This window comes from Pelodiscus sinensis, chromosome 25 (genome assembly GCF_049634645.1).
Source record: "Pelodiscus sinensis isolate JC-2024 chromosome 25, ASM4963464v1, whole genome shotgun sequence".
In the NCBI taxonomy this organism is placed as follows: domain Eukaryota; kingdom Metazoa; phylum Chordata; order Testudines; family Trionychidae; genus Pelodiscus; species Pelodiscus sinensis.
The window spans coordinates 4,996,596-6,110,636 of record NC_134735.1 but is presented as its reverse complement, the minus strand read 5'-3'; the positions used below and the strand labels follow the sequence as shown (position 1 = coordinate 6,110,636).

The 1,114,041-nt window shown below is 47.5% G+C and overlaps 3 protein-coding genes, 2 long non-coding RNA genes and 1 other non-coding gene across 9 annotated transcripts; 4 read left to right on the top strand and 2 right to left on the bottom strand.

Annotated features, from left to right (window-relative positions):
- Positions 1 to 169,422: 169,422 nt before the first annotated feature.
- On the bottom strand, positions 169,423 to 194,479 carry C25H1orf94 (chromosome 25 C1orf94 homolog). 4 transcript variants are annotated; one of them, XM_006133793.3, is made up of 6 exons: positions 194,168 to 194,479; positions 180,090 to 180,757; positions 177,792 to 177,961; positions 173,852 to 173,926; positions 171,496 to 171,680; positions 169,424 to 169,748 (listed from the first exon to the last, which is right to left on the bottom strand). In XM_006133793.3, the coding sequence occupies exons 1-6, from the start codon at positions 194,425 to 194,427 to the stop codon at positions 169,673 to 169,675; spliced, it is 1,434 nt and encodes a 477-aa protein (XP_006133855.1). In that variant the 5' UTR covers positions 194,428 to 194,479; the 3' UTR covers positions 169,424 to 169,672. The 4 variants fall into 4 exon arrangements, with proteins under 4 accessions (XP_075764898.1, XP_006133855.1, XP_025045775.1 ...); XM_025189990.2 differs by having other exon boundaries at positions 171,558 to 171,680; XM_075908783.1 differs by lacking the exon at positions 173,852 to 173,926 and having other exon boundaries at positions 169,423 to 169,748; positions 171,558 to 171,680.
- A 6,482-nt stretch (positions 194,480 to 200,961) lies between these two features.
- On the top strand, positions 200,962 to 944,443 carry CSMD2 (CUB and Sushi multiple domains 2). Its single transcript, XM_014578911.3, has 71 exons — positions 200,962 to 201,341; positions 255,626 to 255,842; positions 313,373 to 313,485; positions 413,794 to 413,988; positions 445,729 to 445,936; positions 577,517 to 577,629; positions 596,316 to 596,393; positions 607,850 to 607,937; positions 609,124 to 609,248; positions 617,480 to 617,601; positions 631,588 to 631,691; positions 640,013 to 640,125; positions 668,228 to 668,410; positions 683,022 to 683,348; positions 686,908 to 687,102; positions 692,709 to 692,847; positions 696,272 to 696,459; positions 697,845 to 698,033; positions 699,767 to 699,883; positions 712,654 to 712,869; positions 718,507 to 718,695; positions 722,211 to 722,380; positions 727,912 to 728,068; positions 728,896 to 729,087; positions 735,755 to 735,881; positions 748,762 to 748,964; positions 754,917 to 755,108; positions 757,295 to 757,433; positions 758,393 to 758,580; positions 779,701 to 779,895; positions 781,792 to 781,908; positions 785,207 to 785,320; positions 786,540 to 786,635; positions 793,900 to 794,103; positions 794,950 to 795,074; positions 803,167 to 803,263; positions 804,996 to 805,100; positions 813,814 to 813,932; positions 814,048 to 814,117; positions 818,500 to 818,616; positions 819,949 to 820,158; positions 823,361 to 823,549; positions 830,380 to 830,557; positions 832,745 to 832,890; positions 842,869 to 842,949; positions 845,190 to 845,303; positions 847,615 to 847,803; positions 850,447 to 850,593; positions 854,776 to 854,964; positions 865,663 to 865,848; positions 866,695 to 866,889; positions 868,857 to 869,030; positions 869,781 to 869,954; positions 875,906 to 876,079; positions 878,211 to 878,399; positions 882,797 to 882,970; positions 888,358 to 888,540; positions 899,686 to 899,862; positions 902,003 to 902,182; positions 905,317 to 905,490; positions 909,133 to 909,306; positions 915,425 to 915,498; positions 919,484 to 919,595; positions 921,856 to 922,035; positions 923,153 to 923,218; positions 924,809 to 924,970; positions 926,333 to 926,445; positions 929,471 to 929,558; positions 933,971 to 934,109; positions 936,990 to 937,167; positions 940,244 to 944,443. Exons 1-70 carry the CDS (start codon positions 201,185 to 201,187, stop codon positions 937,147 to 937,149), a joined length of 10,794 nt encoding a protein of 3,597 aa, XP_014434397.3. The 5' UTR covers positions 200,962 to 201,184; the 3' UTR covers positions 937,150 to 937,167; positions 940,244 to 944,443.
- Positions 270,412 to 270,554, top strand: LOC112547546 (U4 spliceosomal RNA). Its single transcript, XR_003091309.1, has one exon. It is a non-coding gene; the product is annotated as a U4 spliceosomal RNA (small nuclear RNA).
- On the top strand, positions 505,799 to 508,237 carry LOC142819946 (uncharacterized). The gene is made up of 2 exons (XR_012897630.1): positions 505,799 to 506,551; positions 507,984 to 508,237. It is a non-coding gene; the product is annotated as an uncharacterized LOC142819946 (long non-coding RNA).
- Positions 646,494 to 656,958, bottom strand: LOC142819891 (uncharacterized). Its single transcript, XR_012897570.1, has 3 exons — positions 656,911 to 656,958; positions 647,479 to 647,570; positions 646,494 to 646,720 (listed from the first exon to the last, which is right to left on the bottom strand). It is a non-coding gene; the product is annotated as an uncharacterized LOC142819891 (long non-coding RNA).
- LOC142819915 (uncharacterized) lies at positions 706,035 to 708,006 on the top strand. Its single transcript, XM_075908793.1, has 2 exons — positions 706,035 to 706,935; positions 707,131 to 708,006. The coding sequence occupies exons 1-2, from the start codon at positions 706,386 to 706,388 to the stop codon at positions 707,634 to 707,636; spliced, it is 1,056 nt and encodes a 351-aa protein (XP_075764908.1). The 5' UTR covers positions 706,035 to 706,385; the 3' UTR covers positions 707,637 to 708,006.
- Positions 944,444 to 1,114,041: the final 169,598 nt, after the last annotated feature.

Below are 1,114,041 nucleotides of genomic sequence, written 5' to 3'. Positions count from 1 at the left end.
GTATCATTAACCCCATTGTGCAGTTTGGAGACCTGATGTACTAAGGCTCGCAGGGAGGGTGGCAGAGCAGTTAGATTGCTAGTCTAAGACTTATAGCTGAGGGTTCCAAATCCTTCCACTGCTACTTTAAGCTAGCTAGTGCCCCTCATCCCATAAATAAATCTCCCCCATCTTTGCAACACCACTTGGGAGGTAATATGTAAAAACAGTGAGGGGAATTAAATAAAGTAGCAATTAGGAGACTGTGGCGGGGTGTCCAGCCCCGCATTCTTCCCCCAACAGTTCACACCCCATCAGACCCTCAGTCCTAGCCAGCCGCGAGGCCTAGTCTCTCGCAAACAGGCCCTGAGGCCTAGTCTCTCAGGATCAGCTCTTAGTCCGGGAGCTGGGAAAAGGGGGTAGAAGGGCCTAGGCCCTCCCTCTCCACTGGGCCCCAGCCCAGGGCTCTATCAGTGCTGAGTGGTTCCCACTACTGCTTGGCGGGGAGTTCTCTCTCAAACGCAGCGAACCTGCCGGGGCTCCTCCTGCTCCCTTCCCTGGGCTGCTTCCTACCCCATCCCCCTGGCCAGCATAAGTGCCCCCTGTACATGAAGATCCTGCTGCGGTGGCTGGTCTGGTGTCTGGTGCAACCGTGGTGGCGGCAGTTGACATGGCGGCTAGGGTGGCGCCAAGCTGTGGACGGTGGGGCAGCAGAGACCGGTACGGGGACTGTAGCTGTTGCGTTGGCTGGGCCTGTGGTTTTGGCTCAGGCGGCAGCTGCTCCGGCGTTTGGGCAGGAGCTCCTTCCTCTCTGGAGGTCAGCCCCGACTGAGCTGTCTCTCTGTCCCGCAGCTGTAGCCAAAGGCCAACTGGCGCCTTGCTGAAGCGCAGGCTTCACTCTCTCGTCAGTGGTCTCTGGGGGTACATCTACACTGCCACACAATATCGTGGGATACCGGAGTATTCCGAAATAGCTGCCTTGCGTCTTCACAGCAAGCCTGATATTTCGGGCTCGCTATTTCGACGTCTCTGTAAACCCCATTGTGACGGGGCGAGGCGGCCCCGCACTGAACCTACAGGGCCCAGCCAGGGTTACCTGGCTGCAGAGGCCCCTCCCCCACAGCCCTACTGAGCATGCCCGGGCTGCAGCGGGGCTATAAAAGCCTGGGGAAGGACTAAGTCTGGGGAGACAGCTGGAGGAGAAGGACTGGGGCAGGGAGCTCCCACTCAACTGTTGCTGGGGAAGCCAGGAGAGGCCAAAAGGGATGCGGAGGTGAGTTGGGGTAACCCCGGGACTACCTACCGAGGGGACGCCGGCACGGAGTTCGCAGCCAGCTGGGCAGGTACAGGGGAAGGCACCCCCGGGGACTGGGTAGGAAGTGGCCCAGGGCAGGAGCGGGAGCCGCCTCTCCCGCCCAGAGAACCTCGGTGCATTTCGGCCAGACTGCCCTGCCGAGGGAGTGACCTGTTACCCAGTCGCTCACAGGGCCCTGGGCTGGGACCCGGTGGGGTACGGTGGGCCCGGGTCCCCCTACCCGGGGGTGTGCCCTGCTACAACCCTGAACTACATTGTGGACTCAGGCCGGAGGGCCTTGGCCTTGTTTAAAGGGCCAGCTACAAACTGTATTGTGGACTCGGGCCAGGGGCCTTGGATTTATGAGGGCAGGCGGGCGGGGTCCCGCCACACCCATTCTATGAGGAGTAAGAGATGTTTTGGAATAGCGCTTTATTTTAAAATTTGGCACAGTGTTCACAGCGAAATAAGATATTCAATTTGCGTAGCTCAAATTGCGTATCTTATTTTGAGTTACAGTGCTGTGTAGACGCACCCTGGCTTACACACACATATATAGATTTGACAAGAGAGACAGGGAGTTTTCAACAGAGCCAGGATTGGACCTTGGTTTATTTATATGATATCTTAAGCACTCTACCAGTCTTCCTCCTGATTGTTGTGTTTACACTGAGCCCTGAGTCCCAGTTGAGTGCTTTAAGCAGATCATATTTCTTCTGTCTTAAACCAGAGAAGCAACACATCCACTAGAGGGAAAGAGCACTGGCAGAGCAAATCCAGAAGAGACAGACAAAGAAATAAAAGACTTTAACAATGATCCTTTCAACGCAAATCATTCCTTGGTGGATAAAAATTATAACAGGGAGTTTGGGGGAGAGGGTAACAGATGCAAAGCCAAGAACATGAGGCCTTCAATAGTGAGGCATTTTTGCTGCTCAGAGAAGTAAAATGCCTTTTGAAAAGATTAGGCTGAACTCATTTTGCCGATAATGTACATTGCAGCTTTCCAAATGAATTTGGCATAAATATTTTACATGTCACTACAATAAGCTTTGTTTAGGGAGCCTGGAAAATGCAGGTTTTATTTACCATCATTCTGGAAGAATCAATTTCAGTTGATCAATTTCTACAGTCCGTGTCATTGTGCTTTCTTTCTTTCTTTTTTTTTTTTTTTTTTTTTTTTTTTTTGAAGTTGTTGCTGCTGCTGCGTTTAGCTTAGCTGTTCAACGGTGGAAATGGAAGTGGTTCTTTCTTCAATAAATAGCCCACTGCAGTCACTCCCTTCATGTCAACCATGGGAATGCGCATAATGTTCCGCAATAGAAGTGCAAGTATTGAAAAGGTTTAGAACTGACGAGGGGCTTGATTCTGCAATTATCAGCACTGCCAGCCTCGCTTAAACCTCTAAGGGCAGGTTTATACTGCAGTGTAGGCCCAGGGTTTGTGGGATGGGTGTCAGCTAGCCCCTGTTGAGCACTGAATTTTAAGCCGGTGTTAAGTTTTTTCTAACCTAGGCTGTGGAGGGCACACGGTAGTACGCATACCTGCATCAGACTGAAGGTGGGGTGTATTACATTTCCTCTAAGAACAGCCATCCAAGGTCAAACCAATGGTCCTCTTGGCCCAATAGCCTGAATCCTGCCAATGCTGGATGCTGCAGAGGGAATGAACCGAGCAAGCAAACATCAAGTGATCCCTCCCCTGCCATCTAATCCCCGCCTCTGGCAGTGGGAGGCAAGAAACACCCAGCGCATGGGGTTGTAGCCCTGTCTATCTTGGCTAATAGCCATTGATGGATCTATCCTCCACGAACATATCGAATTCTTTTTTGAACCACATTATAGTTTTGACCTTCACAGTATCCTGTAGCAAGGAGTTCCACAGGCTGACTGTGAGTTGCGTGAAGAAAGGCTTCCCTTTGGCTTTTGTTAATCCTTCAGCCTATTAACTGCCTATTCATCAATTCCTATGACTGCCATTAACTGGCTCTTCATGGTCTTGTGGACAGACCACATAAACAAGAAGCAAGAGATCCAGATGCTAGTTCCAATATTGACTCTGAGGGGCCCTGGGACAAGTCATTTCCTCCACCCCTCCTGCTTCAGTGTCCCATTGCTAACACTGGACTAACAATGCTTATCAGACTTTTTAGAGCCCAATTTTTATGGATTATCATTACACCCATTTTACTGAAGTGTCTGTAAATCCACTTACAATTGTATAACACCCAAGGCCAGATAATAAATCCATAGAATCATAGAATACTAGGACTGGAAGGGACCTTGAGAGGTCATCAAGTCCAGTCCCCTGCCCTCATGGTAGGACCCAGTACTGTCTAGACCATCCCTGAATCATGTAGCCGCGCGGCACGGGGTTCGAACTGTCGGCATTTAAAAATGGCGCCGGCCGGCTTTATGCAAATGAAGCCTGGGAAATTCAAATCCCGGGCTTCATTTGCAACTGCAGATGACTACATTACCCCTGCTAGTTCGAACTAGCGGGGTAGTGTAGACATACCCTGTGACACCCATTTAGATACCTGAAAACTGCGATCATGTCCCCTCTCAATCTTCTCTTTTCCAAACTAAACAAGCCCAGTTCTTTCACTCTTCTTTTATAGGTCATGTTCTCTAGACATTTAATCATTCTTGTTGCTCTTCTCTAGACCTTCTCCAATTTCTCCACATCTTTCTTGAAATGCGGTGCCCAGAACTGGACACAATACTCCGACTGAGGCCTAACCAGCGCAGAGTAGAGTGGAAGAATGACTTCTCATGTCTTGCACACAACACGCCTCTTCATTCATCCTAGAATCATGTTCGCTTTTTTTTTGCCGCAGTGTCACACTGTTGACTTATATTTAGCTTGTGGTCCACTATAACCCCTAGATCCCTTTCTGCCGTACTCCTTCCTAGACAGTCGCTTCCCATTCTGCATGTGTGAAAACGATTGTTCCATGTCACAACTGGAAAAGGAACCCAGGGCTGTGTCTAGACTACGTGCCTCTGCCGATAGAGGCATGTAGTTTAGACGTACCCCAGGAGTCCTGGTTCTCACTCCCTTCTGTTAAGTGATTGCACATCCCTCCCATCCTATATAAATGGCATTGCTTAGACAAGGATGGTTATATTTGTTTCAGCCTGCCCTGGCAAATGTCTATGCAGAGAACCATGAACAAAAAGTGCTTGTCATCAGCTTTTTGTGGCATCTAATTTAAAGTTTATGTTGTTTAAACATGGTAATGTTGCCTCAATGACTGAGGTGACAGGGAGATTGGGGCTGGAGAAGGAAAAGCAGCTAGTATGTCACAAAGAGTGGAAGTGGAAGCCCGTTGCATCGAACAGAGTCAAAGTAACAAAAACTAATAAGCACAAAATAGACATTGGCTTGGCTGGTAATTTGTCAATTTCGAAAGGAATCATATCATACTGCCACTGGGGCAAGCAGTGCTGACCACATGGGTTCCATCTGTGGAATCCCTGAGAGATTTGTTCTCCATTCTCCCGGATTGCCAGTGTAACGCACAAGTGACTACACACTTCCTTGATGGATATAGCGGAGACCAAACAAATCCAGTCCAGAATGCGCTATCAATTCTAGGGATGTAAAAATGGTGACAACTTGTTAGCCGTCTCACTGATTGCAATTCAGTGACACGGTTAAACACTGCTGCTGGCCCCATATCAGAGTAAAAGATCATCTCTGACTTGAAGACTTGCCTGAAATAAGAGCAGCTCTTTAGGATAAGAATCTGCTTGTAATACATTTTTAGTGAATTAGAACTAGCGATGCGTTTTCTTCTCATTTCTTTAGTAACTCACTTTGATCTGTTTGTGCCACCACTTAAATCCTGCCGTTTGTACTTAATAAAAACACTTTTGTTTACTATCAAGGCCAGTGTAAATAACGGTAAAACTTTTACACAAAGATGGATTTATTTAGGGTTTTAACACCTGTTAGCAGTTGGTTTCCTGGACCCTGGGGCCTAGAACTGCATCTTCCTACAGCTGAGGTGGTTCAGTGTTTGCAGGGGGGCTGGGCCTTGTCTGGGGGAGACCAGAGGATGTGGCCCAATAAGACTGGACGGTGGGGAGCCCCTAGAGAGCAAGGCGGCAGATATCGGGGACATAATCGGTCCACCGGGGAACAATCCCAAGAGGGTGACTGCACCCCATGACTCCTGTATCTCCCTCCCTTTGGACAGCTGCTGAGATGGAAGCTGCTGTGACCTTAGAATCAATAGGGCAGGGGGACGGCCCAACAGGGCTGTGGATTCGCTTCAAGACACAGTTGATTAGGGCTAGTTGCTTTTATTAATCTCACTACATCACTACTATTACAGGCTTAATACTGCCAGATGGTCACACAAAGTAATACACCACTAAGCATAGGCAAAGCAATGCATAAAAGAGTAACAGGCACTTGGAAATGCTTATACATTTCCATTTCAGTCACCTCACACCTGGCCGCAGTGGACATGGCTCCAGCTAAGGGGATCCAGGGCACCCTTCAAGGTCTAGGTCCCTGGTGAGACTCAGTGGGCACGGGACTCCCTACACTAGTTATACTACAGGGCTACGTCTACACTGGCCCCTTTTCCGGAAGGGGCATGTTAATTTCAGAGATCGCAATAGGGAAATCCGCGGGGGATTTAAATATCCCCCGTGGCATTTAAATAAAAATGTCTGCCGCTTTTTTCCGGCTTTTAGAAAAGCCGGAAAAGAGCGTCTACACTGGCCCCGATCCTCCGGAAAAAGCGTGGAACGAGGTGTACAGATAGTTCGAACTACGTAGCCATTCCGAACTATCTAGCCCGTGCCGCGTGTAGCTGCGCGGCACAGGGTTCGCACTAGCCGGCTTTTAAAAATGGCGGCGCCGGCTTTATGCTAATGAAGCTCGGGAAATTCAAATCCCGGGCTTCATTAGCAAGTTCGGTATGCATACATTACCCTGCTAGTTCGAACTAGCGGGGTAGTGTAGACATACCCTAAGAGCATAAGACTGGCCAGACTGGGTAAGACCAAAGTATCCTGTCTTCTGGTAGTGGACAATGCCAGGTGCCCCACAGAGTGAATGGAATAGACAATCATGAAGTGATCCCTCTCTTGTCATCCATTTCCAGCCTCTGAAAAACAGACGCTAGGCACACCTTTCCTGCCTATCCTGGCTTATAGCCTTTGATGGATTTATCCTCCATGAATTTATCTGGCTCTTTTTGGAACTCTGTTAAAGTCTTGGTCTTCACAACATCCTCTGGCAGGGAGTTCCACAGGTTGACAGTGGTGCTGATTGAAAAATCACATTTTGGAAAAGATGCTTTTCTAATACTGGCCCGCTTTCTGAAAGTGTGAGCAGGCCCTTTATCAATAATGTAAAGTGAGGTGTTTAAACCTGAACTGGTTTCGAGTAGGGATGTGAATGTTGAACTGGTTAATCAGTAAGCCTTACCCTTAACTTTATTAATCTGGTGAGGTTTGCTGGTTAAAGTTAACTAATGGGGGCTGGAGCAGCTCCCCACCAGCCATGGGCAGGGGGCTGCTCCAGCACCACAGGGGGCCCGCCCTGGAGAGGGGCTGCTCTGGCCGAGCTGCAGCCGCCTCGATCCACGCAGACCCAGGTACCCCATAGGCAGTTTAACCAGTTAACCAATTTTTTACATTCCTAGTTTCGGGTAGTGTTCCAGAAAGGGAAAGTTTCATCTGTATCTTCCCCACCCATTCCCCAATTGTTCCCTGTTTGTATGGAAGGAAAAATACACACAGAATTCAGAACTTTTGAAATCAGCGTATTTGGGGGGTTCTTTACCACAGACACCCCTTGATGAAAGAAGGGCCTCCAATTTTCTCTACAAACTCGGTACGGGCTGTATCAATTCTCAGGCCCATATGTATATTTTAAAGAGAAAATAAGGCCCAACTTTAACAGTGGAGCAGTGACCAGCAGTTCTGTATTGCCCATCATTACTGTGAACCACTCCGGTAATTGAATGTATTGGTGATTCGGTTAGCACGCCTCAGCATGAGTCTGTCTGCGCTCATTTTACTGCAAATGGCTTAATCAAATATTAAATTTTAAATGAAAAGAAAGGCTAACTGCAGTCCATCCTTGTGCAGCAGCTGCACTTCTAGTCGAGTTCTCTGGTAGCCATGCTGCTGGCTGAACAAAACTTTTCAGAAGCTGCAGAGAGAGAGCCGAGTTCGTTTGTAACGAGAAAAACTTTAAAAATCAACAAATAGTCTTGCAGCACCTTAGTGACAAACAAAACATGCAGATGGAATCGTGAGCTTTTGAGAGCACAACCCACTTCTTCAGATGACTGGAGTTATTAAAGGTTCAGTTTCTAAATAAATAGGGGTGGGGAGAAAGGGAAAAAAAAGAAAGAAATAGTGAATTAGAGCATTGGTTCCCAAACTGGAGGGCATGAAGAAATTCCGGGGGGGCGCGAGGCGACCCAACCTCCCCCATCAAGTTCTTTTTTTTTTTTTTGCTCAACAATTTTTGCTGCTATTTGGGGGGGGGGGGGGGGGAAGGGCGTGAGGGTTTTTCAAAAATCAAAAAGTGGGGGCGTGATGCCAAAAAGTTTGGGAACCACTGAATTCGAGTGTCCATGCTACAGGAAGCTGATAGAGAAGGTGCTAATTGTTCTTATGTACCCATTGTTGAGGGTTTTTATGTCATTAGGATGTGGAATGTAGCTGGCCATGCAGCCAATGTCTTTATTCATACCTCTGTGATAGGGATCAAATTTGTAAATGAAGTTAAGTTCTAAGGCTTCCCTGTGGAGCTTGTGAAATTGGCCTGTAATAGTAGGGTGACTTTAAGATCCATTAAATGAGTGCCCCGGGCAAGTTAAAATGCTCCCCAATAGGTTTCTGTATGTTGCCTTTTCGGATATCAGATTTGTGTCGAATAATTCTCTCTCAGAGGGCTCATCTAGACTATGCTAACGTTTTGAAAGTGGAGCTTTCGTAAGTGAAAGTAGTCAGGACGCGGTTTTTTCGGCAACCCCACCCCCTCTTTGAAAAGCCACGTAAACCTCATTTTTTGAGGAAAAGTGGCTTTTCGAAAAAGGGGGGGGGAAGTGCTGAATAAAATGCATCTTGACTACTTTCACTTTCAAAAGCTTCACTTTCAAAAGCCCATGGAATTTGCATATCCTCTTTCGACACTTTTTTAACGAAGTCTAAATGAGCCCATAAAGACTGTCCAGTTTGGCCAATATTCATGATAGAGGGGCATTGCTGGCATCGATCATTTTGGTGGATGTGTAGTTCAATGAGCCTCTGACGTGGTGGTGTATGTGGCTAAACAACTGAGATTCAGAGCTGGTTCTTCAAAGGGGTTATCACGAAACCGTCTGGAGCGCGGGGAACTCGCTCCGAGACTGAGGTGAGAGGCACAGATTAAGAACCAAAAAAAGATGCAGTTTGGATGCTTTGTTAGGCAAACTGCAATTTTGACAGAGTTTCCCATTGAATTCTAATACCAGTGTCAGAAGTAAATATCAAGAAGCGGGAACCTCACACCAATCAGAAATGAAGACACAACCCCTGCTAAGCGGAACAGGCAAGGTTTGCTCAGCGCCAGTATATGGCAGAAGCAGCACAGCTTGGTTCTTGGATGCTGGTTTGAAGCCAGCTGGGCTGGTGGTTAAACCAATTTTGGGTTTAGCTTGTGAAGTGAGTCTGTTGTGGAAGAAGTAGAAGAAGAATTGATAAGAATCATCCAGAGGAAATTTCTATCCATAACCTTGCTCCCTCCTGAGGTATCTTTCTCTGTGTCTGCCTCATTAAAGAGGCTTCAAACGAACCCCTTGTAAAACTATGATCAATGGAACAGAATTTGCAAGAAGCTGGGATATAATTAAAATATGCTCATCACAACTTAAGAGCAATTTCTATTAGCTACATGTTGCCTCAATCTTTTTAGGTTCCTACTGGTTTTTGCAGTTCGTTCCAATTCCTGTGCCTCTCAAAGAAAATCAGTCAAACAAGTTCCCAGTAACCCTCCAGAATGACATGGGAGCTGTCTCAGATTTACAGTTGCATTGCCTTGTGAGTGGGACTGTTGAGTTGTCATTGTAGTGTTTTTGATGCATGAGTCTTGTTCAGGGCCAGATTCTGAACCATCATCTTTTTTCGGCAAGAAGACTGTTTGCAAACGGGAGTGTTGCCATTTGCTATCATTCATGGTTATGCTGATGTGACAACAGCACATGTTTAGTATTCACGGCTGCAGAGCCAAAGCTGGGGAGACTAATATTAGTCTGGTGATGGCATGCTTTTACTTATGTCTATTTGCCAGTTGTTATTAGGTGCAGTGGTGTGTTGTTTGCAGACTCATGGAATTGACTCCCCCAGAAAGCAGCTCAAAACAAGATGAAGCATGGATTTTTAATTGAGAACCCTACCTTAAAAAAAAAAAGCATTATTTATTATTTCTATTATCACAGCATGCAGCAGGGCCAATCAGCCAGGAGAGTACCTTTACAAAGTCCCCCACCCTAAAGCACTTAGAGCATAGCCAAGCTACTAATTTGAATTAGCCATTTTGTTTCCAAAGCCTTTTGAATACATCAGCAAGTTAACCCTGTGAAGTAAACAGCATCATTGTCATTTCGAGGATAAGGGAAACCAAAGCACACAGGTTAAGTGACATGCCTGAGGCCTTGACTGCTAGCATGGGCACAGCCAGGATGTGAACTCCTGATACCCTCTTCCATGCTGGGTCTCTAGAGGTGCATCTACACTGCAGGGCAAAAGATGAATTGAGCTACGCAACTTCAGCTACATCAATTGCATAGCTGAAGTTGAAATAGCTTAATTTGGTTTTTGGCGCTGTCTACAAAGCAGGAAGTCGAAGGAAGAACACTCTTCCTTTGACTTCTCTTACTTCTTGTGAAACGAGGGTTACAGAAGTCAGGCTATGTCTACACTGCACTTCATTTTCGGAAAAAGTACACAAATTGCGAACCTTTTTCCGATTCTTTTTTCAGAAGAGGCTTTGCTTACATTTGGCCTGTCCACACAGGGCCAAATGTGGGAAAAATCTCCTCTTTCAGAAGAGCCCTTATTCCTCGTAAAATGAGGACCACAGAGCTTTGGAAAGAACGCGCCCAATTTTTCAGAAACTGATCCGAAAAAGCGGACGCATTCCCTAGACACGGCAGAGTTTTTGCAGGATACTGGAGGTATCCTGGAAAAAACTCTGTAGTGTAGACATAGCCTCAGAGTAAGAAGTCTGCCATCTTGAAATTATTTCGAAATCGCGGCTTTCTGTGTAGCATTTTGTTATTTCCAAATAATGGTGCTATGTACACGTATCCTAGATGACTCCTCTTTCTGCAGCACACCAACCAATCCAGAGTGAAATCCATTGGCATGTCCTATTGTCACGCAGGCAGATTTTGCCCCCTTTTCTGTACGCAAAGTCGCATCTTACTCCCTGCACGATCCCATTGGGACCAGTGCGCTGCCCCTTTCACTCTGCAAGCAGCATGGGGCCAAATGCAGGCAGCCAGCGAGATTAAGCCCTGAAGTTCTCCCGGGTCTCATCTACTTTTCTAATGACATGCTCGGCCTTGGCTCAGGGCACAGCTTTGCTTTGCAGAGCCCCAAGTCTCTGGGGGGAACACCAGAAAAAATTCTGTGTGTGTGGAGTAGTGGGAGCAGCTTGTGAAGCCACACAGCAAGCCAGCTCTCTGGGCTGGCTGGTTCATGGCATCTGTGGAGGGAGAAACATGACTCAGCCTCCTGGATCATTATATAGAGTTGCCCTGGAGTTCCTTCAGCACATGGACTGCATCCCGGCCTTGGCTCTTTCCCAGGCTATGCAAGGAGGAAGCTTCCGTGTGTCTCCTCACACACTGTGCACCCCTGCGTGGGCTCTGGAGAATGTCATGAACCATGGTCAATAAAGCAACATAGTTGGAATGGAGTTAATTCAGTACAGAGTATTTAGTGACCACTCTGAATGGGTGTGACATTGCAAGCAGAGTCATTATGGGTCTGAGGGCATTGCAATGGGACACAATGGGTATAGGATCTTAGCGCCAGATGTAAACATTCACTCATTGCCTTCTGTACTTCTGCTCGTCCACTTGGTGTGTTCATCCGCCTACCACCTGTACCTCTTCTCTAGACCAGAGGGATAGTCCCTCACACCCCAAAAGTAGTACAATAAAAGGTTTTATTCAATATTTCTATTTCTTTTTTTTCAGTTTGTCACATTTTGCAGGAACATTCTAGAAAAGGAAATTTGTTTTGTTTGTTTTACAACATTTTGCTTCCATTTGCTTTTCAAAGCCAAACATTTAAAAATTTTGCAAGAGTGACATTTCAGATTGGCTTTTCCTCTCCACCTTTCTCCCGCCTTCCCCCGCATCCCTTGAAAGGCAAAAGGAAGAGGTGTACCCTGTAAACCTGCCATTCTAACTTTTCAGAACTTCAGTGTTGCAGATAACGCAAAACACCCACATATTCATTCTTTTGCATTTGGCGGAGGAAAAAAGAGGGTGAGGGGGACGAGGGAAAATCAGTTCAAAATTTCAGAATTTGTTTTAAAAAAACTAAATAAAAGTTACATTTACAAATGCAATTAAAGGAAAGTTTTCCATTCATTTTTACATTTCCCATCAAAAAGTAATTTAAAATGTCACTTTCCCATGAAAACATTTTCAACAAAACACCGTTTTGTAGGGAGAACATTTTGCAGTTGAAAAACTTCAACCAGCTCTGTTCCACCTGCAGTATCTCTACGTATCTCCAATATTTATAAGGCATCATAATCTCTCCTTGGTCACTGTTCCACTAAGAACATGCGCTGCAGCTTCAGAGATACAACATTCCTGGCACTGTCCATGCTACCGAACCCCAATTCAGTCAGTCAATGGCGATATGAGTATGTTCAAAATTAATCTACAACCTATCCTGGCAAACAATCCTTCATTCTCAGAGGCCTTGGGAGACAGGTCAGTCCTCACCTAGGGTGTATCAACACTGCAGAGTTTTTTCAGAAAAACAACCGTTTTTCTGAAAAAAAATCACTTATGCCCACACTGCAATCACGTTCTTTAGAAAAAAAAAATCGAAAGAACAGAGGGGTTTTTCTGACAGTAGTAAACCTCTTTCTACGAGGAAGAATGCCATTTCTGAAAGAGCTCTTTCAGAAAAAGGCGTGTGTGGACGGGGAAGCGGAGGAGGAAGGGGGGAGGTTTGAAGAAGAGGCCCCCAGGAAAAAGCACAGGTGCCCTGGTGATCACTCTGTCCAAAATAATCAGAACTTAAATGCAAGATAGCATCCAATCAATGTGGACAATAACTTTCGAAAAAGCAGATCGCTTTTTCAATGCGCTTTGGCAGTGTGGTCGCTCTCTTCCAGAAAAGCTTCTTCCAAAAGAAGCCTACAGTGTAGATGTAGCCCTACAGACAGCCCCCTAACCTGAAGTACATTCTTTCCAGCAGCCACACATCACACCTTAGACACACACGCCCAGGAAGCTACCCCTGCAATAAACCCCACTGTCAACTCTGTCCACACATCTGTACAAGCAACACCATCACAGGACCTAACCATATCAGCCATCACATCAGGGCTTCATAAAACTGCACATCCTTTGATGAGATCTATGCCACCAAGTGCCAGCAAGGCCCTTCTGCCATGTATATTGGCCAAACTGGACAGTCTCTATGACAAAGGATAAATGGTCACAAGTCAGACATCAGCAATGGTAACACACAGAAACTTGTCAGGGACCATTTTAACCTGCATGGGCACACATTAATGGATTTAAAAGTTGCCATTCTTCTACAAAGGAATTTCACCAGCCAATAACCACGAGAGAAAGTGTGGAACTAACCTTCATATACTAATCTGACATTGTTTCCCTGGGCCTGAACAAAGACATTAACTGGATATCACATTATAAAGCCAGACTTCCCTGCATTTAACACCTCATTGACATCAAAAGCTAAATATGAAATACTTCCAGCCCACTTAAGTAGACTCATTAGTACTGGTCCTACAATTGACAGGTCTTTTTCTTTCTCCCCCTTCTTTTTCTGTTATAAATTCTGGGTTCCTGTTATTTCCACCCTGACTGATCTGATGAAGTGGGATTTCCCACGAAAGCTCATGATACTATCTCTCTCTCTCTACATATAGATATGGTACGACAAGACTAGTCACTGTTTTTAAAGTTACAGACTTACACGGCTACCCCTTTGAGACTTTTCAAAATTAAGAACATACTTAAGCTCTGTGCTGGATTGGGGCCTTATTTCCCCATGTAGAAGGATGGACCAAATTTTTGTTCAGTTGATTCAATGGCAAGTTTCCCGTTACTTGATTTCAACCAGCAGAAAAGAGAGTGCTTTGTGCAATGGTACATGCAGATATGACATTTCAACGTGGCTTGTGGTGTACACATAGATACCAGACCCATGCTGTATCTGGGATCACAGCACAATTTCATGATGAAATTGCTAATTAACGAAACAACGATATTTTGCTCTTTTACTGCACCTTCCACCCAAGGATCACAACGCCCCTCGCCAGCTTTAATGAATGAAACCTTGTGTTGTCCCTGTGCTTGAGGTAGCTTCTCTGTTTTACAGATGGGTAAACTGAGGCACAGAATGGCAATGATGCCTCTAAAGTCACATGGCAAGACATGCGAAACTGGGAAAACAACCCCAAAGTCTTGACATTCCATCCCCTGCACTGCGCTGCCGCACACTAACTCCCTCCTGCATTTTGGGAGGGACCCAGATTTTCCTCTTTTGCATACCATCTTCGCCTGTTTTATTTCCATCATAGCCCCAATCTAGGCTTAGCCACATCCTCTCGTTCTATCTCATCTTAGAGATAATAATCCCTTTATTTATGGAAAAAACAGCAAGCAAATGATCTGGTAGCACTTTATACACTATCAAAAAATGTAGATGGTATCATGAGCTTTCGTGGGCACAACCCACTTCTCAGATGACCGGAGTTATGACTAGGGGATAAGAAAACTCAAAATAAATAGGAGAAGGGAAGGGGGTGGGGAGAGAAACATGCTCTGTCGCCCACCCCCCCCCATCTCTATACCTAAAGTATCAGGAGAAAGGGTGCTAAACCTGAGCAGATAAAGATCAAAGTCAGTAGATAGATTGCTAAGGCAGGAAGGATACCATTCAGAAAACATTCCAAGCCATAGCCTGGAACCCATACTGGAAGCTGCCTGCATCCAACCCAGTCCCCTGAACCCAGCCAATGGACAGCAGGGACAGTTAGCATTCTCACAGCTGAGTCTCACCGAATTAAAGGATTGGTTGTGCACTTTAGGCTATTAGCATAGCAAGCACCATTCGAATCCAAACTCAGTTTAGGAAGCAGGGGGTGGAGGTAATGCACTAGCAAACTACACACTTCAGCCACTGTGATAGCCAATTTGAATTGCATTATCACCATTTACTTGCATGACAATAGAGGAGCCCCAGTAAATGAATGTGCATTTTGCTCTCTGCTTTGCTAAAGATCATAAAGAATCCCCCCCCCCCCCCCCCCGAGAGTCACAATTTGGTCACAGTCTCATCTTTGCAGCAGCTGGCCCCTGCATGCTCCATGCTGCAAAATGGCAAATAGGGCTCCGCATTAATAAACGGTGTTACAAAAATAAAAGCAAAGAAGGGAGAAAGATATTTTAGGGCTTGTCTCAATATTTCATCCATACAAGTTTGCACCTACAGGTTTAACCTTTCTAAGCCGACACCCTTGGCGCATGATGGGTGCCGAACCAGAACATTTGCCAAAACTCCGGAGGTCAATATTGTAGAGAGTGGGTCTCTTTTTATTTTTATTTTGCCAAACTGAATAAATGGAACAATGCTTGCAACGCTGCTTAATAATGCATGACCTTACTGATACACCCTATATAAGCCTAGCCAAGGCTTATCCGATCTCTTCATAATGAAGTGTTAGTGCTATTACACAATTGTACTGTATTGGCATAAGGATATAAGTAGATAAAGCACAAAAACCATTAGGGATGTTAGATAGCAGTGAATTGAATAATCATGTAACTGCATCAAATTTTGAAAAATTGGCTCCTTGTGCAGACCGATTCCTCCGTGTTGTCCCGCACTGCTGCCTCTGACACAGAGGAAGCAGCATGGGGTGGCAGCAGCCCCCATCCGGGAGGGTGAGATCCCTGCGGACGGAGGCTGCTCCACATCCCACAGACACATAGACACAGGCTGCTCCACGGTAGCCCTTCCCCCTGTTTCGCACTGGTACTCTACCTAAGGTTACACTTGGTAACATCATATTAAATACAGCTCAGTTGCTGTCAATGTACCGGTATATTCTGCAACACAGACAGCCTCCCCGACCTGATACAAATACTCACAATCAACTTCACATCCTGCCACAGACATACACAGAACCTGTCCCTGCAACAAACCCCATTGCCAACTCTGTCCACACATCTACCCTAGTGACACAATCACAGGCACTAATCACATCAGCTATGCCATCAAAGGCTCATTCACCTGTACATCTACTAATGCAATATCTTCTATAATGTGCCAATATCTCTTCAATATCTTCATCAATGATATAGATATTGGCATAAAGAGTACACTTATTAAGGTTGCAGATGATACTGAACTGGGATGGGTTGCAAGTGCTTTGGAGGATTGGGTCATAATTCAAAATGATCTGGACAAACTGGAGAAATGGTCTGAGGTAAATAGGATGAAGTTTAATAAGGACAAATGCAAAGTGCTCCACTTAGGAAGGAACAATCTGTTTCACACATAGGGTATGTCTAGACTGCATCCCTCTGTTGGCAGAGGAATGCAGATTAGGCAGGTCAACATTGCAAATGAGACAGGGATTTAAATATCTCGTGCCTAATTTCCACAAAAATGGGCGCTGCATTTTGCCGACTTAACATTTTGTTGGCAAAAAGCAGCAGTCAAGAGGGGGATCTCTTGAGAAATAAAGCCTTTTTCGACAGATCCTGTAAACCTCCTTGAAGGAGACATAAGGGATCTGTCGAAAAAGGCTTCCTTTCTTGACAGATCCCCCTCTAGACTGCTGTTTTTGGCTGACAAAGTGCTGAGTCAGCAAAACACGGCAGCCATTTTTATGCAAATTAGGCATGAGATATTTAAATCCCTGCCTCATTTGCAATGTCGACCTGCCTAATCTGCATCCTTCTGCCGACAGAAGGATGCAGTTTAGACATACCAATACATAATGGGAAGTGTCTGTCTAGGAAGGAGTCCTGCAGAAAGAGATCTAGGGGTTATAGCAGACCACAAGCTAAATATGCGTAAACAGTGTCAAACTGTTCCAAAAAAAGCAAACGTAATTCTGGGATGCATGAACAGGAGCATTGTGAGCAAGACATGAGAAGTCATTCTTCTGCTCTACTCTGTGCTGATTAGGCCTCGATTGGAGTATTATGCCCAGTTCTGGGCACCACATTTCAAGAAAGATGTGGAGAAATTGGAGAGGGTCCAGAGAAGAGCAACAAAGAATGAGTAAAGGTCTAGAGAACATGAGTTATGAGGGAAGATTGAAAGAATTGGGCTTGTTTAGTTTAGAAAAGAGAAGATTGAGAGGGGACATGATGGCGATTTTCAAGTACAGGCAGTCCCCGACTTACGCGGATCCAACTTACGTTGGATCCGCACTTACAAACGGGGCTTTTCTCGCCCCGGAGCTCACGGGCGGCGGGTCACCACCCGTGTCCTCTGGGGCGAGAAAAGCTTCTCCCGGTCTCCCTAGTCTGCTGGGGGGGTCCAGCAAAGTTGCTAGACCCCCCCAGCAGACCAGGGACACCCAAGCAAAGCCGCCGCCTGGGTGGCTTTGCTCGTTTGCCCGGGAGCAAAGCCGCCCAGGCAGCGGGACCCCCGCCGCCTGGGCAGCTTTGCTCCTATCCCCCTGGTCTGCTGGGGGGTCCAGAAAAGCCGCTGGACCCCCCCCCCCAGCAGACCAGGGGGACAGGAGCAAAGCCGCCCAGGCGGCGGGGGTCCCGCCGCCTGGGCGGCTTTGCTCGGGTCTCCCTGGTCTGCTGGGGAGGGAGGGGGCGCAGCTAGTGCGCCCCCCCCAGCAGACCAGGCTTTTGTTGCGGGACGCCTTGGGTAGAGCAGCTGGGGTGCTGCTGGGTTGGTCCTGTGGGAACCTACCGGGCAGCGCCTCAGCTGTTCTGTCCCAGGCTTCAGATTCAGCAGCTGTTGAAACTGATCAGGCTGATTCCAGGAAGCTGGGGGCAGAGCAACTCTGCCTCCAGCTTCCTGTAGTCAGCCCCTGGTCAGTTTCAGTGGCAGCAGCTGAATCTGGAGCCAGTTCCGACTTACATACCAATTCAACTTAAGAACAAACCTATAGTCCCTATCTTGTACGTAACCCGGGGACTGCCTGTATCTAAAAGGATGTCACAGAGAGGAGGGGGGAAATTGTTCTCCTTGACCACTGATGATAGGGCAAGATTCAATGGGCTTAAATTGCAGCAAGTGAGGTTTAGGCTGCACATTAGGAAAAATTTCCTAATGGCTGTTTTTCCGACACAACCTGAATTACGTCCACACTGCAATTGCTTTTGTCCGAAAGCAAATCGAAAGAATGGAGGGAATTTTCCAGCACTGGTAATCCTCTTTTTATGAGGGAGAAGCCTTTTTCTGAAAGAGCTCTTTTGGAAAAAGGCATGTGTGGGCGGGGAAGAGGGATTTCTTTCACAAGAAGAGGAAAGAGGAAAAAGCACAGGTGCTATGGTGGCCTCTCCACCCATAGTAATCACAGCTTACATGCGAGAGAGCATCCGTTCAGTGTGGACTCTAACTTTTGAAAAAGCAGATCGCTTTTTCGATGCGCTTTTGTGTGTGGACGCTCTCTTTTGGAAGAAGTTTTTTCAGAAGATCTCTTCCGAAAAAAGGTTTTTCTGAAAGAAGCCGGCAGCCTAGACATAGCCTGGGATATGAAATAACTATTCACACTGAAACCTATTAACAATGCCACTACAGGATTGTTACTTCTCTGGCCATTATACCAGGTTGTGTTTATGATACAATTTGATTAATAAGAGGTATTCTCATGGGATAGGGCTTTGAATATAGGTAACCAGAATTAGCAGTTAGCTTTTAGCACAGATGACTTAGGGTACGTCTACACTGCAACACTATTTTGAAATAGCTAGCGCTATTCCGAAATAAATTAGTCCATGTTTACACAGCAGGCAGTTATTTCGAAACAGTGTCAAAATGCTGTCAAGCTAGAGGACTTCTTAATCAGACTCCTGTAACCCTCATTGTACGAGTGTGACAGGGCGCCTGCCCTGCACTGGGCCTTTAAGCCCCAGGCTCAGGCCCCGAGCCTGAGGGAAGCTGGAAGACCAGCTGAGATGGTTAGGCTAATGAGCCCAGCTGCCAGCTATAAAAGGAGAGGCCCAGTTGCTGGAAGGGGGAGTGCAGGGCTGACTGCAGAGGCAGCAAGAGCTCCTGGGAGGGATACAGCTGCAGGAGACGGACTGGAGAGGAAAGCTCTCCCTCAGCAGTTGCCGGGGACTCCAGGAGAGGCCTGGAGGAAGGCAGAGGCGAGTTGGTGTCACCTGGAGACTACCTGCCGAGGGGATGCCGGCCTGGAGATCGCAGTCAGCTGGGCAAGGCCAGGTAGGAAGTGGCCCAGGGCAGGAGCGGGAGGCGCCCCTCTTGGCCCGAGAGCCTCGGTGGGTTTCGGCTAGCTAGCCCCACCGAGGGAGTGACCCTGTACCCGGTCGCTCACAGGGCCCTGGGCCGGGACCCAGTGGAGTAGGGTGGGCCCGGGTCCCCCTACCGGGGGGGTGCCCAGCTACGACGAGAATCCGTTTGTGGACTCGGCCTGTTTAAAGGGCCAGTATAAACTGCTGTGAAGCCGATGATGAGCAACCCATACAGACTGTAATTGCCCTGAGATGGGCCATGTGAAGACAGTCCGGGGGCACTGAGGCTACTGGGGGCGTGCGCCCCGTGACAACGAGGAATAAGGGAAGTCGGAGGAAGAGTGCTCTATTTCAAAATAAGTGCTGTGTAAACGCTTCCTATTTCAATATAAGCTATTTTGAAATAAGCTACACAATTGACATAGCACAATTTGTGTAGCTTATTTCAAGTTAAGACCTGCAGCGTAGACGCACCATTAAGGAATGACACAGAGCCCTATTTTGCAGTCTATGCTTCCCCTTCATAGTCAAACTGATGCTTGCATTGAGCAAGAGTTGCTTTCTCAGGCCAGGAAATTTAAATGAATAATTATACTGTGGCTGTATGGTATTTATCAGGCCTTTAAATAATCAATAGTTACTTTGTAATAGGCATTCCTATTACCTCGACACAGCTATATTCTGCAAGAGTCCTGCTATCCAAATATCACAGAGAGCTGCATCTTCTTATGTGCTGTTTAGAACACTCTCAACTTGTCCTGTGAGGATTTCCTGATTGTTTTAATTCACGGCAATACCACAAAATGATGCATACCCATTTTATGCTGAGAAACCAAGAAGTACATTTCTCCAGTCCTTTGGATTCTCTTTCCTGTTTGCTCTATAACTTCTTACAAACTTTCTCCTTGGAATCTGGGTTGTTCTCCTGGTTAACCTCCTGCCTCAGCGAACACAAGTAGTCCTGTGGCACCTTACCCCGGTCTACACTACGACTTGATTTCAAAATAACCACACACACCCCAGATTGAATTTATAAGCAGAGTGGCTACACAAGCAAGCCCGTTATTTTAAAATAATTGTCTGTGGAAGTTTAAATCTGTATCCCTGCTTTTCATCAGGATTAATGCTAATTCTGAAATAGTTATTTTGATATAACAGTAGTGTGGATGCTCCAGTGTCACTATTTCAAAATAATTACTCCCCAGAGAAATTCAAACTAATTGCTCCCCAGTGCTTCCTGGGGCTCTAAGTCTGAGGTAGTGAATACACATTAATGGAGCCTGCCTCAGACTAATTTCAAGGCTTCTCCATAGTGTGGACACACTTTTGAATTTGTTAAATCTGGAGTTTTATTAAGTTGAATTTACTAATTTCAGAATAGTTTCCTAAGGTATGTCTAGACCACATAAAAATGGCCGCCACGTTGTGCCAGCTCAGTTGAGTTTCGGCACAGTGCAGCAGTCAAGACGTGGATCGGTCGACAGGGAATGCCTTTGTCGATCGCTCCCTTATGCCTCGTGAAACGAGGTTTACAGGAGCGGTTGACAAAGGTGTTCCCTGTCGACCGATCCGCGTCTTGACTCACATGCTGTGCCGACGATCAGCTGAGCCGGCACAGCATGGCGGCCATTTTTATTTTAATGAAGCGGGGGATATTTAAATCCCCGCTTCATTGACTATGTCGGATAGTCTAATTTACATGCCTCTGTCGGCAGAGGCATATAGTCTAGACATACCCCTTGTGTAGACATGGCTTTAGAGATTAACAGATTTATTAGGGTATTAGCTTTTGTGGGTAATGCCCACTTCATCAAATGAATTGGAGTGGAGTTTATAAAGCATGGGTCTGTGTGTCTGTGTGTGTGTGTGTGTATACACACACACACACACACACACACACACACACACACACCCTCTTTCTTTTGTTGTCCATATGTGTGTATTTGTCACATAGAATCATAGAACACTAGAACTGGAAGGGACCTCAAGAGGTCATCAGGTCCAGGCCCCTGCACCTCACAGTCTGGGTCAACTGAAAGCCCTTCTGCACCCCTGAATCACAAACTAGAGTCAGTAGCTCTCTTGCACCCCTGAATGGACCACTTGCATTGCTGGAGGAAAGCAGACCAATGGGAGGTGGGAAAAGAGTGGACGAAGCTGTAGCCAAGGGACTCTCTTGAAATCGCTGTGTGCTCCTGGGAATGAGTACAGCTGTTAACCCCACATAGCAGAAATAGGTTTGACTGCACAGATGGACATGGGTGACGGTAGGGCTGCGTGAGGCAAGCCCCCCCCCAGCCCTTACTGCCCAGGGCCTGCCTCCAGGAGCCAAGCCGTGCCCCTCTCCCACCACCACAGGGAGGGAGGAGGGCACATGGTCCCAGCCTCTCAACCTCCAGAGCATGTGGACGACCCACAGCCCCAGCTTCCCCTGCCCCGGAGGACAGGCACTTGGCAACAGCAACGCTCTACCTCCAATATGCCTACAGTAAGCATTCTGGGAGCGTAGTGTGGGCGGGGCCCGGTCTGCTGGTTGGGAAGGCATTGCCTTCCTCCATTTATTATACCCACCACTCCTGCAGATAGAGGGTCAGGCTCCATCTTGGCAGGCAGAGCATAGCCATCCACACTGGCCTCCGGCTGCTTGTGCGCTAGAACTGGGCAACGTTACAGATGGGTTCTCGGTGATTTGCAAGAAAGAGCACCCCACACATTCCCCTCCCCCCCCCTAGGCTGGAAGGGGAGCCTCTGAACCAAGGTGAGCTGGTTTGGGGTTGAGAGGTTCTCACTCATTCAATGGGGAGCCTGTAACCGGATGCTGTTTGCCACCGTGCCTGTAAAACAAGGAGATTCGCTCTTTGCTGAAGGCAGCGGCGGATTTAGGGCACGGCGAGCGGGGCGGCTGCCCTGAGACCCGCACTTCCCGGGGCCCTGCGCATGCGCCTTGGCACCACGGCGCATGCGCTGTGTCAAAAGGGGGGCCCCCGCGAAATTTTGCTGCCCTGGGCCCCGCGGCACTCTCATCCGCCCCTGGCTGAAGGGTTTGGAAAACGGTTCCTGCTTGGGGCCCTCAGAATGTGTTGTCTCCATCCTGCAATGTCATTTCGAGCAAGCTAAAGGTGGGCATGTTTATCAGAGCTGAGGCAGTCTTATGGCCGTGTGGTCTGCAAGCCCAGGTAATGAGACATGAATCTCTGCTGTCCATACCCCTGATTTGAAGAACAAAGATGGCTCCTTATGTCTCCTGCAGAGATAATCCGTAATCAAGAATGAAATCTCACCATCTACGCATTGCCATCCATTGACATCAATCATGATCTAGGGTGAATCTTCACAGCACCCTAAACTTGAAATAAGAGCTGCAATTTGCAGTAAGCAAATTGCGTCTTATTTTGAAACGATTTTGAAATAGCTTATTTTGAAATTTGGCGCGTCTACACAGCACCAAATTTCAAAATAACACACTATTTCAAGCCATCCCTTATCCCTTATCCCTTGCGAAACAAGGTTTACCAGGATGGCAAAGTAGCGTGCCTGTGATTTCGAAAAATATTTCCAAAGAACGGGTGGCTTGTGTAGACGTGGGGTAGCTATTTCGGGAAACTTCTTGTCTCCCAAAATAGCTATGCAATGTAGATGTACCGTAGAACAGTGGTCCCCAACGCAGTACCCGCAGATGCCATGGTGCCCACCGGGGCATTTATATGTGCCCACCTAATGACCAGGGCCAGCCTGAGACATTCTTGTGCACCGGGCACCCGGCACACGCGCGGCCCCCGCCCCAGGGGCCCGGCGGCCCCAAAATGTTGGGAACCACTTCTCTAGAAGACAAGACAGTGTAGTTCTTTACAAATGGAGTGCACATTCATTACCCACTAACAAGATGGAGCAGTATTCTGGGCCTGTAGGGAAAGCCCAAAGCCTGCCAGGAGATGGGGGGGAGGTTGAGTTCGTAAGCGTCGCTCTTTCATCTGCATCAGGGCTGAATCAATGCCTCAGCGGAGTTATAGGAAAATGAAGCGTGCAGTGTTTCATTTACTTGAACTTGTCATCTGCAGAATAAAAGTAGAGTTTGTAATATGGAAAATCATATTCACTCCACAAAGCACAATGGTGATTATACAGACAGGGGGGAAAAAAAGAAAAAAAAGGAAGAAATTGTAGTTATTCAGTGCACCGGGAGAAAAAAAATCCATGCCCAGATAAAATGACCCTTTTCATGGTATTGTGTTACTTGATGGCATCACTGTCTGTACTATTGCTCAGACAGTTACTCAAGTCATGGTTCATTCTGCGCCGAAAATCATCTTCTCGCTATTTGTGCATTGGCAAGTTAGCCTGACTAGGGAGAAAAAAACCAACCCTGTCCTTTTGCTACATCCTCTGCTCTCTGGGGAGGGTGTTTTCTGTGCAGTTGTCAGCAAGGGCCTTCAATAATGGGAGGAAAGGTAAACCAAACGCATCTACTGCTTGTTTGAGTCTTAGGCTGGGTGGGAAACTGGAGCGGATGTTAGTAGATTCATTTATTGCCCATCCTGGGTCCGTTGAAATGGAGGACTTTTGAATTACAGCCAATTAATTGTACTCTTTGTGTTCCTAGTCGATCTAAATGGAGACTTAGAGCTTTTAAAATTAACAGACCAAGCATTGCAGCCCTTTATCTCCCCCTGCCCCGTTCCTTTTCCCCATCTAACTTGTGCATGACATTTCAGTTCGTTATTTTAACTCATTTGAAGTGCGTGTTGAGCACTATTCTTCTCTGTGAATGACACGGGTGCTTAGAAACAGCTTAAGGTGATGGAGAGTCCTAGCACCCTTTCCCCTCCTCCACCCAATGCCTCTGCCTTGTCTGCATTCCAAGAAGTCTTGTTAGTTCAGAACAATTGAATAGGTATCATTTTAAAGTGTCCCTGTGGGAGCAGCCGGTGAACTCTCTGAGACTAGGGGAGGACAGAAGCATCCACCACCAGAGACCACTGGCTGCAGCCATGCTTGCAAGAATTCTCAGTTCCCCCAACCAAATTTTGGTCTATAAATCGCAGATGACACTATGACACTTGCAAGGTACTTTTGGAGCTAAGTGCCATGCCGTGATGCCTGTAACAATCTCTATCAATGTCCCAGTCTTTAATTGTGCCATGTCTGCTTTCAACTCAAAGCCATGCAGCCGGGCTAGAAATATAAGAATGAGCAGACTGGGTCAGACCAAAGGTCCATCTAGCCCAGTGTCTTGTCTTCCAACGGTGGCTAATGCCAGGTGCCCCCGAGGGAGTGAACAGAACAGGGAATCATCAAGTGATCCCTTCCCTGACACCCCTTCCCAGCCTCTGACAAACAGAGGCTAGGGACTCCATTCCTAGCCATCCTGGCTAATAACCATTGATGGACCTCTCTTCCAGGAATTTATCTTCCCCATTTTTGAATCCTGTTAAAGTCCTGGCCTTCACAACATCCTCTGGCAAGGAGTTCCACAGGTTGACTGTGCATTGTGTGAAGAAGCCAACTAAGGTTCCAATTCTGCAGTTGGAGGCACGTGAGCAAAGCCTGGAAGACTTTGGTGAAATTTCACATGGCTGCAAAGGTGCATCCATAAGAATGCAGTTGCAGGATCGGTACCAAAAGAATTAGCTTCCTGGAAGTAGACTATCCATCTGTCAAGTCTAAGCTCTTCCGATCAGCCATTGCCAAGAACTGCTGCTTAGAAGGTCAAATCTGTATTTAATTCACCTCACCTGTTCCACAATGCTAGTTTGGAATTCCTGCCTAGCCATTGCAAAGAACAGTCTCTTCCTGGAAGGATGACCTTTGTGCACCCTGTTTTTGGAAGCCAAGAGAGCTTCCAGACAAAACCAGGAGAGACAAAGTCATGCCACCCCCTAAAGGACAGGGATGGATACAGTCAACCGATCCAGCTCAGCATTCCATACTTGTACAAGTCTTCCCATTGAGGGAAATCAGCCATACCCTGGGCCCTGGCAAATCCTATGGACTTCAATGAGTCCTACAGGTACTCAGCACCATTCAGGATTTGGCCAAATAGAAGGATTTGTATAGGGAAGGGCTAGAAGGCCTGGGCAGGAGTTGTGAGGAGGCACAAAAGGCTGCTTCGATTGTGATTAATGGCATGTAGATGGAGTAAATTTCAAATTCAGGGTCTGATTCAAAACTCAGTGAAAACGCAAGAACATGGATGACGACCCAACGGTTCCTGTTGTATTGGGGCAGGCCCATATTGCATCTCCCCACCTGCTGAAATTGCCATAAAATATCCCATTCTTTTACAAATCCAGTGGATGCTTGAGCGGTAGTCAATTCCAAAAGGTACCTTTGCAGTTGGGCTCAGCAAAGAAAACAGTGAAGAGAAAATATTTCACTTGCTGTTGATGCCTTATGAAGGCAAGCAGAACCCTGGGCATCCTGGTGGCCATGTCGCTGGGTTGTCAGGGTTTTATGCTCACGCCTGGGCAAAAAGCCAGCACCGTTTCCATCCAGAGCAGAGACTATGGCGTTACCGTAAATTATACTGAAATATTAGATTCATTCACTGCAGCGTTAATGGATCTCCCAATCTGCTTTAGAGTTGGCAGCTGGTGAGAAAATCAAACGGAATGTGCGTTTATCTATCTATTTATTTGTTTTGTTTGTTTATTTATTAAGAAGAAATTGAACTCAAGTCTGCCAAGAAAAGGGGAGAAGGGCTATTAAGTACATTTACTGTTGGCTCATCAGTAAATGCCAACTGAATACCCTGAAACTAAAGATGGAGGATACCACAAGATGAACAAGAGAACAATGGAGCAATGGTCAATTGCGTATCTTATTTAGAAATTGGAGCATCTACACAGCATTTATTTCGAAATAGAGCACTCTTCCTCCAACTTCCCTTACACCTCATACAATGAAGGGTTACAGGAGTCCTCCAGCTTGACAGTATTTTGACACTATTTGAAATATCTGCCTGCTGTGTAGACACGGACTAAGTTATTTCAGAATAGCGCTAGTTATTCTGAAATGGTGTTGCAGTGTAGACGTACCCTTACTTGGCCCAGTTCCACCTTTGATCAGATTGAAAGTCTTGTCTTGCCCCAACATACCATTGATATTCCAAAGAAAATGCCCATAAAAATATTGATTGTTGACACCCCCCAGTGAGAGAAAAAACTAACAAAACTCCTCTCCCCCCGGTACAGCTACAGCAAACTATTTTGTTGTTCTTATTACCTGAGTTTAGTAAAACAGATTTTGAAAACAGGATTGACCCAGTCTTCACCACGTACCTACAAACAGCATAAATATAATCCCCTTTCCTTCAGAACATTAGCCAACTTCCAACTCATAGGGGTGAAAAAGAAACATTCTTTAGAAGACACATTATTCCACATTATCTACAACAGGATTTCTTGCACTTCATTTGGAAGAATCTGGTACAAACCACTGCTGGACAGGAAACCGGTTTAAAGGAACCATAGATCCAGCCTGATGTGGCTATACCCCTATAGCAAGATAGCAAAAGGCAGAGAAGATGGAAGGCTGACGCCGGGACTGCCGTTAGCTTAATATGTTGGACTTAATTTATCTCAGCAATAATTGATGAATATTGATAAGATGATAATTCTGTCCCTGCTGTGCTAGAGATTGATACATTGCTGAACAAATTACAGTTGGGGTTGTCTTGGGCTCTGATTACACCAATAAATAATGCTTTAGAATGTAAGGAAACAATCAAAACCAGAAAACCTAAACTTCCCCAGAGTCATTACAATTAAGCCAGTTTGACAGCACAATTAGGGTTAATCAGTCTTAAGATTCAAATTTATCCTCTTAGGCATCTGCTCCAGTAGGAAAGAAAAAAAACTCACAGAACAATGCCACATGCACCGTATCAGTGGTGGAGTAAGTTTGCAGAGACACCCAGTTTTCACCAAGGCGGGAACCTAAACACGGCAGTCATAGAACACATTCGTTATTATTTATGCTGCTATAGTGGCAGGGTTCTACTGTGTTAGGCACTGAACATACACATATGGCGAGAGAAAACGAGGAAAACCCAACCCACTTCATCAGATGAATTGGAGTAGAAATTATAGAGGTGGAAGTATCACTCCTTGGAAGTGCTTACAATCCAAGTACACCAGATAGAGAAAATTAATCCCCACTTTAGAGAGAGGATCTGAGACCTTGTGTACAAGGTCACACAGGGAGTCCGCAGCAGACCTAGCAAATAAACACTGATCTTCAGAGACTAACACTGTGCCTTCACCAAAGACCATCCTTTCTCTCCTTGGATAGTGCTGCTGATCGCTAGACAGGTAAATGCCTATTTGATGAGCCCAAGTAATTACTACGGTTATTTATCTGGATTAAAGTCACACTAAGACCCCAGATGTTACCGCACTAGTTGCCGTACAATTGATTTGAGCTGTCAAGTGTTGGTTTTAGAGGCCCTTTTAAAACCTGGACCTACAAGTGTGTCACTCTTCACATTGTGATTGTATTTGTGATGCATTAATTTACCTCACCAATGTAAATTATCCAATTGGTTTGCTGCTCTTGTCTCATTGTTGCACATGATTGAAATATACAATCCATAACAAGCGCCTAGGGCTTGATGGAAAGGCACTTTTTATATGCAAACCGAAAGAAATTAAATAAGTAAATCTTGATCTGGCAACGTCCCTCCAAGAGGCTGTTCTTCACCACTGATTTGAATAGAATGAGCCCAGCAAAACTGCTATGCAAGCACTACATTGATCCCCAGCCTTACACAAGACAGGCAATGAACAGGCTAAATGACGGTTTTAACAATGGTCTACAATGACACAAGGTCTTTTCTAAGGTTCTTAACCTTGCAGTTCCTAGCTCTGCCACTCATCTGCCGCATGACCTTGGGCAATTCACTTCACCCCACTCTGCTTCTGTTTATCCCTCCCAGCCATTGCCTATAGTGACTATTTCGATTAAGCTCTTCGGGGCAAGGAATGTCTGTTTTGTAGATACAGCATGAAGCACAAAAGAGCCCCAATCTGACCAGAGCTCCAGGTGCTAAAAATAATGTTCAATGGGGAGTTTTGCCTGAGTGAGGACAGAAGAAATTTGCTTCTTAGTTTATTTATGGGCTTTTTAAACAATGGGACTTACAAGCTGTCTTGTGAGTTTTCAGTGCCTGAGTGTTGTCACAAAGCATGATGACATCAGTCATTTAAAGGATGTGAGGGGTATTTCCCTTTTCTTCTTTATATGTATCTTCTTTATATGTAGAGCCCAACCAAATTCAGGATCCATTTTGGTCAATTTCACCATCCTAGGATTTTTAAAATGGTAAATTTCATGATTGCAGCTATATAAATCTGAAATTTCAGGTTTTTAAAGTTGTAGAGGACCTAACCCCCTTAAGTCGTTGAGACAATGTCCTTTCTTGACAACAGCAGTTTTGATCTACTTCTGTAGTGTAGACGTACCCTAGTCAACAGCCGCCACTCTCCAGCCACCCAGCTCTGAAAGCAGCCGTACAGAAATAAGGGTGACATGGACATGGTATCACCATCCTTTCTTCTGCACGGCTGCTGGCGAGATGCTGCCTTCAAGCTGGGCGCCTGGCCAATATTGCAACCACCGCTCTCCCATTGCCCAGCTCTGAAGGCAGCGCAGTAGTAAGAGTGGCAATACTGTGACCCTCCTAAAATAACCTTGTGATCCCCCTGCAGCTCCCTTTTGGGTCAGCACCCCAATTTGAGAAACGCTGGTCTCCCCCGTGAAATCTGTATCATTTAGGGTAAAAGCCCACAAAAAGCTAGATTTCACAGGAGGACACAAGGTTTCATAGTCCGTGATGCAATTTGCATGGCTTTGAATTTGGTAGGGCCCTACTTATATGCTAGAGCTGGCTATTACAAGATAATGATCCAGCTAGGGCCCTGCATCCTCACAACAGGGAAAATCAGTCCTTTCTCACTCTGCTGTGTGTATGATACCATGCACTTAAATAGCTGTGGGACTTTCCCTTCTCATCTCACCTACAGATTCTCACCCACTTGCAAATTCTCTCTTCACTTGGCCTTTTCCCAAAGCTGATTCTCTGGCTAACCTTCACTATCTCCCTGAGAAGTAACAATTTGGAAGCACCAATCAATGGAATTCTGTCTACACTGGCCGCTTGAATTTCCGCAAGAACACTGACAATCTAATGTAAGATTGTCAGTGTTCTTGCGGAAATACTATGCTGCTCCCATTCGGGCAAAAGCCCTTTTGCGCAAATACTTTTGTGCAAGAGGGCCAGTGTAAACAACGCGGTATTGTTTTGCGCAAAAAAGCCCTGATTGCGAAAATGGTGATCGGGGCTTTTTTGCGGAAAAGAACGTCTAGATTGGCAAAGACGCTTTTCCACAAAAAGTGCTTTTGTGGAAAAGTGTCTGTGCCAATCTAAACGATCTTTTCCGCAAATGCTTTTAACGGAAAAACTTTTCCGTTAAAAGCATTTGCGGAAAATCATGCCAGTCTAGACATAGTGGCTGTGTCTACATTGGCATCCCTTTCCGGTAAAGGGATGCTAATGAGACACATCGCAATTGCAAATCCGCGGGGGATTTAAATATCCCCCGTGGCATTTGTATTTACATGGCTGCCGCTTTTTTCCGGCTTGGGGATAAGCCGGAGAAAAGCGTCAGTCTAGACGTGATTCTCTGGAAAATAAGCCCTTTTCAAGTAGGAATAAGAGATCCTCCGGAAAAGGGCTTATTTTCCGGAGAATCACGTTTAGACTGGCGCTTTTCTCCGGCTTATCCCCAAGCCGGAAAAAAGTGGCAGCCATGTAAATGCCGCGGGGATATTTAAATCCCCCGCAGATTTGCAATTGAGATGCGTCTTATTAGCATCCCTTTTCCGGAAAGGGATGCCAATGTAGACACAGCCAGTCAGTATAACCAGGCAGATTCAAACCTGGGAACTCGGGTGCTTACTGTAAGAGCCTCTACACCTTGAGCTATAAAGGCAACTGTTTAGGTTATAGAACTCCCTTGTTCTTATCTCTTACTGTAAGTGATCTAAGTGTCACTATGGGACAGTGAGCCACGTGGGGGCATGTCTCCACTGCAGCCTTCTTCCACAAAAGCTTATGCAAATGAAGTGTGGAGTAGAATATCACTGCACGTCATTTGCATGATTAATTAGCAGTCAGTTTTGCGCAAAAAGGAGCTGTGTAGATGGCTCCTTTTTGTGCAAAACCCCCCTCTTGCACAAGAGCTGTTCTTCCTGAAAAAATGAGAACACCTCTTGTGCAAGAGGGGGTTTTTGCGCAAAAAGGAGCTTCCTACACAGCTCCTTTTTGTGCAAAAGCCTCTTGCGCAAAAACGGTCCCTAATTATGAAAATTAAGTGTGGCAATATGCTAATCTATGCTTCATTTGAATAGGATTTTGTGCAAGAGAGGTGCAGTGTAAACGTAGCCTAGGTGTGTGGTTTACACTAGCAAGAAACAGCAGGATTGTTTCAAGATAACCTCTCTTCTAACAACATTTCAGGGCTGATTTTGCAGGTGGTGGAAGTCTGGCTGGTTAAGAGACGCTGGCAAACCTGCCTGAACCCCACACTTATACGGCTACTTCTTTCATTACACGTGGCATGGGGTGACTCTTTTCTTTAGGTGCTATCATGGGGAGAGATCCCCAATGAGAGTGAGGCCCACTCTGCCAGGCGAGAAAAAGCTCAGGCCCCCAATGAATTTACAGATGGAGCCCACAAATCAGACAAAGCGCGGGAAGGGAAACTGAGGAACAGCGCAGGGAGCTGACTTTCCCTCCTTTAGACCAAATCAGGAAGAGAACCGCATTGCCTGAATCCCAGCCGAGTGCCTGAGCCCCTGGTCCACCCCTTTCTCCCTCATTGCCATCTCTCAGGACAATTTTGACTGTTTACATTCGGGGATGTCCATGGCTTAGTTAAATAATCAGTGGAATTTCACTAGAGGCGTGGGCGTGAGAGACAGATGACTGAGAAGCCTGGGTCTATAATCAACAATTTACTGGCCTGTCATGAGGTATCAGCTGAGAAGCGTAGGCTGGAAACCATTCCCGTTTAACACCACGTTTGATAGGAGGCTTTTCTTTATATTACAGCCTCTGAAAGTATCAATCATGGACTCGGATGCGGGTATGAGAGGTGCTGTATAGACACAGAACAAGGACCACTCCCGTCCTGATTAACCCACGTAGCAAGTAAATTACTGTCTGACCTTGGGCAAGTCACGTTCCTGCTCTGTGCCTCAGTTTCCCCTTCCTTAAAATGCTACTGACCTCAGGAGACTTGAGTCAAGGGCTTGGAGATCCATAGCGAAACAGGCGCCAGGAAGATACAAAGCGCGATGATTTAGAAAGCCATGCCTCTCACTGGGGAGCACACGTGCATTGAAATGGAAATCAATCTGTCACTGTGATTTCAAGACCTTGTTCTACATGACAGCCTGAAAGCAGCACTTGTTGCATTGCGTGGGGGAGGGGAGAGTGGGGAAGGAAATAAAAACCCTTTTATCTCACTCCCAGAGAGCGATGAGATAATGACTGAGGGAGTAAATTAGAAAGTATAGGAATGTGCTTCGCTTATCACCGGGCCTTGAAACATCTTGTCTGTATTAGTAGGAAATGAGGAGTGTGTGTGTGTCATGGCTAATTCATACGGATTGTAATTTGGGGACATTAATTACCCCCACCATGTGTGCGCCATAACAAGGAACAACAGCAAAGCTACTCAGGCCCCAAACATAGATGTTAACGAGCTTTTCCCCTCAGCCTTCTGTCCCTGGTGGTTCACCCCTCCCCCAAGATTGAGGGAACTGGTTGGAGGAGGAAAGGGAGACCTCGAATTGCTGCCCCATTTGCCCACCTCAGTGGAGATGTCCAGATTCGGAAGGGGAGCTGGGGGCGAGGGGGCCAATCGGAGGCTGGAGTAGGGAACGTTCTGCAGTCCCAGGAGGGGGTGTAATCCCTCTTGTGGTTGTTTTTGTTGCGGAGCAGAAAAGGGAAGGGAAGGAACGTCCTGCCCCTTTAAGCCCAGCGGCAAGATGGCGTCCTCAGCCAAAGGCGAAGGCAACAGGCTGTGGCTTAGTCCAGGGGGTTTCAAACCCTTTTTCTCGTGACCCAGTTGAAGACAATTGCGGATGCTGCGCCCCAACATAATTGGACTGGAGCGCAGGCTCCGGGGTGGGGCTGAGGAGGAGCTTTGGAGTGTAGGAGGGGGCTCCGGCGTGGGGGGAGGCAGAAGGAGCTGACCTCAAGTGACTCCCAGTCAGTGGTGCAGCAGGGGGGCTAAGGCAGCTTCCTGCCTCTCCTGGCACCGCAGACCAGGCTGCGCCCCAGAAGCAGCCGGCAGCAGGTTCTCAGCCAATGGGAGCGAGGAGCTAGTGCTCGGGGCGGGGGCAGTGCACGGAGCCCTGTGTGCTGTTTCCCCTCCCCATCTAGGAGTAGGGCCTATTGCTGGCCGCTTCCAGTGCTCAGCGCAGTCTGCGGTGCCAGGACAGGCAGGTCGCTGCCTTAGACCCCCCCCCCCCCCTCCCCACTGCTTACCTGGTTCCCCTGCAGCAAGAAGCCCCACTGCCCAATATTCCACCACCCAGGACTAGGTTGTGACCCATCCTTTGAAAACCCCTAGCCTAAGGCATGACGCCCTTCCTCTAAGCTGCAAGGGAAGAGGAGAGAACTAGTTTTGTTCCCCCCCTTAATTCCAGCCCTGTTTCCACAGACCTTTCCTCCCTGAATCTGAGTCTTTCACAGGGAGAGGGGAGGTGCAAATTAACCTGTTCCCCCCATACTCACACATGCCCAGCTACTTCTGTCCCGCAAACAGCTGTATCATGAGAGGCAAAAGTTACATCACTGGGATATGCTCCCCTGTTGACATAGCACCCGCATGGACCGCCATGAGGTCATTGACACTGTTTTTCACATCCCCAGTGATGTACGTTACAACTTAAGCCAGTGTTTCCCAACCAGGGTTCCGCGGACCATCGTCAGGGGCTCCGCGAGAAATCGTGGAATAAATAAATAATTTTTTTCCTTACAATGTAAGCTGACATATATAACACAGCTCTTTACAAATACATTTTCATGACGATAATTTAGCAGTCATTGAATTGCGCACCCCGCTGTCAACTTTTTCTGGCCAAGCAAACGTTTTCATAGGTAGGGGTTCCTCGGGATATGAAAAATTGTTTTAGGGATTCCTCCATGGGAAAAAGGTTGGGAATTACTGACTTAAGCAGTGGTATAAACCTGCCCTGACAAACTACAGTCTGGCCTTGGTCTGTAGCAATGGGCTGCCCCTTGCTCAGGGGTTGTGGAAAACTCACCATATGGTAGGAAGCCAGTTTCTTCAGGAGCGTAGAGTGCCTGCAAGTTATTAACTAGTCAGTAGGGCTGGTAGAAATACAGCATGTGTTTCCCACCCACCCCCAAAAAACAGAGAGAGAGAGAGAGAGGAAGAAAACATTGTCCCATGGAATTTCTCCGTTTTGCATCAAAACACGTCAAAAGGAAGATTTGTCTTCATTTCTCTGATTTGCGGTTTTTCATCTTTTCTCCCCTCCATGGGGTGGGAGTCAGCTGGAGAAAGATGTTAGAAAAATCCCCCAGTGTTTCATTTCCACTTGTTTTTAAGAAAAAAAAAAATCCGCAGCAATATGAATCTTTTTGATTCTCAACCGAAACTGCTGCTAAGAATGAGGATGAATCCTCCCCAAAATAACGGAGGGATTGCAATGATTCAAAGGCCAAAAGGATTTCAGCAGTGCTTGGCCAGAGGCCACCCTGAGGGAGGGAGGAAAGTAGGGGTTAGGTGTGGGGTTGCCCCCCTTCTTTGTTACCATAAGGAATGTATGTTCTTATATGTATTTACTAGAAGACTTACCCAGCATTGGTCAGGTCCTTCAGGACAGGAGGTTAGTGGGAGTGGGGGTGGTTGCAGGAAATGTAGGGAGCAGGAATCAGGGCAGAGGACTGGGTGTAGGGGAAGCTCAGGGAAGGCTGTAGGGGTGCAGGAGCCAGGGCAGGGAGGCACAGGGTGGGGGTACAGAATTCACGGCAATGGGGGCGGGAGCTCAGGCCAGGGGGCTGGGCGGTCTGGGGGGGCTCACTGGGGCTGCAGCTACTGGGACCCCCCCAGATCCTCCAGGGGTGGGCAAGATGGCAGGGCAGCGCCTCGAGGGGGGTCGAGGGGAGGGCTGCATGGACTGAGCCCAGCCCCCGGCAGCTGCTTGGGAGGGAAGGGGCTTGCCCCCCATACAGCGCTGGGGTCAACGGCTAGGAGGGAGGGCTTTGAGGTTCACTTATTTGTGGCTGGCAATATGGACAGAGCTAGCCTCTCTCTCCCTGGTGTTGGCCACCCCCCTGCGGTCACTCTGCCTATAACTGTCCCCCACGCTTGCCGGCCCCAGGGTTGCTGTGGAGCGTAGCTGTCCCTGCTCTCCGCCCCCTCCCTTTCTGTCTTACGGCCTTTCCGATTCCATCCCATTCTCCTGGCACAACCACCCCGACCTGGCTTTAAGTCACGAGACGAGGAAGCTGCATTCCAAATTTGGTGGTCCCAGCTCTTTCCGTTGGCGAGTTCTTGAACGAATGGACTCACAGACGGACAGCCTCGTGGACAGACAGACGCACAGACTCTCTATAACAGGGCTCTCCAACCTGTTCACCACAAGAGCACTTTTTCAGTGTAAGTGGAGTGTAAGGTCTACCTCAGCCTAACTACCCTGGCCCCACTTCCTTCCTGCTCCGTTTTTGAGGTCCCGCCCCGGCTCCACCCCTTCTCCGAGGCCTCACTCTGCTCATTCCACCCCCCCATCCTCACTCACTTTCACCAGGCTGGGGTAGAGGGTTGGGGTGCAGGCTCCGGTCTGGGGCCAAGGGGTTTGGAGTGTGGGAGGGGCTCTGGGCTTAGCCCAGGATTGGGGTTTGGGGTCCAGGAGGGGTTTCAAGGTGCAAGCTCTGGGAAGGAGTTTAGGTGCAGGGGGTGGGGTTCAGGTCTGGGACAGGGGTTCACTCACTGCTCACAGTGCCTCCTACTGCCCGTCCCAGGGATTAGATCACCCAGCTTGGGCTTTCCCTTTGGTGTTGTCTTCTCCCAGTGTGGCTCATTGTGCTACCCCGGTGATGCCTGGGTTTGCTGCTTCCTCTCTGTGGCTTAGCCTTCCACCCAGGTCAATGAAGTTCTCCCCCTCTGAGGAATTCCATCTTTCCAGACCCACTAACTGTCTGGCAGCTCCAACACCTCTTGCTGCTGTTTCCCTGGGCTCCTTCCTACAGATCTAGCTCCCCCCACTGCCCCTCTGGGTTTGCCAGCCACCAGCTCTCTCCACTCAGGGAACGACCACCCCCTCCTTCCCTGCAGCCCTTCCCAGCAGCAGCCCCCTCTCTGTAGCCAGCTGCCTGGGTTGCTCCTGCCCAGGTGAAGCCAGGCCTGCTGATGGAGGGTAAAGGGGGCAGTTTAAATTGCCACTGGGGTGCCATACCATGTGCTCCAGGTGGCTTTGAGAGCTGCAAGGGGGAAGGAGTGGCATGCTCCGGGCGGCTCTGGGGACTCGGGGGTTGGGCAACATGGTGCACTCCAAGGGCGTTGAAGGCTGGCTGTCCCCAGTCCCGCCCCTTGAGCCTGAGGCCCCGCCCCTTGTGCCTGAGGCCACGCCCCTTGTGCCTGAGGCCCCGCCCTTTCCAGGAGCACAGAGCTGCTTCCTCCCTGCTTTACCCAGGGGGCTCAGCAAGTCCTGGGAGCACCTGTCCTTAATTAGCTACCTCCAGCTTACCTCCCCCCCCTTTTGCAGGCTAATTAGCTGATTGGTTCCACCTGGCTTCATTCAGCTCTTGCAGGGCTAGGGTGAGGGGGGAGTCCTCCGCATCCCACTCCGTCAAGTCTTTCTTTGCAAAGCACTTTGAGATGGAAGTTATCCTGACGCATTGCTGCATTATATACGACTTATAGTTTGGGGAGTCTCTAAGGTGCCACAGGACTACGCATTGTCTTTAAAGTTTCCGACTAACTCCTCTGAGACTTTCCTACATTAGCAGCGTTACTTAAGCAGCCCTGAGGACCTTGGCTTGTCAATCAAAGCACAGCTGTGGGGGCTAGGAGCGCAAGGTAGCATTCTCCATTCGGGCAGTGACTGTGTAACACTGAGCAACCCCCAGCCTTGCTGTGTGCCTCGGTTTCCCCATCTGGGAATATTATCTCCCTTTACACAGTGCACTGAGATCTTTGACTGAAAGGCACTAACACACATCAGCATTACATTCACCACTGTGACACTCATTACCAAAAAAAATTAATAATAATACTAATACAGAAGCACCAGCAAACTTGATTATCTCTGCAGCTTCCTTTTAAGAACCTTCTTGGTCTTTGGTGGGGGCCTTTAAAAGGGAAGATAATTCTGTTCCAGCAAAGATATTGGAGAAAACAAGCACCATTTATAACAAAGCCCCAGCTGGAGACCATAGGGAGCTAGGCAGGTTTTACACCCATCCCCTCCCTGCTCTGAAGCTGAAGCTGCAGGCAGGGAGTTGAGAAAGGAAAGGGTGAACTTTAGCTTTGCATAACAGAAAAGGCCATTTAGCTGAGTGGCAGAAGAAAAAGCAGAAGAAAACTCTCTAGGAAACCAGATAATCCAGAAACCAGCGCTAATAAGTTATTGACTTTCCTGCAGTTCTACTAGTGGCTGCTGATGGCTTCTGGTAATCACTCTGCCACCATATTCACGAAGTCCAGCTGTGTCTCTTCGTAAAGCTCATTTATGGCAGCTTGTGATAATGTGATATTTTAGCAATGTCAGCTTTTATTCGTGTTATAAAAATCCTCTAATATATTGCCCCTTGCTCCTCTTGCACACATGGAACGGGAAAGGAGCCCATAAAAGTGTCTCTCTTACTCACATTTAGGTGGAAATTACTCTTTTTCCCTATCTTCTTGCAAACTGCCTGCCAAGGAGGAAGGAAAGCAAGCACATGCCCTCCTTGCTCTGCTGTCATCATTCAGATTTTAGTGTCAGCTGAACTGAAAGGCATCTGGCTTACAACGTGACACCCTGGCAAGCAACAAGGTGGCATGATCCTGCAGACAGGGCACTATGAAGGGGTTAGGAGACCGAGGTCCAATTCCCAGCTGTGAGGCTGATGTGCTCTGTGACCCTAGGCATGTTGTTTTGCACCACTTCTGCCTCTGTATCCATGCTAAGTTCAGGGGTTCTCACATATTTTGCCCCATCCTGCTCAACACAAACCATTCCGGGGACCACCAGCCAACCGCCCATGAAGACAAAATGGGTGCAGAAGGGGGAGGCGGTGCCGGGTCTGGGTGGAGGTAGGGTTCAGGCAATGGATGTAATAGTATAATCGATTAACCGATTCACTGATAAGCAAAAGCTTATAGGTTAATGCTATAGACTACATGCATTCCCCCTGCCCCCACTTTGCCAGTTCATGTTTTAACAGGCTGGCCAGCAGCTCGGCTCAGTCTTGGCTTGTGCTGGGTCGAGGACATACCCCTGCTGTGGCTCTGCATTTAAAGTGTATTAGCAGCTGGTTGGGTAGGCAGCTCAGACCCCCATTCCGGGACAGGGGCTGCTGCCACCTTGTGCTGCTGCTTCTATATCCGAGGCAACAATGCAGGGCGACAGGCAGCTGGTCCATGAGGGGAGCTGTTTTTTAAACTGGCTCCCCTCATGGACCAGCTCCCACTTGGCAGCCCGCGCTGCTGCCTCAGATACAGAGGCAGCAGCATGGAGTGCCAGGGGGCTCCTCGGGAGTGGCTGCTAGCCCCACCCCTGGGGACTATAGAATAGTCGAATAACCGATAAGAATTCATGAGGTTGCTCAACTATTCAATTAACCGATATTTAACAGCCCTAGTGCAGGCAGGTTCACCGACAGGGGGGACAAAGAGGGCAATTGCCCCAGGGCCTGGCCATTCAAAGGGACACAAAGCTCTCATCGGCTGCTGCTGCTGGCTGGAGTCACAGGTGCTTTTGAAGAGCTGTGGGAGTCATGGAGCGCTGCTCTGCACAGCATTGAGAACTGAGAGGGGACAAGACCATGGTCTGGGTGGTGCTAAGGGCTGTCTGCTCTTGGCCACACCCCTTCTGGGGGTGAAGAGCTACGCCCCTAACGTGCCCCGGGTCCCTTGGTGGCTGTTGGCCTCTCTAGGTGCAGGACCAGGCTGAGGGTGGGGATTCTGGATGGGGGGTTGGGTGCAGGAGCAGGATGGAGGTACAGGGGTCTCAGACAGAGGGAAGGAGTGGTGTATGGGAGAGAAGAAGGAAGAGGGGAGAGTGAGGACTGGAAGGAAGGGAGAGTGTGCAGGAGATGGATGGTGGTGCGGGTTCTGGGAAGGAGGGAGGGAGAGGGATAGAAGTGTGGGATCTGGGTGTGAGAGGGATGGGGGATGCTTACCTGGCTCCTCACCCCCTGCCACTCCCAGGCACCACCCCCATTGCTCCCATTGGCCATGATTCCAGCCAATAGGAGCCGCCAGGAAAGCCTCCAGATGTGCAGTTTCCTTCGGGAGGGAGGGGGACCAGCAGTGTACGGAACTGGAACCTCCCCTCACCAGCCGGATCTGGCCCACAAAACTCGGGGCTCCACCCCCTGCAGCAGGAAGCCGGCGCTCATGGGAGTCATGGCGCAGGACTGGAGCGCCAAGGCGGGCTCCCCGCTGTGGCGTGGGGCAAGCCCTGAGCCAGCATCCCACCTGCAAGATAGTCATGGACCACGAGAGATCCGTGGACCACACTTTGAGAACCACTGCACTACAGGAATTGTTTTAAGTGGGATTTAGTGTATTAAGAAAACCCCCCTCCAAAAAACGCCTTCTCTCCTTAAATTGAAGAACTGACATGACAGCCCATGAATGACACCCCGGTTCCACAGAATACACAGAGAAGTGAAAGCATTAAAACCTTCCTATGTCCTGAATCAAAACTGACCAACCACCTGTGTCTGATATAATAAATCTTAGCCAACTAGAAGACATTATGCTCTGCATATCACTCAAGACAGGCAGAGTCGCTCAGGGCTTGGGAAGTGGCCATAATTCTCACCAAGATAAAAATGAAAAGTAACGATGATGCATGGGATTGTTGTCACCGAGACTCATCATAGTTCAGGTCGATCAGTTTGTAGGTGAGACTGGTCCTTCGCCCCCGTGCTCTGGAGTCTACAGCAGGGGAGGGTAATTAGCCAGAGGTGGTTCTCCAGGGTTAGGCCCTGGTGGGCCACCGGTGCTGTATTTACCGTATGCATCCACAGCTCCCATTGGCCATGGAGGACCACTCCCAGCCAATGGGAGCTGTGGGAAGCAGCACAAACTTCCTGCAGCTCCCATTGGCCGGGAACGGCAATCCGCAGCCAATGGGAGCTGCAAGCAACCCGATATGTGGACTTGCAAGTAAATAAAGTGCCGGAGGCCCACCAGGGATTAACCCTGGAGAACCACGCCTGGCCCACAGGCCATTTCTTGCCCATCCTAGTTTAGGCGAGACATCTCTTTAGCTGCCAGCCTCCAGAGACTGGGAAAAGGAAGTAACTTTTGGAGCATCCCTCAGGAATGGCTCCTCAAACAGTAATTCGCTTTTATCAACAGTTGCCAGCTGGGGGAATTGTCAGGTTTCTTACCACGGACAAATTGCTCGAGCCTTTAACAATGCTACAGTAAGTGCAGGGGAGAGAGAGAAAAGGAGCCAAGTTAATGTTCAAGGTAAAACGACAAGTGCTAAAGAGAAGGGAGTTGAGACTGTCAAACAGTCGCCTCGCAGGTCTTCTAATAAAAGCACTTCATTGGCTTGCTGTCTGGCATTCGGTGCATGGGAAACATGCCTTTGTCTCTGTGCTGCTTTTGCACGGAATCCTTCCCAGACAAATATATGGAGGTACAAGTGCAGGAAAAGAGCAGGAGCAAATGACGAGCAATTAACACTAAGGGAGTCGTAGTAGTTATTACATTCGCACTGTGGAGGCTCAGCACCCTCTCAGCTGCCCCAGATGTAACTCATCCTGATCTGAAACGACAACAGCTGGTGTAAATGGATGTCGCGCCTTTGAAGTCTGTTCTTAAAGTCAATGGAGATATGCCCTTTTATCCCAGCTGGCAGGGTTGGGGAGGGGAAGGCATCTCATACAGCAGTCAGCCCTGCTCGATGGATAAACACAGGCCTTCAGATTAGCTCCTTTCACAGGGATAAAAATGCAGACCTTACTTAAAAAAAAAAAAGCAATATAAACTAAAAAGGCATCTGACCTTTTCCTGGCTTAAAAAAAAAAATCAATGCAAGTTTGGCTGAAGGTTCAGCTCTGATCTTATTCAACAAGTCACTGACTTGATGAAAGAGTTTCTGGGTGGAATTCCATGTTCGGGGTTTTGCCAGAGGTCAGGTCGGGAGGTGGGAGGGGCTTTGAAAAGTGCTCCTAAGTCACTTCGGAACACAAGGAGAGGGGTTTCCAAACTAAATCGCTTGCTCACAAAAGGGAATTAGGCATGTCCGTGCCCCTGGAGGTCAGTGGCACATCAGCTCCTAAAGACTCTCATGCCCTTTAAACATCTTTCCCACCAGTCCCATTGGCTTTCAAACGCATGTACATTCCCGAGTCCCTTGGGTGCTTTTGAAAATTCCCCCCGAGATGATCACGAACCTGAAAAATCTCTGAATGATGCAAACTAGCTGACACAGCCCCTGGGTGCAACGGAAGGGAAAGAGGAATTATTAGTGTTACTAGCAGACTGACCTGGCATTGCTGGAACCTGCAGGGCAGGGGGCTAGCAGGACTCAGGACTGGGCCTTAGGTGTGCAGGGGGTGCAAGAGGTGGGGGGGTGCAAGAGGTGTGTGGGGGCGGGGGTGCAAGAGTCAGGGTTGGGGGGCAAAGAGGGGCTCTATAAGGTTGGGTGGGTCCCATCCGGCATAGGCCTTTTCTCTCCCCCCAGCCTCCCCAGGCTGCCAGAGGAGTTTTCTCTCTCCACAGCCCCCCTCCTCCCAGGTGCTAGGGACCTTTTCTCTCCCCCCACCCCATCCCGACATCCAGGGCCATTTTCTCTCCTCCCAGCCACCCCTCCCTCAGCCACCGGCATTTTTTCTCCCCTCCCCCCAGCAATCCCCAGCCAGCCACCAGGGGTGTTTTCTCTCTCCCCACCAGGTGTCTTTTTCTACCCTCCTCCAGTGCTGCAGCTAAGGGCCAGGACACAGAAAGCATTTTGGGCAGGGGGGCTACTTACCGGTGTGCTGGCAAGGCAAGAAGGCAGAGACCTAGCCCTGCTGCCACTCCCTTGGCGGTGCGGCTGCCCCCAGTAGACACTCTCATATCGCATCCCACAGAACAGCCTAGCTGTTCCTTTACATGTTATGGAAAACAGTCCTTTTCCCAGCACTCTTAGTTGTCCGGGCACAACCAACACCTTCACCTTGCTTTGAGTTAGGAGAAGAGGAAGCTGCCTACCAAATTCGGTGATTCTTTCTCTTTAGGAGGAGTTATTGAACAAACGGACTCAAAGACACAGACTGACACACACTAAAATATAGAGAGATTATTATTATTATTATTTTATTATTATTTTATTATTATTATTACTAGGGGGCTGCATCCCCTGCTTGCTACGCTCCTTAACCCCCCTCTCTGTGGCCGCTTTCGTGGCCAGAAAGCCTGTCAATCTTGCACCAATTATATAGAAAAGTGAACCAATGAAGCTGTGTAGAAAAAAAACATCATTGGTCTATCGGTCACGTACCGCATGTTACAGTTCTTCCTTAAGCAGTATGTTTAAGCCAGCCAGCAGCTGAGAGCAAAACCCAGTTGTGCTCTCCATGGCTCCAAGTCACTCGCACCCTTCTCTGCTCTCACCCCACCACACCCTGGACGGGCTCCTGTATCCGAATGCTCTCAGCCCATCCCACACACTCGCGCCCTTCAATCGCCAGCCCGCTGCACCATTCCTGCTCCTGCCCCACCTGCTGGTGCTGCCTCTCCGAGCAACAAGAAGACACTTCATAACATCAGTGTGGCATAATTGTAATGATCTTTTAAATGAACTTTGCATTTCAGAGTCATGTAAATGATTGAACCACTTTCTTTGACCAGGCCAATTCTTCTCTGGGATACATGTCAGAGTGGCTGTCTTTGGAGAGGAGCACAGATCGACAGAGGCCCGGCAGGTGGGGGGCACTGGCTCTCTCGCTCACTCACTGGCTCCGCGATGGATTCTCTGCAGCCCATCTGTGATGCCGGACCAGCCACCATCTTAGAGGGAGAGTAACGGGCCACGCAGTGAGATAGTCCCCAGCTCAGGGCTGGAGACTGTTGCACACAGATACTGATGGAACCTGAGTGAGGGATTTTGGTGTAGAACCCAAGAGGGAATTCATGTCCTGGGTCAGGAGGCAAGGTCAGGGAGGTGCCCTCCCCGCCCGGCCTGGAGTGTCAGTGGGGAAGGGACCAGTCACCCACCCCCTCTCCATATGGGGGCACCTAGCCTGTCCTGGGGTAGTGTGGAGATCTTGTTTCCCCTGCCTGGTCTCCCTCTCTGGGTGTGTGTGGGAGAGTCGCTGTCTTCACACATATCAGAGGGGTAGCCGTGTTAGTCTGAATCTGCAAAAGTGATGAGGAATCCTGTGGCACCTTAAATCTCTTAGGGCATGTCTACACATCAAAGTTATTTTGCAATAACAGCCGTTATTTTGAAATAACTTTCCTAATGTCTACACAAGCCAACTGCTATTTCGAAATTAATTTGAAATAGCGGCAGGCTTATTTCGAAATTGGTAAACCTCATTCCATAAGGAATAGCGCCAATTTCGAAATTGCTATTTCAAAATAAGCGCTGTGTAGAAGCTTATTTCGAAATAGGGGGCCTCCAGCCCTTCCCAGGATGCCCTGCTGGCTGCCCTGGCCACAAGGTAACTTCTGACCTGAACCAGTTCCAGACGGCCTTAAATGCGATTCAGTGTCCAATCAGTGTGGATGCGCTATTTCAAAACAGCAAAAAGCTATTTCGAAATGCATTTTGTGTGTAGACGCGTTATTTCGAAATAAGATATTTTGAAATAACTATTTCGAAATTAGATATTTCGAACTAATGCTGTAGTGTAGACATACCCTTAGTCTATAAGGTGCCACAGGACTCCTTGTCGCTCTTGTCTTCACATGCTTATCCCGGCATGAGAAAGAGGAGCCCCTCCCTCTTCCCCTGCCCGTCCACTCTTCTCAGCCTGGGGATATACGCTGATGATGTAATCATGTCATATATCCTAATGGTGTGATGATGTCATTCTGTCATGTGGCATGAAATTTTTTTTTATAGAGAGAGAGATTTATTATTATTATTATGATGATGATGATGATGATGAAAAGCCCTTTTTTCAAAGCAGCTTTTCATGTTCAGCTACAACACCAGGCGGCCTCCCAAGAGATCGAATCCTGCCAAAGGTTCCTATTTCACGGCTGCTCTTTGAAAGGTTAGGGCAGTATATTTGCCATGAGACAAAACGATAACTTTGTTCTTCAGGCTAAAACTACCAAGCTGAACATATTTTTATTCAAACAAGAGCAGATTTTGTCGGATAAAGGGTAAATGGGGCTGTGTGTGTGCATTAGCAGGGTAGAAGACTAGAAAATCCACAGTATATTGCCACATGGGATCATGAAGGATATTCTGTGCCCAGACTGCACGGATAGTATTCAAGTGGGATATGTGCACTGTTTAACCTACGCGGCTGAGGAGTTATGAGAAGCCAAAGCAGGGAAGTTATATCTGGTTACAAGACATGTAAGTACATTCTGGTGTTTTCAAAACTGTAATGCACTGCAAGAAAGAAAGACACATAGGCTATAGGAGCAAAAGGGTATCACATGCAAACCAGTCTACTGGGAACATCAAATCACTCCATCCATGCGAGCACAGCGTGGGAGAAATCAATAACCCGAGCAAGAAACCGTAATAACAGCTGACATTTATTTAGCATCTTACGTCCAGGTGTCCCCACACACTTGATAAATATTGCAAACCAAACTGATTTAGAGATGGTGAGCCAGGGGTTGTTCTTGCATAGAGGCAATTGGCATTTTTTAACAGAGCTGAGCAAATAGCTGATTTTTCACTTTGGTGGCTGAACCAAATTAATAATAATAATAATAATAATAATAATTAATTAATAATAAATCACAAATATATTTATCATTGTCCCTCAAAACAGGTCAAATTAATGGAGATTGCCTATCTCCTAGAATGGACCTTGAAAGGTCATTGAGTCCAGTCCCCTGCCTTCAAAGCAGTACCAAGAACCATCCCTGACAATTTTTGCTCCACATGGCCTCCTCAAAGATTAAACTCACAACCCTGGATTTAGCAGGCCAATGCTCAAACCACTGAGCTCTCCCTCCCCCCAAACAAAGCATTTACTGACTGCACTGTTCCATGTGCTCATGTCTGTTTCCACATGCCGGGTGTTTATGCCCTTTGCCCCCTTTTCAACCATCCATTGCCAATGCCCATTGTGTTGCAATATGGCTATGGACGGTCAAATACAGATGTTGTGTGCACAGGGCTTAGGGAATTGAACTAGCTCTCACTTCCATGGCCACTCTGACACTGACCTGATGGGAAGAAGTGAGCTGTGCCCATGAATGCTCATGATACCATCTACATGTTTTGTTAGTCTCTAAAGTGCTCCTAGACTATTTGTTGTTTTTTAAGTTTTTCCACTGACTTGATGTATGACTTGTCCCCGCCCCCCCCCACCCCAGCCAAGTCACTGAATCTATCTATACCTCTTTCCCCTCCTCTCCTTTGTATCATCTACTTAGGACATGTCTTCACTCTGGGGAAGATCGATGCTGCCACGATCGATCTTCTGGAGCTCGATTTAGTGGGTCTAGTAAAGACTTACTAAATTGCACTCAGACGGTGCCCTCATCAGCAGCCAGGATTGCTGCTCCTGCAAGGAGTAAGGGAAACCAACAGGAGTGTTTGCTCCCATTGGCCTTCCGCTGTGGGGACTATGGGGAAATTCAAATCAAAGTACGTTGATTCCAGCTTTGTAACTAACGTAGCTGGAGTTGCATACCTTGATTCGACCTTTCCCTTTAGTGTAGACCTGGTCTTAGATTGTAAACTCTTCACAAGAGCAGTATCTCTCACTATATGTTTGGAACTGAGACAACAGAGCTCTTTGAGGTGCTCCTCACAGTATAAATAATCCTTATTCTTCAAAGAAGGTAGTATAGATTCACAGCTATGGGAAAAAGACCAAACTTTCAGCCATGAACAGACTAATGGGATTTGTATAGGGTCCAAAGGAAGTCACAGGTCCTCTGCTAATGGCTATCAAGGGCAAAGGATGGGCAGGTTTTTCAGAGTTTTAAGAGCATAAAATAAAATGGTTGCAAGTGGCAAACTGAGCTAGGAGCCCATGTTTTACTGATTTTCAATGGGACTTTGGTTCTCTTTAAAACTGCATGCATAAGTGGGGTTACCTCTTTCTGGGTTACCTTGCTGACTTTTAATAAATAATCCCGGTCATAGTTATTACAGTTCAAATGTTCAAAATTGCTTAGAGTGACTCAGAAGCCTAAGTCCTGTTGAAAATGGCCTGAAATGCTCATTCTGGCCTGAAATCTATTAATCTAACTGAATTACTGCATGAGGCTTTTGAAAACAGACCATGCTCTCTTGTCAATCACCATTCCCCCCCCCCCCTTCACAATGAGGAACTGATGTCAGATGAGCACATGAAAATTTCTTAGGTCTTCTGTTTCCTCCCATCTTTCTTCCACATGCTGTTGTTCTTTTGCAAACGCTGCAGCAGTAAAAGAGGACTCCAATATGACTGTGCAGAATTTCAGAGGCAGAACCATACAAGAAGATTGTCCCTTTAATTTAAATGAGGCTATCAGAAATAGAAGTAGCAGCAAGTTGGAAATACACGGGAGTTCAGGGAACAAAGATGTGGAAGGGAAGAGTCAAACAATCAACGATTGGAGAGGGGTTTTTTTTTTTGTTAACATAAACTTTAAACAGTTAGACCAGGGCTTCTCTTCTTGATGTCCAAATTTCAAGGTAGATTTGTGGATTGATCTGCTGCGGCCACAACTTCAAAGGGGTAAAACATTTAAACCAATCCTGATTTGCACTAAAAAAGTGTTTTGTCCTTTCACAGCAGAGTTCAATTGTTCTGTTACTGCTCTGATGGGCCAACCAGTTTTCACCAGATTGGAGGGGTTTTAAAAAGAGTTTCTAGCACTTCTGGCTGTGACCAAACACTGCATTATCTGTGTCTGCAGATAGACAACTTGTCTCAAAAGCTCTGACCTCCTCTTACCCCACATACATACATACTCATCAAAATGGCTAATTAACTTGGAATCCTAAGGCACTTGGGAATTTCTTCCTGTGGGGCATCCCCAAACTCTTTAACCCTTCCTCAGAAGAGTGCTTGAAAACAAACAGCAGTTTCTTATTAGTTAACCTCTCAAGCTATGTCTAGACTTCAGGCTTCTTTCAGAAGAAGCTTTTCTGGAAGAGATCTTCCGAAAAAACTTCTTCCAAAAGAAAGTGTCCACATTGTGAAAGTGCATCAAAAAAGCAATCTGCTTTTTTGACAGACAGCGTCCACACTGAATGGACACTATCTTGCATGTAAGCTGTGATTACTATGGACGGAGTGGCCACCAAGGCACCTGTGCTTTGTCCTCTTTCCTCTTCTTCTGAAAGAACTCCCTCTTCCCCTGTATTTCAAGCTGAAGGTCTCATGACTTACCCTCCCTACCTTTGGCTGATGCTTTCTCCAGCCTTGGGGAAGGCTGCCGGGCTGCATGGGGGCAGGGTAGTTGTGGTGGGGTACTTGGACCTACAGCACCAGGCTCCGGAGGTGGAGGCACTCTACCCATTAGGACTCTGGTTTCCACACCACCACCCTACCTTTGTCTCAGATTTAGGTTAATTGTTTGGCATTTGATAAGCTTCACAACTAGCTTTTAGGTACATCCCTATGGGACCAAAATGTGATCTACTCTCTCAGCTTAGAGCTGCAAATGTTAGCAGATAAGAGATGTGAAAAAGGCTAGAAAAGTGTTTGTTAAATTTTAAAAAAATGTTCAAATTCTGTCTCATTCTTTTTTTGGTGCCTTAGTTTGTTTTCACGTGTCATTTTTTATTTTTATTTTTATTATGGCTAGCAGCCTCAAAAGCCAAACGTGGCCTGGGCCTCCCAGGACCTCTGAGAGAACCTGGTGAAGTATTCAGATGTTGCTCTAAAACCAGACATCTGAACCTTTTCATGATGTTCTGATCACATTGAGATCTCCTTGCATCTTTGGATCAGTTGTGGTGGGGTCCTTCACTCTGCTTAGCTATGGGGAGGTGATTACAGGAGACCTTATAGCTGTTCATTTTACCTTGGTGAAGATGTTCGGCATTAACCACAATGAAATTAGGAAGGAAAGACATCTGGATGCATCATCGCTGCACCTTTTCAAAGACCAATGAGGCTGGGAACACATGAGGATGCAATGCACGGGCCCTGACTGGCCCAGGGATGGTCTCTTGTCACTTGCTAGCTCCCCTTCAGGTCATAGAACCATAGAATCACAGAACACTAGAACTGGAAGGGATCTTGAGAGGTTGAGTCCAGTCCCCTGACCTCATGGAAGGACCAAGGACCGTCTAGACCCTCCCTGATAGATGTCTATCTAACCTGCTCTTAAATATCTCCAGAGATGGGGATTCCACAACCTCCCTCGGCAACTTATTCCAGTGTTTAACCACCCTGACAGTTAGGAAGATTTTCTTAATATCCAGCCTAAACCTCTCTAGCTTCAGTTTAAGCCCATTGCTTCTTGTCCAATCCTCAGAGGCCAATGGGAACAATTTTTCTTCCTCCTCCTTGTGACACCCTTTTAGATACTTGAAAAACACTATCATGTCCTCTCTCGGTCTTCTCCTTTCTAAATTAAACAAGTCCAATTCTTTCAGTCTTCCCACATAGCTCATGTTTTCTAGACCTTGTGCAAGAGCCATTCTTCCTCATTTTTTCAGGAAGAACGGCTCTTGTGCAAGAGGGGGTTTTTGCACAAAAAGGAGCCATCTACACTGCTCCTTTTTGCGCAAAAGCTTCTTGCGCAAAAACGGCCCCTAATTAATTATGCAAATGGAGTGGGGCAATATGCTAATCCGTGCTTCATTTGCATAGGCTTTTGTGCAAGAAAGGAGCAGTGTAGATGTAGCCCTACTGTGGTTCACTGTCCCATGTAGCGGCACTTAAAGCACAGCAAGAGCTAAGAACAAAGGCGCTCAACAGCATAAGCTGAGACCCTAAATAGAAGAACTAGAGGACACCAAATGAAATTAATGCGTAGCAGGTTTAAAACTAATAAAAGAAAGTTCTTCTTCACACAGCGTGTAGTCAACCTGTGGCACTCCTTGCCAGAGGAGGCTGTGAAGGCTAGGACTATAATAGAGTTTAAAGAGAAGTTAGATAATTTCATGGAGGTTAGGTCCATAAAAGGCTATTAGCCAGGAGATAAAATGGTGTCCTTGGCCTCTGTTTGTCAGAGGCTGGAGAGGGATGGCAGGAGACAAATCGCTTGATCATTGTCTTCGGTCCACCCTCTCTGGGGCACCTGGTGCTGGCCACCGCCGGTAGACAGGATACTGGGCTAGATGGACCTTTGGTCTGACCCAGTATGGCCGTTCTTATGTTCTTATGTATGTTCTTATGACCCAGCTGGCTTTATAGCTCAAGCTATATAGGCTCCTATACTGAGATCCTAGGTTCAAATCTGCTTTGTGGGGGTTACGTAAACACGGCAGCAACAATATTTGAGTTGTGACCCCGACACAGCAGACCCCTTCGGGTTCCTCCTGGGGTGCTGGCATGGCTACTGCCACTCACCTTCCCATTCTCTAGGGCTTCTCATCCCACAGTCCTGCTGGGCCAGCACTGCTGGTCTCCCCAAGCCAAGGCCCTGAGCTGAGATCCCTGCCTACCTGAGAAGCAGTGCAGACTCTGAACCTCTTTAGGCCCAAAGAGAGTGCAGTTTCGGGCCCAGCTTCCTGGGATACCACTCCCTAAATGGGATCGAAACCCCAAAGAAATAGGTAAGCCACCTTTAACAACGGAAGGGGGAATGTGCACTCTGACTGCCTCCCCCCGGTAATAATTTGCACCTGGGTTTGATAGAAAATAAAAGTGATTTTATTCAGTACAAGCAGTAGGATTTAAGTGGTAATAAGAGAGAACAGGCAGAGCAAAGTAGGTTACAAACTCAAAAGAAACAAAACTCTTGGCTAATTCTACACTGAAACCTCAGTACAAATTTTTCAAACTCACCCTAAAACCTCTTTTTCCAGCCGCCCCTCCAGACCAGGGCTGTCTCCCCACTCTGGGGTCTTCAGCTCCTTTCTTCAGGTACAGCCCAGCCAAAAGACAAAAAGCTCCTCCCTTCCTGTTCTTTTTAAAAAATTCCTTTATTGCATGGGGAGTCACTCGGCCAATCCCTACCAACCACCGCTAAGTGTTAAGGACAGAAGGCTATTTGCATATGACTGCCTATATTCAGTGACTGAGGCCTCTCTTCATGACTTTCATTCCCACATTTAAAAATCATAAAGTATTCCCTCCTCCATATGTCTAATTTTATACACAAGAATGATACACACATCAGAATCAGATAAACAGAGCCAGCGGATCATGACATGAAGATTGATAGGTTACATGAAATAATTTGCTCAAAGCACTTTTTATTCATGTCCATGGGGGGGGGGGGGGGGGAGGGTCCGTCACATGTGCATAACTAACCCAGAAAGTAAGAACCCCAGATGATTGGCTTGCACTGAGCTCTCACAAGTACCAGGCCAGGGCCAGACCCTCCTCCCTATCTTAACACCATTGAGTGGCAGACTTGTCAGGTCCCACTTGTTTTCCTTTGCAGTTTTCCCTTCACATCCAAAGCAGTATGTGAACCCCCAGCATATTTAAGCAGCTGCAACTGTTTGGTTCTAATAATAATACAAACATATGGGGGATTTTTTTTATTACTAATGAAAAAAAATTCCCCCTGCGTTTTTCACGTTGTTTTCATCTTGTGTTTTCCTCCTGAGGGCATCCCGCCCACACAGCGCAACATGCGGAGGAGGGAGACTGGAACCAGTGTCGCTAGCAAGCCTGGATCGCAGTCAGCGACAGAACCTCCCCTCTGCAGTCACACGTGACAGAAAAACGTCCTGTTGCAATCAGGCCGGCCAATGAGAAGAGGAGACCATAGGGGCAGTTGCCTCAGGGCCTGGCGATTCAAAGGGGCTCTGGACTCTGTGTGGTTGCCATTTTGCTATTGTGACAGCAGTGGCAGCTGGAGCCCAGGCCCCTTTAAATCACCGCTGGAGCACCACATGGTGTACTCTGGGCAGTATTGAAGGCTGGGGGGAGGGCAATGAAGTCTGGGCGGCACCGAGGGCTGGCTGCCCCACCTCCGCCTCGCCCCGCCCTTCCATCCAAGGCCTCGTCCCTCCCAGGAACGCAGAGCTGGGTCCCTCACACACCTTGCCCAGGGGCCCACAGAGACTTTCTGCTCCCCTGGCTGCAAGCAAATGTCTCAGGAAAAACAAGAGGCATTTTCCAAACTTTCTTGCATTCATAGCAAGGCTTCTTTCTAGCTTTCCTTTCCTCCAAATAAGATATTCTTTCCGAGTCCCATGCATCAGGTTAACCTTCTTCACAGCATAAGGCTATGTCTAGATTTCAGGCTTCTTTTGGAAGAAGCTTTTCTGGAAGAGATCTTCTGAAAAAAACTTCTTCCGAAAGAGAGCAACTACACAACAAAAGTGCATTGAAAAAGCGATCTTTTTTTTTTTTTTGGAAGATAGTGTCCACACTGAATGGATGCTGTCTCGCATGTAAGCTGTGATTACTATAGAAGTGGCCTGCAGGGCACCTGTGCTTTTTCCTCTTTCCTCTTCTTTCAAAAGAATTCCCTCTTCCCCCTCCACACACGCCTTTTGCCAAACGAGCTCTTTCGGAAAAAGGCTTCTTCTTCGTAGAAAGAGGTTTATCAATGTTGGAAAACCGCCTCTGTTCTTTCGATTTTTTTTTCAAAAGCACGCGATTGCAGTGTGGATGTAAGTAAAGGTTTTTTTGGAAAAATGGCTGGTTTTCTGAAAAATCTCTGCAGTTTAGACATACCCTAAGAGCCAGATCCTTAGGTGGTGTAAATCAGCATAGTTTTGCTGACATCGATTTTACCTCTCGGGGCATATTTTTTGTTTTGAGCAGCGACAGCTGCTTTCTCTGTAGCTTACTATTTGTCTAAATAAGTCTGTAAGCTACCCGGAGAGAATTTGGGGAGTGTGAGGTGGAGTGAAGCTATGAAAAGTTTTCAAACAGATCTTGAATTCTGGTCTCTTCTGTCCTTATCCCTCATCCTGTGACGTCATTGCTGCCCTTCTGGGACGCGTGAGAAATTCCTTTGCAGTTTCACTAAGCCCTGAGAGATCAACAGTCAGGGAAGAATGAATTTGCAAGTTACTGATGCAAAAGTGTCCAGAATCTAAATTATGAATGGAGCTTCATAGGAAGGCATGAAGGCGGATTGCTACCTTAGACAATAGACCCAGATTTCATTTGCTAGATCTGTTCACAGGTCTTGTACAAGTTTAGATACAGATCTCTACGTGAGTTGTGAATGTGTGTTTTCTTTCCGAATCAATCCTTTCCAAGCCTTGACAGAAGACAGAGGCCTTATTTTTCCAAACTGACTACTGATTTGGGGCAGTGGATCTGAGATAACAGAAAGGGCCCTGATTTTTAAGGGCTGGGGTGAGAGCCATGCAGTAACGTACATAAGAACATAAGAACGGCCGTACTGGGTCAGACCAAAGGTCCTTCTAGCCCAGTATCCTGTCTGCCGACAGTGGCCAGCACCAGGTGCCCCAGAGAGGGTGGACCGAAGACAATGATCAAGCGATTTATCTTCTGCCATCTCTCTCCAGCCTCTGACAAACAGAAGCCAAGGACACCATTTTATCCCCTGGCTAATAGCCTTTTATGGACCTAACCTCCATGAAATTATCTAGCTTCTCTTTAAACTCTATTATAGTCCTAGCCTTCACAGCCTCCTCTGGCAAGGAGTTCCACAGGTTGACTAGGTGCCTAAACTCCAGGGACAGGCCCCTAAATCCCTGAGCACAGCACCAGTATGATCCATGAAACTCCTGCTCAGCTGCTGTACAACCTCATACAGGCTCCTAAACTCACTGGGTGACTAACAGTCAGAGTTCCCTTCATGCCAGGGGGGAGCCAGCTTCCATGGCCCCCTCCATGGGCAAGGTGTGGCAGGGTGGGCTGGCACTTGTTCCCTAGAAGGGGCAAGGCCTCATGTGGAAGCAGCGGGGCTGGGGCAGTCAGTCCTCAGCACCTCCCAGACGGCACTAGACTCCCTCCCTCAGCCCTCAGAGTCTCACAAAGCAAACAGCCCAGCACTCCAGTGGCAATTTAAAGAGGCCTGGGCAGCAGCAGTAACTGGGAGCTCTGGGCCTCTTTGAATCAGCAGGCTATGTGGGCAGGCCCCTCCATCTCCTTGCCTGTTGGTGGGCCTGTTTCATGCCTCTGTTTCAGCTCCTGGGGCATGTTCACGGTCGCCTCCCTCTGAGTGTGTAACACCTGGCTCCAGGGAAGCTGCAAAGCCAGTCGCAAACTGGGGGAAGAGAGGCATTTGGTTCCCTACGTTGCAGGTGGGCCCACGCCCCGAGGAAGCCTCTGAGTTTTCCTACTGAATCAGGTCCCATTCAAAATCCAGCTGGAGGAGGTGAAGGTGGCGCCCACCTGACAGCTTTGAGACCAGGGCTTAGAGCACTCACCAGCTTCAATTCTCCCCCCAGGACAGGGCTGGAAAATTTGAACAAGGCTCTCCCACCACTGTGCTATGGGCCATTGGGATGCAGAACTCTGTCCATCTCTCCTGCTGACGCTGTTCCACTGTGGATACCTAATGACAGAGTGACTGGGGCAGGGGGACTGGACCTGTGGGGTGCACAAACACCGGAATAGAGTCTGTTCTCCCTCTTTCTGGTCATCTTTAATGAATGGAACCGTCACTGGGCTAGAGAGGGAGAACGCTTCCGGCACCCTGACCCTGCTAAAATCTCTGCCCATTCTGGTAGAGATGGGTGCGTTGAACCTGGGTCTGCTAAATCCCAGGCAACCGCTCGAACCACAAGGCTAGGAGTCACAAAGGGAAACAGCTTTCTCCACTGGTTGGTGACCACTGCTCTAAACCCACTCGACTTAATTACCTGCATCCTGCTTCAGAAGCCTTTTAAATCTGCACTTGAAAAGGAATCCTCTGAACTGTCATTCATGCTAAAATTTGACACTCTATGCGTGGGTCTCAACAAAGACCCTAGCTATCTTACCCATTACAAAGATAGCTTCCCCAATTATCACCTCTAATACCATTAGCTCACAGACATTTACCTTCTCCCCCTCCCCCCGCATCCCCCTTCTGTTCTGAAATTTGATTTGTCCTTTTCATATGTGCTCATTTTTTTCATTGTATCCTTTGGTATATATGGTTGTGACTATTTTCTTCCACTATTTGATCTGAGGAAGTGGGTCTGGCCCACGAAAGCTCATCATCTAATAAACCATCTTGTTAGTCTTTAAAGTGCTACATAGTCCTACATTTTGAGAGTTTGCTTTTCGACCATCTCTGTTCTTTAGCTTTGTCCCCGAATGGTCTCTTGAGTCTTGCCAGTGGTTACCAAGTGCCAGGAGAGAGCATCCATCCCTCATCAGAGCCTACAACCGTAGCAGCAAACACCTGCCTGGTTGTGAGGGTTACCTCTGTAAAATACCAGCTCCTAAATCCCCCTTGTTAACCTTTACTGCATGAGGGATTTGTCTCAGAGTAATAAAGAAGACTCATTGTAGGAACAGTTTGTCAGCTTTAACTTTACCACTTTTATATTCTCCTACTCCCAAACCTGCCGTTGCCAATAATGGAGCTTTTTAATGAGACGCCAGAGGCTCACAGTCTATTTCTCTGCCAACGTTATCGTCGGGGTACCAGCAGTCCACTCTCCTGCCCTTCCTAATTCACTCTCGGTGTTTATTTTGTTTTGTCTTCAAACATTAGTTTTCCTCTTGCAAGTATGGTTTAGGGCCTCACATTTTAAAAGAGCAAGGATGCCGTAAAGAACATAAACCTGTTTAAGAAACCCAACAGCACAGGAAATTTACCAGGAATAGCTTCTTGATCCAAAGCCATAAGTGGAGCTGAATTCATCCATAGTTTTATAATCAAAGATTCCGGCTCTTTTCCGATGTTGGAATGCGTTTTTAAGTAAAGACGAGCAAAGAGTGTAGGAAAACTGTGGGCGCTTGCTTAAGATGCACTTTTTAGTGCAAGATGTTTGTGAACCTTATTGTTCCATTTAAAGTGGTACGTAGAGGCCCCAGTGTACACGGTGCTGTACATACACATAAACGATAATCCTTGCCCAGAAACGTTTAGCAGACAAGACACAAAGGCTATGTCTAAACTGCATCACTATGTTGCAATACCGGAAGTATCCCAAAATAGCAACGCCACATCCAAGGAATGCATCTGCTATTTCGGAAAAAAATTTTAAATAGCAGATGCCCTCTTTCGCCATCCTTGTAAACCTCATTCTACGAGAAATAAGGGATGGCGCAAAAGAACACTTTATTTTGAAATTTGGTGCCGTGTAGACGTGTCAAATTTCGAAATAGGCTCTTTAGAAATTAAATTTTAAATAGAAATTGCATATCTTTTTTTGATTTTACAGTGCAGTCTAGATGTAGCCAAAGAGTGGGAAGAAAAATACTTAGAAGAGCAGTGAAGTGAGTTAACCAATGTCACCAAAGTCAATGGTGGAGACGAGAATGGAATCCCAGTTTCCTGCATCTGGGTCTGGTTTCTGGTCTACTGCATTATGCTGCCTCTCCCTGGGTTGGTTAGCTGAGAACGTTTAAGCCTTTCAGCTTTATTAGCATGAATGCCCACTAAATGCAAATGTGAAGCTTCAGTCATTCACCAAATGTGATTCGGGACTACTCCATTTAATTGAAATGGGAATTTAAGTCATCCAAGCAGGGAATGGAAACACCAAATGAGTTAAGAGTTCTGAGGCCAGGACTACGCTGAAGGAGAAATTCGATTTAAGATACTCAGCTCCTGCTACAAGAACTACGTAGCTGGAGTCGACATACCTTAAATCAAATTTCGATAGCAGCTTCACTGTAGGAGGTCAATGGGAGAAAGTCTCTTATTAAATTCCCTTACTGCTCTCAGCCCCATGGAATATTGGAGTTGACAGGAGGGCACCCTCAGCATTCGATTTAGCGGGTCCTTACTAGACCCAAGTAGGCCTTCCCACCATTCATATTATCCTACAGCCTTTCCGAAACATTGACAGTGGTATGCTTTTTATAAGCAGGAAGACCTAAAAATCAAGCTCTTTGTACAGAACAAAACTAACACATCTTAAAACGATTTCATAAAACCCCGTTTATGTAGGTACTTAGCTGGCATTCATGTCAGTAGCACATGAGGACATTGCTCTTTTGAGATGGGGAAACTGAGGCACAGAGGTGGACCAATCTGAACCAACCCCTCGAAGAAAAGCTGTGATAGGGGCAGAAATTTACGCTCCTATCTGCTAAACCCCAGCCAAATGCCTTAACTCCAGGACCATCCTACCTACCAAGGCTGCCCTCCTGAGTTCTTTGTTTTGTATTTCAACGCAATCATGCGTAAAATCGAGCCTTAGCAAGAGAGAGCTTTTTTCTTTCTTTTGCATGTTATAATAATAACATTATAGGCATACTATAGAGAACACACTAGCTGTACAGTAATTGGGTCTATTGTAACTGTGAGTCAAACAAGTGAACATACCAATTACTGTCAAGTTTTATTCCACACTGGAGTTCATGTTAAACTCGCCAACACAAAAGCAGACAAAGCTGTGTTTAACACTGGCCAAGAAGAGAAAACAGAAACAGTTCCATGCATAAACCCTTGCACCAAACTGGAGCCGGCAGAAGATGCAATAGAAGCAACTTACTCTGCCAAGCAGTAGGAAATTAAAAACAAATAGAAGCCATCTGGTTACAGAACCCTAATTAAATCCCTATCGGTCTCAATACCAAGCCCCTAAGAACAGGTCGTTTCATTTGCTCAGCGTTAGGGCAGGGGGGGGTTGATGACGCAGGTGTTTGCGGCTGACAACAGGCGCCCCACATGTTCTGGGTAGCGGGGGTGGTATGGTTTACTCAGAGCAGGTTCCATAAGGAGGCAGAGGTCCCAATACTGTACAATGCGGCCAGCAGTTGTCTTCATTAGTATGCAACGTACAAGGCGTGGAAATGACATCGCTCTGTTTCCCATGGCGGTGAGGGGGGGCACTGCCTATAGGAAGTTGAGTCTGGTGGATGTCTGTGCTGAAGATCGGGTCCCCAGTGGCTAAGCCAGACTGAACATCCCATGTATGTTCCTGGAGAGCTGCTGTCCTGAACCTCAGCTGGACAAAGTCTGGACACTTGTCTAGAGCACCCACCATCCTCGACTGCAGCTCTTACAGTTAAGAGCAGTTAAGTCAATGCAGTTAAGTCAATGGCAAGGGACTTAGGAGTTTGGGAGTTTAAATTCTAGCCCTTCCATAGACATGCTGGCCAAGTCTTTTATTCTCTCCAAATCGCCATTCCATAATGCTTCCTTTTCTCCACTTCATGGCCACTTCTATCATAAGCTCTCTGGAGCAGGTATGGTGTCTTCCTGCATATCTGGATAGCCCATAACACAATGAGTCCTTTGCAGCTACAGAATTTGTATCCACATTTGCAAAAATGAGCCACAGATATCCGCGGCTATACCTGCGGATGCTGATCTCCATGGATATAAAGCAGACCACCACCAATCTACAGGGTTCTAGATGCAAAATTTATACCTGCATCCATAGCTGCCAAAATGAACTGTGGGTGTCCGCCGCCACCGCAGCGGATGTGGATATCCATAGAAATGAAGCAGATAGCTGAGGATTTGCAAGACTCTAACAATGAGGCCCTGAACTCAGGGTTGCTAGACTCTGTCCTAATGCAAATAATAATAACCCCTAATAACATAAGATACAGGAAATCTGCTCAGCTTCCCACTGGCTGTAAATATTGTTTTGAGTGGGAGACGAGAGAAGACAGAGAGAGAATTTTCTCTCCTGCCTCATTGCCAATAAAAGTTTTTGAGAAAAAGCTATTTACAAAGCACGTGAATTCTAAGTGGGTCTATTGTGGACAGGTGCAGCTGGTTAATGGTTTTTTTTTTAACAATCTAGAGAGGAAAGCATTTCCTGTATACAATGATAATAGTAATAATTTGCACTTTCAGCTCTGGCACTCAAAGCACTTTGGAAACAGTGAATTACGCCGCACAACCTTCCCGGTGATACAGGTATGGATTGTTATCCACATTGAACACGATACACCAAAATTTCTGCCGGGGCTGAGTGCTAAGGGGAAATGACAAGGTGAGGGGTTTTTTTATTCTCTTTTTAAGCCTCAATATGAAGTGATCGGAGCTTCCTTTAAAACCAATCTCCGAACAGGAGACCAAAAAAAAAAAAAAAAGCCCTAATTCTAGCTCGTATTTTGGCCCTTTTCTGAAACTCCAGTAGCGTAAAACAGACTGGAAAGCTGCTGCAGTACTGTCTATCCTAAGTGGTCACAGACCCTGAATTATACCTGCTGGCTCCCACTCAAGGAATCATGAGATTGGCTTAAAAACAATCACAAGAATTAAATGAAGAAATAAATATTAGGTTCTAACTGAGTCAGACCAAAGGTCCATCTAGCTCAGTGTTCTGTCTGCCAACAGTGTCCAATGCCAGGTGCCCCCCAGAGGAAGTGAACAGAACAGGGAATCATCAAGTGATCCCTTTCCTGTCACCCATTTCCAGCATCTGACAAACAGAGGCTAGGGACACCATTCCTACCCATCCTGGCTAATAAGTATCAATGCACCTATACTCCATGGATTTATCTAGCTTTTTTTTCAACCCTGTTATAGTCTTAAACCTTACAATATCCTATGGCAAGGAGTTCCACCAGTTGACTGTATGTTGTGTGAAGAAATACTCACTGGCTGTGTCTAGACTGCATCCCTTTTCCGTAAAAGGGATGCAGATTAGACACATCACAATTGCAAATGAAGCGGGGATTTAAATCCCCCCGCTTCATTTGCATAAACATGGCTGTCGCTTTTTTCCGGCTCGGAGCTTTAAAATAAGGAATAAGGGATCTTTCGGAAAAGGCTTTATTTTCCGAAAGATCCCCATCTAGACTGGCGCTTTTTGCCGGCAAAGCTCCGAGCCGAAAAAAAGCGGCAGCCATGTTTATGCAAATGAAGCGGGGGGATTTAAATCCCCGCTTCATTTGCAATTGCGATGTGTCTAATTTGCATCCCTTTTACGGAAAAAGGATGCAGTCTAGACACAGCCCTTTGGTTTGCAGTAAACATGATACCTATTAATTTCATTGGGTGACCCTAGTTCTTGTGTTATGGGAAGGAGTGAATAATTCTTCTTTATTCACATTTTCTACACCAAATATGATTTTATAGACCTCTATCATATCCTCTCTTGGTCATCTCTTTTCCAAGCTAAAAAGCCCCGTCTTATTAATCTCTCCTCATTTGGCAGCCGTTCCACACCCCTAATAATTTTTGTTGCCCTTTTCTGAGGTTTTTCAATGCCACAATATCTTTTTGTGATGAGGCGACCACAACATCTCATAGGCTACGTCTAGACTGCAAGCCTCTTTCGAAAAAGAGCTTCTAGACTACAACCAGCACTTTCGAAAAAGCACAGTTTGCATTACACAGCTCCTTTTTCCGAAAGAGCACTTTCAAAAAAAGGCATTATTCCTTGCAAATGAGGCTTTCCGCGGTCGAAACAACTGCCGCGTTCTTTCGATTTACTTTCGAAAGAACGAGGCAGCAGTCTAGATGCAGGGGAAGTTTTTTCGAAAAAAGGCCACTTTTTTCGAAAAACCCCTGTAGTCTAGACACACCCTTACAGTACTCTATATATTTTAGAAACTAGAAGACTTACCCATGAGCTCCTCCCCATCCCCTGCTTGGGCCTTGCAGCTTGACTTCACCAGGAAAACACCAGCTGGATGTGATTTCAGCTGCCCCTTTCACTTAATCAGCAGCAAAAGTCCAAGGTACCTACACTCCGGCAGCATGGAGAGGGCAGGAGAGAACTCATGAAACCCAGTCTAAAGCAGCATCAGCCTCCAGCTAGCACATGCATCCCTTATTCACCCTGGCTGAGTCTCCATTCAGTCCCAAAATGCAGAGCTGTCTATAATTCGTAAGTAGGCCATAATCTCCAAAGCTCCATGACGGAAGGTTTTTGTAAACCTAATAGCTAGAGTGCTTTGGGCTTCCTAAACTATGCTGAAAGCAGCCACTTGCTCTCCCATCCACTCCCTGCGTTGCTCTCTCCCAGTCTGATTCAGAGCAGTACACATGTATTTTAAAGGGATGGTTAGCATTAACCCATGTTTCCCTGAATCAGGGCCTACGGGTATGAGCACACTTGAGCTGGAGCCATGATTTCCAGCATGGGCAGATGTACACACAAGCTTGGAACTGGCTGGTGGGTAGGGCAGTGCAGTGACAGTGGTGTGGGTGGAAGGAGGGTTTAGCCAGCCCAAATACAATCATGCCCAGGGCTCGACAATTTAGGTAATCTACTCGCCACGGGCAAGTAGATTATAGCCCAGCACGGCACCACAGCGCAATAAGTGCATGTGCATGCGCAGCGTGCTGAACCGCGCGGCTGGCGAGCGGGGATCGCCACGGCTTGGTGAGCCCTGATCATACCCTGGCTGGGATGATTTAGTTGGGGTAGGTTCCTGCTTTTGTTGGACTCAATGACCTCCTGAGGTCTCTGTGAGCCGTAGGAGTCAGTGATTCTATGATTCTATACATATTCGGTTGGCTAGCCCATCCCATCGCCTACGCAGCTGTGGCCACACTGATGTGGTTAGCCCACTAACATGATCAAAGCTAGAGTGCCTACATCTACCCGAGCTGGGAATTACATCTCTGATTCATTGTAGATGTACTCCAAGGCCTGGTCTACACTAGACCTGTCAGTTTAGCTTAAGGTACGCAACTCCAGCTATGTAGACCACATGGCTGGAGTCGGCTTACCTTAAACCAAGATTAGTGGTGTCCCCACAGCAGGAGACTAATAGGAGCAAATGCTCCCATCGACTTCCCTGACCCCTCCCAAGAGCAGGAGTACCAGACACCTGCAGGGGCACCTTCTGAGTTTGGTTGAGTGAGTCTTAATTAGACTCACTAAATCAACCACCAGAAGATTGATCGCAGCGGCCTCAATCTTCCACGGAGGGAAGACATGGCTTAAGTCTCCCTCCATTAGCCTCACTACTTGCTGCCCTGGTCCCTGGGTAGTCACTGGCACGCATGCAAAGCGACTGTCCAACATGCCCATATCCAATGGGTAATATAGCACAACCGCTTTGCACAAGGGTGCAATAGCTGGATTGAGTCTCCACGTCACTAAGTTTGCTTTGCACTGCTTCTGCTTAGGCAGTGCAAAGTGACCTTAGACCAGCCCAAGAATCCCTTACAACAGGGAAGGAGGGATGGGCGAGAATCACCAGTGGTATTAAGTCAGAAGAGGCAGTTTAGCCGGGAGGGAGGGGTAGCAGTGAAAGGTGCTTGGATACTTCCTGATAACCAGGCACCTTTAAGGGGGTCTCAAATCAGGCATTCCACAATTAAAACATCCCTAAATATGCTAGTCGCACTGGGATCTCTCAGCCAATGCTTCTCTGAGGTCATCTTTGCTCAGGCCTTGCCAAGAAGGCTCTCAAAAGAGCACTGGAAGAATTGTATGTTTTTCAGGGCTCTGTTTTTCCTTTTCTTGCAAGAAAATTAAATAAAAAAGAGACAAATAAAGTGGGGGGGGGAGGGTACAGTACACACAGCAGCTGTGTGGTGTCAGGTTTGCTCGGTATCCCGGAGCCCTAATGGAAGCTGACAAGACAAGTCGCAATGAGTTTGACAGGCAGGGTTTGAAAAAGATCGGTTATGTCAAACAGACTCACGGTTCCAGGAAAGCGCGGAAGAAAAGGAATGGGGAGGACAGGAAAATGAGAAGGATCAAAAAAAAAAGTGCAACGTGTCATGTGGGTAGCACTGGCTATAAGGCACTTTCAACTGCAATCAAGAGTGATGCAAAGAACCGTTCCGACTAGGTGTTTGGCCGACCCCGCAGGGCTCAGAACAAGCCACAAGTGCTCCCATTTAGTTCAGGAGTGGGCAGTCTTATGGCAGTGGCGGGGGGAGGGCAGCATGTGGGGTTAGGTGCCTCTGTCCCCCACTCCCCAGATTTCTGCCTTCCATTTAGCACAGAGGCTTTCAAACAGTTTGAAAACTGTCACCTCCTGCCAGGAACCGGTGGATCAGAAGCTGCTGGGAGCTGCCCGGTCCACTCTGGCTCTCCACCCTGGAGGTAAAGGCTGCTCTCCAAGCCAGGACTTTGCTGCACCACCAGCCACTTCCCAGGCAGGGTGGGTACATAGCTTTGAGAGGCACCTTCTACTCCTTCTTGCCTCTCCTGGAACCAGGCCTAGTCCACAGCTCTGGAGGCCTCCTGCTGGCTTGGTGCTCCTGGTCCTGCTGCTGTTCCTCAGCGAGATAAGGAGGGAATAAGTGGCTGGGGGGGGGGGGGGGAGATGGAAGCAGAGCGGGAGTAATTGGCTGAGGGGAAGTCAGAAGGGAGGGTAGCTTAGAGAATTCCATCTGCCCAAGGAGAGAGAGAGGCAGAAATCCAGCACTCCTCTTAAGCCTCCTGAGCTGGGAAGGTGGAGGTAAAGGGCTGACTGCATGGGATAAGTAGGGGAAAAATGTGGTGGTGGTTGCTGGCACTAGGATGAGGTGGAGGCAGGGGGGAATTTGTTTGTGCTGTGTGTCCGGGGGTGAGGTGGGGGAGGGCTGGATAATTTGTCTGTTCTGTGTCCTGTCCTGACTCCTAGCTAGGCTGCTGGTGCCTGCAAGTTTGAGAAGCAGGATTTTATCCCAGCCCCCAGCTGGGCTGTGGGGAGCAGATTGCACATGGGTAGGTGGAGGAAAGGGGATGGGAGGATGCTGGCATCTGTGCAGTGAGGTGGAGGGGGCAGTTTGTTTGGGGTGTCCTGACTCACTTGCTGCAGAACTCTGTGGCTGGGTGAGTTTGAGGGTGGGAGGGGGCGGGGGGGAAGCAGGCTGCATGCAGGGAGGACATTTGCATGATTACATTTCAAACAAAGTTTACATAGGTGCTAATGGCTTACGGTAATAAAGAAAAAGATTCTTTTAACAGAATTTTTTGGACTGTTCAGATATCTAAAACTCTGATCTTTTTGATTTTTTAAAATCCTGTATTATTAATTAATACATGGGATATTGTATTGTATTAAGGCCAGATCTTTGCTGTGTGGTAGACTTCTGGCTCTGATGAGTCAGAAGTAGCAAGTAGTAGGTGTGATGCTAACTTTGTAGGATGAAACCTTATTTGCAAGCTCTTTGAAACACGCATCTGTCTATAGACCCTGAAGCCATGTGTTAATTTGTTCTGTGGCTTCTGCTCTTTGAGTTGGTGACACACACAAAGTGAAAGTTTTAAACCAGAAGGACTACTATCTGTTTTCACAGCATGGATCCTAAACATTCCCCAGAGACACTGTATAAGTCTTAGGGTACATCTAGACTGTGAGGATCTATTGGAAAAAGAACACATTTTGCGTATCTTTTTCCAATACTTTTGTCGGAAAAGGCTTTTCCGAAATTTGGCCTGTCTAGACTGGGCAACATTTTGGAAAAAAAACCTCTTTCGAAAACCCCTTTCTTTTTTGTGGAATGAGGAATACAGGGGCTTCCAAAAGAGTGTGTTTGCGCTTCTGCAACAAACAAAGTGGAAGAGCAAATGCATTCCCTTCATGTGTTGGAGTTTTTCGGGAAACCTCTGGTATCGTGAAAAACACCCTGCAGTCTAGCCATACCCTTAGTGAATGCCTTTTACTCTCCTTTCCAGTGTCAATAAATATTAGTCATGCTTTCCTTGCAAATACTATTTCTAGTTGACTCAGAGATTTGTTTAGCTTTTTAAAGCTGAGATATGTGTTAATAATATGCATTGTGGTATATTTACTAGCTTGAGTTGTTAGAAAGGATGATGATACATGTATTCCAAGAGTAGTGTTAATTTTATTTTGTATTTGATTTCTTATTAAATATCATAAGCATTGCTCCTTGTTAACTCTCTCTTATTTTAATCTATTTTCTTCCACACATATGAATGGTTTGATAGATAGATAGATAGATAGATAGATAGATAGATAGATAGATAGATAGATAGATAGATAGATAGATAGATAGATAGATGGGTTTTGTTTGTTTTGGTGGTGCACATCCACACACTACTTCAATATTGGTGTTGCACATAAGACATTTCAACCATCCCTAAAGAAAATTCAACCTGCCCAAGGACAGAAAATGTTAAAGGAAACTGTGGTAAAGACCCACTAAACTGAACTCAGAGGACATTCCCGTCAGAACCAGTGCTCCTGCTCTTCACGAGGAGTAAGGGAAACCAACAGGAGCATTTACTACCATCAGCTTCACACTGTGGAGACTACATTAAAAACTCAAATTAAGGTACATCAACACCAGCTATGTGATTGATGTAGCTGGAGTTGTCTCTCTTAATTCGACCTTTCCCATTACTGTAGACCTGGCCTATGAGTCAGAACTAGAGACTTCAGTCTGTGACTTCACAAAAGTCCCACCGTTTGAAACACCAAGCAAAAAAAATTTCCACTTTGTTGACAGAAACAAGCTAAGTGTGGAAACCTCTCTTCGTAGACCCATTGGACACTGAAAAAGGAATAGTCTTTGCTCTTCTTTGACCAATGGGGGCTCTCTTTGAAGCCACCTGATATAAAACCATGCTAAAGACAAGGTAAAGAGAATCATCTACTGAACAGCATGGTGAGGACAGCTTTTCATTGTCCACATACTAGTCAGGAAAACATTGCTAGGACTCTGCCTGCAACAACTGCATTTAAATACTGCCATAGGAAGCATAGGTCTATTCTGGAGAACAGAGGAAGTAAAAATGCTAAGTTCCTATTCAATGGAGCATTTCTTTGTTCTTTGCGGATTGTGGAACTCATAGTGATTTCCAAATTGTCGAAAACATTTTATTTTTGCGTCCATTTATATAAAAGTTCCCAAAGATGAGGTTAGCGAATACCAGGTGATTTTTTTTTGTCCCTGTGGTGATTAACTGACGGAATTGACACAACTTTGCCTGGAGCAATTTAGTCCTACAGTAACGCAACAGTAGACCAAACAAACCTAACAACTCCCTGCTTAAACAAAGCTACGCAAATTGAACACAAGCAATTTATAGCCCCAGTGGTACTCAAGCGAGATTTGATTATATCTCAGATAGCTGAATTGGCAAGAAAATCACAAACCAATTTTGTAGTGTAGCTGCTGTGCAGCTTGTTTACAGTGTTGAGATTGCAGGTCATACTAGGAGATGAATGGAAGGTCTTCATTTGCAAGAAAAAAATATTGTGAGGCACTCTTTAGGGTGCTAATTTTGAAAGATGGTAAATAAGAAGCTTTTCTCTTCACAAAGAGGCTGAATGTTGCTTCTGAAAGAAGAGCAGCTTATTTGATAGTCCAAGAAACCCATCTCTCAGAAATATACAGCCTTGTTGAAAAACCCGGGAGTAATTGCTTTTCTTCAGCTCCACACTATGTAACTCTGCACTAGAACGGACAAATAAATAAAACACCTTTCAAATTCAGCTCCTGCATTGTCGATAAAACCATGTGACACTTTGACTCAGGATCAAGCCATTCTGGGAGGAAGGCAGCATTCACAAAAGCTCGACTGGGTTTGATTTAGGGGAGGCACAGGTTGGAAGCAGTAAAACTCGACACTAAAACATCTCCTTTTTTTCTCATCCAAAGAGGAATTTTAGCCAGATTGAAATGGACGAGAGGAATCAAAGCCAATTTCACACCAGCCCAGGGAATATTTCAAAGACGAGTGTTTCCATAAGCTAATTGGTAACCATTATCGTGAAATTAAAAGGCAGAAGGAGCAATTCAGCCTCGTCTTTCTTTTTTTTTTATGATGATTCTTTTCCAAGAGATGATGTCTCCATCTCTGAATAATTCCACCCGCCCAAGCACAGCCGATTCCCATCTGCTCTTCGGAAGCCCCACTGTTACTGCAGCACATCCCTTGACAAGTGGGGCTTCACATGGTTCAAAGGGGCCAATAATGACAGGGGTGACAACTGATAAGTGTGGGTCTCCAATGAAAGACTCCACAGGTAAACAAGCAACGTACCATTAAAATATGGTGTCTTGTGGGATGCCTGGAACAATGGAAACCTCACCGGGGAAAGTATCTGGTTGTTTCCACTGGAAATTCACAGTGCTGTTCACTTAGGGTATGTCTAGTCTGCATGCCTCTGCCGGCATTAGACTACCTGACATAGTCAATGATCGTCGGCACAACGCTGCAGTCAAGACGCGGATCGGTCAATGAGGAAAGCTTTTGCCGATCGATCCCTTATGCCTCATGAAACAAGGTTTACAGGATCGGTCGGCAAAGGCTTCCCTGCCGACTGATCCGCGTCTTGACTGCTGCGTTGTGCCGACGATCAGCTGAGCCGGCACAGCACAGCAGCCATTTTTATTTTAATGAAGCGGGGGATATTTAAATCCCTGCTTCATTGACTATTTCGGGTAGTCTAATTTACATGCCTCTACCGGCAGAGGCATGTAGTCTAGACATACCCTTAGGACTTGTCAGCACATCTAGGGTGTGTCTAGACTACAGGGATTTTTTGAAAAAGGTGGTCTTTTTTCAAAAAATCTTTACCTGTGTCTAGACTGCTGCTGCGTTCTTTCAAAAGTAAATCGAAAGAACACGATAGTTTTTTCGACCGTGGAAAACCTCGTGGAATGCCTGGTCACCCTCCCAGGCTCAAGTCCTGTGGCTCTTCACTGAGGATTGCTCTACCTCGAAGTTTTCTACATAGCACTACAGATAACCCTCTCTAGCAGCTGTCCTTTCCCATAGCCCAGCTCTCCTGCATTCAGAAATCGTATGGGGTGTGTATATATTGTGGCAGCCTGAAAGCAGGGAACTTCAGGAGCCTGGTGGAGGGCATGTACATGGGGAGTTGGGTTTGCAGGTTTATGTTCCCTGAATAGGCTGCCAGAGACTGTTGCTCCGCTATTAGGTCAGGCAGACACCTGAAGCCCATCTGGAGTCAGCCTGGAGTGAAGCCTAATTGGAACACCTGCTGCCAGTTAAGGCCTGTGGGCACACAATAAAAACCTTCCCTCAAGCAAGGCAAGGGGGAAGGAGTAAAGGGATGGACCAGAGGCGAGGCAAGGCGAGATGAGGGAAAGTAAGGCGAAGCAAGGCAAGGTGAGGTGAGGGGAAGCAAGGCGAGGCAAGGCGAGGGAAAGCAGGCGAGGTGAAGGGAAGTGAGGGGAAGCAAGGTGAGGGGAAGGAAGGTGGGGTGAGGGGAGGTGAGGTGAGGCAAGGCGAGGGAAAGCAAGGCAAGGTGAAGGGAAGTGAGGGGAAGCAAGGTGAGGGGAAGCAAGGTGGGGTGAGGGGAGGGGAGGCGAGGCAAGGCGAGGGAAAGCAAGGCGAGGTGAAGGGAAGTGAGGGGAAGCAAGGTGAGGGGAAGCAAGGTGGGGTGAGGGGAGGGGAGGGGAGGCGAGGCGAGGCAAGGCGAGGGAAAGCAAGGCGAGGTGAAGGGAAGTGAGGGGAAGCAAGGTGAGGGGAGGCGAGGTGGGGTGAGGTGGGGTGAGGGGAGGTGAGGCGAGGCAAGGCGAGGGAAAGCAAGGTGAGGTGAGTGAGGGGAAGCGAGGCAAGATGAGGGGAAGCAAGGCGAGATGAGGCGAGTGGAAGCGAGGCGAGATGAGGGGAAGCAAAGCAAGGTGAGGCGAGGCAAGGCTGAGCAGAAGGCAAGCCCTGCAGGCAGCAAGCTAAGGGTCCTGTTCCAAGACGCCGGGGAAGAGGTACCCAGGGAGTGGTTGGGGATGTGGATCCAGGAGGGGTTGCTATTCAGTGGGGGCAAGGGCCAGTTCTCACAGCCCCACTTGGAGCTATCACACAAGGCCTTGGGCTGGAACTCAGAGCAAGTGGGTGGGACCGGGTTCCCTCCAACCCTCCCCCTGGCTGGGGGGCTGCCAGCAAGGAAAGAAGGACCCTTGGACAATCGGAGGAGCTGACCTCCAAACCCCTGACTGGCCGATGATGAAAAGGGCTCTTGGCGCAGAGTACTCTTGCTTCCTCAGCAGTGGTAGGGACACTGCGAGCCTCTGAGCACACAAAAGAACCCTGCCAGGAAGCGCAGGACCCAGGGACATAGCCCAGACCCATCACAATATATATACACACTCCAGCCATATACACCTCATCTGAACTTCCACATGATATCCAGGTACTGTCACGTGCCTCTCAGAACATTCAGACTTTAATTCTGGGTGTTTATTCAAAACGTCTTGAATGCCGAACCTAGATGGAAATGTCATGAGTGTTAGGATATAGACATTCAGGCCTGCCTGTAAGGTCCCATCCTTTAAGACTTTAGGTGTATGCTTACCATTTAGCTAATTACAGGATATAAAAAACAAAGAGCCAGGGTCACTTAGGATAGTTTGAGGCCCTGTTAAGCTAGGGCTTTTGGCTAAGTGGAGTGGGAAACGTACAGGCCCGGACACATTCCGAACCAGTCGCATTGAAATGAAGCAATTTGGGGCTGTTGGAAAGGCGATCCAATCTGTTGCCTCCAGATAGAGGGAAGAGCCTAGGAGATTTAGGGTCTGTCTATGAAGACATTCGAAATTGCAAACTGAGGTCCGGAGTATAGCAAGAATCTAAAAAAGGGTAGAAAGGGACCATAAGCTTTTCTTTAGCAGGGGTGGGAGAAGATGCATAGATAGTAAGGCAAGAAAGACAACTGTGATAATCTAGATCGTATAAGCTATCCAATTTCACCTTTGTCGTTCCTGAGTTTGAGCCTCTCTTGTGACCCCCATGCCTATACATGTATGTAGTCACTACTTGTTACCCATGTGCAATTGAGTCGGACACCTAACACTCTCAAACTCCTTTGCAACTCCAAGCCATGGCCTCCACAAAGTACGCGACGGAGAGTCAGTGCTTTCTAAACTTGGAACGTCACCAGTCTCTCGCACTCACAGCACGTCAGCAGCAAACTTGACTGTGTGTGGGTTACAGATCACACGAATTCCAGGGGTCCAGCACGTTTCCAAGGCTGAATCTTGAAGCAGATGATTCGTTGTGTGCAACACCAGAACCACTCGGGATCCCAGCTGTTTGTTTACAGTGCAGCTCTGAAGTGGATTGGCACCTCTTACAAACACTGTCAAAGAGAACAATTTGTTACTCGTCTGTAAGACTCCCGAGGAAGCCCTGTTTAGTGAATCAGAACGTCTTCCCTATACACTCTGCAACTGAGAAAGTGAAATGAATTAACTCCGGTATGTAATGTCGTCTGATTGTTGCCAATGCTAATGGGGTGTGTAGGGAACTGTATAATTAGGTGTATTATGGGAGAGTTTTACACCTCTCCTATGCATTGGATGTGATGGACTAAATGGATCATTGGTCTATTCTGGTAGGGCAGCTCCTAGGGGAAGATTGTCCATTACTGAATTCGTATTAGCCGTGACAGGCAGATCCCTTGAATGTGCTTGATTGGGGCTCATGAAGGCTGCCCGTCATTTTCAGCTCTGATTCAGGTCCCGCCCACACAGATCTAGTGTTTGCATGCTGTTTACGGCTGCCAATTATTATTACATCAGACATGTAAAATCATGAGGCTGAGGTTCAAAGAAAGGATTCCGGCCTCGTTTTTAGCTCCCTCCACGCCTGTTCGGTCCTCACCCTCTTCCTTTGTGCACCTCCCATTGGGGATGTGTCATGCAGGGGCAGCTCAGAGGGATGAAAGCTATGTCAACAGGCATCATGCATCTAATTCTTGCTGCAGACCACTAAAAATGTTCCTCTCCACATCACATCTGCTACTCAGAGTGGTCAGGAGGATACAAGCAGAGCTGTTCATTTTTATTTTCATTGGAGCTAAACTTGAGCTATGTCTAGACTGCAGGCTTCTTTCGGAAGAAACTTTTCTGGATGAGATCTTCTGGAAACACTTCTTCCAAAAGAGAGCGTCCACACTGCCCAAACGCATTGAAAAAGCGATCTGTCCACACTGAATGGATGCTATCTCGCATTTCTGCTGTGATTACTATGGACAGAGTGGCCATTAGGGCATCTGTGCTTTTTCCTCTTCTACTGAAAGAACTCCCTCTTCACTGTCCACACCTGCCTTTTTCCTAAAGAGCTCTTTCGGAAAAAGGCTTCTTCCTCATAGAATGAGGGTTACCAATATCGGAAAAACCCCTCTGTTCTTTTGATTTTCCTTTCGGAAGAACGCGATTGCAGTGTGGACGTAATTGAAGTTTTTTCAGAAAAACGGCCGTTTTCCGAAGAAACCCCCAAACCTCTGTCGTGTAGACATACGGGCCAATATGAGGCAGGAGAAGTAAATGACTTAGGGACAGAGCAACAGAGCGTTTCACATCGAGGTCACTGCTTCAACCCCCAGGCAGACTGGTAAGTCGTTAGCTGTGTAAATAATGCAAACTCTATTCGCTCTGATCTTTAAATGGATTAAATGGTTCTGTTCATCTGACAACGAACCCCTTCAGTGACAGAAAGAAATGCCCCTTCAAAGTGAAAGCTGTGATAGACTCTGTGGATTAGGCCCAGCGGGAAGTCTGTGACACCCACCCATAACGGGGTGACATATCCTTTTGCGTTCAGAATTAGATTGTAAACAATGGAGCAGATGGACCATGTCACCCTATGGAGTTTTATAACAGTCGGCACAACGGGACCCTGATCTTGATTCAGGTCTTGAACCATTGCCAGGATAGAATCATAGAATCATAGAACCGGAAGGGACCTCAAGAGGTCATTGAGTCCAGTCCCTTGCCCTCACGACAGGACCAAGCACCGTCTAGAAATAATACGTTTCCTCAACTATTAATCTGCCAGACTGGCAGGAATATTGTGGGAATGGCAAACTTTCGTCTGATAGTATTAATACTGTTTATCAACATAGAATATTAGAACAGGAAGGAACCTCGAAAAGTCATCAAGTCCAGTCCCCTGCTCTCACGGCAGGGTCTGTTTGACCTGGGAGCCGGGCGTCTTCTGTGAAGCAGGCAAGGTGGAGCATGCAAACTGGCAGAAGTGCTGTGAGAACGGGGAAGAAGCCTTGTCTGACAAGAAGCCTTGTGTTTCCTGATCACAGTCTCCTGGGGAAGCGGAACACGTAGCAGCAGCGTCAAATGAATAGACAGTGGGAAAGAGATTGGCTAAACTTTCCCCAAAGACTGGGGCGGTGCGGGGTTTAGCTGTAGCTTGGCATGACAGTGCAGGGGGGTGTATTTTAACCGAATCAGTTTGCCCATCCCTTAGAGCTGACTCTGCATGCATCTGTAGCCCCCAGGGACCCCACAAACTGCTGCATTTGAAATCTGGATTGGGCTTTCTGAGTCAGATGCTCGGTTGATGTAATTTGGCATCGCGCAATTCCATCCTCCTGGGCGTAATCAGGGGGAGTGAGCCTGGAAGCTCTGGTTCCAAGAGACTTTCTCTGCTAGGCAATTTTCATGGGCGGTGGGTATAAGAGGCTGCCAGCCTGGCCCCGCCCACACTTAGGCCATAGTCGCACTTCCCTGCAAAGTGTTTCTCCCAGGGCGGGCTGGGATTCAGCCCTGATGAGGCAAAGGCTGGGCTCTTCTGGGGCTGGGCGTTGCCCTTCCTCCCTCACTCCAGTGCTCTGGCCGGGGCCGGAGAAGGCAGGAGCTGTAAGCTACCCACTCTCCCCTTCCCCCTGCTCTGAGGCTTGGGGGGAAGGATTCGGCTGTGCACGGCCCACGGGGGAAGGGTGGCCTGCCCCTACAGTGGAGGGAGGGGCAAGCTGCTAGCCCTAGAAGCACCATCTGCCCATGCCTGCTCCGTACTTCACATGTAGTGCTGCATTGCTCAGGAACATGAATTTCCACAGGAATAGCGAGGCTGACCAGACCCTTCAGGGGGATGCGGCCAGGTCTATAGAAGAATGCTTCCATTGACCTAGCCACCCTGCTCAGGAAGGTGAGTTATCTTCAGCGATGAAAGAGCTCCTTCCGGTGCTGCACGAAGTATCTACAGAGCAGCGCTGAGGCGGCATGGCTTTATACAAGGCTACGGCCATATTTAGACAGGGCCTTAGCCAACGCTGCAGCAGCTCATTAATTTCTAGCTCTGACCTTGCTGCTACTAACGCAGAACTGAGTGCCACCCCAAGTAGGCCTGGGTTATAATAGCTCCAGTGAAGCATAGGAGGGTGGGTGCCAATTTCCCACAGCTGAAGGGTCATTCCCCTCTCTTGAGCCCATCATTAATTTACACGCTGCTCATAATGAGCCACACAAATGGCACCTTTTCTTGCGGCTAATGGCCAGAAGGTGGTGGCTCGCTTATCAAAGAGGTTTCACCACTCCACAACGTATTTATGATCCTAGAACGGACACAGAATAAGTGACGCGACCTCCAGCTAGCAGAGGATAAAGTCGCACCATTCAGTGTACTCCAGGCATTTGTGCTTATCCGTATAGGTTCCATGGCCTGAGTCCTCCTGCTAATCCACAAGAGATCACCCGCTCTGATTGGGAAGTATTCTTGTTTCTTTTCTCCATGGTTGTTGAACTGCATCCAGGGATAGCTCACAGTTATAGATTCATTAGTATACACACACACACACACCCCACGGTGCCCTCTCCAAACAAGGATCTTCAGTGTTAATAAGGAAAGTAAACAGCAAAACTTTCCACTCAGAGCTGATGGCTCTCCTAATAACTAAAAGCTTCCAGAGTCAACATTTGCCATCAAAGCCATCTGCTAACTCAGGCACATTTTTTCCCCTCAATCTCCTGGACTAACAGGTGACCTCTCTTGTTTACTTCACGCCAAATCTTATCTAGGGTCACCAGATTTGAACTTCGAAAAAGAGGACACTCTTGAGAGAGAGTGTATCTATATCAGTATCTACCAACTCATGTTGTATTAATGCAGGGGTAGGCAATAATTTTTTGCCGGGGGCCACTTTGGAAATTTTTGAAGTGGCCCTGGGCCACACAGGAAGGGGTGAGGCATCGGGTGGAAGGGGCGGGGCATCAGGTGGAAGGGGCCGGGCATTGGGTGGAAGGGGTGGGGCATCGAGCAGAAGGGGCGTGGCCGATATATTTCCAGGTTCCCCACCCCTAGACAATGATTGGTCTGGAGGTGAGGGAGTGCCTTTGCCCCCCCCACCCACATTCTCCCCAGGCATGGAAGGAGACTTCCCTCACTCCCCTGCCCCTAGGCCAATTTGGGTCTGGGGGTGGGGAGCAGGCAAAGCCTCCTCCCGCCCTGTCAGGAATACGTGGCACTTTGAAGGGGGGGAAGGCTGCTGGCCCAAACGCTGGCTGAGGAAAGAGAGGCTGTAGTGGGTCTGAGTGGGTGACCACGAGGGGGAGCCGCCCCTCCCTGAGCCTTGGTGGGCAACAGCTGTTCCTAACGAAGCACCTGACTATCAATCAGGAGGAGGGGCTAGGGAGATAAAAGGCCTGCCAAGGGGACCAGAAGCCTCCACCCTGCGCTTGCCGGAGGAGCAAGACACAGCAGAGGCCGAGAACTGGCCCCCAGCTGCCCGACCCCGCTGTTCCCAGATGACCCGGACGGATTCCCTGCCTGGCCCGAGCTGCTGACATGTTGGCGCTCCGAAGACTTGCCTGGAAACCAGGTACAGCCTCTGGGGAGTTTGGAAGTAGCTCACGGAAAGCTGACTATTGGTTAGCTGAGACAGAGCTCGGGCAGGGTTGCCAGGTGTCTGGTTTTTGGTAATTGAGTCTTCTGTCTGGTTTAAAAAAAAAAAAACAGAAAATAATGGAATTCGGTTCCCCTCCCCCGCTTTTTTTGTTTTTTGCTCCACCAATTTTTCTCCCGCCATGTTCGGGATTTTTAGGTGAAAGTATCTGGCAACCCTAAACTCGGGCACCATTGTGGAACGGATCCCCGCTGACCCAGCAGCAGACTGCTCTGCTGCTCCCTAGGCTCGGACGCAGTGGTGTGGACGGGCCCACGTCCCGCCCCGCCACCTCACTCTCGGGTGGCAGACTCCCCCCTTGGCTGTGCCTGAATTGCAGCCGACACCAACGGCTGCCACATCCTGAACAAGGGCCTGGCTTTAGACTGCTGTAGGTTTGCCTGCTGCCACGCCCTGAACCAGGGTTCAGCTCTGAACTCTTTATTTTGCGGCCTGCCTGACCTTAGCCTGTGAATTGCTCATTTGTTGCCTACCCTGGACAGAGGCCAGGCCCTTCAACTCTTTATTTTTGCTGCCCACCCTGAACTGAGGCTGGGCGCTGAACTGTTTATTTACTCGCCCCGAATGGAGGCCAGGGCTGGGAACTGCTTAGCTGTTGCCCGCCCTGAATTGAGGCCAGGCCTGTAAACAGTGGCCCGCCCAGAGCCGAGGCCAGGCTGTTGAACTGTCTGTTGGCTGCCCCCTCTAGGCCAACTCTCTTGTGATCTAGGGCAGGGAACTAGCGTGCAGGGTTTACTCTGTTAGTCAACAGGATCTTAGTTTAAAATTTGCTTTAAAACAAATTTGTTTCATTAGTATGTTGCTGAAGATTGTAAAATCACATCATCTAAAAATAGTCATTTACACACACACACCTGCGAGTGCTATGGTGCATAGGAGCACCTGTTTAATAGTACTGCATAGGTCCCCATGAATCCTAAGGACATCCCTGGACGTGGGCGTGATTAAATCAATGGTGAATGGATGGATACCATTCACCTACACAGGGTGCAACCCGCTCCTATCTTTGGAGGTGTAAATTGAAGCTTCTGAACGTTGCTTAATAGCAAAGTTTCAGTCATTCCAAACATGGGCTGGATTTGAAGCCCGAGCTTTGGCGTGAATTTCTCTGACCCATTGTACCTCAACAACCTTGAAGTAAACGCTTGTCTGTGTTAGTCTGGGGCCAGAGGGAGACTGCTGGTGCTTTTCATTTTAAATAGGATATTTTTTTAAATGAAATTTACTGCATGGTTTATTCTGCTTAGAGGACTTTGTAGGAAAAACGTAAGCCTCAGAAGGAATACCTGATGGGTGTTTTATTTTGCATGTTGATATGAAAATAAGATGATGGTTCTTAAGGTAGAATCTCACTTTTTTTAAGGTTTCAGCCAAACACTATCATGCATAACTCTGGCAATTTGTAATTCCAGCAATCAGATGTATCCAGCAGACGCTTTGTTTCTGCACAATATAGTTTGTTGTTCTTACTGTTCTGCGTACAGATTACAGCTTTGGTTAGTTATTTGTATTCCAGTAGTGTCTACAATTTCCAAGACACTGCATGCACACACACATTGGAAGACTCAAGGTGAGTTTTTCAAAAAGTGCCTACTGGGCCTGAGAACACAAATGCCATTGAAAGTCAAAACTTGATGTTTAAGGGTTTTAGGTGCCCAAATGACATCACCTTTCAATATCTTTGTGTTCCTAAATCTCTTAGATGCTTGAGAAAACCCACGTTCCTCAGCTTAAACAATTCTCTGTCTATGGGAGGGATTTTCAAAGCAAACTAAGTGTAAGGGGACTGTTACCCCTTACTAAAACTCTGTGGGAGTTTTTTGGTTTACCAGCTTCAGAAGGGGAAGGGTTCATGAGACTGACAGACCCCAGAGACAATGGAAAGCAGTCAACACTCCAGCTCAGCCTGACTGACAGGTTGTAAGTGGGGATTGTTCTGGCTCTCTCTCTGAGCAAACAGGGAGCTGAAAGAGCAGAGCGAGCTGTGTGCAGGAGAGGTCCTGCAAAGACAGAGAGCTGAAAGAGGAGTACAAGAAGAAGTCCAGCAGCGACAGAACCAGACACAGACAGGCCAAGCAGTGCAGACCCTGTGCTGAGCAGCAGACTGGCAGTGCTCAGAAAGCCAAAAGGAACAGAGAAACAACACAAGGAACTGGAACTGGCCAAGCAGCACAGCCTGCAGCTGGATGTGGTGAGCTACTGGGACATGCAAAGTGTGGGGAAAGGCTCTGGACTGGGAGAGGGGTCTGGCCACTTAGAGACTGAGGCTGTGTGGTCACTGCCAGTGCAAGCGTGTCCAGCCTGCAGCCCCTTGCAGCACATCCAGGGCTTCTAAGGAAGAGACTGTGAACTGTCCTTACACTCTGCAGACTGCTGTGTTGATGTCCCTGTGTTACAGAGCAGGGCTGTGTGTTCTCATTTAACCATTCTCATTGTTTCTTATTCTATTCTCTTTAATTAGTTGATGTTTAATAAATTGTATTTGCTTTGAACCTTATGAAGTGATCACTGGGCCAAGAAGGCCTGCAGTGTAAAGAGAGCACCTCGGAGTGGGGACACCCTAACTCCTGCCCCTAGTGACTACAAGGTCAGGGATTAAGCCCCAGGAAACCTGGGCCCAGCCTTGTTGGGGTTTCAAGGGCTCTGCTACTCAGGAGAGTGGAGGGGGAGCCCTCAGGATCAGGGAGCCGTGGGGTAAAGGAAGTGGGAGCGGGGACTCAGATCCTTTCGCTGGTCCATTTCACCGGGGTGAATAGAAGCCAGGAAAGTTCCCCACAAGAGCGGGACCATTCCCCCGCTTACATAATTGGCGTCACGAACAGGATCCCATTCAAAGGGTCCACCCCATTGGTTTATTTGTTGAGTTCTGGTAGCACCAGCCAGGCCTGGTCGAGAGCACTACGATGGCTGGAATTGAAGAACTACAGACCCAGGTTGCTGAACTTCAGCGCAGATTATCAGACCAAAGTGAGGCATTACAGCAAGCTAGAGCGGAGCATAGAGAAGCCTTATCACTGGCCAAGGCAGTTATAGACCAACAGGCAGCAGAAGCTAAGAAACCCCCTACTATTTATGTCCCACGGGAGCGGAAGGTTGCAGAGTTTGGTGGCTTCCCAACTAGGCCAGGAGACATTACGGTAGAGGAGTGGGTGAAGTCTGTGAAGGCAGCTCTGCATGTGCTAAGAATACCTGAAGAAGATCATGTGGATTTCATAGAAGAGCACCTCAAGGGCCAGGCCAAGGCCACAGTAAAGTTTATGGCAATGGCAGACAAGAAAGATGTGAAAAAGGTATTTGAACTCCTCCTAGAAGTGTATGGAGACAAGGTACCTATTGGAACCCGGCTAAAGGAGTTCTTTGAGCGAAAGCAGGAGCCTGGTGAAACTATCCGGGCATATGCCTATGAACTCCAGGAGAGAATGAGCAAAGTGGAGCGGCGAGACCCTCAACGAGTTTCAGATGCAGATATGGCGCTGAAAGAACAGATGGTGTTTGGGCTCCGGGATGACTCCCTCCGCCGTGAAATGAAGAGAAGGTTGAAGGAAGAGCCTGGGAAGAAGTTCCCTGAACTCATGCAGGCTGCTATTATGTGGTCAGAAGAAGAGGAAGCTCCTTTGGAAGAGACCGCCAAGCCTAACTCCAGAACACGGAGTGGGGGCCTAGTCAGTGCAACTACTGGGGAAAAGGCCCTGCCCCAAACACAGTTAACATTGGAAAGTTTAAGTGAAGCTATCCAAAAACTGGCAGTCCAGCAGGGGGAGATGCTGAAAGTAATGACTGAGGTGGTGAAAGAAAAATCCACCTCCTCCACTACTTGGCCAAAATACCCCAGGACCCCAGGGTCCCGAAGGCCCCCACTAAAGGATGAGCTGGGAAGGTACATTTGTTATACTTGTGAAAGGCCAGGGCATACTAGCCGAGATTGTCCACTGAAGAGGGGACTGGAATCCCGAGCGTCTGGAATCCAAGAGACACCAAGATCGAGTAGCACATCAGGGGAAGGCCAAGCGGGGACAGAAGGGTTCCTACGGCTGTCCCTCGGAAAAGGGCAGCATGCCAGCAGTAAGGAAAAGGACCCCGATGATGCTAGTGCATTTGATGACTTCTGTGGTCGAGCTTTTGGGGACTGCTTGACAGTGATGGTAAAAGAGGTATCACAAAACCTGGTAGAAGGTGAGGATGCAATAATCTCAGGGTATTCGTGGGAAGAGATTCGCACCCTGCAAAAAGAAGGGGACCTTGGGCCAGTCTTAGAGGCAGTCATGAAGCGGATGAGGCCAGACCGGAGCTTTGGGGACAAATACCCTCAGGCTAAGAAGCTGACCAGACAGTGGGAGCGACTTAGGTTGCACCGTGGAGTGCTGTTCCGTGTAATCTGTCATCCTCGTGATGGCGAAGAAGTGTGGCAGTTAGTGGTGCCAGTGTCACTTCGCCGACAAGTTTATGAAGCCAGGCATGACCATGGAGGGCATTTTGGAGACAGAAGCACTCTTGAGGCGATGAGGAAGAACTATTACTGGCCTACAATGGCTAGTGATGTAACAGCATGGATCCGTCAGTGCAAGCGGTGTGCCCTAGCCAAGGATGTGTTTCCACCCACTTGGGCCCCTTTGACCTGCACTAACGTGACTGCCCCAATGGAGGTCTTAGCAATGGACTACACTCGGCTAGAGAAATCTTCAGAGGGGTTTGAGAACGTACTGGTTCTCACAGATATGTTTACCCGATTCACTGTTGCAGTTCCAACTAGAAACCAGACAGCGCAGACAACAGCTGAAGCAATCCTAAAACACTGGTTTATGTATTATGGTTGTCCAGCACGGTTACACTCAGACCAGGGGAGGAATTTCGAGTCAGGGGTGATATCAGCATTGTGTAAACTGTATGGCATAGCCAAAAGCCGAACAACACCCTATCACCCACAAGGAAATGCTCAGTGTGAGAGGTTTAACCGGACAATGCATGACATGCTCAGAACACTCCCACCGGAAAAGAAAAGAGCCTGGCAGGAGCATCTCCCTGAGCTGGTGATGGCCTATAATAGTCACATCCATTCGTCGACAGGGTATTCTCCTTTTTATCTCATGTTTGCTAGAGATCCCAGGTTGCCATTGGATATTCTGGACAGAGAGGGCCCTGAGGAAGATGATGTGACCAATCTGGATGACTGGGTCAAAAGTCACCATGACAGGCTGAAGAGAGCCTGTGAAGTTGCTCTCAGTACGTCTAAACAGGCAGCCCAAAGCAGGAAGAGGACTTATGATCGCAAGTCCAGGGGGGCTCTCATCAGGCCTGGTGATCGTGTACTAGTTCGTAATCATAGACACCGGGGGCGTAATAAAATACAGGACAAATGGGAGTCGAGTCCTCACATTGTAGTTGCTCATAACAATCCTGACCTACCAGTTTACACCATTCGACCTGAACGCGGAGGTCAGGAGAGAACAGTTCATAGAGACCAGCTAAAACATTGCACCTTTAGTTCAGTCAGGAATCCTAGGAGGCGTAGATCAGGACGGCCTGAAGAGACTGAAAGGAGTTGGGGAATGGTTCTAGTCCCACAAACTGAATACCAAAGGGAACAGAGGGTAGCAACCCCAGTCCATAACGAGGATGACCAGATCCCTCAGGCTGAACCAGTATTACCCGAAGACAGGGAAATAGAAAATATGGGTAATGAACCACCTGTTGTAAGAAGGTCCCAGAGAACTAATAAGGGTGTATTGCCTGTTAAACTTAGAGATGATTATGTTATTGGTCCTATGTAATGGCTTAATGAGTGTCCGCATGTCCAGTAGAAATAAGATGTTAAGTATGTGAAATGTTTTTGTTAATTGTTAATGTTTTTTATATGGTGTGAATTTTGTGGCTGTGGTAGAATTCTAGCAAGGGGGAATGTAAGGGGACTGTTACCCCTTACTAAAACTCTGTGGGAGTTTTTTGGTTTACCAGCTTCAGAAGGGGAAGGGTTCATGAGACTGACAGACCCCAGAGACAATGGAAAGCAGTCAACACTCCAGCTCAGCCTGACTGACAGGTTGTAAGTGGGGATTGTTCTGGCTCTCTCTCTGAGCAAACAGGGAGCTGAAAGAGCAGAGCGAGCTGTGTGCAGGAGAGGTCCTGCAAAGACAGAGAGCTGAAAGAGGAGTACAAGAAGAAGTCCAGCAGCGACAGAACCAGACACAGACAGGCCAAGCAGTGCAGACCCTGTGCTGAGCAGCAGACTGGCAGTGCTCAGAAAGCCAAAAGGAACAGAGAAACAACACAAGGAACTGGAACTGGCCAAGCAGCACAGCCTGCAGCTGGATGTGGTGAGCTACTGGGACATGCAAAGTGTGGGGAAAGGCTCTGGACTGGGAGAGGGGTCTGGCCACTTAGAGACTGAGGCTGTGTGGTCACTGCCAGTGCAAGCGTGTCCAGCCTGCAGCCCCTTGCAGCACATCCAGGGCTTCTAAGGAAGAGACTGTGAACTGTCCTTACACTCTGCAGACTGCTGTGTTGATGTCCCTGTGTTACAGAGCAGGGCTGTGTGTTCTCATTTAACCATTCTCATTGTTTCTTATTCTATTCTCTTTAATTAGTTGATGTTTAATAAATTGTATTTGCTTTGAACCTTATGAAGTGATCACTGGGCCAAGAAGGCCTGCAGTGTAAAGAGAGCACCTCGGAGTGGGGACACCCTAACTCCTGCCCCTAGTGACTACAAGGTCAGGGATTAAGCCCCAGGAAACCTGGGCCCAGCCTTGTTGGGGTTTCAAGGGCTCTGCTACTCAGGAGAGTGGAGGGGGAGCCCTCAGGATCAGGGAGCCGTGGGGTAAAGGAAGTGGGAGCGGGGACTCAGATCCTTTCGCTGGTCCATTTCACCGGGGTGAATAGAAGCCAGGAAAGTTCCCCACAAGAGCGGGACCATTCCCCCGCTTACATAATGTATTTAGACACAGGGTCTATTCATTGAATGAAAAATGTATCAAACCCCCCCCCCCCGCCCCCCCGGCCATGTTGGAAAACCTCAGCCTAATGGCCAGAGCCAAGGCCCATTGAAGAAAGAGGAACCGTTCCCATTGACTTCAGTGGATCAAGCTTTAAGAAGCCACACAAAATAAGGTTGAAGAAGAGGGATTTAATCAACACATATATAATTTGTATATATAAACATTTTTACATATGCTGGGCCAAACTCTGCAGTTAGTTTCACAGCTGCAAATCCAGAATAACTCTTTGGACTCAGAGGGAGTTGCTGGATGCTTATGGTTTTCAAAATCAGGTTTAAGAGTCTAAATAAGTATCTAGGGGCCAATGTGAAGACACCTGTCTTTAAAAAATTGCCTCTCCTAGTTACCTTCCCCTAAAGGATACCTACTCTTCCTAGTTTCACTGTATCCCTCAGTGTGCAGCCATAGCCAAAAAAAGCAAACAGAATGTCAGGAATCTTTTAAACAGGGCTAGAGAATAAGACAGAGAATATCTTATTGCCTCTCTCTAAATCCATGGTACGCCCACACCTTCAATACTGCGTGCAGATGTGGTCACCTCATCTCAAAAAAGATATCTTCGCAGCGGAGAAAGTTCAGAGAAGGTCAACAAAAATTATTAGAGGTTTGGAATGGCTGCCATATGAAGAGAAATGATAACGTCTGGGACTTTTCAGCTTAGAAAAGAGGAGACTAAGTGAGGATATGATAGAGGTCTATAATATCATGGCTGGTGTGGAGAAAGCGAATAAGGAAAAGTTGTTTACTTGTTTGCATAATGCCAAAATTAGGAGTCACCATATTAAATTAATAGGCAGCAGGTTTAAAACAACAAAAATAATGCATCTTCACACAACGCACGGTCAGCCTGTGGAACTCCTCACCAGAGGATGTTGTGAAGACCAGGACTTTAACAGGCTTCAAAAAAGAACTACATAAATTCATGGAGGTTAGGTCCATCAATCAGCCAGGATGGGTAGCAATGGTGTCCCTAGCCTCTGTTTGGCAGAGGTTGGGAATGGCTGATGGGAAGACATCACTGCATGATTCCCTGTTCTGTTCACTCCCTCCGGGACTACTGGCATTGGTCGCAGTTGGAAGGCAGGATACAGGGCAAGATGGACCTTTGGTCTGATCCAGTATGGTCGTTCTTATGTTCTTCTCCCCAAAAGAGGTCCATCTTTTCTAAGGTGCTGTTGGCTCAGCAGAGGGGTCTCTGCCCCATGGAGTAGCTCAGTGGTTTGAGCATTGGTCTGCTAAACCCAGGGTTGTGAGTTCAATCCTTGCAGAGGCCATTTGGGGCAAAAATTTGTCAGACATGGTACTTGGTCCTGCTGTAAAGGCAGGGGAGTGGACTCAATGACCGTTCAAGGTCCCTTCCAGTTCTCAGAGATAGACAATCTCCATTAACTTTAAAAATAATTGGTAAAGGACCAGCCTTGTATTCCTAGGTTTGTGTGTGTTGCATGACTGCCAGGTGGCTTCTGAATGGTTTTGGTAGCCTGTAAAACTCGGGACCATTTAGCTCCTATCTACTCTTTGGTCCCTGTTTCAGATGGCAGCAGTTTTCAACATCCGAGGAGTACTGTAGTATTTGCTCACCTGACCCTCTAATGTTTTCAGGCTGACAAGATACTTTTCTGGGCCCTGGAGGGAGCTGGCTCCGGGCCTCCTGGGAGAGGCGGGGCCTCGGATGGAAGGGGAGGGGCATGGGGCTATCCCCCGACCAGCCAGCCCTTCATTGCAACCAGGGTCACAGGGCACATGCTGCTAGGGCTCCGATGGTACTGCCCTTTTTGCCTTACCCCTCCCCTGTTGGCAACCCTGCATGTATTCATCCTCAACACCTCTGTGAGGGAGAGCAGTCATCCTCCTTATGCAGATGAGAGAGATTGAGTGACTCACCCAGGGTGAACCCAACACAGCTCTCAGAAATCTTAGACTCTTGCCCTTCCCACTAGGCAGTCCTTCCGCACTGTGAACTGGAGGGAACTGAGAGGGGATTCTCACTTTGCGGGCTGTAGAACACGCTTCTTTCCCTTCCTGCCTTTGGTTGTCACGTCCAGGGACCTTGACAGCCCACTGCAAAAGGTGTTTGTTTTTCCCGGGGTATAACTAGAGGAGAGGAAGAAGACTGATTCGGAGCTATGGGGGAGGGTCTGTCTTGCTGAGACTGGGGAGTCAATGTTCTTTAGCAGGCCCATCTTTCAAGGTCCACTTCTGATGCGTTTCACTTAAAAATTGTGTTGAATTGATGTTAGTGCCCGGAGTCTACAACAGGCCAGTGACACATTGACATGCTGTCAATAAAAGCTGCTTCGCTAAAAGCACCCAGATTTGCCAGTCCCTTTCTTGTCTCCCTAGTGAGGAGAGGGGGCCACGTTTTGATGAAAACCTGACCTTTCCCAGGCTCCTGGATTTCCGCTTTGGGTTCAGGAGACTCTAACAGAAATTTAATTAAAAAAAAAAAACCAACCTTCACAGGAGCCTTTCGATTTTTTTTTTAAAAAATGGAAATTTGTGGTCAGATCGTAGAATACACTGAGCGCTTGAATGGACCTACAATGGTACGCCTGTTCTTAGCACTCTATTACACTTACAATGTCAGGAACCTAAGACTGTGTCCATCCAAGTGGCTGTCTTCATGTGAACTTTCTCATCTGTACTTATAATGGTGCCAACTTACAGGTGAGTATTTTACACACACATTTTCATACAGGTTTTGGTAATAAAGCCTTTTCTGTAGCAATTAAACATCTTGTCATCACAGCTGGGGGAATATTGCTTCACAAAATAAGAATTCTATGAATATTCATTTACATTGTAATATACATTTGCTCTAGGAATTATTGTGCATCTTCTGTGTTAGCTGTCTATCAATAATTCCACAGTCGGCTGATATCTGCACAAATATTTCCAGAAACCAGAATTTCTTGTATGGGCCAAGTACTCATTAGATTTTCATCTGGTAATGTTCATGCCAACAGTGTTTGCACACTCGTCCAGTCAGAAGAAGAAATCATGCCATTTGGCTTTTATACCTAATCATGACTAATCAGCCCAGATAAACTGTAAATTTTAGCAGATACCTGTTGGTTTAAAAAAATCCCAAGAAAATTAATCAAATACTTTGGAAAGACGGGGGGAAAGCCCTGGGTGACTGATCTGTTCTGAACTGTCCTTGAGCCCTAAAACAAGATAAATTATTTGTTGCACAGTATCGGCTTTGCACCTATGATTGCGAACCAATTTTCTATCTCCTTAAAAATTGCCTCAAGAACTTCTTAAATCTGTTCTGTGTAAAGTTACGTATGTGCCATCCATCCCCTGTGTTAGTCAGTCTACCTTCAGTCTGGAAAGCTTAGTTTTTTAGCACCAATTGTGGAGGATCATGCTTTTAGCTCTGGAAGACCCTGGCTCAGTTCCCTGTATCAGCCAAGTTAGCAGTTATCACATTTACACCAGGGATTTTTTTTCCCTACCAGCGTTCAAGCCGTCCTTACTATAAGTTTAAGATTTGTTCAAAAAAACTTGGGATTAAATAGTAAAACAACTTAAAGCGGGATTTTTTTTCCTGTGGCTGACTTGCATTTGTGCAAATTGGGATGGGGTTTTTTTTGCACGACTTAATAGTGGGGAATGAGAGGACTTATATTGCATTAGTTCCTACAAACATCAACGACTTTAGTGCGAATGGATGTATACCAGGATGACAGCCTGTAGTTACATTGCTTTTGCACTGGTACAAACTTCTAATGTGGCTGCACTGCATCCATATACAAAGTCGATGGCACTACAGGTAGATCATTTACAAGTTACTCTTTGCACAAGAGCAGTTACATCAGTCTAGCTGCACCAAGGCAAAACCCTCAGTGTGTACGCAGACTTTTAGATGCAGAAGCCTGAGGCTTGGTGTCACATATTTTGGGACTTAGCAATTGTGGTCAATTTCCTCTGGGCTTTGCAGAATAAGCTATTCCTCGATGGCCATCCTAGAATAGCTTCCAGCATGGACACTTTAGAATACTGTGACTTTTAACATATTTGGCAATAGCTGTCCCAGTGAATTCTATATGTGCACAGTGTCATGCCCCTCTCTCATGCTTTATGAAAATTGGCTTACGGATCTGAATATTCATAAGTCAACGATGCCTTATGCAAAACTGTTCATGTACCATATCAGTTTAAAAGTTACAATCTGTTGGATCTGTAAGTCCTGGCTTTGTGCATGTATGGGAAGTGAGAAGTGTGCAGTGTGAATCTATGTATAGTTCTACATGTGCTAATGAGGGCCATTACAGTTGTTTTGGACCTTAATGACTCAGCACTCAAGCCAACGGCCTGTGAAGGGTCGTGTTTGTCCTGTGAGCCCAAAGTGTGGTTGGTCCTAGAAAGACATGTGACCATGCCACCTGGGATTGGAATCCATCCTGAACCTGGTATTTTTCCATGGGGATGGGAGGTGCTGAACAATGAGTTCCCATCCTGGTGGAAAGTCTAGTTAAGCAATGGAAAGCAAATGGTCTTTGTCTTCAGCTGGTCGTTGAAATTGCCTGGTCCACCCTATGAGGATACAAAGACCTTTAAAGAAGCTGTAAATCAGGAGTGGGCAAATACTGGCCCATGGGCTATATCTGGTCTGCCAGGGTTAGCCCTCAGTGGGCCTCTGCAGGTATGGGGGATCACAGCTCCCATTGGTCATGCATCTCCATCTCTAACCAATGGGAGCTGCTATCACCTGTACCTGCGCAGGTGCAGGTAAATATCGCAGCAGCAGCCCAGCAGGGGCTAACCCTGGTGAACCGCTGTGGTTTTATTGCCCACCCCCACTGGAGACCCATGCCAGAGTAAATATCAACTTGGGCTTGAAGCTCTTGACCATAAGAACAGCTGTTCAGGGTAAAAATGTGCATGTAACAAATTTTTTTAGTGGATTTGAATTAGCTACGTGTTTTTTGTTCATTTTCATTTAGTAACTTGCTTTGATCTGTCTGTTTTCACTAGAAAGCACTTAAGCCTCACTTTTTATAATTGATAAAAAACATTTTTGTTTATTGCCGAGTGCAGTGTAAATAATTGTTACCGGGGGGGAGGCGAGGATCTCTCTTTTTCATTGATGAAGTAGGCGGCTCTCCTTAGGAGCCTTCTCTGTAAGACAGATTTATTTGGGGTTTTGGTCCCTTTTGTGGGTTGGTTTCCTGGGTGCTGAGACTTTTTAGCTGAGCCCTCCCGGAGCTGAATTGGTTCAGCATCTGTGTTGCTTTGCAGGGAGGGCAGTACCCCAATTCTGGGGTTCAGCTGGAGGAGAGCAAAGGATTTGGCCCAGCTGGACAGCATGGTGGGGAGCCCCACAGAGCAGGAAGGCGGGCGTCAGTGACATGATCAACACCCTGGGGGTCAGCCCCAAGGGGACTTCTTTTATTCAACCCTTCACACACAGACCCTAAAATACCTTTCATGAGATAGAGTTCTCATTGACAACTGGGCTGTTTCTCAGCTTACATGTGGTGTGAAATGCTTCTCCCTTTCTGTGTCTTTCCAGGTGACCAGGCTGAGCTGAGCAAAATGAGCTGGCTTTTTTTTTCCAGGGATGCTCCCTTTGTTAGAGGGTGTCCATACAACTATGTTTTGTATCTCATTGGCTCTGGCCGTGCATCAATAGAAAATAGAGCTAAATATGAGACAGTCTCTTTTTTTCCTGTAGTGAATATATATCTATATATCTCCAGACCTGGAAATTCAACACTGGGACTATAAGAGGTATACGAAGTTTTACCTCATTTTGCTCTTGGGAATGTGCATTGTGGAAACTCATTATGTTTCTCTACACACACAAAACAGCCATGTACTTGAAGTCGAGTGAGATAGTAAAGGAATAAAATCTTCCTGGCAAAAAGTGGGAAATAAGACTAAGGAATCACTATTAAATTGTAAATGTTTTGGGGGCAGAGAGTGTCTTTTAAAATGGGTTAGCACAATGCCTTAGTACAATAGATATTGGGTCTGGACTCTGGCTCCTTGATATTAATAATGATGTCAGTGAGGTTATAATATGGTAATCATATGCTGAGAATGAGCTGCCCTGAAACATAGGGGAGTGGGAAAGTGTACTTGGGGTTAAAGACGGAGAGAAGAATGCGACCTAATGTGGAAAGCAATTGTTTGATTTTTTTCTCCAGGTTTCTGAACGAAGATGTCATGAGTAGGGGAAAGTTCAGTGGCAATATATTTTTAAAATTGCCCTTCCCTCCTCCCAGGCACAATTGTAATTTAAATGTAATAAAAACTTAAAAGGGAAAATTAAGATGCTGGAAGCAGTTAAACAGCCTGTCTGGAGACATCTGCACACGGATTTTACTCCCAAGCAAATATAAGGAAACCGGGGTTGGTGGGTTCTTGTATTGTCAAAAGTAATAATGCCTCCCATTTGTGCGACGCCTTTTCCAGCCAAATCCTGTTCACAGATTACTTCCAAAGCAGCACAGAGGTTGATTTATTTTTAAACTCGGTTCTCGTAACCCTTTTTTCTCCCAGCAGCGCAGCATCCTTTCATCATGGCAGCAGGCTATTGAGAGCAGAGCATGAGGTTGTATTTTAAGCAGAGGGACTGTCTACTGCATCAGGGCAAAGCAAGAACATGATTTTGTGTGTGTGTGTGTGTGTGTGTGTGTGTGTGTGTGTGTGTGCACTCCAGCTTTGATCCTGCTGCATGTCAAACTGGTTCCCCTCTCTGCTTCAACATGCTGGGAGTCCTCTGGGAGACTTCTCATCTGCAGCCTTGTTCCCATCTGGCCAAATTCAGGCCCTGGTGTATTGGCAAGATGGAATTAAACTTGGGCTGAACTGGGCCTGTTGTGTTCTGGGCATGATCTGTAGCTTCCCCCACCCCTGGTGATCTTTTGAACTGTCTGATCTTTCCTTTTGGATAGTTTTATGCAACCTCCCCCTACCCACAGCACTTCCAGGTGTTAATAGATGTTCTCTGTGTATTCACCCTTTATAGTCAGTCTCTTGTGGTCACTTCTGCAGAGGAGAAATCTTCCTGTGAGGCCGTAACAGGGCCCCAAGGCCAAAAGGGCCATAGAGAAGTCCTCCAGGTGGCTAGAGGGGCTAGGAGGAACCCTGCCAATCAGGGGCCAAGAAGGATTATATAAGAAGCTGTAAGAGCAGTGGCAATTCAGGTGCAGCCTAGACCTGGGAGGGAGAAGGGGTGGAGCAGGCAGGACCAAGGACAGCTCAGAGTGGGGAGCTGTTGAGAACGTTGTCTCCAGAAGGAGAAGCCCTGGAGGCACCACTCTCTCACTGAATGGGGAAACAGAGTGAGACCCTGGACCGGACTCAGGCATTCTCCAGATGGGCCCCTGTACAGTCCATATCCCGGATGGGTTGTGATTTCACGAGAGGCAGGGTGACTCGGCTGGAGGGCTGAGTAGCCCAAAAGGCTTTTAAAGAGAAAGTGCAGGCACACGCATGTGACCGGATGGGGGTGCCATCCTGTTACAGAGGCCCATGGATTCAGCTCCCCCTGGCCTTCCCTCATGGGCACACAACCAAAATGATCTGTTTGTTTACTCCGATGAAAGTTGAAGAGAAAGGGGCATCCGTGCTCTCTCTCTTCTCTGTAAGAGGCAGCAAGGAGGGCTGGAGTAAGAATGGGATTGTAAGGGCTGCGTCCTGGGGACCCCTCACAAAGATCGCCAGGCTGTCAAAAGTGCAAATGTTTTTGCAGGGCTCCTTTGCTCAGGGCCCTGGGCTGCGCTCTCTGTTCCAGCCTGGTCCCTAGCTGGGGGAGGAGGGAGACATGGTGCTGCACACTGCTCTTTGTCCCGCCACCCCAGCTGGAACTGCACACACCAGGAAGCTCTGTCCAAATAATTTCCCTCGCCTGCAGCTCTGAAACCACTGCTCCCATTAGCTGGAAATCGGGGTACCAGAGGAGGGCTGCCTCAAATAAGCTCCCCAACCCTTAGCTCCCCCTCCACCCCCAACACCCTCCCAGATGCCACCTCCTCCCCCATCTCCTGCCCCAAGCCCCCTCGCATACCCCAAATGCCTCTTTATGCTAGGTGCTCTGTCAAAACCCGGGAAGCGACCATCCCAGTCCCATAGAGCTTGCATTCTCAGCAGACTAGATACAGCAAGGCAACCAGAGCTCTTACAGGTCAGCAGCAGAATCCAAGCCTTCTAGCACCCAGCCCAGTTCCTAATCTACGGGACCACACTGTAGGCTGAGCCTCTCTAATCCGGCACCCTCGGGACCTGACCGCGGCCAAACCAGAGAATTTGTCGCACCAGGGGAGGTCACTATTGTCTTGCAGCTTTACCAACATTTCCGCTTACTGGGCTCTTAGAAGACATTTGGGGCAAATTAAAACTAACTAACAGCACAGAGCACTGAGAGCCAGGCCTGGTGGCTGTAAATAAACTTTACGGGACCATGGGAAACTTGGCCACACCATGAGAAGTGGCCATCCGGCTAATTCAAATCATGCCGGACCATGAATGTTGCCGGACCAAAGTGCCGGACTAGAGAGGTTCTATCTGTCATGCCATAAATTTCGACAGAACTATAGAGGCAAACCCTGAAAAGAATATACAATGTGATGTTGCATGAGGGGCTGAAGGGGAAGGCCCCATATTGCGGGGAAATAGCCCAGTCTAACATTGTTTTTTGGCAGTGGGTACTTGATCCAAATTAAAAAAAAACAACACCAAAGCAAGCAGGGAGCAGAAGCAGCCTGCTTCAGATTTCTGAATAGTGATAGAAATGTAGCCGTGTTAGTCTGGTGTAGCTAAAACAAAAAACAGGACTATGTAGCACTTTAAAGACTAACAAGATGGTTTATTAGATGATGAGCTTTCGTGGGCCAGACCCACTTCCTCAGATCAAATAGTGGAAGAAAATTTGTCACAACCATATATACCAAAGGATACAATTAAAAAAATGAACACATATGAAAAGGACAAATCAAATTTCAGAACAGAAGGGGGATGTGGGAGGGGGGAAGGTAAATGTCTGTGAGCTAATGACATTAGAGGTGATAATTGGGGAAGCTATCTTTGTAATGGGTAAGATAACTAGAGTCTTTGTTAAGACCCTGGCGTAAAGTGTCGAATTTTAGCATGAATAACAGTTCAGAGGATTCCCTTTCAAGTGCAGTTTTAAAAGGCTTTTGAAGCAGGATGCAGGTAATTAAGTCGTTGAGACAATGTCCTTTCTGGTTGAAATGGCAAGAAATTGTCTTTTCTTTGTGATCCTGTCTAATATCTGTTTTGTGGGCATTGATCCTTTGGCGAAGTGTCTGAGACGTTTGTCCAATGTACATAGCAGACGGACATTTTCGGCACATGATAGCATAAATTATATTTCTGGATGCGCAGGAATATGTGTTCTTGCTACATAGTCTTGTACTTTGTTTCAGATTTCTGAGGATTTATAGCCGGCTGACATGTGCCGATTGTACTGCCAATTTGTTTTCTCTTAGGTACCCCTGTGGTAGGCTCCAGTCTCCTGCTGGATCTGTTGGCAGGCTGAACACTAACTAGCCATGCTCCATATAGACAGCCTAGGGAGAACTACGAAAAATGACCCTTAAGGGCCAGATTCTCTTCCTAGTCACATCTGTTTTACACCAGCATGGGGGAAATGACACTTTATTCCAGATTCACATGATGGGGAGTGAAAACAGACTCAGGCCTGACTGCTACTCTCAGAAGCTGAGAAATCTGCCATCCAGGCTTTTGTGGTTTCCATTAACACTCCCCACCCCTTTGTATGATGTCTCTTGGTAAGGTCTCCTACAGGGTGCAGAGTTGTGTCCAGGGATACCTTAAACACCATGGCTACGTCTACATTGGCACCCCTTTCCGGAAAAGGGATGCTAATGTAGACTTCGGAATTGCAAATTCCGCGGGGGATTTAAATATCCCCTGCGGCATTTGCATTTACATGGCTGCCGCTTTTTTCCAGCTTGGGGATAAGCCGGAGAAAAGCGCCCGTCTAGACGTGATTCTCTGGAAAATAAGCCCTTTTCCGGAGGATCTCTTATTCCTACTTTCAATTTGCAATTCCAAAGTCTACATTAGCATCCCTTTTCCAGAAAGGGGTGCCAATGTAGACACAGCCCATCTGGCTCATGGCCTATGTCTACACTTGCGGCTTCTTGTGCAAGAAATTAGCAAATGAGGCTAAGCGTGGAATATCGCCGAGCCTCGCTTGCATACCTAATGAGCTGCCATTTTTGGAGAAGAGGCTCTTGCACTAGAAGGAGCTGGCTACACTGCCCCTTCTTGCACAAGAAAAACCGTCTTGTGCAATGCCATTATGCCAATTATTTTCAGGAGTGCAAATTGTGTAGCTTTTTTCGAGCTCTGTGTGCAGTGTAGACACCCAGGGTATGTGTAGACTACATGGCTCCATCAACGGAGCCGTGTAGATTAGGCAGGACGACAAAGGGAAATGAAGCTGCGATTTAAATAATCGCCGCTTCATTTAAATCAAAATGGCTGCCATGCTGTGCCTATCAGCAGTTTGTTCGCTCAGCACGGCAGTCTAGATGGGGATCTGCCGACCCAAGAACCCTTTGTCGTCAGATCCTGTAAGCCTCATTTCACGAGGCATAAAGGATCTGACAACAAAGGGTTCTGGGGTCGGCAGATCCCCGACTAGACTGCCGCGCTGTGCCGACAAACAGCTGATCGGCACAGTGCGGTGGCCATTTTGATTTAAATGAAGCGGCGATTATTTAAATCACCGCTTCATTTCCCTTTGTCGTCCTGCCTAATCTACATGGCTCCGTCGATGGAGCTATGTAGTCTAGACCTCCCCCCGCCCCAGAGTGAGGCACAAACACAGAGCAATCTGGCCAAGTGTAGGGTAGGGGCTGCAAAGAGCCAGGGACTTCCATGAGGCTGCCCCTCTGTGCTACTTTTCTCTCCCTTCAGGAACAGGGTTGCCGTTAAGCTACAGGCTGTGACTGATGCAAATTGGAGCAGACCGTGGCCCTCACTTTATTTTTTCTCTTCTGAGGGAAAGAGGAGGGGGAGGGAAGCGATGGGATTTCTCTGCGTGTCGTCCAAAAATAACCCGCCAGCTGAGGCTGCTTGATCGTTTGTACTCCTGTCGTGCCATCCGTTGGGGGGGGGGGAGGGGTCTGGAAGGTGTGTCTAGGAGCGAGCGGCCCATCAGTGGAGGGAAAAGGGACCAACTGCCCCAGGGCCCAGTGATTCAAAAGGGCCTAGCGCCCCACGTTCCAGGCAGCACTGAGGGCTGAGGTGGCGGCCTGCTATGGTCTGGGCGGCATTGAGGGCTGGCTGGCCCTAGCCCCACCCCTTCTGTCTGAGGCCCCACCCCCGCCAAGAGTGCAGAGCTCTCCTCATACCTTGCTCTGGGGCCTGGCCCCCCCGATCTACACTGCTATTTTTAGCACACTGGCTTGAGCCTAAGTAATGCAGGGGGGTCAAACCTGGCTATGTAGCTTGCAGTGTAGACATAGCCCAAGAGAGGCTTACTCAGTCTGCCTTGGAAATGCAAAACCTGCCTCAATCTCCCCTTTCCCTCGCCTGCTGCTTGGATAGCTCATAAACAGCTGGCTCCTTGCCAGCCTTTAATTCTCTCTCTTCTATAAGGGATCCTGGAACGGGGCAGAGCTGGATCCCTGTTAAAGGGCTAGGTCATTGGGGAGCAGGATCTCAAAGCATTTTATAACCCTGGATGCATTTAGCCTCATCATATCCCAGTGCTTTCTTACACCCCTCCATTTTGCTGATGAGGAAACGAGGCACGGCACATTTAAGTGACATGCCTAAAGTCACAAAAGTGAATCGGTGGCAGAGCCTGCCGTTAGCATCTCTTACTCCCAGTCTGGGGCTTGCAAGAACGAAATTTCTCTCTAAAGAGAAATGTGCAGACCCACAATTTATTAATAACCACTGTAAAAATGTACTGAGCTCTCAAAATGCTGACAGCACACTTCTACGACTTCTGGAGGGCAGGGGGGTTGCAGTTTAATTAATTTAGGCTTGGAAAGTGTGAGATCCTTGGATGGAAAGCTCTGGATAAAAGCAACATGTGACTATTACTAGTAACATTATCTATTCTAGCTCTGTATAGACAGCAAACCTAGACCAGTCCCAGTGCAAGCCACTGCAGCGACACCTGCCAAAAGGAAAGGATTGGGACCTGATTCGCAGTCACACTTGTAGCCATTTTGCCCCACTCTTGCAACATAAAAAGGAGTCAGTGGATGGCTCTCATCTTACTGCATCCTCTTTTTGATGGAAGGCTTGGGCTGGATATAGCTGGAATGCAGAGTGGTTACTCTCTGCTTCCCGGGGCTCATGGGAAGCAGCATGTAAGTTAGAGCAGCCTCAAGCCTGCTTTGACTCCAGATGCTGGACATGCATGGTCCCAGAATAGAGAAAGTGTTTTGGAGGCCTTGAGTCATGTAACCCACTGGTCAGAGCATGATATAAGACCCCCTCGTGTTGATCCACGGAGGAAACAGGTTACTATAGCCTCTACCCCATGTTTTTCCACCTCACCCAGTCAGCTCTGGAGGTTCCCGGTTCGTTCCCCACTTCATCAGAGGAATTGGAGTGGAGTTTACAGAGGCACAGGTGTGTAAATATCAGGTCAATAAAAGAAAGAGGGTACTTGTGTATTTGAGGCTAATCAAGTTAGGGTATGAGCTACAGTTCATCTTCAAGTTTGACACAATCAACTCAGGATTAAATAAAGACTGTGAATGGCTTGCTAACTACAAAAGCAGCTTCTCTTCTCTTGGAATTCACACCTTCAGATCAGCTACTAGAAGTGGGCCTCATCCTCCCTGATTGGATCCACCTCGTCATCTCCAGCCTGATTCTGGCCTGCATAGTTATATCCGCCTCTGGAAATTTCTACTACATGCATCTGACGAAGTGGGTCTTTGCACCTGAAAGCTTATGCGCCAACACTTTGGTTAGTCTATAAGGTGCCACAGGACTCCTCGCCGCAAATCAGGGTAGAAGTGGCTCATTTACAGCAGTTGATGTGGATATCCAGAGAGGGGAAATTGTCCTTGTAGTGCGTTAACCAGTTAAGTCCTTTATTCAGTCCTAAGTTAACAGTGTTGAATTTGCAAAGGAACCCCAGTTCTGCTGTCTCCCTTTTTGATCAGGGTTTTGTCAGGGACTCGAACCCGGACGGCCTCTGTTCGTTGTCTGACCGCAAAGAGACAGGCAACACCAGCAAGATCCAATCACAAGCTCTTTATTGAATAGTGCACACTACAATAGAGAGCGGCCCATCTCCAAAAAGAACCAGCCCCGATTTCATTAACAGGTAGGCTTATATAGACAGTTCTGTTGTGTCATAGACTATTTGCCCAAGCAGCCAACCCCCCTTTATCAGTTAGAAACTTTTAGTATCCATGCACACCTGGCCAACTATACATCATGGCCTTAAACAATTCATAATGCATCAGCAATTTCTTATCAGCCCAAAAGAAAGGTACTGGGCAACAAGGAGAGAGTTTGTTATGGCCAAAGGAGAATATAAACAGGGAGTTTGGAACAAATAGGGGGAGAGCAGAAACAGGGAGTCTCCTTATCAGTTCTCAAAACAAACTGTTCCTCATCACAGCAGGTACAAAAATGCAGCTTCTTACTTATCTCATTTTGCAACTTGAGCAAGCGTGTAGGGTGCGTCCCTGACTGAACCTATCTCCAGTTCTGCCCAGGGACTACCCAGAAACCTTTGTTACATTTGCTTTAGCATAACTGCACTAAGCCTATTTTTCTAGGACCTAACAGTTTGAAATTCTTTTGTAGAAGGATGGCTACTTTCAAAACCAGAGAGATTAAAGTGTCCCAGGCTTATGTGTGTGTGACAGGGCGTTTGCCCTGCACTGGCCCTTTAAGGGCAAACCCCAGCCTGGAGCAGGGCCGGAGAGTGTAGCCCCAGCTGAAGCTGCATTAGTGGATTAGGGCCCAGCTGGGAGCTATATAAGAGCAGGGGCGGCTGCTCCCTAGGAGGGCAGTGAGAGCCTGGCTGCTGAGGGAGTAGGAGGCTCCCTGGAGCTAGGGCAGGGCTGGGGAGTCAAGGCTGGGCTAGGGGAGCTCTGGCCAAGCAAACCCCCAGACTGCAAGGCCAGAATAACGGCCCGCTGGAGAAACAACTACCCCCGGAAGGGGGGCTCAGAGACTGACTTGGGCACTGCCAGAGGGCAGTGTGTTGAAGAGGATGACATGGCCTGGAGGAAAGAGGGGAAACACCACCTGAAGGAAGGTACCCTGCCAGCCGAAGGAGCTGATTCTGAAGCCAGATGGCAGACCCCTGCTACGGTGGTGAGTGAACCCCTCACAGTGTGTTACCTTTCCTGATGTCTCATTTGGGTTCATTTATCCTTTGTCGTAGAGACTGTCTGGTTTGGCCAATATCATGGCATAGGGAATTGCTGGCACTTGATGGCACACATCACATTAGTGGATATGTGAATGTGTGAGCCCCTGATGGCGTGGATTATGTGGTTAGTTCCTGTGATGGTGTCACTTGAATTGACATGTGGACAGAGTCGGCAACAAGATTTCTTGCAGGGGTAGGTTCCTGGGGAGGTGTATCCTGCTGGTGTTTGCTTCAGGTTGGGTGGTGTTTGTAGGCAAGGACTGGGCTGTCTCCAAAGGTCTGTGAGTGCAGGACTGCTTTCCAGGATAGATTGTAGATTGTCAGTGATGCATTGGAGGGGTGTAAGCTGGAGACTGTAGGTGATGACCAGTGGTGTTCTGCTTCTTTCCTTGTTGGGCCTGTCCTGAAATAGGTGACTTCTGGGAACTTGTCTGGCTCTATCAGTCTGTTTCCTCACTTCCTCAGGTGGGTATTTAAGTTTTTTAAGGATGTTTGATAAGGATCTTGTAGATGTTTGTCTCAGTCTGAGGGATTGGTGCACATCTGGTTGTATCTTAGGGCTTGGCTGTAGACGAGGGATGTTAAATTTAGATTAATTAACTAATCGAATAGTCAATGGGATTTTCATCGTCTGATTAGTCTATAAATGCGCTTCTGCCTTTGAACTGTAGCAAGAGCCCTGCCGGGCTCTTGCTACAGTTCAAATGCGGACGCCCCGCAGGGAGCACGGGGCCAGCGGGGGACTGGCCCTTTGACATGTACAAGAGCCCTGCTGGCCTCGTGGAGTGGGGCTTCTGTTTTTGACGCTGGGGCTCTTGTACATTTCAAAAGCAGATCTGCAGCAGACGTGATGTGAGCAGAGACGGCTTCAGTCCCTGCTTGTGCCGTTTCCCACTGTACCGCTACCTTCTCTGCCCCCTGCGGAGACAGTGCTGGGGGGAACCAGCTTTTAAGCTTTGATAGAGGCAGCAAGGGTGGGGAATTGACTAGTTGCCTCATTAGTTGACTATCCAATAAGCTTTCTGTTTATTGCATAGTCTAGTCGACTAGTCTCTTACATCCCTCCTCTTAATAATGAAGGGTGATGTGACCTCGATGGAAGCTAGGGGCATGTGGGTAAGAAGAGTGGTCAGTAGGTTTCCAGGATAGGGTGGTGTTTATATGACCATCATATCTTTGTATTGTGTGCAGGAAGTGGATCTCTATGTGGCTTGTTCTAGGCTGAGGTTGAAGTGGGAGGGGAGATTGAAGAATTCCACTGGGATTTCCACAAGGGTCTCCTTCCCAGGGTTCCCTAGGATGAAGCTGCCATCAGTGTGACGTGAGTAGAGGAGGGTGCTAAGGGCCAGGAGCTGAGGAAACGCTGTCCTAGATCAACCATAAAATGTTAGTGTCTTGTTTCTGAGGTGCCACAGGACCGTCCTTTGTGATGCACTCTGTGCCGTGTCATTAAAACTCTCTTGCTTTTGACTGAGTTTGAGGGGAGCTGCTTTTTTTTTCTGCCACGCCTCAGCGTAAAAGAAGCCTTGTCCCATCTCTAGGTGGCCTATTTGTCACAGCTCTGTTTCCACCAGGCCGCCTGCCGCCTGGCTTTGAAGGCATCCTGCCTACGGAGTCAGGCACTCCTCTGAGGCACTCCTCTGAGAGCGCTTCCTTCCCGCTATGCCCAGGCATTTGGCAATCACTTTTGAGCTCCGCCTCTCTTCTCTGAGAATCAGCCATGTTCCGGGGCTCGGTCTCTGTCTCTTTTCTTTAAGTTCCTGCATCTCAATAGGGTTTGCATGAAAATGTCACGAGCAGACAATGCTTCTCTTCAAAGCCCTTGGAGAAAAAGGTTGGGAAGTGACCGAACTTCCCAGAACGCCTGGTGAGAACAAGGCTGCAGCATACGGCCCTTGCACACAAGGGCTGCTAGAATAGTGATAGAAATGTAGCCGTGTTAGTCTGGTGTAGCTGAAACAAAATCCAGGACTATGTAGCACTTTAAAGACTAACAAGATGGTTTAATAGGTGATGAGCTTTCGTGGGCCAGACCCACTTTTGATCTGAGGATCATCATCTAATAAACCATCTTGTTAGTCTTTAAAGTGCTACAAGGGCTGCTACTGTCTCTGCTGTACTGTGCCATTGCTCATCTGGCCAGCAGCTCTTCCGATTCAGACACTGAAAAGGAGCTTCCTGGGTCCTTCTCCCTCCTCCCCCCCCTTTCTGTCCCAATTCAGTTAATTATCACTGGAAAACATTAAAGACACTGTAATAGACTTCATGAGGCATCTATAAACCCCTTAGTAATCTGTGAGGGCACTTCTAAGGCAAAGAAATATAAACAAGTCTAGGAGGGTGAGTTGTCAGAGGTGTGACTGGTAAACTTCCCTGTATCTTTCTCGGCAGCTGAGCGTAAGTAACTCAGTGTGGACTTACAGTAGGGCTGGGCAAGATGCAGCCCAGGGCCGGATCCAGCCCGCCTAACACTTTGATCCAGCCCACAGACTGCATCTGGCCACTTTCTAGTTATATCTTGCTGTCTATGCCACCGAATTTCCAGGTGGCGCCTCGAGCAGCAGGCTCCTATTTAAATGGCTCCTGGTCGCAGCACTCCCCCAGAAAGAGTTGGAGCTGTGAGCCCTTTCAATAGCCACAACAACCCTGGAGAGATGCCACGCAACATGGTAGCAGCAGGGCCGGGAGCATCAAGCACTTTGCTGTGTTCTTAATTCAAAGCTTCTGGCCCCAGACAATTCTGGGGGGAGGCTAGTCCCCAACCCCACCCCTTCCACTCCAGACCCCTCCTCTTCTGGGAGTGGAGCCCACCCATAATGATGGACCAAAATTCATTAAGTGGCTCCCCTGTGAAAATTATTTCCCACCTCTGACTTAGTGTATTGAACTGCCCAAAGAGAGGCTGAAATGTCTTGGAGTTCTAGGTACGGTGGCATGTGGTTTATGCATCTTTAAACCCAAGGATTAGTGAGTCAGGACCTCCCCCCAATTAAGAGTGATTTAAAAATCATGGTGGGAGGGGGAAGTGTTTGTTTCTCTTAATTTGCTTTCTGGGTTTTGAGTCTTTGGGGGAGTTCTCAGGTCCAGTGTTCCCTGTAAGCTGAGCGTTTGTGCAGCCACTCAGGGGAGTAATTAGCAGAGTGCCCACCGCTAGGTTTTTGGTTTTTGGTGGTTTTGCACATTTGCACAGGCCTCGCTGCACATCAAAAGATGGAAAAAATCCACATGTGGGTGAAAAAGATTAGAAGGAACATTGCTCAGGTCATGTTTCAAGCTTGTTGCTATAGCCAGGAGGGTAAAAATGCTCCCTTCTTCAATTCCAATGAGAGATGAGATTTTCAGGTAATCACTTGATTCCAGGAGCTGGAGCTTTACGTAAAATATCGAGAGCAGCCTAGCTGCAGAGACCCCAGCCATTTTGTTCTCCTGCAATCCCTCCTGGGGCCACCATCTTATGAACTGCAGATAGGGACTGTCTGTCTCTGTTTGTACAGCACCTAGCACGACCAGGCCACAGTCTCGGGTTCTGCTATCTTATGCGTCACAAGAATAATTAGGCTCCTCAGTTACTTGGTGGTGCTGGCACTGTAGAAGGTGAGCTAACGGCACAGTGCCTCCGCTAATGAACTGATTTGCTTTCCGTACTTTTTTAGGACTAACCTGGCATGAATCCGTATTTTAAAATGCACAGAGAGCAATGCCAGGTGCACTCCACACCCCCATTCACTCTGGCTGGCATTGCCCACCTTGGAACCAGCACTAGACCATCTTACAATGCCCCTAGACAGGTGGATTTTGGAAAGACTTGTACGTGGGTACTACTGCCAGCTGGTAACGTAGTATAAATCTAGGAGACCAGCACAGGGTAACGTAGTATAAATCTAGGAGACCAGCACAGGGTAACGTAGTATAAATCTAGGAGACCAGCACAGTTATAAGAGAAGAGAGAACAAGGCTCATAATGCAAACCGTGCTGGCCGAGGAAAATCTGCTTTGACCAGCAAAATCACTCAGTAAGCTGCAAGATTGCCTGTGTCCTTTTAACACTCAAAGGTGCCTTTTAAATACAACTCTTTTCTTGGCACTTAGGGTATGTCTACGCTACAGCGCTAATTTGAACTAACTTAGTTCAAATTAACTAATTCGAACTAAGCTAATTCAAACTAATGCATCCGGACTCAAACTAGTTCGAATTAGCATTTTGCTAATTCGAACTAGCATGTCCACACAAAGTGGACCCTGAACCGGGGTTAAGGATGGCCGGAAGCAGTGCTGGCAGGGCATCTGATGAGGACTTAGAGTGTGGAGCTGCTGTCTCAGGCTAGCCGAGGGCTGCGCTTAAAGGGACCTGACCCCCACCCCAGACAGTTCTCAGGGGTGCCCTGCTTGCAAAGCAGTCTTGGCTTGGATTGCCTGGAGTACCCACACCGGGCACATCCCAGCACTCGGCCATCAGAACGGCTGCACTTGCTGCAGGCTGCCATCTGGGGAGAGGGGTGAATCGGGGGGCTGCAGGAGAGGTTCCACCCCCAGAAGCCTGCAGAGCCAGCCCAGTCCTCCCCATCAGGAGCTCATACCCCATTCCTCCCTCACCTCCTTCCACTTACCCTTCCCTAGCCCCCCCCCCCCTTCCTGATGTACAAAATAAAGGACAATTGTGTTCAAAAATAGAATCTCTTTATTGAACAAAACTGGGGGAGACTGGGAAAAGGAGGTGGGAGAGGGGAAGAGGGTGGGAGAGGGGAGGGCAACTACAATGATGAGGGGTTTGGAACAGGTCCCATATGAAGAAAGGCTAAAGAGACTGGGACTCTTCAGCTTAGAAAAAGAGGAGATGGAGGGGGGTTATGATAGAGGTCTATAAAAGCATGAGTGGGGTGGAGAGGGTGCATACAGAAAAGTTCTTCATTAGTTCCCATAATAGAAGGACTAGAGGACACCAAAGGAAAGGAATGGGTAGCAGGCTTCAAACTAGTAACAGAAAGTTCTTCTTCACAAAGCAAATAGTCAACCTGTGGAACTCCTTACTGCAGGAGGCTGTGAAGGCTAGAACTAGAACAGAGTTTAAAGAAGTGAGATCAATTCATGGAGGTTGGGTCCATGGAGTGGTATTAGCCAGGGGGTAGGAGTGGTGTCCCTGCCCAAAGTTTGTGGAAGGCTGGAGAGGGATGGCACGAGACAAATGGCTTGGTCACTGTCTTTGGTCCATCCCCTCCAGGGTCCCTAGGGTTGGCCGCTGTCGGCAGACAGGCTACTGGGCTAGATAGACCTTTGGTCTGACCCAGTACGGCCATTCTAAGCTCAGGGTCGGGGGTCTCAGTGGACCACCTTGATTTTCGTGCAAACCTGCTCCTGGGTGGCCAGGCTGGCAGCTCTCCAGCCCTAGACGGCCACTTTCCTGTGCCTAGTGCAGAGGTCATGGACAAGGTCTACGATGTCTGCACTGGACCAGGTGGGCGCCTGCCTCTTGCGGTCCTGGGCAAGCTCCCAGGAGCCGCCAGCCTGGTCCTGGGAAGAGGGGATGGGCTGGGGGCATCAGGTGGCTGGCTCAAGCCGTGCCAGGTGCAGGGTCTGCTGGCTGGGTGCTGGCAGGCTTGCACCTGGCACAGGCACCGTAGCCAGCCCGTGCCCCTTTAAGGGGGCCGGGAGGGGGGCAATAGAGTTTCCCTGGTGTTGGCCAGAGTGGCCACCAGGGAAAGCTGGGGAGGGCTAGCCTCCCACTAGTTGGAATTAAGGGGCTACACACCCCTTAATTTGAACTAGTAAGTTCGAACTAGGCTTAGTCCTCGTAAAATGAGGTTTACCTAGTTCGAACTAAGCGCTTTGTTAGTTCCAATTAACTTTGTAGTGTAGACCAACCCTTATTTATATGGCATGTTGTACCTGCTGGGCCTGATTCCTCATTGCCTTGGGGCCCTCTGTGTGTCAGCTACATGGATGCAAAGGGGATGTAGGATAAGTCTGCCTGGGTGGAGGAGGGATTCTGGGACGAGCCAGGGATGGAGTGCCAAAGGAGGAATGAGCATGGCTTCCAAAGACTGGTCCCTTAGCTAGTCTATGCCCCAGCAAATCTTGATAGGAGACGCTGTTGCTGTGTCATTTGAAGCTCTCCTGGTCTTATACTAGCTGCACAGTCCCTCAGCAGGTGATGCATGGAGTAGATGCATTCCTACAACAAGAAGGATCTTCTGGTAGTAGTTCTAGTGTGTGTGTGTGTGTGTGTGTGTGTGTGTTGCTCCTCTCTTTTGAATATCAGCATTCAGGTGAATGCCTTCAATATATTACAAAGGGGCCTCGGGCTGGAACGGGCATTGTGATTCTGCAAAGAGAATTGGTTTAATTGCAGCAACAGCACCCAGTTGCTGCAGAACAGGGTTGGTGGGGGGGTGGAGTTTTATGGCAACCAAGCATGAAGGGGAGGGGCTTTTTGTCTTTATCTTTTCTCCCCTCCCCATTTCCTGGTCCAGTTCCTTTCCTTGTTTTGTCTCGAACAATAAGCTGATCGATGAGCATCCGCTCTCGGCTCGTGGAGCTAATTGCAGCTAGGGAAGTTATGGCAAGTCTGGCCGGTTAGGGAAATTACATTTGAGAAAAGGGCTGGAAAGGGGTGGCAGGGAGGCAAAAGATGGTTGCGTTCCCTGCAAGCTGCTGGAATAATTAGGTAACCTTTGAGCAAAGTAGCCTCATGGGAGAGGAGAAAACAGAGTAGGCAATAGACTAGGGAGGGATTTTACACAGACTAAATTAAAAACTAGAGTTGCTGAGCACCATTTGAAATTGATTAGGCCAGGCGGGGTCTCCCACATTTTCCCACATTTTCTCATGGCATAACTCCCCCAGACATAGCCAAACACGTCTCCTTCTCCCTTCACCCCCCCCATTTTAATCTTGTGAGGAAATATGGGGTAGTTTGGGGGGGGGGGGAGGATTGGTTATTGGGAGCTCAGATGTGCCTGTGTTTCATAAGACATGCAAGGACAAGCTCCCCAAATGCAAGTTCTGCTGGCTTCTGCATCAGACAATGGGGAGATGCTGTAGGCAGCAAGCTCTTTAAAGAGATACCACTCCATTTCTATGCACCACTGGACATCAATGAGGTCTCTCCTCTCAGAACCATTTCTAGAGAAGAGGGGTGAGGTGACTAGCTGTTCCACTATTGGGGGGCTTTATTTACTTATTGCCCCATCCCAATATTTCATACACACCATCCCAATATTTCACACTCATATTTCGCACTCAGAACTGCGGTTGATTTTGTTTGGAGACTAACAATGAATCAAGAGCTGCTGGGACTTTGGGGGAGTTTGGAGTCAGAGCTTTTTGGACTGTAAATGTCTCTTTCAGGTTGGTTGTATCAGGTTACTATCCAACCTAGATCTCTCCCACTGCAACTTGAGACCCTTGCTCCTCATTCTGCAATCTGCCACCACCGCGAACAGCCTCTCTCCATCCCCTTTAGAGCCCCCCTTCAGGTAGCTGAAGGCTGCTATCAAATCCCCCCCCTTGCTCTTGTCTTCTGCAGACTAAATAAGCCTGAATCCCTCAACCTCTCCGCAGGTCATGTGCTCCAGCCCCCTCATCATTTTGGTTGACCTCCGCTGGACCCTCTCCTCTCCTGTCCACATCCTTTCTGTAGTGGGGGGGGCCCACCACTGGACGCAGTGCTCCAGATGTGGCCTCACCAGTGCTGAATAAAGGGGAATAATCACTTCTCTAGATCTGCTGGCAATGCTCTTCCTAATGCAACTTAATATTCCATTCACCTTCTTGGCTACATGGATGCACTGTTGACTCATATCCAGCTTCTCATCCACTGTAATCCCCAGGTCCTTTTCTGCCAAACTGCTACTTAGCCAGTCGGTCCCCAGCCTGTAGCAATGCTTGGGATTCTTCTGTCCCAAGTGCAAGACCCTGCACTTGTCCTTGTTGAACCCCATCTGATTTCTTTAGGCCCAATCCTCTAATCTGTCCAGGTCACTCTGGACCCTATACCTGCCCTCCAATGTATCCTCCCTGCTTTTCCCACCCTCCCCCCCCCACACTCTCACTGCAGTGGTGGGAGCCGGAGCACCCATCAACCTGCTCCACTCTGCCCTGCCAGCGTCTCCCAGCCTGCTGCACTCCGATTCTCTAGGGTGGCAGGAAGCAAAGCACCCTGGGACCTAGGAGCTCTGTGTCCTCCTGCCACGGTGAAGGGGAGCATGGCTGTCCAGATAGGGGCAGAGTGCAGCAGGCTGCCGGATCGCTCCAGCGGTGAGTGTCGGTGTGACCCCTGTTGCTGCCACACACCAGGTCTCCAAGCAATCCTTCAGGCCCCACCCACAGGATGGTGAGACAGCTGCTGCAGGGCCCCCCAAAGTGCATGGCTGGGGCAGCTGCCCGGAACCATCCTATGGCTCTGGTTTGTACAATGCCTGGCCCAACAGAGCCCTGAGATGCTACCATGATATAAATAATAGGTCTAGATCTATGCTTTGGGTCTTCCATTGTGCAATGGGCTGACTCAGAGCCCTGCATTTCAGTGGAACAGCCATCGCTGCAGCTCATCAGCTGGGATTGAATCTCGGACCTCGAGCACCCAAGCACAGCCTTGGTTAAATGAAGGAAACAGCAGCTCCATCCACTGGCAGCAGCCATAGATGGTTCACCTCTGTGCACAAGAACTGGCAATGAGGGATGCAACCAACTTCTCAAGTTGTCACTCCTGAAAATCCGGGGAAGCTCCCATTCAGATCAGTGAGACACAATCAAGGATAACACGTGGGCCGCAGGAGTGGCCCTCCTTCACCCCGGTGGGCTGCAAGATTGTCGTAACCAAGACAGTCTGCTGGGATAGGATAGTTTTGCTCACTGCACTTGCGTATCTAGAATTTCCCGCAGGTGCCGACTGAACTGTAGCTGCACTTCAGTGGGACGTGGAGGGAGTGCACATCTCACTGTCAGTGCTGTGTGTGACCAGCACCCACCTCACTTCATGGGCCCTGGCTATGGTAACACTGGTAGGGGGGAAAAAAAACCCCCGATGCAGATGAAAACCAGCAGAACCTGGCAACTCTGCTGGTGGGCAACTGTAAACCAAATATCTTGCAGGTCCCACGTACAACCCCAATGGGGCACAAGCAGCTCTCAGGCTTCCAGTTGCCCATAACTGCTTTAGATCCAAGTTTTGTTTGGGTCAGTTTCAGTCACTGAAAGAATATTATTAAAGCTAATGTTTGAAATAAAAATTCACAAGGTAGCCAGGCTGAGAGGAAAGGATCTAGGTATCATGCTTGGATTATCTAAGCTTACAAGTTTTGCTTTAAGAAGTCACATGATGCATAATCAACACACTCCGTCTAATCTTTCCCATACATGTGCAGATTTTTTCTGTCCATGCGCAGAATACATTTTTACATGCGGTGAGTCATGGGTGAATGGGCACCACCGGTAGAAGCAAAAATGCTCAGCTCATCAGCTGGGCAGCATTTGAATCTCGTGGGTTGCAGGGAATATTGGACATCACCCATGGGAAGTTTTACAGAGTTAGTCCTGGAAAGCAGATATGCTAATACAGCCTCTTCCCGACTTACGAACAGGTTATGGACCAAGCAATTGGTCATAACGCGGCTCGTTCATAAGTCGGACCCCATTGAGTTACATGCGACCGCACTGTTCATAAGCGCGGATCACGTTCGTAACTTGGGGTCCGCTATTTATGACAACTTTGGTTGTAACTGCGAATGGTTGTAAGTCGGCCGTTCACAACTTGGGGACTGGCTGTAGGGGGAGATTGTCCCTCCAGTCTGTCAGCGTCTGGGGTAGGATCTGTCAGATAATTCTAAATGTGTAGATGAGGTGCTGTCCATATATGTTCCATGAGTCGTCATCTCCTGCTACATAAGGCAGTGTGGGTCAGTTTAGGGATGAGAGCATGGAGCTTGGACATCTGACTGCAGTCCCCAGCTCTGGCACAGCTTCTATGCAACCTTGAGCAAAGTGCTCATTCGCTCTGTGCCTCAGTTTCCCAGCTGTGGAATGGGAACAATAACCCTTCCTTATTGCATCAGAGGGTTCTAAGGCTATATCCATGGAAGACTGCTTGGAGCTACTATGCTTGGGGGGGGGGGGGGGGTGTCATATGTACCTAGACAGAGGCACATCTGATTGCTATTCTCTGATTGTGTATTCTCTGTGAAATCAGCCCTTCATTTCAAATCTATTAAATCTGTTGCGCTTAAAGACAGCCGTCGCATCAAACAACCCAGTTCAGTTAGAGTGGGCAAATGTATTCACAACTTCCAACTTTTACATGAGGATTAAATGCCACGAAAGAACAGCACCGCTATTCTGCACCTTCAAGGCATCCGTGATGTTCTCACGTTCAGAACAGATGTAGGCAGCCAGGGACTGCTGGAAAATCATTCATGGTTTAATTTTGAAATGAGGAAAGGCCCTTCTGTACAAGCTGTACTGGCCTGAGGACTGGTTTTGACAGACTCCGTCAAGCTCACATGGAAGGTTCAGCTGCAGGTATATCTAGGTTCGCCAGATCTTTAAATAAGCAAAGGATTATAAAGTCTGATTTATTCTAGTGCGGGAGAGGCCAAAAGATCTGAGAGGTTGAGTTTCTGATAGCTTGGCCTATACATTCAAGCTAAGTGAGGGCATAAGGGAAAAAATAGAGGAAACCAGGTACTCTTTGGTACCCAGAATGGATTAAATGGTGGGGTTTTGAACTGAATAAATGTATTTACATAACCTAATGTTCATACACTGTTAAGTGCATAAATCTGCTCTGGATTTCTAATGCTGCGGCTCCTCTAACACTGATTTACATAGTCCCAGAGTAATCACTCTGCTTATAATTATAATGTTTTGACAATGGCTCTGAAATGCATTCAGGTCAATCAGTGCACCTTACTTTTCCTCTGAATTCCTCAATCTGTGTATGAAAATCACAGGCACCAATCAAAGACGCTCTGGGCCCCAGTTACTATATATGGTTCAAATGTGTTTCTGTCCTGGCGTGCTGATGGGCTCTAAGCATGTTTTAAACATGTCCTTGACTCATTCTAAAAAATGGGGGATAATTCATGTTTTTTGCCTTCGGAGACATGGTTAAAATAAAGTTCAATTTTATTTACAAGTAGAGTCTGTTTTAATGGTGCCAAGTGCATCCCTTTTCCGACTGGTCTCTGCAAACACAGTAGATTTCCGCAGACCTTGATGGATAGTGACCTGGTGTTGGAAGGAAGAAATGAATAATTGGTTAGTCTTTCTCTCGGAGAATGCCAAATTCATTCCTAATATGCATGCTAGAAGTGGTTAGAAAACTTGGGGGAGGCATTTCTAGAGGGAAAAATGGGTCTTTTCAAATATTTGAGTACTACAACGTGCATAAGAACAGGCCAGCCTGGATGAGACCAACTGTCTATCTAGCCCACTATCCTGTCTTCCAACAGTGGCTAATGCCAGGTGCTTCTAAGGGAATGAACAGAATAGGACACTTTATCAAGTGATCCACCCCATTCAGCCAAAAACTGAAATGTGTCCAGTGTCTCATGGGAGTTGTAGTCTGGGTAGTCTCAATCCCATTCTCTTCTGTAAACTGGACTCGCTGGTTAGACTACATCTCCCATTATGCAACACAGCCTCCACTCTTGGCAAGGGGAGGCAGTGCTTCATGGAAGTCTTAGCTCGTGGTTACCCGTGGGCGATGTAGTCTGATTAGGGAATGTGATGCAACTGTTGAAGCAAACTTCTCTCTGGTTTGGTGGCTAATAAACAGTTTTATTGATCTATAAGACAAAGTGAGCCAAATGTGACCCCAGCAGAGCCGGGCCCAGTAAGGCTGGCTAATACAATCAATCCTAGTATTTTATACCCTTAACCAAACAAGTCTGTCAGGGCAAGAAATCAAAGTGAACTTCAAAGAGGAATTATCAGCAAAGAATGAAACAGGGTTTTAGGGAGTAAAATAGTTAAAATAGCTTAATAGTTTTAAATAATTCATTAACGCATTCCAACAGCGCATCCTTCTGGCATCTCCCCACCTCAGCAAAGGCCAGTTCACTCCCTCTACTATACATGCAGACACAAGAAACGGAAATGGCTTGTTATACAGAATGGCTTCTAGCTAAATATGAAATGGCTTCCACACAACTGAACTACTAGGCTGCTGAGGTACTGCAGCAGCCTAGCCAAACTGTACTTTTGGAGTTTGTTTTTCTGTGGAAAATGTATGTTCTTTGGAAAATTTATTCTAGAACCAACTTTCTGTCAAACAATTTAAACAGAAAATTTTCATCCAACTCTACTCCAGAGTAACTAAATCTACCTCTTGACTAAAGCCAGTGTTCCATTCTGCCTTTGAAATAATTTCGGGGAGTAAAAGGGCTTCTTTCAAAGGTGTGCTGAAGTACTGAGGTAGCAGAAACTTGCATGGTCGTTGCCTCTTTGTCCTGTGAATCCTGCTTTCTGCCCATCATATCCTGGGATGGATGAGCCTTTTAGGTGTGTTTGAAGGATATGACAGACACCTGTATACAGGTAAATATTGATCAAAATTGTGTCTTGGAACTAGCTAGCTGCCTCTCTTAAAATCCAATTACAGCTGATGGAGACTAGGCCCAGCACTACCAACAAAATGAATTAAATGGAACAGAGAATGGGTTGCCCTTAGAAGCAACGTGATAACGGCCTTTCTTTCCTTTTTTGTACCAGTGTAACTCAGTTGGTGTTCATGGAGTTGCTCTTGATTTACACCAGATGGTGAGAGAAGAGAATCAGGCCCTATGTGAGCACAGAGATTTGCTGTGGGCTTCATGGACCCAGAGTATCAGTGGAACAGCGCTGAGGCTAGTAGTTGAAAGTGTGAGTCTTGCCAGCTGCTCCACTTGCCTTCCAAGAAGTTTGCTCCAAAAGAGACAGTTCATCATGAAAGCATCCCATTTTTTGCTGCACTATAAATCATTTTGAAAAATGCACTGGGCGAAGCAAAATAGAAATTAACTCAGTTTGTGAAGATCTTATTTTTAAAGCAGGGCTCACAAGCAAGGCATGGGGGGAAAACACAACCCAGGATTTTCAAAGGGCTAGATTCCTACTCAGGACACTGTCAGACCTGATATTCTCATCACTTTCGGGAAATCAAGCTTGGTAAGCTTGGGCATCTACCACTGAAAGCCTCTCAGAGCTATTGTTTCTCTCGAAAATCTTGGTCAATATATCAAACTTTCCACTGGGCAAATGTTCCCAACTAGATTCAGTTTGCATAGATTTGGACCATGAAAATGGAAACCATTTGGATTTTACCTCGTTTTATTTCACCCAGTCGAGGCTATGAATTAACACAGCAATATCTCCATAGACACCTCATGCAGAAGTTGGTTCCATCTGAGAAGACATTTTCCTTAACTTGCTCCTCCGTAAGCTGAAGAGGATTCTTGTTACATTGGCTATGTCTACGCTATGATCTAGAATCATAGAACAGGGAGAGACACTGAGGTCATCAAATCCAGTCCCCTGCACTCTTGGCAGGACCAAGCACCATCTAGATCATCCCTGATGGGTGTTTCTCTAACCTGCTCTTTAAATATCTCCAGAGATGGGGATTCTACAACCTCCTTAGGCCATTTATTCCACTGCTTAACCACCTTGACAGTTAGGAAGTTTTTCCTAATGTCCCACCTAAGCTCTCCCTTGATTCTTGTCCTATTATCAGAGGCCAAGGAGAACAAGTTTTCTCCCTCCTCCTTGTTAACAACCTTTTAGATACTTGAAAGCTGCTATCGCGTCTCCTCTCAGGCTTCTCTTTTCCAGACTAAAAACCTCACTTTTTTTTTGACCTTTCCTCATAGGTAGGCAGGCCGACAGGGGTGGAGCAAGGAGGCCCTGATACCACTACTACGGCAGAAGTCCCAGGTCCCTCTGAATTGCTGCAGGACCTCCACCGTGCCACCCCGCACCTCGATGTGGCTCTTAGGTCTGTGGGGGGAGGTTTGCGCTGTGGGCTGGGCAGCACTAAGGGCTGACTGACTTCAGCTCTGCCCCTTTCACCCAAGGCCCCTGCCCCTTCCAGGGGCACAGAGCCAGGGCCTTCCATGCCTTGTCCCAGGTCCCACAGTGGCTGTCTGCCCTGCTGCTTCTAGGTAATTTTTTTTCTAGAACTTTAATCATTTTTGTTCTTCTTCTCTGGACCGTCTCCCATGGGTCTATATCTTTCCTGAACTGTGGAGCTGTGATTTCCCAGCTCACACAATAAGAGGGACTGTGAGTATAATATGGTGGTGAAAGTACAGAGGGCAGCAGCAGCCGTACCCATACGGTTTGTACTCAGCACTTTGGAACCATGCCGGAAATGCCACTGCCCTTGCTGAGGCTGCTGCACTACTTATACTGACGTGAGCTCTCCCTGAAATACAGCAGGCACAGGTACTTATGCTAGGAATTACACCCCAACTCTGTGAGCAGATATAGTCTGAGCACATAGTAGACATGTTTAGAAGTGGTCCCTCTCCTCCGGGGTGGCCAACTCACTTAACAAAGAGCCAAAACAGCAGCAGAAAAAATGCAAAGAGCCACTCCAGAACTGTCAAGCAAAAAAAAAGGGGGGGGGGGACAGGACTGCTCCTTTAAGAAACAAGCTTAGGCATTTTGGCCATAGCAGGCTCCCATCAATGGCTGCCATCTTGGGTGCCATTTTGAATCACTATGCCAGTAAGCACAGGGGAGCCAGGAGCCTGGGGAGGAAGGGGGGGGGGAGGGGCCGGGGACCATTTGGGTGGGTGCAGGAGTGGCTTCGTGAGCCGCACTTTTGGGGGAGAAGAGCCACATGCAGCTCGCTAACTGTGGGTTGGCCATCCCTGCTCTACACTTTTCTGTCTATATGTTGATTTTCCATCCATGTGCAGAATAATTTTCTGTGCACTGAGGCCTGTGTGAAAGTGCACCACCACTATAAACACAATCTAGCTGTGGGCATTCTGCCAATCAGCTGGGTAGCATTGGAATCTCTCCTGAGCCACTGCACAAGTGCACAGCTTACAGGGACAACTGCTCTGCAGCCATCCTCGTAATCAGGAAGAATTGGTGCCAAGAGATGCTTTTTATGTGGCAAGACCCAAGCGTGTCCTGCTCTGTGTTAATGCAAGCGTGAAATATAATAAGAACAGAGACCACGGAATTCAGTAAAGTTCGGAGTAACCAAATAAGGAGAAAGTAAGAGGCCTTGGAAAAACAGAGGGATGCTCCATTTTCCAGTAGCTGAAATAGGACTGTAAGGATAGTCTCACTGTACATTTAGGTGAACTGGCTTCACTTCCCAAATCTGCTGCAAGCAACAGAGGCACATTATTTTGTCTAAGGCCACGTCTCTACTCACCTGGCCAAAGATCAGTCTTGGCATTTGATTTAGCGGGTCTAGTTAAGACCCTAAGACCCGCTAAATCAAATGCTGAGGGCATCTCTGGTTGGTGCCGGTACTCCTCACAATTGCAAGGAGTAAGAAGCCAACAGGAGCTTTGCTCCCATCAGCCTCCCATTGTGAAGACCGCACCAAGCTCGGCTTTAGGTATGTTGACTCCAGGTCTGTTTACAAAGCTGGAGTTATGTACCTTAAGCCAGCCTTCTGGATCTAGTATAGATCCAGCTTAATTCAATGCTTCTGGCCCCTACCTCCAAATGGAGCTAAGCTTTCTCTGTCTGTCTTGCCTGTTATATTGTAAACTCCCTTATACAGGGACTGCAGTGAGACATTTCTAACCCGATTGTTCCTAAAGGCCCCATTGTAATACAGACAATAATAACAAAGCTGACCTACCAAGGCCTGAGATTTGTACAGAGTTAAGCTAGCATTATTGGCTGGGTGCACACTCCCATGGGACACTAATGCAACTAACATTGCTTCCTTTGCTGATGTGCAGAATGACTTTGCCATGTCCTGTCAGCCGGGGAGACAACGTGTTCATTTGGAATAGCTCATTCGTGCCCAGTCCTCATGGAAGAGGCTGCTCTCCTGGCCCAATTCCTCACTGAAAACAACTTGGTGATGCTACATACCGAAGAAACGCTTACGTTTTGCTGTGCCTTATTGTACGCACCTAAAAATAAGTCCTAAGAACTTGAGAACAAAGCACTTCAGGGAAGATGTAGCCATTAACAACTGAATTCTCTTTTCTGCTAACCCCCTCTATGTGAATGTAATATCTGTGTTTGGTGCTAGGGAAAATAATAGTAAACAGTTCTGTTCACTGGTAATACTTGGAAACCCCTACCATAGCTCACTTAATTTTAGTAGCCAGCAGGTTTAAAACAAACAAAAGGAAGCCTTTCTTCACTCAGCGCACAGTCAACCTCTGGAACTCCTTGATAGAGGATGTGGGGAAGGCTAGGGCTACAGCTACACTGCCGTTTTTTGCGGAAGATGATATGCAAATCATGCTTTCATTTGCATATCTTCTGATTCTTTATGCAGAAGAGTTTTTGCCGAATAAAAGCCCCATGTAGATGGAGCCATTTGTTGGGAACCTTTTTTTGCAAGATCCCTTATTCCTCAAAAGTAGAGGTTTACAGAATAGAGAAGAAGCTAGCCTACAGAGAGGCCATTCTCAGTCATGCCTCACCTGAATCTCTCTTTAACTTCCGGTCTATTGAGCTTCCATTCCATGCAGGGGCTTGGTTCCTAGCTTCGTGCTGTCAAAAAAAAAAAAAAAAAAAACCCAATTCACTTGTGGCAAGCAGGAGATTAATGCAGATTTAAGGACCATATTTAGGATTAATTTAGCTATCGTCACTCAAACGGGAGGGGGGGGGGAGAGAATGAGATGCTAATTCATACCAACTGCATGTTCTGTGGCTAGAGGGAGGCTGAGCCTCACCAGGTCTCATCTCATCAAGCTTCCAGACCTCAAACAGAACATTGTCTCCTGAGCTGCAAAGATAAAAGGAAGTTGAATTTTGGGGCAGGGAAGAGCAGGGAGGTGGGGAGCTGGCTGGCTAATGAGATAGACCCCTCCTGCTGGATTGATCATGGGAGGAAGTGATACATCCCAAGATAAGCTGAGGGAGAGGAGACAGCTGGGTGATAGAAACAGTATTTTTTTTCCTCCTGTTTTTTGATACTGCAGGTGTTCAGCATAGGGTTGATGTGTGTCTTTTTTTTTTTTTTTAGCTTTCTTCCAAAACAAGCGATGAAGCTGCAAGCTAGCAGTTCAATGTACCTTAAAAGAACAAAAGGGGTTGCTTGGTTTAAGTGGTGAGGGTGTAGTGTTGAAGGTTACCCCTTTTGGCCCAAATGGCTCCCCAAAATCTGGGGTCTTGCAGATTGTTCCCACGGGGAGGAGAAAATGACAGTAGCATCTGCTATGTTTCCTGCCAGCGTGTTTCTTGACAAAGACCCTCTTACGTCCTAATGCCCTGAATGCAGGAGGAAACAAACGGTCAGACAGTTTGCTTGCTCACAGCACCACACCTCTTTTAGCCAGTACTGGCTAGAGCTCACGTGCTTTATATTTGGATTGCTTTGCTTTGTCTGTCTGTATCTTGCTTTTTAGCTGCCCTGTGTGTCTCTCCTTGTGCACACGCATGATCACCTTTCACCCAGATGGTTTGAATTCCTAAACAGATTTCTATTTCCTCTGGTTCTGGACAGTGACATGTCCTTGACTGTCTTACAGGTATTTTAGCAGAAGGGCAGTGGTGAAAACTCTAGCAATCTGTATGTATAGCATGAACAGCCCCATCATGCTAGGCACAGTACATACATATAGGAGGAGATGATCCGTCGCATGATGAGCTTACAGTCTAATCTGAGAACAGGTGGGAGAACGGAGCTATTATTCCCCCTGCTTTCCAGAAGAGTTGAGACAAAGCATTTTGTCCACGGTGACAAAGGACACATGCAGCACAGCCAGAAATCCAACCCAGAGCCTCTCTCCCAAGCCTGGATCTTTAGTACGGAGGTGAGGCTGGCATGCTGGACTACCCTATCTGAGAATCAATTCTGAACCTTCATATCCAAACTTCTCAGGCCCACTTGCCCTGCCGTGGTGTGTCAGTCCCACCACTCTTGTGCCTACTGGCAAAGTGCTTGGCAAAGCTGTTGTGAAGGACCCTGAAATGGCAATCTATGGCTAAGAGCCTGTTGTGGGTGGATTCTGCTGCATTTTCTAATGTCTCCTGTCCAGTCAGATGTCTCTCGCTTGCACTAGACGAGGAGACAACTACGTTTGTATCAAATGAGGACTAGACATGAAGGATGAGTGTGTGGTTAAGACCTATCAATGGGACTCAAGTTTTTCTTGGCCACAGACTCCCTGTGGGATTTTGGACAAGTCTCCAAATCTCTCCTTTTCTCAGTTGGGGATAGGGGAAGCAGTGTATAGAATTTTCTTTCTCTCCCTTTCTTTAGACTGGAAGCTCTTTGGGGGCAGGGACTGTCTCCTGCTGTTTCCCTGAAATGAAATACAATTCAATGGGGAACTGAGGGCCCGAGTCGAAATGCTGCATGCAGATGTGGGCCTCTCATCTCCAAAAAGATATCTTGGCACTGGAAAAAAATCACCAAAGGGCAACAAAAATGACTAGGGGTATGGAACAGCTGCCATATGAGGAGAGGTTAGTAAAGACTGGGCCTTTTCAGCTTGGAAAAGGGAAGACTAAGTTGGTGTATGATAGAGGTTTATAAATCAGGACTGGTATGGAGAAAGTAACCAAGGAAAATTTATTTACTACTTTGCATAACCCAAGAACTAGGAGTCACCACGTGACATTAATAGGTAGCAGGTTTAAAACAAACCAAAGGAAGTATTTCTTCACACAATGCACAGTCGATCTGTGGAACTCCTTGCTGGAGGATGTTGTGAAGGCCAGGATTTTAACAAGGTTCAAAAAAGAACTAGATATATTCATGGAGCATTGGTCCATCAATGGCTATTAGCCAGGATGGGCAGGGATGGTGTCCCTAGCCTCTATTTGTCGGAAGCTGGGAATGGATGACGGGGTGGCTCATCTGATTATTCCCTGTCTTGTTCATTCCCTCTGGGGCACTTGGCATTTAGCCTCTGTCGGCAGAGAGGATACTGGGCTAGACAGACCTTTGGTCTGACCCAGTCTGGCCCATGCTTATGAGTGAAATTCCCTGGGATAATATCTCCAAGGGATTTGGGACACGCTGGTGGGGATCACGGCTCTTTTGTTTGAGTGCACAAATGTGGTAAGTGTTGGTGTGCAAAGGTGCATGGATTTTTGGTGCACCCAAGCGGGCCCGAACTCTTTGGCTATATCTCCCTACCATCTCGACCTCCACCAAAAGGTCTTTGCTAATTGCTCCTTTCTCTCCCTGTCTTCTCACATTTCCCGAGGAGAGATTTCATTACAGATTGCCCTGCTGGAGCTTTACACTTGTATCAAATGGAATAACCAGAAACAATCACTGTACCGGACTAACAGAGATCGCTCGGGGAAGGAGATCAATTGCAAAGCTGTAATTCAGCTGAGGGAGGGGAGAAACCATGAGAGAAGATTGAACAGGTCAGCAGGAAGAGTGTGTGTGTTGTCGTACTTTGCATCCAAGGATCTCACTGCACTTGTTGAATGGGGATTCCCTGGAGTTCACAGTCCCCCCTGCAAGGTGGCTTTAAATGGGCTTTACTCACTGATTGCGGGGGGGGGGGAGAACCTGAGCCACAAAGCAAGGCTGTGCCTTGTCCAAGATCATAGAGCACCTTTGTCAGAGCTGGGACTAGAACCCTGATGCTTGTCCTTGCTCTTAGTGGATAATAGTCCTTTCAATTCCATTGCCTCTCTTCCAGAGTCATGCCATAAAATGAAGTGACTTGACTAAGGCTACACTGGAAGTCTGTGGCATGGTGAGGAATGGAAGCCATCTTGCCTGGTAGCTGGGCTATTGCTTTCACTGTCCTCCTTCCTGACATCCGTTGGCCTACACCCATTTGCGCCTGCTGAGAAAATGGCCCATTCGCTGAAACACAATCTGAACACCTCTAGGTCATTTAGAATGGAACCGGAGTGGGGAGGGGATCGGAGGACAAACTGGGTGGTGATGCCAGACCAAAGAACATTATTCCTTCCAAGACCCAGGTTCTTGTTTATTCCAGTGATTACCAGGGAGGGCTGATTCCTACGCCTAATTGCAAAATTTTCCTGTAGATGTAAGCAGTTGATTAATGACAGTTAGTAATTAACACCATGGAAACAAGGTCAAACCCAAGAACGAGACCCAATAAAAGTCACTTTCCCAAAAGTCATGTCAAAATTATTGCTGGGGAGCAGCTTTCATAAATAAATAAAAGTGTGGCATCTGATGAGCTGTCTGACTTATGTAAATGCACAGGTATCTATGGGCTCTGACCTTTTTGCAGAGGCAATTTTGTATTCAAGGCACTGTTGCCTGGCTGCCAAAGTCAAATTACAGGCTTGCGACGGCAAGTGATAACTGAGCTCCGGACAGGCAGTACAGCGGGGAGGCAGAACTGTTCACTGCCAGACAGGGAAGCCTCATCTGAAAGACACAGATCTTGGAGGGTGTTACAGTGGATACACCCCCATCCCTTGAGGGCAAGGTCCCAGGGGTGACTAGACGCTGCTTGCCCTCTTGTTGGGCTGTCAGTGACCTGAGTCAGTCTGTCACCCCAGGGCAGCACTGCTTAATGGCCAGAGTCCATATAGTAGCCCTTTGGTCGCAGGGCAATACAGCCTAGTGGCTGAAGTCCATTAAGTCGCCCCTAGGTGGCAGGGCAGCACGGCCCAATGGCCAGAATTTCTGATATTTTGGAGCTCCTGTAACAGGTCTTTCCTCTCCAGCATCCAGCTTAGACTGAGCTGAACTGCTCCCTTGTATACCGCCCCAGCACTTGAAGCATGCTCAGTTCGGCTGGGGAGCAGGACTTCCTCTGCCCACAGGGCATTAACTCCTCCTGGCCCAGTATGGGAGATGCTCACCCAGTTGTAGAGGGGGTTGAATCCTTTTCTGATTAACAATGCACTTCAAGCAGGGATCTAGAGGCTTGACCCTCAGCGACACTGTCTGTCCTTTTTATGCTACGGGGTCCGTGCAAGATGGTTAAGGTGGAGATGCCTCTTTAGGGCAGTGTCCCTCTCCCACCCTGGCTGGTTGAGTACCTGCATAAGGGCTGTCTTCCAGCCCTGCTCCTAGTCATCAGGAAAGGGGGCAGACTCAGGGGGTGGCCACACTGCACAGCCTCACAGCCGTTCTCTGCTTCCCGGAGCACTCAAAACACAAGACAGAGCAGCCCAGAGGTCTCTCTAACTTATGCCCTAGGCTGAGAAGGCCCCAGAACAGGTACAAAGGTGACTTCCCTGCCCCAGTACAAGGCAGCAATAGCAGAGAACGAACCTCTGTGTTGTGAAATGATTGGATGCAAGCTCTGCACACAGGCTAATCCAACCCCCTGGGGACCAATGGGAATCTGTCCATTAACTTCACTGGTCTGTTGATCAGACCCCCTCAAAGGACCCATCTTCCTTCCCTTTCCAAACGCCACCAGATCTGTGTCAGGCATGAAACGAAATTGCCTTCTCCACAGGAAGGGCTAAATCGCGGTTGTGTGCTGGAGGCTGCACTAGTTCCCAGACACCATGGTGATGGGCTGGGTGCCACATCTGATCATGCTCCAGAAGGTGCCCATCCAAGCAGCTGTCTCCGCCTCCCTTTGTGGTGAATCGGTGCCAGGAACAGTGAATGGAAAGGGCTTGTTGGAGGAAGATCTGCTCTTGCAGGTCTGCAACGTCTGAAGAAGTCTCCACCATGAAACGTCGTCGGCCGAGTTGGAGGTTGCGTAGCTGGTTGGTGTTCTTTAATAGGTCTGATGCGCTGCTGCACAAAAGCTCTTTCACCTGCTGTGACGTAGTGGGGGTACCTGGCTGGTTTCTATGCTGCTGGCTCTGGGGGTAACCCCCACTGGCTGCCGTGGGTACCACGACCCAGCAAAATAGGATGAGTCACTATGCAAACCAGTATGGCCAGACACCCCCCATGGAGAGGAACAAAGGAAGGTGGAATGCTGCCCTGGCTGGGGGGCAGGGCTGGAAGAGAGTTAGTGAGTGGCTGGCTGGAAGCATGGAGGAGACAGCCTAGGGAAAGGGACTGGAGTTTAGGGGCCCAGTCTCCCCCATCTCAAGGGGGCCTGAGGCATCCTAGCCCAGCTCTGTGACCAGATTACATCTATGCTGTGCTGTATCCTGGAGAGGCAATAAACTTCCTCTATTACACGGGCTGGTGCAGTCTGTTTGTGCCATTTCGGGGTGCAGGAGACAGGGGAACCCCATCGCGCCGTCACACCTGCTCCTCCAGGGGCTTTAGTATTATTGGAATCTCCTTGTACAATGGAGCTCCCTGGCTGGAGCAAATCTGGCTGATTCTGCACCATCTCTGTTCCCAGCCTCCCCGCAGAAAGGCTGGCACAAGGTCCAATGCACCACTCCATCCCCATTCTGCCTGCTTCCACAGTGCAGAGCCTGTCTGTGTTAGCTCTTCTGTGCACAGGTGACATTTCTCCTAGATGCATGGGTAATGTTCACTGGAAATGGAATGTCAGGTTTTCCACAGCCCGGCATACCTTGCTTAACTACTGCTCCTCCCCCCCTCTTCCCGCCCCCCGCGGGGGGCACCTGGCATCAGCCACTGTTGACAGACAGGACACTGGGCTAGATGGACCTTTGGTCTGACCCAGTCTAGCTGTTCTTATGGACACCCCTGCACAGAGGCTGGTATCAGTGAGTGGAGGTAGCCTATTTGGTCGGTTCTGCGATCACTTTCTCTTAGGTAGCAACTTACACACCCACGTTTTTCTGTGTCAGGTAAGATCATCACATGGGTCCTGATTCTCCAACGCTCTGCAAGCGACTGGCACCCCTGTGCCAAGAGGTGTCGACGTGAAGGTGCGTCTACCCAGCACCCTAAAGTCGAAATAAGATATGCAATTTGCACTATGCAAATTGCATATCCTATTTGCATTCTATTTCGAAATAGCTTATTTTGAAATTTGGCGCATCTACACAGCCCGTGTAGAATGAGGGTTACGGGGATGCCAGAATAGTGCTCCTGTTGTTTTGCAAAATATTGAGAAATAATGGGTGGCTTGTTAAGACGCAGGATAGTTATTTCAGGACACCGGAGGTATCCCAAAATATCTGTGCTGTGTAGACATACCCAGAGGCTACCTCTAGACTGGCATGATTTTCCGGAAATGCTTTTAACGGAAAAGTTTTCTGTTAAAAGCATTTTTGGAAAAGAGCATCTAGATTGGCACGGACGCTTTTCCGCAAAAGCACTTTTTGCGGAAAAGCGTCCATGGCTAATCTAGACGCGCTTTTGCCCAAAAAAGCCCCAATCGCCATGTTCACGATCGGGACTTTTTTGCTGTCTACACTGGCCCTTTTGCGCAAAACTTTTGTGCAAAAGGGACTTTTGCCCGAACGGGAGCAGCATAGTATTTCCGCAAAAAGCACTGACTTCTTACAGTAGGAAGTCAGTGCTTTTGCGGAAATTCAAATGGCCAGTCTAGACAGCTGGCAAGTTTTTTCCGGAAAAGCAGCTGATTTTCCAGGAAAAACTGGCCAGTCTAGACACAGCCTAGACACAGCCTAAGTGACTAAGGGTACGTCTGCACTGCAGTGCTATTTTGGGATACCAGAAGTATCCCTAAATAACTACCCTACGTCTTTTGAACACATCCGCTATTGCGAAATATAGCAGGCGTGCTATTTCAGCATCCCTGTAAACCTCGTTCCACGAGGGATAAGGGATGTCTCGAAATAGCGCTTTATTTTAAAATTTGGCACCGTCTACACGGTGCCAAATTTCAAAATAGCCTATTTTGAAAGAATCGAAATAAGATACGCAATTTGCACTATGCAAATTGAGTATCTTATCTTATTTCAGGCTAAGGGTGCAGTGTAGACACACCCTGAGTAACAAATATAGAGCAACATTATGCTCTCTATCTTCCTTCTCCCTTGCACTGCAAAAGGCTATATTACAGTCTCATCAGCATGAACCCATTGACTTCATCGGAGTCACTCCGGGGTTACACCCGGAACTGGGACAGATTCTGCTCTCAATTTCTCCCTCCCCTACCTGAAACAGCTATGTTTATTGCCAGGAGTCAAATTCTCATGTGGCCTCAAGTGATGTCATTCCGGTGCGCTGTACCTTGTGAAATCGTTTACTGTCAATGGAGCTGCACCCATTTACACCAGCAGAGAATTTTGCCCCAGGTATTTTGTTATGTTCCATTCTTCACGTCTCTGAACTTTTTTTTTTTTTGCTCCTGTTCCTGCTTCCAAAAAAGGTGCTTTTTATGCTCTTTGAATCTGGCTAAGAGCACTCGAAATGGATCCAGCTGTGCCTCTTTTTCTCTTTAATGGCTCAGTTCAAACACGGGTTTTGTGTTTAATGCTTCATTATTTCTCTCTTTCCCCCCCCCCCCCCCCCCCCCCCCCCCCGTTGTGTGGCCGTTAGTAAACTGAAGACGAACTGCACAATCTCGTCTTCCTGAGCTGAGGGAAAGGACAAACCTGGGAGGATGACGTGGAAACTTCATCCCTTCGGTCTGACAATCACGTTGATCTTATTTGAATTGGTTTTTACCAATTGGTGTCTATCCTCTTATTGCCGCTGGCTTCATGGAACAGAGCCTGGTGGTGAATTTCATTCACTGGGTTCCCAGGCTCTGTGGCACCCAAGCCCCTACTGAAGAAGGCTGTCAGGCATGGTACTGTGGCTAGACACCAGCTGCCCAGGGCATGGGGAGTCAGGGGGTTGGGAGGGAGGGAATCTGTCCACAGAACACTGCATTGCATCTGTTCTCAGCCACCAGGGGCCCTATTGGGGGGGGGGGACGGGGGACAGAGTCAATCAGAGCATAGAATGTCCTTAGAATTTATACCAGACTCCTGAACTGATTCCTGAGTAACCCCAAAATACAAGGTGGCAAAGATGAGGAAAAGCCCCCTCTACTTCTGTGCAGGCAGGCAGCAACAGAGCCCAGTAGCTCTTTTAGCCTCATGAACTTCCATGTCTTTTAATCCCCGTTTGGGTGATTTGCTTCTGTGATGGACACGTTTTGGATTTTAAAAAAAGCCCCTGTTGCATGCATTCAGGCTGTCTTCTGTCAGTCTTATGGCAAGGGGCTGGGGATGTGTGGGTGCAGGAGTCTGGGTTGGCATGTATGATGGGCTCAGGGCAGGGGGTTCAGGTGTATGATGGGCTCAGGTCACACAGTTGGAGTGTGGGGGTTCAGGAGTATTATGGCTGGGAATGTGGGGGTACAGGAGTGGGCATATGAGGGGCTCAGGTGAGGGGTTCAGATGTATGATGGGCTCAAGGCACAGGGTTTAGGGTGTGTGGGGGTGCAGGAGTGTTATGTCAAGGTGCTAGGGACATGGGGGTGCCGGGCCGTGATGCTGGTGTGTGTGTGTGTGTGTGTATGGGAGGTGCAGAGCACTGGGGATGGGAAGTAGAGTATGGTAAGGGAAGGGACCAGATTATCTTACCTGGCAGGGGCCGGGGTGCTGCACCCAGGCAGGACGAGGGGCTGGGCAAGGATCGCCATAGCCGGATCATGGCCCCTCCTCCTACCTGTGCCACAGCCAGAGGGTGGTGGTGCAGCAGGAAGGGGGGCTGCCGTGAGCCCTTCCTGCGGCCAGATGGGGGCCGGACTGGGGTGTACCCCAGGATCAGAACCAGGGACAGGATGCTGCCCAATTATGGCCTTGTGGACCCCAGCTCCGGCATACAGAGCAATCTGCCTGCCAGGCAGCCACCACCAGCTTCCCCAGGGCTGGAGCAGGCATCAGTTGAAAATAGGGGGAAGAAGGCATCAGGTGAAAGTAGGGAAGGTCTTAGAGGCCTAATAGATGAGGTACCAGCCTCCAGAGCTGGGTTTAAAGAGCTCATGCCCCCGGGGTTGGAGCTGGCATTAGCTGAAGGTAGGGAGGGTCCTAATGGATAAAATATCAGACTCTGGATTGTGGGTTTGAGTACCACCCCCTCACCTGGGAGCCACCAGCAGCAGCTGGGCTGGGGTTGGAGCTAGATGGCATGGGGCAGCTGGTTTGCTCTGGGGCTTTCTGTGGCCCAGCTCTAGCTCCGGCACATAGCTATGCTAAGGACTTGATTGCCCTTGGTCCTGCTTCCTCTGAGAGCCATGTCCCTCTCCTCACTCCCACACCTTGCCCTGGGGCCTGTGATGGCTGGTAGCCCCACTGGGTGTGGATGTGGGCTAGAGTCAGGCCAGGAGGGAGGGTGCAGGAGCTACCTGGGGTCTGGGTGTGAAAGGTGGGTGTTCTCCAGCCTTTCAGGGGTGGGGAGGAGAAATGTGGGTAGGACTCAAACCCCCAGTCTAAGACTCTGGAGGCTGATGCCTAATACTTTAGGACCAGCTTGCTCAGATTTACCAACTCCACACCCAATGTTCATTGCTCTGTTGCGGAGCTGGGCAAGATGCAGCCTGGGGCCCGGCTCCAGCCCGCCTAACACTTTGATCTGGCCTGCGGACGGCATCTATTTCTATTTATATCCTGCTGCCCATGCTACCGAATTTCCAGGCAGTGGCTCAGGCAGCAGGATCCTATTTAAATGGCTCCTGGCTCATGGACGTGGTACAGGCCAGAGCCATGAGCTCTTTAAATAGCTGCAGCAACCCCGAGCATCTACTAGACACTGTGGCAGAGGCAGGAGCTATGAGCCCTTTGCTGTGTGTTTAATTCAAAGTCTCCGGTCCCAGAGAACTCTAGGGGGAGGCTAATCCGCAGCCCTGCCCCCTCCACTCCAGGCCCATAAATCCCAAATATTGACCTGCACAGTGTTACACGGACGCCTTTGAATTCTGCTTCCTTGATAAATGACATTCTCCCAACGGTGTTTCCCTTCTTCCTCGTTTTCTGTGAGATTGCCTCATCACTGTAGCCAGTTGCTGTTATCTGCTTCCACAGAGGTCGAGGCATTCTCTGCAGAATGGCCATGATCAGGCCTTTATGTGACTTCTAGTGAGTGTGACCTTGTTTTTGGTTTCTGTATGAATTAAGGCACCACACACCCCTAAATAGATGTGAGAAACAAGTTGTTACCTTCTCTGGCTAATCTCCATCAGCAGTTATACCTGTTATAAGATTCTCCTCATTTGTCCTCTCCTCAAACGTGATTTCTGTGTGGACATCACAATGTTGATTTTTCTCTCAGTACTTTTTACCGTGACGGGAAAACACCAACCTTAGCCTGCCCATGCATTTTTTCCTGAGTTATAATGATTTTCCTTTTTTATTCAAGTTCTCTTTCTACTCTATTTTCTTTGCTTCAACTTTTATTTTTAAAAAAGCGACAAGGAGTCCTGTGGCACCTTATAAACTAACAGATGTACTGGAGCATAAGCTTTCATGGGCAAAGACCCACTTTGTCAGATGCAATTTATTTTTAAGTAGCAATTAAATTAAAAGATTTGATACATTACTTGTGTTCATTAAATCAAAAACATTTGTAATGTCTAAGGCAACATGCCTGTCTCTCCAGCTGGCTTTAATTATTTAAATGGTTTCGTCATCATCAATATTTAACTGTTTAAACGAAAAAGGGACTTTTACATTAGGAGAGTGTTTCTAATCAGCCAGGCTTGAAAGCAGAAATCATTTTCACCTTCACACATTTTTCATCGTTTCCTACTTGCAATCTATTGAAAAAGCGTTTTTGTTCAAACTTTTATTTTGTTCCCTGGCCATTTATCGAAGGCAAATAGGAAATAAACACTGCATTGAATTACAGTAAAGATTTTTTTTTTTTAAAGAAAGGTAACCAGAAATGGTTGTTAGAGCTCAACATTTAAAAACAAAATGTTCCTTCAGGTAAAGACTTGTTTATGCATCTCTATGTCTGTATTGTTGCATTTATATTGTTTGTGCATTCATGTTTAATATGCTATTAATATGTTTGATGCATCACTGATGTGATCGCAGCCATACAAGAGAGCACATGATTTCTGCTCCAGTGAACTTACAATTAAGGGATAATTGGTGATTCTGGGGTTGGTAAGAGGGCAGCGTATTCTGCGCTTCTACAAAGTAAACCAGATCTCGGGGGGGCGGGGAGAGGGGCAAATTTCAGTCTGGAGAACTAGGGATTGTATGCGGAAGTCTATTTACTTAGCTTCTTATAGGGGTCCCATAATCTCAGTATCTGAACAGTCTTGCTGGACCCTCACACCTGTGAAATAGGACAGTCCTTTATCCCTGTTTTTCAAGTGGGAAACTGAGGCACGGGCAAATGAAATGATTTGTGCCAGGTCACACATGAAGTCTGCGGCAGAGCTAGGAATGGAAGGTCTCCTAACTCTCAAGCTATTACCCTAATCATGGGACTGTCCATCTTCTGCTGGTTTGCTGTGGTAGCCCTTGCCTCAGTTTCTCTTTCTACAAGAGGTGCCATGATTTGCCCGGTGTCCAACGGCGAAGTGTTTCCAGTTCTCACTATTCTTTTCATCAGGAGTCTTGTGGTGACTGAGGCTTCTGGAGTCATATACTTATGTGAAATGCTGCACTTTGTTTTTTGAACATTTTAGTGAAGTTTGTAGCCCTGGTGATTGCAAAGGAATACTTGAGGAAGTGATCCCCATAAATGGGACAAATAAGACCCCCAGATTTATTTTTTTTAAATCACATGATTTATAAGCTAGTCTCATGGATTTTGAGTGCCTGATCCACAGCCTGCTGGCCTATTTTTTTAAAACACTGTAGTGAGAGAAGGAGATTTGGGTGTCTGGGTTCCTGCGGCGCTCTGGTCCAGCCAGGCTCTTTCCCTAGTACATGGGGAAGGAGCCTTCAACATCCCCTTCTCCTTTGTGCATTCAGTGGTCGTAAAGGACGCGCTTGCTGTGTAAATGCAGTATCTGCGATGACACAGTGTGTTCTTAGAAGAATGTTCTAATTTGTCTCTCCTGACAAAAAAGCTATTAAACTATACAGGCAAGATTCTCTTTTGTCTTACCCTGGAGGCTTTGTCCACACAGCTGAGGAGCCGGCAAAATATTTTCACTGCTTTCAGGCACTTGTTTTTAATAAGTATCACCTCACCTTCTCTCCAGGGGGACATCTGTATGACGCGGAGGAAAATAAACCACTAGCCCAATGGAAAAAAATAAATAAATACTTTGTGTATGGTTGTTTATTCTGTCTGCCAGCAGTTCCCTCTCGAAGAGTGTACTTAATTGGCGATGCATACTCCCGCATAGCAACAAAACACATCTTTCTGGATGGCTGAGCCCTTATTTAATGATAAAATTGCTACTGTATAGGGAGTTGCTTTCTATTGACGGAGCAGTCTCTTTAGAACAAGGCCTGTAGATCTGAACAGGCAACCACAGGGTGGGGGATGATCAGTCTGAAGTGTGTTGAGAAGAAAAAATGTTATGCCACTGGCTCAGCAAGTCAGGCAGACATGTGTTTGGATCCTAGCTTTGCCACATACTCCCCAGGTGACCTTGAGTAAGTCACTTAATATCTATGAGTTTTGATTTCCCACCCTGTGGCACATTAAAGACTAACATTTATTGGGGCATAAGCTTTCGTAGGCTGGAGCCTACACATACGTTTGTTAGTCTTTAAGGTGCCCCAGGACTCCCTGTTGTTTTTGCTGAAACAGACATACAGGGTAACCCCTCTGTAACTTGTCACCTGCAAAGTGGAGATGACATTGCATGGTCTGTCCTGGCAATTTCAATTACAAGACTAACTGCCCAAGACCCCACCCCTTCCACCAGAGGCCCCATCCCTTCCAGGGGAATGACCCATCCCCACACCTTACTCTGAGGTCTGCAGTAGCTGTTGGCCCTGCTGCCTGAAGCCCTTTGAATTGCCAGCCCCAGCTTAACTGCCCACTTAGCCCCCCCATCATTGGGACAGAAACATCATGGATTTATATACAGACTATATGACATGAGCCATTTTTCACTGATCTTGAACCAGTGCACGTTAATTGGGATTTCCCATTCTGTATCTGCACCTCTCCCCCCCCCCCCCCCCCCAATGGTGCTCTGCTCTATCCCAGACCATGACTGGTTTCTGCCAATCCCCTTCTGGCTTCTCTTGTCTCCCCACTTGATTGGTCCTGATTTCTGTTTGATCTTTGCCCTTGCTAAGGTCAGTTTCACTAGGTGGCAGCATTCCCTGTAAGCTGGGTGCTAATGCGACCGCTCTGGAGAGATTCCAATGCCTCCCAGCTGAAGAGCAGAGTGCCCACCACTAGGTTTTGTGTTTCTATGGGTGGTGCCCATCCACACATGCCTTGGTGCACTTAAAATTATTCTGCACATGAATGGAAAAAATCTGCGTACCGATGGAAAAGATTAGAAGGAATATCGCGAGGTGGAGCTATTGTAGTCTTGTGATTTTTTTTTTCTTTTTTAGTATGTGAACAAGTTTTTAGTCTTGGGCAAAACTAGTTTTGGGTTCCGGGTAGAGGAAGACGTGGGAAGGACGCACAGATTGGTGTTTGCCTTGGTCTTTGATTAGCGTCAACTGGTGGGGCAGAGTTGCTCCCTGGGAACCTGGCACTGGTATTGAGTTGAGGTCTCTGAAAGAGGGGTAGATGCCAGGGCTGGTACATATCTGTAAATAAAGCAAGTTATGCTTAGAATATATCCAGATTCCAGAGCACTAATATCTTCTCCACCGGCAAGATCTTGGAATGTTACCACTGCTCATCAGTGGCATAAAACCTTCACATTTCCCTCTATGAGGCCAGGTCTACACTAATGGGGAAAGTTGACTGCAGATTCACAATTCCAGCTATGTTAATTAAGTAATTAATTATTTTTTGCACCGTCTACACAGCAGGAGGTCGACGGGAGCAAATGCTGCTATCGGCTCCCCTTACTACTGGCGCCGATGGGACGGGTCTTCGTTAGACCCACTAAGTCAAACACTAGAAGATCAACCTCCCATGGGTTGATTTTCTCCCTAGTGTAGATAAACCCTGAGAGTCTTGAGTCTTAAACACAACAAAAGGGTTAAACAAGCTCTAGATTTACAATTTAAACAAATATAAAACAAGTTTAAAAACCACTCAAAGTTTCTTTGACCAGGGCCTTTCAGGAATGCGAGTCAGCCCCAATACTAACACAAACCACCGAAAGATTAGAATGCTCCAGAGATGGTTTTCTGTTTCTTTCTAATAAATGAAAATTCCTACCGGAGCATTGCCCTGAGCTCTTACCAATAAGCTCGGAGTGGTATTCTCTGTCCCTGAGGCCTCAGTGGAATTGGAGGCAAGAGAAGCAGGGATACAACAAAAATCAGAGCCGGGTTGTGCTGAAAGAAATGAAAGCCCTGGTGATTGGAACTGGTTAAAGGGAAAGCAGAATCATTAAAGGGAGCTTTATTTAAAGTCAGAGGCTAGACTATAGAACCAGATGGAATGTTTGTTATAGGGTCTGTTTTCCTTTGCTCCCTGTTTGTCAGCCATGGCTAACATAGGCTGACCCTCGAGGCCTGAATGGTGCTGAACCAGAGAAATTGCCAAACCTTGAGCGGTCAATATTGTCTAACAGCTTTACCCACACTTCCACTGTTTACTGGGCCCTTGGGAGACATTGAGGGGTAAATTAGCACTAAATAACAGCACAGAACACTGAGAGCCAGTACTGGGGGCTGTGAATAAACTTTATGGGACTGCGGGAAAGTTGGCGGCACCCACAGTAAGTGGACATCCAGTGAACACAAATCATGCCGGACCACGGAGGTTGGCAGAAAGTGCTGGACTAGAGAGATTCAACCTATAATATTAAAGGTCTGCATCTGAAAGAATGCATTTTGGCAGATTCTTGGAAAGATACGTAACAGACCCATGAACAGGACCATGCGTAAATAGCAAAAGCAGAATTAGACTCTGATTCTGCAATGTTTACAGGCCCCTGAATCTGCAAAGCAGCTTATCAAAGTCAGTAGCTCTCCACGAAGGTGCACGGGTCTGCCCACATGGAGTTAAACACAAGATGGGAGCTGTAATTGTACAATGCAGAGCTGGAAAGGAGTTCATCTAGTCCACCCCCCACGCTGAGGCAGGACCAATTAAATCTAGACCAGGGCTATGCCCACAGTGCGGTTTGGGTTTACAGTGCAGTTTAGGTCGATAGGTGTTTTAGTAGTTAAACTCTTGGACTGTTGTAAAGCCAAAACAAAAAAGTAGTCAATATAATGGTCTTCTGTTGATATGCGTTTTAGTAGTTAAATTCCTGGACTGTCATTGCTCATTAAAAGAGCTGTCATATGGGTGAAAATCGGGTAAATATTGCATTTTATTAATATCAGCAGAACTGACTTAAACGGGGCCTATGTGTTGTGTAGTCTTGCCTTAATTTTTGTATTAATGCCCGTTAGTGTGAAATAAGCTATTTGCATATATATTTACATGTATATGCAAACACACTTAAGTTGTGGCCCTCAGCATGTGCTGTGAGTATTACTGTGGCCCCCAGGGCTTCCAAAGTTGAGTAGCCTTCATCTAAACCATCCCTGGCAGATGTTTGTCTCACTTGTTCTTAAACATCTCCAGTGATGGGGGTTACTGCAACTTTCCTTGGAAGCCTCTTCGGCTATGTCTACACTCATGGCTTCTTGCACAAGTAATATGCAAATGAGGCTAAGCGTGGAATATCGCCGAGCCTCATTTGCATACCTAATGAGCCACCATTTTTTTCAGAAGAGGCTCTTGCGCAAGAAGGAGTGTCTTCACTGCCCCTTCTTGCGCAAGAAAAACCCTCTTGCGCAACGCCGTTACACCTATTACTTTTCAGGAAGAACGGCATTGCACAAGAGGGTTTTTGTTGCATAAGAAGTGGCAGCGTAGACGTTCCTTCTTGCACAAGAGCCTCTTTTGAAAAAAAATGGTGGCTCATTAGGTACGCAAATGAGGCTCAGCAATATTCCACGCTTAGCCTCATTTGCATATTACTTGTGCAAGAAGCCACAAGTGTAGACAGAGCCTTCCAGTGCTTAACTATTCTCAGAGTTAGAAAAGTGTTTTTTCCCTTAATATTTAAATCTCCTTTGCTGCAGATTAACCATTTTCCTACCTCCTGTGGATCCAGAGAACAATGGATCACCATTGTCTTTGTTTAAAAAGTCTCAAAGGAGTCGCTGTGTTAGTCTGCAACGTTAAAAATAACGAATAATCCTGTAGCACCTTAGAGAATAACATATATTTGTTAGTATCTAAGGGCTTGTCTACACTACACGGAAGATTGATGCTGTTGCAGTTGATCTTCCAGGGTTCAAATTAGCGGGTCTAAGTGAAGGCTAATTTGAACTGAGAGGGTGCTCCTGTCGGTGCTGGTAAGTCCTGCTCCTCATGAGGAGAAAGGGAAGTAAAAGCTCCCGTTGACCTCCCACTATGTGGATGGCACGAAAACACGATTTAAGATAAGGTACTCAACTCCAGCTAAGTCAATTACGTAGCTGGAGCTGACTTAAGTCAAGTTTCCACTTTAGTGTAGGCAAGGCCTAAGGTGACACAGGACTATTTGTTGTTTTCATTTTCTTTATAACAGCCTTTAACATAGTTGAAGATGGTTATCTGGTTCCTTCTCAGTCTTCTTTTCTTAACACTAAGCAGGCTGAATATTTTTTAAATCTTTCCTCGGGTCATTTATTATTTTTGTTGTTTTTCTTTGGACTCTCTCCAGTTTGTTCATGTCTTCCTTAAAGTCTGGCACCCAGACCTGGACAAAGTGCTCTAGCTGATGCGTCATCAGTGCTGAAAAAAACGGGCCATCGCCTCCCCTGTCTTACAGGCAACACTTGTATTCAAATTCCCTAGAATAATGTTAGCCTTTTTGGGCAGTCACATCACATTGTTGACTCACATTCAATTTGTGATCCAGAGCTTTTTTTCAGCAGTTCTCACCTTGCCAGTTATCCCCATGTTGGGGCTGTGCATTTGATTTTTTTGTTTCCTAGGTGTAGTACTTTGCATTAGTCTTTGCTGAATTTCATCTTGTTGATTTAAGACCAATTCTCCAACTTGTCAAGGTCATTATGAATTCTAATCCTTACCTCCAAAGGGCAGAGAGGGTGCGTGTAGCCAGACAGGAACCCCCTTGTAACATCCATTTTTGCTTGCCTGGAGCATACAGGGCACACAGAGCAGAAGGCCCAGGCTGTGTGACCGTGAATGGCTATAAACAGAGATATGCCAATTGCTGACCAAGAGGCTGCCAAGGAGTGCCCTTGACTTAACCCATATTGATACGAACACACATCCATCCGCGGGGGGAGGAATCTCTCGCCCAGTAAAAAAATGTCTAGTGCTCACAATTTAGTTATCTCTCTTGCAAGTGTAAATTAACTTGAAACTTGCTTGTAAGAACTGGCGCCACAAAACGGACCAGTAGAATTCGGCATCTTAGATAAGAAAGAGAATACGGGCCCCCAGGGGTATAAAGATAGGTCCAGCAGCGCATTCTCTTTGAGTGTCAATCTACCATCTATCTGCTGGTCGGGTTAGGTGTTTGATCTCCCGAGGTTCCAAGGGGACGCCCACCTCGTATTCGTCTTTCCTAGGAATTGAGAGACCGGCCCTGGCCTGACACGCTGGAGTCGAGAGGCACAGAAAGGGGTAAAAATTGTACCTGGATGTGGTCCTTTGTTTAAGTATATATATACATAGACTTAGAGCTCTTTAAAGATTAAGCTGTCACTTGGTACCATTATTTCTATTTTCTATCTTTATTTTCTTTGTAACCATTTTTAAAATCTGTATTTGTTAGCATTTAAGAAATAGAGCAATAGCCATTGTAACCATATGCTTTTATAAGTCTTTTAATAAACCTGTAACTGTTTAAGCTTTAACCTGACTCCTTCAGTTGCTGTAACAGAACCAAGCACAATTTAAAAGAACTTCAGCCGGTCATAAAGGGACAGACATAAGGAGAGCTTGGGCGTTTGGATCTGTGTCACTCCCAGGTGACAAGATCCGTTGGGGCACCTTTCCAGCCTTTCCCAGGCTGCCCGCTGCGAAGGAACCCCTGTGTTCTAGCAGTTAAAATCTAAGGTGTAATAAGCTCTTTCTATATAACGGGGCGTCTGTTGGCCTGCTGGCCACCCTCTGCGACGGGACCCCGGTCCTAGCAGTAAAGACACGGACGTTAAACCTTTTCTCGGAAGCATACACACACACACTGCCCTGACCGTCGGCTGACAGTGCCGGAGCCACATAGGTGGCGCTGAAATAACGGTCTTCAGTTGGCCACTGAATGGAGTGGATGGACAGTAGACTGCAGGTACCCCAGGAGCCAGGGGGAGCACAGTGTGTGGCACAGCCAGAGGGCTGTGTTGCTGAAAAGGATGCCACAATCCTTGAAGAGATCTCCTTCCAAGAGCAGGAATGATGATGGTGAGGCACCTGTGTTACCATGCCAAGCTAATTCCCAAGACAACCAGCAGGGAGCACCAGTTGCCTAATGAGCAATGCCCATTACACTACTCTTTGTCTATTGTCTTCCAACCACTTTTGCATTCATCTTATAGTAATTTCATCCAGATCACATATCCCTAGTTTGCTTATGAGAGTGTCATGTGAGACTGCCTCAAAAGCCTTCCTAAAAATCAAAGTATATCATGTCTACAGCTTTCTTCCTATCCTCTAGTAAGTTGCTTTGACAAGATTCTTTCTTATTGACTATTCCTGTAACCTATCCTCCTCTTAGTGTTACAAACTGGTTGGTTAATAATTTGTGCCAGTATCTTTTCATGTATTCAAGTGAGGCTGACTGGTCTATAACTACCTACAGAATAAGTATCAGAGGGGTAGCCATGTTAATCTGAATCTGCAAAAGTGACGAGGAGTCCTGTGACACCTATAGACTAACAGATTTATTGGAGCATACGCTTTCAAGAGGAAAGACCCACGAAAGCTTATGCTACCTACAGAATAGGTACACTGATTGGCCAGTACTCTGAGGCCTCATGAGTGCTCAAAGATAATCACGAATTGTTTGGAGATTGCTTCGGCTAGTTTCTTAAATACCATAGGGTATGTCTAGACTGCAAGCTTCTTTCGAAAGAAGCTTTTTTGAAAGAGCTTTTTCGAAAAAGCTTTTTTCAAAAGAAAGCATCCACATCTCAAAACCAGATTGAAAAAACGATCAGCTTTTTTGAAAGAGAGCGTCCAGACTCCATGGATGCTCTCTCGAAAGAAAGCCCTGATTGCTATTCACAGAATGGCCACCAGGGCACTTGTGCTTTTTCTGCTTGCCTCTTCTTTCCAAAAATGTCCGTGTTCTGCATCCACACATTCCTTTTTTCAAAAGAGCTCTTTCGAAAAAGGCGTTCTTCCTCGTAATTTGAGGTTACCCCTGTGTTCTTTTCATTTAATTTCAAAACAATACAATTGGGCTACGTCTACACTGGCACCCTTTTCCGGAAAAGGGATGCAGATTAGCCAAGTTGGAATTGTAAATGCAGCGGGGATTTAAATTTTCCCCGCTGCATTTGCATGAACATGGCTGCCGCTTTTTTCCAGCTTGGGGCTTTGCCGGAAAGAAACGCCAGTCTAGACAGGGATCTTTCAGAAAATAAAGCCTTTTCCGGAAGATCCCTTATTCCTGATTTTAAGAGGAATAAGGGATCTTCCGGAAAAGGCTTTATTTTCCAGAAGATCCCTGTCTAGACTGGCGATTTTTTCCAGTAAAGCCCCGAGCCGGAAAAAAGCGGCAGCCATGTTCATGCAAATGCAGCGGGGAAAATTTAAATCCCCGCTGCATTTGCAATTCTGACTTGGCTAATCTGCATCCCTTTTCCAGAAAAGGATGCCAGTGTAGACACAGCCTTGCAGTGTGGACGCAGGTGAAGTTTTTTCGAAAAAACAATGTAGTGTAGACATACTCTTAGGGTACGTCTAAACTACATGCCTCCGTCGATGGAGGCATGTAGATTTGTGTATTCGAAAAAGGGAAATGAAGCCGCGATTAAAATAATCGCGGCTTCATTTAAATGTACATGGCTGCCACGCTGAGCCGACAAACAGCTGATCAGCTGTTTGTTGGCTCAGCACGCTAGTCTGGACGCTTCCCTGCTGACATCAAAGTCCTTTGTTGGCAGCCCTGGTAAACCTCATCCCACGAGGAATAATGGGGCTGCCGACAAAGGGCTTTGATGTCGGCAGGGGAGCGTCCACACTAGCGCGTTGAGCCGACAAACAGCTGATCAGGTGTTTGTCGGCTCAGCACAGCAGCCATGTAAATTTAAATGAAGCGGCAATTATTTAAATCGCCGCTTCATTTCCCTTTGCCTACCTGTCTAATCTACATGCCTCCATCGATGGAGGCATGTAGTCTAGACACAGGCTTACAGTGAATTTTGTCAGGACCTTCTGACTTGAACACCTCTAACTTATCCAACTAGTCTTTAACCCGTTCATTCCCTATTTTTAGTTGGTGCTCATTGCCCATGGTAGTTTCTATTAATCCTGTTGAATGACTGGTTATGATTTTTAGAGACGACTGAACTCAAATAAATATTCAACACCTCAGCCTTGTGTAGGCCATGGGTTATTAGCTTTCCTTCGTGTTTCTCTTGGTCATAATGGTTTTTGAGTGAATTTTAATTGCCTTCTAGGTCCATTACAAAGTGCAACTTATTTTGTTTTTTAGCCTTTCTGATTTTCTCCCTACATGCCTGTGCTGATCTTTGGAACTCTTCCTTAGCAATCCGTTCATATGTCACTTTTTTTGGTCAGATTCCTTTTTGATTTTCAGATCACTAAAGAGTTCCTGATGGAGCCATATTGGCCTCTTACTATCTTTCCTATCTTTTCTTTGCATCGAGATAGTTTGTAGTTCTGCCTTTAATGTGCTCTCCTTGAAAAACTGCCAGCTCTCCTGAACTCCTTTATCCTTTAGATTTTCCTCCCATGGGATCTTACCTACCAGTTCTCTGTGTTTGTTAAAGTCTGGGTTTCTTTTTTAAGTCCATTGTCCTTATTCTCCTGCGCTCACTTCTTCCCTTCCATAGAATCACAAAAACTGTAATTTCAAATCCTTCCCTCCAAATGGCCATCAACCTTCAAATTCACAACCAATTCCTCCCTGTCAGCCAAGAAGCAAGTTGAAATGGACTGTCCTCGTGGTTACATCCTGTACCACCTGAAAGGAAAAGTTGCTCCCAACTCATTCCAAGAACATTTTGGAAATTTTGTATTTTGCCATCTTACTTTGCCAACAGCTGTCTGGATAGTTAAGTTCCCCATTACCACCAGATTTTAACTTTCAGATATTGCTGTTGTTTGTTTTACAAATGCCTCATCCACCTGTTCTTCCTGATCTGGTGGTCTGTGAGGAACTTTGCCACAATGCCACCTCTCTATTCCCTTTTATCATCACAAGAGACTGTCAAGCTACCTCTCACCTTCTATCATCCTTGATATCAATATTCCAGTCATGAGATTTCTCCCACCAAATCTCTGTGACACTAATTAAGTCATAATTTAGCTTATATACCAATTTGATTATGAAAATCACAGTTGGTACTGGGCTGATTAAAAACGAGTAGTCCTGTGGCACCTTAGGGTACATCTACACAGTACCCTAAACTTGAAATAATATATGCAATTTGCATATCTTATTTTGATTGAATTTCAAGATAATGTATTTTGAAATTTGGCACGTCTATACAGCACCAAATTTCGAAATAACACACTATTTCAAGACATCCTTAACCCTCATTGAATGAGGATTACAGGGATGCCAAAATAGCATGCCCATTATTTCGAAAAATATTTTGAAATAATGGGTGGCTTGTAAAGACATGGGGTAGCTATTTTGGGATACTTCTGGTATTCCTAAATAGCTGTGCTATGCAATCATACTCTTAGGGTATCTACACAGCAACATTATTTCACAATAACGTAGTTCGCGCCTACACAGCAGGACTTCTTACTCCAACTCCTGTAACCCTCATTGTATGAGGAGTAAGGGAAGTCGGAGGAAAAGTGCTCTATTTCAAAATAAGTGCTGTGTAGACACTTCCATTTTCAAAATAAGCTATTTCAAAATAAGCTACGCAATTGACATAACTGAATTAGCATAGCTTATTTCAAGTTAAGCCCTGATGTATAGACGTACCCTTAGAGACTAACAAATACATATATATAGCATCATGAGCTGTGGTGGGTAGTTAAAAACACTATCCAGCTAAGGGAGAGAACTATTACCATGTAACCTGGGCAGGTTCCCTGGGCAGCATGAATATCTGGAAATGGAAGTTGATCTGGACATGATGAACTTCTGGCAGAAGAGGGTCCTAATGCTGAATAGTAATTAAGTGAAGAGTTTTTGACTCATGTTGCCAATGATCTGCAAGCAGAACATGAGAGGAAACGTGTCAAAGGATTCCCTGTAAATTATTCACCTATCTCTAATAAATAGATGGTAAATTCACCCCTACAGAGGAAGGCCAGCATAAACTATTATGCATCACTTAAGTCCCACTTAACCCTTATATTTAGGACTTAAATACTGCACAGCCCTTGCAGTGTCTGTCTTAATGGGGTGAATTTCACCCTGATGAGTAGGAATTATCTGCTCTGTGAGCTGTGCATAACAGCCATTGCTGAGTCACAAAATATACATATTCAAAGAATCTCGTACTCTGTAATGCCTCTTTCTATTTCCTCTCACAGCTCGTCCTTTTTTTTTTTTTTTTTTTTTGCTCACTGCAAGCTTCCACTGTAAACCTATGCTCAGTACCATCCAGAATAGCTGGGACATAATCTGATGAATGTTTGGCATTTTTCTCCCCATGGCAATTATGAGTGTATAAAGAATGACAGTGGGCTTCAAATTGGCTTTCTCACCATCACACAATCTTCTCTTTGAGGCGAGCTGTCACTCACTGTGTGGTAATAATGTATTTTGTGTATTTCCTACGGATTTTTCAGCTGAATTATTTACAAAACAGAATGACACTCAGAACAGTGTCACTTTCTAACCTCAGTGCTGTTCTTTTCTCACCTCATTTTCTTAGAGAAACCGTACTTGGGGTATGTCTAGACTGCATCCCTCTGTCGACAGAGGGATGCAGATTAGGCAGGTCGACATTGCAATGAGGCAGGGATTTAAATATCCCGTGCCTAATTTGCATAAAAATGGCCACCACGTTTTGCCGACTCAGCACTTGGTGGGCAAAAAGCGTCAGTCTAGAGGAGGATCTGTCGAGAAAGAAAGCCTTTTTCGACAGATCCGGTAAACCTCCTTGCAAGAGGCATAAGGGATCTGTCGAAAAAGGCTTTCTTTCTTGCAATGTGGACCTACCTAATCTGCATCCCTCTGTCGACAGAGGGATGCAGTCTAGACCTTGGTCTTGGAAACCCAGAAAAACATACTTGGAAACAGCCTGTCAGAAGCCCCTGTTATGAGTAAGATTATTTAAATCCCTTATTGGCGTTACTGATATTAATTGCATTGAAAGAGGGACCAATGAAGATCAGGGCTCTGTTGTGTTAGGAGCTGTGCACACAAATAAGAGGACATAGCCCCTGCCACATATGCACTAAGAGGAATGTTGTTGTTGTTGTTGTTTCCCAATCATTCACAAAGTGGTCCTGACTTCTGCAAACGTTATTGGGAATTATTAGTTTAAATGAATTATTTCCAAATGATGGGGACTCGATTTCTCCAAGTGCCTGAAAAATTTAGGAGGGCAAGCCCTAGTGAAAGATAATGGGACTAAAGTTTTTAAAGTCACATAGATGCTTCTGAAAATCTCGCCATGTGTGTTGTTGTTGTTTACCATGGTCCATATTCCTCAAAGTAATTGAGTAACTCTTTAGATTAAGCACATGCTTAAGTGCTTTGCCAAACCAGAGGCAGCTGTTGAGAAGATATAAATATGGTACCTAGTATTGCCTCTGATCTCTGATGGGATAATGAAACTCTCAACAGAATAAGAAATGTCAATTAACAAACTGGCTGGTAGGAATGTGTACCTCTCGTTTGCCAGCTGGTGAAACATTCAGGATTTGGAAACATTTTTTATTCATTGCCCTGCGACGTCTCATCCCTCACAGAAAATGTAAATGGATGAGTGATCAGGACCCAGAGTTTTTAATTCATGAAAATATTTGTCTTTTGGGCTGGTTATACCATCTAGCCTGCTCTGTTGGACAGTGGAGCCATAAAGATCATTCTCATTTTCCGGATCTCCAGCTGGTTTTGGATGCCCCTCGCTGCCAGGACTCTGTATCAGATTTTAACAAAACTTTTTTAAATTGACAATCGAAGACAATTGACATGTTTTGGGATGGAGCCTCAGTTGGTGTAAATTCATACCATCATAGAACACTAGAATTGGAAGGGATCTCGAGACGTCATCAAGTCCAGTCGCCTGCCTTTACGGTAGGACAAAGCACCATCTGGATCATCCCTGATAGATGACTATTCAGCCTGCTCTTAAATATCTTCAGCGATGGAGATTCCACAACCCCCCCAGGCAATTTATTCCAGTGCTTAACCACCCCTGACAATTTTTTCCTAATGTCCAATCTAAACCAATTTAAGCCCATTGCTTCTTGTACTATCCTCAGAATTCAAGGAGAACAATTTTTCTCCCTCCTCCTTGTAACACCCTTTTAGATACTTGAAAGCTGCTATCATGTCCCCTCTCTGCCTTCTCTTTTCCAAACTAAACACACCCCATTCTTTCAGCCTTCCCCCACAGATCGTGTTTTCTAGACCTTTCATTATTTTTGTTGCTCTTCTCTGGACCCTCTCCAGTTCCTCCACATCCTTCTTGAAATGTGGTGCCTAGAACTGGACACAGTACTCCACTTGAGGCCTATTTGTTGCATCTACATTTTTGCATCTATCTCTGCCTCAGGAGAGTTGCACCAATTTACACCAGCTGAGGAGTTGGCCTTATATTGATGAAATGTAGTTGGTCCTTGAGGAAACTAACTGTTGGGCCAAAGCTGTGTTAACAACTGAAGGCTTCATTTTTTTCCTGAAGAGGCTGAGCATCCACAATGCTGGGTGACCTGTGTCAGTGCTGCAGCTTCCCAGCACTTCTATATGTTTTAGGAAGCACAGGTAATCAGAAATGCGATCCAGAGGACAGGACGCTTTACCAGGACTCTAGTAACCTGAGGTAAGATCCTGGCTGCTTTGAAATCAATGGCAAAGCTCCCATTGACTTCAACAGAGCCAGAATTTCACTGTGGGCTACATTCCTACATCTCTCCAAGCTTATTATAATACCCTGAACAAAGGATTTCTCCTCTGTCTGTGGTTTGCTCTCTTTCTCGTCTGTTTAGATTGGAAACCCTTCAGGACAGCAACTACCCCATTCTCTGTGTTTGAATGTACCACGTTGAATGGCGCTTCTGCTATGGGTTGCAGGCAGTGTTCCCTGTAAACAGAGCACCCACAGCTAGTTTTTTTTGTTACTGGTGGTGCACATTTGCACATGCCTCAGTGCACATAAAAATATTCCACACATGGATGGAAAAGATCAGAGGGAACATTGTTGGCAGGGAGTTGTAGATGCTAAAAACCATCCTAATATTATGGGTCTGCCAGACATCTGTCAGTAATCAGCATGCTGTTTTAAAGTCAGATTTTAATTGGTTTCAGTGGATGTGATAAATGGCAGGCTTGATCTTTGTTCCAGTTAAACGAACAGTTTTCTCACCCTATTACTTGATGGGGAAACGATAAGAAAATCTTGGCATGGATGCCATGGCTATGTGCTGCAGCTGGTCCTGCCACGAGAACAGGGGACTGGACTTGATGACCTCTCGAGGTCCCTCCAGTGCTAATATTCTGTGGTTCTATGTTTACCATAATTTCACAGAAATGTAAGGGTGTTCTCTTCCCGGAAGCCAGACATTTGTATCTATTTATCCTTCATGGATACAACTGATCGCTTTGCTTCTAAAACTGATGTAGCCGAAAACTGGCTTTTTTCAGTTCAACCCCAAATGTATGGAATAGGGTAATGATTTCCTTTCCCACACTAGGCAGTGGATCATCTTGTCTCTAGTGCATCATCCAAGACAATCTGGGAAAGAACTAGAGATTTCACGTTAATAATTTAGGCTTTTGTTTAAACATTTATCGGTAAAAATGAACGGCTCAATATGAACAAAAGTGATTGCTTAAGTTAATATTGGAGTCTGTCTGAGGGATGGAAGAAAGAAGAGTGATAGAAAAGTAATAGGAAAATATACAGCTGGTTATTAAACTTGAGGCTGTAGAGGAGAGAGACTGCATAACAAGACAAAAGAAATCATGGATCCTCGCCGCAGCCTTCAAAACCTGTAATAGATAAGCTGAACTGCTGCAGTGCTTTGTTCCAATACGCTCTTGTCCTTCACCTTCGCACTGGTGCACAGTGAGTGTAAAATGGAAAGTGGATGTCAAATTGTTGCACAATCAGAGTGTTTTAAACCTAATTTGCGCTCACTCGGTGCTGGTTTCAAGGTACGCACCAGGGACTTGTTTTTCTATCCCACTTCCACCGAGGGTCAGAACGACACCCTTGCAAAGGGAGTTTGTATTTGTTTTCACTCACATGTTGCATGAAAATGAGGGCACAAGGAGCAGAGCCCTGGGAAATCAGGCCCATGAGGGAAGCAGGCTCTTGGATGTTTTGCAGGAGATAAGAACTGGAAATCTTGACTCTTCCTGTCCAGGAGCTGGGTGGGGAGGGGCGATGTTTTGGAGCCACTGGTGCGGGAACATTTTTAAAGGTGAGCGTGTGGAAATCCAGCTCCCTGACCTCTCTCTTCCCCTTTCCCGCAGCTGAGGCCAGGAACAAAGCCCCCATGTGCTAGATGGCAGCCAGGACCTCTGTGCACAGGGCTAGCAGCCGAGCCCCCAAGCCAGGAGCCCAGGGGAGCTGCATCACCACACACACCCCGAGTCTGACCTGGGAGCAGTCGGCATCCTCTGCCACACCATGCACTCCCTGCAGTGACTCTGCTTGGGCAGGGCTCCTGGGGAGCCGAAGGGCCCCCTGGCATCTCACCTCTACACTCACCAATGACTCTCAGCCAGCATTATGCAATGGAGGGCGTATTAGTCAACAGGAACACAGCATAGAACAGATCTTGCTAGCCCAGAAATCGCGAGCATTCAGCCAAGTCCATTTGTGGGGCAACGATTTATCTCCTGCCATCCCTCTCCAGCCTCTGACAGACAGAGGCCAAGGACACCATTTTATCCCCTGGCTAATAGCCTTTTATGGAACTAACCTCCATGAAATTATCTAGCTTCTCTTTAAACTCTATTATAGTCCTAGCCTTCACAGCCTCCTCTGGCAAGGAGTTCCACAGGTTGACTACACGCTGTGTGAAGAAGAACTTTCTTTTATTAGTTTTAAATCTGCTACCCATTAATTTCATTTAGTGTCCTCTAGTTTTTCTATTTAGGGAACTAATAAATAACTTTTCTTTATCTGCCCTCTCCACAACACTCATGATTTTATAGACCTCTATCATATCCCCCCTCAGTCTCCTCTTTTCTAAACTGAAAAGTCCCAGTCGCTTTAACCTCTCCTCATATGGGACCCGTTTCAAACCCCTAATCATTTTAGTTGCCCTTTTCTGAACCCTTTCCAAGGCCAAAATGTCTTTTTTGAGGTGAGGAGACCACATCTGTACACAGTATTCATGATGTGGGCGTACCATTGTTTTATACAGCAGCAGTAAGATATTCTGTGTCTTATTTTCTATCCCTTTCTTAATAAAAATGTAGTCTATAGCATGAATGTATAAGCTTTTGATTATCAGTTAATCTACTACACTATTACAGCCCTAGAGAGTACGCTTATTAAGTTTGCTGATGATACCAAGCTTGGAGGGGTTGGAACTGCTTTGGAGGATAGGGTCATAATTCAAAATGATCTGGACAAATTGGAGAAATGGTCTGAGGAAAACAGGATGAAGTTTAATAAGGACAAATGCAAAGTGCTCCACTTAGGAAGGAACAATCAGTTTCACACACACAGAATGGGAAGTGACTGTCTAGGAATGACTACGGCAGAAAGGGATCTAGGGGTTATAGTGGACCACAAGCTATATATGAGTCAACAGTGTAACGCTGTTGCAAAAAAAGCCAACATGATTCTAGGATGTATTAACAGGTGTGTTGTGAGCAAGACAGGAGAAATCATTCTTCCTCTCTACTCTGTGCTGATTAGGCCTCGGTTGAAGTATTGTGTCCAGTTCTGGGCACCACATTTCAAGAAAGATGTGGAGAAATTGGAGAAGGTTCAGAGAAGAGCAACGAGAATGATTAAATGTCTAGAGAACATGACCAATGAAGGAAGACTGAAAGAATTGGGCTTGTTTAGTTTGGAAAAGAGAAGATTGAGAGGGAACATGATAGCAGTTTTCACGTTCAGTATCTAAAAAGGTGTCATAAGGAGGAGGGAGAAAACTTGTTCTTCCTGGCCTCTGATGAACAAACAAGACACAAGGGGCTTAAACTGCAGCAAGGGAGGTTTAGGTTGGACATCTGGAAAAAGTTCCTAACTGTCAGGGTGGTTAAACACTGGAATAAATTGCCCAGGGAGGTTGTGGAATCTCCATCACTGGAGATATTTAAGAGTAGGTTAGATAAATGTTTATCAGGGATGGTCTAGACAGTACTGGGTCCTACCATGAGGGCAGGGGACTGGACTCGATGACCTCTCGAGGTCCCTTCCAGTCCTAGTATTCTATGATTCTATGATCCCTACTCACAATATCAGGGGAGCAAAAAATGCTCAAGTCAAACAATTCCTCAATTACCCAGAATTTCTTCCCTAAAGTGAAGCAAAGAGGTAGGAGAAACAGAGAAGTCATAAAGAAGAGCTTGCGTGAAGTGACATGCTATTTACAGGACTTGGTTCCTGTGGTTAATAGAGTCATTTGTGAAATCATTCAATAAATCCAGCTGCGTCTTCTGGTGTGTCAGAGTGACACTGAAGCACAGAAAATAGGTACAGCAGAGTACGCCCAGGAATGAGGATAATATTATATGTGGCTGCATGTTATTTTATTTTATTTTTTTTTAAAAAGAGGCCAAGTCCCTGCTGGGAAGAAGCAGGGGAAAGATTGGTTGGCAATACGACGACAGTAAGATCTTCCATCTATTAAATCTGCATTCCAGCTAAGCCACATGAATTGGGGCTAAGTGTTTATTTAGCTTCTTCCTGTTTGACATCTCCAAAGTATTACACTTTACAGTCGCATTTACATGATACGCTTCAAGAAGCAAAAGCCACTTTAGTCATTCTGGATCAGCAATGTTGCCAACTGTCCTGCTTTCATTGTGAGATTCGTGCTAGCAGGTTTGTTGTTGGAGGCGGGGGCGGTTATTTTTATTCTTCGCATTTGTTTTTTCGCTTGAAGTCCCGGCTGCTGGATTCACGAGGAACTCCGCTGTCATTTTTAAACTAGGGAGCTTCTATCCCCATGATTGTGGAGAAGAGCTGGAAAATGGGAGGGAGTACAAAATGTGAAAACAAATAAAAGAACACCAAACCCCCCGCACAAAAGCAAATAGTCTTGTAGCACTGTGACGGGCCGCCGCTGGCCCGCACTCCCGGGGGTCCGGCCGCCCGGGGGGCTTGCACGGTGGCAGGCAGAACACGCCGAAGCCGCGGCCGCCGCGGTGGCGGTGGCAGCTGGAATCTGCGGCGACGCGAGGCAGGCAGCCCCCACCCTGGGGCGTTAGGGAGCAGCCCGACCGGGCGAGAAGACGTGACAGACGGCTGGCCCCCGGGTTTGGTACGGACCACCCCCCGACTTCTCCAACTGAGGCATGGTAAGCCAGGTGAATGGACGGATCGTTCGAGGGCGTGGGGGGAAGGGAGGAAGCAGCCCGGGGCGGAAGCCTTCTGGCGCCCGTGGGTAGACGGGTTACGGGCAGAGTGACCCCCGTCTACCGTGTCGGGGCGCGAGCAAGCCTCAACGCTTAGGGCCCCGGGCTGGGACCCGGAGAGAGGGCAGGACCGGGTCCCCCTCCCTCCACCGGGGGAGTGTCCAGCTCCGAGCAACGCCTGCGTAGTCGTGTAGCAGAACCAAGTCACGCACCTCCAGGAGGTCGGACTAAGGGGCTCAGGCCCCACCCCGCAGGGACGGGTAATGACTACTAGGTCCGCTGACCCTCCCCCTTCCTTCCAGGGAGGGGGCTGATCGCACCCGATTCCCCAGGCTTCCGACTAGGAGCCCGGCCACAAGACAAACCAAAAAGAGGCAAAGGGGTCTGCCGAACCCCCCTCTCGACCTGGGAGGGGGTGATCGCACTCTGAACCCCTCACAAGCACCTTGGAAGTTAACATGAGCTTTTGTGGGGACAGCCCACTTCTTCAGATGACTGGAGTTATTAAAGGTCCACTTTCGAAATCCATAGGAGACTGATTTTTCTTTAAACAAAAACACCTCGTGATTCTTAGCACAGCCTCCAGGGGATTGGAGGGTCTCTCAGTCCTGAGGGAGAATACTGTTTCCCTGTTTCTGTAAGAAGTGCACTGGAAAGCATTGCTACGCCTATCAAATCGTTAGTGAATGCTGTTAAAATTCTGCTACTGGCATTCATGGCTGACTTCCAGGGCCTGGTCTGCCAAAGTCCTGGGTTACCAGCCAGTCTTTTCGGGGCAGGCAAAACCGATTCATGACTGTGAGTGGCACAGGGCTACTTTCCTACGAATTGCTCAGAACCACTTTTTGAAAAGTGCGCTGTACTGGGGCTGCTAAGCTGCTCCAGGAAGACTTCTTGCGGCTGGCACTTCTGTGCTCTCCACCTGGAAAGCATGTGCTCCATAGTTCTGAAGGAGGCCCCGCATGGGTGCTTCACGTTCAGGGCTTAGCCTGCCTAATTAAGGACTGCAAAAGGCACGCCCAACTGGAGAATGGGGGGAATTGATTTCACTCTGATGTTTCCCGATGTTTGGATGAGGTGGAGTGTCCCGAGGGTGCCCTTTATGTACATGAGCTGCCTATCAGAGAGCTCATGAGCAAACAACATAGGGTGAGTTTCAAAAGGGACTGAGGGCTCTTAGCATTAGCTTTCAGTGGGCCTGGGGCTCCTAAATCCCAGAAGCGCTTCTGAAAATCCCTTGCTCAGGCAGCAAGTGGTCGCTCCCCTCCTATCGCCGTCTCTCCCTCATGTCTCAGACACGTATCCAATCTTCTCTGCACCGTGCCAGACTCGGTGGTGACTGCATTCCGGGAGATGAACATGCCTCAGGGAATGGGGACATAATTAGTCTCTGCTTATGGAGAGGGACCAACATCCCTTGTACCGAGGTGAAAGTCACTACCTAGAGGCCTACATAGCTCTTATATCCCACTAAAGACCACAGATTAGGATTTACCTTTACACCCATGAGCAACCAGCAATGTTCCCTCTAATCTTTTCCACCTGTGTGTGGAATAAATTTTATCATGTGCACTGAGGCATATGCAAATGTGCACCACCAGGAGAAACACAAATGCCACTCTCACTGTGCCCACTTTGCTAATCAGTGGGGCAGCACTGGAAACTCTCCTGAGCAGCTGCACAAGCGCATGGCTTATAGGTGACAAGTCCCTGTGATGGAGGTAGGAACGACGCAGATTTATCAGGGTAAAAAAGGGCATATCTGCAGAATCAGTGCCTCCGAAGGTAGAAACTATTTCTATATCAAGTTTCCTATAGTCACATCTATTTGCCTTTGGCCAAATACCCGTTCCAGTAACCTGATATTTTGCCAAATGCTAAAACGAGACACTGCAAATTGCCTGGTTTAGGCGCCAGTTTTGCAGGCTGCTTGTAACATGCTAATCACTCACTTTCGCTGCTCTTTGACAAACAGAATGGAAGCCTTTTTTACCTTTGATTTCCCAGTTTGTTCAGCCCACTGGCTCATCCTTCTCTATTGGCACTTTTTCTAACGGGACTTAAAGCTTGTTCTAGCTACTAGGTCTCTATTTCCTTTTCCTTGTGGCAGGTGTTAAGCCATTTCAGAACACGGCCGAAGGACGTATTTACACCAATGAAAGGAAGTAAAAAAAAATCAACGTTCTGAACGTTACGTTTCATACTAGGATGAATTCAGCGGCATGAGAATAGTGAGGCATCACAGCCATGCCAAGCCATGCCAGGGGAGGTTTAGATTGGACATTAGGAAAAAATTCCTAACTGTCAGGGTGGTCAAATATTGGAATAAATTGCCAAGGGAGGTGGTGGAATCTCCCTCTCTGGAGATATTTAAGAACAGGTTAGATAGACATCTGTCAGGGATGGTGTAGACGGAGCTTGGTCCTGCCTTGAGGGCGGGGGGCTGGACTCGATGACCTCTCGAGGTCCCTTCCAGTCCTATTATTCTATGAATCTATGATTTATGAGTCCCTTGTTCCAAAAAAGCAAGATATCTTATTGAAGGAGGGAAACAACAGTGCACACGCCCGAGCTCTCAGCTCTGTTCATTTCCCCCAGTATAAATGAGAACAGAGGGTACCCATGTGGAAGAGAGCTGCTGAACTGAATAGGGAGGGAAGCGTGATGGTGTGAACATAAGAATGGCCATACTGGGTTAGACCAATGGTCCATCTAGCCCAGTATCCTGTCTACCAATAGTGGCCAATACCAGATGCCCCAGAGGGAGGGGAACACAACAGGGAAACCTCATGTGATCCCTCTCCTGTCACCCATTTCCAGACAAACAGAGGCTAGGGACACCATTCCTACCCATCCTGGCTAATAGCCATTGATGGACCTAACCTCCATGAATCTATCTAGCTCTTCTGCGAACCCTGTTAAAGTCCTAGTCTTCACCATATCCTTTGGCAAGGAGTTCCAGAGGTTGACTGTGCGCTGAGTGTTGGCTAGGGTCAAAGCCCCCTGCTGGAGGTTTGCAGCCTTGCCCCATCCTGCCCAGGGAAAAGAGCAGAGAAGTCCTCCAGTCATGCTAGAGTGGCTGCTTCCACTGCAGCCAATCAGGGACCAGCAAGCCAGTATAAAGAAGCTGCTGGAGCAGAGCCCTGGCAGTTCCTTTTTGGGGCTCAAGGCAGGCAGACCGAGGGACAGACAGACGGATGGACGGACGGACGGACTGACTGACTAGGAAGGCAGCAGTACCTTGGACAGCTCAGAGTGTAGGGTGGTTGCAGACCTAGTTGAAGTCCAGGTCCAGCAGCTGAAGACCAGGCTTAATGGGCTAGGGCAAAGAGCAGAACTCTGTACAGGGAGCTGTGAGGACTCTGAGATTAAAGCCCCGAGAGGGAGAGAGTAAGGACGGAGCAGATTCTTGGGGAGGTGCCTCAGGGAGCGAGCAGCAGTGGACAGTAAGGACTGACACTTAGCAGTCAACTGCTATTTAGAGAGTCCCTGGGCTGGGACCCAGAAGAGTGGGTGGGCCTGGGTCCCCTCCCCCTCCCCTGCCCACAAATGCACCAGTAGCTTCTCAAAGGGGCAGGAAAGAAGCCTGGTCCTAAGAGTCCCAGATGAAAGACCTTCTGGGACATCCTCCGCTCCCAGAGCCAGTCACCAGAATGGCAGTTTGTGGACACACCTCAGCCAGAAGGGGGCGCTCTAGAGAGGACGAGACCTCTACAGGGAGACAGCAGTGTTCTACAGAAATCAGAGAAAGTGGGGGGGGAGGGTCATTAAAATGTGTCCGACACCGGCATGCGCCTTTCCCAGCCTGTTGTGTTCCAGCAGGGCACGCTAGGCTTGCATATTTTGGCAGGCACAGGGAGACCCAAAACTTCTCTCATCCCTGTGCACAGACCCAGCTGGAAATGGGCACCTTTTGCTGGAGATGGGGAGCCCATCCAGATCTACAGCGCAACTGCCTTTTCACCAAGACCAGCACGTTTGGATGGCAAAATATGCCCAACTTTAGGCCTCGCCTCCTCTTTGTGTCCCACCCACATGCACTGAGGGTTGCTCTTGGCTGGTCTCTTTAGAACACTCCATAGACACTGGGGCTACGTCTAGACTGGCATGATTTTCTGGAAATGCTTTTAACGGAAAAGTTTTCCGTTAAAAGCATTTTCGGAACAGAGCGTCTAGATTGGCATGGACGCTTTTCCACAAAAGCACTTTTTGCGGAAAAGCGTCCATGGCCAATCTAGACGTGCTTTTGCACAAAAAAGCCCCGATCACCATTTTCGCAATCGGGGCTTTTTTGCGGAAAACAAATCTCTGCTGTCTACACTGGCCCTTTTGCGCAAAAGTTTTTCAGAAAAAGACTTTTGCCTGAATTGGAGCAGCATGAGATCGTCAGTGCTTTTGCAGAAATTCAAGTGGCCAGTGTAGACAGCTGGCAAGTTTTTCCGGAAAAGCGGCTGATTTTCTGGAAAAACTGGCCAGTCTAGACACAGCCTGGGTGTTCTTCCCACCACCTTGTGAAGTCAGCGTCATCCCTATTCTACTGCTCAGAGAATGAAGACAGAGGAATTAAGTGGCTGAGCCAAGCCCCACAACAAGACTATCTCAGAATTGGGCTCGGGGCCTAGAATATTTCAGATCCTAGTCCTAAATTAAGGCCCCTGGATTGCCCTAATCCTCAGACTGAAAAAGGGAGACATATTCTCAGTCAGTCAGGCTGCTCTGAAACGCAGGTAGCCATCTTGCTTTATTCTCTCTTACCTCCCCTCCCTCCCTCACTGCCCCGCATGGATTTGCTGGAACCCTGCTGGGTATTGGCATTGTGTGATGCCTATGGAGAGAAGGATTTTGCCTTATTTCATTGTCGATGTTCCCATCCAGGGTAGATGTGATGGGACCAAAGTCTCTGCTCATGTATCTGAACTGGCTGCGGTGGGGAAGTCAGCCGAAAGCATGGCGTTTCGATTCCACACAGCTTAAAAATAAAATGCTCTGATTCTCTGTCAGGCCCACACACTGGGTCTAAAACAAAAAGTCATTCATCAGAACAGGTCAAAGGTTTTGTCACCCCCCCCCAGCTTTGCTGTTCCCCAACGTCCTGCCCCTCTCACATTTTCCCTCACCCACGCTCGCTGTCTCGTCCCTGACAAGATTTGCTTAGGTCACAGAGGGCACACAATACAGAGATGCAATAAGTCACCAGGTGCCCAGTTTCCATTATGGGTCTTGCTCCCTTATCAGCTGTTATCCTCGTCTTCGGTTTCACGGATGGAGAAGACCCTGACAGCAAATCATTGGAGTTCATCTCCCCCATTCTGAGAGAGAGCAGATGGGTCAAAGCGATACCATTCAGGGGCCTATCGCTGTGTGACAGTGAAGGATTGCTGGCAGGCGCTGATGACAAGACCATAACTAAGTTCCTACAATTTCTAATCCATTCAAGGTGTTGGCACACATTTTTTTATCGCCCCAGGCAATTTTATTTAAATTATGGGGAGGATTATTTCATGGTCTACAGTTATTCCTAAACCATCGTCACGTTGTGCGAGGTGATACACAGAGCAAAGGACATTCCCTGTAGAAAAGAGCTACCATGTGTGTTTAAGACAGGACTGTACACGTCTGTGATGTAAATAAAAAGACAGTGTGGACTGTGCATCAGCCACTAAGGGTACATCTACACTACATGGCTATTTCAAGAAAAAATGATTCCAGAATAGTTATTCTGAAATAACTTATTTCAAAATAGCATGTCTACACTGCAGGGAAGCCTCAAAATTAGTCCGAGGCAGGCTACCCTAATGTAGATGTGCTATCTCGATTTAGAGCCCCAGGAGGCACTGGGAAGGAATAACCAAGAATGGGCCTGGTGAGGGGTTGTTTCAAAATAGCAGCAGTGGAACGTCTATACATGCCTTTTTTCGAAATAGCTATTTCAGAATGGGCGTTATTCCTCATAGAATGAGGCTTATAGATTTCAAAATCAGGCGTCCATTATTTCGAAACGATTTCGAAATCACAGAATGGCTGTGTAGATGCTCACCTTGTTGTTTTGAAATAACGGTAGTTATTTCGAAATAATAGTGCAGTGTAGACACACCCTAATTGAGGTGAGACAGGAGTCCTGGTTTCTGTTCCCAGCTCGGCCTCTGTTCAGTCTTGGTTAGACATTGAGAGGATGTTTCCCGAGCTCTTTGAGGTACTTTTGTACAGCGCCTAGCACCAAGGAGGTCCTTGGTTCTGACAAGCGCTCCCCCTGTCCTACGGATAGAAACTAGGGGATTACCTGGGCCCAGGGACCTCACTGTGGCAGCAGGAGCCAGAGTGGCCTGGCAGCCTGCTCCATTCCACCCCGTCGCCCTCTCCTGGCTTCTCAGCGGCTGCAGGAAGAAGTGCCGCTCTGGCCCCAGGGCACTCCACTTCCCGCTGCTGTGGAGAAATGGTGCACAGCTGGCTGGGAGGGTGGCATAGCACAGCAGAGTGGAGTGGAGCAAGCTGCCAAGCCACTCTGACTCCCACCGCCCCAGTTAGTGCGGGGGGGGGGGGGGGGTGCCTGCCGTTGTTGCATCAGGCCCCCCATAATTCCCTGGGCTACATTGCTCAAGGGCAGGGTGGGGTCAGAGCAGGGGAGGGGCTTGGGAAAGGGGCGGGGTCAACGTGACAGTTGCCACAGGCCTTGCACCTGAGCCTCTGGAGGAGGGTTGCCCCAGGCCCTGTGCGCCCCTCAGGATGGCCCAGTTCATAAGAAGAAGTCTGAACAAGTTAACACCTATTTCCCTGTTCCCTAAACATTTGCTCGGACTTAAGGAAAATGGGACTTAGAATCCAAATGAACCCCCGGTTGGTGAAATGAAATACCCAACCTATAACTTATGGCCTAGCCAACACTAACACTTGTGTTGCACGTCTCTGGATAATAATAATAATGAAATAAAAAGTTATTTAGCACTGCTGCAGTCTCCAGAAGGGAGAGTAACAAACCGCCCATGGTTCCGAAGCAATGCAAGACATTTGCATCTAATTTTTTCTTTGTGCCTAAGAAAACAGACTGTATCAACTTCCCAAGTAGTGCGCTAAGCTGCACTGCCTTACGCTGTGGTCTTGTTAGTTTTTCTGCAAGCTAAGCAGCGTTGGGCCAGCTCAGGGCTTGGAAGGGCGACTGCCTCAAAAAAAAATCCTGCAGGACGGGGGGTTTGCAAAGGGAACGTCTTGTCCTCTCAAAGCCGAAGGATTGTCACGCAGCTGCAGGCGGGATGAGACCATAAACCAAGGTGTCGCCTGCTCCTGGGAGACGACTGCCCCGTGGTGCTTCTGACGTTCCGGAGGACTCCAGGACTTGTTGACACCCCACACTCGGTTTGCAGCAAGCTGGAGTGTGAAGTTGCTGCACAAGACATGTCCAAGTCGACCTTGCTGAGGTGCATTCACTGATGGCTAATGTGCTTCCATCTCATCCCGTTTCAAAGTCCAGAGCTTAGTAACACACAGCACCTGTGTGACACCAGGATCCGCATAGAGGCTTGGGCCTGGTTTACACCACACACTGACTTCAGCATAATGATGTTGCTCAAGTGATCTTGAGTGTCGTAGTTATACGCCTAGGCACCGACTTCCCCTCCAGCTGTGAGCTAATCAACCTCTCCTAGGCCTTGTCCCTAACCTACCCCTGCCTGCCTCCCCTGAGTGCACCCCATCCCTGCTCCTCCCCCTGCATTCTGGAGTTTCCTGAACATTGTGAATCAGCTGTGCTCTGGAAACGCTAAGAGGGAGGGGAAGGAGTAGGTCAGCCCAGCCAGCAGCAAATAAAAGGTTGTGGGGCGGGGGGGGGAGGTTCTGAAAAGGGGAGCTGCCGGTGGTCGTGCTACACTCACTAATTTTCCCCCATGGGTTCTCCAGTCCCAGAGCTCCCACGGAGACAGCGCCGGTGGTTACTCAGTACCAAACTTAACCCTCCCATGTACACAGCACGTCGTTGGGATGGTTTCTCCCACCAGCATAGGTACCACCTCTCACAGAGGTGCCGTAAGTAAGAACTAGCTCTCGCCTGCTGGCTTAGAGTGTCTTCATCACAGTGCTACAAGTCCAATCTCCATTTTAACATTTCCAGTAATTGAGAAGCCAACCCAGCTCTTGGAAAGTTGTATAAATGGGAGTATGTTGCTGTTCTGCCCCTGTTCCTGTGATGGACGAATATCAGAGTCCTAGGGGGACCTTTACAAACATATATCAGGTGAGTGGGATGGAAGTAAATTACTGTATTATACCATCAGCAGGAGAAAAGGGGGTGAAAAGCCAGAGAAATAAGATTCAGTATGCTTTCAAAACAAGCTTAAAGTCCCCTTAAATAACCTATGTGTCTCTGCAGAGCTCTTACCACAGATAGAAACTAACATTTCTCCAATGTACATGGCCAAAAATTGGATGGTAGACATTAAGCAGGATTAACTCTGCATATTTTCCATCAGAACAGTCTTGTTCGTCTCAGTTTTCTGAGCCTAACCCAGAGAAAGCCAAAGCAATCCACAGCTTGCTTTCTGGTACATAGCAAATACATTTCCCCCAGGAAGTGAACCCCCCCTACAGGCCCAGCATGGTAATATTGGGCAGCCAAGGATTTAAAAAGAAGATTTTTTTTCCCAATTACCTCACTAAAAGGCATTCCTGCCCCAAATAAAAGTGCAGTTTCATGATGGAAAATCACCCGTCTGCAGAGGCTGGTATATTTGATTAAAAGAAAGTCACAATGGTAATATCTTAGGCCACTATAAGAGTATTTATTTTCTCCTGTTTGGCATTCAAAGAAAATTAAACTGATCTATGACTTGTGAATCAACGTTTTCATCGAGGTACCTAATATTTGTAACTGGCATTAAGTGAACAATTTCTAATGATTCTTTTTTTTCTGTTTGCAAATTATCTGCACGCCAATTGCAAAATTCCCTGGTTTCTTCATTTAAAAAAAATTATGAGTGAGTTTTCTTCTGCTGACGATTCCTTGTCTCTGGAAATCATGCAGACTGTGAATATTATAACTGAATATACTATTCACACTGTGAAGCAGACTCTTATACATAGTGCAACAGAGGCAACCATAAGTAAGGCCCTGTTGGGTGGTACCCGGTACCAGTAAAAAACCAAAGTCAGTCTTTGTTTGTTCTAAAATGGAGCTACTGAACTGTGGAAGCCCTGGAGGCCACAATGATACTCAGAGTACATGCCAAGGGCTGCAACTTAAGTGTGGTTGTATATATATGCAAATATATGCAAATCGCTCCATTCACACTGACGGGCATGAATACAAAGATTAAGCCTTAAGCCATGATGCCAGACCCAAACTTGGCCACAGTGAGTCAGTCAGCACCTCTCAGGCTAAGCAGTCATAAGGCTAAGCACCCAACACTTCCCACAATGCCCCAGTGCTCCTGGCACCTCCTCCCTGAGGACTAGAAATGCCGACACCCTGTACCTGTTTGTTCCAGCCAGCCCGTCCGCTTGCATCTTTCAATGCTCACCCTGCCTGGGAGACACCTGGCTGTTGTGGAGCGTGGTCCCAGTGGAGGCCATGTTCAAAGGATCCCACCCCTGGGCCACATGCTGAGCCCCGTGTAAACCCAAACTGCACCGTGGGATGCAACCAAACGGGCCTGTTCTAAAACAATGTCGAGTCTACTCAGAAACTAGATGTGTCAGGTACATATACACACATGCAACAGAAGTTTAGGATGAGATAATTCAAGTTTCATTTATTTATTAGCTATTTTCTTGTTCCTTTTTTCTGGTTTATTAAGATGTTTGTAGCAATTTTTGATGGAATGTCTGACTGGAATTTTCACAGCACCCTATCGAGGGTAGTGAAGCACTGGAATGGGTTACCTAGGGAAGTAGTGGAGTCTCCATCCCTAAAGGTGTTTAAGTCTCTGCTTGACAAAGCCCTGGCCGGGTTGATTTAGTTGGGATTGGTCCTGCCTAGAGCAGGGGGCTGGACTTGATGACCTTCTGAGGTCTCTTCCAGCTCTATGGTTCTATGATTCTATGACTATACCCAGAGGTGATCAATCACGGAATAGAAACTGCACCACATGACTTATTCCACTCATGAACACAGAACAAACTGAAGTTTACTGTCACGTCCATTGGGGAATATTGAAGGCATTGGAATAAGAAATCCTTTCTTCGCCCTTATTCATGTGGGCAAGATTAATTGCTTTGGTGCTTGTGGAAAGAGAACCTGGAAGAATCGCGAATATGATCCGTCATGAATTTATGTAGATCGTCTCCTGTAAGTCTGCTCCACTTCGGTGGCTGTCTCTGTTCTCCCACGAGAGGTGATCCGAACTCTAAGAGAAGAGTGGAGCACAAATTCAACAAGACACTTAATTTCTGGTGAAGTTCTCTTTTTGCATATGCGTCCAGAAAAGATTAACTGAGATGCACGTCGGTAAGAGATGAACGTGCAGATGGAATTAGATCTTAATTTCAACATTTCTGATACAATCTTAGGCCTCTGTCTCTCTCCTCTAACCCGGGGTTATAACTGGTGACAATGCCCCCTAGGTCTTAATCAGAGAGATGGATTTACCTGCAGAACCCTGTAGACAGCCTTCTTCCCTCCTCAGTGCAATTATACTTACAGGTTGATAAATACCTACTTTGTGTGTGATCTCATCCCAAGGGGCCGGTAACAGTAGAATACACTTATTACATGTGTCTATCATGGTAAGATGGAGTGTTAAGAGGTTAATGGATAAAGCACAACTAAGAGAATTAAAGGCGCGGAAACACGCTTCCGATTTATCAACATATATAAATGAGCTGCTCCCAACGTATAAGATTTATTGCTCCCGACACTTTAAAAGGTGATAAAATTCTTGTTTTTAAAATAGCAGGGGAAAGATGTGATGGAAATGACGGCACAATGGACTTTACTCTCTCTTAGGCGCAAATCAGGAGTGTCACCTTTGAAATCAGTGGGGTTAACCTGTTGTAAAACCAGTATGGAAAGAGAATAAGTAAGGTTCAATAGTGTCTAACAGGAATCTAAAGGGGAAGCTTATTAATTGTGTGTTCTCAGTCCTCCTTAAATCATTCAGTTTCCCTTTTCTTGATATAGGGCTTTGGAGGTACGTGCATAGGGATGCAAACCTCCTCTTTTCTCCTTAGGCTGTGTCCAGACTCCATGCCTCCGTCGACGGAGGCATGTAGATTAGCCAGATCGGAAGAGGGAAATGAAGCCGCGATTAAAATAATCGCGGCTTCATTTAAATTTAAATGGCTGCCCCGATCTGCCGATCAGCTGTTTGTCGGCAGATCGGGAGAGTCTGGACGCGATGCCCCGACAAAGAAGCCTTTCTTCATCGACACAGGTAAGCCTCGTGAATGAGAGTTTAGGACAGGACCTGGTGGAGGAATCCAACTGAAACTAACTCGAGGGAACTAACTCAGGGACTCATAGGGTACATCTGCCTAGCAACAGTATTTTGAAATAACTAGCGTTATTTCGAAATAACTTAGTCTGCGTCTACACAGCAGGCAGTTATTTCGAAAGTGTCAAAATACAGTTAAGCTGGGGGACTTCTTACTCCAACTCCTGTAACCCTCATTGTATGAGGAGTAAGGTAAGTCAGAGGAAAAGTGCTCTATTTTGAAATAAGTGTTGTGCAGATGCTCCCAATCTCAAAATAAGCTATTTTGAAATGAGCTACGCAATTGATGTAGCTCAATTTCTGGGGCGCAAGAATGGCTTGGGCCGGTCCTGGTCACTAGGTGGGCGCACATAAATGCCCCAGCGGGAGCCAAGGCGCTCGCAGGCACCGCGTTGGGGACCACTGCTCTAATGTGATCTATGCCAGCAAGGCCCCTCTGCTATGGATATTGGCCAAACTGGACAGTCCCTGCAACAAAGGATAAACGGACGCAAGTCACAAATCAGAAATGGTAACACACATAAACCGGTAGGGGAGCATTTTAACCTGCCTGGTCTCTGTCATGTATTTAAAAGTAGCCATTCTTTTACAAAGGATTACAGCCAATTACAGAGAGAGACTGCAGAACTGGAATTCATCTACAAGTTTGACGCTGTTACCCTAGGCTTCAATAAAAACATTAACTGCTTAATGCATTACAAAGCCAATTTTCCCTGCCCTTGACAGCTGCATTATTGTTATGCTTAAACGAAGCACACGAGATCTTTTATAGGGGAAAAGGCAGTATGCCGCATTTATTGAGAATACAACAGTTACAAATGATTTTCAATCACACACACAAACAGCATACACACAAAGTCTCACCAGAAGATGTCACAGTTACCAGTCCAGAGTCTGCATCAATCTAGTGGCCAGCTAGATTGAACACAGGGGAGAGCAGGGCCTTTGTCAGTCGATTAATCCGATGCTCCTCTGGATTTGTTGGAAAGATGAACCCAAAGTTCCATAGCAAAGCACCCTGCTTTTATAACCCTTTTTTCTGTTGAAACCAATGTATTCCGCTGCGTCATTCTGTGACTGGAACATTAACTTTTTTATGTCAGTGTTCCCAAAACATTTTCCAAGGCTCATCCTGTAATCAAGTGTCCTTTGGGGGTGCCCGCTTGCTTCAAGATTAATCAATCTGCCAATATCCAATCATCTAATGAGTTGGGGTACGCATTGATGGTTATAGATGGCTTCTCTGCAGCCAGGTTGTCTCGTCTTCACCCACACTTGTGACCCCGCCTCCTATGGCCATCTGGTTCTGAGAAATAACTTTGCACCTTATCTCGACACATTCATACCCCTTTCACACACATAATTAATGTTACAAAGACTTTCAAGGCTATGCAGCACATCAACTTCTGTATTGGTAAGACAAAGAGGCGTCGTAAATCAAACAATTAAGGCCTCAGCCTTTAACATTCTTATAGCCTTCATTAACACAGACACAATATAGGTATGTGTTCACTTGTCTCCTAGTTCGGACTAGGGAAGCAAATGAAGCATACCGAAGTTGCTAATGAAGCGCGAGATTTAAATATCCCATGCTTGATTAGCATATTCGTGGCCGGTCGCCATTTTAAAATACCGGTCACCTGAATTAAGTCACCGTGTGTAGACGGTGCATGAGGAGTAATAGTTAATTTGAGGGAAGGGTTTTGGCTCGGACTACCGTGTCTACACGTGGCGAGTTAAATCGGGCAACTGGCATTTTAAAATGGCGACCGGCCCCGAATATGCTAATCAAGCGCGGGATATTTAAATCCCGCCCTGCATTAGCAACTTTGGTATGCTTCATTTGCCTCCCTAGTCCGAACTAGGGGGCAAGTCTAGACATACCCTATGAGATCCTGTCTCTTTACTTACTAAAATTTTAGAACAAAGAAATATAGGAGATATATACTTAAAGGATTTAACCTTACATTACTACATTACTAAACCTAAAATACAAATATAAAAAAGAATAAAACTTTCAATCCTAACATTATCACATCAAAAGTTATGAATGGGACACATCTAGCCCATTAAATTAGGTTCATTAACACAGGTCCTACAGTTGACAGGTACCTCTTTCGCTGTTATATATATCTTGGATTCTGTTACTTCCGCTCTGACTCATCTGATGAAGTGGGTCTTACCTATGAAAGCTCATGATACTATATATTTGTGTTAGTCTTAAAGGTGCTACAGGACTACTTGTTGTTTGTCTAGAGGGAATTGACGGTCCTCTCTTGATAAAACTTCTAATATCTTATCTTGCGGTTTTCTGTTTTGTAAAATGAATTTTGCAGACTATTCATGTCTTCTAAATCGGACATGCCCTTCCTTCAGGAAGAAAGGATTTTCTGTGTTCAGTTAGCACCCCTCATTTTGGCAGAAAGTGCCTTGTTTGCCTTGGTTCTCCCTTCAATTTTCCATCTCATTCAGGAGGCCCCTTCTCTTTACAAGAGTGTTGCAATGAATCTAGCTCTAACTACAGCAGTGTCTTGTGCTGCTTTCGGACCAGAGGGCTTTGCTAGGTGATTGCCTCTGCCTGGCAGGGCAGGAGCCCAGCGTGCTGGGAGATGGACTGGAGTGGAGCTTCTCATCTTAGCAGGGAAGTGGAACTGGTGGTGGTGGGGAGAACCGGCCAGAAGGCCAGTGACTGGTCCAGGGCCCCCAGAGGGTACTGATAGCAGAGGGCCAGATATGACCTCCCCTGGTCTGGCAAACTCCCTCATTTGGGAATGGTCAGGTCCCAAGGGTGCCGAACCAGGAGGTCCAACCTCTACACAGGTTCTTGCCCACTGCTGGAATCCCCAGCTGGAACATCTTCCTGGGACCACGTACCAACAGCGCAGCACATAGGAAATATAGTGGGTCAAGAATCCGGACCAATGATTGTGTCTGATATTAATGTAACACATCAGGTCTGTGTCTAGACTGGCCACTTTTTCCAGAAAAGCAGCCGCTTTTCCAGAAAAACTTGCCAGCTGTCTACACTGGCCGCCTGAATTTCTGCAAAAGCACTGACGATCTCATATAAGATTGTCAGTGCTTTTGCAGAAATACTATGCTGCTCCCGTTTGGGCAAAAGTTTTTTTCTGAAAAACTTTTGCACAAAAGGGCCAGTGTAGACAGCAGAGATTTGTTTTCCACAAAAAAGCCCCGATCGCGAAAATGGCGATCGGGGCTTTTTTGTGGAAAAGCGCGTCTAGATTGGCCACGGATGCTTTTCCGCAAAAAGTGCTTTTGCGGAAAAGTGTCCTGCCAATCTAGATGCGTTTTTCCAAAAATGCTTTTAATGGAAAACATTTCCATTAAAAGCATTTCCGGAAAATCATGCCAGTCTAGACGTAGCCCAGGTGTCTTTTTGTCTCCCCTTAGTGGGTTGACTGTTTGATTCATTTGTGAGTTTGCTTCTATCTCTGAATTAATGGACTTGATCCTATAGATTAAAGTGCATAGATTCATGTTTTTAGAGACACAGAGAAAAGCTTTTATCCTTGGTTTTGCAGTAGCGTCTAACGTCTGCAACAGTGTAAACTTTCTGGCCTGGCATAACTTTATTCTGCATCAATGACAATGAGTCTGTTTTATTTTTTTTAAATTGAATTTTTATACAGTAGGGAACCTTTTAATTCTCCCCTCTCAGCTACATATACAAATATAACAGATAGGCAGAAATATGTTATTAAAGCTATCTGTTTTTCTTGGCATTCCAGTAATTTAATAAACTACTTGAGCTGTGCTACTGCACTTTATGACATCACAAGACTAAAACCCATCCTTTGATTAATTGTCATTCAATCAATCTCTCCCTCCCTACATATTTTCTTAAGTGTAATGAGTTTGGGAGCTGTGCAAGCTAATTTTTTTTAAAAGTTTGCATTGGACAGAGGGGTTAACCATTGACTTTGCAATATCAGAGTGGTGTCTATGTGATTCATTCAGGACAACCGCAGATCTTTAAGTGGTGGGGAAACAAAAGTAAAAAATTGCTTCAGGCCAGTTGGTGTAGATCAGGGCTATTCAAACGCAGCCCACGGTGCAGTTTGGGTTTACACAGGGCTCAGTACATGGCCCATGGGTGGGATCCTATGAACATGGCCTCCACTGGGAACACGTTTCACATTGGCAAGACAATATAATGGTCTTCTGTTGATATGCATTGTAGTAGTTAAATTCCTGGACTGTCATTGCTCATTAAAAGTGCTGTCATATAGGTGGAAATCGGGTAGACATTGCATTTTATTAATATCAGCAGAACTGACTTAAATGGGTCCTGCATGTTGTGTAGTCTTGCCTTAATCTTTGTATTCATGCCCATAAGTGTTAATGAAGCTCTTTGCATATGTATGCAACCACACTTAAATTGTGGCCCTTGGCATGTGCTATGAGTATTATTGTGGCCCCTGGGGCTTCCCAAGTTGAGTAGCCCTGGCGTAGATGGTTATCTCACCAAAGTAACATTGCAACAAATCTATGGAAACTTCAGACTTCTCAGTTGTCATTGTGCATGGCCACTGTGACCCACACTGAGGCAACAAAGATAGCATTCAGACCCCCTGGATGCTCTCAAAAGCATGGGGACACCCACCAGAAGAGCTAATAGAAACTCAACATCAGGTAAAAGCAGTATAGGGCATATGAAACATAATGGAGCAATTCTGATGCCATATAATACCAAGAAGAACAGAGATACAGAACAGTGAGAGAGGGAGTAAAATTCTGCAGACCTCAACAATGGAAAATTTGAGAGGGGAGAAAGCAGCTGGGGGCAAAGCTATTAACACTGCATGTGGTCTGTGTCTGCTAAGAGCTTGACTCAAGAAGCCATTTGCAGTGCATAGAAATTTTATTGAACCACAGACTGGTGACCAGTGATGCACACTCATATGTGTCAGAAGCTGGTGCTTATTGTGTGCATGGATTGATCTGCTCCTTTGTATAGAACTCCTGCAACACAATGCAGGTACCAGCCATACTGTTGACAACTCAATAGAGGTGGTGGTAGAGAAGGTTGGGACAAAGGTGAATTGTACTTTGGGGTGACTCTATGTTGTAGTGATTCGGACAGGACGATATTGGCAGAGTCTCCCTTCGGCTCCAGCTCCAGTGTTTCCATTTCAATTGTCTTCCGTCTGCGATGAATTAGAAGTGATAAAAACCTCAGAGAAACATTAATCTTGAGAGGTTCTTGGATGAAGTCATGTAGCCTCAGAAAATTACCTGAGAGCGTTTTTAAGGAGACAGAGAAGGAGGAGAGAAACAGCAGAGTTAGCATTCCCATCCAGACTTGACATTTCTGTCTGGTATGAGGTTTACCAGCCTGGAGATAATCAAAGAAGGGTTTGTTACCATAACCCATGGATTTGCATTGCAGCAGTTAGTGGTGTAAATGGGGGGAAACTGGAGAGGATCTATAGTGTCTTGGTTTTGTTTTGGTGGGACTCTGTTGGGTTGGGCCAGAGGTTTTCTGCGCCTGAGGCAAACTACTGAACTGCCTCCCACTCCCCCAAAAATGATAAAATTCTTAATTTTTTTGTATTAATTCTATTCATTGCACATGTTGTTAATTGCACATAGATTGAGATTGCAAATGGATGATAGTAAAGATATAAATGAAATAATATTCTAACTTTCTAATTTTTAATTTTGCACCCCTAAATATACTGCACCTGGGGCCTGAGCCCTTGATACGGCTCTGGGTTGGGCTAAGATCATCCAAAAATTGGCTGTGGAAAGTAGTAAGCATGTTCATTATCTGTTTGAAGCCACTTAGGTGATTTCCATTGTGAGCAAGCCGCCTGACTGGACTCAGAGTCACTGACCAATAGGCATTCAAGAGGAACGGGAGGAGTTTATAAATAGGAAGAGTGGGCATAGGAGCCACTAGCGAATTCAGCTTTGGAGCAGCATGGGGGCCAGAAAGTTCTGTGGTAAGAACTGTGGCAGTTTTGATGGATTATGCTGTAGGTTCCCTCACCCACTGGAGGAGAAGAGAACTAGAATTCCCTTCAGGCTCTGCAGATGGTAGTCTGAGGTGATAAAGACTCACAGGAGATTTGAAGGCACCTGTGGGGCTAGCAGTCATTCCCCAACTTTAAAGACCTGGCGCACCCTGCAGAGGGCTTGGACATCTGTGACAGGGCGGACAAGGCCCTGAGACCAGAAAGGACCATAGAGAAGTCTTCTAGGAGGCTAGAGTGGCCAGAAGAACTTGCCAATCAGGGTCCGGGAAGGTCTATAAAGGGAGCTACACAGCTCAGCAGCAGTCAGTGTAGGGTAGAGCTGAATGAGAGAAGCCTGTGAGGCTGGCTGAGGAAATTGTCTCCAGGAGAGAAAGTCCTGGAAACACCATGCTCTCCGAGTAGTGGAAGAGAATGAGGGGGAAACAAACAGACAGAAGGGGCATTGGCAACGGGAAAGAGTTTGTTATATGCAGGAGTGAGACTCGGCTAGAGGGATGAGTTGCCAAAGAGGCTTGGGGCGAACAAATTGAGTGCATAAAGTGAGGGCTGACCCTCTTACAACACCATTCACTGAGACTGAGAAGGATAAATCCACCCAATGAAGAGCCCAAGGGGAGTTATGTATGTACATGCTGTGGTGGGCAGATAGCCTCCTCTCACGAAGACGCACCAGTCAAGAAAGAGTTAAAGATCACTGTCAATCTGCCGCACCTGCAGGTTTTTCAGGCCTGGAGGAAGGCCCTTAAAGGAAAGGAAGTCAGTCCAGGTGTGGTAAATGGCTCTCAGCTACAGCCCGCTGGAGCTCCCACACCAGGGTCCTTGCAGAGGAATGGCTGGAGTGCACTGCCAGATCCAGCCAGAGCTATTCCTTAGCTGTAAACCCTGCAGGATGGCAGGAACTGAGACTTGCTAAAAGACTGCTTCCCCTCCTTTGGGTGAGGGAGGGCTCTGTCCCCTCAGGTGCTGTGGAGACGTTTCCATTTAGCTGGGAGTCTTTTATACCTACCCAGAAGGGAGGATGGACTTGTGAAGGGGAACAGATGGAGGGCTTTGCCCCAGGACCAGACCGCAGTTGCCCAGGGAATGAAGTCTGAGGTAAGTGAGGTGCCTTCCTTCACTCCATTGGGTCAACATTGAGTGTACATTTTATGTTGCATTTGGACTTGCGGTAATAAGTACAACAACCTGGGGAAGTTTCCTGCAAGTTTCACCTTTGAAAATGTTGTTTTTGACACGAGCCACAGTTGTTCCACGAGTGCTGAGTAAACTGTGACACATTTATAAAGAGAATTTGTGTTACTTTTGTTCTCTCAGGGTATGTCTAGACTTGCCCCCTGGGTCGGACTAGGGAGGCAAATGAAGCATACTGAAGTTGCTAATGAAGCACGGGATTTAAATATCCCATGCTTGATTAATATATATGCGGCCAGTCACCATTTTAAAATGCCGGTAGCCGAATTAACTAGCCGCGTGTAGACGCAGTAGTCCGATCCAAAACCCTTCCCTTGAATTAACTGTTACTCCTCATTGCATTGCAATTAGGAGAGAAGCAATTAGCCCTGCCTTGGAGACTAACCTATCTTTAGGAAAATGTCTCTCTTTGGTTGAAAAAACGCAGCCACGGTTTGGAGAATAGACACTGGGGGTGGCGTATCGGAGTTTAGATGCCTGTTTAGGCCTTGTCTACGCAACAGTGACGAGGGTGAGCAGGGATCCAGTTATGATGTGGCTGGGCATGGACCAGCGTTCTAACATGACTGATTATTTTCTTTTTGTGTGATTATAACGTTGTTCAGTCTGTTTGGGAAAAACTGAATGGTGCCTTCACATAGTTAGGATGAGTTAATGTTGCAGCTAGGTTTCCTCGCATTTCCAGTGCAGGGGCCGTGAAAGATGTGAAGGAACTGGAAAGGGGAGGGCCCTATTCTTTCTGGGGGTGGGGGTTTGTCTGGCACGTTTGGTGGGAGCCAGGCTGGAAGCTCATCACAGCAGGGCTGATGAGGTGAAACAAGGATGGATTGAAGGGGGAAAGCATGACTAGGGAATTCCTCTTTAAGAAGAAATCCCTAAGCCACAAACAGGTTTTTTTAAGTAAATTAAACAGATGGTTATTTAACAAGGGGGTTCATCTCTGACTATACTAAGAGAAAAACAAAGCAATACTATGGGCAGGGCTTGACAAATCACTGAATCTACTTGACCATGGTGAGTAGATTTCTGCCGGTCACCCCATTCACCAGCGGCGTGCACATGCGCAGTGCGGGTGAATAGGTTTCGCCGCTGTTTGTCAAGCCCTGACTATGGAAATGGGACCTTTTGCCCCAGCAAGGAATATCAATATGATTGTGTAATGCCAACAGGCAGAACCAAACCTGGGACTTCTGGAGGTTCATGCAGGACCATCAGCCACCTGGCTGTCTGCTAAGGCTGTAGAGCACATGCTTGCTTTCGCTTTGTGCCACTAGCTGGGACAGAGCACCCCACCCAGAAGGTGTGTGGGTTACATAAGCACCTAAATATCTTTGTGGATCTGGACATAATTGACTCACCAAAGGTCACGCAGGACGTCCATGGCAGAGTAGAGACAAAAAAACCGATTTCCTCTAACAGCTGGACCAGCCCTCGTGTGGGTTGCTCTTTTGCCCACATGCCTCAGCTGAACTTTTACATGCCACAAAGTGCTGTAGCAAACAACCAGCAGCATTGCTAAGTAGATGGTCTCTCTGTAGCCTATCCTTCAAGTTGACAGATGGGGATTTTTATTACACACTATTACTTAATGAACTCTTCTGTGGCAAATGTAATTCAATATCGCTTCCGATTCCTAGTTTGTCATCAGTCCTTTACTAAGGAAGAAAAATGTAATAGGACTTGATGATGCTTTCATCTTGTTACATTAATTGCTTTAGGAATATTAGAGAGAAACCTTGCAGTGGGTTGAAAGACTGGAGAACCCTACAGTGTATTGCCAGTGGAATGGGTGAATTCGGACTCAGCTGGAACAAATTCAGAACCCATTTTCAGGTTTCACTAGTGTTTATTTTGTTCCATTTAAACTTTTTTGCTCGCCTTTTCAGTTCTTGGTTTGGCTTGACTAATGGAAATACTTCCAAAGCTAGTGCAGGAGAGGGATATTCTGACTTTAGTGGGCCTATGTGGAAGTGAGTATCTTGTGATATTTCTTCTCTGCTTGCTGTTGAATATAAACACCTGAAAATTAGGGGACTCAGTTCTCCTGAACTGTCCTTGTTATTCCCATCATGTCATCAAAACTTAATTGCTATAATTGTGAGAGATGCAAAAATCCTTTGGAATTGTAACACTGAGGGGGAGAAAATAGAGCAATGCCTTGGTCCTTGAAAGGTTTAGAGTTTATATATGGCTTTGCCAACAGCTGATGTATGTTTTTTTTTTTTATCCTCCCATTGGGAAAGTGAAGAATAGTACAACTAAGTGACTTTCTGAGCCTCAGTTTTCCCATCTGCAAATGGGGGTAATAACATTTTTGGGGTCAGTTCTGTTCAGTATCTTCATCAACGATTTAGATATTGGCATAGAGAGTATGCCTATTAAGTTTGCAGATGATACCAAGCTGGTAGGGTTTGCAAATGCTTTGGAGGATAGGTCATAATTCAAAATGATCTGGACAAACTGCAGAAATGATCTGAGGTAAATAGGATGAAGTTTGGACAGGACAAGGAGTAATGGGCTTAAAGTGCAGCAGGGGAGGTTTAGATTGGACATTAGGAAAAAATTCCTAACTGTCAGGGTGGTCAAATATTGGAATAAATTGCCAAGGGAGGTGGTGGAATCTCCCTCTCTGGAGATATTTAAGAACAGGTTAGATAGACATCTGTCAGGGATGGTGTAGACGGAGCTTGGTCCTGCCTTGAGGGCGGGGGGCTGGATTCGATGACCTCTCGAGGTCCCTTCCAGTCCTATTATTCTATGATTCTATGAAATGCAAAGTACTCCACTTAGGAGGGAACAGTTTCACACACACAGAATGGGAAGCGATTGTCTAAGAATGATTATTGCAGAAAGGGATGTCGGGGTCATAGTGGGCCACAAGCTAAATATGAGTCAACCGTGTGACACTGTTGCAAAAAAAGCCAACATGATTTTGGGAGGCATTATCGGGAGTGTTGTGAGCAAGGCACGAAAAGTCATTCTTCCGCTCTACTCTGCACTGATTAGGCTTCAGTTGGAGTATTGTGTCCTGAGCAGCACATTGCAAGAAAGATTTGGAGAAGGTCCAGAGAAAAGCAACAAAAACTATTCAAGTTCTAGAAAACGTCACCTATGAGGGAAGACTGAAAGAACTGGGTTTAGTTTGGAAAAGAGGGGTGTTATCAGGAGGAGGGAGAAAAATTGTTCTCCTTGGTCTCTGAAGATAGGGCAAGAAGCAATGGACTTAAGGGGGCTTTAGGTTTGATAATAGGAAAAACTTCCTATTAGGATGGTTAAGCACTGGAATAAATTGCCTAGAGAGTTCTGGAGCTTCCATCACTGGAGATATTTAAGAGCAGGTTAGATAAACACCTGTCAGGGATGATCTAGATGGTGCTTGGTCCTGCCATGAGGACAGGGGACTGGATTCGATGATCTCTCAAGGTCCCTTCCAGTTCTAGTGTTCTGTGGTCTATGATTTATCAACTTCTCAGGTGTTGTGATTTCATTATAGAGCTAGCTGGTTTGTGGGGCTGTGTCCAGACTCCATGCCTCCGTCGACGGAGGCATGTAGATTAGCCAGATCGGAAGAGGGAAATGAAGCCGCGATTAAAATAATCGCGGCTTCATTTAAATTTAAATGGCTGCCCCGATCTGCCGATCAGCTGTTTTCACGAGGCTTACCTGTGTCGATGAAGAAAGGCTTCTTTGTCGGGGCATCGCGTCCAGACTCTCCCGATCTGCCGACAAACAGCTGATCGGCAGATCGGGGCAGCCATTTAAATTTAAATGAAGCCGCGATTATTTTAATCGCGGCTTCATTTCCCTCTTCCGATCTGGCTAATCTACATGCCTCCGTCGACGGAGGCATGGAGTCTGGACACAGCCTGGGTGTTTTTGCTTTTGCCTGAGCAACCTTAATTCAGCTGATAATGATATGGACTTAAAATACATGTTCACTTACCGTTTTCTTCCATGAGAACCCACCTCATTCACTCTGCAGAGTGGACGGGCACTGGGGATGACTCAGGGTGTGTTGTGAAGGAGGTTATATTGTCTGTAGATGCCTTACCTCATTTGCTGCCAGGAGTTGGAAGGTGTGCAGTGAACGTGGCGGGGGGCGGTTGCAGGAAAAGGATGGGTGAGCTCATGGTTTACACAGCTGCCTGCTGCCCTGGAGAATCGGCTTCTATCCATGCTTCTGCCACATAACTCTTTGGTGGTCCTACTGGAGACCACGAGTTGGGTGCCCACATCTAAAGGACCCTTTCCTGACCTACAGGGAGGATCCACTGAACTCTGGAGTCCAACTGATTATGGGGAACAAATAAAAAGGAAAACCAGGGGCAGGTGTGAAGGTCAAAGGGTCAAAACAATGAAACAGGATGGGGATTCCGAGCAGAGAACCCCAGAGAGCACCCACTGAGAACTCCTGGATGGTGCCGGGTAGGCAAACTTTCCAGAGTTGGTCACTACTTGTGTGCTCATAATTTCCTGAGTACCTGACTCAAGAGCCATGGGCTTGCCTTGCAGCTGAGCATTCTCAGCTGCAGGCTGAAGTCAAGCCGAGATGTGCTTGGAACATATAAAGTGCCCTGTATTGCTAAGTGTTCTGCACAATCTGACCCTGGGAGCTCAGATTGGGCACCCAAAATAAGAGGATCCCTACCTGGAAAACCGAGATCATTCTACTCCCTCCGCATCAGTTGGCTTTATGAAGATCAATTCATGCAGGTTCCTGAAGCAGGCAGGTCCGACCGAGATAAATGCAGTCGAAAGGCCCACGAGGGAATGATTCATTCTGGCTTCAGAGCAGGGTTTGAATACCGTGCGGTAAATACATCGAACAAGGAGGGTGAAATAAAATGATTGCATCATGAATTGAGTACTGTCCGTCTGGTACTCTGACTGAGGCTGGGATGCTGTGGGAAAGAGTATGTGGTCATGGACTTGAAGACGTTCCAATTTATCCCTCGGTAACTTCATCAATACGAAGTTTGGACCACTTGTCTCAACTTATAATACGAGAGGAGTAACCTTGGCGAGATGGCTACATTCCAACTGGACCGACTGCAGTCTTCTCACCTAAATTGCCCTTGCAGTATCATATGACTTCTTCCTTCTTCTCCAGGGGTGGGAAAACTTTTTCGGATCAGGGGGGGTGCTGACCCACAGAAAAATCAATCAGGGGCTGCACACAAGTGAGAAGCAATTAAAAAAAAAACCCTCACTGATGTGGCCCCCGACTGAGAAGGAGAAAGACCCTCCCCACGTTCCCCTCACGCACCAAAGCTGAGGGGGGCCCAGGCTTGTAGATTTTGTGTGCTCCAGCCCTGTGGAGGGGCAGCAGGGGGAGGGGAGGATCAAGCACCAGTGCTGGTTCCCTAATGCTAGGGGGCAGCTCTGAGCCTTGGGGGCCAAATCCAGGCAAGTTGGGGGCTGGAGCCAGGCTCCTGGGCCTTAGGTTCCCTACCCCTGTAACCTAAACTGTTGTATAATGTTAATGTGCCCAGTTAAAGAGCTGCCACATCCCTTCCAAAAAAGGGTGAAATGATCCCTATTCATAGCCTGTAAGGCAGGGGTGAGGAACCGCAGGCCCCCAGCTTGCCTGAATCTGGCTCCCGAGGCTCAGGGGCCTCCCCAGCATTGGGGAGCCTGCGCTGGCACCCCATCTGCCCCTCCCCCGTGCTGCCCCACTGCAGCGCTGGAGCATACAAAAATCTAGGCTGCCCCCCGGCTCTGGTGTGAGGCGTGTCTTTCTCCTTCTCAGAGGCAGGCCCCAACACAGTGAAGGGTTGGGTTTGGTTGAGCTGAATTTCTCCCTTGTGTGTGGCCCCTGACTGATTTTTCTGTGGGTCAGTGCCCCCCCCAACTCAAACAAGTTCCCCGCCCCTGCTGTAAAGTGCTCCAAGCCTTACTGATGAAAGGTGCTATAGAAATTGTCACGGACACCAGTGAAAGTTTTTAGAGCAACATACGGCCCTCAGCTTTGATTTCCCCCTCCTCCGCCCCTCCAGCTGCCTTGGCATGCCTTTAACAATATTTCCACTTGTGCTGCATTATCAAGCTGTCATGTTATCCGCTAGCCACACACAGTGAAGGACACTGATACTGCACAAAACCACTGGAGGTTCTTAATTGTTGGCCTGCTTGCGTCTGGTAGTGTCTTTGCCTGTGGTTTGCCTGGTGGAAAAAAGAAGGGCTAACGGCCCGCTCCTGCCAGGCCTGGATTTTTATCCTAAACTGTCCCCGGTAGAATCAATCATCTGTACAACCCGAAATAAAATGCTGACACAGTGTGGAGAAAGAGAGAGGGTAGCTTACTAGTCTGTTTGAAATGTCACCGGAAGGATTGCTGTGAGATTAGATGTCAAGTGTAGCCAATTCGGACGATACAGCTTTGAAATGGCTTCAACCTCACTCCTCTGAAGTCTGTAAAATGTGGCAGTGTTGGGCGGAGGAGGAGGGGGAGGAATCACACAGCGCCCATGATATGGGGTGAAGGGAGAGGAGGTTTGAATGTCTTTCCCAAATGTGGCTTTGAGGAGTGGGCTACCCAGGGCCGGCTCAAGCCATTCCTATGCCCTGGGCAGCGGGGACACGGCACGTGCACGGCTCCACCCCCGGGCACACGGCACATGCACGGCCCTGCCCCCCGGCGTGCTGCGCACCTTACGGCTGCAATCAGGCACGTGGTGCCTGATGGCAGCTCTAAGGGGCACCGTGTGGCCCCCGGGCGTGTGGCACCCCATACAGCTGTCATCAGGCACCCCCTATAGGTTGGCCCCCCGGGCGGCTGCCTGGCTAGCCCCTCCTTTAATCCAGCCCTGGGGCTACCCAGAAGTTATGGCTGTCTGAATTTGGGACTTGACTCTGCAAATGACTCGGCATTCTACGGCTGGTCCAAGGCTTGTGAAACCCCCAAGGCTACGTCTACACTGGCATGAATTTCCAAAAATGCTTTTAACGGAAAAGTTTTCTGTTAAAAGCATTTTCGGAAAAGCGCATCTAGATTGGCAGGATGCTTTTCCGCAAAAGCACCTTTTGCGGAAAAGTGTCCATGGCCAATCTAGACGCGGTTTTCCGCAAAAAAGCCCCAATCGCCATTTTCGCGATCGGGGCTTTTTTGCAGAAAACAGTACTATGCTGTTTGCACTGGCCCTTTTGGGCAAAAGTCTTTCAGAAAAAGACTTTTGCCCGAACGGGAGCAGCATAGTTTTTCCGGAAAAGCACTGATGATTTTACATGAGATCGTCAGTGCTTTTCCGGAAATTCAAGTGGCCAGTGTATACAGCTGGCAAGTTTTTCCGGAAAAGCTGCTGATTTTCCGGAAAAACTTGCCAGTCTAGACACAGCCCCCAGGGTATTCAGGGCTGATCCAAGTCACTGTGGAAGACAAGGGAGAGATGTCTAATATCTTCCAAAGAGCTTTGGGTTAGTGCCCTGAGAGGGGCCAAAACCACTTAACTCTTGTTGAATTTAATATGGGCTCAGGGTGCTTGCCACCTTGCAGAGAGCAAGTCTTGAAAACACACAGGCAGGGAGGGAATGGGCTACAGGGGAGGGATAGCTTCATCTCAGGTAATAATAAATCTCCACTATGAGTCTAGACTCAGATACATAATTCCCAGGCCATCCTAGTGTGGGCTTAATCTGACATTCCATTGCACTGGGGTTATGATCTGGATCAGCCTTTCCCTCCATGTATCATTCTTCCCCTCGTCGTGCAGCAGCGCCGTTATTTTATCATTTGTACTGTAGCACCAGGGTGGGCAGGACGGCTTCCATGGGCCGGATGTGGCCCACCAAGCCGATGGATCCGGCCCGCAGCCACCCTGCTGCTCCCCACCCCTAGGCCCATTGAGACCCGGGGGCAGAGGAGCACGTGAAGTCTCCTCCCCTACCAGGGGCATACAGCATCAGAGGGAAATGCCGGCTGTTTTAAAACAGCTGGTGGTTCTCTCTAGCTGCCTTGTGCCCCTTCTAGAGTGGAGGCAGGAAGTGAGGCACTTCTTGAGCTCCCTCTTCCCCCAGCCTTGATTGGTCTGGGGGCAGGGAGAGCACGCAAAGTCTTCTCCTGCTGCGGTGCCTAGAGGGAACCACCAGCTGTTTTAAAAGTAGGAATAAGAAATCCTCCAGAAAAGGCTTTATTTTCCGGAGAATAACGTCTAGACTGGCGCTTTTCTCTGGCTTTTCCCCAAGCCGGAAAAAAGCGGCAGCCATGTTAATGCAAATGCCGCGGGGGATATTTAAATCCCCCGCGGATTTGCCTATTCCAAAGTCTACATTAGCATCCCTTTTCCGGAAAGGGGTGCCAATGTAGACACAGCCGGGGAGTTCTCCCAGCCTAACTGTAGTTGATTATAGTCACATTTAGGGACTGTCTACACCGATAAGTTACTGCACTGCAAAGCGCCAGTGTAAATGGGCTCCCAGAGCTGTTAGTTACTCCCCCTCAAGGAGGCGGCTTAGCTAGAGCACTGGAACAGCTCTCTCCCGGCCCTGGGGCCGAGACCTCACTGCCCCAAAGGTGCTGTCACGGTTGCACTTTCCTCTTAGAAGTGTTGATATGGCCAGAACCATATACTGGTCTAACTCCCTATGGGTATGTCTACACTACCCCGCTAGTTCGAACTAGCGGGGTAATGTATGCATACCGCACTTGCTAATGAAGCCCGGGATTTGAATTTCCCGGGCTTCATTAGCATAAGCGGGGAGCCGCCATTTTTAAATCCCCGCTGCTTTGAACCCCGTGCAGCGCGGCTACACGGGGCTCGAACTAGGTAGTTCGGGCTAGGTTCCTATTCCGAACTACCATTACTCCTCGTGAAATTCAAATCCCGGGCTTCATTAGCAAGTGCGGTATGCATACATTACCCCGCTAGTTCTAACTAGCGGGGTAGTGTAGACATACCCTATGTAAACTAGCCTTAGATAAAGACCCACGTAATTTTATAGTCGTGTCCTTGTGCATTTTATCTGTTGCGGGACCTTACAATTGCAGATTGTAAACTCTTTTTTTTTTTTCTTAAAGGCCAGAAGGGACCATTATAATCACCTGGTCTGACCTCTAGTGTAACAAGCCACATAATTCCATCCAGTCCTTCCTGCTTTTAACCTAGCCGCTTATTGTTGAACTAGAGGAGAAAGACATCCATCATAGTTGTCTGTAGATTGCCTACCACCCTCAGGCTGTTTTCATGATATAGTACCAAAGGGGAGCTATGTCGCAAGGGCAAAAGCTCACTTTCAAATCTTGCAGCCTGAAACTCTGAATTAAATAAAGGGAACCTAGTAAAATAAGTTTCTTTGTACAGGCATTCTAGTTTCTTCTTCCTTAATGCTAAAGGTAGATAAGTATCACAGTTTTAGATATGAGACACAAGCATTTCACACACACCTTCCTCCCAGAATTGAGTCACATAACTATTGAATGCCTCTGAATTAATCTCACTTTGAATTACACGACTAAAGTTATCACTTCTGAAATTTGTGGGCATGATCCTTTTTATATCAGCTATCTTTATTACAGCAAAATTCAATTTTAAGCAGCTCAGGCACCTGTCATAAATAAAATATTTTTTTATTATTTCTCTCCATCTTACAAAAAAAAATCTCATTTGGTTCCGCTAAACAAAACTCTCCTCTTTTGGATGAATTGTTGTGTAGCTTTTTCTTAACACATAAGTCATGTAGGCTCATTGTAGACAGAAATCTGCGCTGTGGGAAATACGAAATCAGTCCTTATTTGACCTCAGAATTCCTAACAGCGACTGAAGCTTCGTGGTCTCTGAACAATGCATCAAAAAATTCAGATGATCTAAAAGTTTATACCGCTCCCATTGGCAGAGAAATATGGGTTTGTCCTCACAGATCCACCAGGCGTAGAACTAAACCTGAAAAACATTCACATTAAATCCAGTTTCATTTCCTGCACCATGTTTCCTCCCCCCCCCTTGAGCTTTTTGTTTGTAAAAGGAGGAAATCTTCAATTAAGGGCCAGATTTTTAAAGGTATTTAGATGCCTAAAGGTGCAGCTAGATGCTTTTGAAAATCCCATCTGCATTATTAAACATCTAAATCCCTTTAAAACTCTCATGAGTCTGTATATCAGTTACATTTCATTTTATTTATGGTATATGTACCTCAGACACAATGGTTAAAATGCGAGAGGACCACTTGTTTGTAACAACAGTGGGGCAGTGTGCAGGGCGGGGAGAGAAAACTATCTATGGAAGCCCTATGTCTCTTAGGGCTGGATTTGTAAAACTAAGGATAACAATAGCAGTGAAAATGCAGTGGTGTGACTCTCTGCACGGGCTCGGTACAAGTCCACCAGGGAGTTTAGGTTTCATAGAATCACAGAACATTAGAACTAGAAGGGACCTCAAAAGCTCATCAAATCCAGTCCCCTGTCCTCACAACAGGACCAAGCACCATCTAGACCATCCCTGACAGGTGTTTGTTTAACTTGCCCTTACATATCTCCAAAGATGGAGATTTCACAACCTCCCTAGGCAATTTATTCCAGGCTAACCACCCTGACTGAAGTTTTTCCTAATGTCCAAGCTAAACCTCCCTCCCTGTAATTTAATCTCATTGCTGCTTGTCCTATTCTCAGACATTAAGGAGAATAATTATTCTCACTCCTCGTTGTAACACCCTTTTAGGTACTTGTGGATCTGGGTTACTAGCCCTTGCTAGGCTTCATAAATTCTACAAACAAAGGAAATTCAAAACATTTAGATTGCCCCTCTCTTGAAAAATGGGGAGAATATTTTTTCACAAAAGTCTCCCCTAATTTTGTCCTATCCTCCACCCTGACTTTAAAAACTTGTACCGAGCCCGTGCAGAGAGTCACACCACTGTATCATACATTGAAAAAGTCCTAGAAATTCAGAAAACGTCCACCTCCACTTTAACATTGGTCATTATTTTTATGGACATTGCTATGTGACCATTAATCTTTTGTTCTCCTAGTAGTGACCCTCTGCATTTCTAAATCTGCCTCTCTATAAGGACAGCTATCATTTTTGCAAGGCAGGGTTGATGTTGCAAACACGCATACACCGTGCTCTCTTTTATGATGTTCTTACGACTTTCCCTTTATTTAAGCTAAGCCATTCAGACTCAAGATGAATGGTTTTGCATCTGGAAGACAACTCATCTTAGAACATGCAGTGACGGCCGGGGTGGAACAGATCAAGCAGTTTTCTGTTGGATGCTATAGGTATGATGAAATCGAAACACTTTTCAGGAACATGGCCATACTCAATGTTCCTGATGGCCCAGTATTTAAATGAATCATTTTGACTTTTTTTAGATCAAGTAAAACATTTGGGTTTGATTTTCATTTCATTTGTTTGGTCTCATATTGAATTTTCTACAGTATATAATGTTCCAACTTTACAGAAATAAAACAATTGAACATGATCTCAATACATGTTTCCAGATCAATCTTCTTTGGAAATTCTGTTCTCTTGAAAATGTTCACTTTTTTTGTTCTGATTCAGTGTTAAAAGCTGTTTGAAATGTCAGAAATCCCATTTTCCAGCTAGTTCCAGTAGCTTCATGGAGCTTTACTGTAACTCACCGAACCCTCCCATGGTATGAGAACTAGACCACACATCAGTGTGGACGTACCCATATGAATGAGAAAAATGGTACTGCGGCCCATCACCCGCCATTGCTGGTGGATCACGTACGCTGCTAGATGGTTTGGATGGGTTCCTCTGCTGGTATGAATAACCGGGCTGGACCAGAGGGACATAGTTCAATAAAGGGGTGTAAGGTGACCGGAAAATCTGCTGTGGGTTGTATGGAGTTACCTACAGAGGGTAAAGAAACAAAGAGCAAGAAGTTGGTGAAATAAAAACCTTTACAACCTGATATGCAGGTTGCAGTTGGAACTTGAGATGGATGAAATATTTCAAATTTTGAAATACAAAAATTATACACTGTAACCTCCGTACTCTGGGTGTCTCAAATTCAGGAACACCCGTGACAGATGCTAGCCGGCGGGAGAGGAGTAGTGGCTCTCCCTTCACTCCTTCCTTGGCCTGGCAAAATCCTTAACCCAGCAAACCCCATTTCACAGGGTTGCCGGATGAAAGAGGTTCAAGTATATTTAAAAAGGGAAAGTATTCCATGACATCCCCTCTTTTAAAATGACTGGGTTTGTTGGAATTTTGTTTTGTTGGTTTTCTCTTAGTGAATTTTCCAACTTTGATAAAACGAGGATTTTGGGGGGAAAAAATTATATTTCCCCCACCCCATCACCATTTTTTGACCAGATGAATGAAACCTTCAGCTCCAACAGATCTCACAAGGGTTGAAAGGGTGCCTAGCACCTCCCAAAAATCTAGCCCCCAAGATGCTTACGACATTATGACAATCAACTGCAGAAACAATCGGTTAGTGTGTGTGTGTGTGTGTGTGTGTGTGTGTGTGTGTGTGTGAATTCCTAGAGAAGCCTTATCAATGGCTCAAAACATGCCAAGGATATCAAACCCAACAAGAGCATCTTGTCCTAATTGCTAATGTTTATTGCACAAAGAAAGGGTGAGGTCATTCAGATCTGATGCTGGGTATTCAGCCTAGGTGGCCATATCTCTTTTGGGGTAGAGGGCTGCAGGAAGGTCTGCTATGTCGTATGCCCAGATCTTAAATGTTGATCAAAGGGGGAGGTAGCGTTCCCCTTCCTGCCACCCCATTGTAGATCAGAAATGTGAGAGGAAAAAGCTGCTGTGTATTGTGCCTCAAAAGCCTCCTTGAAGAGCATGCTCATAGGGGATTGGCTAGTGTACTGGCTAATTTACTGGCTGGCTTGGTTCCTTTTCAAACAAAAGTACCTCCCTCATTTTTTAAAGTCTTGCAAACTCTTTGGAAGGAAAAGAGGGGAGGTGTCAGAGCATCGCTCAGACTGTCTAGGACAGGCGTGTGTTCACTGAAAAGTAAATGATCTCCTAGACCGGTGGTTCCCAACCTTTCGTGTATACAGACCCCTTGTCAATCTGTTAAAATGTTATGCTCCTCCCCCCAGAGGCAATCATAGAACACTACAACTGGGAGGGACCTCGAGAGGTCATCAAGTCCAGTTCCCTGCCCTCATGGCAGGACCAAGCACTGTCTAGATCATCCCTGACAGGTGTCTGTCTAACCTGCTCTTAAATATCTCTAGTGATGGAGATTCCACAACCCCCCTAGACAATTTATTCCAGTGTTTAACCACTCTGACACCTCCTACACACACACACACACAGTCCCCATCCCAGAGCTCCTCCTCACCCCCACCCCTGAATTCTGCATCCCTACATTCTCAGCCCCATGCTCAAAGACCCTCATTAAGGACCTGAGCAACACTGGGTAAATACACGACTTTCTTTTTTCCCCCTCTGGGATGATATTGCAGGACACCCGAATTCTCCAGGACTGCTGCCCTTTCAAAGTGAGAGCACTTTAGCTCTTTCCCTAATGAATATTTTAGCTTTTCTCCCCTCTCCTCACTCCCTCCCCAACTTGAGAAATCAGTTTGGGTCTGCCCGGAAGAGCTGCAGTGATACACATGAACTCAGCTCTCCTGGGGACATCCCAAGCCATCCCAGCTCTCTGTGGTGCCTCTTTCTGTCATAGCTTATCTCGCTGCAGCTCATCCAGGGTTCTGAGTCCTAAATTAACTCACAATAGAAACGCACCATTGCATGACGCCGATTGTACCGTCCTTTACAAAGAAAAAAAAGGACTGCCCTAACTTAACACTAAACATATATAACTGGCTACATTTTGATTAGAGGTTGGGGGGCAGGCCATTAGCTAACGTCAGCTGATGATCCTCCTTCGAGCAATGCTGATTTACACATCTGAAGACCTGGTCCCCAAATCTTTCTTTACAAAGAGACCAAAGTCAGTTATGCCACATGACAAACAGCTCTGTCTAATTCGCTGTGCTTAGCATCTGTGTTCTGCAAATGAAAGAGTATTTATAACCATTTCGACACACCTGTCTGGAATAGCATCCTAAGGGAGGGTGTAACGTCTGTTGATAGGGGATCCGTGCTCTTGGCTGATACAAGCCCTGTTGAAATACATAAGACATGACTTTAAAACAGTCAGACTGGGTCTTCTGTTGTGCAATATTTTCCGTTTCCTTTGTCTTTTCAAAAGCGTGTTATTTGCCCCAGGGAGTGGAGTTCAGCTGAATTTAGTTAATTCCTTTCTGCTCTTTTTGACTCCACAAATCTAGATCTCTTCTCTACATTACAGATCTCTAGTGTAGGTTCTGCATTTTCCATCCTATTTTGTAACGAGCTCAACTTCACATTGACCTCAAAGAGTGAAGGGTTAATTAAGAGCATGCAGAAATGAAATGAGGAGTAACGGTAGTTCGAACTAGGAAGTCTAGTTCGAACTACCTAGTTCGTGCCCCGTGTAGCCGCGCGGCACGGGGTTCGAACCAGCGGGGTTTTAAAAATGGCGGCTCCCCGCTTATGCAAATGAAGCCCGGGAAATTCAAATCCCGGGCTTCATTTGCAAGTGCGGTATGCCTACATTACCCTCCTAGTTCGAACTAGGAGGGTAGTGTAGACATACCCTATAACTGTAGTGGATTAGAGAGTGCCAAAGTGCACCCACAAAATAATAGGGTTAGTTAAGGCCAGTCAATAGGACTTAATCATACAGGTGAGATTTTCAGAGTCAACTAAGGCCAGGTCACATTACAGGAGAAAGTAGAATTAAGATACACAATTCCAGCTATGTGAATAGCATAGCTGGAGTCGATGTACCTTAGCTTGACTTTCCACGGAATTCCCACCTTGGGAGATCAAGGGAGTTCACTGCAATACACTGCAAAAGCACATTGAAAAAGCCATTTGCTTTTTCAAATGATAGCGTCCACACTGAATGGAAGCAATCTCACATTTAAGATGTGATTACTATGGACAGAGTGGCCACCTCTTCTTTCAAAAGAACTCCCTCTTCCCCATCCACACATGCCTTTTTCCAAAAGAGCTCTTTTCCTTGTAGAATGAGGATTAGCAATGTCAGAAAACCCCCTCTGTTTTGATTTTCTTTCAAAAGAACACAATTATAGTGTGGACATAACTCAAGTTTTTTCAGAAAAAAAGGCCATTTTTCTGAAAAAACTCTGTAGTGTAGACATACCCTGACTTTCCATGGGAGACAGGCACCTAACTTCTGTAGGCAGCTTTGAAAATCTCACCTTAAATGTGTAGCTGCATGTCCAAGTGGGTGGGATTGCTAGAGCAGGCTCAGCTCATGGGGTAACAGATGCATCTTTCTGCCCTGAGTGACTTAGTCTCTGTAGAATGGCCGACTGCTCTCCATGCCAAAAGGGCACAGTTCAGTGCAGAGAAAAAGAGCCGGGTGCAATCCAAGCTCTTTCCTTTTTGCCCTGAAAGAAATAGCTAGACATGGCAAGATCTCTAGAGAAAAATGAGGGAGTGCGAACAAAGCAGAGGGATGATAAGACTTTGGCATGGGGCTAGGTTGGGATCTAGAGTTTGATTGAACAGGGAACGTGCTGAGAATATGAAAAATTCAGAGATGAGATTGGTGGAAGGTGGGACGTGACTGAAGAAACTATTCCACGTGTGAAGAGACAGGAAAAGAGTACAATGCAATGCATTTGCTTCCAGCGGAACATTTTCTCCCCGCTAGAAAATGCTGATACATTCAAAATATTGTTCATACGTATTGAATGAGGCAAGGGATTTCAGGAAGAGGAACCTCGTGGTTAAAGTAGTCAAATGTCAGCTTGGAAAATTAGGTTATAGCCTTGCCTCTGCCATAGAATTCCTACGGGATGCCAGTCAAGTCACTTAAATTTTTCAGCAATGGTTGCCAATTGTGTGTCCCTCATTTTCTGGATGCTGGACCTCAGACCCTGGTATTGAATCATAGAGGTGCTGGTTAAAGTCAGTGGGAGTTGTGCTTTGATGAGCTATTTAGTTCCAAGTGCTCAGAAGTATCAAGTTTTAGGGGGTCTCAAACTGGGCAGTCAAAATGAATGGATCATTTTTATCTTTAGCTCCGTGCCACAGTTCCCCCATCATAATCCCTCCCAGATCTTATGGGGATATTGTGAAAAGAAATTAATTCATGTTTGTGTGGCGCCTAGATATTATGGTGGCGAGTGCAATAAGAAAGCCCCTGAGGAAGGTAATAATTCTGGCTTCAGATTTGGACTGTTGAAGTGGGCAGTAAATAAAGTCTCGGGTGGCACACAGCACGAGGAGAAAACCAACATATTGCTTAGCTGCTCATTGAGAGAGCATCGTGAACTGAATGAGGAAGGGGTCCTGTGGGAAAATAATCAGTGATCACGGAATTAAAGACTGTGCCACCTACTCTACGTTTGTGAGTTTGTCTGGGTGTCTGGCTGTTCAAGAATTCCTTCTAAATGGCAGCAGCTAGCACCACCAAATTCAGCTTCCTCTTATCATAACTGAAGAGCAAGGTCAGGGTTTGGTTGTGCCAGGAAAATGGCATGTGCCTGGATGGGACTGTGTCTCATGAAATCCTACAGAAAAGAGACAGAATCACCAGGCAGGCAAAAGGGGCTGACTGGCTGGTGGTGTGCCCTAACTCTGAGACTGCCCAATTCTGAGCCTCCCACCCCCAAAGCAGCTTTTAGGAATTGCGGGGGTGGAGAAGGGGCTGAAGCTCTCCCGATTCATACGGGAGCATTGCTGGCTTTTCCCCTTTGTCAGGGAGCCGGGGGAAAGTGCACAGTTTGCTGCATTCCTCACTCTAGCGCGGGAGCACAGGGGGCAGACAAACCTGGATCTGGATCTGCCCCAGCCAGGGACCATGTACCCCTCACCCAGCTGTGCCTACTGGAGCTGCAGCGGCCATGGAGAGGTGCTTCGCACCTGGCCCCACGCTGCTGCAGTGAGAGAGGGCTGGGGTTGTCCTCTCTCCCCAGGGCAGCCTGCTACTGAACCCCTCTCCCCAGCCCCACCCCAGAGCTATGATTTAAATGAAGAAAAACAAAAATGGTTTGAGGTAAGGACCCAGCAGCACTGGCTAAATCTAGTCATGTATACACGCAAGGAAGCTAAACGAAGGCTGTCCAGGGAACCCCAGTTTCGGCATCATTGTCTTTAAACATGGCAGTTGCCTCAAAAATCCATTTGGGGATCCTAGCAAATGTAAACTGGGGTTAACCTAAGAATGGGTTCAGAGAACAGTCAGCCATGACTCTGTGTCTCATAAAGTCAGCTCTCTCCCCATGACGCACAAGCACCCCGATGCATTTGGCAGCTTGTTCTTTGTATGTTTTGCTTGCCACCCAAATTTCTTCCCCTTTATTTTGGAAGCACTCCGAGTTGGAGAGCACTCCAGTTGCTTTCCGATCTTTCCAACGGTACAAAGCAAAAAAGTAGGTGTTGGAGCAGTGGTGCTTGCCAACTCTTGCTTGCCAGATTTAGATCTGACAAGGCTCAGCTAGACGACATTCCTCTGTCGAAAGAGGAATGTAAATGAGCCCGATTGAACGTGCAAATGAAGCGCGGATTTAAATATCCCATGCTTCATTTGCATATTCCCGTCTGATCACTGTTTCGAAAAAGAGTTTTTCAAAAGTGAAAGCTCAGTCTAGATGTGGTTCTTTCAAAAAAAAACCCCACCCTTTTTCAAAAGACCCCGTACTCCTGAAAAAATTAGGAGTACGGGATCTTTCGAAAAAGGGTTTTTTTTCCTCGAAAGAACCGTATCTAGACTGCACTTTCACTTTCGAAAAACCCTTTTTCAAAAAAGCGCTCAGACGTGAATATGTAAATGAAGCATGGGATATTTAAATCCTTGCTTCATTTGCACGTTCGATTGGGCTCATTTACATTCCTCTTTCGACAGAGGAATGTCGTCTAGATGAGCCTGCAATGTCAAATAAGAAAGGGATAGGCTTATTTTTATCTTACCTGGAACTGTGGAAAGTTGGAATGATTTGGAAAGACGGGGGGCGGAGGATAGTTTAGACTGAGCCACACTGGCTGGTTTAAGGGTGTAGTCGCTGAAGTGGTAGAAAAACGCGGGGTGAAAACATTTCCATTGTATTTGAGATTGTTCTTATCTGACGCTGCCGTAGTTACTGTAAAATAGAAGAGGGTTAAACACATTATTGAACAGACACACTGTGCTTTTCTTTGCCTGTGTAGATTGGCCAAACTTAAAAGAGTGTGCTTTGCCCACAAAACTAAATTTACTTAAGATCTTGGCTATTTCCAGTGTATTGAGACCCAAATTCAACCCTTTAAATTCTCTAATTAGTAGGCCTGTCCACCAGTGTTCCCTTTAATTTTTTCCATCCCTGTGTGGAATAAATTTTGTTACACGCACCAAGGAATGCGCAGAAGTGAATCACTAATTGAAACACATGTTGCCAGCTATGGGCACTGTGGGTGTTAATCAGCTTGGTGGCATTTGAATCTGTCTTTCATTGCCGCCTAAGCGCCTGGCTTACAGGGAACGCTGCTATCCACCCACTCACTACTAGACTTGGAATTAAATTTGTCTGAGTCATAAGGATGAATGAAAAGGTTCAGACAGAGTAAAAATGGAACAAGACCCTTAGCACTACATTCAAACCTCTTTAAGGTTAGGAAAAAAACTGACTAGCTTTTAGTTTGCACTGAACTTTTTAGCATCTCTCGGTTGCAATACACCTGGGCCAAAATTTTCAAAATAGACAATTGATGATCAGTGCCCATTCTGAGAGATCTTATAGGGCATTCCAGAGGATGGAAGCTCAGTATTTTCTGGCCTCTTTTAAGATGTCTTAGGTTGGGTCTTGAACAAACTATGGCTACCCCAAAATATTTGAATTAATTTGGGAAACCTTGGGCCAATGGGAGCCAGCTCTCCCTTCACAGCGTGGGAGATAATACATTATGGGCCTAATCAATGCTTGTTGAAGTCAATAGAAAGATTCCTGTTGTTTTCCCTTGGCAGTAAACTAAGCTCCTTGATTGTCTCAGGTTAGCCTGCCTTGAAAATTGTACCCTGGCTGATACATAAGGAAAAAGACACCTGCAAGATTTATTCCTGGCCTGGCTGGCCTGGTGTGCTGCAGAGCTGAAGACAATTCCACACAGGTGTTCAAGTTGGCTTCTTTAAAAAGCTACCACCCATATCCACCAATCAATGGTTTCTCAGTATTAGGGCCACCCTACCATATTGTTGAGTGGGAGAAGGGTATTGCATAGATCCCTGCCAGATGACAGGGAGTATCCTGGGAGTTGATCCTGATATGGAAATGAGGATCAGGTTAAGAACCACTGAATCATAGAACACTAGAACTGGAAAGGATCTCACAAGGTCATCAAGTCCAGTCCCCTGCCCTCATGGCAGGACCAAGCACCATCTAGATCATCCCTGAGAGAGTCTATCTAACCTGCTCTTAAATATCTCCAGTGATGGAGACTCCACAATCTCCCTAGGCAATTTATTCCACCCTGACAGTTAGGAACTTTTTCCTAATGTCCAACCTAAACATCCCTTGCTGCAATTTAAGCCCATTGCTCCTTGTTTGGTCATCAGAGGTCAAGGAGAACAATTTCCCACCCCCCTTCTTGCAACACTTTTTAGGTACTTGAAAACTGCTGTCATGTCCCCTCTCAGTCTTCTCTTTTCTAAACTAATCACCCAGTTATTTCAGTCTTTCCTCACAGGTAATGTTTTCTAGACCTTTAATCATTTTTGTCGCTCTTCTTTGGACCGTCTCCAAGTCTTTCTTGAAGTGTGGTGCCCAGAACTGGACAATACTCCAATTGAGGCCTAATCAGCGCTGAGTAGAGTGGAAGAACGACTTCTTGTGTTTTGCTTACAACACTCCTATTTATACATCCCAGAATGAAGTTTGCTTTTTTTTGCAACAGTGTCACACTGTTGACTCCTATTTAGCTTGTGGTCCCCTGTGCCCCCTAGATCCGTTTCTGCAGGACTCCTTCCTAGACAGTCGCTTCCCATTCTGTGTGTGAAACAGATTGTTCCTTCCTAAGTGGAGCACTTTGCATTTGTCCTCGTTGAACTTCATCCTGTTTACCTCAGACCATTTCTCCAGCTTGCCCAGATCATTTTGAATTATGACCTTAACTGAACAGCTGTGGTCTGTAATCACAGAAGAATGAATGTGACCCAGGAGGTCCCTTCCCATACAAAGCCGGCTGCATTTAATTCCGTCCCTCCACCTCAATTGCTCTTCCCCCACCCACACATACCTGTGTTCTGAAGTCCCTCGGTAACTGAGTCAGGATCAGGTTTTGAACAGATCTTGGCAAATACTGGGAGCTGCTTCTTCTGCCCCATCGCTTGGCTTTCTGCTGTTGTGGAAGGTGGTAGCATCCCTGCGCTCTCCTTATGGATGGGTGAACTCATCATGTGATTTTGCAGTCCTTTGTAGTCCTTGGTCAGCCTGGTTTCCTCTACTGCCATTGGGTTATCTGGCGCTTTGGCAGCCTCTGTGTGTTTCATTGGACACTGCGCCAGTGACTTACTGCTGTCTTTGTTGGAAGCCCCTGGGTTACCACTGTCCACCCCTTTAGCAGTCTTGCATGTGCTTTTTGCGGGGCGCAAAATCCCCGTGATGGTGGATTTTGTAGAAAGCTGAGAGTCGCAGAGAGATCTTAGTTTCATCTCCCTTTCTTTGCTCCCCATCATTGCTCTGTACATGCTTTCTACTGCTTCTGTTTCCTCTAGCAACTGGTCCCTATCGGAAAGCAGGAGAAGGCTGTTGTTTGAAGAACTCTGATTTAAAGTCAAGGCGGTTTTTTCCCCTCCTTCTAAGCCTGGCATTTCTGTCTTGCTAATGTTCTCCTGGGTAAGGCTCAAGTACTCCTGTTCCACCAGAAGGGAAATCTCGTCCTTGACACAGTTCTGTTCCAACGATCTACATGAAAGAGAGAAATCTAACACCGTTAATGCACATTCCACAAGGATAGTGGCAGACAACTTGGATGAAGCGCGTTGTGGGAGGGCGAAGAATTACTCTGAGAGAGGTGTTGAAAAAAAGTAAGTTCTGGATCTATACATCTATTTCTGCTGCACAGTGAAATCCAAGCCTTGTCTTTTCTAGGAAGATGACATACGGTCGACCAGAGGGGCGTATGAATTAGTGCCGAACTCACTATGTCTGCAGCCTAGTTCAGTTCAGCATTGGTCCACCTGGCCTGAGCAGTGGGTGTTTTAGGATAGCCAGATGAAAAATGGGGAAAGAGAATTACCCCTCCCCCTTTTAACTGAAATTTGAAATTGTCACAATTGGGGAAGACAGAAAGCACTACTCCAGATAAAGTTCCACAGAAGTTTATCTTGTGTGCAAGGGCAGCCTGTGACTTAAGGCGCCGCCTTCAATGGTGCCTGATGATGACATCATGGGGTGCCTGATGATGTCACCCCATTTATGGCCCATTGACGGCCGTGCAGGCGGGGGCGCCAGCTGCCGCAGCCCGCCTCAGTCCGCTCCTGGTTGTGTGACTGTACTTATATGGCCCGCATCACTATAATTTCAGAACACTTCATAATTGCTAATGAATTTTTACCCTTTCGGCACCTATGTGACGTAGAGACATACTTGCCCCACTGCATAGATGGGAAACTGAGGCACAAGTGTATTAAATGATGTGCCTCAAATCAAAGAGAGAGGCAAGGGCTATGTTTTTATTCTGTGTTTGTACAGCACCTGGCACAATGGGATCCTGGTGCATGCCTGGGACTTGTAGGTACTACAGTAGTGCACGTGGTAATCGTTATAATAAAATTCTAGGATTGGCACTCTAAGTGCCACTCTGAAGCCAAGAATTTCTGTGGGCTCAGTGTGAAGTGGTGGAAACATCCAGAAGCATGACTGAAAGTTTTGTTTTTATTTAGAATATCAGGCTTCATCACTACTAGGCCTGGCAGCCTGTTACCTGTGGAACTCCTTGTGAGATGATGTTATAAGGACAGGACTTTAACAGGGTTGAAAAAAGAACAAGATAAGTTCATGGATGATAAGTTCATCAATAGTTATTAACCAGGATGGGTAGGAATGGTGTCCCTATCCTCTATTTGTCAGAAGCAGAGAATAGGTGACAGGAGAGCAATCACTTGATGCTTCCCTTTTCTGTTCATTCCCTCTGGTGCACTTGGCGTTGGCTACTGTCAGAAGGCAGGACACTGGACTAGATGGACCTTTGGTTTGACCAAGTAGGACCATTCTTATGTACCATCCAACTCAGTTCTCATTCATTTTTGCTTTGACTTTATGGAGTAGGCCTGTGTTACATCACAGACTGTCAGCTAGTAGTGATAACGTCTCTAGAATTTCAGAGACAAGATGGACGAGGAAATATCGCCCAGTTGGTCCTGTAGCCTTTTATCCACTAGATTGTCTTTCCCACCTTCCCCATTGAGGGGACCAATGCATCCTGACTTGCTCCTTTGCAGAGAGAGTCAAACTCGGGGTAGAACAAATGTTTACTGGAAGCATTGGGGATAGATTAGAGGTCAGTGATGGCAGAGCTGGAAGTGGCCTTGGAATTGGGACTTCACCACATTGCTTCAGTTTGTCCATCCATAAATTGAAGAGGGTGATGCTTTGCTCCATGATCTGTGGAAGTGCTATGTATTGTCAAGGTGCGGCGGGGGGAGTTCTGTGTCTAATCCACAGCTTGCAATGAGATTGGCTTCGCTGTAAGAGTCAAGCTGACATTCTGAGACCAGAGCCCTTGAATCTGAAGTATAATGGGAACACACAATCACTTGCCCTAGGCAATACAAATCTCTTTCTCTCTCTCTAAACACTCACGTTCTTTATTCAAACTGCATATGGTGGGTGTGCAAAGTAGGCTCCTAAATCAGACACATTTTCCCTACTGCACAGATGGAAAACTGAGGCACAGGTGAAATCACTGCTGTGACTCTTGACCTAAAAGTGATCTGATCTCCAGAGGTGCTTGGACACACAGCTCCAAGCTGCAGTTAAAGATCCCGGTCCTAAAATGAGTTCCACGTGATGCAATGAGTTCATGGGGAATAGGTCCATCAGTCGCTATTGGCCGAGATGATCAGGGATGCAAGCTCATGCTCTAGGGTGGGCCTGGATGACAGGGTATGAATCATTCAATTTCAAGATGCTTTAAAAATCTGTTGGGCCCTATTTGCCATTGCCCTGCATCTTGTGCAGCCATTCACACCAGTGCAAAGTGAGCGTGAAATGTACCTAAGTCACAGTATTAATGTTTTGCACCCATTCTGCCCTAGCATGTTGTGTTAATATTTCTTTGTGTTACGGTAGACCTAGAAGTCCCATTTGTGGGCCAGAACTCTGAAGTGCTAGGAGCTGTACAAATTAATGATGTACGCAACTAATTGACCAGTCCACACACTAATCGACTAGTCACTTCCCCCCCACCCTCCTTGCTGCCTCTATCAGAAAGAGGCAGCAAGGTGGGGGGGAAGAGGAGAGGTGCTGGGGGGAGCCGGCTTAAAAGCTGGTTCCCCCAAGCTCCAGCTCCGTGGGAGGGGGCAGGGATGCAATGGTGGCATTCCACCTTTGAAATGTACAAGAGTTCCCACTGGTGGCCCCAGACTCCATGCGGCTTTTCAATTTTTGAAATGCACAAGAGCCCCTGCTAGGATTCTCGTACATTTCAAAGACCAAACGCTCCGTTGCATTTCTGACTTTTGAAATGTAGCAACAGCCGGGCATGCTCTTGCTACATTTCAAAGTAGAAGCGCCCTTATCAACTAATCAAAGAGTTAATTAATCTAATTTTAACATCCCTGGTACAAATACAGAACTAAAAGGCAGTCCCTGCCCCACAAAGCCTGCAATATAGTGATGGCATAAGTGGTGAAATCAACCCATTCATTGTCAGAAATTTGTTTCTTTTCAAGACCTTGTGGCTCTTTCCAGTGTGGTTGCCCTAAATACTCCTGCCTTCTGTTCATTACTTGTATGATGAATGAACCAGTTTGCTCCCATATTACCAAATGTGACTAGTAACCTGCTACTTTAACTGGTCATCCTTATTGGCTGGGGTGTGTGTGTGATATGAACAGGGTTATAAACGTGCACATAAATAGCTTGCCAAAATTCTTAATCTTTAATTACAATTTGACCTAATTATGTTTGATTATGGAATCACTAGGCTATTATCAGAGTGTTTAAAGTGCCTGCCTCTTTCCTTCCATAACCAAGAAACTTCAGTGGAATACTGTGGGAATGAGAAAACCAGTTGGTTGGTTAGTTAGAGGGTTTTTGGGGAGGTGGTGATGGGCAGCCTATTTAATCTTTTAAAAACATATAGCTTTCCTCCCCACAGCTGACTTCCCATGCAATTCAAAGCTACCTTTGCAGGATAGTCTAGGGCTTTGATCCTGCAGCCACAACACATGTGGTTTTCCTGATGTGAGTAGAGCCATTGAACTCAGTGGGGCTACTTATGTGAGTAAAAGTAAACGTCTGCATAAGGGTTTGGGGTGTTCAGTACCCCACTCAAATCCCATCTCGTAATCAACCCCGTCATTCCAGAATGCATCGTGAAGTGGTGAACAACAGGCTCACTCACACATGGGCTTTACACTGTTAAATCGAAGGTTCTACATTTTACATTCAAGGAGCCAAGAACGCAAATCACACTTATGGGGGTGCGGAGGGCTGTGTTTTGGACAGCAGTGACTCAGAAAAGCACTTAAGAGCCACAGTGGCAAACCGGCAGAACCAGAGCTCCAGTGCATCGCACTGGGAGACAAAAGCAGATGTGTTCCTTGGATGTATTAGGGAGGGAGTACCAAGGAGAAGTTGGCAGGTGTTAAAACTGTTCTGCACGGTACTTGAGTAAGACTATTATCGCAAGACTGGGGCCAGTGCTGGTATCGAAAGGATGTGAGCAAATTAGAAAGGATTAAGAGCGACAACTAGGATTCAAGGTCTGGGAATCCTGCCTTACAGTAAGCAACTAAAGAAATTCTCTAGTTTATCCAAGAGAAGGTTAGGAGGTGACTCCATCATAGTCTTGTAAGTACCTATGGGGAGGGAGGGATTTCTAAGAACAGGGGCTTCTTTATTGTAGCACACAAAGGCGCAAGAAATTCCTGTGGGTGGCAGATGCTGAGAGACACATTCAGCTTAGAAATAAGCTTCATATTTTTAACAGGGAGTGCAATTGACCATGTGGACAGTTTACATGAGAGTGTGGTGGATTCTGCATGACTTGAAGCCTTTAAACAAGGCCGTGATGTTCTAAAAAAGGTGCTCCAGTTCTCCCAGAACTTAGGGTGAAGAGATGGCGAAATTTTTTTGGTGAAATTCTCTAGTCTGTGTTCTACAGGAGGCCAGAGTAGAACATAAGAACAGCCATACTGGTCAGACCAAAGGTCCATCTAGCTCAGTATCCTGTCTGCCGACAGTGGCCAATACCAGATGCCCCAGGGGGAGTGAACAGAACAGGGGAACAGAGCAGGGAATCATCATGCGATTGCTCTCCTGTCATCCATTTCCAGCCTCTGACAAAGAGAGGCTAGAGACGCCCTTACAACCCATCTTGGCTAATTGTCTTTGACAGAGCTATCCTCTGTGAATTGGTCTAGTTCTTTAGAACTAGATAATCAAACTAGACTAGATAATCAAACCAGTATCCTCTGGCATTAAAATCTACAAAGCCATGTTGATCTGTATGACCGTTTATCAGTATTGCTGCTTCCCCATAAAACTTTCCCTTCTTTAGAATTACTTCCAGCGTCCTTCAAATGTCCCATCAGTTCTCAGAGCCAAACTACGGAAAGTTTGGCAGCCAGGTTTAAAAGTGGGAGAGCACCCAAAAGGTGTTGCCAGCCAGTGGATAGAGGTCTGGGCTAGGAGTCAACAGACGTCATTTGTGCCCATTCCTCCACTGACCTGCTCTGTGGCCTTGGAATTGGGACTTCATCACATTGCTTCAGTTTGTCCATCCATAAATTGAAGAGGGTGATGCTTTGCTCCATGATCTGTGGAAGTGCTATGTATTGTCAAGTTTTGTGTCTGTAACCCACAGGCACTGAGAGAGGCAGAATAAAGTCTACTCTACAGCCTTAGCTAGGTGCTAGTTGGGTTTTAGCTCATGCTATAGAGGCACATGGTTTAGTCCCTAAGGGTATGTCTACACTACCACCCTAGTTCGAACTAGGGTGGTTAATGTAGTCATACGAACTTGCAAATGAAGCCCGGGATTTGAATTTCCCGGGCTTCATTTGCATGTTGCCGGGCGCCGCCATTTTTAAATGTCCGCTAGTGCAGACTCCGTGCCCGCAGCTACACGCGGCACAAACTAGGTAGGCTTCCTATTCCAAACTACCTAGTTCGTGCTGCGTGTAGCCGCGGGCACAGAGTCCGCACTAGCGGACATTTAAAAATGGCGGCGCCCGGCAACATGCAAATGAAGCCCGGGAAATTCAAATCCCGTTCTGATTGTAGCGCGAGGTGTTGTTAGCAGCACTCTGCATTTCCGTACTGCCTTTCACCCAGCAAGTTCAAATCGAACCACAGGCATGGAACCACGTGTCCGGGGGTCTGTTTCAATCCTGTCTGAAATGCTTCCACTCCTAGAGCAGGAAATGCAGACCCTGTTCAGCCGCACTCAGGAACATTATGTAAAAGTTTAGGGCTGGTGTAGGCTGCCATATCTACCTGCAACTGGGGAAGAAATCAAGGGAGGCAAATTATGAGTTGATGGGCTTGAATTTGCACACTAGACTTGAGAACCCTAGTTGTTCAGAAAGTCCAGAGTTGTTAATGCTCGTTAATGGCCAGGATCTCCAGCATTACTGTAACCCATGACACCATGCTGGGATATTGGGTTAGGTGTGGTGGGAAGCCCTAAATCTGCAAATGCCCGTGTGTAACTTTGCACAAATGGGCAGAGTCATTTACTCCAGTTGTATTCTCCCAGGGCAAATCAAGCATGTGTAACCCACACACTTCTTGGGTGTGGGGCACTGTCCCATCTGGTGACACTAAGACCACTTACAGAGAGACGTCTGAATCTGCCCTACAGCCTTAGTGGAGAGCCAGCTGACTTTTAGCTCCTGCACTAAGTTCCAGAGGTGGCGGATTCTGTGTTACATCTGCACTATCATGATCATAGAATCCTAGGGCTGGAAGAGACCCCAGGAGTCATCGAGTCCAGCCCCCTGCCCAAAGCAGGACCAACCCAACTCAATCATCCCTGCCAGGGCTTTGTCAAGATGGAATTCTAAGAACCTCTAGAGATGGAGTTTCCAGCACCTCTCTCCATTCCAGCGCTTCACCATCCTTCTAGTGAAATAGTTTTTCCTACTATCCAACCTAGAGCGCCCCACACTTCAACATTAGACCCTTACTCCTCACTCCGCCATCTGTTACCACTGAGAACAGCCTCTCTCCATCCTCTTTGGAAACCTCCCATCAAGTAGTTGAAGGCTGCTCTCAAATCCCCCCTCACTCTTCTCTTCTGCAGACTAAATAAGCCCAAATCCCTCAGCCTCTCCTCCTAAACCGGGTGCTCCAACCCCCTCATCATTTTGTTGCCCTCTGCTGGACCCTCTCCAATGCGTCCACATCCTTTCTGTTGCGGGGGGCCCAGAACTGGATGCAATACTCTAGTTGTGGTCTCACCAGAGCCGAATAAAGGAGAATAATCGCTTCTCTAGATCTTCTAGCAAGGCTCCTCCTCCTGCACCCTAATATGCCATTAGCCTTCTTGGCTAGAAGGGCGCCCTGTTGACTCATATCCAGCTTCTCATCCACTGTAATCCCCAGGTCCCTTTCTGCCGAACTGCCATGTAGCCAGTCAGTCCCCAGCCTGTAGCAATGCTTGGGATTCTTCCGTCCCAAGGGCAGAACTCTGCACTTGTCCTTGTTGAACCTCATCAGATTTCTTTTGGCCCAATCCTCCAGTTTGTTTAGGTCAAACTGGACTCTCTCGCTGTCCCTAGGATCTTTAAGAGAAAATTGCCACCAATCCGTCCACTTTCTGAGCAGCAAACAAGCTAGGATGTCTGCTTTCTGTGTGGGACTATAGGGCTCTGTGCATGCAAGAATATGTATTCACGCACAGTGGGCATGGGCTGCTTGCCTTCGGCCTTCAGCTTAACAGCTGTTGCACAGTACACCATTCTCTCAGTCATGCAGTATAAATAACACTGGAAAAAAGGCAGACTCAGTATGATTCGCCGGAATCAAACTATCGGTGAAAAATTGTTAGTGCTGGATGATGATGCAAACACAAATCTCTACCACCGTGTTTCAGGCCTCCTGTAAAACTGGCGGGAAGGCGCATCCAAAAAAAGTGCGTTGCCACCCAAGCGTTTGTAAGAAGAAGAGAATGCCCCATCTTGTTTCAGTGCCTAATATTGATTCAAATTTTGACACTGGTGCAATAAAGGTTAGGCGAGCACCTGTGTGCTCCGCTGCCCTCTGCTGGATAGAATTGGAACTGCCCAACTGTTTATCCTAGAGCCAGGATGAGCATACCAGGCTAGAGAGCAGGTTGCATGAGCGGCCCTCCTTCATATCAGTGGGCGGCAAGATTGTCAGAACCGACACGGTCCCCCGGGATGGGGTAGTTTTGCGAAGTGCGCTTGTGCACTTAGAATGTGCCGGCTGTGCTGACGGAATCGTGGCAGCGCTGTGATGGGCTGTAGCGGGTGTGCGTGGCTCTCACCATCACTGTTGTGTGCAGTCAGCGCGCCCCCTGCCTTCGCGGGCTGTGGATTTATGTGTGTGTCACTTTACTAAGACCAGTAGGAAAATTCTCCGTGGATGGAAAACAGTGTAATCTGGCAGCCCTGCGTGTGGGCAACAGTGAACAAAATGTCTCTTGGGCCACACATAGAACCCAACGGGCCCTCACGCCGCAGTTTGCCTGCTGTGGTCCTACAGTCTCTACGGCTAATGACGCTGTGCTTCTGCAGGAGGAATCGTGGGTTCTGCCCGTGCTGTTGCTGTCCTGTGCCAGGTGACCTTGGTGCCACTGTGAAGTTTGAAGACCACTGGCTACTTTCCATGGGAAAATATAAAAGATAGAAAATGGCCACTTGTCGCTGTCCCAATGCAGAGATATAAAATAGCTTCCGTAGGCAAACAGCTCCTTGAGCCAAAGCAGAAACTGGCAGGTGTTAAAGGACAGCAATGTCCCTTCGAGCCCAAGAGGGTAGGAGTGTTAAACCCAGAAGGATCTCCGAAGGGTTGGGAAGGGAGGTTGGATTGGACAGGAACCATAGTGACCCGAAAAAGCAGATCATGGAAAGAATCAAGGAACTGTTAGTAGGGGAAGCTCCCATGACACAGGGAAGGTGTGTATCAGGGAGGTGAAAGAGGAATTCTTTTGCAGAGAGAAAGATCCGCTGTTAGGCTTGTGTGCTACCAGGGATGTGTCGCTATCACTGTCGGGAGCAGTGTTGTTAGTGGTTACAGCAAGGGACAAGAAGTCGGGAGGCCCGTGTTCTGTTCCATGCTCTGCCACTGGGAGAACTTGTCTGAATTTTTAAGGGATTGTCCATCACCGTATGTCGGTGCAGCACCTAGTTTCAGGCTTGCTTGTGTGTGTGTGTGTGTGTGTGTGTGTGTGTGTGTGTGTTGCGGGGAGAATTGGCACAGTTTCATGGCTTGGGGGAGACGGCACCATGATCTGGGCAGTGCTAAAGGCAGACTTCCCAAGGCTCCACCCCTTCCATGGGCACAAAGCTGGGTTTCCCTACACCTTGCCCTGGCTCTCAGCCCAGCTACCCAAGAGGGTAAGGCCCTTATTTCAATGGGGCCCTCAAGCTGCTAGAGAAATACAAAGAATGGTAGAGGGAGCTGGGTAGCAAGCTAATTTTCCTTGCTGCAAAATCATCATGGGCCATCCTGTAGCAGCTGTAAAATGGGATCAGCTTTTGTTTCTCCTGTCCTAGTACTTGAATGGCACCTCTCGCCACAGTGCCGGAGTGCCTCGCAATCTTGTAACGGACGTCTCCTTACGACACCCCTGTGAGGCGCATGGTGGGCATCCCCGTTTTACAGACTGGGAACTGAAGCACAAAGAGAGCAAGGCCCAGATCCTCAAAGACATTCAGGACCCTTTGACTACAGGCAGTCCCCGGGTTACGTACAAGATAGGGACTGTAGGTTTGTTCTTAAGTTGAATCTGTATGTAAGTTGGAACTGGCATCCAGATTCAGCCGCTGCTGAAACTGACCAGCGGCTGACTACAGGAAGCCCGAGGCAGAGTTGCTCTGCCCCGGGCTTCCTGGAATCAGCCACTGATCAGTTTCAACCGCGGCTGAATCTGGACGCCAGTTCCGACTTACATACAGATTCAACTTAAGAACCTCAGGCGTCCCCAAGTCAGCTGCTGCTGAAACTGATCAGCGGCTGATTCCAGGAAGCCCAGGGAAGAGCAACTCTGCCTCGGGCTTCCTGTAGTCAGCCGCTGGTCTGTTTCACCAGCGGCTGACTTGGGGACGCCTGGGGCAGAGCAGCTGGGATGCTGCCAGGTTGGTCCAGTAGCGCCGAGAGCGGCGCTGCAGGACCAACCCAGCAGCGCCCCAGCTGCTCTACCACAGGCGTCCCGAGAAAAGCCTGGTCTGCTGGGGTGGGGGGGCGCACTAGTGTGCCCCCCCCCCCCAGCAGACCAGGGAGACCGTGGCGCGTCTGGGCGGTCCTGCCGCCCGCGTCCTCCAAGGCGAGAAAAGCCCCGTTCGTAAGTGCGGATCCGACATAACTCGGATCCGCGTAACCCGGGGACTGCCTGTATCTGGATCTAAGTGATTCCCCAAGGTCAGGCATGAAATCTGTGGCAGAGAAGGGACCTGAAACCAGGTTTCCCAAATCCTAGACTAGAGCCCGAACTAGGGATGTAAAGGATACCCAGTAACCCTCACCCTTAGCGATACCCGGTTAATTGGAGGCCTGGCTAGGCTTGAGCAGCCCCCTGCCTGCATCAGTAGGGAAGCCGCAGGCGGGGGCTTCTCCAGCTCGGCTGGGCTCACCATGTTGCACTGGGGTTGCTCCATAGTTAACCAGTTAAACCAGTTAACTAGTTAAAATCGGTTAGCTTTTTAAACGACAGTTTACACCCCTAGCCCAAACCACTGAACCATTCTTCCTCTCTGCTTCAGCTGTTTAGATGTAAGCTCTGCAAGGAAATGGACTGTCTGTCATTAGATGTGTGTGTAAACACTTAGGGCATGTCTACACTAGGAAATTATTTCAAAATAACGTATTATATAATAACTCCTGAAATAACTATTTCAAAATAAGCGTTATTCCTCAAGGAAGGCGGTACAGATTTTGAAATTACCAGCCCGTTATTTCGAAATCACGGGCTTGGTTGTGTGGATACTCCACTTATTATTTCAAAATAAGAGGTTTTTTTTAACTCCCTATCATAGACCAGAGCTTAGAAAAATGAGGCTGGGCCTGATCTCAGATGGGTCCACTAGGCGTGATCACAATATGAATAAAATGTAATGGAGTTCTGGTTGCTTCCAGTGACTTGTCATCTGCCTGTGTCTAAATAGTCGAGTCACAAAGCCAGGAAGGTGAAACTGTGGCTTCAAAAGATTCCAGAGGCATTGAAAATGAACCTCGCAGTGATTTGCATAAGTCAATATTTTAAAATAATTAAAAGCTTGCGAAATCAAGCAAGGTCACTGCGAGTCGTCTTGGCCCCGTGTGTTGTTGCAGATGACGAATCAGGTGATTCGTGTGCCTTTGCGGGCTGTCAGCATAGATGGTCAGGGGTTTACAAAATCTCTTCCCAGCGACTGGATTGCCTGAGAGTTGTATAAGGACACTGATACCTCCAGGATCTGTGTCCAAACTGTGGTCTGGGTTTGCACCTGCTCAGCCTCCCAGTTGAGAAGCAGTGGTGACTCCAAAGAGGTTTATTCATGTGAGGAGAGCAAAGCAGGTCTTGGCATTTGGTCAACAGGAGCCAAAACCTACCTGAAGGCAGTTCAGTTATTACTTGTACATGCACCAAGATCAAGACCCCGTATGATACAGGGCAAGAGACAGCTCCTACCCTCAGCAGACAAAACCAACACCTGGAGGGTATGGGAGAAGACTTTTGCCCACAGCCCACCCCTCAGCTCAGTGGTAGAAGTGTCAGTAGAACCCAGCTCTCCTGAGTCCTAAGCTTAGTGTGCCCTGTCCACTGGACCCCACGGCCTCTCTCATTGCATGGGAAATGAGTTTGATGGGTCTCAGTCCAGTTTCTGTGGGTTCAGGCGTCCCCATCACAGCTCTGGTGCTCTTGTGGACAGTTTCACCGAACAAGACAAAGGGGCGAGAGAAGAGGATGATCTCCCCAATTATGATAGTTTCAGGGCAGTTACATGGCCCAGTGGCAAGGAATTATGCTAGGTTGGCTGCCCTTGAAGAACCCACTAAATTCAATGCTAACAAAACCAAAAAAACCCCACCCCACTCCATGGAGCTTTACGGGTCTGCGTCACTAAGGGTGTGTCTAGACTACAGGGTTTTTTCGACAAAGGTGGACTTTTGTCGACAAAACTATACCTGCGTCTACACTACCGCCGAGTTCTGTTGACAGTAAGTCGACAGACGCAGCAGTTTTGCTGACGGCAGTAAACCTCATTCTACAAGGAGTAACGCCTTTTGTTGACAGGGTTCTGTGGACAAAAGGCGCTATTGCATCCACGCTGTGCTTTTTCAAAAGAGAGCGTCGGGACTCTCTGTTGAAAAAGCGGCTTGCTTTGTCGACAGAGCTGGCTGTAGTCCAGACACTCTTTGTCGAAAGAGGCTTTGTCGATAGTATCTGTCGACAAAGCCTGTAGTCTAGACGTACCCTAACATAGGGGAGGAATTAAAGTTCAGATTGTTAGTAGTAGTTTGATGCTGTTCCACGCTGGCTGTGGTGCTTCCCTTCTCCCCATAACATTTGAGCCCCTCTCATGAGTGCATGAACAGATGTGATGAACATCTGGTTCATAAAGACACTTGGGCCTGCATTCTCCTTTCAGTTACTCCAGCTATGCACCAGGAGTTACTTTGGTGGAGTTACTCCCGGTTTACGCAGTCACAAGAGGATAAACGAGCCTCAAGAGTCTTCCTTCAAGATTTAAGTACATTTAGCCCTGGTCTACACTAGGACTTTATTTCAAAATAACCCCTCCAAAGTCAAATTTATAAGCAGAGCATCCACACTACCAAGCTCGTTATTTCGGAATAACGGGCTGCAGAATTCAAAATCTGGACTCCTGCTTTTCATCAGGAGTAATGCTAATTCCAAAATAGTTTTTTCAAAATAATGGTAGTGTGGACGCATCAGTGTTGGTATTTCGAAATAACTACTCCGCAGAGTAATTCAAACTAATTACTCCCCATTGCTTCTTGGGGCTCTAAGTCCAAGGTAGCACGTCCACATTAATGAAACCTGCCTTGCGCTAATTTTGAGGCTTTTCCATAGTGTGGCCATGCTAGTTCAATTTTGTTAAATTGAGAGTTAAATCAAATTAATTAATTTCAAAATAGTTGCCTACTGTAGACATGGCCTTAGTGAGGATGGGACACTGGGTTTGAGTCCTGGATGCCTGGGTTCTATTCCTGGGCTGTGTGGCCTTTGTTAATTTCCTTTCCTTCAGTCTCGCTTTCAAGGGGAAATTATACTAATTCACCTTTTATAAAGCACTTTGAGCTTCTAACGTTACTTATTTACTGTATCTCAGCAGGCTGGGCCCTGTCTGTGAAACTGTGAATGGTGTTATTGCATTTTTACTTTCAGACTAGGACAGTTGCCAACCTTTGTTAATTAATTGCTGGGTTTACAAATTTGACTCCCTCACCCCCAGTCCCGCTTCAGGAGACTACTATAAATACGTCCCTCTTAAATTTGAAAACTGTGCTTCCTCCCCTCCCTTCCTTCTCTGCCAAATTGAGCTCTCCTTTGTAAAGATCAGCTGTTTATAGTATAACATTTTAATTTTCTGCTTTGCTTTTTGAAAGCATCTTTTGCTTCTTACTGTAAATATTTTGATTTAAAAAAAACTGCTGTGGGGAAACTGAATGCGGCAGCTGCTTACTGTGCTTGGGAATTACAGATGTGGCGAGGCATCACGGGGCGTTTTGCATAGGAAAATGAATGTGTGGAGGGAAAGGAAATAATTTTGCCCTCTGGCTTGATGCTGTGAAAATAAACACAGTGTTTCATCTCAACTAGTTTGAGAGATTTCCTACTCTGGTTGTACATAGAGTCCCAAAGCTACTGTAGGGCAGAAAGGGTGTTGGAAAGTGAATGTTTCCACATGGAGTTGATCAGTGATCTTCTTTCTGACATAGTTGGAGAACACTCACTCTTTCAGGTAGCGGCTGCCCTCTCCTCTGAGGAGGTCTGATGGCAAGACTGGGTGACAGGGAGGCTGCAGGACTGGTGACGTTGACTGGAGCTCTTCAGGCAGACCTTGTACCCGTTTCCAGATCTCGTGGCAGGCTTTGTCCAGGCTGTCCTGAGGGGTGTTGTGGTGGATCCAGATGTGCCTGGGGAAAGGTCCTAAAGGAAAGGGGCTTTTGGAGCTGATTGTCGGACCCGGGAGCTCACTCCCGCCTGTGAGCATCTTTCAGTCTTTTCCCACCCAGGCACCAAAAGACAACTTTTTGAAAGGGGCGTTGTGGGTACAGAATGGAATGAAAAGCAACAAGCCATGGTAACTTGGTAACCATAGAATCCCTGGGTCCTGGCAACTGGTACGAAGGACAACAACCGGAAACAGTGGTAGGGATTCCAGCAGCACTGAAAGGAAGATGGGGAAGAGGGAGCCATGTGTGAGATCCTCCAAGTAAGGCAGAGGGCAGCCTCTAGGACCGGTGTCCATGGGGTCGCCACCCTGCCCCAACTCCATATATTCTCAGGTCCACGTATTAACTCCACCCTCCTCTTTCCTTCCTCTGTTCTTTGTATTTAATGTATCCTGTGACAATGAGAGGGTTACACCCACGTTGTCTCCACTGAAAAAGGAGGTGAGTTCTCCTCTGCTCCGAGTCCTTTCTCTTATCTCATATCAGGTCCCCTCCTGATCCTTCTCACAGAAATAAACTGAAGCAGAGACCGCAGGATTTACTCTGGTGTGGGTCTGAGAGCCAGGGGCTCTGGCTGTCTTGTCTGGTTTACTTCTGTGTCTCTAAACTAAGAAGCATGAGCATAGCTAGCTAAGTCTCCATTTGTTCTGCAGATGGGCTCAAGGAACCAACTTTCAGAACTTGCCAAAGTTTGGAGGGGGGTCTAGATTGAGGATTTTGTTCAGGACACTATTTTGTTCTTAATGGTCCCTCTGAAGCATTGGACATCGGCTGCTGATGCAGGATACTGGACTAGGTAGCATGCTCTGGTACAACACGTACACCTCCGTCTTTTGCCAGCCCCGCCTTGGGAATGCCACCCAGTACAGTTATTTCTGTACTGCAGTTTGGAGCACCTGGATCCTGACAGAAGAACGGATTCTTAATAGTGACACAGCTCATGAAGAATCGTATTGCTTCTGCAGAAGAGGGCCATGAGCTTTTTCAGCGGAAGCTCCCAAGTCCTGTTCTGGCTGATATTTAAGGCCAGGAGGTGAGAGAATTATGAAACTATGTTGAACCTGAGGACAGGCTTATCAGCGACAGTTAAACCACATTTCTGTTGGGGAGGGCTGTGGAATGTGAATGAGAAGAAGGCAGCCAGCCCAGACTTCAGATGCACTGGTTATACCTGCAGAAATTCATTTGGCTGCTATGGTTCCATGTGCACCATGTGTCTGTGCAAAACAAAAGAACACGGGCAGGTAAAAGTGAAATTTTTACATGTACAAGAGCCTTTGCCCATCTGCAGGGGCAACACTTGTGCATAGATTTTTTTGTTTTGTTACTGCAGCTGTTGCACCTTTCTCTGAAATCTTAGCTCTGTGCATCTCCCGTTAGCTTAGAGTAAAAAGTGGACTTGTCTATCATGCATCTAAAAAGTCACGGTGACAGTAGTCTGTATAATCAGAGAGATTATTCTATGTACAAGCCTCTTGGCTAATACTGCATGGACATCTAATTGCTGCTCTTTTCACCCACAGCAGCTGTGGTTGGTCAACAAAGTAGATGTTGGGATTTATTTTATTCATCCTAAGTCTGTTCATATCCCTAGGGAGACTTGTTGATTGTGCTGCTTTTTGTTTGGGAAAAACACTCTTAAGATTCACCAGCCCAGATGAATTAAGACTCCTAACCACCTCTGACTATGTATGGAATGTCATTTAGTAGTTAAAGGGAGACTTAATGTCAGAATTCCTATGTGATGTTCTCAGATTTGGCACTAATCCCCTTTGTGCCCCGGGCAAGTTCTTTCTCCTTCCTGTCTCTCTGTTTCCCAATCTGTAAAATGGAGTTCATGCTTCTTACTACCAGGAAATCACTGTGAGAACTAACTAAGCCAGCAGCAGGCAAATACCAGCACGTGAGCCGGATCCAGTTTGCCAGGGTTAGCCCCTGGTGGGCTGCCGCTACTGTATTTACCTGCATCTCTGCAGGTATGGGTGCTTGCAGTTCCTATTGGCCGCGGATCGCCATTCCTGGCCAATGGGAGCTGCAGGAAGTGGTGTCCCAGATGGTGCTACTTCCTGCAGCATCCCATAGATGAGCTGCAAGCACCCATATCTATGGTGGCACAGGTAAATATAGCAGCAGCAGCCTGCCAGTGGCTAACCCTGATGAACTGCTGCCATCTTATTGCCCACACCTGGACTAAGGCCAGTTCTATGCTATGGACTTATATTGGTATAACTACATTGCTCAGGGGTATGAAAAAGCCATACCACTAAGCGATGTAGTTATACCCTCTAACACCCAGTGTAGATAGGGTCATGTCTCCCATCGACATAGCTACCACCTCTCAGGCCATGTCCACACTAGGAAATTCTTTCGAAATTACTAAATTTGACTTAAGAACTGCCGATTAAACAACGTTGACCTTGCGTATCCTCACTACAGGAAAGCATCAAAATTAGTCCGAGGCAGGCTCCATGAATATGGACGTACTACCTCGGACTCAGAGCCCAGGAAGTACTCTGGGGAGCTGTGGGAGGCCTCCCAGAGGCAAGTAAGTTCAAATTAGCGGCACTGAAGTGTCTACACTAATGTTATTTCGGACGTACAAGTTTGGGAATAGCATTATTCCTCATGAAAAGCAGGAGTACAGAGTTCAAATTCCATGGCCCCGTATTCCAGAATAACAGCCTTGGTAGTGTGGAAGCATTGCTTACTTATTTGAATGGGGGACGGGTCTGGGGATTTTGGACTAAGGTCCTAGTGTAGACCAGAGCTCGGGGAGGTGGATTAACTACCATGCTGGCAGAAGCTCTTCTGCTGGTATAGTAGCATCTTCATTAATGGGCTACAGCGTTTCAGCTTCATCACTGCATGTGAAGACAAGACCTAATAGGTGTAAATCATGCCAAGTGACAGATGGCAGAACAAGGAGCAATGGTCTCAAGTTGTGGTGGAAGAGATCCAGGTTGGATATTAGGAAAAACTATTTCCCTAGGAGGGTGGTGAAGCACTGGAATGGGTTACCTAGGGAAGTAGTGGAGTCTCCATCCCTAGAGGTGTTTAAGTCTTGGCTTGACAAAGCCCTGGCCTGGTTGATTTACTTGGAGTTGGTCCTGCCTAGAGTAGGGGGCTGGACTTGATGACCTTCTGAGGTCTCTTCCAGTTCTATGGTTCTATGTTTCTATGACCCTTGGCTCCCAGACATTCAGAAATATTATGTTTGATTGTGTTCTTTGGGGGTGGAAGGCTTGCAGTGATTTATATTGCTTTGGCTCTGGTCGGGGAAATGATAGATAGGATATAATACAGGCTGAACCTCTCTAGTCCGGCACTCTCTGGTCTGGCAACATCCATGGTCCGGCATGACTTTAGTTAGCCGGCACTTGTCATTAGGGATGTGAAAGTTTAACCAGTGAACCGGTCAGCATCACCTTAAATTGGTGGCACTAACTGGTTCCGATTAACTGGTAACGAATGCGGGCTGGAGCAGCCCACCATGAACAGAGGCTGCTCTCGTCCAGAGCAGCCTCTGTCTACAGGGAGCCCGGGTGCCCCAAAGGTAGGGGCTGTTCTGATGGGAGCTGAGAACTGGGGGCCAGTGGCGGGGAAGGGGCTGAGGACTGGCAGCAGTCAGCCCCAGGGTGGGATTGGGGGTTGGGAATCCTGTGGGCTGGGCACTGCTCCAGCTCAGATCCCGCTTCAGTCAGTTAACGGGTTAAACGTTAGGTTAACCCAACATTTAAGCAGTTAACTGATTAATCAGGATTTTATATCCCTGCTTATCATGGGTATGGTCAAGTTTCCTGCCATAAAGTTTGTTTACAGCCACCAGTCCTGGCTCTTGGTGTTCTGTGCTGTGATTTAGCTCCAATTTATCCCTAACAGTCTTCTAAGAGCCCAGGCAGCAGGGGAAGTGTTGGTAAAGCTGCTAGATACTATTGACCCCCCTCCCCCCTCCCCCCTCCAGTTGGGCAAATTCTCTGGTTCAGCAGTTGTCAGGTCCCCAGGGTGCCGGACGAGAGAGGTTTAATCCGTAGGTGTCAGAATCTGGCCAGTTCTGAGCCTGAGCTTTGACTGTGGGTGGCAGTGTAGATCAAACATTCCTGGCTGCTGTTGGCTGCTTAGAAAGGCAAAAATCCCCTGTCCAGCTTAGTGTGGAGGTAATCAGGCAAGTTGATCAGTGGCTAGTGGAGGTTAACAGCAGCCTGCACTAGAACAGACACACATGCACTTTCAAAGAACCCTGCAAGTTTCTGCCAACTTGGCTGTCCTAGGCAGGCCTGTCCCCAGAGCTGGGCACACCTGGTAAAAGAGAGGGAGACCTTTCAACTCAGCGTGCTGCCAGGTGCTTTTTTTGGAAAGCAATTGATGGGGATGTGTGTGGGGGGGAGCAGGATTGGACCACGCTGGAATCAAATGGGCTCCCACTGGATGCCTGCGTGTTGTCTTTGCTCCCTGGCTAGTTCTGTGTGTCACCCTCTGTGTCTGCAGCAGCCGGGTCCCCTCTTCACCGGCGAGCGCGTCACGGGGGGGTTCTTTGGCAGAACTAGCCCAGGGAAAGGGGCCGGCCGGGGTTGCGCGCTGGATTCCCCGCTCTCTGGTTGGAGCTGCGCCTTGGAACGGGAAGGGCTGTCTGAACAGGACGCTGCAGTGTAAACGGGCATAAAGCGACTCTTTCATCGGCCAGCCCTGGTGGCGGTGGCTCTTGGCAGCGGCTCCCGGGCTGGGCAGGGAGAGGAGGGGGGAGATGGGCCAGCCCTGGCTATAAATTGTTTCCTGGCTGTCGGATGAGCTCATTCAAGGCACATTCAAGGCTGAAGGAGGCGGCGGCGGCGGCGGCGGGGGGGGGGGGGGTTTGCAGCAAGGAACTGCAGCAAATGCAAAGCGATAGCGGTAGGGGGAGGGGTGGCTGGTGCAAAAAAAGCCCACCCCTCCCCCCTGCAGCCCGATCACTCATTTGCATGTGGCCTTGCAGACCCCCCCCCCCCCCCCCTCCCGCTAAGGGTTGCAGCTCGGGAGGAGGTTGCAATGAGAAAACCAGCCGCCCTTCCTCTTTCGCAGTGGTGCATGTTCTGGATGCCTAAGGCGGGGGGGGGGGAGCCTCCGAGCTGCGGCGTCTGGCTCGCCTCCCTCTCTGCTTTGCCCCCCCCCCTCCGGGGGGCGAAACCTGCAGCTAAGCTCCCACCTCTGCTCCTGAATGGGCTCCCCAGATAACGGGAGGGAGGGGGGAGGCTCTTGCGTTTGTCCAAAGGGGCTTACTTTAAAATCGTGCCTGCAAAGCGTGGGGAGGGCTGGGGGGCCACGTAGGAGCCCCTATGGGCCGGTCAGCATTGGGGAGCCAAGGACATGCCCGATTGGGGCTGTACCAGACTGGCATGGTTTGCATTGCACTGCAAGCAGCCCACAGTGAAAAGAAACGGGCGATGATTTGGGAGGGGGTGACGCAAAGCCCCCCCTCCCCCATCTCCAAACCATCCCTATAACCAGTCCGCCTTGGCAGGCCCAAATCCGTCCCCAGCACCGCCTGCTCCTGGGAGAAGTAACAGTTGCAAAGCTGGGGGCTTTTTCTGGGGGTTATGGCCGCCCCCCCCCCCCCCGCGGTGGGATGCCTGCTGTGTTTGTAACGCAGTTTCCTCGCTCATCAAAAGTGACCATAGAGCCTCAAGTTGTTGACACAGCCCCCCCCCCCCAAAAAAAAAGACGCGGGGGGGGGGGGGGGAGAGAATTGTGGATGAAGCATGCCCGGTTAATTCTAGCAGCTGTGGGAACGCCGAGCAGAGCTGTAGGTCGCATCTTTGATCTGGGCATTTAGGGGAACTGCTTCTATGAAGAAGAAACCTGTGGCGGGTATTAAAAAGCACAAATAAATGCGATCCTAAACCAGACTTGGTGGTGTGTTGTTTCTGGGAGGGTAGAGGGAATTGAGGGAGTAGTGGAAGGAAAATCTATCTATCTCTCTGAAAGCACACACATACATACACACACTTCTTGAATCTATCTATCCAGCTATCCATCTACCTATCTGAACACACACACACACACACACACATCTTGAATCTATCTATCCAGTTATCCATCTACCTATCTGAAAACACACACACACACACACACACACACACACACACACACCTTGAATCTATCTATCCAGCTATCCATCTACCTATCTGAAAGCACACACGCATCTTGAATCTATCTATCTGTCCATCCATCTAAAGCACAACACTCACATACACCTTGGATCTATCTACCTATCTACAAGCACCCACACAAATCTTGAATCTGTCTATTCATCTATCTAAAGCACACACACACAGATCTCTTGAATCTATGCATATCTCACACACACACACACTCTCTTTCCGCCAAAATCACACCGCTGAAGTATGCCCCCTTTCCCAGGGTTTCAGAAACAAGGCTGTGAAGGGGATGAATCACCTGGAGGATGGTGATGATCAGAAAGTGAAATCCCCCAGGAACCTTCTGCTGCTAATCCTGAAAAGCTCGATCCAAGAGAGTCATTTTTAAGTGGGGAGGGGGGAAAGAGGGAGAATGGAGGAAGGGGGAGGAAAAAAAAAGAGCCAGCCCTCCTCTCCCTAAACCAGTGTGCGACTTGGTTCATTCCAGCTGCAGAAGCTCGGAGCCTTCCATGCATTGGGATTTTTTTCCGAGCTAAAATAATCATAATCACAATCCCGACCTCCCCCCCCCACTTCCTCCCTTCCTCCTCTTCCTCCAGCCGAGCCGAGGGGCCATCCCAATTGTGCAGGGGAGAGGAAAACAAGCCCCCCCAGCCCCCTTGACATGCAACCTGCTTTGGGATGGGACAGGACGGGATGCAGCTGCGGCTTTAGACGGAATTGGGGGGAATTGGGGATCTTTGCTCTCATGACGGTGGAAGCCAGCTACTGGAGCCGGATTCTGCTGCTCTCCCTGGGGCTGTTGGCTGCATCAGCAACCGGTGAGTGGAATGGAGGGAGCTGGCAACTTTGGGAGCATTTCTCTCCTCTCCCCCTTTGCTGTTTGAATCAGGAACCTTATTTAATTCGCGTGTGTGTCACGTTTGTTGCGGTGTGTCTCTGGAGGAAGATAAAGTTTGCAGGTGTCGCCTATGGGAGCAGCAGTTTTACAATCTGGGTTAAAAAAAGCTGGTTTTTGTTCCTTCCTTTACTCCCCATTTTCAAAGGGTCTGGTCACTCTGCTCCCAATGCCAGACGACCAACAATAAGGCCATCATTTTGCTTTTTTGCATCTTCCTTCATTATTTCTCTATCCTCCTAGTTGCCTCTCCCTCCCCCCAGCCTATAAAATAGATTTAGGGACTTCTTACATGCAGCATGGGAGCACTTTTAGGGTTCCTTCCTTCCTCAAACATTTCAGGCTGCTGTGCTTCTGTGCATTAGCTGTTTGGTGTGAGCATGATAGAGCTGTCTATGTTTGGCCAAATCTGTAGCTTTAAAACTTAGGAAAGATCAAAATAGATCGACAACGAGGTTTTACCCTCATCCCTTGCCCCCAGGTTTTTGCAGCACCTCCAAATGAAATGATTCAGTCTGAAACTGAAGTTCACTGCTGCTGTGGTCTTGTGTAGAGTCTGGCTTTGTGTAAGGGGAGGGGAGAAGGAGGGTGAAAAACACATTTTGTTCTTTTCTTCCTTTATCACTGAGGGGTTCCCAGTTTTCCAAATGTTTCTAAATGAGGTTTGTCTAAATGTGCCTAATGCAACTCCCCGTTGTGTATGTGTGCAGAGCTGAGGGTAGAAAGCTGTTTTGCATTTGTTTGGAGGGGGGGTAAACTTTATGTTGTATCTGAAATGCAACCCTGCTTTTATGATGTCAGTCAGACTTCCTCCAAGGATATTCAGAAAGACCATCCTTGGTATCTTATCCTCCTGAGCTATCTTGCAATGGACACCAAAGAGTTTTACCAACTGGGGACACCAATTAAGGCAGGAGAAAATCAGTTCACTGGCAGTAAACAGAGACAGCTCCTGTCTCCCTGATTTGATCTGCCCTCAGCAAAAGCATTGAGTCTCTCTGAAGACAGAGAAAACACCCTTCTCACTCTGTGTGACTGCTGGACAGATACCTAAAATGAGTGATTTACTATTTCAGGGGTTTACAGTTCTTCTCTCACCACCCACCCCCAACCTGCTATCCTTGACTCCTTCATGCAAGATCTTGCTGGCTTTCTTTCAGTGCTCAGTTGTTCTGCATTTAGTCCTGCTTGGCAGCACAGCTTCTCTGCCCCCCCCCCCCTCAATCTTTGCTTCATTTAAAATTAGACCTTCACTGTGGGGCTGTTAATTGATTCCCCCCCCCCCCTTCTTCTTTGACATGAGAGTCAGGTCTGCAAATGCCTCCAGACATCCTTCCGTGTGTTGGCTGCAATAGGACTATGAGGCAATTCTGTGTGTGTGTGTGTGTGTGTTTTATTTTTTCCCCCTGCACAGCACCACTACTTCAAGAGATTCTGAACAACCTTTCTGTCAAAACAAGGGACAACTCTGAGATTAGTAAAATACAGCTAGTTAACAGCAGTGCTGTGACTGTGCCCGTCGGGCAAAGGTGCCTACTGTTTCCTGTTTCTGATCGGATATTTTCAGGTTAGCCTAGGGTTGGAATTACCGGTCCCAATAATGAACCCCTACGGGACCACGTTCTTAACATGGTATCTCTTCAGCCTAGCCTTTTCCTGGGGATGGTGAGGGTAGCAATATCCAGAAGTTCCCATAGTGTGGCACTAGAGCTGTGTATATAAAACTATCAGTTAGTAGTTCTAGCCTGTCTGGAAAAAGAGGAAAAAAAGAGAAATCCTACTATTATTATATTAACCTTATTGTATCCACTTATTCTGAGCTGTCAATATTCCTATAGTCTAATACAGTGGGGGGGGGGGGCAATGGCAGGTTGCTACAGATGATCTCTACAGATGCAAGTGATTCTCAGGAAATTACAAACATGATCACTTGTCTTAATCTTCTGCAAGGAACCAACTGTAGCTAAAGCTATTTGCTTTAAAAGGTAGAGGACACATATGTTTCTTCAAAGGATAATACATGGCTTACACACTAGTGGAATTTAAAAACATAAAATGCAGGAATAACCTGTAAAGCTTGTTGTCTGTTTCGAGAAGATGCTGATTTTTTTTTCTTGTGGCTGCGAGCTGACGATGCAGCGAGTCCAAGATAAGGCTTACCCATAATAGTTTTGTAGGGTTTTTTTTTTATCCCTCGAACTATGTACTTGTCAAGATTATTTTTCACCCTCGGTTATTTGTTCATTGTTATGTTATAGTTAAGACTGTGTTTTGGGGATTGACTTCCTGTTGATGACTGTATTATTTAAAGATGTACCAGACTGGAACTTGGCCTAGACAATTTTCTTTCTTTTGACCTGACTGTAAATAGTTTTTGACTGACTTCTTTGTAAAAAAAGTGGCATAGGAGAAGGGAGGTGGTGTATTTATTTGTGTGCTCAGAGAGCAGTCCAAAATTATTCATTTTATTAATCATCCCCTAGTGAACACAAAGTTAGACCATGGACTAGCCCCCGGTATCTGTGCTCCAGCAGAATGGCCCATTTCTAGCAGGCAAAGCCGCCTCCCCAGTTGCCAGGGGAAGTGGGTAGTACTCAGTGTAAAGCCGGCTGGATGTTTTGACAGGGTAGGGCTGGAAATGAAGAGCCACCGAGATGAGATGATCTGACAGAGCCTTTTAAAGGGAGTTTCTTTCATCCGATATGCCAGCACCTTGTACAGCAATGGCCTGTAAGGCTGCTGCTTGTTGCAGGAGTCCTGCTAACAGCCGGTGTGCAGAGGAGGTAGTTTGGGGCTAGACAGTGGCTCTAAAGGGGTGGGGAACCTTTCTCCAGTGGGGGGCTGCGGACCCACAGAGTCCGCAGTGATGGAGCCTCAGGGGATGGATCCAGGCAAACCAGGGGCTGCATCATCCAGCCCCCAAGCCTCAGGTTCTGCACCCCTGTGAAACAATGTCCTCTGCAATTGTCATGAATTCCCTGTAATTAATTCCCCTGGGGGTGGTGGAGTCATTTATAGCAGCCTTTTACTGCAGCAGGTCTGGCTAGTGTGCAGAGGCAGGCAGAGTAAGGGTACCAATCAATCCCTGTGTCGCCATACATCCTTCCTGCCCACCTTCTTGCGGGAAGTGGGAAAACCAGATATGCTACCCTTTCTCTCCCTCCCCCCCCCCAACAGTAATGGGGACCCAAGCTGCAGCCCCATGGGAGCACTGTCGAAGGTGTGACTCCTCCTTCCCACACTCGACACTGCTGCTGCCTGACCCTGAATATTTGCTGGGGCTGTAATACATGGGCTTCATGCAAAGGAGCTTTCCAATGTCCGCGTGCCTCAGTTTCCCATCAGACAATCAGGTTCAGACCCAAAATCTCAAAGCGGAATTTTTGGCAGAAAAGCCGCTTGGTTTGGCCCAGTTCAGGAGTGCATTAGGCTGGGAGAAGTAGTGATCCCAGTGGGGTTACCTCTGTTTCATTGGCATCACTAGAGCACCTCTCCCTTACCAGGTAAGGAACCCTTCTGAGCCAGCTGGGCACATGGGCCTTGGGAGAAAACTGGTATCTTGGAATCAGGGGGGATGTCTCAACCCAGCCTAGAGCAAGCTCCATAATCTGCATTTCCTGAGCCAGCTGGGCCAGGATGTTGGTGCAGAACTGTGTGCAGTTTTCCATGGGGCAGTTAGTGCAGTTAGTGGGTACATCTGTGGAAATGTTTCTGAAAGGGTCTCTGTACATCTCTAAGCTTTCGCTTTCTTGGCATGGGGGGGGAGAGAAGGGGTGGATCAGGGTGGGTGTGGGAGACAGTCATTCACCAGAGAGGCCACAATGATTCGGGAGATCCGGAAGCTATTGTATGCTCTGCCACTGATTTTCTGTGTGACCTTGGGTAAGTCTCTTTCCTTTGCCTTTGCCTATTTCTGAACTCTCGGGGCAGGGGGAAGATCTGCATGATCTGCCTCTTACTTTGTGTTCCTGCCCACGCCTTGTACAGTAGGTGTTGTGCCATTCCACATGACTCAAATACAAATAATTATGTAGCTAATGAAATCACAGACCTTCATTCCCTTCGGGTATGTCTACACTACCCTCCTAGTTCGAACTAGGAGGGTAATGTAGGCATACCGCACTTGCAAATAAAGCCCGGGATTTGAATTTCCCGGGCTTCATTTGCATAAACTGGGCGCCACCATTTTTAAATCCCTGCTCGTTTGAACCCCGTGCCGCGCGGCTACACGCGGCACAAACTAGGTAGTTTGGACTAGGCTTCCTAGTCTGAACTACCGTTACTCCTCGTGGAATGAGGAGTAACGGTAATTTGGACTAGGAAGCCTAGTCCGAACTACCTAGTTCGTGCCGCGTGTAGCCGCGCGGCACGGGGTTCGAACGAGCAGGGATTTAAAAATGGTGGCGCCCAGTTTATGCAAATGAAGCCCGGGAAATTCAAATCCCGGGCTTCATTTGCAAGTGTGGTATGCCTACATTACCCCGCTAGTTCGAACTAGCGGGGTAGTGTAGACATACCCTTCCTTGCCACCGATCGCTTCCCCAGACATCTCCCGACGAACTTGTTTATTTTCCCGGTTGATCCATCTCCAAGGTGCAGTGCTACAGAGACAGGTGTCTGATCAAACTCATCTTGAGTGGCCAGCTTCCAGGTGTCACGTGCTGCTGTCAAAGGAGACACATGTTGAAATGAAAGCAGGGAACGGGATCCGGGCAATCTACCTGGGGTCCCAGGAGTTTCACTCTGTGCCAAGTTGGTTCAGTTGTGAGACCCATCGTGGAACTATTTGCGGGCTCTTTTGTACCTTGCCTGCTTTATGAAACACCTTTTCCTTTGCTCTGCAAAAAATGACTCTTCTGGTTGCTGGGAGAGGGCACAGGAGTTCTCTCTCTGTTCACCACCTTCACCTGGCAGCTTCACCTGGATTCCTGGCAGCTGCAGACCGTGAGGCGCACTGTCTTGATTGCTGCCGGCTTCGGTCTCCTGACAAGCCTGTTGTTTATGAAATGGAGAAGTGTGTGGCCTCAGTTTGTCCCACTGCCACTGGTTAAGTCGAGGAGTGTCTATTGAAAACGAGGGCTCCAAACCTTTCCTTCATAGCTGTTCTCCTCCTGTCTATAAAGGAACTAAACTGCCAGGCCGTAGCGTCCATCCTTTGCCCTCCTTTGGGCAAGAAACTGGCCGTGAGTTGTTATAACTTAGGCCAGTGATTTTGAAACGATGGGTCACAACTCAGGACTGGGTGGTAGAATGCCAGGCACTGAAGCCCTTTGCTGGAGGGGGAATCAGGTGACCAGTGGGGGGGGGGGGCGCTAAGGCAGCAACCTGCCTGTCCTGGCACTGTAGGCTGCACTGTGCCCCAGAAGTGGCCGTCAGCAGGCCTGGCTCCTGTTGCAAAGAGTTTACAGCGTCACTCATGCATCTTGCTGGGCACCAAAAGGACAAAGGGACATGTCTTTGGGTCCCCTAGATCAGTGTTTCTCAACCAGTGGTACAAGTACCCTTAGGGGTACTCAAGAGAAATCTGGGGGAGGGAGGGTACGTCAACACAATTGAAATTTGGAGAAAACTGATTTTTTTTTAAGTTTTATAGTGCTTTATTATTTTTGTACTTTTTACACCCAGAAATGTCATTGCTCGCCCTGCTATGATTAAGTTGTTTAAACAAATGTGTTGCAATGGCAGAAAAAAAATTGTGTCTGAAAACTGTATTTGGTATTGGGGGTACTTATACTTTTTTTTAAAGGAGTACAGTAGACTTCTGATAATCTGGAACCTATGGGACCTAGGTGGTACCAGATTATCAAATATGCCGGACTATCAGGCGGTACTATAAGATGGTTAGATATATATACTGTATACATTATATACTGTATATAAACTGTTCTAAACCCTTTTTATTGTACATACTGTATAAAGTATACTGTAATGTTTTAGGGTTTTTTAAAGCCTTTTTTACCCTTTTTGCTCAGTTCAGCTGCTGCCGCTGTTACCTTGTGACTCATTTTTTGCCGAAGCTCACTCACTAGGCTCTTGCCATTTTGATGCCGGACTATCAGGAGTGCCGGACTATTGGATGCCGGACTATTGGAGTTTTACTGTACTTTATTAAAAAAAGGTTGAGAAACACTGCCCTAGATGACCACCGCCCTGGCAGCAATAGGTTAAATGATGGGTAGTAGGTGGAGGGTTACCAGGTGGAGCTGCAAATCTTGTTTGCTTTTCATTTTGGTAGTGCCGAGAGGTCCTTCTCTTCATTGGCATCATACATGCAGGTCACAAAAAGGCAGTCTTGTTTTTCAATCCTCAGAAGATGGTGAGTATGTGGAAATGGGAGCAAGGAAGGAGAGCCTCCATAGTATGAGACCCTACTGGGGTTTCTTCCAGAACCCAAAGATCTGATGCTATATCTGTTGTCATTAAGTTCAGTGGGAGCAGGGTCACGTCCCATAAGACGTGGCAGAACTGTAATGGCTATTGTAATAAGGATGACGCTACCGGTGGCGTGTGTCAGATTACAGCTTATTTTTTCAGTTTGGTCGTTACCAAGAGCATAGGCAAAATCTTTCTATTTTCTATTTTTTTTCCCAGGCTGCTCATTACCATAGTATTTGAGCAGCTTCCATGTTTAAAAAAAATCAATCCCATTCTTGATTGCTTTAATTACCCACAAAGACCTTCTGTCATTAGAACTAGAGTGCGCAAGCTTACAGGGAAGTTTGCTGAGGACTGGCAGGCCTGGGTAGTCTTATTGTAGTGATTATTGTAAAAGAAACAGGAGGTTTTAGGAGGGATATAAAAACCTCCTGCTTTCAAGGCCCAAACCAGCCTCTAATTCAGGGCGGTCAGGAGGAAAGGATCTCAGAAGCCAGGTTATCCCGTAAGTGACTGGGTTCTTGCACTTCTCTCTGCAGCAGCCGGTTGGAGACTGGTTTAGAGCATCTGTTGCAGGGGGATCGGTTTTATGTTGCTATGGAGAGAGTGGATAAACACGGCAATTGAGGTAGCAATTGGTGGGTCTTATTTAAAAAAAAAGAATTTTGACTAGGGATGTGAATGGTTAACTAATTAACCTTTATTGACGCTTACCAATTCCGGTTAACTGGTGGGGGGGGCTGGAGCAGCTATCCTCCTCCCAGGGGTAGAGGTCTGCTCCAGCCTCACAGGGGTTTCACCTTGTCCAGAGCAGCTTCTGTCTGCAGCAGGCCTGGGAACCCTGCAGGCAGGGGCTACACCAGTAGCGGCTGAGAGCTTGTGGCAACCTCAGCCCTAGTGTGGGGGCTGGGAGCCAGCAGTCCCTGCCTTAGCCTCAGCCCCAGCATGGGGGGCCGGGAGCTGTCAGCCAGCCCCTGTATGGTGCTAGGAGAGGGAGCCCAGCGGGTTGAGGGCTGCTCTAGTTGGGCTGGAGTGATCCCCTGCCCATATCCCACTTAATCGGTTAACTGGTTAAACGTTCGGTCAACCTAGCATTTATCAGGTTAACTGATTAACCAGGATTTTACCTCCCTACTTCACGGCCAGATGTCTGCTGGGAAAAGTCATAGAATCAGAGAATCCCAGGGGTGGAAGAGACATCAGGAGCCATCGAATCCAGCCCCCTGCCCAAGGCAGGACCAATCCCAACTCAATCATCCCAGCTAGGGCTTTGAAAAGCTGAGACTTAAAAACCTCTAGGGATGGAGATTCTACCCCCTCTCTAGAGAACCCATCCCAGTGCTTCCCCATCCTCCTAAGGAAATAGTTTTTCCTAATATCCAGCCTAGACCTCCCCTACTGTAACTTGAGCCCATTGCTCCTTGTTCTGCCATCCGTCACTACTGAGAACAGCCTCTCTCCATCCTCTTTGGAACCTTCCTTCAGGAAGTTGAAGGCTGCTCTCAATTCCCTCTCACTCTTCCCTTCTGCAGACTAACCAAGCCCAAATCCCTCAGCCTCTCCTTATAGGTCATGTGCTCCAGCCCCCTAATCATTTTGGTTACCCTCCACTGGACCCTCTCCACTGCATCCACATCCTTTCTTTGGGGGGGCAGAACTGGACACAGTACTCCAGATGTGGCCTCACCAGAGCCGAATAAAGGGGAATAATCACTTCTCTAGATCTACTGGCAATGCTCCTCCTTATGCACCCTAATATGCCATTCACCTTCTTGGCTACAAGGGCACACTGTTGACTCATATCAGGTGGTCTGACCTCACTTAGCATTGGTCATATAACATATGCCCCATGGCTGAAACGATAAAGGACTTTGTGGGAGCTGACCCAAGCATGGTTTTTGAGTGTTTCCTCTCTGAGCTTCCTTCACTCAAAGGCGAGTCCTTAATACCGTGTTCCTTAGTGGAGCCCTGGTGTGAAATGAGGAGATGCGGTCTGCTGGTTAGACTGGGGCCTTCTGATTCCACGATTCAGTTCCTTTTCGGTAGCTGACCGCGGGAGAGAGAATTCTCCTCTCTGACTTGCCATTTACTCCTCTGCAGGGGCGGCCAGTGAGCATAGGCAAACTCGGCGGTCGCCTGGGGCACCGCTGGCCCGGGGTGCCCAATGATGACGTCACAGCCATTGATGGCCGTGCAGGCGAGGGCGCCGATCGTGCCTTCCGCCTGTGGCGCCAGCTGCCACAGCCTGTCTCGGGCTGCTCCTGCTCCTCTGTACAGCGGGTAATGCTGACCCTCCAATGCCGTTGTGTATAAAATGCTTGAAGCACCTGGAAGGACAGCTGCTATCAAAGTGCAGTGTTTTATAGCAACGGCCTGTAGGACTTCAACACGCTCATGCTAATCAGCTTTTGAATCAAGACTATCCCACGCCAGGGTGCCAAAGTCACCTTCCATTGGCATCGGTGGCATTCTAGCAAGGCTGCAGTGTATACAGTTAGGTTGAACAAGGAGGCTTGTCTGCCCTTCACATTGGTAGCGGGTGCGTGCTGCAATACGCTTCGTGATCCATGGTTCGCAGTGGCTCCGCTTGTGCAAATACAAAGCATGGAGCCCCCAACATGCAGGATCCACGCTCAAGTCCTTAAGAATAAGAGACCCACTGGTAAGTGAACTCACGATTATCCTGTATTCATTCCATCTGTCAGTTCAGCACTCAGTTTGCTTGTTCCGTCTGTGGTGATTGCAAATGTCAGTGGTAATGTTATCACTCTTCAGGCAGAAGGGGAGTCCACCTTTTCCAAGGGCAGTCTCTGACGGATGCAGAAATATGACAGGAGGTTAGCAAGAGCAACAGAGAGTTAAGCAGTAAAAACCGGAGAAATGTTGGGCCTGCCCATTGGAACCCTGGCTATAAAAAGAACAGATGACTATATCGAGCCCGTGTATGAATTAGGGGTTTTATGTTCTATCTCTATAGCTCAGTGAAGTCTCTGTGTTGGAATTTATGGGTACAGCATACTGTCCATACTAAATGCATCTATCGGGCTTCCCTCCCTTCCAAGGGAGTGGGGAATCCAGCAAAGGGTATGTAACCAGCACCAGGCAGATTTGAACCTGAGATCTCTGGAGCTGAGTATAGGAGCCTCTATCCTCTAATCAAGACGGCAAGACATGCCAGCTGGCTTTTAGCCCATGCTGTAGCAATGTCTTGATCTTAACTGTTGCTGTGGTCTAGGTACCACTTGCATTGCTCAATAACCACGCTAGGGCTCTGTCCACACTCGCAGCTTCTTGCGCAAGTAATATGCAAACGTGGAATATCGCCGAGCCTCATTTGCATACCTAATGAGCCACCATTTTTTTCAGAAGAGGCTCTTGCACAAGAAGGAGAGTCTACACTCCTCTTGCGCAATGCTGTTCTTCCTCTTAAGTAATAGGCGTAACGACAGTGCACAAGAGGGTTTTTCTTGCGCAAGGAGGGGCAGTGTAGACGCTCCTTCTTGCACAAGAGCCTCTTCTGAAAAAAACGGTGGCTCATTAGGTATGCAAATGAGGCTCGGCGATATTCCACGCTTAGCCTCATTTGCATATTACTTGCGCAAGAAGTTGCGAGTGTAGACATAGCCCATGTGTGTGGGTTACACATGCTTGAAACTTTTGACTTCTTGCAATGACAGAGCCACACCGAGGTCGTAAATCCCATCAAAACTCTTGGGAGTCTTTATGGGAGAAACCACGAGGGATCTGTAGCACCTTAAAGACTAACGGGGTTGTTTGAGCATCAGTTTTCGGGGGCAGGATCCTGCTTCGTCAGGTTGGGTTTTGCCCACGAAAGCTTATGCCCAAATACATCAGTCTTTAAAGTGCCACAGGACTATGCACTGGTTTTGTGGCTATAGACTAACATGGCTGCCCCTCTGATTTTTGGGAGAAGAAACATCTGCAACTAAGGGACTCTGTTCCTTCTGTCCTCTGCTTCACCTTAAATCTTAATTAGTGAGTGAAATTAGGGTTTGTGGAAACGATGGAGGAACAGCAGTGGTGCCACCTCCTGACACTGATCCAGAAGGCCTCTGCCAGAGAGCACATGCTGAAGTCTCCCTTAAAGATGCAGTTCTGCCATTCTGCTTCCTGTGAAATGAGCTGACTCATGTAAATGGCCTTTTGTTGCTCCCTGTTCCCTGAACCTTTGACATTGCACCGAGAGACACTCAGGCCAGGCACCGTTCCTTCTTGAGTGTTTGGGAAGCACCGCTTGAGTGATGAGATAATGAAGACGGCAATAGCTCCTTGAGTGAATGGCATGCACGCTTTCCGTGTTCTACTAAAGAACTCCATCCCAAGTGTTCCCTTCCTGGGTTCCTCTGCAGCCCTGTTCAGGCAGCTTGTTCCTGACTTGCACAACCTCCCAGGAGATTGAGTGAAACAAGGGCTGCATCCTTTTGGGGAGTAAGGGAGGTCTCCCTGTGCTTTCTAATGAGCACCCACCTACAGCAACCATAATTCATCCCTTCAGTGTTTTGATCTGGGGGACCCACCTGAAAGCAAGGCCCTGTTATGCTCAGCACTGTATGTACACCTAGTAAAAAAACAATCCCCACCCCAGAGACCTTACAATCTCAATAGACGAGACAGAAAGGCTCGGAGAAAGGAAGGATTATGACCAGCATCTTACAGCTGAGGGAATGTAGACTTGGAGAGACAGACTTGCCCCATCTCTTGGCTTAACCACAAGATCGTTCTTCTCTGATTTGTCAATTGCACTAGTGCTCTGCATGGAGTACGTGTAACTTGTGACAGCTGCACACCAGGGTGGTGGATTTGTGCACACTTAGTAGAGGTCTTTTGAGGCTCCCATCCATGTGCGAGCGGATGGCCTGTTCTCTGGAGGCCTATTCTGGCACTTGATATGCCTATATTGTTTCTTTATGGAAACAGAATCCAGTGATTAAAAAATAGTTAATGGTGGTCCCCATAGTGACTGTATTTACACGGTGCTGCTTGGAGTGAAGTATGGTGCAATTATGGAAATCGGTGTACTTTACTTACAATAAACACAATGCAATGCAGTAATGTGGAAATATATATACTCCAGACATGCAATGCAGTGGCAGACTAATTTGATAGTGGTTAATGTGTAACTGGGAAAATCCCATTGATTAAGGAAATCAAATTAACTCTGTTTCAATCTCTGCTTGCCGCCGTGGGGACAGCCAGCCAGAATGGGGATATTATATGTCAATGAGCCCAAACTTGTAACTTTTTATTTTTACACTTCCCTTGTGTCAGAGTGGAATGGAAGGTTTTTAATACGTCACTTCAGAGTAGACTAAGTACAATGTTCTTCATCTGTGATTAGATTCAGCATCCCGTCCCCATTTTCCTGATGGCGGGCATCATGGACTGTCTTTGTGGAATGAAGGGTTTATTGGGGTGATAATGACCTAGCTGGTGTGTGTGCACATCCTACCGAGGGCAGTGGTGTGGACTCAGACGTGCACCGCTCTATCAGAAGCCTAATCATGATAACAACTAGTGCAGATGCTCCATCAGGCCATGTGTTCCCGGAGCAGGCAGATATAATGTTTGTCTCTGTGGTTAGGAGGTTCCGAAGGGCCACTTTTAGAGCCCGGCACATCCGTGGAAATCCACGAATATCCACAGCTCATTTTTGCAGCTATGGATGTGGATGCAGATACTTATTTTGTATCTAGATATGTGCCCATATCTGCTTCATATCTGCAGGTATCCGCATCCGTGGATGTGGATGCAGATATCTGTGGCTCATTTTTGCAGGTGTGGATACCAATTTTGTATCTGTGCAGGGTTCTAGCCATGGCTTCACGGTGTGCGAGGTAGGCAAAATGCAGTATAAAAATGGGTGGGTGTAGCACACACTTCTGGGAAGCTGGTGCCAGAGTAAAAGGTGCAAAATTGCCTCTTTCCTGCTCTTATAAAAATGCATATTTAGCTGTTTTATTATTTATATTGGGATATTATCCAGAAGCCCAAGTTGGGATCAGATCTTCTACTGTACTGAGTGCTGGATAATATAGTAAGAGACAGGACCTGTCCCAAATACTGTTCCCTCTAAGATTTTCCAACCATGAGCGGAGTGAGTTTTGGCTTGTGCACCAATATTGAGGTCATACGTGCTTCTTTGGATGTGTTATTAACACACACACACATTCCCGGCTGCTGGAGCTGAACCTTCCTCCCTCTCCCCCCACCATGCAGCATGTCCCGTTCCCAGCTGCTGGAGCAGACCCCACCCACCTTTGTCATGCGGAAGGTCCCGTTCCCGGCCCCAGCCCCCAAAACAGGCCCCCGCCACGTGGCAGCTCCAGCCGCCGGAGCAGGCCTCTCCCGACGCCACGTGGCTGCGGCAGGTCCTGGCTGCCCACCCCAGGGGTTCCCTCACCATGCCATGTCAGCCAGCCCTGTCCAGCAGAGGTGGGTAGGGGAAGAATTTCTTGTGCGCAGCTGCACAGGCGTGCACCTTAGTGGAACTATGGTCCCAAAGCTACTTATGGTCTTCACATAGACTGTGTGCAACAGACAGATGGAATGTGGACAGCTCCATTTCTATGGATGGGTTAAACGTAGCCATAATCCTAGCTGGCCATTTGCACAGGGTGGGCATGTTGGACAGGGAAGTGGGGCTGGAGAGAAGTCACAAACCGGGCAGTCTGTTGAAACCCTAGAATGGGGGATGGGTATGGCCACTGAGGGGGCGAAAGGGACGGCTGCCTCAAAGCCTGGCAATGTAAAAGGGCCTATTGCTTCTGGCCACCACTGTCGCTGCAGGGGCTGGAGCCCGGGTCCCTTTAAATCACAGCTGGAGCCGTGGGTGGGGAGCACCGCAGGGCTGGGCGGAGGCTAGCTCCAGCCCCACCCCTTCTGCTTGAAGACCCGCCCCTTCCACGGGTCTGGAGCCAACTCCCACCTTGTCCAGGGGCCTGGCAATTTTGACAGCAGCCCTGGTTATGTGGACTGGTCCAGCAATGTGTGGGGCCCACTGTGCTGGTGGTCCATGGAGATCTAGCTGGTCACATGGGTCCTGGCCGCTCCTCCTTGTTTCCAGCTGGCAGATTGCATTAAATGAAGTGACCAATACCTTAAATACTTTGCTAGGGAGTGTTGTTGCCACTTATTACTGTAGGGCCCTACTTGCTGGCAGCCCCACCCAGGAGTGGAGCCCTCCAGTGCTAGCCCGCATACGTATCTCGAGAGGCGGAACAAAAGCTGGAGGGGCTCTCCCACGTTAACAGAGTAAAGAACAGAACCTCCGTCTCTTGACTCCTGGTGCAGTGTCTTAGCCACCGGACTACATTGTCAGGACATAAAGTCCTTGCGGATGGGAGAGGAGACGTTCACGAGACGCTGTCTCGATACGAAAATGTTGTGTCCGCGCTAGTGGCTGCAGAGGCATTTACAGGAGCTGCTGTGAAACTGAAGAGTTTCTCAATCCATTTATCAAAGTGCCTGCAGTCCCATTTCAAGGCAGATAAAACAACAATGAATATCAAGTAAAGAGGCCTGGATCTGGAACATTTTCTTAAATAAAAGAAAGGGAGACGATCAGGGCAGCTGGCGGCTGCTTGTACCCACTCTGCGAAAGAGGAAGTCTGCTCTAGCCTAATGAAATCACTTTATTTGGGTTTCCTTCCTCGAGCTCGGGAGCTATAAATTTCTTCTGGTATAAACTGTGCAGCTGCCTTTCATGCTGACAAGACAGGAATTGCGAGAGACAAAGTAGGAGAGGGAATGCCTTTTACTGGACCAACTTCGGTGTGTGGAGGGTACAAGATTTCAAGCTACCATGATCTCTTCTTGCCAGACCCTGTTGGACCAGCGGACAATTTAGTCTGCTCATCTGTTGCTGAGCCTGGCGCTGCCAGGAGTTGCTAACTATTGACTGAATTGCACAGGAGAAGAAAGATGATCCTGTTAGATGGCTAGCATGGGACGTGCTGCAGAGGTTCTGTATGTCCTTGGACCAGCCACATCGTCTTACTTACCCATCTGTAAAATGGGGTTTCCCCTATTAGTGACATTTTTAAACGTGTTCTGCTCTCAAACTCTCCCTGCTCGCTGTTCTAAGGTGGGTTTGCAAAGCTTGTCACAGATACTCTCAGTTCGACTGTTGATCAGTCCCAAAAGTTGGGCCCTTGTTTTCTGTTCGGACAGAGTGAATTATGACTCTTGCCATTTTTAATAGACAAACTGAGCCTCACTTGCGCTGACTACTGAGAGTAAAAGTTTTCAGTTTACTCCTAAAGCTCAAATGCTGGAATAGTCGTGGAAAGCAAATGCGAAAGGGCCTTTGATAGACTCAAGTCCAAATGTGATTACTGGTTGGAGCACCCTGATCTGGCATCCTTGGGACCTGACTGGTCCTGGATGAGGGGTTTTGCTGGAGCAGGGGTCATATCTGGCCCCCCTGCTATAGGCCCCCTCCCCAGCTCTGGACTGGCTGCTGGCCTCCCACCCGGTTCCCCACCGACACTGGCTCCGTTGCCCTGCTAGCCCCCGCCCCCCCAACCCTGCCATGCCGGGCAGTCCGGCTCCCAGCACCCCAGGCTCCCACCCCGCCTGGCAGCCCCACTGCTGTGCATTGGGCATCCAGTCCCAGATGGCTGCTGCATTCTGGGCTCCCAGCCCCGCCAGGCATCCCAGCTGGCTCTCATCTGGAATCCCAGATGCAGGGAGCCGGACAGCCCAGCTGCAGGGAGCCATGCTTCCAGTCCCGAGCCTGCTGCCTGCCAGCTCGCAGGGCTCCCAGCTGCCAGCTCTCCACCGAGACTCTCTAGTCCTGGAACAGATATGGTCCTGCCAGACCATGGAAGTTGCCAGACCAGAAAGTCCCAATTCACAGAGGTTCAACCTGTCCTGACAGATCTTTGCAGGTGAGACTTTCCACTGTTTGCCTGGCTCTTCGTTCGTGTGTCCTGACTGCAACACCTTTTGCTGGACTATCTCAAAGCACTTCATGACGATCCCACGCACTCGAGGGCAGGTGAGGAAATGAGAGAATTGCAGCAGATGAGCTTAGTGCTGTTAAGAGATTGAACTGGAGCTTGTCAGGGACGGGCATTTTAAAATATCAGGGATCTGGGGTCTGGTTCCTACAATGGCAGGATACTAATAGAGAAGTTGGTCTGGTAGGTCGGGGGCTATCCTAATCAGCAGGAGACTGGGATTCAATTCCCTGTGCTGCCACAGACTTTGTGTGGCCCCAGGCAAGTCCCTTCCATATCTGTACCTCACCTGTTCCCCACCTGTGACATGGGGATAAGACCACTTCCCTACACGTAGTGAAGTAGCACGTTAAAGATTGTGAAGCGCCATTAGCATACAAGAACGGCCAGTGGTCCAATTAGCCAGGCGTGCTGAGGCAAGGAAAGGAGGAACAACGGGGGCAATCGCCCCAGAGATTCAGGAGGGCCCAGGGTTCCCAGCTGTTGCTGCTGCTTCTGCAGGAACGGTGGTGGCTGGAACCCCGGGCCCTTTAAATCACTGCCGGGGCGCCATGCTGCATGCTCTGGGCAGCTCTGAGCACTGTCTGGGGGGGGGGGGGGGGGAGCGGCATGGTACGCTCCAGCTGGAACGGAATGTTGGCTGGCACCAGCCCCGCCCCTTCCGCCTAAGACCCTGCCTTTTCCGGGATCACAGATGCGGGTCTGTCGGCTCCCCTGGATCTACCCAGTGTCCTGTTTTCTGACAGTGGCCAATACCAGATGCATCAGAGAGAATGAACCGAACAGAACAAGTATCGAGTGATCCATCCTGTCAGCCAGTCTCTCTCTGGCAGTCACAGGTTTGGGGACACTCAGAGCATGGGTTTGCCTCCCTGACCATCCTCGATAAGAGCCATTCATGCACCTGTCCTCCAGGAACTGACGTAAATCTTGTTTTAACCCATTATATTATGATGATGGCAGCTGGATCAGTACCATAGACAGTCGCGGGACATTTTCCCTCCTTTAGTAATAAAGACAAGACGGTTTAGACACTGTATTTTTATTAAGATGGTGGTGGGAAAATACAAGACTGTTTCAAAAGAAGATAGAATTAGGATTGATTGTGGCCGAACCACTGCTTTTGTGGAGATCCAAGCTGGTGGGACGTGTCTCGGGGATTACTGCCTAAATCCATCGTTGTGTGGAAAGGCTGCTCTTTTAAGGAGGATTTCTATTTTATTTTATTGTGCAGGATGACTGAACATTTGTATCTTTCTGGAGTGGAAAAACACTCCATCTAAAACCATGCGCAGTGTCTTAGACTTGGTTACGCTTCCCCCACCACCTCTTTTGTGAGCAGTGTGCAAATCAGTGTTCTCAAACTCCAGAGATCTAATCACTTCTAATGAGAACCCTTTGTTAGCACTCTCCTAGTTGAAATGAATCACTCCAGCTTGGTTTTAAGAGTCTGAGGGAAACTAGACCTGCATTTTCCAACTGCAAGAGACTCCCTTCGCCTTGCTCTGTTCTCTCCCTGGCCTGTTTTACATCTCTGAACTTCAGCTGGCGTTAGTGGAATTACGCCTGCTTTACGTTACTCCAGGCAAGAGGAAAATCAGACTCACTGTTCGCATGAAGCCTGATCTGTCGTTTGATGAGAAGTTGATGCCAAGTTGGAGCCACAGAAAAGTGGAAGCTCATTTCTCCTTTAACAAAGGCACAATGCAGTGATCCTTTCCCTTTTGATTTATACTGAATAACACTATTAAAAAAAATGGGACACATTTCCTGGAAAGGGAATGAAACCCCATGCTTTTTGAAAACTGACAGCATTTTAAAAGATGTTGCTCACATCACAGGGCGTATTGATTGTCTCTATTGTTTTTCTTGTTTCCATTATGTAGAGGTTAGGCAGAGAGGGTGGACCCTGGACATCTGTCGGCAGCCATCCGGGAATATTTTCATTAAAGTGAAGCATCTTTCAGAGAAAGATTCAAGCTGTTAATAATAAAATGGTGTCACCTCCTGAAATGCTCAGCTCTGAAGACGGGGGAGCGGGAGGAAGCTGTACCTGATGGCAATCTTTTAGTTTTAATCAGATGTTTAAAATGTTGCAGCCAAGGGACAGACTTTAGGGAATGATCAATCCCGTTACTTACCTGCTTAAGCCACTGCAGTATGAGGCCCCAAATTTGCAGCCAAGGTGAAACATCGTATTTTCTGTTAATGGAGTATGCCAAAGCTATAGCACTGCACAAGTAGATCTGTAGTAAATAGAACTTTTAACAGCAGAGGATAAAATGACAGTCATCTGGAAAGTGCACCTTGATCAGCAATGGGCAACTTCAGCTGGTGAATGGGCTGCATGAGCGTCCCTCTTTCATCTCAGGGGGCCACAAGATTGTCGTCACCAAGACAGTCTCCCAGGATACAGTAGTTTAGTTAACTATGCGGGCAGATCCAGAATGTGCAGGTTGTGCTGGCTGAACTGTAGCAGCATTTTGATTGGATGCCGAGGGAGCACATGGCTCTCACCGTCGCTGCAGTGTGCAATCCGTACACCCCTCACTTCACATGCCTGTACTTTATGGGTGCGTCACTTCAGTAATACCAGTAGGAATGAACCAGTGCGGACAGAAACCAGCGGAATCTGCCAGCTCTGTGCATGGACAATGGCGAACAAAATCTCTCATGGGCCACTCATGCAGCCTGTGGGCCGTAGTTTGCCCACCACGGTTCCAGGTGGTCTTTTAAAGAAAACAACTGACACACATTAAAAATGAATGGAGATGAGGGTTGCGGCCTCGTGAGAGGAGGCTAGTTGACAAAGTAGAGTAGCTGGAGAGAAGAAGCAGTTGGTGGAAGACCGAGGGGAGTTCTTCACTTCTAGATCATTCGGTTCGATTTTACGTGAAAAGCATCAGAAAACCGTTCTTGTCCTGGCAGCGACATGAAATCAGCTCGTAGGGGACTGGAGTCCCTCACACTTGATACTTAAGGCTTTGTCTGCCCTTTGTCACCTGAGCATCTCACACCAGGGATGTATAATTTAGATGAATTGGCTAATCGAATCGTCGAGGCAATTTGCATCGATGAGTCGATAAGGGCTGTTACTACACTTCAAAGGCGAAAGCGTTGCAGGGCACATGGGGGACTCCCAGCTGGCCCTGGACTTCATGCAGCATTTCAAAGCGGCAGAGCCTGGGCTCCATGCAGTGCTGCCGCTTTGAAACGTTGTGTGCTGCCCAGGCCGGTGGGGGACTCTCTCCTCTTCCCCCCACTCCCTTGCTGCCTCTTCCTGATAGAGGAGAGGCAGCAAGAGGGGGGTGGGAATGACTAATTGACTAGTCGTTCACATCCCTGTTTCACACCAGCAACCTTTTAACCCTTTGGTCACCTAGATCTGCTTTGGGCTGGAATAGGCAACCAGATGTTCCAAATTTCAGAGGCTTGTCAAGGCTACTTGCTTATGCTGGGTCCAGAACCTAGCCCCTCTGTGGCTCTTCATTTAAAGTGTATTAGGAGCCAGGCAGCCCGGATCAGTTCCGGCTCGCTCCAGGACTGTATCAGAGGCAGCAGCACGAGGCAACATGCAGCTGATCCACGAGGGGAGCTGGTTTTTAAGCTGGTTCCCTTCACGGACCAGCTCCCACCTGGCACCCTGCCCTGCTGCCTCTGACACAGAAGCAGCAGTGCGGAGCGGAAGGGGGTTCCTTGGGAGGTGGGCTGGAGCGCACTGGCTGCCGGCCCCGCCCCCAGGGACTATAGACTTGTCGAGTAACCAATAAGAATTCATGAGGTTATTTGACTATTCAATGAATTGATAGTTAACATCCCTACTGTAAGGTGCTGCAGGACTATTCACTGTCTGTAGGTAGGATTGTATGACATGGTGGCCTGTGGTAGCTGGAGACTGAGCTCGCTGACCCAGGAGATCCTTTCCAGGCCTGCATTTCTATGCTAACAAGGTAACCGTGCCGTGAGCAGTACCTAAGATAGTCCAGCTTCAAAAGAACACTTGGTGCCAGAACCAAAGGTTGTTGATGGCTCTCTGTTGACGTTGGTGGCGATTGGAAGAAGCCCTTGAGTCCTCGCTGCTTGGAAAAGGAGCCGCAGTGAATTTGATGGAGAAGCTAAGGAGACCCAGCGACCTTCTCTCATTCCTGTGCGTGGTTTTTTTACACGGGCATGGTGTGGGGCAGAACTTTGTGTGATGGCGGAATTAGTTCCCAGCTTGAAGTTTCTGCATGTGAAGAGTGAGTCTATTACAGAGCATTTTAAGTGAGCGAGGAGCTAATGTTTTAGAGAAGGGTCTGTCATTTGTTCCTGCTAATTGCTGTGACAGTCTTATACTAGAGAACAAATTATAGTCTTTTTCCCCTGCTAGGAACATCAACTTTGCAGGAGCACAGGTAGAAAATGAGAATTCTAGCTAGCTAGCTAGCTAGTTAGTGGCAGCTACTCACAGTTCAAAATTTTGTATTCTGTGGATTAGCCACATCAGTCATGTGCTCTCACTTCTGTTTCCTGATTGGCCAGAGTGAAATGTGAATTTTGCAACTTAATATACAATTTGAGATTCATATTCAGTGAGTATCCAAAGTGGATGTTTCTTATTGGCTAGCAAGGCTCCAGGGCTGAAATATTCTCAGAAAGCAAACACAAAAGAGTTCCTAATAGAATTAAGATAAAATTTGATTGTCTCAAATATTTGCAGGCCATATTTGCCACACTGTTTGCGTCTCTGTGCAATTCACGTGGCTTTGTGGTGTTGTAATAATTAGCATTTGTGTGCTTATGGTATTGCCTTTTGTTGGAAGATCTCAAAGCACTTCATAAATATCCCATGGCCTTTTGCATAGATGAGAAAATAAGAAAATTGGAGCAGAGAATAAAAAAGTGGTTAAGAGGGAAGCATTTGAGCTTGCAAGGACAATAATTCTGTACACTGAGCAAATGGGCGCTGGCAAAAGTAGTCCAGTAATTAGGGCAGTAGCCTAGAAATGTGTAGAAGGCCTGTGTTTGAGTTTCTTCTCTGCCACAGATTTCCGGTGTGACCTTGGCTGAGTCACTTGGCTGAGTCACTTATACCTCCCTCCCTCTCTCTCTCTCTCTGCCTCTATTTTCCATCTATAAAATGGGAATGAAAGTATTGCTGGCGTGAAATAGGGATGTGAGGATAAACAGCTGAAGATTGGGTGACGCTTGGATGCTACAGTAACAGTTGGTAAATGTGTCTAAGACAGATCCTGGGTGTGCAAGACTAATGCTTTAGAAATGGTAAATTGTACATAGATATGGAAACAATCAGATTGCTACACTGATGCTTTAGGGACATCTTTCCAGAGACCGAGCCTTTAATTAGAACACTGGCTGCAACTCCATCTGAACTCAGGTCAGACGTGTTTCTAAATAAGAATATATTTCCAGGGAGGATGATCTCCTTGGATGGAGTTCCCCATTGGTAAAATGGAAATAACAGCACTTCCGTGCCTCACTGAGGAGAAGACATTTTTGAGACCTTCAAGCACTAGAGTGATACGGTCTGTTCCCAGCTCTCCCCCGAGCTTCGCTGGATATTCTTAGGCAAGTCACTTTACCCCTCTGTACCTCATTTCCCCATGTTTTAAATAGGGATCGTGGCATTGAATTTCTTTGTGAAGTGTGTTGAGATCTGCTGATGAAAAGAATGACACAAGAGATAGATATTTATTATTATGGAGGTCATCTACATAGCTGAGTAGATGGAATGAGGTGAAAAATCTCTTTTGTGTGGAGTTCCATTAGAATCATAGAATCATAGAGCTGGAAGAGACCTCAGAAGGTCATCAAGTCCAGCCCCCTGCTCTAGGCAGGACCAATTCCAACTAAATCAACCCGGCCAGGGCTTTGTCAAGCCGAGACTTAAACACCGCCAGGGATGGAGACTCCGTTACTTCCCTAGGTAACCCATTCCAGTGCTTCACCACCCTCCTAGTGAAATAGTTTTTCCTAATATCCAGCCTGGACCTCTCCCACTGACTTTAAGAGTTCACTGAACTTTATAAGTGAAGACACTGCTTCATTGCAAATGGAGATGAATAAAATTATCGCTAGTTTTCAATCTGTCACCCCAGGATGATGGTTTTTTTTGTTTGTTTTAAAATAAAAAGCCATGTGAAGACTGAGCAAGAATCTAACAGGAGGAAATCTGTAAATTAGCCCCTTTCTGTGATTTGTGAGATGGTTCAAAATTAAATCCTGTATTTTCCCCTTTCTATTTTTCTTTTCAGAGAAATGACCCTCTCCCCACCTCCCTGACGGAGCTGAAAGTGACTTTATACGTTTGACTATGGCACATAAGCCATTTAAATGCAAATATCCTTCTGCTGCAAAATAATTGAAACTCAAATAGAAAAACTTGTTTGGGGGATAATAATTAGTTCCTTTATAAATGTGGCTGCATTCAAAATTTTGCCTTCACGGGTGGAGTTGGTTTGTGTGAGTTTGTGCAAACCTTTCAGTTTTAGTTTTCATGGTGCTCAGTTCTGAGTTTTTCTTTACCTCTTTAGTTGTAATCAGTTGCACAGTTCAAGGCAAACCATGTCTGAAACCAGACTGTATTATTCCCATAAAAATGTTGATATTACAAGAGGGCTTGGAAGTGGGGATGTAAGGATGCGTCTAGACTGCTTTCCTCTTCCGAAAGAGGACATGCAAATGAAGTGTTGATTAGCATGTTTGTGCACTTCATTTGCATATCCTCTTCCAATCCTTTTTTCAGATGAAGTTTAAAAAAAAAGCAGTCTAGACACGGTTCTTTCGGGGGAAAAAATCCTTTTTTCGAAAGAACCCTGTAAACCTCATTTTTTGAGGAAGAAGTGCTCTTTAGAAAAAGGGTTTTTTGTTTTTTTTTAAAAAAACTGCATCTAGACTCCTTTTTTTTTTAAACCTTTTCCAAAAAATGGATCGGAAGAGGATATGCAAATGAAGTGTGTGAACATGCTAATCTGTGCTTTGTTTGCATTTCCTTTTTCCTCATTTGCATTTCCTCTTTCAAAAGAGGAAAATAGTCTAGACGCAGCCTAAATGGTTAACTGGTTAAAAGCCTCACCCTTAACAAATGAGGTTTATCAGTTAGGGGCTGGAGTGGATCCCTGCAGCCCCTCTCTGTGCTAGGTCCGCCTGGTCCCCCCACTGCAATTTACATGCTGGGTTCCAGGGAGCAGGGACAGCAATTCTCACTTCAGGGGAAGCTTCGCTGGGGCTCTCCAGCGTAAAGCTTTTTTAATCTTTATAATGCAGAATCTGCAACACATGTTACTGTGCCTATGTCAGAGCCCTGGCATGCTTGGTGCGACATAGACACCTTAGACAGTTCCTGTCTCCAGAGAATAGAAATTTAAATAGACAACGGAGGGGTTTTCGTTGTCTCCATTTTACAGATGGAAGACGAGTAAAATGTCCAAAAGCTCCTAAGGGTACCAGTGAGACTTAGCTTTGGAATTGCGGAATTGACAAGGGTATTTTGATAAGAACATAAGAACGGCCATTATGGGTCACACCAAAGGCCCTTCCAGCGCAGTGTCCTGTCTGCGGACAGTGGCCAATGCCAGATGCTCCAGAGGGAGTGAACAGAACAGGAAATCATCAAATGATCCCTCTCCTGTTATCCATTTTCAACCCCTGACAATCAGGCTAGAGACATCATTCCGACCCATCCTGGCTAACAGCCATTGATGGACCTAACCTCCATGAATTTATCTAGTTCTTTTTTGAACTCTGTTAAAGTCCTGGTCTTCCCAACAAACTTCCTTTTGTTTGTTTTTAAACCTGCTACCTATTAATTTCATTTGGTGACCCTTTGGTCTTATGTTATGGGACCAAGTAAATAACTTTTCCTCATTCACTTTCTCTGTACATGTCATGGTTTTATAAACCTCCGTCATATCCTCCCTTAGTCGCCTCTTTTCTAAGCTGAAAAGTCCAACTGTTTTAAATCTCTCTGCATATGAAACCCATATCAAACCCCTCACCATGTTTGTTGCCCTTCTCTGAACCTTTTCCAGTGCCAATACATCTTTTTTGAAATGAGGCAACCACATCTGCATGCAGCATTCAAGACGTGGGCGCACTATGGATTTATACAGAGGGAATAAGACATTCTCTGTCTTATTCTCGATCCCTTTTTTAATGATTCCTCACATTCTGCTTGCTTTTTTGACTGCTACTGCACTGAGTGGATGTTTTCAGAGCGCTATCCACAATGACTCCAAGATCTCTCTCTCTAGTGGTTATAGCTAAAGATGTCTAAAGATGCTTAGCGGGAAATACAAAACCATCTAAATAGATTAGGTGCCAAACTCAGGTGCTTCTGCTAGTTCTGCTGGACACCTGTCTGCATCTTCTGGTTCTTCTATGTCTTTATAAATATGCCCCATGTGCCAAAATAACTTTCAAAAATGAGACTTATAAGGGTATGTCTACACTGCAGAGTTTTTTTCCAAAAAAAAGTCACGTCCACACTGCAATCGCCTTCTTTCGAAAAAAATTGAAAGAACAGAGGGTTTTTTCCGACATTGGTAAACCTCTTTCTATGAGGAAGAAGCCTTTTTCTGAAAGAGTGCTTTTGGAAAAAGGCGTGTGTGGATGGGGAAGAGGGAATTCTTTCAAAAGAAGAGGAAAGAGGAAAAAGGTGCCCAGGTAGCCATTCCACTCATAGCAATCACAGCTTAAATGCGAGATAGCGCCTATTCGGTCTGGATACTATCTTTTGAAAAAGCAAATCTCTTTTTTGATGCACTTTTGCTGTGTAGACGCTCTCTTTCAGAAGAAGTTTTATTGGAAGATCTCTTCCGGAAAAGCTTCTTCCGAAAGAAGCGTGCAATCTAGACCTAGACTGTAGTCTAGGATTTTAATCCATTTAGGTGCTTTTGGAAGTCAACCTAAAGGAGTTGTCCAAGGTCTCACAGGAAGCATGTGGAGAGGCCACCTATGTAACACCTGAGTGTCTTAATCACAAAGCCGTCCTTCACCCCTTGATCTGGCTACTGGTTTTGTGTCAAAAACATTTGACCTATATTTTTTTTGGATTCAAAGCCTTCTTACTATCCCGAGGTAGAATGTAGATACTTCCTCCCAGTTCTGACCCAGTTCTAAATGTAAAACATGGAGGAAACACCCAAGGGAGCTTTTGACCATTGCATTCCATTAGCAGATAACTAGGGATATTTGAAAAAAAAACCCTGAAAAGAACTCACCAAGAAAGCCCAATGAGGCTGTGAGTAACACTGGGGACGGCATGGGAAGAATGTGCATTAATTTGTTAATGCTCATAAAGTGTTTTGAAGATGAAAATGGCTATATAAGTACTTGATATTATTATTATGGTGACAAAGGCTATGTAGGAAGGCGTTGTGGAGCTAAGGGAGCAGTCAGAATTGATTAAGAGACAATTCTGAAAGAGTTTTTGAAGGGAGAAAATTATGTCTCTTGAAGAGGCCATTTGGGCAGAATATTAGGATAACTGCCTTGCGTGTCAGTACTTAAGTATATAACTCACAGTGAATTATTTCTTTTCCCCTGTTTGTGAGCTGTCGGTGCAAAGTTCATCATTTCATCAAAATTATTCTTTCAATAGTTATGGGATGGTTGGTAGCTTTTGGACAGTTGGTTCTTTGTTGCGAATATTGAGAAGCCAACTTTTGTTGACTTGTTTTGAATGGGTATATGGGTCACATGGTGACGTTGCTGTTTCTTAATGGGATGAAGGTAACTGTGGAAACGGAGTGGTTACATGGATAGAAAAGTGGCACTTTTTATCGGAAGTGGGTTTTTTTTTTTTAAAGCTTTAGATTACATGCGTAGTCCTGACGCACTTTGGCTTTTATTTTCAAGTTTTACAATTTGATTTTCAAAAATGCTTACAAATTGTTGTCCTTGGGCATTCCTGCAAGACAAAGATTGTAATAAATGAGTTTAGGGAAAGCAAACTCAGGAGGTAAAAATAAACTAGATTTTATTGGCTGGAAGCTCTTGGGAGTTTTTCTTCACCTAGCTGTCACCGTCCATGGCAAACCTCAGAAGGCACAAAAGTTGAGCTCAGATGAGCATAGTAGAGTTCAGACGCTTTTCTGTACCCTGGCCTACACTAGGACTTTATTTCAAAATACTCTCTCCTCCCCACAAGTTGAATTTATAAGCAGAGCATCCATGCTACCAAGGCTGTTATTTCAAAATTACAGGCTGCGGAATTAGAAATGTACACTCCTGCTTTTCATCAAGAATATGCTAATTCCAAAATAGTTATTTTGAAATAGCGGTAGTGTAGATGCGCCGGTTTCGCTATTTCGAAATAAACTCCCCAGAGTAATTTGCACTTATTACTCCCCAGTGCTTCCTGGGACTTCCGACTAATTTTGAGGCTTCCCCGTAGGATGGACATGCCAGTTGGAATTTGTTAAATTGGGACTTAAGTTGAATTTAGTAATTTTGAAATAGTTTCCTAGTATAGATATGGCCTGTGTGTTATCCAAGTTCTCTGAAGGGGTTGCATATTCAGTCTTGTGAGTGCCTCCCAGAGGGCAAGAAATAGTGGGAACATCCCTTTTTCATGGTGTTTTTAGAAGCTGCGCATGTTACGTTCTGTACTTAGGTCAAAACATCACTAGATCCTAGCTTAATTGTGCTGTATTCTAGGAAGTTATATCAAACATTAAGTGTTTTAATGCATAATAATCTCCTCGTGGTGGGCTTTTTTAATAAATGCTTTACGTGCCAACAGAGGCTCTCACAGAGACTCTCTCTAAGAAATAAAACAATCTAGGTAAGTAAGTCTAGGTTCTAAGACTTGTGTATGTTAAATATGAGCATTTGGTTTCTAACACTTGCTACCGCTTGACTCTGTGTGCTTCATTAAATAAACACATGCTTGTTTTCACTATAATCACGTGTAAGCGCTAAGCAAAGTGGTGAAATGGGATGAAATTGGCAAGATGAGGTTTTTATTTTATCTGTCTGGTGGTCGGAGGTTAGGCTAAAAGAGACAACTTTCCAACAATTGGTCAGCACTCTTTCGAGAGTGGAGAAGTCTCAGTGGGCTGGAGAAAGTCGGATGGATGTTCTGTGATGGTTCTTTGAGTATATTTTAGATTCAGGGACACAGGACAAACCAGTGAGAGGATATGTCTACACAGCGAAGTTATTTCAAAATAACCATTATTTCAAAATAACTTTCCTAGATTCTACACAAGCCAACTGCTATTTCGAAATTAATTCAAAATAGCCGAGGGTTTATTTTGAAATTGGTAAACCTCATTCCATGAGGAATATCGCCAATTTCGAAATTGCTGTTTTGGAATAAGCGCTGTGTAGATGCTTATTTCAAAATAGAGGGCCTCCAGCCCTTCCCAGGATGCCCTGCTGGCTACCATGGCCACAAGGTAACTTCTGACCTGATGCCCTGCTGGAACCAGTTGGCCTTAAATGCGATTCAGCATCCAATCAGTGTGGACGTGCTATTTTAAAATAGCAAAAAGCTATTTTGAAATGAATTTTGTGTGTAGATGCGTTATTTCGAAATAAGATATTTTGAAATAACACTGTAGTGTAGACATACCCAGAGAGATCCAAACTTAACTACCTCCTATTTTATTGAAAGTTCAAGCAATTACAATAACCAAAAAACTTCACAAATAAAAGTGTCAATACAATTCCCACAAGCAGTGCAAAACAAATAAACACTGCACAAATCACAATATAGGCTTCAGCCATGATTCATCATAAGCTAACTTATTACTATGCAATATAATTTATTTACTATGGGTCTTAAAGAGGGTTAGCCTAAAATACCTCTAATGCAAAGCAGTTAGTGCAGAACTATACTACAATATTCAAGCCTAATGCACTTACAGACTTAAAGTTAGGGATTCCAGCTATCTGGTATTGAATTGGACAGTTCGGTATTTTCACCTCCTGTCCAGTAAAAAAATTCAGAAGATACCGAACACCTAAAATGTCCGGTACTTTCTGATTTTTTTTCCTGGCCAGGAGGCGAAAATCCCAGGCTGGCTGGCTCAATACAGAGGCAGCCTGGCAACCCTAGCGCTTATCAGGTTCTGCAGGGGACCTCTCCTGCCCTGCGCACGGAGGCAAGATGGCAGCCTCTTAGGGCCAAAAGGCCTCACCACTTCTTAAAAGGGCCCATGCTGTGTTTTGTTTTTGTTTTGTTTTGTTTTTTTGCTTAACATCTCTCGGGGTCCTTTTTGTTGTTGTTGTTTTGATATTTTTTCTGAAACCATCTGGCAAACCTACTTACAGTTCACTCTTGAACTCCAACAAACCCCAGACAGGAGGTCATGATCTTGTTCCTTCCCGCTCTCTGAGTCGTCCTAGACTGTGTGATGTGGATGAACAGGCCCCAAACTTGTGGTTAGGTGAACAGACTTTGTGGGTCTTCTCTGTTCCTCCCTCCCACAATGCATACATGCAGAAGCGTCCTTCATTCAAGGCGAGACTTGGTTGCTCCACACCTTACTGCCACGTGGTGTTCCAGCCATACACATTTCTTTATTCCGACTCTCTGAGATATGCTAATCACTTTACTTCACCTTATTCGTGTGGCCTTTAATTGATGCCATTATCCTAAGCTGTTTACTCCTTTCGTGGCTAGCACTTTTGTGAAATACATGGTGTGCCGTTACACTGGCCCCCCTTTTTGTAAATTATGTTGCAATAATTCTAGAACATTTGATAACGATTGTTTTTAATGGTATATATTTTAATGATTTCAGCACTTTAAACAACTTATTACCAGGCCTTGCTCAGTTACCGTAGGGTTGCCAGGTGTTCGGTATTGGCCCGGACAGTTCGGTATTTGCAACTTCTGTCCGGTAAAAATAAACAGAAAATACCGGACATGTAAACTTCTCAGACGGAGGCCGCTTGGGACATTCTTCCCCTGCCATGTCTGGTGGGAGTAGGGGGCGCATGGCGATTTAAAGGGGGGCTGTGACTGTTTTTTTGCATGCAATGGTTTTTTTTTTTTTTTTTTGCTCAACAACTTTGGTCCTCTGTGGGTTTTTTTTTTTCCCCGCCATGTTCGGTATTTTTGTGAAACTATCTGGCAACCCTAAGTGACCGAAGACATGAACTTAAGCAGCTTCAGCATTTAGTTAATAATTTATGGTTAGGCCTTTACCCCATGACCGAGGACAAAAGGTTGCATTTCACATATTGTTTAGCCTGAGGCCTGCCTGCATGCTTTCTAGCATCAGACTTAACAGCGCCTTGCTCCTTAGCCGAACTCAGGTCAAATCAGAAAAGGCCGTGCAGACTCCTCCACAACGGAGCAGAAGAGGTGGTGGTTGTCATGGTTTACTTGAATTCATTCAGATTGAAATAGTCCCTGTGTAAGGCCAGCCGGCGTCGGTGCCCTGTGTGATTTGTCTGGCTTGGATTAGCTCTGGTTGGTGCATTCCCTTTGGGCATTCAGCTGTTCCAGAGAAGTTGCTTAACTTATTTGGCTTGATTTCTTCATTGCTTTGCACCTGTGCAAATGCTACCAGACCAGAAGGATAGTGTGTTAGACCCTCCTTTGCACACCTAGAAGTGATGCACGGGAATTATGTAAACATTTCACTTTGGAAGATCTACGGAAGGAGCTTGAATGTTTCACGTGCCCTGCAGAAGCCTTTCTCCCACATTGGGGGAGTATTATTGAGTTTCTGTATAACAAGGATGTCCAAAAAAGAAAGCCTCTTTGCAACAGGACAGCTGGGAGTTTGCAGAGGTACCATCCCTGTTGCTGCAGTGAAGTGGGAAAACTTTACACCGCCACTAGATTTGTTATAATCTTACCGGTGTGCCTGAACTAAAGTCCTGGAGCAGAGCCCCCCGAAGATCAAAATCTAGGCGCAATTTTTATGGCTTCCATAGCTGGAAGAGTCATGCCTGTTTAGGGCTGGGGCCGTCTCTTTTCTTCCTTGCCATGCTCTCCTTGGCTTCCTGCAATGGCCGAGTGCCCTGCGGTGCAGCGAAAAGCAATCTGTGTTGCTGATTCCCGGCGGCATGATGGCTGGCAAGGAAGAGGGGGCGTGCCATTATCTGCAACCCTCATTAAACCATGGGTAATGTAAGGTCGTTTTCAGACTAAGTTTCCAAACTAGCAGCTTGTTTTTTGACATTAAAATATATATATTTTAAAAATATATGTATCGATTTTTTTAAATAGCCAGGCCTGTGATGGAACTGCAGTTAAGCAATTGCATGTGTGCCTTTGCCTAGCAACTGTGCCTAGCAACGTCACAGCATCTCAGAGAACCCAGCATTAGAGACGGAGCTGCTGGCTGTCAAGGAGCTGGTTAGAATGGTAATTTGCGATGAGAGATACCAGGGCCTCTCTTTATGAAGCACGCAAAGCCTTGTTTCTAGTTCCTTGACCTTCAGGCCTCTTGAATGCCTGCCGACAGCTTTTCGACACTGTCCCTCAGGAGATGCGACAGGCTGAAAACAGCCCAGGGGTCTGGCCTTCGTGAAATGTTCCTCGGTGTTTTCTTTTTAAACCAGACAAAAATTTAGCAGGAGGGCTGGACACTAGCCAGAGAGTCTCAGATTGTGTCCAGTTCTGGCTCCCCCACTATAGAAAGGATGTGGACGCATTGGAGAGGATCCAGTGGAGGGTAACCAAAATAATGAAGGGGCTGGAGCATGTGACTTAGGAGGAGAGGCTGAGAGATTTGGGCTAATTTAGTCTACAGAAAAGAAGAGTGAGGGGGGATTTGATAGCAGCCTTCAACTACTTGATAGGGGGATTGGTTCCAGAGGGGATGGAGAGAGGCTGTTCTCAGTGGGGACAGATGGCAGAACGAGGAGCAATGGGCTCAAGTTGTAGTGGGGAGATCTAGGTTGGAGAAAGGGTTGCCAGATGGTTTCAACAAAAATATCGGACACACTTGACATGACATCACAATCGACATGACATCTTATTTAGGAAATACCAGACAGTTCTATTTTCTCAATTTGTTTCCTGAACAGAAAGCTCAAATACTGGACTGTCCAGTTCAAAACCGGACACCTGGAAACCCTAGTTGGAGATAAGGAAAACAATTTTCACTAGAAGGGTGGTGAAGCAGTGGAATGGGAGGGGGTGGAATCTAACTTAGATAGGGCCACGATAAGGTGGGTGCATAATTGGCTGGATAACCGTAGTCAGAGAGTTGTTGTTAACAGTTCTAAAGCCTGCTGGAAAGGGATAACAAGTGGAGTTCCACAAGGGTCTGTTTTGGGACCCGTACTGTTCAATATCTTCATCAATGATGTAGATATTGGGATAGAGAGTACGCTTATTAAGTTTGCGGATGATACCAAACTGGGTGGGGTTGCGACTTCTTTGGAGGATAGGGACATAATTCAAAATGACCTTAGCAAGTTAGAGAAATGGTCAGAGGTAAACAGGATGAGGTTTAATAAAGAGAAATGCAAAGTGCTCCACTTAGGAAGGAACAATAAGTTCCATACATACAAGATGGGAAGCGACTGTCTAGGAAGGAGCATGGCGGAAAGGGATCTAGGGGTCATAGTGGACCACAAGTTGAATATGAGTCAACAGTGTGATGCTGTTGCCAAAAAAGCAAATATGATTCTAGCTTGTATCAACAGGTGTGTTGTAAGCAAAACTCGTGAAGTCATTCTGCCGCTCTACTCTGCACTAGTTAGGCCTCAGCTGGAGTACTGTGTCCAGTTCTGGGCGCCACATTTCAAGAAAGATGTGGAGAAATTGGAAAGGGTACAGAGAAGAGCGACAAGAATGATTAAAGGTCTAGAGAACATGACCTATGAAGCCAGGCTTCATGAACTGGGCTTGTTTAGTTTGGAAAAAAGAAGATTAAGGGGGGACATGATAGCGGTTTTCAAATATCTAAAAGGGTGTCACAAGGAGGAAGGAGAAAATTTGTTCCTCTTGGTTACTGAGGACAGGACAAGGAGTAATGGGCTTAAAGTGCAGCAGGGGAGGTTTAGATTGGACATTAGGAAAAAATTCCTAACTGTCAGGGTGGTCAAATATTGGAATAAATTGCCAAGGGAGGTGGTGGAATCTCCCTCTCTGGAGATATTTAAGAACAGGTTAGATAGACATCTGTCAGGGATGGTGTAGACAGAGCTTGGTCCTGCCTTGAGGGCGGGGGGCTGGACTCGATGACCTCTCGAGGTCCCTTCCAGTCCTATGATCCTATGATTCTATGATTCCATCCTTAGAGGTTTTTTAAGTCCCGGCTTGACAAAGCTCTGGCTGGGATCATTGAGTTGGGGTTGGTCCTGCTTTGAGTAGGGGGCTGGATTCGATGACTCCTGAGGTCTCCTTCAACCTTAGGATTCTATGTTATTTACACTCAAAAGTGGCACCACTATTACGGCCTGCTGGTGTAGTTAAAGTGGTACAAACCCTGGGAGAAGCGGAGTAATACAGATATAAAATGGTTTATACCCACATAATTTATTCCCATATGGAACATGGAATAAATGGCACCATTACTGGCATAACTGCACCCAAGCAAGGGGTTGTACTTGTATAGCTGTATCGGTGAAAAAATCACACCCTTATCCGAAACATAAAACAGGACTTATGTAGCACTTTAAAGACTAACAAGATGGTTTATTAGGTGATGAACTTTTGTGGGCCAGACCCACTTCCTCAGATCAAATTGTGGAAGAAAATAGGCATGACCATATATACCACACTCAAAAAAAGTGAACACCTGTAAAAAGCAATCCGTCATAGTTATGCTGGCATGAAAATGATATGTGGACCAGGCTGCAACCAGAGAGGGAGAGAACTGGTAGGCTTGATTCTGCCCTGCCTTGCATTTTGGGTTATCATTTAAACCAGTGCAACATAGCGATGTAATATGTAGCTGTTTAAACAGTTAACCGATAATCATGAGCTTATTAGTTACCCTAACGGTTACACACAGGCTCCCAGCCTTGCTCCCGGGGAGCCGGCTGTCACCCTGCACTGCTGGCTCTTTATCAGAGGCAGCGGTGTGGAGCGGTAGTTGGCTCCCTGGGAGCAGGTATGCACCAGGAGCTGGCTTAAAAGCTAGGGAGCCCGCTTCGCCGCTGATTCTGTAGTATAAGCTTTTTATTACAGAGCCGGCAGTGCGTAACCGTGTAATAGCTGAGATTTTCAACCATTACATGGTTACCTAATTACCCGCTTTTTAACACCTCTTGTGCAAAGTGCATGTAAAATACTACAGTCGTGTGTGTGTGTGTGTGTGTTGCACAGCCATTTACACCAGAGCAAAGCGAGGGTGCACTATGCATAAAATGCTGCCAAAAGAGAGAGGTAGCATCTAAAACGTGCTTCCAGGGGTGTAAGTGGCTACACAGGCAGTCGGGCAATGGGGAAATATGCCCAGAGGTGCATCAGCATAAATTAACAGGACAGGTCTACACTATCAACTTCGCCTATGTCAGTCTGGAGTATGAGGAGTTGGGATCCTTGACTGGCACAGCTAGACTGGCAGGAGTCCCTCGTGCCGACACATCTGTGCCAGCAAAACTGCCGTTCTACTGGTGTAGCTTATTGCCCTTGTGAGCAGTGTTTTTACTGCACTGGTGCTTTATTGGTATAGCTGTGTCCACACGTGGCGGGCTGTGCCAGGATCCTGTCCCGCTACTCCGATACTAAAAAAGCCCTGCTGCTGTGGACATCGTTATGGTCTGATAATTGCAGGTGGTAGTAATGCAGGATCACAGTTTTCAGGGTATGGGGTGCACTCCGAGCTGCTGCTGTAGCGCCAATTGCAGCCACTGTCTTAATTCTTGGATCCTTTGGACACGAGGAGAATAGGTACATATTATCACCTGCTAAGATCCTAGCAAGTTGTAATTCAAACATGTCAACTGGACAGAGTAAGCCCTAGGTTGGGAGCTCCAGGTTTACCTCACCCAGCTAACATGTTAGAACGACACTTCCTCCCCGCCACCCTGTCTAGTGGAGACTAAGTTTTGGTCGCTTCTCCACCGGGATCCGACACTCCAAACCCTTTCCTGCCTCCCAACGAACAATGTGGATTCTGCACCGGCGGGGCCGATGGAAGGTACAGCTCTGCCAATCCCGCTTCTGTCTGTCCAAGGTGTTGAGTGGTACTTTAAAGCATGCTAGATAAGGTGCTAACACACTTTTACCACTCGGCTGCCAAGGGAGACAGGAGTTGACACCTTTAAAAATGTGTTAACTGGTCTTGATCTACTCTAGCGGGGAAGATGAAGTCAGAGCCGTGGAGAGTCTACTCTAGGCTAACATTAAACCAGTCTACACTCTTCCTTTGTGGGATTTAAAACCATGCTCACCAACACATGGGTGCTCACCCACCGTAAAGGTGTATTCCCAGCTGAAACAGCGAAGAGGAGCTCAAGAACCAATGTTGCCCTGTTTGTGCACGTAAGAGTTTACACCTGACAGAGGCACTGAGCCTTTGCTATTGCAGGAACAGGAGAGAGAACCTGAAAGCTTGAGTAGTGTGAAGGTGGGGGGCAGGCAGCAAGGAGACTTAGCAAACTAAATGGGCCGGCATGGTTTGTATAATGCAAGCCCTCCACTGGTACAGAGCTCCGGGTTATACAGCCAGCTACATAGCTCCATGGACAGATGAAAGCTTGTTTTTCTTGCAAACTGTCTACAGGCTCCTGCCGATCACTTCTCCCTCTCTGGTCCTGGGGCAAGCAGTCTGGCTGGTTGAGTAAAGGGCAAAGGACCTCCTCTGATCTAGTTCCATGTCTGCCAGAAATGTTGCAAAGCAGCCTGGGCCCGCTCATGTAACTTTTGTCCCTAGTCTGTAAATTGGGGATAACACTTACCCGCCCCATAGGAGGCCATTGGTGTTTAATTACTTGTGGCTGTGTCATCCTTAGCAAATGTGAAGTGCTAGAGACGTTCTTTGGAAGGGGCAGAAAGTTGCATCCGTCTTCGTAGGCAATCAGTGACTGGGATTTTGGAAAACGTTCCAAGTACGAATGTGTTTCAGACTCCTTCTAGGAGGCAGCAGCTGCCCTTTATTGCCCTCTAGTTTTCAACTCCATATTTCAGCTGTAATAGTTTACCCTGAACGTTGGGCCAGCGTCTGTCTTTGGGTCCCAGACACGTGGTCCCATGCTGCTCCCACTGAATGCACCCCCAAGGTGGAACTGAATTCGATAGGATTATCAATTCAGAACCACCATCCTGGTTTTGTTTCTTGTTTTCCCTGTGCTTCTCGCCAAGATTTGTGGCAGAAGAAATCATATGCGAGTTCATTAGCAGTGACGTTTGAGTGTCCTGGAGACTGGCTGTCAGCCATCCCTGCAGCGTAAACGATCTTGTGGAGCAACCTGCACTGTGGCGGGGAGGAAATGTTTCCTCTGGTGACATCCACTGGGGTAAATCTTTAGGCTAGATGGTTAACTGATAAGCTTGGGATTATCGGTTAGCATTCATGATTACACGCAGGCTCCTACTCCACTGCCGGGGAGCAGGCCACGCTGCTGACTCTGTATCAGAGGCAGTAGTACAGGGTGGCAGCTGGCTCCCTGGGAGCAGGGCTGCTGGTGTGAGCCAGTGCACAGCAGGAGCTGGTTTAAAAGCCAGCTCCCAGCATGCACTGGCTCCCGAGAAGCCACCTGCCACCCCACGCTGCTGCCTCTGTATCAGTCACAGCAGCATAGGGGTTGCAGGTGGGAGCCCATGGCAGCCCCGTGTGTAACCTCTAATTTTTTTCGGCGTTTACATGGTTCCTCCATTCCACACATTGTAACATACTTAGTACAAAGCACGGGGGATACGTCTAGACTACAAGCTTTTGTCGACAGATACTGTCGACAAAGCTTCTGTTGACAAAGAGCGTCTAGACTACAGCCAGTTCTGTCAACAAAGGACAGTGTAGATGCAATAACGTCTCCTGTCGACAGAACTCTGTCGACAAAAGGCGTTATTCCTCGTAGAATGAGGTTTACCACCGTCGACAAAACTGCTGCATTCTGTCGATGTTATGTCAACAGAACTCGGCAGTAGTGTAGACGCAGGTATAGTTTTGTCGACAAAAGTGGACTTTTGTTGACAAAACCCTGTAGTCTAGACACACCCCGGATGACTGTGGCTTGCCTTGCTAATGCTTGGGCATCACCTTGGTACCCCTCAGCTCTGTGTGAGGCTGGAGTGATCTGTGGTTCATCCGGCCTAACAGATTGTTCCTATGTATCCATAAACTCTGAGTCTCCATTCCCTTCCAAGTTAAAGACTCAGGATGCTTTTTTACCCTCTGTGTGTAGCACTGCTGTTCTGACGTGTGGCGAGGTGTCATGGCTGTCAGAAGATGTTCTTCCTACAGGCAACAGGTCACACAGAGCCTGCGGACCCTGTTGCCAAGCTGCCCCACTCACTTGGTTGCCAGTGCCCTAGGGCAAGGAGGGCACCTTGCTGCCTAGCACGTATCTGAGAGCGCTAACAATCAGGAAGCCGTGCTTGTGCAGCCGAGCATGCTTGTTTGAGGGCAGGTGTTCCAGAGGGCAGGTGTTCCCAGCGGAGGAAGATGTGTCTGGCTCTCCTCATTGACCTAGCTTTCCAGAGATGTGTGCCAGCATGCCGCATGCAGCAATGCTGTGCACCAGCCAGGGAAAAGGATACAGCGGAGGAGAATGCAAACAGGAGATGGAGAGACCTTGTTACAGTCCTCACCCTCTTCTGGCTCTTGCATTAGGCTCCCTCAAGAAGCCAGCTTTCCTTTCCTGGCCATGTTGAGTCTGTGCAGACTAGTAAAGGAGAGAGAAAGAGAGTCATTCCTTATGCAGAAGGGGCAGAGCCCAAATCTTTACCTCACGGTGCACTTTAGTACATGTGGGTCTATTAGGAGACACCCAGGGCACAGGGTCAGTACAGCCTCTGTCAGGTGCCACTGAGTTTTCATGGGAACTTCCCAGGGAGCTGCCAGTGGGGTTGAGAAACTGGGCACACAGCTCCCCAGACTTGCCTCTGGTGAAGATAGCGCTCCCCCGACCCAAGGAGGGTAGTGTGGGCCTACACTGTGGTGGCTGTAAGTTGACCTACTCTAGGTTAACTTACGTTTCTAGTGTAGACACATCCATAATTTCACTCCCTATGTGGGTGAGGGCATAGCATTTCCCTCCGTGAGGGCATAGAATTTCCCTCCGTGACTCTTAAACCTAACCGAGTTAGTGTGTATACTGCACATACCCTGTGAGCATAGCCGTTATTAGAAGAGCCATGTTTATCCTTAAGAAAAGATCAACCAGAGTCTGCTACAGTCTCAACCTGTGGAAGCAAAGCTCAGCTGTTTCCTTCACACTCTGTTTGTGCTTTGCAAACACTCACATACGTAGGGGAAGAAACTAGCCGAGCTTTGACGTCTGTCCCCGTAACCTGAGCATGCACGCTGACAGGCTGTGGCACAGAATAACCACTGTGTAGTGCCTCTGTCTGTTTGAGGACGCTGGGCACAAGAAGAGGCATGAGGGGTGTTGTACATTGCCATAGCAACCATATCAGAGGTTCTCTTACTTTGTGCCGTGCGTCTTCTCGCAAAGGCTGTTCGGCTTGGTGCAGCTCGCGCACACGCACAGATCTTTTGCTTTGGGGGCAGAGGGGTAGCTGTATGAGTCTGTTTCAGCAAAAACCACAAGGAGTCCGGCGGCTCTTTAAAGAAGAACACATTTTATAAGACTCACAATGTTTTAAATTTTAAAGACTCACAAGCTGTCCTTCTGTTTCTCTTCAGCAGCGGAGGAAGTGAGCTGTAGCTGATGAAAGCTTATGCTCTGATACCCTAATACAGAGTCTCCCCATTTTATTTGGCCACAGAACCCTTTTTAGCTTGAAAAAATTTCCAGGAACCCCTAAGGTTGCCAGGGTAAAAAAAAAAGGATCCACTGTAGTACGTCGAGAAAAAAACCTCCAACAACCCTGCAGTTTGTCAAGCAAAAAAAAAAAAAGCCAAGTTCCGCTGCAATTTATCTGTCTCTTTAAGAGAGGACGGGGACTATAGAAGTGTACACCCTGGAGTTCCATGGAGCCCTAATATGTATGTTAGTCTTTAAAGTGCCACCCGACGCCTTATTCTTTTTGTGTGGGTGATTATGTGTTGAGTGGAGGTTTTACGTTCGTGCACATGCACACGTGTGTGCGCACATACACACGTGTACACGCACCTCTCCCCACCCCTCCGCTGCTCTGCAATGGATCTGCCCAGCTGGGGTACCACTGGGTCTTAATGTTCACACCACCTTCCTTTCCTATCCCTAGTCTGTAGCTCTTCTTCCTCCGGAGAGGATCGCGTTAACTTAAGTGAACCCCCCTGCCAGAGCTATTAGCAGAATCCTGATCTGGTAAAAGACCCGCTCAGGTGGTAATGAAGCCGTTTAACAGGCATTTGCCAATGCCTCATCTACCCTGTCAGTTTCTGAATTTACTGTATTCGTTGACAGGACCTGAGTTTAAAATTTGCTTTACAACTGTTTCATCCGTGTGTTGCTGAAGATTATAAATCCATCTTCAAAATTGTTACACACAGAGACACACACATGCGTGTGCCCCCCCCCCCCCCTAGTTTAATAGTACTACATAGAGCTCCACAAATCTTAAGGACACCCCTGGCGGTGATGAGGCAGTAGAAGGACCCAACAGTTTGCCTGATTTTACAGACCTGTTTAGCCTGGTATGCAGTGGAATAGCCCAAAACTTTGCTTTCTTTGCAGTTTAAATGGAAGAGCTATTTTAGCACAGAAAGTGGATAGAAGCCATTTTTTCCTGTGCTTCATGGCGAATCACTCTTCACTTAGAAGTAGGTCCAATGTTGCTTATTTTGTGCCTGGGAAAAGTAGGTGCGTTAGCAAAATTAGCCACCCCCCACCAAAAAAAGGGTCTGTTGCAAAGTTTGTGATGAAACATGTATGCCCGAGAAGTTTTTCCTTTCTTTATCAATATTTCAAACTCCAGGAGGGGACGGATACTGTGACAGCTGCACATTTTCCTCTGCAGCAGTCTTCAGTGAGTACCGAGTGTGGGTAACACCTGAAAGGGTTGGGATGTTAGGTCCCACTCCTCTAATGTGGTCCCTGTGAACATCCCCCTAAACATGCATGGATCTCCACTGATGCTCTGCCTCTGTCCATGTTGGGCACACGGGATCTAATCTAAAGCCTATTTCTTTTGTGTGTATGGGTTTGGATGAGGCCCTAGTGGGGATAAGCATCCAAAACCCCGAGGGCAGATCAGCCAATTGTGTAAATTGACTGTGGCAGTGCACCTTTGGAACGAAGGCTGGTTTCTGCCACCTGAGGACCTGCCTCTGTAGCTAAACGCACTAAGCCTAGAGCCTGCAAAATCAAAATAGAAACTTGTTGACAGGCTTTCTGATGAGACTTCCTGTGCTGTTTTGCTTCCTTTCATGTCTGGGGAATAAACAATCAGAGCCAGCCTTTTCTTTCTTTATTTTGGTGCACCTTCCACGGCTTCCGGTCCAAGGCAGAAAGAAGAAAAGTAGGAAAGACTGAAGGAGAAAAAAAGATTAAACTTCCTTTTCTGGAACTCACCAAGTTCAGTTCAAGTGATGATGGGGGAGGGCCTCTTTTAGCCTAATTGTGTTTGTCCAATTCCTGTGATCAACCTCTGAGACAAGTGGGTTTCTAGTGGAAATACCCCTCATTAGATTTGACGTTTGGCTCTGAGGGTGGGTGATTTTTGCAACAGGCAAACACAGGGAGAGATTCTCTGAATGACAAACACTACACAGAACATCTGTGGGCTTCTTATCAAGGTATTTCTGTTCCCTTGCACATGCCACAAAGTTGTTGGGAGTGGAAAGGTGTTGGGAGAGTTTTAACCTCAGGAAAGCTGCCAGTTATCACTGTCAATTCATTTTTGGCATATGCAAAATTAGTCATGTACTTTGAGTGTTAAACCATTTTTCCTCTAGATATGATGTAGCCCTTTCCACCAGTCACTAGGCAGGGTCTATATATAACTGTATGTGCCTTGGATAAGGTGACAGAAGGGATCTGCCGTAATGCTGAGAGAAAAGCTCCCTCGGCTCTAATTACATCATGCATTCATTTGACCCCAAATCATTGGTTTGAGGTAAATGTGCTGCTCTTCGAAGGTGTCAGGGTAGCAGCACAGGCAAGTGACCTCTACTGCCACTTTACGGCCTAGCTTGCAAGAGTGAAAAAAGTGATCTTCCCTTCCCCCGGCTCTGCTGTGGCTAGCGTGCATCAATCCTGTTCATGGCATGGAAGAGTTTTTCACCTCAGGTGGACTGGTTGCTTTGCTGTGGCAGTCAGGAAACAAGGTCAGTTAATACCAACTGGGGTGGGTTTTTGTAGGGGGAGGGGACTATATGCTGTGGAGATTGCCAATATGGCTTCCTCAGGAAGTGATTTTCAGCCCATCCCCTGAGGAATTCCACGTGGGTTCCTCACAGGCAGTCTCTTCCGCCTTAAATAGGGCTCGACTTGGGACTTTGTTGCAAGAGTGGAACAAATATCTCCAGATCACATTTGCAGGTCATGGAGTGGATGTGGATCCAAATTTTGGAGGGGCTCTACCTATTGGGGTTGAACCGGTAACTCTCGCTGCTCCATTTTTTGAAAATACATTTTTTTTTACTTGTGGGGAAGGATTTAATTTTTCTAAATTTAGTTTTGATAAAAACAAAATGATACCTCTCATTTACTTTCTTTCCTTTCCCTTTTCCACCTCTTGTCCCAAAGGGAGAAAAACAAAAATGGTGAGAGAGAGAAAAAATCTGTGGAAGAACTTAGAAGGAAGCCATTATTTTCATTTCATTCCAAATATTTTCCAGAAAATATTTTTTTGACCCATTATACTGGCCACCATCTAACGATGTGCTGCGATTTAGAGGCGCCACAGTATTCTCCGATACTTACTGCCTTTGTGTTTTCTGTCCACAGCGAACCTTTCCTCAGAATTGCTTTTCCAGGGCTGGAAAAAGCCTCTATAATATAGGTAGCGTTCTGCTCTTGACACTGGTGTTTATTAAAGCCACTCAGAAACCTTTTTTCTTTGTCTGGAGATGGGTCAATTTTATCTGCTTGTTTGTGTGCCTGAGAAGAGACCAGTTTAATGCAAGGAACTCAATAGGATAATGAAATTACTGATGAATAGCTTGCTCCGGTAGTTACTTTCATAGCAGGCAGCACTGTAAGGAATTAGTACTTTGGCAGAGAAATGCTGTCCCTACCCATTGGAGTGATGAAAGGATGAGCACCTGAACTCTTTACAGAACAGCTGACCGTGAAACATTACGAACCTCATCAATTATTTGTGTTAAAATGGGGCTTGCGTGCTCAAGCGTTCAGATGGGCTAATTGTGAGCTGGGCTGCTCTGGTGCAGTAGTCGCCGCAGGTATGCCAGCCAAGCAGACCAACTTCCTCAAGGCACGGGGTGGGGAGTGGCTGATTTGTTAAGAACTAAAATAGCTTAAATAGAAATCCTGGTGGTTTTAGTGCAGGGACAGGCAAGATACGGCCTGAGGGCCGAACCTGGATCTGGCCCACCAAGCCTTTTGATCTGGCCCGTGCCCGCCCCTGTGGCAGGGAGCAGCATCGATCAAAGCGGCTAGGTGCTTCTCTACAGCACAGGGAGAGGGAAAGGCTTCAGCATGCTGCCCCTGCCCTCAGCAGAATCTTTCAGTTCCTAGTGGCTGGAAACCAGCCAACGCAAGCTGAGAGTTTTTGCTGGGGGTGGGGGCAGTCCAGCATAATTTCTCAGCTCCCATTGGCTAAACCCTCTGTATCCTCCTCCCCACTGCCCCAGGTCACAACTCCCACCCAGACCCTGCACCCCCTCTTACACTCCTCCTCCAGGCCAAAATCCTCTCCTGCACCCAGATCCCTTACCAGACATCAAACCCCAATCCCCTTCCCCAGATCACAGCTCCCTCCTTCACCCAAACTCCCTCTCAGACCCCACACCCTCTCCTGCACCCCTGTCCACTAGCCTGAACTCCCTTCTGCATCCCAGACCCCACAGCTCTTCCATAGAAAAGTGCGGCCCTTAATCACTTACCAAAATCTTGGCATGCCCCGTACCAAAAATTGTTGCTCACCCCCCTTGAGCGTGCAGGGTTAACCCACAGAAGCATTGTGTCGGCTAGGGGGGATTGGGAATGAGCAAAGGAGCCATTTACTTCTCGGTCACTAGTATAGATATGATCTGGATGGGTAGAGACAGAACATCTAAGCTCCTCCCCTTACTGACAAGGCCTTGCATAATCTCAGCCCTGCCTATATCTCTCCTGGGCCTTGTTCAAACTCGTTATGCTTTCCCCATTCTTTATTACGATTTGTATTGAAGGAGTGCCCAGAAGCCCCAGTGATGGACTTGGACCCTGTAGTGGTAGGTGCTATACAAATACCAAACAAAAAATTTATAGTCAGAATAGGTGCATCTCTTTCTCTCCCTCTCCAACTCTCGATTTGATACTTTCTATGCTGTCGACTCCATGCGTTCCATATCTGGACCACTCTCCCTGGCCAATACCTCTCTCCCCTCCCGCACCACATCTGCAGGCTTCCTCCTTTGTACCTGTGTCATGTTTTGTGTCTTTTATTTAAGCAAGTTCCCATGGCGAGACACATTCATCCTGAAAACAAGGTGAACTTTTTTTTTTTTAGATGTTGTTCTTAAAGGTCTGCTGTAGCCAAAAAGGCATTTAATTCAGGGACGCTCTAGAAAGAAGGTCAGACGGATGAAAGCCATAGTCTCTCTCTACATTGTAAGGTCAGAAAGGCCATTGTATTCATTTAATCCAACCCTGTGTCCAACATGAGCCGTCGGACTTCACCTACCAATTCTGATCTGATCCCATTGACTAGTTGAAGTAGAGCAGGTTGCTTAGAAGGGCGTCCAGTGTTGACTTAAAGACTCCATCTGATAGAAGATCCCCATGGTCCATGTGGAAATGGCTCTAATGGGTTCAATCAGGTATTCTGGCATCTGTGCTCCTTGATTCATAAAGATCAGACGCACGTATGGAGGAAGAAACAAAATCCAACCTCTTATGAACCTCTGTTGAGGCTGAAGAATTGGTGCAAGGGAGAGATCTCATTTTTGATAAGTCCTCCTTCTATTTTTATCAGCCAATGGTGAAGTATTGCCCTTTATCCTTTGCTCTTCTCCTTCCCCTCCCTTCGCACCCCCACCTTTTTATTTGGGAAGTCCTTAGAACTGAATGCTTCATTGAGCTCGTGCCTCAGTGGCCATGTGGGACAGGTCTCTTGGGTAGTAGCCAGTCTCTAAGGACACGGGCCCCATTCTCAAAGTCCAGGCAGTGCTAAGCAAGACTGCAAGTGGCAATGGGGAGTGGGAGTGAAAGATGGAAGGGGTGGATGGGAAGTAATGCCTCTCTCCAAAGCCCTCCCTCCTCCCATCTGAGAGACCAGTTATCATCTAGGAGAGCCAGTCTGATTCACAACATCGCAGCATGATGGTGGTAGTTTGAAAATTCTCACCAGCACTGGTTTCAAGCAGCTTCGTACCTTGAAGAATGGGAAGACCATGGAACAATGCCAGGAACTGCTGAGTTTTAAGTAAAATAGAAGAAACCATGAAATATATGAACATATACACACACCCCTATCTTCAGCAGGTCCATCATCCCTCTTTCCAGATCTGGAGGCCAGTGCCATCCCTGGGGTAGCCTGTGTTGGCTTTCTAGCCTTCCCCGGGTGGTCAGGACTTGAACGCACCACCCTGTGCTCCCTAGGCCAATGCCCTAGCCCTTAAGCTGTGTAAGAACCCACCCCAGAGCTCTATCTCCATCAGGTCCTTTCTCCCACCATCCTCCGGCTGCTTTCCAAGGGAGCAGGAATTAAACCCACCACCCTGTGCTCCCCAGGCAAATGCCGTATCCCCCTAAGCGCTACCAGAACCCAGCCTGCCTATATTATAGGAAACTGCCCTATTTATTTTGTGTACTGTAAAACTCCCCCGAACATTCATCATCTCTTACCCTGTGTCTTGTTTTCAGTGTAGGGAAATAAGGGCATTATAGCCACAAGTACAATGTTGTCTGTTCCTTTGGGCCTGGCATTGCAGTGCTTCCCCCCAGGATGTAGGCAAAGCACCATGCTCCTTCTACTTGCATTCTTCTCCCTGCCCAGAGACAGGCGGGCGCCTTTCAGTGTATGTTCTCTGTGCTGCTGGACTTTGAGTTAGCAGTTTTACAGTAAATGGAATCTCTCTGCATTATTTATTCCCCGGTGTTGCTTATGAAGCTGTAAGCTAAGTTAAGGGCAACGGGAAATTGAAAGTATACTGAAAAGAGACTTAATTGTGCATTGTGTGTGTGCTCTGTGTGGGAATACATGCCAGCAAATGTCATAGACACAGGAGTAAACTGGCTTTCTATTTCTGTGTCTGTATATATTGACTCTAGTGTGTTGTGTGTAAGAAATATTTATTACTGATAAAATGTTCAAACCAAACAACTGCGGAAAGAGCTTGGAAAATTTTTCTCTCTTTTTAGTATTTACTTGGGTCATTTTACAGGGTCAAATTAAGGTTTTGGGTTACTTTAGAAGACCTTGATCCTTCAAAACCTGCATGTAGGTGACTCTGACTAGTAACACGAGTAGATCCAATTAGAAAAGTTATTCCATTTCAGTGTTAGCAAGATCTCGCCCCTCTTTGTATCTCAGTGGAACATATGTGTGTAAAGGTAAAGTGGACAAAATAGAGGCTTTGTGTGAGGGAGTGGTCTGGCCACACCTTGCCACAGAGAAACCATAGAGAGATCCTCCAAGCAGGCAAGAGTGGCAGTGGAGGAACCGGCCAGTCACAGGCCAGGAAGGCCTATAAAGGGAACTGCAAAACAGCCAGCAGTCAGAGCTCAAGGGGAGCAGCCTGTGAGGCTGGCTGAGGAAGTTGTTTCCAGGAGGGGAAGCCCTGGAGGTACCTCTCTGAGAGGGGGACAGACTAAGAAGGACACTAACAGAGGGCACTGAGATGGGCCCCTATTAAGTGGTTACCCCAGAAAGGGGCTGAGTGGTTCACAAAGAGTGTGTCTCTGCTGGAGGGCTGAGTGGCCAAAAAAGGCTTTTAAAGAGACACTGTGGGCACACCCACTTGACCCAGTGTGGGTGCTCGTGGGAGGTGAGTACTGTCCCATCACTCTTTGGTTTTATGTTTGTCTTTTTTGAAATTCACACATTTTATTGCACAGTAAGAAACAATGCAGCGGAAAAACATATAAGTGTAAATAATAATAGCTAAGGAAAATCAGAACATGAAATGCTGACTGTGATAGGAAGAAAAATGGCCACGTATCCTCTGTAAATTATGTTGCTGAGGTAGAGGCAATGCATATGATTTGATTTTTGTTCTTTTTTTTTTTTTTTTTAAATTGTGCGATTGCTGTATTTCAGTGGTGTTAAATTAGTTTTTGGTTCTGTGGAGATGTGAAGTGCCTCAGCTTGTGTTATGAGAAACTGCAGAAATAAATTTTGCTTTCCCCTTTCTGCAGTAGAGTGGGCCAGATCGTTGGCTAGTCTAAATCAGCATAGTGAAGAGCTACATGGATTCATTCTAGTTAAGGATCTGGCCTAGTCAATTTAAACCCTAAGAAAAGGCTGGAAGATAATACAATGTTGGGAATTGCATTTTGCACATCATGGGTTGGCAATGTCAGGTGTTGGCTGCATCTCTGATTTTGGGTTGATCTGACAATGAGGAGAAGATTTGTAACGACAGTGTTGGGACGTGTAGGTTGTCTGACTCAGCTATGCTGCCTAAACACTAATGTGGTGGTGGGGGAACTAGACGCAGAAGAGTCAAGTTTAACCAATTAAACCTCTAGTTTAACCAGTTAACAATTTACCCCAGATTTTACATGGAAACTCTGAATAAACTTGTGGTGAACAGTTGTTGAACTATAATCTTTGCAGAAGGTGGTTTCAGCAGAAAACAAAGGAACAAATTATTTATAAATGAAAAGAGGCAGAGGGAAATGAAGATTTGTAATGGATGTTAAAATCTTTATTTGCCTCTTTTCATTTATATATAATTTGTTCCTTTGTTTTCTGCTGAAACCATCTTCTGCAAAGATTATAGTTCAACAACTCATACTTTGAGTCTTTCTATGTAAAATCTGGGGTAAATTAACTGGTTAAATTAGAGGTTTAATTGGTTAACTGTTCGCCACTCTGGGGGGGGAGGCACTGGAGCTTATGGAAAATCTGCTATGTGTGGGCAACATGGCCCAAGAGTAAAATGATTGTGATGCCCTTAGATAGAGCTAATATAAACTCTGAAACAGGAAGGGGTTGATCCTTCCCCAAACTGTTGTATTTTGGGAGAGGAGAGTAGCATTGGTAACATGTGCCATGGTATTGGAGAGACCACACATGCCATCAAGTTCAGGCCAGTAGTGGGCATGCTGCAGAAGTGCCATTACAGAGAAACCTCCTTCAGCATGTGAGCCCCTGAGTGTAAGGCAGCGGTCTCCAACCTTTTAAAGCATAAGATCACTTTTTGAATTTGTCAATCCAGAATCTACCTCAAACCCAAATACCCCTGCTCCGCCCTTTTCCTGAGGCCCCATCCTCCTCACTCTGTGAATATGGGGTACAGGAGAGGGAGACAGAAACATCAGAGCTCCCTTGCCTCTGTCTCCCCCACCCTGCACAACAAGCAGGAAGCTTCCAGGGGCAGCTCTGAGGCTCTGGGCAGGAGCAGCTGGGCAGCAGTAGGAGGGGCAGCTGAAAGGCCAGCGCTTGATAGTCTCCCAGCCAAACCAGTCAGGATCACCTGTCAGAGGCGCTAAGCTCTACCAGTAGATCCCGATCGACTGGTTGGTGACCACTGGGCTAAGGGTTTGTAACCTGAGAAATGAGACGGAGGAGCCGCTACCTCTTACTGTTTTTAATTGGGAGGCTTGAGGGTTTTATTTTTTTTTGCTGAATTGTATTTATTTAGCAGTGCCCTGAAAGGGGGTTAGTGCAGAACATTAGTGCCTGGGCGGGGGGAGGGGGAAGTACCCCCCCCATCTCAAGCTTTCCCAGTGCACTGTGGGATTTTGCAGAACATGGGCGCATGCAGACCTGCACCAGCCCTTCTGCTGCACTGCTTTGGGGGTGATGTGCACCCAGGGGAGCGCTAGAAGGGAGCAGATCCTGCCTTTCCCCGAGTTCTGGGATTTTCCTTTGCTCTTGCAATGGATGTGTGCTCCCGTTTGCCAGGAGGACTCAGGTTTGCACGAGAGAGTTGGATTTCTCTTGCATACGGACTGGGAGGCACAGTCAAAAAGGCCCATCGATAACCCAGCTCTGTGGGCGCTCCAGGTATTAGTGTGAGCGTCACTAAAACATACATTCCTTTATATTTATTGATGCCCCCAGGCCATGGGGAGACAGAGAATTGTTACCAGGAGCCTTCAAAGGAGAAATGCAACATTTGTAATCTAGACTTCAGATCAAGTCTTGGCGATCAAACCTGAAATGAACTAACTCAGACCTTCAATCAGATTATTGAATATGGGTAAAACCTCTTGTGTTTCCTTGATCCTTTTCCCATGGCTGCCAGCTGTTCTCATCCATTTCCAGTTTGGACAAAGTTCCTATTTCTGATGACGAGTATATTGTCTTGTAGATTATCCGCTTGCGAGAAATTAATTTTTGCTTCCAAGAAGCAATTTTCTATTAGCTGTGTCATAAGAAGCATAAACCCATCTTGGTCTAGAATGAATGTGGAATTATTTCAGAAGATTAATTAGTTATAGAACCAGATCAGCTTTTTCTGTTGTCATTTATTGTGTTTCTTCAGCTAATAGTTAGGGAGGATGTAGATTTGTGTAGCTATTGCTTTAATCTCTGAGCTAGTGTGTGTCTTTCGCATGACTTTAGAACTGTTTGGAACACAGGGTCTCTGACCTTGAATATTCTTAGCATGATTTCTAGTAGCATCAACAGTTTTTATACCAGCAACAATTACACAGATACAGCGCCTTTAATTTACCCATTTTCCCAAATTGTTCAGATGGCATTTACTTATGATTAAAATTAAGAGTGTTCTGTACAGAAAATTGTGTTTCCTCACTTCACCTGCTGAATAACAGTCTGTGCGAAGGAAAGAGAATATGACCTAGTGGTTATGGAGGGAAACTGAGGGTCAGGGCAGCATATGGATCTCCATGTGGACTTGTGCTCCATTTGCAATGAGTAAAATGGATTAATGTTGCCTGCTTTTTAAAGGGATCACACACATTCACCCTGCCCAGAACACCGGTGCCAGGTTTATACATCACATAAACCAAATCCACAAACAAGCACACTGGAAGTAAGCATGGGGATGAATTTCATTCACAGGGGTTGCACACTTGCTCTGTGATTGGTGTTTGCAAAACAAACCTAGCCACAAATGCTAGGTGCTGTTGACATGCAAAGTTCTATTGTTTATCTTTGTTAACAAGTGGGGTGCATGACTCAGGCTTTCTCTGGATTACTGGGCCATCCTCCATTTTATTCAGAAAACAAGATGTTCAGCAATATTCCCCTTATGGTAAAACTGACAACTGGAGTTCTGTAAAGATACACACTGCATCCTGCAGGGACAGAACAGGTTCCACGAAGTGTTTTGGTTCCAGGGTTGGCCCACTGAATTATCACAGAATCCTAAAACAAAATACAGGACTATGTAGCACTTTAAAGACTAACAAGATGGTTTATTAGATCTTGTTAGTCTTTAAAGTGCTACATAGGCTGGTGTAGCTGAAACAAAATACAGGACTAACACGGCTACATCTCTATCACAGAATCCTAGGGTTGGAAGAGACCTCAGGAGGCCATTGAGTCCAGCCCCATACTCAAAGCAGGACCAACCCCAACTCAATCATCCCAGCCAGGGCTTTGTCAAAATGTGATTTTAAAAACCTCTGGGGATGGAGATTCCACTGTCTCCATGGATAGCCCACTGCAGGGCTTCACTACCCTCCTGGTGAAATAGTTTTTCCTAATATCCAACCTAGACCTCTCCCACTGTAACTTGAGCCTATTGTTCCTTGTTCTGCCATCTGTCACCACTGAGAACAGCCTCTCTCCATCCTCTTTGGAACCCCCCTTCAGGGAGTAGAAGGCTGCTCTCAAATCCCTCCTCTCCTCTCCTCTCCTCTCCTCTCCAGACTAAACAAGCCCAAATCCATCAGCCTCTCCTCATCAGTCATGTGCTCCAGCCTTCTAATCATTTTTGTTGCTCTCTGCTGGACTCTCTCCAATGTATCCACATCCTTTCTATAATGGGGGCCCGGAATTAGACACACTACTCGAGATGTGGCCTATCAGAGCCAAATAAAGGGGAATAATCACTTCTCTAGATCTGCTGGCAATGCTCCTCCTAATGCACCCCAATATGTCTTTAGCCTTGTTGGCTAAAAGAGCACACTGTTGACTCATATCCAGCTTTTCATCCACTGTAATTCCCGTGTCCCTTTCTTCAAAAGTGCTGCTTAATCAGTTGGTCCCCAGCCCGTAACAGTGCTTGGGATTCTTCGATCTTAAATGCAGGACTCTGCACTTGTCCTTATAGAACCTCATCAGATTTCTTTTGGCCCAATCCTCCAATTTTTCTAGGTCACTCTGGACCCTATCCCTGCCCTCCAGCATGTCTACTTCCCCCCTAGCTTAGTGTCATCTGCAAACTTGCTGAGGGTGCAATCTATCCCCTCATCCGGGTCATTAATAAAGATGTTGCACAAAACTGGCCCCAGCACCGGCCCTTGGGGGATTCCAAATTATATCTGGCTTTAATGAATGCTAATGCCATTCTTTTCCTGTGGCTGGCTGGCACTCAGATGTGTGAAAACTTTACTGATGCGAAAAGCAGCAATGAGCAATGAAAGGCAGAATTTCCAGTTAGTTCAAAAGCCTTAGCAAAGGGCAAACAAACCAGCATGAGCTGGAGAAGCCAAAGTTGCTTTGTACAGCCCAGCACGCTCAACAAGCAGTGATCAGTCAAACTCGACTTGATCACTGGGTAACAAGGGGGCCCAGCTTTTATTATGCACTGCGTTTCTCTGCAAACAGTGAGCCTAAAATTCAGCAGTGATGTAAACAGGAGCAATTCCATAAAACGCACAGGAGGGGTGAATTTGCCTGCTTGGCCTTGTCTTCGCTGCTGCAATTGGCTTTAGTGAGAGAGACCGCACTATGAAAGAACACTGGAGCTACACAGAGTGACCAGCTGGAACTAGGTAGTTCGGACTAGGATTCCACGAGGTGTACCGGTAGTTCGGAATAGGAATCCTAGTCCGAACTACCTAGTTCGAGCCCCGTGTAGCCGCGCTACACGGGGTTCGAACCAGCGGGGTTTTAAAAATGGCGGCTCCCCGCTTATGCAAATGAAGCCTGGGAAATTCAAATCCCGGGCTTCATTTGCAAGTGCGGTATGCCTACATTACCCTCCTAGTTCGAACTAGGAGGGTAGTGTAGACATACCCTAATGTACTAATACAATAACCTGCTTTTGCAATCACCTTTCTAGCAGGCCTACTCTAAGTGTATGTCCACATTGCAGTGGCTGCAGCTGTATCTCTCCACATGCACTCTCCAGATAAGGACGTATAAGAACAATAACCATGTAACTGATCAAACCCGATCAGTTACATGGTTAAACAGTGACCCAGAGACCTGGGGGTAGGGAGGGAAGAATGCTGGGGGGTGTCCCTGCACGTGGGGTGTTGGTTACTGGCCCCACCCTCAAAGCTATGCTCATAGACTTTATAGACTTTAAGGTCAGAAGGGACCATTATGATCATCTAGTCTGACCCCCTGCACAGTGCAGGCCACAGAATCTCGCCCACCCCTCCTAGAATAATCCTCTCACCTATGTCTCAGATATTGAAGCCTTCAAATACTTTGAAGGCCCCAACATGCAGAGAGTCCTTCAGCTGTGATCTGTGCCCAATGCTACAGAGGAAGGCGAAAAACCTCCAGGGCCTCTGCCAATCTACCCTGGAGGAAAATTCCTTCCTGTCCCCAAATATGGCGATCAGCTAAACCCTGAGCATGTGGGCAAGACTCACCAGCCAGACACCCAGAAAGTTCCCTATAGCAACTCCTATCATCCCTCCATTGACCTATTTCCAACTGATAATGAATGGTCAATTAGTTACCAAGATCATGTTATTTCATCCAACCATCCCCTTATCATAGAATCATAGAACTGGAAGAGACCTCAGAAGGTGGTCAAGTCCAGCCCCCCGCTCTAGGCAGGACCAATCCCATCTAAATCAACCCGGCCAGGGCTTTGTCAAGCCGAGACTTAAACACCTCTAGGGTTGGAGACTCCACTACTTCCCTAGGTAACCCATTCCAATGCTTCACTACCCTCCTAGTAAAATAGTTTTTCCTAATATCCAATCTGGACCTCTCCCACCACAACTTGAGACCATTGCTCCTTGTTCTGCCATCTGTCACTACTGAGTGTCACTACTGAGAACAGGCTCTCTCCATCCTCTTTGGAACCTCCCTTCAGGAAGTTGAAGGCTGCTATCAAGTCCCCCCTCACTCTTCGCTTCTGCAGACTAAACAGACCCAAGTCCCTCAGCCTCTCCTCGTAGGTCATATGCTCCAGACCCCTAATCATTTTGGTTGCCCTCCTCTGGACCCTCTCCAATGCTTCCGCATCCTTTTTGTAGTGGGGGGCCCAGAACTGGACACAATACTCCAGATGTGGCCTCACCAAAGCCGAATAAAGGGGAATAATGACATCTCTGGATCTGCTGGCAATGCTCCTCTTAATGCATCCTAATATGCCATTAGCCTTCTTGGCTACAAGGGCACACTGTTGACTCATATCTAGCTTCTCATCCACTGTAACCCCCAGGTCCTTTTCTGCAGAACTACTACTTAACTGGTTGGTCCCCAGCCTGTAACTATGCTTGGGATTCTTCCGTCCCAAGTACAGGACTCTACACTTGTCTTTGTTGAATCTCATGAGATTTCTAGTGGCCCAATCCTCCAATTTGTCTAAGTCTCTCTGGACCCTATCTCTGCCCTTAAGCGTATCTACCTCTCCCCCTAGCTTAGTGTCATCCGCAAACTTGCTGAGGGTGCAATCTATCCCCTCATCCAGGTCATTAATAAAGATATTGAACAAAACCGGTCCTAGAACCGAACCTTGGGGCACTCCACTAGAAACCGACCGCCATCCTGACATCGAACCGTTGATCACTACCCGCTGGGCCCAGCCTTCTAGCCATCTTTCTATCCATCTTACCGTCCATTTATCCAATCCACATTCCCTTAACTTGCTGGCAAGAATATTGTGGGAGACCGTATCAAAAGCCTTGCTAAAGTCAAGGTACATAACATCCACTGACTTTCCCATGTCCACTGAGCCAGTTACCTCATCATAGAAGCTAATCAGATTGGTCAAGCACGACTTGCCCTTTGTGAATCCATGCTGACTATTCCTGATCACTTTCCTCTCATCCAAGTGTCTCAAAATGGATTCCTTTAGGATCCCTTCCATGATTTTTCCAGGAACCGAGGTAAGACTGACCGGCCTATAGTTCCCTGGATCGTTCTTCTTCCCTTTTTTGAAGATGGGCACTACATTTGCCTTTTTCCAATCATCCGGGATTTCGCCCGATCTCCACGACTTTTCAAAGATAATGGCCAAAGGCTCCTCAATGACATTTGCCAGCTCCCTCAAAACCCTCGGATGCATTAAGTCTAGACCCATGGATTTGTGTACATTTAGCTTTTATAAATAGTTCCTAACCTGTTCTTTACCCACCAAGGGCTGTCCATCTTCTTCCCGTCTTGCGTCACTTAGCACAGAAGTTCAGGAGCCGACCTTGTCCGTGAATACAGAGGCAAAGAAAGCATTGAGTACTTCAGCTTTCCCCACATCATCTGTCACTAGGTTACCTCCTTCATCCATTAGGGACTGCACACCCTCTCTGATCACCTTCTTCTTGTTGACATGCCTGTAGAAACCTTTCTTGTTATCCTTCACATCCTTAGCCAGTCGCAACTCCATTTGCGCTTTCGCATTCCTGATAACCCCCCGGCATTCTCGAGCTATACCTTTAAACTCCTCCCTAGTCATTTGTCCAAGTTTCCACTTTCTGTAAGCTTCCTTTTTGTGCTTAAGTACACCAAGGATTTCCCCTGTAAGCCAATCCGGTCTCCTACCAGGTTTGCCTCTCTTGCTATGCGTCGGGATGGTTTCTTTCTGTGCCTTCAATAAGGCTTCTTTAAAATACTGCCAGCTGTCCTGGACTCCTTTCCCCTTCATGTTAACATCCCAGGGGATTCTTTCCATCAGATCTCTGAGGGAGTCAAAATCCCTATGCTGTTGCTGGGATCTGGGCGGCTGGCCCTGCAGTCGATCTCTATGGCCAGCAGGCATGCTGGCCAATGTTCCTTCTAACCTTTTCCATCCATGTGAAGATTTTTTCCTATCTGTGTATGGAATAAATTTTTTATATGCTAACTGTGCACCACCAATAGAAACACAAATCCTAGCTGCGGTCGCTCTGCAAATCAGCTGGGTGGTATTTGAATCCCTACTAAGTGGCCCCCACAGCTTACAGGGAGCACTGATCCTGGCATGTGCAGGGTCCCGGCAGCCAAGGAGCAGCGTGGAAGGACCCCATCAGTGGCAATTGTGATAGCCCTTGAATGGGAGCCGGCAGCAGCCCACAGGAACCCCGAATGCAGGATCAGCAGGCAGCACCTAGACGGAGTTTAACTGTTAACATAAACTTATAACCAGTTAACCAGTTAAAATCTTGCTAGCTTGATAGAAAATTAGTCTGTTGACCAACCTCTGTCAGTAGGGGGAGGGGAAGGGCCAGTTCCATTAATTTAATGTTGGCACTCAAGGCTGCGTTTTTCTCGCTCTGAATGGTGTAAATCGACGGAGCTGAATTTAAGTGTAGTCCAGGCCTTGAGAAGTGTGGGAAAAAAATGGCCTCTGGATGCTTCAGGCTTGTTTTATGACCCGTATGTGATGAACGTAGCTCCAATGAAGCAGGTGTATTTCCAACCCGAACAAATCATCATTTTCCAGCAACTTTTTGAAAACGAACCACCTGCAAGTTGGCTCGGATAGAAGGAAATCTGCACTGTGGTGGCAGGGTAGGATTTTATGAAGTATAAAACAACCGGAAGATTTATCCGACATTCCTCAGGTCTTGTAGGGTAGATGGCTGGGGGGTGAGGGGTACAGGAGTCAGGGCTAGGGCTTGAGGATGTGGGGGCTCAGGGCAAGAGGTTGGGGAGTGGAGGGGTGCAGGACTCGGGGTTGGGGGCTGAGGAGGGATTTTGGGTAGGGGGCTGGGGATGCAGGATGCAGAGCAGGGGGCTGGGAGGTGAGGGGTGCTCAGGGGAAGGGATGGGGGCACCTGCTGGCTTCTTCATGGGGCTGGCCTTGGGCACATGCAGCCTTCCTGATGGTTTCTCTCTGGGGCCAGTGAGGTGGGGGTCCATGTGGCCCTGCCAGCAACTGCTCCCTGGGGTGACTGGGGCTGTGCTGCTGGCCAGTGGTTGGTCCCTGGGGCTGGGACACTTGCTGCCTCCTGTGCTCATTCAGGTATATAACTGTCCCTGTGCTTGCTGCCCCCCTGTGGTCATTCATGAGAATAACTGTCCCTGCTATCACACCCCATTTTTTCCACATTGTCCTAGCACAACCAAACCCTGACCTTGCTCTACATTTTGATAAGAGGAAGGCGCAGAACAAATTTGGTGGTCCTCGTTTTTACCAAATTTAGGAGGCTTTCTTGAACAAACGCTCTCACAGAGAGCTGGCCAGCTGGACACACATACTCTCCTCAAAGATACAGTAGATAATATGTTTGTCTTTTCTCTCACCAGCCCAGAACTGCAGCTACGTCTTTCAAGGTCCCAACGGGACGATACAAAGCCCTGGATTTCCCTACGGCTATCCGAATTATGCAAACTGCACATGGACAATCACTGCCGAGGCGCAGAACAGAATACAGCTCGTGTTCCAGTCCTTCGCCTTAGAGGAAGATTTTGATGTATTATCCGTCTATGATGGACTGCTTCAGCCAGGGAACCTGAGAACAAGGTACAGGGTGTGCCCCAACAATGGGTAACTTTTATAAGCATGGCGAAGGTACCTGCCATGGGGGTTAAAATACTTGGAGGCTTCTGCAGGGGAGCTGGAGCGAGTTGTACCTTGGGGGGTGCTGAGAGTCATTGCACCAAAGCGCTGCATATCATGCCATTTCTGCAGAACCTGGGATCAGCTGGGGAGTCCCCAGCTCACCCTGGGCTCCACAACGCCTCCTTGAAACACCACCTCAGCGTTTCAAAGGGGCGGCACCACACAGCTGATCCTGGGCTCAGTGGTGTGGGGCTGCCCCTTTGAAGTACACCCTTCCCTCCCCTTTGCTGCCTATATCTGATAGAGGCAGCAAGGTGGGGGAGCGACTAGTCCTTGATATCCTTAGTAAGAACCTGTTAAATCGACCACTGATGGTGTCTCCTTCGCGCCTAGTACTCCATGGGGTCAAGAAGTAAGGGATGTTGATGCCCCTGGTTGGTGCCAGGACTCGATTCATGAGGAGTAAGGAAAGTCGATGGGAGTGTTTGCTCCTGTCGAACTCTTACAGTGGGGATGCTGTGGTAAGTTGAACTAAGGTACGCTGACTCTATGCACATAACTGGAGTTGTGTATCTTAGGCCAGGTCTATACTAGATTTGGAAGGTTGGCTTAAGGCACGCAATTCCAGCTATGTAAATAACGCAGCAGGAGACGATGTATCTTAAGCAGAGCTATGCAAATACTGTAGTGGGAGGTGCCCTCAGCTTCTTTTACTCCTTGTGAATCAAGGAATACCAATATCAACCGGGAGGTGACTTCAGCATTTGATTTAGCAGGTCTTTACTAGATCTTCTAAATCAAATGCCGGAAGATTGATCTCCAGCATGGTTAGTTTAGACATGGCCTTAGTTCAACTTTCTCCCCCTGTGTAGACCTAGCCTTAGAAATGGAGCTGGAAGAGAGGAAGTCTGATGTAAGGAAGATCTTCCCTTAAACCCAAAGCTTTGCTATTTTAGAGGGTGGCCTTGTGGTTAAGAGATTAGACCAAGACTCAGGGGATATGGGATTAATTCTTGGCTGTGTAACAGACTGCATGTTTGTTTTTGAGCAAATCACTTTAAGGTCCCTGCCTCAGTTTCCACTGTCTATAAACACAGGATAATAGCCCATTGATTCTGCAATGTCTGGTTAAATAGTAAACATTTTGGGCGTGAGGACTGTCAAAGATAACATGTTACTCCGATGCCTGGTGTAATGGCATTCTTGTCTCAGTTGAGACCCTGAGCGCTGTCATAATATTATGAATAATGTGCTAAATAGAGATGCTGATCATTAAAAAGACATGTGCGAGAAAGAAAGAGACACAGACAAACAGAGTGACAATCAGAGACATGATCCCAGATTGATTCTGAGGTTGTTGATTAATGCTAATAAGTTCCAGGGTCTCTGATTTTAAGATTGAACTAATAAAACTTCATTTTGGTGCTGGTATCGCACAATGAATTCTGTGACGTGAAGCGGCTGCTTCGTGGAGCACTTGAAGTGAAGGCTGTGATATTGGAAGAGGAAGGTGTTCAAAGATTTTGTGCCTCATCTTTGATACATCTGACGAAGTGGGTCTTTGCCCACGAAAGCTTATGCTCCAACACTTCAGTTAGTCTATAAGGTGCCACAGGACTCCTCGCCACTTGTGCAGATTCAGACTAACACGGCTACCCCTCTGATACTTGACAAAGATTTTGTGTTTAATTTTAAGCTGCATATTCACTGTGTGACTTAGGACCAATCCTCTTGGTGTCTCCGCAAGCCCATCTAGAAAATCTGGGTTAGAGATGCAGAAACATTAAAGAAAACACACTGTGGTATGTAGTGGAGTTCAGCTGGGTGGATAAATCATGTCTTTACTCGCTATGCTGGAGAATTGTCTTGATTATGGGATGTCAGCATTTAATCAAGAAGCTGGACATGACATTGCTCTTGGCGGTGTGTAAAGGAAACCCACATGCTCAGCCTTCTCTAGACTCAAGTTCTTACGCGGTACACTTTGCAGTGGTGGAGGGTCGCTGCTGGGATTTGCCTTCTCCCAAGGGACCCCCCTGGCAAATCACGCCTATGCTGATGAACACAAACTACCTTTGCTGTCTGGAAGATAGTGGGGGATTCTGCCGAGGGTGTAGAATGCATAAATGGGCTTAGATTGGGGGAAGAGGCCATGGTGGAGTGAATCAGCAAGATTCCTGTAGACTGATCACAGCAGGTATTCCTGTTCGGTGTCAATTACTACCAAGCACAATATGACTCCAGAAGGATGGCCTGGAAATCTGAGTGTAAGCCACTAACACACCGATGGTATTCACAGAGCTTGGAGACATCGGTGATAAGGGTTGTAAAGGGGCCTGGATATTACTAGAGCAGTGTGTTTCTCAAAGTGGTCCGTGGATCCACTTGGAGGCTATGTCTAGACTGCAGGCTTCTTTCGGAAGAAACTTTTCCAGAAGAGATCTTCCGAAAGAACTTCTTCCAAAAGAGTGCATCCACACTGCCAAAACGCATCGAAAAAGCGATCTGCTTTTTTGAAAGAGAGCATCCATTCAGTGTGGATGCCATCTCGCATTTAAACTGTGATTACTATGGGCAGAATGGCCACGAGGGCACCTGTGCTTTTTCCTCTTTCCTCTTCTTCTGAAAGAACTCCCTCTTCCCTGCCCACACACGCCTGTTTCTGAAAGAGCTCTTTCGGAAAAAGGCTTCCTCCTCGTAGAAAGAGGATTACCAATGCTGGAAAACCCCCTCTGTTGTTTTGATTTTTCTTTTGAAAGAACGCTAGTGCAGTGTGGCCGTAAGTGAAGTTTTTTTTTTTTGAAAAACAGCCATTTTTCTGAAAATACTCTGCAGTGTAGACATACTCTAAGAGAACAGCCAACAGGCCATTCCAGTTTATTTATCGGTGCCGCAGCCACAGAGCCACATGGCTCCCACTGGCTGTGGTTTGCTGTTTGCAGCCAAGGAGAGCTTCAGAAAGCAGCATGGCTACTAGGTGGGCAAAATTCCCTGTTAAAACTGTGATGTATTCAAATTTTAAAAAGTCTGAGAAGTAGCTGTGCTAGTCTGTAACTTTCAAAACAATAAGTAGTCCTGTGGCACCTTGGAGATCAACAAAAATCTGTAATATCATGAGCTTTTGTGGATAAAAGCCACTTCATCCGATGATGAGCTGGAGTGGAAATCCTCTGGTGCAGTGGGTTTTACCCAGGAAAGCTCACAATACTGTATATTTTTGTTGGTCTCCAAGGTGACACGGGACTACTTGTTGTTTTCAAATTGTAACTTGGTTTTTTTAATTGAAATTTGTATTTACAGAAATCTCTTATTTTTTAAAACAAGCTGATTTGTCTGTGGTTTTGCTGAGCCCTAGGAAAATTTTGAGTGATGACTGGTTCACTTAATAGTCCTGTTTTGAGTGAAAAATCTCTTTATTAGGAAAGAAATCACTACTTAATGCAAAGTAATTTTCTTATTAAGGAAACTAGTGAACAGCCAGACCTCCCTGTGCTTCTCTGTGACCTGACTATGTCATAATAAGCAAAATATCTGGTTTTGCAATGGCCTGGCAGGCAGTGGTGTGCTTAAATAAAGGAAAAACATTATGGAAAATATAATCAGCAAGTTTTGCATCAAAAATGCAAATGGCGGAGGTTTTCAGTGGCTCGGAGCATAGCTAAATTCCCAACTTCCAGTCATTTTCAGTGGCAGTTAGTTGCCTTTGAATTGTATCGGTATTACAAATGTTAGAATGCCGAGAGAAAAGCAGGCTGGCGTTCTTTCTTAGACTGTAAATTCTCTGGGACCGAGGGAGTCTCTTTTCATTCTGTGTTTGTACTGTACAATGAAATGCTGGTCCATGATTGACTCTTCTGCACAATACCGTACTTCAAATCATCATAATCATTTTGAAACAGGGCTGCAAAAATCGCTTAGCACAGGGTTCTATGTAGATTGTCTTAGGGTGTGTCTATACAGCAGACTTATTTCGGAATAATGACCATTATTCAGAAATAATTATGCGAGCATCTACACAGCAATTCTGTTATTTTGAAATAATTTCGAAATAACGGATGGCTTATTCTGACTTCTGTAAACCTCATTCTATGAAGAATATTGCCTGTTCCGAAATAGCTATTTCAAAATAAGGCATGTGTAGATGCCCCACTGCTGCTATTTCAAAATAGCCCCTCACCGGGGCCATTCTAAGTTATTCTTCCTGGGGCTCTAAATCGAGATAGCACGTCTACACTCCAGGGAAGCCTCAAAATGAGTCCGAGGCAGGCTTCCCTAATGTAGACATGCTATTTCAAAATAAGATATTTTGGAATAACTCTTCCAGAATAGCTTATTTTGAAATAACTGTGCAGTGTAGATGTAGCTTTAGCGACCCTAGATTCAATTTGCTTGACTTTAAGGCTGTGTCTAGACTGGCCAGTTTTTCCGGAAAATCGGCCACTTTTCCGGAAAAACTTGCCAGCTGTCTACACTGGCCGCTTGAATTTCCGCAAAAGCACTGACTTCCTACTGTAAGAAATCAGTGCTTTTTGCGGAAATACTATGTTGCTCCCGTTCGGGCAAAAGTCCTTTTGCACAAAACTTTTGTGCAAAAGGGCCAGTGTAGACAGCTCAGATTTGTTTTCCGCAAAAAAGCCCTGATCGTGAAAATGGCGATCGGGGCTTTTTTGCGGAAAAGCACGTCTAGATTGGCACGGATGCTTTTCCGCAAAAAGTGTTTTTGCGGAAAAGTGTCCTTGCCAATCTAGACGCTCTTTTCCAAAAATGCTTTTAGCAGAAAACTTTTCCATTAAAAGCATTTCCGGAAAATCATGCCAGTCTAGACATAGCCCACAAGTTTCTAGTTTACCTGCCCTGCAGACGCTTTTTTGGGATTGGAGAAACGGGTAAGTTCTTCCCTCCTTATGCAACGTCAGCGATCGCTTGGGTCCCAACTGAGGTATGCTGTAGTACAGTGAAGGTGGATTGCCACTCGCAAAACAAAAAGTGAGTGAGGTTCTAGCTGCTATTTGTTTACATGTGTGCAGCTGAGCAACCATCTATAATAAAACTTCTGAAGTGAGTTCCATGTAGTGTGAGATTTTCAAAAGTGTGGAGTAGGAAATCTAAAATCACAGTTAACTTTTTAACAGATGGAATGGCTCTCCGTCTGTGGCGTGGTGCGGTGGGCCTGGCCAGGCTGGAGTACCCCCTCACCCGCAGTGCGGCAGACCTCGCTGAATTGGAATGGGCCTGCACCATGCTGTGGATGGGGGGGGGGGAGACACTCCAGCCTAGCCGGGCCCACTGCACCAGGGGCTGTGCCATGGGCAGGGGCTGCTCAGGCTGGGCTGGCCCCACCACACAGCACTGTGTGGGGGGGAATATTCTTGGAGTGCTCTCTGATTGTAGTGCTATATGGCAGGCCTGGCCAGGTTGGAGCCTCCTTTTCCCCCGCCTGCAGCATGGGCCCGGCGAGGTAGGGCTGCTCTAGCCGGGTTGGGTTGGTGGTTAACCGCTTAACTTGTTACCCGTTAACATCCCTAGTATGGAGATGCTCAAGTCCCACTGAAAATCCTAAATGATTTTTGGACTTGCCACGTAGTTGCAGAATGGCTCTTAAAATGAGAACTTGCTGATTCTTGGGTGTTCAACGTCTCAATCTCTGTTCCGCTAATATTTTGTGATTCAACCTTCCCTTATTAAACTTTGCAGCTGTTGCCAGTGTGCAGTTTTCTTCTTTTTCTAGGCTATCAATTTTATGTTTTTCCTCGGTCTGCTTTCCAAATGTACTCCATTCATCATCTAAGTGCTACGCTAGGAGATGGATGACTGTACACCATTTATCAAAGTTCATCAGTAAGCTGGCCAAAATAAGCAATAGGCAAGAGCAATGGGAGGGAATAAAAATCTGACTCCGTGAAGAGAAAGTTGCTGTTCCATTCACCGTGACTGTGGCCATCAGTGAAATCATCAACAGACGGACAATAATCTTTTCTTATGGCTGCCTGGTCTTCTTTTGGTTTTCACTTATGATAAGACAAGAATACCTTTCAAATGGAAAGAGTTACGAATATACGAATGGCCATACTGGGTCAGTTCTTAGGTCCATCTGGCCCAGTGTCCTGTCTTCAACAGTGGCCAATGCCAGATGCCCCAGAGGGAGTGAACAGAACAGGGAATCAGGTGATCCCTCCCCTGTCTCCCATTTCCAGCCTCTGACAAACAGGCTAGGGACACCATTCCAACTTATCCTGGCTAAAAAGCATTGATGGATCTAACCTCCATGAATGTATCTAGTTCTTTTTTGAACTCTGTTAAAGTCATAGTGTTCACAATATCCTCTCACAAGGAGTTCCACAGGTTGACTGTGTGCTGCATGAAGAAAAACTTCCTTTTGCCTGTTTTAAACCTTCTGCCTATTAATTTCATTTGGTGACCCCTAGTTCTTATGTAATGGGAACATGTAAACAGCTACGGTTATAGTCCTCTCAGTAGATCAAATTCTGTGTTTGGATAGCTATGAATATCTGCTTTTAAAGTCAACAGAAATCAGATATATGAGACTAGTGGTATAATGGGGGGACTGGATGAATGTGTTTATATTGTACCCATGTAGGGACACTGCCTTGTTTAGTGTGTCATTCTTCGCTGAACTTCTTGGTGCGGAAGAATGAGCTTGTTGGAAATTAATGTATTCCCTATTGGTGAAATTCACCCTTGTGCATGAGAAACCTTACAGGGCTCTTCTATTGCATTTAATCTCCGTTACCAAGAATTTCCCCTGCTCTTTCTGCTGTGGGGCTCTGTGCGTCATGTCTAAGTAATTTCTGAAAGAGAGTTAGTAATTCTATTCTTTGTGTTAGCAAACACCCTATTGTGTTGCAGCTTAATGTGGTATGAAAGTTCCCTAATACAATAAGAGTAAACTTAATTCAATGAGACACTTGCTAATAAACTGCTTTACTGTACGTTGGGGAATTTTCATCATGTGTTTGTGATGAGCGCATGAGTATAAATGCATCTATCTCACTGTGTTCTTAATTTAGACCATCTAGAGTGGCTGTTGTCCTTAGCTATCACAATTCTTCCTGGATTGCTATCAGCAGCGCTGGCTCTTGAGGACTGGAGACCTTATTTACTCCTGTAGGATCATACGAACGTGACCTTCTCAGATTCCTCTCTCTCACAACACCTTGCATATTGCCAAAGTTCCTCTTCAGAAGGAATATGGAAATAGAATCTTCTTCTTTGGGTCTAGGTGATGATGAGGACAAGAGATTGCTTTCTTCCCCCTCCAGGGCTAGAGGGTGCCTTGTTCTAGAGGAATTCACATTAGAGCTACAGCTCTTCCCTCAGATGTAGGCATGTGCCTCCCATTGGCTTCAGTGAGATTATCCCATTGGCATCATTAGCCCGGACAAAACTTTCCTCCAGTCTCCAAGAGTCAAATGTGTATTGCTGGTCTTCCTTGTTATGCTTGGTCTACACTAGACAAGGAAGGTCAGCTTAAGATGTTGGTCTATGTAAGAATGAATAGGGATCTAGAAAGGCAATAGTGGTAGAGATCTGGCCAGAGAAGGCATTGTCCTTTGAATATGTTTTCCCCCTTCATCCTTGTAGCCTAGAAAGATAGTTGCACTGAACAGTGTTTTCTTTGGTTTGTCTTCTCGCTTGCTCTGTAAAAATACTTTCAGGGTCACAATCTTTATAATCTCTGTAACCTGTTGACTGGGAAAGTATGTAGTGTAGAAAAGTGCTGATCTGACTGAAAATCCTGTAAACGGGGGCGGGTATAATAATAATAATCACCTGCCTATTAATATTAAGGATTCAGGGGATGTAGTGATAGATATGTGAATTAACATACTAAAATGGATGAAGGAGTGTAACTGGTGCCAAATTATTGACACTCAGAATGTTGTGTTGGGGGTCTGAGATAAACATGTGTTGGAAATAAAGTGGTCTGTTTACCCCATCCTCTCCTGAGTTGTTGACTGTTTCTTCTCTAATATAAGGTACGCTACTCCAGCTATGCAAAATGTGTAACTGGAGCCAGTTTACTTAAGCTAAGCTTTAGTGGCATCCATACTGCGGGAGGCCGATGGGAGCAAACGTTCCTGTCGGCTTGCCTTCTGATGCTGGTGGGAGATGCCCTCAGAGTTCGATTTAGAGGGTCTATACTAGACCCACTACATTGAATGACAGAAGATCGACCTCTGGAGCGTTGATCCTCCAATAAGTATAGATATCCCTCTACAGAGTGCTAAGTGCTCTAACTCCCTCTGACATCATTGGGATGGGTACGAGGAGTACATCTGGAGTTTTCGGATTTAAAGCTGCTATTGCTACCATGCTTTGGTGAATGCATCATTGTTAAAGGGATGCTCCAGTTACCTTAGTTTGCAACAATGGTTTCTCACAGTCCTGTCCTGTGGGGCTATGCAGGAACACAGCTAAACCTGAGTAATAACTTGGAGCTGTTCATGGGGTTGAAATAATTGGAGCTAGTTATGGGGATGTAGCCCTTTCTAGTAACTGGCTGTCTGCACATGGTGTCCCCAGGCTGAAACTTCCATTTACAATGGCTTTCCAAATTTAAGAGTCTAAAATTGGGCAGCAGAATCCCTTATTCTAAGTCTCAGATGGCATTCTGCTACCTAGAGCATGTATTTGCACATGTAAACTTGACAGTTGAGCCAAGAGGGAGCAATCAGCAGAGGTAAGTAGGCTTGGCAAGTTGGTTAATTGACTGCCTATTATTTGATGACAGTCAGAAATTGTCAAATATACCAGTAAAATGCCTGCTGTATTTATTTAAATATATGAACGAACAGTGATGGCATAACTCAGTTACTGTTTAACATTAAACAAGGTTTGGAGTGAAGTATATAGGGACGTCAGCTTGTTTAATATTATGGCGAACATACTGTTAACATTATTTCTGCCTGCCCGTAGATATTCATTTCATTGTGTTTCACATTTTCCTGAGTTAAAATAAGTTATAAAGTAACTTTTATTGTTTGTAGCTAGGCATAAGTAATTTATTAAACCTATTGGAGGCCATACAGCCTTAGTCTTTTTTTAATCCCATTTTTACTGTTCTGATAAATGTGTGTTTTAAAAGAAGTACCTATTTTTGACCTTATTTGTTAGGATTTGTCTGATCAACTGACCAAGTAGCTTTGATTCTGTCAAATGCCTAGTGCCCTTTGAGAGCAGTGGGTAAGAGATACCACAGCTTGTATTAAGATATAATTCAGAGTTTATCAGACAGCCCTCTGCTGGTGTGAATGAGCATAGTTAATGTGAAAAACTTTAAAGTGCTACCAGACTGTTATTTTTTAAGACTAACAAAACACGTAGATGGTATCATGAGCTTTCGTGGGCACAGCACACTCTGGTCACCTGAAGAAATGGGTTGTGCCTACGAAAGCTCATGATACCATCTACATGTTTTGTTAGTCTTTAAAGTGTTACCAGACTATTTGTTGTTGTGTTTTTTTAAGGTTTTCCTATTACAGACTAACTCGGCTACCCCCTGAAACTTTTGAACATAGTTAATGTGCCTGACGTCAGTAGGAATACAGTGATTTATATGAGCTGCAAACCTGGTCCTATGAGCGCTGCATTAGAGGAGATGGGTTCAGACTGTACAGTTGGTACCACACGAGATCTGAATCTCAGAAATTCTAGGCATGCTTGTTTCTTGGATTTGGTGCAGGTCCTTCTTTTTAGCATTCTAGGACCCTACTGTTAGATGGATCAGAAAGTACTTTATTTTGAAGTTATGATAAGAGATTTTTTTGTAACACATCATTTAAAATATAAGTTGTTCCCATTTTCCTCAGGGCTGGAGAATGCAGGTCCACACTTGGTCATATCAAGAGTTGCTTCTTAACAGGACAGGTTTTACCTTAAAGTGGACACATTATGGGTGCATCTACACAGCAGGGCTTAACTCAAAATAAGCTATGCAAATTGAGCTACGACATTTGCATAGCTTATTTCGAAATTGGGAGCGTCTATACAGCACTTATTTTGAAAGAGCATTCTTCCTCCGACTTCCCTTACTCCTTGTACAATGAGGGTTACAGTAGCTGGAGTAAGAAGTCCTCCAGCCTGACAGTATTTTGCCATTCTTTCAAAATAACTGCCTGCTGTAGTTATTTCAAAATAATGCTAGTTATTTTGAAATAGTGTTGCTGTATAGACATACCCTGTTTGCCCTATAGTAGTATCTAGAGGGTCTAGCTTAGATCTAGGCTCCCCTGGAGCATCTAGAGCAGTGTTTCTTAAACTTTTTAAGACCGAGGAACACCAAATAATTTTTTTTTAAATGAACACTGAGGATTTTTTGTTGAGCAAAAAGAAAAAAAGGGGGGATGGTGAAAAGTTATTGATCCAAAAAAAAAAAGGGTTGGGGGGGGGGGGAGTTATTGAGCAAAAAAAAGTCACCTGCCCCTTTAAGGGTGGCCATTTTGAACTCTGTTGGTCTCTGCGGCAAACCTCCAACTGTCTCGTGGCACACCGGTGTGCCTCGGAACACAGTTTAAGAAACACTGGTCTAGAGTTTCTAGCTTATATCCACGCACATCTGTGCAGTGCCCAGCACAAATATATAGTAAGGAGAATGGGAAACTGGTACGGGGAAGAGATGGAACTTCCCCAAGGTCACATAGTAGTGACTCAGTGGCAGTGCTAGGAATAAATGCCAGCCTTCAGCGTAAAGAGGATTAGAGTAGAATAGTTCCCAGGTCTCCCAGCCCCCATTCTTATGCCCTGTATATTGGCTACCTTACTATTGGCGAAGTGGCATCGGACAACTCTGGGGTGAGGTGCTTGGAGATTGCCTAGCATCATGTGGATGTGACAGCAGCCTAGACAGTGATGATGACCGTAAGTGAAAACCCTGTCATTAGAGAACACAGGACTGTTTTCAATACTTCCTTTAATATCGGTTCAAGCAATTGCGAAAACATCGTTTCGTTTTAAACATTAAACATTTTCTGTAAATATTTAAACAGGAACATTTTCTTCTGATTGTTCAACCAGTAAAAGTAACTTGCCAAGAGGTCTTTTAAGGAAAGCAGCAATGTTCATGTTAGCGTACTTTATTTTTAATAGGCTGGTGAGAGAAGTGCCCTTTGGATAAATTTATGCATAGTCAAGGATTTAAACCATATGTTGCTGTTGTCTTTTATCTTGACTGCAGTAGTGCAAGGAGGCTGCAGTTTAGATCAGGGCCTCATAGTGCTAGGTAGGTTCTGTATTAATTTTTAGTAAGACACAATCTCCTTATTCTAAATAGTGCGAAGGAAGTTCAGAGCATAAGGGGAAAGGCAGGCAGAAAGAAGGCCAATTCTTCTGGCCAATTTTCATGGTTCGGTGTCTGGATAGCTCAGTCAAGATAGTCTCCATTGTGCTACAAGCTGTATAAATACATGGCATGAAACAATGCTTGGCTTGCATAGCTGACAATCTAGATCAAGCATGAGAGGGGGAAACTGAGGTACAGAGACCAGAAGTGAACATGCTTAAGGTCACACGGAACAGTGATTTGTTCAGGAGCAGAAGCTATGTCACTTGACTCCGAGTCAAGCACCCCAACTGCTAACTTGTGTTTCCTCCTAGAGAAAGTTAATTGTATTTAACAGAATACAAGGCAAAATAAATATATATATATATATATATATATATATATATATATAATCTCCCTCCTTAGGTGGTAGTAGAGGAGGACAGTGCTCTCTGCCTTCATAATACCTACTCAGAAGAATAAGGGCTACGCAGGTATTAGTGATTTGAGATGCTGACATCCTCTGATGTGAGGCCAGGTCTACACTAATGGAGAGATTTTTTTTTAAGATACACAATTCCAGCTACGAGAATTGCATACCTGGAGCTGACATACCTTAAACCAAATTTCTGGGATGGCCCCACTGTCGGGGGTTAGTGGGAGAAACTATTCTGTCGATTTTCCCTTACTCCTTTTGACTTTGAGGAGTACTGGGGTTGGCAGGTGTGTGCCCTCAGTGTTTGATTTAGCAGGTCCTAACTAGACCCGCTAAATAGAACCCCGGAAGATCAATCTCTGGAGTGTTCATCTTCCCAGAAATATAGATGAGGCCTGAGTATCATGTTAAATTTAGGACTTGCTGAGTATTCATCTTCATTGCATGATTATTTTAGGCTCTTCTCAAGTTAGCCAAGGTCAGAGAGAGTGTTGATGTTGCAAAACACCGGAACAATGCTAATTGTTGCATTAGCAGCACAAAATACCTGAATCCCCACTGCATTATGAGCAGTTCTTGAACACCAACCAACACCATCAAGGAGGCAGCTAGCTTAAGTTAATTCAGGCTGGAGGTTTTTGAGTGTGGATGGGAGTCTGGTTAAGGGCAGCACTCACATTATAGTGCCTTACCCGCCAGAGCACCTTGTCTGTCTCATGCATAGTCATTGTATTCAGTTCACCGCTGGGCTAGATTTTCAAAGGCACCGAGCGCAAGAGTTGTATGGAGGATGGAAATCTTATGTCATGACAGATTTTGAGATCTCCAAACATTAGAAAATTCTCTGCAGAAGAAAATTTTTGGAAAAAAAAAAAGTGAAGTTTTGGATTGAAAGAAAAGTTGTTCGGACAAAACTGAAATGTTTACATTTTGAGTTTTCTGTTTATATAGTGTAAACCAAAATAAAAAAAATAATAAAAGGCCACTTCAAAATCAAAAGTTGAACTGTTTTGTTCTGACAGTGCTGAACTGGGATGTTAGAAAGTTTTCCCATTTCCCTAAATGTCACTTTTTTTTCTGACAAAATTGACATGATTTCAGTGTTTCAATTTTGACCTCGGGAAAATGGCTACATCAAAGTTTTTCTTACCAGCTCTTAGTGCACAACACTCCCACTGTTTTGGGTATGGATGGAATTTTGCATTGTTAAGTGATGAATCTGTCGAAAATTACACTCATATGCTATTTCTCTCATTTTCTTTTTAGCCAATTTAAATATTCTTATGATATTAAGTTTGGGGGGGGGGGAAATATGTAAATTCGGTACAAATATAAAACCTGATTATTTCTCTCACTAATACACTTAATGAATGGATAAAGTCCGGAAGGCATGTGGAGAGAGGAGTCATTTAAGGATAAATATTTAAATAATTCCATATATAAATGAATGGCAAACACCCTTTCCCTTTTATCTCTTGCCTTTTTGATGACTTAAATGCTTCTCTTAGGATAATGAATACTGTTCAATGGATACATTATGCAGCAGTTTTTAAAAGGTTTGTTCAAGTACCTGCTCCTCCTTGTGTGCTTTTTGAGATATCTTCCTACCTTTCCTGGTCAAAGTTGACTTTCCGATATACAAAATTCATGTCAGTCAAAGAATGTTGATGATGTTTTGCTCCTCCCCATGCTGCGGATGCAGTTAAACTGGTATAAAAGTGCTTTATATTTACTGCCAAATTAAGTCTTACCCCTCTTGAAACCTATGACAAAACTCCCTTTGATTTCAAAAGACAAAGGTCAGGACCATGGAGAGTTCCTAACGCTGGGACTACAACCCTTGCCTGGTTTCTCCAATCAGTTCTATTTCTAATGCTAACTCTGGGTCATCAGTGGCCCAACCCCGACTTTATTCTGAGGCAAGGAAATAACCCTAATTCTAGACAGTGCTTGTGGGGATCAGTATCAGATGAAGAACCCAACTTTAAAACCTAAAATTTCTGCACAGGTGAGTCTTTCAATCAGCACAGATGCTTACTAACTGCTGATGATGGCCTTCACATATAGAGTTTGCACATCATGTTTAGACCCCCATATTTCATAATCATACCTGTGTACTCTGTTAAGAAGTATCCATAAAATTGTAACTCTCTCAGACGCACTATATTGCCATTCATGGTCACAGAGAATTTGGAAGCATTACAATTACTGTCCAGAAATATCTATTCTGTACTAATGTCATGAGTCATATCTGTGTTGGCATAACTCATTGGTTACCTGCACTTCTCCCAGTCCTCTCCCCATATAAGCAGGTCTTCAGACCGCACTGAATTCAGTTGCTTGAGGAAAGATTGGGGTGTATCTTTCAAGACAAGTGAATGAATCCAGATGGTGGGGCAAATTGAACCTGCTATAAATGGGTGTAGCTCCAAGGAAGTCAAAGAGATTTGTGAGATTATACATACTTGAGGAATTGATCTGATATTTCCCCAATATTTTAAAGTTTCTAGGCTAGCTCAGGAATTGGTATTGTTAGATACATTTGCTAAGATTTGCCATGGTATCCTCCTTCTCAAAGTATGAGGGTGATTTGTAGATTCTAAGATAACATACCACTGAGTAACTATCTGGCACTAGATTCAGTTTTAGTGGCAACTGCTGTATTAAACAAAATATTGATGAGGTTTATTGTTTGTTCTTTTTTCCTGAAGACCTACCAAGGAGCATTAAAGGGAATGATTATTGTCAATATACTGTCCATAGGCAATTGCAAAATGTCCTCTCTCTGGCCACATTTAACTGGCTGAAAGATGTAACTGTTTGCGCAGTGGCAGTATTGTAGCCAATGAGGTTAATCCAAGGCATGATTATTGCTAACTGAAATCTTAAACTTGCCTGGCACTGCTTAGGACAGTATACAGGATGACCCGTATACAGATTTATTCAAAAATACCTGTTTCATGCTGATAATCTATTTGTCTTTCTGGAAAAAAATGAATTGGGTAATCTGTACTTGAGAGCCAGTGAGGAAAGCTAAGCTTCCAAGGTGGTAAGTAAGGGGAAAATAAATTGCTCTCCTCTCCCCCAAAACCTCTTGCTTACCATAACTTGCTATCAATGTAAGTCAGGCTTCCTGCACTGAAAAATTCACCCGCGGCAAATTTACTTCCAAAGTGTTGGCAAAAACTGGTCCATTCTCATAGGTGAAATTGTTCCCCCTTTTTAGCATCATGGTAACTTATATGAAGAATGCATATGCAAGACATGTTATCCCCATTTTGCAGAAGGGGAAAGTGAGAGATAGGGAGATCACATGGATCACGCAAGTTTCCTGACTCCTCGTCCTTTCATCTGCATGACACTCACATTATATAAGCACAGCAGAACTAAGTGTACTGTCTTTTTCCAAAGCGCCTGAGATATTGTGTTGAGCGCTGCCTAAATGCTAGGGTGGATAGCATTTGTCATTGACTACTGTCAGATCGGATACAGGATCCTTTGTCCTGGTTCTCTGTGGGATCATTGACACAGCCCTCTGCAATCACCTCAGGCCTTCAAGGTGACCTCAGTTCATTCAGTTGAAATAGAGAAAAAACATCCATGTCTACTAAATTCCTCTGTCCTGGGGAACTTTCCCTTCATAATTTTATTACCTCCAGTGTAATTTGTCACATTTTTTTTAACCATGCAGAAAGAGAGCACTTTAATCCATGCCCTTTGCTGTTGCCTGATTGGATACTTCTGGATCTAAATGGGGTGTGTGGTTGACTGGCCACTTCATAACTCTGAGGTATTGACTGCCATTTGCACCACTATTTACATTTTTCTCACCAAAAATGAGTGGCTACTCTCCACAAAGAATAAATTCTGAGCGTTGCAATCAGCTGTGGAAACAAATGTCCTACACAACCAGAATGAGTCAGACAGACAACACTGCCTAGCAAGAATTAGAGTCTAAGGCTACGTCTAGACTTCATTGCTTTTTCGTGATACCAGAAATATCCTGAAAAGCAACGCCACATCCAAGGAACACATCTGCTTTTTCAAAAAAAAAAATGCAAAAGAACAGACACACTCTTTTGCCATCCCTGTAGACCTCATTCTGTGAGAAATAAGGGATGGCATGAAATAGCACTTTTTCTCGAAATTTGGTGCCATGTAGATGCACCAAATTTCTCAAAAGCCTTTTTCAAAATTAAATTGAAAAAAGATACACCATTTGCGTAGAGCAAATTACATAACTTTTTCTGATTTAAGAGTGCAGTCTAGCCTTGGAACAGATTTGGGTTCTGAACATGGGCAAGTCATTTAACCTCAGTTCTCCAGTCTCTTGTAATTCTTATCAGTCTGGTGAGACTTAACTGTGGTTTGCAAAGTGCTTGAAGAAAAAGTATGAAGGAGGATTATTATCTGGTGGTGTGAAAATATGTAATGAACAGGCAAGACTAGCCCCCTAGTTCAAACTAGGGAAGCTAATGAGGGCGACCAAAATTGCTAATGAAGGATGGGATTTAATAGCACATTCCCGGCCAATTGCCATTTTGGAAACTGACTAGCCCGAAGTTACTGCCCACGTCTATACGCGGCAGAGAAGTGGGATTCCGAGATAAACCCCTTCGTTCGAATTAACTGTTACTCCTCGTGGAATGAGGTTTAACAGTTAATTCGAACTAAGGGGTTTATCTCGGAATCCCGCTTCTCTGCCACGTATAAACATGGGCAGTTACTTTGGGCTAGTCAGTTTCCAAAATGACAACCGGCTGGGCATATGCTAATCAAGCATGGGATATTTAAATCCTGTGCTTCATTAGTAATTTTGGTCGCCCTCATTAGCCTCCCTAGTTCGAACTAGGGGGCTAGTGTAGACATACCCTAAGAGAATTAGCAACCAGAAGTCCTGCCTGAAGGCAGGAAAAATGTATGTGTTGGGGGGAGGAGAAGGAAAGGGAAGGTGTGTGTGTGTGTGTGTGTGTGTGTGTGTGTGTGTGTGTGTGTGTGTGTGTGTGTGTGTGTGTAACCTTCAGAACTCTGTTAATCTTTAGAATAGTGCCATTTTTGTATGATTCTACGACATGACCTTCAAAGTTTCTGAAGCTGGGCACCACTTCAGGCGGTGCATTTCCTTTTTATCAGAATTAATGACTGTCTACAAGAAGCGATACAATCTTACTCGATCACAGAAGATACAGTGACACTGTGGAATGCTCTTCCGAGTGATATCAAATAGAAAATTGACAGCTCCCCTGTGCCCATTGACTTGCATTCATGCCTCCTGCTGCGTTGCAGAGGGTGGTGAGCGTTCTCAATGGAATACTCTGAATTGGTGCTTATCGTACGGGGGGAGAGCAACTGCAAACATTTGATCCTTTTGGTAAATAAAGAACACAATGGTCTGGCTTCAATGGTATGATTATTTAGAAAACAAAAATAAAGTTCTCCTAAGCAAAAGAAGAGTGGGGGGAGGGGAAGGGGAAGCGTCACTGAAATCCTTACCCCATTTGGGGCTAGTTCTCTGCTAAGCCTGCATGTCCAGGGCCGGCCCACAACATTTTGGCACCTGAGACGGGGAGCTCAAATGAAGCCCTCATGCCCCCTTGCTTGGGCCAAAACTTTGAAAGATCTCAATTCTGCCTTCTTCCTGTTCTACTCCTCTCATGGTCCTGCTCTGCTACCTACATATGCACCAGCAACAAACACAATTTCTACACTCTGGGTCCTAGTGGCACCCCCCCGGCCACAGTCTGGCACCTGAGGCAGCTGCCTCAGTTTGCCCCATGGTAAGGCCAGCCCTGTGCATGTCATTAAAATAACGTTAAAATGAAAGGGTAGGACTCTATTATATTGCATATGGCTGATCTCATTTCCTCCACCCCCCCCCCCCCCCGCTTTTGTTTGGCACCTGGTTTTATAGTAATTTGTTCCCATGCAACTGTCAGTGTAAAATATTGTCATTCTATTTATTATTGATGTGTGTTGGTGGTGTTACACATGTACTGAAAGAGGCTCCAACTGATATCAGGTTCTTTTATACTAGGCAACGTACAGATGCTGTAGTCCCAAAGAACCTGTAGCCTGCCCGGTTAAGACCAATCAAGGGTAAAAGAGGAAAGAGAGAGGAAATGACTTGCTTAAGATCAAATGGCAGATGAATGGAAAAACCTGAATAGAACCTAGGTCACTCCACTCATGGTCTAGGGCCCAACCCATGGACCATGCTACCACAGGCCTATTTTGATAGACTGGGCCTAGTAAACTAAGGAGGAATGGTCTGAATTTTATCATGTCAACTGAAAGAAGTACTTGGTTAATAAGTGTCGTGTAAGTAAATATATTGGACTAAGGTCTTTCTGTCTTCTAGAGAATTGGAAATATATTTTTTTTACTTCAGTTTTTTTTCATTAAAAAGCTATAGAGGATCAACAGACATGACCTGGAGGAACTCTGTACAGACACGTCTCTCAGCATGGTCTCGCATATATAATTTCGCCCCTCCCCCCCACATTCAAGCTTGGAACCACAAGAGGCTAAGTTCATCACAGAAGTGGGCTACAAATTGGCCAATGTTGAAATCCATATGCCAGTTGATAAGACACAAACAAACGTTTGCAACAACATTCAAGTTGAAAGAATCACAGAAATGCAGAGCTAGAAAGGAACTTGAGAGGTCAACTAGTCAAGACCTTGTGCTGAGACCGGACTACATATATCTAAAACATCCCTGACAGGTGTTTGTTTAACCTGTTCTTAAAACCGTCAAAGGATAGAGATTCCACAACTTCTTTTGGAAGCCAATTCTGAAGCTTAAATATCTTTATAATTAGAAAGTTTTCCTTAACATCTAATGTAGATTGCCTTTGTTGAAGATTAAACCAATTCTTATCCTACCTGGGGAAAAAGTAATCATAGTCCTCTTCACAACAGCCCTGAACATATTTGAAGACTATTATCAGGTCCCCATCAGTTTTCTTTTGTAAAGACTAAACATGCCCAGTCTTTTTTAACCTTTCCTCATAGGTCAGGTTTTCTAAACCGGTTACCATTTTTGTTGCTCTTCTCTGGAGTGGGAATAGACTACAGGCGATGGATCACTTAAGGATTATCTGTTCTGATCATTCCCTCTGAAGCATCTGGTATTGGAAGACAGGATTCTAAGCAAGTTGGACCATCGGTCTGACCCAGTTTGGCTGCTCCTATACTCTTTTGACTCTCTTTCTCCTCAATTTGTCCATGTCTTTCCTGAAGTGTGACATCCAGAACTGCTCACAGTACTCCAGCTAATGCTTCACCAATCCCATGTAGACAACAACAGTTACCTTCTGTCTCTTATGTGCAACTGCATCACATAGAATCATAGGACTGGAAGGGACCTCAAGAGGTCATCGAGTCCAGCCCCCGCCCTCAAGGCAGGACCAAGCTCCGTCTACACCATCCCTGACAGATGTCTATCTAACCTGTTCTTAAATATCTCCAGAGAGGGAGATTCCACCACCTCCCTTGGCAATTTATTCCAATATTTGACCACCCTGACAGTTAGGAATTTTTTACCAATGTCCAATCTAAACCTCCCCTGCTGCACTTTAAGCCCATTACTCCTTGTCCTGTCCTCAGAAACGAAGAGGAACAAATTTTCTCCTTCCTCCTTGTGACACCCTTTTAGATATTTGAAAACCGCTATCATGTCCCCCCTTAATCTTCTTTTTTCCAAACTAAACAAGCCCAGTTCATGAAGCCTGGCTTCATAGGTCATGTTCTCTAAACCTTTAATCATTCTTGTCGCTCTTCTCTGTACCCTTTCCAATTTCTCCACATCTTTCTTGAAATGTGGCACCCAGAACTGGACATAGTACTCCAGCTGAGGCCTAACTAGTGCAGAGTAGAGCGGCAGAATGACTTCACGAGTTTTGCTTACCACACAGCTGTTGATACAACCTAGAATCATATTTGCTTTTTTTTGTAACAGCATCACACTGTTGACTCATATTCAACTTGTGGTCCACTATGACCCCTAGATCCCTTTCCGCCATGCTCCTTCCTAGACAGTTGCTTCCCATCTTGTATGTATGGAACTGATTGTTCCTTCCTAAGTGGAGCACTTTGCATTTCTCTTTATTAAACCTCATCCTGTTTATCTCTGACCATTTCTCTAACTTGCTAAGGTCATTTTGAATTATGTCCCTATCCTCCAAAGAAGTTGCAACCCCACCCAGTTTGGTATCATCTGCAAACTTAATAAGTGTACTCTCTATCCCAATATCTACATCTATCCCAATATCTACATAATAGACTTCTGTTCAATTTGTGATCCACTGTAACCTCCAGATTCTATGCAGCAGTTCTATCAGCTAGCCAGTTGTTCCCATTTTGTAGGGGAGGCATTTGATTTTTCCCCCTCCTTCGTAAGTGTAGTTTGTAATATTCAAGCCTTTGTGTGTGTGTGTGTGTGTGTGTGTGTGTGTGTGTGTGTGTGTGTGTGTGTGTGAATTTCATCCTGTTGATTTCAGATCTATTTGTCAAGGTCTTTTTGAATTCTAATCCTGTCCTCCAAAATACTAGCCACCTTGGCCCTCTTAGACTACGTCTACACGGCAGCATTATTCCAAAATAATGAAGTCTGTGTCTATACTACAAGCAGTTATTTCAACATAATGTTGAAATACTGTCCAGCTGGAGGACTTCTTACTCCAACTCCTGTAACCCTCATTGTACAAGGATTAAGGGAAGTCAGAGGAAGAGTGCTTTTTCTTGGACTTCCTGCTGCATAGACAGTGCCAAAAGTCAAAATAAGGTATCTCAACTCAAGCTGCGCAATTGACATAGTTCAAGTTGAGTAGCTTATTTCGGCTTTAGCCCTGCTGTGTAGACATGCTTTTAGTGTCATCCACAGATTTGATAAGCATGCTCTCAAGTCCATTATGTAAGTCACTAATTAAAATGTTGAGTAGAGCCAGACCTAGGACAGACACTTGCATGACTGCACCCCTTCCTTTTCTCCCACCTCCTTGCAGTTTGACAGTGAATCTTTAGAAGCTATTTTTGAGTACAGTCTTTTAACCAGTTTTGCAGCCATTTTATAGTAATTTTATCTAGACCACATTTCTCTAGTTTACCCATGAGAACAACATGTAGGACTATGCCAAAAGCCTCACTAAAATCAAGATATATTACATGTACAGCTTCTGTTCTTCCATTAGGCCAATAACCTTATCAAAGAAGAAAAGTAGCTTGGTTTAATTTGATTCGTTCTTGATAGATCCATTTTGTCTAGTACTTATAATCCTATTATCCTCCAGGTTCTTATAAATTAGGTTTTTTTACATTGTTTTGTTCCAATCTCTTTCTAGGTATCTCAGAAGTTGGTTATCACCAGAGTAGCCTTTGGGTTTAAGTTCCAATAGCATGAAGGCTCAAACCCTACTTTTGGCAGACTCTTCTTAAAGCGTAAATTCTCGGACACGTTACTGTTTCTTTCTAGAGCAGGGAAGAAGAATTTCTTCCACTGCAGGAATTCTGGGATGAAAGTATAAATTCTTTGGTTTGTGGCATTCAGATTAAATGACTGCAGTGAACCCTTCTCGCTTAAAAAACTAGGAATGAAATACTGATGTCGTTGAAATCAGTACTAGGAATCTTGGGAGCCAGTGTAGCCCCATAGCATCAGACAAAAAGGGGCTTCTTTCTCAAGCAGACACAACAACCTCCTTTTGCTCCTATCTTTTTACTGTATGCAAACATATTTACAGAGGCCGACACAACAGAGAGGGGGGAATTATTTGAAAATGGAAATACTCCCACGCCAGTCAAATATTTATGGAGCAAGCCGGTAATAACAGGTGAAACCCTCATTTGTTCTGCAGATTTTTGCAGTCTATACATATTTATAACTGTTATCAGTCACTGTTTATCACTGCTTGATAGTATTCTTTTGTCTTAATCCCACTTCTGCACTTAATGGGCTGTGCATTTGCTTTCTGTCAAGCTCAGACACAGAGTAAACACATATTTCTCAATTTTTTTCTAATCACCCAAATGCCTGTATATCACGGAGACCTGCCATGTATATGAGGAGCGGAATGATATTTTGAAATACAAGCTGCCCTGTTGAGCCATGATCTTCTGGCTGCTGGATCCAATTGCCTGAGTGGAGCTCATCTCTCTGCTCTCATCTTCCGTAACCCATTTGCGACACGCCGGCAAAGGGATCCGTTTTGCTGGCTGCACACCGCTGAAATGCAAATGGATGGAATGAAAGCGATTAGCTTTGACCCTCTGCATCTCTAGTTAGCCGTGCTGTGCGTGCAAGAATTTTTTTTAACTGGGGAGGAGGGTCAGTTTATGAAGAAATGGGTTAATGATAGAATATATGCAGTAAGTCCTTGCACCTTGTCTTTTCAATAAACGTTTGTACTGCACCTGGGCACGAGAAAACCATGAGTCTGACTAGAGCCCTTTGTGCTAATTAAGGAGCATCTCTTAGGAGAAGAAGCTGGCCTGGTGACTCGTGATTGGGATCACATTCAGCAGGGAGAAAGGCACTGAGCTGCGGGAGAAGGAAGCAAATGGAAGCATCTAGTCTGGCTTCCTTGGTGGGGTGGAGGAGCTTTGGGGAACGTGGATATGATCGCTGAAGGTCCCCGTTGACTGCACTGGGGCTGGGTGAAACCCCATGAGTATGCTTATCAAGATCCAACGCTTTGTTGTTTTGCATTGATGACATTGGGCTGTCAATTAAAAAAAAAAACACTTGGACCCTGCCCTTATTCTTTCTCTCTAGATGTGCTGGGATCCCTGATGGAAAGATATTTGAATGTCATCTCTTCATTGTCTTTTGCCTGCTTTTTTTAGGGCTATCTGCTGTGATGTTGAAATCGCTCAACAGGCCCTTTGGGCTTCCTTCCCAGTGCTCACCCAGAAAGCTGTCAGCCCTGCTCCAGCAAAGTACTTGGCCACATGCAGAGGGAGGAGTCCCATTGATTTTGACCAAGGGAGGAAGGATTTCAGTGAGGCTAGCCATGCGCTTGAAGGGAGACGTGTGCACAAGTGGCTGAGTGGGGGCCTGAAATTCTTGTTTTCTGTGTCATGTTCATTCCTTCTTCTGAGTTGCCTGAAGCCCCTGGAGCTGCCCACACTCTGTGCAATTCACCTCTTCCTTGCGGTGCAAAAGAGTCAAATATCCTGCCTTCTAACATCCTGGTGTGAGGAGGTTGGTTGAGATTTTTTTGGGGGGGTGGTGGTGATGGAATTTGAGCTAGAATCTGCATCTGGGTCTCCAGTGCTAGATGTTGTTGAAGGAATTTTATCTCTTTAGGATACCAACCCTGGTATATTCTTCTCTTCAGTCTATAGTGCTAGGAAATTAGCCCTGACATGATGATCTGCCATGATAGTACATGAGTCCTGAGCTCATGTCTCAGAGAACGTCTACACTGCAGTGCTATTTCGGGATACCAGAGAGATCCCGAAATAGCCACCCCGTGTCTTTTGAATGCACCTGCTATTTCAAAATATAGCAGATGCACTATTTCAGCATCCCTGTAAACCTTGTTCCATGAGGGATAAGGGATGTCTCGAAATAGTGCTTTATTTTGAAATTTGGTGCCTTGTAGACGCGCCAAATTTCAAAATAGCCTATTCTGAAAAAGAATCGAAATAAGATACGCAATTTGCATAGTGCAAATTGCGTATCTCATTTGAAGCTAAGGATGCAGTGTAGACATACCCTCAGGATGTGTCTAGACTACATCTCTCTGTCGATAGATGGAGATGAGGCACATCGAAATTACTAATAAAGCAGGGATTTAAGTATCCTGTGCCTCATTAGCATATACATAGCTGCCACTTTTTTTTTTAAACTGAGTTTTTTTTTTTTTTTTTTTTTTTTTTAAAGGCAGTCTAGACACGGATATGTTGAAAATAAAGCCTTTTTCGACGGATCCTGTAAACCTCATTTTTGGAGGAATACAGGGTCTGTCGAAAAAGTCTTTATTTTCAACAGATCCTTGTCTAGACTGCTGTTTTTTCGAAAAAAAAAAAAAAAAACCAAACTGTTTCGGAAAAAAGCGGTGGCCATATTTATGCTAATGAGGTGTGGGATATTTAAATCCCGGATTCATTAGAAATTTTGATGTGCTTGATTTGCATCCCTCTGTTGACAGAGGGATTCAGTCTAGATGTAGCCTCAGTGATGGACAGGTCTGGCAAATAAGGAAGTGCTACTTTGGCAAATATGATGTTGGCATTGCTTATGGGCAAGAGTCATGCCTTAGCAGTATGTATGGTCCAGTATGCTGTTTCCAGGAGAGAACTGATAGCTATGGATATAAGCAAAATGAAATGCAGGAGGTTCTTCATTCCTAGGCCAAAGATATAAATGCACCAACAGCACCAGTATTTAGGCACCAGTATTACTGGCATGAGGAGTGGGAAATTATTAGTAAAAACTTATATGATGCATAGTTGGACTGACTTTTTGCATGGAAACAGTCTCTGAAATGCCCGGGGAAACATATTTTTGGTACTGTAACATAATAGCTGGTGTGTATGTGTTGAATCCTGCACAGATACAAAATTGGTATCCACATCCGCATCTGCAAATATGATCTGTGGATATCCACGTCCACATCCACAGATATGGATAACTGCGTATACAAGGTGGATATCCGCACATTTGCAGAGTGGATACAAATGTATCTCTAACATCTGGATGCATAAAAACTGACCTGTGGATATAAAACATATGTCCACAGATGTTCACAACTCTCTGTATGTGCGCCACTGCCTTTACTGGACAGAATTGGAGCTGTGTTCCTATGCACGTGTCATAGACTCATTATGGCTTGTGAAGATTCTCCTTTAGCTCTGGTGGCAGAGGCTATGACTTTGGAGCAGGAAAATGCCATCCCTGTGAGTTTACTTGGCCTCCACTATGATAGCTGTGATATTCTGTGCCCCCACCTGCCTTTCTGCATGGCGTTTTTTTGCCAAACAACATTAGATTGGTGTATAAGGGGGTACTATGGGCATACTGGAAGCCCTAATTCCCAGGGGAGCACAATTAATGCCATGGCTTGTGTGTGGTGGAAAATAGTTGTAGATAGAAGACTGGAGTGTATGTTCTGCTAGGTATTAGATATAAATTGCTGCTGTTGTGTTTGTGTGTTATTGGCTGACAACCACAACTGTTCTACAACAAAAGTCTTTGTTGGTTAAGTAACACTTATTCTATTTGGGCAGCTGGGCAGCCCGTCTTTATTAAACAGGCAACCTTCATTTTAGCAACACTCCAGGTGTCGCCGAGGGAAGTGCATGGTAATTTAGGCAAATCAAAAATAAAGGCGCTTTTAGGACAGAAAATGGTTCTAAATGAATTCATTATAAAACCATTAAGTAGAAATGGAAAGGAAAAAGGACAGGCACAAAGAAGAACGTTAAATTGACACTTACCCCAAACGGCTTTAAATTGTTGATCAGAATGATTTAAAAAAAAATATAGACTGGATGTAACCGAACCAGTGTTTAAAAAAAGAGAGAGAGAAAGGGAGGGAAAAAAGCCAACATTTGCAGTGGTGCCCAGAAGGGAATAATATTCTCTTTTGACATTATTGATTGCACGGTGCATATTCTCCTGGCAAGAAACATAATTAACCATTCTGTCATGCCCGCTAGATGGAACAGACTGTCAGAGTCTTTTCAAACTGACATTTTATTGCTGTGGAAAAAGAAAATAGCCCCACACACTACAAAAAAGACCTTTTGCTTTGCACACTATGTACACTTAATTGAATACAGGCTAGTTACGACATGGAGTTGCCTGGTTCCTCTGATTAGTGTGTACAGTTGTTGCCGTCTGACCCCAAATCTCCTCACTCAATCTACCACCTCAGACCACTTAACCTTTCCTGACACAGGAAAGCTCAGAAATCCTTCAGCACACTCTCTTCTCTAGATATCACATTGTGGAAAGGCACCTGTTAGGCTTACTGTGCCTTTGCATCACTGGGCTGTTTCCCTGATTTAGGATCTTTGGGATCAGATTGTATATTCTAGTGAAGTCTCTTAATTTTCTATTGTTTTCATAATATATCTACCTATTGAAAGCAGAATCGGGTAGCTTGCTAGGTATGCACTCATCCTGCACCATATGGATCTACTGATGACTCAGAGAAACTGTCTCTACAGTTCACATGGTCATACAAGTAATGCTTCTATCCAGGGATTGCCCAGTGCTTCTCAAACATTAATTAAACCTCCCCAGAGCCCTGTGAGGTGTGTGGTTAACATTGCCATACCCATTTTACAGACAGAGAAAGCTGAGATACAGTTGAGTGGAGTTCCTAAAGCTACTTTGGGGTTGACAATATGCTGTTTTTGTTTACAAGGTTTTGAGTTTTGGAGTTTTCAAATATTTGTTGTTTTGATGAAAAAACCCCAAATTTCAATATAAGGGCAATTTTTGTGTTAAAAAAATCCATTTAATTGAAGAGTAATTTTTGTCAGGGGAGGAGGGAGAGAAGGGGAGAGTCAATAAAAAGTTTTTAACCAGCTTTGGTGGTATTGGGTATCTCAACTTTTAAGAACCTAATTTGAGGCAACCTTAAAAAGACTTGATTTTCAGACTGGGGATGTTTTCTGATTTAAGGAGGTCTAAATTGGGTACCTGAAACTCTAAAGTACTAGTCACTGGTCACCTTCAAAAATATTGTACTTCATTATATTCAAGGAATCCGTATCAATCAAGTCATCTCATGGATCTTTTGTCTTGGCACAATATGGATTAAATGATGGATTTTTTTATTCACTCAATTTTTCTTAATATTTTGCCTTGCTCTGTCACTAACAACATCATTTATTTTCATTCCCCTTCATTTTCTTTCATTTATTTGCAAATATTAAGTGACTTGCATAACAAAAGGTAAAATTCTCCGCCACACTGTCAACAGAGAATTTGTTTCAATTTATATATTTCACCGTACATTTTACATTATTAACCTGTTTGGGAAAAAAAAGAGCATTTTTACATGCTAATTGAGTTTCTCAAATTTAGGGTGTGTCTACTCTGCAGGGCTTAACTCAAAATAAGCTATGCAAATTGAGCTACATCAATTGCAAAGCTATTTCAAAATAGCTTATTTGGAAATTGGGAGCATCCACGCTGCACTTATTTAGAAATAGAGCACTCTTCCTTCGACTTCCCTTACTCCTTGTACAATGAGAGTTACAGGAATCGTAGTAAGAAGTCCTCCAGCTTGTCAGTATTTTGACACTATTTTGAAATAACTGCCTGCCGTGTAGACACGGACTAAATTATTTTGGAATAGTGTTGCAGTGTAGATGTACCCTTATTGGCTGCTAATCATTCTGATTCACAGCTTTGGTGCTTCTCAGGCAGTAGGTGGCGACATAACTTATTATATGGTTTTATCATACTTTAGGCAAGCCGATTGCATCATAGAAGACTAAATTAGAGGATTTCTGCAAAGTTAGGACCTACGTAAAATTATAAAAATTAAGGATTGGTCAGGGGATAGTGTTTTGGCTTTTGCTTCTTGAGGTCTGAAGGCTCTGGGATGAACTGTTTGAAGGCCACCTTCATTTTCCCCACTCTCATCTGTCTTGTCGGTTTCGACTGATCTTTTCAAGCCTGTAACAATCTACTTAACACTGTGGAGCCCAGTACTTGTTAGTATCTTAGCCACTATTATGAGAAATATTATTAGTATTAGTAGTAGTATTAATAAAGTGGAAGGTGACAAATAAATTATTTCTGGTCTGTCTTTTTTTAATGGTTCTGTGATACTGGATAATAATCTTACAAATACAAATCACCGGAATGCTTTTGGTCTGCTGCTGCAGGAGACACCATGGTTGGTCGGTGAAGGAAGGGCTGGGGGGAGGCAAGGCCACAGCCCCAGGCCTTACACTGAGGCCTTGGCCCCATGGCAGACAAGCTGCCTCTCCATATGGACAATAGGAGGCAGAAAATCTGGTTTGACCAGTTTCCACTTTTGGTGACTTTTGCATGTCGACACCATCTTAGTGGCCAAACCTTCCCTGTGTAGACAGAACCTTGGTTTCCCTGTTAGGTTTGTAATGAAGACACTCTTTGCAAAGAGCATTGCTGGCAAAGTTTGTCATAGATCTACTTCCAATGCTGCAAGAGAGTAGAGGCAAAAATGAATGTGGAAGAGAAATGAGATAAAAATCGGAGCCCATGGAATTTGTACGTAGATGGTTACATGGCGTGATAATCAGATTTATTGAGATTTGACGCTCAGCCTGTGATGTTTATAGATGTGAGAGATGTCAAGTATTAATATATCTGGCCTGGATGAGCAGACCTCAAGCCCTATAAATAAAACCCATTTTAAATGAGCACAGAACTCCATCCATTCTGCAATGTATAATCCCTGCAACTATCCCTGGGGATTGGTTAGTTAATGAAGTCTTTATTAGTGTCAGGTGAGCAAAGGACTAATTTTTGGCTTCAGCAGTTTTGCTCAGGAAAGCAAAGAGAAAAAGGCAGGTGATTTCTCTGCCATACTGGCATGGGCATATTGATTGCATATTGTCGTTTAGAATGAGCAGTGTTTGTAAAACCTTACAATGGGATTTCCAGAAGAGCCCAAGGGATTTAGATGCACCATTCTCATCAATATTCAATTCCCCTCTTAGAACATCTCAACCATCATCCCTGCCCCAATTAGAAAAAGCCTGCTGTCACACCACCCAGAGATCCAACACTTGCATTGTGTCGCCGTTTTGAAGTTTGTTCCATTGAAAATGACAAGGCATAAAAGCATGTAAACCCGGCCAAACAATATTATTGAAGAAACTGCACTTGTTACGTCAAAGAAATCACATGGAGCAGCACAGTGGTGGCAATTTTCTAGCAGTAGGCACAGTATCCATCAACAATACATTAGGGATGAGATCATCCTGGGGCAATACAATAGCCTATCATTCAGGATGGGAGAAAACTTATGGGCTAGAGTCTTAGCTAATGTAATTCAGCATAACTCCTAGTAGTGTGGTGCTGGTTTGTACCTGTCACATAAAAGTCATATGTGGGTCCTGCAGCTTACCAGGCCCGGGATGGAACTTTCCATCCTAGCTGTACATAGTCTGGGACCCTGCAAGTGCAAACAGCAGCTGGACTTTATCAGCTTTATCCCATGTCTTGAGCTGGGAAACTACTAAGCGGTAAACAAGTTTGACCTCGGTCTCAGTTCATAAGAGTGATAAGAATGACATTGAGCCAGTATGCGCATACGCGGTAAACAACTGTAGTGTAACTGGTGTAGGGAGTCCTGTGCCCAGTGAGTCTCACCAGGGACCCACACCTCCGAGGGTGCCCTGGATTCCCCCAGCTGGAGCCACTTCTGCTGCGGCCTGGTATGAGGTGACAGGAATGGGACTCCCTGCAGACTGAAGGGGCATAAGCATTTCTAAGTGCCTGTTGTTCTCTTATGCATTGCTCTACCTGTGCTTATTGATGTGCCACTTTGCAGTAGCTTTGTAAATGCAGAACAGCATTAACCCTGTCGTAGTAGTGATGTAGAGAGATTAATAAAAGCAACTATCCCTAATTGACTCTGTGTGAAGCTAATCCAGAATCCTGTTTGGCCATGCCCCTGTGAGTTGTCAGTACCATATGAGAATCTGTTCCTGTGTTCTTCAGATGTGCATTGAACCTGATCCCAAATCTGTGGATGTCAATGGGATTCTTCTAATGTATTTTAGGATTCTGTGGATTGGACTCATGGTGCATTTTAGCTTCGGTCTACATGGGCAGAGAAAATCAGTGCAAGATACGCAACTCCAGCTGCGTGAATTGCACAGCAGCAGTCAATGTACCTTATATTGATTATCTGGGGAGGCCCCACAGTGGAAGGTGGACAGGAGGAACTCTCCCATCAACTTCCCTTACTCCTTGTGACTGCTAGGAGTTCTGAGGTCGACGGGGGCACCCTCAGCATTTGATTTAGTGGGTCCTTACTAGACCTGCTAAATCAAATGCTGGAAGATTGACTTCCTACACATTAACCTTCCTGGAAGATGAAATGTGCCCTCTGTCTCCTGTGGAAAATCTTCTGTGTCATATTGTTAAGTGAGTGTGTACACGGATTACAAAACAAGCAATGTGAACTACCTTATCTTTCATTTTGGAGATTTAATAAACACTGTTATTGCTGCTCGTCATTTACAAAAGTTGTCTTAAAAGTGGTTCTTTGAGAGGAGGAGCAATATCAATGATAAATAGATCATTGGTACAGAATAAGAATAGCTTCTTAATTGCGGTAGGGGCTAATTTTTTATTTCAGATCTAGGACCAGCACTATGTTAGGTGATAATGCTCAGGTCTAAAGTTAGTTGCTGTATAAGTTGCTGGAATGATCATTTGTGATGCAGACTTCTTCTGTACTCTCCTGGAAGCTTGTCTCTGCTCTCATTGGAGGTAAGAGAAGACCGCACAGCCTCAATGGCCCATTTAGTACTTGGCATTCCCTCTGATGCTGCTCTACAGAGGTGTTAATTGTCATGGTAGGATTTTTAAAAATGTGTATACCCATCTGCTCACAACTGGCCAGAAAGCACAATGAATTTCAGAGACTGCTGAGAAACCATTGGCAGGTGACCACTACCACCAAATGAAATGTTTTGAATGTTCATAATGTTCATGCGGCGAGGAGTCCTGTGGCACCTTATAGACTAACTGAAGTGTAGGAGCATAAGCTTTCGTGGGCAAAGACCCACTTCGTCAGATGCATGCATCTGACGAAGTGGGACTTTGCCCACGAAAGCTTATGCTCCTACACTTCAGTTAGTCTATAAGGTGCCACAGGACTCCTCGCTGCTTTTGCAGATTCAGACTAACACGGCTACCCCTCTGATACTTGACATAATGTTGATGAAATTGATTTGAAAATGTTCTGATAATTTTGTTCTGTCTTTTTAGACCATGGCTAGTATTATCTTTTACTTACTAACGGACCCTGGATGGATACAAACTGATTGATCCTGTTGTTCATGCTTTATTATAGCTGTCACATGAGCCATCATATCCCCTTGTACAAATTAATCATTCCATTTTTCTTTGTAGAATTGATGTTTTCTACAATGGAAAAACAAAGGTGCTGTCTAAAAGGGCCAGGTATATGAGGACACCATATTCCTCATGCTGACCTCTGTGTCTGATCCTTCATGAGGTGTATAGAAATAACACTAATATAATTTTGGCGTTGGAAAGAACATCAACATCTACAACATTATTCAGTGCATAAAGTGAGGAGGAGGTACAAAGTTATGCATATTAAGGAGAAAGCTCCATCTGCTACTGAACCAGATTTTAGGAGAGCATCCCTATACAGCTTAACTTCTGTACCAGGAAACACAAATGGAGCAAATAATTAAGGAATCCATTTGCAAACATCTAGAAGATAAGGTGATAAGTAACAGTCGGCATAGATTTGTCAAGAACAAATCATGTCAAATCAATTTGATGGCTTTCTTTTGCAGGGTGAAAAGCCCTGAAGATCAGGTGGAAGCTGTAGATGTGCTATATCTAGATTTTAGTAAGGCATTTGATAAGGTCTTGCTTGACCCCCTCATTAGCAAACTAGGGAAATACAACCTAGATGGAGCTAAGGTAGGTGCATAACTGGGATAACTGTTTCTAGAGAGTAGTTATCAATGGTTCCCACTCATGCTGAAAGGACATAGCGAATCAGATTCTGCAGGGATCAGTCTTGCATCCAGTTCTAGAGATGTTAAATTTAGATTAGTTGGCTAATTGAATAGTCGATGCAATTTGCATTGACTATTCAATTAGTCAATAAGGGCGCCTCCGCCTTTGAAGTGTAGCAACAGCCCCAGGGCTGCTGTTACACTTCAAAGGTGAAAGCGCTGCGGGGAGCACAGGGCCAGCTGGAGGACTCAAGCAGTCCCCTGCTGGCCCTGGGCTCCATGCGGTGTTGCCACTTTGAAACTCTGTGGGGAGCCCAGTGTCGCATGGAGGCTGGGGTCAGAGTTCCCAGTTGACCCCGGGTTCCACACGGCATTGTCGTTTTGATGCTCCCCCTCTTCTTTCCTGCCTTGCTGCCTCTTTCTAGGGTGTGTCTAGACTACAGGGTTTTGTCGACAAAAGTGGACATAACATCGACAAAACTCAGCAGTTTTGTCGACGTATGTAAACCTCATTCTACGAGGAATAACGCCAGAGTTCTGTCAATAGAAGGCATTATGGCATCTACACTGTCCTTTGCGTCCACACTGTTATGTCGACAAAGCGGCTTGCTTTGTCGACAGAACTGGATGTAGTCTAGACGCTCTTTGTCGACAGAAGCTTTGTCAACAGTATCTGTCGACAAAACTTCTGTCGACAAAACCCTGTAGTCTAGACATACCCATAGAGGCAACAAGGGGCGGAAGCAACTGGTTGACTAGAGTGTCGACTAGTCATTCACGTTCCTCTCCAGTTCTGTTCGATATTTTCATCAGTGGTTGAGATAATGGTATGGAAAGTTCACTTATAAAGTTTGTGGATGATACCAAGTTGGGAGGGGTTGCAAGTGGTTAGGAGGATAAGACTATAATTCAAAGTGATCTGGGCAAGCTGGAGATATGGTCTGAGGTAAATAGGATGACATTTAATAGGACAAATGAAAAGCACTCCACTTAAGAAGAAATAATCAGTTACACACAAAATGGGAAGTGGCTATCTAGGAAGGAGTACTGCAGAAAAGGATGTCGGGGTCATAGTGGACCACAAACGAAATATGAAGCAACATTGTGACACTGTTGCTAAAAATGCAAACATCATTCTTGGATCTATTAACACAAGAATGGCTGTACTGGATCAGACCAAAGGTCTTTCTAACCCAGTATCCTGTCTTCTGACAGTGGCCAATGCCAGGTGCCTTAGAGGGAATGAACAGAACAGGTAATCCATCCCCTGTCTCCCATTCCCAGTTTCTGACAAACAGAGGCTAGAGACACCATTTCTGCTCATCCTGGCTACAGCCATTGATGGACCTATCCTCTGTGAATTTATCTAGTCCTATTTTAAACCCTGTTAAAGTCTTGGTCTTCACAACATCTTCTGGCAAGGAGTTCCACAGGTTGAGTGTGTGTTGTTTGAAGAAACCCGTCCTTTAGTTTGTTTTAAACCTGCTACCTATTAAATTCATTTAGTGACCCACAATTCTTCATTTATGGGAACAAGCAAATAACTTTTCCTTATTTACCTTTTCTACACCTGTCATAATTTCATAGACCTCTATCATATCCCCTCCAGTTATCTCTTTTCCAAGCTGAAAAGTCACAGTCTTATTAATCTCTCCTCATAAGGCAGCCATTCCATACTCCAAAATTTTTTTGCTGACCTTTTCTGAACTCTTTCTAGTGCCAAGATGCCTTTTTGAGGTAAGGTGGCTACATATGCACAAAGTATTCAAGATGTAGTCATAAAATGGATTTCTATAAAGGCATTAAGATATTTTTGTCGTATTCTCCACCCCTTTCTTAATGATTCCTAACATTTTATTTGGTTTTCTGAGGGTACGTCTACACTAGCCCCCTGGTTCGAACTAGGGAGGCTAATGAGGGCGACCGAAATTGCAAATGAAATGCAGGATTTAAATATCCTGCGCTTCATTAGAATGTTCCTGGGAAGTCACCATTTTGGAAACTGACTAGCCCGGAATAAATGCCCGCATCTACACGCGGCAGTGAAACAGGAGTTTGAAGTAAACCCCTTAACTCGAATTAGCTGTTACTCCTCTTGGAATTAAGTTTAATAGCTAATTCGAGTTAAGGGGTTAAATTACCCGCATTACGTTGTATTTATCAACATTAAAATTCATCTGCCATTTTGTTGCCCAATTACCTAGTTTTGTGAGATCCTTTTGACGCTCTTCACTGTCTGCTTTGGGCTTCACTATCTTGATCAGTTTTGTATCTTCTGCAAATTTTATCACCTCGCTCTTTACCCCATTCTCCTGATCATTTATGTGTTTGTTAATTCTGTTCTTTAATAGTTTCCACCAGTTTTCCCAGTACTGAAATTAGACTTACTGGCCTGCAATTGCCAAAATCACCCGTAAAGTCCTTTTTTTGAAAATTGGCATCACACTAACCTCCAGTCATTTGGTAAAAGTTAGGTTACAAGCCATGGTTAGTAGTTCCACAATTTCACATTTAAGTCCCTTCAGAACTCTCATGTGAATGCCATCTGGTCCTGGTGACTTAGTACAGTTTCATTTATCAATTTGCTCTAAAACCTTCTCTAATGATGCCTCAATCTGGGACAGTTCCTCTAATTTGTAACCCGCAAAACATGGCTCAGGTTTGCAGTTGTGTAACAGGCGTACTTTTAAGCAAAACACAAGAATTAAGTCTGGAGTATTGTGTTCAGTTCTAGGAGCCTCATTTCAGGAAAAATATGAACAACTTGGAGAAAGTTCAGAAGAGAGTGATAAAAATTAGAAACCATGATCTAGGAGGGTCAGGGCAAAACCGGGAGGCAAGGTCAAATCAGGATCTTAGATGCCTATATACAAATGTGAGAACTATGGGAAATAATCAGGACGAACTGGAAGTGCTAATAAGTACAATTATGACATTGTTGGCATCACAGAAACTTGGTGGGACAATACAGGCAGTCCCCAAGTTACGCGGATCCAACTTACGTCAGATCCGCAGTTACGAACGGGGTTTGCTCCGCGTCTCCCTGGTCTGCTGGAGACCAGCAGACCAGGGAGACGGGGAGCAAAGCCTCTGAGGACGCTGGCAGCGGGACAGCCGTGGCGCGTCTGGGCTGTCCCGCTGCCCGCGTGCTCCGCGGCTTAGCTCCGCGTCTCCCTGGTCTGCTGGAGACCAGCAGACCAGGGAGATGGGGAGCAAAGCCTCTGAGGACACCGGCAGCGGGACAACAAAAGCCGCGGAGCACGCGGGCAGCTGTCCTGCTGCCGGCGTCCTCAGAGGCTTTGCTCCCCGTCTCCCTGGTCTACTGGTCTCCAGCAGACCAGGTAGACGCGGAGCAAAGCCGCGGAGGACCCGAGCGGCAGGACCGCGGTGCATCTCGGTCCGCCGCCCGCGTCTCCCTGGTCTCCTGGGGGGGGCGCAGCTAGTACGCCCCCCCCCCAGCAGACCAGGCTTTTCTCCGGACGCCTGTGGTAGAGCAGCTGGGGCACTGCCGGGTGGTTCCGCAGCGCCGCTCTGGGCGCTACTGGACTAACCCAGCAGCACCCCAGCTGCTCTGCCCCAGGCATCCTGATTCAGCCGCTGCTGGTCAGTTTCAGCAGCGGCTGAATCAGGACGCCTGGGGCAGAGCAGCTGGGGTGCTGCTGGGTTGCTCCAGTAGCACCGCTCCTCGGGAGCTCCTTGGCTTAACCACGAGATCTTGCATGATCTAAAAATTAAAAAGGAGTCATATAAAAAATGGAAAGTAGGACAAATTACAAAGGTTGAATATAGGCAAACAGCACAGGAATGCAGGGGCAAGATTAGAAAGGCAAAGGCACAGAATGAGCTAAAACTAGCTACCAGAGTAAAGGGAAACAAGACGACTTTTTATAAATACATTAGAAGCAAGAGGAAGACCAAGGAGAGGGTAGGTCCACTGGTCAGTGAGGAGGGAGAAACAGTAACAGGAAACTTGGAAATGGCAGAGATGCTCAATGACTTCTTTGTTTCGGTCTTCACCGAGAAGTCTGAAGGAATGACTAACATAGTGAATGCTAGTGGGAAGGAGGTAGTTTTAGAAGGTAAAATAAAAAAAAGAACAAGTTAAAAATCACCTAGAAAAGTTAGATGCCTGCAAGTCACCAATGCCTAATTAAATGCATCCTAGACTACTCAAGGAGCTGATAGAGGAGGTAGCCGAGCCTCTAGCTATCATCTTTGGAAAATCATGGGAGGCAGGAGAGATTCCAGAGGACTGGAAAAGGGCAAATATAGTGCCCATCTATAAAAAGGGAAATAAGAACAACCCAGGAAACTACAGACCAGTTAGTTTAACTTCTGTGCCAGGGAAGATAATGGAGCAAGTAATTAAGGAAATCTTCTGTAAACACTTGGAAAGTGGCAAGGTGATAGGGAACAGCCAGCATGGATTTGTAAAGAACAAATCATGTCAAACCAATCTGATAGCTTTCTTTAATAGGATAACGAGTCTTGTGGTTAAGGGAGAAGCAGTGGATGTGGTATACCTAGACTTTAGCAAGGCGTTTGATATGGTCTCGCATGATATTCTTATCAATAAACTAGGTGAATACAACTTAGATGGGGCTACTATAAGGTGGGTGCATAACTTGGGGTATGTCTACACTACCCCCCTAGTTCGAACTAGGGGGGGTAATGTAGTCATACGGAGTTGCAAATGAAGCCCGGGATTTGAATTTCCCGGGCTTCATTTGCATGAAGCCGGCCGGCGCCATTTTTAAATGCCGGCTAGTTCGGACTCTGTGTCGCGCAGCTACACGCGGCACGGACTAGCTAGTTCGGATTAGGCTTCCTATCCGAACTAGCTGTACGCCTCGTGGAACATTTAAAAATGGTGCCGTCCGGCTTCATGCAAATGAAGCCCAGGAAATTCAAATCCCGGGCTTCATTTGCAACTCCGTAGGACTACATTACCCCCCCCAGTTCGAACTAGAGGGGTAGTGTAGACATACCCTGGCTGAATAACCATACTCAGAGAGAAGTTATTAATGGTTCACAATCCTGCTGGAAAGGCATAACAAGTGGGGTTCCGCAGGGGTCTGTTTTGGGACCGGCTCTGTTCAATATCTTCATCAACGATTTAGATATTGGTATAGAAAATACGCTTATTAAGTTTGCAGATGATACCAAGCTGGGAGGGGTTGCGACTAATCTGCAGGATAGGGTCATAATTCAAAATGACCTGGACAAATTGGAGAAATGGTCTGAGGTAAACAGGATGAAGTTTAATAAAGTCAAATGCAAAGTGCTCCACTTAGGAAGAAACAGTCAGTTTCATACATACAGAATGGGAAGCGACTGTCTGGGAAGGAGTACGGCAGAAAGGCATCTAGGGGTTATAGTGGACCACAAGCTGAATATGAGTCAGCAGTGTGATGCTGTTGCAAAGAAAGCAAACATGATTCTGGGATGCATTAACAGGTGTTTTGTGAGCAAGACACTAGAAGTCATTCTTTTACTTTGTGCTGATTAGGCCTCAGTTGGAGTATTGTGTTCAGTTCTGGGCAACGCATTTCAAGAAAGATGTGGAGAAATTGGAGAGGGTCCAGAGAAGAGCAATGAGAATGATTAAAGGTCTAGAGAACATGACGTATGAGGGAAGGCTGAAGGAATTAGGTTTGTTTAGTTTAGAAAAGAGAAGATTGAAGGGGGACATGATAGCAGTTTTCAGATATCTAAAAGGGTGTCATAAGGAGGAGGGAGAAAACTTGTTCATCTTGGCCTCTGGGGATAGAACAAGAAGCAATGGGCTTAAACTGCAGCAAGGGAGATTTAGGTTGGACATTAGGAAAAAGTTCCGAAAGGGGCTTAATTTGAAATGAAGTCAGTGAGACGGACGGAAGTACAAGTTGAAAGGGTTTTCCTGAATCAAGGCTTTAATAGGTTTGCCCATCTTGTGGAAACTTAATTAACAAGAGGTTCTTTTCCCACACCACAAATCTCCCCCTTTCCTCTGCCGATTACAGGATTATGTTTCCAGCATTGTGAAATCTGGATGCTATTTCTCCAGTGAAGGAGATAATTAGCTATAGTGCTGCAAATATGCTGTTGTTTTGTAGATCAATACAGAGCTTGCTGAAGAGAAGTGGTTCACTTATAAGCCCATCCAGAATATAACAACAAGATCTCCAAATTGATATAATGATAACATTCAAAATAGATAAAATTCATAGATAGGCTATTTCTGATTTTCAAGAGCACAATATCTGAAGATTCTGCCCAGGAACTCATTCATTATTGGTGACCTCCTTTCTGCAACCTCCTGTGGTAGATCGGTATTTAGATTCATTTAGACAGAGGGAAAACTCTCTCTGCCTCAGTTTCCTCAACGTCAGTAAGCAACATAATTGGGAAGAGAACCCAGGGTCCGTACTAGCCATTACCCACTAGACAGCACTGGTTTTCTATCTGTTGAACTTACAGTAGATGTTCTGGCATTAAATCCCCTTTCATCTGTTGAAATGAACCACATATTTGTGACAGTTCAGCTTTTGTACACTGTAACGGGGTGGAGGAGGCCCGACACCCCCTGCTGTAGGCCTTCCCATACCTTGCCCCAAGGAACAGAGAAGTAAAGAGGTCCTCCAGGCAGACTAGAGTGGTTACTTCTCCAGCAGCCAATCAGGGGCTAGCAGGCTGATATAAAAGAAGCTGCTGGGCCAGGGCCTGTCAGTTCCTCTCTGGAGCTTGACCCAGTCAGATCTAGGGTATGTCTCCACTGCCACCCTAGTTCAAAATAGGATGGCTAATGTAGGCATTCAAACTTGCAAATGAAGCCCAGGATTTAAATATCCCGGGATTTATTTGCATGTTCCCGGGTGCCGCCATTTTTAAATGCCCCGTAATTCAAGCGACCTGCCCGTGGCTACATGCGGCACGGACTAGGTAGTTCGAATTAAAGCTCCTAATTTGAACTACCTAATCTGTGCCGCATGTAGGTAGTTCGAACTACGGGGCATTTAAAAATGGTGGTGCCCGGGAACATGCAAATAAAGCCCAGGATATTCAAATCCCGGGCTTCATTTCCAAGTTTGAAAGCCTACCTTAGCCTCCCTAGTTCGAACTAGCGTGGCAGTGTAGATATATCCCAGGGACTGACTGGGAGGACAGCAGCACCGAGTGCCGGCTGAACTTCAGATCTGGTTGAGACCCAGATCCAGCGGCTATAGTCTAGCCAGGACTGGCTACAAAACTTCACAGAGCCCTGGACAGCATGAATTGAGAGCCTGAGAGATCAGGCTGGACAGAGCAGCATCTTGGGTAAGTATCCCAGTGATCAAGGGAGCAGCAGAGATATTTTGCAGGCAACAGCTTCTTACAGGGTCCCTGGGCCAAAACCCAGAGGAGTGGATCCACCCCCCCCCCCATACACACAATTCCCAGCAGCTACAGCAAGGGGTAAGAAGAAGTCTGGTCCCAGGCAACCAACCAGAAAGCCATCAGGGACACCTCCACTCCCAGAGACAGCCGGGACAGAGAAGCGGCAGATGCACCCTCGGCTACAAAGGTGATCCTGCGAGAGGGTGAGCCTCTTCACGTAGACCTAACATTTTCTGTTGACAGAGACTGATTATGGAGCGAGGGACTGTATGGGGCAGAGAAAGACGGTGTGTTTCTTAATGCTCATTTCTGTCCTCTTAAGAAAAATATATAGTAATCAAATTCAGAGTGAGCCGTGAGTGAATTGATGCTTTCATTTAAAAAACAGCTTAATTATCCACCAGCTGGGCAGACAGAGTGATTGTAAAGTGTCTTGGAATAAAATAGGATCCTTGGCTTTGGTTGGCAGTGGAGGAGAGTTGAGTTGTGCTCTGAAGTGTGAACAGTGAATGTACAAGGAAACGCTGGTGGTGCTGGCTTGCTGCACGCGCATGATGGAAGGTGTTTGTTCAGGGATATATTTGTAGCTTGACTGGGAAATAAAAGCAGCTTGATTTTGATCATAAATCATTCCAATGAGCCAAGTTAATCAGCATTCATCGCCACCGTCCTGGTGATGCATTCTCTCTTGGGCTGAACGGATGTCTTGTGCGCAGCATTAAAAAAACAAATAAGACTGGAGGCTAAAGGTGCGTTTTCACAGCCTGCTGAAGCAAGCCTTCCAGCCACAGTCAACAGACTGGGCCTCGTTGAGGGTTCTAAAAATAACAGTGTAGACCCTGCTTTGAAGTGTCAGCTCAGGCTGGAACTCGACCTCTAAAGCCTAAGAAGGGGAGCACCACCGACTATTTTAGGATTTTATCTACTGCCCATCTGGGACAGCGCACTTGTCCCATGCAGGGGTGAAAAGGGATAAAATGGCCCTGGGGGGGGTGGGGGGCCCTGAGGCTGAAAGACAATCAGGGATGAGTTTGAGGCAGCCAATCAGGGCTTGGCTGAGCCCTATAAGAAGGGCTACTGGACAGGAAGAGCTCACTCTTGCTCCGCCTCTGGAGGGAGGGGGATGCAGCTGCTTCCCAGCAGAGGTGCCTTAGAAAGAGCATTGCTGGGGAAAGACAGCAATCCAGGAGAGCGCCAGCCTGAGTAATCCCCAGGATGACACCCCAGGGAGGTACTAGGGCAGCAGAGGAGCCAGAGCAGGAGTAAGCAGCATGTCCAGCCCCCTCTCGGCAATGATGTAGTGGCCAGTCAACTAGGGAAGGGGCTAGTTGACGATTGGCAGTAGGTCGTTGAGGCAAGGTGGGTTTTGGGGTGATTGGGTAACCCAGCAGTGGAGGAGCCTGGGTGTGGGTACAACCAGGAAGGCAGTACCCAGGCCAAGGGGCATTGCGGTTTGGAAGGGATGTGGGGGCCTGACAAGTGGTGGAGACAGGAAACAGGTAACCTCAGGAAAGACACTGGCCAGCAGAGGGCACTTTGAGACCAAAGAAAAGCTAATTCCTGGACTTGCCAGCAGGCGGTCCCATGGTGGTGAGTCTGAACTGCTACATCATTCCTTGGCATCTTCCATGTCAAGTCAAGAGCCAACTCCCTGGTGGACCTGAAGGACTCTCTGAGATCTTGGGCCTGTAACTTAATTTCTCTGCATGTCAGTCCCCTACTATAAAACGTGGATATTCATTTTCCCTTTTGCCTATTCTTTGTCTCTTTAGACTAATGCTTTTGGGGGCGAGGGCTGTTTCTTAAGATGTGTATTTACCGTGCCCAGTCCAATGGGCCTCGGACCTCGATTGGAACCTCCCGGTAGTACTCTCAAGTGGGGGCTGATCTTATGCCTTAAAACAGTGATGGGCAACCTAGGCTAGCGAGTGGGCCTCATGAGCAGCCCTCCTTCATCTCCGTGTGCCACAAGGTTGTTGTCACCAAGACGGTTTCCCAGGATAGAGTAGTGTTGCTCGTGGTGCTTGCATCCCTGGAATTTGCCGACTGAACCGTAGCAGCACGTGGACTGGAAGCAGAGGGTGCTCACGACTTTCATTGTCAGTGTTGTGTACAATCAGCATGCACTTCCCTGATTTGCTTGACGTACACGTCGCCATAGTAATAACGGTAGGAAAAACCTGAGGATGGAAACCAGTGGACTGGCAACCTGCACATGGGCAACGATAAATAAAACATCTCCTGGGGCATGCCTAGAACCCCAATGGGCTGCATGTGGCCCGGGAACTACAGGCTGCCCACTGCTGCCTTAAAATTTAGCCCCTGTGTGCTTGAGGAGGGGCATAGCGGCTGTGCAGACTTTCAGTTTAAGGGAGATTCCTGTTGTTTGCAGGGAGAATTCACATCTTCAGCAATGCTAGGTTTCAGAGAGGTCGCCGCGTTAAGCTGTTTCAGCAAAAACAACAAAGAGTCCCGCGACAGCCGAAAGACTAACAAATTTATTTGGGCATAAGCTTTCGCGGGCTGGAGCCTGCTTCCTGCAGCGGATGATGCTTCTGTTCTAAGTGCTTGTCAACAGTGTGGTCTGGACTGCATGTCAGTCCTCTCCCCCATCCCACCCCAATCCCTGAAAACCAAACAGTGTCTTGAAAAACAGTTTTGGGGCTTGATCTGTCAAGGGGCTGAGTCCTTTGGCCCTGATCCCGCACAGCACTTAAGCATGTAAGCGCACAAACCGTTTCACGGCAGAGAGTCCTGGACATTTCATGTGCTTTCGGCAAAGCAGGAGCGTTACGGCATTGCATGATCAGGCTCTGCACCAGGCAGGATCGAGCCCTCAAACACCTGCCCTCCGCAGTCCCCCACTGAAAACAACTGGCCAAAGCGCTGGTTAAACGTGTGAGTCGTCCCTTCCATTTAATTTCTCTCAGCGAGGCAGAGGTGGGGGATTTATTTAACCACGAGCGTATGGAACAAAGCCATTGCACGAAGACAAAAGGCCTCCAAGCCTTGTGTGGAAACTGTGCCTGTTGAATGTCATTATAACATCATTGTAAGTTGGTTGAGTTTTCCTGGCCTGCAGCTTCATTCCTGCCCTGCAGGGACTCCAAATTAAAGGACAGCCAGCTAAGTAAGTGCTGGTGAGTCTTGCCTTACAGTCAGCATTGGCCTTTAAATGTTCCAAGATACAGCACGCTGCAGCCTCAGTTTATATGTAGCTCGTTTTCTTTGCTGACTAATGAGGGCATTTAAAATATCAATTATGTTTCTGCCAATATTAAAAAAAAGTCAAACTAACATTTCTCATTGTAATTCCTTGTTTGTATTAAAAATTTAAATAGCAGGAGGAGGGGGAAAATAAATTTAGTGGCAGAACTGCTGAAAAAACAAAAACAAACCCAAAGCAAGAAAGCAGTAGGAATATGTGTGAAATACATGCTGCGGGCTCATTAGGTACCCCAGTAAAGGATCAAGCCGTTGAAGGGGCTGTTCCCTAGTTATCATGCAACCTTCGGAAAGCTTCTTAATTCCCAAACTACTGGAAAAGGAAGCTGTACCCAGAGATCAGGGCTAGGACCTGATGTGAGAGAGAATCTAAGCACGCAAGACCAATCCCAGCTCAATCATCCCAGCCAGGGGTTTGCCAAGCTGGGACTTAAAAACCTCTAAGGATGGAGATTCCATCACCTCCCTAGGGAACCCATTTCAGTGCTTCCCCACCCTCCTAGAGAAAGAGTATTTTCCAATATCCAACCTAGATCTCCACTGTAACTTGAGACCACTGCTCCTTGTTCTGCCATCTGTCACTACTGAGAACAGCCTCTCTCCATCCTCTTTGGAACCCCCCTTCAGGGAGTTGAAGGCTGCTATCACATCCCCCTCACTCTTCTCTCCTGCAGACTAAATAAGCCCAAATCCCTCAGCATCAACTTGTAGGTCATGTGCTCCAGCCCCCTAACCCTTTTGATTGCCCTCTGCTTCACCTTCTCCAGTGCATCCACATCCTTTCTCTAGTGGGGGGGGGGGGGGCAGAACTGGACGCAGTACTCCAGATGTGGCCTCACCATTGCCGGATAAAGGGGAATAATCACTTCTCTAGATCTGCTGGCAATGCTCCTCCTAATGCACCCTAATATGCCATTCTCCTTCTCAGCTACAAGGGCGCAATGTTGACTCAGATCCAGTTTCTCATCCACTGGAATCCCCAGGCCCTTTTCTGATGAACTGCTGCTTAGACAGTTGGTCCTCAGCCTGTTGCAGTCCTTGGGATTCTTCCTTCCCAAGTGCAGGACTCTGCACTTGTCGAACCTTATCAGATTTCTTTTGGCCCAATCCTCCAATTTGTCAAGGTCACATTGGACCCTCTCCCCCTATCTTAGGGTATGTCTAGACTACATTCCTCTGGCGACAGAGAGATGTAAATTAGACATACCGAAATTGCTAACGAAGCGGTGATTTAAATATCCCACTCTTCATTAGAATAAAAATTGCCAGCAAAAAGCGGCAGTCTAGGCAGGGATTGGTCGACAAGGAAAGCCTTTTCCGACCGATCCTGTAAACCTCGTTGCCTGAGGCATAAGGGATCTGCTGGAAAAGGCTTTCCTTGTCGATCGATCCTTGTCTAGACTGCTGCTTTTTCCCGGCAAATTGCCATGTCGGCAAAAAATGGCAGCCATTTTAGTTCTAATGAAGCACATGACATGGGTAGCAGTTTGAGCACTCACTACCCCACGCAGTGCCTCCTGCTGGTCGGTCTGAGAATTAACTCTTCCAGCCCTGGAACACCCCCTGTTGGCCGGTATCTCACCCTCAGTAACCTGTCTTCTGCCCCTGTGTCCCTCCTGCCCCACAGTGCACCTTTCCTTGGGGTGCTGCCCCATAGCACTGCCCCTACACTCTGAGGTCCTCCCCTCCCATGGAACCCCAGTCCTCTACCCACTGTCAGTTGTCATCTAGTGCCTGCCTGAGGGGCAAACTGCAATCTGAAATGGCCACTCATCACAGGCAAGGGGGTGTGGACCTGCTGCCTTTTGCTGCACTGGCTGCCTCCCTGCAGCCCTGATAACTTCAGGCCTTAAGGGCAAGGCCTCAGCCTGAGTTTACCTGGTTCTACAGATGCAGCAAGAGTGTCTGTTCTCCTCTCAAGATCCTCTATTTATACTCCCCCAGTTGGGCCCTAATTGGCTGCCACCTGCCTCAGCTGATTGCTCCACAGTCCCCGCCCCCCAGGGCTGGGTTTAACCCTAATCTCACTTGGTGTGGGGTGACTGCCCTGCTACACATGGTTATCCATGCAAGAGTAGGTCCTGCCAGGCTAGCCAAATTCTAGTTCACATTGCTGTTTTCTCCCTACATAAAATTGGAAGTGGAATTTTAGTGGATATCATATTTTCCACTTCTTGGCTAGGGCGGCATGAAGCTAAATAAACTGCTGTTTCACGCAGTAGAAGATTTCATTTCCACAATGGATGAAGAGTGTGCTTCAATTTGTATTTTTTTTTAATAATTTTGACAGGTAATATTGTGTAATTTTAAGCTTCTTTGATTTGTATATGTTTGGTTTTTCACAGTTGAACACAATCTGTAAGTTGTAAGTATTTTTTTTTCAACGGTATTGATTTACATTTTCCCTGGAACAGGACATTATGAGGGAGTTGGACAATTATTTAATTGCAGTAGGTTTTTTTTTTTAATTCAAAAAGTTAGTTTTCTAACTATTAAAACACCAGTTATCAGCATCAGAAATCAAAATATTCACGGTATCCTTAAATAGATCTCTCATAGGTTCTCCGGTAGCATTTTTCTTACTTTGCCTATCTGAAAATTTTCATTACTATCAATGGAAATGTACGAGATGTTGTGCATATGGTGAAAATGATGTCTGCCGATAGAATGCTAATCCTTTCTTCTCAAATTATAATTTAGGTTCAGATCCCAAGGGGTTCTGGAATTTGGCCCACAATTTGAAAAAGGGCCTTCAGTCCCTTCAGAGTGAAAGACTTTGTGAAAAGATAAGAGAGTACTTTGCATGCCAAGATGTTTTCTCCATGATGTGCTTCTCCCTTCACAACACACTAGTGACAATGTCTGTAAGGAAAACCAGTACCTAGTTCCGCGAGATTGACAGAAAAATGTCCTCTTCTGTGCTTCTGCTCCTACTTTTTCTTCATGACGTTATTCTGAAATAACGACGCGCACATCTCCACAGCATGCGACTATTTTGAAATAATGGTGAGCTGGAGGACCTCTTACTCCAACTCCTGTAACCCTCCTTTCACAAGGAGTAAGGGAAGTTGAAGGAAGAGTGTTCTTTCTTCAACTTCCTGCTGTATAGACAGCGCGGAAAGACGGAGCTGAAATTGCGTAGCTTAATTCAACTTTTGCCCTGCTGTGGAGATGTGCTCTGAAGCAGTAGGGTGGTGATATTTCCCTATGCTGAACAAGGGACACCTGCTATAATTACACGTATTAAAGCGAATTCAGTGGTAATTAATCAGAAATCTTCAGTCCAAATGTTCACATTAAAATCAAGCAATCCTCTATTAAAAAGAAATATTCTGTCGGATTCTTTTTATTTACCTTCTTTCAGGCTTTAGGGTTCACCATGGGGAAGGACCCCCCCCCCCACTCCCATACACCTCCCCTCTCACGTGCGGTGGGGTGATGGATTGACCTGATCTTGCCTTCCTGACATTCTCCACCCTCTGCCTGACTCGGCCAACGAGATGGACCTTCATCTCCTGGTATCTGGCACCATGAACTCCTGAGGCAATATGTGGGGGGAGGGCATGCATGGTCACATGCCCCCCCTCCCAGATTTGGGGGTTCACCCCAGAATGTAGCCAGCAGCCTTCCAGCACTGTGCAGTAGAGAGGGGATGGGAGCTGCTCCAGTTGCAAGGGAGAGTGGGGAGTGTTTGATCTCACCCGTGTCTTTGCAGAGCTTTTCCCCTCTCCTGCCCCAGCGCTTGTCTGGCAGCATCTTGTTCCCTTCCTGCCCACACCATTTTGAAAAGCAGCTAGCACCTCCAGGCTGCTGCTGGCCACCGGTAACTCAGCCTCCTCCTGCCCCCCAGCTACAGTGTGTGCAGGAAGGGGTTAAACCCTGAGCATGGAACCTGACTGCAGGGGCTTTAGCTCAATAGGGGAGGATGCCTAGGAACAGGGCATCCCCATGGTCCCTGGGGGCAGGATCCGGGGGAGAGGGGGGAAAAGAGGAAGTGGGAATGCTGAGGCCCTGCACAGGGGGCTGCTATGGAGCCTGTAGAATCAGGGCATGAGAAGACAGGAAATTGCTTTCCCCCTGCCACTCCAGAGTTTAGCTGATGGGCAGAGGGGCTTCCCTGTGCTACTGTTGTGCAGGGCTTTGGCACGTGGTGGTCTCAGCTTCTCTTGACTAGTGCCCCAACTTGCAAGGTCTTGGTTTTACACAGGGCGTCTGCCCAGCTAGCTGAGTGGGTTTTACCCATGAACGCTCATGCTCTAGCATGTGTGTTAGTCTCTAGGGCTATGGCTACACTACAGAGATGATCGAAGGTGCCACTTTCGACCTTGCAAGGTTCTAATGAGCAGGTCTAGTGAAGATACGCTAATTCTGACCGAGAGGGGTGCTCCAGTTGATATTGGTAGTCCTGCTTCCACAAGGAGTAAGGGAAGTCAAAGGGAGAGTGTTCTCCCTTCAGCTTCCTGCAGTGTGGACTGTGCCAAAAGTCGAGTTAAGGTATTTTGACTTCAGCTATGCAATTAACATAATTAATTCGATCTTATCCCGTAGTAAATCATAGAACACTAGCACTGGAAGGGAACTCGCAAGATCATCAAGTCCAGTCCCCTGCCCTCATGGCAGGAAAAAGCACCATCTAGATCATCCCTGACAGGTGTCTGCCTAACCTGCTGTTAAAATATCTCCAGTGATGGAGATTCCAAAACCTCCTAAATAAGTAAAAGGCAATTTATTCCAGTGTTTAATCACCCTGAGTACGTCTACACTACAGTGTTATTTTGAAATATCTTATTTCAAGATAGTTATTTCCACAAGAAATGGACGGACGTGAGGGAGGAATGAAGCACAAGCCCCCAGTGGGGCAGACCAGGAAGACGGTTAGTGCTCCTCAGGGTGGAAGCTCTCCGTCAGGGCCTCTTGGATACTGACAGCCCCCTGATGGACCTCCTGGATCGCAGTCTGCAGCAACACATCCAAGAGAAGCATCAGAGTGCCCAGGGCCAGCTCTGGCTCTCTGTTGCAGAGTGCTGTGGTGTCCTGAATGAGGGCAAGCAGAGCATGCAGAGACAAAATGCTTTGTTGTCCCTCATCGAGGAAGGCAAACAAGCAGAGAAACCTGAGAACCAGCTGTCTCAGGGGGTCCCTTTAAGCACAGGCCTCAGATAGCCTCAGACAGCAGCCACACAAAGATACTCCTGACCTGATGCCCTGCCGGACCTGGTTGCCACTGGCCTTAAATGCAATTCAGCGTCCATTCAGTGTGGATGTGCTATTTCAAAATAGCAAAATGCTATTTCGAAATGCATTTTGTGTGTAGATGCCTTATTTTGAAATAAGCTATTTCTAAATAACTATTTTGAAATAGCTTATTTCAAAATAGGGTTGTACTGTAGACATACCCTCTGTCTTTAAGATGCCTCAGGACTTCTTATTTTGACAGCAACCAATGTCTTTCCATTGATATAAGTTAGCTTTGGATCATCCCATAGATTACATGTATATGTTACAAATACCTTAGTTTTATGTTGACTTCTGCTCATATCAGTTGTGAGACTGCCATGCACCTCGAAGAAAGAGTTCCGCTATTAATTCAGACTCAGACCTTATTTCACCAAATGTCCTAAGCCGCCTCTTCTGCTTCCCAGTGCTGTTTTTAACATAGCTCGTTCAAACTAACTTACCTTGCTTTTTTCCATAAGGTGATGCACCAGACAGGAAAATCAGTTTGGTTCTTTTGCCACCAATCATATTAACTGCATATGGTTAAGAGTAAGAGTGGTTAATTTCATCTGAAATTCTCTGTAATAGGCATCATTAAATTGCAGGCAGGGAAAAAAGTCATTGAGGTATGATGTGGTATAATTTAAAGCTGGGTTAAATGATGCAGTCCAATAGGTTTTCATTCGAGGCGTGCAGAGAGGTTGAGGTTTTTCTCTCGCGTTTGTGCTGTAAAGGACATTGGCTTGCCAGCTGCACTAACATTTTTGGATTGCAACCCAAGCTGACGTTGGGAAGCTTACCAGAAGGAAAATGTACTGTTTTAATTATGGCGCCCATGTTCCAAAATGGAACCCACGTTGTGCTATCTGCCACGGTCCCATCTGACGTGCTGGTAAAGCATAGAATGCAAAATGAGGAGATGAACGTGTTTTAAAGGAATGAGCCGAGGACTGGTTGACAGTTCTTTTCCTCAGGCTCATAACGTTTAAGCAGTTAACTAATTAAACAGGATGTTCTATCCCTCGTATGTGGTGATGGTGTTGGGGAAATCCAAAAAATTGGGCCATGCCCTGAGGCTCTTGCTCGCTTTATACTCGAGTGGTCTTTATTCAGACAGAACTCCCGGTGAAACCACTGCGCGCCTTGCTTGAATGGAAAAACAATGGAGAGCCTCAGTATTGATCCACAGTGATTTCTGTGACACTGAATAGCTCTTTGCGATGCGGTGGAATGAGAATCCTGAACAGCTCCATTATAGTTAAAGCAATTTTCTTCCCTCTGTGTATGCTGAAGCGTTAATACTGGCAGTATTGCTCTCCATAACGAAACAGGTCCTACTCTAATAATCATCCACTCCACATGCAGTGTTTATCACCTCCCAAAGCCAATACCGTCTCTGCTGTGATTAAGAAGAGGAGAGGAGAGAAGTTGCAGCTGAAGGAAACTCAGGACTTCCGGTTTGGCCACAGCCGATTCCAACGGAGCTGGAGAAATCCCAGTCTTATTACATATAGCAATGCACGCTCGATATTCTTGCAGCTGGCCTTGCAGATCACGGGGAGGCTCATGGGGTGAAAAGTGGCAGGTTCTCTTACTGGCTGCTCCCTCTCCTGCTATACAGACAAGCTGCTGATAGTGGTTCTTAAAAAAAAAAACTTCCCTCTGAATGGGGTTGTTATGTAAGTATGCGTGAATAGGACCATTAATGCGGAAGTGTAGGTGTTCAGAAGTATCTCTCTGTAGTGGCTCTTACTGCGAATACGTTATATTGGCATAATAAATCTGTGAACGGCGTCTCCATGAAGTGGTGGAATGGGCATCTGTGTATGTAAATTGTACAACAAAGAACAATGATGTGTTTCACTGCATGAAGTCACCTAGGAAATATTTTCACAGACACAGAAAAGGGGCAGGAAGTTGGCATTGGTGGCCCACAGTGGCAAATGCATGTGAAAATAGGTACTGTGCTTGTGTGCTCAAAGAAAAGCAAATTTGTAGCATTACGGAGCTGAATGAGGTGGCCGTTGAGTGTCGTGTCCTGGCTTTGCCACAGAATTGCCTTGTGAACTTGGGCATGTCACCTCACCTTTTTTTTTTTCCGTTTGTGATAGAAAGGTATTAGACAAACATATAGGCACCTAAATAGGTGATATGATTTGTTTTGTGGTACTGAGAACCCATAATGCCCAGTGACGGATTAAGTGACGTGCCCAGGGTCACAAACTGAATCTGTAGCAGAGAGGGGAACAGACTCCAGGTTCTCTCGAGTCCTAGTCCAGTGTTTTATGCACAAGTCAATCCTTGCTTTCTAAGGCCTTCCTTCAGAAAAGTACCTAAGCACATGCTTGTGGTCATAGAATCATAGACGACTAGCATTGGAAGAGGCCTTAGGAGGTGATCTGGTTCACCTCCCAACCTCCACTCTCCACTGAAATCGGGACTAACCCCAAGTAAATCATCCCAGCCTGGACTTTGTCAACCTACCCTTGAAAACCTCTATGGATGGAGATTCCTAGTCCAATCCCCTGCTAAAAGCAGGACCAATCCCAACTAAATCACCCCAGCCAGGGCTTTGTCGAGCTGGGACTTAAACCTCTACGGATGGAGATTCCAACCTTTCCCTAGGGAACCCATCCCAGGGCTTCCCCATCCTCCTAGGGAAGTAGTTTTTTCTTATTATTCAACCCAGATCTCACAATTTGAAACAACTGCTCCTTGTTCTGTCATCTGCCACCACTGAGAGTAGCCTAGCTCCGTCCCCTTTAGAACCCCCACCTCCTTTCAGGGAGTAAGAAGGCTACTGTGAAATCCCCCTTCAGTCTTCTCTTCTGAAGACTAAACAAGCCCAGTTCCCTCAGCCTCTCCTCGTAAATCATGTGCCCAGCCCCCTCATCATTTTTGTTGCCCTCCACTGGGCTCTCTCCAATTTGTCCACATCCTTTCTGGAGGGGGAGCCTGAAACTGGATGCAAGACTCCAGATGTGGCCTTACCGGTTCTGAATAGAGGGGAATAATCCCTTCCCTGGATCTGCTGGTATTTCTCCATCTAATGCCCCTCAATATGCTGTTAGCCTTCTTGGAATCAAGGGCACATTGTTGTCTCATATCCAGCTTCTCGTCTACTGTAAGCCCTGGGTCCTTTTCTGCAGAGCTGCTGCTTAGCCAGCCTGTCCCCAGCCTGTCGCAGTGCTTGGGATTCTTCCGTCCTCAGTGCAGAACTTTGAACTTGTCCTTGATGAACCTCATCAGATTTCTTTTGGCCCAATCCTCCAATTTGTATAGGTCGTTCTGGACCCTACTCCTGTCCTCCAGTGTATCTACCTCTCCCTGCAGCATGGTATCCTCCATGAATTTAGTGCAAACCAATCCATCATCCAGATCGTTTATGAAGATGTTGAACAAAACCAGCCCCAGGACCAACCCGTGGGGGACACCGCTTAATACCAGCTGTCAACAAGACATCAGGCTCTTGATTACTACCTGATGAATGCAGTGGTCTAGCCAGCTTTCTATCCACGTTATAGTCAATTCATTCAAGCCATACTTCTTTTACTTGCTGGCTAGAACGCTGTGGGAGACCATACGGAAAAGTCTCGCTAAAGTCAAGATGTGTCTCATCCACCACTTTCCCCATCACCACAGAGCCAGTTATCTTGTCGTAGAAGGCACCATGTTGGTCAGTCATGACTTGCCCTTGGTGAATCAATGTTGACTGTTCCTCATCACCTTCCTCTCCTCCACATGTTTCAAAATGGATTCCTTGAGGATCCCCTCCAGGATTTTTCCAGGGACTCACATTAGCTACGTCTAGACTGCACCCTTAAATCAGAAAAATATATGCAATGTGCGCTACGCAAATTGCGTCTCTTTTTTCAATTTAATTTCGAAAGAGGCTTTTTCAAAATTTGGTGCATCTCCATGGCACCAAATTTCAGAAAAAAGTGCTCTTTCAAGTCATCCCTAATTCCTCATAGAATGAGGTTTACAGGGATAGTGAAAGAGTGCGTCGGTTCTTTAAAAAAAAAATTCAAAGAAGCGGACATGTTCTTTGGACGCAGAGTTGCTTTTTTGGGATACTTCTGGTATCCTGAAAAAGCAATGCAATCTAGATGTAGCCTTATTTCCCCAGATCTTCCTCCTCCACTTTTTTCAAAGATGGGGACTACCTTTGCCTTTTTTCAATTGTCCTGGGACCTCTCCCAATTGCAACAGGTTTTCAAAGATAATGGCCAATGGCTTTGCAGTCATATCACCAAATCTCTCCGCACCCTCCGATGCATTAGAGCTGGCCCCATGGGCTTGTCCGTGTCTAGCTGTTCTAGCTAGTCCTTAACCTGTTCTTTCACTACTGAGGGCTGCCCACCTCCTCCCAATACTGTGCTGTCTAGTGCAGCAGGCTGGGGGCCCATATTGTGTGTGAAGACCGAAGCAAAAGCGCATTGAGTACTTCAGCTCTTTCCATACCATCTGTCACTCGTTTGCGTTCCCCATTCAGTAAGAGCTCCACACTTCCCCGACCTTCTTCTTGTAGAAACCATTCTCGTTACCCTTCACATCTCTCCCTAGCTGCAACTCCAGTTTTCCAATAGGCCATCCCTATTCAGGTTAGCACTTACAGCCCATGGTCTCCCAGGGGCCTTAAATGCTTGTTAAAGAAAAGCAGGTTCAGAAGTGCTGCCCTCGGCTGTGGATATCAGAGCATGCTTGGATTATGTACGTGAGCCCGAGCTCAGGTGTTGTACCAGCCTTTTCTCTTGCCATCCCCGTCCGACAGGAAACACCCCCCCCAGCGAGCAGTGCTGCAATATTCCTGTGTCGTGGTGCTGAGAAGCCAAAATTCCGTGCCTGCCAGAATTCAGAACATCAATGAGACCCCGGGATGTGCTTCTGTTTTCCGTCCTTGGCCTTGCGGTGGGTTGACAGGCCAGCGTTTATGCATCTGCCATCCAAAACCTCATTTACTGCAAAACAGGAGCCAGGAGGATCTGGCAGCATCTGGGAGCTGCTATTACGGTTACTCTGGAGAAGCTGGTCGGAACATGTCCAGTCTTTTGGGATATTGACAGGGGTTGGTTGGGGATTTGCAGTGCACGATGGTCGGCTCACTCACTGCCTTTCTTTGTGTCAGTTAGCTTTAGCATGGGATAGATGCAAGAACAGTTCTGCCCACGGTGGCATGAGACCTGCGAGTCATCCCCTGCCTTGGTCTGTGTGCAATGAGCTGGTGGCAGCCTGGGTTCTGTCTATATTCTTCTGTCGGTATCTGATACCAGGATAGACTTTAATTGCAGTCAGCTGGAGCACTTGTCTGAATGGCTGGTCCTACCTGTGTGTAACAGGAGGGGGCTGGTGAGCCGGGGACTCCGTGGTGAATCTTCAGCTCTGTCTCCCCCTCCCATGTCTGATTGTGACCAGGGTTTTTGACCCCCTAAGAACCCTGTTTTCTAAACTTTATCTCAAAGAGTGGGGATGAATGTGGTTGGGGGGGGGGGGGCATCAGGAAAACGGGGAGTTTTTAGTTGTGGGGCCTTTTGCGGACACAGGATGAAATAAGGGGTAATCTTTAGCTCAAGTGGTAGATCGATCTTGGAGATAAAGGTGCAAAGTTCTAGTCCCTGCTGCCAGGACACTATAAAATCCATCTGTCTCCAAAGCAGGAATGGCAAAACTTACTGACCCTTGAATCTATATGATAATCATCAGGAGTTTGAGAATGGCAAGATATGCACAACTTGCCCCGCAGGGCAGCGTGCCTGTCAGGGCCCAGGGCTTCTGCGCAGAGGCCCCCTGTCTTGCTAAAGCCTTTACACCCTTTCCAGCAGGGCAGAAGCTCCTAATCTCACTACCCCGCCACAGGACGGAAGCACCGAGCTCTCCTCTCTGCCAGTCTGGTAGGTGGAGACTGTGAGTGTGATGAGCTGCCTTTGGACCACTCCTGGTCGGTAGGGATGGGTGGGAGATGAGCAGGTTTAAGCAATTATCTGTCATCCGCACAACACGGTTTCATTAAAATTGCTCTGCGTTTCTGTATGTGCCTTTCTTGTAAAAATCAGCTGCTTGGAGGTTTCAATGAGCGCTTCTAATTAAATCTAAAAATAGCTATCACACTCTTCTACCCATCTGTACGTGGTGAAAGGACACACACCCTTTAAAATAGCAGACCTTGCTTTTATTATTCATGGAAATATTGGCTTTAAATACGGCAGACAATGGATTTTATTCTTTGCGTCTGTGCCTGTCAATATTTCACAGCTTACATTAAGACTTGACTATTGTGTGTAGCAACAGGAAGAGTTTTGCTGGGGACAACTGAGGAATTTCTCTTTAATAAAGTTCTGGGACAGGGCATGTCCAGTTGCATTATTCAGCCAGGGCTCTGTCCTTTTTGGGCACAGTATTTAGACACATTGTCAATGAGGGAGAAGTCTGCATTTTTTTTCCCTTAATGCTTGAATTTTACAAGTAGCCTGGAAGTGTTGGTCTCTGAACTCCTACAGATTCCTTTAATCTCAGCCCTAGTGGCTTATTTCTTGCCCTCGGAGAGGAAGGATGGCAGGAGCGAAGGTGCTAGTCTGGTCTGTGGGAAATCTTGATCACGTCCCAGCTTTGCCACTGACTTTCTCTGTGACCTTGGGCAAGTCATTGGATCTCTCTATGCATCAAGTTTTCATTTGTAAAACAAAGATAATATCATCCCCAGGGCTCAACAGGGTGTTGTGAGAATAAATACATTAGATGCTGGATATGACGGCACGTCGTTAGCGGTCGCTTGATAAAAGAGCTTTTAAAATAGGTATGGTTGTGTGTCATGAGTGTATTTAGGGGTCTATGGTAGAGTGCCTGACAGAGTTTTTCTCTCTCCAACCTCATGCTACACAAGGAGGAGGAAATATTCTTAATACAATTCTCTTAGGGTTTTTTTAATAGGACTATAGGAATCTCCAAATTGAATCAGACTGGGTTGATTTCTCTGGTCTAGTACCCAGTCGCTAACCGAGACTAGCTGCTTCAAAGAAACACTGAAGTGGGCATTTTAAATTGCCCATAGTGGAAAATTCCTTCCTATCCCTCTTAATGAGAGATGGGCTCATACTCTGAATATCTTGGCAAAGATTTTTAAAATACCATCTCTACTGTAACTGGAAGTTTTCAGGATCTGAATCAATATTGAATTCTTTTTTGAAACTGCTCAGCTCTTTGCCTTGCTATCATGTGGCAATGAGTCCCATAGGCCAGTTGTTCATGGGGGTTTTTTTACATGTATTTACAGTTGTGCTTGGATTTGTCTTTGGGCCTGTCAGGCACGCATTTAACAGGACTGGTTGAAAAACTTTTTTTTTCATCCCATAAATGTATTATGTAAATCATCTTAGCTCCGTGCAAGTGAATGGATTATAAGTTATAAACCTGTCACTGTTTGTCAAAAATGTACATTAGCTATTCTCAGTATGTGTCAATATCATATCAGGAAGTTACTGCCTGGGATCCAATAATGCCAGTTCAAAACTGTCGATGAACAAACATCTGCATTAGAATGAACAATTACCCTGTCACTCAGAGCCCTGTCTATCAAAAAACAAAACAAAAAAACCGCTGAAGTAATTAGGCTGAGGACACGATGTTATGGAATATTGTTCTTCCTTTGCTTACTGTACCCATCTTTTTCATAGAACTGTCACCTGTCTCGTGAGGATCCCTCCGTGTCTCCTTCTCATGGGGCGGCGGCATAATCTAGAGAATAGACCACTGGGCGGGTGCTTAGGAGAAGTGGTGTCTATCTCCTGCTTTGCGACTGAAAACGTAGCGGGTGACCCCTAAGCAAGTTACTGCTATGCCGTGCCTCAGTTTCCCTATGTGCAAAACGGGGGGAAAGTGCTTTTGTAATCTATGACAAAAATGCTCTATGGAAGAAAGATGGGTTTTGTTTGGAGGAGCACTCTGCCTCCTGTTTTTCTCTTTTATAATCACAGACTGTAACCACTTTCCCTTTCTTTTCTCCCTCCCTCCCCCCCCCCCCCCCCCCGCCACCTCCTTCCTTGCTTTGCAAGGAGTCAGCCATCAAAAGACCTTGAAAGCTCCATTTGGAGGCATTCAGGGCAGCCCACTGGTTCTGCTGAGCTGCAGCTCGTGAGCTCTGGATTCAGTCCCAGCTCTGCTCTGGTGCGCTGCGTTATTCTGGGCAAACTGCTGCCCCCATCTATAAAACAGGACTAATCCTACCGGGCTCCTTTGCAAAGCACTTCGAACTCCGTTGACGACAAGCAAAAGCTTGTTTTTATGTCTTTATTGGCTTAGTCCAGAGGCAAATTCCCTTTGGGGTCAGTTGTCTGCTCTTTTACCTCCTAGTTCAAGCCTTGCCTCTAGTAAATATACAGAGTAAAAGGGTCAATTTTTAAACCCAGCCAGGCCGATGGAGTTTCTTAATGGGCAGTGTCCGTTTGACTGCGTCTCATCCTCTTCGAGTTTAGATTGATTGTGTAATTGACTATCAGTGGTTTAACATTGTAGGCACGTCTCTAAGGCCTTTGCTCCAAGGATCTTCATGCACTTGATAAAATATTGACTGAATGAAGCCACTCAGACGTTTGAGTGTCATTCCCATATCACAGAGGGCAGAGACAGACACAAGGAGGCCAAGGGACTTGCCTTAGGTCCTAGCGCAGGTTCGAAAAAGAACCAGGAATGCGAATCTCCACTGCCACGTTCTCTGGGCTCTCTACAGGTTGAACCTCTGTAAACCAGGACTCTTTGGTCTGGCCACATTTGTGGTCTGGAAGGACCACGGAGGTTCCAGGACCAGAGAGTCCTCATGGAAGGCTGGCGTCTGGGCTCCCCACAGCTGGGCGGCCTGGCTTGCTGCAGTTGAGATGCCCGGCAGGGCTGGGAACCCGGCGTGCTGCAGTGGGGTCCAGCTGGGCTGCCCGACGGGGCCGTAGCACAGCCATGGCAGTGAGGCTGCTGTGCATGCTGGGAGCTCAGCTGCAGCTGGGCAGCCCATCATAGCAGGGAAGTGGGGGGACTAGCAGGGCAGTGGGGCTGGCAGCAGAGGGTGGTGGTCAAAAGGCTGGTGGTCAGTCCAGGGCTTGGGGCGGGGGGAGGTGTAGCAGAGGGCCTGATATACCGGCCTCCCCATGTCTTTCAAAATCCCTTATCTGGGACCGGTCAGGTCCCGAGGGTGCCGGACCAGGGAGTTCCAAGTTGTACTACACGCTTCAGAGTATGTGACCATTACATGTCTAAACAAGTGGGGTCAGTGCTTGGGTCCAATGATGAATGTTGCTTTTGAAATGCTTCAGGCAGATACACAGACCATTGTTTTGTTCCCTGTAGCTTCTAGAAGCTGTCCCTGATGAACAAAACGATAAATATAAAATCTGACCAGAAGTAATCAGAATGGCTTTTAATTTAGATAATGAAGGAATATGCTAATAGTCCTTATAATCCACTGGTGAGTGTGTAAGAGGCCCCTCTCTGGGCTAGGGTTGCCTGATACTTTCACAAAAAATCCCGAACATGGCGGGGGGGAAATAATTTTTTGAACCAAAAAAAAAAAAGTTGCTGTACCTTTAAATTCCCACTCCCCCTGCCCCCACCAAACACAGCAGGGGAAAGATGTCCCTGATGGCCTTCCATCCGAGAAAACAGAAAATATCGGATATTTTACATGTCCGGTATTTTCTGTTGGTGTTTTTTACCAGAGATTTTACATGTCCGGTATTTTCTGTTTGTTTTTTTTTACCGGACAGAGGCCGCAAATACCGGACTGTCCCGGTGAAAACCTGGCAACCCTACTGTGGGCACACCTATAGTCAAGAGAAAATTGACACTCTGGAGACTGATCTTCTAGTGTTTGATTTAATGGGTCTAGTATAGACCCCTAAATTGAATGCTGAGGGCAGCCTCCATCGGCATCTGGTATTCCTCCTCCTGCGAGGAGTACAGGAAGCTGACAAGAGCATTTGCTCCCATCAGCCTCCGGTTGTGTGGACACCGAGAAGGCTCGGCTTAAGGTCCGCCGACTTGAGCTACGCTTTTTATGTAGCTGGAGTTGTGTACCTCAAGCCAGCCTACCTGGTCTAGCACAGTTCAGGCCTCTGTGCCCAGCCCACAGAGGGTGTAGACTTCTTGCAGTCATAAGGCTGATGCTTGAGGTGAAGCTGTAGAGGCTCATGTGTTTAGATCTGGAAGTCCCTCATATGTTGGCCAAGACGGTGACCATCCCTGCATGTACAAGTGCCTCTAGACTTGCTGGCCGCTCCTGTATTTGCCACTCTAACATTTTCTCTTGGTGTTTTTCAGGTTAACTGGTTTCCAGCTGCCTGCTCCTATTGTGAGTACAGGAGTTGTGTTATCTTTATGGCTTGTGAGCGATTACGCTGTCAGTGCCCAAGGCTTCCAGGCAAACTATGAAGGTAGGTCCTCCCCATTCAGTTTGTCTTACTGCTCCCTACCCTGTAGCAGGGACTAAACTCAAGCAGAGGACTGGACTCGATGACCTCTCAAGGTCCATTCCAGTTCTAGTGTTCTAGGATTCTGTGATTCAAGAGCTGGTTGCAAAGTGTTGAAAAAGGGTGTGAATTTTTTTTCAAAAAAAGAGAGCCCATTTTATTTCATTGCAAATTTGAGTTTTTTCCACCAACTCTACTTGAAAAGTTTGGAAAAGTTATCATGTAACGAAAAACAAAGCGCTCCTTTGAGATTGGAAGGTAATGTAGCATTTTAGCTTTGGGATCCTCAGGGTCGTAGAGAATGCAGCCATCTTTCTGGCCAATGAGATGATGGAAGAAGAGGTAACGAGGAATGCAGTGCTCCATGTAGAAAGTGGCCCTCAAAAGTGCAGAGATTTGTTTATTGTTCAGGGTGCATTTTCTTAACCACCAACAATGTATGTTGTTTTTTTCACTATACATTCCGTTGGCTGGGGGGTGACAAAATGTTCTGTATTATTTAAAATTGTGGAGATAGTCTGTCCGGCTAAAAAAATGCTTGGCTCTCAATAACTGGTTCTCTGTAAATAGGACCAAACAATAATTAACAGTGTTAATGAAAGGTCTTTGCTCAAGCATTTGTATAATTATAACATGTGTCACAGTAGCTGGGCACAAGAAAGCCTAAATCAAGTTATAATATGTTCAGAACTTTATTGCTTTTAAGCTCTTTCTGCTCCATGTTCCATACAATTGTTGAATTCTTCTTGGAATCCTGCTAAACTTTCAAGCTCGTACTACTTCTCACAGGCTTCTTGCTTGACATACCAGCTCTGCACATGCTCAGAGTCTTAAGACAAACCTCATGGACGACTGGGGTGTTTCACCTGAGAGGGAGGTTTTTTGAGCAGGGTCAAAATTGTGCAACCACCCAAAATTTGAAATTCAATGTGAGACCCTGTTTCTGCTGAGATGTCCTCAAATCTAGCCCCGACATGGCACTTGGACATTCGTGATCTTAGCTAACCATCTCATCAACCTGGCCCCACCACTATGCTTGTAGCAAGACCGAAGAATGGGTCATGCTTCGTGATGGTTTTTACTGCTAACATTTTTGCACAGCCTGATCTTCCGAGATGCTTGCAGAGTCTTTCTGTGAGAACGGACATACTGAGAACGTCAGAAGAATGCACCCACCTCCCAGGATTTCCACAAAGGCATGGAGAGCTAATAGTAGATTTTTATTGTAAAGTTTAGTTGGCCACTTAAGTGGGATACAATTGACAGAATTTCCATTTTTATACAGATACCTCCTTGTCTTTTGCCTTCAGATACCTTTCTTCCTGATCACTAGTTTTATTTTCCTTTGATACAGGGGACAAGTTTTTGTAGAAACTTGATCCAGGATTAGTTTGCACTGAAATATATTTCTGTTTATTTGCAGGATGTTTGGCTGCTATATTTGTAGTCAAGATGGTTTTTGTAGTCTTTGAATTAATTGGAAATACGATTTTTTAGGGGGACACGGTGCAGGAGGGACACTGGCACTAACTAGAACCCCTTCAGGGCTCTTTGCCTCTGGATGCAGATCTTGGCTCATGCAGCAGGAGGAAATTAGTTGTAGGATCTCACTCTATATCTGTGTTGGTGCTTATTGCAAAGTTACTGTGTAATTTGATACACCTGGCCACCTCTGCTCATGGGCATTTGAGACTTACCAGCAAGTGGGCTAAGGGACCATGACTGGGAAGATTAGGCTGAAGATGAATAAATCATTGTTAGCGGGCTTTCCCTTCACCTTGTCACACAGACAGAAAGCAGGAGACCAGAAGTGTGATGTACAGGCAATGCAGACTTAATTGGAGAAATTGGAAAAGGTCCAGAGAAGAGGAACAAAAATGACTAGAGGTCTAGAAAACATGGGCTCTGAGAGAAGACTGAAAGAACTGGGTTTGCTTAGTTTGGAAAAGAGAAGACTGAGAGGATAGCAATTTTCAGGCATCTAAAGGAGTGTTACCAGGATGAGGCAGAAAAATTGTTTTCCTTGACCTATGATAGGACAGGAAGCAATGGGCTTAAATTGCAGCAAGGGAGGTTTAAGTTGGACATTAGGAAAAACTTCCTACCTATCAGAGTGGTTAAGCACTGGAATAAATGGCCTAGGGAGGTTGTGGAATCTCCAGTACTGGAAATATTTAAGAGCGAGCTAGATAGACATCTGTCAGGGATGATCTGGACGGTGCTTGGTCCTGCCGTGAGGGCAGGGGACTGGACTTGATGATGTCTTGAGGTTCCTTCCTGTTTTAGGATTCTAGATGCCTGCAAGCATGTGCACAACTGTGAGGCCATAGAGCCTCGTTTCCCAGCATCCCTTCTCCTTCCTTTCTTAGCAGGCATGATTATACCTAAAATAGATGCCCTTGGCTTCATCCCTTGCAGTTTATGGTTATGTTCCATTTTTTTGGGGGGGGGGGGAGGTCATGAGTCTGGGGTCTTCGTCCCACCTCTTTTGTGTCCCATGGAAGGGGTAAGAAGTGGGGTTGTGTTGTGTTCAGGGACAGGTGTTTCTTTGGCCTTTTAATGTTTTGTACCTTCCTCCCAATTCCCTCTTCTCCCTCCCATCCAGTTGCTTGACCTCGCCTTGGGATAGGAGTTGAGGCAGTTCTAAAGTGTGTGCATGTATAGTATCCTCCCACCATGCCCAGTAACACTTTAACTGCACTTCTCTGTTCCCATTATGCTAACAAACCCACCTGGCGGAGCAAAAGCAACATATACTGTCTTTGTTCACACACATCAGTGTAAGACAGGGCTACTTAACACATGGCCCCTGGGCCGCATGCGGCCTGCAGCCTGTTCCTTTGCGGCCCACAGTGCCGTTTGGGTTTCTGCGGGCCTCAACTCGTGGGAACGAAAACAAAAAAGTAGTTACTGTAATGGTTTTCTGTTGCTATGTGTTTCAGTAGTTACATTCCTGGACTGTCACTGCTCATTAAAAGTGCTGTCACATAGGTGGAAATCCGGTAAATATTGCTTTTATTAATATCATGAGAACTGACTTAAATGGGGCCTGTGTGCCTTACTTAATCTTTGCGTTCATGCCCATCAGTGTGAAAGACGCTATTTGCATATATTTGCATATATAGTTGTGGCCTTTGGCATGTGCTGTGAGGATCAGTGTGGCCGCCGGGGCTTCTAAAGTTGAGCAGCCCTGGTGTAAGATATAAGAGTATGAAGGCCCGCCAATGGGGGGAACACAAAGGGCAACTGCCCCAGGGCACTGCAATTCAAAAGGGCCTGGGGCTACTGGCTCCTGGCTGCCTGCCTGGACCCTTTAAATCACTGCTGGAGTACCGTGTAATGTGCTCCCGGAGGCTCTAAGGGCTCGGGGGAGGGATACCCCTATTGCACAAGGCCGGCCCCTTCCAGGAGTGGATGTTGCTGGTCCAGAGGGTTCCGGTTTATAGAGGTGCGAACTGTACTGGGCTAGATGGACAGCAGTGTGACCCGGTGTGGCAGTTCTTATGATTGAAGGGTATCAATAGGGAGACCATGGGATAGGAATAGCAGGGATTAAGGATGTTAAGGACTAGTCAACTCTCAGATAATGCTTATCAGATAGTCGAGTCGACTAGTCATTCTCCCCCTCCCTCCACTGCTTCTATCAGATAGAGGTAGTAAAAGTGGGGACAGAAGAGGGGGTACTTCATAGCGGCAGCACTGCATGGAGCTGGAGCAGCACCACCCAGAGCCTGGAATCAGCCGTGCGGCGCCGCCCCTTTGAAACACCTCTGTGGCGTTCCAAAGCAGCAGCGCCGCGTGGAGCCCAGGGTTAGCTGGGGACTCCCAGTCTCTGTGTGGTGCTGCCACTTTGAAATGCTGCACAAAGCCCAGGATCAGACTCCAGCTCCACAAGGCATTTCAAAGCGGCAGCGCCATATGGAGCCCGGAGCTGACCCTAGGCTCCATGCGAGTGCTTCTGCTTTGAAATGCGCAAGAGCCCCTGCTGGGGGCTCTTGTACATTTCAAAGGAGGAATGTGGATGTGCCTGTCGAGTAGTCGATGGAAATTGCATCGACTACTCCACTAGTAAATTAATCAATATTTAACATCCTTGGCGTGGAAATGGGAGGATGGTGTAGGGGGGAGCTACGTGCATTAGTAGAGTTGTTGTGCAAGAGGGCCAGCACTTGTGCAGCCAATCAAGTTTGAGGTGCGTTGGTGCATTTATATCCGGGCAGCTCACACTAATGCCTGTCTCTAGATACCATTATTATCTCTCTGTCTTTCGTTACCGTGATTTTCCCACTGCATAGAAATCATTTTAATTGAACACGTGGATGGCAGGAAACCTACAAATGGATCCACTCCCGATGGATGAATCCACTGGGACTTGTGTCTGATATTCACAGTATGCAAGATTAATTTTAACTTCTGTTTCTAAATAAAAATTGGAGAACGTTTTCCTAATTGAGCTCTCTGTCGCACTGGCAACACACATCTCCCCTGCCCAGTCTGCACTTTGTATCGCTTAGGGAGACATTTTTGAAACACAGGCCCATTAAAATTAATGAGAATAGTGTGTCCAAGTTCCCTAGCATGGCTTTGAAAACTGCTGGCCCAAGGTCACAGACAAATTGTGCAGCAGATCTGTAAAGTGGACCCGCATCTCCTGGGCTGTGGGCAAATTCCTAAACCACATGAGCAGGGGTGGGCAATAGCTGTTGATGGGGAGGGCACCCCGAGAATTTGGTAAGTGGTCAAGGGCTGCACATTTTTTCCATGACATAATGGAGGAAGTCTGGGCTCTGTGGTGGAGGTTGGGTGCAAAAAGGAGCTTGGGGTAAGGGATTGGGGTGCCGGAGTGGGTGTGGGATCTGGGAGGGAATTGGGCTAAAGGAGGAGGTTGTTACCTGGGGCAGGGGACTGGGTGTAGAAGGAGTTGCAGGGGTTTGGGTTGCGACCTAGGGCAGGAGGGGGTTGTGACCTGGGGCAGGAAATTGGGGTGCAGAGTCGGGAGGGGTGTATAGTTGCCGGAAGACAGGCAGAGGGTTTGGATTATGTGGAGTAGAGGGGCAGGAGTGGGGGTGGGGTGAGAGCATTGTTGGGTACGGGGAAGGGCTGGGGTGCCAGAGGCAGGCTCTGGCCAAGAGACACTTACCTGAGTGACTTCAGGCCAGCAGGTTCTTTGCCTTCCGTGCCCCCGGCAGGCCGCTCAGAGCAGTCGGCTGTGGGGCCATGTGCATCTGAACTGCTGCGAGCCCGAGCGGGGAGGGGTACTTCACATGCTGCCTCTTCTTCAAACAGGCAGCTCTCATTGGCCAGAAATCAGCCAATGGGAAATGCAAGATTGTGCTGGGGACAGGGGCGGTCCTTGAAGCCTCTCTCTCCCTCCTCCCTCCACCCCCCAACTCGTAGCTGTTCACAGACAAACAAGGCCCTGCGGCCGGCTTTTCGGAGTAACCCCTGGGGGCAGGGCATGCAGGGAGCCTGACTGAAGCTCCCCAATGTGCCTGCGGGCTGGATCCAGCCTCTTGGCAGTGTGGATCCGGTCCATGGGCCGTATTTTGCCTGGCCCTGCACTAGAGCATTCTCTCTTTCACTAATAACACCTCTGCCTCCAAACAAATGGAGTTCAGGAAAAGCCCAATATCTGTCCTTGGAACTTGCATTTGGCCCTGAACTTCTGGGAATGTTTTCCAGTTGATATTAAATGTATTCACAAATTGCAGCACCCTTAGTTTCCAGGCTACAATTCAGCTGCCTTCAAACTCTTTTAGTCGTGTTATTTGTTTGACTCACCAGGCAACATCATCAGTCAAGAGCTTTTCTGGGATTGATCTGTGGGCTTTAGTTTTAAGCAGGTATTTCACTATGGGCTCAGGTCCCTAGGAAATGCATTGCTCACCTGCACTGCTGTCTGCTTCTGCATAAATTCTCCATTTGCTGCCTTATGAAAAAAACTGAATTCATTATATACACCAGGCATGTTGTTGATCCCAGTAGTTTCAGGTTTGCAGCCTGCTTCGTTCTAGTTATTCTGAATGCTGGATACTAATTGTTTTATCCTCATCAATAATAATAATAATAATAATAATAATAATGGAATTACAGAAAAAAATATGACCAACGTTGTAAACTGAAGTGTTTTGGCTGTAGTGCTTTCATTATCAGAGTGTGTCTGTAGGAACATTGGAATACATTACACAGCCTCCAGTGAAACAAAACCTCCCTTGTATTTACCTCCAGTTGAGTACATTAGCCCCAGTTGTTTTATGACAATGGGGTGCTCAGTAGGTATGTGAAACATGAAACATTCCCACCCGCCACGCACACTTTTCTCCAAAAGCTGCATCATCCGCTCCTGAGTCATCTCCTCCTGAGGATTGTTTCAGGTTTAAGGATGCTTGTTTTGATGCCTGCGTTTCAAGGGCTATGTCTAGACTGCAGGCTTCTTTCAGAAGAAGCTTTTCCGGAAGAGATCTTCCGATAAAATTTGTTCCGAAAGAGAGCGTCTGCACAGCAAAAGTGCATCGAAAAAACGATCTGCTTTTTTGAAAGAGAGCGTCCACACTGAATGGACGCTATCTCGCATGTAAGCTGTGATTGCTCTGGACAGAATCAGGGCTGGCCTTACCATGAGGGAAACTGAGGCAGCTGCCTCAGGTGCCAGACTGTGGGGGGGAGGAGGAGAGGCGCCACTAGGACCCAGAGTGTAGAAAATTGTGTGATTGCAGTGTGGACATAAGTGACGTTTTTTTGGAACAATGTCTGTTTTTCCTACAAAGCCCTGCAGTGCAAACATACCCGAGGAGGGAAACGGGAGGAGTTCAGCACAAGCAGGTGAAACGGCCGAACCGTACAAGCCGACAGCTTTTTCAGTTGCTTTTGTTTTTGTGGCATCATAAAGGATGGAGGAGGAAAAAGGAAAAGCCTCTCTCGGGTCCCGTCTAATGCATCTCCCTGGAAATAAAAAAGCTATTTTCATGCCTGGCCCAACCCCAGCACGTATCACAGTCCCAGGCTTGGTTCCTTAGGTAACTGGCCTGGTCTGTACCAACTCCCTGCAATGCAGTTTGGTCTCATATTTTAGAAGACGTCTCCCCGCCCCCAAGCAAGGCTTCCCGGGGCAGGCTGAATCATTCTAGCAGCGATGCAACTGAAGCTCTGTAATGGCCAATTTCCAACCATCAGTTCTTGGCTGCCTGCCTCTCCCTTGCAGCTCATGAGATCCGGGGTGACTATGACACAGCTTGGTGGGATTTCTTTAATTTTTTAAAAAATCCTCATTTCTAGATAGAGACATAAAAACACCAGGGCAAAGCCCCCTTTGCTCTCTGCTAGTGAGGATTGCATGGTGCATTTCTCTCTCTAGTTGTTCAGCAAACCCAAATGTGAAACTTGCCGTGTTTTCAGCCACGCTGAAGCATGTTAGGGTCTCCAGTATGTCAACATTTTCCATATTTAACGATAGGCAGGTGGATTAGATACCCTCTAAAGCAGGGGTGGGGAACCTTTTTTGGGTTGGGAGCCGCACGCAAATGAGAAGCCACAACAAAAAGACCCCCAAACAAACCCCCACTCACATGGCCAACTGAAAAGGAAACACTCCCCATATTCCCCTTCACATACCAGAGCCTAGATGGGACAGATTTGTGTGCTCCAGCCGCACAGTGAGGCAACCGGGGGAGGGAGGAGGCTGGAGCACCAATTCAGGCTTCCCAATGCTGGGAGTCCTTGGGGACTGGATCCAGGCAAGCCGGGGGCTGGATATGGCCCCCCAGGCCTCAGGTTCCCCACTCCTTCCATAAAGCATCTTCTGTCGGACTTTTGACACAAATTCTGCAGTGCAGGCATTGCTGGAAGTTTACATAGGTATGTATCAGTTGGCTAAACTTGGGGCGGAAGGGCCAAATTTCCAAGCATTTAGACAGCACCTACATTTGTAGCCAGATTTTCAAGAGCTCAGCATGCAATGTAACGAGCTCTTTGCATAAAGTTTTGCTGTCTTCCATGAGTGCAAAACTCTTGTGAAAACCTGGCCTCAATTGTGAGTCTTGAACATTTTTGAAAATGTTGGCTTACGCTGCTGTGTATTTTCAAAGATATAAACACTCGGCTAGGAAAGCATTTTTTTTTAAGTGATGCTGATTGGCAGAGACTGCAATTAGTCAGCAGGTCCACTCACATGCTTACATTTAAGAATATGCTTTGCTGAATCAAGGACTAGATAGGTTCACATTGTTCTTCCCCCTTTTCTCGAATGTTCTATAGTTCTGTGATGCCAAACAATTTGAGACAATGCTAATGTTAACAGATAATTGTATTTTTAAAAAGGGGTTATTTCTCAAAGCAAAGCCTGAAATAACTGATGGCGCTTTAAAAAAACCAAAAAACAAATGCAGAAGCGTATGAGCAGGCCCTGAGACAGCAACGATGCAAAATGAGTGACTGAGTTTATCTCCCTAGGGAAGAAAAATAAACCACTCCAAACCCAGCCTGCGCTACCAAAGGAGAACAAACTCATGTTTTAATTAAAACTTAATCCTGAGAGCGGAGAGAGGAACGCCCACTATCACTTCAGCTATACACCTTTCTCAAAGGGAGCGGCTCATTCACTGTTTGGAGGATTGCTAGTTAAGAGTAAAGAAGCAGATAACTTATGTTTTTGATGAAAGAGAGCATGTTGCTGCTACTGTTCTGTTTCAGGCCGTTCGTAATCTACGACTCAGTGAATAGCTTGTGGTGCGACAATTTTGTTGTTTAAAGACCGAGTGCATGAGAATCCTCGCTGTAAATGGCTCTTTTATGATCTGCTCTCAAATCGTGTTCGCTATACTCCCCCTCTTTTTAAACAATCTCTGGGAAATGCGGACAAAAAAACCTAAGCAGAATAATAAAATTGGAACGAAACACTTCTCCGCAATTTTATTATTCAAGGGGGGAAATTAATTTTTATAGGAAGAGCAAGTGCAAAGATGGATGCATAAAAAAGGATATAAAAATGGTATTCTTGTTATCTTCGTCTCTCTTCTCTCTTGTTCTCTTGGAAAATGGGTGAATGGGGCCATTGTGTCTGCCTCTTGATATATTGAACATATCCACTGCAGTAACACCTAAAGGCCACATGAGGTTGGGTTCCATTGTGTTAGGTTAGACAACATTGTACAGCAGCTAACATCAGTTTCATTTAGGTAGTTACCATGATATTTGTGCTGGAAAACTATAGGTATTTCATATTTGTATGTGTAAAATCAATTTATTACCATCTCTGTCGAAGTAATATTTATATAGGACCAAAGTCTGCCACCCCAAGTCATATTTACACTGAATTCAAAGGCAGTGCATGTGAGTAAAGATGGCACAATCTAGCCAATAATGGCATCCACTTTAAAAACGTAATTTGATCAACTGAATTGTCATCCATTCTATTAATGATAGACAGGGAATGTGAGGTGCTGAATGTTTGTCACTTGCTCACGTCCGTAAGTGAATTTGTTGTGAGAAGCTCATACTTTTCAAGCGCCTTTATTTTCACCTGCCACATTACCATGTCTCTGTTTTCCCTCTTTTCTCCCTTTCCATCTTCATAAGTCTTCTTTCCTTCTGGTGTGCATCTTCAGCCCTTCTTGGCTCAGCTCTTTTTCCATCTGTTTCTGTTCTTCCTCGTTTCTTTTTCTTTCCTAGTGTCTCCCTTTTTTGTGTCGCTGTGTCTAGATTACATCCCTCTTTTGACAGAGGGATGTAAATTAGGCACTTGGAAATTGCAAATGAAGCGGGGATTTGAATTTCCCGTGCTTCGTTTGCAAAATCACATAATGGCGCTCCTTCGAAAAAGTGCTATTTCGAGAGTAAAACCGCAGTCTAGACGTGGTTCAAAAAGGGAAGGCTTTTTCGAAAGATCCTGTAAACCTCTTTTTGAAAGAGCACCATTACATGATTATGCAAATGAAGCGTGGGAAATTCAAATCCCAGCTTCATTTGCAATTTCAAAGTGCCTAATTTACATACCTCTGTCGAAAGAGGGATGGAATCTAGATGTACCCTCTGTGTGGTTCTTGTGGGTTTAATGCTGGATATATTGTTTCCAGCACCGTGAAGTGCAAAGAAAAGCTCTTTTGCTGTGTCTCTCCAATTTTTTTAGCAGTGCAAATATAGCGCTGGTTCAAGTAGAAGCTTTGTCCTCCCTGGAGACTCAGCCAAATTTCTGCGACAGGACAAATACAGCATAGGCAGATGCCGTGAAAGGTTCCCAGTGAGCTTGTGTGCAGGCACGTGCAAAATATAAGCTAAATTCTATTCTGTATCGCTTTGGACAAGATTTAGCACTGCACATACAGAGCAGAGTTTATTTTGTCTGGTGCTGTCCATTACGGACCACTACTACTTTTGGTGCAAAAGGGTTTTAAGCATCTGGTTGTGAAAATGAGCTGACCCTGCATTAGCTTTCATTTGTATTCATCCCAGGGCAGCCATTTTCGCTGTCCAGCATGCCATATTTTTTATAATGTTCCAGTTAATCTCAGCAGATGTTTCATAGTGTTTTCCTGTTGTTAAATGTTTTGGCTGCAGCAGCCTCTCCTGGTACCTTCTGTTTTTCTTTCTTTCTTTCTTTTCCTGGAATGAACATAAATAGTATTACATGTGGAACATTTTTGAGTCCGCTTCTCCAGGCATTATTCCTTCCTCCTCCATTGATCCTGTCCAGTCTCTCCGAACTCCTCTTGTGTCTCCTGTGTCAACTCTTATTCGGGAGTTATGCAAACCAATGCATTGGAACTGGGTGAAAGGAGGGTTCCACATACACAGTGCTCCATGCAAGGTCAAAATTGACATCTGCTGTAGCTCTCCCTTTACCAGGCAACGCTTAGAGCAGAATCCTGCACAGAGTTATTACCAGGCATACGGCTTCCTTTGCCCATTACATTTAATGGGATGAGCCATGATAAAAGCTGCCGTTGGCCTGGTTTTTCAGGATGGCTGATCACCCGGAACTTCCACTGCCTGCTGTTGGCACTGTGCAAATAATTGCTCCTACAAATGATGGCTAGCAAGGCTGGATGCTCGTTTGGCTGAGGTCCTGGGTTGGGATTTGAGGTCCGGCTTCAGTTCCCAGTGCTGATGCAAACATTCAGTCGGGCTCTGACTCTGCTAGGAAGGTTTGGCCACAAAAGTGGGTATGCAAAGGTCACCAGTAGTGAAAACCGATCAAACCAGTTTTTCTGCCTCCCACTGAAGACATTTCGCGGCCATGTGGCTAGCTCCCCTGTTGACAGAGCAAAGCATTGTGGGTAAGCATCCTACAGGGCAGTGCAGTGGGAAGGCAGAGCTGATCCCTGCGCTTCTTGGGATTCCCTCCTAGTTCTGGGAGCTCTCCGTGCTCAGGAGTGTCAAAGCAGCACAGCAGCCTCTCCAGTCCTCCCCGTGCAGCAGCCTGCCTGCCGCTGTGGTCCTAGCAGGGCAGAGCAGAAGCTGTCCGACGATTTGCTCCTTGTTTGTTCCCCGAACGGAGCAGCTCACTCAGCTGTCAGATACTTCTGGGAGCTTTGAAGGGCGAGGGGCGCCTGCCCGCAGGGCAGCAGAGCTCACACAAGAACTAGATACATTCATGGAGGTTAGGTCCATCAATGGCTATTAGCCAGGGTGGGTAGGAATGGGGTCCCTAGCCTCTGTTTGTCAGGGGCTGGAAATGGATGACAGGGGCAGGATCACGTGATGATTCCCTGTTCCACTCACTCCCCCTGGTGCACCTGGCATTGGCCACTGTTAGCCGACATGACACTGGTCTAGATGAGCCTTTGGGCTGACCCAGTCTGGCTGTTCTTGTGTAACTCACAAAACATGGAGCAGAGTCATCAGGGCAGGCATAGTGAGATACTGGCAGAAGCCAGTTTTCTCCAAAAAACAAACAGCAGATTTCACACTGGCTCTTTGTCAACATTAAAGGGAGGGGAAAGGACAAAAGTCTGTCCCAGGGCTGGAAATTGTCACCAAAACTGGATGACAAAAGTCACGTTGCACTGTAAACATTCTCACTGTTTTGTCAGCAAACGCCAGTGTAGACAAGCCCTCAGTCTGTCTGCTCTCTGTTGCCCATCTAAACAATCGGGCCAGTAATATTTCCCTGCCTCACAGGTGTGTTGTGGAGATGCATTCATTTATGTTTCTGAAGAACTCATGTGTGAGGGCACAGCAGGTCTGAAGCAGATCACATGGAATGCTTACTCTACTCGTGTACATCACGTGATAATAAAAGGATATAAGTAATAACAGAAGTAATACATGTGTAACACAAGTAAGTGTGCAAGAACGCCTTCCTCTGTAGCATGGGGCATGGATCACTTGCTGGAGGATTCTCTGCATCTTGGGGTCTTTAAACCATCATTTGAGGACTTCAATATCTGAGATATAGGTGAGAGGATTATTCCAGGAGTAAGTGGGTGAGATTCTGTGGCCTGCATTGTGCAGGGAGTCAGACTAGATGATCATAATGGTCCCTTCTGACCGTAAAGTCTATGAGTCTATGAAAATATTTACACACTAAATAAACCTCTCTTACCCCAATCACTAGGTATTATCCCCTTTTTACAGGTAGGAAAATTAAGCACATGGCATACCCACAGGCTGTGTCTAGACTGGAAAGTTTTTCTGCAAAATCATCTGCTTTTGCGGAAAAACTTGCCAGCTGTCTACACTGGCCACTTGAATTTCCGCAAAAGCACTGACGATCTCATGTAAGATTGTCAGTGCTTTTCCGGAAATACTATGCTGCTCCCGTTCGGGCAAAAGTCTTTTTCCGAAAAACTTTTGCGCAAAAGGGCCAGTGTAGACAGCACAGTACTGTTTTCTGCAAAAAAGCCCCGATCGCGAAAATGACGATCGGGGCTTTTTTGCAGAAAAGTGTGTCTAGATTGGCCACGGACGCTTTTCCGGAAAAAGTGCTTTTCCGGAAAAGCATCCTGCCAATCTAGACGCGCTTTTCCGAAAATGCTTTTAACGGAAAACTTTGCCATTAAAAGCATTTCCGGAAAATCATGCCAGTGTAGATGTAGCCAGTAGGTACTTATCTCATCGTATTACTGGGTGAGGTTAGGCTTGGCTGTGATAACCACTGCATCTTGCTGTAACTGCAAGGAGAATGATGTAGGCACATTTTATAAATAATCCAAGTTAGGATTTCATAGAATCATAGAACCCTAGAACTGGAAGGGACCCCAAGAGGTCATCAAGTCCAGTCCTTTGCCCTCATGGCAGGACCAAGCACCATCTAGATCATCCCTGACAATTGTCTGTCTAACCTGTTCTTAAATATCTCAAGTGATAGAAATTCCACAACTAAGGCAATTTATTCCATGCTTAACCACCCTGGCCGTTAGGAAGTTTTTCTTAATGTCCAACCTAAACCTCCCTTGCTGCAATTTAACCCAATTTGGCCAGGCCATCTTCCTACTCTTGTGAAAAATGCCCTGGGATCATTGAGGACCATAAATCGTTAGTGTTTGGTTTCACGTGTAACCTGAAGGACAGATACTAAACAACTGTGAGGACACGTTCTTTGGATAGCATGTGCCACTATTGTTCTTACACCTACAATAGGAAATGAATTATAATCGGTGCTGTAGGATTCCTGGTGAATACACAGTAAGATGTTTAAAATAAATTGGACAAGTCTTTTACAGAAAGTGGAAAATTGGTAGGAATTCCACATCCTACCCTCAATAATATAAACAACACATCACGCCTGGAGTGTGGGCTTTTTTTTGTTGGTTGTTTTTAAGTGTATTAATGTGGGTGTAAGATGAATCTGCATTGTAATTTAGAAACTGCTACCTCTTGGCTGCATTGTCATTAGTCTTAAGGGCATGAAGAACAATCGAGGTACTTAACAGAATGCTATGAACACTCAGTCTTCAACATACATGAATAAAGACAGAGCAGTGCTATAAAACACTGAGCTGACCTTAATAAAACGTTAATAGTCTTGTGCAGGTCTGTATCGTGCCTTCTGTCTGAGGCTCTCAGATGCTTAGCATATTCTCACTAAGCGATCAGGTGCTGAGTCTCCTATATGGAACTTGTTTCTGTTGAGCATGTGTGTGTGTAACAACAATTGCGTAGGAAGGTGACAGTTCTTTGATACCTAGACAGTTTTGCAAAGGGTTCTAGCCCTGCAAGGTGCTGAGTTCTCAGCATTGAAATCAATGGGTGCTGAGACACAAAGCGGGTTCCAGGTTTGCTTTGGGGTGTTAGCTGAGGCATGTACGTGAAAGTCCAGGTGCTTACCTTGATATTTACATTTTCCAGCACCTTTTGTTCTGCATGAAATGGGCTGGAAATCTCTCCTGATTGTCAGCTTTTCAGAGGCATTATGGTCAAATAGTTAAATCTTGTGACTAGCAGACAGCAGTGTTGGGTTCTGCTATGAGCTAGTCCTGGAACCTTGGGCATGTCACTTCTACTGCTGCATCCTCCATGCTCATATTTGCACTGCTGTTTAGCTAGAATTCACTTCACTTTCCAGTGCTCCCACTTTTGAGTTGCATTGTATGATTGTTTCGAGGCTCCCCCTCCTCCAATGAGATCACTGGCTTATTATGCTTTACATCCATATAGTAAGAGACAACATTTTCCCAAAGAAGCTTGCAATCTAAATAGAGGATGGGAAAAATGGTGAGTTCCCATTTTATTGGGAGGGAACTGAGGGACACAGATATGAAAAGACTTTTCCCAAGGAGTTTGCAACAGACCGGGGAACTGAAATTGAGTTTTAAGTGCCAAATTCCTTTGCTGCAAGACCAACTTTCCTTCCTCTGGTGACTCATGCTTATACAACACTGCAGTGCTACACACTCGAATTTGTTGAGGACAATTACTTCCAGACTTGGGGAGAAAGAGTACATGCCGCTTTTTATATAAGAAAATGTTTAAATCTTTCTAGGAATATTATATGTATCTCCATCCCTACCAAGGGAAGGCAGGGTCGTTGTGGAAGCAAAGCACCTCGTGTAAGGCGTGTACCCTACCATTACAAACACTGGGGTCGTTGACTACAGAGTCACTAATCTGGAATGCAACAGGATTTAACAGTAGGTGAAGATTTCCTTTTCCGAGACATCGTGTTTGATTACAGCTGCGACAAATTTGATAGCTGCAAACACTAAGTGCCTCATTGAAAAGAAACAATTATGCCTAGAAGAACACTGCTTATTTTAAGAAATTAGAAGCATTTAAATACAAGACACAGCCCCAAGTAAATGCTACTGTTTTTCTCCTTAATAAATACCCTCCTCTTTCTCATGTACAAATATCTCATTCTTCAGTGCTTGTTTGTAGACCTAGACATGGGTATTTAGATAGTCTAGCCCCCTCTTCCCCTATCTCCTTGAAAGTAAATCTAACCTGGGACTCCTGTGTCCTTATTTGCTTCAATCCAGTGGATGGGACATCAGCTCCCCCACCAGCACAGCACTGTGCATGCTACAAGTTAGGCTGGGGGGGAGGGATAGCCCAGTGGTTTGAGCATTGACTTGCTAAACCTAGAGTTGTGAGATCAATCCTTAGGGAGGCCATTTAGGGATCTGGGGCAAAATCTGTCAGGGATGGTACTTGGTCCTGCTGTGAAGGTAGGGGAGTAGACTCAATGATCTCACAAAGTCCCTTCCAGTCATAGGAGATAGGCAACTCCATTCATTTAAAATTTAGGTTGCCCAGGGTGTGGTTTTTTTCACACCCCTGAGTGACCTGTGTTTTGCCAACAAAGCTGGGAGTATAGACGTCACCTGCGGAACAGCCAGCTACAAGATAACATCTCCTTTTGCAGAGGTGGGCAAGAATGACAATTCCACTGCCTCGCTCTTCCTTTTAATAGGACAGTGCCATCTCATTTGCCTGATGAGGTGGTGTAATCTCATCCAAAGCAAATGACTCGCAGTGGGAGGCGCGTGGTGCGTTGAAGGACTGATTAAGTTCTAAATAGTTCTTTGGTCTACTTTGTATCAGCCCGGGGCTAACACTTTCAAGGAGCTATGTGCAATGCCTTTCGGGACTTCTGTGCATTCAGGTGACTGTTAGGGATGTAAGAGTTTGTGACTGGTAACTGGAACTGATAAGCACTCATCGGTCATCTGGTTAAACTCTCATGGGAGCCTGGGGCTGCCGGTAGCCCATGGGGCTGGCAGCTAGCAAGTTGTCAGCACCCACGGGATGGCTAACATCCTAAGGGGCCACCGCCAGGTAAAAAATACCAGCGTTTAACTGTGTAACTGATTAAATTGTAATCGATTACACAGTTAGTCTTTTGTAAACCCATTTTACATCCCTAGTGACTGTTACTACATTTCATGAGACCACAGATAGGTAACCACAAATTTCTTTTATTGGACCAGTGTCTTTTGGGGGAAGAAACTAGCTTTCAAGCTTCAGAGGGCTCTTCCTGAGGTCCGGAGAAGGTAACCAGAATGTATAAGCTAAATACAAGGTAGAAGAGATTGTTAAACATAAGGCAGAGGTTCTCAAACTTTGTGATACTGTGACCCCCCTTTAAGTTGCTCATGACCCCCCAGGGGGTCGGGACCCACAGTTTGAGAAATGCTGGCATAAGGCATTACACATGCTACCTTTTAAATTGAAATGGACAGTGCAGTAGAGGTTTAGTGGGCTGCGGGGATATTGCCTATAGGAATGGGCCAAAAAAACAGCATGCCTGTTAAGTCTCTGGTTTTTAGTGTCCAGCAGACTTAAATTCCAGGCTTGTTGTTTAAAGGTGTTTTTCAGGTTTCCTTGGAGGACGACTGAGAAGAAAGATATGGAGTGATTACTTTTCAAAAAAAAAATTGAGTGTTTTATTATTTTTCTGTGGAAGTTCATTTAAGAGTATAGTGACTGTTTGGTTTCACCCACATAGACTGTGTGGTGTCGTCTTGGCACATTGGGTGCATTGGATGAGGTACCCTACAATGCCTCTAAATCTACCTTCCCTCTGTCCCCTTTGGTGTGGAATTCTGCTCCAGGATCTAAGTTTTTGTTTAAAAGTGTCTTGCCTAGTGATCATTGAGAAGAATTGTAAAGGAAGAGAGCATGAAAACAGGGACAGTGGTATCTCAGTGCACCAACACTCTGAGATAATGGGTCCAAACTGCCCACTTAGACTTCAATTTTAATGCCCCTTGTAGACAAAAGTTATATCTACATGACAGCCCAGATCCATGCTCTGAGATGGATGAACCAGTGGTCGATTTGGAAGGTCTAGTGAAGACCTACTAAATCAATTGCAGACTGCTCTCCCATCAACCCTGTCAAGAGTAAGGGAAGTCAGTGTGTTTCTCCCATTGACCCTCCTGTGCAGAGCCCACGGCAACTCAACTTAAGGTACCTCGACTCTAGCAAAGTTATCCACATAGCTGGAGTTGCATAGTTTAAGTCGATTTTCTGCTGTAGTGTCCAGGTAGTCTTAATACGGTGATGGTAAATGTCATATTAAACAAAAAGATCAGTGGTGAATGTAAGCACACCCCATCAGCCGGTGCATTCTGCTCAGAGTCTCTGACTGCCTCTTGTTCATCTCCAGATGCCAAAATACCCAACTGCTGCTAAAACTTCCATCTTCAACCCCAGCCACTTGCATGGCTGTGAGAAATCTGCTGCCCTGCTGAAAACATGAGGCGATCGTTAATGAAATGTAATGACATATAAAAGTGTTAACAGGTTGCTATGCTCCATTGCTTTATTTTTTTTCTTCTGTTTAATTCATTAAAAGCTGCAATTAAATGAATCTGAAAAATTTTCCATCTGCCACACCAGAGTGCTGCAAAATCCAGGCACCAGAATCTTGCTGAGAATTTAGGTCCAACTTGCTGAAAAAGACGTGGGGTCTTGTATATATGTAAAAATGTGATAGTGGCAAGGACCCTAGTTCTGGCTGACAACTACCAGTCATTGATGGCCCATTTTTGTCTAGGGCAGTTGTGTTTGGTTGCTTGTTGGCATTCCTTACAAGTACTGACTAGTTGGACCCAAAGGAAAATCACACAAGGATGCTGTAATAGTATGGCTATGTCTAGACTGCATCCATTTTTCGAAAAAGGGATGCAGATTAGGCACATCGAAATTGCTAATGAAGCAGGGATTTAAATATCCCATGCCTCATTAGCATAAACATGGCTGCCACTTTTTTCAAAACAGAGCTTTTTCGAAAATACAGCCCTTTTTCAAAAGATCCCTTATCCCTCATAAAATGAGCGGGGGAGGGGGGGAGAAGCAGCAGCCGTGTTTATGCTAATGAGGCGTGGGATATTTAAATCCCTGCTTCATTAGCAATTGTGCCTAATCTGCATCCCTTTTTCAAAAAAGGGACGCAGCCTAAACATAGGCTATGGGGTTAAGGTTGGTACAGAATTTTTCAACAATTTTGGAAAATGCCAATTTGTCAAAACCAAGCCTTATTATGGAAATGTGTCAGTATGAACAAAAATTTCTCAGGGCCAGTTAATTTTTAGGGATGAAAGGAGAGAGGGATTGAGTCAGAGATCCACCCTAGAATACATTGCTGGCTAGGACACTCATCCGAGGTGACCCCATGTTCAGCTCCTTAGCCTGCCTGGCTGGCAGTAGTAATTTGAACCTGTCTTCCCCCATATCGCAGGTGAGTGACCAATCTATGAACTTCTGCAATCTCTTGGCTTTATTCAGATACAGAAAGAAAAGTGTTTCCCAAACAACATATTTTGCAAAATGTCATTCCTCTTTTTCAACTCCAACTCCACATAGTAATCAGACCAGCTTCTTCCTACTTTATATTCTGGTCTGCTGCCATGTAAAGGAAATAAAATATTGTGGGATGACAGGTGGAAATCATACATTAGAAAATAAGTGAATGCTATTTCTCTAGCAGTGGTGCAACATAAAATACAGTGAACCAGTACAGACCTCCCTAGAGTTCATTTCATTTCCAGCGTCTGTGTTCTCAGGTATTCGGGGTTGGTTGATTATTTTCTGAACTTGAGCTTGGTTTCCAACATCTGAACTTGAGCTTTTTCCACATCATCTGTCACTAGGTTGCCTCCCCCATTCATTAAGGGCCCACACCTTCCCTGCCACCCTCTTATTGCTAACATGCCTGTAGAAACCTTTCAGCTACGTCTACACTGGCATGATTTTCCAGAAATGCTTTTAACGGAAAAGTTTTCCGTTAAAAGCATTTTCGGAAAAGTGGGTCTAGATTGGCAGGACACTTTTCCGGAAAAGCACTTTTTGCAGTAAAGCGTCCGTGGCCAATCTAGACGCGCTTTTCCACAAAAAAGCCCCAATTGCCATTTTCACGATCGGAGCTTTTTTGCGGAAAACAGTACTGTGCTGTTTACACTGGCCCTTTTGCGCAAAAGTCTTTCGGAAAAAGACTTTTGCCCGAATGGGAGCAGCATAGTATTTCCGGAAAATCACTGACGATCTTATATGAGATCGTCAGTGCTTTTGCAGAAATTCAAGCAGCCAGTGTAGACAGCTGGCAAGTTTTTCCGGAAAAGCGGCTGATTTTCCAGAAAAACTTGCCAGTCTAGACACAGCCTTCTTGTTACCCTTCATATCCCTTGCTAGCAGCAAGTCCAGTTGCACTTTGGCCTTTCTGATTACACCCCTGCATGCTCAAGCAACATATTTATACTCTTCCCTCATCATCTGTCCAGGTTTCTACATCTTGTTAGCTTCCTTTTTGTGTTTAAGCTCACCAAAGATTTCACTGTTAAGCCAAACCGGTCGCCTGCCATATTTGCTTCAGGTTTCCTGTACCTTCAATAGGGCTTCTTTAAAATACAGCCAGCTGTCATTCCTCCACAACGGTCCAGCCTCTACCCCCTAACCTTATGCCCAGGGCTGGTAGAACAATTTGTATAGTGGAGGTGCTGAGAGCGATTAAACCAGACTGCAACGTAAATCCAACATTTAATGGAATTCACTTCCAGTCAGGGGGTGCGGCGGCATCTCTAGTTCCAGAACTTATGTGTAGCCACCATGTCGGAAATAATTTGGTGTGATTGAGGAGTTTGTTTGCAAGAGGCACAGAAACAGTCTACACTGCAGGGCTTCTTGCACAAGAACTGTTCTGCACAAGAGTTCTTGTGCAAAAGGTCTTGTGCAAGAGCACGTCCACACTGCCATGTGCTTTTGCGCAAGAGCATCCATGGCAGTGTGGATGCTCTCTTGTGCAAGAAACCCCTGTTGCCCGTCCACATTGCCTTCTTGCACAAGGGGTATTGCAGAGCAGGGATGAGCTAATTAGCAGAGCAGAGGAAAGAAAACCATTTTCCTTTCTGTCTTCATGTCCTGGCCTTAACTCCAGTCTCTTATTTTCCTGAGAGCTAAAAATTGCTGCAAGAATCCAGATTGATTACGGTTCTTTTGAACATTTAAGGGATTCACTTATTTGTAGTTCAGTTGTGGTCTTCCAGGCTGAGTTTTAAGAAATCTGGTGATTTTTTTTTTTTAATATATGCATCTCTGGTCATTTTAAAACCAAGATTGGTGAGGGGGGTTTCCCTAACAGACCTGCTCTAGTTCAAAGAGGAATTAATTCAGCAATGTCCCATGGTCTGTGTTAAACAGGAGGTCGGACGAGATGATCACAGTTATCCCTTCTGGCTTTAAAATCTATGAATATAGAAGGGACACAAGGTTTAACTTTGAAATACTTAAAAATTCCCTAGCTGAAGAACAATTTTTGTCTCTGTCCATGCTGGAATAATTTAAATTCACACAATCACCATTTGGGTCCTAAAGGATTTGCTAATCTGCTTTTCTCTTAATTTTCAGCTCCGAGCCTTTCCCAAGACTTTCCTGACCTCATTTACCCTAGTTTTGCTTTTCTCTAAATATATTCAGTGAATTCTGATTATATTTCCCTTGCTAAAATGCCACAATTTATTCAGAGGAATTGCCTGTTTCCATTGCACGTTGGACACGTAGGGCACAGTTTGAGAATGCCCGTGTTCTAGACGGATCTTTAGCCATTCCTCACCAGTGCATTGAGATTTCCAGTTATGTCAGGTTGTCATTTCCCCCTGTTTTAGGATAAGAGTGCATCAGTTCTAAGTTCAGAACATTTGTTCTTACGGGAAAGATTGAATTTCCAAGACAAATTAGATGAGAACCTCTTGAGTGGCTAGAAGCAGTCAAAAATGATCCTTTTATTACATTTAAGACTCAGTCTTCTAACTTTTTAGTGATACCCTCTAGCTAACAAATGGCTTTGTTCATGAGATCAGAAGATGTGGGGCTTGACTAGCTCTTTCTTAGACTCTCTGCCACTTAATAGGGATGTCCAAAATGTTAGCATTTGGGGGGAAAGTGTTTTAGAGAGTTTCCTTCATGTTTGGTTCTTGTCAACTGATCCGAAGATTCCCGTATATTATTCTGGGGGTTGACAGATCCTTATCCCAAGATCAGGCCCGGCAAACTATTGTTTCAATTGTTTTATAGTTGGGAGCTCCGATGTGCCCAGAGGTAACATCCATACTGTAGGAATTTGTTTATATTTACAAATAAATAATTTATTGACACATCTGCACACTAACTCAGCAAGGTAGACAGAGATAATACAAAAAATACATTGGAACATACTCACACCATGCCTTGCAGAACAACCTGGATGCTAGCCTTTATTTTCCTCATTACCATCACCTTCCTCGTCTTCACCCACCGGTGGCTTCAGTTCTCTGATTTCAGAGTGCACTGTATAATTATGCAGTTGACACACACAATGCTACTGGCACCATGCAAATCTAGGTACCTATGCAACCCAGGACAAGATATTTTCATTTATTTCTTGGTTCTAAAGTAACAGTATTTGGGTGACATGAAACACAGAGTTACACAATAAGCAATACAGCAATGAAATGTTGTCAATAATATTGAGTGACAGGATTGCTTTACACAGTCTATCAGAAAGAGAAGTCATTGTAAAATTAGGTTGAAAACATATCAATGGATTGATTCGGCTGTCAGTTAATTAACTTAAGTGTTGTTTTCTACCTAACCTCTAAAAATGTAGTTTGGCAACATACTTGCATACCATATGGTCTTGGTTTAGTTCATCACTGCTTTTGAAATAGGTCCAGAATATCTCAGCTGTATTTTTCTTACCCTTTCCATCATCCACTGTTTACAAGATGCAACTTTTATGTAACCTACCCTGTGCCTATTGGGAATAACAATGATTTCTCACAGTCAACTTCTGTGCCCTCATATTTATGTTTGGAAACTCGACAAAGAGAAACAGTAACCCATTTGGTTGGTCAAAGTGATTCATCTGGGCCGTGTATTCCAAGTTGGCCTTATTTCCTGCTAAATCTTGATGTCAGACTCTAGCATTGGTCCAGCGTAGACTGGTCTGTTAGCTAACTCTAATACTGGAAGGCTAGGAGGACCGTTGTGTGTATTGTAGTTGTCAACAGATATGTGACTAGCAGAACATTGTACATATTGTAATACTGGAAGGCTAGGAGGACTGTTGTGTATCCTGTAGTTGTCAACAGCTATGTGATGAGTGGAACATCGCGCATATTGTGGCTGTCAACAGATACGTGTGTAGCGGAACAACATCTGGCATATTAGTTGTCAAGTCAAAGATTCAAGAACTAGTGAATCTGATAGCAGAACAAAATGTGTCTCTCTGATGATTCCTACAAAAACCTGTTCTCTGACAAAGAGAGACTTACCTTGTATTTTCACCTCAGCTATGGAACTGGTAATGGGATAAATGTTTTTTTCTCTGTGTGTGTGAAGGGTTGAACAGCTTCTGCATTTACCATAACAAATATTGATACATTAGGTTGTATTCCTGGAAATAGCTAACCGGCTAGCATAGTTACAAATACTGGATTCTCAATGTGTATATTTTCCTGTTTATGATGAGGCAGTCCAGAAAACTGAGTTGAGGACCTAGATGGAGGGAAATGTACTGTAACAGAAGTTTGTAAGCGATTAAAATAAGTAAAACATTTTCTAGAAGAAAGCACACAATCTCTGAGGTTGATTTGCAAACATTAGTTTACTATATCAGTGTTTCTCAACCAGTGGTAGTAGTACCTTGGGGTACTCTAGAGAAGTCTGGGGGGTACGTCAACAGAACTGAAATTTGGAGAAAATGGAATTTTTATTTTAAGTTTTACAGCACTTTATTATTTTTGTACTTTTTACACCCCAAAATTTCATTGCCCGCCCGGCTACGATTAAGTTGTTTAAACAAATGTGTTGCAATGGTAGAAAAAAAAATTGTGTCTGAAAACTGTAGGTACTGGGAGTACTTATATATTTTAAAGGGGTCCTTAATAAAAAAAAGGTTGAGAAACACTGTACTATATTACTTCAGAATAGGGGAATTCTCTTAGCTCTCCTACACTTGTCTGCTCTATGAGCAGCATTGAGTATAAAGGTGGGTATCAAAGGCATTAACGCAACCCAGGTGATAGGAAATGGATGACAAATTTGCAAGACAGCAATAAATCCTTCATGTCTTGCAGCCCTGGAAAGAATGTGTAGGTGCTCTGGAGTCCAATACTGGCAGATAAGTAGGCTTTAGCACTCTGTCATGACAAACTTGTCCATACTTCTAGTAGTTATGGGCTAATAAAGTAAAAATATCTGGATGTGGAGATATTTAGATCATCAAGGAAATAAGATGCAAAAAATCTTCAGGACCAGACTTCAGAGAGAAACTGCTGAGCTGCAGTTCATCTGCCAATTTGACACCATCAGCTCAGGATTAAACAAAGACTGTGAATGGCTAGCCAATTACAAAAGCAGTTTCTCCTCTCTTGGTGTTCACATCTCTAGATCAGCTGCTAGAAACGGGCCTCATCCTCCCTGATTGAATTTACCTTGTTATCTCTAGCCTGATTCTTGCCTGCATATTTATACCTGCCTCTGGAAATTTCCATTACATGCATCTGACGAAGTGGGTCTTTGCCCACGAAAGCTGATGCTCCAATACATCTGTTAGTCTATAAGGGGCTACAGGACTCCTTGTCACTTTTTAAGGAAATAAGAGTGAGTCGCTATAGTGACTGTGTCTTCTCATACGACGCGTGAATAGAGGAGCTCGACCTATTATGACAATGTGCTTTTTTAAAATTCTTCTTGCGGATGTGGGCAATATTCAGGTGAGTATCTACTGATGCATAGAACTGAAGGCCTCTCTTTTAAGGGATACGATGCAGTTCTCTTGTAGCTAATGAAAGCCTCTCTCGATGGTGACAAGGTCAAGTGGCTTGCGGGGAGGGTGCTGACGGTAGCATTGGCTTAACAAACTGGGGCTGGTGATTCATGTCGACTGGCGCTGAATAAGAGTGTGTGCTTTTGAAGTTCCACTTCAAACAGCCACCTTGGCAACATTTCCGTCTCCCATCAGGCTCGTGTGAGTCCTGCAGTGATGAAAGCAGCATTTAGAATGACAATACTGGACCCGATCCGCAGCTGGTAGGTGTCAGAACCGTTCTCTTTATGCCAGTGAAGCTGAGTTATTTAATGCCAGCTGATATATATGCACCATTCCAAATGGGGATGTAAAATCCCAATCCATCAGTTAACCGGTTAAATGTTAAGTTAACCTGACGTTTAATTGGTTAATTGACTAAGCAGAATTGGTTAACTGACCAAGCAGCCCCCAACCTGGCTGGGAGCAACCCCTAGCCCGTGAGGTTCCTGCTCCCACCTCTGGATGGTACAGGCTGCTGGCTCCCATACCTATACTGAGGCTGGCTGCAGGCTCCTAGTCCTGTGCTACGGCTGGGGCTGTTGCCAGCTCCTAGACTTATGCCGGGGCTGTCACTGCCTGGTGGGGCTGGAGCAGCCCTCTGCTCACAGTAGGCCGGGGGCAGCTCCCGGGCACTGGTTACCCATTACCTGGTAAGCATTATTTTCTCTCTACTCTGGGCTGGTTAGACCTGAGTTGGAGAACTGTGTCCAGTTCTGGGCACCGCATTTCAAGAAAGATGTGGCGAAATTGGAGAGGGTCCAGAGAAGAGCAACAAGAATGATTAAAAGTCTAGAGACCACGACCTATGAAGGAAGGCTGAAAGAATTGGGTTTGTTTAGTTTGGAAAAGAGAAGATTGAGGGGGGACATGATAGCAGTTTTCAGGTATCTAAAAGGGTGTCATAAGGAGGAGGGAGAAAACTTGTTCATCTTGGCCTCTGAGGATAGAACAAGAAGCAATGGGCTTAAACTGCAGCAAGGGAGGTTTAGGTTGGATATTAGGAAAAAGTTCCTAACTGTCAGGGTGGTTAATCACTGGAATAAATTGCCCGGGGGGGTTGTGGAATCTCCATCTGTGGAGATATTTAAGAGTAGGTTAGATAAATGTCTATCAAGGATGGTCTAGACAGTATTTGGTCCTACCATGAGGGCAGGGGACTGGACTCGATGAACCCTCGAGGTCCCTTCCAGTCCTAGTATTCTATGATTTTAACCAGTTACCTGTTCCTATCACTAATTCCAAGGCATTTGAAGCACTCACGCAGTAGGCTGAGCGTGGCATAGTGAAGACAATAGAACCTCTGCATAACGCCAGTTGCAATTCCAAAACTTAACTAACTAAACATCCATGCCTTGTACAAAACTTGCCATCCCTCTGCAATAGGCTTTCAGGGCGGGCCACAAAGTTTATGGAGTTCCATGGCAGTCTTTGAAATAGTTTTGAAGCTGGTCTATTGAGCCTGTTGGAAAATTAGCTTAAATCCAGGGACCATAGCACACCTGGAAGGAAGGGCAGGACCTACTGCAGAACTGGGACTCCCCAGCCAAACACACTTGCTATAATTTTGCCGACAGGACGCTTTAATTCTGCAGCTGTTGGCTCTGGCAAGCTAAGTAGGGTCAGCTTGGTCTGGTGTTTGCATTGGAGGCCTTCAAAGAAGACCTCACTAAAGGAGGTTGGGAGCATTAGAATGGGATACCGACCTATTTTGGCATCACGTTGTTTTGTTGTTAGAGTGGTTGCACAGCTTTATATCACTTTGGGTACGTCTACACTAGCCCCCTAGATTGATCTAGGGAGGCTAATGAGGGCAACCGGAATTGCAAATCAAGCCTGGGATTTAAATATCCTGCACTTGATTTGCATGTTCCTGGCCAGTTGCCATTTTAGAAATTGACTAGCCTGAAGTAACTGCCCGCATCTACACGCAGCAGTGAAAAGGAATTTTAGAATAAAGCCCCTAAATTGAATTAGGTGGTAAACCTCATTCCACGAGGAATGCCACCTAATTCGATTTAGGACTTTATTCCAGAATCCCGTTTCACTGCCACGTGTAGACGTGGGCAGTTACTTTGGGCTAGTCAATTTCTAAAATGGCGACCAGCCAGGAACATGCAAATCAAGTGCAGGATATTTAAATCCCAGGCTTGATTTGCAATTCCGATCGTTCTCATTAGCCTCCCTAGATTGATCTAGGGGGCTAGTGTAGACTTACCCTTATTCCTGGGAAGGCAGTGTTGGTGACGTAGGAGAGACTATGGCCATGTCTTCACTTTTAGGAAGATCGATGCTGCTGTGATAGAACTTCCAAAGTTCGATTTAGTGGTTCTAGTTAAGACCTGCTAAATCAAACTCAGAGAGCATCCCCATTGGTAGCGGTACCCTTGTTCCTGCGAGAGAAGTAAGGAAAGATGATGGGAGCTCCTACTGTGGGGACGGCTGGGAAACTTGAATTAAGATATGTCGACTTCAGCTACATAATTACTATAGCTGGAGTTGTATCTTGATTCAACCTTCCCCTTTAATGTAGACCTGGCCTATATGTTGTGACAACGTGAACAGCCTAGGGACACCACTCTCTGAGATCAGTGCAGATGACTTGCTGTTGCGCAGAAGGACTGAAGCTACAAAAGAGAGGAGTGGAGACTCTGTGGTTGGGCATAATTGCTACAGGATTGAATTTCTGTGGATTTTACTAGCATCCTTCAGCTATTACACAAATGGAGAGTGTGGAATGTTCACATTCATTGAGTATTGCAATAGCCGAGCGTGGTTATCATTACCAATTTTTCCCCATGCAGTCCTAGGCAGTCACCTCGTTTTCCATTAGGGCTCCAACTTGGAACAACTTCCAGGTGACCCTGGGAGGAGGAATCTCCTATTTCTTTTTCTAAGGCTATACAAAAGATTGTTATTACTTAAATGAGCTCCCAGCAAGTCTGGTTTAATATACTACTAATTGATTTGAAGACTTGAAAGCAGGGAAGCGAATTAGCATGTGCTGACTCAGGCAGGGTCCTGGAGGACACGGAGTCTGAGAGAGCTACCTTTCTTAGTGCAACACCTAATGCTGCAATGCAAGAGCAGGAGACTCTTAAGTGGGGGAATGTCCTGGAGGGTGATTTGAATGAAATTAATCCAATGCAGGACAGCGGGAATAGTAATGCCTTGTGACTAGGAACCAGGATTAAGCATTTGTACAAATAGCAAGTGATACTTTCTCAGCAGCAATCCATGGCTGGTCTACAGTCCAGAAGGTCCCCATGCTGTTTTCTCCACAGCCCATCTGACCGGCTGTTGGTCAGTCCCATGTAAAAAGCGAATGCTGGCAGGGAGAGCTGAAGATGAGATGTGAATTTGCCGAGAATTAATGAACCACCCCTCTAGCTCTATTGCTATTTACAGAACAGTAACACCTGGAGGACCCCAGCTGAGACCTAAGTGCTAGTGACTGACCAGGTGGCCTACACAGATAAGCAACTGGAGCTTTTCCTATTTCTTGTATGCAGACCTGAGTCACACTTATTCAGTGTTTTGCCCAAGGTCACACAGAAAAGCCTGTGGCTGAGCCAGGAATTGAACTGCTCTTTGGGGACCCCCGCTACCAGTGCACCTCAAGATTGGAGGGGGGATTGGTAAAGTGCATGTGGGGAACCCAGGACCAACAAAGCTTAGGGCTGTGGGGCAGGGTTGACGTACCTTGGAAGGGGTACCTGGAATAGGAGGGGGGCTATTGACTTGCATTTCACACTGGTTTGTGTACGTGAGGTGTATTGGTTACACCTGTGCGCAAAGTGCTGTGTTGGCTTTGTGGGGTGGGGTTTTTTTGCAGTTCAAGACCTCGAAGTCTTTACAGAGTAGTCAAAGGAAATCTTGCAAAGGACCTTCAATCTTAATTCCTGTCGCTAGTCAGTGCTTTTGATACCTCGGGTTTTTTTCTTCTCTCTCTCTCCTTTTCTTTCAGGTATAATAGAGAACCATGTTCTTTTCAAGCCGGGAATCTATTTGAGGAACATGCAGTCATTAGATGAGTTTGGTTTTTGTTTCAGTGCTCATTTCCATAAAAAGTCACCGCTAATGAGCTGCGAGAAAATTGCAGCTTCTCTGCCAAGCCAATTTGGTTAAAAGGCCTGTCCATCTTTCATTATCATTTGATCCTGATGCATGCACAGTGCACTCAAACAGGTACCACCAAGGTGATCAAGAAAGGGAGGTGAGATACCTATGTTGACATCTCAGATCTTTGAAAAATCCCCCTTGATTCCATGCAGCTGTTACTCTTGTTGTTCTTTTAATTTTTTTTTTAATCTCCATATGCTGGGTTCCTGGTTTACAGCTCATCAGTGGAAGCAGGCAATGAGGATTAGAAATGCCTTTTCAAAGCCTGTGGAGTTTCTTTTCATAGTTAGAATTGGCTCATTTTTCTTCTAATTATAGCTAGGACTGAAACATTTTAGAAAGTCTCCTTACCTCGCTTTATCTCTGAAATTGACAGAGGTTGAGAAATACACAAAGCACATTGTGGGTTATTCCGAGAAATATCCCAGGAGATGAAAATTCTTCCATTGTGGGTTCTTTCCTCCTCTTTTGAAAATTAGGGGATTTAATGCAGTGCAGTGGTACTGGGACACGTACGTGTGTGTGTGTGTGTGTGTGTGTGTGTGTGTGTGTGTGTGTGTTGGGAATTCAGCCCCCTTTAAACAAGCTTTTCATAACACATGGAATTTGCTTTCTGATATCTAAGCATAGTCTTCCCCAGGTTCGATCGCTCATGGGAATTCTGGGCTACATTTCTCAGCAGCAACGTAGCTCTATTGAAGTCAAAGTAGATCTCGGCTGACTTACAAAATTGAGTATCTGTCCATCTAATTTTATCCAAGATGATGAGACAGGGAGGGGAAAGGGGCTGGTGCCCTTCTCAGTGGAAATATTGTGTGTGTGTGGGGGGGGGGGTTCACCACATTTTATCACCTGGATGGGGAGGGGTGCAGAAGCAAGAGCAGGACCTACAGGAGCTCTGGTGGCTATTGCATGGCTCAGTGGCAGTCTAGGGAGTAGGAGCCAGAGGGCCCGGAGTGCCCCTCAAATGAGGCAGGCATCTCAAACGGTTAGGAATCCCAGGACCCAGCTTTATAGCTTGGAGCTAAGTCAAAAGTGGACAGGAAGAGTTACAAAGGGATCTCACAGAAGTGGGTGACTGTGCAACAAAATAGCAAATGAAATTCAGTGTTGATAGACCCAAAGGAATGCACACTGGGAAGCATGATCCCACCTCTACGTACAAAATGGGGGTCTACCTTAGTCATTACTGCTCAAGACCAAGACCTTGGAGTCTCTGTGGACAGTTTCCCAGAAACATCTGCTGAAGGTGCAGTGGCAGTCAAAAAAGCTAAGAGAATGTAATGTTGGAAACCAAAAATATAATGCCTTATATAAATCCATAGTATGCCAAGACCTTGAATATTGCAGGCAATTCTGGTTACCCCATCTCAAAAAAAAAAAAAAGTGGAGAGAAGATAAAAAAAAAAACCTAGGGCTATTGAACAGCTTTTGTAGGAGACATTAAAAAGACTGAGACTGCTCTCCTTGGAACAGAGATGACTAAAAGGAGATAAGATGGAGGTCTATTCAATCACGAATGATGCAGTGGAAGTGAATAGGGAAGGGTTAATTGCCCACTTCACATAATTTCGTTGGGTGACCCCGGTTCCTTGTGTTAACAAGCAGCAAGTTTAAAGCAAATAAATAAATAAATAAATAAAACCTTCCTTCACACTGTGCCCAGTTTGCCTGTGGAACTCCTTGCCAGGGGATGTTGTGACAGTCAGAAGTTTCACAGGGTTCAAAAAATAATTAGGTAAGTTCATGGAGGATAGGTCCACCAATGGCTATTAGCCCAGATGATGAGGGAGATAACCCCATGCTCTGGGCTTTTTAAATCCTTGGCTACCCACAGAGGGGGATGATGATGGACGATGAATCACTTGTTAATTGTCTCTTCTGTTCATTTCCTCTGGGGCATCTGGCATTGGTCACTGTTAGAAGATGGGACCCTGGGCTAAGATGGACCATTGGTTTGACCCAGTGTGGCCGTTCTTATGTTCTTCCTGCTTCCTCCTTGCATGGATGAGTCTCAGAACCTCTTCTATTCTGCCTCCTACCCCACCTCATCTCTCCTCCCCAGTGGGTCCTTTAGGGCCCCCATTTTATCTATGTGTGTATATATGCAAATCTCTACAGAAATACCGGTGTGTTTATTGCTATTTCAGCTCTGTAATATTGACTGAATTCATTAGTGTAACCCTTGTGAGGTAGGTCTTTAGCATTATCCCATTATACAAATGGGGATACAGAGACACAGAGAAATTAAGGATACCGTTTTCGGATGTGCCTGAGTAACTTGGAAACCTAGGTAATATTTTGAAGAGTATCTTAGGAGCCTATATCCTGTTCACCCTCGTTGAAATTTTGTACTTTTAAAGCCTAGATTCTCAAAGGTATTTAGAAGCCATTGAAATAGGGAGATAAGCATTGTTAAGGATCTACGCCTAAGTCCCTGTTGAAAATGGAACTTCGCCTCCTAAGTCACAGAGGTGCTTTTGAAATTTTTACCCAAAGGACTTGCCCAGGCTCACACAGGGCATGTCTATATGTAACGCACACACCTACTGTGGTTACTGACCAATGCAAGTGGTACCTAAACCACAGCAATAGTTAAGACCAAGAGGCCTCTATAGCATGGACTGGGAGCCAGCTGGCTTTTAGCTCAGAGGGTGGAGGATCCTATACTTTGCTTCAAAGGTCCCAGGTTCAGATCCGCCCAGTGGTGGTTACATATACATCAGGGCAAAAGTCAAATTAAGCTATGCAACTTCATCTACGTCAATTGCGTAGTTGAAGTCGAAAGCTCAATTTGGCTTTTGGTGCTGTCGACACATCAGGAAGTCGAAGGAAGAACACTCTCCCTTCGACTTCCCTTACTCCTCGTGAAATGAGGGTTACAGGAGTCCGAGTAAGAAGTCCTCCAGTTCACCATTACTTCGAAATAATGGCTTGCTATGTAGACGGGCTCTTTGCTATTCTGGAAAAACGTCAGTTATTCGGAAATAACGCTGCTGTGTAGACATAGCCACAGAGTCATTGGTGGAACTGAGAATAAATCAGTCCTAGTTAGCTGTCTTAGCCACTGGACCTTCCTTCCATTCCCCTAAGGAGGGCATGTTCTAAGAATGACCTCTCTTGGGTTCCTCATTTATTACCTTTCCCCAGTTTCCTCTCTCTTGCTTCCTGGGCTCCCTCTAGCAGTTCACACTCAGTTTGGAATTGCAAGAGGGTATTGTGTTTAATTAGGGCTTTATTGTATTTTAATGGGCTTTGGTGTTGTACAGCAGCCTGGGCACCTCGGCAGGGGAGCAAAATTCTCTATAATGATGATGTTTATTATTTAGGCCTTTTGACAGGAGCAGCAGCTTCAATGCCAGCTCGGTCCCAGAACTCCCTGTACAAATTCACTGGTATGGGACATTCCCCTTGCTCCTCGAGACCCCCAAACGCTATTGTAGAGATTGATTTCTGTTAACTGAATTCACAGGCTTCTACAGACTGCTCCTACAGGAGGAGGGGGGGACGAAGAGGACAGTGGCCTGGTGCCCAGCGATTCAAAGGCAGCAGCTGGAACGCTGGGCTCTTTAAATCGCTGCCAGAGCCCCATATGGCACGCTGCATGGCCATCGGCAGCCTGCTCCAGATAGCGCTGGGGGAGGGAATTCAGTCTGGGAGGTGTTGTTCTGGCCCCGCCCCATCTGCCTGAGGCCCCGCCCTATCTGCTTGAGGCCCCACCCCTTCCACAGAGCCAGCCTTCCCACCTTGCCCAGGGGTTCTACAGGTCTGCTGGAGAGATCGCTTTAAGATAGGGGTGAGCAAAGGGGCCTCCGTGGGCCAGATTCCGCCCACCACGTGGGTGGGTCAGGCCTGCAGGCGCCCTGCCACTCCCGTGCTCCCAGGCCAATCAGGGCGTGGCGGCGGGAGGAGCGTGCAAAGTCTCTCGCTCTCTGCCACCGCCCTGCAAGGGCTGCACGCCACTTGCAGGGAGGGGTCAGGGAGTGAGACTCTTTTCATTGTCCTCCCGCCCCCAGGCCCTGATTGGCCTGGGGTGGGGGAGCTGGCGAAGTTTCCTCCTGCCTTACAAGGGGGCAGGTGCCTAGAGGGAACCACCAGCTGTTCAGAACAGCAGGCAGTTCTCTCTGGGTGGGGGCAAAGACTTCATGTGCTCCCCCACCCCCAGGCCAATCAGGGTCTGTGGGAAGAGGAGCAGGAAGTGTCCTGACCCGCTGTGGGAAGAGGAGCAGGGGCAGCCTGGGGCCACATCAAAAATTAGTGACGTGCCCCCCCTCCCCATCTAAAATTAGCACCCACCCCTGCTTTAAGAGTAGGAGAGAGTTGTGTCTGGATCATTGTTACTAGGCAGATTTATCCTTCCTCATCCAGGAGCTGCTGGAATTGGGTGTGGTAGTTTGGGGGTCTGTCCCCGTAGGGTCTTTCTGTCTCTGTTGCTGGGGGTCAGACTCCAAGAGCAGGTAGGCAGGGCAGCTGCTGTCCTAAGGGCCATGTGTCCTGCGTGAGCTTGGAGAAGCTGAGTCAGGAGCAGGCCGCAGGTTAATTCTCTACCCGGGCAATGTTAATTGTAGCAGGGGGCAACTGGAAGGGAAAATCACTTTTTTCAGTTTCAGTCGTGTGCTTTGAATGTTTTGCTTTTAGCCAAACTGTTCTGGTGAACTTTCTCAGGAGTAGTGATAGAAATGTCGCCGTGTTAGTCTGGTGTAGCTGAAACAAAATACAGGACTATGTAGCACTTTAAAGACTAACAAGATGGTTTATTAGGTGATGAGCTTTCGTGGGCCAGACCCACTTCCTCAGATCAAATAAAAAAGTGGGTCTGGCCCACGAAAGCTCATCACCTAATAAACCATCTTGTTAGTCTTTAAGTGCTACATAGTCCTGTATTTTGTTTCTCAGGAGTGTGATTCTTGAGCTCCTCTTTAAACGTAGCAAGGGGGAGGCATTTCTGTTCTGTTGTTTTTGGGTTTTGTATTTTCTTGTGAAAGGGTTTTCTTTGAGCCTGTATCCTCATGACTTAACTGAGTGGTTACTGATGAGCTGGCTGTCCCAGGCTGTGTCTACACAGCAAAGAAAAGTTGAAAAAAGATACACAAATTACGAACTGCAATTTGTGTATCTTTTTCCGCTTTTCTTCCGAAAGAGGTTTTTCTGACATTTGGCCCATTTACACAGGGGCAAAGGTCGGGGAAAAAACCCTCTTTCAGAACATCCCTGCTTCCTCATACAACGAGTATACAGGGATGTGGAAAAAATGCATCTGCTTTTCCGAATTTTTTTTTCAGAAAAGCAGACGTGTTCCTTGGACACGGCAGAGCTTTTCCGGAAGACCGGAGGTCTCCTGGAAAAGCTCTGTAGTCTAGACATATCCTCAGTGATCCACAGCAGAGAAAGATTCTGCATGGATTCCGACTGACGATTTCTACAAGCAAGCGAAGCAAAGACGTTTCAAACTCAGCATATTGTGCAGATTTTCTGATCAAAGATGCAGAGAATGAATAGAACTAACCCGAAACTTTAGGGCTCTCTCGGTTTCTTCCTGTATTTGGTGTGGACTGAACTGTTCAAACTTGGTTTTCTTATATTTCTGTTTATTGTAACTATGAAGTTAATGTCTGTGGATTATAAAATAGCTGTTGTTGTAAAAATTAGATGATTTGTTTCTTCATCATCAGATTTTTATAAAGTTACTTAATTCATTGATTTAGTTCTCTTTGGGACTTGAACGTGGGGAGGCTGATCCTTTCCTTGCTGAAAGTCCTTGGAGCAGTGGTTCTCAAACCTTTCGGCCTGCGGCTAACAGTGCTCAATGCAGACCTTTCCTTGGCCCACCAGCCAACCACCTATGATGACAGAATGGGTGCAGGAAAGGGTGGGGGAGCAGGGTCTGGCCGGGAGGTAGGAAGCAGGAGCGGACTGAGGGTGGAGGAGAGGGAGGGCGCAGGAGTGGGGTGGCGGTGCAGGCTCTGGGCATGAGGGGGTTAGGGTGCTTACCTGGCTCCGTCCCCCACCTAGGCACGTCCTGTACTCTTCCCATTGGCTGTAGTTCCAGCCAATGGGAGCAGTGGGCAAAGCCTTCAGGTGAGTGGGGGGACAGCAGCACAGGAAACCAATCAGGGAAGGGGACAGCAAAATCTCTCAGCTCCCATTGGCCAGCTCCCATTGGCCAGTTTCTGCAAAGCCCTCCCCCCCCTTCCCTTAGTGCAGAGAGCCACAGGGAGCAGCCAGCCCCTTAGCACTCTGTGGGGCTGCTCTGGAGCAGCTGGCTGTTCTGTGCCCAAGGGTCCCAGTGAGGTGGCCTGTGGCCTGGATCAGGTGGCTTGGTGGGCTGGATTTGGTCTGCAGTTTGCATCTTTCCTGTCCCGATCCAGCTTCTCTGGTGAGGAGACAATCCTGAGTGATTGTGTCCAGTGCATGTGGTTGGGGGCTCGTCTGTGCCTTGGCTGGCGGGCGGGAGGAGGGCAGCAGAATGGGATAAGACCCCATGCCCTGACCTTGCTCCTCAGTTGTGCAGATGGCGCAGGCAAGGAAACAACTTTATCAATGGAACATTGTGCGACTTTCAATGAGTGTGTTCTCTCACTGATCAGCCACCTAAGAACGAAACAAGGTTAACCGGGATGACTTTAAGTGAGGAGTGAGTGCCCTGCAGAGAGGGACAGATTGCAGTGATGTGGAAGTTTTCTTAAGTGGCCTGCCCTGGACTGGAGCTTTCGTGGCTGACCAAAAGACGTTGGAAGCACCTGCTCAGGCGATTGCTCAAATGGATGCCCGCAGCTCTGAGTAATGAAGGGAAGAATCTATCCCAGGAAATCCGCTGACCTGAGCTGATCAGAGCGAAGTCCCTGCGAGACATCTCATCTCAATCTGCCCGGCCCGTGGCTGGTAATTCTTTTCCGTCTTCTTCTCCCGGCGGCGTTCGTTCTTGTGTTGAGATTAAAATGTCACCTGTCCAAGTAGAACCTGACTTATAAAGAAGTAAATAACCACAAAGCTGTTTGCTGAAGCCCATCTCAGGAGTGGAAATTGCTGCTCTATTTTGCTTTGGGTGTAGGCGGGATCTAGGGAAACCCAACCTTTTGCCTTCTTTGAGTTGGTGGCGATTACTGGGGACTTCGAATGAAGGACAGGGGTAGAAATCCTCCAGCGATTGATTGAGACTCTGCAGAAAGGAGGATGTTAGGGCCATGGAGACAGAAGTGCTTTGTTATCCCTTAGCATCAGGACACCCTTAGGTTTATGGGGCCTCTTTGCAGTGCTATTAAACTGGTACCTCTAGGCCTGATGGCATCGGGGGGGAGGGGTGAAACTTTTTAGAAATGTGATTTTTAAAAACTTCAGCAACACCCAAATGAAATATTTTCAAAGCAGATTGTAAACAAAGGTCCTGTCAACTAACACAATCAGTGCAGAAACCATGGCAACGTCTACACTGACATGATTTTCCGAAAATGCTTTGAACGGAAAAGTTTTCTGTTCAAAGCATTTTCAGAAAAGCGCGTCTAGATTGGCAGAACGCTTTTCCGCAAAAGCATTTTTTGCGGAAAAGCGTCTGTGGCCAATCTAGATGCGGTTTTCCGCAAAAAAGCCTCGATCGCCATTTTCGCGATCAGGGCTTTTTGGCGGAAAACAGTACTATGCTGTCTACACTGGCCCTTTTGCGCAAAAGTCTTTCAGAAAAAGACTTTTGCCTGAACGGGAGTGGCATAGTATTTCCGGAAAAGCACTGATGATTTTACAGGAGATCGTCAGTGCTTTTCCGGAAATTCAAGCGGCCAGTGTAGACAGCTGGCAAGTTTTTCCGCAAAATCATGTGATTTTGCGGAAAAACTTGCCAGTCTAGACACAGCCCATCAGTATATATCTGGGGTTGGCAAATGTTTGTTAAATGGCTTTATTGCCACTTGAATGGTTCTTTCACAGGTTCAGTGTTTTGCAAATCGGTCATTCACCAGAAGAAGATAGGAAGAGGCAGGTGGGGGACCTTAAGCCCCAGTGGTGCCCCAAATTTTTGGGTGCCCTATGCAATTGCGTATTCTGCATATGGGTAATGACGGCTCTGCTTAACTTGCTTCATGCCTGATGGATGCGCCTCTGTAGGAAGGGTTGGTTTTGTGATTGAGGGGCTGGACTCAACATCAGGAACATGGGCACTTCTCAGCTCTGCCCTGCATTTCCTGTGTGCCTTCAGTCACTCACTTTCTCCGCTCCTCATCTGTAAAATGGGGATAAGTCTTCCTTGCTCCCATCTTTTGTCTGCTTTGTCTAAATAGATTGTGAGTTCTCTGGGCAGGGGCTGCCTCTTATTTTGTACAGCACCCAGCTCTGTGGAGCTATGATCTCAGCTGAGGTTGGCAGATATTCTGTGACTGGAAAGAATCAACAACAATATTGCTGCGGTAGCCATGGGAAACTGGCCCTGCCTGTTTTGCAGCTAAATTGAGGCTTTCACAAGGACCATTGGTCCAGTACTTTTCACTGACGCACCAGTGTTGGGAAGAGGAATGTTGTTCTGCTATGCAGAGCTTGGAGATTTGGGGGAATAGTTGCTTTTGGAGAGAGAGATGTCAGCGAGGGTCCCTAATGCGTGCTTGTTGGCATGCTGAACCCCCCCCCCCCCCCACAGCCCTCCCTAAGGCTATGTCTAGACTGCAGACTTCTTTCGAAAGAGCCTCTTTCGAAAGATCGCGTCTAGACTGCAGGCGGATCTTTTGAAAGAAAAATCCGCTTTTTTGAAAGAGAGCACCCAGCGAGTCTGGATGCTCTCTTTCGAAGACAGCCTCTTTACATTGAAGAACGCCTTCTTTCGAAAGAGGAACTTTCGAAAGAAGGCGTTCTTCCTCGTGAAATGAGGTTTACCGCCATCGAAAGAAAAGCCGCGTTCTTTCGAAATAATTTCGAAAGAACGCGGCTTGAGTCTGGACGCAGGGGAAGTTTTTTCGGGAAAAGGCTACTTTTCCCGAAAAAAACCCTGAGTCTGGACACGGCCTAACACTGTCTGGAAAAGGGTAGCTATCTGCGGTGAAAAAGTGGCTAATACACACTGCAGAGTGTAGGTTCTTAGGGGAGGGTGGGAGTGCAGCACAGGGAGATGCAGAAGCCACAGGACGAATCTGCATCTGGAATCTTTTTAATATTCATTACGGCGGAGTCCTGGCTGCTCTCTACCCTGAGAGATGGGCAGGAAGTGACCTTGGCTGTACGTTTGCTGAGTCTGAGATGGGGATGCAGAAAGAGTATTGATTTTTTTAAGAGCCACGTGGAAGCCCCTTTCTCTGTCTCACTGGGGCATTCCTTAAAGGAGGGAAAAATCACCACAGAACTGAGGCAGAACTCACTGCCGAGGGGCCCTGGGTAAAGGGAGCGGTGAAAACAGTGATCGTTGAGAAATTGATTTTAAAACTTTAATATATGACAGGGATGGGAAACGTAAGGCTGGCTTGCCTGGATCCAGCCCCTGGGTCTTGGGGCTCCTCCTCCCAGCATTGGGGAGCCCACGCTGGTGCTCCAGCCCCTGCACCCCCCCCCCCCCCCGCAGGGGTGGAGCACACAAAATCTACTAGCCTGGGCTTCCCTAGGCTCTGGTGTGCAAGGGGAATGTGGGGAGTGTCTGTCTTCTCCGCTGGGGGCATGGCAGCGAGGGGTTTGTTTGTTGCCTCTCACTTGTGTGCGGCCCCTGACTGATTATTCAGTGGGTCGGCAACCCCGAAAAGTTTCCCATCCCTGATATGACACAGACATGGGGGGGGCACGTTAAAATTTTTCAGATATTTTAGTTTTAAGGGCGAGATGGTCCAAAATATGGTCCCGTAAAGTTGGGTGCTATATACACGAGGGATGATAAATTTAGATTAATTAACTAATCGAATCGTCGATGGAAATCCCGATTCGTCTAGAAGGGCACCTTCACCTTTGAACTGTAGCAAAAGCCCGGCAGGAGCTCTTGCTACAGTTCAAAAGCGGAAGCCCCGCTGGGTGTACGGGGCCAGCAGGGGGCTCCCGCTGGCTCCGGGCTCCCGGCGTCTCAGCTTTTGAAATGTACCAGCCCCCAGTGTGGCTCTGGTCCATTTCAAAAGCAGAATCGTAGCAGAAGTGGCGCTAGTGGAGGCTTCAGTCCCCGTCGCACTGTTTCCCACTCTGCCTCGACCTTCCCTGCTGCCCACAGAGATGGTGCTGGGGGGGGAACTGCTTTTAAGCCGGCTCTTCCCAGCACCAGCTCCTACTCCCCCCTGCCCTTGCTGCTTCTCTCCGTGTATAGGCCCTAGCGGTGTTGATTAAAGGCTGTACATTGAGAAATTGTCCTTTCACACCCTCCCGCTCCCAGTCCACATGGGACCAGATTTGTTTGGCAGCTGGTCAGTGCCTCGGGGTCATGCGTCGTGAAGCATTTTGGGGGTTTTTTGGTGAGTGTGGGCACGACATCCCTGTTTGCTGTCAGAGTCTCCCATGCTGTGCTGAACTGGGGAGTCAACACTGGGGCTGGAGTTTCTGGCGGCTCAGCTGACTAGATGTGGCGCATGTATGTCCAGTGGCACACGTATGCCCAGCTGAACACGTGCTTATAGCACCAGCTGGGCGCACTGAGTATCTGTGTCCAGGCCCCCCCAGGTTGATTTGTTTTAATCCCCGGCTTTGAGACAGCTTTGGTCTGACTTTTGGAGGCAGTGAGCACCCACCCCTCGTGCAGGAATAAGTGGGAGGGAGAAGCGTTCAGCCCCTTTCAAAATTATGCCCAGGAATGTTTGAACTTGAGCTCATTTTTTCCCAAACGAGGACTTTCCCTTTTGAGTGCTCAAGTGAGAGGCAGTGTGGCCCAGGGGGTAGAGACCTAGGAGACCTGACTTCAGATTCTAGCTCTACCATTCCCCTGTTGTGTGGCCTTTGAAAAGTCTCTTTCCACCCTGCATCCTCTGACTCGGTAGGCTAAGAGCTCTTTTGGGTGAAGGCTGGTTGTTTCCTGTGCATTTGCGCAGTGCCTGCCACAATGGAGTCTTCATTTTCTTTGCAACCTCTAAATCAGGACAGGGCAAAATACGGCCTGCGGGATGAATCCGGCCCATGGACATAGCAAGGAGCCTCAGGCAGGTTCCCTGCTTGCCCCGCCCCCCAGCACGCCGCTCAGAAAAGCAGCTGCAGGGCCCTGTTTGTCTTTGAACAGTTGTGGGCCTGGGGGGTGGGGAAAAGAGGCTTTGTGCGCTGCCCCACCCCCAGCGCAACACCATTGGCCTATTTGTGGCCAATAGGAGCTACCAGTTTTGAAGAACAGGCAGTGCATGAAACACCCCTCGCTTGGCCCCTCACACTCGCAGCTGTTTATAGACCTCCACAGCCCTGCTGCCAGTGCAAGGGTGGGGCAGGCAGGGAGGCTGCTGGGCTGCTGGCTGGGAGTCACGCAGGTAAATTTCCAGGTCAGAGCCTGCCTCTGACGCCCCATCCTCTCCCAAGCCTCTGCCCCCCACTCATACTCCATAGAACCCAAATGCTTTGCCCCCCTCCTGCACCTATACCCCCTCCTAGGCCCTGCATTCCAATCCCCTGCCCTAGGTCACAACCACCTCCTTCACCCAAACTCCCTCCTAGACCACACCCCCCCGCCTCCATTCTGCACCCAACCTCTATCCCAGACCCTGCACTCCCTTCATTAATATAATGGAATAGTGAGGCCCTGGACCACTTTCCAAATTCTTGGAGTGCTCTCCCCACAAAGATTATTTCCCACCCCACCCTAGATGTTATTAGACCGTAAGAAATACTGTGCATTGTTGATCACTTAGCAAGTTGGTCCCGCCGCTAAGAACAGAACCCCCTCTTCCTGATGCCCCATCATGCATTTTCCCACTGGGATGTTCTTCCTTGTTGTGGAAGGGGGAAAAGTTGAAAGCTCCCTTAGAAGATGGTGTGGAAAGTTGTGAGTGCACCTTAGACAGTGCAATTAGTGCATTGGATATTAGACATTCAATGACAGTGAGACTGCTCCTATATGCAGTATACCTTTCCTTTTAGGTTTTGATCACCTCAAGTGGAATGAAACCATCTTAATTTAAATTAAATGACTGTTTAATTAACTTTATCTCCCCTTCCAGAAGTGAGTTCACATATTACGTGTTCATCTGCATGTCTCTGATTACTGTGCGTCGTTACCTTGAATAATATTTTGAGGAAGAATGCACTATGATTAGGTGTCAGCAATTTAAGATAAAATATTGGCCCAAACTTCCCTGCCCCCATTACCAATCCCCCACCCCCAACCCTCCACACATCCTGTGTTAAACTTACAGTGGTAATTGTAAAATCAAAGCACATGCGAGGTTATTCCCAGTGAGAGCTGTTGGCAGATGTATGCAGCTGTCAATTTATGGGGAGGCATTGGCGACCTTGCAGTCACAGTGGAAGCCTGAAGCAGATCACAGAATTAGAGAACTGAAAAGAACCTCGTGAGGTCTCAAGTCCAGTCTAGGAATATAAGCAACCAGTTGACTACCCAGTAAGCAAATGCTTATCAGGTACACGAGTAGGAACTCGACTAGTTGCTTCCCTCCCACCTTTGCTGACTCTATCAGGGGGTATGTCTAGACTGCATCCCTCTGTCGGCAGAGGGATGCAGATTAAGCAGGTCGACATCACAAATGAGGCAAGGATTTAAATATCCCGCGCCTAATTTGCATAAAAATGGCTCTTGCGTTTTGCCGACTCAGCACCCTGTCAGCAAAAAGAGGCAGTCTCGAGCGGGATCTGTCGAGAAAGAAAGCCTTTTTCGACAGCTCCTGTAAACCTCCTTGCAGGAGGCATAAGGGAGCCAGCGTGTGGGGGAGCAGGTGTGGAGGAAGAGCACAAGCTGGTGCTGAGGGGAGCCAGTTTAAATGCGGATCCCCCGGCCCCATCTCCATGGGGGGCAGGGGAGGCAGAAGGCAGCAGGGAAACAGCGTGAGCGGGGATTGAAACAGTCTTCCTCATACCGGTCCCACTGCTGCTCTTCTCCCTTTGGAATGTACAAGAGTCGCCTACAAATCTTGTACATTTCAAAGAAAGAGGCACAGAGGGGAACCCGCACCAATGGGGACTGCTTTGCTCCTGGTGCAGGTTCCTGCTGCCTCATTTCCTTTGAAATATACAATTGCCGTGGCTCTTACTTTGAAATGTACAAGAGCCGCATGCGGCTCTTGCACATTTCAGAGGGAAAGAGGCTGAGGGAACCACGGGCAGCTCTTGTACATTTCAGAGGGAGAAGTGCAGGGGATAGCGAGTGCCCCCCTGATCGACTAATCGAGTAGTCGATGGAAATTCCATCGACTACTGGATTAGCTGATTAATGGAAATTTAACATCTCTAGTCCAGTCCCCTGCATGTATGGCAGGACCAAGCACCATCTAGATCATCCCTGATAAATATTTTTATGTTCTTAAAAATCTCCAATGATGGAGATTCCACAACCTCCCTAGGCAATTTCTTCCAGTGTTTCACTACCCTGACTTCTCTTCTTCTGACTTTCCTTATTCTTCATACAATGAGGTTTACAGGAGTCGGAGTAAGAAGTCCTCCAGCGTGACACTACTTCGAAATAACTGCCTGCTGTGTGGACGCGGAATAAGTTATCTTGAAACAGTGCTAGTTATTTCGAAATAGTGTTACAGTGTAGACGTACCCTATCTCTCTCGTACACAGAATGGGCCCTCTCAGACAATGTTCCCTCTAATTTTTTACCATCCATCTGCAGAATAAATTTTGTGTTGTGCAAATGTGCACCACCAGTAGAAACATTCTGCCGGCTGCGGGTGCTCTGATAATCCGGCGGGCAGCTTTGGAATCTCTTCTGCGCAGATGCCCAAGCGCTCAGCATACAGGGAACATTGCTCACAGAAGGAGGCAAACCAGTGTGTGGGGAGCATGAGGCTATTTTGGGATATAACCCTTTGAATGCACTTTCTGATATGCTGAAAGATCAGCTCTCTGATCCTCCTGCCGGAGGTTGGGTGAAATTCCCCTTCTGTGCTCCCATCCAGCACACACCTGGGTACCGATAAAGTTCACAAAGTATGAAATAAAAGGGGCATGGGCTTGTGCTTAGAGTCTGCCCAGGAGTGAATTTCACTTGAAATGGATAAATACATGGGAGCTGCATGTATCACTGGAGAATTGGATTTCCCCCATTGTGAGCTGCTCTGGGTCAATCTGGTTCCAAGGCCGGGCTGGCCAGCCTTCCAGCACTGACTCGACATAGAGCGTGGCCTTGCTGTTAGGGTTTTTGTGGCATGTGATGGCGAAGGGCGGCTTTCTTTCACCGCTAAGCTGGCGGGATAGAGACACAGCCTGCGGCACCTGGCACAGCTCACCCTGACATTCTGCTTGGCTGGCTGTCATCTCAATGAGCTATTGCAGTTGGTGTTGCTAATTCCAACTTCTGTACTGCTGGCGTTTCTGTTGCGTCCCTGCCATATGCGGAGCGGCTAATTAGTGCTTCCCACCCTAGTCTAATGAGTTAAATCAATTGCTCCTCACAGCCTTACGTTCAGTTTCACCCACAGAGTGAAAGTGCAGTGCTGGTCTATATTTAGACACTGCAGCTGGTGGGTTGCATGGATCGGAGAAATAGTTGTCAAAAATAGTTATCAATATTTGTCATATATCAAAATCCTCTGGAAAACAGAACTACCATTGAAATTGTGGTTTGTTTGCGTGTTTAAGTTCCAAAAAAACAATTCTAAGAAAAGAGCTTTATGTTCCTGAAGTCGGTTTTGGCAGAAAGAACGCAAAGAAACCTGACATCAGTTTCTGGAGCTCTGCAAGCACATTAAGAAAGTGTAACAAGATATATTTGAGTGATGTGAATGTGTACCCATGTACACGATTAACCAATGAGCGTGTACCCCCACCTCTGCTGTATCAGAGGCAGCAGTGGAGAGGTCGGTATCAACTTTCAAGCCAGCTCCCCACATGTACCGGCTTCCGCCGAGCTGACTGCCTCCCTGCCCCTGCACTACTGCCTGTCCCTCCCATGTGTACACGTGTCCCTCCCATGTGTACATGTGTAACTGCTGAAAATTCCAGTGGTTACATGTTTAGAAAAATAAACACCTTTTAACACCTTTGTTTATTGCAAGATCATGAAGTGTCACTGATCTTCGACAGGCAACTCCAGTTCTTGTGAATAAACGCTGCTGCTACGACCAGAACCATGCTCTTGTATACAGGTGGAACAGGGCTGGATTAAAAGGTGCCAAGGCCCTATGTCAAGTTTCAGAAGCCTCATAGCATTACCAAAAAATGTGAATTATTCTCACAGAAAGCACAATGAAAACAGAAATAATAAAGTTGAATATTTCCATATATGCCGGTAATTAGGCAAGGATACAACTTAAAACTGAGGCACTAAACTGTGACTTACTTAGCCTGTGCATAAATCCCACATTGAACCTATCTAGTCTGGCACTTTCTGGTCAGGCAAAATCCGTAGTCCGGCCTGATTTTAGTTAGCCAGGTGTCCACTTATCGTGGGTGCAGCTAAGTTACCCATATTACAGCCACCAGTCCTGGCTCTCAATATTTTGTGTTGTGATTTAGCTCTAAATTACCCCTAAAGAGCCCAACAAGCAGTGGTAGAGCTGGTAATGCTGTTAAGAGTGAGCATAGCTTTTATGCTTTATCTACTTATTTCCTTGTGCCGATACAGTGAAATTGTGTAAGAACACTAGCACTCAGTTCTGAAGACAACTGATAAGCCTTGGCTAGGTGTATGGTTATATAGGGTGTATCAGTACAGCCCTACATTATTTAGCAGCATTGCAAGCGTTGTTCTGATCATCACATATATAGTAGCCCAATGTCTGTGACTCTGTAATGCTGAAATGCTGGCTGTTCCCTCTGGGCGGCGCTGTTGCCTCCCTGGCTGTTCCCTCTGGGCGGCGCTGTTGCCTCCCTGGCTGTTCCCTCTGGGCGGCGCTGTTGCCTCCTTGGCTGTTCCCTCTGGGCGGCGCTGTTGCCTCCCTGGCTGTTCCCTCTGGGCGGCGCTGTTGCCTCCCTGGCTGTTCCTTCTGGGCGGCGCTGTTGCCTCCCTGGCTGTTCCCTCTGGGCGGCGCTGTTGCCTCCCTGGCTGTTCCCTCTGGGCGGCGCTGTTGCCTCCCTGGCTGTTCCCTCTGGGCGGCGCTGTTGCCTCCTTGGCTGTTCCCTCTGGGCGGCGCTGTTGCCTCCTTGGCTGTTCCCTCTGGGCGGCTCTGTTGCCTCCTTGGCTGTTCCCTCTGGGCGGCGCTGTTGCCTCCTTGGCTGTTCCCTCTGGGCGGCGCTGTTGCCTCCTTGGCTGTTCCCTCTGGGCGGCGCTGTTGCCTCCCTGGCTGTTCCCTCTGGGCGGCGCTGTTGCCTCCTTGGCTGTTCCCTCTGGGCGGCGCTGTTGCCTCCCTGGCTGTTCCTTCTGGGCGGCGCTGTTGCCTGAGTCATGTCCTTCGCCTCCCGCCATGGCACTCGGCTGACTTCTGCACCGCTCAGCTGGGCCGCCATGGGGGAGCAAGCAGTGCAAGCGACCATTTAGGTGCCACGGTCCCCATGCAGCGTGGTGATGCTGCATGGGGAGCATGGGGCCCAAACGGCCTCTTGCGCCGCTTGCTCCCCTGTAGTGGCCCAACTGAGCGGTGCAGAAGTCAGCCGAGTGCCATGGCGGGAGGCGAAGGGGGGCAGGGCAGTGACGTGCAGCTTGACAACGGTTCCAGGCCCCGCCCCCCTTTGCCTCCGTCTGACTTCTGTGCCACTCAGCCTGGCTGCTGCGTGGGAGCAAGTGGCGCAAGCAACCGTTTGGGCTCCGCGTTCCCCATGCAGCACGGCTGTTTGGGCTCCGCGGTCCCCCGAGTGAGAGGCAGGAGGGGGAGGAGAAGAGAAAGAGAGAGACAGAGAGGCAGGAGGCGGAGGAGAGCTGAGAGAGAGAAAGGGGGGGAGGCAGGAGGAGGAGGAGGAGAGAGAGAGAGACAGACACATGGAGTGAGAGACCGGAGGCTCAGGAGAGAAGACTGACGTAGAGGAGAGACCTGAAAATCCCGTCTTATGACGGGCTAATTGTCTAGTTCATAAGAACATAAGAATGGCCACACTGGGTCAGACCAAAGGTCCATCAAGCCCAGTATCCTGTCTACTGACATTGGCGAATACCGGATGCCTCAGAGGGAGGGAGCACAACAGATAATCCACACATGATCCCTCTCCTGTCACCCATACCCAGACAAACAGAGGCGAGGGACACCATTCCTACCCATCCTGGCTAATAGCCATTGATGGACCTAACCTCCATGAACCTAGCTCTTTTTTGAACCCTGTTAAAGTCCTAGCCTTCACCATATCCTCTAGCAAGGAGTTCCATAGGTTGACTTTGCGCTGAGTGAAGAAAAACTTCCTTTTGTTTGTTTTAAACCTGCTGCCTATTAATTTCATTTGGTAACCCCTAGTTCTTATTGTACTAAGCTGAGGGTCAGTAACATGGAGTCAGAAGGCCTGAATAAAGGCCTGTAACATCAAAACAGCAACAGGCCTGCAATGTAGTGAGCAGGACTTTGGTTCAGTAACACGGGAGCCAAGAAAGAGGCCCTATTGATAATTGTGTAAGTTAGGTCGAGAATGGAAGGACATAGGGAGGCACCGAGTACAGACTGTAAGCCAAAGGAAAGCAGCGGAACATCTTAATAAGAAATGTCTTGGTACAAAGAGTCCCCAAAAACTAATGTACATAACATGCCGACCTAGGTTCATGACCGGGCCGAAAATGACAGGATGAAGGATAGAAAGTAAGCCCCCCTTCTGTAAGGTGAGGGATGGTAACTAGGCAACAGAGGTTGGCAACGTGGTACATAAAGAAATGATGTAAATTGTTTGTACCTGTCTATAAAAGGGCACCGCAAACGGTGGACACCACCTGACCTTGGGTGGGGGGGTACAGTAGGGGGGTGCACTACCTGAAGTGGTAGGTGTCATGCCAGACGTTTACAGAATGCATAGCGGCTTACTAACCGCTGTTAATATCTATTATTTGGTAATAGGCCTGCTACGTGTTGGTGCATTGTCAACACGTGCCAAATGCACAGTGGTTTAGCACTGAGAATTTCTGCTAACAACTGTTAGTGCATCGCATTTGACAATGAACCTGCTCGATGCTTTTACTCTTGCCTGCATCTGTCGTTTCTGGGGGCTCTCTGAGATCTTCTGTGTTTATCCAAGTGCACGGGGTCTAACACTCTAGATAAAGGGAGCGCTGACATGGACACATGCAGCCGAAAGTTTATCATCACCGACAGAGTAGAGGTTCTGTCAGGAGCACACCGGGACAACCCCGAGAACCCTGACAGTACAATACTGACAGTACAACACTGACAGTATGACACTTACCTTGTGGGAATAAGTAAATAACTTTTCCTTATTCACTTTTTTCACACCACTCATGATTTTATCGATCTCTATCATATCCCCCCTTAGTCTCTTCTTTTCTAAGCCGAAAAGTCCCAGTCTTTTTAATCTCTTTTCATATGGGACCCATTCCAAACCCCTCCTCGTTTTTGTTGCCCTTTTCTGAACCTTTTCCAATGCCAATATATCTTTTTTCAGGTGAGGTGACCACATCTGAATGCAGGTGAAAATAGAGACCCACTCACCACAATATTGACCTCCCCTGGTTTGGAAGGAGTCCTGAAGAAAGGGATCTAGGAGTCGTAGTGGATCACAAGCTAAATATGAGTTAACAGCATGACACTGTTGCAAAAAACACCAAACCAAAACCAAAAAACCCACCACACGTCATTTTGGGATGCATTAACAGGAATGTTGAACTGATGAGCAAGACACAGAAGTAAATCTTCTCTGCTCTGAGCTGATGTGGAATATTGTGTCCCGTTCTGGGCACCACATTTCAGGAATGGTGTGGAGAAATTGGAGTAGATACAGACAAGAGCAACAAAAATGTTAAAAGGACTAGAAATTATGACCTATGAGGGAAGACTGAAAGAATAGGATTTGTTTAGTTTGGAAAAGAGAAGACTGAGAGGGGACTTGATAGTGGTTTTCAAATACCTTAAAGGGTATCACAAAGGGGAAGGAGAAAAATTATTCTCCTTGACCTCTGAGGACAGGACAAGAAGCAATGGGTTTAAATTGCAGCAAGGGAGGTTTAGGATGGACATGAGTAGGGCTTGACAAACTGCGGCGAAATCTACTCGCCAGCCATGCACTGCGCATGCGCCAGACCCGCATTGCACATGCGTGTGCGCACCGCCGGTGAACGGGGTGACCGGCTGAAATCTACTCACCACGGGTGAGTAGATTCACTGATTTGTTGAGCCCTGGACATGAGGAAAAACTTCCTAACTGTCAAGGTGGTTAAGCATGGAACAAGTTGCCTAAGGAGGTTGTGGAATCTCCATCATTGGAGATATTTAAGAACAGATTAGACAGGCATGTGCCAGGGATTATCTAGTTGGTGATTAGTCCTACTATGAGGGCAGGGGACTGGACTTGATGACCTCTCAAGGTCCTTTCCATTTCTAGTATTCTATGATTAGTTAGTTATTATTTTCTCCCTGATGATCTCATGAAGCATAGATAGAAAAGTTGGAGGGGTTTAAAGCCTTAGGTGACCTTTCACACTGGGAAAGAAGATATTGAAAATGCCAGTTTATAAAAATGGAGCAGCTGAGTTAATGCTCTTGCCGTTTTACCTCTAGACCCAACAGTGTGTAATCAGAATGATAGACACAAACTGATGGCAAAAAGGAGTCATGATTTTCCCCTTTTTAACTACATTTCATCTCGACATCTCTCATACTTAAAAAAAGAACCAGTTTGCACTTTCCATGGTGGTTACACGCTTCACGACTCCCCATAATGCAGACAGTCATATAGAAGGCTGACAGAGCGTGTCTCAATGCCGAATGGAAGAGCAGTTATCCACACAAAGCTGATACTAACAGAGCTACAAAAACAGTTGAACATTCATAATCTCTTCACATAACAGTGGCGCTCACACTGAATGAAGCTCCAGTGCATTTCATGTGCCTACAAATCTATATTGGCCATTTTTCAGATGCTAGGGCTGCATCTTCATGCGAATAAATGCTTTGCATCTTCCAGAAAAATAATCAACTCCAAGTGAAAGGCTGTAGCTTAGTGAAATTAAGTTGTCTTATACATACACACACTCTGAAGTATGCACAACAAAAACATGATGCTGTTAGCCATCAAGGACGGAATTTTGTCAGGCACTGTTGAAAATCCCATCCTAATAAGAAATACGTTATTTTAACTCTGTGAACTTTGGGGCAATTTAGGGTGTGATCCTGCAGAATTACTGAACTTCCATTGTCCATGGGAATAAAGGATCTGTGCAGTTGCTCCGTAGGAACTGTACAGTGCATTGACACAATGAGGACTGGTCTACAAAGTGACACCGGTTTAAAGATATGCTATAACCCTGATTTAATTAACTTGGGTGCAGCAGTCACATGTGGACACCCATAAACCAGATTTAAGTCTTTTTTACCAGGTTTAACTGCTTGTAAGCATGAAGTAGAAACTAAATCACTGTAGCCATTCTGAAACCAATATATGGGGACACACACAAGAGTCTGCATTGCTTTTCAAACTGATGTAGGTTAAATCGCTATAACTTGTGTGGTGGACGACCTTAAAAGAAATAATTCATTAAAAGATTATATTATACCCAGTTCTCAAAAGATGGCAAACCTTTGTTCTGTGCTTTCTGTCCCATCATGATTGGCAAAATGCATCACCAACATTTTTTTCTTTTTTCTATACTCATTGGATTACAGTCAAATACTCCAAATACAGTCAAAAGATGCTATTTTAGGTGGGGGAGGGGTGCGTGTTCAAAATCACCGTCGGCACTGACCTAACTCTGAACCAATGGAAGCCAATAGTAAAACTCTTGCCCACTCAGAGAAGTTTACTTGGGGTGCAAGAATAGCTGACTTAGGTAGACTGTGGAGTTCCAGTAATACCCCATCTTCCCCCAAGCTGTTCTGTCTGCAGCTCATAGGCAAGTGTAGACTTCTGGCATCTCTTGCACATCCATTTGATTATGTAACAATCTCAATGCGTTCTGTTTGGAAGAGTCCCTTTAGAGGAATAAGATAAGGAGCAGAGAGCCAAAAGACATGCATTGTAATTCCACCCCTTCTCTTTTAGACCAGGTCCACACCATGAGGGAAGGACACTTATGATATTTAATTTCAGCTATGTAAAAAACATAGCTGGAGTCCACATACCTTAAGCCGAGCTTTGGCGCTATCCTGAGTGCAGGAGGTTGATGGGAAAAATGCTCCTATCAACTTCCCTTATTCCTTGCAAGGAGTGGGAGTTCCATCATCGACAGGGGTGCCCTCGGCATTCAATTTAGTCGGTCTTTACTAGACCTGCTAAATCAAGCTGTGGAAGATCAACCGCTGCAGTGTCGATCTTCCAGGAAGTGAAGATGTAGCCTTAACATACTATATAGCTTTGGGTCATTTGTGATCCTTCTGTCCCTCAAGGAAGTGGTTTGATCTCTCATCTGACAACAGGTTTAATAAGAAAGGTGGGAAAGTTACTTGGAAAATGGAAAAAAAAAAAAGAAAGTCAGCAGGATTTCATTTGATGTTGTTTTGTCTGAAATAAAGCCATTGTTTCCATGGGGGGTGGGGGGACGGGGACTGCAATTTTTTTTTATTATTACCGGGGAAAAAAAAGCTTACACATTCTTCTCTATATTGGGAATATTTTATGCCTTGGGTTTTCCATTAATGCTGCACTTTTTTTGAGCAAGATTTAATTAATGACTTAATTATTAGCCACTCTGGGCCTGAGATCAGTGCCTGTTGAAATCATCAGAGATATTCCTGTTGAGTTAAATAGACATTGTATCAAGCACTAATAAGACACATGTATACATTCGCAATTCTTTTGGAACTAAAGTTTTAAATGAAGTCAGGGAGCCGCTTTTGGGTGTCTAAATACTATAGAAAAGCAGGCGTGTCCAATGATAAATGGGAGAAATGGCCAAGTTTGACACATAAGCCCATCTCCATGTGTCCTGAACCCTTTACTTTCAAGGAAACTGGCAATCCAGTTAGCTGCGCGTGAAGGCGACACATGTATAAAGAATACATTTGTCTTGGGTGTACTGAACAAATGGTCTGGATGCTTAGCTGGTATAAATTGGCAAAGCTCTGTTGATTTCAACTGAGGTGTGGCCATTTACATCAGCTTAGGAACTGGCTTAGTGTTTTAATATATGCCACTTATGCATGTGAACTTTATCAAAGGATAGGAGCTCCTTTAATTTGTATGTGTCAGTATATGACATCTTACATGCAATGAATAGAATATACAGTCCTTGTATAGCATTTATATATTCTAATATATTTTTCCAAGTCTTAAATTTTCATTAGCCATCCAAGAGTGTGTCCCTGCTGGAATTCATGACATGCTGTCTGGGTTTTGTTTTCAATTGCGTATTGGCATTTCTATCTGTGAGTAAAAAGAAGTAACCTGATTTTCAGTGGTGTGGAAGTTCCAGTTGCTTTTCAACTTTTTGCCTCACTTTCTCCGTCTGTGAGATGAAGAGAACCCAGCCTGACCCTCATGGGGAACTGCAAAGGCTCACAAAGCACTCTGAGAGCCTCAGATGGAAGGTGCTACAAAAGTCAGATGTTTTAACATTAATGTTTAAACATTATTTATTTCAGCCTCATGGTGAAGAGCTAAGTGCTATTGCTTGAATAGATGCTGTGCCGGGAACCATGTAAAACTAGTTGTTAGCTTGGTCTGCCTTTGAAAGGGTTACAGATTGCAGAACTGGAGAATAGCTTGTTGTTTTGTAGCTGGGTGATGTCCCCGAGTTTTGACTTTAAGATTTAGGTGTCCTTTGTGGCTGTTAGATGTCACCCATGACAATCATGATTAGAAACCTAGGTGTGGGTTAGGTAAGGCTCTGAAAAGACTTGGTTTGGGAACTGGACCTTACAGGTATTTTCATGGGGATTCAGGGGAGGAACATTCGCTGTCTTTTGAGTTGGGCAAATGACATGAGTTCTTATTTGCCTGCTTTTATGACTGCCAAGTCAAGCTTCACCGAGCCCATGAAACCAGGGCTTGGTTTGAATGAGTTTGAGGTTGGAGGTGGATATTTCACCGAGCCCTGGTTCATTTTCACCACTTTCGCTGTGTCTAATTCTGAGAATAAGCCTTTTGAAAATTCTGTAATCTGCTATATAATTGAGAGAATCTGACTGTCTGTCTGTTGAAGAACTCCTCCTAAATGATAAGAGCAAAGATCACCCAATTCGGCATACAGCTTCCTCTTGCCATAACTTAAAGCAAGGTCAGAGTTAAGGATGTGAAAGTGCAGCTGTGTACATGGCCTCATTGGTTAACTTGCACAGTTAGGGTACGTCTAAACTACATGCCTCCGTCGATGGAGACATGTAGATTAGTTTATTCAAAAAAGGGAAATGAAGCCACGATTAAAATAATCACGGCTTCATTTAAATTTAAATGGCTGCCCCGTTCTGCCGACAAACAGCTGATCAGCTGTTTGTCGGCTGATCGGGGCAGTCTGGACGCGCCGCGGTCACAAGGAAGCCTTTGTTGATCAGCACAGGTAAACCTGGTTTCACGAGGCATAACTGCTTAATTAATCACATTTTAACATTGCTAATAGGGGATTGTTGTGCCAGGAAAATGGGATGTGCCTGGAATGGGATTGCTTCTCAGAAAACCATACAGAAAAGAGACAGAATCTCCAGGTAGGTGAAAGGGGCTGACTGGGACCTTTCTCTACCCTGCTCCAGGATTGCCCCAAGCCCTAGTCTTCCCCCTCCCCAGGCACTCTTTACGGAGGGGGAGCTGAAGCTCCCCCCCGATTCATACGGGAGCGTTGCTGGCTATTCACCTTGGTCAGGGAGTGAAGGGAAAGTGCCCAGTTTGCTGCATTCCTCACTCTGGGGAGTGCAAGGGACAGAGGAACCTGGACCTGTCTCAGCCAGGGGACATGCACCCCTCCCCTGGCTGTGCCCACTAGAACTGCAATGGCTATGGACAGGTGCTCCCTCTATCCTCCAGCTGCTGGGGTGGGAGAGGGCTGAGGTAGCCCTCCGGGGCAGCCTGCATACTGAACCCTTCCTCCCCAGCCCCACTCTAGAGCAAAATTTTCCAAAATCCAAAAATTAATTAAGGACCCGAGCAATGTCAGGTAAATCCTCTAGTAAATATGTAAGCTGGGAATCAATTGCCATCACTTATATGGGGCTGGAGTAATAATAACTTGCCTCTAACCTTGTTAAACTGTTGCTTTTGCGTGTCTCTCCTGTGTTTCTTGCAGCATGAACACTAGAAAGCCTGGGTGTGAAAAGCAGACACTTAGCTTCCTTGGCGCTTATTTTTCCTGTATTATTAAATTGTTGCGTCTTTTATGTGTTACACTGTTAATTACACATTATCCTGTTTAGTGACAGCTGACGGTAAAAAAAAAAACACCCACGGTTAAGGTGTTTTGATGTTTACATGTGGCTCTGATCTGAAACAGCAAGAAGCAGGAATGCTGTCAAAGGAGGAGCTATTTCTTTTACAGGAACTCAAAGGGCTCAATTACCCCATTGCTCTGCATTTAGTGCACACCAGTGCGGAAGGTAGGTTTAATGCTGCCATTCCAAGGGGGTAATGCTTTCCGCACAAGCTGCATTGGCGTAAATAACTATACAAGGTGCAGCCGTATAGAAAATTGGGCCCAAACAATCCTAGAGGCAAAGAAAATTACTCTTGAGGTTCTGGTTTTCCCCCAATTCTTTTTTCCCCCCCAGCAAGAGAGGCACCTAGGAAAATTTGTAAGTGGTTTATCGCACGGAAGTCTAGCATCTGATGTACTGGAACCTCAGCTGCCCAGGTCAAGTAGAGTTAGAAGTTTCTCAGAAGTTAGGAGACAGAGCTGACTTAGTGTGTGTATGGTTTGCTTGGGTGCAACTGGACATGTGGCAGAGATGATTATACTAATTGGAATGTCTCCTCAGTAGAGCTTTTGGTTATCAGGAGATAGTCTCATGATGTGATGTGTGTGTTATGGCAGCACCTAAAACCAACGTGAGATCAGGGTCCTGTTGTGCTATAGAACATGCCCTGGAGAGCTTACAATCTAAATAGGTAAGGCAGCGAAGGTATTATTTCCATTCATAGGTGGGAAACTGGGACACAAATACATGACGACCCAGATTTTTAAGGTATTTAGGCATGGCATTGCTCTGTGCTTCTCTGTCGAAGTGGTTTAGGAGCCTAAATATGATCTTTTTCTTTCCCCCAAAAGGGTTTAGAATTATTTTTAGAGTACCATAATTCTTGACTTCTTGTGTGTGTCCTATAAGTAATGAAGAAGAGGTATGTAACTGGGTGGTCTTCCCCTTTTAAGAATGAGGTGTTCGGGGGCCAGTCATCCTTGCTCAATTGTCTGGTCCTGGCTGGGGAAGGGGTCAGGTGATCCACATACAAGGCTAGTGGAACGCAGCTGGGCAGGAGCAGCTTGAGGCGGGCTGTGGCAGCTGGCGCCCCAGGAGGAAGGCGCGATTGGCAGCCCTGCCTGCACGGCCGTCAATGGGCCATCAATGAGGTGATGTCATCATCTGGCACCCCAGGTGCCCCATGATGTCATCATCGGGCGCCGTTGAAGGTGGCGCCCTAGGTGGCGGCCAAGTTGGCCTATAGCCATGGGCTGCCCCTGTAGCTGGGAGCAGTTATAGGCGGGAGATATTCTCCTGAAATAGACTCTGAAGCAGGGTTAATGAAGGGAGAAGGCAGGCGGGACTGGATGTGTTTTGGGGTTATTTTAGCACCGAGAGTGGCAAAGGGACCAGCCTTAGGCTAAGGAAGGCAGAGGAACTGCTTTTTGTTCAGATGGTTTGCCTAAGCTGCTCATGGTAATCATTGTACCAGGTCATGGCATTTGAGAATGAATTTGGTGATGAGATCCAGTGCTTGTTTTGTTAAAAAGAGGTGCCGGTACTCCATGGGAAAAGTTGTTGAGCTCTGACTGGAGGTGCCGGTACTGCATCTGGAAGTGCCGGTACTGTGTACCAGGCAGTACCGTCACCAGAAAAGCACTGATGAGATCCAAGCTGTCAGATATGAATAGCATCACTTTCCATGCAATATTAGATTTGCAGGCATGGACAGGTGTCAAAGCCTGATCGCAGAATGGACGTATCTTACTCCCATCTCGGTAGTGACGATCATCCCTACCTAATGTGTAATATCTGGCTCCCAGAGAAGGATGCCTCTGGACCCCCATACTCTGTGAAAATTGCAATATGAATATGCGTAAGTCAAAGTTGTTTTATACAAAATTGGTCATATAACGTATCAGTTGCATGGATACATTCTGCTGAATCTCTATATCCTCTATATTTTTGTGCCTGTCTCATTCTTGCAGGCAAAGTTAGAAGTATGAAGTGTGGACCTGTTTGTAGCTCTAACTGTGCTAATGAGCTTCAGAGGGGTAGCCCAGTTAGTCTGTAACTGGAAAAACTTAAAAAAATAACGAATAGTCCTGCAGCACCTTAGAGACCAACAAAACATGTAGATGGTATGATGAGCTTAGGTGGGCACAACCCACTTCTTCAGATGAATGGTCATTGCTGGTGCCCTAGATGCTTAATGACTCGGTGATCAAATCCATGACCTGTGAATGGCCTTGTTTGTCCTGTGAGCCCAGACTGTGGTTGGTCCTAGGAAGACATGTGACCATGTCACCTGGTATGGAATCCATCTTGAACCAGGTAATTTTCCATGGGGATTGGAAATTCAAAACAAAGGGAGTGCTTAAATCATCAGCCTTTGTCTTCAGCTAGCTTTCGAAACTCCCTGGCCCACCCTAAGAAGTACAAAACAACTTTGAAGAAGCTGTAGACCCATGTCAGAGTAAAAGATCAACTCTGATTTGAAGCTTTTACTTTGAATAAGAACAGCTGTTTAGGGCAAACATTTGCCTGTAACAAGTTTCTTAGTGGATTAGAACTAGCTACACATTTTTAATCATTTCAGTTTAGTAACTTACTTTGATCTGATTGTTTTTCCCTTGTAGCCACTTAAATCCAACACTTTGTACTTAATGCAAACATGGTTGTTTATTATCAAGCCCAGTGTGAATAATTGTTATCTGGGTAGGGAGCAACCACTGTGCATCTCTCTCTTTCATTGATAAAGAGAGAGCTAACTGTATGAGCTTACTCTGTGCAAAAGTTTTAAACGGAGTAAGATGGATTTTGGGGGTGGGGTTGGTCCTGTTTGGAGGTTGGTTTCCTGGGTGCTGAGCCCTTAGAACTGAGCTCTCCCAGACATGAATTGGTTCAATGTCTGTTCTGCTCTGCACGGGTGCAGCACCCAACTCCATGTTTTGGCTGGGGGAGACAAGAGGATCTGGCCCAGCAGGACAGGGTGGTAGGGACCCTCAGGCTAAGTCTAGACTGCAGGCTTCTTTCGTAAGAACCTTTTTTTGGAAGAGATCTTCCCAAAAAACTTCTTCCAAAAGAAAAGAGCGCATCCGCACTCAAAAGCGCATTGAAAAAGCGATCTGCTTTTTCGAAAGATATCGTCCATACTGAATAGACTCTATCTCGCATGTAAGCTGTGATTACTATGGATGGAATGGCCACCAGGGCACCTGTGCTTTTTCCTTTCCTCATCTTTCGAAAACGCCCTCTTCCCCGTCCACACACGCCTTTTTCTGAAAGAACTCTTTCGGAAAATGGCTTCTTCCTCGTAGAAAGAGGATTATAATTATAATTCCATAATATAAGAACTAGAGGACACCAAATAAAATTAATGGGTAGCAGGTTTAAAATGAATAAAAGAAAGTTCTTCTTCACACAGCGCACAGTCAACCTGTGGAACTCCTTGCCAGAGGAAGCTGTGAAGGCTAGGACTATAACAGAGTTTAAAAAAGAGCTAGATAAATTCATGGAGGTTAGGTCCATAAAAGGCTATTAGCCAGGGGGTAAGGAATGGTACCCTGGACTCTTTCTGTCAAAGGCTGGAGAAGGATGGCAGGAGACAAAATGCTTGATCATTGTCTTTGGTCCATTCCTTCTGGGGCACCTGTCACTGGCCACTGTTGGCAGACGAATACTGGGCTAGATGGACCTTGGTCTGACCAGCATGACCATTCTTATGTTCTTACCAGTGCCAGAAAAACCCCTCTGTTCTTTTCATTTACTTTCAGGAGAACACAATTGCAGTGCGGACGTAACTTAGATTTTGTCGGAAAAACAGTCGTTTTTCCTACAAAACAGTGTAGTGTAGACATACCCCCAGAGAGCTGGAAAGTGGGTGTCAGTGGCATGATCAGCACATCGGGGGATATCCCTAGGGGACTTCTCTGATTGCACTCTGTCATGCAAGGCTCTGGCAATGATGTTCCCACCATGGAGTTTCAGGATAAGTTTGTATTTACAGAAAACTATGCCCTGAAGGAAATTAGAAAGACTCTGGGCATGGTATTGGCCTGTCTTGGCTACACTGCTGAGCAGAAAGCTTTTGGGGGGTTGAGTTTGGAGAGTCAAAATTGTGTGGGATGGGGGGGTGGAGATGGTGATTGGGAAGGAAATAGATGGAATGGGGCAGGTAGGCTGGCACTGGTGGGGGGCAGGAGGTGAAGGTGCAAGGGACTGAGAAGAGAGACCAAGAGAACTTTTGCAGCTACAGCCCACAAGGCAGAGATTGTGACTGGGATGGAAAGGCCAAGTTCTACCAGATGAAAGAGTTAAAGAGATGCACCCTCCAATGTCTGCAAAAGCGGCGAGGAGTCCTGTGGCACCTTATAGACTAACTGAAGTGTTGGATAGTGATAGAGATGTAGCCGTGTTAGTCTGGGGTAGCTGAAGCAAAATGCAGGACAATGTAGCACTTTAAAGACTAACAAGATGGTTTATTAGATGATGAGCTTTCGTGGGCCAGACCCACTTCCTCAGATCAAATAGTGGAAGAAAGTAGTCACAACCATATATACATGTTATAACATATATACATGTTATCATGCATGTTATCTGACGAAGTGGGTCTTTGCCCACGGAAGCTAATGCTCCAACACTTCAGTTAGTCTATAAGGTGCCACAGGACCCTTGCCGCTTTTGCAGATTCAGACTAACACGGCTTCCCCTCTGATACTTGACACCCTCCAATGTCTGAAATCTCAGGGTTTGTCTACACTGGTAACCGACTGACAAAATGCTTAACTCCCCTCTTCCCCCCCGCACGACCCAAGCTTTGTTGTGGCAAGTACTAGTGTAAACAGTGTGACTCTTGCTGCTTTTTGGTCAGCATTGTTCCTGCTTGCCTGACTTTTAGTGACATTGACATTGCTTGGCGTGGAGATGTATCCTGTGACGTAAGCTGACATCAAAATATTCCAGGGGAAACGAGCCATCGTGTTGTTTTTGTCATGAGACTTGCATCTAGATCAAGGTGTTATGTGACCAGGAAGACAATAGAGCCTTTGCATCAAAAGGTTCTGAAATCGGCCGCGAGTAGACTGGAGACCGAACTCTAGAATTTACCTTCTTAATAGTAGTATTAAACTCTGACTTTAGCTGCGGCAGTGAGTGTTGTTCTGATAGAACCGTAACTTTATTCCTCCTTTGGGGTTTAGAACCCTCACCCAGCAGTGCAGAATCTGAGCAAGGGCCAGGTTATACTAGAGTAGTACAAAGAGATTCCGCCTGGATTTCTTCATTTGGTGTATGAATTCCCAGCCTGGACATCCAGTCTCAATGGAAATCTGAACTTGCCTTTACTGCACCTCTCATCCCAGGATTTCAGAATGCTCCATGACACTCACAAACCACGAGCCCCACTTTTACAGACAGGGAAACTATGGCAGAGAAACTATGGCTACTGAAATCCTGGCTCCAGGAGAGGAAAAGAGAGTATCGGAGTGGGTGTGATGTGTGCCTTGTGGTTGACACTGTTTTTTTCAAGAGTCCTTTATTTACTTCTGGTGTGTTTGTATCTCATGTGTAAATTTTGTTTTAAAATGTCCTTGGATTTCAATCAGAAAACAGGACTATGTAGCACTTTAAAGACTAACAAGATGGTTTATTAGGTGATGAGCTTTCGTGGGCCAGACCCACTTCCTCAGATCAAATAGTGGAAGAAAATTGTCACAGCCATATATACCAAAGGATACAATTAAAAAAAAAGAACACATATGATTTGTCCTTTTCATATGTGTTCTTTTTTTTTAATTGTATCCTTTGGTATATACGGTTGTGACAATTTTCTTCCACTATTTGATCTGAGGAAGTGGGTCTGGCCCATGAAAGCTCATCACCTAATAAACCATTTTGTTAGTCTTTAAAGTGCTACATAGTCCTGCTTTTTGATTCAGCTGCACCAGACTAACACGGCTACATTTCTATCGCTATTCTTGGATTTCAATGCACTAATATGAAGACTTTTCTTTTTAATGGGGAAAGGAAGGACTTATATGCTGCCTTTATGGTGATGAATTGTGCACCTCCACTGTTTGAGTTGGATTGTGCTGCCATCAGGATAGGAGTCAAATTCATGGGACAAACACTACAGGAGTTCGGTCCTGGGATGGAGACATGGGACTTGTGTCAGATAGAGACATACTGTGGAATGGTTTGGTCACTAGTGGGAGTAAGATTTGCGCCAGGGAATAAAATCCGAGAGAGGGGGATGGACACAAGATTTTGTGATAATTGAATCAGCTCTTTTATCAGATCTGCTGTCCTGTGGGAGGATTGTATCCATATTCTGTTGGATGGTGAGAAACCCCACTGGGGAAGGCACAGAAAGAACAGCACTAGGCAAATGGAGATATAAGTCTTTTTGCGCCAAGAAAACGGAGTGGCTCACACGCAGTTCATATGGAACTCATTCATTAAAAATCTGGTGTGGTTTCATCAGCTTTGTTGTTTATCTATCTTATTTTGTGGCTCAATTCTTTTTTCAGTGCTTATCCTAGACTCTCAATATTTTGTTAGACCGTATCAAGTAAAACTGAAACTCTTGCTAATAGCGTGCACTGGATAGATTTCTAAGGTAAAGGAAACAAGATTTTCTAGGAACAAGCTTTCCAGTATGAAAAATGCCCTCCAAATCTTCTAACCCAAAAGAGGTTTTCCTTTTAGCTGTCCGGTATTTTCTTTTTTTCTCAGCTGGAAGGCCGCTTGGGACATTCTTCCCCTGCCGCGTGTGGTGGGAGTGGGGCAGCATGGGGATTTAAAGGCACCGTGACTCTTTTTTGTGTGCGCCTGGTTTTTTGGGGTTTTTTTGGGCTCAACCAATTTTTCCCCTGTCATTTTCGGTATTTTTTGTGAAACTGTCAGCCGTAGAAATAAGCTATTTCGAAATAAGATCGAAATAAGAGGCGCAATTTGCCGTAACTCAAATTGCATATCTTGTTTCAAACTACAGTGCAGTGTAGACGTAGCCTAATTGTAATCAGGCCCTTCATTCTGCTGTCTAAAAAAATAAAGATGAATGCACTTCCACAGTCCCTCTTCAGATCCATCTCTAAAAGGGGAGGGGATGGGGAGAGGGAACAATGAACCTCATTCATTCAAACTACCTCTTTCTGCCAAAACAGTATAAATATGTATTATTTTTCTGCTATTGTAGCCTCCATTGCTGCTAATAAGTAATTGAGTGAGTTTGGGGTGGGAAGTTTGGCAGCTCTGTCGTTACTTGAACAAGCGGCAGTAAGGACACATGGATATTTTTGGCTTCACACAAAAGCTCAAAGACATAAAGTGTGGGGGGAGAGGGGAAAGTGAAAACACTGGTTCCAGCTAGTCCATTAAAGTTCATCGCTGCAGTTTCTGAGCATTGCACTTCTGTGGTTGATGGTTTCTAAGAAGATTAATCCTCTAAGTGATCATTTGTGCACCGTGCAGTGTCTGGGATATGGTTAATGCATTCACTCTGCTTCCTCATAGACCAGGGGCTTCTAGATGGGACTTCAGTGGGATTCTGGGAAAGGGGAAAAGATCTTGTAAGGCTACTTGGTTCTCTTTAACCCTTCCCACACAGTTTCTATGTCAAGCTGATTGGAATTGCTCTGCTGTGCTTCATGTCTGGAGTCGGATCATTTGTAAAGCGTTTCAGAACGCAAATTCTGATCCAGGTTATGGCCCAGGTCCATGTGTGTCTTTTCTGTGATATCATTCACAGTAACTCTTCATAACACATACAAGCCTGTAGGAGAACATTTTAACCCGCCTGGGCACTTGTTAATGGATTTAAAAGTAGCCAGAGCTGGCCCTACCCTGCAGCGAACTGAGGTGACCTCCTCAGGTGCCAGATTGTGGTGGGGGGCCACGAGGACCCAGAGTGTAGAAAATTGTGTCTGCTGCTGGTGCATAGGTAGGTAGCAGAGCAGTACCATGAGAGGAGTAGAACAGGAAGAAGGCAGAATTGAGACCTTTCAAAGTTTTGGCCTAAGTAAGAGGGCATAAGGGAGGGAGAGCGCAGTGGTTTGAGCATTGGGCTTCTAAACGCAGCATTGTGAGCTCAGTCCTTGAGTGGGCCATTTAGGGATCTGGGACAAATCTGTCAGGGATGGTATTTGGTCCTGCTGTGAGGGCAGAGGACTGGACTCAATGGCCTCTCAAGGTCCTTTCCAGTCCTATAAGGGTATGTCTACACTAGCCACCCTAGTTCAGACTAGGGTGGCTAATGTAGTCATTCAAACTTGCAAATGAAGCCTGGGATTTAAATATCCCAGGCTTCATTTGCATGTTCTTGGGAGCCGCCATTTTTAAATGCCTGGTAGTTCGGACTCCCTGCCCGCGGCTACACACGGCATGGGCTAGGTAGTTCGAACTAAAGCCCCTAATTCGGACTATCTTTACTCCTTATTGCAGGAGGAGTAATGGTAGTCCAAATTAGGGGCTTTGGTTCGAACTACCTAGCCCGTGCCGCATGTAGCTACGGGCAGGGAGTCCGAACTACCGGGCATTTAAAAATGGCGGTGCCCGGGAACATGCAAATGAAACCCAGGATATTTAAATCCCGGGCTTCATTTGCAAGTTTGAATGACTACATTAGCCACCATAGTCTGAACAATGGGTGGCTAGTGTAGACATATCCTGATGTGGTATATCTCCATATTATTATTATTATTATATTGAACTTCCTACCTCCAGTGCCAATAGTTGTGGGCCGGCCCTGAAAGTACCCATTCTTCTACAAAGGAATTTTACCAGCCAATTACAGAGCGAGAGTGGGGAATTGACATGTATCTGCAAATTTGACACTGTTTTCCTGGGCTTGAATAAAGATATTAACTGGATATCACATTATAAAGCCAGCTTCCTTGTGATTTAACATCTCATTTTTATATCAAAAGCCAAGTCTGGGACTTTTCCCGGCCCAGTTAATTAGCCTCATTAGCATCCGTCCTACAATTGACAGGAACTTCCTCCCATTTATGACTTCTTTTTCTGTCATAAATTCTGGGTTTCTCTTATCCCTCTCCAGCTCATCTGATGAAGTGGGTTTTGCCCATGGAAGCTCATGAGCCCGTATATTTTTGTTTGTCTCTAAGGTGCCACAGGACTACTTGTTCATTCACAATGAATTTATTTCCCCCACCAGCCCAGATGCTCAGTGACCTTAAAAAAAGGAACTTCGCTGACTCTTCTGATGGGAACACAAGTGCATGAGCGATCTATGAAATCGTGATTGAGAGCCTAATAAAAATGGTGATTAAGCTCTATCTTGTGATGTAAGGCTCAATCATGCAAAACACAACCGAGCCACTGGGGCTACCCTGGGCAGTAAAGCACTCCGCTTGATAGCGATTACAGTTGGCCCTAAATTGGAAGATAGAATTTAATTCACCTTCAACTGATCTATGTTTTGCATCCCAATTTACATACCTCCTGCTGCTAGAAAGAGTTTTGTAGTTAACGATAAGGATCAACTTATTTCAAAGTTCGGGGACTGACAGAACATACTTAACTTCATGCTGATCTGCAATATCATCTGCATACAATTTATATATGCGTGTGTGACAAAATGCCTGTGACATCTTTTGCATTGAAAGTATAGAATGTAGCCAGCCAACCTGAATGTTGGAGAAAAAGGTCTGAACATCACAAAAACAATTAATTTATCCCTGGACTGAACCATTAGCCCTGACTGAGGGGGTAGTTCTTGACCTGCATCTCTTTGGGAATCGCTCAGGAGTCTTTATGACATAACCTTCCTTCAGAATCACATTTCTTCCCCTGGTCCTCTCCTAGAGCTTGTCTATACTTACGGGAGGATCAACACTCCAGAGAACAATCTTTGGGGGTTTGATTTAATGGGTCTAGTAAAGACCTGTTAAATCAAATGCTGAGAGTGCCTCTGTCAACCATGTATGAGAGGGGTAGCCATGTTAGTCTGGATCTGCAAAAGCAACAAGGAGTCCTGTGGCACCTTATAGACTAACAGATGTATTGGAGCATAAGATTTAGTAAGTACCATGGTACTCCTTGCCGACATGAGTAATAAGAGAAGTTGATGGGAGAGTTTCTCCTATTGACTTCCCACTGTGGGGTCATCCCTGAAAATCGATGTAAGGTACGTCAACTTCAGCTACGCAGTTGTGGCTGGAATGATGCATCTTACTTCGATTTTTCTCCACCAGTGTAGACCTGGCCCTGGGCACGTATGCTATACCATTAAAATGCACGGGAGGTTTGCCAGTGGCCTCAGTGAGCACAGGAGCAAGCTTTTTTGGGGAAGAAAGTGACTGCAGCCTCTTTACGTGGTCTCAAGTCCCCCTCCCCATCAATGGAGACATCTAAAATCACGTGTTACTTTAGAAAAGCTGGGCCATGTTTCCCTTGCAGAGCTTAGAATCAGCTCTGCCGTAAGGGCCATCAGACGAGTGGAAGAAACCATGGGTGCGGGGGGAGGACAAGATGAGTGGCAGCAGTGAGCACATGCACGCAGAATAGCTGGTTGTGGGTGTAACTTGACGAACAGGGAGGGGAATTTTCTCCCTTCCAAAACTGTGGGCAATGCAAACAGTTTGACCTGTGGGTGACAAAATGAGGTTCTGAGTATGGTGCAATCCTTAGTGAAAGGGTCTTTTTTGGCTGCCCGGGGGTACCCAGGGCTGGCAGATGTTACAGGTTCTACCTCCGTGGTCTGGCAATCTCTCCCTGACCAGGGAATTTGCTGGACCAGGGGAGGTCACTGCCAGCTCTTTTGTTCCACTGGCTGCAGGGCTCTGCTCTGGTGGCAGCAGAGGGGCTGACGTTGTCCGAGCAAGGCCTGGGGGTGGGCACTTGGGAGAAGAGGAAGTGGAAACTTTTGGCCAGAAGCCCAGTCCCATGGGAGTGCCCTGAGCCCTGCAGCCGCTCATTGTGGGACTGTACTCTTGGCCTCTGACTGTGGGGCTCCGCAGCTGCCCTACCTCTTCCCCCAAGCTCCCCCGTCGTCCCTGCTCTACCTCCTCCCTCCCTGAGCTTGAATAGGGCACAAATGAACTATTCGCGGTGCTCCAGAAGCTCTGGGAAGGCAGGAGAGGAGTTGCTGAGCATGAGGCTCCCAGATTTTCCCCATGAGTGCTCCGGCTCGGGAGCACCCACTGGGACACCAGACCATAGCTGTGGCTGGAGAAGGAAAGTCCAGTTGATAGAGGCCCAGCATGTATTGACAGATGAAAGGGAACCCTCCGAAATCAGCATGAATATCTGCACATAGATCGGCAATCTCCTCTGGCTTGTTGGGTAGAAAGCCAGGTCTTTTCAAGCAGGGATGTTAGACGGTACATGACCAGCCGTTTCACTGATGCGGTTAGTGGTGTTGGTTACACTCCATCTCCCAGGGAGGCCACTTTGCTGTGACCGAGCAACGAAACCTCCTCCCCGGGAGCCGGGCGGGCTAGGCCTGCGGGTTCCACTTCTGGGGCGGTGGCTTTGCTGCAGGCTCTGCAATATAAAGTTGAGCTGAGCTGAGATTTTCAGTGGTTACACGGTGACCCTATGTTACAATTATGTTACAAAAACGACTAGTCAACTATCTGATCAGAAAATGCTTGACACACTAGTCAACTAGTCGCTTCCCCTTCTTGCTGCCTCTATCAGAAAGAGACAGCAAGGGAGGGAAGAGAGGAGGGGGTGCTTCAAAGCAGCAGTGCTACGTGGAGCCCAGGACTGACCCTGAGCTCCACGCGGCACTGCTGCTTTGAACGCCGCATGCAGCCTAGGGCCAGCAGTCTCTGGGCTTCCTGCAGCATTTCAAAGTGGCAGTACTGCATGGAGCCGGGTCTGCTGCTTAGAAATGTTGCATGCAGCCTGGAGCCAGCTGTGAAGTCCCCTCCTGACCCTGGGCTCCATGCGGCGTTGCCGCTTTGAAATTCTGCAGGGACCACAGGGCCAGCGGGAACTGCTTGAGTCCCCTGCTGGCCCCATCCTCCACGTGGCGCTTTCGCCTTTGAAGTGTAGCAACAGCCCTCGGGCTGTTGCTACACTTCAAAGGCGGAGACGCCCATATCGACTCATTGAATAGTTGAAGCAAATTGCATCGACTATTCGATTAGCCAATTAATCTACATTTCACATCCCTACCCCAAACCCCAGGCTCCTTGAAGTTAGCCTTCCAGCCGTGTTGTTGCTTGTTTCCCCGCTGTGACATAAGCTTTTTCTGAGGAACTTGTATGCTAATTAAGATTTCCTGTAATCACTGATCACGCTTTTATCCGGTTTCTCCCACACAATCTCTAATCCTGTGCAATTACAGACGAATGGTCCTGTGGCACTTTAGAGATTAACCAAAGTATCTCGAATCATGCACTTTCCTGGGCAAACCCCACTTCCTCAGACCAGCTTTGAAGAAACACACAGGGGGAGGAAAATGGATTTGGGCTAGCCTCTTTCGAGCAATCCCCTCCACAGTGGTTGTGCTTCTAGAACAAAGTTGTTTTATTCTAAAGCTGCTACCGGCATCTCTGGCTGCTCTGCTGTTTTCTCGCGTGCATGTTTTCATGTCCTAACCACTAGCCTGATCATGTGTTTGAGATACACAGTGGGAGTTACAGAAATGGAAGGAGGTCAGTGCAGAAGGGGTGCGTGGTTTTAGCAACACAAGGCATGTCTATCCTAGGAAGTTATTTTGAAATCAATAAGCCCTGAAATAACTATTTCAAAAGAGTGTGTCCACACTGCAGGGAAGCCTTGAAATTAGTCTGAGGCAGGCTCCCTTCATGTGGATGCGCCACTTTGACTTAGAGTCCCAGGAAGTGCTGGGCAGAGCCAGCCCAAGGTACGGGCCAACCGGGCTATCGCCCGGGGTGCCCCATTGTAGAGGACGCTGTGCAGGGCTGCTGGGCCGGGCAGGGGTGGCACCGCACATGTGCCGGGCACCCAGGGGTGGCACCACACATGTGCCGGGCGCCTGGGGACTTGGCACACCTGGGGGCGGCGCCTCGCTCCCAGGGCCCAGGGCACACGGATGGCTCGGGCCAGCCCTGGCACTGGGGAGTAATTACGCTGAGGATTAATTACTCTGAATGACCGTGGGGGAGTAGTTATTTCGAAAGAGCAGCAGCGGAGCATCCACACTCCCGCTATTTCAAAATAACTCTTTTGAAATAAGCGTTACTCCTCGTGGAAAGCAGGTGCTGTTATTTTGAAATAACGGGCTTGGTGGTGTGGACTCCCCTCTTGTTATTTCGAAATAAGGGGAGTTATTTTGAAATAGCTCCCTAGCGTAGACCAGGGCAATAGCGTTTACTGTGTCAGATCAGAGTGTTGGGTCCACAAACTCAAACCCATCTTGTATTGTGAGCAAGACACGAGAAGTCATTTTTCTGCTCTACTCTGTGCTAGTTAGGCCTCAGTTGGAGTATTGTGTCCAGGTCTGGGCACTGCATTTCAAGAAGGATGTGGAGAAATTGGAGAGGGTTCAGAGAAGAGCAACAAGAATGATTAAAGGTCTAGAGAACATGACCTATGAGGGAAGGCTGAAAGAATTGGGTTTGTTTAGTTTGGAAAAGAGAAGATTGAGGGGGGACATGAGAGCAGTTTTCAGGTATCTAAAAGGGTCATATGGAGGAGGGAGGAAACTTGTTTATCTTGGCCTCTGGGGATAGAACAAGAAGCAATAGGCTTAAACTGCAGCAAGGGAGGTTTAGTTTGGATGTTAGGAAAAAGTTCCTAACTGTCAGGGTGGTCAAACACTGCAATAAATTGCCCAGGGAGGTTGTGGAATCTCCATCTCTGGAGATATTTAAGAGTAGGTTAGATAAATGTTTATCAGGGATGGTCTAGAAAGTATTTGGTCCTGCCATGAGGGCAGGGGACTGGACTCGATGACCTCTCGAGGGCCCTTCCAGTCCTAGTATTCTATGAAGGCCAAGAACAGGACTTAAATCTCTTTAGCCCGATTGCCCCTTGCTCTGCACTTGTGAAGTCATTTACACCAGCGTAAAGCGTGTCTCATTCATTAGTCGTGCACATCCCCTTTGCACCGACTGCACTGGTGTTAACAAGCACGCAACATGCAGGGCCGTGAGAGACAGGTCTGCGGACACAGTGTAGGAGGGTGATTTTGTGGTGAGGCTGCTGCGCTGGGACTTGAGACTTGTATTCAGTTCCCGGCTCTGATGCAAGCATCCTGTGGGACCTAAGTCACATGATCTCCCTGGGTTTCGGTTTTTCCCATTCATAAAACGGAGATAGCACAGCTCTCTCTCAGAGCAGGACATGGAGGGATTGTGAGGCTGAATTCATGAGTGGTTGTGATAGGGATCTAAAAGAATAGTTGACTACCCGATAAGCCTAGTCTTATCGGGTAGTCAGGTTGACTACTGGCATTCCATGCCCCCCTGGCTGCCTCTATATCAGAAGCACGAAGGAAGGGGGGGATGAAAGCAGGAGCTGGTGCTGGAGGGAGCCAGTTTAAAAGCCGATTTCCCCCCAGCACTGCCTCTGCGGTGTGAGGGGGGATGAACAGGGGAGGCAGAGGTGCAGTGAGGAGTCCATGAAATCCTAGGACCTCAGGAGACATCGAGTCCAGCCCCATGCACAAAGCAGGACCAACCCCAACTCAATCTTCCCAGCCAGGGCTTTTTCACACTGGGATTTAAACACCTGTAGGGATGGAGATTGCACCCCCTCCCTAGGGAGCCCATCCCAGTGCTTCCCCACCCTCCTAGGGAAATCGTTTTTCCTAATATCCAGTCTAGACCTCCCCTACTGTAACTTGAGACTGTTGCTCCTTGTTCTGTCATCTGCCCCCACTGAGAACAGCCTCTCTCCATCCTCTTTGGAACCTCCCTTCAGGGAGTTGAAGGCTGCTATCAAATCCCCCCTCACTCTTCTCTTCTGCAGACTAAATAAACCTAAATCCCTCAGCCTCTCCTCAGGTCATGTGCTCCAGCCCCGTAATCCTTTTGGTTGCCCTCCGCTGGACCCTCTCCAGTGCGTCCACATCCTTTCAATACTGGGGGCCCCAGAACTGGATGCAATACTCCAGTTGAGGCCTCACCATTGCCAAATAAAGGGGAATAATCACTTCTCTAGATCTGCTGGAAATGCTCCTCCGAATGCACCCTAATATGCCATTAGCCTTCTTGGCTACAAGGGCGCCCTGTGGACTCATATCCAGTATATTGGCTCCATAACCCAGCACGAGCAGGGATTACAGAGAGAGACTGATGCACGGGAATTCATTGGCATATTTGCTGTCTCCCTGGGTTTGAATATAGGTATTAAATGGCTAACACACTACAAAGGCAGTTTCCCTTGCCTTTGACAGTCACGTTTCACAGCAATAGCTATGAAGGGGACACATCCAGCCTACTTAATTAGCTTCATTAACAAGGATCCTACAATTGACAGGTAACTTCTTTTGCTGTTTTATATTCCCTGGAATCTGTAATTCCCACTCCAGCTCATCTGAGGAAGTGGGTTTTTAAAACTTGTTTTAAAAAGTAATACACTAACAGGGCTACCCCTTTGAGACTTCTTACCAATATACATCTGTCACAAATCCCCAAAGGGGGCATGTTTCTGTAGAGTATATAGTCTGAGGGGTCAGGCCTCCTGTTTTCTGAAGGCTGCAGTCTCATTTGCACTGCAATGCCAGTTCCCAGACTCCAGTTAGTCAGAGTTCTCATAGACTCATAGATTAATAGACTTTAAGGTCAGAAGGGACCATTATGATCATCTAGTCTGACCCTCTGCACAGTGCAGGCCACAGAATCTCACCCACCCCTCTTAGAATAATCCTCTCACCTATATTTCAGATATTGTAGCCTTCAAATACTTTGAAGGCCCCAAGATGCAGAGAATCCTCCAGCTATGATCTGTGCCCCATGCTACAGAGGAAAGCGAAAAACCTCCAGGGCCTCTGCCAATCTATCCTGGAGGAAAATTCCTTCCCGACCCCAAAGTTCAGTTAGGTCTCTGGGATTCTACATCCTTGGACCAACATGGTCAATTCTGTGGATATCCTTGCTTTGTGAGGGCCATTCTCTAATTGACACAAACCCTTTGAAGCCATGCATTCTGCACAGCTGACTGACATTCCTTTGCTGCGCTTACAGGAACATTAAAGTTCACTTGCACGTAGGGGAATGACGAAAAGTTATTTACTTTCCCTCAGTGATTCCCAGCTTAGTAGCTCGGTTTACACATCAAAAGATGATTTTCTCTAACTGCCAGTGCTCTGCTTGACCTGGGATCTGGAAAACTAAGCTCAAGTAAGCTCTTTCCCCTGCTTGTGATGTCAGCGCCAGTGATAAAGATTTAGCAGCAGAAATGTGGTGGATAATTCTGTTGGTGCTCAAGACAGAATCTGACGCACGCGCTCTCTTTGAGGCAATCGCTCAACAGGCTTAAGAGGGTTAAAAATGGGGTTTTTCTGTGAGCAGAGAAGGCGCTCAAAGAGCACGCGGTGAGTTAGTGGCATTTATAATAATTTTCCTCAGGACGATCAGGCTTCAAAAGCAGAAAGGAGTGATAGGTAATGAGGCCTGAAAGGACCATAGTGATAATCTAGACTGACCTCGTGTGAAACACAGGCTAAAGGACTGCCCTGAAATAATTCCTGTTGAGAACCAGAGAGAGAGAACGTGTGTACGTGTGTACACACACACACACTCTCTCTCACACACTCTCTGTCTCTCTCTCTCTCTCTCTCACTCACACACATTCTCTCTCACACACACTCATTCACACACACCTCAGACAATACCTCCCGAGTTAGACCCGAGACCAAAACATTCTGTTTTGCTTCCTTTGGGGTTGACCTCTATAAGTGGGGCTGCGCAGAGCTGCATTGCCACTGGAGCAAACCAGGAATCATATGGTGACTCCAGTTCACATTCTCCAAGCCCGCCATGAGGGTGACACAATAGGAGGCACCTGCCCCGGAGCCCAGCCATTCGAAAGTGCCCAAGACCCCCGGCTACCATCACTGCTACTGTGGCAGTGACCGGCATTCCAGGCCCTTTACATCACTGCCAGAGGCCCAGGGGGCGCACCCCAGGCAGTGCAAAATTGGCTGGAGGATTCTAGCCTCTAGCCCCGCCCCTTGCACCTGAGGGCCCGCCCCTTCTGAGAGTGAAGAGCCAGCCCCCCCCTTGCACCGGGGCACAGCAATTCTGTCAGCCTTTCTGATGCCCCTCCTACCCCACCTCCTATCTTGCACAGCCAGAGCAGTGCTGAGTGCAGCAGTTGTGCAGTAGAGCCAAGCTTCATCCATTCCCCTCACTTTTTTGTCCACTCCTTGATCTCATATGGGGTGGGTGAAACATAGCACTCCTGTGGGGTGTAGGTAAGCAGCACGGAGTTTTTGTCCCCTTATATCCCAATATGATTGCTAGTCTTTATGCCGCATGGAGATGTATTTACAAAGTACTTAATGTCGTTAAAAATTAAACTAAAACAAAGACAAAAAAAAAAAAAAAAAACCCCGACCAAACCTGGTAGCAGAATTCAGTGTCTTTCCCATTTCTTGGGTATTCATCACAAGCATAAAACCGCTTTATGGAAATTAAAATTCCTTACTCTGAAAGTTTAATTGTACATAAGCAAATTATCAGTAGTTAAAACGCTTGTCGTTTTCTCTCTAGCTAATGTGGAAATCCATCTTGCTCAAAGTACAGTAACTGAAATTGGGAAAAAAAAAGAGTCTGAACTGTGCGTGCTGCAAAATTAGCTATTACTTCTCAGTACACATTTGGATTCAGATGACACTAATAAATAAAGGAAGGTGACTAGCTTGTGTAAACTAAAGAACACCGTGAACTTTACTGTAGAACTCAATTTAAATGGGAAGCTCTGTAGAGATGGGAAAAAAAATCTGTCAATGTTCTTTTGACAATCTAGGTTGTGGATGAAAGCACACATGTGGAGAGACTCCAGAGTAGGTCTCTTCTTATTTCTGACTCAAGTAGATGCATGGAGCACTCATGAGACCATTAAATCCTGCTGGAATTCTCTTGAGAATGATCAGAACTTCAGTAAATGGCTGAACAGTGTTTTGGACGTTGAAAGCATTATGTAAATGCGAGGTATTTGTTTATTAAAAAGCATCCACATATTGGTTATCCAATTTGACCTGAACCTCAGTCTCTTTCTTGTGCTAATAAGCTTGTCACAGCTCAAATTTTAATGGCTCAGACTCTGCGGTAGTAATTCAGGCAGAACTCCTGATGACTTTATTAATGATTTAGCCCAGAACTTTCTGGGGTCTGTTATTGACACTGAAGACAACTGAACTTTGAGCTGACGGTGGCGTTTAAGCTCTCGTTTCTATTCTGCCCACGTGATCTGTTTTTCATTTGCATCATGTAAATGCCAAGTCAACTGGGAGAGGGGAAATTTAATAGTCTAATAATAATAATAATAATAATTAATACTTGGGTGAGATTGGCAGCAGGTATAAATCAACACACCTCTTGATTTCCATGAGCCTCGTGGATTTACCTCAGCAGGAGATAGGACACTCTGTTTTCCCTCCGTAAATCTCAAAGTCCTTTAGAGACGCTAACGAACTATTGCTCTTACTCCAGGGAGTAACAACCCCCCCTTGCTAACAGGCAAAGCAGACACAGAGGTGGGATGACTTTTAGGGCTGCCAACTTCCTAATTGCACAAATTTGAACTGCCACTCCCCACTCCTACCCCTTCCCTGAAGTCCTGCCACTCCTCGTTCTGTTTCCCCTTCCTTGGTGGCTTGCTTTCTCCCTCACCCACGCTCACATTCACTGGGCTGGAGCAGGGAGCTGGGGTGCAGATGGGGTGAGGGCTCTCACTGGGTGTGCCGGCTCTGGGGTGAGGCCAGAAATGAGGGTCCCCGCAGGGCTGGATGAAGACCCGCTGAGGCCGTAAGCTATGCCAAGTTTAAGCAGCACCATAGCATTGCCAAAACATGTAGGTGTGTGGGTCAGAATTTTTCAGCGGGTACATGTTTACATGTGAGGGGAGGGGATGCAAGGGGAAGAAGCGGTTCTGCTGGAGATGGTGCACACACAGAACCGGCTTTTAAGCTGGTTCTCCGAGCCCACACTGCTGCCTCTGTGTCTGGTACCAGCTCCATTTCTCCACTCCATGCTGCTGCCTCTGTCCTGGGACCAGTCCTATTCAACGTATTTATAAATGATCTAGAGAAAGGGGTAAGCAGCGAGGTGGCTAGGGTTGTCAGGTGTCTGGTTTTGAACCAGACAGTCCAGTATTTGAGCTTTCTGTTTGGGAAACAAATTGAGAAACGATGAATGAGAAAATACAAATGTCCAGTATTTTCTAAATAAAATGTCATGTAGACTGTGATGTAATGTCAAGTGTGTCTGGTATTTTTGTTGAAACCATCTGGCAACCCTAGCTCAGGTGGCAAAATCTGCAAATGATACCAAACTGCTCTAGATAATTAAGTCCAAAGAAGACTCTGAAGAGCTTCAGAAAAATCTCACCCAACTAAGTGATTAGGCAACCAAATGGCAATTTGAAATGTAATGTTGATAAATGTAAAGTAATGCACATTGGAAAAAAATAATCCCAACTATACGAACAAAATGATGAGGTCTAATTTGGCTACAACTACTCGAGAGAGAGATCTTGGAGTCATTGTGGATAGTTCTCTGAAAACATCCACTCAGTGTGCAGCGGCAGTGAAAAAAGCAAATAGAATGTTAGGAATCATTAAAAAAGGGATAGACAATAAGACAGAAAATATCCTATTGCCTCTATATAAAACCATGGTACGCCCACATCCTGATACTGCATATAGATGTGGTCACCTCATCTCAAAAAAAGATATATTGGCATTGGAAAAGGTTCAGAAAAGGGCAACAAAAATAATTAGGGGTTTGGAATGGGTACAATATGTAGAGAGATTAAAAAGACTTGGACTTTTCATCTTAGAAAAGAGGAGACTAAGGGGGCATAGGATAGAGGGCTATAAATCATGACTGGTGTGGAAAAAGTGAATAAGGAAAAGTTATTTACTTATTCCCACAATATAAGAACTAGGGGTCACCAAATGAAATTAATAGGCAGCAGTTTTAAAACAAACAAAAGGAAGTTTTTCTTTAGTCAGCACACAGTCAACCTGTGGAACTCCTTGCCAGAGGATGTGGTGAAGGCTAGGACTTTAACAGGGTTCAAAAAAGAGCTAGATAGGTTGATGGAGGTTAGATCCATCAATGGCTATTATCCAGGATGGATAAGAATGGTGTCCCTAGCCTCTCTGTCTGGAGGTGGGTGACAGAGGAGGTATCACGTGATGATTACCTGTTGTGTTCCCTCCCTCTGGGACCTCTGGTCTTGGCCACTGTCGGCAGACAGGCTACTGGGCTGGATGGTCCGTTGGTCTGACCCAGTATAGAATCATAGAATCATAGGACTGGAAGGGACCTCGAGAGGTCATCGAGTCCAGCCCCCCGCCCTCAAGGCAGGATCAAGCTCCATCTACATTGAGTATGGCCGTTATGTTCTTATTTTCTTATGTTCTCTGTGTCTGATATAGGGGCAGCAGAGCAGCGCTCGCGGGGAGGGGTTGCATGTAATCATGAAGTTTAACTGATAAGCCCCCACTTATTGGTTCACCATTTACACTATCGCTCCCTCGTTTACATAGGGAAGTGAGTGGAGAAGTGGGTCCTACTAATTCAACAGAATTCGCCCCGATTTACACTAGCAGAGGTGAGCTGAGAGCCAGGTTTTACAAATCTGTCTCAAGCCATTGGCTGTTGTCAGAGGCAAAGTCTGGTGCATGATACCACGCCACAGCCTTTCCACCTTCAACCAAAGGTTAGGGGCCCTGGGATGGGTGCGTTGACCTATTACCTCTTGAGGTGCATTTATCCGATGCTGACAATTTGAACCATGGAAATCCAGAACTTGGAAAGCTTCAGGTATTAACAAGTATAAACCTGCTCTTTCTAAATGTTACTCTTTACTTTAAGAAGGCTGACAAAAGCATACTGCCGGTTAATGCTAATAATTGAAAAATTACTTATATGACTGTCTTCCTCCTTTATGGAGTGCATTTAACTTTCATGAAGTAAATTACGGCCCAGAATCCCTTTCAAGTTGTCCCTGGGGGAGGGAGAGCAGAAATAACCCTAATCCGGCATATGCTGTGATTGAGTCCAATGGTTGCTTTGTGCTTTAAGAATGGAGAAATTTAGCACATGAGGGGTACTCTGGTTCTCTCTCCCACTGCTCTGATGTTTAGCTGACTTGAACCACGGCCTGCTGTGCCGCCTCTGACTCTATTTAATAACTCAGTTGTTTGGGCATGATTAAAAATATCATGAATGGAGAAGCAATAATAAGATGAGCAGCTTGTGAAAAATTCTTATTCTAAAAATACCTGCTTCCATATAGCTAGGGGAGTGCAGTCTCTGGCAACAGTCAGAGCGAAGTTCATTTTAAGTGTCTTTTGCAAGCCCTAGGGTATTGTTGCTGGAGACAGGATTTAGTGTGTCATGTTCCCTGGATTGTTCATTATACCAGGAGAAGGTTCCCCCCTCTCCTCAATGCAATGCATTTTTTTCATTCCTGGTGTTCCCCTGTCTTTGCTCAGCCCTTGACTCTGAAGAACAAGGGACCACTTATTGAAATGCACGTTGTATACTTTTAGAGCAAATTCTTCATTGTCTAGTACAAGAATGGCAGTGTATGTGGATTCTGGATTTAGATGGTTTTTAAAAAGGTTTAGCTGTGCATGTTACGAAAGGGAAATCAAATCTCATGCTTCAAGGCATAAACTGATCCCTCCAAGGGTCTGGAAGGATTCCCCTCTGCCTTTCCCTGCGGCATGTAGGTAAAGAATTCTGTCCCGGAAGGGGATAATTTTATGTCCTCCTGACTGCTGCTCTGTCCAAAGCTAGTGATGTTTGGAGTAAAAATTTTAATGAGTGATTTTTTTTCTTTTGTAGCAGGGTAGTTACCTCTGCTCAGCATGGTTTATTTTGCTCAGCGGTGGAGTTGAGGCCCATATAAGGTGATGTCACATATGCCCAGCTCTGAAATATAGCAGTGTGGATTTCTTCAGAAAGAGACAGGAGCTGGAGAGATTTGGGCTTCTTTGTTGTAGTGGGATCACTGAAATTGTTCCTTCCTTGAAGCCCAAAAGCAAGCTGATGAAGTGGGTGTTACCTACAAAAACTATATATAGTCTATATATATATATATATATATATATATATATATATATATATAGTCTATATATTTTTGTAAGTCTCCAAAAACAAGTGGTTCTGTGGCACTTTAAAGTTACAGACTCTGACGGCAACCCCTCTAAGACTTTAGAAAGCAATTTATATGTGATTATGCTGATACAGTAAAACTCCAAAAGTCCGGCATCCAGTAGTCCGGCACTCCTGATAGTCCGGCATCAAAATGGCAAGAGCCTAGTGAGTGAGCTTCGGCAAAAAATGATTCACAAAGTAACAGCGGCAGCAGCTGAACTGAGCAAAAAGGGTAAAAAAGGCTTAAAAAAACTAAAACATTACAGTATACTGTATACAGTATGTACAATAAAAAGGGTTAAGAACATTTTATATACAGTATATAATGTATACAGTGTATATATATAACCTGCTTATAGTACCTCATGATAGTCCAGCATATCTGATAATCCGGCACCACCTAAATCCCATAGGTTCCGGATTATTGGAAGTCTACTGTATTTAGCACTTCTAGAGACCCTTCTATGCCAGGATCTGTCTATTTTGCAAGTGTTGGCTTTGTCTCCAATTCATAAGTGGGGAAACTGAGGCACAGAGTGGCAAAGCTGTCCATGCAAGTCAGTGTCAGAGGCAGGAACAGATCCCAGGATTGCTGATGCCAAATTTGGGGCTCTTCTGAAAGACCATCCTCTCTCACTCTAGAAAGATTTGACATCCCAGTTGCATGACAAAGGTCCAGAATCCTCCACTGGGGTAAATTGGGGTAGATTTGAAGCTGGGCTGATTAATATCAGATACAGATCTGCCTCCCCTCCCCCCTAAGCAGCCTCTAGCCAGATTTGAGATCACGATGTCTCTTCGCTTCCAGTCTTTAGCCTCAGTCCTTTCTCTTTCCATGAATATACATTTCTTTCTGATGTCCTTTAGGCAAAACTTCATGTTCTGTTACCATGACAACATTGATCAAATGTCCCCTCCCCGCCCCCGTTTTTAAGCATGTGCTTATGGATTTTTATTCTGCTGTCCCTGTATGCAGCAATTCCAGGTGGTATTAATGTTGCATTGCTGTCCTTGGGCCACCGTGCCATTCTAAAGTGACTTCAGTGGATTGACACCAGGTTACCAAAAGCCAAATCTGTCCTCGTTCTTCAAAGGGTTCTTAATAGAGTATTTTTAGAGACTCTTCCATCTGGGATCTCAAAACATTTAATAAGTATGAATTCGTTAACCTTCAAAATCTTGCCTCACCCATCTCTGCTGCCATGGATAAATAAGTGTATTGTATTTATTTTACAGATAGGAAAACAGAGGCAGGGTCTTGCCACAAAGTCACTCAAAACAGGAAGGATATCTTCCAGTTTTAGCCCATAGTCAATATTTCATCCATGATTGCTAAAGTCACGTGGGTCTGCTGCTAATTTATTATTATTTATTTTGTATTGCAGTTCCACTTATATCATGAATCAGGACTGAATTGTGCTTCACATGTCTGAGTTATTAACGATTTATCGTTGAAAATTCATGGCAGATGGGTGAGATCCCAGAGGAGTGGAAAAGGGGAAATATAGTGGTCGTCTATAAAAAGGGGAATAAGGACTAGGGAGGTAATAGTGTAGTCAATTAACCAATAAGCAAAAGCTTATAGGTTAATGCTATAGATTACAAGCATTTCCCTCCCCCTTCCCTTGCCAGTACATTTTTAGCAGGCTGGCCAGCAGTCCAGCTCACACTGGGTCTGGGACCTCCCCCTGCTGCGGCTCTGCATTTAAAGTATATTAGGAGCTGGGTGGAGAGCCTAGCTCGCACCAGGTCCAGGATCTCAGACCACTCCCCTTCCCCTCCCCCAGACAGGGGCTACTGCAACCTCTCTCTGCTGCCTCTTTATCAGAGACAGCATATAGGGTGACAGGCAGCCAGTCCGTGGGGGAAGCTGGACCACCTCGTGGACTACCTCTTGCCTGGCACCTTGTGCTGCTGCCTCTGATACAGAGGCAGCAGCGTGGAGTGTCAGGAAGCTCCTCGGGAGCGAGGCCGGAGCGCATTGGCTGCCGGCCCTGCCCCTGAGGACTATAGAATAGTCGACTAAATGATAAGAATTCATGAGATTACTCCACTATTCAATTAACTGACATTTAACATCATTAATAAGGACTACCGAGAGAATTATACACCAATCACCTTAACTTCAGTACATGGAAAGATAATGGAGCAAATGGTTAAGCAATCAATTTGCAGACACCTAGAAGATAATAAGGTGATAAGTAACAATCCGCATTGGTTTGACACAATTTGCTCTTGACAAATCTATCTAATAGTTTTCTTTGGCAGGGTAACAAGCCTTATGGATTGGGGGAAACAGTAACATGTGATCTATCTTGACTTTATTAAGGCTTTTGATCCTGTCTCTTATGGCCCTTTCATAAACTAACTACGGAATTACGACTTAGATCGCTGGAGCTGCAATATGATGGGTGTGTAACTGGTTGGAAAACCATTCCCAGAGAGCAGTTCTCAGCGATTTACAGTCAAGCTAAAAGGACGTATCTAGTGAGGTCCCACAGGGATTGGTTCTGGGTCTGGTTCTGTTCAGTGTCTTTAACAGTGCTTTAGATAATGGCACAGAGAGTACACTTATAAAATTGGTGCATGATACAAAGCCTGGAGGGGTTGCAACTGCTTTGGAGGATAGGGTTATAATGCAAAATGATCTGGACAAACTGTAGAAATGGTCTGAGGTAAATAGGGTGAAATTCAATAAGGACAAATGCTAAGTGCTCCACTTAGGAAGGAACAATCAGTTTCACACATTCAGAATGGGAGATGACTACCTAAGAAGGAGTACTGCGGAAAGGGATCTGGGGATCTTAATGGATGACAAGCTAAGCATGAGTCAGAGTAACAGCATTACAAAAAACCCAACAGCATTCTGGGATATATTAACGGGAGTGTTGTAAGCAAGGCCAGGTCTACGCTAGGGGGCAAAGTCAACCTAAGATAACACAACTCAGGTACATGGACGGAGTAGCTGGAGTTAACATACCTTAGATCAAATTTCTGTGGTGTCCCCACAGTGGGAGGTGGATGGGAGAAACTCTCCCGTTGACTTCCCTTGCTACTCATGACCCGGTGGGGTACTGCAGCATCGATCTCCTGGTAAGTGGAGACAAGGCCCAAGACACAAGAAGTGATTCTTCAGTGCTACTCTGTGCTGATTAGGCCTCCACTGGAGTACTGGTGTCCAGTTTTGGGTGCCACATTTAAGAAGGAATGTGGACAAATTAAGCAAGTCCAGAGAAGAGCAACAATAACAACAAAAAAAGGTCTAGAAAACATGACCTATGAGGGAAGATTGAAATAATTGTGTGTGGGACAGAGAAGCCCAAGAGGTCATATATTTTCAAGAACTCAAAAAGTTATTGCAAGGAGAAGGGAGAAAAATCGTTCTGGTTAATGTCTGAGGACAGGGCAAGAAGCAACAGGCTTAAACTGAAGTTGGGCAGTTTAGGCTGGACATTAGGAAAAACTTCTTGTCCTGGTAGTTATGTACTGGGATAAATTGCCTAGGGAGGTTGTGGAATGTCCATCACTGGAGATTTTTAAGAGCAGGTGTAATGGGGTGGGCACTCACCTCCTGTGAGCACCCCTCCCCCTCCCCCCCCCCCCATTCAGCCGTGTGTGGGCTCATGCACTGCCTCAGTCTTAAAAGACTTGCGGCTACTCAGTCCTCCGGCCGAGTCACAATGACTTGTGGGCATTCACAACCCCCACCCCGGTGCGCTCTGTAGAGTGTCTCTGAGTCCAATCCAGTCTCTTTCCCAAGTCTGTAAGAGAGTGGTGCTTCCAGGACTTCTCCTCCTGGAGATAGTGTCCTGAACAGCTCCCCATTCTGAGCTGTCCCTGGTTCTGCCAGCCAGCCCCCATGACCTCCTCCCTTCCAGGTCTGGGCTGCAACTGAGCTGCCTCTGTTCCTGAAGCTTCTCTTATAGTCCTCCCTGGCTCCTGATTGGCCAGTTCCTCCAGAGCCTCTCTATCCTCCTGGAGGACTTGTCTACGGCCTTAGGGCCTAGCAGGTTAGACGGACACCTCTCAGGAATGGTATAGACCAGGGGCCTCAAACTCAATTTACCTTCAGGCCAGTGCCAGTCCTCAGATTCTCCAAGTAGGAGCACCTTGTCTGGCAGGGCTCCAGGGAGGGCAGGGGTTTCCAAGCATCTCCTGACTCCTCTTACTGGCGCTCCCCCCCCCCCCCCCCCCCACAGGCAACCCCCATCTCTTCCTGCTGCCTTGGGCAATTTAAAACCTGCCAGGAAGCCCTCCCACCATCACCGGCAGTGCAGCAGGGCTAGAGTGGCTCCCTGGGTTAGCTCCATACCACTTCTGGCATGTCTTTGTAGCACGGGGAAAGAGGGTGCAGAGCCGTCCCATCCATTGCTATAAACTGTGAAACTATTAACTGCTTTTGTGAAACTGGCTAGATATCAGTGATGCCAACTCTCCTGGTTTGATCACACATCTCCTGATAATTGGGGCCTTTTTGTTTTCTGGAAAAGCCCCAGCCATGTTGTTAGAATTAAGCCAGATCTGGGAACTTCACTACCCGATGCCTCATGCACCCCTGTCAACTGCGATCCCCCTGACTGACTGGATTATGCTTGTTTGTTGGTGGCTGGTATTGGAAGAGAATCTCAGCCTTCTCTTTCTTGTTAAGGGAAATTGTCGGTCTCCTGATGAGTGGAGAAAAGCTAGAAACTTTGCCCTGAGTTCAGCCAAGAGGTCTTTGTGCAAAAAAGTGGTGCTACGTCTAGACTGGCATGATTTTCCACAAATGCTTTTAAAAGTTTTTCCGTTAAAAGCATTTGCGGAAAAGAGTGTCTAGTTTGGCACAGTCGCTTTTCTGCAAAAGCGCTTTCTGCAGAAAAGTGTCCATACCAATCTAGACGCGGTTTTGCACAAGAAAGCCCCTATCGCCATTTTCGCCATCGGGGCTTTTTTGCGCAAAACAATACCGCATTGTCTACACTGGCCCTCTTGCACAAAAGCATTTGTGCAAGAGGCCTTTTGCCCGAACGGGAGCAGCATAGTATTTCCGCAAGAACACTGACAATCTTACATGAGATCGTCAGTGTCCTTGCAGAAATTCAAGCGGCCAGTGTAGACAGCTGGCAAGTTTTTCTGCAAAAGCTGCTGCTTTTGCAGAAAAAACTTGCCAGTCTAAAGGCAGACCTTATGTCCAGGTGCCCAGACGCAGACCAGAATCCTACAAAATACATGAATCTCATTCCTCACCCTCACGCTTTCATGTCCTTGTGCTAGGATTCCCCCTCTGCCCTGCTGACATCTGTGTTCTTGCTTTGGAATTCTGCCATCCCCCTCCGCCGCCCGCTAACATCCACACCCTTGCACTGGGATCCTCCACCCCCAGCCAGGGTAACCAAAAGCCAAAATGAAACCCAGCAGCTCCCTGTCCTGGCAGAAACAGGTCTGCTCATGTGGTTCCCTGGCCAGCATGGTGTGCATCACGGCAGGGGCAGCCAAGTGGCACCCTCTGTGGCAGGGAGTATGTGGGTGCTGGGGGTTTGGGTGCTGCTGGAAGCCATGTGCAAGGGTGAGTCCCTGCATCCTCCTTCCCTTATGCCCCTGTCCTCTAAGCTGGCAGCTGTGCAGGCCTGATTAAATAACTTTTTCAAAATATTTTGTGGGCTGGATCTAGGAAGTGCTCAGGCTGAATATGGCCCCTGAGTCTAGATAATACTTACTCCTGTCTTGAATTCAGGAGCCTGGACTAGACGACCTATCAAGGTCCCTTCCAGTCCTATGATTTTATAAGCGTGTTAGGTACCGTACAAACAATACAACGAAGGCACAGCCAGCCCCAAAGAGTCTACAATAGCACCTAGAAGCCCCAACTAAAATCAGGCTGGCTGCCATAGGCCCCGCCCCTTTTGCTCAAGGCCCCGCCCCTTCTGGGCGCACAGAGCCGGGCCCTCCCATGCCTTGCCCAGGAGCCCAAGTAGCCTGTTGCCACCTCGATAATGGAATAGTCTAATCCCCTTTCAGTCAGCATCCTATTTTGGACCCCCTCTGTCGTATCTATTGTGTAGCCTTCAGATCAAGTTCCCTTGTCCGCGTAATCATGACCCTTTGTGGAATAGCCCTCGGTAGCTCCAGAAACGCCGTCCACACACTCTGCAGCTGCCTCTGTATTAGGTGGGGAGTGAATATTCCGTGGAGATTTCCAACTTGGAGATTTCCAACATTAGACGAGGCTCTACTGTGGGATCAAAAGTAGAAATAATTTACACCCAGGCCATGACTTTAATCTCTCATAAAAGCCTGAGGCTAAGGATCTCTCATTTGACACTTGAAACCTACATTTTTTTTTCAGTGCTGAATGGGTCTGAGAGATTTTTTTTTCCTTCTTGGTCTTGCTAGTGAATACCTAATTCCTGGAAGTCTGAGATTTGATTACCACCACTTTACCTCACATCCATATTGTTGATGATTCTAAAATAATTTGGTCTGATTCAACACTGACCATAGGAAAGGGAAGCCCTAAAAAAAAATCATAATTCAGCCCACAACAGCTGTGTCTGAGCAGCTGCCATATGAAGATTTGAAATTGGATAGAATTGCTGCTTGCTTGTGTGTAAAGTCCGTAGGGGAGGTGGTGGCCCCATGTGGGGCTCAAATTTGTTCTCAGAGGCATGTGCACATGTTACTGCATAGCTTGCAAAATCCTACCTAGGGTCAGTTGTGCAGTACAGACTGCTGTGAATGAATGTATAAAGCAGGACTAATGCCATAGGCATTTCATGTGGCGTAATTATATCATTTTAGGTTCATCTGTCGTTAAATGTAATAGAATTTATTTCTGGATTTTTTTAATGAGCACAAATGAATAATAAATCTCCCCAGTGCAGTGTTAGAGAATGCTACATATTGCTACAAGTAGGGTCCTAGCCCATTTGGTGAAATTTATTTGGCCTTCTGCATCTCAGTGTCAGGTGTTTGTTCTATTAGCTCAGCATTTCTGCAGGCTGTTATTAATGACTTTCCTAGTGCGCAGTGTAATAGTCCACCACTTCCAAACATACCCTCTCCCAATTCAAATGTATTATGTCATTGATTTGGTATTCCGCTCATATGGCGCTTTTGTAATGCTGTGGTCAGATTTGCAGTTAAAATAATGCCTCCGATTTTGGCCGTTGCACTGCATAAAACAACAGTTCGGCCCTTGAAAAGATACACAGGAGGGCGAGAGAGAATGAGTTATGAATGCAGGTTGAAAGAGGTAACGGAGCAAGTTAAATGAAAGCTATGGTGGGATGGTCTTGGCATGGTCTGCTTTGTCTTTTTAGTGAGATAATGTTGGACTTGTTACAAAAATGGAAGTTGAAGCATCAGCTGTGTAGGACAATGGTAGTTTCAGGGATTACCGCTAGGTCAGGCACGCGTAAAATACGGCCCGTGGGCTGGATCCGGCCCATCAAGCCACCGGATCTAGCTTGCAAATGCTGCGGGGAGACCCAAGCAGGCTCCCCGCTTGCCTTGCCCCACCTGCACGCTGCTCAGAAATGCAGCTGTGGGGCAGTTTTTCTTTAAAAACTGAGAGTCTGGAGGGGAGGAGGGAAAGTTTTAGGAGCTAATCCCACCCCCAGGACAATCCCATTGGTTGGTTGTCCAGAAATAGGCCAATGGGAGATGCCTGTTTCAATAACAGGCGGCCACGAAGCACAGGGGGCTCCAGAGTATATCACTGCAGCCTGTGTGGGGGCGGGGCAGGCAGCAGTGTTCCCTCTAAGCTGCATGGTAGCCCAGCTTCACAGGTGAATAATCAGCCCCGCCCAGTCAGTGTCTCAGGGCTCCATGCATGGCTTAAAGGGAACACTGGCAGACAGGGAGGCTGATTCAGGAATGGCTGCTGGCCGGTAAGTCTCCTGGCCAGAGCCTGCTTTTGGTACCCCAATCCCTTCCTTTCTCAACCCTCTGTCCCCCTACTCCTGCCCGTTCCTCCACATACCCAAATCCTCTGCCCCCTTTTGGCACCCATATCCCCTCCCAGATCTGGTACCCCAGTCCCCTGCCCCAGATCACAGTCCCCTCCTTCCCTAGCTCACAACCCAAATCTCTGCACCCCCTTTTGTACCCCAGTTCCCTGCCCTAGGTCACAATCTAACCCTCTGCCCCTCAGTCCAGTGCCTCAGGTCACAACTGCATCCTTCACACAAGCTCCCTTCTGCACCCAACTTCCATCCCAAACCCCACACCTCCTCCATTAATATCATGGAAGTGTATGGCTCTCATCCACTTTCCAAGTTCTTGGAGTGGCCCCCTATCAAAAATTATTGCCCACCCCTGCTCTAAGTGGATGAGTTATCCCCATCCCAGAGGCAGCACAGAATATGCAAAAACTCAGCTTGATTTTGTGTCTTGGTACAGGAGGTCTGCTACTAGAGAAGGGCTGCAGATCAAGACTGAGGCCAGGTCTACAATACAGAGGAAGGTCGAATTAAGATGCACAACTCCAGCTATGTTAATTACATCGCTGGAGTCAGTGTACCTTTATTCGAGTTTCTGCTCTATCTCTACAGTGGGAGGTTGATGGGAGCAAATGCTCCCATCCGTTTCCCTCACTGCTCAAGAGGAGCATGGTGGGGGGCACCATCTGAGTTCGATTTAGCAGGTCTTTACTAGACCCACTAAATCAAACTCCGGAAGATTGACTGTGACAGGTCTTTGCTAGACCCGTTCAATCGAACTCTAGAAGATCGATTGCGGCAGTATCACTCCTCCACATAGTGAAGACAAGCCCTGAACGTGTGATTCTTTGGCAGAGATATAGGCAGCCTATGACTGGGACAGCATGGGTACTGTGAGCCCATACGGTTGGCAGTGCTGAATAGCAGGAAGGGGGTAGACATGGAGAAGCAGGGTCTGCCGCAGGCTAGGATGGTGGTGTGTTCTCGGAGGCTACAGCTACGCTACGAACCTTTTCCAGAAAAGGAAGTGCAAATGGAGCACTCATTTGCATATCTCATGCTCTCATTTGCATTTTCTCTTCCGATTCTTTTTGCGGAAGAGGTTTTTGAGCAAAAAAGCGCTGTGTAGATGAGATCAGGAAGAAGGGATCTTGCGCAAAAGGGGGGATTTACACAAAAAGGCACTGTCTACGCACCGCTTTTTTGCGCAAAAACCTCTTCCGCAAAAAGGATCGGAAGAGAATATGCAAATGAGAGTGCAAGATATACAAATGAGTATTCTATTTGCATTTCCTCTTCCGGAAAAGTTTCTAGTGTAGCCTAAGCTGTTTGAAGGCCAACGGTTGAAATGCAAGTACTGTAGGTTAGCAGTGAGCAGGGGGCTGGATCTGTGTGCAGGAGGTCCAGAGTTAGACTAGCTGGGTGAGATCTGACAGTCGTCAGTATGGAGGAGCTGATGACTGGAAATTGAAGCAGGGAGAGTTCTGTGGGGAAGCAGGTACAGCAGCTGACTATGGCGTGCTTAGCTTTAAGCATTGTTATGACTCTTCATGTTCTGTGACATGCACGGCTTCATTTCTCCCCCCCAAAAAAAGAGGGGGAAAGAAAATCATAGATAATTCCTCTCTCTCAAATTGCTTTTTCATTTGCCGATGTTCTTGGCAGTAGTTTTTATTCTGCTGCAATTGGGCAGTAGCTACAGTCGGTCAGTAAAGAGACCAACTTTGCAGCCCCTAAAGTTTGAAGTATGGAAATGGTTTCTTTACCCCATGAAAAGTGTCCCCTGTCAAAGGGAATCTCTCCTGCATAATGCAAAGTGGATCAACACTGGCACCCAGTGTCTAGATCGAATCACTTCAGATCTGGATTTCCGAGTTTCGCACCCTGTTTCCACGCTGGCGGTCTGCATAAAGGAGGGAAACATTGTAACTGCAGAGTTGGCACCTGCCGTCTCTAGGGCTATATGGTACCTGTGTGGTGGTGTGGTTCCTATATAGATAACTTTCCCAGTAGCTGCTCTTTGTTACTCGACTTTTATGTGATGAGAATGCAGGATTTATTTATTTTTATCTTGAAGATTTTGACCCAGATCAAAAATTAAAAATAAAGAAATAATGAAAAAGCAAGCTCACTTAATTTTGTCATAAAGCAGTTTGACCCCAGTTCCTCAGAGCATTTAATCCCCTGCTTAAGTATGTTCCTACTCAAAAAAACACTTAATCACATGCTTAATTGTAAGCTTGTATTTAAGATGCATTGAAGTCAGTGGGAATGCAGAACATGCTTAAAGCTAATAATAATTCAAGCACGCATCCTGATTCAGGAAGGGTACGTAAGATCCATTTTAATCAATGGGAATTAAGCACCATCTCAGGGCTCACACGGCGTGAATGTTCTCCGAGTCGTGATTTAGAGATGGAGTTTCACTCCGTGGTTTAATCCTGGCCAAATTTTCTCTTCGGAACTCAGCAAGGTGATTGCTTTATAATTCAGAAGAACAAATAATGAACAGCTTAAAGTTCCAAGTATGGCAGTTCCCTACTTGTCACTTATTTGGAGACCTTTCTGCAGTTGATGTCGTTATTTATGTTTAATTGCCTTGGCTATCGGGGGGAAAAAAAGGATTTAAAGATGCGATTCATAAAGCCTCTTTCATTAATCTTGCCTGTCATGGCAAACTGATTGTTGGAAATCAGTGATGGTTTTTCTCCTTAATTACAGGTGGAACCTCTCTAATCCAGCATCCTCAGGACCTGATGGGTGCTGAATCAAAGAATTTGCTGGACCATGGGAGGTCAATCTTGTCCTAACATTTTCCTAACACTTCTACAGCTTACTGGGCTCTTAGAAGCCATTTGGGGTAAATCAGAGCTAAATAATGGTACAGAATACTGCGAGCCAGAACTGGTGGCTGTAAACAAACTTTATGGGAGTGTAGGAAACTTGGCCACTCCCATGATAAGTTGTTATCTGGCTCATTAAAATCATCCCGAATCATGGATGTTGCCGAACCAGAGTGCCGGACTAGCGAGGTTCAACCTGTATTCGATTAATTATAGCAGGCCAGATTCAGCTATCTTGTTTTTGTGCAGTGCTATTGGTTTTTAGTGGGTCTACTTGGAGCGGGGGATTGCTTTGCATGCACAGGATGGTTGCTCTGTCCAGTGCTTCACCTTTCATAAGCCTTTGGAAGCTACTTGAATATGGCCACCTACTAGATCTCTTCTTTGATTGTTGTGCTTTGTATTTGCACCCTAATGGCTCACATAGCTCTGTGGGACTGTTCAGGTTCCAAATCAGAGATGCATGTGTATAAATCTCATTGACGTCAGTGGCTCTTAGGCACCTGCTTAATGCAGAGCATGTCCTGAAGTACTTTGTTGAATCAGGGTGGACTGATGGATTGGGACCCAGGATGGCAAAATGAGGTGTGAGAGAAAATAATTGGAAACTCAAGCTCTATATTATTTTATTTCAAGTCTATATTCACTGAAGCATGGAGGGGTCTAAGGTTTCTGGGCAAAATTTACTGTAGCTATATGCCAGGTGCTGTATCTCTTATGACACATTTCATTGTTCTGTGATGTTTTCAGTGCCTCAAAAGCTGTCTGGGAAAAGCTCTGAAGAATGGATGTTCGGAAATAAAGTCCTGAGTCAGCTGATCAGTAATGGGCTAAGGTTAAGTACGTGCTTCAATCCCACAGCATAGGTCAAGCGTGTGCTTAAAGTGTTTTGCAGAGTCGAGGCTAAAGGAAACCAACGAGAAACTAAGCAAAGTGATCGTTAAGTTCCTGGCCCTAGGCACATGCAGTCTATCTGTGCTGTGCTGTGTATGCATGCTACATGTTTAAAAAGTCCACAGTTGGAAGGGAGGGGCTTGTGATTATGATACTGGACTGGAACTCAAGAGATTTGAGTCCTGTGTGTAGATCGGCACACACATGTGCAGCCTCAGGGGAGTTGTTTACTTCCTCTGGCTCTATTTTCTATCTGTAAAATAGAAAAGGGTTATTTCTTCCATCTCAGAAGGAGTTTGTGAGAATAAATCTGTGCATACTTGATAGGCCCATGAATATTCCCACAGCTGGGGTTCCGTACGTGCCTCGATAGTTAATTAACAGTGGGTGTGGAATAGAACTCTCATTTCTTATTCAAAGCACAGGGAAAGCATGTAACATCTCCGATACCATCGTGTGATGATAGGTTGGCATTTGCTGACTGTTTACTGATGAACTTCCTGTCTCCAGTTACCTTTCTCATGGCATTTTTCTGCCTGCTCTAGCTAGATCAGGGAAGTGCGAAGGCAACTGGAAAGGCTTCTAGGATGAGCAAAGGTTATTTGTTGTATCGTGACAGGTTCCTCCATACCCTTGTTGTGAAAGGGCTCGAGGAGAAAAGAAAAAAATACTAAAGAACATGAACATGGTGAGGTGATATAGATAGGGCCCAGATAAATCCTATTTCCATGATTTCTGTTTCTAGTTAAGTCCATTTAAACGCTCCTTATTTGCCTGCTTGGAACCCTCAGAAGATAATGGCCAACTTGTACCAGCTCATTGCTGCAAAGGAAATGGAAAACGGAAAGTACAGGCAGTCCCCGGGTTACGTACAAGATAGGGACTATAGGTTTGTTCTTAAGTTGAATTTGTATGTAAGTCGGAACTGGCTCCAGATTCAAATGCTGCCACTGAAACTGACCAGGGGCTGACTACAGGAAGCCGGAAGCAGAGTTGCTCTGCCCCCAGCTTCCTGGAATCAGGACCAACCCGGCAGCACCCCAGCTGCTCTACCCGAGGCGTCCCGCAACAAAAGCCTGGTCTGCTGGGGGGGGTGGGGGAGGGCGCACTAGCTGCGTCCCTTCCCCCCCCAGCAGACCAGGGAGACCCGAGCAAAGCCGTACAGGCGGAGGGACCCCGCTGCCCGTGTGGCTTTGCTCCTTTGCCTCCGAGCAAAGCCGGACAGGCGGCGGAATGCCGCCTGTGCGGCTTTGCTCCTGTCTCTCTGGTCTCCTGGGGGGGTCCAGCAAAGCCGCTGGACCCCCCCCAGCAGACATGGGACACCCGAGCAAAGCCGCCGCCTGGGCGGCTTTGCTCCTGTCCCCCTGGTCTGCTGGGGGGGTCCAGTAAAGCCGCAGGCGGCGGCTTTGCTCGGGTGTCCCTGGTCTGCTGGGGGGGTCCAGCGGCTTTGCTGGACCCCCCCCCCCAGCAGACCAGGGAGACCGGGAGAAGCTTTTCTCGCCCCGGAGGACAGGGGTGGCGACCCTCCGCCCGTGAGCTCCGGGGCGAGAAAAGCCCCGTTCGTAAGTGCGGATCCGACATAAGTCGGATCCACGTAAGTCAGGGACTGCCTGTAGATCCGCAAAGAAAGCACCAGAACCACACCGCAAATGAGATAGATGGTGAAGCACCCTAGTTTGTTACTATCTAAAAGTATCTGACTGTTGTTTAGCGAACAAAGAAATATGAGAGGGAGAAAATAGTTTCCATTTAGCTTAATCTTTTTTGGCTGTACTGGAAATGAATCATGGCATAAAAAAGAATAAAACGAAATGAAAAAAGATACCGTTTATTTCCTTTTCTGGAGCACACGGTGAACACTTTCTGAAGGTAAAAAATGTGCTTCTGAACTAAAGCAGATCACGCTACCACACAGATGATATACATTAACACACCCTAGACCAGCCGCAGCAGCACTTGAATGAAAAGTTATGGGCAGCGAAGGGAAAAATGGTATTTCTTCACCTGAGATTTACCCCCCTTCTAGCAAAAGGCCTAGATAGTACTTCAGTGTTGCATGGTGTTTTTGCTGGCATTACTTTTTCTTGTCATAATTCACGCCAGTGGAAAGGGAAAAGTCAATATACAAAATCGTAAATTCAGTTTACTCCCTGGTTTGGCTTCTGGTGATGTTGGATAGTCTGTCAGGGACAAGAATGCAATTGCAAGGTTCTACTCCTGGGATCTGTCATAGGAGATATGGACCATTTAGGTAGCCAAATCAAAGCTTTCTTCCCCTCCAACAAAATCCTTCTGCTTCTAATGATTTTCCATGAGGTAATTGGTACTGGTGTGGCAGAGCACCGACATGTTATGAGCTAAGTACTAATGTCTTTTTAAATGAGTCATTGCTTCTTGCTTTGAGTTCTGCAACCTCCACCTGGGCACGTCCATTCTTGCAAGTGTTTGGATCCAGGGTTTCACTGTGTCAGGATACTGATGTAAATATAGATTATGAAGATCCCAAGTTCACAGGGCCAGATGGTCATGGAACAATCTATAGAAATGGAAAAAGGAGACATAATGAGCAGTTCTCTCTGGTGGATCTTGCTCCAGGAGAAGTCTCGCGCCAATATGCAGAGGTCAGGGGATCCAGCTCAAAACCTACAGAACCGTTGCAAATGGTAACCATCTGTCTGCAGGGTCTTGCGCCTTTCTGCAAGATCTGGGGCATTCTTCTCTCTACCGTTTCCCAGCAGCATGTTTCGAGGTCTCCCTAATCCACTACCATCAAGGGCACCGTCTCGGGAGAGCTGGGGGGAGGGGGAACAGCAGCCATGTGCAGTGGGATGCGGCTTGCTTTTCTTTCCGTTCCCCTGACTCCTAGGGTACGTCTAGACTACAGGGTTTTGTCGACAGAAGTTTTGTCGACAGATACTATCGACAAAGCTTCTGTCAGCAAAAAGCGTCTAGACTACATCCAGTTCTGTCGACAAAGCAAGCCCCTTTGTCGACATAACAGTGTGGATGCAAAGGACAGTGTAGATGCAATAATGCCTTCTATCGACAGAACTCTGTCAACAAAAGGCGTTATTCCTCATAGAATGAGGTTTACATATGTTGACAAAACTGCTGAGTTTTGTTGACGTTATGTCGACATAACTCAAAGGCAGTGTGGACGCAGGTATGGTTTTGTCAACAAACTCCACTTTTGTCAACAAAACCCTGTAGTCTAGGCACACCCTCAGGGAATGAGGGGAAAGTGTTTACATTCTGTGCATGCCTCTCCTGGCTGGTGAAGGGAGGGGGCAGAAGAGTAATTCACAGAATCCAAGTACTTTCCCCTCGCTCCCTGAGAGGGGAATGGGAAGAAAAGCAAGTCGCGTCCCGGTACGCAGGGCTGCTGCCACCCACCACCCTGCGCTCCCGAAATGGCGCCCTTGACTACTGCCCATGGAGCGAGGGTATTCCACAGCACGCACATTGTCCACTGAAGTGGGCCTCCTAACTGGTCACGGGGAGGTTGTTGTTGAGGCGTGATGGGTGTAAGTAGCACATCCTTTCTATCCTGTCTCAAGCCTGCTGCTCACCCCTATGATCCTCCAAAAGTATGGGGGAAAGAAAGGAATCCTATGCCTCCAAGGAACATCTCATGTTCTGGTCTGGGCCTGGCAGGCGCGTAAAGCTTGGATATTCTTGTATCTTCCATTCAGAGGTGGAAATCTCATGGGAACATGCCCTTCTGCCATGGTTCCCTCTCCCACTTGTTGATGGAATGGTGAAAAATAGGGGAAGGACTTTTCTTTTCCTAGGGAAATTCCTGGAACGTCATGTCCTGGGAACATTTCTGAAAGTGTTTCTTGAATGTGCAGAGTTAATTCTAGCCTGACAGCTCTGCCCATCTGGCTTTGTCTCTCAACTCCCTCTAAGCACGGCTTGCAGACCTGCTTTGGTGCATTTCTTTTATTCCGGAGCCCACAAACACATGAAGATTCTTCCCTTCCGGGGAGTGTGAATTAATTGGTTCAGAGAAGATTACATCAGGCCCCGTATGATAAAAGTGGGGCTCTTTGGTGAGGCTCTAAGGTTAGAATAACAGTAGCATTAAAATATCATTGGCATAAACAAACATTGATAATTCGGGCCATAAAAATGTTCCTTTTTGCTATGTAAATTAGGTAACATGGTAGCTACATCTATTAACTCTTGGAGTTATTTTACACTCCAGCAATATAAAGGGAAAGAAGAGGTTTGTAGATTAATCTGAGTAGGAGCCAGCAAAGATATTGAATTTGAATCGCTAATAAGTACTTTGTTATGACTAGTGTTTGAAGCTACCTGAAATGGTGCAATAGCTCAATTGTTTCACAGGCTGGGAAGAATCTTGGGGTGTGTGTTTTGGGGGGGGGGGCTGATGAAGGGAGCTGGGGAGGGAGGCGTTTTAGGAAAGTCTGGTACAGTTGGCCAGAATGTGCCCGGCCGGTGGGATTCTGTCCAAAGATGCACCGAGTCATAGCTAATGACTTCAAACCTATGAATGAATTAATAATGGATGAACGGTGAGAACCAAGTGGAGCCTGTTGAAAACAATGGAGCATAACAATGAACAGGGAGTGGCACCCAAAAGGAGTGAAAACGGTGAAGGGATTTGAAGGGGGTTGTCTCTGAGGAAATGAAATGAGAAGGAACTCTAGCAAAGACTGCCCGGGGCTGGCAGCGGCCAGCGCTCAGTACTCTTCTCGCCCCTTCCAAACCTCTAGCTCCATTTCAGACCTTGTGCGGCATGGGACCGAGGGGAGTCTTCCTGGATTGGGGCCTATGGTCCTGGGGTGGGGATAAATTTAGCGGAGGCTGGCTTTGCCCAGGAAGTGGGCCTAAGGGGGTCTTTGAAGATGGGAATGCAGGGCCCGTGGTGCGTAGGATCGGAAAGGATGTTCCAGGAGAATGAGACAATGTGCAAATGGGCACAAAGCCGAGGGGAGGAAGAGCGGTGGCGGGGGGGAGAGGGCGACGGGAGAAGTGAGTGGGGAGGGGGAGGGAAGCGAGGGCAGGCGTGTAGATGGGGAGAGGGGTGCGGAGACCAGCATGAATGCCTGGAGATGAGGACAACAGCGCTTGAATGGAAAGGCAGGATGAGGGAGGAAGTCAGGGAAGGGGTCAGAGCTGGGGAGCAGCAGGTATGTACAAGTTAATTTGCAATTTGTTTCTGGAGGACCAGGGGACTGAGGGATGTGCTCGAGAGTTCTAGGCAGGCTGGAGGGAATTAAAATCGGAGGGTAAGGCCTGGCTGACCATTTTCTTACGTGAAGTTTAATACCTTTTCCTTGGCAGATGATTGTTCTCCTCATATGAGATAAATTGTAGAGTTGAAGGCCAGAAGAAACCACCATGAGGCTGCCCTCACTATGCCGCACTTACAGGCCAAGCTCAGCAGCCCAAATGACACCAAAATATCGAACCGCTAGGATACCAGAGCGTTCTGTGCCACAGGGTGGCAGCTAGAAGGACCGGGGTGCATCAGTGTATGAGACCCCCGCTGTGGGAGGAAACGATTATGGGGGGTGTACCGAGCTAATCCTGGCAAGTGACCAGCTATCACTCACAGCCCTTCATCTCCCACTGTGTCACGGTGTATTCCCTAAGCCAGGGATGGGCAATCATTTTTAAAAGAGGGGAGAGCACTTCGCAAATTTTTGAGGTAGTTGTGGGCTGCCCCTGAAGGGGCAGGGCCTCAGGTGGGGGGCAGGGGCGGGGCCTCAGGAAGAAGGGGCGGGACCTCGGGTGGGAGGGGTGGAGCCTTTAAATAGCAGGTGTTGAAAGAGCTCACGCATCCCTGGGGGCTCCCAGGCAATGCGTTAGGGAGCTGCCGTAGGCCAGATGCAAGTGCAGGGTGGGCCAGACCTGGCCTCTTGCCTCGCTCTGCCTTAAGCAATGACTGAGCTGAGTCGGAGAGGCAGGGCCATAGAGGAGGATCGAGTGCTGCAGTGGGATTGAGGTGAGTTGGTTTCTGCTCTTGGCTCTGCTGCTTCCCCACTTGTACGTACGAATCGCATCCGCTTTCTGCCCCTTTGGTCTGTTTCGATTGTGGCTAACCCCTGAGGAGCCACATCGGCGGCTGTGCAGCACGGCTCCCATCGTACTGGGCTGGCCCCGGGGTGTAAGGCCGGCATCCAGGCAGCGTGGAACTCTGGACCACCTCCGTGGAGAGAGGCTGGTGGCCAGGCATGATGCACTCCTTGGGCCAGCCCCAGGGAACAATGCCACCCCCCAGGCAATGTGGCCTCTGCTGCCCTAGGCCAGTCCCAGGGAGCAGTGCCAGCTGCTGCTACCCCCGCCCTGATTCCTGCACCCCCCATATCTCCAGCCCCCTGTCACTCCAGATGTCCAAGGCCCTGCCCTGACTCCTCCACCCCCACCCTTCGCCCTGAATCCTGCACCCTTCCTTCCCCCCATATCCCCAGGTCTCTGCCCTGAAGGAGCCAGGTAAATCTTGTGGTAATAAAAATAAATTAAATCCCCACCCCCCTCTTCCACAGCAAAAAAGGCTACAGCTTGACATGGGTTAAAACCAAGGTAAATAAACCAAACTGCCATGCAGAGAAACAGATTTTTAGTGAGAGCCAACCAACAAAAGCCAGGACCTTTAATTCAGATGCATCCATCTCGTCTCCGGCTACATTCATCTCCATACTGTCACAGGAAAATATGATGTTGATTGGTAGGGACACAGTTTTTGTGGGGAGAAAAAAATCCATGCTGCCAATCTCGGGTGGAATTGGTAAAGGGGCAGGATTTTGATAATACTTTGATAATACAACTCGGGGTGGCATCTGGGGAACCAATACAGTTCTATTAACCTCCCGGGCAATCAAAGTGGCTGGCTGTTAGTTACAGCCCTGCGTGAGGAATAACATCTCCTCTAAGAAATTCTGGAGTAGAAACAAATTCATTGGCTCAGCAGCGGTTCGGTGGGCCTGGGCCCTAGAACTCATACGCCGTTCTCGAAGGCAAGGGTTTACTTGTGTTGCAGTTGGAATGAACCGAATGGGGCACCAGGAAGCAGGGGTGACCGGTAAGGGAGACGTTGGCCCCCATAATACAGGGAGGGGCCAAGACAGCTCACCTCCGACCCTTCCTTTCTCTGCCCCTGCTCTGCCCCATCCTTCCTCTTCCCTGACCTTGTTCCTGCCCCACCCTGCCTGTTCCCCCAACCTCTGCCCTGAGCAATGTGACCCAGGGGATTAGCGGGGCTGGAGATCTGCCGCAGGCATTGGGGGGGGGGGTCCCCCACTCCTGCATTCCCTGGCAGCAGTGGGGCAAGTGAAGCAATGCGGCCCCAACTCAGTCTGCTCCCCCAGCCCTTTTACTCCGTTTCCTACTGGTGAGTGCAGGAGCGATTCTGCCCCTCTCCCAAGTAACACGCCGAGAGAGCTGGGGCGGTTTTGCTCGGCTTCTCCTGCCAGTGCCCTGGAGTGCAGGGAGGGGTTTGGACCCTTGCTGTGGATACCAGTTCCCCCCTTCTGCCACTGGTCACCCTGTCAGCTGCTTGCTGGCTGGCACTTTGCTGCTCCTACCCATGGCATTAGGGGGCACGTGCCCCTCAAAGGATTTTTTTATTATACTCTGCAGGTTAAAGGTGTATATTGCCATCTGACAGTGCAGCCCTAGTTAGAAGCAGCATGGGCTGCACAGACCAGGGCAGAAAGCAGAATGAAATTGTAAGTCATATTTTGGCCCTTGACTTTCCCCTTTTTCCTGGAGAAAGTAGTCTGTAGGAGCCTTATCTTGGGGCAGATTTACTTCCTTCTCTGCACCAGCACAACTAAACCCAAATTCGAAATATTTAAGAATATTCCACTGCCACCTATGAATTCCCTTTTAACATAGTTAGTAACAACACAGTTGTTTCATGTGTCTGTCATAGTTGTTGGTGAATGCCTGTTAGGGTACTGTACAAAGGCACTTCTAGGCTGTCTCTACACAACAGTGTTATTTTTGAGTAACGGACGTTATTCAGAAATAATAATGCGCGTCTACACACAAGCGGTTATTTCGACATAATGTCAAAATAATGTCGAGCTGGAGGACTTCTTATTCCGACTCCTGTAACCCTCATTGTACGAGGAGGTCGGAGGAAGAGCGCTCGTTCTTGGACTTCCTGCTGTGCAGACAGCACCAAAAGCCAAAATAAGCAATTTTGACTTCACCTATGCCATTGATGTAGCTCAAGTTGCATAGCTTATTTCGGCTTTAGCCCTGCTCTGTAGGCATGCCTTTAATGTATAGTGCTTAATTCTAAATGCTTTTCAAAGTCTCATAAGCATCATCTTCTATGCTTTCCCCCCATCTGGGTTTTAGCACAGGTGTGCATCCCCTTGGTATCGAAGTGGCTTTTTGGGGGGGAGGGAGAACTGAGTCACATTGCAGTTATTATTACTGGACGTAGTAGTATTGTATTAGAGAAGTCCCAATTGAAATCAGAGTTGTACTGTGTTTTGTGCTGTACAGACATCTAGTAAGACACTGTCCATTTCCCAAAGAATGTATCATTTAAATAGGCAAGATGGAGACAGGGCATGAGGAAAAACAGGAGCAGCACTGAGGTTTTTAAAACAGTCTCGTGAAGATTGAGACACATCTTCCGTCTGAATTAATGGATCCCTCCGCAACTCAGGTTCTGTTTAATCTGGGAACAATAGGGCGAACTGCAGGGTCGGTCAGTCACTTTGTCTGTTTGTCCAGCAGCCTTAGTAAAAGAATCCCCTTTATATTCATTACAGTCAAGTCTTGCCTCATCTTTACCAGAAGGGATGGTGTCCATTTACAGATGGAGGCACAGAACCCCGTCCGGCAGTATCTTGACTGGTTTAGGCGCGCTGAGGTTTAAAGTGATTTGATGAAGATTCTGCCAGCTGGGTTTGACTTTCTATGCATGGCACAGCATAAAACCGAGCCGCCTTTCCAAAATATTTTACTGTGGCAAGGCTGTAGCCCCGTATGCCAGTTACAGTGGCTAAATATGTAGCTATGCATGTTTACTTCATTTCACCTGGCTGTGCACGGCTCTCGCAGCGTTTTCCTCTGCTGCATCCTGTGTACGCTTAGCATCTCATTTTTGTGTTACTCTTGCTCTTCTCCTTGGCAGGATCTCTGACTAAACAACCGTGTGCTCTCAGGAATTCGTCCTTTGATGTGCATGCCCTTGACGAAATTCCTGGATGTGCAGTAAACACGAAATCAGCTCTGAAACAGAAACCCTTCTTTATTAGATTTCCTTCCATGTTTCATTGCTGAGAAAGGGGGGTGATATGTAAGGTCCTGAATTAAAGCCGAATGTGCCAGTAGTAGTTGTTCCGTTGCCTTCACTTGCGTCAGGCCCTACAAACCTTTGTCACTCCTGTGATGGGTTGAATCACAGAAGTCCCCTTAAAGTTGTTCCCTGGTGTGCTGATCATGCCACTGATGACAGTTTTCCTTCTCTCTGGGGCTCTCCACTGTCCTGTACTGCTCAGTCAGGTCCTTTTGTCTCCCCCAGCAGAGGCTCAGAGCTGGGTTTACTGTCCCTCTGCGGAGCAATACAGATACTGAACCATTTCAGCTCCAAGAGTACTCAGCTATAAGGACTCAGCACTGGGAAACCAAATACAAAAAGGGACCAAATCCCCAAATATAAACCCATCTTACCCTGTGCAGAAGTTTTATACAGAGAAAGCCCTTAAGGTCAGCCCTTGTTATTAATGAAAGAGAGATATGCACAATGGTTGCCCTCCTGCCTCAATCCCCCCCCCCCCCTTTTGCAGGTAGCAATTATTTACACTGGGCTTGGTAATAAACAAAAATGTTTTTATTAAGTAAAAAAGTAGGATTTAAGAGGTTGCAAATGAAAACAGTCAGATCAAAGTAAGTTACTAAATTAAAATCAAGCCAAAAATGCTTAGCTAGTTCTAATCTACTAAGAAACGAGCTACATGTAAATTGTTATCTTAAACAGCTGTTCTTATCTCAGGTAAAAACATCAAGTAAGACCTGGTTTGGGGCTACAACTTTTTAGAATTTTGCAAGTATCCTCTTGGGGTGGGCCAGGCAGTTTCAAAAACCAGCTGAAGACAAAGGCTGATTGTTTCCCGTTGTTTAAGTAGACTTTCCCCCAGGGCGGGAATCCTTTGTTTGGTATCCCACAATCCCATGGAAAAATACCAGGTTCAAGATGGATTCCTGTACCAGGTGGCACGTTCACATGTTTTTTTAGAACCAATCACAGTTTGATTTTACAGGACAAAAACGAGTATTCACAGGTCGTTGATTTGATCACCAAGCCATTAAATTTCAGGGACAGAATTACTGACCTTCATTAGCACATTTAGAATTATAAACCGATCCACATTTCATATTTCTAACATCACATGCAGGAATGGTACATGCACAAAAATAGGATATACAGATTCAGCAGACTGTAACTGTAAAATTGATATGTTACATGACCAGTTTTGCACAAAGCATCTTTGAGTTATTCATGCTCATATTCATAAGCCAACTTTCAAAGAACAGCGGTTGGGCGGGATGCGTGACAACCCCCTCTTTCTTCCCTGGGTTCCTGGGGAGCAGGTAACGCACCTCTGTGTACCTAGGTACCTGATGTTGATATTGAAGAAGATCGCGAGTATCCCCGTGGTGATGTTGGATAGGAGGGAATCCTCTATCCACCCCTTTTGCTGCAGTGCCTTACTTCTAAAGGAATTCAAAACTGGTGGTGTGTCCACCTGGCTGGCCCCTGTATACAGTATATGGTGTGCCTAGGATAGCTCTGGGAATAAACCCATTCTAATAATAGTCTGTGGCATGGATCTCACTCAAAAATACCAATTATAAATAATATCCGTCCAATGTACTTAAATGAGACTTAACACGCCTTTACTTAGCAACTTGAGCAAGGTTTAATAGACTAAGATTGAAGATCATTATCAATTTAACTCTGCAGAGTGCAATTTAGTAGAATCAAATAACCTATATAGGATGCAATAAGAAATGAAAGTCGTCTACCTCTCATTTGCACAGCCACCATTTACCTACTCTGCAGCGTGTGCTCCTCTGCACGTCCGTGTCCTCATGGGTGCGCTTGGAGATCTGCAGCTGAAGACAAGCTGCACAGCCCCTCTGAAGATGGGCGTTGGGCCCACAGCTCTGGGTCCTGGTTCAGTGGGCTGATCACTCTGCCTCTCCTCAGGCTCAGTCTCTCTGCTTCTTTTGCAAGTGCTGGTGGGCGTTAACTCTCAGTTCCTTCCCCTCTACAGGCAGGGAAAGCCACCAACCACTCCTGAAGATCCCTGCTCAATGAAACCCCAGCAGGCTCTCAGCAGCAGGTCCTGGTCTGGACAAAGCTCCACACCAGCCGCTGGGTTCCTCTTTCCAAAGTGAAGCCCTCCACCTGCTCTTTCTGCACTGCCAGGAAGTCTCTCCTCCTTTTTTTTTTCTTCCAATGCCTCATGGGAGCTGAAATCTCTAAGGTCTTATCTATGTTTACCTGGAGATCGACACTCCAGAGATCAGTGTTCTGGGGTTTGATTTAGCAGGACTAGTAAGGACCCGCTACATAGAATGCTGATGGTGCCCCTGTCTACTCCAGTACTCCATGGGGTCGGAAGGCATAATGGAATTTGACGGGAGAATTTCTGACCTCTCACTGTGGGGCCACTGGAGAAACTCAATTTAAGGTACATTGACTCCAGCTACACTGTTCTCATAGCTGGAGTTGCGTATCTTAAATCGAATTTCTCTCCCAGGGTAGACCTGGCCTAAGGCTAGATTGTAGCATAAAGGATTTCCCCAACAGGAACACTCCCAGGAAAGCACAGAGGCCCCTATAGTAGAGGGGCCCTACAGCTAAATACACATGATATTTTGGAGGGTTTTATGGGAACCCGTAGAGTTTGATACTAATTCTCTAGCTTGCTGTCCAGAGGCAGTGATGGAAAATTATAAGAGTTATTGCCATTTCAGCAGCTCGTGCCATCTGCTATGCTTTAAAATCGGATATTATGGGCCAGATCCTTAGTTGATGTCAATTAGTATCACTCTATTGCCTTCATTGGAGGATTTGCTACTTTACATTAGTTGAGAATCTAGCCATATATGTGAAACCAAAATTGCTGCTAATATGGGTTGTTTTGTCTTAAATAATTGCTAATGCCAGACTGTGCCATTTTATATAGCACTGGCAGATTTATCTGGCATTGCCTGATAGTGGCAAAATAGAGCATCACTCCAAATTTCTCTGATTTACCTTTTTTTTCCAGTAAGATTTATCGAGAAGCAATCCTATTCCAGGTTTATCCTATTTTTCTGGCTCATCTTGGGTCAGTCTCTTTCAACATTTGCTCAGTTATGTTGATTTTGAGGACTATACTTGCTTTGGTGATTCTGTCTCTTTGCTGCCTGGTTTTATGAGAAGCAATCCCATTCCAGGCACATCCTGTTTTCCTGGCCCACACAAACCCTTGCGTTGCTTTAAGTTAGGATAAGAAGAAGCTGTGTACCCAATGTGGTGGTCCTAGCTCATACCATTTAGGAGGAGTCCTCAATCAGTCCTCAATCTAAAATATATGGTAGATCACACCACGTCTAACACAATTCCACCTGCATTGCAAAAGATTTTGTGCCCCACCTGTTGAACGCCTTTGGCTGTGTCTAGACTGGCCTGATTTTCCGCAAATGCTTTTAACAGAAAAGTTTTTCCGTTAAAAGCATTTGCGGAAAAGAGCATCTAGACTGCCACGGACGCTTTTGCACAAAAGCACTTTTTGCGGAAAAGCGTCCATGCCAATCTAGACGCAGTTTTGCGCAAGAAAGCCCCGATCTCCATTTTCGCCATCGGGGCTTTTTTGCGCAAAACAGTTTTTACCTGTCTACACTGGCCCTCTTGCGCAAAAGCATTTGCGCAAGAGGGCTTATCTCTGAGCGGGAGCACCATAGTATTTGCGCAAGAACACTGACAATCTTACATTAGATCGTCAGTGTTCTTGCGCAAATTCAAGAGGCCAGTGTAGACAGCTGGTGAGTTTTTCCGCAAAAGCAGTTGGTTTTGCGGAAAAACTTGCCAGTCTAGATGCAACCATTGAGTTCCTGCATCAAACATGGTCTGTGGAGATTTTCACACTGAAAATACCAAAAATAGGTGGTGAAAATATCTTGATTCCTTGTAGGAGTCAGGAAGCAATTTGCTTCCCCTGTGCAGAGCCTGGCACTATGGTTTGGGTGAGTTCCTCAGAGAGGTTACCTTTTGTGAAGTATCCTCAGTAGGGAAGGTCACATACTAGACTTTTTTACCCAGGGACTGATCAATATGGTAAATCCTATGGGCAGGGTGCTTATTTTTTTGCATTTGAAGTGACACGTTTGCTTTGGCGATGGAATGGTGCAGATCGGACATTGCATTTATTGAATTAAATCATTGGGGTCTGTATGTGATAAGATGAATCTTGCTGTAAAAACAAAGGGTAAAATGAGGAGGGTGTCTTCACTGGACGGAGACAGAGAGCTGTGCTGTCTCTGTTTAACCGGGAACAATTTTCTCTCTGGCAGTTTTACCGAGTCATACCTGTGGCAATCCGGGAAGACTCCAGAATGGGATCCAGCAAGGGACGACGTTCAGCATTGGAGACAAAGTGAGGTACAGCTGCAATCCTGGCTTCTTTTTGGAAGGACATGCGTTGCTCACTTGCCATGCCAGTTCGGAGAACAGTGCCTCCTGGGATTTTCCACTGCCGTCCTGCCGAGGTAAAGTGCTTCCTTTGTTCACCTGTGAATACAAACGAATGGTCTTGAGAAAACTCCAGCGAGAGAGATCCTCCAGCGGCGGACTGAATCAGAGTTGCAGAACGAGCGGGACTGCAACGCTGCATGTGGTGGGATATAGGAAGAGGTGAAAGTAACTTACATTTCTTACAGTTTCTGTTGTATTGTACACGGTGGCAGGGTTGTGACACAATACCTGTGAGAAATGTAAGTAATAGAGATGCAGCCATGTTAGTCTGGTGTAGCTGAAACAAAAGACAGGACTATGCAGCACTTTAAAGACTAACAAGATGGTTTATTAGGTGATGAGCTTTCGTGGGCCAGACCCACTTCCTCAGATCAAATTGTGGAAGAAAATTGACATGAGTCTGACCATATATACCAAAGGGATACAATCAAAAAATCAGAACACATATAAAATTGACAAATCAGATTTTAGAACAGGGGTGGGAAGATGAGGTTAGTGTCTATGAGATAATGATATTAGGGGTGATAATTGGGGAAGCTATCTTTGTAATGGGTAATTATCACCCCTAATATTGCTATCTCATAGACACTAACCTTCCTCCCCTTACCTCTCCTCTGTTCTAAAATCTGATTTGTCAATTTTATATGTGTTCACTGGGTTGAGGTGTGTAAGGAGGGGCTTAGGGCAGGAAGCTGGGGGTATAAAGAGGGGCTCAGGGCAGGGGGCTGGGAGTTGGGGGGGGAGTGCAGGAGTCAGGGTTGGGGACGTGAGGAGGAGCTCAGGGCAGGGGGCGGGGGTGTGAGGAGGGGCTCAGGGCAGGGGGTGGGGTATGTGTGGATGCAGATGGGAGGTCAGGGCACTATTTAGAGGATGGGGGGGCTTGCCCCCTTTCCCAGTATTTGTACTTGGAAGCTGCTTGCTGTACCCTTCTCAGAGCCAGAGGGAAGCTCGCAATGTGAGTCACTCACTCCCCTCCCCTCCCTTCCCCTGTGCTTTGCTCTCGCTCCCTGAGGGGAAGGGGACCAGTAAGCAGGGTCCCCCTATGAATCTCAGGAGCCCCTCCCCCAAGTGGCACCCTGCAGAGGAGTCGGGGTTGGGGCAGTCCCAGAATCTCTTTCACCGGCCTGCCTACTGTTTAGCAGGGAGCCCCACTGGGAGTGCGTCACACCTCCTACTGCAGCCGAGAGCCCCAGCTGGGTGTATCTCCCTTCTGCCAGAGCGGCACCCCGGGATGCACCAGCTGACGTTCACCTCGATCTCTAGGTTTAGAAACCAAACCAAAGGGAATGAACCCCCAGCAAGACACATCTGGGAGCTCGGCTTTGTTTTGGGTCAGACCCCCTTAAGCTGTGGGGATTTGAATGATGCTTCTAGTTTATACAGCACATTCCCATGCTTTGAATTCACCAACTCTCACCGCCCCTGGTCATCGTCATCATCCCCAGATGGGGAAACTGAGGCAGCCACATTAAATGACGTGCCCAAGGCCACAGACAGAGGCTTTGTGTTAGAGCTACAATTAGAATCTGGGACTGGGACCCACTGAACTTCCAGCCTCATGCTTGTTCTTCGAGTGCCGCTTCTCTTATGGCTCCAGCATGGCTCCATCTCCAGAAAGGAGCCTTCTAAATGACAGGCGTGTCCCTGGGTTCGCTCTTCGCTTGGGGAGTGACATGCTGAGGGCCTGATGGAACCAAACGTGGGATGTCTGGAGCTTAGTGCATGAGCCTCTGGAGCTTGTGGCCAGCTGGCTATCAGCTAAGGCTATAGAGCTAACTCATTCTCTCTCTGTTAGCGGTCTAAGTGCCACTACATGGGACAATGAACCACACTCAGTAAGTGTATGGGTTATGCCTGCACAAGACTTTATTTCCTGGAACCATAAAGATCTCCAGCTGGGTCTCAAACAAGTGGTGTCTTGGGGTATATCTAGACTGCGTTGCTGTTTCGGGATACCGGAAGTATCCCAAAATAGCAACGCCGTGTCTTTAAAAGCGCCCACTCTTTCCCGAAAGACTGGCCGTGCTATTACGGCATCCCTGTAACCCTGTTCCAGGAGGATTAAGGGATTTGTTGGAATAATGCTTTATTTTGAAATTTGGCGCTGTGTAGACAGTGCCAAATTTCAAAATAAGCTCTTTCGATTTAGACTCGGAATAAGTTATGCAATTCACGTAGTGCACACTGAGTAGCTTGTTTCGACAGAAGGGTGCTGTCTGGACGCCCCCTTGGTGTATAGAGGTATGTTTTGGCAGGTGATTGACTGTAAGATGTGGGGATAGTCTGTCAAGGAAAATGGGGGAGTCTCCATAGCCTGCATCATTCTAGATGGGGCTAGGGAATAAACCCCCCATGGGCAACAATTCTGCCCTGCAATATGGTGAGAGACAGGCAATGCAATAGGTATCTTCCATCTCGGTGCTCTCTGAGCCTGCTTGATAGGCCTCAGGGTGGAATCCTCACTTGTGTTCCCCACGTTGTGTTTTCCGATCTTTTTCTGTTTCTTATTGTCCGTTCTAAGCAAAGCGAGAGCTTCAACTGGGTCATTTAAAAAAGCCCAAATATTCCCTGCCCTGCAGGGTAGGTGACCTACGCTTGGAAGCCCACAATAGAATAGCTAGCTTGTCAGGCTAAGAGGCATAGGCTCCATCTATATTGGCATGATCTTGCGCAAATACTCTTTAACGCAAGAGTTCTTGCGTTAAAGTATTTGCGCAAGAGAGCGTCTACACTGGCATGTGCCTTTGCGCAAGAGATGTGCTTTTGCGCAAGAGCATCCGTGCCAGTGTAGATGCTCTCTTGCGCAAAAATGCTCTGATGGCCATTTTAACCATCGGGCTTTCTTGCGCAAGAAATTCATGTTGCCTGTCTACACTGGCTTATTACTGAGCGGGAGCATCATAGTTCTTGCGCAAGAAGCACTGATTTCACACATTAGAACGTCACTGTTCTTGCGCAAGAACTCGTGGCCAGTGTAGAGAGGCAGCCAGTTTTTGCACAAAAGCGGCCACTTTTGCACAAGATCACACCAATGTAGACACAGCCATAGAGTCTAAGGACTTCGGCTCCAGCGTGGCGACTTTTTCGCTTTTTCCATATTTTTAATAAGCGGAATGAATTGCAGCCAGTTTTATTAGGTCCTCTCCATCAAAAAGTCACACAAACAAGGCCAGACTGGCTTAGAGAGCTTGCACTGGACCAAATTCTCCTCTGCTTTGCAACTTGCATGCATCTTGTGCGGTCATTCGTACCCACAGAAAGTGGGTATAAAAAGTTGCCATTCAGGCTATGTCTACACTACAGAGGGGTTTTTTTTTTGTAAAACAGCTGTTTTTCCGAAAAAACTCTCAGAGCTTCTACACCTCAAGTGCTTTTTTGCACAAAAAAATCAAAAGAACAGGTGGGCTTTTCTGACGTAGGTATTCCTCATTCTACGAGGGAGAACACCTTTTAGCGAAAGAGCGCTTTCGCAAAAAGGTGTGTGTGGACATGGAAGAGGGCTTTTTTCTGCAAAAAGAGGAAAGAAGAAAAAGCCCAGGTGGTCAATCTGTGCATAGCAATGTCCATGCAGTCTGGACGCTCTTGTTCGCAAAAGCGCATCGCTTTTTTGATGCGCTTTTGCAGTGTGGCCGCACTCTTGTGCAAGAAGTTTTTGCGGAAGATCTCTTCTGAGAAAAGCTTCTTGCGCGAGAAGCTTGCAGTCTAGACATAGCCTCAGATTGGGTAGGGTTTGACACCCGCTTTGCACTGGCTACAGGCTGCACAACATAGAACACAACAGTGGAATACGCCCGAGGTCTCTGTGCAGGAGAAAGTTTCATATGGGAAGTAAAACTTGATTTAAAGCTCTGCTTATGTAAAGGGCTACAGCCTCTGGGAGCAAGTGGAATGTTTGCTTCTTTGTAACTATGGAGAATTGCTTTTTGATCATCTTTCGTGGACTCAGGGGGCCTCGGGAGACTAGATTGTCAGTAAATATACAAATGTCTAGGATGTTTTACCGAAATAGTTGCTGCTTCATTGCTGTTCAATTCCATCTGTGCTTCAACAGAGCATCTTGTATTGATCTTTGTATTGACCCTTTGCTTGTGTAATCAATTAGCAAGCCTGAGTTGGAGCACACATCTTGAATTTTAAATACAGAAATGTTGTTGGCCTGGTGATGTATGTTCCCACCTCCTCCTTTGAGTCATACAGTCATGGGTCATGCTGTTAGTTGTGTTTATCTGACATTTCCCTATTGCTTGTGTGTGCTACCTGGGGTCCCAATACAGGAGGGGTTGATGCAGAGGTTGGTGCTGAAGAGGAATGTTTTACCTCCTTCATTTTTCATCTCCAAATTACATCCTTAGACTTGACTTTGTAGTCTCATGCCGAATCGGTGCTTCCATTCTTTAAACCCTTCCATAAACCCTTATTCTTCAGTGTTTTTACAACTTGGCTGGAGAAGGGAAGTAAAAAACAAAACAAAAACCCAAACCAACCATGCCTGAAGCTAAAATATGGAATAAAATGTCAGATCACACTCTGATTAAATGCTGTGCAAGAATAGACCCATGCTCCATCTAATCTGACATCTTACCTCTCTCTGACAGTGACCAGTGGTTGAGAGAGGGGCTAACCATCGCCCCACTATTTACAGGTGTTTGTGCACTGCCGTTCCACAAGAGAAGGAATGCCTCCTGACCCCAGCAGGGGCCTTGAAGCATCAGGATTAATCACCTTTGTAATTTTTATTTCATTTTTCTGGGATGGTCGTCTTCCCTGTGTGTAACGCTTTTGTTCAGAAAGCACTACTAATTAAAAAAAACCCGCATAAAGCTACAACCACCTTCTTCATATTTCATAGAATTGAAAAATGCAAAAAAATACTGTGATGGGCACATTGCATTGTGGCAACTATTACTTTATTTTAAATCCGTTCCTTTGCTCAATTAGTATCATATGATGATGTGTCCCAAAGGTCACCATTCTGTGCAGCAGGTAGCCCGATGTTTGCTGATCGTATTAGAAGACTTAAGAACTTGGGGGATAGATTCTGCATCATTCGAAATCAGTAGTAAATGCTCATTGAGGGCAATGACAGCAAAGACTAGACTGGTCCCATAATGTTTATAGTTAATATGAAAATGTAGAAAGCAGAAAAAACAAACAAGAAATTGACACAATAGAGTCCTCAGAACCTACTCAACTATGTGAATTGATCTTACCACAGTAAGTTTTTTTAGTGATCAGATTTAAAATTGATGTCTGACCATTGGACTGGCTTTACAAATTGTGATGGCTGGAAAGGTCTAAAGATTTGCATAGAGACCAAAGTGTTTTACTGTCGAATTCTGCTGTGAAAATATTGCATCTTCAGAGCTCCTGTCTGAATAGAAATATATGTTTCCTTGATAGAAAGGAGACCTTCTCAATGTCTGCACAGAGTGTGTTCAGCTTGTGGATTTCCTTGCCTTAGGTAATCAGTCAAATACCGCATCTGGATTCTTTTTTGAAATGGCCGGCTAACCTTATGACCAATATTTTTAGCTGTGTGAGCTAAAATAAGTCCGTCACACGCTTCAGGGCATGAGCTGGTTGCTGATGGATCAGGAAGGAACTTGTTCCCCATGTAAAACATTGCACAGTTGGTGGGTTGCATTTAGGTTTAGAAAGATAGCATAGAGCTTCTGGTGCATGTGATAGTGATCACAGATGTATACTTGAGACCTCTATCGCATGACCTAATGCTGCACATCTTCCTGTAACATAGCACTGTGTATATTCCTGGAAGTGTTAAGGAACGGATGTATTTCTAAAGGAATCCGTGTCTTCTAGATTGCATGCGTGGTTCTGAAGAACTTGTTGCTATCTGCCAGGTGAATAACACACACATTTGTTTAAAAAGAGCAAAAAATACAGGGTTTGCCATTAAGAAGTCAGTGTTTGCAAATGGAAGCCCCTCTGTTTATTGTTGTTACAGTTATTTTGTATTGCAATTACAAGTAGAAAGCTGTATTTATCTGAAATATGGCTGCATGGTATTTGCTGACAAATGCCGACTGTTTTTTAATAATACCCTTTGTACGCATTTATGTGATTCTAACTATGGATCAATATGACGGACAGCAGAAAAGAAGCCATTTATTTTTGCTGAGCCTCTCGACTGTTCTGCAGCTCTGAGAATGTGTTTTGGGTATTTTGGGATTGTTACTTACGACGATTGTAGAATTGTGTGGGAGCTTCAGTAACAGATCAGTGCCTCCTTGTGCTAGGTGCTGTACAAAAAATTCCAGAGGATGGTCCCAGCCACAAAGACATGACAATGCAAGTATTGTGAAACAGCTGGAAACATTGGATTATCCTTTTAAAAGAAAAACACTGGATATCAGGGTTACCAGATGGTTTTAACAAAAATACCAGACACGCTTGACATTACATCACAATCTACATTCCATCTTATTTAGAAAATACCGGACATTTCTATTTTCTCAATTTGTTTCCTGAACAGAAAGCTCAAATACTGGACTGTCTGGTTCAAAACCGGACACCTGGCAACCCTACTGTGTATGTTTGTCATGGAGTGGACTAACCCGAAGCCCCCTGCTGGAGGCATGTGGCCCTGTGTCACTGAGGTGTGGGGAGACACTGGCCTTGCACCCCCATCTGCAGTCGGATAAAACTCGCAGCCAGCTGGGAGAACAGAAGGTTTATTGGTTCACAGGGATACAGTGCACCTCAGTCTTTTTGTTAACACATGAACCAGGAGCAGACAGTACAACCCATCTTGGGGAGAAGGGGCCCTGAGTCCTGTTTCCCCCATCCTGCTCCAAGCCCCGCCCCAAAATAAACCCCCACACCCTCAGCAACAGTTCCCAGTCTGTCGGGAGGAGCCCCACCTCCTCCTTTGCCTAGCTTCCTCGGCAAAAGGTGTCGCCTGGACACACCCCCTCCCAGACTCAGGTTCCAAGGACCGTTGTCTATATGATGGGCTGCATGCTCTCTGAGAGTCACCTGCAATTCCCATCCCCCTCTAGATGGTATAGCAGTGCCCAGGGAAACTGAGGCATGCACACACAGGACTCCTACAGGACAGTAGAGCTCACATATAACAAAGCAAATAGAGCGAGTGTAGCCACCACCAAGGCCGATTTGAACCTGGGACCTCGGGAGCTGACTCTAGGAGCCTCCACCCTCTGAGCTAAAAGCCAGCTGGCTCCGAGCCCCTGCTGTAGAGGTCTCTTGATCTTAACTGTTGCCGTGGTCTAGGTGCCACTTGCAGGACTCTGTAACCACACTAGGTGTGTGGGTTACACGAGCACAATCCCCACTTCGTCACACCTTGCCATACCCCCTCCAAGGGAAAAGAGCAGAGGAGAAGTCCTCCAGGTGAGCTAGAGTGGCTGCTTCCACTGCAGCCAATCAGGGCCCAGCAAGCCAGTCTACAGAAGCTGCTGGGCCAGGGCCCTGGCAGGTCCTTTTGGAGTGCAAGCCAGGCAGACCCAGGGACTGACTGGGAAGGCAGCGGTACCTCGGACAGCTCAGAGCGTAGGCTGATAGCAGACCCAGCTGAAGCCCAGGTCTGGTGGCTGAAGACCGGGCATGGCGGGCTATGGTGAATTGCAGAACCCTGGACAGCGTGCTGTGAGGACTTGATCTCAAAGCCCTGAAAGGATGAAGCAGGTCCTTGCGCAAGCAGGCCAGGAAATGAGTAGCCGTGGATAGTAAGGACACTTAGCAGGCAACTGCTATTTACGGGGTCCCTGAGCCAGGACCCAGAGGAGTGGATAGGCCTGTGTCCCCCCTCACAACACTAAGTCGCTACAAAGGGGGTAGGAAAGAAGCTTGGTCCCTGGCAACCAAGAACACACCTCCTCTCCCAGAGCCAATCAGAGCAGAGGAGCTTGTTGACACATGTCCTCAGCCAACAGGGGGCGCTCGAGAGAGGGGTGAGCCAATTACAATGTTCTACACACTGATGGCAGGTCCGGCCAACACGGACAGCAAGGGCACGTCTACACTGCAGGGCTAACGTCAAAATAAGCTACGCAACTTCAGCGACCTCAATTGTGTAGCTGAAGTCGAAATAGCTCAATCCAGCTGTTGGTGCTGTCGACACAGCAGGAAGTCAGAGGGCGAACTTCCCTTGGACTTCCCTTAGTCCCCGGGAAACGAAGCTTACAGGAGTCGGAGTAAGAAGTCTCCCAGCGCGCCATTATTTCGAAATTGCGGCTTGCTGTGCAGACGTGCAAGTTGTTTTTCGAGAATAAGTCAGTTATTCTGAAATAACACTGCTGTGTAGACATGCCCTCTCCTACTATTTCTGCTGCTACTGCACTAGCTAATGGACTTACACCTTTTGCTTACGTGTGGGAGGCCTGTTGGTTGCAGTAAGTTCCATGTTCAAGTCTTCTCCCTTGAACATCTCTGGGGCACCTGACATTGGCCACGGTCAGCAGACAGGATACTGGGCTGGATGAACCTTTGGTGTTACCCAGTAGGGCCATTCGTATGTTCTTAAGCCCTGCAAATGACTCTTGGAGAATGAGAGAGTGCCGTTAGAAATTCCTCTGTTGTTCATCACTTTTTGCATTAGCATAACTCTATAGAGGCTTCAGACAAGTTCCTTCAGTTATTCACTGTTGGGAGGAGGGGCAGAAATCAGGCCCCCAAATCTGACACGTCTCAGTGAGTCCCACCTTCTGCTACCTCTTATTTTGTGTTTTATTGTAACAAGGCTGCTATAAAAGTGAAAGGCACATATCACAGCTCATGCTGAGCATTCTAATGCTTTGCTTAGCTGGTGGCTCTGACCCTTTCCATGTTTTATGTAAACATTAGCATTTTGTTCGTGGCTCAATCAAATTGCGCATAAACTGTGTAACAACACCTGCAGCCCCATTAGGAGGCGGAATAGTCTTAAGTAACACATTTTGTTCTGGAAAATAAGGTCACATCCCTGCACAGTCGGCACTGGAAGCATGTTCCCTTACGTCTGGGAGTTTGGGTTCTGTTGTATTTGCCCGATGCATTTATTTTGTCTCTTCCTGCCATGTTCTCTCTTTCAAATAGATTCACGGTACTCTAGATCGGCTGGCCCGGACCTCCAGTCCGTAGTGCAACATTGCCTTGCGACGGGAAAGGAGTAAGAATGTTTGGCGGCAGCATGTAGTTATTGCGGAAAGCATCAGCAGGATCGGGGAAGGAATATTTTGCATCATATTTGACACTGCATTGTTCTTGCATAAATAAGTGGTATATGTGTGGGGGGATTTTAACCCTCCATCTAAGGAATGTTTACTCTCTATGCTGCCTTGAAGCCATGTGGCACCAATATTTTAACAAGAGGTTCCCACAAACATTCCTGTCCTTTTCCTACATCCTAAGGCCGGGATCAGCAACCCTATGGCTCTCGAGCCAAGCAGGGCTCCATACGGAACCAACTGTGGCTCTTTTGTCATTCCCAAAACACACACAACTTTAAAATTAAAATTAATTGAAAACCTTAAAAATGTGTTATTCCTCATGGCACGATGGTCCTCTTTTGTCTATTTCACCTTTAACCAGAGGTGAAGGGTTGGCGGTGGGCTCTGGTAAGAGCTGGCGGAAGCACTTGGCTCTGTTGAGGGCGCGCTGTAGGGGATGTGTGTGTGCTCCCAGCCAGAATAGCAAAAGGGGCTGGAGGTGAAGGCAGCCCCGACACAACCCCCATCTAACTGCCATGGTCCATCCCCCACCTCTGCTCATGGTAGCCAGTGGCCCTGGGGTCGTGGAGGGTCTGTGTGAGGGGGATGGGAAGCACCACCATCTCCTAATGTTCCCATTGACTGCAATTTGGACCAACAGGAGCAGTCTCCAGGCAACGTGTCCATTCCATTCTCTGCTATTTCCCTTCAGGCTTTCTCTCCCTCTGGGACTTGGACCCACCATCCCAGCCACTAGAGTTAGATGCTTTCACCATTAAGCTACCTTCCTCCCATGGTAGGATGGGTCTCAGTTTCACTGAGACCCACCCCTCCTCCCTACCTTGGGAGGAGGGTTGCCAAATGGTTAAGAGAAGTAGAATATGTGTGTGGGTGGGGGGAGGGAAGGAGGGGTGGAGAGGGAGCCTGGGGCCAGATTACCTTACCTGGCAGGGGCTGTGCTTCTGCACGTGGGCAGCATTGGCTGGATAAGAGGCCGGGCCAGGATCACTGCAGCTGAATTGTGGCCTCCCCTCTTACCCATGGTGCAGCAAGGAGGTGAGGGATGGACCAGGAACAAAGGAAGGATAAGGGGGACCCAGAATGTAGGGACATTGGGGGCTCCCCGAGTGGCACAGTGGAAAAGGTACCCACCACCAGAGGGCTAAGGGTTCAAGCCTCACTCACCCAACAGCCTGGAGGCCTCCCCTGCTGCCACTCCATGACCCCAGCCAGCTCCTGCACCCTCCCTCCCAGCCAGAGCCACCTGCTAGGGCAAGGTGTGGGGGCCACCTGCCCTGCCTCCTGCACCTCCCACACATCCCCACCCTCAGCCCCTCCCCAACCCCAACTCCTGCACCCCCACAATCCCATCCCCATGCCATAACATTCCTGCACACCCCACAGCCAACCCTGAGTCCATCATTCACCCAAACCTCCTGACCTGAGCCACCCATACACACCAACCCAGACTCTTGCACCCCCACATCCCCAGCTCCCTGCCATAAGGGTGACAGAAGACAGCCTGAATGCCCACAGGAAGCTGGATTTGAGCAGTTATGATGTAAACTTCAAAGAAATGTGTGAAAAGATGCAGCAGCATAAGTCCTATGAAATAGTCTGCAAGTGCATTCCTTTGTTTAGGCTCTTATTAGTCATCCTGTCAATTGTCAATAATATTAAGTTGTATATTTTCAGTCTTGCATATGGGCATTCTGAGGCAGCTCTTTGTGGACCGCGTGTTCTGAATTTTGATGCAGTTTGGCTCTTTGGTTTGCAAAGGCTGCCGACCTCTGTCCTAAGGTGTCAATGTTCAGGGGCAAATGTTTGTTCTCATTCCATTCAGCCAGCACTTTCTAACAACAAAAGAGAGGAAGCAATTCTCCTTGGGATACAAAGCTTTATTAAACACCTCTGCTGGAACTCTTTCTAGCTTGTTCCCTTCTGGAATAGATACATTAGAGATGAGTCCGGATTCTGAATTCAGGATTAAATGTCAGATCCAGACACAGGAGTGCAAGAAACCAAGGAGCTGCTGCTCTGAGAGGAAACTGGTCTACTGTCTTAATAGGGAGCTGCTTTAAAACAAACGAAATATTTCTTCACACAGGCTATGTCTAAACTACATGGCTCCATCGATGGAGCCATGTAGATTAGGCTGATTGGCAAAGGGAAATGAAGCTGCGATTTAAATGATTGCGGCTTCATTTAAATTTACATGGCTGCCGTGCTGAGCCGACAAACAGCTGATCAGCTGTTTGTCGGCTCAGCGCGCTAGTCTGGACGCTCCCGTGCCGACCTGAAAGCCCTTTATTGACCTCCCCTTTATGCCTTGTAGGATGAGGTTTACCGGGGCAGTCGATAAAAGGCTTTCATGTCGACAGGGGAGCGTCCAGACTAGCGCGCTGAGCCGACAAACAGCTGATCAGCTGTTTGTTGGCTCATCGCGGCAGCCATGTAAATTTAAATGAAGCGGCGATTATTTAAATCGCGGCTTCATTTCCCTTTGCCAAACAAACAAATCTACATGGCTCCATCGACGGAGCCATGTAGTTTAGACGTACCCACAGTGTCCTAGGTGTCACTGCTCTAGTAGCAGAAATTAGCCAACATCTTTGGAAATGACTTATCCTAACAGTGTCTTGTTAAGTGGCTACACAGGCCAGAGCCCCTTTTAATAAACACGTTTTGGAGAAAGAAGCCCGAGAACTTGAGATGATCAAAAAGTTGAGATGCTCAAAAGTAAGCTGGGGTACGTGGTATTGTAGGGAATCAGTCCTGTATTAACCGGGAGGAGATGGACTGTAGGGAATGATCCTGTCCTACCAAAGTGACAGATGTTAGTTGATCCAGCGTAGATCTCTTCTGTCTGTACCTTCTGAGAGGCAGCTGTTCATCGGGCAGCCAAAATTCTTATTTAAGTGGGTCTGGATTTCTGAGCATCTCGGGAGCATGCTGGCACTGCTGCGCTCTTGAGTTGTTTACTGAAGCACATTTACCGGACCGTGAAGAGAGAGAAGAGTGGCTGATGTGTGCGAGATGCTTGGTCTGAATTCACACCAGGGGAGCCACATTTCTCAAAGCAGCCTACACCCCTGCTTCCACTGGCCACGTGAACGTCCTGAGTTGCATAAAATCCTGTGTGGAATTTTTTCCAGAGATGACTGGAAAACCAGTGGTTTGGAAAGTCTGGTTATACTGAGACTGACTCTTGGAGCCTACTGGAAGCCATAGGGGTGGTATTAAATAGTTATCACCCATGCTTGATAGGGCGCTCCTGAATCCCCTCTTCAGGCCTTAAACTGGTGGTTTTCAAACTTCTTTTTCTCACAACCCAGTTGGAGAAAATTGTTGATGCCGCGACACAACAGAATTGGACTGGAGCGTGGGCTCCGGGTTGGGGCTGAGCGGAGCTTTGGGATATTGGAGGGCGCTTCAGCTTGGGGAGAGGGTCAGGAGGGGTTGACCTTGAGCGGCTCCCAGTCAGCACTGCAGCGGGGGGTGGGCTAAGGCAGCTTCCTGCCTCTCCTGGCCCGCAGACCATGCTGTCCCCAGAAGCAGCCAGCAGGAGGTTCCCAGCCAATGGGAGTGTGGAGCTAGTGCTCAAAGCAAGGGCAGTGCATGGAGCCCTGGATGGTCCCTCTAACCCAGGAGGTGGGCCTGCTGCCGGCTGCTTCTGGGGTGCAGCACAGTCTGTAGTGCCAGAACCAGCAGGGAGCTGCCTTAGCATCCCCACTGCTCACCTGATCCCCCTGCAGCAACGAGCCCCAGCACCTGGCATTCTACCACCGCCACTGCCTTAACCAACCCTCCCACCTCCCAAAAAATCTTTCCGAGGTTATCATCAGGAACAAGCTCCGCACAGCCCAGGACCCACTGAGACCAGATCCTACTGTAGCAACAGATGCAAAATCCTATCTCCACTGCGAAGATCAATCCCTTAGAAGAGCCACTTTTCAAGATCCTTGGCTCTTTCTCATGCCTACGTACTTGAATGAAATCGCAAAGAAGAAGGAGAAAAGGCAAAACCAAGGATCACCCGTGAGTGAATACTTCTCACAAAATAACTCCACATCTGGTCTCACAGGCTATGTCTAGACTACAGGCTTCTTTGGGAAGAAGCTTTTCCGGAAGAGATCTTTCAAAAAATCTTCTTCCGAAAGAGTGTCTCCATACAGCCAAAGTATATTGAAAAAGTGATCTGCTTTTTCAACAGATAGCGTTCACACTGAACGGATGCTATCTCACATTTAAGCTGTGATTACTATGGATGGACTGGCCACCAGGGGATTTGTGCTTTTTCCTCTTCTTGTGAAAGAACTCCCTCTTCCCCATCCCCGTCCCTCTTCCCCTCCCACAAAAAGGCTTCTTCCTTGTACAATGTCAGAAAAACCCCTCTGTTCCTTCGGGTTTTTTTCAAAAGAACGCGATTGCAGTGTGGACGTAAGTGAAGGTTTTTTTAAAAAAACCAGCTGTTTTTTTCAACAAAACTCTGCAGTATAGCCATACCCTCAGTCTTCATCCTCAAAAGAAAATGGCACTATACTTTCCAAGCCAGGAAGCTTACGTTCAAAGTTTTGCAGGACACCAAAAATCACGGTCTTAATAAAGACACTGAGGCTATGTCTAGACTGCAAGCCTCTTTCGAAAGAGGCTTTTTCAAAAGATACTTTCGAAAAAGCCTTTGTCGAAAAAGAGCATCTGGACTACAACCAGTACTTTCGAAAAAGCAAGCCGCTTTTTCGAAAGAGAGCACCCAGGCAGTCTGGATGCTCTTTCGAAAAAGCATAGTTTGCATTACATAGCGCCTTTTTTCAAGGTTTTCCATGGTCAAAAAAACTGCCGTGTTCTTTTGATTTGCTTTCAAAAGACCATGGAAGCAGTCTAGACGCAGGGGAAGTTTTTTCGAAAAAAGGCCACTTTTTTCGAAAAAACACTGTAGTCTAGACACACCCTGCGTTTATTGTTTATTACAACAATCAGGAACCCACCAACCTCCCTTTCTTTGTGCTATAACCGTAGGGGTATTAACAGGCCAATTAATTTTGAATGGCCCCTTAGAACAGTGATGGGAAACTGAGGCTACTTAGTGGATGACACAAGTGGCCCTCCTTCATCTCAGTAGGCCACATGATTGTCGTAACCCAGACGGCCTCCTGGGCTAGGGCCGTTTTGCTCACTGCTCCTAGAACATGCGGGCTGTGCCAATTGAACCGTAGAAGCACTGTGATTGGATGCAGAGGGCGTGCATGGCTCTCAGTCACTGTTGTGGGCAATCCGCACACCCCTCACGTCATGGGCCCTGGCTTTACGTGAGTGCCACTTTAGTAATACCAGTAGGGAAAAAAACCCCTCTGTGAATGTAACCAGCATAATCCAACAACCCAGCATGTGGGCAAGAGTAAACAAAATGTCTTATAGGCCACACGTAGAACCCCGATGGGCCGCATGTTGCCCACCACTGCCTTAGAATATGTGTGAACAACTAGGGATGTTAGATACCGTGCAATCGAATAGTCGTGTAACCTCATGAAATCTTACCAGTTACACGATTATTCAATAGTCCCCGGGGATGGGGGCAGAAGCCAGCGCGCTCCCGGCCCCACTCCCAGGGAACCCCCCGTCTATCAGAGGCAGCTGCGCAGGGTGGCAGGCGAAGCTGGTCCATGAGGGGAGTCGTTTGTAGGATGTGGAGCAGCCTCCATTCTTGGGGAGCTCAGGGCCATTGTGAACAGAGGCTGCTTTGTGGCAGTGTTCTCTGTGTGGGGAGGGGGAGCAGGTAGCACCCAGGAGCTGGAGAGAACCAGCTTTGAAGCAGACTCCCCCCAGCACCGGCTCCCTTCTACCCTGTCCCACCCTGCTGCATCTGTAGGAAGCTGCAAGGGGTGAGGCAGGCAGGTCTGCGGAGCTGGCACATGTGGGGAGCTTGCTTGAAGGCCATTCCCTACACGTATCAACTCCTGCCTGCGCCCCTCATCCTCCACACTGCTGCCTCTCTATCAGAGGCAGCAGCGCGGAGGTGGGGGGGACCAGGCAGATCCAGTGCCTCTGATACAGAGGCAGCAAGGGGGAGGGTGTGTGTAATTGACAAGATTAACCGATAAACCCAGGCTTATCGGTTAATCATGTAGTCATCTACACACTGACATCCTTATTAACAATTTATTTTAAAGAATCTGTTCTGTCCTTTATTTGACACCCTGCTTGTCCAGAAGAAAAGCTCTATGGAGCTCAAAAGTTTGTTTCTCTCACTAACAGAGAAGCTGCTCCAACAGAAGATGTTACCTCATCCTCCTTGTCTGTCTGGATTCAGTAATGGCACTTAGCTAGCAGGAATCACAGGGTGAAATTCTACAGCCCGTACTATGCAGACTAGGTTAAAATAAAAGGTCCTTGAGGTAGGGGACTGTCAATTTTGTGATGTGACTGTACAACCCCTAACACATCCTGGTGCATCATGAAGGCAATTCTGCAATGCTGCTACCGATATAAATGGTCCTTAAGAGCGGGATTTTCGGTGGTCAAATCTCATGGACATTCAGTAGGAGCTAAGCGCTCCATTTCTTTAGAATAGTGATAGAAATGTAGCCATGTTAGTCTGGTGTAGCTGAAACAAAAAACAGGATTGTTTAGCACTTTTAGTCTTTAACGTGCTACACGGTCCTGTTTTTTGTTCCATTTCTTTAGATTTTCCTTGGGATTTTCAAAGAGGAATTTTACAGGAAGCATGGGCATGGGGGAAAAGGTGTTTCAAAAGTAATAAAATAAAACTAAATAAGTTATAATAGAGCCTTCTTCCATGTAAACCTTTAAAACCAGGTCAGATTGACTTCAGTTCTTATTCTGCGTGCAAACTTGGTTCACTTAAACCAAGTAGGATTTCTTATGCATAGCTCCAGTAGAATAATCAGAAATTATGTTTCAGTAGATTCTGTTTGCTAAAATGCATGCATGCCTTCGGAGAGAAAAGTCTGGCCCAGCTTGTTTACTGAGTGTAAATAGAATTGATGGGTTTATGACTCTAGTAGGCGGTTGAGTAAAAATTCAGTAAGCCAGCTGAAGAAGTTCAGAACATTTGCAATGCTGCATTTTAAGCATATCAAATATGCATTAGCTCATTAAAAGTGTCCAGGCCTATGATAATTTAAACAGCTGCTTAGAGTGCACTGTGCCCAAAACATTTTAAGAACTGTTCAAGAACATTTTAATATGCTTTAACAATAACATCAAGCTCATCAAACTGAAGAACGCTGGGAAAACTGTATATCTGTGTCTGTATCTATCTATCTAATGGATGCTGGACGTTGTTAATGTTTTTTCAAAGATTTTTGAAGTTGGAGGTAAGGTTTTCGATGGAGCTACACCAATCTTCACTAACTGATCTTTTAAAATACATATTTAAGATTGATGCAGCATCAAGATGCAGAATTTTGTGGTATTTTCTTTTCTCCCTGGGAAAGAAAATTGCCTCGTTTTGCTTTATTGCCAATTGCAGAGAAACCTAAGAATTGTCTGACTGGATGAGTGGAGTCCATCTACTCCAGTTGTTCGCATATGTTTTGGCCTGCGGCCCACCCCGCTCAATGCAGACCTTTCCGTGAACCACCAGCCTACCACCCATGATGACAAAATGGGTGCAGGAAGAGATATGGGGATGGAGTCTGGGTGGGAGGTTGGGTGCAGGTAAAGGATGTTAAATTTAGATTAATCAACTAATCGAATAGTCAATGTCAACTATCCAATAAGTCGACTAGTCACTTACTCCCCTAGTTCAGGAACAGGCTGAGGGTGGGGGGTCTGGGAGTGAGGGACAGTGCAGGAGTGGGTGGGGGGGAAGAGGATGCTGGTACAAGCTGAGGGTGGGGGGTCTGGGAGGGAGTGTGGGGGGTGCAGGGTCTAGGCGAGAGGGGTGTGTGTGAGGGGGATGGAGGTGCAGGTATGGGGTCTGGGCCTGAGAGGGACACGGGGGTCACTTATTTGGCTTCGTGCTCTTAGGCACCCTCCTCCGCTACTCCCATTGGCCATGATTCCAGCCAATGGGAGCAGCAGGGAAAGCCTCCAGGTGAGCAGTTCCCTGTGCTGCCTTTTCTCCAGCCAGGGAGAGGGGAAGTGGCAGTGCACAGAGCCACTTCCTCTCCCCCCCCCCCCCCCCCAAGCTGGCTCCGGCCTGCGAGGCTCACCCTTTTCCCCAGCGGGAAGCCAGCGCTGGTGCTTCAACCTCGTGGCTACGTCTAGACAGGCATGATTTTCCGGAAATGCTTTTAACGGAAAAGTTTTCCGTTAAAAGCATTTTTGGAAAAGAGCGTCTAGATTGGCACGGACGCTTTTCTGCAAAAGCACTTTTTGCGGAAAAGCATCCATGGCCAATCTAGACGCGCTTTTGCGCAAGAAAGCCCCGATCGCCATTTTCGCCATCGGGGCTTTTTTGCACAAAACAAATCTGAGCTGTCTACACTGGTCCTTTTGCGCAAAAGTTTTGCGCAAAAGGGACTTTTGCCGGAACGGGAGCAGCATAGTATTTCCGCAAGAAGCACTGATTTCGTACAGTAGGACGTCAGTGCTTTTGCAGAAATTCAAGCGGCCAGTGTAGACAGCTGGCAAGTTTTTCCAGAAAAGCGGCTGATTTTCCGGAAAAACTGGCCAGTCTAGACACAGCCCGTGTGTATGGGGGGGGGGGGAGTGTCATAGGTCTGGAGCACCTGCAGAGGCTTTCCCCTACAAGGGGGGGCTATGCGGACCACACTTTGAGACCCACTGCTCTAGCGTGATATCCTGTCTCTGATGCACTAGATCAGTGGTTCCCAAACTGTGGGTTGTGACCCCAAAGTGGGTCACCACCCTGTTTTAATGGGACTGCCAGGGCTGTCATTGGAATTGCTGGGGCTCAGGTTCTTCAGTGCTTGGATTTTGACTTTGGTTCCCCCCACCCCACCAGGGGCAGCAGAGTTCAGGTGGACTCAGGGGATCAAGTAGTAATTTTTGTTGTCAGAAAGGGGGTTGCAATGCAGTGAAGTTTGTTTCAGATGAATCGTCAAGACCCTACAGCAGGCACTTAGGAGAGAACCTGACTTACAGGGAAAGCTTCTTTCAACCGGCTGCTGTTATAGGCTGGTTTAATCCAGATGCTCTTCTTGCTAAATTTGTATGACTGTATTATCTATGTATTAATATTAATGCTTTATTTACCATAGTTCCCACGGAACAAACACAGAACAAAAAGACAGTCTCTGGTCAAAAGGGCAATCCATCTCCTTCATGGGCCTAGAGTCCCTGCTTCCTACATACCCAGCTATGTTAGATGCTGCAGTTTTGGGGGGGTCCAACTCCAGATGCTTTTCAAGGGGCCTGGTTTTTTCAGGAGGGAGAATTTGGCATCGACTGTAAGTCAAAAGTCCCCAGCAGAGCATCCAGAAATGTGACTCCCCAAATTACCAATCTCTTAGAAACTGTAGGCCCCAGCTTTTGTTAACCCTCTCACTGCCAAAACTCCAAGCTGCCTGCTTTTGCCTTGGTCGCTCGGTTGAAACTGGAGAAGGTGTAACTTAGTAGAGCCCTGCGCAGATACAGAATTGGTATCCGCATCCACATCTGAAAAAAAGATTTGTGGATATCCTTAGCCACATCTGCAGAGGTGGATACCCAGAGATATAAAGCAGATAGCCACTCCCGGACAAAAAGCTGGCTCGCCCCGGCATCGGCTCCCGGGTAGCCGACTGCCACCCCGCTGAATTTTTCAGCAGTTACCCATTTCAACATCCCTAGTAGCTACAAAAATGAGCTGCGGCTATCTGTGGAATTGCAGGGCTCTGTAAATTCAGCCTTGGCTCTTGGCTTGTTCGCAGTTGGTGCTTTCTACCAGATTTACCTGGGCCCAGTCAAAAAGTTCATCATGCTGGCATGGTTCATTCCTCCGTGGTATTGGTATGAAAATAGCCCCATGAAAGTTCCATGTTCCTGTCAGGCAATAAGAATGTTTAAAAGGCGACCTGCGCCATGCTGGAAGTGGCTGTCCTGCGGGAATGCCTCTTTACAATAAACTGCCTCTCTTCAGACCTTTGCAAGCATTATTGAGGCAGCTAATGGCCTCACCCTGTCTCTGTCGTGTGTTTCTGCCTTTCTGCTGGGCATGTGGTTTGCAGAAACTTAGCTGACTAAACGCGGCAACAGCTCTTCTACATTCATTGCCTTTCCAGCACTCTCAAGGGGTTTGTTGAAGAGCCTAATGTGAAATGAGTCTGTGCCTATCTGCACATGCCAGTAAATGGGTGAATCGTGCTTCCTTATCCTTCGTGGCCAGAACCCACTTATACTCCCAGAAGCAAGAAGAGCTCCTGTATTCGCTAGCTACGGGGAAGAAAAAAAACATCCTTCTGTTTCTCCCCTTATTCTTGGTCTCATTTATCACCAGGGCTGCCTATCTCTGGGAATAGGAGGTATGTTGCATAGTCCAGAGCTGTCAAAAACACCCTCTGCCATCTTTATCTTGGAGGAGTTAATAAGTTGCAGAGAGGATCCTGAGTAAAAACAGGCTGTGGATCTTCTGGTTTACCTGTCAGGTCAATGGGGAATATCATACCTCAAAACTGGACACTATGGCTGTGTCTAGACTGGCACGTTTTTCCGCAAAATCATCTGATTTTGTGGAAAAACTTGCCAGCTGTCTACACTGGCCGCTTGAATTTCCGCAAGAACACTGACGATCTCATGTAAGATTGTCAGTGTTCTTGTGGAAATAGTGTGCAGCTCCCGTTCGGGCAAAAGCCCTCTCGCACAAATCATTTGCGCAAGAGGGCCAGTGTAAACAGCACAGTACTGTTTTCTGCAAAAAAGCCCCGATGGCGAAAATGGTGATCGGGGCTTTTTTGCAGAAAACCGCGTCTAGATTGGCACGGACGCTTTTCCGCAAAAAGTGCTTTTGCGGAAAAGCATCCTGCCAATCTAGACGTGCTTCTCCGAAAATGCTTTTAACGGAAAACTTTTCCGTTAAAAGCATTTCCGGAAAATCATGCCAGTGTAGACGTAGCCTATGGGTACGTCTATACAGCAACATGATTTCAAAATAATGAGTCCACATCTACACAGCAGGCAGTTATTTCAAATAGCGTCAAAATACTGTCAAGCTAGAGAACTTTCTACTCCGACTCCTGTAACCCTCATTGTACGAGGAAGAAGGGAAGTTGGAGGAAGGGTGCTCTGTTTAAAAATAAGGGCTTTAGAGATGCCCCCAATTTTGAAATCAGCTATGCAATGGACGTAGCTCAATTTGCGTCGCTTATTCCGATTTAAGCCCTGCTGTGTAGATGCACCCTATGATAGGATGTGCAAACCCTACGTGGGTCGGGGAAGGGTCAGTGGGCTTCTGGAGGCCTGTTAGCCCTAATCTAAAAGCCTGTCAGCTAGGCAATAATTGAGAAGGGCCGCACCTGTTTAGCTCCTCCCTCTCAGCCTTACACCTGAGCATCAGGTGTGTTAGAGCAGGGCTGATAGGGAGATCTGGGACATCAGGTTGGCTGGGATGGAGTTTTCTTGTTTCCACTTGTTTTCTTGGTACTCAGCAGTGCCTGGGAGAGGCAGAGAATCTACTGGAGGCTGAACCCAAGAGAGGAGGAGAGTTTGGCTAGGTCTACACTAGTCCCGGCAGCTCGGCTTACGGTATGCAACTGCAGCCACACAGAATACATAGATGGAGTCGGTTTACCTTAAGCCAAGCTTGGCAGTGTCCCCACAGTAGGAGGCTGATGGGAGCAAACACTCTCATTGGCTCCCCTTACTCTGCGTAAAAGCAGGAGTACCGGATGCTGGCAGGGGTGTCCTCTGAGTTTGATTTAGTGAGTCTTAACTAGACTCACTAAATCAAACTCCAGAAGATCGATTGCGGCAGTGGCAATCTTCCTTTTAGTATAGAGAAGGCCTTTATGTTTATTTTGGCCTTTGGGAACCCTGTGTAGGATGGAACTTTTACATGATCTAGTCTGGGGGCGCTTTAGACACCCTGACCTGAAAGGTGTCAGAGGCTGGATCAGCTGAATACCAGGTGGGAAGCAGAAGGAGAGCAGTGCCCTTGGGCGAGGTACGGGGCAGGGGGCTTGGCTTGGCATCGTTCAAGTGTGTTAACCGCTGTTACTTGTGTTAAGTAAACCAGGAGGCCCCAAACGGTATCTATGCTGTGCAGATATGCAGTAAGAGACAGTGTCTGCCTTGTGGTGTTATGTGCACACCTAACATAACACACTAGACCAGGGGCTCTCTGCCGTCCTCTCCTGACCGCAGCACACAAGAGGCTAATCTGCTCTCTTAACAACGGTCTGACTTTATCGTCTTGCTCCAGGTGTTAGGGCCTGTACTTTGGAGTGGAGTCCCTGGGTTCAGCCAGCCAGGACAGGGAATAGCTGCACTTTGATGGGTTTGGACTGTTTGCTTGGTTTAAAATAAACGCAGTGGAATACAGGACTTAAATGGTGCTCGGAGGCGGTTTGCAGGCAGGGGAGGCAGTGGGCCCTGGATTTGGGAGACCTGGGTAATATTCCTGTCTCTACTTGGCTGAAGGAGAGCTCCTCCCCTCCATGGGTTTCCATTTTCCCAACTACTCTTTGTCATTGTGTGAGCTCTTCAGGACAGGGAAGCTCTAAGACCCATTGTGCCAGGGCTCCTGCTTCTTGGGGCTTCTACAGGTTGGACTTCCCTGGTGTAGCACCCTCGGGACCTGAGCGATCCTGGACAAGTACGCTTATTAAGTTTGCAGATGATACCAAACTGGGTGGGGTTGCGACTTCTTTGGCGGATAGGGACATAATTCAAAATGACCTTAGCAAGTTAGAGAAATGGTCAGAGGTAAACAGGATGAGGTTTAATAAAGAGAAATGCAAAGTGCTCCACTTAGGAAGGAACAATCAGTTCCATACATACTAGATGGGAAGCGACTGTCTAGGAAGGAGCATGGCGGAAAGGGATCTAGGGGTCATAGTGGACCACAAGTTGAATATGAGTCAACAGTGTGAAGCTGTTGCAAAAAAAGCAAATATGATTCTAGGTTGTATCAACAGGTGTGTTGTAAGCAAAACTCGTGAAGTCATTCTGCCGCTCTACTCTGCACTCGTTAGGCCTCAGCTGGAGTACTGTGTCCAGTTCTGGGCGCCACATTTCAAGAAAGATGTGGAGAAATTGGAAAGGGTACAGAGAAGAGCAACAAGAATGATTAAAGGTTTAGAGAACATGACTTATGAAGCCAGGCTTCATGAACTGGGCTTGTTTAGTTTGGAAAAAAGAAGATTAAGGGGGGACATGATAGCGGTTTTCAAATATCTAAAAGGGTGTCACAAGGAGGAAGGAGAAAATTTGTTCCTCTTGGTTTCTGAGGACAGGACAAGAAGTAATGGGCTTAAAGTGCAGCAGGGGAAGTTTAGATTGGACATTAGGAAAAAATTCCTAACTGTCAGGGTGGTCAAATATTGGAATAAATTGCCAAGGGAGGTGGTGGAATCTCCCTCTCTGGAGATATTTAAGAACAGGTTAGATAGACGTCTGTCAGGGATGGTGTAGACGGAGCTTGGTCCTGCCTTGAGGGCGGGGGGCTGGACTCGATGACCTCTCGAGGTCCCTTCCAGTCCTATTATTCTATGATTCTATGATTCTAAGGGAGTTTTCTGGACCAAGCAAGGTCTTGGCCGGGGGGGGGGGGAGGGTGGGACACCATCCTTCCCACTGGACCCCTCTCCCCAGCCTCCCTACGCCTCAAGCTGCAGCAGCCCCATCACCCCATTGGCCTTGCAGCGGGCCCGCCACCCTTCCAGAGCTTCCATCAGCCTCGTGGCAGCCCCGCCAACCCACCAGAGCTCCCACCAGCCTTGTGGAAGCCCCGTCACCCCACCAGAGCTCCCACCAGCGTTGTGGCAGCCCTGCCAGTCGTACGGCAGTCCCGCCACCCTGCTGGAGCTCCTGCCAGCCTCGTGGCAGTCCCACCACCCTGCCAGAGCTCCTGCTAGCCTCACAGTAGCCCTGCTACCCTGCTGGAGCTCCTGGAAGTCCCATTGGCCTCACAGAAGCACTGCCACCCCATTGTGGGCTCCACTACCCCGCTGACCAACTTGACTCCAACCCGCCAGCAACCTCTGCCCCTGGGGCTCTCCAGTCTCGCAACATCCGTGGTCCTCCCGGACCATGGATATTGCCGGATCAGAGAGTTCCGACCGCAGAGGTTCAACCTGTACATGCTAATGGAAGAAATACACACAATAAATAATAACATCATCTTTCTGAGACAGGAAGGACTGTCACTAGAGTCTGGGCGTCTCGACGCTTGTAAGTTGAGTGCTATTGCTCACAAGGATGAGTGTGTTCACGCACGTGCGTTCTGTATGTTCGGCTGACTGGCTGCCGTTGGGCAGCAGATGGCCATGCGAAATACAAGTTGGCATGAACAAGAGGTTTGTTTTTACTTTGTGTTTGCAGCTCCATCCGTCAGAAGCTGCAAAAGTCCCCGCCCTGCTGCTAGCGGCTTGTATTGTCAGCAGGGCTCAGACCCGTAAAGGTTCTGATACTTGTATGCTAAAAATTTCCTGGGGAGCAGTACCGTATATTCCGGCGTACAAGACGACCTCTGATGTTAAAAAACATCCCCCAAAAATCGGGGGTCGTCTTGTACGCCGGGTATACATCCCAGGCGCGCCTGGGATGCCCTGCCGCCGGCTTCCCCCGAGGCTTTGCAAAGCTGCTGCGGCTTTGCTCCCGGTGCCTCTGGTCTGCTGGGGACCGTCTCCAGCAGACCAGGGACACCGGGAGCAAAGGAGGCGGAGGGGCGCTGGGGTATAAGATGAAACCCTATCTTTTAATTAAAAAATTAGGGGGTCGTCTTATACGCCCAGTCGCCCTATACGCCGGAAAATACGGTATTCCAAAATCCTCCCCTCCCACCTCTCCATACACGTGCAGCAACTGCCGCATAAAACACATGAGGATCCCTCTGCTGAGTTGCACACTGAAGGAATTTTTTATGTAGTTTTATGCTGGAGTTTTAAACACTTGAAAATGGGTGTTTATAATGTAAAGCCTGAGAGCCCCTTGACTAAAGCATCTGAAATGCCATTCTATAATATGCATTGTAAAGTTAACAGGCTTTTCATAGTGCATTTCATATAAATAGCAAGGCATTTGACAATGCTGTACATACAAAAGTGCCACAACGCCACAATGCGAGTCAAATTAATTCTTGGTTCCCTTTATCTCCCTGCCCATGTTTTCTCTTGATCCTCCTATTTTATTTGCTCTAATAGCTTCTGCTAATAGAGCCTAGTTGTAGAAGAAGATAACCTGTAGCAAACACAGCAGATCCCATTTCTAACTGCTAAATACCTTCAGCTTTAGTGGCATATCAACTTTTTCCATAGGTTTTTACTTAGCTATTTTTAAATAGCATTAGCTCATTATAGAAGGGCAGCGTGCATGAATTCCTGCATAATGTTTTGTTGAGCTCTTATGCACTCTTCTTGGTCTGACAGGTAATGCCAAGTGGAAAAGATTTAAGAGCATGCAGCCGCTGAAATTACACCCACATTTTTTGCCTGTGTTTTACGCCCCCCCCCCCCCAACTGTGGCTCATCTGCACAAAATTGCAGAATTGTTAGGTGTTACAGCTGGCTTTGTCTGTGCCCTTTAGGTACTTGGATATCTCCTTATCCCACTGCCATGTGCAAATAGCAGCCTGTGCTCTGAAATGTGGGCTTTGGGGTGGAGAAAATGAGGACAATTAGAAATTGCAGGTGCTGTGTTAGTTTTTGAAAATCTGGCCATTAAAAACAAAAGAGTCAATGCTCTTATCTGCTATATCATTGGGAGAGTTTGTGAGTCAGTCTGTCTGCCTGTGAGTCTGTCTGTTCAAGTCCTCCTCCGAAATAGTGAGCGCTAAGACAACCACATTCGGTCTACAGCTTCCTTTTACTCTAATGTAAACCAAGGTCTGGGTTTGGTTGTGCCAGGGCAATGGGTTGTGTCTGGAATACGATTGTTTCTCAAAATGGAAAGGGAGGGGTTTGGTTGGAGGAGCAGTTATACTGTAGAATAACCACAGGGAGGAAACCAAGAGGGAAGAGATGAGGAGCAGGACAGTTATTACCCATTTGGCCAGCAGGGAGCAAGAGTGGAGAAAAGGAAAAGCTATGTACTGTATAGTTCAGAGAATGTGTCTGTTTGTGTGTTTGTCTGTGTATGTCCCCCAGAATGGGAGCATGCACCCCTCCTCCAGCTGTGCCTGCCACAGTATCCATGCACACGTGCCTCTCACCTGGCCTCAAGCTGCTGCGGTGAGAGAAGGCTGGGGCTGTCCTCTCTGGAGCAGCTCTCTCCTGAAAATCCCTCCTCCCCAGCCCCACCCCAGAGCAAAGATATAAATGAAGAAAAAATTCTTTGAGTTGTTTTTTAGCCCGTCAGTCCCTTTTTTTTTTTTTTTTTTGCTCAACAAAAAAATGGTGGTGGGGAGGGTTTCTCAAAAATCAAAAAGGGGGTGTGATGCCGGAAAGTTTGGGAACCACTGGCATATAGGGAATGGCCCAGGCCATCCTGTCCCCTGACCCGAAGGGGAAGGTGCAACCAGTAATAGAAGTAGGACAAAGGATGGGGTGGTTCTGCCTAGTGGATAGGGACCAGTTGCTGGGGCTGTGTCTAGACTGGTAAGTTGTTCTGCAAAAGCAGCTGCCTTTGCAGAAAAACTTGCCTGTTGTCTACACTGGCCACTTGAATTTCCGCAAGAAATTCCTACTGTCTGAAATCAGTGCTTCCTACTGTCTGAAATCAGTGCTTCTTGTGGAAAGACTATGCTGCTCCCATTCGGGCAAAAGTCCCTTTTGCGCAAAAGGGCCAGTGTAGACAGTTCAGATTTGTTATGCGCAAAAAAGCCCTGATGGCGAAAATGGCGATCGGGGCTTTTTTGCGCAAAAGCGCATCTAGATTGGCACGGACGCTTTTCTGCAAAAAGTGCTTTTCATCATAGGCAAGTTCAGGGTATGGGAGGTCAGCCCCTATCTTAGACCACAGGACCGCTCCTGTTTCTTGCAGGCAGCCCACTAGCCAGGAGAGGGCTGGGGGGAACCCCGTCCCACCCACTTGCTCCAGGTTCCAGCCCAGCGCCCTGGGGGGAGGAGTAGACCCAAGTGGGTTGTGTGGCCTAGCTCTTGCCCCATGGAACAGCGGCCCCTCCCCCAACCCCTCCGGAGTGCCTCCTCCCGATGCCTTGGGTCAGGCTTTGTTGCAGGCTGTCTAGGGTTAGTCTCTTGTGCTGGGCTTCTCTGTTCTCCTTCACTTTTCCTCTGGTCCATCCCTCAACTCCCCCCTGACCCTCCCCCTTGCCTGAGGGAGAGTTATTTATGGTGCACTCATCAGCCTCAACTGGCCTCAGATGTTCTGATTAGCCTTCCCTTCAGGCTGATGACAGAGGGGCTTCAGGTGTTGAATTGCTGGGCCACAGTCTCTGGCAGCCTATAATGGGGACATAAAACTGCATACCCAGCTCCCCGTGTAGCTGCCTTCCCCTAGGCTTTGACGACCCCTTGCTCTCAGGCTGCCACAGGTTGGACACTCTTTGTTTTCAGCACAGCTCTCCTTCAGAAGGAAACAGTATCTCAAATGACAGGAGGGGAAGGAAAAGATTTCATGCATTTTGTTTCCGATTGCACAAATTCCATTTGAACTCCACAAGGTTCATTCATTCCCTCGTGGGCAACATGGAGCTATCGGGAGTGAGTCATGGGGACTTAATTAGGAGCAGAGGGTTAGAACGGAGGGAACTCGTTCAGAGTATCTGGAAAGAACTACTTGACAGGAAGAGCTAGTAGGCTGTGGAGCTGCTTCTGCCCTGGACGCAGTAGAAGCTCCGTCACTTGGGGTGTCTAAAATTAAACTGAACAAATCACTAAGTGTACACTCGGGAATACGCTTTCACTCGCAGGCAGATGGACTGGATGACCTAACGGGTTGTTGTATCCTGTCACGGCTGTTTCTTAGCAGGTATAGAAAATAACAAAATGAAAAAACCCAAGTCCGCTGCCAGCTGGTAAAATGGAGCCAGTTAATAGTTCAGAGCTATGATTCACCTGAAGGTCCATATTTGAATGGTTCTAACATCACAGCCATGAAATATGATTTTCAGCATGATGGGGGGGGGGGGGAAAGGCTGCATCATTCTTACGGTGTTTTCAGCCGTCCTCTGAACCATGTCCCTCTCCCTCCATTAACAGTGATCCCTGTTCTACAGTGGGCTCCGTATTGGAAGACCCCAGCATTCAAGTTGAACTACAGGACTCCATGTGGGTCCACAAATTTGCCCATGTAGAATTAGTGCCAGGATCAAACCCAGTGGAGGGTCTGTAACTCAGGGTACGTCTAGACTACCGCGTTTTGTCGACGGAAGTTTTGTCGACAGATACTGTCGACAAAACTTCCGTCGACAAAGAGCGTCCAGACACATGGAGTTCTGTCGACAAAGCAAGCTGCTTTGTCGACAGAACTCCGTAGTCTGGACGCAATGTTACAGGCAATAATGTTATGCCTCGTAAAATGAGGTATACCAGCGTCGACAAAACTGCTGAGTTCTGTCGACGTTATGTTGACAGAACTCAGCGGTAGTGTAGACGCTGGTATAGTTTTGTCGACAAAAGTCCACTTTTGTCGACAAAACTAGGTAGTCTAGACACACCCTCTGTGTCTATATAGCTAGTGAGTGCAGTATATACAGATAGCATGATGGAGCAGCAGTGAAACCACAGTTAAGGTTACATAAAGGGTTTTAATTTCAGGGGGTACATCTACACTGCATGCTTATTTCGAAATAAGTTATTCTGGAAGAAATACTCCGATATAGCTTATTTGGAAATAGAACGTCTACACTACAGGGAAGCCTCAAGTTTAGACCTAGGTAAGCTCCGCTAATGTGGACGTGCTACCTCGATTTAGAGCCCCAGGAGGCACTGGGGAGTAATTACTTTGAATGGCCCTGGGGAGGAGCTATTTCGAAATAGCAGCAGTGGAGTGTCCACGCTACTGCTATTCCGAAACAGTTGTTTTATAAGAGGCATTATTCCTCATGGAATGAGGTTTACAGAAATCGGAATAAGCCGTCCATTAGTTTGAATTTATTTCGAAATAACAGAATTGCTGTGTAGACCCTCACAGCAATAACATCTGTTATTCCACAATAAGGCTGCTGTGTAGATGCACCCAGGGAGAGTGATTTATTATATACTACAAGATTTACCAGGCGTTGCTTGGGTCCTTAATTCAAATACTTTTCTTTTTCTGCATTTAAAGCATTTTTCAGGGGTGGAGTTAGGGATGAGGGGTTCAGTGTATAGGCTGCCCCAGAGAGAGGACAAACCTGGCCCTCTGTCACGACAGCATCTTGGGGCAGGGAGAAAAGCTCCTGCCCATGGCCACTGCAGCTCCAGTAGTTACGGCTTGTGGGGGGGTTCATGTTCCCAAGTTGGGGAACAGACAGACACACAAACAGACAAAGATAGCTGTCCCGTTCTCCACCCCTGCCTACTGCTTGCCCAATGGGGGTATAACTGTCCTGGTCCCCATCTTTGGCCTCTTGTTGCCCCCCTGTGGTCATTCTGCAGTATAACACCCTCCAGCCACACCCCTCCCTTTCCATTTTATGAGAAACAATCAAATTCCAGGCACATCCCATTATCCGGGCCTAACCAAACTCTCAACTTGCTTTATGTTCTGATAAGAGGAAGCTGCATACCAAATTTGGCGGGGCCTAGAATTAAAACAAACCCCCTACCCCAAATGAGGTTCCTTGGTCCAAATTTAGGTATCTACCAAGATTTTGAAAATGCTCAAACACCCAGCATGTCCTGTTGGCTTCTTTGGGTGTTGAGGATTTTTCAAGCAGGCAGATGCCTTAAGGTATGGATTTATGTGGCTGAAATTAGGCTTTTGTTTTCAAGACTCTTGACTTTTATAAACATTTCCTTTAAAAGTTTTCTTCTTCCAGTGAGGCAAATATCAGACACCAGCATATTGCAAATAATAAACCAACATGCATTAAAGGCAGATGGTATTTTTGAAAAGGAGTTAAAGAAAAATAAGTGCAACTATTTTAAGAAGACTCCAGAACCTCAGCAGTATGTACATGACTAACCTCTGCAACCCTTGTCCTTTCTGTCCCTCTCCTCCTCCATTATTCCTGTTAATTACAGACATATGGACAGAGCGTACAGTCCTCATTTTATCCTGCATTCATGCCTATGGTGTCAAAACACCATAGTTCTTCAAGGCAAGAACTTTGTCTCTTTGCTCTCAACCACTCTGCTTTCCTATGTTGTTAAGTACTTAAACAAATTAATTTTTAAGATGTTGATTCACCAAATATATAAAATGCAATTGTTCGTTGCACAGATATCACACTGGGTGTCACTATAGATGCCGCCTCATCTCAAAAAAGATATATTGGCATTGGAAAAGGTTCAGAAAAGGGCAACACAAATGAATAGGGGTTTGGAGCGGGTCCCATATGAAGAGAGAGTAAAACCACTTGGACTTTTCAGCTTAGAAAAGAGGAGACTAAGGGAGGATGTGATAGAGGTCTATAAAATCATGACTGGTGTGGAGAAAGGGAATAAGGAAAAGTTATTTACTTATTCCCACAATATAAGAACTAGGCGTCACCAAATGAAATTAATAGGCAGAAGGTTTAAAACAAACAAAAGGAAGTTTTTCTTCATGCAGCGCACAACCTGTGGAACTCCTTGCCAGAGGATGTGGTAAAGGCTAGGACTTTAACAGTGTTCAAAAAAGAGCTAGATAGATTCATGGAGGTTATCAATGGCTATTAGCCAGGATGGGTAGGAATCGTGTCCCTAGCCTTTGTTTGGCTACGTCTAGACTACATCTCTCTGTCGGCAGAGGGATGTAAATGAAGCACTTCGAAAGTGCAAATGAAGGGGAGGTTTTTGAAAGCTTCCTGTTTTTGAAAGAACCGCGTCTAGACTGCGGTTTCAATTTTGAAATAGCGCTTTTTCGAAAGAGCACCATTACGTGATTATGAAAATGAAGCACGGGATTGTTAGATCCCCGCTTCATTTGCACTTTCAAAGTGCTTCCTTTATATCCATCTGCCGACAGAGGGGTATAGTCTAGACACACTCTTCCTCTGCAAGTGGGAGATGGGAGGGATCAGGTGAGGATTCTCTGTTGTGATCCCTCCCTCTGGGGCATCTGGCATTGGCAACTGTCGGCAGAGAGGATCCTTTGGTCTGATCCAGTCTGCCCCTTCTTATGTTCTTATGCAGAAGGGCACAAGTTTTGAAATCCCTGTTTCTCCTAGGTGCTGTATAAATACCCGTAATAACCATGCCACATGCTGCATAATCTGTCTTCCTATCTTAGGGTTCTGTGGGTCTGAGAAGGAACTTGAGCTTTGCTCTTATAGTTAATTGGTTGTTATCAGAACCTGTATAAATACCCGTAATAACCATGCCACATGCTGCATAATCTGTCTTCCTATCTTAGGGTTCTGTGGGTCTGAGAAGGAACTTGAGCTTTGCTCTTATAGTTAATTGGTTGTTACAGAACTATTCTCTGTATAATAGTCATCAATTGTGTTGTAGAGCCGCAGTAGGCCAAGTTCTCATTTAACACAAACGGGTATCGTGCCACTGAAATCAAGTTTGCAGGGCTGATTGAGGCTCCCCTGGAGAACCTGCTAGATGTTTGTGGTATCACTCGTTTCTCCAGTGACTTTAGAGAGGGGGAGAACCTTATGAAGTCTGGTGAATGGGTGTTACCTATTCGAACTTTCCTGCCTCTGGAAAAGTCTTCTCCATTGGAGGAAGAGGAGGGTGTGTCATAGAGGAAACACTTCCACTTTCTGTGCCCCATCCACACACATGCCAGACCCTGATGGTCCTCTTCTTCTACTCCATGGTGAGGAGCCCTGGAGTTGTAGAAGCTAAAGGTATGAGAGGGCTCATGGATCATGTTTATTCCTCCGGCTACTGCAGGCTCGCCCACTGGTACACTAGGATGGAAGCTGGAGTAACTGGTTTGGGGGTTGTAAGATGTCACCTCTGTGTCTTATGACGAGCTGCATCTCTCCACATGCAGTGGGACTAGTGGAATTTCCTAGGGCCCTTATGCGCCTGGTCAATGTGCCAATAAAAAAAAATGACGGCACTTGAAAAGAGCAGCAACAAAATAAAAATAAACACCCATGGTCTTTTTTAAGAGCTCCACCACAGTCTTCTCAGCACACCCCAATCTTCCCTCATCTGGCAATATGCGCTGAATAGGCTTTGTTAGATTTATGCTGCTCTTTCCAGCCTAGGATAAGTTATTTCTAGGTCCCAATCAGAGGCCTTTTCAAATCGCTCTCCCCCGCCTTCTGCGATTTGGAGAAATTATTGATCACGATTTCCCTTCGTTGTCTCAAATGTGGCATATGAGTCATTCTCCCCACCCCTCTCCCGAAAGCTTTAACACATTAAGGGGAAGAATAAACAAACCTCAGGACTGGGCTGCTTCAGTGCCTTGGTAGCATATTCGCATTGTGCTCCCTTCCAGCAAAAAACCCAGGATGTGTCTTTTTCTGCCTTTCAGCTGATGATGCGTGTGGAGGGACGTTACGGGGACAGAGTGGAATTATCACCAGTCCTCATTTTCCTTCGGAGTATGGCAATAACGCAGACTGTACGTGGACTATCCTAGCGGAGCCAGGCGATACCATTGCTTTGGTTTTCATGGATTTTCAGTTAGAAGATGGATATGACTTTTTAGAAGTCACTGGAACGGAGGGATCGTCACTCTGGTAAGTGAGTGGTGGCTGTATAACTTTATATGGCTATGTATGATTGCTTATATCTACACATATGTAACTTCAGGTGTGAAATTAAATATTGTGAGATCCAGTGTGTACTTAAGTTGTCCCTGAGCAGAAATTTCCCAGGCATTACTTGCCCTCATTACAGCCTCCATTCGAGATGTTAAAGTACAAACTGCAATGAGAAATCTCTGCATCCGTTTTTATGGATGTAGTTAAGTTTTACAGTGATTGATCTCTGCTTTGAAGCATGCTCTTTCTTAGGCGTGCTGTGGTGTGTAGTTGGCTAACTAGGTTACAAACCTGTGGATGTAGAAGTCTGGAACTTGCTGTTTGCTCTGTTGTCTTCGGGTTATTGCTAAATCTGTTGCTGATGAGTTAACTTTACTGTTAATGACCATGTGGCAAACATGCCAATGTTTGGTTTGCTGTATGTACACACAGCAGGCTGCAGACAGAATTCAAGTATTCCTGTTTTTTGTCCCATTAAATCTAGCTTGATTCTCCACAAATGTGCAGGTTTTAAAAAAATGGTGATTTATTTTATAAGTAAGAACAACTTAGTCTGCTGCAGGCATTCCATTTCTTTTGCTTTCTTCCAAATAACAATGAGGTCTCCATGGTCAGGGCTGCAAAAGTACAAATCAGGGTGTGTAGAATAAATTTAACAGCTGGCCTAGGAACTAAGTAGGTCTAACAAAAAGGCTACAGGATACCCCATGTTGACATTAGGTGTGTTAATTTGGATTCAGCAGTTGATGAGGTTAGAAAGTTCTCATTGGAGATTTAATAAGGTTTCACCAATGGTTGAATCACTTGAGGTTTCAGCTGCATTTTAAATTCTCTTGCTGCTTAGCTGAATGGAACATAAAAAAGAGGAGGCAAGTGTGTTCGTTGTATGAAGTCTTGTCTAAACTACAAAGACCTTGCAGGTATAAATATGCTGGCAAAGCCTCCTAGTGGAGACCCAGCATGTACTGACAAAAGGAATTATTTCCAGAGTCTGGTTAAACTGGCTCCCCATACAATGTAAACTGCAAAGGCAAAGGACTTTGTCTGATTTAAGCTACATCTACAGCTGGGGGTGAAGGGGGGGGGGGTTGAGCATAGCCATGGCAGAGCTGTGCATTGGTTTTTATTTGTTTTGAACACTCTGCGCCAACATACAAAGACAGACCTCGTGAAAACTCCAGGTCCCATCACCACCCACCTCCAATGGAAATTCAGTCCAGAATCTCATTCTGCAGCTGGCTCTGACTTTGGGTGCCGGGTGTTGGGGGAGGCCCACTACAGAAAAGCCCAAGTTGTGCAGAAGTTTGGACTGAGGTCTGAGCTTTGTGGTTCAGGCCCGTCTTGAGCGATAAGAGAATGACCTTTCGCGTCATTTGAAAACAAGACCGAAAAGCTGCTGTCCATATCCAATCAAAATACAATTTGATTTTGTATTCCCCTGCAAGAATGACTGAAAGAGAAATAAGCATCATTATATAGAAGGAAGATCTTCACTGTATTCCTCCCCAGTTTTGGAGAGCATTGGATTAAAAGGTGTGAAATGCTGATGGATCCAGATGGGATTGAACCAGGCACCTTGGGGTTAAAGCCATAAGCTGCTACCATATGAGCTTTACTCGCCCTCTTAGTGGTCTCAGTGCCTCCTGGTTACATGTTTAAGAAGTGGGAACATTAAATGGTGAGGTTTGTCATAGCCCTGTGTAAATGGAACCCACCCGCCTCCTGAGTGTGGTGCCCGTCCCAACTAGTGGCACTGAGACCACTTCCAGAGAGAAGAATTGAGTCTGCTGCACAGCCTTAGCTGAGAGCCAGCTGGCTTTTATCTTGTTCAGTAGAGGCTCATGCACTAAGCTCTGGAGGTTCTAGGTTCAATTCTGCCTGCAGAGGAATGGGGTGTGCTAGCTATATACAGAGGCAGAGGAGCTGGAACAATTCATATAGGCTGTGTCTACACTGGGCCACTTATTCCGGAAAAGCAGCCGCTTTTCCGGAATAAGCTGCGAGCTGTCTACACTGGCCCCTTGAATTTCCGGAAAAGCAGTGACGATTTACTGTAAGAAATCAGTTGCTTTTCCAGAAAAACTATGCTGCTCCCGCTCGGGCAAAAGTCCTTTTTCCGGAAAACTGTTCCAGAAAAGGGCCAGTGTAGACATCACAGTAGTCTTTTCCGCATAGAAGCCCCGATCGCGAAAATGACGATCGGGGCTTTTTTCCGGAAAAGCGCGTCTACATTGGCCACGAACGCTTTTCCGGAAAAAGGACTTTTCCGGAAAAGCATCCTGCCAATGTAGACACTCTTTTTCCGGAAATACTTATAACGGAAAACTGTTCCGTTTTAAGCATTTCCGGAAAAAGGTGCCAGTGTAGACACAGCCATAGTGTTTGGGGGGCAGGCCTCTGAGGACTATTCAGCCATACTGTATGTGATGGAAACCACTTCAGGTGAGGGGGTGCTGCACCCTCCCTCCCCAGCCACTCCCCTAGTTCCAGCACCTTTGTACAGAGATTTGGTTCACTAGTGACTTGAGATTTTCTCATTGGGTTCTCTTGGCGATAAAGCAGTTAGCTCAATAACCCCGTGCTTGCTTAGGCATCATACTTCTCTACTTGTCAAGGCCCAAATGGGCAGCCCAGTGTGCAAGCGCTGCCCCCCAAGTCTCATTCAGGAGACTTAACATGCTGTGGGCCTCATCTCTTTAGTGCAGCTGATGCTTCCTGCATCCACAGATTCATGAGTGTTATTTTGGAGGTGCCGCGATATATGCACGCACCATCTGAAGGAGGGGGCCAATCAGGGCATGTGGGCACCCCTCTTACCACTTCCCGTTTGTTTGTGACTAAAATTCGCTCATCGTCACAGGGTAGCATGGCCTAGTGGCCCAAGCCTATATAGTGACCCTTACTTGTGGGGCAGTGTGGCCTAATGGCTAGCACCAGAGGGACTGCCAATGAGCTGGGGGAGCCCCAGTAGGGGGGCCTTCGCCCACCTGACTCCATCTGCCTTCTGTCTAGGGCCCTGGCAGTGGTGGAGTGCTCAGCAGAAAATCCCACCAAAACATGCCGAGCGCATTCGGGTGGGAAATATCACTCTCGCATCCTCCCTGGGTCCCTTCCTAATGTCCCTGGCGGTGGGGCGACCCATGAGGTTTCATTGTCTTCAGTCTCCCTGACACAAATCACTCCCCAAAGCTCTTCCAGTCTTGGAGGTTCATTCCAGCCTCCAGGGTCTCCAGCTGTCACAGGTCCTCCCTCTTCGGCTTCCAGCCCAGACTGAGCTTATTTCCTCATTCTTATCCTAGCCCTGCACTTGGAGCAGGCCCAGTATGTCAGGAGGGTGGAGGGTGACGACTTCCTCTGCCCGCAATGTATTAACCCCTTTTGGCCGAGTCCTCCCTGTCAAAGGAGGAAAATCCTTTCTCAACAGGAAAAATGTGTGTTGGGGGACATGCCAAATACGTGTGAAATGGAGGTAACTTGGATACTATAACCAGTGGAGTGCCTGGAGATGAAGGGCAACAGAGAGGTTCTTCCACAGTCTGTGGAGTAATCTTGGAAACTGGAAATGGCAACAGGGTAGAGAATTCTTAGCCTGTGCCAAGTGGAAGGAGCAGAGGAGAGAGTCTGTTCCATAGCGGTAAAACATTCGTGCAGGGCCATCATTTTGTGCCCCTGAACGAAAGGCGGGTGGATTGACAGAGACAGAAAGCATAAGGGTACCCAAGGGCTGGAAACAGTGTTTCAATGAGAGGTTACTGTGCCGGTTCTTAATGACAAAGCCAACTAGATTCCCAAAGAAGGTGCAGTAAGTATCATTGCAGTTGCTATAGGGAAGAATGGTGAAGGGAGCATCAATGTAATATAGAAAGGCTCTATCAGTCATTCCCAGCCTTCTTTTTCACACCGCCGAGTCCTTTCAGGCAATCACGTGCTCAGTGCCTGGTGGGGATGTCAGCAGATAACCGGTAGGCATCACACGTACTGGGTGATGCATATCGGGGACCAGTTAACCAATGGTCAGCCTGGGCTGGAGCAACCCCTCTCAGACATGGGTTGGGAGCTGCTCCAGCCTAGCCAGGCCCACCATGCTGTGGGCTGGAAGCACTCCAGCCTGCCTGGGCCCACTGCACCGCACTCCACCGTGGGTGGTCCCGCCCAGCTGGATTGGAGCAGCACTGTGGGTTGGGAGCTCTCCAGCCCAGCTAGGTCCACCATGCCACGCTGTGGGTGGGAGACCATTACAGCTCAGCCAGGCTGGAGTGGCCTTCCCCCTGCCTATGTGACCCCATTCAAGTGGTTAACCAGTTAAATGTTCCATTTAACTGGTTAACTAATTCAACGACATTTTACATCCCTAGTGCCCGGTAGATTCATGCACTGCTTTCCGCTCATTCAGCAAGGAATTAAAACCTCCAGCTACTGAGTGATTGAGACAACTGTTCTTTGGGTCCCCACCCCATTTCAGGTAGGGGAAGAATTAAAGATCTAACATAATTAAAATATCTCCTGGGTATACCAGATACCGGATTATATTGTGATGATTTACAAGGATTCTGACACTGCTACAATACTGTTGAAGAAGAATTCCGTGTAAGCTCAAAATCTTGTCTTTTCCATCAACAGAAGTTGGTGCAATAAAAGATCTTACCTTACCCACCGTATCTCACTAACATTTATTTCTGTAATTTATACTTGCCTGGCAAATATGGGGGAATAAGATTAATATGAGGTAGCTGCCATTTCCTATGTACCAGTTGTTTACTGTTCCTGAAGACACCTTGGAAAATTAGATGTAGCTGTTTTATGAGCAAAATGATTTTATTAGCATACATTAATATTTTAGGGCGCTGTTACTTCTTAGCTATGCAGCTCTTCAGGAAGGATCGGTAGGCTGTGTGATACAGGAGGTCTGGAAGTTGTCAGATGGACTCTGAAGACATTTTTCAGCTTGTGGGTGTTGCTTCCTGAAAGTAAAACCTACATTAAAACTGAATGATAAAAGAATGCATTTGTAATCAACAAGTACAAATTTGCAAAGCCCCTAGGTCAGTTAGGCTTACAGGATTTTTAAAACAGGACTTGAGTGCTTTCAAAAATGTTACCCCAGCATTTACTTCCTAAAGGGTGAAATTCACCCCCATGCAGAAGGCCCATTGGGGTCTGCTTTAGCTCAAAGACCAACACAATTAGCTATGCCCAGTGGATTGGTCACTGCAGTAGCACAGGCTAGACACACCGAATCAGTGAGTTCAATCACCCATCTTGCACAGGTGTGAATTTCACTCTCATGAGTTTGTAGCAAGGTGTGTTTTCCAGGGTGCATTCTTCACCCTGCCTCTAATGTGCAACATGCAAAGGCAAGATATATAGGCTCCAGCCAAGTCAAAAGATCCAGTTTGGTATTCTCAAGAAGCAAACTCGTCAGTTCCATATGCAGAATTACAGCATCCTTTTTAAATTTCCCTTTTCAAAGCTTGGCTGTCGCTATCCTGAGCCTGGTAATTAAATTCAGATGACTCATTTTTTCCAATTTTTAAATAATTTTTGCCTGTGGGGAAGAACTGGAGCTCATATCTACTCTTTAAATATGCTGATATGATTCAGCTTGAAAATATTGCTAGCAACCCATTCTGTTCCCTTTTTTTTTAATTTGCTTTATGAAAACCAAGTTTTAATTATTGGTAATGTGGCAGATAAACTCATGGCCAAATAAACCATTATATCTAAGTACCTCACAATGACAATATTTCATTTAATAAGTATTATAAACTGGTTTAATCAAGTCCAGAAAGGCATACAAATAAACAAAATCCAATCTAGCCCATTCTCCCAGAGAATCTCTCATGTCTGGTTCGAGCTACAGAATATTATAATACAAATATTTATGAGAGCACCAAACCATGGGAACTATGAGAGTTGGGTTGGAGCCGGTGCCGTGATAGCTGCTCTTTTTTCAAGAATCGATTCAACTTCATATCTTGAGCCAAATTCTGCATCACGCAGGCATTGATAGGAAGAGAACAAATGGGCTAAACCATTGTACCAGTCAGTGAGTTTGCCTCTTTGCAGGACAGCCTGTCCTACCAGTTGCACCATGTTGAGATTCTGCCAAAGAGTGCGGGAGAGAGTGAATATAAGTTACTCAAGGGCTTCTGTGCAAGTCCACCAACTGAAATATCTAGAGTAGTAGCTGAATTGGCTCATTTTTTGCAATGTCTTTGCCAATCCCAATTGTGTCATAGCCCTGCTGAACTTTCACATGGCCCGGCCTTCTGCTTCCATTTCCCCGTGCTGACCAAGTCCCCAGGGTCCCCTCTGTTAGCTTATGCCATAATGTACCCTTCCGTCAGGGCAAGGGAAGGATGTATACAGTATGTCTCAGGAACCTTCTGTAGCTCCCCTAGCAGCCAGGTCCTTCCTGCTCTTCCCTAGAGCTACTGGGCTGGCTAGACAGACTTTTGGTTGGCCCCAGTATGGGCCATGCTCCTGTTCACTGAAAGTGACAGGTTCAAATCCCAATAGCACCCCAAGGTGGGGGACAGCAATTTTATTTGTTGCGCCAGTTTTTTTCCCTCCCATTGCAGTATTGTGTGGATAGGTGATGTGTTTACCTGGGAAAGCTCAGCTTTGCAATGATAGCTGAGACATGGGAATAAGGCTGGACTTGATTATGTTTGTAAATGGCCGACTGTGATAGGGTGTCTGCCCCGTACTGGCCCTACCAAGGGTTAAATCCAGCCCTGGAAGAAAGCAGGGGCTGTGACAGGCAGCCAGGAATTTGGGCCCCTCTGGGGCTGTATGAACAGGTGCACCTGGGGTGGCAAAAGCAGGAGGGACCTGGTTGCCAGGGGAGCTACAGAGGGTTCCTGAGATGGAGCAGGGCTGGGGAAAAGGAGGCAGAGCTGGGAGCTTGGGCCATATCCCACTCCCAAGCTACAAGGCATGAGACAAGGCCTGAGGGGACTAGGGCTGCAAGGTGGCAGCCAGAGAAGAAGAAGGTAGCAGGTTCACACTCTGTTACCAGTGATGAGTGGTTGTTTCAGACTACACTTGCCCCTGAGTTGGGGCTAGATGACAGCTGGCAGTGGGGTCACTGAGGCAAGGTGGGTATAGGGGATTTGCAGTTCCCTAGGACCCCAGAGTTCCCAGGAGCTGCCACAGAGCAGTATCATGAAGGAAGAGCACTGTAGGCTGGAAGGAGGACACGGGCCTGCAGATTATGGAGGGTGAGACACCAGTCAACAGGGGGCGCTCTGATGCTGAAGAAGTAATTCCCAGAGTGACCAGCAGGAGGTGTTGTGGTGGCGAGTCACGGCCCCGTTACACCCACCAAAGTCAGGAAATCAAACATGCAGGACGGATAAGAAGCTACAAGTTCTCCAGGTACCTATAGATCTGTCCGAGCATGAGGCAGACAGCTGCACTGAATGCTGAAACTTCACTGTCTAGCGCAACCAATTCCTTCATTCAACACTTGATTTAGGGTACGTCTATACTACAGGCTTTTGTTGACAGATACTGTCGACAAAGCTACTATTGACAAAGAGCATCTAGACTGCATCCAGTTCTGTCAACAAAGCAAGCTGCTTTGTTGACATGAGAGTGTAAACGCAAAGGACAGTGTAGATGCAAGAATGCCTTCTGTCGACAAAAGGTGTTATTCCTCGTAGAATGAGGTTTGCCACCATTGACAAAACTGCTGAGTTCTGTCGACATTATGTCAACAGAACTTGGTGGTAGTGTAGACGCAGGTATAGTTTTGTCGACAAAAGTCCATTTTTGTCGACAAAACCCTGTAGTCTAGACACACCCTTAGTGACCAAAACAGCCACGTCTCCTCCACCGTGGGCTGACCTTGACATATTCCGCTACCCACTGGAGAATCCAGTCCCTGGTTTCATTTTGTTCATGACCTCGGTCACACATGACTCCTGCTGCAAATCTGGAATGTCAGGATATGGTTCCAACCCTTCCTATGTCAAATGGTGCAGTACAGGTTCAGAAGCTATTTGAGTCATTTAATGAAATAACACGTTTGCAGCTCTTTTAACTGCTATCACAGTTTTAGCTGTGGGTTCTGGGACACGGACTTCCTTGAAAGGTGAGAAATAGAATTCAAATGAGTGCAGAAAAGAGGAGAATTAGATTAGAAATGACAGAGCTGTTTTCTCACACTTTCGGTAGAAAATGTCTACAGTCACCTTGATTCTTCTCAACATGGTCCTGATGAACTGGCTGCCCCAGTCACAATCTGTCTACTGGAAATGGGAACCTGATTTTGTGTGTGTGTGTGTGTGTGTGTGTGTGTGTGTGTGTGTGTGTGTGTGTGTGTGTGTGTGTGTGTGTGTGTGTGTGTGTGTGTGTGTGTGTGTGAGAGAGAGAGAGAGAGAGAGAGAGAGAGAGAGATCCATCAATCACTTTCAGAACATTTTCCACCTTGTAATTGGCAGTGGAACCCAGAGTGATTAAATCAATGCAAAGAAGCATTATGAGCCTTAATTACTGGGAACAGCTTTGACCCTAATGTAATGGGAGCCTGGGCGTAAGCTTTCATTGATCATGTCCCGTTCTCCTAAGCATCTGGCCAGGGCTGACTAAATCCCTTGGCTGATATTTTCATGACTGCCCATTGATTCTGAAAGTGCCCATTTCTGGGGACCAACCACCAGGTGCTAAGTATGCTCCACACCATTCATGATCACTGAGAGCGTGAGGTGTCCTGGTTCTATGAAATTGGCCTCTAGGTGTCTCGTGATCCAAATGCTGAGAGCAGTTAACCACTGGACCAATATACTAAGGGTTGTGGTGGATTTTCTATCAATGACCGGAACAGAACAGAGGGATCCTCACTTTGGTAAGTGAATGGCTGCATATCTTTATATGACTGTATGTTTACTTATAGATTGCACACATGTAACTTCAAAGCACCCAAAATACAAAGGCTACATCTGGAAAGACCGGGACTGTCTACCGGAGATCCAAGGAACGTGTTTGCACTTTTTTTTTTTTTTGCAGAAGAGCAAACACGCTCTTTCGGGGAGCCTTGTATACCTCATTTCACAAGGCATAAGGGTTCCGCCGAATTAGGAGGCTTTTCCACCAGTTGGCCCCGTCTAGACTGGGCCAAGTGGCAGAAAAGCATCTTCCAGAAAAGCTATCGGAAAAAAGCTACACAAATTGTGGTGCACAATTTGCTGAGCTTTTTCCGATAAAGTCCCGTAGTCTACACTTAGCCTCTGACCCTTAATGGTGAAGGCCATCACTCCACTTAACTTGGATTCATTGTCCCTCCCCTCTCCTCTTTTTGTCCCAAACCAAAGCCCTGGTTGGGGACTTGGACAGGAATGTCATAAGACGATGCAAAGCTGTTCTCACAAGATTTATTGTCCAGGTTTGGAGATTCAAGCAAATTAGGAGATTCAAGCAGATTAGTTGGGCAAGATTTTGTAGATGCTTTATTTATTTTTCCCACTTGAATTATGTTCCTCTTTCAGGGTAGTCTCATGCTTAACTTCCATCTGAGCTGTCTTTGCTTTCTTCCCTGCCCAAAAGGGAGAACCACAGGAGACTATAGCACATCCAGTATCTATTAAACAAGAACCACACTGTCTGGTCTGTGCCATACTTGCTTATGGTGTATATCTATGGGAGATGCTTTGAGAGGAAGCTCCGTTTCTCTTAAGGAGAATATCATTTAGCTCAGGCCTTGTCTTCACTTACCGGGAGGTCGATGCTGAGGAAATTGATTTCTCAGGGTTTGATTTAGTGGGTCTAGTAAGGATGCACTAAATAGACCATTGATTGTGCTCCTCTCGACTCCGGTACCCCATCGGTCACAAGGAGGAAAGGATGTTGATGGGTTGTTTCTCCTGTTGACCCCCAGTAGTGGGGACACCACAGGGAGTCAAACTAAGATATGTAAATTCCAGCTATGCTATTCCCTTAGCTGGAATTGCACATCTTACTTTGACTTTGCCCCCAGGGTAGACCTGGCCTCAGTTGGCTAACGTGACTCATAAGGGCCTAGGAAGGATGGCCCCGTGGCTAAGAACTGGACTAGCATTTTATATTCTCTGATTTGCTGCAGACTTTGTGTGCGTCTTTGGACATATTACTTAAGTTTGCTGCCTCTGTCCCCCATCTGTCAAATGGAGATAATACTTCTCCACCGCCCCCCCCCCGCCCCTCTTTTCTCTGTAATGTCCGCTTAGATTGTAATTTATGGGTCAGGGACTGGATCACAGAATCATAGAACACTAGAATGGGAAGGGTCATTGAGTCCAGTCCACTGCCCTCACGGCAGGACTATGCACCATCTAGATCATCCCTAATGGATGTTTATCTAACCTGCTTTTAAATATCTCCAGTGATGGAAATTCCACAACCTTCCTAGGCAGTGTATTGCAGTGGTTAATCACCCCGATAGGAAGTTTTTCCTAATGTTCAATCTAAACCTCCCTTGCTGCAATTTAAGTCCATTGCTTCTTATCCTATTATCAGAGGTCAAAGAGAACAATTTTTCTCTTTCCTTTTAATGCTCTTTTAGGTACTTGAAAGCTGCTATCATGTCCCCTCTCTGTCTTCTCTTTTCCAAACTAAACAAGCACAGTTCTTTCAGTCTTCCCTCATAGCTCATGTTTTCTAGATCTTTAATCATTTTTGTTGCTCTTCTGTGGACCTTCTCCAGTTTCCCTACATCTTTCCTGAAATGTGGTGCCCAGAACTGGACACAATACTACAGTTAAGGCCTAATCAGCACAGAGTAGAGTGAAAGAATGACGACTTGTTTACATGTCTGGCACAATGAGGCCTCTGTATACCACTTCAATACAGCTAATCAGGAAGAATGATGAGGAAACCCATGGATTAATACAAGTTTGCAAAAGGTTGCATCAGTTTTACTCTGTTTTAGCTGTTAAGAAGGATGGAATTGGAGCCGATAATGTTCTGGGAGGGTCTTGCAAATGAACGATGACTCTTGTTGAGTTCTAACACTAAACTAACTCTAATTAATTTTTAAGAAAAGTGCTTGGGCTGTCTAAATATCTTGAGGAGGTGATGAGTACTTTAAAGATTTACCACACTGCCTTTCCCTGCAGCAAACAAGAACAAAAGTTGTCTATAGGTAGAAAACATGAAGGGGAATGCATTTGAATCAGGCTGTGTTTTGACTGGGTGAAGAATTAAATCCAAACTGTGACAAAGAATAAACGGACACAGATCAGACACTGGAAATGGTAACACACATAAACTTGTAGGGGAATATTTTAACTGGCCTTGTCACTCAGTCATGGATTTAAAAGTGGCCATTCTTCTACGAAAGAATTTCACCAGCCAATTACAGAGAGAGACTGCAGAACCGGAATTCATCTACAGATATGACACTGTTACCCTGGGCTTGAATGAAGACTTTAACTGGTTGGCACATTATAAAGTCAATTTCTCCTGCCATTAACATCTGCATTTCCACATCAAGAGCTATTTATGGGGCACATCAGCCCACTTAATTAACAATTGATGGGCACTACTTCTGCTGTTGTACATATATCTCTTGGTTTCTGTTATTTCCACTCCAATTCATCTGATGAAGTGGGTTTTGCCCCCAAAAGCTCATGATTCGATATATTTTGGTGGTCTCTCAGGTGCCACAGGAACACTCATTCTGTTTAAATGACAAAGTATTTGGGGAAGGGACTGTCTTTGTTTTTGTGTTTGTACTATGCCTAGCACAAAGGAGTGCTGATCCATGAATAGGGTTCCTAAGTACGATTGTAATAGGAATAACTAATTATATCAACATAATGTGTATTGTCCAGTGTATGATAATACAAGCATCCTCTCTGTCCCTCCTTCATAGCTTTGCAAGAAGCCCATTTAGCAATGACGGAGGACCTGTAGCAGGACAGTTACCCTGTGGTGGGAAAAATACAGTAGCCCAACAGTGTGGCATTTCATTTCATAAAGGGGACCTACACAAAAATGAGTAGGTTAATTAGAGAAATTAAAAGATACAAGGTGAAAAATAAAATCCCTGCAGTCTTCATGGGAATTTTTCAATGACACATAATAGAGGCTCAACTTAAATGTATACCCCAAATTAAAACACACACACACACACACACACACACACACACACACACACACACACACACACACTATAAGAGAAGCAAAAAAGTGCCACTGTAGCTTAACAACCAAGTAAATAAGCAGTAAGAGATAAAAAGACATCCTTTAAAAAGTGGAAGTTAAATCCTAGAGAAGAACATAAAAAGAAGCATAAACTCTTTCAAGTGAAGTACAAACATATAATTAGGAAGGCCAAAAAGGAATCTGTAGAGCAGCTAGCCAAAAATTCGAAACGTAATAAAAAAAGTTTTTTAAAGACTATCAGAAGCAGGAAGCCTGATAAACAACCACTGGACAATTGAGATGCTAAAGAAGCACTCAAAGACAATAAGGTCATTGTGGAGAAACAAAATGAATTCTTTGCATCTGTCTTTATGGCTGAGGATGTTAGACTCCCAAATCTGAGCCATTCTTTTTAGGTGACAAATCTGAGGAAGTGTCCTAAATTGAGGCGTCATTAGAGGAGATTTTGGAATGAATTAATAAGCTAAACAGTAATAAGTCACCAGGATCTCATGGTATTCACCCAAGAATTCTGAAAGTACTCAAATGTGCAATTTGAGGAAACTACTAACCGTGGTTTGTAACCTATCCTTTAAATTATCTTCTGTACCCAATGACTGGAAGACAGTTAATGTGACACCAGTTTTCAAAAAGAGCTCTAGAAGTGTTCCTGGCAATTACAGACTGGTAAGTCTAATGTCAGTACTGGGCAAATTAGTTGAAACTATAGTAAAGAATAACATTATCAGACACATACATGAGCATAATTTATTGGGGAAAAATCAACATGGTTTCTGTAAAGGGAAATCATGCCCTACTAATCTACTAAAGTTCTTTGAGGGGGTCAACAAGCACGTGGAAAGGGGGGATCCCATGGATACAGTGTACTTAGATTTCCAGAAAGCCTTTGACAGTGTCCTTCACCAAAGGCTCTTAAGCAAAGTAGACTGTCACGGGGTAAGAGGGAAGGTCTTCTCATTAGTTGATAACTGGTTAAGAGAAAGGAAACAAAGGGTAGGAATAAATGTTCAGTTTTCAGAATGAACAGAGGTTACTAGTGGTATCCCATGGGGTCTGAATTGGGACCAGTCCTATTCAACATATAAATGATCTGGAGAAAGGGGTAAACAGTGACAAATCTGTAAATGATACTAAACTGTTCAAGATAGTTAAGACCAAAGCAGATGGTGAAGAGCTTCAGAAGGATCTCCTGAAACAAGGTGATGGGGCAACAAAATAGCAAAAGCATTTTCATTGATACATGCAGAGTAATGCAAATTAGAAGACATAACCCCAATTATATATAAAAAATGATGGATTCCAATTTAGCTATTACCACTTATGAGAGAGAGATCTTGGAGTCATTATGGATAGTTCTCTGAAAACATCCATTCAACATGCAGCAGCGGTCAAAAAAGCCAACAGAATATTAGGAATAATTTAAAAAAGGATAGAGAATAAGTGCCTCTCTATAAATCCATGGTAATTCCTCATCTTGAATACTGTGTACAGACGTGGTCAACTCATCTTAAAAAAAAACAAAAACACCTTGGCCTTGTAAAAAGTTCAGAAAAAGGCAACAAAAATGATGAGGGGTTTGGAGCGGCTGCTATATGAGGCTGCTACATTTTAGCTTAGAAAAGAGAAGACTAAGGGGATATGATAGAGGTCTATAAAATCAGGACTGATGTGGAGAAGGTAGATAAGAAAAAATTATGTACTTGCTCCCATAAAACAAGAACTAGGGGTCACCAAATGAAATTAATGGGCAGTAGATTTAAAACAAACACACAAAACATAATCAGCCTGTGTAACTCCTTCCAGCGGATGTTGTGAAGACTAGGACTTTAACAGGATTCAAAAAAGAGCGAGATAAATTCATGGAGGATACCTATTAGCCAGGATGGGTACGAATGGTATCCGCAGCCTCAGTTTGTCAGAAGATGGGAATGGGGGACAGGGGAGGGTTCACCTGATGATCATCTGTTCTGTTCATTCCGTCTGGGCCACCTGGTATTGGCCACTGTTATTGCCAAATTGTATCCTGAGTCTAAATTCTAACGTAGATTTCCCTAGAACCTAATGGCTGGTCACTGAGTAACAATTCATTTCAATGATGAAGCTTTATTCCCTCCTTCCAAAATGAATGAGTGTTTTTCATTTTGTTTGACTGCAGCAGGCAGTCTGGAATGCTTGGATGTTCATTCAGTATTTCTTAATTGATTATGTCCCTCTTACTGATCTAATCTTCTGCTGAGAATTACTTGAGATGAAAGTTTTGAAATGTCATTATGAAAGAAAAACTCCTTTTTAAAACTACATTAGGGAACTGGCCTTCCTAGATCATGGGAACTCAGGAAGGCAGGAAAGTGCTATAAGACAGATTGAAATTCAGCTGGAGCGAGCTGTCCTTAACTATCCCCCTATTGCAGCAAAAATGCCGTATGTTCTTATCGAGTGGAATTTTTCCTCGTATAGACGAGCAGCAAAACACTTAGGTAATACTTAAGTCCCACATGAGAACTCAAAATAGGATGCAAGTCGTGCATAGCCCTCAGTTAGTTTTCGGTTCAGTGTAAATTTAATTATAAGCAGTTAAGTTTTGGTCCCATATGAAAATCAGAACCTCCGATAGCACAGCATCTGTTAGTGCCAGGCTGGGGAATTGCAGAAGGCTGACTCACAAGCATGTCAGGCGGACTAGTGGAGTTCTTTTTAGGGCTTGAGAAACAGATTCCCCATGCCCTTAAATCAAGAAGTCCAGCGTTCAGACCTCACGAGAGCAAAGTAATAAACAGACCTGCTGACATGATTGTAATGAAACCGCTTTGGTGGTTTCCAGATAGTTTGAATATTTCAGTTAGCGATGTAAAGGGGTAACTGGTTAATGCTTAGGGCATGTCTCCACTAGGAAACTATTTTGAAATAACTAAAATCAATTTAATAACTCCCAAAATAATAAAATCGATATAGCATATCCATGCTATGGGGAAGCCTTGAAATTAGTCCGAGGCAGGCTCCGTAAATGTGGACGTACTACCTCGATTTAGAGCCCCAAGAAGTACTAGGGTGTAATTACTCTGAATTACTCTGGGGAGAAGTTATTTCAAAATAGCAGCACCACACGCGGTAGGAGAACCAAAAGAGTGCAAATTGTGAAATTAGCATTTTTCGCCAACAAAAGCAGGAGTATAGATTTTGAAATAAATGGCTCTTTATTTAGAAATTACAGACTTAGTAGTGTGTACGCCCTGCTTATTAATTTGGCCTACAGGCAGTTATTTCAAAACTTGCAATTAGCCCGCCATAAGACGGGATTTTCAGGTCTCTCCTCCACATTGGTCTTCTCTCCTGAGCCTCCGGTCTCTCGCTCCATCTCTCTCTCTCTCCTCCTCCTCCTACTGCCTCCCCCTCTCTCAGCTCTCCTCTGCCTTCTGCCTCTCTCTCCGTCTCTCCCTTTCTCTTCTCCTCCTCCTCCTGCCTCTCACTCTCTCTTAGCTCTCCTCTGTCTCCGTTGGTGATGCATGCTCATCCAGGCCCCGCCCCCTGGGCATGTATGTCACTGCCCCGCCCCCCCCTTCGCCTCCCGCCGTGGCGCTCGGCTGACCTGTGTGCCGCTCAGCAAACGGCCTCTCTCTTTCTTCTCCTCCTACTGCCTCGCCCTCTCTCTCTCTGAGCTCTCATCTGCCCCCTGCTTCTCTCTCCATTTCTCTCTCTTTCCTTTCTCCCCCTCCCGCCTCTCACTCTGTGTTTCTCTTCTCCTCCTCCTACTGCGTCTCTTTCCTTCTCTCTCTCGCTGTCCTTCGCCTCCTCCGTTCTCCTCTCGGTCTCCTCCGCATCCTCTGTGTCTGCTCCACTTTCCTCCTTTTGAATCCGGCACCCTTTCCTTATGTCAGAAACGCACGCTTGTCCAGGCCCCGCCCCCTGGCTGTTCCCTCTGGGCGGCGCTGTTGCCTCCTGCCGTGGCACTCGGCTGACTTCTGCACCGCTCAGCCGGGCTGCTGCGCGGGAGCAAGTGGCGCAAGCGGCTGTTTGGGGTCCACGCTCCCCGTGCAGCACTTGCTCCCACGCGGCGGCCTGGCTGAGCGACGCAGAAGTCAGCCGAGTGCCACGGAAGGAGGGAACAGTGCCGCCCAGAGGGAACAGCCAGCATTTCAGCATTACAGACTCACAGACACTGGGCTACTATATATATGATAAAGCCCTAGTGTAGACCTGGGCCTACGGTACCTGGTTTATTGGCGCCTGGTTGGAGCAAGCCCCTGCTCCAGCGACGACTCATCCCAGTGTAGGGTTGCCAGGTGTCCGGTATTGAACCGGACAGTTCAGTATTTTTGCCTCCTGTCTGGTAAAAAAAATTCAGAAAATACCGGACACCTAAAATGTCCAATACTTTCTGATTTTTTTCCCAGCCAGGAGGCGAAAATCCGGGGCTGTCCGTCTCAATATGGAGGCAGTCTGGCAACCCTAATGCTTACTGGGTTCTGCAGGGGAGCTGTCTGGCCCTGCGCAGGGAGGCAAGATGGCGGGTGTCCGCTGGCAGCGTGTTAGGGCCAAAAAGCCTCACCACTCATTTCTTAAAGGGGCCACACAATGTTGTGGGTTTTTTTTTTCCAGTATTTTTTCTGAAACCATCTAGCAACCCTACCCCAGTGTGACACGATGGGCTAGTTAACTGGCTAAACATCTAGTTTAAAAGATTTACATTTTAAACAGGATTTTACATCCCTATTTTCAATAGACATTTTTAATCAAACATAATACATGTGGATTGCAATAGTAATACATACGCTATGATTTTAAAATGCTCAGCCAGCAATTGTTTAATGTAGCTGCTCTTGGCCATTTGGAAGATGACTATAGTATTTAAAAGTGTGTTATATTTTAATTGATTTTTTTATATTATTAGCTGATCATCATTAAACATTTATATCAAGCAAAAGTTCCTTGAATGATAAATTTTTACAACTGTTCTCTCCCTGGAATATGAATCTGTCCCAATTGCTGTAGATAATTATTATTTTACAGCCAAATGTTATCCTCTCTAATGATTACAAACTGCTTTGGATTTTAGTGCTTAAAGTTCGTATAGTTAGGTGAATGGAACAAGAATGTCCGCTTTCAGATTAGGGATGTAATAGTATAGTCAATTAACTGATTAACAAATAAGTAAAGGCTTATCGGTTAATTTTATAGACTACATGCACTCTACCCCCCACTCCTCCCGCCGCCAGTAATTTTTTTAGCAGGCTGGCCAGCAGCCTGGCTCAGTCCTGGCTTGTGACCGGTCTGAGACCTACCCCTGCTGTAGCTCTGCATTAAACGTGTATTAAGAGCTAGGTGGGCAGGCAGCCTGGCTCTATTCTGGCTCACGCCAGGTCTGGGAGCTCAGACTCCCCCCTGTCCTGAACAGGAGCTGCTGCCACCCCGTGCTGCTGCCTCTGTATCAGAGACAGCAGCACAGGATGACAGGCAGCTGGTCCACAAGCAGAGCTGGATTTTAAACTGGCTGTCACCTCCGCCCCAGGATACTACCGAATAGTCGAGTAACCAATAAGAATTCATGAGGTAACTCGACTATTCAATTAACATCCCTATTTCAGATTTCAGATGTAAGTGGGAAAAAAGTCTTATATTCTCTTGCAAAGTTAAAAATAAATCTGCCTTTCCTTTGAACTTTTGAGAACAGCTGGGTGTTTGGGGAAAATAATGAGGTCAGTAAACTCAACCGAGAAACCAAACCTGAAAGTGCTGTGGTAAATTGTATTATTTTGTTTAAAAATATCTGTTAATTATATATTTTATTAACAAATAAATTAATAGTCTCAGAGGGGTAGTTGTGTTAGTCTGCAACTTTAAAAACGAGTCATCCTGTGGCACCTTGGACACTCACCAAAAATATAGTACAATCAAAGCCTCTTGCGCAAAAAGCATCCGCAGAGAATATGCAAATGACAGCATGACAAATGCTAATGAGAGCATCATTAGCATACTCTCTGCCAGAAAAAGTCTGCAGTGTAGACATAGCCCCAGTGTATTTTAATATCGGATTCCTAGCTAGATGCCTGTCATGGCAGAGAGACTGTAAACCACACAGACCTATCCCTGGGTACCAGTGGCTTATATCTGTCTCCCCGACTTTCCTTGGGATTTGTCCTACCAGCAATGACTTTTATTTGAAAGTTGACAAATGTTCTGGCATGTTGCGCTGCATGCAGGAGTCTGAAGACTTGAGAAGATTAGTGATTGTGCTCTGGGAAAGAACCTATTTCATCATCAGTTGAAACCGAGGTAATGCAGGTGTTACCGTTTCCCCTTTTCTGAGCCGTGAATTAGGTTTCTGCCTTATGAGAGTCAGTTAAATAACAGATACTTTTATCTGTAACACGTGGCTGCTTCCCTGGTCCTATTTTTCTGAGGACTAAGGAAGAATAAAAAGTGTAAGTGCAAAGGCTTTTTTTAATCCACTGCTTAAAATGTCACCGACATCTTCATCAGGATGTGGAAGCAGATTTCCTTCCTCAGCCTGTAAACGTTTCAATTTTTTTTTATAAAAGCTCAGTGATGTTTCAAACTGGAGACAAATATTCTGCAGATGTCCTTTTTTGTTTTTGTTTTTTTAGTGGTGATATAGAAGTTGTTTGTTGCATGGCAAATTGATGTCTTCTAGAAGGTTCCCCCCTTTAATCTTAGAATCTGTATTCTGCAGAGATAGAGCGCACCTTTTCTTTAAGGATCTGAGAGCACTTCACAGATATAAAAAATTGGTCAGAAAAAAAAATTCGGGAATGGGGAACATTTTCCGTGATATTTTTTAATTAAGGGGATTCTTCTCCCCCCAGAAGTCCCCACACTCATCTTTTTTGACAGTTACTTTATTTACAACCTCTTTGTGAATTGGGTGAATATTATTATACGTGGATCACAGGTAGGTAAACTGAGGCATGGAGTCAGAGAAGGGCACTTGAGGACTGAATTCCTCCCATCAGGAAGAATAGGAAGATTCCTCAATTTGTGAGAGCAGGTCTGGGGGGAAATTCACTCTGTGCAGAGATCGTGTGCAGCACCCGGGCATCACTTAAGTACCACTTAAGCCCAAATGCACAGGCATCATGCCAATTGTGTTTGCGTGAGGGTGACTTTCACCAGTTAGTGTATCTTTAGGTTGAACTGTAGCAGGCAGGGGTGTTGTCCAAAACACTCAGGAAGACAGACTGGAAATAGAAACATCTGTTTACTCTTATGATTTTCTTCAATCCTGTGATTTTCATTCAGTCTTTTGGGTTGAGGTCTGTGTTGTGATTTTTGGGTCAGTGAAACTGCAGCTCCCTGGAAATCAAGGGAGATTTTTTTTTCACTGCAGAGGGACTGTCGGGAAGGTTGTCTGAAGTCAAGACTGTCTCTGGGCCTGCCGCCAGCTTTGTAAATGCTAGTAACTTACTTCCCAAGGATGTGTTATCATGTGGTGTTCCCTCTTGCTCTGGCTGGCATGTGTCAGCCTGCTGGGCGAGCCAGCCTCTGCAACTTGCCGTGTTGTGCTTTAGCCCTTGTTCTCCAAATTGCAGATTCATGTTGAAATAGGGATTGCAGGTCAGTAGCTATACTCTGCCCAATGGGAGGTAGCTGGCGCAGCTCTTGTACACCAGATCCTGTTTTGTGGCTCTACTTCCACTGCCCCCCTTCCACCATGGAGACGGTGCTGGGGGGAACCAGCTTTTAAGCTGGCACCCCTCCAGCACCGGCTCCTGCTCTTCCCCCCCCCCCCACCTGCTGCCTCAGATATAAAAGTAAAGGGAGGGTGGGAATGCAAGTTGTTGGCTGTTCAACTACTCTTACATCCCAAGTGTCCCATGGGGCTGTGCCACATGCTTAAAATTAAGCATATGCTTAATCTTTGCAGGTTCAGGATATAAGTGATTTGCCCAGGGTCACGTGTGAGACTGATGCATTGCTATAAAACTTAGGAAGAAATATCTCCTCATCTGCTACTCCTGTTAGAGCAAATGCATTCTAATACAGGTTGAACCTTTCTAGTCTGCCACCCTTGGGACGTGATTGGTGCCGAACGAGAGAATTTTCCAGACCACGGGAGGTCAATATTGTCTAGCATCATGGCAGACACTTCCACTGCTTACTGGGCGCTTAGAAGACATGTAAGGGTAAATTGGAGCTAAATAACAGCACAGAACACTGCGAGCCAGGTGTCTGTAAACAAACTGTACCAGACTACAGGAAACTTGGCCACACTCCTGTTAAGTGAACATCCGGCTAACTCAAACCATGCTGGACCAGAGAGTGCCAGACTGGACAGGTTCAACCTTGTAAACTTGCAAATAGCAAATTGAGCTGAAACTAAAATGTGTTGCAGAATGAAAAAAATCCACATTCACCCAGCTAGGTCCATCAGTTTGGGCCAACTTCATTTTGACCTGTGAAGGAAGACTGAAATAATTGAGCTTGTTTAGTTTGGAAAAGAGAAGATTGAGAGGGGACATGATAGCAGTTTTCAGGTATCTAAATGGGTGTCACAAGGAGGAGGGAGAAAAATTGTTCTCCTTGGCCTCTGAGGATAGAACAAAAAGCAACGGGCTTAAGCTGCAGCAAGGGAGGTTTAGGTTGGACATGAGGAAAAACTTCCTAACTGTCAGGGTGGTTAAGTGCTGGAATAAATTGCCTAGGGAGGTTGTGGAATCCCCATCTCTGGAGATATTTAAGAGGAGGTTAGATAAATGTCTATCAGGGATGGTCTAGACAGTACGGAGTCCTGCCATGAGGGCAGGGGACTAGACTCGATGACCTCTCAAGGTCCTTTCCAGTCCTAGTATTCTATGATTCTCTATGACTCCTTGTTAATATGGGCTCACTTGCCTGGTCCCTCCCCTTATTAGCGTCTAGACTCTGATTTGCTTTTGGTTTTCCAAAGTCGTTGAGCACTTGCAATTCCCAGTGATTTAATCTGGACTGGCGGGTGCCCGGCCCTCCGGAAAGCTCGGCCCTCCAGCCCTGCACAAATCTCTTCCCAACAGCATAGCAGGAAAAGCAAGACAGACGGAGGAGGGAGAGAGAGACTTCTATTACAAATTACAACGAAAGGGCCCCTTGACCTCTCCTGCTTTGTTTCACGCCATAAAACATGATTAGATTTCATATACTGTTTCCTGACTAATCTTATTTTTCCATGCATTAATAGGATTAATTTTATTTGCTGGATGATAGAGGGCATTCCTATGAATATTCAGGCAATTTTTACAGCCTAAAAACATCTCTACTGGCTTACAAGTTAAGCTAATCCTCCTTGAATTGTCTTTCTCATTCTATTTTGTCTCTTTCAATTCACTGTCTTACTCACCTCCCCAGGGCTCAGAGAGCCCCGAGTGGACAATGACCATATGAGGGTAGAGACTGCAGGGCATGGAGAGGTCCCCGCATGCTTTCCAACCAGCAGAAAGAAGCTTTTGGACATGATTGCTTTCTGCCTCTGCCCCCAAAAGAAGAGGGCGAGCTTCCTTCCAAAAATGCAGTTTGTTCACAGGCTAAAGGGAGGGCTTCTGAACCAGATTGCTCTTGTGTACAGACTTGGTTAAGACAAAGCTTTGGAGGGAAATGGGGCCACAAAGGGAGCCGTGAGTTAGGGTACATCTACACTGCAAGCTTATTTCAGAAAAAGCTATTCCAGAAGATATCTTCCGGAATAGCTTATTGTGAAATAAAGCATCCACTACAGGGAAGCCTCAAAATGAGTCTGAGGCAGGCTCCCCTAATGTGGATGCACTATCTCGATTTAGAGCCCCAGGAGGCACTGGGAAGGAATAACATAGAATGGCCCTGGTGAGGCGCTATTTCAACATAGCAGCAGTGGAGCATCCACACACCCACTTCCAAAAGAGCTTTTTTGGAAGAAGTGTTATTCCTTGTGGAATGAGGTTTAGCAACGTCAGAAAAAGCTCTACATTATTCCGATTTTCTTTCAAAATAACGTGATTGCTGTGTGGACACTAGTATTGTTTTTCCGGAATAACGGCTGTTATTCTGGAATAACGGTGCAGTGTAGGTGCATCCTAAGTGACAAAGGGAAGCCATTCTGGGTAGGACATACCTTGGGCAACATGGGTACTAACCGCTGTGTTTCTGATTTAGGGCAGGGTGGTATTTCAGATCCATTCTGTACAAGCTGATGGAGACCACCACCTTTTTGTATATGTGAGGTCTGATGCTCGGCGTTGTGGTTGGGCATGAGTCTATCCAAGTCTATGGGGCTATACCAGTTTGCACCAGAGAATCCAACCCACCTAGGACCTGGACTTAGGGTTGATGGGGCAGGTACCACAGGATAATCACTGAGTCACTGAAGGTGAGAGAGAGTTCCAAACCCAGCTCCAGGTTTGGGTAAAAAATTGGTTAATAGGTTCTTTCTTGATTGAGGCTGGTTCACGCCATCTGTGCATAGGACTCCTTGTGATCTTCTCATCTGCCCTGTTACATAACACATGGCACAGAACTTCCTCCAAACAATTCTGTTTTGGGCTAGACCAGATTTCAGCCATTTGATGATCTATATATTTAATTAATTTTGATGTTTTGTTCCCCCTCTTGGTTCGTTGCAGCTTTTCCTCTCATGAAAGGATAGGAGAATGTTGCTTAACATGTGTTCTGTCCCTGTAGCGTTTCTTCCCATGCATTAGTTGGAAGTCATAACTAATTGATTCAGGTTGGGGCTAATTCGCATTGCTATTGTTGTTTGAATTCATTTTCAATGTCAAATGCTAATGTATAGCATGTACTGTACCACAATTAAGCCCAAGCCCCTCACGCCCCTCTAATTTCCATAGCATGTTCATTCATGAGGGGGAAAAAGAAATTGCATTTACCATGCCTTGCACAGGCTGAAATTATGGAGACGTGCCATTAATTTTCTGGCAGAAATCTCTCAAGTCTCATTTCTTATTCATATACATCTGTCCCATTTGAGCTTTACAAGTGTACGGAAGCCCAGGAGGACGTACCTGCAGAGTGTCAGCAGGAGAGCTTTAAGAACATAAGAACGGCCATACTGGGTCAGACCAAAGGTCCATCTAGCCCTGGCTAATACCAGATGCCCCAGAGGGAGGGACCACAACAGGGAATAATCACGTGATCCCTCTCCTGTCAGCCATAGCCAGAGAAACTGAGATAGGGACACCATTCCTACCCTTCTTGGCTAATAGTCATTGGTGGATCTAACCTCCATGATTCTATCTAGCATAAATTGAAGGGTGTAGCAGTGGCCGTAGGGTGGTGCTTGGGGATATTATTGTGAGCACTTTACACAGAAGCCCACGTTGCTTTCCAGCACCCATGTGACTGTGGAAGATAGCGGTCTTTACAGGTGGTGGATCCCTCTGTGGAAAGACAATTACGAACCCTAATGAAGAAGTCTTTGAAGATTCCCAAACAACATTGATGTGGGGGGCAGCCTCCCACTGAAATGTCTTTATATATAAGCGGCAGTTGGGTCAGTGTCCTAAAAAGCAGCAAGTTGGCAGTAGGCTAGCACCACCAGAGGGGCAGTCTTGTGCTTGGGTTATGAGGCTGCGCTTCAAGTGATGTGGGTGCAGTTACAGGTTTGCTGGGTGGCGGTGAGGCATGTCTCTTAATCTCTCAGTCTCTCTCTTTCCGCTTGTCTGTATGTCAATCGGCGCAGGGGGCTGGACTTGATGACTTCTGGTGGGCCTGTCCAGCCCTGCTTCTCTAGTCTGTGATCTAGCCCATTAGCACACTCTTTGTCTGGCTTGTCTATTCAGGTTGTAATTTAACGGGATTTGCCTGGCTGGAGGGCATATTAGAAGCCAGGAGTGCTGGAGAGATCAGAGCAAACAATGCCCGTTGGCCTGCACATGCCACTGATCCAGCCATGTGGCTATGCATATACCAGCGATAGGCAAAACAGCCTGGAATCAAATCAGAGCATGTTCTTTCTGTTCATTCCCAAACTCCTGAGACAAACTTTTCCCTACTGTAATACCCAGAGAACTATTTTCCCTGCTTGTGTGTTTGCGGGGAGCAGCAAATGCCAAAGTATTAACGGGATTGTGATAGAAGGACATTGAGTTAGGAGACCTGGCACCATCTTCTTGGCTCTATCCACTAACCCGTGTGACACTGTGGGCTCAAGTCATTTAATTTCTTTGTGGTTCTATTTCCCCTGCCCTCGTTTATTTAGTTCGGTAAAGATCTTTGGGAGCAAGGACTGTCACTGTGTTTGCACAGAACCTACTTCAGTGGATTCCTAACGCCAGCTGAGCTTTCTCGGGCTCCAGCCGTAGTATAAATGGTAAAACCAAGAGAATATTCTTACTGTGATTTTACTTAATGTCAATAGAACATTTGGGCATGATACTAACTCTTGCTCTCCCCAGACACTTTGGGAGGGGGTATCTTCCAATGCTCACATTGGCTGCATTTCTTTAATGCTGTTGAGCTATTTTTCCAATTGAAAGTCCTTCCGTATTTGGCCTCCACTTGAAATGGGAAGATGATTTTTAAATATTGGTTTAGGTTCCCAAGGAAGACAGGGTGAGAAATGACTCCTAAATTAAGTAATCTCAAAGAAGCAGTAAGAGAGGGTGAGATGGGCGGACAAAAGAAGAACATTTTGGTGTTAAAAGAACTTAGAGAAACATTAATTAAATGTATCGGATGCAAAGCCGTCTACAGTAGAAGCGGTGAAACAAAGGCGCCGGTTATCGCTGTCATCTCTGCAACAGCAAGGAGAGCGAGAGCGAGAGAGCCATTTTTGAGATCAAGGATTAGAAAGTGGGTTTGGAATCCGTCCATTGTGCTTATTTCGAGATATTTTTAATAGGTTTGTGTTTTCTCTAGCCAGTCTTTTGAAGTTTCACTTGACAAATACGCTGTAAATTAGGTAGGACTTTTGTCCTTGAGTAACAACCTTTCAGCTAAAGTGAAAAATTATTCCTTTGCTGCTGCAGTTGATTTATTCCGGGCCTGAGCCAGTATTTCTTTTAAAAGGAATAAACTCTGCTAACAATCAACCTGTTTGAAGGGCGGGGTTGAACTCCACTTTATGTTGCTGAGTGATAGAAGTCAGCTGTTCATAAGAGAAAAGTCCCGGTCCCATTGAAGGGAGAAGTAAATCACAGAGATTCAAGGAGAGAGGACAGTTTGCCATCTGCGTAGTCTGTATGGAGGCATCCACAAGGTACGACCTAGGTATCCCCCCATGGCAAGAAACCATGGGGAGCCAACAGTCTAAGATGACAAAAAGGTCAAAGAGTGGGCAGAAGAGAACCAGACCCCACAAGAAGTCTTTGTGAGACCCAAGATCTGAACGCCGGTCCATGGCGTCACAGGCCAGTTCCTTCACTACAAAGCATCCTTCCTCTCTTAGTTGAAAGATTATAGAGCTGCCTTACAATTGGACTTCTCTGGCTGTATTTGCTTTCTCCTCTTCCTTTGTTGACCTCGTGTGGTACATGATCGGTTCACGCGTCCTTTCTCTTGACAGTCACATGTCACCTGTTCCCCACTTTCATATCTAGAAGCAGCTTTTCCCCTCCTCATTGGGAAATGGGCACTGATGCGAATTGCCAGACTGGCAAAGAAGAAGAAGAAAGATTAAAAAGACTTGGACTTCTCAGTTTTGAAAGGAGGCGACGGGGGGAGGGGAAGGATATGATAGAGGTCTATAAAACCATGACTTGTATGGAGAAAGTGAATAAGGAAAGGTTATTTACTCATTCCTGTAAGAACTAGGGGGTCACCAAATGAAATTAATAGGTAGCAGGTTTAAAACAAAAGGAAGTTTTTCTTCACGCAACACATTGTCAACCCGTGGAACTCCTTGCCAGAGAATTTTGTGAAGACCAGAACTTGAACAGGGCTCAAAAAAGAACTGGATAAATTCATGGAGGTTAGCTCCATCAGTGTTTATTAGCCAGGATGGGTAGAAATGGTGTCCCTAACCTCTGTTTGTCAGAGGCTGGAAATGGGTGACAGGAGAGTGGTCACATGATGGTTCCCTGTTTTGTTCATTCCCTCTGGAGCATCTGGCATTAGCCACTGTTGGAAGATAGGACACTGGGCTAGAGGAACCTTTGGTCTGACCCAGTATGGTCGTTCTTGTGTTCTAAAAACCCTACATGCGTTGTGGGACTCTGAATCCATTTCTAAGGATCGAGTCTAATCCATTTCTCCATAGTGTGTTGTTCCCAACGTCTCCCATAATTATTTCACCAAACCTTAGGTGAGCAAAGAGTGCTTTGGTAAGGTGGAGGTTCAGGTGTGTTTAACAAAATTCCATCTTATTTTAGTAGGTGGCAAATAGACGCTGATCGGCTTTAGGGATAGGAAGCTTTTCCCACCTCTCCATGGTGCTCACATCCCTCTTGACCAATGTCTATACAGCTCTTATCACGGTACTTAGTAAAAGCTTCAGAGGGGTAGCTGAATTAGTCTGTAACTGAAAAAAACTTAAAAAAACAATGAATAATGTAGCAGCACCTTGAGACTAACAAAACATGTAGATGGTATGATGAGCATAGGTGGGTACAACCCACTTCTTCAGATGAATGGAGCATTGAAAGTCCAGACCAAGAATAAATAAGGGAAGCGGGGAGCAGGGGAAGGAACGGTGGGAAAAAAGTGATTTGGAGTGTTCAAGTTGCAAGAAGCTGATAATTAAGTTCTAACCCTTCCCTGTGTATTTGGCTTGTGCGCTTAGTGTTTTAGTTGCTCCTTGATGTAAACATCTCAACTCTAGATCTCTAAGCCCTTCTCAAATGTGACCTCCCAGCACCACAGACAACAAAGGGAGAAGCCGATTTTCTGATTCACATGGGCAACTGTGTTTGCTCCTCTTTTTCTCATCTGTTTTTATGATGTTTGGTCTCTCTAATGCCACATGGCTTATGGTCTTCCTTCTAATGGACAACACTGGTCTTCAAGATCTCCCTGAATGCCAGGGGGAATGTGCGTCCTTTCATTTTGTCTTGGACTTCGCTGGGGCAGGCTGGGCTCACACCGTGTAGCACATGGCTGGTACTGTTGGGAAGTAAACAATTTCTTTTTCCTCAATCAATTCTGACAGCAGACATAAGAGCAGGTGCTAACAGTATGAGAACCCTGCACAGGTTACATCCACAAATAGGTTAGTGTTAGACCAAGCATTTTGAATCAGCTTTCCCAGATACCCCATCAGGTCAGGGTAAGGCAGGGTGCATTCGGCCATGAATATTTGTGGCATGGACACTGATCACAAAAATATAGGCATGGTGGCTGGGGCCATCTTTGTGTGTCTACGCTGGATCGAGCACCATAGCGCATCTCTGGTACTGTTGTCATGGTAATTCCTACTGTGACAAACAATTCTGGTTCTGAATAAATACGAGAATGTTGAGGCATTCAGGGAAAAGGAAGCTTAAATGAAGCTAAGTCTGTCCTTAACGCAGCATTTCCCGAAGAGTAAAGCAGGGCTAAAGGATTTGCTGGGTGGGATGTGACTAGGCCTTTCTCTTGATCTTCAGAATCTCCACTCAGGGCCATCTCACAACATTTTGACCCCTGAGGCAGGGAGCTCAAATGACGCCCCCATGGTCCCTCGCTTGGGCCAAAACTTTGAAAGGTTTCAATTCTGCCTTCTTCCTGTTCTACTCCTCTCATGGTCCTGCTCTGCTAACTACCCCAATAAAAGAGAACTAACAGCAGCAGACACAATTTTCTACACTCTGGGTCCTAGTGGCACCCTCTTCCCCCAGTCTGGCACCTGAGGCGGCCGCCTCATGGTAAGGCCAGCCCTGTCTCCGCTTTCATTGCAAAGGAAAAGTTGGCAGCTGTTAGGCTTGTGATGGAAACCTGGGCAATAGGAGCTAAGTGTGCCTAGTGCAGCAATACCTGCCTCTGTTTGCAGAGAGCCTGAAACAACGGGTCAGCCGTGTGAACTTTCCCCTTCATCTCAGGGGCTTCTACCTTGGTTGCCGGTGATGATACTAGGGACGTTAAAGTGCTTGTAGTTGAGTAACTGTGTAAACATTGAAAATTTCATCGATTGCAGCGTTACACGCAGGGTGGCAGTCAGCTCCCCGAGAGCTGGTGCGCACCAGGTGCCGGCTGTATCGGAAGCAGTGGGGCAGGGCGGTAGGCGACTCCCTGGGAGCTGGCATACACCAGCTCCCACCTGCAACCTGCTACAGAGGCAGCAGTGTGGGATTGCATCTGGCTCCCCTGGAGTGGGGCGAGAGTCTGCATGTAACCATGAAAGTTAACCAATAAGCCCCGGCTTATCGATTAACCGTTTATACAATTAAACTTTCACCGCCCTAGAAGGTGCATTCAGTGTCAACATGTCCTGAGAGAGATACAGGTTGAGGGAAAAGCACCTAACACAGAAGCAGAGCTGGCTAAAGCCAGTCCTAACAAATTGGTGGCCCCGGGCAACTGCCGGGGAAAATTTGTCGAGCAAAAAAAAAAAACACCCCAAAAATGTGCGGTCGCGACCCTTTTAATTGCTGAGTGTCCTGAGTGGGCTTCTGTCGGGTTTGGTCAGCAGCCCCTTGAAAATGACAGCCCTGGGCAACCACCCGGCTCGCCAGCTCCTAAGACCGGCTCTGGGGCTATGTCTAGACTGCAGGCTTCTTTTGAAAGAGGCTCTTTCGAAAGCATCTTTCGAAAGAGCCTCTTTCGAAAGATCGCGTCTAGACTGCAGGCGGATCTTTCGAAAGAGAAATCCGCTTTTTCGAAAGAGAGCACCCAGCAAGTCTGGATGCTCTCTTTCGAAGACGGCCTCTTTACATTGAAGAACGCCTTCTTTCGAAAGAGGAACTTTCGAAAGAAGGCGTTCTTCCTCATAAATTGAGGTTTACCGCCATCGAAAGAAAAGCCGCGTTCTTTCGAAATAATTTCGAAAGAACGCGGCTTGAGTCTGGACGCAGGGGAAGTTTTTTTGGGAAAAGGCTACTTTTCCCGAAAAAACCCCTGAGTCTGGACACGGCCTGGAACTGGCAGCGAGGTGGCGGCAAACATCCTATTAGTTCCATGATTTTTCACCATATTGCTGTAGTCTGCTGTTAAACACAGAGAAATCTCAGAGAAACAAAGACAAGTAGCCTGAGGATGACACGGTACAAGTGGAGTGCGTTTAAACCAATATGATCTCTGCTGCTTAAAAAAACAAACCAACTACGCTCTGGTCTTAATCTGTATTGGAGACTGGTATGGAGGAGGGTGATAGGAAAACCTTTAAAAGTCAGCGAGGGAAGCCACCTCTGACTCTTTCATAAAGTAAGAGATAAGGTGGGTGAAGTAATATCCTTTAGTGGTGAGAGGAAAGAAGCTGATATAATAAATGATATTACCTCACCCAGATTGTCACTCGACTATCCAGGGCCCAACAGGATTACAATAGCTCATTCCTTCCTAAAACAACAGTGCGGTGCCCCGTGTGCAAAAACATCACTGGGCTGGCTCTTTGTGCGTGTGGACTACATAGGGTTGCCAGATGGTTTCAACAAAAATACTGGACACACTTGACATTACATCACAATCTACATTACATCTTAGTTAGAAAATACCAGACATTTCTATTTTCTCAATTTGTTTCCCAGACAGAAAGCTCAAATACTGGACTGTCTGGTTCAAAACCGGACACCTGGCACCCTAGGAATACACTTTGCATGACATAATTTACTCCCTCTCTGACTATATATTTTAGAAATGTGCGTCTTTCTGTCTGTCCACCCTCTGTCTGTGAGTCCATTTGTTCAAGAACTCCTCCTACACGGTAAGAGCAAGAAGCACCAACTTTGGTCTGCAGCTTCCTCTTCTCACTTAAAGCAGGGTCAGGGTTCGGTTGTGCCAGGACAGTGGGATGTGCATGGAATTCGATTGTTTCTTATAAAATAGAAAGGGAGGCAGCAAGGGGCCACTGATGGCGACTGGGACAGCTATAGCCTCACTGGGCCAGCAGGGGGCAGGAGTGGAGAAAGGGACAGCTATCTACTATATCAGAGCTATGGAGATAACAGAGTTTAAAGAGAAGCTAGATAATTTCCTGGAGGTTAGCTCCATAAAAGGCTATTAGCCAGAGGATAAAAATGGTGTCCTGGCCTCTGTTTGTCAGAGGCTGGAGAGAGATGGCAGGAGACAAATCGCTTGATCATTGTCTTCAATCCACTCCCTCTGGGACACCTGGTGCTGGCCACTGTCAGCAGACAGGATACTGGGCTAGATGGACCTTTGGTCTGACCCAATATGGCCGTTCTTACATTCTTATATATTCCAGAGAGTTTGTGTATGTATCTGTCTGTACCCCCGCAAGGGGACATGAACCCTCCCCCGCCTGTGCCCACTGGAGCTGCTGTGGCCATGGAAAGGTGCTTTTTCTCCTGGCTCCAAGCTGCTACAGTAAGAGAGGGTTGGATTTGTTCTCTCTCCCCAGAGCAGCCTGCATCCTGAACCCCTCACTCCCTGCCCTACCCCAGAGCTATGATTTAAATCAAGAAAAACAAAACTTAGTTAAGGATCCGACCAATGCTGGGTAAATCTTCTAGTTTGTTAAAATGTGGTAAACTGACTTGTTATATAGATCAATGATTAAACATACAAACGTGGTACAGTTTTTATTGACTTGAGCAACTTAGATGTATTAGAACATATTTCAGGCTACCAACACTACTTACAGTATTAAACTTCCTAATGAGATAGTTCACAATTGAAGATCGTATGATTACTGTCCTGTACCCTGCATCCCATCCCCCATCCTCTCTCTATTCAGAGTGTTTTCTAAATTAATTTTGATAATTGTCTTCTGTGTGACAGGATGATTCAAATTAGCACTTTTACCCAGAATTACTTGCATTTAGAATCTCTCTTTTTCTTTTCCTTTTCTTTAAGGGCTTAAACATAATTAATCCAAACAATTATAATAATGTGGCTTAGCTTGTTTTAGTTTTCTCATTATAAAATCCGGTTTTGTTAACTCAGCTGTTTTTAAAGGGGGAAAAGCACTCCGGGCAGAGAGTCAGTGTTGAAACGGTTTTCATCTAGGAACCTTTGAAGGATTTTTTTTTTATAATATGTAGATGAGTTGAGTCAGGGGTTGATCCTGGGAGTTAGACCTTTCCCCTTGTCAGGGCTAGGCTAGAGGGGAAACATGGCTGTGTGGTCTAGGTATTAGCTCTGTATGTGCCAAAGACATGGGTTCAAATGCTGGCTTTGTGCAAACTCCTACTGCAAATCTTTTATTCATTGCAGGACCCTTTCAAAGGCACAGGCAGTGTTTGGGTGCATGATTTCATGGGCATCCTTTAAAATAACAATTTTTTAATTAGTAATTTCAAATAAGAAATATGCAAAGTTCCAGTCACCTGGGTGCATAATTTTCGTATGACAAAATCCCAGCCACATGAAAACAGTCATCTAGTCAGAAACATGGCTGGCCTGCCATGGTAGGGAAAAGTAATCCCATTCCCCCTCTCTCAAGAACCCGGTCAAACAGGGTGTCCTACGCCGCTTGCTTAGAAGGTCCTCACATTCAGGCAGTCTCAGACCTGGAAGGCAAGTTCCAAAGTCCTGGAGTCTTCTGAGTGTCATGCTAGCTGTCCTGCTCCATTATGCGGGAGAACAAACTAACCTGCTATTGCTGACCTCAACTGTGACAGTCAGTATAGGTTGGGGAGAGACTCAGGCCCTCAGGTGGGGATGGAATAGGGATGATGGTTCTGATTTACCTTCCAGAGAGGGTTGTAAGAGCACATTCAGTATTTCATGTGGGATCTGGAGAGCTGTGAGGGTGGATGAATGTACAAATAGATAAGCAGACAATGTTTCAAATTATAATAACTGCACAGAACTCACTGCTCTCCAGGAGTTGATGGGGAAAGGCATTGTTGAAAGTTAGTTCCCTAGTAGGTGGTTTTTCAAGCTCCTGGCTGTAGCCCCTGTTTGTTTTCCTGGCTAGATGGGTGCAGAGAGACGTTCCTGAACTGTTATTTCTTTTGGAACATGGGGTCTCAAACAGTGTTCCCTATAAGTTGTGTGCTTGGGTGGCCTCTCAGGAGAGATTCAAATGCTGCCCACGTGTGTAGCAGTGTCCACAGCTAGGTTTTTTTCTTTCTACTGATGGTGCACATTTGCACATGCCTCTGCGCACATAAAATTATTCCACACATGAATGGAAAAAATCTGCACATGGATGGAAAGGATTACAGGGAACATTGGTCTCGTTATGAAACAGGTTGAAATCACTGACACTAAAATCACATGACCCCTCACTGAAGTTTTTAGTGAATTTGAATCAAATTCACCACATTTTTTATTGTTGGGCAGGAAAAAAAACTTGAAAAAAAATCAGAAAAAAATGTTTCAAAATTGCCTTCACCTTTTGAAAAAAGTGTGCAAGTGTTTTTTAAAAGGCTTAGTTCTCATGTCCCTTTTGACCCAAAATAATTTTTACTTTTCATTGAAAATTTTAAAAAGAATCATTTTCAGGTTGACCAGAAACCAGGTTTTGTTTTGCTTTTTGTTTTTTTTTCTATTTTTTTTAATTGTCAGCAAACCCCCAAAATCAGCTATTTGCATAGCTCTTCTCTCCGCTGTAGGACATCTAGGGCTGTGAGCAGAGTCTTCCAGCTCAGAGGTAAATGGTGGAATATTCTGCAATGCGAGGTGGGATGCGGAGACAGCTTTGTGTGTGTGTGTGTGTGTGTGTGTTATTGCTGTTACTCCTTGCACTGTTCTCCCTGTTGACAGGAGTAAACAAAGTTCTTCACTCTCCCAAGTGCCCAGAATAGAATCATCCAGCAGTGTGAAATACACTCCAAGCACTGTGCGCATATATTATATGGTAAAAAGAATAAAATAGTAAGAAATTTAAAAAGAACTAAACCCTAAAATTTTAAAAAAAACCTACCGAACTAAACAGCAGATCGCGCTGTGTTACTGCTTGCAAAATTCTAAAATTCGGTTTTTAAAATTTCTTAAATGAAAGTTGGCAAGGGATCGATTCATAGTTCAAACAAATTAAGGGATTTTACAGGGCACTCTACAAACACAGGCTGATGGCGTTCAGTTCCTTTGCTCATCAGGCTGTGCCTGGAAATTGTAGTGTTTGTGCAGAGAAAGATTTCCCTTCCACTTGCTCTGATGGCTGCTTTGATACTCATGTGATACTTTGATACTCATGTGATACTTTGATACCTTGCTTTTGTGCCTTTAGACCTTAGCTGCTGCTTTTTTTTTTTTTTTTTTTTTTGTTATTCAAACAACACATTTGGGTTTGGAATCTCTTTGGTATCCTCCGTCTCCGTGTGTAGCACCTGTATCATGTCAGTGAAAGTTAGTTGGCTTCTACACTTTGCACAACCCTTGGGGCATTCTTAGAAGCAGGCTACAGTCCAAGAGGAACTGCAGAGGGCAACACACAATCTGTTAGTCCCTCATCCTCTCTATGTGGCAGCTTGCAACTCCCTGGGGTCCCTGCTGCTCCCACTGGAGGCTAGGCCTGTGAGCACGCAGAGTCTTCTGGCTCAGAGGTAACCAGTGGGGCATTCTGCAATGCCGGGGGTTGCTGAGAGAGCTCCCCTTCTCGTGCAGCTAAACGTTCCTCCCCCAACACAAGCTGTAGGCATGGCTAAATGTTGCTGGTTCAGAACACAACAAAACAAGACTCTGCCTCGCTGACTTTTCATTAGCGCATGTTGCCAGTTTTCTCAGTGAACCTGAGACCCGCACAGACATTAATACATTTATCTCCCCCCATGGGTAAGGCAGGGCAGTGTGGTTATTCCCATTATTGTAATTAGCACAGAGACTAAGGGCATGGTCTTGGGAAGTCGCTGATGACAGTGCCGCATGGGTATGAGCCTTGGTCGTTCCAAAATGGCGGCATTTTTATACCAGTGGGAAAAACTGTGGAGAATGCAGCATCACAACCAGCCCATAAGCTACGGACCCAGGTCACATAAGCACAGTCCGCATAATCGCCTGCAATGGAGCCCAGTCTCTCAAACGAAGGCCTTGCCCCTCAATCCACACTACCAACCACTGTATGATGTTAGCCAACAGATCCCGATCACTACGCGCTGGTGATGTATTATGGCATTATTTATGTGGTACAGCAATGGAAGTGCGCAGGGCATTTGTGTCGGGTCAGGACCCCCTTGCGATTGTCACCAAATCACTGAACCTGCTTCTCCTGACAGCCTGGGCACCTCGTAACCAGTGTCCTGCTAAGATTTTCCAACCATGCGCGGAGGGAGTTTTGGCTTGGGCACCAATACTGAGGCCGTGTGCGCTGGTTTGGATGTGTGCCACCGTGGTGACCAATTTATTAACACACACAGGTTCCCGGCCACCGGAGCAGACCCCCCCAACCACCGCCATGTGGCAGGTTGCATTCACAGACCCGGCCTCCAGATCAGGCCCCGGCCCTCCTGCCACGTGGCAGCCCTGGCCACCGGAACAGGCCTCTCCCTCCCTCCATGCATCTGTGGCAGATCCCCCACCCTAGTGGCTTCCTTACCACACCATCTCAGCCGGCCCTGCCTGCCGGAGCAGCTCTCCAGAGGAGGTGGGTGGGGGAACATTTTTTTGAGTGCAGTTGCACAGGCGCATGCCTTAGCAGGAGCTAGGCTCATAACACTATCTTGTGGAGCTTAGCTCTCCAGCCTGCTTCAACTGGGACACTGAGACAGGGCTCCTCCCCCACCCCCGGGCTTCAAACACAGACTGCAAGCTGTACAGTGTGAGACTTTTCCCCAGCATACAAGTACACAGCCCCTCTGGGAGCTGAGCCCTCGATAAATCCATCTTGCACTTTCCCATTGTAAGCTCATGAAATCCCCCCTTTTTCTCAATGTAAGGAGAGAGACTTGCACAAGGTTCCTGGCTCCTCCAGGTAGCAATTATTTATACTGGGTTTATTGCTAAACAAAAGTCGTTTTATTAAATATAAAAGAGATAGGATTGATGGGATCACAAAAGGTAGCAGACCAAACAAAGTAACTGAGCAAAATAAACACACAAGCTAAGTTGAATACCCTATAGAAACTAGTTACATGTTAGAGCTCACCCTAAATGTGGGTCTAATAATCTTCGTCACGGGCCAGATATTCTTCCACCTTGGGCCCAGTTCCTTCCTCCAGTTCAGTTTTAGTTGTTTCCAGCTGTCATCTCGGGTGGGGTAGCCAGGGAGAACTGAGGGCCAAGGGTACCTCACTCCCCACCCTTAAACAGGACTTGCATAAGGCTGGAGCACTCCTGGCCATGGCGAGGCCAAGGACCTGGAACAGCCCATTGCCCGTAGTGGGCGGGGAGCTGTTCCAGCCCCTATTGGTCAACCCAGGTGTGGGCAATAATTTTCGCAGGGGAGCCTCTTAATAAATTTTTCGTACATGCTCACAGGCCGGCTCCACCCCCAGAAGGGGAGAGGCCTGGGGTGGAAAAGGCAGAGCTGGTGACTAGCCTCCCCCCAGAGTTGTGCGGGCCAGAGACTTTGAATTAAAAACCCAGCAAAGGGCTTGCGGCTCCCGGCTCTGCCGTGACCACGTTGCCTGTGGGACTGCTGCAGCTCCAGCCCCTGCCGGGGTAGCACGGTGACCGGGAGCCATAAGCCATTTAAATAGGATCCTGCCCACTGAGCCACCGCCTAGACATTCAGTAGCACAGAAAGCAGGCTATAAATAGAAAGCAGCCAGATGTAGTCCACGAGCTGGATCAAAGAGTTAGGCGGGAACGGCCATATTGAGTCAGACCAAAGGTCCATTCAACCCAGTATCCTGTCTGCTGACAGTGCCCAAGATCAAATGCCCCGGAGGAGGGAACACAACTGGTAATCCTTACCTGATCCCTCTCCTGTCACCCATATCCAGACAAAAAGAGGCCAGGGACACCATTCCCACCCATCCTGGCTAATAGCCATTGATGGACCTAATCTCCATGAATCTATCTAGCTCTTTTTTGAACCCTGTTAAAGTCCTAGTCTTCACCACATCATCTGGCAAGGAGTTCCACAGGTTGACTGTGCGCTATGTGACGAAAAACTTCCTTTTGTTTGTTTTGAACCTGCTGCCTATTCATTTCATTTGGTGACTCCTAGTTCTTATATTGTGGGAATACGTGAATAACGTTTCTGTAATTCACTTTTTCTACACCAGTCATAATTTTATAGACCTCTATCATATCCCCTCTTAGACTCCTCTTTTCTAAGCTGAAAAGTCCAAGTCTTTTTAATCTTTCTGTAGGTGATACCTACCAGTGAACTGGTTAACGGGTTAACCTTTCACATCCCAAAAAGCCGCTGACAGTGGTGTGGCAGTATCATCATGGCAACACAGCCTGGCAGCATCTCTTTGTGGGCTGGAGCATGGGAGAGGGTAGGCTGCTGGTCTCTCCTTGGGGTGCCTCCTGACAGGAAACATCCCATACTGCCACTGTGCTCATCAGCTGAGTCTGTGTAGAACTGTTGCACCATTAGCATGTGCTGGCTTAGTGGGGGCCGGCTTAGAGCAGGTTTGTGTTGTTTTTCTTCCCTGACCCTTGAGACTTCATGTGAAAAGCTCAGTTCCATGTATTCTATTGACCCTGAGGAGACAGCCTGGAGATTACTTCAACTGCTAGCTCGTTGGGGTAGGGGCTGTGCCCATGGGGTTTTTTTTTATAGCTCCTAGCATGGGGGGGCCCGATCCACGATTCTGGCCACCTAGACACTTGTTCGGTGCCCATAATTCATTACTAGGGGCAGAATAACGACTGGTGTAGGGAGCTGCCATGTCATTTGCCAGATTTTTTGGAAGGAAGGTTTATTGATATATTAAAAAAAAAACTCCTCGAAAGGGCAAACTCAGAGGAGTGCAAGCAGAAGAAGGAAAAAATAAATGGAAATGCAGACGCGAAATTTCACAATGCGAGAAACAAGGGACAGCCCCCCTGTTTCCAAATTCTAAAGGACCATGGTGGATGGAGAAGACAAATCCTAGAACCTAATAAAAGCAGAATCAAAATGCACAATGCCCACGTGGGGGCTGCTTTCAATAGCCTTCCTAGAATTGCTAGATCCTGGGACAAAAAATCCAGGAAAGGGCAAGAGAGGGGAATACCCTGAGAGAGTTAATTTGCAGAGTCTAAGAGTATATTCTTCCCCCCGCCCCGCATCTTTTAGAAGACCGACAATCTAACTTCAGCGATGCTAATGGGACTTAACATCCATGTAAGACGGAGCTTAAGGACTGAGAGAGAATGGTGAAAAGATGTAGAGACAGATAATAAGACTTTCTTTAAATACATCAGAGGAAGGAAGCCTGGAGAAGAATCACTCAGTCAGCTAGACCACCACAGGGATTGAAGAGGATAGAGAGATTGCAAAGGAGTAAAGGGTTTAATATCTGGACTTAGCACGATCCTGCTTTACTATTTCAAAGCCCTGTAAAGCCAGTCATTAATCATTATGCAGCGTAGTGGGATTTTTGTATCACCCTGCACACCTCCATGGAGGATAACAGAGAAAGCCTTACCACGGACTTATTGTGTATGACCTGCAGCTAAATCACTTGGTCCTATGAAGCCAGTAGCAGCGGGAAACCAAGCCATGGGGAATGGAGAACCTCCGCAGGTGCTTGGTGCACTGGATGAGGGAGTTAGGAGACTTTTCTGTTTCCAGCTGCACCACTGACCTCTTGTGGGAGCTTGTGCGAGTCACTTCCTCTGTCTGTCTTCCTGCCCCTCACCTTGTCTGTTTGCATCGCAAGCTCTTTACATGGGTGTTTTCACTAGGGATGTAATAGTGGAGTCGATTAACTGATTAACCGATAAGCAAAAGCTTATAGGTTAATGCTATAGACCAGTGTTTCTCAAAGTGTGGGTCGCGACCCCCAGGAGGGTCGCAGCTGCCGGGGTCCTTCATGCCAATTCCGGGGATTCCAGAAGTGCGCTTCCCTCCCACGGCTGTGCAGTGGTGGGAGGAGGTATCAGCCTCAGAGGAGGAGCGTGGCGCCGGCGGCTTCCCTGCATCACAATGATTACAGGAGGGGTGCAGTTGTTTTTGCTTAACAACTTTCCTTGGCTCCCCCCCCTTTTTTTTTTGCTCAACAGTTTTTTTGGGGGGGGTATCATGAGCATTTTAGGGGGTCGCGGTATCAAAAATTTTGAGAACCCCTGCTATAGACTACATGCATTTCCTTCCCCCGCAACTGGTTTTTAAACTCACGGACTAGCTCCCGCATGGTACTCCACGCTGCTGCCGGCCCCGACCCTGGGAACTATCGAATAGTCGATTAACCGATAAGCAGGGCTCGACAAACTGTTGCGAGAGCTACTCGCCAGCCCTGCACCACGCGTGCGCCAGACCGGCATTGTACATGTGCGCAGCGCCGGTGAATGGGGTGCACAGAGCGACTGGCTGAAATTTACTCGCCACGGGAGAGTAGAAACAGCGGTTTGTCGAGCCCTGCCGATAAGAATTCATGAGGTTACTCGACTATTCGATTCACCTATATTTAACATCCCTAGTTTTCACAGGGCACGTCTACACAGCAGGGCTAAAGTCGAATGAAGCTACACAACTTCAGTTACCTCAGTTGCGCAGATGAAGTCAAAATAGCTTAATTAAGCTTTTTGCGCTGCCTGCACAGTAGGAAGTCAAAGGAAGAACGCTCTTCTTTCCACTTCCCTTATTCCTCCTAAAATGAGGGTTACAGGAGCCGGAGTAAGAAGTCCTCCAGCCCGACATCACTTTGAAATAAAGGCTTGTAATGTAGACACGCACAAAGTTATTTTGGAATAATGTGAGTTACTCCAAAATAACGCTGCCGTGTAGACATACCCACAGTGCCTAGCCTAGTGGGATACTGATCTTGGCTGGTGCTTTGGGGCACTACTGTAAAATGTAAAAAGGTAATGGCACTGGCAGTTCCTGAACCAATGCTGTGGTGTGTCCAGGCATTGCAGATAATTAGTCTGCACAGTGAGGCCTCCTGATTTTTGGCATTCACAATTTAAGTGGTGCTACTGATGCACATCACCAAAGTGGGACTCTTAAGAAGTTTGTGTGACAGAAGCAATTTCCTTCAGTCTCTTTGAGATATTTATGAATGATGTTAAAGTATCCTTGGAATCCATTGTAGTAAAGGCATAGGTTCGGTGTGACAGTAGTCCTGGGAGATCAACGGACTATATTGGACTATGTTGCAGATAAGAGTTGAACTTTTGTCAATGAATGTAAAGTGCATTTCCTGGCTGCGCCCATATCTGCTGTTTACTGGTCCCAAGATCAACATCAACATACTCTGCACTAGTTAGGCCTCAGCTGGAGTACTGTGTCCAGTTCTGGGCGCCACATTTCAAGAAAGATGTGGAGAAATTGGAAAGGGTACAGAGAAGAGCGACAAGAATGATTAAAGGTCTAGAGAACATGACCTATGCAGCCAGGTTTCATGAACTGGGCTTGTTTAGTTTGGAAAAAAGAAGATTAAGGGGGGACATGATAGCGGTTTTCAAATATCTAAAAGGGTGTCACAAGGAGGAAGGAGAAAATTTGTTCCTCTTGGTTTCTGAGGACAGGACAAGGAGTAATGGGCTTAAAGTGCAGCAAGAGAGGTTTAGATTGGACATTAGGAAAAAATTCCTAACTGTCAGGGTGGTCAAATATTGGAATAAATTGCCCAGGGAGGTGGTGGAATCTCCCTCTCTGGAGATATTTAAGAACAGGTTAGATAGACATCTGTCAGGGATGGTGTAGACGGAGCTTGGTCCTGCCTTGAGGGTGGGGGGCTGGACTTGATGACCTCTCGTGGTCCCTTCCAGTCCTATGATTCTATGATTCTATGATCCCAGGCTGTGTGAAGAGTGACGGACAGATTTATAGGGGAGCTCTGAGTTAACAGCTGTTTTGGAGCTTTGAAGGACTGCTCACTTGTCAGAATCCTTGTTAGAGATGGAATGATCTCTGACCAGCTGATTAGCACCACGTGTAGGTTCTTTTCTTGTTTCTACTGTGTTTTCTTAGGTTACTCACCTTTGTTTTGTGCATCAAATTGCTTTGAATTAAAATTAACTTTGCATCCAAGTCAGGTGGCATTTAGATCTGAGGTGTCTGGTTTGGGTCCCTCTTTAATTAAAATAGGACCTGTGAATATAATTTTTTTATTTCTCCGAATGGGGAGGAGGGGTAAATGTGAAAGTGGAAAATATTTAAGCAGAAGATTTAGGACACTGCTGTTGAGAACTTATCATAGTATGGCACGAAAAGAGAAAAAGACCTCACGCGGACTTCTTTCAAAGGGCCTTGTCATTTTTTTTAACTGTCTTAAATAACTAAGGGTTTCACATGACATTCACATATTTGACTTTTTGTGGAAGGAGTAAAAAACCCACTAAATTCTACAATCCCTCAGAATACAGGTAAAGCTGAAGCCGTGCAATTCAACTTCCTTTTGAAGCCAGTGGACAGAAGATTTGTTAATGGGTAGCATCTTTATCAGTGCCATCCTTTTGTAAGTTTGGACTAATTAAATGCAAAGGGACACCAGGGTTGATCATAGATGTGCTATGGAACCAAAGGCTGTGTCTAGACTGGCATGATTTTCCGCAAATGCTTTTAACGGAAAAGTTTTTCCGTTAAAAGCATTTGCGGAAAGAGCGTCTAGAGTGGCACGGGTGCTTTTGCACAAAAGCACTTTTTGCGGAAAAGCGTCCATGCCAATCTAGACGTGGTTTTGCGCAAGAAAGCCCCGATCGCCATCAAAACAGTTTTTACCTGTCTATACAGACCCTCTTGTGCAAAAGCATTTGCGCAAGAGGGCTTTTTCCCGAGCAGGAGCAGCATAGTATTTGCGCAAGAACACTGACAATCTTATATTAGATCGTCAGTGTTCCTGTGCAAATTCAAGAGGCCAGTGTAGACGAATGGAAACATCTTCCTATTACGAAGCAAACACCAGTCTTCAGAAAGCAGAGACTTACCTCAGCAGATCTGCTGTGTGTTGATTAGTGGCAGGCTGGAAGACACCATAGCATGGTGGGTTAACTCGGCACATAAACGCCGACAGACTATGTGCAGCAGAAAGTGTGCTGTGTTCCAGTTTAATGCAATTTAAGTGGGAATATCTTTAATACACTGCAGGCAATAACATGGCTGTGTCCAATTTCTAACTGAAAACACAAGGCAGAACTTGGAGAGGATTTTAATGGCTTTTTTATTGATTTGAAAGAGGGGGAAAAGTTCATCTAAACTGTGGCTAATTTGGGTCATTTTCTTGCAAATTTGACTGCAGTATAGCAGTAATCGCGGCTTCAAGCTTAGAAATGACTTATAAGTAGTGATGCTAATAAACTGATTAACATATGTTGTTTCTTTGTGTTGTAAAGCTGGAAAGCTTCTTTTTATGGCCACTTGACATGGTCTTCATTACCACTAATTGGCTCAAGGAGAACATTGGTTTCCTGCTGGGAAGATGCTGAAAATTCCACCTGTCCTTTGTGGAATTGGCATATTAGTGTTAAGCCACTGGAGTTACTTTTTGTACTGCTCTGTTGCTTTCCTCCATTTTTGATTTTTACCATTCTGAAAAAAGGGCTGCAGTTCTCAAAGGCTGCGTCTACACAGCAGGGCTTAACTCAAAATAAGATACACAAATTGATCTATGTCAATTGTGTAGCTTATTTCGAAATTGGGAGCATTTACACAACACTTATTTCCAACTTCCCTTACTCCTTGTACAATGAGGGTTGCAGGAGTCGGAGTAAGAAGTCTTCCAGCTTGACAGTATTTTGACATTATTTTGAAATAATTGCTGGCTGTGTAGACACAGACTAAGTTATTTCGAAAAATGCTAGTTATTTCAAAATACTGTTGCAATGTAGACGTACCTAGCAGGTATTTCCAGGGGGGCTTGGGCACTCAACTCCCTTATAGTCCTTTTGAAAACGGAGAAGGGAAAGTCTGAACTACCAGAATTCAGATTTTGAACACTCCTAATTTAAGGGATGTTTGCATCTGGTATTTGCATTCTTTCTTCCCATTAGACAGATCGATGTCAAATTGCAAAACTTGTTTCCAGGTTTGGGGCCAGAGTTGAGCTGCGGAGGGGTCTGGTATTTTGTTATGAACTCATCTCTACAGACAGACAGACAGACAAAGTGATTATTATTCAGCAGTAGGATTTTGAAACTCTAAATGCAACCAAAGTGGTCACCTCTCTTTGGCCAATAATGGTGTTTTCAGTTCACAGCAAGGCTTGTGATTAATTCCTTCCCACCAGATTAGGTGCTGTGTAAGTGCTAAGCTTTATTATTGTCCATTACCACCTCCTGATGATATTTGCATGGATGAAATATCGTCTCTCTGTCCCAGCAGTGCACAGCATGATCCCTCTTAAGAAGCTCCATCAGAGAGGATGGTAATTGAGCCATCTGGAGAGTTTAGACCGCACTGGGGCACCAGAGCCCCACACTTCCTAAGGCTCCCCCTTCTCCCCCCCCCCCCCCAGCACTTTCGGAGTGCACAAATCACCTGATTCGCACTCTGTCCCTGCTCCTCTCCCTCCCTCCCAGAGCTTGAACACCACAAATCAGCTGTTCATGGTGTTCCGCCTCTGGGAGGGTGGGGGAGGAGCAGAAAAGTGCATGGGCTCCAGTCTCCCAGAGCACGAGAGAGTTGTGGGGGGAGGGGAACGGGGAAGAGAAGAGTACCGCACCCCAGTGGGCTGCAGGTTGCTGCCGCCTACTGAAGGGAAGGAGGGCACTCATGCAGCCCCCTGGCTGTTCTTGCTTGCCCATCCCTGACTTAGACTAAGGAAGGGGGGCTGCTGGAGAAGCCAGGATCTACTGATATTTTCTCAGGGGAGGTGGTAGCAGAGTTGGATGGTGTAGTAATAGCTTCAGGGAGACTATGAAAGTGGCAACAAGTATGAATGGAGAAGCCTTCGTGGAGCAGCTGAAAATCATCCCCAATGATTCCCTGGACCCTAGGGCAGCTGCTTTTGCGGAAAAACTTGCCAGCTATCTACACTGGCCGCTTGAATTTCCGCAAGAACACTGACGATCTCATGTAAGAAATCAGTGCTTCTTGCGGAAATACTGTGCTGCTCCCATTCGGGCAAAAGTCCTTTTGCGCAAAGATTTTGCGCAAAAGGGCCAGTGTAGACAGCTCAGATTTGTTTTGCGCAAAAAAGCCCCGATCGCGAAAATGGCAATCGGGGCTTTTTTGCGCAAAAGCGCGTCTAGATTGGCACGGACGCTTTTGCGCAAAAAGTGCTTTTGCGCAAAAGCGTCCGTGCCAATCTAGACGCTCTTTTCCGCAAATGCTTTTAACGGCAAACTTTTCCGTTTAAAGCATTTGCGGAAAATTATGCCAGTCTAGACGTAGCCTAGAAGTGGACAGCTGTAATGTTAGTTTTGTTCTTGGACAAACGTTCCTCCAAGGATCTCAACAGGCCCGTTCCTAGGTTCGTAACCCTTTCCAGGGAGGCAGACACTCCCTAGTATCCCCAGATGAGTGAAATGAGGCCCGGGGAGGTTAAGCGACATGCCCAAGGTCACGCAGCAAGGAGGGGCTGTTTAGCCAGGAGTTCTGACTCTTGGTTCCCGGAGCTGACTGCTGGCGGTGCTAGCTGTAATCTGATAAAGCTCCTCTGGAGTGCAGCAAGGAAGGATTAAATACATTTGCTTTGTTTTAGGGATGCGTGATGCAAGGCTGTATTTCAGACACCTGATGCTTCCTCCAGCATTGGCAGGAAGCCAGCCAGTGAGCCCTATCGATTTTCTGGAGTAACAAGGTCATCGTAAACTCTCCTTCTGCCTTTTAAAACACAAGCATGGCTGAAACAAGGTGTGTGTGGGTGTATCTATTGATTCGATTGTTCTCTTGGTGCACATACACAACAGCCTTTAATATTAATGACTGTCATGGACACCTACTAAGACTCAGATTCAGATCCCCTGCAACCGAATAAGGCAAACCATCTAGACCGGTTAGTCTGTGGTAGCAGAAAGTTGTTAAGATTCCTGTCCCAGCGTTAGCCAATTGCTGATAGGAAGCCAGTGGGATTCTGTTGCATTTCAGAGTGTCGCTGGCTAATGTCTCCTGCTGTTCTGTAAATTTTGTGAATTATTAATTCAGCTAATCCTCTGTGAATGCGCTTGGTTCTGTTCTTAAAAGAACAAAGAAGCCCTTTAATTTGAAGAAAAAAAAGTTCAAGAGAAAAAATATTTTAGTAGATTGGCAACGCTTCCTATGATTTATTAACAATGCAGCGTGTAATGCACCTATCGTTAATCAACTCTAGCAGGGTCTATTTTAAATGGAGAATTTATTTTCCTTTTTAATATGAGAAGATAGCAAAATGAAGCCATATACAGGCAGTCCCCGGGTTACGTACAAGATAGGGACTGTAGGTTTGTTCTTAAGTTGAATTTGTATGTAAGTCGGAACCGGTACATATTGTAGGGGAAACTCTAGCCAAACATTTCTCCAGAGCTCAGTTTTATTCTCCCACACCTCACTTCCCTCAGTCCTTTATTCTCAAGCTGAGGTGTCTGCTGATAAAAGCCGATCCACGTCTCCCTGGTCTGCTGGGGGGGGGGGGGGGGCGCTAGCTTTGCGTCTCCCTGGTCTGCTGGGGGGAAGCAGCTAGTGTGTGGTTCCCTCACCCCATTTGTAAGTAGGGATCCGATGTAAGTCGAATCCATGTAACCCGGGGACTGCCTGTACATTATAGGGCTGCGAACGACTAGTCGACATACTAGAGGCAGCGGGGGGAGGGGAAGAGATAAGGAGGGGATGCTTCAAAGCAGCAGCGCACATGGATCCCGGGATCTGCCGCTTTGAGATGCCACGTGCAGCCCGGGTCTGCAGCTGGCCACTGGCTGCATGCAGCGTTTCAAAGTGGCAGCGCCGCATGGAGCTCGGAGTCAGCTGGGGATTCCCCCACTGACCCCGTAATCCATGTGGTGCTGTCGCTTTGAAATTCCAAGGGGAGCATGGAGCCAGCGGGGGCTGCTTGAGTCCCCTCCTGGTCCCATGCTCCCCGCAGCACTTTTGCCTTCAAAGCACTTCAAAGGTGGAATCGCCCTTACGACTAATCAAATAATTGATGAAAATTGCATCAATTATTCGATTAGCCCATTAATCTAAATGTAACATCCCTAATACATTTCTACATATTTGTATGTGTGTGTGCGCGTACACGCATTTATATTTAATTTGGTGTCTTAGTCATAATTCCATCCCACTGCAGAGGAGAAAGTTAGGTTCATGTACCCAAGTTAATAATGTCTCTAATGATCCACCGTACCTGGCGTGGTTTTAATTTAGGCTGGAAGGGACACAACCCAATATTTATGTTATCAGTCTAATTGGTAATGCCATGAAATATCTACGGGGGAGAGAGACAGAGAATCAGATCAATTTTAAAAAGCAAAACCAAGAACCTCCCCTAATTGCACTTTTAATAACATAGCATCTGCCTTTTTGTTGCTGTCATTGTTGTCAAATAAATGAAACAGATGGTTTCATGGTTAGGTAATAATAATGCAGTCATGAAGACCTGTGTTTCATTAACCACACTCCAATTTACAATGAGGATGCATTTCCATTAAGGACTGCAAGGTCGATGGAAGGAGTGGAGGGTAAACAGCTCCCCTTGTTGAACAGTGCTCTTAGGTTAACTAAAAGATATTATTTGTACCACAGTGCAGCACTCAGTAAATCACGACTCAGTAAAGCACTATATTGTGCTAGGTTCTGTACAGATACGCAGAGAAAAACATTCCTTTTCCAGTGACTTTCAGTCTAAGGGCTTGTCTTCACTTACCAGAAGATTGATGGTGCGGACATTGATCTCCCGGGATTTGATTTAGCGGGTCTGGTAAGGACCCACTAAATCGACCGCTGTTGGCATCGCCACCAACTCCAGTACTCCACCAGGTCACAAGCAGTAAGGGAAGTCGATGGGAAAGTTTCTCCCATTGACCTCGTTCAGTGATGATGTCGCAGAAACTTGACCTAAGGTACATTGGCTCCAGCTACGCTATTCATGTAGCTGGAGTTGAATATCTTAGGTTGACTTTCTCCCCTCATATAAACCTGGCCTAAGCTGGAGACAGACACAAGTGAGAGTACAGGGATTCTGTTGCATTAATTTCACTGTCCTATACATCCACAAAGAAAAATAAACATACAGGAATAGTGTCAGTGTTTGTTGGAAGATGCACGATTGGGTCGATTTGAAATAGTCCAAATATCTCTCTTCCTTCCGCAATGAAGGCAGGTAACTTCGTTAGGTATTAAATAAATGAATAAATACAGATACCTGGTGGCCAAATTACAATCATGTTGCCAGTACTTTGGGATGCTGCTCTTTTCCAACAAAATGGCTGGTGATTTGCCAGACAGCTTATGCGCATAAGGTGCCTAAGCAACCTCTCAGAACTTCTTTTTAAGCAGGAAAAATGTGTCACTGATTGCCACAGATGTGAATTAGCTTGTGAGCGGTTGTTTCCTAGAAGGGTTGCACAGGGTGAATATTAATTTGAAGGTTGTGGAGAGCTTATTCTTTGTGGTTTGTTGTTGGTTTTTTTTACGATCTGCGCCAACTGCCCCTACATTTGGTTTGTTGTTTTAACAGTAACTTCTCTGGAGTCGCACAGTCTGCAAACTTTATCGTTATTGGTTATTCTAGATGCCATCCTTTCCTTCAGTAAGATTAAAGCATGCGGTTATGTGTCTTGCTGAGTTGGAGGCTAGAAGAGGAAAAGTAACATTCCTCAGCTTTTGCACTAAATCATAGAAGGACCAGAATAGAGTAAGAATGTAAGATTGGGGGGTTCTGGAGTGATTTTTCTGCAAGATCTCAGCCTGAACAAAAGAACGGCCACACTAGCTCAGACCAAAGGTCTATCTAGCCCGGTCTCTAGCTCTTTTTTGAACCTTGTTATAATCTCGGCCTTCACAACATCTTCTGGCAAGGAGTTCCACAAGTTGAATGTGCATTGTGTGAAGATGGAAGTTTTGCATACTGTGTTCGTTAGACTCTTACCATGATGGTTTGTTTGCCAAGATGGGATGGGAAAATGGAGATGCCTGTAACGGAAACTACCGATGCAACTCTAGCACCCGTTTTGTCCCACTGCTGGATGTAATCTCCATTAGAAGAGACTTACAGGAAAGAGAGCGTAAAGCTGGCAGAAGCTTGCTCATTTCTCCTGCTGAAGTCATTCACCTTCTGCACAAGCAATGGGGACACAGATCCAGCCAACTGATTACTTCAGTTGCAGTGCTGTTGGGTTTTTGTTATAATCTTTTTAATTTTTGTCCTCCCATTTAATACTTACTATAATTTGCTGAAATGCCAATAAGGCTAATAATAGCATTTATTTAATAAGTTTGCCAGGGGAATCCTAATCTATTTAATGTCATAGAAGGATTGTTTTGACCTTCAAAAAGAAAAGAAAGTGCTTTCAGAAACATGCTCCCTCATCAGTTTTGCCGCATCCACTAGGAATCAGAATGTTCAGTCCCAGAAGACTTTTTTTTCCTTTTTTCTAAATGCAACAAGGCCGGATGCAATGTTTCAAAAAGCTCCTGTGAACTTGTGTTTTCTTTTCCCTGCCTGCCTGACTCAGGAAAGATAAGAAGCTTATCTGGAGGCAGTAAAGTAGAGAAGGAACCCCACTAACCTCATCTGATTCCAGCGCTGAAAAGGAATTTACGCTCCCTTCTCTTGACAGTGTTGTGAGAGAATCAAGGAGCTCCCGCCAAATCTGAGGGGTCCCTTTTGCATAGGGTCATACAACGACTTGGCAAGAGAGTCCTTACTTTGAAGAGCTTGAGATGGACAGAGAGTGAGAGAAAAATATTCCTGTTCCCATATTATAGTTGGGGAAACTGATTTGTAAGAGGCCAGGTAGAAAGTCATTAGGCAGTCTAGGTTCAGAATTCAGGTCTCTCCACTGTAAATTCATGTGTCTTCATTTCTGTCCAACGCAACAATTTTCAACTTTTTCCATTGCCAGACATTATCAAAAAATTGAACCGAGCTGTGGACCCCTCTGGAAGTCTTAATTTACAGACCCCGAAGGGTCTGCAGGCTACAGGTTGCAAACTACTGCTGCAGAACATTCCAGAAAAGTACTTGAAACTTGTTTTGTTCTTTTATGGCTTGAGCCTTAGCCAAATTTTTAAGGCTCTGAAATTTTCAGATAAGAGAAGTAATGAATCTGACATCTGAAGTGCAGAAGCACCGCCGGAGAAGTGGCAGTAGTTCTGTATTTCTGCCTGTAATTAGAACTGGAAGTGTGGGAAACTGCCAAGGAAAGCAGATTTCTGCAGACTTGATGTTTGGATAAGCATCGGAAACTTCTGGTTGCTTCTCCAATCTGAACCCTAAACCTTTTTATATCCATGCATCAAGATGACAAGAAAACTAAACACTTGTCTGGTTTTGTACTGCTGCCAGCAATCCAGATTAATCCATTTAGCTGGCTCACTAAAAGAAAGTAGCATTCTAGCTAATTTTCTTCTGCAAAACTTAAAAGGTATTCTTTATCCATCTTTCCCTTAGCAACGAAAACAAAGGCTGCATTAAGCTGTGTAAAAATGTTATTACGAGATCTATTATAATGTCATTATCATTAGTTTTGAGTATGTGAAAAGCATGTGGAACAGCTTCCATGCTAAGGCTTGTAATGAGCCTCAGCTGAGCGAGGTTGTTTCAATACTGGAAGAATCTGTGAACGTCAAATACAATTTAATCGCCTGTTTTTACTGGCACATAGCAACTGGATGGACGGGGAATCTGTCCCTGGCTGTCAAGGTGAGTAGTGATGCATGAGGAAGGCTCTGAGTTACTACAGAGAATTGTTTCCCAGGTATCTGCCTAGTGGGTTTTGATCAAAGGCTCAGGGTCTAACTCAGGGGTGGGTAAGATACGGTCCGCAGGCTGGATATGGCCCGCCAAGTTTTTTGATGGCTGCTCCCCTGTCCCCAGGCCAGTCGAGATCTGGGGGCAGGGGAGTACGCAAAGTCATTCACTGTTCAAAGCGGCTGGCGGCTCCCTCCCCCTGCCAGGGGCATGCAGCGCCTAGCGGGAGCCACCAGATGTTTTGAACAGCGAATGACCTCGCGCACTCCCCCGCCTCCAGGTCCCGACTGGCTGGTGGTGAGGGAAGCCTAAAGGCCTAGAGGGAAACACCCCTTCCTCCTGAGGCCCCACCCCTTCTGGGGGAGGGGCAGAGCTGGGTTAGAAGAAGTGGTCTCCCCTGCAAAAATTATTGCCCACTCCTGGTCTAATTGATCACAATATTTGAGGTTGGGAAGGAATTTTCCCCAAGTGGGTCACTTGCGGGTTTTTAAACTGGTGTCAACAGTGACTTCTCTATAACTTGAGGACTTCAATCTCTCAGCCAGTGGTTAGCGGTTCTCTGGCCTGCAGTGTGCAGGAGGTCAGTCTAGATCATCACAATGGTCCCTTCTGACCTTAAAGTCGATGGCTTTGTCAACACTGCAGGGTTTTTTGTGCAAGAAGCTTTTTGCGGAAGAGATCTTCCACAAAATCTTCTTGCACAAAAGCACGTCCACACCTCAAAAGCGCATTTCAAAAGCGATGTGCTTTTGCACAAGAGAGCATCCACACTGTGCTTTTTCTGATAGGCTCTTTTTGCACAAGAAACCCCTGCAGAGAGTCCACACGTGCCTTTTCGTCCAAGAGCTGTAGTGCAAAAAGGAGTTATTCCTTGAGGGGAGAGGAATAACTCTACCAGCAAAAGCCCTCTGTCCTGTCGATTTACTGTATGGGTATTTTTGCACAAAAACGCGCTTGAAGTGTGGACGCTCTGCTGGTTTTTGTGCAAAAATGGACGTTTTTGTTCAAAAACCTTGTAGTGTAGACGTAGCCAACGAGTCTTCATTCAAGAGAGCCTATCAATACAGAGCCCCTACAACTTCAAAATCCTTTAGAAGGTCCTGAGAAATAACTGCTTTTGTCAGTAAAGCTGCAGAGCAAGTGACACAGCATTAGGGTTGTTGTTAATTACTCTTACATAGCCCACTTAATCTGTAGCTCTCAAAGTGGTTCACAAATAAAGGTAAATATCATTCTCCTGGTTGATATGTAACCCAGAAGCACTGAGCTGCAAGTGCATAGTCTGCTCTACAGCCTCAGCTCAGCATCAGTTGGCTTTTAGCTCACGTGGTAGAGGCTTTTGGCTTTAGCCCCTCAGATCCTAGGTTCAATCCCTCCTGCTGATAACTTGGGTCCATCAGCTTTACAGATAGATGTGGAAATAGAAACTCAGACGTGTAAAATGACGGTCCCAAAGTCATATAGTAAATGCATTACAGAGACTGGATTAGAACTAGAGCAGGGTGGCCTTGAGTCAAATTTGGCAAATGGTTTTGGCCAAAAACAAGGGGCGGATTTCCAGGAAGAAGTCCTCTTGTGTTTCAACATTGGCAAAACAAATCATATCAAGATTTCATTTCGAAACAAGTTTCCTTAGAAAATTGAGCAGGATTTGACTGCTTAAAAAACCACCTGGAAACAAAAGCGAAAACTTCATTTTGGATCAAGTGAAAGGTTTCATTTCAACCACAAGACATTCTGGGGGGAAGGGCATTTTCCTGTTTGGCCCTAGAGCGGAAAAATGAGTTATTGACGCTGCTCTAATTAATCCGGAGACCTACTCACCTGAACACGCTGCTTCCCTGAGTAATGACTCTTGTGAAGGGAAAGCTATTTAACAGACAGAGGAATGCAGTCTGCTAATGCAAGCCACCTAGTGTGAGTACTGTTGCTACGTGGAACTTGGAGACATTCAGAATTCTAAAATTCTCCTTTTGCCAGTTCCCTCTAATAGCTTGTCCCACTTTTAGTGCAACAGTTTCATTGAGGTGTGTGACCCAGTGCCCTGAGCAAAAAACCTGAGAAGCCTAGGAACTCAACGAGTTCTAAACCCTGGATTCCTTTATTAATCCTTTTGACTTTGGCCAAATCACTTACACAGCTCAAGTTTAGCATCCAGCTATACGTGGTCTGACTTTCAGAGGTTCTAAGTGCTGATAGCTCCCCTAAAAATCAGGGCAACTTTTTTATTTTGGTACCCAGCTATGGATTTAGATGTTTAATTTTAGGAACCCAAGTTGAAAATTTGACCTTCACCTCTGCCTCAGTTTCCCCATGTGGAAAATGTGAATAATACCTTCTGTAATGTGTGCTTTCCACCAGAAAGTCTTAATGTATGCAGCAAACATTGCGCTGCTCTTACTTTTTCTTTCTTGGGGTGGCACTCCAGAAAACCAGCTCATGTGGAGAAAAAATAAATCATCACCCACTTCCCGAGCTTGCCATCAGTTGAAAATCAAGGTGGCTGGAAGATGCATTTCAGTGGTAGAAGGTTGGTAACAGCAGCCATATTGAGACTTGATTGGAGCTTGTACGTTTGCAAAAGAGTGTGTGTGGTGGAAAGCCAGCAGGGTGTAGGAATTTACAAACATCAGTCATGACCAGTCTCTCATGCGTTAAATCAAGTGAAACCTACGTAGCAGCCTCCCAGAGCATGATTTTCCCTGCAGACCAATCATGCCCTGGCGTTTTGTGAAGTACATGACTCAAAGAACCAAAGATTCATAATTTTGTTTTTATTATTTTTAAAAGTCGTTGGATGGATGATCCCTTGTGTATGTTTGAGTGTGTGTATTAACCTCTTGGTATTTGCGGTGTGGACCAAAAATAGCTAAACATCCTGGAGTCACCCTCCCTAGTGCAGCTGGAAATAGATTTTAATTGATGGACCCTGTCAAGCTGTTAGTGACCATGCCGTGATGAGAACCATTAGTGTGATATTTCCTTGTCTCTGCTCAGTTAAACACTCTGCCACTGAGTCAGAGAAATTAGAGTAGAGAATTAGTCTGTACTTAATACGTCAGCAGTGTCTTTACTGACAATTTAGTGGGCTATGCCTTGGAATTTTTCCTCTGCATGCAGTGAAAGCTGTTGGCCCTGGTGACCTGTTCTCCTGCTATCACAGCAGAACCCAAACAAGCCCATTTGGTGGGAACACAGGATACCGATTCCATCACCACCAGAGCCAGTTTTGTTTGCAGTTTGGGGAGCTGAAATGATTTTCTGGAGGAGTGTGGAAGGAAGGTGAGGATAGGATTCGACAGAGCTGATAGCAGATGTAGAAGAAAGACAGAGCCTCAAGCATGGGCCTGGTGTTTAAACCAAAGTAAGCAAGAGTTATGCTATAAGGGTACATCTATACTGCAGTGCTATTTTGGGATACCAGAGGTCTGCTATTGCGAAATATAGCGGATGCACTATTTCGGCATCCCTGTAAACCTCATTGCACGAGGGAGAAGGGATGTCTCGAAATAGTGCTTTATTTCAAAATTTGGCACCGTGGAGACACACCAAATTTAGAAATAGCCTGTTTTGAAAAAGAATTGAAATAAGATACACCATTTGCATATCGTAAATTGTGTAGCTTATTTCAACCTAAGGGTGCAGTGTAGACACACCCTAAGAAACAGACAGGTCGTGTCAAAAGCAAATGTTTTCCATAAGTCAGTGTGTCTCTGCAGTAGAACTGCTAGCGCTAATAAAAGCACATGACATATGCAAATACGTTCAATCAGGACAGTACTGGGACACCCATCTAAGTACATAATAACATAGTTTAAATCAACAAGAGTGTAAGCATAACATCGGGTAGTGAATGCTTTGGAGTAAGGTACAAGGGGAGGTACCGAACGAGTCATTAATGTGTAAGCCGATACGTATGCTGTGTATCATAGAATTGTTCATTTCTGTCTATAAATGTTGGGGTACCTCACTTAACTCTTTGGCTGGCCTAAGGGGTGATAGTTAACCCATACTATTGATTGAGCCGTGTCCATTGTCCCGGGTACGAATACATAAGGGCTCAAAGGCCAGCTGGCAACCCACAACTATTAACTTCGTTCAACAATTAACCTGACTCAGGTGCCTTCCTATCTTATCTGATTCTGTGGTCTTTGGGGGCGCTCTGGTCATTTGAAGAAGTGGGCTGTGCCCGCAAAAGCTCATGATCCCATCTACATGTTTTGTTAGTCTATAAAGTGCTACCAGACCATTTGTTGTTTTTAAGTTCATCCTGTACAGACTAACTCGGCTACCCCCTGAAGCTTCGTAAAGTCTATTAGGATAGCACAGAGCTGGCATGATATACTAAGGGCACGTACAAAAACGCACGCAGCCAAACGTTTATCATCATCGACTGAGTAGGAGACCTGTCAGGTCACTACAACAGTGAATCCCAAATTTACTGCATCGCTGTCCTGAACTACTACAGCAAACACAGGCCCTCCCAAAACAAACCACTGCCCTGCACATGCAGGTCCACGCTGCAGTTGGGAAGTGTGATTCCTCGCAGTGTGGGTTTTGCTGCATGGGCTAGTTGCCTGTTCTCAGACACAAGGTGCCCAGTGGAGTTGGCTGGCTTCTTGAGTGGATGCCTGTCAGCCGACGGTCAGGGCAGTGAGTCCCTTATGACCGGCTGAAGTTCTTTTAAATTGTGCTTGGTTCTGTTACAGCAACTGAAGGAGTCAGGTTAAAGCTTAAACAGTTACTATTTTATTGTTACAGGGTAAACTTAGTTGTTAAATGCTACTGCTGTGTTAGGCTATGTCTAGACTGCAGGCTTCTTTCGAAAGAGGCTCTTTCGAAAGATCGCGTCTAGACTGCAGGCGGATCTTTCGAAAGAGAAATCCGCTTTTTCGAAAGAGAGCACCCAGCGAGTCTGGATGCTCTCTTTCGAAGACGGCCTCTTTACATTGAAGAACGCCTTCTTTCAAAAGAGGAGCTTTCGAAAGAAGGCGTTCTTCCTCGTGAAATGAGGTTTACCGCCATCGAAAGAAAAGCCGCGTTCTTTCGAAATAATTTCGAAAGAACGTGGCTTGAGTCTGGACGCAGGGGAAGTTTTTTTGGGAAAAGGCTACTTTTCCCGAAAAAAACCCCTGAGTCTGGACACGGCCTTACAGATAACACAGCCACTACAAAGGACAGGACAGAAATTACACTAATAAGTCACTTACAGGTACCATTAAACCCTTTTGGTTCTCTGAGCTCTTATTAAATGCATGCAAAATAGACACCTAGCAGGTATATATTCTCACCCCTGCGTTCCAGACTTGGCGTGGCCAGCGTCTTTCTCTCAATCCCTCGGGAAGAAGTAGGGCGAGGTTGGGCGTCCCACAGACCTCGGGAGACAATCAATACCTGCCAGCAGGTGTAGATGATTGGAGCTCAAATGGGGTAGGCTACTGAACCCCTCTTTATACCCCTTGGGTCATGTAGGCTTCTTCCTGGGCTAAAGTGGCCAATTAGGAGAAATGGCTTTGAATGCCAAGTTTCCCACGAAGGGTGCAAAGCATAATTCACACCTGGAAAAACGCAGACAATGGGCACCTCTGGTATGTGATGGGTGAAGATTCCTCTCCTGGGACAGTGCAGGTGTGTCAATTACTGATACTAGCCATCACGGCGACGGGAGGCCTCCTAGTCGTCAGCTAGCCCATTTACTGTCTGGTTTCTGTTTATGGTAGAGTCAGGGACAGGCAGCACACCTGCATTCCCAGGGCATCAAAGGCTGACTGCCTTTCTCTTGCTTTCTGGGGGGGGGGAGGGGAGAAACAAGATGGGGTTCATGTCTGGCTACAGTGCCCTTCCTGCAACATCCACACTGCTGTTTTTGGCAGGTTAGCCCATGCTGAGCTAATGTGAGTCTGTCTGCTCCTCACTGGGAATCTCACATCCCAGTTGTAGTGTTGTCACACCCTCAATACACCCAAATAATATGGAGATGAGGCTGGTTTAAGAGCCAGTATAGCAGTGGTCACCAACCAGTAGATTGGGATTTACCGGTAGCGCTTGGAGCCTCTGACAGGTGATCCTGATTGGTTTGGCCGGGAAGCTATCAAGCACTGGCACTTTAGTTGCCCCTCCACCCACTGTCATGCTGCTCCCTCCCTCTGCCTTAGAACTGGCCTCCCCCGGGAGCCTCCGGCTTGCTGTACAGGGTGTGGGAGGGAGAAGAGGGGAATGATGTCAGGGTGTCCCTCCTCTCTCCACTCCTGTATCCTATCTCCACAAGCATGCAAATCTCTCTCTCTCTCTCTCTCTCTCACACACTCATACACACACACACACACACACACACACACACACACACACACACACACACACCTCTCTCTCTCTCTCTCTCTCTCTCTCACACACTCACACACACACACACACCTCTCTCTCTCTCTCACATACATACACACACATACACAGAACACATACATGGGGGCCTTTTACTCCTTGCAAAGTGTGTTATTTCTGGTTTTTGACTGGTCTGTGCAGTTTATAATTTTCATTTCATGCGTAAATTTAATTTGAGTAGTGAGTTCTAAAATGCCTAACTTGTCATGGCTGGAGTAATTATCCCGATAGTAATTGCTGCTCCTGGAACGGCTGGCACGTTCCTGCAGCTCCTGAGAGAGGCAGAGCAGGGGGTCTCCACATGCTGCCCTTGCCTGCAGACACCGCTCCTGCAGCTCCCATGGAGCAATAACGGGGAACTGTGGCTAGCAGAAGCTGTTGGCTCAGTGCCTGTCGATGAGGGGCAGCACATGGCACCATGGAGCCATTGCTGTACATGCTAGCTGCTTTCAGCAGGGGTGCAGGGCCAGGGCAGGAGTAAGCCTGCCTTAACTCCAGTGCTTCACCATCCAGAAGCCATCTCAGGTAAGTGGTGCCCAGCCAGAGCCTGTTTCCTGAACCCGTCCCAGCCCTGAACCTCCTCCTACACCCAACCTCCTGCTCCAGACATGAGTCCCCCTGTGCCCAAACTCCTTCCCAGAGCTTGCACCTTGAAACCCCTCCTGGACCCCAAACCTCCACTTTGGGCTCAGCCCGGAGCCCCTCCCACATTCCAGACTCCTTGGCCCAAGACCAGAGCCTGCACCCCAACCCCCTCCCCCAGCCTGGTGCAAGTGAGTGAGGATGGGGGAAGGAAGAGGGATGGAGTGAGCCGGGTGAGGCCTTGGAGAATGGGTGGAGCAGGGGCGGGGCCTCAGAAGGGGCGGGAAGGAAGTGGGGCAAGGGGATTTGGGTTTGAGTAAATCTTACATTGCACTTAAATTGAAAAAGTGATCTTGTGGTTAAACAGGTTGGAGACCCCTGGGACAGTATAGGATACACAGGCTCATCCACAAGAAGTGTGTGGGGGGTGAGCTGTGGGAGGGATTCGTGGCTTCCCTGCCCCCATGGCCCAGTCCTGCCCCCGGCCTCTCTCCTGGGGGAGGAAGGGAGAGATCAGTCCCAGGCTTCCCCCAGGCAGCGTGCTGCCTTCCCCTTTCCCAGACTGGCCAGAATCAGCCCAGGGCGGACCCTGAAGGACCATGGGGGGTTTGTGTGCACATTTGCACCCTTTGCATCCTCCTGCGTACGGACCTGATACAATAGGGTGTTTGGATACCAGGCAGAATTCCACATCTCTGCCAGCTCTGTCTTAATCCCTGGTAGCAGCACCTCTGGCTTTTCAGCAGGCCCGGCCTTAGGGTAAGGCTGTTCCCTCAGGCCTCGCGCCTTCGGGGCCAGCCCCCGCCTGCTCAGCCGCTCACTCGCTGCCCTGGCTGGGAGTCGCCCGGCCGCGCGGCTCAGCCAACCGCAGACCCCCCGCTCTCCCTCCCGCAAGTACCGTGAGGGAGGGCGCTGGGCTCCAGCCCCCACCCCTATAAAGGGGAGGTTACGGAAACGGCCACTGGCCCGTCCAGTGACTGCTCTCAACAAACTCCCGCCCACGCCCGGAGCCTGCCCTGCAGAGGGGATGTCCTGGCCAGGAAGAAGAGATTCCCAGTCTGGGATCAACCCTGCCCTACGGGGATGCCCTGCTCAGAGTGAAGGGAAGAGAAACCCTGGAATTATGTAACCCCTCAACTGGGTGTGACTTAAACTAAAGCATCCACCAGCCGGGCCTTGTGTCAGCGAGACACCTTGGGCCCCACAAACTGTTTAGCCGGGCCTGCTTCTTGGGGCTTGACCCAACGCCCACGGAAGCCATTGAAGAGACTCCTATTGTTTGTAGGTAGCATTGGACTGGGCTTCCTCATTCCTGTCCCCCCACATGTTCAGTATCTAGGTTCTCAGGCTCAGGACCACAGCATCGGCGTGCTGCTCATGCACCACTTCCGCCAGCCCTGCAAACACCCACTGTGAATTCTTCCTCCCTCCAGGATGGAGCATGACAGCCCTTTGAAATGATGCCGTGAGTCGTGAGGCTATTGAAAAATGGAGTCGGAAGCAAAATAATCAAACTTGCTTTCACTTGGGGAGCAGAACTGGGATTAGATCCTTGGTCTAAGAGGTCTCCGGAGTTTTAAAAGGTGGTTTATTATCCCAGGGCGTCTCTGAACTTACGCTCAGAAATGAGTTTTTCCACCTTAATCAAACAACAGGTTGAGGTGTTTTTAATCATAAAGGGAGGAACCGCTCCAATATTACAGTGCTGTCTTCCAGCTTAGCCCTGGGAAATGGTGAATATAGTTATGGGTTTGCAAAGCCCTTCGCCAGACCAGGGAGTTGTAAGTCTCAGTCAAATCTGTCTGTGAAGCTCAGTCTAGTACATATGGCAACTCCAGAGCTTGGAAACAGGGTGAAGCTCATCCCAGTGTAGGGTTGCCAGGTGTCCGGTATTGAACCGGACAGTTCAGTATTTTTGCCTCCTGTCTGGTAAAAAAAAATTCAGAAAATACCGGACACCTAAAATGTCCAATACTTTCTGATGTGCGAGCTCCTCAAGAGACAGAGGCTGAACTGGCATCCTGCCTGCCCCTCATCAGAGGCAGCATCACGGAGGGGGGAGAAGGCAGACGGCCCAGCAGAAGCCGGCACGCACGGAGAGCTGGCTTAAAAGCCGGTTCCCCGTGTCTATTGGCTCCTGCCTCCCCCCTCTTGCTGCCTCTGGCAAAGAGGCAGCAGCATGGGATGGGGGAGCAGGCATCTCCATGGGAGCCTATACATATGAAAGTCGGCTTCCCACATGTACCAGCTCCTTCCTGGCCCCCCTCACCACATTTCATTTAGTGACTCCTAGTTCCTGTGTTATGGAAAAGCATATCACTTTTCCCTTTTTACTTTCTCCACCGCACTCAAGATTTTATAGACCTCTCTCATAGCCCCGCTTCGTCTTCTCTTTATCAGACTAATCCTTTCTCTTGTCCATGGTCAGTGGAGTTAGAGGCTGATTCATGGCAGGCATGTAAGAATATATGGTAGTGAGGTAACCCAGGGAGACGGCATGGACACCTCTGACCTCACTGGAGTGATTCCAAGGATATATTTGCCCAGACACCTCCCTCCCCCCAAGGCTGGTTTGGCTAAAGAAGTTGTTCTTTAGTTCACATCATAAAAATCACCCCTTCTGTGGGTGTGAATTGGCACTGCTGTGATCTGCAAAGGGGGCCTGAGTCCTGTGCCTCTTATGGAAGGACCTCATTCTCAACTGTATTTAGGGGCCCTGCCATTCTCCATGTGGTACCTGTTCTGTGGGTAAAAGGAGGCTTTCTGTCATCATGACCTCCTTTGCTTTTCACCAGCACAGGTTTCACTCGAGGAGTTCACCATTGTTTCCTGTAAAGAATCACACTCAACATAGGTCTGGTCTCATGTTTACTTAAGGTCACGTGGAGGCGCGCTCAGACTTCCCAATCATCTACACCTACGTTAATGAGGAACTGGACTTGATGCGTTTCGTGGGCTTAGCAACAAATAACGCACTCAAAGTCATCGGCTACGTCCCTCCTCTTGGATCTTTTGCGCCGTGAGCCTCCTGTCTTTCTTGAGCGCCCCCAGATTCTGCCCCAACCAGTGGACTTGCCCTTTCGGTTCTTCTGCCTCAGCTGAGCGGCCTTTTTTTTGTACATCTCTTTGTCTTTGTCCGTTTGCTGGTGCCACATGGTTCCCAACTTCTTGGCCGTTTGTACCATGGTCCAGCCTGGATTTGACTTCTTGAGTGCTGGGCGGTGAGCAGCCATGAAGAGGAAAAAAGCAGACAGTGGCCTCTTCCTCTTTCTCCGATCCCCTCTCTTCCTACGTCTCTTTCTCTGGGATCGTCTCACACCATGCAAAGGATCTGATTTTTTCTTCTTCAGACACCGGGCATTATGCACCCTGGCCAGCTCTTCATACTTCTTTTTCTCCTCTTGAGGGATGGTTTTCCATTTTTCCGAGCACTTCTTGGATAATTCTATGCAGTTCAAGCCAGAGTCTGTTGGGTTTCCTTTGCATTGCTCTTTGAAGGATATGAAGAAGAGCAAATAGGAAGATAACTTCCCTTTCGGTTTTGTGGCAGCATGGCTGACCATTGTGTTACATAGTGATTAAATTTGTCCAGTGATCTGGTTGGAGCTCCTTTGGTGGACATCAAATGAATAAGCATTATTTTAAATACTAGAAAGACAGTCCCCTCCTCCTTGTGGCATGATGAACCCAGGGGAGGGTCCTACCTCGTCTGGTGTGCAGAAGGCAAACTTGATGCTGTACTCAGGTTTCTTGACATTGTTTGGTAGGTATTTGGATTGTGAGATCAAGTTAAACCTCTCCAATGAACCTAGAGCTGAATGTGGTCATTTGCATACTACAGTCTGATTGGCTAACACTCAATTGAGCTGAAGTCAGAGTTGTAGTTATGCAAAGCAGTCTTCTACAGACCTCATAGCTATGATAGGATTTTTCCAGATGGCTGTGAGATTTCCCTTTGTTTAATATACAGTACATTATGAATGTATGTAATATCCAGAGAATTAACTGGGTAACTCTAATACTTTGTCATGATAAAATGTGAAGCCACTGTTAGCCTCTGAGAGGCGACGGCTCATAATGTGAGAATGATTTAGTAGCAGCCTTAAAAATAATTATATGTGACAGTTGTTTCTTGGTTCCTGTCAGGATAACTACCATAATTTCAATCTGCAGCACTTAGCCTACCAGTCTAATTTACTTGGTGGACTTTACATTAATTTGAAAGGTTCTAAGGGTTTAAAAGCCTTCATTAATTATATTTTAGTAAATGAAAATGTGATAAGGTTCTGAGGGATCACAGCTAGCTGGTTTCCCAGGTTAGTTAGCTAGTTGACTTAAGGTTATGACATTGCACCCGGAAACCACAGACCGCATTCCTGACCTCATCAGAACTTTCTTTGGGAGTCTGACAGCTACCGAGAGCAAACCTATGAATAGTGGTAATGAAGCCAACTGACACTTTGGCCATGCAATTCACATGCCGGGGCGCTTCGTATTTGTACTGCTGTAGCATCTAGAGGTGTTAAGTAATGTCAGGGCCCTATGTGCTATGCAATGTATACACAGAATAGGAGCGTTCGGCCTTCAAAGAACTTATAATCAAAGGGCTTGTCTGCACCGGGAAGAGCCCACAAAATGGATCAGGCTACACTGCAAAAAGGTACTAAATGCAGCATTAGATTGTCCACATGGGGAGCTGTTCCGGACTGAGTCGTCTGGTTTCCGGATAACACCCTAGGTTATTTTGTAACAGTGTCTCCATGCAGGTAAGTCCTAATAACTCAAGACAAAGCAAGGGGCATCCTTTCTGTTTTCAGGGTGTTCACTAAGGAACAGGAGTCTTGACTTATTTACACCCCTGCTTAATTCCTATTGAAAGTCTGTGTTTTAAAGGGTACGTCTACACAGCAAAGTTATTTTGGGATCCCAGAGGTATCCTGAAATAGCCACCCCGCATCTTTTGTATGTGTCTGCTATTTCGAAATGTAGCGGACAAGCTATTTCGCCATCTCTGTAAACCTCATTCTACGAGGAGTAAGGGATGGCTTGGAATAGCGCTTTATTTCGAAATTTGGCTCTGTGTAGACAGTTGTTTAGAAACAGACTCAAAATAAGCAACTCAATCTTATTTTGAGTTTTGGGTGCTGTGTAGATGCACCCTTTGAATGCTGTGCTCAATATGGTTTAGTGAGATGGAGTGACTTGCCTTCAGTTAAAAACGACAAGGAGCACCTTTGAGACTAACAAATATAGTACCGTGAGCTTTCCTGGGCAAAAGCTACTTCCTCAGGTGAGCAGAGTGGAGAGAAAAGGAGACACCCTCAGTATTTACAACAGAAAAAGAAGGGAGAGGGGAAGAGGAAAAAAGTACTTGTCAATTTCAGTGCCCATGCTAGCCAGGCTAACTAAGTGGGCCTACAGTATCCCATACGCAGCTTTTCATGTCAATTATATTTTGATGTCCGTGCCCTCAGTTAAACAGGGCAATACATGGTAGAGCCTAGAATTGAACCCAGGGCTATGTCTACATTGCAGAGCTTTTCTGGGATGCTGGAGGTCTCCCGGAAAAACTTTGCTGCGACCAAGGAATGCGTCTGCTTTTCTGAAAAAAAATTCGGAAGAGCAGACGTGTTTTTTTCAGCATCCCTGTAAATCTCGTTCTACGAGGAAGCATGGATGTTCTGAAAGAGGGTTTTTTTCCGACATTCGGCCCCATGTAGATAGGCCAAATGTCGGAGAAGCCTCTTGGAAGAAAAGTGGAAAAAGATATGCAAATTGCAATTTGTGTATCTTTTTCCGACTTTTCTCTGTAGTGTAGACATAGCCGAGATCTCCACCAAGAGCCTAAAACAGGAGTCAAGCCTCCAGCCCATTCAAGCGGTGAGCCGTTGTGGGTATGCTGTGCTGAGCCATTTTCTTGCAGTCGTTTTTATGGTTTATGAAGCAAAACAGAAACATACCAGGTGATCTATAGCAGACTCCATGATTGTGCTTACCTTTTAGCAGTGACCTTGCAGCAGGAAATCAAAATTGAATAAACTCCCAGTCTGTTTGGCATTAGTATAAGGCTCACTTCTTGTATGTCATTTCAGCTTACTGTACGCCTCAAGAGGGAGATTTCAATTCCATTTATCCATCCTGCTTCTCCTTCTGTTGATTCTTTCTTCTGAAATGGGAACCTGCATTTGTAATTATTCCGGGGCAATGCAATAATTTGATTACTGCACTTGGAGGTCTCTTCAGCAGGTGCTTTATTATCTCAATAATTCAGCCTGGGGGACTTTCCGCATTCCCCAGTTCCCAGCGTTCAAGAGTTGCAAATAAAGCTCTTCCGCTCCTTTCCTGATTTCATTTATTTGGCCTCATTTATTTGAGTCCTTTCTGGATTTTCCCCAGGAATTTCATTTAAATGTGGAATTGAATCTATTCAATGTGATTATCTTAAGGAGTGGGTTGGTATTAAAATGCACTTCAGACAGACAAACTCACATTTGGCTCTGGTCATTTATAAAAATCACTTTTAGTTGAGGCTGTTAATCTAATCCCAATAGAACGTTTGTGAAAATCCCCAAATTACCTACATAATTTGGCATGACAGTCAGACTTGAATCAAGAGACACCCAGGGAGTAAGGCAGGTGAGCAGAGAGGTGTGAGAGGGTCAGAACTAGAATGACAGAGGTTATAGCCTGATGTGAGAGGATAATTCAGTGGTTAGGAAGCCATTATGGGATTAGGAAGAACAGCAGTCTGTTCCCTGCTATGACACAGACTTCAAGAGTGAACATGGACAAGTCACCTAGGCCTGGTCTACACTAGGACCTTAGTCCAAAATACCCTCTCCACCATAAGATCGAATTTGTAAATGACGCACGCATGCACACTACCGAGCCCGTTATTCCAGAATAAGGCGCCACGGAATTCAAACACTGTGGTCCTGCTTCTCATGAGGCAGGAGCCTGCCTCAGACTACATTCGATTCTTCCCTGTAGTGAGGACACGGAAGATTGAATTTGTAAAATCGGGTGCCCAGAAGTCGAACTTAATACATTTGAAATAATCTCCTACTGTAGACATGGCCCTAGCTCCCATGGCTAAACATGTAAACCGGTGTAAATGGCTTCATGATTGACACCCCGATGGGTGGAACTGTGGTGGATGGAGAGAAATGTGTTGGGCCTAGGATGTAGGGTTGCCAGATGCTTTCGACAAAAATACTGGACACACTTGACATTACATCACAATCGACATGACATCTTATTTAGAAAATACCGGACATTTCTATTTTCTCATTTCTATTTTCTCAATTTGTTTCCCGAACAGAAAGCTCAAATACTGGACTGTCTGGTTCAGAACTGGACACTTGGCAACCCTACTAGGGTATAGGAGGCTGATCATGCCTAGACTCCAGACTGCCCTAGAATCTGTCCTTGTGTGGAGCATGCCCATTGTACCCCCCAAATGTCTCTTGGTTAAGTGGATGCAGTGATAAGAACACTTGGATGCCTTTATATTGTTCATAAACTCACTAGAAGTTTAATTTCTATAGGGCCATTTTGTGGTGGTGAAACTGATCTGACCAGAAAAGTGACCTAAAACCTTTATTAAGAGCTACTCTAGACGGAAATGTTATACAGTACTGATATAATTCATGTACTGCAATCCCCCACTCCTTCCTGCTTTTATGTTGGTGTAATGTCCATACTAGGGATTGACCCATATAACTCTATGGCTTCATCTACACTGTGGTTTTTTGGGTCAGAAAACATGCTAATGAGGGTCTCATTAGCATAAGTCACACTCTTATTAGCATATTTTCTGCTGTTTCTTTTTGTGCAAGGAGTTTTTGCGCAAAAAGAAGCCGTGTGGACAGGGTTTTTGGGGGGGGGGGGGTTTGCACAAAAACCATTTTGTGCAAGATCCTTAAGCTTGTCCCACAGAGGTTTTTACGCAAAAAAAAAAAAAAGTCGACACCGCTTCTTTTTGCGCAAGAACCCCTTGCACAAAAAGAAATGGCAGAAAATATGCTAATGAGATTGCAATTTATGCTAACGAGTCCCTCATTAGTATATTTTCTACTGCAAAAACTCGCGGTGTAGGCAAAGCCTATAAGTATAGGAGAACAATGACACATCTGGCCACTAGAATTATACCACCACAGGAACAAGGTGTTGACCAGGCCAGAATAAAGATTAAAAAATCTTAAACTGCTTATGTATCATTGGCTTGCTGTCTTCTGGATTGATTCTCCAAATTTAGAGATTTTTATGGAGAGTCTGGGTTGTGGTCAAGTATGCTTGCCTCATTAGCATTGCATTCTCTATTTTTGTACACTTACAGGCTGATTAGCAGTCATCTGTAACTAATCTTACAATTCTGAAGGAATTTCTCCTAGGTAACCAAAGAATATTTTGCCTCTTTAGAACATAGCTTTTTAATGTGCATTCCACCTGGTGTTGTTTGAATTAAAAAAAAAAACATGTTGATGAATTGTTCACTGAACTAGAAACTTAGTTTTGATTTGGCATGTTTTATTCACGGCTCTTGGGCATTTTGTATGAGCATTTTTTTATTCAAATATTCATGGGCAGTTAATTTTGGGCCGGTAGCCGAGCTCTGGTTAGTCAAAAAATGAAATCGCCTGTTCCTGAAGGAAGATTCCTTTGAGTAACATTAGAATCCTGTGTGCATTGGGCAAGCATAATGAATGCAAAGCACCTGACTTCCACTGAATCTTCATTTGGAGGTGCATAGACTCGTTTGGTGCATAGACTCTTCCCTGTCTGGTGATTGAAATTCAATCTGAACAGAAATGTGACGCATTTATAAAGGTTGGGATGATCCAGTTAGGAAGGGGAATCCATATCATGTGAGTATTATAGTAAGTGATCTGTCACAAGGCATCAACTTTGGTTCCAAAGAAGACTGAATCCCCAAAGTAAATTGCTCATGCACATGCTACATGCGCGAATACATTCGCTGAGAACTATTTGCCTAATGATTTCAAGCAACAAATGTGTAAACAGATTCTGGTTCTTTGTATTGGCAATTTGATGCACAGAAAAAAAATGGATGAAATCCTCATTGTCTAAACTATTGAGAATAAATAGTCTGACCACCTTTAAAATCCCGGGAATGGCTTTCTTTCATGGCAAAGCAGCTTATTTGCTGAGTGGCGACAATGATCTTGACATTCTCCTGGTGTGTTTGCTCATGTACACACCATATCTCTCTGTCTGGAGCTCAGCTTCTCTTTCATCTCAGCAAAACACTTAATACTTGTCTTCGTGCTTCTAGAGCTGACTGTGGCTAAGAATGGTTTTAGTGTTGGTTTTCCCCCCGCATCTGTCATATATGATAAGTCAGTAACACCACAATAAAACAGAAAAAGAGTTATCTGATAGCAACGTATACGGAACTATAATTTAAAAACAACTGTCCCTACCTGATAACAAAATAAGGTGCATTGAGTCTACTTTGTGTTTTGTTACAGGGAAACTGGCAGTGTAGAAAACCGAATACTTGGTGCTTTAAATATGCCCCTGCTCACTTTTTCCTTACCTTGTTAAACTTAAAAGTTTCGCTATGTCTCGGTTAAGGATGCAGCCTTGTATTTACGAAATGAACATCTTTCTGGGCATGCTAGCACATGCTAGCACGATGCTGCTGAAGAAGTTTCTAAGGATTGGCAGATTTCAAGCAGGGGATATGAAGGACTGTAATAGAGCAATAACCAAGAGTTGGAAAACAAGCCATAATTAGGGGATTTGAGGAGGTTTTTGCAGAGGATAATCACTTGTAAAGAAAAGACTGCTATGTTCTATTCCTGGTAATTAGTCAGGGCAGCCTTTTTCTTTACTGCTATTTATGTTTAATGGGAAGAAACTTTCTGATCTCCATATTTTACTTATGGTGGGTTTTGTTGGAACATAGTTCTAATCTCTCTCTTACATCCCGTTCCTGAAGGAAGATTCCATTGAGTAACATTAAACTCCTGTATGAAAATCACATTGCAGGTTAGGTGGGAATTATTTTTTTTATCTTTGGGCTTGTTCTACATTCTTTAGCTTTAGAACTCAGGTGGGATGTCCGAATTGAACCATGGATGGTTTGTTGAATCTAAGGCCGGGGAATAATTAAATACCACCCCACCCCAAAGACTGTGTCCTGGTTTGTTGCTCTTGATAAAGGTGAATCTTCAGACAGCTTCACCTGTAGCCTGAATGTTTTAAAGGTTAGTATAGCTGGTGATGACAAATTAATTCTGAGCCACCTTTGCCACATACATTAGCTGCTAATTTGAAAGCACAGTTTTGGACTGTTTAAAAAAAATGTAACAGCTCCCTGACAGAAGCCAGCAAGAAATGAAAAAGCAGGAAGATGATGAGAAAAATGTGTCTGCTGATAATGATGTTAATTATAAGGAAAATGAATGTTGACATTTGAGAGTTCAGTTGAAAAGATCAGACACCCACTTGGGCATACAGGATCCGTATAAAATGTGATGTAGTCAGAAACAGAGCAATGTAATATCTACCTGTGCTTATGGAAGAGTGGTAAAAGGTTACACATTTTGTGCTGTTTATTTTAGTATTGCCAGTGCTTGTGACTTAACCATGATCCATGCAAAACTTGGTGTGTATGTTTTGTTTAAAAAAAACACGCCAGCTCCTGGAGTCATGTGATTGCACACTCATCTCAGCTTCCCAGTAAAAAGTGAATTTTTAGCCCTTGCAGTGGCAGAGAAAAGGTTGAAAATGTGACCCGAGGGCACCCTAAAGTCTCAGAAATCATAAGCAAAATACAAAGAACCCCATGTTTATTATTTCTGTAATGTCCTGGTAATATGGCGCCTGCCTCATGGTTTGTGAATGCTTTAGGTTGGCCATACGTATCTGGGTTTTTTTTTTTCACATCAGAGGAATTAGAAAGCTGGATATTCAGAGACCTCCTTTGACTTCAGTGGGGTTGTGCCAATTTACACCTTGAGATCTGCTGAGATGGAAAAGGCAGTGGACGAGGCTGTATTTTGACACACATCCTTGTTCAATTTTTGGTGGAATTCCTCCGTGTGTTCTGGGAGCCTGAGTGAGACCGATGCACCAGTTAATTCTCACGTAACCTTGGAGGGGCTGTGTCTCAGACGAGGCCATAAGTGCTACATAGGCCTCTTCTGGGCTCTCTGCCCATGCATGAATTCCATCTGTGGCAGAGGCCTGAGGTTCTAGGCAGATACCGTATGTCGCTGTGACCCCTCCACACAGTCTCTGGCCCTTTACGAGAGGCAAAGGTCACAGCCTACAGGGCCATCCTCATCATAGGCAAGCCCAAGGATTGGGGTGAAGCCCCTCCATAGTCCTGGTCTTCTCCCCTCTGGGATAGACTCCATAGTGGTGTGAGGAGGGTTGGGGGGGACCTGGGTCCACCCACTACTGCAGGTTTCAGCCCAGGGACCCTAAGACAGTGGCAATTGGCAGCATTTCCTCCACTCTCAGTCTTGCAGCCTTTCCCGGGTCACTTCCCCAAATGCTCCTTCCCCAATACCTTCTCCCTGGCACCTGAGCGAGTCTCTCCTGCTCCTTCACAACACGCTTCCCTCCTCACAGACCTCAGCTCTCTGGCGGTGCCCCTCTTACTCTCAGCCCTTGGCTTTTCTCCTCCACCTACCTTTCCTGAGGGAAAGGCTTTTAATTGAATCCCAGGCCTTAGTGGGCTGCGGGTGTCCTGATTAGCCTGCTGCTAATTGGCCCCTAATGCTTACCTGCCTTGATTACATGGCCAGTTCACTCTGAGAACAGAAAACCCACTTTCCTGTATATTTGGCCTCCCCCAGCCATTGTAACCAGTGGCCCTAGGTCTGTCATGCATCCTTTTGGGCCCCGCTGAGGGCAGTGCTTTTCAAATGTGGAGGTCAGCCCTTCCGAAGATCAGGTACTAATGAGTTAGGGGCCCTGGGAGGAGGTTGTCTGGAGCATTTAGCACAAATGTGAAATGTGGGTACAGTTCATTTGATCATCTGTTTCTCCATCCTGCTCTCTCTAGCATGCAATGGCAGAATTTCCAGGCTATGTCTACACTGGCCAGTCTTGCACAAGAACATATGCAAATGAGGTGCAATGATGAATATTGCCGCACCTCATTTGCATACTTAATGAGCTGCCATTTTGCACAAAAATACCCCCTTGCGCAAGAGCCGTTGTGCTGTTTAATTTCAGACAGAACTGCTCTTGCACAAGAAGGGGGTTTTGTGAAAGAAGGAGCAGTGTAGGCTGCTCCTTCTTGTGCAAAAGCCCCTTGTGCAAAAAGGCAGCTCATTAAGTATGCAAATGAGGCGCGGTGATATTCATCGCCGTGGCTCATTTGTATTTGTTCTTGCACAAGACTGGCCAGAGTGGACGTAGCCCCAGTGATCCCATTGGGCACTTTAATCTCAGAACACATTTCTTCTTGTATTTTGCTGAGCCAGGCTCACGTTAAGGGCTCATGCATCAGTTTGCGGTGGTGTGTTCCCTTCCTGCCATCACTGGCTTTTGCACGATGTTCCACCAGTTACATTGGGTCTCACGGTTTGCACCTTGGTTCATCTGAAGGTACATAGCAAAGCGTGGGAGTCCAGATAGCTGGGCAGCAGCATCATAAGGAACCTTCTTGATCCGCTCTGTGCAGTGAGACCATTGAGCTCAGAATAGCTCCATCCATATCCAGTTGGCTGGGAAGTTGGAGGATCTTGGGAGATCACATGCTATTTGGGGAGCGATGAGGAGAATGATCAATCGTTGTGTCTCTTCAGAGGAGCTGTTGTGATGAGGTAGACCAGAAAGGGATTTGGGAAGCTCTTGATGATTGACCTCCAACAGTCATTCAGAAGCCCTTCTGAAATCCTCTCCCCTCTCTTCTGTTCCATTTCCCAGTTCACAAAAAAAGGGAAGGGAGATAGTTACAACTTCCTCCAAGCCGCTCACCTGTGTAGCTCTCCTTAGTGAAGAAAAAGGGGAGAAAGACCTAAAGTTATTGCTGCTTTATCTCCGGTGTAGTGGTTGAAGTAGGGGACATGAGGCTGGGTTTTATTCCTGTGACTTCCAGTAGCTATCTCTGCATCTTTGGAGAAGTCGCTTTGGGACAGATTTTTTTTAAAAAGAGCAGGGTGGGTAGAAAGCTGGCTAGATTGTCTGGTTTAATGAGTAGTGATCAATGTTTCAATGTCTAGCTGGCAGCCTGTATCAAGCAGAGTACCCTAGGGGTCGGTCCTGGGGCCAGTTTTGTTCAACATCCTCATTAATGATCTGGAGGTTGGTTTTCACCCTCAGCAAATTGGTGGATGATACTATGCGGAGGGAGGGGGGAGAGAGATAGATACATTGGAAGGTAGGGATGGGTCCAGAGTGACCTAGACAAATTGGAGGATTGGGCCAAAGTAAATCTGATGCGGTTCAACAAGCACAAGTTTGGAGTCCTACACTTAGGACAGAAAAATCCCAGGCACTGTGACAGGTGGGGGACTGTCTGGCTAGGCAGCAGTTGTACAGAAAAGGACCTGGGGATTACAGTAGACGAGAAGCTGAGAAGTCAACAAGTCATCAAGGCTAATAGGGTAGGCTGCATTAGTAGGAGTATTGCCAGAAGATTGAGGGAAGTGATTATTCTCCTCCATTCGGCACTAGTGAGGCCACATCTGGAGTACTGAATTTAGGCCCCCACTACAGAAAGAAGGTGGACAAATTGGAGAGAGTTCAGCGGAGGGCGCCAACAATGATTAGAGGGCTGGACCACATGATTTACGAGCAGTAGCTGAGGGAACTGGGCTTATTTAATCTGCAGAAGAGAAGAGTGAGGGGGCATATGATTGCAGCCTTCAACTACTTGAAGGGGGGGTTCCAAAGACAATGGAGCCAGGCTATTCCAGTGATGGCAGATGACAGAACGAGGAGCAATGGTCTCAAGTTGCAGCGGGGGAGGTCTAGGCTGGAGATTAGGAAAAACAATTTCCCTAAGAGGGTGATGAAACAATGGGAAGGGCTGCCTGGGAGGTGGTGGAATCTCCATCCTTAAAAGGTTTTTAAGGTGAGGCTTGACAAAGAGTTGGCTGGGATGATTTAATCGGGATTGGTCTTGCACTGACTGAGCAGAGGGTTGGACTAGATGACCTCCTGAGGTCTCTTCCAAACCTGAGCTTCCATGATTCTGTGCCCTGTTATCCTCACACAATTTATGAGCCCGCATGTTCTCACACATTAGACGGGCGTGAACTCAGCTCGTGCCTTTCATGCATGCACCAAAGCTGGAGAACATGCAGGCTGAGGTATTCAGAAGGACACAGCCACTGTCCAAAATTCAGCCTTTCACCGCTGTCTCTCGGTTTGGTCATCTATCAAATGGAGACAATAATACGGACTGTGGGATTGCAAAGCGTAATGAATGCATACACGGAACCTAGAGAATGGCAGCCTAAGTGCTAAGTGTTGATGTTGTTATAATTAATAATACAAGGTATTGCATATTTAAATAGACACTGATACTGCAAAGCACCACCTCTGTGAGTATTCCTCGGGAAAGTTGTATCTCTTGGAGTATCTTGTCTTTGATCTGCTAACTTCATAAGGGAGACCAGTTTATCAAATCTCATTGAGTTCCCATGAAGGAGATACATTTAATTTTTATTTATTCCTTCCATGGTTCTCTTTTATTTTCCATTACTTGATAAACCCATGCAGCTAAGAGAGGAATAGTCCCCGAAGTGCTGAATTCGTTTTTCAGCGGCTGCTAAAACATGTCAGATCTTTCAGCTGTGTGTAATAAAGTATTTATTTTCTCTCTCTGATGCACACTGTGTTGCCATTTTATTCCTGATCCTATTTTATATTATGAGCTAGTGTTTTCTGCTTTAATATCGTATTTAACTTTTCCCTATTTCGGGTTGCTGGGTCGTTTGCTCAGCAGTTACAAAATATATTAAATGAAGCAATTGCAATATATAGTCCCTACTTAAGGTGGGTTACCATCTAGAGTGGTGATGTCAACAAGTAATCGACTAGACAATTAACCAATAAGCCTAGGCTTATCAGTTAATCTAGTTGACTTCTTCCATTCTCCTCTCCCTGCTGCCTCTATATCACAGGCTTCAAGCGGGGTGGGGGAAGCAAGCTGGTGCTGGGAGAAGCCGGCTTAAAAGCCAGTGCTGCCTCTCCTCCTCCTCCCCTGCCCATGCTACTGCCTCTGTCAGAGGCAGCAGTGCTAGTGGGGACAGGGGAGACCACTGCAGAGCAGCCTCTGCCCACGGTGGGCCCAGGCAGCACTGTGGCACATCCCACAGAGCAGCCTCTGTTTGCGATGAGCTTGGCACCCCTGCGGAGAGGGGCTGACGCCACCCTATGCTGCTGCCTATGTGTCAGAGGAAGCAGCATGGGGCAGCTGATTCATGAGGGGAGCTGGTTTTTAAACTGGCTCCCATTGCAGACCAGCTCCCACTTGGCTCCCTGCACTGCTGCCTCTGACATAGAGGCAGCAGTGCGGCATGGCAGGAGGCTCCCCAGGAGTGGGACTGGAGCACACTGACTGCCAGTCCTGCCCCCGGGCACTATAGAATAGTCGACGAACCGCTAAGACTTCAAGCAGTTAGTCAACTATTCTATTAGCAGGTATCTAACTTCCCTAATCTAGAGCCCTGTGCGAAACATGTACCTCCAGATCAGATGCTGAGGAAAGGCCATGAATGGAAGATATAGGGCTGTGCTGGAGTCAACACTGGTATTTATTCCAGCGCCCTCCTCTGCTGTACTGTACTTGTGACTGAGACAGGGACTAATTTATCACCGTGCATCCTGCACCAACAGTGGGAGCGAGAGATTCTCGGCACCTCTGAAAATCGGTCATCCAGGTTGTAAAGTGTAACTTGACTTAACCAGGCAGCTGACCAATCGCCACATGTAGAGTCACGAACGGTTTCTCAAGGAAAACTCAGTGAGGATTTTTAAGCGGGGTCATTGTTTGGGATCAAGTGGATATACCCTACATAACCATCTTATGGTGCAGAGGCTTTGGGCATGGATGGCCATTTCATACCCTGTTTATAGAGTGCTCAACGGTTTGGAACGGCTGCCATATGAGGAGAGATTCATAAAACTGGGACTTTTCAGGTTAGAAAAGAGATGACTAAGTGGGGAAGGATAGGAGAGAGGTCTATAAAATCATGACTGATGTGGAGACAAGAACTAGGGGTCACCAAATGAAATGAAAAGGCAGCAGGTTTATAACAAATTAAAGGAAGTATTTCTTCACACAATATACTGTCATCCTGTGGAACTCCTTGCCAGAGGATGTTGTGAAGTCCAGGACTTTAACGGGGTTTAAAAAAAAAAGCTACATAGATTCATGGAGGTTAGGTTCTTCAATGGCTATTAGCCAGGATGGGTAGGAATGGTGTCCCTCGCCTGTTTGTCAGAAACTGGGAAAGGAAAGAGAAAGAGGCATTGGTGAAATGCGCAGCCATTTTAATTGAGAAGAGTAAATAAGTTATACTAGGAGACCTACTCAGCATTGCTTAGGCCCTTCCGGACTGGGAGTGTGAGAGATGCAGGAGTCAGGGTTGGGCATGAGGATGGGCTCAGGATAGGGGTGCAGTAGCCAGAGCAGGGGGTAGAAGGCTGTCAGGGCTGTTCCCCGCTCTGGCACTCCGAGTGCAGAAGGTGGGGGCCTGCAAAGACTTTATATATACCTTGCCACTATAGGCACTGGTTACAAGAACTTCCCCCAGAATCACAAATGCACAGATTTGGGGAGGGTTGCTGCCACTATCAAGTGATTTTTATCCCTAAAACTGAGGTGAACACTTGAATTTTTCTCCAGAGGTACCCCAAGCTCTGCCACAAGAGAGCTTGAAAAAAGAAAAGAGGAAAACAAGCTGCATTCTGATATCTGATCTCTCAGTTTATTTTTGCAAATTAAAAGATATACTTGATAAAGCATACCTGGTTGCTAGATGTTACCGAGCAACTAAGGAAAACAAATGAAAACATGGAGAAAATCTCTGGGAACAATGCTCAGATGGTAAATGTGGGAGGGGAGGTATAGATTCACACAGAGCAGTTCAAACGAAGCCACAAAATAAAGAAAATACCCTGATCGCAACTACATTCACTTTTTCCCTTTACGTACTTCCAATCTTTTCTTGGTTCAGTCCAGTTCCATGCCCCATATTCCTTGGAGGCATAGAAAAAATTTCTAACTGTCAGGGTGGTCAAATATTGGAATAAATTGCCAAGGGAGGTGGTGGAATCTCCCTCTCTGGAGATATTTAAGAACAGGTTAGATAGACATCTGTCAGGGATGGTGTAGACGAAGCTTGGTCCTGCCTTGAGGGCAGGGGGCTGGACTCGATGACCTCTCGAGGTCCCTTCCAGTCCTATAATTCTATGATTCTAGTCCTGCCTGGATTTAAATCATTCTGTGTCTTTCAACTCCTGGTTTAACTCTCCCACACAAAGAAAGCAGGCAAGGTATCTTATGCAATTCACATTTCAACACTTTATTCCTATTTGTTCTCCTGGCTTTCTGCCAACCTCCTTGCTAGCTACGTGAGTTCAACCCCTTAATCACTAAGGGTACGTCTAAACTTCTGTCGACAAAGGGTGTCTAGACTACATCCAGTTCTGTCGACAAAACAAACCGCTTTGTTGACATGAGAGTGTAGACTCAAAGGACAGGGTAGATGCAATAACGCCTTCCGTCGACGGAACCTCGTAGAATGAGGTTTGCTGCCATCGACAAGACTGCCGAGTTCTGTTGATGATATGTAGATGCAGGTATAGTTTTGTCGACAAAAGGCCACTTTTGTCAACAAAACCCTGTAGTCTAGACATGGGTGCTGGGCAGCACTACTCCTATCCATTACAGAGGCTCAGGGCAGGGGGCTTAGAGGAGGAGGTGAAGAGTTTAGGGCAGGAGGTGGGAGTGGCCGGTGGCTTCTCCCTGGGGCTGGCCCAGGACAGGGTGCAGGCCACCTGCTGACTTCTCCCCGAGCCCAGCTAAGGGATCTTACTATCAAGACTATTTCCCTGCTGTCCAACTAGCATTTTATCCCACTGTGATTCTTTGTCTTGCATCTGTGAAATGATTCTGGTTGTTCTCTTTTGCATTAAGTCTTGTGAGAGGTGTTCTGCTAAAAGGGGTCGGAGTTTTGTTTCTCTTCCCAGCAGCAGTCTGCTCTGGGAAACAGGGATTCCAGACGTGGAATAAGCAGGAGGGGGTGTAGGTTAAGGTGGTTGCTGGTAAAATTCATTGCCGACTGTATTCATTCATGGCTTAACAGTGACACAGCAAATATTAAATGGCCTGACTCAGGTTTAGTGAATTAGTGCAATGAATTAAGTGTACAACGCTAGCTCAAGTAAGATGTTTGTTATGAACAATTACAGCAGTATTTGGTTTCCAAATATTTTGCTGTATTGAATTTTCAAATATTAAAAAAAATTATTCTGCCTGGAATAATAATTCTCTCTCCTACAGCGTTTTGTACCCATACATCTCAAAGTGCTTTATAAAGGAACTAAGGGTTTTTCTTCCCATTGTACACAGAGGCAGCAAAAACAACTTCCCTAAAGCCACCAGGGACTACAAGCGCCTTGGTCTACTGAGTCCCAATCTAAAGGGGTAATGCTATCTACTATAGTGTTTGTGTTGCCATTTGATGCTACGGGAGATTAGATACTAGGTTGAGGTGGGGATGTGAAAGTGTAACCGTGTACACGGTTAACTGCTGAGCCAGTGTGTAACCATGTGTGTACCTGGAGCCTGTGTGTAACCATGAAGGACAGTGTTAGTCATCTCCAAAAAGGACCTGTGTGTCCCCACCTGCTCTGGCAGGGTGCTGTCCTAGGTGCCGCAAAGAGCGTAAGGCATCCTTGTGCATGAGGAGAGAGTTGTAAGTGTTATGGACGTGACGGTCAGAAAATCTCAGCCTCCGATCTACAGCTACCACTTCAGTGGATGGGAGTTAGAAGTGCTCAGTGCCTCTAATATTTGAGTCAGGGTTTCACAGCGAGTGAAAGTGATCTCGTGGCAAAGGTGCGTTCAAGTCCCCGCTTTACTTGTAAGAGACCTGGGATGAGCATTTCAGCCTCTCGCTTCTCCTTTCTGTAAAATGTGGGGAAATACTTCTTCCTTTTTTTCCCTTGTCCATTTGGATTGTAAGCTCTTCAGGGCACAAACCCTCCAGGCATGTCGTGGGGCCCCATTCTCCGTGGCTGCGATGTGCCACTGTAATAAATATAATAATAAACGTTAATTGACTGCTGCTTCTAATCTTTCCTTCTGCCGTGGTAATGGGGCTATTTCCATTCCCTTGCAGGAGTTTTTTTCTAGGCGTCTTAGGGACTGCAAGTCCCTGCTCCAATACAATTCAAGGAAATGTTCGATATCACAGTTCTGACTAAAGGTAACAAAACCTTGGTTGGCAAGTGTTTCCTCCACAGCAACTAGTTTCTCTAGTGGTCCTCTGGGCTGTGAGATCTCTTCCCCTCCTCCCCCAAAATGCCATTATAGAGGTTTGTTCAGATAAGATAATGAAATTAGCATCCTAAATGGGGAGCTTGGGGGTCTTAAAGTAGGAGAGAGAGACAGTGCAGAGAAATCAATTCTGGTAAAGACCTGAGCCACAAGCAGGAGAGAAAATGCCTAGTCTCCAATCATGGAAGGTACATTTCTCCAGGGAATCTCTAGCGGAGGATCTGGCCCGCCTGTAAATTGTTTCTAAGTGCTTTCAAATTCCAGGCATCGATCTGGTCACAAGCTGATTTGGAAAGTGTAATTAAAACTTTTCTGGATTGGAGATGGATTTTTTTTATTTTTGGTCTTTGTTTTCAAGGAAGCCGTGAGACGGCGTCATGGAGAAGTGCTGTTTGGTTTCAGATACCGCCCCTCTATGGGGATAGCTGGTGCTGTGGCAAACCTCCTGCTTTAGGAGCACTCATGCGAGCCACCGGGAAGGACGGCAGAATATTTGCTGTGATGGTGTTGTATAAAAGGGAAACAAAGAAAAGGTTTTAGCATGAGTGACTATTGCCTGTTTAAAGGTCCTGAAGTCTCCCTGGGTGGCCCGTGAGCTATAATATCACCACCTAGCCAGTGCAATCCAGCCCCACTCCTGGGGAGCCCCCTCTGATGGAAAGGCAGCATTCCCTGTCTGTGGGTGTCCGAGATCCCTGCGGACAGAGGATGCTGGGGAGGAGGGGGTTGGGAAGGCTGCTGTGAAGCAGCCTCTGCCTGCGGTGAGCCTGGTCCTCTCTCAGAAGCCACAGCGGGGTGGGGGGAGAGGAAGCGGCACCGTGGAGATAGTGCTGGAGCGAACCGACTTTTAAGCTGGCTCCCCCCAGCACCAGCTCCTGTCCCCGCCCCTTGCTGCCTCTCATACAGAGGCAGCAAGGCGAGGAGGTGAGTAGTTGAGTACTACACTCAACTACTCCATAAGCTTAGCCTTATTGGGTAGTCAGGTACTCGGCTACTCGCTTACATCCCTAATTCCAACCAGCAGAGTGAAAAGCAAAGCTGCCGTTTGCACCTGGGGATGGGTTTTTCCAGACAGCCTTTGAGGCTCCTCAACATTACCTCTCCCCCAAGCCTGTCCATTAATCTTGGGGATATTATAGGTGCTGTTCACCATACTAAGCATCAGGACCGTGCAGCCTGCCTCACCAGCCCACCCGGCCTCTGTCTGCCTGCCTGTCTCAGAAGGCAGCTTCCCACCTGGAATGACACTGAGCAGCTCTGAGACAGTCGAGCAAGTCTGGAATTAATTATCTTTAATTATTGTTATGGATGATGCAGTTCATTGAAATGCAGAGCGCCACTTTGTCAACCTTGACACATCCCGTGAACATCTCCTGGGTTCCGGAGTTTGCCTGTCTTGAGTGATACAGACCCTCGGTGTTCCCCTGCCAGGGTCGGACGATGGTCAGAGAAGCTAGTGCAAACTTGGCACCTCGTTCCTGGACAGCTTTGGTCCTGCCCTCCCCACACATGTCCGAGCGCAGAGCGGTGCAGTTTGCTGTTGTCATTGCTGGTGATCAGGCGTGGACAGTCACATTTTCCATGAGGTCGTAACTGTCTCCAGCGATGTGTTGGCAGGCACAGATCAGACTGCCAGTGGAAAAGCTGTTGCTGTTTGCAACCCGGCTGCATGCATGCACAGCTGTGATTTTACTCGGGGAAGAGTTCAGATCAGAACATAAGAACGGCCATACTGGGTCAGACCAATGGTCCATCCAGCCCAGTGTCCTGTCTGCCGACAGTGGCCAATACCAGATGCTCCAGAGGGAGGGAACACAACAGGGAATCCGCACATGATCCCTCTCCTGTCACCCATTTCCAGACAAACAGAGGCTAGGGACGCCATTCCTACCCATCCTGGCGAATAGCCATTGATGGACCTAACCTCCATGAATCTATCTAGCTCTTTTTGAAACCCTGTTAAAGTCCTAGCCGTCATCACATCCTCTGGCAAGGAGTTCCACAAGTTGACTGTGCAAAATGAGATGAGAAAAATTGAGACTGCAATTTTAGACGATGGGCCCACTCTCTAGTGCCCATGTGGATTTGTGATTTACCCAGTCTGGGCATTAAAAGGGCTTGATGCAATCCAGCAAAGCAGAGTGTTGTGTGTCTAAGCACAGGGTGATTGCAAGGAGCCGACTGGTAGAGTACAGTGCCTCCATAATGAGACAGTGCACAGCCCCTGAGTCATGCCAGTTACTGCTGCTGGAGAAAGGGAGTCTCTAGCACAGTGGTGGGCAACCTAGGCTAGTCCGTGGGCCACATGAGTTGCCCTCCGTCTCAGGGGCTGCAAGATTGTCATTAATCAAAACCCTTTCCTGGGAGAGGGTAGTGTTGCTAATTGTGCTTGCGTACCTAGAAAGTGCGGGGGATGAGGGGTGCTGATTGAACCCTTGGCTTAGACATGCTCAGATTAGCTGGACTGCATCAAGCCCTTTTAATGCCCAGCCGGGGTAAATCACAGTTACCTGTGGGGACTAGAGGGTGAAGAGGGATCACACAATTCTCACAGTCAATATCGTGTGCAGTCTACGCACCCCTCAGGGTACATCTAGTCTGCTGTGTTTTTACGGGATACTGGAAGTATCCCGTAAAAGCTCTGCTGCGTCCAGAGAACACATTTTCTCTTCCGCTTTTTTTTTGCGGACGAGCAAACGCTCTGGGAGCCCTGTGTACCACATTCTATGAGGAATAAAGGCTCCTCTAAAAGAGAAGGCTTTTCCACTATTTGTCACTGTCCCAAATGGCGAAAAAGCCTCTTCCAGAAAAGCTATCCGAAAAAGCTACTCAAATTGTGGAGCACAGTTTGCATAGCTTTTTCCGACAAAGGACTGTAGTCTAGACCTACCCTCACTTTACAGGCCTTGGCTTTGTGTCACTTGAGTAACACCGGTAGGAAAATACCCTCTCCCCCCTGCAGACAGAAACCAGCAGAATCTGGCAAAGATAAACAAAAGGTCTCATGGGACATATAGAGGCTGCAGGTTGTTCACCATTGGTCAGATATCATATGTATGGCCCCCATTACAGTGCCTCTCACCCTGTTCAGTGACGCAGGGAAGTGCTGTTCTCCTTAGGCTGCCGATGGGGAATTGAAGCTCAAAGGATCTTGCCCCCAGGTCTGGGTGTTGTAATTTGGGTCTCCTGAGTCCCGGACCAACACGCTAACCACTGGATGCTTCTTCTCCACCATTCCCAACCTCAGCCTCACCCCCTTTTTAGCTTGTGTACTGAAGAGCAAAGGAGCGGCATTCAAGGTGCTTGAGACATACACTCCTTGGCTGTGTCTAGACTGGCAAGTTTTTTCCGGAAAAGCAGCCGCTTTTCCGGAAAAGCTTGCCAGCTGTCTACACTGGCCGCTTGACTTTCTGCAAAAGCACTGATGATCTCATGTAAGATCGTTAGTGATTTTCCAGAAATACTATGCTGCTCCCGTTCGGGCAAAAGTCTTTTTCTGAAAGACTTTTGCGCAAAAGGGCCAGTGTAGACAGCACAGTACTGTTTTCCACAAAAAAGCCCCAATCGCGAAAATGGCGATCGGGGCTTTTTTGCGGAAAAGTGCATCTAGATTGGCCACGGACGCTTTTCCGCAAAAAGTGCTTTTCCGGAAAAACATCCTGCCAATCTAGATGTGCTTTTCCGAAAATGCTTTTAACGGAAAACTTTTCCATTAAAAGCATTTTTGGAAAATCATGCCAGTGTAGACGTAGCCCTTCTGCTTAGCCTTTTTATGCCCAGGAGTAGCTTCGGCATGTCCTCATCCTGGATTGCAACAGCTTTTCATGCCTTGCTGTGCGCCGGGCACCGAGATGCCTTTTTCAGCGTCTTCTTGTTGGCCCTTAGGCAGCCTGTTGGAGAGCAATGCACCATGCCCAGCCACTGGTGTATTCTCTGTCTTGGCATTGCAGGACTTTTTTTTCAAGATCTTGCCCAGACAGAAGGCAGCTGTTTCTGGCAGGCCCTATGTTGGGAATTCAAACCAACTAAATCTGCCTTGCTCCCTCTATCCAGCTCTAGCACACAGACAACTGAAATCTGCTATATTGAGCAGACTGTGTCAAACAGCCCAGGTGTCAATAACAGCCTGGAAAGAAAGAAAGAAACTTTATAAATAACAGACTGTGCAGGAATGTAATTGTAACCCACACACCTACTGTGGGTCACCGTCGCACGTAGTGGTACTTAGAGCACTTACAGGGAGCGATAGAACAAGGGAGCTCTACAGCCTAAGCTGAGAGGCTCCTACCCTGAGGTCCCAGGTTTGAATCTTCCTGGTGGTAGTTACATTATGTTTCTAAATTGCACACTGGCAAAGAGTTCACCCTCTCTCGAGCACCCTCCTCCCTCTTTGAGGGCATGTCCACTAGTTCCTACTCCTTCTCTTGGCTCTGGGAGTGGATGGCATCCCAGATGCCTCTTCTTCTGGGTTGCCTATGTCCAGGCTGCTTCCTGCCCCCATTAGTAGCTCCTGGGAAGTTGGGGGGAACCAGGACCATCTACTCCTCTCTGTCTCAGCCCATGGATGCTGTAAATATCAGTTGTCTGCTGAGTGCCAGTCTTCATGGTTTCACTGCTACTCACTCACTAGGCCACTACCCCACGGATCTGCACTGCCTAGCTTGTGTTCCAAAGTGGAACAGAACTGGCCCAGCAGTGCCTTTATATTGGCTTGCTGAGCCCTGATTGGCTGCAGCGGAAGCAGCCACTCTTGCCCACCTGGAGGACCTCTCCTTTGCTCCTTTTCCTGGGGCATGGTGTGGCAAAGCCACAAGCTTCCAGCAGGGGACTTCAGGGCCTAGTCCACCCCATCTCAACACTCCATATGCACTAAAATGTGTCTTGCCGGGTGGGTTCTGTCCTTGACTTTGCCACTGTCCTGCCAGGTGTCCTTGGTCAAGTGACTTCCACTTTCTGTGCCTAGATGTCTTTTCCCACCTGACTGCAAGCTGTGTGTGTACAGCACCTAACACAGTGAGGTCCTGATCCTGGAAAGGGACCTTTGGATCCAGCTATTACCAGTGTCATCAACTCGTGCGATTTTTTTTATCATGGTTCGTGGGTTTTTTGTTTTATTTTCCTATTTCTCTTAAATCCTCCACATGTGACATCAAGAGACTGTGGGAGAAATGGAATTATTATTTTTCTGAGCATTAACTCTCACGAGCGCATGAAAATGAGACCCTAAAGGCTTGTAAACTAGAATGCAAATAAAAAGCACCCACATCTGTCGTATATTTTTAATTGCGTGATTTTAAGCGAATTGCAGTGATGGATTTGCTGCCCGTTGCTCGTTTTTACAATGCGTGTGGTTGGCAATGCTGCAGTCTCGTAAGGCGCATTTCTGCTCTCTGTGGAACAAATGCAGTGATGCCTTTGGCAGCCAGCAGTGGGGCAGAGTGAAAAGCATTCGTTTCCTTAAAGCGAGCGCATTGCTCATGAATGGAGGCTGCTGTGGGAATGGAAGTCGTCCCCTGCTTATCCAGGAAGCTGGTACTGTATAAACAGCATTCAAGCAAAGCCCCCCCAAGGCACCCCCATTCAGTGGGCATTCAGTGCAAGACCCCCTTCCTATGGACTGAGGAGAAATCTGTTTCCAGGGGGCATTCAGGCCTGTTGTGGAAAGCTTTAGATATAAAACACGGTGCTAGTTTGCCCTGATCTCTGCTGCTCCGTGGGCTGAAATCCAGGGTCAGTGCGGTAGAGAGTCTATGGAGTGAGTGTGCTGTGACATAGGGCAGCAGGATACTCCCCTGCGTGGGCATGTTCCTGGCTGGAAAGTGAGGCAGGACATGTCCAGAAAGGTCTGTGGCCGCCTGTGTTCCCTGGAAGCTGAGAGTTTCAAATGCTGCCCAACTGATTAGCAGAATGCCTGCAGCTGGCAGCCTCTCTTCCTACCGGTGGTGCACACCCGCACATGCCTGGGTGCACAGAATACAATTTGTTCCACACATGGCTGGAAATAATTGGAGGGAACCTGTGAATTTCTAATGGCAAATAAATGTGTCCCAAGCACAGTGTCCCAATGCACGTCCAGGTTGTGTGACTGGGACAAAGCCTAGAGCAGCGCCTCCTGTCCCCTGGCTCTTTCTCCACCACCGTGACCCCTCGAGCTTTTTGAACTTCTCGCAAGGGGACGGGGAGGAAGGACTCCTGCTTCTCCAACCTCTCTGCCTCAGCCTGTGCAATGTGCCCTCTTGCCGCCCGGAGAACTCACATGGGCTGGGAGTCCCAGCTTGACACGGTGGCACAATCTAACCCTATAAAATGTATCTTGCAGACCTGGGAAAAAACAGGAGGAAATTGTCAAGGCTCATTAACATTCAGTTTTTCTTCCCTATTGGAAGACTTGAGACTGACAGTGCCGATTTTACCGACCAGAACACACCACCCTTTGCTAGGAAGCAGCAATTTACGCACTCGGATTGAATGCCTGGCATGCTCGGCCCACAACAAACCATTTTGTTACACCATCCCTTTGAAAATGGACTCTACATAATTCACCAAATGCTTAGGGCCAGACTTGTGTTCTGCTGTTCTGCTCTGATTATTCAGCTCCTGCTAAGTTCATACCTGTGATCTCACAAGGGCCTGTTTGAAATGTTTGTCACCACAAACAGCTGAATCCATTAAGGCTGTGTCTAGACTGGCCGCTTGAATTTCTGCAAGGGCACTGATGATCTCATGTAAGAAATCAGTGCTTCTTGCGGAAATACTATGCTGCTCCCGTTTGGGCAAAAGTCCCTTTTGCGCAAAGCTTTTGCTGAGTGGAGAACCTGCTTCACTTGCCTGCAGCGAGCCTGTGTGTTAAAACTCTCTAGTCAGTGTGGAAACAACCATGGAGACTGTTGTGTGCTTCTGTCATCACTACTGGGCTGTTACTCCCTTGTCGACATTCCTCTGAGGAACGCCATGGATAATCTTGTGATGTCTAACTTGTATTTATTAACCCACCCGAGTCACGTTTGTATTGGTGTGGAAGAGAAGGAAAAGCCCTGGAAATAAGTGGCCTTTGTAAGAATGGTAAAAAGGCTTGGAGAGGTAGCCATGTTAGTCTGTAACATTAAAGACAACGAGCAGTCCTATGGCACCTTATTCATGTGTTCTATGCCATCAAGCGCCAGCAATGCCCCTCTGCCATGGATATTGGCCAAACCAGAAAGTCTCCACGACAAAGGATAAATGGACATAAATCAGACAGCAGGAATGGTAACGCACATAAACCTGTAGGGGAACATTTTAACCTCCCTGGTTATCCAATAATGGATTTAAAAGTAGCCATTCTCCTACAAAGGAATTTTATCACCCAATTACAGAGGGAGACAGCTCCCCTGGAGTTCATTTACACGTTTGACACTATCAACTTGGGCTTGAATAAAGATATTAACTGGTTAACACACTACAAAGGCAATTTCCCCTGCCTTTGATAGTCACATTTCTACATCAAATACTATGCATGGGAGGCATCCAGCCTGACTTAATTAGCTTCATTAACATTGCAATGAATAGATAACTGCTTTTGCTGTTATATATATCTGGAGTCGGTTATTTCCATTCCAATTCATCTAGTGAAGTGGGTTTTACCCACAAAAGCTCATGACCTAATATATTTGTTAGTCTCTAAGGAGCCCCAGGACTGCTCATAGTTTATAAGAATGGGTTCAATATAGTTGTCTAAAAGGGCTGGGGGTATAGTCACATTACAGTAAAGCAAGAGGCAGCGTCACTCAGTAGATAAGGCCAGGCCTGTTCAAGGGCTTTACAATTCAATGAGCAAATCCTTAACTATCTATGACCAACGTGTTAGAATATCTGCTTCTCTCACTCGGTCCCTCTAGGGCAGTTGTGGGCCTTCTGTGCTGTCTTAATACTTACATGTATTGTGTCCCTTTAATTCTGTGATCCCATATCTACCTACCTACCTATCCGTCTGTCTGTCTGTCTCCCCCACCATCCATCTATGTATGCTTTCCGGAGCATGTTACCCCAGATTTGTTTGGTCTAAGGCAGCATGACCCTCCTGGAAATTGACAGATTGGATAACTGGTCTGACTTGAACAAGGTAAAAGTCAATCAAGACAAATACACAATACTTCCCTTAGGAAGGAGACATTAAACACACAGCTATCCAACAGGGAATAACTGAGTTGGTAGTAGGATTGTGAAAGAAGACGTGGGGGACATTGCAAACGGAATAAATGTGAAATGGGAGGCCGTTGCAAAAAAGGCGAGTATCGTTCTGGGGTGTATTAATAGAAGTGGTGTAAGAAAGACAGAGTGTCCCTCTCTGCTAGGTACCCATAAGGACACAACTGGAGTACTGCCTCCCATTCTGGGCACCACATTTTAAGAAGGATGGGAACAAATTGGAGAAAGTCCAGAGGAAAGCAAGAAAACTAATAAAGGGAATAGGAAAGATGACATGGGTGACCCTGAGCAAGTCACTTTCCCTCTCTGTGCCTCAGTTCCCCCATTGGTAAAATGGGAAGAAGGATACTCCCTCTTTTCTAAAGTGCTTGGAGATCTGCTTGTGGACATTGCTGCAAAGGGGCTAGTTCAGGGGTGGGAAAATACCAGTCCATGGGTTGGATCCAGTTTGCCGGGGTCAGACCGTGGCAGGCCGCTGCCATTATATGAATCGGTGGGCTACAGATCACCGTTCCCGGCCGATGGCAGCTGTGGGAAGCAGAATCTCAGTCTGTGTCACTTCCCGCATCTCCCATTGGCTGGGACCAGCAATCCGTGGCCAATGGGAGCTGCAGGCGCCCATACCTGTGGTAAATATAGCAGAGGTGGCCCACAAGGTGCTAACCTGTTAAACCACCAGTGTTTTATTGCCCATCCCTGAGATAGGTGTTGTCATTACTAAAGCGGGTTTCTTAAGAGCTGGGAGAAATACGGCTGATGTTAAGTGGGCTTCGGACTGTCTGGGTTACAGTATAGCACCAGAATAAGAACTCTTTGCAGCCACAGCAATTAAAAGTAAAATCTTCCAGAGTGATTGATTGCAGGGATGTAGAGGGGAAGCTAAGAATTATTTTGTATGAGATTTAGATGGTTAAATATTTTTTCCGGAGATTTACCAAGTCTCTTTGAGCCCTGGAGGCGGTATACTAGGCTCAAGAACCATCCATCTTCGGCTTTCGGATTTGGATCAGTACATCACTGCCTGTATCCCTCCCCCGTCCCTTCTCCGCCAAATCTTTCTTCTTAGTTTCTCAATTGATTTTGCCCATTTTTTCTGGGAATTGTGCCCAGCTGTTTAATTTTGTGCACGATTCCAGATAATTCATCTGGAGAATGGGAGCTTCGTAAATTAATAAAGTAAACAAATGTTCATAAACTGAAACAATCTTTACCTGTATCTCTCTCCTCAACTCCCTCTCTCTGTCTCTCTGGGTATGTCTACACTACAGCACTAATTCGAACTAACTTAATTCGAATTAGTTAATTCGAACTAAGCTAATTCGAATTAGCGCATCTAGACTTAAAAACTAGTTCGAATTAGTGTTTTGCTAATTCGAACTCGCATGTCCACACTGAGTGGACCCTGAACTGAGGTTAAGGATGGCCGGAAGCAGTGCCAGCAGGGCATCAGATTAGGACTTAGAGTGTGGAGCTGCTGTCTCAGTCTAGCCGAGGGCTGTGCTTAAAGGGACCCGACCCCCACCCCGGACAGACAGTTCTCAGGGGTTCCCCGCTTGCAAAGCAGTCCTGGCTTGGAGTGCCCTGAGTGCCCACACTCGGCACATCACAGCACTCGGCCATCAGCCCGGCTGCACTTTTCGCAGGCTGCCATCCGGAGGGGGGTCAATCAAGGGGCTTCAGAAGAGCTTCCACCCCGAGGAGCCTGCTAAGCCAGCCCAGTCCTCCCCATGGGGGGCTCATACCCCATTCCTCCCTCACCTCCTTCCACTTACCCCTCTCTAGTCCCCCCTTCCTGATGTACAAAATAAAGGACATGTGTGTTCAAAAATAGAAACTCTCTTTATTGAACAGAACTCGGGGAGACTGGGAAAAGGAGGTGGGAGAGGGGAAGAGAGAGGGTGGGAGAGGGGAGGGCAACTACAATATCAGGGGTTTGGAACAGGTCCCATATGAAGAGAGGCTAAAGAGACTGGGACTTCTCAGCTTAGAAAAGAGAGACTGAGGGGGGATATGATAGAGGTCTATAAAAGTATGAGTGCTGTGGAGAGGGTGCATAAAGAAAAGTTCTTCATTAGTTCCCATAATAGAAGGACTAAAGGACACCAAATGAAATGAATGGGTAGCAGGCTTCAAACTAACAACAGAAAGTTGTTCTTCACAAAGCAAATAGTCAACCTGTGGAACTCCTTGCTGCAGGAGGCTGTGAAGGCTAGAACTATAACAGGGTTTAAAGAAAAGTTAGATAAAGTCATGGAGGTTGGGTCCATGGAGTGGTATTAGCCAGGGGGTAGGAATGGTGTCCCCAGCCTCTGTTTGTGGAAGGCTGGAGATGGATGGCATGAGACAAATGGCTTGGTCATTGTCTTCGGTCCATCCTCTCCAGGGTATCTAGTGTTGGCCACTGTTGGCAGACAGGCTACTGGGCTAGATGGACCTTTGGTCTGACCCAGTACGGCCATTCTAAGCTCAGGGCTCCGGGTCGGGGGTCTCAGTGGACCACCTTGATTTTCATGCAAACCTGCTCCTGGGTGGCCAGCTCTCCTGCCCTAGATGGCCACTTTCCTGTGCCTAGTGCGGAGGTCGTGGATGAGGTCCACGATGTCTGCACTAGACCAGGCGGGCACCCGCCTCCTGCGGACCTGGGCAGGCTCCTGGGAGCCGCCAGCCTGTTCCTGGGAAGAGGCGGAGGGCTGGGTGGCAGCGGGTGGCTGGCTTGAGCGGTGCCAGGTGCATGGTCTGCTGGCTGGGTGCTGGCAGGCTTGCACCTGGCACGGGCACCGTAGCCAGCCTGTGCCCCTTTAAGGGCTCCGGGGCCGGGAGGGGGGCAGAAAAGTTTCCCTGGTGTTGGCCAAAGTGGCCACCAGGGAAAGCTGGGGAGGGCTAGCCTCTCACTAGTTCAAATTAAGTGGCTACACAGCCCTTAATTTGAACTAGTTAATTCGAACTAGGCGTTAGTCCTCGTGGAATGAGGTTTACCTAGTTCGAATTAAGCGCTCCGCTAGTTCAAATTAAGTTCGAACTAGCAGTTTGTATGTGTAGCGCCTATCAAAGTTAATTCGAACTAACGTCTGTTAGTTCGAATTAACTTTGTAGTGTAGACATACCCTCTCTCTCTTGAATTAGATCCAGAGATTTGGGCTTAACTCTGGATTTCCAGCCTTTGATGGCTTTCATTCAGAAACTTAATAACATTTGATTCTTTTACATGTTTTAGTGCACAGAGCATATATATTTCAGTTTTATGAATCCGCAGAGAGGCCTCATTTGCTGAGAGCCTGTCTCAGTGACCTTGGAGGCTGAAATCATTCTTTTTTCCTCATTACCTGCTTGCAGGCATAAAAGATCTGGATGGTTCAAACTGGAAACGAGGAACCTGTTTTGCCCTTTCTCATTAAAAGTGCAGGGAGTGCCTATAAAACAAAGATGTTTGTTGGCGAGAGTCTGGATGCAATTGAGATTTTGCTGATGCTGCGTCTGCTGTTATACAAAGCTGCAGTGTAGTGTGAGCTTTGGTTTCCTCTTCATCTGTCTTGTCGGTCTGACAGATATTTCAGGCTTAATGTAGGCATGCAAATGATGCTATGATTGTATTGTGGGTAAGCTTTAGATCTAGCTAATACAGGTCACACTGGAAGTGTAGATGTGATAACTAGAGCGAGCAACCTAGTGGGTTTAAACTCTTTTTAACAATTCATCTGGAAGCCTACACGCCCACTGGCACACTAGGGCTATGTCTACACTGGTGGGGTCTTGCACGAGAACCCGCAGAGCATCCACACTGCTCGCCCACACTTACAGTACGGTGTCGGAAGATAGGGCTTCTTGCGCAAGAGCTATGCTCTTTTCTAACAAGTGTAAGCCCTCTTGTGCAAGGGCTCTTGTGCAGGAGGGCAGTGTGGACGCATGGCAGGGGCTTCTTGCACAAGAAAGCCCTATGGCTAAAATGGCCATCAGCGCTTTCTTGCACAAGAGAGCGTCCACACTGCCATGGCTGCTCTTGCGCAAAAGCACATGGCAGTGTGGACGTGTTCTTGTGCAAGAGCTCTTAGCCACGGGTACTTCCACCTGTGCTAAAACACAGATTCACTTGCCATGTGCATGTATCCTTTTGGGAAAGCGGGGTGGCTGGAGTATGGAAAGTGGTAAAGGGACTACATAGAGGGATGGGGAACAACTCTAGGAGGAGGAGCTATGAAGAGAGAGGAGAGAGAGGAAATAGGGGAGGGAAATGAATGGGGGATGTGAGTGCTTAATGTCTCTAGAAACACAAGCTATTATTTGCGTGTCTAAGGACGTAATTTAAGTCAAAGTGGGATAATTTTAATCCTTGATTTTAAACTGGTTTTGCATTTGTGCTTTTGAATGATTTTCCTAAAGAGAAGCTGATTGGTGTTGGTTGGTAACCATTAAACATTTAAGCAAAAACACCCGATTTTAAACAACAGTTAACGGATTTTGTTCTGTTATTGATTTTATCTCTCCTGGTTGAGGTGTCTAACAATAGGTGCCTAAGTTGAAAAATGTCAGCGTTGGGTTCTGGTTGTTCTCTCCAACAACGGGCTCATGGGGTAACTCCATAGGGATTGGAACGTGCCCAGATTTGCATGTCCATTTGCAAGTGACCTTTGAGTGCTGCCACTACCTTCGCATGGCATCAAAACCAAAGGGCTTGAGAGTGTTTAGTCACAGCTTTGCACAGTAATTTCTATCAATGTTTGGCACCTATTTTATGATTTCGCTCGTCCCTTCTCTTGGGGGCAAAACGTCATCCCTTTACTTGACTTTAAGCCATTTGTTTCCATTCTAAAAAATCTTGACTTCCACCTGCTTTTAGTGGACATCTTGGCAGACTTCAATGATGTCGGAAGACACAGAACATAATCCTCTTGGTTTCCCTTAACAAGAGACATCTGATCAAAAGCCGTTGTTGTTACTGATGTCGTCTTGGCAGGAACAAAGGTAGAATCAATGCATGAAAACGGGGCAGGTGATGGTGTGCAGACCAGCCACGTGCCGAAGAAGGGTTGATATTCAAGAGTTTCACAGCATAGGGAACAGGTGTTTAGGGTGCGACTGTGATTGTTCAAGATGTAACCACCACCAGGCAGATTTGAACCTGGGATTTCGGGAGCTGACTCTAGGAGCCTCTACCCTCTGAGCTAAAAGCCAGATGTCTTCCAGCCCATGCTGTGGAGGTCTCTTGGTCTTAATTGTTGATGTGGTCTAGGTGCCACTGCGTGGGACAGTGAACCATGCTAAGTGTGTGGGTTACAAAGACACGGGGGTTTTTTCAGGTTTTATCCCTGATTTGCTTCTTAGACCAGGATTTCCAGGAATAGGAGAGGGTTTTTTCATTTTTTGTTTTTTTGTTTGTTTTTTTTTACTTTGTCTAGCTGTGTCCTTAGCTGATTGCCCTGGCCATAGACTCTAAACATCACACCTCTATTGATGTTTTACCCACACAGTTTCTCTGTCGAAGCATCGTTATCTCATTTTACAGATTAAGGGAGTTGCTCAGGGTCAGACAAGGAGTCCGTGGCAGAGCAGAGAAATGGGCCAGGTGTCCTGAGTGACAGCATGTTGTCATAACTGCAGTACATTGCTAATTTAGAATGGTGGTGCATACATTGTGTTGTGGGTAGGTTACTGGTGTCTTTAGAGATATGAATGTTATTGCCATAATGAATCAGTCCCACTAATTCGGGGGTCTTATCTTGGCCAGTGGCCAGTGCCAGGTGATTCAGAAGTTGGTTGAAAAGCCGAGTAGTAGGACATGATGGATATTCCTTCTTCCTTATACGGAGCCTGTGAGGATTTCTTTTAGGGATGTAATAGTGTAGTCAATTAACTGATAAGCAAAAGCTTATCAGTTAATACAATAGACTACACACATTTCCTGCCCTCCCCTCCGCCCCCACTAGTACATTTGTTAGCAGGCTGGCCAGCAGCCCGGCTCAGTCCTGGCTCACACCAAGTCCGGGACCTACCCCCACTACAGCTCTGCATTTAAAGTGTATTAGGAGCCAGGTGGGCAGGCAGCCTGGCTCAGTTCTGGCTCACATCAGATCTGGGAGCTCAGAATGCCCCCCTCCCCGCCCTCCACTCCTGGACAGGGGTTGCTGCCACCCCCTGCTGCTGCCTCTGATACAGAGGCAGCAGTGTGGTGCAACAGGCAGCCGGTCCACCAGGGGAGCTGTTTTTTAAATTGGTTCCCCTCATGGACTAGCTCCTGCCTGGCACCCCATAGGGGCAGCAGCATGGAGCTCCTTGGGAGTGGGGCCAGAGCGTCCTGGCTGCTGGCCCCACCTCCGGGGACTATAGAATAGTCAAGTAACCTATAAGAACTCATGAGGTTAATCGACTCTTCAATTAACTGATATTTAACATCCCTAGTTTGCTTCCTACCCAAACTTAAACAACCAAAGCCCAAAATAATATAACTCCGGCGGCTCTTTGCTTACATCTTAGAATCATAGAATCATAGGACTGGAAGGGACCTCACGAGGTCATCGAGTCCAGCCCCCCGCCCTCAAGGCAGGACCAAGCTCCGTCTACACCATCCCTGACAGATGTCTATCTAACCTGTTCTTAAATATCTCCAGAGATGGAGATTCCACCACCTCCCTTGGCAATTTATTCCAGAGTTTGACCACCCTGACAGTTAGGAATTTTTTCCTAATGTCCAATCTAAACCTCCCCTCTTAAGTATCTTTTCATTGCTGAAAAATCAGCAGGTCTCATTGCCAGGTGCTGTAGCTGTTTGGTTCCTCTATCCTCTGAGAGAGCGATCAGAACAATGACTCCACCTTGTCGCATGCCCGCCATCCATTTCCTAATGACCACAGCAGAGACTTGGCAGTAGATATTTAATATATCTGATGCCATGAATGTGCAAAATGGCCTTCACCTCACCGCACAGCGAATCTTGAAGGAATTGTTGCCACAAATAGGTTTTGTTGAAATTCCACAGTTAGGAAAGCATTATTTTGCCTTCTTTCCTCTGGTAGGTTATTGCAACTGACAGATACTGAGCTAGGAATTTTGAAAGCGTTGGGAGCTCTAGCAGAGGAGTGAGAGTTGTGATTGAGTGAGCCATTATAGGAGGCTAATGTCTAAGGACACGCTTTAAGTGCTGCTATTAGAAAAGAGAAGGCAGCTCTTGGTTTGCATGCACTGCAGCATTCTCTAGAGACAGAAAGTGAAGGCCTGATTCTGAGAAATGCCTGGGAGAATCTTAAAGACATCCTGGTTACTTATGGAAAACTAAGATGGCGACAAACCCACACATTTCTGGATATAATGGGGGTTGGGAGGGAGGGAGAATCCCCTACCCATATAAAAAATAGTGCCGAACCTTCGCTGCAAAGCTCAGGTCCGAATCCAAACCATCCCATATATTCTGGGGTGTTTAGGTACATCTTTGCAAGAAATGAAGTCTAGAATATTGGGGGGAATTATCTGATGGTGTCAATTGGCTTCAGTGGAATTGTGCCCCTCTATATCAACCCAGGTCCTGGACAAGTGCCATTGTGTTGCATGGTTTGTGTAGCCCTCACAAGTCAAGCAGGTTCAGGCCTGGGTGGTATCCATGTGGGGCACCCCACCCAATAAAAATCATGGCCTCGCAGGAAGTGGCAATTGTTACTAAGTCAGCAAAGTTCGTCTCTCTCATTCAATAGTAAACCAAACCCTCTGGGTTATGCTTCAGGGAGTAGCCGAGTTAGTCTGTACAGGATAAACTTAAAAAAACAACAAATAATCTGGTAGCACTAAGTTTAGGAACGAAGCTGAGCGTCTTGAAAACGTGGATTTAGCAGCATGTTGTATGGATGTGAGACATAAGCCATAATGAAAGATTCGAAGAGAAGGATACTGGCATTCAAGAGGAGTTGTTATAGAAAGATCCTTAGAATACGGTGGCTGCAGAAGGTCACCAACAAGGAATTATATAGGAAGATACAGCCAAAAGAGAACGTACTGCAGAAGGTTATACAATGGATGTTACAATTATTCGGGCATATCTGCAGAATGAACAACGAGCAAAAAGTTAAGACCCTGGTATTCGGCATAATGGATGGTCTGAATAGGAGAGGCAGACCCCACAGAGAATGGGTACATGATATAGTAGACTGGTGCGGAGCTAGTCTACAGAAACTAAGCCACTCCGCACTGGACAGGGAAAGATGGAAAGAAATAGCGAGGGAGGCATCGGATGCCAACGGGCGTTGAGACCATGGTTGTTGATGATGATGATGTTGACTACAAATAGACTGATAACATCAAATAACAACAAATAGTTTGGTAACATCACCTAGTTCGAACTAGCGGGGTAATGTAGGCATACCGCAATTGCAAATGAAGCCCGGGATTTGAATTTCCCGGGCTTCATTTGCATAAGCGGGGCGCCGCCATTTTTAAATCCCCGCTCGTTCGAACCCCGTACCGCGCAGCTACACGCGGCACGGGGTTCGAACGAGCGGGGATTTAAAAATGGCGGCGCCCCGCTTATGCAAATGAAGCCCGGGAAATTCAAATCCCGGGCTTCATTTGCAATTGCGGTATGCCTACATTACCCTCCTATTTCGAAATAGGAGGGTAGTGTAGACATACCCTTAGGGAATATTTGCTACTACTAGATGAAATGAAAAACAGGGGGAGTCCTTTAAGAATAAAGACTGGACACGTACACAAATGCACCCTAGGAAGGTAAATGTCAGTTTTAGTTAGATTTTGCCCTTCTAGAATTCCTCCTGTGATTCTGACTGGACACAGAATTCATGTTTTAGGGTAGTATTTCTGCCCACTCCAAAACTCCGCCCCAGAAGTGGTTGAGTGATTCCGGTATAGGACAGGACTGGCCCTTTGAAAGCTTTTAAAGGTGGTTTGTACCTCTCCTCTGGTTCCTCAGATGCTCTGTAAAAACTCTGTTGTGTTTAATGATTTTTGTTTTGTTTTTTCTCCTCAGTTTGTTATAAGTGCAAAAACAAACACATTTTTCTTCATCTGCTATGGATGTGAAGGCTGGTAGAAACATTTAAAATGTCTCGTTGTCTAGAGCCGGAGAAGTGTTTGAGGATGAAAAGTGCATAAAAATAAGGGATTATTCCAGTACAAAGGAAGCTTGTTTTGAGCTCTTGCTAGTTCTTGCAGTGCAAATGTGGAAATGTGATAATTAATAAAGAATTATCAGACCCAGTCCAGAAAGCAACTTGTGTCTGTAAATTGGTAGATACCTGACTATCAAAAAGCATAACAATACTCAAAGATGTTGGGCGGTTTTTCAGCGCCCTGTTTAATAAGCGTTCTTACTGCAGTGCCTTTGGTAAGTTAAAAGGATTGTACTTCCCTTCTTTCGCACTGTGAAAGCAAAATAGCTCCTGCTTTAAATACTAGTTGCCGTCTGTGACGGGGCGAGGCAGCCCCGCACTGAACCTACAGGGCCCAGCCAGGGTTGCCTGGCTGCAGAGGCCCCTCCCCCACAGCCCTACCGAGCATGCCCGGGCTGCAGCAGGGCTATAAAAGCCTGGGCCAGGACTCAGTCTGGGGAGACAGCCAAAGGAGAAGGACTGGAGAAGGGAGCTCTCCCTCAGCGGTTGCCAGGGACTCCAGGAGAGGCCGGAAGGAAGGCGGAGGCGAGTTGGAGCAACCCAGAGACTGCCTGCTGAGGGGATGCCGGCCTGGAGATCGCAGCCAGCTGGGCAAGTCCAGGGGAAGGAAGCCCGGGGATCCAGGTAGGAAGTGGCCCAGGGCAGGAGCGGGAGCTGCCTCTCCCGGCCCGAGAACCTCGGCGCGTTTTGGCTGGATGGCCCCGCTGAGGGAGTGACCCGGTACCTGGTCGCTCACAGGGCCCTGGGCTGGGACCCGGTGGAGTAGGGTGGGCCCGGGTCCCCCTACCTGGGGTGCATCCCCACTACAACGATAAACTGGTTTGTGGACTTGGCCTTGCTTAAAGGGCCAGGTATAAACTGTTTTGTGGACTCAGGCCAGGGGGCCTTAGCCCTGCTTAAAGGGCCAGCTGTAAACTGTGTGGACTCAGGCCAGGGGGCCTTAGCCCTGCTTAAAGGGCCAGCTGTAAACTGTGTGGACTCAGGCCAGGGGGCCTTAGCCCTGCTTAAAGGGCCAGCTGTAAACTGTGTGGACTCAGGCCAGGGGGCCTTAGCCCTGCTTAAAGGGCCAGCTATAGACTGTTTTGTGGACCCAGGCGGGAGGGGCCTGCCACACCGTCCAAAGAATAGCCTCTTTTTGTACGATTTAAAATGCTTTCCCAGTTCCTCCCCTCATGCCTAGGGATAGATGTTTTGTTGGGATTTTGTTACCAAGAAGAGACCCACTTTTATCACTGAATCACTAAGGTTGTGTCTACACAGCACTCTTACCTCGAAATAAGCAAATTGCGTAGCTTCTTCCAGGGTTATTTTGAAATAAAGTGCTGTTTTGACGAATCCCTTCACCCTCGTGGAACAAGGGTTACAAGGATGCCAGAACAGTGTGCCCATAATTTCAAAATATATTTCAAAATAATGGGCACATTTAATGACACGCAATAGCTATTTTGGGATACCGGAGGTATCTCGAAATAGCTCTCCTGTGTAGATGTAGCCTAAGGGATCATTCTTAGAGAAAGAAGGGTGGCAAAATGGGTTATGGTTGGGTTTGCTTCTGTGTGTAGCAGTTGGAGATGTGGAAGAGCCGAAGAATTTCTCTTCTCTTTATTCACATAATGGCAGGTCTCAAAGCATAGTATTGGATAATCTTTTCCCCGCCATTTCCATTATAACATAAGAACAGCTATATTGGGTCAGACCAATGGTCCATCTGGCCTAATATCCTGTCTTCTGACTCAGATCACTGCCAGGTGCCCCGGAGGGAGTAAACAGAACAGGGAATCATCAAGTGATCCCTCCCCTGTTGCCCATTTCCAGCTTTTGACAAACAGAGGTTAGGGACACCATTCCTACCCTTTTTGGCCAATAGCCATTCATGGAATTATCTAGGTTTTTTTTTTAAAACCTGTTAAAGTCCTGGTCTTCACAACAACCTTTGCAAGGAGTTCCATAGGTTGACTGTGTGTTGTATGAAGAAACACTTCCTTTTGTTTATTTTAAACCTGCTACCTATTAATTTAATTTGGTGACCCCAAATTCTTGTGTTGTGGAAACAAGTAAATAACTTTTCATTATTTACTTTCTCCACACCAGTCATGATTTTATAGACCTCTCTCATATTCTCCCCTTCATTGTCTCTTTTCCAAGATGAAAATTTGTATTAATCTCTCCTCATATGGCAGCCATTCAAGACTCCTAATCATTTTTGTTGCCCTTCTCTGAACTTTTTCCTGGGCCGAGATGTCTTTTTTGAGATGAGGCGACCAGATCTGCACACAGCTTTCAAGATATGGGTATAGAATTGATTTCTATAGAGGAAATAAGATGTACTCTGTTTTGTTCTCTATCCCTTTTTTAATGATTCTTAACATTCTGTTTGCTTTTTTGACTGCTGCTGCTCCTTGAGTGGATGTTTTCTGAGAACTATTCACAATGACTCCAAGATATCTTGTGTGCTAATAGCTAATTCAGTCCCCACCATTTTGTATGGCTAGCTGGGATTATGTTTTCCAATATACATTACTTTGCATTTATCAGTGTTAAAATTCATCTGCCATTTTGTTGCCCAGTCGCATAGTTTTGTGAAATTCTTTTTGAAGCTCTTCTCAGTCTGCTTCAGACTTCACTGTCTTGAGCAGTTTGGTAACATAGGTAAATTTTGCCATTTCACTGTTTACCCCATTCTCCAGATCATTTATGAACGTGTTGAATAGGATTGGTCCCAATACAAATCCTTGTTGGACACCACTAGTTACCGCTCTCCATTCTGAAAACTGTCCATTTATTCTGACCCTTTGTTTCTTATCTTTTAACCAGTTATCATCAGTCCATGAAAAGATCTTCCCTCTTATCCCATGACTGCTTACTTTGCTAAAGAGTCTTTGGCGAGGGACCTTGTCAAAGGCTTTTCGGAAATCTAAGTACACTATATCCACTGGATCCCCTTTGTCCACATGCTTGTTGACCCCTCAAGGAATTCTATTAGATTAGTGAGGCATGATTTACCTTTACAGGAACGGTGTTGACTTTTCCCCAACAAATTATTGAAATAAATTGCCCAGGGAGGTTGTGGAATCCCCATCTCTGGAGATATTTAAGAGTAGGTTAGATAAATGTCTATCAGGGATGGTCTAGACAGTATTTGGTCCTGCCATGAGGGCAGGAGACTGGACTCGATGACCTCTCGAGGTCCCTTCCAGTTCTAGTATTCTATGATTCTAAATTATGTCTATCTGTGTGTCTGACAATTCTGTTCTTGCAACCAATTTGCCTGGTACTGAAGTTAGACTTACCCGTCCGTATTTGCCAGGATCACTTCTAGATCCCCTGATTGAAGCTTGATGGGTGTGAAAGGGATTAGGTATCAAAGCCTCATTACGAATCTCTCAGCGACATGAGAGAGATGTGAAGATCTCTTTAGATTAGTGTGGGAGGGAAGGAGTAGTGAGTCAGCTTGGCCTCCTGCTGACCCGGAAGCAGAAACGTTCCCTAAGACCCCTTAGTGAGCAGTGCCAGAGCAACCCAACCCCACCCACAGGAAGCAGAAGGGCGGGGAGTATAAGAGCAGGGGTTGATAGCTCAGTTGGAGCCCAGTGACTGAGCAAGCCAGACAGTCTCCCTGAGCTCCTGAGAAGGAAGGCTGCCCTGTCCTCGGAGGGAAGACTGGGTTGGTTTGCCTGGGCCACTGCCTGGCCCCAGTTGCCACTATCACTGCAAGGCCCAGAAGAATGTCCAGGATAGCCAGGGCCCGCCCAGGAGGTGGCTCTGGAACCCCCTTCCTCCACCCACCCACCACCAAGGGGTCTTAGGGAGTGTTTCCCCTTCCAGGTCACTACAGAAGTATATTAGAGTTGTGATTCCGACAGGACAAATGAGGTTTAGTGCAGGACGTCTCTCAGAGTTGCGATGGAAATTTGTTGGTTAGTGTGGGTAGTGTGTCCGAGTTGCAAGCGAATTATGAACATGGTCCCTCACACAAACAGCCTCAGCACCCTCTAAACAACCAAAGAAGCTCAGCACACAGAATCGTTGAGGCCACCAGCAAGTACACCCCCAAACACAAATACACACACTGCAGACAACCATGTACTCCAAGAGTCACGTAATCAATCGATCCTCCTTCACCCGAAGAAGTCCCTCCTCAAACTCCCATTAGCTGCTCCTGTTCACAGCAGACTCTAATTCCAGATGATGTTTTAAGCTGGTCTCTGTTCCTAGGAAGATTGAAGGGGTGGCTTCCCCACTTTCCACCATTCCAAGACATTCACATCTATATATACCTGATTCATTGACTGCTAATGCACTCAAGCTAACACAAAGGTAAAACATTAGCCCTGTTAATTTGCCTGCCCTATTGAGTTTTTCGTCAAGCAAGTTTGCACGCATTGATCAAGTGTGTTCTGTGTGCTATTGAGCTTTCAAGGCTCTGGCAGAACTTTCTATCGCTGGGGAAGTTCCCAAACCGAAAAAGAAGTGGGTTGTGCCCATGAAAGCTCATGATGCCATCTGCATTTCTTGTTAGTCTCTAAGGTGCTACAAGACTATTTGTTGTTTTTTAACGTTTTTCCAATGTTGGCATTAACTCTGACCGACTGCGTGACAGCAGTGAATGGGGAAAGACAGTGAAAGGGACGTTGTTAAAAAGACTTGGACTTTTCAGCTTAGAAAAGAGGAGACTAATGGGGGTGGGGATAGGATAGAGGTTTACAAATCATGACTGAGGTGGAATAAGTGAATAAGAGCAAGTTATTTACCTATTCCCACCAGGGGCGGACTGGCCCTGTGGGATACAGGGATTTTCCCGGTAGGCTGTCGGTCCGGTGGGCCATTGTGTCCGCACGCCGTTGCCCCTCACTCCGAGCAACTCTGTGTCCACGCTATATGCGGCACGCAGAGCCCGACCCGCCACCTGTGCCATGTGCTGGACATGATGCAGGGGGCGGGGCTTGAGGGGCACACAGGAGTGACGTCATGGAGAGGGCCGTTCTCAACCCACTTCCCAGTACGCTCCTGATTCCCACAATATAAGAACTAGGGGGTCACCAAATCAAATGAGTAGGCAGCAAGTTTAAAATAAACAAAAAGAAGTTTTTCTTCATGCAGTGCACAGTCAACCTGTGGAACTCCTTGCCAAAGGATGTGGTGTAGACTAGGACTTTCACAGGGTTCAAAAAAGAGCTAGATAAATTCAGGGAGGTTAGGTCTATCTATTAGCCAGGATGGGTAGGAATGGTGTCCCTAGTCTCTGTTTGTCTGGCAATGGGTGACAAGAGAGGGATCACATGAGGATTCCCTGTTGTGATCCCTCCCTCTGGGACATCTGGTATTGGCTACTGTTGACAGACAGGATACTGGGCTGGATGGACCTTTGGTCTGACCCACTATGGCCATTCTTCTGTTGTTCATGCCGTGCCATGCTGCCTGGAAATGGTGGCAGTCTCTTTTCACCATGCTGAGAGGACTTTGCAAAGTCCAGGAGGAGAGAGGTCCACAATGGAGGGATCAAAAAACTGAGAGCAAGATACAACATTGCGCATCTCTCCCTGCCCTACAGGTCACATCTGTTTCCTCTGTCAATAGCTGTGAATCCCAGTGCACAACCAGATTCCCCTCCCTCACCCATGCTCTGCACTTCAGCATTCACATGGTGATGGCAGGATTAGCATCTGAGACCACCAAGCAGCTTTGCGGCTGACCTCTTGGCTCTGTTTTCAGTCCCCCGGACACAGTGTGCGCCTGGATAGATGAATGCCTCATTAAGCTTGATGAGAGAGCACAGGTTTTGAAAAAAAAAATACGAGTTTGGAAAATCAAATAAGTATTCCCATTGATGCTGGGCTTTGCGCCGTGGCTGATTACAATTAGAGGCATTTTTGTACCTGGAGCTGTGTCATTTAACTGTTTCACAGGCTTTTCAAAGAGGGAAGCCTTGTGCACAGACACCAGTCAGATGGATCCCTAAGCGTGGGACTCCACAGCTCACCCTGCTAGTCCAAGCTTTTCAAGAGTGCTAGTAGGGTTGCCAAACGGTTTAACCAGAAATATCGAACACCGCCCCCTCCCCCAAAAAAAACACCAGGGAAAAAATTCTGTTGAGGGGAAAAAAAGGGGGGAGACCAAAGATGTTGAGCAAAAAACAAAACAAAAAAAAAGGACCCTGAGAGTTAAGTTAAAAAAATTAAAAAACCCACCATGGCCCCTTTAAAAAATGCTTTTGAGGCTTTTTTGCCCTAACAAGCTCCCGGCAGTTGTTCTCTATCTTGTCTTCCTGCTCCAGGCCAGACAGCTCCCCTGTGGAACCAGCTAAGCCCCAAAATTAGGGGCTGCTCAAAACTGACTAACACTTAGGGTTGCCAGGTGTCCGTATTGACCCACACAGTCTGGTATTTTTGCCTCCTGGATGGGAAAAAATCGGAAAATACCAGACATTTTAGGTGTCCGGTATTTTCTGAATTTTTTTTTACCAGACAGGAAGTGAAAATACTGAACTGTCTGGGTCAATACCGGACACCTGGGAACCCTCAGTGCTAGTCAGTTTTGAGCAGCCCCAAATTTTGGTGCCCAGCTTGAAACTCATTGGAGAGGGGCCTGAGCATCAGAGGTCTGGTTCTAAAAGTTGACATGTTTCAAGTTAGCGACCCAAGCAATTATTGGGGCAAAGCTGCTGTTGCTTTTTAAAATCTGGGCTTTGGTCCGCATTGGGCGTGTGCGCGTGTGAAGTTTTTTGGCCCCTCAGGAATTTAAGAAGGCAATAACAAACTTTACTGTAGAGTGAGATCTCTCCTCCCCCTCATCTCTAGGACTACTTCTTCCCAAAGCCTGGGAGCTCATCAGACAGGGCCAGAATGGCCACCCATATACTGTATATATCTGCTGCTGTGTGTGGTCTGGAAAAGCATCAGCGAGAGTTGATGAGCAGACAGACGGATAGGGCTGCCAGGTGGCCCGGACAGTCGGGTATTTGCGGTCTATGTCCGGTAAAAAAAAATCCAGAAAATATTGGACATGTAAAATGGGGGCTTTAAAGGCACAGTGTTTTTTGGTGTGGAGTTTTGTTTGTTTGTTTTGTTTTGGCTCAATCAATTTTTTTCCTGCCATGTTTGGTATTTTTTGTGAAAGTATCTGGCAATCCTACAGACGGAAAGGGGAACAGGAAAGGAAAAGCAAACACAATGCATGAGGAAATGGAAGGAGAAGATGAAAGAAGACAGAGAAAGGGGGGAGAGAAAGAAATAGAGATTGGTGGCCAGGTTTTCCATTGCCTTGCCTTGTGCAGCCAGTTATGCCAGCACAAAGTCAGTGCACACAGTGTAAGCAAACGGCATTCTGAGTTGGGTAGCACTTAATGAACACTTCCCCCTGGTGTAAATGACCATTTCCCGTGCACTATCTAGCTATTGATTGACTGATCGTGCATGCAGAAGGCATTGCCAACAGAGGACTACTCGTTAAAATAAATGCAAGGCAAATACTGAAGCCAATGGGAAGATTCCTCTTGACTTCAGGGGGAATCAGATCAGGTCCTAAATCCTAAATAGATCCCAAATTATCAGGACTGCTGATATGTTATTCTGTTATTCAGCCAGTGAGACACTACAGGGGATTGCTTCAAACGGTCAGCCCAATGCAATCAGTGCATTAAAAGGCAAAACATTTCCGGTCTGTATTTCCGTGTGTCAGTGAAACCAAAAGGCTTTGTTTTGAGGTGACCGTTAGACCAAAATCCACCATTTGCTTTTCTCCTTTTGCCTGTGAGAGCGAATTTGCTTCTGGGGCGCACACAGGCAACAAACCCCAACAGCGCCTCTTCAGCTAGAAAGAGGGACTGCAGCATGGTCACTGTGAGAACAAAGCAGCCTCGTTCCAGGACCAGTTCTGTTTGGTGCTGTGATGTCCGCTGAGGGCAAGGACTGCTACTGACTCTACATCAGTGCTGCATTGGGCAGGGTTCACGCTCTGATTGAGGCACTGCCGTACGGCATTAAATACATGTTGAAATCTTGTGGCAAGGGCAGTTGCAAGAGCCTGACAGTGGAAAACCACCACCACGTACAGCGCAAAAGCTTCTTGCGCAAAAGGGACCCAAGGAGGAAATGCAAATGAGAGTGCGGCATATGCAAAGGAGCTCTCCATTTGCATTTTCCCTTGTGGAAGGGGTTCGTAGTGTAGACATGGCCTAGGAGGTAAAAGCTGAAGTGATGGAGAGGAGGAGTCATGGAACCATGGGCAGCCCTTCCCACCCTCCCCTTACAGGTCCGTTTGCTGCCGTAATCCTCCCAGAGTACACTCTTCAGAAGAGCCCTTTCTCCACACCCAGTCTCTCTCTTAACACGGGGCTCTGGAGAGGTGAATGGCCAACACATGTGGAACCCCAATGTCCAGCAAAGCTCTTCACGCTGTACATTGTACTAGACGATTTCTCCGGCATTGCTCGGGTCCATCGCACAACTCATGTTTGTTTGTCTTCATCTAAATCGTAGCGCTGGGGAGGAGGGGTGCAGGACCCAGGCTGCTCCAGGGAGAGAGGACAACCCCATCCCTCTCTCACCGCAGCAGCTTGGGGCCATGGCTGTTGCAGCTCCAGCAGGCACAGCCTGGGGAGGGGTGCATGTCCCCTGTCTGCCTCCTGCGCTCCCTCAGCAGATTAAGGAATGCAGCAAATTGTGCAGTTTCTGCTCACTCCCTGATGAAGGGGAACAGCAGCCAGCAATGTTCCCGTACAAATTGGTGGGCTTCACCCCTCTGAAAGGATGGTTGGGGGTGGGGAAGTCCCAGATGAAGGGCGCACCCCCATTCTGCCCCTTTCACCTTGTCTGGTGGTTCTGTCTCTTTTCTGTATCGTTTTCGTAGAATCATAGAATACTAGGACTGGAAGGGACCTCAAGAGGTCATCGAGTCCAGTCCCCTGTCCCCACGGCAGGACCAAGCACCACCTAGATCATCCCGAACAGGTGTCTGTCTAACCTGCTCTTAAATATCTCCAGTGATGGAGATTCCACAACCTCCCTAGACAATTTATTCCAGTGCTTAGCCACCCTGACAGTTAGGAACTTTTTCCTACTGTCGAACTCAAACCTCCCTTGTTGCAGTTTTCTGAGAAGCAATCCCATTCCAGGCACATCCCTTTTTCCTGGCACAACCAAATCCAGACCTTGCTTTAGGTTATGATAAGAGGAAGCTGCCAACCGAATTTGCTGGTCCTGGTTCTTACCCTTTAGTAAGAGTTCTTGAACAAACAGATGGACAGATAGACAAGACAAAGTCTCTCAAATATACAGTAGGTATTTTGGGTTTATTTCGTTGTTTGCTAGAGGCACCTGTTTTGCTCCTGTGGCAGCTGTCACCGGGGATGTTACCTGTTCTGGATAAATAATCAATCATTTGGAAAGGCGTTCCCAGAAAGGCAGCCAAAAACAGTTTGGAAAAGGAGGTCTCTGCAGAGAGGCATGTAGAAGTTGATGGAGGCAGACACAATAATGATAAAACCATGTGTGAATATACCAAAGAGGAAGGGGGAAGGCTTCTTCTCCGTAGTAGCCGAAGGTAGAACAAGAAACAATTTTACAGCTGTCAGGGCAATTATTAGGCAGTGGAACAAGCTGCCAGCGGGCCATGTTGAATCAGCATCAGCTGGAGACATTAAAGGGAAAAAGATTGCACAGTAGGAATGAAGTGAAAGAAGCCATGACTGCATTCCAGCTCACGTTTCCACTGTTGTTGCTTATGGCTAAGTAAGGGCTAGGATTTGGCCATGTCGTAGGTAAGGATTCTAAACGCAGATTCTTTACAAGGCAGACAAGAATCCAGTTAGCTCTCGCCCAACCATGTTGGCTCCACAGGGGGAAAACAAAGGAGTAACTAAGTATTTGCTGTCACCAAAGCAAGCCCATAAAACATGGAATACCTACAAAGAGCAGATCTAAGGCATGATCAAAACACTACAGAAGTAATTGACTTAGTTATAGTATTGGTAACCCTTAGGAAGCCCAGTCAAGCTGGCACTCAACAAAACCCCATCGATCTTGGTGCTATGAAGAAAAGTAACAGAGAACTGCCCTGCCCCAGTGAGCATGGAGTGAGAGTTAGGGGGGTGAGGAAAGTGTCATAGGATCCCCCCATGCTTTATGCAAATTGACTTATGAATATGCATAACTTGAAGATGCTTTACGCAAAACAGGCCATGCGGCATATACATTTTAGTCATAACCTGCAGAATCTCTGTATCCTTTATTTGTGCACATATTATTCTTGTAGTTGAAGTTAGAAATACAAAATCTGGATCTGCTCATAGTTCTCAATCTGTTAATGAGGACTATGAGTGATATTTCAGTTACTGTGGGAGGGTCAGTCCCATTCCTGGGTCCCAGATCGCTGTTCTGCCCCCTATCCCGCAGTTTAGGGACCATCAGCGATATTTCAGGTATTGTGGCCGGGTAAGTCTGTAGCCTGCTAAGATGCATCTTTCCTAGCCTACCTTTCTCTTTATATATTTTAATAATACTAAATTTTAAAAAATTAAAAGTAATAATAAAATAATAAAATCTGTATACTTAGATAAGTCCAGTTTGATTTTGTTAATGCTATTCACAGAGGAGTTTCAATTAATCTGTATACTCAGTGCTTTGTAGCATTTGCCACATTAATTCCTGTGCTAATAAAGCTTATTTTAATTGCATTCCGTGATTTGAAGTGCAACTGTCACTCAGCACCTGCAGACCCTCCTGAGAGGGGATCTTGCTGTTCCACCAGCTTGTAGCCTGGGATAGGGAGGACGAACTTAGAATCTCTGATCACATTGGTGAGCCGTACTCACCTAACTTTCACTTCAGTTCCTTCCCAGGCTACAAGTCCCACTCCTGGGTCCCAGACTCCTGTTCCACCCACTATCCCACAATTGAGGGGCTGCAGAAGAAGTCCCAATTGCCTTTTCTTGGCGTTTGGCCTTCTGTCCCTTGACAAAACAAAGGGGTGTTGGGACTGAAGCCCTGGGCCAGTTGGGGCGGAGTAAACAGTCCTCCTTAGACACCAGCTGAAGTTTCTGGCCACTGGGCGGAGAGGGGAAAGGGAGCCTCCAAACACTCTGGCTGTGTCTACATTGGTGCAATCTTGCGCCAAAGCAGCCGCTCTTGCACAAAAACTTGCTGCCTGTCTATAATGGCCGTGTGTTCTTGCGCAAGTAAATTGACGTTCTACTGTATAAAATCAGGGCTTCTTGCACAAGAACTATGATGCTTCCACTCAGGAATAAGCCCTCTTGCGCAACTGTTCTTATGCAAGAGGCCAGTGTAGACAGGCAACATGAATTTCTTGTGCAAGAAAGCCAGATGGTTAAAATGGACATCAGAGCTTTCTTGCGCAACAGAGCGTCCACACTGGCACGGATGCTCTTGTGCAAAAGCACATGCCAGTGTAGACGCGCTTTTCTGGAAGAGTTCTTGCGCAAGAAGCTGCCAGTGTAGACGTAGCCTCTCTGCTCCAACCTCTCACCTCCCCCTGTAGCCTTTAGCAGTGCTGCTGATGTTGTTTTGCTCAGCTCCTCTGATTCTCCTTATCAGTTGTTACTTCCTCTCTACCTCCAAACTCCTTCTCTACTCTCCCGCACTGGGAAGCTTTTTAAAGAGATCCTGTGGTAGCCTGAAGTCAGCTCACCTGGCCCTTAATTGATTTATAGCCGTCCTGCCTCAGCTGCTCTAATTAACAAGGGCCGTTGCTGGGTTTTTTGTTTTTTTTCCTGAGCTGCCTTTCTCCCCTTCTATCAAGCCCTTTAGCGTCCCGGGATATGTCTACACTGGCGGGTTCTTGAGCAATAACGGCCGTTCTTCCACAGAGCGTCCACACAGCCCGCCTGCTCTTGTGCAAGAAGATATACAGTAAAGCATGGTAAGAGAGGGCTTCTTGCGCAAGAGCTATGCTCTCTTCTAACAAGTTTAAGCCCTCTTGCGCAAGAGGGCAGTGTGGACGTGCAGCAAGGGTTTCTTGCGCAAGAGAGCCCTATGGCTAAAATGGCCATCAGAGCTTTCTTGCACAAGAGAGCATCCGCACTGCCATGGATTCTTTTGCACAAAAGTACATGGCAGTGAAGACGTGTTCTTGTGCAAGAACCCACCAGTGTAGACATAGCCCCAGACTCCAATAGGCACAGTAATTAATGAGTCAATAGAGGGTCAGGTACTCAGTGAGCCTGAAGATGGTCCTGTTTGCCCTGTGAGCCCAAACTATGGTTAGTCCTAGAAGGACATGATCATGTCACCTGGTACTGGAATCCATCTTGGATCTGGTATTTTTCCATGGGAATGGGGGATGCTGAATAAAGAATTCCCACCTTGGGGGAAAGTCTATTTAAGCAACAGGAAGAAGTCAGTCTTTGTCTTCAGCTGGCCTTTGAAACCACCTTGCCCACTCTAAGAGGATACTTGGAAGGAGCTGTAGACCCAAGTCAGAGTAAAAGATCAACTCTGATTTACCTGGGAGAAGAACAGCTGTTCAGGGTAAGAATTTGCATGTAACAAGTTTCTAAGTGGATGAGAACTAGCTAAGCATTTTTTGTTCGTTTTCATTTAATAAATTATTTTGCTCTGACTGTTTTCTTCACCCGTCCCCTCAGCGAGACGCTGCCTGATGGGAACAATATGGCAAAGCTCAGGAGGTATGACAAGTTGCTCACCTTTCCCATGACATCAGCAGAAAGAAACTGAGAAGACTTAAATCCTACTTTTTATATTTCATTAAAAAAAACACTTTTGTTTATTACCAAGCCCAGTTTAAATAATTATTACCTGGGTTTGGGAAACCACTGAGCATCTTTCTCTTTAAAGAGAGATGAGCTTATGAGCTTTCTCAGGGTAAAACTTTTACACGGCATAAGAGGGATTTATTTGGGGTTTCGATCCCTTTGGGGAAGGAGGGTTGGTTTCCTGGATGCTGAGCCCTTAGAGCAGAGTCCTTGAAGAGCTGAACTTGTTCAATGTCTGTGTTGCTTTGCAGGGGAGGGGGGCAGTAACCCCAATTTTGTGACTTGTCTAGGGGAGAGCAGAAGATCAGGCTGGTTAGGACAGTGAGAGCAGGCAGGTGAATGTCAGTGGCATGATCAGGATGCCCAAAAGGGGTTCTGTGGTTTGCCTTATCATGGGAGGGACACTCGCAAAACAATTTAGAAAAAAAAAAAAGAATTCTGCCCAGCCAATGCCAGGTGCTGGTAGTGCTAGTTTATTATTTAACTGCATTGTGGCAGGTCTTGGAGACCTCACTCAGGGATCAGATTAAGGGCTGTACAACCAGTCTGTCTATACTGCAGGCTTTTCGCGCAAGAACAGCTGTTCTTGCGCAAAAACTTGCAGAGTGTCTACACTGCATGCGCGTTCTTGCGCAAGTAAATTTACAGTAAAGCATCAGAAAACAGGGTGTCTTGCACAAGAGTTATTCCTCTCCCCACAAGGAATAAGCCCTCTTGTGCAAGAGCTCTTCCACAAGAAGGCAGTGTAGACAGGCAACAGGGGTTTCTTGCGCAAGAAAGCCCTATGGCTAAAATAGCCATCAGAGCTTTCTTGTGCAAGAGAGCATCTACAGTGCCAAGGACGCTCTCGGGCAAAAGCACATCTCTTCCACAAAAGCACATGGCAGTGTGGACGCGCTCTTGTGGAAGATCTTTTGCACAAGAACTCTTGTGTAAAACAGTTCTTGTGCAAGAAACCTGCAATGTAGACATAGCCCCACAGTATGTGACAGTCCCTACCTACCAAAAGTTTAGTATCTGTGGGGGCATCACAGCAGGGGTAGTTTCCAAAGCAGAGAGGACAAAGCCATCAGGTAATGATTTTGTAAATATACAAATACACATCATTAACCATTACATAATGAGCATGTCAATATGCAAATAAAATGTTATCTGTCTGCCAAAAGTTTGTGAATGGGTTTGCCGGTCTGCCTGTTACAAAAAGTTGGGAACCACTGCTTGAGAGTATAAGTAGCATGTGAGGGAGTATTTATCATTATGCTAGCAGCTCTTGAAGTATAATGTGTTTACACTGTCTAAGCAATCAGGAGTCACTCTGGTTTCAGAGTAGGAAGGAGGTTGCAATAGTCCCAAGATTCATCAAACCATTTATTTTAAATAAAAAAAAAAGAAGTCTTCTCAGTTTCTTTCTGCTGATGTCATGGGAAAGGTGAGCAACTTGTCAGACCTCCTGAGCTTTGCCATATTGTTCCCATCAGGCAGCGTCTTGCTGAGAGGACGGGTGAAGAAAATCCAGCGTGCAGGCTGCTCCAGACTCCCAGGACCAGAGTGGCCATTTGTTAATTGATTGATTAAGACTTTGGCTTTGAGGCAGAAAGCAGTAGGCCAAGCTTGTGCCTTCCTCTGGAGGCTTTAGCATCTGTCCTTGTGCGACCCGTTCTCGAAGCACCATGCCGGCAGAGAGACACTCTTAATCCTGCCCCACGTACGATCAGTGCTACCAGGCATCCACGAGACCGGTTAGCGGGAGCTGTGTCTGCTATGGCTATTTTACTGTTTATGTAGCATGTTTGCATGGGACTGCTTATGGGCAGGGCTCAATTGGGCAATGTTTGGGGATTTAATTTCCCCCTAAGGCACCGCGAAGACATTGCAGGAGAGTCTAATGTGGTTTCAAAAAATGGCTCCAGATGCTGAGAGAGAGCCACGTGCAGCCAGTCCTAAATAGTGATGGAGCTGGTTTGGTGGCAGTCCCTGGTATCTGAGTCACTAGCAATTAGGGATGTAAGAGGATCACAGTTTAAACGGTTAACTGATAAGCCTTGTCCTGCTGGTTACCGTTAACCGTTACACGAAGGCTCTTGCTGTGCTCCCCACCGGGTGGCAGCCAGCTCCCCGGGAGCCGGGCAGGAGCAGGGATTGGGGCCAGGAGCTGGTATGTGCTGGGAGTTTGCCTCCTTTCCAGTGGCTCTGGTGTAGTAAAAGCCGGCTTCCAGCATGCACTAGGTCCTAAGGAGCCAGGTGCTGGCCCACGATGCATGCTCGGGGGAGCCCGCAATGTGTAACAGTGTAATTGCTGATATTTTCAGTGGTTACTCAGTTACCCAATTGCCTGCTTTTTAACATCCCTACTAGTAAAGCCTTCCTTCCCCGGGGCTCACATTTCTGCACATGCCAAGCCTTGAGGAGCATCCTTTGCAATTTAGGGATGTAACTAAACCTTCATGTAAGTAAGAGCATCCTCCCCCTCTTATCATTGAAACCATTTCCGTTCGCTTTCAGAAACTTGTCAGACTGGGCGTGGGCATGTCCACTGATTTTACTGATTTTTTTTTTTTTTTTTAATGCTTAGATAAAACAGAGTCAATGCTGGTAAAATGACCTCTTGTCAGTTATTAGTGGTCTGACTCACAGCCTATAGATGGCAACAGAGAGACTTCCAGGGCAAGACTTCGTTCCAGCCCCACGCAAGACTCTATTCATGTGCTGATCCCCTGCTGGGAGCATTCCAGTTGAGGATATAACCCTTAGAAGTTGGGTGAAGGTTAATAAACCTTTGGTCACTAGCATTTTCCAGGTAACTGTTACCCCAGCAAATGCTCAGAAGGATCAATGAAAGTTGATTTTTTTGTATGGGGTAGTCGGTGGATGTGATATACCTTGACTTAGCAAAGCTTTTGATACGGTCTCCCACAATATTCTTGCCAGCAAGTTAAGGAAGTATGGATTGGACAAATGGACTGTAAGGTGGATAGAAAGATGGCTAGATTGTCGGGCCCAATGGATAGTGATCAATGGCTCAGTGTCTGGTTGGTAGTTGGTTTCAAGTGGAGTGCTCCAAGGATCGGTTCTAGGACCAGTTTTGTTCAACATCTTGATTGATGACATGGATGAGGGGATGGATTGCACCCTCAGCTAGTTTGTGGATGACACTAGGGGAAGAGGGAGACATAGAATCATAGAATAATAGGACTGGAAGGGACCTCAAGAGGTCATCGAGTCCAGCCCCCTGCCCTCAAGGCAGGACCAATCTCCGTCTACACCATCCCTGACAGATGTCTATCTAACCTGTTCTTAAATATCTCCAGAGAGGGAGATTCCACCACCTCCCTTGGCAATTTATTCCAATATTTGACCACCATGCTGGAGGGCAGGGATAGGGTCCAGAGTGACCTAGACAAATTGGAAGATTGGGTCAAAAGAAATCTGATGGGATTCAACATGGACAAGTACAGAGTCCTGCATTTGGGATGGAAGAATCCCAAGCATTGTTACAGGCTGGGGACTGAATGGCTAAGTAGCAGTTCAGCAGAAAAGGACCTGGGGATTACAGTGGATGAGAAGCTGGATATGAGACAACAGTGCGCCCTTGTAGCCAAGAATGCTAATGGCATATTAGGGTACATTAGGAGGAGCATTTACAGCAGATCTAGAGAAGTGATTATTCCCCTTTATTCAGCACTGGTGAGGCCACATCTGTAGTATTGCATTTAGTTCTGAGTCCCCCACTATAGAAAGAATGTGGACGCATTGGAAAGGGTCTAGAGGAGGGCAACAAAAATGATTAGAGGGCTGGAACACGTGACCTATGAGGAGAGGCTGAGGGATTTGGTCTTATTTAGTCTACAGAAGAGAAGAGTGTGTGTGTGGGGGGGGATTGATAGCAGCCTCCAACTCCCTGAGGAGGGGTTCCAAAGAGGATGGAGAGAGGCTGTTCTCAATAGTGACGGATGGTAGAAACAGGAGCAGTGGTCTCAAGTTACAGTGGGGGAGGTCTAGGTTGGATATTAGGAAAAATTATTTCCCTAGGAGGGTGGTGAAGTGCTGGAATGGGTTACCAATGGGAGGTTTTTAAGTCCCTCCTTGACAGACTCCTGGCTGGGATGATTGAGTTGGGGTTTGTCCTGCTTTGGGCAGGGGGCTGGACTCGATGACTCCTAAGGTCTCTTCTAGCCTTAGGATTCTATGATTCTATTTGAAATCAGTAGTTTAAATTGAATGTGCATGGTCCAGTTCCCAAAGTAACCACCATCATAAAAACTCAGGTGGGTAGGGAACATGGAGAATGAAATGTCTTTCTAATCCTTGGGTGGGTCTTTTGAGTACAGGGCTGACCGTTGTGTAAACACATGCCTTGCTTTCATGGTTGCTCTACATAATCTATGGATAAAAAGAGAGTTTTGACTCCTGGGCTAGTAGTCCATCCTCAGCAAAGCACTTAATTATGTGCTTAACTTTAAGCATATGACTACACTCCGTTAAATCACATTTAAATTCTCTGTCTCCTAATTATTTAAAAATAAAATAGTAACTCTTAAAAAGTTGGCGGGTCTTTGCTCTCACCATACAAGCAGAATGTGTCCTGAGAAAAAGCCCTCACTGCAGCATTGCTAATAAGGTGGAAAGAGGTTACAAGAAAAAGAAATAAAGCTGCAGCAAATTTCTTTTGGGGATTTGCACATGTCATTAGCAGCTTTCAAATGCATTAGCTACTTTATCCTGGGTTGAATTAATGTTTGTTTTCTCCTGAATAGAATAAATATAATCATATTAGCCACCTTTCTTTTTCTATGACTTGAACCTAATGTTATTGAAGTAACAGAAATACCGTGGCAAGCACTTTTATCTATATAATTTGATATATCCCTCCTATTAGGTGAGACTCCTCTTGTAAGCAGTCTGATTGCTGTTTATCGTGTCTATGCATTGTATAGACTTCCCATTTCTGTCTGTTGTAAAGACTGTGTCATATTGACATGTGTTGCCTTGTATGGAGTCGCTGTAAGAATATTGGAATTAAGCATAGATTAGCTAATTGGTGAATGGGATGTGAAACTATTTCTCGTTCTCAGGTCACAGTCTAGTCCAGATCAGCAGTGAGTGAAAGCCATTTCCAATGGGTGTCTGTCCAATAGCCGTAGATCCAAAAGCTTCAGGGGGTAGCCAAGTTAGTCTGTAACTGGAAAAACTTAAAAAACAACTAATAGTCTAGCAGCACCTTAAAGACTAACAAAACATGTTGATGATATCATGAGCTTTTGTGGGCATAACCCACTTCTTCAGATGTGTACATGTTTTGTTAGTCTTTAAGGTGCTGCTAGACACTATTTGTTGTTTTTTAAGTTTTTCCAGTAGCCTAAGGTTATTGTGGTATTGCTGTGCAAAACTGCAAATATCCATGGGTATCTGAGACACATTTTTGCAGATGTGGATAGAAATTTTGTATCTAGAATAGGGATGTTAAAAAAATGTTTTTTGGGCAGCGGGGGGTAAACTATATGGGGGTTATGGTTTTTTGGGGGATAAACTATTTAGGGGCAACTTTTTTGGGGGGGGGGAATATTCAGCAGTTACAAGTTTACACACGGCATGGGGAGATTGATAGAGGGAATGGGATGGGAGGTCACCACCATGGGAGTCATGGATGCAGATACCCGTGGATATAAAGTGGATATCCACAAATGTGCAGGGCTCTAGATCAGGGATGTGTTAGGCTACACGGTTAAATGGTTACTTGCAAGCTTTCCCCCTCCCTTCCCCCACAGAACACCAGCTCCCACCTCCTCCTTCCTCTCCCCGTTGCCTCTGATACAGAGGCAGCAGTGCGAGGGAGGGGGGAGCTTGCATGTAACCATTTAATCATGTGTCCTAACACATCCCTAATCTAGAACATTGAAAATCTGCAGCTATCCACTTTATGTCCGCGGGGATCCGCCTCCGCGGATGTGAATTTTCGCGGATCATTTTTGCAGAGGCGGATACCAGCTTTGTATTGTGCAGGGCTCTTATTATTATACATGTGACCCCATCAAAACCCATTCCTTTCCAGTAGGCAGGATTTGGCTGCTGTGTTGGGTATGTAACCAGGATCGCCCAGGGATGATCACCGAATATTACTTTTCGTGCCTGAAGGTGTGCCTATGGTGCAATCCATTATGAATGCAATATTTTCAGATCTGCCCATGCCTAGCTTTGATCCAGCTAGCTCAAATACCAATAGCAGTTAGGGCACAGCAATATAGGCCTGCTTCGTACCCTGGGTATGTTCTGGGGCGGTTATCTTATGCTTCCATGGTTTCACTGCTACTGTAATTCCGGCTGGCTGGATCAAAGTGTCTGTGTCTACAGGTGCTTCCATCACATCTCTGATTCTGATGCAGACATATCCCAAGGCACAATGGCAAGGCAGGTATCACTTCATCTTTTTTGGATGCATGGAGGCTGTGATGGCATTAACCTCCTCTCTGTATTAAGTACCATAGAGGAGAGGGATGGGAGAAGGACTATCAAGCTGCCAACTTGCAGCTTCTCTAACTAAACCTGGGTTCTATTCCCAGCCCCTTGCGAAGCCATGGGTAATTCACTCCAACTCCCTAGTGTAAATGGGTGTAACAACACCCTCCCTCCTGTGTAAGGGGCTTTGCAAACTAGGAATGAAAAGGCAGTGTATAAGCACCAAGTATTGCTGCATATTAAAAACAAAATGCCAAAGGCTGTGCATGGATGATCCCTTTTGAAATATCTAATGGTGTTGGGCAGAACTGTTTATTTTGAAAGTCCTCCGTATACATCTTTTGGAAAGATGGTGAGCAGGGTTGTTCTGGGAGTCTCTGTGAGAACTACTTCTCTCTGGCTAGTATCTAGAATAGCTCCGGCCACCTATAAAACAAATTCTTCTCCAGGAGCAAGAGTCATCTCTGTTGGATCCATTTCAGAAGTATTTATAGCAGCAGGATGTTTCCCTCCTAACGATGCATGCAACTTCCCCACTTGTTGGTACCTGGACAGGCAGAAGCAAATTAGCATCAGATGGCTGGGTTTCACCTTCATCACCGGTAGGCACTTCTTCCGCTCTTTCAAGGAATGTGCCACTGGCTACCTAGAGTTTTTGTATATTGAGAGAGAGTTTAGTTATCCAGAGTATTTGAACTTCAAAGCTTGGGATTAGGATAAGGTTTTTGAGCAAAGTTTCTTGGTTAATTTGTAAGGGGGCTGTAATCCCACAATACTCAGGTTAATCAGCTGATTTTCTGTAAGTGCATTAAATCTATATACAGTTCCAAATCGTTCAGCTGTCATAGCAGAAAATCATCACGTAGAGGATAGTTGCATCTTTTAAGTCCTTCTTTGCAAATGGAGTTGAGAGTTGTATTTATAGGAGCAAAATTCTCCTTTATTTGGCACTGGTGAGGCCACATTTAGAGTATTGCATCCAATTCTGGGAGCCCCATTACAGAAAGGATGTGGACACATTGGAGACAGTCCAGCGGAGGGCAACAAAAATGATTAGGGGGCTGGAGCACATGACTTAGAAGGAAAGGCTCAGGGATTTGGGCTTGTTAATGTTCAGAAGAGAAGAGTGCAGAGGGATTTCATAGCAGCCTTCAACTACCTGAAGGGGATTTCCAAAGGGGATGGAGAGAAGCTGTTCTCAGTGGTGACGGATGGCAGAACAAGGAGCAATGGTCTCAAGTTGCAGGTTGGATATTAGGAAAAACTATTTTACTAGGAGGGTGGTGAAGTACTGGAACAGGTTCCCAAGGGAGCTGGTTGACTCTCCATCCTTGAAGGTTTTTGAGGCTTGACAAAGTCCTGGCTGGGATGATTGAGTTGGGATTGGTCCAGCTTTGGGCAGGGGGTTGGACTCGATGACTCCTGGGGTCTCTTCCAACCCTAGGATGCTCTAAAAATGCACTTTGATAATTAAATACTTAGAAGGACACGGGGCCATTTGCTTTAACACTTATATGTGGTGATGGAAGAGGTGTATACACAAACTATGTTAAATTAAACAAGAAATCTTTCGCATCCAGCCTTCACCTTGTTACTGTGAAGCTGTTTAATAATTTCAAACACGATAATGGGCATGTAAATAAATTAATTTCATTCATTTTAAAGAAACTCTTTGTATGAGGGGGCCAGTAATGAGTCGGATGAGGGGGAGTGAATTAATTTTGAAACATTGTGTAGGTCAGGAAAATAAATTTGCAGAGAAAATAGGTAAGATTAGATAATTTGCTGGTGTAAAGTGGTGTAGCTCATTTACACCAGTGGCGGACAGCCTGCAGCCCACATGCAACCCATTGGGGTTCTGTGTGTGGCCCACAGGACATTTTGTTTACGGTTATCCACGTGCCAGATTCTGCTGGTTTCTGTCTGCCGTGTTTTTTTCCTTACCGGTGTTACTAACACGCACGTAAAGCCAGGGCCCATGAAGCGAGGGCGGGCTGATTGTGCACAACGTTCACCGTGACAGCCATGTGCTTGCTCTGCAGCCAATCACAGTGCTGCTACAGTTCAGTCGGCACAGCCCACACATCCTAGGTACACAAACACAGTTAGCAAAACAACCCTCTCCCACCATTTTGTGGCCCACTGAGATGAAGGGGGGGGCCACTCATTTGGATCACTCACTAGCCTAGCTTGCCCATCACTGCTATACACCAGTATATGCCGATTAAAGCTCTGGTTTATAATTTTTTTTTAATGAGCTAGAGAAATCAAATCCTAAGTCACTTTAAAAAATAAAATGATCAGCAAGGTAATTCTCTTGCAAAAAGTATTGATTGTTTTTATCCAGCAAGTTTATCTGGGAGGAGACAGTAATTGAAGTTGACGACTGTGGCTGATTTTTTGCTGCTATGAGGAAGTGCTCTCATCTTTCAAGAGATTACAGCCACATCAAAGGTATGTCCATATGGAGGGCCCTTGCATCATGATCCATGAAATCTGGTGTCCTCACGGATCATCATGCAAGGGCCCTCCAGAAGGAGCCTGTTTTTCCCAAAGATGTTGAGCTCCTGTTAACTTCATTTGGATTTGTGGGAGCTTAGCCCCTCTCGGTTCAGGCCAGTATCTCTGAGGTGCTGCTGGTTCCCTGTCTATAAAAGGAGAAGGTAATTTAATCCCTTCCTTTCTTTGGGAGGTGGCTTTGTTCACGTAAAATGCTGTGTGGTCTTTGGATAGATGGTGCTATTGAAAGGCATCGCCATTCGTATTATCAGTGAATTGTTGTTCGTAGTGTAGCAGCCGGCAGCAATCTTGTGCTCAATGGAAGTTCAAGTTTTAATATCCAGGGTCTGTCAAAGACTTAAGTTCAGTTGGAGAACCCAGCGTTACCTCGTGCTCCATAGGAGAGCTCTGGACGTGTCCATTTTCTCTGCTGACATTCTGTAGGTGTATTTAGAGATGCTTCTTCTGTCCTTCCCCATCCCCTCCCTGGCTTTCAAAATGACCCCATTTTCCGTTGTTTTAGTAGAAGTTCACCGTGATGAAATTGCTCTGATATCACAGGCAAAGAAGGGGTTGGGGGTTGTCACCGCAGGCTTCACCGTCACAGGGTGAATTTCCTAAAGTACAACATTCAAATGTAATGACAATTCACCTCTCAGGATCATTTGAGTGGAAGTTTGGCTGAAAAGGTAAACATACAGATGAAGTGAAGAGTAATAAATAATGCACAGACACCAGAAGAGTTCCTGAGATAGGTCCCCTTGCCTACAGAAAGACTAGATTAAAGTGCTGGTAGAGACGACGTTTCCAACCGCATGCTGTCCCACTTGGCATTAATAGGAGTGTTGTGAGCAGGACACAAGAAGTCATTCTTCCGCTGTACTCTGGGCTGATTAGACCCCAGTTAGAGTTTTGTGTCCAGTTCTAGGCATCACATTTTAGGAAAGAAGTGGAGAAATTGGAGAAGGTCTGCAGAAAAGTAACAAAAATGAATAAAGGTCCAAAAAACATGACCTATGAGGGAAGACTGCAAGAACTGGGATTGTTTAGTTTGGAAAAGTGAAGACTGAGAGGGGACATGATAGCGGTTTTCAAGTATCTAAATGGTGTCATAAGGAGGAGGGAGAAAAACGGTCCTCCTTGGCCTCTGAGGATAGGACAAGAAACAATGGGTTTAAATTGCAGCGAGGGAGGTTTAGGTTGGGCATCAGGAAAAAACTTCCTGCCTCTCAGGGTGGTTAAACACTAGAATAAATTGCATAGGGGGGTTGTGGAATCTCCATCACTGGAGATATTTATGGGCAGGTTAGACAGACACCTGTCAGGGATGATCTAGATGGTGCTTGGTCCTGCCATGAGGGCAGGGGACTGGACTCAATGACCTCTCATGGTCCCTTCCAGTTCTAGTGTTCTATGATTGTGACCGTCATGTGTCATAAGCTAAGTATGGTCCCTCTGGGCCAAAATGTGCCAGGGAGAATGGAAGCTGGTGCCCGGCACACGGCAGTGATGTGCTCACCTCTGTTTTGCTCCGTGACTTTGGGCAGGAGTTACTGATTAAATAGTGTGGGAACACCAAAGCAAGCGATTCCCTCGCCCCGTGCAGGGTGTAGCACAAAGGTGCTTTTCTCTTTGTCTCCATCCAGGGCATACAGTACTGTTAAACCCCTTCCTGGGTCGAATGACAGGCAGGTACCTGTAACCTTTTACTGGCTGTTTCATAGTCCCTGTGGGGCTTCGGAAAGTAGTATTGATTATTTACAGAGCAGCTGCTTCTCTTCCTGAGTCTGTGATTAATCCCTCATGGTGTGAGAAGAGTGCTGGGGTTGCTGTCTTGCAGAAAAGGGAGATTGCTTGGGTGTGTGAGATTGGACGGTGCTCTTCACAAGAGGAGTTAGTTACATCCCAGCTGAGGTAATTACAACCAGCCAGCCTATGTTCACTTGGCCACAGGGCCCTGGGTCGCGAAAAAACTGACTGAAACACTGGGAGGAAGACCGTGGTCAATAAAGGTAACACTCCCCAGTACAGAATGGGGCTTTTTGGGTGTGACCCAAGATTCGAATGAACTCACCCAGGGACCATGACAAATCTCACTACCTTCTCCTCAAAGTGCAAGGCGCATTTCTTAGCCTTCTCTAACAATAATGTGTGGGCAGGCACGCACGTCCCACCATGTGAACTTTGTCCACTGGGGGAAGGATAAGCGAACACACACATTTCAATCTGTGGAACTCCTTGCCAGAGGATGTTGTCAAGACCAGGGCTTTAACAGGGTTCAAAAAAGAACTAGATAAATTCATGGAGATTAGGTCCATCAATGACTATTAGCCAAGATAGGCAGGAATGGTGTTCCTAGACTCTGTGTGTCAGAGGCTGAAAATGGGTGACAGGGGAGAGATCACTTGATGGTTCTGTGTTCTGTTCAATCCCTCTAGGGCATCTGGCATTGGCCACTGTTGGAAAACAAGGTACTGGGCTAGCTGGATCTTTGGTCTGATCCAGTATGGCCGTTCCTACGTTAATCATGTCACTTAATTCACTTCTAGAAGGCAGTTCAGGTGAGAACTTCTATGGAGCAGAATAGACCTTTTTCACTACCTGTTGAGTGCAATAGATTTCTGAGCACTCATCACACATCTGCCCAGATACATAAGGGAGCCCGTGGCATTGCTTCCCGATGCTGTGAGGCAAGGAAAGACGAGTGTGGAAACCCAGACCAAAGAGTGCTGGCTTGGAAAGTCCCATCCAGCCGTCGCTGGTAAATGAACTGCTGCCTGGAAGTACAGCGGTAACACAGCAAGCCCTTTGTCATTGTTCTTTTTCCGAGGGCACGGGAGACATTTGGATTGTAATGTACAAGAGCACCATAAGGATTTCTTTAGGAACTCCTGTTCTCTGGCCATGCTCATTTAAATGAAGGATTCAGAATCCCCGAGGGACCTAACGAAGAGCAGTGGCTATAAATGGAAGTCCATTAAAGGTCTCCTCCTGAAGACATGAGCCCGTTAGGAAACGAGAGGCTTTGTTATGAGGTTCATTATGGCCCTTGGCGAGGGGAAAGCGTTGCACAATTCCTATTGAATTTGCAGTTAACCAAATGTAATGGCGGGGGGGGGGGTTGTGTGTAATTTATTCAGCACAAAGGCTGGCAGCTCCAACACTCTCTTCTTTGATTGCCAGCTTTTAATTACATGTGGTGTAGCCCTGCTGGAATGGAACACTTAGCATTAGGAGACGTTAATTCTAGGTGCACCTGTGTGAAATGCAGGGCTCTGGCAATGCTGGGCCTCATGGATGTAGGAACACAAGGGGGGCCAGATGGGATCAGGCCAGCCGGCTGACTCATTCAGTATCCTGCCTCTCAAAGCGGCCAACACCAGCCGCTTCAGAGGAAGGTGCAAGAAATCTAGAGCAGCCAGTTATATAAGAACCTGCCTACAGGGAAGGTTTCTTTAGAATCCCCACTAGTTCTTGAGAGGTCTGGGTTCAACTCCCAGCTTTGCAAGGACGTGTTTTGTCCATGGTCTAGTTATTTCAGCCCTCGATGTCTCCGTTTCCAGTGTGTAAAACAGAGACAAAGAAATTACCGTTGTCCGATCCGTTCTCTCTCTTCTGTGTTTAGAGCCCGATTTGGGAAAGGATTGACACTTGGGTTTAATACTACCTATTGAGAATGTGACGCAAGCCAGCATTCCCTTGGCCGCTCAGGAGGGATTCACATACTGTCCAGCTAATTAGCAGAGCGCCCTTGACTAGGTGTTTTCTTTCTACTGGTGGTGCGCATTCACACATGCCGCGGCACACATAAAAATTATTCAGCACATGGATGGAAAAAAATCCACACGTGGATGGAAAAGATTAGAGGGAGCATTTACTTAAGCATATGCTAGAAGCTGACCATGTGCTTACAACCCATACATTTACAAATGAAGCACTTCACTTATTTATAAACTGTCTTTCTCCAATTGTGGCCTTAGAGCGTAAGCTCTTAAGGGTCAGGGTCTCTCGTACTGTTTGTTTGCACAGCACCTATACATAGGGATGTTAAATTTAGATTAATCGGCTAATCGAATAATCAATGCAATTTGCATCAACTGTTCGATTAGTCGGTAAGGGCACCTCCGCCTTTCAAGTGTAGCATCAGCCCCAGGGCTGTTGCTACACTTCAAAGGCAAAAGCAGTGCAGGGAGCACTGGGCCGGCAGGGGGCTCAAGTAGTCCTCCGCTGGGCATGTGCTTCCTTGAGGCATTTCAAAGTGTCAGCGCTGTGTGGAGCCCAGGGTCTGGCTCCTGGCTCCATGTGATGCTTCTGCTTTGAAGAACCCCCTCCTCTACCCTCTCCTCTTGCTGTCTTTCTGATAGTCAGAAAGGGGAGGGGGAAGCAACTACTCAACTAGTGTGTTGACTATCCGATAAACATTTGCTTATCAGATACTTGACTAGTCGTTCACGTCCCTGCCTACACAATGTGTTCATGATCTCATAGCTTTGGGAGCTATCATAAAGTATTAATAATATAATAATGCCAGTAAATTGAGGGAGAGGAATTAAATTAGCATTTCTGTCAGGAAATACTCTCCTTCTGGTCTTCTAGTTCTTCTGATTCACATTTGGAGACATTATTGATTTTTAGAGAAATAAATGGAAGCAAAGTAAAATGGGAATCAGGGATTATAAATGGATAATGGTGCCAGAGATTAATCAATGCTGCATGCATACCGTAACACTGATCATGCTGAGGAAGGACTGGCTGTTTGAACGGTATAAATATTTAATGATTAAATCAAATGTAAAATAAGAGACTGGAAAGGGAAAAAATGCCCAAGTAAAATCATTTAGATCAGGAGATCATAGTTCATGGAGTTTACTTGGAAGGCACATGTTTGGTAGTATTAACATTTCTGTATTATATAAGAACGGATGCTGTTGAGCTGTGTTAATCTTGGAGGCTTCCATTCCAGTTAAGGGAAATTGCTTTAATGCTGTAGTTACATCGGTATTAGAAGGCTTCTGGGATGAAACCCAGGAAAATCTTTGCCTTTTCTCTGACTTTAATAGACTTTTCACAGGCCAGATTTGCAAGTTCCTAGGAAACTTTGGAGTCCGAACTCTCTTCCTGCTCCTACTAGTGGAAATCCAGAGTAAACACATTCAAGATAAGAGTCTATTGCTGGTTATGATTCCACTAACTTCAATAGAGTAGCTGCTGGTTGTTTATTTTCCCACTGAGATGGGCAGCTGCTTCTGTTAGGTGCTCTGCATACGTATAGGCTACGTCTAGACTGGCATGATTTTGAGGAAATACTTTTAACGGAAAAGTTTTTCTGTTAAAAGTATTTCCACAAAAGCGCGTCTCGATTGGCACGGATGCTTTTGCACAAAAAGTGCTTTTGCGCAAAAGCATCCGTGGCCAGTCTAGATGCGATTTTGCGCAAGAAAGCCCCGGTCACCATTTTAGCCATTGGGACTTTTTTGCGCAAAACAGTTCTTCCCTGTCTACACTGGTCCTCTTGCGCAAGAATTCTTGTGCAAGAGGGCTTTTTCCTGAGTGGGAGTGTAAAAGAATTTGTGCAGGAAGCACTGATTTTGTACATTACAAAGTCAGTGCTCTTGCGCAAATTCAAGCGGCCAGTGTAGACAGCAGGCAAGTTTTTGCGCAAAAGCAACTGCTTTTGCGCAAAATCTCGCCAGTCTAGATGCACCCATAGAACAATAGAACTGGAAGGGACCCCAAGAGGTCATCAAGTCCAGTCCCCTGCCCTCATGGCAGGACCAAGCACCATCTGAGCACGGGAGTGGATCATCCTTTTAGGAAAGCAATGATGATCAAACTGATTTGTTTTTTTTCCCCTCTCACCCAGAATCACTGAATATGAGGGCAATTACATAACAGGTGTAAACATCCACATCAGCTCTGGGCAAAACTGTCATATGAGTTGCCCTCCGCTCCTTCAGTCTTCACCTCCAGAAAAATTATCCAGCCTTTTCTAAACCTCAACCATTTGGGGATTGAACATCCATTCTCTCATCCATTCCCTATTCTAATTGTATTGGAAAAGAAGATTTAATTTAGAATGAACATTGAACTTCCATGAATGAGTAATGTTAGTTTTTTTTCTTCAATATGTGCCCAGCTAGTCATCCAAAACCTTAGAATTTCCAGTTAACATGTCACCATATTCAGGAAGCAGAATATGTAATCGGGTGATTCATGTCTCCTAATGATGCTGGCAGAAAAAAACTGGGAATGGTTAAAAAGGCTTTAAAGTTGCTAGTAGTCTTCTTTCTCAGATAAGATCCAGAAAGTTACAGTAGCGCAAGGTTTCAAAATAGATTTTCACTTATTCTAGTGACTCACTGAGCTACTAGAAATGCAATCATTTATTGGGCTAATGGCAGAGGTTGGAAATTCATTGTGCATCATCTAGTAGAAATGTGTCTTTTGGAACGCAGGAAGGAGAAAAGTCATTTATTCTATGGGCAGCTGTGTGTGTTTAAGCCTGTAGAATTTGCTTTCTGCTTTATTAATAGGCAATTACCCAGCATTGTATGTCAGATAGGGTTGTGCTATAGGTTCTGTACCGAACACAGCCCTGAAAAGTTAAGGAATGAAAGTCTAAATCTAATCACAGGACAATCCCTCAAATCCACTTCCACCACTGTACACTGCAGAATATATGCCACAGTCTTAAACTGCCCTGTGCTAGATTCCATCCAACACAAACAGTACTGGATTCCTACTGCACGGTTCAGTGAAAGTCCACTCACTCAGCTTTGGGGAGGGAGTTACTAGATGGCATAGCATCCTTAATGGGGCCTCTAGGTCTTACCTCAATACAAACACTAAACAAGGTAGTTATTAAAAGATGTTTAGGGCGTGTCTACACAATGGAGAAGGTTGACCTTCTGGAGGTCGCTCTTCTAGAGTTCCATTGAGGGGGGTGTAGTGTAGACCCCCAAAATCAAACAGCGAGGAGACCCCGCCGGCATCCTGTACTCCTCATTCTGTGTAGATACTTCAGTGGCTCAGTTTAAGATAAACTGAATCCAGCTACTCGTTTTGTGTTGCTGGATGGCATACCAGAAGCCAATCTGCCTGGTCTATTTGGGGGTGTTTACACAGCAAAGTTATTTTGGAATAGCATCCGCTATTCCGAAATAATTATGCGAGCAGCTACACAGCAATTCCGTTATTTTGAAATAATTTCGAAATAACGGACAGCTTATTCCGACTTGTAAACCTCATTCTATGAAGTCTAACGCCTGTTCTGAAATAGCTACCGTATATACTCGAGTATAAGTCGACCCGAATATAAGCCGAGGCACCTAATTTTACCCCAAAAAACTGGGGAAAAGTATTGACCCGAGTATAAGCCTAGGGTAGGAAATAAGGCAGCCTAGGGTAGGAAATGAGTCGGGGCGAAAGCTGCTCCGGTGCCCCTGGTCTGTTGGAGACCGTCTCCAGCAGACCAGGGGCACCGGGCGGGTTCCCGCGCTTCTGAGGCTTTGCCAGAGCAAAGCCTCAGAGGCGCGGGGAACCTCCGCTGCTGCCGCTTCAATCTGGGAGCCTGTGGTCTGCTGGGGACCGTCCCCAGCAGACCACAGGCTCCCGGACTGAAGCCGCAGCCGCGGGGGGGGGGCGTCCCGCGCCTCTGCGGCTTAGCCCGCCTCAGTTCGAGATGCTGACTCGAGTATAAGCCGAGGGGGGCATTTTTCAGCACAAAAACTGTGCTGAAAATCTCGGCTTATACTCGAGTATATACGGTATTTCAAAATAAGGCGTGTGTGGACACTATACTGCTGCTATTTCGAAATAGCCCTTCACCAGGGCCATTCTAAGTTATTCCTCCAGGGGCTGTAAATCAAGATAGCACATCTCCATTAGGGAAACCTGCCTTGGACTCATTTTGAGGCTTCCCTGCAGTGTAGACATGCTATTTCGAAATAAGCTATTTCAGAAGAACTATTCCAGAATAGCTTATTCCGAAATAACTGTGCTGTGTAGCCGTACCCTTTTAGACCTAGGCTTAGGTCTGCACATCCTCCCAGATGTAAAGCAGCATAACTTTAATGAAATCTGTGGAGCTGTGTTGATTTCACACCATCTGAGCAGCTGACCCTTGGCATCTGAGATGTTGTGACTTAATCCGTGACATTTGCATTCAGGGCTGCTGCAGCCGCTTACATTCAGTGCGTGTTTAATTGTAATTAATTGTTCCATTATCAGTTAATCATTAATGCTTTCTAGTGATTATTTGAAACGGTGGGATCCCGTCCTGATGGTGAAAAATGAGTTATTAACTGCTGGAGAGGAACATGTTTTCCCGTTAAGTACATGGCTACAGACAGTCATTTGTTTTAAAGAGGATTCGCCCCCTCCTTCCTGGTTAATGCTGTTTATCCAGTGCTGTGGTTCTAAGCACTTGCCTGAATTCTGATACCCCCTTACACCTGAATATATTCAGCAGGCCCGCCGACGGGAGGAGGATGGGAAGGGGAAGCCTGTCCTAGGGCCCATAATTCATAGGAGCATGGGGCTGCCGCTGTTGCTACTGTGGCAGCACCAGTGGCCAAAGTCCCAGAACCTTTAAATTGCTGCCGGAGCCCCATGTGGTGCATTCCAGGAGGGTGGGGCAGCACTGTGTGGGCGGTGCCCTGACCCCACCCCTTCTAACTGAGGCCCCACCCCTTCCGGGAGCACGGAGTGGGTTTTCTGCCATCTTATTCTGGGCTCTGGTGATGAGTGTTTCGGGGGTGAGGTGTTGCAGTCTTGTTGGTCCCAGGATATTAGAGAGGCCAGCTTCTGTTGGTGAGAGAGAGAGAACATTCCTGTATCCTAACCCTTAACCTCAGATCTGTACATCTAAGTTTAGGGCATTTCGCGACTAGGTCCAATTTCACAGCTAGCACTGACCATCGTTATAATGAGCCGAATCAGAACCGTGGATCCAGGATCACCTAGAACTAATACTGTGGGCTGGACAAATCCAAATTGTTTTGGATGTACAAAGACATGACAAGCTTGATCCAAAACTTGGGGAAGCCCATGGAGAGATTCCCGTCAATTTAGACATTAGAGCAAGCACAAAGTGGCTGTGTCTACACTGGCAAGTTATTCCGGAAAATCAGCTGCTTTTCCGGAAAAACTTGCCAGCTGTCTACACTGGCCATTTGAATTTCCGGAAAAGCACTGACGATCTACTGTAAAATCATCAGTGCTTTTCCGGAAATATTATGCTGCTCCCGTTCGGGCAAAAGTCTTTTTCTGGAAAACTGTTCTGGAAAGGGGGCAGTGTAGACAGCATAGTACTGTTTTCCGCAAAAAAGCCCCGATCGCAAAAATGATGATCGGGGCTTTTTTGCGGAAAAGTGCGTCTAGATTGGCCACGGACGCTTTTCCGCAAAAAGTGCTTTTCCGGAAAAGCGTCCTGCCAATCTAGACGCGCTTTTCCGAAAATGCTTTTAACGGAAAACTTTTCCGTTAAAAGCATTTCTGGAAAATCATGCCAGTGTAGACGTAGCCAGTGTGTATGAAATCACTACATGCTATGTAATCTACAACACCCAAAGGGGTTATAATTAACAATAGCGCCCATAGACAAAATGCTCCTGTGTCCGGTGGAATTCTCCCTTCTTTGGGTCATAGATTGGTCTCAAGGCAGAGTTCACATGTATTATCCCAAATTATATTTTGATGCAATTTAACTAATTAGAAGATGAAGACTTTATGTTCTTGAGCCAGTTTCCATGAGCAAATCCCTATATAACTGGAATCAATTTAAAAAATCACTTTAATTGTTTAACTACTCTTTATATGGTCTTGAAAATGCAATTTGGTGATGGGGTTTGAAATGCTCCTCATCGGTTGGGAAGTTAATGTGGTCAGAAACCCTAGCAAGGGTGAGCATTATTATTCTGTTTACTTTAAAGAAGAGAGAGGAAATTAGACCTCTTCTGCTAATGTGGAGAATCCAGACATAACGTTACCAGCTTTTGCTCATCACAGTTTAATAAAGTGGTATGACCCAATGGCTTTGTGACACACGCTTCATAAGAATGGCCATACTGAGTCAGATGAAAGGTCCATCTAGCCCAGTATCCTGTCTGCCGACAGTGGCCAATACCATATGCCTTAGAGGGAGGGAACACAACAGGTAATCCTCACCTGATCTCTCTCCTGTCATCCATCTCCAGACAGACAGAGGCCATTCATGGATCTCTCTAGGTCTTGTTTGAACCCTGTTAAAGTCCTAGTCTTCTCCACATCCTCTGGCAAGGAGTTCCACAGGTTGACTGTGCACTAAGTGAAGAAAAACTTCCTTTTGTTTGTTTTAAACCTGCTATCTATTAATTTCATTTGGTGACCCCTAGTTCTTATTTTGTGGGAATAAGTAAATAACTTTTCTGCATTCACTTTTTGCACACCAGTCATAATTTTATAGACCTCTATCATCTCCCCCCGTGGTCTCCTCTTTTCTAAGTTGAAAAGTCCAAGTCTTTTTAATCTCTCTTCATATGGGTCCCATTCCAAACCCCTCATCATTTTTGTTGCCCTTTTCTGAACCTTCATTAATTGCATATCTTTGTATGGACACGTGCACACACCCATATCCACATACAAGCAATACTCCTAGTCCAATTGTGCAACACGAATTCACACTGAATGGTACCTCGAGAGGCATACAGATTTGGTGGTATCACTGGCTCTACTCATGTAGCAAAGTACGGCTCCTCTTTAGAGACAGCAGTTAGAACATGAGCCTGGGAGACAGGGAACGTAGGTTTAATTCTTGTTCTGTCACAGACATCTAACGTCATCTTGAGCAAGTCACTCAGGGTATGTCTACACTACCCTCCTAATTCGAACTAGGAGGGTAATGTAGGCATACCGCACTTGCAAATGAAGCCTGGGATTTGACTTTCCTGGGCTTCATTTGCATGAAGCTGGCCAGCGCCATTTTTAAATGCCGGGAGTTCAAACCCCGTGCTGTGCGGCTACACGCGGCACGGAGTAGCTAGTTCGGATTAGGCTTCCTAATCCGAACTAGCTGTACTCCTCGTGAAATGAGGAGTACAGCTAGTTCAGATTAGGAAGCCTAATCCGAACTAGCTACTCCGTGCCCCGTGTAGCCGCGCGGCACGGGGTTCGAACTGCCGGCATTTAAAAATGGCGCCGGCCGGCTTCATGCAAATGAAGCCCGGGAAATTCAAATCCCGGGCTTCATTTGCAAGTGCGGTATGACTACATTACCCTCCTAGTTCGAATTAGGAGGGTAGTGTAGACATACCCTCACTCACCCTGGGCCTTGGTTTCTATGAAATAGGGACTATATCACTGACCTGCTGTTGAGGGGGTTGTGAGGATAAATTCATTAAAGACTGGGAGGTGTTCAGATATTACGGTCACTATATAAATAAACTAGAAGACTTACCTGGTGTTGCCTGGGCCCTTCAGGGTGGGGCTTTGCGGTTGTGTGTGTGTGTGGGGGGGGGGGGTGCAGGAAGTTGGGGACCAGGGGTGTGTTCTCTCTTCACTGACCACCCTTCAGCTCATTCAGGGCCTGTTCTCTCTCACACACCCGCCCAAGCCACCCCGCCAGCCCACCTGGTGCCTGTTCTCTCCTGCTCCGACCACTTCCACCAACCTGACCAGGGCCTGTGCTCTTCCCTCCCAGTCTACTCCCCAGCCTCCTGGGGCCTGGGCTCTCCCCCTCCCCAGATCCTACTAGCTACCAGGGGTCTATTCTCTCCCCCCACCCACTCCAGTGCTGCGGTCAAAGGCCATATGGGGGGTAAAGGGTTTGGGGCAGGCGACCTACGTACTTGGTCTGCTAGGAGGCAAGATGGCAGATCCTCAGCCCTGCTGGCCACTCCTTGGTGGTATGGCTGCTCCCAGTGGACACCCTCATATCACGTTCCCCCAAACAGCAGCCCCTCCCTTTCCATACTATGGAAAACAGTCCCTTCCCTGAGGCTTCCGGTTGTCCTGGCACAATCAGACCCTGACCTTAGGAGGAGAGGAAGCTGCCTACCCAATTTGGTAGCCCTAGCTAATACTGTTTAGGAGGAGTTCTTGAACAAATGGACTTTCCGACAGACAGACAGGTGCACTGTAATGTATAGGGAGAGAGTAAGCGAGAGACTTCAGAGTGTCCTTAAAGTCTAGCTTTAGATGTATGAGTTTCATGGGTGGGTGTATGTCTTTGTATGTGTGTGTTTGTGTCTGTGTTGCTTAGAGCCCAAGGAGTGCTCCTACAGCCCAGATATTAGTTCAATGCTTATGACCTGTGATCGGACAGGAGACCACCCCACTGTGATGCAACATTTTAAATTAAAATTCTAGTTCAGTTTAGAAAATAAAAATGAAGGTGGGAGGAGATGGAGGAGGAAGTTTGAGGAGTGGCAGACTGTTGCACTGGTGCCTTAAAGAATACAAGGGATTTAAGCAGGTTCTTAACCTTAAGCCTGTGCACAGTCCTGTTGAAATGAGGGTTTGATGCTCAAATTCTGCAGGGATATTTTATGTCTTCAGAATCCTGTGGACTGATTCCGTGTCAGGAAGTGTTGATGAGTTCCATACACAAAATATACACCACTTGATTCTTTCAACCCACCCCTTGTGGAACCATATACACCAGTGTGAAGTGGATAAAAAACACTGCCATTCTCAATGACTAGCCATTTTGTATAAATAGCTACACACGGTGCGAGACAAAAGAGAATCTAGGCTGTTTTTAAAGCAGATTTGCAGAATGATATACTAAGATGCGGTCGTCAGTAGATTTCTGGCATTTAACTTTACATACACAGGGTCAGTTGGAAGTCAGTGGGGATCTACTTGTACCCCTAAGTTAAGCAAATGTAAATACTTGGTCGTAGAGGGGTAGGTGTGTTAGTCTGTAGCTATAAAAATAACTTAAATAGAATACAGTACTTAGGTTTCTGTGATTCCTCTCCAGTTCATCATCTGAAGAAGTGGGTTTTGCCCACAAAAGCTCAGGATACTATATATATTTTTGCTAGTCTCTAAGGGTGCATCTACACTGCACCCTTACTTCTAAATAAGGTACACGATTTGCACCATGCAAATTGTATGACTTATTTTGAGGTAATTTTGAAATAGCTTATTCTGAAACTTGGTACTATCTACACAGCGCCAAAATTCAAAATAAAGTGCTATTCCGAAACGTCCCTTAACTCTCGTGCAATGAGATTACAGGGACGTGGGATAGTGATCCTGTTATATTTCCATATAACAGACTTGCTCTTAAGACATGGAGATATCCCGAAATAGTTCGCAGTGTAGACGTAGCCTAAGGTGCCACAGGACTACTCATTGTAAATACTCTGGCTACTGGAGTCACTCATCCAGGTAATGGATATACACAAATTACCAAGCCAAATTCTGCCATATTAAACAGGTACATTCTATTCCATTCTACTCCTATTGAAGGCAGTGGGGTTACTCCTGATACGTACTGATGCCAAAGCAAAATTTGGCTCTGCACATGCATAAAGATGGTTGATGTGAATGTACCCTGACCCTTGTTTCAAAACACACAATAACATTATAACCTTTGGGCTAAGACAAGGGTTACGTTTAACTGTGCAGCCATTGTACCCATCCATACTAACTTTCTCAAAATTAGTAATTAGCAGCCCAGGTTTGATCTCTCAGCTCAGCGACGAGTATTTTTATTCATTTATTTAGAAAAGTTTTAAGCAAAATTGGTTCTGCTCTCCCCAAATTAACGAACGGTGGACACATGCCATATATGATTCTTTCCTATAACATGCTATGCCTCAAAGGGCTTTGCAAAAATCAAATCTAAATAAGCACCCAATAAATGTCTAGGAAGAATCTTAAGAATTAGCAGGAGAGAAACATTTTTGATCGTATTTTACAGTTGCCTAGACTTGTACCACCCATGTGGGACGAGGCTGAAGGTTAAACTTGGTATACAGGCTGCACAGGAGGGGGCAGAGAAATGTTAACGATGCAGTAGCCTCATCTTGGCTGCTTCATTAACACACAGAACAGGGATGTATTGAATTCACCCTCTTTGTGCAGTTCATTTACTAATGTCCTCCCAAGAGCCTGCTGTTTGCCAGGAGAAAGATACAAGTTATCATGGGGTGTTACTTTGATGTAGGTTTTTTTAGGCTGCTTTGGCTATCTGGTCTGTTATTGGAAGGGTGGGTTATGAAATTTAAAGCCTCTCTAAGAATGGAATTGACTTACTTGGATTCTTTTCCTTTTGTCCAGAATGGAACACGGTGTTAGAAGGTGGATCTTTTTTTTTTTTTTTAAAGAAGTGACACAGTTGTACAGTAAAATATTTAAATGGGCTTTGCTTAAAAGTAATTGGATTCTGTAATAGCTCTTATCATGGCCATGTTGTTTGCACTGCTGTAGTGAAGGCTGTTAATACTGCTATTCGAACCCCTCGTCTTCAAGGGTACATTGGTACATATGACTCTTCTGTGAACATTAGTTCCAGGCTATGACGTGGCACATGATGACTCGGCCAAGAGTATTTTTTCCTGCAATGTATAAAGCAAACAATTTATCATTAAATGAGGAGTTGGGGGAGGTAAGTGGCTTCATGGGGCTGTGAATGGGATATGAAGCTTTCCACCTGGAATTTGAGGGCTCCAGTCGTCTGCCGGCTGGTGTGGATCCCATGTTATCATTTATTGACAGCTGTTTGGTGTCCTTAGTGAAGTCAGTTGTTGGGCATGGATAGGGTTGGCAGGTGTCCGTTTTTGAACCAGATGGTTCAGTATTTGAGCATTCTGTTTGGGAAACACATTGAGAAAATAGAAACGAGAAAATAGAAATGTCCGGTATTTTCTAAATAAAATGTCATGTAGACTGTGATGTAATGTCAAGTGTGTCCAGTATATTTGTTGAAACCATCTGGCAACCATAGGCATGGGTCATTTCTTATAGGAAGCAGCCCTGCATGCAGCCTTCCTGCCCAGCACTCTTGTTAGCATCCTCCACCAAGTAGCAAGAAACTAAGTGACCAAAGTAACCTCATCTGCCCTAGAAGCAGCTCTTGTTGAGGTATGTTGGTGGAGTAACTCCCTCTGTCACTCCCACACTGCCTCCTTAGTTCTGGGGACATGAACAGTGTCAAGTATCAGAGGGGTAGCCGTGTTAGTCTGAATCTGCAAAAGCGACGAGGAGTCCTGTGGCACCTTATAGACTAACTGAAGTGTAGGAGCATAAGCTTTCGTGGGCAAAGACCCACTTCGTCAGATGCATGTCATTAACACACATGCATCTGACGAAGTGGGTCTTTGCCCACGAAAGCTTATGCTCCTACACTTCAGTTAGTCTATAAGGTGCCACAGGACTCCTCGTCGCTTATGAACAGTGTGTCCATGTTAAGGATCCTTGAATGCTTGTTGATTCTTTGGCCTGCAAGCATTGGGGAAGCTGAGCCCTGCAGAGATGTCAACTTGCCCTCTCCAAAGATGCTCACTTCTTGGTCACTGATGTTAAAGAAGAAAGAAGTGACCTGGGAGTGGATGGGGTAAACGAACTGCTTTATTGCCGACTCACCTTTACCTTGGACATTCAACAGAACGTTCCGAGTGGCCACAATTTGGCACCAGTTGCACCTTTTATTTGCGTTAGTATGTTAATTTACACATTTATTACTACTTTCCCTAAAGCCTTATTTAGTAAGGTTAGCTTTCATACCATGAATATTAATAAGCAGGTGTGGAATACATTTATACCCTCCCCTGTTATTTACTGGTTTTCAGTTAAATTAGCATTCCATGCTGTCTTAATTAGCAACATGAAGGATGGGGAAAGAATTCTGACCCTGAAAGTGTTTTTACAGAACAAGTGTGAAGACAAAACAAGACACCGTTCAGTGCAGCTCTCTTCCAAGGCTTCCAGGACAAAGGGGAAAACATGTTTAAAGTGCAATGCCTGTTCAGGCTGGACCCTTTTCCCACTGATGTATAGTCTTCCCAGACCCCTATTCATGTGTACATATCCCACCAACCTGCATTCCTTGTCCTCAACTAGAGAGAGAGATGGGGGGAGGGATAGCTCAGTGGTTTGAACATTGGCCTGCTAAAACCCAGGGTTGTGAGTTCAATCCTTGTGAAGGCCATTTGGGGCAAAAGTTTGTCAGGGATGGTACTTGGTCCTGCTGTGAAGGCAGGGGGCTGGACTCAATGACCTTTAAGGACCCTTCCAGTTCTAGGAGATAGGCAATCTCCATTTATTTATAACATATCCAGTTATGAATACAACCCTTCTGCTTGAGAGAGGAAAAAAAACCTCCCTAGGTCATGCGTTCCCAAACTGGGGGGGCGTGAAGAAATTCCAGGGGGGATGCAAGGCAACCCCCCCTCTCCCCACCTGTCAATTCCCCTCCCCCCCCCCCCCCCCCAAGTTGTAGTGTTATTTTTATTTTGGCCTCGGTCAGTTCCTTTTTTTTTTTTTTGGCTCAACAAGATTTGCTGCTATTGGGTGGAGGGCATGAGGGTTTCTCAAAAATCAAAAAGGGAGCATGATGCCGAAAAGTTTGGGAACCACTGCCCTAGGGCCTGGTACAGGGAAGTCAGCTATTTTGTAATTTGTGGTCACTTGTGGTGTGATTCAAAAAGCAGTCCTGAATGGTTAATGACCTTCCCCTTTTGTTTGACTCTGTATCCCCGAGTTCAGAAGAAGTGCCAGGCCGAACAAGGAGAGCAAGTGGTCATGCACCAGTGGGCAGCTCTAGATCAGTGGGTTTGCGAGGGGACTCGGCGTTTCTCCTGGTTCATCCTCCAGCTAAGAGTGCCTCTTGGAAGCTTTCCAGCTTGCTCTTTTGCTATGATCGCAGGGTTGTTCTGTGAAAGGGGAGGTGCTTTTCCTTTGACTTCCTCTTCTGGAAGGTGTGCCAAACTGGTGGAGGTCCTACCCCTGCGCCACCACCTCCTTGGGGTGGAAGCTGATAGCACTAGAAAGGAAAATACTGGCTGTGCATTTTCTTCCCAGTGGGGCAGGACACCGTAAGAGCGGAACAGATCCCGGGAACCACCCATCATGGGAGGTCTAGAGGGCAGCTCTCTGGTTAAGTTCACAGAAGGCAGTTTCCAGCCACATGAATTTGACAATCGCCTGTTAATTTTCTTACAGGTTTACTGGAATGAATCTGCCAGCCCCAGTCATCAGCAGTAAAAATTGGCTGCGACTTCACTTTACATCGGATGGCAACCACAAGCAGAAGGGGTTCAGTGCCCAGTATCAAGGTAACTACTTATTGACCATTTTGAATCATTAACCCATGGATCCTTTCAGCTCTTAAGGGAGATATTTTAGCTTCCAAACTACACACAAGAGGCTACCTGTGTTGCTTCCTTAGAAAGCCATCCTGGCAGCCTGCTGGGAGTGTGGGGGTTGCCTCTCCCTGGAAAATAAACCTGCATGTGTTTAAAATAAAATAAAAATAAAACAGAAAGACCTTTTTCTCAGTTTGCACTTCAGTCCGGCCTTGCGGATTCTCAGAAATTGCTTTTTGTCTGAGTTGTAACTCCAGTCTCCTGAAGGTTTCAGGAGACGCTGTCTGCAGAATGCGTTTTCACCTCATGGTGTATTTGGATATCTAATATGCCTTGAGAAGTGTCCCTCGAAGAGGGGTGGGTGGTCTTTCGGTAACAATCCTAGCTATTTCTGTCTGCTTGACTCAGTCGGAATGTCAAAGCCCAGGTTTATTTTGACTGATTTCGACGTAGCTCTCACACTGGTTAAATCGGAAGTCACGGTACTGGAGGCAGTGGAGTGACACCAGTGTCAGGGAGATCTGAATTGAGACTGTTGTGTTGAAGGCCTGGTGGGATGGTAAGTCTTTCTGACAGCTATAGGGCTACCAAACTCAAAAGTTCCACCAGGAGGACAGGATGGACAGTACACTTGTCCAGCCAAACCGTCAGGTAAAGATGTCCATCTCGCCTTAGATAGTACGCTGAGCCCATGGGACTGTCTCTAGAAGCGTGTGGAGGCTGGAGGGATTTGCAAATTTGTTAGAGATGTCAGTTGTGTGTCATGTCTCCTTGTGGTGGTCGGTCCACAGAGGGGATAGCAGTCTGCTATTGCTGCCGGTTTGCTTTGCGCAGCAGATGTTGAGACTGAAGATCAGGGTTCAAATCCTGCTAAAGACCCAGGTTTGGGGATTGCTACAGGAGACCAACATGGACCTCAGTTTAGCACTGGGATATTAAGAACACTGCCCTGTTGTGCTATGGAAGGAGATGGTGGTGTTGCATTTGCAGAGAGATGGCCAATGAGTTTGTGTTTTGTTTAATCATAGCAGACAGGAGGGATCCATTTGGAAAAAATAATCATTGGGGATTCAAAGGAATAGCTCAAGGCCCCTATGCCATTTGTGACCTCCTTACACTTTATTTTGAAGGCTTACGTGGGAAGTGAAGTGACATGTGGGGCTTGAATGGAGGGCTGCATTTCACCAGGGGTCTTTTAGGGTGTTACTGAGAGAGAATAGGTTGGGTCCAGGGATTAGAGTTATAACCTGGGATTTCAAACCCAATTCCAAGTTCCTTCTCTGCCACAGATTTTCTGTATGTCCTTTGGTCGGTCTCTTAGCATGTCTACACGGCAGGGCAAAAACTGAATTAAGCTACACAACTTCAGCTACGTCAGTTGCGAAGCTGAAGTCGAAATAGCTTAATTCAGCTTTTGGCGTTGTCTACACAGCAAGAAGTTGAAGGAGGAGTGTTCTTCCTTCGACTTCCTTTACTCCTTGTGAAATGAAGGTTGGAGGAAGATGTCCTCCAGCTCAACTTTATTTCGAAATAATGGCTTGCTGTGTAGACACGCACTTTCGTTATTTCCGAATAACGTCAGTTATTCTGAAATAGTGCTGCTGTGTAGACGTACACTTAGTCTCTCTGGGTATGTCTACACTCCCCCCTAGTTCGAACTAGAGGGGGTAATGTAGTCATACGGAGTTGCAAATGAAGCTCGGGATTTGAATTTCCCGGGCTTCATTTGCATAAAGCCGGTCGGCGCCATTTTTAAATGCCGGCTAGTTCGGACCCTGTGCCGTGTGTAGCCGCGCGGCACGGGGTCCGAACTAGCTGGCATTTAAAAATGGCGCCGGCCGGCTTTATGCAAATGAAACCCGGGAAATTCAAATCCCGGGCTTCATTTGCAACTCCGTATGACTACATTACCCCCCCTAGTTCGAACTAGGGGGGTAGTGTAGATATACCCTCTGTGCCTCAATTCCCTGATCAGTAAGATGGGGGAACAGCACTGCCCTATACTACAGCAGTGTTGGAAGGATAAATTAAAGACTGGAATGTGCTCTGATACCATAGTGATAGGGAATCAGATAAGTACTCAAGATAAAAAGAAGAAAATGGAGCACTCAAGCCGCACAACAGGATCACCTAAGGTGCTGCAGCAAAAGGGCAGAGTTAATAGCTAAGAACATGTTGTTATTGCTTTGTGTTGCCGGGTGTTTGATGGTTATTACTATACAGGAATATGCCCAATAAAAATTAACAAGGTAAATAAATGGGGGGAGAGGCGGTTTTCCACTCTTAAACATCTCCGAGGTGTAGGTGCAAAGTAAGGAGGATGCCTGCTAAGATGTACTCAAACAGCGTCCTCCCAAATCTTTTGAGGCACTGCTCAAGACTGCCCCGGACAGTGCAACATCGTTAATTAGTTCACCACCCCAACAAAGAGTGGTGGTAACAGCCCTTGTTAACCTGCGTAGAGATTCCCCGACCACTTCAACCTGTTTTGGAGAAAATATAAGCCAGAGTAATTACAGAAAGACAGATTGGGAGTGATTATAAGTCATTAGACATAGAGATCAAAGTTGGGTATGATAAGAAATAAAAAATAGAATTGCAGTCTACATTCTAACTTGAGCAGACTGACTAAGCAAGGTTTGAATCCAGCAGCTTTTCTCACCCGAAGACAAGGGGTGGGGAATCTTTTTTGGGAGAACTTCAGTCTGAGGTTTTCAAAGTGCTGAAGGGACGTGAATGAGTCAATGCTTGCAACCCCTCGGCCGTCTTGCCTCCTTTTGTACACATGGGAAACTGAGGCACAGAGTGGTTATGCTCAGTGTTCCCTGTGAGTTGTGTGTTTGTGCAGCCACTCAGGAGAGATTCAGATGCTGCCCAGCTGATGAACAGAGCACCTTCAGCTGGTTTTTTTTCTTTCTACAAGTGGTACACATTTACCCATGCCTCAGTGCACATAAAAATTATTCTGCACATGGGTGGAAAAGGTTAGAGGGAACATTGGTTAAGATCCTTTCTTAAGGCCACAGATGGGCAGTAGAACCCAAAAGTCGGGACTCCCAGCCCCATGAAAAAGATTCACAAAAAAACGCTTCTCTTTTCATATGGCTCCCTTTATCCGGACTTTGTTTTATATATAATTTTTTCAATCGCCCTCCCCCACTGCATAATCACAGTTTTAAATTAAAAAGCGCTGCCACAGCTTTTTGTTTCTAACATAGACTACTGCACGCTATTGATGGCTCTTGATGTGACATTTTCCTTCTGCCGTCATGATTGCGGCTTTCTATTAAAACACCTGTCTGAATTATGCCTTTTTTTTTCTTAAATAGAAAAGTAACGATTAATGTTATAATTTCCTCTGATTAGATAAATGTCAGGGGGTTCTAATCTAGCGAGCTCCTCAGAAACCGTTGTGTTGGATATAATGAGCTCTGCGTTTGTATGTGTCAGACGCTTAAAAGATTAACTTAAAAAAAAACACTCACAAAATAGCAATGAAGGCAGAACCCCAACGGAGGTGATGGAGTGTGTCCCATCTGCCACCCGGGTCATGCTCTAAAGGATGTCTTTGTGTTATGATTTCAGCGCAGGGGCCATTCGTATCAATGGGGCTTGGTGTGTGGGCATTTTTTGTCTTCTGCATGGAAGCTGGTAACTTGGCAGTGGGTGTGGCAGTGAATTGAGAAATCAACACATGGGATATGTGATTAACACGAGAGCCACGTAAAGGGGCTCTGGGAACACAGACCACACATGGGTTGGGTGTTTTGCTACAAACTCTACACAGGGGCTGTGTCTACACTGGCAAGTTTTTCCGGAAAATCACATGATTTTTTCGGAAAAACTGGCCAGCTATCTACACTGGCTGCTTGAATTTCCGGAAAAGCAATAGTGATCTAATGTAAAATCATCAGTGCTTTTCCGGAAAAACTATGCTGCTCCCGTTCGGGCAAAAGTCTTTTTCCGAAAGACTTTTGCCCGAAAGGGCCAGTGTAGACGGCATAGTTCTGTTTTCCGCAAAAAAGCCCCGATCACGAAAATGGCGATCAGGGCTTTTTTGCGGAAAAGCGCATCTAGATTGGCCATGGACGCTTTTCTGCCAAAAGTGCTTTTCCGGAAAAGTGTCCTGCCAATCTAGACACGCTTTTCCGAAAATGGTTTTAACTGAAAACTTTTCCGTTAAAAGCATTTCCGGAAAATCATGCCAGTGTAGACGTAGCCTAGCTGTGTTGAAGGTTTATGTTGCAGGTGGGGTTGCTCCACAGCGCACTCTGCAGGGCCAGGTGTGGTACTGCAGGCGTTCTCTGCTTTCCTCTGCAGGTCCTGGCTACCTGCTCGGAGCAGGGTGCTCTGTACCATGCAGGTGGCACGAGTCTCTGCACAGTTAAATAAAAACAACAGACTCAGAATTTGTCCCTTTGTGCTTTTGAACCAAACACAAACTGGCAGGGAAAGACGAAATTTGCAGCACTTGAAGACAAATGCCAAGCTGGCCCTAAAGTTTTGGGTTAGCCATGAGGTACTGCTCCTGTAGCTGATGCTCACCCAGGACTATCCTAAGCCCTTTTAACCTGCCTGCAAGTGCTCAATCCGTCAGTGTCTTCTCCTGGCCCTTCTAGGCCTCGTGGGATGAGGTTTACCGGGGCTGCCGACAAAGGGCTTTGATGTCGGCAGGGGAGCGTCCAGACTATCGCTCTGAGCCGACAAGCAGCTGATCAACTATTTGTCGGCTCAGCGCGGCAGCCATGTAAATTTAAATGAAGCGGCAATTATTTAAATCGCGGCTTCATTTCCCTTTGCCCAATAAACAAATCTACATGGCTCCGTCGACTGAGCCATGTAGTGTAGACGTACCATACCCATGGTGACATACTGTGGTGCCTAGACCAGCCCCTTGACTCGGAAACAGAGAATTTGCCAAGCGATGTAGCCAGAGAGAAAGAAAATTATATATGATTCCCTTGAAATAGTTGTGAGTGTTTGGTGGAAGCTAGCGTAGAATTTGTAGTTAGAGCTGGTGGGAAATCGGTTTCTTGGGATGAAACCTGCAGGGCTTTGTCTATACCACGCAGCTTTTAGCAACAGGATTGTGTCAACACAGCAGTGTTACTAAAGGCTGGCAGTGTGGACTCTGTTTGTCAGCACTTTTAATTCCATCCCTGAGAAGCTGGGTTCCTGCCATCAGCACAGGCCATTCACCTTCTAATTGTCACAGCAAAACTTTTGTCTTTGTGTGCTTTTTTAAGCATCTGTGAATGGCAAAAGTTTTGTCCTTCAATTGGCAATGTAGACAAAATACCGGCCATTCCAATACTTATTTATTTATTTGAGAATGGTCCCCATACCCAGCCTGCCTATGGCACTCCCCCTAGGATGCACAGGATATGGGCAAAACAGAGTCACATCTGTACTCTAGACCAGGGAGTTTGACCCATATCTCACCTATCCTATCAGACTGCCAATGGATTGCTGGCTGTTCTAGTGGAGGTGTATGTCCTTCTGACTGCTTTTGAATAGAAATTCTATCTTTGATCTGAGGCCTTGGCAACACTAAATGGAAGATTGCCGCTGCTGCGATAGATTGCCCGGAATTCTATTTAGCAAGTCTAGTTAAGACTCACTAAATCAAACTCAGAGGGTGCCCCCACTGCCATCCCACATGCCTGCTTTTGCGAGGATTAAGGAAGCTGATGGGAACATTTGCTCCCGCTGTGGGGATTCCACCAAGCTTGACTTAAGATAAGTCAACTCCAGCTACATAGAATAAGTAGCTGGAATTGTGTGCCTTATGCCAAGCTGCCGGGTCTACTGTAGACCTGGCCTGAGAAACCTTGCCGCTAAAGCAGACCCTGTTACAGGAAATGTTTGGGTTTTGAGGAATTGACTTTTTTTGACTGAAAAACTGTTTATTCAAAAAAAAAACCCCACCAAGTAGCTCTATTTGTAACTTTCACTCTCGCTCCCAAATAATAAAAAACACAGGTTCTCAGATGCTCTCTTCCCTCCAGGCACTCTTGTATTTTTGCATTCATACCACATAGGATTCACAAGCCAAACATTTTATGGCATAATCTTTTGGCAGTTTTCCCTTCACTTGAAATTATTGGGTTTGTGGTCAGATCTGAAGAAATCATTGGTGTGTGAATCCCTGTGAAGGGAATTTGAGGATTTTCACATCTGTGTTAAATTTGTGAATTTTCATACTTTGTATCGTAGTCATTTTAATTTGATAATGTCCAATTCTGTATCCCCTCCCACAAAAATTCCTGCTACCTACTCCTGTCCCATACTCTTGTCAACCCCAAGCACTCAGAATCATGAAACAGGCCCCCCAAATTCATGAGATTGACTTAATAGTCATGAAAATTGGGGGGAAATGTACATTTTGCAGTCTCTTTATTTACTCTCAGTCTGCAGTATTGTTATATTGTGCTGCTCCCAGATACTGGAGGGACAGGGTGAGTGAGGTAATATATTTTACTGGACCAATTTCTGTTGGTGAAAGAGACAAGATTTGAGCTATACAGGTCCTGAAAGCTCAAAAGCCTGGCTCTTCCACCATCAGAAGTTCATCCCATAAATCACTTCACCCATCTTGTCTCTCTTTGGTACATTCTGATTTGTCTTTTACGGGGGCACATTTTCAATATTGTTTCTGCAACTGAGAGAGCTATAAAATTACGTTTTTTTCCCACAAACCAAAGTAGAGGTTTATCTTATTCACATGACTCCAGGAGCTTAAGCATTAAGAAAAAATACCTCAGACATCTGAAGAAATGGGCTGTGCCCATGAAAGCTTATGATGCCATCTACATGTTTTGTTAGTCTTTAAAGTGCTACCAGATTACGTGTTGTTTTTTAAGAAAAAAAAAAGAATATCCTGAGACTCATGGACACATTGTTTCCAACCTTATTTTCGTGGTAGAGTTTGTTCCATCCTGTTAGTCAAGACCCGTGCAAAAAACCCATCTTTGTCCTTTTTTTGACGAGTTAATGAAACCATCTTCCACCCTAGTGGGGCCAATGGGGCCTCAGAGGAGACCGTCTCTCGTCCTCTTAAAAAGAGCCGAAGCTGGTTTTAACAAAAATATTTACTTGAAATGAATACATCCATGCACAATGAGACACGTCATCAACCCACATGGAGCAAACAGCAAATGGTTTTTATCAGCAGAGAGGCAAACTGAACTGGGAATTGCTGTAGCGCCAGGTTTGAGTTTTGAAACGCATAGACAGGGCAGGTCAAAGCCTCCACAGGCCACTGGGCAAGGGGGGAGGGGGGAGCTTTGGGTGTAAGGGGTCAGCCAGCCTCCACGGCGTTCAGTCCGTGGGGCCCCTTCCAACCATCAGAGATGCAGGAGCACGCAGGGTGGAGCTCCAGGAGCAATTTAAAGGGCTTAGAGCTCTGGGGGGTGCTGCTGCTGTTGTAGTAGCAGCTAGGGTTGCCAGGTGTCTGGTATTGGTGTTTTTTCTCGGATGGAGGGCCGCTTGGGACATTCTTCCCCTGCCATGTCTGGTGGAGGCAGGGGGAGCATGGGGATTTAAAGGCGCTGTGACTTTTTTTTTTTTGAGGTGGGGGGGGGGGGTTCCCTCTTTCCTCCCCCTCCCCCACCATGTTTGGTATTTTTTGTGAAACTATCTGGCAAACTTAGTAGTAGCGTGGAGCCCCGGAACCTATTTAATTGCCAGGCCTCAAAGGCAACTGCTCCATTTACTCCCCCATCAGCAGGCCTCTTCATAGATTGTATTTGCTTTCTCTTTTCCAAAGACAGGCATGTCACTTAGCATCCCAGGTGCCCCTTTTCCGCCTCTGTTATCGGCATTTGCAGATTATCTAAAGAGAAGCCTTTTTCCTTTCCAGCTTCTCAAACGTGATTTTGAAATGTACCTGAATATGTTCCTCATGCTGCTGCTTTCATGTCCGAAATCCAGGCCCTTCCTTTGGGCGCCTGCTTTCGACGAACAAAAAAGGCCAAGGTCCAGACAATCAGCACAGAAACGAGCGCTCTTTCTATTGATGTAGACATGGATAGGAAATGCGACCCTTTCGGCAGTAATCATCCGCTTTTGCTCTTCTCCTGCCCCTTTCAACACAAAGTCTCCCCAGACGCTTTGCAAAAATTAATTCTCTCTTCCCCCGTCCCCTCGCTAGACAGTAAAATGAGGCAAAGACAAGTCAGCGGCTTGACTTTAAGAGGGGCCAAGCGCCCACAGCGCGAATAGCTGCCCGTAAAGTACTTGTGCGGGGTCAGTGGCAGCTCCGTGATTAGAACCCAGGAGTTCTAACTCTCCGTCCTTTGCTCAGTAAGTGTTGAAGATGAACTAATGAGAAAGCTGCTGCGTTTAAAACAATGCTAAACGGACCTAACTAATGATCTGGCTGCGGTAGCCCTTTCACTAGCACAGTAGGATCCCAAATTGGTTTTTTAGCTGATTGTTACCACCCCATTATTGCTTCCCATATTACTTTTTGGTTTTTTTTCCCCTTGGTAAGGAAATAAATGCGGGTCTAGTCTCGGCGCAATCATGCCACTGCAGTGTTCTGAAGGTCAGACGAACTCTGCTCTTCAATAATGGTTAGATAAACTGTTCGGAGAAGCTCTGAAAATCTTGCACCACATTTTAAAAAAAAAAAGCGCCTCTGATATTTTTCTTTCTTCATCAGATCTGTCCATTGGAATCCCAGATAATTGGTTTGGCGTGCAAAGGAACACAGCACGCACTGTATCGACCTGTCAAATCCACTTTGGAGGGACAGAATACAGGATTCTCCTAATAAGAACCAGTAAATCCTACAGAGAATTATTTCATGTTAGCTTTTCGAAGCCCCGTGGGAGGACAGCTCTCCGCTATGTCAGGGGCTGTACAAAGATATCATGAGAGCAATTCCCTGTGCCAAAGAATTTATAGTCTTAGATAAAAAACGGTGTGGGGAAAAGGAATATTGTTCCCATATTAAGGAGGGAAACTGAGGCAAAAAGAGATAAATGATTTTCCCAAGGTCATACTTGGCATTCGTGGCAGGTCCAGGAATTCAACCCAGAGCCTCTCTATTCCACTCCAATGCCATCGTCCTTCAAAATATTTCCTCTCTGTGATAGGCACACGACAAACATAATTTAGAGGAGCTACAATGCCAGGACCCTCATTGATTGCAGTAAGGATTTTGGGTGCTCAGCAGTTCCGAAAAACAGATATGCACATCCCCAGCCTAGAGATAAATGACAGCTATAGTGTTTGCATTCAGCTTTTGAACCTTACACCCTCTAGAAAAGATACAGGTTTTCATTTGGCTGTTTGTTGGGAGAGTCAGGAAATTTACATACAGATTTCAGTTTGGATTCCAAAAGCCATTAATGTTTGAGGACGGTGTTTATTCAGATTCATCTCTCCTGCGGATTGTTTAATTGCAGGCAGAAATTCATGCAGGTGGAAGGCATGTTTGCATACTCTGTGTGCATAATTGCCAAGTGAGCAAAAGAGCACCCAACCCAGCCCTCTGAATGGTGTGGACTGCAGCCCTGCCCTGCTCGTTGGGACAATAGACAAGGGGTGATGTTAGGGTTGCCAATTTTCCCAGACCGCTGAACACCACTGCCATCCAGTCGAGAGAATTGGCAAACGTGGCCATGGCATGGAGCCACAGTGGCTTGCCTTTTGTGGTACAGAGGGCGTGAGTTATTCCTACTTTCCAGGATTCCTAAAATGAGTTGCTCTAAACTTTATAGGGTAAAGGTTTCTTGTAAGCCACCTCCGTGTGCAGCTTATGGTCTGAAAGTACATATAAGTCATTGATTTGGCATGGTTGAGTTCTCAGGGAGGGCAGTGGATGGTTTTTTCTCTAAGGGTATGTCTACACTACAGAGTTTTTTCCAGAAAAACGGCCGTTTTTCCAAAAAAACCTTCAGTTACGTCCACACTGGAATCATGTTCTTTCGGAAAAAAAGTCGAAAGAATAGAGGGTTTTTTCCAACATTGGTAATCCTCTTTCTATGAGGAAGAAGCATTTTTCTGAAAGAGCTCTTTTGGAAAAAGGCGTGTGTGGACAGGAAAGAGGGAGTTCTTTCGGAAGAAGAGGAAAGAGGAAAAAGCACAGGTGCCCTGGTGGCCACTCCGTCCATAATAATCACAGCTTACATACGAGATGGCATCCATTCAGTGTGGAGGTGAACTTTTGAAAAAGCAGATCGCTTTTTCGATGCGCTTTTGCAGTGTCGACACGCTCTTTCAGAAGTTTTTTCGGAAGATCTCTTCCAGAAAAGGGGCGAGGAGTCCTCTGGCACCTTATAGACTAACTGAAGTGTAGGAGCATAAGCTTTCGTGGGCAAAGACCCACTTCGTCCCATGCATCTGACGAAGTGGGTCTTTGCCCACGAAAGCTTATGCTTCTACACTTCAGTTAGTCTATAAGGTGCCACAGGATTCCTCGCCGCTTTTGCAGATTCAGACTAACACGGCTACCCCTCTGATACTCTTCCAGAAAAGCTTCTTCCAAAAGAAGCCTGCAGTGTAGATGTAACCTAAAGTAAAGCAAAGTCCCTGGTAGCTAGAAGAGATGTGATGTTTTTGTTACGTTGTGTTTATTTTGGGGGGGAATGTGTTGGTTTGCATTTGTTTTGATTACAAAGTCAGTCAATATGGGGGAAGGAATGAGTTTAAATTACAGGGGATACAGCAGGCCTAAAACACAAATTAGTTTCCGCAAGCCCACAAAACAACTCAAAGTAATCAAATCAACTCCCCCAGCCTCCTGTGAGATTCCGCCCACCCTTTCAAGCAACACGTTGTAATAGAACGAATGCAGGATTTAGACTTGCCAGCAGGAAGAATCAAGAGACAGGAAAGAAGGAAACAATCTCAAATTCAAACACAGAGCCGTGGGCCCTGGAACAGCTTTTATAGTGGGGTGCTAAGAGCCATTGAACCAAACTGGATTGAATCCTAGATATGATGGGCACCATTCCAAGCCAGGAAGGGAAGGGGGTGTACAGCACCTCCTCTCCCCCCACAAACCTTTAGATCCAGCACCTATATCGAGAGTTCTGCAGCAGCTACCAGAGCTAGGGAAGTAGAGAGATCACATGGACACTGGGAGCAAATTTCTACTTAAACACTCGCTATCTTTTATTAAAAGTTTTCCCCATGAGAAATTCCTCTATAAGAGCAGCATGAAGCAGTTTTTAATACACCAGATTGTCCGCTCGCTGCAAACACTTTGTAATGTCACATTTCAATTTGACAAGAAATTGAATATTCTGTCAGAACTGTCAGTTGTTTATGTACAGCAAAACCGTTGCACATTTTGTTTGCTTAGCTATCCTGGCAGGAGCCTTGTCAAGCGCTGTCCCGCATCTGACCCTGGAAGAACATTGGTCCCTTCGCAACCAGATTTTGTACTTTTGGGGAATGAGGAAAAACAGCTGAGAGTCCTGTGGCACCTTAGGGTATGTCTACACAGCAGCGTTATTTTGGAATAACTGGTGTTATTTTGAAATAACATAGTGCGCGTCTACACGGCAAGCCTTTATTTTGAAATAATGTCAAGATGGAGGACTTACTCCAACTCTTGTAACCCTCACTTTATGAGGAGTAAGAGAAGTCAGAGGGAAAATGTTCTTCCTTCGACTTCCTGCTGTGTAGACAGCGCCAAAAGCCGAATTAAGCTATTTCGACTTCAGGTATGCAATTGACATAACTTAATTCAACTTTTGCCCTTCGGCATAAACATGCCCTTAGAGATTTATTAGGGCATAAGCTTTTGTGGGTAAAACCCACTTCATCAGATGAATTGGAGTGGAATTTACAGAGGCTTGGAGACGTGTGTGGGGGTATAGATATAGATATCGATAGATAGACAACAAAAGAAAAAGGGTACTTGTGTTAATGAGGCTAGTCATGGTGAGAGTGGTTCATTCACAGCAGTTTCTGTGGCAATGTCGATATCTAACTGCCCTTTGTAATGTGTTAACCAGTTTAGATCTATATTCAATCCTAAATTGTTTGTTCATGCTTTTATTGTCCTAATAATTAAAATTTAAAAGAGAGAGAGAAAGTGAGGCTACATGTAGACTACAAAGAAAAGTCAGAAAAAGATACACAAATTACGAACTGCAGTTTGCGTATCTTTTCCCACTTTTCTTTCCAAAGAGGCTTTTTCTGAAATTTGGTACATCTAGATGGTGCCAAATTTTGGAAAAACCTGCTTTTTCGAGCCATCCCTTCTTCCTTGTAAACCTTGTTTTACAAGGATGGTGAAAGAATGCATCCACTTTTCTGAACTTTTTTTTGGAAAAGCGGACATATTCCTTGGATGCAGCATTGCTTTTCTGAAGGCATATGAGAGAGAGAGAATATGTATATCTTGAATTATCCTCTTTTAAACTGATGCCTTTATTACTGGTAACCCCTGAAGATGTTGCCAAAACCTCCCATGAAGCTTGACTTTCAAATTCTGGCTCCATGTAATGAACAAAAGAAAGGATGAACTGGAAAACAGATAGGAATCTCTCTCTAGAAATAACAGACTGTCCGGGCGAAAACCGGACACCTGGCAACCCTAACACCTGAGGCAAGACCGTCCTTGGCGCAGGCGGGGGTGCTGGCATGGTGCAAGGCACGAGCGAAGACAGTGGAGTAGCTGTCTTTTCTACACCCCCTCAGCTGTGCGCTTGAGGCAAGTGCCTCACTCTCCTCGCCCTTGTTTCAGCTTTGGTTTTGGGGTGTGTCTTTCTGTGTGTGGTGGGAGGGAGGCAGCACAAACAGGGGGACGAAAGAGAGAGAAGCAGGGAGAGGAAGCGAACTAAGCCACCACGGGGTAGAAGCACAGTCCTGTGGCCTTCAAATAAAGCAAAGGGGAAAGTCCATTGGAGGACAAAGCATCAGAAGAGACAGGCTTGGAACAGTGAACAAAGAAGCCATCTCCTGCTGCTAGATTCCTACTGTGTTCAGAGAAACGGGACTTGGTACGTTTCTTGCACATAAGCAAGACCACATCAAAAAGACACTGTTATCAGTTTCTGTTCTCAGCTGGAACCACCCATGAGTCCCTGGACTTTGAGGCTCTGCGTGGGTCAAAAGGAGCTAACACCACACTATCCCAGCCACTCTCACACCATCAGCCGCAAAGGCTGTTTTCCCCATCGTTGTCAGGTGCGCAGTATGGGTGGAAAGCATTCAATGCCCCTCTTACATTAGCAATCGATTTTCAAAGCCAAAGGGCAGGAAAAAAAAAAGGTGTTTTCAATCCATCAATCAATTCCTGTGAACATAGAACAGGCAAAAAACTTCTTTTTTATGTGAGCACATTTCAGAGTCTCAAAAAAAATCTTTGTGTCACTTGTACAATAAGATGCACTAGGAAGCCATGCAGGGAGTAGAGTAGAATTTGGTTTCATATTTTAGGTGTCCCAAAGCAGTGAGTTAGGTAGTGCAAAGCCAGGAGCCATTATGCACATTGTAATAGTTCAACTGGCTTTAGACATTTTTTGAGGAAGACAGGATCTGTCGAAAAAGGGGTTATTTTCAACAGATCTGCATCTAGACTGCTGGGTTTTTTTTCGAAAAAGCTCCATGTCAATGTTTATTGACCATGTTTATGCTAATGAAGCACGGGATATTTAAATCCCTGCTTTATTAGCAATTTTGACATGCTTCATTTGCATCCCTCTGTCAATAGAGGAACAAAATACAGGACTAAGACGTAGCCTGAGATTCATCAACTTCTGCCTGCAAAATCAGCAGGGGCAGGTAGAATGGGACATTGATTTCAACATTTCCGCCAAATCAAAGCACTGCTGGCCAGGCATCAGCCCTTCCGAGCAGCTCTGTGGTGTCAGCCCTCCAGCTGGGAGCTCCCGTTCTAGGCAATGCTGCAGACTTGTGTCGGAATTTCTCCTGCAGTAGACATGAGAAAGGACTCCCTTGTAACCTATATGAGAGAAAATCGTCATTGAGGCTGCAAGTTGCCGAGAGAGCCCGCTTTTTCTCTGGTCTTCTAGCTCCCAGCCTCACTGAATACAGCACCGTGCTGCTCCAAAGGGTTTCCCTAAATCCTGGCCTGGTTTAAGGGACTATGGAAAAGACTGCTAACGCATGCACAGTGTGCATGTCTACAGAGCACACAGGAAGTTGTTCTAGCCAGTGGCATATTTTTAATGTCACACTTCAATTTGACAAGCAGTTGACTCCAGTGTCCCTCTAAGGTTTTCCAAGCATGAGCAGAGTGAGGTTTGGCTTGTGCACCAATATTGAGGTCATGTGTGCTGGTTTGGGTGTATGCCCCCACGGCACCCAGTTTATTAACAAACACACGTTCCCGGCCGCCGGAGCGGCCCTCCCCTTCCCTCCCCTCCCATGTGGCAGGTCCCGTTCCCAGTCTCAGCCCCATCCCCATCCCCACCATATACCAGCACCAGCCACCAAAGCAGGCCTCCTCCTGCCACGCGGCCATGGCAGGTCCCGGTCCAGTGGTTCCCTCACCACGCCGTCTCAGCTGGCCCCGCCCACTGGAGCAACCGCTTGTGCAGCTCTCCAGAGAAGGTGGGTGGGGGAGGAGTTTTTTGCAGGAGTGCACCTTCATGGGAACATTGGTTGCCTCCAATTTTTGTGCAATGATGATACATCTGGATCTGTAAAGAGGCACCTCATGAGTGGGTTACTAGTGACTGTACGAAGGTATCCACTGGATGCTTTGCAGGTTTCACACATGCTGGTTACTGTAGGTACCTTTTCCAAGGAGATTCTTCCCTCCCTCACAGTCATGGTCCTCTGAGACTACTCTTACACTGATTTTGGTCTGTCTGTATATGAACACGTTTTATGGGAAGAGACGCAGGCCAAATGCTATGAAATTCAATTATTCTCTGAAATCAGAATTAAATTTTCCCTGTGTCTTTAACAGTGTGTCTGTGTACCACTGCCCTCTAGTGCCTGGAATGTGTCAGGTCACCTCATTCCTTGGTTTGTTAAATTTTCTCTTTTTTTATGTTCTCCCTAGCTGGACATTTTCATTTAGCTTCAGGGTTTTTTGTTTGTTTGTTTGTTTGTTTGTTTGTTTTGAAAACCAAATCAATTAGTGTTTCCAGCTTGCATTTGTCCAGTTCTTCCCTTTGTACATTGGTAATGTCTATTTTTTTCCTGGCATTTTATTCCTCTCCCATAAGCCTCCTCCCCCTTTTTTTCTTCTGTTTTTTTCCCCCCATGTTTCTCCAATGTTGTAAAATTTACCCAGTGGTTAAACTACAAATGAATTATTAATTGTGTAACACTGATTTTTCCAAAGTTGAAAACATTTTGGAAAGTTACCATTTGGCTGAGCCAAAAATAGCTCCTATGATTCTCAAAATTGTTGGGGCTTTTTGCAGCCAAAGTCAGCATTTCAGTATGCAGCAGGTTAGCTGTTCACTAAAGAAACATGAGGTTGCCTATATGCAGGGATTATTATTCCAAATGATCCCAAATGAGTCTTGCCAGTTAAGGCATTCTGAGACAGGCATATTCCTTAGCATATATGCAATTGGTTTGTATTTAAATGAGAGTTGTGTGTCTCAGGTGTCCCTTTCAAATCAATATACTATTCATTATCCCCCTCCCAAAGATGACAGCCATTAATTCTTATAGGAAAGACAAGAGCTACCTAAGAATATAATATAATATAATATAATATAATATAATATAATTAATTATAATTAATTCAGTTCTGAGCACCACATTTCAAGAAAGATGTGGAGAAACTGGAGAAGGTCCAGAGAAGAGCAATACAAACGCTTAAAGGTCTAGAGAACATGATTTATGAGGGAAGACTGAAAGAATTGGGTTTAATTTTGAAAAGAGAAGACTGAGAAGGGACATGATAGCAGTTTTCAAGTATCTAAAAGGGTGCTACAAGGAGGAGGGAGAAAAATTGTTCTCCTTGGCGTCTGAGGACAGGACAAGAAGCAATGGGCTTAAATTGCAGCAAGGGAGGTTTAGGCTGGACATTAGGAAAAAATTCCTGCCTCTCAGGGTGGTTAAACACTGGAATAAATTGCTGAGGGAGGTTGTGGAATCTCCATCACTGGAGATATTTAAAAGCAGGTTAAACAGACACCTCTCTCATGGATCATCTAGATAGTGCTTGGTTCTGCCGTGAGGGTGGGGGACTGGACTCGATGATCTCTTGAGGTCCGTTCCAGTTCTACTGTTCGATGATAATATAGTATAATATAACTATGTACCTGACTTCAGTGTGACATTTTCACTGCGTTATTCAAAGATAAGTAAAAATCCCTCAAAGTGCTACAGCCGCATGGAAAAAAAAAAAGAAAGAAAAAGTGCCAACAAATATAGAGCAGAGAAAGTGTTACTGGGGGTAAGTTTCAAGAAAAGGCATTTGACATTTCTCTACTGGAAATGTTTGCACACAGATGCTGTTACCAGCTTTGTTCTAACACACACACACACCAAAGTTGCTTAAAATCTCCATTAGTTTTATTGATAATTCTTCTTGACAATGTTGTCTTAGAAATGTGCTAATGTAGAGATGAAAGCATGAAACAAGAAAGTACACAAAGAGAACCACTTGAGATGAAATGCACACAGGCTGGATAGAGGAAAATAAGCGACAATGGAAAGAATTATGTAATATGATAATGGGCACTTTGCTTTCAGAAGCAAGATTACTCTGTTTTCTGTACTAAACACAAAGCCCCACTGAAGTCTGTGCTCCTAGCCCCTAAATATGGTACTGCCCCATGTGAATAAGCAACCTCCCTCCCCGGGCAACAGTAGTTACACTACCCTAAACACTGTGTAGACCAGGCAGGGATGGGCAATAATTTTTGAACGGCGGCCACATCAAAATTGTTTGAAGTGGTTGCAGGCTGCCTCAGAAGGGGCGGGGTGACAGACAGAAGGGGCAGGGGCTCGGATTGAAGGGGTGAGACCTCAGGCAGAAGGGGTGGAGCCTTTAAATAGCAGGAGTTGAAAGGGCTCATACCTCCCCTGTGGCCCCCAGGCATCACGTTAGCCGGAGACGGGAGCTGCAAACTCTTTCAATTCCTGCTATCCATTGTCTTTGATCTTTATCTACTCAGGTTTAGCACCCTTTCTCCTGATACTTTATGTATAGAGGTAGGGGGTGGGTGACAGAGCTTCTTTCTCCCCCCCCCCTTCCCGTCTCCTATTTATTTCGAGTTTTCTTATCCCCTAATTATAACTCCAGTCATCTGAAGAAGGGGGCTGGGCCCACAAAACCTCATGATACCATCTACATGTTTTGTTAGTTTATAAAGAGCTATCAGACAATTTGCTTGCTATTTAAAGGGCTCACTGCTCCCAGCCTCGCTGCTAGAGTGTTGCTTGGAAAGTGGGGACATGCGAGCTCTTTCAACTGCTTCTATTTAAAGGGCTCTTGCCTTCCCTGCAGCTCCCAGTCAACACGCTGGAGGGCGGGGCCTGGGACAGCCGTGTGAACCGGATCAAAGCTCTGGGCGGGCCGGATCGAGACCACTGAGTGGTTTTTGCCCACCCCTGGTGTAGACAATGCGCTTTTGGCAGGAGAACTCCTCCTGCCGACATAGTTGGGTTGGATTAATTAAGTCAACAGGAGACCTCTCTCCTGTTGACTTGGAGCAGCTATACTAGGGTATGATTTCACGACTTGCTGGATCACAGGGCAGGAAACAATCCAGTGGGGATGGATTTATCACATCTGGTATAGACGTGATAAAGTGACAGCCGAATATTCTCCCATCAATTCCAGTATTCTGTCAAAGCAAGAAGACTAGGTGGAGTCAACGGGAGAGTGTCAGCTGTTGACTTACCACTGTGACGATACCGCGGTAAGCAGACCAAAATACATTGACTTCAGCTACATTATTCACATAGCTGAAGTCGAGTAACTTATGTGGATAGCTCGCGTTAGTAGAGACAAGGCCCTAGAGCGCTTACGATGGTGCAGCTACATTCCTTTGTATCCAATCATTCTCATTTTCTGGTACATTGAATGTAACTGTTGGTTGTTTATATTGTATCTGTTGATCTAAATCAGTGTTTCTCAACCTTTTTTTTTTATAAAGTACCTCTTTAAAAAAAAAAGTAATGTCAGTACCTACAGTTTTCAGAGGCACAATTTTTTTCTACCATTGCAACACATTTGTTTAAACAACTTAATCGTAGCCAGGCGGCCGATGAAATTTTTGGGTGTAAAAAGTACAAAAATAATAAAATGCTGTAAAACTTAAAACAAAAATTCAGTTTTCTCCAAATTTCAGTTGTGTTGACGTACCCCTCCAGACTTCTCTTGAGTACCCTCAGGGTTTTCATACCACTGGTTGAGAAACACTGATCTAAATCACAAGCCATTGATTTTGCTTCCTGATTGGCCAATACCCCTCTGAGAGTAAAAATAGGCCACCCAAAACGCTTTCTACAGAAGAGTTTATATAAATAAACATATTAAGAATATTGTGAGTTCTGGGACATGGGGACCTTTTCTTATTGGGTTTAGTTTTTCTCCAGGTCAGGCTTTCTTTGTGCAAGGTGCTGTGCAAACACTGTGTTAGCATGGGATAAAAAAAAAACAAAATTGGTGCTTCGGAGTCTCCAAACGATTCAAATCAGGAACCCTTCCAGCCGAGCTAAACTTTGTTTTTGTTGTTTTTAAAATCTCTTTCCAGTCAAGAAGCAAATTGAACTGAAGTCCAGAGGAGTGAAACTAATGCCCAGCAAGGACAACAATCAGAAGACATCTGTGTGTAAGTTTCGCTGCTCCTAGATAAGCACTCTTTGCAAGGTTATCTCCCTGGACAGTCCATACAACAATAATCTCTACAATGTTGTTACTCTTAAAAGGCTGAATGCTTCTCCTTCCTCCTCCTCCTTCCCATTACCTCATCACCTTCTTCCGGTGCTCTATTCACAAACATGTACTAACTCCTTAAACTGAGACCACGGGGGAGCAGGTACGGGTGTGTATGTGTATATATACTGTATACGTATGTCTGTGGTTATACACCAGGTGGGGGTCCAATACTTTTCTGTTTTAATCTTAAGAGTATCAAAATGTGTTTATCCAGTGTAAAAGAAAAAGGAGGCAGATCTGCAATGAGGAATCCACAGGCAGAAAATGTAGTGAAGAAGTAACAAAAACTGCAGCAATAATAGCCTCTTTGCTGTCCTTGCCAAGTTATTTGACTTCATTATTCCTCCCTGCAGAAAAATCATGTTGCTCAGCCAAGGAGGGACTAAGTCACTGAAATACAAACTTCAGCTGCATCTCACATCTCTGACAGTTTCTTATGTTAAATGCATATAGCAGATGAAATCTATTGGCGAGGTGCCTATGAAGTCCATTTTTATCCCCAGTATGTTTTCCTGCTCCAGTAAGTGAACCCTGTTGGACCTTCTTTGTAAATCAGAAGTAAAATTCATAGTTTTGGGGGCATATATTTATAGACAGATGACTGTGTTCTTACAGGGCCTCTCTCTCTACCTTTTGTGAAATTAGGTAGGAAAGGTTTGAGTCGGAGCTGAGCTGTGTTTTGCATAAATGTGAAGATTGAGAAAATTTAGCACTTATGCACTGATATAATCATTTGTGTGGGGGGGAAGTTGCTCATCCTCTGCGTAATGTATTATGCTTATCCAAGATGTTCCATTTTGGTGTATTGTATCAGTAATTCCAGCAGGTGACATTTAATTAAGGGAGAAATGGACAAAATAGAAAAAAAATATAAAATATCCGAGAGTGTCTGTCTGAAATGATGTGCTGCCCGTTGCTTCAATTTTAGCTTTAACATTGGTGTGTTGAGGTCCTCTGCTTACTCTGGAAGGATGAGAAATGGGCTAGGTTAGTCATGGTTAGAGAAAGCAAGTAGGATTTGATTGTGATGGAAAATCCATATGCCCCAAGATACTTTTGGCGCTAGGATAGATTCTAAGCAAGAGGAATTCACTTGCTCCAAGAATCTGTCATCAACATTCCGGTCTCTGCATTGGTGGTTAACACATGTTGGAAAGTGTCATTCACGTTGGTGTTGGTTTGGTTAGTGGAGCTCTTAGAGAGTGAACGTTGAGGATATGGGTGGGAATGGGAATACACTTAGTTTTGGGCAACTCAAAGGCAGTGGGAGGGCCTTATCTAGAGAACTGCCATGGCCTGGAGTTGATGGAACCCATGATTTGCACACACACAGGTGTTCCAGTTGAAGAATTTGGTTTCTTAATGGAAGGGTGCAGGTCTTGCGTTTGTTGTGGTCGAGAGCTTTGGGATTCTTCCATTCCTTCACTCTACCAATGATAGCAACATAACGATGTGTCCAGGCCCTGGTTAAGAACTGAACAATGTTGTTGCCTGCTCAGTGATCAGGTGACTGTTGGGTCCCACTCTGGTGTCCAGTAAGATACAGTCACTCCTGCCATTGGCCCGCTTGGTGGCCATCTCAGCAGGAGTGCTGAGAAATAAAAGGGAGATCGAGACTGAAGCCCTCCCCCTTCCCTTGACATACTCAAGCATCTTGATGGATTGGTGGGGAGGAGAGTGATGCACCCTTGGCTCAGACTGTCCCCTTTCTGCGGATACTCTTCGCCAAGGCGGTGATTCCAGTAACGACCATAGTGCTAACTGTGCAGAAGGCAAAACTGCCCCCCTGAAGCCATGGGAGGCAGATTAGCTTGCAAACAGCTGATCTAAAAACACACATGTTGCGAATTATGAGCCAGATTACTTTCTGTTCCCAGCATGGAGCCTACCCCAGGCATTGGGTGTTCAACTGACCCAGGATAAACCATGCCTTGTTCATTTGCTTCGGTCCAATACAGCTGCTGCTCTCACCATTCAATCATAGCAAATTCTTCCATTTCAGAAATGCTGACTCAAGAGGTACCAGGAAATGTTATTTCCCTTCAGGAAATGGGTTTTGCACTGTTACAAACTCCTTACCTGGTGCTTTTACCTTATGTGCCTGACCATGTCTCTTCCACTTTCCTCTCATATATGTAATCAAGATATTAGGGCCAGTAGTACAGTTGAGAAGGATGATTGAAAAACCACAAAGTTTATGTTCGGTGCCACTACTATTTCATGTGGCTGGCTTATCGGATGTTTCCAGTAACATGTTTCTATAAAGGCTAGTGCTAAACGTATTCCTACCGGTAATATTTTCTGCTGTCTGTTGCAACTCTCCAAAAATTGCAACTTACCCAACCCCCTTGTCAGGCATAAGGCAGACTATGGCTGTGTTCTTAATATCTTGCAGGTCTTTCAGAGAATTGTTGCTTTGCTGAACAGTGGCTATAAATGGCTGCCAGATTCCATAATGATGCCTGCAAGTTGCATAAAAGACCCCTGGAGGCAAAATGTATTTCACATCCTTTAACACGTCTCTTGAAATAAAAATGGAAAATAATTTTATCTCTAAGTCCTGGAGCAAATTGCATTGCGTTCAATGATGATTGAAAGTTTTAATTTGAGATTTTAGATCTGCGTCGTATTGCCCAGTTCCCCTAAAATTAATTGGTCATCATTCCTTTAAATATACTTCAGTAAATTGCTTTGGAGAATAAGCAGGAGAAATGTAGCTTAAAGCTGAGACTTCACTTACAGGATTATGTTTAGGAGTAACTTTTCTGTCACTGATACTGATTGAGAGGGAAACTTTTATTTCAACTTCTGCTGCACTCCTCTAGCTATGGAGTAGATTGGATATTGGGTACAATGTGTATTTTTTCCTTATTTGTCTGGCGTGGAAAGCAACTTTTCTATAGCATCTTTCGTTCTTCTGCTTAAATGCAAGAGATGACAGAAGTTTCTCGGTATGTTGCTGCTGACATTTGTTGGAAAGAGCTGTGAGTGGAAAGGGTATTTTCAAACTGGTTTATATCCCAGCAAAAAGATTTTCATAGGGAATGAGCCAGTTCCTTGACCATAACTAGGTCAGCAGGAGATGTTGGGTGTTCATCACTTCTGGAAAACAGCTCAGTTAAATTAGGTGCTTAAATATCCTTTTTGGGGTCTCATTCTCCATTCCCCTGTAGTCATTTACACCAGTACAAAGTGAGCACCAAAACCAAGTGTACATCATGACCGTTCTGATTTGGGAGCATTGTACCAGTGCATTGCACCATGGTAACGGAGCATCAGGCCCTGATTTCTCCCAGTAAAGCCTCCAATTTTGCAAATACAAGTTGAAGGGAGGAATAGTCTCAATGTGTCTTCTGTAAATTGGGAGTCATTTCAGTTTTTGATAAAGTGTGAGATGGCTAGAAGCTGGAAACATTAGTGATGCTGGATTTCTGGATCCCTGGTGTTTAGAAGAGGCGTTTCGATCTGCAGATTTCCTTTGATCTAGTCTAGACATAGAGTGGACAGCTGTGTGACATGTGGGTTTGGAAGACCTTGGTGTTCTGGGTTAGCCCTCGGACTGCTTTGCACATCAACACAAACTAAAACTGAAGGTGCCATTTGGATGTGAGCAGCCTCACAGATGCGGATTAGAATCATCAAGTCAAGGGAAGATCCATGAGGACATTGTGAGGTGGGTCATGTGATGTGAGCTCATGCGTTGAGTGGCGTGAATGTATCTTTTTAACATCTTGATTTTAAAACCCTCCTCTTCCGCATGCTTCATGCTCTCTGCTACAGTGGAGGACTCCTCTCGGTCTGCATGTGAATCCTGGAGCCCTGATGGTTGAGGAAAGACATGAAGCTGAATGTTCCCAAAACCTGGGTGGGAGTGGGGAGACCCTCACCATATCCAACCCGTGTGTCCCAGATCTTTCACAAACATGGGGGGAGGGATAGCTCAGTGGTTTGAGCATTGGCCTGCTAAACCCAGGGTTGTGAGTTCAATCTTTGTGGAGGCCATTTGGGGCAAAAATTTGTCAGGGATGGTACTCAGTCCTGCTGTGAAGGCAGGGGGCTGGACTCAATGACCCTTCCAGTTCCAGGAGATAGGCAATCTCCATTAATTTACTTAATTTATTTGTATTCAAACCTAGTCGCCCTTGCAGAGCTTGGAACATGTGACTAGTCCCAATAACTGATTCAGAACCGCTCACATGCTTCAAGATACATAGGTACTAACTTGCTTTCTTGGATCAGGAACACAGTACGCCCTTGCTTTGTTTAGCTAGGGTATGTTATCCGGGGGAAACTCTTTGTAGTCCAGAAATAAATTCTTTGGCGGGTTGCCACACCGAGGTTTGCATGGGAGGTCGCTGGAAGCAGAGTTTGCTCGCAGGATATTTCTGCGTTGCAACGAACACAAAAAAAGCGATCACTTGGGAGGAGGGGGCTAAAGTAGCAAAGAAGACACCTGCAGTGTGGCTTTTAATGCAGACTACAGCCCAGAAGGGTATGTCGGTGCTGCAGCCGGGAGACAAAAGGGTGTTGGCCATTCACGCTAGTGCCTTTAAAATAGCGGTTGCTGCAGCTTGGACTCACGGGCCCAGCTCCAGCCTTAATGGCAGCCTTGGCACCAGTGGTCAGTCACCGGCCAGTGGATTGGGATCTGTTGGTAGATCCGGAGCCTGGGACGGGATGCTGGCTGGTTTGGCTGGGAGGCTATCAAGTGTCGGCACTTCATCTGCCTCTTCCCCCCACTGCTGTGCTGCTCCTGCTCTCCATCTTGGAGCTGCCCCCAGGAGCTTCCTGCTGGCTGTGCAAGTGACGGAGGGGCAGCGGTGAGGGGTGCTGATGTCAGGGTGACTTTCTCTCCTTCCCCTGTATCCCATCTCCATAGAATGAACAGGATGAGGCCTCGGAGAAGGGATGGGGCGGGGCGGGACCTCAAAGGGGTAGGGCCAGGAAGGAGACAGGACAAGGGTATTTGGGTGTGAGGGAGATCGTGGATTGATTTAAATCCCTATCTCGACATGGATTCTCACTCCTCTCTGCAGTGCAGAAGAGCTCTGCCTGGGTTTGAACTCAGGCTGACCTCAGTTCAAAGCGAAGCTGTTTTGTTTTCACTACTGTTTGAACCCAAGTTAATTAACCTGAATTAAGAGTGTTCCCATTTTTCCCCAGTCTAGTCATACGCTTGAGATCATCCTGCTTCATTTTAACCTCTTCAGAACACATGTTTTAAATAGAAGGGATTGTTTGCTTTCTTCTCACTGGGAAACTTTGGGGGCGGGCGGCTGTACCTCTCTATTAAATACTTCTCTTGGATCTCATAGCTCATATCAAACAACCCCAAATTCAATAGAAAGCTGCCCCCAGGAGATCCATCAATGAAATTCCTTTATTAACATGAGGAAAAAAAATCAAGGATCATCCTTTTTAGCTCTGCTTTCAGTAGAAGGAGTAAATTACTTTGTCAAACAATGAGATCACAATTGACTGCTCTTGAATAGAAGACGGAAAGAAACTTGAGTTGACAAAAGGAAAAAAGGGGAGGAGGGGAGAAAACAAACCCTAAACCTTTGGGGAGGAAAACTCTGCAATCTGTAATTTATAAAGTCAACAGTTCATTAAGATTGGGGCTTATTTTTGAAGAATAACGCTCCATTCCCGAGCTCAGCTCAGTTAATCCTCCTGTAAAATGAAAGCAGAGCTGCTAACTAATACACAGCCCAGCAGATATGGTGTATAGCTTTGCACAGGGTTAAATCAAGGCATTTCTCTCTATTTAAAAATGCATCAATAACAGAAGAGGAAAGGTTTGCACATTATACTCAGCAGCAAGAATTGTGGATGAGTAATCAAGTGCCTTCTGTCCCCTCCTTCTCTCTCCCTCCCACGCTTACATTTACAATGTAAGTGCCAGGACATCTGGGTGACTTTTCTCTTTCCCCTTGCTCCCTATTATAGCACCCACCCTGCTGTCTTATCTGACCTTTGCTATGTGGATATTAATAACATGCTCACGTACAGGGAAATAATTTCCATTGTCACCGATGTGCTGGGGAGCTCCTTTGGATTAGATGTGACTCCATTTGGTGTCAATTCTGACGGGCCACTGGAGTCCAGTGGGCCCTGCCATCTGATATGGAACGTAGTAAGTTCAATGGAATGGATCGGAAATCGGCTCGGGATAAGTAACTTGGGAGTACGCTTGGGTAATGTTGTTGCCTTTTTAGAGAGGCGGGACACAATCGACGGCGAAGGGTGCTATGTAGTGTCTAAGTTGTTGGCATCTGCTCTGCAATATGCTTTGAGAACTCATGTGCTTAAATGCCGACCCATCCCCAGTAGAAGTGTGGGAGAGCAGGTGTCCAATGCACTTGAGTTTTGGGGGTTTGGCAAAAGGTGTTGGAATGAAGGATGAAAGCTAACTGGTTATCACCTTGAACACTTGTGATGTGTACAGGGCTAACATGGTCCATACCCACTCTCCTGGCGGGCCTTAGACACTTCTTTTTCATTGTCGCGACACGCCTGTACCTACGTGAAAGTTAGGCCCAGCAGATTTGCTTTGAGGTGAGTAATACGTATCGCCTGGGTGCAGGGCGGTGGAATGTGGTTACGAAACCCAAAGGAAAATGGAGTGACTTGGCTGATCCAGCCTAAATCCTCTCCTTTCCCAGAAGCGATGAGTGAGCTCCAGCGCTTGCATCACCCCACTCCATAATGCTGATGGATAATCCCATTGCTTCAAATATTTCCTCCAGCTTCATAGTACAGTGGTCTCACTCTCAATGGGAGGGCTAGCTCAAGGGTTTGAGCATTAGCCTGTTAAACTGAAGGTTGTGAGCTCAATCTTTGAGGGAGGCATTTAGGAGTCTGGGGTAAATCTACTGGGAATGGTACTTGACCCTATGTGAGGGTAGGGGACTGGACTTGATGACCTCTCAAGGTTCCTTCCAGTTTGTTGCTGGTTTTGTTTCTTTGGGGTGGAATGTTTCCAGTGAAACGAACTCCTTTTCTGACACTGGCCCTTTGTGCCTGGATTGTGGAGGACATTTTCCCTGGCCCTTTCTGTTGGTTTGCTTCGGCAGAGACCATCCCAGCCTGTCATTGCTAGAGTCCCTGTGTCCTCCTTTCCTTGCTACTGAGTCCCGTTGATTTTCCAAGGACATGCAAGGCCCTTCCAAGGTGGGCTGCATCGTGGCACAGCAGCAGCCCAGGAAGGCAACTCGTTGAGCGGCACGTGGTACACTTAGCAGCCGGATGAACAATACAACATAGGTAGCACTTGTATTGAGCTAGAAAGAGCACATATCTGGCTGGATTGCTTCTGTGTCTCCCCCAGCCTGCTTCAGGTCTCAAAGAAATTGCCTTTGTCATTCACTTGGCTTTCCAGGAGGTTGTGTATATGTTCTGTTCCGGGAACGGGGGGGGGGGGGAGGGGGAATTACAACCCTCGGGCTGCATCCGGCATGCAAGATTTCCAGTCCAATGGTACCAGGGTGCTCGGGCAGGCTCCCTGCCTACCCTAGCCATAACCCTGTGGCCACTCGCTGTGGCCCTCTAGGTGGGGGAGGGGCAACAGGGAGTTTCCACGCACTGCCCCTGCCTGCAGGCACCACCCACTGCCACTCCCATTGGCTGGGAACTGCTGCCATTGGGAGCTGTTGGGATGGTGACTGTGGATGGAGCGGTGCTCGGAGCTCATCCCACCCCCCAGAAGCTGCTGTGGGACATGCTGGCTGATTTCAGGAGCCATAGGGAAGACTTAGCCCCACCATGCTGATGTCCTGGAGCTGCGCAAGGTAAGCGGTGCTGGACTGGAGCTCGCACCCCCTCCCATGCCCCAACCCCCCTACCTTGACCCCCCCTCTTGGACTCCAACCCCCTCCTGCACTCCAACCCCCTGCCCCAACCCTACAGTCATTGCCCACCATACAGTGTTCCTACCCAGATTTGGCCCACCCCTGTTCTATACTAAAACTTCTGCTCTGTGTCCCACGTTGTTCGAGCAGTGCAAAAGGTTTGCACCAAAATGCAAAAAAAAACCCCTCCTGGTGTGGGGTTTGCATCTCAAGAGACGGTGACGTTCAGACCAGGTGCCCTGAAATCTTTCTCGCAGCTGGCAAACCTGTTCAGCGACGCTGGCTCCTCTGTACGATTTCAGATCCAAGTTACGGCACATTTGTTCCATTGAACTGCAGGTATACCAGGGAGCTTTCATCTGCGTTTAGCTTTTGAGGAGCGGTGTGTGTTTGAGCATGAAATTCAAAGGGAGAGTGGGGGACGAGTTCTCACATCTCCAAACCAAAGGGAATATTTTCACACGAGGCAAAACCAGGCTAGCTGGTGGCTCTGTTAACTATTGGAGGTGCCCATTCAGGAAACAGGTTTTATTGTGGTTTTTAAAGACTGCCTAAATTATTGGACAATTGCTGTCAAATTTCAAACTGTATTGCAAATAGATATGGCATGCTATGGCATGATTTCCTTCTTCTTAGCTTCTCCACACATTTAACATCCCCAAGATATACTGAAAGTGGCAACACATGTTGTTGTGATGAAGTATAGCCAACAGGAAATAAAGCGAGAACCATTTTATTGCAGCTCTTTCTTTTGCTTGTCTCCTTGGTTGCTCTGGAGTTTCCGAGCCTGCGTGTACGAATTAGTCAGGGAGTTCTGAGGATGCTCCAAAATTCACAAGGTTGGAAAGATGCTTCCAAGAGGGATTGTTTTCAATGCTGCATCTTCCCTGTAATACATGGCAGTGGGAGACTGCAGGACCCCAAATCTCCCTTTGTGCTTGCAGAGCATCGTACAGCTGCTGCAGTGTTTCAAAACAGCTGCGTGGGCAACCGTGTCCCAAGAACTTAGTGAGCCTCTAGGTCCTGGAGACAGGCAGGTAGGTGAAGGGGGCAGGTTAGCGAAAGTGCTGTGGTTGAGGCAGAGGGCAAAATATCTTCTTTTGAATCCTTGTAGAGGAGCAGTGGGAAGAAGGGCCTTGTTGTTCGTGGCTCTTAATAAAAGCCTGGCATTCAGTTACTATGGGGATGAGCTGTCTAGAAAAGCCATTAGAACGGGAGTTATGGCTGCCTCGGCATCCAATGGAAGACCTGCAACGCCCCATCCCCAAGTCATGCTTCTATAGCTCTAGGTGAACCTTTATTTGCTGAATACTTTTAAGGCTTCCAGCATTCAGGGGAGCCCACAGCCTCTGCAGGGTCATGGGCAAGGTCAGGGGCGGCTCCATGCTCCCAGAAGGGGTGTGGCCTAAAGTAGAAGTGCCGTGCTCTGGATGGTGCTGCCCCCCTCATCCCTCAGAGCCATGCAGAGCAGTGCTCTGGCAGCGATTTAAAAGGCCTGGGGCTTTGAATCGCCAAGCCCCCGGGGAAGCTGCCCTCTTTGCCCCTGCTCCCCCCAGTCAGGGTATGTCTGCACTACCCCGCTAGTTCGAACTAATGTAGTCATCCGCAATTGCACATGAAGCCCGGGATTTGAATTTCCCGGGCTTCATTTGCATAAAGCCGGCCGGCGCCATTTTTAAATGCCGGCTAGTTCAAATCCCGTGCCGTGCGGCTACACGCGGCACGGAGTAGCTAGTTCGGATTAGGCTTCCTAATCCGTTAGGCTTCCTAATCCGAACTAGCTGTACTCCTCATTCCACGAGGAGTACAGCTAGTTCGGATTAGAAGCCTAATCCGAACTAGCTACTCCGTGCCGCGTGTAGCCGCGCGGCACGGGGTTCGAACTAGCCGGCATTTAAAAATGGCTCCGGACGGCTTTATGCAAATGAAGCCCGGGAAATTCAAATCCCGGGCTTCATTTGCAATTGCGGATGACTACATTATCCCTGCTAGTTCGAACTAGCGGGGTAGTGTAGACATACCCTCAGTGAGCCTGTTGGCAGCAGATCCCTAAAGATTTTGAGATTGAAGCTTTGAGCTCCTGGGCATGGACGGCTCCTTCAATTGGTCTGAGAACAGCGCTGTTTCAAGCGCTTGGGAAGTGTAGTACCTAGTGACAAAGCAGGGTGTAACTGTCCTGGGAAGATTTGCTAGATGGTGTTTTCTTGCCTCTAGTGTACTCAGGGGTGTGCGGGCCATGGCTCCTCAGATCATGCATGTGCATTTTTCCACATAACTCTTCCCACTCTCCCCACACCTTTTGCAGCGTGCTCAGTATCACATGGCATTAACACTGCAGGAACACCCATTCCAAGGCCACCTTTCCCATCCAGTCTTGAGTGTTCTTAAGACCGCAGCTCTAATTAAATAAATTCGGGAGTGCCACGGAGAGGGTGGTTTGGCTTCCTTCCATTCAGGGAGCTAGGCTGAGGCAGGAGGGGAGCCTACTCACTGAGGTTTCACGCTTCATTGCGTTAGCGTCGCCACCGAGAAACGCCACTTTTCCCCTGCGTCTTTTCCTCAGTGTCGCGAGAATATGGAATCCTATAGATTCCAGCCCCTCCATGACAACTCTGACCCTTTGCTGATATTAGCATGCAGGAAAAAAAATGGGGGGGGGTGGTTATCAGAATGGAAAATGGAAATTGACATATTGCCAGAGTTCATTTCGTCCTTGTTGAGAGCCCACCTATAGTTTATCCATTATCTGAGTCTACAGTTGTTTGCGCCATTTGACATATTTGTGGAGGGGTGGAGGGAGTGGAAAGGGGTGAAACAGAGTTTATTCAGTGCTAAGTACTTCTTTATAAATTTCTTTTTTATAAGCAGCCCTTAGAGGGCAGTGGACTGGACTCGATGACCTCTCGAGGTCCCTTCCAGTTCTAGTGTTCTATGATTCTATCAAAGTTGCTCCATAAAAGTTTTCATATGCAAACTTAACTACTTGCTTTAAAACTTTAGACTGGCTTATATTTTTTAAAATTGTATTGGGGGGGTTATGTGTATTGCGGGGGGGGGGGGGTTATGTGTATCACATATTCACCCTTTATTGAGCTGTTTTCTTTCACTGGTGCCAATCAGAAGGCAGTTTGATGGGCATTAGGAACACACCTTGTCATGCTGCGGGTGACCTTTTAAAGAGCGGTCTTTGTAAATGTTCTCTTTAATTGCTATAATTTTGCAAAATGCAATAATTCTTTTACAGTGGTGCTTCTGTAGTGTAAGGAAGGGAAAGGCACCATTGCTCATTGAGCAGAAAACACAGTGCATATACTGAGAGGAAAGGACGTCAGTTACATTTGTTTCCAAACTGAAAACCAACCAAAATCAAAAAGCTAATGCATTCCAACTAGCAATTATCCATTTTCTCTTCACATTCACCGACCCCAATGCAGTTGATGTAAGATGATGTGTTCTCCTGTGCCATTCTATCTCTGTATGTGCTGTTTTTGCTTTGTAGTAACTCAGGTTGGTGTGTCCCAGGGACATAATATGTGTCCGGACCCTGGGATTCCAGAGAAAGGCAAAAGAATAGGCAACGATTTTAGGTAAGAACCTTGCATGTGTTTCTTCTGCATGCCACAAAGCAACTCTTCAGAACTGCCATATGGGCTCTATGTTCTATAGTCTTTCTTTAGCAACCTGCTGTACACCTATAAATGGTTTGTCTGAAAATCTTGCAATGATAAATGACTTAGAAAAAATGTGTGCATGTGAGAAAGAGTGTGTATGATACTATGATAAGCAGATTTCATAATGAATCTCCTTCCTTGTGAATGTTTTCTCCTGTCAAAATCAGCCTTGTACCCAAGACTTTGCCATCAGGATTCTTTGTAATTAATGCTCCTCCTCCCTGCCCCTTTGGTTAAGAGCAGAAAGGATTCTTTAAAAAAAAAAAAAAAAAAAAAAAAAAACAGCCCTATTTTTCATTAGCATGAGTCACCGCAGGGCTCTGTCCATAGAGGCTTCCGAGAACACTGTGTCAACCCTTTGTCAATAAGCATATGTACTGCTGGATAATTGTTCTCGTCTCAAGTTTAAAACAATGCCTTTGTCCTATTTCAGTAGCTGGCCTTCATGTGAAGTGTTCAGGAATAAATCAGCCAGCTGTTAGCAACGACAGATCAATAGTTAATCTTATTTCTCTGTCGATTGCTGTTCTACTCACTAAAAATGTCTAACGCGAAACCATCAAATTCTCCTGAAAGCCACAAAATGGATTTCTGAACAAAGGAAGAAAAGGGGGCTGCAAATAGAGTCCTTAAATACTAAGGGCCAAATTCTCTGCTCGTTGAAATCAGCATCACTCCCTTTTTGTGAATGCGGCCACACTGGTTTGCACCAGCCGAGTCTCTGGCTTTAAAATTGTAGAATGAACAAGTGTCTCCAGTACAAGGCGATTTTTTTCCTTATATATCTCGTTCATAAAAATGCAGAGCATGGAATACATTAGGGTGTGAACCTGCGCTCCTGCATTGAGGAAAGGTCTCCGGAAGTCATGTTGACAGGCTCTGGCTGCCTGTAAGTCCATAATCACTGTAAGCAAAGCTCTTCCAACACAAGCAAATGCCTAAGAAAAGAGACTGAGGTTCCGTGTCCAATCCTATGCCCTGGTAGTCAGTGGTCTCTTGTTATTCGCATTACAGGGAATCCCTGAGCAGTCAGAGAAGGACAAAACCGTCAATCTGGTAGTTTCTCCAAGGTTCATTTGCTCCCTTTGATTTTCTCTACTAGGTTAGGATCCAGCGTCCAGTTTACCTGTAATGAAGGCTATGATTTACAGGGGTCAAAAAGCATCACCTGTAAGAAACTGAGTGACATGATCGCTGCCTGGAGTGACCAGAGGCCGGCGTGCAGAGGTGAGAGAGTTAACCTAGCTCTGGAGATGGATGAAAAATCCATCCACTCCTTTGTTTGTGTCCACTTTGAGCTGGTCTTTCAACTTTCCTTACACCTGAATTCTTCATCCACTCTCGGGAGTGCTCTTGGTAACAGCTTTCAAAGGAGTGGTGTCAGGTTGCAAAACCATCCTACAAAAACTCATGCCCTTCATTGGGTATCTTTTTGTAAAGCCCATACAACACGTAGTTGTGGGTTCTTGCAGGCTCTTGCCTCATTTGACTCACTACTCATTCACTCCGCAAAGAGACGCTGTTGTCTAGCAAATAGGGCCAGGAAGCGGGGTGCAAGGACTCCTGGTGCTACTGTCTAGTTCCAGTGAGAGTTGGCAGTAGCCTGCCTGACCAGACAGGGATGCCTTTAGGATTCATGGGGTCTGTGCAGTGCTATTAAACTGGTGATCCTATGCCCGACAGCAGTCTGGGGGCGAATGACAATTTTTTAGAGATATGATTTTATAATTTGCAAATTTTATAAAAAGCAAATTTTAAACTCAGGTCATGTCGCCGAACACGGTAAATTCAGAAACTGACAGGCTAGACCCGGGGTTGGCAAATGCCTGTTAAACGGCTTCATTAGCAACGGAATGGCTCGTTCACAAGTTCAGGGTTCTGCTAATAGCTCTAGTGGCTTTTTCAGTTTTAACTTAACTTGATCCTCTCTGGAGGAAGCAGAGCCATAGAACAGGGATAGGCATTAAGACCCAATGGTGCCCCAAATTTTTGGGTGCCTGTGATGGTTTGGTCTAGGCCTCAATGCCCCCTACAGGAGGCTAGCGGCCTTGCCGCATCGCATCCCATCCCATCCCATCCCGAGTGAGCGGAGAAGAGGTCCTCCAGATGCTATAGAGTGGCTGTCTCTGCGGCAGCCAATCAGGACCCAGCAGAGAGTTTAAAAGAAGCTGCATGGCTGGGGCTTGGCAATTCCCTTCAGGAACTCTACCCAGCCAGGTCTATACCCTGACAGGGAGATCAGCACTACGGCCAGCTCCCAGTGTGATCTGAGCCTAGATCTGGGTAAGACCCAGACCCAGTGGCCAAAGATAAGCCACAAGCAGAGACTTACTAGCACCATGGACAGGGCTAGCCAAGCCCTGGTTCCAGGACTTTGAGGGCGACCGGACAACCAGGCAAGGACCCTGCGCAGTGCCACTTCGCCACAGCAGAGCGCTCACCAGCGGGTGGATCCGTTACAGGTGCCCTACACACTTGCATAATCTGCATGTGAGCAAGGATGGCTCTGTGCCCACTGGGGATTATAAGACCTGCTTCATTCCTGGAGTGGATGTTAGGCTCAGTTTATTTTACACTTGTCAAGTGCAGTGAGATTTTGGTTGAAAGGAATTAGGGGTGAGCAAAGTGCTGTTATTAAGGGGAGAAGGCATGGCCATCAAGTCAACTCCCATCAGCAAACACTTGTACATGCCCAATGGTGGAAGACCCAGTTTGGTCATAGAAACCGGCCCTCCTTCCCATTTCCCACTATAAGCAACAACTGGGGGGGAAAGCTGTGTCTAGTCCCCTGGGGGGTATCACTTTGAGGACAGCATCGCTGATGCTTGGGCGGTCCATTAACTGAGCTATTTGTGCTGTCTCCAGGGTACCAGGGTCACTCTTAATTGCTTCCCTCTGGTGCGTGTGGGTTCTCTCCTTAGAACGGTTTCCCTCCAAGTCCACTTGCTGGGGAAGTTAGGATTTGGATCAGAGTCCCAACCTCATGATTTGGACTTATTTTTGACCATCGAACCGTGTCCCTGGGAAAAATGGACCCCGGTGATAAAGACTATCCTGAAATGAGGGATGTCATACATCCTCACAAACCAACTTGCCTTTCTGTGATTAGCCGCATCAAGTATTCATTCCAAACAGATGCAAAGGAACACGAGGCTGTTTGTATTTGAAGGAGAAGTCTCCAGTGTTGTTTCTTTTCCTGCATGGAGGTGAATGCCTGTAATGTGCATTATCATTTTAGGGTGTTGGATTGAAAAGCAGGTCTCTGATGAGCTGTTTACTTCTCTGTATTTTCCCAGCAATGCTCACACGTACGCCATAGTCATCAGCCAACAACAACAAAAAGGCCATTGTGGTGTGCCAGGGATGTTTCAACAAGAAGCATAACCCCTTCCCAGTTGTTATTCCCTTTATAAATTGTGACAAAGCTCCTGACTCGGGCATGGTGGGTCCTGTGCATTGGGGCAGATTTGCTTGCCTCAGAGGCTCACAGCAGCCCTCAAGTTAGGAACCGCACCTCAGGCATCAGCTTGCTGTTACTCCCATCTTTGGCCAGCATGAGGGACAGGAGGAAACCAAACTTCACAGTCTCAGTGAACCCCCAAAATGATGCAGGGCTGATTAAGCCCCCTTTTATTCCCCAGCGAGTCTTTTCCCTGAGTGGAAATGGAGACATGGGTGTTGGGAGGAACCCAGGCCCACCCTCTATTTCGGGTTCTGGCCTAGGGCCCTGTAATAGCAGCTGCCTGTAAATGTCTCCAACACCAGCTACAAAACCCCTGAGCTCCCTCCTCTCCCGTCCTCGTGCACTAACTGCAGAGAAGCTCCTTTTTAACCAGTCTCAACGGGCTCTTGAGATGGCCCCAGGTAACCCATCTAGCCTTGGCTCACTTGACCCACTTAATTAGCTCCAGGTGCTTAATTTCCCTGATTGATTCTGGCAAGGTCCCACTGGTTCTGGACTAGCCCCTGCCAGTTTACCCTGGGAACAGAGATTTATTCCATCTAAGATTTATTCACTGTGTTGTGAGCAATACACGAGAAGTCGTTCTTCCGCTCTACTCTGCGCTGCTTAGGCCTCAGTTGGAGTACTGTGTCCAGTTCTGGGCACCGCATTTCAAGAAAGATGTGGAGAAATTGGAGAGGATCCAGAGAAGAGCAACAAGAATGATTAAAGGTCTAGAGAACATGAGCTATGAGGGAAGGCTTAAAGAATTGGGTTTGTTTAGTTTAGAAAAGGGAAGACTGAGGGGGGACATGAGAGCTGTTTTCAGGTATCTAAAAGGGTGTCATAAGGAGGAGGGAGAAAACTTGTTCATCTTGGCCTCTGAGGATAGAACTGCAGCAAGGGAGGTTTAGGTTGGACATTAGGAAAAACTTCCTGTCAGGGTGGTCAAACACTGGAATAAATTGCCCAGGGAGGTTGTGGAATCTCCATCTCTGGAGATATTTAAGAGTAGGTTAGATAAATGTCTATCAGGGATGGTCTAGACAGTATTTGGTCCTGCCGTGGGGGCAGGGGACTGGACTCGATGACCTCTCGAGGTCCCATCCAGTCCTATTATTCTATGATTCTATGATAGGGCTAATACACCTCCCTTCCATCGCTCTCTTGTACCCCTCTGGCCTGACCCTGTCACCATGTATCCACTGTCTAGACCAGGGCTACTCAGCATGCGGCCCAGGGGTAGGATCCTTTGAACATGGCCTCCACTGGGAACATGCTCCACAATAGTGAGGTGTCTCCCAGGCAGGGTGAGCACTGAAAGAAGCAATCAGATGGTCTGGCTGGAACAGACCAGTACAGGGTGTTGGTGTTTCTAGCTCCCAGGGAGCAGGTGCTGGGAGTACCGGGGCATTGTGGGAAGTGCTTTTTATTCATGCCCGTCACTGTGAAAGAAGCTATTTGCATATATTTGCATGTATAGGCAATCACACTTAAGTTGCGGCCCTTGGCATGTGCTGTGAGTATCACTGTGGCCCCCGGGGCTTCCGAAGTTGAGTAGCCCGGGTCTAGACTCAGACTTCCAGGAGACAGGTTCAGCCGAGATGCAATTAGACAGTGTGTTTCGAGGGGCTTTCCTGCTGGCTGTGACGAGAAAAGTCATTTCCACTGCTTCGCTCAGCATGCAGCAGCATCTTAAGTCCTTTGGGCTGGCCTCTAGGCACAATCCTTCTGAGCTTCCCGACATAGTGCTAGCTCCTGGCCTTCGTGACAGGTTCTGTGGCACTTCAGGACATGGGATGTGTGTTCAAAGGCTGCTGAAAGACCTGCACCAGGACTGGGCTCTGATAGAAAAAGGAGCAGCAAGTTGGTGAGATCCAGCTGCAGAGTCCCAACCTGAGGGTAGATGAGGGTCCCATAGTAGCTCTGTGGGGCCATTGTGAGGTTTACGTTATGATTCTAGCACAGCCCTGTTAACCGCTCTGCCTGCCTGTGCATATATTTTGTGCGCACCTGCACCCATTGTTGGGCTAGAGAGAGTTGTGGGCTTGAAGGAGTCTTGATCACTGGAGGTGAATATCTGCAGAGGGACCAGCAAAACGGCCGGTGTATCATGTAAATCCCATCTGAAAACTACCCTCAGGGTTAAGTGAGAGGTGGTTAAGTGATTCATCCAATTAGCACAGCGATGGACAGAGAAGCGGCTTTTCGCCAGAGGGCTGACTTTTCACCTGTATCCCATCAGTTTCCCCCATGTCCCATTCAGTCCACGATAACCGGGCTTCACACGGGCCCTCCTTACTGTGGTTCCCATCACAAGCCCTTCTGTCTTACCACTTCAGCGGAGACGTGCACTGCTGGGGCAGTTGTGCTAGTTGGGGACAATGCCGATCACACAGCTCAGAGAACATTCTTAGCTGCAGCAATCTGGCGATGGAATGAACTTCCAGGGGAGACTCATCTGCAGAGCCTGACCCATCTCTTAGGGACCAGTGCAAATGCTTTGTTTAAGAACATAAGAGCAGCCATACAGGGTCCATCTAGCGCAGGGTCCTGTCTGCCGACAGTGGCCAAAGCCAGAGGGAGGGAACACAATAGGTAATCCTCATGTGCTTCCTTTCCTGTCACCCATATCCAGACAAACAGAGGCTAGGGACACCATTCCTACCCATCCTGGCTAATAGCCATTGATGGACCTAACCTCCATGAATCTATCTAGCTCTTTTTTGAACCCTGTTAAAGTCCTAGTTTTCACAACATTCTCTGGCATGGAGTTCCACAGGTTGACTGGGTGCTGCATGAAGATGCATCTTTTCCAGTCACCGCCTCAACTGATCCCCACTTTCCTACCCCTAATTCAGAAAACCCCACCGACCTCCCATTAACGGAGTTGTGGGTGACCTGAAAAGGAAGAAGAACCAGAGATGCCAAGAGGACAAAGCACAGAACTATTAATCCATCATAGTAGAATCCATATAGTTGGTTAGTGCGCAGCATGTAGAGTACAATGGAGTTACACCCTGTATTGCTGTTGTGTGCTAAAAGGGGGTGTGGACAAGTCGTAGTTGTAATATAACCAAGGCCATTAAAGAAAAATGGTCGTACATCGTCAGATCAATAGTCCATCTAGCTCAGTATTCTGTCTCCGACAGTGGCCAGTACCGGAACATCAGGGAGGGTAAATAGAACAAGACAGCTGGAGTGATTTGCCTTTACCTTCCCCTCCGGCATCTGACTGTCAAAGGTCTGTTAAACAAAGACCTGTGAGCCTGCTCATTATGGCTTTGATTAGGAAATGAACAAATAACCAGAAACTAGCAAAATCTGGGTGTGCAGTGACCCAGCACTGAGGGGATGTATAAATGGAATTTAACTTCAGAGAACAACATAGATGGATGCCCGTCTAGCCCTTGCATGTTTTGGTACGTTTTTCTTTTTAAGCAGCACATATAATCATGATGTTTGTCATGCTAATAATGAACAACTTGTAATACTTTTAATTAAATCCCTCTGAAGCCTTGAAGTCATAAATTATTATTCCTTCCATTCTTCTGTTTCCCCACCTTTAATTTCCTCTGCAAAGTTTTTGCAAGGCGGTAGAATACTGTCTGGTTCTTTGAAACAAGTATAGAATAAATTGAATCAGTTTAAGAGGATATTTGGCATAAATATTTGACACTATAAAGGAAATTTATGGTGCCCTCTCATTTGAGATAAGAAAGGATTTGCCTGTTTTATTGCGTCTCTGTGAATCAACCTGTTTTTTTTTTCATTCTTACCTTCAGGGTTGTTTTATATATACGTGTGTGATTTTGTTTTGGTTGCTTTTTATTCCGGTTCTAAACCACTTTTAGCGTTGTTGCTGAGTTTACATTTTTCGTCGTTTAATGATGAATTCCTTTGAAATGCAAAAGTCAAGACGTCATTTTCAGCCAATACTACCTCACTGCAGTGTCCTGGGAGGCCACTAACTCTTGTGTCTCCAACTTTTCATAGTCCAGCCACCAGCCTGTGAATCAGGAGACTTGGGTTTAAGTCCCGCTTCTGCCACAGACCCTTTGTGTAGCCTTTGGCAAGTCACATAGCCTCTCTCTGGCTCATTTCCCCCTCTACACTATGGGGATAACTCTCCTTCACTACTTCAGAGGAGTGCAGTGAAGACAGACCCGCCACTGGGGGAGGAGCAATAGGGTTGCCAGGTGTCCAGTATTCAACCGGACATTCTGTTTTTTGTGCCCTCTGTCCAGTAAAAAAATTCAGAAAATACCAGACCTGTGCAATGTCCAGTATTTTCTGCTTTTCCAGCTGGGCGCCCGACGGAAACCTAGCAGGAGCGGGGGGAGTGGCTGGGGAGGCAGGACCGCAGTCAGCACTGGGAGGCTCATGTAATCAAAATATATGATGTAGACTGTTGATTGTTTATAATAAAGTTCCCATTCAGTGTCAAGCATAGTTGTGGTGGGATTTTTTGTTTTTATTGTTTGACAGATTTTTAGCATGTGTGTTCGGTATTTTTTGGGGAACCATCTGGCAACCCTAAGGGGCAAAGGAGGCAAATTGCCCCAGATCCAGCAATTCAAGGGGGCCCGGGATTTCGGACTCTTTAAACTACCTCCAGAGCGCTGCGCCACACACTCCGTGAAGCTCTGAGGGTTGGGGTGCATGCCATGCTCCAGGTGGCATGGGGAGGGGGCTGCCCTTGGCCCCGCCCCTTCCATCCAAGGCCCCTCCCCTTCCTTGAGCACATAGCTGGGAATCCCTCCCCCTTGTCCAGGGGGCTCTCGGTTCCCCTGTGTGAAGTTTAAAGATCATGAGGTGCTCAGATGGGGGCAGATAAATATTGACTTCATTGGGCTTAAAGCACTTCTACTTTGGGCCTCACCACCGTACACTTGCATGGCTTTACTGACTTCTTTGCTCGCTAAACAGTGCCCCCTACTGACAGAAATCAGCCTGCTTGATCCTTTCCAACTTAATTGGCTACAGCCATTGAGCCTGCCTACCCATTCTCCCACCCAACAGTCTTGGTCTTACTTGGTGCCCCTCACCAGTCTTAAGAGAGCAACCTCAGATAAGGCGGGTCCAAAGGGCTCCCATGGATCCAGGGTTAACAAGGTACAGCATTCCCAGTAGGAGACTGACCATGAGGGGGCTCGTTTGGAATACGCACTGTCTTGTGAGCCTGTCCAGGTAACAGGACTGCTATTTGTCTCCGTCAGTGGCAAGATGCAGCAGTGCAATGTGAAATCACTGAGTGGGGGGAGCCCTAGGGAAGAAATGCGGGTGTGGGGGTGAGACTTGGATCTAGAAGCAAAATGTATCTGTCACCATGAAATGAAACAGATCAGGTGAAATAGGAAATGCGAGCACAATTTGCATATCTTCGTCCACAAAAAAACGGCAGTGTAGCCTTAGCCTCTGAGCCACCAGATCTCCCAATCAGGAATCCCCTTTCTAGTCATCACCAATCCTATGTCTTCTGTACTATGAGGGGTGCAACAGCCTCCACCATCCCCATAACATACAAATGAGGGGTCACCAAATGAAATCAATAGGTATCACAGACAAAAGGAAGTTTTTCTTCATGAAGTGCAGAGTCAACCTGTGGAACTCCTTGCCAAAGGATGTTGTGAAGGCCACAAAAAGAACTAGATAAATTCATGGATAAATTCATCCATCAATGCTTATTAGCCAGGATGGGTAGGAATCGTGTCCTTAGCATCTGTTTGTCAGAGGCTTGGAATGGGTGACAGGATGGGTCACTTGAGGATTCCCTGTTCAGTTCATTCCCTCTGGGGCACCTGGTGCTAGCCACTGTCAGTAGACAGGATCCTGGGCTAGATGCACCTTTGGTCTGACCCAGTGCAGCCGTTCTTATGCTGGAAACAAAGTAAAGCAGTAAAGTTTCCTCCTGCTTTTGTGCAAGCCTTCTCTTCCCTTCCTAAATAAGGAGCTAAAGAAGCATTCCCAGAGTGATGAACCTCCCACAGACACTGTCTTATTTTCTTCTTCGCAGCCAGGATGTGTGATACTTATCTCCGGGGCCCCACTGGAGTGATAACCTCGCCCAACTACCCCGTGCAGTATGATAACAATGCCTATTGCGTGTGGGTGATCACCGCCCTCAACCCAGCCAAGGTAGGTCTACGAAAGACGTCTCCATGTTTGTATCTTTACGAGCTCTCTCTTTCATCTTTCCTTCTCTCTTTCTTTCAAAGCTGCTCAGGTTTTTGTTGCTGTTGTTTCCCCTACTGCGTGTGTTTCAGCTACTTAAGGAGGCTGTGACACATCACGTACCTCCCGTTTAAAATATGTTTCTTTAAAGGATGTAATTAAAAGTCAATGCAATTATTTTTAATCAAAACCTTTTGATATCTCGATGTGAATGGTGCTGAAATGCCAAACCGCTTAGCGAAGCATTTCATTAAAACTGGCTTTCAGTTAGGGCATGGAACAGCCGTGCCATGAATGCTGATGTTCACTGGTCTTGACTGATATCTGACCCTTGGTCAGCTGGGAATTATAGCCTAAAGGGTGGACGGTGAGTGAGAGAAGAGGAGGCATTAGCATCCCCCACTGCTGATGTCAGCCAGGCCGGTCCTTCCTATGCTATGGGGTTTGGAGAAGGGGGAAAAAACACTTAGTTTTCTCTGCCATTTCCCAGTTGGTCTGTGCTGGGGGAAGGTTTTTGCTTGCTGCCTTTGAAGCCCAAACCAATGGTCCTTGATAACACAGAGAGCTCTAGGCTAAAGTGCTTCGGGGCCGTGAAAATCTGGAGAACTTCAAGAGATTCCAAAACTTCAAGAGGCTCTGTTAAACAGGATAGAGCACACTGATAAAGTTCTGAATTCTCTGGCCTTTCTGCACGTTTTGTCGTCAAAAACTGCCTTTTGGCGATAAAACAGGGAGAGAGTTTACACTGCGGTGTGACTTTTGTTGGGAAAAACACCCAGTTTTGGGGTCAAAAAACCACCTCTACAAGAGACTTCTGTCTTTTTCCCCTCCCTCGATTGTCCAGAGAGAGCCAGTGTGGACTCTGCTGTTTGTTTTGTCGAAAGAACTGGCACAATGCGACAGTGCCTGCAGGCTGTGCTCAATGTTTTGGGATCTCTGCTGCCCTGCTGGCATGTACCCCTCCCCTTTAAAGCTCTGGGAAGTATCTGGCAGCTGAGTGAGCTATTCCATTTGGGGAACGAACAAAGAGAAAATCATTGGAGTGTGCCTATTCTACAGCGGCCGGCAGACTGTTTCTGCCGGGGGAGGAGGTGGACTGGAGAGGCTGTTGTGCCTCCTTAGTACACTACGGGCTGCTTACCCACAATGTTTTGCTCTTATCTGTGGATAAGACAATGGGAGACAGAAAAAGTGGTTTGACTAGTTTTCACTTTTGGCAACTTTTGCAAGTTGACAGCGCTTTTGTCGCCAAACCCTCCTAGTGTAGACACAGCCACAGTCTTTTGCCTTCTTTCTTTCCTTCCCAAGTTCTCCAATAATTTTCCCTGGCTGATTTTCCTGTCTAATTTCCCCTTCATCCTCATCGAACCCACTTGTGAGAGCTTTTCCTTGTTGATCTGTCTGGTCACTTGACAAGTGTGCATAAGTCACAAAAAGGCTTTGGAAATAACCTTAACAGTAATAATACTTCACCCTAGTTCATAACTGTTTGGGACAAAGTGTGGTGTATGTTGTGTTTTGGTTGTTTTTGTTAATTTATTGCATAGTAAATTATATTTATATTCTAGGATACATTATAGTACATTTATTGCATAGTAAATTGGGAGTTAACTGAAGATTTAAAAACAGATTTCAAGCCAAGAAAAATGCAGTGTCATTAATTTCTAAACCTTTGGTTTTAATGACAATCATACAAAAGGGGAAGTAGAAAAGCTCAAGTCTAACGTGTGATTGCAACTGACATTTGCAAGTGCTTCTAAGCAAGGATGCACCAGTGCTGCTCAATATTCCAGGCATGTCCAAATTGATCTGTCATGCTGGTAAATGTACAAGATGTGTCCAGGTGTCCTTATGTCGGTTTGACTGCAGAGTGCACTCAAGTATGCTGTACCACTGGATGGTATTCTAAGGCCTAGACTGATTAGGTCACCTAGGTTAGGCTAATTTAATATAATGCCCTGTCTTGGCCTCAGGTCTTCTCTCCACTTACCAGGGATGGACGATGTGGAGATCAATCTCCCAGGGTTTGATTTAAGAGGTCTAGTAAAGACCCGCTAAATCGACTGCTGATGGCATCCCTGTCGACTCTGGTACTTCATCGGGTCGTGAGGAGTAAGGGAAATTGATGGGAAACTTTCTCCCGTCAACTTCCCACAGTGGGGATGCTGCAGAAACTCGACCTAAGGCACGTCAACTCCAGCTAGACTATTCATGAAGCTGGAGTTGTGTATCTTAGGTCGACTTTCTCCACTGGTGTAGACCTGGCTTCAGAATGGATGGGTCAATGAATCTATTTTAAACAGTGTGTTAGCAGGAGGTATTTGTGCAAGAGACACAGGTTTTAAAAAAAATCAGCAGTGTGTGATATGGTAAGAGTTAAATGGAAAAAAAAAAAGACTTGTCCAAAGAGATTTAGCCATGCCTAGCTTTGGAATCAGGAATACTGAAAGGGTGGTGCTGGGAGGTACAGTCCCTTCCATAGTGCCAAGCCAAGTTGTCTCCAGCTACTAGCAGCTGGCAGGCATCCCAAAGCAGCATCCAAACACCTCAGCGATAAGAAGCAAATTTGCCTGGCGCAAGGTAGTTTTAAAGAGGTATGACAGATCCACACCTCTGGGCCACAGCAGTGTGATGGGAGGCAGATATGCTGGCCTCTGGGGCTACGTTTACACGGCGGCAGTTTTTCAGAAGAGGAAATGCAAATGAAGTGCTCATTTGCATATTCTCTTTTGATCCTTGTGGCAGAAGAGGTTTTGGCAATAACAAGCCCTGTGTAGACGGGGCCATTTGTCGGAAAAACCCCTTTTTGCACAAGATCCTGTAAACCTCGTTTTTTGAGGAATAAGGGATGTTGCGCAAAACAGAGGACTTCCGACAATTGGCCCTGTCTACACAAGGCTTTTTATCGCAAAAACCTCTTCCACAAAAAGGATCAGAAGAGAATATGCAAATGAGAGCATGAGACTTGCAAATGAGCACTCCATTTGCATTTCCTCTTCCAAAAAATTGCCGCAGTGTAGACGTAGCCTAGATGAACCGGTTTCTGCTCCCTGAGTAACCAGGGTAGAGGCTGCTGCTGCACAATCAAGAAGACCCTGGGACCAATTAAGAGCTCACCAGAGGCAGCAGGCTAATCCGAGCACCTGCAGCCCATTAGGGACCAGCTGGGTCTAGTTTAAAAGACTTCTCTCTGAGGAGAGCCGGCAGGCTAAGGACTGGAAGTGAAGAGGTGCTGGGGAAGAGCGGAAGGACGTGGTCAGGTACCAGGAGCAAGGCACGGGCAGGAGTTGGTTGGGGAAGTGGCTCCGGGAAAGGCCGCAGCTCTTGTGGTGAAGGAAACATCTGTCACTGCGTCCATTACGGTCCTTGGGACGCGACCTGGAGTAGAGGGTGGACCCAGCTTCCTCCCAGCCCTCCCCTCACCACTACAGAGACTAGCCCTGAAAGGGGAAGTCCGGACCACAGAGGGATGAAACTTGTTTGACTGGCCCATGATGAAGGTGGCTCAGTTGACTGTGACCTCTAGTCTCCAGTAAGGGAGAGGCCACCTCGAGGAGTCACAGCGAGCTGCCGAGGCAAGTGCTACCCACCGAGAAGTGCCGGACCCCTAAGGAAACCCTTCTGTGAACCCTGTGAAAGGCATGTCCAGTGAAACACAGAAGAGGGGCATCCACACTGCTTGGAGCTGAAGAGAGCATGATTAATACTTTCCAAGTGTTTCCACTGCTGCTTGGAAGCTATTGCTAAGGTGCAGTGGAGGGATTAGATCCAGCTCATAACGGTGTCAAGTAACATCAAGTATTTAGCTGTATAATGTGGACTCGGGTAGGTTTTTGGGCATAAGGACTTTGGGGCCACCTGAGAAGTTGCAGGCGAAGAGGAGAGAAGCAGCGTATTTCCTTAATTTTGTCTTAATTATTTCCCTGCATCTTTCTTTGTTCAAAAACGGATGAGGAATGCAAAATGCTGATAAATAAAATGTATGGAAAACAGTTCCCTTTGTTCTAGGGCTTGGCTGGGAAGTTACAGTCAGCCAGGCACTGTCTGCACTGGCCTTCAAATAGGGCGAGGCTCTTAAGCTTGGGTGCATGAGTTTGGGCCCCGAAATGTGTGTTTAGGGCCATGTCAGAGTGATTTTTCTGTGGGTCAGCGGCTCTCGACCCGAAAAAGGTTCCCCCGGTAGGGAATAATCTCTCCATCTCTTTGTGCCACAAGGGGTTGGGTGAAATGCACTGATGTGTCGGAAAAGCCATTGCTGCATCTGCTAATCGCCTCGGAACGGTTTAGCGTGTTCACCTTAATTTGAGATGCCGTCCGTGACCGTGACCAGCAAATGAGGTCTGACACCCTCAGAGTGTGCTCTGTGAGGTCCCGGGGGCTGATTCGTGGAGAGGGCTTCCCGTAGGAAGGTGGCAAACAGCAGACACAAATCAATTGCATTTCACGTTTGCTGCTCCTGAAGAGATCTGTTGAGGCTGCAGAAACCCCACGCTGCGTAGAAAGCAACTCATCCGCATGGAGAAAACACACGTATGCTACTCCGAGTATTGCATTCGCCAACAGCAATGCATGATCACTGAAAAAAGTCCACACGCTGATGGCAAAGGTCCCAATCAAGCAAGTAGATTGACTATCATGGCCAGTCCCCTGTATCTATCTGTGTCACACAGATGTCAGCTGTCTGGGTTGGTTTGTCAGTTTCTGGCACATCTAGGTCATGCTAGGAGCCCCTGAATTCTAATCCCAGCTCTGCCTCTGGCGATCTTTGGAGTGTTGAGAAAGTTCGATAGGCCTTGATTCACCAAGGTATTCAAGCACGTAAGTATTCATTGAGTTAGACACGTGCTCAAATACTTTAACCCGCCTGGTTCATGTCTCCCATCTGTAAAACAGGGATGAGAACATTTATGAGTATTCCATCCCAGGAAGGGAAAGTGACTTGAAGATGGATTAATTATATGTCTGTAAAACTTGTTGGGGATAAAAGCATTATGGATTTGACCCAAAGCCCATTCAGGTCAGTGAGAGCCAAACCCAGAACTCACTTGAAAACCCTCTATTCTGCATTGAGAAAGGTACTTGTGGGGACTACTTCCTCAATTGGTGTAAATGGATCCATTGAGTTCAAGACAGCCATGCCAGTTTATACTAGCTGAGGATCTGAACCTATATTTTTAAGGTCCAGGTGTCCTTTGGCTTGGGAAAAGAAATGAGCTAGGTTGGAAGAAGCGTGATAACTAATTACCAGCCAAAATTGTCATTGTGGGTAAAATTCACTGTTGGGTAGAGGACGAGTGTCCGTGCTCCGGGTCACAATACACTCGGCCATCAAAAACTATTAATCTCCTTGGCCAAATGGGGTGTTAGCATTTTGCAAGGCTGCTGTTTTGTATGTCAAATAGGTAGATTTGGCAGGGTGAGCTTTTTATTAGTCAGGGCTGAAAAAGGTCATTTCGCCGCCCTTGCTAAACCAATGAGGAAAACATCGAAATTCTTGAATAGCCCAAATACGAATGTTGCCTGTGAAATTGAGAAATGTATTTAAGGATCTTTACTTTGCATAGTTTGACATGCAGTGTTGATCATTTGTATTTCAATGGTTGTAAAGCTTTAATTCTGTCAGTCTCGACATCTGTCATTACATAATTGTCTGAGCTCGCCCTCCCCTTCCAATTTTCTACCACCATGAAAATTTAAATCAATACAAATCAGAAAAACACACACCATTATTTAAAGCCCCCACTAAGACGTATTCTAGTGGCCTTAGCAGTGCTTACCCGGACCAGGGATCAGAACTGGGCTCAGAGCCTGGGTCTGTAGACAGGCATGGGGTGCTGAAGCAGGAACCAGAAATAGGGCTGGAAGGCAGGGGTCTGGGACAAAGCATGGCCTGGGGTCAGGAAAGAGTGGGGTCCAATAGAGAAGGGAGCCAGAGGATTGCCAGCTGCCTTCTAGCTTAAATCATGTTTCTGAGCCAATTTGACAGGGTGGAGGTCTCCTTCAGTCAGGAGTTTCATGGAGCTGGGGTGCTAGGGTCCACCAGCCCATGCTCACAGCTGTACAGGAGAGGGGCTGTGTGTAGAGCCCTGCATAACCCACATCCACCGGTCCATCAAACAGAGGGGGGTGGGGCACCAGGGCAGGCCCGTGCACTGCTGGGAGGGAAAGGATGCAACAATCTCTGTCTTAAATCTCCCTGCAGGAGGGGCTGAGTGCTGGCCCTGCCCGATCCCCCACTCCTCTTCCCCCACCTGATGAGCACTGACCTGCAGAACCCCGGTCCCTGTTGCCCCTTACCCCCAGTCCCTGCTTTTTTGCTGCCTGCCTCTTCCCCCTGCCGCCTCCTTGCTCATCCGTGCTCCCTCCCTTCCCCAAGTGGTTCCCTGTGCGGATGCAAGTAAAATCCGGATGGCAGATTGTAGCTCAGATAATGAGTTGAGCCGGGTGGATGTGAATCCACATTTTTGTATCCGCACAGGGCTCTAGCTATGTGATGCCTGATGGACCCGGGTTCTCGACCTGCTGTCCGACACACTGATCTATCAAAATGGCATACAAATTTAATTCTGCCACGCCGCGATCTAAGATGCAGATCCATTCCAGCATCAATCGAGCTTGCTCACTAAGGGTGTGTCTACACTGCACCGCAGGTCGAAACTAGATACGCCATATGAGCTACGCACATTGCATCTCTAATTCAATCTTATTGTGAAATAGCTTCTTTTGTCAGTTGGCGCTGTCTATGCAGCACCAAATTTCGAAATAACCCGCTATTCTGAAACATCCCTTACTCCTTGTGGATTGAGGTTTACTGGGACATCGGAATAGTGAGCCCGATATATTTCAAAATAACGGGCTTGATGTTAAGACGCGGGATAGCGATTTCGGGATGCCTCCAGTATCCCGAAATAGCGCTACAGTGTAGACATAGCCTAGGAGGGGAAGTGAGGGTCCTGAAGCTTCATCACTACCCGCCAAATGCTCCTTCACCCCGGCTGGACATGTACTCTGTTATGTAGCCTACACTGAAGCCCATGATGCTAAATCCCCATTTCCGTTTTTCGCAAGGTGGCCACATGGAAGCTCTTGTCGATATGCCCTTCCAGGCTGGAACAGTCACATCCCTAACAGTGTAAATGGCCCTATGATGAGTCCAATCCACTACCCTGGATTGTGCTTAGAAACCTGGGCACAGTGTCCCTTGGTGGAAATCTTGAAATTCTTTTGTGTACAATGAGCCCATCTACTACATGAGCCATCGTCTGTAACAGGGGTGGGAGATAATTTTTGAATGGGGGCCTCTCCAAGAATTTGATATTAATGGAGGAGGTGCGGGGTCTGGAATGGAGGATGAGTGCAGAAGGGAGCTTGGGGTAAAACAGTTGTATCCTGAGGCACTGGACTGGGGTGCAGGGAGTTGTACTGTGACCTAGGGAATTGGGGTACAGGAGGGGGTGCAGGGATTTGGGTTGTGAGTTAGGGCAGGAGGGGACTGTGATCTGGGACCGGGGATTGGGGTGCTGGATCTGGGAGGGGATACGGGTACAGGAGAGGGGCAGAGGATTTGGGTATGTGGGGTACGGGGCAGGAGTGAGGGGCAGAGGGTTGGGGATGGGAGAGACTGGGGTGCCAGATGCAGGCTCTGCCAGACTTACCAGCCAGCAGCCATTCTTGAATCAGCCTCTCTTCCTACCCTGCCCCCGCCCCCTCACAGGCTGTAGCCATGTGCTATGGAGACCCTTGTGCTTCGTGGCTGCTGGTTATTGAAACAGGCAGCTCCCATTGGCCAGTTTCTGGCCATAAACCGACCATTGGGATTGTGCTGGGGGTGGGAGCAACTCCTAAAGTTTTCCCTCCTCCCCTCCAGACTCACAGTTTTTAAGAAAAGCCACATTTCTGAGCGGTGTGCAGGTGGGGCGAGGCAAGGGGAGAGCCTGCCCAGGCCTGTTCTATATACACTGTTTTGCAGACTAAAGTGTTTGTGCTGGTCTCCGGGCTGCGGACCTTGGTTTCACTAGTGGCGACTCGGCCATTTAACCAGAGGCAGACTGAGAAGTGTCTGGGGAAAAACAAGATTTGAATTAAAATTGCCATTTCCAGGCCCACCGCTGGTGACATTTCCCCCCTTCTTAAACTAAAAGTGAGCTCATTTGTCAGTGCTTCATGGGAGAAGGACTCCTAAAGCTCAGTGCTAGCAGATGAGGAGTAGGAATTATTCACATGCTTCAAATGAAAGTGCAGGCTCATGTGGCTTGCTGAAATTAGGCCAAACTACACAGTGCCTTCCAGGTTTGAGATGATAAACTGGCTTCTGATTAATCGAGGCATGAGATACCGTTTCGGGTAAACCAGCCAAAATATTTGTACTCTTGCGAAAACTGGAGAGCTAATGACTGGACCCAGAAATGCCAGAGAGTCTGTGCTTAGCTCTGCCACATTCTTACTCTTTGGCCTTAAGCAAGTTCCTTAACTTCAGAGCAGGTTTCTTTTTTTTTTCTTTTCTTTTTTTTTGTGTCCAGCTATAAAAACATCCCCTACTGTGTTAATTTATCTACTGGATAGCAATGTTTACTTGTTGACCTCCAACAGATATTGTGGGGGCAAATTAATATTTGTAAAGCACTTTGAAATAAGCACATTAGAGGTGCTATCCTACCTGGGCAGGATTATTATTGTAATTTTGTTCTCCAAATGCAACCTTCCTTCATTTTAGAAATTACAGCGGATCAAACCTTAATACCATAATATTTGAGCTCATTTCTTTGACGTTGACTGTTGTTTCTTTTCATGTCAATGTGTTAAAAATGAGATGTTATGGCATCAATATTGTTGCATGCCAGGAGATCTCGTTTGGTCTATTGTCTCATTAAATAATTTTCAGTCTTCAACCAATAGCAAAACAACATAAACAGTGGGGGAAAGATACATAAATAAATGTTACACTTGTTCTCCTGTTTCCCGTGCAACGAGGTTATGGTCTACAGTATATTAGAATGTAATTAGCTATTTAATGAAGGTCGGACTCTTTAAAATGCGGTTTACTTGCATGACTGGTTTAACTAATGATGTGTGCCGCTTTGCAGCTCTGTGTACTTTGTATTAATCACATTATTTCATTGTTACACGGTTCAAATAATGCTCGGTGCGAGCTAATATTTCAGCATTGCTACGAATACTAGCCGCTTTTTTTATTTCAAAGACAGTAATGAAGACTGGGGATTTGGAGAACATTTGCCGTCAGCCACAATCAGGAATTGGAGCTGATCAGTACAACAATGGATACAAGCCCCTAAACCTCCATGAAATTCCGCATAGGCTCTTATTGCAGAACCCAGAAGCTTTTGAAAGCTCTGCTCTGCCCAAGAGGTGATCGCCACACGATCTCATTTCATCAGAGTTGCTAGATGTGCACATTTGGAAGAGATCGCTTACAAGAAAAGAGTATTCAGTCTGAATCCTCACGGGGGGTTGCTCTGTCCATCAGGCGTTGCTTCTGTTTTCTCAGCATGGGGTTCATACACCCCGTCAGGCAGCTGCCGAGATTCCCTGCCATCACAGCCAGGGACTCCTGTCCCCGGGGCAAGGCAAACAGTCAGTGTATCTATAGCAAGAGTCCCCAGCAGCCATGTCTAACGGGCAAGTGCAGGGGTTTAGGGGAACCTGCACCCACCCTACTCTACTATCTTCCGACCCAGGGTCCTATGGAGTCAGTAAACTCACTATTAATGGTATAGGACCACGGATGTTACAGGATCAGAGAGTCCTGGTGTGCTGCGGAGGGTGGGGGGCCAGGAGCCCGGAGGGATGGGGGGGCTACGCGATGCCCAGCTGTGCTATGGGGGGGGGGGGTGGGAGCAGCTCACAACTCAACTGGGCTACGGGATGCGGAGGGAGAGGGGAGCCAGGAAGCACAGTGGCAGGGCAGAGGTGGGGCCGTCAGCAGGGGGGGCCAAAAATGATCTCCCTTGGTCTGGTAAAATCCCTTACCCAGGACCAGTCAGGTCCCAAGGGTGCTGGACCAGGGAGGGCCAACCAGGGCCGGTCCACAACATTTTGGCACCTGAGGCAGGGTGCTCAAATGCCGCCCCCATGTCTCCTCGCTTGGGCCAAAACTTCGAAAGGTCTCAATTCTGCCTCCTTCCTGTTCTGCTCCTCTCATGGTCCTGCTCTGCTACCTACCTCTGCACCAACAGCAGACACAATTTTCTACACTCTGGGTCCTCGTGGCGCCTGCCCGCAGCCTGGCACCTGAGGTGACCACCTCAGTTCGCCTCAGGGTAAGGCCAGCTCTCCCTGTATAAGGCTCAGCTCCAAACATGTTCCCTTCCCATCATAAAAATCCATTTCCGGCATCCCAGCTGCCGGGGTCCGGCATCCCTGTCAGAGTTATGGTCGGCCGGGCTTTGGCAGCATAGTTCAGATTCATGACCTCAGTGGTGTGGAGAGTTGATGCAGGAGGCTGCAGCAAACGTCCTTCCTTCTCCTCAGCCAGCCCCAATAGAGCTGGGCCTCCCCCTTGATCTGTCCCCCCCACCAGGAGCGTGGGCAGCAGGAACGAGGGGGGAAGGTCTCCTGCTCCCACAGTGATTGGTCAGCCCTTGTTGGCTCCATGCGGAGTTGATACACCCCATGGGTGGTGGGTGAAGGCCCAGCACCTATCTCATAGAGCTGGAATGGACCAGTCCCCTGCCCTCATGGGGAAGGCAAGCCCAAGCCCCGCCCCTTCCACCTGAGGCCCCGCCTCTTCAGCCCCCTCCCCCGTCCCCAAAGCCAAGTCCTGCCCAAACCCAGCCTGATCCTTCCTGGCCACCTGGAGGACTGGGGCTGCCAAGCCACGGCCCTAGCCTTCCTGGGCGGCTGGGGAGTGTAGGCATTTTTGGGACGGCAATGCCTACCCTTGCTTACATTACTCATGGCCATGATACACCCCATCACACAGGTATATACGCGTTGTTCTGAAAAGTGGATTGTCCTTTCAATACCTGGACAATTAAAACCAATAAGCAGAAACATAAAATTAGAGGTGGCTTAAGATGATTATCATCCCCTGAGCCAGTAGTTGTGATTTTTGCAATCATGGTTTATTTTTTTCTGTGTTTTTAAAATGTTTTCCTCTCCCTGCTGCTGTGTGAAAGTCCCACATAACATGAAAAAAACCCCCAGGAAATGCAATTAAATGAGCTTTAATAAAGTGCTGTCAAATGTGAAAAAAAGGGGAGGAGGGTGAGAAACACACTTGTGTCTTGTCCATGATTTCATAGATTTTGGTTAGTCTCTAAGGGTATGTCTACACTATCCCGCTAGTTCAAACTAGCGGGGTAATGTATGCATACCGAACTTGCTAATGAAGCCCGGGATTTGAATTTCCCGGGCTTCATTAGCATAAAGCCGGCGCCGCCATTTTTAAAAGCCGGCTAGTGCGAACCCCGTGCCACGCGGCTACACGCGGCACGGGCTAGATAGTTCGAACTACGTAGCCATTCCGAACTAGGAGTACAGATAGTTCGGAACGAGGAGTACAGATAGTTCGGAATGGCTACGTAGTTCGAACTATCTAGCCCGTGCCGCGTGTAGCCGCGCGGCACGGGGTTCGCACTAGCCGGCTTTTAAAAATGGCGGCGCCGGCTTTATGCTAATGAAGCCCGGGAAATTCAAATCCCGGGCTTCATTAGCAAGTTCGGTATGCATACATTACCCCGCTAGTTCGAACTAGTGGGGTAGTGTAGACATACCCTAAGGGTGTGTCTACACTGCACTGTTATTTTGAGATACCTAGCATTATTTCAAAATAATAATGCGAGCATCTATACAGCCATTCAGTTACTTTGAAATCATTTTGAAATAACGAACGGCTTTTTTCTAAAATCTCATTCTATGAGGAATAATGACTATTCTGAACTAGTTATTTCAAAATAAGGCATGTAAAGAGACTCCACTGCTGCTATTTCAAAAATAGCCCTTCACCAAGGGCATTTTACATTATTTCTCTTGGGGCTGTAAATTGAGATAGCATGTCTCCATTAGGGAAGCTTGCCTTGGACTCATTTTGAGGCTTCCCTGCAGTGTAGACGTGCTATTTCGAAATAAGCTATTTCAGAATACCTATTCTGGAATTGCATATTCCGAAATAAGGGTGCCGTGTAGACACATCCCAATATGCCACAGGACTACTCGTACTGAAATCTGTGTTCATTTTGAATTCTGTGGGCTTACTCATGCTTCAAGTGATACACCCGCTGAAATCCTTGCACAACTGGAGCCTTAAATGCTGCTTTTAACTATAGTCGATGAAAAATATTTAGACAAACATCCATGTGTTTTATTGTTAGGTTAGTGGGGTCCTTTTAGAGAGATGCTTCCAAATATAATTGATCTTCACATACTTCTTGAGTAAATATCACTGCCCTACAATCAAATGTCATTGGCCAATGATCTAATATGAATAGCTACATCTACAAGAGTTTTATTTTAAATTTCGGTGATGTTAAGGTTTAAACTTTCTCCCACCTCTTTGGTAACAAGCTAGTGCACGACAGTGAAACTGAGAGGAGTCAGAATGTGAAATTGACCGATCTAGGGTCAGATACTCCACTGATCCAAAATGATGGAACTACATTAGTTTAATGCCTAATAACTTCCCATAGAGAATAGACTATGGGCAAGCTTCCTCAACTGGTTTAAATTAGTGTAACTCCACTAGGGTCAATGGATCTGTGTCAGTTTACACCAGTGACGATCTCACACCTAACTCCTCTCTTCTAGTCTGGAGGGAATTGTTTATTTTCTGGCCTACTGCCCGTGTGGTGGTGTACAGACATTTGGGGGGACAGGGTCCTTGTTTTTAGATTATTTCTAATCTGAAATGTATAAATAGTGAAAAGAAGGATTAGACTTAATAAATACATTCATATTTGATAATCCAAGGTGTTATGAATATCACAGGAAGGTCTTTTTTCATATAGGCACATGCTCAGGGAATAAGGCTGTATTTAAGTATGCGCTTACATACTTTCCCGAATTGGGAGTCTTTGAGAAGTGCTGAGTAACAGCAGTTGGCATTGTGGATACTTAGCTCCTCTGAAAATCAGACCCATATTAGATTCAGGTTACAGAGCTTGCCCAGGGCAGTATTAAGGTCGAGCCATGGGAGGCCAGGTTCAACGGGTAAGACTTTCAGAAGCACCCAAGTGATTTCAGGGCACAAGTCTCCCTGACTTTCAGTGAAACTTGTGCTCCTACATCACCTAAGTGCTTTGGAAAACCCCATCCAATATTTATGTTGAAAAAAGTGTGAAAACTTGAAGCCACTGTAAATCAATCCAGTGATGTCTGAATCTGCAGGGAGCCTGAAACCATTGCTCTGAGATGCGGGAGTCCCCTCCCCCTCGATGTAACCAATACAGTGATGTCTACAGACAGACATTCTCAAACTGAGGGAGAGAGAGCAGCCACTAAAGTCAAGAAGGAAACGCACTAAGTACACACCTACCACCAAATCCACTAACCTAAGGTCGCAGGATCCTGTAAATCTATCTGCAGTGTGTTTGACTCATACGTACCACTTACGTGCGCCTTAAAATCTATCACCCAAATCCAAATCCTTAATTTGCAAAGAAAATCACCTGTTGCCAGTGACTAACCTGTGGTGCAAATAGAACCCCGGTGCTGCAAGCACAACAGGCCATGCCTCTGTATCAGTAAATGCCTCTGGAAAATCGATAGACACAGCAGAGAAATCTGAAAGATGATTTCAGCAATAACTGTGTGCGTCTGGGGAGAAATGCCACAACTCAATACAAAGTAAGCCCGGGCCTCGTTTCCAATGTCCAGGAGATTTAATGCTCCTATAAATTGCTCCTCGATAGACACACACAGAGAAATAAACACGAAAAGAGCAGCTGCAGGCTGCCTCGGCGGTTGATTCATATTAACACACTGTATCTTTGCTAGGTTATCAAACTCACCTTTGAAGAATTTGACTTGGAAAGAGGATACGACACGCTGACAGTGGGTGATGGAGGGCAGGTCGGAGACCAGAAAACAGTCCTCTATGTGTAAGTAGAGTTTCTTTTAACACTGTGCACATTAGAACATGAGTTTTGCATCAGGATAGTTACCCGAAGTGTTTGGAGGGTCAAAGACGAGTTTGCTTAGAAGCCGGTGAATGTTTTACGTCATGGTCTGCAATAGAGAATGAATGGAATGTTCTTGCTGGAGTCTTGTTTTGTCTTCCCACTTACATTATTTTCAGGTCCATCCCAGGAAACCTTCACAATCTTTGTTCCCTCACCCTGCTGTTTCCATTCTTCTGGAATGTCTCTGTCTCTGGACACCTGAGGAGAGAGAAAAGGAAGAGAGAGATTAGCAGTAGCTAGGAAGCTGAATGCATGGGGACAAAAAGCTAGTGCGAGAGCTAATACGGAAGAAGCAAGAACTGGGTAAACCAGTCAAAGCATGTGTACTCCGAGAGAGCCGGGTATTGAACGATCTGACCCAGACATGCCTGTGGTGGCGTGAGGAGGGTGAGGGTTGGGAGGTGAGGGGCGTCTCATAGTGGGGGCGACACATCCAGCGGGGCTTTCTCTCCCCCACACCTGTGGGGCCTTTTCTCTCTCCCCAGACCCTCCAGCCGGCAGTGGCCTTCTCTCACCCCACCCCCCGCAGCCTTCTCACCAGCAAGGGCCTTCTCTTTCCCCCCAGCCCCCCGCCCTGCTGGACAGGTGCCTTCTTTCTCCCCCCAGTCCTCCCTCCAGCAGGGCTTTTTCTCTCCCCCCAGACCCCGCAGCTGGCAGCAACCTTCTCTCGTCCCCAGTCTGCCGGCCAGCAAGGGTCTCTCTCTCCTCACATTCACCCCTGCCTAGGAAGGGCCTTCACTTTCCCTTCAGCCTCCCCACCCCTGCCTAGCGGGAGCTTTCTCTCTCTGTGCCCCTCAGTCCTCCCAACCAGTAGCAGGGGCCTTCCCCCCCGCCCATCTGGCAGGACTTTCTCTCCCGCATGCCCAGGCGTTGCAGCCAAGGACTGTGAGAGGGAGGCTTTGGGGAAGGGGGTTTGGTGGCAGGAAAGATGGCAAGTCCCAGCCGGACACTCTCTTGGTGGTGATGCTGACCCCAGAGGTCACTCTGCAGTACGCTCCCCCCTGCGATCGCCCCCCCCAGTGGTCACTCTGCAGTACGCTCCCCCCTGCGATCGCCGCCCCCCAGTGGTCACTCTGCAGTACGCTCCCCCCTGCGATCGCCGCCCCCCAGTGGTCACTCTGCAGTACGCTCCCCCCTGCGATCGCCGCCCCCCAGTGGTCACTCTGCAGTACGCTCCCCCCTGCGATCGCCCCCCCCCAGTGGTCACTCTGCAGTACGCTCCCCCTGCGATCGCCGCCCCCCAGTGGTCACTCTCCAGTACGCTCCCCCTGCGATCGCCGCCCCCCAGTGGTCACTCTGCAGTACGCTCCCCCTGCGATCGCCGCCCCCCAGTGGTCACTCTGCAGTACGCTCCCCCCTGCGATCACCGCCCCCCAGTGGTCACTCTGCAGTACGCTCCCCCTGCGATCGCCACCCCCCAGTGGTCACTCTGCAGTACGCTCCCCCTGCGATCGCCGCCCCCCAGTGGTCACTCTGCAGTACGCTCCCCCCTGCGATCGCCGCCCCCCAGTGGTCACTCTGCAGTACGCTCCCCCCTGCGATCGCCGCCCCCCAGTGGTCACTCTGCAGTACGCTCCCCCTGCGATCGCCACCCCCCAGTGGTCACTCTGCAGTACGCTCCCCCTGCGATCGCCGCCCCCCAGTGGTCACTCTGCAGTACGCTCCCCCCTGCGATCGCCGCCCCCCAGTGGTCACTCTGCAGTACGCTCCCCCCTGCGATCGCCGCCCCCCAGTGGTCACTCTGCAGTACGCTCCCCCCTGCGATCGCCGCCCCCCAGTGGTCACTCTGCAGTACGCTCCCCCCTGCGATCGCCCCCCCCCAGTGCTCACTCTGCAGTACGCTCCCCCTGCGATCGCCGCCCCCCAGTGGTCACTCTGCAGTACGCTCCCCCCGCGCTCACTGCCCCCCAGTGGTCACTCTGCAGTATGCCCCCCCTGCGATCGCCGCCCCCCAGTGGTCACTCTGCAGTACGCTCCCCCCTGCGATCGCTGCCCCCCAGTGGTCACTCTGCAGTACGCTCCCCCCTGCGATCGCTGCCCCCCAGTGGTCACTCTGCAGTACGCTCCCCCCTGCGATCGCCACCCCCCCAGTGGTCACTCTGCAGTACGCTCCCCCCTGCGATCGCCACCCCCCAGTGGTCACTCTGCAGTACGCTCCCCCCTGCAATCGCCACCCCCCAGTGGTCACTCTGCAGTACGCTCCCTCCTGCGATCGCCACCCCCCCAGTGGTCACTCTGCAGTACGCTCCTCCCTGCGATCGCTGCCCCCCAGTGGTCACTCTGCAGTACGCTCCCCCCTGCGATCGCTGCCCCCCAGTGGTCACTCTGCAGTACGCTCCCCCCTGTGCTCGCCACCCCCCAGTGGTCACTCTGCAGTACGCTCCCCCCGCGCTCACTGCCCCCCAGTGGTCACTCTGCAGTACGCTCCCCCCTGCGATCGCTGCCCCCCAGTGGTCACTCTGCAGTACGCTCCCCCCTGCGATCGCTGCCCCCCAGTGGTCACTCTGCAGTACGCTCCCCCCTGCGATCGCCGCCCCCCAGTGGTCACTCTGCAGTACGCTCCCCCCTGCGATCGCTGCCCCCCAGTGGTCACTCTGCAGTACGCTCCCCCCTGCGATCGCCGCCCCCCAGTGGTCACTCTGCAGTACGCTCCCCCCTGCGATCGCCGCCCCCCAGTGGTCACTCTGCAGTACGCTCCCCCCCTGCGATCGCCGCCCCCCAGTGGTCACTCTGCAGTACGCTCCCCCCTGCGATCGCCGCCCCCCAGTGGTCACTCTGCAGTACGCCCCCCCTGCGATCGCCGCCCCCCAGTGGTCACTCTGCAGTACGCTCCCCCCTGAGATCGCCGCCCCCCAGTGGTCACTCTGCAGTACGCTCCCCCCTGCGATCGCTGCCCCCCATTGGTCACTCTGCAGTACGCTCCCCCCTGCGATCGCCGCCCCCCAGTGGTCACTCTGCAGTACGCCCCCCCTGCGATCGCTGCCCCCCAGTGGTCACTCTGCAGTACGCTCCCCCCTGCGATCGCCGCCCCCCAGTGGTCACTCTGCAGTACGCTCCCCCCTGCGATCGCTGCCCCCCAGTGGTCACTCTGCAGTACGCTCCCCCCTGCGATCGCCGCCCCCCAGTGGTCACTCTGCAGTACGCTCCCCCCTGTGCTCGCCGCCCCCCAGTGGTCACTCTGCAGTACGCCCCCCCTGCGATCGCCGCCCCCCAGTGGTCACTCTGCAGTACGCTCCCCCCTGCGATCGCCGCCCCCCAGTGGTCACTCTGCAGTACGCTCCCCCCTGCGATCGCCCCCCCCCAGTGCTCACTCTGCAGTACGCTCCCCCTGCGATCGCCGCCCCCCAGTGGTCACTCTGCAGTACGCTCCCCCCTGCGATCGCCGCCCCCCAGTGGTCACTCTGCAGTATGCCCCCCCTGCGATCGCCGCCCCCCAGTGGTCACTCTGCAGTACGCCCCCCCTGCGATCGCCGCCCCCCAGTGGTCACTCTGCAGTACGCTCCCCCCTGCGATCGCCACCCCCCAGTGGTCACTCTGCAGTACGCTCCCCCCTGCAATCGCCACCCCCCAGTGGTCACTCTGCAGTACGCTCCCCCCTGCGATCGCCGCCCCCCAGTGGTCACTCTGCAGTACGCTCCCCCCGTGCTCACTGCCCCCCAGTGGTCACTCTGCAGTACGCTCCCCCCTGCGATCGCCGCCCCCCAGTGGTCACTCTGCAGTACGCTCCCCCCTGCGATCGCCGCCCCCCAGTGGTCACTCTGCAGTACGCTCCCCCCTGCGATCGCCGCCCCCCAGTGGTCACTCTGCAGTACGCCCCCCCTGCGATCGCCGCCCCCCAGTGGTCACTCTGCAGTACGCTCCCCCCGTGCTCACTGCCCCCCAGTGGTCACTCTGCAGTACGCTCCCCCCTGCGATCGCTGCCCCCGCAATGGTCACTCTGCAGTACGCTCCCCCCCTGCGATCGCCGCCCCCCAGTGGTCACTCTGCAGTACGCTCCCCCCTGCGATCGCCGCCCCCCAGTGGTCACTCTGCAGTACGCTCCCCCCGTGCTCACTGCCCCCCAGTGGTCACTCTGCAGTACGCTCCCCCCTGCGATCGCTGCCCCCGCAATGGTCACTCTGCAGTACGCTCCCCCCTGCGATCGCCGCCCCCCAGTGGTCACTCTGCAGTACGCTTCCCCCTGCGATCGCTGCCCCCGAGTGGTCACTCTGCAGTACGCTCCCCCCCGCGATTGCTGCCCCCGAGTGGTCACTCTGCAGTACGCTCCCCCCCGCGATTGCTGCCCCCCAGTGGTCACTCTGCAGTACGTTCCCCCCTGAGATCGCCGCCCCCCAGTGGTCACTCTGCAGTACGCTCCCCCCTGCGATCGCTGCCCCCCATTGGTCACTCTGCAGTACGCTCCCCCCTGCGATCGCTGCCCCCCAGTGGTCACTCTGCAGTACGCTCCCCCCTGCGATCGCTGCCCCCCAGTGGTCACTCTGCAGTACGCTCCCCCTGCGATCGCTGCCCCCCAGTGGTCACTCTGCAGTACGCTCCCCCCTGCGATCGCTGCCCCCCATTGGTCACTCTGCAGTACGTTCCCCCCATCGCTCGCTGCCCCCCAGTGGTCACTCTGCAGTACGCGCCCCCCAGTGGCCACTATCAGTCTCATGTCCCTCCTCTCTGCCATCTCACTTTCCATGTTATGGAAAACAGTCATATTCCAGGAACTTCCCATTGTCCTGGAACGACCAGACTCTGGCCTTGCCTTAAGTCAGGAGAAGAGGCAGCTGGGTACTGAATTTGGTGGCTCTAGCTCTGACCATTTAGGAGTTCTTGAACAAACGGACTCGCAGACAGACCCACTGACAGACACACTCTGATATGTCGATTACACTGTAGATCTATCCAGAATTACTGGAATGGGACCTGTAGGGTACTGACATCTTCTGCAAGTCTGACTTTTGACCTTTTCATCACATTCATTTCCTGTCTGACACGGAGAGAAAAACACCTGGCCATTTTGAACTGGTGAACCTCATCAAGTGTGAGGCTTTGTAAACTTCTTTAATGCTGCGGCGGGGGTGAGGGGCGGTGTTTTTTGGTGGGGGGGGGGACAGGAAGGAGGAAGGGAAGAAGTTACAAAACTAGTTCATTTGCAGAGGTAGGGAAGGCTTATCCTCTCCATATAATAGAGAGAGAACCGAGTCACAAACATCAGGGAAGTTGCCCAAGGTTGCAAAGAGAGTCTGTGGCAGAACTGGGAACCGAGCCAAGTTCCCTGGAGTGCCTGAACCTCTAGATTATCCTTCCTCTTTGTGTAACTATATTATAGCTAAAGAAAATGTGTGCTATGCATTATCAATAGACTAACTTTCCAAAACCTAGGCTGCCATACATGGTCGATCTCTATACTCCATTTCTTACTATATTCAGGTTTTTTCCTCTTTTTTTCCATTTTGCCACAGTCCCTTTGTCTTTCTGCCTCTCTGGTTTCCTTTTGTTTAATTTGTCACTCTTTTTCCTCTGGAATTTCTCTCTGCCTTCTGTCCTCCTTTTATACTGTTTGGGCAGAGTATGAATTCCAGTATATTTGAGTCAACCTTTCTCACCTGCGGGGTGTACAACTCTGAGAGTGTGTCTACACTACAACCCTCTTTTGACAGAGGGATGTAAATTAGGCAGTTCAAAATTGCAAATGAAGCGGGGATTTAAATATCCCATGCTTCATTTGCATAATCACGTCATGGCACTCTTTCAAAAAAGCGCTATTTTGAAAGTAAAACCGCAGTCTAGACACAGTTCTTTTGAAAATAGAAGCCTTTTTCGAAAGATCCTGTAAACCTCATTTTTTGAGTGTAACTCTTACTATCAAGTGAAAAGTGCAAAGATGCCCAGGGAATGAATTTTCAATCCCAGGACGCGAGCTGAAAACTCACTGGCGAGAGTTGGTGCCACAGGAGCCGAAAGGCAGCGGCACTGAACCTTTCTATAAATGTGAACGAATACGTGTAGGTGATGTCCTGCGGCATTCGCCCAGCCCTAGGGCAGACTCAGCGGAACCTGTATGTCATACATACCCGCTGTCCGGGGTTACCAGCTGGGAGAGCTTGAGTCTGGAGTCTGATTCTGAAGCCAGCATCAGCCTTGCTTCTGCCACTAGCCTGGACCAGGTCTCCTCTGCTTGTTAGGAGCTGAATCCTGCATCCCCTGAAGTCAGGAGGAAACTTCCAAATGACTTTAATAGTGCAGAATAGGTCCTCCACTCCCATCCGGGACTGCCCCAGCCCTGTCTCCCACCTCCCAGGCCTCCTTAAGAGAGGGAGGGGGTGGGGTGAAGCTCCCTCCCCCCAGATTTGTACAGGGACACAGCTGGCTGTCTCTCTTCATAAGGGGGTGAGAGGAAAGAGCACAGTTTGCTGCGTTCCTCACTCTGGCTGTGGCATGCCCGGGCCAGAGGATCCTGCGCATGCCCCAGCTATGAGACATGCACCGCTCCCCTGGCTGGGCCTGCTGGAGCTGCAGCAGCCATGGAGAGGTGCGTCTCACCTGGCCCCAAGCTGCTGCAGTGAGAGAGGGGTGGGGTTGTCCTCTGTCCCTGAGGCAGCCTGCTACTGAACCCCTTCAATGATTCCAATGGAGCACAGATGTTTTCATTTTCTTTTCCCAAATACACAAAAATGAATTGAGTTATGGGCTTGAGCAACACTGGGCAAATCTAATTTAACAGAACCCACCCCCAGTAAACCAGGCAAAAACTCAACTCCTCCCTTCCCCTCCTCCCGGAAGTGAATTCCTCACCTTTATAATCCTCCCCACGCCCCTACTTCATTTTAAAGTGTGTGTGTGTGTGTGTGTGTGTGTGTGTGTGTGTGTGTGTGTGAGAGAGAGAGAGAGAGACTACTTCATTTTAAAGGGTGTGTGTGTGTGTGTATGTGTGTGTGTGTGTGTGTGTGTGTGTGTGTGTGTGTGAGAGAGAGAGAGAGACTACTTCATTTTAAAGGGTGTGTGTGTGTGTGTGTGTGTGTGTGTGAGAGAGAGAGAGAGAGACTACTTCATTTTAAAGGGTGTGTGTGTGTGTGTGTGTGTGTGTGTGTGTGTTATTGAACAGAGGTAAGGTGAATATCCTGGTGGCTATGTAAGAGGCCTGCCATCACTCATGAACATGGATCTGTTGTGGCATTTCTCTAATAGGTTGCCAGTTCAGCTCTCCTGCGTGTGTTTTTCCAGGGTGTGCCTTGCGTAAGCAAAGCCCCCATACTTCCATCAGGTATGTTCTCCTGGCATCATAAGGGTTCCTCCAGGACCAACAGCCGCACTAGAGTTTGAGCCTATCTGCCTTTTGTTTGCACTCCCTGTAAAAAACTTCCTGTCAGCAGAGATGTGCTGCAGGAAATGCAATGACATTACATTTCTAATATTTGACTACATTTTGTTTTATAAGCGACTGCAGGGAGGAGGCATTAAGGTGACCTGCTCACCCGCTTCCCTCTCCAGCCCGTTACATCCCGTTTGAATGTCAAAGGAAGTTTATTCACTCTGTGGTATTGCCTTAACGGCTCAACTTAACGGGGCGAGGTGCTGGGCAGGTGCTTAGTGAGACCTTGACTCTTCCCCAGTCTCACCTTACAGCAGGTAGGAGAGGAAAGAGATTAGTGCCTGATCGATGCTAAACACTGTAGTGGACATAGCTACAGTGCTCGGGGTGTGACAAGTGCACACCCGCAAGCACTGTTGCTATGCCAACCTAAGCAGCTGAGTAGACATAACTAGGTTCTGTCGATCTGGATACTGTCACTCAGGGAGGTGGGGTGTGACAGAGGGGGAAAACCCTTTCTGCCATAAGCCACATTGACATCCCGGGGCTATGCTAGCCAGCTGCAGTGTTGTAGCTGTACTGCCTGCAGCGCAGCCATGTTTTAAGTGCCAGGTTTCAGGGGGCGAACGGTGTTCGAAACACTACCACCACCAAGGAGTCTGGTGGCATTTTAAAGACTAACAAATTTATTAGGGTATTAGAGCCTGAGCTTTCATGCGCTGCGACTCACGTCAGCTGTGTCTCCTCGGGAAAGGTTTGGCCATAAAAGTGCAGTGACTTTCAGGAGCACTCAAACTTGCTTAATTTGCTTTTTTTAAAGTGAACTTTGATGGCACTGTTGCAAGTCCTTCTCTGCCCCAGAGAACAGGTATATGTGGTCTTTGAACTGGACAGCCAGCCTAGAACCCTCATAAGGGAAATAAGCACTATTTTTTTTTGACAGTTTGACAGGTACGACGGTTCCTGATCTGATTGTCAGTACAAACCACCAGATGTGGCTCCTCTTTCAGACAGACAGCGTCAGCAACTTGCTAGGATTCAAAGCAACCTACGAAGGTAATCTAAGTTGAGCTCTTGGGGTGGGCTTGCCTCAGAAGAAGCTGGGATGTGATCTGGTGTAGCTCTTATCGTCTCGGGACATGTAATCCGGCTGCCGTTTTGACAGCTGCATGGTGGGCATTGCACTTGGAGGATTCTGACTCAGAGCTTTTGGCTATTTATAAAGTACCTAAGAGGGTGATACATTCTTGATGCCATGTGCTCCAGTGGGCTGTCACCTGGGCTTTGAATGACTGACTCGTTACAAGGAGTACGGTGTATTTGGATATGTTAATGTGCTTCGTATTACAAAGGGAGACCTACCATGAAAATGGAAAATGTATGGCAGACTAAGTTCCAAAAAAGGAGATTATCCCGTGAGTCAGAGCTGTCAGATATCTTGTCTTGCAAGCTGTGAGAGTTTTCAGGGCTTTCTCTTCAGTGATCTTATGCAGCAGAATTCAGCGCTGAAAAAAATATTGGCTTCCTTCTTGTAATTGTAGTTCTTGTTTTCTATGAAGGTTCTACTTTTGTTGTCTTGTGTTTTTTTATATATATATCAGTTTAACATGGATAGCAGACAGTAACTTTTTTACACAGGAATTGAAAAGCTTAAGTTAAAAAAAAGATACAGATTCAACCTCTCTAATCCGGCACCGTTGAGACCTGACCGGTGCTGAACCTGAGATTTTGCCAAACCACGGGAGGTCAATATTGTCTAGCAGCATTACCAGCACTTCCACTGCTTACTGGGCTCTTAGAAGACATTTAGGGGTAAATTAGAGTTAAATCAAAGCACAGAACATGGAGAGCCAGGACTGGTGGCTGTAAACAAACTTTATGGGACTGCGGGAAACTTGGCCACACCCATGTTAAGTGGACATCTGGCTAACAACAATCATGCTGGACCACGGATGTTACTGGACCAGAAATTGCTGGTCTAGGAAAGTTCAACCTGTATTGTCAAAGAATTCCAGCTATAAAAAGAAACAAACAAAAAATGGAGGAAGGAGGCTGACAGATTCCCAGAGATGCTAAGGAGCCGTGATTGAAATTAGAGTTCTGGCCCAAAATGAATAGAAAAGATTTCATAGTATTTTGTTTCCATGAAAACATTCTGGGTAAGTTTTCTTGAGCATTTCCTTTGCTTTGATGGGAATGCTAATGCGACAGCAGTGATCCTGTACGTTTCAGAAAACAAGTGGGAGTGAAAATAACCAGTCTGAATTCCTTGTGTGGAATGTAAATAATCAATCTCATCAATCGTGCATAGTACATTTACAGAATAAACATGTTTAAGTTGTAATGATCTAAGCAAGATGTGAGGGAGAAAAGTAAAAATGTAGCTCTGATCTTCAGAGTAGACAATTGAAATTCATTGGGATTGGAATGCAGAACTCACTTAGCTTTCTTTAGAAACCCCGGCCTGAAATAAATAAAAATCCTACAGGGGCTGCAAGTGTTTGCAAAATTGTATCTGTAGTTCTCAGATCTATAGAAAAAAACATTAACATGCATCCTTCTCCCAACTTAAGGTCAGCTATTCTATTCCTTACCTTAGAACCCCCTCCGAGATTTTCACAAAGTGTCTGGTTACTTTGAGCATCAGACGTGGAGACAGCCCATCTGAGATGGCTTTTCAAGAGGCCTGAACACCAGCAAAAGGCTAAGCAACCTTGAAAATCAGTCTCTTTAACCAGTCTCACACTGAGCACCCAACGGCACTACTCACTCTTTCAAACTTGGGCCCTGAGGTCTCTCCCTGAGTGTGATATTCTCAAGCACTGCAAGCTATGTTGAAGGACATTTCCGGTGTGGGAGCGAGTGGGTGAGGTTCCTGCTAATTGATCATGATGATCCCTTTGACCTTTAATTCTCTGGACAGATCTACACTACCACTTAAATCAACCTAATGTACGTTGCTCATGGTTGTGAACCACAACCCGCCCACTATATGTTGCCCCTCCCGACAGATGCATGTTTCACACTGCCCGCACTCGTGCTGTGCCGGTGGGATGCTCAGATGCCATCACGATCACAACGGGAGAGTGCTGTCATGTCAGCATGCTGCATCTTCACCCGATGTGCTACAGCACACAGCTACATTGGTGTAGTTAGGTTGCTGTAACAATGCAGTGGAGACTTGTTTTAGGAGTACTAGCAGACTCATCTAGTGTTGCCCATGTCCTTCAGGGCAGGGGGCTGGTGGTGTGGGGCGTGCAGGAATCAGGGCAGGGCCTTGGAGATATTGGCGGGGGGGATGCTAGAGGCTGGGAGCAGGGAAGGTGTGAGAGCGAGGGTTGGGGGTGAGTAGGGACTCAGGGCAGGGGTCCCATCCAACATGGGCCTTTTCTCTCCACCACCACCCCAGCCTCTTCTGGCTGTCAGGGGACTTCCCCTGTGCCTCCTTTCCAGTGCTGCAGCCAAGGGCCAAGGGGGGGGACAAAGGTTTGAGGCAGGGAGGCTACTTACGCTCTGTGCTGGCAAGGCAAAATGGCAGAGCCCCAGCCCTACTAACCACTACCTCGGTAGTACGGCTGCCCCCAGTGGACATCCTGTAGGATAGCTCCCCACTGTGGACTCACTGTCCCCAGTCACCACTGTCATATTGCATCCCTCTGAATAGCAGCTGCTCCCTTTGCATGTTTTGGAGAACAGTCCTCTTCTTGGGGCTTCCAGTTGTCCTGGAACAACCAAACCGTTTAGGAGTTCTTGAACAAATGGACTCACAGACAGGCATAAAGACAGACAGGCACACGGATGCCACTCTGGACATGCTTCCAGTCTGGAACTCAGGTGTTAGTAGCTAAACAAATTTCATTTGATCTTTTTAGAAAGCTCTTTTCTCCATAGACCATGCATCTTGTTTACTCTCTAAATCCCGTTGGTTAAAACCATGTCACTCCTCTATTAATTGGGGGCCAACACTTTAAAACGTGGTGCCTAAAACCAGATACCAAAACCTATTTCTAGGACTCTAGATACAGGATTTTAAGAAGCACTGAGCAAGTGCTGCTGCTGTTGACTTCAGTGGCCATTTTGAAGTGCCTGGAACTTGGAAAATAGGATTGTTTTCTAGTGGATTTGCCCACCTTTAAAACTGTTTGCCTATGAATTTTCAGGGCATGGGGAAATTGCCGTATTGCTTTCAAGCTGAGAGGTCCTTCTAGTAGGATGCCGATTGTGGTAGTCCAGCAATGTTGTAGCAGTGTCTACGGGGGATATACAAGAAAACCTAATAGAGCTCAATAGCATTACATCTCTCTTGGTTGAGCAATGCCTTGGCGGGATGGAGCATGGTGGCTTATGAATATTTATAGGATGTCGACATCATGTTTGCAGAGAGTAGTACAGGGGATAATGTTATTAAACCAAACAGAGGAAAATAAAGGCTGAACATCCAAGTTACAATGCTGAGCACTTAGCTTATGGAATAGCTTCCGAAGAGAAGTGGAATTAGCCTCATTACTTCAGACAAAGATTTTAAGTACGTATTGTAGACACCATCCTGTGCTGGTAAAGGTAACATTGTCTCATCTAATAGGTCTTCTCCCTCTGGAATGTAGGGAAAATTAAAAAGAGCCTACCTTTATTCCTAGGTTGTGTTCTGCCTTTGATGTGCATAAATGTTACAGATGGCTTGATCTGAAGAAGTGCTAAACCGGTTGCTTGATCTCTGGCTGGGGCTAGGGCAACCTTTGAATCTCACGATTGGTGCTACAGTGCCAGTCAGGGAGTTCTAATACAGTTTGAACCTCTCTAGTCTGGCACTATCGGGACCTGATCAGTTCGGAACAAGAGAATTTTCCCGATCACGGGAGGTCAATATTGTCTAGCAGCATTACCAATACTTCCACTACTCACTGGGCTGTTAGAGGACATTTAGGGGTAAATCAGAGCTAAATAACAGCACAAAACACTGGGGGTGTGTCTAAACTACAGGGTTTTGTCGGCAAAAGTGGACTTGCGTTGACAAAACTATACCTGTGTCTACACTACTGCCATGTTCTGTCAACAGTAAGTAGACAGAATGTGGCAGTTTTGACAATGGCGGTAAACCTCATTCTACGAGGAATAACGCCTTTTGTCGACAGAGTTCTGTTGACAAAAGGCGCTATTGCATCCACACTGTGCTTTTTCAAAAGAGAGCATCTAGACACTGTTGAAAAAGCGGCTCGCTTTGTCAACAGAACTGGCTGTAGTCTAGACGCTCTTTGTCGACAGGGGCTTTGTCAACAATATCTGTCGACAAAACCTCTGTCGACAAAAGCCTGTAGTCTAGACGAACCCTAGGGGTGCATCTACACTGCACTCTTAGCTCGAAATAAGCTACGCAATTTGAGCTATGCAAATTGTGTAGCTTATTTTGAGTTAATTTCAAAATAGCTTATTTCGTCATTTGGAGCTGTCTGCTATTCCGAAACATCCCTTAATCCTCGTGGAATGAGGTTTACAGGGACTTTGGAATCGGGAGCTCATTATATTTTGAAATAACAGGCTTGTTTCAAAGATGTGGAATAGCTATTTCGTGATACCAGAAGTATTCCGAAATAGCGCTGCTGTGTAGGCTTACCCAATGACTGCTAGAACTGGTGGTTGTAAACAAACTTTATGGGATTGCGGGAAACTTGGCTGCACCCATGAAAATTTGACATCCACCTAACTAAAACCATTGTGGAACATGGATGTTTCCAGACTAGAGAATTCTGGACTAGAGAAGTCCAACCTTTATATTCTATAACAAATGCTGCAGGTGCTGCTTTTCCTTCCCCCCTTTAAATGTGCTTGCTGTAGCGGTGACTCCCATGATATGATTTCTTATAGTTTTCTGCATTTTTCTACTTTATTTACCTCCCAGAACCTTGCAGCGAGAAGAGCAAGGGGAGCACCATAGCTTTGCAGGAAGAGAGGTCCCATCACCAGTGTGAATGCACCTTCCTCTTCCGCTCAGATGAGGCTGCTTGTCCAACAGATCCCTGGGCAGTGCAAGCCAGGAAACCCTAGGCTGCTGTGACCCTAAAAATATCCAGAGCCTCATGCCCCAACCTTCAGGAGTAAAAGGTGCATGTTCGCTACAGCTGCACCTCTCTTAGAATAGACTCAGAGGGGTAGCCGAGTTAGTCTGTACAGGATAAACTTTAAAAATAGCAAATAGTCTGGTAGCACTTTAAAGACTAACAGATGGTATCATGAGCTTTTGTGGGCACAGCCCACTTCTTCAGATGACTGGAGTGTTGTATGTCCAGAACCAAAATAAATAGGGGAGAAGGGCGGGGGAGGAGGGAGACAAAAGGAGGCAGTGGATATATAAATATCAAAGAGAAAACCAAGCTGGTATGTAACGGGCAAAACTGATAGTCTATAAGCACCTAAAAACTAGATAGTTAAAAGAAGCAGATAAGGACCATTAGTTAGCAATTAGAGAGGAAGAGTACTAACACCAGAATCTATACAGACAAATAGACTGTTCATTGCAGCAAAGTTACCTACTAATAGGTCCTGTAGGATAGTAGCCCAAAGGAATCTGTTTGAGGCATTCACATGGTGATGCCCCATGTGTTAGGCAGATGAGTGGAGTTGGAATTAGATGAGTTCCTTACCCCATAGGCAGACTCACGGTCTGTGCATTGTAGCTGAAACCCGCATGAGTCTAAAAGGAGAGAGTCTTTCTCGGAGTGGCCCCTGTCCCTGAAAGCCACTCGCTGACTAGTATCAGAGGGGTAGCCATGTTAGTCTGAATCTACATAAACAACGAGAAGTCTTGTGGCACCTTATAGACTAACAGATTTATTGGAGCATCAGATTTTGTGGGCAAAGACCCACTTCGTCAGAGGCATGTGACAAAGTGGGTCTTTGCCCACAAAAGCTGATGCTCCAATAAATCTGTTAGTCTATAAGGTGCCATAGGACTTCTTGTTGTTTCCTCGCTGACTAGTGTGCTGTGTCCTTCTCCTAAGCTCTTTGCCTTGTTCTAGGGTACCAGTTTGTGTTCGGTCTTGCTGAAAAGCACCAGATCATGAGCTGCAGAAGGCACCTCTCTGTGGTGTCCCCAAAGCCTGCGCTGGAACCGTCCCTTCACTTGGCTTTCCCCCGATCAGCCAGTATCATAAAACCCATTTCATTTTGCAAACCCTTTGGGCCAAATGACAAGGTGAAAAACGTTTCGTGAGGAGGCAATTTGTACATGGCAAATACAAATGAAATGACACCCAACTTATTAACGAGTGTCATCCTCAGTTTTACAGCCACTGGGTTCCCTAATTGCAAGAAAGAAATCACAGTTAATGGATCCGTATACAGTCAAGACGAAGACGTTGCCGAATTGGAGTATTGCTTATGTAGTATGTTTAAATAGCTATAGATCTTAGCATTCATCTTGGGTTTAGTGTATCTTTTAAGTGTAATGCAAGCATAGAGCACTTTGGTAGTGTTCAACTGCCTGTGCTGATCTTACTCTAAGTAGCAGGAGTAACATGCTGTGATGGGTGCGGTCACAGAAGACCCATGGGCGGCGCTCTTCCGGGAATGCTGACAAAGCCACTGACATTCGCCGCCTTGCTCTCTGGGGCTGCTCACCACTCTGTCTTGCTGGGTCACATCCCCGGAACCCCCCCTGCCAAGGAACAGAGCTGAGATCACCCCCACCATCCAAGGAGCAATACAGACACTGAAACTTTTTAGGTCCAAGGAAGATGCAGTATGGGGCCCAGGTTCCCAAGACATCACTCCCCAAATGAGATCAAAACCCCAAATGAGTTATTTAGTAAGCCCACTTTAACAATGAAAGGGGGAATATACACACTGGGTCCGTCTAGACTGACAAAAACTTGCCGCCTGTCTACACTGGCCGCTTGAATTTACGCAAGAGCACTGACGATCTAATGTACGATCTAATGCTCCTACTTGGGAAAAAGCCCTCTTGCACAAGTGTTCTTGCACAAGAGGGCCAGTGTAGGCAGGGACGGGAATTTTTTTCGTAAGAAAGCCCCGATGGCGAAAATGGCCGCTGGAGCGTTCTTGCACAAAACCGCGTCTATCCTGGGCATAGATGCTTTTGCGCCAAAGCAAATCTTTTGCGCAAAGGCACTTGCCAATCTAGATGCTCTTCTGCGGAAATACTTTTAACGGAAAAACTTTTCCGTTAAAAGTATTTCCTCAAAAACATGCCACTCTAGACGCAGCTACTGATTGCTCCCCCAGGGATCAGTTATTTACTCTGGGCTTGATAGAAAACAACAGTGATTTCCTTAAATACAAGCAGTAGGATTTAAGTGGTTGTAAGTGAGAACAGTCAGAGAAAAGTAGATTACAAACTTAATAACAAAAAACTGCATCGCTAATTCTGAAACTCTAACCTCAGCACAAACTTACCCTAAAACTGTTTTTATTTCAGCTAAGCCTCCAAGCCACGGAAAAATCCTTCTCTCTGAGGTCTTTGGTTCATCCCCTGGGGTGTACCATCTCTGTCAAAGACAAAGAACCTGCTAACTTCCTGTTGTTCTATAGAATGCACTTTGGGTGGGAATTCTGTTTCCACCTTCCACCCTTACTTGGACACTTCCTTGCTCAGCCCCTACCCATTGGGGTGGTCATGTGACTTCCTACGACCAACCTCTCCTAAGACTTAAAGGACAAAGGAGGCTGTTTACAGATAGTCATTTAGTCCAGTGTTTCTCAACCAGTGACACAAGTACTCTTAGAGGTACTTGAGAGAAGTCGGGGGGGGGGGGGGGGGGTACGTGAACACAACTGAAATTTGGAGAAAACTGAATTTTTATTTTAAGTTTTACAGTGTTTTATCATGATTGTACTTTTTACACCCAAAAATTTCATCGCCCGCCTGGCTACAATTCAGTTGTTTAAACAAGTGTGTTGCAATGGAAGAAAAAAAATTTTGTGTCTGAAAACTGTAGATACTGGGGGTACTTTATATATATATATATATATATATATATATATATATATATATATATATATATATATTTTTTTTTAAAAGGGTTACTTTAAAAAAATGGTTGAGAAACACTGATTAGGTTTCTAGACTTTTTGCTTCTCTGGAGAAAAAACAGCTTATATCCTTCCAGGCATGCTTATTTAAGTCAATTATTTACCTAGTTAGATTTTGATGCAGAAATTCACCCCACTAAAAATGACTATAGGGGAGGTGAAATATGGCCCTCGTCCTGGGTAATGAGGTCCACCTAAGAATGCTAAGGTGTTCTGGGCTGTGATTCAGCGCTAATTTACCCTAAAATGTCTTCCAGGAGCCCAGCAAGCAGTGGATGGGCTGGTAATACCGCTAAGCGTAGGCATAGTTTTTATGCTTTATCTACTTATTTCCTTGCGGCAATGCAATAAAATTGTGTAACAGCCCTAACGTTATGTTATGAAGAGAGCCAATAAGCCTTGGCTAGGTGCAGGCTTTTATTTTGCAGCAAAATAAAAATAAAAAGAAACCCACTCATTACAATATGGACCTCTCATGGTTTGGCAAATGCTCTGATTTGGCATCCGTCAGTCCGGAGGGTGTCAGACTAGAAAGGTCCAACCTGTACACACCAGAGACCATCCTTGCCTGGCAGAGCTCACAGAATAGATCAAGAGTAGAGGGGAAAGGGAGGTGAAGTGACTTGTCTAACGTCACCAAGCAGACCAGGGGTGGGGCTGGGAATAGAGGCTAGATTTCTTGACTTCTTGCCTAGTGCCTATTTCACTGGGCCTTTCTTTACATTGCTGCATAACAAATGAGTAAAAGAATTTTCATGTCCTTACCAGGTGCTGCATTGGCAAGAATTCTGAGTTGATCCAATTTTTACCCATCCTCCATGCCCCAGACCTATGGTTATAATCCCCTGTGTCTCAGTACTGTGCTTGTAACAATGCCCCGGCTGGATCGTGCACGTGAATTGAATCAGAAACTTCTGAATCCAAGCCCCTGGGTCTCTCCTGCCTGAGCTAAAAGACCGATCCATGCAGCTCTGTCTGGTTAGCTCCTCACAGGGATGAAGAGCCCACACCGGGTTAGCGCAGGGTGCTTTCTGTCCATCAGAAATGATGGAGTGGAGAACGGAGGCTAGAGGAGTTAATTGAAGTATTGGTAAAGTCCAGAAAACGGCTGTTAGCAAATAAGTGATTTTCTTACTCAGTGTCCTGTGGGCCTCATCCAAGGGCTATTGGTGTCAATGTGTTTTGTTTTCCTATTGAAAAACAGGTTCTGAGAGAGTCTTTCAATGTGTAGCTCCTTATATTGCTACAAAGACAAAGTCTTTGGTTTGCCTAATAGAGCTGCAGGGGAGTGAGTTGGAATTCACTGTATTTCGTGGACAGTAGAGACCCACTGTAGGTTTATTCCTGGGCTGCGTCTACACTGCGGCTTTTGCTGCGAGCGCCTATGCAAATGAAGCGAGGATTAGCATATTCTAGCGCTTCATTTGCATAATTTATTCTGCGCCTTTTTGAGGAAGGGGTTTTTGCGCAAAAACATGCAGTGTGGACGTTTTCTTTTTCTGCAAAAAAACCCTTTTTCCACAAGATCCTAATGTCCCAAAAAAGGAGGTATACCAATCCTGCAGAAAAAGGGGGTTTTGCGCAAAAAGAAAACGTCCACGCTCCTTGTACAAAATCAGCTCCGAATAAATTATGCAAATGAAGTGTGGTGATATGCATTGGCTCTCGCGGCAAAAGCCGCAGTGTAGACGTAGTCCTGGTGATGATGCACAAGTCTCAGACCCCTGAGAAGGTGGTGTTTGCATCTGAATCTGGACTGGGTGTAGGCTAGGTTTCAAATCCGAGGCTGACAGAGGCTTCTTTCCCCAACTAACAGCAGGCAGGAGGTGGAGGAGTTTGGCAGATGAAAGACGAATTCCATGTTATTGTCATTTAAGGGCAGACTTAGTCTTTTGGCTCTGAAGAGCCCTTCTGAACATTAATCTGAGCCGTCAGCTGGAGCTCCGTGGAGCTAAGAAATGGAGGCACTCTGCCGAATGTAAGACTCAAGATTCCCTCTGTACCTGGTGTCACGGGGTGTGGAGGAGTCCCCAAGCCTTGAACAATAGCAACAGTCTTGCAACACCTTAGGGTGTGTCTAGACTACAGGGTTTTGTTGACCTTTTGTCGACCACACTATACCTGCATCTACACTACTGCCAGTTCTGTCAACATAATGTTGACAGAACTTGGAAGTTTTGTCGACGTCGGTAAACCTCATTCTACGAGGAATAACACCTTTTGTCGACAGAGTTTTGTCGACAGAAGGCGTCATTGCATCTACACTGTGCTTTGTGTCTACACTCTCATGTCGACAAAGCGGCTTGCTTTGTCGACAGAACTGGATGTCGTCTAGACACTCTTTGTCAACGGAAGCTTTGTCGACAGTATCTGTCAACAAAGCCTCTGTCAACAAAAGCCTGTAGTCTAGACGTACCCTTGGAGATGTACAAAACATGCAGATAGGATTATGAACTTTCCTGGGCATAGCCCACTTCTTCAGATGAAAGGTGCTGCAAGACAGTTCATTTGTGTATATGTAATATACGTTTGGGAAAGTGCATTTAGATAATATGATTAAAGTAAAGCCTGATTGCCCATTGTCTTGCACTTTGTCCTGTCTGTTGTACCCATGTAAAATTAGTACAAAACACTACCGCTCCATTTTAGGGGCATTTACATACATTTTACACAGATGCAAAGGAGTGCACAAGGCTCCGGGCAATGGGGATTCTCACCAATAATATAATAGTGTCCCAGTGGGAACTGCTGAATGCTCAATGTTTTAATTAAAAAATTAGCCCTTTATTCCTGAATTCGAGCTGAGTGCACCTGAAAATCTAGCTCATAACCTGGACATGGGACTTTGGGGAAGCAGGACAGTCCATCAGGTAAGGCACTAGGATTTGCAAGTTCTAGCTTCAGTGCCCTGCCTTGCCACTGACTTCTTGTGTGATCTTGGTTAAGTTATCTAGTCCCTCCGTGCCTCTGCTTCCCATCTGTGAAATGGGGCAATAGCACTGCACTGCCTCACAGAAGTCTTATGAGGATGAATACATTAAAGATTGTGAGGTGCTCCAATACAACAGTTACGGGGGTTAGAGAAACAGCTGAGATAGCTATCCATATGTATATATACAGTGCTAATTGCCACCTGTCCCAAGAGACGATACATTTTTTCCTTCCCGTCCGATGGTTCTTCTGTACAAATCACACCGATGCATTTTGCATTTCTCCTAGATTCAGAGGATTAGAACAGTCACTTTAGTGGCTGCTGTTAACAAGTGTTTGCTGTACAGAGACAGACATCCATTGATCTGTTTCACGTCTCAGATCTCTTTGTGATGCAAGGAACTGTTCCAATGCACTGCTAAAGAAACCCAGTCCATCTTCTTGACCACTTGTCCCTTGGAATCCATGCCAGAGCTGCTAGTACACACCAGCTCCTATGGGAAGCCATGCATCCTATTGTTTGTTCCTTTTCCTGAATGCTCTCCATCAATTATATGTGCATACAGGCAGTCCCCGGGTTACGTACAAGATAGGGATTATAGGTTTGTTCTTAAGTTGAATTTGTATGCAAGTCAGAACTGGTACATATTGTAGGGGAAACTCTAGCCAAACATTTCTCCAGAGCTCAGTTTTATTCTCCCACACCTCACTTCCCTCAGTCCTTTATTCTCAAGCTGAGGTGTCTGCTGAGAAAAGCCGCTCCGCGTCTCCCTGGTCTGCTGGGGGGGCGCTAGCTTCGCGTCTCCTTGGTCTGCTGGGGGGAAGCAGCTAGTGCGGGGTTGCCTCACCCCGTTTGTAAGTAGGGATCCGATGTAAGTCGGATCCATGTAACCTGGGGACTGCTTGTATTTGCTTTTTAGTTGGTCCTGCTTTATGGAAAGCCCCCAGTATCCTGGGCATCAAAGTCTCTCGAGCCAGCTTCTGTGTACTTCTTCCCCTCCCCATTTCCACCATGATGGACCAAGCTTTGGTGTCTGCTGAATCAACATACGTTCAGGCTTTTAGCTTACAGTGCACTGACCTGAGATCCATTTGGAGTCAGCTGTCTCTGATTTGCCTTTAAAGAGGCCCATCAAACTTAGCTGGAGTAATCTGACATTATGCCATGCGGGATTTTAATGAGTGATAGCCTGCTGGATTCTTTTATTTCTGCCTGGAGCTCCAGCCTAGGGTGCAGCTACGCTGCACCGTTATTTCTAGATAACTAACATTGTTTTGAAATAACAAAGCGAGCCTCTACACAGCTATTCCGTTCTTTCAAAATAATTTTGAAATAACGGACGGCTTCGTCCAGAATCTGTAAACCTCCTTCTATGAGGAATAACGCCTATTTTGAAATAGCTATTCCGAAATAAGGCATGTTTGTAGACACTCCATTGCTGCTATTTTGAAATAGAATGGCTAAGTTTTTCCTCCTGGGGCTCTAAATTGAGATAGCGCATCTACATTAGGGAAGCCTGTCTCGGACTCATTTTGAGGCTTCCCTGCAGCGTAGACCTGTTATTTCGAAATAAGCTCTTTTGGAAGAACTATTCCAGAATAGCTTATTTCGAAATAAGCGTGCTGTGTAGACATGCCCTTAGATGGTGGGCACGAAGGGAGATTTAAGCCCAAGGAGCAGGGTGAATTTCTTTCTGAGCTTTGTTTCCTTTGCCACTTCCCCCCCACTCTGTGAACCAACAAAAGGAAATAGGTTTCTAGCAGCTTGTGAATCCTGAATCATGCTGCAGTTCTCTCCAGAGCGTAGCTTCCTCCAGTATGAACGACTTGTGCAATTGCACCACTGTATACAAGGTTGTACAGATGAGCCAATTGACTATTTTGCATCATGCTTAAGCACACTTTTAATGGTCTGATTCCCACTTTCCACTGAAGTTAAGGAAAAGGCTCCCATGGGGGTGTGAGATTGGGCTCTAAGAAAACAATGCCCTAAATTTTGGGTGCCTCTGTAAGGGGGATGTACGCTGACCACTCTACTCAGAAAATCAAGTGTCTTTTCCATGTCTCAGATGGAACCTCTGGACACTGAAACACCCCCGGTGATCGATAGTTTTGAAAATCGAGGCTGCCTTCATTATATGCCAATATGCAAATTCACCAATACCACCCAGCACCAAACTACCTGGGAGCTAGGGGGAGCCGGCTGAAAACATTTAAGTGGAAGAACTTTTTGTTAGGAAATGCAGTTTCATCCCGTTCGAAATGTTTCACAATAATATGTCGATTTCAGTGACGTTTTCAGAAAAGTCTTGAAATGCTTCCTTTTGAGTTTGACATTCTGTTTTGTTCAGTCTTTTACACTGCATTCTCCCGTTCATATTATTTATGAACGATCTAATTTTTCAAAAGGATGGAGATGAAAAGTATGACATGCGTTTTGATGACTCTAAGTCGTAATTAGTCACAACACTCCTACAAGTTACTTACCCTGCAGGCAACAGATCCATTTTCCAACCAGCGCTAGGCTTGAAGCATCTTGGTTTCTTTGCACAATGCTCACAGAGAGGAACACGCCTAGTAGAAGGGAAAGGACCTTCTTAAATCTGCCACCCCCCCTCTCCCCATAGAGCTCTTTGTACTTGTGGGCTTCATACTGTAATGCAGAAGGGAAGAGTTTCTGTCCAAGCAAATAGGAATGAGAGAGGAACTTTCAGAAAACCAGCTTGTTGGGAAGTGCCTCTGTGAGCTTCTTTCTTTCCATTCAGTGGCTCAGAGAGAGAGCGAGTCCTTTCTTTCTTTGTACGGCTGCACGTCTCTCTTTGCTCTCTTTCATTCCGAGTACCCACCTCCCCGTCGAATCACAGCCTGATTTTACAAAAGCAATGAGCCTCTGCATTCCATTGACTTCTGTGGGAGGTGGACTTGCCCTACACTTCTGTCTCAGCCGCCTGTGCCTCCCATGCCAGAGCTGAAAACATGGGAGATGATTATAAAAACACCCAAGGGGGAAAATCTGGCCCTATTGACATCATTGGCAAAACACCCATTGACAAAACACCATCCCTACAAGTTCTGACACCCATTCAGTGGGGTCAGAGTTTCACCTTGTGGGGCTTGTGCGGTGTCACCTCTCCTGTGCCAGATGGCTGTTTTAAAGGGATGGCAGGGTTATTCACTGGAACATGCCCTGCAGCCAGGTGTCAATTTCACAGCACAGCTCTGAGTGTTAAGACCCCGCCCAGCACAACCCCAAAGAACAGGGCAAGTGGCTTCAGCACACCCACCCAGAGAAAGAATCAGAATGAATTAACCCCCGCTGAGATTTTAAAATGGGGGGAAGGGGTTTCAGTCGGATTTCCAAGGCCTGTGTCTCCTCGCAGAGGATAAACCTGTGAGAGTAAACAGGGTCTGCCAAGGAGGCAAATCAGGCCCAAGTGCTCTGCAGCTTCATAGCTTAGGTCCCGAGGCAGCAAAGTGTTTGCTTTTGTGTCCTTTGCTGGCTACGCTTATGCCTCAACTTGAGCCTGTTCTTCTGTTGGCTCTGGCCCTGAATCTTTGTAAATTGCTTTCTGGCATGGCTTGATGGACGGTGCTGATCCCAGGGCTGCTGCTAATAAGATTTAATGAACACCAATGATATCGTGTTCATTGTATATTAGGATGGTTGAGATGCGGGTCGAAAGGATTCCATAGAAGGGTTATGAATGGGGGGGATCAGTAAATATAGGTGTAACTGGCACATCAGCTGAGTGTGATGGACTCTCCCATGTAGAGCCACCAAGACCACTTACAGAGAGAATAATGAGCCTTAGCTGAGAGCCAGCTGGCTTTTAGGGAAGTACTTAACTTGCACATCTTCTGGGTGTGGTGCACTGTCCCACCTAGTGGCTTTACAGAGATCAATGAGTCTGCTCTACAGCCTTCACTGAGAACCAGCTGGCGTGTAGCTCCTGTCATAGAGAATCATGCACTGAGCTCTAGAGGTCCCAGTTTTGGTTCCACCTGTCACTGTTTGTGGTGGGCTGGACTAGGCCCCGACATCCCCTGCAGGAGGCCAGCGGCCTTGCCGCACCCCATCCCAACAAGAGGAGCGGAGAAGAGGTCATCCAGGCACTATAGAGTGGCTGTCTCTGTGGCAGCCAATCAGGACCCAGCAGAGGGATATAAAAGAGGCTGGGAGGCTAGGGCCTGGCAATTCCTTTCAGGAGCCTGACCCAGCCAGGTCTATACCCTGACAGGGAGATCAGCACTTCGGCCAGCTCCCAGTGAGCTGAACCTAGGTCTGGGTAAGAGCCAGACCAAGTGGCAAAAGACTGACCACAAGCGCACTAGAGACTAACTAGCACTGTGGACAGGACTAGTCAGGCCCTGGATTCAGGACTTTGAAGGTGACAGGACCACCAGGCAGGGGCCTTGCACAGGGCCACTTGACTGCAGTAGGGCGCTCACCAGCGGGTGGACCCGTTACAGTGTTACATAGGCATTGATAGGGGGTACCCATCTTTTCAGAGTACGGGGGTAGAACCTGTAGGGATGGTCTTGTGGTGAAAAGCACAGTGCTGCAGCTCGGGAGGGCAGCGTTTCCACTGCGGAGCCACAAGGCTCTCCAAATTCATGCCATTAAAACCCTGTGTTATCACATTCTGTCTCTCTTGATGAATATCTGTACGTGCATGTATATACCTGCTTCTGAGAGCAGGTAGGTGTTTTTATATAGTATCTGGCATATATATGTGTGTGTGTCTGAGTGTGTGGGTATATACATTGTGTGCGAGTATTGTGTGTGTGTGTATGTATATAAAGATATAAATATCCAGAGCCTCCAAAGAGCTGAACCATTCAACCCCAATGACTGATAAGCAGCTATAATAGATTTGTATTTGAAGCAGCAGTTCCAGAAGACTCAATACAAAACAGGTATCCCGGCCTTGTATAAGTAGCACATACACCTTTTGTAGCCATTAGTTCTGTTCTCCGCTGCTGGGTGGGTTATTTCTTTCTTTCACATTCTTTCCCGCTAAACTATGAATAGGTTCTACCCCGTATCAAACATTTTACATTGCTGGTTTTTCAAAGGAAACAGGTCCGCCCGCTTTGCTTTCTGAGCGCTCGATGTTTTCTATCAGCTATTTGCAGACAGTGGTTTATGAGCTCCCTGACCTGCCTAATGGATGTTTGCAGAACATTCAAGGGGAGTGTACGGCTAATGAAATCCCTCCCACTCTCCACCTTTGTCTTCTGTCACTTCGAACAGCCTGCTCTTGACCTCTATTAACAATTGCAGTGCGCCAGGCAGTGCAGTCGCTAAATGGAAACATATTCTGATTGTGTGCATGAGGAGACATCAGCAAGGGGCTATTCCACTGGCAGCTTTGTAGGGATTGTTGATTTTCAATGCTAAGTGTGGGCCCATGTGGGGAAGTCCTACAAAACTGAGAAATGGTGGAAACCAATAGCACGTCTATAGACACCTGCGTTTTGTAGTACTTTCTCTGAGGAGCACAGAATCTGAGAGCATTTGCTCCATTCTAGGGCTTTTCAGCAACTTTACTAAGCAGGGAAGGAATTCCCAATGTAAGATGCTTCCAAAAACCTATGGGAAAAGTAAACCTTTTCCTTCCATTCTATTGGACTTCTGCATACAGTTCAGGCTTGGCGCTTTGGCTGGCGGTGTAACAAGGTGACACACGCCTCTCGTGAGCACCCCCATTTGGCCGAGTGTGTCTGCCTGCACCACCCTCACTTTGCAAAGCCTTTTTAGCTACTCAGCCCTCTGGCTGAGTCACACTTCTGTGTATCTCAAATCTCTTCCGGAGTACACCGCTAACAGGGGCCCATCCCAGTATCCTCTGTAGAGTTGCTTACTCAGGCCAGTCAGTTCCCGTGGTCCTCTCTCCCTCTAGTCTGGTCTTTGTCTGCCCTGATTCTGGTGCTGCAGCTTCTTATGTAATTTTTCCAGGCCCCTGATTGGCTGGTTTCTTCCCAGCTCCTCTAGCCGGCCTGGAGGACTGCTCTATGGCTCTTTGTGGGCTCAGGGCCTTGTCCACCCTATCACAGGTGGATTCAGGCCTATTGTAACAATTCCATGGATACAAACTCCTGGTTAAAAGCAAGGGTAAAACTTGGGAGTCCCGACATAGGCTTTTTACCACCTGTGCTAAAGAAGGCTTCTGCTTCTAGCTGGTGAAGTGTTAACAGCTCTCCTCCTCCACAGCTAATCTAGGTACTAGAAGGTATCTTGATATCACACTTTAGAGCGGGCCTGTAACAGGGCTGTGCCTCACTGCCATGGCGCCTCCTACTGGTCTCATTGGGAATTAGCTTTTCAGTCTCGGAGCGCCCCCTGTTGGCCAGTGTCTCGCCCCCTGTGACCTTGTCTTCTGTTGGTTCAGGCCCTCTGTCCTTCCAGGCCAATGGTGCCTTTTCCGCATTGTTGTACCGTATCACTGGGCCCCCACACTCTGGGGTCCTCTCCTCCAAGGGAACCCCAGGCCCCTACACCCACCTTGCCTCAGGGACCCATGACCACTCATGATTGGCAAGGGGGTGCGGACTTGCTGCCTTTGCCTACCCTGGCTGCTTCCCTACTGCCCAAGTATCCTCAGGCCTTGTCTTAGGCCCTACAACCTGGGAGTGGGGTCAGGCCCAAGCTCCCCAGCTCTGGCTGCCTTTCCCCAGACCTGCTCTATTATGGGAAGCCTCTGTAGCTTCCTTGCCAGCCAGGTCCCTCTTGCTCTCTTCTCTCTAGGAGCTTCTATTTACACAGCCCGCAGATGGGCCCTTATTGGCTGCTGTATGCCGTAGCTGCTTCCTCCGCTACCCTAGCCCTCTTCCAGGGCTGGATTTAACCCTTCGTAGGGCCAGTGCGGGGCAGACACCCTGCCACAGGGTCTTCTACTCCATCCAGAGAGGCCTGCAGTGTATATGCACATAAGTCAATACATTGGTTGGTGGTCCACATTTAAATATCATAAAACAGACTAGAGTTAATTGGCCAAGACTTTTGTATATGATTGTAAATTCCATATGACTTTGTCAGCAGTGGCCATTAGGACAAGTATGCCTGGAGGATACAGTTGCAAAATTATCTCTTTATGATGCCTTCTAGTGATAGACTTCAGGAGATCCATCTATTTACTTAACAAAGAAAAGGTTCATGAAGTGCCGATATAGGGAACAGATATTGGCTATTGGCTTCTTTAATCTAGCAGAGAAAGTTGTAACACAATTTCACTAGACAAGTTCAGACTGAAAATAAGGTGTTACATTTTAACAATGAGGTTAATTCGCCATTGAAACAATTTACCAAAGATCGGGGTAGATTCTCCATCAGTGACAATATTTAAATCGAGATCAGAGGGTTTTTTTTCCCCCCAAAAGCTCTGTTCTGGGACATATTTTGGAAAGTTCTCTAGCCTGTGTCAAACCGGGGATCAGACTAGAAGATCACAAAGAGCCCTTCAGGCCCTAGAATCTATGAATTGCATTGCCAGTGTGCATGCAGTACATTAAAGCATCCATTCGCTTGTCAGCCACATCTGGGAAGGGGAGAAGAGGAGAGAGAATGGAGGTCAGCACCCTGTCTGGATGCAGGTAATCCATCGCTCCCCAGGGATGATTTTTTGTTTTTAATCTCTGTCTCATAAAGATGTTTCTGAAATGTGGACTCTTCTGCAGTTGAAATGCACCAAAGTGAATCTAATACAATAGTGCTTTCCACAGCACACCATTGTGGGGAGAGGGAGCTGCCTCTAATGATCATATTGCTTCTCTCATTTACCGGATCTGTCTGCAAAGCACTCCAATCAGCTAATCCATGCAGCCATCCTTAACCCACTACTTGTCAGCCCCGATTTTCTCCATTCTGCCTGAGTGCTTGGCCATAGGCTCCTCACAGCTGGCTAATTTGGATGAGCCAAGCATGGATGCCACTATATTAGCTAAGGCTGTAACTTGTCAGAGTATCCTGGGCCCACTCTCTGAGGCTACATCTTCACTTGCCGTACCGGGGATTGATCTTCTGGTGTTCAATTTAGCGGGTCTAGTTAAGACCCACTAAATCAAATGCTGAAAGTGGCCCCGGTACTCCTGGTAGTCGCATTTGCTCCCGTTGGCCTCCCTCTGTGAAATGCTGCCAAACATGACTAAAGATAAACTGACTCCAGCTACATAAAATGTGTTGTGTAACTTAACCCAACCTTCCAGGTCTAGTGTAGACCTGGTCTCAGTCACTGCTACCTCTTCAAATCTGAGTTTACGAGGAATTCCAAGTTGGATCTCTTACGAGGAGGCTAGACAATGCTGAGGGCATTGTTTTTAAAGTTATACCAAACTCCAAGCTTCATAAAGAAGCATAGAAATGTCAGTCTAATGTAGGTATTTGACATGCAGCCCTCTTTGTGCACAGACATGTTTTTGGTGCCTTGGAATGTGCCAATAGCTCCACCTCAATGCAGTATCATGGCAGAGAAGGAGTTAAACTGTGCCAGATATATCCCGGGGTAGATTGATTTATTCTAGTCTAGCCTTCATCTCTTTTCATACACCTATGTGAACATGGCGCCTGTGGCATTTGGATCTAATATTAGCCACGAAATTGGTAGCAGGGTCTTTAAATGAAACAAGTCTCCATAAAATAGATCAATGGGGTGAAAACCCATTATATAGCTGTTAATTTTTGAAATGTTTGTTTTACTAAGTAAAAGAATAACATAAAGTATAAAACAAGGCAAGAATTTTTGTAATCCCTACAGACATCAAGTACTAGCAGTCTTTGGAGAATGTTGAATGAAAGGCATCTTATTAATGACTGCTTTAATTAGTAATATTTAATAATTTTATATATCGAGTTTTTAAGAAAGGGAAAGGCTGAGCAAAAATGCAGTGTTTCTAGATTTTTAAAGAGGTGTAGATGGCAAACTGATAATAGAAGACGAAAGTTAAAAGGATTGCCACATTTTTGTCTGGTTACAATCATATATGCTTTAAACACCCTTCCTGTAGATTATTAAAACTGTGATACGAGTCTTAAAAGTTGAATTTCCTTTTGTAATTTACACGATTGGACTCCCCCTTTGCTCTGCTTTGGAAAATGGCAATACATTTTTCAATTTCACTATTGTATCTAGTCTGTTTCACTCTCTGTTCCTCCTCATTGGCATAGCCTGCCGGGCAATATTTAAATTCAGACCCGCTATTTTCCCTGAAAAGCAGAAAAGAACTACACTTCATGAAAACTTTTCTATTCATATTAAATTATGTTAAATCATATTTTGGACCTTATTACCCATCTGTAACTTTTTAGTGCAGGACATAAAATGCAATAACATAAACCAGATGCTCTATTGTGGCTTCTGGTGAAAATATATCGGTATGTAAAGTTGCCTAGAGTCAGTACAACAATAAGAGAAACTTGTTGATATTCAGACCACATCAGAATATTAGAGGTATTAATACAAACCTTGGATAATGTGGTTTTCTCTGTAAGGGAAATGTCATAAAAGAAGTTTCCAATTTGGTGTTAGAAATTGAAAACTAGGAGAAAAGGCAGGGAGGCTGATCACAGATGATGGGGATAAAAACCAGAGAAAGAGGACGATGAGATGAATGCAACACAGATTAATAGTTCTGAAGCACTGAAGAAGGCTTTAAAGGAATCATGTCTCATCACGAATAGTAGCAGAGAGGGAAGGAACTCTTTAGAAATGAAAGTATATGAAAGCAGATAACAGGAAATAACATACATGATTATTCCAAAATCAAAATACAATGAATCTCTTGCTACCTGTACATCTCCACATGAGAAGGGGTCATCTGTCTGCTTTAAAACTGCTTGGGGGAATCAATATTGAAATGGAATACGGTAATACAGAGAGATAACGTTGGCACAAATTTAGCAGCCAAACTTGCATTTTGTAGGTATGAGGGAGAATTATGTATCATGCCATGGACTTTTCAGAGGTGGGTCCTTGTGATAAGGCTCTGCTCATGCAGGTCAACGTCTAGCCTTCCTTATTGTGATGAGGATTAAATGTTCGTATCATGGTAATGCCCAAGCGGGATTGTAAGTGTGCAAGGAGCTGTACAAGCATAGAAATGAGACAATCCCTGCTCCGAAGAGCCAACTCATACAATATATGCTAAATGCAAGTTTTAAAAACTTAGCGATTACTGCTGGTCCATCCAGACCTGAATCAGACAGTGGCCAATACAAGATGGATATAAAGCATCCATAATTGTACCAATTATGTAGTGTTGTTCCCCAGGATAATTTATTCCTAAGCCTACATTTGTGATGGTTGACTCAGGAAGAATGAAGGTTGATACAAGTAAAAGGGCTGGTATAATGCAGATGATGTTCTTATTATTCACATGCGTGTCTTTTTGCACAGAGTTCCATGGGTTAATTAGGTATCGCATATAACTACACAAATACACATCTATTTCCTTTCTTTCTAAGAGTATTGCCTTTTAATTTCATGAGATACCCCCTTGTTTTTGTACTATGAGAACGTAAAAAGAGTGCATGATTGCTCTTCTTTATTTTCCAGTCACTATTGAAACATTTGGTAGCCAGTGGAGTGGAGGGATAGTTTTGCCTCTATCATAACATTAAACAGGAAAAATACAAAAAGACAGGATGGATTTATGCTAAGGTACTGGGGCTATGTCTAGACTACAGGCTTCTTGTGCAAAAAGCTTTCTTTGGAAGAGATCTTCTGAAAATATGTCTTGCGCAAGAAAGTGTCCACACTGCAAAAGCACATCGAAAAAAACTGCGCTTTTTCGAAAGATAGTGTCCAGACTGCCTGGATGCTATCTCTCATGTAAGCAGTGATTGCTATGGACAGATTGGCTATCAGGGCACCTGTGCTTTTTCCTCTTTCCTTTTCTTCCCCGTCCACATGCTCTTTTGCAAAAAGGCTTCTTCCTCGTAGAATGAGGACTACCAATTGCGCAAACCCCCCTCTGTTCTTTTGATTTACTGTCGAAGGAAAGCACTTGCAGTGTGGATGTAACTCAAGTTTTGCTGGAAAAACGGACGTTTTTCTGACAAAACTCTGTAGTCTAGACATACCCCGGGACTCATATTTGTGTTTGAATCCCAGCTCTGCCACTTAATTATTTTCTGTGTCTTGTGTCAGACTACAAGATCTTAAAATCTATGCTGTTAGACTAAGCATGTTTCATTCCTTATCTGTATTTAGTTATTTACTTATTCCCACAATATAAGAACTAGGGGTCACCAAATGAAATTAATAGGCAGCAGGTTTAAAACAAACAAAAGGAAGTTTTTCTTCACTCAGCACACAGTCAACCTGTGGAACTCCTTGCCAGAGGATATGGTGAAGGCTGGGACTTTCACTGGGTTCAAAAAAGAGCTAGATAGATTCATGGAGGATAGGTCCATCAATGGCTATTAGCCAGGATGGGTAGGAATGGTGCCCCTAGCCTCCGTTTGACAGGAGAGGGACCACGTGAGGATTACGTGTCATGTTCCTTCCCTCTGGGGCGTTTGGCATTGGCCACTGCTGAGCTAGATGGATCTTATCGGATACACTGCGACATTCTGTGGTTCTGTAATGAAGTAAGGAAAACAAAGACATCAGAGTTGAAAGACATCAGTGAAATTGAAATCTTTACTCGGCAGGCTGTGGATATGGACGTGGTTGTGGATCAAAATGTGAAAAGGAGCCTCTTGCTCCAGAGCATGCTCAAGTTTTCTTGTTTAAAAAGTGGGTGACGTGGGGAGCTCTATGGAGATAAAAACATCCAAAGCTGGTTAGACTAGAACTTTAAAATGCAAACATGTATTGTTAGAAATCAACTATACTACTAGTTATATGCGGTTACTTATATCTTATTGATGCTAATCATGTAAGCAGGTAGTTCCTGTCTATCAGTAGGGGTGTATCTAGACTACAGGGTTTTTTCCAAAAAAGTAGTCTTTTTTTCTAAAATACTTCACCTGCATCTAGACTGCAGCCGCGTTCTTTCGAAAGTAAATCGAAAGAACGCAACAGCTATTTCAATCACAGTAAACCTCATTTTACGAGGAATAACACCTTTTTTCGAACGTACTCTTTCAAAAACTCTGCTTGTAGTCTAGACGCTCTCTTTCGAAAGAGGCTTGCAGTCTAGATGTAGCCTAACTGAGATTCAGAGATCAAAAGGGAATATTAACATTCAGATGAATCTTAGGTTAAAGAATGTCGATGTTGAGATGTCTCTTTAAAGAGTGTGAGAAACTGCCTAATAGATACGTTACCTTATGCTAATTGCCATGATGTTTGGGAGACAGAAGGTCACATCAAAAAGCCTATTGTGTTCTCTCAGGCCAAGAGGCTGCCGCACATGTATAAAGTCCCTTTGGAGAGGACCCTTTTTTGTTTCATATCTGCTTGGATGCTCATGGGCAAAGCTGCAAGCCATACGAAATGAGATCCCAGGATATCCTGGTGCCCCCTTTTAGGGACATTGACTTAAATCTCAGCTCTGCTTGAGGTTTCGTACAGGGAAAACCTAAGCCATAAAGATGGACTTTTCAGTCATTAGCTGGAAACCCCCTGGATATGATGTTGGATTTTGGACTATAACCATGGATTAAATTCCAAAAGAACTTCTTGCAAGTACAAGATCACCAAATCTTTGAGGTATCTCAACCTGAAGAATTGAACTCATGCCGTTATGTATGCCATATGTATGTAAGACTCATGCCATAAAAAGGGAAATAAAGACAACTCAGGAAACTATAGACATTCGGCTTAACTTCGATACCTGGAAAAGTAATGGAACAAATAATCAAGGAATCCATTTGCAAACATCTGGAAGATAATAAGTGATAAGTAAAAGTCTGAATGGATTTGAAAAGAACAAATCATGTTAAACGAACCTAATGGTTTTCTGCGGTAGGATAGCAAGCCTTATGAATAAGGGAAAAGCTGTAAACATGTTATACCTAGACTTTAGTTACACATTTGACATAGTCTCTCATGACTTTCTTACAGATAAAGTAGGAAAAGACAATCTAGATGGGGCTACTACAATGTGGGTGCATATTTGGTTGGATAACCATTCTCAGAGAGTAGTTATCAATGGTCACAGTCGTGCTGGAAGCGCTTAACAAGTGGGGTTGCACAGGTATCAGTGTTGGGAATGGTTCCCTTGAACGATTTAGATAATGGCGTAGAGAGTATGCTTAGAAAGTTTGCAGATGATACCAAGCTGGAAGCAGTTGCAAGTGCTTTGTAGGATAGGATTATAATTCAAAATGATCTGAATAAACTGGAAAAATGGCGAGATGTAAATAGGATGAAATTCAATAAGAACAAAAGCAAAGTACTCCACTTGGGAAAGAAAAAAATAGTTTCACACATATAAACCAAGAAGTGACTGTCTGGGAAGGAGTACAGACAAAAGGGTTTGGGGATCATAGCGGACCACAAGCTAAACACGTGTCAACAGTGTGACATTGCAAAAAAAAGCAAACATCAGAAGCAAGACACGAGAAGTCGTTCTTCCATCCTACTCTGCACTCATTAGGCCTCATTTGGAATATTATGTCCAGTTCTGGGCACCATGTTTCAGGGAAGATGTGGAGAAATTGGAGAAGGTCCAGAGAAGAGCAACAAAAATGACTAAAGGTCTAGAAAACATGGGCTATGAGGGAAGACTGAAAGAACTGGGTTTGCTTAGTTTGGAAAAGAAAAGGCTGAGAGGGGACATGATAGCAGTTTTCAAGTATCTAAAAGGCTGTTATAAGGAGGAGAGAGAAAAATTGTTCTCCTTGGCCTCTGAGGATAGGACAAGAAGCAATGGGCTTAAACTGCAGCAAAAGAAGTTTAGGTTGGACATTAGGGAAAACTTCCTAACTGTCAGGGTGGTTAAACACTGAAATAAATTGCCTGGGGAACTATGGAATCTCCATCACTGGAGATAGTTAAGAAAAGGTTAGACAAACACCTGTCAAGAATGATCTAGTTGGTGCTTGGTCCTGCCATGAGGACAGGGGACTGGACTTGATGACCTCTCAAGGTCCCTTCCAGTTCTAGTGTTCTATGATTTTGTGTCTAATGATCTTTTAACCAGCACACTGTCTTGTTTATTTTTTAATAGATTTTAGTCTGGTTAATTAGGATTGACTGTAAGCATGCATTTGGGGTAAGATCTGAAATATTTATTCTCCTGGAAGGTAATGTGTCCAATCCCTTGGAATTGTTAGAATTTATTGTGATTTGGGTGTCTGAGTGGAAGCCGGAGGGTGAGTACCTTAAGGGAATCGTGTTGTCTGGACTTCTGAGTAACCAATAATATAATCCAGATTCTATTTTGTGCTGTCTTGGTAAATATAAATAATGGAAAAACCAGCAACTTTAGGTATTGGCCTTCTTATTTCTCACAGTGCACCCTAATCAAGTGACCTCAGCTGATACTCCTGAGATCCTTGTTCTCCCAGAAGTGCTACTAATTGCTTCAGGAGGCAGGATTTACTCTCATTTTTCCAGAACTGCCATTTCGTTGAGCTGTTCCATCTGTCACCTGAGACATTGCTCCTTTTATTAGCTACAATCAGAAAACTTAGTGAAAACTATAGTTAGGAACTGTAAATGGGCTGAGGAGCTTTACAACCCCGTAGTCACTGTTGTGAAGCAAGCAAGGTCAGTCAGTCGTTGTCCTCTGTTTGTTGGGCTCTGTGGAATGAGCTGATGGCCTCAGTCCTGTCTGTTGATTGAACTGATGCCCTTCCATGTAACACAGTCCTTCACACAGCTGACACTGTCTCTAGTTCCAGCACAGGGCCAGAGGTTTGTGTCTGTTGTGTGTACAGAGTGCCACAGTGTGACCTAGCCCGCCAAAGGACTTGGGCTTAGCCTCCCCTGTGGCTGTTTTATCTTCCTGATTGTAAGACTGGAAGTTCAGCAAGGAACCAGGAGTCGGGGAGGGACACTGTCCCATGGTGAGGCTAAGTTCCGATTGCCGTAAAGGGGCCGGCTCCCCCTATGACACACCGCCATATGTGTTCCCTGCAGAAGCACAAAGTCCAATTGCATCTCGAAGGAGGCTCGTCCTGTTTCAGCCAGTGATCTGCGGATCTGGTATCCGGGTTAGCCAACACGTTCTGCTTTCCTCACCACAGCACCTCACTGCGTTCCCATGATGCTACTATATGGTATCAGAATTATGAAGACCACAGGAGGTTGCTCATAACTAGGGTTACCATATATGAACTTACAAAAAAGAGGACACCCCAGAGAGGGAGTGTATCCGTATCAGTATCTACCAACTCCCATTGTATTAATGTGTTATATAGTATATACTATATAATACATTAATATGACAGGAGTTGGTAGATACTGATACAGTATCCTCTTTTTTGAAAGTTCAAATATGATAACCCTGCTCATAACTTTGGGTACGTCTACACTTGCCCCCTACTTTGAAGTAGGGAGGCAAATGAAGCATACCGAAGTTGCAAATCAAGCATGGGATTTAAATATCCTGCGCTTGATTAGCGTATTCGCGTCCGGTCGCCATTTTAAAATGCCCATCACCCGATGTAACTTGCCACGTGTAGACGCGGTAGTCTGATTTAAATCCCTTCCTTCAAATTAACTGCTACTCCTCAAATTTAAATCCCGCGCTTGATTTGCAACTTCGGTATGCTTCATTTGCCTCCCTACTTCGAAGTAGGGGGCAAGTGTAGACGTGCCCTTTGACATGTTTATAAGTCTGAACAATACAAGTTGGTTGTTTTTAAAAAAGTTTACAGCTCAACATTGACTTTACACAGCTTTAAAACTTTACTATGCAGAAGAAGAATGCTGCCTTCATTTTATGATTTTAGTAGCTTGCATTTAACACAGCTTCCTTTTTCTTTCTTTCTTTCTTTCTTTCTTTCTTTCTTTCTTTCTTTCTTTCTTTCTTTCTTTCTTTCTTTCTTTCTTTCTTTCTTTCTCGTTTCCTCCCTGCTGCCTGATTGTATACTCCCGATTTCAAATGAGGTGTGTAGTTGACTGGTCAGTTTGTAACTCTGGTGTTCCTAACTCTGAAGCTCTCCTATATTTGAGACTCCCCGAGGTGTATAGGCAACTAACGCCCATTGCCTAAGCCATGTTTCCTATCAGTGGAAGTGTGGCATAACCCTTGAGAAGTAAATGAATGTCTCCAGGCTTAAACAGATTTTAATTTCTGAGGAATAGTAGTGATGTGTTAGTTTACTCCTGAGAGAACTTGAGTTGATGGAGACAGAGAATTCCTTTACCGAGAGCCATAAACTTTTTTTTTCCCTTTATTAAAATGGATTTAAGAATAGTTTGTTGTATTTCAACAGGCACATTGTCAAATCAGATTCTCCCCTCCTCCCTATAAAGCGGTGGGGAAGGAACCTACAGCCAGGGGGCCAATTTCAGCCCCTGGCTTGCCTGGATTTGGCCCTTGGGCTTCGGAATGTCTTTCTGCATCTCAGTTGGGAGCTATGTCAGTGAGAGGATTTTTTTTGCTGTTGTGGTTGATGTTGCTTTTCACTTTTGGGCAGCCCTCGACTGATTTTTTTTCTGTGGGTCAGCAGCCCCCGACCCAACAAAAGGTTCTGATTACACAGTAACAGTGTGTCCACTTAAATATTCAGCGGCATGCAAAATCAGTATACCAATCCTTCTTTCTTTCCCTGTCGTACTTTTATGGCTAGAAAGGCATTCGGAAATAGATCCGTTCCAAGGATGGATGGAATGGGATTCGCAATTCAGATCAATCAACCAGGAAAACCATTGCCGTGCCTGTAAATATTGATGTGTAACATAATGGCTTGCTTTAGTTATTATCCCGACTTGATACTGATACCATTCACCCTCGCCACGTAACATGCTGCCCCCCAGTAATAGTAGTGGGACGTAGCTAAGGGACCATGAGGCGGCTGGTGCATTAGCTAATAAAGGTGGGTCTTTTAATTCAAGCAATAGAGGCTCATGCATAAAGACACGGAGTCTCCAAGTTCAATCCCCCATGCCAGTGATCCACCCAGGGGTATGGCTTTATGAACACATGTGAACTGTAGAAGACCTATTGTGTTTATCGGTGAACACTGTAAATAGCATGTCAGCAAGAGCATAATAGGAACATTAGAACCAAGCATCCAGCTGTCAGAACCTTTTTTTCCCCCACTTCTGTTTTTATTTTCTTTCAGAAATTGACCAGGGGAGTTGCGGTGATCCAGGGATACCGGCCTACGGCAAGAGAGAAGGCTCAACATTTCGCCATGGAGACACTTTGAAGTTTGAATGCCAGCCTGCTTTTGAGTTGAAGGGACAGAAAACAATTACCTGCCAAAAGAGCAGCCAGTGGTCTGCTCAGAAACCAGTCTGTGTTTGTAAGTCAGTGAGGAGACTGCTTTGAAATGTTTGCAATGTGCAGAGCCAAATACAGAGTACATTTGTGCACTGGATTTAGTATGTACTGTGCAGAAAAATGTAAGCGAGATGGAAGCCCAACTTCAAAATATGGAGCAAGATTTCAACTCCCCCAATGTTTGAGCGTATTTAAATCTGGAAATTTGGTTCTAGCTTCAGATTCCCATTTCTCCTCCCAAGCCATTTTTAGTGGTATCTCAAGGGTTTGGGTTCAGGTTCATCTCGGGGAGAAAGTGGAATCTTCCATGCTGGTAAAAACACATTAAATTAAATTCAGTTTTTGGCCACTGAATTCTCCTTTGTAACTGGACAGCTCTCAGATCCCCTACCCCCACATCTCAGCTTTTAATTTCTTATTTTGAATCCCAGCAGAAATAGTTTGATTCTCTCAGGAGCGATTGAGGGGGGAGATGTTCAGAGGCATAAGGAGAAGTTACACCCCCCTATTTTACTGACTATCAAAAGTCCTGAGTGTCCTTAGAAAATCTCCCCTTGAATTTATAGTGTTAAGCAAAGTTCACTAACAAACAGCAGGGCCAACAACCTCGCCAGGTACCTGGGCAAGGTGGGTGGGGGGAACTGGCTCCGTGTTCCTGGAAGGGGCGGGGTCTCAGGTGGAAGGGGTGGAGCTAAGGCAGCCAACCCTCTGCACCACCCCCGTCCTCCAGTCAGGCCTCACAGCCACCTATAGTGGCAGCAGTAGCCAGAGCCCCGGACTCTTCTGAATTGCCAGGTCCTATGGCAATTGCCACGTTGTCCCCCCCCCCATTGGCAAGCCTGCTTATAAATGATCTGAACCTTCTCCCAAAACGAGAACTATACCTGACACTTAACGAGGCTCACAAAAGTAATTATTGTGTTCCGTAGCTCAGAGCAAGTGGACTCGTTGTGCCTGATGCTTTACCCATTTGAACACTCTAGCATTTGACAGTTCAGCTTTGAGGAGAAAAGAAGGGAAAGTCAGTGAAATAGCAGGACGATAGAATGGAGGTAAGGGCGACAAACGGATACAGAGGAAAGGAGAATGTCGGGAAGAGCATGCCAAAAGGAAGCAGCAGAAATGTGTGCGCATTGTTAAAGCCAATGCAGTGTGTGCACATGTATTATAATACAATACACATACACGTGCATCCTGTACCAGGTGCTCACTTGTCGTGTACATAGGCGTTGTCTGTACCAAAGACATGGCAAAACCTAGAAAAGCAAATATGTGATTTCAAAATTGAATTACCGGGCACACAAAAAAACTACATTGGAGGGGGAATGCACAGTGGCAATTGTGAAAGACCAGTCGTCGTAACGAAATACCCTTTAGTTTGAGTTATAGGAGAACTGTTTCATGTGATTTGAACAAGTTTTGCAAAACCTCGAAGTAGTTGGCACAATTTGTGAAAGCCCTTGACATCAAGAAGGCTTGCCCAATCCTACATGTCATCCCCTTTTGCATTGCTTGGGTTTGTCTGAAAGCAAACACACCTGAGACATTTGAGGAAAACAGTCCCGCTTGTATTTTTCTCCTGATCAAAATGGGAAGTGCTAGAATTCTCTTGAGGGAGTCCTTTTCGGAAGACTCTCCAACCCAGGTTTTTTCTACCCAAAATGGTCCAATATTTTGGACTTGGGGATTGTTAACAAAGCCTTCAGCCATTTTTGAGAGTCCCTCTGATGGACACTTGATAGTAACAAGCAAAAAGCCTGTTATTCGTGTCATGGGCTTTGTCTACACAACAGCGTTATTTCGACATAATGTTGAGACAATGTCCAGCTGGAAGACTTCCTACTCTGACTCCTGTAACCCTCATTTTATGCGGAGTAAGGGAAGTCGGAGGAAGAGTTCACTAACTCGGGCTTCCTGTTGTTTAGACAGCACCAAAAGCCGAAATAAGCTATTTCGACTTCAGCTATGCAATTGACGTAGCTCAAGTTGCGTAGCTTACTTCAACTTTAGTCCTGCTGTGTAAACGTGCCCTTGGATACCCGGAGAGACACAGCTCCATCAAAATGTTATCACAACAGAAATTTTCCCATCTTCAATTGAATACAGGTACGGCTTTTTTTAACCTAATTTGTCCAAAGATACAGTAAGGGGGAAGGGGCGGGCGTCATACTAAAGCTGATATTGCCCAGAGCAGGAAAGAGAAGCGTGATCATTAAAGAGCCAGTTAAAATCAGGCAGCACTTTCCACCCTTTTGTTGTCCAACTATGGATATTTACTAGGCAAAAAGTATGGGAGGTGCAAAGAAGTTTTGCATCTCTTTTGCCCCCCGCCACTCTTGTGTTTGGTTACGCTAGACACCGTCCTGTTTACTTGCATCAGTGGAGGTGACATAACAAAAGGGCATACAATGTGTAACTCAGCATAAATTCGGTATCTGCACCTGCATTGGGCATGAGGTGGAAAATCAAGGTAAATCGGTTTCTATGCTGCTAGTTGAAACGTGTAAACAATCCAGCGCCTCCAATTCTAACTGCAAACGCAGGAGAAATGCAGGGGGAGATAAAAGCAGCATTTGCTGGCCTGAGCAAATGATTCGTGTGTGTGTGTTATATTTATCTCGAGTACTTGTGGCCTCGGTCCAGGGAGGAGGCCACACGAAATCATCATGTACCTGCCTGACGACTCGGAGTTCCACGTCTAGACGATAAAAGACCTTCCATCTTTATCCTCCTTGTGGTTGCTGTCCCACCTCTCCACCATTCATGCTGTGTATGTCAGGTCCTTGACAATCTCCACCAGACTGCCCCTGCATGCATGTATTGCCTCGGACTGGCCGAGCTTATAGAATCATAGAATACTAGGACTGGAAGGGACCTCGAGAGGTCATCGAGTCCAGTCCCCTGCCCTCATGGTAGGGCCATATACTGTCTAGACCATCCCCAATAGACATGGAAATGGTTCCTTTCGCTCACTGAGTTTCCGTGTTTCTGCAGCTGGAAGGGGTGAGAGTAGTTATCCACCCATGTTTTTGCTGTCAGGGGCCACTGGTTTCTTTGGGGAAAGAGGGTGCAGAGAGGGACCATAGAGGGGAATCCCCCTGAGCAATTAAATGTTGGTGAGGGCGCATGGGGGCGGTGCACCTCTTGAGTCCCACCACGAGTCACCTATGATTGCCGTTAGCCACTGATGGAAGGTCTGTGTTGCAGTACAGCCAGGATCATGACCAGATATGGAAGTCCTCTCTCCCCACTTTGCAGTGTCTCTTAGACCTCAAACCAGCTTCAGGGTGAGCTATTCACCCTGCATGTTTGGAAGACATTGAAAACAGAGACAGGAAGCATGTAAGGGAGAAAATTAGTACCTCCAGCATGCAGTTGTGTTAAGTAACCTGAGGAGGTACCATATCCTGGTGCATTGGTGGGATCTGATATGTATGTATGTAACTGGAGTTACCTGTGAACAAGTACATAAGCAGTTTAGAGAGTGGGGAAACAACCTCATGGTAACAAAACTTTTGACAAGGAGCAGGCTGCTTGTTCATGTGCCACAATGATGAGTCTCCTATAAATGTTTGGCCAGACAGGACTGATGGACGGAGGTGTTCCAGCCACAGCGTAACTTTCCATCACGTCTCCGTGTTGCGACGTAAACGCACGCACGCATACTCTGCAAAATATGGTGTTTTCTCTTTGTTACCTGGGTTTGAGGTGGGCCGTTGCAATCCGAGGCCCCGATTCAAAAGCTTTCCTGACCAGGCTGGGTATGTAACATATAGATTTTACCAGAGCTAACGGAAAGAGAAGAATGAGCATCGCTAGAGCAGAGGCTGCCCAAGATATTCTGACAGCTTCCCCTGCACAGCTCAGTTCTGTCCTCCAAAACTCTTCGCACTTCTAGTCTTGGGTTCCCCCCAGCCCCGTTAAAGCAACCCAGCCCTGACCACCCATGCCTGATGTTCCAGTCCTCTGCTCTGAGTGAGTCAATTGCGCCAAATTGTGGGATCCGTTAATGCTGGGGGTAAGGGTGGAATAAGCCGTCGCTGTCTGTTAGAACCCCGGGACACCAAATCCCGGTGACCATGGGTAATGATTTTCCCTGTCACTCCTCTCCTCCATTACTTGCCCCAGTGAGCGACGCGGGAGAATTCTTTCTGAAATGGATTTGTTTGCTCACCCCGTCCGTTCAGTGTCCTCCTGCTCGAGGATCTGCCGTTTGCTGGACCCGTCAAGCATTGCGCAGGTAATGAGCACAGGCATGTGCGCCTCAGCTAATTATCATTATGATCATGCCCACATGGTGTGAACAAAGGGGGGCAGCTTTATGGCTTTACATTGACGTTCTGCTACAACTGCTAGAGCGGAGGTGTGGAACCTAACGAAGAATGGTGCGCTTGCGGGAGAAGCCTTATTTTGGGGCCTGTTTGGGATATTGCCAGGATGAGCCCGAAGGCTTGGCTACATGTCCTAATACAGACTTTGCCAAAGTTCCAAGTGGGGTTTTAGTTCAGGCGCATCTCTAGCTTCCAAGGATTTTTGCTTTTTTATTATGAGTTCTTTCATTGTTTCCTTAATTAGCATTGTGGTCACACCTAGGAGCCTCCGTCTTGGACGAAGACCGCATTGAGCTAGGTGTTGTGCAGACTTAGAACACAGGGATAGTTTCTTGTCCGAAAGAGTTTAACTAGTAACATTATATTTCCTTGCATCTTTTTTTCCTTAGTTTTGTTCTACATAGTGCGCTCTTCCCTCCCCCCACTCTCCTCAAGTTCAGATTTAAAAGAATCCAATACACTGCAGTGGACACTTTTTTTTAATTGTGAAAGATTCAGCCATCTCTCATTGTGATGTTCTGGTTTGCAGCATAACTGCACCTGGTGGTGGTGTGGGTCTGGGTGGCTGGGACGTGGCGTGATGTTCTGTGTCATGACAACGCGTGTATTGGTGCTCGTTGGCTAAGAGACTCAGGTTCATCGTACTGTATGGTTAGAAATACTTTCTTTCTCCCTTCCCTGTTCATTGCTTGAAACCCCCTTCTTGCCTGCCTCTGATTGCTGTGATACATGTACCCTGTAAGACAGGCACTTACCTGATATTGGAACTTACTTGGTAGATGTTTTAGAACTCATGATTTATGCTCCAAACCGGTTATATACTCACCCGGAGAGAGTGTCTAGTTGCAGCAAATTTGATTTTGTCCCATGAAGACACCACCCATTGTGTGTGCAGTTAGCAGCGTGATCCTGAGCTTCGAACCTGTACCCCCAGCCTATTGTAAAGCACTCGAGTTCCCTTCTTGTTTTCTGTGAATCCTTCCAGCCCGTCTGTGCGCCTAATGGTTTATGCCTCGCATATGATTTTTCTCCCCATTAGTAGTAATTACCCTTCCTTGTTAAGCGCATATTGGCCTTTAATACCTGCTGAATAATCCTCAACTCCCTGTTGCAAATAGTGTGTTTTCTAATTTAAAACTAAGTGGCTAACCTTTTGCATGAGCCCCCTGATATATACATACAGGATTCTGAGCCGGTAATACAAACTGTGATAGACATTTTCCCAGCAATGAACTGAACCCAACCATGTAATTTTGTATAACTCGACAAATTTTCAATTTTAGCTCTAAATTAACCTGTCAATTGGTCTTTCTTTCCTTCCTTCCTTCCTTCCTTCTCTCCCTCCCTCCCCTGGATTCACAGCAGTAAGTCAAGCCACTCCCCCCCCCCCCCCAAATTGTGAGTTTTCAGTAAGTGGCAATAAGAGGGAAAAAATCATCTCTGTGTTTATTTTAAATTATGGAAATATATTTTAAGAATGGGAAAACCAGGCAGCTAGCTTGCAGAAGGAAATAATAATATGCTAAATGTGGTTGTACTAAGCTTTGTCAAAAGCAGAGACGGTCTTGCGGGACAGGAATTGCAGTTCTGTTCTAAGTACAGCCGGGCCATTTTTCCCTGCAAACTTTCAAAATTTCAACAAAGCTTTTTTCATCCAAAATGTGACGGTTGTTTCACAGAAAACTTTTAGAGCTGTTCATTTATCGTGGGAGCTATGGTTGTATTTAGTCAGGGGTCCTTAAAGTGTTTGTTGCGTCTGCAGGCTGCCTCACCCCTCGGTGACCAAGGGGTGGGACTGTTCTGCTGTGGATGTGAGTTACTCATCTGCTTGCAGACTCAGCTTGTGTAGCGGCTTGTGGGCGAGCAATCAGTCATTTGTCATTTGTTGGTTTGGGGCTGACTTACATGGTGCCTTTTGTGCCTTGTGCACTCAGAAAAAGTGCTGGAGATCCTGGGATTTGCTTTTATCTACCAAATAATACAGGGTGGGCAGTGGCTGTGCAAGCTCACCCTCCAGCGTGTCTCATCTATCACTTCTGTGGGCTCTTAAGGCAATGTCGGGCTCCATATAGTCAAAGACCGCCATGAATGAGACTCGTTCTTGCTGAGAATGGTGGTGTGTGTGTGTGTGTGTGTGTGTGTGTGTGTGTGTGTGTGTGTGTGGGTTTTCACACGCACACCTGTGTGCAATATGGACCTGTGTCCACAAAGACTCATTAACATCTTTTGTTTATGGTTGACCACAGTCAGGTTTGAAGAGATAAATTACCAATGAAACGGAGGGGGAAATGGACCATTGGACAATAGGCCCAAATTCAACAAAGTACATACGCATAAGACCTAGTCACCACTGCACTTAAGTGGTGGAGAAAGGGATGTAGCCTACTGGGTTTACACTGATGCATCTTTGTGCCAGAGGATTTCTCCTTATTCCTGATAGTGGTGCTATTTTGTAGGTGTCTCGCTCTCTGCTCACTGGGACAGGTGGAATTCTTACTTGTGGTTCTTCTGATTTTTACCTTTGCGCCTTTTCTCCCCTCCCCCAGAAAAGCATTTCTCCGGTGCACCATATGCCTGCCTTTAATCTGGACTGCGGAGTGTTTTTCTCACGTCTCTTCCATTTGTCCTAATGTCCCCCTGTACAGGGGGTCCCTGTTATAAGTCCAGGTTATGTTCCTAAATAATGCAACTTATAACTAAATGATTAAGAAAGGGGAATTAAAACCCATAAGGAATAATGTTAATGTAATTAGTTTGAGATACGTTCCCAACATGTATACAGTTCACATACGTCAGCATTCTTGGGAAGGGTACGAACCGTTTTCGGAGGTAGGTCAAGATGGCAAGGAATGTCGGTAGCCCATTCACTGTTTTTGATGCGCTCTATCACGTCTATTTTCACAGTGAAATTCACACTAACACATTGCCTCTTGAGAATAGCACTTAACTTTGCACCAACACTTGATTTTCCGGTCATGGTTAAAGGTTTACACAGATATATTAAGATAAAGGATATGCATTCGCAATGCGTTCACTTCAAAACTTACAGACAGTAAGGAGGAGGACGCAAAGGAGTAACATCACGGCACTCTACAGCGCCTGCCACCAAGCCACCACAAAACTCGCCTGGCCTACGTTGCTGGCTTTTGGTCCCTTGAAAAACGATGTAAGTGCAGATCTGTGCGACGTATTATGAATTTAGTTTCCTTAATTAATTGACAACGTATGTGTGAAAAGATGAATATTAAGGTGACTTATAACGGGGACCCCCTGTATTTAACCTAATATTGTATCTGTGCTGTTGTTGTTTGAGGAGATTCTTTTTCTTTGCATTGGTTTCTTTGTTATGCAGAGTGCCTGTGGCAGGGTAGTGCCATCTCTCAACTCTCTTTTTGTTCTCATTATTTAATGTTTTAATTGCAGTGCTTCAGTGTTTTGCTAAGTAAATGGATGCTCTATTTGCATGTCTGTTAATATACAGGGCCATAACCTCACTTGGGGTTAATCTGGGTCTGAGACAGGGTATAGTTTTATCCCAGGAGTAGACCACAGAAAAGATTGTGACTCATAGGGGTTGTCTCCACTTACCGGAAGATCAACACTACAAAGATTGATCTCCCCGAGGTTGATTTAGCAGGTCTAGTAAGGACCTGCTAAATCGATCACTGATCCTGCCCCTGTCAACTCTGGTACTCCACAGGATTGTGAGGAGTAAGGAACGTCAACAACGGAGTTTCTCCCGTCGAATTCCCACAGCAGGGACACTGTTATTGTGTCTCTTAAGTCAACATTCATGTAGCTATTGTTGTGTCTCTTAAGTCGACGTTCTCCCCTAGGGTACGTCTAAACTACATGCCTCTGTCGGCAGAGGCATGTAGATTTGTTTGTTCAGCAAAGGCAAATGAAGCCGCGGTTTAAATGATCGCGGCTTCATGTACATTTACATGGCTGCCGCGCTGAGCCGACAAACAGCTGATCAGCTGTTTGTCGGCTCGCGCGCTAGTCTGGACGTTCCCCCTGGCGACATCAAAGCCCTTTGTCGACAGCCCCGGTAAACCTCATTCCACGAGGAATAACGGGGCTGCCAACAAAGGGCTTTGATGTCGACAGGGGGAACATCCAGATCAGCTATTTGTCGGCTCAGTGCGGCAGCCATGTAAATGTCAATGAAGCCGCGATCATTTAAATCGCGGCTTCATTTGCCTTTGCCTATCTGTCTAATCTACATGCCTCTGCTGACAGAGGCATGTAGTCTAGACACAGCCCTAGTGTATACCTGTCCTCATTCACAGTGTGAATCCCTTTTCTTCCATTGCTCCAGGTTTAATGTATCCTATGTTAGGCCTATACCTGATGCTGCATAGGTCTTCCAGCATGTCCAATGCAACTCTGCCCACCTCAGCACCCATGGGCCAATTCCCCCAAACCACTACCTAGAATGCAGGTACCCCTTGCAGGGGGGCAAGTGAGCCATAATCTAGCTCTTGTACCTCAGCATTGCTCCATTAACATCAATTTATACCATCTGAAAAACTGGCCCTTAGGATCATTTGGGGTTGTCTTCCCCTCTGTGGTTCCTTTTCCCCCTTCCCTTTTTCAATAAATATGAACATTTTTTTTCTTTTTGGTTGTGTGTTGCATCTTCATTTGCACCACAGACTTTGTAAGTTAAATCGATGATAGACAGGTTTGCGAACACCTCTGCTGCTAGCTGCATGGATCAGCAGTAGGGATTTAATAGTATCGTCGATTCACAGATAAACAAAAGCTTATAGGTTAATTCTATAGACTACACGCTTTCCCTCACTTCCTCCCCCACTTTGCCAGTAAATGTTTTAGCAGGTTGGCCAGCAGTCCGGATCAGTTTTGGTTTACGCCGGGTCCAGGACATAACCCTGCTGTGGCTCTGCATTTAAAGTGTATTAGGAGCCAGGTGGGCAGGCAGCCCAGCTCAGTTGCAGCTCGCGCTGGGTCCAGGAGCTTAGACCCCACCCCTGGACAGGGGCTGCTGCTGCCACCCTGTGCTGCTGCCTCCATATCAGAGGCAGCAGCACGGGGCCACAGGCAGCTGGTTCACAAGGGGAGCCGATTTTTTTAACTGACTCCCCTCACAGACCAGCTCCTGCCTGGCATCCCACGCTGCTGCCTCTGATACAGAGGCAGCAGCACAGAATGACAGGAGGCTCCCCAGGAGGGAAGCTGGAGTGCACTGGCTGCTGGCTCCAGCCCCAGGGACTATAGAATAGTCAAGTATCCGATAAGAATTCACGAGGTTAATTAACTGATATTTAACATTCCTAATTGGCAGATCATGGTATGTCCTACAATATGATAGGTCCTACATTATTATATATGCTTTATATGACGGTAGCACCTTGGAACCCTAATCATGAACCAGGGCCTCCATTGTACCAGGTGCTTTACAAACCCAGAACAAAAAGATGGTCTTATTTGGGACCGGCTCTCTTCAATATCTTCATCAACGATTTAGATATTGGTGTAGAAAATACGCTTATTAAGTTTGCAGATGATACCAAGCTGGGAGGGGTTGCGACTGCTCTGGAGGATAGGGTCATAATTCAAAATGATCTGGACAAATTGGAGAAATGGTCTGAGGTAAACAGGATGAAGTTTAATAAAGACAAATGCAAAGTGCTCCACTTAGGAAGGAACAATCAGTTTCACACATACAGAATGGGAAGCGACTGTCTAGGAAGGAGTATGGCAGAAAGGGATCTAGGGGTTATAGTGGACCACAAGCTGAATATGAGTCAACAGTGTGATGCTGTTGCAAAAAAAGCAAACATGATTATGGGATGCATTGACAGGTGTGTTGTGAGCAAGACATGAGAAGTCATTCTTCCTCTCTACTCTGCGCTGGTTAGGTCTCACTTAAAGTATTGTGTCCAGTTCTAGGCACCGCATTTCAAGAAAGATGTGGAGAAATTGGAGAGGGTCCAGAGAAGAGCAACAAGAATGATTAAAGTTCTAGAGAACATGAGCTATGAAGGAAGGCTGAAAGAATTGGGTTTGTTTAGTTTGGGAAAGAGAAGATTGAGGGGGTACATGATAGCCATTTTCAGGTATCTAAAAGGGTGTCATAAGGAGGAGGGAGAAAACTTGTTCATCTTGGCCGCTGAGGATAGACCAAGAAGCAATGGGCTTAAACTGTAACAAGGGAGGTTTAGGTTGGACATTAGGAAAAAGTTCCGAACTGTCAGGGTAGTCAAACACTGGAATAAATTGCCCAGGAAGGTTGTGCAATCTCCATCTCTGGAGATATTTAAGAGTAGGTTAGATAAATGTCTAGCAGGGATGGTCTAGACAGTATTTGGTCCTGTCATGAGGGCAGGAGACTGGACTTGATGACCTCTCGAGGTCCCTTCCAGTCCTAGTATTCTATGATTCGGCAGTATAGACCCACAGGGGAGCTATCTGTCTCACACTCTCAGTTCTCCATATTTCTCAGTGCGTGAGCGTGTTTATTTTTTAATAGACAGACATTCCCAGCCACATTATAATAAGACTCAGTTGTCAAAAATACTTGACAGCATGCCTTTTAATAAAGATTCCTACCCACACCGAACCCTTCGTAAAGGCTGCTGCTTATTTCTTTTCTCCTTAATCTAGCTGCCTATTCTCTCTGTTATCGGGAGCAGGAAATGACTTGTAGCTCTTAACCTCAGTAATGCCTGGTAATGTCCATTTTATTTGATTTAAAACCATTAGGGTATTGAAGATAAAGGAAGCTGATACTAGGGGGTGGGAAACCAGCAGGCTAAATAATTGTATAAATGTGAAATTAGAACCCAAAGCCATTTTCTGTGTTATAGTCTCTTGCCAGGAATTAGCTTGAAAGGTGTATCACAATGATAGCTTTTTAATAAATGTATATCAGGCAAAGTGGTAGAGTGGGGGAAGAGAGCAGGCAAGCTGTATGGAAAGTACAAAAATCATCAGCTAGGTATCAATTAGCGAGGAGCATTGCAATTCAGAACTAATTGACCCTGCCAGTTAAAAAAACAACCCGTATTGAAAACAGTCACCCCTGAATGCAGGAGGAGAGAGAGGGTGTCATTTGCATTATGCCTCCTTCCTCGCTATGTCATTATGTTCTTAAGGGCAGGAGTTCCACGTGATTCTTCTTGACACCATCTCAGTCCGGTGGAAGATCCTGATTTATCCCTAACTAGAAGATTTACTCAGTGTTGCTCGGGTCCTTAACTCAATTCATTTTTATCTTTTGGAAAATGAAATGAAAATGTGCGTGCCTCATTTAAATCATTGCTCTGAGGAGGAGGGGCTCTGGATGCAGGCTGCCCCGAGGAGAGAGGGCAGCGCCAGCCCCCTCTCACCACAGCTGCTTGGGGTTGGGGAAGAAGGAGGCACAGCCAGAGGAGGGGTGCATGTCCCCTGGGGGCAGGTCCAGGTTTGTCTACGACCTTGTGCTCGCGAGCCAGAGCAAGGAATGCAGCAAACTGGGCACTTTCCCCCTTGCTCCCTGACAAAGGGGAACAGCCAGCAGTGTTCCCATGCAAATCGGGGAGGGAGGCTTTAGCTCCGCCATCCTTCTTAAAGGGCACCTGGGGAGTGGGACGCTCAGGGCTGGGGCAGCCCCACATGGGGGTGGGTATGGCCCTGCCTGGTGAATCAGTTTCTTTTCTGTATGGTTTTATGAGACGCAATCCCATTCCAGGCACATCCCGTTTTCCTGGCTCAACCAAACCCAGACCTTGCCTTAAGTCATTGGTGTGCAGCCTTTTTTCCACCACGACCCCCATATTGTATTGTCGTCGTGTCGCGACCCCCAAAGTAATTTGGGCGGTTCAGCGCTTAGATCCGGGTGGCCGGGGGTCGGGCCCGGCCATTGATGGCCCCACAGCATGGCGTGTCACTTAGATCCGGGCGGCCAAAGGCTGGGCCCAGCCGTTGGTGGCCCCACGGCGTGGCATGGCGCTTAGATCCGGGCAGCCGGGGCTTATGCCCACCACTATGGCAACCCCCAGGAAGACATCCACGGCCCCGTTGGGGGGTTGCGACCCACGGGTTGCACATCACTGCTTCAAGTTACGCTAAGAGGAAGTCATGTACTGAATGTGGTGGTCCTAGCTCTTACTATTTAAGAGGAGTTCTTGAACAGACAGAGGCTATGTCTAGACTATGGGGCTTTATCGGAAAAAGGTAAGAAAATTGCACTGCACAATCTGCGTACCTTTTTCTGATAGTTTTTTTGGAAGAGGCTTTTCTGAAATTTGGCTCATCTACACTGTGCCAGATTTCAGAAAAACCCTCTTTCGGAAAAGCCCTTCTTCCTCGTGGGAGGAAGAAGACAGGGCTTCCGAAAGCGCATCTTCTCTTCCACAACAAAAAGTGGAAGAGCAGACACGTTTCCTAGATGTGGCAGAATGTTTCTGGGAAGTATCCCAGAAAAACCCCGTAGTCTAGACATAGCCAGACAGACTCATTCAGACAAACTCTTAAATATATAATACATGGAAAGGGAGCTTTCCACCACTCTCAGTGCTGTAGAGCTTGGCCAGTAATATGTTGTCATGTCTGTTGGCACAAGTGTGAGATTCTATGGCAGTGGCAGTAGGAGTGTCTAAGCCAGTTAGCTCTGGTCTACACTAGGGCTTCATTTCAAACTAGCTCCCCCTTAGGTCGAATTAATAAGTGTAGCGTCTGCACTACTAAGCCCGTTATTTCAAAATAAATGGCTTGGTAGTGTGGATGTTACACTTACCAATTCTGCTTAATTCGAAATCTGGACTCCTGCTTTCCTCAAGGAATAACACTAATTTCAAAATAGTTATTTCGAAATTGCAGCAGTGTGGACACGCCGGTGCAGCTATTTCAAAATAATGACTCCCCAGAGTCATCCAAACTAATGACTCCCCCGCGCTTCCTGGGGCTCTAAGTTGAGGTAGTACGTCTGTTTAAATGGAGCCTGCCTCGGACTCTTTTTGAAGCTCCCCCAATGTGAAGTCACATGATTTCAGTGGTGTTATTTTGGGAGTCGTTACATCGATTTTAGCCATTTAAAAATAGTTTTCCAGCGTAGACATGCCCTTCATGGGTCTGTTCCCTGTGAAGTGCTTGGCCCCTATGCAAAATGGCAATCAACTGACCAGGGCACTGTTCTCTACCCACGTTGCTTTGGGGCAAATGGCTGCAGAAGTGGCAGGCCAATGGTGAGTCGGTCCCCCAGTGCCTTCCCCCAAGGAGCTTGCAGACGGTAGCCCTGTCCCGCAAGAACGTAACGTGTGACGTGATGCATTGCACCGACGTTAGGCATCAGCGGAATCCTGTTGAGTTCACTGAGGCTGCTGCTTATGTGCATCGAGTTGTGTGAATTTGTAGGACTGGAGCTTAGGTTAGAATTGTATTGCGCAAAGGATTGTGTAAACCAGACAACACGCCGCAGCCTTAAAATGCTCCCTGTCCTGCCGGAAAGGGGGTGATTCAGGTTTTATACAACAGCTAGTGAATGGAATTCCTGCAGGCTGAGTTCCATTAAGTAACTCTGAATTCTTGCAAAAATAAAGAAAAAAGAACCCCACAATCTGCAGCACAGGGGGCATGAAATCTCTGGGTATGTCTACACTAGCCCCCGAGTTCGAACTAGGGAGGCTAATGTAGGCATTCCAAGTTGCAAATGAAGCTCAGGATTTAAATATCCCAGCCTTTATTTGCATCTTCCCATCCGGGCACCATTTTTAAATCCCCTTAGTCCGAACTAACTGCCCACGGCTACACGCAGCAGTCAAACAATTTAGGACTTAGTTCAAGTTAACGTTTGACTGCTGCATGTAGCCGCGGGCAGTTAGTTCGGACTAAGGGGATTTAAAAATGGCACCCAGATGGGAAGATGCAAATAAAGCCCGGGATATTTAAATCTCGGGCTTCATTTGCAACTTCGAATGCCTACATTAGCCTCCCCAGTTCAAACTAGGGGGCTAGTGTAGACATACCCTCTTATGGGAGTGGAGGGGTTTCAAAACTTCCGGGTTACACACAGCATAAAGAAGGGTACCATGCAATCCCTCTCTGGAAAATCATGGACCATTCGGAACCGAGGATCAGAGAATTCTTTTTTGAGTGAAGACTTCCTCCCCGTTATCAATAAATCCCTGCTGTCCAACAGTGAATGGAGCAGTGAACCCCTTCCCACGTGAAGCTCTTTGAGAAGCCAAAAGGTTACGAATGTGTATGACCTACAAGCTGGGGGGTGGGGGAGGGAGGCACCGCTCAGGGTTACGGGAACGGCGTGCCGCATGATTGATGGCGCTTTTCTCATTGCAGTTTCCTGCTTCTTCAACTTCACCACCCCGTCGGGGATTGTCCTGTCACCCAACTACCCTGAAGAATACGGGAGCAGCTTGCACTGTGTGTGGTTAATTATAGCCAACCCCGAGAGCCGGATCCACTTGGCTTTCAATGATTTTGACGTGGAGCCTCAGTTTGATTTCCTTGCTGTGAAAGATGGTGGAACGGCGGAGTCCCCAGTGCTGGGGACCTTCTCAGGCAGCCTGATCCCTTCCTCGCTGACCAGCAGCGGTCACATAGCCAGGCTGGAATTCCAGACCGACCACTCCATGGAGAAAAGGGGTTTCAACATCACCTTCACTAGTAAGTGCAGCATCCGTCCTTTCTCAGAGCACTGGGAGGATGGGCCTTCGGCTGAGTGGGCCCAGATTCTGATCAAACTGAGACGAGAGTAAATCCATAGAATCACAGAACACAAACTGGAAAGGACCTCAAGAGGTCATCGACTCCAGTCCCCTGCCCTGCCCCCGTGATGAGAAAGTTGGCTTTGGGCCTGAGATACAGAAGTTAGAGACAATAATCATAGGTTCCAGCTCCGGAAACATGTGTGGTCTAGTGGTGAGAGCAGTGAATTAGGAATCTGTCTTTCTAAGGTTCTTACATGAGCTGCATTACTGTAGCATATTAGCTTCTCACAATCTTCCTTGCATGTATCCTGGTGCCCCGCCCATCAGATAGGACAGTGCTATTATTCCTCCACACAGAAGGGAAGATGAAACGAAGTGAAGTGACTTGCCCATGATCACGTGACAAGTCTGTGGCAGAGCGGAAAATCGAACATGGGTCTCCCAAATCGTAGCGATGGGGCCATAACTATCAGATTGGTAATTTCCCCAGCTCTGAAAGGGAGCGGGGGATTGAGAGGTGAGATTTTCAGTGCCTCACTTTCCTGATCTAGAATATATGAATGCTTATCTGACCGAGGTTTGGCTGTGAAGTGCTTTGAGGTCTTCTGATGGAAGATGACCATATAAACATTCAGCTTAGAAAAGAGGAGACTAAGGGGGGATATGATAGAGGTCTATAAAATCATGACTGGTGTGGGAAAAGTGAATAAGGACAAGTTATTTACTTATTCCCACAATATAAGAACTAGGGGATCAGCAAATGAAATGAATAGGTAGTGGGTTTAAAACAAACAAACGTAAGTTTTTCTTCACTCAGCCCACAGTCAACCTATGGAACTCCCTGCCAGAGGGGGTGGTGATGACTAGGACTTTCACAGGGTTCAAAAAAGAGCTAGATAAATTCATGGAGGTTAGGTCTATCAATTAGCTAGATGGGTAGGAATGGTGTCCCTAGCCTCTGTTTGTCTGGAAATGGGTGACAGGAGAGGGATCAGGTGAGGATTACCTGTTGTGATCCTTCCCTCTGGGGCATCTGGCATTGACCACTGTTGGCAGACAGGATACTAGGCTAGATGGACCTTTGGTCTGACCCAGTCTGGCCGTTTTTATGATACTGTTATTCACTGGAGGCATGCAGAAGCTCCGAGGAGAGTAGGAGACACACGATATACAAGGAAGGAGGGAAACAGACAGGGTTATATTTGGCTTCGCATAAACTCAGGCCTTCGGTGTTCAAGTGAATGCCAACTACCACAACAATTTACACTCGTGTCAGCCTGTAATGTTCTCCAGAACATTATTAAACCTGCTCAGCAGGCATGATCAATGATTCCAGTTGTAACCGCAGTTAGCAGCGCTGCTAAGAGAAGGGTCTTTCCTGCTGGTGACTGCAAATCAGCCATTTAAGAAAAAAAAAAAAAAAGAGCCTTTGAGAAATCAGGTGCCACATCCGATCAGAGCGGGCCACTTTGGGCAGTGGCCGAATACTGGCTGCTTCTGAGGAAAGGGCACGCCAGCCCCTCCGCCAGTGCCGTGTCACGTGGCTGTTCACGCTGAACAAGGACAGAGCCTGAAGCATTCTGGCCTCGGCAAAAGTCTCTTTTATCATGAACCTCCGAGCAGAGGTGAAAGCAAGAGAGAAAGAGCCAGACCGCACTCGCCGGCAGGAGGAGGCGTGACATGCTCCCAGCCGGGCTCCTGATAAGCCAGGGGTGGGAAATCATTTTTGACCGGGGCAGGGCCTCAGACGGAAGGGGCGGGGCCAGGACACTTCCATGCTTCCCCTCCCGTAGATGGGAGCGCGCGTGAGAACTGCCAGCTGTTCTGATCAGTTAGTGGTTAGCGGCCACTTTTGCACAAAATCTTGCCAATGTAGACAGAGCCCTAGTGTGGTTACTGAGTACTGCAAGTGGCACCTAGACCACAGCAACAGTTAAGATCAAGAGACCTGTACAGCAGGGGTTGGGAGCCAGCTGGCTTTTAGCTCAGAGGGTAGAGGCTCCTATAGTCAGCTCCCGAAGTTCTAGGTTCAAATCTGCCTTGGTGTTTGTTATACCAGAATGGGTTTCCCACGGCTGAGCCTTGGGGGCCAGATCCAAGCAAGCCTGCATCCAGCCCCCAGGCCTGAGGTTCCCCACCTCTGCCGTAGCACGTAACAACCCCAGGCATGAACCAGGACTATAATTATACACATGCCATAAGCTGCTGGGTCCCTGTTCCAAAGAGCTTCCAATCAAAGGATAAGACAAGGGTCAAGAGAGGCGTCATGTAGACAGATGGGAGAGCCCAAGGAAATGGCGACCATGATGTTCAACCTAATTTTTCCCCCTTTCTTAACTGAACGTGGTACTGATAGGTCGTGTTCAGTAGAGCTGTGCCCATAAGCTGGCTCCAGACATCACCCAGAACTCATCTCCGTCAGACAAGTGCATGACACTTGTAAGAGCATTGGTGTTCAGTTAACCTGGGTGCTTTTGCCTGTCACATGGTGCTGATCACAGAACACCACGACTCATGTGGTTCAGGTGTGGTACGCAAAATTAGAAACGTAATGAATTCAGATTTAAATGTCTTTTTGATTGATTGATTGCCTTGGTTTCAAACTGCTGGTAAAGGCCAGTGCTGAAAATGACTCCGTGTCTCATGGTACATGCAATTCCACTTTCAATTTTGCGATACATAAAAAGGTAATTACTTTGTTTCCTTCCATTTATAGCAGCAGTAATGACTGAGGTCAGCTATTTCATGGCAGACCATCTGTGCCTAAAGTGCTCTTCGTTTTAGCCTCAGGTCCCCAAGCCTTTCCAATTCTGTCATTAAATGTCAGTCTATTCCCCCTCCGAGCACACCACAACTCCCCTTGGCTGGGAACGGTGATCCGCGGCCCACAGGCACTACGCTCGCCCATACCTGCAGAGATGTAGGTAAATATAATGGCGGCCCGACAGGCTAACACATCTTATTGTCCCCGCTGCTGTAGCATCTAAATGATTTGTTATCATTACCAGGGCTTGTCGAGCTGCGGCGAGCCCCGCTCACCAGCCGCGCTGTCTGGCGATCTGCGCATGCGCAGACCGCCCGAACCCGGCTCTTCCTGGTTGTAATCTACTCGCCACGGGTGAGTAGATTACATAGTTTGTCGAGCCTTGATCATTACCATAACTATCTTCACTGTGAGGTGAAGCAGTGCTATCAATACTGTTGTATAGATAGAGAACTGAAGTGGCACAGAAAGGCCTAGTGACTTGACCAAGGTTACAGAGGAGTTCTGTGGCAGAGCAGAAATTTGAACGCAGGCCTCCTAAATTCTAGGCTAGTACCTGCCCTCCTATCCTGTTCTGTCTCTGTGCACCAGCTCCCATTGAAGTCAACGATCTTCAGGGGTGCAGGATCAAGCACCGGGCAGATCTAGGGAAGTGAACATCCTGGATTTGGTCTGTCCTGCTTCTTCCTCTAAAGGCAAGAGGTTGGGTGGGGAAACAGCTGACTCACCACTGCCTTATGACCCCCTGCAGCATTCAGGCACAACGAATGCCCCGACCCTGGCGTGCCTGTCAACGGGAAGCGGTTTGGTGACAGCCTCCAGCTAGGCAGCTCCGTCTCCTTCCTCTGTGAAGAGGGCTTCATAAGGACGTATGGGTCGGAGACCATCACCTGCATCTTGAAGGAAGGCAACGTGGTCTGGAACAATGCGGTGCTGAGATGTGAAGGTAAACGGCTGTATTTCCCCCTCCCCCGCCCGCAGGGATGGCTTAGCGTGGGGGGAGTCTGATTTGGAGAGATTAAATGCCTGAGGACTTGCCTCTGGCCCTAACCCAGCAGAGCGGGTGCTTAACATTAAGCACATTGGATAGTCTTGCTGAAGACCTCGGGCTGCTCATACGCTTACAGTGATGCGCTCTGCTCAAACAGGGCCAGAGGGCTTAGCCAGGTGCTGGGTCAGACCTTAAAGAAACAACATAACGTGTGTCCCTATGTGCACGTGCATGTGCTGGAGAGAGAAATTTCCCGCCGGCGGCTGCCCCCTCAGAACATATTAGGTCAGACCAACAGTCCATGCAGCCCAGGGTCCTGTCTACCAACAGTGGCCAATACCAGATGCCCCAGAGGGGGGGAACTGTAGCGGGTTCACTCACTTTTCGCACTTTTTTTTGCCCGGATGACTCCCTCAGGGTGGCTCGTGGGGAAGTCACCCGCCTCTCTGACGCCGACGCGCCCCCTTTGGGTGAGGTGCTCTCTTCAGGTCGCTGCCCTCCGACAGAGGCCACTCCGCTGTTCGTCCATGCCCCCTTCCGGTACTCCCAGGGTCCTCCCTACTCCCGGGGACCCCTAGATCTTCCCAGGAAAACTCAGCTCCTTCCTGGAACACCCAGTTCCTCAGTCTGCCCGGTTCCCTCCTGCCCCTCTGCCTTTGTGCCTTCTGGCCTAGGGCTTCCCTGGCTTGAGCGCCCCCAGCCTACCGCAGCTGCCTCCGTGCGAGCCACGGCTGCCTCCCTGCAGCCCGGCCTTTTAGGGCTGCCTCCGTGCAAGCCCCCGCCCTTCATGACTGCCTCCATGCAGCACTGGGCCTCAGGCTGGGTGGTCTGGGTTTGCTGGGCCCAAAGCCTGCGGCCCAGACAGGCAGAACCCTCTCCTCCTCCCGGGAGCTGCTCTTATAAGCTCCAGCTGGGCCCTCCTTAATTGCTCTCAGCTGGGCTTCCCCCGACTCCAGGTCTCCCAGCCCTTTAAAGGGCCAGTGCAGGACAACACCCTGCCACAGATCTTCACCTGATCCCTCCCCTGTCACCCACCTCCAGAGAAACAGAAGCTAGAGACACCATTCCTACCCACCTACCTACACCATTCCTACCCACCTTGGCTAATCACCATTGATGGACCTAAGTTCCATGAATCTATCTGGTTCTTTTTTGAACCCTAGTCTTCACCACATCCTCTGGCAAGGAGTTCCACAGGTTGACTGCATGCTGAGTGCAACATAACATTAGACCATTAAGAGGGAAGGAAGTGACCACTTCTGCCCACCAATGTCCCAATCCTGCAACGCTTTCCTACGTGCTTTGCACACTGCGTCCCAATGACCTCAAAGTGCACCTCCGCATGGATAGCATTAAATTCATGCCTAATTCTTTGCAGCACTAATGGAGACTTTTCTTGTCTCACACCTAGCAGCTTGTGTTATCTACGGCTAAAAGCCCCGAGTTCTAATCCCCTCCTCCACACACCATTTCTCTAACCTTAGACTCTTGTCTACCCCCTATAGCTTCATTAGAAACATAAACCAACCAAATAATCACTGAACTCTGGTCTACACTAGGACTTTATTTCGAAATAACCCCCCAGGGTTGAATTTACAATCAGAGAGTCCACACTACCGAGCCCGTTATTTTGAAATACCAGGCTTCAGAATCTGAAATCTGCACTCCTGCTTTTCTTGAGGAGTAACACTCATTTCAAAATCGTGGTAGTGTGGGGACTCCGGTGCTGCTATTTTGAAATAACTATTCCCCAAGAGTCATTTGAACCAATTACTCTCCAGTGCTTCCTGGGGCTCTAAGTAAAGGTAGCACATCCACATTCACAGAGCCTGCCTTGGACTAATTTCGAGGCTTCCCTGTAGTGAGAACACGCTATTTCGATGTTGTTAAATTGGAAGTTATTAAGTTCATTTACGGAATTTTGAAATAATTTTCTAGTGTAGACATGCCCTGAGTGATTAATCCAGTGAAGTCTGTGACTTATATTCAGACACATCATGGGATTTTTATTAGCTTAGATCTGTCTACAAAAGATGTTTTTCCTCTCTCTCTCGCTCTCTTTCTCTCTCTCTTTCTCTCTCTCTCTCACACACAGATTTGTTAAGAACAAATAATAACATTCTTTACAAGTCACATGGCAAGATGTAAAGAAAAGAAAAAAGAAAAGTGTAGAGATGCAGTCAGTTTGATTACTTTTTCTACATTTTTTATTTTTGAGACGAAAAATCTTACATGTTCTTTAAATAACAGAAGAAGCAAAAGATCTTTGTGATGAACAATGGATTTCTCACTATAGAAATCCAGACCTGTCTACGAATCTTCAGTGTATCAATGACTGGATAGTGCATAAGACCTATCTAATGGACTCCAAAATTAGATGTTTTGCAGTTATAACCAATATGTCTGCAACTAAACACACTCATACAAGGGAGGGGAAATAGAATTAAAGGTTCTGATATGGATTTCAAAGTGGTTCCTGGTGCTTTAAAGTTTCCAACGTGGAAAACAGAAATGAAATGAAAAGAGCTTGTTAGAAATTAAAAGGCCTCTTTCCCTCTCTGTTCTCGGAGAAGAGATGCCGGGAAGTGATATTTGCAAGCGTTTGAATTTCAGATGTACTGAAGTATTGAAAAATGATTTCAGTAATTGGCCATCCACATTTTAGTGCCAGTCTGCAAATAGCATGGAGGATACCTTATTGCCTTTTCCATTAAAGGGAGAAGAAGGTACTTGCTGACCAGAATGACTGTAATTCAGTCGGAGAACGGGTTGTTTTGTTTTGTTTTGATTTGATTTTTGCAGGAAGTTGGTAAAGGAAACATTTGTGGGACCAGCTCAGTACAGGCAGTCCCCGGGTTACGAACAAGATAGGGACTGTAGGTTTGTTCTTAAGTTGAATCTGTATGTAAGTCGGAACTGGCGTCCAGATTCAGCCGCTGCTGAAACTGATCAGTTTCAACAGCGGCTGAATCTGGACGCCAGTTCTGACTTACATACAGATTCAACTTAAGAACCCCAGGCATCCCCAAGTCAGCTGCTGCTGAAACTGATCAGCGGCTGATTCCAGGAAGCCCGGGGTAGGGGCTTCCTGTAGTCAGCCACTGGTCAGTTTCAGCAGCGGCTGACTTGGGGACGCCTGGGGCAGAGCAGCTGGGGTACTGCTGGGTTGGTCCAGTAGCGCCGCCGCTCCTCGGCGCTACTGGACCAACTCAGCAGCACCCAAGCTACTCTGCCCCAGGCGTCCTGATTCAGCCGCTGCTGAAACTGACCAGCAGTGGCTGAATCAGGATGCCTGGGGCAGAGCAGCTGGGGTGCTGCCGGGTTGGCCCAGTAGCGCCCAGAGCGGCGCTACGGGACCAACCGGCAGCGCCCCAGCTGCTGTACCACAGGCGTCCGGAGCAAAGCCGTGGAGCACGGGGGCAGCGGGACAGCCCAGACGCGCCGTGGCTGTCCTGCTACCCTCGGGCTCCGCGGCTTTGCTCTGCTTTGCTCCCCGTCTCCCTGGTCTGCAGACCAGGGGGACGGGGAGCAAAGCGGCGGAGCACGCGGGCAGCGGGCAGCCCAGACGCATCTGGGCTGTCCGCTGCCCGCATGCTCTGCCACTTTGCTTCCTCTCCCTGGTCTGCTGGAGACCAGGGAGACGGGCCCCGTTCGTAACTGCGGATTCGACATAAGTTGGATCTGCGTAACTCGGGGACTGCCTGTATTTCAGTTTCCTTTGTGAGCTCGGGTGTTTCACAGTGCACATCTCTCTAGCTGCTCGGGGAAGGGGAAATATATAAATAAAATATGTTTATCGACTTTTATCTGTTCAAGCTTTGATAACGCAGCTCTGTTAATTTGTACTTCTCTATATGTGATCTCTTTGGTTTGCTTTTGACTTTGCCCTCCAGTATGTGCTCAACAAAATGCAAATTCTAATTAGCTCTTAAAAAGAAGACGTGTATTTAGTATACACACACATATATATATTTAAAAGTGTATAAGAGCTGGTCTCTGTCACCAACAGAAGTTAGTCCCATAGAAGATATCACCCCTTGCACTTTGTCTCTGTGAAATACTATTTGGTATGTGGAAGATGAATACGAAGTTTTTACAGGTTGAACCTCTCTACTCCGGCACTCTCTGGTCCGGCAACATCCGTGGTCCAGCATGATTTTAATTAGCCAGATGTCCATGTATCATGGGTGTGACCATGTTTCCCGCAGTTCCATAAAGTTTGTTTACAGCCCCCTGCCCTGGCTCTCCGTGTTCTGTGCTGTGATTTAGCTCTAATTTGCCCCTCAATGTCTTCTCAGAATCCAGTAAGCAATGGAAGTATTGGTCATGCCAAGGCCACCCAGAGGATTCAGGGGGCCTGGGGCAAAGCAATTTTGGGAGCCCCTTCCTGGCTCTCTCTGTCTCAGAACTCAGGCTTCAGACATTCTCGTGGGGGCCCCTGTGGGGCCCAGGACCTGGGGCAAATTGTCCCACTCTCCCCCCCCCCCCCGCTCTGGGCGACCTTGGGTCATGCTGCTAGACAGTATTGGCCTCCTGTGGTCTGGCAAATTCTTTAGTTCAGAACCAGACAGGTCTGAGGGTGCCAGACTAGAGAGGTTCAACCTGTATCTGAAGAACAGCGACTTCTCCCACAAACTAGGGACACAGCAGATCGGCACTGGATGGTTCATGTTTCTGAGACCCTGATGTTTGCTCTTAGATCGCCAATTAGGACCCAGCTTGGGGAGGGCTGATCCAGTACCTTCCCTCACCAGGTGCTTGGGGCCAGACTTGCAAAGGCAAGTAGGCGCCTAGTAGGATTCACTAAAGCATCTGAGCAAGTGAGGCAGCCAACACTCGTTGAAAACTTATGGGAGTTAGGTACCTCACACAAATACCCACTTCTTAAATTCCCACTGGGCCCTTATATGTATCGACAGGTGCCTAAACACATTTGTACCACTGGTCCTAGGGAATGGTGTCCCTAGCCTCTGTGTGTCTGGAAATGGGTGACAGGAAATGGAGCATGTGAGGATTCCCTGTTGTGTTCCCTCCCTCTGGGGCATCTGGTTTTGGCCACTGTCGGCAGACAGGACAGTGGACTGGATGGACCTTTGGTCTGACCCAGTACGGCCGTTCTTATGTTCTTACGTTCTTAGAGACTGGGATTCATTATCACTTGGTCACTGTGTGCTGCCTTGTAGAAGTGAGTTTGTTCAGTCTCAGCCCTGGTGTCCATGTCATAAAGCCACTGCCAGAGCTGGAAGTGACTGATGGCTTTGATAACTGCCTCCACAAAGAGAGAAGTCAAGTTCCAGCCGGGCCGTGAACACTGAGTTCTCCTCAGGGCAGGACTGAGGCCTGTAAGTTGGAGAGCGTCATGGAGAATCTTGCCTAAGCAGAACGTTTCCGTCTCCCAGGTTGTCCACTTTCATGTCACAACGTCACTGAGTGGAAATTAAGGACGCTACCAGCCTGGGTATTGCACGTCCTCCATCAGAATCCTTCCTGTCCGCAGGGTTCTCAAAGGAGTAAACGGCTCGTTAAACCTTTCCTCTGATTCCTGTGTCCTCTTTCCCCAGCTCCGTGTGGTGGCCATCTGACTTCTCCAAGTGGAATGATCCTGTCTCCAGGCTGGCCTGGCTTCTACAAGGACTCGCTGAACTGTGTGTGGGTGATAGAGGCCCAGCCGGGATATCCCATCAAAATTACATTCGACAGGTGGTCACTGAGGATTAAAAAATAGCATGGCTTCTATTTAACCAATCAGCACTGCCAGTGGGTCTCACCCCGGTCTCCCTGAAGTCAGTGGAAAGATTCCTGCTGACTTTGGGCCAGTCCTGCATTGACACCAAAGAGAGGCGCTCATGAGCGTTCTGTTCCAGTCAGACCATTTATTTGGCAAACATTTGGGCTATGTCTACACAGGCGGTTTCTTGCTCCAGAATTATGCAAATGAGGCAAAGCGTAGAATGTCGCTGAGCCTCATTTGCATACCTAATGATCCGCCATTTTTGCAGAAGAGGCTCTTGCGCCAGAAGGAGCTGTCTACACTGCCCCTTCCTGCGCAAGAAAAACCCTCTTGCGCAATGCCGTTATTCCTGAAAATAATCACTGTAGCCGCATTGCGCAAGAGGGTTTTCCCTGCGCAAGAAGGGGCAGTGTAGACACTCCTTCTGGTGCAAGAGCCTCGTCTGCAAAAATGGCGGCTCATTAGGTATGCAAATGAGGCTTGGCGATAGTCTATGCTTAGTCTCATTTGCATATTTCTGGCGCAAGAAGCCGCCAGTGTAGACATAGCCTTGCATAATAGTCCAGAAGAAAAAGAAAGGGGGGGAGGTTGATGATATTTTACTTGTCATTCAACCAACTCAAGCTGGCCAAGTCCCCCCCCCCCCCCCCCCCCCCGCACCCTGAAAATGTGAAATTTTGAAATTTGTTTTGACATGAAAATAAATGAACAAAGCAGAAAGGGTTTTTTAAAGGGCATATTTCCCCACCTTCTCTCCTTTCTGTCTGCTCCCTAACCCTCACCACAGCCCTGCCAGCTGGGTAAATAAGTATCTGTACGACCATTCTGCAAGAGGAGAACTGAGGCTAGGAGGGCGTGGAGCTGCAAATAGATTCAGTGTCACCGCCATATAGGAACCATCCGGCTCCTATGTCCCAGTTCTGCACTCCAGCCACCATTTGCGACGGTCTAACCAGCTTTGAGGATGAGTAAGCCAACCTCTTAGGGTGGCTAAAAACAAAGAACTGATCTACATTTCTAGCCAGAGCTACGAACAAGTTGAGCTGTTTCTGATTTTCAAAGGAGAGGAAGCATGGTGTAGTGGGAGGGATAGTTGCTTGGATTTTGACAGGGTCCTGAATCAATTCTGTGCTCCAACACAATGACTTAAGACAAGATTTGTCTCTAAAAACTTCTAGGCTATGTCTACACTCGCGGCTTCTTGCGTGAGAAATATGCAAATGAAACTAAGCGTGGAATATTGCCGAGCCTCATTTGCATACCTAATGAGCTGCCATTTTTGCAGAAGAGACTCTTTCTCTCGAAGGAGTTGTCTATACTACCCCTTCTTGTGCAAGAGAAACCCTCTTGCGCAATGCCATTATTCCTGAAAATAATCGGCGTGACTGCGAGTGTAGACATAGCCTTAGGGTGTTGTGGGCATAATTGCATTCAGCGAGGCCTGCACACACTCTGGGAAAGAGGGACTAACAAATAACTGTGATAGAAAATTTTAAAATTCATTACATTCTGGTTGCAACTTTGATGCAGAAACAGGACAACACATTCCTTTTCGCCATATGTATTCCGGAGACGCGTTTGCAACCTTTTCATAATTTTTTCCAAATTCCAAAAGTGAGATGCACAGTTCAACGCCACCTACATCACCAATGAATTTGGCACGTTAATTACAGGTCTCTCCCTTGACATAGAACCGGGTGGAGAAATTCACTTGCCGTGCATTTAAATCAAAAGCTTTCTGGGAGGGCTAAACCTTCCAGCGTGGTCACTGATTTCAGAGAGGTGGATTGTCGGCAATTCCAGTTGGCTGCACAAAGAAATGTTGCTGAGGGAGGGGCATGTAATTGAGAACATATTTATCGGGGATTGTAGAATTGACGCATATAGTGACTTCTGCGTCTCAGTCACTCTGATGATCATGCTTCTGCATATTATGATTAGAAGATTTACCCAGCATTTCTTGGGCCCTTAATTCAAATACTTTTTGTTTTTCTTCATTTAAATCATAGCTCTGGGGTGGGGCTGGGGAGAGGGGTTCAGGATGCAGGCTGCCCGAGGAGAGAGGACAACCCCAGCCCTCTCTCACCACAGCAGCTTGGGGCCAGGTGAGAAGCATCTGTCTATGGCTGCTACAGCTGCAGCAGGCACAGCTGGGAGAAAGGTGCATGTGCTCTGGCTGGGGGACAGACAACCACACAAACAGGCAAACTCTACTCCTTCTTCCAGCTGCTGCACTGAGGCTATAGCTGTTCTGGTTCCCATCTCTGGGCCCTTGCTGCCCTCTGTGGTCATTCTGCAGTACAGCTGTCCCTGATAGCAGACCCCTCCCTATGGGTGTATCTAGACTGGCATGATTTTGCGGAAATACTTTTAACGGAAAAGTTTTTCCATTAAAAGTATTTCCGCAAAAGCGCATCTAGATTGGCAGGGATGCTTTTGCACAAAAAGTGCTTTTGCGCAAAAGCATCTGTGGCCAATCTAGATGCGATTTTGCACAAGAAAGCCCCGATCGCCATTTTAGCCATCGGGGCTTTTTTGTGCAAAACAGTTCTTCCCTGTCTACACTGGCCCTCTTGCACAAGTATTCTTGCGCAAGAAGGCTTTTTCCTGAGCAGGAGTGCGAAAGTATTTGCGCAAGAAGCACTGATTTTGTACATTACAAAGTCAGTGCTCTTGCGCAAATTCAAGCAGCCAGTGTAGACAGCTGGCAAGTTTTTGCGCAAAAGCAACCACTTTTGCGCAAAATCTTGCCAGTCTAGACGCACCCATTATCTGTTTTATGAGAAACAATCCCATTCCGGGCACATCCCATTGTCCTGGCACAACCAAACTCTGACCTTGCTTTAAGTTAGAAGAGGAAGCTGCACAGCAAATTGGTGGTCCTTGTTGTTACTGTTTTAGGGATAGTAAATTGAGACTAATCAGCTAATCGAGTAGTCGATGGAATTTCCATTGACTACTTGATTAGCCAATGGAGTGGGGGGGGGGAGGGGACTTGCCACCCCCGCTGCGGCTCTGCAGTTAACCTGGCCCTGAGCTTCTCAAAAGACAAGACAGACAAAAAGTGAGCAAGGAAATGCTTTGCCGTAGGCCGCACAGCAGGCCAGGGGTAGAACGGTGATTTGTGCTCAGGACTTTCTTCGTTCAGCCTCTTGTATGGTGGACCATGTTATTAGGGATGTGATCGTGTCCACATGTCCACAGTTAACCAATGAGCCTGTATCAGAGACAGTAGCAGGTGGGCAGATGGGAAGGGAGGCGGTTCCTCTCTTCCCCCCCCTTCCCCCGCGTGTAATACACTGTAATACAGTGGATACACTTTTACCAAAATAAACACATTTTTAACTTCCCTAATTGTCTCATGGAAAATGCCAATTTTTTTGTCCCTGGCAGGTTTAAGACGGAGGTGAACTACGACACCCTGGAAGTGCGAGACGGCCGGTCCTATTCCTCCCCCTTGATAGGTGTCTACGATGGGACTCAAGTTCCCCAGTTCCTCATTAGCACCAGCAACTACCTCTACCTCCTCTTCTCTACTGACAAAAGCCACTCCGACATTGGCTTTCAGATCCGCTATGAAAGTAAGCGTGACATGCCGCAGCCCAAAGGACTCACTCAAAGGCTCATTGCAGCTGCTTCTTTCTGCCATGCAATTAGCACTGTGACTCTGAAGTGCTCGGAGGTCTTGAAGCTCTTGCAATCGGATAATCGCCCCGCCGTATTGTCTTTGTTTTATGTTACTTACAACTAGAAACAACATCTGCAGAATACAATTATTTCGCCAGGAAGCCAGTTCGACTTCCTCTTTCTGTGTCATCCCCTCCCCTTAGAATGAATCGGTGGCCCCTCAGATTTCACAGAAAGCTGCCAATGAGAATCCCCGTTTGTCAACTACCCATTCAAGTGCCGTCCTTGCAGTCATTCGAGTGATTTTATTGGAGTCAGAGGAAGGGGCTTGGTTGGAGAGAAGGACTTGCATGCAGCACTGTGATTCTTATTCGCTGGCTGGCATTTATGAATGTGCCCATTACAGAGGCATCTGCGTGTGCACTGATTGAGTGAGGCACATGTTTGCGGGCAGGATGTGTTCTCATACCATGGCTGTGCAATTTGTGCATTGCCTATTGATTTCAGCAGCAGCCTTTTTTTTTTTTGGTCCATGTTTTCTCTCTTCAAAGAACACCTGCCAGTCGCTCTCAGTGCTATTCTGGATGGTGTCTGTGTGGCTGTCTATCATTCTGTCTTCTTATCTGTATACGTAGATAGGAGGGTAGTTGCACATATAAATATGTGTCGCATACAGAAGTAAAATTATAGCCCACAACAAACTATGAACAAACTCAGCAAAAGAAAGGGATATTCTTGCTCCTCGTCTAGGACTGTACAGTCCAGAATAATAACCCCACAATGTTGTTGATGATAAAAACACTTGTCAACCAATGTCTCCCTCAACAAATTCTCCACCTGTATGTGCGCGTGCGCACACACATATAATTGGTCTACACACACAACCGTTGCTCAATATACACTCATACGTCCAAACTGTTGACACATTCATGCACCATTGCTCAACACACACACGCACTGTTTCTCAACACGCACACACATAGACACCACTGCTCAACACACACACACACACACCTTCCAGAACCTTAGTGGATATAGCTCTGTCCCCCACCAAACTGTGGTATCCCTCACTGGTATCCTTCAGCTGAGTGACACCAAACCTTCCTGTTCTAGGAAGTGAACACTATGCTGTCCTTGTGCTTCCCAGTCCAGGGATGATCCAGGTCCAAGGAGCAGAACTGGACCCAGCCCGGGTTTTGTGCATGTTTCTCACTTAGCATCAGAGAGATTTAAAAGTTCATGATAAATTTCCTCCTTCCCGTGCAGCCATTCTACAATGTAAGATTCACAGAGGTATCTGGTGAATCCCATTACATCTCTGTGCATTTCTTTGCTGCAGCTGTGAAGCTCCAGTCAGACCACTGTTTGGACCCTGGGATCCCCGTCAATGGACAGCGTCATGGAAACGATTTCTACGTGGGAGCTCTGGTGACGTTCAGCTGTGATTCAGGCTACACCCTGAGCGACGGGGAGGCCCTGGAGTGTGAACCTAACTTCCAATGGAGCAGGCCCCTGCCCAGCTGTGAGGGTGAGGGGTCTGGAACAGAACCTCTGGAGAAGGGAACTCAAGAGGGATACGTTCTCAGTGCTGTGCACTGGGCTAAAGCCCAAGGCAATACAAGATGGTCTTTATGCACCATCCGTACACTCAAAACTCTGCCGTCCCTTGGGTACCCATGGCATCCATCAAGAGTCCATGATATCTCCAGGCTTCACAGTAGCTACCACAGTTACTGGAGGTGTCCAGAGCAGGGATTGTTGAGTTTTTAACTGCACCTACTCCGGGAATGTTTTTAAGGTTTTCCCAAGCAGAGTTTCCCATGGGATAGAGGAGTGTTGGTATTCACTAAGAATAAACATCTCAGTGTTGGGGGGCTGGAGTAGTAGGTTTTAAGGTGAATTTAGAGAGCTTGAGAGGTGCCCAGTTTACAGCCTTGGATGGCAAAGTCTCTGTTGATGCTCAGAAAAGTTATAGCAGCAGAATTCTTTCCCCTCCCGTACTGCCCCTTCAGTGTGCTGCCGTTCTCATCTGGGACAGTTCCTTGGGGAGCAAACATGTGGTTTAGAGTCCAGGACCCATTTTCTTGGCCGTCACTCAGCTGGCTCTGGCATTCTGTCGCTGGCAGTGCCCAAAGTGCAGGTGACACGTCACAAGAAAATAGAGGCACCTCTAGCGCACTGGCCATGGTGCAAAGTTATACACGGGGAAAAGGAGGGTTCTATTCCCTGACCTCCGGCAGTAAGCATGGGTATGCCCTGATGCAGGAGTTCTGATTGGCTGTAACTGTGGGTAGTATCACCGGTCATAACATTAGTCATCCATTGTAGCGAGCACTGGGGGGTCACTCCGAGATTTTGGTAAGTGGTGAAGGGCCACCCTTTTCCATAGAGGAGGTATGGGGTTTGGGATTGAGTTTGGGTGCAGAAGGGAGCTTGGGGTAGGAGATTGGAGTGCAGGAGAAGGGGTGGAGTCTCAGCTGGAGTTTGGGTGAAGGGGGGAGTTGTGATCTGGGGCAAGGGCTTGAGGTGCAGAGTCCAGGAGGAGGTAGGGATGCAGGAGAGGATTCTGGCCTGGAGGAGGGATGTAAGAGGGGGTGTAGGATCTGGGAGGAAGTCGTGACCTGGCAGCTGCATGGGGAGGCGTGTAGCAGAGGGTTTGGATGGTAACCTGGGGCAGGAGGGTGTGGTGACCTGGATCAGGGAAGTGGGGAGGAAGAGGCTAGGGTGCCAGAGGCAGGATGTGGCCAGCAGGTAACTAGGTAACTCCTGGCCAGCAGCCTGGCAGGACCCCAAGCCCAAGACAGGCTCCCTGCCTGCTGCAGTCCCAAGCTGCTCAAAATGGCTGGCTGCTCTCTGTGGCTGGCTGCTCTAGAGGCTGGGGGGAGGGGTGGCTTTGGGCGCTGTCACCGCCCCCAGCAAAATCTCTCAGCTCCCACTGCCCTGTTTCTGCAAGGCCTTTCCCTCCCCCCAGTGTCAGGGTCAGAGAGCCACAGGGAGCAGCCAGCTGCTTAAAGCAGCTACCTGCTCTGTGCCTGAGGGTCCCTTCTGACCGCTACAAGCTGGTTGCAGAAGTCTTTCCTTTGTACTTTCTAAATGCGCTTAGCCTGGATTTTGTCATGTTGTCTCCGCAAGGGAAGACTCTAGAAGGGGGAGATGAGCCAACTGTGACCCTTTCCTGTCTCGTATATCCCCACCCAATTCTCTCTAACCCTTTTCTTTTTTCCTATCCATGTCTGATTTTAGCATCTTTGATTTTTGCAGCTCTTTGTGGAGGTTACATCCGTGGCTCCAGTGGCACCATCTTATCCCCAGGCTTTCCTGATTTCTACCCCAATAACTTGAACTGCACCTGGGTGATAGAAACTTCTCATGGCAAAGGTGAGACACTGCTAGGGCTTGAAAAGGAGGAGGGCTGAGGGGAAATGGGGGAGTTGGCGTCAGGTAATGATTATGGTTCAGATGGGCAACCCCTAAAAAAGCTAGGATAGGTTGGTATCTCTCTCTTTTGTTCCCCATCAGTCCTCGCAGAAGTGACCTGGGAATGTCTCCAAGGGTTGGGCCGAGACCAAGACTTTCTTAGTACAGGTTGAACCTCTCTAGTCCAGTCCTCTCTGGTCCGGCATGATTTTAGTTACCCAGACATCCAATTAGCATGGGTGTGGTCAAGTTTCCTATAGTCCCATAAAGTTTTACAGCCACCAGTCCTGGCTCTCAGTGTTCTGTGCTGTTCTTTAGCTCTACTCTACCCCTCAATGTCTTCGAAGAGCCAAGGAAGCAGTGGAAGTGTTGGTAATACTGCTAGACAATATTGACCTCCTGTAGTCCAGCAAATTTTCTGGGTCCGCACCAGAATTTTCTGGTCCCAAGGGTGTCGGACCAGAGAGGTTCACCCTGTAGCATCTCACCTTTTTCAGGAATGGGGAGAGGTGGCCTAGTAACATAGGTAGATGGACCCAACCCTTCACATCCAAGCTTTGGCGAAGTCCCAGTCTGTAAGTGAACCTGGCTGCTGGTATTGGTCTCACATATGGACTGGAGCAGACTGTCAGATCTCTAAAGATCCTCACTGTCCAGTTCCTCTTTGCTAAACTGTACTGCTCCGGTCCATCTCTGTAAGGAAGGGAAATCGTCCACAGTGCTCTCGCAGACACACGTCCATGCAGAATTTTTACCAACATTTTAGAAGAGACATTGAATTGTCCTGTTGCTAAGCTAATGCAGAGCACAGAGACATGACACCTTCTCCGAAGATGTAATGAAGAGGCTGGTTGTGCTTTCTTCCCTCCACGTGAACAAAAGAGAATCTCCTGCCCCAGGTAATCCTCATTTTCAAACAGTGGAGCTGTTTCTATGCTGGTCTTTTAAAATTCCTCTGAAGTGTCCTGCCACTGATACAGCCAGTTCATAATGCAAGTTGGAGCATCGTCAAGGTTGCTAAGGTGTCCGTCGGTACCGATCCGCCATGGAGTCAGTCCCAGGCCACAACTCAGAGCAGGGCTAGATAGTAGGGAGCCAGACTGACAAAAGGGCTAGTTGAGATCTGGAAGCTGAACTCTCCTGAGAGTCTGACCTTTCATGGCACAACAGAAGGCCCTGGGTGTGGAGCTCTTTGGAAAATGTTGGTCCCAGCCTGGGAGTTCTCAGCACTGGAAAACTCCCTCCCTGAGCTTGCTGGAAAATCTGGCACGTGTTGGTTAAAACTTCTGTACTCTCTAGCACCGTCTCTACAATAGCTCCCACCATTCTGATGGGAAAATGTAAAAATGGCATACGGGCCAGAGGAAAGAGAAACTGGGTTACTCTGAATGTGTTGGGTTTTTTTCCCTCCCCTTTTTTCTTTGCTATGCTCCTTCCTCGAATGCTAATTACCAGCATCCTGCTGGAAATAAACACCCACAACCACTGAAATCTCTCTCCTTCCCCAGCTCCCGTCGGCTTTAAAGGCATTTTGCTTCTTAGCGTTATGACTCAGCTGTTTGGCACTCCGTTCCCCTTGCCTTGCTGAATCACCCTCCCTGCATTTCTGTGGCACCCTGCATTAGGCACGCAGAGATCATGCTGCTGTGTTGCGGGGAGGGAGGGAGGGATCAGGAAAACATGAAACCAAATTAGAGTTGGGTGGGAAAGGAGAAAATCCATCAGAGGACGTAACGGAATTATACAAGGTTGCCCTTTATGTCGGGTAGTCCTCTCCCACGTTGCTCCTGGAGTTCAGACAAGCCGTGTTCAATTACCAGCACAAGGAAAGGGAAGGTGCTTCTGAGGTTTTCCTTTTAACTAATGCTTTGGGGAAAGGCAAGAACATAGTCAGATGCCAGTCTGTGATATACAGTAGATACATCCTGTTTCTATTGAAGCTGCATGCACTTTCTTAATGACCTGTTTTTTGCTGGGCTTTACTGTATTAAACTGCCGAATGATGCATGACAGGGAGATTTCCCATCCCTGTTCAGCAGCCTCTCTCATCCCTGAAATAAGATGCAATGGGACTGATTCATCCCAAGTGAACATTACAGCGTTTGGGATGGATTTGGCTTGGTGGGCAGCAAAGAGGCTTACACCTTCTGTTGCTAGTGGGGCCTCATTGACTTCTGTCGCATCACCCCCTTAATGGCAGAACAGACTCTTATTACAGCCTCCTCTCTGGATTCCCTCACCTCTAACGTTGTAGTTGCTCGTTGAAGTCAGAACGTTGACTGCTCTGGCGTGAACAGGCATGGGATGAGTTGCCCTTTGCAACGCTCAGCGTTTACCAGTGCCAGCTCAGCACTGGCTTGCAGCACCCCCGTGCGATTCCAGTCCCAGGCTGCTCACTCACAGCTCTGACTGCTCGAATCCTGGGCCTACGCACACAGCTCTGAAAGCATGCCTTGCTCCTCTGCTGAGCTTCCTTCCAGCTCTCCCAGTACACCCAGCTCGGCCTCGCAGCACGCTCTCAATGGTCCGAGCTTTGACTCCCCCTCACGCACAGTTCTGCCAGCATCTTCTTCTGTACCAATCTTGGGGACCGGGCACAGTTTTCATGGTCCCATGCTTGGGCTGGCGGCACGCATGACTGGGAACGGATGGCGTTTCCAGCTGCCAGGCTCCGCATCTGTTGGAGATTGTTCCTCAGGCTTGCAAAGGGATTCCTCACATTGGAGACACAATGTACTATGCCTGTGGCAGATTAGCAGCGGCTTCTGCTGGGATATTTATTGAGTCCATAGCGGGGGTGCTTCCGTTTCGGACGAGATGCTGAAACGAAAGGTCTTTTCTAGGGATGTCAACGTGTAGTTGGTCCCACGGTTAGCCAATCAGCGTATCGGTTAATCGTAATGACAGCGCGCAGCTCCCTGCCTCTGCTGTGCCTGGGGCTTAGCTAGACTCTCCGTCCTCCTCACGTCTGCTGCAGTCACCTTGAGCTGCAGATCTCGCGGAGGGGTGATACTTTCTAGTCGGAATATCAACGATCTCGCCAGCTCTGATCCCTGTTCTCCCCCCGCTTACGTCCCCTTTGAAACTCAACACTCTCCCACGCACCAGGCGAAGTCCCGACGTAGCCCTTCAGTCCTGCAGTGGAATTTTACATCCTGTGATTTATAATGCATCTGTAAACAAATTGCCTCGTCAGATCCTCTTTCATAATCTGGGTTAGGAGCTCATTTTACATGGGCATTAATGCTCACTCCCCACCCCCCAGCTGAGGACTTGGTGGAGCCAGTGGGTGCATTCCATTTCACCAGCCACGCATGTGAACATGAGTGAAAAGTGACTGAGTTTTAGTGTCAAACAAGCACAATTCCCCATTGTCTTCCTCCTTGCACTTCCTTCTAAAAGGCGTGCCTTTGCTCTCTTGAGGACAGTCGGCATGCTGCCATGATTCCGGAATGCCAGGCTCTCCAAGATTGGGAGGGACAGTCCTTGCAGAAGGGCAAGTTGACTTCCTAATCCCGTCAGAGCTTAAAACCAGCAGGAACACACCCGTAAGCTGTATCAGCCGTTCTCTGAAATGGCAGCTTTACTCTCCAGAATCTCAGTTTGCAGTTTTTTTTTAAAAAAAGTTAGTCTCTAGCTGGGATGCTTGCAAAGAAAACGTTTAAAGTGAGTGACTGCAGAGATGAGTGTTCAAAGAGCCTGGAAGAATAGCTCAAAGAAATGTGAGCTGCTCTGTGCACCTTGATGAGAGGTTAACTCAGACACCAGCTTTGCTCGCCATGTCATGGTGTGTGTGTGTGTGTGTGTGTGTCTGTGTGTGTGAGAGACAGATGGGTGCAGTTTACTGTGGGTGAGGTCTTATTTTGATCCCATAAAAGCATGGCATTTTGGAAGATGCTAACGCTTATTTTTCCCCCCTTTAGTCAATTCATATCCAAGCCTAAATTACCCGGCAGAGCTTATGGCATGTTCTTTTCTTCCCAAAGGGAAGTCAAATCCAGGGTCCTTAGCAGTACCAAGCAACATACACAATCATATTCTAAACATCTTCACGAGGTACTGTTTCATTTTAGTAACAAAATGGGCAGGGCTTATTTTGTGGGTGGAGTCTGGAGGAGTACAGCCTCATTTTTCCCCCTTTCCCAATCTGTCCCGCTGCCCATTTATTGATTTCTGAGATCGCCAAAAGGTACGTCAGCGGGGACCAATTACAATAGTGATTTCCTGGTCAGAGGAATACCAATTCTTTTGGTACAGGTCCTACTGGGGCAGCAAGCCCTGTTAGGTTGGTGACAGCAAAGGTGATGATCTCCTCTGGTCCAGCAAGCTCCCTCATTTGGGACCAGTCAAGTCCCAAGGGTGCTAGACCAGTGAAGTCCAACCTGTATAGGCCATGGAAGAACTTTTACTTGGTAACTATTAGTCCTTCACTGCCATGTTCGGAGTGAATAATAGCAGATCGCTACTGTAAAGCATGTTTTCATCTAGGGATCCTAAGCATTTTACGAAGGAGCTGAGCCTCATTATCCCTATTTTACAGATTAGAAAACTGAGTCAGAGAGCAGGGTTAGGTAATGCCACTCAGTGGCAGAGCTGGGAGGAGAACTGAAATTGTCTTACTCCCAGGCAGCTAGGCCACTAGACTAGCAGTGAAATACTCTGTAGCACATACACCAATTTCAGCGTATTGCTCACATGTAATAAGCAGAGCCAAAGTTCAGAAAGAACTGGGAGCAGTTCTTTCTGAATTTTTGCTCTGCTTATTGCATGTGAGCAATACACTCCTTTTCTAAAGGCAACAGCTGGGTGGTTGTAATAGCTTTTTTTTATGGGCCCAAAGGCACTAATTTACATTATGGACTAATGGGCTGCAAAATTTCAGTCTAAAAAGAGTTTAATTTTTTAGTCTGAAGGGAAAAAAAGGGGTGTTTTTTTGTTTTGTTTTTAATCTGGTCACTTCAGAGTGACCCAAATGATTTCTTCCCCCCTAATTTGGTAAAAATTAATTTGCTTTCTGGCTGACACATTTTGTGCTACAGTCATTTTCAGACCAGAGCAACGTGTGAGTCAGAATGACCAGTTCACGTACATGTGCCTGTCGTCAGCTGAATGAGTTTAGTTATAGGTGCTGCTATTAGAGTATGCGATGAGCGAACAGCGTGATTCCCCTGCTCATGTACATGTATCCGTGCTAGCTCCTATCAGACAAGTGCTGGAGTAAATCGTGGGGTGGACACGGTAGCATAGGTCGCAGCAGTGGGTGTACATGCAGGGCTGACGAGAAACTTCATTGAGCCCTGGAAGGAGCCATCTCCAGGCCCCCTGAAGGGGTGGAGTCAGGAGGAAGGGGCGGGGCTAGGAGCAAGCCTTTCCCACCTAGCTATTCAGCTTCACAGAGTGCACACCTATGGGGCCATTTAAAGGGCTCGGGACTCGGGCTGCTGTCAAGTCCAGGGTAGAAGCAGCCATGGCTGCGAGCCCTCTGACCTTTTCAATTGCAGGTCCCCAGGGCACCTGCACCCTTTGCCCCTCACTGTCGGCAGCCCTGGCCGTGCAGAGTACAGCCCCTTGCTTTCAGGCGCTACCATGGCAACTCTGCAGTTCACATTGGCACTAGCTCGATGGAACTTAGCATGAGCATGTGTAAGCCAGGAGAGGAGTCAGACCCCTGGTTTGCGGGGTCGGCCCCGTCCTAGGTGGCAAGAGACAGCACGATGTAGGTTGTGCCGCCGCAGCACGTCCGGCGAAGACGTGCAACACCAGTGGGAAAGAGCTCTCACATCGGCGTTATAAAGCCACCTCCATGATCGGCAGAAGCTATGTCGGTGCGGGAAGCTCTCCAGCCGACAGTGCTGTCCACACCCGCGCTTATAGCACTGGAACTTATGCTGCTTAGGGCGGGTGGTTTTAGTTACACTGACATGGGCTATAATGTGGACCAAGCCTTAGTTTGAGACCAAAGTACTGCCAATCAGAAACACCGCCCCCTCCCCCAGCTCAGGGAGTTGTGGGGAGGTGTAGGGGACCGAGCGCTGGGAGTCTGGGTTCTGTTCTCAGCTCTGTTACTCACTCAGGGTATGTCTACACTAGAAAGTTAGTTCGAACTAACGGACGTTAGTTCGAACTAACTTTCCTATGCGCTACACTAGCGCTCCGTTAGTTCGAACTTAATTCGAACTAACGGAGCGCTTAGTTCGAACTAGGTAAACCTCATTTTACGAGGACTAACGCCTAGTTCGAACTAGCTAGTTCGAACTAAGGGCTGTGTAGCCCTTTAGTTCGAACTAGTGGGAGGCTAAGGCTTCCCAGGTTTCCCTGGTGGCCACTCTGGCCAACACCAGGGAAACTCTATTGCCCCCCTCCCGGCCCCGGAGCCCTTAAAGGGCCACGGGCTGGCTACTCACTTTGTGCCAGTTGCAAGGCTGCAAGCACCCGTGCCTGCACAGCCTGCACCTGCCACACTATGAGCCAGCCATCCGAGGGCTCCCAGCCCTCCACTGCTCCCCACGACCAGCCTGGCGGCTCCCGGGAGCCTGCCCGGGGGCGCAAAAGGCGGGCGCCCGCCTGGTCAAGTGCGGAGATCGTGGACCTCATCGAGGTTTGGGGGGAAGCCTCCAATGTCCACGATCTCCGCACTAGCCACCGGAACGCGGCCGTCTATGGACGCATGGCTGCCAGCCTGGCCGCCAGGGGCCACCAGCGCAGCCGGGAGCAGGTGCGCTGCAAGATTAAAGACTTGCGGCAGTCTTACTCCCGGGCCTGCCTGCCAGGGGCTGACCCGGAGGCCTGCCCCCACTTCCATGCCCTGGACCGCATCCTGGGGCCTCATGCCGTCCCTGCCCCCCGGGACGTGATTGACCCCGGGGCAGAGGGACCGCTCCTGGACACCGAGGAGGAGGAAGAGGGCTCTGAGAGCCAGGAGCCTGCTGCCAGCCTTCCCAGGACCCGGGACCCCCGAGGCACCCCACAGAGCCGCTCGCCTGCATCATCAGAGGCCGGGGAGGCATCCACCTGTGAGTACCCTCGTGTTCCCCTTATGTGTACGGGGGGCTGGGGCGAGAGGGAGCCCCGGGACCGTGCGCCTGGGCCTTGCCCACTACGGAGCAGCAGCTGGGGATCCTGCAGGGGCCCTGGCCTTGCAGAGGGGAGCTGGGTTTCACACACCTGGGCCCCTGGGGTAATTGACCGCTGGTCTTCTTGCACCACAGCTGCAGCACCGGGGACTGCAGGGCGCACCACCCCGCCTGCAGCAGCCGCCCGCGCCCGGGCAAGCAGGACAGCCAGGAACCAGGAGGACTACCAGAGGCGGCATCTCCGGTTCCTGGACCGACAGCTCCGTCTCCAGGACCACTGGGTCCAGGAGGACCTCAGGCTGCGCCAGAGGAGTCTGGAGGCCCTGGAGGAGCAGGGCCGTGCCCTGCGAGGCCACCTCCAGAGCCTGCTAGACCGCTTTCCATTTCCTCCTCCCCCTGCTCCCCCTCTTGCTCCCCCTCTTGCTCCCCCTGCTCCCCCTCTTGCTCCCCCTCTTGCTCCCCCTGCTCCCCCTCTTGCTCCCCCTCTTGCTCCCCCTGCTCCTCCTGCTCCTCCTGCTTCCGCTCCTGCTTCCTCCACACCCCCTGTCCTCTCTGCCCCCCCCTCCACAACCATTCCCCACCGACGCCCCCGGACCCGCAGTGTGGCGAGACGGGAGAGGCACCCAGACTCCCACCCCTGAGCTTTCCTTTCCCTTCCTCCCTTCCCTCCCCTCCCCTTCCAGCTCCCTCGTCCCAGGTTTCCCCCTCCCTTCTCCCACCTTCATTCCTCCCTCCCCCACCCCAGTTCTCTGAAATAAACAGACGTTTTTGTTGGAAAAACAGGTGTCTTTATTTGACAGTAGGTAGGGAGGGGAAAGGGGAAGGGGGGGGTAGGGTGGAAGAAGGCCCCGGTGGGGCATGCAGGGAGAGGTCAGTCCTCCTCCTCCTCCACCTGGAAGCTCTCCCGCAGGGCTTCCCGGATCCGGATGGCCCCCCGCTGGGCTTCCCGGACGGCGGCGGTGCGGGGCTGACCGTAGTGTCCAGCCATGCGGTCAGCCTCAGCCATCCAGGCTGGCAAGAAAGCCTCCCCCTTCCGCTCACACAAATTGTGGAGCACACAACATGCCGCCACCACGGGAGGGATGTTGTGCTCGGCCAGGTCCAGACGGGTGAGGAGGCATCGAAAGCGGGCTTTCAGTCGCCCGAAGGCCCCCTCCACCACGATGCGGGCCCTGCTCAGCCTGTTATTGAAGGCCTGGCGGGAGGGATTGAGGTGTCCCGTGTAGGGCTTCATGAGCCAGGGCTGCAGTGGGTAGGCGGCATCCCCCACCAGGCAGACGGGCATGTCCACGTCCCCGACCCTGATGTGGCGGTCGGGGAAGAAGGTCCCGTCCTGCAGCCGCTGGCACACGGAGGAATTCCGGTACACCCGGGCGTCGTGTGCTTTGCCGGACCAGCCCACATTTATGTCCGTCAACTGTCCCCGGTGGTCACATACGGCCTGCAGGATGACGGAGAAGTACCCCTTGCGGTTCACGTACCGGGACGCCTGGTGTTCCGGGGCACGGATGGGGATGTGCGTCCCGTCGATGGCCCCCCCGCAGTTGGGGAAGCCGAGGGCGCCGAATCCCCGGATGACGGCATCCGGGTTGGCGAGGCGGACCACCCTGCGGAGCAGCACCCGGTTGATGGCCTTGACCACCTGCGGAGAGAGACACAGCAAAGCGTCAATCAGTGGGGCGCCCGGGTGGCTGGGAGCGTGCGTGCCCTGGCAGTGCCCCGCGCCCCACTCCCGGAAGCAACCCCCCTGGCGGCGTGTAGTACGGCCGGGACAGCCCGACCCCTCCGGTGCGGGGCGCTTTCGCCTCCTCCCGCCCCCCCCTTTGTCCCTGGGGCGGCCCATCCCCTCCTCGCAGCCCCCCTCCCCCCCGGCTCGGTGGCCGACGAGCGCCGTACCTGCATGAGCACTGCTCCGACAGTGGATCTCCCCACGCCGAACTGGTTCCCGACGGATCGGTAGCTGTCCGGCGTGGAGAGCTTCCAGAGGGCGATGGCCACCCGCTTCTGGAGGGGGATGGCGGGCCTCATGCGAGTGTCCCTTCTTTGCAGGGCAGGGGCGAGCCACTCGCAGAGCTCCAGGAAGGTGTCCCTCCTCATCCTAAAGTTCTGGGTCCACTGTCGGTCGTCCCAGCGCTCCAGGACGATGCGGTCCCACCAGTCGCTGCTGGTGTCCAGACGCCAGATGCGGCGGGGCACGCCGGTGCCGGGGCGCCGCCGCGGCTCCTCCACGGCCCCCAGGGCGGCCAGGCGGAGAGGCAGGGGGCTGACGTTCCCCAGGTGGTGCCAGGCAGCCTCGAGCCATTGCTGGCAGGCTTGCAGCAGCAAGTCCAGAACGTGCACCAGAAGGTGCAGGGCGAGCCGTGGCTCCATGTTGCCACCTGCGGCGGCCCCCCCGAAGGGAAGCACCGACACAGACGGGCACAGAGACCGACGCTTTGCTGTCCCTCGGCGAGGTTGGCAAGCAAGCAGGAAAAGCTGAGAACCGGCTGTCCAGGGGGGGTCCCTTTAAGCACGAGCCTCAGATAGCCTCAGACAGCAGCCACACAAAGCAACTGCTGACCTGATGCCCTGCCAGAACCGGTTTCAGCTGCCCTTAAATGCCCCCCTGCGTCCAATCAGTGTGGACGCGCTAGTTCGAACTAGCAAAACGCTAGTTCGAACTAGTTTTTAGTTCTAGATGCGCTAGTTCGAACTAGCTTAGTTCGAATTAACTAATTCGAACTAAGTTAGTTCGAACTAGCGCTGTAGTGTAGACGTACCCTCAGGGGGTGAGCTTACGTGTGTCATGGGCCTTGGCGTAGCAGCAGTTTCTGCAAAATGGAGAGGACAATTCTACAGTGGGATGAAGAACAGGCAAAAAATAAGAGTCAGACTTTTGCATTAATTCCTCCCCTACCTCTTGTCTGTTGAAAAAAACCCTTGCAGCTGATTTTAATCAGCCATAGGAGTCTTAGCAGCTTTTCCCTCCTGGTGTTTCATTGGTAGACTTAAAAATGTTCTGCCCGGCTCTAAAATAATACGTGCCTGTCTCACAAGCAGTTCCTAAGCATCGTGGCCAGCGGGTGGTCTCATTTGTTCACACCGCGGAGCAGTTACCCGTGCAGGTAGGGTCCTGCCTCTGGCCCGTGCTGCTCCGAAACTAGCAAGTCACTGGTGAAAGGCTCCGCATCACAACAGCTGATCTCACATGCCGTCCATTCCTGAGTCTGGTTGCCCACGCTCAAGAAAGATTGAATCAAGCGGGAAGAGGTGCAGAGAAGGGTGAGCTGGGGGCAGAAGAGGCTATTTTACGAGGGCAGAGAAGATGAGTGTGGTTTCTTCAGCCAGGCCAAATGAAGGCCAAGAAAGCAGTGGGATTGCTCTGTATCCGGGGGGCCGGACACCGGGGGACAAGGAGAGTTACTGACCCGAAAGGACATTGTTAGCCCAAGCACAAATGGGTGTAAACTGGCCATGAGTAAACTTAGGCTGGCAATGAGAAGAAGGTTTCTAACCCTGAGACGAGTGGGATTCTAGAACAGCCTCCTAATGGGAGTAGAAGGGGTAAGAAACCGAACTGGTTTTAAAATGGAGCTTGATAAGTTTCTGAACAGGTTTATAGGATGCGGTCACTTGTGAAAGCAGGGGCTCGACTTGATGACCCAGGAGATCCCTTCCAGTCTTATGTTCTTATACGTTTTTAGGAATTTTTGTTCTTGTTTCTATGTGAGTAGTAACCCTGCAGCACCTTAACGACTGATACATTTATTTGGGCATAAGCGTTCGTAGGCTGGAGCCTGCTTCATCAGAAGTGGATCCACTCCATGCATCTGACAAAGCAGGCTCCAGCCTACAAAAGCTTATGCCCTAATCAATTTGTGAGTCTTTAAGGTGCCACAGGACTCCTGGTTGTTTCTGCTGAAACAGACTAACACAGCCACCCTTCCACAACCCTCCCAACAGGACTGAGTATGTCTAGGGTTTTAAGAATGTCCAGACCAGTAGTTCTGAATGCCAACAGAAGATCTGGAGGGGATGTTGGCTTTACCCAATCTTGAATGGTTAGAAATCAGAGTGAAACCTAATGTGGGGAAAAGATTATCCTGCATCTGCTGCTGTGTGCAGTTCTTGCATTTTCCTTTCTGTCAGAGACAGAATTAAATGAACTGTCTATCTGATCCAGTTTGGCAATTTATATATTGCTAATTCGGGTATTTGGTGTGCCCCTGGGTGTTGTTTGTGTCACTAAAGGGGTTACATTTTGACTGTTTATCTCTGAGGCTAAGTAGGGACTTCATCCGCCATTAGCCCCACTAATTTAGATTTATCCCGAGTGTAAAGTAGAATGCAGCATGAGGTAGGGCATCCCAGGCTGATCCTTACGGTTTGGAATGTGCATCCAGGTCTTAGGATGAAAGAGGCTGTATCAATGCCAAAGGGTTTTATGTGTTGCTTGAGGTTGCAGTAGCCTGTTAACATAATTGAATGGTTTACGTGACAAGAGTATATTACAGGGTCCCACCACGCCCATCTCCAAAAGCTGCTGCTGCCATTTTTGTAGCTGATGTTTTCCCATTAATGAAGGGGTTCTGATTTCAATTGTGTGGACGTCACTCCGCTGGAGGCCTCTGTGGAAATGAGAAACAGAAGCTGGTTTTGCAAGGGCATAGGTGCGAGGGAGATGTTCAGTAACTCGCTGCTGCCTCTGAACTCTTAACACGTGGCAAGGTTGAAGCCTTCCAGCGTCATTGTTCAAACTATGGAAACCTAGGTTTTGGGAGGCAGTGGGGAGCTTTTCTTTCTTTGCCCGGCTCTAGCTGTTATTGGCTGTTTTAATTTCTCTTTTGGCAATATGCTGTCAGGATACAAGTGCAGAATCTTTCTTGCTCAGAGGAACTGCCAAACCAGATGAGGCAAGGATCCGTCTCATTCAATATCCTGTCACTCACAGAGCTTAATACTGATAGAAATGTAGCCGTGTTAGTCTGGGGTAGTTGAAGCAAAATGCAGGACAATGTAGCACTTTAAAGACTAACAAGATGGTTTATTAGATGATGAGTTTTCGTGGGCCAGACCCATCTGAGGAAGTGGGTCTGGCCCACGAAAGCTCATCATCTAATAAACCATCTTGTTAGTCTTTAAAGAGCTTAATACCAACAACTTCAGAGGAAGCTGCAGGAAACCCTGTGTATTTGCCCTAACCTGCACCCAGGGGAAGCGTCTTCTTGGCCCCTATTAGTTTTTCCATCTTCCTTTGCAGCATGGGGCATGGGATCACTGCTGGGATCATCTGGGTATATCTCACTTCATCAGGTTCTTGTCATTGCAGAAGCCTTGGGCATTGGTTGCATCTAGGTCTCTGTTCCCTCCTCTCCTCCACCTGTTTCCTCCTCTTCTCTTCTCTTCTCTTCTCTTCCCTTCTCTTCTCTTCCCTTCTCTTCTCTTCCCTTCTCTTCTCCGCCTGTTTCCTCTCCTCTCCTCTCCTCTCTTCTCCTCTCCTCTCCGAAGTAGATGCTCCCAATCTTTTCAGTCTCCTTTTTCTTTTTGGAGGGTGGTGATGTTGAACTTCTGTTTTGGGGACCAGGAAGATGCACGGGCTGCACCCGGATTTTGTGCCCTGGGGCAATGGGCCCTGTAGAAACCCCTGTTGAGCTGGGTTCCTACTTCTTTTTCCTGCAGGTGTGTTCTTCACCTTTCACACCTTTCATCTGGAGAGTGGCCATGACTACCTGCTCATCACCGAAAATGGCAGCTTCAGCCAGCCTCTGAAACAGCTTACCGGGTCCCGCCTACCTCCTCCCATCAGTGCCGGACTCTTTGGGAACTTCTCCGCTCAGATCCGCTTCATTTCGGACTTCTCCATGTCCTACGAAGGATTCAACATCACCTTCTCGGGTAAGAGCAAAGACTGGTTCTCGTCCCATACTGAGTGCGGGTGCCAGGTTGAGCGTCCCAGAGATCGGTCGTCTACCTCTCCACATTTGCACCACTGATGCTCCTCAGCCCTGAACGGAAGTGGTTTGAAGATTTCTAGAACTACTGGGTGCCCCTCTACAGGGTGTTCAGTCCGGGCTGCTGTACAATTTTCAGCCATGGTGACTTGAGCCAAAATCAAACTGATTACCAAGTATAAGAGGCCCATTTTCTGAAGCCGTCAGATTATTATTATAATTACTATTATTAATTAATTTTATTTTGTATTACCATATCTCTTAGGGTCCTTAGGCAGGGACCAGTATCCATTCATCCATTCTTTATTTTAAATCAGGAATTTTAAGGGGTATTTCAGGTTTTTTATTTTATTCCGTGTCTTGTGATCCATGTAAGTATAACAGACATAACAATGTACCTGGGAAATTATATTTCTTCACTTTTGCCTGGCATAGCCAGTGGACTAAATCGGCTAAAATTAAATCCCTCTGCATCGATATTTATCATGCCTTTCCTGCTGGCTTGTTCTCCTCTCCTCAGTTTCCTCTCTTGCTTCCTGGGGGTTGGCCAGCCCTCTTTGCTTTCAGCGCCTCCATTCCAGCTAATCAAAATGGCTACCAAGGCACAGTGGCTTCATTCTCAGCCCAGGAAGCTGGGGGAGATGGGATCCCATAGAAAGAAACTCCAAGAAATCTGGATTGTTTGGGGAAAAGAGCAAAGCATAGCTGGGCACTCCCGGTTCATTGGTCCTGTGCCCTGTTTATATGCCACGGGCACATCATCAAGCAACTCATCCAGTAACCCAGCCTCTGGTGCAGGCCTGGGCAAAATATGGCCTGTGGGCTGAATCCAGCCCACCAAGCCATCGGATCCGGCCCGCAGAGACAGTGGGAACCCCAGGCAGGCCCTCCTGCTTCTCCCACAGCCCTGCACATCGTTCAAAAACGTGGCTGCGATACACTTTCTCTTTATGAGTCCGGAGGGGTGGGGGGAAGAGTCAGATGCTGCTCCCGCCTTCAGCACAATCCCATTGGCCGTTTTCTGGACAGAAACTGGACAGTGGGAGCTGCCTGTTTGAATAGCAGGCAGCCACGAAGTACAACCCTCCTGCTCAGTTACTCACTCAAGCACATGGATGAGCAGGCAGAAATATTTTAAGCTCTTCAGGCCTTTAGCTCGTCAGGCAGGCAGGCAGGTTTGGCTGTTGGCTGGTAAGTCTCCTGGCCAGAACCTGCTTCTGGCAGCCCAGCCTCTCCCTTCCTCGACCCTCTCCCTCCCACTCCTGCCCCGCTACTCCACATGCACCCATACCCCCTCCCAGATCTGGCACCCAAATCTCCTGCTCAAGATCACAGTCCCTTCCTACTCTAGGTCACATCCCAGAACCCTGCTCCCTAGTTCCCTGCCGTAGGTCACAACTGCCTCCTTCACCCAAATCCCCTCGCAGACTCCTTTCTCCCTCATGAATTCCTTACCCCAACCTTCTTCTGCACCCAACCTCCATCCCAGACCCTGCAACTCCTCTGTTAAAACCATGGACAAGTGTGGCCCTCGACAGTTTTCCAAAATCTTGGCGTGGCCCCCTGTCAAAAATTATGGCCCACCATTGCTCTGGTGGGCCTTAGAGAGAATATATGGCATGCAATGCCTTAGCCTTTAACCTGAGGGCACCATTGGGAAGCTGGAATGGTACATGCTTGCTGAGCTTTCTCTGCTCAAGCCACAGTAACAAAAGGGTGGCATGTTGGAGCGGTGTAAAGGATGTAGAGTTCTGAGGCCTGGTGCCTCAACTTCTGTTCATCACAGGGGAGCTTGTGGGTGCAAAGCGCTTGGCATTATTAATGGTTTGTATCACAACAGCACCTGTGGATCCCATCCAAGAGCCTGTGTATAAACACATGCAAGCACCAGCCCCTACTCCAAACAGCTTACAAGAGGGGCAGAGGGCAGGAGGGGAAACTGAGGCACAGACAGGGGAAGTGACTGAGCCAAGAACAGAATCAAGGTCTCACGAGTCTAAATTCAGTCCCCTACCCCACCGGACTGTACCACCTCCCTCGCAAGCAGGGGAACTGACAGGATCACTGGATCCCTGGGCAACGTGGGGCGGGGCCCAGCTCTGTGCTCCCAGGAGGGGTGGGGCCTCAGGCAAAAGAGGCGGTGCTAGGGCAGCCAGCCCTCAGCGCCACCCAGGTGGCCCAGCACTTCCTCTCCCCCGCTGGCCCTCAGAGCCAGCCAGAGCGCATAGGGTGGAGCTCTGGAGAGCACCAATTCTAAAAGGCCTCTGGCTGCTTTTGAGAATCACCAGGCGCCATGGCAATTGCCCCCTTTGCCTCCCTCTGCCCCATCTCTCGTCAGAAGACCTGCTCACAAGTCCAGGCTCCCTGTAATTGTACAATAGACTGGTTTCCCCAAGGCCATATTTCACATGTATGGAAATCTGCTTTGCCTGCAAAATGTGTGGTACAGCCAGGAAATGTGTATTTCAATGCACATGCAAACGGTCATTTGTCTTATGTGAGCTCTCATTCCAGTGCGTGCAGATGGGTGTTTTGCGCTCCCCAGTCTGAACCCGTGCACGTGATTTCTTGCATGTTTGCCCATGGGCGCATTTTGGTGCCACGGCATTTTGAAAATACAGTCCCGGTGGTCTGGCTTTTCAGGATGCTCGTGCATGCTGGTAGACTGTAAAGGAAAAAAAAATCAGTGTTCTATATCTGATATGCACATCCTAGCTTTGAGGGGAACAGCTGCGAAATACTGCCTAATGGGGAAAACCTGAAAAAAAGCGGACGTAAGCTTTCATGGGCAAAATCCCACTTCATCTGACCATGCACCTGATGAAGTGCGTCTTTGCCCACAAAAGCTTATGCCCAAATCAATCTGTTGGTCTCTAAGGTGCCACAGGGGTCCTTGTTGTTTCTGAAGATACAGACTAACGCAACTACCTGTCTGACACTGATAACAATTGTGATTATAATGCCGAGTGCTGTGGTGAAAAGACAGGCCAAGTGTGACACACCTGTCTAGAGCTGGAATTTATCTCATGAACTGCTCTGGGCGGTGCAGCAACCTAAGCATTCGTTTTAAATAGCTGGATTAGGCCTTCTGAAACCAGGAGTTCAAATCTCATCCGTTTAAACCCCCACAGCAAACAGAGCAAACATGTTTTCATTCACATGTTAATGAAAAATGGCTTCTGATCAAACAAAAAAAGTGGCAAACAAATACGTCCCCTTCTATTGACAAGATTTTGTCAACATTATTTTTTTCTGTGTGTCATCTAAAATTAGGATTCAGTTTTTAAAAAATTTTGGCTGTCATAAACCAAATAACTTTTGGATGGGGAGGGGCTTTTTTAATAAAAAACCTGAACAGTTTGATGAAAAATGCTTTTTCTTTTTTCTGTTTTGTGGTGAATGCAGCCTCATTCCACTAGAACAAATAAAGTGACTAGCCAGCAACTTACTCTGTGTGAGTCTTTTGGGATGACACTTTTAAAAAATCGTCTCAGAGGGGTTAGCCACGTTGGTCTGTAACTTGAAAAACAACGAGTAGTCATGTGGCACCTTAGGCCAGGTCAACACTACAGGGGAAAGTTGATGTAAGGTATGCAACTCCAGCTACGTTAATTACGTACTGGAGTCAACGTATCTTAAATCTCATTTTGACGCCGTCCACTCTAGGGATGTTAAATTTAGTTTAATCAACTAATCAAGTAGTCGATGGATTTTCCATCGACTAGTCAATTAGTCGATAAGCCAGGGAGCCACAGAGGGGTTAGCTCCTGGCCTAGGAGCTAGCCCTGCTTTGGCTCTGTATTTTAAATGTATTAAGGTCCTGCTGGCTCTCTATGCATTTAAAAGGCAAAAGCAAAGTGTGGGGAGGGACCCAACACGAGCCAGGAATCACATGTCCTGGTTCATACTGGGTCCTCCTCTCTGCACTTCTGATTTTTAAATGTATTAAGAGCTGGCAGGACTGGGTGCGAGCTGGAATTCAGTTGATTCTTGTCTTGCGCCCGGTCCCAGGCACTGTGCCTCTACTTCCCCTGCCTCCCATGGAGACAGTGCTGGGGGAACTGGCTTTTAAGCCAGCTCCCCCCAGCACCAGCTGCTGCTCCTCCCCTTGCTGCCTGTGTCAGAGGCCTGTGTCAGAGGCAGGAGGTCAACAGGAGCAGGGCGCCATGTCGCCAGGAGCACCCTCTCCATTCGAATTAGTGGGTCTTCACTAGACCCACTAATTCAAACCCTGGAAGATCGACTGTGGCAGCATCGATCTTCTCCATAGCGTAGACAAGAATTTAGAGACTAACAAAAATATATATCGTATCATGAGCTATTGTGAGTAAAACTCACTTCTAGCTCATCTGATGAAGTGGGTTTTACCCATGAAAGCTTGTGATACTATATATTTTTGTTAGTCTCTAAGGTGCCACAGGACTACTCGTTACTTTCAAAAAGCTAGCTCTGAAAGGAGCAGACAGGAAGTCAAAAATCCCCATGATATTTTTCAGATTATGCCCCTGGTGTGCTTGGCTATTCCTCCCATCCTCTTTTACACGGTGCAGTGTTCAGTGAGATTCCACTGCAGAGGTACGTGGGTACATTTCACTGGTGTCTGGGTTCTCTCAGGCACTTTACACCATCACTGAAGGATAAAAGGTCTGATCGTAATGTAGGCTAAATATTGTCTTGATGGCTGACTGGATAGAGCAGATCTGAGAGAGGGAAATGCAGACTTGAATATAACACAGGGTGCTAAGAGGGGGCTCTTGAGAAGAAGAGAAGATGAGGGGGAATATTAGGTTTGACTTCCCATGTCATTTACCTCAGTCCAAAGGGAGAAGAAACGGCCTCCATTTTGATTTGGCACCAGAGACATTGCTTCGCACTCCCATGAATCTGGTGTCACTGTTGGAGGATGAGGTCCTGTGTCAGGTTAAATCCACTGTTCACCTAGGATGACACCCTGGCTGTGTCTACACTGGCATGAATTTCCGGAAATGCTTAAAACAGAATAGTTTTCGTTATAAGTATTTCCAGAAAAGAGCATCTACATTGGCCACAGATGCTTTTCCGGAAAAGCCCTTTTTCCGGAAAAGCATCTGTGACCAATGTAGATGCGCTTTTCCGGAAAAGAGCCCCGATCGTCATTTTCGCGATCGGGGCTTTTTTCCGGAAAAGAATACTGGGCTGTCTACACTGGCCCTTTTCCGGAACAGTTTTCCAGAATAAGGACTTATGCCCGAGTGGGAGCAGCGTAGCTTTTCCGGAATAGCGGCTGATTTTGTACAGTAGAGAGTCGTTGCTTTTCCGGAAATTCAAGGGCCAGTGTAGACAGCTCGCAGCTTATTCCGGAAAAGCGGCTGATTTTCCGGAATAAGTGGCCCAGTGTAGACACAGCCCCCAGGTTTAAGTGAAATCAGGTTTAAGTGAAACTTATGTGCCGGCCTTGCACCTGCCCATCTGTGCTGGCATGAATTGCACCCAGACCGAGCAATGTTGTCCTCTCTGTTTGTTTCCATAGCTCCTTGCAAATGGGGGGAAAGGGAGTCTCCCGAGCCACCCTCTAACACAACATCCTTGTGTCCCTCTGTAGAGTACGACCTGGAGCCCTGCGACGAGCCTGAGGTCCCGGCCTACAGCATCCGGAAGGGCCTGCAATTCGGGGTGGGGGACGTATTGACTTTCTCCTGCTTCCCCGGGTACCGGCTGGAGGGCGTGTCGCGCATCACCTGCCTGGGGGGTAGACGGCGTGTGTGGAGTTCGCCTCTGCCAAGGTGTGTTGGTAGGTGGTCACGTGCTTTCATTTTGCTTGGTCGACGTATTATATCAGAATGTGAAAGGGGCAGGGGCGTGGGGCAGAGGGATGCGGCATCCGCCCCCCTCCGGGGACGTGTCTTTGTGCTCGCCGTGTGGGCTGGGAGGGAGAGGGAATGAGCCACAGCTCTGGAGACTATCCACAGAGAGGTGTGGGAGGGCCCCGCATCCCTGTTGAGAAAGTCTTGTAAAGAAGGCTAGAAAACTATATCCAGGGCGCACAGAATCATAGGGCACTGGCATGCGGGGGGCTGCAGAGGAGGTGTCCGCGACCCAACGGAACAGGAGTTAAGACAGAGACTCTTCTGGAAACGTCATTCCGCACTCCAGAAATGAAACTTTTTGGTTAGAAAATGTCCACCAGGATGTTCTCACCATTTCAAACCCTTGTTCTCATTTTCAAATTGAGAGGCTCATCAAAACTGACCCTTTCCCACAAACAATTGCAGTTTTCATAAATCAGAATTTGCAAGGGCAACTCCTGGCCTGCTCTATTCAGGACTAGAAATCATGAACCCTAGGTTCTACCTCCTCCACTGACTCAGCATTAGACAAGCCACTTACAGCTTGATTTTTCATAGGCACAGAATGCTCACAGTTTTCCTTTGGGAGTCAGAAGAAGCTGCAACTGCTCAGCAGTCTGGAAAAATCAGGCTTCTTAATTCTTCTGTGCCTTTGGGACAAGGTGGGCTGGGCCATGAGGCCCTCTCCTGGAGGCCTTGTGGTCCTGCCATACCCCATCCTAACTAAAGGCAATAGAGAGGTCCTCCAAGCTGGCTAGAGTGGCTACAGAGGCAGCAGCCAATCAGGGGCCAGGAAGGCCATATAAAAGGAGCTAGAGAACAGAGCAGAAGCAGTTTTCTCTTTGGAGCTCAAGGTGTGCAGACTGGGTGACAAGCTGACTGAGAGAGCAGCTGTGGTAGTGTAGAGAGCTTGCTGTGGGGAGCTTCTTGCACACCGGACTTTGTTGGGACTGGGAGATACAACCCTGAGGAGGAGGAGGAGGAGGAGGAGGAGACGTTGCTTCCTGGAAGAAAGCCTTGAAGGCACCTCACTATTCCACAGTGGAAACAGACCAAGGGACATTATGAAGGGATTTGTTTATGTGGCACACCGCCTGTGGGTGACTCAGCTGGAGGGCTGGGCCCCAAATGATCCCCCCTAACCAGAGAGTGCAGGCACTCACACTCGGCCAAGGGGAGCGCTAGCGAGAGGTGAGTGCGACCTTGTTCCTGCCTCATTTTCTCAACTGCTCTTGGTGTTATTTTTCCAGTACAAGATCAAAGCTCTGTTGTGCTGTCTAGGCAGGAAATATGAGACAAACCTTTTCTGGGAAGTCTCAGAGGGGTCGCCGTGTTCATCTGTAGCTTTAAAAATGAGTAGTCCCATGGCTAGATGTATTACATACATCTTTTTTGTTAGTCCTCTAAGGTGCTAAAAGACTACACATTATTTTCTGGAAAGACATTCTAAATGGACAAGACAGACAAAAGAAATATGATTATCCCCACTTTACAGATGGGGAGTTGAGGCCCAGAGAAATAAGAGGGTTGCCCAGGGTCACACTGGGAGGAAATCCACCTCTGCTGAGTCCCGATCCAATGTTGTAATGCCAAAACCACCCTTCTTCTAGAAAGTAGCTTGCTTTGAAAATGCTGAGCCTTTCAGACACTGTGGAATCCGAACATTGGCTTGATCTCAAATCATAGAATCCTAGAGTTGGAAGAGACCTCAGGAATCATTGAGTCCAACTTCCCTGCCCAAAGCAGGACTAATCCCAACTAAATCATCCCAGCCAGGGCTTTGTCAAACCAGGACTTAAAAACCTCTAGAGATGACACAGTGTTTGTATTGGGAGAGAGTGCACAGAAAAGGATCTAAGTAGGTAGGGTGGGGGATGAACCCCAGTGGAAACATGTCCCGTGACAAAAGGAGCAAAGAGATATTCTGAGGGTTAAGTAAATATAGTCTATATCCCGACTACTCGTCTGCTCAGCGGAGCAGTTCTGGAGTTCTCTCCCTAGCAAAGAGTGCTGTGGCTTTCCTTCTGCGACAGAAAACGGGGTGGGGTTAAAGTGACTCCTCTTTAAAAAGTCTCCAGGCTTAAGTTTTGGGAGAAAACAAAGGTGCATGGACTTGAACTCATTTGGGAAACAAAAAATGAATATGAGGGAGCTGAAAAACCTTCATCTTTCCACCAGCTTCTCCCCTTTTTGGTTGAAATTACTAGTGTTGGCAGCTTGGTGAAGGAGAGAAGTGCTTGGATGTTAAGGGAACAATGAACCGTTTCTCGAACTTTGCCCAGTCTTCTGTCTTCATCTTTATTCTTGGGAAGGTTGTAAAGTGAACAAGCTGAGTTAGGCTACATTGACATTGGCAAGATTTTGTGCAAAAGCATTTGCTTTTGCACAAAATCTTGCCACCTGTCTACACTAGCCGCGAGTACTTGCACAAGAACACTGATGTTCTAATGTGTGAAATCAGGGCTTCTTGCACAAATACTCTGACACTCCCGCTCAGGGATAAGCCCTCTTGCGCAAGAGGCCAGTGTAGACAGGCAACATCAATGTCTTGCGCAAGAAAGCCCGATGTTTAAAATGGCCATCAGAGCTTTCTTGCGCAAGAGAGCGTCTACACTGGCACGGATGCTCATGCGCAAAAGCACATCTTTTGCACAAAGGCACGTGCCAGGGTAGACACTCTCTTACTCAAATACTCTACCGCAAAAACTCTTGCATTAAAGAGTATTTGTGCAAAATCTTGCCAATATAGACATAGCCTTAGTGTTTGAAATTATTTGTGAATGTCGCCTCAGCCTATTTTCCTGCACAACCAGCCTTTGCCAGTGTTACAATTTGTTATCAGTAATCAACAGCCAAACACTGAGATTTTCTCGGTGTTGGTTAGCTAAATAACATGGTACTGTTTTTTTTGTTTTGTTTGTTTTCATAGGGGGTAACTTAAAGAAGCACAAAGGCAAATGGTTGACTAGCACAATGTAAGATGCACATCAAAATTTCCTTCCGGGCCCTGCTTCGGGAAAGCATTTAAGCATGTGCTTAAGCCCCATTGACTTCAGAGTTAGGAAGGCACATGGGGGCTTTTATGATTTGGAACCTCAGTGAGTAATAATGCATCCAAGCTTCAATTATGGTTTTTTTCTTTTTTGCAAATAGCTGTGCTAGTAAAGCCCATTCCTTTGAATGCTCCTAGAACATGCACAATCCTGTTAGGACTAATCTTTTAAAGCTGAAGTTTTGAAGACTTTTCTAAACACTATTTGTTCTGCCCTGATCATTTCCGAAATGACAGTTGCACTTGAAAAGAGAGCACAAGGCAATGTTGGTTGTGGGAGGGGAGCGTGGAACAGACCGAGTACCCCTATATGCAAAAGTGCCAGGATGCAAATATCACTGTATGCATGTATCCTATTGCGAGTGTTTCCATATGGTGCTTACAGTGTTTCTTTGTGTCTTCCCACAGCTGAATGTGGCTCATCTGTCACCGGAACTCAAGGTATTCTGTTGTCCCCCAACTATCCAATAAACTACAATAACAATCACGAATGCATCTACTCCATCCAAACCCAGCCAGGAAAGGGAATTCAGCTGAAAGCCAGGACTTTTGAACTGGAATCAGGGGATGTTCTTAAGGTAATACCCCTCTCTCCTCTGTTGGAAGTAATATAGACGCTTGTAATGACAAATAACATTCTGAACATCTCTTTCTTGGTTAGCCAGTTACCATTTAACTGATAAACACCCATCTGGAAAGGCAAATGTACTGATTTATCAAGCAATATCCACAGTTATCAATGATAGCTATCATTTGTATGGTGGTAACACCTAGAAATGCCTTCCTATTTCTGGACCAGAAGTCTATTGTGCAAGGTGCTGTACAAACACAGAACAAAGGGATAGTCCCTGTCCTCAGTCTAAGTTGTATCAGCAGCATCTGGAAAATGGTACAGCCGTGAGTCTTTGGGCGAAAACATGAGCTGCCTCAAAGAGTTATGAAGCAGATATTTAGAATGGCGCACATGTGGACATAGGGAAAAGGTTTGCATTATTTGTGTCCATAATGCTTGGAGTGCAGGTCCATAAAGCTTGGACTGCAACACCCTACAGAGCATTACTGTATTTGGATCAGCCTCAGGAATGAGTAAAGTCATTTGGATAAATCAAAGAACATACCTGTAATTTCTGGCTAAATTGGAAATTCCAAAAGTATTGCATAAGAGATTACCAAGTGGTCTTTATAATGTAGATGAAGCAAGTTAATGGCTGGTTAATACTGGCGAAACTTAAGGGAAACCCTTTTCTCCCAGACAAGCAACTTGGAGAGCTGTCTGTTTCGGGGGGTAGCTGGTTTTATCAATCTCCCCAAATTCCTTGAGTTTCAGATTTTGTTGATTAGCCACTTTATTGTCTTCTGGGTCCAACTCTCCTTTGCTGTATGCCCACATAGGCATCATTGCTGGTGAAAGATGCTGGGTTGGTAGGTCTCGCAGCTGAACTGCACAGCACAGGCAGCAGCCAGATGGATTTCTACCAGGCGACTCTTTCCTCCGTCCTTGGTCGTCCCCAAGAGGGTGGGATGTCCGTTTAGTCCTTTACCATTTACCGAGATTTCCAACACGACTGCCCATTGTTGTGTTGTTTGTAATGTCCTAGTCCAAGGATGGGCAAAATACGGCCCACAGGCCAGGTACGGCTTGCCAAGCCCTTTAGTCCAGCCTGCCAGCCCGTGTGGCATGGAGCCGCGCTGCTCAAAGAGATTTTACTGGAGGCAGTGCAGCACAATTTCTCAGCTCCCATTTGCCAGTTTCCAGCCAATGGGAGCTGAAAGATTTTGCTGGGGGCAGGAACAGCTCGTGAAGCCTTCCCCCCACTCCTGCAGCACAGAGAGCTACATGGAACAGCTAGCCATGGGGCTGCTGTGGCAGGCAGGGAAGCGTGCTCGAAAGAACTGCTGGCCAGGAGCTGCTTAGGTAAAGTACCTCCCAGCTAGAACCTGCCTCTGGCATCCCATCCTCTCCTGCATGCAACTACCTCTCAGACCCTGCACCCTCTCCCATGCCCCTCCCCTAGGCCAGAATCTTCTCCTGCACCCATACACCCTCCTGGACCCTGCCCTGTAATCACCGGTCATAACCCCGCCTTCACCCAAACTCCCTCTCAGACCCCACACGGACCCTCCTGCACCCCGAGTTCCCTTCTGCAGCTGACCTTTGTCCCACACCCTGCCCCCCCCATAAAAAAATGCGGCCCGTGACCACTTGCCAAAATCTTGGAGTGCCCCACCCCATCAAATGATTGTCCTGGTTGGATATTAAGAAAGACTATTTCCTTAAGGGTGTGTCTAGACCACAGGGTTTTTTCTAAAAAAGTGGCCTTTTTTTGAAAAAAAACTTCCCGTGTCTAGACTGCCGCCGCGTTAGTTTGAAAGTAAATCGAAAGAACACAGCAGGTTTTTCAACTGCAGAAAACCTCGTTTTACGAGGAAGAACGCCTTTTGTCGAGAATGCTCTTTTGAAAAAAGGCGCTATGTAATGCAAACTGTGCTTTTTCGAAAGAGAGCATCCAGATTGCCTGGGGGCTCTCTTTCGAAAAAGCGGCTTGCTTTTTCGAAAGTATTGCTTGTCTAGATACTCTCTTTCGAAAGAGGCTTGCAGTCTAGACGTAGCCTTAGAGGGTGGAAAAGCACTGGGATAGATTCCCTAGGGAGGTGGTGGAATCTCCATCCCTAAAGGTTTTTAAGGCCTGGCTGGGATGATTGACTTGAGGTTGGTCCTGCTTTTTCAGGGGGCTGGACTCAATGACTCCTGAGATCTCTTCCAGCCCTGGGATTCTCTGATTGCTCACCCCTAATATAGACACATTGTTGTCCCATGCCTCAGAAACTGGACTGAATTCTCTACATGGGTCACTATAAAGCCAGCCAACTGGTAGCTACCACTTATCACTTAAGGCCTGATCCAGAGTCCCTGGAAGTCAGTGGAAAGACTCCGTTTAACTGTAGATCAAGAAATGCAGCTGAACCTCAGCAATGTCTGCAGTTGGGATGTCTCAGTGGGGTTAAAAAGAGAGGTGCAGATGACTGCGTATTTGTGTGATGTATGTGAAACAACATCCCACCATCCATGGGTGCTGTGCAATTTGTGTTGCTATTATGCGCGAATTTGCAGTGCTTACAGCATGAGCCAACCCCCCATCTCCCAGTTCTCCCTGTTGTCTGTCATGGCTGGCTTTGGCACACAAAATAGAAGCAACATTAACATGCCACCTTGCATGCTTCAGTTTAGCGTTGATTGTTTCATGATGATTCGCAGCCTGCAAATCATCAAGTCAATAAAATATATATTCTATAAAATTAATATCACTGCAACTTCTGTGAGCAAATCCTTGCTGAGAGCCGGGGAGAGGCCTCTGTCTTTTATGTAAAGGCCGTGCAGTGTTGTTTCAATTCATAAAAACCAAGGGAACTATCCTGCAAAGACAGCTAAGAGGAAATATTTTGTGATTTGTAGTAGGTAGCGAGAGATGGAGCAGTAATCTGGCATCTTCGACATCACACAGAGCAGCAGATCCTGCCCAGTGTGTGGAAATGTTTCGAAATAGAGGATGGAATACCAGGGGACCACACCCTGCAGCCAAACGTCCATTCTTACCCACATTGTTAAAAAGCTGCGCAAATGAATCCGGAGGATGCACAAGGTCCTTTGGCTTATTTTGTGTGGCTAAGTGTCAGGGCTGATTTGCCCACAAAAGATTATTGAAATGCAAAAGGCCAGACCCAAGCTGTTCAGCCGTGCAGCACCCAGCGTTGGATTAATCTGCATTTACACATTTCAGGACTTAAATAGAGGGAGACAAATCTAGGCCATGTTGTATTAACCACAAAGAACTGCCTTTTGTAGGGAGCACTATTACAAGCTCCATGCCACTGTGCTAAACCATCTCCCAGGGAAAAACCCTGTCCTGATTTATATGGTGCACGCTGAATCCCCTGACATGCTATCCACTGATTCATTGGAAAGAGAGAAATTTCCTGCTACTGCAAAGCATGCTTAGGGTATTGAAATGTTGGGCTAGCCTAACAAATATTGACATCAGGTCCTTACCAACTAGAGCCCACACACTGGAAAGAGACATATTTGGCAGAAAGAATAGGCTGCAATGCTAAACTCCACTGAAATATACTAGACGGGGAGGAACTTTCAGATCGGAGCAGGGAAAGGAAATATTTCATTAATCTCTGTCATACTTATATGGCCCCTGTTCCCATGCGATCTGAGCCCCTCCTCACCTTGAATGTATTGATCATCGCAACACCTTGTGAGTATGGAAGTATTTCTCTCCATGTTTATAGGTCTGAAAATGAGGCACAGAGACACATAGGCCAGGTCTACACTGTGAGAGAAGGTCAGCTTAAAGTACGCAACTCAGGCTACATAAATAATATAGCTGGAGTCAACGTACCTTAAGCCAAGCTTGGTGCCATCTCCACAGTGGGAGGTCAATGGGAGAAATGCTTCTGTCGACTTTCCTTACGCCTCATGACAGCGAGGAGCACTGACGTCAATGGGGGCACCCTCAGCATTTGATTTAGCAGGTCTTTACTAGACCCACTGAATTGAACTCCAGAAGATCAATTGCTAGAGCATCAAACCTCCATAAGTGGAGATGTGACTTCAGGCTTAGTCAACACTAGAAAATGACATAGTTAAAACGATGTTGTTCTGGAATATGAAATAATCCTTCCCATTGGCACAGTTTCTACACTGAAGCACTATAGCTCCATAGTGTTTTAAGTGTAGACAAGCCACGAGTGTCTTGCACAAAATCACACAGGAAGCCTGTAGCAGGGCAGGGAATTCAGTCCTTCCGCCCTGCTGAAATGGGGACAGACGTAAACGAAAGGCATCCCAGATTGTTTCTTCCCAGATTGTCTGCATCATGACAAGACAACTTGCAGCATGAGGCAGCCGAGTTGTGTGTGCGTGTGTGCGCGTGCTTGTGTGCGTGGTTTTGTTTAGCCCAACAAAAGGTTGTGTGCTGGGTTAGCCACAGGGCTAGATTTGGGGTGTCTGTACTTCCAAAGTACTGGCAGGGAGACATGGACGACTCAGGTCATCGGTGATCATAATAAGGAAGCTCTCTCTTCTGGGTCGTTAATTAGCATGTTCAATGCCTGCTACACAGGTGACCCCAGTCACAACCCCTCCTCCCCCCCCAAAATTCACTCTTATGTTACTGGGTCAGAGGGAACTCTCAAATGGGAGTGGGGAAGCATTGGAGCTGGTGATCTGCTCCTGAACAGGACACATGAGATGAGTCTGGCTGGCTCTAATCAACCCGAGATCGTCTCACTGGCTGCTGGAAGGGGTTTGGGTCCCGTGTGAGTCCAGACCTGGCTCCTTCCAAGGAGAGGCAGGAGGTGGAGCAGCACCAAAGAAGGGCCTGTTACTGATGGAACATTAGAGGGGAGAGTATCTCAGAGGAGGACTCTCTCGACAGGCACCACATCAGGAGAGAAGCAATGCCTTGCAAAAGAAGAGCTGGAATGTGGGGGAATTTGGGCATGGGCTGGGGCCTGCCTTTGGACTCACCAGTGAGCCAGGAGAGACTTTGAACGTGTTTTGGGCTCTCAGAGCATGACAGGAGAATTTTGGTGGAAATGGGCCTAAAAGCGAATGAGTGTAGATGATGATAAAATAAATACAGGGTGTCCAAAATACATTTAAAAAAATATGGACATATAGCGAAACGATGTAAAGTGGGAATTTTTTCCTCATTGGCGCGACTTGGTTGTGGGTTTTTTTGGCATGACACAAGAGTGGGGAATGTGAGGACTTATAATGCAACCGTTCCTACAAGCGCTAACAATGTTAGTGCGGAACCAATGTATACCGGGGCAACGTATAGCGGGGACGTCCTGTACTGATGCACTCCCTTTTTAAGCACTGCTGCATTCCCAGCTTCCTTCCCCAACCCCAGGCCTTCCCACTTCTGCAGTGGTCCTTCTGGTTCATGAGTCAATAACCCAGCATCAGGCATCCTTGTGGATGTTCTCATTCGTGTGATCAACAATTAAACGGGTAGCCCTCTGTCCCCCTCTGGTGGCTAGACCATGGAACTGCCAGATGGACAATGTTTTCGTTTGTTTGTTTTTTGCCTTCCAGGTCTATGACGGTAACAATAACTCTGCCCGCCTGCTGGGCTCCTTCAGCCGCACGGAGATGTTGGGCACGAGCATCAACAGCACCTCCAGCAGCATGTGGCTCGAATTTATCTCCAACAGCGAGAACACGAGCAAAGGCTTTGAGCTACAGTTTTCTAGTAAGTCCCAGGCTGCTTGCCAAGAGGCTCACACTAACACCAGGGTCCCATTGCTCTTGGTGCTATACAAGGCATGTCTTGCCCTTAAGGGCTAGTAGTGTCAATAGACATCACAGAAAAAGCCTGATGGAAAAGCAGCGTTCTTATCTTCGTATTGACACAAGGCACTGGTCTACACCTAAATGTTTTACTGGCATCCATGCCAGAGATGGAATTATACTGGTAAAAAGTCCTTTGGCCAGTAGAGCTTATTTCATTTGTGGATCTGGTCCATGCTGCATCTTCACCGGAAAGGAGTGCCAGCCACTGTTCCCTGTAAGTTGTGCCCTTTTGTGGCCTCTCAAAAGAGATTCAAATGCTGCCCAGTTGAATACAAGAGTGCCCATAGCTTACGGTTTTTTTGTTCCAATGGGTGGTGCACATTCACACTTGCCTCAGTGCACATAAAACATTATTCCACACATAGATGGAAAAAATCCCTACATGGATGGAAAAAAATTCAGAGGGAACATTGGTGCCAGTATAACTGTATGTGTAGAGCCCTAGAAAAGGTGATGACAAGGCCTGGGGACTTGCCGGAGGTCACACTGGGAGTCTGACAAAGTTGGGAGCTGAATCCGTGGATCCCCATTTGAGTGCCTTAATCACAAAGCCACCCTTCATCTAACATTCCTTCTTCCCCACTAGCCATGGGATCCACAGTAGGTGGAGAAAATGCTCACACCTGGTGCCCAGAGCAGTCAATATGTTATCATCTTCCTCCATTTATTCGTGTACCTGAATAGTTGAATATTTGACGAAACCAGCTTCCTCTTCTCTGGTTCCAGGTTTTGAGCTCATCAAGTGCGAGGACCCCGGCATCCCACAGTTTGGCTACAAGGTTCATGATGAGGGGCACTTTGCAGGCAGTTCTGTCTCCTTTAACTGCGACCCTGGCTATTCGTTACGAGGCAGCAGGGCGCTGGTCTGTTTGACGGGCGAACGCAGAGCCTGGGACCGAGCGCTGCCGGCGTGTGTGGGTATGTCCACTGTCATTCCAGTTCTTTCTTTGCTAAGTGCTCCATTTGCATCTCCCACCCCAAATGCCCCTCCCACTTGTGTAGCCAGTCCACTAGCCTGATACGGCCTTGTGTTGATTCCCACCCATTGACTCTAACAGAGGCAGCACTGTAGAGCCCTTTCCATGTGTCCTTTGGTCAGACATCTTTGGGTTGTGACTATAGATTGAGAGCACTGAGCTGTGCGTGTGTACCACAAACAGCCCCTTATGCAGTGTACCTCAGTCCTGACCTGAAACAACCCTTGCTATCAACTTCAAGCTGTGGTCCCTTCAACACAACTCTGCTAATGTTCCTCATTCCTCACCTGTACCTCTCCTGTTGTTCTGACCTTCGTCCTCTCTTAGGCAGGTCTACACTAAAAGGGAAGGTTGAATCAAGATACACAACTCCAGCTATGTTAATTATGTAGCTGGAGTCAACGTACCTTGTTTTGAGTTTTCCTGACGTCCCCACAACGGGAGGCAAATGGGAGTGAATTCTCCCATTAGCTTCCCGTACTCCTCACAGAAGCTGGAGTACTGGCTGCCAACGAGGTTACCCTCTGAGTTTGATTTAGCGAGTCTTAACTAGACTCGCTCAATTGAACTCCGGAAGATCAATCATAGCAGCCTTAAATGTGCTAAGCTGACCGGTGATTTCTGTTAATGGCAGATGTCAACTGAGAGCTAAGTTTCAACAGTGAAACTCATTTTGAGAACGACACAAGATTTAATTCCAGATTCTCAGTGATTTTAACTCTGTTGCATTCATTCTCTTAATTTGCCTCCTCTCCACCACCCCCAAGTGGTCCATTCTTCTCCTTACCCACAAGAGTGGTACCTTCTTGCCTAGACGAGTCTGAAATTAAAACCTCAGTATCCAAAATGAAAGTGACTCCCATGGGCTAAATTTTCACCAAGGATTCTTAAAATTCACTTGCAATGTTGATTTGATCTCTTCTTGTGATGTGTTCAATGGCATCCATTTTGTCATGGGGGAAGGAGAGCTGTGTGCATAAACAGATAGTTGTTGTTTATATGGCAGTGCCGAAAATATAAGACATGTTAGACCAGTGTTTATTAAACTGCGTTCTGTGGCACACGAGGCAGTCAGAGGTGTGCCGTGGAGACAAAAGAAAATTTCTGCTCCCCCGCCCCCTGCAGAGCCCGTAGACAACTCACAGTGGGGCTGCCCCCCGGCCCGCAGGACGGCCCCTGTCCCATGGGGTCTCCGCTGCTGAGCAGCCGCCTCCTCCTCCACGTGCGCAGGCGGCCACTTTTACAGCGGCTGCTGTTGCTGGGAGTGGGAGGGGTGGCCGGAGCTGAGGAGCCGCTCCTGGACTTCGGCGTTTTAAAACTGCCGCCTGTGGGGAACCTGGCTCAGGCTCTGCCACCAGCCCCCGCCCCTGCCTGTGGCGCGCTCGGGCTCTGCTGCCACCCCCCTCGGGGCTCGCTTGGGCTTTGCTGCCCCCCATGTATTGCTGCTCTCTCTCCTCTGCGCCCCGCCCCAGCCAGCTGGGGAAGTGGCAGTTTAATCTGGTGGGGACGGCTGGCGTTTCCACTCTTCCCATCTCCCACGCCCTGCCAGCGGGAAGCCTGGCCTGGTGCTGCAGCTGCACTGGGGTCCCCCGCTGCATGGGCTGCGGGGGAGGGGACTGAGCTCTCCATCCCCCTCCCCCTATCAAGACTCCGCATTCCCGGCTTGCTCTGACACCCTGCCCTGAGTCCCCTCCTGCATCCTCCCTGCCGCAAGTCTCCTCCTCCCCCCTCCCTCCTGGCCAGACACCCTGCCCCAAGACCCTCCTCCCCCCCTCCCTCCTGGCCAGACACCCTGCCCCGAGACCCTCCTTCCCCCCTCCCTCCTGGCCGGACACCCTGCCCCGAGACCCTCCTTCCCCCCTCCCTCCTGGCCGGACACCCTGCCCCGAGACCCTCCTCCCCCCTGGCCAGACACCCTGCCCCGAGACCCCCCTCCCCCCTGGCCAGACACCCTGCCCCGAGACCCCCCTCCCCCCTGGCCAGACACCCTGCCCCGAGACCCTCCTCCCCCCCTCCCTCCTGGCCAGACACCCTGCCCCAAGACCCTCCTCCTCCCCTCCCTCCTGGCCGGACACCCTGCCCCAAGACCCTCCTCCTCCCCTCCCTCCTGGCCGGACACCCTGCCCCGAGACCCTCCTCCCCCCCTCCCTCCTGGCCAGACACCCTGCCCCAAGACCCTCCTCCCCCCCTCCCTCCTGGCCAGACACCCTGCCCCAAGACCCTCCTCCCCCCCTCCCTCCTGGCCGGACACCCTGCCCCGAGACCCTCCTTCCCCCCTCCCTCCTGGCCGGACACCCTGCCCCGAGACCCTCCTTCCCCCCTCCCTCCTGGCCGGACACCCTGCCCCGAGACCCTCCTTCCCCCCTCCCTCCTGGCCGGACACCCTGCCCCGAGACCCTCCTCCCCCCCTCCCTCCTGGCCGGACACCCTGCCCCGAGACCCTCCTTCCCCCCTCCCTCCTGGCCGGACACCCTGCCCCGAGACCCTCCTCCACTCTCCCTCCTGGTCTGGCGCTTTTCTTTTTTTCTCAACAAAAAAAATCCTTGGTGTTCCCCATAAAAAAAAAACATTGTTTGGTGTTCCTCAGTCTTAAAAAGTTTAAGAAACACTGTGCTATACGGACCATATAGAAAGACAGTGTCTCTGTGCCAAAGAGCCTGTTATATATTTAGAGGAAGGAAGACAATGTTGGAAAGAGCTAAGTAATGCCCAGTGGATAATTAGCATGTGTTTGATTAGTTCCAGGCATGTACATACTAACCCCAACAGCCCTTTACCTAATCATTATTAGTTCTTTATTTTAAATAGGCAATTATGTGCTATAGCCAATGTCCATGTACATTCACAAGACATGGTCTTTATGCTTGCAAATACAATTCATGCAATTAAGGACTGCTGTCCAAATGTGGCCCTTCAGAAACCTTCAGATTGGCTTAACTCTGCTTTGATCCATGCTAAATTCTCATTGCTGGTAAATCTCCAATTGGCTTCAGTAGACGGGGAATTAGGCCAAAGCTAAGAGACTCCTCCCCTGATGAAATTGAATATTAAGCCAAGGAAGTCCATTGTGGGAAGAAAACTCCTGTGATCTGATGAATTCAAGGAGCCCTTTTGATTCCAAAGAAAGAAAGTTGGTTCCTTTTCATCATCAACATCTTCATTAACGAGCTGTTTTGGATTTTAAATTGCGTATGCCATATAGATCAGATTGTGTGCAGCAAAAGTTGGTGTGTGCACGCACGCTCTCTCTCTCCTTCTCCCGCCTTGGGAATAATACAAAAACCACTGAAGACCCCCAAACAGATGTGTGCATGGGGACAATCAAGACAAACAAGAAACATGGTAAAAAACAGGAGACTCCTTTCTTGAGGGAGATTTATGTCCCCATCTCCCTATAAAGATGATGCACAGTCGTGCCACAATTGACTGCATATTTACTCTGAAGGTTATTACACAGTAACTGCAGGATAACTCAGTGGAAATTATAGCAATTCAAATTGCTGTAGACATGTAAAACGTGGCTGGACAAAGCATTAGGGAAAATGTAAGAAGCATGTTGTATTGACTAAAAGATCCAATACATTTTTCCACCTCTAACTACTATGACTCCGTGGTGATCAGCTCAGCACAAAATACCTTGCTAACGGATCGCTGCATAATTAGGCTGTATTTCCAGCGCATGATCCACCTCTTGGAGAACTCTTCCATATAAGGTCTCAAAAACTGGTGATTCATTTTCAGGCTCTGGAAATTACTTGGACCTGGGTGGCATGGATATCCCATCAGTAAAAACTAGCCGGGGTTCAATTCATGCAATGACTATGCTGAACTTTGCCTCTGTCTGTTAAAATTACTAGGCTCTGTGTTTTATAATCCACTGATCTCGTCCTCTCAGTGGCAAGGTGTGTGTGTGTGTGTGTGTGTGTGTGTGTGTGTGTGTGTGTGTGAGAGAGAGAGAGTGAAAATTCACATAATTTTAACAGAACACATTTAAGGGGGGCACTGTGTTCTTTATAAGATCGATAAGCAGGCATGGAATCATAGAACACTAGAACTGGAAGGGTCCTCGAGAGGTCATCAAGTCCAGTCCCCTGCCCTCATGGCAGGCCCAGGCATGGGGATAATGTGGCTTTATTGTGCTTGTGACTCATGATCACGGGCAGCTGGTATGCTAGGCAGGGGAAGGCTCTGCCCCCAGAACACCCGCTGTAGGAATACAGGGGTGGAGTGTTGCTGCTCCCAGCACCTGCCCTCCCCATGCTCCAAGATGGGGAGCATGCCCGCCCTCCTGCCCTCTCTGTGGTGGGTGGGGGCATGTAGGTGGCTTGGCTCCTGTGTGGGCGGGGCCTCCGGAGAAGGGGTGGGGATGCGGTGAAGCGGGGGGCTTCCGTCTCCCAGCCCTACCTTCACCGACTACTCATGATCATGATTAAAGACGTGTGCATATGCACATTTGGTATTATGCACTCTCAAGTTACCCCACAGAGTGTGAATGAGAGAAAGCCGAATGCTAATCAGCGCTAAACAGGTGCACTGTGAAACCAAAGGGGGATGAAAGAATTTTTGCTCCACTGTGAGATCACGTCAGGTTGTAGGAGCCCGTTTTGCAGATAGAGGCAGAGCTATTCTGCTGACTCGCATGCAAGCCAGAAGAGATGAGACTCATTAGATTTAGGAACACAAAGTTGAGAATCTCTTCCTGGAAACCTCCAAGGCCTGTAGTAATTATGGGCTGAGATTTGCCTCTGTGATTAGTTACATTATAGATAACAGTGTAGCCTAGGCACGAGATGCATTTTGTTTGTACGTGAGCAGTCTTAGGGGTTTTGAACACTTAGAACATGAGAACATAAGAATGGCCATACTGGGTCAGACCAAAGGTCCATCCAGTCCAGTACCCTGTCTGCCGACAGTGGCCAATGCCAGGTGCCCCAGATGGAGTGAATCAAACAGGTAATGATCAAGCGATCTCTCTGCTGCCGTCCATCTCCACCCTCTGACAAGCAGAGGCTACAGACACCATTCCTTACCCATGCTGACTAATAGCCATTTATGGACTTACCCTCCATGAATTTATCTAGTTCTCTTTTAAACCCTGTTATAGTCCTAGCCTTCACAGCCTCCTCAGGCAAGGAGTTCCACAGGTTGACTGTGCACCGCGTGAAGAAGAACTTCCTTTTATTTGTTTTAAACTGGCTGCCCATTAATTTCATTTGGTGGCCCCTAGTTCTTATATTATGGGAATAAGTAAATAACTTTTCCTTATTCACTTTCTCCACACCACTCATGATTTTATATACAGTAAACTTCCGATAATCCGGCACCTTTGGGACACAAGGGGTGCCGGATTATCAGATATGCCGGACTATCGGAAGGGGGGGCTATGAGGGGTCTGGGGTGGGAGGGCACCTCAGACCCCTCATAGCCCCCCCTTCCAATAGTCCGGCTCTGCCCCAGGCGTCCCTGATTCAGCCACTGCTGAAACTGACCAGCAGCGGCTGAATCGGAGACGCCTGGGGCAGAGCAGCTGGACTGCTGCCGGGTTGGTCGGGGTAATGCCGACCCTTGGCGCGGCGAGACCAACCAGGCAGCACCCCACCTGCTCTTGGGGACGCCTGGGGCAGAGCAGCTGGGGTGCTGCTGGGTTGGTCCCGCAGCGCCGCTCCTCGGCGCTACTGGATCAACCCTGCAGCGCCCCTGCTGCTCTGCCCCAGGCGTCCCCAAGTCAGCTGCTGCTGAAATTGACCAAGAGCTGACTCCAGGAAGCCTGAGGCAGAGCAGCTCTGCCTCGGGCTTCCTGGAATCAGCCGCTGGTCAGTTTCATCAGCGGCTGAATCAGGACGCCTGGGGTGCTGCCGGATTGGTCCCGCAGCCCCCAGGGTCAGCGCTAGGGGACCTACCCGGCAGCGCCCCAGCTGCTCTGCCTCCGGCTTCCCCAATTCAGCCGCTGGTCAGTTTTAGCAGCGGCTGAATAGGGAAAGCTGGGGGCAGAGCAGCTCCAATGGTCCGGCTGCAGAGCACTTCCGGGTTCCGGATGGTGCCGGACCATCAGAAGTGCCGGGCCGTCAGATGCCGGACCAATGGAGTTTTACTGTACCTCTATCATATCACCCCTTAGTCTCCTCTTTTCCAAGCTGAAAAGTCCCAGTCTCTTTAATCTCTCCTCATATGGGACCCATTCCAAACCCCTCATCATTTTAGTTGCCCTTCTCTGCACCTTTTCTAATGCCGGTATATCTTTTTTGAGATGAGGAGACCACATCTGTACACAGTATTCCAGATGTGGGCATACCATGGATTTATATAAGGGCAATAAGATATTCTCCATCTTATTTTCTATCCCTTTTTAAATTATTCCTAACATCCTGTTTGCTTTTTTGACTGCCACTGCACACTGCGTGGACATCTTCAGAGAACTATCCACGATGACTCCAAGATCTCTTTCCAGATTAGTTGTAGCTAAATTAGCCCCCATTATATTATATGTATAATTGGGGTTATTTTTCCCAATGTGCATTACTTTACATTTGTCCACATTAAACATTAAACTTAAAACCACAAAACATCAAGCATTTTTCCTAACCAGTCATGTGTTTTTTTTTCCCCAGCGGAGTGTGGGGGTACTATTAGAGGAGAGTCATCAGGACGGATATTGTCACCAGGATACCCCACACCCTATGATCACAACCTCAACTGCATTTGGACAATCGAGGCAGAAGCTGGTTGCACAATAGGGTGAGCTGGGGGGTCAAATATACGGGCTGCTGTACTGCTTGTTTTTACTCATAGCTCTTCCACGGCGAGGTTTTGATTTACTGTATTCTTTTGCCAGCAGAGCTAAGCAAAACTTGTTTGGAGGAATGGGTTAGGTGCTAAAAATGCAATTATGGTTTGACAGAAATTATTTATGAATTTGTGTCAAATTTGGTGTATAGTCTGGGTCAATTAAAAAAATTAAGATGGGAGGACTCAAAAAACTCCATCTATTTAACTTAACAAAGAGATACCAGTAAGTATCTACATGGGAACAAATATTTCATCTTGGCCTCGGAGGACAGAACAAGAAGCAATGGGCTTAAATGGCAGCAAGGGAGGTTTAGGTTGGACATTAGGAAAAAGTTCCTAACTGTCAGGGTGGTCAAACACTGGAATAAGTTGCCCAGGGAGGTTGTGGAATCTCCATCTCTGAAGATATTTAAGAGTAGGTTAGATAAATGTCTATCAGGGATGATCTAGACAGGATTTGGTCCTGCCATGGGGGCAGAGGACTGGACTCGATGGCCTCTCGAGGTCCCTTCCAGTCCTAGTATTCTATGATTTAATAATGGGCCATCAGTCTAGCAGAGAAAGATATAACATGTTCCAATGGCTGGAAGGTGAATCTAGACTCATACAGCTAGAAAAAAGTGAATTTATAATGTGGACAATATGTAACCAGTGGAATAATTTCCCAGTGGTTACTGACCATTTTAAAGCTGTTTTTTTTTTTTATAAAAGGTCTGCTCTAAGAATTATTTGTGGAATGTTCTATGGCCTGTGTAATACAAAAAGTCCAGACTTAGGTTTTGCCAACACTTAAAAGTTTAAGGCGTAGGTGTGGGTGTGCTTTAGTGCAGCAGTGTGGCAACAGCAGGAACACTGGGAGATGGGTATCCCAGCGCTCTAATAATAATATAATATATGGACATATACCTATCTCGTAGAACTGGAAGGGACCTTGAGAGGTCATCAAGTCAAGTCCCCTGCCCTCATGGCAGGACCAAGTACCATCTCTGACAGATTTGCTCCAGATTCCTAAATGGCCCCCTTACGGATTAAACTCACAATTCTGGGTTTAGCAGATCGATGCTCCAACCACTGAACTATCCCTCCCCAAAAACTACCTCCGCAAGGGAAGTGGCCCAGTTTACCCTGGCACTTTCCAGTGCTGTAACGGGGTTGCAGTGCAGAGAAGTGCTAGGGCAGCCTTAGCCTTAAATGGTCATAATGATGCTTTCTTGGAATCCGCGAATCTAAAAACAAAAGCATCAAAGCATTTCGGTTTAGAATGTGGTTTTGTTTTGACATATATCTTAGCTGTTTTTGCAAAAACACAACAACCAAAGATTGGGGGGCAAGATACCCAGAAAGGAAACGAGGAAGCTGAAGTACATGTTGTATCCTTTAACCCCAAACCACATCTTTTCAGTCTTTTGTTTCAGCAAGAATACTTAAGTGGAAAATCAGGTTTTTTTTTGCTCTGTTCTTAGCTCTCTTTGGTCTGTTATCATGTGTTATCTATATTATGATTATTATCTATTTCCTCTATTATTTACTCTCAGCCTTGTTTGCTCTCTTATCCTTTATATTATCTCGCTTCTCTGTTATCTCTTTTTACAAGTAGGCTAAAGTCAAAACTGGCCTTGCATTTGAACAGCTAATTCCCATCAGACATCCAGGTCCCCTAGTTTGTGTTGAAAACATGACCCGTAGTTCTGCTGTAGGGAGGTTGGGTTACCGTGTGCTCTTATGCAGCCTTAGGTGATACTCTGGGAATACATGGTGGTTGCTATAGATTTACTTCCCATTTGCAGCTTCTGAGAGGTTAGAAGCAGGCTAACACTTACTTAAAGAGGTTAGAAGGAAAGTTGTTTCACTTTGCGGGTCACAAATGAGCCACGGACGCTTTCTCTTCTCCCTGCTGGAATGGTTAAAAGTGGCACCATTTGTTCTTCCACCCCAGCTTTGGTTAATTTATACCCCCTATACGGCCTGTCTTTGAAACATACATTATTGTCAGAAACATCTGTCATGCCACAGTGCGGAGAAGGTCAGGTAATTTGCGCTGCCGCTCTTGCCTGATATGACTGCTTTATTAAACTTTCATCTGTTCGCCCTCAATCCTGTATCTGTGAGTTGCGCAAGAGGCTTTGATTTTGTGTTCTCTCGGGATGCATTTCAGCACTGAAAACAGGCTCTCCACAAGAGTATTGCATGGACATTCCCTAGTTTGGCCCAACACGCTTTCAATTGCGTTATCCCACCAAATGGGCTTGTATTTAAGATCCAAACCTCTGAAAGATTATATCTTAGGCAATTAGGGGCTTGAGCCATTTCCCGCTCACACCACCAACATAAATAGATAGGAATAGGTCATCCAAAGTTGGCGGAATCACATGGCGCTAGATAAAGAAGGAATCACAGATATGAGCTGTGAAGGGAGAAGCTGGAAGGATAAAATCGCAACACATGGCATCCTTTTATTGTAACATCACTGTTCTGTAGCTTTAATAATACTGTAATAAGGGAATGCACAAAAGGGAATTCGTTTCCCCCTAAACGAAGGATCAAAACAGTTTGCAAACATCTGGCAAGCATAGAGACTAGAGACGGTTTCCTCCTCCTGCCTCTCCCCATCTTTATTCTTCTACCCCTTTGCTTTTGGTCCATTGCAGTGTAAAATGTAATGTTTTATAGTTTTTCAGTGTGTGAATTTGACACTGCCTCAGATGGGGACCTGAAAACACTGACTCGTGCAGCCACCAGCAGGCTTATGGGAACCTTCTGCTTCCTGGGTGCTTCCCTAATCCAGCACCAAATTCCCTCATGGCCCAGCCACACCACCCCCACAGCCGTGAATTTAACTGGTTCTTCCAATCCAGCTGCAGCGGCCTTTAAGAGAAAACCGACAAATATTTGCAAATACATTTTTGCTAGTAGATGGGGAAATGTGAAGAATTTATTCAACCAATTGTTATTTAGACCAGCTCTTCTGTTGATATTCAACTGCTATTGCTCCCAATAAAAAGTTTTGCAGTAAACTCATCTGCTCTGATCTGCAGAATCTCTTGCTGTTCCGATCTTGTGGTGTCACACTGCTCTGTCCCTATATGTGTAGCCTGACCCATAACTTCCTTGCTACACAGCACAGATCTGATCTTTAACAGAGACTGTTAATCACATTGAACCATGTGGTTCCTTTATTAAAGAAGTTTATGCCGGGCGTGAATTTGGTCCAGCATTTTTAAATGAAGAAATTCCTGCATTACTTCAGGTTTCTCAAATTATTTTGGTGATGGCTGATGTGGGGAAATCAGTATGAGATGTCTGAATGGCCGCCAGGAAAAGGGGGGACTGTGGACTGTTTCTCAAAAAGTGCTTCCTGCCATCTCCCAGCATAGGACTTTGTCATATCCCAGGCAAACCATTGACACTTCTTGGCTCCTGTCAGAACAAAGGACGGATAAGGAGGGCTCTGAAGATAGGGAGTTTGGAGGGGCTTCTCCAGTGGCCAAGGTATCTGCCTCCAGGCCAAGGGTTCAAGCCCCACCATCCAACATGGAGTCATCCAGCACAAGCTTGGCAATGAATAGATCTGGCACCTTGAGCACAAAGGACAGATAAGGGGGGCCCAGAATGGAGGAGGCTGGAGGCCTCTTCCAGTGTCACAATAGCTAAGGTACCTACCACCAAAGGTCAAGGGCTCAAGCCCCAGCCTGCCACCCTTGGGACATATGACAGATTTAGGATGTCTTTTGATTGAGCTTTTCTCCACTGATGTCTTGCTCGCATCCTTGTTGCTACAGATCTATTCCAATTAACATGTACATGCCCTGCCGCTATTCATAGTGCTCTTTTGCATCACCTCTTGCTGATTTAAATGATGATCTGACCCATGGCCCCTGTTCTAAATTGGCAAGTGGTAGAAGCAGGCATTAAACTGCAGCAGTGGGAACCGTGTTTTTTGATGGATTGCAGGGTACCAACTAGGTAATCAAACTAGGGAGAAATAAATGTGAATGTAGTACTCATGGAAGACGCTAGGGATGCGAAAGTGCCTGGGCTCATCGGTCATTGTGCATGCAGTCTCTTCCCCCCCACTGCTGCCTCTGCATCAGAGGCAGCAGTGCCTCAGGAGAGTGGGGCAGGCAGGAGCTGGTACACACAGGGAGCTGGCTTAAAAGGCCCCTCCCCACACGCACCAGCTCACCAGTATCAGAGGCAGCAACGTTGAGGGGGGCGGGGGACAGGCAGGAGCCAGGGCTTGCAAGGAGCCAACTTAAAAGCCTTGTCCCCCATTTGAGTGGAGGAAGCCACCATCCCTCCCCCTCGTCACCGTATAACTGCTGAAATTTTCAGCGGTTGCACATTTACTTGAATAAACACTTTTTAACATCCCTAGAAGGCCTGGGTTGAGAATCAGAAAGACTGGGATTCTATATTTATTCATAGAATAAAGGCTGCATGTTTTGTAGCATCCACTGGCATATATACAGTGCCCTAGATGAATATGGCTCTACATGTAACAGACACAATTAAAAATATAAGGTCCCAGACTTGCAACCTGATCCATGGAGACAGATTCCTGACCCTGTCCACAGCCCCATTATTTTTGTTGCGCCAGACCTGTAAGTCCACATAGTGCCCCCTTGAAACTTGGAAGTCTGACTCTCATGTATTCTAAGGCAGTGTAACGGGGTCTAAGAGTGGATATGAATAGGATTCATTTCTACAGATGAGGTTGCCACCACTAGAGTTTGAAAGCAGATTTACTCCTACGCGTAACCCTTATCCACTTCCGTAGGAATCCATGAATGAGTCATCCTACACGCTTATGCTTGTAGGATCAGACCGATGGTTTGGAAGGACTCAGAATTGGAACGAACCTGTGACAGGTGATAATACAAATTGTGACCCTCTCTTTCTTCCGAGGTTAAGCCCCTTGTGCTGTTCCTTCAAACATCTGGATTTTTTTTCCCACTGCTCAAACAGAACAGATGAATTTTGGTTTGTTGGGAGAGCGAGTTTCCATCAGCTTCATTTTTATGGTAATCCATCAGAATAATAATCCTCTTCACACATGATACAATTGTGTAAAGCTCTCCTTTATAACTTGCATTAAAATTAATCACAAAGCTTTTTGAATAAAGCTGTATCTCTCGGCGAGTGGGGAGAGAGAGGGAACAGAAGAAAAGAGGAAGCGAGATAATGGAATGTCCATTATTGGAACAAATGGAAAAGGGGTGTGCTTCGAAAGGGGATTAACCGTCTCCCCCCACCAGAAAATTGCAGATAAACTGTCTTTCGTTCCAGGAAAGAGGCAGGAGGAGGGGGATTGGAAAGCAAATGAAACTCGCCCCTGACATCTGCTTGTATGCCCAAGAACAGCCTGGGAATATGCTGATTCAGTGGTGTTTTATTGTTTACCAGCAATCTCTCTGTTGTATGAGAGTTTATTGTTATTGCTAAGCCAGGGCTCATGGATGGCACTATATCCACAGGTCCCTTTTTCAAAGTCTCCTCTGAAAATACGAGCAGAACTATTTGGGTCTTTGGAGTAGTTTCATTCGATACTTCTGGCGGCATGGAGTTTTGGCAGATCTTAGGATGCTGGCGCGGTGCTTTCGGGGACTAAGAATCCCTACCGACTGACTCTGAAAGTCCCAGCCTTAAATGGAGGCTTGAGCCTTTGGCTGATGAGTTGTAAAATCATTAGCATTGCAATCATTCTGCGGCTTAACCAGCTCAGGACATGATTTTATGTTGTGTAAACATAAGAACATAAGAACGGCCGTACTGGGTCAGACCAAAGGTCCTTCTTGCCCAGTATCCTGTCTACCGACAGTGGCCAGCACCAGGTGCCCCAGAGAGGGTGGACCGAAGACAATGATCAAGCGATTTGTCTCCTGCCATCCCTCTCCAGCCTCTGACAAACAGAGGCCAAGGACACCATTTTATCCCCTGGCTAATAGCCTTTTATGGACCTAACCTCCATGAAATTATCTAGCTTCTCTTTAAACTCTATTCTAGTCCTAGCCTTCACAGCCTCCTCTGGCAAGGAGTTCCACAGGTTGACTACACACTGAGCAGAATTGGGCTTGAATGGGTGGAAAACCCTGAAAGCTGCCATCAGTGAGGGGGTTGGTGCAGTGTTATTATTGGTATTCCAGTAGCGCCTAAAGGCAGGAAGCAAGATCAGGGACATTGCTGTACTCAGTGCTGCATATACAGCTACTAAGAGGCAGTCTCTGCCTCAAAGACCCTATCGTCTAACTCAGTGGCAGGCCATGTCCGGCCTGAGGGCCACGTGCAGCCCATCGGGGTTCTGCGTGTGGGCCACAAGACATTTTGTTGACTGTTACCCACGTGAACATTTTCCTGATTCTGCAGGTTTCCGTCATCGGTGTTACTAAAGTGACATGTGCTTAAAGCAAGGACATAGGAGGGGTGGGCTGATTGTGCACAACAGTGACTGTGAGAGCCGTGCGCTCCCTCTGCAGCCAATCAAAGTGCTGCAACAGTTCAATTGGCACAACCTGCAAATTCTAGGTATGCACGCACAATAAGCAAAACTGTCCCATCCCAGGAAACGGTCTTGGTTACAACAAACTTGCGGCCTGCGGAGAAGGAAGAGGGCCGCATATGCAGCCTAAGTTGCCCATCGCTGGTCTAATTACACTTCAGGAGGAAAATAGGCTGTATTCATATCCCCATCCTATAGGTGATAGTCAAAGGCACAGAGAAATTAGGGGATGTGTCAAATTCACGGAAGGAGTCCCTGGCAAAGCCAGGAGCTGAACCCCTTTATTCATAGATCAGTTTCACACATCCAGAATGGGATTTGATTGTCTAGGAAGGAGTCCTGTTGAAAGGGATTTAGGGGTCAGAGTGGACTCCACATTAAACACGAGTCAACAGTGTGACACTGTTGCAAAAAAAGCAAACGTGATTCTGGGAGGCATGAACAGGCGTGTTGTGAGCAAGACATGAGAAGTCATTCTTCCGATCTACTCTGCACTGATTAGGCCTGAGCTGGAGTTTTGTGTCCTGTTCTGGGCACCACATTTCAGGAAAGATGTGGAGAAACTGAAGAAAGTCCAGAGAAGATCAACAAAAATGATGAAAGGTCTAGAAAACATGAGCTATGAGTGAAGACCGAAGGAACTGGGCTTGTTGAGTTTAGAAAAGAGAAGACTGAGAGGGGACATGATAGCAATTTTCAAGTATCTAAAAGGGTGTTACAAGGAAGAGGGAGAAAATTGCTCTCCTTGGCCTCTGAGGACAGGGCAAGAAGCAATGGGCTTAAACTGCAGCAAGGGAGGTTTAGGTTGGGCATTAGGAAAATCTTACTAATGGTCAGGGTGTTTAAACACTGGAATAAATTGCCTAGGGAGGTTGTGGAATCTCCATCACTGGAGATATTCAAGAGCAGGTTAGACAGACACCTGTCAGAGATGATCTAGACCAGTGGCTCTCAACTCATTTCAGTCCATGGACCACCAGGCGAATCAAAAAATTTTCTTGGACCACCTCCTTTCTGAGACATGATAGAAAAGAGCAGACAATGAACATTTTGGTTTGAAATTTATTTTCTCTAACAGATTTTTGGTGCCTGTCCACGCCGTGTGATTTTGGACAATGTTCTTGTGGACCACCGAAAAAGTCACCATGGCCCACCCGTTGAGAACCACAGATCTAGATGGTGTTTGGGCTTGCCATGAGGGCAGGGGACTGGACTCGATGACCTCTCGAGGTCCCTTCCAGTTCTATGATTCTATATTCTTGTCCTGCAGGCAGCTCTCTCCTTGTGCAGGACTGGATTTCCCTCTGGGATTTCCCCTTGCAGCGAGAGGAAGGGGTTAGTTTCAATGTTAGATCCACCTTGTCACATCATTACTTTTTCCTGTCGTGTGTGCTGGGTTCCTGCCATTTCTATTTAAAAGCACGTCCCCATGGCAGCGGCTCTAGATGAGGTTTTTCTCTCCTTCTCGTTGAGTGAGCACCTAGGGCAATTTTCCACCATTCTGCACCCTCTTAAAATCCCTTAATGCTTTCAGACATTTGGGTAATAGAGTACAGCATGTTTCACTTGTTATTTAGAGGACTTATGTCACTCTGGTGTGGAAAGCCGCTTGGTCCTGAATCTCTAATCACAGCTGCCTTCTGTCTCACAGTTCTTCTGCATACATGGCATATTCTTCGAACCCTTTTATGCAGGGTTCAGGGAACACTTGGGAGAGGCGCGGGGCAGAAGAGGCTGCCTTGGGAGCAGTGTTTCCCTGTAAGCTGAGCACTTGGGAGGCCACCTAGGAGAGATTCAAATGCCGGCCCGCTGATTAGCAGAGCACCGGCAGCATGTGTTTTTATTGGTGGTGCACATCTTCACAAGCCTTGGTGCGCATAACAAAATGTATTCTGCATGTGGATGGGAAAAAACAAGAGGGAACACTGCCCTGAAGTTGTTGCTTAGTGAGGCAAATGCCTGCCTGCCTAGGAGCTCCATAGTTTTTTTATTGGCTTTCTGGCTTGTTTATATTCTTTAGCAACAAGTGGCTGAGAGAATGAAGGACGCAGCTGGAGTAATCATTCTCTGCTCTTTGGTGTTTATCTGAGGATTTAAAGGCCCTTAATAAAGTGGATTTACTTTAGCTCATCAGGGGCTAATTTATTATGAATCCCATTCTGCAGTTGGGAATATTGATGCACCTACAGCAGCGATGGAGCCTAGGTGGGGGAGCAGGGCACGTGAGTAGCCCTCCTTCATCTCTCCGAGCCACAAGATTGTAACCAGACGGTCTCCCGGGGATAGGGTAGTGTTGCTCCCGGGGATAGGGTAGTGTTGCTCACAGCGCTTGCATGCCTAGAACGTGCGGGTGGTGCCAACTCACCCGTCGCAGCTCTGGGACTGGCTGCAGAAGGAGCGCCCGGCCCTCACATCACAGTTGTGTGCAATCAGCCCCTGCCTCACTTCTCATGCCCTGGCTTTATGTGTATGTCACTTTAGTAACACCGGTAGGAAAAAAACGACACAAGCAGAAACCAACAGAATCTGACAACCCAGACCATGGGCAAGAGGAAACGAAATGTCTTGTGGATCACATCTAGAACCCTGATGGGCTCCATGTGGCCCGTGGGTTGCTGGTTGCCCACCCATGATCTAGAGCATAAAGCTCAAGTTTGCAATAACGCCTGATAATTTGAGATCTTCTGCTCACAACCTGAGGTACTTGAGGTGCGTCTGCTCTCAGCCTCAGGTAATTTGAGGTGCTTCTGCTCACAACCTGAGGTACTTGAGGTGCGTCTGCTCTCAGCCTCAGGTAATTTGAGGTGCTTCTGCTCTCAACTTGAGGTAATTTGAGGTGCTTCTGTTCTCAGCCTCAGGTAATTTGAGGTGCTTCTGCTCTCAACTTGAGGTAATTTGAGGTGCTTCTGTTCTCAGCCTCAGGTAATTTGAGGTGCTTCTGCTCTCAACCTGACTTCCAGTTGCTTAGCACCCACCTCTCCATGTGTTTTGGAGAGAAGTATCAGAGGGGTAGCTGTGTTAGTCTGAATCTGCACAAGCGGCGAGGAGTCCTGTGGCACCTTATAGACTAACTGAAGTGTTGGAGCATACGCTTTCGTGGGCAAAGACCCACTTCGTCAGATGTGTTTTGGAGAGCTGGTCATCATTGCTTACTTAGCCGCCACTTCTCTTCGAACATCTTCCGTCAGCTGATCACAGTTAGCTTTGTAATAGCTAGAGTTTTATATCAGATGGTGTCAAAGAACTCTTCCATCCAGGAGCCCCCTGGGACAGAAATATACCTCACCTGCTACAGCATCTTCGCTCTGAGCATCTCAGAACTCTGTCTTGAAGTAACATCATAACCCCTGTGTGAGGTAGTTATTCTTGTCTCCATTTTATTGACGGGGAAACTGAGTCACAGATGTTATGGGCCTGATGCGAAGCTCACAAAAGTCGGTGGAGAGACTCCCATCTACTTCACACCAGAACCTACGGGACTTGGCTCTGGTTCAAACCAGAACAAACCAGGTTCTTCCAGCAGGTCCCTTAACTCTAAGGCTATTCTTCCTCGCTCGAATCCTAGTTATCTGCTTGCCCTTCTACAAAATCAAAATGAGAGATGGTGTTACTCTAACCCTGGGATTCCCTGGCATGCAAAGGCGCATCTTGTAGTCTTCAAAGTTGGTTTACGCAGGAGGGAAGTTAAAAAAGGAGAAACCAGAGATCACCTCTCAGAGCACATTATGAGGAGCAGAATCATAGGCTGAGTGCTTATAAAGGGAAGTTGGCATTTCTTTCCATTCACAGACGGTGAGCTAAACATGCTGTCTAATAAATAAGCAGGAGAGCCCTAGAGTTGAATTCCTCTGTGTTTTAATCAATATTTCATTGTTTTTCCTGTACAAAATTATTACCCCAAAACAAACATAACAAGCATATTAAATAAAAGCCTAAAACGCAGAACCCTCCGGAGTAGTCAATTAATAATATCAAATCACTGACTAACATATCTAATGCATTACTATAGTAACCATTATCGCGCATAGGGAATTAAAATATTAAAGTGGCAGGAGAAGCGAATAAAACAAAACAAACAAAGGAAGTGAGGTCCTTGAAAATCAATGGATTGAAAAACTCTCAAAAACTCAGAGGCTGTGTCTACATTGGCCCCCCTTTCGGAAAAGGGATGCTAATGTAGCACTTTGGAATAGGCAAATTCGCGGGGGATTTAAATATCCCCCACGGTATTTGCATTAACATGGCTGCCACTTTTTTCCGGCTTGGGGAAAAGCCGGAGAAAAGCGCCAGTCTAGATGTTATTCTCTGGAAAATAAAGCCTTTTCCGGAGGATTTCTTATTCCTACTTTCAAGTAAGAATAAGAAATCCTCCGGAAAAGGCTTTATTTTCCGGAGAATAATGTCTAGACTGGCGCTTTTCTCCGGCTTTTCCCCAAGCCGGAAAAAAGCGGCAGCCATGTTAATGCAAATACCGCGGGGGATATTTAAATCCCCCGCAGATTTGCCTATTCCAAAGTGCTACATTAGCATCCCTTTTCCGAAAGGGGTGCCAATGTAGACACAGCCTAAGTGTTGCTATCTTTCCTGCACCAAGCTTGTGGATATTATGGGTAGTGGAGGGGCTGGTATTACCAATTAACATTAAGAAATGGATTTCAGTACTGATTTTTGTGGGCAAAATTTATTTTGAGACAATGGACATTTGTAGTTCCACACAGACTGGCTTAGAGAGTGCTCTACTACAGCATTCATGGGAAAAAATGTCTGTCTAATAAAAACGTTTGGAAAAATTATGAGGGTGTCTAGTCACGCATGAAACTATTGCATACATTTGCAGCTCAGTATAGATTAGTCCTTGATACTCACAGGCTATATTCTCATTCATTTTCTGTTTAATCATGGTAACAATTGGTGCCCTCCGTGGTCTCTGCGGATTCCAGGTTTTTTGTCCTTTGTTCTTCTCTACAGGTTTTACAAATAGGTTTTACTTTGAGTTGTGTTATTTATATGCTGTTTCCGTCTTGTGCATATATTTAGATGCATGAGGTTTTTATGTGTTTGCATTCGATCTAGAAACAATAAATACAAAGTTACAGGAAAAAAAAGTCACTCCCCCCCCGCACACCTGATCCTAGCCCATCTCCACTGCACAGCCCTCTGCTGACCACACGTGGAAGCAATTCCTAGAGTCTTATGCTTCCCTTCAATGTGGCGATGGATTCAGAGAGAGGACTAGCCCAACGAGAGATGAGAAGGAATGAAAACAGGAAGTGAGGAAAATGAGACTAAGGCTACATCCAGACTGCAGGCTTCTTTCAGAAGAAGGTTTTTTCGGAAGCGAAGGGGAAGCAGGAGTCCAGATTTTGAAATAACTGGGTTGGTAGTGTGGACGCGCCGATTATACATTTGATCTAAGGGGAGTTGTTTCAAAATGAAGCCCTAGTGTAGACCTGGATGTGGAAGCCACTGTGCTGCTCCTGTACAACTTCCTTTCACTTTTCTGGGCCAGCTTGGTTTTAGGCTGTCCTAAGGTTTTATCCTCCCACATGGCACCATCCTAACTGAGCACTTTCCACATATAATCACTGGCAGTAACGAAGTCCCTAGTGGAGACATTCCCAATGACATCAGCAGGCTTTGAATTGGGCCTTTACTCTCTCTGGGGGAGAGTTCTAGGATTGGTGAGTGATTCTTGGAAGCCCAGCTAGACATACTGTAAAGGGGTTTGATTTTCAGAAAGCGTTGGGAACCCTCTTCCGCTTTTCATCCGTAGCTCTCAAAGCGCTTCACAGAGAAGGTCAGCATCGTTATCTCTCTTTACAGATGGAGAAGCTCTCAAACAGAGAGGTGAAGAGACTTGCCCTACGTCAACCAACAGGCTCGTAGCAGAGCTGGAGTCTCCCCTCTTTCCACTCCGACGGACATCAAGATCATTTTTAGCTGCACCCACAAAGGACTCAGTCTGTGTTCTAGCTGGGCTGGGTCACCCTGCAATGATGTACTGGCAGTTTTGCCGCAAGGAAGGTGCCATTTTGTTCTCAAAATGGTGTCCTTCGTATAACATGGTGCGTGCGAGGACACACAAAATGGAGGACCCTATTTGGTTGAGCAAAATGGCGCCCCCGCCAATGTTACCTCACGCAGAAGCTATGCAGTGGACGCCATTTTGCTATACCACATGGAGCCCTCTGCATAGCTTGCGTGTGAGGTAACGTTGACATGGGGGGAGGGGCATTCTAGCAGTTGCTCATTCTGGTCTACCCCGCTAGGTGCCTACTCTCATATTTAGTTTTACAAGGATTTTGATGAGTTGTTCCACTCTTCTCTCCGCAGGCTCCATTTCATGGTTTTCCACACGGAGGAGTTCCACGATGTGCTGAGGATATGGGACGGGCCAGTGGAGAACGGGATCATCTTAAAGGAGATCAGCGGCTCCAGCTTGCCCAGCGATGTCCATAGCACCTTTAACTCCGTCGTTCTTCAATTCAACACCGACTTCTTCACAAGCAAGCAGGGGTTCGCTATTCAGTTTTCAGGTAGGCACCACAGAGATGCTGTTTCCTTCAGGGTTGGACAGGGCTGGTGATGAATGGCCACACACCACACTGCATTCATTGGGCAGGCCCGAAAAGACCACTCCATTGAGTGCAACTGATGGATGAATATCGTAGGTGGGCAGAGCAATGTACCGTATCTAGATTCACCACAATGAGCTTCTAAGTGCACAGTTGATCATGAGAACTACAGTAGATGGAATTGTGGGTGTTGTCCCCACAGCCTTGTCGTTCCTTGTGAGGTATCCCACAACAACCGAATAGTGGGGGTGCCATGTTTCCCACAAGGTAATGGCTACCTTCAGCTTTTCCTAATACTGCTCAATGCTGTAGACACAACATTCAATAGCACAAGAAGTGTACTCCACTGGAAATTGCTTGTGGTTTGGGGGCTTTTGGTTTTTTTTGTTTTTGTTTTTGGATGAGGTAGATACTCTGGAGGTCAGGGATATTGTCCAGAGTGACCTAGACAAATTGGAGGATTGGGCCAAAAGAAATCTGATGAGGATCTACAAGGACAAGTGCACAGTTCTGCACTTGGGACAGAAGAATCCCAAGCATTGTTACAGTCTGGGAACCGACTGGCTAAGCAGCCGTTCGTTAGAAAAGGACCTGGAGGTTACAAGGGATGAGAAGCTGGGTACGAGTCAACAGTGTGCACTTGTAGCCAAGAAGGCTAATAGCATATTAGCAGGGCTCGACAAATAATACAATCTACTCGCCTGTGGCGAGTAGATTGCAACCCGGAAGAGTCGGTTTCGGGCGATCTGCGCATGCACAGAACGACCTGTGCATGCGCAGATCGCCGGACAGCACGGCTGGCGAGCGGGGCTCGCTGCAGTTCAGCGAGCCCTGCATATTAGGGTGCATTAGAAGGAGCATTTCCATTAGATCTGTGGGCTGCTGGTGCCCTGGCACTGAGCACGTGGCAGGCAGGAGATGGGGCTGGGGCCACCTGAGCCCATAGGCAGTGTGCAGCGGCATAGGACACCATGACATTTGGGGCAGTTTGGTGCATCTGATTCATGGGGCCCTCCGTGGCTGCGTGTTTTGCCTATGAGTAGAGACAGCGCTGGTTTGGAGCTGTAGTCACAAAGCAGGGGTGCATTGGTTTTGGAGTGTGCCGTAACTAGACAGCAACGTTCCCGGAGAGCTGAGCGGTGCCTTTCTTAGTAGGTAGGCAGGAGCTCTTGTCGTAGCTCCCCAGCGGTTTTGCCGGATGAGGGTGCGATTCTGTGCGGGCTGGCGGGGTGCATGCATTGCAGGTGGAGCCCTCCGGGGGAAATCTCCCTGAGTCAGAACTCCTGGGGCATACAGGACCGAATGCCCTTGGAGACAGTGCTGCATCCTCTGTTCCGTACCTGGCTTACGGCATGGGCTGGGGTGGAGCATGCACGTGTCCCTGACTCACCCTAAGTCAGGGTGGGCAATCATTTGGGGGGGGACACTTCACCAATTTTAGTAGTGGTTTCCAGGCCAGCTCAGCCCCTGGAAGTGGCAGGACATCGGGCAGAAGGGGCGGGGCCCAGGCAGAAGGGGCAGGACTCAGGTAGAACGGGTGGGCCCAGGTAGAAGGGGTGGTTCCCTCTAGGCACCATATGAGGGAGAGATAGGAGACTTTGTGCACTCCCTGCAGCATGGGAGAACACATGAAATCTCTCAGTCCTTGCCCCTGCCATGCCAGGGGCATGCAGCGCCCAAAGGGAACCGCCAGCTGTTTTGAACAGCTGGCGGTTCCCTTGGGTGCCACATACCTGGGGGGGAGATTTTGTGCTCACCCCCATTCCCAAACATCAATTGGGCAGGGGTGCAACAGGGTGGGCCGGATCAAATGGTTTGGTGAGCTGATCCTCAAGCATCCACTGGCCGGGGGCGTGGCAGGGCAGGCTGAATCCTGCCCACCAGCTGTATCCTGCCCACCCCTGCCCTACGTGCTTTGGGGGGCTGGGAGACAGCCGGGACTGTGCTCCCCAGTGTTTTGGCCAGCCCCTGCACAGGGATAACATCAGGAAACTGACTCTGCGGGAGCTTGTCATCACCAGGCTCTGTGCAATTAGCTCATGTTACCCTAGCAGAAAATAAGCTCCAGGCAGCTGTCTGATGCAGAGCTGTGTCCTTATTTCCTACTTCTTCCAACAGCCGTAGTTCACAGGGCGCCATCATGAAGCCAGAGACCTGAGCTCAAGCATATGGGCTGGGATGTGGTATAATTTAAATACATTTTATTGAACCCTGTCCCCGACGCCAGCACTAAAATGCATGAGCCTACATAGTTTTATTGCCACGGGGACATTAGGGTGCATGTCCTCAGCTGATGTAAATCAGCCGGGACTTTCACAGTGCGATCCTGATGTACAAGGACGCAGGGTCCGTCTCATATTTTTTTTCAGTTGCCTTGTAAGGATGCGAGGCGCGCACGGCCGTCTCTGAAAGTTCAGACTTCATGCTTCCCCAGGCGGGAGGCGGAATCCCACTGCTGCGCAGTGCCGATAAACACAACTAGCCTATCAGTTCATTCAGCAGCATTTGTTTGACACAAGATTATATCACGGGGCCACGTGAGATCCGTGGACGCCGGGCTGTATGAAGTAAACATGTATGTGCGATGCATGATTATCCATCACATTTGCACTCTGTGTTTCACACTTGAATTTGCTATTCCCCGGAGCCTTTCCCAGCTGGAAGAACAGATGCTCGCTGCAAAGTAAAAGACTCTTCTGTGTGTGTGTGTGTGTGTGTGTGTGTGTGAACTTTAAGGGGATAGAGAAAAGAAAGGGGGAGGACAGTCATTGCTTTACAGAGTGTATTTAAAGAGGATAACAGTGATCATCTGCATTATGCCTCCTGGCTTCTTCTCCCCTTCCATCCTCTAATCAATTATTTGCACTTGAGTCAGCAACACAAGGTGAAGGATGTTTTGGGGGTTCAGGCACTGGCCAGTGACTTGGGAGGTGGAGGTGTAATTCTTGGCTTTGCCACTGATTTCCTCTGTGACCTTCAGGAAGTTATTTGGTTCCGTGCCTCAGTTTCTCCATCTGTAAAACCCAAGCAGTGATACTTTCTTCTCTCTTAGGGTACGTCTCCACTGCATCCCTAGTTCGAACTAGGGATGCAAATGGAGACAACCGAAGTAGTTAATGAAGCGGGGATTTAAATATCCCGCGCTCCATTAACATGATCTCGCCGGCGCGCTAGTTCGAATCACAGCTGATTCGAACCAGGAAGTGCGTGCCGGGACGCGTTAGTTTGGACTAAAGCCCTTAGTCCGAACTAATGTTACTCCTCAAAAAATGAGGAGTAACATTAGTTCGGACTAAGGGCTTTAGTCCAAACTAACGCGTCCCGGCACGCACTTCCTGGTTCGAATCAGCTGTGATGCGAACTAGCGCGCCGGCGAGATCATGTTAATGGAGCGCGGGATATTTAAATCCCCGCTTCATTAACTACTTCGGTTGTCTCCATTTGCATCCCTAGTTCGAACTAGGGATGCAGTGGAGACGTACCCTTACAGACGGTGTTGGGATAAATGTCTTACTGTACATGAAGTACTAAGGTATTATGGCAGTGGGGATTATATTAAACCCTAGGGCTACGTCTACACTGGCATGAATTTCCGAAAATGCTTTTAACGGAAAAGTTTTCCATTAAAAGCATTTTCAGAAAAGCACGTCTAGATTGGCAAGATGCTTTTCCGCAAAAACACTTTTTGCAAAAAAGCGTCCGTGGCCAATCTAGACGCGGTTTTCCGCAAAAAAGCCCCGATCGCCATTTTCGCGATCAGGGCTTTTTTGCGGAAAACACTACTATGCTGTCTACACTGGCCCTTTCACGCAAAAGTCTTTCAGAAAAAGACTTTTGCCCGAATGGGAGCAGCATAGTATTTCCGGAAAAGCACTGATGATTTTACAGGAGATCGTCAGTGCTTTTCCAGAAATTCAAGTGGCCAGTGTAGACAGCTGGAAAGTTTTTCTGCAAAATCAGATGATTTTGCGGAAAAACTTGCCAGTCTAGACACAGCCTAGAAGAATAGATGTTCACCTCCCATTCCATTTTGTGGACTCTGCACTTGTGCTGGATAAAGCAAGAAAATCAACCTATGTAGCTAACCGAGTTCCCTGCCACAGGAAAGTCATTAGGTCAGATCGCAAGGCTGCCTTTTTATAAAAGTCTGGATAACTTTATGTCCAGTATTTGCCGCTATGTTGGTTAAGAGTTTGAAGAAGTCAGTGCTTGAGAGAGCAAGCAGATGGCTTTATCCTTGTAGCAAGGAGAGTTTAAAGTCACAGCATGAGCTGCATACACTAGAGCAGGCCAAAAATGGTGGGAGAGGAATGGGGTGGAAAGAAATCCCCATTCCTCTCCACCCTCCATTCTAAAATCCAAATAGTGAAATTTGAAAAATGTTGTTCAGCTCTATAATTGCCCAAAAGATTTCCTAGACAGTACAGTTACTTGGAAAATGATGGTTATTTTTTGCAGAGAATTTTTTAGAAAGTTTTGAAGGGAAGTTTAAAAATTCTCCTTAAAAAATGTTCCCACTCCCCCACCTTACTCTTTTTTTTCCAGGGACAAAACAGAACAGGGAAAAAGAGACTAGAGGGCGGGGCGGAGATTGGAAATTTCCACTGTTTGGATTAAAAATATTGAACAAAAGAAAATTGGAGAGGGTTGAATTTGCCAATGAATTGCAGCTCAGCTGCCTCCCTTTGTAACTGGATTTTGAAATTCTTTTGTAGAAGGACAGCTAAAGAATTTCAAAATTGGTTACAAAGGGAGACCTCTGAACTGGGGTTCATTTGCAAAATCAAAACTATCAACTTAGAGGATCGAATAAGGATCGCAACTGGTTAACGCATTACACTGGTAATTTTCCTTCTCTGGAAGTTCACATCTCCAGACCAAATGCTGTGAATAGCCCACTTCCACCTTGAATTGATAGGCATCATTAACACAAACAACTTCTTTATATTTACACCCCTGCTTCTGTATCTTCCATTCCAATCCATCTGATGAAGTGGATTTTACCCACAAAAGCTTGTGTCCTAATACATCTGTTAGTCTCTAAGGGTATGTCTAGACTACATTCCTCTGCCGACAGAGGCATGTAAATTAGACTACCCGACATAGTCAATGAAGCCGGGGATTTAAATATCCCCGGCTTCATTAAAATAAAAATGGCCACCGCGCTGTGCCGGCTCAGCTGATCGTCGGCACAACGCGGCAGTCAAGACGTGGATTGGTCGGCAAGGAAAGCCTTCGCCGACCGATCCTGTAAACCTTGTTTCACAAGGCATAAGGGATCGGTCAGCAAAGGCTTTCCTCGTCAACCGATCCACGTCTTGACTGCCACGTTGTGCCGACAATCAGCTGAGCTGGCACAGCACGGTGACCATTTTTATTTGAATGAAGCGGGGGATATTTAAATCCCTGCTACATTGACTATGTTGGGTAGTCTAATTTACATGCCTCTACCGGCAGAGGCATGTAGTCTAGACATACCCTAAGGTTCCACAGGACTCTTCCTTGTTTTTGTGGATACAGACTAACACAGCGACCCCTCTGGTCTTCTGCTTGTGAGTCTTTAGATGACACTCATCTCACATGTTCCAGTTTTTCTCTGCATCCACAAGGTTTAAACACTTCCTGTATTATTTGGCTGTTTTTTAGTCAATGAAAGCCAAGCATGTCACCTACCATGACTCCAAGCGCTGTTCTTTACGAAGAATACCAGATAGTGTGAGAAAAGCATAACAGTTGTCAACACCGCTCTTGAAAAGTTTCCCCTTCCCCCCACAAAAAACATTTTTTCGAATTGAAAAATTTCAACCAGCAGCATATAGAATGTGCAGGAGAGAGTCGGGTAAGCCAGGCACGGAGAGGCATGCAAACCTGCATTTATATATTTCTTTGTTTGCTTATTTTTAATACTCCCAGTTTCCACCGCCACTTCCTGCAATGACCCAGGCATTCCCCAGAATGGGAGCCGAAGTGGAGACAGCAAAGAAGCAGGTGACTCCATCGTCTTTCAGTGCGACCCAGGATACGTCCTGCAAGGGGAGGCCAAAATCAGCTGCGTCCAGATCGAGAACAGGTTTTTCTGGCAACCTGACCCTCCCTCCTGCATTGGTATGATCCAGGCAATGTTTCTTTGACTGTACAGCGAGCGGGTCTAGATTCCCCTGGCTAAGGTGTGTTGGAACGTGTCAAAAGGGGGGGTCGAAATCCCAACTGGCTTGGTGGATAAGTACAACAGGGTGAATAGGCTTCACATAGCCAGTAACAAGGAAGAGGTTAAAATCCATATCTGAAAATGAGAACATCAGGAGTCTGCCCAGACATGTAAGGAAACTCACCATGTAGCTCCACTGTGCAATGAGGTTTGCCTAAGGGGTCTGGCATGGCAGTCTGAACATTCCTGATCCCACAGCCTAGAGGGAAATGGGGAGGAGATATTAGCTAGGAGGCCCGGGATTGTCTGTGCTAGGACCTTGGCTGTGTGATTTCTTTTGGCACAACGAGGTAACATTTTTTGAAGCACAACTCCTTGACATTCTCCTTGGGCTCATAACGTCATAAAAGAAGCTTATAAAATCTCTTTATCTTTTTCAACATGGCCGGAACATAGAACAATTGTCATGCTATGCACATAAAAGTCATAAATGTTCAATTAGCTGGCTAATTAAATGTTAGCCAGATATTAGTCATCCTGTAACCTTTATTCATGTTTATGCAATGTTACCCCAAGCAGCTTAAATTAATTAGCTCCATTTCTTAAAACAGATTTAAAGCCAGCTGGGAAACTTTTATAACATGCCCAGCATTTGTTTGCTGCAGGACAGCTTGATTTTTATACCACTCTGTTAATAATCTCATATGGCATCATTTCTATTTGATGCTGACAGCCTTATTAGTTGTCTGGAAGCTGGAACTAAAATTACAGTGTTGTGTATTGTGTCCCTCTACCTACTCCCCCACTGAGGATTTCATTCACATCAAAAGTGGAAATCTTCGTTCTTGTTTTCCCAGGGAGATGGAACTGAGATGAGATGATGCAGGCTAGGAAATTCTCATAGGTCGTCTTCGGTGAAGGTTATTTGAGTTAGAGCCATTCTGGTCCGTTGCTTTTGGACAGAGCCATGGCAGGTGTTAGAAGACACAAGATCTCCCACTCGCATCTCTCAGGCTGCATCTACACCACGAGTTTTCTCGTCAAAAAATATGCTAATGAGGGACTCATTTGCATGTGCCACAGTCTCATTTGCATCTTTTCTGCCGATCTGTTTTTGTGCTGGGGTTTTTGCATGAAAACAAGCAGTGTGGAATTTTCTTTTTGCGCAAAACCCCCCTTTTCCACAAGATCCTTATGCCCCAAAAAAGGAGGTATTACCGATCTTGCGGAAAAAGGGGTCTTTGCGCAAAAAGAAAACGTCCACACTGCTTGTTTTCACGCAAAACCCCCAGCGCAAAAACAGATCGGCAGAAAAGAGGCAAATGAGATCACGACTCATGCAAATGAGTCCCTCGTTAGCAGGGCTTGCTGAATCGCAGCGAGCCCTGCTCGCCAGCCACGCTGTCCGGCGATCTGCGCATGTGCACATCGTTCTGCTCATGCGTAGATCGCCCGAACCTGGCACTTCCGGGTTGCACTCTACTCACCACGGCGAGTAGATTGCATTATTTGTCGAGCCCTGCTCATTAGAATATTTTTTTCTGAGAACACTCGCTGTGTAGACATAGCCTTAGAAAAAGATTTGATTTTCAGTCCGTTTTGGCAATTAGTGCATTGGCAACTTCAATCAAAACCAACGCCTCGTGTGCCTGACAGCACGTATTCTTACTTCCAGAGCAGGAAACTTGATTTTGACTGGGAGCTGCTTAGATAGTGAAAGTGGAAGGCTCAAGGCATCTTTTCTCTCTCTCTGACCCATTTGTGTTTCTTAATAAGATTGTAATAGGCTCGGTTTTTCTCTCGCTATGTAGATGTCCAACACCCAGTACAACCGGTCCCAATCTCGGTTAGGGTCCTTCATTGCAACTATATCACAGTCGTGTTTTGGCAATCTAGCAGTCTGTCTTTCCCTCTTTTTCTCTCCCTATGGCTGTCTGTGGCCCTCTACCCATTCATCATTCCATCCATCTCTTCATCTCTCTACCCGATCTCCATCCATTTCTGAATCTACCCTCCCCATGACTTGCAGGGGCACCTAGTCTAGCTCTCAACCCAGCAGTCTACTTCCCGCAATTGTCAGTGGTTTTCCCCAGGTGGTTGAACATGCATCGCTCATCCCCAACCGCTCCCTTTCTGATTTCAGCTCCCTGCGGTGGGATCCTGATGGGGCCGGCCGGAGTCATCCTGTCCCCGCAGTACCCGGAGCCCTACCCGCCGGGGAAGGAGTGCGACTGGAAGTTGACGGTCTCTCCCGATTATGTCATTGCCCTGGTATTTAATATGTATGTACCCCCGGGCCGCTCAGAGTCCGTTTCACTTCTGCCAGGACCTGTGGGATAAGGGGAGGAGTTCATGGGTGGGGCGAGGGGGAGCGAATGGGTTTGCCTGTGCATCTCCTGATCTCTAGAGGGGATGTCCCTGAGCTCCGTGGATCTGTTCCCAAGTGATCCCCTCACCTGTGTTGATAAAAAGAAAAAAGGAGCACTCAATGGAAAGAAAACCACGAGTGTCTGCCGGCTCCTTCTCCCTGCCCACCCCAATCTAGAGCAAGCCTGGTTTTAAGATGTGACCTGCTCTGCTTATAGTACCCCCAAAGTGGCCAGAAAGAGGCATCTTTCCAGGCCTTGTTGGCAGACTCAGGAGCAAGGCCTTGTCCTTCCCAGTAACAGCTGCTGGAAACTCCGTTGAATGCCTGCGCCCTCTCCTCCTTTAAACCGTCCTGCTGCGCTGAGGGAAAGAGCCGTCTCCTGGCGCGACTTGCTTTAATTTGTACTTTTCCATAAGAGCCGTAACGAGCATCTCAAGAAGCCCCTTCGGGAACCAGACTCTCTGCATGGAAGAGCAGAGAATGGCAGCATTAGTACCATCGATTTGTACGGGTTCTTTTCCCACCTGTCAGCAGGGCCACCTTGTGCTTACGGCGGGACAGGGGCTCTGGCGAGCTAGATTCAGTTCCCAGCTTTGCCGTGGGCTCTCTGGGAGACTTCCGACATGTGGCGTGGTTTCTTGGGACCTCAATTTCCCATCTGTAAAATGGGGATTTCGCCCCTCCGTTTCCTCCAGCCCTCTTGCCTTGCCCACTCAGATGGGAAGCGTTTTGGTAGAGAGGCTGTTTCCTTACTGTGGTTCTTGGTACACTGGGGCCCCATGTTCTGTTCTGTCTCCCAGTACGCTCATGATCCACATACTAGTTCAAGCTCTGCTGGGGTTTTTTTTGTTTGTTTGTTTGTTTCTCCTCCAGCTTTAATTTGGAGCCTGGGTACGATTTCCTCCACATCTACGACGGCCCCAGTTCGCTCAGCCCCCTGATCGGGAGCTTCTACGGCTCCCAGCTGCCCGACCGGATAGAGAGCAGCAGCAACAACCTCTTCCTGGCTTTCCGAAGCGATGCGTCCGTGAGCAACGCCGGCTTCGTTATCGATTACACAGGTAACCCGCCGGCCACGGCGTGCTCTGCACTGTGCCGTTCTTCAGGGCAGCCGACCCCCGCCCCCGCTCCTGGATGAACCACACACTGGAGATGATGCTGCGGTCCTTGTGGCTGTGCAAAGGTACAGCAGGGAGGCCAGGCAGTTGATCTCCAGGGGGAAAAATTTGCAAGAAGGTTGGTTGGGAATAGGGACGAGGCTCAGAGAAGGAGCCACCAGATCACCTAGTCTGAGTTGCCGGATAGCACAGGCCGCCGACACCCAGACGCTAAACCCAGCCACTGAAATTAGACCAGGATATGACAGCCCACAGGAGGGACCCAGGTGCACCAGTGCCCAAAGCCCCAGCAGTGGCAGGTAAATGATTACATGAGCGATACCCAGGTAAGTCTGTCCAGTGAGCTACCCCCACACTCTCCAGAGGAAGGTGGGAAAAAAAACCAGTCTCTAGAGCCCTGTGCAGATACAAAATTTGTATCCGCAAAAATGAGCGGCAGATATCCGCCTGCACATCTGGGAACGCAGATACCCGGGGATAGAAAGCAAATACCCGTACGTTTGCCGGGTTCTAGATACAGAATTTGTATCTGCATGTGCAAAAAGAGCCATAGAGATCCTTCCCAATCCTTACATTGCAGCAAGGGAGGTTTAGGTTGGACATTAGGCAAAACTTCCTGCCTATCGGGGTGGTGAAACGCTGGAATAAATTGCCCAGGGGGGTTGTGGAATCTCCATCACTAGAGATATTGAAGAGCAGGTTGGACAGACACCTGTCAGGGATGGTTTAGATGGGGCTTGGTCCTGCTGTGAGGGCAGGGGACTGGACTCGATGACCTCTCGAGGTCCCTTCCGGTTCTGATGTTCTAGGATTCTATGATCCCCCAAGTTGTGAGCAGTAAGTCCCTGAATATGTGTGTAAGAACCAGCCAGCCAAGCACCTGAGAGAGGGAACTGTTGGTGCCACCTCCAGCACTTTGAAGGAGACAAAAAAGTCCAGAATAGAATGGGGGCAGGGGAGGGGGAGATCCCTTCCTGACCCTTGCAACTAAAACCCTGAAGCATGAGCATTAGGAATATAAGACATAACGTGGAAGGAAGCCCCAGAGCTGCCTGGTGCTGCTGCGCCCCATCTCAAATAGGCCTGCCATATAATCCCACAAATTGGTCCAACTCTATTCACACGAGTTTATGTTGTTTGTCCCACATTTCTTATTGGGAGTTTGTTCCAGAACCTCACCCTACTTATGTGTAAGAACCTTTAGTTTCCAGCCTGCATTGGTTCATGGCCAGTTTATCCCCATCTATTCTTGGGCTAGGATTGTCCTTTGGCTTGAGTAGCTCTTCTCCTTCCCCGGGGTTCCCTCCTACACACACATACACATACTGTGGGGCTACGTCTACACTGGCATGATTTTCCGGAAATGCTTTTAACGGAAAAGTTTTCCGTTAAAAGCATTTTCGGAAAAGCGCGTCTAGATTGGCAGGACACTTTTCCGCAAAAGCACTTTTTGCAGAAAAGCGTCCGTGCCAATCTAGACGCGCTTTTCCGCAAAAAAGCCCCGATCGCCATTTTCGTGATCGGGGCTTTTTTGCGGAAAACAAATCTCTGCTGTCTACACTGGCCCTTTTGCGCACAAGTTTTTCGAAAAAGACTTTTGCCCGAATGGGAGCAGCATAGTATTTCCTCAAAAGCACAGACAATCTTACATGAGATCGTCAGTGCTTTTGCGGAAATTCAAGCGGCCAGTGTAGACAGCTGGCAAGTTTTTCCACAAAAGCAGATGATTTTGCGGAAAAACTTGCCAGTCTAGACACAGCCTGTATGTACAGAGAGCAATCCTCTCTCCTCAGCCTTCCTTCTGCTAAGCTAAACAAGCCCAGCCCTTCCCATAGGCCCTCCATTCCCTCAGCCTCGTAGTAGCTCTTCTTTGCACCTCAGGTCCAGTCTGAATTCATCTTTCTTTGAACACGAGTGACTGGAATGGTACACGATATTCTGGGTGAGGTCTAACCAATGCCTTGTATGATGCCATTCATCCTTCTCTCCCTCGATTGCAAAACACCTTGCCTGAGGCTCCTTAGGATTGCATTTGCTTTCTCATAGCTGCCTCATGTTCGTCTGAGGTCATCAAGTCCTCTGAACTACCTGATTTGTGGAGTTTCAGTTTGTCCATCAGGTGAGAGCACCCCCCTCCTCCTGGGGCCAGGAGAAGCTAACGTAGAAGCTTTGGGAGGTGTTGGCTCTTGGAGAGGTTCCCTAGCCTAGCCAACGTGGGCAAACTCACCAGCAAGTACAGTGCTGTGATTCAGTTTTGTTACGCGCTGTAGAATTGACTCTGGCATCCACATTAGCAGGGCTCGACAGGTCAGCGAATCTACTCGCCCAGGGAGAGTAGATTTCAGCCGCTCGCCCTGTTCACTGGCGGCACGCGCATGCGCCATGCGGGTCTGACGCATGCACAGTGCGGGGCTGGTGAGTAGATTTCACCACGGTTTGTCAAGCCCTGCAATTAGCATCAGCAGCAAAGGAAGGGCAGGGAGGGCGGCAAGGCGGAATGCTTTTCAATGAGCATTGTCTTATATAACCTCCTAGGAACAGTTGTCTCTGCCACTGATTCTCCTATCCTTGGGTAAAACACTTAACTTCTCTGTGCTTCCATTTCTCCAGCAGTAACACTGGGGGTGATGGGACGACCCTCCTTCCCCCGTGAAGTGTTTTGAGATTTAAATGTAAAGCTCCTTTCTAAATGTGAAATCCTGACCCCTTTGAAATGAATGGCAAAGCTCCCCCTGACTTCTGTGGGGCTGGGCTTTCACATTAGTGTTCCCAGTTCTCACCCCGGCTACACAGGCCCTGGCGGTCGAGATGGGAGCATGAGGGCATTTGAGGTCCCTGATTGGAGAGGAAGTGGGAAAACAGTTACATGGGCTGAACTGAACCCGGCCTGTTTCCACACAGCCCGTAAGACTTGCGTGGAGGGAGCGTTGGGTTCTGTTCTGAGACCAGGTTTTTTATGATTCTTTGTGTTGCAGTAGAACCAGCCTCGCTGTGCTCAGGGCTGGCCACGTGCCAAATCGAAAGCCCACCCCAGCCCCCGAGATCTCATTTCCCTCGCCCGGCGCATTGACACAAACACACAAAAGCCGCCAGTGCTCTGGGCTGGTGCAACTCCCTTTGCACCGCTTCTTTGCTCATGTCCCCAGCTTAAATGGATGCTGTGTCGCTGTTTCCCCTCCAAACGGTGGCATTTTTGCCAGCGCTGAGCAACTTGGCGGTTCGCTGCCCAGGCTTTCCTTTGCTGGGACGCTTTGCCAGTCTGCTGCTCCTGAATTATTTGTCTGTGCTGAATTACCTAGAGCTTGCCTGGTGCTCAGGCGGCGGGGCCACAGCACAAGGAGAAGATGCAGGCAACGAGGGAACCGTCACGGCATGGCGGCTGGTTTGGGTATTTCTCTGGGGTTCCCATTATTGTTTCATATCTGGTCTCCATGATGGGGTGTTCCCCACGGCTGGGGCTGGCTGGGTTGGTTTCCGGCTTGTGCTTTTGTCTGCCATGCAGAGGAGAGCCAGGCTTGCTTTCCATGGACCAGGAGGTGTTTGGAAGATTGAGATGACAGCCTGTTCAGCCATGGGCATTAATGGGAAGGGGAGGGAGCGTTTTGTGATACTCGACACCAGATCAAAGTTTGGAAGGTTTCTCCTTTTCCCCAAACTGGAAGTGTAGGGCCTGGTGCTAAGTGACTCCGGGCATGCGGGAGGTGTTTTGGAGTCACATTTGCGTGCGTCATGCTTTGCCACGTAGGCACCTGTCTCCACTCTCCAGTATAAGTTAGAGCAGCCTCAGGGCTACTGTATTTTACCCTTTGCTCCCTGGGGTGGCCTGGGATGCACAGAACCATGGTAGCGCTGTGGGTTTTGGGTGTGCCTCTAATCCCCTCCCCCACACACACACACACTGAAGGCCGTGAGAAGAGACCTTGTAGGGTTCATCAGTGCTACAATAAAAGGATCACAGCTGGTCCAGGTTCGCTGACACAGCCTCACAAGGCTGGGGCTATGATGCATTTTAGACATTGAGGGTGGAGCTGGATGCCAGGTTCTGATACCTGGCCAGGTGTGAGGGTCTCAAAGTCTGAGCTCCAGCTTGAGTTCAAATGATTTTAGCTCTGCAACACGAACCCTGCGAGCTGAGTCCGGTGGCCCAGGCTCCATGCCGGAGGTTTTTTACTGAAGCGGATGTCCTCATAGAGTCCGTATAGCAGCTATTCTCCTGCTCTGAAGGGCCCATTGTACTGGGGAGGGGGGGTGATTCTCAGGGCCAAAGCGTGTGTATTTATCCTCACCTTAAGACCCCAGAATGCTGCCAGGGCAGCATCAAGGCACTTTTATGTATCTGTAAATCCATCCCACTGGCTCTTTTGGGAGAGCAAAAGAAAATCTAGGAATCCTTTTTATCTTCAAAGTGGAGATGGAGGGAGAAACCCATATAAAAAATAGATCCACACATGAAACCACACACACACAAAACCACACAAACACCCCTTGCATTCTGTACAAGCATTCTGTCTTGCTTTTCCCCATTCATTTTTCCCCACGAAATGAGTGTCTAGCTAGCCAAGCCAGGTTAATGTTCTAGAAATGGGGCAAGCAGAGAAGCAGAACGAGGCTAGTGAGTTTCACATTCTGTTTCTCGTCAGTTTCACTCTCCGCTTCTCCCTAGCTCTGCTCAGAATTTCTAAAAGGGCTCAGTGCCCACAACAGGAAGCAGATTTTCAAGAGTCACTCGTGTGGAGTGCTGAGCTCTCTGCGAGACTTTGCCCAGAAGTCTCACCATGAGAGCTGAGCTCTGGACAGTCTCTGCCTTATTGAGGCCCATTGAAAATCTGGCCCTGAGGGTTTGAATCCTGTCCCGGGGGTGAGCGCTTTGGTTAGTTCTTAAGTGGCCTCAACTGGCACTTGCAGGATGGAGCCTGCTGCCAGCTGGGTGGCATTTGTGCTTCTAGGGCCGCAGGGGAAAGTGTTTCACAGGAAGAGATTTTCTTCCGAGAGTTCGAGGCTAAGTCAGCACTGGCACTTTGCAGCGCCGCAACTTTCTGGCTCAGGAGTGTGAAACACACACACACACACGCAGCGAGTTACAGCATCGTACAGCACCAGTGTAAGCAGCTTACAGCGCTGGGGGCTGTGCTGGACTGGGTGGTGGAAGGTCGGGCATTGCTGCAGGGGGATCAGGAGAGCAGTGGGGGGGGGAGTGAAAGCAGTGACCTGCTTCTCCTGGCACTGCAGACTGCGCTGAACCCCAGAAGTGGCCTGCAGCAGGCCCGGCTCAGTGAAGGGTAGAGAGAGCACACATGGCTCCGTGCACCGCCCCTGCCGTGAGCACTCGCTCCACACTCCCATTGGCTGGGAACCTGCTGCTGCCTGCTTCTGGGGCGCAGCCTGGTCTGCGGTGCCAGGAGAGGCAGGAAGATGCCTTGGCCCACACACACACAGTCACATTGCACCACTGATTGGGAGCCACTCGAGGGAAGCCCATCCTGCCCCAGCCCTGACACCCCCAAAGCCGGAGCCCCCTCCTTTACACCAAAGCTCTCATCCTCAGCCCCAGCCCTGGAGCCCACACTCCAGTCACATTCTGTTGAGTTGCAGCATCACTCCTTTTCTTCAAGTGAGTCATGAGAAAAAACAGTTTGAAAACATCTGGTTGACATAGAGCGCGCTCTCCCAGAGTTCATGGCCTGGCCACACTTTCAGTGCAAAGCCTTGATGCAGCCGGGCTTTAAACCTCTAGGTGTAGACGGAGCCGTAGTGCAGTAGCTGATCACACAAACAACAGGCAGGCAGAGGGCCAGCTGGGGTGAAATCGATGGAGCACACCTGAGGTTCACAGGGCTGTGCCTAGGTGCTGCGGCTCTCCTGGTGCTTCCATCTCCGTTAATGAGGTTTCCCCTGCTTGGCTTTCCATGCTGCACGTCTACCAGCTCTTGACCCTCGCTTACGTCCTCTAGGGCAGACCAGCTCAATGGCTATCCCCAGGCAGGTCGGGTGACCGGTTGGACTAGCGTTGAGTTTTCATAAAGGAGTTAAACCCCAGTATGCCCGGCCGATTCCCTCTCCCTCCTGGCCGCCCCACCTTTAAAGGGCGATTTGCGGATTCCTGCTTGACTGAGGCGCGCATGCGGCCTGGATGAATTGTGCTCTCCATTATGCATGAGCTACTCCCATCGGAGTGGCACAGACATATCAGACAAAAGAGCTTTGGCCCCAAAGTGTATTTACAAAGGGAAGCGGTTGCCAAGCCCGGTGTCCTTTCTTATTAAAGCAGCAGCTTTGTGGCCTTTAAAGTGTTTTATTTCTTTCTCTGGGGAATCAAGAGTAAAACACACCTGGTAGATCCAGCTCTAAGGGCAAAGGGGGTAAGAAATGATTAAAGTCTTAAGCTGGTCTCTTTAACTGCCCTTTGCTTTCCAGCCAGGCTGAGAAGTAGCAAAGCTAGCATTGTTATTCAGGGAGGCCTGAAATTAAAGCACATCCAGACAGTCTGTTGTTCTTAGCGGAACCCAGAGGCACTGAGACCACTCAGAGGGAGAACGATGCGGGCTCTGTAGCCTTAGCGGTAGAGTAGGTGCCAGCAATTTACAGCCCAGGGGCAGAATCTGGCCTGTTAAACCTTCGGACCCGTCCCGCCACCGTCCTACCTCCCAGCTGGACTCCCTGGATACGTCTAGACTACAGGCTTTCGTCAACAGAGGCTTTGTCGACAGATACTGTCGACAAAGCCTCTGTCGACAAAGAGAGTCTAGACTATAGCCAGTTCTGTTGACAAAACAAGCTGCTTTTTCAAGAGAAAGTCTAGACGCTCTCTTTTGAAAAGGCACAGCGTGGATACAATAGCGTCGACAATAGTGTCAACAAAAGGCGTTATTCCTCGTAGAATGAGGTTGACCACAGTCGACAAAACTGCCACGTTCTGTCGACTTACTATCGACAGAACGCAGCGGTAGTGGAGACACAGGTATACTTTTGTCGATAAAACCCTGTAGTCTAGACACACACCCCCGTCTGCCATGCCCCTGCATGCTGCTCAAAGCAGCCAGCCGCTAGAGCTCACATGTGCATCTCTGGGCACCTTGGGCCCTGGAGTAGAGGGGAGAGGGCACAATCTCACCGCCCCCTTACGCTGGAGAATCCTGCCCCCTGCGCAAGCACTTCGGTTCGTTCTTAAGTGCTTGAGAATTTGAGAGCTGGAGCCAGGAGTGGGAGGGTGTTTCCAGGGACGCAAGGGGAGAACTTGGCTCATTCCTACGAAGTGTCAAGCTGCCTGGGCCCGTCACTGCTGGGATAGTCTTGTCATTGGGCCCAAGCCAGTGGTTCCGACGTGAGTGACGAAGGAAGGCTGGATTCCTGGGAGGTTGTGCTGATTCCAGCTTCTATGGAAAGGAAGGGCTTGGCCTGTCAATGGGCTTTCCAGGCTGGAGTGTGGCTGCCATTCCAAGCCCCTGCTACTCACCAGCAGCTGATGGGGGCAGAGAGAGAGGGAACTGGGGAAGCCAGGCCCATGCAGCGAGGGAAATTAGGACTAAGCAGGAGCTAAGAAGGAATGCCAGAGGCACATGAGGCGCCCCATTGGGAGGGCTTGCCTGCTTTCAAATGTGTCTGGACAAACTGCTGAACTCACTGCCCCCACCTGAACATGCAAGCAGCATGGTCTAGTCCAGGGGTAGGCAATAAAACAGCAGCTGTTCCCCAGGGTTAACCGCTGGTAGGTCGCTGCTGCAATATTTACCTGCAACTCCACAGGTACAAGTGAGCACCGCTCCCATTGGCCGCAGATCACCGTGCCTGGCCAATGGGAGCTGTCATCCCTCCATACCTGCAGAGGCGCAGGTAAATATGGCAGTGGGCTCACCCTGATCCAGCCCGTGGGCCGGTATTTGCCCCGCCCCAGTCTAGTGGATCGGGTGCTAGATTGGGATCAGTGGCAAATGCTACCACTGACCTGCCACGTGTTCTGAGCCCAATCTCGCCCCTTCTCTGTGCCCATCTGTAAAACGGGGGTGTTGAGACTTTATCCTCCTGTGGATACTTTATCCTCCCCCACAGCTGGTAATCTAAGTGGTGTGACAGTCAGACAGGGCCAGTCTGCTTCTGTTTCTCATTCTGAATGAATGGACGCAGCTCCAGAACCCAGCTAGAAACGAGTAAGACAAAGGCAATTAGTAGCTTTTCAAACTGAACGGATTAAAACAAAATTTCTAGCCTTTAATTAGAATTCTTTTGAGTACAAATCAAGGTCTTTGGTTTTGTCTCCGTTCCCACTCCCCTTTTTTTGTCAGCCAAAACATAGTGAACAAAAGGTGGCCTCATTAAATTAGGGCCGTTATACAGTATTATTTTCCCCCCTAAACACACCTACAGAGTTAATCACGCCTACATACTTCCCACAAAGCTAAACTGCTGGGAAAAAAGAATGAGGCTTTAACTTTGCTCATTAACTTCCCCACGCATTAGAAGGAGACAGCAGTTTGAGTTTGAGAAGCAGCCGAAAAAGGAACTTCAGGGAATTAGAGGAAGAAGAAAAAGAAGGGGGAGGGGAAAGAGCATATGAAAGAAAAATCAAATATCTTGTCGGGCTTATTGTCAGAGCCAAATCCCAAGTACAGTTCAAAAACACTGGCTTGTTAGTAACATCTCGATGCATAGGGTCAGCCCTCCCCCCCCCCCACTCATAGACCAACATGTCTCTAGGTCCTCAAACGAGATCTCTCAGCCTGTCAGCCCCAGATGAAACATTGTTAATTACCGGAGACTTTGTAATTCTTCACCAGGAACATACAGGGAAGGACACAGCAGCCATCCACCAGCCCCTTTTGGAAATCCAACATCATTTCAGGGACTGGGATCAGATTGCTAGCCTCAAGCTAGAACACGCCTGGTGAATTTCAAACAGCCCTGGCTCTTTATGTGCCATTGATTGGGGACCCAGGGGTCTGAAAGGGCAACTTTTGCACTGGGTAGGGAGAGGAAGAACTGTGTAGAAAGAGAATGGTTTGGGTCTCAACAGTCCTTGTGCAGGGCACAGAAGGGAAAGATGAAAATTGGTAGGAAGGCATCTTAGGCCAGATCTAAACGGGGAGTGCTTTTGCCAGTATCATTTATTTCAGTGCCTTCTCCCGCAAGTAAAATGAGCTAAAGGTGAAGTTTGCTTGTATGCAACATGGCCGTAGTCAGAGCACTTGATTGCCTCAGCTACGTTGGTCAGGGATCCCATCTCTTCACGCTAAAGCTGGGCACAATTTTTTGGACTCATTTTTCTTCAAAAAAAGGCATTTTTGGTGCACCAAAACAATTTGTAAATGCAGGTGAAAAAGCTTTGACCGAGGGGGGAAAAAATGAAGCAAAACTGTTAATTTGTGACCATTTTGACTTTTTTTCAATATTTTGTTTGGATTTTCCATTTCAAAATGGTGTTTGTAATTCATATTGGGCCAGCTTTTTAAAAAGAAACCCCCAAAGGGGACGACAGGGCCCCACAATAACAACCACATTGAAACAAACAAGCAAACAAATCTTTCCGAGCAAATAGAAAAGCTTTCCTCTTTTGAATTTGGGGTTATTTTTGAAATTCTTTGATTCGATGAAAGTTTTTGAGCAAACCTTATCCGATCAAATTGAAATACATTCCCTCCTCCTCCCAGATTTTTCATTTCTGTCCCCATACAGAAAAAGTCATTATTCGATATTTTTACTTCATATCCCTGACCAATACACCCAGGCCAACAACGTGTGTCATAAGTTTACTTCCTTTCTCTTACACAGGAAGAAGATATATTGGTAGAAGCACTTTCTACTGATATAACTGCTTCCATATGGGGATTGGTATGACTTTTAATAGACCAGTATAGTTAAAACTAGGGATGTTGAATATTGGTCAATTGAATAGTTGAGTAATCTCATGAATTCTTATTAGTTAGCTCAGAGGTTCTCAAACTTGTGATACCGCGACCCCCCTCTCCGTTGCTCATAACCCCCTTCTCCATTGCTGTAACCACCTTTTCAGTTGCTCGCGGCCTCCCTCTAAGTTGCTCGAGACCCGCCGGGGGTCAGGACCCACAGTTTGAAAAACTCTGGGTTAGTTGACTAGTCTACAGTCCCTGTGGGCAGGGCTGGCAGCCAGTGCACTCCGGCCCCACTCCCGAGAAGTCCCCTACCACTCCACATGGGGTGCCAAGCAGGAACTGGACAGAGGCAGCAGCATAGAGTGGCAGCAGCCCCTGACTGGGGGTGGGGAGGGAAATGCATGTAGTCTATAGCATTAACCTATACGCTTTTGCTGATCAGATAATCGGTTAAGCGACTACACGATTACATCCCTAGTTCAAACAATAAGGCCTGCTGGACAGAATCAGCATGGTTGAGGAGCCATGGCTAAAAACACAATCCTTGTGCTGTTAATGTGCATCTAAATCTATTCTCCCCATTTTCCAGCCTAACTCCTGCTACGAGTTGGGAGTCACTTGTTCTCATTAACACAGGACCCAGGGTGCCTTCACTCCCCATTCTGTTGGCCATATTTTTAACATGGGGTTATGCACGTGCATCTGGAGTCTACATTTCCAGAAAGTTCATTGCAGGATTTTCCGGTGCTCAGCACCCACAATTGGGGCTCAGTCTCCATTGTGTGCCCAACTCACCCTGGAAGACCACTGTGCCTTGCAGAAGAAGGCCCTTACCTAAAAAAATGCCAGAGTTGCGTTTTACAAACGATATTGCAGCTTGAACCTCTCTCGTCCGGCACCCTCAAGACCTGACTGGTTCCAAACCAGAAAATTTGCCAAGCCACCAGAGATCAGTGTTGTCTAGCAGCATTACCAACCAGGGGCGGCCCGGGACTATAGGCCGACTCAGCCGTCGCCTAGGGCGCCGCCTTCAACAGCGCCCAATGATGACATCACGGGGCACCCTGGGCGCCCGATGATGACGTCACTTCATGGTTGCCGTGCACCCGGGGGCACCGATCGCTCATTCTGCCTGGGGCGCCAGCTGCCGCAGCCGGCCTCAGACCGCTCCTGTTACCAACACTTCCACTGTGTGCTGGGCTCTTAAAAGACATCCGGGGTAGAGTAGAGCTACATCACAGCACAGAACACTGGCTATGTCTAGACTGCAGGCTTCTTTCGGAAGCAGCTTTTTTCGGAAGAGATCTTTCCAAAAAAAACTTCTTCCGAAAGAGAGCGTCCACACTGCCAAAGCGCATTGAAAAAGCGATCTGCTTTTTCGAAAGAGAGCGTCCACACTGAATGGACTCTCTCTCACGTCTAAGCTGTGATTGCTATGAACAGAATGGCCACCAGGGCACCTGTGCTTTATCCTCTTTCCTCTTCTTTCGAAAGAACTCCCTCTTCCCCATCCACACACGCCTTTTTCTGAAAGAGCTCTTTCTCAAAAAGGCTTCTTCCTCTTAGAATGAGGATTACCAATGCCAGAAAAACCCCTCTGTTCTTTCGATTTCCTTACGGAAGAACGCAATTGCAGTGTGGACGTTTCTCATGTTTTGTCAAAAAAACAGATGTTTTTCCAACAGAACTCTAGTGTACACATACCTGCTGAGAACCAGGACGGGTGACTCTAAACACACGTCATGGGACCACAGGAAACTTGGCCATACCCATGAGCAGTGGACATGTGGCTAATTAAAATTATGCTGGAGCAGGAAAGTTGGCGGACCAGAGAATGCCCAACTAGAGAGGTTCAACCTGTAGCGCAATTGATGTGTCAGGTCGTTTCCTTCCAGTTGCTAAAATGTACTCCGTATCCCTGCCTGTTCTTCTCAAGACCCTGTTCCGGTGGAATGGCACCACAGGCTGTTGGTCTGCAAAGGGGGTTTGTCCAAATTCAGCATGAGGCTGACCTCTCTGGAGAACTGAAAAAAAAGTCACTGGTTAGAAAGGAAGCTCTGTTGAAACCAAGATTTGGGGTCATTTGTGGCGCGGGGTGAACCTCCAAAGGCTCTCAGGTCGCGTTGGGTTTTAGTAAGCACGTCAGTAGTTCGGATGCTTTGGTGCTTATCTGAATTTCCCAAACCTCTGAGCTTTTTGCAGCTCCATGAGCACATCCCTCCAGGTAGCCAGCCTGCCGTTAAATCTTTCTGCTTTGCACCTCCGTGCCATTTGTTTCACTCTTCATCCCAGCTGGCACCCGGACGTGCTGGACTGGAATTTGAAGAATAACTGCATTTTCTCAACCTCGGGAGAGGTTTGCTTTGTAGTCGGTGCACTGTCAGAGATCTGTCCCGTCTTTCTCTATAGTGGCTAGCTCATCTGTAATGATACCTGAAATGCAGCATCAAGGAGAATAAGAATGGATTTAAAGCTGTATTACTGTCCATCAGCAAGAGAGATCTATGGGGAAAAAACATGCCTTTGGTGAGGGGATTTAAATTTCAAGTGGCATTTGAAATGATCCCTAAAGTAGAAGGCGCTTATGTGCAAGTACATTTTGGAGGGCTGTTGGAATCCCTGAGCATTACCCAATAATTCCAGTGACTACAATGAACATGCTACTGGTTTGTTCTATTTTGCTTGTGTAGAACAGTATTATTGTGGCGTACAATGTGCAGCGCAGTCGTGCCTGCGTTGGTCATAAGTTTCACGTGAACACACAGATGCTGGGGGACAATGGTTCTCTTTGGGATAATGGGGGGGGGGGGCTCAGAACGGGAAATGTAGCTAAGCGGATCCCTGTTGAAATCAGTCCTGAAGCTGTTCAGTGACTGAGTGCAGAGGGGTGCCCCAAAATTCAGTGGAGGGCTTCTGCCCCATACATAGCTCTGGTAGATTATAGTGGACAGAAAAATCCTGAAGGGGCCAGAGGAGAAATTTCTCAGAGGAATGGGGGGGGATTTTGTAGGGTTACCATAGGCAGTCCTACGCCAGTTCCTCCTCCCCTTCCCACCACCATATCCCTAGCCTAGGGAAGATCATAGGATGGCATGAGAGATAGGCGAGGCTGGGCTGTAGCACATGCTGCTCCACAATTCTGGCTTTTGCTGCTGGCTATAGGCAGCTCTGGGGAAGCTGACATAACCTACAGCAGCCCACAGAACTGGCTATTTGCTTCTTCCTCCCTTTGGGCTAGACTCCCTGAAAGTTCATCTCAGCATCTGACTCTTGGGGTATGTCTAGACTGCATCCCTCTGTCAGCAGACGGATGCTGATTAGGCAGGTCGACATTGCAAACGAGGCACGGATTTAAATATCCCACACCTAATTTGCATAAAAATGGCCGCCATGTTTTGCTGACTCAGCACTTTGTCGGCAAAACGCAGCAGTCTAGAGAGGGATCTGTTGAGAAAGAAAGCCTTTTTCGACAGATCTCTTATGCCTCCTGCTCCGAAAGATCCTCATTTTTTGAGGAATACAGGATCTTTCGAAAAAGCCTGCCATTTTCGACAAAACCGCGTCTAGACTACGGTTTTACTTTCGAAATGGTGCTTGTTCGAAAGAGCGCCATTACGTGATTATGCCAATGAAGCGTGGGATATTTAAATTCCCGCTTCATTTGCAATTTCGAAGTGTCTAATTTACATTCCTCTGTCGAAAGAGGGATGTAGCCTAGACACAGCCTGACTGATCAAACCGGCGGTGCCCTGCCCAGGTTGACAAACACACGCAAGATGATTCCTGCAACAATTCCGGTGTTCCTTTCTGAAAATTGAAATCCCCACGGAGCTGCCGCATGCTTAGCGATTCCCTGCCGGACATGCTGTAGAACATCCAGTCGCGTTTAGCATCAGAGAGAGCTGAAGAGGGGGAATGGCTCAAACAGCCCCTAAAAATGAGTCATCGTATTGCACTTGAAAATACAGGGATGTGCCTTGAAAAGGAGCCTTGTGATCTTGTGGTATCAAAGGAAGAGAGGCCGGGCTTCTTTCAGAGCTGCATTGGCATCTGGGAAAACGGCTGTGGTTGAGCAGCCGAGGATCCCAGCAAGGGAATGCTGCAGTTTATTGTATTTTGTCTTGGTAAATGAGACTTCACGCCAATTATTTTCTTTTATGTGACTCCGCAGAGTGTTGTCTGAGGATTTAGTGTTGACAAAGAGCCCCATAGCAACAGCCTTTGAGGCTACTGTGCTCTGCCTGCAGGACAGATGCAATGCAGACGGCTGCAGCACCAGTTTCCTTCAGTGTCCTGTCCGTGCTCTCTAGCTGTCAGAGAAGAGATTTCTATCCAGGCCGTATTTGACTCATTCATTCTTTGCTTTTTATGCCATGCTGGCTTGGTAGAGGGCCAGTTTTGGTTGAGGACAGTTTTGGGTGTCCCTTTGGAACTGGAATGAGACCACTGAATTTACTTGATGCAAGACACCAAATGTTTTTCAGTCGCTGCCAGGCAGGACAGGTTGGGAAGCAGTCCCCACTTACTCTGCAGAGCTGGACCTTGTGGAGGTACGCAGTGTCCCTCTAAGATTTTTCCAACCACGAGCAGAGTGAGTTTTGGCTTGTGCACCAATACTGCGGTCACGTGGGCTGGTTTGGGTGTGTGCCGCCATGGCACCCAATTTATTAACACATGTTCCCAGAGCCGGAGCAGAACCCTCCACCCCCAGCCCTGTGGCATGTCCCATTCCCAGCCGCCGGAGCAAACCGCCCCTCCCCCGGCCATGTGGCATGTCCCATTCCCAGCCACCGGCGCAAACCCCCCCCACCCCCAGCCATGTGGCATGTCCCATTCCCAGCCGCCGGAGCAAATCCCCCCTCCCCCGGCCACGTGGCATGTCCTATTCCCAGCCACCAGAGCAAATCCCCCCTCCCCCGGCCACGTGGCATGTCCTATTCCCAGCCGCCAGAGCAAATCCCCCCTCCTCCGGCCACGTGGCATGTCCTATTCCCAGCCACCAGAGCAAATCCCCCCTCCCCCGGCCACGTGGCATGTCCTATTCCCAGCCGCCAGAGCAAATCCCCCCTCCCCCAGCCATGTGGCATGTCCCATTCCCAGCCGCTGGAGCAAATCCCCCCTCCCCCGGCCACGTGGCATGTCCTATTCCCAGCCGCCAGAGCAAATCCCCCCTCCCCCGGCCACGTGGCATGTCCTATTCCCAGCCGCCAGAGCAAATCCCCCCTCCCCCGGCCATGTGGCATGTCCCATTCCCAGCTGCCGGAGCAGAACCCCCCACCCCCAGCCATGTGGCATGTCCCATTCCCAGCCGCCGGAGCAGAACCCCCCACCCCCGGCCATGTGGCATGTCCCATTCCCAGCTGCTGGAGCAGAACCCCCCATCCCCGGCCCTGTGGCATGTCCCATTCCCAGCTGCCGGAGCAGAACCCCGCACCCCCGGCCCTGTGGCATGTCCCATTCCCAGCTGCCAGAGCAAATCCCCCCTCTCCCAGCCATGTGGCATGTCCCATGCCCAGCTGTCGAAACAGACACCTCCTCCCCCCATCATGAGGCAGGTTTTGTTCCCAGTCCCAGATACCAGAAAAGACCCTGGCTCTTCCTACCTCGTGGCAGCCCCAGCCACTGGAGCAAGCCTCCCTCCTGCCACACAGCAGGTCCCGGTCCCCTACCCCAACGGCTCCCTCACCACACCGTCCCAGGTGTCCCCTCCCACCAGAGCAGCCGCCTGCCACATGGCTCTCCAGAGGAGGTGAGCGGGGGAAGAATTTTTTGTACGCAACCACGCACCTTAGTGGGAACTATGGCGGTACGATGCTCGTTCTGCAGAGGGATGAATCAAAGGTCCCCGAGACGGAATCGTGCTGGGGTCACATGATAAGTCTGTCGGTGGTGCTGGGGATCCAGTCCAGGAGTCCTGACTCCAATCCCCTGCTGTCACCACTGGGCCAAAGGCCTCCTTAAACGTGAGGCTGTCCTGCCACGTGGCTCTGAGAACACATTCGTGGGTCAGTGTTGGCCGTTGTCACGGAGACTCGGTCAGGAAGGAGCTGGTGGGTTGGGGTGGGAGTATTATCGGCATGCCAAGAGGAAACATCTGCACACCTTGCGAAGGTACGTCTTGTCCCTCAAAGCACGGACTCTCTCGGGAAAGGAAAAACAACCAAGAAGGAAGAAAACAAAAGAGCAGCAGGGATACACTTCAGCAATCAGCCGCCAGCCCCCGTCAGCCGGCATGACTGGAGCGCCGCGCGTCATGATGTTTCAAAGCGAGCGCGGAGACTGAGATCAAGCGTGTGGCTGCAGCATCTGACAGCCGGGTGGGAGGCTGATTGGCAGGTTGCGACGGCATCCACTTGCGAGATGAAATGCAGGGAAACTGTTCAAAAGAACAAGAGAGCCCTAACGGGGGCCTGGAGAACCCCGTTGGGTGCTGCCTCGTTAGGGAAGAAGCTCATAATGAATGCCGGCATTCCAGGGGCCTTCGGGCCGACAAAACGGAGAGGCCGTTTGGACAAGAGAGTGTAGTGTTTACTCCTGCAAATGTCTCATGGGCTGTGATGTACGTGGGTTGGCTGGGCCGGGAGGCAGCACCTCCGCCTTTTCCAGGGCATGGAACGTAAAACCAGGAAGGGCCTGGGGGTCCCTCGCTCCCAGGCCCATGGAGCCAAAGACGAACAGCAGATGCGTGGGGGGGGGCTCCGCTGCAGCTTTCAACTTCCTACTCCCACAAAGCCAAACACCCCTGCACTACTCCCTGTCCCTTCAAGGCCCCTGACACTTCTCTCCAAGGCCCCAAACCCTGCTCACTACATTTCTCCTCCCTCCATCACTCACTCGCAGTCCCATTCTCCCTCCCTCGTTGTCACCAGTCTCACTCAGGAAGCTGGGGTGCAGGGACTCTGGGCTGGGACTGAGGGGTTCGGAGTGCAAGAGGGTGATCAGGGCTGGGACAGGGCCTTGGGGGTGTGGGGTGGGTGCAGGCTCTGGGGTTGGGCTGGGGATGAGGGGTTTGGGGCTGCAGGGTGGGGCTCTAGGCTGGAACCACAGATTTTGATGGGCAGGAGGGGCATCAGGAGAGGGCCTGGGACATGGAGGAGGGGCCTTTGGCTGGGGGTGTAGGCTCTGGAGCGGGTCTGGGAATGAGGGTTTTGAGGTGCAGGAGGGGACTCTGTGCTGGGATTGAAGGGTTCCAGATGGTAAGGGGGGGGCAGGGCTGGTGGAAGGAGGCTCCGGGGTGTAGGCGCCGGGCAGCACTAACCTCAAGCAGCTCCCAGAGGGAGCAGCATATTCCCCCTCTGGTTCCTAAGCAGAGGCACAGCCAAGTGTCTCTGTACGCTGCCTCGTCCACAGGCACCGGCCCTGCAGCTCCTATTGGCCTCCGTTCCCAGGCAATGGGAGCTACAGAGCCAGCACTTGGGGCAGAGACAGAGAGCAACACGCATAGGATCCAGGGGGCTGATTCCAGGAGCTGCAGTTGCCAGGGCAGGCAGGGAGCCTGCCCTTAGCCCCACTGCGCCCCCAGCCAGACATTTCACAGCCCAGTCAGAGCTGCCAGGGTGCCTTTTCAGCCATGAGTTCTAGTCTACAGCCAGCCTGCTGGCAACCCCAGCTCCACTTCTGATGTCGGCACCAGTGTCTGATACTGGGTCCTAACGCTGTGGTGCAGGCCCAGCTTATGGCCTCTGTTCCAGGTCTGGGTTGCTGTGCCCGACCCTGCTGGCGGGGGTAGGCATATTCAGAAGAATATTAGTATTGGGGAAGGCCACTTAGTCACCGATGTAGCCAGGGCTGAGCAGCCGTGGTCGTTATCCAAAGACTGAGGGTTCAAAGAGACGAAATGGCAGCTCCTGGTCCACCCCCTTGTGGTTATGCTCTGCACTGCCCCGGGTGAAATGAGGCCCCCAGGCCTGGCCTCTTACTGTTCAGCATGACCAATCTCTCTCTGCCCAGGCTGGAACTGCGGGAAAAGATGGAATTAAAAACAAAGTTCTAACTTCTGAGAACAGAACTATTCTGCCACCTTATGTCTGAGTGTCGGGGCCCTTTACAAACAGCTAAATTTGCCTCCTACCATGCTGCCTTCCCCCCCTCCAGGAGGCAACTCAATTGCAACATCCCATTTTACAGTTAAGAGAAGAAAGCTGCAGAGAGAAGAAGTGAGGTGACCACGGTCATGCAACAAGCCAGTGGCAGAGCCAGGGAAGGAACCAATGAGTTTTGTCTCCTTGGCCTGTGCTTTTACCACTAGGCTGTGCTTCCCTCTAGAGAAGAGGAGTGGTTTTACCTCCTGTGGCCCAGTTCAACTGTCCCTAACGGAAGTACTTTGCAGTCTTTCTTCTCCACCTATCCCAGCCACTGTCTAATGGCACAGCTGTCACATGAAGAAGACCACAAAGCTAATCCTACTTTTCTCTACAAACAAGGGGGCCAGGAGAGGCCCTGGTGGGAAAGGGTTGAATGTTTTTTACTTTCAAACAGAATTAAAACTGTGCATTATAATTCTTAGGCAGCTGTGCTTATTCACAGATCCCACTGTTCACCAAAAAGCCCTGCGCTTTAATCAGCAGTTTCTAAATGACAAAAGCACAGGAATAATTATAACTCTTAATTATCATTCATTTTTTAAAAAGTCCCTCCGAAGCCGCAGAACAATCTCCGCAACCTGACAGATCTGCAGTCTTTACTGGAATTCTTAAATGGAAATGGGGGTTTGAAGTCTGCGAGGCATGGGGAAGAGAATGAAAAATGTCTTCATTTTGTCTAATTGCGCGTTGTCGTTCTGCAGCAATCTCAGTCACGCTACACATCTGGATTAACAACCAGCTAGCAAATGGCCCCGTATGTCGCTGTGGGTTAGAGCACTGAGCTTGTGAGATGCTGGACTGATAAGTGCCTGAGAGAGGCTGTGGATAGATGCAGGGCATCCAAGCTATATTAAAAGAATGAATCCCTTATTGAACAGCCTGCACATGCAATTACATGCTCTGATTTACAACGCGCATTGCGTTCTGTCTCCAGTTCAGCAACGGATGCGTGCATCGGCTTCAATCAAGGCTCTACCTGCCCGATTTGGTACCAGTAAATAGTTGAATGACAATCTCCTCCACCATGTTGTGCTTTCGACACTAAGGCTACGTCTAGACTGGCATGATTTTCCGCAAATGCTTTTAATGGAAAACTTTTCCGTTAAAAGCATTTGTGGAACAGAGCGTCTAGATTGGTACGGACGCTTTTCTGCAAAAGCACTTTTTGCGGAAAAGCATCCGTGCCAATCTAGACGCGCTTTTGCGCAAAAAAGCCCCGATCGCCATTTTAGCCATCAGAGCTTTTTTGAGCAAAACAGTACTGTGCTGTCTACACTGGCCCTCTTGCGCAAATGATTTGCACAAGAGGGCTTTTGCCCAAACGGGAGCAGCATAGTATTTTTGAAAGAACACTGACAATCTTACATGAGATCGTCAGTGTTCTTGCGGAAATTCCAGCGGCCAGTGTAGACAGCTGGCAAGTTTTTCCGCAAAAGCAGATGATTTTGCGGAAAAACTTGCCAGTCTAGACACAGCCTAAGTGTGTGTCTAGAGTACAGGCTTTTTTCAAAAAAACTTCCCCTGCGTCTAGACTTCTGCCGCGTTCTTTCGAAAGTAAATCAAAAGAATGCGGCAGTTTTTTCAACCACGGAAAAATCTCGTTTAATGAGGAAGAACGCCTTTTTTTGAAAGTGCTCTTTCGAAAAAAGGCGCTATGTAATGCAAACTGTACTTTTTCGAAAGAGAGTATCCAGACTGCCTGAGTGCTCTCTTTCGAAAAAGCGGCTTGCTTTTTCAAAAGTACTGGTTGTAGTCTAGATGCTCTTTTTTTAAAGAGGCTTTTTCGAAAGTGTCTTTCGAAAAAGCCTCTTTTGAAAGAGGCTTGCAGTCTAGACATAGCCTAAGTTAGAGATGGGCCTGAACCAAAATCAGGGATGTGATTATCACCAGATTCCTCAGGGTGTGAAAATGTGTTTGGAATCCGGATGTGGATCTGGGTTCAAATCTTGCAATCACCCTCCCCCTTCCTTCTCCCCGTTTCTGATATAATGGGCTGAAGTGGAATCCCGGATCAGAAAAGCAGTCTTCGAAATTGGGATCTGCCTGTTTTGTGGAAGAGCATAGTTGCTTAGGAAGGGGCTTAGACATATGTTTGTAATATCAACCATAATTTTATGCCCAGGCTATACGACTTGGGGGGAAAAAAATTTTCAAAAGTGCCCGCGTGATTTAGGAGCCTAACTCCACTTGCCTTTCGTTGGGCCTTATGGGTAAAATTTTTCTAAGTGCCTCAGCCCTTTTTTTAATTGGCTTGAAAATTTTGCCCTAAGTGTCCGCCTCCATGACTATGGTTTTTGGAATGCCAGCAAAATTAAAACCCCAACTGAAGACCAATGAAGAAAATTGCTTGTAATAGCACCAGCACACCAAGAACACACAACTAAAAGGGGATATGAGAGTGGTCTATAAAATCATGACTGGTGTGGAAAAAGGAAATGGGGAAAAGTTATTTACTTGTTCCCATAACCTAAGAACTAGGGGTCAACAAATGAAGTTAATAGGTCACAGGTTTAAAACAAACAAAAGGAAGTTTTTCTTCACTCAGCACACAGTCAACCTGTGGAACTCCTTGCCAGAGGATATTGTGAAGACTAGGACTTTAACAGGGTTCAAAAAGAACTAGATAAATTCATGGAGATTAGGTCCATCAATGGCTATGAGCCAGGATGGATAGGAATGGTGTCCCTAGCCTCTGTCTGCCTGGAAATGGGTGACAGGAGAGGAATCACGTGATGATTCCCTGTTCTGTTCCCTCCCTCTGAGGCATCTGACATTGGCCACTGTTGGCAGACGGGATACTGAGCTAGATGGTCTGACCCAGTCTGGCCCTTCTGATGTTCTTATGAATTGTGGGAGATCCTGTCAGTCCTTGTGGGCGTACGCCGGGGATTGTGGGAAGCCACAGGAGGACGAACAGCCCTCGAGTGATGTCCCCTGCGGCCTCACAGCAGAGAGTGGAGGTTCCATGCTGTGAAAGCAGAGGCTGGGCTGTAACCCGTCCCCCCAGGCTGACTCTGCAGTGACAAGAGTCCCTTTGTGGCTTAGCTGTTAGTCGTAGAACTCTTGGCTCTTGCCTCCCAGTGCCGTGCTCTGCCTATAACCTGCTGAATGGGCATCTTCATGCTGGTCTCTTGCAGAAAACCCCAGGGAGTCTTGCTTCGATCCTGGGTCAGTTAAGAATGGCACCCGAGTGGGCACAGACCTAAAACTGGGCTCCACGATTACCTACTACTGCGACGGCGGCTATGAGATCGAAGGCGTCTCCACCCTGACGTGCATCATGGGAGGGGATGGGAAACCCGTGTGGAACAAACCTCGGCCCACGTGCACAGGTGAGTAGGGTGGCCAAGTGTCTAGTTTGCGCCCGAACGGTATTTTCTGTTTTTCTCGGATGGAAGGCCGGTGGGGACAATTTTTTTGCGCAACCAATGTTTGCCTGCCATGTTCAGTATTTTTTTTTTAAATATCTGGCAACCCTACAGGTAAGGCCGGAGGAGTGAGCAAGGCACCAGCTCCAAACTGTCCATGGCTGCCGTTCAGACGCACAGGTGTCCCTTTCAGTAGCGCGCTCAGCAGGAAATGGGAGGGTGGGGGTGGGGGAAGGTTTGTTTTTATTCCTGTTGGAATGGAAGATGAAAGCACTAACTGCCTGCGGGCAGGGAGAAATTACTCAGGGTGCAGATGATTTCCTAGCTATCCATTATGAGGCCCCCGGGGGGGGGGGCTTTCCCAGGCTCCCGGGCAAGGTAGGTGGCAGCTAGGAGCCCCTGGAAAGAGTGGGGCTTTGGGCAGAAGAGGTGGAGCTAGGGGCAGCCAGCGCTGAACACTGCCTCGACCACAGCACTGCCCCCCACACCCTCAGAGCCACTCGGCCACGCTGCTCCGGCGGCGATTTAAAAGGCCGTAGCGACAGCTGGGAGCCCCGAGCCCCTTTGAAATGCCGCGACCTGGGGCAACCGCCCCTTCCCCCGTCTTCGCCCCACATTGGCAGGCCTGGAGGCCTCTTGCCACTTCTTCCGGCGAGGTAACGAAGGCATGGCCCTAGAATGAAGCAGTTGTCAGATACAGCCTGCCAAGCTATCGGGGCTTAACTGATTTCCTGAGCCAGGGTGGGAGCTGGTAAGAAAACAGGGGAAAAATCACATATGTTTTCTTGTTTTTATCAGACACTGATTTTGATTCAATGTTTTGGACCAGCACTGCTGGCTAACTCAGGGGTGGTCAAGAGACACTCCGTGAGCCGGATGCAGCCTGCCAAGCAGATGGATCCCTGCTGCTCCCCCACCCCGAGGCCAATCAGACTCCTCCCCCGCCAGCTGGTGGTTCACTCTAAGCACAGCAGGCATCTTGCAGGTCGGGGGGCAGAGAGCAAGAGACTTTGCATGCTCTCCCCACCCCCAGGCCCTGATTGGCCTGGAAGCGGGGGGAACGCACCGGGTCTCCTCCCGCTGCCTGGGCGCAGGTGTCTAGAGGGAACCGCCAGATGTTCTGAACAGCTGGCGGTTTTCTCCGGGGTGGGGGAGGGCAGTGGCAAAAACTTCATGTGCTTCCCCACCCACAGGCCCATCAGGGTCTGTGGGCGGGGGAGCATGGAAGTGTCCTGGCCCCGCCCTTTCCTCCTGAGGCCACGCCCCTTCTGGGGCAGCCCGGGGCCACTTCAAAAATTTGTGTAGTGACCTCCCCCCCCTTCTAAAATTATTGCCCATCCCTGGGCTAAAGGGAGCCCGACAACTACGAGGCTGGAACATGGGTGTGGAAAGGAGAACTCAGTGGTTTGAAAATGTTCTGACAGGGATTTCCGCGTGAGTCACTGAACTAGTCTCCTGTTGCACAGGAAAAATAATGAATTCATTGAGAACCCATCCCTCCAACTCCCCTGCTTCGGAATCAAATGGATAACGCTGGAGATCAGGCTTTAGGTTACCTACAGGACGTGACATCCCCCGCCCACTCCCTGGGATGGTGGTGGTAATTAAACGTGAAGCAAGCATGAACTTGAGTTAGACTAAGCTGCATTGTTCTTAATGAGAACTTGCATTCAGCACTCCCCCACCCGAAGTGTAGAATTGATCGCAGACTTGGGCAGCGAGCCCTGCACAGAATTATAAGCACATGCCCGGGTGTATTCTAAAGCAGCGGAAAAAACGGGTAATGCGTGACGCTAGGTCTTGAACGACAGCTGTGCTAGTCCCTTCTTCCACTGATTTCTCCCCGGCTTTGTCTTTCAGCACCGTGCGGTGGGCAGTACACTGGATCAGACGGAGTAGTTCTGTCTCCAAATTATCCTCGGAATTACACCAGCGGACAAATCTGCCTGTACTTTGTCGTCGTGCCAAAGGACTACGGTACATATCATGCCGAGCTAGACTCTCAGCTGGTATAAATCAGCATTGCTGTGGCGAAGCCACTGGAGATAAGTCAGTTCGTAGCAGCTGAAAATGTTCTCCATGATCTCTTTTCAGTGGCTCGCTGCGAGTATATTATTCCCAGGGAAGAGGACTGAGAAATATGGCAGAATGGGCACTGTGGATTGTAATTAAATGTCACGTCTGCGGATGCTTCCAATTTAAATTATGACATAAAAATGGTGCAACCATTGTCAACATTTTTTAGGGTGGTTTTTTTTACAGTTTCTCAACCCAATCACAGAGTCACTGATTTAAAAGAAAAAAAAAAGTTAAAATTGGCTTTACAGGGACTAGGTTTTCCAGTGGAGCAATAGTAGCAATGGGCCCCTTCAGAAAACCTCTGGGTGAGCAGATGCTCAATTTTGGGGTTGGGGCATATGTGAGTGTGCGTGGATATGTGTGTGTGCACATGTGTGCGTGCACATGTGTGTGTGTGCATGTGTGCGCGCGTGTGTGTTTTTATCTCCACAGTGCACACAGTCTTTCTTTCACATCGTTTTTTCTCTTGAAGTTGTAAACAAGTCCATAATCCTCCGGGTCACTGGCTTGAACCATAGTATGGCCTCTCTTCAGCTCACTTACTGCTAATTCACTCATGCCAACCATTCACACTACCCATGATGCATGACATATGCGTGCATGCAGGACACGTGTGTGCATGCATGTGTATGTGCATGTGTGTGCTTCTGTGTGTGTGTGTGTGTGTGTGTGTGTGTGTGTGTGTGTGTGTGTGTGACATCTGAGTAAAAATCCATCTGGTGGCCCTTTAAAAGTCTTTCAGGAAATAAGTGTGTGTCGAATGGCTATTTAGAAGGCAACTATGAACTCCATACAGCTGCTAGAACTGATCTATGCAATCCAGCCACTGCCAAGTGAAATACTCTCTGAGGCATTAGATAGAAATATTGCCCCTGCGACGACAGTAATGCTCCCTGCCATTCTAATAAGCACAATGAGGAGGCCCAGTCCCTTGTACCATATTCATAATGTCTCTGAGCAAGGCTGTCTCCCTCATGCACACTCCTTGTGAGAGGTTATTTCTCCTGCACGCCGGCCATGACCTTCCACTGCATGGAATACTGGACTCTGAAGAGAGTGCGCTTCTGAGGTATGTCTAGACTACAGGCTTTTGTCGACCGATGCTGTCAGCAAAGCTTCTGTCGACAAAGAGCGTCTAGACGACATCCAGTTCTGTCGACAAAGCAAGCCGCGGAGGACAGTGTAGATGCAATAACGCCTTCTGTCGACAAAACTCTGTCCACAAAAGGCGTTATTCCTCGTAGAATGAGGTTTACCGCCGTCGACAAACCTGCCGAGTTCTGTCGACGTTATGTCAACAGAACTCAGCGGCAGTGTAGACGCAGGTATAGTTTTATCGACAAAAGTCCACTTTTGTCGACAAAACCCTGTAGTCTAGACACCCCCCCAGCCTAGAGCAGTGCTCTGCCATGGGGACCGGGATCATTCTGCAACAGTGACAGCAGCAGGCCCTGATTCAGCAAAAGAAGCTTGGCTGACTAGCTAGGGAAGCATCCCCACGCTTAAATACTTTGTTGAATCAGGGCCTTTAGGTGCATCAGAGCCAGATTAAATCTAGGCACTGATAGTGTTGTTGCAGCCGCTGCTGTGGCGTGAAAGCTGGACAGATGGGTCCTAATGTTGTGTAACGTATTTCCTCTTTTTCAAAGTGAGCATAGGGCTCAGGAAACTTGCTGCACTGGCAGCTCTGGAGTGTGCAGCCCTGTACATTCTGTCGTGAGGAGGAAGAGAAGCTAACAGGAACATTTACTCCCATCGGCCTCCCTCTTTAAAGACAGCGCCTAGCTCAGTGTAGGGAAGCCGACTCCAGCTCTGTATTTTACATAGGGTAGTGTAGACCTGGCCTAAGTTAGTTTCTTTCCTCCGTTCTCCATGTTTCAACGTCTTTTATTTAAAGGGAGTGGGAAACCGCTAGTAGCCAATACTGGATGAATGCTGTTTCTGTGGCGTTTCTGATTCTCCAGCTAGTAGGTTGCTGGAGGGCTGGCCCAGCCCCCTCGCAGTGTCCTAGCATGGAAGCCAGGCTGTAAAACTGAATTTGCAAGTCACCAATGTTGCCGCTTGCTTGTTGATGAATTTCACAGTGAGGGACCTCAGAGCCTGTGAATCTATAATGGGGAATTTACGACTTACAGATACACAGCACAGGGAAAAAGAAGAGAGCCTTGGGTTCTTGTTGAATTTTATATAATATACACAAATAACCCAAACCCGCCCACACCAACTTAAAAACAACCTGATCTTCTCATTATCATTTTCTCGTGTATGAGATTGGAGGTCATCTGGATGCATTTATAAAATAAGTAATAAATTAGGGAACTCAGAGTAGCTTCTTCTTTGGCATTCTCAGTGGAGGTGCCTAGGACTGGCTGGAAATTCAAGTATCTTTTCACCACTAGAAGCCATCCTTTCAGAGCAGATGGGCTTGGTGCTGGAATTGACCGGGGGAGGCGTCCCGATTCTCTGTTTGTCAGAAGCTGGGAATCGGTGACAGGGAAATGATCACTTGATAATTCCCTGTTCTGTTCACTCCCTCTGGGGTATGTGGCATTGGCCACTGTCGGCAGACAGGATACTGAGCTAGCTGGACCTTTGATCTGACCCAGTCTGACTGTTTTTATCTTACGTTCTTAATGAAGGGCACCATTTTTGGAAATAAATCTTGCCCTAAACGTTCCGGGGCAGGGAACAGCTTTGTGTTCTGTGTTTGTACCGCACCTTGCACCATGGACTCCTGCTCCATGGAGTGGTTTAGGTGGAGACCAGCGCAGAGAGAAATTTTGTTTCCACATCTGTAGCTGCAGATACCCGTGGCTAGAAAGCAGAATTCCGCAGATTTGCAGGGCTCCACCTCTGGGTGTATCAGAATGCAAAGGATAAACAATAATCGATCATTATCCCTGAATGAAATTATACAGCCTGTGGTATGTAGAAGGGCAGATTAGAGTTGCCATAATAAGATTCCTTTGGTCCGTGAATCATCGGTGAGCCAGCTCTGTGGAAGCGTGCTGCTGCCCATGTTTTGCCGGCTTTATGGGTAGATAAGGGGCTTCCCTTTCCAGGGATGACCTTCAGGCACTTTTCTTTGAGTCCCCAAGACAGTTTAGAGTTACTTGAGGCACCGGGGATTGGCTTTGGCTGTTGCAGTATGTTCCCTGCCCTTACTGGTTCCATTCTTGCCTCTGTCCATTCACAGTGGTTTTCGGACAGTTCGCCTTCTTCCAGACAGCGCTGAATGATGTCATAGAAGTTCACGACGGACCCAACCAGCACTCCCGGCTCCTCAGCTCGCTCTCTGGCTCCCACACGGGTAAGGATGAGTCCCCGTAGCACTCGATGGGGACTGCCCTCTCAAAATGCCACCATGCTCACTGCACAGCCACACGCAAAGGACACCCAGCTACGTAGCATGGCACAGCGAGCCAGTTTGGTGAGTCGCGCAAGGCCCCAGGGGTTCGTCTGCCTTGCAGCTGGGAGTGAGCCTTCCTGCCCAGGTACACAGACTCTAGCCAGCCTGACTATGTACGAGGGCTGGGAGACTTGCTTCATAGAATCCTAGATCTGGAAGAGACCTCAGGAGGTCATCAAGTCCAGCCCCCTGCCCAAGGCAGGACCAGTCTCAACCACTTGCAGCTGCAGGGAAGACGAACCAACTGTAGCCTGCCGGAGAACAGCTAGTTAGAACAGAGAGGGACCGGCCCTTCGCCTACAAACCTTTCACACTAGTGCGGTGGCGTACAGGGGAGATGAACCTCCCTTAGCCGGCTTGGGAAGAATTCTTCCCGTGCGGGCCCTGTGTGAACCGGCCCCTACACAAGGGAGGTGACACAGCGAGGGGAAGGAGGGAGCCATAGCGCAGGAGCTGGCGTTATCTTCTAATTGAACATTGCTCGGCCTTCATTTTTCAGCACACATCCGCCACTTGCTTGGTTTTATCTCCCCCCTGCTGCCCTTATGGAGCCTGTTTCCTTGTCATGTGAGAGTCCTGCTAGCAGGCGATATTTTTCCGTATTGACTGTTGATCTAGAGTGCTTCATTTTCGGGAAGCCCAACTGGAGACACCTTGGAAGGGCCTGATTTTCGCACGCGGAGAACCTACCCTCATTGCTAATCGCTTCTGAAAATCTTCCTCAGGGACTAGATCTCTCAGGATAGGGGTTTTAGTAAGATGTGCCCCCTGCCTTTTTTTTTCCCCTCCGAAATTTGAGTTTGTTTCTTTTAAAAAAAGGAAATAAAAGGACGGCCACCATTACATCATTTCTTCATGAAAACCTCCCACCATAGGCAAGCCCTCCCTGCTGTGCAGAGCCATATGCTTCTGCAGGCACAGTCTCAGGGGTCCCTTGGTACAGGTAAGGATTGCTTTGTGTGCAAGGAAGACTCCTCCGTGCCCGCCCCGGAAACACATACTCTATGCAACTTTTCCAGGCTGCGAAGGTCTTTTCACAGAAAGGCCTCAGCTAGCCAGTTCCCTGCCTGGTGCTGTAATGTGCGTATGCCTGCCGTCTGCTTCCCTCTCTCCCGTGTAGGTGAATCGCTGCCCTTAGCCACCACCAATCAAATCCTCATCAAGTTCAGTGCCAAGGGTCAAGCGACTGCCAAAGGATTTCATTTTGTCTACCAAGGTAGGTGCCGGTGTGGTCCAGAGACGCCTCCGTGGTGAGCAAACATCTCATTGACATTGGGTAGCGCCTTTTCTTCCCCAAATAGGCGAGGGAAAGTCCTGCACAGCTTTGGCTGCTCTTGTTTCAGTGAATTTGGGAGCTGCGATTCTCAAAGGGGCTTAAGATGGGTTTCAATGGGCGCTGGGTTCCGTTAACCCCGTGTGAATTACAACCTCTCTCTAACATTTCCAGTTTCCTCCCTCTTCCCTCAACCACGCTGTCTTGTGGAACTGGGCCCTTTTAGCAGCCGGCTTCCCAGACACACCCACCTGAGAGACCTTTTCCACACTTACATTTCAGCACATTTCTCAGTGGTTGGATGTTCGTCTTTGCTGTTCTGTAAAACAACTTCCTCTCCCTATAGGGCAGCCCCAGAACCCCCCCTCTGTCAGAGTTTCTGCCTCTTATGCCACACCTGTGCCAGCATGCGAAGGGCTGGCTATTGCATAACTAGTGTTTGCCTCTAAGATTTTCCAACCACGAGTGGAGGGAGTTTTGGCTTGTGCACCAATATTGAGGTCATGTGTTCTGGTGTGGATGCGTGCCACCGTGGCACCCAATTTATTAACACACACACGTTCCCGGCTGCCAAAGATGTGGCATGTTCCATTCCCAGCTACTGGAACAGACCCTCCCCCCCCCCCCCCCCCGGCCATGTGGCATGTTCCATTTCCAGCCACTGGAGCAGATCCTCCGCCCCTCCCACCCCCCGAGCCATGTGGCGGTCCCATTCCCAGCCCCAGCCGCCAGAGCAGACCCCAGCTCCCCCTGCCATGTGGCAGTCCCGGCCATGGGAGCAGGCCTCCTTATGCGGCCATGGCAAGTCCCATCCCCCCATCCCAATGGCTCCCTCACGACATCATCTCAGCCAGCCCCACCCGCTGGAGCAGCCGCCTGCCATGCAAGAGGTGGGTGGGGGAAGAATTTTTGTGCACAGCTGTGCAAGCATGCACCTCAGTGGGAACTACAGTCATACTTAAAGATGGTTCCCATGTATTAAATAGAAGACCCTATATTCCCAGAAGATAGTGGCAGAAACAACAGACTCATCTTACCCATATGACTCATCCTTTCTAGAGTAACCACAGAAATTTTTATACACTGGGACTACGTCTAGACTGGCATGATTTTCCACAAATGCTTTTAACGGAAAACGGACGCACTTTTGTGCAAAAAAGCCCCGATCGCCATTTTCACGATCGGGGCTTTTTTGCACAAAACAAATCTGAGCTGTCTACACTGGCCCTTTTGCCCAAACGGGAGCAGCATTGTATTTCTGCAAGAAGCACTGATTTCTTACATGAGATCGTCAGTGTTCTTGCGGAAATTCAAGCGGCCAGTGTAGACAGCTGGCAAGTTTTTCCGCAAAAGCAGCTGCTTTTGTGGTAAAACTTGCCAGTCTAGACACAGCCTGGGAGCAGACAGATGGCGGCTGTAAGCATCCCCAGGAAGGAAAGTGGGGCGCATTTTCACTCTTCATCGGAGACCCTTTCAACTGAGTTTCTGTCTAATGCAAAATTATTGTAATTCTGATAACAATCGTTAATGATTTAACCAAATCAAAAAGCTTTGATTAAATCAATAAAGATTACCTCCTGCTTGTTAATTGCAACTACCCACTGCACACTCCACAGCGATTTACACATGGAAATCAGGAGTAAAAGGAACAAATTACCTCACGTCCCACCTACCCTAGCCAATATCAAATGGGTTTTGCTTCTATTATATACCTACGGGGATCACTTTTCTCTCTGCTATGCCCGTGTCTAGCTCTTGTGAATGTTAATACCTGTGGGTACCATGTAGTCTTACCACCTCAAAGTGTTTTGCAAAAGTGGATAAGAATGCTCACCATATCCATTTTACAGATGGGAAAAATAAGGGTACATGTGTGCTGTTTGGGTTTACTTTATTCAGAGCTAAATACTACTAATAAATGCCCATTTGGAAATGTTTTGGTGCTCAAAAAATTTATTAAACTTTTAACAGCCATTCAACAGAATGAAACACTCATAGAGGTATCAGTTAGCTCAGCCAGCCAATTAAAGCAACAAAAAAGCTCCTTTCACACTCCTAGAATGTGCCTTCAGGTGCTCCAGCCTTCTGCCTCCTCCGCCCATCCCAATCTGTCAGATCTATAGTTTTTGCAGGTAAATTCAGACCTATTTCAGGCATAAGCTGCTGGGAGAAGATTTACATTAGGTATGGTAGATATAAACGTGACGTACAGGCAGCCTCCAAGATACAACCACCAAGTTCTGACCCCCCCACACTTAACAACCATTTTTGTAAGGTGGAAGGCCGGAAACCCCCAACTTACATCCTCGGCCTGCATTTACAATGGCGCACAGCACCTACCGTAAATGTGGGTTTGAATTACAATGACCCTGACTTGCAACGCTTCCTCCAGAACGAATCGTGTCACAAGTCGGGGGCCTCCTGTATATGATATGGTAGATATGTTAGATATACATGTGACATATCCCAGGGCACAAGCCGGACTGTGGAATTACCGTGCTCCATTAATTATCTGACTGAGGGTACCTCTCACACTGCTCTGCTAATGACAAGCAGCCCCTTCAGGCTTTGCCCTCACACAGCCCGTAGTATGGGAAGACACACTCACAGGTACATGAATGTGCTCCCAAGCCACTCCTGAGCTACACATAGGAAGATCCAGCAAATGTCCCTTGCCTTGCACCCCAGAAATGTGCATCTTATGCTGCTCAAGACCTTCATGATCAATGCAAACTTATTAGTTTGCCACTCTTCACAGGCTAATGGACATGTACCAGGCTCTGTAATCTGAGCAGGTCCCCACACATGTTGGCCGAACTCACAGGTTTAGATTAAACATCAAAATATGTTTTTAACTAGAGAAAGATTGATTTGAAATGACGGTAAGTGATAGGCATAAAGGTCAGCATTGGTTACACACAAAATGCAAAGTAAACAGTCATTCTAAATGCTTATCATAATCAGACTGAGTCTCAGAGGGGTCATCGGGGTTGTCTGTAACTTTAAAAATAATGAGTAGTGCTGCAGCAACTTAGGGCATGTCTACACTAGGAAATTATTTCACAATAACTACATTCAAAGTAATAATTCTCAAAATAATAAAACTGAAATAGTGTGTCCCCTTTACGGGGGAGCCTCGTAATTAACCGAGCCTGTCTCGGACTAATGTGGGTGCATTACCTCAACTTAGAGTCCCAGGACGCACTGGGGAGGAACTCCTTCAAATTAATCTGGGGCGTAGTTATTTCAAAATAGCAGCACCGGAGCGTCTCCACTGCTGCTATTTCAAAAAAATGTTCCCCGAGGAAAGCAGGTGTACAGATTTCAAAATAACGGGCTTGGTAGTGTGGACGCATCACTTATTTCAAAATAAGGGGGGTTATTTTGAAATAAAATAATTTCCTAGTGTAGACCAGGGCTTAGAGACTAACAACATATATAGTATCACGAGATTTCATGGGCAAAACCCACTTCTTCAGATGAGCGTGAGTGAAGAAAAAAGGGGGACTGTCAGAATTTATAACAGAAAAGGAAGTGGGGGCGTAGCTGTCAATTGTAGTACGAGTGCTAATGAGACTAATTGAGTGGATTGGAAGTGTCCCAACTTTTGATGTCAATGAGCTGTTGAATGGAAGGAAAGCTGGTTTTATAATGCACCATCCAGTTCAAGTCTTTGTCCAGGCCAAGGGAAACAGTATCAATGTGAAAATGAAGGTCAATTCCACACTCTCTCTCGGTCGCTGGCTTGTGAAATGCCTTTGTGAAAGAATGGCTCCTTTTAAGTCCATTAATGAGTGCCCAGGGAGGTTAAATGTTCGCCTACAGGTTTCTGTGCTAATATGTGATTTGTGTCCATTTATCCTTTGTTGTAGAGCCTGTCCAGTGTGGCCAGTACACATGGCAGAGGGGCATTGTTGACACTTGATGGCATAGATCACATCAGAGCTGTGGTGTCCAACCAGTTCTGAAGAAGTAGCCCCTATAGTGGTGACTGCTAAAGCAAATTAGCCACACTCAATCGACCAAACAGCCACCTGTGGCTAGTGGCCAAGCGTGTTGGACACACCATGGCTTCAGAGGATGTGCAGTTGTATGAGCCTCTGATGTGGCGGCTTATGTGTTGAGGTCCTGCAATGGTGTCGCTTGTATAGATGTGTGGCAATGGGGTTTATTGCAAGGGCAGGTTTCTGGGTGAGTGTGTTTGAGGTGTGATGTGTAGCTGCTGGCAAATCTATGCTTCAGGGTAGGGGGCTGTGGGAGAGGATTGGCCTGCCTCCCAAGGCCTGTGAGAGGGAGGGAACATTTTTGAGGATAACTTGTAGATTGTCAATGATGTACTGGAGGGGTTTGAGCTGGGGGCTGTAGGAGATGACGAGGAGTGTTCTGTTATTTTGCTTGTTTGGCCTGTCCTGAAGAAGCAGATTCCTGGGTACTCGCTTGGCTCTGTCAATCTGTTTCTTCACTTCCTCGGGTGGGTATTTAAGTTTTAAGAATGCCTGGTAGAGATCCTGTAGGAGTTTGTCTCTGTCTGCAGGATTGGAGCAGGTACGGTTGTATTTTAGGCCTAGTTGTCAACAGTTGATCGCATGAGGTGTCCTGGATGGAAGCTAGAGGCATGTAGGTAGGAGTAATGGTCAGTAGGTTTCTAATATAGGGTTGTAACATTCCCTTGTACTGTAGTGTCAAGGAAGTGTATCTCCTGTGTGGACTGATCCAGATTAAGGTTGATAGTGGGGTGGAAGTTTTTGAAATCCACACACTCAGAGAAACTGAGGAACCACCTAATCAGCATCCTATACAGCAAACAGAAGAAATTCAAGAAGACACGCTCAACACTAGAGGCTCTCATAAAAACCCAAGATTCCACACAAACTTCCTCCTGACTGGACAAGCCACTTACAATGCTCACTTCACTTTGCACACAACAGAACATGCCAGCCAGGGGACCCTTTTTCTCAAGAACATGGATGGGCATCAACATTTATCGTCCCCACTTCCTGGGCTGTTCTGTGTGTGGGGGTGGGGATGCGTTGTCTGAGATGTTAGCGGGAGGATGGGCAAGGCATCCTGGATACCACAAAACACACAGGGCACTGACATTCCTCTCTCTGGGCCAAATTAAAATCAACCAAGGCACCTCTCTAATGTGCTTGTAATCATGGTTCCCCTCCCCCACCCCTCTTCCCAGCAATTTGAGTCTGAAATGCTAATAAATGTTAGAGCCACTAAGGGTACGTCTACACTACATGCCTCTGTTGGCAGAGGCATGTAGATTTGTTTATTCAGCAAAGGTAAATGAAGCCGCGATTTAAATGATCGCGGCTTCATTTACATTTACATGGCTGCCGCGCTGAGCCGACAAACAGCTGATCAGCTGTTTGTCGGCTCGCCGCTAGTCTGGACGTTCCCCCTGTTGACATCAAAGCCTTTGTTGGCATCCCACGAGGAATAACGGGGCTGCCGACAAAGGGCTTTGATGTTGACAGGGGGAATGTCCAGACTAGCGGCGAGCTGACAAACAGCTGATCAGCTGTTTGTCAGCTCAGTGCGGCAGCCATGTAAATGTAAATGAAGCCGCGATCATTTAAATCGCGGCTTCATTTACCTTTGCCTACAACCCTAATCTACATGCCTCTGCCGACAGAGGCATGTAGTCTAGACACAGCCTAAGAGATGAAAATTCACTGATTTCCTTCTCAGGAATAAACAGTGCTTTGACGTCTTTATCCCCACTGGGAGCAATTTCCCACATACACCAAGGTCTGAGAGTCAGTCTCTGACCCTTTCACTCTCTCTGATGCTCAGCCGTTTCCATGCACCATCCAGCTCACAAGAGCATCATCCGCCAAGCGGCAGTAGCTCCAGCAATTTCAGAAATAAAGGCAGTGCCTGGACCTGTCTCTGTTGCCCCCCCTCTCTTGTGCTCAAGTATTATTGTATTGGAGTGTTACAGTAACACCCTTCATTGTTCCAATCCATTGCAATAACAAGGCTTCTAGTACCCTGTAAGAACCAAAGCCGTTTCCTCTGGGTTCCAGTCCCAGCTCAATTGCTGGATCACTGTGGCTGTGTGTGGGTCACATAGCCCTGGTCTACACTAGGGTTTTATTTAGCAATAACCCCCCTTAGGTTAAATTAATAAGCGGAGCATCCATACTACCAAGCCTGTTATTTCGAAATAATGGGCTGCTTAGCTTGAAATCTGTCCTCCTGCTTTCCTCGAGGAATAATGCTAATTTCTAAATAGTGATTTCGAAATAATGGTAGTGTGGACACTCCGGTGCTCCTGTTTTGAAATAATTATTCCCCAGAGTAATTCGAATGAATAGAGCCCCACGAAGCACCAGGGAGTAAAGTCGAGATAGTGGGTCTACAGTAACAGAGCCTGCCTCGGACTAATTTCGAGATTTCCCTGTAGTGAGGAAACGCAGTTTCGATTTTGTTACTTCGGGAGTTACTAAATCGATTTTAGTTCTTTTGAAATAGTTTCTTCATGTAGACATGCCCATAGGGTGGGGTTTGCCAGGGAACCTAATCAAGGTAGGTACTCAGTTCTGTCGGGCATCATTGAAAAACTCACCATGTAACTTCTTTGTGCCGTAGTTTTCCCATTTCTAAATTGGAGGAAACAATACCGCCCTGCCTCACAGAACTGTTGTAATTAACAAAGCCAAAGTTGTACAGTTTAATTCGGCCTGACCATTGTCCCTTGAGTCTGAGCTGATGATATGACTAATGCGGCACCTAGCTTCTGCATGGTGGGGTGGCAGGAACAATCAACAAAGTCTTTGTTCCACAGTGGACCATTCGGAGTCAATAGTCCTTCCTATTGACCAGGAAATGAAACTATCAATAGGAATACAGTGTTTTGCATTAGGTGAATGTTTTTTCTCCCTCTTGGGTGAGTTACATGGTTTCAAAATACACATTTCACAGTTACAGAGCAAACACTTGATTATTCCCATCTTAGCCTGGGATAGGGAAGGCACAAGTCGGATTAATACATGCAGCATCCTGCAAGCATTCCATAAAGTCGAAGCACATTCTTATAACACTAATACGCAGTTGAACTATACTCACCCACAGGTGAGACAGGCTGGTTTCTAGCTTCGCGTTTGCCCATGTGCATAGAGGCCCAGAGACGTGGCCTGGGCTGGCTCTCGGTTTCTTAGCACGAGTCTCACATTTTCCCCATCTGTGTTCAAAGCGGTTCCTCGCACCAGTGCCACACAATGCAGCTCCGTGCCGGAACCCCGCTACGGGAGGAGGATCGGCAGTGATTTCTCCGTCGGGGCCATTGTCCGATTCGAGTGCAGCGCCGGATACGCTCTTCAGGGCTCCCGGAGTATCGAATGCCTCACTATGCCAGGAGCGTTAGCTCAGTGGAATGTCTCCGTGCCTACCTGCCTTGGTTTGTAAACCTGGTTTTATGGGGGATCGAGGCGGCAGTAAGGGTTCTCCGTACGCCGAGCGCTTTGTATTCCTCGTACAAAAGCCATATGCAAAATAATGGAAAAACCATCCTCTTTTTCTAGGCTCATTTTAAGGGAGCATTGAATTATATAGAATAGTTACAGACACCTACAGGGAGGATGTTAGTGTCTACCCAGAGCTGTACTCCTGCTTGCCGGGTGTACCAGGGTAGTGTCCAGCACAGCTGCCTGAGTGGGAGAGCATAAGAGGAATTATGCCCCCTTTCTTACCACGTCCCACAATGCCAAAGGCTGAATCAGCCTGTGCTGTCAATCAGGCCCGCCGACAGGAGGCAGTTGCCTCGGGGCCTGGCCATTTAAAGGGGCCCGGGGCTCCTGGCCACTGTGACAACAGCAGCCAGAGCCCTGGTCCCTTTAAATCGCGGTTGCTGCACAGAGCACATGGTGCAGTGCTCCATGGAGGGCTGTCTGCATGCTATTGGCTCCTCTGCTGTAAATTACACCAGCCCCGAGGCTGCTGTAACATGTACCAGAAAATAATGGTTTCTACAGGGTCTGTCCACTGACCAGGATTGCAGAAAGGTAGTGCATGCCTTTCCCCATCCCCCAACCCCAGATTTGGGGCCCACAGCAGGTTCCCATTGCGCTGGGTGCTGTACTGTCCGGAGCAGAATTGCAACCCTGAGGGATTCATTCACAAATCCTTTTCCTGACGAACCCACCGGTCTCTGTTTCTTTGCTGCCCCTACGCAGGTGAGGCGTTCGTGTGAAAGCCGAGCTTTCCCACATGCCAAGGTCTCGTTGGCTTTTTTTTTTTTTTTCAGTGCCTTGTGGTGGAAACTTGACCGAGCGGAAAGGCACCATCCTTTCCCCTGGCTTCCCTGAGCCCTATCTGAATAGCCTCAACTGTGTGTGGAAGATAACCGTCCCCGAAGGAGCAGGAATACAGGTACTATATCGAAGAGCTGTCAGTGCAGCATGAGACCGAGAGAAGGAACATACTGTGTCTAGTGCACGCATAGAGAACATGTACCATCAAGTTACTGCTACTCGGAGGAAGGAGATCCGTGGAATGGGTAATTCTCTGGGATCAGAGAAAAGGAGGAGAAGAGAAAGGGAGAGTGAGAGGCAGGAGGGGGAGAAGAGAAAAAAAGAGACAGAGAGAGAGGCAGGAGGCGGAGGAGAGCTGACAGAGAGGGGGAATGCAGTAGGAGGAGAAAGCGAGAGAGAAAGACACGGAGCAAGAGAGCTCAGGAGAGAAGACCTGAAAATCCCGTTTTATGACGGCCTAATTGGCTAGTTTTGAAATAGTTTCCTAGTGTAGACGTGCCCTGAGAGACTAGTCTCTCAAGTGCTACGGGACTACTCGGTTTTTTGTAGCCAATCTAGTATAACTCCCTGTGTGGATGCTCTATTCTGGAATAGAAGTGAGTCTTTTTTGGTATCGTTTACGTTGCCCATAGCAGTTGTGTGGCACTTAATTGCACAGGATTAAAGTCAGAAATACCATACCAATTTAAACCATTTTAATCTGGAATAGATTATCTGTACCTTAGATCTCACACCAGGCTATACCATACCAGCATAACAGTATAATTATACCGCTGTATTTCTACTGGTCAGTTTCTCCAGGTAATGGAGTCTTGTATTCTGCTTTCTCTGGCACTAATCAATCCTCCACAGAAACCCTGCCTCAAACCTGAGAAGATTGAGAATTAAATTCATTCAAAACACATTACAGAGACTCGTCCTTTAGATAACATTCTCGTTCTCATCGGAAGGTATCTAGCTGCATGTTATGCTGACATCAGTTGATGCAGATAAGATGGATTCATTTAACAGGGTTCATTCATTCCACACGTCTGATAATCACTGGGCCTTCTTTACACCATTTTATCTGCGGGGATTTTGTTCTTTAGATGCTCTTATTTCCCAATCAGGCATTTGGCTAAGAGAGGGCTTTTCCTCCTCTCTCTCTGCAGCAGCCATAGCTGTTGGCAGACATTATAGAATCATAGAATAATAGGACTGGAAGGGACCTCAAGAGGTCATCGAGTCCAGCCCCCCGCCCTCAAGGCAGGACCAAGCTCCACCTACACCATCCCTGACAGATGTCTATCTAACCTGTTCTTAAATATCTCCAGAGAGGGAGATTCCACCACCTCCCTTGGCAATTTATTCCAGTATTTGACCACCCTGACAGTTAGGAATTTTTTCCTAATGTTCAATCTAAACCTCCCCTGCTGCACTTTAAGCCCATTACTTCTTGTCCTGTCCTCAGAAACCAAGAGGAACAAATTTTCTCCTTCCTCCTTGTGACACCCTTTTAGATATTTGAAAACCGCTATCATGTCCCCCCTTAATCTTCTTTTTTTCCAAACTAAACAAGCCCAGTTCATGAAGCCTGGCTTCATAGGTCACGTTCTCTAGACCTTTAATCACTCTTGTCGCTCTTCTCTGTACCCTTTCCAATTTCTCCACATCTTTCTTGAAATGTGGCGCCCAGAACTGGACACAGTACTCCAGCTGAGGCCTAACTAGCGCAGAGTAGAGCGGCAGAATGACTTCACGAGTTTTGCTTACAACACACCTGTTGATACAACCTAGAATCATATTTGCTTTTTTTGCAACAGCGTCACACTGTTGACTCATATTCAACTTGTGGTCCACTATGACCCCTAGATCTCTTTCTGCCATGCTCCTTCCTAGACATCGTAGGTGTGTATTGTCTGACATGTTTATTCTGTCACCAGGTGGACTTTATTACCCTGTCTGTATGTGTGGCAGATCTGCATTTGACATGGAGCAACCAAGCTGCATTCTGACCTCTGTGACACTGGTGTAAATCTGAAATGATTCCACTGAGTTCAGTGGAGTTACTCCAGATTTACAGCCATGTCTCTGAGATTAGTATCTTGCCTGACCATGGCCTGTCGCATCCATGACAGCTTGTTAGCAGGCAGAAGGGAGCGGGTAAGTGCTCAGTGGCATCCAGTGGAACAGGCAGTACTTCCAGACTGGCATATTCCTGCTTCTTGTTTTGTGTTTTAAATCCAATTAACAGAACACTTTGCGAAATGCATCACAGATTTCTTCCCACTCATCTGAGATGTTAAGCCATTAATACAACCCAATTGCAGGAGGCTCCGTTTAAACATTTAAACAGTCAATGCAATTTTGCAGAATGTTTGGGACTCACATTATCAGGAGGTGATAATTAATGCACTGAGTTTTTTAAAAGTGATAGCAAGAAATTCTTCCTTCTGCCACTTCTCACGCAAAGCTTTAGTGGAGATGTTTTCAGCCCATGTCTCAATCATTGTTTTTACATTTCCACGTTGGGTATGGAAGGAAGTGAATAATAATGTAGGCTGGTAAGAAAAACCATGTCTGTCATTCGTAAGTGCTCTCCCCCGATTTTCGGTTCTCCATCATCATGATGCATCTAATAAACCCTCACACGAACCACAGTGGGTAAAACTAAGCACCGTAACATGAGGGAAATCAGGAAATAATCCAAAGGCCCTTTTTCTGCTCAGGGTTTATCCACATGGGGACACTTAGGAAAGTTAAAGTGGATTAGTTAAACTTCACTAAACCCCAATGTGGACACAGTTAATCAAAATTACAGGAGCCGTAATTCAATTGATCTTAATTAACTCTGAAAGTAAAGTAATTCAGATTGAATTAAGGCCACTTGCATTCTGAATATGAGCATCCATACAGGGTCAGAATGTGGTTTAATTCAGTGTTTCTCAACCAGTGGTATGAGTACCCTTAGGGGTACTCGAAAGAAGCCTGAAGGGTACCCTTAGGAGTAATCTTGAGAAGCCTGGGGGTACCCTTTTGGGTACTCGAGAGAAGCCTGGGGGGTACATCAACACAACCGAAATTTGGAGAAAACTATGAATTTTTGTTATAAGTTTCACAGCGCTTTATTATTTTTGTACTTTTTACATCCAAAAATTTCATTGCCCGCTCGGCTACAATTAAGTTGTTTAAACAAATTTGTTGCAATGGTAGAAAAAAAATGGTGTGTCTGAAAACTGTAAGGCTACGTCTAGACTGCAAGCCTCTTTCGAAAGAGAGCGTCTAGACTGCACGCGGAACTTTCGAAAAAGCAAGCCGCTTTTTCGAAAGAAAGCAGCAAGTGAGTCTGGATGCTCTCTTTCTAAAAAGCCCTCTTTGCTTTCAAGAACGCCTTTTTTCGAAAGAGCACTATCGAAAAAAGGCGTTCTTCCTCGTGGAATTAGGTTTACCGCCGTCGAAAGAAAAGCCGCCTTCTTTCGATTTAATTTCGAAAGAACACGGCTGCAGTCTAGACGCAGGTGAAGTTTTTTCAAAAAAAGCCTACTTTTTTCGAAAAAAACCCTGAGTCTGGACACAGCCTAGGTTCTGGGGGTACTTTTTTTTTTTTAAGGGGTACTTTATAAAAAAAGGTTGAGAAACACTAGTTTAATGAGTCCACCATAAAGTCTCCCCTTTACTTAATTTGGATAATCATTCTGAGTGCCCTTGGGTAGGCAGCCCTCAAGGTTACCTGCAAAGAGGGAAAAAATACATTTGGGTTCATGCACACGAGAAACAAAAATCATCTTGCCTCTAAGGCTATGTCTAGACTGCAAGCCTCTTTCGAAAGAGAGCGTCTAGACTGCACGTTGAACTTTCGAAAAAGCGGCTTGCTTTTTCGAAAGAAAGCATCCAGTGAGTCTGGATGCTCTCTTTCGAAGAAGCCCTATTTACATTGAAGAACGCCTTCTTTCGAAAGAGGAACTTTCGAAAGAAGGTGTTCTTCCTCGTGAAATGAGGTTTACCGCCATCGAAAGAAAAGCCGCGTTCTTTCGATTTAATTTCGAAAGAACACGGCTTGAGTCTGGACGCAGGGGAAGTTTTTTCGGAAAAAGGCTACTTTTCCCGAAAAAACCCCTGAGTCTGGACACAGCCTAAGTGAGCGTCAAGTCCGTTATTTCCAAAGGTGTAACCAGGGCAGTGCCGCAATGCCATGGTGGTGAGACATCAGCAAGGGAGTGGTCCTTGCCCTATTGCAGAAGCCTCTGCCACTTGAGCTGTAGAAATAACTCTGTTGCTTGGAGCAGCATCAGGTTCTTATCTTCTACCCCTGCCAGCACTGAGAGGGGACCACAGAACCTTCAGTTAATAGTGTGAGTGGGGCTATGGAGGATGGATAGAGCCACAGTCAAGGGACAGAGATGTGAATTTCCGCCGAGGAGGCTGGTGTTGATTTGCCATGCTTCTTCTCTGCTGGAAGTTTCTCAGCTGAAGAGAAGAGGGCAAGAGACTTCGACAGGTGACAGATGTCACTGATGGAGTCTCCCTCCAGGAGCAGTCAAGGAAAGGAATGCACCAAAGGCAGCACACGAGCGGTCGCTCTGTGTCTGACCCCCACACAAGTACAGCTGGCATCTACTTATGCTTATGCCCTTCGAAGGCTTTCTCTGCCCCGAGGTGAACTACAGTGTAACCAAAGCCACTTAGCTCCCAGCACCTTATGTGCCCCCGTCCTTCCATTTACCTTCCTTTGTGTGTGAAATGTTGAGTTATTAGCTACTAATTTAAGTTTCAGTCGACCCTCTTTTTTTGCAACAATTAAAGGTTAAACAGCTGTAAATCAGAGGAGGAGGCGACATGAACACTTTCTTAGCAGCGGCGGGAGGCAGGAGTGGGGTTATGTAATCAATGCACCAGCTCGCACTTCTGCCATGAATTATTCATTCTCAGAGCAAACCTTCCTGTGAATAAATCTCTCTCTATGGCAGTAAATAAATGCAGATCCCTCATGAATCCACATCAGCCTAGAATTAGCACTTTGAATGTCTTTATAAACAGAAAGGAATTTTAAGAAAGCAAATGAAACGCAATTGTAAGAAGGAACAATTGGGGTGCCGTTACGCAGGCTGACCGGTATTGACTCCGTCAGTGTGATGGGTAACGACTCCACAGGGGTTATTAGTATTCCAGCTAGATAGACTGTGTTTGCTGTTTAAAAAAATAAGGCTACAAAGTTCTTCCAAAGCTATTTTAGCATTCGGCGTAAATCAGGCACAAAACTGGGTTAAAATGCCAGAACTAATGGTTTGATTTTTTTTTTAATACTTAGCATTAACAGGCAAAAGGAAGTCAGGCACTCGGACTGGATTTGTAAATGCAGAATATGGGCATTTTAGAGGAAATGGGGGTGTTTTCATAGCATTTCCAGATGCGGGGGGGAGGGTTGCTGGGAATGTGTGTGATTATATAGACAGTAGGATTTGCAGGGTCTAAAAGTACCAGCAAGTGTTTGGTCCAGCGCATTCCCTCATGCTGAGTACAGTGCTTTAAGGAGTAATTGCATTGAATTTAACAGGACTTCTGCTGCTCATAAGCATCGGGGCTGCTAAGAAGTATTTACATCACGGAGGCGAATAGCAGCAATATGCACATGCAAGAGCCCTGGAAATGAGAGAGAGTGTAGCCAGCCAGGCAAAATGCCCAAATGTGGGTACAAAATCCCATCAAGTTAGACACTGAGGCTACGTCTACACTGGCATGAATTTCCGAAAATGCTTTTAACGGAAAAGTTTTCAGTTATAAGCTTTTTCGGAAAAGCGCGTCTAGATTGGCAGGATGCTTTTCCGCAGAAAAGCCCCGATAGCCATTTTTGCGATCGGGGCTTTTTTGCGGAAAACGGTACTATGCTGTCTACACTGGCCCTTTTGGGCAAAAGTCTTTCGGAAAAAGACTTTTGCCCGAACGGGAGCAGCATAGTTTTTCCGGAAAAGCACTGATGATTTTACATGAGATTGTCAGTGCTTTTCCTGAAATTCAAGTGGCCAGTGTAGCTGGCAAGTTTTTCCGGAAAAGTGGCTGATTTTCCAGAAAAACTGGCCAGTCTAGACACAGCCCGAGGGTACGTCTACACTGCAACACTATTTCGAAATATCTAGCACTATTCCAAAATAACTTAGTTCACGTCTAAACAGCAGGCAGTTATTTCGAAATAGTGTCAAAATGCTGTCAAGCTGGAGGACTTCTTACTCTGACTCCTGTAACCTTCCCTGTATGAGGAATAGGGGGAGTCGGAGGAAGCGAGCTCTATTTTGAAATAAGTGCTGTGTAGACACTCCTTATTTTGAAATAAGCTATTTTGGAATAAAATACACAATTGATGTAGCTCAATTTGCATAGCTTATTTCGAGTTAAGCCCTGCAGTGTAGACACATTGAGACATGGTCCCATTTTTGTCAGGTTTGAATGGCAATTGTGGGCCCACAACTCAGCATTTCTGCAAATCCAGGCCTCTTGTACAGGAGACTCAGCATGGGTATAGTGGCCTTAGGGTATGTCTACACTACCCCCTAGTTCGAACTAGGGGGGGTAATGTAGTCATACGGAGTTGCAAATGAAGCCCGGGATTTGAATTTCCTGGGCCTCATTTGCATAAAGCCGGCCGGCGCCATTTTTAAATGCCGGCTAGTTTGGACCCCGTGCCGCGCGCTTACACGCGGCACGGACTAGCTAGTTCGGATTAGCCTAATCCGAACTAGCTAGTCCGTGCCGCATGTAGCCACGCGGCACGGGGTCCGAACTAGCCGGCATTTAAAAATGGCGCCAGCCGGCTTTATGCAAATGAAGCCCGGGAAATTCAAATCCCGGGTTTCATTTGCAACTCCGTATGACTACATTACCCCCCCTAGTTCGAACTAGGGGGGTAGTGTAGACATACCCTAACTGTAGGCTTCCACTTCTGAAAATTGTAGCCATAGGGTAAGAGTTATACTGGAGATTGTCAAAGAACGCTAAAGGTGCCCAGCTGCCTTTCACTTTCATGGGGAGTTGAACCCCCAACTCTCCTAGGCCACATATATACTTACCACGCTAGAGATCAGTGTTCCGGCATTTGATTTAGCGGGTCTAATAAGGACCCGCTAAATCAAACGCTGAGAGTGCCCCTGGACAGTGCCAGTACTCCTCAATTCATGAATAAGGGAGGTCAGCGGGAGTGTTTGTTCCCATCAACCTCCCCCCTTGGAGATGGTGCCAAGCTTGGCTTAAGATGCATTATTTACGTAGCTGGAGTTGCATACTTGAAACTGACCTTCCGGGTCTAGTGTAGACCAGGCCTGAGAGTGCCTTGAAAATGCCTACCTAGAAGTACAGACCAGTTTGTTTCTCCTGGTGGAACAATCCGCCCTGTCACTTCCTTGTCCCCAGCAATACTATCAGAATCTGTCGGAAAAGGCATCAAGAGGAAAAAAGATTCCACTGGTAATCACAGGAGGTGTTCTTGCTGAAGAATAGGAGCCATTCAGAATGCAAATGCTGTGTCACCAGCTCTAGCTATTTTACTTATTTGCTGATTTTTTTGAAGCCTTTACTCCTGGAGTCATGTGATTGCCTAGAAATCTCAGTTTTCATATTTAAAGTAAATGCCTACTGCTTCTCGTTGTAGGAGAAAACTTGCAAGGGAGATTTTTGGGCCCCCCAAAAGCTCAGAAACTGAAGGAAAATATGAAGAACCCTCAGTTAAAAATAATCATCACCCGATCATGAATGTCAAGCCATTTTCACAGAATCATTGGACTAGAAGGGGCTTCGTCATCTAGTCTAGTCTCCTGCCTCCTGCCGTCATGATCATGGGGGGTTGGCATTCCTGTACATGGGAGCATCTTCCATCTGAAAACACCATGTTTCAGGGTGAAAACCTACTGAACTTTGCAGCAATTTTGCCAAAATGGAGCCAAGGGTCAGCTCCTCCACTGCTGTGGATCAGTTGTGAAGCCAAAGGGGCGGCTTACTAGCTGATCTGGCCCGGACTGTGTACTGAGACTTCCCACTGTCACTGTAATGCTTTCACCCAGCCCAGCAGGTGATATTCGGAGACAATAGTTCTGTAATGCATCATCACAGGCAGAGGCACCTTTTCCAGGGCGCACAAACCCCATTGTTTGCTTTCTTACTGGCTCTGCAGTGGGTATCGCCTTTGCTTATTCACCGCCTCATTCCAAAGCGGATGATTTTTTCCCCTTTGTTTAATGTTTCAGATTCAAGTGATCAGTTTTGTTACTGAGCAGAACTGGGATTCCCTGGAAGTGTTTGATGGTGGGGATAACACAGTCACCATGCTGGGAAGTTTCTCTGGTAGGTGGCTATTTTATCAGACCAGTTAATTTCCATTGACTTCTACTAGACCTCAACATGTGCTTAAAGCTAAGCATGTGCTTACATGCTTCACAGAAGAGGGACAGATTAAAGCAGGGGCTGATGTGGGGTTGTGTGTTTTGCTGAATTGAGACCTTGGGCTGCATTTGGCTTCAGAAGGAACTAGCGGGAAACCTTAAACATGGCGCTGGTTGGGCGTCTTTGGAGAGTTATCACATTGGTAACAGCAGTACCACATCCTCCTAGGAAAAAGGGAGGAATGTGTCCCAGTAAGTCTGGATTCCTGACTCTTACATAAGCTCCAGTGATAGGGCTGACCTGTCTCTTGATGACCTTGGAAAGGACCAGGAAAGGTTAGTCTTGCCTAGTGGGTCCGCACTAGCGAGCATTGTACCCGTTTTCCAGCAATACAGTAGCGACAGTGGAAGCACAAGGGGAAACACCTGCTTGTGAGAACCTGTGATATATCCTGTCTGAACTAGTATGCTCACCATCCCCAGCATGGCTGCACTGCACCACTGCTGGGAAATGAGTGCAAAACGTGCTGTAGATAAAGACTCTGTGTCTCACTTTTACCCATCTGGAAACTGGGTACAATACTAATGGCACTTTCCCTACATTGCTCTGCCAGCCCAGCACTTACATGGTGTATAATCCAAGATGGCTGCCTTCTTTGTTAACATGGAAAACGGGAACAAGTGACCATCAAACTCAAGCTTTTTCTCTGGACTTGCTTTCTAATCTGGCTACTCCCTCAGGACCACTCAGCCCACACCCTAGATCCTCTCATCCCAGAGAGCGAAATTACCTTGTATCCAAGTGGAGTAACAAGCCACCTGTACCAGTGAGTCAGCAGAACCCTTTTAACCCTTTCCCTGCAGAATCAACACCCAGGGGCAGAGTTTCAGGCAAAAACTTGCCAGTGGTTATTCACAGAGGGTATGTCTGGACTACAGGCTTCTGTCGACAAAGAGCATCTAGACTACATCCAGTTCTGTCGACAAAGCAAGCCTCTTTGTCGACATGACAGTGTAGACGCAAAGGACAGTGTAGATGCAATAACGTCTTCTGTTGACAGAACTCTGTCGACAAAAGGCGTTATTCCTCGTAGAATGAGGTTTACCGCCGTTGACAAAACTGCTGAGTTCTGTTGACGTTATGTCGACAGAACTCAGCGGCAGTGTAGACGCAGGTCTAATGTCGACAAAACCCTGTAGTCTAGACACACCCAGAGTTATGAGGTTGAATTGATTAATGTTTTTAACGCTTTGAGATCTTCACACGAAAGTTTCTGGGTCAGATTCATAAGGAGCGGGGGTGGGGAGCTACTGCTTCCTGGGCTGTGCTCAGTCCCACGTTTCAGATCCAAACTGTTGGACCTGCTCTTGTAACAGCAGAATGCTCATCTCTCCGCTCCGGCGAGTCCAGGCCCCTTCCTCGTCTCCTCGCCCTCATAGACCTCTCAGTCCCTCAGCCCGGCTGCTCTCGGACTGATAGAACTTTCCATGATGAAATGAGTCCCATTGGGAAATGGCTTTTCCGACAGGCCTTCGCCAGTCCTCTGGTGAACTCATTAGGACCTGTTCAAGCCAAGCAGGGCTGTTCAATGTAAGGACTTTCTGTTCTCAGATTCTTATGCAGCAAATCCTGAAAATACAAAGGGGGGGAGGAAACTACCCTTCAATCCCATATATCCCTCCTCTTTTCCCAGGAACGACGGTGCCGGCGCTGCTGAACAGCACTTCGAACCAGCTGTATCTGCATTTCTACTCGGATATCAGCGTGTCCGCGGCAGGATTTCACTTGGAGTACAAAAGTAAGGGCAGCTTCCGGTGGGGTTCCTGTAACAGCACATTCTGTAGCCTTGATCCTGCAGGTCCTGGCAGGGCATGGGAGGGGCTGACAATCCAGTGCAAATGAAGCAGACCTAAGGTGGGTGCTGACCATGAGGTTAAACCCTGGGTTTTGTCCCAGGATTCACACCCCATCCATGCTGCTATGAGCTGTATCTGGCCCTTTGCAGAAGGACACAATCATAGAATCATAGAACACTAGGACTGGAAGGGACCTCAAGAGGTCATCGAGTCCAGTCCCCTGCCCCCATGGCAGGACCAAATACTGACTAGACCATCCCTGATAGACATTTATCTAACCTGCTCTTAAATATCTCCAGAGATGGGGATTCCACAACCTCCCTGGGCAATTTATTCCAGTGTTTGACCACCCTGAGAGGCAGGAACTTTTTCCTAATGTCCAACCTAAACCTCCCTTGCTGCAGTTTAAGCCCATTGCTTCTTGTTCTATCCTCAGAAGCCAAGATGAACAAGTTTTCTCCCTCCTCCTTTTAGATACCTGAAAACTGCTATCATGTCCCCCCTCATGAAATGAATGTGGAGTTGCAACAGTGTCTGTCCTAACTATCCCAATGACCTTTATGAAGCAACAGATTAGCTGCTGGAGATGTCGTGATGGGGCGGGTGAATGTGGCCGGGGGTTGCTCTCACAGCTTCAGACGTCAGACCTGGGAGGCTTATGAGCATGAACTCAAGAGAGACCTTCCAGCCAAAGCAGCTGCTGCCCCAGGCAACCTAGAGCGTGTTTCTATTGTTGTCTCCCATCTGGAGGTCCCCCATCAACTAGAGGTGATGTAGATTCCATTCCCATTCTGGGACCTCCACTCCAGGAGATTATGGCTATGTCTACACTGCACAGTTATTTTGGAATAAGCTATTCTAGAATAGTTCTTCTGAAGTACCTTATTTTGAAATAGCATGTCTACACGGCAGGGAAGCCTCAAAATTAATCTGAGGCCAGCTTCCCTAGTGGAGATGTGCTATCTCGATTTAGAGCCGCAGAAGGAATAACTTAGAATGGCCCTGGTGAAGGGCTATTTCGAAATAGCAGAAGTGGAGCGTCTACACAGCCCCTATTCCAAAATAATTGTTGCAAAATAGGCGTTATTCTTCATAGAATGAGGTTTACAGACGTTGGAATAAGCTGTCCGTTATTTCGAAATAATGGAATGTCTGTGTAGACGCTCGCATAGTGATTTTGGAATAACAGCCATTATTCCAAAATAACTTAGCTGTGTAGCTGCACCCTAGGAAAGCGTCACCTGGGTTTGGACAGGGAGCTTGGCTTGTGTCCATGTGTGTAGCACAGGGAATCTGACTGGAGTTGGGGGTGGGAAGGAGGCCACGGAACCAAGGACTTATTCTTCTGGTAGCCTATACTCTGATTCCTCCTGTAGGATCAGATCGGGTCAGTCTAGAAAAGCTCTTGCCTGGTAAAGCGACAGCAGACAGCCACGCAGACAGGGTTGCTTTTCCCCAGGGGCAGGTAATAAGCGGCCCATGGGCCAGATGCAGGCCGACGGATGCTTTATTTACCTGTGTGTCCACAGGTACAGCCGCCTGCAGCTCCCATTGGCCGTGTTCCCGGCCGGTGGGAGCTGCGGGAAGTGGTGGCCCTGCCGCCTGTTGCCCACCCCTGCAAGTTGTACCTCTCAGGTCAGATGGTGGCAGGTGTATGAATGATCGCTAGATCAGAGTCCGGCCATGTAGGCACTGTCGGGAGCAGCATGGTCGCTGTTAGGAAATGGAAGGTGCCTGACACCGCCGGGAAAGCACGATGACGTGAGTGTTCGCTGTGTACGCCGGGGGTATCGGCAGGAGCCAGGCCAGGCATCCTTCACTCCCTGCATGCATGAAGGTTAATCAGCAGCCCTGTTCTGGCTCTTTGGCTCTTGCCTGCATGGCCATCAGCAGCGCCGAGCTGAGGAGAGATGTGCTGGGATTATCGTCTCCTTTAATGGAGTCTTCCCGCAGGCGGTGTGAATATAACGGCTGGGCAGCCTGTCTTGACAGCTGCTCACAAACAAGACTGTCACCTTCAGCTCCAGCCAACAGAGGGGTGGGTGGTTTCCCCTCCAAAACTGCAGATGGATTTCAGCTGTATTTCACTGGCAAAGAGTACGTTTAGACTGCAGGCTTCTTTTGAAAGAAGCTTTTTCGGAAGAGATCGTCTGAAAGAACACCTTCCGAAAGAGAGCGTCCACACAGCAAAAGCGTGTTGAAAAAGCAATCTGCTTTTTCGAAAGATAGCGTCCACATTGAATGGACGTTCCCTCGCATTTAAACTGTGATTCCTACGGACGGAGTGGCCACCACGGCATCTGTGCTTTTTCCTGGAGGCCTCTTCTTTCGAAAAAACTCCCTCTTCCGCGTCCACACACGCCTTTTTCCGAAAGAGCTCTTTCAGAAAAGGCGTTCTGCCTTGTAGAATGAGGTTTACCAATGTCAGGAAAACCCCTGTGTTCTTTCGCAATGGCAGTGTGGACGTAAGTGAAGTTTTTCGGAAAAACGGCTGTTTTTTAAAAAAAAACCTGTAGTCTAGATGCACCCAAACTATCCACACAATGGCAGAGGGGCCTGTGCTGTCCAGGTATCTGTCTGCAGAGACTATGCCCATAGAAATGCCAGAGGAGCTGGGGAGAGGCTCCAGAGGTGAGAACTCAGGAGATAAAGGTTATGAACGTGAGTACGTTTCTTCCCTTTTCTGTGTCTCCTCCCATCTTGGGTCTGTTTAGCGTGTAAGCTCCTTAGGACTGGAATCACCTCTTACTGTGTGTGTTTGCAGCACGCCACACAGCAGGGCTGTGATTTCAGCAGGGCCCTGTAGGCATGACTGTAATAAACGACGATTGATTTTCTTTGCATTGCAGGAGCACGTCGAGGCCCCAGGTCAGGGCCCCATTATGCTGCTGTGCACACAGATAATGAAAGAGCAATTCCTGCTCCAAACCTCTTACCATCTAAACCTGCAGCGGCTCAGGGCTCCCCCCAGCATTGGGGAGCCAGCGCTGGGGCTCCAGCCCTGCACCTCCTCACCCCTCCCACAGGGCTGGGGCAGCGGCTCCCCTCTGCAGTGTGCGTGGGGGGAGCCCCAAGCCTCACGGGCTGGAGTCAGGCAAGCCGGGGCCAGATCCGACCCACGAGTCGGAAGGAAGCAGCTTCAAGCTCTGCTGCTCCCCCTCCCCCAGCTGCAGGAAAGGCAGCACTTGCCTGGAGGCTTTTCCTGCTCCGCTCTGATTGGCTGTAATTGCTGCCAATAGGAGAAGCAGGGGGCAGTGCTTGGGCGTGTCGGGAGACACCGAGCCATGTGTGTCCCGACGGAGCCGCACTCTCCGACCCACTTAGACTCTGCTCCCTAAGCCCACTTCCTGGCAGACCCCTCCCACACACTGAACACCCCATTTTTGGTCCCATCCCACAGGCTGGGGGGGGGCACAAAATCTACTCGCCCAGGCCCCCTTAAGCACTGGAATGCAAGGGGAATGTGGGGAGTGTCTTTCTGCTTCTCAGTTGGGGGCCACGTCTGGGAGGTGAAGGGTTTTTTGGAGAGGGGGTTGCTTCTCCTTTTTGTGCAGCCCCAGACTGATTTTTCTGTGGGTCTGTAGCCTCCGACCCAGAAAAGATTCCCCACCCCGATCTCTACAGATTCTACTTATAGCTGAGCCACTGCCTTGCTCCGTGGGTGGGGTCCCCAGGGATCAACTATTGGCCAAGGGGTCCTGTGTTTCAGCTGCTGCTCTGTCAGTGACTTGTCATGTGGGCCCGCATGGGTGGTGAGTGAAGGCCCAGCTGGGGAAGGCAAGCCCTAGCCCTGCCCCTTCTGCCTGAGGCCCCGCCCTTTGAGCCAAGCCCCGCCCAGCCCAATCCTTCCTGGCCCCCTGGAGGGCCAGGGCTGCCGTACTGCAGCCTTGGCCCTGGTCCCAGCTCTCCTCAGTGGCCAAGGGGCCAGGCTACCGTGCCGCAGCCCCAACCCTCTCTGGTGGCTGGGGAAGCCAAGCTGCCATCCTGTGGCTCCAGCCTTCTTGGGGGCAGTTTTGGGACAGCTGTGCCTTCCTTTGCCTGCATTACCCTCCACCCATGAGGGCCAGTCATTTAATTTCTCCGTAATTCAAGCTCCCTGTCTGTGGCAGCTGGCTATGAGGATCGGTTAATATGCATACGGCATGTTGAAGTTGTTTGAGAGCTTCCTTTGGGGCCCAGTTCTTGTGCCAATGTGGGAGCTTTGACCTGGGAGCAGAGCCAGCCCTGGGTTGCCTGGCAGTACCAAGTGTCTCCGCTTCTGCTTGCTTGTTACGGGGAGGTAGCAGGATGATTGATTCCTCCCTCCATGTGCTGGTGGTCTGCGAAGTGTTCCTCATCAGAGTCTTGGCCAACGCAGCGCTCTGGGAAGCTTCCATACTGTGTGAGGAACTACTCGTCTGTTTAGCGCACAGCAAGAGGTCGACTGTAGAGCAGCAGATGCTTCGGTGAACTGTTCACCCCAGCCAGAGCTGGCTGAGATGGGCTGGGCGTGTCTCTTCCCTGATTTATAATCATTGGGACAAGAAGGATACAGGACAGCAGCTGCTGGGAGCGAGGCCGTATCAGGAACAAGCCAGTAGCAGTATCGCCAACCCCAAATGTTCCAAAACCATAAGTCAGATCCACCAAGATCATAAGGATCTGTATGACTTTTGGGCATTCCACCACCCTGGGCCTCAGTTTTCCCTTCTGTGAAATAGGGATAACTTCCAGTCGGGTAGGGAGGGGGATTGGTGTTCCATGCCATACGTAGGCTCCATGCCTGTGTAACGTGTTGGATGGGGCATGTCGAGCTATGGCTCCCTATGATGCCGGACCTTCAGTGCTGAAAACCACAAGCCCCACCACTCAAGCTGAAGGAGGGCTCCTTTGTATGTGAGTGAGTCTCAGGCTTGTAAAGCGATGGGCCCCAGGAACTGAAGCAAAACACAACCCCATGCATGGAACCAGTGTCTGGGGTCCGCAGGAGTTTGCAACCCATCTAGATGCCTTGATATGTAAGTGAGAAGGGACCATCGTAATCAGACAGTCCCCTGTATAGGCCATAACTTTTCACCCTCTGATTCCTGCAATAGAACTGGTAGGGTGTCATTTGGCAAGGATCCGATACACAGAGTAGGAATGTTAGTGAGTTCTCGTTTACATGATTCACTGATAAGCCTGGGCTCCTCAGTTAATTCTAATGACTACACGCATCGCCCCCTCCCCCTTGATGCCTCTGGATCTGTATGACTTTTGGGCATTCCACTACCGTGGGCCTCCGTTTTCCCTTCTGTGAAATAGGGATAACTTCACTTCCTATTGTGTTTTGTACTGAAGCAGTACGTTAGCGTGAGGTACAACAGCAAGGATGATAGCAGCGATATGGTTGTTGACATTGATTTTACATGTAAGGCCCCCAGAAACTATAGTGATAGTCGGCAGTATGAAACCCTGAGTTGCTTTTTGGGGTCAGGTTTCTGGACTGGGGCAGGATGTTTCCATCTTGTACGCTTAGAAATGCTGGAAGGAAGCAGTGTTACATGATCTGGCGTGTCATGTCTCTTCCACCTCTCCTCCCACTCTGATCTCTCAAGAAATAACCCTTATCTCCCCTGCCCAAAAGCCAGGTTGACATGAGTGGACTTTTGCACCCAGGATGACTCAGTCCCCAGTGGTCCATGTGAGAAGCTGTTTCAAGTTGCTCTCTCGGCTCCCTGAAGGTCAGGGGGCACAGCCACATGTGGCCATGCGCGTTTTCTTGCCAGGCAACACCACTCTGATTTCAGAAGGGGTGTCACCATCCAACCTCTGTCAACCTTGTTTCATTTTTTTCCCCCTTTCAGTTCAGCCTCTGTCTAGATTGCAGAGTGGAAGCAGAACTTGAGCCCTTGGAAGGATGCTGAAGGTTATCTTTTAGCAACAGCTGTCAGCATTGAGAAGGAGGGAGATTCTGGCAGACAGCTGAGCTAGGGTGGGCATGAGGGGACTGCAGACTACCCTGCAGCCCGGCGGGAGTGGGAGGCGGAGGAACCCCCGAAAAGGAGAGCGTGTCACCTGACGTATGACCTTTGGGGTCGCTACTCCTGTTTGCCATGGACCTCCTTCCCATTGCGATTGTATCCTGGAAGGGAACAGGATTGAGTGAAATTGTCATGGACTATTCTGTGTCATGTGGTGGAGCTCCGGTCGTATCCCCTGGGTCCCGCACTTCCTGGCGCCTCAGAGACTCGTGGTGACCCTCTCACAACTCTTTTCTCTCCCAGCGGAAAGGGTCCCTGCTTAATGAGCCACCCCCATCACAGGCAAGTCACTAGCTTGGGGGAAGAACCCCTTCCGTGGTCCTAGGCTCCCCTTTTTCCCCAGTGGGGGCCCACCGGGCATGGGGAGGGTTGGAGGGACCCAGTCCCGCCTACTGACTCCGGGTTCCGGCCCAGGGCTCTAGGTAATAGCCACTAGTGGGGCTCTTGCCCTTATCCCCTCAGACTAGTTGCCTCTCCCTGGGCTACCTCCCCTGCCGCTCCCACAGCACCTCCTTCCGGTACCTTGGTGAAACCTCTCCCTCTTGTAACCGTCAGCTCTCCTCCACGCTGCGCTTCCTCCTCTCCGGTCCATCCCTCTTCTCCTTCCTCCCACCCTTACCTGAGGGGAAGCCTTTTATAGTGGCCCAGCAGGCCTTACCTGGCTGCAGGTGTCCGATTAGCCTGCTGCTGCAGGCCAGCTCTTAATGAGCCTCAGGTGCCTGCCTGTCCTGGTTACTGAGCAGCCGTCTTTGGCCACCTTTGCTGGGAATAGGAACACACTCACCCAACTCCTGGTATACCTGCCCCCTCCCCCCCACTAAACTCCTGCAGCCCGCTGCCTTTGGTCTGCCACAGTAGCAGAATCCCATATCTATGACTGTCGCTGTATGGACTGATAAATTCATTCCATATTTGAAGAGAGGGAGGCGGGGAGCGGTGGGGAGGGACGGTCATCTCTGTCCCAGAGGAGGATAAATGACACGAGAAAAATAACGTTCTCTTTGTACCACAAGTGCGACTCAAATAAAATGGAGTCCGTCAAGCAAGGGACAGCTGGGACCAGCTCCCTCCTCTTACAAATCAGGCGGCATCCAATCTAGAATGATCTACAGCAGCATGAACACAAACACGATTTAACGTTCTCAAGGGGGGGTTAGTTGCCTGTGTGCTTTGCTTGCCTGCTCTTTGTTACTTTAAAGACTGATGTATCGTTGCTTATGGATAATACAGCAATTATTACACTGTCGACTAGCCCTGAGTCATTGAGGTCTGATCGGTAGCATTCATGCCTGTCAACCAGAAGGTTACATCTTACTTATTCATACCCTCCGAATGCTCTCCCCAAGGGGAGTGTTGGAAGCCCGCTCATGCAAGACGAATAAAATTGAACTGAACAAAGCACTAGAGAATATGGAGTGGGGAACTATTAAGATGCCAGAGGAAGCTGCTGAGCCTAAGACCGTAAATGAGATGTTGGTGCTTCTAATGGAGGATGGAGAAAGGCGATTAGGGCTGTGTCAGGGACATGGGACCCATGGCATGGGCCTTTGGATCAGGGTATGTGGCAAAAGAAAGTCACACAGTTTGTTCTAAGGACCTGGCTCTCTTGCTGATAGCCCATAGGAAGAGGTTTGTACCAGCCCAGAGGCAAAGAGAGTGTGTAGAGGAGGGACCAGACCTACCGGTCAGCCACAGAAGGTAGGGAGATGTAGTGGGTCCTTTGGTGGGTTCATGGAAAATGCATCTACCTGTGGCTCCTGGGGTTGTGGGTTTAAGGGGGTGTCTACACAGCAAAGTTATTTTGAAATAACGGCCATTATTCCGAAATCACTATGCGAGCGTCTCCGTAGCAATTCCGCTATTTCAAAAGAATGGTCGGTTTATTCCGACTTCTGTAAACCTCATTCTACAAAGAATAACGTCTGTTTCGAAATAAGGCGTGTGTAGATGCTCCACGGCTGCTCTTTCAAAATAGCCCCTCACCAGGGCCATTCTACGTTATTCCTCTTGGCTCTGTAAATCAAGATCACATGTCTCCATAAGGGAAGCCGGCCTCGAACTCATTTTGAGGCTTCCCTGCAGCGTAAAGGTGCTATTTCGAAATAAGCTATTTTGGAATAACTCTTCCAGAATAGCTTATTCTGAAATAACTGTGCAATGTAGACCTAGTCTGAGTCCCGTCTTCCCCACCTGCCCCAAGAGCATCCACGGGGCAAAATGGGAGAATTTAAGCCATCAGCGGGAAATACAGCAGTGATCAGTTCTGCTAGACCCTGCGTTGGTCTCCCAGTGATCATGATGGAAGGCCAAAGCATACCAGGGCATCCTGTTCTTTGTGCAGATTTCAGAGGGAGGTGGAGATGGTTAAATGGAGTTTCCCCACCTGCTTTCTATGGGGAATCACTAACAACTATTGTAGGGACACAGCAAGTGAAGTCACTACTTCTCCTCTGTGGCTTATCCCAGTTGTAGTAGCCCACCCTCTCAGCTTCATTGGCTCTTTCTCGCTGTTTGCTCTTGGGGTCTCTCTCTCCTACAGAGTGCGTCTGTGCTCAGGGCATCCTTGTCACGAATTGTCTCATTGAGACTCACGGCTCTTCCTTCTCTGCCTTCGTCACAGCTCACGTCTCTTTCACTCTGTCTTTCTTCACAGCCGTTGGCCTGTCCAGCTGTCCAGAGCCCGCGGTGCCTGGGAATGGTTTGAAGATTGGAGAGAGGTACTTGGTTAACGACGTTGTCTCCTTTCAGTGCGAGCCGGGCTATGCCCTCCAGGTACTAGACGCTTGCAAACCCAGAAGGGTTGGTTTTTTTCTGGACGGCAGCATTGCTGTGAAACGCAGAAACCCCAAATCTCCTCCACATCCTCTTCTATTTATTATTTTTTTAGGGGCACTCGCACATTTCCTGCATGCCAGGGACCGTCCGGCGCTGGAATTATCCGCCTCCGCTTTGCATCGGTAGGATTCCTGCTACGGTTTAACCACTTACAGACCTTTTAAAATGTGGGGGAGTTTAACGCTGCTGTAAAGGGAAGGACCCAGGCCAGCCGATGGACAAGCTGGGCCCGGGACATGGTGAAGGGCACCTCGCTCCTGGAAAGGGCCACGCCTCAGGCAGAAGGGGCGGAGCCAGGGCAGACAACCCTCAGCACTGCCCAGGCTGTGCCCTCCCCCAGCACAACCTGGAGTGCACCACCCAGAGCTTTGCAACGTGCCCCGTGGGGTTCTAGCGGCCACGTGAAGCACCCAGGGCCTTGCCTGCCGCCGCTGCTGCACAGGCAAAGGGATGTCCTGGGCCCCTTTGAATTGCTGGGCCCCGGGGCAGTTGCTCCCTTCACACACACCCCCCGTCAGTGGCCTGGAAGGCCTGGCTGCACTGTGACTGGCTCCAGCCCAGGCTCATGTCCAAAACACCAACAAAATTTAAGTTGGCTCAAGTCACGGAGCCCCCACTAGTGAATCTCCCTCACAGAACCATCATTCCTGTGTGAGAGAGAGAGAGAGAGCCCTTCCCCCTACCCGTCATTCAAGGGTGCCTCCCCCCCCACCCCCCCGAAAACAAAGGGGAAAGTACCAGACCCTCACCAGACTTGCCTATGTGGCACCCTGGGGGAAAGGTACCGCTAAGTGGCCAGCAGCGTGCAAGGTTGTGAACCTTTGAGGCCCGCCCTGCTCCGGCTGAGGAGAACAAGTGTTGGGCTGTTGATTCACACCGGAGCAAGTTCTGTAGGAACAGAGGGGGGAAGGCAGCTTGCAGGGCCTTTGGGGCTCTTTCGAGGCAATATTTCGCTTGTTAACAACTCTAGATGTTTAATATTCATATTCTGCACTTTATGACTTTGTGAGAGAGACATGTATGCGTTTAATAGCGTTCGTTCGTTAACAGTTATTCCAGGCCCTGCTGCTCCAACTTACATCAGTCAGCTTTAAAGTAATTAGAATAGCTGCCGGCTCTTTTATCTGATGATCTACTGGCCAGAAATACATAGTTACTGCAGACATAAGTGAGTGGAGGGGACTCCTGCCAGTGGGAGTGGCTTAGGGAGGAGCCAGAACCCCTTTGGCTCAGCATCCCAGCCAAGGAATTCAGGCACCGGGAGTGGGGTCTCAACACTGCAGCTTTGGGGGGGACCTCTGCGATTAATGGGGAGATAAGCAAGAAGAAAAAGCTCGGACATTCGCATTCCTGTCATGGATTTGTGTTAGCACAGCCCGGAGGAGCCCAGTCCTGGCACAAGACCCGGTTTCAGACATTGGCACCTGTCCAGTGCCTCGCACAAATGGGGTTTTGCTCCATGACTGAGGGTATGTCTACACTACCCTCCTAGTTCGAACTAGCGGGGTAATGTAGGCATACCACACTTGCAAATGAAGCCCGGGATTTGAATTTCCCGGGCTTCATTTGCATAAGCCGGGCGCCTCCATTTTTAAATCCCGGCTCGTTCGAACCCCGTGCTGCGTGGCTACACGTGGCACAGAGTAGCTAGTTCGGATTAGGCTTCCTAATCCCAACTAGCTGTATTCATTCCACGAGGAGTACAGCTAGTTCGGATTAGAAGCCTAATCTGAGCTAGCTACTCCGTGCCGCGTGTAGCCACGCGGCACGGGGTTCGAACCAGCGGGGATTTAAAAATGGCGGCTCCCCGCTTATGCAAATGAAGCCCGGGAAATTCAAATCCCGGGCTTCATTTGTAAGTGCGGTATGCCTACATTACCCCGCTAGTTCGAATTAGGAGGGTAGTGTAGACATACCCTGAGGCATCTAGCTGTTACCACCACGCAACTAATGCCAGTGTTTGATTCCGATTGCCCCTCCCTGGAGTGGAGTGCTGGAAAGTTTTGCGGCTGCGTGTCCCCAAACGTGCCTGACTCTCTTTCTACCTCTCTGCATACTTCTTCACATCCCACCAATGTTACTGGGTGGCTGCTGCCTGCCAGAACCAGGCCGCTGATGTTGTCATAAAAGAACACAGTGTGCAGGCAGGGTTGGTTTGTGCAAGCCCAAGAGTCTCAACTGGATCCGTATTTGGGCTTCATAAATAACAGTACGTCAAAGGCAGCCCAGGACAGAAACCCTCTGAATCCCAGTCAACAGAAGGGCTTGCACTGCCGCATTCAACACGGCGAGGTAGACGGCACTTCTACGTTTCAGCTCAGCCTCCGCAACTCATCCCTTGACTAGGCTCCGGCCCAAGCTGCTGTGTCTACACAGCCATTTTTAGTGTGGGATTGTTAGCCGCCTGAGCCGGAGTCTCTCCATCCAGGCTTACTGGTTGGCTGCTATAAGCTCTGTAGAGCTGGTTTTTGGAGATGCTAAGAGCCTTCAGCTCCTTCCGTGAAACTCGAGACACTTATTCCAGTGCCACATATATGAAATGGGCTGTGTGCGTGTACGTCTGTGTGTACGTGTGTGTGTGTGACAATTACATGTGCATGTGCTAAGCCTCTCCCAAGCCTGACGATTTTCACCTACATGTAAAACGAGAGGTTGGATTCTTAGTAATTCTCTCCTTCCTAAATCAGACACAGTGAAAGCTTTGTTACCTGGCACACGAGGAGAATGGGGGCTGCCGGTTAATTGAATGTGCCGGATAACAAAGCGAATTGCTCTGCCTCCTCCTCCCTACTGGTGGATCTGGATCCTGTCTGACTGAGGGGGAAAGAGGCACCTGATGACAGTGCCGGCTGTCAGAAGTTCCGCAACGGCAAGAATCAGGCTCGGGTGCCTGAAGACGCAGCAGTTTTGTGGCTGGAGGCAATGTCAGTTAACAAAGTTTTCCGGTTAACAGAGTGCCTGATAACAAAGCTTTCAGTGTTCGATACTCCCCAAAGCGCTGGAGAAAACATATGGGCTATGTCTACACTGGCCCCTCTTCCGGAAGGGGCATGTAAATTTCACTAGTCGTCGTAGGGAAATCCGCGGGGGATTTAAATATCCCCCGCGGCATTTAAATAAAAATGTCCGCCGCTTTTTTCCGGCTTTTTTAAAGTAGGAATAAGACCCTCTGGAAAAGGGCACTTTTTCCGGAGGATCGGGGCCAGTCTAGACGCTCTTTTCCGGCTTTTTTTATTTAAATCCCCCGCGGATTTCCCTACGACGACTAGTGAAATTTACATGCCCCTTCCGGAAGAGGGGCCAGTGTAGACGTAGCCATGGAGTCTCTGGTAACTTTTGCTGGCATCTCCCAGTTTAGGTTGCTTTTTACGTGATTTAAGAGTGGTTATGTTAAGCAGACAAAAAAAACCCATCCCAGCAAGAGAAGTATTGTTGGACAGGAGTGTGCACAGTGAGACGCTGAGGCTGAACAAAGGAAAATACATACTTTCCGTGTCAGAGCGGCTTAGGAGTTTGAATGCATGTCTTTGGTGGGAAGGTATTGCAATCGCAACTCACAGGTCAGTCAGATGAGATGGTGTCTTGAGTTTAAATGTAATGGGATGTCTTGTTGGTTTTGATGTTCGTGCATCTGTCCTTTCTAGAGACTGTGTCCGACCTAAATGAATATTCACATTGTTCTGTCTTAATAATTGTCCAGAGTTTGCTAAATATAATACTAATTGTTCCATCTTCAGTTGGGTAAAATGGAGACACACAGAATCAACGCGAGGGCTAGATAGATAGATTACGTAGTTGTAATGTATGCATTACTTAAGAAAATGAAATACGGGTTGAACCTCTCTAGTCTGGCACTCTCTGGTCCGGCAGCCTGCGTGGCCCAGCATGATTTGAGTTAGCCAGATGTCCAATTATCAGGGTTGTGGCCAAGTTTCCTGCAGTCCCATAAAGTTTGTTTACAGCCACCAGTCCTGGATTTCAGTGTTCTGTGCTGTTATTTAGCTCTAATTTACCCCTCAATGTCTTCTAAGAGCCCAGCGAGTGGTAGAAATGTTGGTCACGCTGCTGGACAATATTGATCTCCAGGGATCCAGCAAATTCTTTGGTTCGGCACCGGTCAGGTCCCGAGTATACCGGACTAGAGAGGTTCAATCTATAGTTACCAAATTCTTGCATGACATTGCACATCCATGCAGCAATCGAGTCCCCTCTGCTTCTAACACCTCACAAATCAAGGCCCCAACACTGGGGGCTAGGGCTGCTCAGAGGCAGGCTTCCAGGCACAGAGACAGAGATCAGACACAGAGCGCAGGGAAAAGATGCAACACTCCAGTGCAGTGATCAGGGTGGAGCTTGGGAAAAATTGCGTCAGTCCCCTGGTGAATATTTCTTTTTTCTTCTCTATAAAAATGACTTGATGGCCGCTGCCGTCTCTCTGCGTGAACGGTGCAGGACCTTTCTGCAGAACCTTTCCGATAACCCCGAGCCCCTGTCAATATTACAGCCCAGTGCGGCGGGACTGCAGAGGAGATGGAAGGAGTGATCTTGAGCCCTGGATTCCCAGGAAACTACCCCAGTAACACAGACTGCAGCTGGAGGATCTCTCTGCCAGTGGGGTTCGGTAAGGCGGCCGGCTCTTCGGATGAGCATTGTGGGTTCTGGTGGCCCATTGCTGCTGGTGGTCTATGAGCTGGTGGGCATTCAGGGGTTAATCTGGATGGTCTCGCTGCACCTGCAAGTGCGGCTGAGTCTCTGGGTCGCTGTCGAGTTTTGTGGACGGAAGCTTTCCCCCTCGTAATCACTCATGCCTCTGATTGTTGGAGGGCAGAGAGGAATGCAACAGCCCCACCTCCCTCAGGACCCCAGTTTGCACCCGAATTGTGGCTGGCCCCGCACCAGAGCATGCAGGAAGAGGGAGAGATTTGTCTTGTGCTCTCCTCCTCCGTTCCTCGTTGCCTGCCTGCTCAGGACCCATTCACAAGCCAGCCCCCAACAAGGCAGGGAAGCAGCACTGGGCCCCTCGCTGGAGAAGCGTCCCTTGCAATGTAGCTGGAAACCAGCGGAGTTGTTGCAAGGGAAAATCAAGATCCGGGCCTCCATGTACGAGGCACTTGAAGGCGAGCTTGCTGCCCCGAGTCAGTGGATTTGGGTGGAATTGGGCCCTGCCCGGAGTCCCAGCCTGGCATTAGTGTGCAATGCAGACATACCCGGAGGTCCCTATTCAAAAGCAATGGCTCCCACTGACACAGTGGGCTGAGCAATGTTTGCAAAGAGCACAAAAGTTCAGTGCTCCAGCACTCAACCACCGAGTGTCTACTGGACCCATGGGGACCAACAGACTTGCTAGGCCCGTGAGCAAGGCAGGGGGGCGGAAACGCACCACGCATACGCTAGAAGGGGTGGGGACGTTGGGAAGAAGGGGCGGGGCTTCGGGAAGAAGGGGCGGGCCTCAAGAAGAAGGGGCGGAGCCTTGGGGGGAGAGGGTGGGGCCTTGGGGAGAAAGGGCAAGGCTGGGGCTAGCCTCCCCCAGGAAGCCTTTTGTGCCACCTGCACCAGAGCTCATGGGGCTCCAGCAACAATTTAGAAGCCTGGGATCCCTGGGCCCTTTTGAATCAGTGGGCCATGGGGAAGCTGCTGCCTTTTCCCTCCATCCATTGGTGGGGCTGTGGTACCTGCGGTGTCGCAGCACTCCACTGAAATAAGGCACGACAGAGCTTAGATGACACGGTCAGTGCAGCAGGTACTTTCTGTCCAGACGTACCTGGGAGATTCAGCAGCACAGGAAATGCATCCTACCTGCATATATACAGGTTCCTTCTGTCCACCGGCATGTATTCAGCTCCCGGCCCAATGGGGCACCAGACACAGCTCCAAGGCCTGCTGCCAGTGTTTGCTGGTTTCAGTACTAACAGGCTGGCCAGCCACTGAGTTAATTTCTTCTCCGCCTCCTCAGGCGCCCACATCCAGTTTCTGAACTTCTCCACCGAGCCGAACCATGACTTCATCGAAATCCGGAATGGACCGTACGAGACCAGTAACGTGATTGGCAGGTTCAGCGGCACCGAAATCCCCGGCTCCCTGCTGTCGACGTCCCATGAAACCACCATCTACTTCCACAGCGACCATTCGCAAAACAAGCCAGGGTTTAAGCTGGAATACCAAGGTAACAGGGGCCCTGAACAAGCAGGAAGGGAAAATCCTACCCCCGGGCCTGGCAGTGAAGAGGGAGCAGATGGCACAAGAGCTGCTGTTGTGTTGAATTAGTGCCATGAGAACTTAATCCAGATGGGTGGAAAGGGGTTACATGAGAGCCATCCTTAATCCTAATGCTGCGTCCCATTTGTCCTGCCCTTGCCGAAAGGCAAATAACAAAAAATCCCCATAGCACTTTGTGACAGTGAAATGCTTCAGAATTAATTCTGGCCAGATCCACTTTGATCTTGTCTCTCCAGACTGTCCTGGGCCATAAGAAAGTTGTCCCCAGTGGACGTGACTTTGCCGTGGAATTTCGCAGGTGCTTTCTAGGTCAGAAGGAAAGCTGATCTCTGTCTCTTAAAGGGTACGGCTACACTGCACAGTTATTTCAGAATAAGCTATTCCAGAATAGTTCTTCTGAAATAGCTTATTTCGAAATAGCACCCCTACACAGCAGGGATGCATCACTATGAGTCCCAGGCAGGCTTCCCTAATGGAGATGTGCGATCTCGATTTACAGCCCCAAGAGGAATAACTTAGAATGACCCTGCGGAGGGGCTATTTCGAAATAGCAACAGTGGAGCGTCTACACATGACTTCTTTCGAAATAGCTATTTCGGAATAGGCGTTATTCTTTGTAGAATGAGGTTTACAGAAGTTGGAATACGCCGGCCGTTATTTCAACATTATTTCAAAATAACGCAGTGGGGGAGCCCTGGTTTTCAGAGGGATGGAGGTCGACTCTCAGAACCATGTCCCGCTTAAGTTAACTTCAGCACCTGTAAAATTTGGGCATCCCGGCTCCTCAGGGAAACAGTTAGGCCCTGAGCAGTGAATGCCCGTGAGTCTCTCATACACTCTGGGCAGGACCTCTCGGAACATTTCTTGGTGCAAACGTCTCGCGTGGATTTTCTGCTTTTGGAAGGCGCTGGGTTGACAAGCCGGACGCTGAGCTCCTCGGCCTGTCTGGCTGTGGCATAGGCAACAGCTGCGCTGCTTCCCCTCAGCACGGCCCCCGGCCAATGTGCCTTTGGAGGGATGGTCATAGTTTGTTCGCTTTTTGGCCTCTCTGCTGAGGGGCCCATTGGTCACTGCAATACACTGGCCGCCACACTAGAGGAAGACAAGGACCAAGTGGCCCAAAGAATCTGTAACCCATGGCTACGTCTACACTGGCCCCTTCTTCGGAAGGGGCATGCTAATTTTGAAAGTGGGAATAGGGAAATCCGCGGGGGATTTAAATATCCCCCGCAGGATTTAAATAAACATGGATAAACGGGATTTAAATAAACTTTGAAGTAGGAATAAGAGATCCTCCAGAATAGGGCTTTATTCCGGAGGATCGGGCCAGTCTAGACGCATTTTTACGGCTTTTCCCACAGCCGGAAAAAAAGCGGCGGCCATGTTTATTTAAATCCCGCGGGGGATATTTAAATCCCCCGCGGATTTCCCTATTCCCACTTTCAAAATTAGCATTCCCCTAATTGTGTAGACGTAGCCCATGGGTATACCTTGAAACAGCCTGGTATCTATAGACACCGCGGGGGCGGGGGTACGTGTATAGCTGTGTCCTCAGGACTATCAATCCAGAGCTCTCATGAGCACCACATTTGCAAAAACTCTCCTCTGCATCTCTGACTCTGATGGGATTTGAGCCGGAAGGGACCTGGGTCCTGCAGGGGAGTTGTGTCTCTCATCGCGAAGGAGGTGAGGGGGGACGTAGATGGGCCATGGCTGGGAGCCGAGTGATCCTGCCTCCAGAGAAGACAGGAAACCTAGGAGAAGAAAAGGCAGAGCAGACCTCTCTCCGTGCGGGTGATGCAGCCAAAGGGCAGACTCCCCAGAAATAACACTAAACACAGCTACTCAGACCTAATTGAAAACATTAATTTTCCCTTGGCTTTCCCGTGCATGGACTATAACTCATGCCCTGTTGTACGGTTTGAGGGGGGAGAAGCACCCTCCAAGGCACCATGGGTAATCTCAGGGAATTCGCTATGAAAATTAGATCTTGCTGTGCTGACCAATAATAACTCTTTACGGCAGGCAGGGTATGTTAGCCGGTTGCCATCCATTAATCACCCAAATCTTCTCCGTTTTGTTCAAACACCAGGCAGATTTCCCCCGTCAGAAGAGAGCTAGGGGTTGACTCTGTGGCCATAGGCCTCATAGACACAGGATAAACCATGGCTCCGTGAACACGGCTGCCCCAAGCAATAGGATTTTCTAGTTGTTGCCATTCAGAAGAACATTAAAACGCTTTATAGAGTCACCCCACTTGAAAAAACAAACCAACCCACCAAGCCATTGTGAAGAAAGACAGTGGCCACTTGACCCCACTTCAGTCACAGGCAAAATTCCCATTGAATCCAGTAGAGCCAGAATTTCACCCGGAATCCTGAATCATGCCACAGGTTAGACTTTTACATAGTGATTATCATGGTGGATCAGACCGCTTTTATATAGCTGCAAGCCCTTCTGCTCCTAAATCCAGCTATAAGGCAGGGAACCGAGCTATCCTTACCTACATGCAGAATTCACAGCTATATGGAGCACCCAAAAATTTGGGGCACCCCTGGGTCTTAATGTCCACCCTCCCGCCTCTTCCCATCCCTCTTCTGCAGCTCTGCTTGCTCAGGGAATGCACTAGTTAACAGTGAAAAAGCCTGCCAGAGCTATTAGCAGACACTGAATTTGTGAAAGAGTCATTCCGGTGGTAATGAAGCCATTTAACAGGCATGTCCTGACAGCTTCGGTATTTACTTGTTAATCAACGGGACCTTAGTTTAAAATTTGTTTGAAAATATTTCATGAGTGTGTTGCTGAAGATTATAAAGTCACAGCTCTAAGCAATCGTGGGGCCCAGGGGCACCGGTTTAGCAGTGCTGCCTAGGTCCCTGTACATCCTAAGGATGGCCCTGGTCGAGAGAAGAGGAATCTTTACCACCACTGGACTTGTATTTATCAAGGGATTTTGTCTGTTGAGGTGATATTTTGGTGTCTCTCCCATGCCCTGTGTCCTCCTTGACCCATTGTACCTCCATCTTCTAGAGCGACAGCCAAGATATGGGGAGGATAGTTCTACAAAACCTTGGTGGGGGGAGGGAGGTGACTCCAGCCCTTAGAGGAAAGCATGAAACACAGAACCCGCCTCATTCTTATATTTCCAGCCTATGAACTCCAGGAGTGTCCTGACCCTGAGCCTTTTGCCAATGGTGTCGTCAGAGGAGCGGGCTACAACGTCGGCCAGTCTGTATCTTTTGAGTGCCTTCCGGGATACCAGCTGATTGGCCACCCGGTCCTGACGTGTCAGCACGGCACCAACAGGAACTGGGACCATCCACTGCCCAGGTGTGAAGGTACGACTTTATCGGGTCACCTCGGAGCAGCACGGGGGGGCGGGGGGTTCTAGGGAGCCCAAGACGTCTGCTCAGCACTGGCCTCTTGCAACACGCTTCTCTGGGGGGATTTTGGCGGGTCAGCTGGGAGGAAGGAGGCTGGCGTTGGTATTTTGAATCCATCTTCTTTCTAGGGCAGTGCCCAGATTTCTGACTCGGGCTCTTTCAAGCACTTGTTTGGTCTGGCTTGGTGCCAGTGCTGATCAGTGAAGAAGGAACAAGCTCACGACAGCTGCTCAGTGATATCAGCAGAAGCAACAGACAATTTTTTTTAAAAGGGGGGGAGGGTCTGCAATTTCTTGATGTCCATGTGACCCTCAAGGCCATCGTTCTTCTTTTCCCTCTATGTAGCGTTGCCATGCGCTGTTGCCCAGCTGCTTTGCCTCACCCCAGAGCCAGCTCCCTTGCGGCTGTGAGCCATGCGCTTGTAGTGTGTTTGTAAAACCTAACATGGCAGAGACAGGCCTGAGCTCGTGCGGATACAGGTCTGCACCCTGGCAGGGTTGGGAGCAGTGAGTTGGGCTCTGCCCACTTTGAAAGCGGTGGGTGAGTGGTGAAATTCGACCTCAGGCATGGGTCTGTCTTCCACATGGAGAGGGTGTTTGAATTTGGGGTTATGATTCAAGCCTGTGTGTCATGTTGGTATGCTGCGTCTAGACTGGCAAGTTTTTCTGCAAAAGCGGGCACTTTTGCACAAAAACTTGCCAGCTGTCTACACTGGCTGCTTGATTTTGTGCAAAAGCACTGACGTTCTACTGTCCGAAATCAGTGCTTCTTGCGCAAATGCTTTGACGTTCCCGTTCGGGCAAAAGCCCTTTTCCGGAAATGCTTTTGCGCAAGAGGGCCAGTGTAGACAGCTGAGATTTGTTTTGCGCAAAAAAGCCCCGATGGCGAAAATGGCAATCGGGGCTTTCTTGCGCAAAACCACATCTAGATTGGCCACGGACGCTTTTCCGCAAAAAGTGCTTTTGCGGAAAAGCGTCCGTGCCAGTCTAGATGCTCTTTTCCGCAAATGCTTTTAACGGAAAAACTTTTCCGTTAAAAGCATTTGTGGAAAATCATGCCAGTCTAGACACAGCCGTAGTGTTTTATTCTCTGCTTCTTCCATTGCTGCCTATCAGTGGGAGCAATACAGCAGCGTATGGCTCTGAGAAGAATATGCCTGGTAGGCCTGATCTTTGAAAGCACTGAGCACTTAGAGCACCCACTGTCAGAAACTTTGTGCGCCGGGGCACATAGTGCCTGTCTTCCAAGGATAGAGGTGGGCTGCATATGTATTGACTATTTAACCCTCTCCGCTCCCCTGCCACATCCATTATTGATTCTAGTGCACCGATGAGGGTAGCTGAAACACAAGGCATTCAAGTGACTTGCCAATGGTCACCCTGCAATGCAGTGGCAGAGACAAAAATAGACCTGAGGTCTCATCAGTTCTTAAAATCTGTAGGGACAGGGGATCCACATTGCACCTTCACTGATTTGCCGCCTCTGCAAGCTCCCCCCAGAGCACGTTTCCCTGAGCGCTGTCACACGACAGCTTCAGAATTTGTGCGCTCTGCTTATGCTAAGAAACCATCATCATTTTGTGGATTTATTAACCTCTGGGAACTGACTGCCAACTCTTTGCTAGGTTTATGGCCGCACATGGCCAGCATTCTCTGCCGGCTTCTCTTTCTTTTTTTTTTCACTTTTCCACCATTCCCAGCCTGCTATTTCATGCTGACACGGAGCCTGATTAGAACAGTGTTTTATTGTCCGAAGTAAGTTTTGCCTTTTTTCCAATTCAAACACCTCTCAAAGTCAGAGCTTTATGATGTGTTGGAGCAGCTAAATAAATAAGGTAAAGAACTGGGGCTTTGATCCTCTCCGCGCTTTGTATTTGCTGAGCCGAAGTCAATTTAATCACCACCGCTGTGCTGAGCCCTTGCTGAGAAAAGACCCCGGCAGCTATCCGGCTGCATCTCCAGGGTAGGATTGCATCAATAAGCAGCCAGGTCTCCCCAGCGCAGCAGCGACTGCTGCATCACTAAACCGCTGCTCAGTTGCTTCCTGTTGGGGGCGGCCTTCTTTAAAGATCTTAGCAGGGGTCTCCGGTTGCAAGACCTGTGTTGGCAGCTCTGGTTTCCAAGAGTGATTTCGGGGAATTAGCCGGAGGGAATGGCTCGGCAGGGTTGACATCACTTCAGAAATGCGTCGTTTCTCCGTTCACACCCCAGTAGGCCCATCTGGGCCTTTCATCGTGCCAAGACACAGAGATTGAGTTTTGTAGTGTTTACCGTGGAGGTGTCTCTTCTATGAAACCTTTCAAAGTCCAAGCCTGCTGACTGACGATTCTCCCCGTAAGCTGGTGGGATTGTCCTGTTCTTTTCGGACCAGTGGCTTTCGAATCACGTCACCTTAGCTCTAAGGGACATAAAACGTAGAAGGCCAAGGGCTCAGCTGGTGTCAGCTGACGTCAGTGGCGCTCAGGTGTTGTACACCTGCTGACGAGGTCGTTGAACTTCCCCCTGCTGGTGCTCAGTCCAGGCAGGTGCTGAACTGTAGCAGTAGGTGCACCGCCCCTTCCATGCTCGCTGATTTCACTCGCTGATTTCACTCGGCTTTCAAGGTAGCCGAAGCAAGCCCCGGACTGTTCTGCTGGCATTTTCCATCCAGCCCTTTGTGTCCTCCTGGCTCGCTTTCTTTAGAGCGTATCCTGCTCCACCCCCAGGAAGGAAGTGCAAGCAACTGGCGTGTCCGCAACACTTCTAAATTGTATGCTGCGCGAGCCTCGTTCATAGGCTCAGTCAGAGGTGGTTAGGTATGGTTGGGGGGATGTGTTTGCTGAGGACTCGCTGTGCACTCTAGTTCTTAGCACAATTAATATCATTGCAAACACTCCCTTTCCAGAGACTTTCTTAAACACAGCCTCCAATTGCTGTCTATTTTTACATGGAAGCTGCCCGGGAGTAATAGTCACCTTCGTCCAACAGTCTCAGCTTCCCCATGCAGGTCACAGTGGCAAATCCATTTCCCCGTAAGAGAAGGAGTGATTTTGAAATGAATCTGTATGGGCTGAAATTGCCAGAACCACTGAGTGGATTCCGGCGGGAATCACTGGGGTGCACCGTTTTTATTGCAATTGAGAGGAACGGAGCATCCTCCATCTCCGAGGCAGTTGGGAAAATCTCAGCTTTGCTAGATACAATGTGTTTGTGAGGAGGGACGCTCGCGCTCTCGTACTGCACATGTGAGTAGAAGAAGCAGGGTTAGGCACTCAATTGGGGGGGGCCAGATCCGGCCCACGGGCTGGATCTGGCCCACCAACCCTTTGGATCTGGCCTGTGGCCTGCTCCACCGGGACCCTCCAGCAGGCTTCCTGCCTGCTGCAGCCTCAGACCGCTCACAGCAGCTGGCTGCTGGGGCCACGTGCCTCTCTGTACTGTGAGCTGGAGGGGCGGCGAGTGAGGACTTTGCATGCTGCCACTGCTCCAGCCTAATTACCCTCTTCTAGATCCCTACCCCTCTGGACTCTACACCCCAATTCCCTGCCCTAGGTCACAATCTCCTCCTTCACCCAAACTCCCTCTCAGACTCCACACCCTAGTCCTGCTACACATGGCTCCCTTCTGCACCCAGCCTCCGTCCCAGTCCCCATACACCTCCACAGAAAAGCACGGCCCTTGACCACTTACCAAAATCTTGGAGTGGCCTCCCTCAAAAATGATTGCCCACCCCTGCACTAGATACACAGGGCCTGCCTCAGAGCTGACTCACACCACTGCTAATTGGAGCTCACTCCCTAAGGCTATGTCTACACTCATGGCTTCTTGCGCAAGTACAGCTGTTCTTGCGCAAGAATCCACAGAGCATCCACACTGCTCGCCCGCTCTTCCGCAAGGAAATTTACAGTACGGCGTGGTATGAGAGGGCTTCTTGCACAAGAGCTACGCTCTTTTTTAACAGGTGTAAGCGCTCTTGCGCAAGAGGGCAGTGTGGACGCTCGGCAGGGATTTCTTGCACAAGAAAGCACTATGGCTAAAATGGCCATCAGAGCTTTTTTGCGCAAGAGAGCATCCACACTGCCATTGTCGCTCTTGCGCAAAAGCACAGCGCGCATATGGCAGTGTGGACGTTTTATTGTGCAAGAGTTCTTGCACAAGAACCCTTACGCAAGATGTCCTTGTGCAAGAAGCCGCCAGTGTAGACATAGCCTAAGGGTGTGTCTACACAGCAAAGTTATTTCGGAATAACAATGCAAGCGTCTACACAGCCATTCCATTATTTCGAAATAATTTCAAAATAACGGGTGGCTTATTCTGACTTCTGTAAACATCATTCTACGAGCAATAACGCCTCCTCTGAAATAGCTATGTCAAAATAAGGCGTGTGTAGACACTCCACTTCTGCTATTTCCAAATAGCTCCTTGCCAGGGCCATTCTAATTTATTCCTCCTGGGTCTCTAAATCAAGAGAGCACGTCTCCATTAGGGAAGCCGGCCTCGGACTCATTTTGAGGCTTCCCTGCAGTGTAGACGTGCTATTTCGAAATAAGCTATTTTGGAATAATTCTTCCGGAATAGCTTATTCTGAAATAACTGTGCAGTGTAGACAGAGCCTTAAAGTCCGGGGAGCTAATCTAGCATGAAACCCTGTGTGGAAGCCAGAGACGAGCCAGGCCCACAAGGTGAGAGAGCAGCCAGCCTGCAGGTGGCTGACCAGGCTCTGAGAATACACCAGTGCCGCTCCAAGCAGATTGGAAAAGGTTCTGCCCCGGAAATCTTGCACACCAGAGAGGCAGCGCAGTGCAGTGGGTAAAGCCTAAACAAGGGACTCAGGAAACCTACGGTCTGTTCTCTGTTTGCCATTGAGCTTTGGTGTTTTTCTAGGCAGGTCACATCATCTCTCTCGTCTGTTTGGCTTGCAAGCTCATCCAGGCACAAGCGGCGCATTCAACATACCGGGGCCCAGATCTCAATTAGGGCACATATAGGTGCTGCTCTCGTGCAAATAATAATTGCTAGTAATCCGCAGATCTGCTCTCTCCACCCTCTCTGGCTGGTGGCTCTGGCCTGGGTCTTTATTAATGACCTGGATGAGGGGATGGGTTGTACCCTCAGCAAGTTTGCAGATGACACTAAGCTAGAGGGGAGGTAGATAGAGTGGAAGGCAGGGGTAGGGTCCAGAGTGACCTCAACAAATTGGAGGATTGGGCCAAAAGAAATCTGGTGAACATAAGAATGGCCAGACTGGGTCAGACCCACGGTCCATCTAGCCCAGTGTCCTGTCGGCCGACAGTGGCCAGCACCAGATGCCCCCGAGGGAGGGAACACAACAGGGAATCCTCACCTGATCCCTCCCCTGTCACCCAATTCCAGACAAAGGTTCGACAAGGACAAGTGCAGAGTCCTGCACTTGGGACAGAAGAATCCCGAGTGTTGCTACAGGCTGAGGACCAACTGGATAACCAGCAGTTCAGCAGAAAAGGACCTGGGGATTCCAGTGGATAAGAAGCTGGATATAAGTCAACAGGGCGCCCTTGTAGCCAAGAGGGCTAATGGCATATTAGGGTGCATTAGGAGGCACATTTCCTGCAGATCTAGAGATGGGATTATTCCTCTTTATTCGGCTGTGGTGAGGCCACGTCTAGAGTATTGTGTCCAATTCTGGGCCCCCCACTATAGAAAGGATGTGGATGCAATGGAGAGAGTCCAGCAGAGGGCAACCAAATGATTCAGGGGCTGGAGCACATGATCTACGAGAAGAGGCTGAGGGATTTGGGCTTGTTTAGTCTGCAGAAGAGAAGAGTGAGGGGGGATTTGAGAGCAGCCTTCAACTCCCTGAAGGGGGATTCCAAAGAGGATGGAGAGAGGCTGTTCTCAGTAGTGACGGATGCAGAACAAGGAGCAATGGGCTCAAGTTACAGTGGGGGAGGTCTAGGTTGGATATTAGGAAAACTATTTCCCTAGGAGGGTGAGGAAGCTCTGGAATGGGTTACATAGAGAGGTGGTGGAATTTCTATCCCTAAAGGTTTTTAAGTCCCTGCTTGACAAAGGCCTGGCCGGGATGGTGGAGTTGGGGTTGGTCCTGCATTAGGATGGACTCGATGTCTCCTGAGGTCTCTTCCAGCCCCAGGTTTCTATGATTCTATGGCGTATTTATGGCTGAGTAGCTTTGCTCACTGACAGGGACAGGAGTGTGCTGTTCACCCTGCTGGTGAGCCCCAGTCCCGCATCGGAGCCTGGGCTGTGGCTCCTCAGCCCACCTGTCTGTCAGCTGGATACCAAAAGCCTCTGATGGTTTCTGCCCAGCCGTGAAGCACAAAGCTGGGTTTATTGCAATAGGACGGTGCTGGAAAGTTTGGCCCCACAGATTCCTAAGGTGGGCGTTGGGTTGGGTTCAGGGTTTGGAGTTGGATCCATGTTTAATGGGAACCGCTGTCTTGTGTCTCTGATCTGTCCCCTTGTGTGTTTGTTGGGACCAGTCACTGCAGCCCTCGGCCCTGCCTTATTCCCTGTTGACATCGTGAAAAGGAAATGGAGTTCAAATCTTGCCATTGCCTCGAGCCCTCTGGGGCTTAGAGCGATAGTCAGACATCTGGAGCTGCCTCAGACTCTTGGATCAGTCCTGCGGGGCCAAGGGGCAGATCAGCAACATTGGACACAGGAATGAGCTGTTTGTGCGGCTCTGCTCAGGAGAGGGTCGCGGCAGGAAGAAGGAGGGATGCGGGGGGGGGGGGGGGGGGGGAAGGGGCAGGGGACTCAGGAGGGGTTTGCTAATTCACTTGTGTTTCTGTTGTTAATTGCATGCAGTCCCATGCGGAGGAAACATCACCACCCAGAACGGCACTGTCTACTCCCCTGGCTTCCCCAACCAGTACCCCAATTCCCAGGACTGCACCTGGCTCATCACGGTGCCTGCGGGATATGGGATTCATCTCAACTTCACCCTGCTGCAGACGGAGCCCTACAACGACTTCATCACCGTCTGGTGGGTGCATGGGTGGGAGCATGGGGCTGACCCGGTCGGCCTGTCGATCTATCTGCTCAAGCCGTCGGGATTTCGGCCCTGGTGGAACAAAGGGCTCCCGCCCAACCATGGTTCTGTTGACATGGGCAGTGGGTGTTGTAGGCAGGGGACAGCTTTGCCTTCCAAACAAGCTGTCTCCTCCCCTGGCATGTTTCCCCTTCAGGCCCCCTCTGCCTGCAGGCTGAGGGCCGCGGTGCACCTCCTGGGCAGTGCCACGCCGCCCGTCCTGGGGCAACTCCGCCTGTGCCGCCCTCTTCCCTGGGCAGAGGGCGGGGGACAAGAGAGGCTGGGGTGATGTTGCCTGGCTCTCCAGTGCTTTGGAGCTTAGCGGGAGGATGGGGCCATGCTGCCTGGGAGGGGGCTGGGCTTTGTGGGTATGGAAGGGGCGGGACCTCAGACAGAAGGGGCGGGGCTGGGAGCTACCATCTCAAGTCTTGACTTCAGTGGTATTCCTGTGCTTGAGTGCTTTGCTGGGGCAAACCATTGGGCCAGGGGGTGGGTGAGAAGACTGCTGCTGGAGGCATTTGGAATAGAGCTAGGAGTGATGGGAATTTGACCGATTGAGTCTCTGTGCAATGGTGGGCAGGCCCTTTCTCCCTCGAGCCGTGGGCTGTGCTTCTCCCGCCTTTGCTGCCGTTCTGCTAACCTACCACTTAGGCTGGATGTCACATGGAAAGCCCACAAAGGGAATGGTGGACAGGAGCTGGCGGAACACCCCATCCCTCGTGACTGGGCAAAGGTCTGTCAATGAACCCTCAGCTGATGTACGTTGGCTGCAGCTCCAGTGACTCTGAACTCCCACCGCATTTTTCCCACCGGCTTCATCGGCTCCACTGGCTGAGGCTTTAGCCTAGGGACGATAATTCTGCCTATGGAATGAGAATCAATGGCCCAGCACAACTTCACGGGTCTTTCCTCTTCCCAATTCTGTGACTGTCTGCTGTTGGGCAAAGACTTCAAACCCAGGCAGTGCGCCTTTTAAACTAATGCTGCCCTCCTGAGGCTAGGTTGACCATTTCCTCTCTCCAGAGGCTGCATCTCCACTGGGGGCAAATGTAGGAGATCCATCCCGCTGAGACTGGACCTTGTTCCGTTACCGGTTCCTTCTCTTGCTACTGGCTTCTGTCAACAGCCCGGCCCTTCATTTTTGAACTGCCCTGCTGAACAGAATAAGAGAAAATCTCTCTGGCCGCCAAAGGGGCTGGACAGAAGATACTTTTAGGAATGGCAGACAGCCTTTTCCTCCAGCTGAATTGAGCTGAAATGAATCTGGTTCAGACTAGCACGATAGGGATTGCCTTTCGCTTCTGATTTCTCCAGCAGCCATTTTCTCCAGCTTGTTCATTCCTTTGCAGAATGATTTTGTGGTGCTACATAGATACCGAACGGGGGGAAAAGACGACCCGTGCTGATGTCCTCTGTAGCTTTTGCTGTACAGTCTGAAGTATAATCACAGAACATTTTCTTCCAGAGGAAGGGCACCACATTACATCGGGGTGGCCGGCTGGTTTCGAACACAAGCTTTTTAGCTGATGTAAATAAGTCACTGTAGCTACACGGATTCACGTCAGCTGAGGATTTGGCTTCAGGGGGATGGCAGAGTTGGATCTTTATCTCTCTTTAGGAGAAGGAAAGATAAGTCATGCATGGGCACAGTAGCTCCGCCCACATCGGACAGTCCAGGGAGGAGTCACATGGGGCTAAAATTCCTACCGTACTTAGAGCTATGTTTTTAAGCGTTCAGTGCTCACGGTGAGACATTCAAAAGAGCTCCACATCCACCATGCACCCAGGCACAGAGCTCTTTGAGACCTCTGGCCTTACTGTTCCAAAGCCAGGTGCTGCATGTTCAGAAGGCTGGGATAAAAACCTCTTTTCACAAGCCATTATTGGTTACATGTGGAGCCCCCTTTTTCCTGCAGTTATGTGGGCCAGATTCCACTTGGACCAGTCTGGAAATGAAGCTACGGGCCCAGAATGGCTGCCTAAGGAGTCATGGGAACCTTAATATTGGACTGGGGTCGGGAAAACAAAAATAGGACAAGAAGGAATAGGGGGTTCTTCGTATGTTTGCAGCAGAGTGCCAAAAGGCTGGTCCAGCAGGGAGAGGTGTAATGCGACTGTTTTCTTTCTGACCTGCGCTTTCAGGGACGGACCTCAGCAAACAGCCCCGCAGCTGGGCATGTTCACAGGGAACTCAGCAAAGAAGTCTGCCCAAAGCTCTTCCAATCAGATCCTGATGAAATTCCACAGCGATGCAGCCAACGGAGGGATCTTTGCTATCAGTTTCTATGGTCTGTATTGCTTATTGAGCAGCCCGTGTTTTAACTTCTTGCCCCTCAGTTTGGTGGGATATAGAGGCCTCTGGGCTAGTGGTGGGTCAGGAGGATGAAAGGGATCTATTTAGAGTCCAAGATACAGGAAATACTCTGCTGCTTGAAGCACTGGAAGTCAGAGACCTTTCATAGAGGGGTCAGAGAGTCCACACCTTCGGTGTCTGTGCAATTTTGCAGGTGCAAATGCTTGCCCTATAATTGCACATGCAAAGTAAACGTGCATATGCCATGCAGGAGTAGAAATAGATCAGCAACTTCCTATATTAACAGGAGTGTTGTGAGCGAGACACAAGAAATCATTTTTCAGCTCTACTCTGCACTGATTAGGCCTCAATTGGAGTAGTGTGTCCAGTTCTGGGTACCACATTTCAAGGAGGATGTGGAGAAATTGGAGAGGGTCTAGAGAAGAGCAACAAACATCATAAAAGGTCTAGAAAACATGTCCTGTGAGGGAAGATTGAAAGAATTGGTTTTCTTTAGGCTGGAAAAGAGAGGAGTGGGAGGGGACGTGATAGCAGCTTTCAAGTTCCTAAAAGGTTGTTGCAAGGATGAGGGGGAAAAATATTCTCTGTCACTCTTGAGGAGAGGACAAGAAGCAATGGGCTTAAATTGCAGCAAGGGAGGTTTAGGTCAGACAATAGGAAACACTTCCTAATTGTCAGGGTGGTTAAGCACTGGAATAAATTACCTAGGGAGGTTGTGAAATCTCCATCATTGGAGACACTTAAGAGCAGGGTAGACAAACACCTGTCAAGGATAGTCTACATGGTGCTTGGTCCTGCCGTGGCAGCAAGGGACTGGACTTGATGACTTCTCAAGGTTCTTTCTGGTACAATTATTCTGTGATTTTATACTCAGAATACACATTAAACTCCTGCAAACTAGTGGCTGTGAAAAATCCTGTAGCATATCTCACAAGACAACAGCTATTAATTCTGCTCTCCTTGACAAATTCTATTGTGTGTAAATTCATTTTGTTACTTACCACTTCTGTTGGATATGGTGGCGTTCTTCCAATCCCATGCTAAATTGTTTGGGTATCCTTGCTGTGCTCTATTCAACCACAATCACGTTCCAGCCCGGAGGTGGCTTCATTTTCCAGTGAGAGAAACCATTCCTTAAATTATTTGGGGATTCTTCCGTTTGAGTGAATTGCTCGCTCCAGAAATCAGAGTCGTAGAACACTAGAACCGGAAGGGACCTCGAAAGATCATCAAGTCCAGTCCCCTGCATGATGTTTATATTGTTAGGAATGGCAAAGCAGTAAGCATATTTATATCCCATAACTAAACTAGAGCCCAACTTTAAATTAGAGTAGCAAACAAGAACCTTAGATAATGCTGGAATTTTTCAAAATGTGATGAGGACCTTCTATTCCTCACAGTAATTCACTTGTAACAATTGCAACAGAGTCTTACTTCAGTTACATGCCGTTTGTACAGATCACCAGAGGTTACATCCAGTAATGGAAAGGCCAATATTACATGACTAGACTAAGTTTAAAGAATGTTTCCTAGGCTTCTGGGGGAATTGCTTGAGTCCTGTAAAACACAATAAGGTGGATAGTAATACACAAGCAACGTGTGTGTCACAGGTAAGCAAAAGAAAAGCTGACAATGGATATAAATCCCACAGCAATTCAATTGATGTTTATTTTACTGGGTGTTAGAAACCAGAATTACTACAATGAAAGCCCACCAGAATAAATGTATATTCCCAGGGCTGGGTCGCACTTTATATTGAAGGGTTTTTTTTTCTAAATCTTCTTTGTGATTGAAAGATAAGTCCTGTATAAGAGTTAGGTATTGTTATTAAATAGTTTAGCTCCAAGTCCTGTTTGGCCGGGGGGTTAGACTAGATAATCTTTGGGATCCCTTCCCACCCTATAAGTCTGGAAGAACTAGTAAGTGATTAATGAGATGTCGTTAGCTGTTGAGCACTGCACCCAAGCGAAGCCCAGCAGAACCTGACTGCAAGTGTCAGGTACGAGTCCAGTCCTGCTTGGCTCTTTACTGGCTTCCCTGGGGGGATGGCTGTGTGCCTTGCTCACTGTGCCTTTTGTGGTGCATTGTGAGTGTGTCAAGAAGTCCCAGGACCTCTCACTCGCAGCACAAGCACAGTGCAGCAGCAGCAGGGTGGGCACTCCAAAGTCCGTGGAGGACAGTCGACCTCATGGGCAGCAGGTGGTGTTGGCTACACCCCTGGTAAGTGGACAGCTGGCAACCTAAAATCATGCCAGGCCATGGATGTTGCTGGACTAGAGCGTGCCGGACTAGAGAGGTTCAACCGGTAAGAAAAAGCCTGCTCAACACTTATTTGAGGTTGAGACGAGGATACTTTCTTTGTATATTTTGCCATGTGGTGCTGGCCATTTGCGTTTTAATGGTGGTAAAACTTCAGCTCTTCAAATCTCAGCCTCTGTTGTCCTGAAATCATCATCGCGTAGCCCCCAAATTCTCTGACTCCTCCCCCATAATTTCACACATTTGTGAAATTTTAAATTGATACAAATCAGAAGAAAATCTTCAGCCCCCTAACTGTGCACAATTGTGAACATGTAATTGATAAAAATCAAAATTGTGTCAAGCGTAGTTATAACCAGTGGATGTGAGCAACGTGTAAGACTGTCACACGTGAATAGCCATTTGTGCAAGCCTCTATGATTGGTTTATTAACCCCTTTATATGTAAATGGAACTTCCATATAAACTGTGGCTAAAAACGTCATTGATTGAGCTGCTTGAAAAATGTTTTTAAAAAGTACATAAATTTCATCTATTATTTGTCAATGGCATTCAGAATTTTGGTGGGAATTGTATTTTTATTTAAATGACTTGTTTGAAATGATCTGCAGCTGTATTACATTGGGGCTTGCTTGGATTACATATCCCACCAACGCTACCCACAAAAGAGCAAGGAACTAAGTAGTTAAACCTAGTTCCACTCATCTGATCCCCATTTCAGTCTCAGGCAATTTGCTCTGACTAACTCCTGCCTTCGCCTTCATCCTGAGCAACAAACTTCCACAAAGGTTTGAGAGTTTGGCTGCCAGCAGTTTTAATCCTCCCCCAGTCATTGACTTCCATGGGTATTGGACGATCTTGGTTTTAGGCACAGGAGTCAGAAGACGTGGGTTCTATTGAATGCTCTGCCGCCATCTCGCTGAAGGACTTAATGCTTTTCCTATTAACCTCTAGCCACAACTCTGCAGTGTTTTTTTTCTCGGTGCATAGACCAGGCATAGGGTCAGATTCTGCTCAAGCTTTGTATACCTCAGTGACTAAGTTGTGCATGGTCCAACAGAAAGTTTGCCCCCGATTGACCAATGTGCGAAGAGTTCCTATCAGTGCATGCCACGTGCCCGTGTAAATCTACAGTACATGCACTGCTCTATTCTGCACTGAGTTTCTCCTGCCTCTGCCACAATGGAACGGAGATCCGATTTTTTTTTCCTTTTGTGCATGCACAGACTTGCTGAAATAGGGCACTTGCGACATCCAGTCAGAGCCCTTCTTTAGTATTAAATACCTAAAATGTCTACATATCTCTCCAATACAGTGGTCAGCATCATCCGCTTCAAAAACCATCCTGTTTTAAACCCCCACAGGGAAGCATCTCCCGGAACATGCATAACTCAGGGAGCCCCAAAGATTGGCAGCTCCCCCTCCCCACTGAAACATGAGGACGTTGCCTTTTTAAATGCTTATTTTAGGTAGCCGCACAAGAACCTGGTGTGTGTCTGGAATGGGAAAGCACGTTTGGGGCACAGTCACGCAAGGGCGGGTCTCAGCTGTGTTAACAAGACAAAGGCTCCGCTTTGTTGCGGTGCATGCACATCAGGGTGCTTTCACAGGAAGCTTTATCGGTGCTGTGGTATCCAGAGGCTGAAACTACCTGACTCACGGCCCTGTATTGAAATGTGGCCCATTAAGGAATCGAGATTGATGCTCCAATTGCTAGGTTATCTCGCTACTTAAATAGATGTTGTCATGCGTTTTTAAAACAGCATTTTATTTCATTTTTGTCTCGGTGTTTTTTTTTTCTATTATCCACTGTCAAACATCCGTTTTAAAGCTTGCAAATAACACTTCTCTCTCTCTCTCTCTCTCTCCCTCCTAGCTGTGTTGTTTGATTTTTCCCATGAGTTTCTTTTATATTCCACAACCAAGGGGATTCATTCCCCCTTGGGGTACATCTAGATTGCGACGCTATTTCGGGATTCTGGAAGTATCCTAAAATAGCAACGCCACATCTTTAAACGTGCTCACAATTTCTCAAAATAGCAGGCGCTCTATTCTGGCATCACTGTAACCCTTCTTCCACGAGGATTAAGGAATTTTTCGGAATAGTGCCTTATTTCAAAATAAGCTCTTTCAACTTAGACTCAGGATAAGCTACACAGTTTGCGTAGCTTATTCCAATAGAAGGATGCTATCTAGACACACTCTCAGAGTCTGGACTCCTTATGCCACTCTAACATAAAGAAGGGGAAATTATTCTCGCTTTTATGGTAGCACCTAGAGTTGAGATCAGGGCTTCCTCTTGCTGTAGCTTCTGTGTGATAGTGTAGCTGAGGTCAACGTACTTACCGCGGTGTCTTGTGTGCGGTCAGGTTGGTGGGCACTGCTCTCCCGTTAACACTGGCTACTCTTCTTATTCGGGTGGAGTACTGGAGTCGATGGGAGAGCACTCGGAGATCGATTTGTCATGTCTAAGCAGATGAGAGATATCGACGGCCGACGGATCGATCGCTGCACCATAGTGGAGGCAAACCTTTAGTGAGAGGCAGTCCCCATCCCAAAGAGTTCCCTTATAGGGAAGACAAAAGTTGGGAGGGAAAACAGAGGCAGAGAAATACATTCATGGTCACTGCTGAAAATCTTGGCCTTACACCCTTAGAATATGTCTACACTGTGATCACGGGGAGAGATTGTAGCTCTTGTAGACACACCTGAGCTAGCTTTAATGGCGCTGACTCAGCTGCTGGAGTGGTGAAGTAGCAACAGCCGACTCCCAATTAACCACCCAGCTGTCCAGGTTTCCACCGCATCCCTGCTCTGGTGCATTAAAGCTAGCTCACTTGTCTACGTGCACGGCAGTCACATTCCTCAGTGGCAGTACAGACATACCAGTGGCATGGAGTTTTATTGAAATACCAATAAATCTTCTCAGGGACACATCTGCCATTAGAGCAGTTGTCCAAATGTCTTTCTTTCTTCTGGGCCTTTTTCTCCATCACCTTGTTTTATGTTGGCCATCATACTGCACCTGTGGTTTATACAGAGGCAGACTGTTCAGAGAAGCAAAGGTTTGCAGTGTTTGTTTCCAGGGCTAAAAAAAATAGCCGATGGGAAATTCACTCCCATTTTCTCCCCTGCCCTCCTTTCTAGTCCTGCACGACCAGAGAAGCTGAGCAGGAGAAGTGACAGGTTCGGCAGTTAGTCTGCCCAGATCTCTAGGGCATTCATTGTTCTCCTGCTCATTAACTCATCATTTCACCGTAACTTTTTGGTAAGTTGCAAAGAACTTATATAGAAGGCATCTCAGAATTACAGATCTGACAGTTCCCTTTGATCTTCTCTGCTCAAGCTTTGCTCATTATGGTGATGTCAGGATTTTTTTTTTCTTTTGCAAACGTTGGGTCGCACGCTGCCCTTAGGCTGTGCCTGGGTAAAAAGGAATTGCTCTTTTCATCCAAGCCTTTTCAAGCATTTTATGAACATGAATTGAGCCTCACAACCTCCAGTGTATAGATGGGGAAACTGAGGCACAACGCAGCATGAGTCTGTGTCTAAAGTTAAGCATCTCAGTCCTAATTTAGGTACTTGCATTATCACTATAATGATGTTTTAGGAACACTGTGCTAGTGCTGCTGTTTCTGCTAGCTTTAATGTGTGAAAAGTGTAGGACTTGGTAAAGTTAGTAAGAATTAGCCCCATCTAGAAGGTGGTTCATCTACATTTGGGCTTAGCAGGCTGACACCAATTGCAGAGAAGTTTATGGTGACAGATGTTCAATAGGAGGGGTATGCAAGGATAAGACTGACCTCAGCAAATGCTTCCCATGAGGAGTCATGCAGATCCAAAATCAGATTTTTTAACTGCATCCACATCCCTTGCATGTTCATTTCCACAGGCATTTCCACAGGGACATGCCTGTGAACGCATTCTGAGTTGAGCAAATTACTGTGCTCAAGTGCTGAAAATTTTCTGACTGTTCATTTCAGGCTGTAGGCTCAGTTGTTGAATTGGCTCTTTGCTTTGTTTGGCCAGGCTCATAAGTCAAACCGTACAGTTTTTGGTCCCTGACTGGATGGCTTCTTTATTTCACCAGCACAGCACCAGCTGAGATATGTATATGCACCGGGTTCAAACCTTCACTATTGTTTTTTCCTTCACATGCCGGGGAAGTTACACTGTAAAGATCCTTGCCAGAGGATGTTGTGAAGACCAGGATTTTACAGGGTTCGAAAAAGAGCTAGATAGCTATTGATCTAATCTCCATGAATCTATTAGCCAGGATGGGCAGGGATGGTGTCCCCAGCCTCTGTTTGTCAGAGGCTGGCAATGGGTGACTGGAGAGGAATCACATGATGATTCCCTGTTTTGTTCACTCCCTCTGGAGCATCTGGCATTGGCCACTGTTGGCAGACGGGATACTGGGCTAGATGGACCTTTGGTCTGACCCAGTCTGGCTGATCTGATGTTCTAAACTGCAGCCTGCATCTTGGATTTTAATATTCTCCATTGGGCGTGCAAACCAGCTGCATCTCAGGAATTATTTGCAGAATAAAGTAATGACTAATTCCAAGTAACAAGTAAGTGAATTTTGCAATCTCAATTCAAGGACAGGGAGCAAAGATAAAATTCTCAAAATAATGACTCGTGAATTATTCACTTGATAGCAGTATAGAATCAGATTATCCCCCCATCCTGGTTCTTCCAGGATTGACCTGATCCCACTGAGGTTGTCCAGTCTCTTCCATTAAGTATCCCAGATTCTGTAGATGGTCTCATCATCTCAACACACGAGTCAATCAGTAAACACAATTCACCCTTTATCTGTCCATGACCCAAACCTTTCACTACCTTCCCATTCCCCTGATTCCTGGAAGAAGTGCTTCCTTGTGAGCTCTCCATGGTGCTGAATCTCAATACAGACAGCATCCCAAGGGCCAGGGTAAGGAGCTCTCTGCAGAGCCTTCATGGATACAAAATGGGTATCTGCATCTGCAACAATGATCCACGGATATCCATATCCGTGGATGCAGATACTTGTGGATATTAAGTGGGTATCCACAGATTTGTGGGGTTCTAGATACAATGTTTGTATCCGCATCCATAGCCACAAAAATGCACCGTGGATATTCATGAATTTTCAGGGCCCTAGTCTTCTACAGTCGTGGGACCATGGAGAGTTAGTAGGCAGCAGGGTGTGCTGGAAATTTTTGTAATAGGAACACACTAATGTCTCTATTAAATCTATGTTTGTAGTGCCTTGCTGTCTATTAACTTTCCATTGTCCCTTTATTGCAGAGTAGGGAAGTTAAATTTCAATTAATTAACTAATCGAATAGTCAATGGGATTTCCATCGACTATTCAATTAGTCGATAAGGACGAGTGCAGTCTTCCACCTTTGAAATGTACAAGAGCCCCAGCAGGGACTCTTGTACATTTCAAAGTTGGAACTCCACCGCTGTGCCCCTGCTCGCAACCACAGAGCTGGAGCTGGGGAGAACTGGCTTTTAAGCCAGTTCCTGCCAACACCTCTCCTTTTCCCCTCACCCCACATTGTTGCCTCTTTCGGATAGAAACAGCAAGGGGGGAGTGACTGGTTGACTAGCATGTCAACTATCTGATACGCTATTGCTTTTCGGCTAGTCGATTAGTCACTTACATCCCTACTGCAGAAGTGTTAAACTGCCCACTTCAAAGTGGTCTCCTACAATATGTGGGAACCTCTTCTGCTTAACAATCTGTCCCACCTTGCCTTTAGCTTGGACATGCTGGTTACCGTCTGCAGACCTGAAGAAGAGCTCTGAAGCTCCTAAGTTTGTTCTTTCTATCAACAGAGTTGGGTTCAATAAAAGATATAACATCGGCTGCCTTGCCTCTCTCATATCCTGGGACCAACATGGCCACAAAAATACTGCAATCCCCAAGACTTGTTTTCCAAAATAATACTGGGGGGCAGAGGGGAGCAGAACTCTATCTCTCATCTGCTCTTTCTCAGAAGCCAGGTAGGCTGGATGTATGTTGGAATCTGGTGGCTATTTCAGCACACATGCTGGGGTGGCAGGCACTGACATGGACTGAACAAAGCTGGGGTAACGTTGGGAGCATGGGCCAGAACTGTACAGTCCTCATCATTGGTGTTCACATATTTGGGAATGGCAAGGTGGGCAGTATATTGTAAAGTGAGGTTCAGCCATGGACCTACCAAGAAGAAGGGAGGATGGGCCAGAGTTAAGGGGCTAGCAGAGGGACTAAGGGGACATGATTCCTGCTGAAGACTACCTATGGGACTTTCCACTAAATGTATCATCCCCATGCCTCAGTTCTCCATATGTACAATGGATCAATAGCTCTGCCCTGACTTGTGCTGTGAGGTTGGAGGATTATGAATTGTTCAGGTGAAGGGGAGCCTAATAAGTAACTGAGATTGATGTCAAGAATGGTAATGTTAAAAAAACCAGTGAGAGAACATTTTAGCGTCCCTGGACAAAGAGATACAGAATTTGCCATCCTCAAGCAAAAAAACCCCCAAAAAAAACCCAAAAAACCACACCTTCAAAACCAGGCTGCAACCTGAAACTGTGGAGGTGGAATTCATGTGCATATTTGACACCATCAGAATGGGTCTGAATAGGGATTGGGAATGGCTTTCTTGTTGCAATAACTAATTTTCCATTTTCAATATTCTCACCTTCTTATCTACCTCCACACTGATTGAATGAGCTGTGATGTAACACGCTCATCTCTGTATCCCTACTATCTGTTTGGTTTGCATTTCCTTCATGCATCTGGCAAAGTGAGTTGCAACTCACAAAAGCTTAAGCCATAGTAAAATGGTTATTCTTTAAGGCCATGTCTACACTAGGAAACTATTTCAAAATTATTACATTTAATTTAAAAACTCCCAATCGAGCAAATTTGAAATGTATGTCCTCACTACTGGGAAGAATTGAAATTTGTCCAAGGCTGGCTCCATTATTGTGAATGCACTACCTCAGACTTAGAGTCCCAGGAAGCAGTGGGGAGTAATTAGTTCAAAGTACTCTGGGGAGTCCTAATTTTGAAATAGCGGCACCGTCATGTCCATACCACCGTTATTTCGAAATAACTATTTCGGAATTAGTGTTACTCCTCATCATCGAACAGTAGAACTGGAAGGGACCTCGAGAGGTCATTGAGTCCAGTCCCCGGCCCTCATGGCAGGACCAAGCACCATCTAGATCATCCCTGACAGGTGTCTGTCTCACCTGCTCTTAAATCTCTCCAGTGATGGAGATTCCATAACCTCCCTAGGCAATTTATTCCAGTGTTTCACCACCCTGAGAGGCAGGAAGTTTTTTCCTGATGCCCAACCTAAACCTCCCTTGCTTCAATTTAAGCCCATTGCTTCTTGTCCTGTTCTCAGAGACCAAGGAAAAGCAGGAGTACAGATTTTGAATTAAGGGACCTGTTATTCCAAAATAAACCTTTGTGTAGACTAGGGCTAAGGTGCCACCAAGACTCCTTGTTGTTTTTGAGAGAGACAAATATGGCTGGGTGCTCCACTCTTGTGTCACTCCACCAGGTGGCAATTCATTCCGGAAAAGCAGATCCGTGCACCGCACTGAGCTGTTAGGCATGTGCGGGCCTTACCCCTAAGAGTCTCACATCCCCTGAGAACAATTTCATGCGCTCACCTTTGCTGTTTTTCCCTTCTTTTCAGCCTATCAGCTGTACAAATGCCACCCTCCAACCATGGTTCCGAATGCCGAAATCATCACTGAGAATGAAGAATTTAACATAGGTATCTGCTCTCCCCACCCCATGCCCATAGGATGAGCTGATTCAACCAAGAGCTCCCCTAGCTGGTGTCCGGGCTGCATGCTTCAGAGGAAACCTGGAATGCATCTAATTCTGCACTATTCAGCATGGCTACGTCTAGACTGCATCCCTCTGTCGACAGAGGGATGCAGATTAGGCACATCGAAATTGTTAATGAAGCTGGGATTTAAATATCCCGTGCCTCATTAGCATAAACATGGCCACCGGGTTTTTTTCGACACGGAGCTTTGTTGACAAAAAGCGGCCGTCTAGACACGGATCTGTCAAAAATAAACCCTTTTTTGATAGATCCTGTAAACCTCAAAACATTTTACAGGATCTATCGAAAAAGGGTTTATTTTCAATAGATCTGTGTCTAGACTGCCACTTTTTGTTGACAAAGCTGCATGTCAAAAAAAAGCAGCAGCCGTGTTTATGCTAATGAGGCATGGGATATTTAAATCCCGGCTTCATTAGCAATTTTGATGTGCCTAATCTGCATCCCTCTGTCAACAGGGATGCAGTGTAGACACACCCTATGGCAGATGGGAGTGGAGGTTGGCCCAGTTTGGCTCATGCACTGGATCAGCTGGATTTGAGAGTCCTTAGAGTTTTGGTCCTCATGTGTGTGTAACTGCCAGGACGTGTCTCCCAGAAACTCTGGTCCGTGTTCCGAACAGACAGAGCTATTTGCCCCACTCACATCCTGCAGCATGAAGATATTTAAGGTATTTCAAGGAAAGCCGCATGGAGCAGACTGGGAGGTCGATGACCAAGCTTGCCTCTGCATTGCCTGCGCTCCCGAATGTTCTCTGTTACGTCTGGGTTTGAAGCACGTCCACAGTCTGAAAAGTAGCCAGGTTCAAAAGGGTCAGATCCTCCACAGGTGTCAATTGCTACAGCGCCACTGAAATCAGTGGAGTGACTCTGGTTTACACCCACTAAGATTGTCACCTGTATGGACCACGTTTTGCTTGTCCTGTCCCGTATAATCCACATATGATCTCCATAGAGCTCAGGGGGCATCCAGATGGACTGGCGTCCGTGTTGCGTGTGATGAGCACCACTGCTAGTCATGTCCAGTTGCAGGATCCATAGTGGTGTAAGAGCTAAAACAGGGGTGAGGAACCTAAGGCCCGGGGTCTGAATCTGGCCCCCAGCTTGCCTGGATCAGATCTCCAAGGCTCAGGGCTCCCTGCCCCCAGAATTGGGAGCCTGTACCAGCATCACCCAGACCCTGCACCCCCTCCCACTCAGACCCCTCACCCCCAGCCTGCATCTGCACCCACCCAGACCCCTCACCCCCAGCCTGCTCCTGCACCTCCCTCCTGCCCAGACCTCCCAGCCTGCTCCTGCCTCCCCCTCCCACCCAGACCCCTCACCCCTAGCCTGCTCCTGCACTTCTCTCCTTCCCAGACCCCCCAACCCGCAGCCTGCTCCTGTACCCCCCTCCACTCAGACCCCTCACCCCCAGCCTGCTTCTGCACCCTCTTTCCCTCAAAAGCCCTCCCCCCTAGTCTGCTTCCCAGCAGCCCCCTCTCACACACCGAAACTCTCATTTTGGGCTCCACCCCAGAGCCAAGAGGGTGCTCACAAAATCTCCTAGCCCAGGCCCCCTTAGGCTCTGGTGTGCGCGGGGGATGTGGAGGATTATCTTTCTGCTTCTCAGTCAGGGGCCACGTCAGGGAGGGGGTTTTGTTTTAGGATGGAGAGGTGCTTCTCACTTTTGTGCAGCCCCTCCCTCTCCCCCCCCCCCCCGACTGATTTGTGGGTCAGCGGCTCCTGACTTGAAAAAGGTTCCCCACCCCTGAGCTAAACGGAGCTGGGTTCTCAGCTCTTGAGGGCCTGGGTGGCACGGGCTGAGAGAGGCGAGGGTGTGTCTGAGCAGGCCCTCGGTGGAGGTCAAATGCTCCTCTGAGCAGACGTCTGAGCATCCCTTAAGTCCACAAAAGGAGTGGAATTAAGTGGGGCTGCCCGGGGGCTGGGGGCGGGTTTAACCCTTTTCTTTTGGCCTGTCTGTGGCTACGGAAGAGGTGAATTGTCCAGCTGGTCCCTGCTGCCAGCCCCTTTGGATCCAGCTTTTGCAATAGCAGAGGGAAGCGCTCGGGCACAGCCGCGGCGGGAGTGACGTGGAACACAAGCTTGGGACCGGCTGCTCTGCTGAATGGTGCCCTAAGCAAACCAGCCCTTCTCCCCAGCTGAGAGCTTCGTCTTGCTTTCCAGGTGACATCGTGAGGTATCAATGCCTCCCCGGCTTTACCCTGACGGGAACGGAAATCCTGACCTGCAAGCTGGGCACGCACCTCCAGTTCGGCGGGCCTCCCCCCACCTGCGAAGGTAACTGACCTGCAGCCCCGCCCGGCCGCAAAGCATTTCTCCATCAGACCCTGGCGCAGGGAGTGGCTCTTCTCCTGCCATGAGATCAAGCTAGCTGGGTGCCTTGCTGGGCGGGCACTGAGTGAAGCTGGGCGAAGACCGGAGTCCTTATCAGTTTATTTATTCCTGTATCCGCCTGAGAAATGATGCCCCTGCTGACGTCAGTGGGAGCTAAGGACTCTCAACATTGGCTAGCTCGGTGTTATACCGTGAGGCCCCAGTGGAGAAAAACATTTCCTAGGACCCTAAATCTGGAAGGGTATGTCTACACTACCCCGCTAGTTCAAACTAGCGGGGTAATGTAGACATACCGCACTTGCAAATGAAGCCCGGGATTTGAATTTCCCAGGCTTCATTTGCATAAGCGGGGAGCCGCCATTTTTAAATCCCCGCTGCTTCGAACCCCGTGTTCGAACTTTAAGCACGTGTGTAAGTACTTCCCCGAGTCACCACCCAAATGGCACCGTTTTGGGTACTATTCTGACACCTGGCTACATCAGCAACTCAGAACAACACTCCCAACATCCCCGTTCTAGGAGGCTACATCTAGACTGCAGGCTTCTTTTGGAAGAGATTTTCCGAAAATATGTCTTGCGCCAGAGAGCGTCCACACAGCAAAAAGTGAATTGAAAAAGTGATCTGCTTTTTCAAAAGAGAGTGTCCTCACTGAATAGATGCCATCTCGCATGTAAGCTGTGATTGCTATGGTCGGAATGGCCACCAGGGCACCTGTGCTTTTTCCTCTTCCCTCTTCTTGCGAAAGAACTCCCTCTCCCCCGTCCTCACATGCCTTTTTCTGAAAGAGCTCTTTCATAAAAAGGCTTCTTCCTTGTAGAATGAGGATTACCAACACTGGAAGAACCCCTCTGTTCTTTCATTTTTCGTGCGGAAGAACACAATTGCAGTGTGGACATACCGCAAGTTTTGTCGGAAAAAGGCCGTTTTTCCGACAAAACTCTGTAGTGTAGACAAATGCCCCCGACCATCTGCCACTGGTACACGAACACCGCATCACACTGTGTACAGTCCTTCTGTGGGCAGCATCTCTGAGGAGCTGCTTATGGATTAGTGCAGAGTGCATTGAAGGAGAGACGATTGAATGCGCCAAGTATGATGCATCACACGCCTTCCTCAGACGGAATCGCAAGGTTGCCACCTTGTTACCTCATTTATCCAATTGCTTCCTATTGATACTTTTTTTCCCACTTCAGCCACGGTTCTCTCTTCCTCCTATTTCCCCCATCTGAACATTTTTGCTGTCCAATGGGAGATTTTTCTACCGCTCTCTGAAATAGTGTGAGCTAAGGGGGAACGCAGAGGAGGGCGCTCATTCTGTTATTTACTGGTAGTTGTTAGTCTGCAAGCCAAGAGATGGCTTAAATCATGTTTGACCATCCATTTCTGGAGGTAAAAAAGTCATTAATGGGATTAAGGATTTGGAAAGAATTCACTGTCCCTTCTGGACAGCTCTTTCTCTTTTCTGTAATCCACATGGAGTGCTTGCTACAGCATTAGACACAATCACTGATGCATGGAGATGCGTTTGTTTGTATTTCAATCTCTCTCTTGGGTTGTTTTTGTGTTACACCAGACTTTTATTTAACACTTGTGTCTGGTATAAACACTTCCAAGATTGTGTGAGATCTAGTGATTAGAGCAAGTAAGTGGGATTCAGGATTCATGAGTTCTCATCCCACTAATTTGCATAGAAAATCTTGGGTACATTTCCTAAGCTCTGTGTCTCACTTTACCAGTCAGTAAAATGGGGATAATAAAGGTAGCTTGGTCTTCGAGGAAATTTTCTGAGGCTGCACAGGGCTTTAAGATCCTCAGTTGAAAGGTAAGGGGGGCCCTGATCCATTCCTGCACTACTCCAGTTTTACACCAATGCAGCTCTCTTGGATTTTGAGTTACCCCATACAAAGCGGGAGTGACACAGCATTAAATTACCCCATCAGACACCCCATCACATGGTTTTTTTCTTGATTTCAGTTAGAGTTGCTGGTGCCCAGTGCTCTTAAAGCACGGTCCACTTACTGAGGAGCCTAAATCAGGAGTTAGGTCTGGAATGTTCCAAGGATTCCAAGAGAGTTAGGAGCCACACGCCTAATAAAAATCCAACTAGAATTGGGAGCGCGGCTCCCTTAAACCACAAGCGTCACTCTAGGCTCCTGCTGTCGCAAACCTGGGCCTTTGTTTCCTGCAATCGTTTTCTCCTGGCACTCAAAACGAGGCCTTATTTTCTATGGGCTCCTGTTTGTCTTTTGCACAGTCCACTGCCCGATGAACGCAGTTCTGACGGACTCCACCGGCGTGATCCTCAGCCAGAGCTCCCTGGGGCGTTACCCCCATTTCCAGACCTGTTCCTGGGTGATCAAAGTGGAGCCCGGCTACAACATCACCCTCACCCTCGAGCACTTCCTGAGCGAGAAGCAGTACGACGAGTTTGAGATCTTCGACGGTAACTGTCAAGGAATCACATGGGGCGAGGTCGGGGGGAGGGTGGAGCACAGCACACGACCGTGTAGCAGGGCGTGTGGCCTTCCAAGGGAAGTAGTGGGGTCAAAAGATCTATCTGGCTTCAAGATTAAACTAAATGGGTTTATGAAGGGGATGGTTTGATGAGATAACATGATCTTGGTAACTAAGGGTACGTCTACACTACATGCCTCTGTCGGCAGAGGCATGTAGATTTGTTTGTTCAGCAAAGGTAAATGAAGCCGCGATTTAAATGATCGCGGCTTCATTTACATTTACATGGCTGCCGCGCTGAGCCGACAAACAGCTGATCAGCTGTTTGTCAGCTCGCCGCTAGTCTGTACGTTCCCCCTGTCGACATCAAAGCCCTTTGTCGGCAGCCCCGGTAAACCTCATTCCACGAGGAATAACGGGGCTGCCGACAAAGGGCTTTGATGTCGACAGGGGGAACGTCCAGACTAGTGGCGAGCCGACAAACAGCTGATCAGCTGTTTGTCGGCTCAGCGCGGCAGCCATGTAAATGTAAATGAAGCCGCGATCATTTAAATCACGGCTTCATTTGCCTTTGCTGATCTGTCTAATCTACATGCCTCTGCCGACAGAGGCATGTAGTCTAGACACAGCCTAATTGACCATTCATTACCAGTGGTAAATAGGTCAATGGAGGGATGATAGGAGTTACTATAGAGAACTTTCTGGGTGTCTGGCTAGTTGAGTCTTGCCCACATGCTCAGGGTTAAGCTGATCACCATATTTGGGGTCGGGAAGGAATTTTCCTCCAGGGTAGATCAGCAGAGGCCCTGGAGGTTTTTCGTCTTCCTCTATAGCATGGGGCACAGATCACAGCTGGAGGATTCTCTGCATCTTGGGGTCTTCAAAGTATTTGAAGGCTTCAATATCTGAGATATAGGTGAGAGGATTATTCTAGGAGGGGTGGGTGAGATTCTGTGGCCTGCACTGTGCAGAGGGTCAGACTAGATGATCATAATGGTCCCTTCTGACCTTAAAGTCTATGAGAACTCCATTTCCCGTAGCCCTTGGGGGCAGGATTCTTTTCACCCACATGCTTATTGCCCTGCTCAGCGGATATGTCTGCACTGCAGTGAAACAACTACCACTGACCCAGATTGGCTGATGGACTCATGGGTCTTGGGTGCCGGGGCTGTTTGTGGAGATTTTCAAGGTCACACTGAACCCCGGCCGCTGGGATCTTCCCCCGTCACAGTGTCCCAGAGCCTGACTTTCTGAGTCTGAATGTCTGCTAGGGCCCTATCCAGTTCACAGCCCATTATGGCCAATTTCGTGGCCACCGGATCTGAAAAGTGGTAAATGTCACGTTTTCGGATGAAATTTCACAGTGCTGTCACTGTGGGGTCCGGCCCGAAAGGAGATGGGGGGGGTGCAAACCTGTTGTGGGGGGGGGGGGCATGGGATTGCCCCCCTCACTTCTCTGCTGCCTGCAGAGCTGGACTTGGAAGGCAGCAACTGCAGAGCTTCTGGCAGCTGCAATAGGTTCCAGGACATAGGAGTGAGTCTATCTAGTCTCCCCCCTTCCTCCCGCCGTCCCACGGCTAGAGCAGTTTGTAGGGGAGGGACAGGTCCTGCCTTTGCCTGCCCAGTTGGAGGTAGGAAGCCCCCCTTGATGGGGCCCTCCAAGCCGCACAGGGAAGATAGGAACCATCTCCATGTCTCCTGCTGTTCAGTCTCAGCCTCCTGCAACAGGGGGAGGCACCCAGAGGTGGGTCTGGTCTGGTCCCCCGCTCCCAGCACCAGATCAGTTTGCAGGGGAGGGGCAGGTCCTGTCCTGTTGGAGATAGGCAGCCCCCTTTGGTGGGGCACTCCCAGGAACAAGGAGACATCAAATGTCACGGGGAGGGGCTTATTTCATGGTCCATGACATGTTTTTCAGGGCCCTGGGGTCCTATAAACAGCCCCATCACCCAAGCACTGCAAGCAGGAATGAGCTGGCACTGGCCAGTGCAGGGTGTTTAAAGTCAGCATTCACGTATCCTGTGGGAGTATTTCTGCACAGCCTGTCAAGAGCTTCTAGCTTTAGGCTGTGCTTCAGGGGGAGGGAGGGGAGGTGAGTTCATCAGGGCAGGATCCCAGCGCAGTAGCTGGGATCACTGCGAGGGAATTCGCTGGGGGATGTGCGAGGCTGAAGGACAAGGAGGAAGGTCTTTGGGAGGGTGGGTTCAAAAAGGGCAGCGAAAGCATTTTCCAAAGTATTCAAGGATGTTTCCCTAAACCACACACCAGGCGGACGTGTTGCCTTGCCAGAGAGCGGAGGAGCCTGTCCGGGCTCGGGTTTTCCTGAGTGTCACAGCTGAGCGGCTCTGTGAGGGCTCGCCGAAATGCTGAACCCAGAATCCAACCCCCCTGCTCCTGGTCCCAGCGACTGTGCAGAAAGTTCTGCCCCAGGGTGAAAGCTGGGTCCCACGGAACACAATGGCAATGTTGTAGGGGAAGGAAAAGCTCCCACGATAAGGCCCGAAGCGGGTCCGGCCATGTGTCCCTTCTACAAAGTTCAGGCCCTGCTGTGTGAGGCTAGGAGTGGGCCACGCTGAGGGGAGAACAGTCCTCGTGTGCCGGCCACAATTTTTACTCCTCCATTCTTCCCCTACAGGTCCCGCTGGCCAGAGTCCACTGCTCTTGTCCCTAAGTGGGAATTATTCCACTCCGCTGACAGTGACCAGCTCTGGGAACAAGGTCTACATCCGCTGGTCCTCCGACCACGCGTACAACAGAAAGGGCTTTAAAATCCGCTACTCAGGTGAGTTGTAGCAGGGAATGAAAGACAAGACACCGGAGAAACGTGGGCGTTCCTTTAGCTAACTCCCTCTGCTTTTCCCACGTAAGTGTGATTGCTACGTGAGCCAAGCAAGGTTGTGTTGGGGGAATGAAGCTGCACAGAGCACTTGGAGTCAGCCCAAAACTTGCCTGGTTTTGAGTTCGCTGCCCTGGTCACTGATCTCTGGGACACAGGCTCAGTTTGCGGTTTCCAGTAGGAACCGTGCAACTTGGGGCTGCATTTCACCTTTGTGTTTTGTATTTCTGATGCCCTCCTGTCAGTGATAGCCGGGCACTGAACTTTCTGGTTCTTGAGAGATTGTTGGGAGCAAACACACCTGGGAACCCTGCCTGGGGAAGGGAAACCAGAAACATATTGCGTGATCTCAGTGAACCAAAACTAGTTCTGCACAGCGCTCTGCAGATGAAATTCAACAGATTTAAGCCCAACCTTGACTATAAACCGAGGCTTTTGGCAGACTCAGCAGCTGGGAGAATTTATCCTGTTGCGTGGTTGACACGCTGATTGGGCATCTTCTTCTACCTCTAAGGGTACGTCTACACTGCAACACTATTTTGAAATAACCAGTGCTATTCTGAACTAACTTCGTCTACACAGGATCTACACGCAACTACACAGCAGGCAGTTATGTTGAAATAGTGTCAAAATGCTGTCAAGCTGGAGGACTTCCTGCTACGACTCCTGTTACCCTCGTTGTACAAGGAGTAAGGGAAGTCAGAGAAAGAGTGCTCTATTTCGAAATAAGTGCTGTGTTGACGCTCCCCATTATTTTGAAATAAGCTACGCAATTAACACCGCTCAATTTGCGTCACTTATTTTGAGTTAAGCCCTGCTGTGTAGACATTTGCCTAGCTTTGAATCACTTAGGCTACATCTATACTGCACGCTTATTTTTTAAATTACTCAGATTAAGCCCTTATTTCAAAATAACAGGCTTCTTACTTTGACTTTTGCAACCCTCATTCCACGAGAAGTAAGGGAAGTCAAAGGAAGAGCGCTCTTCCTTCGACTTCCTGCTGTGTAGATGGCGCCAAAAGTTGAGTTAAGCTACTTTGACTTCATCTACGCAATTAATGTAGCTGTAGTTGCATGGCTTAACTTGACTTTAGCCCGCAGTGTAGACATACCATTAAAGATCATTTTGATGTTGTGTTGTTGAATCCCAATATTGGGGAGTCCAATTGGCTGCTCAGAGCTGTTGGGCACACAATCAGAAGCACAGCACCTTTAGATTTGTGTTACAACCGTTTGGTGCGTGAGAAGTGACTCAGGAGTGACTTCTAGTATATCAGCACCCACAGTGAAATCCTGTTCCCATTCTAGACCCTGGCTGCTTTGTCTCATCCAACAAAAAAATCAATTACTGGATACTGTTTACTAAGAATTCCTCAAAATTAATTAGTCTCTTTTGGAAGTTAGCAAATTTCAATCGCTTAATGAAGGCTCTAAAACTAGAGTGTGACCCTGTATGCATGGCATGAATAAACGCTGTTGCTCGCTAAATGAATCAATTAATATTTCATTACTTGATTTTATTCTTAATTTTGGGAGCTGGGTAAATCTTGGAGGTTTTGTTCCTTTAAGGGTGGGCTTGTGAACATTTCCTTTTTGATTTCTGTCCTGGGCTTCTGCGAAAACCCAAAGCAAACTCATTTGTGCTTGGCGAGTTCCACCCTTTTTTTTGTCTCCAAAGCACTTGCAAAGTTGTGAGATTTGCCCAGCTTCCCATACAAGAAAAGGGACTTGAATGATAGCCCCAACCCTGACTTACAAGATGGGAGACTCTCTCCTGGGAAGCAGCGACTCTGTAAAAGATTTGGGGTAGTGGTGGATAATCAGATAAACACGAGCTCGCTTTGTGATCCAGTGACCAAGAGGGCTAATGAAATCCTTGGATGCATAAATGAGGATCTCAAGTAGGAACAAAGAGGTTATTTCATGTGTCTCTTTTGACCTGCTGTGACCACTGCTGAAATACTGTGTCCAGTTCTGGTGTCCACTGTCCTGGAAGGGATGTTGATAAACTGGAGAGGACGCAGAAAAGAGCTATTGGGATGATTAAGGATTAGAAAACATGTCTTCCGAGGATAGATTCAAGGAGCTGGATTGATTTAGCTTCATGATGGAAGGATAAGGAGTGAGGGGGATTCTAGCCTACAAGGCTATGTCTAGACTGGCATGATTTTCCGGAAATTCTTTTAACGGAAAAGTTTTCCGTTAAAAGCATTTTCGGAAAAGAGCATCTAGATGGGCACAGATGCTTTTCTGCAAAAGCACTTTTTGCGGAAAAGCGTCCGTGCCAATATAGATGCGCTTTTCCGCAAAAAAGCCCCGATTGCCATTTTCGCGATTGGGGCTTTTTTGCAGAAAACAAATCTGAGCTGTCTACACTGGCCCTTTTGCGCAAAAGTTTTGCGCAAAAGGACTTTTGCCCGAACGGGAGCAGCATAGTATTTCTGCAAGAACACTGACAATCTCACATGAGATCGTCAGTGCTTTTGTGGAAATTCAAGTGGCCAGTGTAGACAGCTGACAAGTTTTTCCGGAAAAGTGGCTGATTTTCCGGAAAAACTAGCCAGTCTAGACACAGCCCAAGTGTCTACATGGGGGACAGATATTTAGCTGAGAAAGGTATAACACGATCCCATGGCTGGAGGTTGATGCTGGATGAAATCCAACTGGAAATAAGGTGCATGTTTTTAACAATGGGAGTAATTAACCATTTGGCACCATTTCCCAAGGGCTGTGGTAGAGCCTTCATCACTAACCATTGTGAATCAAGATTGTCTGTTTTTTCTCAAAGGTTTACCTGGGGGGAATGGTTTGGGGAGAGTTCTCTGGCCTGTGGGAGGCAGCCCTGTGGGGGGGGGAGGGTCAGGTGATCACAGTGCTCCCTTCTGGCCCTGGAATCTACGAAAAGCACCGCCGTGTTGGTAGTGTTGCCTGCTGCCTTGCTGTGGAATGTGGTAGTGCTTTTCCAGAATGGCTCATCGTGAAGCCACCGTCCGATCATTTGCTCAAGGGGCGTGTGACCATCAGCCCAACCCTTCCCGCTTGTGACAGATCCTGAAATCAGCCATGGTGCGGATGCTTCCATTGTTCAAGAACCCCCCCACCCCTTGAGCTCTCTCAAGGCCCCATTCTGAGCATTGCTGTGCACCCTCCATGTGCATTGGATCCAATAGGAGCCGGCGGCACTCAGAACCTTGCAGGATCAGGCCCTTACTGGCTAAGGCCAGATCTAGACCTGGAAGGTTGGCTTAAGGTATGCAACTGCAGCTACGCAAATACGCACATGCTCCTGTCGGCTTCTCTTACTCCTTGTGAATCGAGTATCGGAGCCGACCAGGCCATCCTCAGCGTTCGATTTAGCAGGTCCTTACTAGTCCCGCTAAATCGAATGCCAGAAGATTGATCTGAAGCACAACAAGTGACCGGAAGGCAGGACTGTGAGCTGCCCTTACTCCAGTGTTGTATCTCATGGTGCTGAAAGGTCCATCTCTATGAACTTCTGCTCCATCCTAGAATACTAGCACCGGAAGGGACCTTGAGAGGGCATCGAGTCCAGTCCCCTGCCCTCACGGTAGCACCAAGCTCTGTCTAGATCATCCCTGATTGATGTTTGTCTAACCTGCTCTTAAATATCTCCAGTGATGATCTCCCATGCCTGTGGGCAGAACCTCAACACCATTCCTTCCACATACCGGCCAACCAGCAATGCTGAGCTGGTGCAAAGGGGGGGAAGTTATCTGGTATAGACCAGTAGCATGTTATTTTCCCCTTTGAGCAGGGGTGGAAGTGTGTCTCTGAGGCACAAGCCCCTTCCTGATCTACTGCTAGGACAGGAGGGCTACAGGCTGCTTCTAATTCAGGCCACAATAATGTTACAGACTTGCCCTACATAGGGCTGGCGCTCAGTCACAGAGAACACGGGTTCTGTACACTGCTGTTCAAAATGCCCGCTCCTGATGGTGTGCCGGGGAAGCCTTTTCCTTTTAAGGTTTTGCAGCCCCTCTCGCTCCGTGTAAGATCCTCCACCCAAGCAGGCGCTAGCACCGAAGCACAGGCAGGAGCTCTTGTCCCGACACGCGCCTCTTTTGTTCCGGGATGTCTGTGTGTGACATGTTTTCCCCCCTTCTCCAGCTCCGTACTGCAGCCTCCCTCCGCCCCCTTTCCACGGCTCGATTCTCAGCCACTCCGGCCTGCAGCCGGGCAGCGACATCCATTTCGGCTGCGACGCCGGCTACCGTCTCATCGGCCACAGCAGCGCCACGTGCGCCCAGCACCCTCAGGGCTACTACCACTGGAGTGAAGCGGTCCCGCTGTGTCAAGGTGGGGAGAAATCGAATGACTTACCGTCGGGATGCCCGGGTCCCCTGAGCCGCCTCAGTCTGTGCTCGGGCACTGTGCCAGGTTGCTTGGGCTGGGCAGAAGTGCACTGCCGCGGCCCTTGTTCCCCTTGCTGGGGCAGGGAGGGATGCTCACTCAGTGTGCGCCTCTCCGAGCAAGGGGCTGAGAGGTGGAGCTGATGCCTTGGGAAGGGGGCAGGATTCAGTGCCTGAGCTGCAACGTCTACACCACTATTTTTAGCACCGTGGCACGAGCCGGAGCCCGGGAACCTGCAGCTCTGCTCTGGCCCCAGGAAAGCCGCTGAGTCCTGATAAGCTGCAGGGGAGGGGGAGGGAAGCTGAGGCCCAGGAGAAGTTGCATGTGTATAGGGGGAAGCCCTAGGCCCCCAGAAGAAATTGTTCAGGGAGGGGAGGGAAGCTGCATGGGGGAGGGCAGGGAGGGAAGCCATAACCCCCCAGCAGGAGCCATGGGAGGGTGTGGGGCACCAGGACTCCATCAGGATCTGCGCTGAGGTGGGAGGAACACCCATGGAGCCTGACAGAACCTGCGGAGCGGCCCTAAGTTGCGTGGGGCCCCATCTTTTGTACAGACGACCCCGGCGTAGAGGAGTCGTCAGGGCGCACAAGGGCCCCCCATGGCAACCTGCCCAGAGAGCAGCGCCTCAGACCAGCAGCCCCATAGCGGCCAGCAGAGGTGCTGCTCCTCTCACTGCTCCCCAGCCAGAGAAGGGGGGAGAGGTCACCGCCTGGCGTGGGAGGAGGTGGGTGTGATAGGGGTGTGATAGGGTTGTGAACACCTGGCCAGACTGGGGGCAGCGAGGAGGTGGGTGTGATAGGGGTGTGATAGGGATGTGAACACCTGGCCAGACTGGGGGCAGCGAGGAGGTGGGTGTGATAGGGGTGTGATAGGGATGTGAACACCTGGCCAGACTGGGGGCAGCGAGGAGGTGGGTGTGATAGGGATGTGAACACCTGGCCAGACTGGGGGCAGCCAGGAGGTGGGTGTGATAGGGATGTGAACACTTCAAAGACGGAGGCGCCCTTATTGACTAATCAAATAGTCGATGCTAATTGCATCGACTATTCGATTAGCCAGTTAATCGAAATTTAACATCCCTAGAGTGTGATGCTGGGGAATGAACATTGTGTTGTTGGGTCTGGAGAATGGCCGGGGAACAGGCCCTGTGTCAGCAAAGTGTTCTCATACTGGCGTTATGCCGCCCCCCTCGGCGTAGCAGGATAGCTGAAGGTGGGATATTCATACCAGACTTAAGTGTTTCAGGTGCTAAGCCGCACTTACATACCTACATTACTTAGGGCCAGATTTTTTAAAGGTGTATTTAGGCTCCTAACACCCATTAAAAATCTGCACGTCAGGCTCATTTTTAAATCCTGCCCATTCACACTTCAGCATCTCTTAGGACTGGGAGAAAAAGCCAAATAGCTGCCTCTTGCAAACTCCCAAACTGCCAAAAATGAAAGGGACGAGAGGTTTCGCTGCGTTCTCCCTATTTATGACCCCCTTTTCCGTAAGTGACAGAGGGTTTGGGTTTTGCCAAAACGTCAAGTCGCGCCACAAAATGTGGGAGCGAAGTTTGTCAAAATGTTGCTCGTTGCTCTCTTGGGGGATGTGGATACCCTAGACCACTAGAAGTCCCATGGGGACCTACCCCTTCTGATTACAAGAGCAGCTTGGTGTTCGGTGGCTCTGAGTTCCTTTGCAGAGTTTGTATTAACAGGACGATTAGTAGGGGAATAGCAACCCAAGCCAGGAAAAGCTGGGCCCTGAGGTGGATAAAGGGGAGGGGCACACATGCGAATGACCCCAGTCTAAAATACCAATGGGGTAAAAGCTGGACATTTGCCCAAAGCAGCCGAATCAGACCATACAACACAGTTATATTAGCAGCAGGCTGTCATGGCAACTGTAGCTCACGAATCCCAGTGGAGTGGCACATGGAACCCAGCGTGAGGAATTTCTACCAAGTGCCCGAGACAGCAGGAGTTACGTGCTGCGATCTCTCTGAAGGAAAACCCCATCGGCCTTGTTTGCCGCACCAGAGGTTAGTAACACTCCCGAGCGTCTACAACCAGCTGCCCTGCGAGCGGATGGCGTCAGGGAGAGCGTTCCCATTCAACAAAGCCACCACCCTCCAGACGAGATCCTCACAGGCATGTAGGCGCCTAGTTCCCATTGGTCTGACAGGGAGGCAGGTCTCTAAATACCTTTGAGAAGCCATGCCTCCCTTCCTGCCAGACACGGGGAGTTGTAAAGTTCCGGGGAGATCTGACATATGGAGAGAGCGTGTCGGTTCGTAGGTGCGAGTGTCCCCAGAGGATAGCAACAAGACCGTAAAAGGGAGGTGGGGGCTGCAGTCTCCTTTCCCCCTCCCCCCCGGGTGACTGCATTGACGCTGATTCTGCGAAAGATCCTCCGAGTTGTATGGTCCATTAGTACCAGCTAAAAGGCCTGGAACTCAGACAGCTCCTGTGGTGTTACTGAGAGCTTGGCAGGTCCCTGCATGAGGCCTGCTCTGTCCGGAGTCCTTCCAGGCTGAGGGCTGTTTCTAAAGCAGCAGGATCCGCTCTGGAAAGTCAAGTGCTGCCTGCCAGTGGAGTTTCACTTCGCTCATAACAAATGCACGTGCCTGTGGATCCATGGCCTGGCTGCCACTCAGTAATGCGACCCTGTAACTGCTTGACGTGTTTCAGTGCAGTGCAACAGACGCGTGCAGGGAGACCCAGCAATGATAAGGTTAACAGTCTGGCCTTTACCCAGGTTGCTTTTTTTTTTTAATCAATGCATAACAGGCCAGTCTGCTGATTCCATAGAGTTACATCAGGAATGTAAATGGCCCAGCAGTCTAAAAAGCAAACAGAAGGTTATGGGCAGCTGGTTTAAAACAAATAAAAGGAAGTTCTTCACAAGCGCATAGTGAATCTGTGGAACTCCTTGCCTGAGGAGATTGTGAAGGCTAGGACTAGAACAGGGTTTAAAAGAGAACTAGATACATTCATGGAGGTGAAGCCCATTAATGGCTATTAGCCAGGATGGGTAAGGAATGGTGTCCCCAGCCTCTGTTTGTCAGAGGGTGGAGATGGACGGCAGGAGACAGATCACTTGATCAGTACCTGTTCAGTTCACTCCATCTGGGACACCTGGCATTGGCCACTGTCGGCAGACAGGATACTGGACTAGATGGACCTTTGGTCTGACCCAGTATAGCCATTCTTATGTTTTTAGGAATCATTTTAAAAGGGATCGAAAATAAGACAGAGGATATCTTATTGCCTCTGTATAAATCCATGGTATGCCCATGGGGTTGCCTCATCTTAAAAATGATAACTTGGCATTGGAAAAAGTTCCGAAAAGGGCAACAAAAATTATTAGGAGTATGGAATGGCTGTATGAGGAGAGATTAATAAAACTGGGGCTTTTCAGCTTGGAAAAGAAATGACTTGGGGAGGGGGGTTGAGAGAGGTCTATAAAATCATAGAATCATAGGACTGGAAGGGACCTCGAGAGGTCATCGAGTCCAGCCCCCCCGCCCTCAAGGCAGGACCAAGTTCCGTCTACACCATCCCTGACAGATGTCTATCTAACCTGTTCTTAAATATCTCCAGAGAGGGAGATTCCACCACCTCCCTTGGCAATTTATTCCAATATTTGACCACCCTGACAGTTAGGAATTTTTTCCTAATGTCCAATCTAAACCTCCCTTGCTGCTCTTTAAGCCCATTACTCCTTGTCCTGGACAATCATAACTGTTGTGGAGAAAGTAAACAAGGAAAAGTTATTTACTTGTTCCCATAACACACAAACTAGGGGTCACCACATGAAATTAGTAGATAGCATGTTTAAAAAAAATTAAAGGAAATATATTTTCACACAGTCCATAGTCAACCTGTGGAACTCCTTGCCAAAGGATGTTATGAAGATGAAGACCAGGACTTTAACATGGTTGAAAAAAGAGCAAAATAAATTCATGGAGGACAGGTCCATCAGTGGCTATTAGCCAGGATGGGCAGGGATAGTGACCCCAGCCTCTGTTTGTCCAAAGCTGGGAGTGGGCGACAAGGGAGGGATAACCTGATGATTCCCTGTTCTGTTCATTCCCTCCAGGGCACCTGGCATTGGCCACTGTCGGCAGACAGGACACGGGCTCGATGGACCTTTGGTCTGACCCAGTCTGGCCGTTCTTCAGTTTACAAATATTACGGCCCAAAACTGGGGGGGAAAGTTCATCCTTTGGGGCTGATGGCTGAAGTAGAGGGCTCCTGAGTTCTCTCCTGGTCTCTTTGCATGACAGTTGGCAAGTTACTTCCCCTCTCTGTACCGTAGTTTCTCCCCCACTTTTAAAACAGAAATGATTTCCCCCTCCCCCCATATGAAGAGTTATGAAGCATAAGCTAAGGTCTACTTATTACTGTCATTCACAACGGTAGCAGCTCCCCCCTCTGGCCTTGAGGAGATGAGCTCAGTTGCCGGTGCGCATCTGTTGCCCAGTACGGCGACATAAACTCCAGCATGTATTTTTTTGTCACTCCCTTTCAGCCATCTGGCAACCTTTGGTTTTTGGCTGTCCTCAGCGCTTCTCTTTTCCAGTCACTAGCATCACACGGCAGGGATTTGGGAACTCATCCCACGACATGGAACAAATTGCTCACACAGTCCGCCGTGTGAGGAGGATGGGAACGGGGGTGCCCATAAACACACGGTCTAGTTAGCAATGACATTTCCCAGAGCCCCCTTCTGCCAGCTCATAACTGTCCATCCCTTTCCTCACCCCCTCCAAATAAGATATAGTGACTGTTCTGGCCTGGTTGACATTTATGGAACCAGGACAGAACATTCTGCAGGGAACAGCTCGGCATTGGCACAATACAAAACGCTCCGATCCGTCTTTTCTGCCCCTGCTATTTTTAAGCTGCCTTGTTTTTGCAGTCGTAGTGACGTGGTTCAGAGACTGCAACCTCTTCCCGAGCACTCATTCTTCCTGCAAACACCACTCTCAGACCTCCTCCTCAGCCGTTTTACCATCCCCATCCTGCGAGTTGGGTGCGGAGTGGGTCTCCCAAAGATAAATGTTGACTTTGCTTTTCCTGGGAAGAGTTCCAAGATTTCTTCGCCTTCCCGGACCCTCCTGGATCGCGGCGCTTGCGTTTCAACCTGGGAGATGCACGGCTGGAGCAGATGGCAAGTTTACTGCACTCCTGAAAACCAAGTCTCTCTGCTCCATGCCGGGCCCTGTAAATCAAGACTTGATCATCCCACATTCTGTTCAAGGAATGTCACATTTGCAAATGGGGACCTCGTCTCACTGCAAAGCGCAGGGCGCCGGAGCCCACATGGGGCAGCAAATAAAATATTTGAAGGCCCAACAGGCCGACTGTGATGGACGCTTTGCATTTCAGCCTGGCCGTCGGCAGGTGAAGAAGGGTTTTGTGGGGAGGCGAGGGGATTGGTAACGTAATGGACTTTTTAGTTAACGACATCTGGCCTGAATGACGAGCACTACTGCTGACCACCCTTTGTGTCAACACCCGGCTTATGCAATAGTGAGTCACCCAGCAAAATCCAAGAGGCAGCTATAGAGGAAACCAGCAGAATAAGAAGAAATAAATGACTGTGGTGCTAGATACCCATAAATAGCATGGGACAGGCTCCCCTCTGGGCCACGGGATGTCACTACAATGGGATTACCCTGAGGTCAAATTAGCCTAGCAAGGCGAGTCTAGTCCCTTCATTCTCTGGACATTCCTCCCCTCCCGATATCACATCTGTGTTGCTAGTTTCTCTGGCGTCACTCCTCCAGTGTTTTTTATCGTGTGTAGCACCCAGCAGCTCCGGCTGTTGTGCCAGGGACTGCACACACACGCATGAAGAGAGACAGTCCTCACCCCCTGCCCCAAGAACCTGCAACATAAAGAGACAAGACAGGGAGGGAGGAAAGAGGGATTCTTATCCCTGTTTTACAGATGGGGGAACTGGGATACCCAGGTTAATGTTAGGGCTTGCGAAGGAAATGTCGGAAATCGTGTGGCCCTGTCTCATAGATTGTCCGTGAAAATTGGGCATCCGGTGTTCTTCAGTCTCTTGGAAAGCCCAGCCTGAAGTGCCCCGTGCCTCAGTTTCCCCGATGGGGTATGATAATCCTGGTCTCATACCGGGGGCTCGTAGAAGACGTTATGCTGTGCTGCTTCCTAGTATCCTTTGCCACCTTTTGCAAACAGCCTTGGCGCTAAAACAAATCTGCCTCAGGGTCAAGCATGGAGCAGTCTCCGCGCTCAGGCTCTGTGCACACCAAGGCTCAGCCCCAAAGCCCCGTGAAGTCAGGAGAAAGGCTTTCGGGGTAGCTCCGCATCACAAAGAAACAACACCTTGACCCAGCTAAAATAGCAGCGCAGGTCTGGGGATTCGGGTGGGAGTCTGGGCTCTGAAACCCAACCAGGCAGTCGGGTTTTGGAGGCTGGGCTGAGCCCAAGCAGGAATGTCTCCAGACCCGGCCTTTGGGCAAGGCGAGCGAGGCGGTCGCCTTGAGCCCTGCGCATTCAGGGCCCACGCTGCCCAACTCCCAGCCCCGCCCACCCAGCCGCTCCCTCACTGCCCTGACTGGGAGCCCCGCGACTGTGCGGCTCAGCCAAACACAGCATGCTGCCTTGGGCCCCGCAAACTCTTTGGCCGGGCCTGAATGTCTACACTGCTGTTCGGAGTCCTGGAGCCAGTGGACCCAAGCTCTTGAAACACACTGCTGAGGCGGGGACGGGGGCAGCTCTGAGCATGTAGACAAGCCTTCGCTGACATTAATGGGCTTTGGATCAAGGCTTCCGGCTATGTCTACACGACAGAGCTTTTTCAGAAAAACGGCCGTTTTTCTGAAAAAAAAAAACCCTCTTACAGCATCCACACCTCTAGCATGTTTTTGCACAAAAACATCGAAAGAACAGAGTGGTTTTTCCGGCATAGGTATTCCTCATTCTATGAGGAAGAATGCCTTTTTGTGAAAGAACTCTTCTGCAAAAAGGCATGCGTGGACGGAAAAGAGGGGTATTTTTGCGCAAAAAGAGGAAAACACACAGGTGCCCCGGTGGCATAGCAATCAGAGCTACTTTTGAGAGATCGTCCATGTAGTCTGGATGCTCTTTTTCACAAAAGCACATTGCTTTTTCGATGCACTTTTGCAGTGTGGACATGCTCTTGCGCAAATTTTTACGGATGATGTCTTCCGATAAAAGCTCCTTGCACAAGGAGCCTGAAATGTATCCATAACCTCAGTGTGTCCACTTCTGAGAGTTGTCTTTTCGGTGAAGTCCCTAAACACCACCATCGCCTTGTCCCTCCTCTTTCTCTTCAATGCCTAGAAGCAGCCACAGTGAGGGAGACGCCAGAGGAAAAGCTGCCAGCTTGCGGTGACTGCTAACCAGTTGCTTTGATAGGGAATAGTGCGCACCAGCCCCCACAAAAAAGTGATAACAAAATGACAGCTCCCAAGCTAAGAATTTCCAGCACCGTCATCTTTCACCTCTGACTGAAATTGGTATTCAGCATGGCAACTTGTCTAGACACCCAGTCTCCTCGCCGGATTCATCAGGCTTCTTTGCTCGCTGAAGTGACAGGCGGGAGATTATCATTTCAGCCGGGGAGACACCTGATCCCGCTAATTCCTGCTTGCCGGATTACCCACGTGTATTAGCAAGACCAGCTTATGTTAGGGGCTGCTTAATTGCTTTCCAGACTGGAGCGGTGAGGGGCCCGAGCGTTGGCAATGAGATGAGAAGCACCGTGCACCTCGACGGGTGGGAAGCCATGCCCCTTGTGGCAGGTCGGCATGAAAGGAGATGGGATGGGTCTATCCACTCCATGCCTACGGTGGTCCTTAGCACAAAAAAGCCATGCTCCTGGCTGGCTCTGAGCTTTGCGCCCTGCCATGGCATGTAGGGTGATTAAGAGGACAGCTGGCCGTGCGGTAGAAGAGTTGGACTGTGACTTGCCCTTCCAAATTCCCTGCACAAGCCATGTCTCCTCTCGGTGTTTTGGTTCCCCGCCTGTAGGGTGGTGATAAATACTCCACTATTGCGTGCCTTGTCTGCCTGGCTTTTAACTTCTTTAGGGCTGTCTGTCTGTCTCTCTCTCTGTTTGTACAGCACCGAGCGCAATGGAACCGTCATCTCGGTTGAGGAGGACTGGACAGGGCTCCTGGGGGGCCTGACCCACTCACACTTGATTGGGGTAGCTGTGACCTAGTGGCTAGAGTACTGCTGTAGCATTTTGGGAACTGATGTACTGGTCCCAGCTCTGCTATTGGGAGACCTGCAGAAGGCCTCGTGCCTCAGTTTCTCCATTTTTCAAGTTGGGATGATGATGCAGAGCCTTCTTTTGTGAGGCGCCATTGAGCGTGCCCGTGTAGCGGCTGAACAGAGGAAGCTCTTTCTCTAGGGATTTTTTTCCCTTGCGGGGTGCAGTTGTCTGGCTCAGGGATCCACCCTAGAATACTGGCTCCTAAAAGTCCTGTTATTGCCTTCTGCCTCTTTAGCCTGTGGGGGCATTTTACAGAGTGGACCCCGCGGCTCTTTTGTAAATAGCAGCTTAACATTTCGCAAGCTATCCGTTTCCATTCGCCATCCTACGCCACTCCAGGCGGGTGGGCTGTGAGTCAGGGTCATCAAACTGAATGGACCAGCTGCCGTCTTAGCCAGGATTTGAGAAGAGAGGGACAGGACCCCACTGGTTATTTTCAGAGGCAAACCCGGGGCCACGTGTCCGGCCGCAGTAAATGCTGTTGCCAAATGCAGCTGCGGTCCCACAACCACCCGAAGCACTGACACACCGTTCCAAATTGCCATTGGCTGGGGTGACAGGCTGATGCATCCACGCCTCTTTGTCCCCTGGGCTCCTTTCCCCCATTGCCAAACGCTCTGTGCTCTGTTAGTCCCGGCTGCCCTGTGAAGCTGGATACGTTCAATGCCTTGAACACCAGCCTGCCACACTGCAGCCTCCAGCTTTACAGGGCGGGTGCCCCGAAATCAGTTGGGATAAACTAAGAGGGCCAGGAAAGGTCAACGCTGCAGCACCCGGTTGTCAACTGGGTTCCCTCTAAGCTGCGTGGCAGCACAGTCCCACAGCTGCTTAATGAGCCCTGCCCAGGGGCTCAGGGCTGCCGCACGCAGTGGTGCCTGGCTGGGGGAGGGGTACTTCTCTCTCAGCTACCTCAGCCCTGTAGCTCCACTTTGTGGGCTCCATCTGATTTCATCTGTCACCTGAAACCATTTTTCCCCTCTCGCCTGTAACTCTCAACTTAGTCCGGCTTCTGTTGCACCTAAATCACACAATCCTCTGTCTCATATAGCCCTGGGGTATCATAGAGCTTCATGACTGCTACGAAAACAGGTTGAGGCCCTGGGTGCTATAGGATCTAAATACAAAGCTAGTTTTCGTATTTAGTCTTGCAACTCTGTTAAAATGGTGGAGCCTTTGGGGAGCTATTTAGTACTACAAGACGGACCTGGTGTTGCTTGGGTCTTTCAGGGCAGGGGGCTGGCGGTGTGGGTGTGCAGGAGTCAGAGCAGGGAGTTGGGTGTGAGAGGCATTCGGGGCAAGGGTGGGAGGAACATGGCAGGTGTCTTGGAGGTGGTTTGGGGGGGGAGCAGAGCACGAGGCTTAAAGCATGAGTCTGGGACAGCTGGGAAGAATCACCAGGGCCCTGGTGGTGAGGATGGTGCTGCAGCTACCAGCCCTCCCCCCTGAAGCTTCTCCTGGGGGGAGCAGAGCTGTGGAGCCCAGCCCCAGCTGGCCGCTCCTCCGGGTGGGGTGGGCCTGTGGTGCCTGCCCCCGACTGCCCGCCCAGCCCCGGCTCCCAGTGGTGCTCCTCACTGCTGGTGGAGCTGCTGACAGGCAGGGCTCCCTCCCTCGTGTAGCACTGCAGCCGTGGGCTGGAGGTGAAAGGGTTTGGAACAGGAGGGCTGCTTACTTGGGCCAATGGCTGGCAACATGGAGAGCCCTGGGCCCCATTGGCCAATCTGTTCCTGAGGCAGCCACCCCCCTCACCCCCTCAGTCACTCTGCAGCATAACTGTCCCTCCTATCAGCCCCCATTCCAGACACATGGGCTACGTCTACATTGGCCCCTTTTCCGGAAGGGGCATGTTAATTTCACGAGTCGTAATAGGGAAATCCGCGGGGGATTTAAATATCCCCCGCGGCATTTAAATAAAAATGTCCGCCGCTTTTTTCCGGCTTTTAGAAAAGCCGGAAAAGAGCGTCTACACTGGCCCCGATCCTCCGGAAAAGGGCGCTTTTTCCGGAGGATCGGGGCCAGTGTAGACGCTCTTTTCCGGCTTTTCTAAAAGCCGGAAAAAAGCGGCGGACATTTTTATTTAAATGCCGCGGGGGATATTTAAATCCCCCGCGGATTTCCCTATTATGACTCGTGAAATTAACATGCCCCTTCCGGAAAAGGGGCCAATGTAGACGAGCCCATGGAAAACAATCCTATTCCAGACACATCCTGTTTTTCTGGTGCAACCAAACCCTGACCTTGCTTTGAGCTAGCGTAGGTGGAAGCTGTATCCCAGATGTGGGTCCTTGCTCTTACTGGTGCAACACCTGGAGTGGGCCCAGTTCTGTTAATTAACCATCTATCAAGGTTCCAGCTCAGAGGGCAGTATTTTTCCCCCCTCCCCAGCTATCTCCTGTGGGGTGCCCAGAGCCCCGAAGAACGGAATTGTCTTCGGCAAGGAGTACACAGTGGGTACCAAAGCTATCTATCATTGCAACCAGGGATTCCACCTGCACGCCGGGGAGGAGTTCTCCACAGAGTGTCTGCAGACAGGCCAGTGGAGTAACAACAACAACCCGCCGCAGTGCATGGGTGAGTAGCCCAGCCGGGCCCAGTCACCTGATCCGCGCGACGGTGGTTTAGAAAGGCCCCTCTGGCCAACAGAACATCCCATTATGGCACCTGGTCTGCTGAAAGGTGCATCACTCGCCCATCTGCTGGGGGGACAGGTATGGGGGAGAGCTGAAATGTCGGCCTCTCGGGGCTGGTCATCCGTGCCCACTTGGGCGGTGACGTTTTCAAGATTCGCCCGCTGCTGCAGCACTGTCGCAGCAAAACAAACCAGAAAAATGAAGGACCCAGCCGCCCTGTTTTGTGACTTGTGAACACTTCCCTCCACTGTGGCTTGGAGGTTCTCACCAGCTGTTTTGTAATTAGCTGTGTTCAGAGGTTAAAACCAGATATTCAGGCAAAGGACAGAAGCAGCCCTGTGAGAAAAAGGTGGCTCTTCAAGGCAGGCTGCAGGCCTGGCACTGTCTCTTTCCTGGTTCAGTGCAGAACAAGGCCCTTCTGGGAGGAATAATGCCTGGGAGTTGTAGGGTTGGCAGCAATGCATGCTGGGAGCGGGCGGAGAGAGGTGAAATAGCTTCCTTTCCTCTGACCTCACTCTTCTTCATGGGCATCCCTTCTCCCCTTCCCAGCATGCACTGCTGCCAAGCCATTGATTCCCCTCAAACCTAGAAACAACCTCTCTTGGAATTTCCTGGGCTGTAAATGAAAACAGGCTGAGCTGGTGCCGAAGCCACCCAGAAAGGACCAGCACATCCCATTACAAGCCCTGAGGTAGGAGTCCCACAGTGAGCTCATGAATTAATTCCCCTGTTTCTGCTTTTTCTTTTTTTCTCCCTTGCTCCCCCCACTGTTGTGGCTGCTCTTCAGCCGTCCCCTGCCCCGATATCAACAGCATCACGGTGGAACATGGCAGGTGGAGACTGACCTACGAGACCCAGTATCAGTACAACGCCCAGCTCATGCTGATCTGTGACCCTGGATACTACTACACGGGCCAACGGGTCATCAAGTGCCAGGCCAACGGGAAGTGGAGTATAGGCGACCCCATGCCAACGTGCAAAAGTAAGGATGGCGGCTCGCGGTGCCCTCTTCCTGGGCAGACTGCATATCTCCCAGAGGAATCTCCTTACACACACACACACACACACACACACCTTAGTTGCTTTTCTGCAGAATTCCTCAAGTGGAAGAATCTTGGAGCCAGGCCTGGCCCACGTTTTGATCTGTTTCATAATTGAGTTGGAACTGCTCCATGTGAACCCAAATGTTATTGTCCGTCCTTAGCTGTCAGATCCCAGCCACCCCATGCCAGGCACTCTCCATTTAAAACAAACAGGGAAAAAATAAACTTGAGCTTCCAGTTGGCCACAAGTGCCAAGTTTACAAGGGCAACCTGCGTAGATCCGTAAATCAAAACGCTCTTGGCAAATGAATTAAGTGACTCTTCCAGGCATTCTCTCTGTTCTGACGCAACTTGCTGTGTTTTAGATCTTTCCTTTTTGAAAGGTCTTTTTCACTCCTCAAGCACGACTAGAGACAGAAACATTACTTCTTCAGAACAGCACTTTCCCTCAACCGCCATGTCTAGAGACACAGCTGCCAACTTCACTGTCAGATGCAAGATTTTGCTCTTTTTAGTTTTTCAGAGCTCAACCTGTTCTGGGAACGAGCAAGCTCCTTTTCTGCCTCACCAGCAGTATTGTCAACTACATTTCGAGAGCGTAATGTCGGTAGCAATAGAAAAAGCAGAAGGAACCCAACTCAGTCTTCAAATCCATGTTGGGCTTGAAACGTAAGGGGGTCTGAAAATATTAGAGACTGGCCAGACAGAAATCTTGAAGAGGGTCGGATCTAAACTTGTGGCTGGGACCTCAGTCTGTAGCAGGTGATTACTAAACTTTGGATCCAGACGTTCTCCAATTGCTGGGGAGCGTTGGAGCTTCACCCAAACTTTAGGCACCTTCCTTGGAAGATCTCCTTTGACTTTTTAAAGCCGATCTGGAAGTCCCTGGAAGAGAATAAATCTTTGGAGTCACGTGTCTGATGTCAACTTCACAATGTCTTTGGAAGGGCAGGAGCAGCTGGGCAAATACCATGCAACCTACTCTGGCCGTGTGCCTGAGTGTTCATAGATCCATTGAGTTTAAGTCCAAAAGGCACCATTCAGTTATCTAGTGTGGCCTCCTGTACATCTCAGGCCATTAAATACCACACAGCCCCCTCTGTATGTCTACACAAAAGGCATCTGAAATACAAAAATCCAGGGATTGCCAACCTCCATCTGACGGTCTAGTCTAGTAGGCTGTCTCTCACTGTGACTAGTGCCAGATGCTGTAGAAATCCCATACTGGACAACTATGGAAATATCTGTCCATAGAGGAGGTTTCTTCCTGATCCACATCAATTAGTTGGGCTGATGCCCTGAAGCATGAAGGTTTATATCCCATATGTTTTCACCTTGCGAAATGTAACTGTGGCATATGCACCCACATTTCTTGGTGCCCCACACAGCTGTGTCTTGCATTCGTGGCACCGTTGGCTCTGGCAGCCATTTCCATCCTCCCCCACCCCCATGGGCTGCCACCCCACCAGCTGTTCCCCTTTCCGATGGAAGAGGAAACCTCTCCTTGTCTCTGTCTGGCTGCAGAGCAGCTTCAACTCTATCTCTAGCCTGCAACTCAAGTCACACCATTCGCAGACTGGAGTCTGCACCTGCCACTTGTTCCTTTCCCAGCTTATCTGGCAGCCCCACCCTCCTAGCTCCTGCCCAGTGGCCCCACAGTGATGAATAACAGCCCCTCCCCACCATGAAGGAGATGGGATAGTCACTTGAGCTGCATAGGGTACCGTGATTTGTAAGGACCCACTGAATGTTCTTATTAGTCACGTAAACATCTAATATTTTTTCAGTCCTGCTACAGTCTTGGCCCTGGTAATAGTTTGTGACCGTTAGTTCCCCAGACTGCTTTGCATTCCAAAGCATCCTCCCAGCCACTCGTCCTAACTGGCTGCTATGGAATTTCTTTCAGTTATTTCCTGTGGAGACCTGCCCACCCCTCCCAATGGGAACAGGATTGGGACGTTAACCGTTTACGGCGCGACTGCCATCTTCTCCTGCAATACCGGCTACACCCTGGTGGGGTCGCGTGTGCGGGAGTGCATGGCCAATGGGCTTTGGAGTGGAACTGACGTGCGATGTCTGGGTAGGTGTTGGAGTGGTACCGATGGGAAGAGATGAATTCTCTTCCGCGAGGGAACGATGGACCCACATCCCAATTCCATAAGTTATGCACGTGGTTAAGTCCCACAGAATTCAAAGGGGTGTAAACCCATATTTGAATGAGACTGGAGGCGCCGCTTATCGGTGAATGTAACAAGCTTTGGCCGGTGAAGATGGGAGGGGTTTATAGAAGTGATGTATTACTTTGATTTGTTGCTATTGTATTGACTATTGTGGGGATGAAACGGCTTCATCCTCTTAAGAAACGCCCCCGGGACTGATCCCACAGCTCAGTGGAAAGACGACCGTTGGCCCCATAGATCTTGAGTCAGGCCAAGGGGAGCTGGCAGCCATGCTAGGCCCACGGTCAAGATGCGGGAGGGGGGCAGCTCCGTGCTTCCAGAAGGGGCGGGGCCTCAGTCAGAAAGAGGCAGCCATCCCTCAGCACCATTCAACACTTAGGACCTCCCCACTCCAGCCCTTAGAGCCACCCAGAGCGCGCCACTCTACTCCGGCGGTGATCTAGGGCCCAGGGCACCGGGACTGCTACAATAGCCCTGGCAGCAGCCAGGAGCCCCAGGCCTTCGAGAACAGCCCAGACCTGGGGAAGTTGCAAATCTCCTTCCTCCCCTCAGCGGCAGGCCTGGTCCCATATATGGAAATGGCAAGCTCATTGCTTTGCTGCCACTGGCCCCTCCATGCACCCAGCTCTTCGCTTGTGTCCCCCATGTAGCCGGGCACTGCGGCACGCCCGACCCCATCGTCAACGGGCAGATCAATGGGGAGAACTACAACTACCGAGGCAGTGTGGTGTACCAGTGCCAGCCTGGCTTTCGCCTCATTGGCATGTCGGTGCGGATCTGCCAGCAGGACCACCACTGGTCTGGAAAGACTCCTGTCTGTGTGCGTAAGTATGTTGTCTGGTTTCTTTAGCCCTGCTGTTTCAGGGAGAGAGGCGGACGAGGCAGGCTCCTACTTCCTGTAGGAGTTCACAGACTGAGAGAGCAAAGGGGGGGGGGGGAAGTCCTTTGAACAAGCAAGGAAGAACTGGTTGGTCTGGGGAGAGGAAGAGCGTTTTGCATGTAGGTGATCAGACCAGGTTTCAGCCCCTGCAAGACATGCTTGCCAGCTGGGCCTGCATTCAGGATTTGGGAGTTGGGAAGATAACCTCAGTCTTATTTCTATCTCCTATATTAAAAAATCTCCCCACCCCCTTTTGAATTGCGACTGGTGTGTTTGCAGCCTCTGCTGCCTTTCCAAGCAAGAGACTCTGTACGGAGGCTGTGGCCTTATCACACCTGCAGGTGATCCTTCTGGTTCAAAGTTGCGGCACATGGATGAAGGACATTGACAGCCACCCGGGGGGTAGGAGTTGTCCTCTACTTAGCCCAAGCCCAGCCTCGCGGGCTGTTAATCTAGCACCTTTCAGACACGTTAACACTCTTTTCAAAAAGGGAGAAAATAAAATGTAAGCAGCTTTCCAAGAGACACTTGGAATGGGAAGCAAACAAATTAATTCTCGGGGCGTTCTGAGGAGATTCTAGCGTGGTTTCAGCCACCGTGCTGGGAACAAAATTGGAGTGGCCAAACTGTGTAGGCGAGCAGCCACATTTTGCTAACTTGTGATTTATGGGCTTTCTCATGAGCTGTCCCCCTGTTGGTTTTGTGCCTCTAATCGGCCATCTGTTCGAGAGATCCTTCCTGCACCAAGAATTTCCCCCTGCTAAAATACCTTTGGGCAGATTTGCACACATTGCCACGTGTGTGGCTTCCCTCGGGTGCATGCGAGTCTTGTGAATGCCAAATGTGCGCTCGTGTTGCATGCGTATCTCACCTGCATGCGCAGGAGAAAACTTTGTGTCTGTAGCAGGAGAGGGAAGATTTGAAATATTGATGATTGATTTCTGTACATATGTCAGTGTCGGATCCACAAACCCTCTCACCCTTTTCTTGGGTTTATTTTCTTTTTCTTCGTGTATATTTTTAACTGGCGAGAGCTTACGACATTGCTGCACTTGTGTCTCTTGCCAGAGAACAGTGTCCAGGGAGGTACACTAGAATGGAGTAATACCTTTCTGTATGCCGATCTCAAGTCCACCGCTGTCAAGCTGGAGAAACTATATTGCAGTCATTTAGAAAAACTTCCATGGCCAGGGTGGATATCTTGCTGAGTTACTCAGCCTCTTGCTGAGTTACTCCTTATATATCACAAACCCCTTCTGGGGTTAGATCTCTAACACTACCCGATCTGGTGCCCTCTGTAGAGCGTCTCTAAGGCTATGTCTACACTCGTGGCTTCTTGTGCGAGTAATATGCAAATGAGGCTAAGCGTGGAATATCGCTGAGCCTCATTTGCATACCTACTGAGCCACCATTTTTTTCAGAAGAGGCTCTTGCGCAAGAAGGAGCATCTACACTGCCCCTTCTTGTGCAAGAAAAACCCTCTTGTGCAATGCCGTTCTTCCTGTCAAGTAATAGGTGTAACAGCATTGCGCAAGAGGATTTTTCTTGTGCAAGAAGGGGCAGCGTAGACGCTCCTTCTTGCCCAAGAGCCTCTTCTGAAAAAAATGGTGGCTCATTAGGTATGCAAATGAGGCTCGGCAATATTCCACGCTTAGCCTCATTTGCATATTACTCACGCAAGAAGCCACGAGTGTAGACATAGCCTAAGTCTCTTGCATCACCCTGGACAAGAGAGGTGCCTCTATGGCTTCCCTTCCTTTGCCTTTGCAGGGCTATATCTTCAAGTCCCTTCATTTATCAGCAGCTCTCCACTGGGAGCTGTCCATTGTGCTGCTGTTCCCCCAGCCAGCCAGTTACCCCTGGTCTTTTCTCCCTCAAGTCTGGACTGCAAGGGACTGCTGCTGTGCCTTGCAGCTCCTTTTGTAGGCCTTCTGGGCCTCTGATTGGCCGGTTTCTTCCGTCCCCCACTCTAGCCTCCTGGAGGACTTCTCTATGGCTCTTTCTGAGCTCAGGGCTTGGTCCACCCCATTACAAAGGATATCGAGCTGGATGTGGGAGTGATCAGGTGGCATTCTCTGGACCTGTCTGTTGCAAGAGTAAATCAGAATGGCCCATTCCAACCTTAAAACATCCAAAATTAGTCTGGATTTAAGCCCGAGGCCAGAACCTGGCTCAAAAGATCAATTCTCATCTCCTTCGTGCCCAAAATGTTGTAGCCATCAGTGAAGTTACTCCTGATTTACACAGGTGTAAGTGAGAGGAGAGTCAGTTCCTATCCTACGATACATTTGCTAATTGATCTTTTCAGTAAATAAGCTAGTTAAATAACTGACTGGATTTCTGACTATGGTGTTGTGACATAGTGGGGGCGGGCTGTCTGCTCTGTAACACAGTGTGGTATGGGGGTGCCTTGCTGGTTGCTGGGCCTGGGCAGTGGGTGACCTCCACTGGCGGCTGTTTGTAGCATGGCCCAACAGGACAGCGGATGAGCCAGTACGCCAGGGTCTCCCAACCTGTCCGACCGGTCGCCTCCCAGGGCAAGAGACAAAGGGAGGAAGGCGGAGAACAACACCTGTCTGGGGGGCAGGGCTGGAAGAGAGGCAGTTTCTGTCTGGAATCATGGAGGAAGCAGCCTAAGCAAGGGGCTGGGATTTAGGGGCCCAGTCTCCCCCATCTCAAGGGGGGCTGTGGCATCCTAGGCCTGGCCCTATAACTAAGTTACATCTGTGCTGTGCTGCATCCTTGGAGAAGCAATAAACGCCCTTAGTCCTACTGGCTGGTGAAGTCTGTTCGTGCCACTACGGGGGTGCAGGAGTCGGGGAACCCCGGCACGTCGTCACAGGTGTAAATAAATATTAAATTTCCTCTTATAAGGAGATGATACAAGCCATATATTTCATATCTCAATTTGTCGGTTGCTCGTTTCCAATCTGTGTTGTAGCTTTAAATGCTCAGCCATGATAGCATCATCCATTTCAGAGCAACATACAGAACAGTTAGTAGATGCCCTGCAAAGCAATACATAATACAGACAAGTCCTGCAGAACTTCATGGATGCTCCAAAATTCAGAGCCGTTTATACCCCAGGGTTTTCCTCTGTTCTGTTCTGAAGCTAACGGTCATAGGAAAATTGGGCTCCGGGTCTGATACCTGGTTTCAAATGCACCGAAAATGTTGAGAATGTTTAGATACAAGATCTTGGTTCATTTTTACTAGCCGTCTGTGAACCACAATGAGAAGTAGAAAACCCATTTACCCTGCTTAGTTGAATACTGAGCCAGGGCCAGTAACTGACTCAAGCTACGTTTACACTGCCAGTTTTTTTCAGCAGAAGATATGCAAATAGTACTCTCATTTGCTTATCTTCTGCCGATCCTTTTTGCGGAAGAGGTTTTGCCGCTAAAAAGCTCCATGTAGACGGGACCATTTGTCGGGAAAAAAAACCTTTTGCACAAGATCCTGCAAACCTCATTTTTTGAGGAAGACGGGATCTTGAACAAAAGGTTTTTTCCGGCAAATGACACCATCTACACAGGGATTTTTAGTGGCAAAACCTCTTCTGCAAAAAGCATCAGCAGAAGATATGCAAATAAGAGCATGTTTTGTGTATCTTCTGCGGGAAAAAACCCGGCAGTGTAGACATAGCCTGATGGCTGGGTAAGCCATCCGTTCTTGACTGGTGGGAATTTTCAAACCACACCTTCAGCAGGTCAGATTAGTGAACCCCACAGCATGTGTAACGCACGTGCATTTTCATGCAGTGAATCCAACAGCAGCCCAGGGCACCCAACCGTTAGAATTAAGCAAGTCCCGTTGCTTGCCTGCATCAATTCCCTTTGCACTGGTAACTTTCCCTTTCCCATGCAGGGGGCCTTACTGGGACTTTCAGTCGCTGAGCTTAGCTTCATTTCCTTTTTTGGCCATGACAAGCTCATTTGGCTCCTTGTGGGTTTTGAGCATCCTGCGCAGGGGCTGGATGTTCAAAAGGCGGCCTCAAAGTAATGAAAGCTACAGCAGCCCTGTAGGGTGACATACATGCAAAGTAATTAAAGCAGCGCTTGTTGGGCTTTGAAAATAGATGCCTTGAGGCTGTGTCATTATTTATACAGAAGCAGGGCACTGTGCTGTCCCTTCATAACTCCCTGTCTCATTAATGGCTTTCGCAGCGGCTTTATTATGTATGAACTGGATTGCGTGGTACATGTTGGCTACAGGGGGGTTTATTTGTATGCTGACAAAGAATCCACAACCTAGTTCCCAATTGCTCCAATACCACCCTAATGGTGACTCATCAACACCTACTTGACATCCGTCTTCATGCCTCGAGGCCCAATCTAGTCACTTGCTAGGGGCCCGGAAGAAATGTCTTTCCCCCTGGGTATCATCTTGCCCAGTTGATCAGCTGTATTATTTTGTCCCACTTTTCTCTGTAGCGTCCAGCACATGCAGCTGTTGGAGACAACATCTTAGACTTCTAGTAATGGACTATTGGGGTATGTCTAGACTGCATCCTTCTGTCAGCAGAGGGATGCAGATTAGGCAAGTCGACATTGCAAAGAGATTTAAATATCCCGCACCTAATTTGCATAAAAATGGCCACCGTTTTTGCCGACAAAGTGCTGAATCGGCAAAAATGGCATCCATTTTTAGGCAAATTAAGCACGGGATATTTAAATCCCCGCTTCATTTGCAATGTCGACCTGCTTAATTTGCATCTCTTTGCTGACAGACGGATACAGTCTAGACATACCTTTAGTCTGTTTCAGCATGACGGTTCCTATGTCCTCCAGTCTGTGTGGCTTTCCGACTGACGAGCAAAGGACGTCATGTTCTTAACATGGCCAGAAGGCTCTTAGCCAAAAATCCTCAAGCATCCTTCACCAGTGGAAAATACTGCTGTACTCTGGAATAAAGATCCCCAATGTTATTCCTTGCAGTAGGGTTGCTTAAATCCCTCTTTAAGACCGGTTTCTTCCGGGGCTGGGGGAGAGGGCAAAGTGCCAATCAGTTCCTGCCATGAGGGCAGGGGACTGGACTCGATGGCCTCTCAAGGTCCCTTCCAGTCCTAGTATTCTATGATTCTATGACCAAACCAAGCCTGCATTAAGTCCAAGCACTATCTCGACTGATTGGCCACATAATCCTGCTGTTGTATCCATTGGCTCTCTGACCCCACCCTACCCCTTGTAAGCATCACCACACCGGGTCAGACCCCTGGCCCATTTTACCCAACATCCTGTCTCGGACTGTGGCCAACCCTAACTGCTTCACAGGGAAGTGTGAGAAAGTCCTGCAGTTCTGAGATAATCTGCTTCTTTACCCCCATCAGTCAAAAGCTGGTTTACACCCTGAAGCAGAAGGGTTTCACTCCCTCTCTCTCGTCTCCCGCCATTTGGGTTGTACGCTCTCCGAGTCAGGTACCAGGAACCTGATTTTTCTCTTGCTGTTCAATCTCTTTCCTCCCCTCCCGCTCCTCCCACGCTGCCCAGGACTTCGGTGCGGTTACTTCTGATTTACACCTGGACGAGCGAGAGATGAATTAGGCCTCTTGGCTTTGAATGACTAGGCAGTGCTTAGCACGTCTGTGGATGCGCAGTGAATGAATTAATAATGGCTGAGATTTTCAGACGGGCCTAGGAGAGTTAGGCACCCAAATCACAGGGAAGGGCAGGGGGAATTGGATACTGAACTCCTTTAAGAAACGCCCCTCAGTGGAACAATACAGGGAGCGATTCCCTGCTGGTGTAAATCAGTGTAGTTCCAAAGACGGGGCCCTCGATGCTTAGGCTGGCTGTGGTGGAACATGGTGGTATTTTCTTGGTGCCCTTATTCCTTCCAGGCCGAATGCTCCCTTCCTGCAGCCCAAGAGGTAATGTCTCCACTTTCTGATTGTAGCCATCACGTGCGGTCACCCCGGCAACCCAGCCAATGGCCTGACGCAAGGGAGCCAGTTCAACTTGAACGACGTGGCCAAGTTTGTCTGCAACGTCGGGTACCACTTGGAAGGGGCGTCCCAGTCCCAGTGCCTGGCGAACGGACAGTGGAGCAACTCCCTGCCCACCTGCCGTGGTAAGTCGTCTTCCCCTTTGGGCCTCGCTCAACCACTAAGGTTACGGCCTGGAGCATATGAAGGCCGCAGCCCCTTGAAAGGAAGCTGAGACTGGAAGGAGTGGATGGCGGCTAAGCTACAGTCCAAAGTTTAGAAACGCCTTCAGGTGTGCAGCGTAACAGGGTTGTGACAAGGGAATAACAGCAACGCGGCTTCTCCCTCCTGATGCGCCAGGTACATCAGAGTGGCTACATGGGAAATGGAGGTCGAAGAAGGGCATGTTCCCCCTCCCTCCCTGCCATAGGCTGAGCCCCAAACAGGGGTCTCCTCTGTTTTACGCTTCCATTCTTCATCATGAAACTTTTGGTTTCTAGTTACAGCCCCTGGGCCAGATTTTCTGCTGGTGTTAATCAGCGCAGCTCCATTGGTCACATCAGTCTATTGGGTTGGGTGACATTCTACCAGTTTTCACCAGCTGCAACTCTGGCCCAAGCAGAAATCCTGGCAGATAGAGGCTGAGTTTTGTTCTCCCCACTCTGTCATTCTTGCTGCTGATGTGGTGCTATTGAGGTAGCAGGGAGGTGGAACTGGGAAGCACAGAGAGGAGGTGATGGGGGTGTTGCTAATGAAGGAACAGTGCAAAGGACACACCCTGTGAGCAAGAGGCGTTGGACTTTGTTTCTCTCTGTGCCACAACCTTGGTTAATCCTGGTTCCTGGACTCCAGAGTGATGCCACGCTGAGTCAGCGTAAAGCAGAGTTTGCAGCGGAGCGGGAAAATGAGAGTGACATTTGAAGGTTAAACATTCCTGTGTGGCATAAGCAGACACAACCTCCCACCCCCTTGAATTCAGAGGCATTGCTTCTACTCACCCCTGTGCTGATCCGATCCCGTGTTCTCTCCCCTGCCCCTCCCCACCACACTCCAATGGATAGAAGTGTGAATTGCAAATAAGAAAAAAAATCACCGGGCCAAATCTGCAGCTGGTATCAGTCAGGACAAGCCCCATTGAAATCAGCAAGAGTTATGCCAATCCATACCAGTCAAGGATCTGACTCCGGGCTGGTCTGCTGTCCTCTCCCGCAGGAGATCGATCTAATTTACACCACTTCAGTGACGTGACTAGTGGAGCTGAAGCCAATGTGCTTAGATTGCCTTACTGTGGTATCTTCACCTCAGTGCGTCCATGGGTGATGCTCTCCTGTTAACTCCCCAGGTGCTTCTCATTGAGGTGGAGTACCAGAGTTGATAGGAGGGCAATTGGCGGCCGATTTGTTGTGTCTACATTAGACATGATATATCGACCCCTGCTGGATCGAAATCATGTCTACATTAGATACGATATATCGACCCCTGCTGGATCGAAATCATGTCTACATTAGATACGATATATCAACCTCTGCTGGATTGATCGCTGCCCCGTTGATACAGCCCGTAGTGAAGATGTTCCTCCAGAAACAATCAGTCATGTTCCCATATGCTAACCTCTCTATCCTCTCGTTTCTAGGGCTTCCTGCCTTCTTTAGTATCAACATTAAAGTTCACTTACCAAATTCCCTCCTTCCCTCCCCTACCCATCCTTGCACTCCCTTCCTCTACCCCAGTGTTTCTTAAACTGTGTTCCATAGCACACCGGTGTGCAGCGAGACAGTCGGAGGTGTGCCATGGAGAACAACAGAGTTCAAAATGGCCACCCTTAAAGGGGCAGGCAACCTTTTTTTTCTTTTGGTCAATAACTTTTTCCTGCTCTCCCCCCTCCCCCCCCCCGCTTTTTTTGTTGTTCAACAAAAAATCCTTGGTGTTCCTCATAAAATAAATTATTGTTTGGTGTCCCTCGGTCTTAAAAAGTTTAAGAAACACTGCTCTACCCTGTCAAGCAAGTTATCTCTGTCCCTCCTGCTGTCCGGTGAATGACAAAGGCAGCCCTTCCCACCTTCTCCCTTACGGCCAGTTAGAGGGGCTCTGTCTCTGCCCATCATATGGCGGAATGGGGCCCATTTATTTTGATTGCGTTTTGTTTTTAAAGACAGAAAAAAGAACCCAAACCACGGAATGTGTGACTTGCAATTTCTTCCCCTTTTGTCTCTTTGTTCTTTGTTACACCCTTGGTTTTGTATTTTTGTATTTTTTGTTGTTGTTGTTTGCTTGCAGTTGTAAACTGTACGGACCCCGGGCACCTGGAAAACAGCATCCGGCAAGTACAGCCAAGTGGTCCGCACAGATTCAGCTTTGGAACAACTGTCTCATATCAGTGCAACCATGGATATTACTTATTGGGCACACATGTTCTTTCCTGTCAGGGGGATGGCACGTGGGATCGATCCCTCCCGCAGTGTCTTTGTAAGTTGTTCGGAGTGTACCCTTTTTGCTTAGGGCGTTGCTAAAGAAGTCGTACTCAAATGGTCTATTGCAACCTTTCACCCCAAAGGATTTCCCTCCCCAAAACTGATGCCTGCTAGGTGTGAGCCAAAGCCCCTTGGAGTCAATGTCACCTTCCTATCCGCTGCACCAGGCTTTGGATCATGCCCCTGGACAGAAAAAAAATTACGCTGCAGGGAGCAATTAGATGAACTACGGGCCATTTCACCCACCAATGAAATGCAGCGGCCTTTGCGTTTGGATCCTGACTCCATTCTGCTCCAGCGCCTGGATCGTAGGTGACAGCAAGAAGTGTCACTTCTCCAGTGGATACCACATAGGGAATTTATGGGAGGGCAGCATGTAATTAGCCAGAGCAGATTTAGCCCAGCACATACACATCTGAATTTGCACCCGCCCACTCACTCCCATGTCTTTGGAGAGAGGCAATGTCAGTGCAGTATTGAAATAAACGCCCTCGTTGCTTTTACTCTTTTGCAAAATGCACATTCCAGAGGACTCGCTGCTTGTCTCAGGTAGGATTTTGCCTTGCTAGTTACGGAGATATTTATAAGTAAAGGCTCAGTGAAACGAGACAGGAGAGTCTCTGTCAGGGCTTGGGGTAAAGGAGCAATTTGATTTGAGAGAGGGGAACTCTGAGCTGTGTCATTTTGAGCCAATAGCAGCACTGCCTGGAACTGATCAAAGCAGCCATCTTAATACACTCCATGATGTGCAGTTAAGATCCTAAGCACACGGCTCAGGTACTGGCAAATTTGTTTAGTCTCGCGAGGCGTGCCTATAGTGCAGCATATGTTATGCATAGAGCCCTGTGTGGATACGAAATGTGTATCCGCATTTGTGTACACAAAAATGAGCCATGGGTATCCGCATTGATGCCCATGGACACAGATGCCCACAGATTTAAAGGGATATCCATCAATTTGCAGGCTCTAGATATAAAATTGGGTCTGCATCCATACCCACAAAAATAAGCTGTGGATATCTGCACCCATGTCTGTGGATGTGAATACCCGTGGATATCCATGGATCTGCAGGGCTCTAGTTGTGTGCCCTGTGGTGTACTATGTTTGTGAGTGCTTTGTAGCACACACATGCATGCACACACATTGCTGTCCCTTTAAAAGTATATTAGACCCAAGAATTATGTGCCCCAAACAAGTCTGGATCCATATAACCCCAAAGATTGATATTTGGCACTAGGCTGGATGAGACACAATGTAAGAAAATCATTTTTACAACAGTGACAAATGTCAAGTAACACAGCACCATGCAATCCTTAGATACAGTGGAGGAGTGGCAGTGTATGAACCCGACAGACAGACAGATAGATGGGGGGGGTGATAGATAGATGGAGCAGGAGTGTGGATAGATAGATAGACAGAGTGATGGACAGACAGACAGAGGGTGTGTGTGGGGATAGATAGATGGATGCTCTGTAATATAATACAGGATTTTCCTACTAAGCAAACAGGCTGGATTAGTAGTAAGAGTAACACCAAGCTTAACAGGTATAAATTATAATGCTTTTCATCAGTAGATCTCAAAGCACTTCACAGGAGGTCAATATCACGCTTGCCCATTTGCAGATGGGGAAACTGAGGCACAAAATGGCAAAGCAGCTTGCCTGAGGGTGCTCTTGCTACTAAATCACACTGCCCAAGGAACCTGACTCCCATCAGAGAGGCAGCACTGATTGCAATAGGCACTGCATTATGGCATAATTCACCATGCCCCTAATGGCCCCCAACAGATCATCCAAAGCAGCCTAGTGTCTCACCCTAATCCCACAAAGGCAATTTCCAATGATAGAGCAGACACGGAAAAAATAAAGACCCTGGCTCGAGGTGTGCTCATTCCCTGCACAGCTCAACCCAACCTTCCAGTTCAAGGCTCCTTAGCAGACTTGGTGGATTTTCCATGGAACCCATAAAGCACTTCCCAAGGAAGAAGGGCTGTGGTGAGGACAAGGGGCAGGCGAGGGGAACGGGAAACATGCCCCTTAGAGACGATTATTGATTTTCACATTCACAAATTCCTTCCTCAAGATTCAGATCACGAGTGCTTGTGATTGGTGCATCTGCTCTTCAGAACCGGCACCTTGTACAACGATGAAACCCAGCAATCCAAAATGGAGGGGACTGTTCCCCCCATTCTTCTCCTATCCAGCTCCTTAAATTAATTCAGCTGAGCTGTTCCAAAGCCTCAATCTTTTTATTTATCTTTTCATTCATTTATTTCTTTTTCCTTTTTACACCAAGTCATAAAAACTAGGTTTTTTGGCACAATTTTCTTTTCCTTTGTTACCAGCATGCCACTATCTTACATGTAGAAGCACGTTGCACAAAGCCCTGGGAAATTGACAAGTGATAACCAGCTACCTTGGACTCTATAGGCATTCAGATCAAGTAGCCAACCTTCTCATACCTGGGGGCTTCAAGCCGGGCGCTTTAAATCCATAGCCACGCTGCTAAATAAACCTGGTCTTCTTCAAAAGTGTTGAAGGCCTACTACTTCCATTGAGGTCAGAGGATTTTATGCACATTTCACCACCTTTGAAAATCAGGCCAGTGCTATTTAGCTGCCTAATCGGATTTACAAGCGTAGTTTTTCAAAGCTGCTGGTGATTTACAGTCTCTTGATTTGGGGGAGCGCAACTAGAAATGCCTGAAAAGGGGGTTTGCTATTGAGAGGAAGGGTGTTCGGGACTTTCTGAAGACCCTTGAAGTGTCATGCCTTTGGTACCTGTAATCACGGGTCACTTTTTAAAATATAGACCCAGGAACTTTACCTTCATGTTACCCAGGTTTGAACATTTTGGTTTCTGAGTATTTAAAGAACAACAGATTTTCCTCCCTGTTCTTTAAAGGGGCGCAAGAGGGACTGATATAATAAATGAAATTGACACCAGCAAAATCTAGCACAATGGAAGAAATCTGTTCTGACCGTCTGTTCACATGCTTAAAAACCCACAGCACTGTCACATAATTTTAGCTTAGGTGAGCCTGCTGGAGTATCCATTAGTGAATTGTTCGGTACAATTTGAGTTTATTAACTATCAACTAATGTCGTTGGAAAAAAGCTCTCGATTTAGTCCCAGCTCTGTCCCAGTATCTTTCAAAGGCCACGTACATAGACCAGTATTTCTCAACATGTTCCACGAGATCACTTTGGGGAGGTCCCTAGGGGTCCCGCTCTGCTGTGTTTAACTAAAGGGTCCGTAGCCACAGAGCCTCACGGCTCCCATTGGCTCTGGTTCACCGTTTCCAGCCACGGGAAGCAGCAGTCCAGGCCACACCACTTCTCACGGCTCCCTTTGGCTGGAAACAGAGCCTCGAGACTCCATGGCTACTGCCACTTTCGTTAAACAAAGCAATGTGGTCCGTTAGTGGCTTTCCCAAAGCAAGCCCGCAGAACACTTTGGAGAAACACGGACACAGACATAGACAGCCTCTTCTTGATGCATACATCTTGCTTTCCACCTAAGCAGACGGGAGAAAGGCATCCCCTGCTAATCTTTCCCTTCAGCAGCCCTCATGGCATGTGGCCCTTTCATTAAGACTCGTTTAGATCAGCTCATATTTAATGGCGTCTGGAGCTGTCAGCTTGTTTGCGCACAGCCAAGCTTCATTAATAGTTAAGCTAAATAAACCGATTTGTTATTGTTAACAGTGTTTTCACTAGCAGTCAGAGGGTGAGTGGTTCTGACGAGCCGCTGGAGTAATTTCATCAGGTGTGACATTGCATCTAATATGACAGCGTGCTGGCAGAATCCCATGCCGGCAAGGGATATGTGGGTGTATAAATATTCATATCTAATAGGGGATGAATGTGCACAAGAACGTGCAAAATAGGTGCCTGGGAAATCCTTGCTCATGTGTGCACTTGGTTATTTGCACGCCCAGACCTGAGACAAACTCTGTGCAAAGGTTTACGTGACTAGCCCAGTGAAATCCACTCCCGTGGACCAAGTCCACCTTTGTGCACCATTCAAAGCCTCTTGAGCACCTCCCTGGTGCATGGTGCTTGTGCTGGCTTGGTGGAGTCAGTATGACTTGCACCTGATTGTGAGTAAGGGCGTGTAAGATTTTAATGGGCAGTTCATGCTGAGGTCACGTAGGGCCAGCTGCTCCCCTGGGGTAAATTGGCCAGGCTCTGATGAAGTCAGTGGGGCTGTGCTGATTTACCCCAACTGAGGGATCTGGCCCATAACCGTTTGCTCAGGGCTTGTAAATTCCACAGCATGGGTACAAAGGGGGAGAGTTTTGCATCTCTTGCCATTGCACCTTCCTTTTGGATGCTCATCCCCCGGCGGTTAAATAGTGATACAAGCCATGACGTCATTCTCTTTCTTTCAGTGGTTTCCTGTGGCCACCCTGGCTCCCCGCCCCACTCCCAGATCTCAGGCGATAGGTACACGGTTGGCTCTGTCGTCCGCTACAGCTGCCTGGGGAAGCGGAGTCTGATCGGCAACTCCACACGCATGTGCCAGCTGGACGGGCACTGGAGTGGCTCCCTCCCTCACTGCTCAGGTGAGACGGCCAGGAAACGTGGCCGGGGTAGTGCAATAGCCTTCTTCTTAGGGAGAAGGGGGAGGGAATCCATTGCACTTCCCCGCTGGCCTCCTGCTGCAAAGGAGCAGCCCTAGATTCTTCTAACCAAAGGAAGGATTGGCTCTTGCAGGATTTAGAAAGCCCCCGCTGGTGCCCAGCTGTCCAGCCTCCAGCACCTTGGCTGGTGGAGCCGTTGGAAAGCAAACTTTGCCCTGCGGCACGGGATGAATGAAATCCTTGCTCCAAACATAACACATCCCGGTCTGGCCCAGGCTGCAGCGTGCTCTTTGCTATTCAGCGGCTCCTGTTGTGCTTCTGTGCAGCATGTGGATTGGGGGGAAGGATTCAGCCTCTCAAATTGCTCCTCACATCCAAATGTCCCATTCACTCCTCCTTTCTCAGGCATTCAGAGAAGTCAGAGTCCCCTGTCTCGGGCATGATGCCTCATTTGTGGTTCCAAGCGCAGCGCGCTCCCTGCCCCGCCCCGCACTGTTGACAGTGCATGTGCACAAGGGGACGTCCCGTATCAGCGAGGGGAGGGGATAGACTCATGGTAACAGACTTCCAAGCACTCCTTGCCCACAGCCAGAGCCATATTTTCCAAAGGGCTTAGGTGTCCAAATAAGCAATAAAGTTACAACACTGGCAGGCAGATTTTTTTTGGGGGGGGGGGGGATCTGGCCACTCAATGAGAGCTGAGTTGTTCTGAACCGGACTGCCCCCCCCCCCCAACCCATTGAGAAATGTCCTGATAAGCAAACATCACACAGGTTGAGACTCAGCAGAGAGGAATCCAGCCTTCGAATCATAGAATCCTAGAGCTGGAAGAGACCTCAGGAGTCATCAAGTCCAGCCCCCTGCCCAAGGCAGGACCAACCCCAACTAAATCAACCCAGCCAGGGCTTTGTCAAGCCGAGACTTAAAAACCTCCAGGGATGGAGATTCCACCCCCTCCTTGTTCCTCCTCCCCCACATCCAAGTCTCCTCAGTCACAGAGTCAGCTGCTTCCCTTCCCAGTAGAGCTGAAAAAACCCCAGAGCTGTGTAGCCACCCACTCCTTCCCCAGGCAGCCCTTCCATCCCCTTGCCAACATGGCAGGAATAAGATGGGCCCGAGCTGAGGAGGAAGCTATTGGGACAAGTGGTTAATTTTTAATGATGCCACTTCAGACCCAGCCACTCCACTTGAATAAGTGTCACCAGCACGTAAGAGGCACTTTCATCCCATTTGAAGAACATAGCGACAGAACAAGCTGTGATCTGCTTAGTGTTTTATGGCCCCTCAGAAAGTTTCTTCTTTAATTCGTGCCCGTTTTTTTCCCTCCGCTTTGCACTGGACGTGCATTTTCAAAAGCTTTCGACATTAGCCAAACTGTGCTTTCTGAAATCAGAGTGTTGGAAGGGGTACCAGCCCCAAGGTAGCACAGTTAAGCCACTGCCATGTGTTGTAGAAAATCCTACCCTCTTCAAGAAGCCACTGGGGAATTGACTTCCTTTCCCTCCCCCTCCCAGGGTATGTCTACACTGCTGAGAAAAATGGCCGTTTTTTCCAGAAAAACTATATTTCCGTCCACATTGCTATTGCGTTCGTTTGACAGAAAGTTGAAAGAACAGGCTACGTCTACACTGGCAGCTTGCGCAAGAACTGTTCTTGCGCAAAAAGTCTTCCACAAGAGAGCGTCTACACTGGCATGTGCTTCTGCGCAAGAGCATCCATGCCAGTGTGGACGCTCTCTTGTACAAGAAAGCTCCGATGGCCATTTTAACCATAGGGGTTTCTTGCGCAAGAAATTCCTGTTGCCTGTCTACACTGCCCTCTTGTGGAAGAGCTCTTGCGCAAGAGGGCTTATTCCTCGTGGGGAGAGGAAAACTCTTCTGGAAGAAGCCCTGTTTTACAACACTATACTGTAAATTTACTTGCGCAAGAACACACGTGCAGTGTAGACACCCGGAAAGTTTTTGCGCAAGAATGGCTGTTCTTGCACAAGAAGCTGCCAGTGTAGACATAGCCAGGGGGTTTTCCGACGGTGTTAAATCTCTTTCTGCGAGGAAGAAGCTTTTTTCCAAAAAAGCTGTTTTGGAAAAAGGAGTGTGTGGATGTGGAAGAGGGTGTTTTTTTCGGCAGAAGCGGCCTCCAGGAAAAAGCACATGTGCCCTGGTAGCTGCTCCGTCCAAAGTAATCACAGCTTAAATGCGAGATAGCGTCCAATCAGGGTGGACTCTCTCTTTCAAAAGAAGGTTTTCTGGAAGATCGCTTCTGGAAAAGCTTCTTCTGAAAGAAGCCTGCAGTCTAGATATAGCCCCAGATGCCTCCCATGTTCTGTGAGCAGTTTCCAGCCCTGCAGCGTGAAACAAAACCACCAATGATCTTATCTGCTACTTTTTCACACTAAACTCAACTCACACTGGTGCAAAGAAGGGCTGGGCTGGGAAGGGAATCCGGCCTTTTGTCTTGCTGCTGCTCTTTAATAATCAGCAAGGCAAACCCATCAGTTAGGGTATGTCTAGACTACATGGCTCCGTCGACGGAGCCATGTAGATGAGTTTATTAGACATAGGAAAATGAAGCGGTGATTTAAATAATCGCTGCTTCATTTACATCAAAATGTCCACTGCGCTGTGCCAATCAGCTGTTTGGCTGCACAGCAGGGCAGTGTGGACGCACCGCGGTCGACAAGGGAAGCCTTTGTCGACCACTCCAGTATTCCTTGTGAAATGAGGCTTACCAGAGCGGTTGACACAGTCTTCCCTTGTCAACTGCGGCATGTCCAGACTGCCCCGCTGTGCCACCAAACAGCTGATCAGCACAGCGCGGTGGCCATTTGAATGTATGTAAAGTGGCGATTATTTAAATCGCCGCTTCGTTTTCCTATGTCTAGTAAACTCACCTAGGGTATGTCTACACTACCGCCCTAGTTCAAACTAGGGTGGTAATGTAGGCAACCGGAGTTGCAAATGAAGCCCGGGATTTGAATTTCCCGGGCTTCATTTGCATAAAGCCGGGCGCCGCCAATTTTAAATGTCCGCTAGTGCGGACTCCGTGCCACGCGGCTACACGCGGCACGGACTAGGTAGTTCGGACTAGGCTACACGCGGCACGGAGTCCGCACTAGCGGACATTTAAAAATGGCGGCGCCCGGCTTTATGCAAATGAAGCCCGGGAAATTCAAATCCTGGGCTTCATTTGCAACTCCGGTTGCCTACATTACCACCCTAGTTCGAACTAGGGTGGTAGTGTAGACATACCCCTACATGGTTCCGTCGACGTAGCCATGTAGTCTAGACCTGTCCTTAAAGATGTGATTCTCCTCTGTCCAGCTTGGCACCTCCTGCCCCTAGCACTCCCCTCCACTGAGATCAGCGCAGGGTGACCTGTGTCACCCTTACATAGCTCCTGGCCTTGGGGAAAGCTCTAAGGCCACCCTTTGCAGCCCAGAACCATGCAGGGAGGCCAGAATCCACTTGCGGCTGTTTCCACTCCAAAGGTATTTGTCAGGTGCAGGCAGCTCGTTAATTGCAACACGGGCTTTAGCAAATCAGAACAAGCCGTTTTGGAAGAAGTCACCCCCAGAGGAGACGCGTGAGCGCCGCCCCTTTTAAAAACAAGTCTTCTCCTCGATGACAAATGGCTTCATTATTTTTTACATCCAACACGGTGCCCCAAAGCTCATTACTGTAGCAAAACACAGAGGGTCGGGGAGCCAGGGGCTTCCAGCCTAACGGGAGGAGTGAAATATCGCTCCCTGGCTTGGACCTGGGTGTTTACAGAGATGGTTAGCAGAGGCAGCCAAGAACAGATCGATTTGGCAAGAGGGGAGACGTGTTCTCAAAGAATCCCCGCAAGGCATCCGTTTCCAGCTGCCTCTCTCCTCGTGGCTTCCTAACTTCCTGCCAGCGGTGCCGAGGGTTTAGCGATTTCTGCGCGCGGCTGTTTCTCGGCCGAGGTCCGAGCGCATCTGTGCTGCGACGCCAACAGCTCCTTGCTCTGCCAGGAGAACAGGGCTGGCGAGGGAGACTTTGAGCATCTCATCATTTGTGCTCAGAGGGGAACCGTCCACCTGGCTGAGGCTGGCAAACAGCCCTCTTGCTGCCCAAGCAGCTGCGGCAGAAAGGCTCTGCCTCCGACTCGTTTTCTTTCTGGAGGTTCAGGAGTAAGGGGGAGAAGGTTCCTGTTCTGCAAAGCAAGGTGCTTCTGTAACCCACACACTTAGGCTATGTCGACACTGGCACGATCTTGCGCCAGAGATTTGCAAATGAGGCTAAGCGTGGAATATCGCCGAGCCTCATTTGCATATCTAATGAGCCGCCATTTGTGTGGAAGAGGCTCTTGCACCAGAAGGAGCTGTCTAAACTCCAAGATCGCGCCAGTGTAGACATAGCCCTAGTGTGGTTACTGAGTACTGCAAGTGGCACTTAGACCACAGCAACAGTTAAGATCAAGAGACCTCTACAGCATGGGCTGGGAGGCAGCTGGCTTTTAGCTCAGAGGGTAGAGGCTCCTAGCGTCACTTCCCGAGGTCCCAGGTTCAAATCCGCCTGGTGGTGGTTATACTTCCAAATTCAGTAGACACCTGGGCTGAAATGGCCACTGTGCAGGACAACACAAGGGCTCAATTTGGACTTTGCTGCACAAGGAGAACGTTCCCCCTGCTTACTTCAGTGATGCAGGTGGTATAATGCAACATGCCATGCCAGAGCCGTGACAGCTGCCACTGCAGGTCTGGCTGATTTATGAAAGACCAGTGCTCAGTTTTAGACACACACACATGCCTCCCTCCCCCCCCCCCCCCCCCCCCACACACACATCCCCAGTGGGCAAAAGGGGAGCGTAGAGCTCACTGGCCCTCTATAATTCTGTTGCATGGCCCCCAATGGGGGTAAAAACAAGGGAGCAAATTCAGGCTGGTGAGAAGCGGAAAACACCTAGCGGCTGTCAGATCCCTCAGGCTCAATATAGTTTCCCCAAAGGGGGAAGGCTCCTCATTTAGGGGCATGTAGAGCAAACTGACTGGGCAGAGCTCTGGAAGACATCCATCCCTGGCATGGGAGAGGGACCGGATGAGCTAGTAGATGATTTGCCTACCCAGAAAAATTCTGTGGCCTGCACTGTGAAGGAGATGAGGGTGGATGGTTGCGATGGTCCCTTCCCACCTTAAACTCGATGAGGTTTTGATGACGGTGGCTTCCTCGTGATCCCAGCAGAGGGTCAGGCGGTTCATGAGATGGTTAGCGTGGCTTATAGACAGGATACCCTGAGGTAGCCACTTGTGTAGCCCCGGTAATGCTTCTTTGTCACTGGGGAGGAGGGAGAGGCCAGGACCGCCGCCTGCGGCTGTTGCTGACAAAGCCGTTTTTTCCCTTCGGCAGGAGGCAGCCAGGGAACATGCGGCGACCCGGGGATCCCTTCACACGGCATCCGTCTGGGCAACGAGTTCGGGGTGGACAGCGTGGTCCGGTTCAGCTGTGAGCCGGGCTACACGCTCCGGGGTTCGTCGGAGAGGGCCTGCCAAGCCAACAGCTCCTGGACCGGCACGCAGCCGGAGTGCGAAGGTACCGCTCCTCTCCTCACGGGCTGTCTCTCCAGCAGAGCCACGGAGGCGGCTCATAGAGGAGCTCTCCGGGCCCCTCCGGTACCTGGGTGCACTCCATGAATTTCACCTCAGAGGCAGGCACCGTGGCTGCCTGTCAGCGCTCATCCGGGGGGGTCCCTGGTGTGTCCGATACGTGGCGAAGGCTAAGGGCTTGTTACTCAGCTTGGCAGGAGAGGGGTTGGCTACAAATACCTTGACACCGTTACGGCGCTAACGGAGCCATATCAAGACATGTTGGAGCCATCCAGTGCGGAGTCAGGGCTCTTCAATCCGACAGCCGCGGGTGTTTTCTCCAACCTAGGTGCCTCAAGCATATAGGACCTTGTGGTGGCCAGGTCAGATGCTGCTACCACATCTCACTGGGTTCTCTCTGCAAGGACTCCCTGCCCAGGCGCTGCCGCCACGCCGTAAGGTCCCACGCGGACCTGCACCGAGCTGAAATGTCCGGCGTTCGCAGCCTGGTCTGCCCTTGGCCCTGCGTCCCATCCCTGGAGATTCCCCTTTGCCTTCAGCTCCTCCGCAATTCTCTGCTGCCAGGCAGCCGCCCCTTCCAGACAGAGCCCAGTCACTTTCAGGCACAGGACTTCTCTCCCGGCCGGGAGATTGGGGAGTGGACTGAGGGGCACTGTAGTGCCCTGCCTAGCAGAGCCAACGTAGCAAGGTAACTAGGACTGTGGCCCCCCTCAGCCTTGCTGTGTGGTGGGGCAGACAGCAAACCAACCCCCTTCATCCTGCTCTTGTAGGCCACAAACTGCAGGGGGCGCCCATGTCATTAGCTTGCTCCTGGGTTTCCTGCCAATCCTCGAGGGGCCAACGGTTCACACAGCCACATCCCCAGCATACCTGCAGGGGGAAACCGCCCCTTTCCACTTCCCGATGGAAAGCGGAGGCCAGGGGGGAGGAATGTGTCGTGGAGGCAGAACACTCTGTTTGGTGCCCACGGAGGGGGCAGCCACGAAGGACAGCGCGTGCTGCCGGCAGCAATTATCCACCTAAACGGGCCTGTTTGGGCAGGATGGGACCAGAGCCCTGACCCCCAACCGGCTATCCAGTGGACTGCACTTGCCGCCGGCAAGAGAAACACAACCTGTCCTTTGCTTTGTTTCCAGCAGTGTCCCTGTTCCGGCAGCAGCATCCAGGTGGGTGGTCTGCCCTCATCACGGCTGACGGAGCTCTCCCCCACTCAGTGCCTCTAAGTCCCTTAGGCCCCAAACAGCTGTATGTGTTTTTAGCCAAGGCAAGATCTGCCGCGAGGAAGGCCAAAGCTTGCAGGGCCTCATGCTGGGCCTGATTCCATTTTAAGAACCGCAAGGGAGTGACCTGGTTTTTCAAAACAGGAGCCACTGGCATCTGCAAATCCGGGGCTTGACGTTCATCCGCAAGGAACAAATTCGGCAAGGCACATGCCTCACTTGGAGCACATGCTTAAGGCCTGTGGGCATCGCTGGGACAAAAGCACAGGCCTTTCCCACCCGGCGGGCCCGTGCAGGCGGTAATCCGCACTGGGCCCCTGCGTTGGTGCATTGCTGCAACAAAGCCCAACCGTTGATGTTTGTGTCCTACGTACCCTTTGTGTGACTAGCTGATTGGGCTGCTTTAGAAGCCACACACAGTTCCGGGCGTTGTTTGGCTCCTGCAGAACAAGCTAATGGCTTCTCTGTAAGGAACCAAGTTCCCAAACTAATGAAATCTCATTGACAAGCTTGCTCCGACCCAGCTGCTCCAGTGCCTGTCGGAAATTACTGCTTCATCAAAGGCAGAATTCTTGGATCAAGTTCTGCAGCCCCCTTGAAAACAAGCCTCGGTCCCAGAAATCTCCCCGAGCCAGGAGTCGGCTTCTACTAGCAAAAAGATTTTTTTTTTTGGAGGGAGGATTGCTCCCGCACCCAAGTTCCATATTTCCTGACTCGTTAAAACCTGGTGATTAAAGGTCTCCACGGCATGATATGCATCAGGGTGATTAATATGTTCCATATCCCTACACCTGGGCTAATCATATTTAAAAACCTGCTCAATTGCATTTCCCTCTCCATATTTCTGAATTAGCCCAGTTCAATGTATGGGAGTCTCGATGGAAGCGCTGTTCAGCAGTGGAGTGGCAAACTCCAGCCTGACAGTGCAGCCAATCAGCACTTCTGTAGGGCATTGATGGGCTCTGATTCACGTCTCGTGCACCCCAGCTAGGAGCAGGAAGTGTCATCAAGTTAGGCGGTGCCTGCAAGGTCTCGCTACGACCCTGCCCCGCGAGTGAAAATCAGTCCCCTCTGCATGGGCGGTGGGTGAAAGTAGGGCTGGGGGAGGTAAGCCCCCAGACCAGCCCCCAGCCCTGCTCTTTCTGCCTGGGCCCCATTCCTTCTGCCAGTCCCTACCTTGCCCCCCCACACACATACACACACACACACATACACACACAAGGAGGTAGAGTGGCACAGACCCGCCTCCCCAGCCCAGAGCACGGGGAGGCAGGAGGGCTTGCAGTTCCAGCCTCCCAGCCCTGGAGCACAGGGAGGGCAGGTGCTGGGGGGCAGCAACATTCTACTCCTAGTACACCTACAACAGGTGGTCTAGGGGCGGAATGTGGGCGGGGCCAGGATGGAGGTTTGGGAAGGCAACTCCTCCCCCTGCCTGGCATACTCGCTGCCCCGTCTCCTGTTAGCCGCAATGCAAAAGGAGAGGGGAGGAGCCCCATCCGTTCTTGAGTAGACAAAGGTCTAAGGCGCAAAAGAAGCGTCCTTCCTGAACGTTGCCAGAGGGGCTGAGACATGAAAGGGGACAGAGCTCAAGCTGCCATCGTGTCCCCTGCAAAGCGAGGCTGTGCCAGCTCACCATGAGTGGGCAAAATCGTCGGTGGCCACTGCCTGTAGGCATGAGTGGGAGTTGTGGGGCGTAGAGGAGCACCAAGAGGTCTGGCTGAGATCAGGACCCAATTGCACCAGGTGCTGTACGGACACGACCTAAAAGACAGTCCCTGCACTCCAGGTCTTACCAGCTAAATAGACCGGGTGGGGAGAAAGGAGAAATGCAGCAGCAAACGTGCTTCAGTTTGAAGGCCACAGAACTTAAGCATGAGTTTCACTTCTAGTGCTTTGTAGAGCTGTTAAATATCGGTTAATTGAACAGTCGATTCACCTCGTGAATTCGTATCGGTTACTCGACTATTCTATAGTCCCTGGGGGCGGGGCCGGCAGCCAGGGTGCTCCAGCCTCACTCCTGAGGAGCCTTCCGCCACTCTGCACTGCTGCCTCTGTATCTGAGGCAGCCACGCGGGGTGCCAGGTGGGAGCTGGTACGCGAGGGGAGGCAGGAGCGCAGGGTGGCAGCAGCCCCACTCTAGAGGGACTCTGAGCTCCCAGACCCACCGTGAGCCAGAACTGAGCCAGGCTGCCTGCCCGCCTAGCGCCTCATGTTCTTTAAATGCAGAGCCGCAGTGGGGGTAGGTCCGGGACCTGTCACAAGCCAGGACTGAGCCAGGCTGCTCTCCAGCCTGCTAAAGAAATTAGTGATGGGGGGAGGGAAATGTGTGTAGTCTCTAGCATAAACCGCTAAGCTTTAGCTTATTGGTTAATCAGTTAATCGACTACACTATTGCATCCCTAGTGCTTTGCTCAGTCAGGACCAACATGGCTCTCCCAAGTCACGTAGAAGGGGGGTGGCAGAACCAGGAGCCGAATCCAGATCTTCCAAGTACCCAGCTGGGGAAGGAAGGGGGGTGGGAGAGAAGGTCCCATTGGCCAGGGTGGAGAGACATCCCCGGTGGATGGGACTCGCCCTGAGCTCGTCCTCATCTCCCACCCTCACTCTCGCACCTCCCACATCCCTTGCCCCCTGCCCTGAGCCCCCCACTCTGACTCCTGCACCCTCATGTCCCCAGCCTCCTGCCTCCCCCTACCTCCCCAAGGCCCTACCCTGACTCCTGCACCCCCTACAGCGCCAGCCCCCTGCCCTGAAGGACCCGGGCAAGGTCTGGTAGGTCTGCTAGTTTTTTCATACAGTACAAATGGATTGAAATCATGTGAGCTCATTATCACCAGCAGCAGGAACTCCCCAGACTTGCTAGCTGGGTTAGCCAGAAGAGGCCGCTTCATTTCCAGTACAACCAGCATTCCAGGCATTCTACAATCTTAGATTTCAAGCCCCATTTAGCTTTAATTTAAGCTCACTTCCCTCCGCCCTGCCCGTCCCCTGATTCATCTCTCCATGCACCATGCTAAGGAATGAGGGGGTGAGGGAAAGAAACCAAACAAGCCATTCTCTCCTTTCCAGTAGAAATTGCAGTTGCATTGTGGGTTGCAGATAAGCTTTCTAGTTTCCCCCCTTCCTTGAAAAACGAAATGGAACCTTTGCTGTTAGCATGTTTATTATTGGGCCAGATGAATTAAACAAGATCTGCAGCCAGAATGGAGTGTGCCAGTTTAAGTAAATAGAAATGCGTTTGTTTTAATTGGTCCCAATTTGACCACTGAGGATATGCTTGTGGCAGGATTATTTTCCCCATCTTCATGTCAGATGGAATGTGGGTTACGATTTAATTGAAACGGTATGTAAATTACCATCTGCAAAGCGTTCGGTCGGACTCCACAGGCTCTCGGCTGTGTGTTATTCCAGCAGTGAATTTCACCCGATATATGGGATGACATTCAGGGGCCTATTCAGCCTATGTGCTGAAAGGCAGCAAGGCTCAAAAGAACGATTCTGTCCGCTGTACGGATTAGACGGTGGGACGTTTTAGTTGCGCGCTACCTGGACTGGAATCAGTTTAGTAAACAGCTTTTACTGGGAGTAGAAGAGAAACTTTATTGCTCTTCCTGGACTTTCCATCTGACACCTTCAAATGCCACCAGTTCTGAAGCCAAAAGCAAATTACGAAAACAAACAAACCCCACCCCCGTCGGTGCAGCCCAATAGGGTTCACTCAGGTCGACCAGGTCGATGGAATGTTGACACCAGCTCTGTGTGTAACCGCTCACCGATACAATAGGAACGGGGACCCTAGAAGCCTCGAATAAATAAATAAATATTATAGCTCCTTCTAACACAAGGGATGGGCAGTAATTTTTGATGGGGGGGCTATGACAGGAATTTGGTAAGTGGTCAAGGGCCGCACTTTTCTATGATATTAAAGCAGGAGATGCAGGGTCTGGAGGAAGTTAGGTGGGTGCAGGAGGGAGCTCAGGGTAAGGGACTGGGGTACAGGAGGGCATCTGCAGTCGAGGGGGGAGTTTGGGTGAAAGAGGGAGTTGTGACCTGGGGCAGGAGGTTGGGGTGCACAGTCTGGGAGGGAGTATGGGTGCAGGAGAGGATTCTGGAGGAGGGGCGTAGGAGGGGGTGCAGAGTCTGTTGGTTCTGAGCTTTTTCTGAAAATCCTGGCCCATCGGTGTGTTTCAGGGGTCTGGCCCCATTCAGATCGTTTGGGTGTTGATCTGGATTCTCTATACCATTCCAGCCAGGAGCAGAGAGGTCCCTGGCCCACGGTGCCCACGCCAGCTCCTCCCGCTGCCTCTGGGTGATTTGAAACTTGCCGCACGGCTGGAGCAGCTTTCTGCTGCTCACTCTGTGTGGCTGCCGCCCCCACCCAACACGGCCCTGCGGTGTCTGTGCACTGCCCCGGCCCCAAGTGCTCCTACAGTCCATAGGTAGCTGCAGGGGCAAGTGCCTGCAGGCGGTAGTGCATGGAGATCCCCGTCCTCCTCCCCTAGGAGCCCAAAATCCTGTCACTGATGTGGCTCCCGACTGAGAATGACTCTCCCCACATTATAGTAGATTTTGTGTGTTCCAGCCCCGCAGTTCCCAGGCCCGTACACAGGAATATCTGTGGGGTTGCTTTTTTTGTATCTGTGGACTGCAATGGTGTGAATGCGCACCCCTCGCCAATGCCATGGTCCCCCATGTAAGCCTACTCTGGCCGGCCAGGGGAAGGTCCTGCCTAGAGCAGGGGGCTGGACTTGACGACCTTCTGGGGTCTCTTCCAGTTCTATGATTCTATGATAAGGGGATGGGTTGATGAAATAACATGATCTTGGTAACTAATTGACCATTCATTATCAGTGGGAAATAGGTCAATGGAGGGATGATAGGAGTTACTATAGAGAACTTTCTGGGTGTCTGGCGGGTGAGTCTTGCCCACATGCTCAGGGTTCAGCTGATCACCATATTTGGGGTCGGGAAGGAATTTTCCTCCAGGGTAGATCGGCAGAGGCCCTGGAGGTTTTTCGCCTTCCTCTGTAGCATTGGGTGCAGATCACAGCTGGAGGATTCTCTGCATCGTGGGGTCTTCAAAGTATTTGAAGGCTTCAATATCTGAGATATAGGTGAGAGGATTATTCTAGGAGGGGTGGGTGAGATTCTGTGGCCTGCACTGTGCAGGGGGTCAGACTAGATGATCATAATGTCCCTTCTGACCTTAAAGTCTATGAGTCTAAGGCTGGGGCTGATTTCCCCCAGGCCTTGCTCCTGTGTGGGGGTGAGAATCAGCCCCAGCCTTGCCCCAGCCGGACGGAGTACCAGGGAGAGAGGCTCAGGCAGCGTGCCATCCTAGCCATCCCCAGCCCGGAATCGGCCCCATGGGAGACCATGCTGGGGGATGCATTCACACCCTTCATACACCCCCCTGCACACGGGCCTGATTTCACTCTTCCCTGCCTGACTTTCCTGTCTGTAACCTTGGCGTTGTTGTTCGTGACTCATCTGAAAGCGCCCCACGACCCAGAGACCAAAGGCGCCGCAGAACGGCACCGTGTTAATGCTGGAACCCGAAAGTGAAACTGACTGAACAGATCAATCTCATTTCGCTTTCCACGGCTGAGGAGAAGTTCCAGGAAATAATCGGCGTCAAGTGTGAAAAGCGAATGAGATCGTTACGCCGCCTCTCCGTTTGGACAGCCGGACGAGCTGTTAGGAATGCAGGTGGAGATTTACACACCTCGTTCCCCAGCTGGAGCATGGCTGCTTGGCACCACACTCCTGGCAAAAATCTAGCCCCCAGACCCAGCCACAGCAGGCCGGCTCCAGTTTAGGGCGGCAGGTTTCCAACGTGTTTCCTCATGACCCAGTGGAAGAAAATCGTTGATGCCGCGGCCCGACAGAATGTGATTAGAGTGGGTGCTCCGGGGTGGGGACATAGGAGGGGATTCTGGCTTTGCAGCATCAGGGCTGGGGCAGGAGGGGCTGACCTCAAGCGGCTCCCAGGGGTGCAGCGGGGGAGCTAAAGCAGCTTCCTGCCTCTCCTGGCACCGCAGACCATTCTGCGAGCAGCCAGCAGCAGGCTCTCAGCCCATGGGAGTGTGGAGCTAGAGTGCGGGGCAGCGGCCGTGCTCGGAGCCCTGTGTGCTCTCTCCCTGTCCCAAGAGTCGGGCCTGTTGCCGGCCGCTTCTGGGATGCAGCCAGGACAAGCAGGTTGCTGCCTTAGTCCCCCCCCCCCCCCCCCGGCTGTGTCTAGACTCTGTCGGCAGAGGCATGTAGATTAGACAGATAGGGAAAGGCAAATGAAGCTGCGATTTAAATGATCGCGGCTTCATTTACATTTACATGGCTGCCGCGCTGAGCTGACAAACAGCTGATCAGCTGTTTGTCAGCTCGCCGCTAGTCTGGACGTTCCCCCTGTCGACATCAAAGCCCTTTGTCGGCAGCCCCGTTATTCCTCGTGGAATGAGGTTTACCGGGGCTGCCGACAAAGGGCTTTGATGTCGACAGGGGGAGCGTCCAGACTAGCGGCGAGCCGACAAACAGCTGATCAGCTGTTTGTTGGCTCAGCGCGGCAGCCATGTAAATGAAGCCGCGATCATTTAAACCGCGGCTTCATTTACCTTTGCTGAACAAACAAATCTACATGCCTCTGCCGACAGAGGCATGTAGTTTAGACGTACCCCTGCTGCTCACCTGATCCCCCTGCAGCAACGAGCCCTGGCGCCCGACATCCCACCCCCCGGTGCTGGGGCACGACCCCTCGTTTGGAAACCGCTGGTTTAGGGAGGTGGCTGCTCCCATTCCTGCAGCCAGTAGCCAAGAGAAAGGAGTTGTGGCTGCGGGTTCCCTGCGCCTTTGTATTCCTTCCTCTGACCCTTTGGTTAAAGCCCGTCGGTCTATCCGGGCATCAGCCTTTGAAATATTTTCCAGTTATAGTCAGAATAAAACCAACAGCCCCAATCAAATTATTTTCTTCTTTGATGGGCTTCAGGAGGGAGGGGGGGCACGTTGATTTTGATACGTGCTCCATCCAAACAGCGAGGCAGCTCCGTTTTCCGTCTGTCCTCTGATCGTGCAGGGTGCTCCCATTTATACCATGGGACATACTTTACGTGGATTGTCCCGTGCTGGCTGGATTGGGCCCTGAGCTCTTTTAAATACAACTTTCAAGTCTGATCAGTTGCCTAGAAGTCCGTGGTCTCTTACCTCGCCAGGGCAATGCAGGCTTTTGACAGACGTCCACCTGGAATTACAACTTCTGCTGTCACATTGCGCCTTTGTCATTCCCTTCCCAGTGCCGTCTTCTCCAAAGACACAATTTGTGTAGCAACCCTGCGGTGGCTATTTTAGAATCAGCTATGTGCATTTGGGAGGAGGGGGGTGTACATAAGTCAGATGGGGTAGGGGAGAGAAGATGATTCATGGACCCGACTGTGAAATATGAATCCACTGCTCTTCTTGAGCTGATGGAATCTGACTTTTCTCCCCGCGTTTATTGAAAATGACACTGTGCATCATTGAGATGTTGGCTGCACGAGGCCTCTGCAAACGAGCACGCACCCCGAGTGATTTCCGTGCCATGCAAAATGTCTGCGCACGCAGCCTAGGACGGTTATTAGTTTTTCCCTGTCAGACAGATACACATCCAACAAGCTCATCTGTTAACCTGCTGTCAGCAAACCAAGAAACAAGGGAGAAGAGGGGGCTGTTTCTCGCTCTCTCTGTTAGGCAGCTGTGCACAGCGCATTCCTACCGTGACCCATGAGAGATTCATCTCCCTGGGCAGAATGGCAGGCGATACTCCATTCCCGCCATCGCCGGGTCTGGGAGGCAGCGAAAGACCATGGAGATGTGGGCACCTTGTTATTTCCAGACTGATTCTCTCCCAGGGAGTGAGATGGTGCTGCATTGCCCCGAGGAATTTCCTTGTCAAACAGTTTAAGCCTTTATTGATGCCTGTGATTTTCTTTCATGTACTGTAATTCCACAGTAAATGAGGACCGGGTGCCGTTATTGCAGCTTCTTATTTTGCCATGGCGGGGCTGCGTGTCCTGCCACTCAGTTGGATGCCCTTTTATTGCAGCAATGTAGACATAAAACCTGGGTGTCGACAAAACCTGCGATTGTATCTGCGCAAGGTTCCGCCCCAGCTGAAAGCATCATTGGCTATTCACAGGCCATAAGCAGGAGCGGCTGCCTTGATGGAAAGGTAGCCGAGTCCCCTGCTGCGTTGATTCCCTTGACGTCAGCAACGATCAGATGGGAGCCCCAGTTCTGCAGCTGAGACCCAGAGAGTGTCACTCGCTGGGACCCCATGATGTGGATGGGAAGCCAGCTGTGAAATTCAGAGCCAGAGCAGTGCTGCTTCCCCTGCCCAGATGTGTTGTAACCTTGAGCTCCAAGGGGCACCTCAAGGGAACACAAGGGATCTTGTGGCCCATATCAGGCCCTCTGGTCACACTAATGTGCCGGGCATTGCTAGTTTTACTGCTTGTGTAGACCCCTCCTCCCTTGTTTCACGCAGCTCACCAAGCCATCATTCAATGGCCATTTGGTCCCTACCAATCCAGGCTCGAATTCAGACCGGCCAGGTTCTGAGCTTGTTGGGGTTCCACCACCTTCTTCTGCAGGTGCTTTGTGAGAGCTGCCTCAATCATGCTGCCAAGAGCCAGCTCGGCTCTTTGAGCTCCACGTAGGGTTAGGTACTTTAACAGCCTGATCATGCAGATGATGGAAAGCCAGGGGCAGAAAACCTGCATCTCTTTCAATTCAGAAGAGACCTGTAAGCAAGAGACTTGCAGCCAGGGGATGTTCTTGAATTCCAGTGTAAACTCAATCCTAGAACACTAGAAGCAGAAGGGAACTTGAGAGGTCATCAAGTCCAGTCCCTTGCCCTCCACTTTCAAAAATCAATGAGGTGTGTGGTGGGGGACTTGGCTTCTGGGGCAAGAGAACATCTCAAATGTAGTAAGTGGAGGGTCAGTAACATCGATTCAGCAGTGAATAAAGGCCTGTAACATGAAAATAGCAACAGGCCTGGAATCTAGTGAGCAAGACTTTGGTTCAGCAGCCAAGAAAAAGGCACTATTGATAATTGTGTGATTGTGTAAGTTAGGTCAAGCATGGAAGAACATAGGGAGGCACCGGGTATAGATTGTAAACCAGCAGAGAGTAGCATCTTAATAAGAAACGTCTTGGTACCAACCGATTCCCCAAAAACGAATGTACATGCTGACCTAGGTTCATGACTGGGTCGAAATTGACAGCATGAAGGATAGGAAGTAAGCAAAGTGAGGGATGGTAACTAAGTAACAGAGCATGGCAACTTGGTACATAAAGAAGTGATGTAAGTTGTTTGCACGTGTCTATAAAAGGGCACCGCAAAGGGTAAATGCCAACCGATCCTGGTTGGGGGGATGTTTTATGCACTTTTGCATGTGGGGGGATTATCAATGCTTACAGAATGCACAGTGGCCTAGCGCTGAGACTTTCTGCTAACAACTGTTAATGCATCACATCTGGCAATAAACCTGCCCGATTGGTTTCATCCTTGCCTGAATCTGTCATTTCTGGGGGTTCTCAGTGATTCACAGTGTTGCCCCAAGTGCCCGGGGTTTAACACTTTAGCTAAAGGGAGCATACACATGCATGCACACAGCTGAAAGTTTATCAGCACCGACTGAGTAGAGGACCTGTCAGGAACTCACCAGGACAACCTTGACTGACGACATCAATTCCTTGTGGTTTCCAGGGCAAGACTCATCCACTGTTCTCGGGATACTTCCCTCGCAGTAGTAGGCGCGGTTGACTTCACGCCAACCCATTGTTCACCATTTAATCCAGAGATTTTTGCAGCTAAATTGCTTTGGTGACGATCGGGGTCGTCTTTGTTTTTTCTAATTCTGGTATTTTTGGCTTTTTAGTGATATCTTGTGGAAACCCAGGAACTCCAAGCAACGCACGGGTCGTGTTTAATGACGGCTTGGTTTTCTCCAGTTCCATTATCTATCAATGCCGGGAAGGCTATTACTCCACGGGTGTGCTGAGCCGGCACTGTACTGTTAACGGAACCTGGACAGGCAGCAGTCCGGAGTGTACAGGTGAGCCTCGGAGTGTGTTCCTGGAAAACAAGGTGAACAACAAACAAAAGGCACTTAGGGCGAGGTTTCCAAAGAGTGCGTTTGAAACCCTCCACTTTAAGACCTGCAGGAGTCAGCATGCACATTTTGACAGACTGTCGTCCGAAGTGCAATAAAACTATCCACAGGCAGGGGAAATACAAACACTCCGAGGCCCCACATCCCCTGTGGAATACCCCAGCTTTGGATGGGTATTCCAGATGAGTAGTCACAAACTTTGTGATGAGAGCTAAGCTCCACCAGCATGTTGCCTTCCCAGAATGCACCATGATTTGGCCATAGCTCAGAAGCTTTTGTTGAACATATAGGCTGTGTCTAGACTGGCAAGTTTTTCCACAAAAGCAGCTGCTTTTGTGGAAAGCTTGCCAGCTGTCTACACTGGCCACTTGAATTTCCACAAGAACACTGACGATCTCATGTACGAAATCAGTGCTACTCCCATTTGGGCAAAAGTCCTTATGCGCAAAGCTTTTGCGCAAAAGGGCCAGTGTAGACAGCTCAGATTTGTTTTGCGCAAAAAAGCCCCGATCGCGAAAATGTCGATCGGGGCTTTTTGGCGGAAAAGTGCGTCTAGATTGGCACGGACGCTTTTCCGCAAAAAGTGCTTTTGCAGAAAAGCATCCATGCCAATCTAGATGCTCTTTTCCGCAAATGTTTTTAACGGAAAAGTTTTCCGTTAAAAGCATTTCCGGAAAATCATGCCAGTCTAGATGTAGCCATATTGTGTTGGGTGGTATCATGAGCTTTTGGGGCACAACCCACTTCTTCAGGTGAATGGAGTTATTAAAGGTCCAGTTTCTAAATAAATAGAGGATGTGGGGGAAAGTAAGGGGGTAAAAGGAAAACAGGGGAAAGAAATAGTCAATTAGAGTGTCCATGCTACATGAAGCTGATAGAAAAGGTGCCAATTGTTCTGAAGTACCCATTGTTTGTTTTTTTATGGCATTAGGATGTGGAGTGTAGCTGGCCATCCAGCCAATGTCTTTATTCATACCTCTGTGATAGGAATCAAACTTGTACGTGAAGTTACGTTCTACGGCTTCCCTGTGGAGCTGGCTTGTGAGATTGGCCCAGGCATTTATTAAAAGATCCCAAGGTCGGCGTATTGTTTCAGGCTAATGAACACGTTCAGCCCCATGAAAAGCCTTAGTGCCTTAGGGTACGTCTAGACTACAGGCTTTTGTCGACAGAGGCTTTGTCGACGAGTATCTGTCGACAAAGAGCGTTTATACTACAACCGATTCTGTCGACAAAGCAAGCCGCTTTGTCAACATGACAGTGTAGACATAAAGGTCAGTGTAGATGCAATAACCCCTTCTGTCGACAGAACTCTGTCGACAAAAGGCGTTATTCCTCATAGGGTACGTCTAAACTACATGGCTCCGTCGACGGAGCCATGTAGATTAGTGTACTCGAAAAAGGGAAATGAAGCAGCGATTTAAATAAACGCCACTTCATTTACATCAAAATGGCTGCCTCGCTGTGCCGGTCAGCTGTTCCACGAGGCATAACGGGGCGGTCGACAAGGGCTTGCCTTGTCGACCGCGAAGCGTCCAGACTACCGCGCTGTGCCACCAAACAGCTGATCAGCACAGTGCGGCAGCCATTTTGATGTAAATGAAGCGGCAATTATTTAAATTGCCACTTCATTTCCCTATGTCTTGAAACCTCATCTACAGAGCCATGTCAACAGAGCCATGTAGTCTAGACATACCCCTAGAATGAGGTTTACCGCCGTCGACAAAACTGCCGAGTTCTGTCGACGTTACGTTGACAGAACTCGGCGGCAGTGTAGATGCAGGTATAGTTCTGTCAACAAAAGTCCACTTTTGTCGACAAAACCCTGTAGTCTAGACACACTCCTAGTGCCCTTGCTTATTCATATTGTCCACTCCACTGAGCATGGCAAAATTTTCTGCACACATCTTTTCCAAACATTTCCCTGGGTGACCCAGCTCCTTGGTTTGCCCTGGCGCTGAGAGTGCATCATCATCTACTGAAAGACGAGGAGACTGCGAGGTTTCTAGCCATTTCATATCCATATGCTTGAAACAGGCAAGTGCAGTGGAAAATGTAACCATTGCCTCTTCTCCTTTTCCAGTGATAAATTGCGGGGATCCTGGTGTGCCAGCCAATGGCTTTCGGCTTGGAAATGACTTTAACTACAACAAAACGGTTGTGTTTCAATGCATACCTGGCTACATGATGGAATCGGACCGGGCATCCTCTCTGGTTTGCACAAAGGACCGAACCTGGAACGGCACCAAACCTGTCTGCAAGGGTGAGAGCCCGTTTGCTGGAAATGGATGTTACAGGCCTCAAGGTGCCATGTATCTACTTGGGACCAGGGGCATCCTCACCCATACACAGAATACACAGCTGCATGGGGCACCTGAAAATTTGGAGCTCCTCTGGGTCTTAATGTCCTCTCTCCGACTTTTCCTATCCTGTCTGTGGCTCTGCTTAGGGTCTAGTTACCTTAAGAGTGAAAGAGCCGGCCAGAGCTATTAGCAAACTACTGAATGTGGTGAAGAGCCATTTGGGTGGTAATGAAATCGTTTAGCAGGCCTTTGTCAACCCCAGGTCTATCCTGTCAGTTTCTGAATTTAATGCATGGATGGCGGGTATCTTAGACAGGGGAAGGCCCTGCCTTCCCAAACTGCCTCACCTGGTCCCGCCCATGCCCAGTCCTGTGCTATGCCTGCAGGCCAGCTCTCTGGGGTTACGCTGCTGGTTCTCTGGATCTTTTGGGATGGAGCAGGATGGGGCTACACTGGCCACCAGCTCTCCGGAGTTCTGAGGCTCGGGGATGCTGCGGCCATGCTGCCTGCCGACTCTCTGGGGCCAGTGCAGTTTGGGGATGCGACTCTGGGGCAGGGAGGGTACCAGGGCCAGCAAGCCACAGTGAGGGGCGGAGCATGGGCTCTGGTGGGCGGAGCTGGGGCAGGCTTGCCTCCTCAAGCTATGGGGTCTCCTACCGCCTGTGATGGAATGTGTTAGGCTTTGTCTACATTTACCATTTAGTGTGCAGACCCGGCAGCGCTGTAAACAGAAAGTGTGGCCGTATCGGTGTAAGCCACCTCCCCAAGTCACTGCCAGCGCTGTAGCCTGGTTCACATTGGTGCTTTACAGCACTGAAGCTTGCTGCGCTCGGGGTGGGGGGGAGGTGTTTTTTCATACCCCTGGCCCCGAACGTGACAGCGCAGTAACGTGCCAGTGCAGACTTGGCCTTACTCGACAGGATCTTCATTTAAAATGTGCTTTAAAATGATTTAATTCGTGTGTTGCTGAAGATTATAAAATCGCAGCTCTACCAAATCATCGCCCCTCTCCCGCTGCCTCTGGGCATAGGGGCACTAGTTTAATAAGACTGTGTAGGGCCCCTGCAATCATAAGGGTGCCCCTAATGGGGCCAGACTTTGCTCCTCCTCATGAGGCAATTAACAAGCATTGGAACTCTTGGTAAGTAACTGGTCATCAGTGGGAATTAGAGGACTTGTGTTCCGACCCACCTCCTCTGGAGGGTTCCGGAAAGAAGGAACTGAGGGGGTGGAAGGCCAGCAGGGGTATATATGCACCAATATAGTGGCGCCTCTCAGGGGGCTCCCCTGTTGGCCCGACGGGTACCTCTAAGGGAAAACTCTCCAACAATCTGTGAAATGGTCGTGAGCAACACATCTCAACAAACAACCATTACGAAGGCAAGTAACAGTTTTTTCCTCACCCATTCAAGCAAATGATGCCACGTAGGTCCAAAAATAATGACCACCTCACTTGTGCTGTAGCTTAAAAGAAAGAAATGCTCTTAGATTTACCCTGCAGGGATACCATTGACACTTGTAATCTCCACCAAGCAGATTTGAACCTGGGCCCTCTGAAGTAGAGTATAGGAGCCTCTTCCCTCTGAGTTAAAAGCCAGCTGGCTCCCAGCCCATCCTGTAGAGGTCTCTTGGTCTTAACTGTTGCTGTGGTCTAGGTACCACTTGCATTGTTCAGTAACCACACTAGGTGTGTGGGTTACACTGGCACTGTACGATATCTCATATGCAGCCAGATAAACACACACAGGATGTCCACTGCACTGTGGTGCCGCATGGCCAGGGAAGGTAAAATCTGCTGCCTTCTAGGAGAACCTAGATTTGATTCTCTGTTGCCCTGAACCTGTCCATGTCCTCACCACGGGGGAGATAGGTGCCGCCAGGATCAACATTCTAGAGTTCCATTTACTGGGTCATGGTTTGAAAGGGAGAACAGAAGGACCTATTAAAGATCAGACGCGCCCAATTTAAAAATAAAAAGCGTGCCTATCTAGGAAAGCCACATTGTATTTGAAATCAAACCTGCACAGCAGGCTCTGTCTAAAACTGAACTCTCTGCTAATAGGGTTTGCTTCCAAGGGTCCGATTCTGATCCCATTTGCACTACTGTGCATCAACTTCACTGGACTTACTAGGGATGTACAGCCTTATGAAAGAAATTGGAAGCTCAGCTGTTATGAATGGATGAAGCACTTGGCACTCATCTGCAAGTCTGCACCCCAAACTCAAAGCAAACCTGAAAAAAGCATTGTCTTTGGCCTCTGAGAAGAACTGGAAAGCTTTTCCACACCTGCGTGTATTATTTTTCAGTGCTGTGGTTTCTTCTGATTTGATTAGGAGGCGGAAACACTGGAAGCAATGCTTGTTGCAAGAGAGGCTGATTTCTTTGCCAGTGTTTTTCTGACCCAGAGGTGCCGATAAAATGTGAAGCAGCCTCTGGATGATTGTCTGATCTCACCCTGCAAAGTTCTTGAGGTTCACCTGCCAGATCCACAGGCCACTTGGGATCTTCCATAAATACGTGATACCCCTGCAAGGCTGTGAAGCGAAACGCTTCCTTCCTCTTTCTTCTTGCCCCTTTGAGCTAATGCAGCAAGAGCAATGCACAATGAGGCTCGATTCTCACTTGGAAACTGCATTGATTTACACCGCCTGCTGAGCATTGGGCCCAGTGCTCAGATACACTCCAAAGCAGCGTACTATAAAACTTTTCAACCTGGGAAAATTCAGCCTACTTGGTGATTTCAACGCTCACTTCAAACAAGTCTGGTTTTCCCAAAGCTGTGAAATTTCTGAAGTCTCTGGGAGGATGTTCCAACTAAGCTGGGCTCAGATTCATAATTCTGGGTGGAAAATAGAAACTCTGAGAGCGAGTCCTGGGATTTGGTCAGCCCTAGAACTCAAAGCAGAATCCCAAGATTTACAAACATGCATATAACAGAAAAAGTTTGCCCAGGCTCCCTCTAGCTAAATTCCCTGTGATAGATTCAGTGCCCAGGAAGTAACTTGGCTCCTACGTGGATTTGTTTGTTAATGGAAACAGCTACGCTGAGAAGTCATTAGAACTGAATGTGCTTTTTCTTTCCCCCCTGCTCAGCAATCACCTGTAAATCCCCACAAACCATCCCCAACGGGAAAGTCGTGGGCTCCGATTTCAGCTGGGGAGCAAGCGTGAGCTATGCCTGCCTGGAAGGGTACCAGCTCTCGTTACCTGCCGTCCTGACTTGTGAAGGGAACGGGACGTGGACCGGAGAGCTGCCGCAGTGTTTTCGTAAGCAGACATCTCTGGGTAGCCACGTGCAATGGGATGGAGCATGAACCTTAAACTCCAGCCCCCTTCTATCCCACCACCGGAGCCATCCTGTCCTGGGTGCAGTTCGGGGTGACTGTCCCAGGCCCCATGCTTTGGGGGACCCCTCAGTGGCTGCCCCAAATGTCCTATGGATGGGATGGTTCACCATACTGAGTTTAGTTTCTGAGGCCCAGGACAGCCAAGGGGGTTGCCTGGGGGGGGCCTGGAGCAGGGTAGCAGCAGGAGTCGCCCCCCCCCCCCTCTACTCGCTGTGGAACAGTGCAGCAGACAGCTCTGCCCTGCCACCCATCCCAGCCGGTTTGCTCCACTCCCCCACAGTGGTAGGAAGCAGAGTGCCCTGGCCAGCTCTACTTCGGAGCAGGGTGGGAAGAGTTGGGGGAGTGCTGAGGGCAGGAGGGGGCCCTGCACTCCCTTGGGGACAGCCTTGCCCACCCCTTGTAAAGGATCAGTCTTTTTTGACCCAGTCAATGCTCCATTCAGTCTTTGACCTAACGTATAAAACAGACGGTGATGGCCTCACCTGCCCATGGGAGAAGTTTCTTCCAGCCATAAGCAAGTAGTAAGTGAAGTATTTCCCTCCCCTCCAGTCTTCATGGCTCGCACATGCTTCCACAGTAAAAGGAAAGTCGGAATTAAAGGCAAAACACTTTTCTACACAGCATCAGCTTGGCTGTTTGGCTGGATGTTGCCTGGTGCATAAGGATTAATTGCACTCTGGAAGGAGATGTTAGGGATAGTAATCCAGTTTTTAATCCTCTCTGTGAATGGTGTGCCTCATGGGAGATGAAACTCGTGGTGGGATTTTATATATTGTCTCTCAGCATGTGTCTAGACTACGGGGTTTTGTCGACAAAAGTATACCTGTGTCTACACTACCGCCGCATTCTGTCCACACTAAGTCGACAGAACACAGCAGTTTTGTCGATGGCGGTCGACCTCATTCTACGAGGAATAACACCTTTTGTCGACAGAGTTTTGTCGACAAAAGGCATTATTGCATCTACACTGTGCTTTTTCAAACGAGAGTGCTTTTTTTTCAGATTGCTTTTTCGACAGAACTGGTTGTAGTCTAGACGCTCTTTTTTGACAGAAGCTTTGTCGACAGTATCTGTTGACAAAGCCTCCCGACAAAAGCCTGTAGTCTAGATGTACCCCCAGACAATGGAAATTGGGTATTGTCATAGATCAGGACGTGGGTGGTCTGTCTATGAGTGAGAGCAGGAGTCTGGAACCAGAGGTCGGGGCGGAGTCAAGAGCCAAGATGGGTCAGAGCCGGGATCAGCAACCGGGGATGTGGTGGAGAAGCAGGGATCTGGCACATGGAAGTAAGACAGGAACAGGACGAGAAGTCAGGAATCAGGAAAAAGGCAGGTCTCAGGAATGAAACAAAAAGGCAGAAGTCCAGGGTCACAATCAGCCAGACTCAACTAGTTACTCAGACAACTGCATTAAATACTGAGTCTGAGCCAACCAGAGAGGCTGGACCTAGCTAGAATCCACTAGGCTAGACTCCCTGCTAGGACCATTTGGCTGCTGGGTGGTGACTGTAGTCTGAGGACTACCTGGAGGCTCTGGTTTGAGACTTGCCCCCTCCCTAATCCCTCACAGCTATGTCTGCCCTCAGAGGGAAATCCTTGTCCCATCCTCCCAAGACATGGACTTCCCCAATGGGGCATTAAACATTTATCTGGGATTGGAGTAAGGATGTTAAGAAGCGGGTAATTGACTGATCGTGTAGTTGATACAATTTTTATCGACTACACGATTAGTCGAGAAGAGGAAGCGCGAGCCAGAGCTACCCCCGTTGCGGCTCTGCAGTTTAAATGTAGTAGGAGTTGAGTGGGAAGCCCAGTTCCTACTACATTTAAACTGCAGATTCGCAGCAGGGGTAGGTCTGGGACCTGGCTCCTGAACTGCTGCATTTCTGCCTCCCCCCCCCCCCCCCGCTGCACCACGGAGATGGTTCTGGGGGGAACGGCTTTTAAGTGGGCTCCTCCCAGCACTGGCTCCTGCTTCCCCTCCCCTTGCGGCCTCTGATACAGAGGCAGCAAGATCGGTGGGAGTGAGTAGTCGAGTAGTTGACGCGACTAGTCACTTACATCCCTAGATTGGAGACCTAACACCAGGTTTTTAAAAAAGGAAGAAGGAGATTCCAGCGGACTACAGGCAGGTCGGCCTCACCTCAGTCCCTGGAAAAACCATGGAGCAGCCCTCAAGGAATCTATTTTGAAACACTTGGTGGAGAGGAAGGTGATCAGGAACAGTGGAAACAGATTCACCAAGGGCAAGTCATGCCTGACCAACCTAATGGCCCTGGCCCTGTTTTGAGCAGGGGGTTGGTCTAGATGACCTCCTGAGGTCTCTTCCCATCCCAGGCTATGTCTAGACTGCAGCACTTTTCGGTATCCTGGAAAAGCAATGCCGCGTCCAAGGAACGCGTCCGCTTTTCCGAAAACAATTCAGAAAAGCGGACATGTTCTTTCACCATGCCTGCAAACCTCGTTGTACGAGGCATAAGGGATGTGTTGAATGAGGAGGTTTTTCCTGACTTTGGCACTGACTTTTTCCGACTTTTCTTTGTAGTGTAGACGTAGCCCCAGTCTTCTATGAGTCTAGATTCTCGACCCCAGGTGAAATCCGGGCCCCACTGAAATCAATGGGAATTTTACCAGTGACTTCAGTGAGGGGAAAGTGTCACCCCATAGGGACAAAGTTGGATGGCAGCATGCAAATGAAAAAGGAAGAAACGTAGGGCCAAGACTTTTGGGTGCTTTCCCCATCCCTGCCACCTGCTTGCTCTGCCTCAGTTTCTCCATCTGTACCATGTAGGCAATAATCGCCACCTTATAGCACTGCTGTGAAGACAACCTGAATCCATTTCTTGGCATGTAAATTTGGAGCCAGATTTTCAAAAGACCCCAGCGCCCACCATGCTCCCAATGTGCCGAGCACTTCTGAAAACCTGGCTCCTGAGGCTCGTTGAAAGCCTGAGCTGAAAAGAGCCCCGCAGTGTCACAGCAAGCATTGGAACGAGGAGCAAAGGCAGAGCCCTATGGCTGGATGAAAACCTGCGGGTGTGATACAATACAGAGTAGGGAACCGGCTCCCAATGACAAAGCCGGATTGTAGCATTGATGATTTGGCAGCGACACAATAACCATTTTCGTATTAAGCAGTACAAAGACCCGGCTGCGTGCCTTACACCTTTCCCCAGCTATTCTATAATTAACGGACTTTCTGTGTGACACGGCGCTGCATGGAAATTTGACATTGTGCAATTAAAGATACGGTTAAAGTTAAGCATGCCATTGTGCAGGAAAAAGAAGGGGGAGGGGGACGCTCCAAACCGTCTGTTCCTCCTCCCTGCCAGGAGATGTTGGAAAGTGAAAGTTAATTAAACAGTAATTGACAAAAAAGAGAGAAGTGAGCAGAATTCAGCCAGTCTGCCTTCTGCCACTAGTAATTTCCTGAGCCATCATAGCGCTTGAAAGCCGGGGTGGGGAAGTTTGGGCCACGAATTGAATTGTCTGTATCCCATTATCGCTATTTGCCCTTGCTGAGGTCCGTCGCCACCCACTAACTGTCCTTTGGCTTTTCCAGCGGTGTTCTGCGGCGACCCTGGCACACCGGCTCAGGGCAGGAGAGAAGACAGAGGATTCACCTACCGCTCATCTGTGTCATTCACCTGCCTTCCCCCGCTGGTGCTGGTGGGATCAGCACGGAGGTTCTGTCAATCCGACGGGACGTGGAGTGGGACCCAACCCAGCTGCATAGGTAAGGGGACATCCTCTCTCTGCAGGGCGCTGCGACCTCTGACCTCTCATCCCAAACCATCAGTTGCCCCTTCTCTCTCCCAGTCTGCTTAGTTTCTGGTCCCCGCTTTCACCTGCTTGCTGGTCCCCTGTGGTGAGAAGTGGAGGACGATGGAGGATCTTCTGCAGAGAAGGCCAGCACCTGGCAAGCTCCCCTTCCTTCTGCTCATCTGTTAGACCCTCCCCATTAAACCTTAGACAGTATCTGGGTGTGGCCTCACCTCCCTTAACGAACTTCCCAGGCCCCAGATGCATGCTCTGCATAGAGGCCACCTCCATCGGCTGACAGTATTTCAGGACAAAGTCCCAGATCCTGGAACATGTGGGAGACTTTTACTTACGTGACCCTAAATCACATTTCCAGATGTGCCCACCACCCACAACTGGGGCCAGACTGTCCCAAGGGCTCCTGGTGGAACAAAGTAAATTCTCCATGTGAAAGTACATGGTGGCTGTGTCTACACTGGACAGTTTTTCCGGAAAATCAGCCGCTTTTCCGGAAAAACTTGCCAGCTGTCTACACTGGCCGTTTGAATTTCCGCAAAAGCACTGACGATCTCATGTAAGATTGTCAGTGTTCTTGCGGAAATACTATGCTGCTCCCGTTCAGGCAAAAGTCCTTTTGCGCAAAACTTTTGCGCAAAAGGGCCAGTGTAGACAGCTCAGATTTGTTTTCTGCAAAAAAGCCCCGATCGCGAAAATGGTGATCGGGGCTTTTTTGTGGAAAAGCGCGTCTAGATTGGCACGGACGCTTTTCCGCAAAAAGTGCTTTGGCGGAAAAGTGCCCGTGCCAATCTAGACGCTCTGTTCTGCAAATGCTTTTAATGGAAAACTTTTCCGTTAAAAGCATTTCCGGAAAATCATGCCAGTCTAGACACAGCCGGTGTGTGTCCTCTGTAACACGCTGTATTTGAATGGGAGCCAACAGGCCAGCTGCTCCAGCAGATCAAGAGACCTTTGGAAAGGGAAAGGTGCTGTCCACAGAATACAAAACCACACGGGTGACTGTGCGTAGCTGCGGAGTTGGCCTGCAGGCTTGGATACAAATCCCAATATCCCCAACTTAGGTCTTGTCTGTCAGTTCCTAGTGGCTTCCTGGGCACATGAACGGTCAGGGCAGAACATAATCATTATTCGTCAGAGCAGGCTCCTCTTTTTCAAAATCTAGCTTCTGTATTTGAATATGAGGTCTCTGTAGCAGTGAGTTCCGCCAGCTGACTGCATGCCGTCTGTCCCTTTAACTCTCCATTTCTAATGCCACCCTCACCTGATTATCCAGGCTCTTGGAGCACAGAAGTTGCAATGTTGTCAATTTATCTGCCATCAATCACATCCTTGTTCTCATATGTAGGATGGTGTGAGAAGGACAGACTAACTCGGCCATGCGTATTGGCCAAACTGGACAGTCTCTCTGACAAAGGATGAATGAACATAAGTCAGATATCAGGAATAGTAAAACACAGAAACTGGAAGGGGACTGGGCACTCATTAATGGACTTAAAAGTAGCCATTCTTCTGCAAAGGAATTTCACCAGCCAATTACAGAGAGAGAGAGCATGTGGAATTGACCTTCATATGCAAATTTGACACTGTTTCCCTCCAGCTTAACAAAACCACTGACTGGATGGCCCATTATAAAACAAGTCTTCCTTACATTTAACACATCATTGACCTCTAAAGATAAGTACGGGACACTTCGGGTATGTCTAGACCACATGCCTCTGCCAACAGAGGCATGTAAAATAGGCGGCCTGATATAGTCAATGAAGCGGGAATTTAAATATCCCCAGCTTCGTTAAAATAAAAATGGCCGCCACGCATTGCCAGCTCAGCTGATCATCGGCACAGCACGGCAGTCAAGACGCGGATCGGTCGACAGGCAACGCCTTTGTCAACCGCTCCCTTATGCCCGTGAAAGGCTTCCCCTATGGACCGATCCACCTCTTGACTGCTGCGACGTGTCGATGATCAGCTGAACAGGCACAGCGCAGCGGCCATTTTTATTTTAGTGAAGTTGGGGATATTTAAATCCCCGCTTCATTGACTATGTCGGGTAGCCTATTTTACATGCCTCTGTCAGCAGAGGCATGTAGTCTAGACACACCCTTCCAGCCTACTCAATTAGCCTCATTAGCACCTGCACTCCTATTGACAAAAACATGCGGTTTTTTTTCTCTTTCCTCTCCTTTCTTTTTTTGTTAAAATTCTGATAGTCCTTTTTTCCTCACTGAAGTTCATCTGATGAAATGGGGTTTACCCATGAAAGCTCATGATACTCTCGATCTCTCTCTCTCTCTCTTTCTTTGTGTGTAGATATATAGATATAGATATAGATATAGATATAGATATAGATATAGACAGGGCTCGCTAAGCAGCAGCGAGCCCTGCTCGCCAGCTGCACGGTTCGGCACGCAGCGCATGTGAAGACAGCACTGCGCATGCTCTTACCGCACTGCGCGGCTGTGCTGGCTTGTAATCTACTCTCCCCAGGTGAGTAGATTACACTAATTGTTGAGCCGTGGATATAGATATAGATATGTTAGTCTCTAAGGGTACGGTTTCACAGCAGGGCTAAAGTCGAATTAAGCTACACAACTTCAGCTACAGCACTTGCATAGCTGAAGTCGAAATAGCTTAATTCGGCTTTTGGCGCTGTCTACACAGCAGAAAGTCGAAGGAAGAGCACTCTTCCTTCAACTTCCCTTACTCTAGTGAAATGAGGGTTACAGGAGTCGGAGTACAAAGTCCTCCAGCTCACCATTATTCCAAAATAATGGCTTGCTGTGTAGATGTGCTCTTTGTTATTCTGAAATAACGTCCGTTATTCCGAAATAATTCTGCTGTGTAGACATACCCTAAGGTGCCACAGGACTATTCGTTGTTTTTAATCTAATGAGTTAACCAGATTATACCTGTACCACTAGCTATGTGTGTAGCGCCAGTAGTCAGAGCATTTAGGGCATGTCTACACTAGGAAATTATTTCAAAACAACTAAATTTAAAATAATAACTCCCAAAATAATAAAATTGATATAGCGTGTCCCCACAATGGGGGAGCCTCAAAATCAGTCCGAGACAGGTTCCGTTATTATGGACGTGCTATCTGGACTTAGAACCCCAGGAAGCGCTGGGAAGTCATTAGTTTGAATTACTCAGGGGAGTAGTTATTTATAGCAGCACTGGAGCATCCACACTCCTGCTGTTTTGAAATAACTACTTTGAAATAAGTGTTATTCCCCAAGGAAAGCAAAAGTACACATTTCAAAATAACCAGCCCATTATTTCAAAATAACAGACTTAGTAGTGTGGATGCTCCACTTATTATTTCAAAAGAAGGGGGGGGGGGTATTTCGAAATAACTCTCTAGTGTAGACCAGCACTTAGGCTTTTAACTACCACAGTTGGGTTTGCCTGCCTTGTTTCATCACTTCTCCATGGGTCGTTACTCAAAACCCTGTTATCTATGTTCAGGACGTGGCATCCACACCTCTGGAAGAACATTATCATAATGTAGCCTTAAAGAGCACAACAACCCAGTTGTGGATATTGCCAAAGAAATGTACTTTGCTCCTTTAAATTTGCTTAGTTCAAATCGGAGGAAGGGAAAATATGTGTCTGCCTGTGAAAACCCTGTGTGTCTATTTCCTGTACAGGCAGCTGATTAAAAAAAGCATGATTGATATTCAGATCCCATGCGATTTTGAGGTGTCTTGGACGGCTGGGCTCGCAGGCCCCCAAAATACAGCCCAGAGGCCTGGATTTAATACACCTCGCTTGTTGTGATCCATCAGCCTCCACCTCATCTGTGGGATGGGACTTCATTTCAGTTAGTTAGTGAACTTAGACACTGCGATTTATCTTGTGGGCCTCTGTTGGATGCCATGGAAACCGGGCCGGTGATAAATGACAAAAGCTCAGCAGAGCTGAATAAGTGAAATGAATTAGCTCATGTGTTGCAGCCCTGGTTTGCCTGCACTTGGCATCTCTTGTTTACGGACTCGGAGCAGTTCCTGAGGACCTGCGGAGAGCTCCGGGAAGCATGTCAAGCTGCTTTATGGAGAGGCTGAATAGTCAAGTCACGAGGAATAACAATCGAAGCCTGTTCTTTGCAGCATCGGGTGTCCTTTCCCCCTTCGCCACCATGAGGAGAGGGTGGCATTTCTGGTCCAGCTGTGTGTTTGATTGTGAGGGCTTTTCCCTCTGTGTGTGTTTCCTGGGTCTGGATGTGTCTAGGGCTGTGTCTAGACAACAGAGCTTTATCAGAAAAAGGAGCAAATTGCGCTCTGTCATTTGTGTAGCTTTTTCCGTGGTTTTTTCAGAAGAGGCTTTTCTAAAATGTGGCCAGTCTACACTAGGCCAAATATTTGAAACCACCCCCCCTCCCCCTTTCAGAATAGCTCTTCTTCCTCATGTGAGCAGGAAGACGGGGCTTCCAAAAGAGCTCGTCTGCTCTTCCGCAGAAAAAAAGCGGAAGAGCAAACATATTCCCTGGATACGGCGGAGTTTTTCCGGGATACCTCCAGTATCCCGGAATAACCGCATAGTCTAGACATAGCCTGGGTCTCTTTTTAGCTTATGGAGTGAGTTGCCAGGGAAGGTTTGATCCTCCTCTTTGGGGTGCAGACTACTTTGAACGGCAGCTCAGTGTAAACGGGGGAACCGGATTGCCACCCCAGGAGACCCCAGTCTGGCATTGTGGACAATCTGAGCTGGAGTAAGAAGTCCTCCAGTTTGACAGTATTTCGCCATTGTTTTGAAATAACTGCCTGCTGTGTAGACACGGAGTAAGTCATTTCCAAATAATACTAATTATTTCAAAACAATGTTGCTGTATAGATGTACCCTATGTGAGCCCTGCCAGAAGCACTAGAACATCAAATATGAAATCCTATTGATGGAGAGAAAATGACTCATTAACCAAGAGACTGCACATAATCCGTATGGCTAGGGAAATCCGTTTGCACTACCTGAAATGCCCAGATGGGGGAAACATTGCCAACATGCCTTTGAAAACGTTTAGCGCTCCCATCCCTGCCCAGATGGTAATAATGGAACAATCCGTGAGACATTCCATGGTGTCAGGTGCAAAGGGGAGCTACCTGTATGTCTAAGTGAAGATTACATGTTGGGCCTTGCTTCCCATGGGCATGCTGCTAATGGACACTGTCGCGGGATGGTTGAAAAATGGGAGCCTTTTTGGATGATTTTTTTTTTTTACTCCCCTCAAAAATGTTGGTCTTGTTTTAAGTTACTACATTTTTCCACCCGCTCTTGCATTTTCTTTAGCTGTGTTCAGGTGAATTAGGAACGCCTGCTACCGCTTTGGTGGGTGCGACAGTGTTTTGGGGATGCACCAAGCCAGTCTGGGGGGCCGCGGTACCTGCTCCTGTGGGGGGGAGCCCAGGTCTAATAGTGCATTAAATCATTAGGGGGGAACCTTTTTTGGGTTGGGGGCTATTGACGCCCAGAAAAATCAGTTGGAGGCCACACACAAGTGTGAAGCACAAAAAAAAAACCACCTCACAGATGTGGCCCCCGACTGAGAAGGCGAAAGACCCTCCCCATGTTCCTCTCACACACCAGAGCCTGGGGGGGCCCAACCTAGTAGATTCTCTATGCTCCAGCCCCTCAGTGGGATAGCGGGGGGGAGAGGGTTGGAGTACCAGCATGGACTCCCCAATGCTGGGGAGGGGGCTGAGCCTCAGGGGCCGGATCCATGCAAGCCAGGGGCCACATCCAGCCCCCCGGGCTTAGGTTCCCCACCTCTGCATTAAATTAACTGTTGCGAATGGTAGGGAGAACTGGAAAAGGGAGGGAGATATACACCACTTGTCTTGTGTATTTTCCCCTGGGGGGGCAGTGCTTCCCGTTACATTGGCTAAGAGCTGGAAATAATTTCGTAATTCTTTCTGATGGTGTATGTGAGCTCTGTCGCAAAATATGTGAAAAGTAACGTGAAAGAGCCATGGAGTGAGCCGGGAGCACGCACAGCTCTGGAAATGGATTTCACAAACACCCTCAGTGTCTGAGTCCTTTTAATACTGCTGTATTCTTTTCTCTTCTTTTTTTTCCTATTTAAGATCCGACTCTCACTACATGTGCAGACCCCGGTGTGCCTCTGTTTGGAATGCAGAACAATTCCCAAGGTTATCAGGTAATCTAATTTCCCAATGTCCCTTTATCACATTATGCAAGTACAAGTTTCATAGCCTGTGTAACCTGCTCTGATGTCCCACCCGAGAAGTCCCCTGGGGCCTTAATTAGACTCCATGGGTATGGGCTTTTGCTAGAGAGTGCGATGATTCCACGGTGAGACTTCAGTGTGTTTAAGTGTTAGATTTATAGTGTTAATTATACAGCTAACTAAGATTTATTCTGAGCGTAATTAGTATTAGCAGTGCACGCCTTGTTTCCTTTACCTTTAAATCCAGATCCCTTAGGTGGTGTTGCTAATCTCAGCCATAATGGGGGGAAAATCAATATGTCATGCAAAGGAATCCTTCATGTCCCACCTGTGGATTCAAATCTGTGCTTCATACAAGATGCCTTCCATGCGGGGGTAGGACATGAGGCAGGATTAGTTAATACAATGTAGGCGTTCCTTTGCAAGTGGTTTTTTTTTCCAGCAAAGCTGCTAATTTGTTACCTTGATCCATGGATTTAGTGCATTAATTCTAGGGCCTTCTTCATACTGAGATGCCGCCGGTGTGATTTTTTTTGGAAGTGGTGCTGGCGAGAGAGCTGAGGGGTGTGGGTAGCCATGCAATTAACGAGACTCTACTCTTCTGCTGAGTTAAGGAGAGCCGGTTGGCATAGGCACATGGGGAGGCATCGCAAAATCAAAATGTTTGTTCATTGGCTGATGAGACAAACGGCAGGGGAAAATCCTGTGTTACTTCTGCCCCTGTGGGAGGTGGACAAGATGATCAAAGGTGCCAACTTTCCAGCTGGCTCTGAATGCTGAGCCTGCAAAAGAAGATTGGCCCAGTACCTACAGGCAGGCAAACACCAGGAAGTTCTGCATGCCTTTGTGGCTCGAATCTTCCAATTCCTGTGATCCAGGGTGAAGTCCTGGCAAAATGCCCAGTGGACTTCAGTGGGGCTGGGATTATACCCCATTGTGTATCTTGAACTTCCTTGTGTAAAAAACCCCAAAGCCCATTTCAGATCGTTTGCTATTTGTGGGGCTTTCTTTCAAATTCATAGACTCATGGGACTGGAAAGGCTCTTGAGAAGTCATCCAGTCCTCATGGCACGATTAAGTATTCTCTCTGGACCATCCCTGTCAAGTGTATGTCTCTTGGTTTGTCAAAATACTGAAGCAACAAAAACCAAACTGAAAAAGAGCAGAGTTGAAATAGAATTTTAAAGTGAAAAGTGCTCTGTGGCAAAGCTCTGAGCCTGCCCCGAGAGTCCTGTGTTTCTGGCGGACAGTGATTGTCTTGAAGGCTCGCTGTGACCCTCTGCACAGCCCCCTGCCCTTTACTAGAGGCAACGGTCACAGGCTACTGGGCCACACTCATCAGAGGCTAGTCCACAGTTTGGGGTGAAACCCCCTCTGTAGTCCTAGTCTTCCTTCTCAGGGGCAGACCTCTGTAATGATGTGTGGAGCACTTGGGAGTGGGGGGACACGGACCTGGGCCCGCCCACTACTCCAGGTTCCAGCCCAGGAACTCTAAGGCAGCAACAGGCAGGGTTTGTTCTACTAATCTGGCAGCTTCTTCCCAGGGCCACCTCTCCAAATGATCCCTCCCAGCAGCTTTCCTCTGGCACCTGAGCAAGTCCATCCTGATCCTCCATGGCACTCTGCCTTGCTTGCAGCTCCCAGCTCTCACTCAGTGCGCCTCCTCACACTCCGATCTTGGGCTCCTGACGGGCGTTATCGACAAGCCCCAACAGGCCTTAATGAGCTGCAGGTGCTCTGATTAGCCTGCTGCTTCCAGCAAGCTCTTAATTGGTCCCAACGTCCTGCCTGATTGTGCTGTACTAGGCTTGGCCCTGGTTACTCAGGGAAGAGGAAACTGTTCGCCCAGAGCCCAGCATGTTTTCTCTCCATTAGAGTTCGGCAGCCAGCTGCTCTGGGTCTGCCACATACTCTCACAATATGTGTTTTCTTTTTAATTTATCTTTAAATGAAAACATTTACTTGCAATGGTGGAAACTCAAAAGAAACAGCGTCATGCTAGCAGCCTATAAAAACAGGTCCCAAAACTGGCCAGTCTGGCTTTGCTATCTCCATAGAATAAAATGTAGGAAAAAAGTAATAATGTTGAAAAGTAAATTAGATTTTAAGACTCCTTTTCAGTGTCCATAAAGGGGCATCGATAATGTAAGTAAGGGATGTTTCCTATCGTCATTATTTTATTTTGAGTTTTAAGGATGTGGACGCATTGGAGAGGGTCCAGCGGAGGACAACCAAAATGATTAGGGGGCTGGAGCATATAACCTATGAGGAGAGGCTGAGGGAGTTGGGTCTGTTTAGTCTGCAGAAGCGAAGAGTGAGGGGGGATTTGATAGCAGCCTTCAACTTCCTGAAGGGAGGTTCCGAAGAGGATGGAGAAAGGCTGTTCTCAGTAGTGACAGATGGCAGAGCAAGGAGCAATGGTCTCAAGTTGTGGTGGGAGAGGTCCAGGTTGGATATTAGGAAAAACTATTTCCCTAGGAGGGTGGTGAAGCACTGGAATGGGTTACCTAAGGAAGTAGTGGAGTCTCCATCCCTAGTGGTGTTTAAGTCTCAGCTTGTCAAAGCCCTGGCTGGGTTGATTTAGTTGGGATTGGTCCTGCCTAGAGCAGGGGACTGGACTTGATGACCTTCTGAGGTCTCTTCCAGCTCTATGATTCCATGATTCCCTTTAAACATTTGTCATAAGGAAAATAACCCTTTTGCTCCTCAAGGCAAGGACCATGTCGTCTTGCTTGTTTGCACTCCATTGAGCCTTGGAGGGCTACTATAATAAACACCGGAGTTAGTGACTACTCATTTGAATGAGATTTTATTCCTAGATTTTATTTTATGGACATTTTGATGAATACTGTAATCAATATTCTACAAAATTTCCAAGGGGTCGCCGTGTTAGTCTGTCAGTTTCAAAACAAAGAGTAGTCCTGTGGCACAGTAGGGTATGTCTACACTACAAGAATATTTTTAAATAAGTTATTTTGGAATAATAACTCCCGAAATAACTGTTTCAAACTAGCACGTCCACACTACATGGAAGACTAAAAATTAGTCCAAGGCAGGATCCCCTAATGTGGATGTGCTACCCTGATTTACCAGGAAGCACTGGGGAGGGAGAGCTCAGTGGTTTGAGCATTGAGCTGCTAAATCCAGGGTGGTGAGCTCAATCCTTGAGGATTTAGGGATCTGGGGCAAATTTGTCAGTGACTCCTTGTCACTGTTGCAGATCCAGACTAACACGGCTACCCCTCTAATACTTGTCAGGGATAGTACTTGGTCCTGCTGTGAAGGCAGGGGACTGGACTCAATGACCTGTCAAGGTCCCTTCCAGTTCTAGGAGATAGGTATATCTCCATATCAATTACTTTGAATGTCTCTGGGGAGGAGTTATTTCAAAATAGGAACAGTGAAAGGTCCACAACTGCTATTTCAAATTAATAGTTTCAAAATAGGCATGATTTCTCATGAAATCAGGGTTTATTATTCCAGAATAAGAAGCCTATTATTTTGAAATAATTTTGAAATAACAGGCTTCCTGGGTGGATGCTCGCCTTGTTATTTCGAAATAACGCTGTAGTGTAGTCGTTGCCCTTAGAGAGTAACAAATATATATGTAGCATCATGAGTTTTCATGGGTAAAACCCACTTTCTCAGATGAGCTTTTTTCCTCCGCTCCAGCTCATCTGAGGAAGCTCGTGATATTATATATACATGTATTTTTGTTAGGAAGTAGTCCTGTGGCAGCTTAGAGACTGTTTTGAAAAATGTCAATCTGTTGCAAGTAACCTGTCATGCTGCTAATTAGGTGGTAATTGCATGACAAAGGAGCCGTAGTCACTTCTTTGAATGAATTAGCACTATGCCTGCTGAAGCAAATGCCGACTGGGAATTGACATAGAACAGTGTGTGCCAACTTGTTGATTCACTGGGCAATCCAGCTCTTTATCTTTTGTTGCGACAGGTGGGAAGCCTCATGTTCTTCAGGTGTCAGAAAGGATACCTGCTCCAAGGCTCGACCACGCGGACGTGCCTCCCCAACCTGACGTGGAGTGGTGTGCAGCCCGACTGTGTTCGTAAGTGTCAAAGGGAGGTGTGGTTTGTACAACCGCCGCCTGCTGTGCACAGCGAATCTTTGGCCATTCTGCGTTGGAAGGCAGGGGGCATTGATATATGATATGCTCTTAGGATACGTTTACACAGCAACATTATTTTGAAATAACCAGCGTTATTTTGAAATAGCTTAGTCCGCGTCTACACAGCAGGCTGTTATTTCGAAATACTGTCAGGCTGGAGGACTTCTTACTCCGACTCCAGTAACCCTCATTGTCCAAGAAGTAAGGGAAGTGGGAGGAAGAGGGCTCAATTTCGAAATAAGTGCTGTGACGATGCTCCCAATTTCGAAATAAGCATTTTGAAATAAGCAAAGCGGGATCACCTGAGATCATTCAGATTCCTAGTGCGGTGAATCAGAGGAGGAAGGTGCAGCCGTGGGCTGTATCGCTGCTTTGTGCGGCGGAGAGCAGTGCTTCTCCTTAGCTCCCCATTGTAATTTGACTAGTTCCCAGGCTCACATACTCACCCCTCTTGCTGCTCCACCGGCCGGCACTGAGGATGCAGAAGCTGCAACCAAGATGAGTGGCACTTGCTGCTCTTAAGAAGTGAAGCAAAAATGCTTCTGGGGCTTTTTTATAATAGGGAGGAACAAAGTGTCAGGTTTCCTTGAAGCTTCCTCTGTCCATGCAATTCACAGGCGCAGAATTAGGTGCAGTTAGTCTAACTTACTGAGCGCTGATCTGCCATCTACTGATTAGCACAGGGCATGGAAAGTCAGAAGTCCTAGATTCTTACCTAGATTTACCATTTCTTTCTCTGTGTGACTTTGGGCGAGTCATTTAGCTGCCTTGGTTTCCCCATCAGCAAAAGGTAGATTATGATAACAATACTCAATGCACAGGGGCAGCTGATGCCTCATTCATGTTCGTAAAGTGCTTTGAGATCCACAGAAAGGGAGAAATCGGAGGGAGGCTTGAGGAAAGCTTCCTAGCAATGAGATTATTAGCTTGGTGTAGTAACGCCCCCAAGGAAATTGGCGGTATGTTTTACAGGACTGCAAAGGGCAGTAAAACACACACACACAAAATGATCTCTTGATTTCTAATACCTGAGGGCCAAATCTCTCTCTCTCTCTCTCTCTCTCACACACACACACACACACACACACACACACACACTCTGATCTCATCGATTTCTAATATCTTAAGGCCAAATCCCAAAAGACATGGCATAACTATGGGAACATAGGTATTTAGAACCTCTTAAGGTTTGACCCTTTGATTCTGGTGACAGGTGGGTGCAAATTATTGCTTTGGGGGCCAATCAACAGTGATACTTGGAACCGAAGCTAAATAAGGAAAGAATCCTTCATGCAGCCACCATGTAGAAGCCTTGCTACAACCAGAGCCATCATCTTCTGCATAAGTAGCTCAAGATTAGAGCAGGATTTGCCTTCAGGCTGTTCTCTGTCCTCATGTTAACATGGTGACAGGATGCCAGGACTGCAGCCAGAGGCGGCACTGAGGAGATTAAAAGATTTTCTTTCTTGGCTTTTATCAGGTGCCGTTAGGTTGAGATAAGAGCATGTGTAAAAATGGCTCCTTCCTGCCCAGTGTATTTGCCGAGAGCCCCTTCCCGATGCATGCGGCGGACTAGAATGTCGCTCATTCTCCCACTGCTCTGCAAGAGCTCGCACATCATTTAGACCACGAAGTCGGCAGGCACGCATGAGCAGAGTTCTGACTTGGGGAACTTTGTCATGGGGGAAGATGCCAGAGGTGTGGGAAGATCAGGGCTCAGTTCCTCCGTCCTTGGTGGAATTGGAAGTGCTAACTAGGAAGTTCACTGGTCGACTCATAAACCGATCACGTAGGATTGGGGTGTGAACGTGGAACCCCACAGAGCAGCCTTCTCTGGCCAGAGAGGTGCACCTCTGAGTGTTCCAGGAGGACTCTGACTGTTCATTGACACTGTTTCCAGAAGTGTTTGGGAGCGCGCTGGCTCTGATTGTGCCTGGATCAGGGTCCAGCTGAAAACGGTGCCCTGCCTTCAGAGAAACGGATGCCCCGAGACTGAGTCTGATGTCTTTGGCCACTTGAATTCCCTGTGTCTGTGAAATCCCCAACCTTGTCATCTTCACTGAATGGCTCCAAGTGGGACAAAACTGCCCACATTGAAGTCAATGGACAAGCTCCCATTGATTTCCATGGAGTCCGGTTTGCAGCCCTTGGGTAGCTATCCAGGCAGGCTCTCTCATCTCCACCCTTCCTGTTTTTCCAGCTCATCACTGCAAACAGCCAGAGACCCCATCCCATGCTAATGTAGGTGCCCTGGATTTGCCCTCCTTGGGCTACACCCTGATCTATTCCTGCCAGAGCGGGTACTACCTCACTGGAGGATCTGAGCACAGAACCTGCAAAGCGGATGGCAGCTGGACAGGGAAACCACCCATTTGCCTTGGTAAGAACCCCGAGCCTGCCAGGAGGGAAGGGACCGATTGGGTTGTGTCTTGAAACCCATCCGAGGGATGAGAAGTTGTGATGCGAGGGAATTTGCTATCTCACAAGCTCCAGGGTACATCTGAGAGAAGCTGGTAATAGTCGTGTGTCATGATTGCAGGTCTCATATGAACTTATAAAGTCCGACCCAACTTGGGATGATACTGAGGGAAACACTATCAAAGACGGACAGTTGAATACGGCTCAGACACACCAGTACTAGCAGCTAATGGAGACCTTCCGCTGTATCTGCAATAGCATTTGGCTCTGAAGAGCCCTAAAGTCCCAAAAGAAACAGACTCCTCATGGAGTCAGTTTAGAAAAGAGGAGACTGAGGGGGGATAGGATAGAGGTCTATAAAATCATGAGTGGTGTGGAGAGGGCCGATAAAGAAAAGTTATTTATTAGTTCCCTAAATAGAAGAACTAGAGGACACCAAATGAAATTAATGGGTAGCAGGTTTAAAACTAATAAAAGAAAGTTCTTCTTCACACAGAGAGTAGTCAACCTGTGGAACTCCTTGCCAGAGGAGGCTGTGAAGGCTGGGGCTATAATAGAGTTTAAAGAGAAGCTAGATAATTTCATGGAGGTTAGGTCCATAAAAGGCTATTAGCCAGGGGATAAAATGGTGTCCTTGGCCTTTGTTTGTCAGAGGCTGGAGAGGGATGGCAGGAGACAAATTGCTTGATCGTTGTCTTCGGTTCACCCCCTCTGGGGCACCTGGTGCTGGCCACTGTCGGCAGACAGGATACTGGGCTAGATGGACCTTTGTTCTGACCCAGTATGGCCATTCTTATGTTATGTTATGTTATGTTATGTTATGAGATGGTTAGGATCGAGGGGGATGGGGCTAGGCTATTTGGGGGCCAGTTACACACACTGCAAGCGTGAGAAATGTTAGCTCAAAGTTTATCTCCTCTCGCTACTCCTTGCTTCACTGTAACAAATACCCGTGCACTGGGCAGCGAGTGTGAAGCAACTGCCATCCCTCCATCATGTGTTGCCACTGGGGAAATGATTTAACCCTGCTTCAGTGTCCCGTGATCTTAATTTGCTGCGGTTTCACCCTTTCTTTTTAGCTGATGTACGGCCTAGCGGAAGACCGGTTGGCACTGCCCGGGATCCACCACTTGCTAAGGTGTCAGGTACTGTGATATGGTTATTTATTCTGTCGGAAGCCTTGCTATTTAATCTTAACACTGGATTGTGGAAAGAGAAGGTGGCAAGGAGCAATCTACAGCTCCCCCACTTTTCCCTCTTAGCACATCCACCGGAAGGCTAACAAATAGCTCTCTGAGGGTATGTCTACACTGCATCCCTAGTTCGAACTAGGGATGCAAATGGAGACAATCGAAGTAGTTAATGAAGCGGGGATTTAAATATCCCGCGCTCCATTAACATGATCTCTCCGGCGCGCTAGTTCGAATCACAGCTGATTCGAACCAGGAAGTGTGCGCCAGGACGCGTTAGTTCGGACTAAAGCCCTTAGTCCGAACTAATGTTACTCCTCGTTTTTTCCTCCCATAACACAAGCTGAAAAGCTGTGTAGGGTGGCGGCGGGGGGGGGGGGGGGCTGGGATTACTTTCTATTTTTCAGTATTTTATCAAAACTGGAAATTGCAAAATGTCAGAATTTGGTCTCTTCCCCCCCTCCCCCCCTTTTTCCCCTCCCTTTATTCCTTTCTCCCACTGAGTACAATAGAATGAACCAGGGTTTGGGGGAGGGGTTGCTTTATTTTTCTTTTCATTTTCCTTTTGTCGCTTTTCAAAACTAGGTTGCAGACAAAGGAGCAAAAGGCCAATTTAAACCATAGAATCATAGAACCACAGAGCTGGAAGAGACCTCAGAAGGTCATCAAGTCCAGCCCCCTGCTCTAGGCAGGACCAATTCCAACTAAATCAACCCGGATGGAGACTCCACTACTTCCCTAGGGAACCCATTCCAGTGCTTCACCACCCTCCTAGTGAAATAGTTTTTCCTAATATCCAACCTGGACCTCTCCCATCTCAACTTGAGACCGTATAAGTTTGCAAACATGGGGGAAGTTGCAAGGGTCTCAGTCATTCCTCTCTCCCATCATTCCTCTCTCCCGTTTACTCTATTAGATTTTCATATTAGATTTTTAAAAAATTACATTTTTAACCCAGCTAAAGTGGCAGCTTTAAATAAATTCATTCCCCACCCCAGAGCCGGCCCAAGGTACGGACCAACCGGGCTACTGCCCTGGGCGCCCCATTATAGGGGGCGTCACACAGGGCTGCCGGGCCAGGAGAGGGCAGCACCGTGCATGCTCCACGCACCCGGGGCAGTGCCACGCATGTGCAGGGTGCCCTGGGATGGGGGGTGCCGCGCGCCCGGGGGCGGAGCCGCACCTGCGTCGCACTCCTGGGGGCGGCGCCGTGCTCCCAGGGACCGGGGTGCACGAATGGCTCCGGCCAGCCTTGCCCCACCCCACAGCCCTGTATCTGCCTGTTGTTTGCCTTCCTCACAATATTCATAGAATCATAGAATCCTAGAGCTGGAAGAGACCTCAGGAGTCATCAAGTCCAGCCCCCTGCCCAAGGCAGGACCAATCCCAACTAAATCAACCCGGCCAGGGCTTTGTCAAGCCGAGACTTAAACACCTCTAGGGATGGAGATTCCACCCCCTCCCTAGGTATTGTCCATCCTCCCACAGTATCGTGGGATAAACCCTCTATCCATTCAGCTCTCCTCTCTTTCTTACTATTTCCAGTTCCCGCTGATGTGTTTGCAAAGAATTCTCTGTGGAAAGGCTCCTATGAATACATGGGAAAGAAGCAACCCGCGATGCTCTCCGTTACTGGCTTCAATCCCTCCACCAGTAAAGTCAACGCTACTTTGATAGACCACAGTGGTGTGGAATTGCTGGTGGCAGGTAAGAAGACTTAGCGGGGCAGCTTCTATGGATTCACGCTCACCGCGGCCGGTGCCGTCAGTCTTTTGCAGGGGAAAAGTGACCTTTGGAGTCACCAAATGAAGCAGCATTGTTCTGTTCTGGGACTAACATGGATTGCCAAAAGATATTTTGGCCTTGGAAAGGATTCAGAAAAGGGCAACTAAAATGATCAGGGGTTTGGAATGGTCCCATATGAGGAGAGGTTAAAGCGACTGGGACTTTTCAGTTTAGAAAAGAAGAGACTGAGGGGGGATAGGATAGAGGTCTATAAAATCATGAGTGGTGTGGAGAGGGCCGATAAAGAAAAGTTATTTATTAGTTCCCTAAATAGAAGAACTAGAGGACACCAAATGAAATTAATGGGTAGCAGGTTTAAAATTAATAAAAGAAAGTTCTTCTTCACACCGTGCGTAGTCAAGCTGTGGAACTCCTTGCCAGAGGAGGCTGTGAAGGCTGGGGCTATAATAGAGTTTAAAGAGAAGCTAGATAATTTCATGGAAGTTAGGTCCATAAAAGGCTATTAGCCAGGGGATAAAATGGTGTCCTTGGCCTCTGTTTGTCAGAGGCTGGAGAGAGATGGCAGGAGACAAATCGCTTGATCATTGTCTTCGGTCCACCCTCTTTGGGGCACCTGGTGCTGGCCACTGTCAGTAGACAGGATACTGGGCTAGACGGACCTTTGGTCTGACCCAGTACGGCCGTTCTTATGTTCTTATGCCTGCTGGATCTTTGACAGAACCACTGAGCTTTGAAACCGCTGTTCTTTGATGGCGTTAAAGAGATTGGAAGCAAAGGAGACGCTTCACCTGTATATATAAACTACAGTCTTTTGTTTGCTGTAATTCCAGCTCAAAGCCAATCCTGAGCGCCCGCTTGGGTCCGTCACACTGCAGTGGCAGATTCACAATTAGTTAATACTAATGAGGTAAAAAAGGCATAAACACCTCCTGCCTCATTATCCTCTGTTCTCTGCTTCTTATAATGAACTGGTTGTAAAGTTGAAATACTGACAGGCTAGGTTCTTCTTGTCCTCCAGATGCTTTATTATCCTGCGGAGGTCTAAGGGGTGGTTTTTTGTTTTGGTTTTATCGCTTCGCAGTGACATTTTTATATGGTGCAGGAGTTGTGTTTTGCTTTGGGAAGAAGCAATTATGGCACTGCTCTCTGCGGCTTAGGGAGAAAATGCTTTAACGCTACTTTTATAAAATCCAACGATTATTGTCATCTCAGATTATTTGTTTCCCTGACTGAGCCCCCCGCCCCTCCGTACCAAAATAGGCATCTGACGGGTTTGCTAGGCTAAGAACATCTGATTGCTAAAACCCCTGTGTCCTTTTCCAGGCATTTACAAGAGAGAAGAGATGCACCTACTTCTCCAGGTGTATCAGATAACCGGACCAGTGGAGATCTTTATTAACAAGTTCAAGAATGATAAATGGGCTTTAGATGGGCACGTAAGTACATTGGCACATGTGCAAGGGTATACTCAAACACCAGGTCCACACTAAGGGAAAAAGTCAACCTAGGCTACACAACTCCAGCTATGTGGATAGTATAGCTGGAGCCAACGTGTCTTCGGTCAAATTTCCACAGCATCCCCACTGCCAGACAGGAGAAAATCTGCCGTTGAGTTCCCCTTACTCCTTGCAACCTGGTGGATTACCAGAGTCCATGGGGGCACCATCAGCAGTTGATTTAGCAGGTCCTTATTAGACCTGCTAAATCAAACCCCAGGAGATCGATCTCCACACTGTCGATCTACAAATAAATGGAGACAAGCCCGGAGTATACAAATCTCTTGCATGGCAGTATTAGCATGACAGCCCCCTCGGTTATCAGCAAAGTCTGACCTTGACAACAACAACATAGATCTCTGCCGTCTCAGCTGAAAGAGTAATGCACTTAGACAGTACCAGTAGTAGGTTGTTATCTTCTGTTGCTAGAGGGGGATGGAACACTCTCTACCAGCACATTAGAGGAACATTGCACAAGCAGCTCTTCTGCTATCACTTCTGGCCATAGGGATTTTCATTGCCCAATGCTGTTAAATCTGCATGTTTTCCAGATAATGTAAAAGGAGAAGCCAGGAAGGTTAATTCCAGCTTACCATTCTGTCTCAAGTGAACATCCAAAAGAGCTAATCTTTCCCTGAGGACCTGGCTTCCCCACACCAACCTTTATCTCCGATAGCTTCACAGGCACCGCTGAGGCCTCCTCAAGCTAGAAGGAGACTTCATCTGATTGACCCATGACCAGATGTAGCCTGGGATCTTGCTATCGCTATTCAGTCAGCCCGGTGTGCAGCAACCGGTTATTACAAACGAGAATTTCCCCCTCAGGAAGGCGCGGTTAGGTTGTTTGGGGCTTTTTTTTATTAAGAAAACGCTTTCGGCTTTCAGTGCAATTGAGCCAAATTGATGCTCTGCATACACGCGGAAGAGCTTGCAAAGACGAAGCAAGTGCTTCTCGTAAACAGGTGGCTGATGTAGGATCTCTGGTAAAACCCAGCTGCTGCACTTCTCCAGCCACTGCGAGGAGCCACATACTCCACTTTGTGTGCTGCAGCAAATGGTGCCTGACAAGAGTTTGGATACTTTGGGGGTCTTGTTTCATGGCAGGAATTTTGGCTCAGTCAGACACGACAGCGAGGTGTTTTGCACCACTTTGGGCTTTCTCCTAGACTCTCCTAACAAACAAGCACTTTGCAGGGCTACAGGACAGCCTTTGGGGGGCCATAGCTGTGTTAGATCTCACAGAATGCCAAGATTCTGGGCAATTGGAGAATAAATTTGGAAGCAAGACTACTGAGAAAATCACCGGCGGGCTTCCTTTCTCTCTATAACTACCGTAGTAAATTTGCTCATCTTACACATCCCAGGATTAGGTTTCTAGCTGCCATTGCTACCGACTCCATCTGGCATCACAGAAACACGCTGGGTTCTGTCTGCCTCTCCTCACCTCTAATAAATGTTCTGCAGTCAGATGCGATTCTGTTGACGCCAGCCAAAGCCACATCGACTCTGCTCATTCACCCAAAGCTGGCTTGGTTCTGCAGGATCAAAAGCAACAACCCTTTGGTTTTGCCTCGAAGTTAGTTGCTGAAGGTGCCAGGATTAGAATTCACCCTGGTGCAAAGAGCTCGCATGAGACCTACACACCACTTCAGGGTCAAAATAAGGCTTAACTTGAAATCACATCTCTGATGTATCAGAGGGGTAGCCGTGTTAGTCTGAATCTGCAAAAGCGGCGAGGAATCCTGTGGCACCTTCGGGTATGTCTACACTACCACCCTAGTTCGAACTAGGGTGGTAATGTAGGCAACCTGAGTTGCAAATGAAGCCCAGGATTTGAATTTCCCGGGCTTCATTTGCATCTCGCCGGGCGCCGCCATTTTTAAATGTCCACTAGTGCGGACTCCGTGCCGCGCGTCTACACGCGGCACGGACTAGGTAGTTCGGACTAGGCTTCCTATTCCGAACTACCGTTACTCCTCGTTTCACGAGCGGACATTTAAAAATGGCGGCGCCCAGCGAGATGCAAATGAAGCCCGGGAAATTCAAATCCCGGGCTTCATTTGCAATTCCGGTTGCCTACATTACCACCCTAGTTCGAACTAGGGTGGTAGTGTAGACATACCCTTAGGGATTTGAATTTCCCGGGCTTCATTAGCATCTCGCCGGGCGGCGCCATTTTTAAAAGCCGGCTTGTTCGAACCCCGTGCCGCGCGGCTACACGCGGCACGGGCTAGATAGTTCGAACTATGTAGTTATTCCGAACTATCTGTACGCCTCGTGGAACGAGGTGTACAGATAGATCGGAATGGCTACATAGTTCGAACTATCTAGCCCGTGCCGCGTGTAGCCGCGCGGCACGGGGTTCGAACAAGCTGGCTTTTAAAAATGGCGGAGCCGGCTTTATGCTAATGAAGCCCGGGAAATTCAAATCCCAGGCTTCATTAGCAAGTGCGGTATGCATACATTACCCCGCTAGTTCGAACTAGCGGGGTAGTGTAGACATACCCTTAGAAACTAACTGAAGTGTAGGAGCATAAGCTTTCATGGGCAAAGACCCACTTTGTCAGATGCATGTACATGCATCTGACGAAGTGGGTCTTTGCCCATGAAAGCTTATGCTCCTACACTTCAGTTAGTCTCTAAGGTGCCACAGGACTCCTCGCCATCTCTGATGTATGCTCCCCGTATGGCACTGGGACGAATTTTCACCCTCTGAAAGAACATATAATGATTAATAGACAATGTCATTTATGTGTGGCCATGCCTCTGATATTAACCTAGCATATCATGAATATTCACATCTAATATTTAGCTAAATTATCGTTGTGTCAGTAAATGTGCCCCCATTGTGCTTTGAGCATATTTCTGGCCTCATCACAAGCGTTGTGTTACAGCTGCAGTATGATATGATGCATTTTTGTTACCCCAGTGTAAATCTGATTTATTTGGGCTCCCACCACTGCAGGTCTCGTCTGAGTCATCAAGCGGCACCTTTGTGTACCAGGGCTTCGTGCGCGGCAAAGGGTTTGGGCAGTTTGGCCTTCAGAGACTCGGTAAATTGTATTTTATTATTATTTCAAGGTCCAGGTGATTGAAGCTGGATATTGCACTCGGGAAAGTTTGAAAACAGGAAGCGTTTGATCATTCCTGCATTTTGGTTTTCAAATATCGGCACATGATGTAAATTAGCTTAATCCAACTGATGGTAATGGAGCTGTGCTCATTGCAGACCATTTGAGGATCTGGCTTAATATTCCTCTCTGCTTTGGCTATTTGATCTGTCCATCTTTCAAACACCCGTACTGCCAACCTTCCCCCACGGACAGCTGCATTGGTGGTTCCATGCAGAGGATTGTGACGGGGTGCCATCACAGAAGACGCCTTGGGATTGTTCCCCTGTGTGCTAATCATGCCTTCTTGATCTCTGGGGTTCCCCACCACCCTGTCCTGCTGGGTTAGCTCTTCTGGTCTCCCCCACAAGGCACAGAATTCAGGTTACTACTCCCTCCTCCTCCCCCTGCAAAGCAGTGCAGTCACTGAATCATTTCAGCTATGGGAGGATGCAATTCTAGGGCTCAACATCCAGGAAACAACCCCCCCCCCCCCAAATCCATCTGTCTCTGTAAACGTTTTACACAGTGAAAGCTCATTGGGTAAGCTCGCCTTATCAGTGAAAGACAGAGATGCACAGTGGTTGCTTCTCCCAAATAATAGTTATTTACACTGGGCCTGATAGCAAACAGAAGTGTTTTATTAAGTACAAATGGTAGGATTTAAATGGTTGCAAGTGAAAACAGACAGATCAAAGTAAGTTACTACATTAAAATGCAAACACATAGCCAGCTCTAATTCACTTAGGGCATGTCTACACAGCTGGGCTAAGGCCAAAATAAGCTATGCAACTTGAGCTATGTCACTTGTGTAGCTTAAGTCGAAATAGCTTATTGCAGTTTTTGGCACTGTCTACACAGCAGGAAGTCCGGGTTAGAGCATTCTTCCTCTGACTTCCCGTATGCCTCGTACAATGAGGATTATAGGAGTTGGAGTAAGAAGTTCTCCAGTTTAACATTATTTCGACATTAGATCAAAATAACTGCTTGCTGTGTAGATGCAGACTATGTTATTTCAGAATAACATCCGTTATGCCGAAATAATGCTGCTGTGGAAACCTAGCCTGCGAAACGTATTGCATGCAGATTCTTACCCTAAACAGCTGATCTTATTTCAGTTTCAAATCAGACACAGCCCCCCACACACACACACACACCTTGCTCACAAGCCCGCAGAAGCTGTCTGTGCTCCTGATTGGAATCAATAGCAAAACTCCCCACTGCCAGCCAGAAATCTTGCTACTTTCACAACCCAGTCAAGCAGCACATACGGTAAAGTCCAGCATATAGAGGACTGGCCTGGCAGCCAACGTTCTTGGGGCGTGGCTCTGCCACTGTCCAGCCTTATGCAAGCCACTCCCCCTTGCTATGCCTCAGTTTCCCTGTCTGTCTTAGCAGGATGAAACTACTTTCCTGCCTCATGGGGGTGTTGTGAGGGCACATTCCTTAATATTTCTGACATGTTTGTTTCCTGTGATGGGGATGGGCCTTTAGAGTTCCTGGGTATAGGAGACAGAAATGGGGTCTCTTTGGAACACTACTGGCTAGAGAACGGATTCCTAGGTTTTCTCTCATCTCTTGCTTGCTAGTATTTCAGCTGTGATTTGCCTGCTGTGACTGCAGCTCCACAAATGACAACATAAAGCAAAGTGCTCCACTGAGGAAGGAACAATCAGTTTCACACACACAAAATGGGAAAGGTGTGCCTAGGAAGGAGTATTGCAGAAAGGGATGTATAGGAGTCATAGTGGACCACAAGCTAAATATGAGTCAATAGTGTGAGACTGTTGCAAAAAAAGAAAACATGATTCTGGGATGAGATTGAAAAAATTGGGTTTGTTTAGTTTGGAAAAGAAAAGACTGAGAGGGAACATGATAGCATCTTTCAAGTACTTAAAAGGTTGTTGCCATGAGAAGATAGTAAAATTATTCTCCTTAATTTCTGAGGATAGGACAAGAAGCAATGGGCTCAAATTGCAGCAAGGGAGGTTTACGCTGGACATTAGGAAAAACTTCCCAATTGTCAGGTGGTTAAGCACTGGAATAAATTGCCTAGGGAGGTTGTGGAATCTCCATCACTGGAGATATTTAAAGCAGGTTAGCTGTCAGGGATGGTCTCGGACACGCTTGATCCTGCTGTGCGGGCAGGGGACTGGATTTCTCAAGGTCCTTTCCAGTTCTAACGTTCTATGATTGAAAGGACACGTGTCCAGTCTGAACTGTGCAGTTTGAACACATCTTTCATGAACACACACACAAGAATCACGCCTGTGGCCACTGAAATGCAGCTGTCTCTGGGGTGGAACTCGTCACTTGTTTAACTGTGCTCACTGTCACTGCACAATAGCTTTGCAAGGGGTGAAGAACACTGACCACTTGCAGTGGTTTTTGGGGGTTGGAAGGAGATAGTTTTTCTGCCCAAGCTGGGTGGTGTTTGAGACTGAAACTCTTTGCCAAAGTCCTCAAATTTTCTTGTCTAAAATTAGTGAGCTAAACCCCTATTGAAGAACCTAAAACAATGATCTGGTTTTCCAAAGACACTGAAGATAAAGGGTAAAATTTTAAAAAGTGACTGACTTAAGTGCCTACATACCATTGAGTCCATGGCTCCTGAATCCCTAACGTACTGCAATGCCTTTTGATTGCAGGGGTGGGGGGATTCCAACTGCCCAGGACCTCTGAAAAACAGGGCAATTTTATGTATGGTTGTATAGCTCCTTGAATCCTTTTAGCCTGCTCAGAAAAGGGTGCCGTTCTGTCTCCTCCTATTTAAGAGAGAGACAGACTCTCTGCCCCTAATGTCTCTGCCCTAGATATTCAGAGAGGACCTTCAGAAACCCCTGGGGCAGAGCTAGTCCCGGCCATTATGCAAACTCCTCCGCAAATAAGTCAACCAAAGCAGCTCCTGGTGGGGACTAGGAGATGGGCAAATGAAGAAACACCCTTTTGTTTCCTCTGAAAACTAGGCCTTTTTTGGTGCTTCAGGATCAAATCTTCCCCCTCTCCCAGAGTCACTAGTTGCTTTTGAAAATTGTGGCCTTTACTTTTAGACTTTTTTTCTTCTTCACTCATTTAACAAAATACTCCTTTGACCGAGGGTTGGGGGCTAACCTGAGACTTGGGAGGCCTGGTTCAATTCCCTCCTCTGCCACCGACCTCCTCTGTGGCCTCGGGCAAGTCACTTAAGCCCAAATTTTCAAAGGCCTTTAGGTTCCTCTCTCCCATTGAATTCAGTGAAAGTTAGGACCCCATGTATCTTTGGGGATCTGGGATTAAGGCCTCAGTGAAAGAGTAAAATGTGGTTAATAGCCCTCCATCACCTGGGTAGGAGAGGATAAATTCAGTAAAGCTTGTGAGGTGCTCAGATGCTACGATGGAGGGGACCAGAGATATTAGTTCAATAGTATAAAAAAATGGCTTATGACACCCAACTGGATGTAATATTTTTAGGCTGGGATTTTCAAACTCTGGTGCTCAGGTTAGATACCTACATGAGCAGGCTGTTTTTTAGATGGGGGGGTTAATTTTTTGAAGGCACACCTGGTAGTTAGGCACTTTTGAAAATACCACCCCGGAGGTCTAAATGATTTAGGAGCTTAAATAGCATTGGCTTTCAGTGGCACTTAGAGCACGATTTATGGAAAGTCCCTAGTCCCATTCCCAAGAGACATAGGCATTTAGGTATCTGAGTAGTCAATGGAATTGAGATTCCTAAATGCCTACAGCTTAGCCTCCATCACACACACACACTCCCGTCGAGCTAACCTCCGCAACTTCCGCTCTGCGAATAACATGGCTGAAGTCGACGTACTTACTAGTGTCTTCCATGCAGTCTGGTCAGTGGGGGGCTGCTCCTTCATAGACTATGGTTACTTTTCTCATCCTGGTGGAGTACTGGAGTCAAGAGAGAGAGCTTGGAAGTCAATTTATTGCGTCTAAGTGTAGACAAGCCCCAAGTCACTTTTGAAAATGGGACTTAGCCTAAATCGCGAAGAGGTTTTTGAAAATGTCACCCCTCATTCCAAATAGCCTCTGTCTTTCTGCCCTTCGTCCCTTTGAGTGGTTCCCCAAAGAACCGGGCCTGTAGGCCTCGACATGAGAGTATTCTGGTGTGAGTCATTTAACTTTAATAAGATCTTGGCTGTGTTTTCTTTTACTCTGGAGTCAATATTGGAACCGCAAACTAGGCAACCTTATGCATGGTGCTGTAGCTGCAAGTCCATCCTGCGTATGAATCCAACATTTTAAATGACCTTTTTGCTGAAGCATGGAGCGGACTTGTTCTAGCATCACTTGAGCAAAGCCCAGCTCTCAGCCGCAGCGGTTAACACCTGTTTACTTTCGTTGCGTTTCAGACATCAGCATGATTGAAAACGATCCAGAATCAATAGGGCATCATTTTGCATCCAACAGCAGTTCTGTGGCAGCTGCCATTCTTGTGCCTTTCATAGCCCTGATTATTGCAGGGTTTGTGCTTTATCTCTACAAACACAGGTAGGTTTCAGGAGCGGAGCGATTTAAAAAAAACCAAACCTGTTACATGGCGAGGGGCAGCGTACGGAGAAAATGGGATTGAACGGGGCTAGGTGCTGAGGGGAATATTAACATATGCAAGCTGCGCTTAAGAGAGCTCCTGAGTGTTTTGCTTTCCGATGTGGCTGGTAGGGGGCGGAAATACTGGGGCAGCGTTTTTGCAAAGGGCCGGGTAATTTAACACCCGCTAATAAGATTTGTTGCCAGGCCAAGTTAGCTAAGGCAAGTGAATCTCACGCTTCAGAGTTTAAGCCTCATCTTGCACTTGCTGCAAAGAATCCTCCTCCCCCCTCCCCAGATTGGTGCTTTCCAGCAAGTAGTTTTCAAACGATGGGTTGCAACCCAGGACTGGGTGGTGAGAGGTCGGGCACTGGGGCTCCTTGCTGCAGGGGGATCAGGCAAGCAGTGGGGGTGTTAAGGCAGCTTCCTGCCTGTCCTGGCACCACAGACTGTGCTGCAACCGGCAGCAGACCCACCTCCTAGGCTGGAGAAGGGGGGAGCACACAGGGCGCTGTGCACTGCCCCTGCCCTGAGCACTAGCTCAGTACTCCTGTTGGCTGGGAACCTGCTGCCTTAGCCGCTCCCCTCCCCCCACTAGGGTTGCCAGGGTTGTTTTCACCCAGACAGTCTGGTTTTCTCCACCTCTGTCCAGTAAAAACACCCAGAAAATAGCAGACATGTAAAATGTCCGGTATTTTCTGTTTTTCTCGTATGGAAGCCTGGTGGGTACATTTTTCCCCTGCCGCGTGTGGCGGCAGCGGGGGAGTGGGGAGCACTGGTTTATTTAAAGGCGCAGTGACCTTTTTTTTTGGTCCCTCGGTGGGTTTTTTTTGCTCAACCAACTTTTCCCCCGCCATGTTTGGTATTTTTTGAAAGTATCTGGCAACTCTACCCCCCGCACTGCTCGAGGGAAGCCCATCCTGCCTCAGCCCTGACACCCCCCACCCCAAAGCTGGACTCCCCTCTTACACCCTACAGCTCTCATCCTCAGCCCCACACCGGAGCCCGCACTCTAGTCAAATTATGTTGGGTCGCAACATGAACAGTTGTCTTCAACTGGGTCATGAGAAAAAAAGTTTGAAACCCCGTTTACAGAGAGAGCGATTGCTTTCCTTTGAAACATCAGACTTCGCTGGAGCAGGAAGGCTACAGGACTTGGCTGCCCCATGAGCTGCTCGAGGGTGGCAAATCGGTATGAATGATGCCACCTGGGCATTGGCAAGAGAAGGGTCAAAGCTACGTAAGGGGGCCAGGAGCAGGTCTCAGAGAACACCAGTGGAATTGGTGCTACTAACTGTCGCAGGTGCTTTCAGTGTTCTCCCCCTCTCGCTCCACATGCTAGTGATCTCAGGGGTCACAGCTTGTGCAAATGGCCGGGGTGTGAATGCTAGTGCTTCTTGTCACATGGATGTGCACGTGCAACTTACACCTTTGAACAGAGACACAACCTGGGAACACTGTGGGTGCTGAGAATCTGGCCCTGAGCTCTTCTCAAAATGGGACCCAAAAGACCTGGCTAGATGTAGTTGAATTACTCACACCACCAGCTGAGAACGGTGGAAGTTGAGTGCTTGGTGCCTTTCAGGATCGGCCCCTAAGAAACAGGCTCAGCAGCCTGAAAATAGCTTGCCCCTGCTATTGAGTTTTGGCTTGGATCCTGTCCAATGTTCCCTCCCATTTTTTCCATCTATGCACAGAATAAATGTTGTTATGCGCACCAAGGCGGGGGTGGATGTGCACCACCAATAGAAACACATGCTGCCAGCTGTGGGCGCTCTGCTAATCCACTGGGCAGCTTTGAGATCTCGCCTGAATGGCCGCCCACGCACTCAGCTTACAGGGAACGCTGGGCCTGTACCAGTTCCTCACAATCCAGCGCTGTGAAAAGAACAAGACCAAAATTGGGGCAGGTGGGGGAGCTGAGTCATGTTTTGCCTTACAGCAGGCAATTGGGTGTCTGAAAAATCTTAAGGATCAGAAACCAAGACTCCTTTCACAGATCTATACAGCTAGTGATTCTGGGCCAGATTCTCAGCTGGTGTAAATCAGCAACGCTCTGGGCAAGTCAGTGGAGCGACACCGATTTACACCAGCTAACCATCTGGCCCTCCATTCCTGCTTAATGCCGTCAGGGCACCACCAATGAGGTAACATTGATACAACGAAAGAAGCTCCCATAGAGACCCGCAGGCCATTTGAGCACATCTGGCCCTGCTTGAGTGTCCTGATTTCATACTACCTCTCACACCCTGTCCCACTCTTTTACTGGAGGTAAATAACTTTTATTGGAGGGAACCAGCTTCTGAATTTCACAGAGCCCTTCAGCTGTTCTACTGCGGCAGCAGCCAGAGCCCTGGGCCTTTAAATCGCCACCGGAGCACCGCACCATGCGCCCCGGACAGCACTGAGGGCTGGAGAGGCCGGCGTGGCATGCTCTGGGCGGCTCTGAGGGCTGGCTGCCCTCATCCCTGCTCCTTCTGATTGTCCAAGCTACATGCAAAGTGGGACAGATGTTAACAGGGGTTCACATATGCTCAAAGTAGGAGACCCCTTAACCTGCAACAGACAATTAACACCTCCAGAGTTGTAGGATCGCGGAGGGCCAGCTGGGCAGTGGGGTGTGTTATAAATTGTTGTAAGGAGCCATAAAACCAGGGTCTCTCCCACGTCCATGGTTTTTAGTCTCCAGCAGGTGTTAGTTCATTGAAGTTCCCAGGCTCGTCGTTTAGACCTTCCAGGGTCATTTTGGCTCAGCCTCCGAGGGGGGTGAAATAGCCCCGAGCCAGATGCCAGGAGGAACAAGCCGTGATCTCTTTGGATTCTGTTTCTGGCCCCTCGCAGGAGAAGACCCAAAGTACCGTTCAATGGTTACGCCGGCCATGAAAACACCAACGTCCGAGCGACGTTCGAGAACCCGATGTACGACCGAAACCTACAACCCACGGACATCGTGGCCAACGAGGCGGAGTTCACTGTCAGCACCGTGTGCACAGCGGTATAGCACTCGGTCTCCTGCGCGGTGAGTGGGAGACAAGAGGGCCTGATTCTAGGCCAGTGACGGCACCCCCTGATCTATCAAACTCCATGGCTATGTCTCCACTCGCCGCTTCTTGCGCAAGTACGGCCATTCTTGCGCAAGAATCCGCAGAGTGTCTACACTGCCCGCCCGCTCTTGCGCAAGGAAATTTACAGTACGGCGTGGTAAGAGAGGGCTTCTCGCGCAAGAGCTACGCTCTTTTTTAACAGGTGTAAGCCCTCTTGTGCAGGAGCTCTCGCGCAAGAGGGCAGCGTGGGCGCTCGGCAGGGATTTCTTGCGCAAGAAAGCCCTATGGCTAACATGGCCGTCGGCGCTTTCTTGCGCAAGAGAGCATCTACACTGCCATGGGCGCTCTTGTGCAAAAGCACAGCGCGCACATGGCAGTGTGGACGTTTTCTTGTGCAAGAAGCTGCGAGTGTAGACATTGCCCATCTGTTTTTTGGTCTATCGCGTGGGCCCAACCTGGCGACCGCAGGCACCATTCAAACGCCTCTGTTGTTCTAAACAGGGTCTCCCGAATGGCGACCCCTCTAATCCACACGCACAGGCTGTACAGAGCTTTGCTTTGATGTCAGCCATGACAGATCTCTGTTTGAGGGGAGAAAGCTTGCCAGCAGGCCTGCTAACAAAGGAGAGCAAAGGGGGCAGTTGCCTCAGGGCCCAGTGATTCACTGGGGCAGCAGCTGGAGCCCCGGGCCTTTGCTCCGTGCGGCTCTGAGGACTGGGCCGGGTGACTGATGTGACAGCACGGAGGGCTGGCTGCCTCTGGCTCCGCCCCTTCTAGCCAAGGCCCCGCCTCTTCCGGGAGCTTGAAGCCAGGACTGCAAATGCTGTTGGCTCCCCTGCATGCCAGTATCAAGATGGCCCAAAAAACGCACGAGTGGCACATGCGCACCGTGGAGTGGAGTGGCAGGATTGTGTGTGCGAGTGGTTAAGCACTGGAATAAATTGCCCCAGAAAGTTATGGAATCTCCATCACTGGAGATATGTAAGAGCGAGTTAGTAGGACACCTGTCAGGGGTGATCTAGATGGTACTGGGTCCTGCCGTGAGGGCAGGGGACTGGACTCGATGACCCCTCGAGACCCCTTCCAGTTCTAGGGTTTTATGACTCTGTGATTCTACAAACCACCCTCCGGTTTCCTCCTTTACCCCTTTTCCCCCCAGGGAGAACAGGTGGGACGGTTAAGTGAGTCCAAAATCAAAACCTGGAATCGTTCCCTGAATAAAAGTAAAGAATTGCAGGCAGGAAAACTCTGCCAGGGGTTTCAGCAGGAGCCCTGAGTTCTGGTCTCTTGGGACATGGGTAGGGTGAATCGCAGTATGGGAGGGACACGCTGGATTGGAACCCAGGAGATCAAGACTGGACTCCTAGCTCTGCCACAGACTTACTGGGTGGCCTTGGGCAACTCACTGAGCACAGGACCCTTGTCTGGGAGTTGGGGGAGCAGACCAGGCTGCTTCCCACCACTGCCGGCGAGGGCAGGGTTAGGCCCTGACCCCTGCTGCTAGTTCCATGCATCACTTTGGGTCCCTTGGGCTGCCCAAAGTCCAGAGCCCAAGGCTGGCTCTGACTGAGGTTCCCAGTTCCCTTCCAGTTCTCTTCCATACAATAGGGATAACAGCCCTGATCTACATCATGGGAGCACTGGGAAGATAAATACATTGCCAGATTGAGAGGTGCTCAGACACTATGGTGACGGGGCTCAGAGAAGCACCCAACAGAACGTTATTACAGTACAGCCCAGTCTACACTGAAGGGGGTGGGCGGTTTAAGATACACAACTCCAGCTATGTAAATAATGTAGCTGGAGTCCACGTACCTTACATCAAGCTTGGCGCCTTCTCTGCAGTGGGCGGTCGACAGGAGAAACACTCCCATTGACTTCCCTTACTCCTCGTTGAGTACTGGTGCCAATAGGGCACCCTCAGCATTTGATTTAGTGGGTCTTTACTAGACCCGCTAAATCAAACCACGAAACATTGATCACCGGAGCGTGGATCCTCTGGTAAATGGAGACGAGGCCTTAGAGTCACTCCACTGACTCCATCAGCTTTTGTTAAGGGGGGTAGAAACAGGTTCAGTCAGCTCCAGGACTTGCTGAACACTTGGGAACCCATCACTGGCAAGCAACCACACCAGTCCGTTCTTCAGGGGGAGAGGTTGGAGACAGTGCCCAACACCCTAGATCCAAACACACCGTGACGTTTGGTTCCCTGGCGTTTGGTTCCCTATTAAGCAGAGGCCGTGATGTTGTTACTGACTCTGCTTTGTGCACAGTGGGAGGAAAGGAGAAAAGTGGCCCAGTGGCCTGAGATTTGGAAAAACTGGCTTCAAGTCCCAGCTCTGCCACAGACTCCTTGTGTGACCTTGGGCAAGTCACTTAGCTTCTCTGTGCCTTAGTTCTGCACCTGTAAGAGGAGGATCATAGCCTGGCCCTGTCTCATGGAAAGGTGAGCGAGGGAGGATAAATGCATTACAAATTGTGAGGTGCTCCAATATTTTGAAAGAAGATATACCTTAGGCCAGGTGTATGCTAGAAAATACTGCCAAAAAAGCGTGCTTGCTGATATATCTGGGGCTACGTCTAGCTACTGCATCCAAGGAACACATTTGCTTTTTCAGAAAAAATTCGAAAAGGCGGACACGCTCTTTCACCATCCCCATTAACTTCGTTTAATGAGGAATAAGAGATGTGTCAAAAGAGCACTTTTTTCCAAAATTTGGCACCGTGTAGATGCGCCGAATGTCGGAAAAGCCTCTTTCGACAGTAAAGCGGGAAAAGATATGCAATTTCAATCCCGCACATTGGGTTTCTTTTTCCAACTTACCATTGCCGTGTAGACCTAACCTTAGACCGGTGGGGCAATCAACATGCGCTACACCAGCAAATGCACCGTTTTTGCCAGTGTAAGCTGCCTCCCCGCTCCTATATCAGCACAAGTTTCTAGTGTCGTCCTGGCCTCAGGTAGGTAGCAAAGTTGCCTCCGGTTCGCTGGTTTTTGCATGTCTAATAGGAACGTGTTCTTCTTTCTCCTTCCCTCCCCCACTGTCCCAGAATTCCCCAGAGGCAGGTGTCCTGTTGATGATTGTGTCACCTCGCTAGTCTTCGGTCATTATCTCCCCTCCCCTAATCATGCGGAGGCTGTGAAGAAACTGCTGCTCCTTTGTTGGACTTTGAGTTACTCCCGAGAGAGACCGCTCAGCTGTCCTCTGTCCTCCTCATTCACCCCGCCCCGCCCACCCACCACGTCTTGCAGTGGATAATCAAGCCAACCAAAGTGTCTCCTCCAGCACAGCTTGGGGGAACCTCGTCTTTTTCCCTCCCCCTGGGCCACTTCCAGTCCCTCCTGGCCGACGTCGAGATCCCACCCCTCTGACGGTGCCCGGTGGCTGAACCTGAGAAGGCAGGCGATCGTCTCCATGTCCTTGTCCACCTGCAGGTCATCGTCTCCAGCGAAGCAACCGAGGCGGGTGCTGGGCACAGCAACGAAGCTCTTTTCCAGCAGAGGGAACCGTCGGGGGAGGGGGCTTCTGTAAAACCAACACCCCTTTGCCTTTGAGAAAAGCTTCCTTGGCAAAGGGAGGGATGCAGGTAGCAGAGCACAAAATGCCGACGAGCGTAACAGACTTCTGCAAGGGAGAGAGGCTGGTTTATTTGGGGTACGTTGGGGAGGGGCGGGTTGACACGGGCTTTTAGCGATGCAAAAGTTTTGAACAAGGGTTTGGTTTTTTTTTTTGGTTAGAAGGAAAATCTCCCCCTCCCCTTTCTTGATTTCCGTTTGGTTTTCTGCTGCTGATGCTGCTGCTGTTAATCTCAACATCCTTTTTCTGAAATCTCAGAGGTCACCTGGGTCCAGTACAAATGGAGTCTCTCGACCAAGAGTTCTCTTTCCCTCTCGTCCCCGTGGCTAATGATTGCTAATCTGGTGTAACTCTCTTCACAAACATTAAAAAAAAAAGTTTTGGGGGACAGAAAAAGAAACAAAACACCTTCTTTTTCAAAAAAAAAGCCCCTACTAATACAGATGATTTTTCTTCAGTGAGTTCAGAAACCTTTGCTCTTTCCATATTGATCCTCCACACAGCAACACAAGAAGGGTTTCATTTCAGGGCAAAGCCGCGCACTGTATTTCTCAGAGGCCAAAAGGTTGTTTCCACCGCAGTGAAAGCAGACAAGAAGACTTGATGTTATTATTTTTCCCTTCAAAGAACGATGCTTTGGTGGTGACTGATCTTCTTGAATAAAGGGAGTTGGGGTTTGATTTAGGATTTCATTCGGTTTGGTTTGAGTAGCTCTTTCTTAGGCAGGGCTGAAGTCAGCAAAAGCAACCGGGCCATTTCCTCACACTGTGAGCCAACTGCTTTTCCTAAGTGCAGCAGATTTAGAAGCATATGTATCAAATGAACTTAGAGGAAATGAACTTTTTATTACTGATGGGGAAACACGACTTATTTTTTAAAACCCATTGAAGTTTGGTTTTAAGATAACGGGTGTCAAGTATCAGAGGGGTCGCCGTGTTAGTCTGGATCTGCAAAAGCGACAAGGAGTCCTGTGGCACCTTATAGACTAACATGCATTGGAGCATCAGCTTTCATGGGCAAAGACCCACTTCGTCAGATGCATGTAGTGGAAATTTCCAGAGGCAGGTATAAATCTGCAAATTTGACACCATCAGTTTAGGATTAAACAAAGACTGTGAATGGTTAGCCAAGTAGAAAAGCAGTTTCTCCTCTCCTGGTGTTCACACCTCCACATCAGCTGCTAGAAGTGGGCCTCACCCTCCTTTACTGAATTAACCTCGTTATCTCTAGCCTTAGTCTGGCCTGCATATTTACACCTGCCTCTGGAAATTTCCACTACATGCATCTGACAAAGTGGGTCTTTGCCCACGAAAGCTTAAGATAACGGGTGGTATCTTTCCCCCGTGTAATGTTGAGGCTCCTGTCTGATTAAAACCACACAGTCGATCTTCATTTTCCCCTTTCCTGTAGAGATATATGTTTATTTTTCCTTCTATCTATTATGTAGACAGCTCTCTTACAATAAGCCGTGCTCAATAGCCTGATAGATTGCAGAACAGTCCGCCCGCCAAAAAGGGTCAGTTGTGCTCCCAGAACCAACTGTCCAGACTGCTCTGGGAGAGATGCGTGTGTGTGTTTGTGCAGGTGTGTGTATTTGAAGCAGGAACCAGTGACTGGATGCAGAAACTAGACACATTCCAATGGGGGGGGGGGGCGGCGTACCTTTTTAAAAGTGCATGTGATGAACAGTCTAGCCAGGGTCCAGAGTCTCCAACATGAACTGTTTTGTTAAGTCGAGGTTAGATGTTTTTCCAAAGGTGCCATGCTAGGAATTATTTTGGGACAGTCCTCTGGCCTACATTATACAGGAGACCAGACTAGATAATCATAGAGGTGCCTCGCGGTCTTAGAATCCATGCTAAACCAAGGCACCCATCCGGCAGTGATGCCAGTGTTGCCAATGAGATGGGATTCATGTTCCAGGGGCTGTCCGATTGGGTTGTGGGCCCTTGCTGACAACCAGCAGCTCCCCACACAGGACGCTAGCAACAGGTCACGCCAAGTGCCCTGGTGCGGCAGACTCAACATGCCAGTTCTACATCCTGTTTTCGTCCCGGGTGAAAGTGGCGACGAGCCGCTCCCTGTAACGCAAAGATTTTGTGGGTGATTTGTCCCCGTTTTGTCCCTGGCCCCACGTGTGTGCTTTGAGAGCGAGTCTGGATCCCTCAGACTAAAGGGAGCTGCAGAATTCAGGTTCAGAGGTACGGGGCCTTTGCCCATATGTCAATCTGGAGTCACTCCAGTGAGGTCAAAGGCGTTCTTTCCCATTTACACAGGTAAGGCTCAGCCCAGGGATATTTTATGGTGCCTGCAAATGGGTGACTAGCTACAGATGTGAAGATCTGAGACTTTGCTCTGGTTTCCCTCCATTATCCTGGCCACTGGTTAAACCTAATCAGATCCCTGGCTGATTTCACAGAGCCCTTTTTAGCATCTCTATGTGTACGTCTAGACTACAGGCTTTTGTCGACAGAGGCTTTGTCGACAGATACCGTTGACAAAGATTCCGTCGACAAAGAGCGTCTAGACGACATCCAGTTCTGTCGACAAAGCAAGCTGCTTTGTCGACATGACAGTGTAGACACAAAGGACAGTGTAGATACAATAACACCTTCTGTCGACAAAACTCTGTCAACAAAAGGCGTTATTCCTCATAGAATGAGGTTTACCACCGTCGACAAAACTGCCGAGTTCTGTCGACATTATGTCGACAGAACTCGGCAGTAGTGTAGACGCAGGTATAGTTTTGTCGACAAAAGGCCACTTTTGTTGACAAAACCCTGTAGTCTAGACACACCCTATGGTATAAAGTGTGCACCCAGCCGCCCTAGAAGGAGAATTGTGTATTTAGCAAGAGAGCATCTTCTTGCAATCCTTCGTGCTCTAAGTATTGTATCAAACTGGCAGCCACCTCAACCATCACAGTTGTTATTCTGCATCAGAACTGCAGACCTACGCTTTGCCAGCTGTGTGCAGGAGAGGGTATATGACACATCCTTGAGCAGTTCTGATTCTGTTCAGTAGAGGGCAGTAGAACACGTGCACGCACACATTCAATTATCTACACAATTAAGGGCCCTACCTTCCACTTCTCAGCTTTTCTGATTTGTTCAGATAATGCAACAGTGCAGGAAATTATACGTAACACAATAATACCTAGAGGTTTAGCACCCATCAGCTGTCTTTTAATAGCAAGACAGAATGAACTGTGGCGCTGTTTAAAACCCGCGCTAGCTGCTTTCAACACATGATGTACCAGTTTCCATTACTGGTTCATTCCACAGGGCCCAGATGGGACTGCTCCATTGTTTTGCAAGCTGGCCAGGCCATGAAGTCTGACATATTTTTCATTCTTGTGCCCATCGGACTTGCATTATGTTTAAAAAAGAAAAAGAAAAAATCCCTCTTTTGTACAGAGATATATTTTTATGAAACAAAAGTTTGTACAGTTAAAACAAGACACAATGTAAATGGTTTTTTTTTTCATGATTGTAGTAAACAGTAGTGGAATATTGGCTTTTTTTTGTAAATGTAATAAAAAAATGTATAAATATGGTTTACATTAAAAAAAATGTAAATATGTAATCTATACATACACTTGGCTTGTCTGCAGTATATTCAATTTAATTTATCTGTCTCTGTATATGAGGCTTTTCATTGTGTCCAGACATCCTTTACCGAATTTGAAAGCTATTTTAAATTTTTGAAATAAAATAAAATATAAATTTTTGCATTGCTTTTCTTACATTTTTCTGGCATTCTTTCACGTGCCTCCCAGGCGCGCCGCATTCAGAAGGAGGCTAAAATCAGCAACTACATAAGCTGGGGAAAGCTTCTACATCTCTCCTGAGGAGAGAGGCTCCGGGACACCCGTCTCACAAGCTGGGAAAGGCCTCTACGTATCTCCCGAGAACAGGCACCTTTGGACAAACCTAGGCACGGATGAGCTGCTGCCCCAGAAAATTCTCATTGCTTTGCTGATTCTTTGCTCGCTTTCCTCCAGGCCGTTCTAATCTCGAATAGCCACGGGGGTTGCAGGTTGGAACTAGGGTTACCAAGTAGCTTCAGAAAAAATAACAGACGCACTTCGTGGGGGTGAAGGGACCAGGCGGGAGGGGAGCAGAGCTGGCTGGGAGGAGGCGGGGGGACGGGAAGCAGGGCTGGCGAGGGCAGGGGGGGAGTAGCGGGGCTGACCGGGGGGGGGGGGGGGAGGTGGCCGGTGGGAAGCAGGGCTGGTTGGGGGGGGGGGGGGGATTGGAGGCAGCAGGACCTGCCAGGGGAGATCAGGGTGAGGGGGCAGCCGGCAGGAAGCAAAGCTGGTCGTGGGGGGCGGGGATCAGGTGCAGTGGGGATGGCCGGGGGAGATCGGGAGGAGGAGAACCAGCTGGCAGGAAGCAGGGTTGGCTGGAAGAGAGTCCGGGGAGCGGGGCTGACTGGGGGGGGGGGGGAGAAGTAGAGGGGAGAGAGAATCAGCTGGCAGGGAGCAGGACTGAACAAGCACATGCAGATCCCAGGGCGCTGCCCATCCCGTGCACAGTCCCGGCGAAGCTCAAGCAAGTCCAGCTACAGCTCCACACCGCGCTTGAACAGCGCTCAGGAGGATTGACAGGGCTTCTCCTCTGCCCCAAGGCGTCACTCCTACGTCAGTTGCAACCGGAGGCTCCCAGCACCAATCACGCCCGGCCTCCCAGCCACCGCCCCCCCCCCCCACCCTGCCCGTGCCTGGCTTCTGTCGGGTGCCCAGCCGGGAATTCAGAAAATACTGGATATTGCACAGGTCCGGTATTTTCTGAATTTTTTTACCGGATAGAGGCCCCAAAAAAACGGCCTGTCTGGTTGAATACCGGGCACCTGGCAACCCTAACCAGAACTGAGGGGTGCGGGCAAAGCTGACGGGAGAAACCCAAGCCTGGCCTAGCCTGGACTGCAGCTGAGTGGGCATTGGATGCGAAGGCGGAGCTGAGGGTGGCATATGCCTAGTCGCAGGGTTCACGTGATGCAGAGCCGGTCTTAGTGGCAGGCGAGCCAGGCAATCACCAGCGGCCGCCATGTTCAAGGGGCTCCAACAGAGCTGGTCTTAGGGGCGGGCCACAACCGCATTTCGGCCCGACCTCGGAATCCTCCCCTTAGGTTTCCCTGCTTACTCCCCGACACTTTTCTTTTTTAATCCGGTACTTTTTTTTTAAACCATCTGGCAACCCTACGGGTGAGCTGGGCAGTCGCCCGGCACTGCCCATTGGTTAGGACCGTCCCTGAAGCGATGTATTGGCAGAGCTGGGGGAGAAAACAAGAGCTGTCGCTCCGGCTGAGGTGCAGTAACAGGGGGCAGTAAAGAGCCGTTACGGTGAACAACAGGAGCAAACGGCTGGCGAAATCAGACAAGGCCCTTTCTCCATCCCATGCCACATGCTCGTCTCTCCTGCCACCACCATTAGGACACCCTCCCCAACCAGGATGAGGTTTGTGCGTTCCAGCCTGCAGCAGACTGAACCAGGAAGCATTTGTCAAACTGTGTCCCTAAAACAGAGTATACAGGTAAACGGCAGGTTGGACCTCCCCCGTCTGGCACTCTCCGGACCTGACTAGGCCCAAACGAGGGAGATTCCTGGACCAGGGAAGGTCAATTCCGCCTCCCTTCCCCTTCTCTCCTGGCCCCAGTGGCTTCCCCTTTTCCCACCCTGGCCACTGGCCAAGCTCAGGCTGCTGGTCCCCACCGGGCCATCGGCCGCAGGCCCCTCTGGCCCATGAACATCCCTGGTCCTGCTGGACTATGGATGTTGCTGCACCAGAGAGGCTATTTTAACGGTTCAGCCTGTACACAGAACTCAACATTTTGCCCTGGGAGGCACAAGCCATGTTGCCATGTTCCCCACGTTTGGGCCTCTCAGAAGATGCTACATCGCAGCCTCAGCATCGCCTTGAGCCTTTGGCCTCAGTTTTAAAGGCGTTGCGAAGAGTTGGTCGACCCGCTTTGAATTTTCAACCAAATGGTTCATCGAAACATTTGAAAGAAACGAGAACCCACACCATCGACAAAACCTTTCACAACGCATAGTCCAGCAGCACCTTGGAGACTACGGGCATGTCTAGACTACATCCCGCTTTCGAGGCATACAGGAGTTTTCAAAAAAGAGGGAACCCCGAAAGAACCCCGTCTAGATGATGGTTTTACTTTCAAAAAGCCCTTTTTCGAACAAACGTGCGGCCGCCAGTATGCAAATGAAGCACGGGACATTTAAATCCCGGCTTCATTTGCAATTTTGATCTATCTAATTTGCATCCCTCTTTCAAAAGAGGGATGTAGTCTAGACATGCCCTAACAAAAACACGCAGCATCACAAGCTTTCATGGGTAAAACCCACTTCATCAGATGAGCAGGACCAGGTCAAGATATTATATTTAGTTTTAGCAACAAGGAGTCCTGTAGCACCTACATGCATCTGACGTAGTGGCCACTGCATGCACCTGACGAAGTGAGTCTTTGCCCACAAAAACTTATGCTCCAATACATCTGTTAGTCTGGATCTGCAAAAGTGACAAGGAGTCCTGTAGCACCGTATAGACTAACACAGTGACCCCTCTGGTATTTAGTTTTGTTAGCCTCTAAGCTGCCACAGAACTACAAGTTGTTTTTAAAGTTACACTAACACGACTACATCTCTGAGACGATTCTTTCCAGTTTCGCTAGGTGAAATATTTCAATTGTTTGCAAAATTGGGGGACCAGGGTGGGAATGCAGGAGGGAGGCCAAAATATTTCCAAACCATTTCACTGTGTCCTTGACATGGAAGAGTACCGAATATGCTTGTGCATGTGAATTTTCAGAGCTGGATGGGAAAGTTATAAGCCTATAGACTTTTCATAAAGCAACTAAGCATAATTTTAGCCAGGGTTTCCCAATAGGGGCCTGAGCATGGTTTGTTTCAGTCTAACGCTATGCTGACTCCTAGGGAATTGTCCTAGGATAGACCAGGCTCAGGGGTTGGATATGTGGCAGCCGTGCGCTATTAGCAGTGCTTAACAAAACATTTGTAGGCAGGCAGCTCTGCCCCATTATATGGCCCAAATGGAGAAGAACTTGTTTTGATGGCGTGCTTTTCATTTGGAAGGGATCCCGAAGCATCTGCAACCCACATGTCCGTGGCTCATGCCTGCCAACCGTTGGAATGCAGCCCCCTCTGGGAAGGAGCACAGCAGCTGTTCAGCAACCCGCTACGGTCTCAGTGGGGAGGACTAGTGAAAGGAGGACAAATGTGGGGAGCCAGAGAAGGCATCTTCCTCTTCTCTGCCCACCCCACGTCTTTCCGTCACACCGCAAAGCAGAACGCTAAGTGAACCATTCCCCCGTAGGACAGCAAGACCATAAAATGAGACTTCTGTGACCCTGCACCATGTTCAGCCCCACAGCCCCTGGAGAAAAAACAAATTAGGAAGGGATTGTCTGTGCTGAGCAGCCGGGAAGAAAAAGCCCCGTGTCCCTGCCAATGGGGGCACAGCCCACCCGGTCGCAGAATTACGTCAAAAAGCTGTTTGCTGAGGGATTATGTTTCTAGCCATGAAGTTCCACACTGAGCTGATAGGCTGGAAAACACCCCACACGGCCAAAGGTCTTATTCCCCTAGCCCTGCTTTTCCCCTGCGGCATGCAGCAAGCAAAGCCACAATGTCATTTCTGTCCGTCTTTTAATGGCCCTTGGGTGGGTTTTAATCTCAGGCCTGGTAGCAAACAGCCCTTCCGGCTCCTTTCTGAGCACTTGTGGCTTTTCAGGCAGGTGAGGAAATGCAGAAGCCAGGACTCCAGTGAGCAGGGGAGCAACATGTTTGTGCCTATCTTCCGTGTGCTGCATGCCAGGTAGTAGCCGTGCCTTGGTATTGGACAGGGAGAAGTTCCTTAGGAGGAGCGGGGCGAACAGGGTCTGTATCAGAGTCAGGTAGCCGCTGGACAACAGGCCGGACCCTCGCTCACCTTACCGAGTTGACTTCCTGCTGCACTCCGGGCTTTGGGACAACTTTCCCACGGGCGCAGTGGAGGGCAACCCGTAGCCCCCTGAGTTTTGCATCTGGCCCATGTCACCTTTTATTCACCGTGGCTCAGGCATAGGCTTGTCAGACTCCGCTGGTTCTCTCGCCGGAGGGTTTGTCTCCTTGCTTGTGTTATTAACGTGACACACCCGTGAAGCCGGGGCAGGTGAGATGAGACGCGCCGAGTGCATGCAGCAGTGACTGCAAGAGCCGTGTGCTCCCACTGCAGCCAACCACAGCGTGGCCGGTTAGCGTGGCAGAGAGGCTGGCCCTGTCCCGCCCCTGGAGAAGGGGCCAGCCCTCGCTAGCTGCTTCCCATGGGGAGCACTTTTCAGGTCTGAAACGTCCGTTGGCGGGAGGGGGCTCTGCCCGTCTCTAACCAGGGCTTTCATACGCACGGAGCCTTTTCGCATTCCCAGTCTCATGGCAGGCCCAGGACAGCCGCCGCCCAGTCTGGGCAAGGAGGAAGAAACAAAGCAGTGAAAAAGAAAATCTGCCAGCCCAGGGCTGCCTTCCGTTCAGCCACAATAATTCGGTTCCCTCCTCCCCCCACCGTTAACCAGTCTGAGTCAGTGGCTCCTGGTGAGTCCGCAGCGTCTCCAATAAGGGCCTCATTTGACTCCCACAGGGAAAACGAAGTGCAGCACGCCAGGAAACGGCACCCTCCTTTCAGCTGCACGGCCTCCGTCTCTCCCTCTATGGCCTGCCCAGCCAACCTCCATTGTCCGCCCTCCGTCCCTTCACCCTCCCATCCCTCCTTGCCTGGCTAAGAAGATTTCAGCCGATGGCCCCTGCCCACGCTCTGACTGTGCTGAAATATGGTAAAGCCCGTCCATCACATGCCAAGAGCATTGTCTTTGCTTTGCATTTTAGGGACCTTACAATCGGCCTGCGTGATCTGTGAGGGCACCACTGAAGTGTAATGCTGAAGCCTGAAGCAGGGTTGATCATAACAATTTTCAAAAATGAGCTATTGCTGCACTTTAGTGTTACTTAGCTCCTCAGTGTAACATTTGTGTTCCCTTCTTGTAGCTGCTGCACCTTCTCTATCAGCGTCTTGTAACTTGAACACCCAAATTCACTGTTTTTTCCTTCCTCCTTCCCCCTCCCCCCCACACACATGCACATCCCCCTATTTATTTTTGGATCTGGACTTTTAATACTCCATTCATCTGAAGAAGTGGGTTGTGCCCACGAAAGCTCATGAGACCATCGCCATGTTTTGTTAGTCTCTAAGGTGCTGCTAGACTATTCGTGGTTTTTCAAGTTTTTCCAGTTACAGACTAACTCAGCTACCCCTCTGAAGCTTTTGATCATGACTTGGTTGGAGGTTGTTTAGTTATGGTAGCAGGTCCGCATTGGGCTTTTCAGGGGAGAAGCACGCCCACGAAAGCTCATGAGACCATCGACATGTTTTGTTAGTCTGTAACTTGAAAAACAACGAATAGTCTAGCAGCACCTTAGAGACCAACTCAGCTACCCCCTGAAGCTTTTGATCATGATCTGGTTGTTTAGTTATGGTAGCAGGTCCGCATTGGGCTTTTCAGGGGAGACGCACGTTAGATCCAAACCTCTGTGTTACTTCCCCTCCTCGCTCTGTTGCACTGGGAGGTCCCAGGCCTAGTCTATAAATATGGGATTTAGTAAATCTTTGGAACCCACAGACTGGAGTTACCCTTAGAACTAGAAGTGTCATCATATTTAGAATAGCTACTTTTTTTCCAGAAGTTATACAAGCGACCATCCCTCCTGCATGCACCTGGCCTGATATGTCTGAATATTCTAACACTTAAAAACACCTTTAAAGCCTTCAAGTAGCAACTGAGACATCTGGCTGGAGCCTAAGGCAAGTTAGCTTCCCAATCGCATTCAGGTTCAATGAGGTTTGAAAAATCTCTTGGCCTTCGTCAATGACTTTCCTAGCACTGGCTAAATGAGGTCCCACAGGACACCCTACCATGTCATTATGGGAGACTCGGGCTTCAAGTAGGTCCCTGAGGCAGGATAAGAGCTGCTCTTCGTTCATTTGCAGCGGAGTATTCAGACTCACAGAGCCTCATTAGGAACGACCTGCCGCTAAATTTCCCGGCGTTGACATCTGGCTGTGGAATTGTCTTCTCCAAGGGAAGGCACGGAAGCCCCATTGCCTGAGTCACAAAGCCTTGGAGAACGGATAGCCCTGTGCTGAGGGAAGCACCCCTCCAGCCATCGCTTCCATCGCCAATTTCTATCACCCAACGGGCAGGAGGTTTCACAGCTTGTGAACACAGGCAATGCCGCTGGGAATAAACCGATGAATCTCAACATGGAACCCACACACCTGCTGGGCACCGATCCAGTGGCACCGAGACCACTTACAGAAAGAAAAATGAGGCTGCTCTACAAGACAGATGGCTCTCAGCTAAGCTGGGGAGGCGCCTGTACTAAGCTCCAGAGGTCTCAGGTTTGAGTCCACCTGTCAGCATGACAAGTGTGCTACTTAGGACCTAGCCTTACCCTCTTGGTGGGATTTGGTTTGATGGCTAACCCATAAGCAATCAGCAGCCTAGGTGGCTTTGCTAGGCTCAGCTGCCCGCAGATCCCTACTTGATTTATAGTTTCCAGGAAGGACTTAATTTGAGGTTCAAATTAATTGGTGCTAAAATGCAGCCAGATTTCACTTGAACCACAAAAGTTCAACTAATGGGATGAGATTTTTCTTCTCTTGCAGGGCTCAAGAAATTTCATCACATCCCCCCATTGACCTGCATAACAGGCCCCTTCTGACTTTGGATCAAGCTAGGAGGAGGTGGTTTTGGATCCTGATATCTCCAATCCCTAACTTAGGTTGCAAGTTCTGGCTCTAGAATAATAGAATCATAGAACACTAGCGCTGGAAGGGACCTCAAGAGATCATATTGGACTTCACAGCTGGACCAAGCACCATCTAGATCATCCCTGATAGATGTCTATCCAACCTGCTCTTAAATATCTCCAGTGACGGGGATTCCACAACCTCCGTAGGCAACTTATTCCAGTGCTTAACCACCCTGACCATTAGGAAGTTTTTCCTAATAACCATCCAAAACCTCCCTTGCTGCAATTTAAGCCCATTGCTTCTTGTCCTATCTTCAGAGGCCAAGGAGAACAATTTTCCTTCCTCCTTGTAACACCCTTTTAGGTATTTGAACACTGCTATCATGTCCCTTCTCAGTCTTCTCTTTTTACAACGAAACCAAACCAATTCTTTCAGTTTTCCCTCCTAGGTCATGTTTTCTAGACCTTTAATCATTTTGTTGCTCTTCTCTGGACCCTCTTCAATTTCTCCACATCTTACTTGAAATGTAGTGCCCAGAACAGGACACAATACTCCAACTAAGGCCTAATCAGCACAGAGTAGAGCAGGGGAATGACTTTTCGTGTCTTGCTCACAACACTCCTGTTAAGGCACCCCAGAATCATGTTCGGTTTTTTTGCAACAGTGTCACCTCAGTGTCAATCTCATCTCTGGGAGGCTGACTGCCAATCGGCTGCATTTCTGTATATTCTGTGCTATATTGATCTGCACCTCCACATGTTCAGGTGCTTGTAGCTCCCATTGGCACGGATTGACGTTCCCAACCAGTGGGTGCCACGAGTCAGGTGTAGTGGAGCTACGTGGCTTTACACCAGCAGAAACTCTGGCCCTTCTTCTCTGCCCCTGACATTGAACCCACAATCTTTTATGCATTCTCTGACTGACGCTCCCGTTACATTTCTTATAGAATTCTTCAGCGTCACCCCCAGTAAGTATTTCTTTTTGCGTTGTGAGTCCCTGGTGCAGTTTTAAAGTCAATGACAAGCTTTTTCATTAGTCATTAAGGGCGAAATTCACCCTCATGCATCACTTATATGCCGCTTATTCGCTATTGGATGACTATATAGCTAATACAGCGCAAGAGAAAAAAGAAACCTCTATGGCTTCCAGCCATCTCACGATAACACACACGAGATAAACAGCAGCCATAATGCTGCCTAATGGCTTGGGAGATGTTATTTTACCCCTTTCCCATTTCCTCATCCATTTTAAAATTTCATTATAATGAGCCAGGTTTGGACATCACTCTCCCCAGACTTTTATTATTTTTAAAAGGAAAACTGGAGCCATTTATTTTTTTAATTAAAACTTTTTTTTTAAAGCAGCCCCCCCCCCCCCCCCCGATGTCATTGGTTATGTTCTTTATGGTTAGGGGAGGAGAAGTACAGTGGCCAATTGTAGGGACTTAGTGAGCGTTCACCCCCTAATGTTATACTTGTCACGGCATTATTATCATGAATTATATTGTTAGTGTCTAGAGGCTACAGGTGAGCTCTGGGTCTCAATGTGTCAGGTGCTGTACATACGTATTAAGGCAAGGATGGGGAACCTAAGACCCATGGGCTGGATACAGCCCCCGGCGTGCCTGGATCTGGCTCCGAGGCTAGGGGCTACTCCCCCCCACCATTGGAGAGCTGGTGTTGGCGCTCCAGCCCTGCATCCCCTCATCCCACTCAGCTCCCCCACCGCTTTCGTTCCTGCACCCTACCGCCACCCCCAGCCTGCTCCTGCACCCACCTTCCCACCCAGACCCCATGCCCCCCCACTCCACTCCTGCACCCTACCCCCTCCTAGCCCCACCCAACCCCCAACCCACTCATACACGTTCCCTCCTGCCCGGATGCCACACCCCAAGCCTGTTTGCCAACAGTTGCTTCCCATACACACGGAACCCCTCATTTTTAGACCCACTCCAGAGCCTAGGAGAGCCCACAAAATCCACTAGCCTAGGCCCCCTTCGACACTGGTATGGGGGGGGAATGTGGACTGTCTTTCTGCTTCTCAGTCGGTGGGGGGGGCACGTCAATGAGGTATTTTTTTAATTGTTTGCTTTTCACCTGTGTGCAGCCCCCATCTGATTTTTCTGTGGGGGAGCAGCCCCCAACCCAAAAAAGGCTCCCGCCCCTGCAGTAAGGTACCTGTACCCCGCAAGTGAGGGTGTGATTGTGGTACTTGTGCTAGCTAGATTGGGTACCAAGAGCAGCGTAGCTGTCATGTTGTGGACTTCAGCAGGGCTCGCAAATAGCATATGCGCCTTGCACCTCTGGTGGGCCTGTATGCTGGTTTCTAGCTCATGCTGAAGCCCAAGTTGCCATGCCTACACTGCTGTTGTCACCCCGCTAGCCAGATGAAACTTGCACAAGTACGACACACCACCATAGAGCCACACCCATCATGACTGTCTTGGCCCCAACGAGTAGACAAACTGAATAGACTGGGCGAAGGAAGCAATATTAGCCTCATTTTACCGTTGGGGAAACTGAGGCACGGATTAACCGACTAGTCCCAAGGCTGTGGCAGAGCCAGGAACTCAGAACACAGATTGGCTGAGTCCTTGTCCAGCGCTTTGACCACAGGATGCATTTGCCCCGCTGGAAGAGAGGTCGCTTTCCTTCTCCCGTTTTAACCTCTGCTACCCTCCTTCCCCATGACAGCACTTGCTGGGCAGTGGAAAGCAGCCTGCTGTTAAACATAAGGCCTTTCCCCAGCCTCCTGGAATAAATCTTGCACCCAGCATCCTTGAACTGAGGACTAAGGGCATGTCTATCCCAGGCAATTATTTCAAAATATGTTATTTCAAAATAATAACTCCCGAAATAATAATTTTGAAATAGCCGGTCCACACTACGGGGAAGCCTCGAAATTAGTCCGAAGCAGGCTCCGTTAATGCAGACGTGCTGCCTCGACTTAGAGCCTCAGGAAGCGTGGGGAGTCATTAGTCTGAATTACTTTGGGGAGTTGGTGTTTCAAAATAGCGGCACCGGAGTGTCCACACGGCTGCTATTTCAAAATAATTATTTCCAAAATAGCGCTATTCCTCGTGGCAGGCAGGAGTACAGGCTGCGAAACAACCAGCCTGTTATTTCGAAAGTGCAGGTTTGGTAGGGCAGACACTTTGCTTGTCAATAAGGGATGGTGGTAAATAAACAAGGCTACCTTGGCGAAACGCCTGATTCCGTTCACGATTTCGCCTCCAGCAGGGAGCAAAATCCCAAATTTTGGCTGCTTCCAAAGGGATAATGCTACTCTTTGCCCATCATTCAAACTGTGTAGCTCAGCTGTGATCCGGGAGGTACGTGTCCATGTGTCTATTTCGGGGTGGGGTGATGGCAAATGGACGTCCATTGCTCTTTGCAGCTGTGGCATGAGGGATGCAAATCATCACAAAGGCCACTTTGAAATGTACCTGGCCAATAAAACATCATTACTCCTGAATGCAAATTAGAGCCTGACCCTCCAAGGCCGGACCATAGAGCAGCCATGACATGTGACTAACACATAAGAGACAGAAGCTGTGGGGGAGTGTGTGTGCGTAGATAAAGATCTGACATTCGAATGCCAGATGCCCATGGATTTGCATGGGATCGCTCTAGTAATGGTGTCTGGGTTCTTGATTATTTACAATGACCCGCGTGAGTTAATTTTTTTAAAGTGACTTCATGCAAATATCCTTGCGGCATGAATTCCCACCTCTCGTTCATGAATTACGAGTCGTAAAGAGATCATGTCAGTGTCTAATATTGGACCCCCCATTATGCATTTGTTCTGGAGGGTGGAATGTCTTCTTGCAAATTCATTTACATATCCAACACTGTCAACTTCGGCGTGACTAAAGATCTTACCTGGTTAACGCACTACAAAGGCAACTTTCCCGCCTTTAATATTCGCATCTCCACATTGAATGCTGCGAATGAGACGCATCCCACCCTGATGTAATTAGCCGCATTTATGCTGCTCCTACAATTGACAGGTAACTTCTTTTGCAGTGCTATATACTCTGGAGTCTGTCATTTCCACGCTAACTCATCTGATGAAGTGGGTTTTACCCACGAAAGCTCATCACCTGTTAGTCTCTACGGTGCAAGAGGACTCCTCATTTTTCTTGCAAGTGTATTTTTTCCAGCTTTACTAGTGACTATTTTGCACTCCTGAATGCACAAAAGCTAGTGAATATGGGTGTGTAGATATGTGTGCATTCCCATGCGCTCGGTTTGCTGGGATTCACCTTGGCACTGGATGCTGGAGTCAGACCAAGACTACTCTACAGGCCGTGGGGGTTGTTTCTGCCTTGTCATGCTAAGTGCAATGGGTGAAGGATTAGCTGCCAGCAAATCCCTGCAACCGTTATCTCCACCTAAGCATGGGCACTACAAAATAAATAATTAACAGCATCTACCGCATTAGCTTTATCATGCAGATGCAGGCTCTTCCCCAAGGCTGGGCATGATGTAGCCCGAGGGCCGAATTGGGCCCGCCTTACACTTGGATCCAGCCTGCGGTCAGCATCTGGCCGCTTTCTATTTATATCCTGCTCTCCGTGCCAGGCGGGTCCCAGCTCCTGGTCCCAGTTGCTACCCCGGAAGGGGCTGGAGCCTTTTAAGTAGCCGTAGCAATCCCAGGCGGCTGCCAGGAACCACAGCAGTATCAGAGCCGGGAGCCACAAGCCCTTTGCTGTGGTTTTAATTCAAAGTCTCCAGTCCACACAACTCTGGGGGAAGGATAGTCCCACCCAGCCCTGCCCCTTCTGCCCCAGCCCCTATCCCCCAGCCCCGCCCCTTCTTCTCCAGGCCACACCCCTTTCGGGGTGGAGCCAGCCTGTGACCACCTACCACAATTAATGAAGTAGCCCCCCTGTGAAAATTATCACCCACTCCTGCTCTACTCACTGCTACTGTCGTCCCCCAGTGCCACTGTTCTGTCTGCATTTGTAGCTCCACCCCGGAGATCCCCACCCTATGGGTGAGTTGCTGATTCGCTTAGCTCAGCGTCACCCATTGCATGATCACCCCCCGGGTGTCTTCAGCATCATACAAAATGCTCAGGCAGTCTCCTTAGCTGATTTCCAAGCCCTAAGAAACAATCAGCCATTTCTACCCCTCTCTCACTGTGTGATTTAACAAACAACCCACCCTTATAAGAAGCCCTAAAAGACTAACCCAACGGAAGGCACTAACTCCACAGCTGCAGGCACCCTAATGCTCTAGCTCGTGATACCCCAGGCCAGCTGTTCACGTGGCTTTGCCTGCTGAGACCACAATGGCAAAGAGGCACAAGAATAAATCATAATGTCATTGCTTCGCTGGAGAGCCTGATTTTTAATTCCCACGAAGGGGAATTGCAAGGGCTCAGCAACTTTGGACATCAACGCATGTAGTTGTAATTGGCCCTGTCTAGAGTAGGACTATAGGGACCATCCGTTAATATCTGAGGTGTGCCTCCTTAGTGCCTGTCTCTCTCTCTCACACACACACGCACACAGAGATGTAATGGCGCCGGGCCATAGTTTGCCTTTGTGTGTACAGCTTCTTTGGGGAGACACATGTAGGAGCTGGGAAGCTGGTCCTTGCTGAAGAAAATGTCTCTCTACTGAAGGGTTACATCTAGACTGGCATGATTTTCCGGAAATGCTTTTAACAGAAAAGTTTTCCGTTAAAAGCATTTTCGGAAAAGCGCGTCTAGATTGGCAGGATGCTTTTCCGGAAAAGCACTTTTTGTGGAAAAGCGTCCGTGGCCAATCTAGACGTGCTTTTCCGCAAAAAAGTCCCGATCGCCATTTTCACGATCGGGGCTTTTTTGCGGAAAACACTACTGTGCTGTCTACACTGGCCCTTTTGCACAAAAGTCTTTCGGAAAAAGACTTTTGCCCGAACAGGAGCAGCATAGTATTTCCGGAAAATCACTGACGATCTTATATTAGATCGTCAGTGCTTTTCCGGAAATTCAAGCAGCCAGTGTAGACAGCTGGCAAGTTTTTCCGGAAAAGCGGCTGATTATCCGGAAAAACTTGCCAGTCTAGACACAGCCAAGAGGTGCTGACTGTTCAATCCGGTTCAAGCACTAGGCTACACCTCTCAGGTACCGCATCCCCACAGAATGCTGGATTTGACCCAGCAACCCACATGGCTACTGTTTTCAGACCAGGCCATGCAGCCTGAGTGGAGGTTTTAGTCCAATCCTAGATATCATTGTATAAGTTTGTCTGTCTCTAGCAAGAAGCAATAACTCTCTTCCTTTTCAGGTGCTCCCTTTTGGGAAAGGCCGGGGGGGGGGCAGGTATAGGAAGAGGAAAAGCAAGGCCGAGGGGAGTTGCCGCTTGGATAGGTCCTACCCTCGAGGATAAAGGCACTGCACTTTGTGACAGGACTGTGAATTGCTCTCCACACATCTGACAGGGGCTGATGTGGTGTCCCTGTTGAAAGGAACAGGAGTCCACAAGACCGCCTGAGGAGCACAGCGCTCCTCTCCTGAAGCGCTGCACAATTCACGGTGTGCATGGGTTGACTGGCGACGGCTCGCCCAAGGGCTCAGAGTGATCCCCTTTGTGCAGGCTTGGTGGCACGGTGGTGTGCACAGAAGACAGGGCTAGCGCCAGCCAGGATGCTCAGGGGAATCGCCTTTGCTAGAGATGTGAAGTCGCAAAATTATTCTTCACCTGCAGAGACAATTCTACAGACTGGCTCGGAGTTCCTGGAAATGAAAGATCTTCCTTTCCTACTGGCTGCTGGGGCACTCATGCCGTAGGTTGGAGAAGCTGAGGAGATTTGGGCTTGGTCTGCAGAGGGGAAGAGTGAGGGGGGATTTGATCGCAGCCTTCAACTCCCTGAAGGGGGGGTCCAAAGCGGATTGAGAGAGGCTGTTCTCAGTGGTGACAGATGCAGAACAAGGAGCAATGGGCTCAAGTTGCAGTGGGGGAGGTCTAGGTTGGATATTAGGAAAAACAATTTCCCTAGGAGGGTGGGGAAGCGCTGGGCTGGGTTCCCTAGGGAGTGGTGGAATCTCCATCCCTAGAAGTTTTAAGTCCCAGCTTGACAAAGCCCTGGCTGAAATGGTTTAATTGGGATTGGTCCTGCTTTGGGCAATGGGTTGAACTCTATGACCTCCTGAGGTCTCTTCCCACCCTAGGATTCTATGATTCTAAATATTCGGTTTTCTGAACCCTGACATTTTACACTTGGACACAAATCCCTGGTCATTTTACCGAGAGCAGCCTACCTAGCTGGGCTGGTGTGTAATGCCCCTTTGATCAAAAGAGTCCCTATCATGACAGCCACTTTTAAAGTCACAATGGCAATCTGGGCTTGACTATGCTGGGATGTCTGTCTAGACTGTGCTGTGTCTAGACTGGCCAGTTTTCCTGGAAAATCAGCCGCTTTTCCGGAAAAACTTGCCAGCTGTCTACACTGTCCGCTTGAATTTCCGCAAAAGCACTGACTTCCTACTGTAAGAAATCAGTGCTTTTTGTGGAAATACTATGCTGCTCCCGTTCAGGCAAAAGTCCTTTTGCACAAAACTTTTGTGCGAAAGGGCCAGTGTAGACAGCTGAGATTTGTTTTGTGCAAAAAAGCCCTGATCGCAAAAATGGCGATCGGGGCTTTTTTGCAGAAAAGTGCGTCTAAATTGGCCATGGACGCTTTTCCGCAAAAGGTGCTTTTGCGGAAAAGCGTCCGTGCCAATCTAGACACTCTTTTCCAAAAATGCTTTTAACAGAAAACTTTTCCGTTAAAAGCATTTCCGGAAAATCATGCCAGTGTAGACGTAGCCACCTAGTGGAAACAGTCTCTGCCCCAAAGAGCTTACACAATGAAGAGACAAGGCCTTTCAGGAAGGATGGTCCAATGGTTAGAGCACTAGCTTAAGACCTGGACTCATGTCCCTTCTGCCGCAGACTCTGTATAAGTGATCTTGTCTCTCATTTAGCCTTTCTGGGCCCCAGTTCCTCTTCTAGGGCTACCAGCACTTCTGTAGCCCAACTAAAGACTGCTGAAAGGCTCAGATACCAGAGCCGGGCGTCAAGTGGGGCTAGACACCTACCTTGGATGGATAAACCGTCTTTGCCTCATTTTACACAGTGGGGAAGTGAGTAAATGATTTGCCCAATGTCAGGCAGAGAGCTCATGGCAGATCCAGGAACAAAACTCAGGTTGCTTGAGTCCCTCTGCGGTGTCCTCTGCACTAAATCAGGCCTCCCCTTCTCAAGGAGCATCTGAGTCTTGAAGTCCACATGCCTTGTGATATCTCCCTGAGCCAACTGCAAGGCTACTCAAATTCCACGCAGCTGCCATTAGCGGACATGGGACGTAAAATCCATCACCGGAGGATGATGGATGAGAGGCAGCCATAGTCAATCTGCAACTAAATGAAAAACACAGGTGTGACTTATTTTCATGTTACTTAACTGAGCTCTTACATCTTGCCGGGGGAGGAGAATGAGAGAACAAACCAGAGAACAAAGGCAGAGGAGAAGGCAGGTTTCTTTGCCTTTCAGGAACACTCGAAGCATTTCACGCAGAATTTATAGTTCAGGCCTGAGTGTGATGTCATTCATTTTCCATACATGGGCAGACAAAAAAAGCATGACATTTTCATTTGTGAATTATAGATACTGCCCCTTGCACACCAAACTTCCTGTAGATGACACAGTAACCAGGAAATAGTACATAAGAACATAAGAACATAAGAACGGCCGTACTGGGTCAGACCAAAGGTCCTTCTAGCCCAGTATCCTGTCTGCCGACAGTGGCCAGCACCAGGTGCCCCAGAGAGGATGGACCGAAGACAATGATCAAGCGATTTGTCTCCTGCCATCTCTCTCCAGCCTGACAGACAGAGGCCAAGGACACCATTTTATCCCCTGGCTAATAGCCTTTTATGGACCTAACCTCCATGAAATTATCTAGCTTCTCTTTAAACTCTATTATAGTCCTAGCCTTCACAGCCTCCTCTGGCAAGGAGTTCCACAGGTTGACTACACCCTGTGTGAAGAAGTACAGGTTGAACCTCTCTGGTCTGGGCACCCTGCAGACCTAATTGGTGCCGAACCAGAGAATAAGCTGAAGCATGGGAGGTCAATATTGTCTAGCAGAATTACCAACACTTCCACTGCTTCCTGAGCTCCTAGATGACTTTTAGAGATAAATTGGAGCTGTCACAGCACAGAACACTGTGAGCCAGGACGGGGGGGGGGGGAGGGGGGGGAGGGGCTGTAAACAAACTTCATGGGACTGCAGGAAACTTGGCCACACCCGTGATAATCAAAGAATCCTAGGGCTGGAAGAGACCTCAGGAGTCATCAAGTCCAGCCTGCTGCTCAAAGCAGGACCAATCCCAACTCCATCATCCGGGCCAGGACTTTGTCAAGCCAAGACTTAAAAACCTCTAGGGATGGAGATTCCACCCCTTCCCAAGGGAACCCAGCCCAGCACTTTACCACCTGGTGAAAGTTTTTCCTAATATCCAACCTAGACATCCCCTACTGTGACTTGAGACCATTGCTCCTTGATCGTGGCATTTCTCATGTTAGAAACCTCTTCATACGCCACAGAAAACTTTGGGAAAACATTTGAGGAAGAAGCGAGTCTGCTGTTACACCATATTTTAAAAAAACAACGTTTTTCTCATTGTTTCTATGCACACGGTAAGAAAACAGGATCTTCGCTGTATAGGATTTCACCCATTTCTGCTGCTTGTTTTCCCTACTTGAAATCATAGGCTGTGTCTAGACTACATGGCTCTGACGACGGAGCCATGTAGATTAGACAGATAGGCAAAGGCAAATGAAGCCGCGATTTAAATGATCGCGGCTTCATTTAAATTTACATGGCTGCCGCGCTGAGCCGACAAACAGCTGATCAGCTGTTTGTCCGCTTAGCGCGCTAGTCTGGACACTCCCCTGCCGACATCAAAGCCCTTTGTCGGCAGCCCCGTTATTCCTCGTGGGATGAGGTTTATCGGGGCTGCCGACAAAGGGCTTTGATGTTGGCAGGGGAGCATCCAGACTAGCGCGCTGAGCCGACAAAGAGCTGATCAGCTGTTTGTCGGCTCAGCGCGGCAGCCATGTAAATGTAAATGAAGCTGCGATTATTTAAATCGCAGCTTCATTTGCCTTTGCCAAAAAAACAAATCTACATGGCTCCGTCGACGGAGCCATGTAGTTTAGACGTACCCATAGGGGCTACGTCTACACTGGCATGATTTTCTGGAAATGCTTTTAACAGAAAAGTTTTCCGTTAAAAGCATTTTCGGAAAAGCACGTCTAGATCGGCAGGATGCTTTTCTGCAAAAGCACTTTCAGCGGAAAAGCGTCCGTGGCCAATCTAGACACGATTTTCCACAAAAAAGCGCCATTTTCGTGATCAGGGCTTTTTTGCGGAAAATAGCACTATGCCGTCTACACAGGCCCTTTTGCACAAAAGTCTTTCGGAAAAAGACTTTTGCCTGAATGGGAGCAGCATAGTATTTCCAGAAAAGCACTGATGTTTTTACATGAGATCGCCAGTGCTTTTCCAGAAATTCAAGCGGCCAGTGTAGACAGCTGGCAAGTTTTTCCGCAAAATCGTCTGATTTTGTGGAAAAACTTGCCAGTCCAGACACAACCAGGGTGTAATCCCATTCTGAGCTAAGGTCAGGGTGTCGATCTGCCGTTGGCTTTACAGGGGTGTAGCTTCACTGATTTCATCAGAACAGCCTGATATCCTCTCTCCCCCAAGAACTAGCATCAGCTGCTTCCCCAACGGGCACTATGCTATTCTGCAGTGGGTAATTATGGGTTAATCTGCCCCAAGAGAAAATTTCTCCTTTGCCCCATTGAGTTAGAGATTAGCTTCTGCCCTCATGTGGTTGGATTTATGACCCTTCCGATACAGAAGCGGCTTCATTGAACACTAACGAATCACGCTTGTTTTTTTTTTTTTGCGGTTTTGACCCAAGAAAGGCAGGGGCAGAAGTAATCTGCAATCCAATTTTCTCCACCCCGGTTATGCCAAATTCCTTCTCTACTGAAGTCCACGGCGTGGTACATTTGATCCATTGTTTCAAAGATTTCCTGTGCCGAATCGGAGAGTGGTTGAACGAGTCATTGCTATGGAGTGAGGCTGGGGGGGTTCAAAATTCCACCGTGGTTATTCAACCGCTGCCAGTTTTTCAGTTCCAGAGCTAAGATTTTGGCTTCTGCTCTTGCTTCCTTTTTTATCATTATGATTAAAAATGTAATTAAAATAACACAAAGAACGTTTAAAAAACCCACCGAAAAGCCTTAGAGCAAAGCAGCAAAGCAAACCACCTTAGGGCAAAGCAGATGGGCCCATGCAAAAGCAATCCTGCTGCGCAAAGAATAGTTTCCAGGTGTTTCTTCAGAGAGCTCACAGCTACACATCAGCAACCTGAAACTCCACGGCTTGGTCCTTACAGATGTTTTCTCTGTAGAGCCTCAGGGTCCAGTTTGCCCCCTTCTTCCTTTCTCCTCTTTGATACGGCCAGGCCAAGCGGTCGCCTGCCTATTTCTACTCAGTGCCCAGCTGGGAACAGAGACAACTGGAAATGGAATCTTTTGCAGAGGGCATCGAAAACATTCCTTGAATAATTGCCAGCAAATACAGTTCCCTGAACTGACCATTGATTTTTTTTCTCTTCCTTTCAAGAGGATGAGACTATTGCTCGTTATGAGGGAAATCAGCTTTTATCGATCCGGCAGCGTGGATTCAGCTCACACGGTCCAGCTTGACGACAGCGCGTGCGGCAAAACTTTCCACTGAAAGAAAACTCTTCGCCGTGTTGCTTTGTTTACCTAACGGGTCTGTAGCCGCAGAACCTTGCTGTTCCCATGGGCTCCGCTTTGCCGTTTCCAGCCCAGGGGAGCCGTGGGGTGCTTCCCAAAGCGGGCCCGCAGAGCCCTTTGGAAACACTGCACTCGGGCAATCAAAGCATGGAGTTCTGGCTTGCTGGAGGATTGACCCGCTGTTTCTCGGGTTGTTCACTCAATTCATTTTGGAGGGTTTTTTTGGAAAATAAAATGAAAATGTCCATGCTTCATTTAAACATTACTATGGGGTGGGGCTTAGAGGTGCAGAATGCAGGCTGCCCGGGGAGAGAGGACAACCCCAGCCCTTTCTCACCGCAGCAGCTGGAGGCCGGAGCAGAAGCACCTCTCCATGGCCGCTGCAGCTGGCGGAAGGGTGAGTGTCCCCAGACGGGGACAGGCCCACCTTCATCTGCCCCCTGTGTTACCCAGGCAGAGTGAGGCATGCAGCAAACTGGGCACTTTCCCCTCGCTCCCTGACAAAGGGGAACAGCCAGCAATGTTCCTGTATAAATCAAAGGCGGGGGGAACTTCAGCTGGCCAGACTCCCTAAAGGGCACCAAAGGGGTGGGAGGCTCGAGGCTGGGGCAGTCCCGGAAGGAGGGGGGTTGTACTCCCAGCCAGCCCCAAGTATCTGCCTGGTGATTCTGTCTCTTTTCTGTATGGTTTTATGAGCCACAATCCCATTCCACGCACATCCCATTTTCCTGGCACAACCAAACCTGGACTTTGCTTTAAGTTCAGAGGAAGCTGCCAACCAAATTTGGTGGTCCTGGCTCTTACCATTTCGAAGGAGTTCTTGAACAGACAGACAGACAAGCACACAAACTTTCAATTGTGTCGTAGATAACTGTGTCTGCACATCTCCGTTTCCCCCGCTCCAAGCCAGCCGTAATTTCCAACAGTTAATCAGGCAAAGTGTTGTGGCATGCTATCTTGTAATTAAAGAATTAAAAGCCTACCTGGTGCATGCAGATGGGATGCAAAGTTACATTATTTAAATACAGCCAGGCCATTCATTATGCACGTCCTTCAATCTTTCGCCTCTTGAGACGCGCCAGCTGCGTTTGGATTGGGGATGGGGAGATGTTAAGAAGTCTGGATGAATTAATGAGGCAGAAGAAGACCCTCCGGAGGCATTGAGAACTGCAGGTGCTGCGACGCAATTTGCAGAGGGGGTAGACTGCCTGTCATTCCCGAGTCCAAATTAGGAGCTGGCAGGATTCACATGAGTTTGTTGTTCTTGGTCGTTTGTGTATTTCTTGGCTGGTCCTGCCCAGAGCCTCATGCTTTGGGCTGATGATCACCCTCTCCCTTTTTTCATGGGTGGGAGTGATGCACTAGCTCCACCAACCAGAGACTTCTTGGCTGTACCTTGGTTAGCCCGTACAGAGCTTCCTGGCTTGCAGGTTCAAAGGAATCTCCCACTAGAGAAGGCTGATCATAGAATTATAGAATCATAGAATCGTAGGGTGGGAAGAGACCTCAGGAGTCAGCCACGCTGCCCAAAGCAGCACCAACCCCAACTCAATCATCCCAGCCAGGGCTTTGTCAAACCGGGACTTTAAAACCTCTAGGGATGGAGATTCCACCCCCTCCCTAGGGAACTCATCCCAGAGTTTCCCCACGCTCCTAGGGAAATAGTTTTTCCTAATATCCAACCTCTACCTCCACCACTACAACTTGAGACCATTGCTCCGCCGTCTGTCATCTGGCCCCACTGAGAACAGCCTCTCTCCATCCTCTTTGAAACCCCCCTTCAGGGAGCTGAAGGCTGCTCTTAAATCCCCCCTTCCTCTTCTCTTCTGTAAACTAAATAAGCTCAAATCGCTCAGCCTCTCCTCATAGGTAATGTGCGCCTTAACCGATTCCTAGGGCTCAGGGAGTAACTGTGGGTATGCAGGACCTTTTACCAGCGAAAGAGCCTTACACAGTAAGGATACGGCTACACTAGCTCGTTAGTTCAAGCTAGGTAGGGTAATGAGGGCAAGCGGAGTTGCAAATGAAGCCCGGGATTTAAATATCCCGAGCTTCATCTGCATGTTCCCGGGCGCCACCATTTTTAAATCCCCCTTAGTCCGAACTCCGTGCCCGTGGCTACACGCGGCATGGACAAGGTAGTTCGAATTAAAGATCCTAATTCGAACTACCGTTACTCCTCGTGGCTAGCGAACTAACGAGCTAGAGTAGCCATACCCTAATATCCTCTCTCTCTATTTATTAACAGTGACCAAGCAAGCAGAGTACACATGCAAAGCACACAGTGCCCTGCTCACCAATCCTAATCAAGGCAGGTGAACTTCCTCTGCTAGCCAGACAAGGTCAGTTTCATCTGGATTCTGGTTGCTGCATGTCAGGGCTGGTTGAGCAAAGGATTCTTGGCAGCTCTGATCATAGGCTGTGTCTTTGAGGTGAGCTCTTCCATGTCACCTTCTTCCTTCCTTTAATAGGCAGCAGGTTTAAAACAAGCAAAAGGAAGTTTTCTTCATACAGTGCACAGTCAACCTGTGGAACTCCTTGCCAGAGGATGTTGTGATGACCAGGACTTTAACAGGGTTCAAAAAAAGAACTAGATAAATTTATGGAGGTTAGGTCCATTATTGGCTATTAGTCAGGATGGGTCGGAATGATGTCCCTAGCCTCTGTTTGTCAGAGGCTGGAAATGGACGACAGGAGAGGGATTATGTTCACTCCCTCCTGGGCATTTGGCATTGGCTACTGTCGGCAGACAGGATACTGGACTAGATGGACCTTTGGTCTGACCCAGTACAGTCGGTTCTTATCTTCCTTCCTTTGTTTCCTTTCTTGCTGTTCTCCTTCTTGGACCCCAGTTTATATAGTGAAAATTTGAATCCTGTTTAGCTCTACCTTAACCAATTATTTTACTAAAATTTTACTAACCAATCCTAACATATTGTAATGTAATCCCCCAAACCAATTATGTCCCTCCACCTTAAATGATTTACACCTAAGAAATTTAATTAGACAGCAGACAGAAACAATTAAAAACCAGACAGAAATCATAAAAACAAACAACTGGAAAGTGGGGACCATAATCAAAGCCTCTAACTTTTGATAAGTTTCTTGCCAGATAAAATGCTGTCAAACAAAGTTTTCTTTAACTGTGTTGAGATGTGTTTCTTTATCTAGTGATATTAGGCACCATTAAGAGAAGGTTTCCTTCTGTACAGCCTGGTATGTACTGTAATGCCCTGCTTTAACTCCCTGCTTTACAGCTAATGGCTGCTGTTCTTTCAGTTTGGCTGCAGATGAAAATCTTAAACTTTAGACTTTCCAGTATGGCTACAGGCCTTCCAATAGAGCTACAGGAAAAGGCCTTTCTCTTACAGGGGGGAACATGTATATAACATAGTTGAGTCTGTCCCAAAACTTGGCAACAATCAACTTCAGTAGTAAACCAAGTGGCAGTACCACACCCCCAGAGAGCAGCAGCAAATGGGTTGGAACTGATCAAGGACTCTCAGAAAATTAGTGGAGGCAGGTGTTGGACAAGTGGCCAAGAATATTCTTGTTCTGGTCCTGGTTTGTGTGGAGCAGTCTGGGTCTGCTCTGCTCTTGGGATTGGCTCACGACCCGTGGCAGATGTTTAAATGCCACGATCTGTTTTTTGTGACTTGGCAAAAGTCGGTGATCGATGGAATTGTCTTCCAGCAATGATGGGTGTCTGTGATATACAGGTCAACATTGACAGGCAGGTTTGATCTGCAGTCCAATTTTCAGACCCAGCCACCTAACTCTGATGCAGGGACAGAGGACTTGGCAGATGTCAGAGATCAGAGGCCAGTTTTTGCATATGGCCAACCCTCAACTGGGAACTAGTCCTTCAATTTTGATAGGCTCCAAGTTTGTTAATTCAGTGAGCTTCACAAAGCACAAAACCTCATTGTAAGACCCTTCGTAAAATAATTTCTTTGGCACCCTAATGTTTCAGCTGCTACCTGAGGCTAACTCCCACCCACCTGCATAGCTTTTGGCATGTGAATAGTCCCATTAAGTCTCAGACGGGTCACTGTGTTAATCTGTATCTGCAAAAATAACTAGATGTAGTGGGGTACCTGAGGGTACGGCTAGACTACAGGCTTTTCTCAACAGAAGTTCTGTCGACAGAGCGTCTAGACAACATCCAGTTCTGTCGACAAAGAAAGCCGCTTTGTTGACATGACAGTGTAGACGCAAAGGACAGTGTAGATGCAATAACGCCTCCTGTCAACAGAACTCTGTTGACAAATGGCGTTATTCCTCGTAGAATGAGGTTTACCGCCATCAACAAAACTGCTGAGTTCTGTCGAATTATGTCGCCAGAACTCAGCGGCAGTGTAGACGCAGGTATAGTTTTGTCGACAAAAGTCCACTTTTGTCGACAAAACCCGTAGTCTAGACACACCCTCAGAGACTAACAATGTATTAGGGCATAAGATTTTGTGAGTGAAACCCACTTCATCATATGAGTTGGAGTGGAAGGTACAGAAGCAAGGGTGTATATATATGGAGGAAGTTGCTTGTGTTAGTGAAGCTAATCAAGTCAGAGTGGAAGTGGCTCATTCACAGCATTTGGTCTGGAGATGTGAATATCCAAAGAAGGAAAATTGCCTTTGTAGTGTGTTAACCCATTGAGATCTTTATTCACTCCTAAGTTGATAGTGTTGAATTTGCAAATGAACCCCAGTTCAGCTGTTTCCCTTTGGAACTGGTTTGAGAGACAGCTGAACTAGAATTCATTTGTACATTTAGGGGTAAATTGGAGCTAACTAACAGCACTGAACACTGAGAGCCAGGACTGGTGGCTGGAAACAAACTTTATGGCACTGTGAGAAACTTGGCCACACCCATGATAAGTGGACATCTGGCTAACTCCAATCACCCTGGACCACGGAGGTTGCCAGACCAGAGTGCCAGACTAGAGAGGTTCAACCTATGCAAGTGCTCAAAGCAATCCTCATTCTTGGTAAAACCTTTGAAAGGTTCAGGGTTCCCCCACACAGCTGGGCATAAACCAGAGCTCATGCAAATGCTCAGGAATAAGAACTCCTCAGGGCCTCTGGTGAAATTGCCAATTCACCACAAGAATCCATTCAACCCAACATCACTGTCTGTGCCCTAGTCCTCCAGCTCCTGTGCACAGCAGATGTGACGTTACTGGCAATGAGCAAGGAGCTTCTGAATATGGATGGGTAGCTCAAAATAGAGCCTAATTTCCTTTTTTTTTTTTTTTTTTAACACACTGGCTCATTCTAAAAATCTGCTACAACGGATCCAGTGACAAAAGAAGACAGCGCCGATGCACCAGTCCTTACAAATAGCCCAAGACCTTCAGAAAGATATTGGCAAGGCCCTGGGCTTTAGGGTCTGATAGATCAGTATCTCGTTTGAGTAGTCGAGATTCCCCAGCATTTTGGGGTGATCTGGGGTAGTGCTGAGAGCTTCCAGGCTTTCCGCGGGAGCAGAGAGGGCTTGGCAGCTGGGCTGGGGTTTTGGCTCCCCAGCAAGAGTTGCTGGCTATTTTGCAATGAACGCTATAACATGCATTTTTCAGTGGGCAGGGGAAGGCTGACATGGGCGGTGGGCCGAGTTAGGGAAGGGAGAGGAAAGCCCCCCAGACCTGCCCTCAACCCTGCCCCTTCTGCCCAGGCCCCGCCCGCAACACCACGGGGAGGTGGGGTGGCATGCAACCCGAGCCCGTTTCCAGGTCCTCAGGGATGGTGGGGGCACCCAGCCCCAGTCTCCCAGACACTGGAACACAGGGAGGGTGGGTGCTGGGGGCAGCAACACTCCGCTCCCAGTACACCCAGTGGGGGGGGGGGTGGAGTGTGGCCGGGGCCATGCCTGGTGTTTGGAAAGGCAACGCCTTCCCCAGCCTATGATACCCACCCCCCCGAAGGCTGACCTGCTTGGTGAGGTTAGGAAGAATTCCTTGTCGTGGAGCACTGGCGGTTTGTCTGTAGGTTTCCTGTGTGTCCCCGGGCCAAATGGCTTAGGCCCAGGTCCTCCAAGTGCTTAATTCCCATGGGTGCCGGGTGCTTAAAAGGCCTTTGAGGATCTGGGCCTCGAATTCTCTGTGCCATCGCCGACAGAAGGATCATTCACCCTTCCTTTGTCGATCTCCTCAGCAAGACACCTTCAGGCACGGACAATGGGTTTGCACAGCATCTGGCTCAGCGGGACCTTGGTCTCTGGCGGGGCCTCTGGGCGCCATGGCAGTACAAAGAGTAGTAATACCTTCAGAAAATATCAATTGCAGCGTCACCCTGCCAAAGCTCATCCAATAATCCCCCCTCCTTCCTTCAGAGAACGTGACGATTGCACTGTACGAGGTAGCCATGGCAACAGGTTTTAAGTCATGAGGTAGCTCTCCCCCACGGAAAGTAATAAATAATTTTGACTGCTGAATCAACAAGTTAGCCGTGTCTGAACCCAATGGCACAGGATTATTTTTTCTCTCCTGTCCAGGACCCTAAATAAAATCCATGCCGAGGAACCGTGCATGTCGTGATACATCCACGGGTCTCAAACTGTGTGTCCGGGCCTTCATGTGGGCTTAGGTTACAGGCCCCTTAACTGTGGGCTTCAGCTTTGGCGCACACAACCCGCCCAGGATGCTGAAGCAGCTCTGGGGCCCTCCGGTGGGCTCAGGGTTCAGTCACCGCCTTCCCATCTTGGGGTTGTGTAGTAATTTTTGGTCTCAGAAGGGAGTCGCCTTGCAATGGAGTTTGAGACGCCCTGCTCTACATGATAAGAACGGCCATACTGGGTCAGACCAAAAGTCTATCTAGCCCAGTATCCTGTCTTCCAACCGTGGCCAATGCTAGATGCCCCCAGAAGGAGTGAACAAAACAGGGAATCGTTCAGTGATCCCTCTCCTATGGCCAATTTCCAGCCTCTGGCAAACAAAGGCTAGGAACGCCATTCCTACCCATCCTGGCTAATCGCCATTGATCGACCTATCCTCCATGAATGTATCTAGTTCTTTTTTGAATGCATTAAAGTCCTGGCCTTCACAACATCCTCTGGCAAGGAGTTCCACAGGTTGACTGTGCATGAGTAAGTATTAAATATGCAATCTTGAGTTGCTAGAGTGCCTTTCATCCTGAATGACCCAATGGCATGTTACAAGCTTTTCTCAGGCCAGGTCTACACTACGCATAAAATACATAGCTGGAGTCAACGTACCTTAAGCTGAGCTTGGCTCCATCTTCACAGAGGGAGGCTGACGGGAGCAAATGCTCCCGACAGCTTCCCTTACTTCTCATGACTATGAGGAATACCGGTGCCACCTGGAGCCGCTCTCCGCGTTCGATTTAGCGGGTCTTAACTAGACCCTCTAAATCAAACACCAAAAGATTGATTTCCAGCATGGCAAATGAAGACGTGGCCTGAGAGACATCCTCCCCCACTACTGATGCACCACCTCTGGGGTGGTGCAGCACAGCAGCTTGTTTTAACAGCACACAGCAACACTACACTATACGGGACAGAGCTGTGGTTCTGGAACACTCATAGTGAGGGAGGTGAAAGCCAATCCTCTTATTTCTGTCCACACCACCCCACACCCCACCACCAGAGCTGGGGCCAGGAGCAGAGCCATGTCTCTGGGATGGAGGATTCTGGACAGCAATAAGAGGGAGGCTGTGGCTGTCAGCCTGGATGCTTGTCATTGGGGCCAGGAATGGATCCCTGCCTAAAATATAGCACCTCCCACAGCCCTAGTTCCCACACCTGGGACAGGGGAAACTGAGGCACACACTGCCTAATGGAAATGCAGCATGTTGGCAGGAAAAATGTCACTACCCCATTTGGAATGTACCCTGGTGACCCTTGCTAAGTACAGACAGCATCAAAGGGATCTTAAATGTCCCCTTCTTGGCCTGGGTTTCAAAGAATATACTTATATGGACAGCACAGTCTGGGCACGGCATGTTCTACTCTGACGGGCAGTGCCACCTCCTGGAACTGCAGTGCCTCTCCCCACGGGAAGTGCAGGCTCCCACCACCATATCAGAGATGCCGGACCCAGGGAGCAGATGAGGCCAGCGTGCAAGGTCAAGATAGCAAAGCAGAGTAGACAAGGCCTTTGCATTCAGAATAAAGAGCCGGGCCGGTCACAGTAACTGCCCCTGGGAGAATCAAGTCTTCTCTGTTCATAACTGTCTGTAGTGCTCACTCAGGCAGACAAGGGGAGGTGTTTAAGGTAGTGTATTTCCTTTCACCTGCGGACACAAATAAACGATGATGCCTATTCACTCTCCATTCTGGACACTAGCTTTCAGAATGAATTCCACTGGGATTGGTGATTGCCTGCAACCCAGGTACCTTTCCAGCATTCCAGGCTTTGCACAAGGACATGAAAGCCCATTTCACCTCGCCAGTTTCACGCGGCCAGCCAGCCGAGAGAGCCAGCCTGCCCCTTCGGAATTAATGCGATCAGCCGCAGCCTTCGGGTCGCTTTTATTGACTTGTGCAGGTGGAAGGGTTCGAAATAACTTAGTCAGCAGGGGCCGGCTGGTTTGCTCTCCGCAGTGACAGTCACTGGAGAGTATTAACCAGCCGTGGTCACCGAGGAATCTTGAAACGAGCAGCTAAAGCAGCGGGAGGAAAAGACTTTGATGTTTTGTGTATGGCGTTTTATATTAATTAGCCTCCATTACGCCTTGGTGTTCAGAGGGAAAAATCGGAGGGGTGGGGTTATTGCAGTGGGAATGGCCGACATAAATATGGGAAGTGCTACGCCTTTGGACACTCAAAATTAGATGGTACAGTATGTAGGAGAAGGAGTCTCCGGTATAGAGGGAACAGATTGTGGAGTGCTCCCATTTTTGACTCCCCTATGCAAGGTCAAAGGCAGTAGCTTCTCTTCCCTGAGCACCAGCCTGTCCAAAAGGAGTGGAGCGGCAGGCAGGGATGGGGCGAGCTAGCACACAGCTTTCTCAGACACTTTGCTCAGGAAATCCCTTACCTGCTAACTTTTCGACATTCTTTGTTGTGATGCGGTGAAAGAAAAAGCCGTTTTATCCATCTACAAAGCATGAGCCTCGCTGATTAACAATACTCATTTATTCTTTGGGGCGTGAACTGCCCGCTATGTCTGCTTTGTGGGTTCTATTCCCAGAAGTCCCTCGGACTTGCTGCGTGAGCTATTCCATGCCTCAGTTTCCCTATTTGTTCCAAGGGGGGTATTAATATTGTCCTTATAATAGGCTTGTAAAGAACAGTAATTATTGTTAAAAAAAAAAGCCCTTTGAGAAATGCTGCAGGTCTGGATTATTGTGTACGGTGCCTCTCTGTCTATCTAGATGTTTCCAATACACCCATCACAGTAGTATCTAGGTATGTAGTTGCCACTTTGATGCACATACATTGTGCTTAAACATGCGTATAACTTGTTCTTCGACTGTTGTGATGGATCTCTTGTGGCAGCATAGTTTCATTTACTGTATATTGGAGAGAATTGGTGCATCTCTTTGTCTGTGTGGCCATCTATCCATCTGTGAGTCTGTTTGTTCCAGAACTCTTCTCAAATGTCAAGAGCTAAGACAACCAAATTTGGGATGAAACTTTCTCTTACCATAACTTAAAACCAGGTCAGGGCTTGGTTGTGCCAGGACAATGGGGTGCGTGTGGAATGTGATTCTTTTTCGTCACACGGAAAGAGAGGGCTGTGATAGCAGGGATAGTTATATACATGAATAACCACAGGGGGGCAGCAGGCACCCCAACCCCAGGAAGCAGCCTCAGGCAGGCCAATACGGTTCCTGCTGCCCCAATCCAGCCTCAAGGAGCAGCCAGGAACTGGGCTGCACAGCTCCCCCTACCCCTGGCCAGCTCCAGGGAGCACCCCACACACCACCAACCTCCTGCCCTGAGGGACCTGAGCGATGCTGGGTAACTCTAAGTAAATTAATACAACCAATTCACTTCTGCAGCAAGGGACTGGGAGGCTCTGAAAGGCCCAAGAAGTGAATCCTGGTAGCATGATCCTGCACCTAGAGCTGTGGTTCTCAACTGGTTGTCCATGGTGACTTTTGTGGTAGTCCACAGGAACATTGTCCAAAGTCACACGGCGTGAGCAGGCATTGCTGTTAGGCTGTTTTACGCCGTGTTCACAAGCACGCAGTGCGTCATCCATAGCATCACCTAGGACGCAACCACGTTGTGTTGCCAGTAACTTACGTCTGAGGCTCTGAGCGTCAGTGTAACTGACCCCGTCGTGCTGAGCGGTTGCTGTGATGTTCGTTCTGTGCTACGTGTGCTGGAGGTGGTCCACGAAAATTTTTTGATTGGCCTGGTGGACTGAAACGAGTTGAGAACCACTCACCTAGAGGCCCTCTGAATTATTCATTTTCTTGATTATTCTTATTGGCCTGTTGACTTTATAACGGATTCCTGAACAAATACATTTCTGTAAGAATCCCACAAATTTGGCCCACTCTATAATTTTGCCTTTTGAGCTGCAGAACAGTTTTTCAGGACAAAAAGTGGTAAAATGTCACCCCTTTAAAGCAATCGCCAGGGTGGATTAAGGAAGGTCTAGGCTAGCCGGGGAAGAGTTTTGGTTTGTTTTTAAGGCCGTCCTACATATTACGATGCTGGACATGACAGTTCTATTTGCACCACAGCCTGGCACACCTTCATCACAATGATGGGAGAGCTCAGACCGTCCATCTTCAAAAGCTCACGGGACCGCCACATGTGTGAAGGGAAGATTGCTACCAATGTTTAGCAGCACAAGGCATCTCACACACAGCTGAATGGGTCTGAGTCTATCCAGTAGAGGGCAGCGACACTCATTCACACACACACACACACACACACACACACACACACACACACACACACACAGCCCTGGTCTACACTAGGAAGTTATTTTGAAATAAAAAGTAGAACATCCATACTACCCAACATGTTATTTCGAAGTAACGGGCTGGTTATTTTGAAATCTGCACTCCTGCTTTCCTCGAGAAATAACACTCATTTCAAAATAGTGGTTGTATGGATGCTCCGTTGCTGCAATTCAAAATAACGACTCCTCAGAGTAGTTAGAAGTAATTACTCCCCAGTGCTTCCTGGGCCTCTAAGTCGAGGTATTGCATCCACAATAATGAACCCTACTTTGGACTAATTTGGAGGCTTCCCCGTAGTAGGGTACTCTCTTTCGATTTTGTTATTTGGGGAGTTTTTATTTTGAATTTAGTTATTTCGAATTAATTTCCTAGCATAGACATGCCCATACTGTGCTGCTCAGTTCCCTCAGATAGATTGTGTTTAAATTATATCTATATCTATATCTATAGAGAGATAGATCTATAGATAGATATTTTATTTTAAAGCTGAGGTGTGAGAGAGCAGCATTAAGGTTAAGGATTTCAGCACTTTTCTGACAGCCGATCAGTTATTTCCTTACCTTCAGTGATGTACTGATACTTTGCCTCTTTGCTTGGAAAAAAAAAAGAGGAGCAAGAGAGATTTAATGTGTGTGGTCCCTGTGCACCGTCTAGTTTGGAAAGCTTTCTGCAGTCCTGTAGGATGAAAGGAGCCTCAGAAATGGGAGGTTGCTTTTTATTCTTATTATTGAAAGGCCAGTCACGGGGGCGAATGTTTAGAGTGAGCACCTTGGGTGCAGAGCGCCTATGAAAATCTGTCCATAGTCCAGCCCTATAGAGGAGCTGAGCTCTTTGGAAAATCTTGTCCTTTGTAGTCACTACTGGGCTGCTAAGCGAACCCTGAGACTTTGCCTCGGACGGAAGACAAGGCCTCCAGCTCTGTGCGTCCCCTCACTGCACAAGGTGGGAGAGGTTTTCAGCATCAGACATTCTGTTCTGGGACGTGGTTGTCAAGACACAGAGCAGATGTCTTAAATAACCAGTATGAGTAAGGAATGGGGTCACCAGCCTCTGTTTGTCAGAGGGTGGAGATGGATGGCAGGAGAGAGATGGCTTGATCATTCCCTGTTGGATTCACTCCCTCTGGGGCACCTGGCATTGGCTACTGTCAGGGGACAGGACACTGGGCTGGATGGACCTTTGGTCTGACCCAGTATGGCCGTTCTTATGTTCTTAACAGAGGATCCCCCCGCCTCTCAAGAGACTGTCTTCAAATATCTAAAAGAGGGTTACAAGGAGGAGGGAGAAAAATTGCTCTCCTTGGCCTCTGAGGACAGGAGAAGAAGCAATGGGCTTAAACTGCAGCAAGGGAGATTTAGGTTGGACAGTAGGAAAAACTTCCTACTGTCAAGGTGGTGAAACACTGGAATAAATTGCCTAGCGGGGTTGTGGAATCTCCATCACCGGAGAGATTTAAGAGCAGGTTGGACAGACACCTCTCAGAGATAATCTAGACAGTGCTTGGTCCTGCCATGAGGGCAGGGGACTGGACTCGATGACCTCACAAGGTCCCTTCCAGTTTTAGGATTCTAATTCTATGATATTAATCAAACAGGTGCCGGGTCTGGGATAGAACTTGGGTACAGAAGGGAGCTTGGGGTAAGGGCCAGAGCTAGTGCAGGATCTGGGATGGAGCACAGGGTCTTGGAGGGGGTTTTGCCCAGACTAGTCCAGCCATGCTGGGCCAATTGCCCATGAAAGCCCTGGGCCGAGCAGATTTGAGGTTGGAGATCACTGAAGTTCATCCCCTCCATATGCATCGTCCTCTGGACTTGCTGCCCTGGCCTCACTGCCGCCTGCATCCCTTTCCCAAGCATGCATGCCTGACGGCCGTGCAGCTGAATTATTCAAATGGCACTTTCTTCTCTCGCCTCCATCCCCGTGTATTATTTATCTCATTTTCTGTTTCCATGTGTTATTTATAAGGCTTTCCATGTCAGGGCCTCAGCTGGCCAGCGGATGGAGAAACCTGAGGAGGCAGTAGGCCTGATCTACCTAGGAGGCCCTACATACGCTGACAGCAGCTAAGCCGTTGGGAGACCCGGGCTTATATCTGGCTACGTCAGTGGCAGAGTCTGATAGTTCTATCTGGGCCCAGTTCACTTTAGGGCCTGTCGGTCAAGGTCAGCTGATTTTCCCCCCTTCGTTCTCTCTGCAAACGAAAGGACAGGAGAGGTGATGTTCTAACAGCATCTCCTCACTAACACGAGTGAAACCGAGCCCCGGGCCCGGGGAGCGAGCACAAAGACTATTTATGACGTGAACAGGGCTTGTGCCGACAGCGGTGAATTTCACCCGGTGTGAGCAGACTGTAAAGTTTATTCTGAAAACCAACCACACACCACGTCGCTGCCGTGCCGGCTTTTTGATCTGCCGGGTCAGGAGAAAGAAAAAACCAGAGTGCTGCCCTGTGAGCCTTGACAAGTCCGTTGAGTTCACCGTGGGCGGGAAAGCAAAATGTTTTAATCTAGAAGTGAGTTAGAAAAGTATCAGCCACTGGATTTATTAAGACAAATGAGGCACCAGAGACAGGGGGAGGGAGGAGAGAAAGAGAGACCAGAATTAGAACGGCAGGAAGTCAACACGGAGGTGCACTGGCAAAGCCAGCAGACCACAGCTTAAAGAGCAGTATTGGCTGCAGGTAAGGATGTAGGGGCATCAGCAGCTTTATGCAAGAGGATCTGGAACGGCCAGGATGTTGCAGGAAAGGACAGTGACTCTTAGCAGAGCCCTGTGTGGGGAGCCCAGAGCTAAACTCTTGGGAGAGGGCCGGGGGGGGGGGGGGGGACTGCAGGGCAGGATAGCGGGGCATCAGGAGAACCAGGCAGGAGAGCCTCATATAGAATCAGAGAACACTACAACTGGAAGGGACCTCGAGAGGTCATCAAGTCCAGTCCCCTGCCCTCAAGGCAGGACCCAGTACTGTCTAAACCAGTGTTACTCAACCTTTTTTTGCTCATGGCCCCCTTCTGAGCCTCATTCATCATACACCTGGCAGTGAAGTTTGGGTGGCCCCCTCAGAAACTTACTGTGGCCCCCTAATGTTCTGTTTTTCTCCATGTGGCCCCCTGGAAGTAAGTGTGGCCCCCTGGGGAGCCATATGGCCCACGTTGAGGACCACTGGTCTAGACCATCCCTGACAGGTGTCTGTCTAACCTGCTCTTAAGTATCTCCAGTGATGGAGATTCCACAACCTCCCTGGGCAATTTATGCCAGTGTTTCACTGGAGGTGATGAACTTCAGTATACAATCAAAAGGCTGGAAGAGACCTCAGGAGTCCCCGAGTCCAGCCCTTGCTCAAAGCAGGACCAACCCCAACTCAATCATCGGAGCCAGGGCTCTGTCAAGCCGGGACTTAAAAACCTCTAGGGATGGAGATTCCACCCCCTCCCTGGGAAACCCATCCCAGTGCTTCCCCACTCTCCCAGGGAAATAGCTTTTCCCACTATCCAACCTAGACCTCCGCCACTGCAACTCGCGTAACCTAATGGAAGAGCAGGTCCAGGTGTAGACACACCGGCTGGAGAAGGACGCGAACCCAGCACTTTCCTGCATGCTCCTTGACTCAAACCACACCTGGCCCTGGGAGACCTTGGGCTGGCGTCAGCACAGGCGCAGCAATTGTCTGCTTGGCCGCACAAGGGCCAGCGCCATAATGAATCCTCGTTTCTACTCGTTTCAACCTCAGCAGCGTGGGACGGGGCCCCAGACACAGGGGTGCTCCAGGCCGTGCGGGGCAGGGCCAAGGCCGAGGGGAGAGAGAGCTCCCTTCCCTCAGGACGGTGGGAGAAGGATCGCAGCCTCGCTGCTCAGTCCCCGGTGAAGATGAAGGATGGGAAGACCGGGAAGCCGGGCGTGGGTGACAGGCGGCCTATTTAACTCAGGGGCGCTTCAGAAGGACACGGCGACCCTTTCATGGCCGTTCTCCATCATCCTTTCTCCTGTCACCTCTGCACAAAACCAGCCTTTCCATCCAAAGAACGAGGAGTTGGCCTGTGTCGAGGGGTAGATGGGGGAGGGGAGCCACTTGGCTTTCCTGCAGTCATCGCCTCTTATTCCTCTCATCAATAGAGCTCCCAATCAGATCATAGTAGCACGTCAAGGCCTCCACTGGGCTTAGACCCCCCCCCTTTAATGCTTTCTCTTAGGGCCAGATCCTGAGACGGCCCAGAGGTGCAGTAGCTCCTTTGAATTCAATGGAGCTACAGGTTTAACCTCTGGTCCAGCGCTCTCTGGACCTGACCGATGCTGAACCAGGGGGAGTCAATACGGTCTAGCAGCATGACCAACACTTCCACAGCTCGCTGGGCTCTTAGAAGACAGTTGGGGTAAATTAGAGCTAAGTAATAGCACAGAACACGGAGCGCCAGGACTGGAGGCTGTAAACAAACATTATGGGACTGCAGGAAACGTGGCCACACCTATGATACGAGGACATCCGGCTAACTCCAATCATGCTGGACCACGGAGGTTGCCAGACCAGAGAGTGCCGGATTAGAGAGGTTCAGCCTGTACACCGCTTTATACCAGGTGTGAAGCTCTCCCAGCCCCTTGTCCATGGCAGGACAAAACCAGTGGGAATGATCACTCACTGGAGCTCAGTCATTGCAGACTCAGCTCTTCCTCCTTCCCAGGGAGCGTGTGGTTTGCTGGGCGGCGGGACTTCTAAGTGGGACACCAAGTATCTGCCCTGCAGGGAAATCTCATACACAAGTGAGAAGATCTTGAGCAAAATTCTACCCCAGGGACAGGGTAGGCCCACTGCTTAGTGAGGAGGGAGAAGCAGTAACAGGAAACTTGGAAATGGCGGAGATGCTCAATGACTTCTTTGTTTCGGTCTTCACCGAGAAGTCTGGAAGAGTGCCTAACGTAGTGAATACAAGCAGAGAGAGTGTAAGTTTAGAAGATAGGATACACAAAGAACAAGTTAAAAATCACTTAGGAAAGTTAGATGTCAGCAAGTCACCAGGTCCTGATGAAATGCATCCCAGGATACTCAAGGAGCTGATAGAGGAGGTATCTGAGCCTTTAGCTATGATCTTTGAAAAATCATGGCAGACAGGGGAGATTCCAGAAGACTGGAAAAGGGCAAATATTGTACCCATCTATAAAAAGGGGAATAAGAACAACCCAGGAAACTACAGACCGGTCAGTTTAACGTCTGTCCCAGGGAAGATAATGGAGCGGGTAATTAAGGAAATCATATGCAAACACTTGGAAGGTAATAAAGTGATAGGGAATAGCCAGCATGGGTTTATGAAGAACAAGTCATGCCAAACTAATCTGATAGCTTTCTTTGATAAGATAACGAGCCTTGTGGATAAGGGAGAAGCGGTGGATGTCATATACCTAGACTTTAGTAAGGCATTTGATACGGTCTCGCATGATATTCTCATTGATAAACTAGGCAAATATAACTTAGATAGGGCCACGATAAGGTGGGTGCATAATTGGCTGGATAACCGTAGTCAGAGAGTTGTTGTTAACGGTTCTAAATCCTGCTGGAAAGGGATAGCAAGTGGAGTTCCTCAAGGGTCTGTTTTGGGACCCGTACTGTTCAATATCTTCATCAATGATGTAGATATTGGGATAGAGAGTATGCTTATTAAGTTTGCAGATGATACCAAACTGGGTGGGGTTGCAACTTCTTTCGAGGATAGGGACATAATTCAAAATGACCTTAGAAAGTTAGAGAAATGGTCAGAGGTAAACAGGATGAGGTTTAATAAAGAGAAATGCAAAGTGCTCCACTTAAGAAGGAACAATCAGTTCCACACATACAAGATGGGAAGCGACTGTCTAGGAAGGAGCATGGCGGAAAGGGATCTAGGGGTCATAGTGGACCACAAGTTGAATATGAGTCAACAGTGTGATGCTGTTGCAAAAAAAGCAAATATGATTCTAGGTTGTATCAACAGGTGTGTTGTAAGCAAAACTCGTGAAGTCATTCTGCCGCTCTACTCTGCACTAGTTAGGCCTCAGCTGGAGTACTGTGTCCAGTTCTGGGCGCCACATTTCAAGAAAGATGTGGAGAAATTGGAAAGGTTACAGAGAAGAGCGACAAGAATGATTAAAGGTCTAGAGAACATGACCTATGAAGCCAGGCTTCATGAACTGGGCTTGTTTAGTTTGGAAAAAAGAAGATTAAGGGGGGACATGATAGCGGTTTTCAAATATCTAAAAGGGTGTCACAAGGAGGAAGGCGAAAATTTGTTCCTCTTGGTTTCTGAGGACAGGACAAGGAGTAATGGGCTTAAAGTGCAGCAGGGGAGGTTTAGATTGGACATTAGGAAAAAATTCCTAACTGTCAGGGTGGTCAAATATTGGAATAAATTGCCAAGGGAGGTGGTGGAATCTCCCTCTCTGGAGATATTTAAGAACAGGTTAGATAGACATCTGTCAGGGATGGTGTAGACGGAGCTTGATCCTGCCTTGAGGGCGGGGGGCTGGACTCGATGACCTCTTGAGGTCCCTTCCAGTCCTATTATTCTATGATTCTATGATTATCTTGGTAACTAATTGACCATTCATTTTCAGTGGGAAAAATGTCAATGGAGGGATGATAGGAGTTACTATAGAGAATTTCTGGGTGTCTGGCTGGTGAGTCTTGCCCGCATGCTCAGGGTTTAGCTGATCACCATATTTGGGGTCGGGATGGAATTTTCCTCCAGAAAAGATTGGCAGAGACCCTGGAGGTTTTTCGCCTTCCTCTGTAGCATGGGGCGCAGATCACAGCTGGAGGACTCTCTGCATCTTGGGACCTTCAAAGTATTTGAAGGCTTCAATATCGGAGATATAGGTGAGAGGATTATTCTAAGAGGGGTGGGTGAGATTCTGTGGCCTGCACTGTGCAGGGGGTCAGACTAGATGATCATAATGGTCCCTTCTGACCTTAAAGTCTATGGCTACGTCTACACTGGCCCCTTTTCCGAAAGGGGCATGGTAATTTCAGAGATCGTAATAGGGAAATCCGCGGGGGATTTAAATATCCCCCGCGGCATTTAAATAAAAATGTCCGCCGCTTTTTTCCGGCTTTTAGAAAAGCCGGAAAAGTGCGTCTACACTGGCCCCGATCCTCCGGAAAAAAGCCCTTTTCCGGAGGATCTTATTCCTACTTCAAAGGGGCCAGTGTAGACGCTCTTTTCCGGCTTTTCTAAAAGCCGGAAAAAAGCGGCAGACATTTTTATTTAAATGCCGCGGGGGATATTTAAATCCCCCGCGGATTTCCCTATTACGATCTCTGAAATTACCATGCCCCTTTCGGAAAAGGGGCCAGTGTAGACAAGCCCTATGAGTCTATGAGTCTAAGTGTCTCTCACCTATTGGCTCTGGTCAGCAGGCACTCGCTGAGACCGGAGGCCAGTGGTGAAAGCTGCTGGGGAGAAGGATGCCTGCACTTCCAGCCATTTGTCATCGTTAGCTCCCTGGTAAAGGCTATTGGAATCAAGTGAGATGCTATGAACCTCTGCAGGGAAATCATCAGGCGAGAGCTCATGGGCCAGAACCACGCAGCCGACCTCATTTCCCCTTTCTGCAAAGGATTCCTGTCCGAGAGAGAGAGACCGCAGAGCACAGGAGTCCGTCTCGCTTTCCTCGGGCCGGGGCCTGAATGTTCTGCCCTTGTCTCTCCAAAGGCAGTGAGATTATTCAGGTGCGTCACGAGTGGCAAGAGCCTCCATGATTCCCTGAGAGCCAGGAGCTAGCAAAACCAGCAAGACTCTGGGAAGTTTGGCAGCCCCCATATTTTGGGTGTTCGTCATGGCTTTGATTCTCTGCGGTGCTCCATAAAAAAGTGCCTCTAGTGGGTGCTGCTGGACTCCATTCTTGCTGGGCACCTTAAATCAGGCTCTTATATAGCACTTGTGGGTTTAAGTGACATGCCCAAGGTCACATACGTCAGTGTCAGAGGTGAGATTAATATTCTAGTTTAGTGGCACCTATCCTAGCCCAACCCCTCATTTTTCCAGCCCTCTTGAATGTTTTGCACTTGGAATCTTGTGTGCCAATGATTTCCAGTCATGTTTGGAAAAGCTGGTGGTCATGTCCTGAACAACAGCCCTCTCTCCTCAATAAAGCAGCTTCCAAGGCTGACCAGGAGCTGTTGTTGAGGAAGTAGATGTAGTGACTACTGGATTGCCCTTTGAGACCAGTTTCATCTTTAATGCTTTCAAGATGTGCCTCTTTAAGGCCTCCAAGTTGGTTCCCCTGGATCCAAAGTCTACCAGGGTGCCTAGCAAGGAAAGCAGATTTTGCTGCTGACTGGTAGAAAGATTCTGAACTGTTCTGGAATGGCCATAAATAGATGAATAATATAACAGCTTCTCCGCCCCTCATCCTGCCCCAGGACACTTCCTGCAAATGCAAACTTTCATCTCAGTGCTGGTGTCTTTTACAATAAATAAAAGAGGCTGAAATCTTTTAGTTCACTTCCCTTACTGAAGTTGAGTACGTAGCAATTTTCCCCCCTCTTTTCCTCTTCATTTCTTTTTGCTGACATGTTAATTTATCCTGGGTGTTTAAGAATAAAAGTCCCCCTCTCCCCTGCAGCATTCATTTCACAAGCAGAGAAAACTCTGGCAAAAAGATGTACACCTTCTGAGTTCTCTGGAAAATCTTACCATATATTTTAGAAATGGACATTTCTCTGTCTGTCTGTCTGCCTGTCCGCCCATCTGTGAGTCAGGCTATGTCTAGACTGCACTGCATTTTCAAAAGAGGATGTGCAAATTCCTCGAGGCGTACAGATAGTTCGGAATGGCTTGCTAGTTCGAACTATCTAGCCTGTGCCGCATGTAGCCGCGCGGCACGGGGTTCGAACAAGCCGGCATTTAAAAATGGCGCCGGCCGGCTTATGCAAATAAAGCCCGGGAAATTCAAATCCCGGGCTTCATTTGCATGTTCGGTATGCATACATTACCCCGCTAGTTCGAACTAGCGGGGTAGTGTAGACATACCCTAATAGATTTAGCTTCACAGGTTCCATCCTTTAGAGATAAGGAAACTGAGGCATGGTAACATGACAGGTCTTGCCGTAGAGGGTGTAGCAGAGCCAGGATGAGAACTCAAGAGTCTTGAAGTCCAGGCCTACGCTCTGCTAAGCTCTCCTTTTCAAAGAGAAGGAATGGGGAGCCTATTAGGACAGGGCAACCATAAACCAGGTAGACGATCATGATCAAAGCTGATTGTTCTTTTAAATAAGGTTTACTCAACACATGGCCCACGGGCCACATGCGGCCTGCGGCCCGTTCGTTTGCAGCCCACAGTGCAGTTTGGGTTTATGTGGGGCTCAGCATGTGGCCTGTGGGTAGGAGCCAAAACAAAAAAGTAATCTATACAATGGTCTTTTGTTGCTAGGCGTTTTAGTAGTTAAATTCCTGCACTGTCATTATTCATTAAAAGTGCTGTCATATGGGTGGAAATTGGTAAATATTGCATTGTATTAATATCAGCAGAACTGACTTAAAAGGGGCCCGTGTGTTGTGTAGTCTTGCCTTAGTCTTTGTATTCATGCCTGTCAGTGTGAACGAAGTTATTTGCATATGTATATATATTTGTCTATGCAACCACACTTAAGTTGTGGCCTTCAGCATCTGTTGTGAGTATCACTGTGGCCCCTGGGGCTTCCAAATGTTGAGTAGTTCTGTTTTAAATCATCCACCAGGTAACCAGCTGCCCAAGCCAAGAGCTCACGTAGGTTTCCCCAAGACGTGGGGGGAAGGTGGTTTGCTGAGTCGGTACATTTCACTTGAGTCTCTGAAGCAGAGTCATGACCGAGCACAGGAAGAGGAGTATTCTGCTAATCCCCTTACTCTGTCTGCCTTTGGACAGGATGCCCTGGAATTTGACTTTTCTGCCCTGAGCCGAGAGCAATAAACAACTCCTGTTTATTGACAGTGAGGAGGTGGAAAGGAGCCACAACAAAACCCTACACGCAACGTCGCGCCTCAAAATGCTGAAGGATGACTTGCTATGCCGAAACCCCACAACTGCCGCCTGATTTATTGATCTGGCCCCGACGTGCGATTCCTCAGCTGGCCGGGATAGCCTAATAAATCAAGTCACGGCCACCCCCGCAACTTGACACGTGTGCCAAGCTCTGCTTCCGAAATAATACTAATACGATACACAAAACAGGAGGGCTCATTTGCAAAAAACTTCCACGTCCACTCAGACAACTTAATGAGATTTTTACCCTTGACTTCATCCAAATGAAGTGAGAATCTTCGCTGTATTAATGAATCACATTGTAATGTACAAAATTTGGTTATACAACTTCAGTTCCAATTGGGCAAAATCCTATCTTTTTTTCTGGTTCTCCTAGGAAGGTTAAATGCTTATATACCTGCATTCATGCACACCACATTTATGCCCCAAGGATTGCTTAATGAGTTGCTGCAAAATGGATTTGCATAGCAGAGAGGCCTGGCATCTCCATTGTGATGTGCTGGTTCAGCTGCTGTAGTGGCATTTGATAAATCACAGCAATTGAAGCCAATTTGTCCATCAAGGTCAGCATCAGAAGTGGCCTATAACTGTGATGCTTCACAGGCAGCTGACGCCAGCTCATTAAAACCAGCCAGTTGCACAAGGCTCCATAGACAGGAGTTATGAAAGGATTGAGCATGCTTGGTACACAAGGAGCGATCAGAGACTTTAAACACTGAACTTGAAGAAGTAAATGTGGTGGGGGGAGGAAATGATTTTCCTGTCACATGAACCTTTTTTCCCTCCCAAACTAGGACGAAAATATTGGAAAGCTCAAAGAATGATGCAAACCAAAAATCCCTCCCACCACCAAAATCATCCAATTGGATCAATGGAAACATTTGTGTTTTTATAATTTTGACAAAACGCATGTACCTTTTGTTTACTTTTTTTTTTCTTGCTGTAAGTGGAAGCTGTCATTTAATTTCATTTTTTGAATTGGAACAACCTAATCCATTTCCTTCTGCAGGTGTTGAAAAGAACCATTCCAATAATTTGCAAATGATTTCTTTAAAAAAAAAAAGAAACAAACTGTGACTCAATATAAGTTTGTGGAAATGAACCTTTTTCCAGAAATTGCTTTAGTTTTGATGAAACAGCTTTTCTGATCTACTATATATTTTAGAGAGTTAGTCTATCTGTTGGATCAAGAGCTCCTAAACAGTAAGAGCTTGGACTGCCATATTCGATATGCAGCTTCCTCTTATCATAATTTAAAGCCACATAACTGTGCCAGGAAAACAGGATGTGCCTGGAATGAGATTGCCCTTCATAAAGCTAAAACAGAAACAAGACAGAATCACCAAAGCAAAGTACAGTCCTCAAAATAGATGTCGCTGAGCGAAAGTTGAAAGAAACTGAACCAAGAGGAGCCAGAAAAATAGGAAGACCCTGGACTAGGATTGCTTCTTAATAAACTTTACTGAAAACAGATGAAACAGAGAAATTTAGAGTACCACAACTGTTCTGGCACAGCTAAATCCATGCTTCAGGTTTGAAAACTAGAGGACAATGTTAACTATAGCCCTTTTTTGTTAAAACATAGCGAATGGTAAATGGGATAAAGAAACGAAATAATGGAATTCCTGAATTATGGACCCAAGCAACACTGGGTCCATCTGCTTGTGAAAAACAAAACAAAACACATTGTCAGACAATTCCTGACCTGCTCTGATACAAAAGCCTCTACTTGAGCATACGTGAACTCTGATGTCAGAGGCCATGATAATATGGCCAAAATTGGATGCACATCCCGGCAAAGTCCCCAGCTCCCACCATCCACAGTTAACTTCCAGTTCCCAAGCAAGAAGGTGTAGAGTTTCTCAATGAAACAATGGAGTGTGTGTTTAATGCAGGAAAAAGCAACACATTATCTCCAATCTCTTGGAAATGGCTGAACTGTTTTCGCTGAAACTTGCCAAAATAATTCAGCATGAGGCAGTGCCTGGAGTGGAAAATTTAAAATTTTACAAATTGACAAGCAGCTGAGAACAGGATCTTATATTGGTGTCAGGCACCAGCTTTGCCTATTCTATACGCAAATACATGGTTAATAGATAAGGTGCCAGTCAATAGCACTCAAGAACACATGGCATTGCTCCTGGGCTAGAGCAGACCAAGAAAACTTCATGCTATGCTCTGCCAAAGGCTTCCTTTAGTAGCTTTGTGTACGTAGCTCTTAACACGCGTGATTCCTACCTGATCTGTGAGGGACTGAAGCATGAGCATTGATAAGCTCAAGAGGCACAATACTCCAGTTTTACACCAGTGTAACTGACAGCAGGGAGGGGATGGCGTAGGCCAGCTCTTCGTACCATTGCACGAGGATAATAACCCTCATCCATTTAAATCAATGGTGTGTGTTAGGAAAGAACAGGTTACCCAGAGGCGGATGGAATAGAAGGGCCTTTCTTGCAGATACTTGTTCTGTCTTGGACCCTACCCCAACCTGGGATGCGAGCAAGCAATACATTAACCCCACATGCACCTTTTTATTTCAGTTAGTATGTAAATACACTTATCGATCACATCACCCTTTATGCCCTAATTTTGTAATGTGAACATCCGTATCATGCATAAGCATAACCATGTGGTAAATATAACTATACCCACCCCTGTTGGCTGTTTACAGCTTTTTAGTTGATGTCAGCAGTTTACACATCACAAAACTCCTTGAATCAGCAGCTTAAAGGAGATGTGACCCCCAATGTATACTTCAGAGCGAATAAGAACGGATAAGGGGGTGAGGAAGATAGCACTGTGAACCCATAGAGCATTCATTAAAAGTTCCATCTCTACTGAGCAAGCAGGAAAGGAGGAATAAAAAAAGGCTATGAATCAATAGAAGTAGTGTCTGCCTGGTACCCCATGATCATGGTGGCAACTACCGAGATTCCTTATTTAACCTGTACACACCCCAACAGTGCTACTGAAAACATAGTCCCTAATCCGGCAGTCAGATCTGCCATGATAGCAGGAACTTCATCACAGACTTTGCTAAGATTCTTTGGGGCCATCCTTCATATACATATTGGCTACGTCTAGACTGGCATGTTTTTCCGGAAATGCTTTTAATGGAAAAGTTTTCCGTTAAAAGCATTTTTGGAAAAGAGCATCTAGATTGGCATGGACACTTTTCCGCAAAAGCACTTTTTGTGGAAAAGCATCCATGCTAATCTAGATGCGCTTTTGCGCAAAAAAGCCCCAATCGCCATTTTCGTGATCGGGGCTTTTTTGCGCAAAACAAGTCTCAGCTGTCTTCACTGGCCCTTTTGCGCAAAAGTTTTGCACAAAAGGGACTTTTGCCCGAACAGGAGCAGCATAGTATTTCCACAAGAAGTACTGATTTCTTACAGTAGGAAGTCAGTGCTTTTGCGGAAATTCAAGCGGCCAGTGTAGACAGCTGGCAAGTTTTTCCAGAAAAGCGGCTGATTTTTGGGAAAAACTGGCCAGTCTAGACACAGCCATTGATTACTGGTCCATCCATAGGGTGCATCTACACAGCAGTGTTAATTCGAGATAACTAGCGTTATTCCGAAATAACAATGTGAGCATCTATACAGCAATTCTGTTATTTTGAAATAACATCGAAATAATGGGAGGCTTATTCCAACTTCTGTAAACCTCATTCCACGAGGAATAACGACTCTTCCGCAATAGCCATATCGAAATAGCTGCAGTGTGAATTCTCCACTGCTGCTATTTCGAAATAGCTCCTCCCCAGGGCCATTCTAAGTAATTTCTCCCAGTGCCTCCTGGGGCTCTAAATCGAGGTAGCGCGTCCACATTAGGCAAGTCTTATGTTCTTATTTTCTTATGTGTGCCTTGAGCTAATTTTGAAGCTTCCCTGTTGTGTGAACGCTCCATTTCAAAAGAAGTTATTTCAGAATATATAGAATCATAGAATCATAGAATACTAGGACTGGAAGGGCCCTCGAGAGGTCATCGAGTCCAGTCCCCTGTCCTCATGGCAGGACCAAATCCTGTCTAGACCATCCCTGATAGACATTTCTCTAACCTACTCTTAAATATCTCCAGAGATGTGGATTCCACAACCTCCCTGGGCAATTTATTCCAGTGTTTGACCACCCTGACAGTTAGGAACTTTTTCCTCATGTCCAACCTAAACCTCCCTTGCTGCAGTTTAAGCCCCTTGCTTCTTGTTCTATCCTCAGAGGCCAAGATGAACAAGTTTTCTCCCTCTTCCTTATGACACCCTTTTAGACACCTGAAAATGGCTCTCATGTCCCACCTCAATCTTCTCTTTTCTAAACTAAACAAACCCAATTCTCTCAGCCTTCCTTCATAGGTCATGTTCTCTAGACCTTTCATCATTCTTGTTGCTCTTCTCTGGACCCTCTCCAATTTCTCCAAATCTTTCTTGAAATGTGGTGCCCAGAACTGGACACAATACTCCGACTGAGGCCTAACCAGCGCAGAGTAGAGCAGAAGAATTACTTCTCGTGTCTTGCTCACAACACACCTGTTAATGCATCTCAGAATCATGTTTGAATCATATCCTCAGGAATAGCTTATTCTGAAATACGCATGCAGTGTAGACGTACCCTTAGCCAGCAACAGTAAAAGAATAACACAGGAGTACTCAAGCTTAAGTGCCTGATTTAAAAACTTGCCTGTATGATTTAAGAATAATGCATAACAAAGGGCAATATCTTATCCTCATGGAAGCAAAGCTTTGCAGCCAACGACACAAATGGACTCAGCACTAGTTCAACTAATAACTCCAATTTTTCACTTATTTTTTATTGTCTACACTACAGGCAATCTGTAACGTCCCTTTTGTCATGCACATGTCAATGGTGCACAGCTCTTTTTGTCTGGGGCATGTTGCAATTTGCAAGCACGTGGTCAAATATCTGATCTTTCCATCCCGATGCACTTCGTACAGTTTGGGGTTGGACCGCTGGCTCTGACAAACAGGATATTATGCTAAAGATTAAGCAATGAAACTGTCTAGTCTTACCAGCTAAGTTTTTCCACCCTTAATAAGATTACATGATTTATTATTCATTATTATTATTATTACAAATTAGTCTCAAATTTGCTAGGGTTTTGGTTCACTCGACAAAATGCTTTAGCAATAGGTCCTGTGGCTTTAGGGACATAGTTATCAATTGGAAGGGGTTCTACTCTAGAATCCTGAGGTTTGGAACCAGCTGGAAGGCGATTGATTTATATCTGTCTCTGCCTCTCCCCTGGATTTTGACAGGAAATTCCATCTTGGACCTGAGAAACTGCCACCCAAAATTGATACATTCCTGCAAAAAAAAAAAAAAATCAGATTCAATCAACTGGCTTTTTCCTATGAAAATCTGTTTCACTGCAAAATTCCCAACCAACTCTAGTTGTAAATAGCTAGATAAGTAGTTGAGAATGGGAGATATCTAGCAATTACAATGGGGCTGGAAGACAGATCTCTTGGATTCTCCTCCCAATGCTGCTATGGCTCTGGTGTGAGTTTTGGATGAGTCTCTTCCCTTCTCCACTCTTTAGTAACGAGGGGGTGACAAAGGCTTATTGCATGAATCGATGCAGGTTTGTCAACCAGCACATTGGAAAGCTGATGCATAAATGTCGGGCCCCGTTAATGATAATTTCACTTTAGTAACATTTTCAGTTTGGCCAAAGCCATTCTAGTCATGTGACTTTGAACAGGCTAATAAGAGGGGACCAGAAAGTTTCTTCCAGTTTTACTAAGGAAGTAAGTGATGTGCTACATGGTCTATTGGCCTTTGGTTGCTTTTCTCCATGGGATGACGGAACCTCAGTGCTGATGGAGTGTCTGGTTGCTGGAGTTAGCCATAATTCCGTCATTAGCCTGTAGGGCAACTTCAAAACAATTGTTTAATTTGCTCATTATCTTACACAACCACCACGCACGGGGAGTTCTGTGCTGCTTGACAGTGGGTGTTTACCCTCCAGCCCTCATTGAAAAGGACAGCCCCTGAACAGTGCCTCAACAATTACCATGCTGGTCATTAAAGGAGATTAGGTTTTTATAGGCAAAACTTCTTCTCTGTTCTTGGTGACAGGCAAAGCTGTCTGGTGCAGCTCCATCCATTTTATGTCACAGTGGCTTTGGTTTAAAAGCCAAGGCATAATGGGCTCTCTAAATTAATGTGGGCATAAAGCCAAGCCATTTCAAACAATTCATCATTATTGATAGATTTTGTTGCAGGACATAATGAGAGGAGCTATGTGATCCCCCAGTATGTGAGTCTGCATAATGGAATTAATTTTTCATCTTGCCTTGTGTCTTCTAGTTTGTCTGTCGGCATTCTGCAGAGAGGTTGTTATTTTGTTTTGGGAGAAAGCATAGCCTGGCGATTAAGGTGCCAATTGGGAATTTATAGGACATGGGTTTAATTCCCTGCTCTGTCACAGATATCCTGTGTGACCTTGGGCAAGTCACCTAGCCTTTCTGGGCCTCAGCTTTCCATCTGTAAAATGGGAGTAAATAATATTTCTTGTACGCTGCACAGGGGTGATGTAGGATGCTCAGATACTGATGGGGTATTCACCTGTTTGCAGAGAGGTAATTTGTCTCAGGGTCTCTTATTATATATATTACAGTGGTCCTAGATAATCCAGCAAAAATCAGGGCCCCTATGTGCTAAATGCAGTGTATTAACATAGTCCCTGCTCCACAGAGCTAATTATCTCAATAGAGGCACAAGGCACATGCATTTATATCTTTTATTGGCTCATCTTCCGATGTCCTGGGACCAAACTAGCTATAACAAGAATATAATCTAAATAGACAAGACACACAAAAAGCAGGAGGTCAAGGGGAGAATTGGTCTATCCAAGATCTTACAGCAGATCACATGCAGAGTTAGAACTAGAACACCCATCTCCGGAGGGTGGAGGCCATTGTGCTAGGCTGCCGCACCCAGTATTCAATGGGTTTGCCAGGAGTAAGGGAAGACAAGAGGAGAGTTTCTTCCGTCGACCTCCCACAGTGGGGCTGCCGCAGAAATTCGATTTAAGGAACGTCGACGCCAGCTAGGCACGTAGCTGGAATTGCAGATCTTCCATGGAATTTCTCTCCCAAGGTAGACCTGGCCTGTTCTGAATTTCCCCAGCTCCCTGCCTCCAAAAATAAAACCAACCGTCAAATTGCCACACACCTTCTATTGTAGGAACCTTCTATTGTTCCTACTTAAGAAACAAAATCTATTGTCCTAGATGAAGGTTGCTCCCTGGATCTCTCTGCTCATGTGCCAAAGCTGCATTGGCTAGGCTCTTGCTTTCCCTCACTACCACCTCTGACTCTTTCCCTTCTCCAGTCCCTGCAGTACTGAGAATCCCACCCTTTCGGGGTAATGCTGATGCTGGTTCAACTGGCATCTTGCTGTGACCCAGCCTGTGTCTCAGCTCTAAGTCCCACTCAGGTTAGCGCGGTTTGGCCTGCTGAGCCAACGGATGGGCTGGTCTGTAAGCGAACCTTAATGTTCAAACAGCACAGCCGGACTCCTGTGTGGGAAGGGAAGATGAAGGATGCTAGTGGGTAGGCCTGTCGGCAGCCACTTCCCATTAGAAAAGAGGCCGTCGAGGAAACTGACAAGCCATTGAGCAAGGCTGACTACCACAGGAATCATTTTGCCAATAGGTACTGAGGTGTCTCCTCTCTCCCAGCTCAATGGTGAGACGAGCGATTCCTCTGACCCAAATAGCATCTGATTGTTCTCATCTCCTAGGTAAAAGACTCTCTCCTTTCCCACTGATTTCCATCGACACGTTGCCTGCCTCAGAGAGAATTTCTCTTAGCCCCCTCACGAGCCGAGACAGCAAAGGAGGAGCCGGCTTTCGAGTGTCGTGTGTCGCTTTGTCGTTCGGAAGGTAGCTGAGCTCGGTCGGAATAAATTCTGTGACGTGTGTGCGGCAGTTTGGTTAAAGAGGCAGCTGAGTGTGTTCCCGCTTTATCCCCCCCACCTCCATCTCTCACTAATTTGCCATCCCATCTCCTGGCATTTTAGGTATTCATGTTTGTGAGGTACCTGACAGGAAGGCCTTGTCTGGTCTCTTTCACGGGGATGGAATTAGGACAAATGTGCCTAGCTTTGATGGCTTCTGAAGGACCTGGCAATTCTTACCATCACTCATTGGGTGTACCCTGCTAGTGCCAACCAAGGGTGAGCCCCTCATTGGCCAGCCACGTAGTGTATTTCTTCCCTGTACACTTCATTCGGGTCCCCCCAGCTGGGTTTGCCTAGCCTGGATGTGAACATCCCCTTTGCCAATCCCACCTGCCCCATCTTACTCTATCTGCCCTCGCCTGGGATGTCTGGAGGCCTATCCTATTGGTAGAGATGTAACCAGCATCTTCCTTGCAAACACATTTCCCCTCACTTAGAAGGATTAATGTAGATGCTCCAGGTCCCGCTGAGACTTCAGAGCCCTTAGATGTGTCCAGTTAACACATCTTGGTGCATTGTGACATATGTCGCTTTATGCTGTGGCTGTCTTAGGCTACGTCTCTACTTACCACGCTGGAGATTGATCTTCTGGCATTCGATTGAGCAGGTCTAGTAAGGGCCCACTAAATTGAATACTGAGAGCACCCCAGGTTGGCACCAGTAAGTCTCAATTCACAAGGCATTAAGGGAACTCGACAGGAGCATTTGCTCCTACTGACTTTCCACTGTGACGACGGCACCAAGCTCAGTATATCGACTCCAGCTATGTTATTCACATAGCTGGCATTGCATTCCTTAAGCCAACCTTCTGGATCTAGTGTAGGCATGGCCTTATCGCTGGCGGCGAGGCTCAGGAGCAGGAAAAGAGCATGCCCCAACAGTGGGAAAGAGACCAGTTTTTTTCCCACACCCCCAAATGCCTGTGAAATTCTCTCCCTAAAAGTTAAGCTCCAAAATAAATCCAGCGCTCATATTCAGGGAGTTAATCACCAGAGATCATCCACCTCTTTATGGTCATGGGGGGACATGCGTGTGTGTATGCCTCCCCGCACAAATTCAAAGCAGAAATAATTATCGCGGAGATAAAGCTTTCATTTTTTAAATAGCATCAGGTTCGCTTGGTAAGTTATTACAGTAATAAAAACTAATTAGATCCCTAGTGATATATCCCCCTCCCCCCACTCTGCCTGACTGCCTTATCAGTCATTATTACCAAAACGCATAACTGTATATCAAGGCATTGGTAATAATGGTTGGGGGGGGAAGGTGTTTCATGGTTGCTTAAAACAAGATACATATTTCATGTGAATAAAAACTCAAAGGAAAAGTCCTGATTTATTTTGTAGCGATAGCTATTTGTCATGGATTCAGAGAGAGCCACAGAACGAATGGATCTGTTTCTAACAGTGACATGTAAATGCTTTGTCTCTCTCTCTCTCTGCGTGTGTCTAGACTACAGGGTTTTGTCGACAAAAGTGGACTTTTGTCAACAAAACTATACCTGCATCTACACTGCTGCCGAGTTCTGTCGACATAACGTCGACAGAACTCAGCAGTTTTGTCGACGGCAATAAACCTCATTCTACGAGGAATAACGCCTTTTGTCGACAGAGTTCTGTCGACTGAAGGCGTTATTGCATCTACACTGTCCTTTGTGTCCACACTGTCATGTCGACAAAGTGGCTTGCTTTGTTGACAGAACTGAATGTAATCTAGATGATCTTTGTTGACAATATGGCTGTGTCTAGACTGGACACTTTTTCCGGAAAATCAGCCGCTTTTCCGGAAAAACTTGCCAGCTGTCTACACTGGCTGCTTGAATTTCCGCAAAAGCACTGACTTCCTACTGTAAGAAATCAGTGCTTTTTGCGGAAATACTTTGCTGCTCCCGTTCGGGCAAAAGTCTTTTTCCGAAAGGCTTTTGCGCAAAAGGGCCAGTGTAGACAGCAGAGATTTCTTTTCCGCAAAAAAGCCCCGATTGTGAAAATGGCGATTGGAGCTTTTTTGCAGAAAAGCGCGTCTAGATTGGCCACGGACGCTTTTCCGCAAAAAGTGCTTTTGCGGAAAAGTGTCCTGCCAATCTAGACGCTCTTTTCCGAAAATGGTTTTAACGGAAAACTTTTCTGTTAAAAGCATTTCCGGAAAATCATGCCAGTGTAGATGTAGCCTATCTGTCGACAAAGCCTCTGTTGACAAAAGCCTGTAGTCTAGACACACCCTCTCCTTTCAACCTAGCTACTATCCTCATCCTGGGTACGTCTAGGGTACGTCTAGACTACATGCCTCTGTCGCCAGACATGGCTACCAGACATAGTAAAATGAAACGGCAATTTAAATAATCGCCGCTTCATTTAAATTTACATGGCTGCCGCGCTGAGCCGACGAACAGCTGATCAGCTGTTTGTCGGCTCAGCGCGATAGTCTGGACGCGCAGGTGTCAACATCAAAGGTATTTGTCGACCACCCAGGTAAACCTCATCCCAGGAGGCATACCTGGGTGGTCGACAAATACCTTTGATGTCGACACCCGCGCGTCCAGACTATCGCGCTGAGCCGACAAACAGCTGATCAGCTGTTCGTCAGCTCAGCGCGGCAGCCATGTAAATTTAAATGAAGCGGCAATTATTTAAATTGCCGCTTCATTTTACTATGTCTGGTAGCCTAATCTACATGCATCTGGCGACAGAGGCATGTAGTTTAGACGTACCCTAGCTAGACTACAGGCTTTTGTCGACAAAGCTTCTGTCAACAAAGAGTGTCTAGACTACATCCAGTTCTGTCAACAAAGCAAACCGCTTTGTCGACATGAAAGTGTAGACGCAAAGGACAGTGTACTTGCAATAACGCCTTCTATCGACAGAGCTCTGTTGAAAAACGGCGTTATTCCTCATAGAATGAGGTTTACTCGGCGGTAGTGTAGACGCAAGTATAGTTTTGTCGACAAAAGTCCACTTTTGTCGACAAAATCCTGTTGTCTAGACACACCCCCTGAGACTTGATTCGCAGCCCCTGAAGTCAACGGAAAGCCTCGCATTGATTTCTCTAGGGGCTGGATCCGAGCTCTAGACTCATCGATTCCCAAGCCAAAAAGGACCACTGTGATCCACTTGTCAGACAGGAGCCTTAGAATCCCACCCCTGCCTTCCCTATCTTAGGAATGTATCTATCCCACACCACTGTAGTATCTGAGCATCCCACTGCATTTGACACATTTATCCTCCCAGCCACCCTGAAAGGCAGGCAGAGCCCTTGACCCTACCATGTGATGGTAAACTGAGGCACAAAGTGGTTAAGTGACTGGCCCACACCTACACAAGTCGTCTGTGGCAGAGGCAGGGAATTGAACCCATGCCTCGGGCTAGTGTCCTAACCACTGAACCAGCATCTCGGTCTCTGGACTCTAATGAGATTGAGCAGCTTTGCAACCTTCTAGTGGATTGGCAACTCATGCCGCTATCAGGAGGGAACAGTGCAAAAGGGTGGTCTTGCAGCCGACTGCGGCCGCTAGCTTCAGACCAGTTACTGCAGCATGAGCGTTTACACGGGGAGGTTTTGCATGTAGGTTCGGGGGGGCAGGGGTTCTCATGCATTCCTGAAGATCAAGCGTCTACATGTAGCTGATTGATGGTCAAGACCATCAAAGTTACGGTGCTGCCAGTGTTCTCCGAAAGCCGAGCGCTTGGGTGGCCACCCCAGAGCTTCAAATGCCACCCAGCTGATTAGCAAAGTGCCCCCAGCCAGCAGCATATGTTTCTACTAGTGGTGCACATCTGCACATGCCTCAGTGCACATAGTAAAATTTATTCCGCACGTGGATGGAAAATTTGAGAGGGAATATTGCTGCCAGTCCCATTTTGCTGTGAGCGAGTTGCAACTTCAGTCTTCTCTGAGGCTCTTGGATTGCAACCTGCAAAGCTTTGCCTTTTCCCCTCCCCCCTGTTATTGGTTCTCAGTGCCTTAAACCTTACAGACAAACTGAGCTTGTTAACAAGATGAGGTGGCTTTAACTGCCAACCATCTTGGGCAGTGAACGTGCTTTGATATATCATACGAAACAGCATGCTGTGGTTTCCCAATTTCCAGTTATTTGATGTGGATTCTTATTTTGTTGCTGCCAATTCTAACCCCTCTGAAACGTCTGTTAAGCTATGTTATAAACAATTATAAAACACACAACCAATATAAGGGGATATTTTCCCCCTGGGATGCTAATTTTGTTGAAAAAAAAACCCAGTGAGAAGACATCTGTTCTACTAGGGATTTAGAAGTTATTGTGAGCCTTTCAGGGAAAAGCTAGTACTCATTTTGAAAAAGCCACTCACCATCACCTGCCTTTTGTGCAAGAGCTAGCGGTCCTACAAAATCAATTTGAGGAGTTTAATTGGATTCCCTGATATTTAAAAAAAAATCCTGTGCAAGAATTTGCTCGCCAAATTGGTTTCACATTATTATTATTGTTTTCTGTGTAGGACTTTAAAGTAAGGATTAAGTCTTCTTGATTGATGGTCAAGACCATCAAAGTTACGGTGCTGCCAGTGTTCTCTGAAAGCTGAGTGCCCAGGAGAGCTTCAAATGCCATCCAGCTGATTAGCAAAGTGCCCCCAGCCAGCAGCATATGTTTCTACTAGAGGTGCACATCTACACATGCCTCGGTGCACATAGTAAAATTTATTCCACACATGGATGGAAAATTTGTTAACGAGATGAGGTGGCTTTAACTGCCAACCATCTTGAGCAGTGAACGTGCTTTGATATATCATACGAAACAGCATGCTGTGGTTTCCCACTTTCCAGTTATTTGATGTGGATTCTTATTTTGTTGATGCCAGGGGTGGGGGACCGAAGTCCTGGGGGCTGGATGCGGCCCCTGGCTTGCCTGGATCCAGCCCCCAAGGCATGTTTCTCCCCTCCCAGCACTGGCTAATCCGCCCCTCCTCCCCCCACACACACACTGCTGGGGCTGAACACACAAAATCTGCCCCTCTAGGCTCTGGGGTGTGAGGGAGATGTGGGGAATGTCTTTATTCTTCTCAGTCAGCGGCTACATCAGGAAGGGTTGCGGGGGGTTCCTTCTCACTTGTGTGTGGCCCCCCAACTGATTTTTCTGTGGGTCAGCAGCCCCCCCGACCCAAAAAAGGTTCCCTGCCCTGCATTGATCAATGCATTTGAAGGGAGTGACAGGTTGGTACAGAAATGCAGCCTGTTTACATCATGCCCTTTCAACCTCTTTCTGGCAAATAAATGAACTGTAAAGGGCCCATTTTACATCGACAGTCGCCTTTTTAACTTTGCAAACATGAAAGGATTTGCTTGGGCAAGAGCTAAAATATTCCTGCAAACCGAACAGTTGGTAGGAGGGACGGATGAACCCCCGCCAATAGCAAAAATGACCAAGTTTTCGCCCCCCAACCGCAATCCCCAAAAGAACACGGCTACATCCTCACTGAAAATGCACCAGAAATTCTATTCCAGGCTCTCGTACAAAACATGAAGGATTTCTGCATCAACGTTAAATACTTTAAAAATCAACGGAGAGTCAATAACACCAGAGTCAGCCAAAGTCAATCTCTCAACATCAGTGATAGGGGCATCCCTGGCCTAGTTGGATTGGTCCCTTCCTGGTTTTAGTGATAAGCTTAATGTGTACCTCAGTACCATGCTATTTAACTCAAACTTGGCATCTTTCTGTATGGACGTTAATTTGATTAGGTTTAGCAATGTCTAACTCAATTAGGCAAGCCATATAAGTAGATGGTTGCATTACACTACGTAGTGTTTGCGGTATAGCTAACAATCCTACATTACTGCAGGGATTGGCTCGATGGATTTATTAATTTTAACCTAGCTCCTGCCAAGCAAACGGTCACATTCAAAGAAGTTGTTTGCAACTAAATTCTCCATGGAGGCGAATTTAGCTGTATTTACTACTAGCAGATTTACCTGGCGTTGCTCAGGTCCTTCAGGGCAGGGAGCTGAGGGAGTGCGGGGTGCAGGAGTCAGGACAGGGGTCTGGGGATCTCAAGGCAGGGAGGGAGAGGGTGGAAGATCAGGGCAGGGTGTTGGAAGGTGTGGGAGGGGGCTGAGGAGAAGGGGTGGAGTAGAGAAGTCAGGGCAGGGGTGGGGGTGGCCAGCGGCTGTTCCCCAGAGCTGGCCTGGAGCGACAGGGGCCATGCTGCCTGACCATCAGCTGCTCCCCGGGGCTGTCCCGGGATGGAAGGGTCTGTGCTGCTCACTTGCCAGTTGCTCCGTGGCTTTCTGGGGTGGTGGGGACTTCTCCCCTGGGCTGGTTGGGTTGGAGTGCTGTGGGCTGCACTGCCTGGCTGGCGACTACTCCATGGCTCTCCGTGTTGGGGCAGTGGAGGCACTCTGGCTTGCTTCCCCCCTGTGGTCATTCTGGAGTAGAACTGTCCCTTCTAGCAGACTCCTCCCCTTTCCATTTGATGAGAAACAATCACATTCTAGGCATATCCCATTGTCCTGGCACTGCCAAATCCTGACCTTGCTTTAAGTTCTGATAAGAGGAAGCTGCCAACCCAGTTTGGCAAGCCAGGCTCTTACTGTTTAGGAAAAGTCCTTGAACAAACAGACTCACAGATGGATGGATGGACAGACAGACAGACAAACTCTCACATATCTAGTCAATTAACCTTTGCAAAAGGAATTGCATGGCCATGAGGGCATGTTAAGAATACACCAACGGTAGTTGTCGGCTAATTATAATCTTGAAATAATGCTGGGCCACAGCAAAGTCTTTTAATATTAAATATTATTTCTTTGCATGCAAACATGCTTGTGTTGCAACCAAAGAACTGTGAACTACCAAAACCATTTTCCATAACCTAGTCATAGAACATAAACCCCCACATACCTAAAAAACCCACAAATAATTTCAGCATTAGCTATAAACATATAATCCCAATATATTAGAAAACAGAGTTAAATACATAAAGTAACCACTGATATTTATCCAGATTAGACATTGCGGATTGGAGTAGGTCCAGGAAACCTAAGAGCTAAAATTATCTTTGACACCAGCACTGACCAACAAGGCAAATGGACACTGCAAATGTGTTGGTTTTAAATAAAGGGTTAAAGTGCTTGTTGTTTTTCATGCAGCTGGGCAGTTCTTGCCTGGAGTTTCTCCTTAGTCTCACGTGTCTGTAGGTTGTGGTACTGGAATGGCCTGAAACATCCAGTCCTGTCAGGCACGGAGACCCCACAGCCTCATGGCACTTTAAGCATCTAGGCAGAGCTGGTCTTAGTGGGGCCGCCATTGTCAAGGGGTCACCAACAGAGCCGGTCTTAGGGGTGGGCCATAAGTGCATTTCAGCCTGACCTCCCGAATCTTCCCCCCGGGTTTCTCTGGTTTCTCCCTGACCCCCTTTTTTTTCTTCTTTTTTTGCTTGACACATTTTTGTCCGGTATTTTTATTGAAACCATCTGGCAACCCTATGGGCGAGATGGGCGGTTGCCAGGGGCCGCCAATTGGTTAGGATCAGCCCTGAATCTAGGCCTCAGTGCTCCAAATTGTCATTGAGTCGGGAACACATGCTGGTTCGCTGGATGTGTTTAAAAATTTCGTCCTGGAAAATACTAATCCGGGCAGATGCCGAGAAACCCCCCTTCGCTGTTTTTTAAGTTTTTTCGCTCTGATTATGCAGTTTTCTCTGTCAAGCTAGGGGCTCTAATATTAAAGATTAAAACAAGCTAACCTAGTTTGCAATCACCACAACAAACTCTCTTGCGGCCGCTGCTAAATTCTTCCCAGCGCTCAACAGAAACATTCGTCTTAAGAAGCTAAAAATCATTTGAAAAGTGCAAAGCCTGGCTTTTTTTTTTTTTTTTAATTACTTCTAGCTATTGGCCTGACTTGGAAAACAGACTCTAAATCCCTTCTGAGTGTGGGAGAAAGTTGAGGTCCTGCCCAGGATCTGAACTGCCAAAAGCCCTCTCCCTGCCCCTTCCCATCCACCACAACCCCCACCTCCTTCACAAACTCCTCCAGCATTGGTCTCCTCAACAGTGCTCGCCCCAGGCTAGAGGCCCCATGCCTTCCTCGCCTGACCTCGAACTAGTGTTTCATGAGCTGTCATCCCTGCATGGAGATTTTGGACTCTTTCGGGATTGATCGTGGATCAAATTTTGGAGATGAGCCTCTAAGCCATGGGTGGCCAATAATTTTGGCAAGGGGGGCCATTTAATGAATGTTGGTTCTGGTCACGGGCTGGCTCCACCCCCCTCCCTGGAAGAGGCGGAGCTTGCGCAGAAGGGGGCAAGGCCAGGGATTAGCCTCCCCCCAGAATTGTCTGGGACCAGAGGTTAGTAAAAACACAGTGGGTTTGCGACTCCTGGCCCCACGGCTAACAAGTTGCCTGGCGCCCTCTTTGCATTGCTGTGGCTATTTAAAAGGCTCGCGGCCCCTGCCCCTGTCAGGGTGAGTCATGAACCATTTAAATAGGATCCTGCTGTCTGGGCCACCGCCTGGAAATTCAGTGGCAGCAGGATATAAATAGAATGCGGCCAGATGCAGTCTGCAAAGTGTCTGATGGGCCGGATCCGGTCCCAGGGCCGCATCGTGACCAGCCCTGCTCTAAGCTGGTTAAGGGGTAACCATGTTAGTCTGTAACTATAAAACCAACAAGTAGTTGCTCTCTAAGATGCCACAGAACTACTCAGGGTCTCTAAGCTGGTGTAATTTACACCATCTGTTCTCTTTACAGCCGCTAAGACACCTTGTGGACAGACTTAGGCCCCCTTGCCCCTTTTGTACCCTATATTTGCAATCACTTACCAACGTGTAACCTAGACTGTTTGCCTCCCTCTGCATTTCCCCTGCTAGGGGCACGTCTCTCCGGCAAGCGAGTGCGTGGCAAAGCAGGGTGTGGATCTGTAGGGTGTAGTAATGTTTCATGTGGACAGCATGACAGCCCACCAAAAGCCATGGAGCGTGGCTTGGTTTCCGACACTTCCAAGTAACCCCTGGGATTTTCAGCGTGCCCTAGCAGTGGCCACATGGGATGTTACCGCCGGGCAAGCCTATGTACTGTAGATTCACACCTCGGTTTACTGTGCACTGACTTGCCGTGTAGACAAGCCCTGGGACGAATTGAATCTTAGTTCCCTGGAGGCCTTATGGCCATGAAGGAGAATTTGCATTGGCGTAACTACTACGGTGTTGCCTGGCACGATGGAGTTCCCAGTCCATGAGCCAGGCTCCTAAAAACTGCATCACCCTGTGAGTTAAGCCCTGTTGCAACCCCTGGGGTAGCCAGGCCCAGCCCACAGGACAGGGCCCCTAGATATTACTGCTGGCTCCACCAAGCAGAAGGGTTACATGTGATTACAGCAGCCCAGAGCAGGAACGTTCCACTGTCCAATTTCCGGCATTATCAGCCGAGACAGCATCTGTGCCGTAGGTTAGTCCATCTGATTACAACGCCTTGAACACAAAAACCAAAGCAAATTTACTATTGTAATGCAACACAGAGATGTTCCAGGGCGGAGGAGGGAAAAAAATGTTTGCACAGGGATTAGTTCCTTAGCTGGATACATAATCAGAAGGTTTAAATATTTATATGGAAGCAACAGAATAATATTGTTTTTTCAAGTTTTTCTCTGGGATACATTTGTATAGAGAGAACGGGTAAATAATTGCGTCAGCCATGGCCACCAAACTGAGCATGGAGTGTAAACACAATGTAAGAGCTCACAGACATCGGGCACAATGGTTTAGGATAGAAAATGGAAGAAAAAATAGCATCACCCCATTGAATTTTGGAGGTGGAATTTTATGTTGACAACGCACCAAAATGACCTGAGACCACAAGCGACCATCCTGGCTCCCACGAAAAGAGCCACACGATTCAGGCTAAGCTACAAGTAGTGAGGGCCAAAGTTGTATTTTGTTTGAAAGAAGGCACCCACAGAAACAAAGCAGCCCCTCATACTGGGCAAAGATGCTGCTTCAGGAATAACACAGAACACAATCGTCCAATAACCCTTCCTGGGTTCCTGGTAGGGTTGGTGTCACGGTGTATGCACACCCCTTCCTGCATGGGGGGGGGGGGTACTAAGGGTGTGGATGCTTCCTGTTCAGCCATCAGATCATCAGAGACCCACCTGTGTCCATCACCCAAAGGCACTGAGGTCCATTGGCCTGAAACAGCAGTGTAGCCCTTTGTTCACAAGGAGGCACAGCTCAACAACCAGAGTCAACAGTACAGCCCTGGGGTGCAGGGCAGCACAGCCTAATGGATAGAGTCGGTAGCACAGCCCTGGGGTGCAGGGCAGCACAGCCTAATGGCTAGAGTCAGTAGCAGAGCCCTGGGGTGCAGGGCAGCACAGCCTAATGGCTAGAGTCGGTAGCACAGCCCTGGGGTGCAGGGCAGCACAGCCTAATGGCTAGAGTCGGTAGCACAACCCTGGGGTGACTTGTCACCTTGGGGCATGGGCTGGCATATTTCTGAGTAGCTGGAAACAAACATTTTCAGTCATGGGTGAGTTACTAGTATTGATTTGTTTGTCTTACAGGTGGCGGCACCCAGCGGCTTTACTTAGGATCAAGACACTGTGGCACAACTATACAGGAAAGACATCAGTTATGGAACTGCTCTAAGAAAGTGCCTGGAGTTATGGACAACAGGATGGCATGAAGCGAAGTGTGATGGATGGGAAGAGTGCTGGTCTTTTCTGAACATTCCAGCATTCAGTAATGAAAGGTTAAACTCAGGTAGTGAGGAAGTGTTGACAGGGAACTGGGAGACCCAATGGGGGAAAATATTGAGATTTGAAATGAAAGAATCCCTGATTGCTTTTTCTTCTTTGTGTGAGTTTTAAGCCGGGAGTTAGGGGAGCAAGATGAATTGAACCAGGCAGAACTACCATGCCTACAAAGAAAACCAAGCATGGAAATAGACTGGACCTTGAAGCACAGATCTGTGAGTAGATAGGGAATGGAATGTCTATTTAGATGGGATCAGGTTAGTTTCTTTGTTTTGTTGTTTGGTTAAAAACTTCTCTATGCTAAGTCCATGTGCACCTCCCCTATACACTGTACTTTAAGCTGTACCCCAGAGATGAAATTTTCTCTGTGTTTTTAAATTGTTCTTTTTTCAGTTGCTCTGTAACAACTAGCAACAAAATATGCTATATCAATGATATCTTTTTGTTTAGTTAATAAAATCAACTTTTTAAGGCAATGATTTGATTCTTGTGTCCTGAACGGTAATAGAAGGTCTGAGTATGCATGCCTAAGACAGAAAGTTTCAGAGGGGTAGTCGTGTTAGTCTAGAAGGGTACATCTTCACTGCACCGTAGCTCGAAATAAGATATGCAATTTGAGCTATGCAAATTGCGTATATTATTTCGATCTTATTTTGAAATCGCTTATTTCATAATTTGACGCTGTCTACACAGCACCAAATTTTGAAATAACCTGCTGCTCTGAAGTTTCCTTTACTCTTTGTGGAATGAGGTTTACAGGGACGTCAGAATAGAGAGCCCGAAATAATGGGCTTGCTGTTAAGACGTGGGATAGCTATTTTGGGATACTCTGGTATCACGAAATAGTGTTGCAGTGTAGATGTAACGTAACTGAAAAAAACTTTTAAAAAATGGATAGTCCTGCAGCAACTTAGAGACAAACGAAAAAAGAAGATAATATCATGAGCTTTCGTGGGTACAGCACACGTCTTCAGATGAATGCCTGAGGGGTCAACTATCAGAGATTGCAATTGTTTTTTTTTTTTTTTAAGCTCTCTTGTGGTAAAAGAGCTTGGGGTACCCCTCTGGAAGAAGTTCCCAGGTGCTTCTTCCTGGGTTCAAGAAGAAAGGATGTGTTTTTTTTTCTTGGTGGTGGCAGCTACCTCCCAAGGCCAGGAATTCTGTGACCTCAAGGAGTTTTTAAGCAGAATCCTATAGATGCAAGGTATTTTAAAGTCTCTTGTGGTCCCCCACCTTCTGCTCTCGGAGTGCCAGAGTGGGGAACAGCCTTGACACTAAGGCTACGTCTAGACTGCAGGCTTCTTGTGCAAGAAGCTTTTTACAGAAGAGATCTTCCGCAAAAACTTCTTGTGCAAGAGCGCGTCCACACTGCAAAAGCGCATCAGAAAAGCGATGCACTTTTGCACAAGAGAGTGCTCAGACTGCATGGACAGTCTCTCGCAAGAAAGCTCTGATTGCCATTAACGGAATGGCCACCAGGACACCTGTGCTTCTTCCGATAGGCTGTTTTTACACAAAAACCCGTTTCCCATCCACATACACCTTTTTGCGCAAGAGTTCTTGCACAAAAAGGAGTTATTCCTCATAGAAGGAGGAATACCTATACCGCAAAAACCCCTCTGTTCTGTTGATTCTCTGTAAATTTTCTTGCGCAAAAATGCACTTGAGGTGTGGACGCTCTGCAGGTCTTTCTGCAACAATGGGGCTGTGTCTAGACTGGCAAGTTTTTCCACAAAATCATCTGATGCTTGAATTTCCAGAAAAGCACTGACGATCTCCTGTAAAATCATCAGCGCTTTTCCGGAAATACTATGCTGCTCCCGTTCGGGCAAAAGTCTTTTTCCGAAAGACTTTTGCGCAAAAGGGCCAGTGTAGACAGCACAGTAGTGTTTTCCGCAAAAAAGCCCCGATCACGAAATGGCGATCGGGGCTTTTTTGCGGAAAACTGGGTCTAGATTGGCCACGGACGCTTTTCCGCAAAAAGTGCTGCAGTGACAAACTTGGTGTTGACACAACTTTTGTGGGGAAAATTTCTGACCAGAGAGTGAGACACGCCCCACGACCACCAATGGATCTGCTTCGAGTCCCTGATACAAGTATTGGCTACACTGGAGAAGGGTTATGGCAGATATATGTTAGAAAAACTTCCAAATGTCTTGATTTTGTCCAGCTGTGTAACCAGAACACTTTTGAAATCATAGCATTTGGGAGGTCAGGAAAACCATTTCCTGAGTGGCTCTGTTATGGACGGCTCTTTAAGAGCGGTATTTATTGGAGCCCATGCATGTGTTTTGTGTGTTATAGTACAGAGACAGGACCACACTGTGCTAGGCATTGTACAAACAAGGGGAAAATATTTGTATCCCTGTAAACTAATAGGTCTTTCACGAAGAAATAACACAACAACTTCCTAGTTACCATGAGTTTTGTTGCAGTGACCCCACACCTAAATGTATCCCATATATTTTATATTTTCCCTAAAGAGAAGATTGGTGTTTTAAGGGATATTCCCTTAATTTGTCTCAGTGTGGTCTAGCAGCTAGGATACTGGAGGAGAATGTAGATACTTGATTTCCAAGTCTGGCTCTGCCACTAAGCGTCTGTATGTTCTTGGGCCCATCCCTTTGCCTCTGTTTTCCTCTCCTAGGCTTTGTGTATTTGACTGCTTGCTGATTGTGGTAGGCGCTATCTGTTACTGTGTGTATGTACAGCACCTAGCACAATACAGGCCTACTTTGGGTCGGGGCTTCCAGGAATAACAATTGTCCCCATTCTGGATTCTGTTTTTTGCACTTGAGCAATCACCAACGTGTGAGTTCATTGCATGTTTTTTTCTCCCTCACCCCAAAGGGTCTGCTGGGGAGGAAAAAAAGAACTTGGAATAATGCCATTTTAACATGGAAAACTGCCTGTTTCTGCGGCGGAAACCTGGGGCTTTAATTTTCCCGCAGCGTTACACTGATAAATCACCTGGCTTCAGCAGATCTGGGCGATAATTAGACCTATGGTTCTAAGGGAGGAGAACAGTCATTTTTGAGTGCATCCCTTCTCTACCTCCTTGAAAGGAAGCGCAATCCTTCAATATTGGGAGCTCGATAGGATGCCTGTTGTAATACACCCACTGAAAGGGTTTCTTGTCATCCATGCTACAGCCACACGTCCGTCATTAGAAGTGTCCTCCAGAAAGTTTCTGGCAAACAAGAAATAACTCAACAAATGGTCTGGCAGCACTTTATAGACTAACAAAACATGTCGATGGTACCATGAGCTTTTGTGGGCACGGCCCCCTTCTTCTTCCCTTTAGTTTGGAAAAAAGAAGATTAAGGGGGGACATGATAGCGGTTTTCAAATATCTAAAAGGGTGTCACAAGGAGGAAGGAGAAAATTTGTTCCTCTTGGTTTCTGAGGACAGGGCAAGGAGTAATGGGCTTAAAGTGCAGCAAGGAAGGTTTAGATTGGACATTAGGAAAAAATTCCTAACTGTCAGGGTGGTCAAATATTGGAATAAATTGTCAAGGGAGGTGGTGGAATCTCCCTCTCTGGAGATATTTAAGAACAGGTTAGATAGACATCTGTCAGGGATGGTGTAGATGGAGCTTGGTCCTGCCTTGAGGGCGGGGGGCTGGACTCAATGACCTCTTGAGGTCCCTTCCAGTCCTATTATTCTATGATTCTATGATTCAGATGACCGGAGTTATGAGCAGGGGAAATGAAAACTCAAAATAAATACGGGCGGGGGGGGGGGGAGAGGAAAGATGCTTGGAAGTCTCTCCTTCTCCCTGCATTTCAGGTTGTGTTTCTTTCGAAGATACTGGGGAGTTGTGCTTAGCAGAGCGCATGACATTTCTCTGCCCCATGATGCCGGGATCCAAGGAGACCAAGCACAAGGCGGAGACCTGACTGTCAGGCAGACGTTCCTCTCCAGACAGGAAGCAACTGTGCTAGTCCAGTGCTGGGCCTCCCCAGAGCCCAGAGGAGCCAGCTGGTTGTACCATTCCGGAATTCTTTCCGTGGTGCATGCCCCTGTCCCGTAGGGACCTGCCATCCTCCTTTGGACTTAAAGCCCCAAGTCTGACCACATCTCAGCTATCCAGAGGGGTGCAGTGCAGGTGACAAGTGGGGAGCGGTGCTGAAAAGTCAAGCTCTGAGCCATGCTAAGCCCTGTGGATCACCTTCTCCTCTCCAGCCGGAGTGTGCAGCGCCTGCAGCATGGAAGGGGTGGACAGAATATGCTCCATGCATCGCCGAAAGGCTGAGCTGCTTTGGAAGTGACAGTTTGCTCCATTGTCTGCATTTGGCCAGCGGCCCTAAAGATCCTGGGAAGTCACCCTGCGATTGCAGGGAATAGATCAGTCTTGGCACACTGGAGACTTTGCTCCTTTGTAATGTTCCCGTGTTGCCCTTAGGGCTCCTCCAAGAATGGCTGGAGAGCCAAAGGGGATGGTGGGAACCGTAGGGAGAGCGCCAAAGCTTTGGTCGCTTGTGGTTATCCTCCTCTCCTAGCGCATTCAACAGAGCCCCAGAGCATGCATTCCAGCTGGCTGGGGTCCCAGTTTCTCTTTGCTTTGTAAAGATCACTTCTCTCTCCACCTCTTCCCTCAGTTTTGCCCCTTGGCTTCCAGTGCACCGAGGAGCCTGGTTGCAAGAAAAAAACCCGACAATAAATCAAAGGGAGAATTGAAAGAGGACTTGCTCTAGAGCAGCGGTTCCCAAACTTTTCCAGATGGGGAGCCATTTTGACAATTCAGGAAGGCTTGGTGACCCAAGGCGATTCAAAAACCGGGAGGGGGGGTGTCCGGGGAGGGCGAGAGGGGCAAAACCACCTTGGGAGACACTTGGTGACCCTTTTGAACTGTAATTGTGATGGGGTAAGGTCACAGGTGACCCCTTGGGGGTGCCTCCCGGGGTGCTAACCTGGCCACTGCCACTCGCCTTCCTGCTCTCTGGAGCTCCTCACGTCCCGGTCCTGCTGGGCCAGCTCCCTGTCTCCCCCAGCCACGGCCCCAAGCTGAGGCCCCTGCCTGCACCGAGAAGCAACACAGACACTGAACCTCCTCAGATCCAAGGAGAGCGCAGTTTAGGGGCCCAGCCTCCCGGAGAGAGCACTCCCCAGATGGGATGAAACCCCAAAGAATTAGGGAAGCCCCCTTGAGCAATGAAAGGGGGGATGTGCACACTGGTTGCCCTCCCCAGGTAACAATCGCTTTCACTGGGTTTGATAGAAAATAGAAATGGTTTTATTAAGTGGAAGCTGTAGGATTGAAGTAGTAATAAGTGAAAGTCGGCAGAGGAAAGCAGGTTACAAATCAAAAGAAACAAAACCGCTTGGCTAATTCTACATTGAAACCTCAGCACAAACTTAATCAAACTCACCCTAAAACCTCTTTTCCAGCTGCCCCTCTAAACCAGGGCTCTCTACCCTCCCTAGGGTCCGTGTTCCTTCCTCCAGGTGCAGCCCAGCCAAAAAGACCCAGGCCTCTGCTTTCCTATTCCTTTTGTTAAGGAGTTGAGGCCACTCCCTGCCAACCACTGCTCAGACTTAAGGACAAAAGTGATAGAAATGTGGCCGTGTTAGTCTGGTGTAGCGGAAACAAAGAACAGGACAATGTAGCACTTTAAAGACTAACAAGATGGTTTATTAGGTGATGAGCTTTCGTGGGCCAGACCCACTTCCTCAGATCAAATAGTGGGAGAAAATTGGCACAACCATAGATACCGAAGGATACAATCAAAAAAATGAACACATATGAAAAGGACAAATCACATTTCAGAACAGAAGGGGGATGAGGGGGGGAGGTAAATGTCTGTGAGCTAATGATATTAGAGGTGATAATTGGGGAAGCTATCTTTGTAATGGGTAAGATAATTAAGGTCTTTGTTTAGACCGAGATGTAAAGTGTCGAATTTAAGCATGAATGACAGTTCAGAGGATTCTCTTGCAAGGCTGGTGTGAAAAGGTCTTTGAAGCAGGATGAAGGCAATCAAGTCGTTGAGACAATGCCCTTTCTGGTTGAAATGGCAAGACACTGTTTTTTCTTTGTGATCCTGTCTAATATCTGTTTTGTGGGCATTGATCCTTTGGCGAAGTGTCTGAGACGTTTGTCCAATGTACATAGCAGACGGACCCTTTTGGCATGTGATAGCATAAATTATATTTCTGGATGCGCAGGAATATGTGTTCTTGATCTTATAACTCACTTGGTTAGGTCCAATAATGGTATCAGCAGAGATACCGCCCCTGAGAACGTGATGTATGCGCCACCCCACCCCCGGGCGCCCAGTACTCCCTGCCCCCGGGCACCTGGCGCATACATAGCCCCACCTCTGGGTGCACGAAGCATGCGCAGTGCTGCCCCCTCCCAGCCCAGCAGCCCCATGTGGCACCCCCTTCAATGGGGCACCCTAGGCGATAGCCCGATCAGCCCGTCGCTTGGGCCAGCTCCGACTAGAGGACAGAGGTTGCAGTGTAAACAGAGCCTGGATTTTGGTGAGAAGGATGTGGGGGGGTCGGAATTCTTATTCATCCAAACCAGAATCAATGGCACTATTGAAAGCCGCAAGAAAATCGGTTGCTTCCCGTGTCTGTTCAATTGGTGTCATTGCTGTGTGTTAGTACTGTTACGGCTGCCTTCTCCTAAGCTTCATCAGCAAGGCTCTCAAGAACATTTTTAACTTTAAGCACTTGATTGCAGCTAATTGACTTCAATGGGATTTCAGCGCATGTTTAACTGCTTTTGCTGAATGAAGGAAGTAACTGATTTGGACGTGCAAGTCCCATTCATTTTTATGAGAACTTTGGGAGTCCCATGTACACGGAGGTGATTTTACATGGCTCTGGTAGCATAAAGGATCTTAAACTGGGGGTAAAAATTACATTCACACTCCTTATATAGCTCTGTGAAGCAGCCTTAGTATAAATCAGATTCTGATCCCAGGTGTCCAAATCTCCTAGGCAGCACGGGCAAATTTACCCTGTACATTTTACACTCAGCACTGCACAAAGCACACAGGAATCAAGTCAGTCCCTATTCCGAAGGGATACATCTAAGAAGCAACCTATCAATTCCTGGTAGCTATGTCTGCCTTCTGGAGGAGCAGACACTACATACACCCAGCCTGCTGATAATGTGATCCCAGGTGCCAATAGATATGAACCAAGAGAGCAGTTCCCTCTCATAACATGAATTAATCCTTGTTAAAGTGAATGGGACACATGCTTGAACCTCTTGGCAGTATAATGCTAAAGACAGATTTATTCTAGACCCCACCATCCAAACACTCTGGGACAAATTCTAAAAAAAAGCACCTAAGTGAATTAGAAACACTCACATCACATTTCCAAAAGTTCCTTAGTACATGCCTACGTCCCATTGATTTTCAGCTAGGTGCAGATGGGTGTGTAGGTGCCCAACTCCTAATGTGTTTTACAAGCATTAGGCACCTGGGTGCTTCAGAAATTCCATTAGGTTGCCATGGGTATCAGGATGCCTTTAAAAATGTGGCTCTTGGGTGCATACGTTACATGAAATTGGGGTTTAAGCTCCCAGTTGCCTAAGTCATTTTTGAAAATGGGACTTTGGCATCTAAAGGTACTTCTAGATTTTCAGTCGCATGGAGAGTAGCACACCCAGGGCATGCCTGTGTAACCCACACACCGGGGCTATGTCTACACTCGCGGCTTCTTGTGCGAGAAATATGCAAATGAGGCTAAGTGTGGAATATCGCCGAGCCTCATTTGCATACCTAATGAGCCACCATTTTTGCAGAAGAGGCTCTTGCACCAGAAGGAGTGTCTACACGGCCCCTTCTTGAGCAAGAAAAACCCTCTTGCACAATGCCGCTACGCTGATTATTTTCAGGCATAAGGGCATTGCGCAAGAGGGTTTTTCTTGTTCAAGAAGGGGCCGTGTAGACAGAGCCTCTTGTGCAAAATGGTGACTCATTAGGTATGCAAATGAGGCGATATTCCACGCTTAGCCTCATTTGCATATTTCTCGTGCAAGAAGCCGCGAGTGTAGACATAGCCTTAGTGTCGTTACCGTGCAGTGGCACCTAGACCACAGCAACAGTTGAGACCAAGAGAGCTCTACAGCAAGAGCTGGGAGCCAGCTGGCTTTTAGCTCAGAGGGTAGAGGCTTCTATACTCCACTTCAGAGGTCCCAAGTTCAAATCCGCCTGGTGGTGGTTACACCTGCACTAAACTAGAAAGAATAACTCCCAAAATAACTCCTTTGAAATGAGCACTTTTCCCCCAGGAAAGCAGGAGTACAGCTTTTGAAGTAACCAGCCCATTATTTCGAAATAACGGGGTTGGTAGTATGGATGCACCACTTAGGGTATGTCTACACTACCCCCCTAGTTCGAACTAGGGGGGTAATGTATGCATACTGAACTTGCTAATGAAGCCCGGGATTTGAATTTCCCGGGCTTCATTAGCATAAAGCCGGCGCCGCCATTTTTAAAACCCGGCTAGTGCGAACCCCGTATAGTGCGAACTCCCTAGTATAGACCAGGGCCCACCAGCTAGCATGGATATAAATGGCAGTATAGACAGTGAGGCCTGGATTAGAACAGAGTAAGTGCCCTAACGTACCTGAACACCCAGAGTAGGTCTCCTACACGGCTCTTTGCACACCCACGAGATGCCTCCCTGGTCTAGTCTCCTGTTGCCTGCCCGCCGCTGGGGCCTTTGCCAATGGCATGTGTAGAGCCTGTCCTCTCCATGCCACTGTAGGTGTAGACGCAACACAGGGGTACATCGATCTGCAAAAAAAATAAGACCTACGGTAGCGAGGGTGAGCGCCTGGGTCAACTGTCTCCGGCTGGCTGGGCTCACGCTAGAGGGCTAGAAATAGCAATGTAGACTTTCCTGCCTGGGCTAGCCCTTGGGCTCTGACATCCAGCAAGGGGGGTGGGTCCCAGACCCCTGGCTGTTCCTGAATGTCTAACTGCTACTTTCAGCCCCTTCATGAGCTTCAGTTGATCCAGGCTCCAAGACCCACTGATGTGGGGCTTTTTTGGCCATGTTGATGGACCTTATGACGCTTTGGTGCTCGCAAAACTGTGACCCTTTGACATTCAGGGATGCTGAACAATGTCCCTACCCCTGTTTCGATAATTAGCAGAACATGTGACTTTGACACCCCCCCCCCCTTCTCTGAGCAAAACAATCCTCCATTATAGGGCTGCTCATGTGTCTGCAGGGTTGGTGCTGGGAGTTTATTCACGTTACATCCAGTGTCTTTAGAGCCGAGCAAACAAGCTGCTTGAAGAGTTGAGCTTCATTCAATGGATTTCTCTGCTCTCCGTGAAAATCACTGTTTCTTGGAACGACGTTCCGGATTTTCGTTTTTCGCTGGATGCAGTGTGCGCAATGCCCGGTTGAATGGGGTGGTGGGCTGGATGAGCTGGTTTTGCTCCCTGATCAGGCACTTGCCTCCAGCATCAGTCGTGCTTTAGAGACGTGCCAAAGTCACATGTGCAAGGTCTTGACCTGGAAAGACCAATAGTCTGACCCAGCATGGAGGCCACTGTGGTCCTGATTTTGCCCCATTCCCCAGGGAACTCTCTGATCCGGGGCCATAGCAGCTGCTCCTGGAAGGTGGGGCTTTGGATAACATCTCAGGAGGGGCGGTAGAATCCATTTCACGCTGGCTGCTTTGGCTTTTCTCTGCAGCGTTATTCTCCTGGCATTGACAGTCCCTGGTTTGGATTCAATTTCTCTCACCACGCCTCTGTTTCTAGCTGCCTGAAGGGAAGGTTCGTGCAGCCCGAGCACCAGCCACGTGCATTATCCTCCTGGCTTTTGCAGAAGTAAATTAGGGTTGGTGCCTGAATTCTAAAGCACATCAGCGTGTTACCCTGGCCGTCCCTAGTATTCTGCCAGCGTGATACCCTAACACTGATTGAATGGGAAAGTAATGTCCTGGCACTATAGACACTCTATGCACATGCAGAGATGACTAGACAGCTGAAAACAGCAAGACAACTTTTGGCTCTCTTTGCTTGGCTTTGACAGTGCAAAGGGGCCATGAAAATGGCTTCACCAACCAACTGAAGAACCCTGTGGCCTGGAAGAATTCCAGCTGTTGGTGCAGAGCCGGGGCGGGCTGTAATTTTTGAGGGGGGAGGCCAAGCCAAGAATTCGGTAAGTGGTCAAGGACTGTACTCTTCCATAATGATTTTCAAGTACCTAAAAAAGTGCTATAAGGGGGGAGAAAAATTGTTCTCCTTGGCCTCTGAGGATAGCAATGGGCTTAACTTGTAGTAAGAGAGGTTTAGGTTGGACATTAGAAAAAACTTCCGAACTGTCAAGGTGGTTAAACACTGGAATAAATTTCCTGGGGGGGGTTGTGGAATCTCTATCACTGGAGATATTTAAGAGCAGGTTGGATAGACATCTACCAGGGATGATCTAGATGGCGCTTGGTCCTACTGTGAGGGCAGGGGACTGGACTCGATGACCTCTCGAGGTCCCTTCAAGTTTTAGGATACTGATTCTATTATCTCAATCAAAGAGGTGCAGGGTCAGGGATAGGACTTGGGTACAGAAGGGAGCTCGGGGTAGGGTCCGGAGCTGGTGCAGGATCTGGGAGGGGGTACAGGGTCTTGGAGGGGGGTGTAACCAGGAGCAGGAGTGGAGGAGGGGGTACAAAAGATTTGGGCTGTAACCTAAGGCAGGAAAGGATGCAGGGTGTGGGCGGAGATTGTGACCTGGGGCAGGGAGGTGGGTTATGATCTGAAGCAAGGAGTTGGGGGAGGAGGTGGGGTGCCAGGTTCAGCCCGTGGCGAGGAGATGCTTACCTTAGCCAGCTCAGCAAGAAGCCTCCTAGCCTTCCATGTCCCCCACACAGCTCCATGCGGCTGACTGCTGGGCCTTAGAGGTGTGTGGCACTCGGAGCTGCATATCACCTCCACATCACTGAGCTGTGGACTGTGGTAGGCTGGGTCCAAAGGGGTGCAGCCTGCCCTGGGTGTAGAGGGAGCGTTGAGTGGGGCTGGTCAGAATTGTTATTCTAAAAAATGATTCCAGGGTATTAAAAGCCAGCTGCTCCTCTAATTAGTGCAGAATGAAACAGCTTATTTCCTTGCTAGAATGTCTCTAGTTTATTGTGCTGAAACAGTTTGACACATTGAACAAGAAAATAGGATAAGCACATAGGAGTATGACGAAGAGAAGCTTTTAAAAATCATTTTAGAGCTAATATTTAATGTGTGTGGCATGTCACATTATGCACTACCCTGCTGACATATTGTGAAATAGCAAAGCAATATAAAATAAACCAAAATGCTTTTCAAAAGAGGCTTTGTTTCAAAACAAAAATTTAGCGCATTTCTAAAGCGATTTCTTTTAAGCCAGATGTTTCAGAAATTCTGTTGAGTTGGAAATTTCCAAGTTGTTGGGTGTGGGGTTCAGAGCAGAATGCAAACAAACTTTGAAATGCCAGAAACTGAAATGCCAAGTTGCTACCAACACTAGTTTTGAGGGAGTGGTTAGGGAAAAGGACATGTGCAAGGGGGCGTGGCCAGGGAGAGAAAGGAAGTGCATTGAGGGGCGTGGCCAGGGGAGAAAGAAAGTGCATCGAGGGGCGTGGCCAAGAGGGGAAAGGAAGTGCATCGAGGGGCGTGGCCAAGAGGGGAAAGGAAGTGCATCGAGGGGCGTGGCCAAAGGGAGAAAGGAAGTGCATCGAGGGGCGTGGCCAAAGGGAGAAAGGAAGTGCATCGAGGGGCGTGGCCAAAGGGAGAAAGGAAGTGCATCAAGGGGCGTGGTTAAGGGGAGAAAAGTGGCTGCTTCAAGTCGCTCCAAATCAGGCAACTGCAAAAGTGACTCAAAAGCCCATTTTCCTCAAGCCCCATCTTCTCTGTACCCTCCAGAGCTTAACTGCAGCGGCGGATTGAGCCCGCTAGTGCTGCAGTCACCGATGCATCCCTCACTCACGCAGTCACCAGTGCGTCTCATCTTTAAAAGACACCCAGCTGTTGTGTTCTGCTCCTTTCTCTGGCGAGACCATTGCTGTTACCTGAGTTGCCTCTGCTCAGCCCCTACAGCAGGTGCTGTTAGTTCTATCGCTTCCTAACCGATCTACTCCTAGGGGGAGACACGGAGGCCTCAGCACCCGATAGTTTAAAGGGATATTACACTTGCTGCTGGAGCAGATACATAATCCAGAGCCTGAGTCTAGATGCGACCAATGTTCTCCGTTCTAACGTAACAGTTGTGCAGACCACTCCCCAGCCACCATCCAGTGACATATCAGCAGACCCCAGCAACCCTACAATAACATGCAGCCGGGGCCGACAGCCACCATGGGCCCTGGGGCAAGGTGTGTGTATGGGGAGCCAGCCCTGCGACCCCAGAAGGGGCGGGGCCTCAGGCGGAAAGGGTGGAGCCAAGGGCAGTCAGACTGTGGCATGCCCTCCCCGCCAGCCCTCAGAGCCGTGGGGACCTGCAATCCAGCGCTCTGGTGGCAATTCAAAGTGGCCCGGGGCTCCAGCCAATGCTGCAATAGCGGAGGTGGTAGCCGGTAGCTGCAGGCCCCTTTGAATCTCCGAGCCCCTCCGTCAGCAGGCCTGGTAACAGGAGAGTGTCTGTAGCTTTCCTCCTCAAAGAGCAGGTGGTGCAGTGATTATACCAGTAGCTTGGACCGATATCCTGTTCTCTGCTCTGCTACAGACTCATTGTGTGACCTTGGGCAAGTCCCTTACTCTCTCTCTCTCGCTGCCGCAGATCCCCAGCTACCCCCTGAGGATAATGGCACTGCTCTGCCTTACCTCAGTGCTCATCCTGAGGCTGGGGGGGCCATTTAAGGAGAGTCAGAGAGTGTGGCAAAGCTCTGGCCGTGCCCTGAGGGCCCTGCGCTTCCTGGCAGTTAGTGGTTGCCTCACAGGCTCGCGGTGAGCCTCCACACAGCCCTTTACTAGAGGCAAAGGTCACAGTAGGGCCGTCCCCATCATAGGGAAGCCCCTCCGTAGTCCTGTGGGGCAGACTCTGCAGTGGTGTGGGAAGGGTTGGGGGGAACCTGGGCCCACCCACTACTCCAGGTTTCGGCCCAGGTACCCTATGGCCGTGGCAACAGACAGCGTTTCCTCTACTCCTAGTCTGGCAGCCTCTCTCTGGGACACTTCCTCACGTGTTCCTCATGAAACCGAACGTCTGCATGTGGTCCTAGGCAGCCGCTGTTCAGTCTACTTGGCTGGGTACGTCATCCCTAGTCACTTCAAGTTTTCAAGGCTCCTTTCCTATCGACTTCAATGGAGCTTTGCCAGTTTATAGCAGGGGAGACAATTCCTCCAAATCCCTCTATCACAGGGCTACTCAACACGTGGCCCGTGGCCCGTGGCCCGTGGCTCGTGGCCCGTTTGTTTGTGGCCCGTGGTGCAGTTTGGGTTTACGTGGGGCTCAACACACGGCCTGCAGGTGAGATCCTTTGAACATGACCTCCACTGGGAACATGCTCCACAACGGCGAGTCAATAGAATGGTCTTCTGTTGATGTGCGTTTTAGTAGTTAAACGTCTGGACTGCTGTTGCTCATTAAAAGTGCTGTCATAGGGGTAGAAATCGGCTAAATATTGCATCTTATTAATATCAGCGGAACTGACTTAAATGGGACCTGTGTGTTATGTAGTCTTGCCTTAATCAAGGCAACATCCCCCCCTTTTCCCCGGCCGGCCCCCTTTTGCTTTGGCCAGCCCTAGAAATGCAGAAAAGCAAGTAGAAAACATGCCCATCAGTGTGAAAGAAGCTTTTTGCATATATTTGCATACATATTTGCATGTCTATGCAACCACACTTAAGTTGCAGCTCTCAGCATGTGCTGTGAGTATCAGTGTGGCCCCCGGGGCTTCCAAAGTTTAGTAGCCCTGCTCTATCTATGGGCTCAGATAAAACTTTTAGACCTGGCCACCTCTGAATTTTAAAAATAAGGGGATGTTAATCGATCCGGAAAGCCTGGGTTCCAGCCCAGTGCTCAGTTTCTAGTCCTCTCAAGGAGCTCTGTGAGCACACACTGTTGTGAGCTCCATTCCATCTAGCTGTTCTCCTAGCCCGACTCCATCCTCCTAGTGTTTTTTCCTTGTTATAGCCACATTTACAAGACGGGGGGAAACCTATAAGTCTCCATGTGCATGTCAGTCACTGTTGGCTCCCCTTCCCCTGCAGCGTGCGTCAGCGAGGGACAATCTCAGCATCTTTCTGCCATGTAATGCGGCAGAAAAATAAAATAAAACCAAACGCCTTGAGCGTGGCTAATGAAACCATTAGAAGTTGGGTTGCAGCCTCGCTGGATAAATAAACATGACACCACCAGCAGCCAAAGCAATTTCCATTCTTTCTGCAAAGAGCTGAGGCTTCTTGATTGAAACCCCTTATCTGTTAGTCTTGCCAGGGGCTTTTCCTGCGCAAGCCGGTGCCAGAGATAAATGCAACTCATCCATGGAAAACTTTGCCATGGGGGTCTCACTGGCCCTTAAAGAAGAATGGGCCTTCCCTGGCTTATTAAAACTCCAACAAGTTCTTCCTCCAGCTGGGTTAATTATACTCCATGCTCAGCCGGCAAAGAGCAGAAGGCAGCGCCCCCTTCCCTTGAATTCAGATGAGCCATTATACCAGCTGAGCATTTTCCCCCTAGCAGCTCCAGGTTAACACCCTGGGGGTCTGGCCTGCTAAGGATTTTGAGGGGTGTTCTGTGCGTGATTCTCAAAAGTTTCCGTTGCTGGGCTGTGATTTCTGGGAGCTAAGTTCAATTGCCATGGCTGCCCAGGATGAGTCATTTAGCCATTCGCTGCCTCAGTTTCCCAGCTCTGAAAGAGCACTGAGGTCAGATCTGTTTGTAGCTTCCCCAATTATCACCCCAATATCATTATCTCATAGACACTAACCTCCCCCCCTCCCCCCCCCCCGTTCTAAAATCTGATTTGTCAATTTTATATGTGTTCACTTTTGTTGATTGTATCCCTTTGGTATATGTGGTCATGCCAATTTTCTTCCACAATTTGATTTGAGAAAGTGGGTCTGGCCCACGAAAGCTCATCACCTAATAAACCATCTTGTTAGTCTCTAAAGTGCTGCATAGTCCTGTCTTTTGTTTCAGCAAGACCAGACTAACACGGCCACATCTCTATTACAGATCTGTTTGTGTGTAGGAGGTGCACAGATACTGTGAAGACAAGTGCCCAGACAGAACCAATACGAACAGCTGCTTTTTGCCTCTGACCTCCATATCTGTGCAAGCCCCTCTTTATGGAGAACCAAAATCCCAGCTTTTGGATCAAAATGATGCATCCCTTTCCCTTCGCCACGGCAAGACTGTTCCCCACGGTACAGTTTCTAGCACTTTGAATAGTCCAGATTGACATGACTGGGGCATCGGGTGTTTCTATCACTTTTCCTTAGGAGGCTGTTCACCGTCCTAACAGACTTCGCTGTTAGCCTGTTTTTCCTGCTGGCTGATCTGCATCCTGCTGGGATGACTGAGAACTTAGAATCATAGAATCCGAGGCCTGGAAGAGACCCCAGGAGTCATTGAGTCCAGCCCCCTACCCAAAGCTGAACCAACCCCAACCCAATCATTTCAGCCAGGGCTTTGTCAAACTGGGACTTCAAAATTTCTAGGGATGGAGATTCTACCCTCTCCCTAGGGAACCCATCCCAGTGCTTCACCACCCTCCTAGGGAAATAGTTTGTCCTAATATCCAGCCTAGACCTCCCCCACTGTAACTTGAGACCATTACCCCTTGTTCTGCCACCGTCACCACTGAGAACAGCCTCTCTCCATCCTCTTTGGAACCCCCCTTCAGGGAGTTGAAGGCTGCTCTCAAGACTTGCTGGAGGGCAGGGAACAGAGTTACTGACCTTTGGGCAACTGTTTCAGGGAAGTGGTTATTTGCTTGTTTTCATGCTTATTTTCCAAGTTACACCCTCAGGCTGTATCTAGACTGGCCATTTTTTTCCGGAAAATCAGCCACTTTTCCGGAAAACTTGCCAGCTGTCTACACTGGCCACTTGAATTTCCGCAAAAGCACTGACTTCCTACTGTAAGAAATCAGTGCTTCTTGCGGAAATACTATGCTGCTCCCATTCGGGCAAAAGTCCCTTTTGCGCAAAACTTTTGCGCAAAAGGGCCAGTGTAGACAGCTGAGATTTGTTTTGTGCAAAAAAGCCCCGATCGCGAAAATGGCAATCAGGGCTTTTTTGTTCTTTCTTTGACTTCCTGCTGTGTTGACAGCGCCAAAAGCCGAAATACACTATTTCGACTTAAGCAACGCAATTCACATAGCCGAAATTGCACAGCTTAATTCAACTTTACCTCTGCTGTGTAGACGCACCCATATTAGTGCAAAATAGCAGTTTGGAGCCAAAATCCCAACAAAGGTCACTAGATTTTTAAAAGCAGTGTTTACTTATGAATGCTCTTGTTCTTCAACAACATACACAGCAACTTACGGCTTTATTTAACTCCCCGTGTAAATGGCGCAACGAGCTTCCCACACACAGAGACAGCAAAAACCTGACTGGTGCTGTAAGACACATAAGGTGTGTCTAAACTACATGGCTCCATCGATGGAGCCATGTAGATTAGGCTGATCGGCAAAGGGAAATGAAGCCGCGATTTAAATAATCGCAGCTTCATTTAAATTTACATGGCTGCCTCGCTGAGCTGACAAACAGCTGATCAGCTGTTTGTCGGCTCAGTGTACTAGTCTGGATGCTCCCGCGCTGACCTGAAAGCCCTTTATCGACCTCCCGGCTATGCCTCGTAGGATGAGGTTTACTGGGGAGGTCGATAAAAGGCTTTCATGTCGGCAGGGGAGTGTCCAGACTAGCGCACTGAGCCGACAAACAGCTGATCATGTAAATTTAAATGAAGCTGCGATTATTTAAATTGCGACTTCATTTCCCCTTGCCAAACAAACAAATCTACATGGCTCCGTCGATGGGTTAGCCACATCCGTCGATGGGTTAGCCAGGTTAGCCACGTCTGTCGTTCTCTCTTGCAACACAATATAGTGTGGAGACACTGCCGGATGCTAACCAATATTCAATGTATTTCTTTCAGAAACGAAACAATTGCTCCAAAACATGCATTATGCAAACACACTAGCTACTAAAACAAAGACATGCATAATGAGAAAACAGAAAAGAGGAAAACTCATTTGAAGAGAAAGAAGCCTTTTAACAAGCTACATCTTTTCCCATTTATAATCTAGGATCACAAAGAAAGAGACTTGGAGGAGCTGGATGGCTCAGAGGCTGGGAAAAGGGACGTGTGTGGTCTTTCACCTCTAGGTTTCTGGTTCAAATACAAGGCCATTTGTTTGACTGCTAAACAGCTGTTGGGTTCAGCCGGGCTTGTATGCTCTGGTTATTTGCTGTTTGTGTGAGTGGGTGTACGTTTGAGAAGTGGCTTCAAATGACTCTCTCTCTTTGCATACAAACAATCAGATTTTCTAGTCATTATTTGTTATCCTCCTGTTTAAAAAAAATTGTCACCCAATCAAGGATACCATGTGATTCATGGCGCTAGTCACACACTATGTAGGCAAATTAGCAGTGAATGGTTAGTCTGTCTGTTCCCATGCCTACCCTGTCTGGCTATGGCTTCCTACAGCATTTACCTGAAGCCGTCTTCTTTCTTATGCATCACAAGTCGATATATAGATTTTTCACCCCTCTAAACGGCTGTATCATCAAGGCAGCCGGGTGACGCTGTCCACCCCCACAACCTCCCTGTCTGATTGTGCACTTCTTTCCCTGGTGTTTGACCTAGCTACCATCCCTACTTACCCAGCATGAGCAGTGATCTCATCCCTGAGGATTCGGGGGATCTGGTCTCTGACTCCAGATCTGATGTTTGAGTCCTTCTGCAAAATCAAAACCCAATGTTCAAATGGCACCAACATCCAGATTCCGAGACACATGTTGTGTCTTAGCTAAGTCTGGTTTCTCCCTCCATCCTCCAGTGGTGCGAGAGGGCAGCAGCTAGCGAGCAAGGAGGGATAAGTGAGGCCTTCAGTGTTACTGTGGGGAACAAGGGACAGCAAGGCAGACATGTTACCACTGCCTGTTATTTTCTGTGTCTCCAATGGCCTCTGGTTACTAGGAGCTGACAGTATCTGCTTTCTCCTCCATCCCTGCTCTTCACAGTGCCTTTCCCCACGGCAGGATGCCAGGTGTCTCAGCAGAGGGACTCATAATAATAAATAATGTCTCTCCGATGCAGTAAAACGCTTCATGAGACACGCCGGCTACGCTAGCAAATGAAAGACGGGACAGAGGAGCTGAGAAGGCCTGAAGTCTTTCCACTCTGCACTAGCAGGACGATGCAACAGGTGGTCTCTTCTGTCTCAAAGATTCTGCATAAGTTACGTATACAGGACTCACCTCCAGCACCAAACTACGCCCACTTCTGGGGTGTCACACAGCCGCTCACTGCAACATGAGCTGATTAGGACAGGAAGTGAAGAATCCCATATCCGGGTGAGCGTCCAGGGAGAAATTTTAGATAAGTAAAATGCACCCTCATTACAATGGGGTCCCGACAATGGTGCTAACACCTGACGCTTGCAAAACAAACAAACAATAGCCCCATGGGATCCTTAGCGAACGAGGGCTCAGATTCCTCCTTTTGTGGCTCATCAGAAATCATCCAGTTTATTACTCTGTCTAGGGCAGGGGTCTCAAACTCAATTTACCTTAGGGCCAGTGCCAGACCTCAAATCCTCCTGACGGGCCAGCAGGCACCCCCCTCTGGCAGGGCTCTTAGGGGTGTCTCCGCGTGCTCCACCCAGTGGGTCCCCCAGCCTACGTGCTGCCCCCGAGCAATTTAAAACACCCTTGAGATCCCCACCACTGCCACATCAGGGCTAAGGCGGCTTCGAATTGCTAACGCTGCACTGCTGCCAGCACGTCCCTTTGGCCTGGGGAGGAGTGTGCATAGGCCTGAGGCCCCGTGCTTTGGGGGCCCCCGCAGCAGCTGCCCCATATGGACAGGATGGTCCCCCATATGCAGGTTTGCCCATGAGGCCCTGGGAGGACTGGGACCCGCAGCAGGGGCTGGATCCCCTCGCGCCCACCGTGACGGCAGGAGCTGCAGAGAAGCGAAGGGATGCAGCAGCCTCTGCACCACTCCGCTGCCGTCTCCCAGGAAACCGGGTGGGCCTGGGAGATGGTGGCGGAGCAGGGCTGAGGCTGCTGCGTGGCTCCGTTTCCCTGCTTGTCGCCCTGGTGAGCGCGGAGGGGCAAACCCCTGCTGCCATCCTGCACCAGGCCCCCCCTGTAATTCCTGAGGCCACGCCCCTCAGGAGAGATGGCTTGGGGGAAGGAGCGCAACGGGGGCTGAGAGGGGTGGGGAGAGCCAAGTCAGGGGCTGGACATGGCCACCCTCCCAGGGCTGCAAGAACTCAGCGGCCAGTTGCTGTGTGCAGGCCAGACTGTAGAACTGCTTGGGCCATAGATGACCCACGGCCCGTGAGTTGGAGACCCCCTGTCAGAGTGTGATGATGGCAACTTGAGTAGTCATGACCAAGCTGGATTTAATCTAGGTCGCTCCGGTACCGGAGCAGGGAAGCCACGGCAGCACAGGCTACCCCAGCAGTAGTTACTCTGGGCTCTGAGGAAAGGGTAGGATTCCCGGCTTGGAAACACCAACTAGCTAGATTTAAACTAGGCCGGGTATGTCTCTTCCATGTGCAGTCACCCCCCTGCCCATTACAGCATAGATGTGCCCTTGGTAGGGGCCTGATCCTGAGGTGCTGATCAAATGAAACACCCTTTGACCTTAACAGGCCTTCTCTGGATTTAAACCAGTGAGCCCAGGGGAATCAGACCCATTAACTTCAATGGAGTTGCTACCCTGGTACAAGTCCTTATTTGTCAGGCTGCTGTTTCAGTCCCAACTTTACTGAGCATGCATGTGCTTTTATAACTCCAAATACTAGGGCTTCCCCTTTTATCTCCGCTGTAGAGGTTCGGCGTCAATTTGTTAAACACAGATTTGTTACTGTCAAGGAACAGGAATTTTAGGCCTTTAACTTGTGCAGAAAGAGGGGAGTTAATTGAATCAGGTGCTAAATAACTTGCTTGTCTGAAGACTATTTCTAAATTTGGGTCTCCTGACTGAAGGACCTGCAATACGTGTTGCCGTGTGAGAAATAAAGGCAACAGACTTGGTTAAAATGTTCCCTCTTATTTTTTCCATCTGTGTGCAGAATAAATTTTATTGCATGTGCCCACATGCACCACACATGCACCCAGCTGTGAGCGCCAAGGGGGCTCTGCTATTCAGCTGGGCAGCATTTGAATCTCCCAAGGGTGGCTGCCCAAGCATTCAGCTTAGAGGGAACACTGCTTGGTTATACCATTTTCTCAGAGACAGAGCGAGCGAGCAAGGGAGAGAACAGGCGTGATCATAAACTGCAGCCTTCCGGAGTCCGCCATGTGAAAAGCAGTGGGGACATCAGTTTACTCTGGCAAGTCGTTTGCAGTTGTGTGAGACCCAACACTATGACGACAGGTATGGTGCTACCCAAGAGAAAAGTGCACGCGTCAGCAGTGCTGGGCATGAAACGGGACTAGCAGCAGGGGCTTGCGGTCCACACTGAGAGGCACCAGTGGAATTGGGTGAGGAGGCTGCGGGTCAGGACTGAAGAGCATCAGCTCAAATCCCACATCGAACCCTGCAGCCTGGTCTGCTCCTGTTTGCTACTGACATACCTGAGAGGTCTGCTGCGTTTACGTCTTGGCAACAGTTGTCATGGCAACAAAGCAATTTTTTTTTTTGTGTGGAGGGAGGTGTGGGCGTGAGTGGGTGTGACAGCATGTGTGCGGATGGATGTGTCAGAAAGAGAGGTGCCAGGAGCCCGTTTGTGAGGGGGCGTCTGTAGAGGTCGACGTGTGTGTGTGTGTGTCTGCTGAAATGCGTGTGCGTGCGTGAGGAAGATGATGGCTATGTCAGTGTGTGTGAGGAAATGTGTGTGATTCTACCCTGGCACATGTGTATGTGTGTGAATGGGATTGGTTTATGTGCGGACAAGTGTGCATAATTGGTGCATAGTGACAAGTTTCAGAGGGGTGTCTGTGTTAGGGAGTTTTAGCAAAAACATGGGGCACATTTATTGGGACAGAAGTTTTCATGGGCTGGGGCCTGCTTTGTCAGATGCATGAAATGGAAACTTCCGTTTGGCAGGGATCTTGACACATGCAAAGATGGGGGTGTTACACGAGTATGCAGGGTATCAGCGCTAACGAGGTCAACTCAGTTAGGATGGAAGTGGCCCATTCCCAACAGTGGCTGAGAAGGTGAACACAGGACTCCTCGTTTGTGTTGGTGCTAGTGCATGTTAGGAAGTACATGCATGGGTGAGTCGGTGTGCATGTCAGTATGTCCTGGGATGCTGGGAGGTGCAGGCCCAATGCTGGATGTGTGTCCTCAAGATGCCATGCAGCACTCTGGCAGCTGGGCAGTGCTAATTCACGGGCCGTTGTCCAAAGTTCCCTCTAATGTTTTCCATCCATGTGCGGAATAAATGTTGTTGCATGCACCGAGACATGAGCAAATGTGCACTACCGATAGCAATGCATGCTGCTGTCTGTGGGCACTCTGCTAATCAGCTAGGAGGCATTTGAATCTCTCCTGGGTGGCTGCCCAAGTGCACAGCGTAGTGAGTTCAAAGCAGATTGAGGATCAGCGTTGTGTTCTTTAAGAACAGACGCAGGGGGAGGGGCAGGAGCCAGGCTCAGGCGACTCAGAGCTGGCAGGAGCTGGCATCCAGCGAGGTGGGAAGAGAAAGACAAACTTGTGGAGCTGCTGCCATCTGCAGGGACCTGGCAGGTGTTCTGCAGGCGAGTTGTTCTGCGTTTCTGCCCCTGTCACTGGATTGCCTGAGTCTCGCCGGCACAGGCAGAGCTGGGGAACAGTCCTCCCCTGCTTCTCCCCACCCTTTGGCGGGTTTCTTGAGGCAGCCACTGGCTGAAGGCCTGAGGCATCTATCTGCACGGCTTGTTGGTCACAACTGAGGGTGTTTTCCTTCCTCGCCCCAGTCCTGACAGAACTTCAATTTAAGAAAGAGGAGACCGAGCAGGGATATGATAGAGGTCTATGAAATCATGAGTGGTGTGGAGAGGGCCGATAAAGAAAAGTTATTTATTAGTTCCCTAAATAGAACTAGAGGACACCAAATGAAATTAATGGGTAGCAGGTTTAAAACTAATAAAAGAAAGTTCTTCACACAGCGTGTAGTTAACCTGTGGAACTCCTTGCCAGAGGAGGCTGTGAAGGCCAGGACTCTAATAGAGAAGCTAGATAATTTCATGGAGGTTAGGTCCATAAAAGGCTATTAGCCAGGGGATAAAATGGTGTCCTTGGCCTTTGTTTGTCAGAGGCTGGAGAGGGATGGCAGGAGACAAATCGCTTGATCATTGTCTTTGGTCCACCCTCTCTGGGGCACCTGGTGCTGGCCACTGTCAGCAGACAGGATATTGGGCTGGATGGACCTTTGGTCTGACCCAGTACGGCCGTTCTTATGGATGGACCTGAATTTAGGCCAGACATTAGGAAAAGTTTCCTGACTGTAGGGGTAGGCGAGCACCGGAACTAATTCCATAGGGAGGCTGTGGAATTTCTGCTGTTGGAGGTTTTGAACAGCAGGTTAGACAACACCTGGTCTAATGGTTTATATAATACTTACTCCTGCCTCAGTTCAGGGAACTGCACTAGGTGGCCTCTTGAGGTCTCTTCCAGCTCTGCATTTCTGATTGCCATGATTATGATTTAGCAGTTATGGCCTGGAACTCATTTCATTTCCTGGTTTTGCCACTGAATCTCATGTGACCTTGGGCAAGTCACTTAGTCCAAAGTTTTCAAAAGTGGATAGTGATTTTGGACGCTCACAGGAGTGTCTCACACTCCGACTTCAGGCCATTTGAGATCAAGTTGGGTGCCTTAAATTACCAATCACTGTTGAAAAGTGTAATCTCAATTTCTCTGCCACAGCTTCCCCAGCTATAAAATGGGGATAATTGCAGCTACTGCCTCCCACCCTTGCCTATCGGGCTAGAACGATACAAGGCAGCTTATGCTGACCTAGCTGTCTAAACATCCACACTCAGATTTTGCTCCCACCCACGTAACTTGCCTGCTCCACTAATTTAATAACTCCCTCTTCCACAAGAGGTAGAGAATCAAGGGTGATGTAGTGAAGTCACTGCAATGTCAGTGTAGAGCCGGCCGTGTTCACAGTGGCTGTTGCTGTCTGCCAGAAGCCATCCCACCATGCCCCAGCTGTTAGTTCGTTTAGTGCAGGTGCTCCCTGTGAGGACGTGTCACCCACACACCTTCTGGGTGTGGTTCACTAACTGATGGAGTGGCACTTAGACCACCTACAGAGAGTGAATGAGTCTGCTCCACAGCCTTAGCTAGAAGCCAGCTGGCTAGTGGCTCATGAATGAAGCTCCAAAGGTCCCAGGTTTGATTCCACCTGTTGGTGTTGACACACACCACCAACCCAAGGAGCAAAGAGTCATCTACACAAGCAATGTCTTTACTTCAGCAGCAGTTCACTGACATGAGTTGACTTAATTTTCTAGTGTAGACATGCCCTGAGAGTGGCTACTCTTCAGGTCACAGTCTCTTTCTTATTCTTTGGGGCTCCATCACTGAGGGTGTGTCTAGACTACAGAGTTTTGTCGACAAAAGTGAACTTTTGTCGACAAAACTATACCTGCGTCTACACTACCGCTGAGTTCTGTCGACATAACGTCGACAGAACTCAGCAGTTTTGTCGATGCTGGTAAACCTCATTTTACGAGGCATAACGCCTTCTGTCGACAGAGTTTCTGTCGACAGAAGGTGTTATTGAATGTAAACTGTCCTTTGCGTCTACACTACCATGTCGACAAAGCAGCTTGCTTTGTCGACAGAACTCAATGTAGTCTAGACGCTCTTTGTCGACAGAAGCCTGTAGTCTAGACGTACCCTTAGTGTAAAAGGGCGGGGACCTGGCTCTGGAGGGTGAATAATACAAGGAGTAAATCGTATCACAATGTTTGCATGGTGCCTCGCTGGGGAAGCATGCCGAAGACACATTATTTTATTTCCCGGCCTTGTGTCCTCTATGTCTTTATTTTCCATTTACATCACCTCTCCTGCTATCTCTGAGGTTTATTGCACATGTTTGACGTCCTGGTCCTATGGCCCTCGCTCCCTGACTGGAAGGAGGCGACAGCAGTGGTGAAAATCTCCAGACAGGTCCTGACAGTGCACAAGCCCGGCGGAGCTGTGGCCTTCACTTACCCGCAGCTGGGTCGCTAACACCAGTGACCTAACTGGCTGGAATATTTACGAGGGAGGATTTCAGAGCGTGTTTTTTTATGGCGCCTAAACGTAAATGTGCCGTTTTCCTCTCTGGGCAACAGAATGTAAAAAAAAACGCTGAACAAGAGCACTTTCCCTTTCATTTCTATGGAGACGGTGAGAATAAATTAGTCACAAGGGCTGGGGGAGGGGACAGTGGAAGAAAAGACAGGACTCTTGTTTCATATTCCAACTGTTGCTGCCAACCTTCCCATTAACTTTAACCTTCCATTTGCTGCCAACCTCCCCATTAAACCAGGAGTGGGGAATCTCAGGCCAAGGGGATGGATGCGGCCCCCGACTGGCCTGAATCCGGCACCTGAGGCTCAGGGCCAGCACCCCCGGCATTGGGGAGCACTCCACCCCCCCACCCCCCGCTGTCCCAACGTGGGGCTGGAGCACGCAAAATCAACTAGCCTGCCCCTCCCCCAGGCTCTGTTGTGCGAGGGGAAAGTGGGGAGAGTCTTTCTGCTTCTCAGCTGGGGGCCACATCAGTGAGGGTTGTTTTTTTGAGGGGGGGGGGGCTTCTCATTTGTGTGCAGCTCCTGACTGACTTTTCTGTGGGTCAGCGGCCCCTGACTGAAGAAAGGTTCCCCACCCCTGCATTAACCCTTCTAACGAGGCCTGCAGTGTTGGGATCAGGTGGCCTGTTAAGAGTAGAAATGGGAGGGGAGGGTCTGCTGGAAACTCACTAGGAAATTACATTCGAAATAATAACTCCCGAAATAGCAACATCGAAATAAGCATTATTCCCTGAGGAAAGCAGGAGTATCGATGTCGAAATAACCAGCCCGTTATTTCGAAATAACAGACTTGGTGGTGTGGACGCTCCACCTATTATTTGGAAATAAAGGGCGGGGGGCATTTCAAAATAACTCCCTAGTGTCGACCAGGGCTGGAGGTTTTGCATCTGTAAGTGAGGTCCCTGAGCTGTTTGTCACAACGGACTCAGTTAGAACAACAGCATCATGGTCCTTCATCCTCAGAGCTCCCCGCTCAGCCGGGGTGGAGGTAGCCACTGGTGACATGAGCTCCGGATGAGTCTCAGAGGTAGGAGACACCTGGATCTGGGTGCAAATTTCCTTATATGGCCCCTATTATCCTAGTCTCCAAATGCCACACTGTGTGGACTGTATTTATCTTCCCCATACCTCTGTGCGTTAGAACAGTGCTATTCTACAGAAGGGACAAGAGACATGGACGAGGTCACACAGCAAATCTGTAGCAAAGCAGGAAATTGAACCCAGGTCTTTCCGGGTCTATCCTAACTGCTGAGCCAGTTTCTTTGAGATCAGTTGTCCCAAGCCCCTTCTGACACCTGAGAATTCCTGGTCCACTAGTATAAATGAAAAAACAACAAATGGTCTGGTAGCACTTTGTAGACTAACAAAACATGTAGATGGTATCATGAGCTTTCGTGGGCACGGCCCACTTCTTCAGATGACCGGAGTTATGAGTAGGGGATATGAACACTCGAAATAAATAGTTTTCGTATCCCCTACTCATATGTCCAGTCATCTGAAGAAGTGGGCCGTGCCCACGAGAGCTCATGATCCCATCTACATGTTTTGTTAGTCTACAAAGTGCTACCAGACCATTTGTTGTTTTTTTCTGTAACAGACTAACTCGGCTAAACCCTGAAGCTCCTGGTATAAATTCTAGTGTTAAAAATCTAAGCAGAAAGAAAGAAATGAACCAAACCTTCCTAGCTGCCTTTATCCTGTATGAGGAACAAAAAGTAGCACAAATCCAATTATTTGTTTCCCTTCAGAGGTCAACATCAAAACTCCAGATACCCCTATTTACACCCAAAGCTCACAACAAAAGACCACTGCCAAAACCTTTGAAGCAAAGCGCAGACAAAAGCAAAAGGCTGAGTTCTCCCTGGCCCTCTCGTCAAGCCGGTGCCTTTAAAAAAACAGAAAGGCAGCAAGAAAAGAGGCCAGGTAGTTTTGAAACAAAACGGTTTGACAGGCAGGGAAGCAGAGGTCTCAAGAAAATGCGGCATACCTAATTGGTCTCAGTTCAGAGTCCAGCCATCCAGCCATCAAAAGCCTCCACCGTTTTGCTTTTTAATGAGAGATTTTCATAAATTAACACTTCATTAAGTCCACAGCCAGAGTAATTTTTTAGGCCAATTTAAAATGCAAATGGCAAGCGGTCTTGACTCTCGCCTGGCTCCTTAAGATAATAGTTGACACGGCCCCCGTGTCACCTGCGCTCCCTGTCGGCCTCACCTCAGTTACTGACCTGGCAGAGCAAAGGAGCAGGAGAGGGAAAAAGCCACCACAACTGGGAGGTGAAACAACTTAGCCAGAGTCAAACGGAATGAACCGGGACCAGAGCTTCCATGTGGAAGAAGGCTACCGAGCCAGCCACGCGGAGGTGAAACCGGTTCCATGCTGTTAGCACCCACAAAACAATCAGCGCGCTTCCTGTTCCTGGAGCAGAAGGCAAAGAACAGATGAGAGCAGAAGAGTGAGGTGAACACAACAGGTTGAGGTGCCAAGGTTGAGGAGAGCCCTGACTCGACATCAGTCACTCAAATAAGTGTTGTGAGCCACTCAGACGTTATCGTGCCCGGCTGAGCTCAAAGCCCTATAGTGCCAGACACTGCATAGACCAGGGGTGGGCAATAATTTTCACAAAGGGGCCACTTTGTGAATTTTGGTGCGTGGGCCAGCTGGGGGCCCCCAAAAGGGGTGGGGCTTTGGCAGAAGGAGTGGGGCTGTGGCCTATAGAGAGAGAGAGAGAGATTCTCGGGAAAAGGGCTTATTTTCCGGAGAATCACGTCTAGACTGGCGCTTTTCTCCAGCTTATCCCCAAGCCGAAAAAAAGCAGCAGCCATGTAAATGCAAATGCCGCGGGGGATATTTAAATCCCCGCGGAATTTGCAATTCCGAAGTCTACATTAGCATCCCTGTTCCGGAAAGGGGTGCCAATGTAGACGTAGCCACTGTGTATGTGAGACAGACTTTGTGACACAGATTGAGTGTGCTTGGCAGTGCGTGTGTGACTGTGACTGTATGTGTGCGGGGGGGAGACACAGAGACAGTGGGACACAGGCTGTGTGTGTGTGACAATATGCTGGGTAAGTTCCTGACAGATCTGGTGATAGAATTTCACCCATTTTCGCCTGTACTTAGCCCAGTTGCTGGGGTCTGGTGACAGCATCTTCGAGAACAGCATCCCATTAGTCAGGCAGACAGGGCCTCCAAAACACCGCAGCTGCATCTAGTCTGGCAAGTTTTTCCACAAAAGCAGTTGCTTTTGTGGAAAAACTTGCCAGCTGTCTACACTGTCTACACTGGCCGCTTGAATTTCCGCAAGAACACTGGCTTCCTACTGTCTGAAATTAGTGCTTCTTGTGGAAATGCTATGCTGCTCCCGTTCAGGCAAAAGCCCTCTTGTGCAAATGCTTTTGTGCAAGAGGGCCAGTGTAGACAACGCGGTACTGTTTTGCGCAAAAAAGCCCCGATGGCGAAAATGGCGATCGGGGCTTTCTTGCACAAAATCACGTCTAGATTGGCACAGACGCTTTTCTGCAAAAAGTGCTTTTGCGGAAAAGCATCCATGCCAATCTAGATGCTCTTTTCCACAAATGCTTTTAACGGAAAACTTTTCCGTTAAAAGCATTTGCGGAAAATCATGCCAGTGTAGACGTAGCCCGCGGGTGCCTCTCCACCTGACTCTGTGGCAATCACAGTTATTGACAAGTGGACGAGTCCTCAGGGGAGCGCATTTTTGAGGGAGAAGAAAATAATTTGATGGTTTGATGAGGTAACATGATCTTGGCAATTAATTGACCTTTCGCTATCAGTGGTAAATAGGCCAATGGTGGGAAGATAGGAGTTGCTATAGAGAACTTTTTTCTGGGTGTCTGGTTGGTGAGTCTTGCCCACATGCTCAGGGTTCAGCTGATCGCCATATTTGGGGCTGGGAAGGAATTTTCCTCCAGGGTAGATTGGCTGAGGCCCTGGAGGTTTTTCGCCTTCCTCTGTAGCATGGGGCAGGGATCACTTGCTGGAGGATTCTCTGCATCTTGGGGTCTTTGAACCATCGTTTCAAGGACTTCAATATCTGAGATATAGGTGAGAGGATTATTCTAGCAGTGGGTGGGTGAGATTCTGTGGCCTGCATTGTGCAGGGGGGTCAGACTAGATGATCATAATGGTCCCTTTTGACCTTAAAGTCTATGAGTCTATAATTTCTTTAAAGCAGCCCCCCTAAACCACCACAGCTTTTTGGCTTGAATTCTTTCCCTTTGAGTTAGAATGTCTTTCCCCTTCGTTCTTCCTCTGCCATTTGCCCTTATTAAACAATCATTTCAGCTTGTTATCTAAGCTACCGCTCTGGCTTCCTAATAATTCCTTGTGTTGAGATTGAACCTGCCATTAAAGGCTCTTAATTCACACCCTCAGCATTAGTTAATGAAGCCTTTCAAAATAGGAAGTGGGTCCCGAGGACACATGAAAGCGTCAGGCGAGTGGAGAGGGGGAGAACCGGAACCCATAGCTCCAGATGCCTCCGTGAACAGCTGCACAGACCGCTCTTAATCCAGACGGCTCAAAAAGCAGCCAGAGCCTCTAAGGCCGTGGTGGGCAGCCTGCAGCTCGCATGAGGCCCATCGCGGTTCTGTGTGTGGCCCATGTGACTTTTTGTTTACCATTGCCCCTGTGCACGGTTACCGGGTTCTGCTGATTTCCGTCCATACCGTTTTTTACCTACCCGTGTTATTAATGTGGCACGCGTGTAAAGCCAGGGCCCACGAAGTGAGGGGCACGCTCATTGCACGCAACAGCAACTGTGAGACTGCTACGGTTCAATCGGCACAGCCCACGCATTCTAGGGACACAAGTGCAGTGAGCAAAACGACCCTCTCCCAGGAGACCGTCTTGGTCACAACCTTGCACCCCATGGAGCTGAAGGAAGGGGACTCATGCGGCCCACTCACTAGCCTAGCTGGCCCATCACCAGAGGTGTAGCGAGGGGGTCATTTGCCTGGGGGCAAAGGCAAAATCTGCGGCTCCCCCTGCCGTCGCTGTGCGGTGGGGACCCAAACCTGGTGCATGGCTGAGCCCAACCCTGGGAGGAGGGGGAGAAGTTTGTACCACGTCTTCCCCCACCTCCTCCAGTTTGGGGCTGGGCCCCCACACACACTAACCCGCTAGCAGAGATAGAGGAGGGTCAGGCTGGGGGCGGACAGGTGGGGAAGAGGCTCCAGCTGGCTCCGGTGGAGGAGGAGGAGGCAAGCTGAGGGATGACAGGGGGAGCAGAGGGGGACTAAATTGGTGCTCCCCTAGCGTGGCACCCGGAGGCAACTGCCCCGCCCCCCTAGCTCTGCTCTCACTACGACACTACCCATCGCTGCTTTAAGGCTATATTTTTCCATTGTCATTCTCCCTTCCTTCCAAACAACTTGGCTCGTCGGTGCCGTTAGAAACAGGCCGAGTTCCAGGTCAGGATCTGGGTTAAAATAAGAACCACCTTGAACGGTGACTTGCTTCCCACCCTCAGCCCGGCCCTTTGGGAGGTTCTTACAAAAATAATTCAGCTCCTGGCTCAGGTCCATGGGGCTTTACAGCTGGCGTTGGGCACGGCAGCAATGCCTGAAGAGATGCTGTTTGCATCGTTCCAGCTTGCATGGAAACCCATCCGACAGTGACCAGCCCAGCTTCTAGAATGGATGAGGTGCCCCTGCTACTGGCTGCAGGGCAGTCCTCCACCCCTGGCAAGTGGAAAGCTCGGACCCAGACACAGGAGCACTTGTCGGACAGCACGTAGATGCCCCTTAGAAATCACAGTGCCTGGGCTCCGGGAACAAACTCTGGGAAGTGAGTTCACCCCGTGAAATTCAGATCCAGATGCCGATGTACCGCCTCTCCTTACCACACACCCTCGCCTGGAGTGGATTAGAGAAGCTGGTGAACTCCAGGGCTACGTCTACACTATGCATTTTCTCGGCAAAAAATATGCTAATGAGGGGCTCATTTGCATGAGTCGTGATCTCATTTGCATACCTGACCATGCGCTTTTGCACAAAAACAAGCAGGGTGGATATTTCCTTTTTGCGCAAAACCCCCTTTCCCCACAAGATCGGTAGATCTCCTTTTTTGGGGCATAAGGGTCTTGCAAGAAAAGGGGTTTTTGCGCAAAAAGAAGACATCCACACTGCTTGGTTTTGCACAAAAACCCTAGCGAAAAAACAGATCGGCAGAAAATATGCAAATGAGATCACAACTCATGCAAATGAGTCCCTCATTAGCGTATTTTTTGCCGAGGAAACTTGTAGTGTAGACGTAGCCCAGGAGGGTAGGCCAGGCCCAGTTAAAGATGCATCCCAGAAGCAGGGGGTGACTCTAAAGAGAGGAGGCCCAGCATAGGAGGAGGTCAGCAGGGCTAGAGGGAAAGACTTCAACAATGTTTTCTCTGGGCAATATGGAGTGGAACCCGGTGAGATATGGAGAAGCTACTGGAGTACAGCAAGCTCCAGTGGGGAGTCGGGCTAAAAGACAGGATCCAGACCTCCAGCAAAGAAACCCTGCATGTGATCCGCAAAGGAGGTGCGTCAAGAGCCCCCTTAGATCATGAGATTGGCTCAAGGGGGGGTGAAAAAGAGTCCTGATGTGGGCATGAGTCAAGAGGCCCAGGTAGCTGTGGGATAAAGGTGGAGCTGAGACTCCAGCTTGGAGGGAAGAGGTTTTGAGGGTCAGTGGCTTGGTAGAAGCCAGGCCACCAGGGGATAAAACCCAAGGAGGTAGCACTTCATAGCGGAATGGGAAGGAAATTGGCAAAGCCCCGAAGGGCGGCTAGGGTTGGGTGCTCAGGATGGGGGCCAGGCGCGATGGCAATGTTTGCTCCTTTGCGTTGAGTTTAGCAGCCGGGTAGCCTAGAAAGGGTAAGACTGCACGGTCTGGTGAAAGGGCTGAGTCGCACGGAGAAGCAGACCACCGTTGGCCTGGAGTAGCTGTCAGTAGGGGAGTGCCCGAGGTGGAAAAACTGCAGTGCCCTGCCCTTCCAGGAGGGGCGTGCTGGCTGGCAAGACCCTCCTCCACGGGGCTTTTGGACCAGCGGTTTGGTCCCGCCCAACATGAAGATAACGGAAATGTCAGTCAAATCAGAGCAGGATCAAGATTCCAGACCCCTCCCAAAGTTATGGCTGTTCAGGGCTGCACGTTGGGACTTGTCTGCTGTCACAGGGGACTTGACACACATTTCTTAGGTGCAACTTCTATCTAGCTTTAGCACAACATAGGATCCAGGCAGCTGCTTAGAGAAGGGCATTTAATGCCCTTTCATCTCAAGTCCCGGAAGTAGGACGAAAATCCCTTTCAAAGCAGAGCCCAACGCAGCTATGTTGATTGACACCAGCTGAAAAGCTGGCTCAGGTGTTTGCTTAGCTGTAGAAATACTTGCTTTTTAAACTCAAGTTCCTTGGAAACAATATTATAAATGAGGGGGGAGCGGGAGGCGCGTTGCAAACAATTTTAATGAAATCCCAGACTTAACAAGATCAAGAGTGAAATCTTGGGCCACGCCCACGGTCTCGGTAAAAATCCCATTGACTTCAGAGGAGCCCAGGTGCAATGAAAGCCCCGGGAACTCATTAGGCAGTATGCAAATGAATCTCTCCACAGCTTGGTGTGGAGTGAGGATGGGAGATGGTCTGTCTCCTGGGACATATCTGCCACTTGCGAGCCCATTCAGCCAGTGCAGGGCTTAGACCCAGCCTGCCCAGGGTCTGCTCCCTCCCCAGAGGCGGAAATAGATCTAGCGGCCCGGAGAAGCTGCCGAGCATCACAACAAGCTGCCGAGCATCACAACAAGCTGCCTTGAGGGCGGGGGGCTGGACTCGATGACCTCTCGAGGTCCCTTCCAGTCCTATTATTCTATGATTCTATGAACACCAGATGGGCCACGTGACTGTCATCAGTGCACGGTGCCACATTGTCCCTGTAAATAGCTTTCTCAGATGAGGCCAGAGAGAGGTCACGGGAAACAATATCCAAGCCCTCGCTTTGCTTGTCCATGTCCTTAGGCCAGGTGCAGTCCTGTCTTAAAAAAGGAAGCTGGAATTACCATGCTTCATGAGACCAATGGTTCATCTTGTTTCTTACCCTTTTTTTTTATAAAGTACCCCTTTTTCCAAAAAAAAAAATTATAAGAACCCCCAGAACCTACAGTTTTCAGACACACAACAGTTTTTCTACCATTGCAACACATTTGTTTAAGCAACTTAATTGTAGCCAGGCAGGCGAGGAAACTTTTGGGTGTAAAAAGTACAAAAATAATAAAACGCTGTAAAACAAAAATTCTATTTTCTCCAAATTTCAGTTGCATTGACGTAGCCCCTCCAGACTTCTCTTAAGTGTCCCTTGGTTGAAATACTAGTTTACTGTCCTCTCTCGACTATGGCTTGGAACCCTCTTCAAAGGAAGACACAAGAAACCTGGTAGCACATAGTTGTTGAGAAACTTACTATAGAAGCAATTTCTTCCTGACCCTGATCAGTTACTGGTTAGCTTATGTCCTGAAGCAGGAGGATTGGTTAAAAGATGATAAACCATTAATTAAGGACTCGGGGGCAGGGCCTGTCTCTCACTATGGGTACCGTGGCAAAGCTCCGGCTAGTCCCTGTAGGTCTCGCGCTACTGGTCAACAGTGTTAGCTTCAGAGGCCCTCCACACGGCCTCTTTCTCTTCACGAGAGGCAGGAGCTACAACCTGCTGAGCCATCCTTGTCACAGGCTAGTTCATACATTTGGGCTGTGTCTACACTGCACCCCTTTTCCGGAAAAGGGATGCAGATTAGACAAGTCGGAACTGATTTTAAGAGGAATAAGGGGTCTTTTGGAAAAAGCTTTATTTTCCGAAAGATCCCTGTCTAGACTGGCGCTTTTTTCCGGCAAAGCCCCGAGCCGGAAAAAAGCGGCAGCCATGTTCATGCAAATGCAGCGGGGAAAATGTAAATCTCTGCTGCATTTGCAATTCCGACTTGTCTAATCTGCATCCCTTTTCGGAAAAGGGGTGCAGTGTAGACACAGCCTTGGGGTAAACTCCCCTCTGGAGTCCTGATCGCCCTTCTCGAGGCAGAGGTTGAGATGTCGTGGGGAGGTCGGGGGGGGAGGGGAAAGGTCCCACCCACTACTCCGGGTTCCACCCCAGGGACCCTAAGGCACCCGCATCAGGCCGGGTTATTGCCACTCGCCATCTGGGAGCCTTTCCCTGGGCCACCTCCCCAAACGATCGATCCAAGCACCTTTCCTTTGGTACCTGCTCATCAATCCCCCATTCACTCCCACACAGCTCCTCTGCACCGCACTCCCTCCTCCCTGTCCTTCGCTCTATTTCTTCCCCCTTCCTAGCCTGGGGGGAGCCCTTTTAAAGTGGCACCACCGGCCTTAATTTACCTCAGGTGTTGAATTAACCTGTGGCTTCTAGCTCGTTCCAGTTGACCCCACGGGCCTGCCTGGTTATGCTGAACTTAGAATCCTAGGGCTGGAAGAGACCTCAGGAGTCATCGAGTCCAGCCCCCTGCCCAAGGCAGGACCAACCCCAACTAAATCAACCCAGCCAGGGCTTTGTCAAGCCGAGACTTAAACACCTCTAGGGATGGAGATTCCACCCCCTCCCTAGGGAGCCTATCCCAGTGCTTCAGCACCCGCCTAGGGAAATAGTTTTTCCTACTATCCAACCTAGACCTCCCCCACTGTAACTTGAGACCATCGCTCCTTGTTCTGCATCCGTCACCACTGAGAACAGCCTCTCTCCATCCTCTTTGGAACCTTCTTTTGGCCTTTTTTTTTTTTTTTTTTGTTAACTCAGGGAAGAGAAAATTGTTTACCCAAGCTCCAGAGTATCTTCCTTCCAGCAGCGAACAGCTTGGCATTCTGGGCTCTACGGACCCTCCCCGTAGGCGGGGGGAGGTCCTTTAGATGTGGGTGGGCTACCACCCGCCCACCTCCTGGGATCCAATAAGACCACTGAACGGCAGACAGCTGAGCTGGGTCTGTCACAGTCCGTACAGCGCCTAGCACAATGGGGCCCTATTCCCAGTCTTAGGCCAATAGGTGCTACCATAATACCCACAATAAGACTCTGTGCCAAAGGGCGAACAATTCACCTGGCACAAAACACACGAAGGGATCTTTCATAACCAGGGGTCAGTCTGGGTCTTCTTCTTTTGCCCCCCCAATATCTGCGGGTGTTAGGAGAGCACTGTCCTGGAGAAGACTTGTTTCTTGGAGGAAAGGTGGAGATGTGGTGACATCTCAGCAGCTGCTTCACCTCCACCCCGCTTGCTGTATACAGGGGAGCCGACAGCCAGAAGGGGCGGGGCATTGAGCAGAAGAGGCGGGGCTAATGTTGCCAGCCCACAGTGCCACCTGGAGTGGCCCACCCGGCACTCCAGGAGTTATTTAAAGAGCCCTTTAGTAGCACAGTCCCCCGGGCAGCTGTCCCCTTTGTCCCTCCCTACATCCGCAGGCTGTGCATCATAAAACGGCTTCACCAATGTGCGGAGAATTTTGGATTGTCCCTCTCCCGCCTCCCCACCCCGCTGAACAGAAGTGTAATTTACGTGATGGATGGTTCCGCCTCAATTCTTGTAACAGGCTCATGAAAGTTTTAAACCGCGCAGATTAGTTTATTATAAATAGCTGGGTGGGCAGCTTATTCACCGCAGGGAGACAAAGAAGAGAAGGGGGCTCTTCTGAGGGGAAACAAAACTTTGAACCGTTGGGCTCTTCGTGTGTTGGAGCAGGGTGAGGCACGTGGCTGTTCTTAGTCTAGCACCTTGCCCTGCGGTGTATCCATCCTCACACCCATGGCAAGTTGGACAGTGCTCTCATCCCTCTTTGATACCTGGGGAATGGAGACACAGAGTCACTGGGTATAGTTTTGTGGCAGTCGCGAGATCTGACTGGAGCTTGTGTGGCCCTACCCAAGTTAGCTTTAATCTCCCTGGCTCAAGTACCAGGGCAGGAACGCAGCAGGAGGAAGAGTTTGCTGCCCTTGTAAGTATCCAGACTCGGGCAGAAGCTTGTGTTGTCACAACTTTACTGCGATTGCAGTGTAGATGTATATCAACACTGCTGTGATATGAGCCCCGGGTTCAAATTCTGGCTCAAGACTAATCCCCCTTCCATCTACACATAAATCATGCTACTCCAGAGTCATGGGGTATGTCTAGACTGCATCTCTCTGTCAGCAGAGGGATGCCGATTAGGCAGGTCGATATTACAAATGAGGCAGGGATTTAAATATCCCACACCTAATTTGCATAAAAATGGCCGCCGCGTTTTGCCGACTCAGCACTTTGTCAGCAAAAAGAGGCAGCCTAGAGGGGGATCTGTCGAGAAAGAAAGCCTTTTCCGACAGATCCTGTAAACATCCTTGCAGGAGGCATAAGGGATCTATCAAAAAAGACTTTCTTTCTCAGCAGATCCCCCTCTAGACTGCCGCTTTTTGCTGACAAAGTGCGGAGTCGGCAAAACGCAGTGGCCATTTTTATGCAAATTAGACACGGGATATTTAAATCCCTGCCTCATTTGCAATGTCGACCTGCCTAATCTGCATCCCTGTGCTGACAGAGGGATGCAGTCTAGACATACCCATGGGGTGGAGCATCCAAAGCAGAGTCAAGCCAGAAGCCAGCTTTGCAGTGTAGCCAAAGCCCTTCTGCATCCTACAATCCCGGGGGCTAACTTCCTTTTCCCTTTAGATGGTCAAGTTTGACGGGCAATCAAGTCTCCCACAGTGTACCATGAACAAAGGGCTAGAGAGGACACATTGGGAGGCAGTCTGGGATACAGGGGGTTGGATTTGGGCCCGCATAATGCAGCATAGAAGCTGCATTCAACAATTCCTACAAATGAGTGCAGATGCTCAAGTCCTAGGTTACCAAATGCAGGGTTTGCTAACTCAAGTTCTAACCTGGGCATTGCAAGAAGGACAGTCCCTTAGGTTACGTCTAAACTACATGCCTCCGTCGACGGAGGCATGTAGATTAGCCAGATCGGCAGAGGGAAATGAAGCCGCGATTAAAAGAATCGCGGCTTCATTTAAATTTAAATGGCTGCCCCGCTCTGCCGATCAGCTGTTTGTCGGCAGATCGAGGCAGTCTGGACGCGCCGCGCCGACAAAGAAGCCTTTCTTGATCGGCACAGGTATGCCTCGTGAAACCAGGTTTACCTGTGCCGATCAAGAAAGGTTTCTTTGTCGGCGCGGTGCGTCCAGACTGCCCCGATCTGCCGACAAACAGCTGATCGGCAGAGCGGGGCAGCCATTTAAATTTAAATGAAGCCGCGATTATTTTAATCGCGGCTTCATTTCCCTCTGCCGATCTGGCTAATCTACATGCCTCCGTCGACGGAGGCATGTAGTCTAGACACACCCTTGGTGACGTAACCAACGTTACACATGCAGATTGGGGCTGAGCGGGGAGGTGATCTTGCATCTTCTCAGGGCCAGGCAAGTCCCTAACTACTGGGCCATCCTTCGACCATCTGCTGGGAAAATAACACAGCAGGGCACAGATTATCCAACAAGTTCTTGGAATATTTCGGGGACAATGTGTTAGTGTAGAAGGCAGAGAAAACTACTAGGAGGAGGCTGTTCTAGATTGGATTTTAACAAACAGGGAAGAACTGGCTGAGAATTTGAAAGCGGAAGGCAGCATGGGTGAAAATGATCATGAAATGACAGAGTTCGTGATTCTAAGGAATGGGAGGAAGGAGAACAGCAAAATAAAGACAATGGAGTTTAAGAAGGCAGACTTTAGCAAACTCAAGGAGCTCGTAGGTCAGGTCCCATGGGAAGCACGACTAAGACAAAAAACAACTGAAGACAGCTGGCAGTTTTTCAAAGGGACATTATTAAGGGTGAAAGAGCACACTATTCCACTGCGTAGGAAAGACAGGATGTATGGCAAGAGACCATTCTGGCTTAAACAGGAGACCGTGCATGATCTAAAAATCAAAAAGGAGTCCTATCGAAAGTGGACTCTCGGTCCAAGTACAAAGGATGACTATAAACCAATGACACAAGTATGTAGGGACAAAAATAGAAAGGCAAAGGCACAAAATAACAAAACATCCTACAAATGTAGGAGAAGCAAGAGGAAGACTAAGGACAGGGCAGGCCCATTGCTCAGCGAAGAGGGAAAAGCAATAACAGAAAACGTGGAAATGGCAGAGTGGCTCCATGTTTCTAAACTTCTGCCCCTTGCTGCCTTGGCCCCAGCCGACCCACCTCCTGCCTGTGCAGACTGAACTTTTTCCACCCACAGCATTTATTTTGGGAGAGTTTGGGGACAGGAGTCGCAGTGTGCACTGCTCCTCCTTCTGCCCTCCAGCCTGCTGCCAGCACCCATAACCATCATGTTACTAAGCGTCCCTTGGCTTCTGTTTTCACTCTCACTGTGCATGCATCCCCTCCCAGCTGTCAGATTCTGTGTGCTCATGCCAGCTCTTAGCACGGCGCCGGGCACCAGCGGGGACACAAGCGGGGCAGGTGCACTGTCTCTCTCACCTTCTGCTTCCCGCTCTGCGGCCTCGCCAGCACACCCCAAATGCTGCCGCCTGTGTCTGCACAGACGACAGTCAAAATCCTTCCATGGATTTGCAACCTCCCCTCCCTTTCCCCAGCAGCCTCTTCTTCTGACTCACTTCTCTAGCCTCCACTTCCTTGCTGTGCCTCTGTGCCATGCCGGCTCCCACTGCAGGCTGCCCTCCCCTGTACTGCTCTGCTCCGTCAGCACCCTCAGTCCTAGAATCATAGGGTGGGATGGGCCCCCAAGGGTCGTTTAGTCTAACTTCATGGCACAGTACAGGGTCCGAGCTGGAAGCATCCCCGTTCTCTGCAACCAGGCCTCCTCTTTTCTCTCTAGAGCGGTCAGAGCTGCTTTTCCAAGATGGCAGGTCTTGTGGTTCAGGCTTTGGATTCAGATGCCAGATAGGTTCATTCAGTTCCTAGCCCTGCAGTAGAATTACTGGGGACAAGAACTAAGGAGGCAGTGTGGCCTCATGGTTAAGGCACCAGGAGATCAGGGTACAATTTCTGCCTCCTGTCACTGATTTACTATGGGATTTGGGGCAAGTTGGTCTGCCTCAGTTTTCCCATCTGTAAACTGGGAATTTTTCCTTTCTCCCACCCCTTGTGGGTTTTGTCTCTTTAGAGTGCAAGACCTTTGGAGACTTTCTCCTGCGTGTGTGTGTATACACCCAGGTGCAGTTCCATAGGGTGGGTGCTGAAGGGGGAAACTACATATTTGGGTTGCTTTTACTACTGCAGCGGTGCGTGACTAAGGCTGCCAGACCTCCAGGCTTGCCCTGGAGTCCCCCGAAAACCTCCAGGAATATGTCCAACCCAAACCAGCAACTCTAGTGTGGAAGCACCCCTATTTCCAGTGTGTGTGTGTAGCACCATAGGGCCCTGGTCCCAGGGCCCCCTGCAATGGGCAGGACTGGCCAGTCTTTGCTGCTGTTCGATGTTATTACAGATGAAAACTGCCAGATGGTCAGGCATGCTGCATGCATCATCAGGGCTGCGTCTCTGTACTGTGGGCAAGCAGTGGTAGCAGTCTAGGTAGCAATGGCCTGGTCTCAGTGCTGCCAGAACTCATGATCGTTATCACAAATCTCATGATAGTTGGGGATTTCTTTCCTAGCCCCTGTTCCTCAAGCCACGTAATTAGGTAAGAATCTCAGCTCTTGTGGTTGTGGAGAAAAGTTGGTAAATGTGACCTGGGTATTCCCTACAGACACAAACCAGAGGACCAATACAAAGAACCCTACTTTATTATTTTCTTAAAGTCTATGATTTTAACCCTGTCTTGTGATTTCGAGGTTGGGTGCACAGTGATCTCTATCCTGCCTCTCTTCCCTCACTGTTTCTAGCTGCTCCCATTGCTGGGCACGAGAACACTTTATTTTTAACATTGAGGAACAAAACTGGAATTTTAGGTTTTAAATGAAAAAGCAGAGATTGGACGAGAGAGAAACTTCAGAGCAGGATTTTCAGCCGAAATGTTGATGTTGTCTAGAGCCACAGTGTTGGCTCAGTGCATGGTCCAGAGAAATGTCATCTGTGATCTTTGGATTTAGCTCTGTGAACGCTGCCAGATGTGTGTCCCAGTTAGAGGTCTTCTCCACTCATTGAGATGTTTGCCTAGTTTTACAACAGGCTGCCTAAAAAGTGCTAGCAAAGTCAATGCAGATTAAAATGCCATGCAATGACTTGTTTATGCTGCTCTATATACTATACACTGAAATAGAAGTACAATGTTTTATATTCCAATTGATTTATTTTATTATCAAAGGGTAAAAGTGAGAAAGTCGGCAATTGTTCAGTAAAAGTGTGCTGTGGCACTTTTGTATTTTTATGTCTGATTTTTTTAAGCAAGTTGTTTTTAAGCGAGGAAAACTTTCATATACGAGACAAGTCAGATTTCTGAAAGGGGTACAATAATCTGGCACGGCTGAGAACCACTGCACTATGTTATCATATCCTCTGTGTTATCATATCCTCCATGGTGTTATAAAAATCTACTATATATTTGAGAGAGTTTCTGCGTCCGTGTGTCCGTCTGTCCATCTGTGAGCCCGTTTGCTTAAGATCACCTCTTAAACGATAAGAGCGAGGACCACCAAATTTGGTAGGAAGCTTATCATAACTTAAAGCAAGGTAAGGATTTGGTTGTGTCCGGAAAAAGGGATGTGCCTGGAATGTGATTGTTTTTCATAAAATGGAAAGGGACGAGTCAGATAAGAGGGATAGTTATGCTGTAGAGTGACCACAGGGGGGCAGCAAAGGGACAGAGATGGGGACCAGGACAGTTATGGCAGGGATGGATAAAGGGACAACTATCTACTACATATTTCAGAGAGTTTTTCAGTTTTTGTGTCTGTCTGTTCCCCATCCAGGGGACACGCATCCTTCTCCCGACTGTGCCTGCTGCAGCAGCCATGGACAAACGCTTCTCACCTGGCCCCAAGCTGCTGCAGTGAGAGAGGGCTGGGGTTGTCCTCTCTCCTTTGGACAGCCTGCATCCTGAACCCCGCATTGAATCATAGAGAACTGGAAGGGACCTCAAGAGGTCAAGAACCTTACCCCAGAATGATGATTTAAGTGAAGAAAAACAAAACTTATTTGAGGTAAGGACCCGAGCAATGCTGGATAAATCTTCTGGTCTACTATATATTTTAGAGAGTTTGTCTCTTTGATCAAGAACTCCTCCTAAATGGTAAAAGCCAGGATCTCCAAATTCAGTATCCAGCTTCCTCTTGTCATAACGTAAGGATGGAACACATCAGAGGGAGCTCTGCTGCCTGCCCAGTTCAGACGGTGGGTACATAGGCTCCTCAGACGCGTGACCTGCTCATTGTGAGTGCCTAAAAGTAGGCAGGAAAAGCCACCCAAGGACAGAAAGCGGGTTGGCAACGGAAGGAGAGCCCCGCCACGTTGGACATGGAAAGTTTGCTCTCCGCCTATAACTTTATAGCAAGCTTAGCCTGCCGTGCAGAACACTTGCTTTTCTGCACTGACAGGTGAATGACTGGAGTCTCTGAGAAACTTGAAGGTTATATTACTAGTGCATTATTGATGATCCCACTTTGAAGCGCTTGGACTGCTTCCCCGGCTCTGTGTCTGTGCACGGCAGCTGAGAAATGATTGAGCTGCCCACAGCTCAACCCGCAAGGGAATAACTCTCTTCACTCCAGGCCCTTAGTCAGGCTCTCCCATGGACAACCCTGTGGCATCCTTAAACCCACTGCCAGGGTTTCTGCCCTACATCGGTGCCGAAGGAAGACCTGTGGTTCTTCCCCTGTCACCTCGCAACTGAGAATGGATCCCACTGTGCCCGGTGCTGATCATACACAGAGTAAGAGATGGTCCTCTCCCCCCAAAAAAGCTTCCAATCTAAACAGCGGGTCCGAGAGGAAACTGAGGCACAGAGCAGGGAAGTGACTGGCTCTGGGTCACCCAGTAGGTCAGTGGCAGAGTCAGTTGTGGCTACAAAGCCGGGCTCCCGTCCAATAGACCACAATGCCTCCAGAAAACTGATGCCAGCGCCATCTGGTGCATAGGATGGCTCGGAGTGGCCACCCCAGATTTGGGCTTTTGGAGGTACCACAATGGCCGCCCTCTCCATCCTATGGATGTTTTAACCTGAGATCCGTGCAATCCATCTGTCCACCAACACACTTGTCATATAGTATCAGAAGCATGGATGCATGTGTGTGTGCATGCACACACACACAATATAGGAACACAACAGCCATGCTTAGATACTCCTAGCATGGCCCCCGCTGTAAGAAAACTAGCTCATTTGAGCCTCTCTGTGGAGCAGAGAATATTTTTTAACACAAAGAGCTTATAATCTAAACATGAGACAAAAGGTGGACGTGGGAAGATGGATAAATGGGAGCCCATGGATGCAATTTTTTTAACAACAGCTCAGTGCCTCAGTTTCCCCATTTGTAAAACTGGGCTGATAAATAATTCCTTAGCTCACTGGAAGGTGTGTGAAGCTAAAAAAATCATTAATGTTTGTTAGGTGCTCGGGTTCTACTAGCATGGGTCCCACAGATGTGTTTAGAGAGATCGGGGAGGGAGATAATAGCTTTTATTGGACCAACTTCTGCTGGCGAGAGAGACAAGCTTTTGAGCTGAAGCATAGTTCTTTTTCAGTAGCTAGACAGAACTAGGCTACAAAGCTGTGGAGAATAACAGAACTGGTGGCACTGCTGACCTTTCAGAAAGTATTGACTCACAAATCTGCTTTGTGCTCTTAGTTATTTTTATGGTCTCCTCCAGTTCCCCACCAATGTCAATTGCAGGAACAAATGTAGGTGTTTGCTTTTGCCAACATTGCTGCTCCCTTTGCTGATGGCTAATGAAGACAGACTGACAGCAGCCTGAGGCCTTGTTTTCATTTACCAGTGGATCGATGCTCTGGCAATCAATCTTCCGGGATTTAATTTAGTGGGTCTAGTAAAGACCCACTAAATCGAATGCTGAGTGCGCCCTCGTCGACCATGGTACTTCTTGCTGTTGTGAAGAGTAAGGGAAGTTGATGGAAGAAACTCTCCCATCAATTTTCAGGGGTGGTCCCTCAGCAAGAGATCGATGCAAGGTATGTCAACTCCACCTACTCAATTCACGTGGCTGGAGTTGTGTATCTTGCATCGATTTTCTCTGCCAATGTAGACCTGGCTTGAGAGAAAATCTAAGGAACAGCTGGCTACTGGTACATTGATTAGCCCCTGCAGTTCCCTTAACTATAAGATCTATAATCTACACAAAACAATGCACTTTTCAAGCTGTTCTCTGGGGGCGAGTGTACATCACCTGTAGGTGTCTAGGCCTAAATGTGGCAGAAGTAACTAGTGACTTTGAATGCCTCCATTTCTGTGCAGGAGATCTGCATTTCCAAAATTCAGCCCTCATTTCCAGTTGGATTTCCCTGAACGGAGGCACTTAATATTCACGAGTCAGTTTTGATAATGTAGCCCTTAGTTGCCCAAACAGTGTGTGAATGACATGACATAGCCTGGTTTAACAATGTTACACTCAAATGTATGGAAGGTGCAACACTGGTGCCAGCTCTCCTGATTTTTCTCACCCGATTCTGGGATTTTTTTTAAATCCCCAGCACCTGGAGTTGCAAGCATCTTAGGGCTTGTCTCCACTTAGCAGGAGATCAAGATTGATTACCCAGAGTTCGATTTAGCAGGTCCAGTAAGGACTCACTGAATCGACCGCTGATCATGCCTCCATTGACTCTGGTACTCCACTGGGTCATGAGGAGCAAGGGAAGTCGATGGGCGAGTTTCTCGCTATTCATGTAGCTGCAGTTGTGTATCTTAGGTCGACTTTCTCCCCTAGTGTAGACCTGACCTCAGTTGCCATTTTTTAAAACAGGAAATGTTGTGCTCTGATAGTTGTGGAGTGATGCTGGAAACTTGACTTGATCGCACCCAAAAAGCTCAGAAAGTAGAAGACAAAGAACAATGACTCCCCCAATTATTTTTTTAAATCTCATGATTTTTAAGCCAAACTTAAAATGGGGGCGGGTGGGATGTTATGATTTTTCAGTGCTTGGGGTTGGAAATCCCAAAAGCCCTTTAGAAACTACTAAGTCTCTGAGAAAATGGATGGAATTATTGCTCCCATTGCACAGACGAAAAAGCTGAGGCCAAGAGAGATGAAATTGATTTGCTCACACCCTGGGGCAAAGACATAGGCAGAGAGAGGACCCAGGAGGCCAAGAACCCTCACAACATGTCATGTCCTCTAAGCACTAGACAACTGCGGTGACACAGGGGGGAAAAAAGGCAGCTTCAATCTTCCAGCATTTCCTTCTGCCAAATGATTGCAACTGGCAGAGAATAAAATCCCAGAGAGGCTGTGATTCCGTTCTCTCTCCGACTGGCATAAACCCAGGAAGCACCTTTGAAATCACTGGAGTTAGCTCAGTGTACAGGAGAACAGAATCGGGTCCAGAAACTCCTTAATTAGGAGCCATGCCCAGGACTCAGGCATCTGTGGAAAGCAGCCAGAAAGCTGGGCCTTCTTGAAATGTCCCTGACTTCTCCTCTGCCCCCTCTTGCCGGCAAGAGGCCTTCCGGTGTGACAGCACCTCTCCTTGATTAGAATCCCCTCCTGGCATCTGCTGAGGTTCGGCGGATGGTATCTAATTAGGTCTGCAGCAAACAGACGTTAGGAGGCCCAATCAATGTTATTTCATTTATAAGCAGGAAACAGCTGCCCCCTTTTTTTGCATATGGCACTAATTGAAGAATGCATTAACCCCTCCCTGCCGGACTATCTGCGGGGAGGCAGGGCACTGCGGATGTGTAACCTTAGGTGTCATTGTGCTGTCTGAGTGTGTTATGCAAATGTCTGTCAAGCGACTCAGACAGCATTCAGCTTTCTAAGCAACACGCTCCTGCATTGCACAGGGCAGAATGCAATGTCTAGAGCACCTGCATGGTGAGGAGTGGAGTGGCACACCCAGAATAGAAGGATGGAAAAATCGACAGGGCTGCTATCTGGTCCCCATTGACCGAAGGGATCATTTTAGCTCAACTTCCCCTTTCTCTGGAACAAGCAAGCAGGAAAGGCCTGTAAACTGGCTGCTGGATTTAAAAATGGAGATAGAAGATATGGGAATGCCTTTGAGGAAGTCAGGCCCTGTCATGATATATGGAATTTCAGATTTTCATAAACAGAGGCATTTATCAAAGACTTAGCTACAGACTTCCACACAGCCTGAACTCCAGCTTTGTCTGTCTTGTTTACCAGGGACCACACTATGTGCACTCTATGCAGTATACAAATTAGCTAGAGGTTGAATAATATGCTGCGAGTAAACGCTGCATCACTGGCTCCATAGCCAATGTCATAGGCATCAGCTGACTCCCAAAATGGAAAAAATTCTGTTTATTGTTTCTGCATACGTCCCCCTACTTTGCTGCTAAACACATTGTTCCCTGGAGGAAAAGACCTTACTGGCCATAGAGATATGGTTTGTGTGGAACCACTCTACCTGTTTACAGGCATCTAATGAATCCTTGGTCAATGCAGGATAATTCTCTGCAGTACACTCATGAGACTTGGCCTGGTTTGAGATGATTCTAATGCTGACCATTTCATCATTCCTCACGTTAACGGTGTTAGCCTGAAATGCCCCCACCCTATTAGCATATGTTGACCCTGCTGAGTCACTGAAGTAGCTGGTTCCTACCCCACCAAGATACAATGGGGTGGGAGGATTTCTCTAGGAGTAGAGGATCTAGGGCAGTGGATCCCAAACTTTTCGGCATCACGCCCCCTTTTTGATTTTTGAGAAACCCTCATGCCCCGCCCCCTCCTCCCCCCATAGCAGCAAAACTTGTTGAGCAAAAAAAAATAAGAGGAATTGACCAGGGCCAAAAAAACAAAAATAACAGCACAACTTGGGAGGGAGGAATTGGAGGGGGGGAAGAGGTTGCCTCACGCCCCTGGAATTTCTTCACACACCCCTAGGGGGGCACACACACACCCAGTTTCAGAACCCATGATCTAGGGGGTGGATTGAGTAGCCTTGAAGGAGGATCTCTCTAAGCAGCTACAGCTCGGGAGCTAGCTTAAGCTGATAACTGTAGATGATTATCATAGCCACTCTGTAGCCATTATGTGATACGGCTAAATATTTCGCTCCAGATCCTCAGATGGTATAAAACTGGCACAGCTCCATGGATGGAGCCGTACCGATTTCAATCAGCTGAGAATCAGGCAGTTCCTTCTTTTAATCTCTTCTCATAAGTCTCTCTCTCCAGCCTATTAATTGTGTTTCCTGACTTTCTTCTGAATGCTCTGCAGTTAGTTAACATTCAAAAAAAAAAACCAGCTCTGGTCTGTGGCTGTGACTGCATTAACGTGGTGTCATTGGCCTCCGTGAAACCATCAGAGATACTCAGCAGCGTGGTACAAGGGTTTATTAAAGGGGCCACCACCAAATGCGACTCCGGATGGCTCAAAAAGAAAATCTGGCACATTTGACTCTGCCATGCTCAGTCCTCCCTGGAATATGGGCCTGCCTCCCTCCTGCCCTGTTCATAGGAATAATGAAGAATAATAAATACTACTAAGGACGTTAGACCCCAACTAACCCCTTCACCAAGAAGCTGATATCGGTTAAACTCAGCCGGCTCCCTCAGGAGGCGGCCTTGCTGCGGCAGGGCAGTGAAGCCTCCTCCCCAGGAGCCGAGTGAGCAAGGACTGCCCACTTCACCCCTGGGGAGGTGGCTTGAAAGGCCTGATGCTCAGCTGATTGAAATCGGTACAGCTCCCTCCATGGAGCGGTGTCGCTTTTATACCATCTGAGGATCTGGAGCAAAATGTTTAGCTACATCACAGCCTGTGTGACTGCTGAGATTTAAATGAATGGCGATTGCCTATCTCCTAGAGCTGGAAGGGACCTTGAAAGGTCATCAAGTCCAGTCCCCTGCCTTCACAGCAAGACCAAGTACCATCCCTGACAAATTTTTGCCCCAAATCGCCTCTGTAAGGCTTGAACTCACAACCCTGAGTTTAGCAGATCAATGCTCAAACCACTGAGCTATTCCTTTCCACCCTGTGGTTACACGGTTACCTATTTAACCGACTTTTAACATCCCTAAGTACTGCTGCTAATTATATCATTTTGCAATTACAGCCCTTTCTCCCAGGCTCTCACAACGTCTTACAAAGATGAACTGACCCTTTTACCCACTGACGGGCACACAGCAACCAATCATGCCTCGAACCCAGGAAACCTGCCTTGCAGTCCCCCTCTCTGTAGGTGTTGTCTGTCACACAGTTATTAACAAATATTTGATTGGCAAACGCTAGGGGAGCCATCTGGAATCCGCCTTCAACCAGCTGTGAACGACGGATGGCAGCTTTGTTTGAAAAGCACGGGAAATAATAATCATTATATCACATGTACAGCCAACGGCGCCCGCCGCCCATTTACAGCGTCTGCGAAAGGCAGATTTTTCCCTGCAGATGGTCCGATACGGTCCCAAGCTCTGGGCTCTGGACTCCACTCCAGGATTCTCCCCCAGGGTTTGTCCAAGCGGGTTATAAATGACTATGTTTGGTTTCTATTGTAACAGCAGCTGGAGGCCTCATTTAAAATCAGAGTAGCCCATTCTACCGTCTCTGAGGCATGGAGAGAGACAGACCTCTTCCCACAGGGCTTGCCCTGTGCTACATGGCACACTGCACAACGTGGGGGAAGCAAACAAGTGAGATGGGGTCTGGAAGGATAATCACGCTAGGAACACATGGTTATGGAGGCAGCTCTGAGATGCGATTCTGTCAGCCTCTAACTGATGGGGGATTCGCAAGATATTTTCTCTGGTTGCAGGTTAAACCCACAATAGCCAGGTTTCTTCTGAAGCCACTGGACCACAAAACGTGCCCGCTTCCCAACGACTCTGGCTTCAAGATTAAGCTAGATGGGTTTATGAAGGGGATGGTTTGATGGGATAACATGATCTTGGCAACTAATTGACCTTTCACTATCGCTGGTCAATAGGCCAATGATGGGATGATAGGAGTTACTAGAGAGAACTTTTTCCTGGGTGTCTGGTTGGTGAGTTGCTCACATGCTCAGGGTTCAGCTGATCGCCATATTTGGGACCAAGAAGGAATTTTCCTCCAGGGTAGATTGGCTGAGGCCCTGGAGGTTTTTCGCCTTCCTCTGTAGCATGGGGTATGGAACACTTGCTGGAGGATTCTCTGCGTCTTGTGGTCTTTAAACCATCATTTGAGGACTTCAATTTCTGAGATATAGGTGAGAGGATTATTCCAGGAGTAGGTGGTGAGATTCTGTGGCCTGCATTGTGCAGGGGGTCAGACTAGATGATCATAATGGTCCCTTCTGACCTTAAAGTCTATGAGTCTATGATTCTAAGCTATTGTTTGGGGAGTGGTGCTATAAAAAAAAAATACAGGGATAGTGGGTGCCACTTCTTCATGTGGTTCTCTGTGGCCTCCTCCTCTGGGCTACAACAAAAGGGCTGTTTCTTAAAGATGTGAACCGACAATCTGCTCACCCAGCGGCTTCGACCTTGTCCAACAGGCCAGGGAACACCACAAACAGCCCAAGATCTGAACATGGACTGATCTCCCCCGGCTGTGTGTCTAGGCAAAACACAGCCATGGTCACACTCCCCAGGGAAACAGGAGCTCAGCTCCCCTCCCCCCAGGGAGAGTGCTTTCCGATAAGTCACCGTGTAAAGCTAGCCCGAGAACCAAACACATTCCCCAAAAGGGGAGAGGAACAGGTGGGACAGGGATAATCCCTGTAAAGGGATAACCGCTGACTACTCGTGACACCGCAGGACCGTGGCCGGCTGAAGCAGCCCCACAGCCCACAGAGGAACAGGCTGGAGGAGCCCACGGTGAAAAGATTACAATGATACTGTTTCAGCGGTTAACATTTTAAAGGGGAATTTACATCCCTAGTCAGAAAGTGAAACAGTGGAACGAGATTTCAAAGGGACACTGTCAAGGCATGTTTGAGACCGATTATTGTAGGGCACAGGTGGGATCCAGGGTGTCGGGGGATAAGCTTGTTTTAAGCCGTCTTTTGGGCTCCCTGCATTCTGGGACTGCGTCTGGCCCTACCCAGCGTGGGTGTGAGTGAGAGGGTCTTGGAGCTTGCTGTAACTTAGGCCACATCTTCATTCCGTGAAAGATCAACGCTGCCACAATCGATCTTCCAAAGTTCGATTTAGCGTGTCTAGGTAAGACTCACTAAATCAAACTCAGAGGATGCCCCCGGCTGGCATCTGGTACTCCTACTCTTGTGAAGAGTAAGGGATACCGATAGGTGTGTTCGCTCTCATCAGCCTCCTGTTGTGAGGATGCCACAAAGCTCTGCTTAACATAAGCTACGTATTCTACATAGCTGGAGTTGCGTATCATAAGCCAAGCTTCTGGGTCTAGTGTAGACCTGGCTTTATCCTCTGTTGCTTTAGGCCAAGTCTACACTGTGGGGAGGAAGGTTGGTTTAAGGTACACAACTCCAGCTATGTAAATAATGTAGCTGGAGTTGACGTACCTTAAGCTGAGCGTGGCGCCGTCTCCACAGTGGGAGGCAGATGGGAGTAAATATTCCTGTCAGCTTCCCTAGCTCCTTGCAAATCGAGGAGTACCGGTGCCAATAGGGGGCGCCCTCAGCATTCAATTGAGCAGGTCTTTACTAGACCTGCTAAACTGAACACCAGAAGACTGATCTCTGATGCGGTAAGTATAGACAGGGCTTCAGCAAAGCAGAGCTTAGCTCCAGCCACCAGGGCCTCAGTTCTACACCAGGAAGGAGACTCACAGCACAGAGGATATTCCCACGGGGGGAGGAGGGGAGAGAAGTTTTCTGCCTCTCTAAGAGCTCTTTTCCCTGTCACAATGATTATCATGGGACCTTAGCGTAACTGAAAGTCAAGGCCTGTGGTTTCCAGGGTGATGTCCCAAGGGAAAGGGCTATTGGGCTTCCCACTGGAGTTGAAAAGAAGTCCCCCACCCCATGCCAAAGCAGTTACGTCAACAGACTGGGCAGCACCAGGTGAGGCGGGGCATAAACCAGTGAGCGAGGCATCCCCATCTCTGGCAACTCGCCCTGCATTGTAGAGCTGGCGTAGGCCTTAGCAGCTCTCAGTGCTCTCCCGCCTACCTTGCCGGTGCCTGCCAACCAGGAACAAGCGCAGCCGTCTCTTTCCAGGGCCCGCCGCTGATGTCTGTGGTGACAAGAATCCCATTGTTTGATTTGCCTGGCCCAAATCTGAGCATGGTGGCTGCTCCTGGCTTGGCCTGGGCTTTGAGGGAGGCTCCAGCCAGCCACCCTCCCCTCTCCTTCCCCTCGGAATGGCCTGTGAGATTCTGTCGCCGGCCCTGAGCCCACCGAGGGAGAAACGGAGCAATGCGGCTGGGCAGCGTTTCGAGGACGGCTGTGATTGCCGGAGAGCTGCGCGGGGAGACATCTCACTGCCCAGGGCGGGCTGTAGCAGCTTCAGGTCGTTATTCCAAGTTCTCGTTACAGTCCCACCCTCCTGCCCACAGCCAAGGTCACAGACGCCCAGGACAGCAGAGCAAGGAAGGCCGCTGGCGTCTTGCCTCAGACATGGAAGGGAACGGAGCTCAGCCGAAAACATTACAAGCCTGTTTACCGCTAGACTCTGTGTCCCACGCTTAGGGCAGGCAGACGTGGCCTTCGCATCGGGCACTGGATTCACCATCACCGCCCTCCGCAGCCCATTTTAACCCACCTGGCCAATACTGCAGCCTCCTGACTCCCGGATTCTACTGCTGAACGTTGGGCTCACTTCTGCGCACAGGGTCTAACTGGTCACCACCCACAGGAGGGGCAGAAGGGGCAGCTTCCTCGGGGTCCGGGGCTCCTGGCTGCTGCTACTGAGGCAGCAGAGACAGTCAGAGCCTTGGGCTCTTTAAATTGCCGCCGGAGTGCTGGGCAGTGTGCTCCGAGTGGCCCTGAAGGGCTGGCGGGGGGGGAACTAGCCCCACCCCTTCCACACAAGGCTCCACCCCTTCTAGAGGCATGGAGCCGCTCCCTCCGCACTCCTTGCCCAGAGGCACAGCAGTTTTGTCCCTCCTCGCTGCCGCTCACCATATGTGGAGACAAGAAGGAATTTCCTCCCCAGGGTCAGATTGGCAGAGACCATGAGTTTGTTCCCCCCTCCCCTGCAGCCTAGAACAGTCACTTAGAAGATTAAACTAGTGTGCCTGGTGGATTGTCTGTAACTTGAAGTCTTTATGCCAATGTTTGAGGCTTTCAGTAATTCGGCCAGAGGGTACGGGTCTGTGGCAGGGGTGGGCGGGTGAGGTTCTGCGGCCTCTGACATGCAGGAAGTCAGACTGGCTGATCACGATGCTCCCTTCTGGCCTCAAAGTCTATGAGTCTATTCTGTGTGCATGCGCATGTGTGCACCCCCCCCCCACAGAGAGACAGACAGACACACACTTTCCCCCCCCCCCCCCCACACACACACCCTATCCCTGGCAGCTAGGATATTTGAGTCTTTAAGTTCGGCCCAAGTACCCACCAATGTCGCTCAGAACTGTGCACACCGATAGCGGACCCAGAAGCCAGGCTGCGCTCCAGCGCCAGCGTGTCGGCCCCACTCGGAAAATCCAGCATCTTGCCGGTGGCATGATTAGAATTCAGGAACGCAGGAAGCAGACACCGGCCTGACGGATAAACACCATCTGTGCCGTTCAAGTGGCCTCCAAATGCGCTGCCTCTCTCACTTGCTGCCTCTCCTTTCAACACGGTCCAGGTTGCGCCACCTGCTTCGAAGAGCTCAAACGCAGCCACGCATGGCATGGTGCACTGCCCTTGAAACTCTGCCTGCGTCTCCCCACGTGAGCCGTCAGCCAGGGGAAGGGAGCAGAGATTGTGTTGGCAAGGGATCAGCTGGCTCCAGTAGGGAAGCAGCGCTAGCGGGGGAAGAGAGATGAGCTAATTGCTGTGACACTGACCCTCACTGGATTATCTTATTCTTCCCGGGAAGCGTAACTATTAACTAGATGTGATGGGGCCCATCATGTTCTGCTGGACTGAATTAAGCACTGGTTTTACCTATGGCTTTCGACACCTTGACATCACATGGGCTGCTCAGTCCCTTAGACACGGTCCTGCCTCCCTGTGAAATAGTCTTGAATGCAAGAAGCTTTGACGTCCACCTCTGTCTGAAGAGGGCCCTGTTTTTACATCCGTTCAAAATACAGGCTAATTCCACAAAAGCTCTTTTTTAAAAAGTCCTGCAGGGGATGTCGGACATGTGGAAACAGCGCTGGTTCAGCTCCATTTATCACACTCACGACAATTAAAGCCTGAAGATTCCTTATCCTACATTCAAACACCAGGTTCTTCCTTTCCCCCACAACACAAGAACTAGGGTCACCCAATGAAATTAATAGGCAGCAGGTTTAAAACAAACAAAAGAAGTATTTTTTCATGCAACGCAGTGTCAACCTGTGGAACTCCTTGCTAGAGGATGTTGTGAAGGCCAAGCCTTTAACAGAGTTCAAAAAAGAGCTAGATGGATTCATGGAGGAGAGCCCCTTCAGTAGCCAAAATGGGTAGGAATAGTGTCCCTATCCTCCGTTTGTCAGAAGCTGGGAATGGGCAAGAGGGAATGGATTACCTCATGAGTCGCTGTTCTGTTCATTTCTTCTGGGGCACCTGGCATCAGGGCTGACTTATCCAGTAGGCACAGTGCAGAGGGCCCACGATACTTTTAGGGGCCCGCAAAAATGTTTTAATTTCTTTTAAAATCAGAAGAAAAAAAAATGAACTTTTAGGGTCGAAGAAAATGTTTGAATTTTTCTCACATCAGAAAAAAATATGAAATTTTAGGACCCACAAAAATCTATTCAATTTTCCCTAAGACAGAAAAAAATTAAATGTTGAAGTATTTAAAGTTAGATCAAAAATATTTTGAATATTGATATTATTATGGAGGAAGGGGCCCATGAAGACAAAAGTGCCTATGGCCCACGAAAGTCATAATGCAGCCCTGCCTGGCATTGGCTAGTGTCCGCAGACAGGACACTGGGCTAGATGGACCTTTGGTCTGGCCGTTCCTATCATCATATGTTCTCCTAGTTATGCTCCCAACTACAGAGCCTGGCCTCAAAGTACTAGACATGTAGCTTGTGGCAAAGCAGCCTTTAAAATCCCAGCCCTGATTTGGGGCTTTGGGGGCTGGAGGGAACTCGAACAAGGAACAGAGAAGGAAAGAATTAGAGCGCTGCCTGCAAAGAAGAAAGCTCTGTGGGTAGAAAAGAGGGGTCAATGGGGAGGGCTGAAATCGAATCCCGTTTTCGAGAGGAGATGGCGGAAGCGGTGGCCTCTTTCATCTGAGTCTCCGTTCAACAAAATCGCTGCCACACAACTCAGTAAATCAAAGAAATCTGCACTGGAAAGGCAGCTCTTTCCATCTGCATCACTCCAGTGACACCGGCAGAACTCTGCAGATTCACACTAGCTGAAGCTCTGACTCTGCGGCATTATAATCATCTTTATTACCTGCTATACCCGGTAAATATCCCCTTTCCATGTTCGTGACCAGGACTGGGTTGCAACTGCTCTAGAAGACAGGGTCATAATTCAAAATGATCTGAACAACTTGGAGAAATGGTCTGAGGTAAACAGGATGAAGTTTAATAAAGACAAATGCAAAAGGCTCCACTTAGGAAGGAACAATCAGTTTCACACACACAGAATGGGAAGCGACTGTCTAGGAAGGAGTACAGCAGAAAGGGATCTAGTGGTTATAGTGGACCACAAGCTGAATATGAGTCAGCAGTGTGATGCTGTTGCAAAAAAAAAGCAAACGTGATTCTGGGATGCATTAACAGATGTGTTGTGAGCAAGACATGAGAAGTCGTTCTTCCACTCTACTCTGCACTGGTTAGGCCTCAGTTGGAGTATTGTGTCCAGTTCTGGGCGCCACATTTCAAGAAAGATGTGGAGAAATTGGAGAGGGTCCAGAGAAGAGCAACAAGAATGATTAAAGGTCTAGAGAACATGAGCTATGAAGGAAGGCTGAAAGAATTGGGTTTGTTTAGTTTAGAAGAGAGAAGATTGAGGGGGGACATGAGAGCCGTATTCAGGTATCTAAAAGGGTGTCATAAGGAGGAGGGAGAAAACTTGTTCATCTTGGCCTCTGAAGATAGAACAGGAAGCAATGGGCTTAAACTGCAGCAAGGGAGGTTTAGGTTGGACATTAGGAAAAGTTCCTAACTGTCAGGGTGGTCAAACACTGGAATAAGTTGCCCAGGGAAGTTGTGGGATCCCCATCTGTGAAGATATTTAAGAGTAGGTTAGATAAATGTCTATGAGGAATGGTCTGGACAGTATTTGGTCCTGCCATGAGGGCCGAGGACTGGACTCGATGACCTCTCGAGGGCCCTTCCAGTCCTAGTATTCTATGATTCTACGACTTTGGGAAGACCAAAGGGATTTCCTCCAGAGACTCTGTCCTAGGTTTTAAGCCTTTATTGCATTGTGGACAAGGAATATGAGAGTCCCAGTGCACTTCCACACACAGCAGTCAGGGTTCGTAACACCCCAAGTTACAAGTTTCAGAGGGATAGCTGTGTTCGTCACTGTCATCCAAAACAACAAGGAGTCCTGTGGCATCTTGAAGACTAACAATTATACTTGGGTATAAACTTTCATGGGCTCACAGAAGCTTATACCCAGATAAATGTTAGTTTTTAAAGTGCCAGCACTCCTTGTTTTTACTCCATTACCTCTTTCGCACTCCAATTTCAGAGCCACAGTTTAAGCAGGTTCCGCTTTGCTCCATATCTGCATCTAAACACAAGCAGACTCTTGTAGCTCATCTCTCCAACCAGTGCAGGATTATTCTCTGCAGCATATTCTTCAGTGCTTTGGCCAAGCCTGCTGCATGTTGGATCATTCCGCACAAATGCAGCTTAAAAAGCTTCAGGCTGCACACCACCGAAAAACCCCACTCCTACCCCAGCCCCTGACATTTTCGGGGAGTTCAAATCCAGACCAGGATTCAGCTCCCAATGAGGCCGTTCATACCCATCCCAGATTAGGATGCAGGCCTCAAGGGGAAGGGTACAAAATAAAGTTGCTTTGTATTACACAAGTGTTGGCTGTGTCCTTTTTGCTTTTTCAGTTGCCCACTAGGACCAGAAATGAAAGTATCAAAATGAAAGCAGCATGTGTTTCTAGTGGTGGTGCACACCCACACATGCCTTAGTGCACAGAACAAAATTTATTCTGCACATGGATGGCAAAAAAAAAAAAGAGAGAGAGAGAGAATATTTTTCTAGAGACTATCAGAGCAACCCATTACAAACTTTTGGATTTTTCATTAAACTCACCAGTTTCAGCTAGATTTTAACTTTAAGATATTTTTGGGCTTGATGCAGGTTGTGGACCAATATGAAATGAAGCCACGGATTCACTAGGAAAAACCTGCCAAGCTCAAAATAGCTCTGTTCAACATATGAATTAAGTTAGAGCTCTTTATAATATAATCATCAACTTTTCAGCCCACTTCTCTCACTGTTTAGTCACATGTTGCTCATCATTTCCAAAATCTTTCTATTTTTCCCCTTGCAGAGGTGTTTCTCTTTAAATCTTAATTATTACCTACACTCCAAACCCCGGCTAGTATTTTATTACTTAGAAGGAGCACATTTGAACTCTGCCCATTGGTGCCTTCAGCGGCTTTAAGAGTCTAGTGAACTTATTCGGTCACCATTAGCATATGCAGTAATGTAGACAGTGATTTTAATTGAATACTTATGCCTCAGGATCACATAAGGTAATTTAAGCATAGTAGGACTGACTACAGCTACTTAAATGATTAGATGTGCCCCTCCCCCTCCCCCCCACACACACGGGAATTGCAGTTTAGAAGGCGGCAAAGTTACATTTCAGCCGAATTTCTCTTGCATCAGAGGACGACTCACACAGAGAGCATAGCACATGTGTTATGAGAAAGGGCCCTGCACCACTTCCTGTGCCGATGTGGTTTATTCCAGCCCTCCAGCCTGGCTACTCAGCAGCCAATCCGGCAGACTGCATTTGAGCTCCAGGGTCCATGGATTCTAGGCAACCACCAGGCTCCATAGTCTTTCACGGAGAATTTCCTCGTGTTTGATTTTTATTCTTGGAATTAAGCCAAACTTCATTCCACTGCCCAGAATGACCCTTCTCTGCACAGCTCTCCGGCTGCCACGGAATTGGTTTAGCAGTGCACGGTCCTTTACCCAGACACAGAGCCATGTGGCGGGGGGGGGGACGTGGCTCCTTGCCTGTGTCATATATTGTTCTTCAAAAACGTCAGAGCGGAATGGCCAGACTGGGTCAGATCTAAGGTCCATCTAGCCCAGTGTCCTGTCTTCGGACGGCGGCCAATGCCAGGTGCCCGAGAGGGAGTGAACAGAACAGAGAATCGTCAAGTGATCCCTCCCCGTCGCCCATTCCTAGCTTCTGACAAGCAAAGGCCAGGGACACCAAGGTTTAAAGACACCCAGAGGAGCATGGAGTGCTCAGTTCTACTTTTGGCCTTCACAACATCCAGCCCCATCATGGTAGTAGATGAGTCCCTCACAATGTTTAATATGTTTATCCTGACAGCACCACTGGGACATGCTCTTATTCCCATTTTACAGATAGAGTCAGAACTGGAAGGGACCTCAAGAGGTCATCAAATCCTGTCCCCTGCCCTCACGGCAGGACCAAGCATTGTCTAGATCATCCCTGACAGGTGTTTATCTAACCTGCTCTTAAATATCTCCAGTGATGGAGATTCTACAACCCCCCTACACAATATATTCCAGTGTTTCACCACCTTGACAGGTAGGAAGTTTTTCTTAATGTCCAACCTCAACCTCCCTTGCCGCAATTTAAAAAAGGGGAAGAAGGACAATCCAGGGAACTACAGACCAGTCACCCTTACCTCAGTCCCCAGGAAAATTATGGAGGGGATCCTCAAGGAATCCATTTTGAAGCACTTGGAAGAGGGGAAAGTGATCCAAAATAGTCAACATGGATTCACCAAGGGCAAGTCCTTCCTGACAGAGGAAGGCGAAAAACCTCCAGTGCCTCATGCTAGGCACTGTACGCATACGTAGCATGGGAGAATTTCTTTAAATTGAGACAGACAAAAGGTAGAAGAAAGGAAACATTGTTAACTCATTGTACAAATGGGAAGCAGACAGAGAAAGAATACAGACTGAACCTCTTTAGTTCAGCACTCTCTAATCCGGCACTCTCTGGTCCGGCAACATATGGGGTCCGGCATGATTTTAGTTATCTGGGTGTCCATTCAGCATGGGTGTAGCCAAGTTTCCTGTGGTCCCATAAAGTTTATTTTCAGCCACCAGTCCTGGCTCACAGTTTTCTGTGCTGTTATTTAACTCTAATTTACCCCCTAAATGTCTCCTAAGAGCCCAAACAAAATACAGGACTATGTAGCACTTTAAAGACTAACAAGATGGTTTATTAGGTGATGAGCTTTCGTGGGCCAGACCCACTTCTTCAGATCAATTTTGTGGGTCTGGCCCACGAAAGCTCATCATCTAATAAACCATCTTGTTAGTCCTGTATTTTGTTTCAGCTACACCAGACTAACATGGCTACATTTCTATCAGTATCCTAAGAGCCCACTAAGCAGTGGAAGTTCTGGTAATGCTGCTAGACCATATCGACCTCCCGTGGTTTGGCAAATTCTCTGGCTCAGCACCAGGCAGGCCCCGAGGGTGTCGGACTAGGGAGGTTCAGCCTGTAGCCAACTTAAGCCTTGCCACATGACCAGAAGAGCTTTGTAAATGCCACAAATTCCAAATCAGCTGTTCACTTGAGCATGTGATTCACTTGAAGCATATAAGTGACAAGCTGAACTGGGGGGGGGAGGGAGGCTGATGAAGTAGCAGCACCATCCAATTGCTTAATCTTGTTTTTCCTTTCCACTTCTCCCTTTGGAATCCACAGCTGAGCCTCCCTCGTTGGGTCCAGCTCCAACGACGTGGTAAACTTTCTAAGCCTCCGGCTAATTAGTTTCCATGATGCATTTATTAATAAATGAATTAATGAATAGTACAAAGTGGTCTGGTGACTCCTGGGTTAATTCCACGCCACAAGCGGACAATTATTCCGGAAAATGTAAAACATTTTCTCAATACTGAGGATGGCAGAGAAATAGAGGATACTTACAAAAAAAAAAAAAAAAAAAAGAGACGGTGCCATTAATTCTTTGTTCGATTGATGCATATTCAAATTATTTAAGTGGAGCCCTCACTGTTTCCAATTAGCATTAATGCACTTATTTTTCTCCCTACTTATGCCACTTTTGCAGGGCACTCAGTTTTGTGCATTTGTATGGTAATGCAGTGTTTAAAATAGCTTCTCCCCAATTTCCTGATGATAAAATCCAGGAGGAAGAGCATTCATTGCTAAACCACCAGAGAGAGAAAGCACTGCCTGTCCAAGAGAGGCTAACCCCATGCCTTTTACCAGATTGGAAGACATTGTCCCAGCTAGCATGGCAAGTTTGTTCTGGAATCTATCCATACCTGGAGGATATTAACCATCAGACCCCTTTCTGCTTTTCAGATTGCTCCCTCGGATAATGGCTGAATTCTGGAGTGCAAGAGAGAGCCAGTCTCTCGGGAGCTGGTTTGGTTTGGCACCGTGTTACTCCGTTTCTCCAAAGCAGCTCATTTCTCGCGCCTCGGAGGGTGCTGTCGATAGGGGTGTCCCCCAAACATGTGTGTGTCCAGGTTGAGTAGCTGCCTGCATCTGATGGTGGGTTTGTCTCTAACAGGCAAGGTTAGATCCAAAACCCCGGGTCCCAAACACCCCGGCAGCTGTGGGGAAATTTAAAGTGATGCCTTTGCTCTGAGAAGGTCAGCGCTTTGATTTCTACATATGTTCTGAGCGTCTCGAGGGCCCATGTATTGTGTCTATGGGTTTCTAATGGGTATGAGAGCAAACCTAGCAGAGGGTGTTGGTTAAGGGGTGTGAGAATCTGTATAAAGGCTACATCTACACTACGCGTTTTCTCAGCAAAAAATATGCTAATGAGGGACTCATTTGCATGAGCCGTGATCTCATTTGCATATTTTCTGCCGATCCATTTTTTCACTAGGGTTTTTGTGCAAAAACAAGCAGTGTGGACGTTTTCTTTTTGTGCAAAAACCCCTTTTCCTACAAGATCGATATATCTCCTTTTTGGGGGCATAAGGATCTTGCAGGAAAAGGGGTTTTTGCACAAAAAGAAAACGTCCACACTGCTTGTTTTTGCACAAAAACCCTAGCAAAAAAAATGGACTGGCAGAAAATATGCAAATGAGATCACAACATGCAAATGAGTCCCTCGTTAGCATATTTTTGCTGCGAAAACTTATAGTGTAGACATTGGCTGGTGCGCTCTGGGGGAAGAGGGTTATTCTAATGCAGTAGTCTCCAAGCGTTTTAAGCACAAGATCACTTTTTTAATTTAACTCAGTCCTGGGTCTATGTCAAGCCCAAATATCCCTGCCCTGCCCCTTCTGAGGTCCTGCCCTCTGCACTTTAAAGATCACAGAATCATAGAATAATAGGACTGGAAGGGACCTCGAGAGGTCATCGAGTCCAGCCCCCCGCCCTCAAGGCAGGATCAAGCTCCGTCTACACCATCCCTGACAGATGTCTATCTAACCTGTTCTTAAATATCTCCAGAGAGGGAGATTCCACCACCTCCCTTGGCAATTTATTCCAATATTTGACCACCCTGACAGTTAGGAATTTTTTCCTAATGTCCAATCTAAACCTCCCCTGCTGCACTTTAAGCCCATTACTCCTTGTCCTGTCCTCAGAAACCAAGAGGAACAAATTTTCTCCTTCCTCCTTGTGACACCCTTTTAGATATTTGAAAACCGCTATCATGTCCCCCCTTAATCTTCTTTTTTCCAAACTAAACAAGCCCAGTTCATGAAGCCTGGCTTCATAGGTCATGTTCTCTAGACCTTTAATCATTCTTGTCGCTCTTCTCTGTACCCTTTCCAATTTCTCCACATCTTTCTTGAAATGTGGTGCCCAGAACTGGACACAGTACTCCAGCTGAGGCCTAACTAGTGCAGAGTAGAGCGGCAGAATGACTTCACGAGTTTTGCTTACAACACACCTGTTGATACAACCTAGAATCATATTTGCTTTTTTTGCAACAGCATCACACTGTTGGCTCATATTCAACTTGTGGTCCACTATGACCCCTAGATCCCTTTCCGCCATGCTCCTTCCTAGACAGTCGCTTCCCATCTTGTATGTATGGAACTGATTGTTCCTTCCTAAGTGGAGCACTTTGCATTTCTCTTTATTAAACTTCATCCTGTTTACCTCTGACCATTTCTCTAACTTGCTAAGGTCATTTTGAATTATGTCCCTATCCTCCAAAGAAGTTGCAACCCCACCCAGTTTGGTATCATCTGCAAACTTAATAAGCGTACTCTCTATCCCAATATCTACATCATTGATGAAGATATTGAACAGTACGGGTCCCAAAACAGACCCTTGAGGAACTCCACTTGCTATCCCTTTCCAGCAGGATTTAGAACTGTTAACAACAACTCTCTGACTACGGTTATCCAGCCAATTATGCACCCACCTTATCGTGGCCCTATCTAAGTTATATTTGCCTAGTTTATCAATAAGAATATCATGCGAGACCGTATCAAATGCCTTACTAAAGTCTAGGTATATGACATCCACCGCTTCTCCCTTATCCACAAGGCTCGTTATCTTATCAAAGAATATCAAGATGGGGTACAGGAGAAGGGGACAGAGTGACATCAGCATCCCCTGCCTCTGTCTCCCCCACCCTGCATAACAAGCAGGAGGCTCCCACGGGGCAGCTCTGAGCAGGAGCAATAGGGCAGAGGGGCGAGGAGCAGCTGAAGCGCCAACACTTGATAGCCTCCCAGCCAAACCAGTCAGGATCCCCTGCCGGAGGCTCCAAAATCTACCGGTAGATCCTGATCTACTGGTTGGTGATCACTGGTCTGATGTGAATACTGGGCCAGCTACAAAGCAGTTTGTGTTTCTCCCTCACTCTCCATGTGCTGAAAGCAGATCGACCTGCTTGCTCCAGTCCCTGGATCAGAGCTCATTAGGAAAAAAAAAAAAAAGAGAGAGAGAGAGATTTCACCCCTCCCCAGGGAACCCATCCCAGAGCTTCCCCACCCTCCTAGGGAAACAGTTTTCGCTAATATCCAACCTAGACCTACCCCCCACTGTAACTTGAGCCCATTGCTCCTTGTCCTGCCATCACTGAGAACAGCCTCTCTCCATCCCCTCTGGACCCCCCCTTCAGGGAGTTGCAGGCTGCTCTCAAATCCCCCCTCACTCTTCTCTTCTGCAGACTAAACAAGCCCAAATCCCTCAGCCTCTCCCCGTAGGTCATGTGCTCCAGCCCTCTCATCATTTTGGTTACCCTCCGCTGGACCCTCTCCAATGCGTCCACACCCTTTCTGGAATGGGGGTCCCAGAAATGGATGCAATTCTCATTGAGATGTGGCCTCACCAGTGCCGAATGAAGGGGAATAGTCATTTCCCTAGATCTGCTGGCAATGCTCCTCCTAATGCACCCTAATATGCCATTAGCCTTCTTGGCGACAAGGGCGCCCCTCTTCTACAAGCTCTGCTTGTACCATTAATGCAGTGGCTGTATGAATGGATCATGGACAATTTAACAGGGCAATGGAGACGTGCAGAATTCCTGGAGTACAACGCCCCCTTTCACTCCCTCCCCCCGAAACACACCCTACTTCTCACCCGCACACGGTGGCAAGAGGACAGCATGGGGACCAATCCAGAAAGTAACGTCACGGAGAGATCAGAAGTGAGATGCTGGGGCGGGGGGATGGGGGGTAGCCGACTCATTGGGCCCCTGGGCAAGAGGAGGGCGGCTCTGTGTTCCGGGAAGGGGCGTGGCCTTGGGCAGAATGGGGTGGGGCTAGGAGCAGCCAGCTGTCAGCACTGCCTGGAGCATGCCACGCTGGCCCCCATGCCTCCCAGCTAGCCTCAAGAGCCATCCGGGCTGGGCCAGGCAGGGGTTCTGTGGTGATTTAGAGGACCTGGGGCTCTGTCTGGTGCCTCTTCTGCAGCAGCAGTGGTGGTGCCAGGAGTCCCAGGCTCTTTTGAATTGCCAGGCCCTGGGCAACTACCCCTTTCCCCTCCTCTCCCTTCCCCTATTGGAGGGGGTGCTGAGAGGCAAGCAAGGCAGAGGAGAAAGGGGGGAGGAGGAAGGGTAAAGAGGAGAACAGAAGGATAAGAAGGAGAAGGAGGGAGTGAAAGAGAGCTGCCCCTCCCCCCGCCTTGTGACATTGAAAAGCGAAATCCTTCTGAGGGAAGAAATCAGAGACCAATTGCCCGTAGAGCGCTTGCCGCCACTTTCGGTTATGAGGATATAATACCGGTCTTCAAGGCTGAGCCGGTGTAAGACACACGCTCTTGTCCATGTGTGACGCTGGGCCTCTTGGGAGGGATGGTGGGCCAGGATTGTATATGGCAGTGTATCCCCCGAGGAGACAGCAAAGGATTGAGAAACAGTCCTTGAGCAAGGGGGGTGCGCAAGAATGGGGGCAGAGTAGCCTGACTGATTAAAAAGGCCTGGGGGGATAGACCCTCAGGATCCAAAGGAAGGCTAGTTGTAGTAACTCTAGACTAGTGATTAAGACACTGGATTAGCTCCTGGGAGATCTCAGTTGAGCATCTGGCTCCTTCACAGACTCACACATGAGCAAGTCCCCTCCCATCTCTATGCCTCAGTTAAATTCATGGAGGATAGGGTCCCTCAATACATTCAGCAAATGACAGTAATAGGTAGCAGGTATAAAACAAAAGGAAAGTTTTCCCCCCCTACACAATGCATAGTCAACCTGTGGAACTCCTTGCCAGAGGATGTGGTGAAGGCTAGGACTTTAACAGGGTTCAAAAAAGAGCTAGATAGATTCATGGAGGTTAGGTCCATCAATGGCTATTAGCTGGGATGGGCAGGGCCATTCTGACTCTTGAAAGGGAGCCGCTGATACAGAGTACACATCCCTGCTTCAAGTGCAAACCCTAACTTAGCCCCCTTTGCAATAGGAACACCCCCCACCCCCAATTCCATTTACTTATGGGGCAGGCCTCTAAAAACGAACTAGCTCAAGGACTCCAACCTGGCTGCTGCCTCTCTACATATGAGAGTCAGAAAAGGGGAGGAAAGAAAAATAACAGTGGAAGCAGCGGCTGGCGATTCAATAACCTGTCTCCTGACAAGCGGGAGCCTCGCTGCTCTGCCTAATGAAATGGAAATATCAGCCTAATGGCAGCCTCCATACCGCTGAGGGGTGTATAATTTGCTGTGTAAATGTGCAAAAGACTCAGAGGCCAGTAAATATCGGCTTTAGCGGCTCCTCTGGAAGCACAAAATTACAGGTTGCCGGGACGATATGTTTCGACAAATGTGCCGGGGAACAATTGGGGGAAGTGGAATTGGTAATGCGCCCATTAGCCGCACCGTGGGGCTGAGGAAACCTGTGCTCACCGGCTGCTGCTTTCTGAGGTGTCGCTACCGGCAGACGCTCGCCGGAGATCGGAAGGGCTGGCAAAAGGCCGAACAGGGAGCTGTGTGGAAGTTTGGCACTGAAGTCGGGGCTGTCTGGTGCTGGGTTCCAGTCTCAAACTGGCCAGGGATTCCCTTGGCTATATCCCCTAGGCCCAAATTGGGATGGATAAACTTAGACTCTTAAGATAAGTGACCCGATGTTCCAGTGCTCACAGCTACCACTGACTTCAATGCACTTCTGAAACAAGCTACTTATTTAGGTACCAAATATGGATTGAGCTGCCTTTCCTAGGGACCAGGGGTAGATGAGATTACATCTGCCACTAACATCGGTGAGACCCGCGCCTCTCAGGAGCAAGTCCAGAGCATGCCAAAGAAGCCACATGTCCAAATGGTGTCTTCGCCATGACGTTGCTTTCCCTTTAAAAGGAATGAAAGGTTTCTACCAGGGAAGGCACTGAAGGGGCTGACCTGATGGCATGTCAAGACAACCGGGCTACGTCTAGATTGGCATGATTTTCCGGAAATGCTTTTAACGGAAAAGTTTTCCATTAAAAGCATTTTCGGAACAGAGCATCTAGATTGGCACGGATGCTTTTTCACAAAAGTACTTTTTGCGGAAAAGTGTCCATGCCAATCTAGATGCGCTTTTCTGTGAAAAAGCCCCGATCGCCATTTTCACGATCGGGGCTTTTTTGCAGAAAACAAATCTGAGCTGTCTACACTGGCCCATTTGCACAAAAGCTCTGCGCAAAAGGGACTTTTGCCCGAACGGGAGCAGCATAGTATTTCCACAAGAAGCACTGATTTCTTACAGTAGGAAGTCAGTGCTTTTGCAGAAATTCAAGTGGCCAGTGTAGACAGCTGGCAAGTTTTTCCTGATTTTCGGGAAAAACTGGCCAGTCTAGACACAGCCCTGGAGATGCTGGTCTTTCCTTCTCCAGTGCCTGGAGACAGACTCCATCTCTCGTCCACTAAAGACAAGGTTCACAAACTTAACCAACAGAGGCAGGATTTAAAACAGTGGTGGAAAACCTGACAGGGATTGGTGTGTGGTCCACGAGACATTTTGTTTACCGCTGCCCACATGTGTGACTGCCGGATTCCACTGGTCTCCAGTCGCATAGTTCTTTTCCTGGTATTACTGAAGTGACATGCACGTGAAGCCAGGAAGGGAGGCATGTGTACAACCCTGATGGTCAGAGCCGTGCACATCTAATCGCGACTCTGCTGCAGTACAATCGGCACATCCTCTAAATTCCAGGTACGCAAGCGCACTTAGCAAAACTGCCTTATCCTGGGAGACTATCTTGGATACAAAAATTTTGCAGCCCACTGAGATGAAGGAGGGCCACTCATGTGGCCCACTCACTAGCCTAGGTGGCCCATTGCTGATTTAACACCTGATTTTCCATTAAAAACGGATACACGGAAAGGGAGTTCTAATGGCCAAAAACACCTGCAGCAACATGTCGGGCAGCCTAGGGACCGAGATATTTATAGATCTGTTTATGTAGGTGCCGTGCAGGAGGTTTTAAAGATGCCCTTTAGTCCAGGATAGGCTGCTGCTTGTTAAAAATAGGAAGTCGAGAGACCAAAGCTGGGAAGCAGCAGCTGATCTGAGAACAGCAGGAGACGGAGGGAGAAATCGAAGGGTGGATGACAATAGTTCTAGATTGCAGTGACACCTGCAGCTCACAGGAAGCTACTGACTGGGAGCAGATAGCCCAGTGGCACGCCATGTGTTCCAAAGTAATGGATATCCAGCATATGGGTGTAAGGCTGTAATGGGGTCCACATTTGGCTGAGCACAGATCCCTGCACTCTGTCCATCTTAAAAGCCTTTTGGCTACTCAGTCCTCTGGCCAAGTCATGCTCTGTGCGATCAAAAACTTGTGGGGTGCACTTCTAACAGGGGCCTATCCTGGTACTGTTTGTAGACTATCATAGAATCACAGAAGACTAGAATTGGAAGGAGCTCGAGAGGTCATCAAATCCAGTCCCCTGCCCTCACAGCAGGACTAAGCAGAATCCAAATCATCCCTGATAGATATTTATCTAACCTGCTCTTAAATATCTCCAATGATGGAGTTTTTCCTAATGTCCAACCTAAACCTCCCTTGCTGCAATTTATGCCCATTGCTTTTTGTCCCATCCTCAGAGATCAAGGAGAAAAAAAAATTCTCCCTCCTCCATGTAACACCCTTTTAGCTACTATCATGTCCCCTCAGTCTCTTTTCTAAAAAAAAAAAAATCCCATTCTTTTGGTCTTCCCTCATAGCTCATGTTTTCTAGACCTTTATTTTTGTTGCTCTTCTATGGACCTTCTCCAATTTCTCCACCTCTTTCTTGAAATGTGGTGCCCAGAACTGGACACAACACTCCAAGTAAGGACTAGTCAGTACAGAGTAGAATGGAAGAATGACTTCATGTGTTTCTCACAACACTCCTGTTAATGCATCCCAGGATCATGTTTGCTTCCTCTAGATCCCTTTCTGCAATACTCTTTCCTAGACAGTCACTTCTTATTCTGCATGTGTGAAACTGACTTTGCATTTGTCCTTGTTAATCTTTATCCTATTTACCTCAGATCATTTTGAATTATGACCCTATCCTCCAAAGCACTTGCAATCCCACCCTGCTTTGGTATCATCTGCAAACTTAATAAGCATACTCTATGTCAATATCTAAATCACTGATGAAGATATTGAACAGAACCCATCCCAAAACTGACTCCTGCAAAGCCCCACTTGTTATGCCCTTCCAGCATGACTATGAACCATTAATAACTACTCTGAGGACTGCTATCCAGCCAGATATTCACCTACCATATAGTAGCCCCATCTAGGGGGTATTTCCCTACTTTATTGATAAGGTCATGCAAGACTGTATCAAATGCTTTACAGAAGTCTAGGTACACCACACCTGCCATTCTCCCTTAGCCACCAGGTTTGTTATCCTATCAAAGAAAGCTATCAGATTGGTTTGACAGGATTTGTTTTTTTACAAATCCATGCTGGTTGTTACTTATCACCTTATTTTCTTCCAGATGGATTCCTTAAGTACTTGCTCCATCCATTACCTTCTGTGGCAGAGAAGTTAAACTGACTGATCTGTAGTTTCCTGGGCTATTGTTATTTCTCTTTTTACAGATGGGCCCTATGTTTGCCCTTTCCCAGTCTTCTGGAATCTCTCTCAACTTCCATGAGCTAGCTCCTCAAGTATTCTAAGACACATTTGATCAGGCCCTGGTGACTTGAAGGCATTTAACTTGTCTAAGTGATTTTAACTCTTTTTCCTGTTTTAACTTCTAAACCTACCCCATTTCCACTGGCACTCACTACCTTAGACATCCCTGTCACTGGAGAACATGAGCATTGATCTCACTTCCTCTCACACCCAAAGCCCATGTTCTATCACTTGAGCTAACTCCCTTGCCTGTCACACAGATCAGTCAATTTTCTTGTCTACTTCCCACTCAGAGTGAGCCTGGCACCTCCAGGGCTTCTCCTCCTGGAGACAATGTTCTCAACAGCTCCCCACTCTGAGTGAGTGAGTGAGTGAGTGAGTGAGTGAGTGAGCCAGCCCGCCCGCCTGCCCTGACCTTCCCCCTTCTAGGTTTTGTACTCAACTGAGCTGCCCTGAGTCCTACAGCTCCTTTTATAGTCCCTCCTGGCTCCCAATTGGCTGATTTCTTCCTAGCCTCTCTAGCTGCCTGGAGGACTTCTCTATGGCCCTCTGAGCCTTAGGGCTTAGCCCCTTTACAGAGGCCAAAAACAAAGGAAGGTCTTCTGTAATGCAGGCTGTGTTGTGACTGGGATCACAACATGAGGATTGGCTTTTTTTTTCTTTGTAGAAGCTATGGTGATGCACAACACGACCCTGTCCTGGAGAGCTCAACAGGCAGATAAATAGAGGTGGGGGCCCAACAAACAATACAAACGCAGGAAAGTAAAAGGCCGGTATAAAGGTGGAGATCAGCAGAAGGAAAAGGCTTCATGGGAGAAGTGGGCTGTAGGGTAGCGCCCTGGGAGCTTGGCAGCCACAAAAGGCCTTTCGGAGTTGAGAAGGTGAGTTTAAAAAAAAAAATCAACTTTGCCCATAGACTCTGTCACAGGAGACCTACTGAAGTCTGGCTGCATAACAGAACACTCCCTTGGCAGGCCTTCCACCACAGAGCTCAAGGAGTTTTCCCATTGGGAATTAAAACAGCACCACACCCTTCCCCCTCCCCCATAAGCATTATTAGAACCACTCTACAGGTGGGTGAATGGAGACTGAAAGAAGCCAAAGGAACTTAGAACAGAACCCAGAACTCCTCCCCAAACCACTAGACTATCCCAAAAACATACCCCCTTGAGCTCTGCTCCAGGTTTATCTCATCCAAGGCAAGGACTGAGTATATGTAACCACCACTAACTGCAGATTTGAACCTGGGACCTCTGGAGCTGACTATAGGAGCCTCTACCCTCTGAGCTAAAAGCCAGCTGCCTTCCAACCCCTCCTGTAGAGGTCTCTTGATCTTAATTGTTGCGGTGGTCTAGGTGCCATTTGCAGTACTCAGTAACCACACTATGGCTATGTCTACACTCGCAGCTTCTTGCACAAGTATGGCCATTCTTACGCAAGAATCCACACAGCGTCTACACTGCCTGCCCGCTCTTGCACAAGGAAATTTACAGTATGGTGTGGTAAGAGAGGGCTTCTTGCACAAGAGCTACGCTCTTTTTTAACAGGTGTAAGCTCTCTTGCGCAGGAGCTCTTGCGCAAGAGGGCAGCGTGGGCGTTCAGCAGGGATTTCTTGAGCAAGAAAGCCCTATGGCGAAAATGGCCGTCGGAGCTTTCTTGCGCAAGAGAGCATCTACACTGCCATGGGCGCTCTTGCGCAAAAGCACAGCGCGCAAATGGCAGTGTGGACGTTTTCTTGCGCAAGCCTTCTTGCACAAGAACCCTTGTGCAAGATGTTCTTGCACAAGAAGCCACGAGTGTAGACATAGCCTAGGTTAGTGGGTTACAATACTTACTAGATTATGTGCTCCTTCAAGTCACACTGGGAGAGGGTGAGTCTTTGTCCTCCTCTAATCAGCGGTCTACGTAAGTGGATAAAAGCCTACGACTGCTGCCAGCTAATGGAATTACTTCTATAGCACAAACGCTACGGTACGTCTAGATTACAAGCCTCTTTCAAAAGATAGTGTCTAGACAGCAGCCTCTTTTTTTGAAAAAGAGAGCTGCTTTTTCAAAAGTGCACCCAGGCAGTCTGGAGGCTCTCTTTCAAAAAAGCCCTGTTTGCGTTTAATAACATCTTTTTTCGAAAGAGCGCTTTTGAAAAAAGGTGCTATTCCTCGTAAAATGAGGTTTTCTGCGGTTGACAAAACTGCCGTGTTCTTTCGATTTAATTTCAAAAGAACACGGCAGCTGTCTAGACGCAGGTGAAGTTTTTTAAAAAAAAACCTCTGTAATCTAGGCACACCCTATGCAACCATGATCTTGGCAGTGAAGTTCCAGAGGGATCCTCGGCCAATGGCAGGTCATTATACCCTGTTGTGGGGAACTCTTTAGCAAGGTGCCCAGACGCTACTGTAGCCGTGCCTACACAGAAAGATTGCTGCCCCCGCCCCTCCTTGACTGGTGGAGCATGGTACAACTGGGCTTAACGTGCTGTGTGCAAAGTGGCACCTGTGGCTAAGCTGTGGAATGGCCCATAAAAGAGGGCAGACTGCCTGCTATTACTTCCATCTTAGGGGACTGACATTCCAAAAGGGAACATGCAATGTCTAACCCTAGCTGTTGTGATGGTCCCAGGTTCAAATCTGCCTTGTGGTAATTACAGTGGGAAGGACAAAGCAAGGTAGGGGGAGCTTGGTGCTGAGTGGCTAATATCTCCCCTAGTGTGAAGGGTGATAATAAGAATGACCACAGTAGGTCAAACTAAAGATTTATCTAGCCCAGTGTCCTGTCTGCTGACAGTGGCCAATGCCAGGTGCCCCAGAGGGAGGGAACACAACAGGGAATCCTCATGTGATCCGTCTTCTGTCACCCATTTCCAAACAGAGGCTAGGGACACCATTCCCACCTATCCTGGCTAATAGCCATTGATGGACCTAACCTCCACAAATTTATTTAGCTCTTTTTTGAACCCTGTTAAAGTCATGGTCTTCTCAACATCCTCTGACAAGGAGTTCCACAGGTTGACTGTGCGCTGCATGAAGAAAAACTTCCTTTTGTTTGTTTAAAACCTGCTACCTATTTCATTTTGTGTCCCCTAGTTCTTATATTGTGGGAATATGTAAATAACTTTATTTGCTTTTTCCCCCCACACCAGTCATGATTTTATAGACCTCTATCCTATCCCCCCTGAGTATCCTCTTTTCTAAGCTGAAAAGCCCCAGTTAACTATTCATATCCCTCGTACCATCCCCCAAACTAGTATCAGTAGGGCATTTACTCATTGGCAGGAGAGAAATTAGGTCCCACACAATGGCTGTGTCTACACTGGGCCACTTATTCCAGAAAATCAGCCGCTTTTCCGGAATAAGCTGCGAGCTGTCTACACTGGCCCTTGAATTTCCAGAAAAGCAACGATGCTCTACTGTACAAAATCAGCCGCTATTCCGGAAAAACTATTTTCCGCTATTCCGGAAAAGGGCCAGTGTAGACAGCCCAGTAGTCTTTTCCGGAAAAAAGCCCCGATCGCGAAAATGGCGATCGGTGCTCTTTTCCGGAATGCGCATCTACATTGGCCACAGACGCTTTTCCGGAAAAGCAGCCTGCCAATGTAGATGCTCCTTTTCCGGAAAAACTGAAAACGGAATAGTATTCCATTTTAAGCATTTCCGGAAATTCATGCCAGTGTAGACACAGCCAATGTGTTTGCCAGACAGAAAAGAGCCATACAAACTGATAGAACAATCCAGTTGTTTGGGCAGTCACTTCCTGCCCCAACATACAGGCTGTGTCTACACTGGCACGATCTTGCGCAAAAGCGGCCACTCTTGTGCAAAAACTTGCTGCCTGTCTACACTGGCCGCATGTTCTTACATTAGAACATCAGTTTACTTGCGCATGAAATCAGGGCTTCTTGCGCCAGAACTCTGACACTCCCGCTCAGGAATAAACCCTTTTGCGCAACTGTTCTTGCTCAAGAGGCCAGTGTAGACAGGCAACATGAATTTCTTGTGCAAGAAAGCCCTATGGTTAAAATGGCATGGATGCTCTTGCACAAAAGCACATGCCAGGGTAGACGCTCTCTTCTGGAAGAGTTTTTGCACAAGAACTCTTCTGCAAAAGAGTTCTTGTGCAAGAAGCTGCCAGAGTAGACATAGCCGCACACTGTGCCTCAGTTTCTCTGTTTGCAAACCTGGGGATAAGTATGTTCATCCGGAGTTGCCCTGCACTTTGAGGACCTCATGTGATGCACACATTCTGTTTCTGTGCAAATGATCATCTGTGACTCACAAAATCATTATTCCTTTGCCACGCTCATCCATGGGAACCTAGATGCTACTGTGGGGGATGCATTTGAAACCCATCATTACATCAGAGAGAGGGATTTAGGAAAACTGCGATCACACTGAAAACTGAGAGTTCCACCAATGTGTCGTCTAAAAATGGATGACAAATGGTTTTGTACGTGGGTTTTAATTTTCGGATCACAACTTAAAAGTGGTCTTCGCTCTACGAGTTGGACCACAAGAATGGCCCCATTAGCCAACCAACCCCACATCTGGAACTGTTCTGGCAATTTCTGCTAAGGAGAAGGGCAACACTGGAAGAGCCACAGTGCTGTGGATCAGGGTTGTGGTGTATTAGCAGAACAGGGGTGAAAGCCCAGGGAGGGAAGAGTGCGGGATTCTGCCAGTCAGGACCGAGGGGTGTTGTCACAGCTGAGTAAAAGGAAACCAGGCCTGGAATAGCAGCTGACTTGACAATGAGAGAAATGCCAAACTGGCAGGGAAAAAGTCATTTGTCTGGAGTTAGGAACTTTGTGGAGCTCGATGACAATTTAGAAAGTACCAGACAGTAACTTCATCAAGTAAACAAAGGAATTTAGCTGGGAATATTAGAGGCCTTCTAACTGTGGGAACCATCTTCTATAGCTCAGGAGAGATTCTGATGGCAATAGCTCGCTTGCCTGCCATTCAGTCTCCTCATTTCATAGTTGAATGTATTAGAAAATAGAGAAGGGTTCCTAAAGAGGAGGGGATACTTTAAAGCCACCCATGGCTCTTTATCACCGGACTGCTCTGAGGGATTTCAGAAGAGGTAGGTGGGTGTAACAAGGTGTCACTTACCTCTCGTGAGCACCCCCATCTGGCCCAGTGCATGTGCCTCCATCTTGTCCCTCAGACTGCTTCCCCACTCTGGACGAGAGTGGTGCCTCTAGCGTTTCCCTTCCTGGAGCCCATGTCCTCGCTTTCAGCTCAAGGCTTTATCTCATTATAGTCCACCAGTCTGCAATAAGCTCAGCACAATGAGCTGTCTGCGGTGCTGCCATTCTCCCAGTCATCCCTTGAGGTCTCCAGAGGAACTGAACTGCCTCTGGTCCTTCAGCTTCTTTTATAGGGCTTTCCTGGCCCCTGATTGGCCACTTCTCCTGCAGCCACTCTAGCCTGCTTGGAGGACTTCTCTATGGCTTTTCTGGGGTAGAGTGCGGCAGAATCACAGGGCCTCTGGCAGGGGGTCATCAGGGCCTGGTCCTCCCCATCACAGTGGGTCTGTGGTACACATGTGTTTGTGTGGATATGGATATTGGGCATGTAGAATCACAGAAATTCAGAGTTGGAAGTGACCTTATGAGGTCATCAAGTACAGCCTCCTGCAGCCAAGTAAACCTAAAGAAGGAGTTTGTCCAGCCTATTCTTAAAAACCTCCAATGGTTTCTACAACCTCCTTTGGAAGCCTATTCCAGAGCCTAGCCGCCTTTTTAATTAAAATAATATCAGCCCTAAATCTCCCTTGCTACGGATTAGCCATTACTTCTTGTCCTGCCTCCAGTGGTCATGGAGAACAACTGATCACCGTCCTCTTTGCAACAGCCCTTAATATATTTGAAGACTATCACTTATTTCCCCCACCCCAAACTCCTTTTCTCAAAAGGAAATTTGCCCATTGAGGAGGGGAGGTGGTAGGCTGGAGGTATGCATCTAAATATGAATGTGTATTTAAATGTTTACACAGATGTGGAATACATGGATGTCTCTGTCTACATGGGTATACACGCACTATGTGCATGTATCATCTCTCAGGGTATGTCTACACTAGCCCCCTAGTTCGATCTAGGGAGGCTAATGAGGGTGACTGAAATTGCAAATGAAGCACAGGATTTAAATATCCCGCACTTCATTAGCATGTTCCCGGCTGGTCGCCATTTTAGAAATTGACTAGCCCGAAGTAACTGCCCGTGTCTACATGCAGCAGTGAAATGGGATTCTGAATTAAAGCCCTAACTTGAATTAGCTGGTAAACCTCATTGCAGGAGGAATAACAGCTAATTCAAGTTAGGGCTTTAATTCGGAATCCCGTTTCACTGCTGCGTGTAGACACAGGCAGTTACTTCGGGCTAGTCAATTTCTAAAATGGCAACTGGCCGGGAACATGCTAATGAAGCGCGGGATATTTAAATCTCATGCTTCATTTGCAATTTCTGACACCCTCATTAGCCTCCCTAGATCGAACTAGGGGGCTAGTGTAGACATACCTTCATTCACTACCAAGATGTCTACTCCCACCGGCTAGCCACCCACGACACCAGCCTCCCTCGTCTACTGGGGACATTTTCAAACAAGCACCTGGGTGATTTCTGCGTGGCTGCTGCACCCACTGGGAGGAACACTCATAATCTGCAGCGCTACTTCAACCCCCTTCAACTCCCTCCTTAAAATGCTCCTTTACTGGGATGCCTTACACAAATCTTCAAAAGCAGCGAGGAGTCCTGTGGCACCTTATAGACTAACTGCAGTGTAAGAGCATAAGCTTTCGTGGGCAAAGACCCACTTCGTCAGATGCATGTAATGGAAATTTCCAGAGGCAGGTATAAATATGCAGGCCAGGATCAGGCTGGAGATGACGAGGTGGATCCAATCAAGGAGGATGAGGCCCACTTCTAGCAGCTGATCTTGAGGTGTGAATTCCAAGAGAGCAGAAGCTGCTTTTGTAGTTAGCGAGCCATTCACAGTCTTTGTTTAATCCAGAGTTGATTGTGTCAAACTTGAAGATGAACTGTAGCTCAGCAGTTTCTCTTTGAAGTCTGGTCCTGAAGTTTTTTTGCTGCAGGATGGCTCCCTTTAGATCTGCAATTGTGTGTTCAGGAAGATTGAAGTGTTCCCCTACAGGTTTTTGTATGTTGCCATTCCTAACATCTGATTTGTGTCCACTGATTCTTTTACATAGGGACTGTCCAGTTTGGCCGATGTATATAGCAGTGGGGCATTGTTGGCACATGATGGCATATATTACGTTGGTAGATGTGCAGGAGAACGTACCAGTGACAGTATGGCTGAGGTGCCACAGGACTCCTCACCGCTTTTGCAGATTCAGACTAACACGGCGACCCCTCTGATACTACACAAATCTTGATGACAAGTGGAAATCACGGCTGGTCATACTGCCCAGTACTGTCTCGTTCTTTCCTTGTACTCCCTTGCAAGCCGTTTATATCCACCTTGTCTCTTGTCTTATACTTAGATTGGAAGCTCTTTAGGGCAAGGACAAGCTTTTTGTTCTGTGTTTGCACTATGTCTAGCACAGTGGTCCATGCTTAGGTAATATGGTAACACAAATCTACTTACTATTTTAGAAGATTTTGTTTGATCAAGACCTCCTCTTAAACAGTAGGAGCCAGGATCATCAAATTCAGTGCACAGCTTCCTCTGATCATAACTCAAAGCAACATTAGGGTTTGGTTGTGCCAGGAAAACAGGATGTGCCTGAAATGGGATCTCTTCTCATAAAAGCATACAGAAAACAGACAGAGTCATTGTCAAGGGCAGTCCTGAAAATTGACATAACTTACCAATTGCTGAAAGACACTCAACCAAGGATTAAGATGAGGCAAAAAAAAATAGGATGAACCTAAAATAGGATTGCTTCCCAATAAACCTTACAGAAAAGAGATAACATGGAGAAATTTGGAGGAGTGCTCTCTTTGGGGACAGCTAAAGCAATGCTTAAGGTATGAAAACCAGAAGACAATGTTATTGGAATCCAGATTGACTATAGCCCTTTTTTATTAAAACATAGTGAATGATAAGAGCTTATGGGGATGAAGCAAAAAATTCATTGATAGAATTTGCATTTAAAAAATATTTACTAAAACCTCACAAAAATAACACTGTATTTTTTAAAAATATAATCATTTCAATAAAGCATGTACATTTTCCTTTTATTGTCCAATTTACCTAAGGACCCACGCAACACTGAGAAAATCTGCTAGTAATAAATAAAATAATAATAGTGCTGTGTGGAAGGTATGGATGTACCTTTCTCTTTATTAAATCTCAGAGGAGTAGCCATGTTAGGCTGTAATTTTAAAAACAACAAGTAGTCCTGTGGCACCTTAAAGACTTACTGAAATATCTAGAATCATGAGCTTTCGTAGGCAAAACCCACTTCGTCAGATGAATTGGAGTGGAAATAACAGAAACCAGAGAGAAATATTTAATAGCAGAAGAAGTACCTGTCAATTGTAAGACCCATGTTAATGAGGTAAATTAAGTGGGATGGATGTGCCCCGATATGTTGCTTTTCATATGGAAATGCAAATGTTAATGGTAGGAGAAATTGGCTTTGTAATGTGCCAACTAGTTAATGTCTTTCTTCAAACACAGGGTAATGCTGTCAAATCTGTAATTAATTCCAGTTCTGCAGACTCTCTCTGTAATTGGCTAGCAAAATTCCTTTGTAGAAGAATAACTACTTTTAAATCCATGACTGAGTGACCAGGAGGGTTATTTATGTATGTGTATTTATGTATGTGTATTTTGGTATTTGTGTGCAGGTGTGCATCAAGTGTGAGTATATTGTGTGTGTGCATGCAGCTGTGGAATACATATAGGAGTGTGTCAGAATACAGATATGTATTTTAGAATGTATATGCATGAAATACTTGTACAGTTGTGTGTGCACACACATTTGTATGCATGTGGCTGCACAAGTATACATGTCTGTATTTTCAAAACATCATGACCCACTTTCTGACAGCTTACAGAGCAGAGCATGTGCTGCTTTTTGTAATTCAAAGGGGCTCAAAAATTATGCTCCCAAGCCTTGCCAAAGTCTGCTTAAAATCCTACAGCTTTAAGAATCAAAATGCATTCTCTGTCCCGCCTGGCGTTGCATTTCACCGTCGCCTAAAGAGCCGGGTTAAGCAGGAAGGAAAACACTGAACAGTGCAAGGTCAACATGGCATAGCGAGAGTAAATCACATATGTGAGAATGGACTTAGTGCCTCTCTTATTTATTCATTTTTCTAGCAAAGCATACAATAAAAAGGAGACACCTATTTTGCGTCAGAGAAACAAGTTCTGAAGGCATAAAAGAATGTCAGGCTAGTGCCTTCAGATGAAAACACATAATTATGGGTTAGGATCTAAAGAGGGAAGAACATAAGAACAGCCAGACTGGGTCAGACCAATGGTCCATCTAGCCCAGTATCCTGTCTGCCGACAGCAGCCAATTCCAGATGCCCCAGGGGGAAGGAACACAACAGGTAATCCTCATGTGATCCCTCCCCTGTCACCCATTTCCAGAAAAACAGAGACTAGGGACACCATTCCTACCCATGCTGGCTAATAGCCATTGATGGACCTAACCTCCATGAATCTATCTAGCTCTTCTTTGAACCCTGTTAAAGTCCTAGCCTTCACCACACCCTCTGGCAAGGAGTTCCAGAGGTTAACTGTGCACTGAGTGAAGAAAAGCCTTCTTTGTTTTAAACCTTCTGCCTATTCATTTCATTTGGTGACCCCTAGTTCTTATATTGTAGGAATAAGTAAACAACTTCTCCTTATTCGCTTTTTCCATACCAGTCATGATTTTATAGACCTCTATCACATCCCCCCTTAGTCTCCTCTTTTCTAAGCTGGAAAGTCCTGGTCTTTTTAATCTCTCTTCATATGGGACCCATTCCAAACCCCTCATCATTTTTGTTGCCCTTTTCTGAACCTTTTCCAATGCCAAGAGATCTTTGTGGGGAAAAGGGGGAAGTCTATGAGTTTAGATGAGAAACTGAGACCCGCTCATGAAGCAGTGTCAACACCTCTCTGTGTATATGGGGACACGTGTGCAAACTCTCGTTAGTTTGCCTATGGCGAAGGAGAGTTACATAGTTACTAGCAGGCTACGTCTAGACTGGCATGATTTTCCGGAAATGCTTTTAACGGAAAAGTTTTCCGTTAAAAGCATTTTCGGAATAGAGCGTCTAGATTGGCACGGATGCTTTTCCGCAAAAGCACTAGTAGCAGAAAAGCATCTGTGCCAATCTAGAAGTGCTTTTCCGCAAAAAAGCCCCGATCGCCATTTTCGCGATCGGACCTTTTTTGTGGAAAACAAATCTCAGCTGTCTACACTGGCCCTTTTGCGCAAAAGTTTTGCGCAAAAGGACTTTTGTCCGAATGGGAGCAGCATAGTATTTCCGCAAGAAGCACTGATTTCTTACAGTAGGAAGTCAGTGCTTTTGCGGAAATTCAAGCGGCCAGTGTAGACAGCTGGCAAGTTTTTCCGGAAAAGTGGCTGATTTTCCGGAAAAACTGGCCAGTCTAGACACAGCCGTAATGTACACAGTTTCCAAGGGCATGGACAGAAATGAATCAATAACCACTATATATGGTGAAAAGCCTCAGGGAGGTAGCCGTGTGAGTCTGTGCCTGCAGAAACAATGAGAAACCCCATGGCACCTTGGAGACCAACATGTTTATGAGGTCATAAGCTTGCACGGGTAAACCCCACTCCATGAACTCTCATGCCTCAATGGATCTGTTTGTCTCTGAGGTGCCACCGGGCTTCTTGTTGCTTTTGCACTATTCATGATTAACAAGGAATTATCATCATGATAGTAGCACTTCTCGGGCGCCAACTGAGAGTAGGAGCCCACTGCGTTAGGTGCTGTATTGATTATCTCAGTGGGACTTTGGGGCTGCCTAGATGCCTGCCCCGGGCTGAATTTCATCCTACAATAAATTTGAGAGTATCTGTCTGTCTGTCCGTGTGTCTGTTGGTTCAAGAACTCCTCCTAAATGGTAAGAGCCAGGCCCACCACATTTGGTTGGCAGCTTCCTCTTATCAGAACTTAAAGCCAGGTCTGGGTTTGGTTGTGCCAGGAAAATGGGATGTGCCTGGAATGGGATTGTTTCTCAGGAAACCATACAGAAAAGAGACAGGATCACCAGGCAGGTGAAAGGGGCTGGCCCAGTCCACAGCTTCCTACTCCCAGCACTATTTAGGGAAGGCAGGATGGCTGAAGCCCCCACTCCCAATTCATACAGGGACATTGCTGGCCGTTCCCCTTTGTCAGGGAGCGATGGGAAAGTGCCCAGGTTTCTGCATTCCTCACTCTGCCTGGGGAATGCAGGGTACAGATGAACCTGGAGCTACCTCAGTCAAGGTACGTGCACCCTTCTCCGGCTGTGCCAGCTGCACCTGCAGCAGCCATGGAGAGGCGCATCTCACCTAGCCCCAAGCTGCTGCGGTGAGAGAGAGCTGGGGTAGTGCTCTTTCCCCTGAGGAGCTGTATACTGAACCCCTCCTCCCCAGCTCCATCCCAGAGCAATGATTTAAACGAAGCCTGGACATTTTCATTTTCTTTTCCAAATAACAAAAATTCATTGAGTTCAGGACGTGAACAACACCATCTTCTAGTTGCATAAATAAATAGGAAGCCCAGTGAAACCACTGGATGAAAACCAAGTGGCTGTGTCTAGACTGCATCCCTTTTCCATAAAAGGGATGCAAATTAGACACATCGCAATTGCAAATGAAGCGGGGATTTAAATCCCCCCCCCCCCGCTTCATTTGCATAAACATGGCCGCCGCTTTTTTCCGGATCGGGGCTTTGCCGGAAAAAAGTGCCAGTCTAGACGGGGATCTTTTGGAAAATAAAGCCTTTTCCGAAAGATCCCTTATTCCTCTTAAAATAAGGAATAAGGGATCTTTCAGAAAAGGCTTTATTTTCTGAAAGATCCACATCTAGACTGGCGCTTTTTTCTAGCAAAGCTCTGAGCCAGAAAAAAGCAGCAGCCATTTTTATGCAAATGAAGCGGGGGGGGATTTAAATCCCCGCTTCATTTGCAATTGCGATGTGTCTAATTTGCATCCCTTTTACGGAAAAGGGATGCAGTCTAGACACAGCCAGTGATTTTTTTGAAGTCTCAGAAGGGTGGCTGCGTTAGTCTGTACCCGTGAAAACAGTGAGGAGTCCTGGGGCATTTTAGGGCACAAGCTTTTGTGGAGTAGAACACTTGACCTGGTGAAGTGGGGTTTTACCCACAACAGCTTATGTCCTAATAACTCTGCTAGTCTCAAAGAGTACGTCTACACTATAGAGAGGACTGACCCTCCGGAAGTGGCTCTTCGAGCATTCAATTCTGTGGGTGTAGTGTTGACCCCCAAATCGAATGCTGAGGGCAGCCTCCGCCGGCATCCTGTACTCCTCATTCTGCGAGGAGCAGGGGAAGCCAACGGGAGCATGTGCTCCTGGAACATGTCTACAGTAGGAAATTATTTTGAAATAACTACATTCAAAATAACTCCTGAAATAACTAATCCAAAATAAGCGTATTCCCCGAGGAAAGCTGGAGAACAGATTTTGAAATAACCAGCCCATTATTTCGAAATAACAGGCTTGGTAGTGTGGACGTTCTGCTTATTAATTCGACCTAAGGGGGGTTATTTCAAAACACTCTGCTTATTATTTCAAAATAACTCCCTAGTATAGACCAGTGTCTGTTGACCTCCCGAAGTGTAGACACTGTGGCAGCTTGGCGTAAGGCAAACCAAATCCAGCTAATGCAGAGCTGGATGGTGTACCTTAAGCCAACCTGCCTGGTCTAGTGTAGACCAGGCCTAAGGTGCCACGGGATGCCTCATGATTTTTTAAGTTACTTTTCTCAAACCACCCCAAAGATTTAGTTCAAGTTCCCCTACAGGCTGGTTGCGGTTCTTTGTGTTACACAAAAGCCCACAGCCGCTTTGTGCATCCGCCAACAGCTTTGCGTTTCCAAAAAAAACTGGGCAGGGTGTTGGAGCCAAGAGAAAACATCTAAACTCGGCGATCTGCAGCTTGGAGTTATTGTTCTTGCTTTGCTTCTTTTATTTCTCCTTAGTCTTACCCCTCCCCCAACCATGCCAAGTTTCACCCCAAGGGGCAAAGAGGGGGGGTCATCCCCGCCAGGCTGACAGATCCATACCTGAGGAGGCGCGGACCATGCCGGTGTAATCAGGTTGTCTCAATGCTGCTGCAGACAGCCCTGTCTTCCCAGCAGGCCGAGGGGGATTAAGGAGCAGCGATTGCTAAAACCACCACTAATTGGCATCATGGACACACGCTGGAGCCTTGCATTTGCATTAAGCTTCCTTTGACATGTCCATTGACGTCTGTGCTTAGCTGGAGCCTGTATGTTTCTCCTCGCGAGCAACCGGGGCGGGGAAGGAGAGGCACAGAGCTGGCTCAGCCCTGCAGCGATGCCAGAGGACCAGAGTCTACTGCTTAGTCCTCCCTGGGAGGGGGGCGGGGGGGGCAAAAGAGTGGGTGAAAGTCAGAGTGAGGATGGCGGCTGCCTCTGAGAGGCTCTCTCCAGCTAGCTGCGGGATTCAGATCAGGAGATTGGTGCCTGCGGAGGAGGGGGGCAGAGAGGGCCACCTAGAAGGCAGGGAGGGAGATATGGGGGCACCCCATTTAGCAATTAAATTTTTGGTAGGAGCACAGTGGGGCGGGGCAACTCCTGAGTGCTACCAGGCATCCCCTATGGATTCAGATGTTTCTAATGCCCACTGCTCCGCCTCTGAGCAGTTCCTAAGTACAGATGAGGGGCTGGTTTCTCGCAAATGGCCCCCTCGGAGACTGCCTATTCCTGGGGAGCTCTCCCTGCAGGTATCCCCCGCACTGGAGGGGGGGCAATAAAAAAACAGGGTTAGTCGCTGGCCAGCTGCCGCCGCTATGGTTACCATTCTATTGCCATGGATTGCCGTTCACGGCCCATGCGAGTGGCGGGAAGTGGCACGGAGCGGGATACCGTGTCCCACCGCTCGCATTGGCCACAAACAGCAACTCGTGGCCAGCAAGAGCTGTGATCATCCGATACCTGCAGAGGCCACGTAAACATGGGGGGGGAGGCCTGCCAGGGACTGACCCTGTGGACCGGATCTGGCCTGCGGGCCGGAATTTGCCCAACACGGCCTGAAGAGGTGGACAATAAGTTTCTCGGGGGGGGGGGGCACTTTGTGAATTTTGATACGTGGTCACGGGCTGGCTCCACCCCCCCCCCCCCAAGGGGCAGGGCCTCAGGTGGAAGGGGCGGGGCTGGAGGCTTTAGAAAGAGAGAGAGAGTGTGTGAGAAAGGGAGACACTGCGTGTGAGAGACAGACTTTGTGACACAGATTGTGTGTGTGTGGCACAGTGCCGGGAGAGCGGTGTTGGGCAAAGTGTGTGCGTGTGTCCGTGACCGTCCGTGGCACAGAGACCACGTACGTGGCACCAAGCGGGGGGTGTATGTGTGAGAGCGACACACAGAGTGTGTGTGTGTGCTGGCTGCTGCAGGGAAAGCTGTCCTGCTCTGTGGTCTCCCAGCCTGCAGAGATAGGATATGGGGGGAAGAGGGGAGGGCAGAGTGAGTGTGAAACCTGAGCCACAGGGCACGGCCTCTTACCACAGACACTCCTCTGAGTAGCTCACCACATGTGCTTCCATCAGACCGGAGCAGCTCCGCTGTGCGTCTCCCTCTCCCCGACCCCTGCTCTGCAGAGATGGGGGACAGGGGGAGGGGGACGCCTGATTTCAGCGTTCTCCTCTGCTCTCCCTCCCCACTCACCCTGCGCAGCGAGCAGGACACTCCTGGGAGCGGCTCGGCTGCAGGCAGGACCAAGGTCGGGGGGGGGGGGGGGGCGGCTGTAAGGCTGCACGCTCTGCTCAGGGCCGGCTTTAGGCTGATTCGCCTGATTCCCCCGAATTGGGCCCTGCGCCTAAAAGGGCCCCGTGCCCTAAAGCAAGAGGGCCCCACACCCTAAATCCGGAAGTGTGCCGAGCTGTGATTTTGTGTGTGCTGGGTTTTTTTTTTTGCTCAACCAAAATTCGTGTGGTCAACAAAAAATCCTGGCTGCCAGAGCTCTGTCGAAATGGTTCGATTGGGCCCCACACTTCCTAAAGCCGGCCCTGGCTCTGCTAGCCAGCTGGGCGGGCCAGAGAGAAATGCTTGGCAAACCAGCCCCAGCCCCTGGACCTGGTTTTGCCCCTCCCGCCCTGCACGCAGGTGTCCACCTTCCACCGCTTGCATTTGTCTAGGTACTTCTTGGCTATGTCTACACTGGCGGGTTCGTGCGCAGGATCGGCCATTCTTGTGCGAGAACCCGCAGAGCATCCACACTGCCCGCCCGCTCTTGTGTAAGAAGATTTACAGTGCGGTGTCGGAAGACAGGGCTTCTTGCGCAAGAACGACAATCTTTTCTTACAAGTGTAAGCCCTCTTGCTCAAGAGGGCAGTGTGGACGCAGAGCAGGAGTTTCTTATGCAAGAAAGCCCTATGGCTAAAATGACCATCAGAGCTTTCTTGCGCAAGAGAGCGTCCACACCGCCATGGATGCTCTGTGCAAAAGCGCATGGCCGTGTGGACGTGTTCTTGTGCAAGAACCCGCCAGTGCGGACATAGGCCTTAAAGGAAAGCTGCTCCCACCTCATGCCATGTACGCATCCGCTCCATCGGGAACAGTCCCAGCCCATCAGGCCTCCTTTCTACTCTGCGTCTTCCTGAGCTGGGCTGAGTTGCATGTGAGCAGCAACAAGAGTTTTAACTCGACTCTTTCCCGGGCTCCATGCCAAAGTGAAGACACGGACAATCTCAGGTGTATTATCTCCGCAGTGCACACTGGACCAGCACCCAACTTCCTGCCCCGCTGGCCCCCGAGGGCTGGCGTAGCCTTGAAAGTGAATGAGGGTTAAGACAGGAATGTGCTGAAAGCAGACGAGCTCCTCCGGAGTCCCCCCTCCCCCGGGCTTGCCTTCCTGGCATCGGCCCTAGAAGGAACTAAAGGCCGGGCGTGAGTTTGAACGGACTGTGGCAGGGCCAGCCTGCTGCTTTCACAGTTCTCTTTCCCCACCTAGCGTCCAAGGAGCCAAAGGAGAGGGGAGCCAGGTTGTCTTCGTTCCATGTGGCCTCCGGAGTGGAGGTGTCATCAGGAGGCAGCTCAGACTTGAAAGAGGGTGGGGGAATGACCCTGCCCTGTTCATGGTGCCCTAAAACAAATGTGCACTGCAAGATACATTGGCAGAGTATAAACTGAGTGGTCCATTCCATGCACAAATGCCCCCTCCCCCACTGGCAAGACCCCAAATCAGCATCCTGTACAAAGAGCCCCAAATTGTAATGCCCCATCTTGACCTAGCACTTTTCTCCCATAGCTCCCATGACCCAGGTCTACATTAGGGTGTTAATTCAAAATAGCCCCCCTTAGGCTGAATTTATAAGCAGAGCGTCCACACTACCAAGCCCGTCATTTCGAAATCTGGACTCCTGCTTTCCTTGGGGAATACCGCTAATTTCGAAATAGCGTTAGTGGGGACGCACCGGTGCCACTATTTCAAAATAAGGAGTCCCCAGAACACTCTGAACTAATGACTCCCCAGTGCCTCCTGGGGCTCTAAATCTGAGATAGTGCGTCCACGTTAATGGAGCCTGCCTCGGACTAACTTCAAGGCTTCCCCATAGCAGGGACATGCTATTTCAATTGTGTTATTTAAGCCGTTATTAAATCGATTTCAGTTATTTTGAAATAGTTTCCTAGTGTAGGCATGCCCAATGCGATTTATAAAGGAAAATGGGTGACATATTCCCCATTTGCAAATGGGGAAACTGAGGCACCGAGCAAGGGCTCAGAGTAGAAACCAGGTCTTGTACCCTAGCCTTAGGACCCTTTGGCTCCCCTGTCAACTCACACCCAGACACACCCACCATGAGCTGTACCTCCCTCCATCCCCTGGTATCTTTCCTATGCATAACTTCTCTCGCACTCACCCATAGGCAATGTTGCCAAATCTTGCCATTTAATTGCAAATCTTATGCTGTCTGGTGCTTTACTTCAAGTCCCAGCACCTAGAGTGAAGCGACTGCATCGGCCACTTGCCTGCCTCTCTTTATTTTCTTTTAAAGTAAGTTTCTTGGATGCCTGGGTGCAGAGAAAAGTTTGAAGATGCGACCCAAATCCACAGAGAATCCAGTTGGTAAATAAAAATAAACCACAATGGACAGATGTTTTAAAACCTCACGATTTTAAGCATGTCTCATGATTTGGGAGGGTATTGTTAGAAGAAACAGGTGACCAAGGAGCGGATGGGATAAACAGAACCTCTTTACTGCCTATGCACGTTTACTTCGGACATTAACACAATTTCCGAGTGGCAACAACCTGGTGACAATTACACCTTTTTATCTATTTTAGTATGTTAATTTACATATCTATCACTACTTTTCCTAAAGCCCTATTTAGTAATGATAACTCCCATAAAATGAATATTAATAAGTAAAAAATTAATACAATTATACCCGCCCCTAATTACTACCTACAGCACTTCCAATGAAATCAACACATTCCCATGCTACAAACTGACAGGTTACAAAATGCAGGACTATGTAGCACTTTAAAGACTAACAAGATGGTTTATTAGGTGGTGAGCTTCCGTGGGCTAGACCCACTTCCTCGGATCAAATAGTGGAAGAAAATAGTCACAACCATATATACCAAAGGATACAATTTAAAAAAATGAACACATATGAAAAGGACAAATCACATTTCAGAACAGAAGGGGCATGCAGTGGGGGAGGAAGGAAGGTAAGTGTCTGTGAGTTAATGATATTGGAGGTGGGGAAAGGTAGATGTCTGTGAGTTAATGGTACGCTCTAATTGTAATGCCAACAGGCAGAACTGAATCTGGGACCTCAGTGTATGAGACCTTATGGCATGAGCTAAAGCTAGCTGACGCACAGCTAAGGCTGTAGAGAAGACTGATTATTCTCTCTGTAAAGCCATGTCTTCACTCCAGGGAAGATCAACGCTGCCATGATCAAGCTTCCGGAGTTCCATTTAACTGGTCTAGTAAAGACATGCTAAATCAAACTCAGAGGGTACCTCCATTGGAGTCCGGTACTCCTGCACCTGCAAGGAGTAAGGGAATTCAACCGGAGTGCTTGTTCCTGTCGGCCTCCTGCTATGGCGATGGCAGGGAAACTCAAATCAAGGTACATCAACTCCAGCTACATAATTAACATAGCTGGAGCGGCGTATCTTCATTTGACCTTACACTTTAGTAAAAACTTTGCCTAAATGGTCTCCATGCCACTAGACGGGACAGTGCACCACACCCAGAAGGTGTGTGGCTTACACTTTCTTTTGCATTTCTTCAGCCATAATCCCTGCAGCCCAAATGGTTTTTAATTGAGATTAAGGGAAACAACCCAAGAAAGCACAAAAGTAAATTCCTTAGGGCAGTAGTTACAGTGAAGTCAATGATACTGTGATGATATGCGCCCGCGGAGGATCTGACTGTGGGAGCATTTCCCTTGTGCTGTGTTTGAAACGAACACCCTGAGAAGATGCACACACAAAAAACAAAATCACACTATTTGCCCACAATCACTTCATCCAGGGCTCAGCTGATTCTACGCAGCGAGACACAGAGTCAGGAAAGGTGTTTAACTCAATGGCTCCCAGCAGATGCCAGGTTCCTTCAGGAGATGCAGCATCTGTACTTTATCTCTTCCCTTAATCTGAACTAAATTTCAGGTTGAGAAGCTCATTTGCTTTGAGTTTTCTGTTTAAATAGCGTGTTTAATTGCCAGTGTCTAGATCTGAGCCGGCACTAATCACCCACACTAGAAAAAAGAGGAGCAGAGAAGATTTGTTAGTTGTTTTGCTGCTTCTTCCTCCTTGCCTGCCCCACCCAAGCAAACTTCACCCTACTATTTTGCTACAAATATTTATCTCCTTTCCATCATCTACAGCAGCGGCTAATTATGCTGCTTCTCACGCCAGCCAAAGAACTACAGAGATAAATTGAGAAGAAACAAAAATCACTGCTAGGCTGGCCTTTCTGCTCACCACTGGGCAACAATTTTCACACGCAACTTTTATTCAAGCCATAAATGCAGATTTGGCAACACCAAGGCATCTTGTGAATTTGTATTGATTTTGCCTCCTACAATAAAAAAAAACACACCCTACAATAAAAAAACACACCCTACAATAAAAAAACACACCCTACAATAAAATAAATCCTGGAAAAATCATAACATTTTGTTTCAATGTCATGGACGGGTTTGATTTTTCCGTTTGAAATGACTTTCCATTTAAAATGTTCTTTTCATTTTATTGCAAAAAAAATCAAAAATGCTTTACAATAATCTAACATGAAACAAAGCCTTTCCTCAGACCCGAAATCATTTTTTGCACTTTATGATTTGCTGAAAATATTCACTGGAGATATTGAAGAGCAGGTTAGACAGACATCTATCAGGGATGGTCTAGTTGGTGCTTGGTCTTGCCGTGAGGGCAGGGGACTGGACTCAATGCCCTCGCAAGGTCCCTTCCAGTTCTATCGTTCTATGATTCTACGATCCTGCCTGAGACCATCTCCAATACTGAGACACGATTTGGTGTTTTCCTTTACTCTAGGCAACAACTAATTTGCATGGACAGTTGGATTTCCCCCCATCAGACGCCATGCTTTGCTTTTCTCAAACACTCCCCATCTGAGGCTCTCAAACCACACTGCCGATGCTCACGAGGTCTCATGACCCCCATCCACTCACACACAACTAATTCTTACTGTGCTCATGTTCTGGGCTGGGCACAAACTGGAGCTGCTGCAGAGCCAAGGGCCTTGATTTCCAGGCTACTGCGCTAACCACTAAACAACTCTAGAAACTTCTGCATTGGTATTTATAGGACAGTAGCCCTGAGAGGCTCCAACTAAGAATGGGCCTTGTTGTGCCAGGCACTAAACAAGCAAGGTAGGAGATAACCCTGTCCTGCAGAGCTTACAATGTAAAGGCTTGGCTGGTGCGGGAACAAGGCAACACAAATATAAGCTGAGTGAAATGAAGTACCAGTTGAACCTCTCTAGTCCGACACTCTCTGGTCCGGCAACTTCTGTGGTCCGGCATGATTTTAGTTAGCCAGGTGTTCACTTGGCATGGGTGTGGCCAAGTTTCCCACAGTCCCATAAAGTTTATTTACAGCCGCCAGTCCTGGCTTTCTGTGTTCGATGCTGTTGTTTAGCAGTAATTTACCTCTAAGGGTGTGTCTAGACTACAGGGTTTTGTCGACAAAACTATACCTGCGTCTACACTGCTGCTGAGTTTTGTCAACATAACGTTGACAGAACTCGGCAGGTTTGTCGACGGCTGTAAACCTCATTCTACGAGGAATAACGCCTTTTGTCGACAGAGTTCTGTGGACAGAAGGCATTATTGCAGCTACACTGTCCTTTGTGTCTACACTGTCATGTCGACAAAGCGGCTTGCTTTGTCGACAGACCTGGATGTAGTCTAGACGCTCTTTGTCGACAGAAGTTTCGTCGACAGTATCTGTTGACAAAACTTCTGTCGACAAAAGCCTGTAGTCTAGACGCACCCTAAAAGTCTTCTAAGAGTGCAGCGTGCAGTGGAAATGTTGATATCGCTGCTAGACAATATTTACCTTCCTCCTCCCTCCCTCCTTCTTTTCTTCCTCCCTCCCTCATTCCTCCCTCCTTCCTTCCAGACAGGTCCCAAAGGTGCTGGACTAGAGAAGTTCAACCTGTATCATCACAACCCTAGGATTCCAAATGCACAATGTTCAGCTATAACTAGCTGGCACACTCTGACCTAATTCTTTACTATCCATTATTACAGCCCTGTGCACCACAATCCCTTCTCCCCATTGCACACCCAGCTCCTCTCCCTAGGTTCCCAGCTATGATGGTGATTGCCTGGGCACAGATGCACTTAGACCAGGCGTAAGCAATAATTTCTGATGGAGGGGCACACTTTTCTATAGAGAAGGGTCTGGGAGGGAGGTTGGGTGAAAAGGGGAGCTCGGGGTAGGAGACGGGGGTACAGGAAAGGGTGTGGGGTTGGAGAGGGCGTATGAGTCAAGGAGGGGGTTCATGCAAAGTTTCCCCCTCACCTCAACTGGCACAGAAGAGCAGATGGAGCAGCAGTTGCTCTGAACCTTGGGGTACTCCCTGCCTGTGGGTCCAGTAGGGTGGGCCATGACACGGGCTGGAGACTGAAAGGGTTGGTGGGCCACATCTAGCCCCCAGGCCGTAACTTGCCCACCCCTGACTTAGACCAACAGCAGAAATTCCCACCAAAAATTCCTTAAACTCCACTGGGCAAGAAGCAGTTACTGAAAGAAACTGTATGACTTTTAATGCCAACTCTTTCTTAATGCACCGGAATTGCCATTAAAATGATAAGTGGCAGGAAATGAAGATTGAACGGTGTCATAAAATCTTTTCTTGCTTCCTGGGAGAATAAAATACAAAACATAAAACACACTTCGGGAATCAAAATGGAAGGGTTGGGATTCTCTTGTGTGATAATCCCCTGGAAAAAAACCAACTCAGAATAGCATCTGAGCAGATGCCCAAGACCGAATGGGACATGAAGTCTGAATTCTCTCTCTCCCTGTGGTGGGGAACCTAGTCCCGCACTGTTCGACCCTGGGGTCGAGACCTCCACCCACAGGCCCTGAGGCCTAGTCGCTCATGCACAGGCCCTGAGGCCTAGTCTCTTGCGTGATCCGCTCCTAGTTTGGGATCTGGGAGGATGGGGTAGAGGGGCCCGGGCCCGCCCTCTCCACCGGGCCCCAACACAGGGCCCTATCAGTGGTGGGTGGTTCCCACCACTGGCTCGGCAGGGAGTTCTCCCCAAAATGCGCCGAACCTGCTGTGGCTTTTCCTGCTCCTCGGCCTGGATTGCTTCCTACCCCAGGCCCCTGGCTGGTGGAGGGCCCACCTGTAGATGCGGGGCTGGTGGCAGTAGCGGCGTTGGCAGACCTGGCGTCTGGTGGAGCAGCGACTGGTGTGGCGACCGCATGTAGGGGGGCTGCACGTCGTAGTCGGTGGTGCAGTCGAGCTCAGCCCGGGGATGGGAGCGGCGGGGTCAGCTGGTCCGGCATCTCTCGCTCCGGCTGCTGTGGTTGTAGCTCTGGTGGCTGGGCAGTAGCTCCTTCTCCTCCAGAGGTCAGTCGCAACTGGGTTGCTCTGCAGGCTTTTATACTAGGGCTGCACTGGGAGCACGCCCAGAAGGGCTGCAGGGGAGGGGCATATACCACCCAATAGGCGGGCTCCCCTCCCCCTTGTTCAGTGCAGGGTTGGCTCCCTTTGAAATGGGAAGCCACATTGGTACGGGCTTTGCCCATCCATTTTTTAAATTAAAAAAAAAATCTTGTTCCAAATTGGGACAAAAAGTCAAAATCCTAAAAATTTTCACCAACAGAAAAACTAAACATGTATTTTGGCCTCACTCACCTGAAATGTTTCATTTTGAACCACTTTGCTTCCATTTGGCTCATTGGTTTTTTGGGGTATTACTGGTTGACATTTTAAATGAAAAGGTCATTTCAGAGCAGATATCTGCATTTTTTCATTTTAAAAAATGCAGAAATGAACAACATGCTGAAGTTTGCAAAAAAAAAATTCTTCCAAACAAAACTGTTTGAGCTAAAAAATTAGACAAAACTGATCCTTTCCCGTGTGGAGAGTTAATGCAAAGTGTGGCTGTTTTTTCAAGTTGCAAAGTGGAAAACAATGTCTTGAAATTTCAAAGAAAGAGAGAGCGAGAGGGCTGGATTTGAAATGAAATCTTGCAGAGCAATGGACAGAAATGATTGTCAGTCTCAGAGGACACTCTCTTAGCAACAAAAATAAGTCACCTTGCAGGAAAGAATGGCTTGGGATTGATGCTACTAGGGAGATGAGTCAAGAGTGATGGCCTAGCAGTGGCCACAGCTCCTGGAAGAAGAAGATAGATGTAAGGAGATGTGCGTTAGTCAGGGCTCTCCTTGTATTTCATCTCCACAATCTTGATGGTTACACTCAAACGTGACAGTGTTGGCTAGAGATTGCTACTGTTACCTACCCTCTGTAGCGGAGTGTTTCTAGAAGAATCCCATCACATTTTGCAGATGGACCAGAATCACTTAGCCCATCACTGAAACACAACCACCTTTGTAGCCACATGAAGGCAGGGCAGGAAAACATCACACCCGATTACAACTGCTGGAGGAGTTTAGGATAGCAGACTGTCTCTTCCCAGGTGACAAGAGTCGGGACAACAGGGCTAAAATTCCTTTGTCTTGCATAAAAAAAGTCGAGGGGATCTTCAAGGACAACAAGTGACCTCTGTTTTACATTGTGATGCTATACCCTATAGTCTTCATAAAAAATACAGAGGGTAGCCGAGTTAGTCTGCAACAGGAAAAACTTAACACACAACAATATAGTCATCAGTCATCCTACAAATAGGGAATAACTAAGATGTATTTCATGCAGGATGAGCCGTATGAAGTATCATTGGAAAGGTGATGATTTACACAATGATTACCCCATTCATAGGAAGGTATCATTTCTGAAACAAAATACAGGACTATGCAGCACTTTAAAGACTAACAAGATGGTTTATTAGGTGATGAGCTTTCGTGGGCCAGACCCACTTCCTCAGATCAAATAGTGGAAGAAAATTGTCACAACCATATATACCAAAGGATACAATTAAAAAAATGAACACATATGAAAAGGACAAATCACATTTCAGAACAGAAGGGGGATGCGGGAGGGGAGGGAAGGTAAATGTCTGTGAGCTAATGGTATTAGAGGTGGGGAAATTTATCTTTCCCCACCTCTAATACCATTAGCTCACAGACATTTACCTTTCCCCCCCTTCTGTTCTGAAATTTGATTTGTCCTTTTCCTATGTGTTCATTTTTTTAATTGTATCCTTTGGTATATATGGTTGTGACTATTTTCTTCCACTATTTGATCTGAGGAAGTGGGTCTGGCCCACGAAAGCTCATCATCTAATAAACCATCTTGTTAGTCTTTAAAGTGCTGCATAGTCCTGTATTTTGTTTCAGCTACACCAGACTAACACGGCTACATTTCTATCATTTCTGTATCTGAAGCTAGGAATATGGACTATGCAACAGTTACAAACAGGCTTGCACCTGAGGAACACCTACCAGATAGTCGGCAATCAGCCTGGATGAGCCGTTAGGAAGGACAATAGGACTTTGAAGATACTATCTCCATTTTCCTAGGATGCTGCTTTGACACTGCGGGGTCATGTTATTATGTCATTTAGTACTGAACACCATCTTGAACTGCTGGTATTTTTCCACTGGAAGGGCTTGGGACTCAAACTAGGAAATAAGATTCCCACCATATGCAAATTCTATTTAAGGGATGGAGTTAATCTTAGTTCTTCTCCACTGCCTCCCTGCCCAAGAAGGAAGACTGCTGAAAACACCTGAAGAAAGAAAGGAACTAAGCTGGGGGTAGGGGGCAGGGGTTAAGCCAAGGGTAGAAAGATCTAGCCTGTGAAAGAAATACCTGGCAATTTAAGATGCAAACAGTGCCATTTACCTTCAAGAAACTCGCAACCTGAAAAAAAAAAACCATTTAGGGTGAAATGTTGCTATTATTAACCACTTAATTTAGTGCACTAAGCTTAGCTTGAGTGTTTTGTTTTATTTGCTCAATAATCTGCTTTGTTCGGTTTGCTATCCCCTAGAATCTACCTTTGGAGATTAATAAAACTTGGATTTTGTTTTCTAAAACCTAGTTTGTGCAATTCATAACGGGGGAAGAGGGCATTGATAACATTGAAGGGGGGGGTGAATTTCACATGCGTGTGTTGTTCAGAGCTCTATACAGCACAAGATAATATAATTATAGAACACTATAACTGGAAGGGACCTCGAAAAGTCATCAAGTCCCCAGTCTCCTGCCTTCATGGTAGGACTAAGCACCGTCTAAATCTTCTCTGACAGGTGTCTGTCTGACCTGCTCTTAAATAACTCCAGTGATGGAGATTCTACAACCTCCACAAGCAATTTATTCCAACGTTCTACCACCCTGACAAGAAGTTTTTTCCTTAAGTCTAACCTAAACTTCCCTTGTTGCAATTTAAGCCCATTGCTTCTTGTCCTATCATCAGAGCCAAGGAGAACAATTTTTCTCCCTCCTTCTTGTAAACAGCCTTTAAGGCAGTGTTTCTTAAACTGTGTTCCGCAGCACATCGGTGTACCACGAAGCAGTCGGAGGTGTGCGACGAAGAACAGAGGGGCAGGAGACTGTTTTTTCTCAATAACTTTTTGGTTTTTTTGGCTCACCAAAAAACCCTTGGTGTTCCTCCTAAAAATATTATTGTTTGGTGTTCCTCAGTCTTAAAAAGTTTAAGAAACACTGCTTTAAGGTACTTGATAACTGCTATCATGTCCCCTCTCTGTCTTCTCTTTTCCAAACTAAACAAACCCAGTTCTTGCAGTCTTCCCTCCTAGCTCATGTCTTCTAGACTCCCAATTCCCAAGCCAAGTCTTCCTACTCAAAGATGAGTGCAGATTCTGTGTCATTCTACTACTGGGTGCATCTATCACCCAGCTATCTTCTATCAGGGGATAGAAATGGTGTCCCTGGCCTCTGTTTGTCAGAGGCTGGAGAGAGATGGCAGGAGACAAATCGCTTGATCATTGTCTTCGGTCCATCCCCTCTGGGGCACCTGGTGTTGGCCACTGTCGGCAGACAGGATACTGGGCTAGATGGACCTTTGGTCTGACCCACTATGGACATTCTTATGTTCTTATGTGCATCCCTACCTGTGTGTGAGCCAGAGAAGGTGTCTCAGGACAGGGAGAGAAAGCCTCAGCTGGTGGGACAGGCAGGCTCAGTGGAAACCCAGTACATCAAGGGGAAGCAACCCGCCGCACACACATCTCCTCCCAAAACAGCACAGTCCCCCTGCTTGGTTCAGTATTGACTCAAAGGGGGCGACGACACAGCTAGCACCCTAAAAAGAGTGGTGTGGCCCCCACAACAGCCTGGATAGCGGCTTGGGCTGGCTGAGCCCAGCTGCCATTTGTGCCATTGCAGCAGCCTGCGGGAGGGAGCATCGCTCGATCGGCTGTCCGCCTGTCCTCAGAAACAGACTCCCAGGTGCTGGCGTGACCCACAGAGAGGAGCATCCCCTGTTGAATCAGCAACCCCACTGAACCTGGGGCTGTTGAAATCACAGCTGTCGTGGGGCCCCGCCCTGCTAGCCGGATCAAACACGCCCCTCACTGGTTTGGGGGCTCTCACTTCCTGCGAGGCCCTGGGGAGAGTGGCGCTACCAGGCAGAGAAGCCCTGGGTTAGCCATGCAGTCTCTGCCAAGGACTCTTAGAGGGAAGACCCCCAGCTCTGAACAGGTTGCAGCCAGCTTGGATGATGCAGCTGCTCCCTCTTCCTGTGTGCGCTGGCTGGAAGAGGAAGGAACACCGGAAAGGAACCGTTGCTTTCAAGCCCTCCAGGGAGGTGGCATTCCTGCCGGGCTGAAAGCAGCAGCATTAGCTTTGCAATGAGGCTGCTACAAAGTGCCCTCAGGGGGCGGCTCCTCCCTGCAGCAGAGCTGAAGAACCCGATTCTCGTCTGGGAGGAGACACCCCGTGTAACTTGGCGTTCGGCGCTCATGCAGCAGAGGGCGCTGGAGAGCCAACCACCGGCACCGTTTGCAACTGGAGTAGCTTTGCGCTTGCAAATCCTACTTACCCTCATTGCTTCCGGCTCTGCAACAGCAGCGGGGCAGGATGACGAACACCCACCCACGCGCCTGTCCCTGGACATCCCGTGACAAAGCGCCTGCTCAGCTTCGGCAGGTCTGGCGCTTTGGGGCGGATTTGCTTGCCTCGGGGGCTCGCAGCAGCCCTCAATTTAGGCACCGCGCTGAGGGCATCCGCTTGCTGTGTGTTGAGTGACTCTCATCATTGGCCTGATGGGGAGCAGGAGGAAACCAAACTCCACAGTCTGAGTGGACCCTCCAAATGATACAGGGCTGAATAAATCCCCCTTCTTTCCCCAGCCAGACTTTTCCCTGGGTGGAAACAGATGGTGGGAGGGAACCCAGGCCCACCCGCCACTGCGGGTTCCAGCCCAGGGCCCTGTAAAACCAGCTGCCTGTAAATACCTGGGCTACTTGCCCGCACCTTCCCCAGCACCTTCCTTTTCTACATCAGAATGGCCAGACTGGGTCAGACCAAAGGTCCATCTAGCCCAGAGTCCTGTCTTCTGACAGTGGCCAATGCCAGGTGCCCCAGAGGGAGTGAACAGAACAGGGAATCCTCACGTGTTCCCTCCTGTATCATCCATTTCCAGCCTCTGACAAACAAAGGCTAGGGACACCATTCCTACCCATCCTAGCTAATAAGTATTGATGAACCTAACCTCCATGAATTTATCTAGTTCTTTTTTGAAGTCCTGGTCTTCACAACATCTTCCAGCAAGGAGTTCCACATGTTGACTATTCGCTGGATGAAGAAAAACTTCCTTTTGTTTATTTTAAACCTGTGACCTATTTATTTCATTTAGTGACCCCTAATTCTTATACTAGTTCAGGCTCTTCTTCCTGGTAACTGCTTTTGCTTCCTCCTCCTAGATCCTGCATAGCTCCTTCTGTCTCAGTATCTGGAGCACTAACTGCAGATAAGCTCTTTTTAACCAGTCTCAACTGGTGCTCAACTGGCCCCAGGTGTTCCAACTAGCCTTGTCTCACTTCACTCTGGAAGCCCACTTAATTAGGTCCACGTGCTTAATTGCCCTGATTGAGTAAATCTCTGATCTCGTGGTCAACTGTCAGGGGCTAGTCCAGAACCAGTGGGAACTTGCTAGAATCAATCTAAGGCTAACGTACTTCCCTTCAATCAGTCTCTTGTACCCTCTGGCCTGATCCTGTCACAACACCTATCACCCTATGTACCAATCATTGTTTACATGGGCCGCCGTACATACCAATTGATTGCCATTATCACCATCCATACTTATCGATCATTGTACAGATCTACCGATAGGCACCTACTTAGTCGCAAGGACATGCCAAATTGTATACTATTCTGGGCCACCGACCACTCTGCTCTCCAGTCCCTACGACGGAGGGTAAGAAATGTTTGAATCCGAATCCTTAATTTCAAATCAAGTTTTCTTTCTCTGGCACGGACGACTCCCCACCAAGCAAACGGTCCACTGAGCAAACCAGATCCCCACAGCCTTTAAGCAATGAGCAGAACGAGAGATTTCAACTCTGTGATATTTAACCAGTTTGGAACTTTCTACTTCCGCGAGCTGATGGAGAATTTAGTGGAACGAGGCTTGTTAAACCTCCCTAAATCGGTCCCTAATAACTAACTAGCAGGCTCTTAGCAGACAATAGCTCCCATTATTAAATTACAATCAAATCCTTTACAGAAGCGGAAAGTGTGACCGGTAAGTACAGGACTCCTTTGAGGAATTCGACTTCTGACGCTTAAGTAGATTATGGACGCTGTTTTGTCGCTTTGAAATATAATGACCATATCATCCCAAATTCCCATAGTCCTGTAATAACCACTCTCTGCCCAGCGACGCTCTCAACTGGGGATGTTTGGTTGAATAGAACAGGAAAGGGGGCCACTCCCAGCAGCCGACCCCTATCTGCGGTGCAACTCAAAGAAATTGCGAGAAAGATTTGTTCGTTTTGTCACTTTCATGCCTAAAACACCATGGGCCAGCTCCTCCAATGGTGTAAATCCGTGACTTTCCATTGGAGTCCTTTACGCCCACTGACGATAAGGCCCCATGAGAGAAAAGAAAGCCAAGTACATGGGAGCACACACATCAGGCTCAACTCACGGGAGACGGAACGGCTCGAGAAGGGTGGGGGAGAAGAGGCTCTAGAGCATTTTGCCTTGCGTGATCAACCCAGCTGTTGAACTTCTGCCCAGTAGAATGGTAACCAACATGCCTTTTCATGAAATAAGTGGCGTGGGTCTTCTACTGGGAGAATATCCATTGCCTCAAAACCATTAGGACAGTTGGCACTAGCTGGTCCTTCTATTCAGGCCCGGCCTTAGGGCAAGGCGAGCAAAGCGGTTGCCTTGGGCCCCGTGCCTTCACAGGAGCCACCCGGCCATACAGTGCAGCCAACCACAACATGACGCCGTGGGCCCTGCAAACTCTTTGGCTGGGTCTGCTGCTATTGACAGTAGCAGGAGAGGGCCAAGGACTGGATGGGCCATAAAGAGTGGATCATTTTCTCGACCATAAAGCTGGTGTCTCGAGGTCATGACGGAGGCAAGTACGTTGTATTAAATTAAGAAGTTTCTCCTCAGAGGAGGGAGGTTCTGGAACAGCCTCCCAATAGCAATAATGGGAGACAAATAATCTGGTTAGTTTTAAGAAGGCGTTTGATAGGTTTATGAATAGGACTGTACGGCTACGTCTACACTACGATGAGGTTTACCGGGGCTGCCGACAAAGGGCTTTGATGTCGGCAGGGGAGCGTCCAGACTAGCGCGCTGAGCGGACAAACAGCTGATCAGCTGTTTGTCGGCTCAGCGCGGCAGCCATGTAAATGTAAATGAAGCCGCGATCATTTAAATCGCGGCTTCATTTGACTTTGCCAAAACAACAAATCTACATGGCTCCGTCGACGGAGCCATGTAGTTTAGACGTACCCTAGATGGGAAAGACTGTAGCAAATTATTTGACTTAGCTGGTGGATGTTGCCTACTTGCTCCGGGCCTAACTGAATGCCATATTTTGGGTTGGGCGGATTTTCTCCAAGGTCAGACTGATGGAGAATCTTGGGCGGGGGTCACCTCTGTAGCATGGGGCACAGGACACTTGCTGGTTTGAACTAGAGTAAATGAGGAATTCTCTGCGATTTGAAGCCTTTGCATCAAGATTTGAAGACCGTCAGTAACTCAGCCAGAGGTACTGGGCCTATTCTAAGAGTAGGTGGGTGAGGTCCGGGAGGTCTTGCGATGTGCTGCAGGTCGGACGAGCTGGTCGTGTGACGGTCCCTTCAAGTCTGTGAGTAGCAAACCCTTGGTAAGCTTCCTACACTTGAAAGGGTCTCTGAGGGGAACGGGCCTCCTAATTTATAGACCCCAAGCACGTCCATTCAGGTTCCTGCTATTGTCCAAAGCCTTGTCTCCGAACACGAGCCATGGCCGATGCTGGTGGGCCCATCACTTTTAATTTACTTTAGAAACCGAGTTTCTCCTGGAGAAAGCACCCTGGGAAATAAAAGCTGCCGTGCCCCTGCTGCAATTATTACGGCTATTGATCAGCGGCGAGCTCAGCTTTGCTAATTCCATCAATGAGAAATATGATCTGGCAACAGCTGGGGCTTGGAGACGGACAGCTTGTCTGTGGGTTTAATCATACTTGCACCCGGCCTTTCTTCCGCGGATCTCAACGTGCTTGGTAAACATTGATGAGCTCACATTTACAGCACCTCCGCAGTGCCCTGGGAGAGCAAGTGGCTAACTCCGGGTCGCTGAGCAAATTAGCAATAAAGGCAGGGACAGAACTCAGGGGATCTCTTCTTCCGCAGCTGGGTATGAGTAACTCTCCTAGACAAGAGGGGCCCTGGAGAGAGAGAGGCAGTTAAATGCTTTCTCTTTTGTCTGTTCTGCGCTGGCACAGAAGAAGTGATTCTGTTTAACGAAAACACCTCTCGTTGGTATAATTCACAGTTCTGTTTGCTCACTTGACTGCCCGGGGGGATAATAAACATTGCTCGAGCAAGACGCAGGCTGGGCCTGTGGCATTATAAAACGGAGCTTCGCTCATGCGCTTTACACTGTGGCCTCTTCCATGGTCTCACTGCAAACAAGTGACGGGCCAGGCGGACGAGGACTAGAAACGAATCGGAACCAAAACCCCAGATCTGAACACTTTGGAACTCAAGGCTGCCATCCAGAGAGGAAGCCTATGGCCGGGCCCCTGGTGGCTGAGTAGCCTAGTGGGTAGGTCTCTGAGAAAGCAGGTGGGAAAAGGAGGTGCTGGCCAGGAATGCCGGGCCACTCCCTTGTCAAGTCCTTAAGTTTGGGGTGTGGTCACACCGGGCCCTCCTTTCTTCGCTGCCTCCCAGTCGCTTGCCAAAGTACAACATCCTGCTTGCCCCTCCAGTATCCCATTGTACAGCGCGGGTTGTCAGCATCACGGTGTCGAACGTCATCGCTAAGCCCAGCCTTTCCTTTCGCCTCATCCCCGCTTTCCTTTACGCAGAGTTTGGGGTCTCCGAATAAAAACCTAGACAGTTCCCGGCTGATCCAGACCAACGGAGGCATGATCCCAGGGCACACAATGCCGCACAGAAAAGGGAGAGGCATGAGACGTGGAGAGGTGTAATTAACGCCTGCAAAGAGACCTTTCAATTTCATCTCACACACTGATTCCACCCCCCCCAACCCCCCCGCCGCAGGTGTCGGAACACGATAGGCACCTGGGTAAATTGTCTGGGGCCTTGTTTATTCAAACCCTAGAATCACATTGTACACTTGGTTGTATTGATTTGCTCATGTTGAACACGACTCTATAAACGGTAAATCATCTGAGGGTTTTTGCTCCGTTTCCCGCATGACAGGAAGGAAGAAAGGAAAGGAAAGAACCTTTCACGCAGACTAGAAAAGACATTTTCCAAGGGCCAGAAAAAGGGATTGGACATCACCACGCTTTCTGATGAGAGCAAGGATAATCACAGTAGAAATCACCTCTTAAATGAGAGGCCAACCCCTCTTGGGGAACAGGCCCAAGGCCCCCACCGTGTCAGCGAGCTGAACTCCATCAAAGGCCTCCACTGATTTACACATGCTGCACATGTGGTCCTTGGATCCAGAGTGAGACAATTCTGCTTACTCCTCATTGATTTTCTGCATTTCACATTCCCTTATTACTGCCAGGAGGCTGGAGTCAGTGCTGTTACCAAGGCAGCCACTCCAGATGTGCACCGAGAGCAGAATCTGGCGCAAGAAAGTTTACTTGGAATGGAAACTGGGATGTGAACAGCAGGATGGATGCTGCAGTCTGGAATACCTGCCCAAAAAGCCACCTGCTTTCCCCGAGCTGCAGGGCAAGCACTGTGAGCAATCCTCTTGCGGATGGCTCGGAGCAATCCCTTTAGAAGCCATGATTTATAATCACTCCACCCCTAGAAATCATTGCTGAATGCCTTGGCCAACTGGCAGCACATAGATTTTTAAAAGCAAAAGGTTTGAACTAGAGTAAATGAGGAGTTCTCTGCAATTTGAAGCCTTTGTATGCTCTTCCCCTGTCTGTTGCTGACTTTCCAGGTAAGCGACTTTAGCTTCTGGGTCTTACCTTCCCCATCTGTGAGGTGAGGATAAGATTTGTCCCTCCAAACCATCGCTTCTTACAGCTCCCGTTGGTCAGGAGAGGTGACCCTGTGGGGCTGGAGCACACAATCCACTGTGTGAGAATGTGGGGAGTCTCTTTCTTTCTCTTTCTCAGTTGAGGGTTTGGCTTTTTTCTTTTTTTTTTTTTTTTGCACTTTTCCCTTGTGTGCGGCTCCCGACTGATTTTTCGGTGGGTCTTTGGCCCCCGACCCAAAAAAGTCTCCCCGCCCCTGACTTAGGCTTTGCCTTGGGGCGGGCGGTATACTCTGGTTTTCCCATCCTTTCTGCATTGCCTGGCTTCATACAAGACATGTGCATGTCAGACAAATTAGCCCCATGAAAGGCAAAGGAAAAAGGGGAAATACATTGGATACGGATCTATTAACCCAGCCCGAGCTCACTAAAGACTCCATGAATAAAATATGAAAAGCACGCATTTATAATGGCTCATAAACATTTAATTCCCTTAGGCTGAACAGACATATATTTATATACAGATAGAGAGCCGGCAGCAGAATTCTTTCTGACGATAGGTAAGAAGATGCAGGGTAAAAATCCCCAGGTGTTTTGTTATTTATATTATGGGAGTGCTTGCAAGCCTCACTTCTGGGGCAGGACCTCCCGCCCAGTGCTAGGAGCTGTACAAACACAGAACATACAGATGTGTCCTGTCCTAGGGCACTTAGAATCTCTAATGGACAGAAGGCGCCTGCCACAGAACTCCTGTATTAGTAACTAGATGATTTACCCTGTGTTGCTCAGGTCCTTAACTCAAATACATTTTGTTTTCCTTCACTTAAATCGTTGTTCTGGGGTAGGGCTGGGGATGAGGGGTTCAGTACGCAGGTGACTCCAGAGAGAGGACAACTCCAGCCCTCTCTCATTGCAGCACCTTAGGGACAGGTGAGAAGTGGCTGCCTATGGCCGCTGTAGCTGCAGCAGACCCAGCCGGGGGAAGGATGCACGTCTCCCAGCTGGTGGGCAGACACAGACACATACTCTCTGAAATAAATAATTGATAGCTGTCCTTTTTTCCATCCCTGCTGGCCCAGTGGAGTTATAGCAGTCCCTGTCTCCATCTCAGACCCTTTGCTGCCCCCTGTGGTCATTCTATAGTATGACTGTCCCTCCTACCAAACCCCTTCCTTTCCATTTTATGAGAAACCATCGAATTCCAGGTACATCCCATTGTCTTGGCACAACCAAATCCTGACCTTGCTTTAAGTTAGGAGAAGAGGAAGCTACATACCACATTTGGTGGTCCTAGCTCTCACGGTTTAGGAGGAATTCTTGAACAAACAGACTCACTAACGGAGAGACAGATACACATTTCTAAAATATATAAGAAGAAGATTATTTGTATGACAGCACTACCCAGGGGCCCCAAGCCAGGGGGAAATCCCACAACTCTAAGCAGAGTAGAGAACATGTTTCCAGACAGAAAGCTTCCGACCAAAAGAGAGAAAAGGAGGAAGAGGAAACAAAGGCCCAGAAAGGAGAAGTAACTTGCACAAGTTCACAAAGCAGGTCAGTGAGTGGGGATTAGGACCCAAGCGAGTTCCTGTCTAGTGTCACACCACCACTGGGGTATTTTAGAAGCACCTATGGGAATAAGCAAAGTGATGCAGAACCAGCTTTCCAATCTTTTCCTCTAAGTCTATTGTCATTCAGAACCCAGCTGGGCATTTATAACACGCTCAGACCCAAGTCTCACTCCCTGGAGCAGGAAGGTCCCATGGCTCTGTCTGATGGCAGGTTTGATTTTTCAGTGCGGGTGGAGAATTAGGCTGCGAATTAACTCTGCTAATGAAACGTCAGGATGAGTTTGCCTGCCCTTGTCACTGCGTCAGGCCGACGGCACGCGAGAGGGGTTGATGAGCAGAAAGCGATTAGCATTTCCTGGAAGAGAATAAAGCTTTTCTTGGATGGTTCTGGGCTAGGGTTGTAGCAGGGCTGGGAAAAGATGTGCTCGGCCTGGCTGGACTTAGCTGCCTTGGATTGCACCTGAAGAGCAAAGAAACAGGGGTGCAGAACAGCTGTTTGGAAAGGACGTCAGACCTTTAGGAATAAGACTCTGAAAAACCCGGGAGCCACTCACCCACCGTCAGTAGAGATACAGCAGCCTCAAACCAGCGTTAGAGGAGAACGGGGCCAAGCCACTTTCCAGAACAAATCCATTCGTTGAGCTCAGATGTATCCCAGACCTGGGGTCTTTGCCGGCCTGTCACTCACATGTTGTGGGACCGCGGGCTGGCCCCTTCCCCTCTCATCTGCATGGAGATAGGGGGTGAGTCTGACCTGTCACGTGGCACTGAGTTGGGAGGCAGGACTTCAACTCGCAGAGAGCCCTGCTGTTATCTCCCAAGGAGAAGGTCCTACCGTGGTGAGTGAAAGTTCAGGCACCCTCCCCTCCATGTAGAATAAAGCTAGCCCCTCAGCCTGGCAAAGCAAGGCCGAGGCACCATCAATGGCCCCTGACGTGCCAGTTTCTTCCAGAGGTTTCAGTGCCCAGCTGCCGCCCCCCCCTAGAGAAAAGTCCCTGCGTCCGATCCGTCACTCAGCTGCCCCCGTGTGAACGCTGTGAATTCCTGGAAAGGAGCGTTGCTCTCGTTTAGGCCCTGTAGTAGTCAGGCATCACTGGTGGGGTCCTGACAGGTCACCTGCTCCGGCAATGATGAGAACCGTTTGGCTGCCTGCATTCATGCGTTTGCTCCCCGTTTACTGTGTGGACCACGCGCAAGTACTCAACACAGCAGACTCCCAGAGAGCCCACAAAGGCCACAAAATCAGCTAAGGATCGAAGGCACCAGGCTAAGCTTATTGTACACGAGGCCCGGTCTAGCATCCCCAGACCAAGGTGTCTACAGTTAGACTAACACATGCATGCCCGTGACAATGGACCGACTCAGTCAGTGCTCTGGAATTCGACACTGCCCCCTAGGCTGGACAAAGGCAGCTCTTTGGGGTTCACTTTTATACACAGGTACAAACAAATTGCACGTCACTCCGGATGTATCAGGTTGCCACCCTCTGCCGTTACCTAGATCCACCCCTTTCCTTGTACTTGGGGGAGGGGTTTCACGCACTATCACGCTATCAGTTTAGACGCTGCTCATTCCTCTGAAGAAGTGGGATGTACCCACGAACGCTCAGGATACCATCGACATGTTTTGTCAGCGTTTACGGTGCTGCTAGACTATTTGTTGTTTAAGTTTTTCGGTTACAGACTAACTCGGCTACCCCTTCCTGGCCAGGACGTTCTCGTTATCGATGGGGTGTGTTGGTATCGAGATGTTGCTTCACAAGGTGTTCTGTTATGACCCTTCCGGGACGTGTTTATGGTAGGGGTGGGGAACTTAAGGCCTGGGGGCCGTGGCTTATCTGAATCTGGCCCCCAAAGATTAGGGCCCTCCCCCAGGACCCTCCCTTCAGCAGGGCAGGAGCACACAAGATCTACTAACCCCCCAGGGCTCTGGTATGAGGGGAGTTTCATGCCCAGTCAGAGGCCACATCAGTGGAGGGGGGGGTAATTTTATTTTTGCTTCTCACTTGTGTGTGGCCCCCTGACTGATTTTTTCTGGGTCAGCAGCCCTCGGCCCAAAAACAGTTCCCCACCCCTGGTTTATGGCCTGTGCCTGGTACATCTAAGGTACGAGCGTTTCTGTAATATCCACCCTGTGCTTGCCAGCTTCTGGGAGTAGGGCCTACCTATTGCTCACAGCTTCACTCTGCTTTATATGAGCAATGTTTCGACCATTGCTGTCTGGGCCTCAGACCCGGCCTGTGACACATGGGCTTGCATTTCAGGCCCTCATCTCACAGGCCTGTCTGCGTACATTGTTACAAGGAGGAGGAGTTTAAATATAACTGGGAGGCAGCGTCACCTAATGGATACAGCGCCGGCCTAGAGGTTCTGCCCCGTCTCGGACGGGAACAGGATTCTGATCCAGGCGGAGGCCGGTAGGTGCTACTGCAATTCACAGAAAGCCAAATCTAAGAGACGCTGAGCACCTTCCACCCATGTTGAAGCCTGGGAGAGACTCTTTGATAACAGTGGGGCCAGACTGCAAAACGGCCTCCCTCCACTAAAGTCTGGGGAAGCATCGCTGGTTTTCACCACCTGAGGTTTCGGCCTCTAGGGCTTCAGTGGTGAGCCCAGCAGGAGACCTTAGATCTGAGCTCTTCAGATGAAAGGAGCGATAATTAATTAGCGAGGGGGAGCCTCCGAGGGGAGCGACTGAAGGAGCTGTCCTCCATGCGGAGACAGCTCTACTCCTCCAATTCTCCCAGGAGGAGACCCCTGCGTCTTCTAGCGCCGTTGCCTCGGTCCCTCTTCCCGATTCCCTCCTATCAACATGAACTAATTAAGTTCATAAGGCATCAGACAATCAGCCAGCAGCCCACAAGACGTTGTGTTTAATCATGTACTAATGGCATGTTCTTAGCAATAATTACAAGATAACAGTGTTTGCAGGCTGCAATCAGAACAATTCCAGTAATTAAATCAGCCTTTTGTCAGCACCGTTCTTCCCCCCTTTAGCGGGAGATGGAGGAGCCCATTTGGACCCCTTCAGAAAGGGGGAGGGGCACACTCGAAAGAGCACGCAGCCCGCCCGTGGCCCGGTGCCACCTCGCTGCAGTTGGAGCCGCTAATTGAAATCGGAGAGAAATGCGGCTCGCAAAGAGCAGCTTCCTAGCCGGGCGGGCTGTTTGCCGACTGCATCTGGCTTCGGGTGCCTTCGTGCAATTGAAAAGCAACCCGCATCCAACGGCACAGCTCCACGTTGCAAACCCCGTGGGCAGCCCGCCGGCCTGGCTCTCCCACCTGCCGCCCACACCGAATTGGCTGGACGGACACCAATGCCAAGGGGGACGTGTGCAGCGTGCAAAGGTCAGCTGGCAAGTCTGAGGGCCACCAGGAGACACCGTCTCGTTTTCTTTTCTCGACCCAAGCCCCGAGTGCAAAACGCCCACCTCTTGGGGCGGGGTGGAAGAGCCTCCAGGCAGCTTTCCCATGCATTTCGGTGCCCCTTGATGCCTCTGCTTTTAGACCTGCAAAAAGCCAAAACTGAAGGTCTCATCATCACCAAATTGGACATCTGTCAGAAACATCCTGCTGCATCACTTAGCTCATCGGGTCCTTCTTCCTGTAATACAGTGGGAGTGTGGCTCCCTCTGGTGGCCGGTGCTAGACTAACAGCCTACGGCATTCTCGCAGATAAACGAAGTGGGAGTTACCCACGAAAGCTCAAGATGGAACAGATTTGTTCGTCTCTAAGGTGCCACACAAGCGCTCATGGTTTCTGGTTACAGACCAACCTGCTGAGAGATGGGGCATTTGTCCATCTGCAGACAGCCATGATTTGTCACCTACGCACGCCCTGCCTGGGAAGCTGTAATCATATTCCAGTACTGCCCCTGGGGTCTGCAGGCAATCGGGGTCCCTGGGGTCAGGGCTGTACATAGAGTCCCTGCCGTGAAGGGCCATGCAGACCATCTACAAGTAGAAGGTGGTGGACAGAAGTGTGATGAGATTAAGTGACCCATCCAGGGTCACACAGCAAACCATTGCCAAAGCCAGGAATTGAAACCACTTTCCCCACCCCCTTCCCAACTCCTCGCCCAGGGCCTAGCCCAGACGCTCACCCTTCCTGCACCCAGAGGCAGGTTTTATAAACAAGCTAAACACTGCGGCTACATCTACATTGGCAAGATTTTGCGCAAGTACTCTTTAATGCAAGAGTTTTTGCGTTAGAGTATTTGCGCAGGAGCGTCTACACTGGCATGTGCTTTTGCGCAAAAGCATCCATGCCAGTGTAGTCGCTCTCTTGCGCAAGAAAACTCCGATGGCCATTTTAACCATTGGGCTTTCTTGCGCAAGAAATTCGTGTTGCCTGTCTACACTGGCCTCTTGCACAAGAACACTTGTGCAAGAGGGCTTATTCCTGAACGGGAGCGTCATAGTTCTTGCGCAAGAAGCACTGATTTCACACATTAGAACGTCAGTGTTCTTGCGCAAGAACTCGCGGCCAGTGTAGACAGGCAGCAAGTTTCTGCTTTTGCGCAAAATCTTGCCAATGTAGACACAGCCTGCAAGTCTCTTTCCTTTTTGCAAAGGAAGCCCAAAGCTCAGGTTGGATATTAAGAAAAACTTCCTGCCTGTCAGGGTGGTGAAGCACTGGAATAAACTGCCTAGGGGGGTTGAGGAATCTCCATCGCAGGTTAGACGGACACCTGTCAGGGATGATCTAGGCCGGCATTTCTTAAACTGTGTTCTACAGCACACCAGTGTAAATGAATATGCTAGTGGCAATGCTGATTCACATCATATCCCCTGCCTTCTTCCCTTTGGGAGCGGCTTGTCACTTTTTATATCACTAGATCCCAAACTCAGCTTTTCAACATGGGAAGGACCTTCAGACTCTCTGTCCATCAGCCAGATCGGGGTGGGCTGCACAATGTCCCAGCCAGCTGAGCCTGGTTTCTTGCCATTTTCTTAAAAAAACCAGAGGAGCCCAGAATCAGCTGACCACACCGAACTAGGAACAGCCTGCTTAGGCTCAGTCAGCCTTCCGAGGATTTTGCAAGAGAACAGATTCACAGCCACCATTAACCGATGGTCCCAGTTCTGCGGGCACCCACCTAATCCCCAGAATGAAATGACCAACAGCAAATTCGGAGGGATAATATTTAACTCCCAGTGTAGACAGAAGTCCCCAGCCTATTGTCCATTGCAGGAGAGAGACAGGATGTGGAGGTAATGCATAGGAAAAGGACACTGCAATGAAACTACTGACCTATGTAGCACGGCAGCCTCCATCACCCAGGGCTATTGTGGAAGACACGCTCTTCACAATCCCCACAGTCACATAGGGCCTAGAGGCAGGTTTTCAGAAACACTGAGCATCCTTCTCTCCTGTGACAACCAATGGGAGATGCAGGTTCTCAGCACCTTGGAAACCAGGTCCCGAGCCTATTGTGCAGTGTCGGACATAAGACATTTTTCCTTCCTGACCTTTATGAGGGCCAGGCCCTGATGCATGAAATTGAATTGCCTCCTTTGCAGAGGACAGTGATATGAATATTGCTCACGATCACAAACTGCAAGAGGGAAAAAAAGCCATTTCTAAAATAAATCTGTGTTTCTAAAGTATGAACAATAATCCAAGGATAAAAATACGCCCGTTTTATGACTTCTGGGGTAATTAGCTTAGTTCTCAGCCATTACTTTACATACCCAGAGTCCTCTGTTTAATATTCTAATTTGTGGTTAATCATCTATCAAGAGAGAACAAACGGTGATTAGCTCATTTTTACCTCCTTGAGGGCTAGGGAGGCAATCAATGCATTAGCTTGCACAAGGAAACTTTATCTGAACCTCTTGAATTATTCATGTCACGAGGGTGCCCATCTCCGCACTCATACACGGGCCTCCGGCCAGCCGCACCCTCCTTTCTGGCTACGCTTCTCAACTTAGTTCCAGCAAGAAGGCTCAGCTTTCTGCTCACAGCAACAAGAGCTGGGTAGGCCCCTCCATGCAAAAGTCAGTGCCCCTCTGCCCATGGCCACCTACACGTCCCTGGATGGACAGGTGCTCATAACAGGCATGTGCTGCTGTCCAAAGGGATCGGGAAGATCCTTGCAAGGAGGGAAATGTTCCCAGGAAGGAAAGGACACACTGCTGGGCAAACTCAGCAGTGAGGGTCTTGTTGTAGCCACCAAACTGAACGTTAAAAAACTGGCCCGAAAGTCCTTCTAGAAATAGCAACGTTGTGCCAAATCACCACAATGCATCAGCCTCCCACAGAGGGCCTGTCATGCCCCTGGGCTTACGTTGTGGTCTCCTTCCTTCCAAGGAATGTGCAGGAGTATCTCCAGACTCGCTCAAACCCCTCTGTTGCCTGACACCATTTTGATGAGGTGTCAAGCCAAGATCCAGATTCCACATTAACTTCATCTACTGAAGGTCTAGTGGCGGGTGGCAGGACAGCAGGAGATGAATCCAGCTGTCCTGGCTAAACTTCTCTTAGAGTAAATACATCAGACCTGCCTCAGTCTCCCGAGAAGGTTCAGTCTGGGATGATGTTCTTCCCCACGTGTCCCAGCTAACTGTGAGGGAGCATAGTTTGTACTGTTTATAACAGCCGCCACTCTCCACTCCAGAGGTGACCGCTTTTTATTGGCCGTTGGGATACACACACATCTTTGCCAATTGTACCTCATGCGGGGACTTGGGATAGGGATGCAAAATCCGATTTAATCAGTTCACCAGTTAGACATTTGGGGTGTGTCTAGATGACAGGGGGGAGGGGTTCGAAAAAAGTGGCCTTTTTTCGAAAAAACTTCCCCTGCGTCTAGACTGCTGCCGCGTGCTTTCGAAAGTAAATCGAAAGAACACGGCATTTTTTTCGACCGCGGAAAACCTCATTTTACAAGGAAGAATGCCTTTTTTCGAAAGTGCTCTTTCGAAAGTGCTCTTTCGAAAAACGGCGCTATGTAATGCAAACTGTGCTTTTTCGAAAGAGAGCATCCAGACTGCCCGAGTGCTCTCTTTCGAAAAAGCGGCTTGCTTTTTAGAAAATACTGGTTGTAGTCTAGACGCTTTTTTTCGAAAGAGGCTTTTTTGAAAGAGGCTTGCAGTCTAGACATAGCCTAAGATGGAGGCCTCTGCTCTGGACATTTGCCTGGGGAAACACCACCTGTTGCTCCTTATGGGCTTTGTGGACGCTGGCTGGGTTACGTGCCAACATACACAAGGCCCTGATTCTGCTGCCAGTTCGGAGAGAGGTGGCTGTTTCTGCCCGATATTGACCCCTCCTGGTTCTTATTACTGGTAGCCATCACCTCAGCAGCTACCATCCATGGGAGCTGTGCAGAGAGCGCCAAGCAAGGGGGACAGGCCGTTTGCCAGCTAAAACAGCATTGGTCCTAAGGGCTTCTGCCAGCGACAAGCTGTTTGTCTGTCCTGAGGGCTTCTGCCAGAAGTTACACGATGTCGCACCCCAGAGAGTCAGAGCTGATTGGCAGAAATCTAGGGTAAACGTGGAAGGCAAACAGGGCAGGAGCTGGGGCAAGCTGTTCAGATACTGCAGGGACTCCTCACTAAGGCCAGGAAATGTAAATTGTAGATTCGCCACTCCCTTGGGCAAACAAGGCAAACTGGAGCCATACCATTGATGGGTTTGGGCCATGCCCAGCTATAACTTGGCACTAAGGCTCTTCTGCCTGGGGAAGCTTTAAGCTATGTCTACACTAGATTAAAACTCTGTCGCATCCAGGGAACGCATCTGCTCTTCGAAAAAAAATTTTCGGAAGAGCAGATGCACTTTTTCGGCATCCTCGTTTTATGAGGAAGAAGGGATGTTCCGAAAAAGGGTTTTTTCCGACATTTGGTCCAGTGTTGACAGACAAATGTCAGGAAAGCCTCTTCCAACAAAAGAAGTGGAAAAAGCTACGCAATTTGTGTACCTTTTTCCAGAACAGTGCAGTGTAGACATAGCCGAAGAAAGGGCTATCAACATGCACATGTGAAAACTAATCAAACCGGTCTTTCTGCCTCCCATTATCAACACTTCATGGCCACATGGTTAGAACCCTGTGGGCAGATGGAGCAAAGCATTGTGGGTGAGCATCCCACAGGGCAGTGTTGTGGCAAGGCACAGCTGATCTCTGCGCTTCTTGGGATTCTCTCTGAGTCTCCTCAGTTGCTGCGAGCTGCACCATGAGTCGCCCTGTGAGCTCTCCGTGCTGAGGAATGTCAAAGCAACACAGCATCTGTCCCCCTCCCCTGTAGCCACAGCCTGCCTGCCACTGTGTTCCTAGCAGGGCAGAACAGGAGCATTTCAATGACTTGTTCTTTGTGTGTTCCCCAAACAGAGCAGCTCACTCAGCTGTCAGATACTTCCCAGAGCTTTGAAAGGGGAGGGGGCACGTGTCTGCTGGGCAGCAGAGATCCCAAAACACAGAGCACAGCCAGCAGGGCAGGCATTGTGGGATACTGGTGGAAACCAGTTCTCAACAGAACAACAGAGTCCACACAGTCACAATAAAGGGAGAGGAAAAAGACAAATGTCTCTCATAGGGGTAGAAATTTTTTGTTGCCGAAACTGGGTGGTTTTCCCAACAAAAGTTGCATTGCAGTGTGAATGCTCTCACTTTTGTAGACAAAAGGTAGGTTTTGGCAACAAAACTTGGTTATGTAGACAAAGCCCAAGTGTGACAGACCAGGCCGGGTCTGGGCACTGCTGAGGGCATCCGCTCAGGGTGAATTGATCAAATTTGGGGCTCCTTACAGCCCCCAGACTGGAGACCTTCCCAAACAGGCCACAAACCAGTCCCACCGAGCACTTCAGCTGCCTGCCTGAAGTCTCACAAGCAAAACCCCTCCGACACCTCAGCAATATCCATGCCCCAGATGGCCCCGGGCCTCATACACAGGTGAGGGGTCTTAGAACCCAATCCCACCTACCCCGAACAAATTCTGTCCACTCCCAAGAAACCAGCCACAGATCCCAAGTCAATATACACTCTGGATCTTACCCACAAATCACGCTGAGCCAATCCTTTAGAATCTACCATCTCAAGGTTTATTACTACAGTGAAGAAAAGCATGAGAGTGAGGTTGTTAAAGTATCATACATGACATGCATCAAATCTCCCAGTTCTCGACACAGGCTCTAGCAGAGATGTTATAGCCGCTGGCTTAAAAGTCCTTGTTGCACATCCAATACCAGGATGGGTCCACAGTTCTTCCCGGCTTGTGATTCCCTGCGAGGCCGCATCTGGGGTCAGGAGCAGATCTCAGTTCCCCATGGAGTCGGCCAAATGGCCTACTTATACCCCCTCCTGGCTTCTTCTAAGCTGGAGGGAGTCACATGGCCAGTGGCCAGGTGTGTCTTTGGCCTTCGGAGGCCCATTGTTCCTGGAGCTTTGCTCATTAGCATGTCCATAAGCAAACATTCCTAGCCCATTACTCAAGCACATTCAGAGAGACTCCCAGTCTCCATACAGAGTACAGATCCCTAACTCCGCACACAGACATTATACAGATCTATGAAGAGCAGATACAGAATCAGAAGAAAGTCAGCTTTGGTTTGACCCCTCACACGGCCCCCTTTGTACCACTTTTGGGGAGAACAGCTCCCCCACACGGGTGCAGCAGTGACCCGGCTGCTCCCCTCACAATCCAATAACGTGACACCAAGATCCTGCTGACTCTACCTGGCAGGTCATAAGGTTGTTCTCCCCACTGAGAGTCCAATTAAAGTGGTCATTAAATTCAATAAAAATGGAGGGAAATGTCCGAGATCTTTCTCTTCGCACCACATGCCAGTTCCCCTCCTTTCTGCTGTAAAAAAAATGGTGTTTTCATTTTCTGTCTCTCGCTCAAGATGGGCATGTGATGTTTTCATCTTCTAGGTGGTGGCAAAGAGGAAATGGCTCAGCTGATCGGCGAGACAATCGCTTGATTTCACCAGCTGTGTTGTTACTTCCCAAGCATCCAAAAATAATCAGGAGTTGGGCTACAAAATAGTTAGAAGATTAAAAAGTAGATATCAATAAATGTTGGGACTTCTTCCTCCCTCCCTGTTACTTTTTGGTTTTGGAGCCTTCGGGGGCTGCGTTTTCAAGCTTGTCTCTGTGACTATGAGAGCCAAGAACATGTGTTTTGGTTTGGTTTATCACACACCACACAGTCAACCTGTGGAACTCCTCGCCAGAGGACATTGTGAAGGTCAAGACTCTAACAGGATTCAAAAAAGAGCTAGATAAATTAATGGCAGATAGGGCCATCAATGGCTATTAGCCAGGATGGGCAGGGATGGTATCCATAGCCTGTTTGCCAGAAGCTGGGAATGGGTGACACGGGATGGAGCACCTGCTGACTCTCCTAAGCCAGGGGCACCGGATGACAGATCGCCTTGTTACCATGAAGGATGATCTCACAGAGCAAACCCTCCAGCCAAGGAATCAGCCCCCCATCGTTATTTAGCTGATAGGTTAAATTATAAGAACATAAGAATGGCCATACTGGGTCAGACCAAAGGTCCATCTAGCCCAGTATCCTGTCTGCTGACAGTGGCCAGCACCAGGTGCCCCAGAGGGGGTGAACCGAAGACAATGATCAAGCGATTTGTCTCCTGCCATCCCTCTCCAGCCTCTGACAAACAGAGAAGGTGCTAGGGGCACTGTTCCTTACCCCCAGGCTAACAGCCTTTTATGGACCTAACCTCCATGATTGTATCTAGCTCTTTTTTAAACTCTTACAGTTCTAGCCTTCACAGCCTCCTCTGACAAGGTGTCCACAGGTTGACTGTGCGCTGTGTGAAAAAAATTTTCTATGATTACTTTTACACCTGCTACCCATTAATTTCATTTGGTGTCCTCTAGTTCTTATATTATGGGAACAAGTAAATAATTTTTCCTTATTCACTTTTTCCACGCCACTCATGATTTTATAGATCTCTCTCCTATCCCCCCTTAGTCTC

Excerpts from the sequence above, each read along its gene's own strand:
- CSMD2 (XM_014578911.3), top strand. The coding sequence starts at position 201,185 with ATGCAACCTGCTTTGGGATGGGACAGGACGGGATGCAGCTGCGGCTTT. Across the intron at positions 692,848-696,271 it reads ATCAAAATTACATTCGACAG|GTTTAAGACGGAGGTGAACT; the intron begins GTGGTCACTGAG and ends TGTCCCTGGCAG. Across the intron at positions 924,971-926,332 it reads TGTGGAATTGCTGGTGGCAG|GCATTTACAAGAGAGAAGAG; the intron begins GTAAGAAGACTT and ends GTCCTTTTCCAG.
- C25H1orf94 (XM_006133793.3), bottom strand. The coding sequence starts at position 194,427 with ATGCTCACAGGCGGGAGTGAGCTCCCGGGTCCGACAATCAGCTCCAAA. Across the intron at positions 173,927-177,791 it reads CCAACTTTCCACAGTTCCAG|GGCTTGTATCAGCCAAGAGC; the intron begins GTAAGATAAAAA and ends GTATTTCAACAG. Across the intron at positions 169,749-171,495 it reads CATTTTTCTCATTCATATGG|GTTTAGTTCTACGCCTGGTG; the intron begins GTACGTCCACAC and ends AATGTTTTTCAG.
- LOC142819915 (XM_075908793.1), top strand. The coding sequence starts at position 706,386 with ATGAGCCAGCCATCCGAGGGCTCCCAGCCCTCCACTGCTCCCCACGAC. Across the intron at positions 706,936-707,130 it reads GGCCGGGGAGGCATCCACCT|CTGCAGCACCGGGGACTGCA; the intron begins GTGAGTACCCTC and ends CTTGCACCACAG.